This window comes from Lepisosteus oculatus, chromosome 7 (assembly GCF_040954835.1).
Source record: "Lepisosteus oculatus isolate fLepOcu1 chromosome 7, fLepOcu1.hap2, whole genome shotgun sequence".
In the NCBI taxonomy this organism is placed as follows: domain Eukaryota; kingdom Metazoa; phylum Chordata; class Actinopteri; order Semionotiformes; family Lepisosteidae; genus Lepisosteus; species Lepisosteus oculatus.
The window spans coordinates 12,979,386-14,110,199 of record NC_090702.1 but is presented as its reverse complement, the minus strand read 5'-3'; the positions used below and the strand labels follow the sequence as shown (position 1 = coordinate 14,110,199).

Below are 1,130,814 nucleotides of genomic sequence, written 5' to 3'. Positions count from 1 at the left end.
AAAAGGAGAGGAGGACTTTTAAATCGGGCATTTTGTGCAGTACAATTTGTTTTTGTACAAATGCATGTGCTGTACTACTGCAGCGGTGCAGTGAAAAGCAGGCCTACTTTCATAACAAAGGATAGTTGTTGAAGTTAAAAAATGTTCACAAGCCTTGTAAGATTTTTAAAATTGTTATTCTGTACAGGAATGCCATCCAATGTGGAAATAAAAGCCGCCGTTCACGACCTTGAGCAGCTGATACAAAAGGCAAAACTGCTCAGCAATTCGGAAGGGACCACTATTCTGCAACAAGACAGTTTTTTTAGTGTACCAAAAGGTCGCTTAAAGCTCAGGAACTTAATGGTACAGTACAACGTTTTTTTCACGAATTTTGTGTGGTTATTATAAAATATGTTTTCTAAAATCAACAAAATAATGATGAACTATGAGGTGGTGAATATATCCCCTCTTAAAATGGTTTAAAATACAAGTACGTGAGCTCAAAAGTATAGACTGAGATGATGAACAAGATCACGAAGCTCATATGAATAATGTTTGTATTATTCTTTAAACTGGATTTACTGAGAAACTAATAAGACTCATACTGTTGAGCAGTTTGCTACATTTTACGTTTTACAACCTACAGGTTCAATGTTATCTGTGCAAGTACCTTTAACTCTATAAGTGAATAAAAAAAGTACAAAAAACTCGGAGTGTCATGTTTCCCTAACATACTGTATATCTTTGTTAGAATGCGTATGGGACTAACAAACCATCTCGTTTTCCCAAACAGAATGGGACTGGCCAGTTAATATTCTATGAAAGGCCTGATGTGGACGGACCAAAACTGTCAAATTATTCCATCTCTGTTACAAACGACCCAGATGGCCTCAAAGTAAGTGTGGAATTAAAAATGCATTTATCTCCTCTTTATTCATGTTTTAAGAAAATTAAAATATTAAATAGGGTTCTCTGAACACTGAATCTGCTTTGTCTGTTGAAAAACATTTTAAGCATCAAGTACAGAGAGGGGACAATGTTAGAGGCTCTTCATTTACTTTCATGCCTGAATCACTAATATATTTGCTCCCTGGAACACCCAACTGTCTCATCTTAATAAGAAGGTAATAAATTGATGAGAAAATAGTCTCATAAAAGAGATTTGGGTTTGTCATCCTTATGTACTGTATGTTTTCAGCCTCCCAAATACACCTCACTATACTGCTATCGCCTGTCTCACAGTTTATGTACTGTACAAGTAAATTTTATTGTGAAACACCGTTAAAAACAAACATCCAGTTCCTTGTTTAATAATAATAAGAATTTTATTTATATTTCTGAACCCAAGGACATTGTACGTTGTGAATGAAGGAAAAGACCAAAAAATAAACAAGAGCATACAGGTTTTTACAGATGTAAGGAAATAAGATATAGAGCTTAGTAAAAAGGAAAGTTTTGAATTTGGATTTGAAGAGAGTCAAAGAAGTTATCTCTCATAGTATTCCATAATACTTATTATTATATTAAGAATGATATTATCATTATCCCTCTGCATAGCACCTGTTAAGAACAAGTGTATGTGGTGGTGCTCTGTAGTATGTACTGTGGTGGACCTTTTCAATATGTCTAGTACTGTATTTGGAAAATAAGTGTTTCATATGGTTTGTGCAAAGAATGGAAGGGTTTGGAACAATAGCTGACACCAGGGAGAGGGTTAACAAGGCAGAGTATTGCACTTGAATCAGAACTCACATACAGTGTAGTTTATGAAATGTAGCCCTCATCTAGCAGGCCAATTTCAGAACTGTCCTGGCAACCTATACGTATTAAAAAGCAACACACATATTCCACCATTGTATGATTTATTTTTTTATCTGTTATTGTTTATTCATCGTGAGCACTTCACAAACTGATTCAATATTGTAACAAAGATTCTTCTACTCTGCCTAAGAGGCAGCAAGATTCTGTTTTGGTGTATCAGTGCATTTTGGAAACAGTGTGTTGGAGCAGGTACATCTACAAGAAAGGCTGTGAATCCAATTTTCCAATTTGCACTACTAAGTATTTTGCTGTAGCTATATTGCAAATGCAATTCTCTGTGCGCTTTTTTTGTTCAAGAAAGTTAAAAGAACAGATAACCATATATAATTGGTATTTAAGACTAAGTGTTGCAGTTGTGTGACACTCAGCCTTCCTGGTGGTCTGTCCAGTAGAACAGTAGTTCTTATTCCTGGTCTGCCCATGCTAGTTTGCATTCTAACTGGGCCTGTAATTGATATGCTTCCCTAGTTAGATTTTTTTTTCTGCATTGAGACTGTGGTTAAAAATTGGATTCCTTATTTCTGACTAAAAAGCTTTTGACAGGTGACCAGTTTATGATGAACAGACATGTGGGAATGACAATGGATAAGTCAAACCCTGTTTTCCACACCCGAAGGAGTATATTTGTGAAACTCTCTAATTAATACAAGGTTTATACCAATTATAAATGCAATTTAACTTTTTTAAGAACTAAGATCAAATTAAAAAAGGTATCAAAGAGAAAAACAGTAAGTCTCTGATTAAGAACTCAGCTGGAGCAAACTTGAAAGAGCGCTAGAAGAGGCTACCTATGAAAAAGACTTGGGTGTTCATGTTGAAGGAAGATTACAACTTTCAGACTGTATGGAGAAGCAAAAATGAAGATAAACAAAATGTTAGGCTACATTATCAAAAGTGTAGAACTTAAATCAGTGGGTGTCATGTCATGCACTAGTTATACTTTATTTCTAATATCATGGACAGTTTTGGTTACCATATTATAAAAAAAAGATATTGGTGTTCTGGAAAGTCCTGAGAAGAGCAACCAGATCCATTCTAGTACTTAAAAGAAATGTCCCACAATGACAGGCTACAATAACCTAACCTTTTTAGATTCGGTTGTTGTTTTTTACCCTTGAATATAAAATAATTACAAGAGGACCTGATATTTAAAATCCTCTAAAGGCATTGCCAGCCCAATGAAGTTCTTCAGAATGAACAACAGAAAACAAAATACAGGACACAAGTGGAAACTACGAGGAAGTGCTTTTAAAACCCAAGAACAAGAGGCCTCTTCCCCAAAGGATTAAGGGAGTATGGAATGATATCCATCCATGTGGTTAAAGCCTTTACCTTCAAGAAAGGTCTGGATAAGCTCCAGCTACTTATTACCCAACAGTCTAGACGGGCCAAATGGCTTTGTCTCATTTGTAACCTTTTTTATGTTCTCATGTCCTTAAAAGCCAGAAGACACAGGGGTCCCTCAAGACCAGCGATGAGAACCACTGGAGTAGACAGTATGTCAAGAGCTGGTAAATCACAGCCTGTTATCTTGGATGCCATTTTAAGAACTTTCTTGTGCTGACATTAATCATGTTTTCACATGGCTCCAAGTCTCACTGATGGGAAAACTTAAGTGCACTCTCTGTATTCAGCAAAGTGAGTCATAATAATCAGACTTACCCCACAAGAAAAAGAAAAATCGAATGCTGTTGTGCTTTGTGGGAGGGAGGGAGAAACTGTGAGAGCGTGAGTATTAAATAAATGTTGTTTTTTTTTTTAGAAAGTCCTTTCAGATGCTCTGGGTGTGAAGGGAACCGTGAAAAAAGAACGGCATCTGTATATGGTGGGGCAAACTAGAGTCCATGTAGACACAGTTGAAGGCCTGGGGCACTTCATGGAGCTGGAGGTAAGTTAACTAACAGTCCCAGCTTTAGTGTTCACACTGATTCTAGGGAGAAGTTGAGGCCTGTGTTGAGTGTTGTGGCTGTTTAATGTTCTGTATATATGATATTCTTGCAGAGTATTTGTGGTATGTATTGAATCCAGATGATGCATTATTGAAGTTGCATCCATCAACCTAATTTATAATTTCCTTAAGAGAACTATGCCATGTTGTGTGTCCTTAGAGTTCTTTAATCTGAACTCATGCACACTATAAAATAGTTTTAAAAAAAGTTTTTTCATTATATTGCACTTCATTTTAGTCATTTTAAAAATCACTAAAATGTAGGACTTTTCTTCACAAACCATGTGATACTGATTTTGATCTCTGATAAGATGTAGATCGGACTCTCAAATAAAATGACAGTGAAGGAAATATTAAATTAGCACGTAGTTACATATTCATATATCTTGATTAAAAAGAATTTGTTTGCTTGCATTTCTGTTTTAAATTTCAGATTTTAGAGGAGATCATTGCAGAGTTATATAAAAACAGAGCAACTTAAAGTTTGTATATCAAGTCAGAGATTTAAGTTCTTAAACAGTATTTCCAGTATTATGGATTTATGTATCAACCACAGGTGGTGCTGAATGATGGACAAACTGAAGAAGAAGGAGAAGCTATTGCCCACAAGCTTATGGATGAACTGGGAGTTAGAAAGGAGGACCTCATTGTTGGAGCATACATGGATCTTTTATTAGCCGATAAGAAGTGTTAAATATGACAATTAGTAAGGCATAAGTAAATGCAGTTCATTTTGTAATGCTTTTACAAGCATAATAAATAGATGAAAATACATCTATCTAGCACTTTTTTGTTATAGTGGCTGACTACTGTCGTTATTAATACATCTGTTGAACCATATGTTTGACAGTATCAGGCTTTATTTACTTCTGACTCAAGCATAAGCCAGTACCAAGTTTAGTAATTCATAGAGAACTGATTTCCACTAAAACCACAGTGGCTAACTGAAACAACCAGAAGGTTACAAAGTTTCAAGCTGCTTGCACACCCACAGTTAAGACATTTCACCTTCATCAACAAGAAGCTCCTTACACAGGATAACTGAAAGGCAAAACTACCTTTTTAATCAAATCAAAGCATAGAATAATATTGCTCCACTGCATTTTATATCTTCACTACCTTCACCAAAAATGTGCTTGACTTCTATTCACCCTAACCCTGCAGTTAAATATTCCTTATTTCAGTACAGTGCATATTATTTTTAATCAACATGATGTTGTGCCTATAATTGGGTGTTGGGAAATGTATTGGAGATGTTTATATATTTCAAGTGTAACATCAGAGTTTTAGTACTCTGTAACATTTATTTTTGCATTGTATAATTTCATTCTGTGATGTAATATTCATGTTCTAGATGTTTGTTAAGCCTGATGATAGGATTAGTGAAATACTTTCAAGAAATAAAAAACTTTGAAAGGAATGAGCACATTTCAGTGTGCACTTTACTTCTTATAAGAAATATCTCTGATTGGCTTGCCAGTCCTGGTATGAGATGAGTTATAAATGATTCAACCTCATGAAAACATGAGATAAACACACCTGTTCTGCAATAGGTTAATAAAATTATGTGACTTTTCTTTAGGATATCCAAAAGATACAGCTCAAACTTTGAATAAGTGTTTAGTAATGAGTGATCTGAGCCTCATTTTGTTATGTGAAAGTCCTGAAAATAATTACAAGTGCTGTGTTAGTGTATATCATACCACACCTTCAAATGCATCTTGGTGTTCTATAAAAAGAAAGCTGTTGAAAAGAGATTGCTGAATTTATAATCTACTGACAAAGGATAAATTTGAAATTTTAAATCTGAAATCTATTATTTGGTGAAAATTGTCTATAAAACCACCTTCAAAATAAAAACTTAAGTTACTTACAGTGATTTGATTATATTTTGTTCACAGGAATGGGTCTTTTTATCCTAATCAAATTTCATCTAGCGTCACGCTAAAGGATAAATTAATGCTCTTATTATTTTTTGCTTTGTTTCCTAGTACATATTATCTGCTTTATTGCTTCTAAAATAGCTTTTAAAGAAGCAAGATATTTGTGTTTGTATAGTATATATAAACTATCCCATTCTGTATTCTTACAAGCATCTCTTTTAATTGGAAAGTAGAACTGCTAATTTCTTATTATTCTATGTGTATTTTAATGCAAAGATCCACAACAATGAAGTCTCAAATAATGTTTGAATAATTGCATATTTTTATTTCTAAAGATTATAGATCGAAGACATTATGAGGAAGACATTGAACTTGAGTAAAAGATCTTTGTATGGAATACTTTTAGTTGTGTTATTTTTATAGGAGTGACAGCACTATGCCTTGTGCAGAAGTTACATTACGTGAATAAGAGTCTCTAAACTGACAGTGTGTACGCAGTAATGGACAGGTTCTCTTTTCTAGGGTGTAATAACCTACCTATCCGTCTTATGGTCCTGACATGCTCTGGGTCAGCGTGACACTAGAAATAAGCCGCCATTCGGTAATGGATGGATGGAGTTTGAATTGAGGTAGTACACAATTAAGATAATAGTTAAGTGTTGTAATACCTTATTTCTCCATAGGTGGCTCTCAAATTCCTACACAATTTCAGCACCAAAGGCGATAGAACAGCTCTATGCTTCGACGCATACAACAGATTTTAAAAGTAGGTACTGCGTAGGCTGCAAAGGAACAAGTAAAGGTTTATTCCATGCAGAAAAGGTAAGAAAAGAATCAGCTTTTCGGAGCCTCCACATCCGAAACGATATGTTTCTTTTCTGCGTGGAATAAACCTTTACTTGTTCTTTACAACAGGTTTTTTGCCACTGCGCAGTAGTTTTAGTATGCTTATTTAAAATGCATCTTTTTTAATTCATTGATGTGTCTGCCCTTCCTTTGGACTTTGGTGTTCTGTAAAGGAGTGGTTGATTATTGAAAACGGATGCTTGGATGTATCTTTGTAAACTTGTTAGTGTTAGTCAAGACTCGTCACCGGGGTGCACTTGTTAACGCTTTTATTTAAGGTCAGTATGGTTTATATTCCTACAAGAAATAGTGCTGGCCTCACTAAATCAAGATTGCGGACCATGTTCCCACATTAAGACTGTAAATACTCTTCTGTATTCAAATGCAAAATACTGAGAAACTAAAATAAACTCGAGTATTGCCTCCATGGTTTTGAAGTCGGTTATTTCCATGGTTTTGAAGTGTTTGGCAATTCTTCAATGCTGCCAAGTGCTAATCTGCCATGACCACATGTCAAGTACTGTTTTAACACTTTACTTCAAATACTATCATAACGAGTGCTTAAAGATGTAGAGCTTTTTCTAAAATGTCTGGGATTTCTAAAAAAACGTACATGGCTACATACTGTAATACAACGCGCGCTTAATTAACTCACCAGCTGCTTCTTGAAAGGATAGAAGTTGTTACAGACTCCAACAACTCCCGTTTTCAGTTTAAATGCGGTCCAAAGGAGCTGATTTGTGATTCATTGGTGAGTCTGACCGATCGTTTAATTTTCTTTCCACTCCTATAAATGTAGACATACAATATCAACAGAGTCGTACACGATGGTTACTGTATCTGGTATAACTTTGACAGAATCCTCAGTTCAGGAGTAAAATGTTACTCCAGGATATATCTGTGGTGCTGAGTCAGTGGTTTTTAGACCAATTAAAGAAGAAAGACATGCATTTATGCTCTGAATAATTGTGAAGTGTTTGTCAGCGCATTCCAGTATTACTGTACGTGATGTCCATGTAATACAAAATCTTCTCCACCCACAAACAAATCAATCTCAGTCATAATATTCACAAGCCATCAGCAAAATGCAACCTATTGTACGTTTTTTCGAAATATAGAAAAATGCTATTAAACGCGCATAATCATAACAGAATATGATAATGCTGGATGATACATCTTGGTTTAAAATGTGGTCTGTAGTCTTAAGTACGACCATCCGCAGTGCTGTTTCCTGCTTTGCTAGTTCAGTACAGATTTTTACCTCTTGCTGTTTGATATACTGTACATAGTATTGGGGGAGCTTGGTGTGCGTCCTTTGGAAGGGATAGAGGCTGCGCTTGATTTTTTTTACAAGAGCTTGCTGTTGCATTCCATAGCTCTGATTCTGTGAGTACTTAGCGCTAGATCTATGCAGGTGTATGGCAGTGTTTAATCCACGATTATTTAAAACAACCATTTTCCTAATCAGCACGCTCTTCCTTTCCTTTTTCCCCAAGAGGATTATCTGGATTTTCTGATCGTAGATAAATGTATCCGTGGTACAATTAGTTCATGTTAGTGACATCTGCAGTGTTGCCACAGAGGGGGGCGAAAATTCTTCGCTGATCATCATCCCTTGATCCGGTTTGCCTGCACCCTCTCTGGCTGTGAATGGGCTGTGCTTTGTGATTATCTGCAGTCACTTTTGAGTCATTTCTGGAAGAAGATGGCGGACAGGGCTGAGATGTTTTCTCTCTCCACCTTCCATTCCCTCTCTCCTCCAGGTTGCAGGTAAGACTGCTTCAGCAGCAACATTTTCATTTGCGATAAATCAAGGACATAACGAAAACTCCCGGGCGCTTTGCTGCAGAGGCCAAGGCTGTCGCGGGAGGAGCAGTAGGAATGTCACTGGGTGATGCTCTCAAGTACCGCTACGACAGGTCTGTTGATTCTGGCGCATGGGAGGGTTGGATGGGGGGAAAGCCGTACATTAAAATATTAGATTTGTACTTTTGCTTTTATTATTGTTTCGATATTATTGCTTTCTTTCATAACTATATTTCCAGTGTATATATTGTAGCGTTGCAAGTTTTTTTATTTACCAATTGCTTCTGTAAAATAACACCAGTATTAACATTATATTTAAAAGGAGAGAAATAACCTGAAAGGATATCAAACGGTTGATTCTTTGTAATTCTTTGCTTTACACACGGTTATTAATTGTATTTATCAGACGTTCGAGGAGTTGCTTCTCAAGAGGCCCACGCCCTATTAGATGCATACATGAAGCCTCCATAGTGATGTATTTATTTACAATTATAATTGAAAGAAGGACCCCACTGCTGACATAAACCGATCACTATGTCTGGACTGCTTAATTCTTTTTTCGTCGATTTTAAAAGAGGACTTTGACCCGTGATGTTTATGATTGCTAAAGCTACCTATCCGTAACGTTTGACTTAATGCATATTCACTAGAACGAAATAAAACTTTGTTGACAGCGCACCTATACTGCAGAACACAAAAGAGTGAAATGTATAAAGTTGTACATAAAACTAATAAACCATTTCAGCACCTATCTTTCTATATTATCTCTTACTTGTTATCATGTGATTTAAAAAGACTAGAAGTGGGGTATTGAAGTTGAAATGGGTTGTATGAATGAATGTGAATTACAGTATATATCATAAAAAATGCTCATGCTGTTCTGAAAATAACCCTAATAAAATAGTTTAGTATGAACAGTAATTATATTAAAATGTAATTTTGTGTTTGCTTTTGTAAGGAAAGCAGCTTTTGTAGACATTTGTACTGAGCCATTCCAATTAGGGGTTGTATTCTAACTATTTTGATGAACACAAAAGTCCAGCAAGCTGCGGGATAATCATATTTTTGCACATTGCTCCAACAAATAATTTGTATTCACCCTACTAGGTAAGCATGTCCTCTTAATATGTATTTATAAACAACTATTTGTATTCATAAATATTGACGCAGGGCAACGATTCTGAAGGATTTACTACTGAAAGCCGTCTCTCTTTATTTGAGGCATGCTTCAGTGTGTGTGTTTGCACAATCCACATGCCACTCGGTGTCAGGCAGGGAGTGAAATCTCCCTGGCCCTTGGGGTATTGCAGGAAAAATAAGCTTTGGCCACTTCACAGTCTGAAGCAGTATAGTATTACTTTTCCCCCACCTTAACATCAGAAAATCAGTTCTATTGTAATCTTCAGTGAAGGTGTACCTCTAGGATCCATATTCTTAAAAGGACCACCATTTTGATTTAAACAACGTTGACACTTCCCTTAGGGCCATCAAAAAAAACAGCCCATTAAGGAAAGGCTGAAAGGAATGTCTGTAGAATTGGAGCATGATTTTTAGGTGGTGAGGAGGAAAAAAAACAGGATACATAAAATTGGAAGGACAAAAATAAATGCAATAAAGACAGTAAACAATAAATTACCTTCTCTATGCTCTACAGTTTTCATAGAAGAAAATATATATTGTAAGTTCAGATATTACTCTAGGAGGGTTTTTTTTTTGCTAAAAATAAAAATGAGAATAGATTTTTTTGATCCCAAAGGGAAATTGAGGTGTTACAGCAGCCCACCCCAAGACAAGCAAAGACAGATATCATAACAGACGAAAAATTAAAATAAGTATAGCAATACAAAATAAATATATAGAGTTAGGTGTGTGCAAAATATGCTCATAGTCACTGTAAAACAGTAAAATACGTGCAAAATGCACATAGGTACTGTATATACAGATTGAGTGTCCAAAAAGTACAATAGTGCAACATGCTGTCCATAGATGAGCAGATGAAGGGCAACAGTCCTAGCCTAGGGCAGTGTAACACACCCTGACAGCGGCCAGGAGGAAGGACCTGCAGAAACGTTAATATGAGAATATAAGTAGGTGAAGTGTGGTGGGGATTCTTTGATGTTTCTGAAACACTCACTGTTAAATAGAGCCATCACATCTTTTATTTTATAAGATCAACTGCAGTGAAACTGAACAACAACCCAGTCTCAAGTTACATGCTTTCCTCTTACGCAGGGGTATCACATATTCGTTTTCGAAACTAAATGAAAAATAAAGTGGTATTTTCAGTTTATCTTACACTTCTGTTTCAGTAGAATATTGGTCAGATTTCAGCAGGTTTTCACAAAATATTGGTCAGTGCAGAGCCACATCAATGAGACTTTCCAAGCACAATGGTGCAGTCATTCCCAATTTTATTTCCCTGTCATTCTGTATTTGTGTTCATGTCATGTCATAGGGAAAACAACCCTATCGGATATAGGTCTGTTTCATGCCAGACAACCAAAAAAACGTTTCTGTAGAAAGAGCAAGGTAACACAATAAACCTTGGCCATGGAAAGTCTGTTTTATGTGTTTGCTTTAGATTGCTAGTTGGTGCAAAGTGAAAGCAAGATGCTACAACTTTTTGCTTCTCGCCCTAACCTCAGTTACAGTACATCAATGTCTCCTTCCCGTGCAGAAACATTATGACATCATTATAATCGGGGCTTATAGTCACTGAATTAGAAACTCGATAATTAATAGTCTTTCTGTACAGTTCCCACCCAAGCACAGCAGCACAGTTAATGGGCACGACTTTCACTGGGGTGGGGCCAGTGACTTGGTGGTTAGTCTTGCTGCTTCACAGCTCGTGGGTTTTGGATTTCGTCCTAGACTGGGGTGCTTTGTGTGTGATTTCTATTTTCTCCCTTTGTCTGCATGTTATTTTTCTGGGTGGGTTAGGTTAATTTGTGTCTCTAAAGTGTTCTTGTGCGTGTGCACTATTGCCTTTCAATGGGCAAGTCCTTTCTAGGGTAGTTCCACCTTGTGGTGGGGTAGTGGAGGTAGTTCCACCTTGTATCCTGTGTTTCTGGGTTGTTATATACTGTACCTCACTGGGATGAAGTGACTTTCTTATAATGGTTGGCTGAATAAATCCTACAGTTGCTTATCTCATTATAGTACACTTAGGAAAGTACACAACATAAGAAGAAATACATATTTCTCATATTATTTTAATTTAAAATAACTAAAAGCCAATTGACCAGTTTTTGCAGATACAGTATTTTTGCCATTCATCTCTAGCTCCTATTACTTATCTTTTAAAAATGTAACAATTTGGCCTGCAAGCCTCATTCCCAATGCACTATACCTGTACACACAAAAAACAATAACATTTGTTATACTGTATATCATTGTGAAGTGTTATGTGATAACAAATGCAAAGTACTTCACATATGTAAAGTTTGTAAAGTCTACTGAATTGTATTACAAAATAAACTGTAGTGGTAAAACCTCTTCTATACAGCTGCACTGACCCATCCATCCCTTTTTGTTTTTTTAACAGGTGAGAATAAAGCTGAGTCTGTTCTCTTAGTTTGGTACTGATTTACATGGATTGATTATATTGATGTGCTGAATATGGTATTTGATGCACTGAGGACAATAAAAAGCGTCTCGGGGCACATATCGTCGAACAAAGCACAGCAGTATCTGGCACTCAGAATAAATACTGAAATTTGCTGAGTAATCTACCTTGAAGTGAACGTGTGAATGTCTGAAAGTAGGTCTTTTCGGAGCATTTATTATTTTGCTTAAAAATAAAAAACAATACAGTAGCAACTGTGAGGTGAAGGTGAGCAAGATGTTTTGCACATGGAGTATGTGCAGAATACTAGTATTAAGAAGCAACAGATACATAACAATAGTCCATTAACAAGTTACTTATCCAGAATTTTTATTACTGAAATTTTTAACTGGGATAAGTTACAACAAATAACAGAACAGCTCTTTGTTATAGGACTTTGCAACCAAACGATAAGCCATGAAATTTCCCAAATAAATGACAAACGGCAATTAAAAGAAAAACGATAGTATTTTTTCACCACTATTTTAGAATACTTCTAGCATTGTGAAATTGATGCCCTGCAGGAGAATAGGAAAGTTAGATGCCTCAATAGCTAAATTCTCAGAAGCAACAGTAATTTAGACCAATTAAGTCAACAGTCAAATCGATTACATCACTAAGAGCTCAAGTGGAATGAAGATCAGAGGCCCCTGTGGTTCTTTTGGATTAGGAGGGGATATCATTAAAATTTGCAGGTGTAATGAAATATAAAAGCATTAAATACTTGCTTTTGTGCCCTAAGCAGTTAGTTTGAATATTTGCAATCCGTTGCAGGCAAATATAATGCATACAGAAAGAGACAGCAAACATGCTGTGTTTGATTTTGAGGAGATTGATCTTAATGTTCAAGCTTTGTCCCTGTACACACTGCAAAATACTGCTGATGTGAATCTGCAATGAACTACTTATTTGTCTTCCCTATGAACGCCTCTTGCTTGTGCACAGCTATGGTATATGTTACTGATGGTAACAAAATGTGTTCAAATGAAATAGCAGATGTGTTCAAACAAAATATACATAAAAAGCATAAGACACAAGATACTCCACCTCCCTCTCTCCCTTAGGAGTAAACTAGCCTGTGTCGCCATGGCATCTTTCCCAACAGGCTGCAGAGAGCCATGGAAACTCACCCACAGAGAAAATTCATTGGCTGTTTTGAAGAACAGATTTCAGAGTCCTGCAAAATTTAGTGTTATACAGTATATTCCCTATGTTTTTGTGACTTCTGTGACTTAATTTGGCAATAATTTTATTGTTCATGTTAACTTGTATGTTTAAAGTGTACTGCACTCAATTTGAAGATGTCAAAGTTCAGTGAAAGGTTGTGAATCTGCTGTCTGCTGATGTACAGTATACAGTACTGCTGGTGGAATCCCATGAGCTGTGCACACTACAAAAGTTTGCTCACCCTTTGTTCCAGGGTTTATAGAAGAACAAACATTTTATGTAGCACCTATGAATAGAACACACCCCTGTAAAAAACCTGTAACTCCTTGTGAGCTCATATCTTAAACATCGATGTGTCAGACTTTTAAATTAATGAGTTTAGGACATTTTCAGAATTGATCACAGAGTTGTGATCTTCAACGGACAACTGCATGTTCTAACAATCTGTTGCAACACATATATCGTAGGAAGAAACACAAACCTATTGATATTCTACAAATCCAAGTATCTTTATTTTTCTTTATATCTAATTAAAATTGTTCATGATAAGATCATTTATAACAGCTATTTTTGTCAAGGTAGTCTGATGAATTTGACTACAGTATATGCTTTGAAAATGAAACCATCTGATTTTAAAATCTTACTAGTGGCTTTGCAGAGAGTGCCTCATACATAATGTTAATACGTAGTGAGGGGCTGATGACTCCCTGCAGTCTGCTAGCTGGGCAATCTTTTAATATTAATGGAGCTGCTTAAATTCTATCCTTTGAAGCCAGCTGCTACCTTGAATGTGGGAGTCAGTAATATGAGAGGAAAAATAAGAAGCTTAAATAAAACACAGAATGAAAAGCTTTAAGTAAAATTATGAGTGGTTTATCTTTAGTACATGAAATTACTTGGAATCATTTGACAAATGATTGGTAGGTTTTGCTAAACCTGATACATTCTGACGACATCAGGTGGTGCCGATAATCTTTTTGTTTATGTTTACTAAGGGAGTTTGGTTAGTATGCCAACCAAATCTGATGCTCAGTTGCACTGACTGTAAACACAATAAATCATATCAGGTGCATATCTCTGTATTCATCGAATTAAATCCCAGAATGTATCATTCAGAATGAAACAGTAAAGAGAGACTGGGCTAGGCTTAGGCTAGGGTCTTATTTTCATTTTCACTCTCAGTACAAGAGGTCATTGTACATACAGTATGTGAGAATGGTGAATGGATCAAGAAATGTCATTCCTGTAACAATACTTACAGATTATTATAGGAAAAAAAATAGATATCAGATAGTGTTTTATAAAAATAGTCTTTTATTAAATTTAATAAAAGACTATTTTTATTTTATTTTTATTTTACTTAAAGATAATTTTTTTTATCTAAAAAAACTTTCTCTATTAAAACATTTAGATAATTTTTAAAGGCCATTTTTATTATTATTTTTATTAAATAGCCTTAATTCTTTTTATTATAGGCATAGAAAATACTGTTTATCCTGAGCACATCTTTCATTTTCTTGTGAATAAATAGCTCTTCGCAATTTGACGTGACTTTCCCAGATTTCTTGGTAAAACAACCCATTTCTGTTGTCCCTGGTGCACACAATGGCCGTGTCTGGCCAGGCTCCGACAGTGGAGTGCCTGATGAATGACTGCATGATGTGAAAGGTAATTTATGGTAGAATCATCATTATTAACCAACAATGGAAGAACCGAGTCTGTATCTTAGACCAGACAGTCTCTGATTATAAAATTACCCTTGACAAAAACTTTAAAAAATCATCAGAGCCTGGCAGTGACATGATAATTAAAATGCGAATAAATATGCAAGTAGACAGGTGCAGTTCCACTTTAAAACTAAAGCATGTGGATAGCAATCACAAAATGAAGTATAGGTTATTATCAACGAATGTTATTATCATTGATTACCAATTGAGAATATGTTATTTTTTTCATTCTTTTTAAAATGGACTTTTAGCAGGGCTCCATCACTGAGATCCTAATTGAAATTTGGTAGCATGGCAGATGGATGAAGTACACAGACAATATAATTACAATGTTAAAATCAACTGTTAAAAGACTGGGTGCAAGATCTTTTTTTTTTTCCTGAAAAAGAAAATTACAGTGAATTAATTGATGTTAATCTCAAAAATGCAAATTAGGTCACTTTACATTTTATACTTTCCAGGTTATTGTGTGTGTCTGATGCCATAATAGCACATTTTTTGTACGTTAACTGCCTTGGGTTTCTTAGCTAATACATTTCTTCACAATGCTCTAAAGTTTGAAATAGACTACACTACAGTATAGTGTAAATGGCACAGCATTATATTTTACATACGTAATGTATATATTTAGCAAGTGCAAAGTCACAGAGCCAAGCATTGTGCTTGTCGGTGGCTTAGCCCACCCTGAAGTGTGTCATGGTTTGAACTGCACTGCAGCTCCACCTTGGATGGTTTTGGCAATCACACTGATTGTGAGTGGCTGACTTTAGCCACTCTGGAAGCTATTGAAAAGGGCCCACTGTTCAGGTAGAAGATAGAAGTTGTGTGTGCAAGAAGTGGGGTCTGTGGTAAAGAAGTGATTTTCTGGTGGATGTTTTCTCCTGCTGGCCCTACTCCCATAGACCAGAGCTGTTTAGTTATAGTACTGTATATAGTTACTCATTGGAATAGCGGTATTAACCATATGGAATGGTTTGATTGAAGGTAGGCTGATGGTGGATTGTGGAGGGTGTGGATCATGGGTATGGGCAGGTGTGGATTAGAGCTGATCATCTCCAGGAGCTTTCCTGGTTCTCTAATGTAGGAGGGAGCCTTGTTGCTCAAGACTGGGACCCAAATGAGGCAAGCTGAGTAGAACAAAGAGTATTTGTCCTGCTTATTGTGGAGTTTCACATCTGTACGTTTAGTATGAATTGATTGGTGCCATTCTGGGGCACAATTTATTAATTATTAGTCAATTAGTCATAAGTTAATGAGTCAGTTGGCAATGTAGTTTTTTTCAGTGACAATTTGACTTGAAGGCTTATGACGTTGTTGCATGAGCAGCGAGAGAAAGAGAAGAACAATTACAAAGTTAATAAGATAACAGGACATGGCAGTGTTAAAAAGTGCCAGTGTCAGGCAGAAAGAATTTATTGAGTCAAACAAACAAAAACACCCTCAGATAAGAATGTGGGTGGCTTTAAGGCTTACTCTGCAGATTTTGCCAGTCTTTGGCAGAGGCAAAGAGAAATGTGCCTAAAGTTGAACGTTATTTGCTAGTTAGTTGATAGGATGGTATGGAAAACTATGTGACATATTAACATTTTAACATAACATATTTATGTTGTGTGCAGAGAGGGTGGATCAGTGAGAAAATAAAGATCACAATATTGAATGTATTGAATGTAGAAATAGGTGGCACCAGTGATAAATCTTTTGGAAGATGACAAGAGGTTCTTAGTTTCTTGGTACCTGCTCCGTGTGAGGATCCAATTTGTTGAGGAGATTCTGGCTAGTTTTAATTTTTTCTGCAGTCTTAATCAGTTCTTTGTATTTGACCATTCTGTCAAGGGTGACACCTGCTGTAAGTAAGAGTGTGAATTGTACTTTAGCCATCACTTTGTGATAATATTTGTATTTGCATGGTGGAGGTTAGATGTACATTTTTGCTGTTTGTTTCTTTGTAACTGCTATCTTTGCTTTCTGTGGTCATATTTGTAACATTGTCAAATAGTGAATCTTATAGCTCAGAGGAAATATGTCTCTTTGGCACAGCAGATGCTGTCTTCATAGATAAACTTCAAGGTGTATATTGGGGACAGTTTATTAAGGAGCAAAGTGAATAGTTTTGGGGCTAAGATGGATCCACCCGGGTAGTTCATTCGTCAGCTTCCCTCAGGCCCTGACCTTGCCACTAACAGGAATCCTGAGCCATTAGTCTCAGACTAGCAGTTCAATGGTGTCAGTAACCTCTGGGGGGAGGACTCTTGCTATGTTGACATGAAGACCTGTGAGCCATACTATGCCATATACTTCAGTAAGATCAAATTTCAAAATTTCTTTGAAAACAATCTGATAAAAGGGGTTAATGCCAGAACATGATAACACATGCATTCTATTTGTTGGAAGCCTGCTGTTTTGATATTCAGGAAGTTTTCCATTTCTGATTTTTGTAATTGTTTGATGGTAGGTTTGAAACTTTGCCTGGTTTTTCGGAGGCTGGTGACCTTGGACATTTTTCAGAATTTTGTTTTCCTTCTCAGATGCCCCTTGTTAAAATATGATCCGGCCTGGAGTGGGCACATGGACCAAGCTGTTTTAGGAACTTTGTTAGGAAGTTCTCATAGCTAGCTGCAATTCCTGGCTGGATGGTTCATTGTACTTTGTGCAGTTACAGGGCAGTGAAGGGCTTATGCTAATTATGGAATTTTTCTGCCTTTGGAAAACTCTGCACAGACTCTGTATTGCTTTCCATTCCATTTTTGAGCATCATATGAAGGAGATGGCTGAAATCTGATTGATATTTGCAGATTGTCAGCAAGGTTGCTGCAAAGTAGTGTAGGAGTCCATCGTGTTTGAAGTTACTCACTTAAGTGAGTGAAGTTTAGGTTCTTTATTGTCTCTTCTGATCTGGTTTGGTGAGCACAGTCCAGAGATTCAATCATATTTTGTTCTAATTCTGCTTATTTACTGTAGTAGCTTATTTACCTTTATCCAGTTAACTTGTGTTGTTGAAATTCTCAGACAGACTCCTTCTCCAGGCAAAGTATATGTACAGGGCTGTAGCTGTGTGGGAGATCTGGTGGCTGATCCGTAGATGGCTCTACACAGATTAATGTGTGCACGATCTATTGGGATAATGCAATCTGATATTGTTATAATACTTTGTTCCATTACCTCAATGTATTTTTTCCAGTTCTGCAGGTTTCACCACATTTTCCTTATCTCATGATGATTGGTAGTTGAAGGCCAATATGGGTTAGAAATGATCTGTACTGGCTGTGTTGCAAATTGTGCAGGATTTGAGATGACAGGAGTGTGTTTTTTTGCAGTGAGTAATGTATAGCTTCATTCTATTTATTCATGAAGAAGGAGCTGCAGTCTTCTGGTTTAGGATTTTGTGCTTTTTCTAAACTGGATGGCATTAAACTGGCATCTTTTTATCTATCAGAAAGCAATGTTACATTTTTATATTCTTTTAAAAAAAACTTTGCCAGTGTTCTGCTAAAAAGGATTAGATATTGGATTTGGAGCTGTTTTAAAACAGTTAAATACTATGTAACTAGAGTTTGTACATACTCTGACATTGATTATTACACTTCTCTGGTAATTTGGTTTTGTAATAGGTGGACATTTAACTTAACAAACAGGAAGCAAGCAAAAACTTTGGAAAACTTCAAGACATACTGTAAAGTGAAACAGATTCTCGTGAAATCTACTATAGCTAAATACTCTTGGTCTTTAAGTGATGACTGTGGCCCAGCCTCTTTGGCTTTGCTTCATTTACAAAGTAAAATTCAGTTTTGCTTTAGGACCATAACTCAAGGAAGAAATTGAAGTCTTACTTGGAAATTAAGGTTTCCTTCCAGAATTTCAGATTTAATTGCGACTGGATGCTGTTATTGTCTTTCTCAAGTAAAATTGTTCATTCTTAGAAGACCATTCCCATTTAAAAGTTGTCTAACCCAACAAATGGCCACATGTTTAATGCTTAAGAATACCAAAGCAAAGGAGAACGGACAGGGTTAATGAAGAAGAGGAGAATGTGACCAGTGATCTGAAGTGAAGACTGTGCAGCCTAGACAAGTTTTTTATGAACTGTCTGTCCCATATTGCTGCAAATTTACATTTATCTTTTGAAATCATATAGGGTACACATTTCCTAATTCCTCTGTTCTGTACTTTGTTTACCTCTATACAGTATATGAATTTTTGGAATTGGGGTTGTTAATCTATAGATGATTTATTGTTATGTAAATACTGCTGCAACATCAGAAAAGGACTGTAGAATTTTTGGAAATCAAATTAATCAAATTAACTTGACAAAAGGGATGGTTTTAAATCAAAGTATTTTAATAACTTGGGTTTTTTTGTTATTATTACTGACACTTTCATATGTTCAAAGAGAAATCTACTGTATCTAGCTACAGTATCTACTATTTACTTGCACAGTAATGAATAGTTAGTATGTCTTTTGCAAATAAGGTTTTATAATGGTTATAATTATAAATAAGCATTGTTAGAAATAGAAAAGCAACAGATTTCAAGATTGCAATTTACAAGCTTGCTTGGGTGCTTAACATTGTGAAGTTACAGGATCATAACTTATAGTAATTAAGAAAACAGCATTATAAGCTCTGTTAACTGGAAATATAGACAATAGATGATAATCAGGGTAGATTGATTAAAATAAAAAATATAAGAAATCAAAATCACATGCTCTGATATAACATAATTCTAAGAATGTGAGTGTAAGGGATGGCCAAATATTTGTATATTAAAATTTCATGTACGGTACAGTGAGCTCAGGATCTCCTTTGTTGAAAGATAAAAGTCATTCAGCTGCTGACCTAGGGATACATAATTGACCTTTCTTTCTGCTATATACAGTTTACAGTAACAAATAAATTGGAGTCCGTATTCCTTTATTAGAGATACTGGTATGATTAATACTGTATTGGAGTTTAACTTACACTGAAAATAGTTCATTAGGATTGTTTTACAGGAAGTCAGGAAGGATTGTCTTATTTTCTCTTGAGGATATAGTATAATTATCATCTGTGTCCTAAGACAAAGCTAATTGTGGCCTTGGAAATTGGTTAATGCTCTTTAAAACCTCCTTTGTTTGTTTGATCCTGGGCTCTGTATTGAACATGTTTCTGTTGTTCAAGCAGGATTTCTGAGGACAAGGTCAAAGTAGGACCAAGACACAAAGTTTTTATTTTGTCGGCAATTGTCCTGAACAGACGCAATCAGAATTTTTAAAGTCACTATACGTTATCAGTTTCTGAAGACTTAAAACACATGTACGTTTGTTTAAGAAAAATAGTAATATGGCCAGTCGTGGCCCTTGGGGGTTGCTGGGGGTCAGTCCAAATGACCTCCATTAAGTAATTGTGCACATTGTCTGACTGATCAGCCTGCTGGTGTTCCAAGCCTTTTGAAATCAATCATTTAAGGTGACCTGTGAAGGACTGTTGTTCTCCAGGATCAGGGCTGGTCATCACTGCTCTTTAAAGGTCTGCATAACCTTCTAATGAAAACTGACAGAAATGGATTTTTCTGCTTTACAGTCAAGCATTGTTTGTTTGTGATTATGAGTTTAAAATGAATGATATGTTCACATACATACAGACTTCATCATATTAGAGCAAAAACATACTTTGGGTTCAACCCAGTAATTTCAAGCATCTATACTGTAAGTATAGGGACACAGTCACCTTATGTAATTTTCGGACAGTAAATTATCAGTACAGAAGGTTCCTGATATACGCTGGGGTTAGGGACCAGAGAGACATGGCTTATAATGAAATGACTTACATACATGGGGTGTAAATATAAGGTGAGTCTATATGAGCAGAAACTTGCCCATGTAATTTTAACTGGGGAGGAAGAGTTAGGGACTGTATATTAAATTAAATGTGTGTTTCACACATACAATCACAACGTCATTTTAAGCAAAATTTTATATAGATTAACCAACCACCCTTTTATATGATCTTACCTTAAAACAATTGGCAAGTTTTGCTGGATCATTAATGCTAATGTGCTTCTTCTTACATTCTCCACCAGCTACACAACATGCAACGCTTTTTCTAGATGAAGGCCACATAGTCAAAACCTGATTTTTTACTGTCTCATCACCAATAGCTTTATGACATTAGTGCAGGAAAACAAATATCAGACTGATTTACAGTTTAATGGGGACCCCTTGTGTTTGGTTGCCTTTTGAGGCATTACTGTAAGTGCATGAAGGTATAACAGCAGTGTCTAAGAAGGGACTTGAACCTTGACCCACCACTTTGAATCCAAAGACTTATCCGCTACACCATAATACTCCCTTGAACTGAATTAACAGTAGTAAAATAATATACATGGGGGCTATACTTATTAGTTATGTTTTTTCATGAGATGATTATTGGAGTTGATAGTGAAAATACTAGTTTAGACTTCACTGTCCCAATACTTTTGGAAGACACTGTAGCTATTGTCTCTATACAATATTCCATAGGAATTTATAGGAGGCTATATCACTTGTAGAATGGCAGTTAGCAATCTAAATTTCTTTTTGCTGTTTTATTAAAGCTTTTCCAATTGAAGAGGTTGTGTGATTCCTTTTAAGTTAACACAAGTCACTCTTCCACGTTCCATGTCAGATGATCTCTAAATGTGTGTGTGTTATGATTTGTCTTTCCTTTCATTAGATAGAGCAGTCTAGACACAATGCTTTTTAGATGGGATTGACAATGTAAATATGTGCCTCTTTATTTTGCAATTATTTAGTTACGTTTTAAAAGTGCAAATAAATACTGTTTTGACCTCTTCATATTTTTGTTACTGTTAAAAATAGCTGCTGTCTTGCCCAGCAATACATCTGGAATTAAATCACTTAAGGTTTTTATTACATTTTTGGCAGGATCAGCTATTTCAGAGTTGACAGGGAAGGCTGGGTATAGTCCTACCAGCTGTTCTACAGCTGCAATACAGGGTCACATTTTTGTGAATGTGAGTATAATCAGAAACGGTAGTCACTAACAAGGGCCAAGTTTTATCTGTTGGTTATCTTTTTAAAGAAGCCAATATCTTATGTTGCGGTATGAAGTACATTCAGCTAATGGATATAGGAACAAAAAAAAAGGCATTTACCAACTGTCTTCATATGTCACTGACTCTCAGAAAATAGATATTCATTTGAGGCAAACTCAAATAAATTAATTTATTCATATTCAAAATTTTATCAACTTGTTCAAATTCACTGACTGTCTCCAGTTAGCTGAAAATATAGTCAGACTAACAGAAAAAAATCCTAATAGTTTTAATCAGTAGTCCATTAACAAGCCAAATAATTTCATCTTATCTGTGCCTCAAATGAATCAATTTAAAAATATTGACCATGCTCAGTAACAGTAAAAATGACTTAAATCTCAATGTAGTCCTTAGACATTTTCAGAATTTGGTGAAACATAAAAAACCTGTTCTTTTTAAAGAACAGCGGATCTGCTACAAGCCTACGCACACTGTGCTGTGTCAATAAAATCAGTAAATGCATTACAGTATGTGAAGGGTGGGAAAAAGAGCATTCCAGATACCCTCTGCCACTGCCTGCTGTACATCAGTAAATGCTTCCAGCTTTTTTTCACGAGGAGTGCACATTAACACATACTGTACACAAGTGCTGAGGCCAGTGGAATCTTTGCATTGCTGCACTGGTTTTTGCCCTTCATTTACAATACCAGGGTGGCATGGTGTCTAGTGATGCTCACAGCTTTTGGGCCTGGTTTTGATTTTGGGCTACGGTACCTTCTGCATGGAGATCATATGGCTTCTCTGTCTTTGTATGGGTTTTCTGACTTCCTGCCATGTCCGTAATCATGTCAGTTCTAAATTGTCCCTTTTACTGTGGTCCTGCGATGGAATCGCATCCCGATGAAGGGCAGGAGCAGTCGTCAGCTTTCATTCAACTTGCCCTTGCCCTGTGGCGCTGTGCTTCTGAGAAATGCTCTGTGTTGTAATGGAGGGATTTACAGTAGCTGGAAAAGGAAGATACACTGAGATTGCTTGGTGTAATTGTGTCACACCAACAGATGCTCAAAGAAATCATGAGCTCTGTGGTCTTGGGTTTAGCAGCAGAAATATCTGCTGATTGGTTCCGCCGGGTTGGCTTTCAAGACCTGGGCTTTTCATTCTGACAGGTGGTCAGATATTGTAAGGAACTTTGAGTACCCAGTCTTTGGTTTTAGACTTGCAAGTACTATAATGAAATGATAATATATCTGATGGAAATGATGATCCTAAAAGCTGAGCCTTCTCAAAAGCGTTCAAAACACAAGTTCAATGAAGTCACCAGCAGCCATATCACCCTGCAACTCACAACTGGCAACCCACTCAAGCTAAGCAGGTGTGAGCCTGGTCAGTACCTGGATGGGAGACCTCCTGAGAAAAACTAAGGTTGCTGCTGGAAGAGGTGTTAGTGGGGCCAGCAGGGGGCGCTCACCCTGCGGTCCATGTGGGTCCTAATGCCCCAGTATAGTGACGGGGACACTATACTGTAAACAGGCGCCGTCCTTCGGATGAGACGTAAAACCGAGGTCCTGACTCTCTGTGGTCATTAAAAATCCCAGGGCGCTTCTCGAAAAGAGTAGGGGTGTAACCCTGGTGTCCTGGCCAAATTTCCCCCCTGGCCTTTACCCCATCATGGCCTCCTAATAATCCCCCTCTATGAATTGGCTACATTACTCTGCTCTCCTCCCCACTGATAGCTGATGTGTGGTGAGCGTTCTGGCGCACTATGGCTGCCGTCGCATCATCCAGGTGCGTGGTGGAAGGGAGTCCCCATTACCTGTAAAGCGCTTTGAGTGGAGTGTCCAGAAAAGCGCTATATAAGTGTAAGCAATTATTATTATTATTAATGAAGTCGATGACCTAAGAACATGTCATGTTCTCCCAGGATAAACAGGCAGACAACTGAAGCCCTGTTTTCAAGTCTTTCAGAGTAGACGAGTTCAATCTGATAAACAAAAAAGGGCTGTATAACTGTGTGCAAGCAATTTTTAAGCTTAAGCTAAAAGCAAAAAGATTATTAAATTATTACAATTTAGTACCCTTTATTTGGTTACATTGTTTATATGTTATTACTGTACAGTATATGTAAAATGGACACATTCTACAGAGAATACTAGAAATTAGAAACTTAAGAAAATTTATAATGCTGCATTTTTCGAGGAAAATTCTAGGGAACTTAAGTACTTTTGTTTCACCTGCTATCCCTGTAATCAAGTATGAAGTTATTGAAAAATATTATATGAAGTATTTTCTAGCCATCCTAATTTAATTTAGTTGTGCAGTAAGTATGTATATATACATGACTCCTATGGTAATTATTTTACAATTAATGTGGGGGAACACATGATGTATGCTGTACACTAGAAAGCAACAATATTCAGCACCCTGTACATGTGTAGTAGAGGTGCTGACTACTGTGCAGTGCTACAGGAGCAGCAGAGTAATTTAATCACTCACCTCAGCTCACCTTACATAAAAGACACTGACAATGGCATGTAATTGCAAATCACAGGTTTGTAATTAAATCCACCTGCAGAAATCACCTTGATTCACAATTGCACTGGTTCCAAGAGGGTGATTCTGGAAATCCCTTTGTAGATAATTGCCTGATAATTAATTTGGCTTAGTGTTTTGTACACCAATCTATGCTTGGGACTTGGGTAATAATTACAGGTATTCTCTATTATTTAAACATCAGTATTATACTGGATGTGTTTTATATCTTTTGAACACTAATATTGTAATTGATGTACTACAACATTTTTATTTTCCCTTAGATTTTGTTAATATAATTTTTTACATTATTCCTATAGTTGTGAGGATGACTTATTTTATTGGAAGCTGAAACTACCTTATGTGATTAACTACCTTAATCACTGTTCTAATTTATTTGGTAATTTATGTTTTATATATTCTGTGTAGATATGTGTAGAGCTCATTTACTATAACTAAGATGAAGTGGCATTTTAAAATAGAATGCACAAGCATCTTTGTATCAGTGGCCTGTCATTAAATCAAAGATAAAAAGTCTTATAAAAAAGTTCAAATGCCATATAAACTAAATTATGTTTTTTCAAACATTACATTACAGTTTCAAATGTAGTACTCACTCTTCATATTATTCAGTACTAGAACAATGATATAGGAACAGGGAAAGAAGAAGTGTTTGATACTTAAAAATACTAAATCTGAAACAATAATGCAACCACTGTATATTTTTCTGGTGCATCTCTGTTTTCATTTTTTAATGTAATTTTTTTTTATAGGAGTATCTATGGATTGAACCATTGTTTCCTGATAGGTCAGTGGGACCAGTGCTTCATATTGTGATGTGTTTGTTGTGATCACTCAGGTATATCGGTCACCACTTAGAGATCACCTCTACAGAATACAAGGAAAGACTCTCACCACTGGCTGTACAGTATGTTGCATATTAACGAATACAAGACTTTTCTGACCCATATTACCTCTAGACTAATTGCTTGACATTTGGATCAGACACTGTATTTTCATCCAGTCTTGGGTTATTTGTTACTGTGTTTTTTATTTTGCTTGCATATTTGCAGTTTCACACCTTTTGCCTGATGAAATCTCCTACTTTGTGAACACAGGTTTTTATTTATCTTGAAATGCTAAAACTTTGCAGTTTGTGTTTCCCACATCTCGATGTCATGGTTCTACTTCAATTTCCAAAAACAGAGAAGAAAGCTAATGTATCTTTGAAAGTGTTGTGCTGCGGGTAGAATAATGTAGTGTGTTTTAGACAAATGCCTTGTTAGAAATGTGCTGAGAGAACACGGAGCTACTGAGTGCTTGCTTTACGTTTCTCTTAATGCTTTCAGCTGCCATGGAAACAGGGATGCCAGCTGAGGTGATTTTCCGTCATGCTGCATAGATCCCTCCCCCCTCTCTGGTCTTCCTGAAATGTACATAATGGGATTTCTTTGCCTTCAGGTTGGAAATGGCATCTCCCAAGAGACAGACACAGTTAGATGAACTGCCTTTTATTGTGTATGGCGTTTGCTGAGGGTTACAAACCTATTGAAACCCTTACCACCCTTTTTTTTTGCAGAAAACCAAACATGTAAATCACAGTGATACAGTATATCTTGATAGTAACAGGTTATCTAGATTGACTTATAACATCTAGATGAATATTTTTCTTAATCATCAGTTATCTGTTGCTTTTAGTCACTCGAGATCCTGTTTATGTCAATGGACAAATGTGTGCATTAGCAAATGCATTATTCCTGTTTTTTATTTTTTAAAAACATTACAAATTCCCTTTGATTTACCATATCTTTCTCTCTTTTGGAGGGACTCATTAGTGATTTCACTACAGTTGTATTCACTGTTTTGAAGTCACAAAGTATTGGAGCAAAAATGCAAAAAACATTTTATATTAGGGACAACCTAGCTTACTTTTTTCTGATTAAACTGTTGAAAGTGTTGAAGTTGTGTGTAGAATTATATTCCGATCTTTTTTAAACATTTGAAACATCTTTTGAAAGATACATATAATTCATATAGTGAAGAAATACTGCATTTGCTGCTGCATGTCTTGCCTTGAATTTCTTGCTAAACATTGTCATAAATAATTGAACATTGCTTACATTTATGAGACGTTTCACTGGAGGTGGAAAATCTAAACTCAGTAAAACATAAGATGTGAGAATTATCCTTAGTCAGCATGATACATAGTACCACAATTACATGTACTATAAATGTAATCTTAGAAAATGTGCTTCATTTTTTTCCCTGAAGTCATCATATATTGTACTTTTTATTTTTCTGTTATTTTTATGACCTGACATCTGCCGATACAATTTCCCTTTTTTAGTACAATTGCCAATACTGACATTACATGGCTGTTATTTTACATTTGTCAACCTTTTGTTACTTTATTAAAGCCATGGGAGTGCATGGATGACAGTTACAACAACAACAGTAATAGTGGGACATGACAGTTCTTGGGTTTGATTCTGGCCTGGGGAGCCTTCTGTAGAGAGTCTGCATGCTGTTCAGGTAGCCAGCATGGGTTCCAGAGTCCCAAGACATAATGCCTATTGTAGGTTAATTTGCATCTCTAGATTCTTGGACTGATCATAGTGGTAGCTGCAGCAATATTTGGCTTTTACCCAAAAGGACCCCAAAGAGTGGGGTACATACAGGAGTGAATCCAATTAATCCATTAATGAAGTGCAGCACCCACCTAGATAATACATGGAGGCTGTTATTGACCAGCAAACTAGGTTGTGAATTGAGAAATTACTTCACCATTTAAGTGGTAAATTTAGCTTGGCCAGATTAAGTTTACATGTACAGTAGCTGAAGTGAATTTTGGCCATGACAATTATGCTTTTGCAAACACAACTATGGGATTTTCAAAGACATAAGACTTCATGAACTCGGTTTAAAGTCTGATTCAAAGGGAGGTAGCTTCTACAGTACAGCATCTCCTGTCTTTCTGCTGATATGGTGTTCTTACTGGTGTGAACCAATCCATGCCATTAGTTTGGATTTTCTGGTCCAGAGTCAGGATGATCACAAATTGATTTGCCAAAACCACTGAGAGCAGCAGCCTGATTTTATGTAGAGGTCTCCTGCACCAGTACTAACCAGGGTGGTAGCCTGATCAAAGTGGAAAAAAAGTTCATTCACTAGAAAGAAAGTAGGCATTTGGACATAAAAATGGGAGGTACCCTAAAGCATTTGGCTAGCAGTGTGGAGTGTTGTTTGGACTTTGGACTCGGGATAGTTGTGGGTTCAAATCCTAAGTAAGATACCTAGGGCAGTAATTTTCTCAAATTGCTCCAGTAAATGGCCAACCATCCATTTTCTAAACTGCTTTATCCAATACCTTGGATTGGAGGGGAACAGTAACATATCCCGGTAATCAACAGGTACAAGGCAGGGCCTGACCTGGACAGGGCACCAGTCAATCACAGGATATACACTAATACAAACACACTCAGGGCCCATTTTCCCAGAATCTAATTAACTTGCCTGTTTGTTGTTGGACTGTAGGAGGAAACTGTAGCTCCAAGAAATGTCTTATGTAAACAGGTATTCCTCAACTCAAATTTATAAATAATTTGTTCTCAGTTGACTTATTATTATTATTATTATTATTATTATTATTATTATTATTATTATTATTATTATTATTTGGATATATGTAAAGCATATTATTGAACCAAAATGTATTTATTGAATTTCAGACATAAAATGCAATTTTACAGTACAGTATATATTATTTTTGTTTGAAAATAAAGCCTTCTTCAGATGTGAGCAGTTTGGGGGATTACATGACTCACACCTGAAGAAGGCTCCAGGGCCAAAACGTTGTGTTTTCTTTCTTCTGTTTTCAGCATGGAATAAACCTATTACCTGTTCCATTATATATGTTTACTTATATTACATATACACACATGTATGTGAAGAACTCACCGCTTCTTCTGCTGTGAAATTACATTCTCTGTTTTAGTTGTGTTATTCAAGTTACTAAAATGGAAGAAACTAACACAGTAATTTCCAACATGTACTTCTGCTACCACTGGTGAAACGGCTCCTATGACTTAAAGGAGACTAAATTGATCCTCCAGATTACAATACAGTGTCCTTTTCTGGATTCTATACAGTACATAGTTCTGCAGATTTACATCTCATTTTGATTAATTTGTGGGGTAGCTAGCCCTTGACACACACAGAACAATCTTTCCACTTTAATAATTTTACATTTAGACTGTCACTGTACAGTACATAACAATCTTCTTATTTGACTGTAGATCAATATTAAATATGATAGCTTTGTAGATGTAAATATAATTGGGTATTTGTGTCATCACAAGAAAGATACAAACTTAAATTTGAAATTGTTATTAGAAACATTTATTTAGGTTATTGTGGCTCATAGTGGTACCATGAGGCAGACATGACAGTTATTCAGTTATTATTTATTCAGACATCACAGTATTTAAATACCATCACACTGATAGTTAGGGGGATTGCATGACTTTGGTTGGTTAATGCTACAGTGAGTAGACCCTTGGCCAACACTGGGGTTACAGTACATTCCCCCAAAGTGGAATTTTAGGCAAATCCACATATTCACAAGAGGAGCTTAACACACAAATGAATGGCCCTACCTATAGGGAATAGTGTCAAATTAAAAAAATAAAAAATTAAAACTATACTGGTCAATAAAAGCACATTTACATTGACATGTACAAATGGCAAATGAAAAAATATTAAATGCTAACTTATCAATTATTTTGTTGCACTTGGAAGTTAAGTGCTTAATTGTTTGAGGCCATTTGACATAAAGCAAGTTCAGCTGAGGTCATAAACTTGTGAGTTTGCATCTGTGTAGTGCAGCATCCAGGTGCATTATGTTTGCATGCCATGTGGCTTTGTAAGGGTATTAATCAAAACAAAAGAACAAAAGTGGTCAAAATTGGCATTCATGATGTCGCTGAAATACTCATGGTAACAGTGTAAACAAACAAAACTCAGAGAGGTTAGTGTATCATGGTGCAGGTAGTGTTGAATGGTGGTATATGAGAGATTACTGTACTGCACCTCACCATGGATGTTGGTGGACCTCTGATGACCCCCTACAGTCAGGTTTTGGCATTCAACATGTACAATGTTTGTTCCCATTGATATTTCAATCAAATCTACTTTAGACAAACTCCATGGCCTTGAACATGGCCTTTGCTGTATTGTAAGCACATCAATAAAATACAAGATCTTAAAGCAAAAGACCGTTATGTAAAAGTAAACATTTCATTTCAATTAAAAGAGAGCAACATAGTTAAACTATGTGTCACGTAGCCCTAGAATCTTGATAATATATCATCGGAAAACAATCAAAACACATTTATTTGAAACTGATTACCTGAGCTCATTAAAATTGTAATGTTATTAAATGAATACCCGTTACTTCAAGTGACCCCAGAGAAAGATATCTGGCAGACATGTTGTGGAAACTGAGCATTGAACTTTCATGCCAGATGTCAGCTTATAATATGGATGGTGAAAGACATTTCGTGTGTGTGTGTTTTTTTTTGCTATATTGGGGTTATACTCAACACCAGTGATGAGGCGATGTTTTGTAGTCTCTGACCTATTGCTGAGTTATAGCACTGGGAGATGTGAAATGCTCAGATTTCCTGAGTATTCGTTTTTTCCTGCCAAACTTTAAATTTTGAAAGGTTAATTCCACTGACTGGTTCACCATAAATCAGGGTTTCCCATAGATTTTGGGTTTTAAAATCCATCTATTCTACTGTATGTCTCCTTAAGTTATAAACAGTTCTTCTTGTGAGTGTGGTGTACTATTAATGCATTAAATATTTAATTAGGCAAGTTTATTCATGTATTCATTAGTCACTGCTGATTTGAAGATATAGTGAAAACATGATTTATTGTGGATGGAAATCTATCCATCCATCTATCTTATGTAACTCAGCCTCTGTCAGGATGTTAACTAATACAATCAGTTTCATTTCTTTCTTTCCCATACAGCAATTTGGCCTACTCTGAATTCTGAAGGAGTGCACACATGAAACACCAATGATGCCCAAAAACAATGCCCAAAACAGAGTGTCTTCCATAGAAGACTGCAGCATTTTCCATGTATATTTGATTTATCTCAGGTCATTTTAAACTGATTAAATACAGTTATATATTATAAGTATTATAGAAAATGCATTTGCGTTCAGTCTATTCCTTTACATTTTACCTGATGGGAAAGAGTTCATACTCTGAATCCCAATGTAAAAAAGAATCAATAAAAAAAAGCATCCTTTTCAGGAGGTTCAGAAATGTCGAGGCTACAATATATTACAATATATTACACCTTTGAACAGTATTCAAAAAGAATCTGATAAACTACCACACTGCTTGATATCTTATTATTTGGCATTATGCCTGTTTGTCACAGTGATAAAATAATCCACCATTTGTAAGAATTTGTAAAATCTTTGAGTGTTCAGTATTACCCGAGAGAAATTTTAAGGCACTGGACTGGGACAGGAAATTATGTTTCCATTTAATGTGTTTCCAGGCTGGAATTTTGAATACTTTATCAGCCAGATGCATAGCTACAGTTCATGTGCCAGCATTGGAGTAAAGGGAAATGGCATTCTTCCAGATTATCCACTGAGTCATCTCTCACTGACATCACTGCAAGGTTGCATGTGTTCAGCAAATCCAGGGATTCCTACCCACCCATCTCAGCTGTTTACCACTGCTTGGGGAATAACTGGGGAATAGTTGATGAAGAACATACTGTAGCTTGAGCTTGAACCGGTGAAATCTGGACTTGCTGACTCATTTGGGGACCTGTTTTAAGAGAAGACTGAAACTCCTTTACTCCTTGGGAGTAAATGAATATTTAGTAAAACTGGATTCAGAACTGTTAGAATTCAATCGTTAAAATCATTAAAACACTTAAGATGTAAAATTAGAATACCTGTGATTGTAGGACAATAGCCAGATGGGCCGATAAGCTTTTTCTTGTTGTGGATTTCTCATGTTTTTCCATAAGTTACAACCATCTGAGATCCTATGGAAGGAAAAGTGATATATAACAGATATTTATTATATTTATGTATTTATAAACCTTCATTAAACTGTTCCTTACAATTCTTTTACAATTGTTTGTTACCATTTCTGTTTAATTACTTACTGTAAATGTATCTGCTGTGCTTCTTTGTGCTGTATTCAGGCACAGTGGATTATCTTAGCACATGGAAGACATTTCTACACTTGATCTTAGGCAAAAAGCTGAGAAGCAATAATAATTAAGTGATGATAAAATAAAGTGATCGTAAATAGCAGAAAATATTTCTAGCTGAAGTTGCTTTAGAAATAACACTGAAAACCTCTAACAAACACACCACTGTAGGAAAATGTATTTGTTGTCATATTTGGCAAATCTGTGCTTCAGGACATCATGGAAAAATCAAATATACAGTTGCCTGTCAAATAGGTTCATAAACACACCAAACAATATTTAACCTTATGAAAAAATAATGATGTGTTTCCATTATGTGATTTTGAGATGTTGCACGATAATTGAGGTTTACATTAGCACAGAGTAAAATGTTTTAGAGTTGATATGTCACTATTATCATAATACTATTGTTATATTGTGTTTATTTTAAACACTAAACATCAGCTCAACTTATTTTAGGCACAATGGTGTATTTTGTTACTGTGTTAATTAGTGCCCACTTAAAAAGCAGTAAAAGTAGACCTGTAAACCTGTAACTCTTGGAAGGTAGTGGTTTCAAGCCCTTGTGCTGGGGAATTCTTGTGTCTGTTAATTTTGGTTCCAGCTGTGCTGGTAATCATTGATGCTAACTGATGCCTTTCATTGATCTATTTCACTATGTTTTTCTGCACACAATCTATGGTTCCAAAAATAAGCTCTTTCAGTTGTTAGTTAATTGAATATTACACTTCAGTTGAAGTGTATTGTTCCAAAGACTCAGAACTTCATGCATTCTCTGGAACAAGGTCTTAATCAGAAGTCACAGGGGAACCCGTGTCTTACATGATGCAAGTATGAAAAAAATTGACTATAAATAAAGATGATTTTTCTTACGTTAATAGATAAGCACTCATAAAAGAAGAAGGGCATTTATGTATAGCACAATCTAAATTGTGTAGCACCAAGTACTGTTAGAGCAGTATTCCTAATAGGTACTGTACTACATGTAAATAAATCTCAAGTAAACTACAGCTGTGGCTACCTGCCTGTGATTTTGCATTTGTAGGAGATTCTGCCTGGAGGTCTGTATTAATAGGACAGGAAGGTGGGTTGATGGTAATAAACCAGCAGGATCATGGTAATTTCCAGGTCAGAGAACTAGGACAATAACTCTCAGGCTCAGGAATTAATAATAAAACATACAGTACATACAGTCTCTTTTTTCCCAGATGTTTAGCATAACCTCTATAAGTTTTACACTTATATAGCACTTTTTCTGGATACTCCACTCAAAGCACTTTACAGGTAATGGGGACTCCCCTCCACCACCACCTATGTATAGCATCCACCTGGATGATGCGACAGCTGCCATAGTGCTCCAGAACGCTCACCACACATCAGCTATCAGTGGGGAGGAGAGCAGAGTAATGTAGCCAATTCATAGAGGGGGATTATAAGGAGGCCGTGATTGGTAAGGGCCAATGGCCAGGGGGGAAATTTGGCCAGGACACCAGGGTTACACCCCTACTCTTTTCAAGAAATGCCCTGGGATTTTTAGTGACCACAGAGTCAAGACCTCTGTTTTACGTCTCATCCAAAGGACAGCGCCTGTTTACAGTATAGTGTCCCCGTTGCTATACTGGGGCATTAGGACCCACATAGACCACAGAGTGAGCACCCACTGCTGGCCCCAATAACAACTCTTCCAGCAGCAACCTTAGTTTTTCCCAGGAGGTCCCCCATCCAGGTACTGACCAGGCTCACACGGCTGCCAGTTGTGAGTTGCAGGGTGATATGGCTGCTGGCAAATTGGTTTTATCTAAAACTAGAATAATTGATGTATTTTATGTGATGCAGTTAAGTTTTGATGGTGAAAGGAAAATAATATATCCCTTTCAGAGAATGAGACATTTTAATTATTGTTGCAGATATTTTTTAAATATGAATTGTCCACATTGAGCAATCGCCTCATTATAAACAGGAAAGCAGTCATTCCTTTGGGCAATTTAAGTTTTTAACCAAAGCTCTTTATTTCTCTTCTCTTTCTGTTCTAGTAATGTTTTTGTAGGTCTTTAGGTTTTTGTAGAGTTAATAATAAAAATAAACAGAGCTATAGTAATTTGTCTCAGAGTCCAGAATCAGTTAATCTCTTATAACTGCTACTCTTTGTAGATAATTATAATTCATATCTTTACTTCCGATATGAATTTAAGGCACTGTTCTTTAAGAATAAAATCTGTGAGGGATTTGAAAAAACAAGTTTTTTTTCTTTTTCTTTTTTTTTAGGATGTTATATACTCGCAGAGTAGACAGATTTCATTGGACACATAAATTAGTGACATTAAATATAAGGATTCACGGGTCTGCCTTATTCATTGTCAGGGTAGCTAAAGTGCTCCATATGTGAGCCACTTAGAAAGAAAATCACTGGAATAGGCTCTGGAATAGGATATATCTCAATCATTTTGAAGTGGCTTTTATGACAAAATGACACGTTAGCAAATTTAACACTGGAAAATGGCCAGTGTTGTCTGATAACTGTCACATACAATGAACATAAGACATCTTAATCAACTTCCCTACCCAAGATAGTATTGTTTATAATAGGATTATATAAATGTGATTGTGTTCTGTCACCCAGGGTATTAAAATGGATTCTAGTGTTTAATTCCACCCGGTCGTAAGAAGGATTACCACACCAGTTACCACACTTATCTATCATCCATTCATGCTCTATGGTGGGGAATATAAACAAGTGTCCAGATTAACAGAATGTCCATTTTCCCCAAGTCTTAGATGAATATTGTATCTCCATATGAGAGGCTGTCATACTTGCAATGTTCTTTCTATGTAGGTTATACTGAAAATAAATCCCAGTATATAACACTGAAACAGGTTTCCCTTCCTACTGAAATATTGCTCCTCTGGTAAGAGATAAGGCCTGTAAATAGTACCTGTAATTATGCATTTTATAAGAAAGAGCAGAAAGAGAGATATATTTAAGAATTACTGTAATCCAAACAAATCTATTAGGAACTGAGAACAAGAGATTCAGTAAAATCAGGTGGGTAGCTGCGTCAGCATGCGTAGGCTGCAAAGGAACAAGTAATAGGTTTATTCCATGCTGAAAAAAAGAAGAAAGAGAACACAACGTTTCGGCCGTGGAGCCTTCTTCAGGTGTGAGAGAGACAGGGCAGTAGGCAAAGGTAAAGTAGCGGGAGAACAAAGGTTGGGAGGGAGGAGGGAGTGAGAGGAGGGAGCAGGTGACAGAAAGAGAGGCCAATCAAGAGGTGTGAAGTCAGAATGGGTGCAGAGAGGTGTGAAATGAAACTTCCAATGAATGGAGAAAATTTAAAAGAACAGTAATCTGTCGTTAAGGGAAGGGAGAATGTGTGATCCTAACTGCAGAATAATTTTAGTTTCGGTGGTCTTTCTGATGTATGAGTTCGGAAAACCGTCTTTGAGAACACAGACGGAGAGATTAGTGTGGTCGTGGCCGTCAGAGGTGAAATGAGAAACAATGGGCTTGGAGAGATCTTTAATTTTCACAGCCCTGACGTGTTCTCTGAAGCGGTCTCCGAGTCTCCTTCCTGTTTCTCCAATGTAGATGGCTGGGCATTTACTGCAAGAGATACAGTAAATAAGGTTGCTGGAGGTACAAGATGCTGTCTGGGTGATCCGGAATTGTCCTGAGGGGCCTTGAATGAGTGTGGTGGTGGCTGTGTACTTGCAGGTGATACAGCGAGCTCTGTTGCAAGGGAAAGTGCCTGGTGTGGATGGTTGTTGAGGGCGGTCAAGGGAGCTGTGAACAAGGAGGTTACGCAGATTAGGTGGTCGGCGATATGAGATGATAGGGCGATCAGAAAAGAGGGCCCCAATGGAGGGATCATCCTGTAGGATGGAAAAATTCTGGTTAATGGTCCTGGGGATAGGAAGTGTGTTAGGGTGGTAAGGAAGCACCAAGGGAATGCGGTTGTTGCGGCGGGAGTTCCTGATCGGGTTGATGGTCCGGGGGGTGTTTTTGGCTCGGGCAAGGGCCCTGTCAATCACACTGCTGGGATATCCTCTGTTGATAAAAAATGAGTACATTTCGAGGGCTTGGTTCTCGAAGTCGATGTCGTCGCTGCATAGTCTTCGTAACCTAAGGAACTGTGAAAAACGAAGAGAGTTTTTAGTGTGGTTGGGGTGAAATGAGCTGTACAGGAGGTAGCTGTGTGAATCCGTGGGTTTGTAATAAACTGAAGTGGAAAGTCGGGGGTAGTTGATAGACAAGTGGATGTCTAGAAACGGAAGAGTGGTGGAAGATATGTGAACTGTATATTTGAGGGACGGGTGGAAGTTGGTGAAATGGTGCAGGAAGAACTTGAGCTGATCATTGGAGCATGTGGCGGCACCGACGCAATCATCAATATATCGTTTGTAGAGGTCAGGGACATAGCCAGTGTAGGAGGCGAAGAAGCGTTCTTCTACCCAGCCGACAAAAATGTTGGCATAGCTGGGTCCCATTCTGGTGCCCATGGCAACTCCACTGACCTGTTGGTAAAAAAGATTATTGAAAGAGAATGCGTTCAGTGTGAGGACCAATTCTGCAAGGCGTACCAGGGTGTGGGTGGGTGGATCAAGCACTGTGCGTTTGTCCAGCGTGTGCTTGAGTGCTGTAAGGCCGTCATTATGGGGAATGACGGTGTACAGAGATGTGATGTCCATGGTAAAAATGTGGCATTCGGTACCCTGAAATTGGAAATCATTGAAAAGTTGGAGCGCGTGGTTGGTGTCTTTGATGTATGAGGGAAGATCTTCAACCAGCGGTCTCATGAGGCTGTCGAGAAAGGCTGAGATGTAAGTAGTTGGACAGTTACATGCTGATACGATGGGGCGTCCAGGGGTGTCCGGTTTGTGGATTTTGGGGAGGAGGTAAAATTGAGATACCTGTGGATGTTCCATGATGAGCCGGTTCGCCTCCTGGGGGAGCTCGTTACTGCTGATAAGAAGGGAAATGGTGGATACCACTTCCTTTTGGTAGTCAGTGGTAGGGTCCTGTTGGAGAGGAAGGTAGGCAGAAGTGTCAGTTAGTTGTCTAGAGGCTTCAAAGATATATAGATCCTTACGCCACACCACAACAGCACCTCCTTTGTCCGCTGGTTTGATGATGATATCATCCCTGTTGCGGAGAGACTGGAGCGCCTGATTTTCTCCTTGGGTGAGGTTAGACCTTGGGTGAGGTTAGAGGTTAGACAGGAAGGAGACTCGGAGACCGCTTCAGAGAACACGTCAGGGCTGTGAAAATTAAAGATCTCTCCAAGCCCATTGTTTCTCATTTCACCTCTGACGGCCACGACCACACTAATCTCTCCGTCTGTGTTCTCAAAGACGGTTTTCCGAACTCATACATCAGAAAGACCACCGAAACTAAAATTATTCTGCAGTTAGGATCACACATTCTCCATTCCCTTAACGACAGATTACTGTTCTTTTAAATTTTCTCCATTCATTGGAAGTTTCATTTCACACCTCTCTGCACCCATTCTGACTTCACACCTCTTGATTGGCCTCTCTTTCTGTCCCCTGCTCCCGCCTCTCACTCCTCCTCCCTCCCAACCTTTGTTCTCCCGCTACTTTACCTTTGCCTACTGCCCTGTCTCTCTCACACCTGAAGAAGGCTCCACGGCCGAAACGTTGTGTTCTCTTTCTTCTTTTTTTCAGCATGGAATAAACCTATTACTTGTTCCGATTCAGTAAAATGTTTGTTCTGTCTTAATAATATTTTTTTCACTTACTGAAACTATTATAGTATTTTTTGTATAATTTGTATTATACAGCATGAAATGGATTTAAAAAAACTTTAATTAAATTGCAAGTATTATTAACAGTAACTTATCAAACAAGAATTCAACATACTTTATATACAGTAGATGGAGCCATGAACAGCATTACTCTACCCTGGCCAGGTCTTGACTGGTCCATCCCTTTATAGGCTTATACAGTATATGACGTGTAAGTTTAGGTTTATTACACCTTCATTTTCCTGCTTTTTTCTTATTGTGTGCCTTGAAATGTGCTTTGTTCTGTTTGTTTTTATAGTTTGCATCTAATTTCAACTAAAGCAGGATAGGGTTCTGATTTAAGTGTGTAGCATCCTCAAAGGCATTGCACTGACAAAGCCAACCCAATGGTCTTCCTCAGACCAGAGTGCAGAAGGGGAAACCATGGGAAAGTGCTTTTAAAACTGCTGACAGGAAGACTTATGGCCATACTTTCATAGGTGATATCCTGGCTTCTTTCAAGAACGACTGGATGAGAGCCTTGGTTCTAGGAGCTTTTTTTAACTTTCCCTATGTTTTTATTAATGAAATTGCTGTCACACTCCACTCTCAGGTTTTGAGAAAATAATTGTTCCATTGAAATGATCCTGTGAAATCTTTATCCAGAAGCATTTTGTGCTGGATTATCTCTAATAATATTACACGATCAATAAAAAGAAAAGTATTCACCAGAAGTAATTGTGATGCAGATCACTTATTTACATTAAGAGCAAATATGCCACCTTGTGTTAAACATGAATAAATTAATGTTAGAGGCTGAATTAAAAATAAAAAAAATTCTATTGAACACTGTGTACAGACTGTTTAATTGCGATGTAAAACAAAGTCTGGTCTCAGACCAGCTGGAGTCCCCTGTATGGTAAATAAATTGATAAAATTCATCACTATTCTCCAGGATTTTAAATTGCACAGTCTAAGCAATATATTAGCCAGTTACACAGTGGAAATATATTAGCCAGTTATATTATGCAAATACATGCATGAATTATGAACCATAGTAATCATAAAGTCTGGAAAGGCATATTTAGTTTAGCATGCAAGTCTATTTTAATGAAATGTGCCATTTAGCTTATAGTAGTATAGGCAAAAGGTTAATTAGGAAAGAGAATTCGTTCCATATTTGAAGGGATCGTGTTATAACTGTTACAAGGACTGAAACTTAATGAGCATTCATTATGTAAATCTACAAAGCTCTGTTACGATTCCTATACCATCCCCACGAGAATTCCAGAAACACGTTATATGGATTTACCCATCTAAAAAGGCTGTGAATAATGCTGGTATTTGTAGAATGCACTGTTTTGCCTAGATTAGGCGATGTTCCTGTTGACAAGAGCTGTTTTTTAAAAATGACTTTCAGCTCTTCCAATGGCTCAAGTGGTGACAGTCCCACACCACGCTGGCTAGGTCCAGTGTTTTAGAGACTGAACATTATACTATGAACTGTGTCACTAGCTGACTGTGACTGCTTTTCTGAAATGGAGGTGCACATTTACCTAAGTTATATGAGCATTCATTGTTTGTTTTTGGAAATAATTTACTACGCTGGTTCTCTCTGTGTTCCCATTGGTTTTCCTGAGGTGCTCCGGATGTGTACATGTTTGTGTCTGTGTCTGTGTCTGTGACGTTCCGTCCAGGTTGTATTCTGCCTTGCGCCCGTTGCTTGCCAGGATAGGCTTCGGCTCCCCCTGTATTGGATGAAGGGGTTAGAAAATGGATGGATGGATGGATGGGTTTGCAATTACATTTAAAAAATATTTATCCTGTGAATCTGTGTTATCCTGTGAAATCTGTTTGATGAAAAAGTAAATCAAAGGCTGCTTAATGAAAATCTAGTTGGGTAAATTAGTTTGACACTATATTTGCATGGAGTGCAACATGGACACAAACAGAAACTGAACATGTAAACATTATTAAAATCCCAGTCTCCACAGGGACATTTCATTGTATGTGGGAATGAATTCTGGCTTGAATTCTTTACTCACTCTTCTTGAACACAGTAGTTGTTTTTTTACAGCTTAACATGGCTATTATATTAGAGTAAAGGTGAACTAAGATGTTTGTTTTAAAATACAATATACTAAACTTGAAATAACCAGATGTTATTGTTGCTCATTTGTATAATGTTTTGCAATGTCTTTAGCAAGCACATATCTTCTACAAATATTGAAAGATTTCCTTATTTCCAGAAAGAATGAGGTTCAGTTATGAGTGTGAGACTGACCTTCTCAAAAACTTTTATCATGTTTATTTAATTCTAAGTACTGGTTAAGCCTCTATTGTAAGCCTTTAGATAGCATACTGACACCCAACCCACTTTACAGTACACATATACTGTATAAACAGCTCTGTGTGAAATGCTATCCAGATCATAAGACCTGCAATGCAGTACTTACACTATGAATCATGAGACTAGTAATTCAGAGGTTATGATGTGTAATCCTGTGAAATCTGTTTTGATGAAAAAGTAAATCGAAGGCTGCTTAATGATACAGCATTGTTTTTTTTAAAGAAAGACTTGATTGTATTGGACATGTACCTGATAAAAATATAATGATGAACATATTTTGATTGTCTGAAATAGACACCATAACAATGTAATTAGCAGTGTGTAGCAGCAATGCTTATTAATAAGGCAGAATTAAGTGTTGCGGTGCTTTCCTAAATGAGGCCTCATCTCTCTGTTCATCTCTGTGGTGCAGCCACAGAGAAACTATTCATGCAGGCTGATTTAAAGATCTTTTCTTTTGATAAGGGACAGCTCCCAAAGGGGGATGCACTTAGCTAAGCCTGGCTATCATGATCAATGGTCATCCATTGGCGCCTATCTGTCTAGGGAGTGCCAGATGGACATCTGGACTGCATTCCTAAGTGTCAGGAGTAAGTGACTCATATCTCACCTTGATCAACCAATCAGGGACTGGTAGGGCCGAGTAACCCACGTGGGACTCTGATGCCCATGGAACTTTTAGCCAGTCAACGAGCTGAAGTTCCTCCAGGTAAAAACAGGCAACACAGAGGGCCTGGGAGAATTCTGTGGGCTTTTCTAAAGGGAATTCAAAGGAGAATTCCAGGGCAGGACAGCCCAGGAGCATAAGGCTCCTGAGGGCAGGACATTCTCGCAGCGCACCTCCTGACCATCCTGAGACTCAGCCCGGACAACCACAGAACGGCCAGTGTGTCCGAGTGCCAGAACTTTCCTTTGTTCTAAGAGTCGAGACAGAGGTTGCCAGAGAGTAACCAAAGGATCCACCCGAGGTTAGCACCAGCAGCAGGCCTCGTGAACAGGTCAGAACTGTGGACAGCTGAATCACTATTCAGAACTAGCGCTTCATCAGGAACGAACCGGTCCTCTTCCTGACTTGCTGGGACTCACAGTCATCTTTTCTCCTGTGCACAAACTTTGCTAGTTAAAGCCAACACTAACTAGCAGGTCAGTGAGCATCTGCAGCGCACCGTCGCAAACCGCACAGCACAGCCTGGCACCGAGCCAGAGAGCGCGGATTGGACAGCAACAGCCTGCAACTGTTTCTTTGTGCCCGCAGGAGACCTGAATCCCCAGAGATTGGATGAGTATTCAACTTCAATGCATTACAGCTCGAGAATTCAATTGTTATCCCAACCAGTTGATATCAATTTAATTCCTAAGAGTTATGTACTTGTTTTGAGTATCTAATGTAGAAGTTATAACCAAGTTCATTTACGAAACGGTCTATACTGAACGTATGTCCTCTTGATATTTGTAACACTTTGTAACTGACTGAATATATACCTTTTGTATTCTGATAACCCTCTCAATAAGATCTGTTAGGTTTACATGCATATTCTATGTATTAATAAATGTATCCTCGTGTATTAGTACCTTTGTGTGTGCGTTGTTTGAGTTATATCGCATGGTTGGATTCTAAAGCCATCAAAAGAATCATTTTGTGATTTACTGCTACAATTAATAATTGTCCCAGTAAATGCCCAAACCCTACAGAACTGGTGCCTTCAGAGAGCACACTACAAGTGTTAAATAAAAATGTATTTGCAGAATAAACAATCATTTGCACAGGCTAAGATCTGGGTTCTTTATAGTGACTGACAGTGCACTGGAGGTGATATCGCAGTCTATTGCTAATTTACTGATCCTAGTTCTATCTCTGTGAAAGTACTTAAATATGCGAACGAGTGTCTATTCATCATTTTAAAACTGGAGCAGACTGTCATAGTACGTGATATTTCAAAATTAATCTTTCAGCAGGCAATATTTCAGAAATCACATGCCATAACTTTCTGATGCTGTGTGAGTACCAAAACAATTTCCTTTTGAAGAATAAAAATGGGATTATAAGTGTTAATGGCTTCTTTCTTTTCAGGCCGGCACATGATATCAGTCTGGAGGAATTCGATGATGAGGACTTATCAGAAATTACAGATGACTGTGGGATTGGACTGAACTACGACTCGGATCCATATGATAAGGTAAAACATGCTTCAAAACTGTTTATAAAAAGACAGTTGAAACTCCCCTATACAGTAAATCATGCCAAGAAGGTCACTGCTTTGGCTTGGTGGATGGGTATTTAAGCAAAAAAATCTCTTTGTGAAGCCAACTTGTCCATATCCCAGTTATTATACCTTAGTGAGCAGATTCCTGGTGAAAATTATGGTCTCTCTTTCTCCAGAAAGTTTAATTTTGGACACATTAACATAGGGTTGTGAAATAAACCACTATAACTTTGTATAGAATTCAGGCTCCTGAGTTCATGTAAATGCTTTGTTTTTCAGTGTATATGATATTAGTCTGAGGTTTTATTGAGATCTTATGCAAATCACAAAGAAGTTTTAACTTTGAGTTCCTGAAGAATTCTCTTGATGGTGTCAGGTATTTCAAATATTCTTCTATCAATGAGGTGTGGGAAATCTTTTGTCCTTTTGTAAAACATCAGTATGCATACTGTATGTAGTTCTGTATTAAAATAGCTTTATACTATTTTGGTATTAGAATGTTCTGGATTGTCAGTGTCTTGATGTTAGAATGTTCTAGGAATTGAAGAACGTAACGTAATTTAGTGTCCATTAGTTTTTGGTTTCAGAACTTTCAAGATGCTATATAGATTCTAGGGGATTCCGGACGAGGTTCTAGACAAATATCTTGTATAATTCAATAAATCGTATAATACATTTATTTGTGACTGAATAGATCACGGTTACATAAGGTCCTGGCTGCAATGAACAGTAAAAGAATGAAAAACTAAAAGATTCGGAGTCCATCACTCCTCAGTAGGGATAAGTATTATTTTGCTGGAATGTTGTGTAGTGTAGATCCTAAGGCTTCACTAACACCTGACTCTCATCACAGATGGCCTTGTTTTCCAGCTGGTTCTTGGATGCTTGTGTGTGCTTGATTACGACAGTCCTTAAAGTGATTGAATATAAGCTACCTTAAAGGATCTTATAATGTTTAGTCATGCATTTCCCCAAATAGATGATTCAACAACCTTGCTATTAAGTAATCTCTCACAGAATTCAGGACTTAGCAAGCACAGTGCTTCTGTGTCCTTTAAGCTCATAGTGCTAACTGTTTATTCAGACCAAAGAACTGTCTGCATTTTCCCCTTCAGTCTTTGCAATGTAAATGTTTTATTACTATGGCATGGTGCCATGCCTGCAGTGGAAGATTTGTGACCCACAGGAGTTACTGCTATGCAGAGTTTAGGTTAGAAACCACAAGCATCTATATGCGAGAACATAACAGACGTATTTCATTGCATTGTGCTCGAAAGAATTGAGGGGTTATTTTTAGAACAGAGACTACATGCCAGCATCTACTGGCTGATTAAGTATATAAACATGGCTTCACTGTGCATTTTGAGACTATGTCTTAATCCTTAGGACCTGTACATATTTTTATATAAAAAACCCAGGCTCTGATCTCAGTCAAGGGCACTTGCGACAAGAGGAGAATCATAACCTGACTCATTGCAGCAAGGAAAATTGCAGTCTCTGTTGTCTTATGCAATCAGGAAGAGTAGAGAGAAAAAAATACATGCAAGCAAAATGCAAATTTCCTTTTCTTTTCACTTGAACATACAGTATCTTTAGGGTTTACAAAGGTTTACATTGTTAACTCTCAAGTAACAGATGACAGTAAACAGAAGACAGAAGAATCTCATTCAGCCCTTCTCACGGGAGAATGATTTTTAGAACTTAGAATCTGAATGATTTTCAGACTTCAGCATGAGACGAATGGGTGAACTTTACTAAGAAATAAAAAGGTGACATTCTGTACAGATGTGTCTCACTATATTGGGGGTGTTTCAGTTGCGTTATCTGCCTTCAGGAGATGGCTTTTCCTGGAAGCAATAATGAGTACAAACTGATCCAGATCAGACTTTCCTCTATATTCTGGTTTGCAGGTTTAGATTTCACTGTTGTATTAATGCTGTGACTTGGAGTCTAGTCACTAAAGCTGTTATCCATGTTAAGAAATACGTGACTGCCAGCAGGCTCTTTTTACTAGAAAATGAGTGGCCATGATCAAGTCCCAGCTGAGAGAGAGCTGGATTTGTCACATTGTTGTCATGACTCAGATTACTGACACTGACGTTTCTGTGGAGGAGAAAGATACATTTGAGGGTGTCACCATATACAGAGAAGATGCAGGATACTGTGTTACTAGCACTTGCTTATATGCATTTTGCAGGTGCAAGCTGTTAATTTAGGAGAATGTAATAAAATAGATGCCACACTTTACAATTGTTTAATCATGATCATATATGGAATGTGTGATGCTGACAGTGAAGAAATAATATTTATCAAATAATACACAATATTGAGTTACTTTAGGAATACACTATTGCAAATGCTACAGATTTCAAATTAACAGTACATTATTTTTCTGTACTATCGGCACTCCTGACATTGAAATACTGTATATACAGGGAGTGATATCTGATAAATCATGCAATTATTATTTTCTTAACACATCCATTATTATATTGGATATGGCCTTGTCACTGGAGAAAGACACCATGAAATTCTTTAAAAAAATACATGAAAACTCGTTAAAAAGCCATCAATATGTAGATTCAACCTCAATGTAATGCTTTGTGTCAGAAAGCATGATTTTAAAGACGTGGCAACATCTTTGAATCTCTGCCAGCAATGTTAAGTCTGACTCAGCCCAGAGATGTTTTTCCTTCCCTTGAGATTATCAGATAGAGACACTAAATAGGATGGATCCCTCTTTGTGTTGCTTGACTAAAAAATAATGTTGATTGTATGTGATGGACTAGCTGAACCATCTAAACATGGGCATATGTATTTGTACTGTGCCAGAAATAGTATTCTGCTTACCTTTTCCTGCTAAAGTATTCTAAAGCATTACATAAAGGAACATGTACTGTGAATGTGAATTGTAAAATGTATATGTTAGTGGTACAGCCAATTACAAAAACACTATATTTATCAACATGACACATTAAAGAATCTGATTTATTCTCAAATATGTAAGGGAAATCTGTCTTCTAATTTTCTGATTTACCCATATTTCAGTACAGAATTAGTAGAATTTCATCATGTTAACAAGATGACAAAAAAGTACGACCTTTTTAAATCTCAGGATAAAGGTTAATTGCAATATGTTCACAGTGGTTTGAAAGCTGAACCTCTGGGTAATATAATGTGTTTGTTTCCCATTGTAGTGTTAGTATCACAAACCAATTTAAAGAAACCTACAGTAATGTGCGTTTCTATGTATTCACGAGTTTTTGCAAAATACCTTTGCAGTGCACAACCTCTGCTACCAATTAATAATGCGGTTTAAAAAGAAGCCGGAATACAGTGCCATTTCTCATAATTTAAATTAAAGAATTTTATAATTGTTTGCATTGGGACTATGATGTGAAAATTAAAGTGTCCTACTTTCTGTTCTGCTTTAGGAAAGATGTTTATTCTGCGTGCTTGTTGGTACATTCCTTTGTATTTGTCTCAAGCCGAGTTGAGTGTGTGCAGTGTCTAGGCCTGGGGTTAGAATCGTCCGCAAGGCTTGTTGAAAGTCTAAACCACATCGGTAAAAAATGCTTTTGCTTATTAAGGTGAAGGGAAAATAACTCTTATCTATGGTATTCCATTGCCTGAATTAACGCCTATATGTACATTCTCTATCTAGAACCGTGCATCTTTGTTGTTTTTTTTGTTTGGGTTTGTCCATAAATCCAAACATTTGCAGCAAAGCTCACGTGCTGTTCTTCCTAGTCTTAAATCAAGAGTGCCCTCAAAGAAAGTGTTGATGAGCTTTATGTTATGTTATGTTTATGTTATCTTTGTGCATCATACAGGAACACATATAAAATGGCTTTGCATAAATTAGAAGTAGCTGGTGTATTGGATTTATTCCCATTAATGTAAAATCTCAGATGTGACCGAATAATTGAACTGTTTAACATCTTTGCGAATTTTTACTCTGTCGTCATTTCCATTCCGGGAAAGATTTCTATGTACAGTAAAATCAGTGCTAAAGGCTGTTAGCCGATTTTTTCTTTGACTTATGTTTTGATCTAGATGGCACAGTTGCACAATGGTTAGCATTGCTGCCTTGCAATGGACTTTGTATGTTCTCCCTGTGTTTGTGTGGGTTTTCTCCATGAGTACCATACTGGTACTGTATGTTAATTGGCTTCTGGGAAAATTTGCCTTGTTATGAGTGAGTGCATGTCTGTTGGTCTGCCCTTCCATGGACTGGCGTACTTGTGCCTGTTGCTTTCCAGGATAATCTCTCGCTGTCTAGTGATCATGATTTCGATGAAGCGGTTAGAAAATGGATGTAAAGATGTTTTGATCTACTTTGGTGTTGTTTGGAGTGCTTCACAGGAAGCTGTTGGGCATAATTCAATATATATAAAATATTCTCCTATTATTTATTGTTCAATATGTTATTATGTTTAACAGTGCCATGCAAAAGTGTTAACATGCTTCAGATTATTTCAAAATTTCAAAATGATCCATACACGTTTTAAACTTCAGAGCTTAGAATTTATGCAAAGGTGGAAGAGTTCTACAGGTAAGATAAGTTTTAATCAGCAAAATCCTAAGATAAACTTAAATACGTTACTTAATATTCAGACTAGAGAACTCAATATTTCTTTAGTCAACATAGAAGCACCTTTGGCAGCAATTAGAGCCCATGTCTGTTGGAATAAATTTCTACCATATTCAATCATTGTGCAATGTCTTAATAAATTTGCAATGCATTGTATATCTTTTCCTTTTTTTGAAAGTTACTCATGAGTACAATAAATTCCAAACCTGAACATATAGTAACACTATAACAAATGAATAGCAATGTTTCAGATTCCTTTAAATGTGGTGTTACATTTAAATGTGATACACTGCTAAATATTTTCTCAATTCCACTTTCTTTATAAAAAGCACCTTGAGTATTTTATATAGTTAACATGTTATTCTCACTATTATTTTGAAGCAGACAATCATACCAGCACTCTATAAAAACCATTTGTGTTTTTTAGCATTCTGTCATAATGGCTGCAGAACCAAGATCATGATACTGATAGTTAGAAAATGACTTTTTCAAAGTCATTGTGTCATTGAAAAGTCACTGTCACAGGAAGTGTCTGTGTCTTGGTGTCAGTTTTGCTGCCAACTCAATGGTGTCTCAAGGTCTTTTTTAGAGATGTACAAGTGTACTTCAGTGTGTCAAAATGTGCTCTCTAATGGGTATTAGAGAAAGAAACAGTCAGGTTGATTCCAAACTCTCAAGCTCTGTTATTAGCATATACTACATAGCAAATGTAACCCACAAGACAAACAAATACACCGTTTAAGATAGGCTTGACAATATGCCTTCATAATCGTAACATCATTGTAGTTTGTTGAGCAAAGGCTAAAGATCATAGAAAAACATACTGAATTTTGTATAAGATGTATGGTTTCATGTATGAAGGTCTCCATGTCCATGTTCCTCTATAATATGTATATTACAACTGTTTCCTCTGCTGAAGGTAGCAGACTGGAGTAATATTTTAACATCTGCAAGTTGTTCAGAGCCTCAGGTGTGGTCTGCTGTTTGAAGCCAGAAAAAAGAATGTCATGGGAAGTACAGCAGTCCAATACAGACAAAAAAGCATAGGTGTGCTCCAGTAGTACTGGAAGACATTTTCCCTTGTTTGGCCAATTTGGTATCTGCACGTAGACAAGACACAAATCAGTACTATGTAAATTAATTAATAACCAAATGTGAAAATGGGTAAAAATGCCTTTAGTACTCTTATATTAACTTAAAATTGAATAAGTTCTTAGTCAGACTAAATCACCCACTCACCTGCTGTGCATTAGAAAGGCATTTATTTTGGCATTTTATGTTCAGCAAATTCCCCTGTGGCTAAGAAAGTCATGTTTTTGATATTCATATTTTTACCTGCATGTACACTGCATATTCCTGTTGTGTTTTTGATAACCAGGCCTGACAATAGTGTCCTACTCCTGAATAGGCAGGATCATGTTATATGTACAGTAGCTATTATTTCACACAGTAAAGCTTTATTGCTGTAAAACTAAGAAAAGTGATTATGTCTTTGCTTCAGAATAAAATGTAAATAAGCATGCTTGTGGCTGCTGATTTTCAGGTTGCAGAAATATGTAAAATGCATTTTTATTTATAGCCACAGATCCAGGGCTTTTCAGCACTGGATCTGTAAAATTCCCATTCGTCACATTCTTAATCTGCAGTGTTTATTTCTGCAACCTATCTTTGTCAAGCTGATTGTGTAGAGTTCACAGTTTAATGCCAGAATACAGAGCTCCGAACAAAAATGAAAATAAAAAGAACTTTGTGTTGGTTACTATTTTGTATTAAAAAATAAATCATTCTATTTTTGTCTTTGTATTCTCTGCTGAGAACAGTGACCCTGTTTGGATGGGCCACTGGTCACATAAAGTCATGTAATTCCCCTCTAATAACCTACCTACAGTACCACCCAATACACCCCCAAACCTTCAAAAAATAACACAAATACACAACTGTTTATCAGAATTGATACTCATTTTCTGGTGTTGTTTCTAAAAAATATTTAGGACATAAAATGCAAAGTATAAATCAATAAATGTTACAGAGTATTAGTAAAACATAATCTAGAATAGCATATCCAAATTTGGTCTCTGCGTTCAGAAGAAATTGCTGCTCTAGAAGTCTGTTTAAAGAAGACAGACAGCAGGTTAATTACTGTAATTTAATCAAAGTCCTGCAACAGACAACAGGGTTAAAGAAACTGAATCACGTAGTATTGAACAGAGAAGAGTATCGTCTCAATACAAGTATTTAAAATCTGAAAGTACTGACAAAGTCACACCGATTTTCTTCAGAGATGGCATGAGGCAAGCACCAGATAACACACATAGAAATGACACTTATTTAAACAAGAGAAAAGGGGAACTTTACACAAAGAGATGCAAGAGTAGGGAAAAAATCTTATCCTGCCCTGTTTTGGGAGCAGATCAGATCACCAATTAGCTACCAGCAACCAAGTCCACAAGATGTTCACAGTGACTTCATATTGTGTGTAACCCTTCTTATGCTCTTACTGTGTATATAGCATTGTAGTTACTACCTAAGCATTACATCCACCTTCTTGCTTATCTGACAAGATGTCATCACCTTTTCAATTCTGTCTAGATGCTCATAAATCCAGAATAAACTGTTTTCAGCTATTAACAATTTTTCAAAGTAGACAATAAGACTAAAGGGGGAACGTATGACACTTTCTAATGTAGCCATTTTTATCCACAGAACTATTAATATGTTTTACGGTATATGTTCATTACACCACTGAGTGCAGTAAAGACGGAAACAAGGAAAGAAACTATTTGATCTCCTCTGTCAGAGGCTTGAGAATTCAGCATTGAGCAATGTGCTGCAGTCATGAATTATTTAACCAGAATGTCCTGCAATTAAAAAAAGAGTGTTGCAATGGTAGCACTTTTTACCCTTTTGACTTGCAGATAAATTAGATAGGAGGTGTGTCTGTATAAAATAGTGACTATACGAAAAAAAACAGGACAAGTTTGGAAAATATGTCTAAAACTGATGATATTGATGAATAAATTCATAATAATCCAGTTAAAAGTTGGAACAAGAAAAAATTCAAATAGAAATTCAGGGATTTGGCCATACTGAATATTCTTACATCTAGCCTTGAAAGTTTTAAATAACTTTTTTCTGAATGTTTTGTCTTCTGTTCACTTTGTCTTCATATGCAATTTTTGAATTTTATTATTGATGTGATGTGCTTTATATGTATTGTAAAAACGTTTGATATTATTGCCTTTGAAGGTGCTATATACATTTTATTATAAACCTTGGCTTTGAACAGAAAAATATTCGTTAGCGTCTTTCATCCATCCATTGTTAAACCACTTCATCCAATTCAAGGATATGGGGGAGCTGGAGCCTGGTAAAAAACTAAAAGTTCTATTTGTGACTTTTACCATATTTATACCATCTACTATAAGTCAGGTTTCGTGGCCTGACATTTTATTCTGTGATGGTCAATCCTGGGATATGATTACAGCAAAACAACATTTGTACCATCATCTAGCCAACACCTATACACAGTAACATAATTTTTAAATATTTTATGACTACTGGTCTGCAAAAATATACAAAGTATGCTTGTTGACAATTTTTTTGTTAGACCTTTGTAGAGTAGCTCATTTTCATATATGTGAAATTGATCAATATTGCACTGTGAGCAAACTAGGAAACTGTGAGGTCAATAATATTTAGTGTAGGCATGAATCCTTAAAGAAAACTAACACAGTACGGGCCAGTTTTGGTTTGTCTGAGTCAGAGACACAGGTATATCTAGACATGGCTTTTAATACTTTTGTTTTTGTTTGACTGCTCTAAAACCTGTATAAAAAACAAAAGCTAATTGCAACTACTGTCCTAAAGCAGTGGGGCATATTACTGATCTTCTCTGAGTCTGTTAGTGTTTGTTCCAATTGGGTCCTTAATAACTGGTCCTCAATGGTGCCAGCCTGCTTGTTTAAACTTTTTTCTTCTGTATCCTGGGCTTTGATTCAAAAATTGCCTTAGCTAAGGAATATTTCGAACAGCTGCAGCATGCAGGACATTATGTAGTCTCTCTTCAACTTACTAAGAATTGGCTCACTTATTTCTGACAAAAGCTTTTAAAAGGTGAATAATTAATGATAAATAGCCACAAGCTGGAATAACACTGTATCAGACACTCCCACAGTTGAGATTTTTTTCCTCTGCTTATTTCCTATAGGTCATGTGTCAGCTACAGTAGCACTCCTGAATGGGTGCAGCTCTGACAGTCATTGCCAAGAATCGGTTTGATTCCAAGTTACAAAACCCATTCATTTTTAAGAGCTGAAAGCAAAGTAAGCTCAAATGGAAAATTGATATCGATTAGCATTTGATTAAGGACTCGGCTAGAACACAATCCATAAGGCACTGAGGTGGCCTCTGGACCAGGATTTAAAATCACTTCCCTGAAGTGCCTTTGCTAAATTTCTAAGATTCTGCTCATTGTACCTGTTTGAGGACTTTCAAACTGTATGTGAACAGAATATGTGAACTTCCATCCAGCCAGATCTGGATGGAAGACTAATATTCCAGTAGGTTTCCAGACTTTATTTGGGTGGAAAACAAAAATGTCTTTTGAAGAATAATGCCAAATGCTACAGACAGCACATACCACCTGCTCTCTAACATGCACTAAAAAAGATCTTTATAATATATTTACACACATTGCTAAGAAACCCCTCTTTATAGAGAGCAAACCCTCAAGCACACCCCACTCTCCGTAATTAACAACCCATGAACTATTTACAACAGGTGAACTACAGACTAATCAGACTAGCTTCCACTTTAGTGAAATTGTGGCTGCTACATACACTAAATTCCTGTAAAAAACATCGAATTCAGGATAAGAATTTTATTGCAGGTAGAACAATTGATTTCCTGTGGCAACCCTGGAGTTGGTTCAAAGATTCTGTCAGTCTCCTGAACTCTCAAGTGTTCAAGTGTGTCAAGAAGACAACTAGAATTTTACACATTCGTGTACATGAAATACATAATATCGGGTTAAATTTTTTTGTCTTACTGTCCTTCTAATGTCTTCATTATGTTTACATACTGTATATTCTTTTACATACTTGATAATCTTTTCCTGTGTGAGCCAAGGGTCATCCAAAAATTGTGGTTTAATTCAATCACATGGTAAAACCTTGATTAAATCCGTTTACATTTCTCCAAAGTCATTACCATGTAAAACAAGAACCACTGACAATTATTTTTGCCTTCCAGTTGCAAATGTTCACAATGTTCCTGACTGAAACTGCTAAAACAGCACACAGAAATTAAAAAAAAAACAAGAAAAAATCACAGGAACTTCAAAAATATGTATGCAGAATCAGAACAGCAGGATTTGCTAGAGCCTGTGTGATTCAATCTGAAAAACACCCCTAGGGCACAGAGTCAGTTCTGTTAAACCAGTCACCAGATGCACTTACAAATCACTGCCTGTCATTTTCTGCAATGGACCAGCTGATGCCTGCAGAAACCCAATCCACCGATCTCTGCATGTGTTCACTGGACTGTTAAAAAAAGACCTGATTCAATTAAGGTTTCTCATTCGTTTTGACTAATATCTACCTTTTATTCTCTTCTATAACACCTCATTGAAAAAAAAAATGATAGGCACATTCTATGTGAGAACCTGACTAAATCAAATTTACTATTACGCGAGCACCAATATTATCTCTTGTATCTTTTTATTTTTGTCAGCAGGAGAGATATAGTATACTGTACTTACTTGGCCATGGTTTGAGCCAACAATAATTTCAAAGCTGTATTTAGGGGTGGATGCAGTCTTGAGTATTCTAGACATTGAAGAGGTTTTTGGTGGTGTAGGAGACCCTGTTAAAAAAAGGTACAGCATTTTGTTTAGGTATGAGAATTAAAACACTGGTACGCTCTGAAGATTACACAGTTCTGCTCTTAGGCACGTGCTTTGTATTTTCCATTTTACTTTTGTAGAAATCTGATTTTTTTGGTACCATGAACAGCTTTGCATCCCCTAATACCAAATCTGCTTAGCAGTACAGAAATAGATTATAAGTGTATGCGCTGTAGTAAATATGGTTATTAGACAACATAGTTGTAATGATAAGACAATTTAAGATGACACTCCCTTGATATTTTTATTTCACGTTTTACATTGAATGACATTCAAACATCTGGAATCAATGGATTCAAAATCTGTTTCCAGAAAACATGGGTTTGTGGATTTTGTACAGAAATGAGTTGTTATAGTAATGTTGTAGGATTACATTTCCCAGTATGCAATTACATATCCTTGGTAATTCTGTAAATCTATGGTAATTAATCCCAGGACACTGCCAAATTTATAGCAGAAGATAACAAGGGCTTTTTTTTACTTAGTAAGCATGTGGAAGTTGTATATGACGTGATCCAATGTTAATGAATCCCTTGGCACCATTAAATTAACCAAGGAAACATACAGTACGGTAGATTTTCCTGTTCATCTTAAATGTCTTTTTTTGGCAAAGATAAATTTGCTGCCCCTGTAGCTTGCTACTACCGTTTACTAGTTTACTGTTTGAAAAAAAGCATTGGAGAGTATGTATTCTAACTCCATGGTCTGGTGAATTGGAAGTGATCAACAAAAATCTGTAACAGCACAAATATTTTAAGATAACACTATTGACACTACCAGCACCATTTTGTGTTACTGTGCGAGTTGGGTTTGTATATTTTATGAATGTGCTTGTTTCTTTCTACTCCAGTTTTTGCTAAAATCATTTGAATATGTTGGAAGATGACATGTTTTCACAACACAAAAGGAAACTATATATAACTATTTATAATATATATATATATCAAATAATCTCTTCTCTTGAGATTAGATACTGGATAGAGTACGATGTGCATGACTTTAAATAAGAATAAAATGTGAGTAAAGGCTCCAACAGGAACTTCTGAACATGAGCTACAGTATATTGCTGCATTGCAACCCCTTTATCCACACCTCAGCATTCATGTGTATTGTATTAATTGGATTTACATAGACTTTTAAGCGAACTGGCACCATAGGCTCAGTTGAAAGACAAATGCATTTGCAAAAATTGGATACATACTGTAGGCCATTCTGGAACCATTATTTCCCAGTTGACCCTGAAAAGGCAAACCTTATGCGCAAGGGTTTGTAAAAAAGTACAGATTTCTTCAGTTACAAGCTGCTATAATGTACATTTGCCTTTTTTTCCTCTGTGAACAGTTTAGATGTACATTTTGTCACTTTTTGACATCGATTTTGTGGTACATTAAAGTGGTCATCTTTATTTGTTACCACATTGGCAAGTACACTTTGCAGCCATCTTTACTGGTGGATCTGTTAACTAAGTCCAAATTTGTATCTATTTTCTATATTGCATCCAAGACAATTTTGCCTAAAGATGTAAGTGTCACGATTGTAAACCCTTTCCCTTAAGGGCGTTCCGGCTCTTTCACATGTTACCCGATCTCCCGCACCTGTCTCTCGTTCCAGTCTCCCCTTTAAAAGCCAGAAGCTCCCACTATTCCAGGCTCAGCTTTGGAATATGGACACCACAAGGCTTGCCTAATTTCCAGGTTGTCCCAAGGCAAGCCTTTTCCCCGGCGTCCTGACCATCTGGGTCCGTGGCTTGGAGCGCCTGTCCCCGTTACCCCTTTTTATTCCCCTGACCCTTCGTCGGATCCCACTCTGGCTTTTAACTTTGTTTGCCTTTGTCATGGATAGACCACACAGCTCAGGACATTTGCCTCCCTATGGATTTCTCTATGATCACCCTTCGGACTTCGGACCGAGCACCTTTGTCACGCCCCTCTGTTCATCTACCAGCCCAGTTTCTCGTCTCCTCCCCATGTCCGTTCACTCCCTTACAGATTGTGCTGTCTGCATAGAGTCCTGAAAGACACTTTGTGACTGTAAGGTCTTTTTATGGACTTTCCTTAAGTTTTAACATTTGTCTTGGCTGTTTTCTGGTTAGTGTGCTCATTTATGACACGAAGTATAAACCTTCTTCAATCTGCACAGAAGTTAATCTTACTGGCCAAAACTTGCAATGTTTGTGACCCCTCTTCCACTTTCCAGTAATCCTGCAGAAACCCAAGATAATATACTGTAGAAACACAGGAACTCTAGAAACCCAAGACTCTCTATTGATTGTTTTTATTCTTTCTGATCTTGGAGTCCCTCTGACATGCCCTTTCTCATGCTGGAGTTCTTCCTGTGAAATATTAATGTGATGAGAGTGAATTTATCAACAAGGAGACAAGCGTTGCTCATCAATTCCAAAGACACTGTTAGGTTTAGCAGGCAGGCAAAAAATGTCTGCTCTCTTTTGTTTGCTGAGGCTCAAATCACTTTCTCAAGAAGGTTTTATTATATCCTACAGCCCATGTTTGCTTTAACTTACAGTGAGTGATTTGCCTGGTACCTGTGTAAATATGTACGGTATATGCTTTGTATCTTTTGTGTCACCAATCATATGATTATCAACAAGCGATGCTCTTTTGTGTTCCTTTTGTCTAGCTTATACTGTACCAATCACCTTGTGTTTACCACATTTAATGGAGGAAATGTAACAGTTCCTCTTCACCTTCAGTTTTCTGTTTGTTTATTTAATTTGTTTTATGAACCTGGTAGTGTCCTCTTTGTTGTGCTGCTTTCACACAATTTGACGATAACTTCATTGCTGACTATCAGGACAGCAGGTTGTAATTGCAAATAGGGTTAATGGTTCAGTGCGGTAATGCATGGATAGTTTCATACTGACAAAATCATGTGTATCTGTTTTTGTACCTTATCTGTTCTCATACTATAAGTCATAACTTGTGGTTTACTGGGAAAATATTGAAAATTTTATAAAACAACAATATATTTGTATAATATTGTTCTGTTCATTTGTTACCTGGATTAATAATACCTGGATTTGTTTTGTGGATTAATAAGAATATGTGGAGTACTAGTCGCAGCTGTGACTATGACTTTACTACCCATATGACGTTCAGACTTGGCTTCCTTTTCATCAGCTCGTTCGGAGATGAGTGATGTAATGGAAACACAGCAGGTCGCTAATTCATCTTTCTCTAATGAGGAGAAAAGTCTGAATCAGAGTTCCTAAACACTAAAAAGGCCACAATAACCAATTAAATTTACTGTTTGAAATCAGATTCTATATTAATCCCATTAGTTTGGAGACTAAGTAACCTTAAGTGTTTAAGACGTTGTATGCAGTTAAGAAATGCTGGTAGACAAGCATCAGACAGCCTAGTTTTATGCCTTGGTGGGCACTTCTTTAAAGACTCTAAATAGATTAAGCAAAACATCAAGCAAATGGAAATAAAGTGGGTTTTCCTAAGGCACAGCAGCCAATTGTGCCTGAAAACCTGTTTTTATAAATAGCCTACAGACAGCCACCTGAGCCTTACTGTCACACTTTGATGATGGGTAATCCACTTGTTTAAGAACCAGTTCTCAATCTTCACCATATGTGCTGTAAATGCTTTCTGTGAAGAGGGATATAATGCATTGTGAGAGCAGCATTGCTTTTTATGTTAATGTGAATTTGAAGCTACCTGGGGAGTCTGTAACAGATTATGTTTAATTGTGTTATAAGTGGTGAAAAAGACAGAGAAAAGTGTCCTAGAGATTGCTTGTGTCCTTGCCTGGATAGTTGTCTATATACTTCCTCAGATGCTATGCAGGCAGAACGAAGATGTGCTTTATCTTGCTTTTGTTGAGAGGACTGGTGAATGCCACCTTGCTGCCAACACTTATACTAGTTTACAGCTTTTCTGTAAATAAAGATTTGAAAAGTTATACATTTCGATAAATAAACCTGCGCAAGTAAATAACAGGAGCAATGCATTTTTGTATGACAGAAACCTATGTGATAATTTGTTAAATACACAATTTCATTGCATGTACAGTATATATAGTTATTACTAAGTGTCCTGTATATATTCACACGTGTGTATGTTAAACATGCACCTAAAGAAAACCTAACCATTCATTAAACAGCTCAACCTTTTTAAAGTCAACTGGGAATTTCATGACATGGGCATTTTTTAAATATGCCATGTTCTCAACTTCTATTTTGTAAATGTTGCAATGTTTTCCATAAAGGGAGTTCTTAAGACACATAATCTAAGCAATTATCATGTGAATCACAAACAAAAAGCATGACTTTAGCCAGATAATGCAAGAGGTTTGAAGGCTTCCAAGCAAGTCCCTATTGATTTACTCTTTACTATTGAGTGCATGTCAAGTAAACTTAAGGGAATCCATCCAGTTTCTGCTTCATCCAATTTAGGGTTAAGGGAGAGCCGTAGCCTATTTTAGCAAGCATGAGGCACAAGGCAGGATGCATACTGGATGGGACACCAGTCCATCGCAGGGCAGACACAGATACAGACACGAACATACAGTACTCACACCAGGACCACTTTTCCCAGACACCAGTCAACCATCCAGTATGTCTTTGGATTGTGAGAGGAAGCTGGAGCACCTGGAAGAAATAAATTTGAATAAAGGGAGAACATACAAACTCTACACAGACACCACCCCAGGTCCAGACTTGAACCCAGGGCCCCAGCAGTGTAAGACAGTAATGCTAACCACTCTCCACCATGCCACCCAACCCAATTTCTTTCAAAAATGTGTAGATGTCATTATGGGGCCAAAATACATTTGGAACAGAATGTCATAAATAGGATCAGTAATAGGTGAATTAAACACATAACTCAAAAGGCACACCAAAATAATCCTCAATGAGACTCTTTGACTCCTTCCAGTGTATTTCTACCTATAATCAAGCAGATCCTAAGCTACTTACTGGCTAAAAACAAAATTCCTTTGAAATTGCAACAAAACTCTTCCAATCTTTTTCAAAAAGTCAGAAACCTCACAACCTCCACAGTGACGCGTTCAGTCACTTCTTTGCCCCTAGAAGGCAGATAGACCAACCAGGAAAGCCTCAGCTACCTGTTTTTTTAACTGTCACCCAATTAATGGTCTTGCACCAGCTGGTCAGGTCAGTGAGGGCAGCAGCTCATTCCCCAAGGCATTCTGGGGAATATGGTTCAGAGAAGTATCTCCAAATTGTGGACATAACATTGCTTCAGTCTGGGAGGTACAGGTCTAAAAAAGGCTCTAAATTTTGCAAAAATCTTTTAAGTTTAAAGTCAAACAGTGTAGCAGAGTTCCAGACAATGATCATTTGAATTTCGTGAACAAAACGGTAATCAGGCTGCCAATGTGTTTTATACAGGCATACTATTTCTCATTTTGTTAAATGTACTGTCATTAGAAAGATATGTTTGACCATGTTTAAACTTCAATTACCAAACAGACCTTCAGCATGACATTGCGTAAGAAGTCTCATTTCACCAAACAGTTGTTTTGACTGGCGTGATTGTGGGAAATATTTTGGAATGCCTTTCCATGGATGTTTACAGATCAGAAGCAGATTTTGTTATTTATTAATTCTGCCACATTTTAGTTGAATTAGTTTTGCAATTCCCAAGACAAAGGCAGTTCAAGGTGTGAGAACAAAATGTTCTGTGATCATCTTGGTGTCTATGACTGTGTATTAGATTTTAATGGGATACTCACTCTAATGGCAGTTACTATGTTTGGAGTTTGCAAACCTTGCTAATATTATGATAATCCTACAAAATGCATATCAATAATAAAAATTATTGCATTGAAACACTCATTCTAGCATATATCATCAGTTAATTAACCAAAATGGAGTTAATTGACCAAACTGGTTTTAACAGGGGACAGCTGTCAGGACTGTCCATATCTCTCAAAATGGATGTGTTGCATAAAGAAAATTTTGTATCGATGTGTCAGGGTAAAATAAAAATGCTTACTTTTTTGGTGAAATCTGCTCAATTTCAAATCAGTCAGTTTGGTATATCTTAAGGAAAACATTTTGAAAATGGTTTCATATAGGTGTGATAGGCCAACATTGTCTTTGATGCAGAACCCCAGTTTCTGTCACAAATGTAATATCCAATCTGTCCAAGTTCATTGGCTTAGTGTGAAGTTGCTCATCAGCAAAGTCTTTGAACATGAGCAGTTTTAAAACAAAGGAAGGGAAAAAAGTCTTTCACTGCTTGAAAAGCATAATCTATTTGGTTAGCAACCTGTGCTGGTGGAGCTGTCAGTAAAGATAGTCGGTCAGAAACTGGAGGCATTTTGGAGTTCTTCTACTCCAGCAGTATCATGTAACCAGATAAATGTGTTTCTTTGTTGTAGGATTGCCTCATCCTTGAGAAGAACGACCTCCATCATCCAGTGTGCTCCTTCCAGGATGACTTCCAGGAATTTGAAATGATTGATGACAATGATGAGGAGGATGATGATGAAGAGGAAGAGGCTGACCCTGAGGCACTGCCCTCCCCGTCTGCCTCTCCTCCTGCCTCTCCATCAGTGGGCACCTTACAGAAGAACCGCCCAACGACACTAAACCTCACCCACACAGTGTCACAGGTAACGAGGAAAAGTCACAGTATTATACTATACAATATATTTAGCCAGTACATATCACTGTCCGTAATTTCTGACTTTCTTGTAAGAAACCCTGTGAGATATACAGCTCAGGCATAGCTGTTGTAAAAGAGATATTTAGAACTATAATGTTTAACTCATTCATGTCTTATATGCCAGGATGACAACATCTATGTAACATCATTACAGGACCTGTGAACGAACATTAGTATGAATGCAGCCTGCTCCTTGGCATCACTAATATTCTTCAATTACAACAGTCACAATTTTGTCTTCTGTAGAGTGATGGTCCTTATACAAATGCAGTAAGATGAAAAAAAATTACATCAGTAATGTTGTTTAATTAACTGTTTACTGTACTGAGCAATATTTAGTTCCAATTTTCAATAAGAAAGCAAAAACATCTCAAGAATTCAAACATTAACAAAATATAAACATTTTAAAACTGTTGATAAGAGTTTAAAATAAGGCTTCTTTATATGCCTGATTGTGAAAAAAGCAGCTTAGATGATCACTTTCACATTTTTTGGTTTATTTGTTTAAAAGGATCAATTTTATCTGTTTTTGCATTACAATATAATGTAGGACCAGAAAATAAATGCTCTAATGCAATTAAGCAATCGCTTCATGGCTAGCTAATTATACAAGGAATTAAATATATCATTACTTTTGATTTAATTGATTCTTTTGGTTTTTGTCTTTTGCTGTTTATTAATGTAACAGCGTTACAGTATAAATAATGTTTCAGAAAGCATTTTGGATCAGATTAGTGTCAGTCAGTATTGCTGCTGCTGCTTCAGATGGAATTCACTATACAGGCACAAATCTCAAACCTTCAATCCCTTCAAAATATTTCACTCCAAAATGCATAAGTTACAAAAAGAAAATCAGGAGTGGAGTGTGCTAGTAATATACAATGGTGTGACAAGGTAAACATTTTCTTTTCATAGGATTCCTTGAATAACAATGGGAGTTTTTCTCCACGCAAAGCCAGCTGGCAGGAATCTCTTCGTCACCCCTCTTCAAATGGTGAGCATAATTCCTGAAGTGACGGTAGTCACTGAGTACTTCCAGTGTTATGTAAGACAGGGATAAAAATGCAATTCAAAGATAAACACACGCCTCTTTGAGAAATCTACATATAAAGAATCTAATCTGGATCTAATCTAATCTGCAAATCCAATCTAAAAAATCAAATTATGTTTTTAAATAGTCATGTACCTAATTTAGTGGTGTCAATACACTAAACTAATTTCATTTGCAGGAGTATGTGCTTTCAACTACTGTTATTTCTCCAAGAGCAAACTATGATTTAGCAAAAGATTTTTGTCTATCACTAATAGCCTTGCACTGTGAGGTTCCTAATTAGGGCATGTTTCAAATGGTTGAAACTCTTCAGTACTGGTTGATGGAGAATAATTGGATACTGACTGGACCCTGTCATTTAAATCTATGCTTTACTGTATATCTAGTTTAGATTGGCCAGTTTGCTGTTTGCCACGAATGCTTGTGTGAGCCTTGTAGTGTGAGCTCTGGTATATAAGAGTAAAGTAGATCAGGAAATACCTGCATAATTATGGGTCAGAGAATATCATGGATATAGCACTGGGCTGAATACTTTTTATGGTGGGAGGAGAGAAGAAACAGAAGCAAGAATGAAAGTACAGTAGCTGCAATGGGAATACAATGAATAGACAGGATGTGAATATACTGAGCTGAACTACAGAACTTAAATGCAATTAGAACAATAAAGAGATTGTATCTATGGCTTCAGTAAGGATCTGTTGTTTTACTGTCTACTTGAGGTTAAACTGTTTCTCTTTTAGTTCTATTCACTAAAGATGTCTCTCATTTTGTTATAGAAGGGAAATAGGTTCCCATTTGTTTAATTTCCATTTCAAAGAGAAATTTAATCCCAGGTAGGCTTTATTTGAATAAATCAGGGATTCACACTTTTTCCTTTGGTATTGGTAGCTCAGGTACTGGTAGCATTAGATAGTCTAATGTCTATAGAAGGCAGAGCATTGATTCTCACTGATCTGTACATAATGTTCTGAATGTTCAGAACTGTGATTACGATTGATTTGAAACTGATACTTAATTTCTGATTTTAATCCCCCTATTTTACATCACAAAAGACTAGACTCATTTGACACTATCACTCTCCCTCCAATCTAACCTTTATCTTAATTACTGTACATTTTCTCTGCATTCTTACACTTTTTCATATTCCCGCTCTCTCATGTTCACTTACCACTACTCTTCCTTCTTGGCTGATACAATATCTCTCAGTCAGCTACTCTTCTTTTTTTGCTGGTCCTGCTTGGCTTTTCTATATCAAACCCTGGTGTTTGACTCTTTTAAGCTTTAAGTCATCTATCTCCTTGCACCTGTTTAGACACAGAATATTTTTATAATTTCCTCTGTGCTGTCTAGACGCCTTTACTCTCCTTTCTGTAATGAGAAGATGTACTGCTACGTTGCTAGGCAATGTTTCGGTTATGCTCCACATCCCTCCTCTAGAGGGCGCTCCTACCCCTTTCTGTTATGATTAGTTTTTATTATTTCCTGGTGCATCTTGTCTGGTTTTTGGTTAAAAGCCTAGCGTCTCTGCAGTTCTGGGTTCAGTACTGGAAGATGGACGCCAAAAGGTTTGCCTATTCACCAGGCTTGCGGGTAGCCCGAAGGCAGGCCTTATTCCCCGGCGTCTGGGTCCGGGGTTCAGAGAGCCTGGTCCCGTTAGTTCCTGTTCCTGTTCCGGTTCCGGCCCGGTTTCTGTTTTTAACTGTCCTGGATGGATCTCCCGGCCTTTGGACTACAGACTGCGCCCCTACTTCCCTTTCTGGACTTGGTTGCTTCCGCATTTCCCCCGAGCACTTGATCACTACAGTCACCGCCCCCTGTCTTGTCAACCCATCCTAACCACGTTGTACCTTCCTCAGTTGTCATTCTCCAGTAATTTCCGGATTATACCGTCTGCATAGGGTCTTTAATAATACACTCCATGGGAGTCAGAACTGGCTCCCGTGACAGTTTCAGGTTCTAACCTCCCGTTAACCCAAATCCAGCAAGCCATTCCCCTTCCTCAACATTTCTCACTGTTGGGCCTGGCATCCAGTCAACTCGCACAACCTTCCCGTCTAGGACCAGTGCTGCACCACAGTGCGGCCTCCACCGTATTTTCTACAGGCTTCCCTGTAACTCACCGAGTCCCACAGGTCCATAAACCAGATCAAGTCAGCTCTAGCCAGAACGTGTCAGTTTATTTGGACTAGAGGAAGCACACCTGTGACACTGTGGCTCAAGATTATTAAGTGTAGATTCGGGTTTCACCCATGGTAAATATATAATCTTGATAAACACTAGACATAAAAAAGACAAATTTGATGTGATTTCTAAATACTGTTGTATTATTGTGACCTGGAAGCGCCTGGCTTTAACGTCTGTTCCTGTTCCTTGTCCACCGGTTCCGACCCTGTTCGTGTTTTTAATTCCTTGTTTGGATGGATCACCTGGCTATGGACTTATTCTTCTGTTTTTGGATTCCCTCTATGGATTACTTTTGGATTGTTTGCCTCGGCCACACCTCCCCCGTGCACCAGCGCACTTTGGACACGCCCCCCTGTTTTCAACCCCGTATTCCAGGATGATGTTTTCCTAGTGTTTCCCCACTTCTTCGGATTGTGTCCGTATAGGATCCAGAAAGAACTGTTCCTTACAACATCAAATATTAGTGGGGAGAAGAACAGAGTAATGAAACCAGTTCAGAGATGGGGATTATTAGGAGGCCTTGGTTAGTAAAGGCCAATGGGAAATTTGGCCAGAATGCAGGGGTTACACCCCTTATCTTTTTGAAAAACGCCCTGGGATTTTTAATGACCCCAGAGAGTCAGGACCTCAGTTTTATGTCTTATCCGAAGGATGGTTCCTTTTAACAGTTAAGTGATCCTGTCACTATACTGAAGCATTAGGACCTTAGCAACCTTAGTTGTTCCCAGGAGGTCTCCCATCCAGGCACTGACCAGGCTCACAACTGCTGAGCTTGAGTGGGTTGCTAGCTGTGAATTGCAGGGTGATATGGCTGCTGGCCATACCTACAGTACCTTTCTGTTGACCTGCAGATTTACAAGCAAAGCTTTTTGACTGTATCAGTGCAATTTCCTGTAGTTATTTCAAACCCATTAGGAAAGTTAAAGACAGAAATATCAGTGTACAACAGAAGCTCTTCTTTTCTTTGGCTTGTGTCAAACTGTGCTACTTTGTGAATTGTTGCATGTTAACCTGAGGGAAAGCTTTGTCTGTCTCGTGGTTGTCAAAGATTGTGTTGTTCTGTTTGGATTTCCTCTTTTAATACTTAAGGATGTAAAAATATACTTTATTTACTGATAAATGCAAAAGGTAGGTGCAATAATTAAGATATTTCTGGTTCAAATTAGATTTTTTGTCATTTGCAAACAAGATTGGAATCCCAATGACTGGAATTCCCCAAGTGGTAGCCCAGAGGTGTGCTGGACTGGGTTGGCTTATAACTGGCCAGGATATCCTCTGTTTGCTGTGTGACTATAACTTGTTGTTTGTCAATTTCTGTAACTCGTGAGGTGTTTATGGATTGAAGCGAGTGGTCTAATTGTGTGTGTTTTGAAGGGTTCATGCGTGTTGCTGTCATCTGTCTTGTGCTGGAGCAAGAGTCATAACAGTAAGCCACAATGACTGACATTAAAACAAACAACATACAGTATAATCATATTGGAAGGAGATAATAGAAAAGTCAATATATTTAACGTACAAATACCCTTATTTATCATTTGAAACAGCTGTTCAACTTCTGCAGTAAAATGAGAATATAATTGGACTATTATGATTAGGCAGCTTTCTCATCAATTTGTGTTGTACAATACATAAGAGGAAGCTGGGTACTATCCAGTGCAACCATGATATTAGTGAAATCAAAGAATTATACTAAAGAACAAAGAAAAATGTTGTTGTGGTCTGCCAGGGTGTTTTTATTCCATATGCATTATAACCATTTAACAGCTAATGTTATTGAATTGCAGGGCTGTGCTGTAACACCAGATACTCTAATCACAATAGCCTCTCACATATATTATCCCAATGTAAGAGGTGTAGAATCTGATGTCTGAAAGTTAATTCTGGATAATTCAATTATATTCAGTTCATTCAAATAGTGGCAGGAAGTGTGCTTAATATCATAACAGGTAATATAAATGAATACAAATGTTTTTGTTTCTTAAAAATCTTTGAATATGTTAATTTCTTTTAGCACTGCTTATTCCATATAGTATTGCTCTATGTAACAGAAAGGGTTGTGTTCTTATTTTCAGGACGTTTATCTCCATCCCATTCTTGCCTTGAAGATGGTACACATGTGAATGGTCAGTGTGCAGCCGCACCAGGCGCTGGGTCTCAAAGCAAAGGTACAACTCCAAAACAGGCAGGGGACACTGAGCAAACACTGTCACCACTCAAGCCCCTCCTGTACGACTTTGAGGGCAACAGACGGGAAACACTGGAATACGGTAAAAAAATGTCTGACCCTGCTATGGAAGATTATAATATGAACATGATCTCTTCACCACCATCTCCACTATATTCACCATTCCATGACAGCCGGATCTCTCCTAAACAGTATCTCTCTTCAACAGGGTCTTTTGGTCAACATAAAATGACCACAAGTTCAGATGCTGGTGCGGAGCCCAGTGCTGAGGTTACCAGACCGGGCACAAGCATACCCGTGATAGATGAAGTCTCACAGAGTTCTGATACTGAAGTTGACCATGATCTGGCTTGTGACTATGCCAAAAAGTGGGGGGGGCAATCTAGAAAAAGCAATGATACTTACACTGTCACCTCAGAGTCAGTAGTAGATCCAGAAATAGAAAATGACATAACTTTAGATGGCACCAGTAAATGCCTCTCTTCTACTGCACCAGTACCTAATGATGCTGAGACACCCATATCAGATGATGAGCTTGAAAAAGACTTTGACATTGAGTTTACATGCAAAGAAAGCTATGATTTGAACTTCAAAGAAGCTAGAAGCTCATCTTATGTCGAGTTTCCGCCCATTGAGCCAACTTCTTTCTCCAGTTACCTGTCCTCTGGTAGTCGATCAGATGCTGAACTAGAAGAATCCCATAGCCATAATGGTGCGAGTGCACATGGTCATCCATCTTCTTCCTCTAATGATACCAACTCTCCATCTTCTGACCCAGGCATTGAAGCTGACCTCACCAGTAAAAGTTGTAAAAGGTATATACCATCCAGTCATAATATAGATGAACTTAGCTCTCCGGGTTCTGATTCCGACATTGAAGGAGAGTTAGAGGCCGCCTTTGCCTGTGGAGGCCCCTTGGTCAGCAACATGATCTCATCCATTTCGGAGACGGAGCTGGATCTCACTAGTGACAGCAGCAGTGGCCGGTCCTCACACCTCACCAACTCTATCGAAGAAGCAAGCTCTCCTACCTCTGACCAAGAGCTAGAGACTGAACTAGAGGCCGAAAGTGGGATCATAGGTATCAAGGCTTCCTTACTTCTTGGGCAGCCTGAGTCTGATAAAGTTATTTCGCCTACAATTGACATTAAGGCCCCAGTACAGTTTGATGATGGTCAGGCATTAGTGGGACTGCAGAATGTTGATGAACTTGCTTGTGAACACACTGCGGATCCAGATGAAACCCTTCCTCCTGCTGACCAAAGTGAAGACAGTCTCTCAAGGCAGCTAGTTCTGAAGATTGAACCTGACCACAGCTTAGAGAGTTTTAAGAGGTCCTTTTACCTGCCCATAGGACCAAAACTCATGCCTGAGATGGATGATTATGAGGGTAACAGTGAGTATGACTCAGAATCAGAGTCAGAGGCAGACTTAAGTGAAGACTCTGATTCCCCCTGGCTTCTGAGTAACCTTGTCAATAAAATGATTTCAGAGGGTTCTTATCCCATCAGCTGCCCAGAGGACTGCTTCAAAAGGTCTGGCTCGATATCTGACACCATTTCACCCACGTCAGATTTGGAGGCAGATGCTTTTAATGAGCCTTTAGACAGCCAATCCCAAAAGCTGGAATCAAATGGTGATATGCAGGTACAAAGGTCTGAAGAGAGTTATTTAAATAAAGAAATTAACAAAGAGATGGGTTCAAAGAGGGGTGCAGAGAGCACCGAGGACTCCAGATCTTGTGAACCTAGAAGTGAAGCCAAAGAAAAGAAGAAAAACATAGAATCTAAACTGGATTCAGCTCAGACTGAAGACACTACAGGCCTCTGTCTCTATATGAGTAATCCCACAAATGATACAATCTCTCCAGTCTTTGTTGACCGATATAATAGTACTGTCAAAGCAGGCCAAGTGTCCTATGTGCTGGAATTGGATAAAACCTATGTTTCTGATAATGCTTCTGTTGCAAATGTAACTAAAAACCTTAAAGAAGAAACGATTGAGCCCAATAATGATTTATCAATGGAACCAAATGAACCTGCATCTCCATGCCTTAGTGAGCAACTAGAAAGTGACAAAGATGCAGGCCGTGAGCTCAGTGATGACACGGGCACATTAGATCGCATTAAGGAGGCTAAAAGCAGCCTGACTCTAGATATTCCCACTGCTCAAACTAACAGGTGTTTCAATCTGACCTATTCCACTGACAATGATGAAGATTCTTTTCTTGAAGGCATAAAGAAATCTCCATATCGTGAAAATGTATTGGATTCTTCCTCTGCTACTGAAGATAATACAGAAGACCTCCCACCCCTAAACTCTTTGACAACCAAGCAGGTTGATGAGTCCTTAGTTTATGACTCAATTAAATACACATTGGTGGTGGATGAAAACACAACCCTGGAGCTTGTCAGCTTAAAGAGATGCACGTCGATCTTGAGCGATGACAGCGAGATCTCTACACTCTGTGACAATTGTGACCTTGAGGTTAACAATGATTTTGAAGTTGATGGGATAGGTCCAGAAATCCTAAGTTCTTCTGAAGATTCATCCCCTGAAGCTGATGTGCAGTTCTCCAAGAAGTTCTTGAACGTCTTTGTGAACAGCACTTCACGGTCATCAAGTAAGTATAAATTGACCATAGCTGTGAAAAGAAAAAAAATCATGTCATCAATGACATTGTCTCACAGGAATAATATGTATTGCTTTTTATTTATGGTGATATTTGTAACATGAATTTTATGTTATGGGTGATATAAGTGACACAGGGAAGATAAGTTAAAGTATAATTTATTATATTCAGAAATATTTTCAGAATACCACTTTCTGGATTTGAAAATTGGATGCAGTTTTGTTTCTGTTTGTTTTTCAATGTTATTGTATATATTATCTATAATAGGGTGTTTGTTGTTTCAACAATAGGGTGTTTGTTGTTTAATCTGATACAGACATCCTTTTTGGATGTAATGTCCCACTTAACATACCAAAGAGAAAAGGAGAGGATAGATCTTATTTACATGTGAGAATGATGAAACACAGGGGGAATCCAATCTCATTTTCATATGAAAGCTACAGTATTTCAAGAATACAATGTTTTTAGCGAATTCTGCAAATCCTTTTGTCTTCACCAGTTTTTAACCATGGTGATCTGTAATGTTTTATTTATGTAATGTAATGTTTTAATTATATAACATCAGGTTACAGGTTTTTGATATTGTATGAAATAAATCCTGAAACGAATTTGCTGAAATAGTATTAACTACTAATAACATGCCGCACTGCCAATCGTGTTTGCAAAACATTTTGGGTAAGAGCAGTGAAGCAAAATATAAAAAATGAACAGGCAGGAGGAATTCAAAGGGAGCCATATAACATGAGTATAACATTATGCACTGAACTAAAATAAAGATGGCATTTGACAACTATGGAGGTACTGGTGAGATTCACTCATGCAAATATTCTTTGTGCGACAACTGAATTTTTCTATTTGAAAACAATCCAGGAACCCTGTGCACGGTTCATTTGCAAGTCAGCCTTTTCTTTTCCCTGCATTTGCTTATTATTGGGTGAAACATGTCCAACATGTTAAAGGCAAGAATCAGAAGGAAACCCAAACTGATATACTGTAGGACTATTTTTCATTTGTCTAATGCTATACAATTAGTTACTCCTCCCTGTGACATGTACAGTAGCTATCAATACTAACAGAGTAGATCTTAAGCCACTGACTTGACATTACTGTACATGTCCTGCTGTCTTTAGACTTTAAAAGTTCGTCTAAGTTCATTAAAAGTTAAGTCTTCATTTCACGAGATGAAATTTAAAAATTTTCAACTAAGTATATTCACACACATCTTCATCCCTATTAAACCAGACCACTAACAATATTAAATTAAAATTAAAACTTAAAAAGTCATTTCCTGAAAATATTCTTGATAAGAAATAAAATGTCCTAATAAGATGGAACGTATTGCAAAATGTAAGGTTTTCTTTTAAATACGAATGCTGATTTAAAAACCTTTTAAATCAGCACTAATTAAATAATAGATTAACAACTCAATCACACCTTGACGTCTCTGGAAGTGGGAGCTCACTTCGCCTGATCTACTTTGTAGCAGGACTGCTGGTGCAGAATGGCTGCAGTTTGACACCCAGCTGGGCACTGCACTTGTGTGTTGGATGAAGTGGGTCCTATGTGTAAAGTGGTGTAAAGTGCTCAAGGATCCTTTGAAATTAAAACTATTGTACAGATTGACGTAATTATAACAATTTTGTATTTATGATAATTTTAAGAGGAGTGAGTGATGCAGTGCCACAGTGGTTAGCATTGCTTCCCTTACAGGGCTCTGGGGCCTGGGTTCAATTCCAGGTGTGCTATCTGTGTGGAGCCTCTATGTTTACATGGGTTTCTCCTGAGTGCTCTTGATTCCTCCAACAGTCCAAAGACATACTCGTAGGGTAATTAGCTTCCAGGAAAACTGGCCCTGGTTTGACTGTGTGCGAGTTTGTGTCTCTGTGCACCCTGTGATTGACCGACTTCCCTTCCAGGGTGTATCCTGTCTTGTACCCATTGCTTGCTGGGATAGGCTCCAGCTTTCCGGGGACCCTGTATTTGATAAAGTTATTCAAAATGGGTGGATGGGTAAACAGAAGAATGCCATTGCACTTTGGATCCAAATATTCTATTTTAGTAGCTTCAGGCCTTCAAACTATTGCATGGTGTTTTAAGGCATTTTGAAATTCTTCTTTAATTGTCAATTTCAAAACAACAACTTATGTACACATATTATTGATTTTCTTCTTCCCAAAAGGAATGGGAAGGTTTTAGTCAGCAAACCTACCCATTACATCAGAGCATTTTATCACTTTCACTAGGTTTAACATAAATTGGTCCTAGTCTTTATTTCCTTAAAATATTAAGGAAAATTGCTTTGTTGCCTTAATGAAACTTCTATTTAATATGGATTTGACTAAACTTTCAAAGTTATGTACAATATCACCGTGTTACAGTACATCTTAGTTATGAAAAAAACAGGATTTCATAACTGTACTGATTGTTGTTTATTTCTACTGTTACTTCACCTAACATAGCTTCATTTTTGGCTTTTGAACAGGTACAGAGTCCTTTGGCCTTTTCTCATGTACAATTAACGGAGAGGAAAGAGAACAGACACACAGAGCAGTATTCAGGTGAGCATAATAGTTGTTCATTCCATTTTTTAATTTGTTTCTGTGGTATTATTAATATTTTAAAATGAAAAAAGGGGAATTCACCTGTATTCTTTATTTTAAGACAGGTGTCAGAGACAGCGTATTCAGATTTCACATTAATTATGAACAGTACAAGAGTGTTATCTAAAGACGTACAAGAGCATACTGAATGGTATTAATAGAATGTTATGCCGTGGCTGGCTGGAGTGCACTGCCGTGGTCAGACTGATTGTGGAGATTTAAATGCAGATTGAATCTGTGGAGATTTAGATGCAGGACCCAGATTGATGCAGGTGGACTGACTGGGAAATTGGGTGCAGTGAGGCTGCCTGGAAGCCAGGAGAATAAAGGCAGACAGGGGAGCCTGGTGTGGTGTGACTGACAGGACAGGGACGCCACAAAATCCAGTGCTGACTGCGTGGAGTGTCTAGAAGTTGAAAGAAAAGTGGTGTCTTGGAGAATCACAAAGACAGGTTCCTCAAACATGCATGGAATTGCATGACCCCACGTACAGTAGCTCAATGTCAGAGCACTGAATCAGTGGGGTTTTGGTCTTTAATGAGGTGATTAATTAGATGGATGATTGGATGATTGGGTCGCTGATTGAAAGGGAGGGAAAAGCACAGACAGGCGGCTTGAACTGGTCCTTGTAGGCTGGGTTGGAATGTGAGTGAGCCACTCCCAGGCTGGGTGTGAAATAATACATTTTAAAAAAATACTTGTGCAGGAGGTGCTAAAGTATTTTAACCTTTTAGTCAGATTTATAGCAATAATGATTCCAAGAATGAAAAACCTTTGAAGTTGAACTATTGTTTATGATTATCACCATACATTTTATGGAATTAAAGTCAAGGAATTTTAAAGGGGATCAAGGAATCAAGACGTGCATGCATGGCATAAAATAATTTGATGACAAGTTTAATAGTATAGCAGGAATAAACCCAGTGGCCGTAATTGGATTAAGCTGTTTAAAACAAAAATGAAACATCTGTAGCAATCATTCAAATTTAGAATTGTATCTTTCTAAAATTTTAAATGTCTGAGTATTTTTAGGAAAGCTTAACACTTGGTCAATAAAAAGGAATGTTTGATTCAATTAAAATAATGTACATCTTTTAGCAAATAAAAAATGTAATTAATGTACATGTTCTAGTTTCATTTACTTTATGGTTAAGAATTTGCGTTACATATGGATAAAATCTGTTCATGAAGATAATTTCCTCTAAAACACATACACCAAAAGATTAAATTTTCCAATATTCTCTTGAGAATAGCTTAAATTGCTGTTTGGTGAACCAAAGAACTGAATTTCAATTTTCTTTTTCGGGCACATTTAGCTCAATCAGTGCTAATCAGTAAAGTACAAACATTTCTGCAGCCTTTACAGTTAATGTGAAAAAAAACATTCTATAAAATAAGATTAATAAGATAAGACTCACACAGAATACTAATGGAGAAAGTTGTGAAATTAAAACTAACGAAATTGTACTTATTTTAATCAGCTCTGTGATTCTGAAGAGGGAAAAACCATATACAGCAAATTTATCATATCATCTTTGTAACTCTCAGAGCTGGTATTTAGTGTCTATCAGTTTACTTATAGAAAGGAAATTAATGTTTTTTTTTATTTAACAATTATACTAAAACATTTTATTGGGGGGGGGGGGGGGGATTTACTGTATGAATGTGACCAATAAGCTTGAAAAAATCTGGACGTACAAAATATAAATCAGTACTTTTATTTTGGCAGAAGACGAGTTTCTAAACACTGCCTTGAAGTAACATCTTATACTGTATTTGACATTTAATCATTGTAGGCCTACTGTATAATGTCACTTGACTTTCACTGGGTTGAAGTCACAGGCTTCGTTGAGCAATTACAGATTTGCTACTCCTTCATTAAAATTCTGATTGAGTAGAAATGGTTTTAATAATAATCAATGATCAGAATGATTTTTGATGGCAGGAATGTTAATTTGTGGCGGTATGCCAGACTGCAAACACATTTCCGTATTCTCTTGTTTAAAACTGGGGAATGTGAGTTTTTTTCTTTGAAGCTAGTCAAATCAAATTAAGTATGCTTCATGTAGTAAGAAGCATTCTCATTGTTTTTCGGTCACATTAATAAATGTAACTGTTTGAACCCATTGTAAAAAATACAAACAAAAGTAAATGAAAAATATTCCCCTTCAAAGTGGGATCACTACAAATAGGGTTAAAACATTTTTAGAAATAAATCACTTAGAAATTGCTTATTTGTTTAGATATTTTAACTAACAGAAAAGGAGACTGTGATACGTTTGATAGTCTTAAGTGAATGTATGTGATTATGTCCAACATTTATACTGTTTGAAAAACCTGAATGTCTCTGGAATATGTTTCAAAACAGCCTGAACATGTTTCAGGATTGTAGTTTTGATGGGAAAAAAGTTAAAACTATTCATTATGTTAAGTTGAATAAAAGACAAGAAACAAGAAAATTTTATCTGTTGTGTACTTCAGCTCTAACATTAGCATGACTTCCATGACTGTAAAAGTGAAAACAATTATATAAAGAACTATAAAGAAATCTAATAAAAATAGACAACCATGGAGGAAGATGCAGAGAGGAAATGCAAAATAGAAGATGTCAGCAGGTTGCACCCGAAAGCTGAGGGAGAAACTAATAAGATGATAAGTTGTGTGTACCAGATGAGCAATTAAAATTTAATCCCACATCTCATAAATCACTTTCACAGGGTAACACAGGCTCAGAGCTTTGAGCTCTGATAAGAATGTGCCAGTGAAACTGAATTTGGCTTGTAGTTTCAAGTAGCAGAAAAATGCTATGCAAGTTTCCAATAAAAATAATAAACAGGCTGTGGATAATGCCACAAGCCTGCATCTTAAGTACAGTACCTCTGTAGAAGCATGCATGTTTTATTTCTTCAGACTTTTTAAAATGTACATAATATATTATATTTATATTTAAAACAAGTTTATACTTTTGATATTAGTAAAATGCCTTTGAGCACCATAAAGCAAAATCAGTCTACATTATTTTTACAGTATATAGCTGGGAGAAGTAGCTTGTCTGTTGTGCTAGTTCAGTGTCTTATTTTTACAGACAGTTTTTATGCACAGTGCAGTCCTACCATATGAAAACAGCTTTGGTTTTATGACAAAATGATCACATCTAAATTCTGTGCAGCCTTATAAGTACTGTCATATTCACAAAGTGCAAATAATAGTTTTATAAGTACAAAACATTTTTCTTATGTACTTATTTGTTATATATGGGAGGCACAGTGATGCAGTGGTTAGCATTGCTGCCTCGCAGCGCTCGGATCTTGGGTTCAGTTCCTGGGTTTACATGGGTTTCCTCCAGGTGTTTTGGTTTAAAGGTAGGCTAATCAGTTACTGGGGCCCCGACCAGCTCTGTTGGTGGAGCATGAGACTCATGATTTCAGGGTAGTGGGTTCGTATTCAACGTATTCAACATCGGGTGCAAGGTTCCCTAAAAACCCATACTGGGCAGCAGCAGTATGTGGTGGTGTTGGTGCTGGAGGATCACCTTTCCGTGACAACGGCAACAACACTAGCACTATCTGTGTGGGAGAAATCTACTTGCGTATCTTGCCATGAAAACTCTATGGATAGTGAGCGGGGAACACTGATGGGTCTAAACTGACACAGCGGTAATCATTCGATCCCAACCCCAATCCGCTTCTGGGAAAATTGGCCCTGGTGTGAGTGTGTATTCGTGTGTATGCCCAGCAATGGATTGGTATGCAGGGTATATTTTGCCTAGTGCCCGTTGCTAGCTGGGATAGATTCAGGCTCCCCTGTGATCTTGTGTTGGAAAATTAGAAAATGGATGTTGTACAGTACTGTATATGGTAAATACAAATACTCTTATTCTGACCATACAGAACCCCCCCCCAAGAAATTTAAACCTATTGTGAAACCTGTGAGGTGATCCTTTCTGGCATTTTGCAATTCCCCGTTCTTCTTAATTTCATTACACCATTATGGAAAATGAAGGGAAACTGTAAATCAATCTTGATAAACAGAATTCAGATAGGTGAATATTTGGGTGCTGTTGTTCATATTGATTTGTTCTTTTATTTTCTAATACTTTTAAATCTGATTTAGTATGTTATTAACTTACAGGACATTGGATAAAGTTATTGTTTCAAGTAAATAAATTGGACCTTAGAAGACATTCACTACCTGTGATCTTAAGCTTACAGGTTCTTTCTGTATGTGTTAATTCTTGGTTTTTCTGTCTCTCTCAGATTCATTCCCAGACATGAGGATGAACTGGAGCTGGATGTTGATGATCCTTTGTTTGTAGAAGTGGAAGAAGATGACTACTGGTACAGAGGGTACAACATGCGCACAGGAGAAAGAGGCATTTTCCCTGCTTACTATGCCCATGAAGTAGTTGGGCAAGTCAAAGAGTTTATTGGTATGCCAATCAGACTGTAAATGTGCAGAGTTCATCCTTTGATATTTAGAGCTTTGTAGACACCAATGCATTTTCATTATTTCTTCTAAGTTATCAACAGCCTGTTTTGTTGTGTTCCTTTTCACGTTCTGAACTATATGAGATATGAGATTAACTTGTTTAATGAAGAGGACAACATGTACATCTCTTAGGAGATTCTACATAATCTGCAGCATGGGTCAGACTACAGCCTGTAATCCACTGATTCTAGCAGATGATAACCTTTTCTGAGACAAAGCCAGCTGGCTTCAGGTGTCTGAGAGCATCAGTGCTGGAAACCAAAAGTGGCTGTCTGTAACATAGTCTTGCTCATGGCTGAAGTGATTTTACAGAAGGTCCTTAAGCAACATTCATATTTTCATATTTACAGATCAAAACTGTATCTAAAAAAGTGCACATGAATGTAACATTCAGAAACCTACTAAAGAATCTGAAACTTTAATAGTGATTACAGTGTAAAATGTATTTATTTGGAAGCTATAGAGTGGTGTGGTGTCTAGTGTTGCTACAGTACTTCATAGCTCCTGGGTCTTGGTTTGATCCTGAAATAGGCGGTCTTTTGGCATCTTCTCCCTTTGTTTGTGTGTGTTTTTTTTCCTGGGTGTTCCAGTTTCTGCCCACCTTCTAAAGACCTACTGGCGGGGTTAGTTGATATGTCTTAGATCTCCCGGTGTGGTTGTGCTTGTGTGCCTTGTGATAGACCTACTGTATATCCTGTTCTGTAGCTATGCCTTGCTTCCCTTACTTCTGGGATAGGCTCTGTACTGATATGACCCTTAACATTGTAGATGGCAACATTTCAACAAAAATGAAGCAAAACAACAGATATAAATACTTTTGTATGTGGTCGCTTAGACTCGTACGTCTTGCTGGGTTTTATGTAGATTGTTAGACAGAGGCCCTATGTTCAGGTATGAAAGATATGGAAGAATTGTGAGAAAATCTCACAATTGTACAGTAGCGTGTGTGCATGTACTCATTATAATTCTGCTCATTAAATAATCATGTTGCTATTTTTTCCTTATTTGTGATTCATTTTATGTTGTTTTTAGAACTACAACATGCTTCATTGCATCTCATCTTTCTGTAGAAAACAGATTTTCAGATACTTGGAATTGTGTTTTTTAGGAGTGAAGAGGAACACTGCCTGGGTGGAGAGGTTCAATGTTCAGTTCTTGGGCTCCGTAGAAGTTCCATATCATCAGGGCAATGGAATCTTGTGTGCGGCGATGCAGAAAGTAATTCTTCCTTTGGAAGCATAGAATTAATCTCAAAATATTGTATATGAGCAACAGTGCAGTATCAGTACCCAGGATTAAGTATTACAACAGTACGGGTGAGAGTACAGCACACAGGTTTCAATATTACAACAGTACAGGCGAGAGTACAACACACATGGTTCAGTATCACAACAGTACAAGCAAGTTCTAAAAATCTGCCTGTTAATTGTAAATTTCCCTCTTCAGTTTGTGAAAGTACTATACAAAGGTCTAATAGAGTGGAAACCACTTGCATTAGCTGCATTAGTACTGTGAATATGATCAATGGGATTGGAATCTGTAAGTTTCTGTGTCATCAAAAGTCATACACGAAACTACATCATTGTGATGTTCCTTCTCAAATTTCTCGTGGGTGTTCAAACCCCACAGCTATGATCCTGTATTTAGCCTAATGGTTTGGTGTTTGCCTTTTACAGTACAGATTAGGTGCTTGGAATTATATCTGTGATAGAACTTGAAGTAGTAAAATCCTACAACAACATTTTCACTTTGTATGACAGAAATTTATTTGGCACATTCTTTATCTATCGGGGATATAAGTTGAGGTTCTCCATAGAAAGGTTAAAAGACCCATTGCTTTACTGACATCAGTGTGGATGTATTTTGCTCCTTTGAATTACTGTGATGTTTAACAGAAACTTAATACTGACATTTTTAATGTTCTAGATTGCAACAACAAGAAAGCAGACAGTCCATCTCAGACCCCCAGCTATCTGCGACCTGGAAATCAGCCTGCAGGGAGTCAAGCTGATCATGACTTTGGATGAATATGGGGGAAATGATGAGGTAAGCCCAGATAAAACATATTTAACTGCAATAGGACTGAAAGCAGTCAATTCCTTCACCAAGCCATATTTACATGCTGTATTACCTTTTCAGATTATTGAGGGAGTTAAAAGCACCAGTCACAATGATTTATGGCTATGCATATTAAGTCATGTAATCTTCATTCACACAGAATGCTAAAGGATAGCCTTATCTTATTCTACCTTTTTTGTCTGCCTTATTCATGTCTAGAGTATTTCTATTTGTTTTCATCTGTTCTAATAGTCTGTATTTACTTCTTGTATTGTTTTAATTCGTTATTAAAACCTATTAATTGTTAATGTGAGGAAATTCAAATTACTTTCCATTGACTATTGCAAACTGTTGCATTATGGAAGTGATTTATCCAAACATTTCTCACCAGAGAGCTTTTATGTTGGCTGCATCTAACATGAGTACTTTGAAGCCACCAACAATGTTGGGTGTAGATCATAGAATCCCAATTCATTCCAAAACTGACACTTTGTTCCAGCCATGTTCCTTTTCATTAGCTCTTGGGCAGTTTATTTACTTTCTGCATTTTTGATTCAGTAACAAGAACATTATCTTTTTGAAGTACCATTTGAAACATTGTAATCCACTTTGTTTCTTTTTTTTTTCTTTAAAGCAGATACAGTGTTGTCATTTATCAGATGTATTGCAAAAAATGTTATTGTAGCCTATGGCTGATTACCACATGCAGGTAAATTTGACAATTTTTTCATTTAGTTTGACAGATGCAGTCACTTCTTCCAGATGAAGAATATTTCCTTCTGTGGTTGTCATCCTAAAAACAATTGGTATGTGTCACCTGGAAAAGGCAAACATTCAGAATGTCTCTTGTATTTAAATTAGTTTAAACATAAAAAATTATGTTCCACAAATAAAATTATTCTAAAGCTGTAGTAAGTCCATATTAAGATACAGTATATAGAAAGCATTTATTTCTGACAGTTTTGTATCTGTTCAATAACACTGCAGCTATCACCTAAAGAAAAACAGTGCAAGATCAATATCATGTATTAAGTACACTGTCATGCTGATCAAGCCTTTTGATTCCTTCATGTTTGAAATCTAAAAAAGAGCTGTGTATAACACATTTTATCAAATTGCCTGTACAGCTGAAGGTATGATTATCTGTTCTTAAATGCTTTTGCATTAGGAGGCATGGTAGTCTAGCATTTCTGAAAACAGGGTTTATTAACAGGAGGCTCCAGGTACAAGCCTCAGTTCTGTGATTGACTTTCTCTTTTTACTTAATATTATATTCTGTCCTTCGGGTGATCTGCTAAACCAAGGCTCAGTTGTATGTTACCCTGCAGGTAGCAGTTATTCATGCATGGCTGAAGCTTTAGTCTCTGTGTAAGTAATGTTAGATAAAACCATGTAATGTGTGACATATTATTATACAAAGATAGTGTGTAGATGAATTTTTACAAGAAATAAAGAAACAATTTGCTAATTTTCCACAAATTATAAAAAAATGTGAATTCTGTGTTTAAAATCTTCCAAAAAATAATTTTCTAGGATTTCTGTACATTACTGAAAAAGGGTGGTGTGACTTGTTTCTGGAAGAGAAATTGATTCACTTCTAGTTGTGTGAATTGCAATCTATTGGGCAGATTTCAGTTTTTAACCAAAAAAAAAACTGGAACACTGACACAGCAGTTAGGATGGCTGCTTTGTAGTGCTGGTGCCCTGGGTTTAATTCAGGGCCTGGAACGCTATCTGTCCACAACCCTGATTTGGGAGAAGTTGTTAAAAAAACTATGGATGGTCAAACAGTAAGAGTTTTAAAACTAAATCTATAAAATATAGCAATCTACCAAAGAATTATTAATTTTAAGTGCTTTATTGTTTTAGGTTTTTATTTCAAATTCACCACTAGATGGTACCACAAGACTTTTATAATACCTGACATTTAGACTATTTCTTTTGAATTGCAACATAATTTCAAAGTTGATTAGTATAAATAAGAACTATAACAGAGCAACATGCAGTGATTGATGTGTTATTAATATCAGTAAAACAGAGCCATTCAATATCTATTTTTTAAATAAAATATAGAATGGTGTATTGTGTAAGAGTGTAATACATTTTAGTTTTAAAAACTCACACTTCATGGCGAAGATACAAAACTTATTAATAACGTGTGAACATAGAAAAGGCATGAACTCTTCAAGAATGATCCATCAGCAAATTTAAAAGTAGTAAGACAGCATTGCTTGTTGTAACCATGTAGTTATTTTTACATCATGAGAAGATTTTTCAAACAATTGCTTCAGGAAAACAAAATCTGTCAGTTAATGTAATGCCTGTTAAAAATGTGTTTGTCCAGCTACTTTGGATTCATCACGAAACACCCAGTACTGAACCGGTTCGCCTGCCACGTCTTTGTATCCCAAGAGTCCATGCGGCCTGTAGCAGAGTGTGTGGGGTACGTTAATCTTAATCACTGACCTGTTCTTTATTTATGAATGTCAGATATAAGGTTGGGTCTTAACTGGGAATCACTTGTGTGAAGTCTTTGATAGCCTTTGTTTAACTAATTATCTGCTCATTATTGAATTTGATTTTTTAATCTATAGAATTCCCAGTAAAAATTCTAACAATTTCAATCAATATTTTTGTAACAAGGAAGAACTAAGCACGGCTTAAGCTTTTTCTCATCATCCCCAGTGGGGGTATTTCACATTAGCCCTGCATTACTTGTAAAATACACATATATCAAGTTCAGTTAAACAAAGGACTTGATAAACACTTTGGGATTAAGCTCTAGCTCTCTCATCTTAAAGACCTTTCTGAAAATTGTTCTAGAAAGCAACTGTTATTAAAGGAGCATTCCCATAGTTATTTATAGGAAGCAAAAGCCTCCTGGGTTGGGATTAACATCATCTGTTAACCTTGCAGATAAGCGGCTCAGGCTAGGAAGTTTATCTGCATACTGAATTATATCATCTTTCATTTTTTTTGCATAGACCAAAGGTTTGAAGGCAGTTAATTGTACACTGTCTTAGTTGTCCTAGCACAACCACACTGTCCTATTTAGTTCATTTATATAACACTAAATCCAGGGTTTTGGTGCATATTATTTTCAACCAAACCTGTATAGTGTAAAGCCCTGGAAGCAACAGTTTAAATCATTTTCCTGCAACGTCTTGTTTCAGACGTGCATTTCAGGAGTATTACCAAGAACATCTGGAATATGCCTGCCCGACAGAAGATATCTACCTGGAGTAGCAAGGCCCAATGGACTCGTCCCCCTGACTCTGTATGTTCTTCAAGCTCTCCAGCAGGGAGCACTTAGTAGCTATTTTCTTTTGTAAAATACGTTCTTTTTGAACTGGGATGCTTCTCTTTTTCCTCTTCCTCTACCTTTCAGATACCCTCTGATGGAACTTCTATTTATTTGGATTGCTTTCTTTTTCTACAAGGTAGTGGGGATCCAGGGGGCTGAGGAACAGTGCTTTTGAAGATCTTTTTCTTTCTCTTCAGTTTCGAAACAAACAAAAAGGACATTTACTTCTGTACGTTTGAAAATCATGCATGGCTTTAAAGTGATGCACACACATATACACTAAAAAAATGAAGAATTGTCTGTTGACTTCAAATGTAATAATAATTCAGGGGATTGCATACCCTTGATAAAAAGCAGTAGATAAACATAGAACTTCACAGCTGGTTGAACTTGGAGCCTTGAGATGTAAATATAAATTAACTCAAAGCCAAACAAATATGCACTAGATTTCCACAGAGACAGACATTTGGGTGCGGTTGACTGTACAAGGGAGTACAAGCGGGAATATTAATTCCTTAATTACTGGAACCACTGGAGTGGAACCGTAAAAAGGACAGCCAGTGTTCCCAATAAAGCATAGTGTAAATATATGTATAGAGAGAGTAGAAATTAGGGACAGCTCATAAACTCATCATTTTGGTATAATTAGCTTTCACTCTTAACTATCACTAGGTTGTGAGGGTAGTCTGCTTGGTGTTGGTATCTTCATTAAATGGGACTGAATCTTAGTAACTATATGTGCTGGTCCCAAAATGGAAAACAAGATAAACAGCAGGCGGATGATCGCCATAAATAGAGAATACCTTCTAGTGGTACAGTGTAAGACGTCTGCTAAGGCACATCACTTGTAAATATGACTTACATTCAATATTAGAAAGCACTGATGTTTACCTCCTCATGACGCCACTGAACAGAGAAAATGTTAAAGAGCTGCTGATATAACCACAGTCAGGATGTACCAATCGGCAACAGTGATGGAGGTACAGCTCTAGACTACACCCAGGCACAGTGTGTTTGCTCTGTTAGCTGATTCTGCAGGGGTAGGGGGTGGGGGGTGGGGGTAGAATGTGTGTAAACTGATGTATTATTTTCTATCAGTGCTGTTTTCTTAATTGAGGAATACCAGTTAAGATCATGAAAGCAGGTTGTGGTTTTCTAGGCTCTGGTAAAAGGCTCAGGAAGTTTATCCACAGAACATCTTTATTCTGTTACCGGTTTCTCCCTGTCGTCTTGCTATATAAACCAAGGTTTCGTGTCTGTCTGTGCCTGCTACATTATATACTGTTTTTTGTTTTCGTAAGGGGGACTCAAAGGGATCTCTTTACGTTTGCACATCAGCTGGGATAAAAGCGATGATGTAAATGTAATTTGCCACTCTGATGTGTGCTTCTTTGGCCTCAGTGCAGATGCTGTGTGTTGTAGCTTAAAGACAACAGTGAGTGGGATGTGTTCAGATTTGATGAATACTTTTAAATATATTACGGAATTCAGCCTAGTCTTCTCTTGAGTAGCAGACATAATAAATTAAGCAGGCTCCATTTCTGACCATGTCTCTTCTTTGCTAAAGTGGAAGTGGTTTAACTGACAAAATGCAAAACTGAAAGACGGAAGGGGAACTATTTTGTTATGTGGTATCACTTCATATATTGATCCTCCTTTAGAATTAGAATTACTGCTGCTCATTGCCCAGCGATTCCTGAGTTACGCAGACAGCAGCAAGCTTGTGAAAACAGCATCCAAGCATGATTTTTCCCAGTGAAAACTACTAATGGAATTAAATTTGGCTTTAGAAACTACAATATGCAATTGTTTGCTTTTATTAATTTGTCTGTGAATTTCTTGTTGTATGAACAATATTATCCTACTGTGTAAAGCCATACTACACAACTGCATTTTTATAGTATGCTGTAATGGTCTCTGATATTAACATTATCTATAAAATACTGAATATTTTTTTTTAGTGTAGAGTTCTTGTAACAATGCTTCTCAACTGTTTCAGTCACTTCACGGATCAGATTTTAATCATAAAACACGACATATGGTATGCAAGGGCAGTCATATCAACTCTAGATAATGCTTACATGAAAAATGGGTATCCTTGCAAACAAAAAGACTTTGAATCTATAAAAGTGTGACCTTAGGCAATATTTAACAATATTACGTCACTGTTTTTTTTTTAGAACTGAAGAATACAGCCTCCATATTTGCCTTCCTACCATGTAAATGTAAATGAATCTGTTGAACTTCTAGGTCCACTGTGCAGACCTAACATGTAGCATATGAACATTTGCAAAGGGCAAATTTCCACATTTGTTGCCATCCTTGTTTTTGATTAATGGTGTTGTCGACCACCAGTACGGGTAGATGTCCCTGCACATAAAAAGATCCCTGGCTAGAAACAGCTTCTTGACTCATCACCATCAGTCCTCTCAAGCAGTCGTTTGTTGGTTGTTTCCCAGTGCCATCCTGTCCTCAGCCAGGCAAGTTAAAGCCAGAGTAAGAAGCGTGCTATTTTTTTACTCGGCTCTAGTTTCATTAGTAGAATTTGACCGAACAGCCAAATATGTGAAAAACGTCAACAGCTGAGCTACTGTAAGTTCCAAACTAGCCTGCCCCGGTTTAGGATTTATTTTAGTCGGTCCTCCAGAAATTCTCATCTCCCTCTCTGTGGAAGCGTTTCCCACTGAAGCTCTGCTTTCTAGGGTTGGCTTCTGTTTTCTAAGAGAGGACCTCTGTGTGAAAGTCCATGTTTCAGCCTTTACTCTTGCAACAAAATAATTTGTACCAATACCTTCTTTATAGCTCATTTTTTTCATTATCACTTTAGTGAAAGCAGAAAGGAGAAGAAGGGGTTTTGAAACTACACAGAATTTAATGGCAAAGTACAATAATATCGATAAGGCACATTTTGCTCTTTAAAAAATAGCAGAAGTCATTTATTATTCCCCCTTAATAAATTAGTTATGATAATCACTTTGATAAATGTGCTTTAACTTTTTTTTTACATAATGATAACATACTTTAACTAATAGGCTTCTTATTTCCTTATAGTTTTTTGTTATCACATATATAAAAATGAAGAAATAAAATAGGTTCTAGATAAAAACACACATCTTTCCTTCTAGCATAGGTCTCCTTGGAAACATTGGAATCAAAGCTAGTGCCCTCAGGATAACCAGGAATGAGTCTTTAATATTAAAAGTTGAATATCAACATCATTGTCATCATCATCACATGACTTTCAGTAACTGCTTATCCAGTTCTGGTTCGTAGTGGCCTGCAGCTTATCCCAGAAAGCACCGAGGCCAGGGTGGGATACACCCTGGATGGGAAATCAGTCCATAAAAGGGCACACGTAGACACCAACATGAACACACTCACACCATGGCCATGTTTTACTAAAGCCAATTAATCTGCCAGGTATGTTTTTGGACTGTGGGAGATAATCGACTCAACCGTGGGGAGAACATACTGTACAAACTCAAAGCAGTGAGCACAGCCATGACAATAAAACACAACATAAATTATCATTCTTTGTCAGAACAATAAGCACAACTGTGTTCTGTTTAAGAGCAACCCACCATTTACCATTAAACTGAACTAATTTGTGCAGTTTTCTTTTCAAATTTACAGCAATTGTTTTCATTCCCACATATGATTTGCATAATGTCGTCAATGGGACAAGACTAGGTTTTCTGTTCTCCATCTCATAGGCGGGTATTCATTGCAATTATTTGCAATTTTTCATTGCAATTATTTGCAATAATTTAATTAATTAAACTATTAATGTTGTCCATACAGGACACATTATTAATAAATAGTTAGCATCATAATTACATGGCCTGCATTTTTACAACAGTTATAGACCTATACATAGGGAATGTTACCATTCCAATATGCACTATAGCACAAATAGACTGAAACGTTGATAATTAAAATGGCTTTTTTCTTCAACCATGTTATTGAATAAGCTCTCTTAAAGGCAGTTAGTTTTCAAAGCATAAATACAGTAAATCATTCAGATAAAATAAAGAGTTTTCCTTTCAAAGAGAAATCAGATACAGCTATGACCGTTACAGCTCCTTCTTGTTGCTTGACCTCCTGTACATACAAGCATCTACTGCTCAGGTATTATCTCTCCATTGTAATGGATCTTTCATGTACTGTAAGTGATGACAGTACCAGAAGATCTGATGTGCACAGCCGAACATGTGGCATCCAGAATTGAGGGATTTAAAGACTTGAGTCTATGCGGATTACCTTCAGCTCTGTGTACAGCTCTGATAATTGTAATGTGAGCAGTGTCATGACTCCTTCTGTGTTTTTTGACACACCTGCCCAGCCTTTTCTTGAACTTCGCATTACTATCATTACCACAATACATACTCCTTTCTTGTGAAAATCAAGATTATATAGTAAGTTCTTTTCTGTTCCTTGTGATAAATCCTCTGGTTTTATACAGTGCCTTTTGTTTTAAGTTGTGTGTGCTCTTGAGTTATATTCCTCCACAGAGGACAATACAATCTGAGAGAATTATAGTGCATATCAATCTTATTTTGGTCACTTGAACGTTGGGGCTGTATTGGAATGTACATGTTGGGTTTTTGTTATTAAAAAGCTCTACTGTTGTATGTATTCTTTATTTTTAAGGCTTCAGGCTATTGTCCAGACTAATAACATATTAGTTTGTATTAATTTCGTTTCCATTTTTAGCAGCATCACCACACTGAATTTGCATTATAATGTATACAGTATATAAAACTATGCTTTCACGGTACTGACTAAATTAAGACAAAAAATTTAAAATATATTTACCTTTCTAGCTGTTACTGCAGCAGTTAGGCCAAAGAGGAAACCAAACGAACTGTTTTACAGTGGTTTTGATATGTAATTGGAGTTCTATTTTTTTCTGAATTAGACCATGCAAGCACAAAGTTCATATGGTAAATATCTTATTCAATCTAAAATAATTCCAACTCTACAAATTATTGATTGGATTGGAACAGTTAATAAGGGTAACTGTTACATTCATATGTTGTAAAATAAAAATAAGTAAGATATAGTTTTGAGCACAGAATTCATATGAGTTCCCTCTGGTTTTAACTATACTTTCTATTTTACTACTTAATGTTGTCAGGAGGCAAGGTCTACAGTCAGTTTAATAACCACCTGGCTAGGAGTATCCTTACATTTCACTCAGATTTGATCATACACACGATGCCTTGCAAAGGCAAATAAAGGTTTAATTAAATCCAAGAGCAAATATTTTTCTGTGTGGTTGCTGTAGATCACTGGAATGGTGTTCTGTGGACCAGTATGTGCCAGGGGGCACTGTGATGTGATGTGTTTCCGATTCAAAGCCAAGCAGTCAAAGCAAAGAATGAATAAGTAAAGATTATTATTTGAATTGACAGTGATGTTAAAGTGCTCTTGTTTGGCTTGTACCTTAAGCATTCGCCTGCAAGGAACTCAAGAGTCATGACAATAAACTGCACTATGTAATAAACTTGGCCATTTACGCACCATTTACAGTAGCCTTTAAAACATACACTGTATCAAGGGAAGCGTTTTCCAGCTGACAATGCAGAAAAAAGTGTCATACTTGAAACAGTATGCGAGCCAATGGCTAGTGAAAACACCTCTTGCCTATTGTGTTGGGAATCTTTATTAATATCACTTTAGCATTGACAATGTGGGCTTTTGTTATCATTAAAGAAAACAATGGACCCCAAAGCCTTTTCATCTTTTACAGCTTCACAGTATTTGTAGAAAAAGATTGTGAAATGTAAATACATACTTTTAAAAGTTAGGAACCTTTTAAACTGAAAGAGTGATACAAGTCCCCCCCTTTCCACCGCGTGTTCATGTTTAAGGGAGTTTCCATAGTAACTAATTGTAGACTTGTGGAAGCTAGCTGTGATTGGAATATTAATGGATAAAAAAGGTTAAAAGAATATCACTTGGTATTTGTTGTTAGCTAAATTATTGTAAATCTAGAGTAGAGTGTACATGCTCATGCTGTGTGGTTTGTGTTGCTCAAATAAATATGTTATGTAAAAACACAAATCTTCACCTTTACAACTGTATCAAAATTGTGACAAGACATTAGGACACTGATATGTGTCCTTTTGAAGGAATATTTACTTATGTAACTGTTGCACACAGAATTTGCTGACTAAACATCAGTTGTCTTCTCGTCTCACCATGTGATGTGCAAGATTGATTTTGCACAGGCGCTCACATTTACTTTGTACGCAGCAGATTGTGGCAATGTGTCTCTTCCACACAATGATAGGATTGTGCAACAGGAGACATGAATGTACCATCTAAACCTAGCATTTGTGTGATCACAGATGTGAATTCGCTAGTTCCAGGGCAGTTGACATCTATTACAGAGCTGCAGAGAAACAACCTGTATCTAAATAAGAACTTGTACAGCATTTGCTATCTTAAAAAAGAACTATTGCATATTGCTAGTCTATTGCAGAAAATTAATCCCTTTCGCTTTATACTTTGTAACCTTGACCTTTCACTTATTTTGATTCAAGAGAGGTTTTCAGCATTTTAAAATCGAAGAGCTACTTCCTTTTGACCCTTCCTCTTTTGGTAGGCACACAAACTCCAGCAGATTCTTTTAGCCTGTATAATCCATAACAATGTAACTTTGAAACTTAAATGAGATTCTTCACTGTATAACTATAACACATCAGTATGTAATAAACAATATGTATCTTGTATCTTTAAAAATGAGGACTTGTAAAAAAAAAAAGGAAAAAAAAGTTAAATTTATTCACACTGCCTTGTCATGGATTTGGTCTTATGAATAAAATATATGCTTGATGTCAGAGAGTGTTTGTATGTTTCTTTGAGTGTGCTTGTGTTTACTCAGTTGTTTCAGTTGCTCCACAACTGGAAGCTATTGACAATAACCCGCTGCTTAAAAGCTTGGCAACCTGGTAAGTGAAGTCAGTGGTGTTTTGCAATATAAAAAAGCATGAAATCTGGCCTGCAACAAAATTCAGACTAAAGCTGGGGATGATTGAGGCCAAGATTCACATATGATTTAAATACATTTTAAAATACAGATTGTAGTTTTGAACCTTTAGTTGCACCATTTAAAGTAGACCATGAGGGGATTTTACTGAAATATCATGCAATTATCTAAGGATGTCTCCTTCACTACAATAATATAATATTAACAAGTCCTTAGCTTCCTGGGAGAGTCTCTGGTTTTGATTCAAGAGTTCTACAATTTAAAATTTCATCTTTAACAGAACCAGCTATATTGTAATTGCCTCCTTTTGATTATTCTCAGCTTGGAAACTACTGGAAATTCTAGTTTGCTTCATAACACCATGTGTAATAATAAATCCTATGGATTTTAGGAACTGAAGATAATGGGATTTCTAGTAGAGAACAAGCCCAACCTTTCAAAATTCTACAAAAATTACAGGTACACAGTCTTCTAAATTGTACATTTCTAAGAAGTCTTCGACCATGATAAATAAATAATAAAAGGTAGAGTCTGTATCATCTTTGATATTTATCTTATTGACTTCCATAAATTACGTGGGGAATATGGTTGGATTGAAATTAAAAAAATTGAAAAAGTCATTGACACTTTCAGGTGAGGGTTAAGGAAATAATCACTGTAATGTGAGTCCCAAAGATAAATATGGAAATTTCAAAGTTAAACATAAATATCATAAAAAAACATAAATAACATAAAGCCAATTACATGTCTTTTGAAACAAAATTATTTATGAATTAAATAACACTATGAGTAATTAAGGTACAGGGAACATGAAACTCCTAGTTTCACTAAATCAATTAAAGGGATAAATAGGAGGATCATTTGAAACAGGGGTTTTAAATAGATCTTGGGGGCTAGGTTGGAAGGCCGCCCCACCTTGTATAATGATCAGAAAAAGTGTGAATTTTGTCTTCACCATACAGTGTGTGAAAACAAGTCATGTTATAATCTAAAGAAATCTTTAAGGACCTCAGAAAAAAAGTTTATGAGCTCATCAGTCTGGAAAGTGTTACAAAACCACTTCTGAGAACTTGAGGCTTCATAGATTCCATCAAACAGATAGGTTACAAATGGAAGATGTTCAAGAGCACAGTTATACTACACAGAATCCTACCAAAATCTCTCCATGAATTTACTGGAAAATCATCCAGGAAGCTACAAAGAACCCTAGAGTTACATCCAAGGATTTGCAGACCACTCTCTCTTTGGCTACCATGGTTGTTCATGATATCGGAAAATGACTGAACATTTTAATGGGCCAGAATTCCTCAAAACTGATGTGAGATATCGAATGATAGTTACCTTTAGTCATTCCTGCTCAAATGGGTGGCACCAGTTACTGAATCTAAACATTTGCATATTGCACCATTTGAGGGTAAATAAATGTTGAAAGACTATCATGTTTTATGTCTTTAGTTTCATAACATTAGCTTTATCTATTAATAGGACGTAAATTGATATCTATTAATATTTTAGGTTTCAATAATGTGAAAATTCTAAGTGCTTCACAAACTTTTTCTTGGCACTGTCAGTATTAGGATACTTATTTTCAGAATGTTAAAGTCAGTATTTTCATATTAATTTGAGTCAACTGCAAGCAATCTGCAACCCATTGACTATGTATGTACTGTATAATATGTGATATTTTCCTGTAGCTACTTTGAGTTCCTGCATATTCTTCGCATGATTGAACTACAATTTTATTTCACCAGCTTGTAAAAAGCATTTGCATTTGGATTTGTTCCAAAAGTATTAGAATTTCCTGGAATTTCCTCAGTGTGTTTCTGAGGTTGCACCCAAATCTGATGCATCTACTGTTGAGTCTGTAAAGGATCTCTGAAGAAACCAGAACAGGTGCTGCAGTCCAAGTCAGGAGAATGATACTGATGTAGTAGGAAACAAGTGCTGAGATAGGGAGAGCCAAAAGCAGGGAGCGGTGTTGTTTGCAGCAGACCACAGGGATGCGGGTAAATAAGCAGAAATGCACAGAGCACTACAGGCAGACATGTATCTGCGCAGCCAGACCATCACATAGCAGTCGCAGAAATGCAGGCATACCGCTGAAGTGGAAACAAGATAAAGCAACAAGGGGATATCTGAAGGGGGAGTAAACAGGCAAACAGGTTGAAATATTGGAGAGGGTTCATAGAGTTAGGCAATCCGGGTCATACAAGGAAAGACAAAAGTGGTGGTGGTTGAGTGCCGTCTAGTCAGTATTGACTCATGGGGACCCTATGGACACTTCCACTGTCACTATCCATAGAGTTTTCATGGCAAAATACAGAAGTATCTTCTGTATCCCCTTCCCCCCCATACTACTGGTTACAGAGCACATGAGTGACTGAGCACCGCTGGAAACAAGGTAAGAGCTGCTAATGATGTGGCGATGCTATAAACAGCCTGCCTGTGATGCCATGGAAACAGGCTGATGGGAAGTTTGATTCGGTGACTGACCACTGGCCATGATGGTGTGGGAGCTGGAAACACTCTGATCTATTTTAACATTGACCAACATTTTTGGGGAGAGGGTTAATGTTTTATATTGATTCTTTAAAAATGTATAAGACGTGAAAGCCTTGGGATCTAATTCAATACCGAAGAAAAAAATAAGAATTAATTTTAAGAGATTCATTAAGGCAGATGGAGTTTATGAGGCTGTCTTCAGCTCTCCAGTTATCCCATTTGGCTCTCTTTTTCAGTCCTCCAAGACTCAAGTTCGTCCTCCTTGATTTTCTGGTACAGAATTCATTAGCGTTCACAGGCAACTAGTCAACTGATGTGGGCACTTCAGCTGAGCGACCGGCTCTCCTCTTACACAATATTCAAAATTCAAAATCAGCCAGAGATTATTCATTAAAAGAAACTATGAAGAGACATTATCATTATTTATTATACCTCAAAAATGCAGCCAAGCACATCCTGTTCTCTACCTCCCAGAAACACTCTCCCTTTTCCTCATGGGATTGATAAAGTATCGATCTAGTTCCTTTCTACCCTCAGTTTGCCATGTACTCCTGCTAAATAACTTTTTCTTTCTTTGTTACTGTGCTTAGTGAAGTTGGACATGTATACAGCTCACTCATCCAACATTGCAATATCACCACTTAAGCACATTGTGAGAGGTGTTCCTGTGGTCTGTTAATTGAGCCTTCGACAAAAGTTACGCTAAGATGCCATAAAGCTGACTTACTTTAGCAGCCCCAGTGACAGCGCTACATAATAAAACACAAGAACAACACCCACAAACAGGACAAGGCAGGCCAATGTCTGCTGCAAAGGACAGAACCTAGAGCAAGACAGAGTAGAACAAGAAGTAATTACATATCAAAGAACAGGACAAGCACCCAGATCATGAAATAAACTTTCTTCTGACTGTATATAGGAGCCCTTGCAGTTTGTCTGTTCTTTGGGGCAGACCCAGCATGCGTTGTTGGACTTATTGAGCTCAATAAAACTGAATCTTTACAAGACTTTGTCCTGCTCCTCTGATGAAGAATTTCCCACATCAGCTTATGTGATTCAAGGCCAAGTGCTCAGCCTGAACAGCCTGATCTTTTCAGATCTTTCAGAATACCCAACCAGTGGGGGTAGGAGTCACTACACCATTCATACCATCCCCAAGCATCCGGGGCTGAGGACATGTCAAAGGTGGAAGCCCCTGCCCATCCCTCTCGAAGCACTGCCACACTGCCTGTGTTTGAGAGCTGGGTCTCCTCAATTCAATCAATTCAACTTTATTGTCATTAAACTTACACAGGTGCATAGTATAATGAAAAGTGTTTCTCATTAGTCACTCAGGTGCAGTATATAAATAGGACAGAAGATAAGACAATAGACAGTAACACAATAGCAATAACAGTAACATGTAATAACACGACATAAATAACATAATCAAGTAATCAAAACTGTGCAAAATTCCACAGAGAAAATATAACAGGACAAATACAGTGCAAGGTAATTCTTGGAACAGTGCAAAAATAGTGTGGTTAAAAATAGTATGGTTAATTAATAAATATTAAATATTATTACGACCAGTAAAGTTTTACTGGGCTATCGAGGGGACAGTACAATTTTGGCTTATATGTGTGTGTAGTGGTGTAGGAGTACAGCCATTGTGGGTACAGGAAGACGTTAGGAGAGATCATAATATGGTGGGAGGGAGTGGGGGCGTCACCAACTTGACAGCTCTGGGGAAGAAGCTATTTTGGAGTCTAGTTGTGAGCCACTGGAGTGGCCGGAACCTTCTCCCAGATGGTAGGGGAACAAACAAGTTATGACTGGGGTGAGTGGGGTCAGACATAATTTTGGTGGCTTTTTTCAGACTCCTGGTGTTGTATATTTCCTGGATGGATGGTAAGGCACTGGCGATGATGTATTGGGCAGTTTTGACCACCCGCTGTAGTGCCTTACCGTCAGATGTGGTGCAGTTGCCGTACCAGACTGTGATGCAGCTGTAAAATTATGCTCTCCACCGTACATCTGTAGAAGTTGGTGAGGATCTGTGGATGCAGGTGTATTTTCTTCAGCCTTCTCAGGAAGTAAAGCCGCTGTTGTGCCTTCTTGATGAGACTGGAGGTGTTCAGTGTCCATGTAAGGTCCTTAGAGCTTAGAGTTAGGTCCATAGAGTTCCTCACTCTTTAGGAGTGCTTTCTCTTCCCTGAAACTTGGCCAAGGATTGTGGAAAAGTCTCAGGTCTCATCTCAACTCCATCCATTGTCACAACTCTTCCGTTATGCAGTTTCTCAAAACAAATCTCTAGGGGAGCACCTCTGTGTTCTTCTGACAGGGTTTGCGCCAACATGCAACAAACCCTACCCTAGCCCAGGGTGGTCCCAGGGATGTGCACACATAAGAATTCCACAGTCAAAGCAAGTGCAGGACACTTTATTGCAGGCTTTTTCAAATTTTACAACCAAGTTACAGAGTCTTCAAAGACCCAAAACCACCACTAGCATTGTGTATGTTCTTTATACTGTATATATACACAAAAATATGAATGCCCTGGTTTCTTACAAGCCTTTCTTGTGTTTTAATTTACCCTTTTATTCATTTGGCTGATACATTGGCTAATTGATAATTAATCATTTGGATAATTTGGTTGTAATTTATTTTGAATTAAGCTTGTGCAACTGTGCTTTTTTATACTTTAGTTAGTATGACATTTACAGCATGTCCTGATCTGCTTTCAGCATCATTTATTGAAGCTAGATTATGACAGAAGATGAGAAATTCCTGGCACGACAATAATAGCAGTTAACAAAATCATGTTATTTTCAAATGTAATTCCTGCAGACTATATTTAAATTATTGTTTAATATTAAATATAAAAAACAACCATTTTTTTTATTTAAACATTCATTAACTGGATTTTACGAAGACATACAGTATAAAAAGTGTTCCAGGTCAGCAGGTAAAGACAGAGTATTTTAATGATTCCAGTAACCATATTCTGCGGGAGGCTGAAAAAACACTTGCTGCTAACTGCAAGCACAGCATGAAGGCTTTGGGATACACTGCGGGTTACAGCAGGGCTGCAGCTCAGGGTCAGACCCCATCCCTATCTGGCTTTCCCCAAACACCATTGTCTTCTCAAATTCCTCCTTTCTAGCTTGTATTTCCTGAAGGACATCTTTATAATCAGGATGGCTGGGCCCAAGGCTGTAGTTCTCAGATGGGTCTGACTCAAGGTCAAAGAGCAGTGGTGGATCATGACGTGTCAGAAACGCATTTAAATGGCAGGCCTGATCAGGAGTTGTATCACTGTGAGAAGCACCTGAAAGTATAATTTAGGGACAAAAAAAAGAAGCCTTCAAATTCAATGGCAAGTGTTAAATGTTGAACAAACCTGAGAGACGACAAAGTTCAGGTATTTTCTGCAGTGGATCAACCATCAGGCACGATCCTTAATAATCAGAAGATGTTTTTTAATGCTATCAATCAACCACAAATTCAGCAATTCTGGTTTCTCTTCTAATTACCAGAATTGAGATTTTTAGGAAAGCTGACATTTTTTAAGTAACTTTAAACAATCACATACTAGAGAAAATGAACCCATAAAGATGATAAAAACTATGGAACAGGTTTCAATATTGATACCATTGTGGAAATTTCCATGTTCTCTTTTTCCCATTTTTGTTTTTGGGAAGTTACAGCTCTGATTAATTTAAGAATGTAAAAATATGTCTGAACAACTATATGCAAAAGCTGCTCTGCATCAGGAAACACTAAGCAACATATTTTCTGTGACTTGTTTGTCAGTGATGGATAATGACTGACAAATAGAAGTCTTGGAATCACACTCGCAGAGATTGTTCAAAAAAGCAGAAGCTACTATAACTACTGTAAGTAGTCTGGCTCTCTGTAGTGACTTAGTTTTTAGCAGAGTCTGAAATCTATCCAGACGTTACAAGTTCAAACCTTCTAAACTTCATTGACTCATCACTGAAAATACACAATTGGCAATTCTAAATCCTCAGTATAATAATTAAATACATAACTGGCAAATTCTAAATAAAAATGATCAAAAGATTTAAAAAGTATTTTCTACCTATATAAGGTCCCCTACTCTTGCATGTTACAGCTTCTATTAACCAAATCACAGCCCTTTTCTCGCAAAAAACTGACATATTGTTATGCATAGTTTTGTGCAAGCTTAAAAACTGATCACATCAGTGTGAGGCAGCATCTGATAAAACATGTTTCCTTAATAAAATGAATAAGTATTAAATAAGTAATAAATAAAATAAGTAAACATAAGAATATAATAATAATATGAGTTTGCAAAATATATGCTACTGAAAAAATGAGAAAACACCTCAGCAATTAAGAACACCCAGCTTATTTTCATTTTTAACCAACTATGATATGTGATCAGAATCTCATGAAATAACATTTCTTAATATCTAAACTTTTAAGATGTAATAAAAGGGATTATCATTTACAAAAATAATCATTAAGACTGCCTGTCCTCTTATTGGACATTGATTTGCTTCAGTAAAGACACATCATTATTCTGTCCGTTGTATTTCAAGGTACTGTAAATACAATGAGACTTGCTCTGTTTTATGTTCTAATTAATCATTTAATTTCAAGCTCCTTACCCTGTACGTGGAACAATATTGAGTTTTATGGACATATAGATTAAGTACATTGCCTACAAATCTAATTTCCATAATATCAAACTTTTTAAACAAACATATGGATGAACATTTTTCTGTCAACAGAAGTAGTGAATTACAGATTTTTATAACTTCCCAATTTGGAACTCCCCACTGTTAATCAGCTTTCTGCTATGATCAAAGTACTGTATGAAAAGAATGAAGATCCACACACAGACACTTTGACACCCAGGGGTCAGAGACGTTTGTCATTTGACATGCTGCAGGCTCCACAGTGCCATGCTGGGCTGTTTGCAATGATTGGAAATGAGGCAGCACTGCTTGTCTTCTAGGCAGTCGAGCCCCAGGTGCTGGAGTTGCAATGTGAACCAAGGACACCCTGGTTCACTGAATCCAACCCCAGCATGGTGGAATTTAGCCAGCTGCGTTTTGCTGCTGGGGAAATGTCCGTCAGTCAGCAAAGGACACAGTTTGGTGATGTCTCGATTATAGCTCTGAACCTAAGCTCACTACAAGGACATTTGCTGGGTAAGCAATTGCTGATGAGAATTTTTTCAGCTCGTAAAGCAGCTGGCCTTTTTCCTCCTTCTTACCCCGTGTGTAGTAATGTGCCTTATACTTCCTAAGCCGCACAGCAAAAACGCCAAGATTCTCACTGGGATCTGTGGGGTAGTAAAACATGACTTCTCTCCTACTCTGAAAAGGAAAAAAAGATAACAAAGGCATTAAATGTGAAAATAAATGCTTTATGCTGAGATAAGACAACGCAAACCCAAGCTGAATGTGCAACTAAGACCTAAGGGCAGGACATTACAATCCATTCAGTGTCAAGTTGGCTTTTTTATGAACCACTGCTTTCAAGATGCCTCCTTCTAGTATCCTCCCTGCAACTGCTCTAGGTCAGGCCATTTTAAGCACATCAAAAATAAGCTCAAAGGTTCTAAACAGAAAGGCAAGTCATTTAAGTGAGAACTGAAAGTTGAATTCCATGCCTAGGCCAATGTATTACATTAAAGCTCAGAACATTTCCATAAGTGTGGTCTCTACCGCAAATATTGTCAAGCCACTACAGAAAAATGAAAAGAAGAGCAAACATTCACAATCCTTGTAATGGACAGAATAGATCCATTGAATAGATCCACCAGGAAAACAAAAAACAAATCCAGCTTGAAAGAGACATCAATACTTGCAAGCTTCTAACAATTATCTAACACATGAATCCAAGGAGAGAGCAACGTGTAACCCCTATAAAACTATCAATAAGATAATTAAAATATATCATTATTAGTTATAGAACCTTCCCTATAAATTCATCTTTGGTGTTGTATGATTCAAAATGCTTCTAGTAACCTGCGAATGAACTCCAACATATTCTGGTGTGGAAATCCCAAACCGTGAGAAACCTCTCAAATAATGCAAATTAGGCAAGTAATCTCAAATATATAAAATGATAACAGAGAGACTTCAGCAAAGAGAATAAAGTGTAGGAGTTAATTACTTGGTTGAATCACTAGAAGTCATGCAGCAGCAAGAGGTCTGTTGTCATTCACTGGCTGGGCTGAGGCAGGGTCAGAAATGCCAACATTTTTTAATTTAGTGTTACACATGACTATATTAATATACTGCATGTGAATATTGTCATGAGGCGTATGCATGAGTGAAATAGCAAATGGAGGAACAGAGCACTATGCCTTCCTACTATATCATTCTTTAACGCCAGACCTTCTCTCCCCGTTCTCCTGCATAACTTCTTAAATCAATATATGTATTGTCATTTATGATAGGCAAAGTACTCAGTCCAAATTTTCATCATATTATGCAGCAGGACATTACTACCACTCCACAGTAAACGTACCATTTTAACAATTCATGACAAATGTCTAATGTCTAAAACTTCAAGGGCACTATCAGCTTGTTTATGGCAAGGACTCAGCCTTGTCCTTCAGTAACACCACTCATGATGCAGCACAATGTCATCATATTGTCGGTACTACTTGTCTGGAGTTGTCAATCACACAATTCTTATATCCTGTGTGTAGCTTCTGTAATACAAGGCTGTTTAGAAAGGTTAGCTAAGGATAAAGATTAAAGTGCTGAGCACAGCACCTTGATCATTATGTCACGTGACAAAAATTCTTGATTTCAGCAAAGTGAATGTGTCTTCTCCAGTCTTCTGAACATTTTATATTTCTTTATATAAGATCCAGAACTTGATGAACAGAGAGAAATACATTTACAGGATATACAGTAGTAATACTTACAGAGAAATGCAGAGGTTAGTGTCAAGATGTATCATTAAGATGAGCTCTTTAAGGGAACTCATTATCTTTGGTAAATATTATCACAGTACACCAAAAGTGCAGATTAGAAATGTAGAAAAAAATAACATACTGTAACACTCTTAGGATTCTTTTATTTATGTATGAACACCTTTGTCCACAATCAGTTTGCATGAGAGTGAGAAAATGAGGCCTCTATGCTACCTATCTTTTGTGAGCAATATGTCTTTTGTACTTAAAGCAATGCGCTTCTCTTTCTCACCCAGCCTAAAGACATACTGTACTGTTTGGTTAATTGGCTTCTGGGAAAACTGGCCCTGGTGTGAGTGCATGCTTGTCTCTATTTGTCTGCCCTGTGATGTGCTGTGATATCCTGTTGCGTCCAGGATATACCAACACCCTAATTTGGACAACCGGTTAGAAAATGGATGGATTAATGAAAACAAGTCAATTTTGAAGTGAAATCTAAAAACATCAGCAGAAGGTGTGTTTACTATGGTCAGTAAGAGTATTCCAAAGATGAGTCTCTGAAAAGGCTTGGTCACCTAAGTACAGTGTGAATTCGATGTTGAGGAGCTCAGAGCCTACATTTTACTGAATATTCAAGGAGGTGCCATGTTGCTCACTGATTCTATTTTTATTACAGATACAGATATCTATTAACAGAAAGCTGCCTATTGCGCTGTACCCAGGAGCAAGCAACTCAGAGCCCACAGGGAAGAAGGTGGAACTACACCATAGACAGGATGCTTCTCTACAGCAAGATAAATACACAGTGACAGCTTAGTGATAACATTTAACCTAGCCAGCACATCTTTGGCATGTGTGAGGGTAATGGATCACTGGCCACAGCCCACACAGACACAGCATGCACACTCAATATAGACCACCTTTTTCCAAAGTCACATGCCTTATTCAATGAATCAAACTCAGGGCCCAGAATCTGTTGGGCAGCAGTGCTAACTATGCCATTCTATTTTGATAAAAATATATAATTTTTTATTAAAAAAAACTACAAAACCCCAAGTTTTTATCTGCTTGATTAGTTATCCTGATCTACGGAAAAGGTCACTCCCATGACTTTTTTTTTGTAAATGGACAGCTTGCAAAAAAGGGTAAGTATAATTAATGATGTTCCTTCCATGGACAAACACTTTAAAGAATTACCTTTCTATGCTTGAAGAGGATGTCCCTCATGTCATATCCATCAAGCTGTACCTTTGGGAGCTTTGCCTGCACAAGGCCGGCGATGGTTGGGAGAAGGTCCAGAGTGCTTCCCAGCTCATGTGTCACTCCTACAGAGGGGGAATTCAGCAGTGCTTACAATACACATTCGATGGCCGAGAAATTCTCACAAGGACACTAACACAACACATTCTTTCCCTTAAAAATGAAGAGGAAAAAGAACTTCAGTTAATTGGGAATTAGAGGAGAAAGTAGAAATGTTGCCTTACATGTTTAACACTGTACATCTGTTCCATCACAGAGATTTGTCTTGCCTAACGATTTGAAACAACCGTGAAAAGTGTATCAACTGAGCTGGAAACGTCCATTTTTCTTCCAAATACAAAAGCCACGATTATTGCTGGTTTACAATGTGAAAACTCTGGATCTTTAACTGCCTTATTACATTACCTGCTTGGATCTTCCCAGGCCAGTGTGCAATAGCTGGCTCTCTCATTCCTCCCTCGTAGGTGGTCCCCTTCCCACACTTCAGGAGGCCTGAATTCCCACCACGGGACATTCGCATTAGCTCAGGCCTTGCAAGGAAACAAAGGGTAGAAAATGCTCATTTTCAGAAAACTGCGAACATGAGAGGGTTGTGAGCGTAGGAAGTATGGAACAAGCTACCAAGCCATATTAATGAAGCCTTTGCTTCTTACAACGAAATGTTGGGATAAGATCCTTGAATTAAATACAAACAGACTTGACTGGCCAAATGGCCTCCTCTCACTTGTAACCTTTTAATGTTCTAGGTTTTATACTAGTAACAGTCTATTTAAAACTCCAGATTCTTAAGAACTAGGCTTTAACTGTCCAACTGAGTAAAACAATTATCTCAGTTAGGTAATTAAGGGCTCAGGTAGAAAGAAAAACAGAAACCTTTTGGCCATCCTGAGATGGAGTTTTCATCCCTGCACTTAGCAAATAGGGTTAGTCTGCTCTAAACCTATGTATAGTCATGCGTCTTACTTGTGATTCGAAACTACATGATCAACATTTTGGCATGGTTCAATTAAAATTGCAATAATCTGTGAATTACATCTGTGAAAAACACAACCTATCTGCACTTAATTGGTTAAACTAAAGTGATAAATTAACATTTGAGATGAAAGAAAACCAGGAACCAGCCTAGCCCAAGCAGGCTCTCCATTTCAGATCCTGAAGGTGAGTTTATTTAAGGGCACCAACACCTACCCATTGTCACTGGTAAAGAACACAAAGGTGTTGTTCTGGGCACCATTGACTTCTAGAGCTGTCATGAGTGCTCCCACTGTTTGATCAAACTCCAGCAGAGCGTCTCCAAAGGGCCCTCGCAGGGACTTCCCTGTTGCACCCTCACCGGCAAACTGGGGATAGTGGGTGTGCTGTGAAGAGAAGAGACTTATTTCTCTGAGGCCCGGTGATGTATATTCTCTTCTGTTTTATTCATCTGGATCTCAGATGGACTGGCTCACTATAGGCCATTCAGTACTATATTACACCCTAAGCATTTCTCCTCTGACAACATAAGAAACATGAGAATTACATTCAGAATGAAGAGTGAAACATGAACCAGAGGGCAAAGGTGTAAACTATGTGGACGTATATTAACAACTAAAAACGTCTTTACCCAGAGGGTCATAGGAGTGTGAAAAAAACTACCCAGCCATAAAACAACATCCAAACAACGTCTGGATAATTTCGGTCAATGGTCATATTACTACTACCATGTGGGCTTGAAAGGCCTTCTCTCATTCTAACGTTACATTCTTAAAGACAGAAAAATGTATCTCACTTAATGCACAAACATTTATCAAATGAGATATAAAATGTAGAGAAATTAGATAGAAATTAGTTATCTTGTGATTGACTAGTTATGCTTTTGCTTCGTTTAACTTTATCTTTGTTAAACCCAGACAGCACAGCTACCAGTAGCAGCTATAAGTCACCCAATCCTAAAATAAACATTTAAAAAGGCAAAAGATCTTTTGAAGTAGGTCTCTTGAAATAGTGAACACTTACATGAGAAGCATAATAAAGGAAGAATGGCTGCTCTCTTTTGAGTGAAGTCGAGATGAATTCCGTGGCAAATTTATTGTAAAATGCCACAAGATCGGGGAAGTGGACAGGCTGCTGCTTGATTGTGTCATTTAAAAACAGAGGCAGGTACACCACACCCTGGTCACACTTCCCATAACACTTGATGTCCGGAGGGAAGCAAGTCAGGTTCTGGCAAGGACCCTGTAAAAAAAAAGAAGAGAAAATCCATAGATCTTAAATTTTACTGGTACCTTAAAAAACACTTTGAGAATTTCTTAACCCTAACAAATAAGCCGTTAGTGCATCATCCACACCACTAAACACTGATTTCTTAGTCGGCTCCAATAGTCCTCAAGAGTGCACCAAGAATGCCTGCTACATTTCAAATGTGTACAGTACCAGTTTAAAGGCATTATCTCATTCTAAGACTTAAATTAAGTGCATTACTTGTATAACCCGAAACCTACACCGCTAACAAATCCCATACATTTTATTGACGACAATTGTTTTGTATTGACACAAAAAACTGGCACAATAGCAATTCTTACTAGTGCATGTCAGTGCCTAGGTAAAAAATACATATATTTCTGGGTTTGTCCAGCTACCTGGTCATGGGAGTAAGGCACACCCAAGAAATGGTCAAAGCCCTGGTGGATAGGCAGGAAGGTTCTATTGGGCCCTAAGCCCAGGTGCCACTTTCCAACTATGGCTGTAGTATATCCCAGAGGCTTCAGAACCTCTGCAATGGTGGTCTCATTCAGAGGAAGCCCTCCTTTTGACCCAGGATAAAAGACACCCGGATAGATTCCAGATCGCGTCTGGTACCGACCCGTCAAGAGGGATGCCCTGTGGGTAAGAGACAGTTCCTGGAATGAGTTAACAAAACATACCATCAATGCAAAATTCACCATGGGAACAGCAGTGTTGGATGCTTGCGTGGGGACAACTACAGGACTATTCTGTATTATTTTAGTTGATTCAGAGTTATTGCTCCAGATCTTTAATTCCAGTTCTCAGTTATAGCTTTCTAGTTACATCCAAGAGGCGAAGGAAACAATATCTGAATTGAAATTTCCAAACAGGTGTAAAATGAGTCAACCTTTTAGAGGAAGAAAACTGGTCATGCTCTCTACAATTAGAAAACGTGCCGCTCATACAAATGTGTAACTGTCAGCGAAAAGTTAGGATTCCTTTTCTTATCCTTTGATGCCCCACAGTGGCTACGATTCCGCATTGCACCCGTGTCATGAATACTGAGATAATACTGAATACAGCTCATGTTCGATCATTAAAATTACATTTTGTATGTTAACAAGCCATTTGATACCACCTGTTTCTTGATATTATATTACAGTATATAAGTTTGTATATTTCAATCATGATTTAAAATGCCTACACTGATGAAAACATCATCACTGCAAAACAATAAAAACTCACACTGAGCACCACTACCTAATAATTTGTAATCATTTAAACACGTGGCGTCATCAACATAACAACAGAAAGTATTAAAAAATAATAATACCTCGAAGGGCTACAGACTGGACTGGTGCTATAGAAGTCAGTGAATCGCAGACCGTGCGCTGCTAATTTATCCAGGTTCGGCGTCTTTGAACTTGGATGTCCATAGCAGCCTAAGTCACCAAAACCCAAATCATCAGCGAATAAAAGAATGATGTTTGGAAGAGAGGAGTTCGAACAGTTTTTAGGCAAAAGTCCCACGAATGCAAGTATAAAAAGTAAAGAACAATAATGCATTTTTGTCAAGACTAACTAAAGCTGCTGTAGTTTACAAAAACACGAGCAAGCGAATTGCGTTTTCTGAAGAATAATCTTTGTATCACCAACCTGCCAGGTGCATGCAGAAAGAAAGAAAAAACTAGACCTAAAGAATTTATTTTACTTTTCCTTGAAAACTGTGATTTGAAAATGTAGCCTTATCTTTATTCTTTCATCGAATCAGCCATACATTAAAATTTGACTCCTTGTGACGTCGGAAAAAAATCTGATACATTTTTTTATATTAATGGTTTAAATTATTTATTTTACTTTTTCGTTTTTAAAAATAAATTATTATATTAAAGTACTGAACAAAAACATCAGAAAAAAATGGCAGTGAAATCATATGACTAATTGGATGTCAACAGATCCTCTGTCACATGATCTTACATAAACGCTCTGAATGAATCCCGGGAAATGTAGTTGTGTTTTGTACGCCATGTGATTTAAGGACAACTTGCGCTTATTTTAACGTCTTAGTTACATTCGTCCCATATGAAAAAAAGAAAAAATTAGAGTTTGAGGGCGATTCCTGGTGGCGCAGGACATAAATACAGCACCTTGTATCGGGATACTAATAGTACTGTTAGCACAGTACCACTCAATACAGTAAACGATTCATAAACTGTGTACTGTAGCATGTGGCTGGAATGACAACACGTTGTTTAAAATATTTCCCAGCAATGTTTCCTGATAAATTCTTACTGGCATTTCCTTATAAAGAAATGTGTGTTGAGCATTAAACAACAGCCATGTACAGTTGCAAGAAACAGTTTGTGAAACCTTTGGAATTACCTGGATTTCTGCATTAATTACTCATAAAAATGTGGTCTGATCTTCAATTATGTCACAATAATAGACAAACACAACCTGCTTAAACTAATAACACATAAACAATTGTACTTCTTCTTGTCAGTACTGAACACATCTAAACATTCACAGTCTAGGATGGAAAAAGTACAGTATGTGAACCTCTAGGCTAAGTGGAATCAGGTGTTTCAAACAATGAGATGATAATAATATATATAATAATAAACTTTATTTTATATAGGGCCTTTAAAGGTGGCTTCTCAAAGCACTTTACAGGATGACAGTAACAATAAATAAGAAGAGTATAACAATAAATAAGGAGAATACACAAGATAAGACACAATTACAATATATAGAGGAGACCGTGGATGGTGGTACTAAGAAGAGCAGGGGGGTGAAGAATGGAACCAGTTAAGAAAAGGCTTTTCTGAAGAAGAGGGTTTTGAATCTGGATTTGAAGGAGAAGGTGACTCTCTGATATCCTTGGGCAAAGAGTTCCAGAGCTTGGGGGCATAACAGGAGAAGGCCCTGTAATCCATACAATATAGACGGGCTTGGGGGACAGTAAGGAGGGCAGAATTTGAAGAGTGGAGGTTGCGAGGTGGGGAGTAGGGCAATAATAGTATTGGTGATAATAGGGCGATAAATGTTTATTTGAGTGTTGTCAGCATAAAAATGAAAGCTGAGGCCATGTGATCTTAAAAGCTGACCAAGAGGGAACATATAAATGCTGAAGAGCAAGGGGCCCAGTATTGAGCCCTGAGGGACACCAGACTTAACAAGACCAATTTCAGACCTGTACCCATTTAGAGAGACAAAGTGACAGCGATCAGTGAAGTAAGATTTGAACCATTTGAGGGCAGTGTCAGAAACTCCAAACACAGTCTCAAGACGAGAGAGTAAGATGTTATGGTCAACAGTGTCAAAAGCAGCACTGAGATCAAGAAGGATGAATATAGAAAGAGAACCAGAATCAGAAGCTATTAGAAGATCTTTGGTGACTTTGACCAGGGCCGTTTCTGTGCTGTGAAGTTGACGGAAGCCAGATTGGAGGGGTTCAAAAGGTTGTTTGTCATGAGGTGGTTATGTAACTGAAGGTTGACAGCACGTTCTAGAATTTTAGAAAGAAAGGGTAAGTTGGAGATGGGCGAAAATTGTTAAGATTGTCAAGAGCCATGTTAGGCTTTTTTGGCACTGGGGTAATGGCAGCAGTTTTGAGGACCGTTGGTACAATGCCAGTGCTCATGGATTCATGTAAAATATTGAGGACAATGGGACAGAGAGAAGAGAAACAGGACTGGAATAAAGTGCTGAGAATGGGATCTAAGATAGATGTGGTGGATTTCATGAGTGTAACTAGTTTGTTGAGGGATGCTGAGTCAAGAAGAGAGAAGCTGGAGAGAAGGGAACCAGAGAATTTGGATGAGGACGGAGGAGGTATGGAAATGATATGCGTAGTGGAGAGAATGTGATGCCGGATGTTGTCTTAGAACTAAAGAAATGTACGAATGTGTTGCAAAGTTGTGATGAGGCAGGTAATGTGGTAGGGCAGTTTGGCTTGAGCAGTCTGTTGATGGTGGAGAAAAGATGTCTGGGGTTGTTTTGGTGATTTTCAATGATGTGAGAGAAGTAGGTGGATCTAGCAGACTCTATGGTAACCTTATAACCAGATAAGTAATCTCTCCAGGCCTGATAATGTACATTTAGGCCAGAATGACACCACCTACGCTGAAGTTTGTGTGAGGCTGCCTTCATGGATCGCAGATGGTCATTGTTCCAGGGGGCAGGGTGAGAGAAAGAGATGGTTCGAATTTTTAAAGGAGCAAAGGTGTCAAGGGTAGATAAAAGAGCACTGTCAAGTAACTGTATTTTGTCCACTAGAAGGTCAGAGGAAGATATATTGATGACCTTGGGTGATCAATTGATCGCCAGTTGCGGAAATTTACGGAGGAGGTGTTAGAAACAGGTAATTCCAGATTGAAGAGAATGGCTAAGTGGTCAGAGAGGCCTAGATCAAGGGGAGAGCAGTGGGAGACAAAGGAGTCATGTGCAGTAATTAGATCTAAGGTGTGTCCTTTGTTATGTGTAGGGGTACAAACAAACTGAGTAAGGTCAAAGCATCCCAAAAGAGAAAGGAAGTCTTTAGCCAGACTGGAAGAGGTTGAATCGATGTGTATATTAAAGTCCCCTAGAATAAGGATCCTTTTAAACTTAAGGCATAAGAATGAAAGAAAATCAGCAAACTCACCTAAGAAGGCTCCACTGGGTTTGGGTGGTCCATAAACTGTGGCAATAATAGTAGATTGGGGGATAGAAACATTTAAAACAAGACACTCAAAAGAAGAGGGAGGAGGTATAGTAATAGGACTTAGACTGTAAAAAACATTGTAAATAACAACAATGCCCCCGCCTCTGCCTGAAAGACGCTGAAGGTCAAGCAATCCATATTCAAGAGGAACTAGTTGGTTGAACAGGAGTCCATTGTTTTGTTTGTGCCAGGTTTCAGTTAAGCACAGAAAGTCAAGTTTTGTTTTTCTTTGATGATGTCACATAAGAGATGAGATTGGAGGTGCCCTGCCCTATAAAAAAGGCACACAAAGGTTGGTTACTGACAGATTCTGCTCTTCTCAAGAAAGAGCTGTTCATGTGAACCATGCCCTGAAATATCAGAGGACCTTAGAATTGTAGTGATGCATTAAGCTGGAAAAGGCGACAAAAGCATTTCTAAAGGCCTGGGTGTTCATCAGTCCACAGTAAGACAGATTGTCTACAAATGGGGGGAAATTCAGAACTGCTGTTACTTTCCCTAGGAGTGGGCGTCCTGCAAAGATCACAGCAAAAGTGCAGTGTGCAATGCTGAAGGAGGTGAAAAAGAACCCTAGGGTAATGGCAAAGGACCTGCAGAAATCCCTTGAACTTGCCAAAGTCTCTGTTCACGTGTCCACTATAAGAAAAATGCTGAACAAGAATGGTGTTAATGGAAGAACATCATGGAGGAAACCACACCTCTCCAAAAAAAGTCTCAAGTTTGCAAAAGACCACTTGGATGTTCCACGATGCTTCTGGGACAATGTTCTGTGGACAGATGAGACAAGAGTTGAACTCTTTAGCAGAAATGCAGAATGCTGTTTGGTGGGGAAAAAAACCACTGCACACCATCCCAACTATGTATGGTAAATGGAGCATCATGGCCTGGACAGCTTACTATCATATAGTGAACAATGAATTCAAAATTGTATCAGGAAATTTTACAGAAGAATGTCAGGTTAGTGGTCCGTGGTAGTGGACAATGACCTGAAATCCAACTCAACAACAGAATGGCTTAAATCTAAGAATTTGTTATGGAATGGCCAAGTCAGAGTCCAGACCTCAACCACATTCAGATGCAGTGGCATAATCTGAAGAGAGCTGTTCACACAAGGAATTCCAGAATTATCAATGAACTGAAACAGTTTTGTAAGGAGGAATGGTCTAAAATTTCTCCTAACTTTTGTGCAAGTCTCATCATCAGCTACTGGAAATGTGTAGTGGAGGTTATTGCTGCTAAAGGAGGTTCTACTACTTACTTAATACAAGGGTTTACATTCTTTTTTCCAGCCTGGAATGGTGAATTTTTAAATGTCTTCAATATTGACAAGAAGTACAATTGTTTGTGTGTTATTAGTTTAAGCAGGTTGTGTTTGTCTATTAGTGTGACTTAGCTGAAGGTCAGACCACATTTTCGAGTAATTAATGCAGAAATCCAGGTAATTCCAAAGGGATTCACAAAGTTTCTTGCAGCTGTATGACAATGATCTTATAAATGCTTATTGAAATATCCAATCTAGATGTGTATGGACATTTTTTACTATTCACTAGTACAGTCTATATAGTAGAGAGGCACTGGTTGTGGTGTGAGAGGGCGTTGTATCATTTTAACACCCAATGCATGTTGAAGAATGAGAACTGTGTGACTATGCCATTTAACCAAAGACAGCATGGTTTTAATGGCAGATACCACAACTCGGGACGTGAGATGCACACACTGACGCAGCAGTTGAACTCTACAATGACTGAAAAATTCCCCTAGGAGGAGAAAAAAACACTTCACTAGTCAATGATTTTGTACCAGGAATGGTCTTTCATTCTGCTGACCAGAATCTCCCAGTCTTCCACGCATATAAATGTTTTTACAATATAAAATATATTCATCTTCAGCCATTAGGAAAAATTAGGGAGATTCAGCATCCTTAACATGATTAGGTATTTTTTTCCCAGACACTTACTACACTCTTTATAAAGAGAATTTCATAATATATTATCTCCTATTTCTGTCACAAATGGTCTCTTAATTTATGGTAGTGTCCCTGGTGTTTTGTGTCATTGTTGGTTTGGCTTTTTTTCTATCCATTGTGTGGATTTCACAGTTGTAAATCATATTGGATCATTTGTCCTTCATGATAAGGAATCCTTATCACAATTCAGTAAACTTCTTCCATGGTAATGATATACTGTATGCACACAATGTGTTGATCAAGATTATACAACACCACAAATTACTGCTAGAATTTATTAATCAGAAGTGATTTAGGATGATAACTAATGTAATTTGCCTAATAAGTACTGTATATTAGTTTATTTTGACTTCTTAGAAACAAGTGATTCAAGAAAAAACATAATATTTTAATGTTATTTACATATTTTTAATTGTAAACTGTCAGAAAAAAACCTGCTAACATATGGAGCCAAAAGTCCTTATATTCAAGTAAGGCACATGACAAATTACTGTATACTGTATGTCTAACCCTTATCAACAGAATGAAGACTGATGATCTGAGCTTTTCATTCCACTCTGATAAGGGCCTGTAGTATGAGGGCAATGATGTAAAACTGAAGGATGAAAATGGAAAGGGAATTATAGCAGGGTTTCTTTAACATCTTAGTCTTAATATTGATTAGGTGAAGGATCACCTTGAAACAGAGATAGCTGTGTGCTTTGGAAAGCCTTGAATGCTAAAACTGGATATGTATATTTTAAAAGTAAGCATCTGCATTCCAATGTCATCATGGACCTGGAGGCCATATTGAACACAATGTAGTTTACACAGACATTATTTACCTGAGATGCCTCTAGTTGTACTCCAAATAATGTTTTAGGCACTACTATTTATAGGATGTAAAAAAACACTAACAAGACCTATTACCTGTCACAGTGTTGAATCTGAATGTTCTGTGCTACAGTATGTATTTAGACCTGACACAAAATAGATATGTAGTAAAATCCAATTTAGACCATTGCATTGGTCTAAACTGTAATTGGAATTCCCAAGCCCCAGTACAATTAATTAGTGGTTTGTATTGAATTTGTGTATAAAAAAGCTTTAAAAGTGGTTCTTTTTGTTATCCACTGTCACATTGAGCCTGTGTGACTATGTCCACACTTTAGTTACCCAGTCCTGAATACTCAGCTTCAAGAGATCTTTTGATTTGAAATTAAGATAAATTTGAAAGATATTCATTTAAATATAGATATGCATTTAAATATAGTAATACAGTAGGTATTTTATAAAGTTGTTTTTGACCAGAGCAATATCTTGTTCTGTCAATCAGTTTAAAGCACAGACCTACTGTAATCTGAACAATGTATGAAGAGACTGAAAAAAGCATAAGGCCTAAATCAGCAGCTGAGATGTGACAGCTCCGTTTCAGGACTCTGCTGGAGACTCCTCACAGAGCAGACTGGAGTGGGAGATAATCACAGAGAAATTATCTGAGGATGTCCTGTTCTACTGTCTTTGGAGACACATGTTTGCTTTTACAGAATACCAATCAGCCCAGGAGTCTAGGGGAGTTCTGCCTTTAATAGCTGATAAACCAAAGATGCAGAAACTTCCATGTCTTGATTGCAGAAAGGTGGATTAAAAAAAACAGTATATACCTGCAACAGACATGCAATTCCAAAAAGAAGGGGAAAATGATTTTTATAAGAAGTGTGAATAAGTTAGTGACTTAATTAATTTAACCACTTGTGAAATTACACAGTGCACAGATGTACGGCATTGAAGAGAATCTGAAATAAGTAGTCAGGTTAAAGTGCATTAAACCTCTGAATCTCATAAATGCTATCAAAGCCCTACATCTGTAATTAGGTATCTTTCCAAGGTGGATGGGTATCCCTGTATTACTAAAATGTTCTCATGTGTAGTAAAATTGTGGTAAATGGATGCCAGAAATGTAACATACATTACTTTTCTCTTCTTTCCAAAAAAGTATAATATATTTCTAGAAAGCACTGTAACACAACAACAATAATAATAACAGCATGGACAGAAATAATATATGGCTTGTTCAAAATCAAACATTTTCGACAGCACTCAGACTAACCAATTGATCCATTTCAGCTGTTGCAAGGTCAGGATTGGTATTTTCACTGTAATAATGCTTTTAGAGTTAGTGAATGCAATGCATTCTTATTTAGAACAGTGGACCCAAAGATCTCACATTTACATTGTCCCAGATAGTGTGTGTAAATTCAATTCAGATCCGTATTCCAAGTAATCATAGATCTAATGTCTTGCATGATGTCTCCAACAGAAAAAAAGAGAAGGCCAGTTCTTATGTTTTGCTTCTGAAAACCAGCAAATTATACAGTTGATGTGTAGACAACCTTGCCCTCCAGGAAACACATACAGGTAGACAGTATATTGCAGAAAAAGAAGACAGCTAGCAAGCACATACTGAGATTCAAAGTCCTGATCGTCCTCATTAAACTTATCTGCTAGAACTTGAATACCATTCTCATTCTAATGCAAAACAGAAAAAGAAGGAAATTGCTTGTAAGTAGTTTATGGATAGAAACATGGACATGCTATGTCTTATGACATTTTACTAATCTTCCTACAACTTACTGTGCAGTATGTATTTAATTATAGGCTGAGAGCACAAACAACAGGAACACAACCATAAATTATATATGGATCTTCAAATGGAGAAGTTCTAAATTCCAAAGTTTGGCAGAGGTAACCCCACCCACACGTCTCCCACTCAGAATGGAATTATTTGAGCTCACTTCCCTTTTCCTGTATTTCATCCTGTATTCAAAGATCAGATGCAAGATACCCTTTGATAAAATTTGATTGCTGTGCACTAATTTGGGCATAAGGTAATACAGCCAGTGTGATGGCAATTTAACAAACAGCTTGGTATTGGGATACAAAATCGAACAGGCACCGCACAAAGTGTGAGATGTATGTCTTTTTCAGTAAAATGGCAGTATTTATTATTACTGTCCCTGAAGCAAAAAGTCAAATAAAAAGTCAGCAGGTAGGACACTATTTCCAGGATATTAACCTTGCGTGTCTTAAACTGCCTCGTTTTTTAGCTCAGATTCAGATCTAGGCAGCTTTAGTACAGCTGTTTCTTCGGAAGAAAGACTACACACTTGAAACAACTGCAAAAGCCTTATACACTTTCCCCAATTAAACTGGATGTCTGAACTATATAATTTAGAACACAAGAGGCCAAATGCCCAGTTTAGGATCTGACAGTAACACCTCACCTAATGAATGAAATATCTGCCAATTGTTCTTTGCTTTGAAGACCCAAAGCTAATAAGTGGATAGGGTGAGTGCCTTTGAAAGTAATCGTTCTGCCTGGATATATTCTGCACAAGTGGTAGATCTAACTCTGTTCTAACAAGGTTGATTTCTAGTGCAATATCATCAGAAACCTGAGCTGCTGAGTATGCTCTAAAAAATCCAACATGGTTTCCAATTTGGTAATTTTACTAAGAAAAGTACAGTAATACAGTTTATAAGCAAATACAATATAATTAACTAGAATTAATACGGTAGAAGCAGCACATAATTATATACTATTGGATGTGGAGATTTTTCATCAAACCATGTTAAAAAGAACCCAGAAAGTGCACCAAAATGGAATTAATGTATTTCCTTTTGTGATAATGAAATGTTAATGATAATGAGAGGGAAAAATATGGAAATTTATTTGATGGTACAAATCTAAAGTTGGTACAAATTAATAATACAATCTGATGCTGATATGTATGGATATAAGTGGTTAGAAAATTTTAGAAAAGTGATTCCATTAACATGTGCCCACCATCTTTAATTTGCACGTTGATCATAAGCTGATCTGAATGCCATGATATCTTTTTTTTCTAATGACTTAGAGAGAAACACACTCATTTTTTTTTCTTGGCACCCCACACACACACACACATTATTTGGCTGGTAAAATTGGTAACACTATGAATATAAAAAAATCTACAAAATCCAAATGTTTTGTAGAAAGGCCATAGCAGTTTTTCAGCCTGCCTTTCATTGAAAAAGTACATTGATGTGACAGATATATTGATTTACAAAAGTAAATGTCAAGCAGTCTTGGTGGTTTTTTTTTAATTCTTTTTATGGAAGAACATTCGCGTTCTCATCAATTTTTAAAAGAATGTTATGAAGTGAAGGCTTCAAATTTGACACAAAAGACAGAAACTGTGCTGTTATCTCTTCTCACCCTAGATGACTATCTTTGAGAAAGATTAATATAATGTTATGGGTGTTATTCCTGTATGGAATATTACATTAGAAGAATGAACCTTAAAGTGTGAATTAAAGCAGAAAGTGCAAATTCTCATCCTCTGATGTGCCGAGCTTAAACTCCTTTAGGAGCTGTGTAGCTCACTGTGATGCCCTGAATTTCCAGTGGTAGTGCTCTAACCTTGAATTCTGAATCCAGTGTTGCTTGCTTTATATTTGTATTTTATTTAGAACTCTAACCTTTCTGAAGCGTGCTTTCTTCTAAACGTTTGAACAACGTCAGAAGGCCCATGCACTGTAATGATGGAACCTCTGTGCATAGTGATGTTATCAGTTTGCCCTTGCTTCCTGTAGTGAAGGTTTAATTTGGTATTCAGTAAATTAAATAAACAGGAAACGAAAGAGAGAAGAGTGGCTGTTGCATACTAGGCACCACCTTGAGAAATAAATGTCAGAGTTAATTTAAGGAAAAAAAACAATTCTAGCCTGAGATTTTTTTCCAGGTTTGCTGCAGCATCGGAGGAGATGTGTTGCATTGGAAATTAAGAGCCCGAGGAACACAGCCAACTTTTCTTTTGCTGCAATATTACATTGCTGAAATAACACTCACTAATACCTTACAAAATGGGAAGTTAATATCATTGCAGTGTTAAATCAAATTAGTTTCTGCTTTTAGGGATGATATTGGGGTCAATTAACCCTTGATTGCAATCAAGGGAATGGTGTATTAACCAGGCACATGTTTCTTTGACTCTTTCTTCAGATTATCTGAGACTTTTTTTCCTTCTGTCTGAAATTGTATGGCATAGAGAATCAAATCAAAAGAAGTTCATTGTGTTGCTGGTCAGCTGTGATCAGTTTTATTATTGAGAGATTGAAAATGATAAAGTGAGGAGGGCAACAGTCCTAGCATTTTCTTAGGAGGAAAACAGTCAAAAAAGCAAATTTATTGAAAAGTGTTTTGAGTGTTCAAGCAGCTTCCTACTAGAAACAAATGGAGAATAACATTAAACAATTTAAAATAACCCTAATGACATGTAGCCAATAGTATTCTTTTGCTATTGTATCTTTAAGATGCATGGCAAAAGCTGCTTTATTTCTTTAAAGTGTAATGATACGTACTTCAGAAATACAAAAAAAAGTGTGTAACTTTTGGCTGAAGGAAACAGATATGGTCCTGTGTCAATCTCATTGACTCTGAAACCAGATGCGTGAAGTCTTGATGTGGCCTGTTTCCTAATGCATCCATTTTCAGGGACCTACTGTATATAACTGACATCAACATTATTTTAGCTCTCTTGTGCTGAAGGGCTGGTGGTATTGCATGACACAGAACTGAATGTCACTGAGGATACAGCACTGAACTATGGAGCTGCTCATGGAATGTTTGAAAGTTTGTGGTTTAAAGTTAAGAAGTACATAAATCACAGGAAAAAATATCACCCTCCAAACAAATTTGTATAGAATTTTTTATTATGCAGCTTCAATGTTATATTGAGCGCTTGTGATCTAACTGATCTAATGAAAATCTCTAAGCATAAATAGATTGTTTGTACTAGAAATACAATTGTTTGTAATAGAAAAGTTTGTACTTTAAACTCTAATGGTTTGTAAGTACTGTCAATTGTTATGCACGAAAAATGTGCTTTAATAAGTAATCTCTGGGTGTGTTAGTCTGAAAAACAAATACAACCATGAAATAACATTTTATGCAACATACATATTTATTTTAATAAAATAACTTAAAATGAACAGCACAACACTGCTATCCTAACCGTAGATTGGAAGATTCTGTAATATTAGTAAATGTGGAAAGAACAATTTTATTGCAATTCTTTTTTTGAGAGCTGTTGTCTTAAAAGTACAAGGAGAAAGATTAATGCTATAATATGTTTTTATCTGATACTTTTAATCTTTTCGACAGTACAAATTATATGAACATTATTGATACTCTTTGTCTGTACTTCTTACGTGTACAGATAGCCCAGTGAGAGTAATAGCATGAGATGAACATACTGTATCTCATATATGGTCACTTCTGGAGATAAATGGTCATTTATAAGCCATTTGCTTGTTTTAAAAACCTTTATCCATCTAATGAATAATTGTAATTTTCTGTGCAAACACAGCCTCTAACCAACCACCTACTTTTCTTTTTTAATTTACCCACACAGAGATGTATAGTTAAAGCTTTCCACAAGCATTTTGCGCTAGAGGCTTTCATGTACCCACTGATAGATTGTTTTAATTTGCCATTCACTTCCACTGCTCTCTGTAGGGTTGACCTACATTTTTGTGATTTGGTAGTTTATGAGGGAGAAAGAGAGTAGGGGAGAGAGAAATAAAGATTGTCAAATTGAGAATCCTCTCTGACTTAGACGTACAGGGGCAAAACCCATTTTTATTTATTTGTTCTTATATAAACATAATTTCAACTAGAATTAAAAAGTAACTTAATAAATGCTGAAGAACAGCAAAGAGATTGTTATGAAGATCAGAGAGTAACGTTACAAACCAGTGTAGTGTTGGTGTGGTAACAGGCAGTTAACTCTTGGTGAAAGTATAAGATGGATCTTGTTCCATTGGTGACTCTTAGTGCAGACATAAAAGATAAAAGATTTTAGCAATGGTTCTGTAACAGTATAATGAACTGAAGACTGAAGGTGAAATCTTTTATATTGTAAGAAAACTATCATCAGAAAGATTTTCAAAACTTCTGTTGCGTAGTATTATCTTTTTGTCTATAATTTACAGTGGTTTACCTTATTTATGAACTTCATTAATTACATTTCCCTTGTAATCTGTAACTAAATATTGTAGAAGCAGCCTAATATTTTAGAGAAAAAAGTAACAGCTGGTTTCAGTTTTGAGGTGAATAACATTTTCCATCTGTGATGTGCTACACTGATTGATATCTAAAAATGAATGTTACAAATCAGTATTAAACTGTTTAGACAATTGTTTAGAAATTGGCTGATGGTATAAATCTGAGGTATATACTGTACAGTAATGTACAATACAGTAACAGTGGGACTATTTTGTTCTTGTTGCTGTTTTTGTTCCACTTTTATAGTACAGCGTCTTTTCCAAGGTATATCTGTCAAACTAAGATGAAAAAAAAACGTATTTATTGGTACAATATTGCTACCGATATAGTGTTTTAGCACCTGACTTTCTTTTTTGAGCTGAGATGTGAGATAAGGATAAAACAGAAAAACAATGCAACAATTGTGACACTGCTTTTAAAGAATGCTGTTGTTTATTTGGAGCTTCTTAAGGACTGAGTGAAAGTGTTTGCATGTGTTTCGTTATTCTCAAACTACAGTACTTGTTTCGATTGGAGCTTGTTGCATAAGATATGTGCCTGGAGTAAAAGGCTGTGAAGCAGAATATTGGTAACCACTCATCATTTCCCTAAGCCTCGTGTTAAGCTTGACAAGGTTCAGATGAATAATTTAGCAAGAATTGAAAAAGAGAGAGGGGTAGAACCCCCCCTCCCCTTTCTTGGATAGGGAATGAATGAATTATTTAGATATACTGTTGAGTCTACAGTCTGATGTATCTGTGTGCTTTCTGTCCAGATCTGCACATTTAGCATTTTGGACCATAGCACTGGGCTGACTCATATCCAGAGTCAGAAAATGCGAGTCTGAAATTACAAGAATCTCAGACCAAAGGATGAAACAAATACGAGGTCTATTTACTGTACCTACCAATTTGCAATGTACAACCAATGTCCCCAGACATTTTGTTCTGTAAATCAACAGTATGTGCACATACTCCCTGCTTTTGTAAAAACTGATTTTATATTATTTCTTTTAAAAATGTTTGTATTTGTAGAATATGTTTTATCTATGAAGTTACAAAGGAAGAGGCACAGTGAAGTGTGTAAACCCAGTCTTTCTGGATGACTTAACATCCATGAGGTGTTTAATGTATTGCAGTGATTCAGCTATTGCCAAAGATTAACATGGTTCTTTCAACAATAATCATATAAACCCCTAACCAATATTGTTGATAATTCAACAATATATGGTAAACTTGGTTTAACAGACTATTAAAGATCTCCAGTTCTGTCATATGTTAAATCCAGATTCCCTGCCAGAAAACATAACTCCACCTATCCTTGACTCCTTAGTCCATCAAATACAGCTTTGTCATCATGCCAACGTTGACTAATAGATTCTTGCTGTTAGAAGCAATATTTCTGTTGTCTCTACCTGCACTGGTAGGCTGTATACAGTTAACATACAGCAAAAATCAAAACAGCAATATATCCTTATAACATTTTGCTCTGAATTATTACAGTAAAAGAGTAGAGTAATAAGCAATAAAAGAGAGTGAAATCATAGTAAGTCCTAGTAAAACAAAGGGCTAGAATGCATGAGGTCTCACCTCTTCAAACCTGATGGAACCTTAATGTAGGGTTCAGAAATAAGTAAAGAAATGTGTTGCTGTAATGGTTGTCTAGTTAAGAATCATCACTACTTCAGTAAGAAGTCGATACTTTTTAATGCATTGAAAATATTTTTTCCACTCAAATCATACCACATAAGCAACAATTTAAAGGGGCTAAAACTTCAAAAAAGGGGAATATCTTGTTTACTGAAATTCCCCTGAGTTAATTCTTACTCTGTAGAAACACCTTATTACAGCAATTACAACTTGGAGTTTTCTTGGGAAGGTACTGTATGAATCCATCTTAGATAGATACTTTATTGATCCCGTGAGGGAAATTGCAGTGCAACAGCAGCTTAACACACACAACACAGCCACAGTGTAACTGTCACGATTATAGTCCCCCCTCCTTAAGGGTCCTCCAGCCCTTTCACTTTAGACTTCATTCTCTGCACCTGTTTCCCATTCTCAGCCCACCTTAAAAGCCAGGCGCTGACGCTCATCCGGGCTCTGCATCTGAGTTCCGTATCGTGCGAGTCCGGACCTGGAAGCGCCTGGTCCCGTTAAGGTTTTAATCTCGGTTCCCGTTCCTGTTCCCTGTCTGCCGGCTCCGACCCGGCCTTCGTGTTTTTATTCCGTGTTTTGATGGATCTCCTGGTTTTGGACTTTCTCGTGTGTTTTTGGATATTCTATGGACTACTCTTTTGGATTGTTCGCCTCGGCCACACCTCCCCCGTGCACCAGCGCACCTTGGGCACGCCCCCCTGTCTTCAGCCCCGTATTCCTGCATGACGTTTCCCCAGTGTTTCCCCACTCCGTCGGACTGTGTCGTCCGCATAGGGTCCGGAAAGAACTGTTCGTTACAGTAATGAATTATATAATAATAGTACAATACAATAGTTACTTCACAGTCCGGACACACAAGAACAAACTAGAACAGAACAGTACACAGAAAAATCGTATCACACATATGAATATAAATATAGATGAAAATATAGATATAAATATAAATGTATTGCACAGGTCCCTGGCATATATTGCACAAAAAATTGTAGTAAACGGGGAAAAAAGAAAAAGAACAGATGTAGCAGTAGATGTGTAGATGCGTTTAGTCCAGAAACAGGTCACTGTCGATGTTGCCTCTGCCAAGACACAAGGTGGATGCGTTGTACAGTCTTATGGCAGAAGGCAAGAACGACCTCCTGTAGCGCTCCTTGTCGCACCGTGGATGAATCAGTCTATTGCTGAACGTGCTCTTCATTCCTGCAAGCCTGTCATAGAGGGGATGGGAGAAGTTGTCCATGATGGCCTCTAGTTTGGACATCATTCTCCTCTCAGCCACTACCTCCAAGGGGTCTAGGTCAGACCCAATGACAGAGCTTGCTCTCCTGATGAGCTTGTTCAGTCTTTTAGAATCTTAGTGCATCTGGATTTGGAGATTTTAACCCTTTCTTCCTTGCTCTATCAAATTGGAGGTTAGCATTGGTGAACCATAATCTTCAAGTCTTTCCACAGATTCTGAATGGGATTCAAGCCTTGGCTTTAGCTGGGTCACTCAATGACTTGCACCTTCTTGTTCTGAAGCCTCATGAGTTTGCTTTTTCCCAGTCTAAGGTCTTTTGCTGACTGAAGCAAGTTCTCCTCAAGGTTTCGTCTGACCAGAGAATCTTTTGCCATATACAGTAGTCTCAGGGTCTGCCCCATGCCTTCTTGTAAACTCTGGGTATGCTATTAGCTTTGGTCTAGTCACTCTTCCATAGAAGCTGATTCTGTGGAATACTGCAGAGATTGTTGTCCTTGGACAAGTTCTCACAATTTAGGAATGGAAAGCTGTAGTTCTCTCGGGGAGGTCATTGGGTTCTTGATCACTTCTCTGGCCAAGGTCCTTCTTGCCCAGTTACTCTGGGGAGTTAGTTAGTTTGGGATGATATCCTGGTTCTATATTTTTTCATTTTCCTAATGATAGATATGACTGTGTTTTTGTGAACACTCAACAGAGGCATTTTATACCCCTCTCCAGATCTATGCCTCCTCATAATTCTACAATGGAGTTGTATAGACGGCACCATAGTCCTTATGATAGAGTTCTGCTCTGACATGCACTGTCAACTGAGGGACTTTATATAGACAGGTGTACAGTATTTCTTCAAAAGGCATGTTAACCAATTGAACTGACCATAGGTGGACTTCATTCAAGTTTTAGAGTGATCTCACGACGATTAGATGCACCTGGGCTCAATTTGGAGTCAGCAAAGTTAACATACTGTAGTAAGTGAATACTGTACCTTTCCTGTCAAGACATTTCAGTGTTTTCTTTTAAGTTACATATTAAAACATTCCAGAACTTTCATTTCTCTTTGACATTAAAGAGTAATTTGTATGGATAAGTGACATAAAATATAAAAGTGACATATAAAAGTATTTAAATTTGAGTTTTCAACATAATAAATTGCAGAAATCATCCAAGCGGAGTGAATTACTTTCTGAAGGCATTGTAGAAACCCTCTTAAGCAGAATGCACTGATTTAGTCATTTGGAAATGCAGATAAAGTTTTCATTAGTTTCAGTACCAAAATAAGGAAAGCAGTACCTCTTAATCTTACCACCATCAGCACCTCAATCATTTATGATTGAGAAAGAATTTACCTAAGAATGGCCTTGGCTGATTAGGACAACAACGACAATAATAGTTTTACAGTTATGGAGTGTCACGCCCTCTGCAGCCAGGGGCGCTTCTACTCTGTCCTGTCCCTAGTTTTCTGTGCTTGCTGTCCTTCCGGTGTCTCTCAGTCTGGGACTATATATTTCAGAGTCACTCATTCCCCTTCGCTCAGCATTGACTTTCGGATGTCCTGAGACCTGCATAGCACCAGGCCGCCGCTCCGTCTGTGGCCTGAGGGCATAGGTTTCTATATGACAATTCCTGAACGCATAGGGCCTTTTTCTGTTCTTCTGCCATTCCACGGTCCATCCCTTCCGACACCCGTGACACAGAGTGACAGACGTGGGCGTAGGGTAGCAGGTTTCAGGGACTATATTGAAGTATGCCTGGAATAACCAGTGTCTTTATCAGAGTTGTTGTGTTTTTGTTACTCCTTGTGTTGGCTTTCCCTTTTAACCAATGTATTGAAGCCTTTCTGGTGTAAACAATGGGGCAGTTGGCAATCAACAAAGGGACATGATGTTTTCCCCGACAACACTCAATTACCATACAGTAAGCCTTGACACATGATGTGTGTTGGACCATGCACTGTTACACCTGCTCAGCAACATAAAATCAGTTCACAAAGTATCCCCCCTATTTATGAGTTCTGCCTACACCCACCCTGGGGAGAATGCTATTAGCCATCAAGGAAATATGTTCAGTTCCATCTCTTTTTTTAGTGTGGCAGTAGGAGATGCACCAGGTTACCAGACGGAGCTTATCTGTTAGAGTGGTGCTGTTGGGCTTTTTCTGGAGGGGAACTATTAATATTTGATTTTGTGTGTGTGTCTCTAGTGGATACTTGTTCTGTATGAGGACCTTTTTTATAAGTAAATAATTATATGTTGCAACTGCTAGAGAAATAAAGAGGGTAATTATGAAGGATAAATGTTTTGTGCTGATTGTGGGTGCACAGGGTTTCTGGGAGTAACAAAGAACTGGGAGAAAGGTCTACTGCTACAGTAGGTGGCGTAGTCAGCTACTAGTATCTGTACAGTAGATGTGGTGGTCACTATATTTGTATATATTTGCTGTATATCTGATATTTAAAAGAGAACATTGGATTTAAAAAAGGATACAGACTAGGAGGGAAAATAACTTACCAAAGTAACAAGGCATACACTTTTGGAAAGTGCAAACGCAACCTCCTCAAAGATATTCTGGGTATTTAACCCTTCAGTCAGTGGCACTTACCACCCACTTTCATTCAGTGTTGGCCTAGTCTACTGCGGCAATAACTGTAAACCACATTTTCATCAGGTGGGGCTGTATCTACAGCTGTATCTCAGGTGTGGTGACTTTCTTTGTTGGAATATGCATTATCACATTTTTAGATCTACAAAAATAAAGGTAAAGCAATGTTTTTTTTTTATAAAAAGGGTGATCCAGTAATTTTGTTGTCTTCTGAATGCATTTGCAACACAAAATATAGCTTAATAGGATAACTAAGCTAACAAACTTAAAAAGGCCTTGACATTTGTTATAAGGTGTTAATGAATGCCAGCCATAATGTTTACAGATGATTAATTTAAGACTTAATTTGCCTAGAAATGATCTTAAACATATTGGTTTGTATACATTAAACTCTATGTATTACTGTGTCGATTTGAGAAAACACAGTGGATGTCTGTGGATAATCTTTATAATTAATGTTATACAGATTCAAATATAATGTTTTTAAGAAGTATTATAGACATGACACAGATCAAACACAATTCAAATGAATGAGATTATTACATTTTAAACTGGAATTAGACCAATGTACCAATAAATTAACTTGAAAATATAATCAAAGTCATTAGCATTTATTTGCCAGGAGAGTATAGTACTTTTAACAGCATGACAGATAAATTCTTTATTGGTTTCATGCCCTCTTAAAACATATGATTTTTCATACACAAATGTATTTTTGAGTTCATAGAGTTTTTTCTATTCAATGATGTACTTAACTGTGCAATGCGTATTGTACATACAAAATGCCTTTTAGTAACAGTATGATAGAGATAACAGAGAAGGCTTCAAAGAATATTATGCATTGATGTTAAACACTGAATTTTACACCACCTTGATGAGGCTGTGGCACTGGATGAAAGCTGGAAACAGGTGTTCACTCTTGAAGCCAACAGACCAGAGACTTCTCAAGAGTCTCCAGCACATTTTGAGGCCTTCTGTGAAAGTCTGCCTTTTGTAATTGGTATTTCTTTTGAGGATGAGGCTGCATTTTCATCCCTCTCTATATTTGTTTTTTCTTTGCTCGCTGTCATCTATCTCAGACTACAGATGTGCTCTGGTTACTTATGATGCATGTGATATTTTCCTAGTCATACCACTGTATAAGTTTAATACATTTAATACATACAGAGAGATTTGTGTTGAGTTGTTCATTGTTCTAATTGTATTTGGAAAAATATGGAGAGTGAACTTGTTTGATATCAAATAATATCAAATCTACTCAACTCAAACATTCACACTACCACCTCCCAGGTTTTGACATCCTCTTACTTAATTTTCTTCTACATTCTCCCTTCTTCTACCTTTCCAATTTATCCAGCCCCTATATACAGCTTTTAAAGTTTAATATATCTAATAAAATATTATAATCAATGTATAAAATATTACAGTTATTATTGTCTATGCCAGGTGTTTTTGACAGTTGTCTCATCTTCCAAAAACATGAAGCTGCTGCTTTCTCCATGACACAATTGTGAACAATTTATCTTCTCTTTTGCTTGTTTTCCTCCCTCTTTGCTCCACTAAAAACGTTTTCTGTATCTCTAGATCATAGATGGAAACCATGATGACTTGTCTTAAAATGTCCTTCAATATTATTTGTTGTGCAGGATAATAATGTAACATATGATCCTTCTCAATAGTATAAATATATAATGTTTGTATACTGTATAAATTATTACCATCATATTTTAACTTCCAATTCACATCAGACTCATATTATATTCTGTACAATCAATTTGCATAATAGTGTGTACGATTTTCATGTTTTGATATGTTTTAACAGCTAGATTAATTTTTTTCTGCTGACATGTACACATTTCTTCGTGTACATATTAGTTTACCCAAGCACCACTACCATGGAGAACACACTATTGACTACAGTTACCAGTCAAATATAATGGGAAGGTAAACGGTGACAGCCTTTAGCATGGGCATATTATTGAGACTCTCATAAGAGACATTTATCATGGTCAGATCTTGCAATGTCCTTATTATTTTACTTATTTATAATTAGTTTAAATTATATCTAAAGATTACAAATGTGCTTACAGTGTAGAATATTCAGAAGAAACCCTCAAAGTTGCCTATGTTACATCTTGGGAGTTTTTCCTACTCATACTGCAATCAGTCTGTCCAAAATAAAGTCCAAACATTGATTGCCTATTGTATTTGTGGCAAGCTTGAATCACATTTTCAATAAGTTTGTTTCAATAGGTTCTGGAAGCTGTGTGCAGCCTTCTAAAATAGAGAAGAGAGGGGGTAATGAATGCGTGTATAGTACAATCTAATATAGTATGTCCCTGAAGAGCTTATATATTCTTCTAAACAAACAGTAGTCTGACCCAATCTCTTTGGCTGTTCTGAAAGTTCCTATTTGATCTCAAAACATTCTGAACTTTACTCTCATAAAAATGAAAACCTATGAGGTATTGTTGCTGATGAGTTTATTGTTGTTTACCAGATCAAATCAGTTTAAGTACAAAAACACTTTTAACTTACAGTAAATATTTTTACATATTGAAGGCATGACATTTCCAAACTATAGACATTTTTACATCAGCAAAACCACAGTCAGTGAGGAGGGTACTTGAGGGGTTCTGATGGACATTTCCGGAAGCTCTTGACATATGAATAGAAACCAAAAGCTCTAAGCTCAAAATAAAAAAAAATGTTGACAGTCTTTTTAAAATGGTTTATTAAACATTAGCCTAATTTTCCTTTTGATCAATAACAACACACTCATTAGATTTGTGGGCTACAAGGGACGTGGCAAGAATTGAAGACACTGCATGTCCCCAGGCATTGAATGACAGACCAGTTAATGTTTATAGATGGAATCACTAATGAAAATCAAGCTTTGCATTTTTGTCAATACAATATTTTCCATCTCAGCCACCTACTTCCTCATCAGGAAGCTGATCCCTTTAGAGAGAACACATTCTATTTTTCATGCAAAGATGTATTTACCGAAGTAGTGTTTACTAAACCAAGGCTACATTCCACACTGGTTTATTCACATCACAGCCCAGTGATGCACAAAACTGGCTGACAAATGTACCCCCAGCAGGAACTGGACTGATGCACAGAAAGCAATCTGTTCACAAACCCAGAGTAAATGGTGCAAGTTTTATCCCTTACCTTCTAGCTACATGACAGCAACAATAATAATTTTCCAGAAAGGAAGATGTTTTTACTTGATTCAAAGAATGATTTAGCACTATTGCTCTTTGACATGAATAAAAGTTGCTTTGAAAGACAAAGTAAGCCATTTATGTATAAAATACAGTGAATTATATTTAAGTTATGAGCATAATGAACTGTGAATGTTTCATTACTGTCTTAAATTAGGCTTATCTAAATTACATTAATCAGTTATTATTGTTCAAAGTTTAGCTTAAAAACAAGTTATGGACAGCTTGGATATTCTTTGTTGTTATAAAGCTAGAATACACAAGGAAGATAAAATACCGATTTTACTGGAAAGTTGGTCCTTTATAACTACAGTAGATAGCAATAAATTCTACCCATTTACAGAGACTAATTCTCAAATATATACTAATTCCATTTAAAAGCACAATGGGAATTAAATATTAAGGTTAAACATTATGTGCCATGATACATTAAGAACTGGCAAATCACAATAGAAGCCCTGGAAAACCATGGTAAAGTTAACTGTGTATTTATTTAAGAAAATGTTTATGTATGAGAAAAACCTGGGACATCTCTGAAATTACCATGTAAAATTGAAGTGGTAAACTTCCATAAATGTCCAACATCATATGGCCACAGAAACCTTTGTTTGTGTAGCCCAATCTGGGAAAAAAAGGACTATCTTGCCGTCTGCTGTCCTCCTTTTTCCCTGTCTTGATCTAGTATCTGACCACAAGAGGGAGCACTGTGTCTAAATCAGAGGTTTTGCTTTTCACTAAGGCTCAAGCCACTCACCTGCCTGCAGTTCAGATGTGATTCAGTGCGGTACAGACCAGCAAGCATGACTTTGATACAGTATACTAAGATATAGAAGAATTGTAATAGTTGTACTAGTTTGTTCAGTGGCAGCGTTTTAAATATACTGTACTCGATAAATTACATGAGCAATTTGTAAATCTGCAATCATATTCACAGTAATACACAATAATACACAATGCAATGTATTTTTCCAACCTGCTCCCTAAACCTCATGGTCATTATGACTCCTTAGATGGAAACTTGAACCTTGATCAGAGTAATCCTGAAATATGCATTACTTTAATCAAGGACAAAAAAAATACACACACAAAGGACTAATGCACAAGGTGATTAAGCATTGCTTAATGTGTCATGGGTATACACATGTACAGTATATTGTACTGGTATCGTACATGTACAATATACAGTATAAATAGGTAAATAATAAGGTATTTCCATTAACCTGTGGAGCACTTGTCCTCCACACAGATCAGATAACAGAATAAGTTGACAACATTTTCAGTGTGTTGGTGTTGTTCAGTGGTTAAACAACTATCTTGGCAAGTTGTGGGTGCAAGGCAGGGTACACCCTGGATGGGTCTCGCGTTCATCGCAGCCTAAACATAACCATCCAATTTAATTTTCAAATTTCATTTGGAAATTTCAATTTCAAAATTCTCTGATTTGTGTTCAAAAAAGCTCCCAGGACACATGAGCAGACTTTATAGCTGGCATGATCACCTAATTGTGTACATTGTCAAACATCAATCCTTATCACTGGCTGAAAACCAAATTGTGTTTGTACACGAGCTGAAATAGGTACATTACAACAGGGCTAATTGATTATATTTTGTTTATATGTTTGTATTATAATACAAAGAAAACATATCTCAAGGTGAATTCAGAAATGTTCACAATGTTATCAGCAGTGATGTTTCTTCCAGTGAACATCCAATAAAGAACTGCTGTTGGATTTAATTCAAGGACTGTTATGCAGTATTAAGCTCTGTGGTTTTTTACATTGCAACGATTCTTTCTCTTTTGTACATCCTAGAAGCCTATTATTCATTTAATGTTGTAGATATAAAGGTACTGCATCATATACAGTATGTATAACAGCTATAGTTTTCTGAAGAGTTAGAGATGTTTTAATACATTAATTAATACGTCCTTGTCAATTTATTCGAATTTAATGAAGGGGATTTAGAAAAAGAAAAGAGCCCTATTGATTTTGTGTATAAAGCTTTTGTATGTTATGTCTTGTTATGACAGCTATTTGAATGCCGTAGATGTCCAATGAATCTACCTATTGGCAGAAGATTTTCAGACCAGAGAAAGGTTAAAATAAAACCCATCAGTGCCTATCAATCACATTGTTCTTTAATTAGAGTACTCTCTGATCTAAAAAAAAAAACTTACAGATGGGGTGCTCCAGAGAGAGTTTGTGCAGCTCACTCATTAACCAAGACATCTGACAAGCAGTTCCAGGTCCCTATCACACTCTTGCAGAGCCAGTCTTGGAAATCTCAATCATTTTTTCAATCAGCTTTTTTAATCTGTTTTTTTATCCCTATTATTCACTGCTGGTAAAATGGAGTTCCGTAATAGGAGCACTGATGATGTCTGTGGAGGTTCAAGATATCCTTTAAAGCAGCCTCAGGTGCAAAGACTAACTTGTAACTGAATACACAACAATAACTTGCAATTCTTCAGTTATTCAAAATTATTGTATCAAAGCAACACTAGGGTTGCCTCTCTGGACAACAAAACAACAAAAGATGCAACTCATACTTTCTGTTCCCCTCTCATCCTGTCCAATTATCAAAAACATAGCATATTTCCATGCACAGGCATTCAATTTGCTACTTCCTCCGTGCTCTATTTTTGATTGCATTATAACAGATTTTATTATTTAACTGTGCCATTTCTAATTCATTCTAAACTATTTAGCATATAGTTCAGGTGGGTAGCTGCGTCAGCATGCGTAGTCTGCAAAGGAACAAGTTATTCCATGCTAAAAAGAGAAGAGAGAAAACACAACGTTTTGTTGCATCACCTGCAAACACATATCTAACAATACGCTTATTCAGGGCCCCTTGGTTCAATTCCAGATCACACAGACGACATCCTGTACCCCCAGCAACCTCATTTACTGTTTCTCCTGCAAAAAAAGCCCAGCTATCTATGTTGGGGAAACTGGAAGGGGACTAGGAGACTGCTTCAGAGAACATGTTAGGGCCATGAAGATTAAAGATGTCTCCAAGCCCATACTGTAGCTTCTCATTTCACCTCAGACAGCCATGTCTCTCTGTCTAAAAGAAGGGTTTCTCAACTCCCATAGCAGAAAAACAACAGAAACGAAACTCAATGACAGACTTGTTTTCGTGTAATCTTTTCTATTCTCATGCAGGTATTGACTTCACACCTTTCTTCACCCTTCTGCACTTTGCACTTCCTGAGTGGCCTCTCTGCCTCTCTGCCCTTCCTGTCTCCTCCCCTCTCCCAGCTTTTGTTCTTCTGTGCTATTTAATCTTTGCTGTCTGCCCTGTCTTTCTTACACCTGAAGAAGGCTTCACAGCTGAAACATTGTGTTTTCTCTCTTCTCTTTTCTGCATGGAATAAACCTATTACTTGTTCCTATTTTAGTATGTTTGGCAGGCAAGGAGATATTAACTATATGTGTGGAAATCACGAACAAACAAAAGAAAATATGTTGGTATAAGTATGAATTTGATGGCCTGTTGGCATTTTCTGTGGTTTTCGTCTGCTATTGCTTAAACAGATACCCTTCTGTAGTCATTGTATGGTATCACATACTGTAAGTTAATAGTAGTCAAGCAAAAAAATACAAATTTGGCAGAATTCTGTCAGGTGACCAATTTAATGAAATCATTTTTTTTCTCTTTATCCACTCTCCCATACAAATAAAAGGAAACACACAAACTTATTTCGTGAACTAAAAACAATTCTATACAAAAATATAGTACATTTTAAATGTCCTTTCATTTTGTCATGTGCTGTCAATAACTGATTATGTCTTTATCCAATTTATATGGAAGTTTTTTTTCTGAAAAAGTAATGAGCTATTGTAGAGCCAAGCTTTAACAATAGAAAAGGAAAGCAATTTTACTGCTGACATGAACTTCAAAAGGAAGAATAATTCACATACTGTAGCTTGAATACTCAATTATGAATATGAATCTAGATCTCATGCTTATTATGAATATTATAATTACTTTTGCTTCTTGTTAGCACTTTTAATGCCACCTAACTGCTACCTAAACATTTTGTCACATTTGAAAATGAAAACGACAAAATTCTGTATCTCCTGCATATCTGCTGTATCTATTGAGATGTTCCTAAGCGGCTTGCTGCAAAAACAATTCTTTCTAATCAAGTGCAGTTGTAGCTCATGCTAGTATAGCAGAATATTTTTACTATTACAATCTAAAAAAAATATCTCAAGGCAAATAAAAAAAAAGTTCATTATGTTATCAGCAACAGCTTTTCTTCCAGGGAACATCCAGTCTCAAGAACAGAACTAACTGAAATTGGGCTGAATCTAATTCAGGAATTGTTCTGCAATATTAAACTCTGCAACCATGGCAGTTTTTAAAAGAACTGTTAAAAAAAACCCAACAAGTTGGAATCCATAAAAATCCTGATATAATCTAAACTGTAGCGTAACCCAAATTTGATCAAAGTACTTCCCTATAGCTAAATGGCCAAACAGGAATCACTCTAACATATTTAACACGCCATTAGCCAAAAGGGATGAAGTAGCAAAACATGAGCAGTGTGGAGTAGCAGGCTTGTAATCAGAAGGTTATAGGCTCAAACCTTAAGAATTCAAACTTTACTTTTTTTAGCAGAGAGGCTACAGGGTTTCCTTTCATTTGCAAACTTTCTTATGTCCTTATGTAAAATAAGCTAGTTATATGAAAGTGGGAAGATATGATACCAATGACCGATGTAATGGTGCTGCAGGGCTACTGTATCTTCTGGTCTTCATTTCATTTTAGACTCTGAATGACTCGATTCTAATCTTCTGTTTATTTAATTTGTCTCTCTTACTATTTCAAAGTCTGCACTCATTACGGTTTATATGTTACTTTTCCACCAGAAAGGTTGTGGTCCTTTAGGGACAGGAATGACTATTACTGTGATCCAACTTAAGGCAAGACAATTCGGGCAGGCGTGTTTCAATTCTGACAGATGACTCACTCTTTGGTGATGAGAAACTTCCCTTTAACAGGCACCGCTGCCACCACCACGATAGGTTCAGAATAAGGACAGTGTCCTCTGGGTGCTGTTCTATGTTGGATTTGTTGCAAAAGTAATGTTTTGCAAGATCCATTTTAATTTTGTCAGACCACTAAACTTTTTACCACATTTTTGCATCACTTTGTTGTTGTTTTCCAGTTATGGATTCTTTCTTGCCATCCTGCCATAAAGGCTAGATTTGTGTAGTGCTTGGGATATTGTTGTCACGTGAAAACTTGAATTAACCCCTGGAGATGAATAAAGTATTTTGAACTTTGACTCGTCTTGGCCTTAAAAGCTTGTGGCTCTTTCTAAACTTCCATTGGCATCTTGGTAACCTTTCTGATCAGTCCCCTTTGATTTTTTTTCCATCCTGATCTGTGCCTTTCAACATCTTTGTCCCGACTAAATGGTCTCCTCTCATTTGGCAGCTTTCTTCTGACCTTATGCACCTTTGAAAGCTCCTTGGTGCTCAGGGTTGAGTCTTTGCTTTTAAAACTACTACCAATGAGAGGGAAAGCACTGCTGAATTTATCCTGAAATCATATTTCTAAAATGATCATAAATCACTACAATATAACACAGGCTGATTAACTTGGTGTGTGATATTGAAGGTAATTGGTTACATCTGAGCTAATTTAGGATTGCTATTACAATAGAGGTGGACACTTAACCAACCAATCTATTTCAGTCTTTTTTTTAAATTATGTTTTAAGAAAATGATATATATAATTAATATTAATACAATCTGTATTTTTTTCCCTTGGACGTTTTGGTGTAGGATGTGTAGATAAATGAATAAATCAACAAAAAGACATAATTTTGAAAGGGTGTAGTAGAGTTTCTACAGGCACTGTACCAATAAAACAGAGAATAAGCAATTCCTCTCTGACATTCCTCACTGAAGAGTAGAACATAAAAAAATTACTTCACATAGCACACTTTATATTTTACTTTTTATGCATAGTGCACTTTATATTTTACTGTTTATGACTTTGAAAACTGTAAATAGGTCACTGAGAAACAGATTTCTTGTGGTGTTCTGGAAGGAACACACATTATGCTATTAGTATGGTCATTACTGATGCACCTTTGGTGGAATCAGGCATGAAACAAAGTACCACTCAGCTCCAGATATTAAAGCATTTTCTGTTTCTTAATACTTCTGAGTAACCATGCAGATTTATTCTCCTTAGATATGTTTGTAAATACTCTTCTAGTTGCCTTTTCCCTTTCTGTGGGTAAAGAAGGCAATTGTGACTTAGTTCCAGATCTGCACAAGAATTCAGTCCCAGGCAGCAAAAAGAACCTCCAGCAGCACACATTAGAAAACTAAGGCTGGAGCAGTCAACCGCGTCTGGGCGAAGAGCTTAGGGAGTAGATTTAGCTTACAGTATCTACAGTAGTAGTGCTCCTCACAAAAAGCTCCTGAATGTCTTACGTTTTTATAAGTATTGTATGTGAGAAGAAGAAGTCAGGACAATTACATCTGTCTTAACATTCCAAGAAGTGGAAAGTTATACCTGTTTATCCTACACTGATTTGCATGAGTAATGCAGAACATCACTTGTTGGGTTATTTAACCTGTGCTTAGGCACATTTCCTAATTCAGATATTTATACCTATTGACATACACTTTTTAATCTATATTTTACTTCCATTAAGTAAGATATTAAGTTATTTTGTATATGATGTAATAAATCAGTTAAAAATTATAACTGGAACTCTACAGTACTCAGAACAGTGGCTTTGTAACTACCTGTCTGGAGACAATATCATTACTAAGTTTGGATAATTCACATTGGCTTACCTACAGTAGTTAATCATACACTTACTATTTGCAATATTTAAACATGAAAGGACACATATTGTATGCTCACAGATACATTTGATTTTCTCAGCTTAATTGTAAAATGTTACTGATATTGTGTTATTATATACTGTATTTTTTTTTAGAAATTAATCACCCCTTATCAATGCAAGCGGTGGCAAACAGAAAGCCATGAATTGGTTATTGTTGTTCTTACAAATGAGCATTAATTTGAGTTACAAATTCAGCAGAGGAAGAGTTTATTGATACAGTTCTGTAAATTGCACTACTGAATACTGTTAGTAGTGTTACAGTATGTTACCTCAGTAACTTCAATGATTTTAGAAACAATGGGTTGTGCTCAATGTTGCCTCTAATTTTTAGTGGCTTGTGTGTGCAAAAATTTCAAGTTGTGTATATTTTTTCCCCAGCGACAAAAACTTCTGCACACTAAATTGAGTGTATGTAAAATTCTAAACCTGAAATTCGTTTTTGTTAATAGACATTCTCATAGGAGCATAGAGATCCAAAAGACCGGGACAGTGATTCAATGAGCCCCGTCATAGAGACTGAGTGTCGAGCGAGCATTAGCAGTGAGGTACGAGACTACGAGAGCATGGATATTGATTATGGAGTAGCAATAATAATGCACATAGCCAAGTTGGGCCTCTCGCAGCCAGTCCCATGTGGTCAATTTATCATTTTTCAATTGATGACTGTGTTTGTTTTATTATTATCATACTTTTTTTTAATTTAATTTTTGTGTGCAGTTCAATTTTCCATGTACGTTGATTTCATAACCTGTGTGTGCACGCATACAGTTTATAGGGAACATTGTGCTTACTCAGAGACTGTAGGATCCCTTAAGGTAAGATGTATTGTTCCTCAGAAAAACGTTCCTTCACAGCCTTGTGAATTTCCTGCCAAGGTTTATACTTGTGCTGCAAGGGTGCGAGCTAAAGCTCTAAGCCAAAGTGATTCACAGTTATAAACGAGAACATTGATTAAAGCTGTCATTTATAAATTATGGCCAAACTGGTTGTCTGCTCTATTGGATTTAAATAAGATTCTGAATGCTGTACTCTTTCACAGAGACAACAAGACCAAGTAAACAAAACACAGAAAAGGTCACTCTGGGTCCTTTTAATTATTGATCAATTTTCATTAAATGCCAGATCCCCAAAATACTGCAGCAAGAGACCGTGACATTTTTATTTTAAACAGAAGCAAAGATTTGGGCCCAACAAGAACTACAATATTTGTAAACAAATACATGGACAAAGTGAAGGAAGTACCCTCTAAACATAATTATAAAAGGAAATACTTTTAAAGAATCTATTCATGTGAATACAATAAATAATAAATAATTACAACCTTATGTTAATGTAGCAGCATAATTTATGATGGGGTTGTACTGTACATACTTATTTCTGGAAGGGCAAAGCACAATCGTTATATATTTGTTATTATAAAAATGTTTTTTTTTCAACTATTTAAGCCTTTGGAACCTTTACATTACATACAGTACATATATAATTTGATGGCTGACCATTCTTAAAGACTCAGCACAAGGACTAGGCAGTAGGGAGATAAAAACACTAAAAAATAGGTTTTAAAGATACAGTACATGTATAATTAGATGTACAGTATAATTGTATAAATGTATAATTAGATAAATTAGATATATGTATAATTCATTCCTAGTATTGTTTTGTGCCTTGGCAAGCCTGGTTTTGTCAAGCTCGTAAGCTCCTCCTCTTAAGGACGCTCCAGCCCTTCCTTGTTTTATACTCATCTCCCGCACCTGCCTCCGGTTCCAGCCCCCCGTGCTATAAAAGCCAATCTGGGCTCAGCTTTGGAAGATGGACACCTGGAAGCCCGCCTACCCATGAGTCCAGGAGCGACTCGATGGCACAGGCTTCATCACGGCTTCCTGACCTTCTGTGTCCAGGATTGGTCCCGTGACCCCCATTTTATTCCCTGTCCCTCTGCCGGATCCCTCTCCGGCCTTTAACTCTGTTTGTCTGTCAGGATGGATTACCCGGTCTTGGACTTTGCTACACTCATGGATTTGCCTCGGACTCCCTTGGACTGTTTGCCTCGGCCACACCTCCCCCGAACACCAGCACACCATGGACACACCCCCTGTTTTCCTTCCAGCCCCTTTGCATGCTTTTTTCCCCGTGTTTTCCTCAGTCTTCCTGGATTGTGTTGTCTGCATAGGGTCCTGAAAGAACACTTTCGTGACAGGTTTCCTCTGAAACCAGGCACATTTAGACAAAACTGCAAAGCAAAACTTGCTCAGACAGATTTTCTCATCCTCCTTTCTTCAACTAACAGGTGCCGATTCCATAAAGCCCATGACATTTACATCCTGATCTACCACTGATCTGTTGCTCTGTCATAAAACCTGCATAATGCTCTCAGCATTGCTAAGCTGCATCTCACAAGGCCACTCAGCCTGAATTCTGCTGAGTGGCCTTGTGAGATGCAGCTTCTATGAGCTTTTATGTCTGTCTCAAGCTCACTCTGCCTTTCGGTACCACTTGACCTGTGGCATGTTTCTGCACCTCCTGCCTTCTACCCTACAAGGTGGCATAGTCACAACACCTGGATCAGCCTAGTTAGCTGCACTCATCTCCTTTCACTGATCATTCCCATTCTGCCTCAGCTGTCTCTGTCAGCCTTCACTTTCTGTTCTGCTTTGACAATCCCCACCAGGTTTTGTCAGTCTCCAAGCCTTCATTGCGCTCTAGCTATTGGATTCATGAACCCATCACTGATACATAGCTTTCCTCATCTTCTTGCTGTGTCATAACAGTGTTTAGTAAGCATACGATTGTATTCTTTACCCAAATTGATTGTGCAGTATTTCAAACTGCAACTATCATGCTGCGAAGTAAGGATGGTATTGACACTGTGATGTGCTGTGTTGTTTGCACTATGCATTTTGCATTTGGACTGAACTGTTCCAGTTCTAGGTCTTAAAGGCGTTACAAATTCGGCCAAGAGAACCAAAACTAAAAAATGAGCCAACTAGCTACGAGCTGAAAAATAACCCCGAAAAAGATCTTTTCCGTAATACAAAAACCAAGTCATGAGGGGAAGCCAGTAATCCTCAATCCAGAGAGCACGAATGAGGAGTCAAAGCCGCAATACAAAAACCGTAGTTTAAGGGAAAAAGTAAGTAGTCCGAAACCAGGGAGAGAGTTTTCCGAAGCCAAGCCGTAATCCAAAAGCTGTAGTTCAAAGGAAAAAGCCAAGAGTCCTAACCAGGGAGAGAAGCGAGGAGGTTAGGGAAAAACTATGCTGAAGTATGAAATGGGATGGAGGTGTGGTGGTGAATATGTGATCTGATAGGTTGTCTAATTCAACGTGGACTATGCCTTTTTCTGCTGACTGAACTCCATTGCTGGGAAGTGGGGATCGTAACAAAAGAAAGGTTAAGTTCAGCACTATATATAATGTTATACATTGATACAAATGATAATCAACTAATAAAATTTCAATGACATGTTAAATGTATCCACTCACAACACTAGCCCTAATTAATACTTCACTTTTCCAAATTGCTCATGTGGTAGACTTCCTTTCCCCAGACGTAAGCAAAGTAAATGCCATCAATCTAACAGAGAACCAAAATGATTAAGTATATAGAGCTGGGGTCAATTCCATTTTTTCTATTCAATTCCAACTCTACCCATAAACATTAAATTCCAATTCGAGAGAATTAAATTCAGTGCATGACATTCTGAAATTGCACAGTTAGTCATAATACCTCACATTTGTTTGATTCATGCAGTAGTTTGTTCTTTTTTGACAACTCTTTATAATACAGAAATACCAACATTTCCATTGATGTCCTGATTATATAGCATGACAATGCAATGGGAGTGCCATAACAGGATCTATTAAATTGGCAGGTCCAGGACAACAGACACATCAAACAAATGCCAAAACAAAACATATGCTCCTGTGTGAGCTCCTGACTATCCTTCTTTATGAAGACCCTGACTATTTAATACCTGACCACTTTCAATAACTGCTTTTCCAATTAAGGAAGATGGTGTCTCAGAACCTACAGTATCTCAGAAAGCACTGGGTGCAAAGTGGGATACACCCTGGATGGGCCACAAGTCCATCACAGAGTGTACACACACACTCTCACCAGAGCCAATTTTCCCCAAAAGCCAATTAACCTACCAGTATGTGTTTGGAGGAAACTGGAGCACCTGGAGGAAACCCATGCGAACACATCTATTATATGTATGTAGCTAAGAGGCCCCTCTGATAAGTGACATCCTAAAGTTGCACAATCTAATGAAATACTGTATAGTACAGATGGACTCCAGTGAGTCTGTAGTATGTTTCTTCCCAAGACCATGGGTCCAAGGTCACTGTTCATTACCCAAAGGACAGTTGACCAATGTGGGACCTGCAGGGTGGGTATCAGGACTGTATCAGATAACATCCTCTATGAATCACCACCTGTGATGTCGCACTTTAAAAGCTTTTTTTGATGGGCTAACTTACTGGTTACTCATCCCTCTCCGATTAAACTGGTAACTCTGACTTTTCTATCCACGTGACAGCAAACAGACCGAGTCAGGACTTAAAGTTTTCTGCCAGATGCCAGTCCGAGAGAGTGAGTCAGTAAAAAGCAGAATGCTGCACAAGACAATTTTTTTGGAAAAGAAAAATCTTGTGTTCGCAAACCCACTATTATATTCGCCTGATTTATGAAATAAGACAGACTTTTTTCTTTTTGTCAGTGACTTTCTCTCAGCAGTGCTAGGCAAAAGTCTCTCTCCTCTCTTCTGTCTGTCCCTGAGACAATCCCTGCACAGAGCAAACAGCTTCCATGTCTGACCATGGACCAATCCAGCTCCTTCTTCTCCATGGGAAGTTTAAACTCATTAAAAATGTCTGAACAATGAATCTTTGATGATAAATTCACATTATAATTCTTGAGAGTAGAAGTATTATTATTATTCCAAGCATGTCTGATAGTTAGTAAAGTATTAAATGCAAATGTATTTGTAACTGAGAATATAAATGTAATGTAATTATATAAGACTGATAAAAACCCTAGAGTACTGTATAACATGTTTTAGTTATGTATTTTAATTCTGAATTTATTAACTCTTCTTGTAATCCGTGAGTTAATGATCAGCTTTTTCAACGAAAGCACATCATTTCAAAAATATTGTATTCCATATGTTTGTTAGCCATGTTTTTGATAGTAGGTTCATAATTTGTTTATTGTGGATTTAGAATCCATTCCTAACAGTCTTCAAGAACTCAATTTACTGATGTTCTAAGTTACTTCCCATTTAGGTCTCGACTTTTGGATGTTCCCAAGTTTGGATATTTTCTGCATGTTCCAGGAAAACTAACTTCATTGTGAAGCAGACCACAGAATTCTTTTTTTTGTTGTTTGAGGAACTGTTGTCAACACAAGCTTAAGCTTTTTTATGTGCCCACTGAATATCTTATGTCCCAGAGCCAGGACATCTTCAGCACAAAGCTTGCAGGCTGGACTTGCAGCGAACTGCAGAGTTAAAAACTCTCATCAGAATGGTCTGGCCAAGCATTCTACTTTGGATGAATATACATTTAATGTTCAACTACAACCCTAAAGATGTAAGCTGTTGTTCTGTACATGCATTCGACACAGTTTAATTTGGAAAAAAAGAATATTAGTTTGTCTGTCAAATGTATGAATGGCGAAGTAATTATACAACACTGATTTCAATTACAAGGTTTTCTACAATAATGATTATTATAATCATGGTATTTTAACCCTATTATTAAATTTTATATTGTGAGTGATCAGCATTTTGTATCGTAGCAGATTAATTCACATATATTTTGACTCTACTTTTCATTGTGTTTCATTGTTGTATTAATAACATTGGATATTATGTTCTTGAAATCCATGTATATATGTTGCCATTGTCCTGATTTAATAATTTCTGGTAACCGTTAAGCATTCCCCAGGTTTACTGTCCCAGTTTTGACTTGTTCCATCAAAACTCTTCAGAAGGCTGGAGTGCTTTTCATGATTTTAAGGAGAAACTGCTTTTGTGCTACAAAAAGGAAATCTCCATTCATTGTGTGCTGCCCATGCTAACATAATGGATGTGAAACACTGGTCATCAATCCAAAAATCTATTGCTTTCAGTACAAATTCATTGTGTGCCTTTCATTAATCGCAGAAAGTGTTTGTACAATGTGTGAATAAAAACATTGATCATTCCGAATGTTTTATTAATCAAAATCATTCATACAGTTGTGTAACTGACCCCAGCATTATGTTGATATTTCATTTTCTATTCATCTGTTTAATTGAGAAACCTCAAAGCAGAATTCCTTTGTTTTGTTAAACAGACCTTTTCCTGTCTATGAAAAAATACTGCAATCAATCAAAATGTTTCATTCAAACTATAAAACATTAACATTGCTCTTTTTCTCTAACATCTTATTAAACAAATGACAATTACAGACTGTCAGGACATTAGCTTTTGAAATATTATTGGTTTCTAAAAGCCCAGAGCCCATTAATATAATGTAATATGATATAATTTCCCATGATTAAGACATCTGAATAGAAAACAATTTGAAAACATCTAATTAAAAACAATTTTAAAAATGGAAGTTGACTATCAGAACAGTAAAGGAAAAAGTAATAGGTTTATTCCATGCTGAAAAAAAAGAAGAAAGAGAACACAACGTTTCGGCCGTGTCACACCTGAAGAAGGCTCCACGGCCGAAACGTTGTGTTATCTTTCTTCTTTTTTTCAGCATGGAATAAACCTATTAATTGTTCCTTTGCAGCCTACGCATGCTGACGCAGCTCCCCATCTGAACTATCAGAACATTAGTCTAAACTATGCATTGAATCCAGGCTTGCCTCTTATTTGAAAAAGATTGAAACAATTAGGTAACACTGTAAAAATACTGTAGCATGCCCTTTTATTGTCTTGAAGACATCTAGTGATGAATGGATATTTTATTCACATTCACCAGTACAGTTTATTAGCCAGTATACAGTATCTACTAATCTTTAAGACGGTGATCATTGTTTTCTACTTCAATTTGATTCAGTTTCTTTCAGCATTACATGCCTTTTTTCCAATTACTTCAGATGTGAAAATGTCTAACCTTATTTCACGTATTCAAGACTTTCTGCCCTACAGAAAAGCCCTTCTCAAAATAATCTTTTGAAAGAAAACCATGCTGCTTTGAAAATATTGACCTGTCTTCTGGGCTCAGCCCCTTCAATAGCGCACATTTAAGGTATGAAAATGCTTCACACTGTGCCAGTGACAAGTCACGGCAGCCACTGTTCAAAGGCTTGGATGTTTAATTTAGTTCTAATGCACAGCAAGAGTCAGACGTAGTTTATAGATCTCCAGGCATTTTTCTAATTAAAGAGCTAACAGCTAATGTTTAGTTTAAAGCATTTCATGACAATAATCTCATTACCAACTTTTTTGCTGTTTGTAGAAAACCACTATTTTTATGAGGAATGAAGTCTATAAAAATAAAAATCAATAAATAACAATAAAATCAGGTAAATCAAATCTGACTCACTGCAACCTTGTATTGGGCTAAACAGTTATTGAAAATTCATAGACAGTTACTGTTACGCCCCGATGAGCTCCAGCACCGCCGCATTAGCTCCACCAATTACGAATGCGCATTCCACACAAGCTGGAGACTCACTGGGGCCATCCTCTACGAGATCAGGCCGGGCCTATCAGGCCAATTAGGGAACCTCGCACAATATTTAAGCCCTGAGGACTTATTCCTCAGGCCTCAGCCATTGAGTCAATAGCCCTGTCTCTGTCTCTGTCTCTGTCTCTGTCTCTGTCTCTGTCTCTGTCTCTGTCTCTGTCGCCACTGCTCTGCCTGCTTCAGCTGTTTCCTCAGTCTCAGCTCTGTTTGTCCTCTTCAGTGCTGTCATTGAATACATTATTTTGATTGCTGCATATCTTGGCTCATTGACTTTTTTTTAAATTTGAATCATTGAATTTTTGCTATGCCTGTTACAACACCTTGTTGGGCCCAGAGTAACAGTTACAGCATCAATGGGTTTGCAGTCCAGTTTTCTATGTTGGAATCTGAAGTGTAGAAGAGAATTATGAGCTGGAACAAAACCTTCTTGGAGGAAAACTATAGAGCATGAAAGTGCTTCATTTTTTTTAAGAAGTGATAATTATGTGGTGTTGTACAGTAATTGCCCTTATTTCACTGTAAGGGCCAGATAGAGTATGTTGCAGCTACTGTACACTGAAACATAATCTGAAATGAAGTTCTTATATGTCCAAATAAAATTGGGTTCTAAAATGATATTTTCCTGACCTCTATAAAGAAAACAACACTACCTCAGGAATAGAGGACATTAGACCTTATGAGGATGCAGTGATGTGGTAAAACACACATACTATCAAGCAATCAAAACTCTGTAACAATTGAAGTGCACAAGAAACACATCTAAAAAACCTTGCAAGCACAAAGAATTTGAACTGATGCCAGATATTTTTGGATGATTAATAAAATAGTTATACTTAAAATCAAGACATTTTAACAGATCGCTCTGTTGTCAGACAAATGAATTTACTTTGTTTTCATTATTATTTAAGTTTATTAAGTCATAGAATGGGTGGCAAGGTAGTGCAGTAGTTAGCAATACTCCCTTGAAGTAGTTGGGGACTGGGGTCAACTGAGGCACTGTCTATGTGGAGCTTGTATGTTCTCACCATTTTTGCATGGGCTACCTCCAGCTGCTTTGGTTTCCTCCCACAGTTCAAAGAGAAGCTGATAAGTTAATTGTCTTCTGGGAAAATTGGCCCTGGTATGAGAGTGTGCATATGGGTGTATTCCCATATGAAAACATGAAAAGAAGACTCCTGTTGACCGATGTTAACCATATACAAACTCGCTGCAGACAGGAACACCAAGCTCGAAAATAAGCCAAGACCCTGGAAATATATGATGAATATACAGTACTAGCTTCTATGCCACTATCTTTGCTGAAGTTTCACAAATGACTAAAATCCAATAACTCCAAAGACACCAAAGAAAAATGAGAATGCTATCTTTTGCACACATAGCTCTATTTATTTTTTCAGAATGCTGAAAGATACTCTGGAGATTCATATATTAACAAATAGGGTTATCAAATGAGGAGGCAGTGGAGTTCAATCAAACAAATCAAACAAGACAATTCAAACCAAAAACCAACACTAACAGAAAACTATGTTTTAATGACTTTATTGAGAAACACAAATCAGTAGATTCCCATTAATAACTGAGGCACATATAAAACAAACAGACAAAGAAACCCATAAATGGATAAGAGATGGCCAAGAATATTTATCTTTAATGTAGGGGGATGCCTTCTTCTATCAGTGTCAATTCACTTCAGGCTGAAAAGATAAAAGAAAATCCATTTTCATGAACAAGAGGTATTTATTTTGTGTTTTGAAAGATTAATAAAAGAGTTCATACGCAGTTTTAAATGAACACTAGCAGGAAAATCAATTTAGTAAATGTTAGTGCTCAATTTACAAATTAATGAAGTTAAATTTCAGGAAAACTTGAAAATGCTGTTCAGAAAGTGTGCAGGAATTGTGGCGGCAGGGATGTTCAGATCATTGTGAAAATGAGACACTCAGATCCCTGTTAAAAAGATCATATATCGTATATATAAATAACACCATGAACTTAACAATAATACAAGGGAGTGTATAGGGTATTTGAAACTAAGAATAGATGACACTTTCGTGCAGGCAAATTGAACACTTTTATGGGTTAATGCCAACAAAAACTGCAAAGAAAAACTGAAAACTAAAATACGTTGTTAGCATGTACAGTACATTCACCCTCTTGATACATAAATCCTAAATTAGTACTGATGCATACAATTACATTGACAAATTACACAATTCATTGAATGGCCTCTGTCTGCTTGCAATAATGCTTTACATGATTATAGAATAAATACATGTCTCAGTAGGGTCCCCCAGTCGGGTAGTGAGTTTGAAGCGAAGATTCAGCAATGAAGCCCAGGGAAATTTCAAAACAACTCAGGGATAACAGTAAAAAAGATACAGGATCAGGAAATCAGATCAGGAAAAGGGCATAAAAAGACACTGCATATCCTTCTGAGCACTGTGAACTTAATCATTTAGAACTCTAAGGCACCCACATGCTGCCTAGGTCTGACTGTCCCTGTAAACCTGGCAGCTGGGTATGCTACCATGAGGCTATCAAGAACTTACAAAGAGCTACAGAGCTTTATGACTGAGATGGGAGAAAAATCCATCAGTCATCAATTTCTCAATCACTCCACAAACGTGACTTGTGTGGCCAAACACATCTCAAATTCCCACATGACGTACTGTATGAAACAAAGCATTTAAGTGATACTGCAAACACATGGGAATAGGTTTTGTGGTCACATGAGACAAAGTTGGACCTTTTTGGTCAAAATGCAAAGCTTCTGGCATGAATCCAGCATAGTGCATCACCCAACACCATCTGTGACTTCTGTCAGGTATGCACAGCATTATGTTAAGAGACTGCTTCATCAGCAGGGACTGGGAACCTTATCAAGAATGAGAAGGAGATGGATGGAATAAAATACAGACAAATCTTATAGGAAAACCTGCTTCATTCTCCTAAAGACCTAAAACTGGTATTAGAATTCACCTTTCAGTAGGTCAATGACCCAAAGCCCATGGCTAGAGCCACACTCAAGTGGATTAAGAATAACAAACTGAAAGTCCTTGAGTGGCCCAGTCAAAGTCGTGACTTGGATCTGATAGAAAAACAGATTTAAAAATTGCTGTCCATCAACTATCTCCAGCTAGCTTGACAGAGCTGAATGCAGAAATTGGTATAAAGTGTACAATATCAGTGTGCATGATTTGTGGAGACATATCCAAAAAGACTTACAGGTGTAATTGCTTGTAATTGACTCATCAAAGTTTGGATTATTCAGTTTTTGCTGACATGTAACTTCTTTAACCCATGAAAGCCTTCAGTTGAACAATTCTAGTTTTGATTAAATATATTTACTTTTAAAAATGTGTTTAATTATTTGTAATTCCATAAAATTGAACATCATAGGAAGGGAGTGAATGGTTTAGTAAAGGGAGTGAAAGGTACTGTAAGTACTGAACTTTTGTTAAGACTGCATTTTCTGATTAACATATACCAACAGGCTTGATCAACAGGGAATCTATTGTGAAAGTCACAGATTAGTGGTGTGGGTGGTCACTGTAGTAAACAATAAAAGGAGGTAACTCATAAAAAATCTTCAGTAGTAGAATGCATTATCAGGGCCAAAGAGATCTTCAAAGACTAGCTGATTAAGAAAAAGAAGGTAATCGCTTTGAGTGGCCCACTCAAAGTCCAACAAATTAATCAGAAACTAATCAGAAACATTGTGGCAAGACTTCATAATTGCTGCCCATCGAATATCTACAACCAACTGTAGCCAACTGTAGGCAACTGGTCAATATTCTCTATAATTTAGACTATAAAATGATTTAAGAAACGCTGAAATAACTGCTTTCCATTAAAGTATCCACTATTACAAAAACTAAGGCTACTGGAATGATAATAATAATAATAATAATAATATTAATAATAATAATAATAATAATAATAATAATAATAATAATAATAATAATAATACGTTTTAATTATTGTATCAAGTGCCTTTCCAAACCCAAGGATGCTGTACATCATGAATAAAAAAGATAATAATTTACACTAAAAGTAAATGAAGAAAAAAAACAAGTGCATACAGATTTATACAAATTGACTGCAGGCAATCAGACATAGAAGGTTAGCTTTAAGTTTAGATTTCATGAGAGTTTAAAAACTTTTCTCTCGTAGACTCTGGGGGAAGATCAGTCCACATCACTGGAGCAGCAACAGAGAAGGCTTGGTCATCAAATGTCCATGATTTAGTCATGGGCACAGTGGGTAGGGGACTGGCCTCAACTGAATGGAGCCCACAGGGGGAGTGTGAACATGGAGGAGTTCAGAGATGTATGATGGAGCCAAATTATTTAGAGCCTTGAAAGATCTTGTATTGAAAATCTGACTTTATAGGCAATAAAGAGACTTTAAGAGTGATATGCTGCCAGGGTCTGCTGTGAGCAAGTAGTCTAGCTGCAGAGTTTGAATATATTGCAACTTGTTGAGAAGAGTTAGGGACACCATAGAGTAAAGAGTTGGAGAAATCAAGCCCTAATGCTACAAATTCTTGGAACTCAGAATCAGACATTGATAAACATGGCCTAACGCAAGCAATATTTCTAAGATGAAAGAAAGACATTTTAATCAATAGTGGCTGTCATGTTAGGAAAAGGATGTACTGTAAGTCTATCTTTCCAAGACTTCCAAGGCTATGAGAATAATGGATCGGGAAGTAACCATAAATTCAAAGGCAACAGTTGAAGATAAGGGGAATCATGAATTCCCACCTGTACCAGGACATTTTGACTAAATACATGGTGTCCCCCGTCAAGAACTTCAAGTTTGGCCAAAACTGACCATTCCAGCATGACAGTGATCAAAACATATGCATTCAAATCAAGAAAGAAGTGGTTAAATGCAAATTAAAAATGTAATTGGCTGGCCATTTCAATCTCCAGATCTCAATCCAAATGAACATCTGTGGTTCAAACACATGAAGTTCACAAATGGAAACCAACGGCCTTGAAGGACCTAGAGCAATTCTGCCTGGAGGAAGGTTCACATTTCCCCTCTAAAGTGCCAACACCTTACAGCACACCACAGAAGGCATCTTATCATGCCAGAAGAGGATTTACAAAAATATTAACTATTGGGGTGTGAATAAATGTGACCCTAGTTGCTGTTTAGATAACTGTATAACATTTTAACAGTCTTTAAAGCAAGATACAGTTTAGTGCTATTTTTAAATACCAGATAATAGTTTTGAAGTAAACCAATCAAACTTCTCTATAGTAGCTCTGTGCTACTAGTGACAGAACCTGACCACGAGCTTGAAATCATTGTAATTTAGAGTAGAATGTGACACTGATCTATACACCTGCTAAGAGCCCAATCATATGGAAAACTAAAGCTGCACAATGAAAACCTATACCTTTTCATTCACAGTCTCATCTCAACTCCATGGATCAGTTTCTTTGAAAGTGTACGGGTTATTAAGAAAAAAAAGGCTCTTGCAGTACCATTTGTTCTTTATTAACCTGAGGAAACTGGAACATATCCAGATTTCCAGATGGCGGTAGTGACAAATAATCCTTCTTCCATTTCCATTGAATGGAGATCACCTTATTGATGGGGTACAGCCCTGCAGTCATCTGTGACCTCAATTAAACTTACCCTTGTGTTTTAATCTATGGCAAACCTGCTGTATGCTTTTTACAGAGGAAGACATCTTGCTTTCTTAAAATGGATTCCTTATACTTTAATGGTACAGAAGAGTAAGTAATAAAAAACAAAATTGCTTTTTGTTTCATGTTTTTTATCTTACATCCTACATAAGGGGAATGAAGAGTGGTTCAAGATGAATGTCAGTGTGTTACCTGTGACCAGTGAGATCAAGAAGAAATCTTTGGGATGAATAGTTTAAAAACTGAAAATGACTTTCAGTGGAGATTTTTTTTTCTTTTCACTGACGTGGATATCAATCAAATTCTTATGGGTAGAATAATGCCAGCTAACAAACAACTAAATAAGGACTACCTTTGTCTTTGCAATGATACAGCTGTACAAAATGAGGTGCTTAGTGTATTATAATATGGTGTTGTTTTCATGTGTTGCGAAGAGATGGTAATCAGGAAGTGACAGAGCTTGGATTGACACCTGTGCTTCTGCATTAATAATCTCTAAATAAGTCAGTAATCAGTTAGTATTCAATATCAGTTCGAATACAACAAACCCCAGCCATACTGTACATGTACCTGTATACAGTGCAATTAATCCAAATCCTGGGATGTATCAGTGCTGAGCTTAAATACCAAAACTCAAAAGCACATGTACCATTTACAGTTGTAAACTAACAAGATCCCTTTCCCCTTTTGTTCTTCTAGATTAAGACAGAACCCATGGAATGAGATGTCTTGCAAGAAGTATCAGGAAAGTGGAAATGATCCAGAAGTGGTGCCAAAAATCTAAATTTGATAACTTTTCCCGATTCTGTTAAAGATATAGTGGAACTAGTCCATTTGGAGATGTGGTCTGAGAGTCTAACATAAGCTGTATGGATACGTGAGAACTACGAAGTCACCTGCTAATCAACCTGCAAAGACCAGCTCTTACCCCACCACCAGGATTAAGTATGTGTATACCATGCTTTCTGGTGGCCAAACATTTACAAACATTGGTTTCAGCAATGTTTATCTGTATGAGCTGCTGGATGATGCCTCCAAACCTTATTCCACAATCAGCAGACACAGGGCCTTGTTTCAATGCAATTCACCGGCACTTGGAAGAGAGGTGGTGCAGGACACATTCCAAAGACTAAATGTCACAAGGATCAATGATGAGGAACACCTTTTAAACACATGTTTTATCTTGATGGCGAAAATTAGGTAAAAAGGACATACAGTATTCTGCAAAAGAACAAGTAATAGGTTTATTCCATGCTGAAAAAAAAAGAGAAAACACAACGTTTCAGCCGTGACACCTGATGAAGGCTCCACGGCCGAAACGTCGTGTTTTCTCTCTTCTTTTTTTCAGCATGGAATAAACCTATTACTTGTTCCTTTGCAGCCTATGCATGCTGACGCAGCTACCCACCTGAACTCATACAGTATTCTGTATGTTTTTCAAACCCTATCTATGTACAGTACTAAAAAGGACAAACAGTTGCTTTGGGCTTGAAAGGAGAGGGTTGTAAAAGAGTCCCAAACAACTAAAGAATATCTCTGACCTGACATCATTTCTAGGTTAACTTATGTTTAGTTAGGAGTTATAAACATTGTCACAACAAATTTCCTCAGACCTTGCAATAATTCACAATTTGCCGCAGAAACAAACCCAGTGACAGTGCTGCCGGTCAGAACAGAAAAAGGCATCGAAGCACGGAAAATCGCTATTATCATAATCAGAAATGCTTGTGCACCAATGTTTGGAAAGATTTTCATACTATATTGTGAGACACAGTATGGTACAGTAGCTGTCCTAGTTCAGAGGCACCAATAAGCTATTTGAAATGCTACTGTATGTAAATAGAGGAAGAAGTACTAACTTTTGTTATAGAGGTTCTTAAATTCCATTTTTACTTATAGTGCAGACATTTCACAATTCACTCAGATCACAGGTCCCTTCATAGTCTTCTAGATTAACGTAAACTAGTAGAGCCAATGGTTTCAGGTACAATCAAATGCTGAACTTTCATATGAACTGTTTATTATGACATTTTCTAGTAGCTAGAAAATGCCATTAGGGATGCAGATGCACTTAACAGATCAACTTTATAAATGTCCGCTTTTGGCTATGATGCCAACTGACACAATTCTTTTAACAGAATGGCCATTAACAGCAGCAGTGGATGCCACAAAAATTACAACTAATAAGGGCCCAGTTGGGCTACTCTGGACCCTTACTGGGCACACGGATGTTAGTAATAGTCAATGCTCACTCCAAGTGGTTTGATGTACAGTATCTAATGACCTCCATGACAACTGAAGTGACTATGAATAAGACAAATCTTAGACAAATGGAAATACTAATAAAAGATTTTGAGGAAGGCAAGACCCTATTTTCCAACTATCATACACTAAAACATTAAACATAAACACAGACAGACTTTACTCCTCTTTGATCACTGCTGAGTGGCACTCCACCATCCCCATTCAATCACCATTATTCATTAAACAAAGTGTCACCCATTTGACCAACTGCATTAAAGCCAAAAACATTCTAGATGCATTTACTAACGCAGGGATTATCTGATGCAGAAAAACTGAATCAGTTGGACTTTAAATTAACTTTTAATTACATTTGTTTAAATTACAAGTACACATCATTAAGCAATGACCTTGAGGATATTCTTTACACAAACAGCATGTCACTAATGGCACAAGAAATTCACTTTTTGAAGTAATATTGGTAATTGAATAAAGTGAAGCGTGTAAGCTTCAGCTTATCTAATGTGAAAAACCCAGGATGTGATGAAGACCTACAGCAGAACCTATAGTATATTGTCTATTTACTACCTCACAATTAAAAGAACATATTTTGATTTTAAGACTTAATACACTATCTCTGTGTGAGTTTTTATCCGTGTGCTTTTTTCTTGTACTATGTATATCATTAATCATTAATAAAATTAAGCTCCTGGTTCTAAATATTTTGCATAACATTAACATTTAGAACAGGCAATAAAGCACGCAAGGTTACATTTACAGCTGCACAATTAATTATTTGAAGTTCGTGTAAGTTATTCCTTAATGTAATGGGTTTGGTAAGCACATTTTCCACATTAAACAGACTAGTCCAGAGCTAAGATTAATTTTTATGTATACAAAAACATCACAATTTGTTACCAAAATGTATGTCTACAGAATTGTACAATATATAAATCTCTCTTAAGAATACACAAGCTTGCTTTAATAAATACAGGAATACAAGCTGGAGAACATTTTAAGGACTTTGGATCTCATGGGATGAAATGTGCAATATAAATGGAAGCAATTCTAATTATTTTAAAATGGCCAGCTCGCTTGTAGCTAGAAGCAGTAAGAAGCCCTAATTTGCTATCCAGGCGCTGCTTATTCCTGCTTATTAATGAAAGCACTGAATAACTTACATTTATAGTTTAACGGCAGATGCTGTAATCCAAAGTGACTTAAAATTACATCTGGTGAAGATGCTAAGGGTGCATCTTAAGTAACTTCACGACTTCACTTACTTTGTGTTGCTAGACAACCGGTGTTGAATTTACGCTAGATGTGCTGTGGCTGCGTCTCAGTAGCCTGTTCTGCTGTGGTGGTTTGGTAATGGAAACTCCACTGTAATTTACTGAGTCACTGCACTCTGGTTGCTCATTCAGCAAGCCACCAGAGATCCCTGACGATGCTGCTTAAACCAGTCTTCCATAAATCATCAACAGACAAAATAATCTCAGGCTGCATGCCAAATGTTAGCTTCGATTACAAGGACTTACCTCACAGTAACATCTCTTACAGTCAAGAAAAGCTCTATAGATAAAATATTAATAGGGGCCAAAACTGACCTACTGTACCACTGAACAGAGCAAATTGTGTGTGCCAGCCTAATCATGGTCTGTGTTTTGTTAACAACACTCATTGATAATGTCTCCTAGACAAGGTAAGAATACCATAGTATTGTATATCTAAATATAATTATATGTGGGGAAAAAAGGCAAGTGTACAATCAGTGTGTAGCTCATGCATTGAGCTCAGTGTTTATATAAATATTGTTGTCAAACAATTCTTTATATTGTTCCTGTGAAACTGAGTAATGTATGATTCTTACCTTGGTTAACCATTTACTGTATATAGTACATATTTACCACTTCAAACATGAGTGAGAAAAGAGAGCACAAACTGTTCTCTTGGTCTGCAAATGAGGTAAAAGGTACAGTAATGGTCTATGATATTCTAGCAATCTTGATTGACAATAATGACCTTTTCCTATATTTCCCTAAAATGCCCCCAAGCAATTGTTTCTTGAAACAGCTTATTTGTAACTATGCTATAAGCAATAATAAACTAAGGATTAAATTAATAACAATACTGAATTGCTTTGTACTGTAAATAGTGGGACAGTGAAGAGACATTTGATATATTTCTCTCAACTAATGACATTGTTATAACATGTCTAAATGTATATTAAAAATAATACCCAGAAACAAAGCCTCAACTCTTTACAATTGCCTCACATTAATCATTCGATCTAGAATATAAATTTCATTAGTGTGCAGGAAAAATGACAATCTTTTTTGCAAATGTAAGCATGCCTGCACTCAGTCTAAAGAGCTGTACAGTATATGAATACTTCAAACCTTATGTTATAAAAGCCATATACAGTATACAGATACAGCCACCTGAAATGTGCAGGGTGTCAGTAGGTACACCACAATAGGCACAGTCACAGAGTGCAGTGCATCATTTGTGTTACGGGCACAGCTGGACCTAATTAATTACCAATTAACATTCCGCACATGACCCTCTATGTAAACCCTCATCAACCCACACTTCACTGTATTGAACAGCCTACTGTTTTCCTGAGCTCTCCTTCCTGAAGACCGTCAGTGAATAAGCCCTTCTTCTGCTCTGGATCCTGACACTGCTTGCCACACCCCTTTTGGATTTGTTCGCCCTTGTCTGTGGAACCGACCTGCACAGGGTTCTTCCTGGCGCTCTGTAACAATAACTTTTTTGGGGGGGATTTTTACATAATCTAATGCAGGACTGCACTAATCTGTAGAATGTTCAGGTGGTGCAGTGGATCCTTAAAGTAATACAGCTGCATGTGGTTGTCAGACCATTAAATAGAGTATTAAATGTTCATTAACTGATAAGATCTGTGGATGAATAGGTTCATATACAGTAGGTGAGAGCTCACGAGAATTAACCTCTTTGTCAGTTTTCTTTTTTTTGTGTTTAAAGTATGTGGATGTGTCTCAGTCTGTGACACTGGTGTTCTTTTTGTACTAGAACATTGATTATGGAATACAACTGTTCCATTGCAGATTATGCTAATGTAGAGAAGGAATTTAGAGAACTTTGAGGATTGACATGTTGAATTTTTTTTTTAACCCTCAGATACAATGTTAGGAGAGTGAACAATGAAACAAATTCTGTAAGTTTTTCGTAATACTGGTTATGTAGCGGAGCTAGTGTGGCGACGTCAATGCCCTCACTGCGCGTAGCAGGGTCCTCAGCTGCCTGGGCTGAGGGAGATCTCCTTTAGCTCACGTGGTTGGTGCCCTGTTGCGTTACACCGCAGACCCGGGTTCCCGCCCCAGGTGTGCGGGACGGAACGGGTGGCAGGTGGTTATGACCCCGTGCAGAACCGTGACTATCAGTCAAGTGTGATAGAAAAGGAAATTAGCCAGTGGGACAAAAGCAAACTGAAAACTATTTTCCAAATCTGAGGTTTCTCTGGGTGATTGTCTGTGCAGAGATTATTCCGTTTGTTCTGGCTGTTCTCCCTCACACTCCCTGGCTCCTCAGTGTGTGTACTGTGCCTCAGATTCTGCTCATTCTGCCTCATTCTGCATTGTATTGTAGATATCAGATGAATTTTAATTAAAGTTAGTTGCATACATCTTGTTTGATTATTGGTTGCAGCTAGTTGCAAGGACATTTCTTTCCTGAATTTCAGAAATTATGATGTTTCACACAAAGACAAACAACAAATACTTACAATGTTTTGATATTTTGTAAGTGACCACCACACATTAAAGAATGCCATGAAGTAATATCCATACTGTAAATCAACCATAATATTACTGCCATTCCTGCACATTTCTTTCATAGAACTTGAACTTTATTGCCATATGTAACTGGTACAATGGAATTCTTACTTCCAGAAAGTCTCTCGATTGTTAATGTTATGACCGTGTTTTTGCAGTGTCTCTTGGCTAGCAGACACTCTGAGAAAACATCCCATTCTCAAGAGGGCTCACGGTTTCCCAGGGCATGCTGCACAAGCCGGATCCCCTTCTGGTGATCTGCTTTCCATTAACAATTATCCAATTCATTACTTTCTCTATTTAATGCTGAGGTGCTGCTTCAACAGCGCTTCGTCATTGTGTATTTCACCCCATTCTGTTGCATGATTTCACCCCGTCCCCTCTACACCAGTATTTCTTGATTTTCTGTTCTCCAGTTCCCTGGGCAAATGCCTCAGAGGCTTCTCTGGGTGGTCGTCTTATCCTGGCATCTAGAGCCCGTTTGCGCCCCTATTTGGTTCTTGACATATCCACAGTCAAATTCCTGTTCTCCCTCAGGGCATGGCAGTAGAATCCCATTCCGGGACTGAAATACCTGGCATTCTTTTTTTTTCCTGGGAGACTGGCACGGGATTCTGCTCCGAAGATGAGGCTGCCCAATTCCCATCAATGGGCTGATTCACCAGGGTTGAGATTCCTGGGCTGGAAGCTGATTACCCTCACCTTTCACTGCTGAAGCAGTCTTCTCTGACTCCATTCCAGTTTTGAACCACAGCTCCTGAACCTGACTGTATGGCAGGTCCTGGCCTACACCCTGGAATCCTGGCCTCCTTCTCTTGCTGTTCCAGGAGGCAGCTTCTGTCATCAGCTCCCTTTGCTCCTTACCCACAGCCCAGTTTACTTCTGTTGAGTCCTGCCCTCGCACTCGCTCTTTTCTCTGTTCCCTTTTCGGCTACCCTTCTGGTTTGTCTTTGGGGTGGCTTCCTCTCTTGATTCAGGGCTCTTTGCTGTTCCTCACTCCTGTCTCTCGGGCTGTCTGGGTACTTTTCTTTCTCTTTATTTTTTTTCCCCAGTCTCCTTCTAGCATTCTAGCAGAGACTTCTGTTCTTTCCTCGGGAGCACGGCTTCCTGTTTCTGCTCTCTCTGGAGAGCATCTCTCTCTTAGCTTGAGCTCCCTGAGGATTCCTGAAAAAAAAGAGAAAGAAAAGTATCCAGCCAGCCCAGGCTCTGAGTGGGACTGCTCCCTGGAGCTCTGCTGACCCTGGGCTCTGAGTTTGGAGAGGGAACAGCGAACACATTCATTGCTTTCTGTCTGCCACAGATGTCTCCCCCAGTTGGTCCAGAGGGCACATGGGTATCTGATTCCGTTCATACCCGGGTACCTCCATGAGATAATGAAAATGGGAGTCCTAGTTGATGGTGTATGCCTCACCAGATCTCCGAGCAGACACCCCCCTCCCCTTAAGGGTGTGCACTCCTGGGCCCTCTGACTGGACGACAGTGTCACCTCTCCAGTTTGGTGAGACCCCTCCTCCCAGTAAAGCCCCTGGGGCAAAGTTAATTAATTTAATTAGAAAAATGTAACTATATTAATTTAAATACAGTGCAGGCTTTTTTTTTGTTTATCTGCTTTTCAAGACTATATATTTTTAAAGCCATTATGTATAATATATTTTTATAAGTAAAATCTAAAATAACTGTTTTCTAATTACTATTTATACACATTTGCTAAGAAATGCATACACTCCATGTAATTAATAATACACACAGTGTATTATAATTCTATTAGTTATACAGTATTGTGACACATCTCATTTGGGGTTGTGGTAGCAATGTGGTGCAACATCCTGTCTCAACAGTATAATCATTGTATTCAATGAAATTGTTTTTTTCTATGTGGCAAATGGTGACCAAAGGGCCACAATAGACCACTCAGAACAAGCATATCACCAGATTAAGTGTGTGTATTTCGGCAGTCTGTCAATGTTATTGGCTTTTGGAACCCCTCCGGACTCCTGTTGGTACACTTACAAGAAAATCCTGCAGATTTGTCCATTTCTTAGAGGATCTCTTTGCACAGTCTTGTGAGTTTCTCTTCCTCACTTATTGATTCTATCTTCAGTCTTCAGGTAAGCACCAGGAAGCTGGAACAACTGTGTATCCAATTAAAGGTTTGCAAAAACTACATTAAAAAAATAATTCACTTCATTATCCTGTCCTGAAAAACCCTGACGCATATAACCTGGTTTTACCCTTTTCAGTCAGGGTCCCCTTTCAACTGGAAGATTCATGATCCATGTCTCCTCAGATACCTTCTGGTGTGCATTAACTGGCTCAGACTTTTTCCACACAGATTCCACCAAAACTACACTAATCACATTTTCTTAGAGGTTCAGGAGCACCAATACTAATTTAAGGAATGTACAGCTAGAATCATTTATAATCCCCCCTGGATCTTTCTGTCACTAATAAAGCAAATCAAAAAAGAAAAACAAATCCTTGCAAGTCTTCCTTTATCCTTCTTAGTATTACAAACCATGACTGCTACTGAGACTGCTGGCTACTCTCCTCATGTAACGGCACAGAAGTCAAATAATTACTGTGATATCTAAACTCACTGCAGTTCTGCCACTACACTCTCTCCCTGAACTACTGAACCTATGCACACTTGGCTACTATTATAATCTGACAGTAGATCCTATGGAATTATCAACTGGACCTATTAAATTAGATCATTTCAGTTACACAGAACACTGAAGAGACAAGTACAGGTATGCCATGTTTCCAATTTCCACTCTCAGAGGTCTTGGTCAAAGCTTAGGTTTGCATACTGTGTGATTAGCATAGGAAATAACTAATGGGTTAAAAAGAGAATTAATATTTTTAATCTTCAAGAATATACTTCAGTTAAGCCTGAGCGATTCCAGTCATGTTACATAGTACAGCTTCTATTCGCTACCACACTGTAAAAATTCCCTCCTAACACCAACATTGCAGTCCCCAATAAACACCCTTTCAAGGCAGTTGAAAGATCTCTCCACTCTGGTGTCCTTTTGGGAGCATGCACATTTAACAGTTGTAAGAGGACACGGGGAAGGGTCATCTCTAACAGGTACTTCCGAAACGAAACGCTGAAAATGCTAGAGATGGACCTTAGCGAGATGGCGGACAAAAAGAATCAGCTGACCAGTAGATGGAAAGGGTCTACCTTAAGAGACAACGAGACACAGCTGAGACGCATCAGGAACCGGGATATAAGTGGCCCGGAGGCAGTGAACAGGGCGGAAGCCGGGAAGGTGAATGCGTTTTGGAGGAAAAGAGTGGAAAGAGGTGCTTGTTACGGATCGGACTAAGGAACAACGAATGACTGCAAGGAGAAAGGTTTATGATTTTGGGTTACGGACACTGGTTTAGGATACATCGCGGATTGTCTTTATTACGGACTTTTGGAACTTGGAACGAATCAGGACTAAGGGAACGGATAACGGACTGTGTTGGAAGACACGCCACGGATCTGAGGACAGTAAAGTGTGGTGTAAGTACTACCTTCGTTTACATAAACTATCCCCCGGAGACACCACACAGTGGCATGTTTTTTTCCCATAAAAGTGACATCTATCCTCAAAAGCCATTGACACATGACTACCGTACTTCTCCACAGTATTTTTATTCTCTATCACTAGCAACCACTGTTGACCTACTGTATAGAGGCACTCCAAAATGACTGTTCACAACTGTTCCCAATCCTCATACAATGTTTCCAAAGGTAGACCACATTCTGGAAGAAACAGTACACCTGTATTCTAACCCTACAGATATCCTAGTACTGTCTACATTTCGACATTCACAGTTATAACCAATAGTGCCATCCAAATTCACAAGGCACACTATACTGGAATTTCAAGACAAAAAACAAGAATCTGTATTAATCAGCTTCTGTCAAATTTATTATTTTCTGATTCCCTGTGTTTGAGGATCAGAATTGATTTCAGGACTTAATTTTGTCTTCCCTTCTGCAAACCCACCTTTATTTGGCAGCATTCTCCACAGCCATGTCTTCCACAGTATAGGGGCTGTCTCCTACACTAGAAAGTTGACTCATTACTAGGTCACTAACCTTTTGTCTATAAAAAAAAAAACCCACAAAATCTTCTCCTCGGAGCTCTGTTTCATCTGTACTTGACTCAGATTCTTGCTCTGCCCCCTTCTATAGGGAAAAATACAGCTATTTCCTGAATCTCATTCACCTCCACTGGATCTTTTGCCACTTTTTCTTTCTCCATTTTTACCATAGTAGGACTCTTGATCTTTTGTTGCTTTTCACTTTGTTTTACTAATTTAACAAAAGACTGAGGGAAGTTCTTATACAATGTGAATCCTTGCCACAGAGGTTAAATGATCTTCCATTTGGGCATGATTAAAATTCATGCCCAAATTTTTATGCACCTTCTAGAAACCACATTTTCTTATTCCTCCACAAAAGCTGTTATATTGAATTACTGTATATGGCTCAATTTAAGAATGAGTCTTCTTCTACCCCCTAGTAATATGTGGGTAGATTATGTTTCGCTCCCCCATAGACAAAAGCACCTACAGTACATGCAATTTTACAATTTAAGCACCTTCATCAACTACTCTTACAGGAGTCCTTTTTGCAGAGTAAAACTATTTAGCCATGTAATTGTACTTTCCTTAGCTGCCATTTTGTTCTACAGCTTTCAAACATTTTTTGTCACATTCTCAGACTTGAAATTAGCTTCCATTCTTTCCCACCTGGCAAAAAAAAAATCAGACAATGAACATCAACAACCTTCACTACAGTACATGTCCTTAGCCTTTTGGACTTCTAATGGTTTTGTACTATTCTTTCACATTCCTGTATTCTTGATTCTTCCTATTCTTTAAAGAATATTCTGTGTTGCTAATCATGAATATTTTCTTTGCTGTTACTTGTGGGCTTAACAGAATATCTTTTCAGAATATCTACTCCTTTGAAGTGTATGAGATTATTTTCTTAAAATATTTAGTTTTCTTTTTTTGTGGATTGTTGTACTCTATAACTATATTTATTCCTTTTTCATTTTAAATTTAATACCAGAGATCTAATAATCATCGTATTTCATTAAACTGGTGCTGTCACAAAAGAACATTTCAACTCCTGTAATTATTAATACAGGCTGTCATTTTAGAGATGGACTGTAGAAAATTAATAACTGATTCCTAGACATGACATTTTTTTTTCCTGATTGTTAGGATTAGACCTTTCAGAATTCTTTAAATATTCTCGCCTTTGTCATCTTCCAGATTTTATTCAAAGTCTCAGTAGCTGATGCTTGTAATTACATGCATTGCTTTTTGCTTTAAATCCATACATTAATTTTCCATTAATCTGTAGTTTGAATATTTCCTTCATATGGTAACAACCTTTTTTTTGCAGTAAAGAATAAATGCACAGAATAATAAAAAAATAACTATTCAAGCAGTGTAGTATTTATGCGGTGGCTCTGTGGCTAAGGAACTGCACCTGTGGCTGGAAGGTGTAACGAACAGTTCTTTCCGGACCCTATGCGGACGACACAATCCGAAGAAGTGGGGAAACACTAGGGAAACGTCATGCAGGAATATGGGGCTGAACACAGGGGGGCGTGTCCAAGGTGCGCTGGTGCACGTGGGAGGTGTGGCTGAGGCTAACAATCCAAAAGAGTAGTCTTTAGAGAGTATCCAAAACACAAAGGTAAGTCCAAAACCAGGAGATCCATCAAAACGCGGAATTAAAACACGAAGGCCGGGTCGGAACCGGCGGACAGGGAACAGGAACGGGAACCGAGATTAAAACCTTAACGGGACCAGGTGCTTCCAGGTCCCGGACTCGCACGATTCGGAAATCATATGCAGAGCCCGGATGAGCGTCAGCGCCTGGCTTTTAAGGTGGGCTGGGAATAGGAAACAGGTGCACAGAATAAAGTCTAAAGTGAAAGGGCTGGAGCGCCCTTAAGGAGGGGGAGCTATAATCATGACAGAAGGTTGCTTGGTTCGTAATCCCATGGCCGGCAGAGGAATCCTATTCCGTTGGACACCTGAGCAAGGCCCTTAACCCCAACTGCTCCATGGGCACCGTATAAATGGCTGACCCTGCGCTCTGACCCCGAGCTTCTCTTCCTGTTTGTTTGTCTCATGGAGAGAAAGTTGGGGTATGCGAAAAGACAAATTACAAGAAATTGTATATGGCCAATAAAGTGATCTCTTTCACTCTCTCTCAAAGTCTGTGATAGTATTTCTTTTCAATGATATAATAATGATATAGATTTAATCGTTTTATTTTACCTTTCATATATTAAACGTAAACTGTGCCTTGCAAAATTTTTTTTAGGTTTCTCATTTTATGAAATTTACAAAATAATACATAGTACCTTACTTTTTTATTCCTATTATTTTTTTTTACTGTAAACCACATACAGTAAATTTAATCAAAAACTAAAGAGAAAAAAATAAATGTTGATTGCATTAAGAAATTAGTCCCATGTTCCTAACATTTGGTAAGATATAAGGTAAAACACAGAGAGACAGAAGAGTTACAGTCTTTTGAATGGAAAATAAATAAATTCCTTATTCCAAGTTTCCCGAGGTTAAATTCCAAATTGTATATTAGACATTCCTAATCCAAAGATTTTTTTTTTTCTAAGCTCCTCTGAGCTGCCTACTCCAGAGTCCTTGCAACTCTAGCTCTTAGTTTAACTAGTTTCTACTGACCGTACTACCCTTCCCAAGCAGCCAATCTAGGGAATTGGGGCCATTTGTCTGCCTCGGATCAATTTTAGTCATTGACAACTCTAAGAACAAGAAGGGGTATGGTATGTGATAAATAAACTGATGGGGAAAAAAACGCAATATCTCCTCCTCCACACTCTGGTCCTCCCATCTGCTTGAAACAGGCTGAAGAGTGACTCATGTGTGAAGAGGTCCTGATGCCACTGCTGACGAGTCCATTGCAGCCTCTGTCTGGCCCAAGCCAGACTGATGCAGGCATTGTGTCTGCCGGCAGTTTCAGCAGCAGTACAGGTGGCAGATCTGAAACGATCTCTCAGATGGACCAGTCTGATGTTTCAGTCCTTCTCTGGCGTGGTCACTCGAGGGCGACCAGATCTTGGATGGTCATCTGTCCTGCCAGTCTGCTGAAACCTTTTCTGCAGTCTGGACACAGTTGAGCAGCTTACTTCATAGTGTCTGGCAATGCTGACACATGACATGCCTGCCTGCATCATGCCAACGGCCTCTCCCTTGCTTCTGGTTACATTCGAGTCATTATGGAATGCATAGAAAACTAAGTGTGCCTTTTTCTTGACCTAAGCTTTTAATTAATGCCTTTTTAAAGGTGACCTGATCAGGTGTTGTTCCACTTGGACCTCGTTGGGTAAAAGTGCACCTAGCAAGCTTTCGTTTTGTAGGGAAAACCGGTTCAGGGACGCCAAATATGTAAGAAAAGTGGCTCTCTGAAGGCACCAGTTCTGTAGGGTTTGGGCATTTACCGAGACAATTATTAATTGTAGCAGTAAATCACAAAGTTGATTCTTTTGATGGCTTTAGAATCCAACCATGCGACATAACTCAACAACGCGCACACACAGGTACTAACACACGAGGATACATTTATTAATACATAGAATATGCATGTAAACCTAACAGATCTTATCGAGAGGGTTATCAGAATACAAAAGATATATATATTCAATCAGTTACAAAGAGTTACACATATCAAGAGGACATACGTTCAGTATATCATTCATATATCAAGACCGTTTCGTAAAGTGAACTTGGTTACAACTTCTACATTAGATACTCAAAACAAGTACATAACTCTTAGGAATTAAATTGATATCAACTGGTTTGGATAACAATTGAATTCGCGAGCTGTAATGCATTGAAGTTGAATACTCATCCAATTTCTGGGGATTCAGATCTCCTGCAGGCACAAAGAAACAGTTGCAGGCTGTTGCTGTCCAATCCGCGCTCTCTGGTTCGGTGCCAGGCTGTGCTGTGCGGCTTGCGACGGTGCGCTGCTGATGCTCATTGTTGGCTTTAACTAGCAAAGTTTGTGCACAGGAGAAAAGATGACTGTGGGTCCCAGCAAGTCAGGAAGAGGACCGGTTCGTTCCTGATGAAGAGCTAGTTCTGAATAGTGACTCAGCTGTCCACAGTTCCGACCTGTTCACGAGGCCTGCTGCTGGTTACTCTCTGGCAACCTCCACTCTAGACTCTTAGAACAAAGGAAAGTTCTGGCACTCGGACACACTGGCCGTTCCGTGGTTGTCCGGGCTGAGTCTCAGGATGGTCAGGAGGCGCGCTGCGAGAATGTCCTGCCCTTGGGAGCCTTCTGCTCCTGGGCCGTCCTGACCTGGAATTCTCCTTTGAATTCCCTTTAGAATTGTTGAATCTGAATCTGAATCTCTCAGGCTCTCTGTGTTGCCTGTTTTTACCTGGAGGAACTTCAGCTCATTGATTGGCTGAAAGTTCCATGGGCATCAGAATCCCACGTGGGTTACTCGGCCCTACCGGTCCCTGATTGGTTGATCAAGGTGAGATATGAGTCACTTACTCCTGACACTTAGTAATGCAGTCCAGATGTCCAACTGGCACTCCCTAAACAGATAGGCGCCAATGGATGACCATTGATCATGATAGCCAGGCTTAGCTAAGTGCATCCTCCTGTGGGAGCTGTCCTTATCAAAAGAAAACATCTTGCATGAATGGTTTCTCTGTGGCTGCACCACAGAGATGAACAGAGAAATGGGGCCTCATTTGGGAAGGCTCAGAACACTTAGTTCTGCCTTATATTTAAGCCTCGCCGCTACATATCCCCCCTTTTTGAAGGTCACGAGGTCCTGAGGCGTTGTTGCCTTCAAAACAAAACAGAGTTAAGTGATGTCCCTTGCCATTAGAATATTAATCTTAAATGTCTACATTACTCCTCGAGAATTCATACCGGAACCAGCATTGGATACAAACAGGATGAATAACATCTGGAGTATGTATAAACACGGTAGGAGACATTATCTCAGTCTAGGAATTACACATCAGGAAGTTCACTGTCAATATCTGATACCTCTGTAGTAGATATTTGGGGAGTAGTCACTTCCTTTCTTTTGACATGCTACCTTTGACTCATTCATGCTACCCAGAGTACATTTTGATGCAAGAGTACAGCATTCAGAGTACACTGTCAGTCATGATCCGGCTACTCGGCAGTAGTGTTACAATAACAACAGTTCCTGTTCCCAGCCCCCGATAAACCACAACACCTGTGTTGGGTATCTGCTAGGGTGATTTGGAGGTTTGTTCCATTAAAGCAAACTAACTACCTGTACCTCTTCAGGGCTTACTGTTTCTTGGATTTCTATCCAATTCAACAGTGTGGCACCTGAAGGCATCCATGACCTCAAGTTTGGTCTTCAGACAGTACAGTGTTAAGTTCAAGAGCACTGTGGCCTCCTCGGGAACTTGCAGGAAACTGTTTGATTAGGAAGCTGCATTGCGGTAGCTATATCATGCCTGTCACAAGTCACAGTGTCTGTTAAATGTGGTGTGCTGACAAGCCATTTACTTCCCACCTGCTCTTCATGGGGTTCATTAACCTCCCTCTGCTCGTTAGTAGCTTTACACCCTTCATTGGTGAATCCTTTAGACACAGCCAATGGATAGCTTTGGTAGCCATACCCATCTCAAGATTTGGAACCGAATTCAATCTTGGATTGCCTTCTGGGTGAGCTATGAGCGATGGGGTTAATGTCACATACTCCTCTACTGAGAAGAGTGGAATCAAGTGGGTTGGGAATTGTGCCGTGGTTAGACTGGCTACAGTGGCAGTAAACTCCCTTAACGGGTCTTGTGTCAACATTCTGGCCTGTTGCACACAAGCATAAACCCACTGTATAACACCAACAATCATGTCCACTGGTTGGGGAATAAGGTTTAACCCTGTTGCATAGAAAGTTGCCTGTAGGGTTTTCCCTAAGCTTTCCAACTTTTGCTGCTGTTGATACAGTCTGTCACTACCCTCTGGCATCTCTGACCCCTGCCTTCTTGGGGCAGTCAGGGTGAGAGTGCCAGTAGCGCACAAACCTACCAGAAAAAGCAAACGTACAACAGTGGCGGCAGCAATCAGTCCTCCCAAAAGTCTTTTCGGGTGGCTGATCCCAGTCATCTCCTTCTGAGTGACTGTTGCCTTTCTAAGCTGGCGCAGCATGTAGATGGTGTCTTTCTCAGTATGCCCGGTGGCATCTTGGGCACCAACATCCTGGAAATCTGGGGAGATCTGACGCAGCGGATGATGCTGCTCCTCCTTTTCCAGGGCATCTGCTTTTTCGATTTGTTCATGTCTGTGCTCTAGGAACCCTGCAGGGGGCGGTGCAGCGGTGGAGCATGCCTGACCCTCGGCTGAGTGGTCATCTGGAGCACCTGAGTGATCTGGGATTGTTACCCCATTCTCACTATTCCGGTCCACCCTGCACACTTCCTGATTGAGGAATCCCTCTATCGGCATGTTTACAATCGTTCGCTGGGGGTAGGTGTAGGACACCTGCTTGTTCCCCCCTTCCCTCGCTAGGGGTTCAGGGAGCTGCCCCAGCAGTGAGATAGCTAGTTCACTGTCTTTGAACTTTCTATCACTCACCAGGCCCATGTCAGTGCAGGCGGGGATTCTGACACCTCTCTTTGCGATGTCCTGCACTGGCAGGCGGGTGACTTGACCATCCAGCTCCAGTCTGGCTGAACCACTGTTGGTCAGACTCAGACTGACAGACTGAGCTGGTGGCTGTAAGAAAACCGGCTCGGCTTTCATTCCCTGTCCCTTCTGGGGGACTGGGTGTGTAGGCAACCCTGCCGTTGAGGCAGGAACAATCAGGTCAGTCTCGCTCACTACCTGGTAGTTGTGAGAAATAATGTTACCTGACTGCAGGTTCCCTGGGTCAAAGCAGAGGGAATCGGCATCTGGGATCAGGTGTGTCCACAGCGCAGTAGTCTCAGCGTCCAGCTGGACCTCCTGTCTAACCTGTGAATGTTGCACCAGGGGCACCTGGCGGTGGCCCTGCGACAGCTGCTCAAGCAGATCCTCACTAATAGAGGACCTCTCAGGGCTAAGGGTGAGGGCTTCATCACCAACCTGCTCTCCTGCCATCTGGATCCCTTCCACCACTGCAGGGTGGTGGTCCTGACCCCTCTTGGGTGCCAGGGTGCACAGGGAAAGCTCCTTTTCATCGCCAGGTGGGGAGATCTGCTCCTCTTTAGGGACATAAAAGGTGTGTGCTTTACCTGGTGGATCAGGCGGCTGCTTGGAGCACCGCTCCTGTGGCAGGAAGGCTGTTGTGACCTCAGCCGGGACACGACTTCCCTGTATATCCGGGGAACAAGAAAATATTTTTATTTCTTGTCCAGAGGGATCAGAAGGAATCTCTGCATAGGCTTCTGTGTTCGGTGGGCACTGTGTGAGCACAGTCTGCCTCTTGGCCCCCCTTTCCTTCTGTACAGAAGGCTTAGGAGCCTTGACCTGTTTCCACACCTTGCCTTTCTGGTGATCCACCAAAGGTTTCTGAGTCGCATGCCCTTTTCTTTTTCTACCCGTTTGAGCTTGCCGTGTGACATCAAACACCTTTCAACCTCAGTGTCAATCAGTGTCTCACTGGGTAAGACATCTCCCATGGCAGCCTTGAGGTAAAAGCTTCTTGCTTTTCCTCTGCGTTTTACTGCCTGCTCTGTGACTTCAGGGGTGGAGTCAGCACTCGCTTGGGAGTGGCTGAATTCATCCAGGCAGGAACCCTTCCGCTCAATCAGATAGACTAAGGGAGGGAGAGGAGGCAGGTCTCCGCCTCCTCCATTGGAGAGTATCAGCTCATTCACGCTTCCGGCAGCCTTGGGGAGCGGTTGTCCCTGTCCTAATAAAGCTTGTTCAAGCCTGGCCAGGCGGGCGGCTACTGAATCCTTTTTTCTAGCCCTTTCCCTCCCCTGGTATTCTCATGGCACTTAAGACGCTGGGTGCGGTCCTGTGTGAGTGCTTTGGAACGGGGCTTAGCCAGCTCAGGAGCCTGTGCTCCTTCGAGCAGGGGGGAATTAACCCTGCTGGCTCTGACGGCGAACACAGTCGCTTTAACAGCTTTTTGCTCAAAGCGACTTTGGACATCATACTCCCAGGCTTTCTGCACGAATCTCTTATTATCAGTCATTTTCATGGTCTGTGCATCTATATGCATTAAGATCATCTTTCTGACTGACGGGTGGAGATTCGCAATGAATAAACCCTTGAAATGTGTGTTCTCTTCGCAACCCTCATCATTTCGCCCTGCAAAATAAGTTCGTCTAAGTCTCTCGTAATATTTGCGAGGGGACTCTGCTCTCTCGTGCTTAATGTTAAGGGCGACGGCTATCGTGGCAGTCGGGTCAATAAACGCACTGTATTCTTCGATAAGTGCATGACAAAGCTGCTCAAAGTCATTACAGACTTCTTTCATCTGCCTAGCCATCCACTCATGTACAGCTCTGCTGGTAGTTTTTCTAACCAGAAACACTTTCTCCTGTTCTGTGGCGTTTGGCAGGTACTGCAGGTTATACCTGAGGTCCTGAATATAACTCTCGATATTATTCTCTGACACTGCGGGGTCAAATCTCTCTATGTCCTTCGCTATCTCTCTCAGAGAATGGAGATTTTTTCTTCTAGCTTCTCCGCTGACGGAGATATGGAAGAGATCGTGGTCAGACTTGTCGCTGCTAGAGAGAGTGCTAAATAGCGACTCGAATTCAGACCTTTTAGCAACCATCGTTAAACTTAAAGAGTATTACTTTTAAGTACGAAATCACAGATTTACCACAGACAACCACAAGATCAAATATGCAATCAACCCGGTAGATCGCAAAAGATCACAAAACAATCAAGCACTGCTTAAAGAGTAAGGGGAACTTTTTTCCTTTCGGCTTTTAGCACACTGTATTGTCGTGTATGAAACCCGCGGCGTTTTATATTGAATTATTCCGCTTGGTTGACTCATTTCAGTCTTGCCATGCCCACCCAGGGACGCCAAATAATGTAGGGAAAACCGGTTCAGGGACGCCAAATATGTAAGAAAAGTGGCTCTCTGAAGGCACCAGTTCTGTAGGGTTTGGGCATTTACCGAGACAATTATTAATTGTAGCAGTAAATCACAAAGTTGATTCTTTTGATGCCTTTAGAATCCAACCATGCGATATAACTCAAACAACGCACACACACAGGTACTAATACACGAGGATACATTTATTAATACATAAAATATGCATGTAAACCTAACAGATCTTATTGAGAGGGTTATCAGAATGCAAAAGGTATATATTCAGTCAGTTACAAAATGTTACACATATCAAGAGGACATACGTTCAGTATAGACCGTTTCGTAAATGAACTTGGTTATAACTTCTACATTAGATACTAAAAACAAGTACATAACTCTTAGGAATTAAATTGATATCAACTGGTTGGGATAACAATTGAATTCTCGAGCTGTAATGCATTGAAGTTGAATACTCATCCAATCTCTGGGGATTCAGGTCTCCTGCGGGAACAAAGAAACAGTTTCAGGCTGTTGCTGTCCAATCCGCGCTCTCTGGCTCGGTGCCAGGCTGTGCTGTGCGGTTTGCGACGGTGCGCTGCAGATGCTCACTGACCGGCTAGTTAGTGTTGGCTTTAACTAGCAAAGTTTGTGCACAGGAGAAAATGTGACTGTGAGTCCCAGCAAGTCAGGAAGAGGACCGGTTCGTTCCTGATGAAGAGCTAGTTCTGAATAGTGATTCAGCTGTCCACAATTCTGACCTGTTCACGAGGCCTGCTGCTGGTGCTAACCTTGGGTGGATCCTTTGGTTACTCTCTGGCAACCTCCGCTCTCGACTCTTAGAACAAAGGAAAGTTCTGGCACTCGGACATACTGGCCATTCTGTGGTTGTCCGGGCTGAGTCTCAGGATGGTCAGGAGGCGCGCTGCGAGAATGTCCTGCCCTCGGGAGCCTTCTGCTCCTGGGCCGTCCTGCCCTGGAATTCTCCTTTGAATTCCCTTTAGAAGAGTCCACAGAATTCTCTGAATTCTCTCAGGCTCTCTGTGTTGCCTGTTTTTACCTGGAGGAACTTCAGCTCATTCATTGGCTGAAAGTTCCATGGGCATCAGAGTCCCACGTGGGTTACTCGGCCCTACCAGTCCCTGATTGGTTGATCAAGGTGAGATATGAGTCACTTACTCCTGACACTTAGGAATGCAGTCCAGATGTCTATCTGGTACTCCCTAGACAGATAGGCGCCAATGGATTACCAATGATCATGTTAGCCTGGCCTAGCTAGTTGCATCCCCCTTTGGGAGCTGTCCCTTATCAAAGGAAACCTTAAATCAGCCTGCATGAATAATTTCTCTGTGGCTGCACCACAGAGATGAACAGAGAGATGAGGCCTCATTTGGGAAAGCACAGAAACACTTAATTCTGTCTTATTAATAAGCATTGCCGCTACACATTGAACAAATGGCTGAAACACAGTTATGGAAGGATGAATGTAAAATGGGTTTTTCATTGTTTAGCAACACCAGCAGGATAAAAGGCAGAGTGGTCTGAGATTATATGTCAAACATAATCTGCAAGATGGAGAATTGAAACAGGGTGTTTCTCTGGATTAGATTCTTCGATGGCCTTATCAAGACTAGGTGGGGAAGCAATCAAAATCAAACAGAAAGGTATAATACAGAAAATTAAATACAGGGAAGTTGTGTTCAAGCCTTACAGTGTACTTGTGTAATATTCCTTAGAATACAGTATTGTGGTAAGCTTTTGTCAACATGCCGCAATAAGGATATTACAGACTATTACAGACAAAGAAGTTAAAGAAGAGCAACAAGTATCTAATTAGTATATTACTTTAAATATTCCATGTGGTTCTTCCTAATTACAGTTAAATACAAACATTAAATTGTGTATCTCCTTGCATTAGTTTTTGGGCTTAAATGTATATCTTTCTATATGACCTCTCCAAGAATTATTTCAAGTGCCAGTTACCAAGGTTACAGTTTCAGGGAAGTCCATACTATTTATACTGTATACTGTAAAAATATGGACCCTCTTAAATTTTACATCATAGACATGGAAGAGAAGATTTTTGCAACAATCAGTCATGTAGGTGTTAAATTGCCTCTATGGTAAAACATATAGTTACATTTGTGTCTTATTAGTATAGTTTTAATATTTTAAGATATCTGAGATTGTTGACAAATATCCCGATACAGTCTGACGGTAAGAACAATTACCAGTACAGTATTACAAGCTGAATCCAACCATGCGACATAACTCAACAACGCGCACACACAGGTACTAACACACGAGGATACATTTTTTAATACATAGAATATGCATGTAAACCTAACAGATCTTATCGAGAGGGTTATCAGAATACAAAAGATATATATTCAATCAGTTACAAAGAGTTACACATATCAAGAGGACATACGTTCAGTATATCATTCATTAAGACCGTTTCGTAAAGTGAACTTGGTTACAACTTCTACATTAGATACTCAAAACAAGTACATAACTCTTAGGAATTAAATTGATATCAACTGGTTTGGATAACAATTGAATTCGCGAGCTGTAATGCATTGAAGTTGAATACTCATCGAATTTCTGGGGATTCAGATCTCCTGCGGGCACAAAGAAACAGTTGCAGGCTGTTGCTGTCCAATCCGCGCTCTCTGGCTCGGTGCCAGGCTGTGCTGTGCGGCTTGCGACGGTGCGCTGCTGATGATCATTGTTGGCTTTAACTAGCAAAGTTTGTGCACAGGAGAAAAGATGACTGTGGGTCCCAGTAAGTCAGGAAGAGGACCGGTTCGTTCCTGATGAAGAGCTAGTTCTGAATAGTGATTCAGCTGTCCACAGTTCCGACCTGTTCACGAGGCCTGCTGCTGGTTACTCTCTGGCAACCTCCACTCTAGACTCTTAGAACAAAGGAAAGTTCTGGCACTCGGACACACTGGCTGTTCCGTGGTTGTCCGGGCTGAGTCTCAGGATGGTCAGGAGGCGCGCTGCGAGAATGTCCTGCCCTTGGGAGCCTTCTGCTCCTGGGCCGTCCTGACCTGGAATTCTCCTTTGAATTCCCTTTAGAATTGTTGAATCTGAATCTGAATCTCTCAGGCTCTCTGTGTTGCCTGTTTTTACCTGGAGGAACTTCAGCTCATTGATTGGCTGAAAGTTCCATGGGCATCAGAGTCCCACGTGGGTTACTCGGCCCTACCGGTCCCTGATTGGTTGATCAAGGTGAGATATGAGTCACTTACTCCTGACACTTAGTAATGCAGTCCAGATGTCCAACTGGCACTCCCTAAACAGATAGGCGCCAATGGATGACCATTGATCATGATAGCCAGGCTTAGCTAAGTGCATCCCCCTGTGGGAGCTGTCCTTATCAAAAGAAAACATCTTGCATGAATGGTTTCTCTGTGGCTGCACCACAGAGATGAACAGAGAAATGGGGCCTCATTTGGGAAGGCTCAGAACACTTAGTTCTGCCTTATATTTAAGCCTCGCCGCTACAGTTTGATTGGCAAAGTTGCAATGCCTCACTGCACAAGCTGTATTGCTGGTCAGAGGGCTTAAAACAAATTGATAAATTTTTCTGAAACTACAAAAGCTATAACTATAGTATTCTCATTCCAGAAAATGTTGTTTCTTTTTTCCACCAGTATACAGTGTATATATATATATGAATCCAGTTTTGGACTGGAGATGTGCAGTAGCACAGATAGATAGGGAAGAATGATTTTAGAAATACAGGCAATGGAAATAATTTGGGCCTGAGTGAGGTTACACACGCTAATCGGGCATCTTTTAATGAGAGATACTGTATTTTTTGAGTCTAGCATAGTACCAGGTTAAACAGATTTCAGATTGTACAGTATCTTTAATGGCTGTTGAACTCACGTGACACATTTTAGCATTATATTCTATATGCCTTGTTTCCTCATTCAAAGTGCAGTTTAAGGAAATATAGCCCACCTTTCTACACTGGAAACACACAGATCTTCCTTCCATCATCAGCTCAGCTTCCATATTGATTAAAAATGACTGGCTTTATTTTCATTACTTCCTTATTATAATCAATGCAATTCCGGTGATTACAGTGTTCACATTATTTTCTCCTTTTAGTACTCTATATTTGTGATTTATCAGTGAAGGATGATCAATGGTGATATCCAGTTTTACCAAATGTTCATTTAATTAACATCAAAAGTGCTTCACTACTTAATTATGTGCGATAGAAGAGGTGTGAGCACGTGGTAAAAAAAGGCAAAAACAGAAAAGTGAATATTTCAAAACTAATTTCATATGTGATAACAAGTATGAGAAATAATCTGCTAAGAAAACAAATAGGAGTATTTAACTGGAAAAGAAAAAACTTTAATCTTTATATATTTTATCTAATTATCTTGGGATGGTGTTTCTTGTTTTATCTTTTATTCACTAGGCATCTCTATGACAGTTCATTAATGGCTGAATCCTTAGCTCATTAAGTGCACTGAAGCAGAAAGCCACTGCCTTTTGCTTGTGACCAGATATCACATTTACTGTAATTGTTGAGGACCATTAACCCTGACAGTACTTATAAAAAATTATAAGGTTTTTTCTATTAATGGCAACATCAAAAGTGTTTTGAACACTTAAATTCTATCATTAGTGAGAAATTTAAATTAGGGTTTTAGTTTCATAATATAGCCACAGAGGTACAGTAGGCACTGCAGCATTGTAACACTGGGGCTCTGTGTTCAACTCCTGGGATGCTATCTACAGTATGTGGAGTTTGTTTGTTCTTCCTGTGTGAACATGGGTTTCCTTTGGATGGCCTGATTTCCTCCCAGTGTCCAAAGGAGGACATACTGGTAGGTTAATTGACTTCTGGGAAAACTGGCCCTGGCGTGAATGTGTGGTCTTGTGTCTATTGCTTGCCAGGATACGCTCTGGCAACTTTGTGATTTTGTATTGGATCATATGCATGAACAATGTTTCTATCTTATCCTGGAACATATGTTGACTAACCTTAAGTAAATATGTTATCAGTGTTGATTTGCTGTGAAGAACAATAGCTATTGCTATGATTCAAGATCTTATTTGAAACATGTTGGTAGACTGTGTATGTTGGTATGTAACTGTAGAGAACAACACAAAAGGGGTATTAATTATATTGTGAAGGAATTTGAAATTTCAATATTGGAGTCAGTAAACTTGTAAATTACTAGTTTATTGCCTACTAAACCATTAATTTACTTATTTAATAATCTAGGCAATAAACCATTGAGAAATACATATTTTAAAATGAATACATCAGCAAATTAATTGCATTTATTCCAGTTTATGACCCTATGACATTTGAACAAGATTTTCAGAACCTCTGTCCAAATCCCTGTTGGAACTCTATGACATATGAATGCTTCTTGAATGACATACTTGATAAACCAAAATTGGAAGAGACTCTGGGAGTTGTTGATATATAGTGTGTGTTAAATTCTTCAGACAAAGAATTCACCTTGTCAGCCAGATACAGTATAAATCATACTTAACTAAAAACTCTGCCGTCCAATCTTGGTTTTTGTATGGTACTCACAGCCAAGATACTACCCATGTCACTATCAGATAACTACAGCTTTTGCAGATTTGTTTAAACTGAAAATTAGGAAGTTAAAAATACCCTTAAATATTTGCATCCTTTCACCAGGAATTTAATAGTTTATTACTGCAAAAAGAGACTGCATTTCTGCAGCAACTGAAGCAAGTTAAACTGGAACTTCTGAATTGTATCCTTGGTTTGGTCAACAACTTCCACATTCTATGGGCAACATTAAAGATAATTCTAGTGGATTGGCCTCACAGTTGCATACTGTAAATCCCCTCTTAGGAAAATTACCACATTGGAAGCTGAGTTGGCTTTTCCAGAGCACATTCAACAACTCATTTTGTTTCTAAGGTCACTTCAAAGGAAATTAGCCTTATTAGAGAATAATTAATTTCATTGCTTAAACATCTTACCAAGGTTTTTTATATATGCATCTTGGCAAAATTATTTTAATGACAATGGATCTAGCCATGTATAGTACTAACGTCATGACTGTACAGAAATTTGACAGGGTGAAATGCAAAAGATTTCTACAACCCCTTCATTTGTGTAGCTTTTCTCCTGCAGACGCAGCTGTAGTTGGAGTCACCTATACTGTACCTCTGTTTGAGCTAAAGGATGTGGTCTAGAACAGTAAAATAAAAGAAATCTCCAGGCATCCATGACATTCCTCCTGATTTCTATCTGTCTTACAGCCCCAATTACAGTACAGTATTTTCACTTTTGCTTGGCATGATTCTGTACACATGGCAATTGTCTCCTGAAGTCCTAAGAGTTATCAGAGTTCCCCTGGGGTCTTCCACTCACACTTTTTATTTGTTGTTGGTGCTGCATGACCACCAGGTGTCTACAGCTGTAGAACTCTTGTGTTAACAGAATGTAGTATGGACCACTGTACTGACCACAGAACAATATGACTTGGAGAACATACTGTATGCAGAACAGTGCAATAACCACTACTTAGTCTATTTTTATACTGTACCAACTTGATATTTGATACAATTAATAGTAGTAATAATACAGTTTTACTCATTTGTGCTTTTCATTCTACCTTATGGTTTGATGACAAGTGTGTTGAATAAGGCATCAAGAAATCACTGCTACTGCTAGTCATAAAACAAAACAAAAATATACTTTTCAGAGAATTAGAGAATGGATTCTAGTTTGGTTACATAATACATTATATGATCTAAAGCATTGGTTCCTAATCTGGTTTTAGTGACTCCATTTGACTTCTTAATTACAGACAAACTGATATTAACTACCGTAGCTGAGGTATGTTTTAAATGTACTTTCAGCTCTTAAAAGAGCTGAATGAGATTCTGAATTTGCATTACTCCTGTAGGTGTAAGGTAAGGTGCCCTTATTCCAAGGTTAATAACCAACTGGATCCCTTTAGAAGAGGAAAAAAATGTTGATCTTATACAGTATATGCCATTTGCACCCAACCTGTTTCTTTTCAGTATAAATCCCATTTTAAGATCTGTTTTGACAGAATAAATAAGAGAGACTGCATACATTCTGTAGTTGGAGCAATACATGTGAAGAACATACAGTACGCTGAAACAAAAAGTTTTAATGCCACACAGATTAAACAGGACTAAAGTCATTCTAGCTTTTTTACTTTGCAGTCTTTAGATTTTTGGCATGCTGCTCAGGTTCAAATGAACAAACTGGCATCTCGCCTTTAGACTCCAGCCAGCAAGCACCTCACAGCAGGTATCTGATTCTGACTGTGCAATCAATTCAGACATACACTCCTTATGCCACAGATATCAATTAGCTACAAATAAAAACTGCCTCCTAATAAACTCAGGACTTAAAATTTGCTGGAACAATATGTTCACTGAAACACATTCTGCATTGCGTAAAGAGAACTGTTACCAAAGAGGCATTTTAACAAGCTGTAAACAGTGCTCATGTTACCCAAAATGATAATGTCACAACCCACCCAAGAATCTGCAAGGACCTTTCGGCAAGCAACCACTTCTCTGCTTAAAAAATATCTTGCATAACTCAGCCTAATATATAACATTCATCTTCATTTTTCAGCCTCTAATCCTTGCTTCTTTCAAAAACCTCCTGTTTTTCCCTCTGCTGTGATTCCACAATTCCTAGTCACAATGCCATGGGACCCACCCATTGCTTCCCATCCATCCTTTGGATTCCTTAACAACATTAGATCAAACACTATTACAATACTTATGCTGTGTTCTTGGGCCCAGCTTCTGCCCCTCCAACTCCTCTTAGCTTTGACATTCACAATTCACACGCAGGGTTCAGATGACAGATATTACATTATTTTGTGCTTCTGGCACACTGTCACCTCTTAGAACAGGAACAGTGTTCAGTTTTGTTTCTGAGGGGCTGTTGTGTTTGCAAGTTTTCTCTGTGTTTTTAAAACAGCTGGACCTGAAAAGCTATTAAATGGGTCAAATTACACTTTGCAATTAATGTAGTCTACCTACTGGGCCTCCTATACTGGGATCTGCTGCTTAAGATCTGTTGTGGTTCACAAAAGGTTTGAAATTTCTCATCAGCCAAAACTGTTCCTGTCAGATCCAGTTAGCCCACCACTTTGCTGAAACTCCAGTTTTGTACTAATCTCCTGTCCAAAGTATGTGTAACGAACAGTTCTTTCCAGACCCTATGCGGACGACACAATCCGACGAAGTGGGGAAACACTAGGGAAACGTCATGCAGGAATACGGGGCTGACGACAGGGGGGCGTGTCCAAGGTGCGCTGGTGCACGTGGGAGGTGTGGCCGAGAAGAACAGTCCAAAAGAGTAGTCCTTAGAGAATATCCAAAACACAAGGGTAAGTCCAAAACCAGGAGATCCATCAGCACAAGGAATTAAAACACGAAGGCCGGGTCGGAACCGGCGGACAGGGAACAGGAACGGGAACCGAGATTAAAACCTTAACGGGACCAGGCGCTTCCAGGTCCCGGACTCGCACGATACGGAAATCAGATGCAGAGCCCGGATGAGAGTCAGCGCCTGGCTTTTAAGGTGGGCTGGGAATAGGAAACAGGTGCACAGAATACAGTCTAAGTGAAAGGGCTGGAGCACCCTTAAGGAGGGGGGGACTATAATCGTGACAGTATGCAAGGACCTGCAAGTAAGAGGTATTTTTCACTGCTCTCAGGAACCCAGACTAATTCAAAGTCCTTTCTTCTCTAGTCTTCCTTACTCTTTTCTTGCTCTGTGATAAGGATTCGGCCAATGAAACCGAAACCAAGTAATGAACCCACTTGCGGGAGCTGAAAATGTTACCCTGAAGGAGATCTATACTGCGAAACAAAACCAAGTCCAAAGGGGAAGCCAGTAATAAAACCAGGGAGAGAGAGACCGAAGCCAAGCAGTAATCCAAAAAGCCGTAGTTGAAGGAGTAAACCAAGAGTCCAGGGGAAGCCAGTGATACTAAACTAGGGAGAAAGTTACCGAAGCCAAGCTGTAATCCAAAAGCCGTAGCCAAAGGAGAAAACCAAGAGTCCGTAACCAAAAAGTAGCAACGAGGAATAAGACATAGGGCAACGAAGTAGCTCAAACTGAAAACCAATACTGAGCGAGGAGGTAGGTGCTTAAGTACAAAGTAAAACTGTGTTTTACTTTAAGTACAAGATGAGACGGAGGTGTGGTGGTGAATACGTGCTCCTATAGGTTGTCTAATTGAACTGGACTATGCCTTATTCTGCCTCTTCCGTTGCCGGGAAACAGTGATCGTAATACTCTGTCTACTGCTGTTCCTTCAATGCTCCCTGCTGCTGTGGATGCCATGTCAGCCCTTAGAACATTCATACTGCAGTAGGGGTGTCCAATCTTTACTTTCCTTTTGTTATCACATTTATATTACATTATACTGCCTTCTGTTTTATCTCCACTGTTGGCCCCTGGCGGGTGACACTGATGCCATGTGTTCAAATCATGGTATCAGCAGCAGGTCTCCAAATTTTTCCTTACCCTACTACTTGCTTTAACAGAGACATCACACATGCTTAAATTTCCCTTTGCAAAGCATTCATCACAAATATGACAGGTCTATCTACTGTCAGTTCACTGCTCAAGGTCCATCCTTTTCTGGATAAGCAGATCTCTGTCCCTGCAATGACATATGTACAGATTGCACCACTAAGACCTTTGCCCTCCAAGATTAAGTGTCTCTTGATTCTTGCATTTACTAAAGCTACAGTACATACATATGCTCAGCTCTCCCCCACTAAAGATTTTAACTCTTACCTTTCTGATTTTCTGCTAATTTTCTTGCCTCATTTGCTGTAGCTTGTTTATTGTTTAAACTTGATTATTCTTATTTGGTTGAATCTTGATGGAAGACATTTTCCTTTTTTTGTTTTTTTCTCCTTTTCCAGAGCAAATCTTTTCTTGTGGATATTCATTTGTCAGACCTCTATTTGACATACTGTAGCTCCTGCAAAGTAGCAATTCAAAACAATACTAAACCCTATGTCTGTCACTCCATTAAGACAAATATAATTTCCTACCAAATTAGTGATGTTTGCTGTCTCACATGACCTGATCTGCCCTCTCCCCCGTCACAAGCCAGATCTTCATAAATTATTAGATTTTATTAGATCATCTTAATGATTTATAGATATCTCTAAATCAATTTTAAAGAGAAATCTTCAAATTATTTAAAGATATCTTTGAATACATGCAGAGATATCTCTAAATGATCATTTGGCTTGACAGATACCCCTTTTGCCTATGGCTGAAGCTCCCTCTGCTGTCTCAACCTACTTCTACTTCTTTTCTTCTGACGGGTCCATTCACTGTCCAGTCAATTAGTGGTTCAGCAAAGCTGGCTTTCTGCAGCTCATAACTGGCTATTTCTTGCATGATTCTATCTTCCCAGTCTCAGCTTCAGTCGAAAGCAACAGGAGCTGCATAGAATTTTCACCCTGGGTGGGAAACAGCTACTGTAGCGCTTCTCAATTGCCCCTGGGCATGGTGACATTTTCACAAGTGACCACATTCATCCCAGGGTTCTCAGGACACACTCGGGCCTTGTTTCCTCTCTCACTACCCTTCATCCCATCAATCTGTCAATCAATCCCTCAATTAAAGTCCATTAATATCCCCGAACCACCACTAGAATGGTGCTCTGACATTGAGCTATTCCCAGGAACACCAAAGCTCAGAATAGCACAATCACACCATTGGCATCTGCTTCCACAACCTTCCGCCCTTCTGCAGTGACTTCCACTTTCCACACATCCCGATCCCTTTTCCGCCATAACTCCACTTCATCTCCACTCATCCACGGCTGTTTCCGGCAAGTTCCCAGCACCTCCACACTAGGCTTTCTCCGCCAGCTTCCTAAGATTACAAAGTCTCTGAATTTTGATTTTGAATTTTGAACCATAATTTTCTATAATTATAAATGTAATGGTTTGCATGACTAAAAGAGGGGTGCTGTGGGGATGATATGTTTAATTATATAGGGTTCCAAGGGTCCTTCTAAAAGAAACTAGAGCTGGGTTATACTTTTGCCAGAGGGACACCGATGAGTTAGACAAGTGTATGTGTGGAGCAGTTGAGAATTATGAAAATTAGGGAAATGGGGGAATGAAGCTCAAAACAGGTCATTCCTGGAGGAAATCCTCTGCGTGACACTAAAACAAATTTTAGATCAATAACACATCCATTTTTAAATGTGTATACCTTAACACTAAAAACCTGAGGAATAAAATGCATGAACTTGAAACTAATGCATGGACAGAAAACTATGACATTTGTAGTGTGCTCTCTGAAGGCACCAGTTCTGTAGGGTTTGGGCATTTACTGGGACAATTATTAATTGTAGCAGTAAATCACAAAATTGATTCTTTTGATGCCTTTAGAATCCAACCATGCGATATAACTCAAACAACGCACACACACAGGTACTAATACACGAGGATACATTTATTAATACATAAAATATGCATGTAAACCTAACAGATCTTATTGAGAGGGTTATCAGAATGCAAAAGGTATATATTCAGTCAGTTACAAAATGTTACACATATCAAGAGGACATACGTTCAGTATAGACCGTTTCGTAAATGAACTTGGTTATAACTTCTACATTAGATACTAAAAACAAGTACATAACTCTTAGGAATTAAATTGATATCAACTGGTTGGGATAACAATTGAATTCTCGAGCTGTAATGCATTGAAGTTGAATACTCATCCAATCTCTGGGGATTCAGGTCTCCTGCGGGAACAAAGAAACAGTTTCAGGCTGTTGCTGTCCAATCCGCGCTCTCTGGCTCGGTGCCAGGCTGTGCTGTGCGGTTTGCGACGGTGCGCTGCAGATGCTCACTGACCGGCTAGTTAGTGTTGGCTTTAACTAGCAAAGTTTGTGCACAGGAGAAAATGTGACTGTGAGTCCCAGCAAGTCAGGAAGAGGACCGGTTCGTTCCTGATGAAGAGCTAGTTCTGAATAGTGATTCAGCTGTCCACAATTCTGACCTGTTCACGAGGCCTGCTGCTGGTGCTAACCTTGGGTGGATCCTTTGGTTACTCTCTGGCAACCTCCGCTCTCGACTCTTAGAACAAAGGAAAGTTCTGGCACTCGGACATACTGGCCATTCTGTGGTTGTCCGGGCTGAGTCTCAGGATGGTCAGGAGGCGCGCTGCGAGAATGTCCTGCCCTCGGGAGCCTTCTGCTCCTGGGCCGTCCTGCCCTGGAATTCTCCTTTGAATTCCCTTTAGAAGAGTCCACAGAATTCTCTGAATTCTCTCAGGCTCTCTGTGTTGCCTGTTTTTACCTGGAGGAACTTCAGCTCATTCATTGGCTGAAAGTTCCATGGGCATCAGAGTCCCACGTGGGTTACTCGGCCCTACCAGTCCCTGATTGGTTGATCAAGGTGAGATATGAGTCACTTACTCCTGACACTTAGGAATGCAGTCCAGATGTCTATCTGGTACTCCCTAGACAGATAGGCGCCAATGGATTACCAATGATCATGTTAGCCTGGCCTAGCTAGTTGCATCCCCCTTTGGGAGCTGTCCCTTATCAAAGGAAACCTTAAATCAGCCTGCATGAATAATTTCTCTGTGGCTGCACCACAGAGATGAACAGAGAGATGAGGCCTCATTTGGGAAAGCACAGAAACACTTAATTCTGTCTTATTAATAAGCATTGCCGCTACACATTGAACAAATGGCTGAAACACAGTTATGGAAGGATGAATGTAAAATGGGTTTTTCATTGTTTAGCAACACCAGCAGGATAAAAGGCAGAGTGGTCTGAGATTATATGTCAAACATAATCTGCAAGATGGAGAATTGAAACAGGGTGTTTCTCTGGATTAGATTCTTCGATGGCCTTATCAAGACTAGGTGGGGAAGCAATCAAAATCAAACAGAAAGGTATAATACAGAAAATTAAATACAGGGAAGTTGTGTTCAAGCCTTACAGTGTACTTGTGTAATATTCCTTAGAATACAGTATTGTGGTAAGCTTTTGTCAACATGCCGCAATAAGGATATTACAGACTATTACAGACAAAGAAGTTAAAGAAGAGCAACAAGTATCTAATTAGTATATTACTTTAAATATTCCATGTGGTTCTTCCTAATTACAGTTAAATACAAACATTAAATTGTGTATCTCCTTGCATTAGTTTTTGGGCTTAAATGTATATCTTTCTATATGACCTCTCCAAGAATTATTTCAAGTGCCAGTTACCAAGGTTACAGTTTCAGGGAAGTCCATACTATTTATACTGTATACTGTAAAAATATGGACCCTCTTAAATTTTACATCATAGACATGGAAGAGAAGATTTTTGCAACAATCAGTCATGTAGGTGTTAAATTGCCTCTATGGTAAAACATATAGTTACATTTGTGTCTTATTAGTATAGTTTTAATATTTTAAGATATCTGAGATTGTTGACAAATATCCCGATACAGTCTGACGGTAAGAACAATTACCAGTACAGTATTACAAGCTGAATTCTGCAATGACCTGAGTGGGCTTGCTTAATACAGCTAATAGTAATGTAAAGTGTGGTTATAATAGAGACTCATCTGAATCCTATTTGAATATAATGTCAGAGCTGTAAATCTCTAAAACAGTGCATTCCCTAGATTTGATTCATTAATCCATGAATAGACATTAAGGTATTGCCCTGATACCTGTATTTTCTGAATACCCCTCGCTTCCTGTAATTGAAAGAAGTCCCAAAAGGTTAGTATTTCAAGTACACTGCTTGAGAGGATATCTTTTCATATTAGAATGATTCTTGACTTTAGAGGTTTGCCATATCTGGACAGATTTTGGGAGATAAATCTATTCAGTGTAGTATAAAGACGATTGAGTGAATAATTGATCCTCTTTTTTAAATTCCTTAGGAAGGAGTTAGCATGAGCTGGAAAGAAAAAGTGGAACACAATTATTGATACAAAATGAACATGTGATTATGAATAGGGACTTGCCCCGTGGATATTGTGTTTTGGAGGCGTTGGCTGTTTGTTTACATTTGTAGCCGGTAAGCAGCTTAGCTTCCTGTTTGGTTGTTTGTTAGGAATTTAAAATTGAGTCAGTGCTCTGAGGAATATGCAAGGCCTTTGTTTTGTTAGGTTTGGATTTCTACACCTCTGCGACCCTGTCAATTTAAAAGAGCCCCCGACAGTGTGCCACCTTGAGCGGTGTCACAATATATACAATATATACGTATAATGTATTTTCTACAGGCACACAACATGTCATGGTGACTCTTTCTCAATGATTAAAAATTCATTTTCCATTTTTCATACTTACTGCCATAATCTAAAGCATCATAATGCAGAACCTAGGGATGTTGAATATTCTTCAAGGGAAATGCTAAACATTGATAAAGTCATGCATCAGTGTAATCCTTGTATTATAGCTTTGTTGATGCAAGGCCAATATTGTTTGTCCATTCACCAAGGTTAATATCCACACGTAAAACATAATGAAAAAAGCTAGCTTTGTTCCCAGCACAAGACAACATTTCCAATTTTAGAAAGGACAGCTGTGAAGCACAGATAGCACAGTTATTATAGTCTTAAACACAATAACAACCTCACACAAGTAAACAATGCTTCGGGAAGGCTATGAAAAAGTGGAACCATTAGCAACACCCAAATGTTTCATTCCATCAGAGAATAAGGAAAGACAAGTGATCTCTATAGTTTACTAAAGTAATCTGTTTGCATTAGGATGCTGTCTTTATTGCTAGAAATAACATCAAGTGAATTTGAATGAAGCCAAAAGATCTCCCTCACCATTACAATTGTATTTAAACCATAAGGGTAGGCATAATTTTTAATATACCAGTGTGTTGTGTGTACCTTGCCTCCCTGAGCTTTAGGATGTTTAGAATCAATTACAAACCCAACACCCAGGGACCTCACTGCTATCTCTGTGTCTAGATCGATTAAACTAATTCCACCTTCCATTGTCCTCTTAAACTCTTCTTGTCTTTCTCCATTTACCAAGCTGTTCTGCATCCCAGCTCACAATGGATTGCACCAACTAGAGAGAAAGAAAAAAAATGTCTAGAATCTGAACAAACAGTAGTGTCTAACAAATATAACTACAACATGTACTGTATTGTTTACAAATGCAAGTATTTCATACCTATAGGTATTGCGGTATAATACAGAGTGTGTTTGTCCAGGACACAGAGCTATCATTAAGGAAGAGACCTCAGTGGCTGGAAGTCTGAGGACTGACTAGCAGTGAGTGGATAAGCCAGTATCTGTCATGAGAGAGTTACAGAAGTTACAGCGCGAGCAGGAGGTTCAGAGAGAGAGATGTACAAGAGAAGATGTAGGAAGCTCTATGTGTTTGGAGAGATTGAGACAGAGGCATCGAGGTGCAGAGAAAACTAGGAATGAGTAGCAGCCTCAGTCATTGCCGTGTCAGCCTGCTGGCAAGGTAAAACAAAAACAAAAGAATGGGTCTGGCTAAATGGGAAGTGTCTTCCACTGCTTCTCCCCAAAAAGGATGCAGAGAGAAGAGAACCAGAGGTGAGGTTCATTGAGCCCAGATATCCACAAGACAAGGGCTCAAAGATAAGAATTAGCATTAAGATGATCTTTGAAGAGGTCATGAGGTCATGAAAGGTCTGAGGCCTTTATAGGTAACAGAATCTAAGCCCGATAGTCCACTAGCCAAGGGTTAAGAGAAACGTAATAAAAATAAAAATTAATACACTTTTTTCCTGCTTGCGTTGATCAGGTAGCTTCATACAAGGCACTATTCTTGGAGGAGAGTGTGTGTAAGGTGGGGGGTTTCCCCAACAGGCTGTGATGAGCATGTCAGGCACTATGACTTCTGACATTATATAAATACAGGTTCCTGGATTTGAGGTTTTGTGCATGGTCTTGCTTTCAACAATGAACATTTTTTACAGACTTGAATTCTAATTCTATGAACTGATGTGATTTTGTTGTACACAGAAACTAGTAAATAAGCTACCACGCTTGCTCAGCAAACTACTTGTCATGCACTTCCAAATTGACATGCAACAGTTCCCTTCCTGGGATGGTGACCTTGTCATGATGGAGAGGCTTGGGTGCTATGTTGTCAGGACCTTTGCTGTCCTGGTAGGGTTACCCTTGGCAAATTGATCTAACAAGAAAGGCCAGACAAAGAATTATCCAAACTGGTCTCCCATGATGGTTCCATTAAGAATTAAGAGAAATCTGCCCAGATCAAGGACACCAGGAACCAACCTTGGAACCAGGTCTGGGGGTGGTGCTCAGTGCTGAGTGCCTAGTGACCAGACCTCTAAAATAGCCCGGCTAGGCTTAGTCCAAAATGGCTATGTGGAGCCGTTGTGTGGGCTCATCTCCCACAAGATGAATGATGGGAATAGAGTGCAATGTCAATTGGGTTACGGGCATGAATGAGAGGGATCTGAATGGACTAGACCTAGGCAATGGAAAATGACTCTTGGGATGTAGAAAATTACTTCATTGGTAGAGGTCAAAAAGTACCAAATATATGGATATAGATGGCCTTACCTCTATGCACAGCATTGTCTCTGGAGCTAGAGTTCTCAATCAGGGGTGGTCTCTCTCCTACACCGGAGTTCCTCTGAGTGAGAGGCCAAAGGTGGGTCTGGGGATGCAGTACAGTTGGAGTTTGTGTTGGTGACTACAAGTTGCAGCAAGGAAAACATAGGAAGAGTTCAAAGCAGCCATGGATAATGACCATGAAATGACCTTGAATATGTTGTCCTGCCAAACCATTAGACTGTAGGGATTCAGGGGTGGATGAGTTCCAGCCAGATTGACATTGTTCGGGTGTTGTGGTTAAGACATCTCTTCAATGTTGTGTGGATGGTGGGAACAGCATCTCTGGATAGGCAGACTGGGGTGGAGGGTGTTTTCCAACTATAAAGGTATCACACTCCCCAGCTTCCTTGAGAAAACCTATATAATTCAACGAGTGGGTGAACTTCGGATGCAGAAGAAATAACATGGATTCTGTCTTGGATGTGGAACAGTAGAAGAACTTTGTCCTTGCATGGATATATCATGGGGCATGGGAGTTTGCCACCCCTGTCTACGTATGTTTTGTGGACTTGGAGAAGGTTTACGACGTGTACCCTGGGGTATTTGGAGGGACGTGCTGTGGGATTATGGAGTGTCAGAGCTGCTGCTGAGTGCCCTCCTGTTCCTGGGAGTGCCTGGGAGTCCCACAGGAAGTGCTGGAGAAAAAAGCTTGGGAAAAAGGAAATCTGGTCTTCCCTGTTCAGCTTGTTACCACTGCAACCCTTAGCAGGAGTAAGCAGTTAGAAAATGGATTGATGGACAAGCAACAGTTCACAGAAGTTGATATATAGGTGTAACTATTTGGAACTCTTGAAGTGTGGCATAAATATAAGTGGCAAGATTTTCATTTTTTTTGGATGTGTGTCTGTAAACTCAGGCGAACCCAAGCTCACAGCCCCTGGTCTCCATGGTGACTGGGCACATTCAAACATCTTAGTCCATCTTTCAAATTTAGCTGCATTACTTTGTCTAATCAACTACATTTATTGATTTTTCATGTTGTTCCTCTGTCAGATAGTGTCTGTCTGACAGGAATATATTGAATTTTTGTTTGTTGGTTTTGTGGACAATTTTTTTGTCATTTACCTTTTAAATATGCTTTTACTTAGTAAAACATTTTAGTAGTGTAACAACAAGATGGGGGTGTGGTCAACATCTAGCTGTTGTCAACATTTGCATTTCTTGGGGTTTCAAAGCAAGATAGGAACTGAGGTGTTTACAGAGATGTTGGGGGTCTGAGACAAAGAAATCTGGTTGACTTTGGCTAATTCAGTTCTTGGTAAATCATTAAACGTTATCAACAATTCAGGAAACCAGAATAAAAAGTCAAAGAGAGAAGGAGACAGGAAGAACACAGAACACAGAAAAGAGAAAAAGAGAAAAAGAGAAGCACTGGAGAGGAGAGGTCCTGGTTCAAATCAACCATAAAGACCACATTCAAGTTAAGTTGTTTTTGTTTTTAGGAAACTCTGATTTCCTGTATAAAGAATCCCTACCTTAAAAACAGTCTGTACAGTGAATGCATTTTTAGAATAGGCAGATAGTGTTCCATTTGCTTTGTAGCATCTGAAATTATATATTTAGAGAGATTTAACTCTAGGTCATATTCTGTTTTATTTAGAAGGCAAATTGATCTCTCTTATTGACTTGTTGACATGTACTGTAGGTGTCACGTAGGATTTTGAATACTTGGTAGCAGTCTGGGATGAATCTCGGTTGATTAGGGCATTAGCTTCTGAGATGCCTTGTTTGTAAATAGAGTTACTTGTATGTTGTATGCTGTGTTTAGTTTGTGTTTTGTCATTATTAATAAATATTAAATTTATCCCAGTTTGTCTACGATTTATTACTCTTTCACCAAAGCTGTGCCAGAAAAAAAAGATCTCAAGTTCCTTCAATTATATCATTATAATTATTTTTAATTTCTGATTATTCTGATTGGTAGTTTCTGGTAATTCTCTATTTTCTTAATCCTCTATTTGCAACAAAAGAAGATGTAAGGAAGATGTGCTTGACAGAGCTCAGAGAGCAGAGCTGGATCACTTCCTTTCTGAATGACATTCTTGTAACACTCTACTGCTCCTCTTTGTGCACTCAAGCTGGAACACTGGAAGCCTGGGGCAGGCGGCGGCAAAACTCTTGCAGACGGTACTAAGCGGACAGCCAAAGTAACTCATTTGGGAGAGTGTTAACCTAAAGATCTAAAGGTTCCTGGTTCAATCCTGGATTTTGGCATTTTGTTTCATTGTGCCCATTGTTTCTCTCTCCAGAAAGTCATATAAGGAAACAACTAGACTCCCCACAGAAAACTGATATTTTGGTCTAGCCTCCCCTTTATCAACGATCAGGTCAGGCAGCACTGCTCTGTGAAGCGCTGTTCATTCACATCACTTACAGTAGATGGGGCAACACATTAACTGAATGAAAATTTGCAGTATGTGCATAGCATATTTTGCCTTAATTCCTGCAAGTAGTAAAAGTGAGCCAGATTCAAACCAGGGTTGTTGCAGCCACAGTGCAAAGTACTGACCACTATACAATCACGGCGAGCTACTGAGACACACCCAGCAGTCTGGAAACGGCTGTGATCTCATTGTGTGACAAGAATCGGAAAAGTCCTGACTGCATTTCAGTTGAGACCCACTAAACAGACCCTCCAATGTTCTGAGTGCCAGCTAGCTCTGCACCAAACACACTATGAAGACAGGAATTACACTTTGCACTTATGCAGAGAATGGCATGGCCATGTGCTCCCATATGGTCTAGCGGTCAGGATTTCAGGTTTTCACCCAAGCTGCCTGGGTTTGACTACTTGTATGGGGATCTGTCTCTTTTGCCTTTTGGCTTCCAAAGGATCAGCACGGAGTAGGAAGGACCAGCATTAAAACACTGATGTGTGCAAAACATGTGAGAAGAGAGTTCACTTGTTTCTGCTTGATTGCAAGCCAAGGACGTTTTGTGTGCGAGGCAAACTGCTACATCCTGCAAGGTGTGTGAGGGGTGCCTCTGGTAGACAGAGTTGACCTTCTAGAATAGGACTCATCTGAGTATTATATTTGCACTCTCTCCAGTTCTGTAGCCTGATTTCCTTGATTCTGAGGAGAGAGCTGTAAAATGCAGAGCCACTTTTCCAGCTCTATAGATGATAGGCGTGCTACTCTCAAATTAGGATGGTCATGAATGCACCCGAATAAAGACACTGGAAGCAGTTGAATAGAACTTATGATGCTCTGCATCATTTTTTATGCTCTACATAAAAAAACATTTATAGAGCAATAGCTTCTCCATACATTGTGTCTTCCCTTAAGACGGTACCTATCCAGTGGTGTCCAGGAAAGTAGGAGAAAAAACAGAAAGAGGAAGAGACAGGAAGAACATACAAGAGAGAAAAAGAGAGACACTGTGGGCAAGAGGGGGAAGAAACACTTTTATCAAAGATGCACTGAAAAGAGGGATGGCAGATAACCAATCAGTGTAGGAACAGCACAAATCTTTTTTGTTGGAGAATAGTTTGTGTACACTTACAATAAATAAGTTAATTATTTACTCCATACTGTCACACCCAGGCGGGCAGAAGCTTGCAGTCCTAGGTTGCCCCGGGACATGGTAACATTCAGACATGCTCACTTGTCAGTACACCCCACACCCTATCAATCTTCCAATAAGTTAACTTCATTGTCCAATTGATCCCCACTATTTAATACCAGTTACAGCACTCAATCAGTTCTCTGACATTGTGAGTTTTTTAAGGAAGTGGAGTGTCTGTGAAAAGCATCAGACTAAAATCTAGAAAAAACTCATAATTCTGAAACCTGAACCAGTAACCTGAGACCTGGAACCTGGTCTGTCTGAAGTCCTGCACCAATCCTGTGGTGTCTTCCCACAGCCACCTGCTTTCAGTTAAAAAACATATTTTCCCTTTTCTCCCATATTCCACTCACAACCCTGTTGCTGTTTGGCTGTCTCCGATTAGCTCTGAGCTCCTGTGCCTCGGCTTTCTCTGTCAGCTGCTGAGTCCCTGTTCTTGGATGTCTGTCATTTGAAGACTGCGACTGTCAGCATCACTTAGGTGCGGTACAACACATACACAATCTGATTGCAAATAAATGCTATACAAATTATTTTCACAAATTGTTCTAAATTATTTTAGTACTGATTTTGTTTTTAGTTAAAATGACTGACCAATGTTTCCTTGTGCCGGATGGAAAATCTGACAGGCTGGTAATGTGAACAAAGTAAAAATATTCAGATTTGTACACATTCATTAATGCGTATTTAGCTGTAAAATATTATTAAACCTTTTAAAATCAGCTTTTAAAGTTTTTAAACCTTAAACCTTTTTAAAGGTTCTCTGAAAGGATACAGATATTAAGGTAATTGGTTCATTTAAATCAGCAATGGTCAACTGTGCTCCGTGAGAGCTGCAAAATGTTATTGTGCTTATTTCAGATGATCTTTCAGCTCCTTAATGACACCTCAACTGCTTCAGTGGTAGTAAAAATTCTGATCCAAGTGTTTGCAAGCTGATAATTTAAGGGTTACATAAAGCCTGCTTGATTGTAGCTCTTCAAAACCAGGTGTGCGCCCTCTGTCATAAGGTAGCACTCCAATGCTAAATTTGTACATCACAAGATGCTGGTGCTCATTGAGAATGGGAGAGGGTGGATATACATGGGGTTACAGCGGTAGAGCTTAATTGTGGCATGACTTCAATGCAATACACTTTCAAGGTGTTTTCAAAGCACCACTGTTAATACCAACTGTACGACTCAATTTTTAAGTGTGTGAGAGAGGAGTAGTTTGGATTGGATAAGTTGTTGGTGGATTGTATTATCTACAACGCATTCCAAAACAACATGTTTGAGTGATCTTTCTTCTAGGTATTTAGTATTGTATAATCAGCCTGGTGATAAACACAATTTAACTACTTATCAGTTTTTTTAAAATCAAAGAATATAACATACAACAACATAGAAGGAATGTCTTATGTTTTACCCAACCTTGAAAGAAAAGCTGGCCAACAAATACCCTCAATTGCAAACACAAATTTCATATAAAAAGTATAACCTACCACTAAGCATTTAACTCTTACTAAAATTCATTCCTGGTACATTATGCATTCTTTTAAAATATCATATCAGATGTTCTAGAGAAAACACAGCTGCAATCAATAAAAGTTTATTGTCATCTTTTTCCAAAAAATCGCTACTAGTTTTTCAAATAAACAGCTCATTCCCCTTTCAAAAAACAAAAGGCAATATCCCAGTTTTACAAAAAGGAAATACTCAAATCTGCATTTACAGTAGTACAACATAAGTATTACCTTTTCATATATTGGTAAAACAAACCATGTGGCTGGAATTGAATTTCCAAGAAACTACAAACACAGTACAATATAAAATCCTCTTATTTTGTACAAAGTTTATAGCAGAGACATATCAGGGAGTTTACATACTGTAGCATACCAACAGATTTATTTTAATAAGAATCTAAATAAGCAACCTTCTAGGAAGTCAGTTCACTCCCAATGTACTGTAGATCATGTACTGTAAACAGCACTGATCTTTCTTCAGCATATAGCCTTGAAAGCATATGGATCTAAGCAAGGGGTTCCCAATCTTTTCTTGTCAGCTGAACCCCTTCAACCTTAATTATTTGCCTCAAGTACCCCCTTGAGATTTGTTTAACTAAATCAAACCTTTCAATAGATGTAGGGCTAATTCTATCAGAAAATTCTGTCGTTGGTTCTTGCCTATAAAGTCATGGCAAGGGTTACATTTAATTGTTTTAACGTAATACATTTTACTTTCAAAAATATCTATATATTTTTAAAATTGAATTTACGTGCTACTAACGCTTGTAATCTTGTGAGCACAGGAAGGCGTGATAGATAACAAAAAAATATTTAAGAACTGTTCTAAGTTAATTTGAGAAAAATACACAGAGCGCCTCTGCGTTTCGCTCCCATGCGCATGAAATAAAAACTTAAAATAAATACGGAAATAAAAACGGAAACGGGGAAAAATGCAAGCTTGCGGATTGCTATAGCAGGTAAGCTCCACACTATTTTTGAAGAACCTTATTTACCGTTGGCAAAAGAGCTGACACGTATTATGTGTGGAGAAAAAGCTGCTAAACAGCTCGACCTGCTGCCCCCCTGAAAGACACGGTCATTCATAGAATTATTGAAATTATATCAAAAGTACGCTGATAGAGCGCGTTAAGATGAGCAGATATTTTTCACTGCAATTAGCTGAGTCTGTAGTCAATTTGGCCAATTCATTTGTTTACGTTAGATACGAGTTTGTGGGTACGTCCCATGAGGACTTTCTGTTAAGTAAGCCGCTACCAACAGGAACTACAGGAGAGCACATATTTCAACTTCTGAATTAATTTTTCAAAGAGAATGGCATTGACTGGATAAAATGTGTCGGAGTTTGTACAGATAGTGCTAGAGCGATGACAAGCCGACATAGCGGTGTAGTTGCACGAATTAAAGAGGTTACTCCAGAAATTAATGGACGCATTGCAACATTCACCGCGAGAGCTTTGCCATCAAGAAAATGCCTGATGATTTAAAATCTGTTAGACTCTGTTGTGAATTGTATCAAGGCTCGAAAAATGAATTCACATCTGCTTTGCTCGACTAAACAGGCTCGCCCCTCTTACTGAAATGGTGCTTTTTTATTATTTTTATTTGTTGTTGTTGTTACTGTTTTTTTCTGTAAAACGCTTTGAGAAGCCACATTTAAAGGCGCTATATCAAAGTTTATTATTATAATATTTATTATATGTATGTGTGAGTGTGTGCACACACACTCATGTTGGTCATTGAGAATTTCTGGGGTTCCTATGAGATGATGACTTGTAGGTGGTACTTGGTCCAAAAAGTTTGAGAACCACTGATCTAAGCAATTAGAACTGCATTTGCTAAAACATGCTAATCAACGTAACATCAACACAAATAGTTTGGAGAGAGATGTAGGCGATCATTTTCACATTGTTTATTTCACATACTGTATAGCACATACAGGTTTAGTGACTCTGCTCAGGCTGACCAAAGGTGGAGTTACCTTGTTTCCCAGGAATAACAAAATATTTATTACAACAAAGCCCTTTTAAAACTCTGAATCACATTTTTTACCCCTACTTGTAAAAACACAATTGCATTCAATGCCTATACAAACACAAAGAGGGATACAGTACAACAGACAGGATAGCTATCTTCCTTGTTTTTCTTTTTAACAAAAATTGGCTTTTAGATTTCGGTAGGATTTCCGATGTCAATTCTTCAGCTAGGGCACTGCTAATTTTAGCATGAATCTGTGCATAGAAGAACCTATGGTGATGCAAAAAACAATTACGTGCTGTTAAATAGAAATAAAACATGCAATAATCAGGCATATATACTGTATATATCAAAATAATAATACCATGTAAGTGTCATCATGTTATGCTTTAATATTATGGTGCAAAAAATAATAAGCTCTCAGACTGTAATTACTTACTGTTCAACTACAGCTGACTACAACTGACCATTTGACCAGTGCACACTTTTATTAACAAAGCCTCCTTAAGGAAGGTTACAAGGAAGAGGCCATTCGACCTATCCTTGCATTAACAAAATGGAAAGCTACCAGTGAGCACTGATAGTTCTGTAGCCTGCTAAGATCCCTGGTATACATGAGAGAGAAACAAAAGTATTTGACTTTGTTTTGACTAACACAAAACTGCTTCAAATGAATACATCTGCATGCTGCAAAGTCTCAAAGCTTATTTTTTCCTCTACAGTAAACCCATTGTTCTGGCATCTGGAGGTACGTTGCTTCTCTTCTTAGGGAGACTGATAACGTAAATGTTTACATCTTAATAACATTACTAAATGCTCCCTTTAACCTCCTTTGAAATTTGAAAATTGCATAACAATGCAGCTCACATTGCAACAGTTTTGAACACTTCCATTCTTTCGACTATCCAAGGAGGAATATAAATGATTCATTTTTTTATGGAGGAAAACTGATGATTTTGCACAATTTCAATCTGTCCTAAACACAGGGAGTTAACACCTGTCTTGCTTATTTCCTTAGACCAAAGATAATCTTAAATGATCGAATTAAGGACACAAAACAACATCTTATGTATTTTTGTGACCCATCTATTTTTGTGACCCAAACAAAATAAATCCACAAATCATACTGCAATACATCTACATCAGTTTATAAATTAAGAGGAATTAAACCTTAAAAAAAATAACTTTGAAGTTGCCTGAATTTAGCTTCTTAAACGATCATTACCACCATGTGAGTTCTTGACACAGGTCTCTATTAGTTCCTTGTTTCGTATTTTATAGGTACTGTATTTGGACAGTCCAGATACACACAAGCAGTTTAAGTGGTTTCGTGCAAAGCAGAAAACCCCTTTCTGCAGCAAATAGGAAATCCAGAACTCAGTGATTGCTTCAAACATTATAAGATGCTTGCATCTCAGTTAGACTTAAACCCTTGGTTTTACTGTTTCTATACCATTTAAACCCACTTATGTTTTAAGGAAAATAGTTGTGATTATTTTGGAAGGAAAGTGCTCCTATGGAAGAATTATGGTGCCAAATACAGGTACTGTGATGCACAAAATAAACAAATGGGGTAAATGGGGTAGCAATGAGAAATATATCTAATAAAAATAAGATATATATTTTTTGGAAAGTTAAGCATATTGCAATAACCACAGTTAAAATGTTCGTTTGTATATCTGCATGAACACATCTGGGGCATGCCATTCTCGATGCCAGTGCCTTTAGAGGTAACTCACAGATCTGTACAGATCACTGTAAGAGCAATATCTGCAGTATTTGACAGTTAGTTGAGAAACATCATGGTTTCAGTTTGTCATAGGAATGCACATGCTTTAGCAGATCTAGGTCTGGATTATGGAATATTCTTTTCAACAATGAGCAAGTGTATGCTATCACAATTATGATAAATAATGCTGAGCAGCACATCTCCAGTAGTACCCCAGTACAAGTACTGTACATTACAACTTGTGATGTGTTTGTTTTGTTGAGCTGACCAGAGACTGATAACAGTTTTTCCTTCATTTATCATGACACCTTGAATTTCCAGGTCATATGCTACAAGGCTGAATACACAACCCATACAGAGTTTGAAAATAAAAAGTACAAAGCAGATCACTGTAAATATAAAGCATAGAACTTGCAATGCATTTAACAAGAAGGGTGCAAAAACAAGTCTTTTAGTACAGAACACTCATTGCACTTGTCCTTGAAGACTTCAAACCTACCAGGTTATATGGCTTTTGAAATAAATATTTCATTACCTTCCACAAAATGTGTTAGTAGATACAGTACCATGAAAACAGAAGCAACATAATGGCCATAAGGCATTGCTTTTAGAAATACCCCTTCTTGTCTCATAAAAACATACTGACATTCAGAAATTTAAAGTAGTGTGCAGTGGGTGTTTATCCAAGAGAAAATAAATTTAAGTAAATCTTACTAGTTTAATGTTTTGCAAATTAATTTTTATGTAAATTCCTTCCTCATACTTGTCAATGCACTTTGCATGTTCACTATAAAAATTTAATACTGAAGGACAGAATCTGAAATTTTTGGAAATAACAATATTGCCTTTTAATAAACATCCAGTACTTATAATGCCCTTTATGACTGAATCTACAGTAGAATGTGACTACTGTGGCAGCATACTTTGTATCACTGTCATGATGAAGAGCCACAAGCTGTTAAAACCTTTCTATTGAAACTTTCTCCATTTCACCTCATTTTTGATGAATTTACCAATGTTCTTTGAATATACTGTATGTATCACCAAACATTTCAAGACCCTTAGCTGTTGTTCATTTTTAGATTTAAGTATGTTGTTGTTTCTCTTTTTAGTTTCTGTTCATTGAGCTCCTAACATTTTAAATTTAGTTTCATATCAAAAGAGGGCTTCCACTTGGTCATGAACTGTGGGATTTGGGTTATAACGTATGTTCTACTGTCCATGTTCCTGAAAATATAAGAAATTTTAATCTGCCTACAATACACAAAAATGGGTTTTAAGTTTCAGTAATGTAGCCCAGCTTCTTTCAGTCTGTAAAATACTGCAACTGAAGATTCTTTGGTCATCTGAGTTTCATTTTTTCATAAAACTCTTCTGGTTTTCTTCCTAGTAACATTTCAGATATTGGTCTTATAATTTAATATCCTTCCTCAGTTATCAGTTTTGCTTTCTATTCTAAGATTTCAGGCTAATCCAAACAACTTTAAGACATTTATTTTGGGACAGTTCGTCTTACCATACAGGCTGTAGTTCTTTACTAAAAGGCCAGTATTTTCACAGTTACTTGAATGCCACCAGATGCCAACACAGCATACTGTAATGGCTTGAAAATACTCAGAATTTTAACAAATTTGCCACTGTAATAATAATAATTTTCTATAATAATAATATATTATAATTTAATAATTATAAAACTATTTAGATGTCACAGTGGCTTGGAAGGGAACAGAGCTTATTCCTGTCCTGGAGACCCTTCTGTGTGGAGTATGTATGTTCTCTCATGTTCTCATCAATTTTGTTCTAGTTCTGTAGTTTCCTCACATCTTCAAGATGCCTCTGTATTATTTCGTAGTCTATACTCTTTATAATTATTCTTGCCACGTTCTAATAGCTAGTTTAATTAATTAAACTAAGAACCATATACAGTACATTGTTTTGCAAAAGTATTAACTTTTTAAACTCATTGCACAGTTTTCACATTTTTTCTGGTTTAAATCTTACAGTCATGATACTTTGAAGTAGTAGTTAATATTTGTTCTATGCACAACCTACTCCATGCATTCAAAGAAAAAAAAATTAATAGAAATATTACGATTGAAGTATTCAAACCTATTCCTATGGCAAATCTAAAATGTATTTAAGTGCACAAAATTACCTTATTGAGCCACCTCATCAGCTGAGTAGCCTCTGTCTGTCTGAAATAATAGAGGTTCACATGATTTCAGAATACATGCACATTTTCAAGAAAAGATTCAGCCATGAAGACCAAGATGCTATCAAAACACCTTAGAGAGGGCATCCAGACACTACTTAGATCAGACTGTCCATTAATACTATGTCTATAGCATATGTTCCTTCTACCAGTGCTGATCTCTTTGCACTTATTAATATTGATATTCATTTGCCAAATGTAAATAATATTTGTAAGATCTTATCTGTTTTTTTTGTGGTAGCTACTCCCCCCATTTTAGTATCATCAGCAAATTAGTTAAATGACAATTATACCAGCAGGTAATTTAGAAATATATACAGTATATATATATACTATATACAGTACATTAGGTATGTGGAATTGGGTGCGATTGTGTTCTGACTTCCTCTCCAATTTTTGTTTAAAACTCTTTATATTGCAATGACATTAAAACACTTTAACATGCTTAATACCTGATGTATAAATGTACATTTCTCAGTTATTTGTTTGATGGTGTCTAAATAATTAAACTTTGCAGCTTTATCTCTAGAATAAAATTGTGTTTTCAGCCTTTTGTACTGTGCATTAGGTCTTAATATGAATTCTGAACTAGAATTTCAATTATAATAATCAGGTTTTAATACACTGTACCTAGAGGTCCAGTCTTGCACTTCAGCTATGAAATTCATTTTTTACTTTATCTCAGGATTTCAAGCACAGTGTATCTTTTCAGTCTGATTCAATAACACAGCGATAGCCCTTAACCGTTCTATGACAAGCCATGATAAGGTAAAAAAAATGAATTTAGTGAGATAAAGACACTTAATTATATATTAAAAGATTTTGAAAGTCACCTCAATATGTCACTAGCATTTCATAGTTTAAAGGGTGGTTTCTGTATATAATGTATTCCTCTAACCACACAAGATGCGAGATTCTGGCTATTTAATTAGACCAATGCTAAATTTAAGATGTAAAATTTATTACAATTTTATGTATGTTTTCTTAGCTTATTACTATTTAAAATAGCTTAATATTTGTTGAAAATAGCACACACAGTAAATGGTGACAGACAGGCAGATGGACACAATGAGTCAGTTTTTAGTACCTAATCAGTGACAGATGGACATGCATCTCAACTTGCATTGATTGACAGATAGGGAGAGAGTGAATGTCAGAAAGTGAAGTTTTATCAGGGAATGAACAGGAATGAGACCTGAGACCACACTTGTGATGCAAAACCACTCAAGAGTAGCCAAGATGTCAACAAAAGAAGTATGAATCCCTGCCCAACAGCAGAGTGATTCCGCTCTGGTGGGATGAGAATAAATTCAATATCTTTCAATTGTTTTTGTTATTTTATAATAACTCCTTGAACCCAAATGAGCCTGAATTAATACAAACTGTAGAAGAGCTACTGAGGTCAGGCTAAACAGTAAGGCACCTTAAAATATACTGGGGGAACAGGAAATTTATGTATGAGAAAGGTTGTTGAGAGGTATGTCCCAAGAGCTGGAACTGAAATGCACAATTTAAATCAAACTTTCCAGCTGGACATTGTAAATACAAGAGTGTTTCGAAATGTGATGGCAATTTGTAAATAAGTGGCCAGTTTAAGTTACCTTAAACTATTCTATGGTTTTGCAGCACGACTCACATATTCCCCTGTCACTGTCGTGTTAGAATGTTTTCTTGTGGCTGTGTGAGCCACAGTTGCATTGTCTTTTGAAAACTGGATGTTGGCAAACCTTCAACCTTGAAGACCATCCTTTAGTAATCCCAGAAATCCACATTGTGCAAACTGTGGTGGTAGACTTTCAAAGTACAGTCTGTCAAGCTTCTTTAATAACCATCTAATTATGGTTAATAAACCTAATGCCTGACTTCAGCTGGTCCACTAACTCAGTACTCTTGCTCTGCTGTTTGCTATGTAAGGCAAGCGAGGACCAGTTTCTAGGATTCCACTGGCACTTTGGACTTACAGCACCATCTATAATGAACATCACAAACTATTAACTTGCGTGGCTGGTTCTACATTTTATGTTTTTTTAAACAAATAAAACCCCAATGTCCACTGAATCTGGAAAGATTCTGTGAATATATAAACACATCAACGCACATCTCACATAAAATCTTAATTGTTCTCATAAATTATGGTGGTTAGTAAATAACTAGTTAAATAAATAATTATATATATATACAGTATATGTGTATAAAAACATGATCATCATTTACAACTTTCCTCGTTTTTCTTTACACAAGTCCCTTCACTAATATGTTTTTGATTAGGCTTAGGCTGGGAACACTTTGCATTCATTAATTATTCTTAATATTGCTTCTTCTCACAATCTGTTCTCTAGATGGTTGTTTTCTACCCATTTCTCAGAACAAATATTTTGTCATATTTTGTCAGCTGATAGATGAAACTCAGAAGTCATGTGGGCAAGATATACGATATATGCCATGTACAATACAGGTCACAACAAATCAAGCTGAATCTTGCTCCAAGCTACAGTGTGAAAAAAAGTGTGAGTATGCTAGTGAAATATAAAGAGTGTCTATGAATGCCCTGCTCCTTTTCAAGACCTTTAAAGCAAATATGTTTAAAAGCAATGAAAGCAGGTCATTTTTAAAATGTTACATTAATATAGAGCAATCATTTTTGTTCTCCCCATTTATTCACTCCCTTGCTTACAAGCAAGGATAAATACACAGTGTTCTAACAGTATTGTGAAGGGAAATCAGATAACCTGTCTGAGGAAAAGGATTCTGCCTGTGCATCTCTAGTTGCCATGGAGATGAATATAAAATATGACAACAGAGGGCGCTATTCTACTCAGGATTCTATAGTTCAGTAAAAAAAAGATATGCTACAATTTTTTAGCAAGTACTTTTAAAATGGGATATCAACAACACAGCCATGATATCTGTGGTGTAATTTTAGTACTATAAATTTTAGCACATGACAGAATTTAAAACCAACAATGAAAAAGTGGACGAGCGATTATTTTACTGAAAAATGTGGAACATGATACAGCATCAGACTATAGCCGGTACTGACAGCATCAGTGTCTTTAAATGCAGCCTTAATCCTTAATCTTTTAATTTGCTCCTGATTTCAAATCAGTTATTATTCATTCTAAAATAGAAAGGATAGTACTTCATTTTAGTGCAGTCATTAATGGTTAAAATGGGGCAGGTGTTTGGAAAATGAAGGACTATTCGATGAACTTAATTATTCAATGTCCTGGGAACAAAATGGCTCTGAAAATCCAGTCGTTTGCTTAATGAGACCTTATGCAAAAGGGGGCTAGTAACAGGTCAGGTTTCTTTGATTTACCACTGGTTACAAGGGGTTCATAACAGAACAGGACAACATTCACAGTTATCAGTCAGTTGTCAGTGAAATGTTGCACCAGTGCTTGCAAACATGCAACACTGTAAAGGTTGTCCATAGACTGGAACACTTTCTTGCTTTAAGTAGGCTTTTTATGCTACTACAGTACATGAATCGAACATACGCATCACTGTAAACTCTTTATCCAGCAGTGTAACTGAAAAAAATCTGACAAACAAGCTTGGAAGTAAAACAGATTTTAAAACAGTAAAACAGAAAGCAACCAAGTCCAGGGAAGTCCAAAACGGGAAGTCAGGGCACAGTCCATCATCCAGAGGCTGGGAGATCCATCCAAGACGAATACACTTTCACTTGGAAGGGGAACCAAGACTGGGAACACAAAGAACTAAAAGCATAACGGGACCAGGTGCTCCGAGCCCGGGACCCAGACGGTCAGAACACTGGTGAATGAGGCCTGGCTTCGTGCTACCCGCGAGCACGGGGAATAGGCAAGCCTTGTGGGGTCCATCTTCCAATACTGAGCCAGGAACTGCAGAGACGCTAGGCTTTTAACCATAATACAAACAAGATGCACCAGGAAATAATAAAAACTAATAATAACAGAAAAGGGGTGGAGCACCCTCTTAAGGAGGGATGTGGAACATAACACCCATCAAGGACTATGATGCTTGGCATCAATGATTTTTGCAGGAAAGCCAGCACTAGCCCAGATTAGGTGAATCATTATAAAATAATATTCAGGTTGGATTCTGAAGAATGGCAAGCATCCCTAGCTACCAACACCCTTACAATTTGACTTTTACATCTCACTTTCTAAGAAATGTCAAACTACTTTTTTAAGTCACAAGTAATAGGTTTATTCCATGCTGAAAAGAGAAGAAAGAAAACACAATGTTTTTGTTGTGTTTTCTTCAGGTGCGAAGTCTTCCCAGCTACCTACCTGAACTCCTTTTTTAAGTCCTCCAGCTGAATAATGCAAACACAGCAATTGGAAGGGGGTACAAACGTACATCATCAAAACATCGTATCTTAAGATTCCTGGTGATTTTGGAAATCAGATGAGGATCCAGTGAAGCAAAAGGAATATAGTGAACTGTAAACAAAGGTTAATAGAATGCCAAGAGTGAATAAGAAAGCAATACTGCAAAGGAAGCTAAAAAATATTTTTCTAATATTGTGTAGTGTGCTCCCTGAAGGCACCAGTTCTGTAGGGTTTGGGCATTTACTGGGACAATTATTAATTGTAGCAGTAAATCACAAAATGATTCTTTTAATGGCCTTAGAATCCAACCATGCAATATAACTCAAACAACGCACGCACACAGGTACTAATACACGAGGATACATTTATTAATATATAAAATATGCATGTAAACCTAACAGATCTTATCGAGAGGGTTATCAGAATACAAAATGTATATATTCAATCAGTTACGAAGAGTTACATATATCAAGAGGACATACGTTCAGTATATCATTCATTTAGACCATTTCGTAAATGAACTTGGTTATAACTTCTACATTAGATACTCAAAACAAGTACATAACTCTTAGGAATTAAATTGATATCAACTGGTTGGGATAACAATTGAATTCTCGAGCTGTAATGCAGTGAAGTTGAATACTCATCCAACCTCTGGGGATTCAGATCTCCTGCGGGCTCTCTGGCTCCGTGCCAGGCTGTGCTGTGCGGGTTGCGACGGTGCGCTGCTGATGCTCACTGACCGGCTAGTTAGTGTTGGCTTTAACTAGCAACACTGTGCACAGGAGAAAAGATGACTGTGGGTCCCAGCAGGTCAGGAAGAGGACCGGTTCGTTTCTGATGAAGCGCTAGTTCTGAATAGTGATTCAGCTGTCCGCAGTTCCGACCTATTCATGAGGCTTGCTGCTGATGCTAACCTCGGGTGGATCCTCTGGTTACTCTCTGGCAACCTCTGCTCTAGACTCTTAGAACAGAGGAAAGTTCTGGCACTCGGACACGCTGGCCGTTCCCTGGTTGTCCGGGCTGAGTCTCAGGATGGTCAGGAGGCGCGCTGGGAGAATGTCCTGCCCTTGGGAGCCTTCTTCTCCTGGGCCATCCTGCCCTGGAATTGTCCTTTAGAATTCTCCTTAGAAAAGTCTTTAGAATTGTTTTCCTACTGGAATTAGTCCACCCCTCCTGGGAGCTCTGTGTTACCTGTTTTTACCTGGAGGAACTTTAGCTCATTCATTGGCTGAAAGTTTAATGGGCATCAGAGACCCACGTGGGTTACTCGGCCCTACCAGTCCCTGATTGGTTGATCAAGGTGAGATATGAGTCACTTACTCCTGACACTTAGGAATGCAGTCCAGATGTCCATCTGGTACTCCCTAGACAGATAGGCGCCAATGGATGACCATTGATCATGATAGCCAGGCTCAGCTAAGTGCATCCCACTTGGGAGCTGTCCCTTATCAAACGAAAACATCTTTATAAACATATAACGGTCATTGTATTTCTCCACTAAACTGAACGTCTTCTTTCTGCAGAGTCTGTGAGCCAGTAAGTGTCACGATTGTAATCCTTCCTCTTAAGGGCTCTCTGGCCCTTTTGTATTTTAGTTGGTTCCATGCACCTGCCCCCTGTTTTGTCCATCTTTAATTTAAGGTCGGGTGCTCCCGCTATGCCTGGCTCTGCATTGGAAGACGGACGCCCAGAGGCCTGCCTAGCATCAAGTTGCCCTATGTCTGCGGCTTGAGGGTTAGGCTTCAGATCAGCGTAATGACCTGCTGAGTCTGGGGCTCGAAGGTGCTTGGCCTTGTTACTGTTTTTATCCTCCTGGTTCCCTGTCTCTGTTCCTGTTCCGGATCCCGTTTCCGTTTTAATATTGTCTGTCTAGGATTGGATGTCCCAGCTACCTGGACTTTGGATTGCGCCCTGTTATTCCCTTTTGGATTCCCATTGGACCTGTTCGCCTGCGCCATGCCCCCTGAGCACCAGATCACAGCCGTCACACCCCCCTGTCTGTCATCCCGTCCTGCTCCTTCTGTGTTTTCCAGAAGTCTTTTTCCGGTGACTTCAGGATTATATTGTCTGCACAGGGTCCTATACTACATATCGTGACAGTTTCATGGCTGAGATGGGAATAACAGACGACATCGATCTCTGCAGCACTACACGGATTTAGCTTCTAAAGGAGTGTAACGGAAGCCAGTCCAGGCTCCCGTGAAGCGTAGTGTAGGACTCTATGCAGACGGTATAATCTGGAAGTAAGTGGAGAACGACAACAGGGAAAACACAATTAGGATCAGGACGAGATGACAGACAGGGGGTCATGACGACGGTGATCCGGTATTTGGGGGGCGTGGCGCAGACAAACAAGTCCAAAGAGTCCAAGGGGGAAATCTGGGGCACAGTCCAGGGTCCAGGGATGGAGAATCATCCAAGACAAAGTTAAAATCTGGAACGGGATCCGGAACAGGAACAAGGAGTTAAAAACAGGGTAATAATAATAATAATATTAATAATTTCTTACACTTATATAGCGCTTTTCTGGACATTCCACTCAAAGCGCTTTACAGGTAATGGGGACTCCCCTCCACCACCACCACCAATGTGCAGCATCCACCTGTAACGACCACTAACCGGCCCAGACCAGCTCCCAAGAGGTCTAATCAGTCCCAGCAGCTGGGTGATAATTACAAACGCCGCCGCACATGTTAATTCTCTTCAGACGTCTTACCGTGCGGAAGGCTGCATTATTTAAGCTGCTCTTACTCGCATATCACTGCTCGGTATTGAGTTCCCTACCTGTGGCTCTACCTAGCGTTTCTTTCCCTTTGCCTTACCGGATTTTCTGACCTCTTCGTTTTGCCTTCGGACTACGTTTCTCGTCTCGCCCCATGGATTGTTTGCTACCCGTGACTTTTTTTGGTATCGACCCTGTTGCTCTTGTTCCGACCATGTATCTGTCTCTCGTTCTGGATTGTTCGCCACCAGTGCCGTTTACTGATCTCGGCCTACCTTTCGCCTTCGGATTACGACCCAGCTCCTGGATAGCTCTGTCCGCCTACTCACCGCTCCAGGAATCCTGCATCTGCATCAGATCCTTTTCATCACAACCCAGCTTTCGTTACAGAATACCGAGCCTACAGTATGGATCCCGCGGATGCGCAAGCTCTTCGTTCCCTCCTCCACCAGCACTCCCAAGCTCTAACTCAGTTACAGCAGTCTGTTCAACTTCTTACCAATCACGTTGCCTGGCTTTCGTCCCCCCCAGTGCACCTGGCACCTTCAACAGCTCCTCCTGCAGTTTCTTCCGCACAAGCCGCGGCCCCGCCCACCCCTCCCTCAACCTTACCGTTTGTTCTTCCTGAAAAATATGACGGTAATCCTTCTGGTTGCAGAGGCTTCATTACTCAATGTTACCTCTCTTTTCATCTGCATCCGGAGCGTTTTCCTACGTCGCAAGAACAGATTGGTTTTCCGATCTCCCTGTTGACAGGCAAGGCTTTAGATTGGGCTTCCGTTTTTTTTACCAGAGCTGACTCACAACCCATGGATTTCAACGGTTTTGCAGATCGTCTTCAGGCACGTTTTTCGCAAAACAGTCTGGACTTGGTTCACCTTTGGCTCTTGGCTATTCAACAGGGTGATAGACCTCTACAGGATTATGTGGAGGAATTTCAGTCTCTTGCCACAGAGTCCGCCTGGAACCCAGAGGCGCTGGTTTGCCTTTTCTGTAAGGGTTTGTCAGAGGAGTTGAAGGATCACTTGGTGTTCATGCCAATCAACTCTCATTCCCTGGAAGCAGCGATCTCCCAGGTCCTGGAATTGGACACCCGCATCAGAATCCAGAAAGCAGACAGACTCACTGGAAGCAGACATGGTCCTCCTGAGGCATCGCTTCCTGCTTTGCCAGCTCTGCCACATGCTCCTCTTTCCCTTCAAGAAAAGGAAAGGCGCCGCCAAGAGGGACAATGTTTGTACTGTGCCTCCCCTAACCATCGGCTCGCTGCTTGTCCTTCAAGACCTTCTTCTGCACCTCGTGCTCTACCGCAGCCTTCAGCTAAGGTCAGCAGTGCTGTTTTTTCCCCTGTCTCTTCGGGCACTCTGTTTCTGGTGGAATTGTCATGGTCTGATATTCATCTTCCCCTGTCGATTTTTGTTGATTCAGGTGCAGAAGGATCATTCATAGACGCTTCCTTCATCCACCAATGGAATATCCCTGTGGTCTCTGTGTCACCCCCCGTCAGCATTCTAGCCCTAGATGGTTCTCCACTCACCCCTGCTCAGGTTTCTCTGCAAACCATCCCGCTTTCTCTCAGGGTGGGGGCCACTCATAAGGAAGATATCTAATTTCTTCTCCTGGACTCGCCTGCCTACCCGCTGATCCTAGGCCTTCCCTGGCTCAGGAAGCACGACCCCCACATCTCCTGGGCCAAGAATAAGATCATTGCCTGGAGTCATTCTTGCCATGCTAATTGTTGTCGTCTCCCTGTTAAGGTCTCCGCCGCTATTCTCCCTGTGGATGCTCCACCTTCCATTCCACCACAATACGTTCACCTGAAACAGGCATTCGATAAACAACGGGCTCTCTTGCTTCCCCCTCATCGAACTTACGACTGTGCCATCGATCTATTGCCAGGATCACTCCCCCCCAAGGGTCGCTTTACCCTTTAACCCAAAAGGAGAATCAGGCCTTACAGGACTACATTAAGGAAGCCCTGGACTCCAGTTTTATTCGCCCCTCCTCTTCTCCTGCCTGTGCTGGTTTCTTTTTTATTGAAAAGAAGGATGGCTCATTGCGCCCATGCATTGACTACAGGGAGTTGAACTCAATCACAATTAAACATCGCTATCTCTGTCTCTAATTCCAGCAGCTTTGGAGTCCTTACGTGGAGCCACCATCTTTTCAAAACTGGATTTACATGGGGCTTATAATCTTATCAGGATTCGGGAGGGGGACGAATGGAAGACGGCCTTTATGACTACGCATGGGCACTATGAATACCAAGTCATGCCTTTTGGCCTTGTCAATGCTCCAGCTGTCTTCCAGTCTTTTATGAATGATATTTTTAGGGACATTATTGGTAGCTTTGTCCTGGTATATCTCGATGACATTTTGATTTTTTCTACCGACCCTCAGGATCATGTCCGCCATGTACAGGAGGTCTTGTCAAGATTGATTGACAATAGGCTCTATGCTAAGCTGGAAAAATGTGTGTTCCATGTCTCCAAGATCCATTTCCTCGGTAACAGTATCTCTCCTCTGGGTGTGGCAATGGACTCATCTAAGGTAGCAGCCATTAATGACTGGCCAGTCCCGCGCAATCTAAAGCAGATACAGCGTTTTCTGGGTTTTGCTCATTTTTACAGGCGGTTCATTAGGAATTTTAGTTCAGTTGTTGCACCCATCTCTGCTCTAACTCGCAACCGACCTGGCCGAGGTAAGTGGAACCCAGAGGCAGACAAGGCATTCCTACGCTTAAAGCACCTCTTCAGCACTGCTCCTCTTCTCCGTCACCCGGATCCCTCCCGGCCCTTTGTAGTGGAAGTGGATGCCTCTGCCTATGGGGTTGGGGCAGTCCTCTCCCAGCGTCAGGAAGAAGGACAGGTTCTACATCCATGTGCCTTCTTCTCCAAGAAGCTCTCTCCTGCCGAAGTGAATTATGATGTGGGTAATCGCGAGCTCCTTGCAATCAAGCTGGCCCTTGAAGAATGGAGGCACTGGCTGGAGGGGGCTCAGCATCCTTTTGTTATAATCACGGACCACAAGAACTTGGCCTACATTCAATCGGCTAAACGCCACAATTCTCGTCAAGCTTGCTGGTCTCTGTTCTTCTCGCGCTTCAACTTCATGATACCCTATACCCCTGGATCTAAGAATGGTAGGGCGGATGCACTTTCCCGGCTTCACGACCCCCCGGATTTGGATTATGCACCCGAACCGATAATTTCAACTGACCGTGTCGTGGCAGCAGTTCGTTGCCCGATTGAGGATCAAGTCAGACGGGCCATGGACAAGACTACCATCCCGCTCCGTTGCCCCGTGGACAAATTATTTGTGGTGGATAATTGGCGTTTGGCGGTTTTACAGTGGAGTCATGACTCACGGTTCGCAGGCCACCCTGGGGTCAAACGTACGTTGGATCTCCTGAATAAGGACTTCTGGTGGCCTACCATGAGGGCGGATGTACCAGAATATATTCGAGCATGTCCTACCTGTGCCAGAACCAAGACCCCGCGTGCCAGAAAGAGGGGTCTCTTGCACCCCCTCCCGGTCCCCTACCGCCCTTGGTCTCACATAGGGGTGGATTTCATCACGGATCTCCCCAGCAGTCAAGGTAATACGGTTATCATGGTGGTCTCGGATCGATTTTCCAAATCAGCCCACTTTGTTCCGCTTTCAGCCTTACCCACAGCCCAGGAGATGGCAATGTTGTATGTCCAGCACATATTTCGTCTACATGGTTTGCCCAGGGATGTGGTCAGACAGAGGTCCCCAGTTTATCTCGGCCTTTTGGAAAGCTTTTTGTCAAGCCCTGGGCACTCATGTGTCCTTAACGTCGGGATATCACCCTGAAGCCAACGGGCAGGTGGAGAGAACTAATCAAACGCTCCTGGCTTTCCTTAGAGCCTTCACTTCATCTTCCCAAGATGATTGGTCATCTTTACTTCCTTGGGCAGAGTACGCTCATAACTCCCTTACATTCTCCTCCACAGGCCTCTCCCCCTTCCTTTGCTCCTTAGGCTACCAACCTTCCCTCATCTCTGACGCCCCTCTGGTTACGACAATTCCTTCTCTGAGACAATACATTTCGAAGTTAAGGAGGATCTGGAAGGTGGCTAGAACATCTCTCCTCAAGTCAACTCAGCGCCAGGCCGCTTTTGCCAACAGACATCGTAGACCTGCCCCTAGGTTCAGGAAGGGTCAGTTCGTCTGACTGGCCACAAAGAATTTACCCTTGCACCTATCCTCCAAGAAGCTAGGTCCCAAGTATATAGGTCCTTTCCGGATCCTCTCTCGAATTACACCAGTCACCTACCGACTAGCGCTCCCCCCACTTTCAGAATCCATTCTGCCTTCCACGTCTCTCTTTTGAAACCATTTCACCGTTCACCCCTGGTGGCCCCTCCTGCTCGTCCACCACCTCCTCGTACTATTCAGGGGCGTCCGGCGTATACAGTTAATAAGATCCTGGATTCAAGATGGCACCGTAATACCATGCAGTATCTTGTGGATTGGGAAGGGTATGGACCGGAGGACAGATCTTGGGTTCCGGAGGGGGATGTTCTCGACCCAGCTCTCATCACCGACTTTCATCGCAATTTTCCCCAGCGACCATCTCGGGCGTCGGGAGCCGCCCGTGAAGGGGGGGGTACTGTAACGACCACTAACCGGCCCAGACCAGCTCCGAAGAGGTCTAAAAAGTCCCAGCAGCTGGGTGATAATTACAAACGCCGCTGCATGTGTTAATTCTCTTCAGACGTCTTACCGTGCGGCAGGCTGCATTATTTAAGCCGCTCTTACTCGCATATCACTGCTCAGTATTGAGTTCCCTACCTGTGGCTCTACCTAGCGTTGCTTTCCCTTTGCCTTACCGGATTTTCTGACCTCATCATTTTGCCTTCGGACTACGTTTCTCGTCTCGCCCCGTGGATTGTTTGCTACCCATGACTATTTTTGGTATCGACCCTGTTGCTCTTGTTCCGACCACGTATCTGTCTCTCGTTCTGGATTGTTCGCCACCAGTGCCGTTTACTGATCTCGACCTACCTTTCGCCTTCGGATTACGACCCAGCTCCTGGATAGCTCTGTCCGCCTACTCACCGCCCCAGGAATCCTGCATCTGCATCGGATCCTTTTCATCACAACTCAGCTTTCGTTACACCACCTGGATGATGCGACGGCAGCCATAGTCACCAGAACGCTCACCACACATAAGCTATCAGTGGGGAGGAGAGCAGAGTAATGTAGCCAATTCATAAAGGCCAGGTAATGAGGCCAGGTGCTCCAAGATGGTCAGGACACCATGATGAAGCCTATGCTGTCGGGTCTCTCTTGGACCTGCTGGTAGGTGTGTTTCTTGGTGTCCATCTCCCAGTGCTGAGTGAAGAATAGCGAGAGCGCCAGGCTTAAATAATAACAGGCAAAACAGGGGGCAGGTGCACATAATAAACGAAAACGTGACGGGGAGAGTGCCTAGCAAGAAAGCACTCCAGAATAAAGACCATAGAATAACACTCTTGGAGTTTGCAAGAAGGCAAATTGCAGAGTCTGAGACCATGTACTGCAGCAAAAGATTCTGTGGGTTGATGAAACAACAATTGAATTATTTGGCCTGAATGCAAAGAGAAATGTCTGCATTGACAGTATGCTATCCGTGTAATACCATGCTTACAATTTAACATGTTATAGTTTAACATAACAAAAAGCAGTTTTGCCCTTTTAAACCAGTGTGCTGTGAATGAAGGGAAAAAAATATTTTGATGCATTACAAATTCTGATCATAACTATAATTACAATTGTTCAGAGGGGAGTGAATACTTTCTGAAGGCATTGTACATAGAATTGTGCATACTACAATTCATATTCTAACAGTACCACTGTTTTAGATTGCAGTTAGGTACTGTACTATGATGAATTCTTTGACTATATAAATGTGAGATGATGTGTAGACATTTGTGTTTAAGCTGTGTGTAAGAGTAAAAATATATTCCCAAGTGGTGCAAACATGTGAATAGTATAGTAGTGTATGACTTGCAAAAAAGTTTATTTTCCAAATACATTTCTTATCAACAGGGGGTTAAAACCTATTCTGAATAATACATGAGGGTTGAAACACATAGCAGATGTTGCCAAATAGAATGAATAATGAGCAGACTTTGGCAGAATACATGAATTTATGCTGATTAATTTATTATAGTCAATTAATCATTTCAAATTGTAATTAGACTACATGTAACTATACTTGAGACTTTGTGATCCTACTTTTGAAAAAAAAAACATACAGTATTAGTCTTGTATTTTAAGATAAAGATATATACATTTTATTTCCACCAAATTGTCATGAGCTCATACGTCTGTTAATTACTGTATGTGTGTATCAGATGCCATTGAGCAGAAGTCTTCTTTAGGGTTTTTTAGTATGGGCTCAGGATTCAGCTAGAATCTGATTCAGTCTGAGTCCTAACTTGATAAATCAACATAGCTGATTCTCTGTTACTGCACTATGACAGGCCGTTTATGCCTGGATTGATAATAATCGATTTGATGGGTGAACTAAAAGCTGCACATGCTCTAGTTGAGATGGGGAGAGGCCTCATATACACAAAGCACTTTCTTCAAAAACAGTCAAATTGCAATCAACTGGTAGTAAACCCCATTAGATAGTATCTCAGGCTTCCTGTGAAGTTATAATTAGGAATCAGCTTGCTAGCTTCCTTTCAAATTTAAAATCATGAAATGATGCATGCCCTAATCAAGAATTTTCAAAACAGCCTGACTCTTTATAAATGATTCACTTTCTATATATTGTATAGTAGAATGCTACAGGATTTCACATGCACAGATATTGTACAAAAAGAAATGAAAGGCATAGTAAATCATTTTGTTCTCTAGGTAATTGATGTGACTAGCATGGTGGCTGTGTGGTCAGCATTACTGCCTTGCAATACTAAGGCCTTGAGTTCAATTCCAGACCTGGGGTGCTATCTGTGCAGACTTTGAATCTGGAAAAAAAAAACAGTTCCAAAATGTTCCACAGGCAAATTACAAGAAAAATAGATGGGATAATCTGCAATATACAGTATAGAGAGAAAGTGATATGGGTCATAAAGCTTCATTTGGAAAACAAGCTATCTAGCTGTTTTAACAATACATCTAAAAACATAACTTGTCATTTCACATAAAGTGCTCTTTCAGATGTTCATGTTGTTGCAATCCTAATAATTGAGCAAAGTGCAACAACACAACCGCTACAGCAAACTGAAGAACTTCAAACTATACTGTAGGTGAGTTAACATTGAATCTGAACAGGTGCCAAGAGATGTTATTCAAATAGCAAATTAGCAAAATATTTGAGTTAAGCACAGTTCTTTATACACTATATTCTAATTCATAGTTTTAAACTCAGTAGGATTTCCCATTAATTTTGTCTCAGTCTTGGTGTTTTTACAAGATTCACAAGTGGTGTACAAACATATAAAATATGACAGCACAGTAGTGCTTTCTTTTCTTTGTCAGACTGCAATGTTAAACTAGTCATTTTAGGAATATAGAAAACTAGAGTTTCATATTTAAACACATACTGTATGAAAGGTTACAAATGAGGGCATTTGAATCATCTAGCCCTTTTGGTTGTACAGTGATAGTGCAAGTAATTGATCCAAGGATCTCATCCAGCTGGTTCTTAATTGAAGCCAGGGCTTCAATGACATGACTGGACAGCTTATTTCACAGTCCCGCAACTCTCTGAGTTAAGAAGTACCCTTGTTTCTCCATGTATGGAACCAATTGTGGTTCATGTTTCGCTGTTTATTTGGCAAAGTGCATTTTGACTTACTTTTGAGGATTTAAAAAATTGTCAGTGGACGGCATTATCTTTAAACCCTGAGATGTGTCTGATTGCCTGTCTTGGGGCTAATTCCAAAACCGCTATATATATGATATAAGGTGGTTACCAAAATTGTACATAACTCTCTAAACTTTTTAACATACCTGTAACATCCCTTGATTTTAATTTAAATAATACATGATGTGTCAATATAAACACCTAGGTTTTTTCGCTTCTTCTAGCTCAGCATTTCCCATTTTGTAATTATAGTTGTAATTTGTACTACATTAAGTGTGTCTACATTAAATGTAATCTACCAGGTGTTTGTCCAGTCTTTGATTTAATCTAAATCTTTTAGAAATTGATTTGCTGCTTCTACAGTGTTAGGTTATTCTCCTAATTTGGTGTCTTCTGCTAGTTTACTAACAATTTTGAAATCTAGTCATTGCTATAAATTAAGAGCAGAGGTCCTAGTAAAGATCCCTGGGTACCTTACTAATTACATCATTTCAATTTGAGTACTGATTCTTTATGTGTATCCTAATAACCTGTTCTCAATCTAAAAAATTAAATTTCCCTGAATGCCTACAGCCTCCAATTTGAGAATTGTTCACCAGCCACTTTACATGAAATAGAAGTCAGACATATTGATCTAAAATTACTTGTTTTAGTTTTATCACCCTTTTCATGGATGGGCAACATATTTAGCAATTCTCCAGTCCCTGTCTTAAACGACTGTGGAAAAGTTGCATCTATGACTTCTGCATAATGCCTCTTGTTTTTTGTGCAAAATTGGTAAGATACCATCGGGCCCCAGGGATGTATCAGTCTTGAATCTAATCCTTTTTTTCTGCTGCTTCAGATCATGACAAAAGCAATCTCTTTGTGATAAAGTTAAAATTACTTTAAAGTAAAATTTAAGTATCAAGATCAAGATACTAAGAAACTACAGATGGAAGCTACAACGACAGCTACATCAGGCCTTTACTCAGAACCAGAATTAGAAGGGCGAACCACCACTAGAAAACCCTCCAGAAACTATGGGGCTGACTTGTATGGAAGTGGAAATACTGTTATTATTACAAATAATTTCATTGCCAGAAGGAAGTCCATTTACCATTGTCTCGTCAGCAGAAGAAGTCCTATCATTCCATAAAGACACAGGACTCACCAAGTTGGTGTTGGGAGGAGACCCAGTGGTGGATGCCGTCCATGATTTACAGTGGTGGGGGGCAAATGTAGCAGTATGTCCCACACAGACTTAATTACTTACTGTAAGATGTGGCCTTAATCAGCATTAATCAAATCAACTTAAGTTACTTCATATATCATTTTATCTGAGAATAATGACTTTATTCTAGTTATTGAAGGTTATGATCTGGAAACAATACATGAAAGAGACTGGGGACAATGCTATTACAATACTGGAACTATTTTCATTGCATTTTCTATAATGTATTTGCATCATTAAACTGCTGTCTCCTTTTCTAAAATGTGCTACAGACATTGATGAGGAATACAGTATGCAATTGTGACAGCAGCCAAATATTCCTTTTATTAGAAAAGCTGTGAAGCTGGAGGGTGTTGTATAATAAATCACATTGTTATATATTTGAATTACTGATTGAATGTTGAGAAGCTTCCATTTCGAATGTCTAAAAAGTAATTAGATGAATGTGAGAATGTGCTCAGAGAACCTGAAGAAGTTAAAATGCATGAGTTCTGAAACTGATGCATCAGGAAACGTCCTCCACCTGTACAGCTTTCCTTATAAAAACAAAACATAGAAGACTACCATCACATTTAAATATCAATGTCTGTAACAAATTATAAAGACGGAGACCCTTATCTCTACAAATGCAAAGCTTTTAGCAAATCTTAGTGTTAAGATTTTTTCTCTCCATCTGTCTCTCTGTGCATGTGATTTCATTTTTTAGTAATGCAAGTAATGCTTGTAAATGTGATATTATTGGTGAGGATGAGTATTTTCCAAGGATTTGTATATGCTTAAATCAATTCAATAAGAGATTTAGTCATTTTTTAGTAAACAGCATTGGAAACAGGTTGCGACTGTGGAAAAGGGGAAATATTTCAATTGGGGTGTTGTAATTTGTGGAGTACCACAGAGATCAGTGTTACAGTAGGAGAGCTGTTCTTCTTAATTTATATAATTAATAATATAAATGGCTTGTGCCCCTTTCAGCCTCAAGATAGATGCTGCTTGAGGATAACAGCCCCAACTGGGAGTATCCTGCCTGTCCTCAGAGCCAGACCCATCAGATATGCATTGTGCCCTGGAATGAAGCACAGCTCTAGATCCTAGTAGCCCTCCCTTTCTTACACTTGCTTCCCCTGCACATCTTGCCCGGCTATCAGTATCCCACTCCACTTGCAGTGAGCTGCCCACTCCCCCTCGACTGTAATGCCTTAGGTCTTGAGCCCATAACACCTACAGCACATGACCCTGTGCCGAGGGTCAGAGCTGGTTGTGACCGACTCCCATCTGGGGCGGTCATCCCAAAGGCACGGGTGTGAACTTCATCCCCATTGAGCCTGGCAAGCAAGCCACCACACAGCCTGCCTGTACTGGACCTCTGACACCTCTCGGTACCATAGAAGCTCTAAGTTCTCAAGCATCCCTAGTTCATTGTGTCCCAAGAATGCTCCCTCTTTCCAGGCTGGAGCCCAGATACAGACTGAAACCCTTTTCTTCCCAGCTGGTCTTATAAACCTCCTAATTTTCCCAAAGGTGTGATTCATTCCATGCAGACCCTATCCCAACAGCTCCTTTCCCTTACATGGAATGTCTCTCACTCTGAATTCCTTTTACCAGCTGTGCCTCATTCTACAGGTTATTCCAAATAACAGGCATCCATCTTGGCTCTAAGCCACATAACTGGGCCTGAGGTTTTTCCATCTTTCACTACCTAACAAATATATTTACTATATATACAGTATATTAGCCTTGAACAGAGTATACTATGAGGGAAGTTCATTCAAATATCCAAATTGTCCAAAGCCACTAACAATGTCAACCCATTGGACTTTTTCAGGGTCAGCAGTTGAACACAAAGCAGAGGATACATGTAAAAAAAAACATAGAACAGAATGCCTTTTTTACAGAAAGTGTTGTAGGGGTCTGTAGCAAGCTACCTACAGAACAGATGATATTCAAGTTGATATCCCGATTTCTTTCATAAAATGGCTGGATGAGATCCTCCCTTCCGATCAGTTACGTACTAACAACCAAATGTGTTAGATGTGATATATGGCCTCATCTAATCTGAAACCTTTTTTACACCCATCTGTTCTTACACATTTTGAGCCAAATGCATAAGTAACTATAAATGATTATTATAATCTTACTTTTTAAAAGTAACTGATCCAGCAATGTGTATACTGTAGATATGCAAGTTTGTTTATGAAGGGAGAGAAGAAAATGACTCAGCAGCCATATGCATAATTTTAGTCACTTGAAAAAGAATTTTAAGAAATGAAACAGAACACCAAAGACACCCTTTGAACCAGACTCCCTTTTCTGCTTTTACCTACAAGATTAAACTATTTTTTAAATGCAGTAGTTGTGATATTGAAGCTCACACACCCTGAAGCAAGGCTCAGCTCATGCACATTCAGTGTGTGGGTGGAGATTTAGCAGTAGAAAGCACAGCCCAGATTTTGGAAGTTTTACTTTGATGCTCTAAGATGCAAAATTACAAACAAGGCCATGAAATGTGTGGAAAGGATTTTTAGCTATAATTTTTATTTAAGACTTTTTTGGGAGAGAGTGGTATTCAGTTGACCTGCCTGATATTTCAGTCAACCAAGCGAAGCAGATCAGGTGAAATAAAAAGAGTATCTGTTCAATAACTGCTGTTGTGGTTGCTAAATTTTTCTATTTTTATCTTAATTAAACCTTAGTAACTAATAATGTACACGTTTAATAACACTGGTAAGTCCTCAGTTTTCACCAGAAACCTTTTGTAAAGGGTACATTATGGCTATACTAACTGCAATGTGAAGTAGGTAGAGGGACGGAGTAGTCAGTTCTCTGATTCCAAACCATACCACAGCTTTTACCATTATACCATTTTACCAGAAATGTAAGGGAGAAACTGAAAGTTGCATCTTGGCACCTTAAAATCTTTAGGTGACCATGTCTCCTGATTGCAGTTTATTGGGTCCTATCACAAATGATGTCTTCAGTGACGGCTCTTTTACTGTCTTTGCAGGGTCTGAACCCACACACTGGAAACCAGAAACAAGTGGAAATGAGAGACCCAGTGACACCAATGTTAAATGGCAATATTTAATTATTTGATCTCAAAAGAAAAGAGGGATAAAAAAGAAGACCATCAGGGCAGCAAAATTCACAGTCATTTTAAAAAGACTATAATGCTGTATGTTACATAACATACTATATACAGTAATCGCATAGTATTCATTTAACATTCCCAAAGTCCCATCGATTTGATACTCTGGATAGCTCTGGTCTGAAGGACATAAGGCTAAGAGTCAAGAAGGTTAATTTCATGTTCTACCTCAAATCACACATAGTGCTTACAGAGCAGATCTCTGCTCTCGACAGACCGATCCATCACAGTTCTTTGCTCACTCCCAGCTCAGCCTACTCTTCAGAGCACTGATAAATTAAATAATCTTGTCTTTCAAGAGCACAAAAGCAAACAGAATAGTTTTTTATAGGAAGCAAAAGATAAAACAATCCTGTGGCAGGTCCTCCTTAACCAGTAGTGTGATGGAGAAGGATCTTCACAAATTAATCACATTTCAGCTGGATCTTTACACTGTTTATGATTTGAAGCAGAATAAAAGTTACTCTCCCCACCTTCAAAACTCCTGATTTCTTCTTTCTTCTTTCTTCTTCTGACACTTAGAATCACATTATTGATTTTTATTTATTACAATATTTATATACAATATTGAGGCAGTTAAACTATTGTTTCTTTTTAAATAAGGCGAAAGTATTTTAAACACCGCTAAAATATTTTAATGGTGTTTAATACTAGGGGATTTCACATCTCAAAATAAAAGGATACCTTTTACGTGTACAATCTGGTAAAGCACTTGTTTTAAAAAAATATAAATGTAACATTTTCCTCAGATGACTATCAAGTCGTGACTCAAATAATTGAACTGAAGTGAATGTCAACAGATTATTTCATATCGAAATTATTTGCTGCCCAATAATTTAGTGTCATAGAGTGACAGAACATGGAATACGGCAGTGGCTTAGGGCTCAGTTTACTTGCGTTGTGCATATAATAGCCTGGTGCTTTTGCTGGGTTTGATGTGTGGATGTTTTTAGAGTACACTTCTCTCTGTTCCTGCTCCCCTAACGTAATCACAGAAGCAATTTTAAGGGATTAAGAGACAATCAGTCCTTATACTGTGTAGGCATCCTCTCACGAGGCACCAGTAAATATAGGGGTTTGTGCATAACTGGGACAATTATTAATTGTAGCAGTAAGTCACAAAATAATTCTTTTGATGGTATTAGAATCTAACCTTGCAGGATAACTCAAACAACGCACACACACGTAGACTAATACATGAATATACATTTATTAATATATAAAATGTGCATACAAACATAACAGATCTTATCGTGAGGGTTAGCAGAATACAACAGGTACAGTGCCTTGCGAAAGTATTCGGCCCCCTTGAACTTTTCAACCTTTTGCCACATTTCAGGCTTCAAACATAAAGATATAAATTTTTTACTTTATGTGAAGAATCACCAACAAGTGGGACACAATTGTGAAGTGGAACGAAATCTATTGGATTTTTGAAACTTTTTTAACTAATAAAAAAATGAAAAGTGGGGCGTGCAAAATTATTCGGCCCCTTTACTTTCAGTGCAGCAAACTCACTCCAGAAGTTCAGCGAGGATCTCTGAATGATCCAATGTTGTCCTAAATGACTGATGGTGATAAATAGAATCCACCTGTGTGTAATCAAGTCTCTGTATAAATGCACCTGCTCTGTGATAGTCTCAAGGTTCTGTTGAAAGCGCAGAGAGCATCATGAAGACCAAGGAACACACCAGGCAGGTCCGTAATACTGTTGTGGAGAAGTTTAAAGCCGGATTTGGATACAAAAAGATTTCCCAAGCTTCAAACATCCCAAGGAGCACTGTGCAAGCGATCATCTTGAAATGGAAGGAGTATCAGACCACTGCAAATCTACCAAGACCTGGCCGTCCCTCTAAACTTTCAGCTCAGACAAGGAGAAGACTGATCAGAGATGCAGCCAAGAGGCCCATGATCACTCTGGATGAACTGCAGAGAACTACAGCTGAGGTGGGAGAGTCTGTCCATAGGACAACAATCAGTCTTACACTGCACAAATCTGGCCTTTATGGAAGAGTGGCAAGAAGAAAGCCATTTCTCAAAGATATCCATAAAAAGTCTCGTCTAAAGTTTGCCACAAGCCACCTGGGAGACACCCCAAACATGTGGAAGAAGGTGCTCTGGTCAGATGAAACCAAAATCGAACTTTTTGGCCACAATGCAAAACGATATGTTTGGCGTAAAAGCAACACAGCTCATCACCCTCAACACACCATCCCCACTGTCAAACATGGTGGTGGCAGCATCATGGTTTGGGCCTGCTTTTCTTCAGCAGGGACAGGGAAGATGGTTAAAATTGAGGGGAAGATGGATGCAGCCAAATACAGGACCATTCTGGATGAAAACCTGTTGGAGTCTGCAAAAGACCTGAAACTGGGACGGAGATTTATCTTCCAACAAGACAATGATCCCAAACATACAGCAAAATCTACAAAGGAATGGTTCACAAATAAACGTATCCAGGTGTTTGAATGGCCAAGTCAAAGTCCAGACCTGAATCCAATCGAGAATCTGTGGAAAGAGCTGAAAACTGCTGTTCACAAACGCTCTCCATCCAACCTCACTGAGCTCGAGCTGTTTTGCAAGGAAGAATGGGCAAGAATTTCAGTCTCTCGATGTGCAAAACTGATAGAGACATACCCCAAGCGACTTGCAGCTGTAATCGCAGAAAAAGGTGGCTCTACAAAGTATTAACGCAAGGGGGCCGAATAATTTTGCACGCCCCACTTTTCATTTTTTTATTAGTTAAAAAAGTTTCAAAAATCCAATAGATTTCGTTCCACTTCACAATTGTGTCCCACTTGTTGGTGATTCTTCACATAAAATAAAAAATTTATATCTTTATGTTTGAAGCCTGAAATGTGGCAAAAGGTTGAAAAGTTCAAGGGGGCCAAATACTTTCGCAAGGCACTGCATATATTCAATCACGAAGAGTTACAATTACCAAGGGGGACATATGTTCAGTATATCATTCATTTAGACCGTTTCCTAACTGAACTTGGTTACAACGTCTACACTAGATACTCAAAACAAGTACATCACTCATAGGAATTAAATTGATATCAACTGGTTGAGGTAACAATTGAATTCTCGAGCTGTAATGCAGAATGTTGAATACTCATCCAATTGGGGTGGATTCAGATCTCTTGCAGGCACAAAGATGCAGTGGCAAGCTTGTTGCTGTCCAATCGGCGCTCTCTGGATCTGTACCAGGCAGTGCAGTTGTGGCTTGCACTGCCTGTTTAGGAGTGAGGAGAGATCCCTGCTGCGATGCGCTGCTGATGCTCTCTGAAGACTGGCTAGTTAGTGTTGGCTGAAACTAGCAGAGTTTGTGCACAGGAGAAAAGAGTGCAGGTCCCAGCAGGTCACACTCTTTAGGCAGGAAGAATAAATTCATTCCTGATGAAGCGCTAGTCCTGAATCCTTAGCTTCAGATTGTGTTTACGAGGCTTGCTGGTGGCTAATCTAGGGTGGATCCTTTGATGGCAACCTCTGTTCTCGACTCTTACAACAAAGGAAAGTCTTGTTACTCAGACACACTGGCCGTAAATTCGGTGGTCCAGGCTGAGTCTGAGGATGTTCAGGAGGAGCCCTGAGGCTGAATGTCCAGCAGGCGCGTTGCGAGAATGTCCTGCTCCTGGGAACTGTTCTACAGGCGCATTCTGTTGCCTGTTTTACCTGGAGGAAATGCAGGTCGTTCATTGGTTGAAAGTTTCATGGGCATCAGAGACCCACGTGGGGTTAACCTGCCCTACCAGTTCCTGATTGGCTGATGATGAGTAACCATGCCCTCTGACCTAAGACAACTTTGAATAAGACTCCCTTGGAATCTCCAGGCATTAAGGCACCAGAGATTCCATTTGTTAGGGTGGTTGATGTGTCCCAGCTTTGGAGTGTTGTTCCTTATCAGGACACCCTATCAGCTAGAAAAACACCTTAATTGTGAACCAAATGGAATGGCCTCTCTGTATCAGGCATCACTGAAATGAAGGAGAGAGGGACTGGTAAGGGAGTGGAAAGCTCAATTCCTGTACTTTAATAAGCCTCGCCGCTACAACTGTTTGATGTTCATTTATTACCGATGCTTGCCATGTTTCTTGTAGCACAGGCCAGAGCAAGGGAGATTCTGGGGGACAAGGGAGGTTAAATAGAATATATTGCATCAGGACAAACAAATGTGGTATCAAGGTAATCTAGAGTTTTTTTTCTTTTGTATGGCAGTAGGAAACATGCTGGGATGACTAGACTGAGCTAAGTTCTTATTGAAAATACAAAAGACAACAGTGTGAAAGAAAATCTTGGCACAGGTGTTAGAGAGGCAAATTTAGCTGTCTTCAGTGAAACCAACAGTGGTCCTCTTTGAAAGATTCAAGTTTTGTGTTTGTGGTGCTGCAAGGAAACAGAAAGACATGATTGTGCAGGGTGTTTTTTTAGTGCTTGTGGATGTGTCTGTTTTATTCCTTTTTCTAACAAAGTGGATAGTGAGACCACCATTCTTTGCTTGAGGAATACAGTAGTAATTATAGCATCTATCACATATCTAAGTACTGTAGCGTATCTGATACCTTGTGCATAGATACTCATAGAGAATTTTTAGTATTGTAACATAAACATTACAGGAAAAAAAGTGGAATCAACTGAACCTTATAGTGGTGAGTTATATTATCTGTAAACCTGTAAAGTCACCAATTGTGTTTGCCTAAAAGTCACTGTTACAGAAAAGTCACTGTTGCTAATCATCTCTTATGTGAATGACTAAAATCAGACTTCCATGTTGAAGCCTTCCTGAACATGTGTCTTAATTTCTTTTATTTTTTGCTTTTCAGTTACTCACAGAAATTAAGAAGTTATATCCAATGACAGTGTAGACTAGGTGGAGACCTTTGTGATCAAAAGTGTGTCACTTCCTATAGTCATAGCAACATGAAATTAACAATGTAATTCTAATTGCCAAAAGAGGAGGGGGTTTTGGAGGAGGGAGCAGGGCACAAAGATTTCTGAAGGAGGGAGTATGGAGTTGTTTAGGAATGAGGAGGATGTCCTTACAATCTTGATGTGAGGCTGGATGGGGTACTGGTGTAATGAATCACCTTCCGTCCCTAATTTGGGACATTGGACACTTTACTTGCCAACATCCATATAACCTTGCAAATCACAACTGGCAACCCACTGAAGCTAAGTAGGTGTGAGCCTGGTCAGTACCTGGATGCGAGACCTGGGAAAAACTAAGGTTGCTGCTGGAAGAGGTGTAAGTGGGGCCAGCAGGAGGCGCTCACCCTGCGGTCCATGTGGGTCCTAATGCCCCAGTATAATTACGGGGACACTATACTGTAAAAAAAAGGCATCATTGTCCTTTGAATGAGATCTAAAAACAAGGTCCTGACTCTCTTTAGTCATCAAAAATCCCAGGGCGTTTCTCGATAAGAGTAGGGGTGTTACTAATTTTCCATTAATCTTTACCAATCATCGCCACCTAATAATCCCCATCTATGAATTGGCTTCATCACTCTGTCCTTCTCTTCACTGATAGCTGGTGTGTGGTGAGAGTATTGGCACACTATGGCTGCTGTCGTATCATCCAGATGTATTCTGCACATTGGGTGTGGTGTAGGGGAGTCTTCATTACCTGTCAAGCAATAAAGAAGTGATGCAAGGACTGCTTTTAAATATTCTGATTCTAATAAGGTATGAGATGTGATTAATTACAAACAGGTGGTAACAATCTCCCACCTGAGCATGTAGGCACAGCAACCGGCTGATTTGAGTAGATACTCTGCCTGTTGCCATGGTCTTTCTAGTATGTTCTTCAGAGGGGGGGAAGTGTGATAAACAGAACATGGAAATAAACTGAGCAAATTTTTTAGAGATGTGTCCCCCACTTCTGTACAGCTCATTGTTTTTGTCCTTTGTTTTTATTTCATATTTTACATGGCAACATAGGAAATGTAATCTGTCTTAATTATAAAATGCAAAGTCACTGATATACAGTATTCATTCATTTTTTACCACCTCAATTTATACAGCTTTTACTAAAATATCATTTGGATGCACAACTCATCTTGTTACACACTATGTTGCTCATCTGAACGGAAAGAACATCAATAGACTAATAACTTCATGTGTGACATTTTTCAGTTTATGACTCATGCCTAAGAGTCCTAGGGACTAAAAGTGATACTTAATGGGTAAGATTCAGTGTCTGTGATGACTTTTTTACCATACAGTATCTCCATTTATATTTAAATATGACTTGTTTCCCCATAAAACATTATAATAAATCTTTCAAATTTGAATTAAGGTGAGCTGCTTTTCACTTTAACACTAGGTGTTTTGATTCATCAGCCTGACAAGCAGAGTTTAAGATTAATCCCATAGCACATTTAACTTGCATTTCTGTCCTGTAGTTTCTCAAGTTAGCCTTAAGTAAAGTAAATATACTGTATGTGCATGTGCGTATGTGTACATATAGAGTTCACATAAATCTTTGTGTATTTGTTTTCACAAATAGTTGAACGAGATGTCTTTTAAACAAAATTAGAGAAATGTAATATACAATAATCACAAATACATCCATCCATTTTGTAACCTCTTTATGCAGTAAGGGCCAGAGACTATGGTATATTAATTTTTTTCTTTCTCTGAAATCTAATGAAAATCAAGGACCACTGTGATTTTCATCTTTACTGCTATGTATCTGCCAGCATACTGTGCTGTTGAATTGAGGTGATGCTCTTCGAAACTACCTGCAATCCCCCGATCCAGAACTTTTTTTCAGTCTTTGTTTTGTCCACCCAGATTCCACCATAATGCTTTCACAGTTACCTGAGTGTAGTCAGCAGGTACCCAAGCCCCTCTGCTGGACCAGGAGCAGGGAAGGAAGGTGCCCTCACCCCACCAGTAGACATGCCTCAGCAAAAACTCTTAAAACAGCACAGACCTAATCAGACCAAATCATCTGAGAACTGTTTGTCGCCTAACAAATAGGAGGGAATCTGCTCCCATTAGCATCAAATAAAAAACAAATCTGCTTTGCAAACTACTATTTTCATCCACTGACAATCCCCCACCCCCAGGAGAAGACGGTTTATATATTTTCGACCTGCTTGTGAGTTGTCAATTGATTATTCCATATCGATTTGTGAGTACAGTAGGTCTTTAAGAAATGCACTTCATGTTTTCAGATCAGAAATTTCATCAGGTTTATGTAAGATACAGGACTTCCAGTATCTTGTACTCTTAAACTCTTTTTTTTATTTTAAACTTTTGTTTGTGCTAACTCTATCTCCTTTCCTTGCAAACTTTTTCCTGTGTAAAATAAAGTTTTTGGTTTTTTTTTATCCTGGCAAATAGTGGATGCATACAAATATTCACACAGCTAGCATCCCAGATCCAGTATTGAACCCAACTGAACAACCCTAGTGCTCTAAGACAGCAATGCTAACCACTTCATCACATGTTAAATACCTAACAACACTTTGGATCTATATTTTCTGTATTACTTTGACAAAAAATAACAGTCCTAAACCCATCCATATATTATAAATATGAATCTTTAAGCCTATGTCAGACATGACAAGATACAAGGTGTGATTGTACAGTACATGTACACACATACACCCACAGGAAAGATTTAGAACTTAACCAATTAACCACTTAGCCAGCATAGTTTTGCAATTTGGGAAGGAACATGAGCACTTCAAGAAAACACTACAGAGAAGGAGTCCCCAGTCAGAATTAATCCCTGGACCAAAGAGCTGTGAGACAGCTGTATTAACTGCCATGCCACTTATATTTGAAAAATTAATATAGAAAATGTAAAAAGGCATAGCTTCCAGTATTTAGCATATTACATATTCAATCTTTTAGTGATACTTTACAGCCTAGTGTATGAAGTTTTAACATTCTGGGGTTCCTGAGAAGCTCAACCAGTAAAAACACTCATTTCAATTACCCAGTCTGAAAAAGATTTTGCAAAATTGGGTATGTAGTAATGTGATTATTAATTATCATTTAAAATGAGTCATACAGCTGGAAAACAAACCCTGAAAATGTGGATTATTTTGAAAAACATTGGAATGTTTTGTATGGAGAGCTGTATAATTAAGAGGATTAAAATTTGGCAATATACTTTGCTTATCACTTCACTTCCTTTATCACCAAATAGTCACATGCATTTAGTTCTAATTAAAAATTATCGAAACATTGATTGCTACTGTCTTAGAAGATGCTTCCCAATAATATTTGAATGATTTCTACTAACTTGCATTAATCTGTTAAAAAAGTCTATTTTTTGTTGTCTATTCCTAGAAGTTTTGCTTCCAATGTCTGATTTAGTTTTATTTATTACATTTTGCAGGCAGCCAAGATTCACTCCTGCCTTCCTCAGTCCATCTTTAATTTTTATTTAATGAAGATCCAGACACTAAACATTTATAAAAATTAAATCTAGTTTGTGCAATTATAATCACCAGACAGTTTAAAATACAGATCAAACCAACTGCCTCGGGCACATCCAAACTGGTCCATTACTTTCAAAAAGCTACATGGTTTCTGTCACGCCCAGTACACCTAGAGGGTGCTCTACTTCTGTCCTGTTCCTAGTTCCCTGTGATTATTCATGTCTTTCTGGTGTGTCTTGTTGTGTAGCCTATTTACTTCCCGTGTCTGCCCTGCTCCTGGCTCAGCATTGAGGTTCAGATGTCCTGAGACCCGCCTAGCACCAGGTCGCTCTTATCCATGGCCTGAGGGCAGAGGTTTCTATACGGCATTTAATGAACAGCTGAGCCCGGGCTAACCCCCTTCTTGCCGCTACACATAGGGTCATTTTCTCTCTCCTGCCATTCCACGGTTCGTCCCTTCCGACATCTGTGACAGTTTCTTGTTTTGGATCTGTGTTCTCCTAGACTGCTTGTCAGAATGCACCAATCAATATCTTTTTTATTTTCAACCAAATACAGACAGATTCCCCCCCCCCAAAAAAAATAACCCTCCAACAACACATCCAAAATAATTCACAACATCTAGACAACATTCCCCTATTCCCATCCCAAACTGGATATAGGTCCCCAACATCGCCAATGGCCACCGTCCACAGTCCTGCCCACTATTATTATTACATTATGATTACAAGATCAGATGAACGACTCCGCCACGCGACCACCTAGAGTCAGGTGAATGGGAGGTGATCCCGAGCTGAGTGGTCCCGATGGCCGACCAGGATGGAGCCCACGGGCACCAGGTACAAGATGTGTCTGGCGGAGTGCGGCAGATAACTGCAGAGAGAAGGAACAAAGCCACACGGCCCCCGCAAAAGAGGGGTCATCAGAACAAAACGCACGGCCATTCCTACACTGGCAGAAAGCACCAGCACGAACCCACAGCCCAGCACAGGCGGGGACGGGATGGGCCAACAGTGCACCCCACCCCGCACATACTGGCACCGCTAACAGCCCTTCACCCAGAGGTCTCCACTGCTGCAGGTCAACAGGCTTCTCCAGTGCAGGGACCCGCCGCCAACCCTCCGGGCAGCAGAACAGATCTGCAGTGGGGCCCCCACAATCACACACCACCCTCAATCATTAAAAAAGGGGTTGGTCATGAAGACAAATAAACAAATAAACCAAACACACAGGACACAGTGACTAGACAGGTGCCAGACAGATGCCGGTATCTGTCTGGTGATACATTCTAAAGTAACAATTTAAAAGTTTAAAACAAGTGTGACATTATTTCTTATGATCATCCCTTAAAGAATTCTCCTTTCTTTATAGCACTTTGTTGCAGTCTTGAAATACTTGCACTTAGAATCCACTGTCCACAATTATTTAATATATGTAAACACAGTCCTGTACTTCTAATTCCGTACCCCATAAACAAACCATTTATTTTCTTGTTAATGTGCATATAGGACTAGTTTTAAGCTGTGGGGTAATTTTAAGGACTGACTTTTTCTCCCAATAGTGCTGAGACAAGGTAACTCAACAGAAAAGGATGTTGAGTGACCAAGAATGGTTTCTTAAGCTTTACAGTTTGTTAGATGCAATTTAAGCATAGCGGCACATCTACTATATTGTTTCCTTCAGCTATATTTAATCAATAACTTACAGCCACACAAGTGACAACTCCATCTGTCTCTGCATGTGCTTATTTCTAAAGACACTTAAGCTGCCTCTCAGTTATTCATAGCCATCATGCTCAGATATCATCACATGCAATGTTTTTTCTACAATTTCATTCATTATAATGAAGTACTGCATTTACAGAAATCTGCAAATTTACCACATAAGTAAATTAACATTATATATTAGTCAACATGCAAAAACATTAATTACTGAAATTGGGAGGGAGCTTTTTGCAGACACATCTTTTGAGTATTATGTCTATATAATGTTCTTGTTAAATTTGGGATATGTTGCTGTTTTAAATTAGATATTTGACTTCTATTCTATTTATTATGCTTCTTACACAGCAGCTTTAAACTACAGAAGCAATTGAACGCTTATTAACTGTGAATTTTTCAGGGCCAGAACTGGAGAAAAGATCAGAGTGCAGTCAGTCACAAAGCAATCGTGTGCTTACTGGTTTGTGGTGCATAGCATTACAGTAATTATTTAATCCTAACAATGTCTTCAATAATAAAATGGTCAGAGTAATTGAATATTGATTTTCAGTGGGTTAGAAACTGTTTTCATGCAGAGCCACATGCGTAACATATCTTATAAATTATTAAGGAATATCTTACTTAAGGAAAATATGTTGTCTTTTTTCCAAGCAGCTGTTTAAGGAACTGTAGGAATAGAAATTCCTTGGGCTAATCTATAAGGTAATAATGGGGATTTTTCTAAACGTTTTCTTTTAGAGTACACTGTGCTCTTAATATGCTGAGAATAACTATGAAAGTATCACCCTGGAGAAAAACAAGTGTTAAATTGTATGAAGAATTTCAGTACTTGAATCTAAGAAAGAAAAAAGTTGCACCAGGTTTGCACAAATGCACATTTGATGCATATAGTGTTATTTTAATACATGTACTGTATATTTTTTTAACATTATTTAGGAATTCCCCTGCATAGATTAAACAGGTGAGGCAGATTAAACCAAGACTGCTTATCAAAAACCAGTGGAGACAGTGTTTTATTGAGCAGGTCTAAATACATATAGTATGTATAGGTGCTATTAGTGAAATAAACAAGTGCAATGAATTCACAATTACTGCTTCCACACCTAAAAAACAGCATCGGCTGAAGTGAAGCTTTAGAAATGATTGAAAAATGTTTGAAAACAGAATAAACATATTTTAGTATTGAAATAGATCAAGAGGCCTTAGCATTGTTTTTTAGCTGGAATGGGAGAAATGAATGCAAGCATATATTGTGCTGTTGTTGACTGTGCTTGACCTCTGCAATGTGCCCAGTTGATATTAAAGGTGTTTGTTTATAACTGCTATAGTGGAGAAACTAAGTCTGAGACTATAATCAGGATGGAAGCAACATCATTGCTTGAGCGACTAGCTTCTAGTACACCATGTTCCTGTTCAACATTTCATCACTAAGATGTTGACATTATGGTTGTTTACACATTTCTTTGTTTTCTTCTGAAAACTGCCTAAATGATACTATTTTTTTCTGATGTTTTGCCATGGATATAACCATTTTGGTTGTTAAACGTATTCCTAATAATGGAGATATTTGAATAATGGATAATTGAATAATAGAGAGGAGTGAAAGGTGTAGGTGTAAATTCTGCTCTTGTGATGCACATGCTGTCAGTAAAGGGCCTGATAAAACATCCAAGGATGGTGCAGGATCTCTGCCTGGTCAAAACAAATTAGTAATAACTGACTTAGCTGATATTATCATAATGTACATGAATGTACAACAAAAATGTAGAAATAAAAAAATAAATACGATGAAAGTAAAATGTAAAATTCATGATTGCATAACCATTGAAACCTTAATTAAATTCTGCTACTAAAATCAAGGAGCTTTCAAAACAACTCAGGGATAAAGTTGTATAAAGGCACAGATCAGGACAAGGGTAGGAAACATTCAAGAACCCATAATATCTGTTTGAGTATGTTGAAGTTTTTCTTTAAGAAGCAGGAAGCAAACTGGATGAAAAACCGGAATGCCACTGTGAGACCAACTGTGACTTTGAAAGAGAGTTCAGCTGCTGAAATGGGTGAAAAGTTCCACTGGCCAACAAAAATGTGGTCACTCCACAAAAGAGGCTTGTGTGGACCTGAAAAACACCCATCTCAAATCCCACATGTGATTTTCAATAAAGCACCTACAGTAGGTGATACCACTAATGTGTGGTAAAATGTTTTGTGGTCAGACAAGACAAATTTGAAACTGAAAAAGGAATCAAAGATGGCACCGGAGATAGGCGACTTCTTGTGTGCAGCTCATCACAGATTTTACTTTATGTTGTGTTATGTGTTGTAATTGTTAACTTTATAGGTACAGACTATCCCTGCAGTAATCTTGTACGACCGACATGCTCTTTTGAACATTAGATCAACAGTTTCAGACATACTGTAGGTTTTCGTTTTTCAGAGCTAGAACAGCTATCCAGACTACCTTCCTTTGTCTACAGCCCACGCGATTTACCTGATGCTTCAAGACAAAAGCACCGAAACGCGAAATGAATGACGTGGAAGGAGGAAGTGTGGCAGACGCGGAGGCCTCATAGTAAGACTGAATGACCTGCACTGCTTTCGACCTTCAGCCCCCAGCGTACTTCCAACGAACGTCCAATCGCTGGATGAACTCAGAGTGAGGCTGTTCTATCAACAGGAGATGAGGGACTGCTGTGCGCTTTGTTTCACAGAGACATGGCTCACTGGATCCTGCCATCCATCCTGACGGCTTTTCCATATATTGTATGGCAGGGGGAAAGGAAGTGGTGTATGCTTTCTGAGAAATACTTAATGGTGTTCAGATGTGGTGATCTTCTCACTTCTGTTCCCCTGGAATACCTGATGATGAGATGCCGCAAAGAGGTGCTCCTTCTACCTACCAGGGAAGTTTTCTTCAGTCATCGTGACTACATAACACCTCAAGAAGACACCCAACTTGCACTCAACAAACTATACAATGTAATTAAAACAAAACTGCAAACCCTGATGCTATCTATATTCATCTTGGACAGGTCAACTTTAAGAAAATACATCACAAATACTACTCTCCTGCCCCACATTAAATGCTAACACTCTCAACCACTGTTACACTACCATCAAGGATGTCTATCCGCTGTAAGAGGACCAGAGGCAGGGTCATCCAGGACAGGTATTTTAGGAATGATCTGCTCACTTTACTTGACTTAGACCTGACCAAGATGGCCGATAAGAGAAACCAGCTGACCCGCAGATGGAAAGGGCTCAGTCTGAAAGACAACGAGACGCACTGTAGAAAATATTCTCACTGGATGCATTACAGTTTGGTATGGTAATTGCTCAGCTCATGAACATTAAAAAAAACTACAGAAGGTGGTGGAGACAGCTGAGGCCATCACTAGTACAGAACTCCATTCCATCCAGACCATCTTCATCACACACATCACGCCTCAGAACAGCAAATAATATAATTAACTTGAATCAAACTTGAACTTGTTAGTCTAAATGCAGAGCATTACATCTGATGTTAACCCACCATAGTGAATTGTTCAGTCAACATCAATCCTGTTGTTAAGCTTGGTGGTCACAGCATTATGTTATAGTTGTGCTTCTTATCGTCTGGTACTGGAAAGACCGTTAGAATTGACTAAAAATGGATGGAGCAAAGTACAGGCAAATACTAGAGGAAAACCTGTTTAAGTCTGTGCAACCCTTATAATTGAGGTGAAAATTCAATTTGCATCAGGACAATAATGTATACCACAAGGCTGAAGCTACAGTGGAGTTGCTTAATAATAAGAACATGAATGCCCTTGAGCACTCCAGTCAAAGTCCTGACTTAAATCCTATTGATAATCTATGGTAAGACTTGACAACTGAAAAACGTTATCAGTCCCTAAACAAGAAGACAGAATTTAAGGAAATCTGACAAGAAGAATTGGCAGCAAGCTACTGAGCAAAGTTAAGCTGGTGAGACATACCCAAACAGATTTGGAACTGTAATTCATTGGTTGGAGTTCATTTGAATATTTATGTGTGAGCATATTTAAGAGTTTGCTGACATAAATGTACCTCATCTTACCTTTGGTCATACTCAGTATGAGCTTTCAGGTTCTGAATGTAATTTTATGTAAAAAAATATGAATGTGAATGCATCAGTTTGTACAGTAACTTCACAATATAGAACACCATAGGAAGCCATTTGCAAGGCAATGTTTGTGCTAAGCAAAGTCTTAACAATGGTGTACTTTTACTTTTTTATAGCAGTTGTTTATGTGGTAAAAATCAGGATCATATTGTATATAATAATCATGTGTACTGTTATGAACCAGTAGCAGTGTAAGCATATTGTAATTTGCATATTAATTGCAACAATTTGCAAAGTATACATACTGCCATATGTGCAAAGAAAAAAAATGTTAATAGGAAGAGTTGCAATATGCTCATTTGGTGTCAAAATAGCAAGATCTCATTGATAGAGTCCTGAGCTGTTTTATATAATAAAGAGCTGGAGGCAGTGGTGTATTGTTGCCACTGTCCCCTGAAAGGACTGAGACATTCCAGGTCTTCTCTTCAATCGGAAAGGTGTTAGATGTATAGGGACTGTGCTCGTGCTTGCCTGGACAGTGCAGATACAAAACATGAATTATGTTAAGGATGTAAAGGAATTAGAACTTAGAACTTACTCATAAGGATAATACTTATGTTTATATATATATAAAATAAACCAATTAAATACAATCCTGATTTGAGGTTTGTTTCATATCAAAATACATATTTGAAACTTTTTTGTATGTTATTTACAATTCTGTGTAAAAAGATACTGTGTAAAAAGAACAACAATAAAATACTAATACTAATTTCAAGCATTTTATATCATTAAGTTTTCTGTTGTGCGGCTTAAGTACATTTTGCTTTACAGTATGTTATACTGTATAAGTATTTTTAGATTGAATTCATTGAACATATTGAATTCTGAATTCATAGGAAATTTACAAAATTACCTCCAGTACATTGTATCTCAAACTTTAAAGTAAACACTATTTTTTTCAAATACTTTTTGGACAGTTTTCAAATAACAAACAAGTGTTTATTCAGCACTACTACACCCTTATCAGCACAAGTTGAATGTAAGTTTATTTTTAAAATTCCAGTTAATTTTCCTTAAATCACTGATTTTTGGATTTACAGGTCACCAATGGGAACCAAGCAACAATCTCTACTGTTTGTGCTACTTGGGAGCCATTTCAGATTGTTCATTCGTTGATTTTTCAGTTTATCAGAAGAAAAAAAACATTTCAGCTATAGAGCCTTATTCGGGTATGAGACTGCAGGTTTCACAGCTGAAAAGTATTTTTTCTTTTTATATTTCAGTGTATAAGTTAAAGACAAGCTCTACCTGTTGCTTATAATAATAAGGCTAAGCAACATATTAAAGCAGCCATCAATAACCTTGTATGACACTTTGAATTAATGTTGTTTCACCTGGTTGTGGTTTTTGGAAATTGTGCTTTACGTTGTAACTTAGATTTACAGATCTTATTCACAAATAAGAGGAAATTACCAAAATATGCACATTTGTTCTGTTTTTAAATATATTGTGATGGGAAGTGGTTCAGATAACATTTTATCAACCTCTTTCAGTATAAATAATAAGATGCTATTATTTTTGGCTTCCAATTTCAAGAGGGAAACAAATATAAAATACTGTATGAAATGGAATTAAGTCAAGTGTTCCTTGTTTTAAACAGTGCTATGGAACCTGCTATGCAGATTTCTATATTTAACTACAGATTGCACAGCAATAATAAACCATCATATTATACAGATTTCTTTACTAAATGATTGTTTGCTCAATTATACTTTTAGAAGCAGCCAAAATCCCGGAAGACTTTTCATTATACAACCTAAAGTGTTGGCCAAGATTTATGAAAAATCATATTAATAGAAAAAATGATGCAATGTTTACTTATATCTACTGTACTTACAGTATATGTATTTATTGTGGAGCTGACACATAATCCAACACTGAAGTGCAGAAATTACATGATCAGGAAGATAAAAATTTATTCACTATTAAGGGGGGACTTCAAACTGGCAAGATTATGCATGGCCTGGGTGGAAGATTATTTCTGGGGAAAAAAAGTATTGGGCTACTTTGGATACTGAAAATGTATTAAAACATTTCTGAATGGGAGAAGATCAATTATTTGTTATTTCTTTAGAACTGTAATGGGTATGTCATCCAAGTCCCCTCTCAGGTCAGTTGTTTTCTCTTAAACTTAAGGATGGAATTCTCAGCACAGAAAACATTTTTGCTGCACATGCGAATGGTCATGTTGGTCAAAAGAGTATACTAATTATTTTATTTAGTATTGAAAAGCCTTCTATGGGTGCCGTTCCTGATTGTTCCACAGCTGAAATGTTGTGTTTCTTTTCTCCTCTTTTCCGCATGGAATAAACCTTTACGTGTTCCTTTGCAGCCTACGTATGCTGACACAGGTACCTACTTGAACTACTATAACCTTATGAAGTCCAGCTTCTTCAGTACAATGTGAACATAATCATAATCAAATTGCTCATAAATGTATTTTTTGATTGATTAAAGGCAATGAATACATACTAGGTATGTCAATTTTCAGTTGGTCAAGTTCACTTGCAGCCAGGTGAAAATATTAATGCGAAACTTCATTGAAAGTTAGAAAAGTGTTAACAGAAATAGAAAAAAAAACTATGCCAGCTGTGGATAGTCATTTAATTTTGTTCGGATTTTTAAAATATTTCGTAATACCTGCACATTTCTTCGGTTCATTCCCCATGAAATGAAGGAGTTTTCTAACCAGCTCGTGGGTATGTTTGTCACCTCTGGCAACTGCAGCCTTGTCCTTTCGGTTAGATTACCATTCCATCAACCAGATGAAATTATCACGTAGAATATGTTCTGAAACTAAGGGTTGTTTACTTTCTGATGTGTGGATCAGGAGACTCAAGATTTCCTGATTTAATCAGTGGAATCTACTGTACCTATTAAACATTGCAGCTCACAAATATCTTGTTCTTGGTGGAATGAAGACACTTGCTATTACAGTATGTTACCTACTATGAGTTAATTTGGGATTTATTTCTATAAAAAAGGTATTCATGGGTATTTCTATAATTAAACATACACTTATATAATTTATATACTGTATACTGATGGAAAAAAAGAAATGCAACACCTCCTGCTCTACACTGTGGCCCTCTCATCTGTGTGGAACAGAGTGAAGAGTGACTCATCCGTGAAGAGGACCTGATGCCACTGCTGGTGAGTCTATCGCAGCCTCTGTCTGTCCCAAGCCAGTCGGGTCTGACGTCTAGGAGGTGTGAGCAGAGGACCTCTGAGAGGTCACCTTGCTCTTAGACCAGCAGCATGGAGCCTCACTGTCCTGTCACCGCGGGCATTGTGTCTGCCGGCCGTTTCAGCAGCAGTACGGCCGGCAGATCTGAAACGATCTCTCAGATGGACCAGTCTGATGTGTCAGTCCTGCTCTGGTGTGGTCACTTGAGGGCGACTGGATCTTGGACGGTCATCTGTCCTGCCGGTCTGCTGAAACCTTCTCTGCAGTCTGGACACAGTGGAATGGCTTACTCCATAGTGTTTGGCAATGCTGGCACATGGCATGCCTGCCTGCAGCATGCCAATAGCACTCTGTCTTGTTTCTGGTGAAATTTGAGGCATTATGGAATGCACAGAAAACCGACTAAGTGTGGCCTTTTTCTTGTAGTGACCTAAGCTTTGAATTAAGACCTTTTCAAAGGTAACCTGATCAGCCGTTGTTCCACCTGGGCCTCATTGGGTAAAAGTGCACCTAACGAGCTGTCATGTGATTAGCAAATTGCAATGCCTCACTGGACAAGCTGTATTGCTGGTCAGAGGGCTGAAAACAAATTTACAACTTTTTGTAAAATTACAAAAGCTATAACTATAGTATTCTCATTCCAGAAAATGTTGTTTCTTTTTTCCATCAGTATATAATGTACAGTATTTATATAGAATTATACATATATTTTACTACATAGTAGTTCAGGTGGGTAATTAAATTATTAATTACATTAATGTATAATTCTATATAAATACTGTACATTATATACATTAAGTAATTAAATAATTAGTATTTAATTAATGTATTTAATTTAAATAATGTAATTAAATTAATTTAATACATTAATCAGCATACATAGGCTGTAAAGGAACAAGTAATAGGTTTATTCCATGCTGAAAAAAAGAAGAAAGAAAACACAACGTTTCGGCCGTGGAGCCTTCTTCACACCTGTAATGTTACATTTTGTATGTTTCAGTTTCTTTGTGTTTTAGAGACTTAACAGAAAAACATTTCTGTATGCAAATAACTACATACAACATTACCTAAACACATATACTGTAAACCATCTTAGAATTTTAGACACTATAACAGGTGCCTGATATATAATCTAAGAATTATTTATAAAATACCATTCTTGCACTTACTTTGTTTTGTAACTAATGCTGTTTTCAAAACCATCATTGCTTGTATCATCCCCCAGCCCTGTGGCTTAAGTCTCTTTGGACCTGTGCCTGTATGCCTGAAATAGCTTTACTGTATGCATTCCAATATAAAACTGAAGACGCACATCTATGAAAAAATAATGATCAGCAAACGAAAAAGAGAGAAAACTCCAGAGATTAACACATTGTGCATTTTAGAGGACAGTCTTTCTTGCACTGAATCCCTTCAGTGGTCATGTACTGTGCACATTATTAATCATAGTTATATATTATTATCAAGCTCAAATTGCTGTGGGATTATACAGTATGTACTGTAAAACATCCAGATGAGTGAATTTCAGATACTATCTCTACCAGTGAATGCTATATCTCATGTCAAATACACAAGCTGGAACCCACTGTGAGACTTTTTCCAAGTGGTAGTCCCACTGTCAGTCATGGGAAAGTAACAGAAATATAATGTCATGAACTGTAGGGAAGGGTGTGGCTTTTTTTTGCATTTATTCCACCTCAGGAAAAAATGAATTGACACGGAAAAATGGGAGTTTCTTGAGTTTAAAGTTCAAAAAGAGGGTAAAGAGGGTAAAGTTATTTTCAACTTTACCCTCTTCATAACAGAAAAGAAAATATTTTGGACAACATACACCAACGAATGAATCTCTAGTAGGACCATTTATTTCACAGCACCAAGCTCCATTTTGTATGCCTAATGCCTCTTCTTAATTTCCACCCTGCACATCAAAACATAAAGGTGTTTTTGTTTTACATTTTAAAAAATGAAATGAACTAAAAACTAAAACTATTTCACACTTAGAGGTACACTTTTGTTAAGTAGATTAATTGAATACATGTTTTAGAACCATAAACAAATTAATTAAAAAGAGCAATGTGAAAGTGAGCCTATCTCTAGATACATTAAACTGCCTCATTGCTTAGAGGAGATAACTTCCACAAAAACTTAACATCCCCCCTTAATCATTTCATTTTTCATTCTAACAGTGCTGTTCAGAATGGTATCCTGTTGAGTGATCAGCAGGAGGGATGCCCACAGGTATGTCTGCTACGATAAAGTGCACAGAAAAACAACACAGATGATACTAATTGGCTTTAACAATGGAGACATTTTATTTTAAGTAATAAGGTAGTGCAACAATGAGGACAAACAATTAAAACTTTCAATATTTTGTTACATATTAAGGGGAATGGGAAATAAAAGAATTGGAATAAACACATCAGAATATCCAAATTTAAAAAATAAATATTTGAGTAGTGAGTATAATTTGAGGCCTGTGAGTTTTTCTTATTCTGTGGCACAGCTTTTGCAAGAGCATAATAAAATGAGAGGCAAACATGAATGGACACAAATTTATTTATAAGACAATAACACAACTTCACAACATTGAACAACATGCAACATTATACTGTCTATATATATATCACTATATACAAAATAAAGAATTTAAGAGGTCTATTTTCTGCAGACTGAGAAACCCAGAACCCAAAATTCTATACAATACTTTGATGGCCAACAAGAGAAATAAAATGTGCATGCTCAATAAAAAAAATTCTTTCTCTCCTTTTCTTTGTCTTTTTATCCTGTACTCTGTTTGATGAAGGCTATAGTGATTTACCATGAAGTTTAAATTAACCATAGTAAACCACCACCAGAAACTCAGTTTCAATCATCTGTATTTGCCTGTCCTGCAGTGGAGCAAAGACCTCAACCAAAAATCATTCAAATCATTTTTGATTTGAATAAAAAATGACTGTGTTTATATCGCCTCTTCAACCTCAACACTCCACTGAAAATAAGAGGCTCTGAGCCCACCATGACATCTGGATTTTTTTCTTTAAGGTCTTCTAATGTCAGCAAGCCTTCCTGAAACTGAGCAACTGCTGCCACTGTCCTCATGTCACCTTTGCCCCCACCCTTCCCTCTAATCTCTCCATTCTGGTCAAGTGTCCAACCCACTGTACCTATATCCATTGTTTCATCTCTTCCCTTCACCCACTACAGGAGGCACTAGTCACATCTGGGCTTCCCTGTTCAACCTCTCACTGTCCGTAGTGTGGGTCTAGATGGCTACAATGATGGGTTGCTCCCTTATTAACCCTACCTTTTTTCAGGTGTCCAGCTGGTTAGTACTGACCCTCGGCTCTTTTAGATGTGGACAGGGGTACCTACTAGATAAAGTTCAAATGTTGACCAAGTTGGTTCTCTTAAGGTACTTAGATTTCTTCCAACCAAAGGATGTCCATTTTAATTGGGATTTTTTAATTGTTCCCATATGTGTGCATGAATCCCAGGTGTTGTCTTGTCTTGTTCCCCAAGCCTTCTGGGTTAAGGTATTGATCACCATGACTCTGTCTGGGTACAGTGGTCATTGAAAATGGATGGAAGGATCAGTATTCTCTGAAATCCATGTATTTTCATCTGTGCATGCAACTAAAAGTTAATCATGTCCAAAATATTGGTGTTATAGTCCAGGCAAAAAAAAACAAAAAATGCATAATGTAAAAATATAAAAGAACATAAGGGTGAACTGGTCCACAAAACATAGATTTAAATACAAATATACAGATTTTATATTTAATTTGGCTTATATCTTGATTCCAAGGTGTAAGATTTTAAAGGTTAGATAAAAAAATAGAGGAAGCTAAAAAAGTGCTGAATTGTTATGTATGGGGAGGTTCACAGGTTCTTGCTGCATAGAGAGCACCCAACGCAGAATTCTGTTGCATATCAGCTCACTCTTAATGTGGCATCTTGGACAAAAGTTTACAGTAATCCCGAACTCAGAAACACAGTAGTTTCAGCCACAAGGTTTTTGCGTTAGTTTGTCAAGCTTTGTTTGAAAGAGCAAAGACAACTGGAGCATGTTGTGAAGTACCTTAACAAATTAATGGTGAGTGATTGGTTGTGATGTCATGAGGTGTAGTGTTTCTCCACACCCTGCAACTTCCCACTTAGGTGACTGACCAAAGCCTTTGACACATGGTAAAAGGACATTAGTAAAAAGAGTTGCAGTTCACTGATACTGGACTGAGAGGACTCCTGTTAGACTATTCATCATTAAGGGAGGTTGAGAATGGATCCAGTTCAGCAGTGTCCTGGTCTGTGTCACAGACTAAATATTTATAGAGAGACTCATCAGCTACATTATTGCTAGTGTGAATCAACTGTCTATTTTGTTTAAGTCCACAGAGAATCCTTCCTAAAATTTGTACCCAACATGTAATTCTTTAGTTTAAACATTGTTGCCACAAGTTAAAATGTACTTTATGAATTTACTGTCCCAATTTCTAATTTCTAAAGTCATTTCAAATGACCAAATGCATTATGATAAGGTGAATGTGCCCATTCCCGAATGGTTTATCAAAGATCTTCATTTTTTCAGCACTCCAAGGCTTTATTGCTCACAGCATCAGACAGTTGAGAAACTGCTTTAGAGAAGCTGAGTGACCTGATATGGTGATATGTAATTTGACATTTTGCAGAGGAGATTATATACAGCATTCATTTTTTAAAAGAAGCAATTTGCCCTTTAAGGACTGGATGGTATCAACACTTTGACACATACACAAAATTGCAAATTCCAAACCCAATGTTTAATAGCATTATTCAATTGGATAAATGCAAGAATCCAGTGTCAAACAGAAACCTGATGTCAAGAGAAAGGTTTGAAATATACAACTGACGAATGTGTCACATTTATGATTTAATCCAAACTCAAGCTTTTGAGGATATCAACTCTTTTCACTCAAAGTTCTGAAAAATTCTGTCAGTTTATCAATGAGCAACTGGCTTTGAAGAGTAGCTCAGCAGAAGAAAAGAGATAATTTTATATAGAATTACTTTAGAATTCTAAAATAGTTTAATGACATAATGACTTTATGCTTCAATGAACATTCACAATACTGAGAAATGTCCACTTATTATTTCTTTTGGGGAGTGTTAAAAGTAGGTTATTTAAATGCTTTTCTGTGTAATCAATGTTTAGTTACTAAAAAGAGAAAAGGCGATTAACAGAAATGGATGACTCATATGAAATACAAAGGTTGCCTATTCAGAATCTACACCTACAATACTTTTAACCATCAATGAAGAATAGGAAATAAAAAAGGAGGAAAAAAATGGAAAGGGGAAAAAACATTTAAGTAGACAGCCTTGAAAAACCCATTTGTGTAAGACATCTTGCTTCAATAACATCCTAATGAAGAGATTCATGGTGTGTTAAATAATCCGGGCCCCTTTTAGATGGCTGACCCAGGTGATACTGAAAAGGAGAGCTTTCAGGATAATGGTGTACAGTGACTGTATTCTTTTCTCTCTGGCCTCCTTGTATGACTGGGTATTGTTTCAGGTTGTGAAAGACAAGGATTGTTTTACAGGACTCAATTTGAAGTGAGGTAAGCCAGACATCAGGAGATTCCCTTTTTGATGGCAGCTCCAGCAGTTTCTGCCTGCCTGTGTGTTCCCCATGGATTTGGAATAGCTAGGATAGCACAATTTAACAAACTCATTCTGTGACAGCTTTCAGCCTTTTGGAATTATTATTTCCTACACATGCTTATGGAATTAACACAGCTGTTCTTCTTTACTTCTTTAATTTGGGGATGTATATTATGGACTCTTTGAGCCCAGAAACAGAACAACCACTGTGTCTAACTGAAAAGGTAGGAAAATATTTAATCTTTAACAAATCTTTGCTGTGTTTTGAGGTTTTATTATCAATCACAATGGCATATTTACTTTACGGTAGATCTTTTTCAAACTAAATCATATATTTTTTATTTATCTTTTCCAAAAAAAAATCATGTTAGATGGAAGCATTTAAAAACCTTTAGACATTTGTTATAAATTATTATTTAAATGTCAGAAGCAACACCTTTATTTAAATGTGCAATACTGGGAAATCTCTGTGCATTCTTTTCAGAAATGGATGATTGCAGATACTGTATACAGCCAAATTATTTCCCAAATATTTCCAAATATATTCCATTTTGAAGTATGAGATTTCCAAAAGCATTCTCTTTTTAAAGTTGTTTTCAATTATATAATATTTAGAAAATAACATTTATAAAGGTAATTGTGCTTTAAATGTTCAAGCTGTGCTCAATTTGTAGTAAATCACGTGAACGCAATAAAACATTTATTATCTTTATCTTTAGGCTTTATACTAAGATGGTCATAAATGTCTAAAGTGAGTGTTTGGCATGGAACAAAATCAAAATTTTTTGTATATGAACTTTACAAAACTGAAGTTTAGAACATACAAATTTATCATATGCTCATATTATGCTCCAAACATTACAGGAGTTCCACACTGGCAATCTTCAAAACCTTTTGCAGACTCCTGAGCCATGTGAAAATGCCAGTCACATGTACCAGCATCTGTACTGATGCCACTGGTGTATTAAAATTTCCTTGTGGAACAACAATTTCATGAATCACTGGGCAGCAATATTCTGCATTATTTTTAAGGACAATTCCTTCATCTTTAATTGTTAAATAATGTTTATGTATCGTTTTTTGGGGGGAGGAGAGCAGGTATATAAATATGTGAAAAAAATAAGGCTTAATTATATCATTTTCAAACATAACAGAGTGAGTGGATGTGTTATAACAACATACCTTTAACACTAGATCCCATTATACAGTTGTATACAGTAGGTGTAACTGTCATGCAAAAAAGGAAAATAAATAAATATAATCCCTTTCATACTTTGCATACTGAGCAATTGCTATTGTGATGTGTACTACACTGATGTGTCAATTTTGGAAACAAAACAAGTTTGATTTGATCCAGCTTGACATGTTAAAATTACATGAACCATTAATTACTTTTATTATTGTCTGTTACATTGACAGAGCAGAGCAACTTCTAGATACTGCAACTAGATATTTAAAATTTCTAAAAGGAGACAAGCTTTTCTACATATTCAAAACAACAGTTACAAACTTTGGTGTATTTAAACAGAAACACAAATTTTTCCAAAAATATGAAAATTATTTGTGGTCTGTCTTTTAATCAAATGAACTTGTCTGGCCAGAACTGGTATCGTGAACTGTACAAGATCTGGCCCCTAGCTGTGAACAGATCTTATTCCCCTCTATTTAATCAGAAAGCACTGTGTTTGCTGGACAAGGAACATGGTCAAAATTAGCACGCTGCAGATAAACAGTATAACTTGCTTATAAAAATATTTTAACAAATATTTTGTCTGTGTAAATGGTTAGGTGCAGCTCTTCAAACTGAACTTTCCACGTTGGAACCAAGAAATAAAAAACGCAGGCTAAATGGGTTGACTAGACACTTCTCTTCTTAACCTTTACCATGCTCTAATGAGTATTTGAACTCTTGTGACACTCCCCCTCCATATGTTTATGTTTCTTTAATAGCGGATGCTTCCACTATCACCTTTTTGTACTTCTGGCTTTGATTCCACAGAATTATTGATTCATCTTCATTAGTACTGCTGGGTCTTCTGTCATTTGCACTTTTTTTTGTGGTGCAATTTTAATGCTTCCAACATTGAAACAAGTTGCTAGATGATATTTAGAAATTTATGACAATTTCTCCTCTTGCTTCTATTGATGTAAATTGATCAAATTAACTGTTATAGCCCTTACAGATGAGGGCCCCTTCCAGGTTTTACATTTGTGTGCACACATTCCACTTTCAGGTCATGATTGATATGCTGAAGTATTGAAATGTTGAGCATCAGAAGAAACTTGTAACTGTACAAATTAACAAACGTATTGACAGTAAAATTTTAAAAATAGTTTTTTGTAGCAAGAGGACTAAAATTTAGTTGCTGATCACGTACCTTTACCCTTTATTACCTTTTCATCAACAGTACTGATCAACTGTGGAAGTCACAGCTTTGTTATTATGTTCTGCCACTGTTGGAAGAAATATAAGCTGCTCATTTGTGACATGTTGGCACCAAATTACAGATGCTGTAGTGCTGGGTTCTGTCCAATTTCGTTGTGGATCCTTTTTAGTATGTGGCTGTTTATTGATTTATAAACCACATGCTGTATGATCCCAGCTCATCCCATAAATGTTCAACGAGACTCAGGTTTGGTAAATAAGGCACCCAAAACATAGCTGTCGTAACAACATAAGATTCTTATCTTGTAACAAAGCCACTTTTATGTGAGCAGCACAAGAATGTTTGTTGATATACTGGAATACTGTAATATCATGGTTCAGCCCATGACCTGATCAATACAGTACCATGTAGTCAGGTCACCACTGATCAATTCATGTGGAATTCTGTATTGACTAGATACTTCTAGCCAGACCATCACACTACAACCTCACAAGTTGAGATGTCATGACACATGGCCCATATTGTGACAATCATTGACACACAATGAATGAGTCATAGTATTTTTCTGACAGCAAGTGATCGTGTATTGACTTACTTAACCTCCAAAACATTAATTGCAAAAAAAGTATTGGTCACATGATCAGCAAAGCATTTTGATTGCTTTCTATTTTTCTCTTTCTTGATTTTTACTAGGCTTTGCATTCATAAGATTTAATTATTTCAACACAGGTGTCCAATCAACTCTCCTCCTAATAATTCGATTTAGTGTTTATGCAAGTTACAGACAGCCAGCCAATTAATCAAAATTACTCCAAAATGTTATGGATATGACGTACATGTGACTAAAGAGTTCTATTAAAAAAATAGCAGCACTTGAAAGAATCCAGCATAATATAACAGGTAATTAAATTGACCCTCAAAGGCCCAATTCTCTACAGCATGTAAATTTAAGTGTGATTTTTGTGTGATTTTATATTCAGGCTTAATTACACTGCGTTAAATACTAATGTGCTATATTCTAATTCCTATGGAAAAAAAACATTTTTTTACAATGACTTTGTACTGTATGTAGTTTTTTTTACTGAAATCAATTAACTTATTAATTTTCTTAATTAGCCCACAGTGTTGTGCAGTATTTACATCTCACATAGTGAAGCAGTTGCTGATGTGGCACAATTATAATTATAAAAACAGCATATCGAGAGAGTTGTTTTTACCATATTAGTTATGCCCATATTTCTTCTACTAGTAATACAGTAGGTGAGACATGTTATACTTGTAAGCTAAGATTGCAAACTGTACTACAAATCAATATAAATCAATACATTAGAATGGAAATTTAGAAAGAACAACAAACATAAGGTTACAAAAATGGTAGGCAATTTAATTTAGGAAGAAAACAAATATTGAGGTTCATGTAATCTTTAACACCACTGTAATAGAGAGGCTTCTTATACATACTGTAGGATAATTTGTATGTTTTCTAATAATTACAGTGAGAATTTTAGTTTGCTAGTAGCATTAAGCAAAATGTTTGCTATAGATATGTTAGCATTAATTAAATATGACAAGATACTAGATTTAGAAGTATTTTGTTTGGGAAAATTTTAGGCTAGGTTTATTTAGCAAGTGTCACGCCCAGTACACCAAGAGGGTGCTCTACTTCTGTCCTGTTCCTAGTTCCCTGTGATTATTCATGTCTTTCTGGTGTGTCTTGTTGTGTAGCCTATTTACTTCCTGTGTCTGCTCTGTTCCTGGCTCGGCATTGAGGGTACAGAGGTCCTGAGACCCGCCTAGCACCAGGCCGCTCCTGTCTGTGGCCTGAGGGCATATGTTTCTTACTGACATCTTCTGACCCCCCTGAGCCTGGGCTAACCCCCGTGTTGTCCCTTTTACTGTTACACATAGCTCTTCATTGCTCTTCTTGTCATTACACAGCTTGCCCTTCATCCCCCTGTACTTACCCCCAAATTGTGAATGTTTACCCAAATGGTAAATGTTTACACTAAACTCCTGATGACAAAGGAAGGTTTCTATTTATCTAGAGGGAGGGAAACATGTACAGTATATATAAGTTCTGTAGGACCATATCCACTTTGAGCTATGATAGGTACTATCACTATTATGATGCTTTTTGTAGTTCCTTGTATGCATACAATAAAGCTTGGCTGGATGAACGAACACTCCAGGCTCGAATTTCTTGGTTTCTACAACCGGTAATTACAGAAGTTTAAAAAAACATACTTGCAAGATAAAAATCTTTTCAGCTCTTGTGACTCTTAATACAATGGCAAATGTAATTGGAATTCTACTATTTATTGCAAAAGAATAAAGTGTTAGTAAATGTGGCTGTTTTCAAGTTCCTTCATTACAAAACCGCCACTTACTATATAATGATTTCTCCCTATAACACACTCACACTGGGACCAATTTTCCCAGAAACAATCTATAACCTCCCTGTACTGTATGTCTTTGGACTGTGCAGTGCTTTTCACTATATCATACTGTGCAGTAATCAACTGCAGCATTATATAATTTAGGAACAAGTAATAGGTTTATTCCATGCTGAAAAAAAGAAGAAAGAGAACACAACGTTTCGGCCGTGGAGCCTTCTTCAGGTGTATAGTTACACATGTACGTCATATCCATAACATTTTGGAGTAGCCTCCAATGCAGGGCCCTGAGCTTTTAGAGCACGGGTTTAAATAAAGGATGGAACAGGGGGCAGGTGAACATGATAAAGAAAAACACAAAAGGGTTGTAGCGCCCTTTAGAGGAGGGATGAAGATCGTGACACCAATGTTCTAAACATCCTTTTGAGCTTGTGATTTAAATAACAAATTTTAGGATTTTTAAAGTGGTATTTATTAATGTTACAGGTTTAAAATAATTTATTTTATTTTTAAACGACTATTACACTCACACTTAACTATGACTGACAGTACACTAGTGGTCAGGAAATTTAAGTCTTGGTTATATCACCTGGGAGTGTTTCAGAATAGTGGAGTCCTTGGTAAATTCCACAATTGGAAATGTGCCACAGCAGCATCCCTATGGACACCTAGTGTTTTTTAGGATACATCTGTACACTGTAGTGGCTAAACATTTAAAAACTCCTTGAGTGGTCAGTTCAAAGTCCTGACTTGAATCCTATTGAGAATCTTTGGAAAGACCTGAAAACTGCTGTTTGTAAATGATCCCCAAGCAAATTAAGAGACATTTTGCACACCTAACAAGAAGAATAAGCAAATATTGCACCAAGCTTGTATGCAATGTTGATAAAATTATACACTATAAAGAGCACTGATACCATCCATCCATTTTCTTCTTCCAATTCAGGGCTACAGGGGATCCAAAGCCTATTCTGGCAAGCAATGAGGAATGAATTGACCTTTACTAATGCATGCTAATTCACTGTAACGGAGCAGTAATACCTGGAGTGTAGATACAGGGTTAGGATACTAGAAAGTGGTGTAAATGCACTCTATAGACTAAAAGAGATAGTTACAGATAAGTCAGGGTTTACATTCCTCACAAGGAAACTAGAGAAATCAGTTTAATCTATCTACAAGGTAATTTCTCACTGTAATTGAGGATCACCTCACAAGGAAGGATGTTTCAGTTTAGCATAGGTCAAGACTGGTAAAGTCTAGGAGTGAGACGGAAATATATTTAAACCATTCATTTTCTAAAGTAAAACTAAGGTTGCTTTTAAGTCTAGAATATTAAATCATCCTATAACATACTTTACCTACATACTGTTGCTGCATCAGGGGCACAAATATCTAAATACGAGAAAGGTTTAATATCTGTGCCTGGCCAAACAGGCTCAGCCAGTTCAGAACAGAAGTGAAATGGCCAGTAGGTTGCAGACTAAAACAGGGAGGGAAGGTTTAAACATCAGGGCTGGTCTTGCCTCAGTCAGTAGCTTAGTTTCCTAAAGAGATTTCAGGTATTATGTATTTAACTCCTCCTTACCGCACCACCCAGTTAGGTGGACCTGCTGCATTGACAAAAAGGAAAAATCACATTTAATGTTAAAATATATAATCTATTGTTAAATAACTTGTTTTGCTACGCATTTATAAACAAGCAGCTTCTAACACTTTATTGTCTCTTCTGGTATTGATTAGTAACACCTGGGGATCAGTGTTGATGCACAATGTGGGATCTATTCAATTTCTTTAGGCCTTCTTTAGTGTAAACACTTTTTCCAATCACATGGAATGTGTAGCAAAGCAGCTAAGTTGTTTTGAGTGACATTTTATCGCACTCAAAGTGCACACCCAGTCTAATTGTATTATGCATGGTCTAATATCAAGTTTTGACTGTTTTTTCAATTTCAAATTCATGACCAATTTTTTAAAAAGGTACAGAAACACTTGGGAATGGATAACATCATATATTATCATATTACAATAATAATATTTTAATAAATTATGTTCCTTTCTACGTAATTTCACTACGCTGAGACAGCACATACTGCACAACACCCAGTACATATCATGGTGCCTTTAGTAGAATCTGTAGGCTGCTGTGGTTATAGAAAGTAGGTTGCAATAACAGCCACATGGACAGAAAGAGATAAGGCAACTCAACAAGGACTATAATGCACTATAACTTCAATATACTGTTCTTCTGTCTTTTTATTCTAAAGGTTCTTAGGATATTCCTCACACCCTTAATTGAAATAGTAATTTGGTTCATTAAACCTATTAATTTTCTTGCTCTTAAATGCTGGAGATTTTAGTATCTGCAAAAAAATAAAATAAACAGTACATTGAAAACTGCAACCACTTTTGAACTGGAAACAATTAGTTAATGTTTAATTAAAGTAACTGTAACTCCAGTTAAACAATGGAAAGCTCTTTTATGAATGAAAACCAAAATCCATTTGTCATCCTAAGAAGGAAGAAGATTAGGAAGCTGAGTTCTTGGGTTGGCATGAATAAACATAATCCCAACATTTTATGCACAACACAATTTCCTTTTTTAAAGATAAAAAAGATTAATTGTACAGTTGTGAATTACATGGTCCTGAGGACAACTGCCTACTAATTTAATTTATACACCCACACAGTGTATTGGCATTCCCTCATTTTGTTGTGGCTAGAAGTTGTTATTGACGTGGTCAAAATAACAATAACAAACTCACAATGTTCAAAATGTAATTTCATTAAACTAAACCAAAACGTCTTCAAGATTGGAAAACACCTTCAGTGTCAGCGTAGGTATATCAAAGTGGAATATACTGTATAAATCTACCATTCCTTCCTTCATTACTGTCTGTTATTCTGCTTCTCTGCGAATTTAGTGTCAGCTAAAAATCTGTACATTTTTCTAAATTTGGGAGATATCTCTTTATGAAACAGGAACAAACAGAAGTTGCTGAAAAAAAGGAAATCAAAACACTGAATGGTATTGGACAGGAGTTTAAACCTGTACCCACACAGTGGTGGGATGAGCCTGCAAGCTGTACATGCTTAAGAATTAACCCGCTGTGCTAAATGAGTGGGTCTGGAGGAGGATTTTCAAGCCTGCACAGCGGAAAACTCTATCTGCCAAGAACTGCACACAGTACAGAGAGCAAGCAGTATGTCATTTGTGCCTGGTAAGTGTAGGCAGTGCATTCTTTAAATATCAGGACCTACGGACTGACTAGAAATAACAATACAGGCATTTTCTGATTGAATGGCAAACCTTGGCCTGGAAAAGGAAACTAAAATGGCATGGAATATTTATATCTGAGCTGATTTTTAATGGGGGTAAGTTCATTTTCTTTTTTTTTAATGGTTTGAAACAATCTTACCTGTTGACAGTTGAGGCTCATAGAATGATATGTACAGTATAGACTATGCACTGATCCCATGTCCTTGTGGTCTTGACCCTTTTTGGACAATATCTTTAGTTTATAATTTATATTTCAACTGAAAAAATACTAATATTGCAGATATCCTGATATTCATGATAGAATATTTCAATATCTTATAGTAGTTCATATAAAGTAAAAAGTTATAGACCATCTCCAGATACATCCTTATACGTGATTTGAAATGTTTATGGGGGATTACAGAACATTACAGGACATAAAGATTTCATAACCTCTTAAATGTTGCTCCACTTGGACCTAGATGTAATGAATAAAAATATTTTTGTGATACGGAAAACTAGCGGTTACAATTTGATGACAGGTGCTCTAACCCTCAAGTTTATTGCTAACACTTCAGTTCAGTGGGGTAATTCTGTTGCTGTACAGAGGGACTCCTGTTAATGCAGTCAGCACTGGTGCAGAAAGACCTTAATTATTGAACTTCTTGGCTTCCCAGAGATATTTGAGCAATGACTGTGTGAGTTTGCCAAAATGATTACAGGCAATTTTCATAGTTTTTCATAGTATTTGCAGACATACTGTAGATAGACACATATACTTTCCCATTGTCTCTTATACTGTATACTCTTTCACTAAAACATTTTTAAATTATTTTAATTATTGAACTAATAAAAGGCTAAGCAAGGTATTACAGCAGCCAATTATTCAAGTTTAATAAAACCAAGAACTATAAAAAAGCTGAATACAGTATATCTATACTATTATGGCCACTGGAAGTGTTTTTTTCATATATTTACTTACTTTTGTTTATTATCAAAGGCTTAAGAAAGGCTATTATAAAGGCTATAATATTAAAAGTCTTAACAAATTAATCAAAAAGCCGTATCCTTCCCTACAGCTGGCAACACCAAAATGCCAATGTAGTTTTATTTGAGTATTCATTAAATTAAAATAAAAATAACTGAAGCTTATGATCCACTTCACAGAACACTTTGCATCAGACTATTTACAGTATATCATATTTAGCTTTATTAATCCAAATACTGTATATTGTCAAAATGTATCTCTTTTGCTGCACAAAAATTACAGACTTTTATACAATGCATGAGGTTTCCAGTTCTTTTAAGTATATTTTTTAACAACTTGCTGAAATCTTCAGAAACTAAATAGTCACATCCAGCATCCAGCATAAATTATAACAAATTAATTTGCAATATTTTACACATGATTACCTCACTGCAAGACCCATGTAAAGGTTTTGTGTTGAACATGCCTTATCAGAAACATTTTGAATTCTTTCAATTTGTGAATTATTTAAAAGCTCCCATTTGTTCAAGAAAAGTCAGGTATAAGTCATACCAAACTGAGCCACGAGAAATTCTGAAACATTCGTTCCTCAGAGTATGGGAAAATGTTGGCTAATATACAGTATGTTTGAATACTTTAAATTACGCGGTTTGGTGAAATTCTGTTTTTCTTTTAGTTTTGTGGTGCTTAAATATTGTAAGATATTATAAGTTATACAGATCAATTTATGTAAACTGAGTCAAACTGCAGGTTGTAATATTTCCATATGACTAAGATTTGCTTCTTCCTCCTAAATAGGCATTATTCAAGTTTGTACAGTATGCAAAATTATTGCATCTGGTGTAAGCTAATAAATAATGCAGAAATGTTTACTAGTGATACATTTGTGTATACAGTATCTACTGTAAACATTCATAAATAAACAAAGTCTTTTAAAATAACTCAAATAAATTAAATGTTTTTAAGTCACAAATGTAAGAAATAACCCACCCACTTTTGAACAAGATTAAGGAACTATAAATGTAATCCCAAATACCTTGTTATCTTTAAAAACATTTGATTTTATTTCTGAACACTTGCTTTAATATGTTTGATGCCTCGGTCTGATAAATGTCATTGTTTAAAATGGTCAGCAGAGCTGTTCATGTCTCACCTCATTAATGGTACTGATAATTATACCTGAACAAGCCAATCGTTTTTGCTACTGACATTTCTTTTTATTGTATTATTATAATATTTACAATGACTATGGAACTGTTACGTTTTTTTTCTAATATTCTCATGAGGTATACATCAATGAACACAAGAATGGTTACATCATTGTGGCCATTTTTATTATATTGCATCTTATTGAAGTGTAACCTAGTGAGCTGTGACTGAGACAGGCTGCTATTAAAGATGAAATATTGGAATGGTATGTGTATATGTTGATATTGCAGAGTTTTTAACCATTGTAGCAAATCCTTATTTTTTTGGACTAGTTACAGCATTTGTGAGTCAGTTTTTTGTTGCAAGACATTAATGCTTTCTTTACTTCTTTCCACTATGCAGTAAATGGAGTTTATAATGAAAGTTCAGGTGGGATGACAACAACCAAGTTCAATCAGATTTAGCTGTCAGTAATTAGCAATCGCTCTTGACAATCCATTCCTCTCCCGAAACGCTATAAATACCTACAAGATCCGTATCTCTCTCTCTTGCATCCCACCTCCACCCCATCTCCCCCTCTGCAGCTACACCTTGGTCACCTTGCGTGGGGGTCCTGGCCTCCTTGTCCTAAGGCCAGGAAGTCAGCCCTCATCCAAGCAAGTTAAGCCAAAATTTTGCTCAATAATCCTTTCATGATGCTTTAATCTTGGGTGTTGTCATTCCCGGTGAATCTATTTTCTTAACCATTTTGCACTTTACTGAGTCTTTGATTATTTCCTCTTGATGGCTGTGATAGGTTATTTGCTTCTGTTTGGTACCTTTGTATCAACATACAGTACCAAAGACATAATGATGAGCTGCAACTACTTAAAGTACTTAGAATGATTCAGGCAAAACTGTCAGTTATTAATGCCATTACTGATCTAGGAATCAAGAGTAGATTTAATTTAGTGTGTGCAATAAATATGTGAGAGGTTCTAGATTCCTGTTACAGTCTATTATCCATTTTCGTAATACATGGATAAGCACTAACAAGCGAATGAACCAGTATCTGACTGTTAACCCAGACTATCACAAAGACCCCACAAGTAGTCTGCTTATCTATACTAATGAGAGTATGTTAGGAATGCTGGAAAAAAAATAATAATCATGCTGATGTCTTAGGTATTTCATTTAAAGCAATGAAAAACTGGCGTTCTTTATTTAAGAAATGTATTTTTTTCTTAGAAAAGGTTAAAAAAATATCTTAACTAAGTTTGAGTTTAAATCCATATATTAAAACTGTTTGACATTCAGTGCTACTTTCAGGCTATTCAGATATCTGAAGCAATTACTGCTACCTCATTCTGTTAAGTAGGTGGTTGTTCTCACATTTTAAATCTGCTTTCTTTTCCAAATGATTATCACTGCTCTTTATCTAAGGGTGAAAACCACAGGCATTTTATCTCTGCTTACAAAATAACAAATATGATACAATATATAACATAAATGTGTTGAAGTTTAGAAACTTTAGGTTTTAAGCCTGGTGATATTTAACCCTGCATTTCAGTTAAACAACTCTGTTGCAACAATGCAAAGATTCACTCTAACCTGGACTAGTAGATAAATCACTTTATTGGCCAAGTAAGTTTTCACTCACAAGGAATTTGACTTGCTCATACACTATACACATACAAACATATATACAAAGACACATAAATCACAATAAAACACGATATACATTTCAGAAATTAAAGGAAAAATATATATTGTACTTCAAGAATGTGTGAGAACCCTACCAATGTGTGATAATCCATATGCAGATTATAATATTATTTAATGCCGTGGTTGTAAACTAAGTAATCAATATTCAATTTTGATAACACAATTTAAGTAATGTTCAATGATTAATAGGGGTGATTAATAAGAGGCAATGCCTGAGGAAAAAAGCTGTTTTTGTGTCTTGTGGTTCTGGTGCCAATTGACCTAAATCTTTTCCCTGATGGGAGACATTGAAAAATATGATGACCAGGGTGAGAGGAGTCAAAAGTGATCCTGCCAGATTCTTAGTCCTGGAGATGTAAAGGTCTTGGAGGGTAGGCAGGTCAAAGGCTGTGATCCTCTCAGCTGTCCTAATAACATGTTGGGGTCTGTTTCTGTCCTGTGTGGTGGCAGATCCAATAAGTTCAGGAAAGGTAAGGATGGACTCAGTGATAGCTGTATAGAACTGGATCATCCTTTCCTGTGACAGATCTTTTTTTTTTAATTGTCTCAGAAAGTAAATCCTTTGCTGAGCTTTTTTGAGATCATGAGAAATTGTGGTACCCAGGAACCTAAAAGACAGAACCATATGCTCATTGGGAATACATCAAGCTGCACTGATAGAAACGTAAATATAAGGCTACTCTGAAATTCAATAGAACAGGCATTTTACAGTGGTTGGAAAATCACCTGGGAATTCAGACTAAATAGAGGGAAGTTATTAGTCATGCACCAATGATGTTTATTTAGGTACCATGTGAAAAACTGCTCATTTTTGTAATTTTGAATTTCTTCATTAATCCAGACCATTTAAGAATTTAATTAAAAAAAACACGGAAACAAGTAATTGACTGACCATACATCTTGAATTTTCCATGCTTATTTAGTAAAAAATACATCTGTAGTTATGATATTTATAACTATACAATTTTTGAAAACACTGAAATTACTGTTTAGGAACATAAGAATATCAACTTTGTTTTGAACAGAACACCAGTTAAATCCAGTAAAATCCAGCTTCAGTAAATACAAATTGGTGTGGTACTTTATATCAATAAACCATTCAGTTGAAGTCTTCGATATATTTATGGTAATTTAGACCTTAACAATTGTGACAAGTACAGTATGTAAAATAGGGAAAAATAATTTAAGTAGACTAAAAAGAAATTCGATTAATTTTTTTACTGGACAAATCTGGCAGTTTATTGAGAAAAAAAAACTTAGTATTTTTACAAAATCTTGAAAAAACAAAAATAATTCTGTTTGTCAATATTTCTGGCTTTCTTTGTCCCAAACTTCCTTTCCCATTGGTCTAGAAATGGGCTTTATGTAAAATGGTTGTATATATTTCTAAATGCAGTTACAATTTAGTAAGGCTTTGTCTGCACAGGAAGTGAATGAGTGAGAACTTAAGTCACAATCCAAATGAGTGATTATTCAATATCAAATGGTAGTTATGTAACAAAGTGAGAGAATTGTGCTAAAATTATTCATGGATCTGAGCTCAAAACACTTGAAAGGAGTTTGCTAATGCCTTGTCACCATAAAACTCTTTGTTCTCAACACTTAATGTTACCAGAAATTTTGAGATGTGTACACAATGTTCTTTAGATGTTGAACAATAAACATTGTTCACATTCCAGTTTGCAAACTAATATGGTAGTTTTAAATTACAGTTTCCAAGTATTTGAAACTGGTTAACTTTTAAGCTGAAACCTGACTCTGTTCCCCGTTAATTGATTTGTAACTTATAGTTAACTTTTATTAAATGGAAATACAAAAATACATTATTAATGCAGCTCATCACATTAATTTTGCAGGGCATATTCCCTGTCTTCTTATGCTTTTCTTAGAATTACAAAATGCATTTGCTTTGCTTTGCTATAATGTCCAATTCTGTTATGCCAGTTCATTACAGTACAGTACATGGTATTTATAATGCATTGGTTTGATTTCATTATAATTAAACATTATAATTAAATGTACTCTTTTCAGAACTTTTTTTCATATTATACAATAAAGATAAAGAAAGAGTTGTTCCAGCTCTTTTTTATATTTTTAAAAGAGAAATCAGATTAATTTAATACATTTTTGTTTGTTTTTTTATGTTAAGGATGTTGAAGTGCAAGTGCTGTATGTACTGTACAGTACCTTGCAAATGTACTCAGATCTTTCCTATGGTATCACATTTTGTGAAATTACAAAATTATGCATACACATTTTAGTTATGTAAAATTGTATTCAAAGCTTGAATGTTCAAATTGACGTCTTCTAACAGTAAGAAAGTTACACCAAATATCTTCAAGAACTAAAGAGAAAAAAGGTTAATTAAATAAACATTTAGACCCATGAACTCAATATTTAGTGGGACCAATTTTGCATACCACCCTGGTCCAATTTTTGCCCATTCATCTAGGCAGATTTCAAGGTGCTTAGGGATCGCTTATGAACAGTGGTTTTCAAGTTCTTCCACAGAATGCCAGTAGGATTCAAGTAAAGACATTTACTGGGCCACTAAAGGACATTCATACTGTATTATTTTTCTTAAGCCACTCCAGTGTAGCTTTGGGCTTCTACTTTGTGTCATTGTCTTTTCTGTCATTTTCATTTTTAGGTATAAAGCAGGCTGTCCTCTAAAATATGCCAGTACTTTACTCCATATATGTTTCTTGACAAGCTTCCCAGTCTTGGCTGGTGAGAAGTAAAAGTATAAATTAATTTCCCAACGCCACCACCATTGCTGACAGTAGGCATGCTGTTAACTGCATGATCCACAATGTGGGGTTTGAGACAAATGTAAAGCTTTGCATTTAGATCAGCAAGACCCAGTAGTGTATTGTATGTATGACATTTTATCACGTTTAAAGTATCACTTAAATGTTTTTGTTGCAAACCCCATGGAGGAATTGGGATGTTTTTTTTTCAGTTCCATTCAAGCTGGAGTGACTGGCATATTGTTGACTCATGGACATTTTTCCCATCTCAGTCACTGAGCTATGGAACTCTTTTAATGGAGTTGTTGACCTCACAGTGTCATCAGTAACCCCTTTTATCTTTGCCTCAGTCTGGAAGGACAGCCTGATCTATTTATTGTCTGGGTACCTTGGACTTCTTAATGATTGACCTCACCATGCCCAAAGAGATATTAAGAACCTTTGAAACGTTTTATACCCTTCTCCTGATCTTTGACTTTATACAATTTATGCCTTTTATGTCAAAGTTGTTTTAAATGCTCATTAGACTTCATGGTTGATTCTTTGCTTGATATTCAATACCTGACTTATAGACCACATAGAGATAGGTGATGCCTTCTGAAATCATGGGAACCGCTATTATTGCAAACAGACAGAAGCCACTCAACTAGTTGTGCGGTTTGTTGAGGTAATTTTGTGCAGGTTTGTCACAGCCAAAGGGTTTGCAATACTTGCAATACTTTTCTAATTTTCTTTCATACTAATTATGTATTTATTTTTGTTCCTTGCATTGAATGTGTAGTGTAGGCTTTGCATATAGCAGATTTTAATAACTACATCAAAGTGTTATGATAACAAGGTTTAAAGCAACAAAATGTGAAAATTGTGCAAGGGACAGAATACGTTTGCAAGGCACTTGTCTGTGTAGTCCATTTTACTATACTGACACAGGTTAAAGTCAGTTCCCCAAATCAACTAATGCTTCAGCAAAATGCACATTGGAAAAACATGCTGACAAAATACTGTTATTTCTTTTCTTCTCAAAGTGCATCATGATTTTATTTATTTACTAAGGCTCATATTAACAAGATAAATTCATTTAGAGAATTATTACATACATCAAAAAAGTCTAAGAACACTTACCAATCCCCTTGGGAGAACACTGACATAATTGATCCTAATTAAAAAACACATATTTAAGTCAGGGAATAAGCAACAATTTAGAATACCATTTTTATTGTCCATTCAAGGCAACAGGAAAAAAATCTTATTATTTAAATCTTTCTGAACATAAAAAACCTTATTATTAAAAGTCTTTCTGAATTTTTAATTCTAAGAAATGGACACTTTTTGCATGTGAATAATGAACAGATTGTGTTTTGATACATACATTAGTTGTTTTTAATGGTATCATCTGGGGAATTTATTATCATATACAGAAATTAAAAAGAATGTTTCTGCATCTTTGCCTCTTCTACATATTTATTTAAATATTTTGAAGAATAAACAGTTTCCTCTTAGATACAATTTCATGACTAATCATGAATCAGTAGTGGTGCTATAATTTCATGGTCTAAATTAAGCAAATTTTAAGTATTTACTGTGTAAACAAGGTATATTACCCTTTTCTCACATCTTATAAACAGGGAAACTCAGATGGTTTATAGGTACAGTACTTAATTTATGTCTCACTTCTTTAAATTTAATCTTCTTAAAATTAAAGACATTTCAATAATATACAGTATATATGTCACGCCCAGTACACCTAGAGGGCGCTCTACTTCTCTCCTGTTCCTAGTTCCCTGTGATTATTCATGTATTTCTGGTGTGTCATGTTGTGTAGCCTATTTACTTCCTGCTTCTGCTCTGCTCCTTGCTCGGCATTGAGGTTCGGATGTCCCGAGACCCACCTAGTACCAGGTCACTCCTGTCTGTGGCCTGAGGGGTATAGGGTTCTATAATAATAATAATAATTGCTTACACTTATATAGCACTTTTCTGGACATTCCACTCAAAGCGCTTTACAGGTAATGGGGACTCCCCTCCACCACCACCACCAATGTGCAGCATCCACCTGGATGATGCGACAGCAGCCATAGTGCACCAGAACACTCACCACACATCAGCTATCAGTGGGGAGGAGAGCAGAGTAATGTAGCCAATTCATAGATGGGGATTATTAGGAGGCCATGATTGGTGAGGGCCAATGGGAAATTTGGCCAGGACACCGGGGTTACACCACTACTCTTTTTGAGAAACACCCTGGGATTTTTAATGACCACAGAGAGTCAGGACCTCGGTTTTACTCCCGTCTCGCTGCTACACATAGGGTCTATTTTCGCTCTCTTGTAATTCCACGGTTCGTCCTTGTGACATCCGTGACAATATATCTTTCATGATAAGATATTGTATAGTGCAATGAACTAGTGTCTGATCCAGGGTGTATCCTATTTGGTGCTTGCTGGGATAGGTTGTGGCTCTACAACAATCTTGTATTGGATAAAGTGGTTACATAGATGGATGAAATATACAGTACCACATAATAGAATTAAATTAATAAGAGTATTGAAGAGATCAGAAATAAAACACAGAAATGTTCTTAAGATCACTATGAAGGAATTAGGATGGGTGCACAATGCATCCATGTCCTGTGAAAGATGATCAGGTCCCATACAGTATGTTATCAGCACATGTGTGGTTATTACCAAAATTAAAGATCCAAAGGTTAAATGGTGTTTGGTGCTCTTGCAACTAGTGTACGTTTTTGTCAAGAAGCATCTGTTTTCATTGAACTTTTGATTTTTGAAAAGCATGGCTAATATTTTGTTGTACACACTTTTATCTAGTGCCCAATCAATGTTAGTCAATGCTAATGGTACAACAATTAATCCTTGGAAACATTGGGCTAAGAACGACAGCTGGCTTCCTCTCATTTTCTCCATGGTTAGTACAGTAATTACATTTCAGAATCTAACACAGTGTCTCTTTTCATTTTCTCCATTTTTAATGAATGAAACATATTTCACACCCCTCATTGGCACATGATTTCTAAATACTGATGATGCTTATTATATCTTAAGGCTTCTAGTATTGTCAAAGATTAACTGTATTGAAAGGAAAGTGATACCAGTTCATAATGTAAAACACTGAAAAATTCAGTGAGGTTTATTTTTATTCTGGTTCAGTTATTTAAGCAAAATCAATAAATCCTATGGAATTACATTTGAAATGTCTGCTCCATACTGATACAGATAAAAGGGTATCATGTTATTCTCCTTGACATAAGAACAAGTAGATTCCAAGAAGCATCTCAGTTCTTATTCAGACGTTTAGCTTATTATTGCCACAGGAACTTTAGGTTCCTTTGACTTGCATTTGAAATCTATTTATTTATAGTGGTAATAAGTTTCTATGCAATAATTATTGCCATGAGTCCTTTTTAATGAGCTGTTCCTTTTACAGAATTTGCCCAATAACAATGGACAAATAGCATCTTGAATAAATTAACAATTCATCAGTAGATTGTTTTAGCTTTCAAGTAAATTATTGCAAAGAGACAGCTCTCTTCCTTTGCAGAGAAAGGCATGATGGATGTTTTTAATATGTCACCACAGACTGTGCATCTTTAATACTCTCTGCACATTATACTAAACAAATCTTAATAGCCTTAGGTATTATTTTTTTCTAACCTGGGAAACAAAATGGTTTGGATCTGGTATATTGTTACTTTTATTTTCCTTTTAAATAAGAGGCTAGTCAGCATTTGTAAATATGTGAACTCAAATATAAATAGCATTCCACAGAGTCAATATTCCAAAAGATTCAACATTTGCTAAAGCTTGATTTTCACTTTGTTTTAAAAAATATGTTTCCATAATAGTGTCAAATGCAAGTACTTATCTGGTTTAGATATCTTGTTGTATCAGGGCACAACTATGAAAAATGACACAATTTCTACCACTCTTGTGTTTAGATCGTATTTTATATAGGAATGTTTTACTGTTATTTTATACTATATTTAGTCAAGAGATTTGTACTAGCTTTTAATTTGATTGTCAAATGTGTGGCTAACTGACAATGTTAAGCCTTTAGAAAATACTTGGTCTCAAAAAAGGAACATTATAAATCATGCAGGATTTCATCACAGGTACTTTGCTAACAGTATACTGTAGATGGTATATCACATAAACCTTTACTACTGTTTCTGAAATGCCGACCATATATATTGAACTAATTTTGCATGAAAAGGTCAAACAGATGAAAAACCCAATGGCTGAGCCAGTTGTTTTATGAATGTTTTTTCTTTATTCTCAAAAGGCCAAAAAAACCTGAAAGGAAGAATGAATGCTTAGCGAAGAATGAGAACTCTAAGAGTGCTACACATTCTAGTGCAAGGACATCAATGAATCAAAGAACATTGAGGTTGCACTGAAAAATTTATGAAGTATATTGTTTTCAGACTTCATTTTCAATGCATGATTCAACAAAAGCTTAAAGTGACAGCTTGACATTAAAGGACTTGTGTCTTCATTTATTACCCCCCCAAAAAATACATCAGTATGAATTGATCAAATATAAAATTACACCATACCTGCATTTTAAGACACAGTTAAAATACCTAAACTATTTAATCTGGTTTTAAAATACAATGAAAATAATGACTTTGATGTGTATCTGGCACAAGTTCCAGACCTGTTGGAAAGTGATTTGTGCCTCCTGGTGGTTTGTGGCTCCTGCCTTAAATCATTAGCATGACAAAGCATCCCAAATCAATTTGTTGGTTACTGTTTCCTTGGATGCAGGATTATTTGGAATTCCAAACCATTGGAGTTTGGAGATGCCAGAAGATGTACTGAAGATGCTAGAAGAGTTTCTAATACAGTTTGTTTCCTATTGGTCTTGCAAGGACCAATGTGTTAGTTTAAATAGAGAACATCACCATTGTCCCTTACTCTATATAAATCACAAGGGAGTGGTTTGGGTTCTTACTTTTTCAGTCAGAAATGAGGACTCGGCCTCTGAGCCGAGAACTATGTCCTGTGCCTCAGGACAGTCCATCTAATTTCACAATACTGAATGGTTATGTACTTTATGCCATATTGCAACAATTCATCTGGCTTTTTGACACTTTTGGAGACCGAACCACTGGGTTCACCCTCTCTGACTGGGATCATGGATACAATCTGACTCGTGTCTGTGTACATTAAACCACATCACCTTAGCTTCTAGTCGAAGAAGAGCAAATGTACTAACACTGCTAAGATTAGTGACGTAATTCTTCCTCTATTGCTACAGTATGTTACATGGGAACCAGGTTGTAAAATCAAGCTGACAAAGAGAATATATTGTTTGCATAGAACTAGTGGGAAATTGCAACCATAATACGTTAACTTTTGCTGTTGACTTAAATTGCTAAAGCTCTAGCCTTTGTGGTTGATTGTAAGGGAAAGTGGAAGAACTGCAAAAAGTGGCCTGGGAGCACATGGAGTCAAAGTCAATAGACGATAAATGGTTATACTTCAGGCTCAAAACAATTGAATGGCTAAAATAAGTAAATCAAAGTCCAGGAAAATATGGTCTATATGGTTTAAGGGATAAAATAAGAATAAAAGCAATAAAAGGAAGGGTTCACTCTACAGACTGTAAGCTGGGCAACAATTCAAATTTTAGACAAAGAAATTGCATATTAAGGTAAAGGCACAGATAAAAAAAAGAATCACCAAGAGAGATATAGAAAATAATACTGCATTAGAGGCAAATAATGCAAAGCATCTTTTTCAGTACTACAGCAATAAAAAAACTGTAAAAGCTTGTTTGAATTATTTATGAGGTAATGGAGGATTAAGAATACAAAAAGAAAAAGAAAGAATAAACACGGTAATTTAATATTTCACTGGGATTTTTACAATAAAAATATCAATACTGTGCTCTCTATGTTTTAGAAGGAACTCCATTTATAATGGTTAATCAACTTTACAGTACAACAATTGATACTTATATTCCACAAGGAATTGCTTATATCAGTGGTTCTCAAACTTTTTGGACCAAGTACCACCCCTAATCCAATCAAAGCATCCAAGTACCACCTACAAGTCATCATCTCATAGGAACCCCAGAAATTCTCAATGACTATCATGAGTGTGCGTGCACACACACTCACACATACATATAATGAATATAATAATAAACTTTATTTGATATAGCGCCTTTAAAGGTGGCTTCTCAAAGTGTTTTACAGAAAAAAAATTAACAACAACTAATAAAAAAGCACCATTTCAGTGAGAGAGGTGAGCCTGTTTAGTTGAGCAAAGCAGATGTGAATTAATTTTTCGAGCCTAGATACAATTCACAACAGAGTAACAGATATTAAATCGTCAGGCATTTTCTTGACGGCAAAGGTCTCGCGGTGGATGTTGTACTGCGTACATTAATTTCTGGAGCAACCTCTCTAATTCGTGCAACTACACCGTTATGTCGGCTTGTCATAGCTCTAGCACTGTCTGTACAAACTCAGACGCATTTTATCCAGTCGAGGCCATTCTCTTCGATAAATTCATTCAGAAACTGAAATATGTGCTCTCCTGTAGTTCCTGTTGGTAGCGGTTTACAGAACAGAAAGTCTTCATGGGACATGCCCTCAAACTCGTATCTAACGTAAACGAGCACATTGGCCAAATCGACTACAGACTCATCTAATTGCAGTGAAAAACATCTGCTCATCTTAACGCGCTCTATCAGTGTACTTTTGATATAATCCTTCATTTCAATAATTCTATGAATGACTGTCTTTCAGGGGGAGGGGGGCAGCAGGTCGAGCCGTTTAGAAGCTTTTTGTCTACACATAATACGTGTCAGCTCTTTTGCCAATGGTAAATAAGGTTCTTCAAAAATAATGTAGCTTACCTGCTTTAGCAATACGCAAGCTTGCATTTTTCCACGTTTCTGTTTTTATTTCCGTATTTATTTAAAGTTTTTATTTCATGCGCATGGGAGCGAAACACAGAGACGCTCGGTGTATTTTTCTCAAATTAGAACAGTTCTTAAATATTTTTCTGTTATCACGCTTTCGTGTGCTCACAAGATGACCTGCGTTCGTAGCACGTATTTCTATGCATTCCTGTGTTTACAACATTAGCATTGTTCCAAAATCACGCCCATTCTCCTTTCTCCCTATTTGCTGGAGATACAGTAGCTTTTTTTAAATACAATTGGTCACTTGCATCCGTAGCACGCATTCCCTACAGAGTGGTATAGAATTACAGAGTATCTCTTGTGTCCACTGAAGTATTAGCACGCACTGTATCGTAGTACGTAGGCTGCGTATTCGACACGTATTAAAATACAAAATATGAAAACCTGTCCCGATTTTTCAGCGCACAGGACACAGTTCCAGGGTCATTTGGCGTACCACTTGGCGGCACTCCACGTACCACTGCCAATTCAGGGTCACAGGGGAGTGAGAGTCTATCCTGGCAAGCAACGAGAGCAAAGAGGAGCAGTTTTTAATTCCTGGTTAGTTCATAGGTTTGCGTGGGTTTCCTCCTGGTGCTCCGGTTAACCCCCACAGTCCAAAAACATACTGGTAGGTTAATTGGCTGCTGGGAAAATTGGCCCTGGTGTGAGTGTGTTCATCTCTGTGTTTTTATGTCTGAACTGTGATAGACTGGCATCCTGTCTAGGGTGTATGCTGCCTTGAGGCATAGGTTCCAATTCCCCTGCAACACTGTTTTGAATAAAGATTTTAGAAATCGGAAAGATGGTATTGTTAACATTGTAATGACCGCGAGCTTCGGTACAGAATGGAGGAGGCATGGGACTCAGGGAATGGGGTTGAACAACACATTTATTAACTTGAACCGTGGAAAGGTAAACACACAGGCACAGGGGTTACAGCACCGCACCTACACTAACACACACACATGAAGGGAAGAGACCATATCCCAGCTTCCGTCCCACTATATATAGTCCAGTACTCCTACCTCCAGGCGCTGTTCTCAGCCTGCCTTGTGTGCGCATAGCTAAAGCACCAATATATTAAGTAACATTTTTGGGTCAGACATATATTTTGAAATGAATTAGTTAAAAAAGTGCTTCACAAGAAATTACAGTAATAGTTGAAGTCCAGCTCTACAGCCTGTGGCATGCACAGCCCCGGTAGGGATCACTTTCCACAGAATCCTCTGGGGAATGAGCTGAGGACTGATCAAGGAACTTGTGAGTTTTTAATAGTTGTGTTTAGAGTCTTGGAGCTAGAGACTTTAATGTTGAAAACAGAGGAAAGTCTGAGTGACTCTTGTTGGGCAAAGACTTTGTGGTTTGTTTTGTGGCTGGCAAGCAGTGTATCTGCCTGGCCAGTAGGGTAGGGATCTGAAAGGAGTTTAGGCAGGAGCTAGGTTTTTGTTTTGGGCATTGGATTTGGTGTTTTGTGTTCCCTGCAATGCAAATAAACTGCAATTGGGTATTGTTAAACCTTACAGCTGTGTTTTCCATGTGTTTGTTGATCCAGACCCATAGGTGTGCTAAGGTCCTGTTACAATATGGCCAGGGGTATGTCAAAAGCCCTAGAACAAAATAATACAGAACCAGATATTAACCATTCAATGTTCTAGCTATGTTTCTTACATTGCTTTAAAAATAATTTATTGATTCAATACTCATATGTTAATGTGTTCTGTACAGTATATGGAAGTCATACTTTCAGGGAATTACCTGCAAAAACATACATTTGAACATACTGTATACATGGCTAATTAGAATTACTAGCCCCTCAGCCGTTCTCTTTATTTGCATGACTTTAGAAAAGTCTTTCTTCAAGGAAATGACAATCTCTCCAAAAAATCAAAACAAACACCCACTTATGCGATGGATCTCAAGAAAAATATAACACTCATGGAAATGTAATCATTGAATGTACTGTTAGTGTGTACCATTGTTCTGTTTTATCAGAGAAAGGAAAGCAAGACAATGAAGAGAGACCAGATTTAGCAAACCTATTCTGACCAGTTAACTGCCAGTGCAAAAACTTGTAGAACATAAAGTTAAAGAGTGCAAAAAAGGGAATTCTAGATGAGAAAGAACAGTCAATTGACCAGAAAGACCTAGTTGAAGATAAGTGTAAAACAAAAGAGTCATTTACAATGACTAAGTCCAGAGTCCAACTTTCTCTGTAGTTGGATTGAGAACAAGTTGTGTGAGACCAAAACATTCCAACAAAACTAGACAATCATTAATGAAATTGGAATGCTGTGAATCAATGTGGATATTTAAATCACCCAGAGTAAGGATCTTATTAAATCTGAAACATAGCAGAGATTTTAAAACGGCAAGCTCACTTAAAAAAACAATTTTATGCTTGGGGGGCTTATAAACTGTAGCTGTGATTGTAGACTGGAGAACTGTAGACTGGAGAACAGAGACAAAACAAAAAAAGAAATTGCAGAGTACAGATCAGTACAGGCCTGCATACTGTAGATTAATTTGTATTTTATGACAGGAGTTGAAACATTCATTTTCTGATTCATTCTTCAGTATCTGCCTGCTGGATCAACACATAACTCACAAAAGCTTCCGTCATCTATATGTGTCAATATAAAATCTGTAGAGACTGTCCTAAAACACTGTATTTTACATGACTTATTGTTGAAAATAATATGTAAAATTAAAGTCTAGATATTTCAGGGAGTGCAAAAAGTATTTTTGTCCTAATTTGTCACATGTCCATGTGAGTTGTGGCTTTTGATGATGTACATACTGTGAAATGTATGAATACAAAATTCCTTCAGTGGGATTTGGATAATATGTAGATAAACATGTGATAATCAACCATTAAAATTATTATCGTGTTACCTTAATTTTCCTTTAAACTAGAATTATTGTCAGTGGAGTGCAAAATGGACTCAGATGAATTTAAAAATTTTCCTTGTAATTTAAAGTGTGTTAATAGCATGCAATTCTTATAAGTAGATATACTGTAACTGGTTGCTTAATCGGTGAGTACAAATGTCACATAATTTACAAAACTTATATTTACACAAACATTCTCTATCGTGGCTGTACAGTAATATTGTATGTATGCACATTTGGAAGATGGAAGGAAATCACACCACCTACACCATAGAAAGTTTGCAATAGGAATTAGTCTTAAATATAATTTTATAGCCTGGTTTTGCATGGTTATTTTTCTCTTTCATGAAAAGAACTGGTAAAAGAAAATGTATACTGTAGCTAACTTTCAGAAGATACTCTTATATTCAGGGGCATAGGGCATTAAATTACTTCCATGGTTTAATTGAAAGAGTAACAATTTTGTGCAGTGCAGTCCTTAAATCAACAAAGATATATTAAATTTCCCCATTAACTGATTTGTTTTAAAATATAGTCTAAAAAAGTGGTCACTGAAAACATTTAATTCAAAGTATTTTAAATACCAAAAACAAACATAGCTTGTTTGTCTGGGGCATTAACTGCTTTGAACATACAGTAGCAGTTAAAATGTCATTAAGGCTTTCAATGCACACTGCATGCATAACATTCAGGCCTCTATTATATATAATCGATATACTGATTAAGAACGTTTAAACTTTCACTTTATTAAACATAAACTGTCGAATTTCTTGAATTAAGATGGTATTGTATAGGTAATTGTTATTGTATAAGTTAAAATAGTTTAATAACAGAGGGCAGAAATACTAAATATTTTTAAAGCTTTTTAATGTGTTTAAAGCTTGTGACCTGCTCTTCTGTCATCAGACTCTATTCTCAGTGTTTAAATTTTTGTCCTTTTGACGAGTTCTAGAAGTCTGCTTTGAATTTGAATTTCCCAATTTGTTTAAGTGTTAATTGTAAAATGCTGATCTTATCTAAATCCTCACAGAGTCAATTTGATTTAATCAAAAATGCAAGCTTCAGTGTTGAGAATGTGCTAATCCAGATTTTAAGGCAGCACATCATATAATGCAAAATTAGAGGAACTCAACGTATATCTAAAATCCAGTTTCAGAAAGTTAAAATCTCTTGCATCTGACATGGGTGATAAATAGCACTGCTCTTTGTGCTTATCTAATTCTGTCATGCTCACACACAGTGATAATACATAGTAGAGAAATACAGTACTGCATATGAAGGAACCAAAGTCAACCACTGAAGATGAAATTTCAAGTGATGCACTTGAAAGTACTCTGAACAGAATCCGGCCTTCTTTGAGATAATGTTTCTTTATGTTTACGGCATTTGGTACTTGAGACGCTGGCATCTTTTGGTCACTGTCTTTTTTATTCATTGAAGTATGTAAAAAAGTGTTGTCTGTAGTCTCATTGTCTTTATAACAAATGGTTATGCAATCATATCTGAAAACAGTTTTCACATCACTGCCTAGCAAACTCTATGCCAGGAATTTGTTTGTTTTTCTTCTCTGCATTGATTCTTTCAAAAAACCTCACATTTTCTGATAAATGCCTTGTCACATGCATTGTTATGTTAGAAATGTATACTTGTAGCAATTTTTAATGGACTTATTCTGCCTGTTTTGAAGAAATGAAGATCTTTCTTTTTCAATTAAAGTGCATTCATAAAATTAATCACTGCATTACTTGCAGCAGATTTTTGTTTGTTTCATTTACATAACAGCACCCACGAGGATTGACTCATGTTATTTCTTAATGCAACTTCGATGACCCCTTTCCCCAAGGTTCAATTTTGTGTGTTTGAAATTTGAATCAACTTCAGTCAAAACCTTTTAGTGGAAGACAACAAGGCTATTTGATGGGGAGGAGGGGGGGGTCTGAGTCAACAACAGTAGTTGAAACATGGGTCTACAGCTTGAGGTTGACTGTGATCTACTGTAGATGAAAAGTAGAATGGAGTGAAGTAATAAAATAATATATATATTTTTTAAAGCAAATAATACAAAATATATTATTACAGTTATCATCTTTTAATTGAGTTTTTTTTTTTCAAAATTGGCCCACTTTTTTATTTTGATCTTGGTCTTTCCAGGCTTAAAAAAAAACAAACACCAAATTGCAGCAGTACGGCTTCACTGACACCTACTTTAAGAAAATTAAATCCTTTTTTTCTTCACCTGCACCATCTGTAATGATACCACGTTGACATGTAACTCCGTCGAGTTCCTCTCGAAAAATGTTCGTCTGTTTGGAATAACTGAAGCCTTACACAGCCTTACACACTCCCTCCTACAGATTCTGTTTTTCTGCTTCTGACAACCATGAAAACTTAATATCCATTGCTAGCAAGCACAGTAATAGCAGATTCACAGCAAGACATTGATTGAAGAGATGCCATTTGCATGTTGCAGAGGTGGAAGATTATATTTTACCACATGCCTATAGTTTCCCATTTGGTGTTATAAATAGCTCCTTGTCCCAACTGTATGACAAAAAGGCAGTTCTTTGACAGATTGGAGGCACGTGAACATAATAAGAATGCATTTTAGAGACATCTGGTTCTGTTGCCCTTATGTTTTAATTGTATGTTGTACTTTGTCAAAAACCTGTCTTAATTATTGGTAACTGCCACAGCAAAAATGGTTAAGTAGTCTGAAGAGACTGTAATCAAGAAGAAATGAATAAACAAACATTCGTACAGTAGATATGCAGGTGCAAATCCTTAAAAACAGACATTAACTAGATTCCTGGAAAATGATTAAAATGTAATTGGAGAAGCTTTACAAATGCATTGACAGTTTACATTATGAAATGTTCTATCAGCAGATTCAATTTAACAGCCTTGTAAAAATAGTCATACTTTATCTTTTCACAATTATGTAATAAAGGTTAATAAAAAAGCCCCATTCACAATAAAGTGCACCTTATTCTATGATAAGCATATGGATAAGGTGCATTTTATCATGTAAGAGACTCTTGAATGAGGCCTTGGAAGGGGTAAGGCTTTAAAGCATGACCTAAATAGGTTAATCCATGCAAGTCTTATACAGTATATATTAAAAAAACAAGTTACTGTGTTCTAGGGCTTGCTTTGCAAAACATATCAGATGTTTTGCTTTAGTATGTATTGTACCTTATGTCTGTAAAAAGCCCTATTGACTGAGTTGGTACCAGGTGTCCTGACATTCTGCACCACAAATTCACACATATTTTTATGGACTACAACTGAGAAAGAAGATTGCACCCTTGGGAATAAGCATTTCCTGAGGTGTTTAGTTGCCTTTTCCCATGTGACCCCAATGATTTGCATAGCAAAGGGTAAACTTCAAAAATGAAACTGTTACAGGAAAAAAAATATTTCATGGTAGGATGCAAGATTGTGTTTTTGCTGTCCTTTAGTTTAAACCGAGTAAATAATATGTTTTATTTACCTGTATAAAATGCCTTACCAATCCCAATGACACTATACAAAGTGAAAAGTATACAAGATACAATATTAAAGAAAAGTATACAAGATAGAATGTAGGACAATCAGACATGGACCATAGAAAAGAGTTGTGTTTTGAGTGTAGATTTGAAGAGAGTCAATCGGTTGTCTAGAACAGAAAGCACGGTCACTGAAAGTCTGAGATTTATACTAGGTACAGTGAGAAAAGGACCTATCTCAACTGATCAGAGCCTACAGGAGTGAGTGTAAACATGGAGGACTTCGGAGATGTATGATGGAGCCAGGTTATTCTAAGCCTTAAAAGTCGGTAACATTACCTTGTATTAAATAAGTGATTTTATAGGTAACCAATGCAGAGATTGATGTACAGTAGTAGTGATATGCTGCTGATAGCTGGTGTGAGTTAGAAGTCCTAGCTGCAGAGTTTTTGACATGTTGCAAATTACTAAGAAGAGTGTTAGGGAGCCCACAGAGTAAAGCCTTGATTTTATAAATCATTGAATTAGACACTCAGCATCAGACACTGATAGAAATTGCCTAATGCGGGCAAGATTTCAAAGGTGAAAAAAGCTATGTTAATCAAATTTTTCAGTTGGGGCTCAAAGCACAGGAGAGGATCAAGTGTGACTCTTATAGACTCCTAACTACTGTATAGTACAGCTGAGGCATGAATGGGGAAGTCATCTACCATTATTCTTATAATTATGTTTATTAATAATAGTAAACTTTATTTTATACAGCATCTTTAAAGGTGGCTTCTCAAATCACTTTACAGAATGACAAACAAATGAAAAAAATACATAAGATATACATAATGAGAGGAGACAGTATATTGGGTACTGAATACTGTAGTAGCAAAGGGGTATATAGCAGAAACAGTTTAGTAAAGGCCCTTCTAAGGAAAAGGTTTTGAGTCTAGATTTAAAAGAGTTTAGGGAAGGTGACTCTCTGATATCCTTAGGGATAGAGTTCCAGATCTTTGAGGTCTAACAGGAGAAGGCCCTGTCACCTTTAGAGTTTAGAAGGACAGATAGGAGACCAGAGTTAGAGTGAAGTTTGTGAGGTGGGGAGTAGGATGACACAAAATGTGATAGGAAGCCAGTGCAAGGACTCCAGGATTCCAGGTCAGGATTCTTGCTGCCAAATTTTGGACAAACTGGAGTTTAGTCAGTGTGAATTTAGAAGCCCCAGTGAGAAGAGTTACAACAGTCAATTTGGGAGAAGACAAATGTGTTGGTCAGCTTTTCAGCAACAGTAAGCAGTAACATAAGATGTAGTCTGGTAATATTTCTGAGGTGAAATAATGATGTTTTGACTATGTTGAACATGTGGGTCAAAAGTCGAGCCTGAATCAAATATCGCCTCCAGGTACCATCCACAGATATGGTTACAGCATTGGCTTTACAAAGTTGAAGGGGGATGCAAATAAGCATGATATCAATGATCATTTAGGCCATGAGATCTTAATAGTTACCCTTTATTGTGAAGCTCTTCTTTTCCAACTGACATTTCCTGCCCAGTGTAATTTCAGTAAGATATCTGTTTTGTAGCTATTTAGCTTCAGGGAATTTGATGTCAACTGGAGCTTGATGTTGCGCAGAGAGTTGAGGGATCAGAGAGGGAAGAAGTTTTAACATTAATTTGAGTATAATCTGAGTAACAATGAACACTGAAGAACATGTTTGCATTTAATCTAACTGAGAGGAAGCATAAATATAATAAAAAGTAATGGTCCCAAGACTGCACCCTGTGGCACACTGTGAAGACCAGTAGATCAGCCCAGACTTCCCTGTCCCCAGCAACAGATTCCAACTCCTCCTGGGGGATCCCCAGGCACTCCCAAGCCCGTTGAGAGATATACTGTAATCCATCCAGCGTGTTCTCTGTCTGCCACGGGGTCTCCGCCCAGTGGGATGTGCCCGGAACAGCTCCAGTGGAAGCCGACTGGGGGGCATCCTTATGAGGTCCCCAGACCACCTCAACTGGCTCCTCTCCCACTGGAAATGAGGACCTGGAAATGGAAAGAAAATGCTGCCTGTTTGTCAAATAAGATCAGAACCTGGTTTAAGACAGTACCATTGATAGACAAGATTGCTTGCAAGCGATTGAGCTTGAAGTGAATAATTTACTACATCAAAGATCAAGGATAAGGATACAGTACTTCTAGTCCCCGAGTCAGATGTCATAAGTAAATCATTCCCAACCCTGACAAGAAAGTCTCAATGCTGTGAGTAGAGTGAAAATTGGAATAGTTCAAACAAATCATTAACTATCATGTGAGCTGGTAATTGCTGTCCAACCACACATTAGTGAAGTTCTTACTGTATTTGTAGCAGTATCTGCCTTTGAGTTATTATTTCCAGTTTAACGTTTTACATTTTGTTTTATCCAATGAAAATGCAGTAGTGCAGTCAAATTCTAATATCGTTAAAACAAGCAGACATATCAAATAGTATACTTAATACCAGGTTTTAAGAATTCTGGCTGAAGATTAATGCTGTCACAACTAACAAAGAATAAACCAGTGAGGTAAACCAAGAGTGCAGCTGAGGTGAAGAGAGGGGGTCAGAGAAACTGCATGCAGAGTTGAGGGCAGCAAAGGAGTATTTATATGTAGGAGAGGTGAAGGGTGAGATAAGAATTTGAATTAAATAACACCACTTTTATAATATTGTTCTACATTCAGAAACAGTTCGTCAAATGTTTTGTACTTTACAATTGCTCTTCAATTGTTCTCTAAGAATCAGATATCAAAATATTTCAGTACATTAGTTGTCTCCTTTTTAATAAAATAATGAAAATTAAAATCGCGTAGAAGCAAGAAGAAAACTCTTGTTGAAATTGGTTAAAATGTGTCAAAAATGTACAGAGATAAAAATGCATGAATCATTTTTGCAATTAAAACCTCCAATTGTTACATAACTATACTAATTTAGAGCAGCTCAAGGGGAAAATGTGTGAAGATGTCCTCATAAATTTCAGTTTTATTCACATAACGAAATGCATTCTTGACATCTATATTTTACCTGGAAATAATCATCTTCATGCAGTAGTAACTGTATAATAGTATCAATGTGTGTAAAATACTGTTTTCAGTGTTTATATCTGAAAACCCTCAGCCCATATAAGGTCTAAGCAGTTCAGGAAACTGCATGATTGAATTGTATGAACATATCTCTTTCAAAATGCTTCCTGTGAGCAGTATGGGCTGGAATGTAAAGCAACTGATTGAAGGGAATACAGTACTTATGCCTACAATTACACCTGTGAATACCAATGTTAGCTGTCACCAGGAATATTTCTTGATCTTAAATATGTGAGGATATATTGTATAGATATTAAATAAATCAAATGTTATTATTATTGGTCTTATATTTGTAAATAACATATAATTCAGTCATGCTTGATAATTCCTTGGGAAACCAAGCTTTGAAATATGGTTGTTGAATGACTTCATGTCACATACATTTAAAATGTTCTTCTCTTTATTCTAATACAATTTTCCAGTATTGGTAACATTTGTCACATTCCTGGATGTATTGGATAGGTAAAGATTGGGCTATCAACAATATTTATATTAAACCATTTGAATGGATATAAATATAAATCAGCTCTTTATTTTCTGAAAATTCAATGTTATTCTTATACTCTGGAAATTTTCTTTGAGAACAAAGGAAACAGTGGGTGTGAGTGTGAATCAGAGATTAACGGTCAATGGGAATATACTGTACCTATTTTGAATAGACTTGAAGAATAGTTACATTAATTACAGTGTATTTACACTTTAAATACCTTATACTTATGTGGACTTCAAATTTTAAAATTCAATTCAGTTAGGTTCAATACTTTATGGCCACATCAACAAGGTGGATTGGAATTTGCTCTGGTTCAGCCCTGATGAAAAACAACAAAAACATATTACACTTACACATGCAAGATACTGAGGTTCCCAGAGGTCTCTAGAGAGGTGCTATTTCGGAACCAAGCGATACCACATTTGCCTTTTATTGACCACACGTTTAATAAAACTTCTGTGCAAGTGTGTTATTGACACCAAACTTCCTCAACTATCATAGGAATTGCAGCCTTTGATGGGCTTTCTTCATGATGAGACTCATGTTAACTTCCCACTTGAGGGGATTAACTTCCCACTTGAGCCAGCAGTCATATCACTCTGCAACTCACAACTGGCAACCCACTGAACCTAAGCAGGTGTGAGCCTGGTCAGTACCTGGATGGGAGACCTCCCTGGAAAAACTAAGGTTGCTGCTGGAAGAGGTCTTTGTGGGGCCAGCAGTGGGCACTCACCCTGCAGTCCACGTGGGTCCGAATGCCCCAGTATAGTGACGGTGACACTATACTGTAAACAGGCACCATCCTTCAGATGAGACATAAAACCGAGGTCCTGACTCTCTGTGGTTATTAAAAATCCCAGGGCATTTCTCGAAAAGAGTAGGGGTGTAACCCAGGCGTCCTGGCCAAATTTCCCATTGGCCCTTACCAATCATGGCCTCCTAATAATCCCCATCTATGAATTGGCTTCATTACTCTGCTCTCCTCCCCACTGTTAGCTGATGTGTGGTGAGCGTTGTGGTGACGCACTATGGTTACCGTTGCATCATGCAGGTGGATGCTGCACATTGGTGGTGGAGGGGAATCCCCATTACCTGTGGAGTGTCCAGAAAAGCGCTATATAAGTGTATGCAATTATTATTATTGAGTGAGTGGTAGATGGACTTGAAGAAGCGTGAAGGGGTCCACTCTCTTAATGACAAGTGGTTGTAGATCACCTCCACCCCTATCGGACATCCACCACCAGTTCCTTGGTCTTACCAATGTTAAGCTCTAAATTATTGACATTAAACTACTTGGCCAGTTAACTGACCTCACTTTTATAAGTTGTTTTGTCATTGTTAGTGATTAAACCTACTAATGTGTCATCTGCAAATGCTATTATTTTCACAGAATCCAAAAAATAGACACAGGTGTGTAGGTAGTAAGGGCCTCATAGTGCTACAGGGTGGAATTAAAGCAAAGAGTAACAGCATCCTCTATGAACCTACAGTAATGTGAAAAAAAGAACGTTCTTAAGATTTCATGGTTTTACACATAAAGACACATGTGACCTTCACTTTAAGTCCCAACAGCAGATACTGTAAATCTAATCTCATGTGAGAAATAACACACAAATTTATCATTATGTATTAAACAAAGAGATCAGCTAACATTCAGAAGCATTGTGTGAAAAAGTACAGTAGTGCACCCTTACTGCCTCCATATCAGTTAAAAAAGGTAATTAGAATCAAGTGCACATTATTACTTTCTCATCAAGAAGTGCTTCCATCTGTATATAAAATCAGAAACTTTGTCAGTTTGGTGTGGAGCATTCAGGTTTGTAGTAACACATCATGTCTACTGTAGGTCAAAAGATGTCTGTGATGCTCTCAGAGAAAGAATCATTGTTGCTTATCAGTCTGGGAAGGGTTTTAAAGTCATTTCCAAACAATATGAAGGTCATCTTTCCATAGTGAGAAAGCTAATTTACCTAATAATGTGTCATCAAATGGACAGAGTTCAAGATGGTTGCCAATCTACCCAGTTGTGGACATCCCAGCAAGTTCACCTCAAAATCAGACCTAATGATGCTAAAAAAAACAACAACCCAAAGTTAGGTCCAGGGATCTACAGTACAGACCCCTGTCAATAAATTAAATATTGCAGTTCATACTGTAATTCTACCACTAGGAAAAACAGGACAAGAATGGCTTTCATGGTAGATTAACCAAGAGAAAACCCCTTCTCTCCAAAAATAACATTGCTGCATGGCTTACGTTTGCAAAACAGCACCTGAATGAACCATAAGACTTCTTTAACAATGTCCTCTGGACAGAATAGACCAAAGTGAAGTTGTTTAGGCCGTACTGCAAAATGGCATGTTTGGAGAAAACCAAACATTGCGTATCACTCAAGGACCTCATACCAGCCATCTGGAATGGTAGTGAAGGGTAGATGACTTGGACCTGCTTTGCAGCTGCAGGACCTGAATGCCTCATGATCATTGAGTCCACCATGAATTCCTCTCTATACCACTGCATTCAAGAGAAAAATGCGAAACCATCTCTCCAAAACCTAAAGCTTAGCTCAGAGTACATCATGCAACAGAACAGTGAACCAAAACACACCAGCAAACCTCCAGCTGAATGGTTGAAAAAGAAAAGAATCAGTCATTTTGGAATGGCCAAGTCAAAGTCCAGACCTCAATCCCATTGAGGTGCTGTGGTGGGACTTATAGAGACCTGTGCATGAAGATGAGTTGAAGCTGACCTGAGCTGAAGCAGTTTTGTAGAATTCCTCCCAGGCGATATGAGAGACTAATAAATTCTTGCACGAAACACTTATTTGAACTTATTGCCACTAAAGGGGGTTCCAGACATTACTTTGTCAGCACACTTCATTTTTCACTTAAGGCTACTGAATTTTGTCTGATTTTTTTGTTAGGACTTGGTGAACACTAGGCAAAGGTCAGATATGTTAATATGCAAAATCATAGAATCGTAACTGGGTGTACTCTTTTTCACTTCACTATATTGGCCCTGTAGGTGAACTGGTAAGGGTCCAGTTCAACACTGAACAGATGGTTACAGACCAGTAGCTTAAAAACTTTCATCTTAACCAAGGTCAGGGCCACAAGCATACAGTATAATCATTTAGGAGGTTTACACTGGCTTTCTTAGGCACTGGAATAATCACTGCAGACTTAAAATATGCAGGAAGTTTGCACTGCTCAAGAGACCTATTAAAAATGTCAGTAAAACAATGGCAAGCTGGTAGCCATAGCACAAATCATTAGTCAAATATTGTAACTGTGTAAGATAAAATGATTAGAAGATGGATGTGCAGTTTATGGTTTTGTTACCTGTATGTAACACTCATCACTTGTCTTCTTTAAAAGTCATTTGCCAAGTACTGTACAGTATGTATACCCTATTGAATTTTATCTAAGTCATTTGTAATCTTACTATTTTTCTCACAAAAATGTTCTCTTTAAATATATCTTGCATCAAAACACGGTAATTACATAATTCTTTCCACTGTAGCATACAGCATGCAGACAAAAAGCAGCTCTCTGACTTCTCACTGTAGTTTATGGCTTCATCAAGTTTATTTTTCTGTTTTTCTGTGTGATTTCAGTTCAATAAGAATCTTACCAGTGCAATCATGTGATTGATCCTAACAATGCATTGTGTGGTGTATTTCGTATTTGTTTTGCTACATTTAACAGAAACAACATAACGTGCATAGTGCGGTGATTACATCCTCCCAAGCAAGAAACCAATGAAGTTCTTCTTTTTGAGAAATGGTGTGTGTTATGTTGCAGAAAGGTAGAGACAGTAGCAGACGCATTTGACAAACATCTGCCCTTTATTCACAATATCACAGATCTCCCACAAAATGGCCGTGAGCCATCAAGACTCACTAATGCCATAATGTGGTGTCCAAAATATTAGCAAAACAATGTCATAACTACAAATTAAACACTGTGTACAAATATAACATCCACAAAACATATTATATTAACAAACACTGAAAATAATCGAATGGAAAGTGCAAACTGTTAAAGGTCATCTACTGTAATTTTTTTTAAATTGTAAGTTGTGTAAGGTCTGTGTATGTACAGATGTCAGTTTTTTACAGATGTCAACACAATATGTTCTCATTGACCTGTTTTTATCTATCTGTCTGTCTAATTGTTTTGTATGATATTTCTCAATGGTAATAAATGGATGAGGAATCCCGCATTTAACTACATTAAAGGCACTTCTTCTCCTCTTTCTCTTTTTGAAGTTATTCATACTGTATGAGCTTTTGATATCATTTTCCTAAGCAGCTGTAAAAATCCCAAATTGGTTTAGGTAAGATGTTTCATTTATAGAAGTGTTACAATTGTTTTCTTAATCACTTACAATTCATTTGACATTGCGTTAATGAATGCATGTTATGCATTACAAGTTATGTTTCAACACTAAAAGACCATGAGAAAGGTTATATATGAGAGGGCGCCATTTGGCTTATCTAGCCTGTTTCTTTTGCTTCATGAAATTTAAAATCACATTATTTTTCACATAAAGCTTATGGGGTGTTCACCCAATAGTAATTGTTACTACCACAAGATTACTGCAGTGTCAATATAAGAACACTCTTGCTTGTTTATGATAATTGATTCATTGATCTGGCAGTAGTGCAACAGTTAACGGCAAGTGTTGCACTGTGCAGCTGGAGGAGGAGGTGTCCAACACATTCCAGATGTCACCCCTTGTATTTTTCAATCCTTTCTATTATATTAAAGTTCTACAATTAGGGGCAATGCTTTCTTTTGTCATTACTTTAGTAACACTGAAAACAACATTTTTTTTTTACATTCTGTTAAAAATGAGGAGGATTTGAATCCTCTTGTCACTGATCTGAAATCCTGCCTCCACTTATAAAAGGGTCCTTTATTCGTTCTTACCAGCATTCTTAACTTTGCATCCCTCCACCACTTCTGTCTCTACTCTCTACTCTACTACACTACTCTAACTACTGGCTCCTTTGCTCATTTCAAATGGAGGGTTAACCTTACTGGAAGGATCATGGCGATCAATACTTGAGTCACCTTTGTGGTAACTACAGAAACAAGAAATTGTGGATGTATTGCACGTCTGCTACAAATTATCTGTTAGCACATCATTCTTAGCAAAAAGAAGAATATGTAAATGTATATTACTAATCAAAGGATGGTGATGAGAACAAAATAAGTTTCAATGTTTCACACAAAATCCAATACTTTTCAATGGAGTATGACACTTAGAAAATGCATGTAACTTTCATAATTTATGTTACATTTTGCAGATGAATTATTCCTTCACCCATCCCTTACCAAAAAGTCGCTTATTCCAGGTCAACCCATCCCAGAGGAGAAAGGATCCACACAGTACACACTGCATGGGGTGCCACTCCATCACAAGACATACAAGATTTGCAGACGCACAACTTAAGGACTCCAACTAACTTAGCTGTCCTATACTGGTGAAGTGTAAGGAACCTGGAGCACCTAGGCTAAATCCTTGCAAACACAAGGATACGGTGCAGATTCCATACAGAAATCCAAAATCCAAGCCAGTACCCTTTAATTGTGAAACAGCAGCACTAATTACCATGCTACTACAATAGTTCATGTATTGTAGCTGCATCAGCATGTTTTTTTAGGCTTTACAGCCTATGCATGCTACTACAGTAATTTGCAATTTGAGATTAGCTGTTCATACACTTTGAGAGTCTGAATCTGTGGGGTGTAATCTAAATGTTTTTTTTTTCAGCAACAGCTAAAAGTGATCACACATATGAAACTGAATGAAAGGTAAAATATACTGTACTTTTGAAGAGCATTTCAACAATCTAAAGGAAAGTTCCAAATGTCCCGGTAGAATTGAAGATGAATGTATCTGAAATCATTTACAATAGTCATTTTGTGGCAAAGAAGCTAAAATAAGAGAACTGTTTAAAAACATAGAGAAATATGAAATATTTTACTTCATTGTTAAACCAATTTGGGTCAAATTATGACAATATATATTTTATTACCATACATTGGGCAGGTGTAGAACTATGACAATATCATGCACATGCTTTTGTTCTGACAATTTTGAGGAGAACAGTAGAGTCCACAAAAGAAACGTAAATGGTTTAAATTTTGATTCAAGTAGGGAGCTGCGTCAGTATGCATTGGCTGCAAAGGAAAAAGTAAAGGTTTATTTCATGCTGAAAAAAAAAGAAAAGAAACACAATGTTATAGCTGTGGAGTCTTTGTAAGGTGTAAAGACGGCTGAAGAAGACTCCACAGCCTGAAGAAGGCTCTACAGCTGAAAAGTTGTTTTTCTTTGCTTTCCAGCATGGAATAAACCTTTACTTGTTCCTTTTAAATTTTGATTGTCCACCTATTAAAAATATGTTAACTAACTGCGACTGAGAGAATAATATTTACTGTCACACCCTCTGCAGCCAGAGGGCGCTCCTTCTCTGACCTGTCCCTAGTTTCCGGTCTGCTGTCCTTCCTGTCCCTCTCTTCCTTGGGCTATATATTTCTGGGTCTTGCACTCTGTCCTCGCTCAGCAGTGATGTTCAGATGTCCTGAGACCCGCCTAGCACCAGGGCGCCCCACGTCCGCTCCCTGAGGGCATAGGTTTCTATATGGCATTCCTGAACTCTTTGCACAAATAAGCCCGGGCCTTTTTCCTGTCTTGCCGCTACGCATTCGGGTCTTTTTCTGCTCTCCTGCTCCCCACGGTTAGTCCCTTTGGACGTCCGTGACACTTACAAGTTATGTTCTGCCTTTCACTTAAAATAAATTGCATCTTAATTGCACCATGAATATGTTGCACATAGTAAGCTTAATGACTTAGCAGTAATCTCGAACAGATGGAAGACATGCAGGACATCTTTGGTTTCAGTTAGTGAAAATCTAATAATTTAAATGAATCCATCATCTTAATCATTACATTTTCAAAAGATTACTAAAATTTGGGCAAAACTGTATACAATGAATTTTTATTTCAAATTATTTTAATTTTTATACAGATACACCCATCTAGAATGTGCATGAAGCAGAAAGCACATGGCAGTGTACTACAGTTTGGTCTGGCATGCTACTACATTCCTGTCTGGCATGCTGCTTTCAGTCCTTTGGTGCTCAAAACAGAGTGTTAAATATTACTGAAATGGTAGCTTCATTTAATCTGTTATTATTCTGAGTTTAATAGTCATATTTCTTGAAAATATAGAATATTTTATATAAGTAAATATATAAAATACAAAGCCTGGTTATCATTAACCGTATTACCTGTATGAATATTTCTGTCACAGAATCAAAAATAACATGCAGCACATGTGTTGTCTATAAAGAAATGTTACAGCAGATACAAAACAGTACTTCATCTTCTACATAAATATTTTCTGCATCAAAGTTTTTAACCAGGTCGCTTTGTTGCTGTTATTTTTTAAAAAATGTATTACTTTTCATTTTAACTACGCTTCCCATGAACACTTGCAAGGTGCAAACTAAAACAAATTAATCAACATGTGATTGGACACACAAGTTATATAAGAAATTATAAACCATGAAGGACCGGCAGGACCCAAGGAAGCAGATCCACAAATTATTGGGAAGTGTAGTCTTTGTGGGTAGTTTAAAGACTGGGTCTTTTCGATTGATGTTTTATTGTTCATTTTTGGAAGCTTACAAGTTGTAAAATACCATGGCAGGACTGTCTTGACAAACAGTTACGGTGGCATAGGACGCAAGTACAACTAGTGGGGAATCATGCTATATATAAGTTATATAAGTAATTTAATTCAGTATCTACTGATGTGAATGGAAACAGGAATATGTGAGTATAAACACCTGCTTGCTGATCCAACTTTTTTAGCCATTTCACAAGAGCTATCTAGCTAATTTGTGTATTGTGTGTTAATTATGGCCATAGACATGTCTAGTTCACTGTTCATCAAGATATTTTTATTTAATATTTAATTTAACTTTAGGTTAAACTAATTGTATTTCCACTTTCCTTAAGTAAGGTGAGTGAAGGAACTACTTTGAGTCATTGCAAGGTCGCCATTGGTTTCACTTCATCTTCAAGCAATTATAACATCAGTTGTCTTAATTATTTGTTGTTTATATGTCATGTTTATACATTTGCACTTCCTATCAAATAAAGTTCTTTTTTTTATTGGTTATTTTTTTATTCGTAGTTACCAGCATTTCCTTTCAGCTTAATTCTGAGGGTAAATGCTGTCATATGACTCTTATATGACTGTATTCCTGTAGTGTCCTGTCAAGTTCAAGTACTATGCAGTATGGAGACTTTTTACCACAACTGGTTGCACCGTTAACACACTTTAAAATAATAATTTGACGAATGTAATGAAACATAGCCCAGATCAGTAAAAAATAACTTATTTTTCATTGAGAAAATTCAAAACCGATACCTGTTTAATAATACTGTACCCAACGGCATTGCTGGTATAACACAAATGTATGACTCACAATGTTAGGCGATAAACAGTAGAATTGCCATTGAATTAACAAATACAATTTATTTTGCCACTGAAATATAGATAATGTACAGTAATTACAACAAAACAAAATGACCATTTTTCCATGAATGGTGTTTGGATTTGTCACTGTTGTAGTGAAAAGAAAAATTAATGCAATTTACCTCTGTACACCAAGGTGCCTACCGCATCATGCCAATGGGCATCTTATGCATTCTAGATGGCTGCATCTGTGGTCAACAGATGTATAATAATTTAAAATCACTAGTTATTAATCACTTTAGCAAATTGCTACAAAATGTATTGGACAAGGGGACAATGAGGACATTGGTGATTATTCTTTTGAGATGCCCCCACTTATAGCCATTCATATGGTGTCACGCTGTAAGCTTCACATTTCCTGTGGTGTCAAAGTAATTTGCTGTAGTGGGCCAGATATGTTTTAAATATTTCAGGTGAGCTGTACACGATATACTATAAACCATTGAAAAACTTGGCACAACCATTACAGTACCTTCTGATATCTTTAGCCATGACTATTTTAAAATATAATGGTTGTTACTATTCTAAACTCTGTACATCTTTGCTCTGTTGGAAAGAAAATTGTTGGAACATCTTGTTCTATAACTGGCAGAAATAAATGAGTAACTATGAGTAACCATGCCATACTTACATATATTTTGCTGCAATGAAGCGTGTTTTTATTACATGTTTGCTGTACAAAGCTATTTCCGCTTCAGTGAAGGCAGTTCAGGTTCTAGCCATTTCCTTTGTGATTTTTGTGCTTTTTAATTGTTGAGAATTTCAGCAAAAATGTGGCATCATTGTGTCAGGTGTTACAAAAGCAAAGAAAATAAGGACAGCATTTCTCCTGGTGAGAAAACTTGAAGTGAAAGCAAGTTATACCATATTTGTATTGCTACAGTTTAGCTGCTCTATGCCTAGATTTAACAATTTCCAATTTTTACATATTTAATCTTGTTAACTATTGTAGTAAGTTAAATGGGCTAATTATCTTACAGTACAAGCAATAGTGTTCCTATTTTGACAAGTCAGTATTCTTAAAGTAATAAATAATCAAATTGAGCAATTTTCTAGACTTTGTGAATAAGTTATGGGCTTTTATACTGTATATAAAATATATATATATATTTTTACAGTTATTAAGGAACAGGTTATAAGGAGGAAATTCTCTTGGGCAACTGAGAATTGTGTGTACACAGTACGCATGCCTTCTCTCCGAAATATTGTACATAGGACTTGACATGCCTAAAATACTAACATAGGTCTCAATATTTTGAAGTTACTGGACGTTTGTTACATACAGTACGTAAAGAGCAAATAGTAGGGTAAATTCCTTTTGTGGATGAATAGCGCAAAGTAAAGATAATGTGGTCACAACTGTTTTTAAATGAAACTTTGTTTCACATGTGTGGCAACCCTTACATACAGTATCACCTCACACTTTCTCACTGTAAATAGAGAATAACTGTAATGGAACAAAAGGATCTGGAGTGTAGTTATTAGAGAAGGCATCAAGGGAGCACTCCGGAGACCGAGAAAGATAAATAAGTCAGGGTTCACATTCCTCACAAGAGCATTTGAGAAATTGACTTCAGCTATCAGTAAAATCATTTCTCACAATAAAAGAGACTGTATCAGAGAGTACATACTTAATCCAATAGCTGGGCTAGACTTGTAAAGTCACAGGGTGTGACCTCCAGCAGTGTTTTGCTATATAGGTTCTGAGATGAAACTCTGAAATTTTGGTAAAAAAAACAAAAGTAAAACTGTCTCTAGGTTCTGAGGAGAAAACGTTATGTTTTTGGCAAAAGCTCAAATCGCCGTACATTTTTTTCCTATGCGACTGCTGCTGTGTTAGGGGCAGAAGTATTACAGGATTAACACCTGTTCATTGCCAAATGGAACATAGCAAATAGGGTAATAGCAACAAGGAGAGTAGAAAGGTGTGGACAGAGGAACGAATTTTGGAAGGAAGGCTTGAAACAGCAGGGTTGGCCCAATCTCAGCTGAATACCTACTTTCCTGATTTAAGAAAATAAGGATTTATTAAATATTGGTCCTCCAGAACACATTATCCCTGCATCTCAGTCTAAAATGAAGAATATGGAGGTGATATTTGATTCAGCCTTGATGTTTGACCCATACTATAAAAACATCATACTTCATCTGAGGAACAATATGACAGACTACTTCTATATTGTGCCTGACCTTTGCTGAAAATCTAGCCAACACATTTGTGTCCTTCAGAATTGATTACTGCAACATTCTGCTCATTGGAGTATCTAAAACAGTGCTCAACAAATTCACAGCATGTCCAGAATTCATAGCCAGAATGCTGGCCGGGTCTCATGCAAGTGATCACATTACTCCTGTCCTGTCCTTGCACTGGCTTCCTATCAGATTTTGTGAAGACTTCAAAATCCTCATGTTTACCTACAGTAAATGGCTTGGCATCTCAGTACCTGTCTGACTTACTATCGTCTTACTCCCCACCTCACAACCTTCATTTGTCTGATTCAAGTCTCCTGTTTGTCCCCTGAGTTTGTCTACATACTGTACTATGGGTGACAGGACCTTCTCTTTCTGTGACCCAAAGCTCTGTAATTCAATTCCCAAGGATATCAGACAGTCACCTTCCCTGAGTGTGCTTTCAAATCCAGACCCAATACCTTCTTCTTCAGAAAGGCTATAATTAAATTGGAAACCCTTGTTTTTAATTGTACTAATTCTGTTACCTCCTCTTCTTGTACTTTTTCTTACTTTAAAGTGCTTTAAAATCTGCTTTTAAAGGTGCTATATCAAATAAAGTTTACTATTACTCTGAATTTTTATTTGTATTTAATTGCTGATCGGCACAGTTTAGTGTGATTATTATAGAGGTTAATAACACAAGGAGCACTGCGTATATGCAAGACTGTTACAGTAATACACTGTAGCGGAGAGGCTTATTAATAAGGCACAATTAAGTGTTTCTGAGCTTTCCCAAATTAGGCCTCATCTCTCTGTTCATCTCTGTGGTGCAGCCACAAAGAAACTATTCATGCAGGCTGATTTAAGGTTTCCTTTGATTTAAGGTTTCCTAGGACAGCTCCCAAAGGGGGATGCACTTAGCTAAGCCTGGCTATCATGATCAATGGTCATCCATTGGCGCCTATCTGTCTAGGGAGTGCCAGATGGACATCTGGACTGCATTCCTAAGTGTCAGGAGTAAGTGACTCATATCTCACCTTCATCAACCAATCAGGGACTGGTAGGGCTGAGTAACCCACGTGGGACTCTGATGCCCATGGAACTTTCAGCCAATCAACGAGCTGAAGTTCCTCCAGGTAAAAACAGGCAACACAGAGAGCCTGGGAGATTCAGTAAGATTCAGGAGAATTCTGAGACTTTTCTAAAGGAAATTCAAAGGAGAATTCCAGGGCAGGCCGGCCCAGGAGCAGAAGGCTCCCAAGGGCAGGACATTCTCGCAGCGCACCTCCTGACCATCCTGAGACTCAGCCCGGACAACCACGGAACGGCCAGTGTGTCCAAGTGCCAGAACTTTCCTTTGTTCTAAGAGTCTAGAGTGGAGGTTGCCAGAGAGTAACCAGAGGATCCACCCGAGGTGAGCACCAGCAGCAAGCCTCGTGAACAGGTCGGAACTGTGGACAGCTGAATCACTATTCAGAGCTAGCTCATCATCAGGAACGAACCGGTCCTCTTCCTGACTTGCTGGGACCCACAGTCATCTTTTCTCCTGTGCACAAACTTTGCTAGTTAAAGCCAACACTAACTAGCAGGTCAGTGAGCATCTGCAGTGCACCGTCGCAAGCCGCACAGCACAGCCTGGCACCGAGCCAGAGAGCGCGGATTGGACAGCAACAGCCTGCAACTGTTTCTTTGTGCCCGCAGGAGATCTGAATCCCCAGAGATTGGATGAGTATTCAACTTCAATGCATTACAGCTCGAGAATTCAATTGTTATCCCAACCAGTTGATATCAATTTAATTCCTAAGAGTTATGTACTTGTTTTGAGTATCTAATGTAGACGTTATAACCAAGTTCATTTACCAAACGGTCTTAATGAATGATATACTGAACGTATGTCCTCTTGATATGTGTAACACTTTGTAACTGACTGAATATATATCTTTTGTAACCCTCTCGATAAGATCTGTTAGTTTTACATGCATATTCTATGTATTAATAAATGTATCCTCGTGTATTAGTACCTGTGTGTGCGCGTTGTTTGAGTTATGTCGCATGGTTGGATTCTAAAGCCATCAAAAGAATCAACTTTGTGATTTACTGCTACAATTAATAATTGTCCCAGTAAATGCCCAAACCCTACAGAACTGGTGCCTTCAGAGAGCCACTACATTTACATTTTGGCTATGGCAACATTACAACACCAAGGACTCCTGCTTCATGTGTGAGACTGTATGCAAGCTCAGATAATGCACACATTAAGTTCTTGCTGATGGCTCTGACTGCAATTGCCTCATAGGCCTAACAAGTGGACTTAGTGAGCCAGACCCAGCCCACGGTCTGTATGTTTGACTGCTGTGCTGTAAGCTCATAGGTGCCTGGCAAGTTCCAGGATTTGCTGGAGCCTGCAACTTAGGGAACACCTTGGTAACTCTTGATGCACAAATGAGAAAACAGTGTAGCAGTTTGTTATGTATTTGTGATTTGATTATGTTACCTACAGGGAGCTTGCAAGCATTGCTGGAGATGAGCTGAGGAGTTTACATCCCTAACCAGAAGGTTTACTCTTGATTTCCCTGCGAAGAGTCTGTAGAAGGCAGATCTGTTGCTCACAGACAGACTACGATTAGGCCCTGAGCCAGAATGGCTGCGGTGGGCCTAGCAACTGGGACCAGGTGTGCATTGTTAAGCCAGGCACACCTAGGTTTTGTAACTGCAGGGAAAGCAGGGCACTAAAGTCAAAGAAAATTGTGAAAAGATACTGTTAACCTGTTGAACTGAAAGATGTTTTGAGTTTCATGCAGTAAAAAGGTCTTCACACACTTCACACAAACTTTAATGGGCTTTTTAGTAAGTCTCCAAAAAGGGTACAGGATTTGTTGTTGCAAATAATTGCAAAATTATTTTCTGTCAAGAAAGAGGTTGATATTTACATTGACTTCATGATCATAAGACAATATACAACTACACAAAACAGTTCAATGTCTAATGCCATTGTAGTTATGGACTATTTATCCATTTTCCCATTTGAATATGTACATGAAATCAATTAAAGCTAAATAAACAGCAATAAATAAACAGCAATAGTATTATTAATAGATTTCACAGTATACAGTATATGTTTCAACACTCTAACTAATTAAAAGAGCCCAATAGTTCTGAGAAATCTGAAAGCATAATTGTCCAGATTGTGTTTCCGATATTAATTTCTTTATTAAGATTAACTCAATATGGATAAATAAAAGGTAACTGCCCAAATTCATTAAAGGAGTTAATTCCAGCCTAATTGTAGTTTGCGTGAATATTGATTAATTGATATCCTTTCTTTAAACTGTGCCCTAAAAGTGGCATAATTAATTCATCCTTTTTAAATAAACTGAATTAAATTTCTGAGGAGAAATAGTCCCTGTTTTTGCCAAATACTTCATCTCAGTTGTTTGCAGAGCTGTATGTGGATAAGGCTGCAGAGAAAGAAAAATGCATTGAGTGGTTTGCAAATATTAATTTTACATTCAACTGTTGTTAATGCTTCCCCTTCTGTAATTTATTAAAATAGCTGAATACTTATTAATTTTTCATGACTTGCTTGGGGCTTTCATTTAATCTTCAGAATTTTTTTCAATATCTGCTGCAGAAAAAAAAGATTGAGATCCTTAAAGTGTAAATAGTTTAAGTATTAGGAATCAATGCAATTAATAACAGGGATCTCTTATTTTATGCTTTTTTATGCATTCATGTCAGATCAGTAAAAAAATAAAGCTTTTAAAAATGTTTAAAATGTGAACTGCAAATATAGGTATAGTTGTACTATGTGTATTGTGCAGTAATGCAGAATTTTATTAAAAATGGTTTGTGATCATTAACGTTTAAGTTATCTTGGAATAACACACCTGGATTAGAATGGAAGCTGTATCCTCAGCATGGGGGATCATATCTGTTGAATCAATCAATTCTGTCCTTCTTTTGCTACAGTACTTGTAAAGTTTTGAAAATGATAGAGCTGCAGTATACTGATAATTTAGTAATTATTGTATTTTATTCATATTGTGCTTTTTATCCTTAAGGATCCTGTCAAAGCACTTCATATATGGGGGACCCTCTTTATCAAATACTATAGGACAGCACCCACTATGAAGAGACACAAAAGTTTCATCAATTGAATTAAAAGGAAACTTTAGGTAGGTCTGACTGTTAAAGCTGAGAGGGAAGTTTAGCCATTTTAAGTCTACATGTTCCAGGACTAGGTTTGATGTGTCATACTTATAACAACATTTGCTACAATACAGTGTACTCAGTCATCATGCTGATAGTATAGGTTTGGAAATTGTGGTCTGAAGGTAACAGTGGTACAGTGTACCTACTGGTGCTCCAGCACGGATTGCAATAGGATTCCATTATAGACCAAGCTTAGCCATTCCATTACAGACCGATGAAGAAGAACTTTTATAAAATAATAACATTTTAAAATGCACTCAGTATGAAATTTAGTAAGAGGCCTCCAAAGTGAGCACCCATGCAAGGAGTGAACTGGTAAGAGTATGACATGGAGGCCAGCTGTAAATTTGGAAGAGCTGCAGAGTTGACTAGCTATATCCCAGTCACTCCACTAATAATAATAATAATAATAATAATAATAATAATAATAATAATAATAATAATAAAAGTTATTTTATATAGTGCCTTTAAAGGTGGCTTCTCAAAGCGCTTTACAGGATGACAATAACAATAAATAAGAAGACTACAACAATAAAAAATAAAATTTCACAAGATAGGACACAATTATAATTACAACAATACAACAATAATAATAGAGGAGACCATGGAAGATGGTATTAAGAAGAGCAGAGGGGTGAAGAATGGAACCAGTTAAGTAAAGGCTTTTCTGAAGAAGAAGGTTTTGAGTCTGGATTTGAAGGAGTTTAGAGAAGGTGACTCTCTAATATCCTTGGGCAAAGAGTTCCAGAGCTTGGGGGCATAGCAGGAGAAGGCCCTGTCGCCCATACAATCTAGATGGGCTTGGGGGACAGTAAGGAGGGCAGAATTTGAAGAGCGGAGGTTGCGAGGTTCCATACTAAAAGGTATTGTATGGAAATGAACAAAACGCTAACACTTAATAAAAACAGAAAAAAACATCTGAAATCCATGTGTTTGCAACAAAGCGCATAATTAATGTTGCAGACTCGTGGCACAAGGTTTTGTTATACAACACAAAATTGAATTTTTTTAATCTAAATGCAATACGCTGCATTTGATGGAAACCCATCATGATGCATCAGTCAATCAACACTAACTCTGCTGTAAAGCATGATGGTGGCAGCATTATGTTGTTGATCTGCAGAAAAACTATTGTAAACCTAAAAACAAATCACCTTTCAGCAAAACCACAATCATACATGGACACCAGAACCAAGCAACTATACAATGGAACATCTTAAGAATTAAAACATACTGTCTACCTTGAGTAGCCCAGACAAAGTCCTAACTTGAATCCTATTGAGAATCTGTGGGAAGAGATGAAAACCTCTGTTTATAAGCAATCCAAGCAAGTTTAGAGAGCTGAGGCAAATCTGACAAGAAAAATGGCTAACATTGCACTATGCCAGTGTGCAAAGTTGGTAGAGATTTACCTAAAGAAGATGGCAGATGTAATGGATGTAAGTTCACAGATCTGAATACTTATCATTATACTTATACAGTATTATCCTTAGAAGTCATTGATTTGTGTATTCAGGTGTTGAAATTATTAAATATTAAAATTTAAAATGGTGTTTTGTAATTTTCACCAAAAGGGACACCGTAGTAAGGATCTAAATGCTTTTGTATGGCATTGTATAAAAAATTCTAAGAGGTGTAGATACTGTAAGTTCAGTCTAATGGGCTGAAAAGATACAGGGTCACAGTTGAAGGCTGAAAGAGAATTCATTGAGAACCGAGAGTATTTCTTTACACAGAGAACCCAGCCAGGCAGCTGAGGGTCAGACATGGAGCTCCTTAAAGAAATGGCTGAACAGTCATAAATTCCTGTAGCAACTAAACCACAAGGCAAGAAAGTCGGGGCAAATGTTTTCCTCTCATTTGCGGTCTTTAACATATTTCAGACCTAACAGGTGAGATGAAGCAAGCTGATTGTACACAGGTCCTTGAGAACATTTTTTAGTTTGATAATGTATTTCCTTTGGCAAAACAATAAAGGGGGAGTGAATAAACTTTTTTTGTGACTAACCCAACAGGTTACATGAATCTTTTAAATTTCAGCATGAAAAAGAGAAATATTTCTCTGGTGCCTGTGTAAAACAATATTTAGGTACTGGATGTACTGTAACAGTGAATATTTATACAATTCCTCTGAGTTGGCATGGCTCTAGAATTGTATTTGGTTGATTATATAAATGCAGAACAGTTCTGCATTTGTAGGTCTGATGAGGGAGCCGTTTTTCTCTCCAATTTTAAAGTTACATCCATCGCATCACAGTGTGTGCTCTTTTGAGCCAATGTTTGTTTTGCTTTATTGAGAAACTACAAAGTGAATTCAATCCTCCACAGTAAGGGAAACAATTGCAAATCTATCAAGAAGTGAAGAAGCAGTAGGAGAGGATGCAGCACTAATAAAAGAGATCAATTTCTAAGTACCTCTGAAACTGCAAGGAGATGGTGTCTCCATTATGCTCATACTGGAGAAATTAAATTCGGAAGAAAAAAAGAACCCTTAAAGGAGACTGCATACACAAGAATTCAATACAGTCTGAAAAGCAAGAATTAATTCAGATTCATGAAAGAATAAAACACACCTCTCAACAGGGAGAGTGACTTTCATGATATATATCAAAGGAAAATCCAATCTGTAGCTTGCATAACCTCATAAGCAAACAGGTCCACATTCTTTTTTAAAGCTGTCTTATTTTTTTTTGGGGGGGGGGGGTGAGGGGGGTGCTTTCCTTGCCCAAATGTAATAATATTTAGCAGATGTGAGAGGATTTGACTAATTTTGTCTGTCTTTCAATTTACTAAAGAAGTGGGTAGACTATACTGTACTTGATGTTGATTTTGACAGATTGCCATGTGGACCCAGCTGGACCTCCTTGAACATGGCTGTAGGATAATCAATAAGTGGGACTTAACACTTGTGCATGAGAGATTGTCTTAACCTAAGACGTGGTAAAATATAGCAATCTGTAATGCAGTCCAGCACAGAATGGGCTCAGAGATGCTTTAAGGATTTATTGTCAGAAAATCAATAAATCATTTAACAAGTTTTGATTCCAAATTGAAATAGATTTTCCTACGCTACATTACAACCGTAATGAAAGGGGGTTTAAGGTAAACAGTTTCGGATAAACACTAAGGAAAGGAGTGCTTCTTAAATCTCAGCACTACCAAAAAAAAAAGAAAAAGAAAATTAAAAAGAAATCTACACATTCATCTCAAAAAGCTAAATAGCTATGAAAATAATGTTATGAAAATAATTATTTTTATTGTCTTGCATTGTGAATAACAAACAGAAATAGACTCAACTTTTCATATTATTATTATCATTATTGTCATCGTTTATTTCAAAAGGGGGATGTGTTTCACTGAATGATGGTAAAAGCAAAACACACTGGGCACATAAAGAGAATTGAACAAAGAATCCAGGATTGGATTGTTGGTTAATGAAATAAGCAGAGCATCAAGAATGAATTTGGATTTGGTGACCGCAGAACAACCTTCAGCCAGTCATCATCTTCTCATCTAATACCCTTATTCCAAGCAGTGTACCTATAAATTTACCTGAATTGCTTTGGCCCTCACTTCAAAATGATCTGTGAAAGCTTGGGTGATGAGTCAATATTTTTTTGAGGGATAAAATTCTCCAGGAAGAAAATTAGACAGGAAGGAACACTGGTAGTAAATACTAAATCTTTCTTTATTCACAATCCGATAAATAAAAAGGCACTGAAAATTCAAATAAATGGCAAGTGAAGACATGAATAAAACTAACCAATTTTAACAGCTGACGACTGTACACCTTGGATTTTTCCCCTAATAATAAATGTGAAATATAGAAATAGATTTTATATGAAGCTGTTGTCTTATATAGAAAAAGAAATATATTAACCAAAGTAAATGAAAAAATGCTGTACAGTATGTGAAGGTAAACCTGATCAATCACCAAACATAGGTGTAAAAAGGAGAAGCAGCAAAAATTGTGCTGTTTTGTTGTATCACACTGTGATGCTGATTTATCATACTCTCTATTATTGATCAACATAACAAAAAACAATTAACAATGAGAACAATGTTGAAGTATAGGAAACGTAACAGAGATTTAATTTTACCATTTGTTACATTAGACTGTAAGGGGATTTTAAGACTAAGCTACTGTGCAGTACCCTTATAGGGTCAAATGGATAGAGATATTAACCACATACAATAAAACCCTTTCACAGTTAAACTGTTTTTAAAGGCAAGTCAGTCTAAATCATGGGATGACTTTTTAGAAGCAAAGCAGAATAAAAAACCTGTTTGGATGGTTCTATTTAAAGACATGTTATTTTAAAGTAAGGAGTTATCACATCAGGCTTTATATTTTGAAAATTGTGCTACCAGTTATTTATAGATACCATTCTGTATGTTTTCCTACTGTATGTTGTTTGAATCAATGAATTGATTCGTGTGATCACTGTTAATTTTATGCACAGAAAACATAACACACACTTTTTGTCATCATTTTGCTGGCTATTGTTATTATGATGTGTCTGCTTCCCTGCCCTTATGAGGCAAAAGGTTTAGAAGACAACTGAGACCTCTATTGGCAGGAGGTGGTATGATAAAATTGCCACCCACCATGCAAGGGGTCCAGCCCTTTCAATAGGTTTACATGCTCACTGAAGACGTTGGCAACCCAGGTATTTATCCTTTGTACCCACCTAGACCTAGATGTTCTTATATTACGTGTTCTCACTTCTGTTGTGTTTTTAGTTTATTAACCTTTTGATAAAGGTGAATGTGGGGACACTACCTTGTTCTCCATACCAAAGTGGTGGCTCTGTGACTAAGGATCTGTGCCTGTGGCTGGAAGGTTGCTGGTTCAAATCCTGCAGCTACCGGAGGAATCCTACTCTGTTGGGCTCCTGAGCAAGGCCCTTAACCTCACCTGCTCCAGAGGTGCCATACAATGGCAGACCTTGTGCTCTGACCCCAGGCTCTCTCCCTGTCTGTGTGTCTCATGGAGAGCAAGCTGGGGTATGTGAAAAGATAATTCCTGATGCAAGAAAGTGTTAATAAAGTGATGTTATTCTAATTTTGTATTCATGATGCAAGTAGAAAATGCTAAATCTAATATTTGAAATGATTACACAAGGAATAATATTTTTGTATTACAAACATGCAGATTCCATAACAAAATATATATTAAGAATATTCAGTATTTTGGATACTACAGTAGATAAATATTATTAGCTATATAAATGCACAGTTTCTGCTTAAGCCAAACTACTTCTTATTGAACTAAACAACTTCCACTTTTATGAAGTAAAATATTGAAGCAATAAGTATTGATCGTGGTAAAGACTAAAATTATGCAAGAGTGCTTCATCAAATTTTAATATTTACTGTAGCAACCAAATGGTTATGTAAGAAACATCTTAGCAGCTTAGAAATATGTGCAGAGTATTTTAAACAGCGGTGTTCAGTTCAGTCATGTTTATTCTCTGAATTATTTACTACATGAGAACTTTTAGCATTATCATGTTTTAAAGTGCTAAAGGAGATTTAAAATGGATGTATCTTTAACAAATAAATGTAAATATGAATGTAAACATACTATTACTCCCTTTCTGGTTTTCATTTCCTCACAAGTGTTCCATAGCTTTTTGACTGCTTTGTTTTTACTGCGATTTAATCTGAGGGACGAATTCTACACATACTGTATAATAGCCATTATTAATCACCAAATATTATTGGTTCCGATATTAATTTTTACATTTTTAATGTCACTGAGTATATTTGCCTATAATTATACGTTTGTTTTATATACAGTACACATGACCTGAAGAGATTAAAATACATTTTTATTTTATTTTATAGAAACAGGTTACCAATGACAAGAAACCCCTTAATACATGCTTGTTCTGTTGCTAGTAGCTAATCGATCCAGGATCTCTCACAGATCTCTTTATTGATAGAAGTCCAGGGAATCTGCTTCAACAGCAAGGTTATTGCCCATTGTGCTCTAATCTGCCACACACTTTTATATATTGAATTCCTCATAAAAACATACCCCATTTACCAATATATAAAGTATAACTTTGATAATTTATACTACTGAAGCTGAGACCAGTCTCATGTCACTCAATTAATACTTTCCATACATAAAATTGTATTTTATAGGGATTAAATTATTTTAATATAACATTAATAAATAAAATAAAAAGTAATTCAGAGCAATAGAATTGGTTGGACATTCCTGTTTGATAAAGGTACTATGAATGGACAAAATTAATATGTTTAATAAACAATAATACATCTTGTCTTAGGTAGCCTGCTCCTCCCTCATATTACTGCAGTACTTAGATATTTTTATGATACGTGGTTATCTGTGTTTATGTGTTGAAAGAGTTATCAATTTTCATTAAAGCCTGCAGTCTTGGAATAACATGATACGTAATACTGGGAAAATATACAATATCTGAATATACCTATCACTTTATGTGGAAGTAAACTGTGAATCCATTCATTTATATATGTAGTCTAATCTAGACTGCTTTACAAATTAGTACAAATTAATGAAGATTTCCAATTTAACTGTATGCTGTAAAGTGATATTGAAAGGTGAAATATTTAAATTTAAAAGTAATATTGAAACATGAAACATTTCTTGTCACAAGACAAGACATGTAGAAAGCTAGAAATACCTCAGCTAAAATTCTATTGTTATCTCCATTTTTAATGCATTTTGTTACATGATTCGGTAAAATAACATTTTATTGGCTATGTTACTATTGATCATAGTGAGGTTAATTAGGCTAAGACCAGCAAGGAAAAGGTTTGACTATCTCCAGTTGCCCTGCTTCCTGAAAAACATCCTGAGGTTTCAGCTTAATCCAATGCCTTACACAAGCAGGAAGTATGACGAAGTCCAGAAAACTATTTGAGTTCTGTTTTTAGAAAACAGGCATAATGGAAATCATTGAGGTTCCTTCAGTGAGGTTCCTAACACATGAGTGAGGATGCCATAACATGGAAATGGTATTCTTTATATGCATTCTGTCAAATGATTGTGAAATATAATTGAATAATGCTGATAAGTAAAATTTCAATGTCCATCATCTCAATATTTATGTTAGGCACCGATTGTCACAGATGTCTAATAGAAACAGCACGGTGATAATCCTTTTTTTATGCAATTTTTGGATTTTATACAAAACATCACAATTCTATTAGTTATACTAGGTTATTATGAAAGTCTTAAATTGTGCATGCATGTTTTTAATTTGACACGAAGTTTAATGGTAATAAACAAGTGACTTTCTGGTGAATGGATTGATTGAACTATGCAATTCTAAATCGTTATTTTGAGTATATAGCATAATGGTGCAGTGGTTAGTATTGCTACTGTACGTCACAGTGTTGGGGTGCTGGGCTCATTTGTGGACCTGGGGTGCTATCTGCGTGGACTTTGTATGTTCTCCCCATGTTGGGTGGGTATTCAGTCCAAGTGCTTTGTTTTCCTACCACAGTGAAAAGACATAGTGGGAGGTTAATTGGTTTCTGGGAAAATTGGCCCAGGTTTGAATATAAGTGCGTTTGAGTGTGCCCTGCAATGGACTGGCCCACTGCTTTCCAGGAGAGGCTCCAGCTCCTCCATGACCCTGAATTGGATGAAGTTTAGAAAAAATATAGATTTTAAATATAAGAAATGGTACATATATAACCCAGGGTTTTATTTTTCATTTCTTTTATGTAGACTAGGCAATCATTTATCCAACGTTGTTTTTGAACTAAAATTATTTAAATTATGTTTTGCAGAAAAGGTTGTATGTTTCCTCCAAAGTCACTATTGAATCAAGAAGATAATACATAATATGATTCCTATTTCATATCATACTTAGTCTATTCAATTACTTGAATATCTATATACCATTATCACCAATAGCTGGAACTATCCATCTGTTCATCTGAAAACTGATTAGTCCAATACAGGATGTAACACCAGTCCATCTCAGTCACACATAAAAAGACACATACATATGGGGATCACTTAAAGATTTAATCCAGACAGCCTTTGGACTGGAGGAAACTGGAGGTCCCACCAAAGAACCGTGATGTCATGGTGAGCACATGAAAACTCCAAAAGGACAGTGTCCTAGACTATAACTGATACCACGACCCAGGAAGAAACAGCCTCATCACCTTAACACCCTTTAATTGTCAGAATCACTAAAAAATCATTTTTCAGCAGAAGAGAGACTTCTGAACTATCACTAGTCTTTGGGAATTTCAGGAACTGACATTGAGCTTCAATTAATCATTTTCAAAATCAGCATTATTTTACCGTCAACTATCCTACACTTCTTGGATTTTGCTGAGGATTAGTCTTTGACAGTATATACCCCATGGGCTCTGAAAAGAAAAGAAAGACCTAGGGGCACAAATGAAAGTTTAAAGCAGGAGCATTTTGGACTGAGAACAGAAAGTAACTTCTAGTAAGTATGGTGGGTGTCTGGAACAAGCTGTCCAACAGCTTTGTTGAAAAATAGTTTAATCGTTGTATTTGGGTGACACTTTTATCCAAACAACATTTTACCTGTATAATGTATACATATATTTTACATACAGTAGCTGGGAATTTAACTAAATCAATCTATATTTACAGCAGAAGAGCACCACCCAGCATTTGAGCCTAAAATCTTTCAGTTACAAAGTAAGTCCATCCATATATTTTCTAACTGCTTCATTCAATTCAGAGTTGTGAGATAAAGCCAAATCCCAATTACTGCTGATACACAAGCTTATACCCTGGGACCAATTTAAAAAATGACTGGATAAGATCCTTAAATCAATAAGATACAAACAAGCCTGATAATTATTAATATCTGCCTCCTGCCTTTGATTGACATTAATGCTCAATTTGAATATCACATGTTTTGCTGACTTCTTGTGTGATTAAGGGTACAAACTGCATTACCCATATTTACCTTTTAAAATTAGATTGATATATCCATGGGATCTGTAACACTTGCTTTATTAAAAACAAGGAAGAACCTGAGACAACGTAGATGGCCATGGCTCGCTGTCCAGCAGTTTGAGACTTTGTGGCATTGAGGTACTTGTAAATTCGTAGAAAAGTAACATGTATTTCTTCTGAGGCTGGGATTTGATCCACCAACTTCTTTCATCAGACTCCCTTCCTCTACAACCACAAAAAGCTGGTTGTGATGAGTTTGCACACTTTTCAGCTCCAGAGAGTTCCATCATCATGATAAGCTCACACCGTGAGCATGATGCGAGTATGATTTAGAGCCAAATCTCTACACCATTACAGGCTGACTTTGTTCCAGATGCTGTGGGGTTCATAATGTAAAAAAGGTACTTGGTCCTCATGTGTTGATATGAGCTTTATAATAAGTGACTCGGTGATTCTACCATGTGGGGCTATGAAAAAAATGTGATTTTGATGGTGATTAGAAGTTAAATAAAGAATAAATGTAAAGGGCTACTGGTATGCTTGAAACTCAATATCATGTTGCTTAGTTATTTAATGTATTCTGTACCATAGTCATCTATGTGTGTCTGACACATACAGTACCACTTGCAGAAGACAACAAGGTGATGCCAAAAATGTCCTAGCCCTTTGGGAAGATCATTATATTCAAACTGGGAACAGGAGGCACTTCTTTACACAAGAGTAGTGGCTGCACAAACTGCCCACCCAAGAGATTGAAAGTGATTTCATGGGATCTTTCATGAAATGGCACAAAGAGATCCTTGGATCAATTAGCTGCAGTCAAACGAGTGCAAAAGATGTACTATATTGAATTGATTTATTTTGTTAGTGACTTTATGTCCTTACTGTATGTTATAATCCGAGCAATGTTAGTGTTGGGAAATTATCTTCAAACCCTATCACTGAGTAGGTGTTTTTCTCACATTAACAAGCGGCTACACAAGGATGGTATAAATTTCAGATTCCCATTCTTTTGCATCCAGCATATGAGACTTATAGACACTTTCAGAAACATTTGTGATGCAAGACAGAGTACTTTCCTTCCCAAAGTCAAGCAATGACAGCATATTGCTTGCTTCTTCTTTACCAATTATAATTGTCTACCTAAAAACAAAATCCATCTATAAAGAACGAGACAAGGAAGAATAACATCACTTATTAGTTAGAAGAAGTGATAACAGCAAAGCTTAAAAATATTACAATTCTCCAATTCCCTTGTCTACAAAATCAGTCTAATCAAAATGAGTTTTCTTTCAAACCACAGTAATGTATTAATTATTCACTGAAATACAAATGTCAGAGGAGGTCTAAAATAGTTTCAAGAATTTAGTTTTTGTGTTCAAAATCAAATTAAAATCGGATTCAAATTCTGGTGAATTGAATCTGAAATGCCATTCATTTTGGCTTCTTGGCATCATCTAGAAAGGCAGGCTGTAAATAACTGAACTATTTTTCTGAAGTCAGTCATGGAATAAGCATGAAAGATACAACACCTTTTTCTGTTGTGAAGACCAGCAGGCTTTGTTACTGAATGGGTTCGTAATGTGTTTCGAGTGCATTTCCTTTGGCAGTTTCCTCTTCTCTGGACTTCCAGTTATTAATATGCGTCTGGTGTTTTGCGACTGTTCCAGGCAGGATTCAGAGTTTCCTGGACCTTTTCAAGAGAGGTTCACAGATTGAAGATTGAGCAGTGAGAGAAAACAAGTTTTCCTAATCCACAGGAACAAAGTAACAAGTCTGGGAATGCCTCTTCTAAAAAACTGGTAAGTTAGCTAAATCATAGTTTTAATTCACTGTTACGTTTATGGTATAGTTAATGTAACTGCCGTTTTCAGATATGGAGTCAAATAACTTTAAGGTCCTTATCTTATCTTGTGAAAAAATGAAACCTGTTGAAAATGTTTACTTCCTAAAGAGTTTTTGCTTCAGAATTGTTCCTTAGTCATCTCTGAAACTTTGTCGAAGAGGTAAAAGGGGTTGCAGATTTATTGAAAAGGCAATGTTGATTGCTTTTATTTATTAGAAAGTATTCTTTAAAAAAGCACACTTAGATCACCTAAATTAATCTGCACATTAAATACCCTGCTAGCATGTCTTTTCTGTGTTTGACTGATGGAGAACAATTTTACATCTCATTTCTTTTGTTGGGTACAGAATGTAACAATTGTTCTAAATGGTACAGACTAAGGCGTTAAAGCAAAGCAAAAAGTCAAAGTTACTAAAAAGACCATTAAATTACATGAGACATCTCACATAATTAAACATTGAGAATAACTACATTGAGGTAAAATAGTGAAGTGCAAATAGTGTGATTTTCCATTGTATTTCCACACTGTTATAAAACTATACCATTACTAGTTATACTGTACAACTTAAGAGCCTTTTGTCAAAGATGAGATAAAATCTTATGGTTTGTCCTTCTTTTGTTCTAAAATAAACTTTTGATGGTTTCTGTAGGTTGTGTTTGCACTTCTTTCTTAATATTTAAATGGGAGTAAATTAATTCTGCATTCCAATCTTTTTTTATACCCTAACCTGGAGTTTTGATTTGATAACCCATTCCTTATCCTTTGAGTTGTACTCTGTATCAAGTTTGCCTCTGAAGAAAATGTCAGGGATTTTTAAACTATTTGTTTACATTCAATAAAACAAGTTTGTGTTGTCCATGTGTGAAACACTTAGTCTTGCTTTTAAGTCACATAAGAAGCAAGCCATAATGTTTGTTTAAATTAACTGCAGGATTTACTCATACATGTGCATACTGTATATTTTATCATCAATGCAGACATTTCAAATATCTTAATTTATACTGAAAATAAAACTAAAACTAAAACCTGAATGAAAGGTAAATCTACTGCCCATTTCAATTTAAATAAGGAGGCTATGTCAATATCAGTCTGTAGTTAAAAAAATATTTGTGTAAGAGTATTTCTGTCAGAATGTGTTAGATAAACAATTAATTATATATCCATTTATTCTACAGGATTATAGAATTATAGAAAGGACAGTTCCTTAAATTGTGAGACTATGGATCTTTTGTTCTCAAGGGGGCATGTAGCTTCCTGGAAGTTTTTTAAGTGACATCCTTCATGTAATACTACAACATATGTTCTAGTATTCCAACAGGCTTGTTTGTGAAATAAAAATGCTATCTACTGAGAAAGAATAAAAAAAGAAAGTTAAAGGTACAAAATGGGATTTTATGTTGGTGTTAAAATCAATGTTTCAAGGTTATTCCTAAAATCCAAAACTAATGTGCTAGCGTGGGGAATTTACTCAGAACAAGTAGATGTGTTTCCTCTGAATGCTTGTTTTTGCGTTATAATCAGACATAAAGACAATACAAGGAATACAGTATCTTACACTTAATCTATCTTCTGTTTTATTGATGCAGAAGAAAGAGTTCTTCTGTGTATTGTGGAAATCAAGAATATAACAATTGTATGTAAGTGCGTGTTTAAAGCATTGCAATGGTTTTTGTGCATTTGTGTGTAATGCACATACTTCTCTTTTTCTCTTTCATGACTTTTTAACGTCCCTGAGTATGAAGCAGCTCTTTAATTTTTCCAATAAAAATACCCTGAAACAATCATGACAAGACACAGGATGTCTTTTGCCATCCGTTTGAACCTGGACAGGGCTACAGGGGAAATGCTCCCATTTTGTGCTGGACAGGAAGAAGCATTTGCATCTTTGTAAAGCCAGGAACCAAAAAAAAAATATTTTTGCAAGACAAACAGGGGGTCCAAGGTGCTTTCTGATAGAAGGTACTAGGCAACACAGATTACAGGTTTGGACCATCTGGAAGCAAATAAGTCTTTTAGTCTGAGATGAAGAATTGAATCATCTATTTTAGCAGCACCCACATTGTTTGTGAAAATACAGTAATTCTAGAAACCTATGCTACCATAATCTATTTTAAAGTACTTCTATTTTAGTTAATTACTCAAACCCACTACACTTTTAGTATAAGGCAAAAGTAAGCATCAAATATCAAAATGCATATATTTTTTTTTAAATCATACATCACCAGATCTTTATTCGGTCATATTTTACTGATTAGTCTTACAACATAGTTCCTTGGATTTAAAAACCTTTTTGGGTGAAAGCTTTTCTGAGGCATTTAATATTGATTGTGTCTTGTAAATGAATAAGGCTGAAGGAAATAGCAAAACAACACTAAATATGTTAAATTATGCATGGCAGTATATACTGTATTAATTACAAAAGCATACATGTAGTTATAACTTAAAACACTCATATAATATAGGAATCTACCTCTGTACATCCACTGCTATTCTTTATTTGTTGTTAGTGTGACATTCACAATTTTCTATTGAATAAAAGCCTGAACACAGACATTGATTTAAACAAATGCTTTCGCTTTTCTATTAATTATAGATGCACACCATGCTGGGCTTAATGTGAACTTGTTTAATGTATTAAGACATTTACAATTATTTAAGGATAACATTAGTGTTCTATCATTAAGAATTCTCTCATTTGAAGTTCCTATTTTTTCCATTATTTTGATTGTTAAGAAGGCAAAACAGAAGTAACTTTACTTAAAAGTCAACAAATCAGCACAATATAATCTTTATGGGAACAAAATATATATTCTGGAAACTGAAAAACAGTTTAAAATACTGTGGTATTCTTAAAACTTAACATAAGACCCAGTATTTCAGTGTTTAAGGAAAATAAAACAACTCTATATCCTTTCTAGCTCACATTGCGTGATAATATTATATACAATATAATGCTGGTAAAATAATGGAGTTTAAGAAAACATTTTATACATTAATTAATCTTTATATTTCCTTTGAATGTGTTTCCAAAAAGGATTTTGTATAATAGAAGAAACAACTTAATTGACTGTATAATGGACATTCATATCTGAGACATGATTGACAAACTTCTCAATTTTTCATAAAAGTCTTTAAAACAGTTCAATCATTTACCCTATCTTACAAAATAAAACAAATCCCAACAGGACCACTTAGTTAAACAAAATTGAAATACTTCTCAGGATATCACATGAATGGGGACTGCAGCAAAAACATTACAGCTAGCAGCAGGAAGTTTATAATGACCTTGTAAACTTTTTACTTAATAGGATCCCCTGAAACATTTTAAATGTATGCAAAAACTTTTTTGCTTCTGTATTGTGTAAACAAATGATTCATCTTGTTGATGAATTTCAGCCCTAATGATAAAGCAGATCTAGCTATAGGAAACCTGCTACAAAGTATGCCAGGAAAGGGACATGATATTGTTCCCAATAGGTTTGACAATTTCCCAGATGCCCTAATACAAACCTGACTTAGTTTTTTAAATTGTCTTTCATTTCAAAATTGTGAGTGGTTTATCTCATAGTATTTACAGTACATATATATGCAAAGTATGGAAGTATAGAAAAACTTAGAAATTCAGATAAATTCTTAAATTTAAAAAATTAAAATTAAGACTGAATAAGACTGAAAAAATTGGTACATTAAAAGTTCATAACAAAAATGAAACAGTAATATACTGTATACAATATACTAGAAATATACTGTACATTGATAAATTACACTGTACAATGAAATCTTAAAATCTGAAATTTTAAAAAGGAAAACCAGTTTATATGTGGAAAGATTTACATTTCTTAACAGTTTGATAATGGCAGATCTTCAGTTACCTGTGTTTGGATGTAACCACTTTCTGAAGCAGATTCTAACCTGGGATGAATTTAAAATGATTAACTGAGCTATAGCCTGGTGAAAGCACTTTTCAGATCTTGATCTTGTCCTTTTGAAAAACTGAGTTATTTTGTATTCACTTTAGAGAAGGACAGGTTTTCTTTTGTCAACTTTTATTGACTGACAAAGTTACATTAACTGTTACTGAAAAGTGCTGCCTTCAGCTGAAAAAAGCTAAATAATATGTTGTGCCTACTTATAAGCAATTACCTAAGGAATGTCTGGTCTACAGGGTGCAAGAAATGTAACACCTTTGTGTTTTTGCTTGGAGCTAGAGAAAGTTTGCAATGTTATCAAGGGACAAAATAAAGTGCAGTAGGCCTTGGGGACAAAAGTGAAGCTAACTGAGTATATTGATTAGTGGAAGTTACCTCAACTCCTTTTTTATATTGTATATTACAGACTAATATATAATGGATGACATATTCCATGCAGGTATAAACAACTGTTGTTCATGTTACAATTCAATATTATAATTTGCTGAATGTTGTGTTTTACTGAAAAAAAGTGCTTTTTCATATACTGTATGTGCTGTAATTTCACAAATGAGAAATGCTATCTGTGGATTTTGTTACCAGAATATAGGCTTTTGTTATGTTAATTGTGATATTTAGGTCATACATTTCCCTTTATTCAATGGTGTCTTTATTGTACATTAGTAACTGTTATTTTTTTTTGTAAAAACGTTCTTCTAAAGAATTTTGTACCACAAAAGACTGAGTCAGCCTAGCAAAAAAGTGTTTCCTGAAATAACAGACAATAGTGGTGCACAAAATAATAATAAAAAAAAACTGTGGTGTAAATGATAGCATGTAATTTTAATTATTGTTTAAATAGGTCACTATCATAATTTACTGTAATGTGATCAGCACTGTGGTCTAGTGATGTGAAAAGCTCACCTTTCCAAAGTAAATTGGATCTATGCTCTTTTAAGTCAGACCGGAGGGCAAGCATAGTGAATAACTAGGACAATATATGGTAACAATGAGGGTGATGCCTTTTTTACAGCAGTGCAGTATGTGTGTTTACCTTCCCTTAGGGTATTCCAAACACATAGACAACTAACTACATAATATCAGCAGGCTATGTAAAACAAAGCGTATGGCTTTTGTTTACAGTTAACAGTCTGTTAACAAAACCATGGCCCTGTACAATGGAAAAGTAGCTTACAAGAGGCATGAATCTTGTTAAAGCTCTCTAGCAGAACATAGGAAAGGTTACAAATTAGAGGAGGCAATTTGGCCCATCTTCCGTAGCTTCTTTGATTGCTAAAAGCTAAGTTCAATAGTATTTGTTGTTTTTCTGTATAATTTAAATAAGGTGGCAGAGTGGATCAGTGTTTTTAGCTTTGCTGCCTTGCAGCGCTGAGGCTCTGGATTCAGTTCTGGACCTGGGGTGCTATCTGTGGGGAGTTAGTACAGTATGTTCTCCCCATGTTTATATGGATTTCCTCCGGGTGCTCTGGTTTCCTCCCACAGTACACAGATATACTAGCAGGTTTGTTGGCTTCTATAAAACTGGGCGCTGCTGCTAGCGTGTGCAAGTCTGTGTTTGTGTCTGTGTGTGCCCAGACATCCAGTCCAGGGTGTACCATTCCTTGCGTCTGTTGCTGACCAGGATAGGCTCCGGCACCCCCATGACCCTGAATTGGATGAAGCTGTTAGAAAATGGATGAAATATTTAAATATACATGAACATCCGATATATAAAATGCAGTTTACAGCAACGTTACGAGTAATAGTGAGCTACCATGTCATGTTGTCAAAGCAGACACCCTGACTTCTTTCAAGAAATGGTTTAATGAGTTCTTTACATCACCTGGCTACTAGAAGAAAATGATGGGTAGAATTATGCCTTCCATAAACTTTTCTTTCTCTTATGTTAGATTGATCTTAAGCACCACAATGTGTAAGCATATAACAATAGTTAAGAGTACTCACCAAATAATCCAAAGCAAACTTTTTTTTTCCCCTGGAGATAATCTCTCTTTAGTGTCCCGTCCCCCAAAATGAAAGATTGACACGGACATAACAGAAATACCCCCCAAATAAGCCAACAAAATGGAAAAGCACTGCAGAAAGTCTAGGTTAACATCTCAAAGAAACTGTTACAGTAGCATCCATAAGAATTTTAAAGTAATTGGGCAGTTATCTATAAGTCCCTTACATTAATTAAACTATAGGCTTGTATGTATTGAGTTTTTCATTCAATTTGTCAAAACAAAAGTGTTTATAGTTTATGTGTGAAGTTTTACCATTAAGTCCAATCAGAGTACTAATACTATAGTAAAGAGTCGACTATACAGTAAATGCTGTAATGGAATTTTGCTTTTCCCTGCAGAGATGGTTATCCAAAAGAGTGGAAAGGATAATCAAAATCAGTGCTTTTTTCACACTCTCATTCCTGCTGTCTTAGTATCATGGAATTGTAAAGAGGCATGCCTTACACAAGAAATTATATCCTAATACAGCCAAGTGCAGTATTATTTGAAATGGTTTAACTTCCTAATTAATTGCGTGTTCAGAGAAAGCCAAATGAGCTCATTTTATATAAAAGTCAATTATATGCACACACAGAACAATTGCCTGGCTGATTGCCATCTTAGAGAATTCTGATTGCAGTGAAGAGAGATTCTGAATAAAATTAGAAAGTTATAGGCAAGGCTTCTCTGAGGTTGTAGTGCTGAAAATAGGTCTTTCACCTTCAGCTTTACCAAAATATTGATTGTGGTTACAAATTATTTTGGCGTTTGCATTTTAATTCTGTAAATCTTTAAAAAAAACACATTTCTTCAACTGGCTTAATAATAATTATTTTACCAAGCCTACAGGTCTTTGAAAGGTGGGAGGAAACCAGAGCACCCAGATTAAATTCAACATGTAAACATCAGAACATCTAAATTAAACATAGATGGTTTCCCTCTAGTATATGGTAATATTTGACCAAAACACTAGACAAGAAACTAGAAAACCAGATTTTATATATCACTATATCACCTGTGTTGATCTGGAGAAAATCAAAACTGATGCACCGTCTGAGCATCAATTCAAAAATAAATGGTTGATGGCACATTTACTGTATATTTGTCTGACTAACAAATAATCACCTAGACTGTTCAGCTCTTAGTGTTTAAAAGTATTTTTCCAGGAAATGGGAGATAACCCCTTATTTCATACCCTACATACCATTCTCTCCAGGAAATGGGAGATAACCCCTTATTTCATACCCTACATACCATTCTCTACATAGTAAATGTGTCTATAAGGTAAAAAGAAGAAAAGCAATATTTCAGCTGTGGAGCCTAATTCCACACACCTGAATTAGGCTCCACAGTGAGAAAGTTATATTTTTACTTCTTTCTACTTTCAGCATGTTATTAACCTTTGTAAGGTGGTTAATTAACATTACATTTACTTGAAGGAGTGGAGGTGAAAGCTTTGCAGCTTGCAGACTGACACAGCTCCTCACTTCAACCTCTTCTGTAACTTCTGCTTTCCTAAACATTTATGTTTAGAATGCTTTTGTTTGACATTTCCAGACACTACAAAAGCCTATTAGGGCATACTGAAAAAAAAAATATTTAGTTGACTTTCAAAAACTTACAGCACTTCAGCAATCAGTTTTGTATTTTTTAAAAGAAATGTTCTCTTTTCTCTAGATGCTGCAATATGTCGACATGATTCATATTGTATGGAAATAAACATAAAACCTTTAAGAAGTTTAGTTGTTGCTGATAATAAAATACTCCCGTTTCCTTATCTGTCTGTGGAGAGATTTTTGTTGTAGTTGAAGGTAATGTAATTAATTGTAATAAATACATGTGTATGTGTGGCAATAGTAGACTAATAATGATAATAATATATAATAATAAACTTTATGTTATATAGCGACCTTTAAAGGTGGCTTCTCAAAGCGCTTTACAGGATGACAATAACAATAAATAAGAAGACTACAACAACAAATAAGAATACACAAGATAAGACACAATTACAGTTACAACAATACAACAATAACAATAGAAGAGACCGTGGAAGGTGGTACTAAGAAGAGCAGAGGGGTGAAGAATGGAACCAGTTAAGTAAAGGCGTTTCTGAAGAAGAAGAGCATAGTGTTAGTAGTGTTTAATGGATTTCAAGTAATCATCTTGCAGTATTTTGATTGCATTTCAACTTGATAGAAAGAAAAGTAATGGTGATATACAGTAAGTATAGATCATGTGTTTTCAGACTTGGCTTATCAAAAGTTATTATACTGTAACATTTAGTTAGCTTCCTCATTTTGTACTGTTTTTAAAAAATGATACAGAAAAGAAAAAAAAATGGAACTATCTTAGAGATGGAAATACTAAGATACTTTAATGCAGTGATTATCCACATTGGTGATCTGTAATTGGCTGCTTCAATGGTTATACAGATGGCAGCATATCAGTGACAGCAGCTTGTATTTCTGAATATTAATGAAGCTCTGGCTGCACTGCATAAAACAGTGACATTAAAGTGAGTGCTGTCTAGGAAATTATATTAATAGCAGATTTGGACTAATCCAGAACTCCCAGTAACAAATCCCAACATACTGTACTTCAGAAAATAATTGGGATTAATAAAATTTTAATTGTTATCTTTTCAAATCCTTATGTTTTGTCTTAGTGAGCTGCCTTAAAAATATCTAGTTTTAACTGCAGTTTTATTTTATCTTAAAACTCTTTAATTACAGTACAATTATACTGTAGTGTTCATTTTACATTCATAGTTTGTTACATTGTGCAGTTGATCTTAGTGCTTCAATATGTTTTGCTGAAATTTCAAAACAGAAAGTAAAAGTGTGATTTTACTTATAGTAAAGTATAGTCCAGTATATCTTCCCCTTATTGTGCAACAATAAGCAATCCAACTGAAAACCAAATTCTTTTTGAGACATGCAATTGCACTCTCAAAGGAATAAATGGCACCATCCAACTCTAAAGTAGACCATATGTCTATCTTGCAGCTACGTACAAACACTCACAGAGTAGGGTGAGTACCCTAGTACTTTCTCGCTCAACACAAAACATTGAAAAGGTTCAAATCACAAGATTGGGAGGCACAAACAGTGCATATAATTACACAAAGCAAAACAGCACACACTTGCAGGATCAGTTATTACCAGCTGTTTAGGTCCTGATAAATTCAGTTTTATTCAATGTCATGTCATTGTCATGATCCTCCGTGATCTTTGTATTGTCAGGATCACTTCCATTGAGCAGTGGATCCTACTGAACAACAAAATATTCTGTGTTACTCCACTCCAGAGTATTCAGATATGTGGGAGACAAGAGCTGCTCCCATGCTGAGTTACCATGGGATTGCCAGTGGTACAATCCTACTTACATTATGACTTTATTAAATAACGAGTTCCTGAGCTTTAGAACAGAGCAGTATATACTCTAAACCTCCCAGTGAGACTTCCTCTGAGTGTTGTTATAAATGTTTTACAAGTAAATTGATTTTCCCACGAGACATACTCCTGCTGGTGCACTGAAAGCTTTCCAGATTGGTTACAGCAGTATTAGTAGATCAAAAGTGCCAATTTATTTAAGCTGCAAAATAGCATTTAAGTTTTTAATAAGTATTAGACCTTATTTTCAGTGGTAATGGGAGAATGAAGTAAATGTACAGTGCCCGTTTATGAACTGAATCTGTAGATATAGACTCCTCCATAGTTTTAATTTAAAATATATATATATAATAAAAGTCATAGGCAATTATTCCAAAAAACTTGGAGATTCTTAACTCCACCCAGTTAAAACATATTACACAGGTTGGACACAGATGAGATATACATGTTGTTTGTTTTAACTGATTACTATAGGTTGGGGAATACCTTTGTTTCTTTTATTTTATCAATGCTGTTTAAATATGACTTAGTACTTTAATTGTCATATAAGAGTAGGATATTTATGTCTTTTAGCTACTCACAATAGTTCTCTGCACTGAACTCTTGACAAATATTGAGGCCCTCCTCTTTTCATCCAATGAAGTGGAGGTTGAAAAAAAGTGAAAAATATTAGGAAACTACAATAATCAAATCAAAGTTTAACAAATGCACAACAATGCAGCATGGAGCAGTGGTTGCTGACAATGAAATGTCTTTTCTATTAGCTCACCGGGGGGGGGGGTTGGGTAAAAATCACAAAATTAAAGTTACAAAAGAAGATTGCATAATAATACATAATAGTACAATAGAAATTGAATAAAATACACTCAGACAATACTCAATATGAATAGAGCTGCTATGTGTCCATGTCGTATGCTATATATCATGTCCAAGTAGTGCAGTATGATGAATACAATGAAAACTGTGTGTCCATGTAGCCATTACAGGTGATTTGCTAAAGGAGCTGCAGGTTGGCTATTTAGAAGTCTTATTGCCTGGAGGTAGAAGCTGTTCTGTAATCTGTTGGACTTGGACCGAAAGCTTTGGTACCGTTTACTGGATGGTAGGAGGGACAACAGTTTGTGACTGGGATGACTGGGGTCCTTGAGAATGGACCTGGACTTCTTCAGATATCTAGCTGATTAGATATCCTGGATGTTTGGTAGCTCACACCCGGTAATGAGCTGCGCTGACTTCACCACCCTCTGCAGTACTTTGCGGTCCCGGGCGGAGCAGTTCCCATACCAGGCAGTGATGCAACCAGGCAGGATTCTCTCAGTAGTGCCCCTGTAGAAACTGGGCTGGATAAGTGATGGCATGCCAAACGTCTTTAGCCTGCGGAGAAAGAATAGACACTGCCGTGCAGTTTTTACCATGATGTTGGTGTTGTGGGTCCAGGTTAAGTCCTGTTATGTTAACTCTCAGGAACTTAAAACTGCTGACCCTCTCCACTGCAGTCCCATTGATATAGATAGGTGTGTGATCTCCTCCCTGGTGTTTCCTATAGTTCACAATCATCTCCTTAGTCTTACTGATGTTCAGAGAGAGGTTGTTCTCCTGGCACCATGCTGCCAGGGTTTAAACCTCCTCCCTGTATGCAGACTCTTCACCATCTGTGATCAGGCCGATGACTGTTGTATCGTCTGCAAACTTAATGATGGAGTTTGAGTTATGCCTGGTGACACAATAATGGGTAGAAAAGGAGTAGAGGACAGGGCTAAGCACGCATCCTTGGGGGGCTCTAGTGTTTAGAGTCAGGGTAGAGGATATGTTGGTGCCCACCCTCACCACCTGCGGACGTTCCGTCAAGGAAATTTCAAACTGTAAAAGGGTACAGTTTGAAATTTACTTTGAAACTATGATTTGAAAAGGCAAAGCTAAAGGAAAGCAAAATGGGACAGGATATACTGTATATGGCATAAGTGAAAAATAAAAGGCAAAAACTTACATAAAGCACATACATATTCATAAAACAGATGTATTCTAAAAGACAGAAAAGCAATTGTTGAAATAATACTATGTTTTTCAGTATTACAACAGAAAAGGAAAACGTGTACAGGTACTATAAGCACATAAGATAAATCTCCACTTTGTGATAATATAGTGTACATATGAACATAATTAATTGCTTATTCATTTATCATTGATAAAGCTCATTCAGTTGTCTCCTGGGGCAGAGGTAGTACTCAGTCAGTGAAACATTTCAAATCCATCTGTAAAAATAGGGTGACAAAACAGAACAAAGTAATATTGGTCCAATAAAGCTTATATTATGTGTTAGGTTATGAAAATGAAAACTAAAACTAAAATCAGATGATCATTTATAAATGAAAAAAAAGTGTGAAAATGTGTGTCTTGTTTAACTAACATGCTAGAGTTATTTGAACAAGCAACAACTGTAATGGGTTCCAACAGAGCATATGATTAGGCAGATTTACATTTTCAGTGGGATGTTCATAAGATTGCTCATAAAAGATCCATTTTCTAGCCACTTACTCTTAATGAGAGTGGTGATCGTAACAGGCAGGGCAGACAAAACGTCCTACTCCTCAACAACCCCTAGGTGCTCTCAGGCCAGCTGAAAGATACAAGTCCCAGTCCCAGTCCTGGGTCTTCCCCAAGGTCTCTTCAGGTAGTACCAGGTACACATTCAGTGCCCAGGGGGTGTCCTTACCAGATGCCCAAACCACCTCAACTGCTCCTCTCAATTCAGAGGAGCAGCTCCTTTACTCCAAGGTCCTCCTGAGCTCCTTGCCCTCTTAGAGAGTAAGCCCAGCCCAGCTCGCAGTCAGTTGAGGCGAAGGGGACAATATCGTTTGTAAACAGCAGAGAGGCAACCCTCAGATCCTCAAACAGGATACACACCAAACCTTGGCTGCGGTTTGATATCCTGTCCATGAAGATCACAAACAGGGCAGGAGACAAGACACACCCTTTGTGGAGTCTGACACTCACCTTGAACGGTAAGTTCACTTTGCTTAACTTAGCCTCATGCCAAGAATGAGGACACAAGTCTCGTTCTGCAAATACCTCCAACAAGATACTCCAAGTTACACGAATGTAAACCTTCTTCAGGTCCACAAAACGAGTGTAGACAGGGGTGGCAAACTCCCATGCCCCTCAAATGTCCTACAGTTGCACGGCCAGAACAGAATCTGAATTATTCCTCTTGTATCCCAGGCTCATCTATTGGACAGCGTTTCTTTTCCAGCACTGTAGGCTCCAAGGGAAGTCGAGGAGTGTGATCCATCTGTAGTCAGAACACACCCTCTGGTCCCCCCTTCATAAAATGTGGACGACAATCCCAGTCTGCCAATCCAGATGTACTACCCTCGTCTTTTATATGGGCAGCATTTCGGGCTGGATCTCATCTACCACTGCACCCCTACCACTATGGATCACCATAGTGACAGCACCCAAAGAAAAGGACTCACCAAAGGCTTCTGGCACTGCCTCCCAAAAGAAGGGTGGGTCCACTGGATTAAAGAATTGCTCAAATTTCCTGAACAAGATTTATCTGGACTCAATTTTCCCAACTTCCCCTGGGGTAGAGGAGAAGCCCTTCCGGAAGTGGAAGACATCGGTCAGGCATTCCCAGGACACCCTCACTTAATGTAATGTTCTAGACTGTCAGGCTAATTGAACGTGTATAGTCTTTAATGGAGAATATTATGAAGGAATCAAATGCAAGTATTCAACAACAACAAAAATTGACAACAATGATAAAGACCCAAGGGACTGCATCATACCAGAGGAAACAACTGGAAACTATAGGGAGGTGCATATAAAAGTATGGGCCAGGGCCAGGGCCAGGATGTACTTTCTTTACAAAAAGATGATAACCTTTCAGGGAGCAAGAAATTTCAGAAGAAACATGTGTTTCAAATTTCTACTAAAATCCTAACAAGCTGTATGGGCAGAATGATCTCTTCTAGTTTGTAAGCTTATGTTCATAAAACTATAGTGGTGGTCATTGAGGGTTCCAGAGACCACTCCATAAACAAACAAACTGACTTCCTTATTGAACCTAAATGGTCAACATTTCCATTTGTTACAGATACTAAATTCTTAATTAAGTAATAAACAATTTGCATAAACCTATTAAAGGTATTAAACCTATTCAAGACCAGCAAACACTTGGCAGCCACTGCATTGTGTGTATCATTGAAACCACATGTTAAAAAACTGGTTTAAGAATGTATAGTAATTCTATAGATTAGAAGCAGTGTATTTGAAATTTTTACGACAGCATATAATGATGAAAGAGATTGTCCATTATTGAAAACCTATTAAATACTTGTAAAACTGAATGTTATGATGATGTGATGGTTCCTGCAGCACTTTGAAGGTGTGGTGTAAGCAAAATAATAGTTCGTTGTACACATTAACACCTACAGTATGTCTGATGTGGGGATCTGGCTTTTGTAATTAGATGTGTAATCTAGACAAAGGTAGTGTATTGCATGCACATTGTAAAAATATAAATTATAAATGCAAATTTGGAACTGAGCTGGTAGAAACTACTTACGAATACAAGTTTAGTGTTTATGTTGATACATCATTCGCTATACATCTATAGACTAGGAGAATTTAAAATGCAAACAAAATCCATTCATGTATAGTTAAAAGCATGGAATTTAGATCAAGGGGTGTTAAACCTGTGTAACACACAAGTAAGGGTCATTTAGTATGCGGTATACACTTTGGGTCTCTACATTATGTTACAGACAAGAAATTGCTTTGGTATCAGTCCAGAGAAGAGCAATCATCTACATTTCAGGGCTTTAGGGACTGTCCTAAATGACAGGTTGAATGAACTGAACTTTTTAAGTCTTGAACAGAGAACACTATGAGTGGACTTGATGCAACTATTCAACATCCTTGAAGGCATTGACAAGCTCAAAGTCATTCTTCAGAATGAGCAATGAAACACACTGCAGGGTGCCAGTGGAAACTGTGTGGAAGTATATTTAGAACTGAGAAAAGGAGGCATTTCTTTAACCGTGGAACAGCTCCCCAACCATGTTGCTGAAGCTGACAACCTGGCTTTTTGCATGTAAGGGCTGAGTAAGATCCTTGATCAATGAGTTACCATACAAGCTAAGTGGGCCAAATTGCCCACTCTCATTTGTACACTGACACCTAGTTCATACAACAAAGTTTTAATGCTGCTGAAAGTCACCTTTCATAAATTAATAGGGAAATGTAATTAGGAATATACAGTATGTATTACATTTATATTTACTAATCATATTTGAATAGTGGGTTGGTAATCCCCCCAAAAAAAGAAAATGAGAAAATGCTGTCAGTTCCAAAATTTTCTTGTTCATATACTGTATATAACTACATTGTAATAAAGAGAGGCAGAATAATGCATGGTTGTCGATTGACTAAAATGTTTCATGTTAATAAAGCAGCCAAAACAAACCCAACACAAACATTTTTGTCAGTAATACAGTATTTTTACATCTGCTTGTTTTAGGATCTATTCCTTTATACAATACCTGATATAAAATGCAGCTTTTTAAATTCTTAGCACTTTTTGCTTCTAATTTTCAGTAACAATATTCTTAATCAGGGTTTCTTCCATTTCAGGAATATTCAGTGGTTCAGATATTGATCATTCAGACTAATCCTGTTTTAATTGGTAATTGCCTTGAAAGCAATGATCTGGTTCAGTAACTTAAGGAAATCTGGACCTTTTCTATTTTTGAGTCCATATCTAATTTACTTAGTTTTATTGATCTATAACACAACAAGCATGTTGGACTATGCTTTTTGGTGAAGAAAACATAAACCCTAGGACTTTTAAATAATTTTGGGTCCAAATATAACTATGTAGTCATAGCAACCTGATAAAGAACTCATTTAAGTTGCCCAGGGCTGTCACTTAGTTGAACAGGGGTCTATGACGGGTAACCTTGGGGAAGAGCTTGTTTTTCTATGTGACAAGATCCTGAATTGACTTGAGTGGAAACATACTGTTTAGTGTTTGTGAGAGAGACAAAGGACAATGCTGTTTGAGACTGCATATAATTGCTGAAGAAAAAAAACTGAGCACTGTGCTCTTTAGAGACTTTCATAGTATCCCTCTCTCCTTGTTTTTTTCAGGCTTTTTTCTTTCAAATTCTTTTACCCTTTGGTGAAACGAATTCTTGGAAACATATAAAGAATATGGGGAATACTAATGCTTTTAACTATTTTTGTGCTAGTATACAAAAAAAGAGGAATCAGTAAAAGAAGAATCAGTGTACATTACACTGTTGCATTCCTTGGTAGTCCCTCCAGTATTTCTTAAGCTATTCATTGCTCAATGAATTAGTGGATAGAACTAACAAACAGTATAGCATTACACAAATAATGTAATTGTATCATTATCAATATTGGAATTAAACAATACTGTAGGTTTCTACTGCTGCATCTGTGTTCCAAATAATATTGAGTGTCTAACTTTATGGGTTGTTTCTTGGAAATGACTAGATTTTTTTCATAGCTAATGCAGTTGGCAAGTCAGGGGGAAATGTACCAAGAACCTGCATCACAGCTATACATTTGTGGAGTACTAACAAGATAGTGCAGCATCATGATGATGATGATGAAGTAGCACTGCTCTGTATCAACAGACAGCGAATTAATGAGGTCTATGCAACCATATTATAATTAGAATGTGCCGCACAGAGTGAAAGTTTTTGACAATGCAGAGCACTGAGTGACCTTGTGCATTGCCAGTCCAAACTGGAGCTAGCTTACCCATGAAATTATACTCATCCTGTTGTTTATTTCTTTCGCCACAATGCTGGCCTGTATAAACATTTTAAATATAAGATATTAAAAATATCTAAAATGTCTTTCCACTATTTGCTTTTTAGCTGCAGGACTAAGTTGGTGCTCACACTCCATTACCCAGTGTTATCACTGTTCCATATTGATGATAGAATGCACTTAGTTTATACAGAGTCTCCACTACTTTTAAACTAAGTAACTAAATTCTTCATTGCAACTAAAAACAAAACGTCAGTGCAGGATTGAAAGCTATTAATTATAATCACAATGTCTTGATTGTGACATCCAGTCCCTGTATTCATGAACCAGGAGCTACTGTATATCCTCATTTTCGGCATTAAGTCGATCTCATTCAAGGTGGGCGTTGAACTCCGCTGAGAGTGCATTTTGTCCTCTTTCCTGTTTATGATATTCATTGACAGGATATCAAGATGATGTTGAGGTTTGAACTCTATCCAGCTTGCAACCATCATCACTGCTGTCTGTGGACGATGTTGTCCTCTTTGCCTCATCTGACTGTGATCTCCGATGTGCACTGGAGTATGATGGGATAAGGGTCAGCACAACCAAATCTGAGGTCATGGTTCTATCCCAGGAAAAAAAGTAAATTGCTCTCTCAAGGTGAGGGGGGAAAGCTGCCCCAAGGAGTTTAAGTACCTTGGGGCCTTACCCACAAGTGAGGGTAGAAGGGATTGTGAGACCGACCTTCACATTGAAGCAGCGGCTGTAGTAGTCTCTGTATCGAACCATGGAGGTGAAGCGGGAGCTGAGTTTTCATAGGAAGCATTTGGTTTCAAATCAATTCACCTCCCTATCCTCACTTATGTGTAAGGGCTTTGAGTAGTGACTGAAAGAATGAGATTGTGGGTACAAAAGGTGGAAATTAGGTTTTTCTGCAGATTTGCTGGATTTAATTTTCATGACACGGGGTGGAGCTCGGCAGTCAGGCAGGAGCTGAAACTATAGGATTAGAGTCACTACTGCTTCAGATCAATAGGAGCCAGTTGAGGCGGTTCGGTCATCTGGTGAGGATGCCATGCTGGTGTCTCCTGCTGGAGGTGTATCGGGCATGACCCACTGGGAGGAGACCCCAGGGCAAACCTAGGACACGCTTGACGGATTACAGCTCTCAGGTGGCCTTGGAATGCCTGGTAGTCCGTCAGGAGGAGCTGGAGGCTATTGATGGGGAAAGGAAAGTTTGCTTTTCTCTGCTTAACCTGTTACCACCATGCTCTTCATCAGGAGTCAGTAGTTTGAAAATGATGATGATGACTAAAATGATGAACAGAAGGCACTCTTTACCCAAAAGGTTGTGGGGGTATGTAACAAGCTAACGACCCAGGCTGTTGAAACTGATACCCTGGCTTCCTTTAAGAAATGGCTGGATTCAATACTTGGATCAATTAGTTACTTATTACCAAAAGGACTAGGTGGGAGAAATAACCACTTCTCATTTTTCATTTTTTAATTTTCTTATGCCTGTGACAAAAATAATTACTGAAAGTTTTGTACACCTCTCCATGGAAGCATTTTTTGTGCATTTTCACTTTAAACATTTCACAATTTTATCACATCCCAGATAAAAATAAATATATATATATACTGATCTAAATTGTGTGCAGCTCTGGAAAAATAAAATCAAGAGGCAGCAGATATGATGAAAGGTATTTATTTATAATTGGTGTGTTTGTGATTGTCAGTTGATTGCCAGTTACGGAACTGAATATCTTCCCTAAAGTCAGGTCAGTAGTTGAATAATAAAATGCCCTGGAAAGCACACCTCCAGTTCTTAAATAAATTGAAGTGTGCATATAAGAAATCCTCTTGACATTTGCAGCAGAAAAGCATGCATCAAAAAGTGAAATGGGTCAGTGATGAGTATTTTAAAACAATGAGGATGTTGAAATTCCCCTTCAGCTTTTCAAACAGCTAAATCCATAATTGTTCCATTTTGCCTCTCTCACACCTGCTATTAACACCACATTCCTTTAAATATAGGCTAATTCCTTAAGCACACATGGTAATATCAAGGAGACAGTCTGATAAAATGTACTTGGAGAATTAAAGCTGATAAGATTATCTGTCTCACTGACATCCTCTAGTGGGTTTTTCAAAGCATGGTATCTTTATTTGTAGTGCTGAACCAATGTGGATCAAAGTGTTATCAGAGATTGCATCATTATCAATATGTACAGTAGCATGCTCCTTTCAGATACTCTGTAGCACAATTTATTGATAAAGAACTTGCTTTATCCAATCAAAATCATAACCCAGCTTAATTTTAAAAGAGTGGAAGAGTTTACTTATCTAATTCTAATTCATTCATAACAGTGACTCAGTTCAATTATTCTAAATATATTTTATCTGCATGTTAATGCAGGTGTTTCAAAACAGGATTTTCATTTTCAATGACAACATACTCCACCACATTCATCACTTCTGTGGGTTTTTATGTTGTCTCCTTTCCAGAGATACTTTTATATCCATTGACGCACAATGTGGCTTGCTATCAAAGTGAACAGGAAATGTTATTATTAGTCTGATGTGAGCAATAGAATGCAAATATTGATTTTTGTACATCTGTGTAATTATACAGTGTGAACAAAGGTGGTGATTAAGTTTAAAAGTGCAATTTTTGCTTATGAAGAAATGCATCAACCATTACCATTTTCAAAAGGTGTGAACACTTTATGTCACAAGATGTCAAAAGATGGATCCAAAATGAAAATGACTACAAAGCTTGCTGACTCATTGGTGCTAAACAAACACTCATAAAAGTTTTACAGTAGAAGCAGGATATAAAAATAGTGGTTTGATAATACAGTACCTTTGATTTAGTCAAGTGGAAATTGTCCTCTGTATACGTACTGTATATGTTTTGTGTACTGTACATTCACAGTGATAACATAGTTATTGAAACATTATTAGATTACGGTGTGGAAATTCAACCTCATTGCTTGAGAAATGAAGCATTTACAGGTTGTGGAAACATTAAAGAAAGGTAGAAAGATCAGTTCTACATGGTTTACTAATAAGCATTTTTAACACCTGTAAAATCACTAACCATCCATTTTCTAACTACTTTATCAAATGCAGGGGCATGGCGGAGCTGGCACCTATCCTGGCAAACAAAGGTTGCACAGCAGTACGCACTCTGTATGGGACTCCAGTCCATCACAGAGCATAAACACACTCACACCAGGGGCAGTTAACCTACCAGTAGGTCTTTGGACTGTGGGAGGAAACTGGAGCACCCAGAGAAAACCCACATGAACATTGGGAAGAACATACAATACAAACTGTGTGCAGATAGCACCTTGAGAACATAATCCAGAGCCTCAACATTGTGAGGCAGCAATGCTAACTACTGCACCATAGTACCACCTTCAAATGAAATACACAATGTTAAATTAAATTTGGAAAGTGTCTGCCCAATCCATTTTTTTTCTATTTTCTTTGGTAAATGCCTTGAAGCTGCCTCTGTGTTTTCCTCTTCCCCTGTACTTGTAGCATTTGCAAACTTAATTAGTAATATAACAGTATCTAAATCATAGAAATTGAACAGAATGAGTAATGAGCTTAAAATGGTTCCTTATGGTAGAACACTACTTACACTGGCGTCATTACGCGTTGTTTTCCTTAAAATGTCTCACTGCTAACTGTATGTTAACCGGTTCTGAATCCGTGAGCATAGATTTCGTTGTTACCCTGGATTACTGTATCTTTTAATTTGAGGATTAATCTATTGTGAGGAATAAAATGTTTTCTGAAAATGTGTTTCTTGGTATTAGCTGTCCTTGTTGCGTGATCAAAGTAAGATAGTCAATCAAAACCTTCCGTTATAAATCTATGAATGTTATCTCCTAAAATGCCACAATTTTATTTTTTCTAGTTTTGCACTAAACTTCATATCTTTACCTGTAACAATAGTAAGACTAATTGGTTTTTAGTTTGCTGTATCAGTATTGTTCCCCTTTTAATGAAACAGTGTCACATCTGCAAATCTCATTTCCTTAAATGTGACTGAGGAAATGACATCAGTCCGTGGTAATTTAAAAGGTTTAAGATATCCAGGTCAAAGTAGTACCTTAATACGGGTGGAAATTAATCATAAAATAACCTCTCATGACAATTGTGACAATCTTAAAACTGAGACATTTAACAAAAAAAATAAAATAAAACAGATTGGCAGCTGACTTGAAGTGAATGACAATCTACCGTATATTTCTACTTCTCAGAACACACACATCAGATCCCTAACTTTGCTGCTGTTTGACCAATAATGCATACACAGCTACACTGAACAGCACAATTGCAAATGGATGTTGTACTCATCACCCTATACCTAAACATTGCCAACTTACTAAAGAATGAAATAAAACTTACAAATTTGTATTTTATAAAATAAATGTGATAAAAACAATCAGAATAAGCATTGTGACTTTCCGATGTTCTTTTTGAGATTCCGATCAACATATTCTGCCGTAATGATATTTGGTTTCAGAAGGTTTCAGACTGAATTATGGAAGGTTTCACACTAATGATAAAATCTATAAAATATATAATAATAGTTAGGTTTAAATTGTTTAAAAGGTTTAAAAGGTTTAAAAGTTTAGGGTTCAGATACAAATAGTTAAATTATGCAAAGTAGTTAAATTATTCATTCACCATCATAAATATATCAAAGAGAGTTGTCAGTAAATGGTAGGTCTTATAAAAATGTAATTCTCTTGTGCTACAATCCTTTTATTGTGCACAATTAAAGGAGCACATCTTTTCATCCCTTCTTGGTATTCACTGACAAAATGAATTACTTTTTCACATTCTTGATAGTATAATCCCTTGTCAAAATCTATAAACAGTAATGGAGTTCACTTTGAGAATGCCATGTCTTTCAAATCCCAAGAAAATTCACACTTCTAAATATCCTCTTTGATTTATCTATAATTCAGGTGGAGTATCAAATCTCAAATCTTCCATCATAACTTACTAGGTTTATAGTAACAGTGGGCCTACATGCCTTGTGGTGACTTGACTCACTTTTGGCACTTTAGAAAATTTCATTTGAAATTCTCCTAGGAAACCAAGCTGAAAAATTTTCTTTATTTCTTGAGAACAGAACTTTAATTTATACCGTGTCCATCACGCTGTCCCAATATTACTCTTGGCAACCTCTGTGCTTCTCCAGTGTTTCAGTGTTCAAATATTTCAGGAAAATAAAGAGACACTTGGTAGTAATTTTTGTAGTGTATAAGCTACTGAAACATTTTTCAGAGTGAATCCCTTTGGCTTTTCCAAAGCTAAGGTTCTATTCCGGCACAGAATAGAACCTTAATATAGACTTTTATAAACAACACGAGGACAAATTCCAGAACAGCTAGAGAGAATTCCCATTGTATAATTTGCTAAAATGTGGAGTTAACTGACCTTTGTCCAGCATTTACATATTTCAGTAACGGAGATGATATAATACAGTAGTTTATTAGTTTTGGGTGTCACAGTAACACATGGATTAGCATTGCTGTCTCATAGCACTGGGGCCCTGGGATCAGTTCCAGACCTGGAGTGCTATCTTTGTGGAGTTTGTATGTTTGTATGTATGATGGTTTTCACCAGGTACTCCACTTTCCTCCCATAGAACAAAAAATATTGGTAGGTAAATTAGCTTCTGGGAAAACTGTTACTTGTGTGAGTGTGTGCATATTTGTATCCAAGTATACCCTGTAATGGACTTGCATCCCATCCTGGGTGTATCCTACTTTGTGCCTGTTGCTTGCTAGAATAGACTCCAGCTTCACCGTGACCCTGTATTGGATAAAGTGGCTAAAAATGGATGGATGAATGAAAATAATAGTTATGTTTGCTAAAAGAAGTTTACTGTTATTTTCTAATAAGGGTCCTTAGTTATTATATTATTATTTTTGTTACAGCCAAGCTCTCAGTTATAGAATGTAATCCTTAACTGACTTAAATAATAGGACTGATTTGAACTGATTTAATTTGATTTTGACTCTTCACAGCTCTTAGACATGTTGGAGTTTGCCTTTTGACTATTGCATTTCATTAAAATGAAATCTTAGGCTTTTGAATGGAAACAAACGTGTAACTATTCCAATCTAGCACCTTGGTAGTTCAATTAAGGCTTCAATTAGTTGATGAAGCTCAACTGGAATGAGAACCAGCAGGTGTGTGTTTCTCCAAGCCCAGGATGGGGATCCACTCTACTATAATATTTATTATAAAACAGGGTGTATACAGTATATACCAGACCTGTACCAGAACTGCAGTGGACCAAGTACAGTATACATGCACCATATGTTGACTAGTAGACAATGTACCCTACCATCTTTCCAGCTGGCTTTATTTCATGTAGTTCAGGTGGATAGCTGCGTCAGCATGCGTAGGCTGCAAACGAACAAGTAATAGGTTTATTCCATGCTGAAAAAAACCCCACCTGAAGAAGGCTCCACGGCCGAAACGTTGTGTTCTCCTTCTTGTTTTTTTCAGCATGGAATAAACCTATTACTTGTTCCTTTATTTCATGTATACATTTGTTTAGTATCTGATCATACATGTTTAAAAAAGGCCAATGCAGTAGCTTCAGTGTGCATAGTGAATTGATCACGGTATGAATTGGGACACGAGAGCTGAGCAAAACCAAAACAGTAGCTTTGAGATTTTCAGTATTATCCAACCACACAGAGCAGTTTCATTAGCACACTGATATCAGTTTAAAAGGCGGTCAAATAAGTAATATTCTAGTCTTATTTTGCTTTTTATTTACAATACTTTTTAAAGGATTGACCTTTTTGCACCGAAGTCTGGCAGTGCCATTTCCACCCAGAATGATATCACTTCAAACATTTTGTAATATCTCTGGGAGTATAGACAGTAGAGGCCTGGTTTAAGGGTTAATGTTTTGCTGCACAAAGCAATGCTGAGTGAGGAAAAAGGCAATTCTTTTTCCCCTGCTTGTTCCACAGCATAGAGCAATCATCTAAAACATACGTCTCTTCCTCCGTTTTATCTCATCATTTTATTATTAACTTATGCTCTTCTTCTGAAACAGCTAACATCCCAATTAAAATAATGCTGCAACACCTCTCATCTCAACAGGTTAATAGGATAAATCAATTTATGTTAGTGTTAGCAGCAGGCTACACTGTAGGTTCAACATACATTTGTTCTTTTCTATTATATAAAAAACATGTTCTCATATAAATCATTAATGGTATAGTGTGGGTCAGCAGCTTCAAGAAGATAAAAGCCTACCCCGAGAGGAATGCATTATTTCGCTTAATTAACTGACCATGATGCAAGGCTTTGCCTGTATGAAACAAATTGTTCTCACCATTACACACATTCTGATGCAAAGATTCTCTCCAAATAATTTACAAGTGCCAAAATGTTTCTTTTTCATACAGAACCAGATTATTTGGGCATTAAAGTCCTTATATTAATGTAGAAATAAATGTTTCTTGAATGTGTATTAATAGACCTGTTTGCTGAGTAGATAACAATTCAAGGAAATACCTGATTAAGAGATGGCAAGAAGGTTCAGGAGCAATGCATGGAAGCAGGTTTAGGATTGCAGAATTATTACTGTTACAAATAAAGGAGGTTAAGAAATTAGAAAATATTAAATGGGATAATCATAACTAAGGCTTCAATAAGTAATCAAGTATATACCTGAGCAGTTGGTATAGTTAGAGACACCTGTCTTGTTTGATTTCAGGCACAGTCCTGGTGAAAGAATAATAAATGAGAGGCAAGCTAGAGTAAACAATTATTTATTAATAATGACAATAACACAAACTTAACAACACACAACCCAAAATACAACATACAAGTGTGGCATAACGTGGGGACGTGCCCAGTGTAGAGGTGGAGCCCTGGAAGAAGGGTAACACCTGGCCTTTGTAGTCACAGCTGTTTCGGCTCCTAGAAGATGAGCAACAGCTGGGCAGATCCTATAAAGGCACACTGCCTCCCCCCATGAAGGGACGAGAAGGGCCACCCCCGGAAGGGGAGTATTATTTCACTGGCAGTCCCGGAGGGGAATGTACCTGCATAAGGCGTTATTTTCTTTTTTCTTTTCTTTTTTCTTTTTGTCTGTCCCGTCACTTATCTTCACCGGGGCAGGCACACCTTTTTCACACACTGAAGTTTCGTTTTGTGTTGGCCTTGCGCGCCCTGCTCTTCCAGCCTGGACCCCGCTAAACAGGGGTCAGTCCAGTCTGGTCACCGCTGTCCTTCTTTTTCCCAAGGTCTGGTGGTTGCGATGCACAGCGGTACACCTTTCTTCTTGCCTTTTTGTTTCATTTGTTTACCCCTTTTGTGGTATTTTTGGTCCCTGCTAACCTCACACTGGTGCTTCTGACCCTTAGTTAAGGACATGGATTTTTTACCAGTGCTCGTCGTGGCTCCTTTCGCTCCCACACTGTTACAACAAATTAATCTATTTACAGACAAGGCCTAGATCCTGAGGCCTACATCCCGATCAACCAGAAAACCTAGAGTGCCATCAAGGATTAAAAATCTTTTTCAAATGCCTTAACAGGCTCACAAAAGATATACATTGGCATCACATCCTACATATAAAACAAATACTGCCCAGAATCTTCTTCTAAATCTTTCTTTTTTATCAATTTAGATGTTCCAAAGTGAATGGGACCCTATCTCCCTATTCTAAAATTGTGGCCACTGACCAGGAGAAAACCTGGGGATTTTTTATAAAAGAAATCAAGAGCTTAATAAAATAGCAGAATGGAAAATTCTCTTAAACATAAATCAAGCTAGAATCAGGAATTAACAAGCTAGAAGTTTGATTTGAACAAGGTTCTCTTGACTGGCATGCTTCTTCCCCTCTCTCATTGCCTACCTGTCTTTTATCCTGTGTTCCTGGACTGTTGATGACTCCTAACAATTTACCAGGAACATAATTAACGAAGGTAAACCAGATTATTCCTTTTGATCAAGGTGTCCCAGATCTCCTGCAGCTCAGCAAACTCCTCATCTCCCATCCCCTATTTATATACTGTATGCTTTGAAACCCGTGAACTGCAAATGTTGAGCCTAGCAAGATGTCTGTCTATCTATGTTAACCACCCCCTTCAATCTGCAACAGTATATTTAACAGTAGGTAGATGGATTAGATACAGTATATACAGTAAGTGGGTATGGTTAAAGTTAAAGTTTGCAAATACAAAGGAAACAGGGAGTGCAGTTAACAAAATAAATAAAGCAAAATTTAAGGATAAATCTTAATGTACTGAGCCATTGTGGAAACTATAGTAAAAGTATTATATTTTACCATATATTTTTCGTATTACTATAAGCAAAAAAGCAGACTGTGTATGATGTCAGACAGAAAACTGCTACTGTTCATGCTACTATAGTTTATCCAGATAGCCCACTTCTTTTGAACGACAAACCTTTCCCCAAAAGTGTGAGAGTCAGAGAATTGAATGTACAGTGAAGTGACATGATTTTTAAATCCCCCCCATCCTGTCAGGCAGAATGTAACCCCTCCAGAAATCAATGTTTTCTAATTTGGGCTGTCTGGTTTAATTCAATATATTGATTAAAAACATAGCAGTCATCTATTTTCCATTAAATTCAAACATTTCAGTATTTATGCCTATTCACATGGATCATTTATTTAGAGACAGGAGAAACATGTTTTGTTAAAATAAAAAATGGAGATGATGTAAATCATTGTTTAAAGGGCCAGCATTTAAAGCAAAATATACTATTCAGCTTGAAACCTGGTGAGTGAATACCGATTTGTCCTTTCAAACAGTTTCCTATATATATATATTAATTTTGTCATTTAAAATGTATGACACATATAGCATCAATCTTGTCTATTATAATACATTAATTGTAAGATAAGATCTGTTGCTGTTTCAAGTAGTTTCAGTACATTTTTTTTCAATGATTAAATCATTGGAATCTGAAATTCAGAGTAAATCATTATCACATTTCGAACTTACCACGGTAATTCAAATGTATTTGATGATCTAGTCTGAATATGGAGAATGCCTATTTTACAATGATGATTATTTACACTGTATTCATTTTTTGTAAAGGCATAACAAACAATAAAAATACAAATAGAGCAACTTACTGTATTTTAAACCATAGTTGTGGGAGTTATCACGGCTTATATTATGTTTTGTTTAAAAAGTGTTGCAAATCTAGCTATTGAAAAAAGTATAAAATGGGAAGAAACATGATTTAATTCAGGTTGTCAGAAGGCAGTTTACTGTTGATGGAAATTCTAAGTTGTGAATTGAACACAAGCCTAATTGAAAAAGCATTATATCTCCCAAAGCAATTAACTTTTTTATACATAAGTGTCCATCTTAAGTGATGCCTGTCAGAGTCAAACAAAGAACAAATTTGGAAATAAGAGGATTAACTCAAAGATTTAAAGAGAAAGTTTTAAGTAAAATGTTGTTAATACAAACCCTGCTTCTTAGTAAGAGTAATATTTGTTTTTGTAACCATCTATTGCAATAATCATGCAATCTTTTTCACCCCTGTTTCATCAAGGGTTTTGTTTTGTTTTGAGTAGATACTCAGTAGTTCAGTAGGTGTTCCTATAAACACATATCCTTAAGAATATATACTGTACTGATAGAAAAAAGAAACGCAACCCCTCCTCCTCCACACTCTGGCATTCCCATCTGCGTGGAACAGGCTGAAGAGTGACTCATCCGTGAAGAGGACCTGATGCCACTGCTGATGAGTCCATCGCAGCCTCTGTCTGGCCCAAGCCAGTCGGGTGTGACGTCTAGGAGGTGTTAGCAGAGGGCCTCTGACAGGTCGCCTTGCTCTAAGGCCAGCAGCATGGAGCCTCCCTGTCCTGTCACTGATGCGGGCATTGTGTCTGCCGGCAGTTTCAGCAGCAGTACGGGTGGCATTTCTGAAACGATCTCTCAGATGGACCAGTCTGATGTGTTGGTCCTGCTCTGGTGTGGTCACTCGAGGGCAACCGGAACTTCGGATGGTCATCTGTCCTGGCAGCCTGCTGAAACGTTCTCTGCAGTTGGGACACAGTGGAGCGGCTTACTCCATGGTGTTTGGCAACGCTGGCACGACATGCCTGCCTGTAGCATGCCAATGGCCCTCTCTCGTGCTTCTGGAGACATTCGAGGCATTATGGAATGCACAGAAAACTGACTGCATTTGGCCTTTTTCTTGCTGTGACCTAAGCTTTGAAATAAGGCCTTTTTAAAGGTGGTCTGATCAGACATTGTTCCACCTGGACCTCGTTGGGTAAAAGTGCACCTAACGAGCTTTCGTGTGATTGGCAAATTGCGAAGTGTCAAAGCACAAGCTGTATTGCTGGTCAGAGGGCTTAAAACAAATTGACAACTTTTTGTGAAAGTACATAAGCTATAACTACAGTATTCTCATTCCAGAAAATGTTGCATTTCTTTAATCCATCAATATATTAAAAAAAGGAACAAATAATAACTTACTTATTCCATGGTGAAAAGAGAAGAGAGAAAACACAACTTTTCGGCTGTGAATATACTAATTTACATATAATAATCCATCCACACTTTTTTAACTTCTTTATCCCATTCAGGATCACAGATGAGCCAGAGCCTATCCCATTAATGTGCAATGGGCACAAGGCAGGATACATCAGTCGATCTGATGGTAAACACACAGAAACACATTTACAGTACATCAGAGTACAGTACAATTTTTGCCAGAAGTCAATTAACATACCAGTATGGCTTTTGGACTGTGGGAGGAAATTGGAGCACCTGGACGAAACCCACACAAACACAGGGAGAACATACGAACTCCACTCAGAGAGTGGGCCCAGGGCCTCAACGCTACAAGCAATTCAAACCACTACACTGCTGTGTCACTCACATACAGCCCATAGTAACGACAGATGTATTTCTACTTTAACCTCTATAATCACTATGCAAACAGTAAGATATTGTATATTAAGTATTTTTATCCCTTGCATTTTAGGATGGGTGCCATTTAATAAAATCTTTACTGTAATAAAAGTAGACTTGACGGATATAAAACATGATTCATTCCTTGTCAATACGTGTTAAACCTAAATGTGTCAAATTTTGAATGATAAATCCGGAAGGACTGTACAAATTTGTATCCAACACCATTCGATCTCAACTGGACTTTTTTGTAAGACCATATCAAAGTTGAATTTTTATTTAAAAATAAACACTAAATGAAATAAAAAAATATTTTTTTTTCCACAGGAAAAAAAAAAACTGCACTACCTTGAGGCTTATGATCAAAGCTTGATCTCACTGCCAATGTTTTGATTGCAATGGGATTCTACAGTGAGATGCCTTAATGTATTGGTATCACTATGTCTTGCTTGTTACATTTTCAGTACTTTGTAGGCCATACCCTTGGCAGGTTAGCCATGGCTGAAGTAAAACTTAAAATAAAATTACTCTTGAATTCATGATAAATGGGGAAACTTGCAGAAATGTAGCTGGTTGTGCCAGCATTGTGGCCGAGCAGTTCTATTGTGGCAGATTTCTGTCAGTCTTAAACAAACATTGTTCTTATCTTGGAGAGCTGGGAGGTGTCTCCTCTACAGTAAGTGCTGGGGTTCCTGAGAGATGCCGTGGCTCCAGGTTACTGCTTTGTAAATAAGGGAAGCACATCCAGGCTTTACCAAGGTGTTTCCTGTCTGGCTCTGATAGCATAGACTTCCTTTTATTCTAAGCAGTTCCCATTGTACCCAGCAAAATTAGTTTTAGCGTAAAAATGTAATTTTTTAACTGTAGAAACATTAATTTGATATTTATCATGAAGCATACTGTAAGTCACTGACCCAAGTAATGTTGTCATGGTGATTTGTCTGTCACAATAAAACCTGACTATGCTCTCAAAGAAACAGATTAAACAATTTAGCCTTTACCCCTTGAGGAATTTAAACATGTTGGAGTCAAGAGGCAGCTCTCTCATCTAGGAAAGGGGTCTGTTACAAAAGAAGTCAAGGTCACACTGTAAGATCTTTGGATATGAATCAGCATGGACATTACTGCAGATATCTTTAAATTTAATTTTGAAAATAGACATGTTTCTAAAAATTCTTATTACATATTAAAACTGTTATGCAATGCTCAAACAATTACATTATATATTAACATCAGATACAAAAGCAAACACTTCATTTTTTATTTGCTATTCTTCAGCATATTGTTCTTCCTGCAATCTACACATGTACAGTAGAAGAAGACAAAAATGCTCAAATCTGTAGAACTTAAAAATGTTTAAATAAATGCAAAGGAGAGTCATGGAAATATACTGCAATGCTACAAAACATGGCATATTTTATGCGTCAATCTGCAAAATACACGGAAGAAATACAATGAAGAAAATTGTTATATAAATCTTATCTCTTGCTTAAAATCCATTGTGTTTTCTGATCTTCTGTCCATCTCCTACTGTGAGGGACCAGGTCGTGCTATACAGATACCTTAGTCTTGCTGCATGTTTTGGATTGGATTTTAAACACTTGGCAGAGATCTGAGAGTGTGGGAGTTTCCCTGGTAGCTCCGTAGGTGCTAGGTTCCCTTTTTTTTCTAAATTCCGTTCTTCCCTCGTGGTTCTATATTATAGTTTCCATGGCAACTTCTCAAACTAACATTCTCCCCCTCAGGTTGCAGTGAGTGCCGTGTTAGTCACTTAAATGTATCATTCTTTTTGTACTCTACAGAAATGCACAGAGATAGCAACATTTCCATGGTTACAGCGAGGCCTTGCAATCCTTTATATTTTTAATACATGCATGTTTCTATAAGGTAAGTGAAACTGACAGATTTTTTTATTTATTTAATGAAATATGATATTCAGCATGTTTGGGGTCCTCATTAGGTGAGTTTTTATGTTATATGAAATTACTTTGTAATTGAAATACAGGTAAAAGTGTTGCTGATATTTTATTTTAATTCAAAAACGCTGTAAAACTCTCTAATAGTAAGATATAGATAAGTCTAGAGATTACCTAATGCAAAGCGAACCATGAGCAGCACAGTGGTTTAATTAGGGGAAATGTCTGGTTTAAGGTTTAAATAGCTGCTTCAAATTCACTGACCTCTGAGATGCAACTGCAAAAGCTGATAATGAATCTGTACTTAAGTTGAGACAATCGGATGTGTTTACCATTCTGTTCCCTGTGGTGCTCAGTGTATATTTCAGTGACCAATCATGTAATGCATATTCTAAATTTGACTGTACATATGCACATGATACCCCACTCCTTTGAAGATAATAATAATTATATACTGAATGTATTAGAAGCTTGAAAATGTTCCAATTAATTGCTTTGTAGATGCTATATCATAAAAAAATCTATGTTTTTTAATATATATTTGAATCATTCATATCTGAGACTGTGCAACAGGAATTCAGGGAAATTTAAACTGAACCTTTACATTAAAGAAAACCTTTGCTGAAAAGTATTGTCTTATATGTATAAGAATAGTTGTATTGAGCTGCATAACAGTTGCAGAGTCAGAAGGTATATATTCAAGCTGATTCAGGCATAGATTTGGCATTGGCACAGTTTGAACTGTGACAACACAACACACTTGGTCAAAGGTGGAGTACACAGCTGTTTTGGGTGATCACAGGATGGGTAATTCAAAGTTAAAGCTGTTGTGACATGGTAGCAGGTACCAAAAGGAAAAATAACAGATTTGCCAGCTTAGAAAATACAGCAGTGCTTTAGTGAATCCCCAAGAGTCTCATTTTGTAATATTTATAGTGTTGTCTCGCCAGAAATGCAAATTCTAAGGGTTTGTTATTCAGCATTTGAAAATAACCACTACAGAACTACAAGAATTTTCAAAAGCTTACATTTAAAAAAAAGTTTCCTTTGGGATTTTTAGAACACAGTGAATGAGGGTACAAAGAGACCATTGGGTAGTACCCTGAGGGCCATTGAGTCAGCTATTCACCAATGAATGCAAACAAGGGTATGGCTTGCTTTTTCATTCTCTTCATAAAGCTTTTTTATGACAATGATCCTCAAGAATAAATTTGTCATTGCTCTGAAAAAAAAAAGATTTTTTGATACTTGTTGTTGAAAGATGAAAAGAGATCACTCTTCTATTGTCCATCGAAATTGTGGTACCTTATTGACAAAGAATCTTAAAACTGTTGCTTGAGGGATCCTCGGTAAAACTGCAAAAAACTACAGGGTTCAGGGTTTATCACGTCTAATAATTAAGTGCCTTCTGTTCTCCTTTCTGAATTTTCTAGTCCTTCATTTCCATGTTGGTTCTGTGGTAATGCACTGTGAACAAATTACACAAACACTATTATTCAATTTGTACAATTTACCTATATACTTGTTAACATTTTTTTGCATCTTATGCCGCGTAATAGAACATGCAGTACCTTTTGAGATGCATTTTGCTTTTAGATTATTTTAAATATTGCACCATACTACATAAAATGCTCTACTATGAATTTATTTAAACATGTACAATAAAGTAATCTTTACTTTAACCCTATGCAGTCTATTTTACACCAATTTCATTTTTATCCTCTTGTTATGCAAGATTCCTCTTCTAGTCAGTCCTGTCCATTACATAAAGACCACAAATGTAGTAAATCAAAACCTCCAATTTTACAATTTGAGGATGTCACTCAACTTCTGTTTTATTAATAAAATGTGTGATTATAGTCTGATTTACCTTTGCATGCATATTTCTATACACACAGTGCCTACAAAAAGTAAACACTCAATTGAACTTTTTTGCATTTTGTTGTGTCAGCACCTCAGAGTTTCATGCATTTCTATCATTATTTTTCCTCTATTATTTATTCATTTTATCTATCACACTTTAAAAAAACATGATACAGTATATTAAAAATAGAAAACAGAAATATTATTATCTGGAAAAAAACTATGCATCTGTGAGTTAATTACTTAGTGGTAGCAGATTTTGGCAATTTTGAGTCTGTTGGGATACTGTAGGTCTCCATGAACATTGTACATCTAGATTGTGCAATATTTGACAGCTCTTCTTTACAAAACTGTTCAAGCTATGTTTAGTTCCTTGAAGGATGATGAAAGGCAACAATCTTCAAGTAAGCCACAAAGGTTTGATTGGATATAGGCTGGGCCACTGACTAGGCCACTCAAGGACATTTATCTTTTTGATAATTTTGGCTGTGTGCTTTGGTTCGTTGACATGCTGAAAGTTGAACCTCAATTAAGTTTCAGCTTTCTTGCAGGGGGCAGCAAATTTTCCTCAAAGACTGTCCTGTACTACAGTATGCTCCACTCATTGTCCCTTCTATTCTGAAAAGTGCCAAGGCCCTGCCAGTGAGACACATCTTTTTTTTCAGTTATGACTTTCTTCTTTCTATCTTGCCATATAAGCTTAATTTGTGTAGTCCTTGGGATACTGTTGTACCTTGCACAATTTAAGCAGTCTTACAAGTACAGTACATAAAAGCTCCTGGAAACATCCAGTCCATTAAATCTTAAAGGTCAGCTGTTTGTAAAAATATGGAAAATCTGTAAGTTATTTATGAATTAAGCAAGTAGAAACTGTTCAATTAAAAGAGTGTACTCAGAGATCTGAACAGAGAACACAGAATTGAAGTGTTCTCAGATCTTGGTCCCCTGGTGATTTTTAAATTGCTTAAACACATCACCTGCCTAATTGATCACAATGAGAGTGTTTAATTCTTTTGAAAGTAGTGATTTAGTGTTGACCTAAAATTAAGTCCCTACAGGACTGTGATTTTGGACAACTACTATATCTTTGACTAGAGTAGAACCTGCAATTCTTTTCCAAGTCTGAAAAAGACCGGAGTTTTGGCAAACCCCTTTTGACTTATGTATGTTGGCAGAGAGTCTAAGTGTCAGACTTCGATTAGAAATTGTAACTTGGCTTTACATAAAGTGTTAGGCTCTTCTTTTTGGCTTGTCTAAATGAAAATCATATAATGATAGTTCTACAACCTTCTTTTATCCCCCGAAATTGTCCATATTCCATTGTGCTTCCCTTGGCTTTTATTTGGCACAGGTATAATGTGGAAGGTATCATAACTATTCTGCTCCTTTGTGTATGTACTTAAATTGACATACAGAAGGGAGTTCTGCATCCTGTGACCCAGGCAGCAAAAATGCCCAATGCCTATCCGCATTGTTTATGCAATCTTTAGAAAGAGTTACCTATATCATCTATACCACCTATATCACCTATACCCGTCCTTCGGATGAGACGTAAAACCGAGGTCCTGACTCTCTGTTGTCATTAAAAATCCCAGCGCGCTTCTCTAAAAGAGTAGGGGTGTAACCCCGGCATCCTGGCCAAATTTACCATCGGCCCTTACAAATCATGGCCTCCTAATAATTCCCCTCTATGAATTGGCTACATTACTCTGCTCTCCTCCCCACTGATAGCTGATGTGTGATGATCGTTCTGGCGCACTATGGCTGCCGTCGCATCATCCAGGTGGATGCTGCACATTGGTTGGTGGTGGAGGGGAGTCCCCACTACCTGTAAAGCGATTTGAGTGGAGTGTCTAGAAAAGCGCTATATAAGTGTAAGCAATTATTATTATTATTATTATTATTATTATTATTATTATTATTATTATCAAGGACTAATGTTCTTAGCTGTAGTGGATTACCTTATGAAACATAATCTTACTCTCCTATATAAAGAGTTGTTTGCTTTTGAGTGCATTTGGAATTTGTCAATGTGAGTAATTGTGATTGATTGGATGTAGTTTTTGGGGCTGGCACTTTCTACTACTATACAGATTGTAACTTATTACTATGTTAGGGCAACATGATGGGACGGTGCTTAGCATTTCTGCCTAACAGTGTTGGGGGCCTGGATTCATTCTCAATTCATGCAATCTGCATGGAGCTTGTTTGCTTTCCCTGTGTTTATGTGGGCTTTTTGCTAGGTGCTCCAGTTGCCTTCCACTTTTCACAGTCATACTGGAAACTAATTATCTCCTGGGAAAATTAAGCCTAGTTTGAGTTTGTGTCTGTGTGTGCCCTGCGATGGACCCTGTACCTGGCTCCAGCTCCCCTGTGACCCAGGTTTGGATGGTTAGAAAATGGATGGATGGATTATGATGTAGATTTTTTTTTTATTTATGTTTAGTAATTCCTCATTTTATTCAAATGTTGTCTATTTCTAAACCACGAAATTGTTCACAGGGAAATTTATGTTCTTTATGTACCTCATTCAGAACGATCAAACCTGTATACAGTAGGTGTTATAAACTTTTATAAATTTGTTTTACTCAAGATGGTGGGCTGTTCAGGACTAAAGAGATTGTTTTTTAAGATGTCACTGAAGAATATTGCATTTAAGTCTGGGGATTTAGCTGGTTCTTCTTCTCTCTGCTGATTCCAGAGCACCAACACAATTCAAATTGTTTTGAATGGTGACCAAAAATGTGCTCTGTATTCTTAATGATAAATAAACACCACAGAATGTATGATTAGTAAAATACAGAAATTAATAGAATCAATAGGACAATGCTCTGGTTAATTCTAATTTGGAATACAATTACTATGCCATAAGTGGAACACTGCTGCTCTTGACAATAAACTTCATATTGACCATGTACTGTACAGTATTGTAGGTATTTCCTGAATTTCTTGCATTTATTTCTTTAAAAATGATCATGTCAGTTTATTTTCATAACATTCAGGACAAAACGTGGTAGACATTTTTTTTTACATTAATTGTTGTGGAAGCCAGGGAAACATTCCATAGACACATCATTACACCCAGACTTAATGGATCCATCTGATGGTTCCCTGCCAAGATGGAAGCTTAATTTAATTTTTCCACACTTGAAGCCTGCTTTTTTAATTAAGTTAAATTCTAGATCATGGCTATTTTCATGGCTACACCCATTTTTTCAGGCCCTAAACAAAAATAGCTTGTTTGCACTCCAGGCACTGTCTCCCCCAAAAGCAAGGGGAAGAAAAGCAGCCAGTTTGTTAACTCACACCCTACAACTGCGAACACTGCACTTTCCTTAAGGACCCACTGGGAGATCTACAGTACCTGATGCACAGTTCTGCTTTCTAAAGGAGGTTGATTATTCTGGAAGTCAAAAATTGATTTGATTCTACTGGCAGAACTTAAGAGGGTGGATATTATCAAGGTGGAACCACAGTATGAGTATGTCTGAAGAGGAGATATCCTATCTAGAGAAAGGATTGGAGGAGATAATCTGCCAAATTATCATCTGAATTGTTGACATCTCTCGAGAGATGTTCCAATTATCTTTTCAAACATTTCTTCAAACATTTCTCCCAAAATGTCTGCCCTTGCTGTCCACCACAGTCTCCACCGGGTCTGATTGTTCTGGAACATGGTGGGACAAGTATCATACAACCATCTTAAACTTCTTTTTCTCACTCATCAGCACCTTACTCTGCCATAGAATGGGATGCACCACCTCAACATGAGAGAGCTTTACTGCTATTCTTGGCTTATTTTACTTTTATAGCAAAAATGTTTTGCCCTGATACAGATAACCTTTCACCAGCTTGCAGTATGTAGTTTTATCTGATTGATATGATCATCCATGGTTGCCAAACCTGCATGCCAATACATGAAGGGGAATGATTCATCTCAGTGCTACAGAAAAGCAATGTGTAGTTTACTGTTTGATCCATTGCTTTATTATTAAACATTACAAGTTGGGTCTTTTTCTCTGACACTGTTATGTGTTTGATCCTTTAATAATGTGTTTGGATTTGTTTGCAAATTTGACCTGTGTAAGCAACAAATGAGTGGTCTGGTATTCTGGATGTGGGTGGGGTACTCTTATGTCCTACTTTATTGTAATTTTAGATGTTAGGTTTGTACTATACTGTATGTCATAACGTCTTTGTTTCAGGATGGCCTGAAAAGTGCATTACTCTGGGATTATATAGGTTTTGTTTCTTGTCTTGTAACCACGCAAGCAATTTGTTTTCATTCAAGCAATGAGGTTCATAGCAGAGTTGCAGTCTAGCACTTTTTTTTCAGCTAGTCAGCATAACTGCTTTTTGGAATTATTTGTAATTAGGGTTTAATCAATTAGGAGACTTTTTTCCCATTGTAGTATATGCTAGGGGTCTAACTGCAAAATAAGTTTATATTCCACAAATCCAGTTCCCTGTCTTCCCACTTTTATAATCCATCTAAATCATAGAACAATAAACCTACAATGTTCAAGATTAAATCAGTATATTATCCAGGTCACTTACTTAGCAATATTTGGGAAATTTTCTAGAATCATGAATTTAGTCTGATAGATATTCTAAAAATATTTGATTAAAATAGTAGATTGTATTTAAATTGTCAGTCTTTTAATACTACCTATTGAACAACTTTTTTCTTCATAAAGGTAAGGCTTTCTGTAAATCATTTAACTATGTTACAATTTGTTTACCTGAAATGAATCACAGTTCATCAGAGATTATTGCAGGTTCCAGTATTTTTGGTAATATAATTGAATGAGTACAGTCAGCAGTGTCTGAAAAATCACCAAGGGAAAATCAAAGACTGGGAGTTTTAGATTAGTCCATTTTGATTAGTTCTCTTTTGATTAGTCCCTCAATGGTTTTATTTGAAATGCCCGTATTTGTTCTATAATCCACACGTTAGTGCAGAATGTGTACCAGAGAAAGGTTATGGGTTGAAACTGCATCCGAAATGCAGGCCACATACTGTAGAAAGACATTTCTTTGGCATTCACTAAACCAGAGTTTTATTTATTTATTTATATTTCTTGAAAATGCAATCATAGTTCAAGGCTAACAATTGTAAGGCCTAAGGTTACACTTTATCTGACCTCTCATTTAAAACTTGAAATGCCAGTTTTGTCATCAGTTTTCAAAGTCATTAAAAAACATCAAAAGCTTGTCAACAGAAAAATGTGCCAGGAAGAACTATGATTAACATTATCAAAAGATCAACTGAAATGTCTTAAAATCTTGAAGTGACAACCCAAGTGGCACAAGCAAACAAACTACTGTACGTTAGCACTCAGGTCCACTGTGCTCACAGTAGTTGCTCCTTTTAGGAAAAGAGTAAAACACTGGCCATAAAGCATTTATTTACAAACAGTGGTACATGTCTTTATTCCTTTAATAAGTAGGTGCCAAAATGTGGGCAAAACAGCTTTGTATCTATTTATTGCTCTTAAGTTGGTACTTTACATTCTGCTGTATTCTCAGCTAAGTGTTTATAATTTCTTTTGTGATTTCTGCCAGGCTGTACTTTACTGCATGTTCCTGCTGTAATTATCCCCTTTGCCTGTTTACCAGACTAGAACAAGTTATATACCATATTCCTGCCTGCTGTTTTCACCTTTCCATTGGGAATTTTGCCTTCTGTAACATGAGGACGGCGTTAATGTGTTATTCTCACATTAATTTGAGTGGATTTTTGCAATGACTGCTGTGACGTAAAATGAGTAATCCAATATTTTAGAAACCACAGAAAGCTATCTAATCTAATCTATCTAATGTTTTAATTGCACAAAAAATGTTCAAGTTCTTTGACTTTCATGTATGTTTGTATTCATTACCATTTATCTATCTGGAAGGGTGCTTCTGTGAAATGTACAGTACAAAAAGCCAGAAATATTTCTTCCATTTCACAAAACACTGAAATCATGTGTTCTTATTATTAAAATTCCTGTGGCTGCCTACTAAGAAACTCAAACACCATTACTTACAGTATGTCTGTTTCATGTTTGGGTGTCATAATCCATGCCACATTATTTTATGTTTTTATCATATATATTATATATATAGTATGTATAAAATATGTTTTGCTTATAATTTATGTTATATTTTAATCAATTGTACTACTTTATATACTCACTGCGAATTGGTTCACAATGTTTGCATTTTAATGTTAATGAAAGTCCAATGAATTCCTCAAAAAAGTTATTTGTTATATCAGATACCAATCCTGGCAGCGGGCTTTTTGAATGTGCACCTGAAGTATTGGTAGAAGTTCTTATGCTAAAATATTAAAATTAGAAGCAATTTTAGTATTTTAGCAGGTAATGGGGACTCCCCTTCACCACCAACAATGTATAGGACAACATGGATGATGAGAAGGCAGCCATTCTACACTGGTACACTCGGTACCACACACTAGCTCTCAGTAAACGTAAAAGTGCTGAAGTAGTCCAGTTAAGCTAGTAACCAGCTGGTTAAGAGCATAAAGAGCTGGAAAAAGAACCTGCAGACACACTGGCCTCCCAGAACCAAGACTGGACATCATTCATTGTCTATATTTACTGGAAACCTTTTCTTTTATACTATATAGAGACAGAAACTGCAGAAGAGATGGTGATAGCGGCAATTGTGTTGAATTTGGTATTACTAATTCTAAATTGTGGAACTATTTGTTAGTTACTAAGACTAGACATTATTTTACAGAATACCCTTTAGACATTTGAACCATACAAACAAATGTCGACATCACTATTCAAGGGATGAGCCTCAGTTGCACATCTTTTTCACTCACAAGCAGCATGATATCACACATTATTTACTGCCTTAAACTGCAGCAATTATTTTGGAATATTATAACAAATCAAAAACTATTGCTTTTAAGACAAGTTTGTAGAAATTAATGAAATGATAAAGTACTATATCCAAACACGTTTTATTTTAATATTTTCAAATTCCATAAGCCTTATCTTAGACTAAAAAGACTTACCGATTTTGTCCTTTTGTGATGATATCAATTCCTTTCAAACCAGGCTATGATTAACATAAGTGTATGATTCGGTAAATATTAGCATGGAGCCTGATTATTTTCTTAATTTTGATTAGCTCTGTACCTGTTCTTTGTTTCTCTGTCCTCTTTACATCATTTACATCAGCACTTCATGCTTGATTTTGGAAGATTGCCACCACAATTCACCTCCAAAATGTGCCTGAATCTATTTCAGGTCCCCACTCTGGTCTCAGGGCTTTAATTCCTTTGGATTTTATTTTTTGCTACTGTACAGTATGTGGTGCCTGCAACTACGTCTGATTTGATTATACATTTTAATTTGTGATCGTTGCAAGTGCGACCTGCTCTTTGTGTCTTCTTGGAAGTTAACATCTATCACTTGAGTCACTCTAATGTGTTCTAAATGCTCTTCAAAATGCACTTGTAGTTGCAACCTCTAAAGTGTTACTGTAATTATACATGTATATCATTCCTTACGTGAAAGAATTAATGAAATTTAATTCAAAACGCACTTATTCATAACTAAGAAACGTAAAGTTAGTACAGTAAATATAAAACTTAGAGTCCTGATCATTGGAATTAATAATAAATATCCAAATAGGTTTTTAGGTATTTTCTAGGAAATATACTGTAAGTAATTTCGTTTGCAGTGAAGTTCGGTGTCACAGGGGCCTATCCTGACAGCCTATCCTGACAAGCAAACAGTGCAAGGCAAGGTACACCCAGAATGGGAAGCTACTGTGTGTGCCTTGCTACTACATCGCAAGGCACACACAGACATGCACATGCTCACACTAAGGCCAGTTATCCCAGAAGTCAAGTAACCTACCATGTATGTCTTTGGACAGGAAACTGCAGCACACAGAGGAAACCCATGTAAACATAAGGAGAACATGCAGACTCCTCACAGATAGCACCTCACTAACTGAACCCAGAGCTCCAGCACTGCAAGGCAGCAATGCTAGCCACTGAACCTTGCACGTCATGTGCCACCCTTCACTTTCTCTTTACACAGAAAAAAGAAGAAACCCTCAGTCAAACTACATTACAGATTAATGTGTGATGATACTGTACATGTGTGATTGGCTTGAGGAGCAGGAGAATTACCTTTCCCCATGGCAAAAATAACCCATTTCAGTCATAATTGCAACTGGTGAAACTAGCAGAATATGCAGATTAATCCAACACTACAAGGTAATCAAAAACTCATCTGAAATTGCTCTGGCCAAAACAGAATGGGGCTACTCATATTTTAAAAGCCGTGTGGGACACATGCTATGTTCTGATCAGGCTATTTGTATTGCCAGCAGAGTATTGCTAAGCACATTATTCATTAATTAGATTCTCATGTTTTGGCAAGAAAGGGCATAATGTATCACCATGATGTACCAGAGCACCAGACCTTAATTTCTGGACAAGTGAAAATTGTGAAACAAAATATGCAGCACAGCTATGATCATCTGCATCTCCTGAAAGCACAATCTCTGACCTGTAACTTAAGTTCAAATTGGAGACAAATTGTTTGCTGTATATTAACTAAATAATTGACCCTGATACTATGTAAGTAAGTGACATACAGTACACCTTTAAAATTAACATGGGTGGCAAAGAGCTAATTAAGTAGACGGGAGGAACATCACAAGTACAGTATGTTGAAGAGTCAACAGCACTAGTCAATGCATTTGAATAATTCTGTTCACGTTCTTATTCATTGAGTTGTTCTTGTTTTTTTTTTATAAAAGCTGACTTTTGATTCAATAGCAATGCTGTACTGTATCTGCTTTCAGACTCTGAGGTGTTCTGAAGTATAGTATCCATGCTTTCTGCTGTGCTGTCTTTAACATTATAACTTGTGATGTCATACAGTAACTACAGTAGATGAGTAATATAAAAACTCAATAAATTTGCTTTTCCCTTCAACAGATTATAAATCAAATAGGAACTGATGCTCTAAACAAGGATTTTGTTACAGTGTCAGGTTTTATGTTTTATAAAGCTTTATTCTTACAGTATATACAATAATGTTATATTTTTAATTTTGTCTGAAGTCTAAGAAGATCTTGATAAAATAATCAATGAATATTTTGGTGGAATACCCATTGTCGTGAAGCATATTACCCTTTGTTGCAGAAGAAACTACCCCCACTTCCTACAAATAAAGCTTAACAGGATTATGAAAATGGAAATGGAAAAATAGTGCTGTTTAAGCAAACTTGAAGCAGAGGTGGTGAGTTGACATGCTGTTTTGAATAGTGCCATGGTAAATAATCCATTAATGAGATTTAGACCGCTTAAAATTCCTAAGGAGGGCTTGCAGGCAATAGAATTTCATATTTGATGTTTGCAAATATTGTTTTTTATTGTCTATTTCAAACAGCACCCCAGTTAGACAGACTTCTTTTTCTTAAAAAAATGAGTTGAAACTCTTATAAGGGGAAAAGATGGAAAAAATAATTATTTTGGCTGTTTCTTCAAGAGTTTATGTTGAAATACAACTTCAAATTTAAAAACTGAAATCAAAACATAAAACATTATAGTTTCTTGTCAGCAACAACAAAAATAACTTGAAGAATTTCGACATGCTGTAAATTTGGCTTCATTATGAAATGGCACCCCTACACTTCTGGACTGACTGTTAATACATGATAACGAAGGTCAAATTTCTGTGGCTCTTAAACATCTGTCAATAACAGACCCTCAAAATAATACATTAAAATATATTTACCATGTTCATTTTTTTCTATGCAATCAACACGAGGCTGATCACTTACTGTAAGATAAATGTGATAAGTACATGAGTTGCTATTTTAAATATTTTGTAAATAGATTAAAGGCCAAATGTTCCCTCTTCCGTTAATTTGTAACATACAGTAGGATATGGAAATCAGTCAGAGAAACAGGAGGCCTAAATGTATTTGTTTTTTATTTCAAATTAGTATATACTAATAGTCTAAAAAAAGCCAAACTTTTTTAGTCTTGAACAGAGAAGCTCACTTGTATCATGGAATCTGAAATAAGTATTAAAAAATAAAAAGCATACCTCTCATTTCTAGCATTATGTTCTATTTATATTAATTGTATTTCTTTATTATGTACAACAATATTGATTAAATTTAGTCATGCTAAATATACCATTGGAAATATTTGTGTAGATGATAATGATTTAATGACATTTAACAGCAATGTCAGAGCAAATGGAATGCCAGGTAATAGGAATTGAAGTACAGCACTAGATAATTACATAGGTAATGGATCATCATCAGTCAGTGTTAGTTTATGCTTCAAAGCTGTATAGTGTGCACTGGGTTTTGCACTTCATACTGTATGTTAACATTTGGCTCCTTAAATTCCTATTTTCCTGATCTTCAAGCTTTGCTTTAAAATACCTTATCAACTGCCACCTGGCAATATGACAATATAAAATTCATAAATTTAAAAGTTGTATCTGTAATGTTATTCATCTTGATTTCTGTTGAATTACCAACTTATTTTCTTCCTCACAAATTACGAGGCTGACCTACTTATGCAACTTAAGCGTCCGATGTGAAGCCATGTGGAAAAGATAGACAAAGTGATTTCTTAGTAATAATGGAGGGATATGGTCTTTGATTTTTAATCGCTGTGCCTAAATGGGCTTTCACACAGCACAATATATGTAACCTTGTGAATCCATCTTTTGTGCATGGTTTGACCTTCATTTCCAGATGTGTAAAACTTAGAATGCATGATATACATGTTAATCTGTGGTTTCTAAGTATAGTGTTTTGGAGAGTATGTCTTTTGAACAAAAAGACATTATGTCAATTTTAGATTCTTAATTTCAGTATTTCCTTTGAATTGGTCTTCAAAGGGGAATTAAAAAATCATATTTGCCAACTGGTTGCTTGACTTTGTGTCCTAAGTTTAAGTAAGTTTAAGCAAGTTTAAGCTTTGGTTTTTATTTTAGGATTCCTAGTTTTAAACCTTCGCATTTCTCCTTTTTTGATTTCTGCATTCATCCATTTCACATTCTTTTGCCCATGTAACTCTGTATGAAATCTTCAGTTTTTCTGCTATGTTATGAATTGCCTTCATAAATTGCTGAGATCAGAATCTCTTAATGCTGCTATTTATTAATAAACTTAAAGTGCATATCTAGTTACATCTTAAAGTAATTCAACCATCTTAAATGACTTTATTTCAGGTTAAAAAGGAAAGGACAGTTGGATTGTAAATCAATATTCTCTGCTTAATAAGGTAAGAAGTTTGATTAAGCAGTTTTTTTTTTATTCACGTAGGTCATTTCTCATTTTTGGTCCAGCCAAGTCATGAATTACTGGCTTATTTATTTACTTTTTTCTATTTTTGGCATGTGTTTTAATATTCTTCCAGCATGTAAAAAGTTATGAAGAGTTTGGAATTGATACCAATCCCATGTATCAAAAATCCTGATATTCAGGTGTATTAGCTGGAATGCAATAAATTGGACTTAAGTCAAAGGAAAAGAATACAAATACAAGTGTTTGATGTGTTGCCATTCCCATCTGTGACTGTTCATCACAAATCAGTTGCTTACTAATAGATTTAGGAGCCAATTTCTAATTAACAAGTTGAGACGGGACTTTTGAGTTCAGCTGTATATTTTGACACTGTAAAAATTAATACATTAACCAATGTATTTTTAAATCAAAGAAAAAGTCTTAACAAGTAAGCAGATCAGCTACAGTACTTGCATCAGTTAACATTGACAATTAAGGGCCAGAAAACCAATAAAGACAGTGGTTCCCCAATACCAATATTAAGAACCTCTGATGTAGGTTAGTTAACACTATGCATTATTATTTATATCCTATTTAAGACTTAGGTGAAAGGTTAACTTAGTCAGTAGCAGACAAAGCTGTTACTAACAAATTAAATTAACTAAGTGTTAAACATTCTTTAATGATCAATCTACTATACACTGAGGTTCTTTAAAATTTTAAAACACTGGATAGACATAGAATACTGATCATGCTATAAATCATACAATAAATGGAAGTTCTTAAGTTCAGAAGTCAATATCACCTAGTTGTTCTAAATCATAATCATTACCAAAATCAGCTGCTTTATATGTGTATTGAACACAAATGACTCTTTTCACGTTGGTGTAATGAATCCTTCCTCCACCCTATCTCCACCTTTGCAGTTATTCTTTGGTCACTCCCTGGCTCTGAATGGGTTCAAGCCTCTTTGTCCTATATCCAGAGAACTGGCCCTTGCCCAAGCCAGTTATTTCCAAAAATATACAAATATTCATAATGCCTCTGATTTTTGGATTTGTGGATGTATTTATTCCTTTTCGACTTTAATCTTACATGATAAATATAATAAATTAATATCTAAAAAAATGTTGTTAATACTCCGTTAAACTTGATTAGTATAATGATGATTATAAGAATATCTATTTAACTCTTCAGTTCTACAGCTTAACCCAAAGTCTATCCTACTACCATGTTCCTAAGAAAAAAATAAACATGCATTTTTTAAATTGCAGTGTAAATTGCTTGTATTGATCTGCATTTGTTTAAAATCTGCTTATCAAATGCCTCACATTTCTTAATCTAATGAATCTAATGTCTAAAGCCCCAGTGTAAAGAAAAGTTTACCTAGTACTTTGTAAAGATCTAGAAAGCATGATCTATTTGGCATTAAATTTGTTTTTTTTTTTACGTTTCCTGTGAAATGAGATACTGTATTTAGGTAGCAGAGTCTTAAAATTCATCCAAAAATTCATTTTTAATGTACTTTTTGTAGAAAAAGTTCAGATTATGGGTAGAAGATTCTTAATCACAATAATTTGCTTAGCCTGTGGTTAAAGTTGTTGGTGCTATCTAATTAGAAATTGGATACATGATACAAGCTAAGCTTGGTGACAAGAAAGGGAATTACTTTGTCTATATCCATCATCAGTAACATCAATGTTTCTTTTTAGCCAACACAGATCGATATAATTAGAGTTGTATTGCCTCAAATTTCCATAATTCATTGTCTGTCTTGCTTCCAGAAACAAGTTTTGTCCAGTTTCAATTATTTAGCCTTAATAGTGACATTTAATGAGTGTACAAGGATCATAAACATTTAGGAGTTTATATTCTTGAGTGTACGGGTATGTTTATTTAAAATGAGGAGAAAGGAATCCTATTAAATCTAGGTTTATGAGAGTAGTGTTGACAATTTAAGGAATTCCAATTCAGAATTTGTTGATGAATGTTGAATGTTGGTGAAACAATATTTTACATTTGCATTAAGATATACTAATATTTAATCACAATATTAATGTTATGGCATTAATACATCCAGCATATGTTTGAGGCACATTTGACATCTTTGTTGAACTTTATGAGTGGTATTTTGCAGCAGAAGGCTCTATTTAGAAGGCTCTATTTAAAAAAAAAACTGGACTTTGAGTGCACAAATGTTCAAGACCTTTGTTTGAAAAGGACATTTAAACACAATAGAATGATATCAGTGAAAGGAAAAAAAGGACAAAATCAGATTTCTTAAAATACAGAATTGTCATTAACTTTGCTTGCTTTAGAAATCTCCTAAGCTTTGGGAAGCTTCAGATCAAATACAGAACTTCACAAAATTGTATCTGTTTCATCAGTGCTCTTTTATCTTTTAAATCAAATGTGTATGCTTTAATGGAGATATCATTTTTAATTTATGATTTGAAAATTATTTGATCAGTCCCCTTAAGCTCCTGGATATATTTGTGAATGTTTTAATGTTGAGATACTGTATCTAGCAAGAGCTAATGTTTGGAGGTGGTACAGTATGCAGTGCACTTAAAGTAATGTATACTTACATATATAATTACATATACGTATAAAGTAATGTACAGTATACTTACGTGTGCACTTTTCACTCAACTTTTACAGTAGAGGCTGGTCCAAAACCTAAGATATTACATTATTTGTAATGTCAGTAGTTGATTGGCCCCTAAAGCAGCATTAAGCTTTGAAAGATATTTATTGACAAAGTTAACCTTGTAAGTGTTTCTCACCTTGCAGAACATATTTGATTGTACTTATGGATTGTAGCTACGTTTTGCTGATCTAGCACTTCATGAGCTTCACTTTCTTTGCATTCATTTCATTGAGCAATTGATTCACTAATTGAGCTCTCATAGAATATATTGACTTTAATGGCAGTTGTATTACCTCATTGAGAGAACTGTAGAATACCAACAGGTGCATTTCTGGAGCTAATAAAATTGCCAGTTCCTTCATTCTCTATTGCAGACAATTTTCTTCAATTGTAAACAATGATTCAATAAATTCTTTAACTTATTTAAAAAATAAGTTGAGGTTTTAGTGTCGGTTTAGTGCTACCTTGCGAACTTGGTTTGAGAACACTCTTGTGTTGTTTTTTAAATACTGTTTTTTTTTTTCAACTTTCTCCTTCACCATAGAAACAATTTGGCAGCCATTCAAAATAAAAGTGTTTGTGCTTTTTTTTATGTGCCTCTGTTGTTTAGCTCCCCAAGCACACATAATAAGCCAGAGCTTATCTTGTGAGCAAGGCTTCATTTTCTGCCTCTATTTGGAAATTCAGTACTGTACTGTAATTTGAGGGATGTACTGTAGTATACAGTGTTTATGTAAAGATTCTAAAGAAGCAATTTCAGTTGTTCAATCTTATGACAGAAGTTTCCATTTCAGAGAATTTCCTTTATGTGTAATCCAATGTGATGGATTAATATTTGAGGAAGACATCATTCCATCTCCTCCAGGAATGCTGAGGCTTGTTTTTCCTACTGATGCAGCCATCTGGAAAGCACGTCAAAACTCGCATTAGCGGAAAGAAAACTATGGTATAGTACAGTCTGTTCTGGCATGCTGAATTAGCCCTTCACTGCTTCATTGGTTATTGTGTTATGTTAGATGTTAGGTGTTTTTAATCGAATTATCATATTTCTTGAAAATATAGCATTTTATATTCTATACAAAACATACTAAATAATGTACGTGGTTAGCTACCATTTTAAAATGTAATGTGGCTGTACAGTTGTTTTTTTTCTGAAAAGGGGATTGTATGCCCTGGATCCATCCATTAGATTGAGAGCTCTTGCATTAGATCACTACAGTACAGTATGTATGGTACTTTGAAGTTTGAAATTCATGTACTGGAAGCCTTCTTTAAATCCACATCATATGGAATCCACTTCACATAATGAATGACATTCTGGCAGATGAAAATAAAACTAACTAAAGTATAATAACCTTTTTAAATATTATTAACTATATTCATTTATGAACATTAATATCATATGTTTATATAGCTGGTGTAGGAAGATAAGAATAAAAAGTAAGGTACAAGGTACCATTTTCTTCATAAACATTTTCTGCATCAAATTCTTCAACTTGGTCAGTTGTTGTGGTTGTTTTGGTCAATTTTTGACATGCACATTTTACCTACATTTCCCATGAACACTTGCAAGGTTCAAAAATCAATAAAAAACATACAGTATGATTGAACAAACTGTATATACTGTAAGTACTTACAGTATAAACTTGATGATTCCACTGATAAGGCTTTTTTATTAAAAATAAAATGTAATCTTGCTTTAATGAGACTGTGACCTCACCCCTTTCTGTATTTGGTAATGCAAATTAGTTATCCGTAAATTATTTGTAATTATAAGTTTAATGCGTGCAGATCTTATGTTTCATCAATTTTGTTTAAAAACCTACAGTAAAGTCCATTCTATAGAAAGTATAATTTTGAACTTTTAACCTTTGAAGCAATCTGATACTCATAGTATCGTTTATGTTAAAATAAAATTTACTCTTGTTTAATCATGTTTAATATAATATAAAGATGATGCTAAATGTTTATAAACTCTTTGAAACTAAAACCACAATGATTAAACATTTTTTAATGTTTCACTTTCTCATAAATTATTTTTTAAATAAATTAAAATATTAATTTCTCATTAATCTCACTTTTTCATAAACTGTGCTTATTATAAAATAATATAATTATTACTTAAGTGTTTAAAGCAAAATAAATACAGTAAATATAACTAAAGTATCTAAAATCATATATGATGACTAAAGGATGTTCTCTGAGGGGCTGATCTGGACTGTCTTTCTTTAATCCTACTGTTATTAAACAGGTGGTATCATTTCAACAAAAAGGTTGGAGTAGTAAAAGTTGATTCAAGAAGTTCAATTTCCATACCAGTCCTAATCACTTTACAGGTAGAACACACTTTGCTAAATATTTATAACTGCTAAATATCTGATTTGTTCGTCCTTTGTAACAAATCAAATAGCACTTTGAAAAATATTTTAAAGGGAAGGAGTCGCAATTTGAGATTTCCCTTCCAGTGTGCTCTTCTGTTAACAAATGACTGAACTGATGGTTCATTTATTGGATGTCATGCTACAGCTTACTGGTACAGGAAAATAATGGTTTATGCATTCTTGCCTTCTGCCATAAGACTGTACAACGCATCCACCTTACGTCTGGGCAGAGGCAACATTGACAGTGATCTGTTTCTGAACTGAACGCATCTACACATCTACTGCTACATCTGTTCTGTTTCCCATTTACAACCATTTTTTGTGCAATATATGCCAGGGACCCGTGCAATACATTTATATTTATATCTATATATTTACATCTATATTTATATTCATACTGTATGTGTGATGCGATTTTTTTCTGCATACTGTTCTGTTCTAGTTTGTTCTTTGTGTGTCCGGACTGTGAGTAACTTTTAGTGCACTTCTCACTGTACTGATTGTATTGTATGTATTGTACTATTATTATTATTGTATCATTCGTTACACTGTGGCTGTGTTGTCTGTGAAAAGCTGCTGTTGCACTGCAATTTCCCTCACGGGATCAATAAAGTATCTATCTATCTATAAAGACCAAATAAGCTCTTGAGAGAATTACAAAGCCAAGGCCTTTTTGCACAATGATGTGTACTTTGTTTCCCAGTATGTTTGCATTATATGGGAAATGAAACTCCACAGCAGAAACGTTGTTTCCTTTCTTCTCTTTTCAGCATAGAATAAACCTTTAACTTGTTCCTACTTATTACATAATGTATGTATATATATATATTTGTGTCTTTCCAACATGTATTCAAATTGGAATTATTTATTGCTCATTTAATTTAATTTTGTCACCATATAAAGAAAGGTACACAAAACTGTAAGTCTTTCATGGGATGGAACCCCTGTTTGATATTAGATAAAAATCCCCTCTTTTTCATGATTTTCAGCCGCTAATGATAGACAGATTTTATCATAGATGGTGTCATATTGTTCAGCTCTATTTAATTAGCATCTGCCTTATTAGCCAGTTCCCCTTCACGTTCATTTCTTGTCTATCATGTTTGCCCATGAAGTCCTCTGTGGAATAAAAGTTCATTAAATTTCAGTGAGCATATTATCTCTGCTACGCACCATTTATAGATGAGTTATTGTCAAATTAAAACACAGAGGATATGCAAGTAGGAGCTGCTCTCTCAGCATTCAATAGGCACACTCAGGTCTGATGAATCAGTGGTATGAGACAGAAATGGTATTCATGTAACTAACTATATGGGAATCAAAAGTATTATTGATTGAATGAGTCCCAGCTTCTAAGTAACTGAATCAAGTCAAATTGAGGTTAGGCAACTGAAAGGATTATGACTAATGTTCTTCCTATTATCCCATTTTCCCATTATAAATTACAGTGCTGAAATCACTAGGTCATTGAATCCAGAAGGATGAAGCTTAGCTCACCTCAGGGAAAACAGACAATAAAGGTCCATTGTAGTACTGAGGCACAAACATCTGACACTTCCTGACAAGCCTGCTCCAGCATAGTGCTGAATCTGTGAATGCAAATTATGTTCACTTCAGATTTGCTGTGGCTGCAATCAAACCTTTCCAATTTCCAAAAAGTTATCTGTACATGTCAGCAGGGCACACCAGTTAGAACCATCAAGAAATTTGGAGTGCGGAGAGAAGTAAAATTCTGTATAGTCCACTAAAGAGATAGTACACAAACACTAAAATTAAAGAAACAGCAGCAGCACTTAAGGACATGTAAGTGTAGATTAAAAGAGCAAGATTTCATCGGCTAAATTCTCAAAGCCTGTCTTTGGTTGTAAGTCTGTGGTAGGCAGTGAGAAATTAAAATTAGTTTTAGATGTGATAGTTAAGTAAATTCAGATCTTGTTTTTGAAAGTATTTTTACATTCAATCATATTACGATTTTCTGGCAGTTTTATGGACAAAATGGGTATCCAGAAGAAAAAAATGTTTAAATTACTACTTACTAAGATTACTAAGATTAGTTTCAATTTTTGTCACATTTTTTTTAAAAAAATCAGTCTCAACTTTGAAGGATTTACAAATATGAAAATAAATTGGACCATGCATTTTCAGTTAGGGATGCTGTGGCAGTGAATCACACAGGCTCTGTGGCACTATCAGACAAAGCAAACCACTGCAGGAGTGATGTAAATTGGACACTTCTTATACATCTTAGGAGCATGCTGTTGTTAGATTGGTTAAGCCTTTGAAATAGGTATCTTTGTTATTATTCTAAGCAAGATTGCTGCTGTCCTTGCTCTCACCTTGTACTCGTGTTTAATTTGTTAAATGATAACTCCAATGTTGAACAGGTAAAGGTTTATTCAATGCTGAAAGGAAAAGAAAAGAGACACTATCTTTCAGCTGTGGAGCCTTCCTCAAGTGTGAGGGAGAGAGGGAAGCAGACAGATAATAAAGCGTGGGGGAACAAAAGACGGGGCAGTTAGAAGGGGCGGGGAGCAGGGAAGAGAGAGTTTCGACACTCAGGGATAACAAGAGGAGAGGTGTGAAGTCAAACCTGGAAATGAATAGAGAGGATTAGAAGTAGACAAATCTGTCGCTGTGATCCTAGTTTTCAGGATAATTTTGGTTTCTGATGTCTTTCTGCAATGGGAGTTCCAGAACTCCTCTGTGAGGACGCAGATGGTGAGATCAATAAGATCATGGCTCTTAGAGGTGACATGGGGAACTATCAGTTTGGAACGATCTTTGATCCCTACTGCTCACTGAAACAGTCTCCCAGTCTCCTTCCTGTTTCGCCAATGTAAATACTATAGCTAGGATATTTTGCAAGAGATGCAGTGAATGAGTTTGTTGGAAAAACATGATGTCTTCAGAGTCATCTCTTATGCTTTGATCAATGGTACAGTACAAGCGAAGGCACTATTGAGGGTATGAGTGCAGCTATAGCACATAAATCCTCATTGCATGATATGATGAATGCTACTTTTATGGTAGCTATCTGACTTTATTCTTGGAGGGGGGGTATTTTATCCTTGTTTGGTTGTTTTTGAAGTATTTCAAATAAAATAGATTCATAAAACTTGAAGTATTTTAGTGTTCTACTGACATAAATTCTCTTCTTTTGAGTGTTGTCACGCCCTCTGCAGCCAGAGGGCGCTCCTCTTCTGTCCTGTCTCTCATTTCCAGTTCTTGCTGTCCTTCCGGTGTTTCTCTCTCTCTGGGGCTATATACTTCCGGGTCTTTCATTCTGCCTTCGCTCGGCATTGACGTTCGGATGTCCTGAAACCTGCCTAGCACCAGGTCGCCCCACGTCCGCTACCTGAGGGCATAGGTTTCTATACGGCATTTCCTGAACAGCTGAGTCCGGGCTAACCCCTCGCCGCTACGCATAGGGTCTTTTCGCTCTCCTGTCACTCCACAGTTCATCCTTTCCAACATCTGTGACAAGTTTCTTGTTTTAAATGTTTCTATCCCCCAATCTACTATTATTGCCACAGTTTAAAGACCACCCAAACCCAGTGAAGCCTTCTTGGGTGAGTTTGCTGATTTTCTCTCTTTTCTATGCCATAAATTTAAAAGGATCCTTATTCTAGGGGACTTTAATATACACATCGATTCAAGGTCTTCCAGTTTGGGTAAAGACTTCCTTTCTCTATTGGGATGCTTTGATCTTACTCAGTTGGTTTGTACCCCTATACATAACAAAAGACACATCTTAGATTTAATTATTGCAAATGACTCCTTTGCCTCCCACTGCTCTCCCCTTGATCTAGGCCTCTCTGACCACTTAGCCATTCTTTTCAATCTGGAATTATCTGTTTCTAATACTTCCCCCCCCACTCTCTGTAAATTTCTGCAACTGGCGATCAATTGATCACCGAAGGTTTGCAAATTCTGCTCTGTCCTCTGTATCTTGTTTCTCTTCCTCTGACCCTCTAGAGCAGTGGTTCTCAAACTGTGGTACACGTACCTGCAGTGGTACGTGGCGTGCTGCCAGGTGGTACGCCAAATGACCCTGGAACTGTGTTGTGTGCGCTGAAAAAATCGGGATGGGTTTTCATATTTTGTATTTTTATACGTGTCAAATATGCAGCCTACGTACTACGATATGGTGCGCACTAATACTTCAGTGGACACAAGAGATACTCTCTTTTTCTAATTCTATACCACTCTATAGGAATGCGTGCTACGGATGCAAGTGACCAATTGTATTTAAAAAAAGCTACTGTATCTCCAGCAAATAGGGAGAAAGGAGAATGTGCGTGATTTTGGAACAATGCCAACGTTGTAAACACAGGAATGCATAGAAATACGTGCTACGAACGCAGGTAATCTTGTGAGCACACGAAAGCATGATAACAGAAAAATATTTAAGAACTGTTCTAATTTGAGAAAATTACACCGAGCGTCTCTGTGTTACTCTCCCATGCGCATGAAATAAATACTTAAAATAAACACTGAAATAAAAACGGAAATGTGGAAAAATGCACGCTTGCAGATTGCTAAAGCAGGTAAGCCCAACACTATTATGTGTGGAGAAAAAGCTTCTAAACAGCTCGACCTGCTGCCCCCCTGAAAGACACAGTCATTCATAGAATTATTGAAATGAAGGATTATATCAAAAGTACGCTGACAGAGTGCGTTAAAATGAGCAGATGTTTTTCACTGCGATTAGATGAGTCTGTAGTCGATTTGGCCAATTTGCTCGTTTACGTTAGATACGAGTTCGAGGGTACGTTCTGTTCTGTAAGCCGCTACCAACAGGAACTACAGGAGAGCACATATTTCAGCTTCTGAATGAATTTATTGAAGAGAATGGCATCGACTGGATAAAATGTGTCGGAGTTTGTACAGACGGTGCTAGAGCAATGACAAGCCGACACAGCGGTGTAGTTGCATGAATTAGAGAGGTTGCTCCAGAAATTAATGGTTTCATTGCAACATCCACCGCGAGACCTTTGCCGTCAAGAAAATGCCTGACAATTTAAAATCTGTTAGACTGTTGTGAATTGTATCTAGGCTCGAAAAATTAATTCACATCTGCTTTGCTCGACTAAACAGGCTCACCACTTTCACTGAAATGGTGCTTTTTTATTTTTATGTGTTGTTGTTTTTTTTCTGTAAAACACTTTGAGAAGCCAAATTTTAATATATCAAACAAAGTTTATTATTATAATATTTATTATATGTATGTGTGAGTGTGTGTGCACATGCGCTCCTGTTGGTCATTGATAATTTCTGGGGTTCCTATGAGATAATGACTTGTAGGTGGTACTTGGATGCTTTGGTTGGATTAGGGGTGGTACTTGGTCCAAAAAGTCTGAGAACCACTGCTCTAGAGAACAAAATACAGTTACTTGACATTGCTCTTTTATCTACCCTCGACACCTTTGCTCCTTTAAAAACACGAACCATCTCCTTCACTCGCCTTGCCCCCTGGTACAATGACCATCTGTGATTCATGAAGGCAGCCTCTCGCAAACTAGAGCATAGGTGGCGTCTATCTGGCCTAAATGTACATTTTCAGGCTTGGAGAGATTACTTATCTGAATACAAGATGACTATAGAGTCTGCTAGATCCATCTACTTCTCTCACATCATTGAAAAAAACAAAACAACCCCAGACATCTTTTCTCCGCCATCAACAGACTGCTCAAGCTAAACTGCCCCACCACATTACCTACTGTACCTCATCACAACTTTGCAACACATTCTTAGATTTCTTTAGTTCTAAGATTGACAACATCCGGCATCACATTCTTTCCGCTACACATATCCTTTCCATACCTCCTCCCTCCTCATCCAACTTCTCTGGTTCCCTTCTCTCCAGCTTCTCTCTTCTTGACTCAGCATCCCTCAATAAACTAGTTACACGCATGAAACCTACCACATCTATTTAAGATCCTATTCCCACCACTTTATTTCAGTCCTGTTTCTCTTCTCTCTGTCCCATTGTTCTCAATATTTTACATGAATCCATGAGCACTGGCATTGTACCAACGGTCCTCAAAACTGCTGCCATTACCCCCGTGCCAAAAAAGCCTAACATGGCTCTCGACAATCTTAAGAATTTTCGCTCCATCTCCAACTTACCCTTGCTAAAATTCCAGAACGTGCTGTCACAGTTTAGTTACATAACCACCTCATGACAAACAACCTTTTCGAATCCCTACAATCTGGCTTCTGTCAACTTCACAGCACAGAAAATGCCCTGGTCAAAGTCACTAACGATCTTCTAATAGCTTCTGATTCTGGTACTCTTTCTATACTCATCCTTCTTGATCTCAGTGCTGCTTTTGACACTGTTGACTATAACATCTTACTTTCTCATCTCGAGACTGTGTTTGGAGTTTCTGACACTGTTCTCAAATGGTTCAAATCTTACCTCACTGATCGCTGTCACTTTGTCTCTCTTAATGGGTACAGGTCTGAAATTGGTCCTGTTAAGTCTCGTGTTCCTCAGGGCTCAATACTGGGCCCCTTGCTCTTCAGCATTTACATGTTCCTACTTGGTCAGCTTTTAAGATCACATGACCTCAGCTTTCATTTTTATGCTAATGATGCTCAAATATACATCCATACCAAACCTGACACTGATGTGGCTGTCTCTATTCTATCTAATTGCATCTCTGACATAAAAATTTGGAGGACTCAAAACTTCCTTGAAACTGCGACAAGACTGAAGTCATGCTTATTGGCACCCCCATCAACTTCGTAAAGCCAGTCCTGTAACCCTATCTGTAGATGGTTCTGTACTTGAGCTTCAATCAAAATTGAAAAACCTTGGGGTTATATTTGATTTTGGCTTAACATTCGACCCACATGTGCAGCATACTGTCAAAACATCTTTTTTTCACCTTAGAAATATCGCTAGACTATGCCCTGTGCTATCATTAACTGTGGCTGAAAAGCTGATAAACACATTTATGTCCTTTCAAATTGACTACTGTAATGCTCTACTTGCTGAGGTATCTAAATCTACTTTGAACAAACTGCAGTATGTCCAAAATTCAGCAGGCAGAATCCTGACCAGGTCTAGTGCAAGTGGTCACATTACTCCTATCCTGGAGTCCTTGCACTGGCTTCCGGTCAAATTCCATGTAGACTTTAAAATCAACATGCTCACCTATAAGGCTCTGCATGGCTTGGCACCTCAGTACCTGTCTGAACTATTATCGCCCTACTCCCCACGTTGCAACCTTCACTCTTCTAATTCTGCTCTCCTTAATGTCCCCCAAGCCTGTCTACATTGTATGGGTGACAGGGCCTTCTCCTATTATGCCCCTAAGCTCTGGAACTCTCTCCCCAAGGATATCAGAGAGTCACCTTCTCTAAACTCCTTCAAATCCAGATTCAAAACTCTCTTCTTCAGAAAACACTTAACTGGTTCCATTCTTCACCCCTCTGCTTTTCTTCGTACCACCATCCACAGTCTCCTCTTTATATTGTAATTGTGTTTTATCTTGTGTATTCTTCTTATTTATTGTTGTTGTCATCCTGTAAAGTGCTTTGAGAATCCACATTTAAAGGTGCTATATAAAATAATGTTTATTATTATTATTATAAATTAAAATTGGTCAGTAGTATGATTATAGAAAGCACTGGCATTTATTTAGTGATACTAAATCCATTTTAATTGATTCATATCTTAAAACCTTTTCCTTGCTTTGGAATCACATCATGTTCATTTTTATGCAATTACAGTATATCACATTGTAAATATTAGGTTATATAACTTTACATGAAAACGATACCTGTTGCACTTTCTTATTCCTGTTTCTTGTTGAGAAGCTTTTCACTGCAAAATCAAAGAAAGTTATAAAGTATGAAATGTGTTAATGTTTTCAAATAGTATCATTCTCCTGTTTAAAAGATTCAAAAGGATTTCTTCTGTTGGCAAAAAAAAAACTATTGATGGCGATTACCAGTGCTTGATCTACAGTGTAACAAACCACAGAGTCATCTATATAGAATCTTGTTAAAAATCAGAATATTCATTGAGACATGTAATATTTTATTATTGTAAGCCTTATTAAGGAAGTGTTAAAGAAAACCTTACTGAAATGAAGCACCTGGTTCTGGAGTGTTAATGATGGATAAGTATGTTAGAAGGCAGCTAGACTGAGAGAGAAAGTTAAATAAGGTTTGGCATTCTTTACAAGGTTATTGGAGACATCAGCTTCAACTGTCTGCAAGCAGAGTTTTCTCTGTGAAAGATGTAAGCACACAGCAAAGGTTGCCTACTCTCCAGTGATAAGAATAGATCTGCAAAGTCTTGTGGTGAGACATTTCGCTGGTTAGAAAAAAGTACAGTCTCAGAGATAAGACTGAAATAAGATATGGTTTAGAACAATAAACGAACTTATTGACTACTGCTGTGTAAGCAGTATTAATATCACAAACAAACAGGATCAGCCAGTTAGAATATGGCCTCAGCCTACTTCCATCCTTCCCCATACTAAATGTAAATGGGGTTTATCTACAGTATATAGTCCTCAACATCACACTACCCAATAAGGAAGATCTGCTATACCTACTGTACTATGACAAAGACATTTGTGAATTATACTTAAAACCACATAGGCCCATCTTGAATTAATTTCACCTTACTGAATATGGTTCCACATTTGTCCATTATTTTATTTTTTAAACATGTAAATAACCACACAGAACTGGTTTTATGATAAACAATTATCATTCGAATCAGTACAATGCAACATTGAATATCTGTCATAACAGAATGCATTGTGGAAAATTGAAGCAACTACAAACATAATTACAGCTGTCACTGCAGGTCATTTAAATTAAACTTGGCTGCTGTTATGTGCTTTCACATTGATAAGTAAAAAAAAAGAAAAGATTAAATATCCCACTGAACAGCATTGCTAAATGAACTTGACTTAACAAGGGACAGCCTTCTTTCCTGTCTCTCAGTCAATTCTGATAATGCAGAGATGACTCAAGTGAAATAAACCCAAACTACACAGGGTTTCCAATTGCAGTTTTATATCAATCTGCACTAATGCACTGCGTGGGCTTATGCTGTTAAAGAGCTGGATGAAACACAGAAATGGGGGAATCCAAGCTTGTTTGTGATACATAACACATTTAAGAAATTAAAGGGGTGCTGCCCCTCACAGTTTCAACACAGTGAAATAGAATAGTGAGTGATTAAGTAAAGCATAGGCTTTAAGGGTGAATAAAGTTTACCTACAGCTTTCAGTACACCATAATATGGAGCCACTAATATGGCTTGGAAGATCATCTTCAAAGATTTCCTGTTCCAATGATACTGAAAGTATTGTGTGTTCTAAAGTCAGTTTCTTTGATCATCTTTTTAAACGTGAATCTAAGCATAGGAAATAAAGTCTTCCAACTGCAAGATTCAATCACAGGTCTTGAAAAATGTATTTTCTTGACATGTTGGTGTGAGAATCACACTTGCATGTGGATTTGTGCAAGTACAAATCCTAATTGTTTTGTTGAAACAACTTGCCAAATTGAATGACTTATTACAACAATAAAATAATCTTAAAATTTACCAACAGTCTACCATAAATCATGCAAAATATGCATTCAAGTAATCTGTCAAAATCTTAAAATTAAAGAAATGACCAGCAAGAAAATACTCTAGTTAAACAAAACTTGTAATATTTTACTAAAAATCATATACATACTGTTTAGTACTATTTTACTGGAATATATTACTGGACCTATCCTAGAATTCAGATGTATTATGATGTTTTATAGATTTATAAAAATATATATTATTTTGTATGTTTTGGTATCCATGTTCCTACAGGACATAAAGTACACTGAACTATTAGTAATTTCTCAAAGTTTAACTCTACATTGTGTAAAATAGCATGGCTCTAAATACAAAAATGAGCCCATTGAAAAGCATTATGGAATATTATCAGTAATATCTTCCACAAGCAGGTTTCCTGCTCAGCATTTGTTTTCTGTAATGTTCCTGCCCAAGTAAATTGTTCCCTCTGAGATTTGTTTTCTCGTAATTAGTAAAGAGAGGCCACGGTCTCTCTCCATTAAATGATCCAACAGACTTAATGCAAGCATTTTTATAAAAATGTGGATCTGCTTCAGAAAGGCTTCAAGTAACCTTAAGGAAAACAAAAAAGTGTAACTTCTATGACTTCTCAAACTCAAACTCTTGGAACATAAGCCTACTATCTAAGTTAATCAATTATTGATTCCATTAACAGCTTGTTCCAGACTGTTTAGAGAAAGAGCTACATTTTGGTAGCCTTATGATTTATATTTCTATTTAAAATATTTGACCCTACACTATAAAAACGATTGCTAAACCTCTTTGAAGAATGTACTGAATGTTATACTAATGGCTGCATGGTGGCATGACAGATTCTGGTTTAGATCAAGAGCTCCATATTCCTTTGTTTATTTACAATGAATGATTCTGGACTCCCAGACATTAGGCACATATGATGTTTGCATCTTCTCCCCAAGATTTAGTTTTTTTTTTCTGTTTCACTCACTTCCAAGAGACCTGTTGATGACATCTCTTTGGTATTCTATTCTCTGTTCTACAGTATGTGATACTGTAATGGCCTGGCAACCTCCAAATGGCTAGAAGATTTCTGTTCTCTTAGTCCCACTTGATGTGCCATGATCCTGGAATGGACTCTATTTCGCCACAGCCCTCACATGGACAAACAGCTTTTTTATAATGGAAGGATGTTGGAATGAAAATATTTGTGTTGAGGTAGAACTCATTCTTACATTCCCTGAGGATCTATTCAATTCAGGTCTTTAAAAGATTAAGGATCTGTGCCTGTGGCTAGGAGGTTGCTGGTTCAAATCCAGCAGAGGAATCCTACTTCGTTGGGCCCCTGAGCTGTAAAAATGGCTGACCCTGCACTCTGACCCCAAGCTTCTCTCTCTGTCTTTGTGTCTCATGGAGCGCAAGCTGGGGTATGCAAAAAGACACATTCCTGATGCAAGAAATTGTATATGGCTAATAAAGTGATCTTATCTTAAAAGGAGTAATACATTCAGTATGTCTGGCTGACATAGGCAAAGTATTCCAGTGTATCTAACTAGGGTGAAGCAGAAAAACTCAGACCTCACTGTCCTTTCTTGCTGCTCAACTAAAGCAGGCTGTGTTTTAAGAATGAAGGCCTGAAGCTGTTGTGTAATAGACCAAAAAACATAAACAAGCTATAGAATGTATTAGCTGACCAAGCATTGAGAAACAAAAAAGTAAAAGTCACCAGATTCTCTTTGTTTTCTAGACAGATAATAATTAAGAGGTTTGACTTCATCATGGGAAAAGATAGCAATAGAAATAAAACAAAAAGGGAAAGGAAAAAGGCTAAATTCCAAGGCATTGAGTGGTGGGGAATGACCAATAACAGAAAAAAGAAAAATAAAGGCATAGACAAAAGTTCATATATTTTCATCTCTGTTTCTTCTTTATTTCTTCTCATTTATTTCTTGATTTATTGCATGTTGTTCAGAAGAGTTACATTGCCTCTTTCAGTTATGAAGCAATTGGCCTTGTATGAAATAATACAATTTCCTAAATTTTAAAGGCGTTAGCCTGTATTCATATTTAAAGGAGAAGAACTAAGAACTTAGAAAAAGTTTACCACAGCCAGGATGCCGTTCAGCCCACCCTAGTTTATTTGGTTGCTAGTTGCTAATTGATCTGGGGCTTTTATCCAGGTGTTTCATGAAAGAAGCCTCCCAGAGGAGTATAGCTCAATGGTATACAGATGTCATTAAAACATAAGAAGAATTTTGTGCTTTGACTCAATATCTTAAATTCCATTTCACAATCTACAAAGTAATGCTATTGTATAGATTTAAAACTCCAACTCATGTTTTGTGTGCATAAGAAAGATGTTTATGGGATTTTATTTTTCAGCAATACCAGACGCTCTCTGAATTACGCAATCTATCCAAAAGAAAACAAATGAAGACTGTGGTAAAATCAGTAAAATTGAATGAGAATTTAAAGTACAGCAATCCCTCAATTAGCACTGAGGATGCATTTTTGAGAAAGCAGCACAATGGGTATCAGCAATTATACCTTTGGTTCAAAAGGAATGCTTTCCCAGGAGCATTATTTCTTACATGAGAAGGGATTCAGTGGGATATCTGTAACTGCATTACTGATATTTTTTATCACAAATTAAAATTATAATTAAATTTAGATTTTCTAATGGAAAATAATTTCTTTGTACTGTAAATTAAGGTTACATTAGAATGCATAGACTTTTGGCTATGCACCGATACATTCAGTTGGCACTTGAAGCTTGAATGAGCTTGATCAGATTAACCACTATCTACAGTACCTTCGGTTCTCTAGTTTGGCTGTGGCTCTTCCATGAGAGCTTGAGACTTCTTTCTGATGAGTGGTTACAGACGGCACTGGTCAAAGTAAACATATGATTATGTCACAGTCTCATTGACTGAAAATAGTAGCTGGATGCACAAGCACAGCCTTCGCTGTGTGTGCTCTAAGTGCTTCCACCTGCCACGTACTGTACACATGTGACAAACACACAAGCAGACATTCTACTTTTACAAATACAGGTGTATTGGGACTAATTCAAACAATGGCCATAGCACATATCTCTATGGCAAACCAGCACTAACGGAAGCAGCACTCCATGAGACTTTGATGTAGGATTAAATATTGCTCTGAGCTCTTAGGGTTTTAGCCTATGTTAGAGGAAAAACAGTCCTCACTGTACATCTCCATTAATCAGATGCATCTTTCTAACATAAACTGGATGATTCAGATCCAGATGGAAGCTAGTTTTACACATACATTTGATAGGATTATTAAAAACAAGCATAAAGAAATGTGGACAGAACTGACTTTAAGCCTTAACCAGGCCTCATTTTTGTCTGCTCTTCGTGAACTTCACTTTCTCTGGGAGACCCTGGTCCACCAAGAGATATAAAGAAGTACTATTATACTGTTAAATCTCAAATCTGTTACCAAATTATCATAATCAGTTTAAGAATTGTCAGTGATTCCTTTTAGCAGACTAATTTGTGCTTTTAATCTTTTATTTCCTGAAGAAAATATATTATCTATTGTGTCTGCGTGGAATTGTCCTATACACATTTTGATCCATCCTCTACTGTAGGCACACATGCAGCACCAATATTGAGGTACTACTGTACATGTTTCAAGACTGGATAGTCTTTTCCAAATTCCTAATTAAATCCTCTAAAAAGTAGGAATAAACACAATTAAAAGAGACACTTTTTTATTAATGATACATCATATTTACCCATTTTCCTGTTTCTAAAATTAGTTTTTTGCTGTTTTTTCATAAGCTTTGACACAGTATCACCTATTATGCTTTTACATGCAATATTATGATTACATTCAAGGATTCAGTATAAGTGCTGTGGGCAATAATCTAAATACAAGACACAAAAAGAAATATTATAACTTAAATATATGCATTACAATAATATTAATAATAAATATTAAAACCAGATATATTTAACCATGACAAAAATATTTGACATTGATACAGTCTTAGCCTGTTAAAACAGTGTTTGGGCATGAAAATTCTTTAAATGTTTGTGGTAGTCTTAAAGATCAAGAAAAATTAGAGAAACATTTCAAATTCTTATGAATTCTGTGGTGTTGAAATATTTTTTTTTATTTCATGTAATGAGACATACTCTCTGTTTTCTATGTTTTTTGACTGCTCAACATGAAAGAACAGGGTGAAGTTACAATATTCATATCTGCTCAGAAATACAAAATGGACCAGGAACAGTTCAGTATATCCCTTGCACAAAGTGACAAAAGTGCTGCTTTTTACAAGAATTATATTTTTTATGCTCACATACAGTTGTTTCAAATGGTCAGGAAAAACACACGTAAGACAAATATAACATTGCTAACAGGAGAATATTTCAATTCACTTTTTATTTTTTATTTTTTTTTAGCCTATGTGAGAGGAAAAACAGTCCTCACTGTACATCTCCATTAATCAGATGCATCTTTCTAACATAAACTGGATGATTCAGATCCAGATGGAAGCTAGTTTTACACATAAATAAAAAATAAACAAATATAATGCACCTCATTAAATACTAACTACAGTATCATCTTATCCACCTTCTTCTACGAAAATGTACACTTCAAAATTCTGCATCTGGGGTTCTCTTGTCTATTGGCAGCAGAAAAGAAGAATTATTTACTTCAGAGTCTGACAGGACCTCAACTTCAGGGCAATTATTACTGGTGCCTTTGCTACTTGTATCATGTCGAGGTTTTTTTTTTTTCAGTGCATAGCTATGGCTTTACCAGTGGCACAGTATTAACATTAGCTGGTTCTCTATTTTTAGTCTGCAGCTCTTGCAGAGACAGATGGCGACCCATTATCCTATTAGCTTTTATTGATGGAAGGAGCAAATAGTACAGCTGCTGTGCACACCTGAGAAGGGCAGTTGGTGTTCTCATGTGTTTTTGCCCATTCACAAAGGCTGGACCTGCAGGTGTGGTATGTAGTTCTGTCTTTCTCATGGCTTTTGTAAAGAGACTGCAAATACATGTAGGCCAGCAATGCTTTGTGTGTAAGTAACAAAGGTCTAGGCAGTGGTGTACTAATTAGCTCTGCATATTAGCTTTGCTCCATTTCAGAGCAGTTATTTATCCAGCCACAGTTTTTCAACATCCATGACCTCTGCCTTAGAAAAGCATGAAATCGCTCATTGCTGTCTGACTCTTGACTTGTTTGACAGTTCTAAATGACTCATTTGGCAGTGCAAAGAGAAGAGATGACTTGAACAATGACTGCTCTTCAAAGTTGATTAGGGAATACAAAGTAAAACAGTCTTATGTTTTACCCTCAAAACTAATTAAACTTTTTTAAAAATGTGATTGATAGTCCTATGGAAACCTCTGTGTCTTAGAAAAGGCTTTTGTCTCATCCATTTTATAGGCCCTAGATTCTCAACTTTTGTTGTGGAGGAGTCTCTGTTTTTCTGTTCTCTCTGGCAACTGTTTCTTAACCAATTAGACTAATTGATCTGATCGATCTGATTAAGACATTTTGTTTCTGTTCACAACAACTTGGCTGGAGTTATTAACTAGTATCAACCCTGAAACAATTCCTCCAATTTATTCTGGAAATCAGGATTCTCAACCCTTCTCCTAGAAAACCCCTATATCTTCTGGGATATATACAGCAAATATTTATTATCAAATGTTTTAATGGAACATTAATTGGTTGCAGAGTTTTGTATTGTATTTAAAAGGTATTTAAAAGGCAAGAAAATATATTTTAATGGGTCACAGCAAACTTTAGGATTACTGTATGATTTAAGCATACAGTATAAGACTGTTTTCTTAAGTAAGTAATATTTGAATCCCTTTATATACTGTACTGTCAGATGCTAATTATTATTTTTTCTTGTGACTAAAATCCTCTCACAAAAAGTCACTGTGTTCTGACTGAGTTATATGAAATCACTTTTTGTACGAAATTCGGAAATATTAATTCTATAGTTAAAAAGGTTTTTCCAAACATTACTCTTCTAGACATTTTTGAAACCTGTGCTCTAAATGTAAACTTTCATTTCAAAACTAACACACTGGACCTGAAATCCCCCAGAAAGCTTTCACTTTTCATTAAATTCATGTTGGGTAAGTAATTTGACCAACATATAAGAGAGCCTGTCTGTTTTGAACACAAATATTGATGTTCACTTAAGTTATAGTCTAAAGATGTTGTTTATAATTTTCATTTGGTTTATGCCTGCCTGATGAGTAAACAAAATCTCATTTAGAAGCTCTGAAGCAGTTAAAGTTTTAAAACTAGGGCCACCAAACAGGTCTAAAACAACTGATAACATTTTCTGTAAATGGATTTAATTTTTTTGATAAAACATTGGTATCATTGTTTTGCTCTGGCTAATCTAGTCATAATCTGTAAACAATTAAATACTCTGTAACTGTTAAACTTTGTACAACATGTACTGTACATACAGTATACTTATTCACATATTGATGTTCTTTTTTTTCATTGATCTTTAATAGAAAATACATTACAATCATTGATTTTTGCATTTTTTTTCTTTGCCTCTAATATCTGTCCTTTTGGGTGGATTTTGGAAAGCCCTCAGATGTTAAGTCATGATACACTCTGACTTTAAACGCATAGGAACATAAACAATTTGGACATATTACGTCATTCTGTGAAAGGTATTGCACATTCTAAGGGATTTGTATTTTCAGAATTTATTACTACTGCAATAAATTCAGTACGGTGTTATTGCCAGTATCAAAGGGAGGAAGAAAAGTATTACTATTATGGCCAACAGCCATATCACCCTGCAACTCACAAATGGCAGCCCACTGATGCTAAGCAGGTGTGATCCTGGCCAGTCTCGCCTAGATGGGAGACCTCCTGGGTTAAATACTCAAATAAAAGATGGAATGCACTGTAGATACTGTATTTCAGTTGTTTTATTTTCAGACATACTGCCCTGATGGAAAAGTAATAAAGGCAAATTATACATTAGAGGTCATTTGGCACATCGAGAGTGCAGCCATATCACCCTGCAACTCACAACTGGCAACCCACTAAAGCTAAGCAGGTGTGAGCCTGGTCAATACCTGGATGGGAGACCTCCTGGGAAAAACTAAGGCTGCTGCTGGAAGAGGTGTTAGTGGGGCCAGCAGGGAGCACTCACCCTGCGGTCCATGTGGGTCCCAGTATAGTGACGGGGACACTCTGCTGTAAACAGGCGCCGTCCTTCGGATGAGTCATAAAACCAAGGTCCTGACTCTCTGTGGTCATTAAAAATCCCAGGGTGTTTCTCATAAAGAGTAGAGGTGTAACACCGGTGTCCTGGCCAAGACTGGCCCTTATCAATCATGGCCTCCTAATAATCCCCATGAACTGGCTTCATTACTCTGCTCTCCTCCCCACTGATAGCTGATATGTGGTGAGCATTGTGGTGCACTATGGCTGCCGTCGCATCATCCAGGTGGATGCTGCACATTGGTGATGGTGGAGGGGAGTCCCCATTACCTGTAAAGCGCTTTGAGTTCAGTGTCCAGAAAATATAAGTGTAAGCAATTATTATTATTAGGTAATTATTTTTCTTGCTAGTTATTATCAATACTATAGTTCACATGAAAAAAAATTTCACAGATCAAAAAGCAAATCATAGATAAAATAATAGAAAGGAGGATTCTCAAAAATACTGGATACTTACTGGAAACTCCATTGTTGATTCTAAGCTGATGGCCTGACTTTGCAAAATGGAAATCAGTCTTTTAGCCATGGCATTTACAATTAGGGCCCTCCTAGTGCCCTCAGCATTGTGATTATACTCATTACTCAACATACAAAGACAGAATTTGGATCTCCTTTCTCTAGTTAACTCAAGGATGAAAAATAGATTGTGCTGAAACACGTTTCTATGAGAAATAAAAAGGAATTTTGGAATCAAATGCATGTTATTTCAGAATATCACCCCCTAATTGAAGTGATTAAATGGTCAAGTCAAATGATTTGGAATGTACCAAATGTACAATGTACCGTGAGTCTGGTTTAAGGAGACTGATCTTCACTCTGTTAATTCTTTATACTGTAACTTTATTGAAATCCCAATACCCACCATGTACTTTATTTGTGTCCATGTTATAACATGCAAGTCTCTGTGGGAGGAGAATTTGCATTTATGTGTAATTAGAGTACTCAGTTTTGCTGTACTAATTATTTGACTTGGAAATAATACAGGCTGTCAAATTTACATGTGGATATTTTATCCTGTATATCAGTCACACCAATTAGCTTGGCAAATTAAGCAGTGGTATACATGGTTATAGACTGCAATGTCTTGTATTTTTATGTGAATTTTAATTTGAGCATATTTATCTTGTCTGTAGCAGGACATGGAAATGAAGCAGTCTGAATTTAAGCATTTCGTCTTTGTCTTCATCTGACTTAAATGAATGGTAGATGTGGGAATATGTTTCAGCAGCCTGCGGCGCAAAGCCTATTCTTCTTATAAGCAAGAGAGAAAAGAAAGTCTTTATCTTCACAAAAAAATCTAAATAGTCCAAGAGAGCTACTGAACAAATAGAAAAACTCCCCGTTGTATCTCAGACACTCTTTTGAACTCTGATGGAGAGGCATTGTTTATGAATTATAATACATTCTGGAAAAACACTGACATGGTTACCTGGTTAGGAAGAATTAGTAAACAAAATCTAGTATGAATCTCAATACAGTAGATATGACTAAATACTGATTACTGTCCTTTATACATTAATACAGTAAATGAAAAAAATATACTGTACTTATACTAACAAGTATTATGTAATATACTGTACATGACATAATACATAATTCAGGTGGGTAGCTGCATTAGCGTGCGTAGGCTGCAAAGGAACAAGTAATAGGTTTATTCCATGCTGAAAAAAAAAGAAAGAGAACACAACGTTTCGGCCGTGGAGCCTTCTTCAGGTGTGCACAGGTTTCTTCTTTTTTTCAGCATGGAATAAACCTATTACTTGTTCCTTTGCATAATACATAATTGATATAAATTATTTTACTATAGATAATACGTGATTAATTCTGTATATACAATATGATGAATAAATCATAAACATACCGTACATATGCAATATACTAATACATAAAGTAATGTATTTTGTCTCAAGCATCCTTTTATGAGTATAAATTGGACAGGTCTGAATATTTTTGCCAAATAAAACATAGGGACATCCTCTTGTGTGTACTGAAACACTAAAATGCTTTTCAGTCATATTCATAAATAGATGTCAGAATAGCAATTCAAACTGAGCTTACATTATTTCAGTCAACTAATTCAGCAGTCAGTGTTCAATTCAATTGATCATCAATCCCTCCATTATCAGAGAACCACTTGATTTGTAAGGACACAACCTACACCACAGTAGTTAGGATGGGGCACAAAGAGGGACTGAGATCAAGTGATAGCTCTCACTCTGGCTGCAACGTCAGTCTATAGGTAATAAGCTCATGAATCAAGGGGCAATTTACCTAGCCACCATTCCTTTGAGAGGGGGGAAAACTTGTATCTTCGACAAGGCCAGAATCCAATACAATACCAGAACCAAGAGATACAGTATGAGGCAGAAGTGCTACCTAATGTACTGCCCACTTTGATTATATTCTTTGTTGAACAATTTGGCTGTTTCAAAGCTTTGTTAAATTGTGTCTTAAAAACAAATAATAAATTACAGTAAATGTTGCCAGTAAGCAAGGTATTTTACAGATTACTGAAACAAAATAGGAAAACTTTCATGCAACTTTGGAGATTGTAAATGCAAATGATTCCTGTTTTGGAGACATTTTGATTCACAATAAAGAAAACTTAATCAGGCTAAAAAAAGATTTAAGTAAATCTGAGGCACGTAGTGAAATCTATTATTGTTTTTGCACATTTTCATTTACTGTGTGTTAAGCCCACTTCATGATTTTTGCTGCACTTCAGGAACTATTGGAATTAAAAAATAAGAAACATATTTCTACATATTTCAACCAAATAGACCCATACATCCCTGAATCTGTCTGTAATAACTATTTCATTATCGTATAAATTGTATATTCACATGTGTTCATAAATCATTGATTGACTGCAAGATTTCACACGGACAGTTTAGACTTAGAATTTAGAAGGCAATGATTCTCTTCTCTCTAATGTAGCAAACGTTCTGGGGAAAATGGAAAAGGAAATATATTTCTTAGACCATATGCAAACTATATTTTTAAGTTTATGCTTCAACTAGGGTACAAACAAAACATGTCACACTTTCAGTAGCCATTCATTTGGGTTCAGATTAATAGCTCACCTAAATTAGGAAGGTAGAGGCTGCCAAGGCTGATTCTACTGAGAGTTTTGACGTGATATTGATATACTATAGATGTCAGTTTACAAGGAAAGACTTTCCTTACCAGTGCCTTCATCTTGCCAACCTTGTGAATGTTAATGAGATTGTTGTTTCACTAAATCCCAGAGTTGTTAATTAAGAGTATCTGAAGTCCTCTGCATTTAACAGCTGCAGTACAAGGACAAGGATGTTGGGATCAAACTGTGGGATCTGTTCTTTTTCCTAAGGTGTGAGAGGTGGAGTGGAGCAGCTTTATGCAGTCATGAAAAAAAAAAATTCAAATCCTAGCTGACAGCTTTCCTTCAAAAGCCAAAGAAGACTTTTTTAGATGTGTGTAGTTCAAGTAGGTACAGTAGCTGCGTCAGCATGCGTCGGCTGCAAAGGAACAAGCCAAGGTTTATTCCATGCCGAAAAGGGAAGAAAAGAGACACAACGTTTCGGCAGTGGAGCCTTGTTCTCCACAGCCGAAATGCTGTGTTTCTTTTCTTCACTTTTCAGCATGGAATAAACCTTTACTTTTTCCTTTTTTAGAGTACATCTGGTTCCCTTTTTCAGAAAGCAGCCCAAGAACTATTAAGGGCTGTATCTTTAGCTCAAGACCCATGTCATGCCCTCTGTAGCCAGAGGGCGCTCCTTCTCTGTACTGTCGATAGTTTCCGGTCTGCTGTACTTCCGGTCTCTCTCTTTCCCTTGGGCTATATATTTCCAGGTCTTGCACACTGTCCTCGCTCAGCATTGACGTTGGGATGTCCTGAGACCCGCCTAGCACCAGGGCGCCCCACACCTGCTCCCTGAGGGCCTAGGTTTCTATACGGCATTCCTGAACTCTTTTCACTAATGAGCCCGGGCCTTTTTCCCGTCTCGCTGCTACACATATGGCTCTCCTGGTCCCCACGGTTAGTCTCTTTGGACCTCCGTGACAACCCAGACATATCATTGAGGTTATACTCCAGTACCTTCTATGAATGGATTTTTCCAAACACAATGTTATATAAGTTTTCATCTCCTTTTTTTACCTATTAAATAAAAATGGCTATTCTGTACTTCAAGCACAGAAGTATTTTAAGTCTGAGTGTTGCTTAGTGGATAATCTGCCATGGCCTGACACTAAACCTCATTTAGAATTCAGAGTCTTTCCTTAACTTATTCCAGTAAAAATCTTTCTGTTTTAAACCCAACCTCATATTACTCCCTCCTGTGGATTCCAGGAGTGTACAGCAATGATGTAATCTGATTTGTACACAATTAGCAAACACATTTCTGTTTCACACTGGGTAAAATATGGCCAAGGATTTAATCATATTATTCACATTTTACCAGTAAGATAGGTAAATTCAGATTAAACATAGTTAAAGTTTTTAAAATATATACAGTATATATACATATATACTTTATGCTTTGTGATCAATATCACATTATTAGGCTTTTTTTTCCTCCAAACATTAATTTAATAATTTATTTAACAAATAAAGTTCCTTAAGTTCCTTAGGCGGTGATATATTTTCAAACTTGTATATTCCTTGACAAGAATATTTGAAAGTCTATGTGGTACATTCAGGTCTGATTCTGCTTTGTACATGATCAACAGCTAATTTACCCTGATTAACCCTTATTGGGCCATTAGAAGAGTTTGCCTAAGTTAAATTAAAGTAATTCCTATCAGCTGGTCCTCCAGTCAGAGTCTTGAGATGGACATGGATGGATAAGGATGAATTAGTGACATTTACACTATGGTCTTGCCACCAACATTCCCTCTCTCTGTCACATATGGGTCACATTTATGATTTCAGTGTGAAAGCTGTACCTCTGTACCTCTTCTACTTCCAAACACCTTAAGCACACACCAGTTATTAAGCAGGTATTTTTAGGAGGTAATGAGACATGACCTCAGTAGCATGTACAGTATGCATTCTGACAAGTGTTTCATTACTGCCAGTAACACAGTTAGTCATTAGAGCAATCATTTTTAACAATGTAGCTCAAAGCTTATATGGTATAAAACAAAATAAGAGATTGCATAAAGTGATTTTTATTGTTTCAGACTGTTACTCTGATTTCCTGATGACTAAGAAAATTCAGTTGTTCGGGTGACATAAAATGAGTAATTTCAGCATATGAATAGTAATTCTTATTTCCATAGTAATTCCTCTTTTTTAAGCAGTACATTTTCTGAAAATAAAAACAACAGCTTACTACAAACATAAACTTAATAATTTATGATAAATAATGAAGCATTATACATTTTGAGGAGAGTAGTTGGAATAGTTTAGAAGAACATTGGAACATCTGTCCCAGAGCTTTCCCAGAGCTATGACCAGCCTACAAACAGACACAGAAGAGTCTGATTTGGAAGCCTTGGGGCTTTTGCCTTCTACTGCAATTCGCACTTCCAGTGGAGAGGGTCACAGAGCAAGAAAACAAATCATATTTATTTTTTTTTCCTATTGCCACCCACAGTTAATGCAGGCAGCAGAATAGAATTAGAGCATCTAACAAAAATAGTCACTGGCTTCCTTTTGCCAACTCATAGTTCTGTCAATCTTTTTCTTTCTCCCCCATGGCCACTGCAAACATTTTAAATCACTCATATACTGTACTCATAGCAAAATCAGCAACTTTTCTGAATCAGTCCAATGTCAAAAGAAAAGTACCTGATACAGTATAGTGCCAGTAGGCCCGTGGCTCCTCAAAGCTTCCAGATCAATTGTATTCTGAAATGTGGTGACATCATCGGGACTCCTCCTCCATATTCCTGCTGCAGCCCTGTCACAAACATAACTACAATTTCTGTGTTATGTGAAATTTAAAATATTTCCAAATAATACCTGTTAGCTTATTATCCACAGACAACCTTGATTGATAATGTAGTGCTCTCGGGTTCACATGGGTATGCACCCTTGCTGCTGAGGGCTCAAACTCGGGCCATGCTGTCACTCAACAGGGACCCAACCAGTTGAGCTAAAGGGAAGTCTCCTGTCAGCCTGACGGCTGCGGTAAAATAGCTTTACTGCTATTCACAGGGAAGGCCTGTGAAGTAATCACACTAGTAAACCGTCTCGCATAATCTGTAATGTCGGCCATATGCGTTACAATATTAATAACTCCATGCATTAATAACTCTATGCATTTCTAAAAATCAGAATTAAACATAATTGTAAAGATAACAAAAAGTAATAATCTAATGCACTGTATTATCTGTGACAGAACCTCCTGTTCATTGTTCTCCAAAGTCTACCTTTTACATAACTGTACCCTGGGTAATGACTTATTCTGTGACAGAAATTACGGTAAAAACTTTAGGAATAAAAATATACAAGAAAACCTTGGTGTAAATTGTATTTGATAACTACAAGAACATTTTTTTTTAATTGTGATAATTTTACCCATGGACAATTGAATCAACTGCATCTTTGTAACATAATATATATGTGATAGACTGCAAGGCAGGATTATAGAGAAACTATTTTTGGGCCAAGAGTTTTGAGAGGCGTCTATCTAGTACTGTCTATCCCTGACTGCTAAAGCTTGTAGTTTTATCTGTCCTGCTTTCAAGCCAAAACTACATTTTCAGGAGACAAAAGGAACACTGATTAGCTCATTTCTTACATGATAAGGCTTAGCTGTTAGTGATGAGCTTTCCTTTCTGGCTATAAAAGAGCATAGTAAAGCCCTTTGTCTTTTGTTTGAAGAACCGGTGAGATACTGGAGTCTAGTTTGGGTTGTGAGGATGAAAACAACATTCTGTACAGCGTACAAAAAATGTTTTGAGATATTGTGGCATGCAGTGGCTGTACTGTAGGTAAATGGTGGAAAACAAGGCTTTATCCAATCAACTTATTAGATAGTAGAAGTTTTTGCAAGTGTACAGAGGTACAAGGGACACAACTGTACCTAGAGTTCCAAATGTGGAGCTGCGTTTTTTTTCAGGCCTGCAAATAGCCTGAAACATGATGAGCTATAATTGTCTATAGAAATAAAATATTAGTAGAAAACTATTTGTAAAGCTAGTTGTTTCCCTCCTTATACTAAAGAATACAACCCAAAGAGCTTGACCAGTGGTGATTTGGCACCTCAAGCTGTTATAGTATACTCCCTATAGCACAGATCCTGTTGTACAGTACCTATGAAAAGTGTATTCTCATTGATTGGTTTATTAAGGATGAAGACTAAATGTAGGGCCATTTTTAAAATGTACAATGGTATTTTACAATGCAGATGATAATGAAGGGATTTTTCATTTATAATGTACTAATAAAGCCTCATTTAAAAAGTGCAATTATATATAAAGAAAATATTGATGCTCTGGAATCTGTTTATTGGCATGCTCTACACTCAGGCTGAAGGAACTGAATCTATTTTAGTCTTGAACAGAGGTAAATATGAAACTAACATATATTTAAAAAGCTAAAAAAGACACTGACAGTCCGTAAATATCTTCTGATTCAATGGTGATACTGTACAGTATGTAAACCACAGGGCAAAGGAGGAAACTATGTGGAAGTAATTTAAAACCGAAAACAGAAGGCACTGCTTTTTTTCTGTTGTGGGAATATACAATAAACTACTCAGCGTTGTTGATGAAGTTAGTACCCTATCGTCGGACACTTTCTTGTTGAAGTAAATAAAAAAAACAATGATACGTGGTAATTTTTATAGATTAGTTTAGTTTTCTTTAATTTTTTGTGATCCACAATTTTGTCTTGTTTGCATTCTTCACATTTTGCCACTATTTGTACTACCATAGTTGTAAATAGCAGCACGGAAATGACAAACAATGCCATGAAGTAGGCTGACACATGGTGAATGAAATTTAACATTGCAAAGTACAAAGAGAACCACACTGGTAGCAGGAATACAATACTACATTTCAGAGCTGTACATGAAAGGGATTGTTGTGTTTGTGTAGTTTTTTTTTTCTATTTTCTCATGAAGACAATATGGGTAAGCAATAAAAAAGTAAACTTTAGTATTTACTTGCATATGCTATTACAAAAGCCCTGTGTGATCCTAGCTCTTCCATATTGTTTTCTTCTCAGGGAAGATTAAGAGGATGCATTCTGTCTACAGGTCTCCTCACACACAATTTGTGACTTGTTACATTCGCAACTACTGTGTTCCAGTGACCACACACATCTATGCACTAGGCAATAGAGTTTTCCATCTCATTTACCCTGTCTTCACTCACAAATCGCCAGTGCTTTTCCTTACCTCATTTTATCATCAGTTCTTTCACTCATTAATCACCAAGTCGATCACCAAATTGGTTTTATTGTACTGGAACATTTCTTTAACACAAATACTTGTGTGTTTGACACAGCAGTGCACAAGTTCCTGATTTCTTTACTCTGAGACTACCCTTCTCTCTGCTGCTATTGCTAAAGTACAGGAAGGACTTACAACTCAACCTTAACAGTAGACTCCTCTCGCCGTACTAAGAGAAAGAAGACACATTGCTACCTTACCTTTTCTCTCTCTGGTTTTGTAAGGCTTTTAACGGGCCCAGAAGAGTGGTTTATTCCAAGCAGAGCCTATCCTGACAGCTCCTTTCTCTCCTGTGGAATCTCACTCCCTCTTGTGTGCCAAAGACTCATTATGCAGACTCTTAACCAGGTAGCCATCTTGGCTTAAGAACACACAATTGGCCAGACTTTTTAACAAAGATGGTGGCTTTCTCACAAAACCACTTCTCCCTATATCACAATAACCTTCACGTTTTTCCCAAGCAATTAATTTACATGATTAAAAAGTCAATGATGTCTTAATTTTAACTTGAAAGCTTGGGAGTTGTCCACATCCCAAATTGTTCTATTACTATTTAAATGTTGAACAATGCTTTGAAGCAACAGCTGCTTTCTCGTATTGCTCTCTGGTAACATATTTTCTTAAAAGACTTATTTATCATGGTAACTGAAGCAATTGTTCTTAAGCAATTAATTTGGAAAAATAATTAATAGGTTATAACAACAAAATAGATTCAAATGTAACTGGAAAATTGTTATTTATTTCAAACACATTAACAATTCCAGAGAATTGAAGTGCCATAATACATTGTTGTTGTTTTGTTTCTGAACTTTTAAAATTTGTTTTGAAAATGATTCTGAATGTTCGTTAGTATTTTGGTCTTTTTAAAAGGTGCAATGTAAGTATTTCTCTGCATTATAGCTTTGATATCCTATGAACAACAAAGCCAAGGGTGTGAGGAAATTTCATAATAATGTTGAATACAGTGGCTCTGAGGCTCTATGGAGTGTTTCTTTGAAGATGTCGTTATTGATAAAGGATTCCCCGTGGGGATTCCATACTCCATGGTGTGTTAACATTTATTTTACACTGTAACAGTTCAATCGATTTGCAAGAGATTGCAAAAATGCACGTGAGCCTGAGATCAATAAAACAAGGAACACTCTCTAATTAAATGGTTCCTAATTAGTCTCAACTGTTGATAGGATTATGTTAGAAATTCAAGATAGGCATTACACTAAGAAGTGCTTGTGCACTAGTCATGTAGATGTGAGATTATAATTTGTCAAGAAAATAATCCATCCAGACCACTGGTTCAAGCGTATTAGGGTTTACTTTTATTAGGGTTTACTTGACACCTGAAGAAAGCTCCACGGCCGAAACGTTATGTTTTCTTTCTTCTATTTTTTCAGCATGGAATAAACCTATTTCTTGTTCATTTACTTTATTATACAGTCAATTTTTCACCTCCAATATAGTTAGGATATTCAGTGCAATAAAAAACTACCGGACATCCCTCTCAATAGTTACAGTAAAAAAATCACAAAGTGTTTTAAAGTGAATTTGGAAGACTATTTTGAAAAACCCTTACTCATACCATCATATGATATCAGAAAAACCCAACTGTAAACACATTGTATATATGTATAAAGTGAATTCCTTATATCAATAACCTCATTATTAAAAGGGCACATCAGTGCAGTTATTCTAAGCCTCACTGAGTTCTTTTTGAGGCCAAACGTATCTTAACACACCCAGCATCCCTCTTTAGATGACAAGCCCCTCTCATCACAACCCATTACATATGATAATAGATCCAATACAAGGATGCATTAATCAACAACATAGAAATAATTATAAAAATGAAGAGAACTCTCAGCAAAAGGATACAAAGGTCTCATCCAGCCAATTCTTGAAAGAAATTAGACTATTCACTCAGCATATTGGCTAGGAAGCTAGTTTCATACTCCCACAAACTTTTGTGTAAAGTGTAAAACTGTTATTAGTTTTAAATCCTCTTCAACATATGGTTCCCATTTGAGTCCTGTGGTTCATGTTTCACAAGTTATTTTGTTAAAGCCCTTGAGCATTGGGAATACTTGAATATGAATACATTTGAATTATGTCTATTCATACTGTAGTTTCTCTGCTCAAGACTAAAAGTTTTTTTTTTCCTTCTGTCTTAAACTTTAGTCTTTCCCTTAAGGCCTAGATTGTACCTTGTTTCTGTTCTCAGGACTGATTCCAGAGCAGCAATATATTTTCCTTAACGTGGTAAACACAATTGTACACAATATACTAAATCAGGATGACCAATACTGTATATTGTACAATTTCCACATAACATTTTGTACAGCTTCCCCACGTTGTTTAGAAGATGTTGCTGTGTCAACAAAAACACCTTAGGATTTCATATGTAGCATCTTCTATCTCAGCATTTCCCATATTTTAGGTCTTATTTTTTATAGTTTGTTTCCCTTCCTGCTTTAAAAACTCTGCACTTGTCTTTCATTTGTGGTGATAACGTTTGTCAAGTATTTGCCCAGGCTTGAATTATGTCTAAATCTTTGTGCATTTTAACTGCTGCTTCTGAGATGTTTTTTACCATCCTAATCTGGTAGCAGCTTTATAAGGCTAGTTTACTAACTATACCAGAATCTAGATTATTGATAGAAATGTGGAAGAGCGGTGGTCCTATTACAACTTCCTGTAGTACTCACTAATCATAACACCACAAACACCGTTCACTGAATATCTTCAGCCTTCATTTTAAGAAATAATCTTTTATGAGGAAAATCATGTGTCCAGTGTTGTTGTTAATTATTCAAAGACCTCTCTGTAGTCCATTAGGAAAAACCTACCTTTTCTAGATTCATAATGACAAGAAATGTCCTAATATCTGGTATCCCTACAGTTTAGTTTAGTTCTAATACTTGTTTGTTTAATACTTATAATTTAGTTTAATACTTACAGTATATGTATTGAAAGTCAGACTTATCGGTGTATAATTACTTGGTTTAGTTTTGTCGCCCTTCTTATGAATGAATTGGGCATTAAGTTTGGCATTTCATTAGCAATTCCCACTGGGTGGGACTGGGTCATTCCCTGGTTGATGGGTACAACTGAAGAGCTGCATCAAAACTTAAAAATAATGTCTAATTGCTCAAACACATTTGGCAAGGCCAGCAGCTATATCATCCTGCAGCCCTCAACTAGCTACCCACTAAAGCTAAGCAGGGTTGAACCTGGTCAGTACCTGGATGAGTGACCCCCTGCGAAGCTATGTTTGCTGCTGGAAGTGGTGTTAATGGGACCAGCAGCGGGGGGCACCCACTCTGCAGTCTGTGTGGGTCCTAATGCCCAGATGTAGTGGCGGGGATACTATACTGTAGTGGGCACTGTCTTTCAGATGAGATGTTAAACAGAGATCCTTCTCTCAGTGGTCATTAAAGATCCCCTGGCATTTCTCGATAAGAGTAGGGAGTTATCACAGTGTCAAGGCAAAATTCCCCCCCGTGGGCTCCAAATTGCCCCCTTGTATGATTGGCTTTCACTTGCCCTGTGATGGACTGGCACCCCATCCAGGGTATGCCCTGCCTTGCGTTCATTGCTTGCTGGGTAGGCTCCGGCTTCCCGCAATACCATATGGTATAAAGCATTTTGGCAAATGAGATGACATTTGGTAAGATATTACCTGGTTCTGGTGATTTATTAATCTTGAGTATTTCTAGTACCTGTAAAAGTATCTTCTATGCTGACGATATTTAATACTGAACATTGTCTTTCTGCTTCATGTTTTGCTCCTTTGTTGAACACCTGAGTGAAATCCTCATTTGATGCATCAACCCTTTCATTTGTGGAAGTTTAACATCATTGTCCTTGACAGTTCTTTACTTTTATAGTCCTGATAAAACTTTTAATTATTCATTTTAATTTATGTTGTAATATACAGTACCTTTCCTTTTTTCTCTTGTCTTTTCGTTTTACCTGTGCTAGCAAATACACTTCACTTCTTTTCTGTAACTGGATCCTGTTGTTGTTTTTGTCAGGTATAATGCATTGCTTTCCCTTATGTTTTTCCTAATTTATTTGTTGCTGTATTTTAAGATTTTGATTTTCCACCTCTTGGGAAAAAATGCTCTGTGCTTCAAGCACAATTTTTTGACATTTATTCGCCGCTGATTTCATAAGCACTTATCCCACTTTACTTCTCTTAAACTTGTTTCATTAATTTATGGTCTGCTTTCTGGAAATTGCAAACATTTTCTTTGGAATCTGGTTTTTCTCATCTCTGTTTGCCTTGATTTTCTTGATTGAAAAGACAAGATCTATACAAACTTTATACAAACATTATAGGAGGTTCTGACAAACACGGTAAGAAAGAGTCTTTAACCATGTCTACCTTTTATAGTTTTAATGCTGAAATTCCTGTAGGTTTTTCCCAGCTTACAGGTGGGAAAGTTGAAGTCCGCCATAAAACAACGTCATATTTTATACATACATTGTAACTCATTATATAATGTTGAATTACAACCTGCATTTGATGGTCTGTAGCATAGTCCTTATGCTACCAGTCTCAAGCCAAACTGTAGTGAATGGTAGGAAAAGCTGGCAATAGACATTTGGTGACCATTCACCACTGTATCACATGACACATCCACCACTACCCTACTATGAAACAAATCTCTATCTTATTTACAGTATCTTTCTTTGCATCTGTATAAATGACCATTGTCCTTGGAAGGCCTCAAGTGGCCTAGACAGCTTTAGACTTCAGCACATTATGTCCTTATCTTTGTTTTGAGTTGATGGATTAACATTTGTAGCTATTCATGTTTACCCAGTGTTGGTAAGTTTCTTGAGAAAACCACAAATTTGGCCCTGTTTTTCATTTGGTCGATAAATTACCTGAACTCTTCAATGGACTAACATCCTATCCAGCATGTGTCCTGCCCAGCACTCCCTCAATCCTGTACTCGATAAAGAATGAATGGATATTACCTGAACTTGTTAAGGATGGAAACTGTACTGTTTATACCAATGTTGTTTGTGTCCATATAGACGACAACAACTGAGTCATTGCTGGCCAAACTAAGAATCTGTTGAATCTATGGATGATATCAGCTACTTTAACTCAAGAGACATGAGACTTTTGTTGTGTCATGGTCCCTGATAATATTTCTGTTGCCAAATTCTGGAGAAAGGAGTCTCCAATAACCACTAGTTCTCTTTTGGCTTTAATGGTAGTACTGGAAGTCATTGTAATTGAAACTGGTGCTTGATTTTTGGGTCACCTATGGAGGTGTCCTGTGAACTGTTGCCTTGATTGATTCTGGGTCTTAAAGGGGACCAGATTTGTTTTGTGATTGATCGTGGGTGGAATTATTATTATTATTATTATTATTATTGATAATAACAATAATAATAATAATAATAATAATAACAATTGTTTACACTTATATTTTCTGGACACTCCACTCAAAGCGTTTTAAAGGTAATGGGGACTCCCCTCCACCACCACCAGTGTGCAGCATCCACCTGGATGATGCAATGGCAGCCATAGTGCGCCAGAACGCTCACCACACATCAGCTGTCAGTGGGGAGGAGAGCAGAGTAATGAAGCCAATTCATAGATGGGGATTATTAGGAGGCCATGATTGGTAAAGGCCAATGGGGATTTTGGCCAGGACGCCGGGGTTTCACCCCTACATTGTTCTTCGGTCAGTTTGTCTATATTGTATTTTCTGTCAGTGTGCATGCTTACCTGTCACAGTTTTGCCTTTTCTATTTAATTTGCCTCTTGGAGTTCTGTGAATGCTTTAAGTTCCTTCCCCAGTACGTTTTTTGAGTAGGATCTGAATTCTGTTGCAGTTCAGATACCACTGGTATACAGATGTTACCCAATTAATGACAGCTTTCCAGACCTCTGCAGTCTCTTCTCAAGCTCATCGGAGCTCACCTAAGCAGATGATAGTTTCATAAGGAGAACATCAAGAAAGGCAAGATTCCATTCATGCCAGAGGAGGGAATGCAAAAACTACCAATGGAACACCTAACCTTCTCTCAAAACAATCTGGACAGCATAGATACCAGTTACACACTGGGGGCTTATTCAACATAATGGAGTTTGAGTGGAGACCATCAGAAAACAGTTCCTGATGTGGTAACTACTCTATATTCTGTCCTTTAACTTAAAGTGAGTCATCTGCTGATTATGGTTTCCTGAAACCTCTGCCTGTTCTTTTCTTAACTGCTTCATCCAATTCTGGGTTGCAAGAGAGCCAGAGCCTTTCTCAGCAAGCAACAGGTGCAAGGCAAGATATGCCTTGGACAAAATGCCAAATTATCGCAGGACACACACAGACACAAGCAGACACTCACTAACACCAGGAAATGAACCCAGTGCCCCAGTGATGTGAGACAGCAATGCCAACCACTGTGCCTCCATGCAGCTTTCCTAAATTATGCACAAATTATTCTAAACAGTGTCACAACACTACACAAGAAGTATTAATTTGTGAGGGGAATGTTTATCTTCCAAACATCACTAATCACCAGTAGTTTATATTAATTTCTGGGCAGATAAAGTAAGTGTAGACTGTGGATATCAGTCCCATTGTTTTGCTCCTACAACATGTTGTGTAAAGGGTGAGATACAAGCTCTGTGCCCCAGACAAAATAAAAAACATGCACTTAAGAGTAAGCATGTACATAGAAAAATTGGGTATCTGGTATGTATGTGATGATGTTTGTTTGTTTACGTATGTATGTGATGATGTCGTTTCTGTCCGATTTAAATTTGTATTGTATATGTTGAATGTATGTCTTATCTGTGTTCTTTACTGTACTGAAAGCAAATTCCACCAACTATTGTTGTGTGGCAATGAAGAATAAACAAAGAAAAGAAATAAGTAAAATGTGATTAGATCATCTGGAATGTCAAAAGGTAGCTGACTTTTCTGCAAGTGGATATGGATTCCAATACTAGATCGTTGGGGAGAAAGCAAAGGGGTGAAACCGCCTTGTGTGTTGCATTATAAATCCTGTACTGAAACCTCAGATGTGACACAGGGCCTATCTATGTTTTATTTTCATTAGTCAATAACAGAAAAAGAACATTTGTTTGAAATGTTAGATTACTTACATACTTATTTTTCAATATTTCTGAAACAAAAAAATGAAAACATTTTTTCCACTTGGAAAATTTAAATTGTCATCCTGAAGAGAGCTTTGGTCCATAGTGCCAGTATTGCTTGACATACTGTAGTTTGCCAGTCTCCTTCCCACTGTACTGTATGTCTCCAATGCAAATGGTAAAACATTTTTCTCATGAATTCCAATAATCCATAATATTAATATTTTTATTATTGCATCTCTTGCAGAATATGTCTGCTATTTACATGAGACATTAGGGAAAGGACTGTCATAATAAGCACTTATTTTTTTAACTGCAGCCATTGCTAAGGGCATACAAAATGTTTTGAGGAGAAAATGTATCTTCTCATTCCTAACTGAATATACCCATTATCAGTCCAATATGTAGCACATTTGTAGGTGCAGCAATATTTTTTGCAACCAGGTGACTGTAATTGTACAAATTGTTCCAAATAAGGTCTTAGTAGAGCATTGTACAATTTTTACGTGCCTTCGCCTGTTTTAGTTTAATTTCTACAGTTTTATATATGTAATGTATATATATATCAGTAGTTTCTTTAAGTTCAGCGTTTTCAATCCTATTGTTGTTGTTCTGCTACTGACTTAAAGTAGGCAACACCGTGGTTGCCTACATTAATTATCATCTGCCAGGTGTTCATCCTGTGGTGAACTCTAAATCTTTTAGATTTTCATTTGTAGCTTATAAAGGCTTTGTGCAATCATCCATTTCCAAACCAATTCTTCCAATTCAGAAACCTGGGTGCGCCAGAAGCAAGGCGGACCAGGCAGGAAACACCCTGTACAGAATACCAGTCAATTTCACGGCACACACAGAAACACACATGCACATGCTCACACCAGGGCCAATCTTCCCAGAAACCAATTAACCTCCCGGTACCTTTGGACTGTGGAAGGAAACCAGCACAACCTACGGAAACCCATGTAAACACAGTGAGAACAAGCAAATTCCACACAGACAGCACCCTAGGTCTGGAATGGCAATGCTAACCACTTGTTAGGAATTAGTAGTGAGGACCCTATGCAGAAAACCAGGGCAAACTCCAAAAAGCGTAGTCGAAAGAACAATCCGAGGTCTGAAAGCAAAGGTAAACTAACCGGTGCAAAAGTACCAAAACCTGAAGCGGAGCCATAAAACTGTGAGGAAGCCGGGAATTGAAACCAGAATGAGAGCAAAAGTACCAAAACCAAAGCCAGGAGATGTAGACAGAGAACAAACCAGGGTCAGGAAGCCAAGAACCAAGTAGTAAATATCAATGAGAATGGGAGTAGCTCTAGCCAGGAAAACCCTAATACTGAGCAAAGGGAAGAGTGTGAGGCAACATTAAATAGGCTGGGGAAAAGGGCTAATTGGGAACTTGATATCATCTGAACTAATTTCTGTACCACAATTCAGATATTTGATGTGAATTAAGAAGAGCAGTGGCCCTACTACAGATTCCTGTGTTATTCCACTAATTATATCTTCCCAGCCTGAGAAGTAAATATGAATCTGTTAGGTGTTAATGCGAAAGGACACATTTGTTATACCGACCACCTGTGATTTAAGAATTCATCCTTTATTGGGATTACGTTTTGGAAAATCTAAATATTCCATATGATATTCTGTTTTTGTATCCGCTACATATCTTACTCGTTCAAAGAACCATGACAAATTAGTAAAGCAAATTAATCTGCATTTTTTAAATCCATGATAGTGCTCCACGTACAGTGATGAAATGATCCTCTAGTTCAGTTCAACTTAATGTCTGCATAACGTTTCATGTAATAGATGTAAGAAAGTAAGACATAGAGAACTAGTCTATAATTACTTACTGTATTCGTAAGAATTAGTGGTTCAGTTTTTATGCATTGGTTCTACATTGATACATTTCCTTTCGAAGATCTATCCTCTATCCTGTGTGGCTGTTGAGAAACCTTTCTCTTCCTACGAGGTTTGTTAATGCAACTTGTTTCCTTAATTACAGCTGCTAAAAAATATATTTGTACTCTTGTGCTTTCTTAAGTACTTCTGTAGCCTTGATGTTTACTCCTGCAACATTTCTGTGTTTTCTATGCAAATGCTATTTAATATGGCAAGATACTGTAGTCTTTATTCATCCTGATGTATGGTCATTTCATCATCAGTAAATTAAGTATACTGTATATTATTTTAATAGATTAGCCTTTTCTCTTTCATTCAGATATTTCCCTTTGTTATCTTTGTGGCACATTACTTCAACTGTTATTGTTGTTTTGCTAGTGTAATATAACAAATAAACATGTTTAAGCCTAAATTATTCCACTGTAACGTTCTTTTATCTGTCTCTTTTAGCCTTCCTTCCTTAAATCCTTCTTTTACCTGATTGCAATTCATTGTTTCTTTATCTGTATTGTGTAATTTTTAAAAAATAAACAGAAAGAAAGTACTTTATAAAATGTTTTTTTCCAAATCTTGTATTAAACTATTTTGTCCAGTGTCTTCTGTCTTTTGACTTAATCTTTGGAATACGTTGAAGTCTCTTATCTTATCTCATTTTACTTGCCTTAAGCACTCATTCCTGCATAATGCGCTTTCTGAAACAATCTTTGTTTCAGGCTCTGCCTGTAAAGTTTTAAATAAGATGATAAATAAATCATGCTGATTCTCTCCACTGTTTTATTTACTTGGTCTTGATCATTTAGAAATACCAGATTAATAACGGTATTCAGTAAGTGTCCTGACAAAGTGAGAAAAGAAGCAATCATAAACTGTGTCCACTGTTCCTAATACTCTAGTCAAGATGTTATAGTTAGTTAGGTATACTTTAAATTACCTAGTCCATTGACTTTAGGATACAGTTGGAACTGATAAAACTGAGTTATCCATATTGATGCACAACAGCTATACAAAGATTTTTTTTCAGGACAGTGACAATTAAACACTTGACTGGTTAGAATCATTGAAGTGATTATTGGCTCTGTGTTGTCATTCGAAGTTGTAGTGATGCAGTAAGTTGTTTGTGGCTGTTTGAATTTCTGTTTCTACTGTTATTGACATGCACTATTACCAATTTTTAAAACACTGCTGCTGAAGTTTATGCACTCCTCCATAAGAGAAATTCAAGATTGTGAATTTCAAGGCCTTTTTATGTGTAGAGACAGCTTTACTGCTAGTGTACAGTGGTCTCCATATGGCTGCAGTACTTGGCATCTTTCCTGCTCTTGTTTTCTTAGATCTGTGAGCTTTATTGTACTCACTGTTCTGTACAGATTTGTGGGATGCATGTTCTGCACAGCTCTGTGGGATGCACTTGGCATGAAGAACACATTTTTAAACATTTAAATTTCTGTTACATTGTATTGTAAATATAAAAAAATGGGGTTAAACCTATATCTTCAACATGCAATTGGGGGTAAGAACGTTGATATGAGGTGTCCTTTTTGATTGGAGGCAAACCTACTGCCACTGAGGAGAAAGCTTTCATTTTTGTAAAGAACTCTCCTGGTATACATATACCCATACAACTCACCAAACCCTGGTGCTTTTACATCCCAAAATGCCCAGACCTTAGTCTAGAGGATCTTGAACACATTGCCATGTTTTTGAAGCAAGCTGAATGAGATCCTCACATAAATGAACTGCTAGGAAATAAACAAGACAGATGGGAAGAATTCCCTTATATGTCTTATATTCTTGACAATAGGAGTTTCTTATGCAATTTCTATTATATGCCATGCTATTGTATTGCCATTTTTTGCAATACATATATATTTGGTTGATGTGCAGTAATTATGTAGCTATTAAGCTGTCTCTCATTTCACTTGAGACTTAAAGATTAATTAACTGTACTGGAACCAACTGGTAAGCAACTTCTGCCATATGTCTGTGAAAAAAACAAACCAAGATAAACTACTATGAGCTATAAAAAATGCTTTCTTTTTAAACATGGGAAATGCTTTTTTTAAAATCAGAATACACAAATATACATTGGATCTGATGTTTGATATTGAGAAAAAGAACATTCTTAATCACCAAAACAACAATTTCTATCCTTCTTTCAGTATTATTTACGACGGTGAACATTTCTGCACATTTTAAATTTTAGCTTGGTGAACAAGCCTGTTGTTATATCTGCACCTGTTTTACCTTATCTTGCACCTAACACTCAGCTGTATTATTTAAGTTAGATCTGTGAGGTTTTGAGGATTTTTGTTAGAATTTGGTCTTTTTTTTCTTTTGAAGAATCTGCATACTTAAAAACAGCTTGAGAAGTATGATATTACTTTTGATGTTTGTTCTTCATGGTATTATTGCAAACACAATTTTAGAATTTCTGAGTAAAAATATATAAGGCTTTGCATGATAGATAGTTATCACAGTTAGATAGATAATTCTATTTGGTTTAAATCGAGTAACAATGTTAATTTGCTAAATAAGTTATCATATCATTAACACATTTTATGTGCTGTATGGGCATATACAGTACTGTATGTACTGTACTTTATATGATTGTATACAATATATAGTACAGATTTTTAACCTGCACACATTTTCCCATTTGAGTTTTAATTCTGCTTAAGAAAATTAAAACAGTATTGCAATCAGATTTTTCATGTTTATTTTTCTGATATTTCCACCACAATTTTATATTGTAAACAGTTCTGTACACTAAATGCCTGCTTGAATCAGTCTGTGTCAGTACAATAAGCATGTCTTAAGGCTGCACTGGATACGTTTTTTTTTTTTTGGCACATTTAGTGTTTAGAAAAAGCCTATCATGCAATGAGCAAGCAGTTTGAACAATAGAGCAGAGTCATATTATTTTATCCTAGCACTGTGCTTATACTGTATTTCTTTTAGTCTGGGTGTATTTTGGCATTATTTTTTAAGACCTTGAAGATTCATTTTACGTAAGAAAAACCCTCAAAAAGTTATTTTCTATTGTGATAGGAGCATTGAGGCAACAAAATTAAAATTTACACATATTGTTTCTTGGAATACTGTATTTTAAGCGAACTGCCTTAAAACATGTTTTAAAAATGTTTCCTCATCCAAAATTGCTTTGAGTTTTTAAGAAATGAAATAATTTGTTCTAAAAGGTAAAAAGTGGCATTCTAATTAAACGTGACATGCAGTATAAAGAATGGTAGGATGTTCATGATGGGAGACTAATTTTTCAATTACTGGAACAAAGTGCTGAATTGTTATATTCTTTCTTATTAATGTTTCATTCCAGTGCATTAATTTGCATTGTAGTCCCAGTGGAAGTAGATCAGAGAGCAATCTGTATGGGATTAAGCGCATGTTCCACTTTACTGTGGGCAATCTGATCTTTTTGCCATTTTAATAGTTTCTTTAATAGCTTCCAAGTTTAATGTGGTTGTGTTTTTCCCGTTTAAAGCAAATATGCATTATTTACTTATTTTATGTAACTGTAGAATACTCTTTAGAATTAAATACCTCTTAGTTTTGTTATGTTTGTACTAGACACAGTATGTAATAATTATTAACACCCAACAAAAGATGTGTAATCGTAGGTACAGAGAACCTATAACTAATACATTTCTAATGCATAACATGTGAATTATTAGAATGGGTTTTTGGATAGTAGTTAGCTGTTTTTGTTTCACACCAATATAATTCAATGATTATATTAATTCCTATAATTCATTGAACTTGTACTTATAAAAACCTTAAATCTGAAATATGTTTAATAATATACAGTAAAAATAATGATTGCTTACATATATATAGCGCTTTTCTGGACACTCCACTCAAAGCGCTTTACAGGTAATGGGGATCCCCTCCACCACCACCAATGTGCAGCATCCACCTGGATGATGCGACGCCAGAACGCTTACCACACATCAGCTATCAGTGGGGAGGAGAGCAGAGTAATGTAGCCAATTCATATAGCGGGATTATTAGGAAGGCATGTTTGGTAAGGGCAAATGGAAAATTTGGCCAGGATGCCGAGGTTACACCCCTACTCTTTTCAATAAATTTTTAAATGACCACAGAAAGTCAGGACCTCAGTTTCACGTCTCATCCAAAGGACAGTGCCTGTTTACAGTATAGTGTTCCCATAACATTACACTGGGGCATTAGGACCAACATGGACCACAGGGTGAGCACCCCCTACTGGCCCCACTAACACCTCTTCCAGCAGCAATCTTACTTTTTCCCAGGAGGTCTCCCATCCAGGTACTAACCAGGCTCACACCCACTTAGCTTCAGTGGGCTGCCAGTTGTGCGTTGCAGGGTGATTTGGCTGCTGGCGTAAAATGCACTATACTTTTCATATTTTACTAATACAAGGCATCTACTACATAATATTTAATAGCAATAAGCAAGAATGTAGTCATGTCTATATTTTAGTAGTCTCTTATTTTGCAGTATTTTTATTTTTTAGTTTGGGTTGAAGTGTCAGAATTATCAACAACAGTGCAAAAAGGTATATAACATTTAGTTTTTAAAATGCTATTTTTTAGAAACATGATCATTGTTTCAGGAAAAGAAATCCCAACTGTAAATTCAGATTTACCAACTTTATATACTGTATCAATCCATCCAGTTTCTAACTTTTCTTCCAATTTGTGGTTATGGGGGAGCACCAACGTTATACAGTATATTGCTCATGAAATAAGCTACAAATTTGTCTGATTTGTTTTTTATTAAACCTAGTCACAACATTTCAACATTCTCTCAATGAGCAAAAAATTCAAGGTAGAGTACTTTTAAAACGATTATCCTATCTATAGATAATTGTCTAGATTTCTACAAGTAGGAATTAATAGATATCGAATTATATATAATTAGCACTCATTTAGTTTGATACCTTTTCCAGTAGTACAGTTACAGTACTTTTACAGTACAGTTACTTATACAGTGTATAAGTTACTTACTGTATATAATGTATGTGTCATCTTAATCTTTTTAAGGTGGGTATCTATTTTAAGTTTTCTAAGGCTTCTGTTTCTTAAATATGTCAAGCTTGTACAGTAGTTGCTAAAGACTGCACTACCTCATTTGTACTGTAATTAAAAAAAATTGATTAAAACTTTTCATAATGGGAATCAGCAGGAGACAGTTGATTGTGATGTACATAGCAACAATTAACAGAACAGTGATATCAAGAGTGAACCACTTCACCTATTCCCTACCAGTAAATTCAATGTTACAGTAAAATATACTGGTCCTGTGGTTTCCATAACAACACTCAAGTAGCTTTGGTTGTCCCTGTGGTATCCCTGTTATATAAGAAGAGGGAGAAAGAAAAATATCTGTTCTTTCTAATATTATTGAATACATTTTGGTGTGCAAAATGTGCCAGTAAATCTATTATTTCTCAGTGTCAACAGCTGCTTATTCATTTGTTTACAGATAATCATATCATGTAAGAGTGCATTATATAACATGTGTAAGACATTCAAATCTGATCTTCCAGAAGGCTTGCAAAAGGCACGCAGTGCAGTGGATGAACAAGCACCGTGGCTGAGCTTTAATGAGTAGTCTCTGCAATCTTTACTCACATGATTCCTCCTTTCTTAAATATTTATATCATCATGAAATACCTCTGTGTGTTTTTCAAGGTACCGATACTGGGTGTATTGTTGCCAGAATAGGCTCTGTGTTGTTCCAACCATTACAAGAAATCAGCTGCTTTTTGCTAATGAATGAGTGAATAGTTTGTGCACATTATGATTAAATAAAGCAGTAATATAAAGTTTCTAGTGAACCGCTAGTGGGGGCAGGCCAGGAGATCAAGAGTGTTACAACCTAGCAGTAGTGGTCGGTACAATGCAGAATAGACTCTGCATCACAGGGACAAGCGCAGGGAGAAAAACCAGGGACAGGACAGAGCGTGGTCAGTCTGCAACTGTAGTCGGGCAGAACAGAGCACAGGGTTTGATCTGCCTGGAGGTGAGTCAGGTAGCAGGCTGAGCAGAGTGCTTGCTCTTCAGTGGGGTCTCTTCCAGAGATCAGGCCAAGCACGTGCTGTCAGGACAAGCAGGGGAGGCGCACCAGGGGCCGAACAGTACATCCACTGAGGACCGGATACAGTGCAGAGTCCCAGAGGCAGCCAGGATGTGAGGGGCTGGAAAGCCCGGGGCAGTGAGTTGGCTGGCTGGAGCCAGCGGGACTGGAGAACAAGGCTGGAGTAGGAAGAGGAAGGGAAGGACCAGCAACGCTGACAGTTGTGCAGAGCAGAGCTCCAGGTTGCAGGACCAAGCCCCGGCCAGGCCACAGCACCACGGAAAGCCTGTCACAGCAGCAGACCACACCGCCAGCACACACACTAAGGGAATCTGAAGTGCCATGCCACTGCAGTATGTGGTGAGCACCGGGGAGGACAGAAGTGTGCACTCAGACTGGGGGCAGTCGCCACACCAAACCCATAGCCACATGCAGGGCTGCCGCTCGCAACAGGCAAGTACAGCAAAGGACGGGTTCCCAGAATGGAGTCAGGAAACAGGCAGGTCACAAGGAAGATCTGTATGCGCAGGGATGCAGTATCAGACAGGCTACAGGAAGAACTCAGGGATCAAGCAAAATCCAGGGAGAACTCCGCTGGGAACACTAGCTGAGTCTGTGAGAGCAGGGCAGGGACTGGTGGCCAAGGAGAAACTGAGCACAGATTAAACAACCTACAGCACCTGATGCAGAACGACATCTCATTACAATCAGTTACCATGAGTATCTTGTGTCCTGCAACTGGTGCAAGGCAGGCAGGAGAGTGGAGGTACTGTATGGCTCATGGGGCGGTAATGACAGCTAATTTATTATTTTTATTTTTTGTAGTTTAACTGCTAAATTATTTTGCAACAAATGGAACTGATTAAACTCACCAAAAGGTTAAGACATTTCCCCCTTGAAATCGTTCAGACTACGTTTTGTAGGAAAATTATTTTCTTTAAAGGGTGTTAACTTTTATTTTTCAATTTCAGTATCAAAATTGTGTTGTTTCTTAACTAAATGCATTATCTTTAAACAATCTGTTATCGTATTAGAAAGTTATCTGTTATTGTATTAGAATAATCCCATCATTTGTAATATATATAAATGATAGGATCAGAAAACAAGACAAAAGGGAGAAATCATGTTGCTAATGGAAATGATTTATTGTCACAAAACATATTGTTAACTTTTTATGACAGCTGTAGTATTTTCAATTATATGCATCAGTATGTTTTGCGCAGGGTTAAAGGTACTGGAAAACATAATTTACAGAGATATTGCATTGCCTGATATTGTAAAGAAAATGCAAATGTATAGTGCATCAACTATTCTGGACACACACAGCAAAAGTGTTTTTTGTAATATTTACTGTAACTAGAATCCCATGTTAATTTCAAGTGTAAGATGACATAGTAATGCTTTCTCAGAGTAACACCGCTTCATCCTGTCCATTTCATTGGGCTGAATGTTTGCTTTAACAGGCTTAGCAAGCTGTTTTTCCAAGTGCCCAAACCATGTATTTAGTGCATCAATCATTGTTTTAGCCTCATTGAATTCAATCCTGTATCAGCCCCACATGCCCAGTAGATTTTACTCTCCCTAAAACGTAGTGATAGCCTTGCTGAGTTCTGTAACTCAAGACTGCCATTTTAAATACATATAAAAGAAAGCAATTGTCAGACTAGATACCATTGATCAAATTCTCAATCACAAGGGTCAAGGTACCACCACCGGAAGTCTTTCACATTCTTTGTAAACATGAGGAACTTTTACAAAAGCAGCCAGCTACTGAATCCCATATCATGGACTGTGTAAAGCTCTGATGTATTTGTGTATATGTCATGAAGGTTTTTGTTAACTATTGTACAGTATGAGTGTTCGTTTTATAGGATGCTGGCTTTTTTTTGGAAGTGTAGGCATCTTTCAGACCCCCCTGAGATGCCTTCAGCGCATTAGGACTACTTAATGCCATAATGTATTCGGCTTCAAGTTGATAGGATGACAGTTTTCTTCACCTTCTACGTTTGTATGCATTAAATGTCACTGCATGCATTTACAACCCTTGTTCACTAAGATTGAAACTTTTTGTGTCAGCATTAGTTCAGGATCTAATTTGACTCTGTTCAATCAAAGGCACTTTCACAGATTACTCCCCAGTGCCCAGGAAATCAGAATACAAAGGAAGGAAGACTCTTCAGCTGAAGTATGCTTGCAGTTGGTGAGCTGGAGTGAAAACAAAGATGGTTCATTGTTGTCCTCAGAAGAACATTGGTTCCCATGTATGCCCATGGCATTTTTTTAGACATTTTTATGCATTTTTGCTAGAAGTAGTGTTCTAGAGAACAATTAACTTTGATTTAAAGAAAAAAAAAGTTGTTAGAGATTGTTTGACAAAAGCCTCTTCCAAAGTTTGACGTTTATAAAAGATTTTAGTCTGAATAAAATCAAAAGCAGTTGAGAAATAATAGACACCATTCCTTGTTCTGCAATTATAGGGCATGTCTCCTTTTTAATGGAGGTGAACTGTTCAAAAAACGACCTCACCGGTTACAGGAGTGTGCTATTTAATCCTGAGAACTGGATCAAATTTGACATGTTCCACAAAAGTGTGAATCCAGATATGACAAAGCAATATGAAACAAATATTCATGAGTTGCCAGAAGCATTAATAATCTCCATAGAGGAGGTTTGACACTCTAGGACTGTGTACAATATTTTTGTACCATTGTTTCCTTTGCTGAGAAATGCTTATTACTTTCATCTCTTTTGAGTTACCAAATATATTTGAACATATTTATTCCAAAACCAGACACCAATTATATATATGTCCCTTCTTAGTTTAAGGAATAATTTCACAGCTACACATAGCCTTACATACTGTATATATTTGCATATAGTGTTTGCCTTTCACTGTTGCAAATATACTTTAGCTAAATATATTAGAACATATAAACAATATAATGTAATTATTACTGGTTAGGTATCCTTTTTGTACTCCTAATTATTGTACCACTTCAATTTGATGTATTATAAAGGTATCACAGAGCTAACATCAGACTTTTTAAAGGGAGTGTGTGATACACATAAGCTTACAATGGTAACACCATGACTCACAGGGTTGCACGATTACAGATCAGCCCTCTGACAGCTCAACACACAAATTCTAATTTGTCATGATTTAAAATAGTATCAGCCAGCACTCAAAATATTGTGAAAATTTTATTCAAAGTAAGTGAACTTGTAGCACTCCCTTTAGCACAATAAATATATTAATTAATAAATTTGCCACCCTACCACCACTCCCAAGTGCTCCGTGTCATCAACTAATGTTTTCTTGGCTTTTCCCATACCAAATGTAACCTGTGAAACACACTGGATACCACATTGTTCCTGGATGCTGGGCCATCTGTTGCATAATTAATGGCAGTATAAATTTCTCAACAACATGACAACTATAGTAATGACTTACATTTGCTGTACAGCACTTTCTTCTACACACTCCACTCAAAGCACTTTACTGGTAATATGGACTCCCCTCTACCACTACAGTGTGTAGCCCACTACCTGGATGATGCGATGGTAGGGCAAAGTGCACCAGTATGCTTCCCACACATCAGCTATCATCTGTCAGGGAAGGGCAGAGTAATGAAGCCAATTTATAGATGGTGATTATTAGGAGGCCATGATTGGTAAAGGACAAGGGAACATTTGGCCAGGATACTGGGGACAGGATACCCTTACTTTTATCAAGAAACACCCAAGTAATGACCATGAAGAGTGTCTTATCCAAAGATGATGCCCATCACTATACTGAGGCATTAGAACCCACAGAGACCACAGGGTAGCCACTCCCTATTGTGCCACTAACATCTCTTCCAACAGCAATCTTAGCTTCCCCAGGAGGTCTCCTATCAAGGTACTGGCCTGCTTAGCTTCAGCTCTATGCCATTAATTCTAATGGGAAAATCCTCCCACTTTAAGTCACATAGACAACATATAAGGTCTTAGGATCCAGAACCTTCAATGTGTACATTGTTCTTATGGGGAAAAACTCGTCTTTGTGCAGTACATCATTTTTCTATACCTTGCAAACCTGTGGTCCCTAACCCAGACATACATCAGAGTCCATATGCATTCACTTGATAAGATGTTCTACATTATTCTTTTACTTGACGAATATCAGGCTAATTTGACATTATTCTCACATACTTTAAAAATTATTCAGAACACTAACTTTGTGCAGTGTTTACCCGTTCTTCTTGGCAGATTTGATCGAGCTCTCCCAGGTTGCTGGGGATTGCATATGGACATCAATTTTCCATTTTTTGCACAGATTCTCAATAGGATTCAAGTAAAGACAGGGTGACACCAGGATATTTATTTTTTTATTCTTAAGCCAACCCCATAACTTTGGCTTTAAACCTTGGATCATTGTCTGGCTGAATGGTGACTTCTTATCCCAGTTTGTCTTTGATTGAGAGATGATCAGTGTTGGGTCTGTGCCAAATGTAAAGCTTGACATTTAGATTGAACATTCTAGTGTGGTTTCATCTGACCACAACACCTTTTGCCACAATTTTGCAGGATCAGTTAGGTGCTTTGTTGCAAACTCCATACAGGATAGGAGATTTTCCTACTGTCTCAGATTAACTCTTACAGTATGTTGTTGACTGATGCATATTTTCTTCCATCTGAGCCATTGAATTCTGCAGCTCTTTCAAAAATCTTTGCTTGACATTTACTACCTAACCAAGGATCCTTACAAAGACAGGTGTTTTTATTCTGAATTTATGAGAGTTATTATGATTGTACACAGACATAGGTACACTGAGGCCATTAACTGTATGGCCCATTCCCTACATTTTTTCAAGTAGGAAAAAATACTTTGCAAGTTGTCTGTTTTGTTTTATTGTAGGTGTATTAATGAATACAAACTAGCTGTATATACCATACAGGGATAAAACCATTGATAAAATATTGGATTATAGGAACTTATAAAATAGGGGTCTATGGGTGTTTTGAGGAGTTTTTTTTTCTTTTTCACTTTGTATTACTTCAGTATTAAGGGGGAGAATGATCCACGAAACCACATAATGTTAGAACTGCATGCATTAGATGAACATATGCAAAAGGAACAATAGGAAAAGGAATCATGATAGAAATGTTTGCACATCATGAGGCCATGCCAAAAAGATAACAATTATATTTTATCTTTCCTTCATTAAAAAAATAAATTTTAATGGTGATTCATAATAATCAGTTCTGAACCATTTTCTCCATATGTTTAAGATAACAGCATGTCTGCATAATGGTTAACATGGATTCTGATTTATCTGCTACTGTACCTCACAGCTCTTGAGTCCTGGGTTTAATCTAGAACAAACACACCCGATGTGGGGAGTCTGTATGGTCTCCACATGCCCATTTGGTTTTCCTCCAGATGCATTTGTTTCCCCTCACCTTCCAGACACTTGTTGCCTGGGTTTACTGCCCTCTCTATTATCACAAGTATCCAATTGCCAAAACAATTGCAACCCTTTTATGATTTCTGATTTGAATATCAAATGGACACAAATTGTGTCCACACAAGTTAAAACAGTCCTAATTTAATGAGTCATTCATTTATATAAAACTCAAAACTATTTTGATTTTTTTTTGTTATTGAGAACAGCAATCATTGAAATAGTAAGATAAGATGACTTTTTTGGCCATATACAATTTCTTGTTTTAGGAATTTGTCTTTTCACACACAGGCAGGGAGAGAAGCATGGGGTCAGAGCGCAGGGTCAGCCATTTACTGTATACGCCACCCCTGGGGCAATATATTACTGTATAATATATTTAATTATTATTTAATAATGTCTACACATACCAAAATATTTCTTTTTCTTGAGTCTGCAGGCATCGAACACTCTTTCTCAATATTTCAAAGAATGAACAGTTGTATTTGGAGGATTATATTTACAACTTCAGATTACACGGGTGGCTTCATTTCCACAGATCAACAACATTATGCTCAATAACTTGGAAAAAGAGGAACATGTTTGCAATTTTTTTGTGAATTAATATTCTTTTCCAGTTTTCTCTTAGAAATTCATAATTCTCACCAGGCTGTTGTCTGTAAACAGCTTAATAAATGGATTAGAATGTATTTGATTTATTACAATAGCTTTCTGTGAGTATATTATTTTCTCATCTGAATATTGAGTCATGTTTGATAGTCCTTTACTGTTATTAACTGTAAGTCAGTGACAGTTCAGATATTATTACTGGATTTGACATCAAAATGCTGAAGTTATAAGCCTATCAGTATCATATTGATATTACGTGAATTTTACTTTAGACACGTCTTCTGTATTTTTTAAAATAAAAGGAAGCGTTGAAATTAGGGAAATACAACTACAAAATAGTTTTATGCTTGACACTACTTTTTGTTCATTCTGTGATTCTTTATTAATCTTTTCTTAGTATTTATCTGGTGACACAGTGGTTAGCATTGCTGCCTCGCAATGGGTTCAATTCTGGATTTTCTGTGTGGAGTTTGTACAGTGTATGTTCTCCCACAGTGCTCTGGTTTCCTCCCACAGTCGAAAGTCATACATAGGAAAAATTACCCTGGTGTGAGTGTATACATGTCTGTATGTACCCTGCAGTGGATTGAAGTCCCATTCATGGTCCTGCCTTGTGCCCACTGCTTGCTGAGATGGGCTTTAGCTTCCTAATGACTCTGAATTGGAAGCAACAGTTGGGTAATGAATGGATAGTATTTAAGTTGATATAGTAGTTTTTTGGCTAAACTGTTTTTTGTCTCAGAAAATTGCCAATTACATTTGTTAGTTGGGTCAGAAACGTTCAGCTCCGTTTTTTTATGTACCAATATTTTAATGTAAAAGTTCATATGAGCATATGGCATTAGTTATTATTTCATTCAGAAAAAAAATACCCTAATCATTAACTTTAAATTTAACTGACAAATAGGTGGTAATGTCAATGACAAATTTAATTAAATGGTATGTGAGATGGTAAATAAAGCCATTTAAACATTGAACAAAACAATATATATTTGAATAACACATGCACATAAACAAACATACATACTTACTATGTTTATACTGTATCAAGAAGTAATGAATTTTATTCATGAAAGGCCTTGGGGTAAACAGAGTTGCTTTATTCCAAATTTCGACCATTGATCTGAAGTTATCCTCAGTAATGGATTATGCATGTGTTCTTTGGTTGTACTGTAGTTGTAGGATACCTTCAGTATTGATCAGGGTGTGATTATTTTTAATTTGATCAGTCTTATAATGGTGGTTAGCATTCTATAGATGCTAATTGCGCACAATTGACACCATGACTGAATTACAAAGTTGGTGCGTTCCAGAACATCCTTAAATTGTATGGTGTTTCTGAGAAAATGTATTTTCAAACAAAACATCATTTTCTAATTTCTCCCAAAGGGAGAGGGACAGAACAGTTTTTATTTCATATTTTCAGGGTGATCTCCAACTAGTAATGTGCTGGTTTTAGGTCATTATTTTTTCCTGAGAAAAATGAACACTTCACTACAAGCACTGCAGGGTATTGATTGTTCTTACAGTTGCTGAAGTGTGATTGGATATTGTTATTGTTCTTTAAGGAAACCCACGATGTCTGTGGGGAGTTAAGAATAGAAGGGTTTGTGAGAGAAGAATTGAACAGCACGTTGGAAATTGACCATTTAAAATAACAACTTTACAGGGACATTCCTCATATTGCTACAGTAGCTGCAGTTCCCAGAGAATTGTACAGTAGGTTTGGTTGAAAAAAGTTTTTAGACTGAATTTTCATACATGTTTGTACTTTTTAGAGTTATGTGATTCTTTTTCAGGACTGGGCCTTTTAAATTTAGTTATAGGTTCCCATTGCAAATGTTTCAAATAAATGTTATTGTTTAGAAAAAATACTTTAGAAAGTATGTGCAGTACACTTCCATTTTTTTTAAATTCAGCTCATAAACACTTAACTACTGTATATCAATGATCCCTTTTTTTATTCGGGTCTCTAGATGCCAATGATTAATTTGCATTGGTCTGTCAAAACACTGTACAGTTCCTCTTTCGTCAAAATAAAAGTATATCTGCCATCTTCCACAATTACATCCAGACATTTCAGAAACAAGGCTTCACCAGCTTTTCTCCATTCCCTGCACACAAACATCTATCCACATTCTGCTGGCAAACCTGCATTTTTCCCATCTGATCACATAGCAAACAGCTCATCTCTTTGCTTTGTTCAGTGATGATTTTTTTTCATCCTTTTATTCACATGTGTAAATGTAGCTAATCCTTCACAGTTCTGCCCTTGCTGTAAAACGGTTACATACCTTGAGTAACTTAGCAGTTTTAACCCTAGGAGTTTTTCATGAGCTTCACTATTTGTTTTTTAAACAAATGGCTACTTTATTTAAAAGAACCTTAAAAGAACAAATCAGCCCCTTGCTCTTTGGCTGCAGACAGAATTAGTAAAAGAAAAAGAAAAACAAATACTCTTTTAACAACCATTAACAGTCTGACATTATTCTCCATGCTTCTAATTGTACAAAGTGAATCATTATATGCAGGTACAGCAAGCACTTCCCAGAGCTCACAACCTCTTAAAAAAAGTAAAGAGGCTTCCACAGAACTTGAAAGAACTGAGATTAATGTTACAATAGTAGCCCTGTAAGAATAAAATGTTTAAGGTTTATTTTTATTATATTGGCAGGTACTGTATACTGTAACTGTTTCTTGTCAGTTATTAAGATCTATTAAGATGGAATTTGATTCCTTTTAGGAATACTCAATTCTTAATCATAATTAGACGATACCCTCTACTTAACATTCATTGATACAGAGTGAAAAAGTGAAGTCTGTGGAAATTATACAGACAGTTTTAGTCCGCTAGGATAGTATGTACATAGAATTAAAAAACATCCTAACACAAGCATATAAATCCTGAAGTGCGTCTGTTTGATTGAAAAAATGCTCTCACAATCTTTTATGTATTCAAACATTGCATTCCAATCATGGTGAATAATCATGGTTTGTGAACAAAATATTAATAAACAGTAGATATACATACTAATTCTTAGCATGTCATGGATGTTTACGCTTTGTCAGAAGGTTTTACTTTTTGTCTTTAATTAGTATTAAGGCAGTAATGCCAAACATATGCTCTAAAATGTTGAAATGTACAGTATTAGTCATTTACTGTACAACTCTCTAAAAAATACAATACTAGTAAAAAGAACAAATACCTGTACACACCTATACTATACTCTTAAAGGGTTGGTATCTTCGGGTGGTGTTCTTTCATTGCATGGTTTTAGAGTATATATTTGTAGCAATATTAAAAGCAGCAGCTAAAGTTCTGTAATTAAAAAAGTAACTTAAGGAAACAAGGACCAAAATATACAGTAAATCAAGTTCACTCTCAATGCACACTTGAAACTCTTTCCTTTTCCATCCGAGACAGAAGATGATATATAGTATACACAGGATGCTAGTCTACACATAAACACTTAAAATGTTTTTTAGAAAACATCATTATGTACAGTATATTATTTTTTTTAAATGCTGCCATCAGTGCCCCAGCTCTGTTATCTTTTAAATAAGTGTATGCTTTAATGGAGGTACAGTAGCATTTTTAATGTCTGGGACTCCATTATTTGGATCAGCCTTCTTAAGCTCCTGGAATGTTTTTTTGTAAGTGTTTTTTAGGTATAGAATCTAGCAAAAGCTGATGTTTGGATGTTGTACACAGTTCACAAGTAATGTGTGCATTTCACTTAATTTTTGCAGGAGAGGCTGATCCAGATACAAAATATTTCACGTATTTTAATTAATATTTAGAATATAGTTTTTCTTTTACAAAAGATAACTTTTGAGTTTGCCTTGTGTTTGTCACCGCAGAATAGATTCAATTGTACTTTGGTGTTAATAAACAGGCTTTAATAGCAGTTGTTGTACCTCACTGGGAGAACAATAATCTAAAGCACTACATTCAAAATGTGTTGATGAAAAGGACGTGAAAGCTCTCTTGTGGACAGAGCTACATTGCCCAATAGTTCAGACTGAAGGAACCCTGACATTATAATAGGGGAAATTGAAAAGTCCAGCAGGTTACAGGCCATAACAGGGCTGGGAAAGTTATTTAATTCCACCAGGGTTGGTCCAGTCTCTGCCCCAGTTTCCCCATAGATAAGAGCATTACTGAGCATACAGTAGGTCTTCCTGCATTCATCCATAGTATCAATAGGACTTCTCATAAAATGAAAAAATACACTACAAAGCCTGGCAGCAAAAACAGTCTCAGAAACAAGAAAAGACTGTGCATATTACATAACCATTCCCATTGCACAATTTTATTGTTTTCTTTTTAAAAAATCTGTGGTTTCTACAACCTCAATCACAGGAGAAACACTGTCAGCAACTCCAGTTAGCTGGGCAGTTATAGAACCGTGTTTTCAAAATGACCTCTTGTCAACTGAAATTCTCAAAAAATTCAATTTATCCCTGAAGGCAGTACCCTCTCCTTCAATTATTTTAAGTCTTAATTAAACACATTCCTCTTTTTGATCATACTTGAGTAGTCTTCTAAAGAAAAAAATTAGCTTTACAAAATGTTTATTTTTAGTATCCAACTATAGTATGTATTGTACCAATCTCTCTGCTTTACAAATATATTTTTTTTACAAACCAGTTTGGTGCCCGAATTGAGGTGAATAATGTCACATATCTTTTTCTGCAATACATGTAGGTATAGTATGCCCCCTTAAGGACAAAGCTGTTGTTTATTTAGCATGCAGAATTAAATAAACTATACAGCTCATACCTGAATTATTTTTTTCTTATTCCTTCCCTAAAAAGAGAATTGTCAGCTTCTAATTATTTTTAAATCAAGGTAAAAAATATTGTTAGATAAGGTTAAAATGATGCTGAGATCTCCTGTTATGTTATGCCAGTCACTGATGACATTAGTAAAAAACGTGGGGATGTTTGAAGACAATCTATACTTGGTCAAATTAGGCTATTCAACAGAAGTTGTGATCCTTGTGTGTTGATTAATTTATTGTGGGCTGATCATTAGTCTGTTTCACAGTCTAAGACAAGTAATCAAAAAGATGCTGATGTATTGTGCCCTTGTACAAGCTTATGTATACTTAGCTACACATAAACACATTATTCTGCATACTAAAACTAAGGAACACATCAAAAAGCAAAGTGGGAAGTATTGATAAAACTCATTTAATGACTGTGGCCATCTGGTATGATAACACAATTCATTTCTTGGCTAAAGAGCTATTCCTTTGATTAACTGGTAAAAGTGTCCTTGACTTGCTGCTTTGATCCTTTAAAAGTATTGGTTGGGATATTGAACTTCTTATTGCAGAGTTGCAGCCTTTATTTTTGTTGTTTGAATCTAGTTTTGGCTGCTGTTTCCTTGTAATAACACATTTATTAAAGGAATAGAGCAGAGGCACTGAACACAGTAACAAGTAGAAACAGCTTTGCCATCTAGCCATCCTGGAGCAATAGCATTACCAAACAGAACTAGCTAAAGGTTACATAATCATAATAAAAACATTTAAAGCTGCAGTGCCAAAATAAACCTACATTGCAAAGACGGGGGCTTCCAACTCTTTACTCAGGATACTGAACAAAGCATTTTCTGTGTCTTCTTAGGGTATAAATAGATTTTAATCTGATAATTTAAAAATAAAGATCACTTTATTGGCCATACACAATTTCTTGTATTAAGCAGGGTCAGCAGATCCTTAGCCACAAAGCCACCGCCCTGTCCCCTTCAATTAATTAATGAATTAATAAAACATTAATTTATAAGGTCTAACTGAACCAAATTATCCTTCCTCCACAACCTTTAGCTGTGCAATTTCCAGATGCACGTATTGAAGGTCAAGGAGCCCTGGCCTGGGATTTCCCTTGCAGCAAGACCACCAACATCTCATTAGTGATTAATTCACCTAATAAGAATTTCTCTAGCAACTCAAGGCAGCTGTCCCCAAAAGAGAGAGCATAATTTGATTTTGGTTTCACAAACCTCAGAAAGGTATTTAATTACTGGTCTCTGAAGCCAAATGGTTATGTCTATATTATAGTAAAATAACTCACTAGTGAGGAAACCACCATTGGTGCTCTGAAAGCATTATTGTGGATCATCATAAAAGGAAGCCTATACTCTGTTCTTTTCAAAAGTTGAAAACATTTAACTGGAAGAAGCTGTAATACCCCTCAAGAAAAATTAACCTTAAGAGGCTTTTTGGTGTTTTTCAGGATGTTGTTCCCAAAATCTCAGACCACCAACTCCTGAGTACTGTTCAGGCCATACACTATGCGACACCATACTTTACAGTACATTTCTGACAGTCAAATCTGTCCTGCGTTAGAATTAGTGGTACTCTCAAGTCAATAATAATTAACTCTGTATGCCAGTATTTTCAAATGTCAAAGAGATGTAGCTGAACTCAAAGAACACTACAGGATCCTTGCAAACCCAAACATACCTACCCACCAAGATTTGGAGTCTGTTAACAACAAGTCTGAAAGTTCCAATCTACTTTCATGCACAGTTTTATGACTTGTACCTTATTCTTTCATGTGGGTTTAACTTAATATCTGCTGAAAATATTATGTGATTTCCTATTGTACAATATTGTTTTTAAAGACAAGTTATGTTATGTAAGAAAATGTTCACAATTTTTCATGTAATCATGGCAATTCATATTTTATTACAGGACTCCATCATTATTTAATCCACAAGATAATTAACCACAAATATTGTATTTCATTTAATTAAATCAATAAAGTGATTATAAATGGAGTTGATGGCTTCTGTGGTACTGATGAGTTGACTGCTGATAGGTTTTCAAGCTGACAATTTTTCTCCCTGACTTCCTTTTTAATCAGAAGATATTCTTGAATCACATGCTCTAGGTTGCTCACAGAAAAAAAGCAATTTTTTAATTTTTCATTTTTGATTTTGCTTCATTACATTGAGCTGTCACCTTGTGAGACACTGCTGATAAGAAACCCTTGATTCCATTTTTTTAATTACATTTTTGGCAGTCCAATCATTACATACATATCTGTTGTGTTGTGAAGTTCAGTATTTGGAATAAAGGATTGGGAAAAATGAAGATGTAATTAAGTTTCTCCAATGTACCATGACAAGTTGAACAGCAATTAGGCCATGTCAGAACACAATCCCTGGGATAAGGAGCAGACTAGTGTTTTTTTATCATTGCTGTGGCTAACTGAAGTGCTTCATGAACCTTTCATAAACATCATTTGTCTTTATATCCTTTGGACTTCTCTGGCATTTAAAATCAAACATTTTCCAAATGCAGGTTCTTACCTGCAAAATAATACATCCTTGGCACATCCCAATCAATACAGAATAGCTAGGAGGAATAGTTTTACTGTACTTACATCATATATTGTTCAGATAGTCCAATTACCAGGGATTTATAGTGTAATTTACAGAGAAATTAGGACACCAAAGTCAGGGAGGGACATGTGGATTCATAGAAAACAACTAACAATTTTATAAATACAAAATTAAATTAGAAAAATAAAACAAGAATAAGTATATATGAATCAATCCGTCATGATACAAATAGCCAATCAATCACCTAAGGATTACAAACATATTAAGAAAGGGATAAAATACATTAGTTATAACACTCAGGTTACTCTAGTCAATATAAAACAAATGCTCATTCTTAAATTACTTTAAAGTAGACATTTACTTTCCTGAACTAACTTTATCAAACACAAACTCGTTAGGAAATATGATTAATTCTCAGGGGTTATGATAAACATTGAATGTATGTGTAAGGGGAAGATCTGCTCACCACACTACATGTACTTATGAGAAAAAACTGAATTAGAATTAGAGAGTGTATAAGGTTAAGAATTAATGCACTAATAAACATTATTTCCACCAGATATTTTCAATAGAACAAAAAATTTCATAGTGGAATCTTTTACACCTTCAACATATACTTAACCAGTCATTTGTCATCTGGTTTTATTTATTGGAATTATTGGACCATAATGGATTTATTGAACCATAAATAAAGAACAGGAGAAGAGCATTACACAATATGCTCGACCATGGAGGCTTCCATTCTGGGTTGCCTCAAGGTCAGCCCATGGTTACATAGTAATAAACTCACACTTCTTCTCACAAAACAACAGCCAATAGTAATGCAATAAAGAGAATACCTTTGGCATTGGGCATTTAAAAGATTACATTAACCCTTCATTTCCTAGAAAAACTGGAAGACTGTGTTAGACAGAAAAGTGCCCATAAAGGGGGGTACATATACTCATCTGAATAAGACGCTTAACCAAGTGTAGGACTAAGAACTAAGAGCCATGCATGGAGAGAGATAGCTGTGTCCAGTTGCCACCTTCCCAGTCCTTGTCCTGTTAAAGTATAAAGGGGAAAGTGTTCTGTCTTAATGTCATGCTTAGTCGACTTCCACTAGAACAGGCACATAATCCGACTTCCATCTGGCTGGCACCAGAGGTCTTCTCGGCCACATTTTGTAGCTGCTATGCTGAATCTTTGTGGACATTCATATTCAGTGGTGTTGGCAAACGTCCAATGGTATCACCTTTTTGATCAGGCAAAACTACAATCAAAAGCATGTCATAAAGCTCTTGCAGCGGCATTTTGGGGTACAATTTGGTTAATATAAGGTCCTTGAACACAGGAGTTACAATCAGTTACGTTTGTTTCAGTTGTGGTTTGGACAGTGGTGGTCACAGTCAAATGATTTTCAAGTTACCAGAGTTTCAGAGATCTTTACAAACTGGCATACAGTGTCTTTTAAGTTGTGTCACCACTGCTGGTGATTAGTCCTGACATCATCAGGTGTAGAAGCTTCCCCATGTGGCACGTTCATTATTGGTGGATCACTCTGGCCCCATTAGAGGCCGTGTAATATGACCTCCAATATTACTGGGGTCTGAGTACAATGTGTGCCCTACTTTTTGTTGTAAATGGAGACCTGATGATTTACAGGTAGATACCCAATTTATGAAAGAAGGCCAACACATTTGACATTAGAGTTCCATTTCATCAACATTCCTAAGAAGTGGACACAAAGGAGTTAAGCCAAACCAGAGTTTTGTTCATGACAAGAGAAAAATTATTATATTCTTTCTGAGCACCTGATTCTAATAATAATAGCCTCGCTGCTACAACACTACGACTGCCTGAAAACTGCTATAACTCAGTGAGGATAAATTGAGTTTTTAAAAAGAAAGAAAGATAAGGCGTTACTATCATCATTAAAACATTGAGTTGAAAGAAGTCAACTGTGATATTAGAGAATAAAAGTGAAGCTGCACCTGGAAATAAAGAGTAGAAGGTTGATTTATGGTATAGTGTCTTACTGTTTGCCGAGTTAAAAAGTTTGAAATACAAAAAATGTAATGTCTATGGTTGCTAAAAGATTGCTAAAATAGGTGTACTGGAAATACATTTTAAGTAGCATGAGCAGAAATAATTATTCAATGAACTGAACAAGTGTACATTGTTTAGGCTAATATTACTATGCTCTAAAGTTTATTGACAAGTTCTATTCACAAGCAAAATACTTTATATTAATCCCCAGATTTTTCCTATCTCTCCTGAATCTGTTCCTTGGATTTACTGTTTTGGACAACAGAGGCTATGATTAACATACTCATATAGCAGATTGCTCAGTGGAAGCAAATTGTGCAGTAGAACCATAAACAGGCAATCAAAAAAAGATGTCCTAATTATTTCAGTGGTGTGAATAAGCACTGTTATGTGTTTGTAGCAACAGAACCAAGTATCTCTTGGTTATAACACTTGAATACATAAACCTTTTCTTCTTGATGGAGTACTGTAGTTGTCTTGGGTGGTGGCAATCAGATTCCGCTTCTCAGTTCCGAAGATTGACAGGTAACAGGAAAAGAAATAAACTCACCTGGACAATGTTAATTCAGAAGACACGGTGTTCCTTGATATCCTGGATTCAAGCAGTATCTTTGACGGCAGGTTTATACTCTAACTCAAAATCGAGATTAAATTTTAATGCTGCATTTTAAAGAATTATTTGCAGCATCCACCAGGATATGGGCAGCATGGTGGCATAATAATTAAGATTGCTGTGTCTCGGCATGGGGTCCCAGCGATCAATTTTTCGCATGCTGTCTGTATGGAGTTTTTATGTTCACCCTGTGATGTGTTAGTTGTACACATCTTGTAAAATATGCTGGATGTTTTATTTTCTCCACATTACACTGTTTTAACTGTTGTTTCTGTCAGGCCGAAGGAAAATTTACACTGTATGTGGACAATAAATAATAATAATAATAACATCACTTTATTAACCCTTTACAATTTCTTTCATTAGGAATTGTCTTTTCGCATACCCCAGCTTGCTCTCCATGAGACACACAGATAGGGAGAGAAGCGGGGTCAGAGCGCTTGGTCTACCATTGTACAGCACCCCTGGAGCAGTCTGGGTTAAGGGCCCTGCTCAGGGGTCCAAAAGAGTAGGCAACCTTCCAGCCACAGGCGCAGCTCCTTAGCCACAGAGCCACCACTCCCCCCAAAGTACAGTAGATCCTGATTTCCTCCAGGTGCTCCCGTTCCCTCCCAAAGTGCAGAGACATACTGGCAGGTGATCTGGCTTCTGGGAAACTGACTCTGATGTGAGTGTGTGGGTGTGTGTGTCTTTGTCTGCCCTGTGATGGACTGGCATCCCATCCAGTGCCCAGCCTTGACCCCGCTGCTTGCCAGGATAGGCTCCAGCTTCCCCACAACCCCTCATTGGACAAAACAGTTAGAAAATGAATGGATATGCTGTGCAAGCAGACCATCAAAGCAGTACACTGTACCTAGAATTACTGAGACTTAAATATTAAGCACAGTGAGAATTATGATGTTTATCAAATTATCAAATACATGAAACCAGAACGCTTAGTAAATCAGAAATGAAGGTTGACATATTCTGGTATTTCTGAAATGAAATTCAGAAATATGAAGTTGACATATTTCAAAAGTAAAATCAGAGAAGACAATGGATAAATGATGAGATATAATAATGTACATTGTATTTAAATTGTACATTTTGTTTAAAAATCCTCTGACACAAATGGAAAAGTCCACCAAGGATCTCATGTAGTGGAGCATTAGTATCAGATGGTAAAAGAAAGGACAGAGCTCTACCGAAAATGCCCAATCCCTAGCCAATTAAAGCAACCGCTTCATTACACACCCAATCACATCTGATGCATGGCCAGTTTTCTCTCTTGATGCAGCCTTTCACCAGTCTCAGATGTGGAATACGTTTGGGCTGTTGTTTAAGATATAATCCTCAGTATTTTTCTACTCATGAGCAATCCCATAACTCGCTCCATTGAAGGGGTGAGATAAATCATAAATATAATTTTGTGTATTCATGAAACAAGAAATGAATACTGTAGGTAAACATATTGCATGCTGTCTCCTAGACATATTTGAACAGAAAGTCCTATGCTCTGTTTTTCTTAAAACTACTAACTTTCCAGACCTTTGTTCTAAAGGCTAAGACAGTACAGTCCTCTCATGATTCGCACGAAACATATCTCTTTTGTATATTTGTTTAATTGTTCTAGAGGTATTATTAGTAATTAAAAAATAAGATGGACACAGAAGAAACCACATCCTTATGCAAACATATTGGGTCAACAGCCACCCTGACCTTACTAATTTATTTGTATTATTTTTTATTTTACATTTAGTTGATAGCAAATGTTATGCCTATTCCTTCATCATTTAAATTACGATATCCTTCAAGATACTGATAAATTCTGAAAAAAAGAATTCCTGAATGTAACTTGAAGGGAAATCCAAGATTTTTTTAACTTAAAATGTTATACAAGCAAACTCAAACACCTTTGTAATAAGGAAAGCAGTTGTGGTATGTTTCTCTATTGACCAACATGGAACAAAGTAAGTGTCTTCTGCTTTTCTGCCTGGTTTATTTCCCTTGTGACACAGAGATACACCTGTATCATTTCTCCTTTTGACTCAAGAGCTGTGCAATAAATGAAATGCAAAACCTTTCCGTCCAGATTATTAAATTAATTGTGAATGTGTGAGTGTGCACATTTTGCTTCTGCCATCTTTGAAACAGAGATTGACTGATACACTTGCAGACAAAAGTTTTTTCACTTTATGATTTTTGTGCAATAAATGAAGGTAACAGATTAAGCATCAGCATTTGTCTAACTTTAATCTATCCATCCATTTCCTAACTGTTCCCCTCAGGGAGACAGGGAGGGCCTATCCCAGCCAGAAAACCACACAAGGCAGAGTACACCCTGGACAGGATGCCAGTTCAACGCAGGACAGACACAAACACAGACCCACGCACGCTCACATTTTCAACCTATCAGTATCTTTCTGTACAGTGGGAGGAAACTAGAGCACCTGGAGGAAACCCCTGGGAACATGTGGGAGAACATACAGTACAAACCCCAAGCAGACAGCAACTCCAGAATTGAACCCAGGGCCCCAGTACTGTGAGGAAGCAATGCTACTCACTGTGCTACCACATTGCCTCATTTAACTTACAGTAAATTGATCAAATTAAAATACAAGTTAATAGAAATATAATATATGATCATCCAAAAAGCTACCATTTCATTTAATACAGCTCCCCTGTATTAAAACTATCTATTATTATATCTTGAGGTGTTTATGGCTATGCTGAGCCAACACTTCAGCCTGCTGCAAACATATTATATTTTGCGTATTTTGTAAATCATTGACACACAAGACAACATTTGGCTATATCTTGTTCAGACCTGTCCAAAGATTGCCATTGGATTTACATTTGATGATTATCAAGCCCTTTCAGAATATTTATTTGTGACTTCTGCTGAAATCATAGACAACCAAATAGTTTATGTTACTGTCATGTTGGAAATTAATATTCACTTTCCTAGCCAGTCTATTTTGTTGTAAATGTGTGTGACAGTACATGTTTATTTTTTTATTACATGAATATTTCCAACCCATTCAATGTTGAAGGTTTTTTCTGACAATGGACAACAAAGAAAGCTGTTGTTACGCAAGCAGCTTTAGGACATGCATTGTTTTGCTGGAATGTTATCACATCCCTGCTGAATATATTTACATATTTACTTACATATTAGGGATTTCATCAAATTTTTGTTCACATTGTAAAATACAACAAATATATGTGTAGTCTGCTCTACATTTAATAGTACACAGACTGTGATTCTCCTGCAGATGTCTGCTTTCTGCATAAAAAAAATAGAATATAATTAGAACAACTGTGTGCCTTCAGTGCTAGTTGTACCTGAGGTAATGTTTACAGCTTTTTTAAATTAGAATACTAACCCATGCAACAATAAATTCTCATAATATTGAACAGCCAGCTCAAGATAGTAGAATTAGTGAACGTAGTGTATTGGTTCAGATATTTAATCAATAAAGCTAATTTTGTTTTGAATTAAGTTTGGTTTTATTAACAACTGATATAATTTTGTACATTCCTTTTCTTAATGCTACTGAATGTTTCATAGTAACTAATGCAAAATTTCTTCCCCCTTTCTAATACAGTATTTTATTGCTGTTTCACTGCTAATTAAGTTTACATCCTGAAAACATGTTGTTTACTTGGTCTGTTAATAGGAATGACTGACTGATAAAAGCCACACCTTCATACATCCTGAAAACATATTGTTTACTTGGTCTGTTAATAGGAATGACTGACTGATACTTTGTATTTTTTAATATCTTCAAATTGTGATAGAAGTTGAACACGTACTGTACATAATTTCTGCTGAAGACAGAGTTTCTGTAGTATAGTAGGGTCTCAACATTTGCAAGGGTTCGGTGTAGAGAACTGTCACCAATAGCCAAATTCACATATAACCTATATAATATATTACCCACACATAATGTACCATAGTACTGTATACAGTAGTATGTATAGTTATGTATGGTAAGTAACCCTCTATTATATGATAATGAAAGTATAATTGCTTTAGGTTAACATAACCAGCTAAATAACAGTGACTAGCTAAAATAAACAACAGTTATCACAAACTTATAATAAAGAACATGAATACCTCCTCTGCATCCAGTGGATGCCTGCACTCTATTTCTCTACCTTTACAGTTAATACCCTATTCAATTATTAGCACACCCCACTGTAACAAAAAGAGCAATAAAAAAATCAGTGAGCCAGAAAATTCGAGCCTATTCGATACGCTGCAGACACAGAACTGGGAGCGTTCATTATGTAGCGGAGCTAGTGTGGTGACGTCAGCGCCCTCACTGCGCATAGCAGGGTCCTCAGCTGCCTGGGCTGTGGGAGGTCTCCTTTAGCTCAGACCCAGGTTCGCGCCCCAGGTGTGGGGGCCGGAACGAGCGGCGGGGGGCATGACCCCACACGGGACTGTGACTGTCACAATTACAATACAAGACCAAGTTGAGATGCAAATTCTGGGTAGTGGGTACTTGGGCAGGTAACAAGGAAAGGTTCACACACTACCTAGTCTTTTGCATGACTAATTTGGAAGTTATACTTAACAACCTTCAGCTTAGTTTCATCCTATTTTGCTCTTCTACCCAAGACCCTGTAGGCCAGACTGAATGATGAATAAGCAAATTCTCAGATTAAATGTGTAGATGTCAAGACCCAACTGTAAAATAGAACAAGAACTGCTTTTACATTAGGGTGAATAGTAAATTTCTAATTAATAGTGCCTTTTATTGGAATTCTATTTATCGACGACAAACGTCTGTGGCTTAACAAAGAAAAAAGGTAATGACTCATTATTTTGGTATCTCCTTTTTGATTTCTTTTAAAACAGTGATTTTCAGTTTGTTTTATGTCATTGCACTTGTAAAGTGATCAGTTACAAAAGTTCCAGAATTTGGAAACATTCCTCCAAAAGACAGAATTGATGGCTATGTTGGTGTCTCTCCCTATTCACAACGTCAGCATTAGCTGGAGGAGTGGTGCAGCTCTCATATCAGGGGCCACTCTTGTGGTGAACCAAGGACACAAGGGAGAATTTTGTGTCTCTGCTTCAGGGACGTCAGTTGAAGTGGGCTAATGAGAAGGCTTCATCATGACCAGACAATGGCTCAGTATTGACCCCAAATGAGTACTTTAACTGCTTGAGGTAGTAAGAAACCTTTTAATTTGATTGCTTTTGTCAATCAGATATGGACTCAAAATAAACCAACCTGCATTGAGTTCATGCATCTTAATCTCAATATAATCTTTTTTTCCTGGACAGGTGGAAATTTAAGTGTCTTATTCCTCTTCCTCTTTTTTTATGAAATCAGGTAATATTCAAAGACCCTTTGAACTAAGACATATTGAACAGAAACAGATGGTTTGTTATTGGTTAACAACTTAATAACAGGTTTGTGATTTTAAATAGGTTTGTAAGCTAAATGTACTGCTGTCGACTGGTAGAGAACTACTACTGCTCTGACTGGCAGAGGATACAGTGATGAGATCTGATGGGACATCAGAGCTCTTATTTATGTAACATTACAGTACATTATTAACTTTGGAAATGGTTTCTTCTATGTTTTGTTTCCTCTTTGTTTTTATTTAATTGTGTTAGACAAACGTAACAGCACACAAAATCTCACACAAAATTTTCTTCTATTTCCCACCATTCAACCCAGGATTCATATTCTTCACTATGTTCCTTCAGCGTGAAGATAAACACTTTAAATACAAAAGAGTATCTCATAGAACTCATAGAACCAAGTAAATGGAAATTGCAGAAAAACTACAAATACACAAGATACATTTTTCTGTTGGGAGATACACTGTACTTGTTTTATAGTTACATTCACAATATTAAATGGAACGTGAGTTTTGTAAGGGATGGAGTATTTATCTTATTAAAACAGACTGAGCCAGAAGAAATTTTAACAATGACACATACAGACTTTTTATATTATTGTTTACTTATATATATATGGTTTTACTTGAATAGTAATGTTATATAGCCTCTTCATGTTTATACTGTAAATGTCCTTGTAATCTTATGGTCTTAAATTCCAGTATGATCAAAAAGCATACTAATTCTTTGTAATATTAACCATATTTCCATTATAATATTTTAATGTTAAAGTTCTCATGTATAAAATACTTTTTTATTGTTCTTGTTCACCATCTGTTAATTGTGCCTGCCAAACTATTAATGGACGTAAAAAGGCAAATATACAGTGCACACAGTATCAGTTGTAACATGTTCTCCCCAAACCAGTCTTTTCAGGGATAATTAGAGGGATTGTTTTCAATTAAGATGGTTTGTTATTATTTAATTAGTATGAGTTTTTTGTGACTGCAAAATTATTTTTTTAAATTAAATTCAACAATATAATAAATACTATATGTTGGGTAAATACTATACGTTGTACCAAACGAAAAGGTACAGGTACATTCATACTGCTTGACGACAGTAACACTCAGAATCGGATACAAACATTAACATTGAAAAGTGAGGCAGAGGAGGTCACAATTATAATAAAAAAACAATAATGCATTAAATGCAATAATGTTTATTCTTACAACATTAAACAACTACTGTAAATCTAGAAATTACTTAGAATTGCAAAGTATAAAAAGGTATTTTTACTTATTGCAATACGGCTTAAGTTTGAATCAGTATTTCTTCTCTAAAATCTGCAAAACAAGGTACTTTTCTTTTGTACTGTACTGTACAGTACAGTATAATAGAAAATAAATTAAATAAATTATAAATGCTCTGCGTTTTGTAAAATGAGAATGATCAGTTTATTCTGAGGAGAGAAATTTATGCTGTAAGATAATGTGCAAAAATCATGAAGGCAGTAGTTTGGCCTTAGTACTGTATTTCATAATAATGTGTGACAGCACTGTGATGGGTGTCTTTTTATGTCTAAATAATTATGCTGCAAGTGAATTCTGTTTGGAAGCTTTAATTCAGTCAACATCTATGTCAATAACCATCAGTTTAAAGAGATAACATAAACAGAAGAGATGTTATTTTATAATTGCATTGTTGGTTTGTAATGTACTATTTTAATAATAATGGTTTGATATGGGGATACTGCTATAATTCTCACACACCTAGTCAGTCTCAATTCACTCAGCTCAGTGTCATTGTCAAAAGCTTTGGCCTGTTAACTAATAACTGAAGTAAAGCTTTTCCTATGAACACAATCACTGTGCAGCTGATGTGTAAAAAATGAACATCATTTGTCTTTGCCCATTATCTCAAGACATGTTTGACATACTGTATGCCTTCCTTTTCTTTCTGTGTATGAAGGCCATGCTGCTTCTACCTTTTAAACTCCTGCTGAGCTTTGTAGCATTTCATTTTAGATTGCTTCAGACTACACTTTCTGGTGTGGCAGGACAGTAATAATAGATGGAGACCATTTCTAGTCATGAATATCCCTTATTCTGTGGATGCTTTTTGCTATTTGAGGTCAATAAAAGGACACAGGCAAGAAGGGTAAATACTGTATGTTGTACCCAACAATAAGGTACAGGTATGTTCAGTCTGTTTTCAGTTTTTACATTGTAACACGTACCGTCATTTTATATTTCATTTTCACCTAAAGGGGCAATGTCATAATTGTGATTACAACTGTTGTTATACAGTACACTGTACACTATATCAGACTATCTTAAAGATTTTTGAGCCACATATAACTTGAAATTTCTCAAATATTTTTTTACAGAATGAGTTTTGTAGAACTTAATAAGGAGGAAAATTAAATCAGGAAATCAGTCATATTTCTCAAAATTATTTACAACGCTTTCTGGACATTCATGCAAATGAAGCAATCTTTCAATTGTGAGATGAAAAAAGTTTCAACTCTGACATATTTTAATTTGATCATTGAATTGGTTCCTAAAAAGATTATTTTGAAAGAATTTTTAAATAGGCTGGCCTGGCTACCATCTTGATTATTCAGAACCAAACATTTTATCAGAAATTGGATACATTTCTGTCCCTGCCTACTGTACCTGTTGACCATTTGTTTGCTTGGCTGCCCCGTGTACATTTGCTTTTTGTAACATGAGCCATTTCAAAACCAGTAAGAAAAGAAAATCACTATAGTTATTCATTACTTGGAAGTCTAGTGATAAACTACTTTGAAAGTACCCCCTTGAAAATAAGAATTATGTTTTATTTGTACAAGGAAATGCTTTGCTACAAGGAGCATACTGCTCTAAGAATCCTGATATTCAGTAAGGGATCCTGATAGGCTGACATTTCATATGCGCATATATCCCATAAATTCCAAATACTCAGCTTATCTATGAATTATTCACTTTGTTTTATGGACCGAAGCAGAGGCAGAACACAAATCCCCAGGGGTGAACTGCTTTTCATTCCTGGTTGCATTTAGCAGTGGTTGGATAGTGAGGAAGATAGTGACTTCGCTGAAAGGAAATGTAATAGGTGGTTGTCACCACAGTAGTAACATTCCAAGGCTTCTTCGTTGTCACTGCTCGAGTGAGTAGTCTACAAGGATAGATTGGCACTCACCACCTATTTGGAAAGAACAAATACATTTGCAAATGAAGCAATGAAGAATGTAATGGTGAGTGCAGAATATTTGGGACTTTAGAATTCAAAACAAAACTAATAAATTTCTCACGACTATTTGCCAATAGTTATTTATCTACAGTATATACTGTATATATACTGTATATATGTACTGTATGCGTGGGAGGGGAAGGTGTAGCATACTGTGCACATAACTGATAAGTTATTCATCCCAATTGCTCCATTCCAACCAGTTGTATAAATGGATAACAACATCACTAATCCCTGTGGTAGACAAGTGTCCTGTTCAGAGGAGGGAAGTTGCTCCAGGTAGCAACTGCAGGAAAAAAGCACCAGATTATATTATGATTCCAATATTAGTAGAGGAAATGAATATTTTAATACAATTTACTGATTTAAATTCTGTCACATGAAACGTTTACATGTAAGCAGGGGATATTATATCTAAAATTAAGATATCAAAATATACCTTTCAAATAATATACATTAAATTGATTACTATGGCTTTGACATTAATGAAAGCCTTTAAGGTGATGACTTATGTGGAGAAACTATGATTGCAATAGCTTGAGGCAAACCCTGTCGTATTGTGTAAATATATGAGTAAGCAGTCAAGTGGAGTTTTGGCACTGACTCGCCTTGAAGAATGACAGGTAAAATAAGCCAAGGTGCTGCTGTAAAGACAAAGCTGGGGAGGAGAGAAGAATGTAAAGAAATAGACATATTAATAATCCTTACAATTATATAGCAGTTTTTTTGACACTCCACTCAAAGCACTTTACAGGTAGTGTGCAGCATTCACCTGGATGATGCGACGGCAGCCATAATGCGCCAGAACACTCACCACACATCAGCTACCAGTGGGGACGAGAACAGAGTGATGAAGCCAATTCATAGATGGGGATTATTAGGAGGCCATGATTGGCCAAGGTGAAATTTGGCCAGGACACTGGGATTAACACCCCAACTCTTTTTGAGAAATGCCCTAGGATTTTTAATGACCACGAAGAGTCAGGGCCTCAGTTTTACATCTCATCGGTAGGATTGAGCTTTTTGTTTTACAGTATAGTGTTTCCATTACCAAACTGGAGCATTAGGACCCACACAGACCGCACGGTTGGCACTCATTGCTGTTTCCACTAACACCTGTTCCAGTAGCAATCTTACCTTTCCCAGGAGGTCTCCCATCCAGGTACTGCCCACCTACAGTAGCTGCTTAGTTTCAGTTGGTTGCCACCCTATGAGTTGCAGGGTGATATAGCTGTGTGCATACATAAATATTTACAGTACATAAATGCAGGTTACTGTATGTAGAGTATACCGTATATATCTACTTTTTTGGGTGAGGCTGAGAGCTTGTTTTTCACTTTTAAACGTTCGTTCATAGAACTGCAAAAACATAATATTCTTGTATCTTCACACTGAAATTACACTATTACACATGTGAAATGTTGAGAGGAGAGCACAGGTGCTGCCATCCCAGAGTCAATAGATTTGTGCATGTACTGTCATTCAAAGTCTTTTCAAAGTCAGTAGAAATCAAAGTATATGCGCTTTTTTTCATCTCTACTGTAATGTTTCAATCTATTTAAATTATAATTTAATAAATCCTAACTTTAGTGTTCGCTGTTGTAAAAATCATCAATAATGGAACTTAAATCTTAAAGGAGCATGCTCTTCATTTTCGAAGTGTACTATGCTTCATATAGGATCATATTAATTTGGGTTATGAGTCACTCCCACTAATGAGGTAATAAATCTCATATTGACCATATACTATCCTAGCCACACACAGAAGGGACTCCAAAACATGCTGGGTTGAAATATCTACCAGTGCACCAACTAATTAAACCAAACAAAACTCAAGGGTTTAGTCTTAAAATGAGGACATTCATATAATCAGGGATGTCATAATCAGTGGAACAGATACTGAATAACTGTTGTGAGTAGGGAAAAGGGAGTCATGCCTGCAGTGTAAAGCTGCATTGAGCTGTGCATTGAAAATCCGTTTAATTCAAAATCATTTGATTTTAGTGAAGTCTAAATTAAAAATTGAGACTCCCCATGGATCAAGGAAGGTACAATGTCAGCAGGGCTTTTCATTCTTGGTACAGTAACTCCCCAGATCTTCATCCCTTCATTCTCTTGTCACGCTTGATGAATCTGACATATTGGCACTATAATTACAGTCCTGTTTTAGACTGTATTATTTGTAAATTTAACACAAATGAACATGAAAAGAGAAAGATTATAAACCACTTTGAACTGAATTACACATTATTCATGTTCTTCTTATACTTCTTAGTAGCATTTGGTACAGGCAGAGTTAATGACTGTTTAACATGAACAGAGCATATACAATCTCTGGCAGGTTTCAGAAACCCCCAGTAGCCAACACAACCCCTCACAGACATTTTAAAGGCTTTATCTCACTCTGTTAGACAGTTAGACAGCTGGCCTCTGTTTGCCTTTGTAGAAGACATGTATGAAAATGAATAGGTACATTCAAGCAATCACTAAATGTTTAAACAGAGTTATAAGAAGGTAAAGGTCAGCGTTTTTCTATCGTGACCCCTTTCCCTGCAGCAGTAGATAAGGTGAAAGCACTTACTGTACTCGGGTCAAATAGATTAATGCTGAGTGTTTGTGGTTGTACAAATGCTATGCAAGTTATTGATATGTTACCCAACTCACCGGTTGAGAGGAAATGCCAAATAGACGGTGTGCAGGAATATACTGTAGTTCAATTATATTCGACCAGCACAACTTAGAGTGACCAGCAAACACACAAACAATATAATTGAGATAATTATACTTCATTATGATGACACTTGATTGACAGAACATGATAGCTCCTGTATTAGTGTTCTGGGAACAGACGTCCTTCAACAAAAGATTATTTTAATTTGGTAAATTAATATAATCCAGATTATAACTGGCATTTACCATTACCATTTAGTATTTACTATAGTATTAAAGCATAGTTTTTGTTTAGCTCCTGATAAATACTGTATGTGATTCATTAATTAAATAAAATAATTAATATCAGGTGAAACTGACATTCACAATAACTTTTTTTTATTTCTTTCCAACACATGATAAGGTTTAGTCTCTAACCAATCGAGGACTAATGGGTATGAAAGAAACAATTCACTTGGTTTCTCTGTGTTCTTCAGAAGCTTGAAGGTTAACACCCACTGGCCATTACAATTGATTGGACTGTTAAAGTGCTCTGAAATCGCCACATGGTAAAATAAAATTCTGTGCCCTCAGTAAAGGGAACAATGAAAAGATACTGTATAGTGCATACTGTATATACTGTACAGCACAATGACTGATCTGCTGTAGTTTTATTCACTGTAAGATGCAAATACAGTAATGAAAGGGCAATAGGTTAGTAGGCCAATTCACAAGCTGACACTGTGAAAATAGTTTACATTTTGGCTTCAGAATGTGTTCCATTATTGCTTTAAATATCTGACTATCATTATAGGTATGATATGAAAAAGAATGCATGTAGTGTTTTAATATTTAACAACATAGTAAAATCATGAGATTCTTGGAGCAGTCCCTCTAAATCTTTTTTCTTTTGATTTATTTGGAAAATACTGTCACCAGCTTACTTCTTATACCCCCCAGCATGTGTTGTTTTCCTTGCAAAACCTGTCAAACTGCTGAAAACAGGCAAATCCCTTTTTAAATTACTGAAGATGTTCCACCCTGCAGTTACATGTCTTGACAATTTCAGAACGTACATTATACAGTACTTGGATTTAAAAAAAAATGTTGTTTGCAAAATGTCGTGCTTCAAAAATAAGTCAGTTACATTTATTTAGTGCCATGGCCTTTGGTACCTATGTTACTGTTTGCATACATAGGCATTTTTTATTTGTTCCTGTTTAAACAAATCTGTGACACTAACTGCAATCACATGTCAAAGTCCTGTTCTTGCAACATTTTGAAAAGCCACAGAAACTCAGGGTGAACTGGAAATCACAAGGTTGCTAAAATGAATAATTAGCTGTTATTTAGATCAGTATACAGTAGTTCTGGCTTACTCTTGGTGAAACCTTTGAGAAGCTTTTCTTGCGTGTACAGTACCTGCTGACAGGTTTTGGCTTACTTACTGTATACAGAATTGTCTTTTTCTTACAGAGAAAAGCATTTTGTAGACAGTCATTCTCATTGTTATGACTATAGCTGTAATAGTATGACCTATTAAAATACACATCTACAGCAGAACTGACCACACTATTCTGAATATACAGTAGATTGTGGGAAGCTCATAATCAATTAAACACATAAATAGAGTTGGTAACATACAGTAGCTTTATTTTAGATTTTATTTGAGTAATTACTGGTTTATTTCATTGGGAAATCTAAAATCGTTTTGAAATGCTTTGTAAGGATACAGTAAGTAGACTTAAGATCACATGCACAGCAATTAATTTATAAATGACAATTACATTCATGAAGATATTTACAAATGTGGAACACTGTTCATAAAATAACTTTTTGGGGGATTTTGTGCCATTGGTATTGAAAGGGAACTCTGTCATTTGTGTAGAACCAATGCTATGAAAAAGTACATCATGAATATACAGTATAATAAAGTATCGTTTTGAACTATAAAACTGTTAGATGTGGAGAGTCAATCAAATGGTTTCTTATCTGTCTTGTTAGTTTTGCGCTTATCTTGTTTTTGTTTCTCTTTTTATTGCCTATTATTATTTAATTTGCACCGACCTATTTTGATTAAAAAATACAATTTTACTAAACAGTACCTTATCTTACCTTATACTGTAGCTCATATGCCTAGTCTTTTTTATATGAACTTTGTGCTATCTTTTAACTTTCTATTATTCTTTCCTCAAATCATTGCTTTCTTTTTTTTACATGCCTTTATTTTTGCCTACCTGTTTCTTTCCTCTACTGCTTCTTCTATACCCTTCTATTCCTTTTTTAAACTTTTTTCCTCATTGCCTCTTACAAATGCTTCTCCTTTGTTTTTTTGTCTTCTCACTTCTTTTTATCGTCTCTCTCTCCCCCACCTCCACCCCCCCCCCTATTCCCCCCCCCCCTCCCGTCCCCCTCCCAGTGATGTGATGCGAGTACTCTGAAGTGCACACAGACAGAACACACTAACAGAGCATGCCTCTGAGTCCGGCAGCCGGCAAACATGAGCCATCCGATCAGCAGCATCAGGAGGAGGTGCAGCAGTGTGCTACCAACGGCAACCAAGGGGACTCGGACAGCTCAAGAGAAGACACCATCTACGACACGATCCGGGCCACCTCCGAGAAATCCCCCACCAGCCCCATGGAGGAACCCCAGGGCAATGCCATCGTCATCCGCATAGGGATCCCGGACCTGCAGCAAACCGTGAGTAATCCCAGTACTCTCTCACTCTCTCCCTCTGTGTAAATCTCTTGCCATGTCATTACAACAGCAGCAGCTGCAGTTGACAAGTGAGCGGGTGCACAGGACTTAGAAAGAGCAGAGCTGTGATTTACTAGCATCTGAATTGAGAGGAGAAAAAGTCTCATTTTAACTCCTTCATAGCTGAAACTTGGCTGCTCCCCCTCTGCAATTCTAATAAAGCAATAAGAAAGAACAATACTCAAGTGAGTGTTTGAAACAGTTGGTTGCCTGTTTTCCTAGTTAAACAAGTTGGTGTGGGCAGTTTCATTAAATTGGGGGAATTTGCTGCAGCACTCCTGAAATGCATGAGGTTTTTGTGGAATGCTGCAGAATAATTAGGTGAATTTATAGATATCTCCATGCACACACAAACTTCACTCTTGCTCTCTGCATGAGAGCTCAATGCAGAATCACAGCGCTTATAGACCAAAGGTTTTGAGTGGTTTAATCTAGTTACAATCATCTGTAACACCCTTATGCAGTAGGGATAACTGTACGGATCTGAATAAATGATATGTGGCAAGATAGAGTTATGAAAGGTGTTCAAACAAATTCTAGAATACAATAATCGACTGGACAGTATTGGTATATTAGACTTTGTGTATTACAATAGACCAAGAAGGGGATGTTATTTCAATTCATTTGAAATACTTTTGTCAATGATTCATATGACCTTTTTTCCACATAAAAAAGGCATTTGAGGAAACATGTCTTCAATATTATCATTTACTATGTGCCTAATATTTGTAGGCAATTTTAAGTTTAATTTCAAATAAATATGTTTTTATCTGAATAACCTGAGTGGTATGTACAGTCCATGGTATGGAATAATGATTTAATGAAATTAGAGAGGTAGAATATTGACTTCATATTTTTCCCCCACAGTTGTTGGAAGGAGGACATTAGAAAACTTTAGACTGAAAATTTAAATAATTGAACCTACATTTTGATGTCAAATTAATTATATATGCTTTATATATTCCTTGTATGTCTTCATGCTAAAATATTAATGATTGTTTTAAGTATATAACAGGAGAAACACAGTTGACGTTTACAATCCTTTGAAAATACTGATGTGAATACTCTATATGAAACACTGAAAGGGATACAGTTATCACAATTATCAAGATGTACATGTATATATATAACACAGTAAATACATAATGTAAGCACTTAACTACAGATATGAAATGTGTTTAAGATCTCTAGATTTCAAATGCTGGATAGATGTGATTACAAAGGATAGATTTGGACAAGATTTAGAAACAATACAACATTTGGAATTGTTGGTGTATTTTGTGCTGAAGAATTTAGGTTACAGTTAAAAAAAGTGTTTTTAACATACATCAGCGTCACTGTCTTTAACTGAGGCTGAAATAGAAAAAGTATTGCTTTCAATAAGTTTTTTCATATTTTTACAGTGATTGTTGTGGCAACAACAATAACATTTGTACTTAAAACTTATAATTATATATAATTGTCTTAATTTGACACCTGCATTGCAACATCAGAGCACAATGCTTAGTGCAATTGATCTGTATAAGTAGTCAAAGAAGGGCTGTTACAACTTTAATAAAAGTTTCCAATAAGTACTCAGCTTCAATTACTCATGCTTGATGGGATTGCTATGCAGGCTTCCAACATAATTTTTCATCCACAGCACTCTGTCAAAATCCAATGTAGCAGGGTTCTGAATACTTTCTGATGACACTGTCTGTTCTCAGAATAGCAAAATATGTAATATGAAGGATTGAGGCTAGGAACAGGGATATAGTAAACAGACCAAACTAAATCTAGAATGGTCCGATAAATTGAATTACATTTTTTTTCTTTTCAGTTATCTTTTTTTCCTTTCAGAGATAGAATGAAATAACTATTTTACCGTGCAAAGTGTCTTCTTTTCATGCACAAATGCAAACAAATTCTAATTCAGTTCATAGTTTTGAAAGTGGAATCTTAAGTTTTGACCAGCACTGCTCATCTGTGGCAAACAGCATAGTTGAAGTCTTTCAGGAACGATAAACACAGCAGTGCACACTGGGATGCCAATTTGCATCAAATAGAACAAATACAGTATGCCTCCTAAATTCCCATGCTGCACCTAATGGCTGAGAGATGCTCATTTCCCTTCTATTTCTGAGGATCAGTCCTGTGACACTGATAAAGTGCTCTTCCACTAAGATGGTGAACACTGAAGTGTGAAACCATCACAAGGGAAAGCCCTCAATAAGTTAGAGCACCCTCATCTGTCAGGTGGCTGAATCTTAAACAGGAGACCCTTCAATACATTGCAGATTTTTTGGTAAAAACTTTTATTTTTAAGAAGGTATGTTGCTTGGATTCCATTCTCCTTTCATGTTGTAACAGTCCAGTCATCTGCATTTCATGGCTCTCATGTTTGCCTTTGCAATCTGAGTGTTCATGAGACATTAGAAAGAGTGATGATAATTGTATCCAGACATGTATAATTTGTATCCAGAGAAGATGTAGTAAGTTAAATTTAGAACAGAGTCACTGCAAATACCAGAAACATTAATCAGAATTCAGATATAGTACTCCAATTTAACATTCTTTGAAATGCCTGCAGTAAAGTTGAGCCCCAGCAATTCCCTTTGAAATGAAGTAGCATCAAAGGTTAGCAATTGCTTGAAATAAAAATGTTGTTTCATTAATTCTCTGTGTTCATGTAATCTTTGCACTGCTGTGTAAAAAGTAGATAGTGTTTTATTCTATACCTGTGGAACATTCCATGTTTATTTGCACATTAAACTTGTTCCCCACCTGAATACAGTTTAAAGATGGTTTTAGGCATCACAACAATGAATACATTAATACAGCCTATGTCTTTTTCTGTGAATCTTTCTGACTTAACCTGTTACGAGGATACACTGTAGAATGATATTATGACATATTTGTGGAGTTTTTTCCAGGCCAAGTTAATTTTGGTTTTACTTTAGCACTCTAATGTATCTTTCTGCTGCTGGTTCTGAAAGGTTTAAAACTTAGAATTACAGAACAAAATATCAAAACAGAATGAAAATAGCCTCAACAAAGACTTAAAAAGCTATAGTGCATTTCTATAAAGTGTATAGTAAATTCCTACAATCTTTCCTTAATTAGCTGCTGAGCCTCTCAGATTGGATATAAGACCTCAGATGTAGGTAGTAGATACAATTTTGTGAAGCATGTGCATGTCACTTTTTTCTTTTTCTGTTACTTAAACTGAGGTGAGCACAGGGTCTGTATCCCGTGTCTTGCTCTATGAAAGATTAAAGGTAATAAAATTCTGATTAAGCATACAATAATTACACTGCAGCCTATATCAAATCTCAAAGTAATTAAATTGAACTAAACAACCTCTGAGATCATTTTCTCATCCAAGAGAATGTGTACGTAATACTTTAAATAAAACAATATAATTCCAAACATCATAACAGTAGAAATAATCCTAGTAATATTAGTGAACCTCTAAAAGCTTCAGGCTTAAAACGTATTTTCGTTCTGAAATGGCAATGTCTTAAGTTATATATTAAGTTCTGATAAATGCCAACTGTAAGCATTTAGCAGTAAATTCCTTTCTCGTTTAAACCCGTGTCACACTTTTTAAAATCATAAATTTCTGTAAATGTAGATTACAGAACAGTTTTCTATCATATTTCTGCCTTTCTGAAGGTTATTGCCCCCTCTTCTGGCACAAGTTTCTTCCAGCTGATAAAGGTAAAGATTCCCTCTCTTTCACTTAACACTCCCATTTATCACCTTGACACTCAATAGGCTTGTCAGACAGGCGGCTCACGAATCCCTGCTCCTTTTAGCTGAGTCAAACCTGCACAAGACAGACCTCGAGTTCTGTGTTCCATGCTGTGGAGAAATAACAATCAATATGAATGCGATGCTAAAAAGGCTAAAAATGCTTGGAAGTTAAGCTGAAGCTCAACAGGCAGAAGAGATACGGTACAAAGAATGGAAAGCATAAAATGTAATATAAACCTCATTTCACATTAGATACCTTAGCTATTAAACATATACCCTCCTTGTGTGAGGAAGCGTTTCATCTTTTATCTTTCTTTGTGTCATGTTCTGTTTGGCTGTGTAGGGACTCTGTAAAAAGCAAGTTAAGTCTCAGTGGGTTCATGTTGCTAGCAGCAATCATTTCTTCTCCAGCAGGGTCTATTTGATTGTGAATGTAACTGCTCCCCTAGGTAACAGTTTGTGGTTAAGAATTATTTACCTGCTCTCCCGATAGGTAACTTACCTTTCTGATAATTATTCGGTTAGATTGATGACAACATTAAGCCTATTAGATGAAACCTACAGAGAATTATGTCATGTAGTACAGTTACAAGTCGGAAGATGAGTAATAATAATGTTACAGTTAAATGTCCTATGGGTTTGGAACACATGAACTAGATCGCTCCTGCTGGACTTTGAAGTGCACAAATGCAAGCAGGCACAACAGAGTACAGGTAGAGAATGCAGAATTTTTCTTTAATTATATAGTGTTTCTCTGGGATGTCTTGGAACAGTCTCTATGGCTTCTCAATCTCTGCATATGTATGTGAGGTAACTTACCTTTTAGGTAACTTACCTTTCTGATAATTATTCGGTTAGATTGATGACAACATTAAGCCTATTAGATGAAACCTACAGAGAATTATGTCATGTAGTACAGTTACAAGGAAGATGAGTAATAATAATGTTACAGTTAAATGTCCTATGGGTTTCGAGCACATGAACTAGATCTCTCCAGCTGGACTTCGAAGTGCACAAATGCAAGCAGGCACAACAGAGTACAGGTAGAGAATGCAGAATTTTTCTTTAATTATATAGTGTTTCTCTGGGATGTCTTGGAACAGTTTCTATGGCTTCTCAATCTCTGCATATGTATGTAAGACATGAGCACTTTCTCAATATATTTTCACATTTTTGGTTGTACAGTATAAATTATTGTGCATAGGGTACTGCACACAAGATTAATTAAGTCTCAGTTCCCAAAGCAGCTTGTTTTGCTGGCTAATAATCATCCACTGTGAGTTTAAAATTCCAGAGTCCCTACATATATTAATGCTTCCATTATATTGGAAAAAGGAATAGGTTGTATAGTTGTTTAATGGGAAAAGATTGGTTAAGATTTTTGTTTTCATTTTTGAACACATAAGAAACTAGAAGAGTGGTACAGTAGCTCAGTGGTTAGTATTGTTGCCTTGTAGTGCCTTGTAGAGTCCTGGGTTCAATTCCAGTCCTGGAGTGAGGACTTAGTATGTCTTCCCCTTGTTCATGTCGGTTCATGTTTGCTTTGGTTTCCTCCCACAGACACATATTGATAGATAAAGATAGGCTTCTGGTAAAATCAGAGTGTGTACATATTTGTGTCTGCGTGTGCCCTATGATGGACTAGTTTCCCACCCAGGTTGTATCCCTCCTTGTGCACATGGGCTCTGGCTTCTCTGTGACCCGGTATTGGTTAAAGTATTTAGAAAAAAGGATGGATGGATGAAGCTGGAAATCAATCATATGGAGAAGCACTGAATTGCTTGATGTGAGCTACTGTAATCTTCACACAATATCAATCACTGCTGCACCTTTTTCACAACCTAGTTATGAGAGCAGTACTCCATTATTAACAAGGGTCATACACTGGAATGGCCCTGGTCAGGTCATGTGTTCTTTTGTGCGACCTTAGAAACTACCCACTTAGCAAGCTCCACAGCCTGTTGTTAAAGCAGAACTGGAACATGGGATGGCCTAAGATTAATATATATTGAAGATAGAAAGATTTTTTTTCGACATTTTTCTGCTTCGGAATTCCTTGCCCAAAAATCAAAATGGGAGCAGTGCAGACAAGAACAAACAGATATATCTCGAGGCTTAAGGGAAAGTCCTAGACCGACAGGACTACAGTAAGAAACTGAACATTTTTGGTCTTGAAGAGAGAAGATTAGGAGGGGACCTGATGAATGAACTGAAATTCCTAAATGCATCAACAAAGTCAACACAGTGGATTACTTCAGATGGAACAGAGAAAAGGGAATCAGAAGACACATGTGAAACTATGTTAAATTGCATTTAAAACTGAGAACTGGAGGAACGTCTTTACCTAAAATGTTCTGGCAGTGTGGAACATGCTTCCTAGCCATGTAGTGTACTCCAATACTCTTGCATCTTTCAAAAGAAAGAGGCTGGAAGAGATCCTTTAATCAATTTAATTTTACATACAGTACCAAAGGACCTAGTTCGACTGAATGGCTTCTTCCAGTTTGTAATCATTCTTATGTTGTTACTTTAAAAGAAAATTTGAGTTGGCCAGTCTAGCTGCAACTAATTGACAGTAACTCAACTAAAACCTTTCTTTTAGCGGGAAGTATTAAAATTTGGAAATCTGTGTGAAAGATGCCAAAACATAGCAATGGAACTGCTAGCTAATAAGTAATTTCTGGTCCAGGAGATCATTCATGTACAGTACATACAGTACATTCAGTGATAATTCTGTGTTCATTATTTCTGGAGGCTAAAGTAGTATCACTGTATGAGATTGTGCCATTTTAATAGACCAGACTTCTAAAAGGCTTTGGGCCTACTTTCTATTGGGCAGACACCTACCCTGTAATTTGAACACCAAAGAGACTTAAAATGTAGAGAAGAGGGATGTGTTCTTTAAGTTGTGGATAAAACCAAAACGTGTGGTTTCACCAGGCAAATTAAACTTGTTTTTGTAGGTTATTTTGGGGTTTTATTTGTAAGCAAAGAAAAGGCTGTTATTTTCTGGGTAGGTTCTTTTATTTTATTTGAAGAAGCTTTTCATTTTCAATACTAAACTCATAGTCTCATTTTTGTCATGTGCATTGCTGGGAGACTCCAATGGTTAAGTCTTGGTTCTGTAAAAGGAATACACACTGTAAATAATTTATAAATAATAGTTAATGTATTTTGTGTTTTTGTCTAACAGCAATTATAAAGAGATATGTCTTTGAAATTGTTGCTTGTTAATCTGCTCTTAAACCTTACTGTACTGGGAACAAAGAAGCCAGGTGACCACACTCAAATTTTGACAGAGTAGCACTATTTTCAAAATTTGCTAGCTAGATAAACTGGTGTCAGGACCTGATTTTTACTTTAAATGTACCTTATGTATTTAAAATATTTATTTATAAAAAAAACTGGTATCTCTCAATTTAAGATCTATAATAATCAGATAAACAGACAATATTTTAATGGTCACATTACTAGTTCAGTTTTGCGTGATTTTATTAGTTAAGATTAGTTAAGATTGTATTAGTTATAGACTAGGATTCCCCCAGAGATGACACACAACTCGAAGAATGTTGCCAGGATAAGTGTGGTGTTAGTTGGCCAGGACAGTCTTTCAGTGTAACAGCAACTTCTGAGATTTGCATGGAACCTGCAGGCTGCAATGGTATTAGTTGGTGAGAGACAGCACACTAAGCCTAGTTGAACTCTGATTCCCATATGGTTAAGGAAAAAGCAGGGTTAGCTTACCCTTGAGGATTAGAAGGGAGAAGCAACAAATATCCTTCCTTTTCATTAAGAAATTTGGGAAGGCAAATACAGGTATAGAACCTGGCACATACAGTAAGACAGCGTCTCTTTAAAATGTTGATCTTGTCTTTGACTTGACTATTCAAAAATCCAGAGTTGAGTGTTTCTGTGCTTGTTTATATTTGTCTGTGCCTGGTGATGGACTGGCATCTAGCTCTATGTACCCCATCTTGTGTATTGCCTGGTTAGGCTGCTGTTTCCCTAGAGACCCCATACTGGATAAAACAGTTCAGAAGGTGAATTGATACAGGTATATATTCATATAAAGAATATACAGTGCCTTGCAAATCATATATCATTTAGATTAATAACAAGTTTCAGCCTTGCCCGACTGCAGTTTGGAAGGGCAGCTTGATCTAGGTAATGTTTGGTTGGTATGATACACATTCTCTTTCTAAATTATGGATTTCACTGCATTCAAAGGGATAAGTTCTGTAACCTTCTCTTGATATCAGCTTTATCCTTGACTTCTTTCGATAACTCCTGTGTCTTCATAGTTGATTTATTATATCACTTCGTGAATTGTGGCTTGATTATCAACTTCTGAGGAAACTTACAGAGATATTGCATTTTCTCTAAAGTCAAGTCACTTTGATTACTTGTAGACAGAGTAGTACACCATTTTTTTTCTTTTACACCAGAACTGTTTTAGGTCTGTCATAAAAAAGGGACTGAATACAAAAGATCTTGCCTGTGCTGATCATTGTGCAGGTTCTAGACAAGTCCTTTTTGAAAATGTCATGATTGCATGCTCAGGCAGCAATAAAAAGGCACTGCATCCATACACGGTAGCGGAAGTTGTTAGTTTGAAATTGTAAATGTTTGTGGGTTAAAATTCCAGTTGGGATGCTGCTGTTGTACCCTTGAGCAAGGTCTTTCAATCTGATTGCTTCCGTAAAATGCCCAGTTGTATATTAGTTCCATATGTGTACTACTCTGCATAGAAGTGTCTGCTTAAAATAAAATAAAAAAACACATGAAACTATTTAAATTCTGATTTGTAAAAATGTACTTTATATGTGTTTATTACAAACACTTGCATAAATTGTGATACTTGGTTTAAGCAGAAAACCTGTGAAGCACTTTTTACATACTTTATCCCTATAAATCATTCTCCTCAGAATTCCAGCCAATAGGCATCAAAGAGCTTAAGGCATTTTACATTTCTTGCACAATGCACATTTTATTATTTCATTCTCAACCTTGGAATTTGCTATACAGTACATGCTACTAATAAGCCCTACAATTTGGAGTTGGCAGATTCGGGTCGAGTAGATGACCTGCACTACCCCAAAGGCACCTGTGAATCAATGAGGTACAGTACAGCATATTCAAAAAGTCTTTCTTCCATTTACTTTACAGCAATACTATACAGACTCCTGTAACTGCCTGGGTATGTACTAGAAATGATATTGTAAGTGGGAGCTGTTTCCCCCTTTAGTAAGCTGTTCAATGACTTGCATACACTGCCTACTTTCTCCTGTTTTGTTTTTTCCTGTTTACAGATTGTGTTGTATGCATTATGGGTGATTTTCTGTAACAGGGAAACCAAATTACTGTACTACCACACAAAACTAAGAATGATCATTGAGCATTGAGATCTCTAGCTGGTGGGATGAGACTTAATTCTGTTGCAATCAGATTTAACTTTTTTTATTCAATTTCCCCAGTTTCATACAATGATAATTTGCTTTCCTAGAACAATTCATTGTATTCTGCTTAAAGTACAGTAATTTTTCCATATGCTATTTTAAGCTTAAATTGTCCATTCTCATAACAGAATCATACAGAAACAACACAATCAAATCTAATCAAAAGATGTGTAGTTACATGTTAACATGAAATGCACAGCTATACCTAGAAAATACAGAAGATATGCTGTACATGACTCCATAAAGGGCTACATCTACCATTTCTCACTGTGAATAATGGTCTCTAATGTGACACCAAGTTTAAGTTATCTAGTGTAGTAGTGTGGAGGCTAGGTGCTTTGAAAAAAAGCACATTTGGCTACAAATGTAAAACAAAATCTAAAAATGTTTAAAAATTTTTTTTTAAGAATATAATTGCAAATGCTTTAAAAACAACCTCTCAGAATGTATTTTATAAATACTCCTAATCATGGAACCTTTGAAATCAAAGAAACTTTTTTTTTTCAACGAATTCAAGTTGTGCATCATCTCAAGCACTGATTGAATTCAGTCCAACTTGAGAGCACATAAGTACTCTCGAGTTGTCAGTATGTAGAAACAAAAGTATTATTATTAGGGGCGGAGCGGTGGCTAAGGATCTGTGCCTGTGGCTGGAAGGTTGCCGGTTCAAATCCTGCAGCTGGTAGAGGAATCCTACTCCATTGGGCTTCTGAGCAAAGCCCTTAACCCCAACTGCTCCAGGGGCACCGTACACTGGCAGACCCTGTGCTCTGACCCCATGCTCTCTCCCTATCTGTGTGTCTCATGGAGAACAAGCTGGGGTATGCAAAAAGATAATTCCTAATGCAAGAAATTGTAAAGGGTTAATAAAGTAATGTTATTGTTATTGTTATTATTATTATTATTATTATTATTATTATTATTATTATTATAAATAAATTCATTACCTGAAGAGACCTTAATTTGAAAGGTGTGCATTAAATTAAAGCTTCTGTCACTTCTTACTGAGATCATAGAAATAATATCGTACGTTTTAGACATAGTAATCAGCACCTTTTTTATTTTCTTATCAATGTACTGCCTTGCTGTCAGCTTGATATCAATTACTATAAGTGGAGATCTGTTTCAACTAGGCACTCCTAGCCCAGCATCAAACTTTGACCTCACTGTTAATTGGTCAGCTAGAATGCCATTCCTCACCAATACTGATGAGTCCATGTGAAGGTGTGCTTTTGGTAAACACGGCACATTGATTACTGTATTATTTTACTGCATTTTGTACCAGGCCTGGCATTTAACAGGTTAAATCACATCATAATCTGTACCAAATCACCCTCTCATTAATGAAGTGATTTAGTGCTCATGCAACAGTCAAGGTTACTCAAGTATATCAGACTCTGTGGGTAATGGTCAATTAATCAAAATGACACCAAAACTTTAAATCAATATTCAGAATCCAAATACTTCAATTTTTTTCTAGAAACCCGTCTGTACATACCGTTTTAATGTTTCAAGTGTTAAATTCATTGTAATGAGCATAAGGTAGAACCCAAAAAAAAGAAAAGACAAACGGATGAGTACGCTTAAAACAGAAGTAACTAAAGCTATATTTTTTTAGTCTATACATGCATGAATAGAGTGATGTTTAACATATTTTAAATAATTAAAATTGAGATGTTTTATCTTTTATGGAGTTTGAATTAACTTAAAATAATGTCAGAGGTCAGTTGTTAAAAGAACTTTTTTTAAGGTAAAAATGTCTGCTGGGTTTTCAATAGAGTTTTTAGAATTTCTTTTCCCATTTTTTAAACGTCCATTTAATGTGTTCTTGTTGATTTCTTATTTCTTATTTCTCATATTTTCTGAGATGTTTTGATATTGACTATAAAATATTTTTCATATTATTTTGTGACACATTCTGTTTTGTTTCTGATATTACACACTTGTGAAAACACTATATTGCAAACGAGTTATATTTTACTGTTCCCGTTAGGATCTCTGCATTTTAACTGACAGTATCACCACAGATAATTGACACATTCCTTCCTTGTTAGACTGTGGAGATTTAATCTCAGTTTGTACTAAAAAAGATCTTCCTGTCTTAAAACTGACAAGCTTCAAAGCTTTTGGTCTTTTGAACTAGAATTTTTTTTTTTCAAACTGTGCCTGTTCTGTTTTTGGAAGATTAATGCATTTTTAAGAAATCTCAACACTTACTGTGGAAGTAATGTCAAATATTGATTTCTAATAAATAAAGATTGAAATATATTGTGAGGTTCTTCTTATTATCACACTTTGCAAATCAAGTCCATCACGTCCACAGTTTGATTGTGCATCTATTGTCACATTAAACAATATTCAGTTAAATCAAGACATCCAACTACTGCTTATTCTGTTAGAGGACTATTAATCATTTGCTGGTACAATATAAAAATACATCGTTTTGTCTTTGGCTTCACCCCTCAACATACCCCTGCCCTCACTGTAACTCATCAATGTCTAGTGTGCCTGACCATGCAAACAAAGGGCATGGGAGCAAAATGACTGCCACCCTGTTTCTGTCAGTAAAAGACAAAAAAAAGCAGGGGGAGGCTGAGGAGGAGGCAGTGAATTGAAACACAGAAGTTTGAGGTATCTTTGGAAACTCCTTCCTTGACATTCAGCAGTTGTTTACGACTTAGCAAGCAAGTCCCTGCTAACTATGAAAACTGACAAAGTGGTGATGCACCTAACCTGCTGAAATCGAATGCCTAATGAATATGTTTAAATGTTTAAAAAGATTTATTTAATGATTTAAGCCAGTTTTCTGTCAGAACTGTTTGATTCCTTAATGGTTTTTTAATTTGTGATTTCATGCATTGGTAGACATTTAATCTTTGTATTTGATTACATTTGTGAATGCCTGTATGATTAGTTTTAGAGCCAGAGTGTTTCATTCGTCAGTAGTACTGCCAGTGATCCCTAGATAACTAGTGTTTTTTTTTCTAAATTTTTAATTTGGAAATGGACAATCTGTGACCATAACCACTTTCTTGAGGTGTCATTTTAAAAGACATCACACTGTAGGAGCATCTTGAAAAGACACTCACATTTTTTTGGAATCTACTAAATATGGTGGAGTCTGGGGAAAATGTTGGTCCTGATAAACAGATGGCTTCTTAAACTAATCATCTGGCAAGAACGCTAGAAATGCAGAAGCAAATAAATCTAAGAAAGAATTTTCTGATTTTTAAAGAAAAATATCATATTTTTAATAAGAGATCTTTTTTTTCCTTTTAGAATCTTACTGGTAATGTGTAATGGGGCATTAAAGGCATCATAGGGAATTAACCTCAAAATGTCTGGGACTGGGAGAGAAGGTCACCTCTCTTTATTTTTGAAAGGCTAAAACAGCTTGAGATATAACCTTTGTCACAATTTCAAATGGGTTCTAAAAGCCATTTTCAAAAACAACGTACATAAATGAGATAATGTTCTCCACCGTCCCTGTAGATGACAACCTCTTTCTCATATTTTGCTAATAAAAAACAGTATTGTGTTTGACATCAAGGCAAAGGGCTGGTTTTAAAGCTATTCATTTCAATCAAGGTAGGTATAATACAGTTGGATTTACAGTGCCCTTGAGATGCTAAGTCAGCAACTTGCCACTAAATATTTTAGTAGACTTTTTTCAGTTTTGTGACATACTGCTGAGATGCTAAAACCTTTCATTGTAAAAAAGAAAGCAGTAGCTTTATGTCTATTTTAACATAATTTCCAAATGTTGTAGCGAAGAATAAATGGCTTAAATGGATCACTTATTCAAAGAGTATATTATGGCGAAGGTGATGCTTTCCTGCATTGTGTGATTTATACAGTAGATATTCACCTCGTGATTTATATATTTGTTTGGTTTTGTTGACTGTTTGTGATCCATACAACTCAGTGAGTATAATACTATTTCTGTTACTTTGTTTAAAGCCTATTGATGAACTGCTTGCATTCCAGATGACTGCTCCAGTGTGCTTCTTCACTTACTGTTTTCTCCTTGTCTTAAAGGACACATAATCACATTGTCATGAAACTTGATAATGAAGTGTCTGTACAGGTTTCAGTGGGATACCTTACTACACTCCCTGCTTTCTCAAACAACTGACTACTGTAGGCATTGTTTTCTGACTGAACAAATGTAAGAAAAGTTACAAATGAGAGGAGGCCATTTGGTTTCATCTAGCATTTTTTTTAAAGAAGACAAGGTATCAGCTTCAACAACATGGCTCAAAAACTTGTTCCATGCTCCCAAAACCCAACCTCTCAGTTTTAAATGCATTTCTATGTACAGTAGTTTTCAGCTGCAACTTCTTATTTTGGTTTCACTGTTCCTTGTGAAGAAATCCATTGGCTTGATTTTGTCAATGCCTTTGAGAAAGCCCCATACTACAGAAACACAGAAGATATGCAATCATACAGCAATGTATCTCGGTTTTATATGGAAGCAGTTTTGTAGGACGTCCGTGCTATCATTCAGCCATTTCAAATGCATGGGAAAATTTGTGCCAGCAGAAAGCTCACTACAGTACACTACATTCCTGTCAAGAATGCTGCTTTCATCCCTTCACTGCACAAAACATATCTACAGTATAGGCAGCAGTTCTGTTGTGTTAGATGTTAATGAAACAATAGATTCATTTAATCTGTTTTTTATTAGTCAAATAATATTTCTTGAAAATGTAACATTTTTATATAAATAGATGAAATACATAGCATAATTACCATTTTAAGATGTACCTTGACTGTACAGATATTTTTTTTTTCTTCTGAAAAGGATATTTCATGCGTTGAATGGAACTTGGATCCATTATATTGAAAGCTTATGCATCAGACCACTCTACTGTATGGCATTTCGAAGTACAGTACTGTGAAATTCATGTACTGGTAGCCTGCTTCTTTAAATCCACGAAATATGGAATCATGTAACTAAAGGGACATTTTGGTAGGTGAAACTAAAATAACAAAAATATAATGTTATATAACAATATTAATCTATGGATATAAATGTAAGATACTTATGTATATATGTAATATACTGTAAAGCTAACATAAAAAAACAAGGTACAAAGCAGTATTCCAGCTTTGAAAAACATTTTTGACTACATTTCCCATGAACACTTACAAGGTTAAAATCAAAAACAATAAACAACTGTAGAAGTTTTGTGAATTTACTGGTACAATTTATTGTAACAGTAAATCAAGTGGTGATTCTTTTTGGCTATTAGGAATCAATTGTCAGAACAATCAGCAAAACAAACACAAGGGTTCAAATACAAGAAAAACATTTATTAATACATAAAATTGCGAATATAAAAACATATAACAGTCTGCCTGGATACAGATGGCAGGCCTTATTGTGAGGATTACCAAGATATAGAATATATAACTAGAGATCCAAAACACGAAGAATATGTATTTAGTATACCATGCGCTATACTATCTCCTTAATCAGTTTCATGAATACCGATTCTACATAAGATACTCATAAGTAAATACATTACTTATACGAATAAAATTGATATCAACCTGTGTTGAGATACAATTGAATTCTCGATTGGCAGTGTAGAATATTGAATTTACTTATCCAGTACAGATTTATATCTCCCAGCACAAACAGCGAAGAACAGCTGACTGGCTCTGTTGATCCAATTGGTTCTCCACTGGCTCATGGCCAACCAGTCCCGGTGCAGCTCAGAGTCGTGGGCAGAAGGAGGGAGAACTTTTTGCTGCTTCGCGCCAGCAGTGGTTGCGCTCCAGGAACCAGCTAGTTAGCCTTGAGCTGAACTAGGAAACTCTCTGTGCGCAGAGGGTGACTGCATCAGTCAAAGCAAGTCACTCTTAAGGGGGCAGAAACTTGGTTTGCTTCCAATGTAGTGGCTACTTCTGAATAAAACTATTCAGATGTCGACAAAGTTCTAACCGTATGGCTCCGTTGATCAGGTGGATGCACGGTGGTGCTAGGAGTTCACAAAGTTTTTGCTGCAGGCTTGACCTCTGGCAAAATTCAGGTCTTTACATACGGGCTTCCTCTGGCTCGGCGTTTGGAACAAAGTTGCAAGTCCCACACTCAGACAACAGTGCTGGCAGTGACGTGATTAAGTCGGAGAGAGCACGAGAGTGGAAAGAGGAGCAGCCTCTGCTCTGCCTCTGTGCAATGCCTTTTAACTGAAGGACAATACGGTTGGTGATTGGTCTAGAGGTTGCCAGGCAGGTGGGGTTTCCACACCCTGCAGGTTCCTGATTGGTTGACCATCTTTATGAATGAGTAACCATTACCTCTAACTCAAGGACCATAAACCAGTTGGGATCAGAGTCTCACTCAGGCAATGAGGGGCCAGGAATGGCTGTCCATCATGACTAGTTGGGCCATCATGACTAGTTGGGCACATCCCCATCCTGGGAACTGTTCCTTTTCAGGATGGCAAACATTCCTGAAACAATACACAGCATTAATCTCTGTGGTTTAGACCACAGAGATGAGAGAGAGATGGGGCCTCAGTGGGAAAAGCACGGCAACACTTAATTCTGTCTTATTAATATGCATTGCCACTACACAACATGTGATTGAAGAAATATAAGTTGTATACAGTAAGTACTTATAAACCACCAAGGCTGTATAGAATCTGCAGGACTCAAAGAAGCTAAATTTTAAATATAACTACAGTACACACCACTTTTCCAGAAGACAAAGATAAATACAATGTAATTTTAACTACCCACTTCATGATGTGTTCAAGAAAAGATAACATTCTTAATATCAGTTTGAGGTTTAAATTAAGTGAACTGGATTTTAATGATGATTTCTTTTTTTATTGGTACAGTATGTAATAGTCTTAAATGTTTAATATAACTGATTTTCTATTTTTAAAGTCGTTTTTCTTACACACTTGACCTAGACTGACAGTGTGACAGTGTGCAGTGGCATGGTTGCTGGGAAATGTAACTGATCACTGCACCCCCTGGCAGTGTTACCGAGTAGTGCAGTCCTGCATTTGACAGCTGGGGAAAAATAAGTCACCTCTGTACACCACAATGCCTACTGCAGCATAACTACAGATACCTTTTGCATTTAGATGACAGCATCTGTGCTGTACTTTTACTGTAGTAGTAGTAAAAATGAGTTATAGATTATGAAAAAAGCACTCATGAAAATAGAATCTTGAATGACAGTTATTCTAGTGAGTTGATTTGTTAATGTTTACTCTTTTCTATAAAAAATAGATCTCTAAAATCTGTAAACTCCGGAAAATGGGTAGGAGGAAATTGCAGAGAATCGTGATTGCATTTCATTGTTTAGCTATAAATCAAGTTATCAGAATTCCATTAACATTATGTGCACATATTCATACACATACATTATCCGCATATGACATTGGAAGAAAAGAAAACAAAATAGGACAACAACAGCTAAAGGGAGTCACTGTATGAATTCATAACTGGTATCATTATTGCAATCATCTATGTTCTTAAATGAATTCTTGATACATTATGCATATACAATACTTTGTGTATTTTCTTTTTTACATTAAATGCAAGAATGGCTTATGCATTTCTGTATTGTATATCCCAAGTAATAGTATTTAGTAAACATCCAACTGCACTCCTTTATTATGTTTAGGTATTGGATAAAAAAAACTGTCACCTGTACCAGTTTTGTTTTTAATTATGTTATCCAGCTGGTTTCAATCTAGATAGACAAAAAGAAAAGTTTTTCCCACTTACTGTAGTCTTAACCTATGAAAATGTGAAGTCTTAAAAGAGAAGATACTGTATAATAGCTGCCCTTTGTGTCCATTCCTAACCTGCTTGTTTGAAAGACAAAGGATGCTGCATTGTGGTACTGCAAATGAGAGGGTTATAAAAAAATCTATTAGATTATTAGACGTCTATTACGTCTATTAGAGATATCTACAGTAGGTTTCCTCCTATTGAGTGTTAATTGAATCATCCTGGTTGACCAGGAGTACTGTATGAAATGTTTCTAAATTTGTTTCTTGAAAGATGATAAATTTGACCTCTTTTTTGTAAACAAAATGAATGTTGTTTTTTTTGGCAAAGCAAAATAGAACATTTATTCAAATGGTTTTAAGATCTTTCTTTTTGAATGAGTTTTTCTCATCATTTTACCAGATAATATTTTGCATAAATTAGGCTAAGGTATAACAGATTCAATTGTAAATGACAAGAAAACACCTGGAACTGAGTCATCAAATACTGAGTTTTAACAACGTATAAGGCTTACCATCAGTTTATGGTTGTAATCTGCAAAGTTGATAGTAAGTGATGCAGGTTTCACAGAAAAGTTTAACATTAATCTTTAGCCAAATGTCAGCCACAGTCAAAAGAAATTAAAGCTTTCAGAAACCCCCCCACCCCTTCCCAAGAAACTGTAGGAATTAGAAATATTATGAATTCTTTCTGTAAAAAGGTAGCACATCCCACATATTTATGGGAACCAACTAAAAAAACATCTAAATCATAGAACTTTAAGGGTTAGAAATTCAAGATGTTTTATTTTTTATAGAATACAGTGAGCAAACAGTTTTTTTATTTCATATTTTCAAACCATGGTACATTACACAAAGCACCAGTTCATTAACTCCAAAGGAGTTTTACTCTTAAAAAGACTTATGTTTTTGGGTTACATACTGAGCATCAAAAGAAACTTATTACATTTTTCGCCATTTTGATTAACAGATCGTTTGTGACTGTGATACACTTTTGAATGTCGCTTCAGCACTAAATCACCTCATTAGTGAGAGGTGATTGAGCACAGGTGATGATACAGTATGTTGTAAGTCTATGTCAAGCCTAGAGAAAATCAAGAAAGAAAAACACTAAAAAAACTGATAGATCTTGCTTATCAGATGAACAATGCCTTTGTATCATTGATGTGAGGAAGGCGGGAAGAGCTTATGTGAGGTGGGCTTGTAGTTGAGCCAAACTGTCTAAAGTAATAAATCATGATTTTGCATAGACCACCCTGATGGACATCAGTGAGCATGGTGCAAACATGCCACATTTGGAATGATGTTAATGATGTTAATTGTAGAGTATAACAAATCAGTCAATGTGCTGGTTCAAATTTGATAGCCTGGGCAGGAGAGTCCAGAGGCTGGGACCTCACTTTATTTGATTTTTTTTATTTTACATCTTTTACAGTTTGATTTTTACAGCTTAAAGTTTATGAAAATAAAGATTTTTTGGTATATTTTATGTACTGTATAACCTGTATATTATATTATTGCTGTCAGTGCCTTGTTCTGTATTTCTGAAGCTTTTTATGAATTAGTGAAAGAGTATTCTTACTGGAGTTACAATGCCTTCAGCAAGGACTGGACAGCTCCTTTCGAGTGGAGATAATGGACTGCTCATTGCAGACGTTTATTTTATTTAAAATAAAAGTTTATTTTAAATAAACTTTAACTGGTAAAATGAAATCAAGTTTATGGTCCTTGAAATAGTATATAAGTCTTTAGATTTTTTTCTACTAAAATTATAGAAGGCATAGAAAGAATTCTAAATTAACCATGAAGCAAAGTGAAGTGATGACTCCCTGCAACCTGCAAAACCCAAAGGCGATGGTAAAAGTGAAAGTTGCGTTGCTACCTGTAGGATGTCTACATTGGCAAGCTTTGTTTTCACTTTGACTTTCAAAGTTACACCTTTTGATTGAAATGGGTTTTATGTGGCAGAAGCCTGTAGTGAAGGCTAGCCCTTAGAGTCCTGTGTCTGCAAAATATTAGTTTTGTATTGGTCTTCTCTTGGTCTAAAGGAAACTTGCAAAGGTTTAGACCATGTTAGTTAAGCCTTTGAGATCATAAGAGTGAATGTTGATTATCCAGGTGCATTTAGATTTTTTGTAAACAGCATGAAGCCTTGACTTGTTTGCTTTCTTGTGTTCATCTTGAGACCTCTGAATGATATAAATACTTATAAATCCCTAGTCCTTAATCTATTTGTGCATCATTTACAGGCCACAAGAAACTGTGAAGAATATTTAAGCATTAAGATACTGGCTGCTCAATGTATAATGTTTACTGTTATTTCCGACCGAAGATGCTAGCATATACACTAATATTAGATTATATAGTGTTGTGCTTTTATAATGTAGTTGACGTTACCATTTTATAGTTACAATAAGTTGGAGCTCAAACTTAAATATTAACATAAGTAAATTTGGGCTATTTCAAATACTTTGCAGACATAGAATATGCAGTCTTCTCTTTCAGATTGACCCATTTAATCTTTGTTTTTGCTTTATTTTCTATTGTGAATGAAAAGAATACTTTAAGCTTTGTATAAATATGTGATAATTTACTTAATCCTACTTTATACTAGTACTGTACCATATGCTTCTTTTAAAAAAAAAATGCATTAAAGCGTAATGTTCTTAACTTATATTCTTTAGGAATGCATTGTATCAAATTCACTCATCTTATTTCAGCAGCAGGTGAGCTGCTAAAGTTAACAAAGAAAAGAATCAGTCAGGAAGTCAGCCATGCAGTAAACTTCAACATGAAAACTGGCAGCTGTCGTGTGGCCTCTTGCATAAATTGGAATGTGCCTTGTATGAGTCTCATGTCAAATTGTTTCAGGCACAGTAATGTGATAAAGTAATAATAATAATAATAATAATTGCTTACACTTACATAGCGCTGGACACTCCACTCAAAGCACTTTACAGGTAATGGGATCTCCCCTCCACCACCGATGTGCAGCATCCACGTGGATGATGTGACGGGAGCCATAGTGCATCAGAACGCTCACTGCACACCAGCTATCAGTGAGGAAGAGAGCAGAGTAATGAAGCCAATTCATAGAGGGGGATTATTAGGAGGCCATGATTGGTAAGAGCCAATGGGAAATCTGGCCAGGATGCCAGGGTTACACCCTTACTCTTTTCTAGAAACGCTCTGGGATTTTTAATGACCACAGAGAGTCAGGACCTCAGTTTTACGTCTCATCCGAAGGATGGCGCCTGTTTACGGTATAGTGTCCCTGTCACTATACTGGGGCAATAGGACCTCCATGGACCGGAGGGTGAGCGCCCCCTGCTGGCCCCACTAATACCTCTTCCAGCAGGAACCTTAGTTTTTCCCAGGAGGTCTCCCATCCAGGTACTGACCAGGCTCACACCTGCTTAGCTTCAGTGGGCTGCAGGGTGATATGGCTGCTGGCGATAAAGTATTAAAACGTATTGAAGGTACTAGAATATGTTTCTTCAAGATCTCTGACAAGTGACATAAGTGACATACACACAGGAACTAACTCCCTGGTTAGTTCCTGGTTAGTTCCTGTGTGGGTCCAATTTTTACTTTTTACTTTAGTTTACAATTTTTTGTTTTACATTAATCTACCCTGCTTTGACCAAAGTATAATTAGTATACATATTATTTTATTTATTCAGAAGGTTATATTACTCTTTTTACATTTAAAATGTAATTTAAATTTAATTTAAAATGCGCTTTAAAAAATCTTAATCACACTGCATATATACTGTCTTTGTTTATACAGAATACAAATTAATACAAATAAAATCAATATAAATCATCAAGAAAATTAACATACATAAATGTTATTTTAAAAATTAAGATTTTATATATATATATGTAATAGATCTTTTAATTTCCATTTATCCTCATTAGAACTTAATCCAGGGCAGATTATTTGTGAAATGAAGTAATTTTGTGGTCCTTTGAAATTTAAAAAAGGTCCTGCAGCCTTTTCAAGACTGTATGCCTCCACCACTGATTTAATGTGAAAAACTGAATTGTTAAATTAATCACAAATTCAAATTTGCCACAAAGACTTTATAAATTGATGAAATTATAAAACTACTCTTAACATAAATCTAACTGGGTTGTAGCTTTCCAGGATAAGGACAGGTGTCTCTAATTGAAATTAGCCGTTGGTGTCTGAAAGCTGCCAGACAGCAGGTTAAATCTGCCGTTTTTTTGGTAGCAGTGGGCTTAATTAAACTTGATTCTTCTGACTGCCAGACATTGATGTGAAATTTTATTTTCTTTCGTCTGGAGAGGGCTGCAAGTGTTTGCAGACCAGTGTTGCTAGGTGGTTTTCATTCACCAACAGGGAATGCTGGGAGAACTACAGTGAAGAGTGTATCAGCAGTGCGGTGTACTCAGATGTCATATAAATAAAGATGAGGTTCAGATTCAAGGTGGTAAATTAAATTAAAGATTATATGATTTTAAGGGGATTTTGAAAACCACTGAAATTCATTGCAGGTTATTTGATTTAGTAGAAATCACAGGTACTTAACTCACAGTGAGATTGCTTGGAATGTACTGTATGATATCCCCTAATGAAAATTTATTTTTTGTTTATGCACAGTATTATACACAATTCTGGGTATGTTTGAATTATGTATGTATAACTATGTTTGCAGAGTATTAGTGATCCTGTTCATAAGTGTACTGAAATTGTACTTTTTAAAGTACTTCCTTAAGCTTATGCTTAATTTCTTAATAATGTTTAATTTTTATGATACATTACATTATATCATGCTGCTGTACAGTAAAGCAACAGATAACATAGACAGATGCATACAAATAAAAGACTGAATTAAAGAGAACAAAGGCTAGACTACTGTATACAAGTGCATTTTCAAAACAAGATGTGAAAGTGTTCATTGACATGTGAGATCTAATTTATGTCTGAGAAATCATTCTGCAGCCTTGGAGTGACAGTAACTGTACTGTAAGTAGAAAAAACACAGTCTCTGTGTTTTTGGAGTCTAATTTTGTGAAGTAAAAGAAGACCAATAAGAGCACAAATGATTTGTGGGTGTAGAAGAATTTAACAATTCACTGATATACTGAAACAATGCAATCAGTAACTGAAGCACCTCTACCTACAGTACTACAAAAAAAAAAACATTTGATCAAACTCTTCTTAGCTGGATATTATAACATAAATATTTCTTTTTTTTTTCAGAGACTGTGGCACCTTTTCTAGAGTTAAAGTACTTAGTTCACCATGGTTAGATTAGTGTAATGTCTTACTTACTTGATTATCTTCTAAGGTACTAAATAGTCTCCAGCAATACCCAGAATTGTGTGGCTCATGTACAGTACTGACTAAAAGTGTTTTGTGTGTAACTTCTGTCCACTTAAATTTAGCACGGACCTTAAGGTTCTTCTTATCATACAGTATACAGTACATGTATAAGGCACTGAATTGTATAGCTCTAGATTATTTTAAAGAGCTATTGGTTAATGCACTCCAACTTTTAATTTGAGATCTGCTGATTCAGGTCTTCATGCTCTGCCAAAAGACCAGGCTCGAAACAATGTTGTATACCTCAGAGACTAAAAATGTTGACATTTTTAAAATTCCTCCGAAAACATGTCTTTTCTATAGCTTAGTTAAATTGTTGTGCTTTTTTTTATCTGATATGTATATTTTGTGTGCTCTATTGAACAGTGCTTTTTATTTCTGAAAACAAAATCCTAAATAATATTATATTACAGTATAATTTGTTTCAACAGGCTAATATTATTAATGATCCTGTAGCTTCAGTATGTAAAGTTTTTAATTCATAGTGTTTTATTCACTGGTTAATATTGGATTCATTTAGCATTTTGTAATCCTATACAAAAACAAATAAAGCTGGAAAATGATTACAAAAGCACATTATTACCTACTGTATCACTTCTTTAAAAAATGACAGTTGCTGGCATATTAGGCACAAAATTGCATATTAAGTACACTGATCAATGTGATTTCTTAATATATCATTTCATTATTCATTACATTACAAATTGGAACATGTCATTCAAGCATTTCAGAGTAGTAAAGTGAAAGTTTCTGAGATCTGTTATTAACAGACTGGGTTGTTTATGTTTGAAACTCATGAGACTGAATCAGCTGGTAGATTGGTGTGGTGATTAGCATTACAGCCTCATAGCTCCTGGGTCTGGGGTTCTGTTTTGGCCTGGGGTGCCTCCTGTGTATTTACTGTACATGTTTTTCCCATGGCTACATCATCAAACAGTCCAGAGACATCTTATCTAATGTACTATAAATTAAGTGGCATCTTTCAATTGTTTCCCATATGTGTGTGTGCCCCGTGATAGACTGGCATGTATTCTGCCTTTCACTCTTTGTCTGCTTGATAAGACTCTGGATCAACATTATAGTGGACTTACCAGTTATTTAAATTGTATTATTATGTTTATTTTTGTATATACTCCACGTTAGCCTTACCACATGCTGGTATTATGAAAGTTCTTACAATAAGCTTTGAATCTTATCATACAGGTCCTTTAACATTGTTTTATACCCCTGGTGAAAGTTCTACAATTTAATAATGATAATACAATTGTAATAGTTCTGCACAAAACAGAGACATATTTGTTACAAAGTCCACAAAACATGGGGACTACACTTGTTCACATCACAGTAGTTAGTATTTTGTAAATCCTCCTCTGGCAGGGATTACACTGGCTTTGTATCTCATGTACTGTAGTGTGCTATGAGGTTTTGGCACTTTTTTAACAGTGTTTTTTTATTATTTTCAGTTACAATTGCAATATACATGTGTATATATATTGAGGAACAAGTAATAGGTTTATTCCATGCTGAAAAGAGAAGAGAGAAAACACAACATTTTGGCTGTGAAACCTTCTTCAGGTATGAGAAAGACAGGGCAGAGAGCAAAGATTAAATAGCATAGAAGAACAAAAGCTGGGAGTAGGGAGGAGGTAGGAGGGACAGAGAGGCAGAGAGGGCACTCAGGAAGTACAAAGTGCAGAAGGGTGAAGAAAGGTGTGAAGTTAAAACCTGCATGAGAATAGAGAAGATTACACGAAAACAAGTCGTTCATTGAAAGAATGGGATGGTGTGAACCCAGTTTCAGGATGAGCTTCGTTTCTGTTGATTTTCTGCTATGGGAGTTGAGAAACCCTTCTTTGAGAACAGAGAGATCAGTGTGATCATGGCCATCTGAGGTGAAATGAGAAACTATGGGCTTGGAGAAATCTTTAATCTTCACAGCCCTAATATGTTCTCTGAAGCGACCAAATAGTCTCTTTCCGGTTTCCAAAGCATAGATAGCTGGGTATTTTTTGAAGGAGATACAGTAGATGAAGTTGCTGGAGGTACAGGATGTCATCTGTGTGATCCAGAATTGACTTGAGGGGTCCTAAATGAGCGTGTTGTTAAATATGTATTTGCAGGTAATGCAGTGAGTTCTTTTGCAGGGGAAGTGTCACGACCACCAGGCAGTCAAGACCAAAGCGTAAGCGAGCTAATCAGCCCCAGCAGCGGGTGATTATTAACAAACGCCCCCGCACGAGTTAAACCACCTGCGCACACTCACTGCGGTGCGCACTGCTATTTAAACCATCTTCACTTGCTTCCCACGGCTCGGTATTCTGTTAGGAATCCCTGGTGGGAAGATACATGGATCCTGTGCAGACGCAGGCACGGGTGATAGATGAGGCAGGCGAACAAACCAAAACGAGAGGCAAGGTCGTAGTCAAAAGGCGAAAGGCAAGTCGTAATCCAGGAAGTTCTCCGGTAGCAGACAGTCCGAGGCGAGAGGCGAGGTGCAAAGTCGAAAAGGCAGAAGGGGAATCCAAAATCCAGAATAAACGAGGTACGGGGAAAAACGCCAGGTAGAGCTCTCAAGGAGTAGACTCAATACCGAGCAGTGGGAAGCAAGTGAAGATGGTTTAAATAGCAGTGCGCACCGCAGTGAGTGTGCACAGGTGGTTTAACTCGTGCGGCGGCGTTTGTTAATAATCACCCGCTGCTGGGGCTGATTAGCTCGCTTACGCTTTGGTCTTGACTGCCTGGTGGTCGTGACAGGAAGGTGCCTGGTGGGGATGATGGCTGAGTGCGGTCAAGGGAGCTGTGAACCAGAAGTTTACGTAGATTGTGTGGTCGGCAGTATGAGATGATAGGGTGGTTAGAAAAAAGGGTACTGATGGAGGGATCGCCCTGTAAAATTGAATAGTTGTTAATAATGGTCCTGGGGATAGAAAGTGTGTTAGAGTGTTAGGTAAGCACCAAAGGAACGCGGTCGTGAGACCAGGAGTTCCTGGTTGAGTTGATGAGCCCGGGTGAGGCCCAGGAGGGCCCTATTGATAATATGGGTGGGGTATCCTCTGTTGATGAAAAAAGAATACATTTTGAGTGCTTGGTTCTGGAAATCCATTTCGTCACTGCAGAGTCAACGTAGCCTGAGGAACTTTGAAAAAGGGAGAGAGTTTTTGGTGTGAGTGGGATGAAAAGAGCTGTATTGAAGATAGCTGTGTGAATCTGTGGGTTTGTAATAGACCGATGATGGTTAACAGATACTGTACATTTATTTTAGGAACAGAAGAGTGGTGGAAGATCTGTTAACTGTACGTTTGAGAGACGGGTGAGAGTTAGTGAATTGATGAAAGAAGTGCTTTAGCTGGTCAGTAGAGCATGTAGCAAACCCAATGCAGTTATAGATACATCGCTTGTAGAGGTCAGGGACAAAACCAGTATAGGAGCATTCTTCTACCCAGCCGACTAAAATATTGGCATAGCTAGGTCCCATCCTGGTGCCCATGGTAACTAAACTAACGTGCTGATAAAAAAGGTTATTAAATGAGAAGGCATTGAGTGTGAGAACCAATTATATATATGTAGTGATTCATAGCCGCCCAGGGACGCCAAATAATGTAGGGAAAACCGGTTCAGGGACGCCAAATATGTAATCATAGTGGCTCTCTGAAGGCACCAGTTCTGTAGGGTTTGGGCATTTACTGAGACAATTATTAATTGTAGCAGTAAATCACAAAGTTGATTCTTTTGGTGGCTTTAGAATCCAACCATGCGATATAACTCAAACAACGCACACACACAGGTACTAATACACGAGGATACATTTATTAATACATAGAATATGCATATAAACCTAACAGATCTTATCGAGAGGGTTATCAGAATACAAAAGATATATATTCAATCAGTTACAAAGAGTTACACATATCAAGAGGACATACGTTCAGTATATCATTCATTAAGACCGTTTCGTAAAGTGAACTTGGTTACAACTTCTACATTAGGTACTCAAACAAGTACATAACTCTTAGGAATTAAATTGATATCAACTGGTTGGGATAACAATTGAATTCTCGAGCTGTAATGCATTGAAGTTGAATACTCATCCAATCTTTGGGGATTCAGATCTCCTGCGGGCACAAAGAAACAGTTGCAGGCTGTTGCTGTCCAATCCGCGTTCTCTGGCTACGTGCCAGGCTGTGCTGTGTGGCTTGCGACGGTGCGCTGCTGATGCTCACTGTTGGCTTTAACTAGCAAAGTTTGTGCACAGGAGAAAAGATGACTGTGGGTCCCAGCAAGTCAGGAAGAGGACCGGTTCGTTCCTGATGAAGAGCTAGTTCTGAATAGTAATTCAGCTGTCCACAGTTCCGACCTGTTCACGAGGCCTGCTGCTGGTTACTCTCTGGCAACCTCCACTCTAGACTCTTAGAACAAAGGAAAGTTCTGGCACTCGGACACACTGGCCGTTCCGTGGTTGTCCGGGCTGAGTCTCAGGATGGTCAGGAGGCGCGCTGCGAGAATGTCCTGCCCTTGGGAGCCTTCTGCTCCTGGGCCGTCCTGCCCTGGAATTCTCCTTTGAATTCCCTTTAGAATTGTTGGATCTGAATCTGAATCTGAATCTCTCAGGCTCTCTGTGTTGCCTGTTTTTACCTGGAGGAACTTCAGCTCATTGATTGGCTGAAAGTTCCATGGGCATCAGAGTCCCACGTGGGTTACTCGGCCCTACCAGTCCCTAATTGGTTGATCAAGGTGAGATATGAGTCACTTAGTCCTGACACTTAGTAATGCAGTCCAGATGTCCAACTCGCACTCCCTAGACAGATAGGCGCCAATGGATAACCATTGATCATGATAGCCAGGCTTAGCTAAGTGCATCCCCCTTTGGGAGCTGTCCTTATCAAAAGAAAACATCTTGCATGAATGGTTTCTCTGTGGCTGCACCACAGAGATGAACAGAGAAATGGGGCCTCATTTGGGAAGCTCAGAAACACTTAATTCTGCCTTATTATTAAGCCTCGCCGCTACATATATATAATATTTATATTCATGAACTAATGTCATTAATAACATTTGGAAATGTTATACTTTAGTTATTTTTATTTTCACTTACCAAACTTTCTCTTAGTTATATGATTCCATATTAAATGGATTTAAATAAGCAGGCTTCCAGTATATGAATGTTACAGTACTGTGCTTTTGAAGTGGCACACAAAGTGGTCTTTATATAATTGTTTAATACTGTTTAAGTTATTATGTCCTGTTCATTCTGTGCCTCCAAATGAGACATTACTTGCGTGGTAGTCCAAAGTGTTATGGGTTCGGTAATAGGGACCGAACCAGTGAGTGAACCCACTTGCAGGAGCGAACAAAGCCAAGTCGTAATCCGAAAGCAAACCGTAGTCGTAGGAACGAGCCGAGAGTCCAGGGGAAGCAAGATATCCGAAAGGGAACGAGTGCCGAAGCCGAAGCATGATCCGAAGTCGTAGTCCGTAGAGCAATCCGAGAATCCAGAGGTAGCCAGTGATCCAAAATAGAGCAAAAGTACCAATCCAAGCCGAGATCCGAAAAGCCGAAGTCAAAAGGGAAAAACCGCAAACCGAAATCGAAGACAAACACAGAGTAGATGAAGCGCAACCAGGAAGCTCGAAAGGGAAAACCAATACTGAGCAACGAGGTAGGGAAGGACAGGTGTTTAAGTAGGATGAGACGGGGGTGTGGTGGTGAATGGGAGAACTAATAGGTGCACTGATGGATAGGGGCTACGCCTACTTCTGCCTCCTCCGTTGCCGGGAGGCAGGGATCGTAACATTACCCCCCCCTCTACGGGCGGCTCCTGACGCCCTAACGGGACGATCCGGGAAGTTACGGTGGAAGTCTTGGATGAGGTTGGGGTCCAGAATATCCTTCTCCGAAACCCATGAGCGCTCCTCCGGACCGTAGCCTTCCCAATCGACGAGATATTGTAGGGATCCACGAGACCATCGGGAATCCAGGATCTTATTGACCGTGTAAGCAGGGAGTCCATCAATTACTCGAGGCGGTGGGGGTTTTTGTTGCGGTTTAGACAGGGTGGATCTGTGAAAGGGTTTAAGGAGGGAAACATGGAAAGTAGGGTGGATCCAAAGGGTAGGAGGCAAGGCCAGCTGGTAAGTTACTGGGGTAATCTGGGCGAGGACACGAAAAGGACCAATGTACCTGGGAGCAAGCTTGCCAGAAGGTTGCTTAAGAGGAAGGTTACGAGTAGATAACCAAACAAACTGACCGCGTCGAAGTCTGGGTGGGATCCGACGGCGCCAATCAGTTACCTTCTTCTGCTGAGCTGAGGTGCGAAGAAGGGTGGCTTTGGCCTTCCTCCAGAAGGTCTTCAGGTTAGAGATGTAGTCCTGAACCGAAGGTACCTCTGTGTTGGGGTGGGAGTCAGGGATCAGAGGAGGCTGATAACCTAAGGCACACTTAAAGGGAGACATGCCAGTAGATGTAGTATACAATGAGTTGTGTGCATACTCTGCCCATGGGAGCAAGGACACCCAATTATCATGGGTAAAGGAGATATAAGTCCGTAAATAAGTCAGCAGTTCCTGATTCATGAGTTCTGTCTGACCGTTGGCATGAGGGTGGTAAGCTGAGGTAAGTGAGACTGAGGCGCCCAGTGACTTACAGAAGGCCCTCCAAAATCGGGAGACAAACTGAGGGCCCCTATCTGAAACAATATCCTTAGGGATGCCATGCAATCGGAAGATATGCTGTACAAACAATTCTGCTAGTTCTCGAGCTGTAGGTAAAGATGGTAGAGGAATAAAATGAGCAGATTTGGAGAAACGGTCTACCACTACCATAATAGTTGTATGTCCATGGCTGGGTGGAAGGTCAGTAACAAAATCCACTGAGAGGTGGGTCCAAGGACGGTCCGGGATGGGTAAGGGTTGAAGTAGGCCCGCTCCCCTCATTCGGGAAGACTTCATTTGGGAACAGATAGCGCAGGCCTGGACATACTCCTTGATATCCTTAGCCATAGTTGGCCACCAGAAGTCTCTGGAGATGAAATCCAAGGTACGGTGGACTCCAGGGTGTCCAGCGAAGCGGGAGTCATGACCCCATTGTAAAACTGCCGATCGGACGGGATGAGAGACAAATAACTTGTCCTGAGGACACAGAAGAGGTACCGTCTGCCCAACCAAGGCTCGTCGGACAATCACCTCAATGTCCCATCTTACCGCAGCCAGGAACTTACCAGACGGAATGATGGGTTCTGGGGTCAATTCGGCCTCAGGGGGGTCATGGATCCGTGAGAGGGCGTCTGCTTTGACGTTCTTAGAACCTGGAGTATAGGTGATCAAAAAATTAAACCTGGAAAAAAAAAGGGACCACCTAGCCTGGCGAGGACAAAGACGTTTGGCCGACTGCAGGTACTCCAGGTTTTTGTGATCTGTGTAAATCAAAAAAGGGTGATGAGCACCCTCTAACCAGTGCCTCCATTCCTCCAATGCCAGCTTAATGGCCAAGAGCTCACGGTTACCCACGTCATAGTTCATTTGGGCAGGGGATAACTTCTTAGAGACGAAGGCGCAGGGGTGAAGAATCTGTTTTTCTCCGTGACGTTGAGAGAGAACAGCCCCCACACCATGGCCAGAGGCATCCACTTCGACTACAAAAGGCAAAGTTGGATCAGGGTGTTTCAGGATGGGGGCTGTTGTGAACAGGTGTTTCAGACGCTGAAATGCTTCTTTGGCTTGAGGCGTCCATTTGCCTTGTCTAGGTCCTTTACGGGTCAAGGAGGTTATGGGAGTGACCACCGAGCTGAAGTTTCGAATAAACTTCCTGTAAAAATTAGCAAAGCCGAGAAATCGTTGAATGTGTTTGAGGTTCTTGGGTGTGGGCCAATCAGTAATCGCCGAGACTTTACTCGAATCCATTTCCACACCCTCTGGAGAGATGACATAACCTAAAAAATGAATCCTCGAAGCATGGAAGGTACACTTCTCCAGTTTGACATATAGTTTATTCTTGATGAGCCGGGAGAGTACTTCTCTGACATGGAGAACATGATCCTGGAAGGAATCAGAAAAAATTAGAATGTCATCTAGATAGACCAAGACAAATCTTTGTAGTAGATCACGAAAGATGTCATTAATAAAAGACTGAAACACCGCTGGGGCATTAACCAAACCAAAGGGCATGACCAAATATTCGTAATGTCCATGGGTAGTCATGAAAGCCGTCTTCCTCTCGTCCCCTTCCCGAATGCGGATTAGATTATAGGCCCCTCATAAATCCAGTTTGGTGAAGACTTTGGCTCCATGCACCGACTCAAGTGCTGCTGGAATTAGAGGCAAAGGGTACCGATTCTTGATTGTGATCTCATTGAGACCACAATAGTCGATGCAGGGACGAAGCCCACCATCCTTCTTTTCCACGAAATAAAAACTGGCACATGCCGGTGAAGTTGATGGATGTATAAGTCCAGCTTTCAGAGAATCCTGTATGTAGACTTTCAGGGCCTCAGATTTAGAACTGGAGAGCGGAAAAATACGACCTCTAGGAGGGATAGTACCTGGCAAAAGGTCAATGGCACAATCATAAGGTCGATGAGGTGGGAGGGTCAAGGCCTCCTGCTCATTAAAGGCTTCCTGTAGATCGGAATATTGAGGGGGTATGGTAGGAACCCCTGAAGGGGACGTCGCCGTGAGTGCAATTCGTACTGGTAGACGACAGCAGTCTTTAATACATCTGGGTTCCCAAGCTAAAATTTCTTTTCGGGACCAAGAAATGTTAGGGTCATACTGTTGTAGCCAAGGAAAGCCCAACACCAGAGGATGTGTTGGGGTCTCAAGGAGATAAAACCAGATGTCTTCCACATGGGTGGCGCCAATCTGCAAGCTTATAATTTTAGTTTGCCATCTAATAAGTCCTGGAGATACGGGGGAGCCGTCGATCGATTGAACACGAAGTGGTGTAGTCACCGGGGTCAAGGGTAATTTCCAAGTTTGAGCGATGGAGGCATCAATAAAGTTTCCTGCCGCCCCTGAGTCTATAAAAGCTAGAAGGGGTCTCCTTTCATTACCCCAGAATAGTGTAGAACGAATAAAAAATCCAGAGGAAAACTGAGGGGATTGCGAAATCTCACTCACCTTAGGAACTTGAGAAGGTGGGCTGCGCCTCAAGGACGAGTATGAGGCAGGGCAGGCCGCTTTAAAGTGTCCTAATTTCCCACAGTACATGCAGCGACCCTCTTGTTGGCGCCTCTCTCGTTCTTCAGGGGTTAACTGGGTTCGGGCTACTTCCATAGGTTGATCTGAGTCGAAAGATCTGATAGGAGAAAGCCGAGGAGCCTTTAATATTGAGGTCTGAGATCTTTCAGCACTCCTTTGACGAATTCTGATATCCAATTCCAACACTCGTGAAATTACTTCTTCCAAGGTACTGCCCAATTGCGGAATATTTACCAGAAGATCCTTTATTTCTTCACTGAGTCCTTGACGGAAAAAAAAAATAAGGACCTCGTCGTTCAAGCGAGTCTCCGCTGCTGCTACTTGAAAATCTATAGCATTGTCTTGTACAGACCGGCGGCCCTGGCGGATGGAGGAGAGGCGGAAGGCAGAGTCTTGACCAACTACAGGATAACAAAAAAACCCCTTAAATTTTCCTAAAAAGAGATCATAATCCTGAATTTCAGGAGCCTCGTGATCAAGCAGAGCAGTAGCCCATTCCAAATCGCGGCCGGTTAGCAGTGAAACTATGAAGGCGATCTTGTCCTGAGGAGAAAAAAAAAGTTTCCGGATGGAGCCTGAAAACCAGCGCACACTGTGCTAAGAAGCCCCGACATTTCGTAGGGTTGCCGTCAAACCTGTCAGGTGGAGTTAGTGGAAGAGGTCGAGGGGCAGGTGTAGCAGCTGGCGGGGGTGGAGCCGAAGCGGCAGCTCCAGCGTTGCTTCCTAGATTGCCGATGGGCGGCATTGCAGACAGGTGCGCAGAGATCTGTTGGACAGAAGCCTGGAGCTGGAGTAAGGCTTGTCCGTGCTGATCCAAAGCCGAGCGAATCTCCTGTTGCTCCGCTGGGTCCATGTTAAAGGGCTCAATATTCTGTTATGGGTTCGGTAATAGGGACCGAACCAGTGAGTGAACCCACTTGCAGGAGCGAACATAGCCAAGTCGTAATCCGAAAGCAAACCGTAGTCGTAGGAACGAGCCGAGAGTCCAGGGGAAGCAAGATATCCGAAAGGGAACGAGTACCGAAGCCGAAGTGTGATCCGAAGTCGTAGTCCGTAGAGCAATCCGAGAATCCAGAGGTAGTCAGTGATCCAAAATAGAGCGAAAGTACCAATCCAAGCCAAGATCCGAAAAGCCGAAGTCAAAAGGGAAAAACCGCAAACCGAAATCCAAGACAAACACAGAGTAGATGAAGCGCAACCAGGAAGCTCGAAAGGGAAAACCAATACTGAGCAACAAGGTAGGGAAGGACAGGTGTTTAAGTAGGATGAGACGGGGGTGTGGTGGTGAATGGGAGAACTAATAGGTGCACTGATGGATAGGGGCTACGCCTACTTCTGCCTCCTCCGTTGCCGGGAGGCAGGGATCGTAACACAAAGTGAATGGAGTTAGCCAATAAATTTTCTTTGTAGCTAGCAGCAAACAACTAGTGACCTGGATCTTGTGCAACCTTTTAGCCCTCTTCACCAGTTGTAGTCAGGTAAATGCTTTTGAGTTTGAGTGTATTTATAAATAAATTACAGCTGCAATCTTATGACATGGATGATCAAATCTAGGAGTGCAAAAATATTTCTAGTTAAATATAAAAATTCTGTTATATTGGAAAATTAAAACTGACCAAAAAGCACATCTAACAGGGCTCCTAAATGTTTGGGTGGATTATGCCTTAAGCCAGTTATGACCATACTAATTCATGTTAGTACTTCATATTTTATGCATATTACCTAAATGTAAACGGAAAACTCTGTATAGTTCCAGGATCTTCCATTACACTGTTTTGGTTTTTTTTTAATAACACTTTGGTATGTGAATAAATGTAACTCTCTTGTTCTGCATAATTCAACTAATTATGACAAATATGACTTTTATGACGTGTTGTGTACATGTCTATAATGATTACAGTATAACTTTTTTAGAGAGACACAGTATCCAATCTGTAATGTAACCATACAATATATGCTGTTTTTTTTTCTTCATTTTCTATATCCATTTAGGACCGTTATACAGTTCAATTTGTCAGGAGAGTTGGAATAATTTATTGCATTTTATAAAATATAGTTAACATGGATCTCCTTCCAAATGTTTCTAAGCTTTGAAGAAAGATGTGAAGACGGGGGTTTGAATTTAATCCTTTCTGTAGGGGGTTTAGACTTCTAAGTCACAAGCTGGGGTTTATGGCAGGAAAGGGGGTTAACTGATAAGGATTGCAGATGCAAGCTAGGAACCCCCCTGGGTGTAATGTTAAACTGACCATTTGCCCAGAACATCGTAAACTGGCCAAATACCATGAACCCCCTCTTTACCATCAGACCGAGTGACGTCAGAAACGGAGAAGAAAACACTATATAACCCAAAAGTTTGTAACAGTACGTTGAACAATACTTCGGTTTTGTTGTTTCTTGCGGGAAACAAGACTTCGGCTTTATTGTTCCTTGCATGCAATAAACTCATCTGTTTTACTTCATCTCGGGATCAAGAACCTTATTTCTTCTGTTACAACAGCTTGCAGAGATAAAATAATAACATTCAGATACATGAATAACATCTTAGCAAAACAGTCACAAACAAAAGATAATTTAGTTTTTTATTGATTTAAACACAATTAAATAAAGAAATATATCTTTTTAGTGTTCCTAATTAAAATTGCTTTCTCTGTGAGTTTCCATTGGAAACATTCCTTCTGCATGGTATCCAAAAACAGATGTTGGGACAATGTTAAACGTACTGCTGTTAAACGAAATCCATAGCAAATAGCAAATCCACAATTACATCCCAATGTGAACAATTAAATACACCAACTGAAACTGATTGATTTCCATAGAATATATTAACTATTACAGAGTAAATATTTATTATACAATAATAATAATATAAATAATATAAACACAGTATATATTGGTTACTGGAATGAATTTATAATAGATTTAAGAAATTCATAATGTTGTTTTTAAACAATAAAAGGTTCAAATAAAGAGTTAGTTTTTAGTTTCAAATGTACTACTATTAATGCAGTATGATACGGGCAAAGACCTTTTTCTGTGGACTCTACAAATTAAAAATTTGTGGCCCTGAAGATACTGGTAAGCGACTTGGACATGTCACCAGCCAGCTGTGACTGGGAGTTGCCAAGCACTGTCCCCAATTATAAGAGCACTGCTGGGGCAGGAGAAATAATACTTTCCTAGGGTGTTTTCAGATTTCGGAGAATAAGTGCTTCCTATAACTTGTCAGAAACCTGTAAATGTGCAGCCTTGTCACTGGTAGAAGTACTTCTCCTCAGCACTAACACATTTGTAAAGCACTGTGGTGCCTACAAGTGTGTCAAAGGATGAAGCTTCTGGCAGGCAGATGTGTCAGAGAAGCACATCTACATGCCCTTACTCTGCAGTGCATGAATTGTAAACTTTAGCCTGTATCCCAGAACAGGTAGAGACTCTATCATCTGTGAAGTCTGACTTTAAAAGGAGATGAAAACAGTGCTGCTGTATTATGGCAACATTAATTTAGTTCTGTGTATCTCCTTTCTGCTGCTTTATCACACAAAAAATAACATCCTTATATCAATCTTGATAAAAGACTTGAAAAAAAGTATTTATATAATTCAAATAGTGCCAGTCTATTTCTCTGTTAGACTGCATCCAGTGAATTCCTTTCCATCTATTCAACAAAGGACGTTTCAATGGAGATTTGCCATGTAAAGTAAATTTCAGCTTACTGAATGTATTTCATTTTTTGTGTATTCTTGTGTGAAGAGATTGGCATCCTATAAGGCATTGGGCATACTGAGCTTCTTTTGATATCCTGTTTTCATGCTCTAATCAGCTCATGTTCCAAATCTCTTACAAATCACTTTGCATGCTTTCGGCAGTTGGTCATTGATTATTATGATTCTCTAAAAATATTAGTGTTACTGTCAGGTTTACAGAATTGCTGCATTGATGAGCAAAATGTGTTCCAAAGATTTTTGAGGACCAGAATATTTTTCATTCCTCCTGCCCCACAATTGACAATGAAGAATTAATAAACAGTTTTCCTATCTACAAACATAAATATGTGAGCTAAAGGTCGTCACACCGTCTAGTCCCAGTCTTATAAATTGTCTGTAAGGACAACACAATTTCAGAGGACTAACAGCTTGTATCCCAAAGATCTCTGACATCCTAAGATATTGATTGCTGCTTTTAAATACTCTTTCCTTGGTCTTGCATATATCAGTAGCATATAAATTGTCCCTGTTCACCTGAGGTCCCTACAATACTAACAAATTGAATTTATTTCGAATCATATTAATTGTAATGTTTACAGGAAGGGTTGATTGGCCACATGAGTGTATTTTGACCTGAAATGAAATAATCTTTTGATGTTGTATTCAGCTAGTACTATTGACAGGTCATATTTTTGCCACAGTCTTTTAGTAAAATACTGTATCTAGTGTGGTTACTTAGAGTTCAAACAAAAAGCTACAAAAACATCAGTGTGAGCACTTTACCCTCAATCGTTTGGCATTCTGGGAGAAGGACAATATTTCTAACTGGATGATGAGCAGCAGAATCTGTTTGAATGCTGAGTCACATCACACTGACTTCCTTTGTAGACGTTGAAAGTTGACAGTGTGACATCAACAAACATCTTCAAATTTCTCAGTGTGCTATCGGATACCTCTGGACTCACTAGTGTGAATAAAGTTCCAAGAAGGATTACTTACCACTGAAATATTGCATGGTAGTTTTTCTTTAAAGATAATGCAGAAGTGTACTTCAGTTTCAACAGTGCTTGAGGGAAATTGTCTCAGTAGTCAATACACAACTACCCCATACATAAGATATTTGTAGACTAAGGCTAGGCCTCTAAGACACAGGAGTAATAAGCTACATTTAGCATGGGACCATACTATTTTCATCTGATGTCAGTGGGCATTGATTTTGTTCAGCAATCAAGCCCAATTTGCAAAGGGCTAAACTAATGAAAGCTTTCATTTTTGCACAGTCAATTTTTGCACAGAGGAAAAGAAGAGAGCTGTATTAAGCATGTTGAGACTTTTGTACATAAGCCCTTAAGTGTGTAGTGTTATAATTCCTGTTATTGTCAAGTAATTATGCATAAAACCATTATTTACAGTGTAATAAAACAGTCTTTTTTATAATCTCAGTGTTTATCACTAATTTTTACAACTTACTAAGTATAGGCGTGGAAGTGCTGTAGCAAGAAATACAGTACACTGACATGAATTTCCTAGAGAAAGAGAAGTACAGTATGAAGCTGGCAATGTAACTGTGTGGGGGAGAGATGTTCAAGCAACCTTAAGAGAAATCTCATTGTTATGCTGGGCACCAGTGCTGTCATCCCCCTTCTCATATATAGCAGAGAGCACAATAGGAGAACTTTGTTTTTTATCAGCTCCAAGCTACCAGAGTACCCAAACTATCCAGAGTAGAGCTCAGACTCTACTGTAGGATTATATGGGGACATAGCCATTCTAAGGCTGTCTTGATCACATACGGAATTGTTCCATGTTTTTCTTTTTCAGGGTTGCATTTTTTTTTGTTTGCCCAGCCCATTTCTTAATGTCTGTCATGGCTGTAGCTTATAAAGCTCACAGCAGGAATTCGTCTATGTCAGTTTATCAACTTTTATAAAAAAAGTGTTGGATAGCTATTGCTTTGTATCAGTAATTGTATTTTCATACAGTAGGTTGAACATTTCTTATAAGATTAGAAAACATTACATTGGGGATTTCAATTCCTACTATTTCATAATTACTATGTTGCTCAGTTATTAAATCATCTTATTTGTCTTTACATTAATTGCAGCAAAATGATTGTCAATTGTGTTGCCTCGTATTCCATTTCTTCTAGCTTGCTGTGGTTTATTTAGGTAAAGTAACACTGATTTGTCTCAGACAATTCATCACTTTGTGTTTTTTGAGGAGCACTCATAAAAAAAAACCTCAGTATACTTTTAAACCAGTATTCCTTCCAAAATGGGTTGCCAAGTTTTTTTTCAGACAATTAACTTGGCTTTCTAGGGGAAGGAATATATTAGTTGGCAGGTGTCCAAATGCTCTACCAAAGGGACATGTAAACAAATATATTAGCAGTGTGTCACTGTGTAAGAGTCTCATAAGCCTATTATCCCACTTTGTAAGAGCCTGTATTTTTGCTGCATATTAAATGTAAAATACAGAAGAGCACATAAAGCAATAAACTGTCTCTGTGTATAATACAGGGGAAAGATGGAGATTACGCTCAGGCAACAGAGGACAACTTTGATTTGAAAATAGAAAAAAAAATCTCAATACTGAAGACATGCATGCATTTGTGTGGGTCAGTGTCTTACCCATGCTACCCATCCAGAATAAGAGAGGCATGACAGTAAGGAATCAGGCAGCCTTTTGTGCATATACTATAGGGTGTGTAAATCCAATCATTTTTCATGTTATTATTTTAATCTTGTATCCCTAGCGTTTTTTTTTCAATTGGTTACTGGAATGAATGCAAAAACATAAAAATAATATCATACATATCAGGATTGGAAAACATGGGAAGATACAAGTCTTAATGTATGTTTAAGATTTATTTTTCTAAATAGATATTTTTTAAAATTACACACTTGGTTTTCCTGAATAATTCTTCCCTCATGTTTAAATTTCATAAAATCAAAAGGCTGTTTACAGATAAAGGCATCAGTCTAAACATTTGAAGTTCCTACTAGTTATAGTTCTTTTTCACGTTTCATATACTTCTCACACATCACATGAAAGTTATGTGAGTTACACTGGGTAAATTAGGAGTACATTCTTATGTACTGTATGCACTTAGGGAGATTAGTGCCCATTACAGTGCTGTAATAGCAACAGTAGTGCTCTCAGTTTTAGTGGAATAGCTGTGACCTAGAGCAAAACCTATTTACATTCTAGGTCACTACTCTTAATAAATATTGTACCCATAGTGCTAGCTACAAGTACAATAATGGAAGTCCTATATGTAAGTATTTCCTTTATCTTGAGATGGACTTGTTATTAAAATAATGTAAATTGTGAATGAAATATAGGCCTATTCCTATACAGTACCAAAAATGTTATAAGGTTTTCTGGTACTTCCAATTCCAAGATGGTCAGAGAGATTTCAATTTCCACTTCTAAAGTCACCTCTGGTTTATGTTTTGTTAAAAGTATTTGATTAATGCTTTCAGCTTTGGGAAAATGTGAGTTTATTTTATGCCTTGTGAAAAAAGTAATACATCTTAGTCTTTGAGCTCTTTAGTTTATGTGGAAACATTGAAGCTTATGAAGATGTGTCAGTAATTACGTAATGCAGAGGATTTTTAAGATTAGAAGATACTCTTCAAGAATCAGTTTTGCAAAAGATTTAATCTATGTGGGATTTTTGGTAAAGTTTTGATTTTGTCTAGATTTAAATTTTCTAGACTATTTGCTTGAAGTAAATATAGCTTCTGATTTGTTTTGTTTATATGGAATACAGAGAAATGATCAGGAAAAGTGTTTAACAGTGTAGGATTCAATAGATAAAACTTCTCTAATGGGCAACATAACAGCTTGCAACATTGATTTCTCAGTTATTCTCCCTCATAATTATTATGTACAGTTCCCTCAAAAAGTATTGGTACAACAAAGTCAAAAGTGTTACTAAGCACTTTGTATTTGCACAAAAATACATTATACATTATACTTTCATTTTTATGAAATTTCATTTGATCTGATCTCATTTCAAAATACAGTAGTTCTTTTCTCAATCCTGTGATTTCAAGTGACGATAGGACAGACTCACTGTAACTAAAATTCACAGTGTTAAAGTCAGTATTAAGATGCACAACACTTTGAGACAAAAACTGTATGTACTCTGGAACCCATTGAAAGATGGGTTTACTCAGTGGGAAGATGAATATTGTAGATTATTTTAAAAGAGAGACTTCATAAATTCTAAAAAACACTATTCAGCAATAAAATGAATAAAAAACTGTAATAAAAAAGTCCTTAAAAGTGCATATATGGATGTAATTACCAAATCAATATGTATTGTAAGTAAGACCTTGTTTGGTCTATTGTACTATATATGGTGTTAATGAAAAAAAGAGTTTGAACTGGGAAAAAAATAATAAACTTATGACATATTTAAGAAAGGTTACAAATGTGAATAGTCCATTCATCCAGTCTAGATTTTCAGTGAAACATCTCAGATACTGACAAAAAAATCAAAGAATTCAAAGAATCAAAGAATAAAACAAATTCAACTGCCACTGTGTGCTTGAGCTACTGCATTGTACTATCCAAAGGTGTTACACAGTATGTAAGCACAACATTTCTCGAAGAAAATGTATTTAAACTGCACATAGAGATTCACATGTATGGTACAAGTATGTACGCACTGTACAATCTAGAATTTCGTAAGTGCCATGAGGCACTACTTTTTCTTATTCTTTGTTTTAGGGGCTCTTTGTACCTTCTTAATGCTTCATTTTCTTTTGAACTTGAATAGTTCTTGGACTGTGAGTAATGTAGAACATGTTATTAGTATCTTCTTGTGTAGACAGCTTTGTAAATTATTCATTAGATACTGTATTTCTTTCTTGTATGTTATAATAGCTACACTGTTGGCTATTATGCACCTATTGTTCCTTCACTGTTCTAGTGGTTTTGAGAAAAAAAAAAGTTGCTTGGAATTATTTTTAGCACCAATTGCAATGTTCTTTTCCATATTCCATTTAGAATTTCTAATGTTTTTGCTGCTGCAAGCAATTCCTTATCTTGCTTTTACTTCTCATGATTCATTTCATGCAAGTGTTAATTTGTCTCGCTTATTAAAATATATTCTTCTTAATTGATTAGATAAGGTCTTACAAATCTTGTTTCGTAGGGTCAATAAGTCTGCAAGATTTTTAGGTGTCTTTAAAGCAGCAGAACCTTGAAGTGCTGGGAAATGTTTGCAAATTGTCCAATAAAAAAATGATTTGGGTCATTAAAAGTGATAAATATATCTTAGAATGGATTTTTTTCAGTACTGTTGATGTATTGTCTGGCATTGTTCTGTGTTTCAGTATACATACTGTAGATTATATAAATTCCAACCTTTCTGTTTGCTGGATAAAAGTTATGATTAGAGTATTTTTCGTTAATTAATGACTGCTGTGTTTCAACGAAATCATGGGAAGCCACTGTGGCCTAGAAGAAACACAAAAATAAAACAGTCACAATGCAATGTTTAACATTAACATTTAACATATGAAATCGTTACAATATCAATGGGAACCAAAACTAAAACTATCCATAGATAGTATTGATATTGATGTTACCAATTGTTTTAAAATTGGAGATTCAGCTGAATGTTCGCTTTAATAAAGCATGCATTTTCATATCTGTTTTCTTTAGTTATGTGGAGATTTCTTTCGAAAATAAAACAAAGATGTGACTTTGATTAGAGGGAAAAAACAGACACCAGGAACACTGGTCAGTTTATGCAAACATAAAGTCAATATAATAATCCCTGAACCTGTCAATAGTGATAGTGATGTCCTGGCACCTGCTGTGGGACACAAACTTACTACCCTTAGATTAGGAGTCTCATGCTCTATCGACAGAGCTAGTCGGGACTAATAGTGATAGTAGATGCCAATAACTTCAATATCAGTTAATATAAAGGTACAAGATGGGTAAAAAACAACATGGAATTTTTATTTAATTACCTTAATATTTAAGGTAATGTACATGTTTTCAAATAAAATAAATTAAGTCTACTCAGTTTTGGGAAAAGAGCATTTTATGCTAAATTCCAATTAATAATGTCACTGTAATATTCCAACAATAAGTCACTGTAATATACAGTACATGTAAAACTTCACTTTGAGCTCACAGTAAATATTCAATATACAGTATATGAGAACATTCATTTATCCAAGAGAACAAATGCATTCTAATGGAATTTTAAAAATGTAACTTGACTAAATGAAGTCATATTTGTTTCATTTTTCACTCTTCCATCACAACCCCTGACATCTCTTGATAAGGCAGATGGAGCAGGAGAGAAGCAGTCCTCTTACTCAGTCTGCTGAAGTCCAGAGAAATTAGATGTCTATGTTATGCTATGCCATTTGATACATTCTGCACCATTATGTGGTCTAATAGTGTTATGTGTAGCTGTCGTCATTGCTGCATTCAAGAAATTAAGGAAGAAAATGAAATGATGGAATCTAAGTACTTTTATTGCTTTCTTAGAAGTCTTACACGGAAAGGCGAAAGTTGTTTGTGTGGTGTACTGTACTGATGCAGAGTTGACTAAAGTGGACTGCTGCAGGAGAATACAAGTCTGCTCAGTTGTTCAACTCTTTGAAAAGTGTAATGAAGTTGTATTTATTGTTGCGGGGGGGTTAAAAGGTATTGCTATGGAATATTACAGAGTACACAGTGTAATCTGAGCCTCCTACTGCCTGACTGAGAGTGATCAAGAGAGATTTCTATGCTCTGATCGACCCAATCATACTGTTAGTTTGGAGTTATTCTGTGGAAATTTAAAATGCTAAGATTTCAGTTCTTAATTGTGGTCTACCTTCGATTTTTAATTAGAATTTTAAATCAATTGTTTAATAATTATTTCATCCCAAATCACATCTTACAAAGAAATATATTTTATTGACTTTCTTTGTTGATTGTAGTGACTTGTACCTTGGAAACTAATCTTTAAAAGTATTTTGATGGGAAAGTTTTACATCAGTGCCAGAAATGCACTGCACACTTGAAACCATCAGTAATCAGAAAACACCAGTACCCTAGTATGTGTATTGGGCTGGGAAGTGGCTGAATGAAAATCTGAAAAATTAAAATGACACCATTCATTTCGACATACTGTAAAATGCATTTCGAAATGTCTTTTAAATTTATATCTCAGAATTTTAACATTTGAATCTTTTCATTGGAATTGTCTAATTAAGGCCCTTTCTGAAGAATTCTGAAGTCTAATTTAGGCCCTCTCTGCTTTCTGTTCTTTTATAATCAGAATAGGGTTGAGATTTCTTACTACTTACTTTTCATTTGCAATATCTTTCTGTTTTGAATATACTGTATGCCACTTTGGCATGCACAAAAAGAGGAAAGGACTCAAAATACTGATTTACTGATATTTCAAAATAACTTTAAATCATTCTAAAAATATCAAAATGAACTAGACACGTGTCTATTTTTATTTTGCCTAAAAAGCGATATCTTAATATACAGTAAACACATACATTATTGAAGGGCATGCACATTTGTCTTATGGGTTGTCTTAAAGACATTGTCAGATTTGTCTTATGGGTTGCCATAATTCACTTTTGAAATTATTTTTTGATCTTATGATGTAATATTATTTGAAGATAAAGTCTAATCTCCAAAATATATAAGACATCTCTAACAGATAATTTGACTATACATTTCTAGCTTTCTTAACTGTTGCCATAAGAGAATGACTAACACCATACTGTACATACAGTAGTATGACAAGTTAAGACAAGAGCTACCATCTTGTCTGAACCTGATGATCTATCACTAATAATTCTCATTACTTGACCCCACTCAATAAAGCAGTGTTTTAGTTCTCCTCAATCCGTTAATATGGGTTTTAAGGCTTTTCATTCTTTGTGACCTTCATATTTCCCTCTTATCTTCTGTCCCAAACTGAAATAGACTGAAAGCAACAGTGCTCAGAGTTAATTTATTATATCTTTATCTCTGCCCTGTATACAGAGAGCTAATCTGTAATATCTGTATCTTTTTATAGATTTGGTTCCTCTATTTGGTTCCTAATAGAGAAACCAAATCTATAAAAAGATACAGAGCCCATTTATGAGCGATGACATCCTTTAGCCTGCTTAACATTGATCTACGTCTTTGGCCATTTCTTTCCATTCTTCTTTGAGAAGCCTAAGTGGTTTTTTTTTTCACTAGCATGGCAAGTTAATGTGGCACACTGCAATTCTTGCAGAAAGGAAAAAGAGTATTTACTCCTTGTGGTGATTCAACATTTTATACTGGCTTGTCCATCAATATCTGTGCTAATAATCCTGTTATTTATCTCAAAAGAAAATGTAGGAACCTCCTTTATACTGTCATAGAGAAGATGGTTTTCAAGGTTCATTTCCTGAAAGTATGATAATACAATTGCACTCCATGAATTCATGTAAAATGATTGACTGAATGTAATTCAAAATGGTAATACAGAAACTTTGCTTCTGTAAAATTGTATAATGCATGATTTAATTACTTTTGTTCATTTAACCGATCAGCAGGCCAGCCTGTTCCTTTAATGATTCCCTACTGATGCAGTATGTGACTTGGTTTAGAACCCATAGCATACCACATGTTTGGCAACTGCAGGTCCCACACATTCTTTCCAAGGGCAAAGGTACAGTTTAATAAAGACCTGAGTGCATTAGGTGCCAGAGTTGTAGGGGATTGGTGTACAGGAATGACCAAGATTAATTGAGGCAGGGCTTACATAGGGAGCTACTGTACCAGCACAATGCAAGATTCAATAAAAAGCTTTGTTACCAGGCTGTATGATTGAGATAATCTTGAGTTGATTAAATTAGGGGTCCTGGAATATTAAAACCGAGAACAGCATACTGTAGAATGGAGATCTTAAAGAGCTCCCATTGTGCACAAGTTTAGTCTGCTATATTTTTTTAAAATAATCATGGATGATAATTCAGTATACATTGAATCTATGACAAATAATTTAATGTGTAAATCAGTTCACATGAAATTACATTGATGTATTAAATCTTTAGTAGGTATATGATCATATTTTTGGGAACAGTTGCTTGTTATTGTCACGGATGTCGGAAAGGACGAACCATGGAATGGCAGGAGAGCGTAAAAGCGGTGAGACAGGGGTTAGCTTGGGCTGAGGTATAGAAACCTCAGGTAGCGGACATGAGGCGACCTGGTTCTAGGCGGGTTTCAGGACATCCGAACATCAATGCTGAGTGAAGGCAAATGAATGACCCAGACAGACCTTGAATCTAGGAGGGAATATAAAGTAAATTGGAAGATTTAGTAAGAGGTAAATTGGAAAAATGAACAATAGAAAGTTAAAAAGAATATAGAGTCAAAGTCACCACCAAAGAACAAAATACAGTAACTAGTCAACAGATAAGATCCTAAAATGGATTGAATCCATTATTTAATCAACTAAATTATATCATTTATTTACTGTAGCTATACAAAAAGTGTGCTACAGCTTGTTTAATAGCCTTGTGACCACTAGAAACAATATAAAAGCCCAAGTGAGCAGCTGTGTGGAACTTCAGGGATGCCCATCTTGTAAACAGTATAAGCAAGTATGAGTGCAAGTTCAGTCCTGCAGTTCAGACATTGCTGGCTCAGGTGGGCTATGTAGTAAGTTCTTACCACTGTGTTATGTTACACAAATTGCCAAATATCAGACAGTTGGGACTTGGAGTATTTTCAGTGGTACAGGCATCACTGGTGTTAACTTTTCCACTGGCACAAGTTATAGTGCCATGCAGTAAGTCAGAACTAGAATAAACCTTTCGGAAAACTCAGTCTGCAAGACTGAGTCTTTGCTTGAAATGTTCTTGAGGCATCTGACTTAAGAACCTTACAGAGACAGGTGTGTTTATTCTGAAGTCATGTGAACCACTATTATCGCACACAGAAAAGGCCTGTTCAACATATGGTGTGACTTGTGTTCACCTGAACTAATTTAGGTTTGACAAACCAAGGTTTAGCTTTCAACATACAGTAGAAGCAGTATAAACCTAAACTTGACTACAGGGGAAAGCGAGTGAAGTACAGGAAACTGTCACATACTGTAGAAGAAGCGGCTCCGGATACTATCAAAGTGGAATCAGGACTCAACTTCCCACAGTGCTGCTTTTCTCTTCTGCTCCACCTTAGGTTTGGTCATGTCTTTAGTTTGTGCAGAACTTATTAATTTGGTTGTTTTGTGCTTTGGTTCTTCATGATTGTTGTGGGCCAGCAGCTGTATCACTCTGCAACTTACAATTGACAACCCACTGAAGCTCAGCAAGTGTGAGCCTGGTTAGTACCTGGATGGGAGAGCTCCTGGGAAAAATTAAGGTTGTTGCTGGAAGTGGTGTTATTGGGGCCAGCAGGGGGCCTGCTCCTTCAGATTAGAGGTAAAACCAAGGTCCTGACTCTCTGCGGTCATGAAAAATACCAGGGTGTGTCTCGAAAAGAGTAGTGGTGAAACCCCAGCATGCTGGCCAAATTTCCCATTGGACTTTACCAATTGTGGCCTCCTAATAATCCCCATCTCTGAATTGACTTCATCACTCTGTTCTGATAGCTGATGTGTGGTGAGCGTTCTGGTGTCACATCATCCAGGTGGTGCTGCACATTGGTGGTGGTGGAGGGAAGTCCCCATTACCTGTAAAGCACTTTGAGTGGAGTGTCCAGAAAAGCGCTATATACTGTAAGTGTAAGGAATAATTATTAAATAGCTTTAAGGACTAATTGGTTCAAAATAAAATGAATGACTTGCTTTAGATAGCTAATACAAAAAGATGTGGTTGTGCACATTTTAAGAGTTTAAAGCAATAAACATAAATGTATTGCTTAACTGACAATATTAGAATTTTTTTAATACAGTACAGTATGTACTGTTGCATGTGAAGATACATTTTATAATAGACATCATGTGTCAGTTTTACAGTTATGAACCTGATTTTATTAATTTATTTATTTTTAAACAGTACAAAGTTTGTAAGCTGCAACAGTGATTTTATTTGTTCTCAAAATTAATGATACTATATAAAATTGTTACACAATAATTATATTACAATTTTGTGCTAGCAGTACCTCTGCATCCCAAGAAGAAATCCCTTTCAACTTTCTCTGGCTTGATTGAAATATGGGATTGATTGATATCTCATAGTGAGTAGAAGCTAAAACCTTGTTGTGTCTTTAATACTGATATGTCTTGTCCTTTGAGTGCTGTACTAGTTCTACAGCACCATCAAATACTAATTGATTTCCTCTGCTCTCTTTCTTTTAACTGACGTGGTGGAAGCCGAAATCTTCAGGCCAGAAAAAATCCTATTGCACTGGAGGAACACTACTACAATTATATTTCAGTACTAGTGCCTTACAAAAGTATTCACCATCTTCCCGTGATTTCCCGTTTTGTTGAATTACAGATTATGTACTGTATACATATTTTTAATTAGATTATTTTTAATAAAAACTTGAAAGTTTCAACAACTGCTTAAAAGCAGTTAAACACTAGTAAAAATCTGCAAAGAAAAATCTGAAAAGATCTGAAATATGCTGTAATTCGACAAACTGGAATATCTTTGGAATGGGGTAAATACTTTTGCAAGACACTGTACAGTATGTACAGTACAGCTGTACTACTTTTAACTGGATACTCTATACAGTATATAATAACACGTGTATCCATACAATTATTGTTTACATAATCAAATAAGATGAATTGTGCTATCATGTCAAATTATAATACAATACAGTTACTACATTTGTAGATCACAATTCTAAAACAACACAATTTTAGAGTAATTGTACAGTATAAACAATATGAAGTCAGTTCTCATGTATTGTCTCTTTCTTATAATTAGTCTTACTATAGTATATAATCAATTAAGTGGTTATATATGTTCTAGATTAGTAAATAAGACATTTTAAAATGGAAGATCTTTTGCATGATATATTTCCACTTTAATTGTCTTTCACAGTTCTCCATCTAAATCTAGTTGATGAATCCAGATTTATTTATCATAATGTTACCACTGGGTGTAAATTGCTGTTCTTTGATATTAATGCATTTAAATGTTATTTTTACACTGTACAAATACAAACTGTAGTTCTTGAGTGGGCAAGTATTGATTATCATCTATCTGTGAGGGAAAGAAAAATACAGAGATTCAGAGATCAGTATTCTAATTTATCAGAATTAGATTTGCAAATGATTTGGAAGATTTCCTGCGCTTCCTTCCAGATGATGAAAACACCCTTGGCAGCCTGAAACTGCACAAAAACTTTACGACCGCATATCATTGTAGTTGCACAGATGGAAAAAAAATGCTATGAGACTGGAGATGCCATGAGAAGTGATGTTATATTGCCCATTTAAACAAGCATCATTGTGCACTTTGGTAGTTCCATATGCTATAAAAAAGATTAAGGTAATTGTTTCTGAAGATCAAAGGCTGCATTCTGTGTGGTCTTTCTGTTGCTGTAATAGTAAGCAATAGCCCATCTTTGAGAAGTAGATAATATCTGACTGATTCTCTTCTATTGCATTGACAAATTACTGTTAGCCTTCTTTATTTTGGTTATCCTGATTCCATGATCTCTTTCAGGAGCTGCCAATTTTAGTGTGACTAAATACATGGGCTGTTTTGAGGTACAGATAACATCCATCCATTTTCTAACCATTTCAGGGGTGTTGGAGCTTATCCTGCCATGCCACAGGTGCAAAGCAGGGAACTCCCTGGACAGGCTGGCTGTCCATCACGGGTCACAAACAGACACACACACACACACACACACACACACACACACCAGGGCCAGTTTTCCCAGAAACACAACTTGACAAGTTTTCTGGACTGTGGGAGGAAACCAGAGCCCTCCAGAGGAAACCCATGCAAACATATTCCTTGCAGATGACACCCCACGTCCAGAACTGAACCCAAAAGCCCAGTGCTGCAAGGAAGCACTGCTAACCACTGTGCCACTTAGCATCCTAGTACAGATATCAAACAGTTTATTTGCTCTATGATATAATGTCACCTGATAGGATTTCTATCTGTAAGATTGTGCTCTACTTTCTGGCAACAAAGGAAAGTCAATCCAGTCTTACTAGACAGATTTACTGAAACAATCATTAAAAAGACTACAAGGAATCACCAGCTACAATATGTTTGTATCATGTTATGAACATCATGCGGGATTTCTTTTTCAGATTTTAAATTTTAATATATATACATTATCTGAAAATACATTGCATTTTAGTCAGTTTTAAATGCATTGAATAATTTTGCAATGGTGACATTTTATTAAAATTATCTGTCAGATTTTACAGTGCTCATTAAACAGGATATAAATGTAACATCATTTAGTAATCACAGGTACTTGTTATTCTTCCTAATTTAAAATATTATTTTGTGCAATCTTAAATGTCTTGTTCGTTTTGTTTACCTTGTGTCTTTATTGCCAATTGTTAAACAGGTATGTCACAAATTTGTGAATGATAGTTTTACAATACAAATGTGTCAACATACCTGTACTGCACTTTATAGCAAATTGATAACACGTGCCTTTTCCATTTCTTGTTTTAGAAATGTCCTATGGCAGTGTCTAAGCGAGCACTTTGCATTTATTTATCCCTAAAATCTATATGCAGTACCTCTAATGAGGAAAGAGTTGGTGATTTTTGTGTTTTCTGACTCACTCACTCTGCACATCTATGGGAATTTGATCCCAGAAGAAAGGTGAATCCTAACTTTCCCTTCTTTAGGGTTGATCTTCAGTGGTGTTCTGTTATTGCATCAGCTGTTACTTTAAATTCAGTCAAAGTCAGAGTAGAGATAATTTAACAAATAACAAATAGTTTCCCGTTTAGTGGATGTAGATATCTCATCCTTTTAATGTACTGTATGTTGAAATATTTAGAAGCCAACAATTTTGAAGCAGATCTGTTTTAAAATGTCTTTTGTTTTATACACTCACCCAATTTTGAATGGCCAACAGATTAATGGTACAGCTACATCTCCTACATTGCACAGAGAGGATGAGATGTTTACACATGCTCATCAGACATGCCAACTGTATCTTTTTTTGGTGCTTTTCATTTTTGTAAGCCTCACAGAGCCTTTCTGGAGAGTTAACACTGTGACTGCAAACCTGCAGATACCAAACTGGTCTGAAAAGGATGTTGTTTTTCCAAAAGCTGAGAAGACCCTAGTGTACTTATACCCACCCTTTCCCCCTAACCGAGTGGTGTTCTGCTAGTCAACCACAATATTTCAGCAGACAATAAACAATCATTCATTTGGAAAAACAAACATTAAATGTACTGTAGATACAAAAAACAAATCGGCTATATACACTCATTACATACTCATATACATACATTGCTGTATATATTGGATATTTAGCTGACTATTTTAAACCAAATAATCTACTGTAGATGAGCTGAATTATCACTTTTCATTTATAAATGCCATTTTGTGAAATGGCATTTGGCACCATGTTCATATTTTACAACTATCTTTAATGTATTTAAATATAATCTATTTAATATAGTGTATAAGTAATCTCTGCTTTCTCTTTATAGTTAAACATTTCTACATTATGCAGATTTGTATTGTTTTATTGTATTATTTCATGTCATCCACAGTTACGTTCTTTTTTATTTTGCACCGCTGTAATGTATTAACACTGTGTAAAAGCAATTGCTACATTTTATAAATTATTTATATCAAAATCAAAATCCCATCCTTATGGCAATATAAATATGGCTAAATTAATACTAAAAGAAAAGTAATCCCATACATTTAGAATATTATTTCTGTGATGTATATGAATAATTGCAAAAAATAAATTAAAATAAAAAACAGTAAATTAAAATCTTTGTTATTTTTCCTTATTGTATACTGTACCTTAAACGGTCAGACTGAATTCTTGAGAGCCCTGTGAACATTTGTTGTTAGCTGTGGATGGACTGTTCTCACAAACTGTTTTACCAACTCATTATTAATTTTGCTGCTGCCAATACAACCAACAGAGCATTGTGTAAAGAATGTTCTAAAGGCAAAAACTGACAGCCCAATTAATTTAGTGGAAATGAGAAAATGGGAATTTGAAGCATGATTTAAAAAAACTGATAGGGAAAATATTTGTTAAATATGCTAATTAACAGGTATTGTGAAATAAAGAGTAAAACCAAACTGTTTAAAAATATACCAACTCTAGAGTACTTACCTAAGTTAGCTAAGCTAAGTAAAGCTAAGTCAATGCAAATCAGCTTCTACTTTATGAGATTGATCCTGCACTCTGGTTAATTTAAAATGGTAAGAGTACAGTATATATATTTTTTCAAAGTGGTGCAGAACGATAGCCAGTCTCTATGGAAAAAAGAAAAAAAAAGAAAGGGTTGTGAATCTGAGTCAATACTGTGGCATATGTATCTACCTTCCAGATTTAAACCTCTTGAGAATATAATGCATATATTGTTCTTCTTTTTGTAAAAATGTAACAAGAATGCCTTTGACCATCAGGCTTATAAATCCCTAGGTAAAGATGGTTAAATTCATCTCGTCTGGAGAACTTCACTTGCTTGGCTATCTTCGTAGCTCTGTTGTCTCTGGAGGTGGACTGCAGTATCATGTATTCAGAGTTTGAACTCAAGCCTATCAACAAAAGGAGAGAATAATACAGAGTGGCATTTCATGTTTCTCCTTTTAGCTCTCACACTGATTAGCTCCATTGTAAAAGTTGTGCAGATATCCTGAGAGAATTCAAAGCCACTGCTCAGCATGCTAAATTTCACTTTGGAGTTTTATCATACATTTTAATCTATTAAACCCGTAACTTTCCCTGGAGAAAAGAGCTTGGAAAAAGTATCAAAGAAATGATACAGTAAGTGCTTAGATTTCTCTTTATACTGTTTCAATTTATTGAGGAAAATCAGAGATTTACTGTATAATTATTTATATTTTAAATAACCCTACACTATATTTTGTTTATTACGGCTTCATGGCTTGTGGACTTCCAGTTTTCAAAAGTTATTAGCTTCTTCCACGCAGTCCATATTATCCTCTAAGATCATAAACATGTTGTTCCCAGGCAAAGATCCTGCTAAAAATACATGCTATATATTCCTTCTCCCTGTAAACGCTTGCTACTTAGGTTACTAGCTATATAATCTAGTGGTTCAGGTGGGTAGCTGCGTCAGCATGCGTAGGCTGCAAAGGAACAAATAATAGGTTTATTCCATGCTGAAAAAAAGAAGAAAGAGAACACAACGTTTCGGCCGTGGAGCCTTGCTCCACGGCCGAAACGTTGTGTTCTCTTTCTTCTTTTTTTCAGCATGGAATAAACCTATTATTTGTTCCATATAATCTAGTGTATCAGATTGTTATTGTAAAGTACTTCTATTTAAGAGGGGCCTGTTGCAGCAGTCTATGGGTTGAAAGATGAATCCTAGTAAATAAATGAGTAGCAAGTGAGCATAGAGAACAGGCAAAGACAGGGTCCAGAATCAAAGTCAGGAAGTACAGTTCAAACTTGCAGAGACACAGGGAAGGCACAAGGGAATATGTGAAAGCCAAGGTCCAGTGAAGCAATCCAGGTATGTACTGTAGCTAAGTAGAACACAAAGGACATCCGAAACCAGAGTCAAGACAAAGCAGGATTGAGAGTCCAAAGTGGAACAGACAAAATGTGGGAACAAGCAACTTCTCAGACCAAACTCTATAACAGAGCGCAGAGCAGTGCTAGTTTAGACCAGTCTGCTTCACTGGGAGGAAGTGGATGACGTGATAACTCACTGGTGAACCAGGTTCCTGTCTAATTGCATTTTCTTGGTAAACAATCTGATTGTCAGGTGGAAGAATCATGACGGTTTGTCGCAGTAGAACTAGTCGAAATTGCAGCTCTCCGGCAAGAACAGTAGCGTTCCTGCAAGAGCAGGCATAATAATTGTACCGTTCACACAGTAATTTAAAACAATAGAACACCTTTATTTATTTATTTTAGTTAGAACAATAACATTATAATTGTTATAATAAAGATAAGTATTGTTATAATACAGCAATCAACAATTATAAAAAAATATTTTTCATTTATCGAAAGTTTTTATCAATATTAAATATAACAGTACCAAGTTACAAATTAGTTGTACCTTTTTCTTACTGTAACTTTTTAAAAGATAGTATATCATTAGTGCTTTAGCAATCATATATAAAAAAATCCCCCAAATCCAGAAAACTGTGGATTAACTTGTGCTCTAAACAGAGCTATTCTTGAGTTATCCTTGTATGGTAGGGGTGGGGGTATATTCATAGCTAAATAAGACCCGTGTTTTGGCACATAACACCTCTACATACTGTAGCTACTCATATAACACTCTACTAATTAATATTATTTGGAAAGGGGACATAGTGTACTCTTGGAATAATTCAAATTTAATCAATAATAACTAATGGTATTCCTAAAATTGGCTTAACCTCTCAGAGACTTTCGAATGCAAATTATTGACTGTGTAGCGGTGAGGCTTAATAATAATGCAGAATTAAGTGTTTCTGAGCTTTCCCAAATTAGGCCTCATTTCTCTGTTCATCTCTGTGGTGCAGCCACAGAGAAACCATTCATGCAAGGTGATTTAAGGTCCAAGGACAGCTCCCAAAGGGGGATGCACTTAGCTAAGCCTGGCTATCATGATCAATGGTCACCCATTGGCGCCTATCTGTCTAGGGAGTGCGAGTTGGACATCTGGATTGCATTCCTAAGTGTCAGGACTAAGTGACTCATATCTCACCTTGATCAACCAATCAGGGACCGGTAGGGCCGAGTAACCCACGTGGGTCTCTGATGCCCATGGAACTTTCAGCCAATCAATGAGCTGAAGTTCCTCCAGGTAAAAACAGGCAACACAGAGAGCCTGAGAGATTCAACAAGATTCAGACAAGATTCTAAAGGGAATTCAAAGGAGAATTCCAGGGCAGGACGGCCCAGGAGCAGAAGGCTCCCAAGGGCAGGACATTCTCGCAGCGCGCCTCCTGACCATCCTGAGACTCAGCCCGGACAACCACGGAACGGCCAGTGAGTCCGAGTGCCAGAACTTTCCTTTGTTCTAAGAGTCTAGAGTGGAGGTTGCCAGAGAGTAACCAGCAGCAGGCCTCGTGAACAGGTCGGAACTGTGGACAGCTGAATTACTATTCAGAACTAGCTCTTCATCATAAACGAACTGGTCCTCTTCCTGACTTGCTGGGACCCACAGTCATCTTTTCTCCTGTGCACAAACTTTGCTAGTTAAAGCCAACAGTGAGCATCAGCAGCGCACCGTCGCAAGCCGCACATCACAGCCTGGCACGGAGCCAGAGAGCGCGGATTGGACAGCAACAGCCTGCAACTGTTTCTTTGTGCCCGCAGGAGATCTGAATCCCCAGAGATTGGATGAGTATTCAACTTCAATGCATTACAGCTCGAGAATTCAATTGTTATCCCAACCAGTTGATATCAATTTAATTCCTAAGAGTTATGTACTTGTTTGAGTATCTAATGTAGAAGTTGTAACCAAGTTCACTTTACGAAACGGTCTTAATGAATGATATACTGAACGTATGTCCTCTTGATATGTGTAACTCTTTGTAACTGATTGAATATATATCTTTTGTATTCTGATAACCCTCTCGATAAGATCTGTTAGGTTTATATGCATATTCTATGTATTAATAAATGTATCCTCGTGTATTAGTACCTGTGTGTGCGCGTTGTTTGAGTTATGTCGCATGGTTGGATTCTAAAGCCATCAAAAGAATCAACTTTGTGATTTACTGCTACAATTAATAATTGTCTCAGTAAATGCCCAAACCCTACAGAACTGGTGCCTTCAGAGAGCCACTATGATTACATATTTGGCGTCCCTGAACCGGTTTTCTCTACAACTGTACAAAGTACACATTGTGTAGGGAGCAACAGGGAGTTTTCTTCTTATTTGGTACAGCAGTTACTGTACATCATGATATGACTGTTTATGAAAGAGGGTCTGTTTTGATATGTGTATGCTGCAGAAATAAGATGGCTGGCATTACTACTGAAAAAAAAATATCCTTGTTGTTTGGGGTCTGGCACATTCTTTCACTTGGTTCAATAGGCCTTTGCCTTTTATGTAGCTGTTCTTATGGGGCTACATGCATCTACAAATCAGGTTCCGTGGAGCTGGGAAGGGGGCTGTGTGGTACTGGAAACTAGTGGCAGACGATGTTAAAGCATTATGACGTTCATCATTCTCCTTCATGTTTTGATCACCTTCTCTGTGAGATGGGGCAGGGATGCCACTGTGGTGGGGGGGGGGGGCAAGTTGTTGGGTTTTGGGCTACAAGAGTCATAATATTTTCATAGTTTTTCTTTTCTCCCACATAAACATGTACATTTCGATTCAAAACAAAATTAATAATATCACAGCAGCACTGCTGGGATACGAATACCCCTCCAACTGTGCTGGGTATTCATTTAATGAGATTTCTGAAATGAGCATAGAGTTTTTTGTAATTGATCAGCTAATACAGTATAGGGCTTTTGCTGCAACTGCAAAATAAAACTTAGATTAACCAAACAATGTGTAGCAAACTGTGAATGATAGCAAAAATATGAACTTGCTTTGCGTATTTTCTTTTATGAGATATGAAAACAAAAGCTCTTAGCTTAGACTTACTGTATATTTTAATGATTTAGCAAATTTTGCATTTTTAAATGAGTTACACTTTACTGCTGCACTCATTAAGAGACTCTGTGCTAATGGGGATTTCTGTTGTTGTAAGAGTTTGACGAAAAATAAAAAGTTCTTATTCATGGTCCTGAAAGTGCCAGGTTCTACATAAGCCTTTGTGAAGGTGAACAGTGATCATTGTTCTTACGTGAATATTAAACATATTTTTTTTTGCTCAGCATGTTTAATGTACAATTTAATACATTATAGTTTCCAGATTATTGCAACAAACAACAACAGATGAAAAAAAAAACATAAAACAAACATCTAGCTGATCTAGTAGCCATAGAAATGGGACTGAGTTTATAAAAAGTGATGAAAGTATGGATTTTTGTTTTTCTGAATTTCTGATATTTTCTCACTGATGAAAGATAAAACCTATGCAGTCAACTGTATGCCCATGGGTGAGAATACTTGACAAATGTCTGCTGTAAAGGACCTTTATTGGTGGTACTAGTTGTGTTTTTCTTTCTGTTCTAAATTGATTAATATTTATTCAAGCTGGGTCAAGCAATAGGTTCCTTGCCAACAAACAATGTCTGGGTATGACATGCTCAAGGATAATTGAACTACATTTCACATTTGTATTAATATTTCTTGACACAGTATGGCTTGTGAGACAAAAATGCAGTAGAGTACAGAAAGCGGCCTTCTGAAAGAACCAGAGAAAAGATGATTGCTTTTGCCCTGTGAGGAAATTATGATTTTTAAAAACCCATAGCAATATAAGGTTGGACATTACCTTTGCTTTTTCAATGAGTTTAGGGTTGAAACCTTTTGAAGCTTGAGCCTGAACCTCACTTTACAAAGTATCACAGAAACATGACAAGCTATAAAAGATGGAAAAATAAATATTAATATATATTTGATATAATAACATTACTGTAACATAGTACACACTGTACCAGAGAGACAGGAAAGATAGAAGAGGAGAATATGCAGTACTATATATCAAAGATATTTATGATCAGTAAATCTAAATGTAAAGGAATCAAGAATCTCTAAATCTATACCGGTCAGAGTCTTCAAAGAAGAGGACTATGTTATAAAAAAATTAAGATGCTGAGTAGAATTTAACACTTTAATGAAGTTAAAATTTTACAGAATGTGCAGGACAACAAATAGATTTTATGGGAGCCTTCAAGTTTCCCCACATACACTGGCAAAGCCCAACATCAGTGTTAGCAGTGAAAACTGAAATGGTAGTCATCCTTAATGACTGATTTTTTCCCAGTTAGTTGGATCACGTACAGTATACAAGGGGCTCCAACAAATCTTTTAGTTTTTGTCTCATCGAATGTCAGACATATAGACCACAGGTCTCACCTGAATTTGAGGTTATAGAAATGAATATATTGTATACGTCCTTTCAAACAATCAAGACAAACAGAAAAGAAAGAACCATTAGATAAAACTTATTATAAAATTTTATAATTTTAAGATTTGATGCCAAATCAAGTTTACAGTTTCACAAAAAACAACTTTGAAGGAATGAGACAAGTAAAAAGGGATAGGCTGTTATGATTGTAGTCCCTCCCCCTTAAGGGCTATGAACAGTCTATGAACCATTATCCAGCTAATTTGTTTTTGTAACCATTTTCTATTATTTGAAAACAGTATGATTTTACAAGTATTATTCATCTTACCACTAGTGGTAACACCCTCCTTTCAAATCCCACGAAGGTCCCTGAAAATCTGGATCAAACTCTAAATGGGTTTCATAGCACATTTATGGTGCCCCTTGCTTCTCCTTGGTCCTGCACAGTCCCCTCACTGGAACAAGGGAGATCTGAATATGAATATAAAGTAAAGGTAAGGCCCCAATGGTGCCAAGAGAGGAAATGCAGACGCCCCAGGCTTGGGTCAACCAATGCTTTAGCAGGCATACTGTAATGCCACCAAGCCTTAACCATTTCTGCTTTATAGCAAAAACAAGTAAAGTAACTTTGCTCAATAAAATGATTAGCAGAAACTGTCACTAGAGTTGTGCAAACCTGCTCCCAAAACAGTTACTCCTTATCTTGTCATTTTCTCACCATATGAAAAATTGTGCCTGTTGATCCCTGGACTCACAGTCCTTACAAAGAGGTATGTTTGAAACCCTTAAAATGAATTAGCCAGTTTATCATTTTATGTTCTACAGTGATGTTATCTTTTGTAGAAGAACTATTACAGTGCATACAATCACTATTGAACAAATCCTTCTCATTCTAATGCTAAATTTTGAGTGACTATAAGAATGAAAGCCCTTTATAAGCAATTCCAGAGCTATTCAAACATGGTAGAATGGTTTTTAATATGGTATATCTGATTTCTGATCAATGGGCAGCATAGTATGCCAGCAGCCATATGACCTTGCAACTCACAACTGTCAACCCACTGAAGCTACTGTAAGCAGTACCTGGATGGGAGACCTCCTGGGAAAAACTAAAGTTGCTGCTGAAAGAGGTGTTAGTGAGGCCAGCAGGGGGCGCTCACCCTGTGGTCTGTGTGGGTCCTAATGCCCCAGGATAGTGACGGGGACGCTATGCTGTAAAAAGGTGCCATCCTTCGGATGAGACGTAAAACCAAGGTCCTGAGTCTCTGTGGTCATTAAAAATCCCAGAGCGTTTCTCGAAAAGAGTAGGGGTGCAACCCAGGTGTCCTGGCCAAATTTCTCATTGGCCCTTACCAATCATGGCCTCCTAATAATTTCCATCTATGAATTGGCTTTATCACTCTTTTCTCCTCCCCATCAATAGCTGATGTGCGGTGAGCGTTCTGGCTCACTATGGTTGCCGTCATATCATCCAGGTGGATGATGCACATTGGTGGTGGTTGAGGGGAGTCCCCATTACCTTAAAGCGCTTTGAGTGGAGTGTCCAGAAAAGGGCTATATAACTGTAAGCAATTAGTATAATTAATTATAATTATAATGGCACAGTGATTAGCATTGCTTTGCTGTCTCACAGCATGATAGACCTGGGTTCAATTCCTGTGGTGTTATCTGTATAGAGCTTGTACTGCATGCTCTCCCCATGTTCATGTGAGCTTCTGGTTTCCTTTCAAAATATAAAGATATACTGGTAGGTTCATTCTGGGAAAATCAGCCCTGGTATATGTGTTTGAGTCTGTGTGTACCCTGCAATGGACTGGCGTTCCTTCCACGGTGTATCCTGATTTGTACAGGCTCCCCCATGACCCTGTACTTGATAAACCAGTAGAAAAAGGATGTGCAAGGTGGCACAATGGTTAGCATTGCTACCACACAGCACTGGGGCCCTGGGTACAATTAATGGGATGTGATCTGCAAGAACCATGTTCTCCTCATGTTTGTGTTGGTTTCCATAGGTGCTCCAATTTTCTCCCACAGTTCAAAGACTTACTAGTAAGTTAATTCAATTTTAGGAAAATTGGCCCTGGTGTGAGTGTATGAGTGTTTGTTTCTGGTTGTGCCCAGGATGGTCATCCTGTCCGGGGTGTATCCTCCCTTATGCCATTGTTTGCTGGTATAAGCTCTGCCTCCCCCACGACCCAGTATTGGATGAAGAGTTTAAAAATTTAAGGATGTCTGATTAATGCATGATGATAGAAAGTAAATAAATACAAAAGCTTCTGTTTTTTTTGTCTCTGAAATTTTAGTATTTGTGTCATTAAGTGTCAGACACATAGACCACAGGTCTCAACTGAATTTGAGGTGAAATGTTACAGAAATTATTATGTTGTAGAACTAATCTGTCCTTAGAATCAAATAATTTAATTTTAAATGGCTGATTGGCAGTCACTGATGAAATGCACAAATTTAAAAGAAACAGAATGTCCATTTCTGTCTGCTTTTTGCAATTTCTACCATCATCAGAGTTCAAAAGGCATGAGACTGCAAAATGTTTTACTGCTGATTGATTGGGGGTAGTAGCAATTTTACACATAACCTCGAAAACCAAACCTTTATTACTGAGATAGATTCACACCTTTGGTAACCATGCTATAAAATAATCACAGCATAAAGCGTGTGTAGTGTGCATATGTATGAGCTTTGTAGCCATGGAAACGCTGGTGTGCCTTGTAGTCTGAAACATAAAAAAGTTGTCAATGAATGTCATGCACTGTAGTTGTGAATAACCAAAATATTCCAACATTAATGTCCATTGGATACAATTTGCTCCTCAGAAATTGTGGCATATATTGTAAAATTGTCTGTTTATCAGGATGGCTAAGATTTGGTATCTACTGTAGTTTCATTTTAGTATCATAGTATCATTTTCTTGTTGACTTTGATACATTATTTCTTCCTCTTTGGAAGAGGAAGAGCATTGTGCTGCTGATTCTGCAGTCAGGTGTGTGGAAAAGAGTGCTGTACACTGCAGTTACATCCAAACAAATTATTTCAACAGTCTTTATATAAATATAATTTTCAGTGCCATTTTACTCTTGGGGTCACATTTAGAATTGCTAGTCATAAAGAAGGATTTACCTTTATCTCATAAACCCGAAAAACTTACTTATTCTTAAAGTTGTGTATTTCTAAATCCAAAATATCTTTGAAAATATATAAAATGCAGCCTATTGAATTGTACATGAAGAAAATAAATAATTGATGAGATGAATGAAAATGTTAGTTTTAGACATTTTCTTTTAAAGAGATAGATAAGACTTTATTGATCCCCAAGGGAAATTGAGGTGTTACAGCAGCCCAGCCCAAGACAAGCAAAAACAGACATCAGAATAGACTAAAAATTATAAGTACAGCAATACAAAATACAATAAATAGAGTTAGGTGTGTGCAAAATATGCTAATAGTCACTGTAAAACAATAAAATATGTGCAAAATACGCCTACAGTAGGTACAGGTGTATACAGATTGAATACAGTATATACAGTATATTAATGCAGTGTCCAAAAAGTACATTAGTGCAACATGCTGCCCATAGACGAGCAGATGAAGGGCTAACAGTCCTAGCCTGGGGCAGTGTTATACATCCTGACAGCCGCCAGGAGAAAAGACCTGCGGAAATGTTCCCTTGAACACCGCAGCTGGAGCAGTCTGTTGCTAAAAGTGCTCCGCTGTCTAATAACAGTCCCATGTAGTGGATGAGAGGCGTTGTTCATGATGGCTGTGAGCTTGGTCAGCAGTCTTCTCTCCTCCACCACCTCCAGGGGGGTCAAGGCTCAGCACCAACACAGAGCCAGCCTTCTTGATGAGTTTATTGAGTCTATTTACATCTCTTGCCATGAAGCTGCTGCCCCAGCACACAAGATGGCCGCTCCCACCACTGATTCCTAAAAAATGTGCAGCAGTGTTCCACATACACCTCCTAAGAGCCTCCTAAGAAAATATCTGTCTGCTCTGACCTTCCTTGTACAGGACGTCAGTGTTAACAGTCCACTCCAGCTTATCATCCAGGTATACTCCTAAGTACTTGTAGGACTGCACCACCTCCATGTCCTCACCCTGGATGGAAACAGGGTTCAGCAGAGACTTCCTCTGAAAGTCCTCTGAAAGTCCATGACCATTTCTTTAGTCTTGCTGATGTTAAGCTGGAGATGGTTAAGATGACAGCACTCCACAAAGCTGGTAATCAAGCTCCTATATTCCTCCTCCCTCCACCCTCCCCCATTAATACACCCCACAATTGCAGAGTCATCCGAAAACTTCTGCAGATGGCATGCCTCAGAGTTGAAGTGAAGAGGAATGGAGCAAGGACAGACAGCAAGAGTCCTTTGTTAATGATTTTTAAAGGGCCTTATCTGCAAAATTTCAGGGGTAGAGGCAATCTGGAGCGATCTAGCTTTACCCTTTAGCACCTTCTGTTGGCAAATATATGAAGCACAAATGGAAATTAATATGATTATTTTAGTGGGATCACCCTGAGTTTCTTTCATTGTTTAATCTTGCACCAGTCATGGTGCCAGTGTGGTAATTACTTTCCTTTATCACTTTGTATGTAAGGTTCATTCGGGGCTTATTCGCTGCAGAGAATCATTAAAGACTCACTTTGTCCTTCTTATCTTATTTTAGTTGCAGAATGTTCTTAGCTCTGAGGTACAAACACATCATTACAATATTTCTTTCACTTAAAAAACATTTGATTCTCCTACATACAGAAATATAGCATGTTATTTTTTTATTTTGAATATAATATTTAATTCTAATTGATGTGCTGATTTCTGTAAGTCAGTAATCAAATATGTATATATACTGTATCATTCACTACATTATACAGTACAAATCTACAGTATTCACAGCTACTTATTGTCAACTCCAATGTTTTATTTAATCACTAGTAATGTGTTTAAATTTTGGTTTCTTAGCAAGGCAGACTGTAGTTGATGTAGAAATTGTCAGGCATTGTTAAGCTGATTTAAAATGGAAAAGTAGTATGTAATTATTCTGCTACTTTCTTTAGTAGACTGCCAATTTAAATTAATACTATTAAGCTGCCATCACTTGGTCACAAAAACAGGCACACCCTTTCATTAGTCCATCTTCACAGTCTGTTAACCTAAAACCTTTGAAATACTCCTCACGAGGACTGTTTCAAATAATTAAGAAAGAAGTTTGCAGGTGAAAATCTCTGTAAGGTATTTGTGAATTTGAATAAGCAATGTAAGATCAAAAGAATAAATGTATATACAGACGTTTTTTGGCAATTCTTAATATTGTTTATAGATCAAGTTAGTTTCCCCTGACAATTACAAAGTCTGTTGTTCTTTCTTGATAGCTAGTTCTGGTGGTTGATTAATAGTAATATTCTTTTGTTTTGTCAAACATTTAGCTGCATAACAACAACACATATCATAACAAACCACTTACCCAGCAAAAGTAATAGATTACTTTTTTTGGTGGTATCTGTTTATTGATAGTGCACCACAAAAGTACACTACAGCCACTTGATATTGTAGCACAGGCTCCACAATGTGGCTGCAGTGTGCAAGTACTTTATGATCATCTATGGAAAAACACATTTGCCCTCTTATATTAACAATACAAATTAAGGAACATGTATTGTAATTAGTTTCAAAACAGGGATCTTAAACTGAATTTCAGAAGTACAACTATGTAGCGGTTAAAATTTAAACAAACTGCACTGCAAAGTCATATATAAGGACAAAGAATTTTTTTTTTACAGATTACCTCTACAAATGAATTAATGAATGGGTAGGCAGTCATTGACACATCCGCTAATTATTATTGAAGTGTGTTTTCAAAGCCCAAGATACATGAAAAAAATGTTTTTGTTGTTTGAGAAATAGAAAGGATTAAAGTTGACCAAAGGAGGTAAAAATAAAACTATGTTGTAGTATTGCTTCTTTTTTTTAAGAATCACTGCACATCAAGATCACTCATGAAGAAGCAATAAAACTTAAATAAATAAATCCTGACCAAGGAAAACCAGGAAGATAATATGCAACAACCCAAAACATATGGCCATTAGAATCTGTTCAGATATTTTTCTGTAATATTTTTCTTCTCTCAGTCAAGTTTAGCATTTCAAAAGGAAAGGATACCATTTAGATGAAGTGCCAACCTGTCGCTTATTTTCATAGCCAATAGTTTAGAGTGCATAAATAACAGGGACAGGCTTTAAAAGAGATCTTAACAACTCAAGTGTGCAGTGAAAAAAAAAACTGTTAACACAAGCTGTTTTATTTTGGTAAGACTTTGCCACAGCGATATGCTTAAAAAAGGTTTGGAGGTTTTGTGAAGTAGAAAACTATAGTACAGTTAACTATACCATATATAATATAGTTATATAACAACAACAGGATACCATCATCCATTTTTTAACCTCTTCATCCAACTTGGGGTTACAGGGGAGCCAGAACCTGGCAAGCACAGGCACAAGGCATGGTATAACCAGGACAAAATGGCAGTCCATCACAGGGTAGTCACACAGACACAGACATGCACACACTTACACCAGGGCCAATTTTCCCAGAAGCAAATTAACCTACTGTATCTGTGTGTCTTTGGACTGTGGGAGGAAACTGGAGTAAATCCACAGGAACATGGGGAAAACACAAAAAGTTCACATAGCTTCCCAGGAATTGAAACTGGGTCCCCACGACTGCAAGGCAGCAACGTTACCCATTGTACCACCATGATACCCAACTAGACTAACCATGACTATACTAGCATTGTTAAAATTACAAATAACAAATGCTATTATTCTTACCATCATCAAACTGTTGAAATAATTATTCAACTTGGACAATAAATTGCAATATTTATTTTTCTCTTATAGAAATGTTTGAAGTTCAATGCAGAAGCCCCAGTCTGGTCCTCTAAGCAGCGGATATTATGTACTCTGAATCAGAGTCTGAAAGATGTGCTGAATTATGGACTCTTCCAGCCAGCATACAATGGAAAAGCAGGAAAATTTTTGGATGAAGAACGACTTTTAAAGGAATACCCACTGCCCTCCATCACCCCTGTTCCTTACCTTGAGGTAGGTAACCTTCTATTCTTGTTGGACTCATCTTGAAACCGTTTCTCAAGAATGGTTTCTTAACGCAGTTAATGCAGTACATTGGGTGTGGCCATTTTGGACATTTGAACTATCAAAGCTACTTCTCTTTTATGTCATGTGAGTTAACTGATGCATTGAAAAAACACCATGCTGACTGACTAGTCCCTTGTGTGAACATGCTCATTGCTCAGTGCCATCTGCTTGCAATTGAAATAGTCCCTTTAAAATGTTAATTTGTGATGAGTCTTGCCGGTAATTTCTTCATTAGTTCTTTATTGATCTTTCTTGTGAATATAAAGAAAACTTGGGCCTTTCTCTTCAATTCATGAAATAGTGCATAGCTTGGCAATTAAATATTTTTTTTGCATACACAAAGATAAAATTAAATCAGATGAATAAACTGATCAAATAAACACAAAATACAGTTTATTATACTCTGTTCCCAGGGTATGAAATGTTTGTAAACCTGCCATGACAATAGTAGCTCTGTAGTTCTCAGTCACAGCTTTTTGCCTGAAAAATACAAGTGCAGGAAAGTATGGAGCTATTGAAGGTCATTAGATGGTTTAATGAAGTTGATTAAGTGCAGCAGTTTTCCATTATTCTTAAGGGCCTGTGTATAAATGAGCATGGCAAACACAAATCCAGTTCTTCTGTTGGAGACCTGGACTGCTATTGTGGAAGCAAGAAAAAGGTGAAAAAGAATTGTAAAAACTCTTTTGCAGCGAAATGTTGCCTTGTGCAGTCAGTGAATTCATTAGGTTATATAGGATTATATAAGAAAACATAATAATAAGCATACTAGGTAAATCAAAAGATGTTAATTCAAATATTATAAATAGCTTTGTCTCAATTATGCAAAGCAAGCCATTTTGGTAAATCTGATAATATTGTACGAACATCTCTCTCAGAGATTGATCTCATAATTGCTAATCATAATCTCCACAACAGGCTTGTGAAAGTAACCTATTCTTTGAAGCCAAAGGGGCTATCATAAGGTTAAACCATAACATGGCTGTAGATAATTGTTCAATTTCATGACATGCATAATGGTCCAGATACTGGTACATTAATCAAATGTTTAGAAGTAGTGTGTTTCACAGTAGTCCTTCAGCAGACAATATATTTAATATAAACATGTTTATCTACTGACAAAAGACTTTTGTTTTTATCTAGATGACCCAAGAGGCCTCCTATTGTTTGTAACCTTTTGTTTGTAAGTTCATATCTTTGCACATGATTCAAGTACTGTAGGGTCTTGACATTCTTGAGGGTTCGTTGCAGAGAACCATCGCAAAGAGCCAAATTCATATAAAAAAAGTCCACCCCTATACCATTGCTTAATGTACTACAGTATATAGTACTGTATGTATGGTTAAAAGATATAGGTAACTCCCCCTTATAAGATAATTAAAAGTACTAATGAATTGGATTTAAGTTAATTTACACGAAATAACAGTGTACAACTAAAAGAAACAACAGCAATCATAAACATATAATAATCAGTTAAAATAAACAATGAGACAAACAAACAACATTTTCTTTGCACTTTCTCTCTGTGTCTCCATAATTAGCACTCTCCACTGTAATGTAAAGAGCAATGAAACTGTCAGTGAGCCCGTAAAGTCATCTGCAGCCTGTCTTTCCCCATGCTGCTGAGTGTTTGTTACAATACAAAACAAGATCTAGCTGAGATGCTAATGCTGAGCAGTGGGTATTTGAGCAGAGAGTAAGGAAAGGCTCACTCACTAGCTAGATTTATCTCACGATCCTAATCTGTTGTGCTGCTAACATTAAAGTTGCGGTTAACAACCTTCAGCTCGGTTTCATCCCAATCTGCTCTTCTTTCATCAAAAACCCCATTTCCCAGACTGAATCATGAAAAAGTGAATTTGCATTTTTTTTTTAATTTGCAGATGTTAACACCCTACTGCATCACTAAATGATTTCAGAATAGAAATCTTCCAGAGTCTTACTTGGAATGGGGTTTGTGTGGATGCATTTTGAGATGACTAGCCAGATGAAATCATTCATCTGGTTGGAAGGTGCTACAGTAGGTGTCTGTTGTGGGGGCAAACCTCAGGAATTTTTTTCAGGAGCTATAAGAGGCCTCAGTCAAAGCTTGACTGTCAGATGGCCTCAAACATACTGACATACTGTACACACGATGCATAATGTAAGTAGGGAATAGTGGAACTTTTCTCTGGTTGTTCTGATCAAGGATAGTGAAAACTGACCTCACTGACCTCAAATCAGGAGATCATTGAAAAGGGGGAGAAGCATTTTGGGTAACTCCTCAATCTGGTAATATCACTGCTACTGAGATTATTGTATCTATTAGATATTAGAGGTTTACCTTGAAAAGTTGAAAGGCCTGCACATGTTGGAGTGCCATTGAAGTCTAGTAAAACACTTTTACAGTACTAGACTAAGGATAAAAGTTCTAATTCTTTAGAAAGGGAACCAAGGGGAGTGTTCCAGCTATAGAGCAAATGCACCCTCAGGCCTTTGCCTCTCAGCCAAAGTGCTGGAGAGGATATATTCTTTTGTTGGACCTAGAAGGAGCAATTCATCCTCTGCCCCATTCGTGCCCCATTCGTGGCCTATGCTCTTTTGCAGATATTTAAGGAGTTGTAAGACTTCACCAGTAAGACTTCACCTTTTCAGTTTGGAGACCTGGGAAGGCATACTGTATCAGAGTGATGCTTGAGATGTCTGATGATAGTTGCTAATGGAGTATGAGGTGACAAAGTCATTTCTGTGTGCTTCTTGGTCCCTTTAAGCTCAGAATGAGAGCTGGGCCTCTTTCCTTGGTATTAAGACATGTTGGTTAAAGATAACTGTATGACTTCTTCAAGGGTGCATCTTATCTTCTTTTTTTTCTTATCTTCAGAAATTTTTCTGAACAGGATTTAAAGGTACAGTCTAGGTATGGAGCGTATCTGGCTTTGGGGGAAAAGCTTTATTTAGTTTTGTTTGAATTCTGCACAGCAAAGTCCATTGGGAAGCTCAACACAGTGGAATTGTTGAATTGTAATCTGTTTTTCGATCAAGCCTTTTCATTTTATTTAGTGATTTTTTATTTTTTTATTTTATCCAGATCAATGCCATTCTTGCATTTTGACTTCTTGCTTTCCATTGGGTCAATGGATATTTTTTTTTTTACACATCCACCATCATGTGTTCTCAAGGCCAAAAATGTACAATGCATCAAAGATTGATATACTGACCCTACCCCATTGTACAATTGTAAAAGAATTCCATTTTCTTTCAAGCAAGTTTCAGTTTATACAGTATGCACACTAACTTGCAAAGGGTACAATGTAAAAGAAGGAAAGAAAGATATAATCCATGGTGTCTGCACATTTGTATTGTCATTTACTTGCTCAAGGTAGTTCTGAAGGTACAGTAGATTCTGAAAATTTTCTCGAGGTCAAAGGGTACCTACTGTCATGTTAACACAGATACAAGTGATAATTATTTCTAACCTTTTCATTTCATTTTTTTAAAAACAAAGTCACAAAAATTAGATTCACTTCTATGAATACATAGCTGATGTTATAGTGAAAGAAAAACACTGTATAATAAAGCACAGTAATGTGGATATTTGTATTACTCTTTAGCTTCAGCATTCATTAGTGTTTATTTTCTTCTTTCGCTTTATTTGCTGATACAACAATGAAGATGTTTTGATGTAAGAACATGCTTCTCCCCTAAGTAGATTAAACCAAGTGGTAGAATATTTTATTAGCTATATGTCAATCATAGGCTATAGACTGGCATCCAATATTTTTGAGGGACTGAATATAGTCCATTATCTATAGTTATGGTAATGTGGCTAGATTATTAAATTATTTTTAAGTTCTATTTATTACAAATTCTGGCCAGATGTCTGCTCTTACAATTATTGATTTAAAATGTTAATCATATTGTATAAATCAGTTTAATTAATGACCATCAATATTTAATACATTTTTTAAAAGGCTAATAATAAACTTTCTACACTTTTCTAATGAAGGTGTACTGTGAGGACTATTTAGAACTTATTCAAGTAATTTCTTTTTGAGGAGAAGCACTATGTAAAACTATTCCTGAAGATATGAAACTAGAGATCCAGACATTCAGAATTCACTCTGAATAATGCAGCATAATGCACCTAACATAATGCATTTCAGTACATCTTTTTAAATAATCAAATGCCAGACTGCACTACTTTCTAAATCCACCAGAAAGTGCAGTGAATGCTTATGTGGTGTGTGCAAGTATATGGGCTATCATGTGAAACGCCTAGGATCAAATCCTGTTTAATGCTCAGCCCCTTAGGGACAATCCTTTTCCAATTATAGAATTTAATTTATATACTGTTTTGACTTTTATTAATGTTATTCTGTATACTACAGTAAGTTAAATATTTAAATAATATTAAAAAGGAAAGTAGGGCTGTTGCAAAATTATTCAGCCATACAGTATATATAAATTATTATTTTAGCTTGTTGTGATCATGATGTGCTTTTTTTTAGGTTTACATCCACATTAAAATAATCTATATTTGCTTTTATGTTAATTTCAGCAACAATTAATTAGGAAATATTGTTCCTTTAGATTTTGATTATAAAAATACAGTATATTTCACACATACTGTACTGCAGTAGCTTTAAAACCATATGGTATCACACTACAGTTCATTGACCTGTACACTACTGTTTTGGCATATTTGTGGAAGTGACTTAATGCAATTTGCATGTGTCATGTCGGGAATTCTTCTTGTATTCAATTCACCTGGCCAAAGTTTTAAAACCACATTACAAACTGTTACATCACATCCCCACTGATAATTGTGAATGCAAATACGCTGAACTCTGTAACACTACACCCTTTTGGCTGGATATAACAGTCTGTCCTCTGGATGGGGGTTAGGGCAGATGTTGTCTTCCTTCCTCAATTTAGACATCTGAAATGTCTCCAGTACTGCTATGGGCTAAAGAGATCATGAATGTAAAGTGAATATTTAACATAATGTTATATATAAAATTGATTTTATACATAAAAATGTTAATATAGTAAGTGTTAATTATTAAAACAAAACTTCTGAGCAGTCATTTGAATGAATTTGTCACATATTTTAACTTGCTTTACAGTAAGGTGCATTAGTAACCATCAGATTAAGACACTGCCAGGAAGAAGTCATGTGAGGCATGAAACACTCCCTCCAGTGCTACATCAGAAAAGTTAAACTGAAATAGGTCCTAGTGCAATTCTGTTGTTCTTGCGTATTTCCATAAACTTTTTCTAACAACTCTGATGAAGCCAAATAATTAAAAAAAACTACTAATATAAAACAATTAGTAGGGCAGCAAAAATGTGTATAAAAACTAAAAGTTGGATTTTAAAATTAAAAATATACATAGTATCATTAAAATGTATGCTTAAAACTAAATGGTGTATACACTTAAAAAACTTAACTGTTTTCTGTTTAAGGACATCTCTAAATTCCTTTGGTCTTTCCAAGCATCCTGGAGATTGCAGGTTTGGAGGTTCATTCATCTTAATACTTTATTATTAACCACATTTTAATATTTGATGTAATAGCTTTGGTTTCACCGGCAATCAAATCTTACACCTTCTGAATAACAAACAAGCATTTAACCACTGTACCAGTGCGTCACTTGAGTGGTGTGCTATACAATACAAACTATGAGAGTTCTATTGTTGCAACAGTAATGACAGCTAAACATTAGTTAGAATGAACATGTAAAAATGTTTCCAAAACTAATGATGTTCAGAAACTTTTTTTTTATTTTCTGCTCCCAAAATCTCTTTAGTTACATGATTCCATATTAATATCAGTATTTATTAGATTTTATAAAAGCAAGTAATAAGAAAAGGTTTAAACATTATAGCTTTTTATAAAGAATAAAAACTTTGTATAGTTAGAACAAGCTTGAACATTTCCAAAATAACCAAAGTAAGTGACCAAGTTAAAGATTTGATGCAGAATTTTTTTAAGAAGGTGAAAAATTTCCCTTTAGTTACAAAATTCCATATTAATATTCCATATTAAGTAGATTTAAGGATGATAAACTGTAAATAATTAGATTAAATAAAGCAATCATTTCATTAACATCTTATGCACCACAAGTGTCAAGTATCGATCAGCTTTGGTAAGTGAATAACACAATGTACCACGTTGTGTTACAGGTACCCCATTACTAAGATTTGATGCATGATCTGAGTGGCTGTATCTGTATGGATTCTAACATTCATTTATCACTTTCACTGTCCGCAGACAATGCAGTATACAGTAGTGCCCTATATAGCAAGCAACTAGTATGTTGATTGGCAATCCTGAAAATAAAGTTTGACACCTTTATTTAGAGGAAATTAGCAATTATTGCTGAATCGATTTATCATCACATTTTATACATATTTTTGTGTATTATTCACAATATCTTACCTAAATAAAGAGATACAGTAACAATGTTGTCAGCCACTGACAAATATTATCCTCTTGGTTATTTTGATTAAAATATAAATAGTTATAGAGTCATAGAGTTTCCCCTTTTTTCTCTTACAAATATTCTGTTTTATCTAGAGCAGAACATACCCTTAAGCCATTTTAATTAGGTTTAAAATGAGCCTACTTGCACATAGAGTAGTTACAGTAAATTTCTTCAAACTTTAGTGGTTAGGCTAAATCACCTGACAAGTCCAGGTGTGGTCACACAAGTCACAAAATGTACAGTGTAAACAACATGAGAAATATTGCATAAGATGTCCATTTACCTGGTGTTCTTGTGCAATAAAAATATGTCTAAAACAAAGAGACAAAACATTCAACAACAAAAAATTGTACATGAAGTTTTAGAGCATCTGGTTTACACTTACCACAAAAACTTGGACTAGACTAATTACCACACCATGAGTGCTTGATGGACCGGTATGCCTCCATTTATACCAGAGGTAAGTCACAAAATGGTGGAACAGACAAGACACAAGATAGAAAAGCTGGAAAAAAAGGAGACAAGGACAAGACTCACAATAATTAATTAACAATACCTATTTGTAAAACATAAGTATACATTATACAAACATAAGTATAAATAAAAAAATACATTTTAGATATAAATACAAAGGTACAGTATACTGCCTTTTGTATATATATTTCCTGAAATGAAAGGATGAATCAGATAGGTCAATAATGCATAACAAAGCTTGAGTATTCTCTCTCAGTATGTAGTCACATGTTGAGGGCATGCAGGCAGAACCTTGTCACAAGTGGTAATAAATTAACAGATCACTACAGTAAATGCAAGATGAAAGTAATTACAGAATGCTTGATTAGAAGCTGGGCATCATGGTAGCACAGTGCTTAGGATGGCTGCCTTGCAGTGGTGGGGCCCTGTGTTCAATTCCACTCCTACAGTATTAATATAGATATGGGGTGCTAAGTGCATGAAATTGGTATTTTCCACCCATATTTGTGTGGGTTCCTCTGGCTGCTCTGGTTTCTTCCCACAGTCCAAAGACATACTGTACTTTGTCATTGCCATACCTGTTGTTTTTTGGGAAAACTGGCCCAGGTGTGAGTGCATGTGTGTCTGTGTCTTTGTGTCTGATGGTCTATCATCTCTTCTAGGGTGTGTCCCAGCTTGCTCCCATCACTTGCAGAGAGGCTTTGGCTCCCCTGTGACTCTGAATTGGATGAAGTGCAAAAAATGGATGGGTGGATGCTTGGAATGTGATTCTAGGCATTAAGTACCTCACTTAAATGCATACTGAATACAGGAGTGTACTGTACATTACTTAGAATTTAAATAATTCAGCCTCAGAGAGCATATTTCGCATGGCAGAAACCATATGCTGAGCTTTGTCTGAAAAACCTGCATCAACAAAAATGTGGTCAGGATCTCCAGAAGAGCAGAACAAAATCACTTGTGTTGTAAGTTTGGTGCAAATTGCTTTTTTGTAGACACTGACTACAGTATAAGCCCAAACCAAATTTAAAAATACCAAAACATATGGAAGGCTACAGATATAGAAAAATTGCTAAGATGCTCAAGCATACACACATTGTCTGTATTAAAACATGGTGGCTACATTCTTTGTAATGTAAATATTGGTCTTTATTGTGTAATGTTTAATGAGTAATGGTTTAATCAAATTTTGAAGCAGCATTTTTGCTGGCTTGTAGTTTCATATTAATGCATAACCTGTTTAATAAGAACCTGTTAAAAAAGACTTTTTGTATTTTTTAAGTTTACAAACCTGGCAAACCTTGTTCATGCATCATTTATATTTAAATGATTTTAGCTACGATAGAGAAAACATAGCTTTCATTGTTTGTTAAAGCACACTTACTCTTTTCTTCCTTTGTATCCATACTTATTTGAAAAAAGTTACATACTCTACTCACCTCTACAACCTCTGTGGCAGTCAGAGAGAGAGAGGTGAGTTATCCTTTAATGTGTTCTTAGAGCTCTCTTAATGTCTGAATGTGTTTCTGCTATATTTCAGTTTTTCAGCCTAGAAAGCCCATAACATACCTTTCATGTATCAGGAACTTCAGACAATTCCCACATTACTGAGTGTTTGAGTGGCTGAGCAACTTGAAATAATGAGTTGGCCATGACCCTGCTTGGCTCAGAGAATGATAGCCTGGCAGTGCTACAAGTGTGGTGACTATGCAGGAAAGAAAGATACAGGCATCTTTCTTTCCCCATCCATCTTCATTGGATGGTCTGGTAGTTGTGAATGCCAAATGATCAACCATGTTGATCAGTTCTGTCTATGAGTCATTCGCCTATCGGCCATCTAAACAGTAGCTAAGTGGAATGGATAAATCCCTTAAGCATGTGTAAATTTAGATAGATACCTGTAACAATGACCTCTCCCTTGGTGTCCTAGTTTAAAGTATTGACCATCCAACTTTAAAGTTAATTTTTTTTGGCATAGTTTTTATTCCTAATTTAAAAAAAACCCCATATATAATGAATGTTTCCATTTTTTTCTTTAGAACACTCTTTAAACATGAATGATTAGTCCTACATTGCTACTCTACTGTATATAGGGGATATGAACTGTTCACAAAATGTTTTGCCAAAGAGTGTAGAGTGTGACTTAATTATCATTACTTAACAAACCATGCTTACAATGAAGATCATGATAATGTGTCAATGGCTCATTCTGAGTTCACAAATGGCCAGGTGTCAGTATCTGAATTAAGGAGTGGTATGAAAGTTCTGTAGTTGGGGTGTAACATCCTAAGAAAGGCATATTCAGTCTACAAAAGACCAGAGCCTGTTGTGGTTAATGGCAACCTTAGAGGCCTGTACTACTTGGACAGTTTCCAGTTATGTATTTTAATTATAATGAACAGTGATACAATGTTGAAATGAACTGTTATCGATTTTCATGGGAGTAATACCTCACAATTACATTGTGTATTTTTATGATTATGGGAGTATATATTTGCAGGTTCATTGAAAATAAAACTACAGTTGCTATTTCCTAAGTTTTAAGAGAGTAAAAAAGCTTATATTTTAAAGTTGTGTAATTGACAATTATTACACATTTAATGGAAATATATCATAAAATGTTCTTAGCATTTTGTACATAGTAAATATATGAAGCATATCCTCCATGTTCATCATTTAACTTAGGATCTGAGTAAATGGCACTGTTAAAGCTAAACTGCTTGTTTTTTGTACAGTTCTGTAAATAATCAAATGCACACTGTGTTTTTTCTTCTAAAGAAAAACATGGTCTTACTTTATTTTGTCATATCCTATACAAAGGATTGCTGTGTACATAAAAAATAATGTACTGAAACTAGCTACTGATACAGTCCTCTACATTTGCAGCAATCAGTTTGAAAATGTCTTGCATGTGAATATTGTTCAGTCACCAGACACAACGGAAAGTATATCTAACGAATAATGGGAAAAGCAAAAATTAAATTGCTATGACCACTTCACGACACTAGTAACAGAATCCCCAGAAAAGACTTTTAATTCTGCACAGGAGCACTGATAAGGACGAAACAGCTGTCTTGATTGCTTGTCTTTGCTAAATAAATGTGAAGCTAATTTAAAAAGTATTTTTCAAAAGTTATGTGATGGTTTTTGCAATTTAATTTGCATATTTCCCATAATTTAAAGCTCTTTCTTTTTACCTGGACACCTTTAATTCTGAATTCTAAGCATTCTGAGTCAGGGTGTTTCTAAGAATAAACTTAAGCTGCAGTAATCTGTGGGATAGACAAATGTTGTCTATGACATTTTCACTATGTTAGAAGGCACAACTATCTCAAAATATATTTTTACTTCTGCTTTGTCTTTATCAAGTCAGAGTAAGTAATCTGATTAGGGTTCATAGTGATCTATGTGGTATTTCTTTATTATAGATTATGGAGTTAAATTGACTTTATAATATGGAATTAACTTTTATAATATGACCTTTTATTTACCTTTGGGTCCAAATCCCAGAGACAATAAAAAAAAATCTAGCCATACTCTAGTAAAATGTGGAAAAATGATACTGAGTAGAACTATTGCTTGACCTGCTAAGGGGGTGGTAATACTGTAGGAGGTTAATTGTTAATATGGTTAATATTGATTGTTATGGATAATACCCTGTGGTATCCGTAACAATAATTTTGATTGTTTAAAATGATAATTAAAACCCAGACACAATTAAAACTACAAAAAAAACCTAAACAAACAATAGCACTGATGGAAAATACTACAAGCCCATGGAAGGTTATTGCTGTAACTTAAGAACTAAATAGGAAACCATGTCAAAAAGTAGTAAATAGTTTAGCTATATAGTTTAATTCTAATTATATTAAATAAACCTTTTATGGGTGATGTGGAAGCACGGCAGCTCACAGCTCTTGGATCCTGAGTTTGATTATGAACTCAGGTGCCACCTGTGTGGAGTTTGCATGTTCCCCTGTGCTTCTTTGTATTTTCAAAGGGTGATCAAGTTTTTCTCAACCTCCTAAATACATTCTTGCTACATTAAGTGGTACCCCTGAATTATCTGTGTATGTATGTGGGTCCTGTGGTGGACTAGAGTCCTGTAACACTGCAGCCCTTATCAGGAATAAGTGACTATCTGACATTGGCTGATTAGGTAATTATTTATCAGTAGAGCTGTTTCTATTATGAAGGGTTTGTGCATTTCTGACCCGCATTTGTTAGTTGTCTTTCATTCAAGCGTTCTCTTTTTTATTTAATATCACTCAACATGGTGACTTTACATAATACCAAGGCCATTTGTTTAGAAAATTATGTATTTATAAACTGGTGTTACTCAAGTTTGATTTCTTTATATGCGGAGGTGATATACCTCTTTCTAAAACAGAATTTGTAAAAGGAATATTTAAAGGCAGGTAGAATTTCTGAAAATAGCTGCAATGAAAATAACCCAATTAGAAGAGTCCTAACCATATTTATGCCATATCTTGCCCAATAACTCCAAAAGAGCAAATAAGGTACCACCCCAAACCTCAGTTTAAATCTATGTACACATCTCTGAATTAATGTATTTATTGCATAATGCACATAACATATACTGAAATTAGTAATTGTACTGTGTACAGTACAGAACAGCAGCATAAAGTACATATTGACTCCAGACAATGCAACACTATGCTGTAATATACAGTATTTGAAAGATTTTACTCAAAACAGAAAATGTATTATTCTTTATGAATTCAGTTGATGTCTGGGTAATTTGCATGTTGCAGTGAACACAATCTATAAATCTAAAAAAAGTTAAAAACAGTAGTTGGATTTTGGTGTGTGTTGTGAAACGATAAAGAAGATTTAAAATTGTTTACATCTGAAATTTTACACATCTGACATTCTTAAACTTTCAAAGAAGCAGTTGACAGAGGGAACTACTGAAAATACCGTTATGCTGTAAACATATTAATGAAGGTTACTCTTCTACACATTTTAGACCCTGGAGACTGAAATCTGCTTCTATAGTAAATCTTCTTGCAAATCAAAGCATACCTTTTGGCTTTTTTTCAAATATATATTTTGTTTTCAGTATAAAACTAAACATTACATAGTACTTTGCACTTTGTAGTCCCTTTGTAGTATTAAAGGAGGATTAAATTGGATTAAATTCTGTGCACCTGATCCCTGTTCCCAGTCCACCTTAAAAGCCAGGCGCTGACGTTCATCCGGTCTCTGCATCTGATTTCCGTATCGTGCGAGTCCGGGTCCTGGAAGCGCCTGGTCCTGTTAAGGTTTTAATCTCTGTTCCCGTTCCCTGTCCGCCGGTTAAGACCTGGTTCATGTTTTTAATTCCTTGTTTTAATGGATCACCTAACTATGGACTTATTCTTGTGTTTTTGGATTCCCTCTCTGGATTACTGTTGGATTGTTTGCTTCGGCCACACCTCCCCCGTGCACCAGCGCACTTTGGACATGCCTCCCTGTTTTCATCCCCGTATTCCTGCATGGCTTTTTCCTAGTGTTTCCTCATGATTTTGGATTGTGTCGTTCGCATAGGGTCCGGAAAGAACTGTTCGTTACAGAATTATATTTGATGTAGAAACCTTTGGGCATGGCAGAGTGGTTAGCTTTGCTGCCTTGTAATGAACTAGATATCTACAGCTGGACTTCAAAGTGCACAAATGCAAGCAAACACAAGAGTACAGGTAGAAAGTGTTTCTCTGGAATTTTTTGGAACAGTTTTTATGACTTCTCAATCTCTGCATATGTATGTAGGACATAAGAACTTTCTCAACCAATTTCCATATTTTTGTTGTGTAAGTGATGCCCTTAAAACTAAGATTAATTAGATCTCAGTTCCCAAAGCAGCTTGTATTGCTGGATAATAATCATCCACTGTGATGTACATATCCAGAGTCCCTGTGGATATTTATGCTTATTACATGGGGAAAAAACTGTTTACACTTTTTTTTCATTTTGTAACACAAGAAACTGGAAAGGTTGGCATGTCTGTCTGTGTGGAGTTTGTACGTTCTCCCTGCATTCACATGGGTTTTCTCCAGGTGCTCTGGTTTCCTCCCAGCATCCAAAAACATACTGTAGGCTAATTGTCTTCTGGGAAAACTGGTCTTGGTGTGAGTGTGCGTGTCTGCGCCTATGTCTGTGTGTTCACTGAGATGCACCTGCTTCCCTTCCAGGGTGTATCCCACCTTGTATCCATTGCTTGCCAGGGTTCTGGCTTCTCCACAACCTTGAATTGAATGAAGAGGTTAGTAAATGGATGGGTGGGTAGAAAATGATGTTAGTAAAGATATATTGGGTGAAACAAATAATACTGAGTAGAAAAGATGTAGTTATGATAAAGAATCGGGATCTTTATTTTCAATATGAGACTTAACACAACTTCAGTGTGCTCCAAATCTGTGTAATCATACCTGGAAACAATACACTTCTAATTAAAGTAGGATTTTTGTTGTGTGACAGCATAGTTTAAAACCACCTAAGGAATGACTGAAAACAACTGTCCACAGTACCTATATTTCAGCCTGCTGCAATTTCTGTCACGCATTTCTTTTTATCCCATATTACTGTACCTGGCAGCTATCAGCAATAAATACATGTGTAGGGACATATTTAAAAAGCCAGTGTTTTAAACAGATTCAATATATTGATATACATACAGTATGCAGAGACTGAAATGTTAGTTACAAGAAACTCAGGCTCTACATGGCCCTTAGCTGTAAATGATTCTATTAAGTGGTGTCTCCCAGATCTGAAATATGCTCAATACTGTTCTCCTTGATATCCTGTACAGCTCATCCTTTCTCCTCTCTACCTCTGCAGCAGAAACCCCCCTCATTTCGCACAGACAGCAGCATACAAACACTTTGCAGCCCCCTTGCCTGCTCTTAAAGATTATTCTTTAATTTTATCACATGCTAAGGCACACAGTAAATTACCCATTGCTTGGTAGATATTATTTCAACATTAAACAGGTCATAGCGGTTATTGGTAAATTTACTTTATACTGTACATATGCAAATATTTTTTTATATGCTACTGTATGTACCATGTGTCTCTGAATATCATACGTGACCTCTAATGCTAATGAATACATTGATAATATAATTGTGATATGGTTATTTTTACCACAAGACATTTATTGAATGGTGCCCTTAAAATTGCAGTTACATCACCAGCAACGGGAGTCAACATTAAGTAGTGTTTCAGGGTTGATACTGTATCTGTCTCCCAAGTTCCAAGCACCCAAGTCCTCTAATGACTGGCCAGGTGTACAGTATACTACACCCAAGAACATCCTGGCTACATCTAGTTAGAGGAAAGGTCCGGAATGAAAATACCAACCCCTGGTCTTAGGTCTTAACTGGTGCAGCCCGGCTATTTACTTACTGTAGCTATATGTAAAACAAAACAGTTGAACAATTGAAATGGAAAAGTAAAAATTTGCTCTGGGTTTATCCCTTTACTGACATACTGATCCAAGTAATTCCTTAAATGATTTATTAAACCATCATAAAGATTTGTCAATTTCAGGACATTCGTCGTTCGTCATTATTGATCATTTCTTCCCACTTGTGGTCCATGCCATACTGAATATAGGTTCCTCCAATTTCTAGACGTGTTTGATGCTCTTTCTCTCTCTACTAGTTTAAAGAAGTGCACCCCTTAGACCTTAGACCCCTTTAGACTATAATAACATCATTTAAAAATAGTTCAGGTGGGTAGCTGCGCCAGCATGCGTAGGCTGCAAAGGAACAAGTAATAGGTTTATTCCTTGCTGAAAAAAAGAAGAAAGAGAACACAACGTTTCGGCCGTGGAGCCTTCTTCAGGTGTGAGAGAGACAGGGCAGTAGGCAAAGGTAAAGTAGCGGGAGAACAAAGGTTGGGAGGGAGGAGGAGTGAGAGGCGGGAGCAGGGGACAGAAAGAAAGGCCAATCAAGAGGTCACCTCTTTTTTTCAGCATGGAATAAACCTATTACTTGATCATTTAAAAATATCTGAGACTTTCTTAGCTAATGAGTGAAAAATCTACAGATGGAAATCTATCTCTCTGAATTTGGGAGGATTTGATTAAAGTAGAAAACATTGGAATCTGCATGTGGTTCTAGTTAATCATTTTTGTTGCAGAATTTTGTCCATTTAAGTTCGAATATTTGTTCTTTGTGATCTTAATTGATGGGGTTGCAGAACTGCTGTGGTAATTTTTCTATACTTATTTTTTATGTTTTTGATTTTTTGATATAACATATCCCTTATTACTATTATATTATTATTAGTAGTACTATTCAATGTTATCTTACATTATGAATGTTACTTTTATTTTAATGTACTGTACATGTATCTATCAAAATAGTGACCAAGCAGATTTGTATGGAACGTATAGCACAGTTCTGTGACATGGGGCATTGGCCTGCTTTGAGAGAGTCATCACATGATATGACAGACGAGCAACTGACCTCTATAAAAAAATCAATGTTACGTTGCCCTGGGCTCTGATTAAATGGGAATGGATGTAAACACTCACTCTGTTTAACTCATTGCATTCTACTACTATTGCTTTTCAGTTTTTAAAACCAAGGCATTTTGTGATACTTCTATTATAACATTTTTAGCTTTATCTAGACCAAAAACATAGTATTAAGCTCTAAAAAAGTGTATTTCACTATGCAGAACAAACATTACATTTTATTCTTGGTTGCATTATTAACAAGAACTCACCAGCTTATTTGTCTTCCATCCCTTCTGTGTAAAGACAGAATGATGAATTTCCTGGGTGAGCCACAAATACATAAGAAAGTGTTCTCCATAGATCTTAAATTTTATTTCTAAATACAAATGCTTCAAGATACAAACTATTTTGAGAGCATACATATTTTTAAAGCCTATATGTCTTTCCTGTAAAATGCAAATGACAAGCACAGAATTACTAATGTTAGATGTTATAAATTAAACTCAAGATTTTAATTTTACATTTAATATCTAAATACATTTCTGAGAGATCTGACCCTGACTGCCTTCTTGTGGTGTTTATCTGTAATTCTTTTAACATATTTTGTAAAATCTTTTACTTAAGACAGTTACTGTAGGCATTTGTTATTTAACAGTATTTAACAGTAACTATTACTTTTTTATTGTCTCTGTACATTTACTTTATAATAAGTAAAGAAACATGTCATATTTGGGAAAAAAATCAGATACTTTTATATTCCCAAAACACTTGTGTTAAATGAAAATTAGAATTTTGAAAATGTTTTTAGTAAACAACCAGAAATATGAATTAATACATGTTTTTTTAACCTATTTATATTATTTTTGAACAGATAGACTGCTCTTTTGAGAATATTACTGTTCATTTAGTGTACAATAAAACAGGATTTTCTATAAATGCATCATTTCGACTGCACAAATGTCAGTTTATCAATCAATCTATTCTTGATAAAAAGAGCTTTGTATATCAAACTACATGTATAGATTTATTTCTGTATCTCTTATTTTGGTCTGGATTTTCTGGAAATTCTGCTCTAAATTTTATTGAACCACTGGAACATGGAAAGCACTTTCATATTTCTAAAGCTGCAAATTTTTAGTATTAAAATGAATGACAGCCAATCTCTGTTAGTTATTACTAGGTGTATGACTCTTTTACTTTGTTTCAATTGCAAAATAATCGTTGTAAATGTGCTTGCTGCAGAGGAGCACTTATATTTTTAAATAAAAGTTAACATGTCTCAACCTTGGTTAGCAACAAAATAGCATGTGATACACAATATTCTTGTATTCAGCCAAGCTTCTCCAGAGCCACCTTTATTAAGCCAATGGAAACTATTATGCTTAGTATGTTTTAAATTAATGCACTTATTGTTTTGCTTAAATGGTTAATTCTTTGCTTTCTGTGTTTATGGTGTTTTCTTTTTTTGTTAACACTGAATTAATAGACAGTTTGAGTGCGTGGATGGTCAGTTTGTGAAACTTTGGAGTCAGATTTCCACAGAAAATGTTTTTCACCTTGACGAAAGGTACGAGTGGAACCATAGTGTAGGTCAGATACTCTCATCAATGTCAGCTGTACAGTAATGATTCAGAAATGCTGGTGTTGTGCGATATTACTATTTAGCCTAGGGGCTGTAGATTAGTTTTAAAAGGTTCCAGAGGACTGGGCAGTGAGTCTTAATCTCATTTTTTTTTATCTCTAGGCCTGCTCCAAGCCTCACACTCACAGAAGTCAATTGATTTGTTCATCTAAAGTTTCTTGAAATGTTTTTCTTTAAAAAATAGGTGAAAAGAGTAGTAACATCGTCTACCTTTGTCTCCTTACTAGATGATGTAACATGAAATGCTAAGTAAGCTGTAAATGTTAACATGTTAATAATAATTTGTTTGGCCTTCTTTCCTTCCACAGTTCCGTTACAAGAGAAGAGTTTATACTCAGAGCCACCTGGATGACAAGCAGCTGGCCAAGCTTCATACAAAGGTAGGAAATGGGGTTTTCAGAATATTTTTTCTTTTGTGTAGATATATATATTGAACTTTCAAATTAAATTTCAATTGGTTTACTTTATTCCCACCTCTTCCTCTATCTCATTCTATAATATTATAGCATAATACTGTAGATAGAAGTTGATATAATTTTCACATAATGCCTCTTAAGTATTATATACTGTACCAGGTTCAAAATATTTTTGACAGGTGCCTTTAACCAGTTCTTAAGATGGTGAAGGAAGAGTTTATTTAAAGACCCAAACATAACTGTGTGCAGACCACAGATCTTTAATGCTCTTAACCTTTTACAGGGAGGACCCATACAAACTCTCCTCTGCTTGTTACTTAGAGTTTCCCTGGCATTCTCACATCCAGTTCTGCTACTAATCTCCCTCCTGAACAGATAGCAACTTCCAGCTCTGTGGTCAGTTGTTCCAGCCCCAAGGTGTCAACCTGCCAAATATCTACTGTAGTATTCCTCACCTATTGTAATTTAACACCTACAGTACATTAAGTTATAGATACCATAGAGTAGTACTACATACATGTTCTTTATACTACTCACAATTGAAGTATATTGAACAGTTTCACAAAGTGTTTTCACAAATGTGTAGTTATTGTCATTTCTTTTTTAAATGTGATTATGTAGCTTTTTCTTCCACTGACCCATGAGAGACAGCAATTGTAGCTTTCTTAATTGTCATTCAACCACTAAAGAAACACACAAACCCATAATTGTAAATGTCCGGAATGTCAGTAAATTTTCAGGGGTCAGGAAAGATGGGGAAGGTTTTTTTTTTTTTTTTTACTTCTTGTTGATGAACTGTAAACATTTATGGATGGTAGAGAGGTGAATTGTAATCCATGAACAGGAAATGCAATACTGTACATGGTGTGGATTAGCTGCACAATCATTGGGTTTATGATTATGCAGCCAGTGCTGGTCTATAACATTGCCTTTGACCACAACAAGTTCTGTTCTTTGCTCACTGGATATGCCTGCTCAGAACATCACACACTCCAAATGGTTGCCCAACAATCACTGTCATCAGCAAAATGTTCACCCTAGCATCTCCAAATGCATTTTTACCCATTTTTTTTGGCGCAAGCTAAATTGACTTTCAATAATTAAAAGAAGTGATAAGCACACTGATTTCCTATCCACATCTCATGAGCATGTACCCAATGCAAGTTGTCTTGCTGTGATTGGCAGTACTGTATGTCTGTCTGGACACAGATGCCCCTCATTTCCCTTGAACATAATAGGAGTTGTGTTGCATGCCTGTATGACCTAATATCGGGGGCATACTGTGTCAAGCGCTGGTGATTTGTGCACTTTGAACAGTCATTCCTGCACACTTCCAGTATATTGAGTCTTTTGCAGTGTCCATCGATATAACTGAAATGCAAAATGCACTAGCCATTTCGGTTTGCCAATTTCCTGGCTCTGGTTGGGCAACAGCCAGATAATGCTCTTGATGTGTAAGCTGTCATTATGGAGTCAAGTCTGGCACATGACGTAGTGAATGCCCCAGTCTCTCCACACAGCCATTTCTAGACCTTTGCCAGATGGGAGTGTACAAATTAAGGCATGTGACACCAGTCCTTAATTTCAGGTGCTGACATCTACAGTAAGTCAGTAATATTGACTCATTATAACCACAGAATGAGCTATTGATTCAACAAACCATGCCTTGAGCTGTCAGCTGTTAGGTATTAAGGCTGTTTGAGCATGTGATGCACCCTTTTGCAAATGTTTCCTAACCTAAATATTTCAGACTTTTTATGAATTGTGCATATATTCAGGCATAAAATGTTTATGTGCTTGATATTCACAAAAGCTGTCAAATGTATATTTTTTTTAGATCATATGGTGGTAATTTACTGGATAATTAGCTACATGTGATAAGTCAGTTATCTGTTTCTGTTGGGTTTTTTTTTAAAGATTGAATCCAGATTTCTTTAAATTTCTTGTTGGACTGAGTTTAATTATAACTTTAATTATATGTTCATGTATATGCAATGAAAGAAAGAACAATCAAATTGGATTAATTAAAATCACTCTGTTAAGTTCTGATCATTTTATCTTAGTTGAAATTCTAATCTAGAATGCACCAAATGCACCAAATTCAAATGAAGGAATGCAGTTATGTTTCAAGCAGAAAAAAAACACAACTTTTATATCTATTAGAAAAACATGAGTAGACTTTGAACTACTCTTTACACACTCATCTTTCCCAGACTTTATTGTAACTTGCTTTTGATTGTCTCTTGCCAAAATAAATATCAGTAATACTTGGGGTTGAAAATTTCCTAATTACACACTGTTAACAGATTATGCATTAATAAGATGTGTGCAAATGAGAGCAAGCTGACATGTTAGAAACAGATTATTTGAGAGGTCAGTTAGCACAAGGGTATGGACTTAATATGTTTCATTAATGCTTTTGAGATTACAAAATATAAATTGAATTAGACATTAATCGAAACTGTTATCAAAAATGTATTGTAATATATCTATAAACGTAATATACTGTATACAGTGCTTGCAGAAGCATTCAGATCCATGCTTAAAGTGACACATTTCATGAAATTAAAGCAAAAAATGAATTTTATACGCTTAAAAACTTGAAAGCTTAAACTGATTTTTAACATACATTTAAGTAACAAAAAATATCGTCAAAATCTAAGCATCAAAAAGCCATTATGTTGAAACACACCACGCATCTTTGGAAGCAATTAACTTCCTGGTGTGTGACTTGCTCAAACTCTCAAGTTTCTTGGCACTAACTTAACAGACAGCGGTTTTCAAGTCGTTTCATATATTTGTCATAGGATTCAAGTGTGGACTTGACTGGGCCACTCAATTATATTAACCTACTTGTTTTTAAGCCACTCTATTCTACTTTAATCTACTAAGCCACTTGACCTGTACTTTAGATCATTGTCTTGCTGAAAGGTTTATCTATGCTTCAGTTTTGACCTTTTCCATCCCTGTTGATGAGAAGCACCACCATTCTTGACAGTAGAGGTGGTGTTGACTAAGTGATGAACTATGTTAGGTTTGCACTAGATTGAACACTTTGTAATGGAACAAAAAACTAATAATAATTTGTTTTTTGCTCACCACAAACCCTTTCATCACATTAGCAGTAAGGTGCTTTGGTGCAAACTGCGTATAGCATTTTAGGTGTGTTATTCCATTTCTGCTGATCTCTATAATTCTTTCAAAGTCCCCCTTGGACTCACAGTGGCATCCTTAACCAGTTTTCCCCTTGCCTGCATGCTCAGATTGAAGGGACCATCTGATTAAGCAATATTTTTTCATTGTCTTAATGATCACCTTCACAAAGCTCAGAGATATTAAGAGCCTTTAAAATGTTTTATATCCTTCTCCTTATCTGTGCCTTTATACACCTTTATCTCTGAGTTGTTTTGAAAGCTCCTTGGTCTTCATGGTTGATTCTTGACTAAGGGAATTTACAAAGATACTGCAGGATATCATGAGAATCTCTATTATAGCACACAAAGAGAGGCCACATGGCTTTTTCATTATCTACATATATGTATTTACTTCTTTTTGTTTTGTCTTTAAAAATCTGTGGAGTAGGATGGATACATACTGTAATGAATATTAGTTGCTTCTTCAAAGTGGCATGGCTACAAGTTTTAAAACACCTAAATACTTTTGCAAGGCATTGAAAATTTAATTCCTAGATCTTCAAAGTCTTCATATAAATATGTGAAGGCAACTACTAAACTATGCTGCATTAGACATTTCTCAGATAATTACTGTTTTTAATCTTTAGTTTTAAGAAAGTAATGTAAACTTCATCCTTTTGAGCCATTTCTTGTTTGAAATACATCCACAAGATTCTGCAGTGCAGCAAATAAGAGCTAGTTGGTTTCAGTTTTGTATTTGATCTTTATAGGGTTAAAGTGAAATAAATAATTCTAAGAACTGTAGGTAAATATTAAATGGTTCAGCCAATATAAAACATTCTCCAGAATAAAGAATAAGGTAAATAGCCAAGTTATTGTACCTTTTAAATCCAACTGCACTGGGAATATTCATTTGATTGTACAAAATTTGTAAAACCCCAGATGGTGTGATTTGGATAGTGTGGAGTTGGCTGTGTGATTCCTGACAACTGTAAATTGAGGCTGAAATCTGTCACTGTCATTGCTGTATCTATCCTGCAGTAATTTCCTAGTGCTCAGTTGTTTCACTTACTGACTCTTAATATGAAATGCAATATCCACTGCACAGCAGATATATCAGAGAATTTTATATGCATATCTTCAAACTATAAAGACATTGGTTCATGGTGGGGTGGAATGTATTGTAGGGTTAGTAGTATTAGTGAAGTCTGAAATGGCTTTGTTTACTGGTGATTGTTTTTATTAAACTATATAATAAGAGATATTTCTAAAATATTGTGTATCACATATAACATCAACATCTTACTTGTAATCTATACATTGAATGGAATAAGATACTAAAAATCTGTACAAGAAAAACACATTGTACCAATTAACATTTGAACTGCTTTATTGATATGCAACTGCAGTAAAAGTGCTTTAAAAAACAATCTGCAGCATGAGGCTTTTTTGTATGTGCTTGGTTTCCCTACTTAATCAATAGTAATACCAAATCCAATTTATTTCTAATTTTAAGTAATCTACACTAAATAATGAGAACTAAAGTATGGGCTTCTGAGGAATTATTTAGTGTCACTGCAATAGAGAATGGAATAAGAAGTTATAAAAGGCAATGATACACAGAGACAAGGTGAATTTGAGTCTCACACTGGGGAAAACTGTAGTGCCTAATAAGTGAATTGCGAATTAGGACACATGCTGTTGTACAATAGCTGAACGTGATACCTGTTCTATAGAAAATGTTAGTTGTTTTGCAGGACTGATATTGGATCTGCTTAAGTTCTTGAAGGACATACTGTGGTAAAGTAATGCTATTTCAAGGAAGTACAATTGTAACAGCTAACATTCTATATTAACAGTATGTTAATTAAGAATAAGCTTTTTTCTTCTATTGCATTCTTGTAACTTTAAGTTACGGTACTGTATGTGGCACGAAAAGTCTGCAGTTATCAAAATGTACCACTCAGCCACTTTGTAATCTGAGTTTTATCTTTTAAATCCAAAATGTGTAACAGGCACGTAGTGTAAATTTTATACCCAGCCTCAGTATTCCACGCAGGGAATGTTAAAATCAAACCAAAGAACATGTTTTCACCAAATTTACCTACTTATGCTGCAATTTCCTGACAGGAAAATCAAATCAGCTGCCACTTAAGCAGCACAGTTTAGAAATATAACATTATATGATTTCATCAAAGTCCTGAAAGGTGGAAAAAGTAATAAACAGTAGATTTTCTAAATCAAAAGGATTTTCAAAAGGTTTTCAAAATTTACAAAAAAGGTTTCTTATTTTCATTTGGAATGATTGGAATTGGAATAATCAATTCATTTGGAATTGATTATTTTCAATTTGCAATGATTATGTAGGTATGTATGAACAATTTTTAAAATTGTTTTAAACACTGCACTAATCTAATAATCTGTTAATTACTGTACCTCTCTTCTTACAGAGTAGTTTTTCAAAGCTTTGTGTGATAAAATAGCGAAAACTGAGAAGGATGAGTTGGAATGTAAACTGTCATTTACCTAAATGAATGATAAGTATTTTATAGATATGGAAATGACATTTCTACTATACTCTAGATTTAGCCTATAAAATTGCATCTAGAATTAAATGTATACTAAATCTCTCTGCACATGCCAATGCATCAGGATAGTTACAAATAATTCTACTTAATTCAAGTCAATGCCATTTTGCTGAGCTAGAGTTGGGCTGAAGCTTCTTTCTGGTGTATTGCTTTCATGACGCACTTCTGTTGTGTGACAAAGCTAGATAAACTGTAGAATGAAAACAACTGACAAAATGCAAATGGTGATATGAGTTGTATTATCAAGAATGGTACAGTAAGTAAACATTTCTGTAAGGTTTAACTCCAGACAATGCTAAATGAATGGCAGTTCCTTTTTAATTCCTTTTTAATTTTAAAGGAACATCACATTGTACAGTACTTGTATTTTTAGTTTTAGCAAACATTTACAACTTACAGGAAATTTAGCAAAAGATGAGATTCTAATTTCCTACTGGGGTGGTGCTTTTTTATTCTCAGTTATTCTCTACCACTGTCTCTCATTGTTTTCATTTTTAAATTTAAAGCAAACGTAGAATAAATTATTTGTTATTTATATTTTTATGGTGCTATTTTTTATGAATATTCCTGGAGGGTCAGAAAAGCATCCAGGTGTACTCTTGTATTTTGCCAGTATTGGTAATTTAACTTGTTTTTCCTGACAAGGAGGCATTCTTTCTTGTAATATTTCTTCTTTCTATGCTTTGACGTATGTCTTACAGCTAGCAGACATGATATTTGATTTGGTCTGGAAAATACTTTTTCTTTGAATTCCTACAGTGAATACTTGCTAAGGTTGATGTGTTGCAGTTGACTGACTTCTGACATTTTCTGGAAAATACTTTTTCTTAGAATTCCTTTAGTGAGCACTTGCTAAGTTTGGTGTGTTGCAGTTGACAGATTTCTGCTGTATTTCCTGTACTTGCAAATGGGCAAAATATTAAATATTCTCTGTATCATTTAAATAATCTGTATCATGTTTGTTTTATTTTTCTGATTGTTAGAATTCTGCATCCTCATAGTATCCAATTATGGATAGTCAGGTTTTGTAATGGAGAAACAGAATTATTTTACTGGGCCTGATAAATTATGTTATTCATGGCTTCTTTTTAACAGAAAATGGGATTTCATGTATGTGGCGTTAATTGAGTATACAGTAATTTTCACATGCTGAAAACTAATAGCAAATGGTAAAGACTTTTTCATTATGTCTAATATTTAGAGCATCTAATTGTTAGATATAATGCATTGTTACTAATATAGATCAGCATTACACAACCAAAACGTTGTGTAAAGCCATAATAATTTTGGAATAAAACTGAGAAGATTTATAAGAAAAATCACATCAAACATATAAGCTTCCCTGGCCAGACTGATCATGCAACTGCCTGAGTTGGTTTAAATCCCCCCCCCCCACACACACACACAAAAAAGTGTGATTTTAATTGCCAGTTGTTAATTATCACAGATTGGTACCCCAAGTTTCGGTCAGTACTTAATCAGGTGGGACTCCTCTTGGAAAGAAGGTTGAGCCATTTGCCATTAGATTTTGGAAAGTGATGTCTGTTAATGATATCACTGCATGCTCACAGAAACCTCATGAATTCCAGCAATACCCACCAAAATACCCACCAGAATCCAACAACACCGGGATAGGTGTGAACTGCCACTTCCTTGTCTTTAGATGGTTATCGGCACACAGGTCAGGACCACAGGTCAGGACTTGTGCATCTTGTGCTGGTACCCTCCGGAGCACTTTATGATAGTTTCTATACCTTGAAAGTGTTGAAGAGAAAAGACAGTGATCTGTTATCTACTATTTAGGACATCGGTCTGCAACCCTAGTCCTAGGAGGTCCCAGAATCTTTCAATTAAATTATATATTTGCTTGCATCATCATTGTCTTAATTTAACTAAACAAATATTTTCATTACTGTTTAAATACAGTGCAAAAACCACAAGTCTGTGGCAATAAAAGGCAATGGTGTGCTACAGTTCCAGTAGCCCCACTAAGTGTTCATTAATATGATTTTGCTCTGAGAACTGTTGGTAAAATGATTAAATGAAAATAACTCTTTCCTGTGGAACAGCCACAAACAAACAGAAAAAAAGAACTTTCTTTAGCATCTTTGTGTCAAAGTTCATTTGTCTTGTTCAGGACTTTTTAAATGTCAAATGATTACATGGCGGTCTTTTGATGCAGAATTAACAAGTGCCCAATCTGGATGGTTTTTTTTGCCTTGGGGGGGGGGGGGGGGCAGTCTCTCTTTGAGAGCTAATCCTCTTCCCTTATTGACATACTATTTTTAATTTACTTTATTGACTGCCTTTATTGGGCATACAATTTGCTAACCCCCTTTCAAAAAGCAGAAAGCTCCATTGAATGGCATATGCTCAGATCAAGCATTAGCCTACTTTCATGCTCCACGCCCTACTGCTCTTTAGTGAGGGGAAAATTGATATAGTATGTTTCTGTTTTCCTTTTTTATCTGAAAGGACTGGGGTGGAAAAACTCTGCAAGCGAGTCTCCCCGTGAGATGGAGAACATGTGATCACGTGGTTGAAAAAGGATTTCTTTATTCTGCTCGGACAATGGGTGTACAGTTTGTGAACATCTGATCTTAAGGCAGAAATCAGCCCTTTCTAGTGTATTATGAGCAGCATCTTAGCATCTATCTGTTACAATGGTGGGTTTAACCATAAAGTATATTCAATCAATCTTTAAGCACTGTGAAATATTAGATTTTTTAAAGAAATGAACAAATCCATTTATTTATTTTTTCAGAAAAAGGACATTTCTAACTTCCTGGCATACTGAATTGTAAATGCAATAAGTAGCTACAGTACATCTCATTGCAATTGTACACTGTACATTGCTGAAGCAGGCTGTTGAGACTTATTAATGCACTATTTGGTAATGTTGTCGCTTACATCATCTTTTGAACCCTCAGCATTAGATCACTAATTGCTAAAGGGCAGAGCATTTGTATTGGGGAATAATGGCTGAGTATATTTTCACATGCAGAAGACAAAGGAATCTATAATATTCTTCAATACAGCCCACAGATTAAGGGCATGTCATTTGGTGTTAACGATAAAATTAATCTTTTCTTGAATTTGGCTCAGTTGAGGAAGGTTATTTTTGCTTAATTTGGTAGAGTTGCTAGATTGATTAGATTGGCCTTGTGAACAAAATCTATAGGCTCAAATGAAGGTGCTGTCTCTCTGCAGTGGCTATGGCTCCAGGTTACTGAATTGTTCACCTGCTTATTCACCATCTCTTCACATTTTTCAGCAGGCAACACTAAGCTAAACTGAATCAAAGGCACATTATACCAATCAACGGCCAGTACGTGATCTGTCTTTGCAATGAAGTGAAAAAATATACTGTGCTCCTTTAAATACAAAGGTCATTTACAGTTTTGATACTTTTGTCTAAAACATTTTTTCAGAGGCCTGAAACATGTTTTTTATTCATTTGAATGATCTCTTATGCATATCTAAGAGTTCAAAACAGTTAAATGCATCACATCTGTAATAAGGTATGAGCAACATTGTTTTGTATCATTTAGTTGTAAAAAAAAACAAAATTAAATTAATGCCTGACAATCCTCCTACATACTGTACATACCACTGCCTAGATTTTGTTAAAAATTAATCTTAAAAGGTGTGCTGAAATACCTAGATCCTGTGTAAAAGTAATTTGTATGGACTAGTTTCTACCCGTTTTATGTTATTTATAAATGTTAACAGTATATGGTTTTATATTATGCATCAAACATACTGTAAATGGGGTTCAGAACTTAAAACACAGAGAAGACACAATAAACACAAAATATACACAGGGCAATGTTGAACAATTTGCAGATGTGCATTATCATTCTCCTTATTAATCCATCTATATACATTGTAATTCTATATGTGATCATACATTTAGAAGGATTAGATTTGAAGCATTGATACAGCATAAAATGTGATGCCATAAGAATCTGCAACGCTTATCTAAGGATCAGCTCAGTTTTTTTTCTTTATGCTACTGTACATGATTTGTATGGCAAAGCTTTTTAAATCAATGTCCATCTAAGGAGAATTTATCTGGATTTACAAAATATTTGGGGGGAAATTGGAACTATTACAAAGGCAAATTAAGTGTTAATAATGCATTCCAGCTGCAGCATTCTGTAACTAAACTATTGATCGTTTTTTTTTTCCATTTTTGTGGAGACTGCAATCACCAACAGCAAAGAATATACACAGAGTCTGATTGCCGTTCTCTCTCACTCACACACACACACGCATACATACCTATGAGCTCAGGGAAGCAGAGACACAATGCAGGAACATTCTTGCAAGCGCAGTGCTCTAACATTAACAGCCAGTATCTGAAAGCAGCAGTAAAAGAAAAATGTGCAGCAACAGCTCTGCCACAAACCTGGCTACACACGGCAACATACAATACTGTGCACATGCAGCAGAAATACACACGAGCGTAGTCAGCCACTTGCAATCCAGCTGTTTTCAGTCATCGGCTGGGGAGTTCCACCTGAATCCCGCCCCCTCTGAGCAGCTGCCAGCCTGCCCCCAGCCAGCAAGCAGAGAACTCAGCCTTTCCCTGTGCGATGGGGTGTGATGCGGAGTGAGTGACAGCCTGAAGAACTCAGCCAGCTGAGTGGAATCTGAATGTTGTCACAGTGTAACGAATGGAAAAAAGGGGGAAACATGCTACTGCCGCCGCTACTGCTGTTTCTGCTGCTGGCTGGGAAGGGTCTGTGCGTGTGAGCGGTCACTGAGGCACCCCCCCCCCTCAGCCCTCGACCCCCTCCTCTCTCCTGCTCTCCATCTTTCTCCTGCGAGCACCCCTCTATCCTCACGCGTGCTGCTGTGGTACAAGACGGGGAGGGGGGGACTCCTTGCCATGTGGACTATGTTTTGGCCCAGGGATTTCTGCGAGCACCAAGCCTGATCAGAAATGGGTTCTGCTTTAGGAAGGAGAGAAGCTCTGGAAAAAAGAGACAAAAAGGCACGAAAAGACAAGAAGTCCAAAATTAATAGTAAGGTACCCACTTTCTTGTTCCATTTTTGGTTCTTTTTCAGCTGTAAAATGCATTATTTAAACAGCATTTAACATTTACAACAAACTCTACCATAATGAAAATGATGTACAGCTCCTTATCCAGGGTATGAGTTTTTAAAATCTCTTATTGAAGCAGGTTGTCTAGATCTCCATTAACCAGAGTCTGCCGTGTGATTCATTCCTCACAATTCTTTTCCTGTTTTATTATTGTATTTCACAATTGAACTGTGAGGGGTTTTGTAATAACATGCAAAGTAAATGTCAAAGTTGCAGTGCCTGCCAGTGGAGTGACAGATAATGCATCTGTATCTGCAGCCAGGCACTCGGTTTCTAGACAAGGTTTAAGATTGAACAATGCTCTGCCACTTAATAAACAGCATTATTTCCTAGAACATTTTATTTGGTGCCAAAAGATTAAACACGTTTATGTTGTCCTATAAATTATTCATGATATTTTTCTTCTAGAACTGTGTATTTTATTATATCTACGGGCGTGCTGATTTTAATATGACTTAATCATAGCATGTATATATGTGAAAGAAGTAATTAAAATGTAAAGGCATTTATTTATGTGTGTTTTAAACATACTGTGAAATTTCCAGAAAGAATCAAATGAAGTAACACTGATTACAGCTAATAGCAAAACTACCGTTATGAGGTTTGATGAAAGTATGCTGGGTATAATATATAACCGTCACCATTTCAGAGAGCTTTTTACAGAATTTTCTACAAGTAGAATTTCATACGGTACATCAGAGTGTTGTACATCTGTATAATTAGAAAGGCATACCGTATTGATTCCCCACATATTGTAAATATCTGTAAGTACTTTCTGCAAAGGTTTTACTGCCCCTTTCTTACAATTTGAATTTGACATTTCTGTGGGAGAAAATCTTAAAATAAAATGTTTGCTTCAGTGTAAAGTAACAATCTCTGTAATGATCAAATCTGTGACTTACAGAAAATGTTGATATACTGTATAACAACAAACATTATCGTCTCCATCTATGCAGCAAACCTTTAGAATTTACAGCTGTAGTCACTGCTTATATTGACATGACATTTTAATAGAATTCCTGCCAACTCAAAAACTCAAAACCTGCTTGTTCCAAAACTCTACAGGTGAACTAATGTAACTAGTACAAACATTATAACAAAAACAGTTATTTGGAGTTTTTTCAGTGTATGGGGTGATTGGACTTCTTTCATTTGTAGCTCTTCTGATGCACTGATGTTTGGGTTATTGATTTTATTAGTTTGCGTTATATTAGTTTGCAAAGCTAAGACATTAATCTTTTTGATACAGTCCCCTCATTGGCAACGATTCACTAGTAGTAATGTGGGTGCGTGGATAATGAAGTTACAGTTAGGTATTGTAAAATTGCACAAAGTGAAATTTATTTTGTCCTATAATACGGCATACCAATATAAACTTGTTTTGATTTCATATTGTATATACTGTATAAGTAATATTAATAGTTTTTTCCTCACCATCTCCTAATTTATTGTATATGTTGTAATTAGTATATTTCTTATCTCATTCTGATATTAACAATTAAAGACAATGACAACTGGGTTAAGTATTATGGTGCATATGATAACCTGCCTAAATCAGATGGATTATGTGAAATGTCTCCACTTGACATAATAGGATGCCAGCAGAAGGATATTATTGCTAGCATCATGCAGTACTGAGACTGTCCCAGAGAAAGCAGTCTGAACTCCTTTATCAAGGATCTCTTTAGGCAATGTAATTACATTGGTTAATAATGATATATATATAGTGTAATGATTTATACTATAAGTGTAAGACACAGATATCCCACCATTCTTTTTTGTTTTTAATACATTACCACCTGATGTAGTGGAATAAAAAGTGTTATTCTCTGTTTTCACTTACAGTTTTGGCTGTAATAGTAAGATAATGATTTTTAACTGCCTTCATACTTATCTTGGCTGAATTTACATTTGCAGGGCAAACCTGGGCGATTATATTGAAATTTCAAGTAATTAGCTGGTGTAATGTACTAGAAAGCTATCTCCATTCTCCAAAAAATGTGCTGGGGATTTAAGACTTTAAGTACAACCTCATTTCCTACTGGATTTGCATGGCATTGCACTGATATCAGTACATTTCAAAGCAACCTCCTGTTAACCCAAATGAAGGCAGTATTTCAAAGTAATATTGGAAGAGAAATTCAGAGAAAGTTTTATTTTTTTTAGCAAACTGCAAATTATTCGTAAGGCCACAGATACGAAGACTAGATGGAAGAGCATAATTTAATTTTATATCGAGAAAATGAGGAAGTACAAAAGTCCTGCGATTCTGTTTTCATTGTTTTCAAAAAGTCTGGATACAGAACAGATTAACATCTAATCATAGTGCCATTAAGAGCTTGAAGACTACTGTATGTTAACTAAATTATTCTGAGAATCAGGTTATCATTTTGCACAATGCTGTTTTTTTATGTTAGTGCTATTAGGAAGAATGGGGCAACGACTGATTTAGGAAAAACAAGGATCATCAAAACTGGAGACTTTTTCAAATTCATTTCTGAAAGAATAATGTACATTGTACTTATTCAATTTAATAACCATCATCACCGGTATTATTGTTCATCCAAGTTTTTACATTTTTTTTTACTTACTGTATTTGTTCTAAATGTGTTTATTTCCCTTCAATTGTCTTTTTTTCAAAATATGAAATCCATAAAACTACAAAGAAAGTATGCCTGATGTATTTCCATTGTGATAACATCAGAAAACTAACAAGAATAGATAAGGAAATATGGACATTATGCATAAATTACTGTAAGCAGGGCGAGTGGAGAAAAAATAATAATAAGTTGCCTCAGTACAGGGTCACATGCTTTGCATTTAAAACATCTTCTCTGTTCTTTGTTCCTGTCAGATTGTTTTTATAAGCCCCATAAAGCTCCCTTCTGAAGTTATTTTGTTGAAGACTATAAAAAAATAATACAATACAATGGCTTAGGCATTCTTTAATTGCATTCTTTAATTCTTGTTACTTTCATATGGTGTATAAAATCTAAAACAAATCTATTTGCACATAAAGCACTAATGCCTGCTGTTAAGTTACTATCTACAAATTATAACCATTTTACTGGCATACTGAATTAGTTTAAGTATTACAGTACTTCATATTGTAACACACTTAATTTGTCTTAAATGTATTTCTATTCAGAGGTGTCCTATGAAAATGTGGTGCTGTTTTTAGCTCTTTAAATTGCATTTACTGTATTAACCGTCCCTTCGATGTCTGTTACAAAACCACCGAACACTGGCTTATGTAAAGCCACTGACTGGTGAACAACACTGAGTCCTGCCACTGGTCTTGTTTTGCACATGACTATAACTGATTCAGCTTTTTCCTTTTAATTGCCATGAACTGATTACACCCCACATTCCTGGCATATGATCACAAGACTCTGCAAACACGGTTTCCATACACTTATACAGGGATATATGTTAGTTTCAGGAACATACCGTTGTGTGAAGACATTTATTTCTTTTGATGAAAGGGGTAAAAATACATACAGTACCTCGGTGACATTATTTTCCAGATTTCCAATCCTTCCAGTTGGTTCTGTAGTTGTCTGGTTTTTATTACTTGAAGTCGTGTGTTTTAGGCTGATGGAGAAAAGTAGAGGGAAAAACATATTTTGCTGAAGCTTTTATAATTTACTAGTATTCAGTCATTGGTTTTCATACCAATGGATCCCAAAGTGCTTCACATTTAGGAGTGGACACAGTTCATCCACTAAAATACAGCGCTCCCTTGGGTGATGTGTTGTAACCTTTAAGCCCCACTATACAACAGATCAGGAGGAGAAATTAAAAATTATTTTTGCACTTGAATCAAAAGATCACTTTTGGGAAAACAGAATGTGCAAACCCACAGTAAAAGTAGGTGTGGCCACCAGGGCTAATACTCATACATTTTCAAGTATTGTCTTGTGACATTTAATAGCCAAAATGTCAGGACCCTGGTTCAATTTCTCATAAGAAGGATGGCATAACCTGCAGCACACTTTCCCTGGTCACCACTCTAGGACATGAGTTTGGATGTTTTGGTCCAGAAAATAGTGTCAGCTTCTGGTTCACCACCACTACTAATAGGAGTAACCACATTCCCTATAAGGACTCCCATTTTAACAGTGTTCAGGCGCAGCCTTCTTAACTGCTAAGATCTCATTAAATTAGGCTGTAGAGGATCCTGTATACATAAGTGTATATAGTATATAGGTATTCCTCAATGTAAAAAAAAAACTTTGAAATGCAATAGTATGTTTAATGTTTTTTGTAACAACAAATAATTCCTTTTAATTGTAAATCATTTTTGTTCTCCACATTTTGAACAAAATTAAAAGAGGGTCAACATGGTACGGTACTTCAAAACTTTGTCAAATAATATAAAACAGTAGAACTTGCCAAGACAGTCTCCGGTTCCCCCATGACCCTGAATTCGATGAGGCAGTAAGAAAATGAATGGATATATGGATGGATAAAACAGTAGTGAAAGAGGAAATAGGGCAGCAAGTTTAGACTGTGCCTTTTAATTACTTGCTTAACTGCATCAGTGGAACAGTTAGTGACTGGAAGTACTTATGTTTTACCTATTGTAACTGTGGGCACAGCTGAGTTCAGATGGAGTGAAGGATGGTTGCATTTCCCAGCATGTTTACTGTACCTTATTTTGAAGGTTTTATACAATGGATATTTTAGGTGATGGGGGCAGTGCAGTGGCTCTATCGCTAAGGATCTGTGCCTGTGGCTGAGAGGTTGCTGGTTCATATCCTGTGGCCGGCAGAGGAATCCTACTTTGTTGGTCAAGGCCCTTAATCCCGACTGCTCCAGGGGTGCTGTATAAATGGCTGACCCTGTGCTGACCCCAAGCTTCTCTCCCTGTCTGTGTGTCTCATGGAGAGTAAGTTGGGGTATGTGAAAACAGACAAATTCCTAATACAAGAAATTGTATATGGCCAATAAAGTGACCTGATCTTTTCTATCTGATTCATTTAACTAACTTTGAGTCTCGTGGAGAAGTAACATGGAGGAAGACACAGATGATAGAGGGATGTTCCTAATAATTTACTCAGGTTAATTAAGATAATTGAAAATCATTAGGATTACTATATTACTTTCAACCTCATTCTTAGTAAGGTCTATTTTCATTGAGGCTCATCTGAATAGGTCAGAGCCTAAATACAGGAGAGATGAAGAGGGAACTGCTCATCACTCACCATCATCACTCTGTCTTCTGTCCAAACAGTCTTGGAAGCACATTCTGTCCAGGTAATCTGAGCACAATAAAAGTAAGGAAGTAAAGTACTCTGGGCATTAGTAACAGAGAGCTTTCAGTCTTGTTATTATTTCTGAATTCCTAATTTGTGGAATCCTCAGGCTAAAACCATATATCCTGTTTTTTGTGATACATTGTTAGAATAAGTAAATTTGTCCTCGTTCACTTGTGCACATCTCATCTAAAAAGACAGGAAGATTAACACCTGAATAGATTGGCAGATTTATGGAATTTTCTACATCTAGAGTAGGATTCTGAAACCCACTGATAGTACATACAGTATCTGTATAGAGTGTGATAGTTGTGATATTTATAGTTAATAAATCTTCATCCTGTCTACATTTGGGCCTATTACGAAAACTGTGCTGGAGAATAAAAGAATACTGTATGTGTGCTACATAATGCTCAGTATTCTGACTTTAGGGTTTGGAATTGCAGTATGAACTTTTATTATTTTCTTGCATAGCAAGCTGGTGTCAGAAGCTGATGTTTTACAATTCCCCAGTTTTAAGAATTTATCACACCCTTTATTGCATAACAATGACCAAAAAAATGAAGATCTCTTAATCTTTCAAGAAGCTGCCAGATGTCATGCTTCTCTAATTGTTTTAGACTATATTTTAGTAATAAAGTACAAGCACAGTATTTAACATTTCTGTGTTGTATGAAGCCTTCTTTCACCAGGGTTTTGTAAAATGTGAGAATTACTGTAAATTACTAGTTTACTAGTAAATTACTGTTTAAATTACTAGCAATTACTAGAATTACTAGTTCTATTGCTGTGTGTCTTTACTATGAGTTTGTTTGACAATGTCTTTCCAATGTGTATCTGCACATGATTATCTGTTGGTAATTGAACAATCATTTTAAACCAGGTTGAAACTTGCTCCCTGTTTATCTTGTAATTAATGCACACAAAGGAGATTATTTCTATGTCCTGAGTGCAAAAAAAAAGCTAAAAATCAATTGGTTCCATTAAGGATTCAATAAACTAAACCGATTAAAAGCTTAGGTGGAATGAAAACCAGAAGACATTGGGATACTCCAAGACCAGAAGAAAACATTGTCTGAGCAAATTCTCTAATATGGTGTGAAAGAAAAAAAGAGGAAGATTTTTAAAAATACTGAGCCATTTGTTGCAGTACTACTTTTTCACATTTTAAATTAGCAGCATGTAAATCATTAGCCTAGGACACAATGATTTCAACTGAATTAGCAGCAGCCACAATCAACAGCGAGATTGATTAGAAATAAACCAGATTAGGCCAGGTCAGTAATGGAAAACAGTAGACAGTAAGACGGAGGAAGCAGTGTGGAACCAACAGACACCATATTTGAAAAGGAGAACATGATAATGAGAAAATTAACTCCCCTGCATACCTGCCATCAGAGCAAGAGTTTTCTGTGTCTGGAGGTACAGGCTGCAGTCATGAACAGAATACATAACCTTCAATTTTATTATACTGAGCAGGTTCCAGCTGCAATTAGTAATGAATGTGTCCTTTGGGCAGAGTAAGGTATTGCATGATAGGTGAGATTCATCAGTTTTTTATATGAAAAACTATATTTTTGTCCTCAGTGTCAAACTGTGGTTTAAGATAAAAAAGCTAATAGGTTACCTTAGCCCCCAGATAATAAAAATATATTAAAAGGTAGCTAAAAGTTTTATATTTATGGCAATACTGCATTAGGTACTTTATATTTGTTCTAAAATCTAAAAACACACTCATTACACCATTTGAAGGTTTAAAAGCTACAAGAAATGTCTTGGGAGACATTTTTGACTATTATTTTTGTGAGGGTTTTTTATTTTTATTTTATCAGAAACATCAACTAAGGTCAAATTCTGTTTTGCAATTATGACCTTGAAACCCATTTGAGTTTAAAATCCGAGGCTAATCATCTCTTAAGCAGAACTTCACTTCTTTTTCCAAGAAAACAGAAGAGAGACACCAGAGAGGCTGGTGAGACAAAGCAACCAATGCAGTTGCCTAAAGTGCATACTAAACATAGGAAAGTAAGAAAGAATACAAATGAGAGAAGGCCATTCATCCCATCTTGCTCGGTTTATAGTAAATAGCTAAGCGAAACAAAAACATTTTCTAGCTGTTTCTTAAAACTGCCTCAAGTCTAGTCCTCAATCAACCAACCAACCACCTCACTGAGAAATCTCATGCAGATACCCTCAACTCTTTGTGTGAAGAAGTGTTCTTTATTTGCCATAAATATATTTTGTTTCCATTGCCAAGATTCAATCATCTTGATCCATCCTGCTCAAACCCTTCCCCCGAATGACTTTACACCCGACCCCCATTCTTTGCCTTGCGGGTTATGAGCCCACACGACAGATCCACATCACTATTTTGTGCTGAGTCCGGCTGGGTTGCATGCACGGCATGCCCACTAGGTGCTCACCGGTGAACACCATTCCCAGTCCTGGTTCCATGGAAGGGTACTGGTATCCCTAAATTAGGCAGGTTTTAGTTGAACCATCATGGGAGTATAGTTTGGAAAATTGGATTGTTTTCTCCAGGTGAGGAGAAACTGCTGCCCCAAATCGTAGAGTTGATGTACTGTACAGTACCTCGGGGTCTTGTTCACGAGTAAGGATAGAGGAGATCGTGAGACTGACCAGAGGAGTGGTGCAGTGGCTGCAGTTATGTGGAGTCGACTCTGAACCGTGGTAGTGAAATACAGTACAGTATGTCCCTATCCTCACCTGGGGTCACACGTTCTGGTGATTGAAAGACTGAGTTTGCGGGTACAAGTGGCAGAAATGAGGTTCCTCCGTAAGCTTGCTGGGAGGACCTTGGAGAAGAGTCCTCTACTCTGGATGAGAGGGGCCAGTTGAGGTGACTCAGGCATGTGGTGAGAATCCCCTCCGGGCACCTCCCACTGGAGGTGTACGAGGCATGACATACTGGGAAGTGGCCCAGAGAAAATAATTATAAAGAAGTTGATGTTCAGTGCCTATAGAAAGTCTACATCCCCCTTGGACTTTTTCACATTTTATTGTGTTACAGCATGGAACCATGATGTATATAACTGCGAATTTGAGGCACTCATCAACACAAAGTACTCTATAATGTCACAGTATAAAAAAATCCAGATATTGTACTAAATTAATTAAAAATAAAAAACAGAAAATAATTGTATTCACCCCCTTGCTTTGACACACCTAAATTACCTACTCTCTTCTCCAAGTCACACAATTACTTGACTAGAGTTCACCTGTGTGCAGTTGAGGTGTTTCACATGATTCCAGAATAAATACACCTGTGTCCCTGCTTAGTTAGTGCATTTCCAAGGAAACACTCACCATGAAGACAGGAACATTCCAAGCAGACAAGGTTCCTGAAAAATAACAGTCAGGGCAAGGATATAAGAAATTTTCCAAGGCATTGAATATACCTCGAAGCACAGTGAAGTCCATCATTAAACTGTGAATCAGCCCAGACCTGGCCGTCCTTCATAACTGAGTGTCTGGGCAAGTAGAGCCATAGTAAGGGAGGCCACCAAGAGGCTTACGGCTACTCTAAAGGAGTTACAGTCCTCCATGACAGAGATGGGAGAAACTGTGCATGAGACAACAATAGCACACACACTTAATAAATCTGGCTTGTATGGAAGGGTGGCAAGAAAAAAGCCTTTGTTGGAAAAAAACTCATATCACATCTCAGCTGGAGTTTGCCCAAAGGCATGTGAGAGACTCAACAATTTGGAGGAAGAACTTTGTTTAGGGCAAACTTAACACAGCACATCGCACTGAGAACACCATCCATACAGTGAAGCATGGTGGTGGCAGCATCATGCTTTGGAGATGCTTCTTTCAGTGGCAGGGACTGGAAAACACATTAAGATAAAAGGAAAAATAAATGGAGTTAAGTACAGAAAAATCCTAGAGGAAAACATGCTGAAATCAGCAAGAGTACTGGGACTTGGAAGACGATTCATCTTCCAACAGGACAATGACCTGAAAAATGCAGCAGAAACTACACTGGAGTGACTTAAAACCAAAAAGGTTAACGTCCTGGAATTGCCCAGTCAAAGCCCAGACCTCAATCCAATTGAAAATCTATGGAATAACTTAAAATTGCTGTTAACAAATGGTCCTCATCGCACTTGATGGAGCTTCAGCAGTTTTGCCAAGAAGAATGGGCAAAACTTCTAGTGTCAAGATGTGCAACGCTGATAGACTTACCCAGAAAGACTCACAGCTTTAATTGCTGCCAAAGGTGGTCTTACCAAGTATTAACTCTGGGCGGGGGATACTTATGCATTCAATTATTTTCTGTTTTTTATTTTTAATTAATTTGGTTAGGATTAAATAAAATGTTAGGATTTTTTTACTTTGACATTATAGAGTACTTTGTGTTGATGAGTGGCAAAAATACATCATGGTTCTATGCTGTAACACAATACAATTTGAAGAAGTCCAAGGGGGTTGTAGACTTTCTGTAGGCACTGTATTTCACTTTAGTTTCCAACAATAACCGTGTGTTCTTGTTTCACTATTGAATGCAAGGTAGTCTTCTGGAAAACCCTATTTATATTCCTAAGCATCTTAGCAGAAGTTTTGTTCATTTAAACTTTCCATGTATGACAATTCACAGAGTTCAGGAATACTTTTAATTGTTCTTCTTTGAACTAAGGCTATGACTTTACTTTTTGAGGTATGTGACCAAAACTGCACTTAAATAATGCTTTGTAAAGCTTAATCATAATATCTGTGGATTTGAATTCCACACTAGAACTATATATCCAAGCATTCCATTTCCCGTTTTATTACTTCCCCTGCATTGTCTTGCTAAAGGCATTGAAGAATCTACATAAACACACTTTGTGTGTAACTTCCTGCGAATCCAAATAATCTATGTGATATGAACTGATGGCAACACCTCCTCCACATTCTGGTCCTCCTGTCTGCGTGGAACAGGCTAAAGAGTGACTAATCCGTGAAGAGGACCTGATGCCACTGCTCTCTCTGGCCCAAGCTAGTCGGGTTTGACGTCTAGGAGGTGTGAGCAGAGGGCCTCTGACAGGTCACCTTGCTCTTAGACCAGCAGCATGGAGCCTCACTGTCCTGTCACTGATGCGGGCATTGTGTCTGCCGGCATTTGCAGCAGAAGTATGGGTGGCAGATCTGAAATGATCTCTCAGATGGACCAGTCTGGTGTGTTGGTCCTGCTCTGGTGTGGTCACTCGAGGGCAACCAGATTTTTGATGGTCGTCTGTCCTGCCAGTCTGCTGAAACCTTCTCTGCAGTTGGGACACAGTGGAGCAGCTTACTCCATAGTGTCTGGCAACGCTGACACATGACATGCCTGTCTGCAGCATGCCAATGGCCTCTCCCTTGCTTCTGGTAACATTCGAGGCATTATGGAATGTACAGAAAACTGACTAAGTGTGGCCTTTTTCTTGCAGTGACCTAAGTTTTCAATGAAGTTCTTTTTAAAGGTGACCTGATCAGGTATTGTTCCACCTGGACCTTGTTGGGTAAAAGTGCACCTAATGAATTTTCGTGATTGACGGGTTGCAGTGCCTCACTGCGCACGCTATATTGCTGGTCAGGGGGCATAAGACAAACTGACAACTTTTTGTGAAAGTATATAAACTATAACTATAATATTCTCATTCCAGAAAATGTTGCGTTTCTTCTTTCCATCAGTATATATATACAGTGCATGTTATTTTTCAATACATGATTTTGTCCATCTCCTTGTGATTTCCTTGCCACTGTTTTCATTTGCCAGTACTCCTTTTTTGGATAATCTGCCAATTGGATTGATATCTATATCAGAATGTTCAGTCATCAACACAGATTAAGAAAATAAATTAGTCCAAATCAGATCCCAGTGGCACATCACCAATAACATCTGCCCAGTTAGAAATTGTGCCTCTTAAGACTACAAGTTGTGAACTCTGTAGCATACTTTTCAGCCATTTGCATATATTACATTGGATTCGTACATCATTTAATTTGAAAATAAAAAGATAATGTAGGATATTATGAAAAGCTTTCTGGAAGTCTTAAAATATCTTGTCGTGGTTCAGTTGTATTTATTATGCTTGCTGCTCATCAGTATTCTAGCAAATTAAAGATAAACTCTCTTAAAATGTATTTTTTGTATTTTCTTTAAATTTTCTTTAAATTTAACACCAGGTAAATTATTACCTGAAACACAGGTTTGTCTATAGTTTCTGGGCTCAGTTCTAAATCATGGTCTCAGTTATACATTTGTGTTACATCTGTAATTCTTCAATTTGTGAAGTGAACCAAAATAACTGGAGTCCTTAGGAGTAAATGACCAAAAACAAACTGTGATAACATGCCTTAGACTAACCTACCATAACAGGTAAAATGAAGTTTGGAATGGGAAAACATCCCCAACCTCATGCTTAATTAGACTCACTTTAGCAGAAATTAAGCATTAATACCTTAATATCAGATATTTAAATTGTCTTCCCAGTCTTTGTCATTTAATATTCCTTCAATTGTCCTCATCATAATCCTTGCTGCAGCTAAATGAGTCATTCCACCTAGTGTCCAATGTTTCTTTAGTCAAGTGGATTTAGCCAATAAGTCTTATTTAATTGCTACTATCATTACAGTTTAATTATATTTGTATAAACAGCTGAATTCGTAACTGTGTTCAGAAAATTATTTTCTGAAGATAATTGGAGGAAGAAATGCCACGAAACTCAGGAAAGAAAAGTGTGGTGTGAGTACTTCTCTTATTTACATAAACTTTCCCCCGGAGGCACCACAATTGGTGGAGGGTGCAGGCAGCTCCCGCTCAGGTTTGAGAATCGAAGAAAGCAAGTTTTTTTTGGTGTGTAGGTGTGGGTTTCACTTTGCATGTGTGGAGAAAAACAATGGAACAATTAATACAGCAATTGTCCCAGGCCACCCTCACCCAATTTCAGGCTTTAAAAGAACAGCAAAAAGCTATCCAAGTACAGCGGGAGGCGAATCAAATTCAAAGCGAAACTAACAAACGAATTATAGAGGAGCAAAAATTAGTTTTTGGGAAGAATTGCACAGGGGAAGCCATCCGGCACACCCCGGTAGCGGGGAGAGACACTGTTCAGGCTGAACAAACTGCGCTACAAAAGATGACAGAGCTTGATGATGTGGAAGTGTATTTAACCACCTTTGAAAGAACTGCCTCTCGAAATTCATGGCCCAAAGAGCAATGGGCAGGGAGAGTAGCCCCTTATTTAATTGGAGAAGCCCAAAAGGCCTATTATGACTTAAAAGAAGAAGATGCAGAGAATTATGAGACTCTGAAAAAAGAGATTTTGGCAAGACTGGGGGTAACAATGGCAATACGAGCGGTCCGGTTTCACAATTGGAGACACCAAATGGACAAGCCTACAAAGTCTCAGGTGTTTGACCTGGTACATCGGGCGAAGAAATGGCTCCAGCAAGAAGAATTAAACCCAGGACAGGTGGTAGAAAGGGTGGTGTTGGATCACTTTGTGAGGAGTCTGCCTGTTCATCTGAAAAGAAAGGTGAGTGATGGGGATCCCCAGACACTGGACCAGGCAAGTGACTTAGTGGACAGACAGCATGCCACTGCGGCCTTGATGGGGGAAGAAAATGGGGAAGTTCAAAAAGAGGAGAGAAGAAGCCCCAAGAGTTCGGAAACTGAAATGAAATATCGGTTACTAAAGTAATTATCAGGGCCCGCCCCAATTTAAGAAATCCCTTCAAGAAAGATCAGAACCGAGGCCACGGCAAGGGAGAGCGACCTGTCGATGCTATAATTGTCATGAAGAGGGGCATGTAGCCAGCCACTGTCCTAGCTGGTCTGAACCCAGGCAAGAGGAAACCAGAGATGAAGCAAGGTGTGACAACCTCACGGCGAACATTCCGACCTGTGAGGAACCCCACGTTACTAAAATTAAGATAGGGGAAGGACCTGTCGAGGCCTTGCTAGACTCCGGAAGTATGGTGACCCTGGTGATCCCTACAGTGCTACCTGAAGAAACAGAAATCAGGGGCATGGAGGGGATCCCTATTACTGGGAGGCACCAGAACATCGAGGTAGGTTCGGGACGGCCCAGTTGGAAGATGGAAATTTGAGACATGCATGGGGATATGAGAGGAAAATCGAGGGGAAGCTGTGTAATACCAATGGTTCCCTTAGTTACCCATATTTCATGGTGAAAAACAACCTCCTATTTCAGGTGCAGAGGAGAGATCAAGAAGAAGTAGAACAACTTCTGATTCCACGGACCTACAAGTCAAAACTCCTGGGAGGACACCTGGGGGTGAAAAAGACAACCGAGAGACTGCTCGGTCGCTTCTTTTGGCCAGGTATATATAAGGCCATCGAGAAATATTGTTGGGAATGCCCAGAATGTCAGAAAACTGCCCCGCAACCTTATTATAGAAATCCTTTTAATACCTCTCCCAATTATTGAAACTCTGTTTGAACGGATTGGGATGGATTTGGGGGGGACCCCTGATCAGAACCGCCAAAGGACATCAGTATATACTGGTAATAGTGGACTACACCACAATGTACCTCGAAGCCATTCCTTTGAGAGCCGCCACCGCCAAAAATATAGCCAGGGAGCTAGTACAGGTTTTTTCTAGGGTGGGAATCCCCAAGGAGATCTTAACAGATCAGGGAACTCCTGCGAGACTTAAGTAAACTATTGGGAATTCATCAGGTCAGAACCTCAGTATATCACCCACAAACAGATGGACTGGTGGAGCATTTTAATAAGACCCTCAAAGGCATGCTGAAGAAAGCCATACAGAAAGACGGTAAAAATTGGGATCAACTGCTCCCTTATCTAATTTTTGTGATTCGAGAAGTACCGCAGGCCTCGACCGGGTTTTCTCCCTTGAGTTACTATATGCTCGGAGACCATGGGGCCTATTAGATCTGGTTAAAGAATCTTGGGAGCATCAGCCTTCACCTTTCCAGACGGTCATCGAACATATCGAACAAATGAGAGAAAGATTCAACATTGTTGTGCCCATCATGAAAGAAAACCTGGAAAAAGCCCAGGCCCAACAAAAGCAGGTTTACAATAGGGGAGCTACTGTACGAGAATTTCAGCCTGGGGACAAAGTTTCAGTATTGGTTCCGACCCCGGAATGTAAATTCCTGGCCTCCTGGCAGGGACCTTATGAGGTGGTTGAAAAGGTGGGTCCGGTCAACTACAAAGTCAAGCAACATGATAAATGGCGTCCACACCAGATCTACCATGTCAATTTATTTAAAAAATGGCATGGGGCAGAAGTTTTGCTCACCCACTTCTCCCCTGCCCCTTTGGAAGAAGAAACAGGTGCTGTAGCCGTAGAGGACCTGGCTCCACCACAGAGTCAGGAATTACAAGAATACCTATCGCAGAACAAATATGTTTTTTTCCAGAACACCGGGTCGAACTCACTTCATCCAGCATAAGATTATTACAGAACTAGGGAAAAGGGTAAGATTGCCTCCCTATCGAATACCGGAAGCCAAAAGGAAATTAATTAAAGAAGAGGTAGAAAAAATGTTAAGTATGGGAATAATAGAGGAATCCCATAGCGAGTGGGCTAGTCCTATAGTTTTGATACCCAAGCCGGACGGGACTATTAGATTCTGTAATAATTTCAAAAGGTTAAATGAGATCTCGCTGTTTGATGCATACCCTATGCCTCGTATCGATGAGTTAATCGAGCGAGTAGGTAATGCCCGATATATCAGTACGCTGGATCTTACGAAGGGGTATTGGCAGGTGCCACTGGCTGAAGAAGCTAAAGCCAAGACCGCTTTTGCCACCCCCTGAGGGGCTGTACCAGTATCGGGTCCTACCGTTTGGTTTACACGGAGCCCCAGCTGCTTTTCAACGATTAATGGACCAAATACTTAGACCATATCGTGATTTTGTGGCCACCTACTTAGATGATGTTGTAATCCATAGTACGACCTGGGAACAACACCTACAACACCTGGAAGCAGTAACGGGAGCTTTACGAGAAACAGGATTAACGGCCAATACCAATAAATGTTGCCTGGGGGCCCGGGAAGCCAATTATCTCAGCTATACGATTGGGAGGGGAATGATTATGCCTCAGGATTGAAAGGTACAGTTAATCAAAAACTGGCCTAAGCCGTCTACGAAAAAGCAGATACGAACATTTTTGGACTGGTGAGTTATCGCTGCTTCATTCCAGGATTTGCCTCCATTGCATGACTTGACAAAAACAAGCTGTCCTGAAAAGGTAAAATGGACAGAAATGGAAGAGAGGGCCTTTCAGGACTTAAAAGCAATGTTATCTTCTGAACCGGTCTTACAGACGCCAGACTTTAACAAGACATTCATGGTACAAATGGATGCTTCCGATACTGGGGTTGGAGCCATACTGTCACAAGACATTGATGGACTAGAGCACCCTATTTTATATATTAGCCATAAGTTACAACCCGTGGAAAAACATTATTTGACGATAGAAAAAGAATGTCTTGCAATAAAATGGGTTCTTGACTATTTAAGATATTATTTGTTGGGAAGACAGTTTGTTCTGTATACCGATCATGCACCATTAACCTGGATGTTGAAAAATATGGACAAAAACGATCGAATCACCTGATGGGGCTGATCTCAGGGGGAGGGTCATTCATAACAGGCATTTTCGGAATGACCTACTTAAAATACTAGATATGGACCTAAGCAAAATGGCTGCCAAAAAGAATCAGCTGACTCGTATATGGAAAGGGTCTACCCTAAGAAACAATGAGACACAGCTGAGCTGCATCAGGAACCGAAATATAAGTGCCCTGAAGGCAGTGAACAGGGTGGAAGCCGATAAGGTGAATGCGGTTTGGAGGAAGAGAGAGGAAAGAGGTGTATGTTAAAGATTGGACTAAGGAATAACGGACTACTGAAAGGAGAAAAGGTTTTTGGATTGCGGATAGTGGATAAGGATACATCGCGGAATGGCTTTATTACAGACTTTTGGAACTCGGATAGGAACAGGATTAAGAGAGTGGATTACGGTCTGGATTTGGAAGATAATTAGAGGAAGAAGTGCCATGAAACTCAGGAAAGAAAAGTGTGGTGTGAGTACTTCTCTCACTTACATAAACTTTCCCCCGGAGGCACCACAATACATTGAAAGAATACCTGTGTAGTACAAGAGCCATGACATTCATTTAATTGTGTCTCATGTGTTAATGCTTTTTAAGTATTTATTTAAGCCAGAAAGACCAGTCAAGCCAGAATGATGCCACCTACTGTATGTTCTAGTATGTGGAAGACTGCCTTCATTGAATGCAACTGGTTACTATACCATACTATTCCTTAGTATACTATTACTATTCCTTAGTATAGGAACTAAGGTATCAAGAGTAGTTAGATAACTGTTAGAGGTTTGCACCTTGTTGTTTGGAGTATCTGTAGGAACTGTAGGAAAGCAAGACAATGAATAGAGATTCTATTCTGATTGGTTGCAAAAACTTTTAGAACAGAAAGTTGACGAGTGCGAGACAGTCAAAGAGAACAGCTAAGTGTGAAACAAAAAAGTTATTTCCAATGATTAAGTCCAAGGTGTGAACCTTTTTATTAGTTAGATTTACAACAAGCTGTATGAGAGCAAAGCATTCCAATGTAGCTAAAAATCCTTAGCTAGACTGGAAAGCTGTAAATTACCCAGAATAAGAATTTGATTAAATTTGAAACATACTGTAGTTGAGAGTAAATTTCTAAGCTCACTTAAAAAAAGCATCTTTAAACTTGGGGGGTCTATAAACTGTAATGATTGTAGACTAAGGAACAAACACACTTAAAAAAAGACACTCAAAAGGAGAATTCAGAGGTACTGTACAGTGACTGGACTTACTGTATATAGAAAAACTACAACAATCAGTCCTCCACCACAACCAGAACAGTGAGATTGCTCAAAGAAGCTATACTCTGGAGGAATAATCTCGTTTAAACAGGAGACCATTATTTTGTCTGTGCCAGATGTCAGTCAAGCACAGAAAGTTGTATTTTTTGGCAATGCTGTAGTCATTTAGTAAGACTGCCTTGTTGCTTGCAGAGTGTGTTGAATAAGGCTTGGTAAGGCAGTTTGTTTGGTGAGAAGCCGTATTCCAGGCACAGAAAGCAGCACCCAAAAAAGCACAACAAATCAAAGCAAAGCAAATCGAAGCACAGCTCAAAGAAAATCAAATAGATCATTGCAGATGATCCATGCCAATTTATTTAGAAATCCTTGTCTGGAGAGAATGTGATATAAAGAGAACATTTTATTTTCCTTCTCCTTTCCACCCATTAGATTAAGTCTGTGAGTAGTTCATATCTTTAGTTAAAATCTATACCGACTTCATTTTAAATTTCTGTCCATTTTGAAAATGCCATCCTTTTATATTTTTTACAGTTAAAATTTGTAATTATCCAAACATAAAGCTGTGTAGCACATTTCTTATTTTTTTATTATTCATTGCAGAAATTACAAAGTTTGAAGAGGGTTGCTGTAATAGTGATGTGCATTAATAAGACAGAAACCATGAGCAAGGCACATAATTATTTTCAATTATTTGTTTCACATCATTAAAGTAGTAAAAATTGGAATAATTTTACTATCTCACGTACTGGTGTAAATTCACATTTTTCCAGCACAGTCTGACTTAAAATGTCTTTTATAGTAGCTCCTTCTTTTTATAATAAAAATAGTTTAACTTGTAGTTATTTACTGCATTTTCATCAAAGTTTGTTGTTTCTTCTCTGCAGAAATGTTAGTTCTTAGCACCTTTTGACATGTACACAGATGCTACAAAAATGTTTTAAATCAGTTGTACAGTAGTTACGTAGTAGACTGTATTTTGTCTGACCGAAACAAAAATGGGAAAAAATACAACCCTTTAAAAAAGTTACATGATCTCAACACCTGCACCTGTTTAATGAGATCATTTAACAAATACAGTTCCTGGTAGATTGACCCATTGTTGGACTGACCAACAGTTCAGTCCTGCCCTAAATCCAGACCTTACTAGCATATGCTTCACAGACACATTTTCAATTAAAATTACTGAAATAATACTGATTCTTTAAATATTCAGGATAAAGCTGAATAAAATCTAGTTGTTTCAGGATTTATATATGTCGTATGTGTAGAACCCAATTTAAAGTTCATCATTGATGAGCAGTATAAAATCTGAGTACCATCTTACAGTAATTTAACTTCAGGAATCTTAACTTCCCCAACAAACTTTAAAAAATATGAATATTACATTTAGAGTAACTGGACAGATATTGACATGTATACCTGCAAAAGTAGAATAACACACTTTGTCGTGGCAGACATGAAAATCAGATCACTTAAATCTAAAATACATTTTTTTTTAAATCCAAATAGACTGAAATGGAGTTATAGATCTGTTGTATAGTTTGGTGTATGCTGTCTTTTGAAAACCCAGTACACATACAGTAATATAAATTACAGCCCACGCGTGTTTTTATATTGAGAAAGATAAAAAATTCAAGAAATGCTATTAGTTCCACCCTGTACAGCATATCTAATGATGATATGTTTCCCCCTTCTACTGCATCGTAAGTTACTTATATATTAAAAGTTTAAATTTAAAAATATTTGTCATTCCAATTTTGGCTTAACTACAACATGATGGAACCAGTAGGATTTGGAAAAAATGCAATTACTGAAAAATCACTTTAGAAACATTACACAGTGTACAGTAGTGAAGTTGGTCATAACACGTTCAGACCTACAATGAATGAAATGAAGTGGTAATTAAAATTATGTCTCAGGAGAATAAACAGCTTGATAAAGTCTTTCATAATTATAAGTGATTTTCCGTTTTTTCTATCAATTCTGCACTTTAATGTAATGAAAGTCTTGATCATTGGATTGTTAAAAACCAAATGAAGCACATGTTTTAAAGATGTCCTTATTTTCCAAATAATATGTCCACAGTTTTCCACATTTTTTAGTAAAAGTCTTAGTGTAATTGTAGTTAAACAGTAAATGGTGTACTGTCAGGGATTAAATCCAGATTTACTGGTACTGTAAACAGTACAGTACAGAACCACCCACTCTTGATACTATTAATTTGCTTTTGGGAATTACATTTACTTGTATCTTATTGTATATTGAATGTCTATCAGATGTTGATACATTTAATCAAATGCTACTGGTTCCAATATTCTAGCTATGACATAAATGTAAAAAATTGTCTTACCTTACCAAGATTACAAATGATTTTGAGATGGTGGTTTATAAAGTGTCCAAGAGTCTTAACAAAAATTATAAATTTCTTTCAACTTTCATATTAAGAAGGCCTTTTAAGTTTCATAGAAAGCCCTGAAATGTTCTCATCTCTTTTAATCAGTTAAGAATTGTCTTCTTATTCATCAATCAATAGAACAGTGCAGGTGTTTTATTACAAAAGCTTCTCATTAAATATTTCCAATTGTCACTGGTGACGGTGCAAATCCTGTAGGCATTCTGTCACACAGTTTAAGCAGTTTTTTCTGTATCCTTTTTATAATAATTTCCAATAGCATAGAATATGTGATTCGCACCTAAATAATTAGAGGTTTGGGGATTCAGTGAATGATGTTAGAAAATGAAAGCAAAACAGCAAAGCTAATATTAAAATGAATTTAAAAAACCTTGAGCTTCAAAGCAGATATTCACCACTCTACCCACTAAGGCACAGAGACATAGCTGAAAGCTATGAAGATATCTATGCCAATGTTTTATTCTTTAGTAAGAATTTCCCTAAGGTCAATAGTTGTTTTTATGTTATAGAGGACATAGGGAGGGCTGCAGGACAGTTAAAGCACTTTCAGTTTATATCTATCCCAGGGTAAAAATGTGGGGATAGGACTTCCCCAAAATGATTTCCAAAAGAAGATGGAATTGTTTAAAATCTGATTCCTACTGTACCTTTATAAATACAGATTTCTGATCACGCTTTTTAAAAAAAGCTCCACAATGTTAATATGAAAATAAAAAAATGAAGGAAGAAAAGACTTAAAAAAGATTTAAAACAAGTAATCCATGCCACACCGACCTCCTCACATTGCTGGGTTTTAATTGTTTTAATTTGTCTTAGTAATTGCTACATACCAGTTAATATGAAGCATCAGTGTCTAAATACGGTGAGGTCACAGATATACAGTATCTGTGACCATCACATGCATTATCTATATTCATAAATTCTTAAAGGTGCTAGGAACCTTCTCCCTGCAACATGTTCATTGTAACCCCCAGAACCACCATTGCACTCACTGACCAGCACGACACAGTTAGACTAAGTACACTAATTGCATTTTCTAATTCTTTAGAAATTACAGTTATTTGTCACTTTCTACACCATACAAAGCAAAAAAAAAAGATGGTAACTCCACATAGGCTTTCAGTTACCGTACCTATAGTTTCCTCATTGGTTCGGTATCAAACAATATATTCCTTTATATTCCCCCTATTCTACCTACAAATACAGGGTAGGGGGGAATAAGCTTTCCTCTCCTGCTGTTGGGTCCTCCCTGTGTCATTCCTTCTGGGCTTGGCAAGCCACACTGGCCAAAGAAACCTTCTCTCTGGCCAGACTTCCATGTGATGATGAAGGGACAGGCAGACCTGTTGATTAGGGGCTAATTAAGGAGGTGACTGTATGGAGTTGACGAGGTGTCCTCCTTTGTCTCTTGTGCTTTCTTTCTGTCCCTTTGTCCAAGCTCCAGACCAGCCTGTTTAGCACCCCCACCCAATCTAAGACTGGTGGTAATTAGCGGGTGTCTAGGCAAACAGAGCATAGTTTAATCTTTGTTCATTGTCGGCTGCCCTACATTTTGCGCCAGGAAGGCTTGGGGTCCTCGATTAAAAGAGGAACACACTGAATCACTAGCCATTGTGTGTATAGATAAAATAAAAGCAGTCCCCCAAGTTATTGCCTGACATCCACTTTTATCACCCCATGACATTAGAACTATAATAGAAATTGAATTGATGATGATAGTTACATTTGTAAAATACCTCAGTTGCAAAATATGAAATGGAGTACTATATTCTCCATTTAGTAATGATATAAAACCCTAAGTTAAAGCCATATGATAAGGACCAAACCGATTATTGATTAATGTGATGCTGAAGCTGATCAAAAATGTGGAGAAACAGGAACTTGAACCTCAGGTTTAAAATTAACGTCCAGGCTCCATATTATATCTGCATGACATATTCCCTTATGTGATGCTCACGTGACTTTCTGTTCCAATGCATAATTAATGAAAATTCTGTGCAAGACTTTTACTAGGTAATAGGGTTATGAATAATGGAGGTGTACTTACAAATGAAAAGGAAGATTTTCCCCCTTAAACAGCTGGGTTTATTACAAACGTATAACATTTGACCACATTGTCACTTTATTGTTTGCAAAGCAGCTGCAACATATCCAACATCTTTGTGAACTGACTGAGCTTTGAACTTTCCCTTTAAGAGACTGTGAAAAAAATCTATATCATATCATGAAGCATCCTACTATAGCCTGTGTGACATGCTTTGTGGGGTATGGTGGGATAATTCATTAATATTATAGTCAAATTATGAATTATACAACATTAATATTTACCTTAATTTAAATTATTTTTAAAAGAACTATTAATCTTCTATAACAGCTATTCATTTCTTACATTAAGGCTTTCTTATTAATTAATTTACAGTACATGTAGCTCTCTTACAGGTGTTTTTTGAAAATACAATTTTTTTACATAATACAAATTGATACTCTTAATGATGATAACACAAAATGTGTCATTTTGCTCCTGAAGATCAAAGAAGAGTAGACAAACCAAACCGCTAAGCTTTGAATAATCATGCAAAATAATAAATTGAGACATTTTTTATTTAGGCCTGGATTTTAATAGTAACCGAACTGGTAAATTTTCTACCCTTTTATGACAATAACATCCAGCATTCCTTAATATAAAATGTATCTGATTTTTACTAAATTGAGTATTAGGCTTTTAACTTACTTTGTAAATGTGATGCTACTACAGAGTTGTGACATACAGTATGGTACAGTAGGTCTATTTTAACTGGAAAGGTATTTATGGATTATCAAAATGTGACTTAATGTAACTTCAGACTTGTGTTCTAAGACATGATCTGTATATAAAAAGAGGTGCAAAAATGCACCCCATCAATGTTAAAAATCTAGTAAATAACATTGTGTATAATAAATATTCATATACACGAGTGGGCATTGGTGAAAAAAAGGTAGTTTAAGCACTAGCTCATTTTAACAGGGAATACTAAGCCACGTTAGCACAGTTTATAACAGCTCACATCATATGTGGCATGGTAGAATTCATACAGTTGTTTCATAATATTCTGATCATTTTCCGGTGTACTTTATTGTTATTCTGTATGAATAATATTATTAGCTGGAAAAATAGTGGTCTAGATGGCCATCACATCTTGTCTTTTAGCATCTCATGTTAAGCTGACATCAAACATTGAAGTACAGTACTCTTCCACTTTACAAAACATAACAATGTTCATTCCATACATGTCACATCCTTGCTTGCTTTTGATGTCCATATGCTTTTATCCTTGTTTTAGTGTTTTTTATGGCTCAAACTAATTCCCAGCAGTTGGCTGAAGCCATCCTGGATCTACATCACAAGCCATTTTAGGTAGTTCTGGGATGGGAAGGGACATTACAGGAGGATTTAATTTGTTGCTGAATCTCCAGCAAAAATTCAGATTAAAGGAACATTCCTCCAGCAGCTGTGAGTAACTTCACTAGTTCACCAACATCAAAAACACATCTAAGCATTGACTGGCAGCTCAGCTCTTGAAAACCAGCGTGGTGGACTGCAACCAAACCTGACAAGATGTTAAATATAAATTTAAAATATAAATTTAAATATAAATTCATATAAACATAGTACATATGTGCTACCTAAATAGCTGTTTGTTTGAGAATCTAGCTAGTCAAATTACCCTGCCGTTGTTGAAACTGGATAAATACAAATATAGCCTATGTAATCATATAAATCGTTTTTATTTTATAGAAAATTACATTTCAGACTTTAAGTATTAAGTATTAATGATAACACAATTATAATTATTTGAGTTTTTGATTAACCCACAACACCTGTTGTAACTCATACAGTACATAGTGTACCTTAAAGTTTAAATAAAGCCTTGCAGACAGCAGTTGATATACAATTTATTCCCTTTTGGGTTTATGTTCTTTAGTTTTATCCAATTGTATGGTGTTTTAAATATGAGTTCACTTTATACTTAATGGAAAATGTTGACTATACTCTTTTCAATATTTTTCAATAAGATGTCAAAAGGTCTTAATATTAGGAATTGTAGGCTGCTTTTGTAATACAATTCTGCATTTCTTATGCACTGGTGTAAATGTATTCTTCTTGTCATAAGGCTAGCATCTCAGTAATCCAGTATTATTTTCAGCATCTACTTTTATAGATTTAGACATCCGCTTTAGTATTTTTCTTTATTTTTTCCAGAGATCTCACACTCAAGTCAGGGCCTTTCTTCTGACTTTAATTCCAAACTTCCTAGTAGTCAATTAAATAATTAACCTAAATATTGTGTAAGCTGTATGGAAGTGGTCACTTCAATATTCACTTCATTAACTTTATACTTACGTATAAAACGCTTTCGAATTAGAAATATGTTACAGTTATGACTATAATTAAAGTATTTAACTAAAAGACTATGTAGAGCAAAAATAGAAAACTGTAGGCCTTCCATGAGCTGTGATGAACAGTACTGGTATAATGTTATAATAAAAGGTCTCATGTTAAAATAAGGGAAAATACTGTATTTGGAGGTTACATATTAAATAATGAAATAAAAATTCAAGATAAGATTCAGGTCTTAATTTTAAAATGAAGCTACAGTAAATAAGCTGGGGAAAAAATATTGGTTATTTCCCTGCATTTCCTGTTAAACACTTATTAAAATGTTTATTTTATGTGTAGCACTGAATGTTTTCCACACAGTAATAATCCACTGAGTTTGGAATCATGAAACTTACTTTTTGAGTGGAAAATTGTGAAGCAGAAGAAAATGCAGGTGGTGTTAAATTTCTTTAGGAAAACATAAATATCTTAACAGAAAATACTCATTGCTGACACACCACTTGATATACAGAAATTCACTTTAGGAAAATTAGTAAAAGATTCAAATTAGGGACAGACTCTTTTAAGAGTTAAAAGTACAGTAGGAGAAAGTACCAGAAGGGATGGTGCTGTTTCTTTCTAAAAAAGTGAAATGAAATAGAAGTGTAATTGTATGCATAAGTATTCATTAATATTGCTCTATATTTTATCCATTTTATAGTATGAGTTAGGAAATTATTTTCCTCAGGATTTATTTTAGGAAAAGAAATGTGAACAATGTATCCATCTCTTACAATCAGACTGGCACAACAAAATGGGTTTTCATGAGATGTTTCTTTTTCACATGCATGAGGGTATGTAATATGATTTTTAAAGGGAGAGCACCTACAGTATGCGTTATATAAAGTTACAAAGGAAAATTGTTGTTTTTTTTATTTGATTTGACTTAACTTTACAAGGAATTAATGGATTCCTCTCTTACCGTGCCATTTATTTTATGGTCAAATGGACCATGCTGAAATCTGTGAGGCACACATGCACTTCCACATGTTCAGGAAGATTTTCAAATGGCCATGAAATTAATTATAAATGTATCTCTTTCAATTCTGTGTAGATTGTTCTTATCAGACATTCAGCCCACTTAAATGTGGGAAACATGAGCAGGAATATTTAAATATCTAGGAATTCAATTCAGTTCAGATTTAATTGTACAATCATGATTAGAATTAGATTTTGTAATAAGCTTAATAAAATGGAGGGCACAATTCAGAGACAAAAAAATTAACTGACTTGCATTTTTTAATATCCAAAGCTTTTCTGAGGACTGCGTTTCCTGTAGGAACTCAGCTTAAACTTTGAAATATACTTTAATTGCTCATTGTAGCAATAGTTTTTAAACTATTGTATGTTTCTGTTTGTGAGTCTTGCTTCTGTTTTACATTCATCATGACATACAGTATGTATAATCCACTGTGACAGCTCTTTTGCTGTTGACTTCTAATCTGTGTTGTTTATCTGTCATTATCTTTATTACAGTAAATGAAATATTCTGGACAGTTATGTTTGCTGTGCAAAATATTAAAGTACCCACATGCTGTCCTAGCTAATATGTTTTCATAGATGCTGCATGGTATTTTGGGTTGGGAGTAATTGCATTTAATGTAATTTTTATAGAACAAATCAGAATTTCCTCATGCTTCCCAAGCGTTTATTGTAAATGAGCATTTTAGAAAATGTGCATTACAAACACCACCTGTGCTCAGTCAGTTACAGAATCACTACTTTCTTCACACTGTGAAGCTTATCATTAGATCAAATTGTCCCGTGTACCAAACATTAAAGCTCTGCAACTCTCTTCTAGGCCAGCACAGTAGTGCAGTGGTTAGTATTACTGTCTTGCAGCACTGAGAGCTTGGGTTCAATTCTGGAGGTTCTATCTGAATGGTGTATGTATGTTAATCCCTTGTTTGTGTGGGTTTCCTCCAGGTGCTATGGCACAGTCCAAGAACATACCTGTAGGTTAATTGGCTTCTGGAAAAATTGGTCCTAGTGTAAGTATGTGCATGTTTGTGTCTGTGTGTGTCCCGCCATAGACTGGTGTCTTGTCCCGGGTGTATCCTGCCTTGAGCCCATTGCTTGCTGGGATAAGTGCCGGCTTCCATGCAACCCTGTAAAGCGATTAGAAACTGGATGGAATGGATGGATGGCTGTATTCTAATATAAAGAAACAGCATTTAATCAAAGATACTTTTTGTAGCTTCCTAAGATATCCTGTCATAGTTTTTGTTGCTATTTTTCATCACCAAGCTATATTCATTAAGAAGACATCAAAAGATTTCCATTAAAAGTGAGGCAAAATCAAAAGTTTGTTGAGATTTATGCTCCTCAATTATGTTTCAACCACCTTTGCTCAATTTTGGCTGACTAATAAAATTGTTCTGACAGCATAGAACTTCTTTTCACATTCAGAACCCTCCAGGGCAGGGAACAGACTGATGCTTTGGGGTAAGAGGATTGATACACTTCTTTACTGACAATGCTACACAATGGGATTGCTGTTGCATGGTAAGGGAATTCTGGTCAACTATCCCAGTAGGGTTTAACCAGCTGTGTGTGGATCTTTGAGAAATTCAAGTCGCACCTGACATACAGTTGCTCAATTTCATTTTGACTATCCCTGGGCCTGGGACACAGCCAGTGCTTTTTCTTAGATCTTTATCAATCAAATAATCTAGGTTTCCTCTCAAAATAACTGCATTTTATTTTCTTTTTATTAGTTTTGTTTTAACATACACTGCAACTAAAATATTCTTGGCCATCAATTGCTTCAAATTCAATTCAGACATGGCTGTAACTACTTTATTTCTATCCTAAACCAAACTAAATGGGAAATACCACTTACAGTAAAAAAGTGACATGTGTTTTGAGTACAAGTAAGGTTCTGGTTCCTTGTGTAACAATGCTGCTTCATAGCTGCTTTGCTGTAGCTGTGACAGGCTGTGAAACCGAACGATCCACAGTGAACTGGTAAAGTAGAACAGGCCACAGCAGGTTGGTTCAGGAATTGGCAGTCAGGTAAAGGCAGACTGGAGAGACCATTGTAGTCATGGCTGAAGCAGAAATTTCAACTGGGCGGTAGGAGAGGCTTGCTTCTGACTGGAGTAGAAGCACTGGCAGTTGCAGCAGAGTTTGGCTGCTGACTGGAATAGCAGCTGACACAGTTGCAGCAGATGCTGACAATTAGGTTTGATGACACAGGAAAAGCACTCAATGTCCAAGGCATTGACTGGTTCTGGAATATATAGAGAGAGTCCAGTCATGATTGTGGCGATGTCAGCACTGCAACTGGTAGCCAAATAAGCTCAATGATAGAACACACCATCAGTGGCGCTTCAGGAATAAATAGCCGATGAATGAGTGAGTGATAGGTTGCCTGAGTGATAGAGGGAGGAGTGGCCTGAAAGGTGGCCCGACCACTTCCTTTGAGTCATAGGATTCCACATGGGAATGTTCTGGACTCCCAGGGTCTTCACAGATTGTGAACCGCTGCTGGCTTGGGGCATAACGGAGGCGCCTACAGTCTGGAAATCAGCCATTTCATTCAAAGCCATAAAAGCTCAAATTCTAAAACTCCTTGCCAAACAGCTGCCAAATTGCAATGCATGTTTTCTTCACTCACTTTAGATTTAAATGGATACAAGAGTTATTTTCCATTACATTTTGTTTTACAATTGTGAAGCCTTCTCATTAAAAGGAATGTGTTGTAAATAATTTACACAGCTGAAGTATATAAATAAACTCCTCAGAGCTTACTGCAAGCAGAGGAGTATGGTGAAACCTTTTGAAAGGGTTCGATTGGATTTACTAGATATGACTCTTTTATCAAGCCTACAGGGTTACTATAAACCTCCCATTTATTAGTAAATCTGAAAACATTCATGGAATTGCATATACAGTATATATACAGGGAATTCTGGAACATGATTATGCTTTAATATTTATTGTGTCAAAATAACTGTTGCTGCCCTGTAGTTTTTGCTGTTTAAATCTACAGTATCTACCAATTTATAATTATTTTTGTCAGATTTATTGACATTCATCTAATTGTGAGACATAACACACTCTATCTTTCTTCAGTATTTACTTACCATTTATGTTGCTGCTTTTTTCAGTGCTTTTAAAGTTGAAAGGATATGCAAACAGAACAGTGGAGAAATGATATCGAATCTACAGTTAAAAAGGATGTGTGTTGGTAACTGTCTACCTCAGAAATGAACTGTGCAATGTCTGGTGATTCAAGTGCCCTTTGCTACAGTACTGTCATCTGTCAGAATGTGCTCTCCACACTTCCAATTCAATATCTACCATACTGTATTTTATTGTAACTCTGCAGTTTTCATGATGCAGTTACATGAACAAGACAACATTGCATGAATGAGCCTTTAAATTGTGAAGTACTCAACAGGTGTACCATGAACATTGATCTCCATGATTCTAGAATTTTGTTTTTTACTTGTTTGCATAGTACTAAGTATTAAATGATCAAATGGTCTATTGATACTTTTTTCAACTACATGAATACCAGCTACAGAACCTTTAAAGCCAACTTTTTTGTGAAAAACAGTTTTAATTATATTTAATTAAATATATATTACAACTATACATCCTGCTGAATAAATAGATACAGTATATGTATACAGAAGTTTTATTAAAAAACATAAAAGTTAACATTTTTAAAATATGATACTCCTTGCCAAACAGCTGCCAAATTGTGATGCATGTTTTCGTTGTTAAATAATATTTACTTGCTTATACACACTAATTTATACTTCAGTACAAAATAATCTAGGGCTGAATAACCCCTGATAAACAAAGTATTATAACTGTTGCTCACTGTTTTCCCTGTCTAGGCTATTGATGAAATACAGTATGTGGTGTCTCCTCAGTACCTACTGAGCTCACTCTCTGTTTTAGGATATTATAAATAAAGCCATTCTACATACTATGTTTTTAAATTTAATTTAATTTAATTAACATATAAATTTTAATCTTCTATATCCACATAGTTTATTTCAACTTTGCTTTTACAGTATTGAGATTCCATTGAAACTTAGCATCATTGACAGATAGCTTTTTGTATCTTTTTTAAAATTTCTCTTGAGTTTTATTTTTTCACTAAATATGTGCACGTGTCAGGTTGAAGCAGTTCGTTTCAAACACTCTGTTCTTTTTTGAATTCATCAAAGCATGTCAACACTGTCAGTTTTATTTTAATCATTTATATGTTGCTATTGGGCATGGGTGTTGCCAAGGTACAGGATCCTTGTGTTGACATTGTGACCCTTATTGATACTGTAGATAGGTGTTTTATTGTTTGGTTGGTCTAAATTAGATTTTTGCTATTGTGGCTTTTGACTTAAATATGGCCAGGAACAATAATGTACACATTTTCCTCTCAGCAGTGTGCCTTTGTAGGAATCATTTGTTTAAATGAAGGTCTGATAAGGGAGGCATGGAGGCATAGAAGTTAGTATTGTTACCTCACAGCACTGAGGCCATGGGTTTCCAGACTTGGGGTATGATCTGAGTTCTGTCTGTGCTGCAATTTCTTCCTATAGTCCAAAGACATACTTGTTGGTTGTTAATAGGCTTTCGGAAAAATTGGCACTGGTGTGAGCGTATGCATGTCTGTGTGTCTGCCCTGCAATGGACTCTCATCCCGACAGGGTGTATCCTGCTGTGCACCCATTGCCTGCTGGTATAGGCTCTGTCTCCCCTACGACCCTGAATTGGAAGCAGTAGTTAGAAAATGGATGGAGTGTGGACATGCTGATGAATATGCTTCATTATTCTGGTTCTTCTTGAGTCACATCCACTTGGATCTTATGAGCTTCTTGTCTAGTTTTGTCTAGAAAAATCTAGTCTGACATTTTATTTTATAAAGTGTTTAGTTGATGTTTGCACACTTTGGTAGTAACTAGACATTTACCATTGTGATTATTTTGCCATATATTTCTAGACAAAATAGAAAATGTGATCAGACAACACACAGCAACAGCCAGTGAATGGCAACAGATTTCTTATTTAATTCAGAAAATTTAATTTGGCAGGTCTTGCTGAGATTTATCACTTCTGACACAAAAATTATTAAAACAACTGAACTGGAGAACAAAAACACATTAATAAATGCTAATTGAAAATATCCTTGTCCTTTTGTGAAAACAACAGAACACAGACCACAGTTTGCAACACTTATGTATTTTTATGACCAAACAAAAAGGAGATGATTTATAACATAAGACTTAACACATTTGATGAAAAATGTAATGAACAAATTGAGTCATTTAAATTCTTTACAGTGTATCAGATATAAAGTTAAGTAATTTATTTTAGTATTCATTCTGTAAGTAGTATTTTAGGTTTTATGTGTAATTTATGTCTAAATTAGTTCTATTTAGGCACACTATAAAACTGAGAATATACAGTACATTGCTGAGTTTGAGCACTAGTTTTAGTATTATTTCCTGTAAGTTTGTTCTTTGAACTTTTTCAAAAGTATAGAAATGTATATGTCGTTTCTGACTGAATATTTTAAACAGCACAAATGTGTATTTTGAATTACATTATTTTTTTATTGGAAGGTATAGGCGTTATATGAGAATGGTGTAAGTTTTACCTTGTTGGAATCATAGCTCTTTGTGGAAGGCAAACCTTTTCTCATTCCAATATACTGGTAGTCTTTATTTTTCTTGCTCAGTTATTGTTTTATCTTGCTGTTCCAGCATCTGTACAGAAGGTTTCACTAACACAAATGGGCCACTCTGGCTATGTTTGTTCTTCTCTTTACCTGTTAGCTGTAGTTCTCTTTTACTCCCTTTGCCTATTAAGGAAATTATGCGATTTCTGAAAATCATGTACAGTATACAGTAAATTAATACTAACTTCAGAAGAACTGTAGTTACAACACTCATCCCTCCTCAGATGAACACTTTAGTTACAAGTACTAGCTAAAACAAGTGTTACATATGTAGTACAGTATTTTTGTTATATGTGTTAATTATCTCTGATAAGGTGAGCTCCAAGTGTGTACAGTAGCTCATTCTTTCATTTTCTTATTATTGTTTTAAATATCCTTAAGGAAATTGTAAGGTTATAATAGTAGTAGTGCTGTAAAATAATATTTTTAATGGTTAATTTGTAAAAATAATATTCATTACTGAATTTTAACATTTTATTCAAATAGATGTTTTATTTTAATTATTGCACAATAAACGCACAGTATTGATTTCAAAAGATAGTTTCATACTCTATACTATATAACTACACAAAATATATTAGCTAAAAATATTTTTTGTTTACTGTAGTAAGACATTTTGATTTGCAGTATAACATTTTGATGTCATTCACCGTGTATTGTTTATATGTACTTTAGTGATCATGAAAATTTTACTTCTTCACATATTGTAACTGCTTCATAATATATTTAAACATAACAGCTTGCATAAAAATGCTGGTAAAACCTACTATTAAAATATATACAGTACTTAACAATTTATGATCCCAAACTATTTCTATACTGTACATCATAAAAGCACCTAAAATCAGCTGGTCCACTTACAAGCACTTGGAACAAATCTGAGACTTTTAATGTATTTTATTGAGAATTTAGTGTTGCTAAAGAGGTTTCACTCACAAGCAGAGATTTTGGAACCAATTGTTTGTGTAGCAAGGGATGAGCTTTATTTGTTTTCTTTGGCAGCAAAAGCATATACTGTAACAATGCCTGGACTTTTATGTCCTAGTCTATTCTGATCATATCTTTGCAAAATGCTGCGATACTTAACAGTTATTAGCTCATGTTACAAGTGTCATAACACTGTATGCATGTCATAGATTATTTTTTAAATGAAATGCGTTGCTTACTAAATTCATCTAAATATTTCTGTAATTTTTTAACAATTGGTTTGCAGTTCTGTTTTTAGAAAATATGAAGAATTCTTATTAGAGTGAAAGGAGTAGAAAAATGTAAAGGGACAAATGTAATCGGAATTGGGGCTGTCATTTTCTCAACCAGGTGAGTTAGCTCCAAAGTATTAAGTGGCCAAAAGTTGGAACCATCACACCCCCCTCACTGATAAAGAATGACCAGGGAGGACGCTACCATGGTGCAGTTGGGGTGGAAGAAGGGAGTGCTTTAAAATATGTGTGTAGAGTTGTGTGCAGCCATCTCATTATATGTAGCAGAGCCTAATGAGAGATTAGAATTTGACCATGACCTGAACCTTTGCTAAAAAAACACACAATTTTGGAAGTTCAGTCAAATTCTAATTACAGCAAAATGACATGACAAACATCAAGGGTAGCATACTAAATACTTTTATGGTTGAGACGACAGGAAAGTCGCAACTCCCAATAGAATCCCCAAAGCACAGATGTAGATTTTTGTTTCAAACACAGAGCTAGCTGCATGTTGGGTTGGCTGTAAAGTTTTGCAGGACTCAATCAGAGAACATGCACTGCAGCTTGTATTGAATGAGAAGCATTGATGATGTAGGGTAGTGTAGGTGTGATATTTGTTTGATCGAATAGATTCAGATGTGCCATCTTTTGGATGAACACTGTTAGACAATGAAGTGAATGGAGAGCATCTGCAATTGTAGTGACCCAAAATGGGTAGTCTATCTTGAACTGTGCTCATGCGGAAACAAATAGTGAGTTATCACTTGCTGAAGTTTGCTAGAACTAAGAAAGGAGAAGAATTGTTCCCTAGCAGAATTCCCAAAAGAAGAAGAAATATCAGCTCCTGTCATGGGTAGGAGCTTGGCTTGATTAAGGAATCGAGAGATGACCCTAACCCCTCTCCATATGGATGAGGGATAAAGTATTGGGGGGAATCCACCTTCAAAGCAGCCTGGGCCTCGACCAGCATTAGCTCAGACCCCAGCTCTATTATACTTTTTTAGGTTAGAGATGGAGCATATTCCGATTCTCTTTTCCTGCTGATTCACTGAAAGTGATGTCACTCCAGCCCACTGAAAAGTCTGTCAAAATTAAGGTTCTGAAAGACAATGAGGGTTACTAGCAACTTATTCACAATAAAGCACTAAAATGTTATAAATAAAAAAGAAAAACCAAAACACATAAGGAATCTTGTTCATAAGCTGTGATGTTTACACTGTAATGTGACAATGTCATCTTTAATATGTGGTAGTGAATTATTACTTAAACTGCTTTCAAATGAGAATAACTTCTAATAAAATGAGGGAAAAAATGTATAACTTTTCTGAAATTAAATTTAGATTGTGGAATACGTTTTTAAAAAATATTGGCCAATAACATATATGTGCATCTAACACATGATGTGATGTAATTGATAAGATAATTGGTCTTCTGTCATTCTAGTATTGTAATTATAATTAATATTATCTTAATATCTTATATTATCTATATTGTAAAAGAAAAGGTAATTTCCTTTTTTTTTAAATGGCATAACAACTAGTTTGCCATTTGAAAAGTGGACAAATAAAGCTAGATGAAAAGGATTGCATTGCTTATTCTCTAGAAAAGGATAATTACCTGCTTTACGAACTAAACAGTGTAACCCTGCTGAAGCAGGCAGACAGGGTTGGCTCATAAAGCATGCCTTACAGTGACAAAGGCCTCTAAAGAAGTCTTTGCCAAAGTGTGTGTACTGCAAAAACACATTTGTTTATTCATCAAAATTTCCTTTTAACTATGCCTGTCCTGCAGTACAGTACGTTATCCTCAACATCCCCTACCGAACAAAATGACTTCATGGCCCTCTTTCCATCCCTGCAATCTTTTTGTCACGCCACATACTGCTATTTAGTACATAAAGGACATTAGCAGCCTTAGGTGTAATGTTAAAAAAGACTCCTCAGGGTTTATGATCACTTTGTAATTGCAGTTGCAGAGAAAACACTGCAAAGATGTATTTCAGTAACATGAAAATATCTCTAAATATTTCATTGAGTCAGCTACTCTTACAAACAATTTTCATTTTGGAGCATTTACCATTTTAACCTTTATGGCTATCTCAAGCTGTCCATCACTATGGATGTGTGGGGTGTTCAAACATTGCTTTTGCTATTCTGTTCCTACAGCATGAACTGTTTGGTATAATTTCATGTGATGTGACTTGCTGTCTAAGGAGTAATGTTGCAGATGTGTATGGGAGAGTTACATCAGGAATATATGAAATACAGATACCTTATGTCTAGTCATTTTGTTGACAAATATATTTAATTTGAAAATTAGCACAATAAGGCACTGATATATCTTTCATCTTTTGACCCTGTGTCATTTCAAAGTCAGTTAATTTTTTTAAGGAGCAAAAGAAAAGAGACACAACGTTTTTTCTGTGTGGCCTTGACACCTAAATAAAGCTCCACAGACAAAATGTTGTGTCTCTTTTCAGCATGGAATAAACCTTTACTTGTTCTTTTGCAGCCTACGCATGCTGACAGATCCCTACTTAAATTCTTTTTACTTGCCCATTATAATACAGTAAATACAGTAAGTGTGTTTCACCTCACATAGTTTTTTCTAAAAGCCTGAAACTTTTAACAAACAGTAGCCATTAATGGGAACTGAGAGAAGCACATCACTAAACAATTGTGATGCTGCTGACAAATTGTTGAAGTTTTTGTTTCAGTCATGCAGTTTTACAATATAACAGATATTTGTATTATTGTATTGTGCCTCCAACTTCCTCTTGAGGAATCCTTACAGTATATCATATGGGAACACAGAAGTTACTGTGCACTGACACAGATAAAAACATATCTTTATGTCTGTTTAGGTATTCATTTAACCTCATCAACTGTGTTGGTACAAAATCTTTTAATATTGTTAGTTTTTAGGGAATCATTCTTTTCCTTAATCTTAAGTCCTTGGGTTGGACAAGAGAGTTGTGATTTGTTCCTAGTCTTATCTCATGAGTTTTTAGACTACAAAAACTGCAAGGTTTTTTGATGATATCCAGTATTCCCTCTGTTGTCTTAGATATACTGTAGTAGCCAGAAAGGTGAAAATCTTTTAAATAATTGTGGTACTGTATGTGCCAAATAGCAAATATGATCCAGATAGTCCAACTGGTCTCAACTTCTCATGTCTTTATCTACTACTTCCTGGAGGAGTCGACTATTAAATCGTTCTACAAGTGCATTGATTTGAGAATGGTACACAGAACCTCTTAGGTGGTTAATTTGTTGTAATTCACACAGGTCCTCCAGGATTCTGGAAATGAACGGATATTCTTGATTGGTCAAAACATCAGTAGGATGTAAAACAGCTTTCTTGTATTACTTTTAACTGTTCCTTAATTTACTTCCAGATATTATGTGCCATAGTATAGAATTGTTGTAATATATTAGTGTATTTTTGCTGATTTTATTAGCAGTCCCATCAGACTCGTCAATCAGTAGTCTGTTAAGATGTCTCAATCATTGGCAATGGGACAAAATAATTTATAAAAAATGTTTAAGTGCTGTTTTTCGGCACTAGGGGCAGCAATGAGAATACTTATTGGTTTCTTTATTAATTCCAAACCAAAAGCATTGTATAACTTTAAAAAAAATCTCATTTGAGAAAATATTCCCAGGTGCCCTCTACTAAACGTAGTTTATCACAGTGTTTTCATTCCTCTCTGTATCTTTATTATTGCGTATAGTAGCCTGGTTTTAATTGAAAACTGAGGATAGGGTAAAGAGAGGGTCAATACAATATAATACTTCTCCTTCAGTTGTCAGTGGAGAAATTAGTTCTTGCTTTCATCACCTCCAGACTAGATTACTGCAATGTTTTGCTAGCTGGAATCTCAAAGAAATTATGTCAGAAACTACAGAAACTAAACTGTGCTGCTTGATAGCTGACCAAGTCTAAAAAGCATAAACAGATTTATCACATGCTTAAAAACCAGCACTGGCTACCAATATCTCATAGTACAGACTTTTAAATTCTCTTGTTGACATACCTGTCTCCAACACAAGAGTGTGCTGTCAAGAGTTACGATCCCCACAAATCCCTGTATACTCACTTCCTTCACCTGGCTCTAGGCTAATCAACATTCCAAGGACTCACGTTGTACATTTGGGGACTTTTCAAGCCCTTATCTTTGGAATGCACTTCCTGATCATATCAAAAATACACCCCCTGCTGATGTTTTTAAATCTTGCCTCAAGACTTGTTCTTGATGGGATTCAATTCCTTACTTACAGTATTTATTTCTTTTAGTTTCTTATTTTTTACATGTATTTATTATTACATTTTCTGTTGTTGTACACTGTTTTATGTACAATTAATGTGAAGTGCCTTTGGAATGCTCTGATTAGAATATGTTAAAATTGATTAAATGAATCAAATTGATTGATTGATCTATAATAAAAGTAATCTGATTAATCCTTTGGATTACCAGGATATCTTTGTAACTGGCAGTGAAAGTTGGATCTCTGTTTTGTACCTACTGTAGTTAATCCCTTAGATTTCTTTGGGATTTTTTTTTGGCTTCTTAGTATCCCTAAGTATTTCCCCTGTCTGTGAAACAATCAATGATCCTCCTTTGGTACTGATTTCATTCTGTTGTTTAATCATCTCATCCCCAACAAATATATTTCATAAATGTATTGTTATTGACCCCTTCTGACCCTTTCATTGTGCTGTGGATTTCTGATTGCAAATGTCCACAAGGGGATGGATATTTGTTCTTCCTTTTTATATCTTTGGGATACATATCAGTGATGAGGTATGTCATCACAGTTCCTGAATCCCATTCAATTTAGGGCTGCTCCTGGAAGAGGTTTCAGTGGAAACAGCAGGGAGCAATTACCCTGTGGTTTGTGTGGATCCTAAAGCTATAATGTATAATAGCATTATGCTGGGGGACTCAACACTGTAAAAAAAAAAAGGCGCAGTACTTTGAATGAGATGTAAAACTGTGCTTGACCCTCAGAGCATTTCTCGAAAAGAGCATTTCTCTCTGGCCCTTATCAGTTATGACCTCCTAATAATCTCCATCTCTGATTTGGCTTCACCACTCTGTTCCCTCCCCACTGATAACTGGTGTGTGGTGAGTGTACTGGCTCACTTTGGCTGCCGTCACACCATCCAGCTGGGGACCACACATTGGTGGTGGTGGAGGCAAGTTCCCAATATCTGTTTTTTTTTCCCATTGTCTGTTATTAGCACTTTGGGTAGAGTTTCTAGGAATGACTATATTAGTGTAAGGAATTATTACTATTATGTCAGTAGAAAGTCTTTGCTCTTTGAAAGTGAACAGTAAGTAACTATAAATGCTGACAGGTGTGCCACAGCCAACACAGACCAACTATTTTTGAATGTATAAATGTAGATCCTCGTACTAATGGAATACATTTTCTGTATAATGATTAGCCAGGTCATGGTAGAGATGAAATACCCTGCTGTGGGTTGGAGTTGTGTAGGTGGATGATCAGAGCAAAGGAGTTGGAAATTCTGATTAATCAAGATGTACAAACAGACATTCAGAGAAGCAGAATAAAAATATTTCAAAGAATTTTGCCCATTATCTCAAGTGCTCAAACCTAACCTCAGCATAAAAAGAAGAAGAAAATAAGGGTGAATTGACCCCAGATTCATATCTGTATTCAAAAGATTCTGCAATCCAGTAAAGACTGCAGATGCCTACAGTATGTTGTAGTTCATCTGTAACACAAGGTTAATATTTTATAGAAGTTTATACTCTATCTCTTAGTGCCATGAGAGAATATCTCAACCCTGTATTATTTCCCCTAAACGAACACTGTCGTGTTTCTAAGCAACTTTTGTTTTTCAAGAGTGTATGAGACACTACTGTAGGCACCTTTTGCTAAACATTGCAAAGTTTTGCTCTCAAACTGTAACCATTAATGTCCCAAACAGCAGTGATCAATAATGTGTTCAACTAAGTGACAGATTTTGAAATGTGAATTGCAAAGTGAGTTTCCTAACAGCTAAGAAAGGATTATCATAATGGCCAGTGAAACGGATTAAACAAGAAAGTGATTACCCTTTTTCAGGAGTGTTAAAAAAGATCACATAGAAAAAAAAAATCAGCAATTGCTTGATTCCTTCCAGCTCTTTATTACGTTGTGTTCGACAATGCTCTCCCTGCTTATACGGCAGCCAGTTTCTTTTGTATCTGATCACCATAACAACAGCTTCATAGATTTTGAAATCTCAAGTGAATTTCCATCACTCATTTCAGTGCTGTTGAGAGAATAATCCTGTGTACAGTATGCCTTTCTGATATAATACTTCATGGAGGGAGAAAATCAGGGTTTTTTGTTGGCAAAATAGTGAATAATATGATGACTGAGGTGTGGTTTTCCAGACTCAGGATGAAATAAAGCCGCACATGGTAAGTGTAAGATATCTTTTGATCAACAGAGATACATAGATTACTAGAAATTTGAGAGACTCTTTCAGACCAGGGAGTTATGTAACTGCTGTACTATAATGCACAAAACTGGAATGGTGGGAGGATGGAAGTGATAGCATTTCTTTATCTTGATGTATTTTTAAAAAAGGAAAGTGTAATTTTCCTGAATAATATGTTTTCTGTAATAATGCTGATAAAAATATTAAGCATTTGTATTAACATGAATACAAGTTTTTTTTTCGAAGTATTGTTAGAAATAATATTTATCTTGTTATTGCATTTTTGGATAAATATTGTGACTGATAGTTTTGGGGATTTCATTGCCTCTTGTGTACGGTTGGATTTCTGTTATAACAGATTCTATTTCATTCTCTTATATGGATATAAATATTTGGAGTGCACATTTGACAAACTAATTTTATGATGATTGATTTGTGTATTTAGTAAATGAATTATTTTGTCATTTTAACTGCCTACATTAGAAATAGAGATGTGTTGCAGTTATACAACATGTACAGTAAATGGAACAGTATTTTGATTGCACTGTAGGCAAGGTTATGGCTTTTTTCTTTGTGCTATAATTTCTATGTGTTATAAATGAAAATTGATTCATCAATAGACAATGTGCTGAATTTTCTGCAAAAAATAATATTTTAACTGCTATATCCCTATATTGTGGGGCACTAAGCATTCATACTTATCAATTCAGTCATAGGCACCATGAAAGAAAAATGAAAAAGAAAAAAATCGATTATTGATTCATTTTTCTCTTAATTCTTTGACTGCATATTGCTATTTTGAATAAAACTACAGATAAAACACAGACAGGTCTTTAGGGATTACATTACAAAGTTTTATGTTTTATGTAGACATTATTATGTTAGTATTCATTTAGATTTATGCATCTATAATAAAATCATAGCTGTGGTTTGTTCTGCAAGCACCTGCACAAGTACAGGACCAGAAACAATTTAAAAGCAGGGTCAGTAGAAACATTTGATACTTTCATTCACAGTCTAAGCATACAGGGGTTGCATGAGTTTTCAATCAAGGACCTTGTGTCTACACTGGTCTCCTAGGTGCTCTTGTCAATAAGATATTCTAACAGTGTGGATCCCTGGTGTCATGATTTCTATATAGTCTAATAGATATAAAACATTCAGATGTTCAGAATGTATTACAGTATGTATTTACTAGATTTGATTATCTCACTGATAATTAAGACTGAGGTCTTAAGATCAAGCATGAATTCTGAACATAAAAAATAACTTTGGGCATTTTACAATGCAAGAAAGTACAGTAGTACCATCCAGACTTCTAATTCTATTTTGGATATACTGTATTAAGTCAAAGCCTACAACCACAAATTTTATCCACATCGCAAACCTGTGCTATACGGCACTAATTAGGATACGTCCCCATAATTTGTAGAGACTGCTTCTTCTTCAACACACAATAAGCTGAAGGAGTTTCCTTGTAAGATGTATATATACCTTAATTTCACTGGTGAAAGTTAAATATGCTGTGCAAACTAACTCCAGTAACATGGAGCTGTCCAATAATAAAAGTCAAAATCAACTTTGACTTTATACAGTATGTGGAAAGGAATATTAGAAATTTATTTAGACAGTTGTGATTTCAGCAATGTAAAAGTTGGAGAATTGATATTCATTAGTATTTTACAGTTTTACAGTATATAATTTTCAGTGTAGCTTTTTGTCTTCAAATTGTTTTCAGACAGTAAAGTTATAATTATTTTTTAGAGACAGTAACATTATTTTTTAACTGGCCCAATAAAGATCTATGCAATTTATTGAGGTCTTTCCATTACCCTATCAGCCATCAGTTAGAGTTTGGGGTTGCACCAATAGGCTGAAATTGTCAGAGTGATGGGTTTTCAAAACAATTTGGAAATGCTGTCAGAACATCAGTCAGACCTTGTCAGACTAATGGCCCATCAGACCAGTAAATTGCTGGAAAACTTGGCATAGATGGATTTCTCCCTATTTCACTTTCCACAATTTAAACGTAATTGGCTGCTAAACATTATTTTACACAGACATTTCATACAACAATCTGTCAATATCAATCAATTGATCAATTAAAATTCTCAGACTGGTTGATATTATTTGTTAATTAGTATGTGTAAAGATTTTAGACTGAACAAGTATGAAACAAAGTGCCCTCACTACTGCTGCCTGACTGAAAACAAAAAAACAGCTTGCTTTGAATTGAAAGAAATTGGCAAATTGGCAGATTATATCTCTGCCAGAACCTAGTTATGTAATTAAAGTGTAACCCACTTTGAATTAAAATGTTGGTTTAAAGTGAATTTTTAATTTGAATAAACTCAACAGAAAGTGATTAACTGTTAAAAGTCTTCAGTTGTTTTTGTTCTGTAAATGACCCTTCCTTCTGCCTTCTTAATAGCAGTGCCTGAAAATAAATTGAAAAAGGTATTACTTTCAATGACCCCGTTTATATACAGTAATTACCCTTTTGACTTTTTACTATTATTATTATCAGAATTAATATGAATATAACACCCTTTTCTCCTTAAAAGCTGCAGTAGATCAAAGTAGATCAATTTTTCTATTTTACCAGAGTTAGAATGTTTACAGTGCTACAGAAAAGATTATGCCCCATGTGCAAGTAATTCCATTTTAAATTAATTTAGAAATGCATTCTTCTTCCTTTCTTTCTTTCTCATTAATCATTGATTTTAAAACTCCCTGCTGCTTTAAATGTACTCTAAGTACACAGTGAAAAGTATGATGGTTCATAGTCTGATGGGCCCTTATCTTAACATAGCAATTTTAAACTGAGAACACGACTGGGTCAGTATTTATTGTTCAGATACACCAGATTACATTTCTGTTATTGATTAAATGACTCATCAGCAAACTATATATTTATTAAAACACTATTAAATGAACAGCAGAGTACAGATTAAAGATTTTAAAAAGGAAAATTATTCCCTACAATTTAATGTATACTAAGGCACAGTTTAGTACTTTAAAATAAGATCATCTTATACTTTTTTTCCTTTTGATTTTAAGTTTTATTCTTTTTGTCTGTAATACTTTGTTCAAATAGCAGATATTGTGAACACAATTATACTAACGATGTTATTCAGCTTAGAATGTGTTATTCATTCTGGTCAGTTCCAAAACCCAATGATAGTATGCTGATGGAAAAAAGAAGCGCAACACCTCCTCCTCCATACTCTGGCCCTCGTGTCTGCATGGAAAAGGCTGAAGAATGACTCATCAATGAAGAGGACCTGATGCCACTGCTTCTGTCTGGCCCAAGCCAGTCGGGTGTGACATCTAGGAGGTGCGAGCAGAGGGCCTCTGACAGGTCACCTTGCTCTTAGACCAGCAGCATGGAGCCTCACTGTCCTGTCACTGATGTGGGCATTGTGTCTACTGGCAGTTTCCGCAGCAGTACAGGTGGCAGAACTGAAATGATCTCTCAGATGGACCAGTCTGATGTGTCAATCCTGCTCTGGTGTGGTCACTCGAGGGCAACCAGATCTTAAATGGTCATCTGTCCTGCCAGTCTGCTGAAACCTTCTCTGCAGCTGGGGCACAGTGGAATGGCTTACTCCATAGTGTCTGGCAACGTTGGCACATGACATGCCTTCCTCCAGTATCCCAATGGCCTCTCCCTTGCTTCTGGTGACAATTGAGGCATTATGGAATGTACAGAAAACTGAAGTGTGGCCTTTTTCTTGCAGTGACCTAAGCTTTGAATTAAGGCCTTTTTAAAGGTGATCTGATCAGACATTGTTCCACCTGGACCTCGTTGGGTAAAAGTGCACCTAACGAGCTTTTGTGTGATTCACAAGTTGCAATGCCTCACTGCACAAGCTGTAATGCTGGTCAGAGGGCTTAAAACAAATTGACAACCTTTTGTGAAAGTACATAAGCTATAACTATAGTTTTCTCATTCCAGAAAATGTTGCATTTCTTTTTTCCATCAGTAGTGTATGGATTCCTCTGAATATTGATGAAGAAATAGAATTGTACATTTTTTATTAATATTGCTGCATTTTAGATATGTTGTTTATTTTCTACATAAATCATGCATTTGTGGTGCCGATAGTGTTTTGCCTTTTTAAGACTATGCTGTGTCAATAGCCAATTTTGACTGGCAATTTGACTGGAGTTCCTCATTTGGGCAATATACCCTTGGCCAGGATTAGCCCTCCACCCTTTTCTTTGATGTACAATAGATACAATAGATATGTTTATTGAATTTGTCTAATTATGGCGACAGAAATCTTTCTATTAAGGGCATCATGTTTGCAGTTTATGAATAGATTTTATAAACCTATAGATAGATTTCCTCCTGAATTGCTCCAAACATTTATAGTACGTTGTTGCTTAATCAATTTCTGTTCACTGTTTTCATTCCTTTTTTAATCAGGCTAACCTGAAGAAGTTTATGGAACATGTCCAGCAAAAGAACATTGAAAAAGTCTCAAAATTTTTGGAGAGAGGGCTTGATCCAAATTTCCATGATCCGGAAACAGGAGGTAAGCGACTTTATCACTTGCCTAATCATGTCTTAAATATCTTTAATTTCACAGAAATGCAATATTTCTTAAGTAGGTATAAGCAATTAATAGAGTAATATCATGTGCAGATCCTTCAGGTACAGCCACCCATTGAAACGGGATTGTACTTGATATTATTAAGATTCCGCTGTTATCAATAACAGCTGTAGAAGATACTGCTCCATAATACGTTAAAATACATTGTTTTTTTACGCAGACAACAGGTTCAGGGTTTGCTAATTACAAAATGAGACCTAGAACACGTGTTTAGCTAAGTTGGTTGACTAAAATGAAGTCTATAAAGTTGGCAAACTTGCTTCAAAACCTTGGTGACAGTAGACTGTTGTATGGCATAACAAAACAAATGTCTTTGTGTTTTGTTCAAGTAATAGCTATCTCAAATGCTGAATATTGACCATCTATAAACTGACATTAAGTATCACATGCAATATAAACGCATTGTTGAGTATGTGTTGTATTGTTTCATTTTTGTTGTCTTCTGATTTTAAAATTCAGGGAGTTTCAGATGATTGTATTGCACTATCTTGGATTCCTCTGTACATTAGCATTTGCCTTCAGCCTCCAAACGGGATTAAGTGCTTGTGCAATATTTGGTTTGTTAAAGTTGTCATTAACAATTAGCTCAGTAGATACAGACAATACTGCACAAATTCATTCATCTTTATTTTTATTGAATGACATGTAGTTTATGGATATTTTTTACTTTAACCCACTTTGCTGAGGAACAAGAGCATTGTCAGAGAATAAAGTAGTCAGTTCTCTTATGTGAATTGAATCACTGGCCTGTTGCAGAGGCAGAGAATGAGAGGCAAGGAATGCTGGGAAAGAAGGTCTAATACGCCATATGGAATATCAGAAGCTAAGGGCTGTCTTTTCACCTGAACATTCGTCTATACATTCTACAAACGTAGGCCATATTTTTTTATCTTTAGAATAAAATCATCACTACACAGCCATCTAGCAGTTTCATTTGCAAATGAAGCATTATCCACATCTGCTCATTCCCAAGATCACTCTGCAGTGCAGCAGAGAAGTTAGATGTGCCTTACATACACAAGCAGGGAAAATACATTTTATACTGCTTCAAATTTGATTCATATTATCGATTGATAATAGCATAATTGGCCTTCATTTGTGTCATAATGACACAATGCTAGATAAGGCAATGTGACTTCTCTCTCAACTTTTTCATCATTGGCATAAATGAATTGAGCTTCTAAATGTCCATGATTGGCTGTTGGCTTCCTCTTGGTTGAAACATTTCTTACATTCTTACGTTTTCAGACATGGTAGACTCAGGGCTCTTGGTTCAAATCCTGTTGTTGGGCATGGGTGAAATTTATTTTGATAAAATTGATGGATTTGGAAAAGGTGTATATTACTGTGAATGCTGTATAATGGAGGCACGTACGGTACATACATATTCATCTCATTCCCAAGTTCCACGGTGAACTTGTCATCTGATGTATTGCAGGTGGATGACATGGAAAAGTTATTCTTTGGTTTGACACACTCCTGCATGTACAGTAGTTTGTGTTCTCACTTTTTTCAAAACTTCTGTTATGTTTCGGATTCTAATAACCCATGATATCACAGTTACTTAACTAATGTGTTAGAGTACTTTGAACAAATGATAGCAGTAATGGATACAACCAGAACATGTACAGTATACTGCATGTATATTTACGGAGGGATTTGCAGATGGTATTAACTTAAGGGAATGCTTGAATTTAGATTCAAAACTCATTGAAATATATAAAACAGAGTACAGGTAAGTGGTGTTTACTCAGATTGAGGTGATGTAATCAGTCTAGTACCACAGAGATCTGTATTAAGACCACTGTTCTTCTTAATGTGCTGTATATTGATTACTTTGATTCTGGTATAGTTAGCAGCTGGTTAAGTTTGCCGATGACATACATACATACTGTATACATGTATATGATAAAATAGGAGGATTAGCAAACACTGTAGATGCTGTAGATTACATGGTATGTAATGTAGACAACAGCAAAGTGTTACATGGAGGCAGCAAAGCTATAAACTATAATTGTAAAATGGGTAACAGCTTGAAGAGGCTGCTTCTGAAAAGACTTGTGTTTATGTTGACACATAATTTATATCTTCTGTATACAGTATGTGTAGGGAAGCATAAAGTAGTTCAGGAGGGTAGCTGCATCAGCATGCGTAGTTTGCAAAGGAACAAGTAATAGGTTTATTCCATGCTGAAAAGAGAAGAGATAAAAAACAATGTTTCAGCTGTGAAGCCTTCTTCAGGTGTGAGAAAGACAGGGCAGAGGGCACAGATTAAAGAGCACAGAAAAACAAAAGCTGGGAGAGGGGAGGAAACAGGAGGGGCAGAGAGGCAACTCAGGAAATGCAAAATGCAGAAAGGTGAAGAAAGGTGTGAAGTCAAAACCTGCATGAGAATAGAAAAGACTACGCGAAAACAAGACGGTCATTGAGAGAAGGGGGGTGGTGTGAACCAAGTTTCAGGATGAGTTTAGTTTCTGTTGTTCTTCTGCTATGGGAGTTTAGAAACTATGGCCATGTCTGTCACTGGGATGGGAAAACTCGAAGGAAAACCAGATTGCTACATTATGTAGTTCTGGAAAATCAATAAGTTTAAATCAATAGGCCTCTTAAAAAAACAATGAATCTGTATAGGGGATAATGTGCTTTAGCAGGTGTTGTGCTGTCGATGAGAGATTCAGCCAAGCTCTTGTTTTGTTGAATTGTTATGAACCAAAAAGTAACTCCATTAAGGTGTTAACCCCAATGTTCTGAGCAACCCCACACTCGAACAATATGGTATACCCAGTTTTCTCCTAAAATTCAAAAGTTGTACAGAAGCTTTTTGTTACGCTGTACTTGATTTGCATATAGTTGGGTGCTGCACTTCAGTGTTGGATGAAGTTGGTCCTTTCCTATACAGTATATAAAGAACTTTGGCATGTTTTGGGATAAGTAATGCTATAGGAATTGTATTAATAATCAATTAAAACAAACAATTCATAATAAAATGTAATTGTACTGTATACAAAAAGATGCCTACAGCTTTTAAACATGATATTTATATAAGAAAACACTTGAAATGTAGTCCTGCAAAATTAAATAAAAGTCAAGCTGCTTTTGCAACTCCAACCGTGGATTGTGTTAGGAATTAAATTTTATATTGCTTTAAAAACATCCCCTTAAAATGTAGATTGGTACATAAATAAAAATTCAAGAAGTGAGATATGCAAGTGCTCCAAGTCAATAATGTGTGACATTTGTTCCTGTTAATAGGCAGAAACTGCATTTACATGAGCATTTATGCTGAAAATATGACAGGGTTACCAACCATCCATACAATTATAGATGGTCTGTAAAATTTTAATACTTCCCTATTTTAACTCTCCTGAAATCTATTAAACACAAAAATGTCTTCTTTTTATGAAAAAGGATGGTGCTGTTTTTTAAAAGCCATTGAAGACTTTGTTTTTGTTGCATATAGGAAAATAGGAAAATGAATAGCCAACATGCACCAAAATGCATTGAAATGCACAGTGAGTGGGCACCCCCATCACATGCTTTTACAATAGGAATAGTGTCCATAAAAAATAATTTGTTCCCATAAATTGGTGGTTTAATGTAAGTCAATAAAAACAAAATGGGTGATTTCAGGGTTAGCAACCCTGGAATGTGCAGGATTGGAGAAAGGGCCTAACAATCCAAAACTCTGCGTGTGTGTTTCTAAAATTGATGTTTCAAAGATATTATTTTGATAGCTAAATTAAGATAAATGTTAACTTACACTAACATTGTCAATTAAGGTAAAAACACATGATATCGTTAGTGTTGTAGTTACGTGTATGATGATGTATATATTTCTTTCTGATAAATAATGGTATGAATGTTTTACGTCATTCATTTACCCAATGCTCATTTTTCTGTGCTTAAATGAAGGAAAATTTATACTATACAGTACGTCAGCCAAACAAAATGAGCAATATAAAGCAGCATAAAACTACATCTTTGCTGTGTAGTATTGAAATTTGTTTTCCAGATCATAAGATAAATGTGATGCAACAATACATAATGCCAACTTTTATCTCTGTATATTTCTGTTGGTATACTGTGTGATTAAAACAATGTAATTTGTTGTGTTTAATCCTCCATTTCATGTCAGCTAGGACAAATTAACTTAAAGTAAAGTAAACTAGTGTAAAGTTAGTATTTGGTTGCAAGGCCCTTTATGCTGTTTGCAACCTGTCAACATTAAATCTTGATTTTAACTGTAGCCACTTTCAGTTATTGCTTGTTTGGGGAGTTATCTGACTTTAGTTTCCTCTTCAACAAGGAAAGTGCATACTCAGTAGGATTCAGAATAGGAGATTTACTTGGCCAGGTAAAAAAATTCCACTTCTTCTTCAAACTGAACTCCTTGGTTAAGTATGTTTTGGGGTCATTGTCTTGCTGCAGGATAAATTGCTGTCAAGTGAGTTTTGAGGCATTCTTTTGGATACGGGCAGACAATATGTTTCTGTGCACTTCAGAATTCATTCTGCTGCTGCCATCATCATTTACATCATCAATAAAGACCAGTGAGCCAGTTGCAGAAGCAGCCATGCATGTCCAAGCCGTAACACTGCCTCCACTGTGTTTCACAGATGAGGTGCTGTGTTTAAGATCATTTGCAGTTCTTCTCTTTCTCCACTCTTTTATCTTTCCATCATTTTGATAAAGGTAGAGCTTTGTTGCAGAACAGTTCTGACTCATCTTTGTACATCTTCACATAGTCTGATCTGGCCTTTCTCTTTTTAGTGTTGATGAGAGGTTTGCATCTTACCGTGTACCCATCTGCACAGTGAATTGAGAGTCTTTAACCCCTGCACTCTGGAGATTGTCTGAAACCCTATTCTAGAGGTTTTCTTCAAAGCTCTCATTTTTTTATCATCATCTGTTGTCGTCTTCCTCGGACCACCTGGTCTTTCATCGATTGTTTACTCCTCCAATAGTTTCTTTCTTGTTCAAGACATTCCACATTGTTATTTTTTGCAATCTCAAATTTCTCTGCAATGTTTTCTTTGCACTCATCTTCACAATTGTTTGATTTTTCATAATTGTTCTAAAAAGGCTGAACACGCATGCAGAATGATACCCAGAAACAAAATCTATATATTATAGTAATAATAATAATAATAATAATAATAATAATAATAATAATAATAATAATAATAATAATAACATATTTCCTGGAAACAAACATGAATGTTGCAAGAAGACGAAGAGACTGACTCATAAATGTCACATGAGAGAAAAATAAGCTCTGAGTAGATGAAGCGGCATGAATTCTGCATCTATTACATTTATATCTAGAGCTTTTCATTTTATTGGCAATATCAATTAGTTAAAGCTATGTACTGTATGAACTTCTTCTCAATATCATTACAGTAGGGAAAGTCTGCTCTAAATAATTACCAATTGTTGGCTCTCTTTGGCAGTACAGTCAATGTTATTTTCCACCCTACATGTATCTACCTACAGTGCACAGGTTCTACTATGCTCTTGTTCTTTTGACCTTTCTGCCTGTGCTCTACCCACACAAGGATGCAACCAACAACTAATAAAGGATTTAAAGTGAAAGGCTACAGCCTGTGTTCTGGCACCCAGGCATTTCAGAAGTGAGAGCATATTGTCTGTGTCTCCTGGAAGTATTGAGATGTCTGAAGGATTTTTATTGCTGGGTAATTCTACATGCAGCTCTTCTATTTGCTTCCACGTACATGTTTAGGGCCCTACACGTCTTTTAAATGGTACTAAAAAGAGCACTTGAACTCCCTATCAGACCCAATACATTTTAGAAAACTAATTTCCTCTGCCATGGAACTGTACAAAATATTCTCTTGTCAGTTGCAGTTACAGGATTTTCTAAATAACTTTGTATGGTTGCATCTTCTAAAAGTGAATTAGTTGTCATTAACTGATTGCTGATTGTTTCTTTCTAGGTGCCTCAGTTCAGTTTATCTAGGCAAAAAAAAATGTTGGTGTGAATTGTAGCTATAATATATTCCTTTCTATTTATATATTTTAATTGCACAATTTTGGCAGTCCATCACAGGGCACACACACACAGACAATTCAGAGACAACAGTTGACTAGCCACCTTACATTTTTGTAGGGTGAGAGAACATGAGATTACATTATAAAAACACACATGGACACAATCTACAAGAAGGAACCTGTAATCAGGAGTGCTAACTGCCATCCTGCAATTCCACCTAGTAAAGGATTCTTAGTGTAATTAAATAAGGATTTTCAATTGAAAGGAGGCCATTTGACCAATCTAGATCATTTAACTACTAGTAGCTTAAGTAGCACTAGATGTTATGCAGTCCTTTGAAAAAAGCCATGGTTTTAGCTTTGACAACATGTTTCATCCAACTTGAACACTGCATAAAAAAGTTTCTTCTTTAGAAATGCACTTTCCCAAAGTTTCTTTTTGCGTCCTGTGTTTTGTGTTTGACTTGTTATTGGAGATATCGATTGCATTGACTTTGTCAATGTCGTTGAGAATTTTGAATACTGGAATTAAGGCAAGTTATGGTCTTCTCTTTTCAGTACAAGAAAGGTTCAGCTCTTTTAGTTGGTCAGATTAGAAAATGTTATTAAGGCCAGGAAAGTACCAGGTCACTCTCATGCAGCCACTTTGGACTAATCCCAGAGCAGCAGTATCCCAGTGCAGCGATATATTTGTATAACGTGATGACCAATTTCAAAGTAAAATGACTTGGTTTAAATTTGGCACTTTTTACAACAGATGCTAACATTATTTTGTTTCATTAACAAGGTCAATTATTCATCCCCTGTGGAAGCTACAGTCAAAACCTTAGCCAGGATTTAGTTGGCACCTTCTATAGTCCACACAACAGGCAGGTTTGCTTGATGTCATGAGAACATAATAAGAAGCCATATCACCCTGCAACTCACAACTGGCAGCTCACTAAGCTAAGCACATGTGAGCCTGTCAGTACCTGGATGGGAGACGTCCTGGGAAAGATGTTGCTGGAAGTGGTGTTAAGAGGGGCCACCCTGTAGGCGGCGCTCACCCTGCAGTCTATGTGGGTCATAATGCCGCAGTAAAGTGACAGGGAAATACTGTTAAAAGGTGCCTTCCTTCAGATGAGACGTAAAACCGAGCTCCTGACTCTCTGTGGTCATGAAAAATCCCACAATGTTTTTTGAAAAGAGTAGAGATGTTACCCCAGCATTCCCATTGGCCCTTACCAAACTTGGCGTACTTGGCGCTGTGGCTGCCATCACATCATCCAGGTGTTCTGCACATTGGTGGTGGTGAAGGGGAGTCTCCACTACATACATTACTGTATAAAAGGCTTTGAGTGGAGTATCCAGAAAAGTGCTATATAAATGAAAGGAATTATTTAATATTATTGTAACAGTCTCCCATACCCAGCCCTCTCTGTGGTGTTCTTTCTCTATCCAATGCCGCACTCCTGTTTAATCTTGTCACAGATCTACAGTAGGTTTGACAAGGGTTTGTCTTTGCATGAAAATGGTTAGAATTTGGCACTGCAGGGATCTGTAAATACATTTGTATAGGTACATGTACCATACAACCTGTGTATGTACAAAGTCCTCCTGATCCCAGAACGTGGCCAAGACCTAAACACTATTGATCATTCTGAAATTGTACCTAGTGTTTTTTATGATATCAAAAAGGATATTTTTTAACATAATAGGTCATTATAGTTAAGTCATTAAAGAAAATATTATAAATATAAAATGTTCAATCTATTAATACAACATCAACACATGCACACCACCATCAACAACAACAATATTAGCCTGAATTTACATGTTGTGATACTAATGGGTGAGCATTCATTCAGGAATTACAAATACAGAAATTAATAGCACTGGAGTTGTACTGGGTTTGTCGCAGTGGTCCAATATCCTTCAGCTGTTTTCTTCTGTACTAAGGGTGAGCCTTGGCACACAGAGAGAGCTTCGCTTAGTCCTGGATGTTCTTCATTTAAATTTTGTTGAAGAATTGCATTGTTACAGTATGTGTTATATACAGTTCATACAGTATATGAATTGCTTTGAAAAGTATATTCATAAAGCATATACAGAAAAGTCCTACTATATTGATTTTGTTGATCAGGAGAGATAACATTTGGTTCACAAGACACAAGATTGCTTGTATTGCATAGAAACTTAGAATTTTGTTACATATGAACTCACTCTCTTGGTCTGGTATCTTGAACTACAGTTTAAGCTCTGATAAAGACAGCAATAGTTACAGTTATGCAGTTGGTGATGGCAAATTACAAAGGCTTGATGGACAGGGAGGAGATGAACAAACAGTACCTTTTAAACAAAGAATAGTGGGTGGTGATCGGTTGTGATATTTTTAGGTGTAGTCCTTCTGTCCACCCTTGTGTAAAAAAATATAAAACTCTTCTTTAGCATAGTGAAAATGTAGTACAGTATTAAAATTCATATTTTTGCAGTAGCAAAAAGTAATAAATTAAGGGTTTGTATATAACAAGGAGTAGATATATACTGTGTAGCCTAACATCACCTTCACTTCTCTTTGAGAAAGATGCCACAAAATTATTTTAAACAGAACAGAGATGTACTGTAGTACAAGTAGGTAGCTGCGTCTTCATGACTAGGCTGCACAGGAACAAACACCTGAAGTAGGCTCCACAGATTAAATGTTGTGTTTCTTTTCTTCTCTTTTAAGCATGGGATAAACCTTTACTTGTTCCTGAACAAAGATATATGTAGTGTACAATATATTTTAAATAATTCAGGCTAATAAGGCTACAAAAAATCCTGAAGTAGTTCAGGTGGGTAGCTGCATCACCATGCGTAAGCTGCAAAAGAACAAGTAATAGGTTTATTCCAAGCTGGAAAGGGAAGAAAGAAAACACAATATTTCACACCAGAAGAAGGCTCCATGGCCAAAATGTTGTGTTTTCTTTCTTCTCTTTTCAGCATGGAATAAACCTATTACTTGTTCCTTTACAAAATATCCTTTACTTGAAAGATAGTGAATAGGTTTTGCTAAATCAGCATCTGGTCATGATACACTGATTGCTACTTATTTGGAAAAAAAATTACCAAAGAGAGAAAAAAACGACAAATAAATAATACTATGTAATTGTACTATAACAGAAAAAGGGGTTGTGAATATCTGAAAAAGGGAGATAAAATAGAAATGACAAAATAATGAACCAGTATTAGTTACCAAGCAGCAAACTTAAAATTGATAAACAATTATTCACAGTAACACAGTTCAGACTATTACTGTTTGTATAAATATGGGCAGCACTGGTGTGCAGTGTACAGCATTGCTGTCTTGCTCTGGATCTGTGGTGCTATCTGAATGGAGTTTGTACAGTATGTTCCCCCCTTGTTCATGTGGGTTTACTCTAGGTGATCCAGTTTTCTCCCACAGTCCAAAAACCTACTGGTAGGATAATTGGCTTCTGCAAAAACTGGCACTGGTGAGAGTGAGTGCGTATCTGTGTCTGTGCATGTCCTGTGATGGACTGGCATCCTATCCAGGGTGTATCCTGTCTTGCATCCACCGGCTCTCAAGCGACTCTGAATTCGAGAAAGTGGTTAGAAAATGGACAGAATGATTGGTGGTTATATATACTGGATATATAGATCCACGAGAATCAGAGTTTGCCTTCTACAGACACAGAACATTTAACATTTATTTTAGGATGGAATAGCATAAGGAGGAGATGGAACCCATGTACAGTATTACGAAATAAAAATAAAATCCTATGTATAATAAAAGTTCTTCTTAAAATGGATGTAAATACAAGGAAAATGAGAACCTACTGCATGTCTCTATTCAATATAAAGCATCATTAAAAATAAGAGATTTCTTTAACACTGGTGAATACCACACATAAGAAATCAGTATTTTCATAAATGCAAACAACACTTCCTTGCTTGAGGCCTAACGCCAGTCTCTTTAGTATTCAAATTATATGGAGGTTCTGTACTACCTGTCTATGAAAGAAAAAAACAGTCTCAGTGTTAATTGCTACAAGCCTCTCTTTTATTTCTTTTTTTTCCATCACTAAAGACTGTATTGTCTTTTATCCTGCATTCTTCATTAATATCTTTAAAAAGCTGACTTACTGATCTAACTGCCATTGACTTAGATCTACTGTAGTCAAACATGAGTGCAACTGTTTGACCATACAGCTTCAGTGAAAATGCCAGGCTGTGCATACATCCCAAGGCAACCCAATACTTTAATGGGAAATCCTAATATCCTGATATATATATATATCCTCTTCCTCACATGGCAATACTACAGTGCTGTATGTGCATTATACAATTACTGTATATATGGGTATTGTAATAATATGTATAAAACTAAGAAACAAATAAATAATACTATGTAATGGTTGTGCCTAGCACAATAGTATAATATAGTATGTTCCAATTGTACAGACAAGTACAGTTTGATCCCCTGGTTCAGTGTAAGGATCACAGTACTCTCATGTATTTTACTTTCACATCTTACACTCTAATTAGCACTTGTGTTATTTGCTTAGCTAAATAAATATCAGGAAGTCCAAGATTAAGGATAATTAGGATCTGTGAAACTACCATATCTGACAATATTCCAGACATTCACAATTTCACTGAAAAAAAGCTTTTTTGTGTGTGAAGTCTATCAAAACCACATGAGAACCAGGGAAATGCTGAACGCTTGACAGTGATTCACCCAGTACAGTTATAGATATGTTGCTACAGTTAGTACTTTATCTTGCACATTAGCTATAGTCCACATCTTGAACATTGTACCAGTTTAGTCTCCAATGAATAAGCAGCAACGTCTCTTTGGCCCTTCTATAACTGGGACAATCATCCTGAACCTGAACCTTAACCCAAGCCCAAACATAAAAATAATCTAAATGAAACAAAATTAGCCACGCTATTATTTCATGCAATAAACACAATCCTTAGTTTTATTAAATCATTAAGCGTTCTTTGATGAAGGACAGAGGTTATGTCAGCATCTCTTACGAAGCATTCTGTGATGAACTGAGCACCCTGTCTTCTAGGTGGAGAAGGAAGCTAGTGAAATGCTTTGCACATTGTTCAAACCCAGTATCATTCTCTCACAACAGGAGACAGGGCATGGATTTTTATTGTTTCTGTGTGACTGACGTTTTTTATTCGTTTTCAGTATCCTCAAGTTATGAAATCTTTTTTTCATTTTGTCAGCACAAGGTCTGGAAATGGTAGACAATAATGCCTATAACTCTGTTACTGACTCTCTTCGCCCTACATTGATTTGTAAATATTGATCAAACTGTTTCCGTAAGCTATTTTTCCAAACTGAAAAATGTTAACAGCTTTGTAAATATAATAAATTACATCAGTAATTGTGTTTTTTTAAACACTCTAACATACTGATTTCAACTATATTTCAGTCTATTATACCATATGTCAACTTTTAAATAGCAGTCTTTAGTAGAAGTTAAACTCATAGATATTGATGTGCTCTTTAGTTTTGAGGAGGCTTAGTCGTTTACTGCTTCTGCTTTTTCATTTGTCTGATTCAAGTATACCACGGTTTGCTTTCTTAATTTTTCGAAAGAGACACTTTGAGTGTTAGGACGTACTCCATATGTTTTCTCTAGGCACAGACTAAATAGAAAATAGATTTTTTTTACATGTATACTCAGTTAAAAAGATAAAATAAATGTACTATTAAAGGGCTGTGTTTTTCTTGCAAATGGTGAAATCCCTGAAGTGTCATAAAGGTCACATGAGAGAAAGGGTTTTGTATTTGATCATAGTGGAAATAAATGTTGCATGCCTGAGCATTATGATTTCAGCCCTTCCTGGGTATTATTAGGAGGCATGGGAAATTTGGCCAGGACGCCAGGGTTACACCCCTACTCTTTTCGAGAAACACCCTGGGATTTTTAATGACCACAGAGACTCAGGACCTTGGATTTACGTCTCATCCGAAAGACAGCGCTTGTTTACAGTATAGTGTCCCCATCACTATACTGGGGCATTAGGACCCACGTGGACCACAGAGTGAGCGCCCCCTGCTGGCCTCACTAACACCTCTACCAGCAGCAACCTTAGTTTTTCCCAGGAGGTCTCCCATCCAGGTACTGACCAGGCTCACATCTGCTGAGCTTCAGTGAGTTGCCAATTGTAAGTTGCAGGGTGACATGGCTGCTGGGAACTATATATATATATAGTATATCTACATTTTACAATTGGCAAAAAAAAATAGAATATGTGTTGCTAAAAGAAACATGGTTTGGTTTATTTACACAATTGGAAAATACCAAGTGAGAGTGGAGTTATTATAATTTCTGGCATGCAATTAAATCTCATCATCAAGCAGTCCTCAAATAAGACATACTGCATAAATGGACATACAAGATTTTAGATCTTATTTATAAAATATGATGCTGATAAACATATTGTTTCAGCTTGAGGTGGCTAGGAAGTGTCTCCAAGAGTTTTAGATCAATTATGTGACTCCTGACAGTGTAACCACCTCCAGTTTCAAAGCAGAGGCGACGTTTGCGGAGATGTTGGGGGGGGGGGTCCCCTGATCAAAATATTATTGTAAAGTTTACCTTGTTTTGCCTAGTTAATTAAGTTTGGGGTTAATGATTGTTGATGAGCAGTCCAGAAACACACTGCATCACATTAAGATTACAGAGAGAGAGAAAAGAGAAAGGACAAGACCAGGGGAACCTGGGAAGAAGAGAGAGAAGAGGGAGGAGTCTGGAACTTGAACCTTGTGCCAAGGGCTGACTGGCTAACTTCATGATCACCCAGACAAAAGTTGTTAGGAGCTAAGTGTTTGACCCTTGCTTGAGTGATCTTGTTATTCTGCATTTTTAGGAAACTTGGGTTTCCTTGGTGAAAGATACCTCGGTTAGGGACATCTTTCCTGCTTGTGGGTGCAGTTTTACAATAGGGAGAAAGGATCCCATTTATTTTGCAGCATCCAAGTTTGCAGAGAGAGATATTTAACTGCAGGTTTAATTTCATTAAGAAGGCAGCTTGTATCTTATTATGGTTTTTGTGGGCATTATTTTAAAAAGTTCAATACTTAGTAGCAATCAGAGGTTTTTTACATGCTAGGATGTTAGGCTTCTGAAACACCCTGTAAATACTTGTGTAAAACGTTGTGTTGTATGTTGTTGTTGTCTGTAGTATAGTGTTTGTCTTGTCATTGTTAATAAACATTTGTTTAACCAAGTGTGCTTGGATTATCACTCTTTCACCAAAGCTGTGCCAGAGAATAAAGAATTCATGTGCCTCTATTTATACCAACTGCTCGGATATATTCTGGAGAAATCACTTAAGTTGGGGATAATGAATGATTATCTTAGTTATTTACTAAACCATTTGGTCAATTTCCTGATTTTCTGTAACCCCATATTTGTAACAATATGTGTACTGTATGTATTGCAGACTACTAAACACTTAACAGACATTAGGTTACACAGTAAGAAAGAGCTACAGTATAGTCAGAATTACATTAGTAATGGTGGACGTTTTACCTGATGGACTGTATGCCACAATCTCTGCCAAATGAGTAATTAAAAATAATAAGTGTTGTTGAGTGAAACTGGGTTGCAGTATTGATTATAAAATATTAATGAATATTATACTGTACATCTCATTTGACTTTCATGATTTAAAAAAGTCTTTAACCAATCTGAGAACACTAATCTTTTGTTTGGATTACGAAATTGCATTAATTCACGATAATAACTTTCCTGTGTGAGGAGTGTCTGAGGTATGAGAACAGTATTTTATTTGACATGTCAACTACTGTAAATAAGTAAACATCGCTTCTGGTCAATACCATGGGAATGAAGATATCCTGTAAGAAACAGATGCCCTTGAAATGCAGATCTTCAGCACAGTTTATTGAGCCAGAAAATTGGTGTAGAGATTTGTTTTGGTTTTCAGTTGCCCAGATTTATTAGATCGTTAATCAATATTGTTTACCCATGGGAAACAGCAATAGAAAGACCTGGAAAAAAGAACTGAAAATGTAAGCATTTTCATTAATGTAGCACTCTTTCCTGGTTTGTTAATTCAAACTAAATTAGGGACTGCCATAATACATTTAATCTGTTTTCAGATTTAAATAATACAGAATTAAAGAGGTCTCAAAATGTACTGGGGCACTTTCACATCACTGTTATGTCACTTTTATGTCTGTTGGTTTTTCTAAGACAATAAATTTCATTGTGGATAAAGCAGGAAGTCAAACGTAACAAATACATAAAAAGATTAAAAGAATCCATTAATTTTTTTCAATTTTAAAAATGTTTTAGTTTAGTTTTCATCTAAACTCTGTTTTATGAGAACCTTTTAATTTTTTTTTCATCTTAAACACATGGTCTTTTGCAAATAATTTAGATTATTCACCTCATTCAAATTCAGAAATGTGATTATTCTAAAATGTCAATGTCAAAAGAAAAAAAAATGTTGCTTTCTCCTTAACCACATCATTTTTAAAATACCTGCCTGTCTAGGTGAATGACAATATTTGAGAATTGTACTTTTTCCAAATGAAACAGTAAAAATATGTAATGTTTGTGGAAAATTAGAAAGTGACTGCTGTGAAGTCTTTGTCTTCACATCTATGCCATAGCTAGTTTTAGTAAGTTTGGACAGGTTCCCCTGTTCTTTTCACTCTCATTTTCAGCACTTCTGAAAAAAGGAATGTACTATAAGGATCCTTGGATTGTTGCATACAGGGTTAAAGTTTAAAAACAAATATAAAATAAAGTAAATATTAAAATTAAAAGAATGTGTTCCACTCGTAAGTAAAAGATTGGTTCAGTATATCAGTAACAGAGATTTTCTCAGTTTGAGCCAAAGGTGAGAAGCTACCATCTGTGTGACTATGACTGAAAACCTTTTAATCAGAACGTTAATAAAATATATTTTTTAATCTTGGTTTGTGTGGTTTTGACCCTGGAAATACTCTGTTGAATGTTCACAGCAGATCTGTCAGATTAACTTCGCTTATAATACATGTCTTACAGATATTGAACTGTGCATAGCTCATGTCCATACTAAGGAAGATCAATACTCAAAAACCTTTGTCAGAAAAAACAGGCACAAAACACAAAATCATAGATGATACAGTGCCCAAAAAACAGGTCAAGGAATCATCACCAAGCCAAACTCTTTCCTTAAAAGTTTAGTGTACATTTATGCTATACTGAATTTATTTTTGCCTTACCACATTTTGAGAACAAGTTCTTTATTTTCCACAGGTCACATATTGGATAGTTAAAAGTACTTTTAAATGCTCTGTGGGATATTGGTCACAAATTGAGTAACTGATTTTGAACTCTAAAACAACTTATTTTGTTTGTATGTTGATTTTCTTCCTGTGTCATGCAGCTGATACAACACCTAGAGAAGCCTACTTAGTAGTGCGGGTAGTGTGCTCTTAAGGTTAAATCTTTCGTGCATTGGGCTTGGTTGGTGTAATTTCTGTGGTTATATTACTTAAAAGAAGGCCTTTATACCAAGCTTCAGTGCACTTCCCTGAGATAGTCCACTTAATTCCCCTGTTTACACCTGCTGTTCAGTGCTGATACAAGACCTATGCCTGTTCCTTTTTTTCATTAAATCTCATGCTGGTAGAATGGATGGCAAACCGCAAGACACAGCAATACTGAACAAATTTCTTTATTTCATCACTGTCTACAGTTAGGAGTTTTGTTAGTCTATTTGTAAGGTAATGATGATTTTTCGTTGTTGTTTTTATGTTTATATGTCTGGTAACAGAATGCCCACTGACAATGGCTGCACAGCTTGAGGGATGTGCGGAGGTGATCAAACTGCTGAAAAATGGTGGGGCACATTTAGATTTCAGAACCAGGGATGGCATAACAGCTCTTCACAAGGCGGTGCGGACCAAGAACCACACAGCCCTTATTGTGAGTATACAATGGTCCAACTGCATAAACTTTGGTAAGATAGCAGTCTGCTAAATACAAATTAAGTGTTCACTGGATGATAAGAGGGCAGCACTGTGGCACAATGGTAAGCATCAAATCTAGGTTGTTCTCCATGTGAAGTTTGTACTGTATGTTGTCCTCATGCTCGAATGGGCTTCCTGTGGGTGCTCCAGTTTCCTCCCACAGTCTAAGGACAAACTGGTATGGTAATTGGCTTCTGGGAAAATTAGCTCTGGTGTGAGCTTGTAGGTGATTGTGTCTGTGTTTACCCTGCAATGGATTGGTGTCCTGTCCAGGGTGTATCCTGCCTTATGCCCATTGCTTGCTGGAATAGGCTCCAGCTCCCCCTTAAGGCTGTGTTGGATTAAGTGGTGTAGAAAATGGATGGATAGGTTATAAAATGTATTGCAGTACATACCTCTCTTCTTTTAAAAAAAATGTATGGTCTGGTGCTTTTTAAATATAATAAAAGTAAATCAGAGTTGAATACAAATCTCCAGTCAAAGATTGGGTTACCTGCATTTTAGAAAAGACAGTGTGCATGTGAAAGAAATACCTAATCCAAAATTGACAATGTGAAGAGATTGTAGAGTATTTCATCTTCCAAGGTGACACTGCCTTCTGCAACTACTGTAGGAAAGTAAGTCACTATTTGATGTTATTTTCAATTTAGAACAGTCACCCTTCTCTCTTGATTTATGAAAGCAGTTTTTGGACCTCACTGTGCTGTGTTATGTTAGAAGATGTATGACCTCTTCATGAAGAATGTTGACAGGTTTTTCTGGGGATACAGGACTATTCTTTCTCTTGCACATTGCTTCACATGTGGGTGATTAAAAAAAATCTCAAAAGGGGTGTTTCAACGGTTTGGTCCACTGCTTAACATAAATCGTGTCAGCACTCTGTTTCAAGATTTTACCATGCTGGGAAGTACCTAGAATGTTGACAATGGATACTCTTTGTGTTCTAATTTTTATGCCCTGTGTATCCATTCATCTGTGTAACCACTATCCCATGAGCCTACTGTAGGTTATATGGTACAGATACACAGTATGAAGATGAGCATCAGTTGTAGCATGAAACAAATGTTTTTGAACTGCACTTACATGCAAAACAAATTCCCTGGAGAATAATCAGTGCAGGCAGCTGTAATAAAAGTGCTTTGTCAGTTGCATTTATGAAAGCTGGAGCTATCATTTATAGCATGGTGTGTACCAAAAATTGATTAAAAATAGTCAATTTTATATTTTTGTGTTAGTGTGGCCAGTGTAGGGTGCACTATCTTATACTGCATATACAAGTTCATTTTTGCAAACCTCATACTTTTACCATTAATTATTTTAAAATATATATATATCAGTTTTCAGGAAAAAAGTATTTTGATTATTTACTTTTAAACTGCAAAGATTTAAAAAAATATATCTTCTTCATGATGGTGCCCTGACTGCACTGTGACTGAAAGGCTTTGAATTTGAAGCTTTAATTCACTGAAGTTTATTTGCTTCATTCTAGGATAAATGCTATCTGTTAGAGCGCCTTCAGCTTCCAGACAGCTTTTCACATTGAAAAAAATTACCTCGATGTCTTTCTACGTTAACATGCCAGTAATCAAATAGAATGATGTAGAGTGGCTGTTTCATTTCCTGAAACTCCATGATTTTCTGGAGAAATTCATAAGTGTGTTTTAACCATGTTGTAAATGTAAACATTCTTAATACTATACTGTTACATTTAATATTATACTGTTAGAAAATTGACAAGAAGAATGTGTTTTTCAATTTACCTCAGTATTATTCAATATCAATATTTCACTTTTTGTTCTGCAATCTTGTATTTATTTTCTATTTCTAGCACTTGGTTTGGTGGAATTGCAGGTATCAGATGTTACTTCCTGTTAACATCAGAAACCTACTGTACAGTACATGGCAAGCATGATATCTATTGTCTAACTGCTTCTGCTGTGGCCTCACCTGTCTCTAATTCTGCACAGACGCTGTTAGACCTGGGCGCGTCTCCTGATTACAAGGACAGCCGGGGTCTCAGTCCACTGTACCACAGTTCCATGGTAGGAGGAGATCCCTACTGCTGTGAGCTGCTCCTCCATGATCACGCAGTGGTGGGCTGTGTGGATGAGAATGGCTGGCAGGAAATTCACCAGGTACAGAATTGTTTTTTCCCATGGACCCCATTCAGCTCACTGCCACTAGGGCTTTAGCTCAAGCAAGTTCACACCAGTTTCCTCAAAAACAAGACCACTAGCTGTAAATGCCTTCCTGAGATAACAAGAACCAAGGAAACACTCAAAACATGTTATCTGCCAGACCTAGAAAAATACAGTTCCTTGATATGATATTTTGAACAACATGAACATCAGCTCCTGACCTTTTCGGGATTGGGCTCTAGTTCACATAATAAGGTCAAAAATGGTTAACTTCAGCAGATTCTTCTGTTTATTACATTCAATGTAATGAAACCCATTGAAATGACATTTTCACCAGCTAAAGTTCTTTCAGAAGGTAATTATAAAGGAAGGAGTCATGAACATGTAAAAGTTATTCTGAAAACAAAATAAAGACCTTTTACTGTAAATAATGAAACCTCTGAACTAATTTTTAGAAATGTAAGTGTAGATATATTATTAATAGATTTTTTATATGGTAGTGACCCTGACCCCTGAAGAATAAGAGTTGGATTTTTTTTAATGAAAAAAAAACATTTATTCCATTTTTGTCATTTTTCTAATTTTATGGTGAAGTGTAGGGGGAGCAAAAATATTTCTGTCCACTAAAGTTTCTTAATATTATATTTTTGATTTGTCAGGTTTTCTAGTGAATCCTTAAATATTAATGTTACTAATCAAGTGACATAAAATAAATATTTATCAGGATTATGAAAGGTGTTAAATTATGGTGTCAAAGATATCACACTTTCTGCAAGAACACTGGTTCATTTTCTTATAAACAACTTAAACAATTTAACAAGACAATTTGCTGTGCTCTCAGTGCTGTAGGTAAGAGAAATTATACAGAACCAATTTTCAGCAACAGATACAGTACAGATTTTTTTCCCAGTGGGGGACCCCTGTTTTACATTTTTTTGTAAAACAAACTGAACTGGGGGAAAAACATTATGTACTGTATATAAACACATTATACATTAAAAAAACATCAGTTTGAAATCGAACAAAATGTTTCTACAGTATATGCAGCACGCAATTTTATATCAGAGTGGTCTGGGTCACATTACTTTTCAGTTATGTCTTTTTTAATCATATTTAATCATATTCATAGTCTGAATTAGTCTTTTCATCGAAATGTATTTAATTCTTTGCCCACAACAAATAGACTAGCTGAAAATATTTGGTTACACTACCAGGATAGCAACATAAAGTTTAATCATAAACCAGAGTGTTTGAAGTGCTGTCTTTTGTTTTGGCTCTGTAGTACAGTATATTGTATTCTATTAAAATGTTTCAACTACACAAATTCACTTTGCAGGGGAAGGTATTGCATTTGGACTGCTTTCATAGTAGCAGGTGATTTTACAGTTTGGTTTTAAGGTGTTACACTGTACAAGCAAACTATACCTTCTGTAAGATTTGGAAGGTGAAGAGTGACAAAGTGGTTGAGAGAGGTGATTAATCCAAGCATGTACAAGAAACTCAACTGCTGATCATTTTTCATTGTTGCTGTTCTTAAAGACTTCTTAATTTGTTATTTTGAAGGCTATTATGCAATATAGTTTTGAAGACACATTTGCAATGTGAATGCTTAATAGAGTAATTAAAAATTGAATGAATGACCCTCTGATATGATGTTTAAGAACTTATTAATGCTTTATATACAAAATTTTGTCTTTCTCACTTGAATTCACAATAATGTTTGTGAACATTAATAATTAGCATTTGTTGTCCATGCAATGCTATATTTACATAATTTACATAATTTCTGACTGAAAGGAACTTTGAGTAAAAAGCATACATACAGTATAAGGCTATTTTAAGTAATGCACTACTTCAGCAACAACAGGTTTAGTCAAAGTTTAGTAGATAACAGTCAATTGCAGGCGTGCAGCAGCCTTATAATTAGACATTAAAGTGATCCTTGTAACACTAGGGGATACATTAGGATGCTGCATTCTTTCCATTGAAACGTGCAGTTTTGAGCCATACATCATTTTTCATACTTCAAATCTAATGGTGTTTTACAGGAGACTTCAAATGGATAGTGATGCAGCTCTTGCTGACAGCACTACAGGCTCACAAGCACCTGGTCATCCACCAGAGCTTCTGGTACATTATTAACCAGGAATGGTCTTCCCTCTTGAAGGCTTAATAGCCCTGGAGACCAATTGCGACCTGTTGGTTGGGGAGACTTGTTCACTTTTGGCTAATGACATATCCCACATAACAGGAATCAACATTTCTAGAGCCTTTGATGCCTGAGCAATTATGAAAACCATAACGTGAAATAATTTTTGCAAGTGACAAGTGGCAAGTGACAGAGTACAATATATTTTTGCTGATATTGATTAATTATGTGGGTGGCATGGTGGTGCAGTAATTACCTCATACCACTGGGGCGTCAGGTACAATTCTAGGGTGCTATCTGCATAGAGTTTGTTTGTTTTCCCTATGTTTATGTGGGTCTCCTCGGGATACTCCAGTTTCCTCCCACAGTCCAAAGACATCTAAATTGGTCCTGGTGTGAGTGTGTGAATATCTGTGTGTTCCTCGTGACTGATGTTTTGTCCTGCCTTGCGCCCATTGCTTTCTGGGATAGCCTCAAGGGGCCCGCGACCCTGAATTTAATAAAGTGGATTGCAAATGGATAGATGGATTAAGCATGTGTGTTAAAGAAATTCTGTTTGATCATTTACTAAATGAATTGTGTGAAACTTCCCTTTGCATTTTAATGGTACTGAAAATGGTCTTTTTCATGCTAGCCAAGGAGGAGAGAGTGGGCTGGTCGATTTACAAGTAAAACCTCCCACACACAGTACATTTGTGAAAAGAACTAGGGCATTGATAACAGCGCTGACTGGCAAACAAGCACCCAATAATTATCTTCTGCACTTTGAGCCCTACATAGTGTATGTACTTAGCTGGGAAAAAATATTTTTTCAGTTGTGCTCTTCAGTAGATTATTGCAATAAATTAATTAAGGTTAAAAAAACCACATTGCAGTATAGAGAAATTGTCAAACAGCTGGGTAAATTGTTAGATCTGTATTCTCCTTTTAGTGGGCTGCAATGCTCCATTTTCAGAACAGAGACATATTGGAATATGCTGCAAATTTATTTTGGACCCATTAATAACATTTTTGAGCTACCTGGTGGCAGTTTAATTTTATCTAGATGATACCTACAGAGAATGTGTTGGTGATATAAAAGCCTCAGGTGTTTTACTCTCAGCTTCATGATCATAATTTCTATAGGGGGAGTGCATATTGATTACTTTTTGACACCTCCAGCAGATTATTCAAACATTGATGGAAGTGTAATGTGTCTGACACAGGACACAGGTCACTGCCAAGGAGAAAATAAAAAAAAAGTCAATTCACCAGAAAAGATTCACCATTAGAGTTACAGAAATGATCGATGGTTTGTGAGGAAAGAAATCTTTTTAACTTCATTCACAATTGCACCAGAAGCACATTTTACCAAATGAGCTATGTTCCAAATGACATCACCTTATTTTCAAACTTTCCTGTGTTATTGTTTTAAAATCTCAGCTTACACTTATTGTTTTAATGATGGATTTTCAGGTGCTCATTTTAGTGTACTTAGAGCTTGAAGTTTTCAGCTTTATTTTTGAGCACCACATCTGTCCCTTGAAATTATAATCTAGCTATAATTAATGTTTTGCAATAAGCATGTGTGTTCTAATTAAGAGAAATACATTCAAAACTGCTTTGTTTTTCAGGTACAGTAGGTGCTTCAGAAAATTTAGTACTGGGTAATTTGTGCTGAAATATTTACTCTCATCCATCTTGTGGTGAAATATCCAAATGCCAGAGACTAAATTGTTTTATTGGAATAAAAAGTTACAGCAGTTTGGTTGACTGGCCACATTGATAGGTATGGTGTTTGTCTACAAGCACATAATTCTCATCTGGTGGTGATCTTGTGTTTTTTATCACAAATACTGACAGTATCAGTGGGTCTTATTTTATCTGATATTTTTATATATATATATTTACATTCACATTTCACTATTTGCACACTTCCTGCTAGCATTTAAAGGGTAATTTGATGTCTTCCTATCTACAGGCCTGTCGCCATGGGCATGTTCAGCACTTGGAGCACCTCCTGTTTTATGGAGCAGATATGAGTGCCCAGAATGCCTCTGGAAACACCGCTCTGCATGTCTGTGCCCTCTACAACCAGGTAAGGGGGAAGAAACTTGGCACTGGGCTTATGCAAAGTACATCACAGCAGCCATTCAGGTAGGGCAAAAACTCCTGAAGTTCAGTAACAGTCCTGTAAATGAGTAGATGAAGCAGTGACACTAGCGGATTATAAAACATTCCAGGAGAGGCTGCTGCTTGCGGACCCATCCAGGACAAGAGAACAAGACATGGGAAGTTTGGGATCTAAAGTGATCTTCATTTCTGCCATTTCTAAGTATTCACTTGGTATTCTTTGAAGTAAAAAAAGACAGAAGAAACAGCTTCAATCCCCAGACTTTTTACGCTCATTCCAAAATGAGCCCAGCCTTCAGCAACAATGGCCACTCATTTCATTCCTTGCTCTTTCACACAGCTTGCCCCTGATAATTCTGTTTGCCATGCTTACATGTAAATATCATAAAAACATGCTGGAGAAGGCTCCACAGCTGAAACATCAAGTCTCTTTTCTTTTCAGTCTGGAATAAACCTTTACTTGTTCCTTTGCATAATAAAAAACATGTCAACTGGGGCGAACTACAGTAGTATTAAAGGTGTATAATATACTGTAATTAAAATACACAAACACAGTAAATAGTTTTTGTTTTGTAGTGAAACATCATGAAGATTCTGAGAATAAAGTTTGTATAATTGAATAGACTGCCCTTCTTATAAATTTAAATGAACCCAATAAATATACTGTAAGTGTCAAAAGAAAATCTTTTTGTGCCTCCAAGGTGTAATTTTCTCAATTGGATATCGTAAGTAACTGCCTATCATTTTGTTGTTACAGTGATTCACTGTGGATACCAAATTGGGCTTCTCACGCTCTCCATATTTGCTCCATTTTTGACTAATCCACGAAATTATACAAACTGGGGTATTTATTTTTCTAATTATAAGAAAAATGTTGGCACACTTTTTGCAACCACAATCATATTTGCAGAAGAGCATATAGAAATATTATGGCAAGGTCAAAAAAAGCTAAAGGTTATTCAGATAAAGAAGGCTGATTATACAATCTTTATTTATTTATTGAGTTTTTTTAAATTAATAGAAATTAATAAAATCATAAACAACCAGTAAGTTTAATAAATAACATAGTTATTAGTTAAATAAAGTTTAATAAATAATCAATCATAATCAGATAATCAATTGATTGATTTCTTAATTAACCAAATAATTATTGTAATTGCAAGGCTCAAAGCTTGCACTCTCATTAACTACAACTTGGTATGATGATGGACTTGGAACTTTTAGAAACCCACTCATTTTTCAGTATTGGTATTATTCTATACAAAATCGTTTTTAAAATTTAATTAAGCCAAAATGCAAGATACAGTAACTGGATACAGGAGCGAGGACAAATATGTCAGTGAAGTATCCCGGTGCCACAGTCTACCTCCTTATGTGAACATTCCAGTAGCAAGGTGAAGAGCTGTGCAGGAAGATAGTGATCATCAATCACACCCTGTATTGTGGGCAGTATAAATCAAAGTGTATTTATCAAATGCACAATAATACAGCATGCAGCAGTAGTTGCTGGCAATGAAATGTCTTTTCTACGAGCTTACCAGGTGTGGGGGGTTGGGTAAAAATCAGAAAATTAAAGTTGCAAAAGAAAGTTACATAATAATACATAATAGTACAATAGAAATTGAATAAGATAAACTCAGACAATTCTCAATATAAATAGAGCTGCTACAGTATGTGTCCAGAACGTATGCAATATATCATGTCCACGTAGTGCAGTATGATGAATACAGTGAAAAGTGTGTGTCCATGTAGCCATTATGGGTGATTTGCTAAAGGAGCTGCAGGTTGGCTGTTTAGCAGTCTTATTGCTTGGAGGTAGAAGCTGTTCTGTAATATTTTGGACCGAATGGTTTGGTACCATTTACAGGATGGTAGGAGGGAAAACAGTTTGTGACTGGGTCCTTGAGAATGGACCTGGACGTTTTAAGACTTCTAGCTTAGTAGATATCCTGGATGTTTGGTAGCTCACAGCCGATAATGAGCTGCGCTGACTTCACCACCCTCTGTAGTACTTTGTGATCCTGGGCGGAGCAGTTCCCATACCAGGCAGTGATGCAACCAGTCAGGATGCTCTCAGTAGTGCACCTGTATAATTTGGCCTGGATATGTGATGGCACGGCAAACATCTTTAGCCTGCGGAGAAAGAATAGACGCTGCTGTGCTGTTTTTACCATGATGTTGGTGTGTTGGGTCCAGGTGAAGTCCTCTGTGATGTTAACTCCCAGGAACTTAAAACTGCTGACCCTCTCCACCGCAGTCCCATTGATATAGATAGGTGTGTGATCTCCTCCCTGGTGTTTCCTATAGTTCACAATCATTTCTTTAGTCTTACTGATGTTCAGAGAGAGGTTGTTCTCCTGGCACCATGCTGTCAGGGTTTCAACCTCCTCCCTGTACGCAGACTCTTCACCATCTGTGATCAGGCCGATGACTGTTGTATCGTCTGCAAACTTAATGATGGAGTTTGAGTTATGCCTGGAGACATAATCATGGGTAAATAAGGAGTAGAGGATGGGGCTAAGCACACAGCCTTGGGGGGCTCCAGTGTTTAGAGTCAGGGTAGAGGATATGTTGATGCCCACCCTCACAACTTGCAGATGTTTCGTCAAGAAGTCCAGGATCCAATTACAAATGGAGGTGTTCAGTCCCAGGTTCAGCATGATGACAAGTTTTGAGGGCACTATGGTATTGAATGCTGAGCTGTAATAAAAAAGCAATATTCTCACATACAGTATGTTCCTTTCTTATTCAGGTGTAAGAGGGCAGTATGAAGGACAGAAGCAATAGCATCTTCTGTTGACCTGTTCTGGTGATAAGCAAATTGTAGTGGGTCTAGGGTGTCAGGCAGTGAGGAGGTGATGTATGCTTTGACCAACTGCTTGAAGCACTTCATGATAACTGATGTGAGTGCAACGGGGTGGTAGTCATTCAGGCAGCTGACTCTGGGTTTCTTAGGAACAGGGACAATGGTGGTTTTCTTAAAGCAGGAAGCAGAACTATAAACTGAGCTAGAGAGAGATTGAATATGTCCGAGAAGACATCTGCCAGCTGGTCTGCACATGCCTTCAGAACACGGCCAGGGATAGCATCAGGGCCAGGAGCCTTGTGTGGATTGGTCTTTTTAAAAACTTTGCACACATCCGATCTAGATATGATCAATGGGTTTCCCTCTTGGATTTCTGGAATCTTCTTGACTGGATCTATGTTACTGACCTCAAACCGAGCATAGAATGAATTTAGCTAATCAGGAAGAGAGGCAGACTCTTGTGCGATATAGCTGGGTTGCGTTTTGTAGTCTGTAATGGTGCGTATACCACTCCACATGTTCCATGTGTTGCAGCCGTGATAACATGACTCTAATTTTGCTCTGTAGTTGTATTAAGCTGTTTTGATTGCTTTCCTGAAGTCGTCTCTGGATTTTTTATATTTATCCATATTGCCAGAATCGAAAGTAGCTGTCCTAGCTTTAAGTTTGGCGCATTTCTCACCAATTACCCACGATTTCTGATTTGGATATGTGTGAACAGTAATCACATCTTCAGTGCATTTACCGATGTAGCCAGTAACATAGTCCATATACAGATTGATATTATTTCTGGCAGCATCACGGAATATCTGCCAGTCAGTGGTAGCAAAACAGTGATTTAATATAAAATCTGATACATCTGACCAACGTTGAATGGGTCTTAAATGTGTTTGTTCCGCGCGTCGGGCAGACGATGTGTTGATGTAGATTAGGCATTGTTTTCTTCAAGTTCACACCATTGAAATCACCCGCTATGATGAATGCCCCTTGAGGATGTGTATTCCAGTATAAAAGACCTCCACCATGGGCAAGGCAGCCTGAGTGATATTTTTATTTTTCATGTGCCTTCTTTTAAACCAGCAACACTGCTAGGAAGAAAGATAAAGTACTGTAGATAATATTATGTGAAAAGCCTTCAACAAAAAAGGGAAAAGCTCCACTTTTGAGAAAGAGGGAATACACAAAGGTCAACATGTGGTTTTGTTATCAATCATGCATTTAGGCATTCAGTGCAGATCCGTGATCAACCTTCCAATAAGGAATTCTCTCACCAGACACTACAGTAGTTAATGTAGAGCAGTCATGATCTGGCCACAGGGGATCATGCATTGTGCTGAACAATTTCAGTTTTACAGTGTGTGTGAGAATTTAAACACAAAAGTAAACACACTGTAAAGCTGGTACTTTTAACAGTAGAATACATTTGTAAACACATTTATAGCCTTCTTTTAAACTAGACTTTACCATTGAAATCAATACTAGCTCACAAAGACGTCTGCCTGAAGCCAGTCTCAAAGGTGAAGCCTGACTTTTATAGAGATTTCAGTAAATGTGTTTGACATGCCTCATCAAAATTAAGCATCAGTACTGTCAAATTGTATTAATTCTTGAATTGATCTGCTGGGATATCCTGAGTTATAATTCTAAGGAACATACACTGTACATACAAAGGAACTAGTAATAGGTATATTCCATGCTGAAAAGAGAAGAAAGCAAACACAACTGTGGAGCCGTGGAGCCTTCTTCATACAAATACACCTTTTGTGTGACTATATTTACAGTATGTACTGTACTTAACAGACTTTACAAACTTCCAAGAAGGATCAGATTAGAATAAATGAATTAATCATATAAAATAGAGTTAAGCCTAACTTTTGAATGGTTTGTGTCTAATCAATATACTCTGTCCAGCCACAACTATCATGGAAGTGGGGAAAAACTCAATTCTTTCCACACTTACTATAGCTGCTATTACTGCATATACTTTGTTATTCAGGCCTGTTGACAAAAGTCCATGTGTCAAAATTGCATTGATCAGGCTAAATTACAACTACTTGCAGGACTTTTCTTATTGCAGAGAAGGTCTTGGGCAGAATTATGTTTACATAGGACTCACTCTCCACCTGATGTTCTTTGAAGTTCAAGTTCGCGTTTATTTGTTATTCCAGCCATATACAAGTACACAGTGGAACGAAATATTGTTCCTCCTGGTCCACGGTGCAAATACAGACAGGACACTGACATAGATTTTGTAGACAGGATACACATAGTGCAAATTACAAGGCAGTACATAGTACAATATACACAACACACTGGGGGGATTTAAACCCTGTTTCTGGACTTGTAGTGGGTGGATGTAGATTCCAGGGTGTTGAGGAGCCTGACAGCCTGTGGGAAGAAGCTGTTAGAGAGTCTTGTGGAGCTAGCCCGTACACTGCGATATCTTTTCCCAGATGGTAGGAGGACAAAGAGTTTATGGGAGGGGTGGGAGGGGTCATCTACTATACTGGAGGCCCTGTGAAAGCAGCGTTTGTGATAGATGACATAAATGGAATGGAGGGAGGCTCCAATTAACTTTTCAGCTGTTTCCACAATTCGTTGCAGGGTCTTGCGGTCTGAAGCTTTGCAGTTTCCAAACCAAACAGTGATACGGCTGGTCAAGGTGCTCTCAATGGTGCTTCTGTAGGAAGCTACTTGCAGGACAATGGTGGCCACAGTCATGTGTTTGTCAGTTTGCCTGTCAGTTGTCAGTCTCTCTTTGAAGTGAGAAAGAGATTTGAGAGAGCGAGCAAGGCTGCATTGTCTTACAATTCTTTTTTGTCCAGTAATCATGTTTGGATTTTCCTGCGATGTCATCAAGTGTAGTGGTGTTCCCACCTCACAGTTCATCATTGTTTGGGAATAGTTTTCCAACTAGAGAATTGAGTGTCAAAATGGACCCAATTTATGATGTACTGTACTAGTTTGTAATAGATTAATCGAACACACATTCTCTTCTTATCAGAGGGGCTCATCACAGACATAATCCTGTAGGCCTGAATTGTTGAAGCTAGGCTATGCCAGAGTTCTTAGCACTTAAATCTTCTAGTAATAATAAGGCTTGCTGGTAGAACTTGTTTACTTTTTATCCTTTTCAGCCAAAGTGAAAGGTTTTAAGTAACCTATAATGTTTAACTATATTATATTGTGCAATAATAGGTCCATTGTTGTGTATCATACATTTATGACAATGTTTCAGTGAACCTTGAAGTAGCAATGCAACTGCTTCCTTCATTAGAATCATGTTCAGTAACCTGCTTCCGTAGAATAAAGAACTTCTAAAGCACTCCATGTATATGATGAATTGTGTGCACAGTACAAGCTTTAGTTTGACCTGTACACAAGCCATACTGTCAGACTTGTAGCTTCTTATCACTTTAAGTTCTTATTGTTATAAGAATGATCTTTCATCATCACAGTAAAACCTGCCTACTCAATGCTTACTATAACTAATTGCTAAATCTGCATATAAATGGACATTATTTTTGCCACATCATGCTTGCAAATGAAGTAATGACGTTTTGTTGAAAACAACAGTGTTATGAATTAGATCCTTCCCCTGTTTATGTGGTTTAATGAGAAAAGATCACCATCAGTTCTGACCACCTGTTTAAAATTTGCCAAGTTATTTGTCAACTGTTTAGCTGAAATTTGTCACAGTATTAAATGATTTTTTTCCAGATCAGTAACATACTGTATGGCTTAGCCAAATGATTTTGCAATGTGAAAAAGAAGAGCATTAGTTATTGTATTTGCCCTTATATCTTTACCAAGGGTTCCATCTTATGTTTGACAAAAAAAAAGCAGAAATAAAAGACCTAAAATCTTGTGTAGGAAGTTTCAATTTAAAACTCTGTTGCTTTACAACTTAATGTATTGATAAATTTAAATATTTGTGCAACAGCATTGAGACAGATAAGAATATAATGTATTAATTATCAATATATGTGTAGTTCTACAGAATTGTTTAACACTACACCAAACTTTGGCACTAATTTAAATTATGAAACAACATACTGTACAGTACCTATTTTAGAACCATTACTCTGGTTCTCGTTACGGATATAGGAAGGGCAAGCCGTGGAATGGCAAGGAGAACAATAAAGACCATGTGTAGCGGTAAAAGGGGGCAACACGGGGGTTAGTCTAGGCTCAGGGGATCAGAAGATGTCAGTAAAGAAACCTATGCCCTCAGGCCACGGACGTGGGGCAACCTGGTGCTAGGCGGGTCTCAAGACATCCGTATCCTCAATGCTGAGCCAGGAGCAGAGCAGACACAGGAAGTAAATAGGCTACACCAGTGGTTCTCAAACCTTTTGGACCAAGTACCACCCCTAATCCAACCAAAGCATCCAAGTACCACCTACAAATCATCATCTCATAGGAACCCCAGAAATTCTCAATGACCAACATGAGCGCATGTGCACACACACTCACACATACATATAATAAATATTATAATAATAAACTTTATTTGATATAGCACCTTTAAAGGTGGCTTCTCAAAGTGTTTTACAGAAAAAAAACATTAACAACAACTAATAAAAAAGCACCATTTCAGTGAGAGGGGTGAGCCTGTTTAGTTGAGCAAAGCAGATGTGAATTAATTTTTTGAGCCTTGATACAATTCATAACAGAGTCTAACATATACCGTTATGTCGGCTTGTCATTGCTCTAGCACCGTCTGTACAAACTCTCACACATTTTATCCAGTCCATGCCATTCTCTTCGATAAATTCATTCAGAAGCTGAAATATGTGCTCTCCTGTAGTTCCTTTTGGTAGTGGTTTAAAGAACAAAGTCCTCATGGGACATGCCCTCAAACTCGTATCTAACGTAAACCAGCAAATTGGCCAAATCGACTACAGACTCATCTAATTGCAACTTAACGTGCTCTATCAGTGTACTTTTGATATAATCCTTCATTTCAATAATTCTATGAATGACTGTATCTTTCAGGGGGAGGGGGGCAGCAGGCCGAGCTGTTTAGCAGCTTTTTCTCTACACATAATACGTGTCAGCTCTTTTGCCAACGGTAAATAAGGTTCTTCAAAAATAGTGTAGCTTACCTGCTTTAGCAATCCGCAAGCTTGCATTTTTCCGTGTTTCCGTTATTTCCATATTTATTTAAAGTTTTTATTTCATGCGCATGGGAGGGAAACACAGAGACGCTCGGTGTATTTTTCTCAAATTAGAACAGTTCTAAAATATTTTTCTGTTATCACGCTTTTGTGTGCTCACAAGATTACCTGCGTTCGTAGCACGTATTTCTATGCATTCCTGTGTTTAAACGTTGGCATTGTTCCAAAATCATGCACATTCTCATTTATCCCTATTTGCTGGAGATACAGTAGCTTTTTTTAAATACAAGTGGTCACTTGCATCTGTAGCACGCATTCCCTATAGAGTGGTATAGAATTACAGAGTATCTCTTGTGTCCACTGAAGTATTAGCGCGCACTGTATCGTAGTACGTAGGCTGCGTATTCGACACGTATTAAAATACAAAATATGAAAACCCGTCCCGATTTTTCAATGCACACAACACAGTTCCAGGGTCATTTGCCGGTACGCATACCACAGTTTGAGAACCACTGGGCTACACAACGAGACACACCAGAAAGATATGAATAATCACAGGGAACTAGGAACAGGACAGAAGTAGAGCGCTCTCTAGGAGTACATGGCGTGACAGTTCTATTCTTCTAGTCCACAGAAATAAAAACAATTCCAACAGTTGGTTGTTCCTTAAGCTATTATGCAGAAGTATGAATTCTGGTATCTTTGTTTTAAATTAAATTATATTTATGTGATTTTTCTTTCACGTTATCTAGTTACTTTTTTTTTTGCTTTGAGTGTGTGCTGTAGGTTGGTATGTTAAATGCATCTTCAAAGTGTCAAGATCTTTAATCTTTAAAACAATTTCTAAAGCAACAATATACTGTATGAAAACTTTGGAAAGGGTTCCAAATATATTTGCAAGGCACTGCATTTCCATTCTCCAAGTATTCTTAGGTAACAGAATGGCTCTTGACTTAATAATAAGAAATAAATAATAAATAACGTCACATTATTAACCCTTTACAACCCTTTACAGGACAGTCATACGCACTCCTCGGTCCTGAGAAAAAGATAAAAAAAGCAATGCATCTTTATATGTGTACTATACAAGTTTTCCACAAATTCAAGTGTAGAACTGAATTGGCTTTCTGGAAGGTGACTAATTGTATCCTGTGTCTTTTAGCCACACTGTCTAGAAAGTAAATTATTCTGTTTTGTTTCTTGACCTTTCTAGTACTTTCTTGTACCACGAAAAAGGCTGCAGAAATATACACATTTGGAGTAACAGAACTCCAAAAGGTGGATAAATCTAATTTGTACCAAAATAATCAAACACTTGATTAATATCAGTTACACATGAATCCTGTTCTTATATGTAAGCCTACAAAATATTTACTTATGTCATTAATTTAAGAATGCAAGTTTGCATATTCATACAGTCACAATAAAGATATACTTTCAAGTGCTGCAGATACCATCTCAAATGGCACTTTGAAGTTATGCTAACGAACATGAATGATTTCCTAAAGGGGAGCTTTTGTAATGCAGCTTTTGTTTTGGCAATGAAAGGTTATACAGAATATATAACTGACTCAAAAAACGCATCAAAGACTATCAGAAATGTGTGCCTAGGTCTCAGTGTTCATCAGCTTTTCCACAAGAGAACCAATTCTTGTGTTATCTTAATAATGAAACTCTAGAAATGTGGTCTTTTGACTTAGGTTACAAGAAGGGAAACTTTACTTTGTGTAAACACTGATATATTAAGCCCATAGAGATGCATCACAATTTGTTTTCACATAAACTAGTTACAAACATAATAATAAGTACCTGAACTCATAGGTTGCTGTTGCTGAGTGACCAAATTTAACTGTCAGTCATTTGTAGCTTCAACAGTCAGACGTGTGGGACATTCTTTGAAATGCTAATTCTTGGCTTGTTGAAATGAATTTTGATTCAAGAAGTCACAGGTAGCATCTTTATTAATTTTACTGATATATAATTTATTTTTCATTTCTTCCTGTCTTCCTGTTTGCTTGGGGACACATCAGCAGACCAACTCCTTGTCTCTTGGGAGGCTGTGCACCTGCAATGTTGACTTTATAATTCAGAGCCAAATGCAATTTTGTGTTTGATCTTTTCTTGATGTAGGAGAATGGAACCTTTCAGGATATATTCTTGTGCAGTATTTTTGTTGTCATAACATTTGCCTTTGCACAAACCTGTACTGTGAATTAAAGAATTGTTGTATGGACAAGACAGGGAAAACAGATCACTAAAATATACATTTTAGAGATAAAAAGTGGAAAAACCTTATACCTTTATGTGTTAATTACTTCTATCCAACAAAAAACAAGCTGAAAAATAACAGCATTATGAAAAAATAAAAATTGTTGTGTACAGAATGTAACTAAAAAAAATTAAAGAATAATTATGAGTCTAAAAGAAAAATCTTTAAGTTAAAGAAACTCTAAAACTTTAGTCCTTTGTTTATAGTGGAAAAAGTCACAATGACAAAGTGCGCCTCACACAGCGGCTAGTCTTCCCAGTAGCCAATTATCCTTCAGGACAGTATGTCTTTAAACTATGAGAGGACACCAGAAGAAGGAAGAAAACATGAGAACATACAAACTCCACACAGATAGTACACCAGGTCTAGAACTGAGCCCAAGGCCCCAGCAATAAATGGCTTCCTCTCACTAAGTCTTTATGCCATTATAGGAGGAGGTAGCTTAGTTTTAAAATGACAAATACTTGATTGTGGCAAGAGCAGTACTGTAGTTAATGTGATGTACAGTATATTAATTAAGATCAGGACATATGGTACAGTGTAACACATACTGTATATAACAGGTTACATTTAGGATGTGCAGATCTTGCAGGATCTATGGATCTCTTGATCATGTAGTCAGCATTACATTGAACTGTAATTCATTTAAATGAATCTAAAAAGAAGGAAGAAGACTGAAAACACTGGGCTAAGAAAGAAAGCTAAATGATCAGATCTTGGAAGCTGCATACAAGACAGGCTGACACCTGAATTGGGCTCATTGTTAAAATAATTAACTATAGAACGCACTGCTGCAGGAGCTCCACTGTTTTATTCAGTGTGAGAAATGGAGTGAATGTAATTGGGAAACTTGTAGGTGTAAAAGGCTAGGTGACATCTGGAATGAGTCTGACACCATCTGTGTACTGTCAGAGATAGGCATCGTTGGCATTTCTTTTTTTTTTAGTGTTCATCCTGAAAGCTTTATTTAACAGCTTTTACTATAATGCCATGAATACAAATAGTTTTATTTTATTCTGCTATTCTTTCACCTCTGAAAGGTACTGTAGAAAACATCCTTTAGGTTGGATGGAGGGCACTCTAGCTGTAGCTTCCTGAAAACACTGCTTTGGATCTAATTATTGGCTGTAATGGCAGATGGCACCAATCACTGCACATTTTTAAATGTGGTCTTAGACTATTACAACATACTGAATATACTACAAAAACACATTTAGTGTTTTCAGAACAAAAAAGATCTTAAAATGACCAGAAGGTAAATTTCAATCTAATCTATATTGTAAATGGGAAAATCTTGTGATTGCTGTTTGAGGCTAACTTCCAATTACAGAATACTGTACTTTTCATAATTCATGCTGATTAAAATATACAATGCATTACCTCATACAGTACTTTCAAAAGAACTTAATCCTTAATCGTAAGAAATGTAAAATTAAAAACTGGTCCCTTAATATGAAGGTGAAATACGATTATATTCCAGATATCTCCAGGATGTGAAAGTCAAATTTGCAGTACTGGATATAACCTTAACGAAAACATGACATTGCTTAACATGTACATCTGTTCAAGCAGTTAAAATAAATGGCATTTTAGTTCTAGTTGCAATGCAAGTATTCAATTCATGATCAACTGGTCTTGTATCCATACTACAGTATGTGGTGATCATTCATTGCTATTACACCCCTTTCTCCTTCCCCACGGTTTTAATAATTAATAATAATTATTCCTTACACTTATATAGTGCCTTTTTGGACACTCCACTCAAAGCTCTTTTTAAGTAATGGGGACTCCCCTCCAACACCACCAATGTGTAGCCCCACCTTAATGATAAGACAGTAGCCATAGTGCGCCAGTCCTCTCACCACACACCAGCTATCAGTGGGGAGGAGAGCAGAGTAATGTAGCCAATTCATAGATGGGTAGATGGGGATTAGTAGAAGGCCAAGACTGGTAAAAACCAATGAGAAATTTGGCCAGGACACAGGGGTAACACATCTACTCTTTTTGAAAAATTGGATTTTTACGACCACAGAGAGTCAGGACCTCGCTTTTACATCTGTTTTATGGTTTTGTATATTTATGGTGCCAGTCTAAAATTAGCATAAGAGCCATTCTTGAATTCTTGAAGCCATGCTGGTCACTGGTGTGACGGTTCTCAGAATGTTTTCCACCATGTTACATACTGTATGCATTATGATTTTTCTCATTTTTGTAATATTACTTTTTATAATAGAAAAATATTTGCACCATGATATGTATATAGTATATACTGTATATATGGCAGAGGACAGCTTTTCTCAGTATGCACATACTTTCTTATCCATGGACAGTTCAGTTCAGGAACATATGCCATGAGAATAAAGATGACATAAAGAAACATAGTCAGTTGGTTATATTGATGAAGGTGTGGCTTTAGTACCATACAAGTGCAAACAGGGTTTCTTGTGAGTTAGCAGATGGCAGTTCTGTAGTCATACAAAAAGGTAAACTGATAAATTCCATAAATTATCAGTCATATAAACCATGTATTTAATTATTATTAACATAAGTTTAAAATTATAAGCAAAAAAAACAATGAATTAACATGTTGCATTGGATATTATTTCAATTTAAATAAAGACTTAACATAAAAAAAAAACATTTTCCTCAAAAATTACACTAATACTGTATTCTTCATTGTGCATGTTGCTGAGGTACCAAACATATACACTTCCTTAGAAGTTATTTATTTTTTACTGGGGAATGTGGACACGCTCAGCTGAAGCATGTACACAGAACTCCACATTCTTTTACTTTAAAATAAATCACCATTACCATTACCTAATAAAGCATTTCCTCATTTTTGTCAATTGGAAAACAGTTTTCAACATTGTTTTTTTTTCTGCAATACTAACACAGTGCTGAAAGACCATGTTATGACTAGACCTACAGGAAAAGATGTTTCAACAGAGGTTTTATTGTGTTGAATGTGCCTTACTGGGCATGACTCAATCCATCACAGGTTCAGTGTAGGTACTCTGTGGCCTTTAAGTAATTGTGTTATTCCATTTTAATGGACTGTGTTTGATGTTTTCCAGACATTTTACCTCATTACTCGAAGCAACTATGGCATTTTCAGTAAAAGTCTTCCACAAAATCTTTGGTTTGTCATTTCTGTGTAATATTGCGTGATTATTGAACTACTGTACATGTTTTGTACTTGTACACATTACAAACTCTTTATAAGTATATGAAAAAATATTTTTCCATTGCCAGTCACTGTATGTTGTACACATTCTGAAGAATGCTTAATTAGATATAAAAGATATTCTTGTCATGAACCATCTTTCTCTTTTTTAGTTCCTTTGCAACTTAATTTTGATTATTATTCTTTGTACAAAATGGTACACATTGTGAAAGGAATGAAATCAGCCTCAGGGATAGCAGTTGTGCTTCTGCATCATATTCAGCTCTCATTACATCCTTCAATTTTCTGACTGCTGAATCCAGTACTGGGTCATGAAGGGAGCCTAACCTGCCAAACAGTGGGTGCAAGGCAGGATGCAACCTGTACAGGACACCAGTCCATCGCTGAGCACTCACATACTGTACATACACACCAGGGCCAATTTTTCCTACAAGCCAAGGAGCTGATTGTTGATTTTAAACACTACAAAATGGACATGCTCCTATCCATATCAACGGGACTGAAGTGGAAAGGGTCAGTAACTTCAAATTCCTTGGCGTCCATATCACCGAGGACCTCACATGGTCGCTCAACCCCACCTGTCTGATCAAGAAAGCGCAGCAGCACCTGTACTTCTTAAGACGGTTGAAGAAGGCTAAGATATGTCCCAAGATCCTCACTAACTTGTACAGATGCACTGCACACTGATGCACACTGACAGGTTGCATCACAGTGTGGTATGGCAACTGCAGTATTGCATACCACAAAGCCCTACAGCGGGTGGTGAAAACTGCCCAGTCCATCACTGGGGTTGCCCTCCCAGCCACACAGGACATTTATGACAGACGGAGCTTGAGGAAAGCTCTAAGCATCATCAAAGACCCCACACACCCCAGCTACAGACTGTATGACCCTCTACCATCTGGAAAACGGTACTGGAGCGTTTGGGCCCGGACTACCAGACTCAGAGACACTTCTTACCCCCGCACTATCATACTATTAAACTCCCAGCCTCTCTCACTCTCACCTCACCTGTCACCTATGATCTGAACCTCATAGTGCCTTCTTTCTTACCAAAAACTACCTCACATTTCAAGAAGCTCACTCCCCATAATTTTCTATCCTTTGTTTCATTCTGTCGATGTATGATTTTGCACATCTGATGTTGTTTTGCACATTACCTGTTACCTGTTGTTGTTTTGCACACTGCCTGTTGTTTCCGTCTTTCTTTTCTTATACAATTGTATTGTTCTTTTTTGTACTACTTATCGTCTGAGAGCTAGCTAAATAGCATTTCGTTATACCATATACCTGTATAATGACAGTAAACTTGAACTTGAAGCCAATTAACCTACCAATATGTTTTTTGGACTAGCAGCCATATCACCCTGTATCTCACAACTGGCAACCCACTGCAGCTAAGCAGGTGTTGAGCCTGGTCAGTACCTGGATGGGAGACCTCCTGGGGAAAACTAAGGTTGCTGCTGGATGAGGTGTTAGTGAGGCCAGCAGAGGACGCTCACCCTGTGGTCTGTATGGATTCTAATGCTCCAGTATAGTGATGGGACACTATACTGTTGCAACGCCCCATGGAAAGATAAGAGCATGACAAGGCACAGAAAGGTGTCATGGCCATCCACTGCAACCAAGGAAGTCTCCAGTCGTGACGATTACTCGTACCTCTGGACCCAGGCTTCTGAGGTCGAGAGAGTGGGACTGCCCCAGTGCCACTGCTTTCCCACTTCAAAAAGCTCTCCCGCACTTTGTGCAGCTCATCTTCCAAACAGATGAGCTGCACAAACTACCATCGCCATCGTTGGACACGATGGACAACCATCATCATGATTTTGGACTGTGGGAAGAAACTAGAGCATCTGGTGGAAACCCTTGGGAACACAAAAAGAATGTAGAGACTCCATACAGAAAGCATGCCAGGAATAGAATCCCCAGCACTGCAAGGCAGCAATGCTTACCACGTTCCACCACACCACCGTCTCAAATTCCCTGAAAGGAAAATTAGACATCTTTTAAGAAATCTCAATGGGTTCGTGAAATGCACAAATTCTAGGCACATGCCTAATTTTTTCTTCTCTTAATGGATGTTTTCCATTCATGGTGAATTAATGTGCACATTTTACATCATACCACAAGGAGAAAATGTTTCTCTTTGCTGTTAAGGGAATTATTTTATGCCATAGTTAGAATGTTTTTAATCATTACTCCCTTTTTCTTTATCAGTCAGGAAAATTCTGTAAAACCTTCTTTATTTTTTTCATAAAATAATGAGTACTGTGAAACAGTCTCATGCCCTTGAGAAAACTTTCATATGATCTATTCTGCCTATTAAGAATGTTTTGAATATCCTTGCATACAAGGAAATTTTGGAGGCTTACCATATCTGTTACACTGGAGACCAGCTAGTTGGAAAGTGATGGACCCTACGTCGGTGAAGGGATCACAAGCAAGCCGTTAACAGGATGATCAGTGAAATCCAAATTTGAAGTCTGAAGACTAGCAAAAAGGTCAAAAGCCAGAAGAGAGACAAATCATATGATACCCAAGACAAGATCTAGAAATCAGGGTCAAAAGACAATCCAAAAGTCCATAAACCAAGAAGCAGATGAGGGAGAATTGCATGGCAGATCAGATGTGTAGCTCAACAAATAAAACTCAAACTCAAAACTCAAGACCAAGGTTGGAACAGAGCGCAGGGTTTAATTAGGCTGGCGAAGGGAGACGTGGTGATGAAAGAGTGCTGGGATTAGCTAATGAAGTGTGGTAGATCTATGCTTCCCTTGAGTAGATAGGGTAGGCTGTGGCGGTATACAGTAGGTGCCCTCTGGTGGCTGGATGCTGGTCCTGTAACAATGTAATTGTGGGCAGTACAGTGGTGCTGCAGTTAGCATTGCTGCCATGCTCTGGGTTGAATTCTAGACCCAGGGGGTACTGTATCTACTGTACATGAAGTTTGTATGTTCTCCCTGTCTTCATGTGGATTTGTGCTGGGTGCTCAGGTTTCTTACAGTCCCAAGTAAGGCAGTTCATAAAAATTGGCCATACTGTAAGTCCGTGCATGTTTGTATTTGTTTGTGTCCTGCGATGGATTGGCATCCTGTCCAAATTGTATCCTGCTTTGTGCTCATTGCTCATTGCTTTCCAGGATAGTTTTCTGTATTGGTTATATAATTGGTATTGGTAATGATATATCATTATTTAAAATAAATTTCATAAGAAGTTATAAACATATGTTTATTATTAATTAATTGCTTACACTTATAAAGCACTTTTCTAGACACTCCACCCAAAGCACTTTACAGGTAATGGGATCTCCCCTCCACCACCACCAATGTGCAGCATCCACCTGGCCATAGCCATAGTGCGCCAGAACACTCACCACACATCAGCTATTAGTGGGGAGGAGAGCAGAGAATAATGAAGCCAATTCATAGTCAGTTTTTATGGCTCATCTGAAGGACAGCACCCATTTACAGTATAGTGGCCCCAGCACTATACTGGAGCATTAGGATCCATACAGACTGCAGGGTGAGCACCCTCTGCTGGCCTCACTAACACCTCTTCCAGCAACAACCTTGGTTTTTCCCAGGAGGTCTCCCATCCAGGTATTGACCAGGCTCACACCTGCTTAGCTTCAGTAGGCTGCCAGTTGTGAGTTGCAGGGTGATATGGCTGCTGGCTGTAACTTTGATAACTGATGATAACTTTGATATACAGAACATGCTATATTATGAATGTGATATACATAATACACTAATAAACAATACAGTAGGTCACTTTTGAAAACGTACAGCAGATACAGCAATTGGATTATAGTACAGTATATTACATTAAATGTGTAGAATGGATGTTTAAATAATTTTTGAATGTCAACATGCAGTATATCTTTAAATAAATTCAACTGATCAAAAACATTTTCAGATCTACAGTCTTGTGCTCAGATGCTGATTTGCTAGCCTGGAATTTGGAAGTTGAATAGATAATTATTTCTGATGTTTGAAAATATGAATTAATAGGATATTTAATATATTTCACTTGCTTTCTAACTTTACTGGGTGTAAAATGGATGTCTAAATACACCGTATGTATTTAAAATTAGTTGTGTAAAGACTCCCTGGGATCAAGAAACAATCTTAGCCCTGACATAGCTGCTTTTGTTTTGCTAAGCCACAGAATTGTGCCGTTGTAGTGTGGTTTTCCACCAAATGCAACAAATACACTAGACTGTGTTTTTTTAATCTTACCTCCCCCCTAAATTCTTACCTACTACTTAAAAGCGTACATTTGGATACTTTTACTTATTGTAGCTGTATTGGTAAAGTTATTTTTACTCTTTCAAATGTTGATCCGAAGAGAAAACAATTGAATGTCGGCTTTATATTTGCAAAACACTGCATGGTGTTTGTATGTGTTTCCCATGTTCGTGTGAGTTTTCTCTGGGTGCTCCGGTTTCCTGCTGAAGTAAAAAAAAATGTATTGGTCCAGTATATATAGTGTATACAGAAAATTGGCACTGGTTTGAGTGTGTGCATGTCTGTTTTGGTGTATGTTTCCCCTGTGACGGACTGGTGTCCTGTCCAGGCTGTACTCTGCCTTGAGCTCGTTGAATGCTGAGATCACTCCCCCTCAATCCTGAATTGGATGAAGAGCTTAGCAAATGCAAAAACAAATGGATTTACAAAACCATAAAATGGGGAACAATGCAGAAAAACATAAAACTGGCAGGTTTAAGTTCCTGTCTATTCATGGAATTAAACTCTTTTCAAATAGGGGTTCAAAAGGACTATTCACTTGAAAAGATGCCATTGCAAGCTTTAGGGGAAAAAAACCAAAACAAAACAAAATCCAACCAAAAATGAAATTTCTGAAGTCTAACTGTTCATTACTCACATGAACCCAGATAACAAAAATCAAAAGAGTTGAATGGAGCAACAGTAGTTTTCAAAACGAATAGTAGTATAGGTTAAGAAAGCTAGAAATGCATAAAAGAAAACAAAATAACCCCTTCAACACAAAAAATAAAATGAATAAATTATTCATGGCTCTGCAGTAAAACATAAAAGTGATTATAATTACAATGCACATTTCATCAGAGGCCAGAATGGTGGAACAGTGGCTAGCACAGCATTCTAGACCTGGGGTTCTTTCTGTGTGGAGTTTGTATGTTCTCCAGGGCTTTACATGGGTTCGCTCTGGGTGCTCTGGTTTTCTCCACGGTCCAGAGACATACTGTTGGTTAATTGGCTTCCAAGAAAATTGGACCTCGTGTGAGTGTGTGTTTCTGTGTGTGCCCTGTGAGGACTGGTACCCTGTTTTGTGCACTTTGTATGCTAGGTTACTGTAGGTTCCAGCTCCCCCTTGACCTGAAAGTCCCCTGAGGTGAGAGAAGCAGTTAGCTAATAGATGGATGGATTTCAAGAGAGCTTCAAGTATGGACGGATCTACATAACATACAATGCTGTACATACTGTACAGTAACACATCTGTGCATAGCCAAATAAATATGGTTGTTGTGGTCAGTGTACTCTCATAATGTCCCTATTTATACTTTTGAAGAAAAATTCAATTAAAAAATGTTGATGGCTCTAGCTTTTAGAAGATGCCTGACATTCAATCTACAGTATTTTACACATTGCTTAAGATCTCTTGATCTGAGCAGAGTGTCACCATTTCAGTCTGTGACCACTAGAGGATGCTGAAAGTATTCTCCACTTTCAAATTTCTTCCAACAAAAGATCTGTTAATTTTCAATATGAAGCATGTTGATGACCTGCGTGGTTTAATTCACACTTTTAAAATACAACCTTGTTTTAAGTAAAAAGAGGTATTTTTTTAATTTCTCCTGTATAACAAATAATTAAGGACACTTAATTATATGTTTTTTTTTTACTTCTTTCTGCTTTCAAGCCTTTCAGCAAGTGCACACACTATCTGCCAAATATCTACATATGCAGTACCGTATACATACAATACACACTGAAATTCCAAACTCATCATATGAATATTGAAATTTAATTTTAAAAAACTTGGTGTTGATGGTTACAATTTTATTTATGATTTAAATTGTGGTTTTCCACTTAAAACAAACCTACATGTCACCTTTTTGTTAGGGATTCATACATTTTCTGACAATTTATACAGTACGTTTTGGTACCTATATCCAATTAAAAAAAATCTTATTAGATCCACACAACCATTTGTCATATTGAATGAAACATAAATCTTTTTTTTTTTAAATCCTAATTTAAGAAAAAAAAACAAGTGTACAATTTATGGGATTCCATACAAATATAAATAGCACATATAAATGGATCAGTAAGAAAAAAACTCTAAAAAAGCTTTATATGGTTCAAGACTTAAAAAAAAAGGAATTTCCAGTCTAAGGAAGGTAATGGTCAGTGTGTTTCAAAGCAGAATCTGGTACCATTTATCTGAAACATGCCCATTCATTAACTTAGTGAGTATAAAAAATACTGTAATTTCTTAAAATACACTCATTTATCAGTGGTAACTCTTCTAAATTTATTGAATAATGAACTATCCTTGCAAATGGCAAGATACAATATTTTAGTAAGTTCTACTAAACAATTGAACGTTTGGGTGTGTAACCATAACACATTTATATTGTATATACTGTATTTTTGCCAGACAATTAAAATTGGCTTTAATTACTCACTGTACTTCAGTAGGTGTTTTTTTAAATCTCTGTGCTATACATTCAATTGATTTTGCTAGCAAATATTATATTGAATGTGCATTTGGTTCCTGGTCTTAAACCCTAGATGTATTATTGGAAAACAGAATGAGAAAGAAATGTTGGCAATACATACTGTATTATTGAGAGATGAGCAGAAAATTAAAGCGTACAAAAAGAAAAACTAGAAATCTTTGCCTTTAACACTCAAAATAACAGAGTGGTAATTTAGACAACATACTGTTTAAAATTCACTTTTTTCCTACTCATTTAGTAACTAAGGGCCTGTACAGTTTCAACTATTTCTACAGCTGTGCACTAACCACCTAAAGGCAGCAGCAGTCCCAGGGCTTAATGGAGATTTAATGTGTTGTTCCAAGAAGTGGCCATCTTGACCACTATTGAAAAAACAAGTAATAGTCTGACATTTCATTTCATTGTTTCATTTCATTTCATCATACAAAAAGATAAACTTTATGTGAGTAATGTAACGTGAGTATACATGTTTTACTATACATTAAGAGGCACTGCCATTACCATTACCAAAGCAATCTTTGTTAAAGGTTTGCTTGTTATTGGCAGATAGACAGATTCACTTTATAAAAACACACAGTTTGGCAGTTCTATAGATATCTTTAATGAAATCCTCAATGAGCAAAGAACTGGAAAGGCACGGGGTCACCATTGATCAACCAATTAAAACACCTCAATGTTCGCTTAAAATAAAAATAAAAAGTTTAACTTGGACTAACTTTATTTGCCAATAAATATTGTAATTCTCCAGTCTTTCCTTTATATAATAACAAAGTAGACAACATCTCACATCTCGGTTTAAATAGATGGTATCTTTTATCAAAATAAAATGGCTTTTGTAAATAGGCAATGCTAAACCCTCACTCTCAACAAATCAGAGTAAATTGAAAATTAATGAGTTTTAGTTCCCAAAATGGCATTCTGGGTAAATTAGTACCTTAATGGGAAACACTGGCATTGCTATAATGTGAGGTTGTTGGGAGTTCAGCAGTTGTGATGGCAGAAAATGATTACCTCTGGGGCAAGCAATATGTGTGCCTTGAGAATACTGTACGCAAATCCTATTTCATTGCAATACATATTGCAGAACAGAAGCATTTGTGTTAACTTCATTTCTAGGAGAAAAACATAGAATGTTATGTGTTAGAATCATTCTTATGTAGGTGAAGCCACATAACGTGAAGAACATTTTTATATATTGGGCTTTTCATAATATCTGATTTTTTTACCAGTTTCAAAATTTTCACACTGCATATACAACAGGCATCACTCTATAGTATGTATCATTCAGCGTGTTTGTAGATATTTAGACAGGGACATAACCATATTTCTATGAGAATATTTCTGTTTCTATGATAAATATGTAAATAGGCAATGCTAAAAAGGTAATTGAAAATGACCTTGTATCTGAAAATAAAAAAGACTGATTCTTCAGAATGGGTACACATCTGAACTTTAATATCAAATGAAAAAGATCGATATACTGTAGGAAGCACTAGTGAATGTACTGGTTATAAAAAGAATACAAGTAAAGGCAAATAATCTGTACTGTCCACTGTATTATTCACTGTCAAGTCTTCAAGGACACCTTAGCCCTACTCCTGAAAACAACTCACTGCGAGATTTATAATAAACAAGCATGTTTGAACTTAGTGATGGCTTCATCATAAAGATTAACATTTGCTGATTGCTCTGCTGAGACATCCAAAGTGAGAAATGGAGTCAAGGGATCATGAACTGACCTTCTGAACTTCCTGCTGCAGTTTGTGTAAAATCAATAATTAATTTCACTAACTTACCAGTAGTAACAAAGCTGGTAATTCATCCAAATCAGCAGACATCGCAGGGTGACAGAAGTGAGAATAGAGCATGGGATTTGGGTGCTATGTTTACTTGAGTTGTGCATCCCTTTATAAGGCATGTGTATTTGTTTTGAATGGTGTGTTTTTCTTTTCTTTTTCATGTCCACTTCTCTCTCCTTATTAATTTTCCTGTCACCATAACATAATCAGCACAGCGGACAGTGATGATCACAGATTGAGTGACACACTGTTTGCTCAGACATCAATCAATTACCACTCAGAAAGAGGGAACACACAGGCTGTGTGCACGTGGGCTGGTTGGGCACCAGAACTCGGACTGAGGAAAAAGAAAAGAGGAAGGAAAAAGGAATTTTCATAAAGTCAATGTTTCTGGTTGTTTACATCCTCTGATGTTCCTACCCCTAATTCCAAACCTAGAGTTCTAGCTCACAAGTCAAGTGTCTGATCATTGGAGGTTCAGTGCTGAGGCTTTACAGTATGTCCCTTCCTTGCCCAGTTTCTTGTCACAGACAGCAGGATAGCTGAGGTTTAATGGAACAAGTCATTTGGGACTGTCAGGATGGAGGAATAAGCTAGCAAGACAGCTGAAACTTTCTGCAGAGTTTTTTTTCTCCTACTTTAATAAGGTGGAGGGAAGTGTGCCTGCATTAACTGATTCAGGAAAGATGTGTTTTTTGAAGTATTTTTTGTTGTTTAGAATGTGACAGAGAAATATGGGTTTTTATGGACTCCAAGGAGCATTCACCTCAGAATATTTTTCTCCTATTAATATTTTTGGTTGCTGAGGGTTAAATAGTTGTTTTTTTCCAAGTTTACAGTTATACTTTGTTGTGGTTCCAAGAAGCATATTAGAAACAAAAAACTTAAATTACGTTATCAACTGCCTCTGGGGGATCCTAGAAGAGGGATTCAGAAGGGTCCGTGCACTATTAAAATTTCTAGATCGTGTAGGCTGCTGCATCCATCTTCTAATGGTTAAATCCAATTCAGGGTCAGGAGGGAGCTGGAGCCTATCCCTGCCCAGCAAGCAATGGAGCAATGGCAAGATGTACAGTGGATGGGGCATGTTCATTCCATATACCCTTCCCCTGAGATAAAAAAAAATGTTTTGGTTTCTTTTTACTTGTTTTATTTGTACCTTTTACAGATTATTGTCATATACTATAAGTTAAGGAAATTCTGCAATACAACACATTATTGAGATGTGTTTTCAGGTGTCCATACTGTATCTGCTCAATTCTTTCGGTTGGTTTTGAATGAATGACATTCACATTCTTAAATTGTCTCATTTGACAATTTGTCTCATTGTCCCATTTCTCTTTCCCAGAAACTGATAACAGTGACCTTACATCTGATAAAAAATGTTTTTTTTTTGTGTGTGTGTGTACCAGAAAGTCTAGATTAATGAAGTATTCATAGACTTACATACAGTATTTTGACTACTGGTCTAAACTATAATGTTTTCTGGTTTTCATTCCAGTTGAGCTATGAATGACTTGATTAGTTTAAGGTTCTGTTTAGGCAAAATTCCAGTTGAAATTTTGTCAGATTATTTTATCCATCTGCTTTTCAAATAAAAAAAGGAAACTATAATTAGCATAAATATGTGTAGATAAACTCACCTATAGGATAAAAGTACCACAGTCACAAAGCTTCTTGGACTCTTGTATTGTAACTGCTTCTAAAGACGCTCAATTGTACTGTGTCTTAGATTTGTGAGGAAAAATATCATATTTATGGTTTGACCTGAAAGTTACAGTACTGTAGATCACTATAATAGTGGTTTAAATTCCTGCAATCCCTGCACTCCTTTATTAATTGTCAATGTTTGATGTTTTTGGAAATGCAATGTATTACAGTTCTTTACCGTAATGTTGGCAGTGAAAACGAAATAATTCAAAGATGAGCATTAAAAAGGAACATGGTGAAACGCTTTCCAAAGTTTATTTGACTAAATTGCAAGCAGGGAGAAACTAAAATATGTTAAGTTGTTTGAAGAAACCTTGGTTGTTCCCTCTCGGAAAACAAATTCAGAAATGTAGAAAGTTTTGGAAAAAGTGGCAAGTGGACCAGAAATCCAAAGTCAATACAGACCAGCTGGGGATGGCAAGATTAACTCTGATGGAGAAAACCGAGCAGCTACATGCTCTCAAACTATGACTCATGTATGGAAATTGAAAGAAGACTGATAAGAGATCCTTGTGTTTACACAATCAATTTTACATTTTTATTACATTGTAAAATGAACTAATATTTTTTTTATTAATCCATCGTTACAAGATACATTTTAAAGACATGGGAGAGCCATTTTGCTCCTCTTATTTATGTAGTTTCAAAAATAGATTAGCCTTTATAGTCTCATCCTTTCATAACATTTACAAAATATTTACAGAATATTGTACAGAATAATCTCCAATAACATGGATATTGGAGCCTGATGTTTTATACACAGTACTATATTGACCATATTTGGTCTACAATGTCTAAAACACCTGGTATTTTCAAGCACTTTCATATTCCTTGTGTTGATGCAGACATTAATAGTCCATTTGCTCTATTTTTATGTATGCTTTTCTTACTTTTCAAGCTACTTTTAAAAAGTAGAATTACATTTCATATACACTTTACCGCTCAGCAATGTAACACTAAACATGTGTTTGATTTTGTGAGCTGACTAGTCTTCATAGGTGAAAGAACCGAAACCTATGAATTAAGACCCCCCTCACTAGCCTAGGTTATGATAGTAACAAGGAAAAAAAACCTCGGTGGTGTGGTGGCGCTGTGGCTAAGGATCTGCGCCTGTGGCTGGAAGGTTGCTGGTTCGGCCGGCAGAGGAATCCTAATTTGTTGGGCCCCTAGCAAGGCCCTTAACCCCAACTGCTCCAGGGGCACTGTATAAATGACTGATCATGTGCTCTGACCCCAACCTTCTCTCCCTGTCTCATGGAGAGCAAGCTGGAGTATGCAAAAAGATAAATTCCTAATACAAGAAATGTTATAATGTACATTAATTAAAACAAAATCTCCTTAATGTCATATTTTATCAATATGAGCAACTTCAAGTTGACTTTGTCAAATTCTGTATTATATAACTACCTTTTAACAATGTATTGTCTGGTTAATAAGAGCAGATGGTGAAGAAGAAGTGAATGTCTTTACATATGTCAGCTAATGCTTATACAAAATCAGAACACCTGACAATGTTTTCGGGAAATGTTATCTAACTGAAACTGAATTACCAGATCTAATTAAATGTTTCTTGTTAACTTTCAACTCAATCTGCTTGTCCACCTCAGAAAGTGCTCAGTTACAAGTGTAAGTGTGTCTTAATCTATACCCTAATGTGATATATGAGACGTTGTTAGCTATTTATTGAGATGAGGCACTTTCAACATCCAAAATAAACCTGTGGGTAAAATAATTAATATGTAATAGTGACAATAACAGCTACAGGAATGCACTCAGAAGGGTTTCATCTTATTAAAATAGACAGAAGATAAAGTTTCACTTGCTGGTGATCTGAAGGAATCAGAGCCTAGTTTTCCAAGAATGCAGTCTGAAGAATGGTCTCATAGAAAACTCAGAATAGCACCTCCAATTCACATGCGAGTTGATGGCTGGCAAGATATTTTTTTGTATTTCATAGTTCAATTTCAGAGTGAATATAAAACATGGGAGTCACCAAGTGTTATGTAGACACCACATACTGTAGGAGCCTGTGGAGGTCATCATGTCTACATAATTTAATGTCTAAATAATAAAGGGAAACACATCATCTAGTAACACAACAACCATGTCAAGTTGAGAGTACCCTCTTCAGCCATACCAATACTTGGTCAGTGGTGCATATTACTGTTTAAAAAAATTGATATATCTTTGAATGTATATCTCAAAGAAACAAATCAGTCAAAAGGTTCACAGCTATTGCAGTAATGGAAGTTCACTTCCAAGGCTTAAAATTCTTGACTTTAGTAATGATATCTCACAACAAACTGGGCCCTGCATTTTTAAGGGATTTTCCACAGCAGACGCATAATGCTTGTTAAGATCTAATTTTCCAGAATGCCATTAAAAAATGTATTTTTGAAAAAACATCTATCACAGCCCAGACCAGTCTGAGTACATTCTATTCATAAACCTGATTAAACACAAAAAATGTAGTTTGGTATATAAATGATGTAGTCCAAGTGGTTGTGTACTGGGAGATTGATGACCAAAAAAATAAACATTTTTCTGGTGCAATATTCTCCTCAATTATAATGAAAATCACGCTGAGGGGGGCAGGGAGTTTCCTTAATGTCTCTGCTTACATTCTGTAAGAAAAAATCAAAATGCCACTCATATAATTATCTATATAGTGCTGTTAGGAGATTTGTTTTCTATTGAGGCAAATGTCTGAAGCAAACGTTTTATTTTCATGCATCTTATTTTTCATATAATCACAAGTTTAATAGTGTTTGCTCAACAAACAATGCCTTACTCTGCCAAGTGGCTCATATTAATTAAAGCCCAGGCAGAGTGTTTTCTTTAGCTGTGTTGAAGAGAGTACCTCTGTTCTGATGCTGAAGATGTATGGAGTTCCAGCAAGAGTCAGCACTTTGGATTTAATTGGTCCCAGCAGAGCCTCTTCCTGTTAATTATGGCAGCCATGACACAAACAGCCAAAATGAGAGACACTCATTAAAGGCACAGGAAGCTGAGTATCAGGAAAACCTGTCTCCTTTTACTTCAAACATGAATTATCCTCCGTTTAAACACACATTTGTCTTTCACATGCAACTTTGGTAATCAAGTTACTGTCTGAGTCTTTATAAAGAAAAAGAGGATAATACTGACATAGTCCTTAAATCCAGATTCTTTTCACCAGTGTTTGTAAAGACAAGGGTGATCTAAAGATTCAATTCGTTCTGTTATTGTGACAATAAAACCATTGGAAAACGAAAGCCTGTTTGATAAATGGTCAGTTCCCTAGTGCAGATGTTATGTGTTAAGTTATCTTGACATTTTGTAAAACTGATTGTACTTTGTGTGTTTCATTGTGGTTCTATTGGGTAAAGCTGCCAGTTAGACTGATTTGAAAACTGAAATCCTATACTTGCACTGTTTCCTTATGTTATTCAGCACATAGTGGCCCTCTTCCACTGCGCATAATCCATAGACATACTGATTAATAAAATTACAAGGCATTGTAAAGGATCTCAGTTTTGATACTCTAAGGGGAAAATACTCATCACAGATAGATAACTGCTATCTAACAGGTTGCTCCATAGATGAATGTGAACTGCCAAGTGCAACAGCTGTCTGTTATAAAAGGCCATTGGTTCTCCAGCAGAAGTCGAGAGTGTGTGTGGAAAGTGTTTAAGCAGTGAGCAGCTTTTGAGCTGTTCCCCAAAAAAGATACAAAATGTTTACTGAGATGAATATACTTGAGTTGGATAAGTTTATTTTAAAAATTACATAAAAAAGGAATATTGTTTTTTTAAGATAATAAAATAAAGGATTGTAGTGTATGGAATCTTAATATGGTGGTAAAACAGAAATAAATTAAATACGATGAGCATTTAAGCAACAGAATCTTACTTTATTGGCATACTTTAGAAAACAACGTGCAGTCACCAATATATCAGCTATTGAATTCTTATCAAGTTGTTTATATTCCATAAATAGTAATACCTATCCAGTGTTTAGACCTGAATGTTATGGAGTGGGAGGTCACAAATAATGGATCTTTTATGTTCTCATTATTTTTCAAAGAGTTATTTTAGTTGACAATATTTGTTATGGTACCAATGGGTAATGCTGAGAGAATGCACTACGTTTCCACCAGAAAATTGCTTAACTTTTTATAATTCCTTTTTTTATATATATGCCATCATGTGTTTAAGTAGGATTTCTAAAAGTTGAATAAAAAACTTGAGTAATTATAAGATGTCACTTTGGAAATGAGCACAGTGGTGTTCTGGAGATGAGATTCATTCTGCTGTATGAACACAGGCTTTTGGGAAATTCTTGTGTGTAGTGCAGTCTTGGTCTAAGTAATCAATATGAAGGATGAATAAAGGATGATGTTTTCAGAATAATGTCAACATAAATATTTAGTACAGTGCATTTATAAATATTTAGTACAGTTCACTCATTCAGGAGGGGAAAAAATGACCCATGTCAGGGAATGAGCATTGTCTGTTTTGTATACTGTACAGTATATTGAAGACAGGATGATACTACAAAGCTCCATAACATAACACTATCTTTGAGTTCTACCATGTGAAGCAATTATTATCCTTCATTTAATTACAGTAGTGTTTTACAAATTAAATGGACATTTATCATTAATTTCAATTTTCTGTTTTTGTTTTTTTATTATTATTTCTGATCTTTTCCAGGATAGCTGTGCAAGGGTTCTTCTGTTTCGTGGTGCGAATAAAGAAATAAAAAACTACAACAGTCAAACAGCATTCCAGGTAGGAGATGGATTTCCATGTCTTTTCTGCTGAGAAGCTCACTTTCTGCATGTGCATTATTAATGTAGCAACACATTTGTAATACAGTAACTCACTCTTTCGTGATCCATCACCCACATCACCACAGCATAACCTTTTGTACTGATCCCAGAAGGGCTGTATACTTTTCACAAACCTGTGGAGAAGTCCCCAGAGCTGAAACATTGTGTTTCTTGTCTTCTCAATTTTCACTTTTCCATGTGAAATTAACCTCTTACATGTTCCTTTTTTTTCAAGAAAAGGTGTGAGAGGTGCAAATAATGTTAGTTGGCCTGTTTGAACAAATGTATCATGAAAACAATTCACAGTGGAGCAATGAATATGGCACAGCGTACAGTAAATGAGACCATAAATCACATATTTCTGTGGACAACAGAGGTACAGGACATTTACAGAGGGCACTGACATTATCATTGTCCAGCAAAAGATGTATGTGGGCCAACATGGACAGAAACTTCAGCTACAACAAGGCAGTACAGAGCCTTTTCACATTGAGTTTGTCACCCGTGGGGAAATATTCCTTCTAGTCAACATTGTTCATTTCTCAACAATGCAGTTTCCACATTCACAGGGCATGCAGAGGCTCTTCTGAAATCCATTTATTAAAATCTTCAAAAAATCATAAATGGATCAATATATGTAGACATTTTATTAACAAAAAAAGTAATTTATACAGATACATTACCCATACTTCAACACCATTCTTATTTGAAATGAAAGGAATTTAATTTCACCCCACACATGGATTTCCTAGTGATATGATTGCTGTGTCAAGAACAGTGTAATAAAGTATTTTAATCCTAGGTCTAGAGCAGCCTTACTACCTGTCTCCTGTTATTTGTTGAAGCATTTATATGCAATACAGTGTGTATACTGAATTTCTTATGAATACACTATGGCCCACTGTGAGTAATACTGTTATTGAAGCCTTGCATTTTTAACCTATGAGGTTATTTAATATGGCCATTCTGTCAGGAGGGGTACATGTGCATTAAGATTTTTCAAAAACAAAATAAAGCTAGCAGGGGAAACCATTATATTACAGTACCAAGGGAATATAGAGATTTTCTTTTGCCAGACCCGCAACCTGTGTACAAATTTATAGCATTCAGTGACACATATACAGTAAATACTGTTACAATTTCACTGTCAAGGCAAGGTCACTGCAGGATCATGGTTACATTTGGAATGTATTATATTTATTAATTAGATAGATGGCATCAATAAGTGAAGAATTGTGCTTTGTTATCAATAATGTCACTTGTTTTGTTTAAAGCATGAAGATTTTAAAAAAATATATTTTATAGTCTGGGGGTTCCCAAAGTACAGGGTTCTTTTAATGGTGTGAACATTCAAACTCACATGGTTTATTTCTAACAGCCAGACTTATATCTCAGCAAATACAATATATATTACAAGGTGCGTAAGATTGTTCATAGTTACAGTAGCTTCAAACTAAACAAAACTTATATCAGGAGACCTTTGCAGACTCATAAAAATCTTTAACATTAATGTCAGGGAAACAAAACCTGTGAGCAAACAAACACCTTCCTTTTGGATTTTCGAGCTACTCAACTGAAATCTGTGGTTCTCAAACTTTTTGGACAAGCACCATCCCCATTCAAATCAAAGCATCTAAGTACCACCCACAAGTCATCTTCACAGAAAAATCAGAAAATCTCAATGACCAACATGAACACCCGCACACACACATATAATAAATATAATAATAATAAACTTAATGTGATAAAGCGCCTTTAAAGGTGGCTTCTCAAAGAGCTTTACAGAATGACCACAGGAACAACAACAATTAAAATAAACAATAAAAAAGCACCATTTCAGTGAGAGGGGTGAGCCTGTTTAGTCAAGCAAAGCAGATGTCACTTCATTGGTCGAGTCTTAATACAATTTAAAACAGAGTCGAACAGATTTTACATCCTCAGGAATTTTTTTTGACGGCCAAGGCCTCGTTGTGAACGCTGCAGTACGTCCACTTCATATCTGGAACAACCTCTAATTCATGCAACTACAGTACACCGATGTGACAGCTTGTCATCACTCTAGCACCCTCTGTACAAACTCTGATGCATTTTATCCAGTTGATGCCATTCTCTTCGATAAATTCATTCAGAAGCTGAAATATGATTCATTCAGAAGTGAAACACAGAGACGCTTGGTGTATTTTTCCCAAATTAACCTAGAACAGTCATTAAATATTTTTCTGTTATCTATCACGCTTTCCTGTGCTCACAAGATTGCCAGTGTTCCAAAGCCATGCACATTCTCCTACCTCCCTTTTTGCAGAAGATAACTTTTTTTTTAATACAATTCGTCACTTACGTTCGGAACACACATTTCTATGCTTTCCTGTGCTTACAAGATTGCCATTGTTCCAAAATCACGCACATTCTCCTACTGTACCTCCCTATTTACTGGAGATAACTTTTTTAAATACAAATGTTCACTTGCATTCGTAGGATGCATTCCTATACAATGGTATAGAATTACACAGTAGCTCTTGTATCCACTCAAGTATTAGCAAACGCTGTATCGTTGTACGTAGGCTGCATATTTGACACATAAACTAATTTTATTAAAATAGAAAATATGAAATCCCGTCCCAATTTTTTTGTGCACACAACAAATTTCCAGGGTCTGGGGGCACTCTGGGAGCGCTCTGCTTACCACAAGTGGTACATGTACACTACCATAGTTTGAGAACCACAGTGTTATGCCAATGTAGGTCATCCCAGAGAATGAAAATATAGCCATGAAATGTGTTGACGAATTTGTCTGTAAAGGTCTGAAAAGACCAAAGTCTACTCTGTGTGGCTGCAGCATTAGCTGCTGTCACAAATTGGTTGATGAGGTGTTTCCACACAGTCAGGAAATTTGATAAGGACAAGAGCAGAGATGTTCTCATTGTTTATGCTAAGTGCCATCAACTGACACAGACAGGGTTTGACAACTCTGGGGTGTCGACCATACATGGGAATGATAACAGCTAAACAGAGAAAACAAAAAGGCAGAGGAACAGAAAACCACCTCACACAATACCTGCCAATCATGAAACAATACCCTTGTTTCATGATTGTCCTTTGATTATGCAATCTGCATACAGTTGTAGCAAAAGGCTTTGACCTGTACAGATCTATATATGCAGCATTATTTTCCTTTATGACAGTCTTCAAAAAGTAAATCCTCCATAAGAACTTGAAAAGCTTTCTCTTTACCATAGCAGGGGTTATTCTTGTCACCTTCTCTTGTGACAGCAGGATGGGCTTATGACTGTGTGTTGTGAGTGTGCGAATAACACAAGAACACAATATAGATGGAGTCAGCAGTGGTAGTAAAATGATCAGCCAGTGTTTGGCATGAATGGGAAACTCCCATCCTGGGGTTCCTGATAAAAAAAGAAGGGATCTTTTTTTGGAAATGGATCTGTGATCTGCTGTTGTAAAAGACTATTACTGTATATTTGCTGTGCCATTCATGGTTATTTCTCAGATGCCGTTTAGGAGAGTTTGGCCAGTAGTGATAAAGATGAAAAGGCAAAAATGAGATTCTTGATTTTTTTTCACAAGAAAAACTAATAGAGAGCTAAATAACAGTAAAAGTGTTTCGTCTGTTCTGGTCCAGTATACATCCCAAGCCAACTCAAAATAGTTCTGGAATGGGTCCTAAATCCCAGATTAATTACATCAGCCCCCAGAAACACACCCCACTAAAATACAAATAAACCTCAATGTAATACTTCCTGACATACACAGTCACAATCGTAATCTCATTTTGAAATCGTAGTCTTTCAATTCAAGTTCACAATCATATAATTGTTCTATTACAATATTATCTTATATACAAGTAATTGATTAAATAATGACAACATTTAGTCGGTAGTGGTGTTACTAGTATATCTCATTTTATTGTAATTAAATGATAAAAGTTCATTATTATCACATTTAACTTCATGTTTTCAATGTTAAAATAATCTTAATACTCCATTCATACAAAACTAGCACGGTATGTAATCAATGACAGAGGAACAATATTTTATTATTTCTTATGTTGGTAAGTGATGATACATCAAGTTGTTGATGAGTTATTTGAAATCAATGTAGACCATAGCTGTGCAAGTATGTTCTCACAAAATAGGTTTTTCTGTATTGTGAAATGTGATAAAGTTGATGGATGGATTCTTCCATAAAATGCTATATTTCCTAATTCGCAGGCATGAAATGGGGTACAATCATGTTTTTCGGTATATCACACCCAGTATTGAAAGAAGCAGCAGAGGACAACCTCTGGCATCAGACTAGAACACCTGCCACTCAGCTAATTTGTGTGTCATCTCAGTATACTGTAGGTGAGGGACAATGAAAATCAATGACTACAATGTGAGAAGTGAAATCATTTTACATTAACCTGATTACATTTTATGTTGTTGATGTTCACATAATAGGTACAGTATATACTGTAGCTACATATTGTGTTACAGACACACAATATACAGTAGAAAAGTTACTTTTTATATTATGTGTAGTATTTTTCTCTTCTAAAAATAAGATTTTAAAATTGAAATGTAGTTCTTTTCCTTTCTTATAATTTTGCTATACTTTATTTTTACTGTTCTTTTTTTAACATTTCTTTGCATTTATTAATCTCCCTGTGTCCTCTCTATACTTTGTTGTGCTCCATTATTACATTGTCTATAATAAAATGATTTACTATGGTAAGGGTTTATAAAGCTATACAGTAGTTCTCATTTCTTAACAAGGCTCCTTATAATCACCGGTAAACACCTGCCATGAAAACAGGCCCATCCTTAACCTGGTATTCTGCACCAAAGACAACATTTTAGTTTAATTTTAATGGGTCATCATAGATAATTGTAACAAATTATCACTGCATAAAAAGACAAATCAAATGTTATAATTATATAACTGTTATAGCTATAACTTAGATTTCAGTGATCTTAAAACAACAAACAAAAAATTTAAAATTCAGCCTTGATATTCAATACAAATAACAACCTACACAGGGACAATTTTTAATGAAATGAGTAAGAAATTAATTCTCTTTTCAGTATTCATTTTATGCTCATTGTACTGTGTACAAGGTGAAACCATTTGCTGATGTGATCCACATTAAAGTTAGTTTTGAGAAATCCTACAAGGCAAGAAAAGAGAGAGACTGAGAGATTCAATAACAAGTTAAAAAAAAGTTAAGGTTTGTGTTAATTATCGTAAGGAGTAACTGAGAGATGGCTGAAGAAAACTTTATATAATCTTTTATTAGTGGTGGACACAATGGTACTTGTCTGCCTCTTTCCCTGCAGGGTTATGTCTTATTGCATCCATTCAGAGAACACTCAACATCTGGAAAGAAGTCAATGCAAGTTGTAAGAGATTATTATATCATGACCTACAGCTCAGTACCATCTGGCTCATGAAAAAATACTTGCTCTGTAAAAAGTAACACTTAGTATTTAAGTGTGAATGATTAAACCTCATTTGCGCCACACTTTAAACTACAAATATCACTTCTATATAATTGTACCAATGTTTTATCCTTTTTTTGTGGTTTACATATGTTTACATATTCTATAACAGTGGTTCTCAAACGTTTTGGACCAAGTACCACCCCTAATCCAACCAAAGCATCCAAGTACCACCTACAAGTCATCATCTCATAGGAAACCCAGAAATTCTCAATGACCAACATGAACGCACGTGCACACACACTCACACATACAGATGCAGCCATTCAAAATGCGTGGGCGATACCGCATTATTTTCCGGTGCGCTTTATGCAGTCTACCGCGAGTTACTGGTAAATACCGCTAGTTACCGTAAATTCTCCTATAATACCGCAAGCAAAATAATAGTATCCGGAATTTCCGCAAGGTGGAGCTAATAAAGCTCAACCTCTCATGTTTGAGCTGTTGCCATCAAAGTCTTTAACAAAGATATTACTAATAGTATTAATAATGAATGACCTTGGACAAGCTGTAAACTCAAAGTATTGCCCTGGTCCACATTATTTTTTTCATTGACCGTCTTTGTAAAAGTAACACCACAGCATTTCGCAATCACGCATTTGTTTGCAAAGTACAGTGATTCACCATGCCTTTCACATGCTCATAAAAGAGATTTATTTAGGAACATAAACATATTACCATATGCAAACTGTACTGTATACAGTATGTATATGTATATTTAATGTCTTAACTGTGTCCGTTTAAGTATTGAATATTTATATGGAATTTTACCACTGAAGGGAAATCTTAGTACCTGAGCATAAAAAGAATAGGAGCATACTGTAATGCGTGTGAAGGCCATAAACGATATTAATTTTGGAACTTAAACATACAGTATATGGCTGGTCTCAGTGCTTTAAAGAAAACATACACACCAGTATTCCATTTCTCCCTAAACATTTTAAGCATCGAAGTCTTTAACCAACGTGATACCGGAGTCAACAAGCATACTTTTAGAATTTGATTAAAAGGGAATATAATATGGAATCGCGTATCTAAAGAAATTAATAACTATATAATTATATTCATGTTGCAAAAAAACTGCAACGGACATAAAAACTCCCTTGCTTTTAACAGAGCGTTTCATAATTTCCAACTACGAAATTTATTTAAACTGCGACACTTATCATTCAACCAGTGCTCGACATATCACAAGGATCCTCTAGAGCACAGCAAAGACTGTATCAAAAGTATACTAGTGACAAACTAGTATACTTTAGATATTTTTTTCTGAACCGGGGAAAATCTGATCATGTTTCTCTATAACAATAATAAAAACATTATTTTACATATCACCTTTATGTGATATCACTTTAAGGACAGCACATACAAGGGTTAATTGCACAATGGACCGCGCAAAGAAATTTAAAATAGTCTTCTTTAGGTGTGAGAGCAGGAGTGGATCGCAGAAGGCATAATCAGCAAATTAGGAAAACAAAGAACAAGACAGGTGAGACGTTTATCCAGAGAGCGAGTGATCAGAAAAAGGAACAGCTGTTACGCCCAGGTTTTACGCTCTCTCTCTGCTGAATGAATAAAAGCATTTTATTAAAAATGCGTTTGCGTTTGTCTGGGTATTTACTTTGTAATCTGTGGTTTAAATCTACTGTATTGCTTTGAGATGCCATTTTTAAAGGTGATATGTAAAATAAAGTTTTTTATTATTGTTATAGAGAAACATGATCAGATTTTCCCTGGTTCAGAAAAAAGACGATTAAAATCTGTAATCTTTCCACTTTGTGTAAGTTTCTGCTTTGTGTAAGGATGGTATCAAAAAGTAATCTAAGTAGTGAGAAAGCTGTGCTCCTCAAAGTGCTTTACAGGATAAAAACAACAGGAATAGTGTTAAGCTGGGCAAACGATTTTTTTATAGAAATACAAAATGAGATATAATGATGTGTTCCGGCTAAGACATTAACGAGTACAATCACCCTCTCTGCGGGAGTGCTGGCTGTGACGAATTAAACCGGTTTCACAGGTATTTTCAAAGTAGAAGGGGGCGAGAATTCCAGCGAAAGACACCTCCCCCCCTCCAAAACCCAGTAAGTACAGTACCTACTAGTTAAGAAAGCTAGGCTCCTCAATGAAATCGCTTTAACATGCTAATGCATTGGTGTAACAGTCCGGGCGTGGCAAGCTTCTAATGTCAACTCGACTCGATTGGAAGACAATGAACACAGCCCTAAATGAGTTAATAGCAAACATGGTTTACATAAAATACATTTTTCCAAGAAAGTTTATAATAATGCGATCTATAGTTGAAATCTGAGCATAAATAAAAAGAAAAAGCATTTTCAGAGAGCAATCACGCTGTGTTTATGTAGAAAAAGCGATTAGGTTTATGAGCAATCTAGTTACTTATTTGTTTAAAATGCTATATAAAATAAGGTTTATTATTAATTTGCTGGACAGATCGGTGAACATTATTATGGATAAGACAAAGATAACGATCCTGATCAGTTTAGAAATCTGTGTACGCTGTAAGGTTTTTACTTCTTAAACTTTTAAAATACACGTTTCGAATAGAAAGAAATCATCTTCCTGGTACAGTATGTATAGCAAACCAGCACATCTTTTTTCTCCAATCAGACGGGTTAGACACTCGGTTAAAAGCAAATGAGATTGTCTGTTATACTGGACATAAAAACAAGAGTTTGCTGGCATTATATCCTAGAAGACACAGATCGGCGCCAGACCAGGAGAATGCCCACAGCGTAAAAGAAAATGCCTGATGAACTAGGGATTGGACAGTTTCCAAGTGCTTGTACAATCGATGGAAATGTTCAAATAAATATGCAAAAGAAATAAAATAATAATTTATTTCTTTATCATATTAGCTAGTTAATGTCCTCTCTTTGCTAGTTAGTGGCTGTGTTTCTGCGTTGGGTAGCAACGGGTGACTGTTCTCAAGGCGGGATACGTAAACAGCTTAATTTTCGTGTTAAATAATTTTTTTTAATTAAAATTCATTCCATACAGCAATCGCATATTTGGGTACCGTTTCATAAAACTTTCATGCTTAAAATGTTTAGGGAGAAATGGAAGACTGATAATGGAATGGAATGGAATGAATGATAAGTGTCGCAGTTTAAATAATTTTCATAGTTAGAAATTATGAAATGCTCTGTTAAAAGCAAGGGAGTTTTTATGTCCGTTGCAGTAAAAGAAAATGCCTGACAAAGTAGGGCTTGGATAGATTCCAAGTGCATTTTTGCAATTTACGGTGCATTGTCCATTGTGCTGCTGTAATACAGTTTAAAATAAGTCTAAACTGTATCAGCTTTATTTATGGGTTGCAATTTAGAAAAAGTCAAAAACCGCACTCAAAATGCAATTTAGAGCTTTCTGGCAAGAAGAGACACCCAAATTAATAATGTAACATGCCACTGTTTGTGCATGAACAAAGTTATACTGCTATTTCCTTAGATACGCGATTAAAAAAATATATTTTTTTTGAATCCCCGGCGGAACACATTCCATAAGATTCAGCGCTTTTATATATCGCCTTTAAAGGTGGCTTCTCAAAACACTTTACAGGATAAAAACAACAATAACAGCAACAACAACAATATTGTATTTCATTGCACTTTGAAAACCAAGTAATAGCTTAACTATGTGTGCAAACGTTTTATGATATGTCGCTGTTGTGAATGTCTGTGGAGTGTATCTTATTTGCCTGTCTGTCCTGGCTCTCTCGCACGCCCTCCCCCTCTCTCCCTCAATTCAATTCAATTCAAGGTGCTTTATTATCATGACAGATGGGTACAATCGGTGTTGGGTATTTGCTTTGCTTTGAGATTCCACTTTTAAAGGTGATATATAAAATCAAGGCTTTAACTTGTTTTAACTCCGCAATGTATTTAAAAAATAACAATTACAATCTAATCTTTCCATGTTCGATCACAAGATCCCAAGAAAAATAAATCTAAATGGGGAGAAAGCTATGCTGAAAGTTTATTAAGATACTTAGAAGACAAAGATATCAATTTATGTTGCATTTGTCTGATTGTGAATCAAAAAACACATATATTTAAACCCGCGTTTTGCGATTTAAATCAAAACGCGATTTAAATCAATAAAAATGTTTATATTGTAACGCCTAGGTGACTATTCATTGTTATTAAAATGACTTAAATTCGATCATGTTGTGATATTTAGAAATATAAATTTGTTTGGTGCGAGTGAGGTTTTATTTAATCTCTGACCAAGGGAAACGTTTCATTTTTTCAAAGAAATGTTTGTTAAAAAACGTCATGGTTCCACAGTGGGATTAGATCACAGACCATGTGACATGGGAGTCAGGAACCTAACCCACAGCACCACCGGCAAGGTCACATGCAGAGTGGTGAAAAAGCACTACAGAAACATTATCAACAGACAATGTACAGCGTGTAATATTCTTGTGTTGCGGTACATGAATATAATTATATAGTTATTCATTTCTTTAGATACGCGATTACATATTATATTCCCTTTTAATCAAATTCTAAAAGTATGCTTGTTGACTCTGGTATCTCGTTAAAGACTTCAATGCTTAAAATTTTTAGGGAGAAAAAGAATACTGGTGTGTATTTTTTCTTTAAAGTACCGAGACCAGCCATATACTGTATGTTTATGTTCCAAAATTAATATCGTTTATGGCCTTCACACGCGTTACAGTATGCTCCTATTCTTTTTATGCTCAGCTACTAAGATTTCCCTTCAGTGGTAAAATACCATATAAATATTCAATACTACAACAGGCACAGTAAAGACGTTTACTGTAAATCTTTCTACGACAGACCAACGGACCACGAGTGCCCCTGTCGGTCAACCAATCATGTACCGCGGTACCGCGCGTCACCGTGCGTCACAATGCGCGACACCATAGCCAATTACCTCCGGTACGTGTCTGTACCGCGCACTTTGAATGGCTGCATCTGTACATATAATAAATATTATAATAATAAACTTTATTTGATATAACACCTTTAAAGGTGGCTTCTCAAAGTGTTTTACAGAAAAAAACAGTAACAACAAATAAAAAGAATTAAAAAGCACCATGTCAGTGAGAGGGGTGAGCCTGTTTAGTCGAGCAAAATGATGTGAACAGATTTTAAATCGTCAGGCATTTTCTTGACTGCAAAAGTCTTGCAGTGGGTGTTGCAATGCGTCCATTCATTTCTGCAGCAACCTCTCTAATTCGTGCAACTACACTGCTGTGTCGGCTTGTCATCGCTCTAGCACCGTCTGTACAAACTCTGACATTTTATCCAGTCGATGCCATTCTCTTTGATAAATTCATTCAGAAGTTGAAATCTGCTCTCCTGTAGTTCCTGTTGGTAGCGGCTTACAGAACAGAAAGTCCTCATGGGACATGCCCTCAAACTCGTATCTAACCGTAAATAAGGTTCTTCAAAAATAGTGTGTATTATCTGCTTTAGCAATCCGCAAGCTTGCATTTTTCCGCGTTTCCGTTTTTATTTCTGTATTTATTTCATGCGCATGGGTGCGAAACACAGAGACGCTCGGTGTATTTTTCTCAAATTAACTTAGAACAGTTCTTAAATATTTTTCTGTTATCTATGATGCTTTCCCTGTGCTCACAGGATTACCAGCATTTGTAGCACATATTTCTATGCATTCCTGTGCTTACAACATTGGTATTGTTCCAAAATCACGCACATTCTCCTACCTCCCTATTTGCTGGAGATACAGTAGCTTTTTTTAAATACAATTGGTCACGCATTCCTATAGAGTGGTATAGAATTACAGAATATCTCATGTCCACTGAAGTATTAGCGCGCACTGTATCATAGTACGTAGGCTGCGTATTCAGCAAGTATTAAAATACAAAATATGAAAATCCGTCCTAATTTTTCAGCACTGTTCTATAACATTCTATAATGTTGTCCATTGTGAAAGTGAAACTTGTATACAAGAAATTGACAGACCTGAATACCACTAGACTGCCTCAAATCATTCATTTTTGGGGTCTTAAATTTGTTAGTGGACATGCTTAGGTGAAGCCCTATATTACATCACTAGATCAAGTTTGGCTTATGTCATTAGCTGACTGTTGCCAGCTGTTGCCACATAACCTGGGAGGGTTTGGGTCAGTCATCATTTGACAGGCTTTGCAAAGCTTTTATTCTAGTTGTTTTGAGTTCTCTCTTCTAAAATTTTACCATGTAAAATGCATGCTGAATGAGATTTAAATCTGGAGATAGACTTGGCCAAACCAATCTGAATGGTGAAGCATTGTCTAATAAGTATGGAAGCATTTTCTTCAACATAAACATAACTAAAATGATTTTATTAAAAATAAAATATTATAGTTTTATATTTTCTACACAGTAGTATAGTATGGTATAATCTAATACTACAGAATGATACTAATATTTGAGTTCATAGTGAATTCTCAGTTTAGACTTTACTATCCCGATAAATATACTATACAAGAGGTAAACATTCATTACACTCATAATCATGCTATATATAATATTGAGCCATCTTGTGATTTCTCATTCCCCTTTTGTATATATATAAAGCCAAAATACGCAGCCACAGGCAACGGTTTCACTAGTATTAGGGTCTTCTGTATTTTAACATATCATATTTGCGTCTTATGGAGAACACCAAAGCTTAATGATATGGCGAAAGTTAATTCATTTTTATACTACAGTATATTCATCATTCAAAGTGACTTTTAAAGAGCTACTGTAGCCCTGCATGGTGCTGTCTGTAATGCAAAGTTTATAGATTTGTTTTTTTTAATGTACTTATTGGATAGTTTTGCCTTTCACGTGCATCAGGATGCTGTGTTCTTAAAACAATTTTGACTTCTGGTTTGTATTTGCGAGTTCCTGATCAGATCAGCACTCTGCCTTGGAGAAAGGGACAGGGACAGGACCCATATACAAGCTCAAAGAAGCATTGTCATCTGTGAACAGTAAAGCTAACAATCAGATGCAGTACATACAGCACACAGACACACTGATCGCACTGCTGGCTCACTGCCACTTAAAGTTTTGGGTTTGACAAGTTTTTCATTGGGATCCTAACAGTAGGAATCCTGCCTGATTTTAATACTGCCAACCCCTGGCCAAGCTTGACGAATTGCGCAAAACAGCTTATAGAAACCGATTCCTGGACAGTTTTAATAATATTGACAAGTTATTTAAAAAATATAAGGCTTCTACCTGAAATCCAAGCAGAGGTTGTCATTGGCTGAACCACTTTAGAGGCTTTTACTTTTTCTAATGTGAGGTAAAGGTTAGAGAATGAGGACAAGACATGTGATGATGATTGGTATTATCCCTACTACTACAACCTCTAGAACTATAGTAATATTAATTAATGTAAACATTACTAATGCAATAATATTAATCATTGCATGACTTCTTAACAATAACATGCAGAGGATGTATTGTATTGATAGGTTTTGCTTGTTCGTGATTAAGGAGCCTTGATGGACAGATAAGAGCATTATAATCATTATACATGATGATCAAAGCCAGGAGAAACAGAAATGAAAAACACCAAGGTCAGCAATTCATGCCTCTCAACCTGTCACTTGAACTGCTACGCTGACAGCATGAAGTACCACGTCTGTCTTGTTAACTTAAACAATTTTTTGCAAGCCTCAAGGGCATTCATTCTTTTTGAAATCTCATTTGATATTATAAGCTTAATTTATTCCTTTAGTTTAACAGTTTCTTGAACATTAGGACGACGAGGAATTTCAAAAACATATGGTTAAGGGACTCTCAGAAAAGACTGTTATGCTGAGTCTATGCTGCATAAAGTCTCAGAAATCCCAAACTAGTTGAGCAGGTTATTATACAATTGATTCCCAAAAGTCACAGCCTGGAAAACATTTGTTCTCTTATTTTAGCTCATTCATCATGTCATCCATATTTTTGTGACCCGATGTTTGCTCACATGCAATTTGTATGAGAAAAATCAAGCAAAACTTCAATAGTTCCCTTTTCTCATGTGTAATATACTGTATAACACATTGTCAGCTTCTAAGAGCTGGTGTCTGATTTTGGAAAGTATGGGTCACAAACATCTCTTTTCACATATTTCATAATGTAATTATCAATAACATACCTGGGACAGAACTGGGTTCTTCACATTTCTGAGCTACAGTATGTGCCACATCAAAATTAAATATCTCTTTATTCTACTTAATTAGAAGATAATTAAGGGCAATGCTGCCATAGGATATCCATTCATTATTTGAGCACTTCATCCAACTCAGCATTGTGGGGGAACCAGAGCCTACACTCACACTCACAATCACACCAGGGCCAGTTTTCCTAGGTGTCAATTAACCTGCTTGTACATCTTTGGATTGTGTGAGGGCACCAGAGCGCCCAGAGTAAACCCACATGAACACAGGGAGAACATACAAGCAAATAGCATCTCAGGATTTGAAACTAGGGTCCCAGCTCTGCAAGGCAGCAAAGCTAATCACTGTGCTACCATGTTGGATGCCATTGGATATTTCAGAATACGTTCTATTTTGCCTAATGGCTGAGATAGTTTGTAAAACACCATTGCTTCTTAGCATTTATTAATAACTAATTAATCTTAATTTTATTTCATTCTTTTTATTAAAAATATCTTGAAATCCTTTCACTATTGTTATTTTATTTATTCACTGTTTAACCATCACTGTCATGTTCAGGATGTGTGATACTAGTTGTTGTTGCTAGTGGTATTAGAAAATAAGCACAGACTATAAAGACATATACCTCTATGGTAGGCCCAAATACTGAGAAAGACAAATTTGAGCCAAATCCATATTAAAAAATTAATTTATTTATGCACAAGGCATAAGAGCTTGAGACCTTAAAGAAAGAGAAATATCCTTTACCATCAGGCAAGCAGTATAAGTGTTTGTCTATTGAAGAAATGCCAATTTGTCAAAATGTGATAATTACTGCACCTTTAGTACAGCAGAGGAATTGTAAATTTAAATAGCAATGGCATAAAGAAGGAAATATGTTTATTCCCCACAAACTAAGAACAAATTTAAAATAGTTTTTGGTCCGTATAGTTAGCTTTTCATTTCTGAGTTATCTGTGGATGCAGGTTTGTTAGATCTCACACTGAAAGTACTAAAAGAACAAGTACGGTCGTGTCTTTCAAATGTAACACAGAAAATTCCATTTATAAATTCTTTATAACGTGTGATATGTTGTAACAGCATGAAAATTACAATGAACTGCTACTTTAGCTTTTATTACTTGCATATTGATTAACAAAAGTCAGATTGTTCACATACTGGATATATGATATAGATGTCTTCTTCTGTGTTATTACTGGGAAAACCAACAATTTGTTTGGAATACAGTATATTAAGAAGAAGAAAAAGCTCTCAAAATACTGTTTTTGTTATTTTGTAAATTACAAAAGCTCCTAGCATGAAGATAAAATGGCATAAATGTATCATGTATCATGTATCATAAATGTATCAGCATACACTGTGACAAAAACCAATAAATTTTTTTTTTTACTATTGTGCCCTAATGTGAGGCAAAAATCCTTTTTAGAACAATAACATTTTGTTAATTCTTCTCCAATAACTGTGGAAAAACTTCTACATTTGCATTGTGTTTCAGTATGGGGTGAACTCCCCAGATGAGATTCATTGAGATGAAAGCTACACTGTATAAACAGGCGCTTCTGTTGTATGGCTCAGAAAGCCTTCATTCTTTGAGAAGAAATGACATTTCCAGCACTGAGTCAGATAATCCCATCCCACCGCCTACAGTATACAGTAAATATAAGGATGTACCATTCCAGCTGCTCATCTGAAAAATTTACCAAATATGCTACGTATGTTTATCACAAAGACCAAAAAGGAACTGCTAATTCACCTTGAATGAGCAGATGATTTATAGCTAAAAATGTATAGTATACAGGTATATTTTATTGTAAAATCATCCATTCTATTTGTAATATTGCATCTTATAATCTTTTTAACAAAACATTTTTCCATATTTCACAGCAAGATTAGAAAAGGAGTCATTCTCCCAAATTACCAGTAGTACTGTTAAAGGATAATAAAAAAATTATGTACTGTAGCTGTCACCCTGGAGCCAATTGTTCTAAATTGATTTTTTTTTAAAAGTCATATATTAATAATGGGGAAAAATTAGGTTGCAGGTATGCATTTGTATAATAGAGTCTTGAAAAACATCAGGTCCAGCTATTGAGCCTATAAGTAAGTAGCTTTCAATTGCCTTGATGTTTCAAAATATAGTTTTAAAAATCTTAACTAATAACAAAGTTATACTGGCAGTTCTCTGCCCACCACCACAAAGCTATTACTGTAACTGGAAATACACTATACTCATGTATGCCTGTAAAATTCAGAACAAAACAAACAGAATATTGCAAGCCTACAGTATGTACAATATGTAAGTAGGGAAATATGTAGACAGAAATTTCTCAAGTTTGATGATTGGATTTGCACTGTGTCATGCGTTAATTTGATTAAAACACATTAAGACACAAGGATTGTGTTTGCCAACTTTTATTTAATTGCTACAATATTTCTCACTTTTTTTCGTACGCTAATTATGTTCCCACCCTTTGGCTTCTGTTTGCTAAATAGCAGCTTTTGCCAGATGTCTAATTACTTTCATTTTTGTGCTGCAAGTCAAATTTAATTTTCTGTCATCAGTGTCACGGCATCACTGAGAAAAAAAAAATTGTTCAGTAGTAGATAAAATCAGCTGCAAGCAGATTAGGAAACCACTATTTCTGTGCATTAAACATCTTCAATTTAATGAGAATCAGTTTTCATTTCCTATTATAAACCACCCCAGAACCTACAGTAAATACTAACCCTTTCAATTGCTTTGGCTGTCTCCTTCAGTAAACTCCATGCTAAAATGTGCTTAAATCAGCTTCTTGTGAAAGATCCCAACTCTTGTGGCAATGTGTCTCAGGAGCTTCATGCATGATACTTTGAATTTTGACATTGAATAAGCCCTCTCCAGAAGTATGATTGTAGTCATCGGTCCCTCTCCAGGAACTCCAATCTTTTGTGGATAGTCTTTCTTTTTACTGGATCTACAGAGCAGACTTTCTTAGTCTGTCTTCTCACTTTTGTTTCCTGAATCACATGTCTATGCTCTGCCATTTTTTAATGTATGCCTGTGATATTGTTTAGATGTAAGTCATCTCCTTCTTATTTATTTTCTTTGTGTGGTCTAGATTCAGATCTCACTTTCTGCCACTCAAACCAAATTTGATTTTCTATTTGAGTTGCTCTTTCACCATGAAAGTGTCTTAACTCAGACTTATAGCGAATCTATGTGTGGAATTTATAATAGTTAATTATTTTGTCTAGTCTTTTTAGTAATGTAAATATATGTGTTACACCATTGAATATTAAAATAAATAATAGATAATAAACACAGAAGTATAGAAGATCCGCTGTAAAGACATTAGTATCTTACTTTACATTTACTGTAGTTATATTTAATTATGTGATTAAAAATAATTTTGCCTTAGCAAAAACAGTATATTATAATGCAGCATACATACAGTATTATGCACATTTAAACAACCCACTGATATATATATATAGACGGAAATTATATTACTTCCTAACAGTTAAGAATAACATTTTAGTTTGGAGATTGCAAATAACTCTGCATAAATAAATAACATATTGTTAATACCTAATTATAGTTAATAGAAATATTCTGTATTTATATTTTGCTATATTTGTTAAGAAACATAGGGTACCCTAATTATATTTCTGTATAATCTGTCTCTTTTCTAATATAAATGTAGTATTCTAGAGTTCCAGTATTTAGTATTCTTATACAACTTATTGTGAATTATTTTGAGGGTGCTTACTATCAGAAGATACTATTTGTATTTGCTCAGATAGTCAGATAGATAGGGTCAAACATTCTGATTCTCCCCAGTGAAAGCTTTTCACTTCATGCAGGTTTGTTTTGAAGCATCCTTTTTAATGTTTAGCATCAAAGCGAGTGTCTTGGAAAGTCAGTGTTGTGATGCATTGTGTATGAAAGCTACAATATAAAAAATGATAAGGAATAACAGTAGGATGTAAAAGACCATTTTGATTTTGATTTTTAATGTATACTGTCACAGGAAAATATGCTAGCTGAGGGTGGTGTCACTGTAAAAAAGGTGCTTATCTTTAAAGGCATCAGTAACACTTGAACAGTTCAAGGAAAAGTGTTTTTATAAAAGGAAACAGAACTGGAAAACAGCAACAGTGCAGTGCAAGATGTTACAGAGAAAGAGAAGCAATTACAGAGGAAATGAAGGGCATTCTGCTCTGTCTAGAAATTCACTGGGTGAGGAAACTGGAAGTACAGCTGAGCACAGAACCCAGGAAAAGATCACGTGAAAAATGTAAATTTAGTTGTAAATTACCATATATCTGATAGAACAATTTTAAGTATTCTATTTACTGTAGATACTGTACATGTCTGTAAAGCCTGCAATATATATACTATATGTACAGTATCGTTCTGCATAAGAGTGGAATATGCAGACTTAAATGAGCACCAACACATAATAATTTAAGAAAAAAAGCTCAACATTCTGTTTTTGTGACAAAATCTCTGAAAACTCTAGAATTATAAAAAAAGTTGGCAATTGCTTTGCTTAAACAAATAACAAAATAGTTTAATACCAGATGGCCCTGTACTGTATTGCCAAGTTGAAGCTGCTGTATGATCTTCATTGTGAAATATAATAGTATGTTTATTATCACTTTACTTCTTAAGTACTTAGCTTTCTAAACTTCTAAACTAAGTTTTTCTTACCGACCTGAATTGCAACTGAAATCAAATTTTCTACCTTCCAGCTAAGACTATCACAAAATTCAGAAAGGGGTCATTTGATGGCAGTTTGAGTCGTGCCAGAAACTATCCACTTTAACCCTGTAAATTGGATATAATGCAATTTAGTTTTTTACTGCCACTATTTTTCCTAAAGTGAATGTGAGGTTGTCGTAATGCAATCAAGTATAAGGTAACTAAATATTACCTACATAATATTTTTTTAACCTGTATGTTCTTCTTTTTTTAGTTCTTCATCCTTTTTTTGTCTTTTCTTGATCACTATGTACAACATTCTTGTGTCTGAAAAAGTGGAAAGGTATGTTATGAACAGTATATATTATACAGTATATTTTACAACCAGCGCCACCCTCCAGGAAATGAGGCGGCACTGTAGGTGTTACAGACCCAAGAGCTAGGGCACGACAGTCCAGAGGGTGTGGCCAGGTCACTTCACCTTGGATGGAGACAAGGCTTGACACAATACAGTGCTAGCTTGAAGCGAAACTGTCCACTGAAGTCCGCTGAACAGACTCTAGGAGCAAGTACCACTGCGGTGTCCTTCTCATCAGCTTCGGATTGGATTCCTGCAGCTGGGCTCCTGAGAAATGGGGGCCGCAGGGGATACTGGAAATCCAGCTGGAGTAACCTGAGGTGCAGACAGGTGGACCAAGAGTGGAGCAAAAACAGGGACTCAGAGTGTAGGACAGGGATGAGCCACCAAAGTCCAGAGCTGTGCTTAATCCTGTAGCCATCTCAGCAGAGAGGGATCCACTTCCAGACTGGGCAGGAAACTCCAGTTTGAGGCAATCAGACCGGAAGGCACCAGAAGCCAGCAGCTTCAAGCCACATTTCCTCGGGGGGGGGGGGTCTCCTCCACAGATTAGGCCAGATGTGGAGACATCTGTTGAGGTTGGATCCCTTCTCTCAGCTGTTGGCAGAACTCCCAGGCGGAGCCCTAGAGAACTGGAAACGAGGAACAAGAAGGCCTACGCTTGGACCCAACGTGGGGTAGAGTCCTTATTGCTGGATCGCAAACAAGAGACAGCAAAGGATTTAAATAGCCTCAGAGCACCTGCTACTGTGAGAGATTTCACCAAATCCGGGTGCTCTGTATAGCTTGCACCTCGGAGATCTGGAGGCGTGATGACCGGCCACTGCAGCTTCTATACACCCCATTATAACAGAGCGAGGTAGACGTTGTGCCTCCCTGCTGATCCAGGCAGGGCGAGTGTACCATGTGTATTGTATTTTTTTTATGTTTTACACGTACACTTTTGGTGGACTGAAAAGCTGGTGTTAGTTTTTTCTTGCTACCAGTATATAACTGAGTTATTTCTTTTTATTAGGACAGACTTCTTGTAGTTGCAGTTTTTGCTGTTTCTGATCTTCTTTAGTAAGAAAAAATACTGTTTTATATTACTTTCATATAATCCCAGAAAATCTTGCTTCATGATTCATTTTCATGGTGTTCACATATGGACTATGAAGTGCCCATTCCAATTTTATATTTGTAGCTATTGCCAGTGTTGACTACAACTGTCATATTTCTTTACCGTTGTACAGTATTTTAGCGGTAATGTATTTTCTTCCTGGAAAAAGATACCACCACATATATGTTTGCTTTTACATTTATTTCTGTTCTGTTTATTCTCACAGGTTGTTCAGCTTTGTGAGCCTCATAACCGAACCGTTTTGCATTGTCAGCATTCATTTGCACTGCTCTCTAGTTTTCTTTATTCAGACTGCTGTTGCTTGCATCTGGTTGTTACAAAATTGGATTAATCAGCCCTGAATTTGTTTTCATTCTTCTTTTGCCCAGTTTAAGTGATGTGAGGTAATGTTTTTTTTTTGTTGTTGTTGTTTTTGCAACTCTTCCATGTAATCTTACTTTTATAATGCATTCCACATACACAACATTTAGTGATACTAAAATTCTAGTTTGGAACCATTGGAACCTAAAAAATAAACCATATCATAATTCTTTCGGATATTATTCTTGCTTAGTTGAATATCCTTGTAATGCCTGTTTACTGGCTTCTGGTCAAATTCCGCGTAGACTTTAAAATCCTCATGCTCACCTATAAGGCTCTGCATGGCTTGGCACCTCAACACCTGTCTGAACTATTATCGCCCTACTCCCCTCCTCGCAACCTCCGCTCTTCAAATTCTGCCCTCCTTACTGTCCCCCAAGCCCGTCTACACTCTTTGGGTGACAGGGCCTTCTCCTGTTATGCCTCCAATCTCTGGAACTCTTTGCCCAAGGATATCAGAGAGTCACCTTCTCTAAACTCCTTCAAATCCAGACTCAAAACCTTCTTCTTCAGAAAAGCCTTTACTTAACTGGTTCCATTATTTACCCCTCTGCTCTTCTTAGTACCACCTTTCACGGACTCCTCTATTGTTATTATTGTATTGTTGTAATTGTAATTGTGTCTTATCTTGTGTATTCTTCTTATTTATTAATGTATTCTTCTTATTTATTGTTATTGTCATCCTGTAAAGCGCTCTGAGAAGCCACCTTTAAAGGCGCTATATAAAATAAAGTTTATTATTATTATTATTATTATTATTATTATTATTATACTGTAGATTAGTTTCAAAATTCCTTCACAAAGAAAGAATGCCTCCTAGGACACAGTACTTATCATTCTTTACATTGTATTTGTAGAAAAGATAAAGATTATGATCAATATATTTCATCATCTTAAACACAAACTTAACATCACTACTAACCATAAAAGTGTTGTGTAGTCTTGGTTTTAAAATTCAAATATTTTCCTAAGTCAAACACTGCAAAATGATATTAAATATTAGATGTTGCCAGTGGATCATATCAGCAGAAGTCAGCACAATTTGACTTGGGCCGCATAATGGGTTTTCTGGAATCACAAGGAACTGTTAAAATCTGCACAGAATACCAGCCATAGACTTGTTATGTGACAGTCACAATGTTCAGCTTTGATTACCATCTATAGTCAAGTTAGGAAATTCCAGTGAATGTATTTGAAATATTCTTCTGCATAAATGTTTCTTTGTTCTTCCCTGTGTGCTTTTAACAGCATGAAACCTTTTAGGATGCTTTTGCTTGTACAAGATTTACATAAACTTCCCTGATCATCAAGGAACTCCATGTAATTGTTATTTCTTTGACACTTATCTATCTGAGTACACTTGAAATCATAGGAAACATTGCCTCTCTTTGAAGGTCTCTGGTTGTTAAAATTCTTGACATCCTGGAGGGATGAAAATATATTCTTATGGTCTAAGACATTACACATTTCTTAAGTCAAGCATGCATCATATGTGATAAAACCAAATAACTGGCTACTTGTGATACATCTGTAATACTTCAGATTTTAAACCTTTCTCCCTTAGCAGCCTGTGGAAGATGTTTAGTGTTTCATATACTTAAGAAAAGTAATAGATAAACATTTAAACTTTGCATAAGAAATAGAGTACCAAACGCATTTTTGAGAAGGCTAATCAGTGTGTATTTTTATCAGGAAAATAAAAGGGTGTAGGTGAGTCAAAACATTTTCAAGAGGGTTTATAGAATGTTAGTAGAAAGCATCTTTACTTTTGGTCTCACAGTTTGGTACAGTAGCCTGAGTACTAAGACTAAAGGGAAATTAGCCAGAATTCTTAATCGTGTTAGTAAAATAATTGGTCAACCACAGAAACAGCTGAAAGAGTTGTATTAGATGATTGTTTTGCAGTTCTAATGAAAGCTCAGTTTATCCTTGACAACCCCTCCAAACCTACAGTATTCATTCCCATTTCCAGCTGCCATCTGTAAGGAGGTGTTTTAAACCACTTATTGCCAAGAAATCTGTATACAAGAATTATTTGGTTCCCTGTGCAATAGGTATGTTAAAGACAGCTAAGTGACTATTTCCAGAATGGAGCTATTAGATTATGTTTAATTGTAGTGTAATATGGGCAAAGAAAAATGTGTATATTTGTATTCTTGCATGTCTGGAAGTATTGTTTGTTTTAACAAGTTTATTTTATGATGTGTTATTTGTTTTTGTAGTTTTTTATGGTGACACTAAAGACAGAAGTTGACCCTTTTAAATGAACAATAAAGTTATATCTTATTTTAAGTTACAGTGGAATTACACACTTAAAGAAAAGGGTTATCGAAATATTGCTAAAGAACATATGGTAACTGTTAAATAATAATGTAAAGTACATGATTAAGATGGCAATATTGGTGTTGGCAATTTAGAAATGTTGGTGAGAAAATCTAAAATAAACTTGAGGTTCTCTGTTTTTTAGGTTTAAAAGAATGAGTTCATTGATTTTCTCATCTGAACATTTCCTTACATCCCAAAAAGATTCCACATTACCAAAAAAAAAAAAAATTAGAATTTCAATTATATTTTACACACTTTATTACATTTGTTAGGTCGCTTTTTGTTTTGTATCTGATTGTCTTTGCTGAGCTTGCAAACATATTATCCAAATGATTAAAATACAGTTTAAACTGTAGCATTAATATTATTATTTTTAAAAATCTGATCTACTGCTCTTACTGTATGTCGTACATTTTATTAACTAAACATGACAAACTTCCCAAAGCCTGTCGGTTTGCTCATCCTCTTATCAGTACTGTATCTTCACAAGTTCCAGTTCCATACTTGTTGGTTAGATGTACTCTCTATCCATTTGAGTAGAAATTACAGTGCAATAAAGCAGAAGACTGTTTGTCCCAAAAGTATTCTAACAAAAAAACACATTACTAGATTGCTAATGCAATATTGATGTACATCCTTCTAACTTTTCCTCCAATTCTTTGTTTGTGTTTTATTCAGGTGGCTATTATTGCTGGGAATTTCGATCTGGCTGAAATTATTAAAAATCACAAAGAAACTGATGTTGGTAAGTGCAGTGTTATATCCAATATAATTCTCTGTTCTACCAGTAATAGATGCCTAGTGAGATAAGCTTTTGTTTCCTTACTAGCAAAGATTTTAAAAGTATTTCAGGGAACAAAGGAAGGACATACTTGCAGTGAGTCTAAATTGGGTCACATCACACTTTGAAATTGTACAACAGGAAAGAATGCATTTTTCCTTTAAGTGACTGGAAAAAACTATTTTAAATACCACTAAAACACCCAGTAATAATAACTGAACTAGTGAAGAACAATTATCTGAATCTATATGAATGATCAGCACATTTTCTGCTTATTCACTTTCTTGTATCTCAAATTATTTTTTAGGATGTTTTCATTCAAGAGGTTACACTTCCTAACCCCTCACTGGCTCCCCTCACCACCCAATGTTGCATGTATATATAGCTAGAGACTGCAACTCTCTGATATGGTCTTTCTTCCTGAGAAAGACCCATGACGTTTCTGGAGCAGATGGCTGCTGGTATACAGTACATGGTGGCTTGGGAAAATTAGCTATCAATTTAAAGATGATCTCTTCAATGTGAGTAAACTTTTCCAAGGAACCCAACTAGAGAAGAATTTAAAATCAACTCATCAAGCTTTTGGGAAGTACACTGGTATTTTTTAAGGAATTAAAGTTATGGTAGGTTATATGTCCAATCCTAGGCTGATGCTGAATTCACAAATGTAAAATAATACATTTGAATAATCACAATGGATCCAGTGAAATACTGTATATGACTTAAACTATATTTAGTACTGACTTAAATTGTCTTCCATGCCCCTTTTTGCCCCTTTATATTGTTCGAAATTATATTAATCTTTAAGTTTTTTTTACTCTGTGGACCTTCCTCATTGTAAGACTTTGTACTGTATTGTCAAGGTGTCTTTAATGAGCCAGGCTCTAGTTTCTGTACTTCCAGAAATACCAGACGTTTCAAAGACGTCTCATGATTCAAAAAACAATAATCCTAACTTGCTGTATAGAGGGGACACGATGGCTGACGACTGAAGCCAAAGTTGCAGCATTCTTCTCATGCCATCCATCAATCCATTCTCTAATCACTTTATTCAAATTCAGGGTTGCAGGGGGCATGGGGCCTACCCTGGCAAGCAACGGGTGCAAGTCAGAATACACCTGCACACCTGTCCATCGCAGAGCACACATAGACACAGATACACACACCAGGGCCATTTTTCCCAGAAGCAAACTAACCTATCAGTCTTTGGACTGTGGAAGCCCACAAAAATACGAGGCAAGCATACAAACTCCATGTTAATAGCACGCCAAGTCTGGAATTGAACCCGAGGGGGCCCAACAAGGCAGCAATACTAACCACTGAGCCACTGTGCCGCCACTCTTTCCATACCATTTCTTGCAAATGAATTCTGAAATTCCAGTACTGCACAAGCAATTTCAGTGTAAGGGAAATGCTTTATTTTTTTGAGAACATGAAAAACTATGTACAGTATGCAAGCAAATGCAAGAATGCAAGCTTACACTTTCTCTGCAAGTATGCAGCAGAATACAATAAGTATTCTATTACAAAGAAGTATTATTGTATGCTTGGCCCGTACCATCATAAACTTATTTAATGCCACAGCATAAGACATACTGTATAGGGAGTTATATACTGAATGTTACACATATAGTATACGTTCAACTAAGGTTTAACATGCTAATAGTATCAGTAATAATCTTGATGTACAATATGTATAATAAATCAAGTGAAACCCAATTAATTGCCAATGCTAATTTTTCATATAATGTCTATTTGAATCCAAGATGTAAGTTCTCACTCATTTTTCAGTCTCCCTAAAATGTGAACCACAGATAATCCTAGGTAATTATCATCTTATTTTTAACTCTGCTTGAAAGAATGTGTGTTTAAAAATATTTTACTTATGCAATGTAAATATCAAGATGTTAGTGAGCGACTCTTGATTGATTGGTTAATTGATTGCCTGATTACAACAGAGTTCTTTGCAAATGTTTACCTAATAAAACTTATTTCTGTTTCAGTCAAGCACACCAGATGTGTGAAGAGGGAATAGTTTTACAATAAAGCACATCAACTAGAATTTTTTGTCAGTGCAATTTCTAGACCCTTTGTCTTGGGATGAGAATTTAGAGAGAAAGATTTAGCTGAGCTCTATATATTTCATATTTGGTTTCAAAGGAAGCCAGTCCTCTTTAAACTATTTGTTTTACTCAGTCTAATTTTCTTTTGAGTTGATTTTGAGTTGAAAAAAAAAACCCTTCAGCCATTTTAATTTTGGTGTAAGTGATATAAGAAAGGATAATAGGTATTTTACTCTGAAAATGATTCAATCCCACCACCCCTGTTTACATCCTGAGACTAGTTTTCTGTCAAAACAGTCTCATAAACACAGCATGAATTATATTTAATTTCTCTGCTGTGTACAGGCTTTAAGTTTTCATTGAAGCTGAAATGTGTAGATGCTTACAGGAGAATATCAAAACCCTTATATTCATATTAAAATGGTTGTTATGTAACAAACAATGAACCACTTACAATATGTCTGAGCTCAGAAATACATAACTGTATATAAAATAGAATGATAAATCGCGTTGAAATTCAGAGGAGCAAAGTAAAAATAGGCAAGCCATTCTAAAATTTCTAGGAAAAAGCTCTTGTGATTAGTAGCACATTAACCAGATAGAATGAGTAAAATTACTAAAAACATAGATTGACATTTTACATAAACCGAATGCAGAATTAAGCTTTCCTGTGGAGTTTGTTCCTTAAACAGCTCTCATTTTCATCCTAAGATCAGAATTCATGAAAAATTAAATGGATGAAAGAAGATATTGCACAGTAGTAGTCATAGACAGGTTGCTTTATCTTTCTGGATTTACCTAATAATAGAGTTTTGAAATACCCAGGCTTCCTTGAATGCTCTAAATATCAAATATTACTGGTACTAAATACCATCCATGACTCATAAATACACTCACAAGAGCAGTTGAACTTGAGTATAATTTCATGTTGTAGAAAAAGAAGAGACAGATACTCTGTCGAGTCACTTATTTACCAATTACAGTACAGTAGTGGCACACAATACCCACAGTACCTAGGCTCAGTCTGCTTTTAGAGTAATGTATTTACTCATTACATATTATGTCTGCTTTTCTTAATTATTAAATTTTGAATTAAAAGTGATTTTTCTTATCAGGTGGCATGGTGGTGCAGTGCTTATCATTACTGAGACATACTGTACTGGTACAGTAGGTTAATTGGCTTCTGGGAAAAGTGGCCCTAGTGAGAGTATGTGTCTGTCTTCCCTGCGATACACTGGCGTCCTGCCCAGAGTGTATTCTGCCTTGTACCCATTGCTTGCAGAAAGAGGCTCTGGTTCCCCCATGACACTGTATTGGATAAAGCAGTTAGAAAATGGATGGATGTGTGTATAAAACAGAAATCTTAAAAATACAATCTGAACACTGAAAAATGCAATCTACATTTACAAATTATTTTCTGTTTTTTGCAATACAACAGTAAATAATTCAAGAATGAAACATCAACATGTGTTTACTTAAACTTCACTTCCGGGTTTGGTATATGGTTAAGTCACACTTTTCTTCTCATATGGTTTCCCTTTTTGAAGGATTTGGGGTATCTGTTATATTTCCACCAACTTTTTGCTCAAACTCCAAATATTGCATTTGGTGGAATCCCTGAAAACAAGAAGTACTTGAACTGATAATCAGATCAATATGTACAATACTGTATATCTTAAGACTTAGACCATTTCACTGTCTAACTCTTAAGACTTAGACCAACTAACTAACTCATATAGCTTAAGAGTTGCTTCCTTGTGAGTTATTCTGTTAATAAATTTCAGGATGGTGAAATCATGATTACATGTATATCATTTCTAATTCTGTGTAATAAGATAATGTAGACTAATTTAAGTAACACTGAGTAAAACTCTAACATGAACTCAAAGTTTTTGTTTTCATTGCAGTATTAGAGTAGTACTTTACAATTACAGTACATAAATATACTTTCTGATACAGATATTTACAAAGAAAGTGGAATACTACCAGCTATATAAATATATTATATTTAGATCCTCAAATTGTTATTAATTTCTTAAGTTATGCGATTCTGAACTAATATTCTCTATTAAGCAGATTCTAAAAAGCATATTTTTTACTGCAATAATGACAGATAGTATTCATAGAAACAGATAAAACATTATAGCTTTCTTAAAATATATAAACTAAATATAGTCAGAACAAGCACATCAAAATGTTTCCAAAATAGCCACAGTATGTGACAGTAAAGACTTTGATGTTTAAAATGTTTATGAAGGACGTGGAATACTGTTGTGTATTTTTTAAATTTCAGCTACCACTGCCAGCCATATACTGTATGTGTAATATATTTATATTCCTAAATGAATATAGTTTATGATGTTCAGCTCCTGTTAATGACGTTATGCTCCTGTTATTATTTTGCTGAGCTACCAAAATTTCCCTTTAGTTGTAAAATTCCATATTAATATTCCATATTAAGTGGATTTAAACATTTACAATTGAGAGATTAAATGAAACAATTGTTTCATTAACTTCTAATACACCTCAAGTGCCGTCTATCGAACATCTTTGACCAGTGAGTTACATACCGCAACGCTACGCAACACGTGACTTTTGCCTTTTTAGGAAGAAATACTGTGAATTCTGTGTGGCTACATCGGTATGTGACAAATCTTTGATGCTTAATATGTACAATATTCTCTATGTACCCTGTAATAGTCTTTAATTAAGGTTATTGATTTGTTCCAAAGAATAATTTTAACTTAATCAATGTTTAAAATTAGAACTCCTTACAGACTGAAATAATGTAATGAATTATTGGCTAATAAATGGGTCATGCTAACAAAAGCATTAGTGTATCTCAGAGCCATGTTTTTTCTTGTTATTAGGAAACAGTTTTCAATGTTACAGAACCAAGAAATAATTCATGCTGTGCATGATTTCTTGTAACAAAAGCACGTTTTCAGAGATCAGAGATGTTTTGCAGAGGACAAAATGTGCAATGTACATTGCCAATTGCTTATGCAGATGAAGGCAAAAATAAAACATGGAACCATGACATTAAAACCTTACATTTTTATCACTTTATCATTTTGGAAGACTGACTTATTACTGAAATTAGTTGATTATAATATTTTGGAAATTATGTTAATGGCCTCTAAAGATACATTCAACAATGAAATAAAAGTAAATCTCTGACTGCTTGCAGTAATTCATTGTAAATGTGTTTACGATAACTTTATGACATAGTGTATCTGAGTAACATGATTTTGAGAGATACTGTAGCATAATAACAATAGTTATCAGCTATCAATCTGAAAAAAACAGCTAAACCTTATATCTCTAAATATGTTTTTTATTGGGTAATGTTATTTGTGATTTTTTTTAACCTAGTTTTACTATGTCCACCTTGGTTGACTTAATGTTTTGTTTTAGAGTTAATATCTGAATCCAAGTGGTTCTTTTGTTGGTGCTGTTGGCAATCACTGTGCAACCATCTAGGACTTAAAGTATGCATTTCTGTTTCTGAAGGCCTGTTCTATATTCTTGTTTTCATTCCATCTCAGCTCTTAGCAACCTAAATTAGTTCATTTTATATAATGCCTTTAAAGGTGGCTTCTCAAAGCACTTTAAAGAACAGCAACAACAGTACATAATACACATGATATACACAATAAATACAATGAAGATGTACACAATGGTAAATTGGCAAGAGCAAAGGGGTATATAACAGAACCAGTTAAGTAAATACCATTCTAAAAAAGAAGGTTTTCAGTCTAGATCTGAAAGAGTTTAGGGAAGGTGACTCTCTGATGTCCTTCGGGATAGCATTCCAGACCTTTAGGGCATAACAGGACAAGGCCCTGTCACCTATAGAGTGTAGACAGGCTTATAGGACAGATAGGAAGAGTGAAAGTTACGAGGTGGGGAGTGAGACGATAGTAGCTCCGGGAGGTACTGAAGTGCCAAGCCATGCAGAACCTTATAGGTGAGCATGAGGATTTTGAAGTCAACACAAAACCTGACAGGAAGCCAGTGTAAGGACTCTAGGATAGGAGCAATATGATCACTAGAAAACCTCCAGACACACCAGACCTCCATGACCAGGACTAAAGAAAGTAGTATTATGATCAACTAGAAATAAATATGCCTGGTTGATAGGCAAACATAAACATTTTTTGCTTAGCATTACTGAGTGCAGGAACAGTAGCAGAGAGTCAAACTGTTGCCATATGTTGCAGCTTTGCAGAAGATGAATCATAATGTTTCAGATGTAGAGCTTGTTTTTGGCTTTGCTTTTTTGGCTGTCCCTCAGGAATAATAAATTCTGAGGGATGGTATTATTCACTTTCATTTAATAAAAATGTTTAAGATAAAGTTGCCTAATTGTAGTGCTTCCAGCATTGCAGTTATGGTATGTATGGTATCTATAATAAGTAACTATAAAGAGATATCACTGTGATATACAAATCAAGAAAACAAAAACTTTTCCTGGTGTTTATTATTCTAAATATATTTCAGGAGTGTTATTTTTTTGTCTGAAAAACACATCTTCTACCTACAGACGTGTTTAGTGAACAGCTTTAGGGCTGATAAAAAGGATCAAAGCTTCCCTTATCAAACACTGAGGACAGTGAAATTTTACAGAGTATCTTGGATGTTATCAAACCTGTGAGTGCAGTGGCGGATACAAAACAGTACTAAGTCCTTTTTGTCTATAATATTTATAATCTTTTATAAGCTGTTGTAAGAAACTGTCAGAAGTTCTTATCGAGCTGAGACACATATAATCCATATTTCATATTATAGATGGAAAGATATTCCAGGTTAGGTAAACAAAAGAAAGGGTATGTGACTTCAGTATTCCAGTTACCCTGTGGATTTTGTTAAATGGCAAAATACAGTTGAAAATAACTTTTACTTTTAGATTACATGGTTAAGTTCTGTTATAATAAAAGTTATATAAAAGATCTTTTAAAATAAAAAGATCTGAAATAATAATCCAAACAAAATACTATTAAAACTAGTGGGTTTTTTTAAAGATTTTGTTCTACTATTGTATTTTCAAAATATTGTTTTATCTTTTAAGTGCTTCAAATTTCCATTTAATTATAACCGGGTGTGGCTGCATTCGAATTCTTGCCAATTACAGATGCTCTCAGGAACCATGTGTTAAAATAATTTACTTAATTTTCTCCTGTTTGTACATTCTTGATTCACCATTTAAAACCTTATTTGGAGTATTGAAGGCTCCTGCAAAACCTAAACATCTCTACACATTAGTCGAACCTGAATGTAACCTTACTAAGTTACTTACTGACACCAAATAACACAGATGGTAATGTACAGGTGGAGTGTAACTGCAGGGTCTGTGAATATTCACATGCTTCTGGATAGTTTTCAAGTACTGTACACTATTTTAAAGTTGCATTGTTTTTCTCATATAATTTGTTTTATTTATTCTTTGTTTTCATTTCAGTTATAATGTGTTATTATAACTGATATATAATCAGTCATTGTTTGAAAAATAAGAAGATTATTTTTTGCTTTGCTTACCTTATAGCCTCTCATTCCTACAAATACTGTAAAAACAATCACTACCGAAAATGTAATTAAAATGAGCACATCAAAATGTTTCCTTAATAACCACAAATTACCAACTTAAATTAAATTAAATACAGATGTTTACAAAGAAAATGGAATACCCTTCAGCACCCAGATTAATAAATATATTATATTTATATTTGTAAATTAAGATTGTTAATGACTTTCAGAAACATTTTCATTTTCAGTTATCTTAATTTCTCTTTAGTTAAGTGATTACATATTAATATTCCACATTAAGTGGATTAAAAAAAGTATTACAGCTTTTGTTGAAGGAAGTTAATGTTTTCATTAACATCTAATGCACCACAACTGCCACATATAGATCGTCTTTTGGACACTAAATCAGACATTCGAACTATACCACAGTATAGCGAAGCAAAGTGCAGCTAGTTCACCATGGCACTGAGCTCTAATGCACATTCTGAAAAGCTGCATCTTACGAACAAGAGGAGCCTATTCAACCTGTCTAGAATGTTAGTATGCTAGTAAGTAAACAATTCAGGAATCTATCCAGCCACTTCATGAAAGAGCTGGATAGTTTGTTCCTTGCTCATAAAATCTGAGATGACAAAAAGAGATGAGCTGGGAGGGAGAGGGATCTAGGGCTTCATAGACAGTTCTTCTCAGAGTCATATTGATCTGGCTAACATGCCTGTGGAATTCAGCAACCCATATGGTAGCTTGAGAAGATATAGCAAAGGATATGCTGTACCAATTGAGTTCACAGGATCAATGGTGTAGAAGGGAGTTCCTGATGAGCACGAACAGAATGGTCTGCTTTAGCAGGGCAGACTGGAGGTGTCAGACGGAAATGTGGCCTCAGTGTTTGAAAGAAGTAAAAGGGAGAGAATTTCCTAAGTGAGATGAACAATAACGAATTAGCAAGGTACCACAGAGTAAATCATAACACATACCTTTATGCTTAGTGGAAAAGGGTATTTTGTGAAAAAAACTTTAAAGAAAACCACAGAAAGAAAGCTGGGTGTTACAGTCTAAGTCAGAATAGACACTCCTTTGCCTGGTGTTGTAAAAGACATTCTGTGGGAAGAACTAATGTGTTAAAGATCAAAAAAGTGTTACAAATTAAAAAGCGAGAGTACTGTGTGTGCAAGAGAGATAACAGCTTGAGGAAAAGTGTTTTGAGAATACTGGAAAGAAAAAATATCCATTATTTTTTCCAGAAAGAGACTCTGGAATGGGGTGTTGTATTGTACTGTACTGTACAGTACAGAGGAACATTGATATGTAGGTTTAGGCAAAACAAACAAATCATAATCACAGTCAGAGAGAATCATAAGGCAAAAGGAAACCGTTATTTTATTTACAGTTTGTAGGTAACATACTCAAAACAAACAAAGCAAAACCAAAAGCCTGAGTTCAACTTTGGATTTCTGCTTAGATTTCAGCACAATCCACTGTACAGAACAGCTGAACAGCTAAGCTGCTTGCCAGGTCCAAACCAATGTTAATTTATTAAAGCTCACATGTCTACAATACGGTTCGCTTTCAACATGGTAAGAGACAGCAGAAAGAAACAGGTCCTGAAAAAAGTTCATGTTCAGTTAGTACAGTCTAGCCATAGAAACTCTGTGACACAGGCAGACCTGTATGCCCAGAGAGGACAAGCTGTGTTTTCAATTGCAGCAGGGAGATGCAGAGACAGAGATGATTTTCTGCTGCACTGTGAGAAATACAAACAATTCTAATCCCAGAATTCCCACACCTGCCAAAATCAAAACAGCTTCTGATTCTACTAGGGATAGCTCAGTAGAACTCAACAGAACAACTATAGCAGCCCAGTATTTGATCTCCTGTCACAGCTTGAGAAACACAGAGTGAGCCTGTCTCACAATAATGTTTATGCGATGTACTGTATGTACTGTAAATGTCCAATAATATGTTTGTACTGTAAATGTCTGTAAATGTGTGTTAAATGTGTGTACATTTGTGTTTATTGTATCTGCTCTGGCATCACTGCAATTCATTGGTCATTCCAATAAATCTCTTTGAATTTGAATTTGATAGGCTGAGGTTTAGCATTCTCACACTAAGAAAAGGTGGGATGGTGAGTACCAGGATGGAAGACGTCCAAGAGCTCCAATTTGCTGTTGTCAACTGGAGAAACCATTTATTAATTCTCTACCTGATTGGTTGTGATGAGCGTCATACATATAAGATTTTGGGGATACATTTTGGGTGGAAGTCAGATGTATACAATTCAAGGAATTATTAATTATTATGGATTGGTATAACCTCATCATTTTAATAACCTTTTTTTGCTAAATCGTTGATGTGTACTGTATTATATTAAGTTACACATCATAGTCTATATACTTTTTTCCCCTGGAGACATGTCAGTCTTTAAATTCTTCAAGTCTGTTTGTGGTACAAAACAAACAAACCATTTCATATGTTGGATTAGAATCCATTATATTTGGAGTGGAACAATGGAATTTATTAAAATGCAACATCTGAACATCATGAGAAGTTACAAAAATCCCGAACAAAAGCTTATTTACATCAGTGAAATTAACAAAGTGTTCAGTTTGGTGAAACTCTAAATATGCACACATACAAATGCTATTTTTTATACAAAAATATATATATTTTTATGGGTGTTAATGTAATATGCAATCATTTGAATAATTACCTCCTCTAGTATTTAAATCTTATATTGTTTTGTACTGACTAATGTTTTTTATAACCTTTAGTTTTTTCATGTTTGCTTATTGTCAAGTGCTATGTATTAGGGTATATATGATTTATCAAGCTCCTATTTTGTGTAATTTGTGTATTTTCAATGGTAAAAAGTTCAGTTTCTAACAAGTTACCAAACTATTTCAGAACCATAGCTCTGAATGTTTCTATAGCCTTTTTCCCCGGGCTCTAAAGAATGCTTCGAAAGTCTGACTAATTACCTCAGAGAAAATGCACTACCTTTTGGCAGTGGGAGAGGTGTCATTCCTCTGAGTATTTACAGTCTGAGGATTGAGGAAGGATACCTAATCAGTTCCTCTTCTTTGGAGCAAAACAATCTGATGCTGTAGGTTAGCTTGTATATTGACAATTTCCCTCAGAACTCCTCTATTTGTTTTACAATAGAGTCACAATGTGTGTGCAATAAGAGGTTGTGTTTGTAAAACAGTGTTCTATTTTCATCCAAAAGATTTGTTAACAAGCCCTGGTAAATAACTATTGGTTTGGGAGGATAAGCATTAACTTGAATTTTTCAATCTTATTGTTAAGCTGCACTGCTTCCCAGAAAAGTAAGAAGCTGCAGGACGTGACTTAACACATATGTGCTTTTTTGTGTTAGTAGCATATACTGTACCCAACCAATGATGATCAGTCATCTATACTCGAATGGTTTTGCTCATTCTTAATCCCTTAAAATGTCAAATAATTCCATTTACATTTCCTCTAATTGTAAATACCACTCTCACAAGAATCTTGTGAAACTTAAATGTCTTAATCATGGTTTCTCCAGCCTAACAACATGCCTGTCAGGGCACTTCAAAAGGTTCTGTACAACTCAGCAAACCCTGGCCAAATTCTGAACCTCTGGGCAGTTTATTCGTTCACCTTGTCAAAAGAAGGATGATACGGAATATTCATATTATAGTCCTACAGTATAATGTTATCTAGAGCATAAGAATATAAAAGAAGTTACAAACTCAACCATGACGTCTGTCTTTGTATAGTGTAGTATGTACTGTAGCTTGCAGTTTATTGATCTGACAATCTCACCTAGACTTTTTGTCCTTTGAAAGATCCAAGTGGATCAATCGAAAATAAGGTTGGGCAGCTTGTTACAGACACCAGCCATAAGATATAAGAGTATGTCCTATTTTAATTTCTAAATACCCTTAATTTGGGCCTTTCTTGATTTTCTCTTCATTTGTGAGTTGAAGTAGTGGGAAAGGTCAAATACCCAGAACAAGGTATAATATGATATTCTGCCATGATATGTTTTTTTTAAACATAGCTGAACTGCCATACAATAGCAGATTTTGAGCTGTTCAACTACTGCTTACAAAAGCCTTATGCTTATCATCTATGTTAGATGTTTGTCCAAATTCACTGCTAAAAACCTGTTGCTGCAGATAAATTTGAAAGAAGGACTCAGTATTAGATTGATTGAAATTACTGACAACAAGCAGGGCTAAAAGGAAAGCACAGGACTTGTTTTTTACAGACAATGTGTTTTGCTTGACAAGCTATTTGCTAATGGGTTTTTTACCAGTTTGATTACACATGAAAATTAAGCAAGTAAATACAAAATAGCAGGTTGTTCTCAACCTTACATAGTACATTAAAGCTATTAACCCTGAATCTGTGGTCTTGCTATAAATTCTACAGCTTATATTTCTCTGAATCTTGCATCTGGGTTTTCAGGAATCCTCTTCTAGCAGGTGGTGAATTACAGATGTCATAGGTGTAGTGTTTATGGACATTGAAACATCTAACTTTCAAGTCGAGAGTAAAATTATTCCAATGTATCTAGCAAACCAATGCATTGACTCATGACTATTTTCTATTATTTAAATGACTGCAGTCCACTGGTTTAAACTTATTGTTGCCATCTCTTCTGTGGCAAGTTCATACCAGATTTCTGCTACACCATGTCTCAACCACTGAGTCAAAGACCAAGCAAAGATGAATGTACTTAGTTTGCTAAATGAAGAATGTAATATACATCATGTCAGGGGGTCAATGTCCTGTTGGGTATACAGTATGTCGGACAGGTTAAGAATGAACATTCTGCTAGTTAGCTGTAAATTTAAAAAAGAGTTTTGCTTATTTTTAGGATATGAAAATATCCTAATAGGCTAGATGTCTTAAAAAGGCCAGGTCCATTCTCAAAGACCCCAATCATCCCAGTCACAAACTGTTTTCTCTCCTACCATCTGGTAAACGGTATCAAAGCATTCGGTCAAAGTCCAACAGATTACGGAACAGCTTCTACGTCCAGGCAATAAGACTGCTAAACAGCCAACCTGCAGCTCCTGTTATGGGTACATGGACATACAGTTTTCATTGTATTCAGCATACTGCACTACTTGGACATAATGTATTGCATACACCATGGACACATAGCAGCTCTATTCATATTGAGTTTTATTTGATTTCTATTACATTAATATCTATTATCACGTAACCTTATTTTCGTAACTTTAATTTTGTGATTTTTGTGAGCTCGCAGAAGAGACATTTCATTGCCAGCCACTACTGCTGCACGCTGTATTTGATAAATAAACTTTGATTTGATTTGATGAGATGAACAGTGGAAGAGTGTACAAGGCCTACTCTCATAACTTTGTCTGCATGTGTGTCTCAGTGCCTTTCAGGGAAACCCCCACTTACACCAACCGGCGGCGAGTCACAGGAAGCGGCACCCTCTCATCCCCGCGCACCTTACTGCGCTCCGCCAGCGACAACAACATCAATGTGGAGGGCCGGCCCTCGCACTCGCCCGTCCCCTCGCTCAGGAGCTTACCCCCTCAGCTGGCCGGGCAGCAGGCCCCCGAGGTGGCCGACAGCAGCCTGCAGAGCACCGCCAGCTCCCGCAGCTCCCACTCGCGCTCGCCCTCCCTGCAATGTGTCCAGGAGGAGAAGGAGACAGAGAACCTCACCCTCAGGAGACACAGCCGGGGACGTCTCAGGTAAAGGCCTCCTTCTAATGTCTGTCCTGGGCTGCTCACACAGCCTCCCTGTCTGTTGCGCTTTTTCAAAGAAATGATACCTCCTTGTGGAAACTTTGACTGGTCAATTATACAGTAGGTCGTGGTTTTCTGGAGCCAGATGTCTCAGCAGACACCTTAGATATCACCTTTGGATAAATTGACGTTTACAAAGTTATTTTTTTTAATAACTCTGCTGTGCCAAGGCACAATAGGACCATCTTTTCCTTATTGTTGAAAATGAGGGGATTTAAAAAATGACACAGATATGAAGAACAAAAACGTGGACGGAGAACTTGTTTCTTACAGCCCCTTTTCCTGACAGAGAAATGACTGGGGAAATGGTTTTAATAAAAAGTTGTAATGCACTGTATATGGTGACCAATCTTACATACAGTACAGTAAAATTTCCCATTAGATATTATAATACAGGAAATGGTCAATAAATCAAATAAGTTAATATGGAATTTCTTTGTGACTTGAAAATGAGTTATTAGCTATATAATTTGTGAATTAAAAATGCTGCTGTGAAGTACCAAAGTGCTTTTTTATTCTTGTGCCGCTTGAAGGTGGAATAGCTTCAATGCAAAGCTTAAAAAAAGACATGTTCTACCAAATTGTCAAGCCATTTGTTCAGTTTGGGGTTATCTGTGTGTTGGTAGCATCACTCAGGGAGATGTGTGAAGGAAACATTCTGTTAATCCGACAAACAACATGTCCCTGAAGCAGAAGATCGTGTAGGCCAGATGGGCACTACTAATAATGATCACCGTGGAAACCTTGAGAACATGCTGGCAGAAACACCTAGGAGCGATGTGCTGCAATCCAGAAAGTAGCTTTCAGTAATTGGCAATAGAGAGGCAATAGTATTACAATAATGTCTTGCACATCAAAATTCTTTACATTATTACACATATTTTATGTTATTACAAATTAATCTTTTAATAGGTTGTGACTAAGAACATAATTGCGTTATTTTTTTTTAAAATTTCACTGCCTGATGGTGTAAGATTCCTATTATAACCTCCGTTGGTTTATAAAGATATAAATGTTAATGGAATCGTGTCATTCCATTGGCCCAGTGGCATAATAAACTCTTTTCCAAGTGGGAACCTAGACAGATACAGGAGTGACAGCATTAAATAAGAAAGCCAATGCTGGCCAAACAAAGGAGTAGTAGTACAATTTAAGCTGTTGTATAGGCCTGCTAAAAATAGGCAGAATGGTTCACACTAGGCCCCTTGCATGTAAAACAGAGAAATGTGTACTGTATGTGGCAGCTTCCCTTTCCAGATGAATTCAAAACTTCTAGTATGTAATCTATTGCAGGACGTATTATGGAGGGTTGTTTTTAGCACACATTTTAGATCATTTGCAGCATTTACTCACTTAGAGATGTTATTGAAATTGTTTAATGTGATGGCGTGCACAGACACATCTCAATACAAAGGTGTCTGCAACATTTGAACAGCTACACTGTCTATTGAAAAATTTTCCAGCATGGATGCAGTCATGGACCAATTAAGTTTAAGCCTGACACAAGCACTAATTCAAAAATAATCCAAATATTTTGCAGAAGAAAAGGGACTTTAGAGACATTATCTGCATATACGTACATTTCATAGAGTGACATGCAATGTTAGGTATTGGCATAGGGGTAGATATTAATAGTAGAATGAGGAAGCGGTTGCCCTAATTTTGCAAAACTAAGTTTAAGAAAAAATGACTAAAATCTGTAACCAGTTAAACCTTGTTGCTTCTCTTCTTCTGTTGTTGGTCACTCTTGTTGGTATTATTTGTTCATTTTGGAATGAACATATCTATACAGTAACTAAGCTACATATTCAGGGATTATGTTGCCAAGATAAATTTGTTTCCCTGAAAAGGCACAATTGATTGTACTGTATCTTGTGACTGGACTGCTTCCTTTGTATGCAAGTCACTGTTAAGACTTGTTGATGCAGTGCTTAGAATTATGTTCTTATTATGAAGTCATGCAGAAAGATTTGTCATTTGACTTACATTTGATATTTGTTATGCATCTTGGTTACATGTACTTTATTCTGTATTCCCCATGTTCTCTCGATGAAAAAAAATATTGTTAACAATTAGATATCTTAGACCATATTAGAATTCTGCTAAACTTATTTTTTTTGTAATATGGCTCAGGTTTAGTACAAAATTAGTTCATTCATAATAAGTAAATATTAACATTGTTTGTTTTCAGCTTTGGAAAAATTACTCATAGTTCAGAATTCCTGAATAGAAACATACTTCCACTCTAATGCTTAATCTAAGTTTTACAAAGTAAATTAATGAGGTCGAGAGTACTGTATAAAGCAAAACATATAAGTAAGTACATTCATTCTACTTCTTGATTATCCTAAGAATGATTACTGAATACTAACATTAGATAAATTGAGCACAAATTAATATAGTGTTTTATTAATACTGTATATGAGCATTAGATTAATGTCCTTTTGTGAAAGAAAGATTTAGTTTCGGCCTGTTGACTTTAATTCACTATCATTCAATAAAAATTTAAATGAATTTCCAGTATTTAATATAATTTGAATGAGAGAATGTATGAGGCATTATTAAATCAAATTCGATATGCCATTCGGGAACTACCGAAAGTCCCAGGGGCTCAGTTGTAGTACAGTATACTTCAATGTGGCACAAAGCAGTTCCAGAATATTGTAAAGCCTGCAGGTACAGGTAGAAGTCCAAGGGTGGAAAGTATTGAGAAAAGAGAATTCTGTATGAAGAATGTGCAATCTTTGGTTGGTGGCAGCAATATACAGTATTTGGTTCACCGTTAAGCAATCACACAAGACAATACAAAAATAAGACTGGCACTAGTTTAAAGAAGTGTAGAAAAGTATTGGCATGGTACAAAATGTTTATTCTTTGTAACAGTCAAAGAAATAGGAGAGTGAGTTACCCAGACCCAAACATGCCACTAAGTGTATCTGTACAATGGAAAATATACAAACTCAACACAGATAGCACCCTAAATCAAGAATCCAGGGCCCCAACTCTGCTAGGTAACAATGCTAAACATTGAATTATTATCATTTATTCTATACTCTGAAATAGAAGTGGATTAATACTTGTGTTTATATCAATGAAGCTTGCCTTTGATTAAGATTAACAACGAGTTCTACTTGGGTTTTTTTTTTTCAGGTTCATGTACAGGAAAACCTCTGTAATGTTGACGTCACATTTCATATAATGGTTGCATTAGGTATTGACACTATGGCTCAATAAACAGTTAAGAAATACTACAAAGAGTGAAGGGACCAGATTATTTGAAAATAGTGATACTTTATTTTTCTAGACAAGAATTTCATAGACTTACTCTATCCTGGTCTGATATCGTTCCTGTTCAGTTTTAGTTTTGTCCCCCCAGTGCTAAAAACAATTATGCAAAATCAAATCTATCGACCTGCTAAACAGCCAACCTCACAGTAAGTTTTGGTCCATGAAATTTTAAGATTGCCATTTTGTTGGCAAGTGAGTGAATCTACAGTTCACTTCTACAGTCCAGGTGCCATGAGTGCAAGCAGGCTGTCTACAATCAGTACAAACACTATCATACACATTCTATCTGTTGAACTAAACATGAACATCCTCAGTGAATAATAAAAATACATTTACTGTAAATAATAATGTTACAATTTCACCTTACTAAAATCATATAAGATCTACATTATTTGGAAAAGTGTGGCTTTTTATTAGCCTGTATGTAGATGTATATCTATCTATAAAAAAAAATCAATTTCCCTGTGGGATTAATAAAGTATTATCTATTTCTCCTTCTCCTTCTTAGAATTTTCTTGTTTAGTTTTCTTCTCGTTTTGCTTATGCACTATCCCTGAATGACTTCGTGTCAGAGTTTTTCTTCACCCATTTTACTTTGGAACATATTGTGGTGATGTGTCCTTTTCTCTTTCACAACCTGCACGCGCACTGAAGAAATGTTCTTTTCACTTCACATTTGTGTTCAAGTTTGAACTTGTCATCTGTTCCAGCATCCATACTCCTGACAGCATTCAAAGCTATTAAAACCACCTTCATATGACCTGTCACCATGTCAATGCTTTTAAAATGTTTAGCTCCCAAAGGACTTATATAATAATGATGGGATACACAGGGAATATTTGGAAGATCAGTCTTCTCTGTCAATGTTCCTCATATTTTTGTATCTACAGAGAAACACTAAATGCTTTGCAATGTAGAGGTATTTGTCATTGTCACAAGGCAGATTCAAGAGGCTCGTTGTTTAAGGACTGGCTTTTTACAACTAGGCACTGCAGTATAACAAGAAAACAGTAATGTATACTATACTATGCACCTTTATTTATTGCTCTAAACACAGGTTTTGTTTCCCACATGTTGATATTTATTTACTACGTTAAAATGATTCAGATTTTTCATTAATTAATGTAGCCAACTAAAATAATAATATATTAATAATATATATAATATATTTTTAAAATGAACAATTAAAAAAAACAATGGTTTTAGAAGAGTTGACATCTGGTGTATCTGGTGTATACTTCCAATACATTTAATAAATGCTCACCAGTGAAGCATTGCGGTGCTTCTGTGGTGGTGTCATATTGAAATGTAGGTGCAAAATTAAATAAAATCAATTTAATCACTAAATGAACTTTGAACCAAAATAACCACTACACTGCCAATGTTCAGTAGGTTTTAGCACTTCTGTTATGGGTTCGGTAATAGGGACCGAACCAGTGAGTGAACCCACTTGCAGGAGCGAACAAAGCCAAGTCGTAATCCGAAAGCAAACCGTAGTCGTAGGAATGAGCCGACAGTCCAGGGGAAGCAAGATATCCGAAAGGGAACGAGTACCGAAGCCGAAGCATGATCCGAAGTCGTAGTCCGTAGAGCAATCCGAGAATCCAGAGGTAGCCATGATCCAAAATAGAGCGAAAGTACCAATCCAAGCCGAGATCCGAAAAGCCGAAGTCAAAAGGGAAAAACCGCAAACCGAAATCCAAGACAAACACATAATGAGTAGATGAAGCACAACCAGGAAGCTCGAAAGGGAAAACAAATACTGAGCAACGAGGTAGGGAAGGACAGGTGTTTAAGTAGGATGAGACGGGGGTGTGGTGGTGAATGGGAGAACTAATAGGTGCACTGATGGATAGGGGCTACGCCTACTTCTGCCTCCTCCGTTGCCGGGAGGCAGGGATCGTAACACTTCACACCTTTTGGGTTGTTTGTAGCTGTGAACTTATTGTGTGCTTGATGTTACCTGCTACTTTTGCTTGTCTACCAGTAATACAGCACTTGTCTGCTTCCTAAAAAAATGAAATCTACTCCTGTAGGACTGGTACATTTTGTTGAAAATTTGGGTTCAGAGGAAAGAATAGTACTGTATTATAAAAAGAATAATAATAAGAATTCCTTACAATTATATCTTTTCAAAGCACTTTACAGGTAATGGGGACTCCCCTCCACCACCACCAATGTGCAGCATCCACCTGGATGATGCGCCAGTGCACTCACCACACATCAGCTATCAGTGGAGAGGAGAGCAGAGTGATGAAGCCAATTCATAGATGGGGATTATTAGAAGGCCATGATTGGTAAAGGCCAATGGGAAATTTGGCCAGGATGCTGGATTAACACCCCTACCCTTTTTGAGAAACACCTAGGGATTTTTAATGATCACAGAGAGTCAGGACCTCGGTTTTATATCTAATCCAAAGGACAGCACCTTTTTACACTATAGTGTCCCCGTCACTATACTGTACTAGGGCATTAGGACCCACACAGACCACAGGGTGAGCTGGCCCCACTAATACCACTTCCAGCAGTGGGATGTCAGTTGTAAGTTGCAGGGTGATATGGCTGCTGACATATAAGACCCCCAACAGCAACCTGATACCCCTCAGATATACAGTACCATCTTACAGTATGTGTTACCAGTTTGAAGCCTTCTTTAGCTTTAGATAAATTACAACATATGACTTGAAGGTAACATGTTTAATTCAACCAAACAATAGCACACTCTAGCTAATGTGGAGAAATTTAAACAGTGTTTGTCTCACATTCCAGCCTTCTACCCTCCTACCATTATTTCTTTTCTGAAACATTTACTCTATGTGAGGATTACAAATTCCTGACTAATGACTGAGGAGGCACTGTAGTGTTCTATTGTTATTTAGGTTCTCAAAATTAAATGCGAATAAAAATGTTAGTAGGCTATGTGTAAAACCAAGGCCATGATGACAATTAACACAATTCCTCTTAAATGAGGGCAACAGCATGTGGACATAATGTAAAATAAGAATTTAATTTATTTGAAATTCAAATTTAATGGCCTCCTTTTCAGCCATATACTGCATTAATGAGGGTCATAAAGGCTGTTACACGGTGGAATAGAATTTGTAAATTTTTCAACGTACAGTCATGTGTCTGATGTGATTAACCGAGTCCCAGGTGCTGTGGTTCCTGTGACTTTATTGCAAAGCCTAAAGGGAAAATAATTATTTGATGTTTGACAAGCAGATTGCATTTGGGATGTGGTGCAGTAATTTTTCCCTTTTCTCAATGCACCTGTGTCATTGAAGTTCATCCTTCAAACGGAGTACAGAGTCTTCAGCCTTTCTCGTTGAAATATAACACAAATTTGTCAAATCAAGCCCTTCTGTCCTTTCCTAGTTGTTTTGCATGAGGTTGTTCTGCCCTATCTCATCAAGTAAACGCCCTTTACTTGATGGTCTTAAGGTACTGTATTTATAGCTCACTGTTCACTTAAGTTGTTCAACATCCTGTAATTCATATTGAGATACAGTATACTGGGTACTACATGAAATTAAAAGAGCATAGTACGGTACTGTACAGAAAAAAATAGTTTAATTATTTAAAAGTGTTTAACAATTAGAAAATAGAATTTTTCATCAGATTTATGCAAAGAAATGCATTCTGAACCTTGTGTACTACAAAAAAAAACATTTCATCTGAAGTAATTTTGTACACCACAGTTCAACCCCCTCTAAAAAATGTTAACATTAGAAAACGATATATTATACAGGACCCATTCTGTGGAGAGTAGTGGAGCTGGCCCCAATATCCTGAGGACTTTATTGGACCAGCCCCTTTTCTCCATGTGCTTGCTAAGGGGAATAAAGGATATTCTAAATGCTTTCACATGAGGCATGATTTTTATGCACATGTCTCTAATGCATCAATGAACATAACTGCAGACTTGGCTAATACTGTATTTTAATTCAGATGGCCTCAGGGTTTTGCGGCCATTGGTACAAGAAAACACAAACTATCAGCACATTTCAGAAACCAAGAAGCTACTGAACCAAACGGACAGATGGCAGATGGCACTGAGCGGTTCAGTATCTCCATGGACATCTGTGAACCTCTAGTGGAACTGAAGCCATAATGTGTTACAGCTGTAGTAATCAATGGAGGTGGACTGACCAACACATTTTCTCAATTTTAGTTATTAAATATCTAAAAGACTGGAAACAGGAGGCCATCCAACATACTGTATCAAACTTGTTTGATTGCCAACAGCTGAGTGATCTGAGGACCTTATCTTGTCGTTTCTTGAAAGAAGCCGATATGCAGTATTTGCTTCAAAATGCAGGAAAGTTATTTTAGACCCACAATTTTTTGTGTAAAAGTTCTATCAGTTGTGTCCTTTCTATTTGTGCCCTCATGTTTTCATCTGGTTCATGTTTCAATGCTGATTCTGAAGTCTATTAGGCTGACTTTGTCAGCTTAGTTTTAATAAAAAACCTTATTTTTTTACTCCTGTTGTTTTCATAGCAATGTACGTTTATTCGGTACATTCCTGTTTTTTTTTCTTCTTACTGCAAGCTGAGATGATGAGGTACAATGATGTCTGGTACTAGTTTAATTTGTACTACTGGTATTTGGGATTTGTGTTGGCTTCTTCAGGTCTTATGTTTTCAGTAGAAAAATGTTTTATTTTTTTTCTGTTTTGTTTTTTTTTTTACATTTTTAAGCATTCCTTTAACTCATGCTGTATTTCAAAACTAAAACTATGTATTATTCTATGTAATAAATTGCTTTATTTATTTTGTAACTTAAACATTTAAGTGGCAAAGGTCATACAGTGTTGGATATTCTACATTGCTTTGCAAAGTATTCACACCATTCGAATGATGTCAATTTTGTTACTGTATATTACGAATGATGAATACACATTTTTTTAAGTAAATTTCAGTACTAAGTGGAAGCATCTATGACAGAAATTAGGGTTAGGGTCAGTAATGAGTCTTTACCAACTGGGATGGTGCACTTTCCCACATTTGTTTTTGCAAATCTTCTCAAGATCTCTCAGGTTGGTTAAGAATTGAGGGACGGCAATTTTCAAATCTTGCAGCTAATTATTTTGTCAGATTCAACTCAGGACTGGGCTACTTAAGAATATTATTTTCATTCTTTCTAAGCCACTCCATTGTAGCTTTGATCTAGTTTGTTACGCTATTCTGTTGTCTTAAGCTGAATTTCTGCCATAATTTTAGGGCTTTAGCAGACTGAAGAAGGAGTACTGCTACGATTTGCTTATACTTTGCCCTTTCCATGAAAAATGAACTCTGTAGCTCTTTGAAAGTTGCCTTTGGGCTCATAATGACATTACTAACCCGTTCCCTCCTTGTTCAGTGTCGGGGAACATCCTGCTCTATGCAGTCTCTATGTGGTACAATATACAGTATCTTCCACTTCTTAATGACCAACTCCATCATGCTCAAAGGGACATTCATCATCTTTGATATTTTTGTATTCTTTTCCTGATCTGTGCTTTTCTATACCTTTTGTTGTTGAGATGTTTTGAAAGCTCCTCGGTCTTCAAGGATGAATCTTTGCTTTAAATTCACTACCTGATTATGGGATCTTACAGACAGACAAGTGCAGATATTCTGAAATCAGGTGAACCTCTATTCTTGCACTCAGACAGAATCTAACTGTCATTTTGTGCTCCTGAGCTAATTTTGGTTTGTCACAGAAAAGGAAGTGAATACTTATGTAATTAGCATTTTAGTTTGTGATTTTTCTTTGCAGGTTTGCTGAAATTTAACTAATTTATCTATTAAAGTGTTTAGTTTGAGGATTAAAGTCATATGGGCTGAGTATATATTAGTGCACTAAGAAAAAAATAAAAGTATTTATTTGTATATGGTATAGTATCACCTCCTGTTCTGTCCAGTTCAGCAGATATCAGCATCCCATGTTTGAAATTTGTTCACGTTTCCCTGCATAAGGTGAACAAAGTTAAAGGACCCCAATTAATATATACTGTCATAAAATGATGAAAGACTTCAGATTTTCATATATAATATCATGATTTTATATTTTAATTTCCATGAATACACAGGCATCCTGAATGAGCTTCAAGAGTATAATTTACAATTTGTGCAGCATCCTGCTGCCGATCCACTCTCATGTTCAAAAGACACCTCTGCTTTAGTTGCGCATTTGAATTACCATTTATTACAGGCTAAGGACCCTCTTATCAAATGGCATAAAAAACTGACCCTGGAATCTGCTTTTCTTTGCCATCTGCACAGGTTGTTGTGGGCAGTTGCTGAAATGGCTTAAAATTCTTCTGTATCTCCTTGGAGCAGCTGGGCAGTTTACTAAATATCCAGGTGTTCTGGCAAATTCTCAACTTGGGTTATTGTTCATAACAATTCTTGAAGATGTTTAGTTCCTTTAAATAAATACTGAAATACAATCCATTTTGTACGTGTGTTGTAGGCGCATATGCAGAGCATTTCTCTAATTCAGAATATCATTGTATCATTTATGTGCTCTGTCTGTTTACTTTAGCTCATTGATGTTTAGTGTTTAAAGACTGGTGGTGGGGTTTTATAGAGAGAGCACAGAACCCATTAAGCACATTTTCAAATTCAGCATTCTTGGTTTTCATGTTCTTTTGATTACGCCTGTGGATATAATTAAAGTGCTTGCGATTGGCAGGTCGCCCAAATGACCTTTGCCTGTTTCTTCTCATGGCATCCTAATGGGCAGAGGAACAGAAGACTGCAGGCTTGAGATCTCCTGCAACAAGCTGTGACCAACTGTCCTGTTTGTATTGGAACCAGGGGAGTGTGAAATTAGCTCTGTTGGTGATTTCTGGTGCCTGCTCTATAACTTCCTGCCTGTGTCATGCATGAGGGAATTTCAGTATGTTAACAGGTTTCCAGATTCCATTCTGGGGAAGGGAATCTGTGTAAGCAGAAAGCAGGCTGTCTTTGGAATGCAGCCCTATGTTTATCAAAATTAGGATTTATGGATAAAAAATCAATTGACTTTTTTCACTCTTATCCAATTCTAATGTGAAGCTATTGCTTATTTAGGTCTATACATTTGGGTTCCAGAAGTAACATTTTGTAAAAATACAGAATGCATAATGCTACCAGAAAACAGAGAAGCATGTAATAGTACTGTAATAACTGTATAATACTGTAAAAAATTACTGGAGGAGTAAACTTTTAACTATTCATATAGTTTTAACTATTCATATAGAAAGTACTCTGGTTAAACATAAAGTGCTGAGCTTTACATTTTAGCAGGTATTTAAGGATAGTCAAGTTCCGACACTAATAAATAAACAGAGGGTGTAAGTACACCCAAAACTAATCAGGAAATCAGGTCCTTATACTGTACCAGCTTCCACAGCATGCATATTTATAATATTGTGGAAAGACATTATCTTTTTCTGATAATGAGGAAAAGGATAGCATGGACACTTCACACCTTTTTTCCCAGTACAGCCTGGTTTCTTAGCAGATACACATGGATTATTGTTTAAAAAAATATGTATGATAAGTATGGTATAGCACTCTGTACTAACAAACATAAATTGAACAAAGAGGTTTCTCTTTCATAAGATCACATCTTTTTTCTCTAAATTTAAAGTCAGTATCTTCAGATCTCAATTACCTGGTCAGTTTTTTCACTATCTGAAAAACATCCAGAACACTGGAAGTGTAGCCTGTAAAAGACTGTGCCCACTGATGATAATTCTGCTTTCAATGTCAGGGATAAAAAGAAAGTGATGTTAGCCAAACCTCTGCTATACTCAATATATTTTCTGAACCTGTCATTCATCTCTTGGGACAGTGATTTCCTTACCGCATTAGGGCATCTTTTCTGCAAGTCTCTTATACATTAATCTGCCTAATTGTACCCTCCATTCAAAGAAGGATTTACTGTATGTGTCCAGTTGTACCATCACTTCTACTTCTTCTGTCTAGGCCTGACTAAAAACTAACCTGTAATTGATTTGAGTGGTAAACTAGTTAGTTATAAGCTGACCCATATACAGTACTTACTGTAATACCTCCATGTATGAAGCAGTGTATGTACAGTATGATCGCCATGTACTGTGTGAAAGCTAAGAGGAAGCGTCTTCAGCTTGAACAAAAGAAATGTAACTTTTTTTTACCTCAGACATTCATTTACAACAAACTTGCTATTTCACGTTCGCAGTTTTAGAAGAAAGTAGCAGTTTAACATATGGAAATCTAAGCATTTTCCATGTGTATTTTCCTAAGAACACATTTATAAAGATTATGTACAATTATGAATGTTATGATGATCTCAATATGATATGTCAATGTATGGCTAAAGGTCATTGTGCATTTCAATTAATCTCTCAAGGGGACCCAAACCAACAAGGCAGCAAGGAGACAAAATTTGAGTTTGGGCCCACAGTGGCAGTTTAAGCAAGTATCAGCTGCTCAACAGGCTCATGTGGAACTGAACATCTTGGAATAATATTTCAACTAGAGTTATAATGTGAATAAAGAAATTTTATACTCAGAGATATATTGCCTCAATGTCCATGATGAGTTTAAACTTTCTACTGAGAATATAGAGTTGGAGGGGGTGAACATTGGTCTGACATGGCAGACATGTGTCTCATCTGTGCACAGAGGAAAGAGAGAGCTTTTCTAAGCATTGCCAAGGACAGCTCCTTAAAATCAGTCTGTGCACAATTGTCTTCTTGGGTTTGGCTCTATGAAACAGGTGGAGAAGTCAGTACTGATTCATCCCTGTACTGATTTAGTATGGAATATGCTCAGATATTCAGGTGGTCAACAAAGGTTTCCAATTGTCTTATTTCGTTGATTGGGTGAAAATAACAGTAGATTCACAAACAAGATTTTTCCTTTTTCAGAAAGAATATGTTGAGCAGAATTCTGCTTTTCACTGACTCACTCTCTTGGTCTTGCCTCAAGCAGAAAAGTCCTGATTCAAAATGCTTGCAGTCACGTAGTCGGAAAACGGTGCTAATTTAAGTCAGAGAGATGAGGAGCCAGTGAGTTAAGCAACCAAAAATGAGTTGGGTGCTAGCTTTTAAAGTGCGACATTGGCCAAGCAGTCCTTGAACAAAAGTAGATTACATAAAAGGCCACATTTCACCAAGCAGTTGATGACACAGTGTGGGTGGGAAAATTTCACAGTAGCTTATGCGGTGCCATTCAGAAGCAGATTTGGTTGTTCATGAAACTGGCTGTAATTCAATCCAATGGGTCACATTTCTCAAAAGTTTATGATCCACTGTAAGCATAAAAGTTACCATAGCAACTTTTCAATTGGAAACTTGAAAATGGTTGTTGATGAAATCTGCCAAGTTTAAACTCAATTAGTGCAGCAAGTTTGGGGGAATTTCAGATCCATAGCACAGATAGACATCATCTTGTTTCATACAGAAGCCCAGATATTGTCACATATCTAATTGCTATTTAATCTATCTGTCCCAGTGAGACTGCAAAGTAATAAACAGCTTGGATCCTCAGATTTAAACGCAAGCAGTTTCAAAAGTGAGAGGTGAGAGGAATAAATGAAAATCCTTCCTATTACTTTACACTTCCGTACATCTGAATCCATGAAACAAAGATATCATAAATATATTTCAATTGCTGTAAATGAAAAATTCCTCCACCAGAATGGTTTAAGGCCTTTGTTTTCAGTACTGTATATGTTGCCGCAGTTTCCACTATTGTTCTCTCCTGCATGTTTCTATGTTGATTCTGAGAAAGTCCAGAGGGTTGACTTTATCGATGTCTGTGAGGGTTTTGACTGGGGTCAACTCATCAGCTTCTTTAAGTCTAAAACAGTTAATTTATTTTAGCCTGTCAGTATAAGAGCTGCCTTTGAGCTTAATAACGTTTCTATAGTGGCAAGATCTTTTTCAGAATGTGGTAATCAAAATTGTATAGCTTTGAAATGTTACTAATACAATCTAAATTTTTAACATAACATTCTTTAATTTGAATTATGCACTTCCAAGTACTGTACATTACATTCTTTGTTACCATTTCAGCATTTTACAACAGCATTAAAAATATGAGAAATCTATATCTATGTACTGCAAAAAGTACATACATAAATATCCTTTTCAAGCTGTATTTTCAATTTTATGTTGATTTATGTGTTTTAAATGTTTCCGTCAGGTATTTCCCCAGTCCTTAATTTGGTTTATGTTTTTCTTTTCATTATCTTCAGTGTTTGACTATGCCTATATTTTGGTATCTGCAAACTTGACTGATCTGCTAACTATATCTGATATATTAAATGAAACACAATACAGTATATCATATTAAATGTGAGTAGTTATTTAAAAAATCAGTAGCACATCACAATTTGAGCATTTAGCCCATGTTTGTCCCTTCTGTTTTCAGTTCTACTATAAATCCAAATACATACATTAACTCAAAGGCCTAGTGCCTACAATTTAAGAAGGAATCTATTATGAGTATTTTAGCAAAATAATTCTGTAATTCTAAACATTCCATTCAATGTTATATGTGGATCTATTATTGCTTTAATGTGTTCAAAGAAATCTAGTAAGAAAATCAAATTTTCAAAAAAAATGTTGACTTTCTCCTAGAAACGTATTGCTGTATAGATGATTTTCTAAACTAGATCTAATTGTTTCCATAATCAGGTATGTACAGTAACTGAACTAATACTTATTGATTGCTTCAGTTTCATCACTCTATTTATGGATTGGCGCTGCATTAGCAATTTTCCAGTCAGTGGGTATTGCGCCTTTCTCTCGGGGGAGGGAGGGATTGCACAAAATGTTTTGTTAATCTCCTATCAATCTCATCTCTTATTTCCTTGAATATACTTGATAGAACACAATTGTACTTTGGAGATTTACTAATCTTAAGTGGTTCAAGTAAATGTAACACTTCTGGCTCTTCTTTGATTACACAGATACAGGGTGAGAGGGATCTTTAATAAACTGTAGAAGGAACTACTTATAACAAGATGGATTTCATGTTGACACTTCATTTATATCATGACAATTTGAAGAAGAGAACAAAATACAAGGATATACAGTACAGTCAAAAGCACTGAATTGAAATAAAGAGACGGTGTGTCAAAATCGTATAACACCCTAATAAGACCTCATTTAAAGTAAAGTGTACAATTCTGGTCACCACATTATGGAAAATTTCTTGCAGTTCTGCTCTGAAATCATTCCAAAAAAAGAGCAACCAGACATTCCAAAGCTTAAGGGACTGTCCTACATAGACAGGCTGAAGGAACAGATTTTTTTTTTAAATCATGAACAGAGTACACTATGAGGTGACCTGAAAAAGTATTCAAAATTCTCAAAGGCATTGACAAAGTCAAGGCAGTGGTCTTTTTTAGAATAAACATTGAAACTTGAACCATAAAACAAGTGTAAAAATTGCATTTAAAGCTGAGACCTGGAGTCATTTATTTGCCCAAAGGGCTGTGGGAGTATATAAAAAAATATGTTGTTGATTCCAGTACCCAGGCTTCTTTCAAAAATCAGCTGGATTAGATTCTTTAGTCATTTCAAATGCGCTAGATGTGTTGAATAGCCTCCTCTAGTTTCTATTTTCTAGCTTGTCATGTTCTTATGCTAACATAGGACAGTGTATTGTATCAGCCTGAGGAATGTTTTTTATATTCCCTTACTAAACACTGAAATACTTGTTCAATATGTCAGCCATTTCCTGTTTCACTTACCAGTTTCCCACTAAATTCTTCTATCGTACATGTAACATAAGAATTACAGTACAAAATCCGGAAAACACTAAACAATCATTAAATAAAAGTTGGATTCTGTGAGACCACCTTTAATAATAATAATTGGATGTATATACAAACAATCATGAAAATACATAGAAAATGAAATTATGGTCTAAAAAAACAGTTCTGAAGTAGTAGAGATATCACAGTACACAGTATATTCCTTAATCCATAATGTTCTAAAAAGTAGTAGTAGACCTGGTATTTCCTCAGTCTGGAATTAAAGTGTTAAAGTGTTATGTACTCTAAATAACCTCACAGGAGATGTGATTGTTAGTTACATGTAAGTGTTCAGCGTAGCAAATCTGGCAATTAGATATATTAAGACAATATACAGTTATACAGTATGCACATACACAACACATATACTGTATACACGCAAACAGAAAAGATTTTACCCATGTACTGTAGATCAAGTCACTGGTTTTAAAGTTGCTGGCAACCAAACATGAAGGAATAAAAAGGATACCATCAGCACACATTCCATTGACTGACACACAGAGACAATTGTATGCATGTCACATCTGCAAATACTGTTTAGAATTTCATTGTAATTGTTTGTTGTGTTACTGGTCATTACATTGCATTGTCTGTGTTTAAGTGTCCTGTGATCTCTCCTCCTCTGCTGTGCACAATTCACTGCTGCATCTATTAAGTCTCCTCCATTAATGGCCTTAATGGATGGAATTCTTGTCTGATATCATTGGCATGTGTTTTATGAAATGGGTGGAACTCAGGATTTGTAAGAGTGCACAGATGGCTAAATTAGAACTTGGTCCTTCGAGAAAGAGCAAGGAGAACAGTCCTTTGGAATAAACTACAATAAATGTTTCGTTTAGAGAGTGTTGTGAATGTCTAGTAACTTGTCAATTTGAGTAAGGGGTGAACTGTATATTGTTTTTGTTTACGTATTTACCTCTTTCTGTACCATACCTTCCTTCAGTTCTCTGCTAGGTATTGTTGTAAATAAAGCTTCACATTAATTTTTTCTATAACTCAATCCCAGAAATCAGCCGGTTTTGGATTTTCTTTTTCTTCCCACTCCAAGAACATTCACTGATGGCTATCCCCTAATGTTTTGGTAGCGCATTATAGAAACTAATTTCATAAAGCCATGCTACCCTTCAGAAAGTCAAAATGTGTACTGTGTTTTGCAATTGTTTTTAAATGCCAGAAATATTGTATAGCAAAAGCACATACCATATTTATAATAATCATAAACTTTATATTATATTGCGCCTTTAAAGGGGCTTTCTTAAAGCACTTTACAGAATGACAACAACAATAATAAAAAATACGCTAGATATGCACAATGAGAATACACAGTTAGAGGAAACAGTAGATAGTGGTACTAAATACAGTAGGAGCAGAGGGGTAAAGAACAGAACCAGTTAAGTAAAGGCTCTTCAAAAGAAGAAGGTTTTGAGTCTGGATTTGAAGAAGTTTAGAGAAGGTGACTCTCTGATCTCTTTGGGGATAGAGTTCCAGAGCTTTGGGTCATATCAGGAGAAGGCCCCATCACCCATTGAGTGTAGATGGACTTAGGAGACAGATAGGAGACCAGAATTAGAAGAACAAAGGTTGCGAGGTGGGGAGTAGGGCGATAATAGCTCAGACAGGTACTGAGGTGCCAAGCCATGCAGAGCCTTATAAGTGAGCATGAAGTCAACACAAAACTTGACAGGAAGCCATTGCAAGGACTACAGGATAGGAGTAATGTGATCAATTGCACTTGACATGGTCAGGATTCTGGCTGTTGAATTTTGGACATACTGGAGTTTGTTCAATGTGGATTTAGAAACCCTAGTGAGTACAGCATAGCAGTAGTTGATTCGGGAGAAGACAGAAGAAGATATGTTGATTAGCGTAGTCTAGGAATATTTCGGAGGTTAAAGAAAGATGTTTTGACAATATGCTGCACATGTGGGTTGAATGTCAAGCCTAAATCAAATTATCATCCCCAAGTTTTTCAATTTAGACTGAAGTTCAAGTACAGTGCCATCCACAGATAAGGTTACAGCATTGGCTTAACAAAGTATATGGGGGGTTAAAATAAGCATGACTTCAGTATTGTCACAGTTTAGATTAAGGAAATTTTGACTCATCCATGTTTTTATGTCAGAGATGCAATTAGATAGAATAGAGACAGCCAGATCAGTGTCAGGTTTGGTAAGGATGTATATTTGAGTATCATCAGCATAGAGATGATAGTTGAAGCAATGTGATCTTAAAAGCTGACCAAGTGGAAACATGTAAACGCTAAAATATAAGGGGCCTAGTATCGAGCCCTGAGGAACACCAGACTTAACGAGTCCAATTTCAGACCTAAATCGACCAAGAGAGACAAAGTGACAGCGATCAGTGAGGTAAGACTTGAACCATTTGAGAGCAGTGTCAGAAAGTCCAAACACAGGCTCAAGATGAAGAAGTAAGATATCATGGTTAACAGTGTCGAAAGCAGCACTGAGATCAAGAATAATGAGGATAGAAAGAGAAACAAAATCAGAAGCTTTTAGAAGACCGTCGGTGACTTTGACCAGGGTAGTTTCTGTGCTGTGAAGTTGTCGGAAGCCAGATTGGAGGGGGTCAAAAAGGTTATTTGCAATGAGGTGGTTATGTAACTGAATTGTAACAGCATGTTCTAGAATTTGTGCAAGAAAGGGTAAGTTGAAGATGGGGCGAAAAGTTTTTAGATTGTCCAGAGCCATGTTAGTCTTTTTTCGCATGGGGGTAATTGCAGGAGTTTTGAGGGCTATTGGTACGACTACAGTGCTCAACGATTCAGTTATTATATTGAGGACAATGGTGCAGATAGAAGTGAAACAGGACTGAAATGAAGTGGTGATGCCATCTAATATAGAGGTGGTCTATTTCATATGTGAAACCAGTTTACTGATGGATGCAGATTCAAGAAGGGAGAAGTTGGACAGAAGGCAGCCAGTAACTTTGGGCAAACAGGGAGGAGGTGTGGAAATTATATGAGTTGTGGAGAGAATGTGATGCCAGATGTTGTCAATCTTGGAGTTAAAGAAATCTAAGAATGTGTTGCAAAGTTGAGTCAGGTACTGTATTGTGGTGGGGCAGTTTGGCTTTAGCAGTCTGTTGATGGTGGAGAAAAGATGTCTTGGGTTGTTATGGTTATTTACAATGATGTGAGAGAAGTACAGTAAGTGGATCTAGCAGACTCTGTTGTAGCCTTATACAATATTCAGACAAGTAATCTTTCCAAGCCTGCTAATGTAGGTTTAGGCCTGAAAGATGCCATCTACGCTCGAGTTTCCGCGAGAGAGGGCGAGAAAAAGAGATGGTTCAAGTTTTTAGAGGAGCAAAAGTGTTTAGGGTAGATAAAAGAGTGCTATTAAGCAAATGTATTTTGTCCTCTAAAGGGTCAGAGGAAGAGAAACAAGATAAGGATAGAACAGAATTTGTGAACCTAGGCTAATCAACCTGATCAACTGATTGCCAGTTACCAAAATTTAGAGAGTGATTGAGAAGTGTTAGAAACAGGTAATTCCAGATTGAAAAGAATAGCTAAGTGGTCAGAGAATGCGGAGTTCAAGGGAAGAGAAGTGGGAAACAAAAGAGTCATTTGCAATGATTAAATGTAGGCTGTGTCCTTTGTTACTGTAAGTGTTGGGCTAAGAACAAACTGAGTTCAATCAAAGCATCCCAATAGAGCTAGAAAATCCTAAGCCAAATTGGAAGACCTTGAGTCAATATATATATATAAGTCCCCAAGAATAAGGATCCTCTTAAATCCTAGGCATAAATATGAAAGTAAATCAGCAAACTTACTTAAAAGGGCTTCATTAGGTTTGGGTGGTCTATAAACTGTGGCAATGATGGTTCAAACATTTAAAACAAGACATTCAAAAGAAAAGAGAAGAGGTACAGTAACAGGATTGTAAATAACAATGATGACCCCTCCTCTGCCTGAAAGACGAGGAAGGTCAAACAACCCATATCCCAGACCTATTTTTGAGGTCGGTGCCGGTGCGGGATGGTCTTGCAGCCTTGCGCCAAGAGGCAGCAATAGAGACTCCGCAGGTAGACGAAGGAAAGAAACGGCGTCCTGTGCTGCGATGAATGTAACGCATTGGTCGTAGGATCCCAATATTACGACAATAATCAAATGGGGTTTTTACCAAGCAATACTGTAATTCCATTTCAGTTGCAGTAGTTGCAGTGAGGTGTTAGAAGTGTTAGAAGCACGTGTGTAAAATCTGCGACTATGCAACAATAAAATGGGAAGGAAATCCTGAATCAATGGAGTAGCAGGTGGTTAAGAGTCCTCAGTTGAACAATTCCATCGGAGAATAGTCGGCAGTAGAAGCAGGAGTCATAGTGGAAACTGGAAGTCGCATTTGTACTGTCAATTGCAAAGTGGAGTGGCTAAAAATAAATAGAAATGAGGGTGGCAGAGAAAGAAAAAAATAAATAAAAAGTAGATAAAAAATGAAAACTGGTGAGAGAAGCAGCAGCCAAACATGCCAGCATTCCCTCTCGACAGGAACCGGAAGTCAGCACCCACATTTGCATGTCAGAAAATTGTAAAGTGAATACAGTAATATCGCACGTAAATAATATTTTGAAATACATTTCCATATTAATTTCAAATCACTTTGGTTTGACTGTTTACAAAAGCTTTTTTCCCAGCCTCATCTACACTTCGAAAAACCAGGGAGATAGTGGATAACCCGACTTATTTAGTCTTATAATGAGTTTTTGCAGCTATCTCTGGGGACTAAGTGCTTGATAGATTACACTGATAACATAACAAAACGACGTTAATTCCACCTTTAGCATTGACAGTAGACTGTACTTACATTTGTAATGCAAATTCCAGCAAATACAAGGTGCTATTATGGTACTTGATGAATAATTGCTGCACTTATTAGTTGCACTCATTTGACAATTAAGTAATGATTATGCATGGATTCCTACCTCAGGCAAAAGGCCACATGTTTCTAAGCTATGTGAACTGGAAGACCTGCATATGAAAGCAGAGAAAAGAGCCACCATTGATTGCTATTGATTGTAATTTGGTAGACTGCTTAAATATGGACCCTTACAAGCCTATGTTTTGATTGTCAATAGAACCTAATAGTATGATATGCACACATTTTCTTCCCTTAATGTTTGTAAATCATTGTTAATGATTATTGGTCAAGAGATAAAGAGATACATGTAAATTGATTTGTGAAGTACAGACAACCTAATGCAAGTATGCATTAAACAGGATGGCTTCAGTTTTCATTGTCATCCTGTGCTCACTGAACTTTATATGACATGGTGACCAATGGGAAGGTTTCCCAGCCTTCTTACAAAATTGTACAGGAAAGGATTATTGCAAGTAATGCAGAACTAACTACCTACTGGCGCAAGGACACACCTCCTGAGTCCTGTACCACCACCATGTCTCCTGGTTACACATGTAAGCACATTCTGCATAGTCCTGCGAATTTCTATGAATGGTCCTGAGAGAAACATAATTATAAATCCCATCATCCTGTTTTTGTGCTAAACATTAAGGTTGACAATTTTTAAAACACCATATTCATCTTACTTGTATGTGTTAAACATTTTTACAGCCATTGTATAGAAGCTCCTTCAAAGTTGTTTTTGGCCTCACAGTGGTATCCCTCACCGGTTTCCTCTTTGACCATCTGTCAGTTTGCGGGGATGGCCTGGACAAGGCAGAGCACTGTATATGTGTTCTATAATGCATCTTTCATTTCCTAAATATTACAGTAAGTAGACTGAGACATTGTGCTTTGCGATATTAGAGACTGTGCTATTTTTATACACTGCTCCTGACCTTTGGGTTTAATGACTTTGTCCCTGACTTGCTTTGAAAGCCCCCCAGTATTCATGGTTGAACCCTTGCTTGAAATTCTCTACCTGACATTGACATTCACAGAGACCCATGTTTTTTTTAATTATTTTTAAAGAATTTAAATAATAAAGATATAATAATATTCTTGAGGACAACTGCCATTGTAAACAGTGGCCACTCAGCTACAGTAATTATGTGGCTTGTTAAGATCATTTTGTGCATCTCAATTAATTTAGATATTCAACCTCAAAGGGTTTGTATACTTAATCATGAATTTTCCATATAGATTTCAGATTATCTCTTCAGTTCTTTTCGAGTTTTTTTGAGTTTATAAATACAGTCTAAGAAATATTTAACAACATTAATATTATTACTCTATAACATCAAGCTTTAAAGGAACAAAAAGTGAAAACTCTGCAAGGGGAATGCTTTTGTAAGACACTGTACAGTGTGTACCAATAGCCAACCTGAAGATCAGTTGGAAAAAGTGAGAAGTTGCTTCACCATCACCAATTGAATTAACACCTCTAGTGCTATCTACAGTGCTAAAGGACCTTTAATAACCCAGTACTCAGAGCTGTGGATTGTGTGTTCTAAAGGATGGAACTGTACCTCCTAGAACATGATGTTCCTAGTCACTGAACTAGGGCATTGGTTTGGACTTATTTGACCAGATGAAAGAGTTCATTCTACCGCTCCACCACATACAGCAACAACCTGCTTTGCTGTGGCTCCTTAAGAAAGCATCAGTACTCTTATGAAGCTAGGAAATGCACACCTGCAAATATCCTAACACTACAATGCACAATACAGAGATTATACTAAAGCATAGGCAATCAATTAATTAAATTGTAGTCTATAATTACTATGGATGAACTAGCATAGAAATTCAATATTGAAAGGATACAATTCGTTCAGTATTATTACCTAGTCATCTTTTATCCTGTTTCCTTAATTAAAATTATAGAAAGTGATGCTTGTTTTATATCACATATGTAACAGATAATCTTACACAATATTGTCCATATTTATGGATTTATGTATAGTGTCACAGTAGGAAATGAAAACCTAGTTTCCTGAGGAAGCGGTATACAATACACCCTTGACACTCAAATCTATGATTTAATTACAACTGTATAAATAGCACAGAACACTATAATTAAAACAGTTTTCCTATGCTTGTGCAGAGAAAAAAACAGTATTATGGGCAGAAACAATATTGTATTCATATTATCACAGTTTATTGGTGTTGATTCTGGACACATTTGGGAACCAGACAAAAAGACATTAGATTATCTTAAGTTTCTTTTTAGTTAATTACTTTCAAGGAGAAATTCTAAGAAAAAAAGCATTGAGAGAACTTGTGTAATCACTGATAATAAGCAACCAAAGTTAAATGCTGCTTTATTAAATTGGTTACATTTTTTTGCAATTAAACCAAACCTGCTTTTTATTATAATCCTATTTACTATAATTACATAATTATGTGAGGGAGATTTAGAGCTAACAGGCCAACTTTGAATGGCCAATACATTGTATTGTATTTTCCTAACAAAAGATGCTTAATATACTGTTACACATGGGGGGTTACAAAACTGGAGAAAATAAGGATCTGACTGAGAGGTTTAGTCAATAATTATTTATATCCCCCAGTTTATAAGTCATTTCTAGCAATATACCTAAATGGTTGGTATAATTGGATGCACATTAATGCACTGCTTTGTTGAGAGTAATAATCCAGGGACACTTGGTTAAACAAGTATTTATTACAATGAAAAAACACAAACTACACTACACACAAGTTACTCTATGTACAGTATTTACAAACAAGACGTTTCAGAGGCCTAACATTCTGGTCACCAAAGAAAACCTCAGATGCTACTAAGCATTAAACTCTTAATATGCCTACAGAGGCCACACAAGAGATGAGCTACCTTCTAATAAATACAATGCAACCTACAGTTAAATCTATCTCTCTGCACCCTGGATGCCACAAAATAAATGGGAGCCTTTATCCCTATCCATAAAATTGCACCCTAAGCAGGAAAGACATTTCTAACTGAGGTTTCTGTTACCCAGGAAACTCAAGTTCCCTAATAACACAGAAAAGCATGCTATCTCTAATAAGGTTCAAATACTTAGCTCCTGTCAGGTTTTGTTTGGATAATCATGAAGTAGGGGATCTCACCTGGTACAATCTTCAAGTCCCAACTCCTCTGGACTACTCTCTTTTCTCCTTGTTGCCTGCTTCTTGTTTCTTCCTTTTCTCTTGTGCTCTTAATGTGATCTTATATAGTCTATTTCTGTCCTGGTACTTTGCAATCATTAACCCACAAATTACTTAGGTACTGTTTAAGCAGATGAAGGTTACAATTGTTTTTGCTCAAGGGACCCCCAGACCTCAGCAAACATTCTCTCTCCTTTGAAGTGTTTACCCTTCCAAGTGTCACAAACTTTATCTGAAATCTAAGAGACACTTCTCTACAACTGTAGCAATACTTTCTTAATGACTAATAACTGTGAAAGAGGATGATTTAAAACATAGAACTTTCGTATCCCTTTTTATACATTTATAATTTTAGGTGTATGTATTTTCTTCAGGTAAAACAACATTGAATACAGATTCTATCCCTGCTATGTTCTACTGAGTTTTTGCAATAAATTTACAGTTGAAGATGACTAAACAGTAGATCTGTTATTTTCATTGTATTGTTTTATTCATGTTTCTGTATCCCCATGGAGAACAGGCCTTCCCATTTGTTTTACTACTGACTCAGTGAAATATAAAACTGCAGCAGTCTTGCTCTTATTATGGTACATACAGTATAAACAGTCTTGTTTCCACAAACAAGAAGCAATTAATAATAGCCTGATGCCAGATTGTTTCCTGAAATAGGCACGAGCCCATTGACCTGCTGCATTACCAGTATAATTTATAGATGCTATAAACATGAGTGCTGTACAGACCTGGCTTGGTCAATGGACTATAGGGGGAGCTTATTTCTGCTCGTGTAGAATCAATTTTAGCTGTCTTTTACTTAGCCTTGCAAACATATGGAAGGTGGCTTGGGGAGGTTGGGAATGGCGTAGGTCTGACCAAAGTAGCTAATGTATACGTCTTCTAATGTTTTTATAATTTGCTTCAACAATTTCCTTGAAGTTTTGTGGGGTTTTGGGATCTTAGCATATCACATGAAGATAAAGTCACGCATGCTTCTTCTGTTTTAGACATTAAAGAGATAAATGGCAAATGAAATAGAGCTCTCACTAAACTCTGGTTAAATAAGAAATTCTAACATGTATCATTGCACATGGGTTCACGTACAGTAACTACTTGTCACTCAATTTGTTCAATATCAATCTCAAATAGAAAATAGAAATCAACAGAAAGCAAAAGAGAAAAGCTTCCATCCCCAAACAAAAAGCCTTTTTTGAAGCTATAAATACAGGAGCCATTGTACCTATTTCCTCAGGTCTCACTGATACAGTATGTTAATAGCAGCTCCATGTCGATGCAGTTGTATGGGATTGGCTGCCTGGGATGTGCACATTCCATTTTGGATTGTAGATTTTTCCTTGGTACATAAATCCTGTCCAACTGTTGGGACAACCAAATTTAAATTGAGTAGTTTTTCTTCTTAACAGGAGAGCGTTCAGTCTTATGATTTTTGAACATTTCATCATTCCAAGATGGCCAACATGAGCCAACTAAAATCTAACATCAAAAAAGTTGCACAGATTCTCCTGAAACCTCAGATATGAAATAACTATGCGGAACTGTACCCAAGAACATTTTGCATGATTTATGGAAGTTTTTCAAAATTCTCCATTTGGGACCAGTACTGTGTACACACAAGAGTGAAGTCATAGGCATGATGACTTTTTATACTTTATCTCATAAACACTATTTATAACATTTACTGTACGTCTGCCTGTACTCTGCACAATAAAGATGGCAACATGCTAAATATGTAAGAAAGGGATGTCCATGTCTTTGACCTTAAAAGATTCAAGGCAACAACAGTGAAAGGACTGGGTCTTTCTGCATTGTGTGGAGATTTGGGCTAGACTATCTGATCTGTTAAACAGTTATCTGCTGCGGCCATGGCCTCATTTTACTAAACTATTTTAAACTGTTTTGCCTCAATGAAAGAGTTTTTGCAATTTCTCTTACAGGATCTGATTCCATTTCTAACCCAAAATGTAATAAAATGTATGCAATTTTACTGCATGATTTTTTTTTTTAGTTTTGGGTTCGAAAAATACTTTACAACTTTTCTTTTTTTCTGCTTTATGGTGTGGAATTAACCTTTACTAAATGTTCCATTTCTGTTATAAGGCTTTCCATTTTAATAACCCTGCACCCGTACTTTGTAATCCTATAAAGCTGTTTTTCTTACCACTTCTTCCAATTCAAGCTCAAGGAGGAGAGCATGTCCAAGCTACACCTTGGACAGGGTGCCAGTCCATTTCAGGGCAGACAGACACCCACTCACCCTAAGGCCAATTCTTCCAGAAGCCAAATTTTGGACTCTGGGAAGAAACTAGGGCACCCTGAGGAAACTCAAGCGAACATTGGGAGAACGTATACATCCACGTAGATAGCATCCCAGGTCTGTAAATGAGCCCATAGACCCAGTGCGCCCATCCAGATATTAATGTATTTTAAAATATTAGTAATTGCGTCATGGCGTATTAGTATGTTGTCGGGTGTAAAATGGAACACAATGGTTTTATTGTAATGGATATCTGAGTCTTTCAGCCAAGAGAAAGGTGTGAAGGAAACTGTCCAAGACTGTGCTAGGGTCATATTTGCACTGTCAGAGATTCAGTATTTTGTGTGCATCGTTTGAGGACAATATTTTCTCATTTCTGAAACCATCTGCTGAAAACCAAGCACTCTACAGTACATAGTTTAGACTATGTGCATAGTTAAGAAAATTATGCCTCTCAAAATACAGTGTGATTGTCCTTTTCTTGCAGTAGGACTAGTTGTAGCAGTGGTAACAGAATAAAAAAATGTTTTGCAACAGTAATAGTACCAGAAGCTTATTTTGACTTTTTAATATTTTAACAATCCAATAATTGATTCAAGAATACTGATAATTTGTATCATAATACTGAAATCTTTTAACTTTTTATGATCAGTCCAGTACTTAGTAAAGATGTATTACTAGAGCTGATATTAAAATATGTCAATAGGTGAAGTAGACAGAATCCTCAAACATCATGCTATGTCAGCAGATGCTGGACAACCACCCACACACCCATGTCATCAGTAACAAGCTTGTGAAAAATATGAGTTGCTTGTTGCTTGGTAAATCTTATTTTAAATAGATGAGAGACCTGTCTGCAGAACGTTTTATTCAGAAAACGGATTGAGGCAGTGGGCAGTTTTTTTTTTTTTGTTCTGCCAAGGACAAATTGTTCAAATAAACATTAGTTTAAAGAACCAATTAAATTTTTTTTGCAATATACAGTAGCAAGTATTTCACTCCCTATACAATTGGGTACGTACTATTCAGTATGTAAGTTGCTTCAGATAAACAAGTCAACCAATTAAATTTATAAATATCATTTTAACACTCTAGAAGCAGCAATAGTATAAGATATATTTCTAGCATTATGTCTACTGCCCTGAGATATCAGCAAGTTAAAAAGAGGTGAGGGGTCATTTTCAGACAGGAAGTAAAATAATAGTTTGTCTATCCTGGAAAAGACATCTACTTAATAACAAACAAATATAATTATTGACAACTAAGGGAAGGAATCTATATTTTTTCACCTCCTAATGTGTGACATTTTGTCAAGCAAGACAGGACTTGTATTTTGGTTTCCTGGTCAACAATGGTGCATGCTAAGCAAGGGACATCATGCAATGATAAATGCTATATATTGCACCCCACATCAGAGAAGCTTCTTCAGTTTCTCATGTCTCCAGTATGTGCAAGTAAATTGGGCGAGTTCTATAGCCAATGTAACATTACAGGAAAACAAATAAAAGAGGACATAAGTCACTTCTGCACTGTCAGGAAACCAGTTGGTAGAATAGGAGGATCCTTACGCAGAACCGTGAATCCCACAGAATGCACAATAGAACAGGCACAATCCAAAAGACAAAATCCAGGGGCTTGATCAATTAGGGATGCAATGAGTCCAGTAACCTTGGAAATCCAAAAGACAATCCAATCCAAAGACAAGATCCATAAGGCATGGTCAAAAGGCAGGAGCAAAGATTTGGTACCAGCAGATCAATCAAAAGGCTTAGGAACACACACAAGAGAATTCTACAGAAGACTTCTCAAAAGTGAGCATGAGGTGCTGTGTGAGGGAACTTTAAATACTGAAGGAAAAAGGAATTTGTGGTTGGATAATTGATCTGGGAGTAAGAATTTGAGGAATCTGGTGCATGTGGGAATGTGATGGGTTCAATTAGGAATGAGATTGTGAAACAGTGGGAATACAAGGGCGTTTGTGAGGCAGAGTGTGGGGTATGACATGCACAACCTTCAGAGCACCTTTCCTGTAGGTAATCTTGGTGAATTCTCTTCAGGGGCTTGCTCTTTTATTTTCAAAGATGAATCTTCCATGAAGCAGAAAAAGAAAGTTCATATTTTATCTATGCAAATAAGATTAGTCTTCTACCTCAGACCTAATTTATTATCTTCAGTAGCGATTTTTAATATTTAGTTTATTTGGAACCAGGTATAGGTAATAACTGACTATATCTGACTCAATGTTTTAAAAATTATTCTACCATGAAAAAGCCAGAAACCTTTCTGGCTTAGTTTAATCCTAAACTATAATGCTTTGAAATTTGCCATGACTAGAGAGAAAATTCAAATGTGAACCCATATGAACAGCAAAAGCGGACCAGTTAGAAATTAATAAGACGCAAGGGCTTTGTGTCATATACCATGTTTAAAAGCCCTATGCAGACCACTAGAAATCAATATTTCCCTCCAAACACAACACAATCAAAATCTGTGTAGAGCATTATTACCTAGGGCAATTGATTGTTTCTATTTTATTTTTGAATGGTAGATAGTAATTTACTTCTCAGTTAAATCATGTCTTTAAGATGTCTAAGAAAAAAAATCAACACGTTTTACACTGATAGAAAATTGTTTTTGTAAAACACTAACATGACAGAAAGTTGTGTTCTTTTTTTGTGGATTATGCTGCAGTTATTAAAATATATACAGAAAGGAAAATGATTAATGTCGTAATTAAACTATACAATCATATTTATAATACTAGCTGTATACTGAAATGTGCTATGTCTATAATATACTGTATACAGTAAAACTGTCTATAGCTTCTTTCCTTCAACAAGGAGCTAAAACTGCTTCAGATAGGAAATACCTATAAAGTACATAGTTAATTAATGCTTATGAATTCAGAAAAAAAGTGAGGCTTGTTACAACTTTCATTTGCAACAAATTAAAATTTAAAAATTGTTTTTATAAAACACTAACATGGCAGAAGATTTTTTCATACTATTAGAACAGTATAACAAAAAATAGTCTTTCCTTTTCTTTGAGAGACAAGGTTGGCCATTGTCAAACAGACCTCATTGCACTTTGCACATTGGCAGTTAACATTTCAGCTAAATAGTCTAATACATAGCTAATATGTACTGGTATTTCAAATGTATAGAGTTTGAAAATAAGTCCTATAATGTTTTGAAAACCAATGTAGTGAGATAGGAGTAATACTGTATGTGACCCTTTCTTTCTTTGCTGAAACCCCAGTTTCTGCATTTTACACAGGCTGTAGATATGACAGATTACACTGCAAGAAATCAGAATATTGCTGTAGTCCAATTTAGATTTAATAAAGAAGTTAACTAATTTCTCTACATCCCTCAAGGAGAAAAATGATGCAATTTTAGAAATTAGATACTACATGGACACTTTAGTAATTTGTTCATTTTTAAGATGATTTATTAAAATGTCATAGTCCACAGAAATCAGCACTCAGTTTTTAAAGGACGAAATTACAGTATGTTTAATACATATCAAAATGTAATAATATATAATCTGCACACATATGTACAGTAGATCATGTACCACGTCTGCCAACTCACTGCTAGAATTGAAACAAAACCCTGGATCTCCAAAACAATATTCCTGTCTCAGGAAGTATCAATAACTTAAATTCTACCATTTCAAGAACTTTTGACTAAAATATGAATGATTGAAATACAGGTAGGTGTTCAATTACTCAGTTCAGATTTGAACGAAATTAAATCTGATTTTCAGAAGTAAGGCCTTTGCCAGTGCAGTTTCAAAGACATCTGAAACTTTTCATTTCTGACAGAACTATTGTGATAAGACATCCTTTAAAACCTCATTGGATGCAAAGAACAAGAAGCAAATTACATCTGTTGTATTAATGTATTTATATCTTGTCACTAATCTGTCATTGACCTGAGTAAAATGAATCCATTACTGATCCAATTCTTTTTAACATACATTTTTTAATTTAAAATAATACTGAGCTCCATGAAGTTGGCCCACCTATAGATAGCACAAATTATGAAACCCACCTCATTTGTTAGTGCTACATTTGCGTGGGTTTGTGCCGTTGAAAGTAGCGTTTCTGCTGCTTTTGTTTCCGAGATATAGCACCTTGTTTTTTCGGGGTCATGACACCACTTAGCCCCCCTACAACACCGTAGGGGAACTGGACCGGCCTCATTCATTAGTACTACGTTTGTGCCGTTGAAAGTAACCTCCCAGCTTCTTTCTTTCCCGAGATATAGCGCCTTCTTTTTTGGGGGTGTGACGTCACTCAGCCCCCCTACAATGTTGTAGGGGAACCGGACCAGTCTCATTCGTTAGTGCTACATGTCTGCCGGTTTGTGCCGTTGAAAGTAACTTCCAAGCTGCATTCGTTCCTGAGATATAACATCTTCTTTTTCAGGAGATGACCTTGCCCGGTCCACCTACAACGTCATAGGGGAACTGGACCAGTCTCATTCGTTTGTACTGTGTTTGTGCAGGTTTCTAACATTGAAAGCAGCGTTTGTGCTGTTTTCATTCACGAGATATAGCGCCTTGTTTTTCCGGTGATCACACGACCATGCACGGTGACTTTGACCTCCAGTGAATCCAGCTGCCAACTTCATGCACTCTGTTACCAGTGCGAGAGTAACAATTTTGTTTCTCTGTTTGCCCGGGTGATTTTGATTTTGATTTTAATACCACTATCTTATCTGCGTTTGGCTGAACAGGAAAATTAAAATTGTCACCAATATCATACCTTAAAAACCCTGTGGATATGGCCTTAAAAGTGAACATTAACAAGCAACTGCATGTTCTTACAAAGAGGCTTTATCTAGCACATCTCAGTATTTTGTAGCTGTGTCCTTTTTTTTTTAATCTGAAGAAGTAATCTGTTTCTCATCGTGTCATTTTTGAATTAATATGTAAATCAAGGGCCGTTTAAAGATTTGACCCATCTTTCAAGCCCTGTATTTGAAAAAAGTTAGGATTAGAAACTTCCTGTATCACAAGACCATTGTTTTTTATATATTTCTTATGCAAAAAAAATTGTAAATGTGAAACCTAACCAGGATTTTTAAAGGGAGTACTATGCACTAAGTTGACGCAGGTAGTTGTGCAAGCAATTTCGTGATTTGGGGTAATCACGTAACTGTCTACAAGAAATTGTAAAGGTATCAACACACTCTGTACTTTTAATTGCTCAATGTGATGAAAACTACAGGTGCAGTTTGTTTCGGTGCAATCTTCTTCTCAGAAATTGCAATTGTAATCTATATTCACAACTGTATCAATATTTTTGTTTGCCCCACCCGGGCAAACAGAGAAACAAAATTTCAGGATTGTTACTCTCACACCTTTAACAGAGCTTGTGATGGGGTCACTGGAGGTCAAAGTCACTGTGCATGGTCAAATGATCACCGGAAAAACAAGGCACTATATCTCAGGAAAGAAAGCAGCACAAATGCTACTTTCAACGTCAGAAACCGGCACAAACACAGCACTAACGAATGAGGTGGGTTTCATCGTTTGTGCTGTCTGAAGGGGGGCCAACTTCACAGAGCTATAAAACTGAAATGAATCAAACTAAAGAATGTGGAATTAAATATTTGATCTATTCCAGGGAGAAAAAAACCCTAGAATGACCTCAATAATATTACAAAATAAGTGACCTTAAAGCTTTGTTATATTTCATAATGGATTTTGGTATTTGGCAACTTTCCATTTACCTTCTGCCTTGCAATTGGTTCTTTTCACTGGACGGATGGTATTTTTAACCCAAGGTGCCATATGCTTTGAAGGAACCATTCTAGTTCTAACTGTAGCAGTATGCTATCAAAAGCAGCTGCTACATGAAACTTAAATCTATGAAGTCTTTAGTAGCTAGAGGGGTATCAGGGGGGAGTGATGATAAACCTGTTATGTAACTTAGATCTTTAACAGTTGAAGAAGTAAAAATATGTTTTTGACAGTACGTGACTTTCTAGTTAAAGGCAAAGTAACTGTCATGGCTAAATGAACTACAATATTTGTGACTTGTTGAAATTTAGTAATGACAAGTTTCTCAGACTCCTTAAGACTAAGTTCTTGCACTGAGGTAACTGCATAAACCATAGCTGAAAAAATCATATATGACATATTCTATCAATGTAATAGCTTGCTTATTAAGAGACTCTTTAACTTTCAGAAAAATATTTTAAAATGTCAGTTTCAATATATGTGTATCATGTATGTCCTTGTCAGGTGATAGTTTATACTGAGACATTCATTTTAATAATATAAATTAAACTTAAATTACTCTATCTGAAGAAAGAACTCCCAGCATTTTAACATTTATTGAATATTCACAATCTCATAGCACTTTCAGAAGAAAATCAAGTGTACCTGTACATCATTGAGTTAACATGGAATCAAGCATAAACACACAAAATAACTGTTTTGATCCATTTACTGTAACTACTGAATATCAAGCAGGCCATTGGCCTCCTCTCTTAAATGTTTTTCGGTCTGATGGTCTTTGAGGTTAATTCTCAAGATTTACTCTTAGTAAGTCACCTTGGAAGTCTGGCTTTGCTCCTGCAGAATCACAAAAACATTGGTAATGACTTGAGTCTGTAGTATGTGTAAAGAACATACTGTATGTATATGTAGTACAGTACATTTAACATAAAACTAAATTCCCATAGGATGTCTTGATTTAAATTCACTTCATTTGAATCTGCTGTTTAGCCGATTCTAATTTTTCATCAAAGTGCCCTAAAATGTAAAAAACTACAACCTAAATCACAAGCATGAACTGGGTGCCTTTGAAACTTTCCTATTCATCTTAGTATCCTTTTATATTGTATATAATATACAAAACATTATCAATACATGTACAGTAGAGAACTAAAATGTATGCTTTAAAATGGTCACATTTTACAATTAAAAAAGAGTGCTAAAGACCAAGCAGAATCTTACACTTACACTCATCCTGTGGGAATGATTTGATCCATGAAAATGTTCTTTATTTGACAGGATATTCATAATTTTGTTGTTGTTGTTGTTGTTGTTGTGGTTATTGATCCTTGGTCATTTGTTGCTTTTTGGATGTTTTGTGCTCAGCTTTTAAGAGAAGGTGTGCAAAAGGAAGGGAACACTCAAGTCATGCGCATGCATTGGAAAATACTAAGTTAGTCAGTGTACTGGCTGCATAGCTGTAAATTCAATTGTATGTTTCCTTCTGTTGCTGTCAATGGAGATCTACTTTCTTTAATAAAGTAATGCTATATATATAAAAAAATATTACCCCTACATACAACAGGAAATGCATAAATCATGCAGAAGAAAAGTATCAGGCAGGAGCTATGTGATGTACAGTTCTTCCACTAGAGGGCGTTTCAGCCTGGTTGCCTAAATGTCCTCATTAGCGGTGGAAGGGCATGTTTCCAATACATTAATTCAATAGCCAACACATACATTTTATATTCTAAAGAGAATAATTGGATGCATCTCTGACAGTGCTTCTACAACAAAGCAGGCTATACCATTGAATAGATCGCTACAGACATCCACCCCCACTTTCTATGACTGATCACTGGAAAACACTTTTAAGGTGGATTTCCACATTATCATATTAAAATCTTGATATATGCTGGACAGAATTTATTCTAAAAATAATAGTTGAATTCCAAAAATGTGTGTTTTTCTAGGTAGTATCCATTCATTTAATTAAAAGTAATTAACAACTAAACTTTAACACATCAAATGCTATAGCTAAAATAACTTAAATAATGGCACCTAGATTTAAGAAGCACCATAAGGGTTGTCTAATGCTGTTTTGTTTCAAATCATAGGAATCATAAGAAGCTGTTTATTAAGTCTTTCAAGTGTTGCAAGTCAGATGTTTTTTTTCTCATGACTAACCTCATGAATAGCAGGCAATCTGTATGTACTGCTAAACTTCAAGACTCGACAATAGGCAGATGTGCAGGATACTCTATGTTATCTTCAGGTATTGTTACCAATTGTAGTACTTCACATATACAGTGGTTCTGAATATGACAACCCAATGGAAAAACTATGGCAAAGTACAGTAAAATCAAAACTGAGAATCAGAGGATAGAAGGTTGTAGGATTCATGAATGAGGAACCTAGTTTTTTTTTTAAGCTGACGCTATCTCTTTCAAGCAATGGCTTGTGTACTAAAATTCAAATGCACAAGATGGGCCTCTGGTTTACCACCTTCTTACTTTAGACTAGACTTGCAGACAAAATGATAATAGTTTGAAGAGCCAATCATTATGGAATAAGTTAGTTTAAGCAAGAAACGAACATGCCTTTTTTTCTGCTAGAAGACTGAGCTTTTATTTTTCTGACTTATCAGAGAAGAATATGTGGCAAAAATCAGGTACAGTATGTGAACGAGGGAAAGAAACTACCAATGTGACAGATGGCATCACCCTCTCAGTAGAGGATATTTTTTATTCTCAATGGGACTGTATACATCCAGAGCTTGTATTATTGGTCTCAAGGAAGCTCCCACAAGAATTAAGTTAGTTCTCATGTAACATCAAAGTAACTCATTTATGGTCTACATAGAATGTTAAACTTTTATTACTGCAGCATCTTAGAATTTTGTTAAGCAGGGTAACATTTCACCACACCTTGATTACTTGCTAAAATATATCATGTGATACTGTACATGAGAATCCAATAATCCTTGGCTCCTTATAGACATATCTTATGGTACTTAAAGAGTACATTGCCAGAGTAATAGATACAGTAGGTAGATAGGGTTGCTTCTGATGACCTCCACCATCTCTCGAACTTACAAGACATTTATATTTTTCCCTCTAGGGACACTTGAAATCATGGGTTTACAGCTGCAAACCCCATGACCCTAAAGAGCTTAGACAATCAATTTCCACTGAGACAGCTCTGATTGATTCTGTGTCATTGCAGAGTGTCGAGATGCACTGATGAATTGATTACAATGAATTGATGAATACCTGACACAAGTGAGAGTCATTCTACGCATGGTGTTGTAATTTAAATGCTTAAAAAGCATTTTGCACTGCCTTCAATTTAATTAAATTATCTTATATAAGTAACACAATTTCCATTTCTCTTAAATTTTATTTGGAGAGATATTGTCCTGGAGATTTGTGCTTTCTATATTTCTTATTCCAGATTGCTGTTTTTGCCCAGATGTTTCAGTAGGGTTATGCAACACATGAACTGCCACATCACTGACATCAGATAAATGGATCATTTTATCATGGTTTCCACAATTTGCATTAATTCAGATGCATTTAATTTGCATTTTTCACTCATTTATAAAATACCTCAACACTGTTTGTTTATACTGAGTGTTGTATTTGTTTCTATTTAAATACAGAACCAGCATTGTCATATGTTTATGAGTTCAAAACACATAGCCTGCTGAAAATGTAAAACGTTGATAATGTATAAATTGACACACACTGACTGCTAATTTATTTCAGTGCATTTGTGCATCTGATTTTATGTTTTAATTTATTTAGTTATTTTAATGTTTTTCTGCATTATGAGCATTTTGTTCACGTACTGTATTTTAAAGTTCACAATTTTCCTATCTGAAAATGTCTGACCAGTTAGAGTATCTCAAATGAGAGTTTTCAACTCGTTTTTTTCAATTGTACAATAAGAATATATAAAGTAAGTACTTTAGAAGACAAAGTGCAGATCTGAACACAGATTATATTACTAAATGTGATATCTGTAATTCTCACATTAAGTTAGGCATAATGTCTGAAAAGACTTGTGAGGCATGTTATGAATACTTCTTCACACTCTTATCAGCTTAAAACACTGCTTTTCCAAGCAGACTCAAAACAGATTTCTACACAAGTTAACTGTGGTGGTTCCTGTAAGTGAATGACACATTAATCACAGGAATTAACTTAAATGAAAAGCTTTCTAAAACTAAGTACATGATAAGTGATGTATTGCGTCATTGTAATTCAAGGACCTCTGTGAACAAGGTGTTCTAAAGTATAATTTCCTCAGTTATGTTAATGTACAGTATGTACTCAAAACCATTAAGTAATGTCCTTTTTCAGACAATTAATTCTTATATCTTGTTTACTGATACATTTCCCCTCTACATAGAATAAGAATATCTAGCAGACCAGATTCCCATTGACACTAATATGTTTCTTAATAATCTACTTAAAATATTACTGAGAATTACTTGCTTATTGTTTGCAGATGCAGTCTATAAAGTGTAGGAAGCAATGGTTAAAATGACAGTCAATTTGAAGAATGAGGGTAGATTCAGTGAAGATTTACCACACACTTACAAATATTTGGTTTATATTTTTAACACATTCACTTAGCCTTTGCTTATGGATTTTTAATATTCAAAGTTACCTAAGTTTCCACTGCCAAATAAGTGCCCTGGGAAAAGACATTCATACACTCTCCATCTATATATACAGTATATATGCAGTTTGATGTATTTCTTTGACAGCCAAAAGGACTTTTTAGTAACAACTAAAATTCATATATAAGCATTCATCCAGATATTTTCTAACGTCTTTATCCAATATAGTGTCATGGGGGAGCAGAGCCTATACCAGCAAGCAACGGAGACAAGGCAGAGTACACCCTGGATGGGATGCCTGTCCATCACAGGGCACACACAGACACACTCACTCACACCAGGGTCACTCACCCAGAAAGCAATTAACCTACCAGTACAATATGTCTTTGGACTGTCAAAGGAAATCCATTCAAACATGGGACGAACATTCAGATTCAACACAGATGGCATCTCGAGTCTGGAAATGAACTCAGGGCTCAAGAGTTGTGAGGAACAACTACTGCACCGCCGTGTCACCCATACGCAAATACAGCATGAATACAATTTATTATTTTCATCCCAAAGGATCCCAAAGCACTTTCCATATGGAAGGGACCCAATTCATCTGTCATTGAATTACAGCACCCACCTGGGTGATGTATGGCAGCCATTATGTGCATGCAGCCCCACCACATAGCAAATCAGTAAAAAAATACTTTACAAATCAATTCACCAATAATATGTGGATATATGGATTTATTTAAATGATTTGTTTAACCGTTTGTTTAGCTTGTTCTTAGTTTTGTGTCATCTGTATTAGCTTTCCTAAGTGAAAGATTGGCATTTACTTCACTGTTTATGATACAACGTCTACATTACAAACAAGACTTGCAAACAAGATACAAGGGAAGGTACTAGTTTTGTTTGTATTGTTTTCTTTTTATATTTCTGGAAATGTAAACTCAAATGACTTTTGACGTTTTTGTGAGGTTTCACTTTTAGTAGCCGTGTTACAGAAAGATAAAACCTGAACATTATCTGGAAGAAATGAATTACGTTGCGATTTTGTGGAGAATGCAAGGGGGTTAAAATTACTTATTAATTAGACATAACTGAATTAGGAAATCTGGCTTCTGGGTATTTTTTTTCTCCAAAGAAAGTATTAGCACATGCCTCCAGTACAGCATTACCAGACAAGGCTGTTAGGAGTGCATTTTGAGTCCTTTTGGGGAGTGTTCAGACAACTCCTTTCCACTTAAGAGGCAGAAGGGCTGTAGTGGTAAGAGAAGATGATGACTAATGATTGGGAGTGCAAAATGATACTGTACAAGCAAAAACTAGTTACAAGTATCCTTTCAGTACTATATACAGAATTACATTATAAACAACATTTTAGGTACTGTATATAAAATCTGTAATTTTGAAATATCCACTTCTTTGCTCTTGTGTTTTGTATCTGTATTTGGAGGGTAGATATGGTATTTCATAGGAACAAGTAATAGGTTTATTCCATGCTGAAAAAAAGAAGAAAGAAAACACAACGTTTCGGCCGTGGAGCCGAGCCGAGGTGTGAGCACCTGAAGAAGGCTCCTCAGCCGAAACGTGCTTTCTTTCTTCTTTTTTCAGCATGGAATAAACCTATTACTTGTTCCTTTGCAGCCTACGCATGCTGACGCAACTACCCACCTGAACTACTATAGTATTTCATATCTTGGTTTAATTGATGTTAATTTAATTTGATATCAACACTGTTTCTGTGACCAGGCTAATACTCTGCAACAAATCTTCAACAGTTGCTTTAATTATGGAATGTTTGTGCTAAAGGAATTTGTGGCTGGATTGTTTAGTGAGGAATAGTAGGATTTGCTGTTCGATGAGTGAAACTCATTAATAGGATAAACAAGATGTTTTGTTAATCTTAATCCAAATACAGATTTGAGAGTGTCTTGTTACAGCTGGAATTACTGGGTGATAGCAGGGGATCTTAAATACTTTTCTACTTATCTGTATCAAATTCATTATTAAAATTCAGCATGTTGGTTGTAAAACTGATTTCTTGTTCTATGGCTTTATAGTAAATTGCTTTTATATCTTCATTAAAGTGATACTCTAGGTGCAGTAGTGATTATAAGAAATATGCAATATTAATAGCCTTATTATTATAATAATCTTAAACAGTAATTTTATTTAGTGATTGATAGATTTATTGATAGGTTAAATAAATGGTGTTAATAATGCTGCGTTCTACACAGTTTTGTATCTGGTCATGGAATATTATCACTTACTATGTTGTTTTATCAATACTGCTTAGGAACATGCACAGTATGTGCACGGAAATTGCTTGAAAAAAGAAAACAGATACTCTTAGGTTTAAGCAAATCATTAGAAGGGTCTTTTGAAAAAAACATCACCTTGTTGTGTGTAAGTAATTATTTCCATTGGCAGACTTTCCTCATATGGGTTGACTGTTTCATAGAAGTAAATGGGAAAATTCTTATTTGTAAAAATCTAAACAGAAGAAAAAAATGAATGTTTCTCCATGAGAGTTATATTTTACCATTAAATAACAGTAAAATCTAAAAGTAAAATACACATTCTAAAAACTATATTTCAGTATTCTTTCAGCATAGCCAAATTTTTTGCTACTCAACTACATTGAATCTGGGTAAGTCCTAGACCACTCAGCAGAGTATTTGAGCTGGGTAGTCCTTTTGTACAATTTCATGTCAGGTACGACTAAGCCACCGATATTTAGTAGGGAACTGTAATGCACACTGCTTTAGTTTTACCTTTTTCCCCTTCAAATAACTTGTGTGAGCATTTTGTTCAATGAGAAAAAAAATGACTGATGAATACATTAGGCAACAGTTGGGTGTAACAGCCTATGAGGCACATCCATTTTTAAAATACTTACTCATCCTGGTAGATGCAAGTGTATCCCGCCTTTCCAACTCAGTTTTAATTTTCATAAATTGGGTTAAGGTTCTGTTTAATCTAAATTACAACGAAACCATTCTGCTTAACCAACTGATAGAAAAAGGGGGAAATAAATATCCAGATATACTGTATTATCAAATCTAAAATATTCCCAAGAGCACTTGAACAGGACATCAATAGGAGATTTAGAAAATTACCTTGTATCCAAACAGTGATCTGTAATGGTTTTTTCAATGTTAACAAGGGCATTTACTTATTTTTTTCCTTTTAATTTTCATTTTTTAGTGTGTCATCAGCATGCAAAGAAATGTTGTTCTTTGTTATTGATTCATTTATAATAATAAATACATTGATTTTTTTAAAAAAACAAAGGATGTCTGCTGCAATCCTGAAAACTAGGACATCTAGTTGTATTCTGTTCAGATGTGCTTAATGACCACCCTGTGGTTAACATTTTGCAGCCATTGCTTCCCTGAGAATGCCCTTCCTTGTAAAGAGCTTTGAAAGTTCAAGTCATTATAAGTAGTTATCTGCTGTTGAGTGAACAAAAATAAATGCCAAGAAATACACAGATGAAAACCTGTCAGTAGGAAAAAGGATTATGTATGAACTATGAATAAAATGGAGTATTTAATGCAATAACTAAGCATGCACCATGGCAAATTCAAAGATTTAAACTGTGCTTAATGAACAGAATGTGTTCAATATTAAAGCATAGAGGAAAGTACAAGATTTGAGAGGATGTTACTTTGAAGAAATGTCTCATTAAAAAAAGGAGAGAATAAGCCAAGGAAAATTAACGTTCTGCATGACAATAAGAAGAACTTTGTCCATTTACACATTGTTGTGAACAATTGGTCTAAGACTGTTCTCATATATCTAGTGCATGAAATTGGCATTAGCCAGCATCTATCTTGACCAGGCATTAGTGGTCAAGATAGATGCTGGGAGCCTTCATAGAGGACTACTTGTATTTTCAAGTTTTAAAGACATGGTTACACACAACATAAGACGACCACTGTGTGGTCATCACAAAAAAATCAAGATCGTTGGATGACTGGAATTAAAAAAGAAAACTTTTAACAACCTCTGAAAGTCACTTCTCAATGAAAACAGAACAGGTAAAACATGTTTCATGTCTGTGGTAGATGAATGGTTATTACTATCGTTTTGTAGATGAGGTGTGCTGTGTGGTCTGTGAACTTAGATGTAGAGCAATAAAGCTTACTTTTCTTTGCCAGTAAGGCACAGCAATGTGTGCCAAGGAGGTTCTGGTACATAATTTCAGCCTCTGGCCACTGAAACAGACATTTTCAAAGCAGACAAGTATAGTTGTAATGAGGAGTAATTGTTTCACTGATTTTTTATATATTTGACTTATGTTCTGAAAATGGGATAGCGTTCTTCTGTCCATCAACTGCAGCTCCTCAGAAAAGAAGGTTTCACAGTGTAGATTGTTTGGTTGCCTGATCTTAACCTCATTTGACCTATATTAGATTCAATTTTGATTTAATCTAAAACATAAAGAATGATAAAGATTGCATTTTGACAACACTTTCCTTTGTAACTAGTCAGTGACATTGAAGAAGGTGAAGGGATATCCTATCAGCTGTACAATGGACACCTTATTATGTAATTGTCAGGCTTTTGCTGTAGCACTATTGTACAAAAAATTTAGACATATAATAGAGATTGAGTTTCTTGCTGAAGCATTTTGCTTAAGAAATTGTTGAAACTGGCTTTGGATATCTGTGTTCATTCAACCATTCGGCCCTCTTTTTTTTTCTCACTGCACACAAAGCTACTGTACATAAGCTAAGATTTGACTGCAATTTTTATGACCAATAGCATCCCACATTACCACCATAATGTGGTGGTATTTTCTTTCTGCAGAAAATAAAGCAATTTTAGATCTTTTATATTTCTTATTTCTCTTGTGTTAGTCACATTGTCAGTCAATGAAGATTTCGTTTAAGATGTATAAAAGAGTATGATGTAATCCACAGAGAAAAACACAGCATTTTTTAAACATTTACTAAAATGTGTCTAAAAACAATTTCTGGACATTTCTTTCTAAAAGGTCTGTCTGGAGAAAAACCACAGGTGACCCCATGAGTAACCTGGTTGTCATTTAAAGAGACTGAATTTCATATTTTTTACTTGCCTTTGGTTAATAAAATAAAGTGCAACATGACAATAATTGTGTACAGTATTATGTGCTAGTATCAAAACATTTATTTATGATCTAATTGTTTATTATAGATGTTATTTCATATCTCCCTGTTCAGACGCTACTGATTTTAACCAGTTAAGTGCATAGCTTGAGCAATAGATTTATTTATAAAGCCAGAATATGTTGAATGAGAATAATAAGGATGGTGCAGTGTTAGAAAATACTTATATAACTGGTTTCGATTTAACCATTAAAGTCCTTGATTTTAATAGCAATTATAAAAAAAGCACACCTTGAAATTATTTAGGAGAATGGTCTTCTAGATGAGGTGAACAAAGTACATCATACCCATGTGTATACTAATACATTTTATTAGAAAGCTTGAATTACATCATAAACTCTGAGAACTAAAAACCACATGCAATTGAAGGGAAGTACAGTGTTTTGAAATATATTCATTGATTGCTTTTGATTAATTAAAAAGCAGGTTGCCACATACATTCAATACTATGAGTAAGCAGACTTAAATTTCCAATAAATACTGTACCTGTTCATCATTAAGCAGTAACGGAAAAGATGGGTTTCAGGGTTTATCTGTTTTTTTTTATCATGGTCTGAGCCGTGCAGATCCAAAAGCGAGCAGGCGTAGTCTGTCTGCCTATGCTCCATGTCAGCTGTCTGCATTACGGTCCATGTCCTATTGTGCTGCTGGTGTTGCCAATGGGCTTGTTTTCCTTCTTTTCTCAGTCTGTTTCTGTATACATGCTGTCCTGAGCTGAGGCATTAATATGCGGCTGCCATTCCAGCCCTGTCTCCCTGCAGTAATTGAAAAGCCGACACGGAGCCTGGAGCTGAAAGAGAGAGAGAGATAGAAAGAAAGAATGAGAGTTTGATTCGATTGATCAAGCTGCTGAAGGGAGGGGTTGGGAAAACCCTGACTCACAATAAAAGGAAGCAAAAATAAATAATAAGGAAAAAACAAAACAGCACCAGCAACCGAATTGCATAATTACATATCCAGGCATAAACACACAATCAAAATAATTGTCATCATTACCTGGATGATTCAAAAAAGCTACTACTGAAAACACAGTTTTTGGAAATCCATAGCTAATTAACATTAAGGTGCCAGAATTAAGAAATAAAACCGATGCAAAAAAGAAGCCTGTGAGCTTTCAGCTGTGGCTGATGAACCTGGACGCAGCAGAAGTGATAAATGGGGGATCTGTAGAGCAGGAGCTATAGAGGCAGCAGCTCAATTAGAATTCTTGGCCTGTCTCTTTCAGGGGTGGGGGGTTAGGGGGGCTGGGGGTGGAGCGGAGTGGCAATTAAGCAAACGGGATGGTGGTTTATGCCCTGCACTCCCCGAAGACTTGTTTTAGGGAGCCGAGTGCAGGCACAAATCAATCTACTCCTTTCGGCAGCCGCGTCCACGGTATAATGTGCAGAGAGGGGTGGGAGAGAGAGACGGGGAGGGTAGTGGCAGCGCGCAGTTGTGTCAGTGTTTCCGAAGGGTGGATGGGAGCAGCAGAGGGAGAGAGAGCAGGAGCGCAGTGGGGAACACTCACCCTCCCAGGAGGGGAAGAAAGCTGTGACTCCGGACATGTGTGACTCTGAGGTGTGCCCCGGCGGAATCCGAAACACGCCTGCACCACGCATCATGACCGGCTCCTGGCTCCACTAGGAAGAGAAAGTGGGGGGTGTGCAAGGAGGGAGGGGGTTGGGCACACCACACCGAGTGACCTTACGGCGAATGAGGGCACTGGGTTGGGAACACTGAAACGCAGGTCACGGGATGATGTCGGTGACCACTGGATTTAGCTACCAGCTGCCGGGAATCACCACGGTAACCTATGTTTTCGTTTACAGCCCCAGCACGGTTACCCCCGAGCCGAGCCCCCCTCCACAGCCACCAGCCCTTACTGGGCATCGTGGGCCCAAAAGGAAACTCTACAGTGCAGTTCCTGGGCGTACTTTCATCGTGGTGAAACCCTACACACCCCAAGGAGAAGGCGAGATCCAACTGAACCGAGGAGAAAGGGTTAAGGGTAAGTTGAATGGATACAACCTGTTGTCTTTTAATGCTGTGAGGAATGTTTAAACTCTAGTACCTGTGTGGAAGGAAGAGTTAAATCTAGAACTTCTGACTTCTCAAACCAGTATTGAGTCATTCAACTCAAATTGTTCTTCCACATTCTGCAGAAACTTTCAAAATCCTGGGTGCAGCACTTCTGTTTCTGACAATAAATTGTTATGAGAATTGATGACTAATGCTTTATTTAACTTTGAAAATGATGAAAGAAAGTGACAGAATGTGTGCAGAACAATTTATTGCTTATAGCTGTCACTTTCTGATGTGTGGCGCACATTGTAGTTCAGTTGTGTGCTGATTCAATTGATATCAGACCTCATAATTAAGAAATGTATCTGTACAAACAAGTGTATGATGAATAGTTTAAAAATGTATCTAGCTTTTTGTTGATAACTGCTAACTAAGAGTTTCTGTATTAGTAAGCATGTGTGGATGTGCTATGTATGCAGTTAGATTTGATCTTATTGAACTTGAGGGAAATCTTGGCAGAATCCTGTGGCATTTTGGATTTTGACGTAAAAAGAACATTAAACAGACTCTTCTGATTTTCACAGCCTGCTCGGTCTTGATTTTTTTCTCATAATGTTACAGGCGCTCAAGGTAAATCTTAAACACGAAGCAGGTTTATTGGGGTAAAAAAAAATGCAAAAGATGACCATAGAAGAACATACAAAGTTTTGAAAGATGAAATGCCTAACATAGCTCCTGGTTTGCTTTTTGTGCTGCTGTGTTAAAACTAGGGAAATCTTAGAAATATTAAAATGCACACTAATGACATCATGTTACCTCTAGAGTGTTACTAGTGCTGCACTGGCTGCCTTCACACACTTTAGCCTTTTCAAATCATTAAGTATGTCATTAAGAAATAGAGAGAAATCCATAGGCTGAATTCAGCAATACATTGCCTTTTTTCTCCGGTGCCATTGATTGGCTTCTTTTTCATGTGTTTGTCTGTTCTTATCTTCATCCATGCCTCATGCAAGACGCTCAATCTAATGAAATAGGTAAACTTGAGAACATTTTGTTACTCCTCCTGTTTCCCCTGGTTTTAGTCTAGAATTTGTCCTGTAGTAGAATCTTATCACTTTCCCCCCTGTGTGCTTGTGTTTAAAAGGTTTTAGATGGCTAGATCTCAGTTGTTTATGCATGGCAAGCTATGCATATACCGTCCATATGCATACGTTTTCAACACCTTCCAGTACTATTGTGGTTTATACCTTTTTTTCCTAGCTGCATGCATAATGTATGTATACAGTACTATTACTGTGCAGTGCACATAGACATGTTGCACATAGTGTACCTATGTGCCTGGTTATGAGTTTAAGTTTCTACACTATTTTCTTCTGTAATGACTTCCCAATCTTCATTTTTCGAAAGCTCCTGCAGGCTTTTAATAAAAAATGATTGCAACAAATCACTGCACCCTTTTTAGAATGGTCACTGCTGCTTGAAATATACAGTATAATGTCCTCCCTTTGAAACGTTTGTTTGAAAATGTTACTACAGAAATGTTCAAATTTTATAACTAAGGTATTATTTGAGGATGTTAAAAGTGGATTTATTTTATAACATGTAAAGTGTTTGACATTTGACTACGCTGTGAGTAAGTGTGCCTCACAAAAAAAGACACTTTTATTACTGCTGACCTGTCTTTGTCTTATTCAAAAATGTATTAATATGATGAAGCTCTTTCTATATATACTATCTCTATATATTTATGTATTGGGCATCTTTTTTCCTATATTATGTTTGTGTATTACTTTTTTCTTTGACGGTAGAATGTCTACTTTTTGGAAATCACAGATGTCATTTCAATGTTATCTTTGTGTTTATGGTATTGCAATATCAATAACCTTCTAGAATACTGGGCAGTCTTAAAACCTTAAATTATTCTTTTACACATTTAAGTGCCTTGCAAAGATTCTGAGAAGTTTATGGTGAAAGAGGTTCCCTTAACCAAATGTGCTGACAAAAGTAACAAAAAGCTCAATGAAATTAAATAAGATAACATGCTATTTTTTCTTTACTTACCCCACATCTCCTGTTTTTAACCTAGAAATTCTTCTATATCTAAACACTTCCTCCCTATGTGCACCAGAATAATATGCATAGAAGGAGTATAAGTGAAAAAATGACATACTGTAATGCCCATTTTAATACCTAATAGTATTATGTTGCTTTCCTAAGTCAGTAAATAAGTAAATATTTCATCTAAAGCATCTATATTTTTAACATCTGTACATTTCACAGGAAGCAATTTTCCATAACACGTAATGCATTGCAATCCAGTTTTGTTTTGTAACAACCATAAAAAGTGCAATCTTTTTAAATGTTTTCTTAATGTATTTAGCTGAATGATAAAACATAATGTGTTGTCTGGGGTTGTTTTATTATCTTCCTTCTTAATATATAGAAACACATGTTCTTTATTTTAATATTCAATTTTCATAATGCAGTGTTTTCTGTCCTGTTGTCTGCTGGTTTTGTCCATTCAAACTAGAATAAAAAAAAGATTATAAAAGTTTACATTGAGAACTTAGGTGTCATATTTACTAGTAACAACAGAAATTGATTTATCAAAGTAAAAATGCAGAATGTAATTTCTAACTACATTTCTGAGTCAATTTTAAGATATTTTACTGTATTGAGGCTTACTCACCTAAAATTGAAACAATGACTGTAGATGCATATAAAATACATATACAGTAGTTCTGTAGGTAATTAAATTTAGGGTATATAAAAGGAGAGGAAAACACAAGAAAGCAACCTTGGTTTTGTGTTTTAAGCCATGTAAAAGGAATGAGATTGTGGCTATTTCTATCATGGAGAGTGTGTTGGTGTTGAGGTCAGAGGTGTACAATTCACAGAGGTGTTTTCACAATTCATGTTGAAATGTACTGTAACAGCAGTGGATCATGCAGAATAAATCGAACAGAATTTAAGCAATTTAAGCTTGTGATATGAAAAATGTCCTAAATTATTATGCAGCCATGTCCAATAACGAAGTCTGATTATTATTATTTGCTGGATATTGAGGTTCTTCCTGTTATTCTGTTATTCCTGTTCATCACACATTTGTAAGAATATAACAGGCTGTATTTAAGTACTGGGAAATATTCTGCAAAAGGTATATTTATGTTGAATTACATTTTTTTTAATTAAATAAGATCTACTGTATGTGCAGAGTCTGTAAAACCTGGGTTTGTGTATTCAGATTACCTGGAGATCTAAGTATTTTTTGTGTTTTCATTTTTTTGGGTTGTTTTCAAAGATCGAATGTAAGGTAGCTTCTCATTAAAATATTGCAATTTAAGCAATATAAATCTAGTAGAATTGGAATGTTTGGTACTCTGGTACAATGAGTTGTTTCTGAAAGATTCAACCTAGGGTAGAGAAATGCAGCTCATTCCTTCTGGAATCTTTGTTACAGCTGAATAGTTCAGACACATAAATAAGCATAACAAGCCAACATGCTCTGCTACAGATATAAGAAAATAAAAACATGCAGCAAAAAAAATGTAGGTATTTGCTTTAAAGTCCTATTTCCTGAAGTTGGGTACTTTCTTCCATTTTTTCACATTCTAGCTATGAAAAACTCTACCTCATACTGTAGCGTTTTTATGTCTGTGTGCTAAACAATGTGGTTGACTTATATTGCCTTTTTCATTCATCCTATACTGTATGGATTTCACCTACAGTATACTGCTTAATTATATTCATGCATGGACTTTAATCATGTAAGTAGCCCTCCATCACATGATGAAAGTTGATGTTCATTGCTTTTCAATAAGAGACAGGGTGGTGGCCATGTTAATAAATATTGCCGAATTGCTATTGTCAATGCAGGTGAAATGTTCTGGTTGCAGTTTGCCTGGGCAAATCGAGCCCAGTATAAAGACAAGGTTCATCAAGAGAAATAGCTTTTGCAAGCAACATTAGGTTTTATTTCGGGAACTGACTACTCACTTTAAAACCTAATGACTTCATTCATACCTCTTTTGTAGTGGCAGTCTAATTCCTGGCTGTGTGACTCCTTGTAAACCTGATCATATACTATATGTAGGAATATTTCATCTTTATAAGGACATGTTAAAAATGAGAAAAAAAAGTACCAATGCAAAGTGTCCAATAATATGTTTAAGAAACAGAATCTTTTAAGTTTCAGAAAACAGTCTAAATCTAGATTTATACATGTAAGTAGTATTTCAGGACATGTTGTATAATCAAGATTTTGTTGATATAGATTTACAATGTGATGGGAAAGATGTACTTGGCCACTATTTGAACTTTTAAAAATTCTGTGCACATTAAAGTAGTTTGACCATCAATCATGTTTGTGAATTTCTAATCTCTATTATTAGTGCAATTTTCATCCGCAGGATGCAGCTTTAAAATCTCTCTTAAAAATTAATGTTAACAGTATTATATGAATGATGAAATGGCACAATTTTGTATTTTTTTTCTACAAAGAAATATAGATTAAGATTTACTATGATTTAGAGAGTAGCATGAGGGTTTGTAGAAACTACACATTAGGATGCTGCAGCTGAATAGCTCTATATTCTACAGTATGTGATAGAATTTCAAGCTAATTATAAACAATGCTGTAGTAAGTTATAGAAGTCCTAGTTCCCCATCCAAGGAAAGTTTGGTTTATGCTGTTGTGCTGGTGGACCAGTATGAGGTACAGTACTCTTCTCTCTGGACACCATACTGTAGATCATGCTCTTGCAGAATGGAGGGTAAAATGCCTCATCGCTCTTTGGTCATTAAACATGTTAATCCTTGTGTCCTGGCCAACTTCCACTTTGGATCTGTGTTACTTACAGTAATTCCCCATTAATTCATCAATTTCTCACTTCTTCACCTGATCTGCTGCATAAAAGGGCTACTAGAGCATAATGGCTGCTGCCCGTCATCTAGCTCACTGCTGCACGTCAGTGATGGATGAAGCGTCTCCCCTCCTATACTGTATGTCAAGTGTTTTGGGATCCTTCAGAAGTTATCATTACAACTAAATATCATTATAAACAGCACCCTAATAAGCTATACTGTAAGTGTCCTGCATTATCACAGACAACACTGAAAAATTGGACACCCTTCAATGTAATAAGTGCCAAATTGATGCAGTATTTCAGTTTTGATGTACAGTACTGCAGATGTCATACAACATACCATTCATGAATCTGTTAATTCAGTGACAAATGGTCTGACCTTTGATCTATTTCTCTTAAAGCACAGATGCTCCTTCTATGACTCAAATAGCACAATTTTTAGTCTAAAAGTAGATTTCACAAAGCATATTTATCTAATATGCAGTTAATAGTCATGTACTATGCTGTCGTCCTGAGATTTCCGGAGTGAAGGACTGTCACATTAGCCTTATGAATGCTACTAAGTGTTCAGTTTGTTCTAAACACTTTTGGAGAGTGTGTTCTATGTTACAAAATGCATCTAAATAGAACTGTACTGTATATGTCCATCCTGTCCTGAATCTTGTTTTTACACCTGCTTGAGGAATCAAACCAAAGGAAGAGACTTTTCCTACTAGATATGGTACAAGTGGTTAATGTAATACACGTGCAGATCTGAAACCCTTATTACACCTTCACTGCAGGCTTGTCCTTCTGTGAGTATTATTATAATTGAGGTCAGTCTTATTAAGTTCTTTTCCCACCAACAACTAAGATGTTTTAATTATTTTCCCAATTAACTTCACTGCATTGACATGTATATTCTCGGCACAGCCTTAAATAATGTTTGTGCTTAAAAATAGCTACTGTAGGCTCCTGCAGTAACATGCTGTTACTCTAACCATTTTAGAAGAATGTTTTATACAGAGAAAGAAGAATCTTTTACAGAGTAACACGTGTCTTTAAATAAGCTTCTGCTTCCATAGCAGGATCTTGCATTTAATTATGTTTTGCATAGAAATGAAAGATGGGTGTGCCAGTATTTCTTGACAGATTTATATCGTAAACTTCGCTAATCATAATTTGCTAATGAGCATAATATCCCACAAAATTCTGAAATACTTTTACTCTTATACTCAGGGATATTAGGAGAATCCTGAGTGGTGTTCCTTGACAAATGCGTGCAGTATATGGACCCATTTCAGTAGCCAAGCTACTGTATCTGTCTCACTACAATGAGCTTTTTAAGAGATTGACAGCTATGCATGGCTGCTAACTATATGTTTATTCACATAAACCCTGTTTTACGCATTTGTACCTTCTAACGTTGTGAAATGGACAGCACTAATTAATATACACTATTCAGTAATTCACTGTGCTTGATCTTAAAATCACTCAAACCTGAAGAGTGTAGTTTGATTGGGTCGGTGTGCCAGCATGCATTGGCTGCCCAGGAAGAAAAGCAGAAACCTTTCAGTGGGGAATTAAATCTTATTACTTCCTTTGTGTATTTAACAATGTGCTAAATCGTTTGCCTTTTTACATATGGGGTCATTTTGGAGATTTTGCTCGAAGTATTATCTGTTCACTGTTTTACAGTATATTGTTCTCAACTGTCATCATGTTTGGCTTGCAAAACGTCAGGAATATTTAACAAAATTGTGAAATTCGTGTTTTGCTTTCATCTGCGCTTCAAAATCAGAAAGGTTTTCCTAGGTATTTGACATTGCAAGTGTATACAGTATGTAAATTATTGTGGATTTCATTACTTGAATGTGGCTCTGTTTTTCTGCAAATTGTAACTCAATAAAAAATTAGTTATGCAGTTACACCCTCACATTACACAGTTTTACAGCAGTAAAATTACAGTCTCATTATCTGAGGATCATTCCTTATAATATTATTTGCAGACCTGCTTATTTATAATCAAGCCTGATATTGTACACTATTTTTTTTTGTTCAAGGGGCTCATTAAATATTATTGCAAGGCTTTGTATCTGATACTCTTTTTGTTTAAACTTCAGTCTCCTTATTTGGACTCAATTTAGAGTCAATTAGGTAACAAACTATTGAAAAGGAATGCAAAGAAATTATAAGAATCTGTTTGTTTCGTGTTGGAGGGGTGAAGATTTTACTTTGGAATATAATAACTTCCTATTTATTCCTGTCTGTCTTTTCTCAGTTGAAGGAATACTCTTAGTTGTAATCCTGTTAATCAGAATCAATATACAGTACCACACACTCTGAAGTAGATTCAAGAGAGGGAAGGCTATAAATGAAATGGACTCTCACTGTCCACCATTCATTGACAGTTATGAACTGAGAAATGAGTAAAAATTAGATAAAGGAAAGATCAGTCTTTTCTTAACACTTTGGAATAATCAATTATTTCTTTATTGTATATCAATCCAATGTGGAACCACCAATTCTTTTAGGTCATGTCTATCAATGACTCTTGTACTGACAGAAGATCATGTGACTTGACAAACTCTAAAGCATTTGGCACGAGAGTTACCAGTGTTTGGAGGACTGGTATGTCTCATACTGATGAGAGTGAGTAGTGAGTTACCTCATAAACTATTTTTATTAACACTGCCATTCCATCACATACCATACAAAAAGCATCTCAGGAAAGCTATAAAATCTATAAGTTTTCAGAAAGCCTGCCTTTGTGAATGATGTCCCTATTAATAAAACTAACCTTTTTTCTATTTTGAGAAGTTGTTTTTTTTTTAAACCGAGATTTCCCATAAGAAAGCAAGTCTTATTTAGAATCCATGATTGACATAGTGAAGTGACTCACTATAGGAAATCTAATTTGGTCAGACTTTCTTGAACAAATTCAAATATATTGTAAGGTATTTGAAATTAAAACTGGTTTTCTTTTAACATAATCCCTTAATAACTCTTACGGTGGTCAGTCAACAAATTTTACACGTTCTTTTGGGTAATGGCTGTTGGAAATGCTGCTGTAATACAGTATGTTTCAAAGTAGATATTCTGCAAGTCTTAGCATTCATGTCAATATTTTCACCTTATAAAAATACATTTAAAAACTAAATAGTTTAATATCGGGGGACACAGACAAGGTCTCCTCAGCCTAAAGGTTTTTGCAATAACTTGTGACAGAGTTATCCAACTGGAGTGCAGAGCAACTACATGACTAAAATGTGAGGCAGTGAGAAGCACTGAGATGTACAGAGGGAGCTGAAGGGCAGCTGTAAGGTTGGAAGGGTACTGACAGTGCTGCTAGAAAGATTACAATCTGCTATAGAAGGCAGGAACCCACATAAGAGCTTTGAGCTTGGGCTATCTTTAGTCCTCAGATTTTACTTAAATCTCTATTTAAATTTTCAGAATAAGATGAACACCACTTAGGTGAGTGTAAAGTATTGGGCTTTTAAAGAAGTGCATTCATATTATTTATGTTAATATTTAATTCAGTTTCTACAATTATTCATAAATGCCTATATGCCTATATGCAATACATGCATATACTGTACATATACATGATGGGGGAAGATTTGGGAAAGTTAAAGAAAAAATAACTGGAAACATGTTCTAGTTAAAAAATACCCCAATATCTGAATATATACAGTAGGTCGAAGGCAAAACATTATTGTGAGAAGGTTTTGGTGAATGTTGAAAGGTGAGTTTTATAGCAGAAGTACCTGTGTCATTATACAATCTAATATTTATATGCTACATTACGAATCACTTAAGGTGAGTCTAAAAGAAGAATGTTTGGAAAAGATTAGGATAAAACAGAAAAATTGAAAATCGTATTTGCTGCCAGACTGAAAACCATTATGGAAATTGTGAGTTACAATGTGTATGTATATATACAGTAGTTTGAGCATTCCCCTGTCAGAATATGACATAGACTTCATATGAAGTTCAAGAATGATTTGACACACCTGTCTCGGAAAACTGTTCAGCATGACCAATACTGTTCTTTATTGCACTGAGTGTTTACGTAGTCAAAGGGCCACATGACACTCTTCTGGAAGAGCTGGCATGACTCCACTAAAAATCCACCTTTTCAGTGGATTTTTTAATGTAAATTAATAGCTTTAAGGGATTCCTTTTATAGTTTGATTTGTCATACTTTTCTGCAGAGACCAATTGTGATGCAATTCATGGCTCTTAGACAATAAACCAACACCCCAGGGAATCTCTCAGAAAATTAAGCACTTCTGTGTAATACTGGAGTCCAGTCATCTTTGTTATCACTTTATAAAACAGCATAGAATTAGCATGATAAACAGAGAGTTGTTAATCCACTAAAGGTTTAAAAACTGGTGTAGGAAAAATATGATACAATAAGGGATAAATAATGTGGGACTATCAGTTTATTTTGCTTCCTGTATGGCTTTGTACTTAATTTCTGGACCCAAGGGCTGCATACATACTTATTTGTGTTTCTTATACACAAAGACAATACATAATAAAATATAGAAAATTAAGTCAAAGCAAACCCCTGTTTTTTAACTATTACAGAATTATAATTTTTGGTTCATGGGATGAAACGTGTGGTGTCTGTGGTCTAAAACATTTTAAAAGTAGGAATAAAATAGCAGCAATTTAAATTTTAAGGTAGAAAAGTTAAGGTCTTACTTTAGTCAATTTATTAATTGGCTGGTTAAGTTAAAATTAGAGGTATTATGTAACGAACAGTTCTTTCTGGACCCTATGCGGACGACACAGTCCAACGGAGTGGGGAAACACTGGGGAAACGTCATGCAGGAAAACGGGGCAGAAGACAGGGGGGCGTGTCCAAGGTGCGCTGGTGCACGGGGGAGGTGTGGCCGAGGCGAACAATCCGAGAGAGTAGTCCTTAGGGAATATCCAAAACACAAGGGTAAGTCCAAAACCAGGAGATCCATCAGAAGAAGGAATTAAAAACACGAAGGCCGGGTCGGAACCGGCGGAGAGGGAACAGGAACGGGAATGGGAACAGAGGTTAAAACCTTAACGGGACCAGGCGCTTCCAGGTCCCGGACTCGCACGATATGGAAATCAGATGCAGAGCCCGGAAGAGCGTCAGCGCCTGGCTTCTAAGGTGGGCTGGGAATAGGGAGCAGGTGCAAAGAATAAAGTCTTGAGTGATAGGGCCGGAGCACCCTTAAGGAGGGGGAACTAATATTGTGACATATTATCAATTTTGACAGATTTAAAATGAACAAAATATGGTTTTCAGGTTTTTTCTAGAGCAGTATTTTTATTTTATTTACTCTTGTGCCACAGACAGATCCAACAAATTTTATAAGATCTGACCTGTCTCAGGTTTCCATCTTCAATGTATTTATTATGTACTTATTTTCTGTTCAGGGCTTTTAGTTATTTTTAGGCTTCTGGAAAACTGCAGGGTATTCCAGTTTACCTCCTAACTGTGCACTCATTTACTCAAGGGTGAATACAGTATATTGAGTCTTCAACACAGAAGATAACAACTGGACCTTAGATAAACCTAGGACTTTGTCATGCTTAGCAATGAATGAGACACAGACTCAAAGGGATAATGTGAATTTTCAAGAAAATACATTTACTGTAGGACCGAAAACAAGTGGCAGTTCTTTGCAAAAAGCTATATGGATGTCCCGAACAAGATGCCCATACATTTCGAAGACTCCCTGGGAATTCCCTTTATTCCCTTTTAAGCCACTGACTGAATACGGCTGCAGGACAAAACCTGAAGGGTGGGGGCTCTCTAAGAACAGAGTGGGAACCTACTGTACAGTACTAGCTTGCAAGTAGTGGAAAAGATAGCAGCCCTCCTTATTGTAATTCGGTTAAGTAGTGTTTTATTGGGAAGATTTCTGTGTTCCTTATTGAGTTAAAATCATTACACAAAGTGTTATAGTTTTGTTATTGATTGGGGAAAAATGAGTTATCATTTGTATTATGTACCCTTGCTTTTGTGGTTAAACATAGCAGCAAAAGCATGAGTAATGGTGTTCTACATAATTGATTTCTTTTACAGTCAATTCTGACCTGAATTATCTGCCATGAAAACAAAGATAAAATGTTAAGCTTTGGCCTTCAAGTTAATTTGTCCCAATTCAGAGTTCCAGAATTGTTCAAGTTTATATTGGTGCTAGAAATACAAGAAAAGAAACATCTGTTTCTGCTTTTCACATTTTTCAGCTGGTGTCTTTATTGTGACTGAATTGGTTCCCACTTACTGTATTTCAGTCCTATGTTAACCCATTTTCTAGCCTACTGTACGTCTTTTTTTCCTAGATTGATTTTCTTTTTAAAAATATATAGTTGTACGTTTTCTACTTCTCATTTTGATTAAGCTTCTTCCTTTAAACTGAGAGTAATGCTATTCTTCTCCAAAAAGTGGCTCAGGTCCCAAGTGGAGTCATCACCTTTAATCATCAGTTCCTTCCTCTCAGCCTGTGGCTTTGAATTGATCCCAATATTAGGACTGTCAGGTTTCTAGGTCATAGATGAGATCTGTCTCTCCCAAGCAGCAGGATTCTGTATTTTTTTTCCATGAACTCTTTTTGAGTAACGTCTCAAAGGATCGTTTCTACATTTGTGTGTTCTTAATATAAATTAACCTGTGCCACTAACTGGTCAATGATCTTGTAAGGGTCTAGCACACAGGGTTGGATTTGTTTTATAAAGATGCTACAGAGATGATATATTTGTCGGTTCTCCTGCCAGTGTTTGTACTGTACCTCCAGTACACAGTGTTAGAGAAATGTACTTTTCAAAAGTAAAAACAAAACAAACAAAACAAAAGTTAATTGTTATTGTTTTAGTACTTTTTAAAACTAACAAAATGATCAAGCATAGTGGAACAGTAGTCAGTTTTTGTGATCTACAGATCCCTCAAAAAGTATTGGGCCAGCACTATGTTTTTTTTTCTTTAACACAGAGTATGTTATATTTGTGATCATGAGATTAATACAAATGATAGGTAGGTCACTTGAACATATTGAAATAAAAACATACTTTGTGTTTAACTCAGTGATTTCAAATGACCATAAACATTGGGAGTCATTCACAGTAAATTTCAGAGCGTAAAAGTTTGTATTTGGGAATAAATAAAGTCTGTGACTCACCATTGAGCTAACCTACTGGAACTCTTTGTGTGCTTATTTTAGATGTTTTTTTAGCCTTTGCTGCAGCCAGCGTGGGTATTTGCCTGTTCTTGAGATTTACGAATTCAACTAAGCAAGTGTTCTTTAAATGTCATGTGTTAGGTACGTGTCTGGTCTTGAATTTGATCTTAAACATCTGGGATTTCATTTACTGGTTTCAAAGTGTTTGCTAAACCTCCTATTTTGGCATTGTCTGCAAACTGTCTAGTTTATTAACTACACCATAATTTAGATCATTTATATCAATTAGGAAGATCAGTGGTCTTTTTACATTTCCTTGTACCATTCCTCTAATTACAGCACCCCACCATTCACTCCTAATCTGTACTTTCTATTTTTTATGCATTAACCATTTCTCAATCCAAGCACGATTCATCGAATTCCTAACGCCTGTAATTTAAGAATTAATCTTTTATGAGGAACTTCATAAAATGGCTTCTGAAAATATAAATATACTATATTGTAGTTCAGGTGGGTATCTGTGTCAGCATGTGTAGGCTGCAAAGGAACAAGTAATAGGTTTATTCTATGCTGAAAAGAGAAGTTAGAAAACACAATATTTCGTGGTGCCTTCTTCAGGTGTGAGAAAGACAGGGCAGTAAGCAAAGGTAGTGTAGCATAGGAGAACAAAAGCTGGGAGAGAGGAGGAGCGATAGGTGGGAACTGGGGACAGACAAAGTGGCCATTCAGGTAGTGTGAAGTCAGGATAGGTGAAGAGAGGTGTGAAATGAAACCTACAATGAGTAGAGAGAATTTAGAAGACAATTAGTCTGTTGTTGAGAGAAGGGAAAAGGTATGATTGCAGGTGATACAGCGAGCTCTGTTGCGAGGGAAAGTGCCTGGTGTGGATGGTTGCTGAGAGTAGTCAAGGGAGCTGTGAACAAAGTTATGCAGATTAGGTGATTGGTGATATGAGATGATGGGGCGGTCAGAAAAGAGGGCCTCAATAGAGGGATCATCCTGTAGGATGGAAAAGTTGTCGCTAATAGTCTTGGGGATAGGAAGTGTGTTGGGGTGGTGGGGAAGCACCATAGGAATGCGGTTGTTACGGCTGGAGTTCCTCTTCGAGTTGGTGGTCCGAGGGGTGTTTTTGGCTTGGGCAAGGGTCCTGTCAATAACACTGCTGGGGTATCCTCTGTTGATGAAAATAGAGTATATTTAGAGGGTTGGTTCTGGAAATCGATGCCGTCGATGCAGAATCGTTGGAGCCAAAGGAACTGAAAAAGGGAGAGAGTTTTCAGTGTTTTGGGAGCTACAGTATACAGGAGATACTGTAGTTGTGTGAATCAGTGGGTTTGTAATAGAATACCATATTGTACTGTATCTGTCCGTTAATGTTGCTTGTTAAAAAAAATTAACAAATTAAGCAAGTCCCTTTTGCATCTCATTTGCAGTACATTAATATACATCAGCCATTTCCCTTTCTTTGTCTAGAATGTTTTTTACATTATTCAGGGTTTTACTTAATCCTTTATGGTTTTGCTCCAATATTGAAAAAACCTTTTTTGTTGTTATATTAGCATTCATTGCAATATTCCCTTACATAATTTAAGAGTCCTAATATCATGTTTATTTATAAAAGTAGTTTTTATCAATAAATTTGATTCATAAGTGGCAAACCAATTATTGATTTAAGTTTTTCATTGTCATTTATATTCTCAGTTCAGGAAATGTTTGAATAGGTTATGTTTTAACAAAAATGATCATCTTTTATTCTCTTTTTACTGTCTTCTTTTGTACATTTTTTTCTGTTTTAATCATGTGATAGCATTTACAGTATAAAGAGATTCATGGGTTATCAAACTTAGAGCTGGCTTAAATTTTAAATTATTTAAAATTTAACACTTTTGAAATTTGCTAAATCTAAAACTGAATTTTGAATGTTTTGAACGTGAATCTGTTCACAAACAGTTGTATTCAGTTTTATTTTGTCTGCTTTAAGAATATTTTGTAGTTCTGTTCAATTGCATATGAATCATAGATAAATTATCAAAGCTAATATTGTTAAGAAATTGGGAAGTACACCACCATAAAAATGTTATATTGAATTATGAAACTAAGAAGGAAAGAAAGAAGAAAGATTTAAGATGTGGTAAGAATAAGTAAAATTGATTTTTACTGGGATGGTTGTAGTTGAAGAGAGTATGTCTTTACTTCTGTCTGATATAAAATATCAGATTATGGAGCAGATTTATTTGAATGGAGCTAATCAAATGTTCAAACTTAAAGAGGTGATTACTTTCAATTTAGACTAGCTAGATCAATGATTGCTAGTATCCATCAAATTAAACAAATTATTTAAACTTTATTAATTGTTTAAATACTTCAGAAGTAAAAATGCTCTCTAATTTTGATAACCACCTTGCATTTGCAAAGCAATAAAAATATGTAAATGTTCTATGAACAGTATAGCAACAAGTGCTAAGTAGCTCATTCTGATGCCTATAAAATGTGTAAAGAGTCAAGTGCCAGTTCAAAAGATCATGCAGATCTTTCAGTGCAATGAAGGAGCATGTATGTTTAGCAACCTAAAGTGATCCAGCCTGAGTGATGGAATTAAGTAAAACGCTGTCCTTGTCCGACTATGCTGTCAGGGATTATTTGCAGTTCAGAGGAAAGCACCATAAATTCTCATCAGTAACTTGTCAGAATTTTCCATAGCAAGAGAAATAGGTATCCACCGTTCGTGCAAGAATAACCTTGAAAAGATGAGAGCTGTCTTTAGATGTTTTAGACCAGAGTGACCCTATTATAGAGTTATATTTTAAAGAATCGTTGGACCAAAGATTCCAGGACACTTGCCTTTATTCAATTAATTCATTTCTTTACTGCATCTCCAAAATTGTCATCAACTGTAAGTAAACTGACATCCATCCCATTCAAAAAATTACTAAATTACTAACTACTAAAATTATCCCATTGACTGCACATTTTCCTTATTTGCTATCAGGTGATTTCAGAATTGAATGACTTACGATGTGTTTCTCTGTAGTCAGTTGTAATAGAATTAACGCAGATGTATCTAAGGAGTTTGAAAATGAATTGTGATGACATTTTATCATGTTACAATCTACAATGAAGTGCTGCTATTCCATTCCCTTTCCATCCCAAGCTCACCACTGAGGCTGACCCAATTTTGGTTTCGTAGCATTATTTATTTCAAGGTTAACACAAACCGCATGGGGGTTATTACCTTGCTCAGAGAAAGTGCCCTGGAGGTGTAATGTAATGCTGACCACCTGTGGGTTCAATCAGGCCTCACAGCAAGAAATGGAGGAACTACTGTATGTCTTCACTAAGGCCAGCAGCCCACTGACTCAGCCACCTGGCATATTCTAAACATGCACCACCCATCATTACAATTCAAGCTGCTTGTACTATGCTGCACACTTACGTCCTGATGTGCAAACATCGGATACAAATGTATTAATGAACAAAACCATTTTGAGTTACAGTGCTTTATCAATTTATGCAGTTGTATAAATGTGCAGTTATATAAATTCAAATGGTTTGTTTGATTCAAGCGTTATGTAAATGTTATCGAATCACAGTGCAGTAAGTGTGAGACTTGTTGCCGTAAGATGTAAGATACTACATTTGAGAATAACTCTTCTTTTTATACCAATGTCTCTCCATACATGTTTAAATACTAATTTGGAGACATTTTTTTAGTAAAACTGGTTTAGTGAGCATTTAGTTTTTGCTGGCATTTGATTTTTTGTTTCCTTTATTTAATTTTACCAGTGTTTTAATATCTTGTATAAAATACAAAACAAAATAATATTACAAACAGAGCACACAACATTTTTCTGCAAAAAAACTTTACTGCAGTGACAGCCATAATCTAAAAGACAGTTTTTAAAGATTTATACTGTATATATATATTCTTAAGAGGCTATGTACACTTTTGAATTGGTGCTCATGAAATCTTTGAAAGCTGATCCATTTGCCAAAAGCGTATCTAAACAATTGAAGTCTTTACTAGGAAATGCAATTTTAACAAGTCTTTGTGCCAAACTCTTTAAATCAAGATTGAAGGTCTTTTACTGCAAACCTGTTGGCTGGATTTGCATCAGACATCCATCCATTCATTTTCTATCCACTTCATCGAATTGAGGATAGCGGGGGAGCCGGAGCCTATCCCAGCAGCCAGCAGCCAGAGCAAGGAAGGGCACACCTTGGACTGGATGCCAGTTCATCACAGGCTACACACAGTGTACAAACATGCATGATCTCACACTAGAGCCAGATTTCCAGAAAGCAATTAATCTACCAATATGTCTTGAGACTCTGAGAGGAAACCGAAGCACCCTGTGAAAACCTCACAACTCAAATCAGTACTTGTTAGAAGCACCTATAGCTCCTATGCCATGAAGCTTTTAGGATAGATGTCTGCCAGCTTTGCAAAGTAGGATGGTATAATCTGTTCTTCCATGTAATCTATCCAGTTCTGACAAGTTGTTTCTGGGGATCATTGCTGGATTGCAGGCTTCAAGACTCCATACATTTTCAATTGGATTCAAGTAAGCTCTCTGTGCCATTCAAGGATGTGCCATTTTTCATTGCAAAAACTTTTTCAGTAATGGTTTATTCCTTGACACTTGCCCATACAGACCAGCTTTGTAAATGGGCTTAGATATTATCAGTGTATGAACATTGACTCCTATCTAAGTCATTCTTGTCTTCACAGTGGCATGCTTAACCCGTTTTGTAAAGTTCTGAAGGGAGTCCAGATCTGGGTTGCGTCTATATTTCGTACCTTCCACTTCTTAATGATTTTCATTAGATATAAAATATTTTACTGTGCTTCTCAAGAGCTTCTTTGTCTTCAAGATTTGTTAAAACACCATGTGAGATTTGCTCCAAAGTCAAGTTAAGCCTCTTTGAGTTCACACATGCTGAGATCAGTACATCAATTATTTGACTTTTCAAAGTAATTTTCTGGACACAAACTGATTGATGGCTACTATAGCAAAAGGGTGGAGAATTGAATGCCCTTGAAACTTGTCTAATTTTCTTTGAAAATCTTACTTATTTCTAAGGTAATTGGTGTTTAATGATTAATCATTTTGAAGTAGATTCTGTGTATTTAATTTTCAGAATCTCACAACAATAGACTTGGTATTCTTAAATATCTAACAAAGTTTTATTTTTCTTTGTAATCTAGGATTACTTATACTGTAATCTTCTAAATGTTTTAGAACTTTTGTGCTTTCATTGTTCACTAGGCATACAGCTCAAATGAAATCATGTTTATTTCTGTCTATTACCGTATTACGTCAAAAATCAGAATTTAAAAGAAACAAATGACAGCAAAAATGTTTTTTTTTTTCAAATGCTTAGAATGATTAATATTTTCTGGTCATGCATGAGGTGTAGTTTTGCATCTGTAATTCTTTGCATATTTGCTGTAGTATTTTATGAGAAAGTGGCAAGGATTTGCTTCTATAAGAACTGCATTTATCTTCAGTGCCAGCATATACTGTAGATACATTTTGTAGATAGAGAGCTGCATAAACCTTATCTTATGCACACAGACATTAAATCATATTTGCGGATGAAGAGTAAACAGTTCCATGGCAAGTTTAATTTAGCACAATTTCAGTGTACAACATAATTAAATAATAAAATGTCTCCATGTATTCAACAATCCCTTTTTAAAGAAAGGAGGTATTGTTAGGACTGAGATTTGCTATGTACTGTATGAATTGTCCAATGGATAAATTGCTCATACATTTTACTTGATTGAAGAAACTTTATTTTTTGTGTAGCATACTGTCTGTAACGATTTTCACAATAAATCAACTAAAATATAATTACCAAGTTTTATTGTAAAGAGAGTTTAGCAATGATCACATAATCACCCCTTTAACATGTAACACGCCAGTGCAGAGATAAAGTGCTTTGACAGTATATGAAAAGTCAACTGCAGATGTGAATATTTACAGGAGGCAAATGAACTGCAATCAGGCTCAGGTTATCCCAGACGCAATACAACTACAGCCTGAAAAAGATTTCCTTTCAAGAGCTGTCAAAAAATAGCAGACATTCTTCTGCAGGATCCCTGAAATCTTTGCATAGAACTGTCAGGCTTTTCTTTGTACACAGTGAGCACTGCGGTGAGTTTTCCTTGGGCTTGGATAATTTGGCCACGCTGATGAAAGCCACAAGTTCCAATAAGGAATATGAAGTCTGGTGCTGTAGTAACAGGTGTGACTGAGTACATGTACGCATAAAAAGACATTTTCAAAAATATTTTGTTACTTCAGGCAAAAATGACAGGGGCATATGGAAATGAGCAGAAGTAGTCAAACGTGTCTTGGAATAAGGGGAATATACTGCAGTCCCAGGAGCTGTAGAGCAGTTGTGAAAAGTTTGCTGTGTCATGCCATGGCAGTCTCACCACATATTAGTGCGTTATAACATGGACCTGTTCATACATGTAGCATCCAGATACATAATTAACAATAAAACATGACATTTAGCCAGCAGCCATATCACCCTGTAGCTCACAACGGGCAACCCACTGAAGCCAAACAGGTATGAGCCTGGTCAGTACCTGGATGGGAGACCTCCTGGGAAAAACTAAGGTTGCTGCTGGAAGAGGTGTTAGTGGGGCCAGCAGGGGGCGCTCTACCTGCGGTCCATTTGGGTCCTAATGCCCCAGTATAGTGATGTGGACACTGTACTGTAAATAGGCGCCGTCCTTCAGATGAGACGTAAAAAACTGAGGTCCTGACTCTCTGTGGTCATTAAAAATCCCAGGGCGTTTCTCAGGGACCGCAGCCAACGGGCTGACGGGAGATTTCCCTTTGGCTCAAGTGGCTGGGTCCCTGTTGAGTGATGCCGGAGGCCTGGTTTTGAGTCCCCAATGTTGGGGGGCCGACCTGAGGCGGCAGTGGTGAGGGCCACGTGAACCACAATAGTTTGCTTCAGCATGAACACAGATTTATTTATGTTAGCGCAGTGGACCCTTAAAATCTAATAGGTAAAACACTCCTCAATGTTATGTCTGAATGTAAAATGGAATTGTGTCAAATGTGCAAAAGACACAATTCAAGTCACCAAAACAGCAATAGCTAGTTTACATTGTTATGCCTAAATGAAGAATAGATAGATGGAAAGAAAGTAACATGTTAGTAGTAGAAGGTAAAACTGTTAGCAGGATAATCAATTAAAAAAGTTTCAAAAGGACTGTCAGATTATTTATAGCATGTTCTTTTTATTTTCTATGTGAACAGGAAAATTTAAATTGTCACCAATTGTTACATATTAATTTAAAAATGACACAATGAGAAACTGATTACTTCTTCAGATTTTTAAAAAGACACAGCTACGAAATATTGAGATGTGTTAGTTAAGGCCTCTTTATAAGAACATGCAGTTGCTTGCTAATGTTCGCCTTTTAAGGCTACATCCTCAACTCATTTGATTAGGGTATGATATTGGTGACAATTTAAATTTCCCTGTTTACACAAGTGCACAGAAGATACTGGTATTAAAAGCAAAATCAACCACCACCCCTCACCCGGGCAAACAGAGAAACAAAATTGCAGAATCGTTACACTCACACCAGTAACAGAGCATTTGAACTTGGCAGACTGGGTCACTGGAGGTCAAAGTCACTGTCCATGATCACATGATCACCCAAAAAACAAGGCGCTATATCTCTGGAATGAAAGCAGCACAAGCACTACTTTCAAAGGTACAAAAACAGAACTAACAAATGAGAAAGGTCCAGTTCCCCTGTGATGTTGCAGGGGGGCTGAGTGACGTCACACCTTCAAAAAAGAAGGCACTATATCTCGGGAAAGAAAGAAGCTGGGAAGTTACTTTCAATGGCACAAACGTAGCACTAACGAATGAGGTGGTTTTCATTGTTTGTGCTGTCTGTAGGGGGGCTAACTTCACGGAGCTGTTTGTGTCTGCAGCTTTCAGCTCCAACAGAGTTGTGATATAATCTGATTTGAATCTGGAAATGTGTGATTACTATATAAGGGAGATTTAATTAGAAATTCCATTTACAGTACAATTTAGGAAAATCGTTTTCTTGGAGTACTTTGATTGTCACTTTAAAACCTAGTCTACAGCAGATACAGCAGCTATTCAGCCTGAGGTCTGTTCAATTCATTCGACTGGAGAACTTTAGTACTGTATTTGTTATTTGTGTTTCCTTAATTTTTCAATTTATAATTACTTGGGGCACTTTTAACAATAAGTTGCTAATGGAAGGGGTCTATGCACATTCAAAATTCTTAGCACTGGTCTATATGCAAGATTAAGTATGTGACTTTACAGTACAGAAGTATCTCTTCATTTCCCACCAATCAGTTAAACAAAGATACTTGGGTATCTTTACAAAATAATATATGGTAGATTGGTTTGTAGTTGTGCAAATCTGGAAGTTACTGAGGTGATGTTTATGAGTTACTATATCTATGACCATGGGTCCAAAAAGTCACTTAATGCTAGGACTGCCTGAAGGTAAAAGGAAAATAGCTATTAGGATGCTGAGGGTAGGATTGTCAATGCACGAGTTGGTGAGATACTTTGGTCTGCATTGGTTGACAACTCATCATCTCATCTCATTGCCTTACATTGACAGTTTAACTCCTAACTGACAGCAGAAAGGGCCACACTGTCATAACTGACAGCAGCCCCACATCACCACTCCTGTGCAAGATTAGTAGATGCAGTACATTCAAAAATATAATTCATCCCTGATTTCCTCATAGAAAACTATTACTGTTACTCCTATTCAAAGACTACTAGTTTTCTCTATAGTGTGTACAATTTCACACTTTATGTATCACACCTTGTGGTATAATATCAACGTGGGTAGCATCTAGCCAAGGTTATAGCTCAGCTTTTGAAAGTGAAAAGAGCATGAGACTGTGCAGCTGTTAGAGTGCTACAGGATGAGCTGTCCTGTGTGGGAGACTGTGATGTAATGGTATCCTTGAGAGCTGATTTAAACATGTTGACTTAAACATATTGGCATGTCTGTCATTTAACTCAGAATCCCAGGGTGTTTTAACTTTGCTGACAACTTGTCTCTGAACTAGATGATAATAATTTAATGCATGCTCAAACTGAAGACAATGGTGAAGATGCCGATGTACCATTCAGCAGTTGCTTGGTGTAGGCATACTGTAGCCTTTCCTACCTTAGATGGTTTAAATAAGCAATAAGATTTGTAATACAGTTCAAAGTACAGTGCCAAAATTCTGTTAAAATTTAAGGTGAGTTAATGTACATTGGTATATTAATAAAAATACAATGCATTCAGGGTTTGCAACAGATCAAAATTAATATAATATACCGTATGTCCACACAATTACATGATTTATTTCTGCAAACAGCCCTGTGATAGACTGTCGTCCCGTCCCATCCAGTGTGTATCCTGCATTGCTTGCAGAGATTCTGATTTCCTGCAACTCTATATAAAGCAGTTAGAAAATGAATGGATGGATTTCTGCAAACACTGAGTATGTATGGATGAGAATATTCATTGATGCAAATTACCTAATTAATTGCTGATGAAGGATCATAGAGACTGCAAGCCAAGAATAGTCTCAGAATAGCAAGCTACAGTACCATTTTTTACTTTTAGTTATTGAAGATTTTTAGCCCATGCCCTGTTTTGTAGAATTTTGTTTAAAGATTTTGTTTAAAGAATTTTGATTACATTGCATACAATATGCGCAATATACACTGGGAATGCAGAATATGTGAGAATTTGAAGATGCCCAACGTCACTGTAGGTCACCAGGATTAACACTGGAAAGTTCAGTTTTTAGATGAACACATTAACAGTCTCATCTGAATCTTCTGACTATAATGAGCACTTTCCTTTTCTACTACAGTATGTCTTCTTTGTTATTCAAAGATGGGCACAATGTACTTGTAAAAATCTCATAGTTTTAAGTTTGTGCAATCAAACAATTTTCAAATACCTCATTTCTAGGAAAATGTAATTTACAATCTATGGTTTATCCTTCCATCATCATTACAGTAATTGGCTACAGTACTGTACAGTTTATGAATGTAAGAGGAATTTAGCAGGAACACATGAACAGAGGAACAGGAAGAGGAGATTTGTTCCATTTAGCTCATTATTTTCTAGTACCTGAACTATTGCTAATATTCTAATTTTAGTATTTACAGACTAAAGATTAGATACATTTGATACTTACAAAAAGCTAAATGATAAGTACTGCCCACTGCCATAGCTAGAGACTTTTAATCAAAATTAATTTATATAACCCCTATTATCTAGTTTTTACATGTGAACTTGCAAAAAAATAATGTTGTGGACAGGTACAGTACATCACATCAACTTGTTCAGCATTTTATACTTATTAGCACCACAGAGGGAACATTTCAGTTTTAAATGATACACAGTATTGGTTTTGCTTTATTTAAATCCACAATTCAGACGGGAATTTCCAAGAGAATTTGAGACTTTTTATAAACCACTTTCCTGCTCTGCCCCTCATGTTTCCAGCCAAGAGATTTACAGAGTCTTTACACTGCAAAGTTTCTGTCCTAGTTTTTAAAATTTTAATACTGGGGCACATTTTGAATGCATGAAAAGTAAAAGTACTTAAAACTCAGCCTCCTGCCTTGGGAGATAGCTCATTAGCATTGAGATAAGCCATGTTTGTCCTTCTATGATCCTTTGAATTTAATATTATGAATGTGTATGTTAGAAAATAAACAGATATGTGTTATTACATGCAAAATACCTTTTGAGAATATCACTTTAGATATATCTTAAATATATATTTGGTATTTTGATGATCCATCATGATAAAAACATTAAAAACATTATTTCTTAATATATTTATTCTCACTGTTTTTAGGAGCCATTCATTGAGTTGGTGTATTCTTTTAGATTTTTTAATTAAAGTTTAATAATGCTGGAGAAGATTTTCATCTATTTGCTTATTTTCGGGGGTTTGGGGAGTTTAATTATAAACCCTGAGCATTATAATTGCAATGAGAAATGTGACAGAAGTGGTGTGTTTGAACAAATTATTAAATGAATGGTAATTTGATGTCTTGTAATTCACAACATTGAAAAATATTTAAATTTCTGGTAAAACATAGGATTTATCCATTGCTTTAACCTCATAATACTTTTAAATACACACAAAAGGAGTAGCTAATGTTATATTTCCTTTGATACATGTTTTCTGTTATATGTCATTTTATATTATTAAACCCCCCCAAAAAATCCATCAAAATGTCAAAATGTAATACATTCACTCTCTTTATACTGCAACATTATGGACAGGCAATGGAATTGGGTTGCTGAAAATGTATTTGAGGTATCTTATAAAAACTTCACTTGTGCCAAACACATAAAGATAATTGATCGTGATAGAGCAATGAACAAAGAAGTTGCTCATTTCACAGCATTGCAGATAATTGAATAGCTACTGTAGGCATACATTATAAATATGTTTCCCAATGAAATTCCTGGAAAATGAAATTAGAAAGTCATGCAAATTCTTGTCTAAATTAATTATTTGTATTATTTTAAAGAATTTCTAAAGAAATAATAAAAGCAAAAAATTGCTCAATTGAACTCAGAATTAATGTCTTGAGAACATCTTCACAAAGAATTGATTTTTTTCAAGAGTCAAAGGGGTCTCAATGACATTAACTCTTCATCAGTGAATGGATTACATGAAAGGAGAGACTCTTGTTTTATACAACTGAGAACGTGTTTTCTAGTGTTTATCTTTGCATGGTTGTTATAAATGTCAGCATTGAGTTTTGCAGGTGTTGTACAGTAAGTGTGCTTACCATGATAATACTGTATTTCACTTCATTTTCTTTTAAGAGACACAATGCATCCAAGCATTTTTTTCACCATGCAGTCATTGTGGTTATTATGAACAGAATATCCAGTAAATAAGATATACTGTAATTTACTGCAAATTCCCTCCTTCTCGACTGACGCACATTCCATGACCCATCTTTCCAGACCAATTTATACTGAATATACAGTATTAATCTGAATATATTCAGATTTACCAGCAGATACTCCACGATAAAAAACTGTCAAGCTGCATTGTCCTATTTTTGTAATGGCATGGAAAAAACTGACATCACTTTTTTGGCATTTGCTGAGCTAACTTAAAAGGAGAATCAAAACTTGAAGACAACAAGAATGTAAAAGTACCAAAAGAAAAATAGGTTTGAAGACAAGCCTGTTAAATGTGAAGTGTGCACTAATACAGCAGTAATTCAATCATGTCTGCAATGTCTGCAAAGATAATATGATTTGTGTAAATGCAACTATTTAGCGTCAAGCCTCCATTACAAGGTCATATATTTCATTCTTTGCTCTAATAACTGGGCTAAGGTCCAAACAAGATGTGCAACAAGTTTTTAGATCTTTATTTTGATAAACACACATCTTTAGGCTTCATTATATAAGTAGGAGATGAGACATACAGTAAAATTAAACCAGGGTGCCTGCAGTCAATCTACAGTATATGGCTAGCCTAAAAGCAGAGGCCAAGGAATAAAACAGATTTGAAAACACTACAGTAAACTACTGGATAATTAATTTTCCGTTTTATGTTTGCTCAGTACCATGTGTTGCTATGTATGTAATCTTATATAAAGGTAACCCTTGAACTGTATATAATGTTTCAGTTGTTGTTGTTTTTTTCTTCCCTCAAGTTATGAGACAGAGATTGTGAACTAATCTGCATGTGTCTTGTCTTAGACTGTCACAGTATTAGAGGTATTTTGTGTTTATTATTTTAATAAATGGGTTGTAAGTATAGGGGAATCACACTCCTCAGCCTCCCTGGGAAAGCCTATGCCTGGAATGGAGACTCTGCCCGTTAGTTGAGCCTCAGATCCAGGAGGAACAATGTGGATTCCATCCTGGCTGCGGAACAGTGGACCAACTCTTCTCCCTGGTGTGGTCACTTAAGAGTGCACAGGAGTATGCTAATCTAGTCTACATGTGTTTTGGGGATTTGGAGAAGGCATATGACCGCATCCCTCGGCATGTGATGTGGGAGGTACTGCAGGAATATGGGGTATTGGGACCGCTTTTATGTGCTATTCGATCCCTTTATGAACACTGAGAGCTGGGCCCGAAATCATCTAAATGTGACCTTCGGCGTGCACTTGAGCAGTTGTGAAGCAGTTGGGGATGAGAATTAGCACCTCCAAGACTGAGGTCATGGTTCTTTCCGGGAAAAGAGTGGATTGCTCTCTCCAGGTGGAGGGGAGGGGAATAAGTGGAGGAGTTTAGGTATCTTGGGATCTTGTTCACGAGTGATGGAAAAGGGGAGCGTGAGGTCGACAAGCGGATCGGGGCAGCGTTAGCTGTTCTGCGGGTACTGTGTCGGTCTGTGGAGGTGAGGTGGAAGCTGAGTTTGAAGACGAAGCTCTCTGTTTACCAGTTGATCTACATCCCTGTCATCACCTATGGTCATGAACAGTGGGTAATGCCCAAAAGAACGAGATCGCAGATACAAGCAGCAGAAATGAGGTTTCTCCGCAGTGCCACTGGGCTGACTCTCCGTGACAGGGTGAGGAGCTCGGCAATCTGGGAGAGCCTCAGAGTAGAGTCGCTGCTCCTCCAGATCGAGAGGAGCCAGCTGAGGTGGTTTGGGCATCTTATAAGGATGCCCCTCGGTCTGGCACGTCCCTCTGGGCAGAAACTCCGTGGCAGACCCAGGACAGGCTAGAAGGATTATATCTCTCAGCTGGCTTGGGATCGTCTGGGGATCTCCCGGTAGGAGCTGGAATCTGTTGCTGGGGACAGGGAAGTCTGGGCTGATTGATTGGCCTGCTGCAACCGCAACCCTCACCAGAAAAAGCTGAGTGAAAATGGATGGATGGATAGATGGATGGGTTGTAAGTAGGTTTGGGTTGGAGGCTTATGATAGTCTAATATTTCTCTAGTTGCCAGTTTCTTCATAGCTTGTTAATGTTAAAGCCAGTGTATTTCTTTAAGCCTATCTGTGCATTCACAATGATTAGATTAATCACCTACTACAATGTACTACCTGCTAGCAAGAGGCAGCCATTTTTTGTTATGTGAAACCAAAAAGATGCAAAAATACTAGCTGTTATCATGGATGTAATATGGTTCATTTTTTAAAATTTGTTTTAAAGACTTGTGTTACATGGGTTATGAATTCTGCAACTTAGTATATAGACATTTCTTGTTGTTATGGTAGTATTGTGATTGTTCCAGGACATTTTTGTTGCCTTGAAGTTTGGTTTAATTCTCATAACAGGCATAAACTATACTGCATTTCATTCATATAATTGTCAGTGCCATTCATTCATATACTGAAATAGTATTGTAAACAACTGCAACAACAAAGAATATAAAGGAAACTTTTACTCTAGATTGCATTGCTACAGGTATATATAGAAATATAAATTATCAGATGGGGAATGTTGAAGAATGATCCCAATGTGCTTAAAATCAACACAATTTTGGAAAACTTAGAGGTTGTTGGTTTGCTTTTGTGGGTTTATCTCTTTTCAAGGTAAAGAAACATTTCAGTTTCTTGATCATTTTAAGTGTTAAAACCAAACAGAAAATGATTTATTTTCCAATATAAAGGAGCAACAAAGACTCATTATTCAAATGGTCACATTCTTAATTTCCAAATGTACTATAACAACTACTTTCTTGTTTTCCTTATCATACTCCTTGTTGCCTACTGTATTACTTATGTCCCTCTTGTCTGTGTTGTTGTTTTCACTTAAAGCATTAAACATTGCTGATGTCCATAGAAAGAATCTTCAATTCAATTAGCACATCACCATTCTTCTTACTTCTTTTGTTCCTCATAACTCAGTTTTGAGAAGTCCTGTCTGTGACAACATTTTATGGTACGGTTAGCTAGGATGAGTATTGTTAATGCAATTAATTAGTTTTCTAATGTGGGTGTTTGTTTTGCTATACTTAACAGTATATCTTATGTTACAGTCATTAGGTATTCCTCCAGCAAATGAGGTAATACAGGACCTACAGTGAAGTGACAATCACTCAATACTCAAACCTGGATTACCATTTTCACATCTCGAAGATGGTAATTAGAAAACTGATGTCAGTAAGGGAAACTGTAGTCCTGCACTTCATTTTTCTATTGTTATAGAGTAACTGGCAAGTCCAGATCCCTCGGTCTGTCACTGAAGCAGAAAACAGTCTATGCAAAATCTGATGTAATTATTGTGCACAGTGATTTTCTGTATTTATTTTTTTATTTCTTTATCATAAACCATAGCAGTTATAGTTATTGTGTATGATATCACTCTTATCTCTGCTATTGTAGTGTGTAAAACTATTTTAAATCTTTTTAACTAAGAATAAAATGTGTGTGGGTAGAAGGTCGCTGATTGTAAAACTGCAATTTGCATTAAATAGCATTAAACAAGACGACAGTTTTCACAATTATGCATTTTGCATTATTCCTAAAAAAACCTAACAATTATAGCTCATTATGAGATGTTATTCATCATTTTTAAATATTGTCTTACAAGCCTTTTTTATGAATGATGCTTTGACAGTAGTGTGTAAAATGTTTGTTTTTTTACAAATCCAGTGGAGTTCCCTTGAATGTATTGAAAACATCAGCTTCTTGGTTTATTCAGGATTATGCTACTGTTGGACTGTTTTCTTTGGTGAACTGAGAACACCATCTGAGGCCTGAATCTGTTGTATGCATAGTGCTGAAAATAAAAGCAATTAAGATCGATTATTTGGTCAGCAGCGCAATCAACATTTTTCTTTTAGATTTTATTTTTATGAGAAAATCATGGTTTTCAAGGTTCCTAAGTTTATTTTTTTTGTGGCAGTGATCTAAATTCTAAGTATCTGTATCTGATCACCTTGCTTTGAATACATTTCCAGAAGATTTAATGCCGTGTTAGGACAGTGCAATCAGATGTGGTAGTGCTGGAAGAAGTGAAGAATTGTAGTTAGATTTGTAGAATTGTAGACGGATATGAGTTACAGGAAGATTAAGCATTAAAATTGAGAAAGATCAGAAGAGTCAGAATTGAGGTTGGGTCTACCTGGTTAGAATTTAGGCATTCAGTGTACCTGTAGTTAGGATCAAGATTTGAGGTAATAAGATGAGATACTGTATATTGTAATAGGGTTGTGTTTACAAAATTGATATGGTTAGGGACTAAAATTAAGGTTGGTTTAGTCTTACAATCTGCAATGTGGTAAAAAAGTACATGAATTTCCTGGAATCTCAATATGCTGCTGAATGTCATCTGTTAAGGTAGATTTGAAAGTCCAGCTCTTAGATTCATGGTAACTAATGATATTTAGTTTTACATCTGTCATTCAAAATTTCACATTCCAAATCCTACCTGCCTTTTTATTCAGTAGCACAAATGGTCTCTTTTTTATACTGGTTGTATGCTCTCTGCCCATCCTTTAGCTAAGCATAATTCATTCTTCTTCTACTTGTTCCTGGGAAAGAGTCTTGAGGAAAACATATTTAAATCATGTATGTCTTGCAAGACACAAGCCATGTAACTGTGATTTTTAAATTATGTGTGAAGATAGCACATAACTTTTAAAGGCATTTTAATGATGCATTGTGACTGTAGTGTTGCACAAAGTATGTAAATGTCAGTAGAAACTCATGCTATCACTAATTTTACTAGAGGTTATGTTTCATTAAACATTCAATTAAATGTTGTGTCTTTCTAAATGTAGTTTGTGACTACATCACTATTCTAGGAATGAGTTCAGAACACTATTTCAGAATTACTTGTTTTATGTCGTCTTGATCTATAGTTTTATTTAATATTGAAATTCAGCATGTATTATTTATATTAAATGAATGATGTATATGGTTTAATTAAATATTATGTGCATTAATAAATCACCATTCGCAGACTTGGTAAAAGGACGTTTTAAATTAATAGACTGTAAGGCCTGAGATAGGAAAATATCCATAGAAAAACATTACAGTATTTTCATTTGAAACCATGCACGGCAAATCTTTATCATTACTTAAAGGAATACCGACTTCCAGAGCTTTTCGGGTGAAGCATTGTAGAAGCCAGTTCCAGCGGCAGTAGTAAACATGATTACCACTGGGCAAATTAATCTTCTCAGGGCATGATCTGGTCTGTACAGGGATGGGAAAACTATACATTTGGCTTTTGCTGTAAGTGGTGTTGGTACCTTCTTACTCATACTCTTCCCCCTAGATAAGGATTTCCAGAGAAGTGCCCAGGTACAGTATGTTGGGATACAGCAGAGGGACATTCAAGATCCATGGTATTGTTTGATTTCAACCTAGGCCACCTGATTAAATTGTATTTCACATTTTGAACCTTGTCTCCCTACATTCCTGCCTTAATTCAGTCATTTACTGTAAATAAAGTCTCATCTGATCTGCAGATTGTCTGCTATTCATCACCCAGGTGCATATTATGATTCAGTAGTGACAAACGTCTGAATTAAAGTGTGTTCAATCTTTTTTAAAACATGATAAAACACCCTTTAAAACATCAAATACAGTACTAATATCAACGCATTAAAAAGTATCAAAAACTTGTTAGAAAAATTAACTTTTCATAGGCACTCAAGTGACAAGGGGCTCAAGTGTAATAATATTACTTGCACTTTAACCTGTTAAAAGTAAAGACCAATATTAGTGTTGTTTTCTTCTTATTATTGCTCCTCTTTTAAAGATTAAATGGCAACATCAAGTACTAAGTCTGCTTCAGCCTCGGCTGAAAAGAACAAAGACCTGAAGGAATAAGTGGTGAATGAACTGGGGCCCTTCTTTATGTAGTGTGCTTTGTGATCCTTCATGATGAAAAGCTTTGTAAAAATGCAAGGAATTATTGTAATTTAATTAGTGAACACTGCAGTCTAACCTAAGGCCTATGCTTAAAATTTGTAACATGTACTGGACCTAGTTATACCTACTGTAATAAGTCATGAAGGCAAAGTACAGTATGTTAAATTAAAAATAGTCTCCTTCAAAGGCATTTCTAATTATTGTTATATCTTCTCCAGACCATCAAATATTTTGCTAAGTTCCTCACATATTACTCTGCTTATGAAGACTAATACAATGCATTGCTCAGTCTCATCTCAGCCTCCTTTGTTGGAATGCAAGGTACTGTATTGCACTTTATAGTACATACTGTGGTACAGTATACTGTATAATCAGCTGAACACAAAAAAGTTAATTAAACAATTCATTGAACCTAACATATTAGACAGTGGCTGTCATTTGTCATTTTAAAGAATGACTCTAGAGATATTTGTGTGAGGTTCATTCCAGAATAGTTCAGCTGGATATATGTTTTTTTTCAGTATAAATTTCTCTGAGTCCTCAGATTGACAGCGAAATTGACAATACTGTACATTCCCAACTGGCAAGTTTAGATGTCAAAACAATTCTTTCCACTGATCAATAAGTTGAAAGAGAAGACCACTGCTCTGCTTACAGGAGCTCAGTTGGCAGTTCTCTACTACTTCAGCATTGTATCTTGTATCTTTTAAATAAATGTTTCCATAAATTGTACAGTTACGGTAATATGAGCTCATGAGTACACAGTGCAATTGATCTATTTTAAGATTTAGCAATATTGTATTCATTTTAAATGTGTAAAGACTTCTAAAAAGTGTGAATATAAGTCATGTTTATAGTAAAACTATCTGCGTAGGGAAAAGAAAAACTGAAGCTGTCTTATGACACTGTATACTACTGTACATCCTTGTTTATGGTACGGCAGCTTTCATGTTCACACAGTTTTCATTGTTTTCTGATTGCTTACAGTTGCTGAAATGTTTTCTCTACAAACTGGTGCCATCTTCAAATCATTTCAAATAATTGGCAGTTTCGCTGTGTGTGGGGGCCCATTTAGTAAGGGCGATTCATTTGTCAGTTTTTTTGTTGCCAACTCAAATTAACAATAAAATGTGTTGTGTACAGTATCTCAATTGCCTGTTAGATGACAGGTTTCCAGATTTACTTTAGCTCAATAGCTTTTCCCAGCCTACTTTAGTACTTTCTGTTGGTCTTTAAATATTATGAATTATTTCCATGAAAAGAATAAAGCCTTGCTATGCAATTGTAATGGTAATCATATTATACATCAGATTACCACAAAAACTGGCCTACTAGAGTTTGTTTCTTTCAATTTAAATACAAATTCCCTAGACCAGAAACAATCCTGTCTAGGGGAAATTAAGCAATTTGTTTGTTTTTTTAATAAAACCACTGTTCCTTTTGCTCATATTCAGATATTGTTAAAACAGTGTCTAAAAAAGTAACAATTTACCATTAGTTCTTTAAATTTCTATTATTTAAAATAAATATCTGAGGAGTTGTAGATGTAAACACTGGTAGCTTCTGTCCAAACTATCAGGAATCATTCTTGGATGAGTTAGCTACTAACTACTGAAGTAGTTGTTTGCAGAATGGTATCCTCTCTTTAATAACCTTATTAAATAACCTAATGCTTCTTAAGTCATTGAAACACCTGGAATCTCTAACATTGCACTACGGCAAGTGAATGTTTAATAATATTGTTTGTGAATTAGTGTAGGTGAATTAATAATGCATTAAAGGGAGTGAATATTTTAAATGTGATGTACTGGTATCCTAATAAGAGAATATTTTTTACAATATACAATTTATTCACTATTATTATTTTTGGGACTAGAATCTGAAGAATACTAATACTAATACTATGAGGGATGTTATGTTTATAGTAGAATCAGAATCACCTTTACTCTGGTGTACTTGGTGCTGCAAAAATGTTCTACAGTACATATACTGTACTGTACCATACAGTGCACACACAAGACTATACACATAATTTGTGCAGTGTACATATAACTGCAAATTCTGGCAAAGCCACAAGAGAGCCATAGGAAAGAAGCTGTTCAAATAGTGGGTAGGAGGGGTCATTGGGAATCTTTCCTGTCTGCTTCTTTGCTCTGGAATTCTACAGTACAAATCATCAAACTCAGAGCAGATGACAGCCAAAGACTCTCTCCACAGAGCAAAAAAAACACTGCAGTTTGCCTTTGGAGTGGGCAGCCGCATTAACAAACCAAACAGTTACAGAATGCTCTCAATAATGACTCTCTAAAACTGTATTAGAATTGGCTGGTGATATTAATGTCCCATTTTAGATGTATCTGTCACTGAGAAATACAGCATTTTTTTTATATGTTACTGATTAAAAATGGCTGGGGACCTTCAAGTTCATAACAGGCAGAGTGTCCAGAAGGTGTACAGTAGGTAGAAAGAAGCAGAGGGTTTCATTCACTGTATTGAAATACAGTGTATTGGACAGCTAGATCAGGCACATAATCAAGGCCCACACATGGGAGCCCTGGTAGGATGGGAAATGTCTCAGTCTAAAATAACACTTGTAAGCAAAGCAAAGGCTGCTGCATTAGTTTGGTAGTAGTTATAATTCCAGCAGCATGATTTTGTGGATGTTGTTGGAGCCTGATAGAAATCCAGTAGGTTAGATATTGTAGTTGTTCAGGTGGAAGGAGCAAATGGTGTAATGGAGAAACTTGGAATCTCCCAGAACGATTGAGAGAAGCAAAAGGGTTTGTTTGAGGGGAGGGACTCTACCCTAATATCTGATGCCATGAGACGTTTAATACCTCCAGATGATGGCAGCACCTGACAACTTGATATTGTGATTTGTATCTTTTCAATAGTGTGCTGCTAAAAATAATTCCATCATCTTCTATGTAAAACATTAATTTTATATTTTTTATACATCTACAAATGTTTTAGTGGGCATAGTTTAAAATCTGTTCATTCTTATTTCAAATGTTTTCAGTGTGTCTGCACTATAGAATTTAGAAGCTCAGGTTAGCATTACAATTTCACCAATGGAGAGAACTGACTAAATATTCCATTCACAAACGCTGGGAAGAGTTTATTCACTAAAATCTTAGGAAGCTCTTTGTATTGCATGTATTGTTTCTAAAAAAGCAATGCTTTATGATGATTAACTAGCTTTTCATTATATATAGATTTAATATGTTTAGGTAAAAATAACATACTGTACACGTCAAAATAAAAGAGAACAATCTAGTTATGCATAAGTGAGTAAGTGTGGTATTATACAAAAAGGCAAACTAGGTCAGAATATAGTTTTACTTTTTTTGATTGGGTACAACATTTATTTTTTAACTCAAATCTAACAAAGGATTTATGCTAAAACTATTTCTAATATTACAGTACACAGTGCACCACTTTCTAATCTGTGATAATTTGGATAAGGTCACTCGAACAGGCCTGTGACTGAGGCTTGATTAAGAAATGCTGAAATGCTCAGGCATAGCTGTACAATAATTCACCTGGTTTGTCATCAAGCAAGGGTAACATGAGCCCTGGGGTGCTGTACTGTCAGCCATTGTCTTGTCTTGACACTTTCCAAAATACATTTCACTCAGATTACATTCATCCACTGTCAGCCACAAATCAAACATGCAGTACATCTTTGAAGAGGGTCAATTGTAAGCCAACTGGAAGTGTCATGTTACCTCTAAAAAGTAAGTTCAGCCAAAACATTCATCTGTGCAAATAGTGTTAAATTATTGTTGATGTACCGCTGTGAAGAATGGTGTACTATGATGATTGATGGACAGTTAGATAAATGACATTTCAAACGTTCAGTTCCAAAAGAGAAAAACTATTTTTGCTATAAGAAAATAAGAACATAAAGAAGAATTCAAAATGAGAACATACCCTAAGGTCCATAAGAGCTTGGTTGTATCCTTTCATCTTAGAGATCTTAGTGCATCATCGAGCTGTTTGGTCAAGTATACTAGTCTGCTACACTACATGACATGTTGTGATGAGTCATTCCAAGCATTATTACTTTTTTCCCATTAACTTCATAAAATTCTGTTTTACTAAGCAACTATACCTTAACAATTTTGGGCAAATCAAATTTAGACTGGAGCAAACTTTTTCTTATTACATTTACTCCAATTTAGATGGCACAAATGGTCAAATTAATCAACCCCTTGTCATCCATGAAAGTGAAAGGTTCAGTTTTCCACCTTTAAGCACTTGAATCACACTGTATGACACTTATTGTTTGACTTTTTTTGAATATAGAAACATTGAATAAGATTCCTGTAAATTCTAGGATAGAGATTCCAGTCTCCTTGCAATATTTAGTTCCAGCAGAACTGTAAGCGATCTGACACAAGTCTTTAACCAACAATATGTTATCTCATAATTAACTGTTAATATACAGTATGCATTTTTATTTTAAGATATAAAACTGCTGAGACTGAGTCCCTCATAGAGAGACTTACAAATGTGTGATTTTATATAGGCAAACACAATTTTTAAAATCTCAAATAGATAAATAATTACTTAAGTTAGTGAATTAGTTATTCTTTATTTATGAATAGAATGCATGCCATGGAAGATCATCACATTGGGATGGCCTTTCAATGAAACTATAAAATTTGAAAATCCGCACTCACACAAATGCAATCGAGTTCCACTACTGCCAGTTTTCCTGGTTTTATTAAAGGTTAAATTAAATTATTTCTCAGATGAAAACACTACTCTAGACTGACAAGCATAGAGTAACTACCACTTCCTGTAGTCAACAAACCATACTCTTATCACAGCTAACCCTTGAGTGAGACAAAAATGTTTATCTACAGTATATGTGACCTGCTGGTTACTCCAGCTGACTGTGCTTTTCCAATTAACAGAACCTATGTACAAATTCAAAGATGCGCTCCACTTCATGTTCCTTTAACATTGTTCATTTAACTGATGGAAAAAAGAAATGCAACACCTCCTCCTCTACACTCTGTCCCTCCTGTCTACATGGAACAGGCTGAAGAGTGATTCATCCGTGAAGAGGACCTGATGCCACTGCTGACAAGTCCATCGCAGCCACTGTCTGGCCCAAGCCAGTCGGGTGTGACATCCAGGAGGTGTGAGCAGAGGGCCTCTGACAGGTCACCTTGCTCTAAGGCCAGCAGCATGGAGCCTCACTCTCCTGTCACTGATGTGGGCATTGTGTCTGCTGGCAGTTTCAGCAGCAGTACGGGTGGCAGATCTGAAAAGATCTCTCAGATGGACCAGTCTGATGTGTCGGTCCTGCTCTGGTGTGGTCACTCGAGGATGACTGGATCTTGGATGGTCATCTGTCCTGCCAGTTTGCTGAAAACTTCTCTGCAGTCAGGACACAGTGGAGCGGCTTACTCCATAGTGACTGGCAACGCTGGCACATGACATGCCTGGCTGCAGCATTCTGGTATTCTTGTATAGAGTATTCACATTCCAGAAAATGTTATGTTTCTTTTTTCCATCAGTATACAATATATACAACAAATAGACTATTCACAAAGGTTTTCCCAGTTGGTTCAGTGTTGACCTCTAGTGGCTTTGCAATTGTCACTGTAACATCAGCCCACAGGCACAATTCATTACAGACCAAAAGCTGCTACATTTTGTGTAAACGAAAGATTCCAAGAGAAATTACATAGAATTTGTGAGGGTGGTGAGGTAGCACATACTGTGCAGTCTGTGAAGTCCATTAAACTGCATCTCATTCTCACTTTATCCTATTCAAACTGTGAAATAAACTTACATATTTATGTATCTGACTTATGTAATTTAAGGTACAAAAAAATAATAGACTGTCAAGGTGCATATACTGACATTCTTATGTTGAAAATGAATATTGAGAATGCAATATACTCAAAAGTAAAATGTCTAGTATTAAAATAAAGATTGTACACAATATTTTTGGAATCCTTCTTCTAGGGAGTTAAAAACATGATATATATTTGGAATGTATCTGTTTGTGTTTCAATCACTTCTGGTAGAAAGCAGTCTCCGCTCTGGACGAGAATTTCCAAACCGGTATGGTGTCATAGCATCGTGAGCCATCCTTCAGATATATTAAATCAAGCAAATGACTACTTGATCATTAAAAGATCCTTTGGCACTGTTTGTTAGAGTTGGGGTGTTAAAAGGGTGTCCTGGACTTGCATAGTCTAGCTGCCCTAGAATTCCACCTTAATTCAATTGTTGTCATTTCTCCACCTGATTTTCTGTGCAGTGGAGCTGCCTCAGGTGGCTCAGGTGGGTGATGAAGTGGGTCCCCTCCTACAGTAAGTGTTCTTTGAGATAAAAAGTGCCAGGAATTCCAGGAATTAACTGATATAATAAATCATATGACACATAATGTAATGACAATCACCAGTTCAGTTCTTGATTGTCTGGATGGTAGTAGCTTATTGACATAAGATCTCATCCAGATGGTTCTCGAATGATTCCGGGGAATCTCCTTAAACAATCTAGCTGGGGTGTTTATTGTAGACATGCATATCACTTTATATAAAGTAATACCTTGTGTCATTTCTTGTTTTTTTTTAAATACACATTTTCATTTTTAAACCAATTTTGATAAATACTGTATAAAACAAGGATAAAGGATTTTTCATCTGTGAATCTACTCATAATAATAGTTTGAGAAATAGATTTGAAAAGTTACTGTAGATTAACATGTCCTGCAGTTACAGTATAAGGCCTATATTGTTTTATGGTTTCTTGGTTAAAATTAAATATCGAACTACCGTAATGTTAACCATTGGCTCATAGTCTGGAGAATTCTGACACATGCAGATTGCAGTATAGAATGAGCAATTATAATGCGCAGGTAGAACCCGATAGCTGGGGTGGGAGATGAGGAGGGGGAGTGCTACAGTTGTGTGCTATGAAGTGTAACAGCCAGCATTAGTCATCAGGAGATGCTATGGATGCAGTCAAGCTACTACAGGAGAAGAGTTCTTAAGTCAGGAGTTCAATGATACCGGACAGAAACAGTAGGAATATAAGGTGTGTCTGAACACAAACAAAGTCTTGAAAGAAAGACATGGAGGCAGATAAAGTCTGAATAACCATTTTAAAGCCTCTGTTACCACAGTACACACAGGAAATGCATCATTAATGTGCCCACACAGTTCAGTATATACTGTATAAGGACCGAGAACACTTGACACTTACAAAGCATATGTGATGCAGTAGATAGAAGCAACAACACTTTTCATTTACAAAACAATAAAAAGATTACAGTAGCTAGGCAAATGATGAACATAAGTGTGTAAAAAAAATGTCTTTCAGGTTGGCCAGACATGTACAGAGCACTTCAAAAACAAAGGCAAGGTCTTCTACCTTACAGATCATTTTCACGCTCCTTCTTATGTTACAATGTTGCATCTACCACAGGGACGTTGACTGTTATATACAGTATGTCATGTGAAAACATCAAAGTAAAGCACTTTGCAAACTGCCAAGCCACTGCAAGCAGAAGCCGATCTGTCACTGAAAAATATATTGCTTCAGTTTCTACCCAGGCAATGAGATAGAGCCTGAAGAAACAAATACTGTGCTGTCCATTTCTCAACACCACACTGACCCAGAAGCAGTTAAAAAACTATAGCTTACAGCCTTTGAGCAACAATTGATTGCAAGAGAAGTACTGCACTGATTATGGTTTTAGCATTCCCATTTACTTCCTTTCCTGTTTTGCATGAGGATATTAACAACAGTATCACAAAAGCTATTTACCTGGCAATTACAGCAGTATCTAAGCCTTATCTGTGGCAACCTGGAGCCTGTCCTGTCTCTGAATCATTACCTCTGACTTTGGATAATGATTCCTAAGTACTGTAGCTATAGATACTATATTTTAGGAAGTTCCTGGTCAGACACAAAGTTCAATAAGATAAAATGAATTTCTCTTCTGTTCACAATTGCTGTTTGGTTTCCAAGTTGGCCAGCCATTTTGTGAAGTGTCCAACTTCAACATTGGCCCATAAAATCTGTATCTGTTTCAATTCCTAATTTTAGCAAATGGACTTCAGAGATCTGCTAATGGAGTTCAATGTATTTTTCTTCAATTGACCTTCATCAGATTCAACTTGTGTATACTTTATGATCTGATAAAAATATATAGAGATTTTAATATTTTAATTTAAAGTATGTTGCACTTAATTATTTTGTCTGTATATTTTACATCTCATCATAATGTGTAAATCCATAGCTTGGTTAAAGGTAACAAAGAAGCATTGCAAAATAAAAAAAATAAACAAGTTGAGCTATTGAGAGTCATTCCTACATATAAAGGATTAGATTTATAGATACATTTTTAATGTCAGGGACTACCAAACAATGCTTGCAGAAAGCATAAGATATACAAAGTTTGGGTTCACTGATAAACAAGTTGTCTTAAATTCTACAATATCCTGTTTTAGGTGCCGTTAGGGTTTAGAAAACGAGATGAAACAGAATCAGATGTGTTGGAATCCTTGACAGGATAAAATTAAGACAAGAGACAGAGGGATTCCTATGAGTCATCCTACCAGCATCCCTGCCTGCAACACTGTCATTCATAAATAAGGCACTTGCCTCTGGTACTACAGCCACTGAATGCCGATGAGGGTAGTACTGCTCCATCAGCAGACTCTTCAATGAGACTTTAAATTATTGTTTTAGGAACCGTGACTTTTTAAAATGCACTTGCTTATTAGCTTTCCTGGCCAGTAAAGGCTCTGTTACACCGTTGCCTGCTATAAATGCAGTGCTACGTCTCTTTAAGGCAAGAGCCTTCAAAAACGAAAATAGTCCTGAATTTAGAGATAATTTCAGTTCAAGGACACTCAAGATTGTTCAGACATTCTGGTCTTCCACGACTCTTTACAAATTCTATTAACAGCACCCATGAGTAGTGATTTAGGAGAAATTTAGCTAGTCTTATTGAGCCCAGCTAGTGTCAATAAGTATTGTTCCATTGTAGCATCAGCACAGATTTTAAAGAAGGGAAGAGTCATTAAGAAAACCGGTCCCCCAATGGGTGTTTTTTCTTATGTTTTCTGTGGATAGAATGTAGCAGGATATTAAGAATTCTATGCATTTTGACAAATGTAGAGTGCTGGTGTTCTTTGCAGAGCAGCAGTGTTTAGTACAGCTTAGAGATTTGGACTGGAAGTATTTGGGGTACTGTACCCTTGAGCAAGCTATTTCAATCAGATTGCTTCAGTAAAATGCCCAGCTATCAAGTAAGCCCACTGTCCAGCAACCTATACAGGCAATCTTATCTGACTCTAATTAAGACATTTGTGGTAAAACGCTGTGTTTTTTTACATAATTTATCCAATAAGGCACTTTTAAAAAAAAGAGAAGCCTTAGGGAGTAGCTCCCTAATATGCATCTTAATAGTTTGTCACTCTGTGTCCAATCACAGAGTTTACTGGTCTTTTAATTTTGCGCTGCATGCCTCTCTTTTCTTCATTCTAGGATCAAGTACTTACAAATATGCCATTGAAATTACTTCAGAAGGTATAATAGACATAGTCATTACAGAGCATTTCAAATTCTCCCAAACTGCTTGAATCGCAGCTGGGATAGCTGTGTGATACTGCATCAAGGAGAAATAAAAAGAATGAAAATGTACAGGGCTCTCTGCCAGGATGTTGCTCTTTCTGTGTGGTCAATGAAGCAATCTGTGACAGATGAAAATTGGGGTTGCCCTGTCTTTGAGCAAGATTGCTTTTTAAATTAAGGTGTGCTCATTTTTGGATAACACAAACAGTTTTATCATAGAGTAGGGAAATATGCTGAAGACCTCTGGACAAAATGTTAATAAAACCCTTATTCTGTTGTTACTCTTCCTAGGCAGTGCTATAAAACTAATGTCAGTTATGCTCTATGAAATACTCTTCAGTAGTACAGTAGAGCATGTATTCAATCCACGCATACTCATGATGTGTTAGCGTTTTAAATTTTTATAGTGATGCCTGCAGAGCCAAGTATATTAGGTAGTATTGAGCTGTGCTGGACTGATATTGCATATGGTAATAGGATTTAATAAAGACACCCATATACTGTAGATATTGAAAAGTAGTGACAAGTCCTATTCAGCATTTTCCTCGCATGACTTAACAACACAGTATGAACTGAGATTATTAAAAGAAAAGAAGTACATCAGAAAACAGACATTATTTTGTGAGAAGTGACAAAACCAACCATAGAATACAATATGTTTTGTTGGAAGGGAGGGTATGGATTGTTAAATATCCTTCTGAAGCTCTTCATTTAAAAGTAAAACTTTCCATTCCTATTTGTCAAAGTGGATTAGATATAAACTTTAAATTCATATATATATGGATATAAAAAAATAGATAAATACATTAATGAGCACTTGACTTTCTTACAACAGTCAATAAACAAAATATTTCCAAGATTAAGTCTTCTCCATTTCAGACATAAAAATATGAAAAAACAATTTTTAAATAGCATTATTTTAAAAGGAGCTGCCTGATAGCCCTTCCATAGTAATGAGTAATGGTGTCTTTACCTTTGCTGCAGGGGTAAGCATCAAATATACAGTATACTGTATGTAATTATACTTTTTTATAAGGGCATTGCATGTTGTATATTATTGAATTGTACGACTCTTAATGATATTAACATAATGTGCCAAACCTTCCCTGGAATGCTGCTTTTACAGACAAAACAGCTTAAACATAAGCAATCACAGAGTTTAAAAACTGAAGAAAGCTCTCAGGTACCCAGAGATCGTCTGTCTGTGGTTTTTGACTTTCAAACACATTAATTCCTGCTGAGAAAATTAATACAGGACAATAAAATGTAGAGGAAATGTCTTTTAACTGCAGATTTTCTTTTATATTAAATGATCGTCCAATTTAAATGTCTGTAATTGCCTTCTTATTTATTGTGTACTGTAGGGCATCACATGATTACATAGCTCCAGTACTATATTTGACAATGAGGTCTCAGTGAAATTGCTTTTCCATTTCATTAACCTTCTTGAACTTCTCCATTTAAAACCAAGAGTCATTCCTATGTCACTTTGTTAAATGTCTTGTGTTACGTATTTCCAGTCGGCATTTTTCCCTGCTTCTTAAAGTTAATAAATTATTATTTTTCTTTATGTATGTATAGAGAAGCCTATTTTAAAAACAGACAAATATGCTCATTTTCTTCTTTTTTTATTTCCCAGAAATAATACCTCTGTGTCACCCATCCTCTCTTTTTATTAAAAGTATTTGTATATTTTTTATCAGGACTCAATGCTATTACATTTATTAAAGTGTTTCATAATTTTTCTGCATTTTTTCTCAGTTTTATTCCATAAATAACAGTAATTGCTAACTTATACTGTACCTGTTGGCCTACTGCTTATTTGTGAGTAGTCAAATAACTTTTTCCTAATTACCAATGGCAACTCCTTGAAAAGTCATTGTAGGGCATATACTATAAAATAGCTCCCCCAATTTAAGAATTACTTGTTTTGCAGCAGGACATTATTGGATGTATTAATTATACTGACACTAAAGTGACTACTTTTCAGTTCTTACTGTATAATAATAATAATTGCTTACACTTACATAGCGCTTTTCTGGACACTCCACTCAAAGCGCTTTACAGGTAATGGGAACTCCCCTCCATCACCACCAATGTGCAGCCCCACCATGATGATGTGATGGCAGCCATAGCGCACCAGAACGCTCACCACACATCAGCTGTTAATGAGGAGGAGAGCAGAGTAATGAAGCTAATTCATAGATGGGGATTATTAGGAGGCCATGTTTGGTAAGGGCCAATAGGCAATTGGATGCCGGGGTTACACCCTTACTCTCTTCGATAAATGCCCTGGGATTTTTAATGACCACAGAGAGTCAGGACCTTGGTTTTTTACATCTCATCCGAAGGACAGCACCTGTTTACAGCATAGTGTCCCCATCACTATACAGGGGCATTAGGACCCACATGGAACACCTCTTCCCCTGCTGGCCTCACTAACACCTCTTCAAGCAGCAACCTTAGTTTTTCCTGGGAGGTCTCCCATTCAGGTACTGACCAGGCTCACACATGCTTAGCTTCAGCGGGTTGCCAGTTGTTAGTTGTGAGTTGAAGATATAGCTGCTGGCAAAGTATATTGCAGAAAAATTAACAAATTCTTCATTTCACACTCATTGAAAATCAGCCTGGCTTGGCATTGTTAGCCAATATAAATGTGTCCGTTTCACTACCATACAAGGCTTATACTGTATGATTATTCCCAACTGTTCTTATGGTTAAGAGACATTCACAGATCTTTTTTTTAAGTGTACTTTATGGAGAAATTGCCAAACACAGTATACCGACATATTAAAGAGATAAATTTAGAAAATTTGGAAGAAAAAAGATGATAATTTTTTATGGTCTTAATTACACAATGGTCTTAGTGACAATAGAGGAGGAATGCAAAGGAACAAGTAATAAATTATTCCATGCTGAAAAGAGAAGAAAGAAAACACAATGTTTCCGCCATGGAGCCTTCCTCAATTCCAGGTCTCCACGGCAGAAACGTTGTGTTTTCTTTCTTCTCTTTTCAGCATGGAATAAACCTATTACTTGTTCCTTTGCAGCCTACGCATGCTGACACAGCTACCCACCTGAACTACATAGGGGAGAAAGGAGAGTTATATTTTAACTTATATTAATTACTTTATGGGTTTTTTTGAATGCAAACTCTTACCAGTCCTGTACCTCTCATTTGTTCATCTGATTTGTTTCTGTATACTAATGCTAAGGAGTTGCTCCATAAGCTGTAAGATTCACTGCCTACAGAATTTGCAGAATCTGCCTACAGGTCTGGGCTGATTGCACAGGTCATTTTCCTTTTCCTTCTCTTTTATTTTTTGTAGTCACTTGTTCTCCATACCTAACCACTACATACAAGATTACTAGAGAGTAAAAAATGAAATCCATGCTATTGATAATGCTAATTGACCAAATAGATTCTGGTTGTATCAGACAGTTCCAAGACTGCAGTGCACAATTTATTGAGTGCAATAGGCCAAATGAGTGCAGCTGTTTTAAAAGCAAATTATATTGTGTGTATCAGTATTATGCTCAGTCTGTGCTCTGGAGAGCTTTCCTCCATTATATACTGTACTATAGTGGATGGACAAAAGCCAATGTGAAGGTCATTGCTACCAAACTCCATCATGAAAGTGCTTCCTACAAAATAGTATGAACCAAAATAAAGCTAGATAAATATGTATACATGAAAATGATTTACACATAGCTCAAAGTAGTGTACAAATATGTTTTATGCATTTGTTTTTTAATTTCTTTTTAGTTTAAGGTTTAACTGCATCTTCCTTTTGAAGCCTTTATTGTAGTTTGCTCATCATGCATTCGTTTACTAATCACAAAAGGATCAACACCCAGCTACAGTCTGGACAAAAGAGTTCGTCTCAACACAGGATCTCACAACATTGAATGGTCTCATCTACTTTTTAACCTTTCTTACTTTCTGAAGAGTTTTGTGCAACAAATACAGCTTGAGCATCCCAAGGAAGCAGATTGCTTGGGACATGGGATCTCATGGAATGAGATGAATGAAATTACTTGTAAAGATGTTTTTTTCTTATTTCAGAGCAGAGACTATCTGCAGTATGCTTACTTCCTGAGACTTTGGTTTCAGAGTACTTTAATGATTTCTTTTTGTTTTTTTGCTTTCCTCCAGTCTTCCTTAACGTCACGTTTGAGATGTTCTAAAGCATTTTTATTCTGTGTGTATGTTACAAAAGACCAACTAGTCTTAAGTATAAAAAGCTGAATTATGAACAACTTCTGAAAAACGATCTGAAATAAAGTAGAAATGAAAAATTCTGATCAAATACATTTCACCTTTAAAATACCACATTTTTCTCTGCCTAGACATCCACCAAAATACAAAATTCTAATAATTTGTTAACGAATTAAATAGCAACCATTTTAACAAGAGCAATGATGGACAATACAAATAAAAAAATATACAGTATTTACAGTTTATACACAGAATTTATGTGCTGTCTTTTATCTTTCTAAAATATTCTAAAATAAGATAAAGTACTTATACAGTACAAAGCACTTCCTATGATTTCCCATTTTAGAAATTCAAACTGATGCATACATTTTTTAACTTCATTTTCATAACATGTTTTAAACGTGATGTCTTATTCAAAATATGAATGCTTAAACTGAAGACATCAAAGGCTACGATGAGTTACAAATAATGTCGTCAAAAACTAAGAAAAAAATGCAATATACTGAAATGTTCAGTTCCATTAACTACTGTAAATATTTGTTAGATAAACTTTCAGCAGCAATTACAGCCACATCTTTTGGGAAGTCTCTACCAATTTTACCTGCAGGCCTGATGCAATTTTACCTACAGTACAATATTATTCTTGGAAGATTTCCTCATGCTCTATCAAGTTGCTGGGGGATTACTTATGGAAAGCAGTTTTCAAATCTTTCCACAGATTCTCAATCGGATTCAAGCTAGGACTTTGACTGGGCAGCTCAAGCACATTCATTTTCACATTCTTAAGCTGCTCCAGCTGAGCTTTGACCTTGTGCTTTGTATCATTGTCCTGCTGGAAGGTGAAATTTTATCTCAGTATAATTCCGGAAGAAGGTTTTTCTCTAAAATTTGGCAGTACTTTTCTCCATTGACAGTATGCCCCCATGAGTCTTGACAAGCTTCCCCATCCCTGCTGATGAGAGGCAGAACTATAATATGATGCTGCCACCACCATTCTAAGCTGGGTTCCCATCAGATTGATTTACTTTGAATTGAGACCAGAAAGCTCCAGTTTTGTTTTGTCTAACCGCATAGGTTTAGCCACATGTTTGCAGTGTCACTTACAGTAGGAAATTTGTGCAGATCCCATGTGTGAGATTTTTTTTTCCAGTTTTGTACAAGCACTCTTCGTGGAGTGACCAGAATATTATCGACTCGTGGAAATTTTCTCCCATCTCAGCCACTGAACTCGAATTCTTTCAAAGTCACTGTTTGCCGCATGGTAGCATCCCTAACCAGTTTCCTATTTGCCCGGCTGCAAAAAAGGCAGTGTCTTGGTGTCTTCCACTTTTTGATTGACTTCACCATGATCAAAGAGAAATTATGGGCCTTTCACATATTTTTTTAAACTCTTCTTCTAATTTGTGCCTTCATGCAACTATTTCCCATGTTCTTTTTTAAATCTCCTTGTTCATGACTGTTGAATCTTTGCAAGGAATACACTACCTGACTGAGGGACTTTTACTCTTTTTACTTTGTATTTGTTTTAAATCGGGTGAATCATTATTTCATGAAGACAAAAAACCCCTCTACTAAATGTGTTGCTCATTAAGGTAATTTTTGTGCACCTAACATAGGTTTGCCACTGCATAGGGTCTGAATACTTACTGTATGCAAGTATTTATGCATGGCTTGTTCATTTATCTTTCCCATTAATTATTTATTTAATTCTTCTTTTTTTGCTTTTAATCTGTGGAGGTTGTGAACGTACCATTCATCACCTTTTAACAAAGATGGAAGACATTCACATTCAAGTTCACAGTAAAACATTTTAATTTGGTAGTCAAACTTAAACACTTAAAGTAACTGCTTTTTACTTAATGGTCTGCTGACTTTCCCAAAACAACAATTTATCACTGATAAAGAAATAATGAAATACTACTACAAAATGTTAGAGATGCATGGTTATTTATACAATACTTTTGCAAAATTGTGAATTGTACGCAAAAATGGCTTTATTAACTAATAGGTGACAGATCAAACCTGATTGGTTAAATCAATGGCTCTTTCTTTGTTTACAGTAAGTCATGGGTTAGCACTTGAAATTAATAAATGGTGTCACATACCTTTGTACATGCTTTGTACAATTGTGGCTGACTAGGATCTACAGTATACATCCCTGTGAGGGCACATTTGGGCATTCAGTATGCCATGTGTTTACCATGGCCCAAAAAAATCACTTTATAGATGATGAGTATGACTGTATATACTGTATATCTATTGCCATAAGAGACAGGAAATAGACAGACTGAAATTACTAATGAGCTTGACCTAGCACAGAAGTTTACCGGTAGACTCTACAGAAGGCTAAGATTTTGTTACAATCAGAAAGGACCACATGGAGGAATTAGAATAATATATTTCAGTGAAAATACCCTTAGTCTTAAAGGATAATATGTTAAAGTTACTTTGTATTATAACATAGTATGCAATTAAGGTTACTGACCATACAGTAGAAAGAGAGAACATTTTCTGTAATAATAAAACTTATTTTATTGGTCAAATTGTATGCTTTATGCAACATTGTTTACTGCTATATCACACATTATAAATGGAACATACTCCCCCTTTATAATTTTTTAAAGGTGCAAGAAATTGATGAGACAAATGCAGATCACAAAAATTGCATTATGCGCAACAGAAAAAGCAATATCAATGTAAATTACCTTGTTCACAGTGTATTATGAGGATGTAGTTTTACTTGGTAGCACTTCTATTATGTGCCATATTTTACGTCATGTGCTGTACTGTAATCCTCAGCTGCAGTAAGCAATTGATAGTAATTTACCTTTTTTTTCAGATGAATGTTTTTCTTTGATAATATTGTGCTTTCTAATAGTTTGTCTTAATTTCGTTTAGTGTCTCTCTGTGAATGATTGTCTCTTTCTTCACTCAGCTGGATTTCTGTGGCTGAAGATAGGGGTTTCTGGCAGTTGAAATAAGCAAAGTCAAAACTTATTTTTGCTTCACAGTCAAGCAATTTTCTTTCGTGATCATGGGATTAATATGAATAAAAAGCACACCTCCCCATCAGTCCAGGGGAGGGGCCCATTCCACATAGATCCTGAACTATAGTATCTGTTCTTCCTCTTTCAGGCTCTCACTCCCTCTAGGAGTCGATTACTAAGTCAGACTAGGAGTGTCTCATTTTCACATGACTTTTCTCCTAAAAAGGTACAGCAGGTTTCTCTCAAAGCCAGCTCTCACTACCTCACAATCTCAAATGAATACACAAAGTTTGATGAGCTCATTGGGCCACAGTTGTCATGCAGTTAGTGTCTAAAAGGGATTTGTAGCCAAATACTGACTTCTACAATACAGCATGTGCCAGTCCCCTGATATTTCCTGTCACTCGAAATAACGGGGTTGAACACAAAGCAAGTTTTTTCTTCTAATATGTTCAAATGTATGCATTGAATTACTAACAAACAAAATATATATTGTGCTTAATCACTCATATTAATCTCATAATAATAAAAATACTTCATTCATTGCTTAACTAAGGGGAAAATAACAGTTTTGACTGACTGTATTCCCTATACTTTTGGTGGGCAATGTGTTTCCATTTTCATTTTTTTCATTTCAGTGTGTTGTTCGTTTGATAATTTAAAAATCTGTAGAACAGAGAATCAACTATTCTCCTTTACCATCATACTGAGAATGTACATAATTTGACATAATGCTGTAGCACTTCACCAAATGTTAAAATGTAAGTAAAAAAAGAGTGTTTATTCAGTATTCTAGGGATTACAATGGTGCTTTGGAGATAACTAACCCTGCTTGACTGTCAGCTCTGGACCTATAGATTAAATTTTGAGATGGGAGGAATCAAGCAGAAAAAGGTTTTGCCTCCCTTAGTGTTCGCACCTGGCCTTGCCTGTGGCAGCTCTTGAGATTTTATTGTCCTCTGAAGGTGAATGTATTTATCCATAATTACACTTGACAGATAATCCCGTCTCTCTTTTATCCAAGATTAAATGTAGATTTCAAAGACTAATGCTTTAAAAGGATAAAAAGCAGAAATAATTACAGTTTATTTTACGCATGTATTGCATTTTTCAATAAGAGGGTAGACTCATGCAGGAAGTTAAAAAAAATAACAAGGAAAAGTGAAAAAATACCACCAGAAAATCAATCAAAAATCACCAGAGTAACATGAACATTTATAACATTATTCCCATAAACTCTTGCATATTCCAACCGAGCTGCAAACACAGAGTTGTATTTCACAGACTTTGAAATAATTCTTAGATAATTGATTTAATGTATTAATGAATTTTTACATCGCTCCTATCCTGCCATGTGCACACAAACTCTGCCTTCTAACTCTGTTTTTGCTTTGGTTTGTGTGCTAAACACACAATGTCAATGACATTAGCCTTGTTTCTTAAGAGGGCTATATGCATACACAGTAGTAATATAACTTGCTCTACTGCTGTTTTTCTGATTATGCAAAAAATGCATATTTTAAAAAACAAATACCCAAAGAGGTATAACATTTTTTAACCTACATTATTAGTTAGATGCTTAAAAGTGTTTATAATGTTATCATAATAAAGATGAGTAAAACCTCTTTTTCAGCAAATGTGGTTTGGAAAATACAGTTACTTTCAGGACTGAAAACAGAATTCCAGTGCCATTAAAGCTTCACACAGCTGTCAGAAAAACTGACATGTAGAAAAAGCTCAAATCTATTGACTCGTCTAGCTCTGTGTATGTTAAGGTGCCATTGAAATGAAAAACTGTCACCGTTGTCTGAGCTTTATCTCTTTATGTGATATTATTTAAGAATTCCTACATGTGCAGGACGTTTTTACCAAATAAGACAACATTATTTTACCTGGTGCTGTAATTTCTTAATAGAGTTATAAATATTATATCAACTTGCTTACCTATCCCTGGCAGTTTAGTGGACCTCTGCAGGTGGTCCTTTCTAACTTGTACAGTTTGGAATGTGTGTGATCTTTGCACAGAACTGAAACTGTCATGGTTTTGTTTTAATACCATCCATTTAATAAATGCTATTATTTTTTTAATACCACAGGTCTGGTATTTTGTCCTGTATTTCGATAGAACTCAAATCTTCTGGCTCGTGGAGTAGTTACATAAAGTTTATCTTTAGCTCTGCTAAAAAAAAAAATCAAGACTTTATTTTAGGTCTACTTTTTTTTTCTTTGGAACAAGTCTGTGCTCGTGTAAAAGGGCTTGGTGGCATTGAACATGGGATATTACTGCCCTTAAAGTGTAGAGTAGATGTAGATTTAAATATAAAAGACAGGACAGGGCATGGAATTTGAAGAAGCTAGAAGTACTCTGAAATTATTTCTAATAACATTATATAACATTTTTTTTGTTTTAAAATCTGTATATTTAGAATTAAACATGGAAAAAATAGAAAGCCATTTTCATGTAATGAAAAGACATTTTCATACACAGTATGTACAGTATATACAGTATATATTACATATAGTTGCAGAAAATACCAGTAAGGAGAAAATAAAACAAAGAAAATCTATTAAATTGCGTTACGGCTGTGAGTTTCTGTGAGAATTACAAAATGTGCATCCCCTATGTTATACAAGTTTTTTCTTTCATGTAAAACATGTTTTTGGTTTGACTGTGACATTGATATACTGTAGTAATTGTTAGTTTATTCAAGGGTATTTAAATGTGCCAGTGTCTATACTAGCTTCAGAAGGGAACATAAGAAATAGACCCATGTTTTGATTGAAGGCTCAGCAGGAGACTGAAATATTGTGGTGAGAGGTGAGAAGTAACATGTCAATTTTCTAACAGTTACCCACGGAAGAAAGACAGAGCTTGTAATAAATGAGAGACAAGTAACATTTACCGCGGGGTAAATCACTGTATTTACTTTTGTTTCTCTGTCAAGAAGAGTCACAGTATTCTCTTCTAGTCCACTCTTTGTCTTTTGGCTGCAGAATTCTTTCAAGAGATACTGTACAAAAGGCAGTATCTATTCACAGCAGTCAAATATCGACCAAGCTATTTTGACAGCAACATTGTTCTTAATATTTGACTGCATTGACTTAAAAGGCTTTCTTTTTAGGATACTGGATGTTTTTACTGTTAAGCTATTTTTTTTGTAGTATTGTTACATGTCTCTTGCAATCTAGGTTCTTCTCAGGGGATACAGAGGCTGTGAGATGTTCCTCATGTTTATGCTCAGGTTTTACTCATGCGTGATTTAAGTGCTCTAGTATACAAGCTGCTTCTTGCCCAGACTACGGCCAGACTAAAACAAGTATAATAAAAATCTGAACAGATACTGTGAGTCTGATCTATCATCTCTAAAAATCACAGTCATGATCTTTCAGTAAGATGTAATGTCCCCATCAATTCCTGGCTCAAGCTTGGAAATACTAACACAGTATACTAACACTCTTAATAATTGAACATTAGTAATGATTGAATAACAGTATATTCATGTTTACATAGATAACATGACAACATTTTAATCACAGGAGCAACAATTGTTTAACAACTAAAAACAGTTCTAAGTGTTCCAGCATGGCTTAATTTAATAACCAATTCATTAGTGAACAATTACAATAGCTCAGGTTCCCAAAGCACTTCACATGTACAGTACATTAAGAGTGGACTCATTGCATTCTTCTTTAAAGTGAAAGCCGCACTTGACTTTAGCAGTAACTTTAGCAGTAGCTATTCTGTACCAGCACGGGCACCACACAGATCAGTTGGTGAAATAACTTAATCAATTGAATTAAGGGGGAGAATTTAGAAAGTAAAATTTACTCAGGACAATGAGATTGACATCTCTTCTTTTACGAACTTCAACACTCCAATATTTGATCTGTGAATGCCAGGTAGTTAGGACCTTGGCTTTTTATCTCATACAAATGACAGCACCTCCAACAATGCAGTGTCTCCTATCACCATAATGAAAAATTGATTTGAAACGTCTGGTTTAGAGGGAAGGATACCAGCTTCCTGTCTGCCAAAAAAACTACCAGCAGCAACCTGGTTTTCCTTGGTGGTCTCAAATTCCAGTAGTGAATAAACCCAGCCTTGCTTTGGTTCTGAGATCTGGTAAGATTAAGCTGTATGGTAGTAAGGCTGCTGTCTTGTGAATTCAAGTTATGCATGATACGAATCACTTAGAAAAGTTCACAATTACTAAAAATATTAGAAAAAAAGATAGGCTTTGCCAAAAGGGTGATTAAAAGGCTTTTTAAACTCAGATATCAACCAAATATAAAAAAATAACGATCCTTTCTAAATGAGATGCAACTTTCTACCATATTTAACAACTGATGAATGTGTTTTCTTTTCTTATATTCTTTATATGCTTTAACATATTACACAAAATTATTTTATTCATTTCTGTAAAGCTGTCACATGTAAGCACAAAGTGATTTGTACTGTATATATTGTATACAGTATATGATTTATATTGAATACTTTTTTCTATTACTGCTAATATTTTCCCTTGGGTTACAAACATATTATTCTGTGGCAGAATGCATTGTGTAGTTCTACATTAGATGATGAAAGACAAGTATTTGCTTCACCTATACTACTATAATAGCTTTTTCAAGAAGTAAAAATCAGGTTTTCTGAAAAGTAAAGTGAAATGTGGGATATACAGATGCAGCCATTCAAAATGCACCGTACAAACCCGCGGTACGGGAAAGCTATATAATGATATAATGATGTGTTCCGGCTTAGACATTAACGAAGAGCATAACACGTGGGCGGCGTAGCGGTCGGCTCTGGCTTTCCCATCTATACCGATGCACTACAAGTACAACCCCCCTTTCTGCGGGAGTGCTGGCTGTGACGAATTTAAACCGGTTTCACAGGTATTTTCAAAGTAGAAGGGGGCGAGATTTCCAGCAAAAGACACCTCCCCCCCTCCAAACCATCCAGTAAGTACAGTACTTACTAGTTAAGAAAGCTAGGCTCCTCAATGAAATCGCTTTAACATGCTAATGCATTGGTGTAACAGTCCGAGCATGGCAAGCTTCTAATGTCAACCCGACTACGGCGAAAGGAACCCTTCTTTCATTGGAAGACAATGAACATATTCTAGCCCTAAATGAATTAATAGCAAACATGGTTTACATAAAAGAGATTTTTCCAAGAATGTTTAGCCTTTGTCACTAATGAAACCACTAAATAAAGACATAAATATAGAAATCTTAAGATCTTTAAAATACATGACTTTGCTAAAATTTATTTAAAAATAAAAACGATTACAAACACCAGCGGAGAGAGAGAAAAGGGGAGGCATGTTGGTTTTGCATAAGGGGCGGGGCTATTTGGGAATGTGGAGTTACATATTCTGGCTGTTTGTGAATTGTCGTTGTTGAGTATGGAGTGTTGAGGTATTGATTTTGTGTGATGCTTTATGTTGAAAATTGAGGTGGATTTTGTTTATGATAGAGAAGATAAACTGGGATGAGAGGAGGGTTTGGTTTTGCATAAGGGGCGGGATTATGATAATTGGAGGAAGTTGAGAGAGTTTGTGGGCTATTTTTGGTCTGTATTACGAATAATTCGTACAAGATATTGAGATTTGTTGTTGTTTTGCTGAGATTTAACTCCGCAAGTCTGAGTTCTTGTGTCTGTCCTATCCGAGCCCAAAAGTATTACAATATGTATCTTTATAGCAGGTGGTGTACAGCTTTTTAGTATAGATTAAACTTTTCTTAAATGTATTTAAAAAATAAAAACGATTACAATCTAATCTTTCCACGTTTGATCCCAAGATCCCAAGAAAAATAAATCTAAATGGGGAGAAAGCTATGCTGAAAGTTTATTAAGATACTTAGAAGACAAAGACATCAATTTATGTTGCATTTGTCTGATTGTGAATAAAAAAACACATATTTAAACACGCGTTTGCGATTTAAATCAAAACGTGATTTAAATCAATATAAATGTTTATATTGTAACGCATAGGTGACTATTCATTGTTATTAAAATGACTTAAATTGGATCATGTTGTGATATTTAGAAATATAAAAGTCAATTAATTGTACATAATATTGCTATTCTATTTTTTCAAAGAAATGTCGCAGTATACGAATATAATCATATAGTTATTAATTTCTTTAGATACGCGATTCAATATTATATTAGCAGAAAAGCTTAAAACTACCACTTTTTTACATGCTATTTCACATGTTAGTTGAAGACTTTGATGCTTAAAATGTTTAGGGAGAAATGGAATGCCGGTGTGTATTTGTTCTTTAAAGTACCGATTCCTGGAATCTGACTGGCTGACACCCTTCTGAAGTGGTTCCATAATATCTGGTATATGGAAAAGAAACCTTTGATATTATGAAAAATCAATTATGAAATTATGAAACGCTCTGTTAAAAGCAAGGGAGTTTTTATGTCCGTTGCAGTAAAAGAAAATGCCTGACAAAGTAGGGCTTGGACAGATTCCAAGTGCTTGTACAAATGTGCTAAAGAAATTAGCAAAAAAAGTCATTCCTTTTTCATTCCTTTATCGTATTGGCTAGCTAATGTCCTGTTTGTCAAAGAAAAAAATAAAAGTATTTTCGTTTAAAATGACGGTTAGAAAGAATGTGGACCAGCGTAATACTTTGAGTTTACAGCTTGTCTTAAATCATTCATTATTAATACTGTTTGTAATATCTTCGGTAAAGGCTTTGATGCATAAATATTTCTGATAAAGGTAGGTTGTGTACTTTTGTCCAACTGAGCAATCTTGCTTTCATTAAATATACTAACTTTTTAATGACTGATGATTAACATGCTGTAATAAACAGTTTAAATTTAAAAGTTCAAATGCTGTACATGAGAGGTTAAGCTTTATTGGCTCCTCCTGGCAGTTTTACAAGGTGATTCCGGATACTTTCCGGCATGACGTTAAATGACGCGATATACCGCATGATACTGCGTTTTGATGCGACATGCCCACCGGAGTATACCGCGAAATACCCCACCCATTTTGAATAATTTTAACCATCGGTGAAAAGGCATGGCTTACGTTTTGTGCTACGAATTATAAAAGCTGCTATTAAAAATTATAAATAAATTTAGCATGTAGTGCCTTATGTTTGTACAAATGTACAAAGTCTAATCTTTTTATATCCTGCACAAATTTAATTTCACATGGCTCATTTTAGAGCAAACAACCTATTCTTGTATTGACACTACTGAAAGTAACGAATACCGCAATCAATTTATCAGCAAAAAGAATTCTTCAAAAACATAAAACATCTCTTACTTGAATTAAAGAAACTTGCGCACATATTTGTTTCCAAATACCAAATTCAGAAACCAGGTAAACCAGGTAATAACCAGGTAGACCTGTTTATTAAATCAGTTAGGTAACTGCATCAGCATGCGTAGGCTGCAAAGGAACAAGTAATAGGCTTATTCTATGCTGAAAAGAGAAGAAAGAAAACACAATGTTTAGGCCGTGGAGCCTTCTTCGGGTGTGAGAGAGACAAGACAGTAAGCAAAGGCAATGTAGCAGGAGAACAAAGGGTAGGAGAGAGGAGGGGTGAGAGGTGGGAGCAGGGGACAGAAAGAGAGGTCAATCAAGAGGTGTGAAGTCAGAATAGGTGTAGAGAGATGTGAAATGAAACTTCCAATGAATGGAGAAAATGTAGAAGAAAAGTAGTAGACTAGTAGAAAAGTGGTAGAGGCCAATCAAGAGGTGTGAAGTCAGAATAGGTGTAGAGAGGTATGAAATGAAACTTCCAATGAATGGAGAAAATTTAGAAGTAGTTTCTAGAAAAGTAGACCTGTCCCCTGCGCCCGCCTCTCACCCCTCCCTCTCCCAGCCTTTGTTCTCCTGCTACATTACCTTTGCCTACTGCCTTGTCTTTCTCACACCTGAAGAAGGCTCCACAGTTGTGATTTCTTTCTTCTTTTTTTTCAGCATGGAATAAACCTATTACACGTTCCTTTGCTGTTTATTAAATGTTTACCAAGGTCTTTCAAATAGTTTCAAAAGGAAAGTGTGACATCAATGCCAGTTGTCTCAATATAAGCCACCACTGGGTCTTCATCTACTCTTGCTAGGAGTTTGTCTATTCACAAACATTCACAAATCCACACTGATTCCAAGGAGACACCAAACTCTTGTGATTTTCAAAACATGTCTGCATACAGTATTTCAGTGGCAGTATTCCTGAGAGTGTCTTTAACTACCACCAATTCTCTTTTTTCCTGTGTATTTCCTGGCACTGGCACTAATATTAGTAGTGTCTTGATAGACCTGATGGGTCCTAGTGTGGAGTAAATTAGTTTGGCGATATCATTATAGGTATAGCAGTATCAGGAAATATGTATCCTTTAATTTTTGATAACTTGAGATCAGCTCCTCTCTAACAGCTTTTTTTTTTTTTGTTGGGTCTCTGTTGATTTGGAGTTCATATTAGTATAAATTTGGAATTTGCTGTTTGTGGGACCTGGATTCACAAATGTTTAATCTGTGAATTCTAGAGTATTCCACCTGTGGAGCATGAAGTGAAAAGCATGGCAGACTGGGATGAATCCTGCTTTGTCTTTTGGAAGGAATCTTGAATGCACATTGCTGAGGACATTAAGATCCATTCTAACATTCATTCAGGAGACTGGTTCAAGCAAGGGCTTCTTTTTACCAGCTTGAATCAATTGAAGACAAAAACAACAAAAATTCCTTTACCCTGTGAAGACCTTACTGAATGCAGAATGCATGCATCCATTTTCTAGTCACTTTACCAAATTCAAGGTCACAGAGGAGCCAGAATCTAAACTGTCAAGCAACAGATGCAAGGTGGGATACACCCTGGACAGGACACCAGTCCATAGCAGTTACAGCATGCGGTGCTTTAAAAGTAATCATATTTTCCCACCAAACTGAGGGAGCAGCATCTTTATGTGGCATGTATTTCTATGTATACATAAAGTACAGTATACAATAAATTCAGACATAACCATTTTCAACCCTATAAATTGTGTTATGCTCCGTCATGACCAAATCAAATTGAGCAACTGATCTTCTCAAAAGACAAATTTAAGTCAGTTCATTAGGTCAGGTGTCCACAATGTAATTTTGTTTACATGAGAGAAATGTGTTTTTGAAGAACAGTATGTTGCTGAGGAGAGGAAATCCCAGCTTCTTCAATAACTTATCTGTGAGTTTTTTGCAGTTATTTCATTTTGTCAATTTGTCAGAACAAAATTACTTTTTATACCCTGACCAATTCAGATTGTCTGAAGGAAATCAAGCATAACAGTGTAGTTCCCAATGAATCTTATAGCTTTTTGAGTGCTTTGATAATTGTCCACTCATTATTTCATTATTACGCAATTTGCTAGTGAACTGCATTTTGGCAAAATGTAAAAGGGGAAATGAAAATAAATCAGTCAAAAAACAAGTAAGACCATTGAATACATGGTTAAAAAAATTACAATAAATATAAACCTATGAGATATGGTCTATGTGATAGAAATATGCTACTGAAGAGATTTTAAGAAATAATCGTGAAATATTTTACTTATAATAATAACAATGAAAAACTGAAATAACTTTATATGATACATACTGTATACGATTTTGTTTTGCATTATCCCACACTTAATTAAACCTTTTTACAAACCCCACCTAAAATAACACATTCCAGACCTTGATTTCCTTTAAGTAGGCAGAAAAAAATAACCTTTAAAAATAGAATAACACCTTCAAGTGAAAATTTGCATGATTTCATGCATTTAGAATGTGATGATGTATAAGAAATAACAGTAGATGATTAGTCAAAATTTTAATTTGTCCATTGATATCTGTTGAAATTTTAATACATATCTAGTAAAGTAGTTTTCTTGGAATACAAATGTTTTGAAAAAGGACCAGTGAAAGTCAAGGAAAAAAGATTAAACCTCTGGGATCTTACATTATCTTTCATCACCATTGCCTTTAATTAAATTTTGGTGAAGGGGAAATTCAAAATGTGTCACTTTATATAATATTTTCTCTACTAAGAATGATGCATGGAATAAGATACTGCATACTGTATATGGACTTTGCATCAGTGCTTTTCTTAGATTGTAATCGTTGGCATTGAGCCTTACTCTGGGAACACCTAAAAAGTGTTCTCACAACAGTTTCTAATAAAGTCTATCACAGACCTTTTCAGGAGATTTTTTACTAGAGAAGCATTGAAGCCTGTATGTACTTTTTAAGTGTGACAAACCTCAATGTGAGCAGACAGGCAGGAGCAAGAAGGGACACAATGACTTTAAGGAATGATAAACAAGGTTCCAGATTGCCCTTACTGCATTTACACCCTTGCAAAATATGTTTGATTTCCCAGAGGAGTTCCCACACCTGTGGCAACAGTTAGTGTTTTACACGGAATGGGTCTCCTTACCTGTCTTACCACTGTATTCCACATTTTGAAACCATTTAGATAATATTCTTTTAAAAATCACCTTTAGTAATTGTGTAATTATTCTGTATGGACTCCCTCAGAAATCAGTACAGTGTATTATAACAACAAAGGCTTTTACAATATACAGTAACTTGTCTCAAAGCACATGTTGGTCACAGGTTTGGACATAATGAAATGGAGTTGTTGCATTAAGAAACAAGAAAGACACTGGTTAAAACAAAAAAATCTGAAAATTCCTGTGCTTTCCCATTTAACTTCAAAACATTAACATTATAAAAAGTCTTCAAAACATGACGACAGTGTATCCAGAATGTCCGCACCCATTGTCATTACCAGTAGTATGTGTATTTACATCATGGTATTGTAAATTGCCTGAAGTCCTTTTTATACTGTACATTTTGTAACTGCCCATTCTTAAATCCATTTAATAAAATATTTTTCTTGGGGGGGAGTTAACTGTCCTTGCATGACTGACACAGCTGTATGTTTAATCTCTCCCTTTCTGAGCTGCTTGCCGTCAAACAGCTGCTACACCCTTAGTCACAGATGAATGGCAGTTTGCACTTGAAATCTGAAGACTTACAATGCCTTATCAAATTCCCTGTAGACCTCTAGCATTTTTGTTGGGAAAGAGAGAGCAAAGTACTTTACTGGGTCATGTTCACTTATGGTTAGTGATTTTTCTTGTTTTTTTATGGTTGCAGATAATTTTTGGTTTCAATAAATAAAGTTTAGAAAGCGGTAGTTAGATATTATTTTGTCCCTGTCAGTATTTCATAAATTTGCCTTCAACAACAAATGTCCTTAAGTGCCTGTAACCTTACAGTTGTGTAATCCTTAATATGGTATTGTTGACAGTGTCAAAAGGCTTATTGACAGTCCTTACCCCACTCTGTGATACCCTTCTTGGTGGGTGGGTGACAGCAATAAGAAAAGATACATAACAGTTTCTGACAAGGAAAGAATAAAATAAAAAGTTTGGCAACACCATTTAAAGAAAAACAACAATTTGTCAGTTTATGTAAGTAATTTGTTATCATGATATACATGTCTCTTCTTAGTCTTCCACATGGTGTTCACAATAAAGGACTACATTCCTGCTGGCTGTAAAATAATTTAAAGAAGGATACATCACATTTCCACATTGATCTACATTGCAAGAAAGAGCTGGTTCATGCAAAACCATACAGTCGAGTAAAAAGCATTCTCTCTGAATGTGCTCAAAGCAGGCAGATATACAGTACTGAATACTGTATAGCTACTATTGTATATTCTGTTGCAAAGGAACAAGTACTGTAATAGGTTTATTCCATGCTGAAAAGAGAAGAAAGGAAACACAAAGTTTCAGCTGTGGAGCCTTCTTCGGGTGTGAGGACTCACATTGTTGTGTGTTTTCTTCTTCTCTTTTCAGCATGGATTAAACCTATTACTTGTTCTTTTGCAGCCAATGCATGCTGTTGCAGCTACCCACCTGAATTTCTTTGTATATATTGTTGCCATATTAGGCCAACTACTGTACATTTGTAGCTAATACTATATATGAACAGTCTTGTTATCCTGGTCATAGCAGATGTGTGTAGTAAGCCATGGCTCTGCGATCTGGCTGGTTGAAATGAGTTGGTGCTCATATCTACGGATCCTTAGGGAATCACAAAACTCTTAGTTCCCATGGGATACAAAGATAAAAATGTTTAAAATCGTTTTGCCACTGTGACTCTCATTGAGAAGAAGCCTTCTTGTGCCAGGCAGGCCTTGCCAAGAATGATGCGTCTCTTTCCTGGGCACAATGGTTGGGTAGAGTCCAGTGAAATAAGTCCCATCCAAACAGATGGTCAGATTAGAGAATGCTCAGTGGTCTTCACTCATACACAATTATTATTGAGTTTATGCTTAAATGTATTGCAAATGTTGAGGTGATGCTTAAACTGAAATCATTTTAATGGATAAATTCAATCCATTACCAATCGATTATACACCATTTGATAATTATGAAAATGTTTTTTAAGTTAAAATTGTAAAATTACAACATCTTATACTACACAGTTGAAATAATATAATATTCATATTATATCAAATATAATTATCACTGTATGTTTTAGCGTTGTCTGATATCTTTGTTCAAAACAATGTAAAATTAATAATACATTTGCATATACTGTATAGAGAGGGACACTGAACAGCTTCATCTAGCCCTACCATGTCCTACCACCTATATAGATTGTTGGATTCAAACAGTGGTCACATTGAACCATTAAAATTTCCTCTAGGGGAATAACACCAATTTATTTGTTTTATTAATTTTCTATGTATACAAAAAACACTTAATTGATCTAGGGTAAACAGTGGTTGAGTAAATAGTTAACTGTGTAACCCTGTTTACAGCACTGTTATACTCACACAGGTGAAAAAGCTACAGTATGGTGAGTACGTACAACATTATAAGGCTTTGCGGAATGCACCGTAGATCTAGTACAGTAAGATATGTTGTAAAGTAGTGAATAATATAGAAGTATTATCAAAGAAGGGAAGTACCTGTGACCCCTAGGTAATTGTGCTTGAGTTCCACAAGGATGCTATCAAAAGCTGCATTTAAAGTCAGGAGCAAAGCCAGAGTAAGAAGCCATTGGCAAATCATTAACTACCGTAATTTCTGTTTCCACAGTACTTTGTTAAAATCCCAACTGGATGAGTACTCATTAGATACAAGATGAGACTGCAACAATTTGTTCAAGAAAAGACCAATTGTAAATAGAATGGAAAGCGCCAAGTAACTGAGGATCTAGGCCAGATATTTTCTTAACATTGGAGTCTAGACATACAGTACAAAACCAGATTAAGGGACTTTTAGAATTGAGCAGGGGACTCGGAGTAGGGTCCTGAACTCAGGTAATACGTGTAAGTCTTCTTTTAGCTACCGGCTCTGTCACTGAAATAGCATCTCCAGCAGTAAAAAGAGAGAAACTCAAATGTGTGACATTTAGGCTATGATTTATTTTAATTTTATATTAAGTTCTATGGCTAACAACAGTAGTTTGAGTAGAATGGTCTTTTGTAGTAGGGTATTATACCAATATGTTTTTTCGAGAAAAAAAATGGCTCTTTTTATTTCAGTCCTAAAAAAAATATTTTGATTAAAAACATGTATAGAGTTGTGTAGTTTATATGAACGTCCGTGCACAGCTATTGATATATGGGTTTTCTGTTGTAGAAATGTTCCATCTATGCATAAGTTAGTGACCTTTCCATAGGTACCAGTCTTGCATGATGAAAGATTTGGTTTAATCTGAGCCCTAGGTTTCCTATGCTTTACTATTGTTTCTCACATACTTTAAATGGCCTTGCAACGCATGTAAATATCATTCTATTTCTATCTTCATCTTTTTTCATTTGCATTATGTCTCATGGGATTGTTGGCAATCTGTACTGCTGCATTGCTTAACATTGAACAACATAATGCTTTACTGTAGAGTCATTAAATCAGTATGAATTGCAAATTATTTCATTAGCACAGGACAGGACCTTGAAATTCAATATGAATTTAAAGTTTTTGTATACTGAATAGGCAGTGGAAAGCATAAGGTATCACCATGTGGTGGGTGATCAGGGTAATTCACATTGGTTAAGGAGTGTTGACCTATGATAGCTTTGACCTAAGGGAGCCACTGTCATTACAGCTGAAGTCTGTACTCACACCTTAGTGTGAAAATCTTGAAAATGAGAAGCAATGAGATTTAAAAGCAAAATAGGTTTTGGGTGGGTTTGAGTTATGGACTGTTGGCACAAGAACAGGAGGAGCACAGGCTCTCATTTACCCTAGAATCAGAGAACACCGTTAGTAAAAATAGAAGAAATCTGTCAAAAATATTAATATTAGGAATATTGGTTAAAAAGTTTTTTCTATGTATTACAGTATCATTTAGGACTTAAAAATAGCAAGCATGCATTGTTGTGTTACTAGAGACATATTTATAAATGAGATTATAATGACCATGGTCACACGTCGGAGAAATTAAATCCTGATTTCTTCAAACCCAAAGTTTTCAAATTATGATGCATTATTCATTAAATATTTCTGTCCTAAAACTGGTAACTCATTAAGAACCACTTGAACCACTACATTTCTGAGTTAAAAAGCAGATAATGTTGGTTAACTTGTGCATTACCTCCTAATATTTATCGTAATGATGCCTGCAGGCTATCCATCTACCCATCCATTTTCTAACTGCTTCTTCCAATTCAGTTTCTAGGGGGAGCCAGAGCCTATCCTGGCAAACAATGGATGCAAGGCAGGGTACACCCAGAACAGGACACCATTCCATTGAAGGACAGACACGAACACAAACACACACTCTCACACTAGGGCCATTTTTTGTCAAAATCCCAAAAATTAACCTACTAGTATGTTTTTGGACTGGGGGAAGAAACCCCCACGAACACAAGGAGACCATACAAACTCCACAGTAGGCCCTAGGATACCAGTACAGGGAGGCAGTGATGCTAACCACTGCGCTACTTGTTACGATGCATAGTACTGCACCCTACGCAGGCGGTATAATCCAGAAGCGAGTGGAGCAGGACAATGGGGAGGAGACATCGAGGATCAGGGCAGGTTGACGAACAGGGGAGCGTGACGACAGTGAACTGGTGTTCGGGGGGTGTGACCATGGCAAACAAGTCCAAGGGAGTCCAGGGGGAAATCCAGGGCGAAGTCCAGGGTCGAAATCCAGTAGATCCAATCTGTGACACAAACAAGATACAGTAAAAAGCCAGAACGGGATCCAGTACAGGGACGGGGAATAAAAACAGGATCACGAGGCCAGGCACTCTAAACCCCGGACTCAGCAGGGTCAGGACACCGATAGGAGGCCAATGGCCTCAAGCCGCAGGCAAAGGGCGACTTGGTGGTAGGCGGGCCTCCGGGCATGGTGAGGGCGTCCACCTTAAATTAGGAGGGGCAGGATTGGAGGCAGATGCATATAATCAACTAAAATGTGAAAGAGCCAGAGCTCCCTTAAGAGGAGGGATTACAATCGTGGCATTTCTGTGCTGTCTTACCAGCAGAGTAATTAAAATAAAAAACTTTCCTTAACGAGTAATGGTTTTAATTTGAAAGAAATGTGAGATAAGGGATGCAGATTTCCCTTTTGTAGGATAAGCCTGGCAGCAAAAATGTCACAGTGATAAAAAGAATTAAGAAAACGGCATTACATTCTAGAGATAATTCAATTATTATACACAATGTCATATAATTTCACATGATATTACATGATGGATCACATGAATACCACAAAGATTCTTTTGAATTGTTACATCTATAATTGCTCGTTTGAGAGAAAAGTAAAATGGTAAACAGTAAAGTCCATACTGGAGCCAGAGCATCTCATTGGGCCAGAGCTCATCCTGGTTTCTGTGGCATTTAGCAAAGTAACTCAGCACCTGGATGCACCACTGGTCCATTGCAGGGATTTCCCCCTAGTGATGCTGGCCCCCGTTTATGCAGCTGTGTGTACTGGGCTAATGCACCTCACTCAAGGACACAACAACAGTGGCTACAGTGAGACTTGAACCCACAGTGTGTCAATTGGGGGTCCAAATGTTTCCCTCTTTTTCTGCATTGCCCCCTGGGAGAAAAGTAAGTTGAGAAAATTCTGGAAAGAAATCCAAGCCACAGATCTTAGCAATTGTCTCATTAGTGTATGTATTTCCAGAGTCACCTGATGACTCAATCGGTCAGTTTTGTTCTCTACCTGGTTACGCCAACGTGGTGCTGTTTAGCACACATGCAGCGCCGTTCATTCAAAGACGCGTTGTTCTTCTTTCAGAAGCAGCATAAGGGAGTTGCATGTGAACGTTTATTCTTTGTGTAAAGAAATATACAAGAATGCAGCCAAAGCATACCATTTCAAGGCATCCTCCCGACATTCCCACGTGAATCCCATTACCCAAAGAATACTTAAAAAACTCAAGGACAAGCAGTCGGTCCAGTCCAGATCACATTGTAAAGGCAAGTGACTGAAAACCCGACTATTAAGCAAACATGCAATGAAGGTGATGGTAGCTGAATGAAATTGTGAATGAAAGTGTGAAACCTACTTCTAGCCCTAAGAATTAACAAAGAGACAGTAACTACTGTAGGTGCACAGCCTGTCTCTGATGAAAGAAGTTTTGTCAGACTCACCTTTGTTCTGATTGGACTTGGAAAAGTATTTAGCTGGTGAGTAGGATGGAAGCTTTCTGTAGTTTACTCAGTCATCCAAAGACAATGAGGTCTTTCTAACAGGCAAGCCACTAACATGTCATCATCAGACTAAATTCGAATTTAGCATCTAGGCTACCCAGATTAAGGGGAATGTGCAGCAGACATGGTCCTATTGGTGGTTTTTTATCCTTAGAACCCTAAGTGAACGACATTGTTTTTTTACCAAACCAGACAATGAGAATGTTTAATTAACATTTTGAGCGATATATTAATTGTACCTCACAGTACAATAAACATCTATTCATATTAACTTCTGAAGCTAGAAAAGAGCTCAGTGTTATAATAATAATAATTGCTTACACTTACATAGCGCTTTTTTTGGACACCCCACTCAAAGCGCTTTACAGGTAATGGGGACTCCCCTCCACCACCACCAGTGTGCAGCATCCACCTGGATGATGCAACGGCAGCTATAGTGCCCCAGAACGCTCACCACACATCAGCTATCAGTGGGGAGGAGAGCAGAGTATTGAAGCCAATTCACAGAGGGGGGATTGTTAGAAGGCCATGATTGATAAAGGCCGATGGGGAAATTTGGCCACACCCCTACTCTTTTCGAGAAACACCCTGGGATTTTTAATGACCACAGAGAGTCAGGACCTCGGTTTTACGTCTCATCCAAAGGACGGCACCTGTTTATAGTATAGTGTCCCCGTCACTACACTGGGGCATTAGGACCCACATGAGCCACAGGGTGAGCGCCCCCTGCTGGCCCCACTAACACCTCTTCCAGCAGCAACCTTAGTTTTTCCCAGGAGGTCTCCCATCCAGGTACTGACCAGGCTCACACCTGCTTAGCTTCAGTGGGTTGCCAGTTGTGAGTTGCAGGGTGATATTGCTGCTGGCTATGACAAATAACAGCTGTTATTTGTTTAGTCAAAACTGTTAATGAGCTCAAATGTTTTCATTATTGGTATGATAAATATTTTAATATATTGGCAGCATTTAACGTATTTTCAACATATCCTCAATTTGTGGTACTGTATCTCTAAATTTGTCTCACATTGGCATTGGTCAATCAAGCAAGCAATCAATCAATCCATTGTATTTTTTATAGCACCCTTCAATCCAAAACATTCTTAAAGCACTTTATATAACTTACACATAGAAAAACTTACGGTAAACAAAAAATAAAGTAAACCAAGTATGTTTTAAGGCAAGATTTAAAGACATACTGTACTGTTGGCTGCATTTTTAAAAGGTCAGGGAGAGTATTCTAAATACGAGGGGTTACCAGAAAAGGCTCAGTCCCTTACTGTACATTTTGAAGTCCTTGGAATGTTTTGAGGAGCCTTGAACAAGCAGAACAAAGGGAGTGAACTGGGATGTGGGAATAATAAATCTCGAATTTAGCCAGTGCATGGTTTTCAGCACAGCATAAATATATTCGGATTATTTTTAGTATTGTCAGCGCTCAAGCTGCTCAGTTCTGGAAATACTATAGTTTCTAAAGTAATTTCTTGGATGAACCATCTAACACATCATTGCAATAATCTAACCATGAGGAGATAAAAGCAACAAAAAATTATCGTCCTCATTCAGATAAGTTACTGATCTTAAATAAGATGTGTTTTACACACAGAAGAAAGATTTTTTGTTCAGGTGAATTGAAAGATAAGGAAAACGTCATCTCTATTTTTTTAACAAAATATGAGGGAACGATTTCTGTATTACCAAATGTGAGATTAAGACTGGATGGGAAGAGCTAATTAAAATAATCTCAGTCTTATTGTTTAATAGGAGGTTATTGTGACCTATCCACCACTGTATGTCTTTAAGACATGTGCCTAGTGTTAAATAAGCAACTTGACGATTCAGTGTATGCAAATAGATTTAAATTTAATCAGAATAACAGTGGAAGCCACCATATTTTCCAATAATCTGACTTGATGGCAACCTGAGGTCACTAATCAATTCTAAATCCAAGTTATCAATCTTTTGTCAGAAATGTTATCAAAGCCTTCTTAAAATCATTATGTCATATCTGCACTCTTTTCGTCAAACATGAGTGCTTGTTTAAAGGATTCTAATATGTTAAATTAAGAAAAAGACTAATTGCATATTCTACTGTAAATACATATACATATTCAGCAATGATTTTTCTGTATTGTACAGTATACTACAGTGATCACTAGATATATAGGGGTACCTTATCTGAGTCCTGTATTAGTACACAGTTAAATTGTATTTATCACATAAAATATATTTCAGAGTGACCTCTATTCAACATGTCTTTTCATGATGTTTGCACTTTAAAATGACATTTTACAAAATCAGGGGCAGAAATTCCATTGCAGTTCCATCACAAACTTATAAACAGTAGAACATAATTAAAACTATTCATTAGTATTACTAATATCATATTCTTTTAGTAACAAGAACCATTTTGCAGCTACATATATTATCTGTTAGAATGCTTGCTGTTCCTTTTTTTCACAGTCAGGTTCAACAATGGTGTCAGTGCTTGGTTGTATCCATGACAACAGCAGAAAAATTTGGTTGCAGATATTTATGTTAGAACTTGCCATTATAAATGCAAGTTGTAAATTTACTGAATACATATGTCAGCTTTTCTAAATCTTAACACTGCAGTTTCTGGATTTTTCATACAGATTTGTATGTAGGCTTTACAAACTGTTTTTCTTTTCCTGCTTGTCACAAATGTGCATCATTAGTGATATTGTCTTATTTTGGCAGTACTTCCTGTGATGTCAAGAAAGGGTCCTTCCTGAACTGACTAAGATTTCTTTGCTTCAGCAGCTCTGACATGACTACAATGACTGCAAAATGAGTATGGATTTTAATTTGTTAATATTGCTCTAGGGTGTGAATGCTTGCATTTGTTAAGCGTATATGAATGTTACTTACAGTATTTAGAATTATTTTGCAGAGGGCTTCATTGTGAGCTGTTCTGTGCTGCATTGGTGGTTTCATAAAACGTCACTTCACGGGTTCCATTAGGATGCCACATTTTTACTACAGTTAAATGGATTTTTTTCTGGTGGAATTAAAAATATCCAAAATGTTTCCAAGGACTAATTTTATTTATCTGAAACAAAGGGATTGTTTGGTCTACTTTCTGCCTTAAACGCCAACATTTTACAATGTTTAAGACAGAAGATGAAGATGTGGCTCTTAACATCTATGGTTTGAAGTATTTAGAAAGCCTGCATACTTATCTGGAATCAGTTCTCTGTCTGTGAGAAGCTGGTTGGTTTTGTTTTAAACTCATGTGGATAAGAAAACACCTCTGTGGGGCAGCATGAAGAATGCTGAACAGAAGTGAAGCGTTTTATGTAATGACTCCTTGGACTATTCCTGGCTTTGGGAGTCTAAACCAGGATCAACTCACACTCACGTGAGGTTTTGCTGCTGGGATGGATATGAAGACCAACAAGATAACATGCTTCATTCTTTCCAATGTGAAAGTGATCTAAAATCACCTGGATGTTCTGTGATTTGGCGACATAATATGACCTGGAGTTGGGGTTTGTTTGACGGAGCATGGGGCTTATGGGCATGGATACCACCAAACAAGTCTTTTGACTTGGATTTTTCTTCCATCTTATTATCACTAAATTAATGTTTTATTTCTTTATATGCTAAACTTTATATCTTTAACTCCAGCCTGGAATAAAAAATTTAACTGCTGATCACATTAGCACAGTATTAGTAGATAAGATCTGAGCAGTATACAAACTGAGGTGCATGCACACAGTATTTCATATCTTGCTTGTATTAAATTAAGCAGTACAAAAAGTATAAAAACAAGTCTGTTAAATGTTCCTGAGACCTACACCTGTTGATTTCCTATTTTGTAAGAAAAAGAACTCAAATTAAAACAAAAACAAATGTGAATTTCTTTTTGAGGAACCTGTTTCTTTAATATTGTACTGTATATTTCCTTGCTTTCCTAGATAGACAAATAACCTGGCAGTGTGGTTTCCTAGCAACCGCAGGGTGATAAAACGTCGCTGCAACAGTGAGGAAGAGCATCTCTTCCCATTAAAGATGAGGAAGTGCGACCTGTGACATAATAAACCCCATACATCAATGTGTGACCATATAGTATATACAGTACCAGTCTGAAACCAATTGTATTAGGTGAAGTTTTCCAGCTGGATGGATTTTCCTTGTTCCTTTTTGGTTTTAAGTCTTTTGGACTGTGGTTTATTTTGTGAGCCTGTTTTAAAGTTTATATAAAGCATATTACTGATTGTAGATCATCTCACCTTTAACAATGAACTGTTAAAGTGTCATACAAGCATATTTCAATACAGATCTCTTTTTTGTTGTTGTTGTTTATTGCTTATCTTGGGAGAAACAATATTGTTTTGTTGTGGGTTTCACTGACAGGCCTTAACTTACACTTGTTAATGAATAACTGGTGTCCTTGTTTGAAACTAAGTTTTGCTTTGCGCAACTCATCCATCTTCACACAAGATTTACACAAAGCATAAGTTGGGCTGTGCCCTGAGTTAAAGCAAATATTGTACAGAATGGGTGTTTGTGTGTGAATGATATAAATGTAATTACCCTACATATTCTCATGGTTTAATGATATAAATTCACTGTATTTCACTGTACATGTTTTACCAGCATGATTTACTTTATTCTTAAGTCTATTAGGTATCCCGTAACAGCTCAGTTAATCAGCCTGACCTGGAATCTTGTGGTTGTGATGATTCCTTTCATTTTATACTGAAATATTGAGAATTGAAAGTGTCCTCGCCGTGATAACATTTTTCTTTCCAAAGCATATTCTGGAGACTTAACAATGTATCATTGATTTGATCCATCAGAATAGCTTTTTTAAATTTTGATATAATTTGATAATGCATGTTACGACTTCTATGACAATTTTCACATTAAGTTGTAGACAATAGCATGACCTAAAACTCAGTAGATCTTTTTTTCTATTTTTCCCCTTTGAAATTGTTGAGAGTTTGTACTAAACTTTTCAATGTTACACTAAAACATGATGTTCTTTATTTTTATAAATGTTTTATATTTATTGTATTCTTTGTCCCTCCGTTCTTTTATTATAACTCATTTCCCTGTATATTCCTCTTAAAAATTCTTTGTTAAAAAAATGTTGTCACTAATGGTACATTTCTTTCTCCAACAGTACTGAGTATCGGAGAAGGGGGATTCTGGGAAGGAACAGTGAAAGGGCGTACGGGCTGGTTCCCTGCAGAATGTGTGGAAGAGGTTCAAATGAGGCAATATGACCCACGGCAAGGTAGGGATTGGGGTTGCTTTTTGGAAAACATTCACGTGTGCTGCTGTCTTCCTTCTTTTCAGTAGTTTGGTCAAATTCTAAAAATGACTGAAAAAGCTAGCTAAAGAGATCCAATACTTTGCTGCTAATTCACCTGGGTGAGGAATGAACCAGAGAGGCAGATTCAGGGCTGGAGCTGGGATGGAAGGAGTGATTTTAGAAAAGATGTGTGCTGAGTTGTGGGCAGTCAGGGAGTATTTACACATCAAAGAACAAAAGTGCAACAGAATTTGATCTACTCTAGAACCACTGTTAAATAAATACCATTTAGTACAAACCCATTTCTCTTTGGTTATATACTGTAGATCATTAGTTTTATAAGAAAATAATTAGAAAGAGGTGGCATCTCTCCTTTAATCAGCATTGATCCTACTGTATAGTGCCAAAGACCTTGTAGAATGTCAAAAATGCATGGCTCAGTGGTTGAACGGGTCAGAAAGCCTTTTTGTAGTTCTTTATTCTTCCCTTGCTGGTACAGCTGTCGTTGCTGTGAAATGAGAACAATAAAAGACACAATCTGTGATACCAGATTTGGTAGCTGTAAAAAATAATTAGCTAGTGTTTTTTTTTAAAAGCTCAGTGTTATAAAATAAATATTGTTTTTCTAATGTCACAAACAAATATTTTAATAACATTGCTGTATATTATTTTGTCTTGGACTGCATTCTATTTTTCCAGCAGATGTTCAATTCAGCCACATCTTTGATCCAGCCCATTTCATGGCTTTTATAAAAGTAACTCAATAAGTTTTCCACTGTTAATTAATCTGCTTAGTTGAATGAATATGGGTAGAATATGGATTGAATGAGTGAATATGGGTATGGAGTGGATTTTTGTTGCAGTGCTTGATATACGAAATTATTGCTTATTACATTACTACTTAATGGTAATGGATTTTTTATAGTAAAGAACAATTGTTATGCTTGTTTCTGATCTCCATATATTGGTAACACCAGAACATTGTTCATAGAAGACGTAGAAGGTTTGATAATGTGCTCCAGATAAGTTATTAAACAAAGTTTTTAGAGGTTGTAGCAGCGTGTTGTGGTTTTATAAGAAAACTTGATAAATGCCTGCTTTAGATGTATGCTGAGTCCCTCCAGCCAACTTTCAGCTCAGATATCGACAATGAGTGAAGATTACCCCAGCCTAGGAGCAAGCCAACTAAATATCCTATTTAAATGCATTGTGAGATTGTCATTGAGACAGATGAAAAACTTCACACTTAAGGACAGGAATGGAGAGTCTAAATCCTGCGTCAAAGGGCCTACAATTTTGTCAGTTTTGTCAGGTCAGTTGCTACAGTATGTTTCTTAAATAGAATATACAGTGTGTGCCCCTAAAAATGAAAATATTGACACCATACTGTATTTATGAAACAAGGCAGTCCTACAAATTGTCACTCTATAATGTTTTTGTGATACCGCTTCTCACATTATTGAATGCTTGTTGAATTAGTATTAGTATACTGTACACTATAATGCACATAAACTGAAATAATCGATTTACACAATGAAGCTTTATGATTTCAAAGGTAGCGCAACTAATAAAGATCTAATGAGACAAGTAATACATCAGATCTAGTAATAATAAATATAGAACATAAAGATGATAATATCGTTAAACATTTAAGAAAAAAAGTAATGATTATCCTAACTTAAAAATTCACTGTAAATCATTATTTTATTGATGGGTGCCTGTCAGTATGATTTCTAAAAATGAACTGAGGATTTCAACGTGAGCAGCTGTAATGAACAAATGGCACAATCTGAAAAGTTTATATTGGGAGTAATTAAAATTGGTTAAATTATGCATTTTTTTACAGCAGTAGGCATAAGACTAAAATATTTTAGAACTTGGTGGCATTTGAAGGCACCTAGCAATGTGTAGAGTCCATTGTGGATTATTATGTGTTTCTTGATCAAGCATTGTTGTATTAGGCTTTTTTCTGTTGCTGAACATACTTAGCCATACTAGCTGTCACACAATGGCCTGAGGAAGGCCAAAGTAGGTCTGTTTTATAAAAGAATGGCTCTGCCACAAAGCACTCAAGTAAAATAAATGCAGTTTATTTACAGTGCTCCCAGTCCTCCACACCAGAAAAATGAAAACCCAAAAAGGAACAAAAATAATTCTTCAAATAAAGATACATCCTCCATTTCTTATTGCTTTCTTTCTGTTTTAAGTCACACTACCTGACTCACCAATCAACAACAACATACCTCTTAGGCTGAGGAGCCAGTTTAAATAGCATGTAAGCCCCTCCACCTCTGGAAAAAAACATTTCTCCAATTCATATGCATGTGGTTTTTCCCATCTCCATAAATAAACCTTGAGAACTGGCCTTCTGAGGCCACCATAGGCTGTACCAACACCGAACAAACAGTGAGTATCATCCATTTTGAGAGCACTCTCCATTCACACCACAATACTCACTCATATCTGTGTTTAAGTATGTGTTTTATGTACGTGAACATATATGAAATTAAGTAATAGCAGTTACTGGTCAAGCCCTGAGTGTGCACCCTCAGGAACTTATCTAGCAACCGCTCAACGGAAGGTGTATGAATAGTGTATTTCTCGTGCTACCTGTACCTCGTGACAGGCTCCTCTGTCACACCAGCTTTCAAGAACTGGATAAAGCTTGCAACAGGCTATTCTACTAATAACACTGGAAACATCCTAATTGAAAAGTAAACAAATTGAGTTAGCAGGCTGGAGTTAGCAAGAAAGAAAGTTAAATTAATTTCATTTGACAGCTTCTTCTATTTCAGCTTCTATCTGGCAGTTTGTATCTTTGTTTCCAGGCCTTTGTTTGTCCATTACATTTAATTTTATTTACAAAGAAAAATCTTATTTTAGGACAGATATGTCTTTCATTTATTTCATTCTACAAATATGCACAGAAAGGATCAAGGGAAATTATACTTTTACTTTGATGTTGACAGTGACAAAGAAGCATTGTTGCTTCAGCTTGTGTTGCTGGGTCATGGAAGGATTCCCTACTATACCTTAAAGCACTTAATTATCCTGTGGTGAATTAGCTGTAGTGTTAGTCTCAGACAAAATGAAATCATTTTTCCTCGTCTGGTCACTTTTGTTTCTGGCTGAGTTAACCCCTCAGTCACTCCTTATTGATTTGGTGTTGGTCTGGATATCAGCTGATTATCTGAAGTTGGATGTTTAGTCTGGCCACTAGACTTGGAGGTAAAATGGTCAGCTTGGATTACTGATCGGCATTCTTACCATTACTTTCATTATTATTACTTATTTAACACTCAGAGTTAAAACTGTTAAAAGCTTTAGGCAATCATTTAAAGTTTGGTACATCTTTTTTTTTACTGATTGATGTATAAGATAGACAGTAACATTAACTACTATATAACTTCTTTTTTTATACAATTAGTTCAATATGCTACAGCAGTTTATCAGATAGCCGTGAACTCATTTAGCTTCCTGAGTGTCCTTGAGTATGCAGTACTGTATGTCTCGCAGTGATGTGGGCCTTCTGTACATTTTACTTAAGTTTTGTTAAGTTAAAAAAGGTTATAAATCATCAACATTAAAAACGAATACTACGAGGTACTTTTAATAGGTGTTGAATGCGTGCCAGGGCAGCACATTGGGGAAGTGGTTAGCATTGCTACCTCACAGCACTGGCACCCTCGGTTGAATGCTATCTGCATGGAGTTCCTGTCTTCTCCATAACGAACATATCGGTTTTCTTGAGTTGCTCCAGTTTCCTCTCGCAGTCCAAAGATATACTGGTAGATTAATAGGTTTCTGGGACAATTGGTCCTGGCTTGAGTGTGTGCGTGGTTGTGTTTGTGTCTGCCTGTGCTGCAATGGACTAACATACCCTGCCTTTGCTCCCGTTGCCTGCTGGGATAGGCTTCAGCTCCCATGCGGCCCTGTATCGGATATAGCGCTTAGAAAATAGGTGGTTGAAATCCATGCCTGGGCTCATGTCACAACTAAAATGTGCTCTTTGGGAAAAAAAAGAGTGTTTGGCAGAGGGATTGAATTTATACTTTATTGCTTCAGATGTTTATTTTGGAGATAACAGATGAGGTTCTGCTCACAGGGAAAGCAATATGTTGCAGTCTACTGAAGCAAGGAAGAAGGCACTGTCTATGGCTAACACATGCTAACAGTTCTTTTTACAGTAAGGTTTGTCTGTGTGGATTGAAATAAATGTACACACCTGGGCATTATGCTCCCTTCAAGAAGTCAACTTTATTTCATACTGCACAGTGATATCGCCTTGCAATCTGTTAACTGTCAGTTTATGTGCTCTTTTTATGGGGTTCTTCTCAGAGCAACAGGACTGTTAAAGTTTGTGTAATGTTGAGTAAGATTTCAGTTTGATTTAATATTTTTTCTTTAAAATCCACTGAAGCTTTTAAAGAAAAAAAGTTGCTTTAAAATCAAGTCTTTGAGAAATTTGATTGACTGCTCTGCACAGAACTGGAGAAAAATCTCCATATCAACATATCTTAAGCACCTATTGCATTATATTTCGAAACACGTTTTATTTTTTGAGTTCAGAAAACATCACTATTTTGCCAAAATGAAATAAGTTCTGCTTGTTTCTCATCGTAGTAGGAAAACAGATTGTGAAAGGGTTAAGAATAATCATGTTGTCTTCAGCTCCTTCAGCTGTTTCTCATAGTAATCGAATTTCTGTAAATGTTTTGGAAAACTCTAAATTCAGCGACATTGTGAAAAACACTGCAGAGCAATACAATTTTGTGAAATGCTGTCCATGGACATGGAGAGCAAACCAGAGGTCTCTGCATCAGCTCAGTGTGAATGCCGTTGTGTCCATGATGCTTGAAAGGATATGGTACATGGCTGCATAGGTGCTGCTTCTGTTTAGGAAAAGTTTCCCCACATACACAAGACTTTAACTACAGTATACCATTGTTTGAATATGCTGTCCAGAATTTTAAGCACTCAGTACATGGCTTGTTGATAAGACCCTGTTTCCCCTTTCTGGTTGTTTCCCTTTACTACTGGAGCTGAGAAGATGATCTGTAGATCTCTGAGTCCTAGTTTGTCAGCTGGCACAGATGAAGACAGATTGAACTTAATTTCCATCTGAAAGGATTTTCTAGACTGCCTTTTCCACGCATGTAAATGCAAATCTCCTTTTGACATTTGTAAAGCATAAAGTGTATTACAGTGTACATTGTGTGCTTTTACTGACAATGGTGAGTGCCTCCTACATGAAAAATCAGAGCAGAAATAAACTGATGAATTAAAATACTACACCAGCAAATATTACTGTGCTGTTTTTTTTAACTCCTGCTATTTATTGAATTTGTATGTAGATTTACACCAGTACAAATCTTTTTAAAAGACTTTGCCGAGATTTGACATGCATTCAATCTGGGCGGAAGGTAAATCCTTCTTTGATTACAAAAAGACCAGCTGAAAAAGGTACTTAAGTGATGTGCTTTCAGCCAATCAACACTGGTATAAAAGACAATTTCAGAAATCCAAATTAAAGTTTCTAGCTCTATTGTGCCAATTGTCTAAAAACGGAGTAAGTGAGGTTGGACTGATGCTAATATTTGATGATGAACTTGAAAAAAAATGAAAGTAGATACCATGGGTAAGACTTAAAATGCTAATGTTGAATGTCCACCTTACTATTTTCCAAGAAGAGATGCAGACACATCAGTTTAATCCATTATCCTCAGAGAAACAGGTATTGATTGAATTCACTAAAGCTTCTGTAAGTACTGCAGTAAAATGCTAAATACTGTTGCTTCTCTGAGTATTAATATTCCAGATTGACTGAGTGCAGTTCTTTCTCATCTCATCCCCAACCGCTTCAGTGCAAATACAGAACAGAATGAGCAGCCAGGAGAGGAGAGAGTTTGAGGCTGCTGGCCTTGAGCCAGATTTTTTCACTGGAGGCTAATGAGTGTGCAGGAACGAAATGGGCACACCAAGAAGATCCAGTCCCCTGTAAAAAAAAACGAACACATTAATACAAAGGCTTTAAAAGGGAGCAACACATTTCATTTGACGGACTCAATGTGGAAGGCAGTGCACTGGGGAGTAAGAGTGGGGGCAGTAAATGCTTGGCAGAATAATTAATGTACTTATCACATTACTGTGCTTGTTAGCCACTGATAATGAGTGGTTTTTACCAACCCACTGTCATATACAGTTGTTGATTCCAGTAATGTGCATATTGTTGGTGAGCTTATTAACATTTTCATTTGTCAACAGTACATTCCAATTCTGCGTTGATGAAAAACCCTTCTGATGAAGAATGCAAACTAAAGAAGGTTAGCATTAGTTTCAGCACCAGCAGTGGTAATAGATGTGGGAGAAGTAGTTTTAAAACATGTTACAATTTACTATAAGAGCCTGTCTCCTCATTACCTTTTAACAGATGTCCTGCTAACTTGCATTGGCTCTATACGTTTCACATTGTTGAACAATAGCACAAGTTCAGATCAAACTTATTTGGACAGCTGCTCTCCTAAGTCACACTTCCTTGCCACGAGTTCAGCATTCACTCAGGTTTTAAAGTATCCTGCCGTAAACTTTACATTTCCTTTCCAAACTTAATTTCAGTTTTAGTTTTCACAATCACTGAGGCCCCTATAACATATTATAGAATGTAGAAATAACATAAGACATACTAGTAGTAAGTTCAGGTGGGTAGCTGCGTCAGCATGCATAGGCTGCAAAGGAACAAGTAATAGGTTTATTCCACGCTGAAAAAAGGAAGAAAGAAAACACAACGTTTCGGCCGTGGAGCCTTCCTCAGGTGTGTCTACTTCACACCTGAAGAAGGCTCCAAGGCCGAAACGTTGTTTTCTTTCTTCTTTTTTTCAGCATGGAATAAACCTATTACTTGTTCCTAGTATTAAGGCTTTAACCCTTAAAGGGTCCAAAGGGTAAGTGTCAGCCCCTAGTGGCTGTTCCTACTGCCTTTATTGCGTGGGAATGGCTAGGCCAGTAATCTCAAACTCAGTTCCTAGAGTGTGCACTGTTTTCTGGTTTTTGGTCCACCAGAGCAGAAAGGATCAATGTAACAGCTGATTATTTAACAAGATAATTAAATGGGCAATTGATTTAATTAATTTTGATGTTTTAGAGGCAACCATACCTTTAATGAAGTGAATGTTTTGAGTAATCAACTGGAAAAGACTGATCTGAAAATATCAGCAATTACTTGTTGCTTTTCAAGTCCTAGATGTTCAATACTGCTATTTTTAGGAGAGTGTTAGTAGAGGGTAAATTAAAGTCAGTCCTCGTACCAGCTTGCAAGTTAGATAGATACTTTTTTGGTGTGGAAATTTGTCTTTGGATGGTCTTACAGAAGTAAAAAACACACAAGTAAAACATAAGGGTCACATAAGATTACAACAACAATATGTGTAAATCTCTTCTTCTTCGCATTTTTCCCACTTATGTGGGGTCTGCTAGTTTGCACCAATTTTTCCACTTCGTACGGTCTGCGGTATCTCGGCAGGTGACTTTTGCGAGGCGCTTGTCGTCTTTCAGCTGGTCCAGCCAGCGTGTAAATGGACTGGCGGCCTTCCACATTCAATTCGAGGGCAGTCTTTGCCATTGATGTGTCATTGCTGCGGAGCATGTGTACATACTATCGCAGGCGTGATTCCCCCATTTTCTCAGTGGTTGGGGCGACTTTGAATGTTTTTCACACCTTTTCATTCATGACATGGTCTAGTTTGTCAAGCCAAGGGTCCGCCATAGACGCCATAGACGGTCCCAAGCCTGTTTGCGAACAGAGGAGGGACTTCAGCGACAGGCTGTGCAACAAGCCAGCTGAAGAAAAATTCCTTGTTGCGTCAAAATGCAATATGCAATAGGTGTAAATGATAAATAGGTAGTGGAGGGACCACATTAACATACTGTACATTCATTGAGTAGTTGCAGAAGGGACAAATGACTTCTTATGAATGTTTTTAATTAATGTTTTAATTTGGCACCCTAAACAGTCTTCCTGATGTGAGCATTACAGTTTGAATTGAGAATGGAATGGGTCTGTGGAATCAGCTGTGAGGTTCCTTGCCATTCTGAGAACTTTATTATGATATAAATCCCAGAGTTGGGGCTGCTGTTTCCCCCATTATTTTAACTGACATTTTCACAATTCTTGTGCCTTTTAACCCCAGGTTTCCCTACCAAACTGTCCTGTTAAATGCCAGAATGCTCTCAAAAAAGATTTTGATATGCCATCTGTAGGACATTTTGACTAATATTACAGTTTTTGAGACTTTGAATTAAAAACAGCCTCTGAAATTAAAACAATCCTTGTGAAATTATATATACTGTAAAACAAGCCTTCTGAAATTAAAACGAATACCAAGCAAGGTCATATTTCTGGCTTAATAGGTGGACAATTTATTAAACAAAAAAACAAAGACTAAATAACCACAAACAAATATTTCCAACCAAGTGAAGTGAGTTCCAAAGTCCAAACATCCAACGTTTGCTCACAGTAGCAACCCCTAATAAACTCTGCTAAACTGCTGTATAAATCTTTATCTGTAAAATTAAGAAAATTCACTTCTTAACTGAGAAGAATTAAGAACACATTCAGATCTTACAACAAATAGTGCCTGTTCAAAAATACATTTGGGTAAGGGAATTAAAGAATTCCACAAATATTTTCCTGAACTTAATCTGATTCCCTTCAGTGGCTAATGATGATTGTAAGTCATCATTGAGGCATCCAAGTGGTGAATATTGTTTATAGTGCAAAGAACACGTTCATTCTTATAGGAGGTAATTAATGTGGTCTTTTTGTTCTGTTCTCCTCCTTGTTACCTATCTTTTTAAACATTTTTAGTAATTAGTTAGCCAGCTAGTCTAAACCAGAAAGTGCCTGACTCAAAAATCATCTAGTTGTCTGATGTCTCTGATCAACTGGGGAAGATCAGATCACCCAGAGCTGTGTAAGATCAGCATAGCCTGATCTTAGCTCCCACATTCTAACAAGAATAAATACAGACACTCAACAATTACCCAACACATAACAATACAAAGATGTTCCATTGTGTATTTCTGACAGAGCATAAAAAGTAACGCCATTATAACTCTTATATTTTTTTCATATAGACTATTGGTGATGATGAGCTCTCTGATAATGGAGTAAATGATGCCTGGAAAAAAGTCCCACTGGTTTATAAAGATCCTAGCAATAAGCCATTTTGATATCAGCAAAATCAGCATTTTTTTTTAATCCAGTGGAGATAGCAAGCCAGATTATGGAATCTGTGTGTCTTGAAGCTGGATTTCATGGGAAATAAAAAAATGAGATTATTATGTTAATTAAAAAGCACTAATTGTGATGTTCAATTTATTCTTCAGTACTGTATTAGAAATGTCTTCCATATATAGAACCAAGAATAAAGACTCACCAGGCATCAAAAATAGAATAAATAATAACAGTAGGATACATAAATAATAATAAATAAAATAATAATAGAATACATAAATCATCCAGGTGGATGCTGCACATTGGTGGTGGTGGAGGGGAGACCCCATTACCTGTAAAGTGCTTTGAGTGGAGTGTCCAGAAAAATGATGTATAAGTATAAGCAATTATTATTATTATTATAAAGTATTACAGAGTAAAAATAGAACAATACCACATAGGGAATAAGAAACAATTTAGTTATTACACCCTTATTGCAGATTATGTTTTGTAAATTATATTTTTGTATTTGTGGGGTTTGCATTTTGTGCTTTGCATTTTGCAGTTTATGATTTATTATTCATTTTAGTAATTTAAAATATGAATAATGATTAAATAAGCAAACAAATGTTAAGGAAAAGAAAACTTCATACTTTGCTGTTCCCTTTCCTGGCTATGAAAATAACAGCACAGGCTAAAGTGCTTATGAGGAATGAATCAGGGAGGCAGCTGCAAGGTCTTATGAGGAATGAACCAGAGAGTCAGTTGAGGTGGGGAGAAAGGGGCTAGATGTGCTAGAGATGTACACAGGCTCGCTGGCAGCTAAAGATTATTTACATGCAGTCGAGTAGAACTGTGAATTTGAGATCCTCCCAAACTTCTGTCAAAAATATTATTGTGTGTAATGTTTTATTTGCTCTTGATTCAGACTTTTTTAGAATGCTCTAATAGTTCTGTATTTTTAAGTTCATTTGCTATGTACAGATGTAAATTGTTCTTTTTCATTTAGGTGTTGTGTATTCATGGCAAACAACAGGGTACAGCATTAGACCACACAAACAAGCACGCACAAAGAGATATTTTAAAACACTCCCATGAGTGTTCAGAACACTGCAGGTGGGAATGGAGGCTGTTGGAGAGTGACAGCTCTAAGGGCAGCTTGTCACCCAGCTTGGTGTTTAATGATTAGTGGGATCCTCTGTAGACTTGGAGAGTAGCATTTATTAAAGCTGAAATTCTATGATGAAGAACTAGATACATGATTATGTATCTGTATATAGTGAATGAATCTGTGTGTATGTACTTTTGTCAAATTCAATATAATTGTTTTTTAAAATATGTTTTGTTGTTTTCAAAGATATTGTTTGTTTGTTAGTGATTCTGCACCATGACCAGCAGAATTGCAAAGAGAGATCTAATGTCACCAAATACTGTACAGCATACATATTTTATTTCAACCACAGCTTTGAGCAACAATCCTAAACTATTTTCAAGCTTATTAAATATATACAGAAAAAGACTTACATTGTTTAACTCTGTAGTCCCTAGTAAGGCACTAGTAATTAGAAAATATTTAACTAACTATATAACGTTAATCCACTAGAATTTGCCTTGTACACAGATAATTTAATTTCCTTTTAGTTGCAATTCATTTTATATATACATAGTATATAATGTTCAATATATAGTTTTGATTCTAAAAATCATTCTAAAGTTTTTTTTTAATTTATCTTGCAAAATGCATGAAAAGCTATTCTTTGAGGAAATTAATAATGTGGAAAACATGCTTTCTTTTCCTCATGCTTAACAAAAATGTGGCGTTGGCATTTTTTGATAATGGCAAATCATGTTTTTATATATATATATTAATTTTGTGTGAACAAAAGCACAGGGGGATGCGAGAGCAGAGGAGGGTTATGGCTTGACCCACTTAAGGTATTTGCCTCATTTGACTGATAAATGTTTCCTTTATGCTTAGTATACTGTTCCCAGACAGAATTACTATGGAAACAGTGAAAATCATTGCAATCAAGGCATTAATGGAAAGGCTCAATCAGCACATAATTTTCTGCAAACTAATCTTTTGATGTACATCGATTATTACACAAAGTATAAGAGGAGACACAGGAGACCAGTATTAAATTTGATTGCAAAGACCATATTGATTTTTAATTTCTTAATGGAGAATATGATCATATTTAAAGCAGAACACACATTTTGTATGGGATATGTATTTAAATACTGCTTTGAGGTGATGTGTAAAAGGTGGTAATGTCACTGATGGTGAACCCTCGATACAGAATAATTTTAAAATTTGTAGCCATCTACACCACCTAGCAATTTGAAGGGTTCTAGGACACTTTTTTCCCCTTCAATGGGTACTTTATATCACCCAGAGCCACCAGTGCCACCCACAGACCAGACAAGGCAGTCATCCTACATAATTATACTTTTTATTACAGTACATTACAAAACTACAATCTACCCAATACACAGCGCACAATTTCTATAACTGCATACCCAAAACGCATAACACAACCTATCCACCAGAGGCACTTACTCACAGAACAGTGCAAGAACCATGGATCTCAGTTAACAAAACCAATGTCACAAAGGAAAAGTCCAGCAGCATTATTCTCCTGAAATCCAGAGATCCAGAGATTTGGTATACTTCCTTAAGCCATCTTCTTTGTCCTGGCTGTCCTGGACAATGTGGCCCCTTATGGGCCCCCGTTCTTATCCTGTATTTCTCAGAGTCCAGGTTTGGGTAGAGGGGGGTGGAAAACAGTGCAAGGACCTTCCTCCGCTGCTCTCTGCAGAGACTCTGGTGTCCTAATCCTCTCCTGAATCCAATCTACAATAATAATAATCCAATAATTGCTTACACTTATATAGTGCTTTTCTGGACACTCCACTCAAAGTATTTTACAGGAAATGGGGACTCCCCTCCACCACCACCAGTGTGCAGCATCTACCTGGATGATGTGACAGCAGCTGTAGTGCATCAGAATGCTCACCACACACCAGCTATCAGAGGGGAGGAGAACAGAGTGATGAAGCTAATTCATAGATGGGGATTATAAGAAGGTCATGATTGGTAAAGGCCAGAGGGAAATTTGGCCAGGATGCCAGGGTAACATCCCTACTCTTTTCAAGAAATGCCCTGGGATTTTAATAACCACAGAGAGTCAGGACCTTGGTTTTACTTCTCATCCAAAAGACAGCATCTATTTTACAGTATAGGGTCCCCATCACTATACTGGGGCATGAAGACCCACACAGACCCCATGGTGAGCATCCCCTACTGACCCCACTACCACCCCATCCAGCAGCAACCTTAGTTTTTCCCAGGAGGTCTCCCATCCAGGTACTGACCAGGCTCATACCCGTTTGGCTTCAGTGGGTTGCCCGTTGTGAGCTGCAGGGTGATATGACTGCTGGCTGTGTGGGACTCAATCTGTGTCCCCCTCAATTCTTCCTCCTCTGAATGCTCCTGACTGAGGCTTTTGAAACCCTAACAGCCAGGACTCGGGGCTCATTCTCTTGGGCTCCCCCAATATCCGTTTGATGTAGGCAGAGCTCATTGGTCAACTGGCTGTATGCCGATGGCCAGGTGTAATAATACATTGTGTATTTGTACCCTGTTACTCCTGTTCCAGAGTCCCCCTCTCAATCTGAGGCCGTTAGACATGTCCTGCAATCCCATATGTCACCTCTGGATGGTATGGTTATTAACTGTGTCTGTGCAAGGAGGACCTTTGATTAATGGGAAGCTCAAACGCCAAGGAGAGAAACGCATCCACCCTTTGGCAATTTTATGCAAACGTAAAGTCGATATGGTTTCTGACACCTGTGGCTTCAACCTTTTTTCACTCAGTGACACTACCCACAGGAGACTTTTTCTGTAATAAACTTCATGCAATGCGCTATCCCGTAGTCTAGAAATTTCCAATACTATGCTTCTTCCCGTAGTTTCAAATTTATTTGAAGGGTGTTAGTAAGACATTCATTTTTTATATGCTTTTACAGTACATCAGCAGAGAAGTAGAAAGGCCCTTTTCCAATAGAAAGATGTATTACATTGCATAATCTGTGAAAAACTTGGTAATGGTCTTTCACAGGGTAATGCAGTGTAATGTAATCCACAGGGTTTACAACAGATATCAGGTACCTCTATAATGAAAGCATTAATCAACATAATATAAACTATTAGCTTTCTGGTCTCTTTACACCTTGAATTATGCTTTCTTTGCTTAGTCTGTATGTACAGTATTAAATTATCCTTAAAGCTTCTTTTTAAAAGATTCACCATTATCCCCATATACTGTGGGAAAGTATGGAGGGAGAAATAACCTCTAATCCTCTCAAGAGGAATTGAGAAGCAGAAACCATTGTAATCATTTGGTGTCAAGGCCATAATAAAAATAAAGGTATTAGTATCATACTGTACATTTGAACCATTCTATAGGTGGAAAAAACATTTGAAAAAAAAATTTAACCCATATTTAAATACATAATTAAGATTTTTCTCCTTCACAAATCAAGAAAGATTTTAACATTTATGTAATTTAGTTTTAGCATATTTCTGTCTTTTACATTGTTATTCAGACTTTGGCTTCATTCTGTTTGATAAGATCAAGGATAATAAAAAAGGACCAGACATGATAAACACACCCCAACCTGCATTGCCTTGTTAGAAATAAAACAGATAAGTGCAAAGATGATTTGCTATAACCCAGACCAACGGTAGGCAGTGATTCATTCCTCAGGAGTTAAGAAAAGTAAATCCCCACTTCATTACAGTAGAATCGATAGAAAGTCCACACAAACAAATCAGTACACAGTTGTTTGTGCTGGTGGGGGGTGAGTGGGTGTTTTTGCAGGAGCTAGGTGGGTGTATGAAAGATGAGAGATGCAATACTGTAACAATGCTGATGCAATACTCTGGCACCACGCCAGCCAAATAAACAAATTCGGCACCAGGACTCTCTGAATAAATCTGCAGGGTATTGTTTTGGTTAGCAAGCAAAAGCCTGGATATTGGAATATCCAGAAAAGCTCAGTGTGCGTTTCTGGTAACATCCGGTTGTCCTACATGACTCCTCAGTGGGAATACTGGTATCATTGTCACTGATTTGAAACTATGCAGTGTGTGGGGGGAGGGGCAGTGCCCTGGCAGTGAGTCTTGCTCCTTCACTGGTCTTGGATTCCTAGGTTTGATTCTAGGCTGAAGCAACTTTTGTGTGGAGTTCACATGGTCCTGTTATGTTCAGGTACATCACTGTCCTTCTACCTTCCAAACACACACTGGGTAGTTCAGTTGGTATCTCTAAATTTTCTGTGTGTGTGTTCTTCAACAGGCTCTCATCCATCCTCGGTGTAGTCCTACTGTACATTGCACCCATGCCTCCAGGGTGAGCTCCAAGTTATAAGGGACATTTCCCAGGAACAAGCAGTTTTCTGATAATGGATGGTTGGGTGAATTGCAATGCTTGGTGCTGAAATTGAAATTTCACTGAAATTGATTGCAGTTTCAATGCACCCAATTAAGCGGTATATTGATACATTTAAGAGAGCTATTATTTGGAAAAATGCGTACAATGCTGCAGGTATCCTTTTGTCACTGTGTTGCTAGATGTGCTATAATCTGTTATCCAGGTGGATGCTGCACATTGGTGGTGGTGGAGGGGAGTCCCCATTAATACCAAGTGGCATTAATAAAAGAAAATGAGGTTATTAACCTTTATGCTGTATATAACCACATGCTGAAAAGCATTTGTATGAAGGCATAATATAAAGGCTTAACTTAATTTGTGAACTGGGGCTTATGTATATTGACTTTAATATTTAACTTAAGCTTACCAATTCAGATAAGACCAACTGTAAACATATGCAGCAAAGACATAGGATAATTGTCTAGCAGGTTTCTTTGTCCGGTTTACAGACATTTTAGAACATATTTCTGGTGTCATTGTATGGACAGACCTCTTGTGGAAATGTGTTGTTGGGGATGCAGCACTCTCTTCTGGTAGGTAAAGGAACTGAATGTATTATAAAAAGATACATGCAAAGGCTCTTTCCATGTAGAATTGTGATTATGGCTATTCAATATTAGAAAGAGTTACTTTAGTTTTCTTAAAATATTCTGATTCAATTACATCATTGTTATAAAGTAAATACCCTAAGAAAAATGTCTATTTTTCTATTATACGATTCAGTTTGTACCCGTCCTTTGCTAAAGAAGCCATAAAATGATTATTTTTCCACATTATTTAGTGTTCATAAAGATAATGCCATAAAATTATAGAGAAACATCTATTTTAGGAGAGCTGTGTTGTAAGATTGTTTGATTTATGAATTATAGCTGTGCAATATCTCACTATATATTTCTGTAGAGAATATGACAGAATGTTTAAAAAGAAGAATATCTACGTCAATCAGTGTACTGTATTTTTCATCACAAAATGAAGATTTTCATAGCTTTGGATAAGGCTTTCCAGTATTTTCTCAGAGCTCATACAACCCTGGAGAGTCCTGTTGGACAGCACAACACCTTACTGTAAATGTTGATCCAGGTAATCACTGAGTTTTTGTTAGTGCAACAAAGCAGTGTTGTAGTTTGAAGTGTTTTGATACAATAAATTGTCAGCTTGTAGCCGCAGGATGAAAGTTGATATAATTGTTCTTTTTTTCAATCCAAAAGGTTTCGCTCACAGCCCATGGTGTGTCATGTTCTTGCTTTTAGACAGAGTTAAAAAAACTCTTCCTTTCTTTCAAACCTTATCTTGAAGATCCCCTTAGAGATCCCCTTGCTTACGAATGAATCTCCATGGAAACAAATCCAAAAAGTTCCAAACGAAGCCCTGCTGAACATATCTATTAAATACACCATAAAGGATTTGCTGTTGGAGATGGATATTTTCATCATCCATGTAATTGTTCTAACACTACAAGTGCAACGCAAAGTACAAGTGCTCCTGTGTGGTGCTGCATATTCATGAGTGTTAATTAAAAAGGCTTAATGACTGAAATTTTGCATGTCAGTCAAATGATACTCCTTGTTCACTATAAGCTAAAAGTAATGTCTCTTCAGCTTCCAGTAACAACTTCTCTTACCAGAGTTGTCTGTTAGCACATAGGCCTTTTTTTTTCAAATTCTGTATGATTGCAGTTGGGCTGTACAGTGGACTGAAGATTAACTCTACTGAGTCCTGGGTACGAGTCCGATTCTGGCACAGCATGTCTGTGTGGTGTTTGTATACTGCCCTCACATTCCTGTTTTCTCTAGGCACTCCGGTTTCCCCCAAACCTTCTAAAGACAGTGTTTAGGACACTTTTGTGTCTTGTGCTTCCAGGATTGATTCCGGTTTGTCATGACTCAGTATCATAAAAGCCATAAGCGGATTTATGACAATAAAGTACTGTCCAAAGAGTCCGTGATTGTGCACTGTGATGGACTGGCATCCTGTACAGGATAGATCCTGTCTTGCTCCCATTGTCTGGTAGGTTAAGCTATAACAGGAACTGGTCCTGACTCCCGTGAAGTGTGCAGTTTAGGACCCTGTGCAGATGGTATAATTGGGTGAAGTGACTGGAGAAGGGCTACAGGGAAAACAGTGAGGAATGGAAGGGATGGCGAACAGGGGGCAGTGCCAAAAGTGATCCAGGTGCGTGGGGGGAGCGCAGGCAAATGAGTCCAAGACAGTCCAAATAGGAAAAACAGGGCGCAATCCATAATCCAAAACCAAGAGATCCATCCAAGACAAGACATGAATAAAAACAAGGAACGGGGACATGGAACCAAGAACATGAAAGTTAAAAGTAAAGTAATGAGGCCAGGGGCTCCGAGACCCAGACTCAGCTGTTCAGGATGCCATTCAGAAGCCTAAGCTCTCAAGCCGCAGACGTAGGGCGACTTGATGCTAGGCGGGCCTCCGGGCGTCCGTCATCAAATACAGAGCCCTGAGCTTCAGAGGCACGGGGTTTAAATAATAGACGGAAGAAGGGGGGCAGGTGAACGTGATAAGGAAACTAAAATACAAAAGGGTCAGAGCGTCCTCTAGAGGAGGGATGACGATCGTGACATAGGCTCCGGCTCAGTCAAGGTCACAGTTCAGATTTAAGTACAGACTACACTGACTGTGCTGTGGAGGTAAGTCTCAATACAAAACTTATATAAATTAATTAAGTTATTAAGATTAATAATTTAACAGAAAGCTAGATTATAAATAACTATACAAATATTTTCAATATGTCAAGAGCAATATGTTAACATTTGTCTAAAATGGGTGTGAGCCTGGTCAGTACCTGGATGGGAGACCTCCTGGGAAAAACGAAGGTTGCTGCTGGAAGAAGTGTTAGTGGGGCCAGCAGGGGGTCGCTCACCCTGCAGTCCATGTGGGTCCTAATGCCCCAGTATAGTGACGAAAAAGAGTAGGGGTGTAACCCCGGCATCCTGGCCAAATTTCCCATTGGCCCTTACCAATCATGGCCTCCTAATAATCCCCCTCTATGAATTGGCTTCATTACTCTCCTCCCCACTGATAGCTGATATGTGGTGAGCGTTCTGGCGCACTATGGCTGCCGTCACATCATCCAGGTGGATGCTGCACATTGGTGGTGGTGGAGGGGATCCCCATTACCTGTAAAGTGCTTTGAGTGGAGTGTCCAGAAAAGCGCTATATAAGTGTAAGCAATTAATTAAAACATATACATATACTGTAAATTAATGTATTTAAATAACATTTTCCAAGTTATTCTACTACAGTATCTGTTCCAGACAGATTAAGTACTGATGATGTCACTTGGTAATTTTAATGTGTTTTAATATACTTTAAGCTTTTTGGATTGTTAGTTATAATTTAGGATAAAATCTTCTTACCAGCATATACAACATGGAGTTCCTTGCCTTAACCTTAATTTCATTTATGTTTTCCACTTCAATCAGTGATAACTGGAAAAACCTGAAACCAGCAGTATTTGCTTAACATCTGTGTTTTTCTTAGGCTAATATCTGTTCTAGTTCTTTTTTTAACAGAAGACATGAAGTGTTTACTGCTTTTCTTTCATAAATTAAATTCACAGTAAATACACACAGCAGTATCTTAACAACCACAATTAAAAGGAGTCACGTTTCTCCTACAATATCAATAACAGCATTTTATGAGCTAAGAAAATAATCTCTCTTATTATGTACAGAGTTGGAAGAAAGTTTGTGAACCCTGAATTTTCTGAAGTTCTGCATAAATTTGGCCTAAAATGTGATCAGATCTTCATCTAAGTCATAAAAATAGATAAAGAGAACCCAATAAAACAACTAACACACAAAAGGATATACTTTTTAATTTATTTATTGATCAAAATGATCCCACATTAAATGTCTTAGTCAGAAAAAGTATCTATTTTTATGACTTAGATGAAGATCTTATCACATTTTAGGTAAAAATTTATGCAGAAATTCATAAAATTCTTAAAGGCTTACAAACTTTCTAGCACCACTGTATAATCACATACATTGATACATATCAAGCAAATTAACTGCAGACCTTAATGTATTTGAAATTAACAAAATTTCTATATAATATGTGATATAAGATATTTTCTGCTTATCAGCAATTGAATAAAAATAGTTTAAATATGAAGAAAAGCAGAAGGAATTCATCTTTGCATTGACAATTTTCATCCCATTTTAAATGATACGTAATTGCCCCAAAATGTTCAAAACTCCCTACTACAGTACCGGCCATTGGCATTATTGGCAATGTTAAAACACCTCAGAGTGCGGACCCTGTGCACCAAAACACTAAGCTTGAAGGAAACCAGTGCTCAAGACTGGAGTATGACGACTTTCTGGTTTTTAACCTGGTTAAAAAAAGGTATCGCAGCATATATTCTGCCATACTGAAGGGTGAACTCTTCAATCAGGATCAACGGGCCAAAGCTTCCCTCCCTATACTGAAGGTTTTCATCTTCACAGTGATGTGCTAGCTCAAGAACCATAATTCAAATTTGGAGCTTTAACAGATAGGATTTTACACTCATCCTTCATGAGAACAGTTCCTTTTGGTGTAGGCAAATCATTTTTTTTTCTCTGCTCCTGAGAGGTATTATCTATATTTTTGTAAATCACATTCAAAATTTCTTACAATTGTACTAAGTCACAGTACCTCTAGTTTCAGAATTTGGCGTCTGTGGTCACAATATCTGGCAACAAATTTACTAGACTTTCTGGTATTTCTGTTACATTTAATCTGAATGTAAAAAATCCAGCAGCACAGGTATACAAAGGTATTTTTTCTCCATGCTGTTCCAGGTCTCCTTTAATAGTGGAGCTACAGATGAAAAGGTGAGTTTTTGCTTGTAAAACAGAATTTACAGTGCATATTGCTACAGTACCAAGCTAGCTACCCAGCCATGTTGTCAAATCCTGGCTTCCTGACATCTTTCGAGTAATAGCTGGATAAGATCCTGGGATCAATTAGCTACTACCCACTAAGCAAGCTAGATGGGCCAATGGCCTCCTCTTGTTAGTAAATGTTCTAATGTTTTTCAACACCTGCAAAAATAGGTGAGACTGATTCGTGGAAAATTAAAAGTTATTGTAGTTTGAACGGCTGTAATACAATAACTATACTGTACTTTATATTTATATACAGTATAACACATTTTAGGGGGCATAATACTCTTTCTTTTCTCCCATACCAAGTTATTTCAGAGACAGGCTTTGTCTAAATCAAAATGTCAATCTGCCAATTGCTTATTCCTATCCTGCTACCTGATAGCAACTTTCAATTGCCCAGACACAACAAGCCTTAGGCAAACAGAAAGCCACAATCAAGTGACACATTTGGAATTTGCTATTGACAAATGGTTCGGCATTTTGATGTTATCTTGCTCAGCGCATCCAAAGCATCATTCCAGTCAGGCATTATCCCAGCAAACGAATATTTTGAGGTTTAATGTCAGTGTCCTTCAGTAACACATTAGGGAAAACAAAACATGATAAAAAATCAATTTAAAAAAATATGTGTTGCTTATGTTTACTTGCAAAACAAACTGAATCTACAAGTATTACCCAGGCTCATTGTTTGAGCTTCTGTATCAACAGATGTCCTTCATCAGAGGGTTCTCCACTGGGACACTCTATGCTTCTGACCTTAAGCTGCTGGAAAAGACGAGCAGAGCAAAATAATCTTTGAAATACCCAACTTGGTAAGGGTAGCACACTTGATCCTACTTGTAGATTGCAGTTTTTCCGGAGGTATTTACAGCCTTCTGTATAACTGGAGTTAGAATCAGAGTCAGGAGGCTTGCGTGGATATACATATCACAGAGGACCATTCAGAATTAAATATTTTAACAGCTGGCTTCGAATTATGTATTCTTTACATTCAGCGGTGGTCTATTCTCTGTGACAGCTGCTGTGGGATAAGAAAATCAGTCATCTTCAGTACATCAATGGCATGCATCCTCTGATGCAGGTCCCAAGGCATATCATCTTAATCACTCTTTCTCGCACCACAGTGTCAGATGATTCACACTGCTGGCAATCTGAAACACTGTTCAGTACATACATACACTTTAAGGAAAACATTAAGGAGAGGTCATGTTATTATGGTTGTCTATGTTTTATGACTGATATTTTAAGGTCCTTGTCTTCTCAGCTGTATGTCTCCCAGGGCAAAACATCGTCTAGTTTATTTTCCCCTGAACAGAGAAGCCAGAGTTTAAAGAGCTTAATGTGATTGCTCATTTCTGTTGTCTGATAAGGGACTCCGTAATGTGGAACATGGAACATGCTGTACATAGAATTTGTTTTAGCACACTTTTATTTGCACTTCAGTTAACATTTTTAGAGGCATACAAGAAGCTATGATCTGTATACCAGAATTATAGTACAGCAAAAATACAATTAATTGTGTATTTATAATATTCATCAAGCAGATATTTTTGGAATGAACTGCATCAAATTTCTAGGATCCTCTTAGAAACATTTGAAATGTTATGTTAATGCACCACTGGAAAAAACAGGCTGTTCTTGAAAATGCAGTGGCCTCTAAATACCTAAAAATAATTTAAGTCAATGGAAAGAGATTGAAAAAAACCTATTCATCCAAGATTCATGCCTGACTCAGTCTTTGCCCCAGCATCTTAAGTGCTATCTGTCCTATCATTAACATAATGATTTATATATCTACAACGCTGACTGCATCACAGACTTGCATTGGGATAGATTGGAAGGTCCTGCATTTGATTATCCCTGCATTAGGGCTTAGTTTTCATCTGTCAGGGTTAACTCCATTTGGATCCTACCCAGTTCTTGTTGGAAGTCTGTTTATTGGATTTCAGAGTGGACTGGAGTAAATATGTTAATTTTGAGACCTAAGAGAATTTAAGGGAAGGCTTCCAGTTACCCATAGGGCAGCAAAATCGTAATTTGCATTGCAAAGTGAAACTAATTTGTCTTGTCAGAGAACTACATAGACGTCTGCAATGCAGTTGTCAACATCTAAACACATGGGGCCTGCAGTCTCTCTCCTACCATAGCACAAGTTAATTTGGACCAAAACTTGGGGGAATCACTTATTTTATATTTTAGCATTTATTTTAGAAAATTGCACTGCAGTCTTCTGATTTAGATTGCATAATGTGCCAATCATAACATTTTACAATAAAACCAATAATGCTGTTGTTGCTCTGAGTAATTTAATCCAGACCTGTTTCAAATACAAAAAGTCTATTTTTACTATAAGTAAAAAAAAGGCAGGATGTATGACTCAAATTATAAAGACTCAAAAGTACTGGGTTTTACTGCAATTTCTTCAGAATTACTGTACATTATGAAAGAAATGTATCCTCTGTGATGCAGTCATACAGTTTTTGCCCCCAATTTAATGCATTTTAAAGTTGGTGTTATACATTAGTTTCTTCAGACTTTCTGAACTATTTTCTCATATCACTGCAGGTCACTAAACTAAAGAACCATTGTTAAGCAGAGATATAATAAAAAAGCCACATACAGGCAAATTGTTAATCTCTTCAAAATTATAACTGTGAATTATGAAATGGGAAGGTGTTCACTGGTATTTTTCGATGGCAATTATTATGTCTGTGATTTTCCAGTTAATGTTTCCTTATTTTATCTATAAAAGCAATTTCCAATATTTGCATGAATAAATAAACAACAGATACATAGTAGTTCAGGTGGGTAGCTGCGTCAGCATGCGTAGGCTGCAAAGGAACAAGTAATAGGCTTATTCCATGCTGAAAAAAAGAAGAAAGAGAACACAACGTTTCGGCCGTGGAGCCTTCTTTAGGTGTGAGAGAGACAGGGCAGTAGGCAAAGGTAAAGTAGCGGGAGAACAAAGGTTGGGAGGGAGGAGGAGTGAGAGGCGGGAGCAGGGGACAGAAAGAGAGGCCAATCAAGAGGTGTGAAGTCAGAATGGGTGCAGAGAGGTGTGAAATGAAACTTCCAATGAATGGAGAAAATTTAAAAGAACAGTAATCTGTCGTTAACGGAAGGGAGAATGTGTGATCCTAACTGCAGAATAATTTTAGTTTCGGTGGTCTTTCTGATGTATGAGTTCGGAAAACCGTCTTTTGGAAAACCGTCTCCAAGCCCATTGTTTCTCATTTCACCTCTGACGGCCACGACCACTCTAATCTCTCCGTCTGTGTTCTCAAAGATGGTTTTCCGAACTCATACATCAGAAAGACCACCATAACTTTAGTTTCTAGCCAATTGATTTGTTTCTGGAGGAAACGTTAAGATTTCATTGAAATATGGAGTCATTATTCTATATTCTAAATCTACTATACTCCAAAATAGTTCAAGTAGGTACCGCAACTGCATCAGCTGAAAAGAGAAGAAAGGAAACACTACGTTTCGGCTGTGGAGTCTTCTTTGGGTATGAGGGTGTTTGAGGATGCTCTACCCTCTTTAGGCAGAGGATGCTCACACCCGAAGAAGGCTCCACAGCCTGTTTCCTTTCTTCTCTTTTCAGCATGGAATAAACCTTTATCTTGTTCCTTTACTCCAAAATACTGTTTTGGTCACTTAGGCCTAAGAGAAAAGAGTTTGCCTAAAGATTATGTACTGAAGTAGAAGAGAAATTGTGATGAATAATAATCACAATTTTCCAATTTTACACTATTTTTAATTGTAGAATCTGCAACAATTCCCTGTTGGAAACCAAATCTGTAATACCTTTGGATGATTAAATACCTAAATAATAAAGACCACCTTACTAGAAACCACAGTATCGATGTCTTAAAGGCATTACGCCAGGGGTGATAGAGATATACTAGCTTTATTAACGAGAAAAGCGTGAATCTTCTCAGAATCAGCTTTGAACAGTGTCGATCACATGATAAATAACAGTAGAAATGATTAATAACACTTTTAGGAAAGATTTTTAGAAAGTTTCTTCTCTAGGCCCACACGCTCTTCAGGATCTTTCCTCTTCTTATATTGCTCATGACTCACCATCTTGCGGTGGAGCTATCCACCAACAAGACCTCAGCTTTCCAGAGCCGGACGGCTCTTTCCCCACCCTCTCTCTGACACTGCCCTCACGTTTTTTTCCCCTCCCGTTCCCCTTCTTCCCCTATAACCACTGCCTCTAGCAGGTGGAGTTGTTGTTTCATCACTTAAAATGTTAAACATCTGATGATATAAAAAGCGTTGCTCATTTCTGCATCGCTTCATCACAACTTTAAGCAGGACTGTAGCATAGTATCATACCATAGTACTGTAGTACCATACCAGCCATTCAATAAATGGCATACGGAACTCCTTCTAAAAATGTTCAGAACAAAGAGTTTGTTGTATTGAGTATTTTATGTGCTACAATGCCACTTTAATGTCAAATTCTTTCTGGGAATAAATAGATACTTAAGAGATGCAATATTCCAAAGTCTAGTATTTCTGGGTGTTTATGTATTGCATTATACTTTATTTCAAATTTGGGATTTTAATAAAGAAAACACTTGATATCAATGAGCAGAGGTGACAGCCCGGTGTACAATTCAGAAAAGTAAATGCACAGTTTACAGTACCAGCTGTCTTCAGCTGGGCGCACAATCTGGTCGCATTTACTTCCCCTGGGCTGAAGCACAGCGGGCACTGTTCCAATGAAAAAAAAACTGCTTTGTTTTATTGGAGAGACAGAGATGCACTTTCTGCACCACTAAAAAAAAAGAAATACTCGAGGATTAGACATCCTTGCCTAAAATGACAAACTGAATCCCAGAATTCCCACAGCTGCCAGAATCAGAACAGTTACAGTATGGATCTTACAGGGGCAGGGGGAAGGTAACTATCAATAGATCTGGTCAAGCACATAATCTCCTGTTACAACCTGAGGAACAGAGAGAGAGCCTTTTCAAATGTGTTACTGCCGTAAACGTTTGTAAATGTTTTGCTAATTAATTATTATTTTAGCAACACTAATCCATTGGTCATGCCAAAAAAGCTCTTTGAATTTGAGTATAAATTGCAAGCATGCTTCGCAAATAAAATCTCAGCACCTCCTATATTTTACTCACCATACAGTAAGTCCATGATGCAGCTTTGACATCTATATGAAGGTGAAAAGATTACATTTTTTCAGGGTCATGGTGGTCTTCAAATTCCAGTTATTCTTGTCTTTTTATAGACTCCATTATTTGCAGAGAGTTTAAAACCAGAGACAAGATCTCTGTTTTGATAGTAAGAGATAAAATGTACAGTATATCTTTTATTTGACAAAAAATGCTTTGTCATTTAATCCTCTCATTGTTACATGTAATCTGTCTCACGTTGTGGTGTTAAGCATGTTGTCCATGCTTGGAATCTTTATGATTCCAAACTGTTCAAATAGCAGCATCAATTCCAAATTCTTAGATGTTTCAGATCTGTGTTTCTATCGATGTGTACAGTATGTGCAAAAAGATGGCACCTCTTCATCAACACAGCCTGACTGATACCCATCAGTGCTTTCAAAAGGTCTTAGCTTTTGTCCAAGCTGTCAATTCTTATATAGAAATATGTCAGTCAATGTCAGCAGTGAAACACATACAATGAAAAATTGAAAAATTGTAATCATTTCATTGAAGGGTTTCTCCTTCTAGTTCTTTGTTTTCATTTTTTTATCCCCCACCTTATTTTGGAGCTTAGATCCTAGTGCCAAATATATCAACAAAATGAAAAATAAGCATTTCACCTGACAAGTAATGTACAGTACACACAACAACTGTGTTATGAAATGTTGCACTGCAAAGCAGCAACTTTTACTGCAATACTGAATGGATCATTTGGACACAATGTTTCACATACTTTAATGACATATTTAATGTCATGATAAGGCCAAGTAACTTTCTAATCACAGTTTATTTCCAGTATATGTTGACAACTTCATACGGTATATACTCGTGGAAGCATACTGTAGTCACTTAAATGCCTGTCATTTTCCAAGTCTTTGCTTTTAGTAACAGTAAGCACTGACGTGACATTTATTAATATACAGCCAGTAGAACTGTGATACTTTAATGAAATTTACAAGTGATTATACGTAAAATTAGATATACTGTACGAGTACTCTGGAATATAATGTCAGGAGACTGTCAAAACTGATTTATTTCACTTATGTTTTCCACATATTACATATGAATAATCAGGCTTTTATGGATTTTTTATAATGGATCCAAATTGCTTTATTAATGCAATCAAGTCTTTCTATGTCAGCATTTGTGTTTCTCAGCAGTTTACCTTGTGTTGACCTGTAAAGCAAAGGTCAAACGATTATTGATGACAAGTATTTACATTAAATGTTTTGCATATTGGCTGGACTGTTTACATTCTGTTCAATTTCTGATAAGCAGTGTGCGTATCGCAAACAGTGACTGTGTAAAAAAAATAAATGCGTTATTCAAAAATCTATTTGGAGTTTTTGTAAATTCAGTATTCCTCAGAGTATTTGATCCGTTGATATGGATTTAATCAAATTATGTGTGTTTCATGCATCCTGCTTCTTTGTATTACATAAAACAAATTCAAAGTTGTTTGGTGAGCTGTAGTGATGATAATTTAAAATAGGAAATGTACACATTTCAGGTTATACAGGAAATTACTTGCATTATAATAACTTTTTTTGTAAATCACTAAACCCAAGGGATTAGACATGTAGTAGAAGATGAAATGGACAGACACAGACACCAATTACATGAAAGCCATTTTGATGAAGAAAGTTTTGAGTCAGGGTTTGATTGCACTCAGGCTTGGTGAATCTCTGATATCATTGGGAATAGGATTCCAGAGCTTTGGGGCATTGGGGTATAGCAAGAGTAGGCCCTGTCACCCATTGAGTGTAAGGGAGCTTTGGGTACAAACAGGAGACCAAAATCAGGCATTCAAAGATTGCAAGGTTGAATAGGAAGATAATGGTAATACTGATAATTCAGTAATACTAATACTTCAGTATTTACTGAAGTACCAAGCTGTGAATAGCTTTAAAGGTGAGCATGAGGATTTTAAAGTCGAAATTACTGTAAACCTGATAGGAAGCCAGTGCAACTGGTAATGTGAATAGTCCGGATTCTGGCTGCCATATTCTAGATGTAGTGAAGTTTGATTAGTGTAGATTTAGTTACCCCAGCATGTAGGGCATTGCAGTAATCAATTCTGAGAAAGGTAATATGTTGACCAGCTTTTCTGCTACATTCTAGACAACACAGAAAATAGTCTGGCAATATTTCTGAGATGGAAGAATGATGATTATAAAATATTTTGCACATGAGTGTCAAAGATTAACCCTGCATCAAATACAGTATCATCCCCATTTTTTTTATCTAGTAGTGTCAATCTCAGATAGGGTTTCTGCATTGCCTTTAGATAGGTGATGAGAGGTGCCAAGAAGCATGACTTCAGGTCATTCGTAGTTTAAATGAAGGAAATATTGAGTCATCCATGATTTTATATCAACGGTGCAATTAGTGCAGAAACAGTAACCTTGGTGTCAGGTTTCTTATATACAATGACTTGAGTATCATCTGAACAGAAATGATAATTCAGATCATATGAGTTTAATACCTGACCGTGTGGGACAATTTAAAAACTGAATTATAAGGGGCCCGGTATTGAGCCCTGAGGAACAGAAGACTTAACAAACCTAATCGCAACCGAACTGAAACTGCCACAGGAGACAAAGTGTAGGCAGTTGGTAAAGTAAAGATTTAAACCATTTGAGAGCATTTAAGAGCAGTGTCAAAAACTCCAAACAGTCTCAAGAGGAGAAAGTAAGATGTCATAATTAACAGTGTGAGTGCAGCACTGAGGTCAAGGAGAATAAAGATAGACAGAGAACTGGAAGCCATAAAAGCCATAAAAAAGTTCATTAGTAACTTGTACTAGGGCAGTTTCAGTGCTGTGTGATTGTCTGAAGCCAGACTGAAGGTGTTCAAAAAGGTCATTTGCAAAGATATGGCTGTTTAATTGAACTGCAAGGCATATCTGAAATTGTTTGCAAAAAAATGGTAGGTTGGATAAAGAGTAGAAGTTGTTTCAATTGTCCAGTGCCATATTTGGTTTTTTTTAGGCACAGCGGTAACTGCAGCTGTTTTAAAGCCCAATGGACCCATTCCAGTGCTCAAGGACACATTTATTATGTTGAGAATGATGGGGCATAAGGCAGAAAAATAAGAAAATGTAGAATAAACAAAAATGTATATGACTCGGGAAAATATACATATACAGCATACAATCAATCATAGCTCTCAGTTAAAACACCTAGAAAGGAATTCATTTCACAGCAACATAAACACATTTCTTTTAGACAAGCACATCTAGGTTTTAGTCACTGCTTTCTGGTGAGACATGAGTTGAGTCTGTGAAACCTGTGTGACCTTAATAAATGGGTCATCACATATAGCGGATTTGATCTGACAGATAAGTCTCGAGAGGGCAGCTTGATCTCCACCAACTGGAACGTACCTCTCTTCTTTTCTGTAACCTCCGTGACATCAGAAAAACATTGCTTATGGTTTTGTTTCACTGATTCAATCTTTTGAGGTTAAAAGGCTAAGTTTCATCTATGAGGGTAAAAAAGCTGTTGTCACTTCTCCTATGGTGCACATGGGAAGTTCATATGATTTTCCTGACACAAAGAAGACTGTGTATGCAAAGTGAAAAAATATACATCAGAAGTGCAAACAACAAGAGTCTTTAAAAGATCAGGAGCAACATGAGGATTTATGAGCATTTTCCGAGGATTTTTGTAAATGCAAAAATGGGGTGATTTAATTAATCATATACATTACAGGTTTTGCAAAGGTTTATTTCTTTACAACAAAATCACTTCTAAAATTAGTAGTTATTCTCAAAAGTCTGGCAGTGACATTCAAGAATAAATGTGCTTTCCAGACATATTCAGCATCTTAGCTTGTTCACTGCAGCATTTAAAGTACTTTCAAGCAAGATATTCAGTCAGGCTGAACCTCTGTTATTGTGAGAAGCTCCAGTTGCTCTTACTCTCTGGGACCTGAGCTAGCAGGATGTGAATTGACCATGACGTGTTGAAAAGCTGTCAATTCAGAATACAGTGGGATATAGCTGTCTGAACCTACAAAACACTAAACCAATACTAGGAAAATGTGTAGAGAATTTTTTTCAAGAAATGATTGGTCACATCAAAGATCAAATATTTGTAGTGAAGTATATCAGTCATCTGGAATTAAGTCAGTACACACGAGGCTGGGTTGTTGAGTTTCTTGAAATGTACAGTATGTGTCACACAACAATAAAAATATGGTACAAACATTACACATTGTGGATTGTGAAAAGTGAAAATGGTTCCATGTATTTCTCTGTTTAAATTTTTCTCTGTTTAAATTCACATTTAATTCATTTCTAATTTATGAATCTGTGATAACACCTATCATTTGTTTTCTTTAATTAAAAATGTTTTGCAGCTATTACTTTTGGATTATGCCTATCAAGTCACAAGAGAAAGGCTTTTTTTGTTTCATCAAATAGTTTAATGATAATCCATGGCTAAATGGTCTCTTGGAGTCACTGAATGAATAGTAAAAGGAACATTTGTAAGGCTAAATGTACTGTACGTACAGTATAACTTGTAAAATTTGTACCTGTAAAGTTGTACTGTATATTTTATAGGCTTGCTCTCACCCTGTGAGAGATGTTCGATTTCTCTAGTAATGTACTGTATATGCATTACTTGAAAGTTTGGTTTCTTTGGTTTCTAACTTCTTCATTGTCAGGACCTGAACATACTGTATGTTAATAATCTGAATATACATATTTCTATATACTGTATACTGTATATTTAAATATACATACAAACATAGCTTAATGTAATTTACAAATACTGTATATGGAATTAAGCAAATAGCTAACCAAAAGCATCTAACCAAAAAAACATAAGAAAGAACAGTAATGCCTAATTACAGACCATGGCTGGAACAATGTTGGGAACAAATCTAAAATGTATACAATAGTTTATATGGTCTGGATCTCATTAGAGCCAAAGAATTCGACAAAGGAACATCAACAAATTAGGGATTATCGTTGTTTACTTTTTCTCTATTTTTCATATTTTAATTAGTGATTCTCAAGTTTCTTTAAAAAAAGAAAAAATAAGTTTACAATGTACTGGATCTTTTGTTCGCATTATTATTTCATATTGAGTTTCAGAATCCTTCAGGAGCATGCTGAATAATTAAAGCTCTTTCTGTCAAAAACAAAGACTGCAGGTTGGCATTTGATTTCCATTTCTAATGAATACTGTGCAGTATAATTGTTCGTGAGTGTACACCTTATTGGTGACTGATCAGAAAGGACAAAAGCGCTGAATCTGTATCTGTGCTGTCATTTTCACAAAGAGAGCTTAAAGCAATTTATTTAAAATAACGAGTGGTACTGAACACCTAAGGGATTTCCAAGGGCTTCTTTTTATAAAGTTCCACACATTATAAAATTTTCACTACTTGAAAGCTTAGACACTGTCTTTCTTGGATACTTGCATTCATTGGGCCTTTAAAGAAGGAACCATAATGGAATGCTGTCCTGCATTACTAAAAGGCTTGATTATTTTTTTATATAAGGATAAGTGCAGTGTTTGCTCTAGTCCAGAGTGCTCAGCAATTCACAATTTGTCAGCAAAAAAAAAAAAGGTAAGTGACATTGATGTTGCTGGATATGTACTGTACATTTTTCACAAAACATAGTTTAATGTGCTTTTCTGCTGGGTTTTACCATTGTGGTTTGTAACATTTTAGTAAGTGCAAAAAATACCATTTGCACACGTTGGCTTGGGAAATTGCAAGTATGCATTTTATCTGACATTGCAAAGCCTCATTTCATTTGACCGACCTACAGATGTGTCTCAATTGTTAAGTTAAATTCTATTGTGAATGTATTCCACCTATTATCACTGGAAACTGCCGAGAAATAAATCAGTAAAGACTGGCAATATTGAATTTAATTTTAAAACTTGAAAATAAGTCTGACTAAGTGAATGATCAGCAAGCTTTCTATCACCAGACGTTCTGTGCACGGTCATAATGGCCGTCTGTTATCGTAATGGCCTAAGGCAAGGGGTCACAGGTGATCAAGTGAGTTAACAAGGTAAAACAAACATTATCTTGTCTTTGTCTCTTGCATGGTAATCCCTTGCATTTCATAGACCCATAGGTGGTACTCCTTCCCTTGGAACAGAAATAATACCTCAGATGCCCTAGTATACAGAAGAAGTCCACACATCCATTTTTTAACTGCTTACTACTGGTATGGGTTGTGGTGAAGAAATCAATTTTATTAAAATAACTTTAAAACAATACACTCAATAATTAAAACACCAAGAAAGAAACTTCATCTTGTTGTTTCTAGAAATGCACACTGTAATCTGCACCTCCATTGTCCATTTCTCCATAAAAACACAATGTTTTCCACCTCTCACAGAGTATCGCTGTTAGAATTTTTTTTCATTCGTTTTTTTAATTGCAAGAGTTTTTAGACGTAAGACTTGGTAACCTTCAAAATAAAATATCAATGCCACACGGTCATGTAAATCATTTAATAAATGCTTACACACAATGAACCTAACTGTGTTGTAGATCGTGTTGTCAATGACTGACAAAGGGCAAGAGTTTCCCCCAAAACCTTTGGGAAGACTATTTATGTGCACACATTGTTAAATAGCCATGCCTCTGGATGTCACATGTGTAGATTTGGTTTTAAAATGTTTGCACACCTTCTACCTAGCCCAGATATTCAAGTGACGCATACAAGGCTTCTATATCAGTCTTGACAAGGAAAGGTGCTTTACATGTGAAAAGCAAGGTTTAAATTTTTTAGGACTGTCTCTGTAATTATTTCTCTTAGCACTGCCAGGTAATTATGACTCAATCTCACTTATCGCAGTATGACACATTGTGCTTTTCTTTGGGATTTGAGTATGTAATTCATTCTTCTGGCAGTGCTAAATAAAGGTACCATAAAGGAAGTCAAAACTAAGTTTTACATCTTATGGAGAACTGAGAAATGCCTTTTTTAAAAAACAGAAGTGTTATTCTTACTGTTAAATTGAAAACAAGAAGATTGCCTTTAAAGAAATTAAGAAAAAAGCTTTGCAGAGTTCTTGCCCGTAAGGAAAAAGTGTGACTCATCATAATCTGGTTCTCCAGCATATCATGAATGGCCTCAGTATCAAGGGCAGATACACACAGTTAAAGTGTTGTTAAGACCTGAGCAGGGGACACATTAAAAGGGCTGTGATCTGAAACGTGCAGTGCTGTTTCAGCACAGTCTTATGTAGTGGACTTCAATGTACTTCATTGGTTATAACAAGCTGTTAGGGTACAACAGCTTGGAAAAGTGGTTAGTGCTGCTGTACTCTATCTCTAGTATCCTGGGTTTAATAGAAACTGAGGTGACTTCTGTGTGGAGTTTATTTTCCCTCCATTTTCTGCTGACTTTTTTAGAGTTTTTTCTGGTATCTCCCCTTTTTAAGGGTGTCTATAAGGACAACTATTAACCAGTGCTGTATGCATGTATGTACAGGTAGCTAAAATTAATCATATTTTTGTCAAAACAGAAAAGTAGAGCTGCACTACTGATTGTAAGCATTTTTACAATGAGTTCATATAAAGATTTTATTTCTGGTCATTCAATTAATTACATTATAAAACAAACATTAGTTGGGACTACATGAACATTCCTGCATTGCCAACCATCACTGAGGCACTTGTGAGAAAGAAACAGAAGATAAAAATGATATGCCGCTCATGATTATTGTATATGAACATGGCCTGTTCAATTCTTGTTGTACCCAGTATCACTCATTTGTATGCTAATTGTGACACCTTATAAAGAATTACCTAAATGAAGTGTCATAGCAGACGTGCAGTTCAGTATTATGTATTCATTTTGTCGGTCTTCAACAAATAGATTGAGATAGATTATAGATTATTCTTTTTTGTGTGTTCAATGCTATCTCAAAGAGAAATATATGCTTGCCTCTTGCCATTTCTTTTTTTTAATGGTTCTAATTATAATTTGAATATTTGACAAATGTGACTGCTTATAGCATCATCAGAAGTGATTTTTCTCATACACTGCAGAAATAGTTCATACTGTTCGATAGAGCTCATTTACATTTTGTGAAGACTCCGTAGGCAAAGCATTTTTCATTGTTTCCTTCCATAATTAGAATAGGATATTTATGTGTTAATCATTTATGTAATTAATCATCACTAGTTTAGAAGCTGACACCTTTCTCTTAGGTGATACTACATAAAACTATGACCTAAAGGAGTTAACAAAATTAAAACATAAAGCTAAATTACAGATTACACTAGCTGAAATCAATGTAGTGTAAAACACAGCACTTCCCATGACAAAACACACACTATAAAGATCTTGGTTAAATTAATGGGCCTTGAGTTGGTGCCGGAAGTGGTTGGAGATGGAATCATGAGGTTAATTGTTAGATGGTTCCAGAGATGGTTAGATGGAAAGAGACTAAATGAAAATGAGAGACAGGAGTGTGAAGAACTGCGCAAACAAGAACTGTCTACAAACATGTCATTAAATCACTTAGGATTAAGTGTCTTAGTATTGCTAGTATTACTGAAAGGAACCTGGGCAGCACAGCAACAGGTAGTTAGCACTGCTGCTTCATATTTCTTGGGTACTGGGTTCGAATCAAGGCTTCCATACAGTATGTTCCTCTGTGTTCATGTGGGGTTTCGCCAGATGCTACAATTTAAGTTTTCCAAGATGTGCTGCATGGTTAGTTAGTATTTCTAAGGTGTCCCTGAGCATTTATTTGTGTGAGTGTGAGATGCCATGGACTAGAGACCCATCCAGTGTTATTACTTGTGCTTCCAGGATAGGCTGTGGGTTGTTCTAAGTTTTCCTTATCAGAAATAAGCAACTTACTGATAATGATTAGCTTTAAAATACCTTAGAAATTAGTCCTTTGACCTACCTACAGAATATTATTTCCCCACTTCTTTTGTGCCATCTTGTAAAGAAAATTAATTTATTGGTTTATAGTAAAGAGACCAGTAACTAGAGTTTTGAGTGATACAGAATGAATATTTAAATATCCTTATATAAGGACTAGAATAAATGATTAATTACATCGTTACTTATGTAATTTCTGTGCATACTGTACTAATGTGGAATACTTCCCAAACATTTAACTTCAGCAAAACAGTTAGATCCTAATGAATGTAATAGAGAGACAAGTGGGTATAAAGTATTTGGTGTGACTCACCTGGTGAAAGGAATGACAGCTTATCTGAGGCTGAATCAGCTGCCCAAACACCTACACGCAACTGGATTCACTGTGCCACTTTGCAGTTTTAGAGTAGTGCATCAGAATATTTGAAAAAATAAAAGCGGCAAGATGTGGTGGTGTTCCTTATGTCACGTCACAATTTAAATTGCTGCTTCTATAGTTCTAACCATCTTAAAGTATTTTCATCACTAACAGGTGATTCAATAATTGGACATGGCTCGGCTAGTAAGAGGTTTTCTCTGAAGGTCTGCAAGAACATTTTTAATCACAAGATAGACTACAGTCGTGGAGATTTGAGGTATGCTGTCTGTGTGCAGATGGAAAAATGAAAGATGACCTACCCCAAAGAACCTCTACTCCTTTCCATGAGGCTAGTGAACCTAATTGAAAATGTTTGTTGAGGCAAAGGCTATTTTTAGTGGATCCTGTTCCCTTTAATTCCCTAAAATTGCTTGATGCTGCAAAAACATTTTTTATACAGTATACTCTACACAAACAAGACTAACAGATATCATTAAGACAGTGCACAATAGGAATTCTGGTTAAGCAAAAGCAAACCCTAGTAAAGAAGCTATTCAAATGAAGAGTGGTTCTGGTTTTAGTAGACTAGTAGTGTCTTCCTCAGGAACATTAATGAAACAAATATAAATGAAACAAAATTAATTAAATGATTTTTAATAACAATTGATAGAAATTCCCTTTGCCCCCATGAAACTTGAGACGGTGACAAACAATGAGAATATGTTAAGATTTTTTACATTATTATTATTTGTAACAAGTTATAATTTTAATTATAAAATCAGTGCCTAAAAAGGAGAGAGGAACAAGTACTTCAGAGATATTGTTTGAATAAGAATGTCAACAGTACCATCTCTTATTTTGTTCAAGCTCCATAAACAACAGCTGAGTGGCATCTGAAATACAATATGCAATAGCTCGAAGGATTCATTTTAGAAGACACTGCCTTTGATGTTGAACAAAAAAGCATTCAATTACAGTATGTATTTCATTATGTTTTTCTCTTTGTTGTGGAATATACTGTATGACTATCAATTAACTTTGACCGTTTCACACCATTAGAAAGCAAAACCAGACTTGTAATTTGTTCTTTTTTATTTAATTTAACCAAGGAAAGCAATCACAGACAGCTACTTCACCCTTTTTAGAGCTCTTCGGTGTGATAGAGCTTTACTTTGACCAGGGAAATTGGCCCAATCAGGACCCAGCAGAGGTCACCATTCAGGAATATGGTATTTTTAGGAGCAGAAGTAATTGTAAATTACATAATATACAGTATAAACATTAATGGGCAATACAGTGGTCCAGTGGGTTGCATTGCTTCCTTGCAGCTCTGGGTCCCTGGGTGGAGTTGATATATTCTCTCTGCGTTTACGTGGGTTTCCTCCAGGTGCTACAATTTTTTCCCACAGTCCAAAGATATACTGGTAGGTTAACTGGCTTCTGTAAAATTGGCCCTGGTGTGGTTGTGTGTGTGTGCTCTGTGGGGGATTGGAGTTGGCTTGATCACGAATGGCGATGAGATTGCGTACAGGGAGGAGGTTGAAACCCTGGCTGCATGGTGCCAGGGCTACAACCTCTTTCTGAACATCAGTAAGACTAAGGTGTTAATTGTGGACAACTGAAAACATCAGAGAGCAGACCACGCACCCATTTACATCATCGGAGAGGGTCAGCAGTTTAAGTTCCTAGGTGTTTGTCATTACGCGTTTTTCAGGACCCAGTGCAGACGATAGAATCCGGAAGGGTGTGCAACAAACACAGGGAAAGCAGACTATGAACGGGGCTGGTAGATGAACAGGGGGGCGTGTCACCGGTGCACTGGAGCTCAGCGGGGTGTGGTCCAGGTAAACAGTCCAAGGGAATCCGATAGGTAATCCAGAATGAGCAAAAGTCCAAAGCTGGGTGATCCATCCATGACAGACATGACAGAAGTTAAAAGCCGGAGTGGGATCCGGAGAAGGGTCAGGGGAATAAAAAGGGGTAACGAGGCCAGGCGCTCCAAGCCCTGGACCCAGATGGTCAGGATGCTGTTGCGAAGCCTATGCTGTCAAGCCACTCCTGGACTCGCTGGTAGGCGGGCTTCCGGGCGTCTATCTTCCAAAACTGAGCCTGGAATGGTGGGAGTGTCTGGCTTTTGTAGGGAGGGCTGGAACAGGAGGCAGGTGCAAAAAATTGAGACAAACGAGGAAGAGCCGGAGAGTCCTTAAGAGGAGGTGCTTCCGATCGTGACAGTGTTAACATCATAGAAGACCTAACCTGGTCTCACCACACCAACCACGTAGCCAAGACAGCACGGCAGTGCCTATTCTTTCTTTGCAGACTAAAGAAGTTTGGCATGCCATCACATATCCTGACTAACTTCTATAGGTGCACCACTGAAAGCATCCTAACTGTCTGTATCACTGCCTGGTACGGGAGTTGTCCGCCCTAGAGCCTATACTGAAGCATACAAAGACCTACAGATTTCAAAGTAGCTTTTTGCCAGTGGCAATAAGACTGCTAAGCAGCCAGCCACAGCAGCCACCAGCAATTACCCAAATGACCACTGATAAATAGGCCCTTGAAACTGATAAGCTGCACCCATGTCTTTCCTGATGCTTCGCATTCTCAGGATGTAAATGACTGTCACTATTGTAGTCCCTCCTCCTTAAGGGCGTTCTGGCTCTTCCTTGTTTGCCCTATTCCCCGCACATGCCCCTTGTTCCAGTCTCCTTCCTGTTTCCCTTTAAAAGCCAGACGCAGTCGCCAATCATGGCTCTGCATCTGATTTCCACACCGTGCGAGCCCGGGACCTGGTTGCGCCTGGCTCCGTTATGGTTTTAGCTTCCTGTTCCTGTTCCCCCCGGCGGTCCTGATCCAGCACCTGTTTTTAAACCCTTGTTTTGGATGGATTACCCGGCCATGGACTTTTGCTTGTTTTTTGGATTCTCCCTTGGACTTATTCTTTGGATTGTTTGCCTCGGCCACACCTCCCCAGATCGCCGGCACTGCATGGACACGCCCCCCCCTGTTTTCATCCCCATATTCCTGCATGACGTTTTCCCCAGTGTTTCCTCACAATTCTGGATTGTGTCGTCCACAAAGGGTCCGGAAATTACTGTTCGTTACAATGACAGGTCCTCCTATCTACCATATCTCCTTGTGCTATTTATTGCTTAAATCTTGTAAGTTGTAAATTGTAATTTGTTGTATTCTACTCCGTAACCTTAATTCTATCAACTTCTCTCCTATCTCTCCTTGGCGAGCTTGCATGAAAAGCATTTCATTGCCAACAACCACCGCTGTATGCTGTATCGTTGTGCATTGATAAATAAACCTTGATTGATTGATTCCTGCCCAGTGTGTATCGTGCCTTGCACCTGTTGCTTGCCAGGATAGACTCTGGTTCCCCCACAACCCTGTACTGGATACAGCGGGTTAGAAAATGGATGGATGTCTAATTAGCTAAATTAATTAGCTAACATTTTTTCCACATTAGGAAATCAAAATCAATTTTTTTTTAAAGTTTGGTCTTGACAACATCCACGTCACTTTGTTCCAGGTGTTCCTTGCAAGATTCATTTGCACCATCTTTATAAGCTCTATTGATTGATTAATATGAAGTACAAAAGACAGCTCTGTCAAAATATTTAATATAAATGTTACTAAGGTTACATTTTTTATCTACAATTAGTGAGTTTTCTCATCAAATTTTCCTTGATGGCAAATAGACAATTTCTCTTCATTTTCTAATACAAGTTGAATAGTTTGTGGCAATATAACACTTACAAATGAGGGAAGCATTCAGAAAGCATTTAACTAGCCAGTTCTGCTCAAAATATATTAGTCTGTTAAACTGGAAGCCATAATAAAATCAACTTGACAGCCTGCTGTTGCTTCACAAAATTGAGACATTGTGAACATTCCACAGCCTCAGAGGAGCTGTTTTTTTTTTTTAGGTCTGTCACGCTACACCTTTTTATTCCAGACCAGGATGTAGTATGCTGGGACTCCATTAAACAGACAGCGTTGACTGACACTTTGTTTATCTACTCCTATTGATTTCTGAAGCAATGTCAAGGTTGTTACACTTTAGTTGCCATCACAGTGAAAAGGGGGACTGTGGGAATAGCACATTTATATGCTGGCCTCCAGGCATGTTTGTCCCCACTCACGGTGATACTGGCAGGGCAGCACTCTGTTGCGTCAGCTGCTAGCTTCTGAATGGAAATGGATTATTTTTCACACGGGACACAAATACAGCACACAGAATGGAAGTGGAACTTTTAATGAATCATACAATGAATGGACTTTGCCGGAAACGAGAGAAATTTCATCAGCAGCTTTTTAGTTAAAACAAATATTTTGTTGTCCTGGCACAATTATTATAACATTAATAAAATCAGTTAGACTAATATCAATATTAAAGCAGTTTAATTAGTAAGGCAAATAGTATAATTCCTCATAAAATAGTTGCACAAAACCTTGGCTTAAGCCAATTCTGCTGGGACTTACAATGGATATGTCTAAGAGTCTTAGATGTCTTAAACATAATCAGGAGTTACTATATAGAATAAATATAACAGCCATCAATAATTTGGGCAAATAATTGTCTTCCACCAGTTCTTTCTAGTCATAGTGTTTTTTGAAACGAGTACACCTTAGCTTGAATAGGAAGACGTCAAGCTTGTCATTTACTGTACCATTCTTTAATCAACATTAATCAGAATCTTCAAGAATCTGATTACAGCACCTCAAGGCAAACTATATATAAAAAGGCAATGTGAAGTTTTGTAATAGCTAATATATCACATTTACAAATCATCTCATTTTCTCATTGCTTGATGTTTTTCTCAACACATCTGCAAATCCATAAAGCCAGAGGGCAATTTTCTGCCCAGCAAAATACAGATTTATCAGGATTAACTGTTAGGTTCAAACAAAATGAGGCAAATTAAAGTAGAATAGTTTCTGCATAACAGATCATATTTCACACAACAGTTTCGATTTGGACTAATGAGTTTTTCTGCTCTTAAAAGTAGAACTTGTTACTTTTCAAATTAACACGTCAACACTGCTATAGTTACAGGAGTTTTGTAATTCTGTAATCATGAGTTTTGAGCCTTTGTAAAACAGACATTGTTCTTATACTCAAAAGAATATAATAGAAGGTCATAATTTAAGGTACTGTATGTGTCTTTGTGGGTACTATGTGCCTGTAAATATGTCTGATCATGTGATCAAGGCAAACTGGCTTCATGGTAGCCCTTTTATTGCTCATTGTTTATGAATGGGGAATTTCAAGCAGTATTTGTTGTCAGACAAAAGCATAAAACTGCATGGCAGGGTTCCAGATAGACTGGAAATAGGCCTGATAAGCTGTGAGAGTACTTGAAAGGTGTAACATGTTGTTCTTCAGTGTGGTGATTTCTAATGGTTGAATAAAGTTGAGGCAAATTCCTTATATTAACCACTTCAATGTGCTACAATGTGGTACAATAATTATGTAAATATAATCTAAAACAACAAGATTATATTGTCTTAGAGCAATACACAACTTATGTTATCTTCCCTTATTAATTATTGAGAAAGCTCAATGAGAAGTGACTGAAATAAAGCATCTTCTGCAACAGTCATGGATAGATAATAGCCTTGCGACTGAATAAAATATGACACATTTAACTAATGCGAAGACCACATATATTGTATAAACTATCCTCTGGACATCCTAACAGTGCAAATAAGCTCTCCACAGAGTTTAAAATAGCCTTTAGTAAATAGTGCTTAAATGTTAAAAACTGTGAAATAAAAGGCTGTGTATTCTGATAAATTTATTTCATAGCCCTTAAACCTTAGTCATACTTCGTGTTTTATTTCACAACCAGCTGACATCTCAAAATAATGCCCTTGCTTTATTCTTTAATAAAAAGAGATTGTGGAGGGATTCAATTCAAGTATCCATAATCCTCAAAGCAGTGACAAAATCATCTCAAGGGATGTTTTTGCTCAGTGATGTTAAACATTCTCAGGAATGAAAGGATTAGTTTGGATGATAAGGAAGGTTCTTGACCCTTTTACTCCTGGTGCCTTGGTTCACAGGTGCAGTCAGAAATCAATACTCCCTCATCAGTCTCAGAAGTGTACTGATGTCAAGTAGAATGCTGGTGTGAAAAGGTCCCTAAACAGCTGTTGAGATACAGTGAAAAGTCTCCAACCTGCTAAAAATTCTAATTTACAAACCAACTTTACTCACACCAAGAGCTTCGTTTTAAAATTAGGTTCAGTTCACAGACACTTCACAGTTGTTGTTTCCATTTTGCGCAGCGGGAATCTCTTACATGAATTAAAGATGTTCTCTTGAGGACTGGTGGTCATTAAACGGTTAGTTGTTCATTCTCGGTACCTAACAGCAGAGTACGTTTCTGTTTTACTTAGGAGCAAGACACACAACCATTGTGTGTGACCTGTGAGTGGACTACTGAGTTGCTCAATCTGTAAGGTGTTGAGGCTCTTTAGTACAGAAATCTCCAGATTAAGATTGGGCTATGTATAATTAGCTTATTAAAATTGCTGGGAAAACATTTGAAAAATGCATTAGTTAAGTACATCAGAGTTGTCCAGTCTTTCCTCAATTAGCTACATAAAAGCCCCCCAGACTTTGAAGTTATCTCTAAGCTTGCAGTAAAGTTACAGATACAATTATACTATAATTTAATGTAAGACACAGTAGAGCGTTTCATGTTAAATAGTGACCAACTAAGAGAACCATGTTGCTCCAGAAGATGTACGGGTGAACTGAATTGATCAATAACTGGTGATTCCAATTTTAATAGATATAAAATAAAGTACTGTAATTGGAGAAAAAAACTGCACAGAAGGTTGTTGTTTACAGAGGGCTCAAATGACTACAACATAAGAATTTGGTTTCAAATTGTCAGTTTAGTTTGGTCACTTTGTTCTGAAGGTCATACTCCCTCTTTACAATATATCCTCAGACAGTTAGATATCAGACTGAGCCAAAGCTGTGCATGAGTTCCTAAGGGATATTGTGAAGAGTATCTTCTAGACTCTCCACACAATCAGCTTAGTTTTAACTCTGAAGTAATAACAATCGGCATCACAGTCATTTAATAAACTTAACAAGACTTTGACTCTGCTATTTACCAGGGATTTACTTAAAACAAATAATTATTCGATTCAAAGTTTAGGTTGGAATTTAGAACAATTGTGGCCAGAAAGTGCAATATTCATTTTATGGATGTAAGAAAGGTTTTCAATAAGCGGAGGCTGTTATTTACTCATCCTTACTTATTTAGCTGCTCAGCAGCCAATCAGTCAGAATCACAGCCTGATGTTTGGAGTGCCAAGAGATTTGCTGGGTAGCTGGTTCCAGATACCTGGGAAAATAAGGTAATCGGTTAATTGGTTACAGCTTTCTGGCCTCTTGTGATTGCTGATTGTGAAGTGGTCAATACCTCCAAGGATTTCAAATATTTGTCACTTTCGTTTGGAACCTCCTTGTTCAAAACTAAAAGATATCAAATCCCTTTCGCCTGTCCAAGTAAAGTATGGCATTACTTTGACATGGTTGCTTTTTTTCACTCCCTACCCAGCAGTAACACAGATGGTACCTGTTATAAGTATGCCCATGTACAGTATGTGTCTTCATGCACTTACCCCATTGATTTTTTGTGATCAGGATTTAAGAATTCCGCTCTACTAAGTACTCTGGATGGAAACCTTAAATGATCACGAGTAGCATAAAAAGTGGCCATTCCTAAATTATATTTGCTTGCATGTATACTACAGTATGTAACTACAATATGGGGAGACAGAACATACATTACAGGTACTATATGTTCCATGTATTGTATTTGTTTACGTTCTCTGTCTTTATTAGTGAGTGTTTCAGGTGCTGGGTGTAAGTGAAAGTAAATCAGCATTATGCTAGAGATAAAAACAGATGTGTTAAAATGAGTGCAGTAAGGTGAACATCCATTTCTGGTTGCCAAGTCTGGGTTTTTTTTATTGTGTCCTATGGATAAATCCTCCTTATCCAACAGGGGCAAATTTTCATTAAAAATTATTTACATTGTTTCTTACAGAAAAAAAAAATCCCAGTTAGTTTCATTACTTTGTAGTCCATATTAAGGACTTATAACTGAGACCATCGGTACATTTTTTTCTTGTAATGGGATTGCTAAAGGGTAGATACAGTGTTACAAGTGAGGTTTTAGGCCCAGTGATTAAAGTTTTTTTTTTCCTTTAAATTATTCACTTTCTGGCTTTTCTTATATTTGTAAATGTTGCTATACAGATTCTGTCTAATTGTTTTCTACAGCTGCTGTTATTGCATCAGGATGCCGTAAGTTTCATGTTGCGGAAGCTAGTTGGAGAATAATTTATTTAACTATAAAGTTCCTTTTTATAGTTCATAATAATAATAACACATGGTTTAATAATAACACACAGTTCTCTTTTTTGGAACTGTGTATTATTATTAAACCATACTGTGATTGAACACCATGAAATAATGAGGTAAAATCCATTGTTTGTATATCCATGCATTTTACTCTGAATACTGTATCTAAATGAATAGTTTTTTTAAATATTGATTGGCACACATTTATGTTTTTATTCTTCCTCCTGTATTTAAAACATGCTTCTATTAGGTGCTTCCTATAGATTTCATAGATTTCAGCACTGAACTCTAATGAAACTAATTCTTCATATGTTGTAACAGAGCAACAGTGCCTCACATCCATCTGTGACAGTTAATGCAGCATCATTGCAGGCATTTGCACAAGGTGGAAATATCTACTGTAGCAGTTTGATTAGCATTCAAACTATAAAGCACACCTAAACCTAACCAACCCATCATATGGTAGACCAATTAAAGGATTATAATTAGACCAGTGAAAATAATTAATAATATCCCCATAGGTTTAAAGGGAGAAGAGGTATTGCTCTTCTGTACATTAAAAGGAAAATATATGGTCAGTTTTTCCTTAACGTTATAGTTGGAAGGGAGAAACAGCACTTTTCTCCTTTTATTTAAAATTAGGGTTACAGGGGACTCAAGTGAGGCAAAAGTAGTCTGTGGACCAAGTCAGAGTGGAAGGTTCCAGTCTCAGCCACAGTTTTATAATTCCCCACTGCTTAGAGTGACCGCTTTATAAAGGTTACAGCAAATAGGGTGCAGGAGCCATGTGACGGGGTTTGTGAGTGTGGGTCCTTCGCTAATGGTACCAGGTTAAGAGGGACCTGACACATATGGGTATTCAGCAAAGTCAGTTTAGGCTGTACCTTAAAAAGCACTTCAGAGTAACATTAGAGAAAACGACTACAGTGTGAGTCTTATGCCTGATGTGTGGGCTTCCTTTCATTTCTTGTTAATGAATGTCATTCACTTTTTCCCACACTGGTGTTCTATTTATAGATGATGATACTGGAATTCAGTAAGAAACCGAACAGCTTATAAAAGTACATAGTAATAACTAATACAGCATTTAGACATTTTCAATGAGTGGAATTTATACAAGATCTCAAGATAAAACAACCTACTGTACCTTCTAAGCAATGGTGAGATTCAGTCTGTGATTAAGAAATCACCCTGAAATGTCCCTTATCAAATTTCAGAAATCATATTTTATATTTTATGTACTGTACATTTTAATAGTCTCCTTCTGCAAAGTGTGATTACTGGCTTCTGTTTATTGCTTGCGTTTTATGCATGAGGTAAAATAATAAAGGTACTAATTTTAAATTCCAGTCCGGATTAATGGAGCAGGGTTTAGGGAGTGGCAACCACAATTTAATTGTTCTCTAATTGATCATCAGGGGATGGATTAATAACTGTGTCAAGTGGGCTATTCATCCATCACTAAGTTCAGCTCAGTCTATTCACATGCAGAAGGTGAGAGAAGGCTACTTTGTGTCCTTCAGGCAAGGGCGGTCTGGCACTAACGCTGCAGAATGGGACCTGCAGAGAAGTAGGAAATGTGAAGTATGTGCCATGCATATGAATATATAATCACTCTGGACCAAGATCCTCTAGATAGAGTGGAATGAGTTCCCTGTGTCAGTGCTTTAGAGTATAAGCCAATAAAATGCCACTGAATGCTGTCACTCAAAATTAAGATTCATTTAGAGCAATGACAAACCTACCAGCAAATTTCTAAGAAGCTTAGGAATGAATTGTCTTTTTCAAAAACAAAAGTGCTAATGATGCGAATAGATCATACCTATTAAACTGACTCATAAGTCAAACAATAAAATCTGATCACAATGGATGTCATGTGCGCATTAGTTTACTTTTTAAATCTAAATTAATATGCTCTATCTAGACCAAAGCTCAATTTCAAAACAGAGGGTAGTTTCACAGATCCCTTCTAATACACTGCAGATTTCTAGCTCACATAAAATATCAGAGCTGTTTTCTACAGTATGTGCTACTTTTCACACTATAAGATTTAAAAATCAAATGCTGTACCTTTTCATATGACATTGCTTTTTTCTAATATATGCGAACCTGACATTGATGACTGCTGCTGCTGTATCTGATTTTCTGTACCAATACATTGGTTGTTGTTTGCTATTCAAAACATAGATGTATAATATTATGAATTACAAAGAAAATACAGGAAGAATGTGTGGACTAAAGAATTATTTAATCTATTAGCTCTTTTATTTATTTCATTCCAAATATAAGCTACTGTAACCTTTTTTATCAGAATGGGGTGATAGTACTAACACTTGTACTGTGCGGTCTGATGTGCCCCTTTGCATGCCTCTGAGTCAACCAGGGATGTCAGCATAAAGTTAAAAACAGAGGTTCTACGATTTTCCATTTCTGACAGTGAAAACATTACCTGCCTATCCTGCCCTAACATAAGCTTTAGTTTACATCATAGTTGTCACCCAAAACTTTATATTTTATTCAGTACTGTATATTGAGTGACATTTTATCTAAACAGCTGAAAAAATTCTATATCATTTGAACCTTGTAACCAACACAAAATATTTCTTACATTAATTTGTACACTGCAGTTCAACTTCCTTTAAAACATACAGTATACATATACAGTGCATCAACATACACATCAATGTAGAGTACGCTCGACAAAATGGGACATCACTGGACATGGGTGAATATGTTTGCAAGGCACTGGATATATTATTTTTCATTTTAATGGAGTTATACTGTATGTTGTTGTTTTAATATTAAGGCACTGTACTGTATATCTCTGTATCCTGTAGCACAACAGCCCAAATATCTCAATGACTGTAAAAATAATATAATATCTGTGGTAGAAATTGTTTGAAATCGCTGCCAAGAAAAGAAAATTTATTAATTTTCATTTTAAAAATAAATTGCTTAACACTTTATTACATTGAAAGTGAAATCAATTTGTAGTGTTTTTTTTTGTGTGTTTTTAATTAGATTTGATTGTGAGGTCAATATAGATCTGATCTAAACATTCAGAGCTGCAAAAGGAAAAGACTGATCCAGCAAAGTCCCTGTAGCAAAATGTGTTGTTGCTTATGACACCATATTATGTTAGTTTCCCATATTCTCTGGGGCTGCAGAAAGGATTAGGCTGAATCAAATTTATCCTTGGAAACTGACTCAAAGGGGGTATCTGTGAGGTGTCACCCTCTGTGGTCTTTTTTCCCAGAACTGCTATTGACTTTCTTGCACCGCAGAAGCCAAATGCCAGATAAGTAAAGAAAAGATGATCATTTTCCAGAGGCGAGCCAGTGAGCATGCTTACACATCTCAATTGCTGCCAAGGTGGCATTTTCCCAATCGTAATGAGGGATTCCAAGTTCAAGGAGCAAAATAAATTGAGAAATTGATCTTTTCGACAAGCTAAAGTGGCTGGCACAAATAATAATTGGGGCACTACCTCCACAGGTCAATTTTGTCAGTAGGCATCTGTACATCTATAGTCTTTTGTTTGAACAGTTTCTTAAAATTAGTACTGTGTTTTTCAAATTCTACAACTCTCAAGATTCTTATAAGCTTTCATTGTAAAAAAAGAAGGTCCTTTTATCTGCAAAGAAGTATTGACTAGGATGTGTCATTAGTAGGTAGGAAAGTACTGTAGTACTGTTTTTTTTCCAGAAATGATAAAGCTTCAGATAAAAATGGAAATATGTATTGTGATTGCCCTCATTTTTCTAAATACAGTACCTTTTAGGTACCTGAATCCAAGATTCCTTGCCACCTCTTCTTTTTCTTGTTTTTTCATTGTACTCTTCTTTCCATAACTTTCCTATTGCTGATCATCTAGATTATGGGTTTCATGACCACACTATATTACAGCTTCCCCAGTATCACAGGTAGAATATACAGAAACATCTGAAAATGTTGCTTTGTCTTTTCTAAAGAATCCCTAACCAATAATCAATTATTAATCAGTAATAATCATGATCAAAAGTTCTAAAACTTCAGATTTTGTTTCCCTCTGGCCAATCCCATGAAGGTTACACAAGACTATATACTGTACCTCCACAGTGTCCTATTTTACACAACACCGAAGACATCTGTAGGCGTCTTAATTTGTCATATTTATAGTCATTTTATGTGAAGGAACATTTAAGTGATAAATTGCAGAGAATTTTTTATTATCTTTACTATTGCCAGTTGGTCCTTCAAATGAGCATGATGCTGGATTTGAGCTGCTAAGAACATTACTGTACTCCTGTACCTTTTTTAAGTTCTTAAACCTGTTTTTATGATGATATATTGGCAGGCCTTAATTAATTGACAATTAATTGAAATAAATAACATTTTCTTGCCGCCAACCTTTAGAGACTAAGATCTTGCGCGTCCAATTTTAATGGAGTATCATTGTAAAAGGGACTTGGCCTTCAAAGCTACAGTAAGTGTAAATTGAGCTGAAATTGTTACCATCAATAGGAAACAAGAAGGTAGTTCACAGTTAATTATACTTGAATATAAACAACAAATTCTTAAAATAAAGGTCCTGTGAGTGAGATGTGAGAGGAATCAGTATAATAGGCACTCACAGGGAGCTGGCTCTTGCTTGGAAAGATTGGTAATGCTATCAAGACCTCAAATCTTTTAATGAGTCAGTTTAAACAGACTTTTAAACACGTAATTCATTAAAATGTAAATGAGTAATTTAATTGCTTCATTTAGGACCATGATTGAGAGCATAAATGCTGGAGTTAGAAATTCTGTTGGAAGGTGTGAGGGGTATCAGGCTTTACAAGGAATTGGTAGTAAAATCTCGAAAGCTTTTGTCCTGCAGACATTAGATTGATGTCAGCCTCAAGTCAATAAATTATAACTTCAATTATTCTTCACTTGTGTTTGTGTTGCACAAGCACAAATTTTGTCTGGTTACTAAAGTGAAGTAATAGTATACTAATGTATGTGGGTTATTTAGACTGAAAGTAAAAAAACAATATATCAAGTTCAGTTGTCTGTAATGTGATCATGTAGCAAATTCTTAGCTAAACAAAGGCTATTCCAGTTATTCTTAGTCTCGCAGTGTTTCATTTGTCCTCTGCAAAGGTACGATGTATTTGTATATTCCTTTGCAAAACCAGCTATGAAATAATTCTGTCTTTTACTTTGGGTTGGTGACTGATTTTTTTGTTGGCAGGCTTGTTTTTGTTTTGCTTACTTAATCTGTCCATGTGTGCTGTAAATGGGTTTGCAAGGTATTCATACACTCACCTTGTTCAGTTGTGCTTTTTGCTGTACCTCAATGTACAAGAGCAGAAACTACTGAAACATTTAGTAAATCCCACAAAACATCACATCAGATGCATACTGTTTGTATGACACTGGATAGTAGTAGCTGTATTGACATCAAGGTTACCAATGATACAGTAAATCTTTAATGAAAAGCAATTTTTAAAGTCAACACATGCAATAGGACACCAAATTGAAGAATTCTATTTACCCTTCTCTTAAAAGAGCCTAATTCCACCACATCACTATGGAATTTGAATATAAGAACATTTTCCATATTAGAAATATCAATGAAAATAATTTATGCCGCCTTTAAACTAATTCAATGTTGTTTCAGATTACAAGGGAAGGCTGGGAGACAAAATGATAAAAGACTTAAGAAGTGCAGAGATGGCATAATAGAATTGAGACACCAGAGGAAATGCTTTTTCTACTGATTAAGTCAGTGTAGTCTAAAACTGCAGACCACGCCTGTCTTTTTTTTCCAAATAGTTACATTCCAGCACAGTGTTGAATTAGGGGTTTCAATTTTGTAATTTTGTATTGTAAAATTGTTTTTTAGCTTAATAGAGCATATCTTACTGTAAGACAATTGTTATTAAAACATTGATAGCACAACCAGTAAATCAGCTGTAACCGTGTTTAAAACTTCTGTAGTTAGGGCCACGTTAATTATTTTGATAGCATTAGGAAAATAAATCTGTTTGGGGGCGGAGCTTATAGAGTATATAGAGTATATAGAATAAAGTGCAAATCTGAGGGAAATGGATCCCACACACATTGTATGGGCCACACTGGTTAGCATTGCTGCTTTGTAGTGCTGGGGTCTTGGGTTCAATTCTGGACCTTGGGTGTTATTTGCATGGTATCTATACTGCATGTTCTTCCCCATCTTGCTGTTGTTATTTTGCTATCCAATGACTGAAAGTGGACTCTTAGAGAACCTGTGTATTTTGCCATAGCTTTGATGTTCCACCTAAAACTTACAACTTCCTGCTAAAAGTGGTGTTCTTTGTTGTTCTGACCTAAACAAAGAGAATTATAAGGGACAGATTGCATGCATTCACTCATGTCTGTATACTTACAGTATGTTAAGTCAAACTTCAAAATCAAGACACAAAAAGCCAAACCTATGAAAAAGGGACTACATCACTACAGTAGGTAGAGTAATATAAATAGAAGAAAAGGGTATCCCCACCTAGGACCCAAGTGATTTGCTTTGTTTATTTCTTACCTTGTGGCAATTCTTTGCCATAGCTTAAAATAAATTAATGTTAAGATTTTTGAAGGAACATCAATTCCATATTTTCTCACACATTTAGCAAGTGTAAATCTGCTCTTACCTTAAGTTAATTATCGTCTTTCTCTCCTTGCTTAAATGTTAAGGACTCAAATAAGAGTATATCGCCATATCTTTGTTCACTACATGGAGCATTTAATCTCTTCTGAAGGTATCATAACCCTGAGAACCTATAGAGATTTTTGTTCACAAAAAACATTCTCATATTCTTCCTTTGTCCTATTTTTCCATTTTAAGTATTTTTAAGGGGGATTTGGAGCAGAAACTCAAGTCTCTTTGCAGCTCAGCCATCACGCTGTAGATTGGGCTCCAGTGGTGCGCAGATTGCTATGCTATGTCTCTAGCCCACTATGACTGATATTCTCTTAACTACAGGAGTTGGGTGGGTTCTGAATCAGCCAGGATTTCGTGCTGTGCCACACTAGGGAAACTTCAGTGGCTCTTCAGGTCCCTTTGTCCTTGCAGTGTTATTAGGAAGTACAATATCAGTCAACCATTTGACAATTAAATCTGTTACATGCTCTGTGGGCTTACAATGTGAAAAAAGGAGAGTGATGGCATCAGAGGACACGTCTCATAGATTGCATCTCTAATGTGCTCTTCTTAGATCTGGAGCAGTTGAAATGATTAAAAGTGGCTGATCCCAACATTGGAGACAATGGCAAAAAAATGACAATGTTAAATCTCACATCAAACACATCTAACTCGGCAAAAGGAAGCTCCAAACTAAAGAGCTTAAAAAATTAGTTTGCAGATGGAAAGGTTTTTTAAAGTTTTGCAGATTTAGCCGGTCTCTTAAGCATTTAACGATGACCTTTAAAACTAGCCCAGTTGTACTTGTGCCACGCGTACATTCCCAATAACATCTCAGGGAATGAAAGCACTGAGCTGTCACAAAAAAAATGAGCATTCAAAATTTAAATCAGAAACACTCAGCCTGTGGCCCTTCCAGCCCATTACATTGCTCTGTTTTGTTACAACCAGCTCTTTAATTGCTCTATTGATCCTGCTAATTATCAATTGAATAGTTAAGCAACAGATTCCAGAAAAAAAATTTGCAATGAAGTGGACTGAAGGAGCCAGAAATTTCAGTAGCTGAAGTTTAAATGCCATTTTTCAAGTGGGTTCGTGTGATTTGAGTACAGTGTTGAAACCTCCAGGATGTGTGGTTCAACCCCTGTGCAGTCCCAGTGAGAGAGAACTGGACAACCCACCTCATGTCTTGCACATGAGAATGTGGCCTGCAGCATCTTTCTCCTCTGTGACTGGAACTGGCTATAGAACTACAACACATAGTGTGCATTTTTATTGTGCATACATACTGTATAAGCACACATACACACTAACTCACTCTGAGGAAGGTGTCCAAGTGTGTCTTTTACTCTTTCTTTTTACTTTCAAGTACAGAATTTGCATATACAGTAGTTGCACACTCACCCCATATATTTACAGTAAGCATGTATGTTGTTTCTGTTCATCTGGAGATAGGGCAAACACTTCCGTGTTTAATTTGTGGTCCACTGAAAGGTTATGTGTTGCAACTCTTACCTCTTTGGGAAAAAATTACGAGTTTTAAAGTTAATATTCTTCCTCTTATTAAAGAATTTTCAACTTTCGATGGAAATCTTTTATCTTTTGGGCTTTCTTGTTTTCTCCACCAGTTTGACACAGGGTTCTGGTTTTGAATCTGGCCTGTGATGCCTTCTTTTTGCTCTGTGTACTGTATGTTCCCTCATGGCTGTGTGGATCCTCACCAGTAGGGTTAGAGTCCATTCAGAATTTGTTCAGTTCACTGGAATTAGAAATGAAAAACCTTCAGGATACAGAATTTGAATGTGAAATTGATTTAAAGGAGGTGGAATTTAATTCCGAGACATTCAAAAAAAATGTACACATTCTTAAAACATGAACGTCTCCTTTATTTTGACAGATGTGTTTCAGCTAAAGTGCAAGTGCATCTGCAATTTATCACTGTAAACAATGCTGTATGAATGTAATGTCATTCATACACATTAGCGTATCCCCTTTCAAACACTACTTAATCATACTATAGTGTAGTCCTACAGTATATCATTTTTTTTCCACTAATCTTTTACACGTTTTAATTATGTAAATCACACACAATTCTACAAATAATACTATTACTATAAATATTACTAACAACTCCGAGATTTTAAATATATTTTTGTTTATTTTGATACGCATAACTTATTCAGGCCTGTCGATCTCCTGATCATAATTTCCCTTGTCATTTAAATAACATCTTTCTGGCATGAATGACTTTTCTGTCACACTGGAGATTTGCTCTACCCAGGCAGATGAAACAGGTATGGTAAGTTACTTCCAAATACATTTCACCCAGTAAGAAAAACTACTTTGGTTTTCTTTCCAGTGGCCAGTGTGGTAGCATCCTCTGAAAAGCATGGTAAAATAAAGTATGTGGGGTCTCATCTGAAGCTGGATGGGATTGTGGACTGACTTGGGACTATTTCAATTCCTGTTCAAAGATCTAACTGAAGTCTAACATCAGTTTCACATTCAGAATTGATCCCAAACCCTGGATGGGTGGGTGGATGGATGAATGAATGATATAAAGCCTATCGGAAATTCTGTACCTGAACATTTTATATTTCATAATATTAGGAAAACGAATATATTTGTATTCACATCATTTAGACCATGTGTACTGACTGTCTTACTTTTCTAAGCTCTGAGGTATACAGGACTACTTCATTAATTGAGTGGCACACAAGATGTGAGTGCTGTAAATGAAAATATTTTATGGATGTGGAGAAGTTATTTTTAAATTTAAATCAATTTCTAAATATTTCCCTTATTTTTTGTCTTTGCTTTGTTGAAGTATAGTCATTGTTCTGATTAGGTGAAGCTGGGTGCCTGGCAGCTGTGTAAATAACGTTGCCTTGACATCATATTTACCAAGCAGCTTGGAGGTAATTGTTGGCACAGTTTGCATTTGTCAAACAGTATCAAGAGTTATGAACATCTTACTGTTTTCAGGGACTTTCAGGCTGGTTCTACATGTAAAGGACTAATTTATTTTCTTACACTTGAAAATATTGCTAATTAACTGTTAGCCTTTTCACATTTAACTTGTTATTTAACATTTTAAGTGGTACTAAGAATTTGCTTAGAAACAAATAGGACTCTGTACTGAGCAAGATTTGGATATTAATGAACTCACAAACTGAAATTACATTGAATAATTTGAAAACCTACTGTACATTAAAAATGCTGGTGACAGTGTATTTGTACAGTATGTCTCTGTCATTTGATGAATGATCTCAATTGATTGTCCTGCTGTCTTTAACTTCTCAAAATTAGATTTAGGGGGGTCTGGATTTTCACACTATTATCTTATGAACGGTCTTATCAGGTGTTGAGAAATTGCTTTACCAATCAATTGTTCAAGTGGTTATTACAATATAATTTATTTAAAGGGAAAAGGTGAAAGAAGTGAATGCCATTATGTAATTACAAAATGGAGAAAGCATTTTTTGAAAGACGTTTCTATATAATAACTCATTAGCTCAGAAAAATTATCAGATGTCATCAGTGGTGATCTAATGGACTCCTTAAAATGTTTTAAGGTTTAACTTTACTTATGTGAGATACTGTAGATGTTCTTATTCATTTTTCCTCTAACAAAGAAACTTCTAGGCAGATAAGCCCTCTTTGGTATTTGAAAATGCTGCACTATTATTACAAAACTACTGTTGAAGTTATTTTATGTGTTTATATTATATTTATTTTATTTTAATTTTAGTTGCTTGTGGACAGTAGTGTAAACATTGTTTTATGTGACTGGTCTTGTACAGGTATAAGGAGCAATCTGTTCACTTCACAATGAACACACATTCATAGCGAACTGTTCATTTTACAGTGCGAACAGAGTAGAAGAGTACATTCACCGTACTGTACAAATCACAGGACAATTTAACATTAAAAAACGGAACTGTTACTCATCTGGAGCAAGAAGCTTTGGAATAATCATTGTTGAGCATTTGGAAAATAATTAGCATATTTATACATTGTCTAATATGGAAAATATGCAGGTGTGTGCTGTTTTTAATCGTAAGAGCACTGTCAGAGCTGGTGTTGAGGGTGGGAGGCTACACCTCAAGCTTTGCTGAACCTAGGAAATATAATGTACCGTACAGTTTTGGAGCTCACAATGACTCCTTCTTTGGTGTCCCTGGACTTTCACTTTGAAAGAATTCAACTGGTTGCCTGTGAGAGAAGAACACTTAAACTATGTGTGGGTGGGAGATTTGAGTTGGTGAGAAAGCAAAGATTGTCTGAGCAACAGAAACATTCTATCCAACCTTAGTTCAGACGAAAAGATTAAATCCTCATTGCAAGTATCTTCAGACAATTAAGAAAAATAGAAAGATAAATATTTGTCTTACCTTCTAAAGCAATTGGTAAAAAAAATATGAGAAAGAAAGACTGATTTACTTTTGTTTTTTTCACTTCTGATGTCTCTCAAGTGCATCAAAAGAGCATGAAAACTGGAGTGATTCTTTCAGTACTGCCTATTTATTTTCAGAAAGTGCTCACACTGTACCCCAGCAATTATAACATTCTTTTGATTAAAGTGAACATGACTGGGTTTTCTGTCTTCACCAAAGGATTGAATTTGGGACTTAGACTTTGGGATAGGAAGTACAGTAGCTTCTTATAAACCAAAAGCTAGTTTTGTAACTGACAAGACATCTGAAGTGTAATGTGTTCTGTAGGTGAGTAAGCTTTCCATCGATTTTAGAATCTTTCAGAGTTCAAGTTCTGGCTAGAGTAACACCTTTGCTCTGTTAAACATTATATGTAGACATGCCCTCTTGAGAATATTTCATTCTTAAATTTTTTAGTCAGATTATTTTATGCATTGGTAATTGGAATTTAAACACGTTATTCACTCCTTATTTACATTATGGAAGGAGGTATATCTGTACAGATATGCTGTATTTAATGTCTTATAGAAATTTAAGTTTTTTTTAATTTTAAGGAATTGCAAAATGTAAAAACAACAGCAATATGATTTAAAAATTAGGAGAAAAATGATTGAAAGATGTGGAGGTCTGCAATCAGAGCATATCAAGCTGAAATCTTTGTAATCTTGGTCAGATAGGAACGATCTAACTGAACTTTTGTGATTCATTATGATTCATATTGAGCTTGTAAGAACTTCAAAGCAATTTCTTCAAAATATGTTTTGCTAAACCAAGTGCTGGAAAACAGAAGTTACTTTAGACTCCGAACTTTTTCTTCCTTGATTTTTGGACAATGTATTTAATTCCCAGTTAATACTGTACATAACTGATAATACACAAGTTCTGTTTATTGGACCACAACAGAGGATAATAAATAGTTTTGCCTTGCTTTATATCATAAGAGAGTTATAACAGAGTTTAAACATTAAACATAGTCAAAGTATTGTAGAATGCAATAGTTCTTAGTGTTGGTCCTGGAGTATCTACAATATGTGTCTGGGCCCTTAATCACCAGTGCTAATTGGTGTGTGTAACTGACATGCATGTTGGTTTAGACTTTAGTTTCAGCACTCAGTCCTTGGTCTCAAAAATACCCTATTTAAAGACCATTATTTCAAACACCTTCACACACATCGTCACCTTCCTATTTAGGAAATTGTGATGTGTCCAACAATGAGTCAAAGTTTCCCCTTCTACATACAGCACATCCAATTGGTTATATTTCAGCCAGCGCGCTGAATCCCACTGAATTGGGTTCATACCAATTACAAATCTGATTTAGCTTTTTAAGTGCCAAAAGCAAGTTTAAAATAAGGCCTTAAATAGAACATTTTAAATAAATTAGCTAGTGATCAAGAACTCTCAGCTGGAACAAAACCAGGGGACTTACTCAGGACCAGGACTGAGAACCACTATGCTTGGGTAATTCTGAAAAAAGGGCCTAAGAGCAGTGGGGGGAAAAAGCCTAATCAAGCACGCAGATGAATTGCTGGCAGCAATTAGCCCTGGTGCTTAAGGGCCAGGCTGGAACGAAAACCAGTGGAATCATAGGCACTCTGGGATCAAAACTGAGAACCAATCATATGCAGTAGAGTAATGATGTGAGTGCAAAATATTACACAATCACTAGATTAACAGGAGAACAACAGTGTTCAATTCCTGAAAAGGACATACAGTATGCATACAGTTTGAATGTTTAATGACTTCACTGTTTAGTAGTTTTAATTTCAAAAATCCTTTCATAAAAGAAATAGCGGTGGTGCATTAGAATAAATCTAATATGTCTTTAATAAAGCAGGGCCACGGATGGGAGGTATGAAAATGACATACAGTAGTCGATATTGAAAACTCTGAGGCACAATATCCAGTAAGGACTCAAATTATGCTTCTGAGCAGAATTAGCAAATTGTATTACTAAAATGTAATAACTAAATTTATTAATAGTGTATAAATAGAGCATCTCTAACTTGGTAGTAACTGTGAGTTGCATGTTATTGAAAACAAAGTATGTTTTTAACCCATGTAAATACTTTGTAATTGTAATACAATTTAGTGATAAATTATTACAGTTTATGCATCTGTAATTTCTAAACCATTGCCACATGATTTTTTTATGAAAGTTAACTGTAATTACAGTTGCTCCTCTTGGATTACCCCAGCTTTTTGTTAGGCAGAATGGCTGACATTAGACTGCGAGCACCTGAAACAGAGAGATAGTTTATGGATAATCAGCTGATTCCTGTGCATTAATTCTACACAGCCTTTCTCCATGGAAAGGAGTACAGTAAAGGAATACAATGCATTTTAATCTTAGCTCGAATAAGCAAACAAAGTGCTCCTGACCCTCTCGATCTATTAAAATCAATGAGTGTTGACAAGGGATTCATTCAGGGGCGAGGAACAGTCAAATCTGGGATTACTGTGCAGTGACTCCAGCAAAGGCTGGTACCCACACATCTGCTGACACATAGCTGCCTGATCAGTGAAGCTTTTCTCTGCCCTTTTTGACCATTCAAGTTTTCTGTTTTTGTATTATTATTATTATTATTATTATTATTATTATTATTATTATTATTATTATTATTGGTCTTAGTTGTAGTATCTAAAACAAGATTCTAGGCATTCCAGCAGTAGTTTAAGAAAACCATGTAGAACCCACTGTTTTGGATGAATAGGAATAACAGTTTATGGTTTACACTGTGTAAACAAATATTTTTTTGGTGGGATACAAAAATAGAAGAAGGCTTTTGGGAAGGTTGTTTTGTGAAGATTTTTGTTAAGAAATAATGAACATAATTTTTGTTTGCAAAAAAGAGGTGGACATTAAGCCCATCAAGCTTGTTTGGCTTTTAGTAGCCAATTGATCTAATGATCTCATCCAGCCACTTCCTGAAACATGCCACGGTATCAACTACAACAAGGAGGATGGATAGCCTGTCCTATACAGTAAATGGAACACATCTCTTTGTGAGAAGAAGTGCATCCTGTTCTCAGTTTTAAATGCATTTCCTTATAACTGCTTCTTGTGTCCTCTGATTTCAGTTTCCCTGCTGAGTTTGTTAAAATTAAAGAAATCCATTGCCTTTGTCAAAACCCTTAAGGATTTGAATATGGTCCCCCTGTGATCATCTGAAAAGTAGAAAGATTTAGGGCTTTTAGCCTAACAATGTGGTACATCCCTTTGATTCTGAGAATGTATCTGGTCACTCTTCTTTGGTCTTAGTGGACTTAAAAAGTATACACCTTATTTTAATATATACACAGTAACAAGGTGTAACGTTGCCATAGCCAAAATGTAAATGTAGTGGCTCTCTGAAGGCACCAGTTCTGTAGGGTTTGGGCATTTACTGGGACAATTATTAATTGTAGCAGTAAATCACAAGGTTGATTCTTTTGATGGCTTTAGAATCCAACCATGCGACATAACTCAAACAACGCACACACACAGGTACTAATACACGAGGATACATTTATTAATACATAGAATATGCATGTAAACCTAACAGATCTTATCGAAAGGGTTATCAGAATACAAAAGATATATATTCAATCAGTTACAAAGTGTTACACATATCAAGAGGACATACGTTCAGTATATCATTCATTAAGACCGTTTCATAAATGAACTTGGTTATAACTTCTACATTAGATACTCAAAACAAGTATATAACTCTTAGGAATTAAATTGATATCAACTGGCTGGGATAACAATTGAATTCTCGAGCAGTAATGCATTGAAGTTGAATACTCATCCAATCTTTGGGGATTCAGATCTCCTGCGGGCACAAAGAAACAGTTGCAGGCTGTTGCTGTCCAATCCGCGCTCTCTGGCTCGGTGCCAGGCTGTGCTGTGCGGTTTGCGACGGTGCGCTGCAGATGCTCACTGACCTGCTAGTTAGTGTTGGCTTTAACTAGCAAAGTTTGCGCACAGGAGAAAAGATGACTGTGGGTCCCAGCAAGTCAGGAAGAGGACCGGTTCGTTCCTGATGAAGAACTAGTTCTGAATAGTGATTCAGCTGTCCACAGTTCCGACCTGTTGACGAGGCCTGCTGCTGGTGCTAACCTCGGGTGGATCCTCTGGTTACTCTCTGGCAACCTCCGCTCTAGACTCTTAGAACAAAGGAAAGTTCTGGCACTCGGACACACTGGCCGTTCCGTGGTTGTCCGGGCTGAGTCTCAGGATGGTCAGGAGGCGCTCTGCGAGAATGTCCTGCCCTTGGGAGCCTTCTGCTCCTGGGCCGTCCTGCCCTGGAATTCTCCTTTGAATTCCCTTTAGAAAAGTCCACAGAATCTCCACTGAATCTCTGAATCTTACTGAATCTCTGTGTTGCCTGTTTTTACCTGGAGGAACTTCAGCTCGTTGATTGGCTGAAAGTTCCATGGGCATCAGAGTCCCACGTGGGTTACTCGGCCCTACCAGTCCCTGATTGGTTGATCAAGGTGAGATATGAGTCACTTACTCCTGACACTTAGGAATGCAGGCCAGATGTCCATCTGGCACTCCCTAGACAGATAGGCGCCAATGGATGACCATTGATCATGATAGCCAGGCTTAGCTAAGTGCATCCCCCTTTGGGAGCTGTCCTAGGAAACCTTATCAAAGGAACCTTAAATCAGCCTGCATGAATAGTTTCTCTGTGGCTGCACCACAGAGATGAACAGAGAGATGAGGCCTAATTTGGGAAAGCTCAGAAACACTTAATTCTGCCTTATTAATAAGCCTCGCCGCTACAAAGGCATTGTACAATTTTAACATAACATCCCCTAATTTAAATTCTATAGTTTTAACTACTGTTTATACCCCCAACATTCTGTTAGCCTTTTTAAATTGCTACCTCACTCTGGAAAAGAAACATTCTGTCTGTACAAATAAGTCATTCTCATAATTCCTTTTTTAAACTCATAGTTCATGCTTTTGCTATGTGCATAAAACACTCCATGTTTATACCTGTATACCTGTACCTACACAGCATGGTTTAGTTTTGTCATCCTTTTTATGCATGAGTACTACAATTGCAGTTTTCCAATAAATGAGTATTACCCCTACCTTGTGAGAGACTTTTGTTAATAGCCCATGAATAACCTGTCCCCTTTGGTACAATTGGTAGAATACCATTAAGCCTTGTAGATGTTTGTTTAACTTAATGCTTCTAGCACCTTTTCTATGCTAATATACAATGAAGAACTTTGTGTTTGATCAGCTTTGGCATTGTTATATATTTCTTCCTATGTAAATACCTAACTGAAATATTTATTAAGTGCTTTGGCCATTTCATTTTAATTTCAAGATGTATCCCATCAGGAGGCTGGTTAACTCAGTTAGTTAGAGCGTGGTTCTAATGATGCCCATATGGGCTAGGCAAACTCCTTCTCTTTGGGCAGTGTGGTGGCTCTGTGGCTGAGGCTGGAAGATTGCCAGTTTGTGTCCCATAGCCAGCAGAGGAATCCTACTCTGTTGGGCCCCTGAGCAAGGCCCTTAACCCCAACTGTTCCGGGGGTGCTGTATAAATGGCTGACCCTGCGCTCTGACCCCAAGCTTCTCTCCCTGTCTGTAAGTCTCATGGAGAACAAGTTGGGGTATGCGGAAAAACAAATTCCTAAGACAAGATATTGTATATGGCCAATTAAGTAATCTTTTATTTCTAATACACTTTACTTCATGCTTTACTGTTTGTTTGGTTTTGTAATACTGAAAAATCCCTTTTTGCTTATATTAGCCATCACTGTGATATTGTCTATTGTCTCTTAATTTAATATTATTTTTTATCCATGCTTTCAGTTCATTACATATAGTGTTTTAAATAGCTTAAAAATTTTGCACATTAAGGATTCCCATGATGGAACTCTCTGCCTAGCAGTAGTGTGTAAATTGCATCACAATCTGCTTTGAAAAGGAAATGGAAATGAATATGTGAATTGCTGCACTATATGATTGTAATACAGTCTGTTCTCCATGGACAGCAAATGGGTCTTATTAAATAGCTGTAAGTTGTATACTCCAGTCATCTAACAAAGATCAAAAATAAATTCACACAGATCTTTAGATATTGATTTACAAGATGGAGTCTCTAAATTAAAACTAGTAGCTAGGATTAAATATTTGACTTGTCAGTTGAAATTGTTTGAGCTTCTTCTGATAACATTTTAGCAAATTGAGTTTCTCTCAGCAAGAAAAAAATAATATGAGAAAGAAAAATGTGCAGTGTACTGTATTGCTTCCAGTCATTATTTTTTTATGACAGAAACACATCTGTGACTTCAATATCCTTGATAACAGCATTGCATACTAAAACCAAAGTATCTAAGATGCCACCTTTTAAGATAATGATGCATTCTTTTCTAAACGTAAATGTTTATCAGCTAAATAAAGTTATGATTCTGTATTATAAAAATATTAAATACAATTACAGCATATGGTTTTCAGTACTGTTCACTGAAAATTGAGTGTTTAGAGGATGTGTCTGTAGTTTGATACAATCCAAAATTGTGTATGTATTAAAATGTTTCATTAAGAAACTTACTACTGGTTCAGAATTATTTTCCAAACTTCTGTCCTCAAACAAAAGTTTTTATTGTAATACTTTCAAAATACTGTTTGTAATTTTTTATGAAAACAATCATCTTTTTTAGTTATTAAATTATACTAGTATTTTGTGAGTACTTTTTAACATGTATTACCGCTGTATTCTTGCTATTATTTATTGTCTTCTCATTATAATCATTACACTCAAAGCCTTAGTATTTGCCTTTGTATTAGTGTTTTAATCTTGGTTACCTAGAACAGTAAACTTTTCATGGGATCAAAATGATGCTATTTTAAGAACTATACCAAGCCTCATCCATCTTTCGGATGAGACGTTAAACCGAGGTCCTGACTCTCAGTGGTCAATAAAAATCTCCCGGGCATTTCTCGGTAAGATTAGGGAGTTATCATGGTGTCTGGGCCAAATTTTCTCCCTCAGCCTTTACCCATGTACTGTATGATTGGCTTACACTTGCCCTGCGATGGACTGGCGCCCTGTCCAGGGTGTACCCTGCCTTGCGCTCGTTGCTTGTTGGCTAGGCTTCGACTTCCCGTGACACCGTATGGTATAAAGCGGTTTGGTAAATGACATGACATGACCAAGCCTCATTTAATAACACAGGGTTCAATGGTGAATAACATTTATAGTAAATAAAAAATTGTCTATGTGCAATGTTTTCATAAATGTCCACAAAAGTAAATTGAGTGTCAATGTATTAACACGAGCACAGACATGTACCACATTTGTGACAGGAAAAACCCATTGATGACAAATGTTCTCCCTAAAGGAACTTAATGAAAAAGTAATACCAACCTTCCACAGTAGAAGTGCAATAAAGGATACATTAACTGATTTCAACATTCTTACTATAGAGGGCTCTAGAGTCAGCAATGCCTTTTGAATTCATTTTTAACATTTTGTTATAGATCACGAATCCGTGGAAGCTTATTGAGCATTATTTAACATTTGAATGATTGCAAACAATTGCTATATTAAACTGTAACAGGAGGCCCTCTGTCTCAAACAGGAGAAAATTAGAGCAGTACACTCCACACATTTCTTCTGAGACACCTGTGCAAAGAATAAGAATGTGATCTCTCTGGACATTCTGTCACAAAGCTCAAGCACTCCAAGAAATTAAAAAATATTGAGTATAGTTTTAGAGGCTCAGTAGGGAAAGGAAGTTCCACTTTAATGATGTGTGGGTGTTCGAAATCGAGACCTTTAAATACTGATTAAAAACACTTCTCCCCAGATAGAATGTGTAGTGAGGAATCATGTCTTTTAAGAAAAAGTAGGGGGGCGGCTCAGCAAGTTTCCAGCTTTTCCCTTCACCAGTAATGCATAAACCTTGCACAAAAACATGAGATAATCAGCAGTAAATATTTTCCTGGCTTTTTTCATTATCAGACTGATTGCCATATAGTAAGGTCAGAAACTAATTTCCCAGCTTCAAATGAGGCACATTCTTCATCTTCTTGAGAACTGTCTAATTTCAGAAAGAAATGCGTTTGTAAAAAATCACCTAAAGCTAGGTAAGCGTGATGAGGGAATTAATACAAATAAAACAGTGCTTTCTTTTGGGGTTTTTTCCCTTTGAAATAGACATGCTTTTAAGAGTTGTTTTAGGAAACTTTATACTGTACAGCTGCAATATAGTTATGGGAAACTTAGATCTTTAGATCTTTTATTTAGATCTATTTTTTCTGTATTTTACCCCTCCGTTTAGAACAGAGAGTCTTGTGGTCTTTCCTAAGTTGTTTTTTGTTTGGAAAGTGGTGTTTTGGGCTGTTCTGTCACTAACAGAAATGTTGGGAGTTTAAGAATCATGTGGACGTCATACACTGGACAAATTGAATCCAGTGCGACCAGCAGGCACACCATAGGATCATGTCATCAGTTCTATGGAATAGGGGTGTCCAACTTTGTCATTGGAGAGCCACAACCTAAGAGGTCTTATGGATCTCTCTTAAATCATTTAACACTTGGACTAATTTTGTTGGCAGAAGCTGAATGAAATTATTTTAGCAATTAAGTACATCAATTTCAGATGCTGTGAAATGTAAATATCAATAGTCTGTAACTTTCAAGAACCACTTCTTGCCATTCCAACGTACTGTGCTAAATTGGTCAAGAGTATAATATTCAGAGACTTTATGAATTGATGATTACATGTACAAATTGATGAATAAGTAGATAACTTAGGGTTTAAGTAGGGTAAAGGCTTTGTGTTTTTTCTGGGACGCTTTCTTACACAGAACTTTGTCCTGTCCTTTGTGAACTTTGTTAACATGTTTGAAATTCATGTAGATATTCCATGCTTTCTTCAAATGGCAATGCATTTTTTTAATTTTGCCACTGTTTTTAATGGTAAAATATAACCTCCCATAGTAGATGGAAAATGGAAAAATGTTAGAACCCAGTGCAGATTTGCTTACTTACTGTATGTATACAAATTCACATTAAACTGCCTTTTATAGAAGATGATCAAAGCTTGAAGATATCAGTATTTCACAGAATATTCACAATAAAGCATCGATTCTAAACAATAAGGAGAGCAAATACTTCCATTCTATAAAAGACTGCACTATTTCCCTTTGGGTAGTATTTTCCTGGGTATTATTAAATATAGTAAATTACTGGCCAGCTCACTTGATCGCAATTCAGTTATTCAAATATAAGAAATCTTATCTTGATTAGCCTAAACGTGTGCTTACACATGATAAATGACTGTATTCTAGAATAAGAATAAGTACAATGAGTTCCAGTTCTAACAGAAAATTAGCTGAAACCTTAAAAATATATTGCAGTACAGCAAGTCTAACACTATCTTAAGTTGCTGTATGTTTCCCCAGGCATTATTTTGCACAAACCCTCAAAATCAGGAAATGAACAGAGTACATCATATCCTCAACTCGATTTTACTCAATCTGGGGATTGGCAATTGCTCACATTGATCCTGAGGTGGCAGAATCTGATATAATGCACACATTCCATTCTGTACTTCAATTTTGCATTTGAAACAAGGTGATTTACTAAAACAACTTAACCTCTGCATTGTATCATTTCACTGACGAAGAACGGCATGTAACTATGTAATGTGCTACACCTGTACTTTATTAACTTACCATATGAATTCAACTGACTGAACTGGCCATTGTTGAATAGCCATTGAAGACCTATCCCTGTAATTATTTTTAATATCTTCAGGGGTGGAACAGTACGGTATGTGTTTGGATAAATATGTACCTTCAGAAATTATGTTTGAATATGTTTACGTGGCAAATTTGAGCAACAGTTGTACATTTACATAATGTTTCTGTCTAATGTACCATGATGAAAATTAATTTTCAGCGAATGACTGTTCACCACAACATTGAGAACGAGAGCTCTGACTGATGAAGCCAAAAACTTTTAAACAGATTTCATCTTTCCTCTTTAGCACATTTTCTCAAAAAGTGTTGGACATTGCACTTTTTCACGACACATCAAGACTAATTACCTAAACAGTTAATTAAATAATATGTTTGTATTGTACACATATGGCAATTTATGCAGGATAGTACATACATTAATTTAGGAATTTAATTCCTAGATTATTGTTCTTTATATAATAATTGAACAAATATAAACTTAGATGTAAACCTGTGGGTTATTTTAAAATCAGGAAAGCGGTGTCATTGTGGGCCCATGTCACGCCTATGAAAGTGAACCATGTGAACATGTGAAGCGAAATGATTGCTTTTTATTTGGATATTTCAATGAATAGTCTAATTACTACTGATATTATTTTAATTATGGTGCTGTTGCCAATGATATATATGAGTTACAATCAGCGGGATAAATGGTTCCCAGTCTAGTTTCAGTGAGGTAATGGACAGAAGATTCATGATTGTTGTATCAGATTTGATGTATATGTTTGAATTCTGTCCATTTTACATCAGGTTTTTAAAGGGGCTGCATGGTGGAGTATCAGTGTGTTTTTGTCAGTGTGGTTATTTGTATCAAGCTGAAGCTGTTTGCATAAATTGTTGAGGTGAAAGGTACAGTTCATGAGGTTTGTGTGGTACGTAAACATGTAACCATACTGCCTTAACAGTACCATCTTATGTTGGCAGTTGAAAGAGTAGTAAGGTTGTAGGACACCTTAGATACATCAGATTTTTTCTTTACCTGTTTTACTACATTTTATTTCATGTTTTGTTTGAAGTTTCTTGAACTGGAGGTTTTTAAATCTCTTCAAAGCTAGACAAATCAAAGACATAATCAAGAGATAAAAGAACATGGGTTCCACAGTGGTGCAGTGATTAGCATTGCTTCTTTCACACCGCTGAAACCCTGGGTTCAACTGGGTTCAACTGCTGGGGTGCTATCTGTGAGGAGTTTGCATGTTCTCCCTGTGTTTACATGGATTTCTTTCAGTTGCTCCAGTTTCCTCCCACAATCGAAAGACACGCTGTTAGTGAGTTGGCTTCTGGGAAAATTGGCCTGGTGTCTGTGTTTGTGTTTGTGTCTTGGTGTGCCCTGCGATGGACTGGCTTCCCTTCCAGTGTGTACCCCCCCTTGCAATGGTTGTTTGCCAGGACAGGCTTCAGCTCTCCTGAGACCCTAAATCTCTGATGAAGCAATTGGAATATGGATTTTTGAAAAAATGCAGTACATAAGCAAGCCTTGCTCTAGCAAGTGCTAGGATTTGTGAGACCTCTGAGGAAAACATTGGCTGCTGTAAGTGGTGTTGGTGAACCAGTAGGTGGCAGGATTTCCAAACTAATGCCTCAGTATGGTGACTGGGGAAACTTTGCTTTAAGAGATGCTGTCTTTTGGATGAGACTTTAAACTGAGACCCATATGACTTGATCATTAAATATCCTATTGCATATACTGCAGTTTTTGAAAGAGTAGGAACATTAACCCCAGTGTCTAGCCTTAAATCACTCTGGCCTTTCACAATCAAGTCTTCCTTATTTTTCCTCCTTAATTTATCTGGTGAAGCAGTTGTTCACATCTCCATCTGATCTCCTTTTAGTGGGGCTGCTGATACTGTACATAATGGCTCTCAAATTACCCAACTACTGTACTGCACTTCACTGGTGGAGGAAGTAGGTCCTCTTCTACATGTTTTCTCAGGATGAAAAGCTTATAAATTTGAAGAATCCTTATTCTTACTAACCCTTCCTCTCCACCTTGATCATCCTGACATTAGAATTTTCTCCTGAGCTGTTTGGTACTGATGCATAGTTGTCCCCTTTTACAAAGACTGCCATACAAAGTGCCCCTCCAGTAGTTACCCTTGGGTTATATTTAGCAGTCTAACCATTTTGACCAAAGCATTTGTATTGGTGGCCTCTTGCACACTGCAGCCCAAATCTGTCAAAAATTGTATCACACAAATACTATAAGCTAAATAGGATCGTTTTCAGAATCCATAACCTAGATTTTGAGCTCTGGAAGTTATACATGAAAATTTACAGAACTTCAGTTTTATGCAAGCCTACTAGGAGTGTGCATGAACATAGATGATAGCTGTCAAGAAATTACTTTATATGGAAGCTGGGCCATCCAGTGTCATATCTCAATTTTTACAGGTTTACAAAGGACTTGAACCAACCAATGTTCTGGGTCAGTTTAATGAAAATGGATTTCCATGCCCATAGATTACCAAGGGCAATTAAATCAGCTTTGCATGTTCTGTTTTGCTTTCTAATTTAAAACCATTAGAACTTAACAACCTCTCTAATTGTCAAGACAAAATTATCCCCAAAGCCTTAAAACAGACATATTTAAACCCTAGTGTTATCCGGGCTAGCAAAACAAAAATGTAAATGTCTTTCTGCTTATTGTGAGATATTTTTGTGACTTCCTGTAACAGCTTTACAAGAATTTATTTAGTTGTTTGTTTCTGTTTTCAGAAACCCGGGAGGACCGAACAAAGAGGCTGTTCAGGCACTACACTGTTGGCTCCTATGATAACTTTACATCATACAGGTATGTTTTCCATCAAGTCAGAAGATGTTTATCCTTTAAAAACGTTTATTCATTTTCTTGTCTTGAATTCACAGCCTAAAAATGTCCCTACCTGCTCCAATGCAAATCTTTTATTCCATCTTTATCATTTAACTACTGTACAATATGTAACTGAGCTAATAAGCAATCAATTGCATAATCAACAAGCTGTTTGTGATATCATCTCTGAGTCAAATGTTCTGTGTTTTGGAATCCAGGTTATGAATAGAAACCTTAGTCCTGATTTTATATTTCAGTAGTTCGACGGTCCATTCAGTTGCCTTATCTAATGTTTTAAAGCATCTCTACAACTTTCAAAGTGTAATCAAAATGAGAAACTAATTTTAAAGGGAAGCACACTCACATTCAAAGCATATTAGTTTTATGCTTTAAACCTGAAATGCTATTTCAGTACCTGGTTTAGAAACATCAATTTAATTGCATCTTTTTTGCATTTAATTTATCTTGTTCTTTCAGCTCTGGTTCTAATTGTACTCTTGCAATCAAATCTGTTAAAGTCATACTCCCTGATGAAGCATATCTATATTGTGTTTTGTGTTTTTTCTGCTTTGTGTTCTTTGTTTTCTAAAGATCCAACTAAAATATAATCAGTCAACTAAACAAACTAAACAAAAACTATTGTTTTAGATAGCTGCAAAGTATCTGGTTGGTGTCATTTCAACTGTTTTTATACAACAGCACAAACCTGTTTTGAGTGTTTCATGCTTCATAGTTGCTCAGATTCATTGCCAAAGCCAAAACATTGAAAAGGCAACATCTGTTGGCAGAGGAAATCAAAATATTCAATGTCAGTTACCTGACGAGTACAACAAATTCTGTGTCAGCCCAGCTTTGCAAAATGCTTCTTAAATTGGTTACCCTGGGCTACCAAGCTGTTCGCTTACGATGACCGATCCTCTTGTCTTTCGGAAAAGTGTTCTGTGGTGTTTGGAAGCCTGATGATGACACAAAAATGTAGGTTAGGTAGCCTGGTATAGCCTGTGCTGTTGCTCTACTGCCATCTTCTGGTCAGTCTCCGTGCAGCTTCCTTTGGGCCACCAAGAGTCAAGGGTATGCTTTCTGCAGGTGGGAGAATGGATTTCACACTGAAAAGACTCCTGCAGCTCTTGAGACATGAGACCTCTGTACAGTCCCACTGGAGGGATCAGAAGAATAGAATAATATGATTTTAAGCTTGTGTATCAAGCCATGCTCAAAATTGCTTTTAACAGCATAAGTGTATAGTCAGTCCATGGCTTACCGAAATACCCCTTCATGCTCTCTATTCATCTCAATTGAATATGAGGCTCTTTAGCTGCATCTAAGGTATTTTATCTGCTGGGTTCTACATCTTTTTTCTACTCATCTTCCAGCAATGATCACTAAATCATTCACACATTGCACCATCTAAGAGCATAACAAAAGGAAACGTGCTACACCACTTCTTCTGATTGACCTGTTAAAGACATTCTCCACATGAGCCACTTATCGGACTCGCAACCTTGTAAAACACAATGCTATGAGGGCACTGCTAGGCAAAGAAATAAGATCCATTCTGCCCACTTTTCCTTGTTATCCGCCCACCTGGATATTTTCAGTGTACACTGTCCACGTGTAATGCATGTAAGACAGGAAGGTTTAAAGATTTTAAAATAATACTGTCGATATACACCTACATTAAAAGAGTAGCTTTACATAATGATGTAGATGATGCTTAAGAAGAGCAGGTTAATGCATACATTCACAGTTAATGATCTCAGCTTTCTTCATATCTTAAATGCATTTCAATAATTTTTTATCTAATGTTTTATTTACTATTTAATGGTTACTGTTAATTGTACTAAGAAGAATGAAGAGGCACAGGAGGCTGATGATAAAGGAGTAGGTGAACAGTGCAGATGTCCGTAGTGTGGCGTGCATTTTCCCCGCGGCCCACTAAATCTGTAACAGGTTTTTCTGGGAGAGTAGCCTTCAAGTTCTAGAAAACCTTGTAGCCAATGAGGGTTTTGCATTTTCTATGATTTAATTTAACTCTTTGAGAAATTATACAAATCTGGAAAAAGGAAAAACACACAGATGTATGTGTTCAATTACAATAAATATTTATTTAAATAAAAGCAAATTGAAGCCACAACGGTCATTCCATTATATTTAGAGTATTTCAGTAGTTCTATAGAGTCATTGAAGACATTTAACAGCTTCAGGCCGATTGTGCTTTAATTAGGATTTACCAGTGCAATCCAGTGTAACCTTGACTTGAAGTGTGAATAGGATCACCTTTGTGGTTTCAGATTATCGTCGTCCTTATTTGTAAAAAATGTTATTGTTGTCATCTTTAGCTATGGTCAATTTATCAATTTAATTGTATGTACCTTGGTGTCCTTCTGACTATTTACAGTACACTCCTTTTCAAACAATTTATCATTTTTTATCAAATATTTAGTTTGTTGCAAATCATATTTGTCAAAATTTTAAGAGTAGTATTGTCAAATGCTGAAATTGGGTAGCTTCTCAAGCCTCATAACACTAGGGCCCTGGGTTTAATTCCTGGGGTGTTATCTGCGTGGCGTTTGTATGGCCTCCCTGTGTTTTTGTGGGTTTCGTCCGGATGCTCCAGTTTCCTCCCCCAGTTCATACTGACATACTACTGTACTGGAAGCTTAACTGGCTTCTGGTTAAAATGTCCCTGTTGCGAGTGTGTGCATGTTTGTGTTTGTACAGTACGTGCACTGCGATGGGTGTTTCCTGCCTTGCTCCTGTTGCTTACTGGGATAGGCTCCAGCTCCCCCGCAACCCTGTGTTGATAAAGCGATTAAAAAATGTATTCTTTATGTGTATACAACAAAATCATTCCCCCTCTTTTGCTGTGAAAAACATTTGCAGTTTAATAACCAGGAAGACATGTATACTTTGTAAAGCAAATCATATCTGTAATGTATAAAAACACAATGTTGGACTACACTTACAGTAGGACAGGATGCTTGAATGACCACAAATAGAAACAATTAAAAGACAGTTGTTATATTTTTTTTGTCTGACACTTACAGTGGCCAAGATTTTGTAGTACTATACCTGAACATGCACAACACAAAATATACATTCACCTTGGTGCCATGTGCAGCTTATTTTTACTTTTTTTTACTATTTTTACTTGGTTTATTCACAAATATAAAAATATTAAAACTTTCAACAAAATGTAAATCAGTCTGAGAAGGACAATAACCCCTTATGTCAGTAATTCCAGTATGTCTTCAGCAGAGGGTGCCAGTTCTGTTAAAATAAAATCTGAAACATGTAATCCCATAATAAAACAGCAGCTTCATCTAAAAGACTCTTGGTTTAGCCATCCAGTTCTGTCCATTTATCATAAAAAGGGTTGCAACAACACACTTAATATAAGAGAAAATAACGAGTAGTGATTTATTTCAGTGAGGCTCATTAACATGGTTATTAGTCCTACTGCCTCACATCTCCTGGATTCAATGATGGCTGAGACACTTTCCGTGTGAAGTTTGCATGTTCTGTATATTTTGTCTTGGTGTGAATTACCACTCACCTCTCATTGGCATGCTAACGAGTCATCTCTAAATGGTCCTTTAATGTGTGTGTGTTCCCTACAGTGTCCTGGGGTCATATCCAGAGCATAGTCTTTCCTTTCTCCTTATGCTTTCAGGGTTGGCTCCAGGCTGCAAGCTGTCCCCTTGTTGAATAAGCACATTTCTATTAATAGACAGATGAATGGCTTATTAGCACAGTTATGTTGTGTCAGCTCGTCTCTGGTCTGATTAGAGGTTGTTAAGATCTAACAAAGTGTCTGAACTACTTTCATCAGATGAACTCCTGGAAGGTCTTTGTTCGGTCTTTCCCTGAAAAGATATTAAATGATTGTAGTTTGGACACTGCCTTTTGTAAGTGTCACTGTAAAAACTAGTTTTTGTGGTGTATGAAGATGCAACAGAGATAAAAACATGTCTACAATATGGAACTGAGAACTCTGTCATCTGATAAAAGGAGAATTACTTGACTTTATCTGTGGTGTAGCCCCTAGTGAAACACCATTCGAATTCCATAATTTCCTGAAGATTCTAATAATATTTCCTATACTGTAATCGCCTCATAAGAAACTCATTTATCATTTCAAAGCCCAAGGATGAAGATACTTAGAATTCCTTTCCACTCTTTTTCTCTCATTGTTTTTTTTCACACAAATTCCAGTATTTGGGGAGCTTGATGTTGCACAGTATAGTGTGCACTAGCTTTGTCTAAAGGGCCCAGATCACATTGCCAGAAAAAAATAATATTTTTCACCCATAACAACTCAAGCTTTAGCAGACAAGACATATATGAAGGATATGAAGGATGTTGTTTATGGTACTGTATACTGTAAGTAATGCCATCTTAATGATAGGCTCATTAGCCAACTCTGGATGGTATATAGTCAGCCTCAGCAAAAGAAGATATTTTGGCACACATACCATCGCAATTAAACAGAAAATACTTCTGATACTATAAAGCATGTCTTATTTGTGACCAAATACAGTACAGTAGGTACAGTAGAGTACCTATACAAAGTAAAGTATGTCTATCCTGATGATCAATTACCCACTAACTACCAAACATGCTAGACAGATGAAACAACACCACTTGTTTAAAACCACTTTTTTATGCAGGACTATGGGACTTAAACAGCATAAACAGTGATGATAATGAAAATGTTGGCAGTACACGTAGATAGTCATCATCTCACCTTTGCTGGGATGAGATAAAGATAAAAAGAATAACAGTTGGTTCTGTATCAGAGTGGGGGTGGTCTAAGAGAAGAGTTACTGACAATAACAGTCAATTACAAATTTAAATATGCTAAATAAAGCAGAATTAATGTTTTTTTCTCAGCAGAAAAACTTAATGATCTGTGATGCATTCAATGATCCAGCTTTTATTCAACGTAATTCTGAAGTCCTGCATTTCTGTAGTTTTCAGGCAGATTTGAAAAGGCTGTACAAATGCCAGCAGATTTGTTTTGTTTCCCTTAGATAATTCAATGTAACTAATTATTCATATTTCTAATTATTGAATGTAAATATCTAGTATTCACATTACTGAAGATAAAAAATAATGGCAGGGCGATCAACTGTCTGCAATCCATGTTTCAATAAAAATCATACTTCTACATTGCTCATGTAAAGTCAATAGTAGTTCAGGTGGGTAGCTGCGTCAGCATGCGTAGGCTGCAAAGGAACAAGTAATAGGTTTATTCCATGCTGAAAAAAAGAAGAAAGAGAACACAACGTTTCGGCCGTGGAGCCTTCTTCAGGTGTGAGAGAGACAGGGCAGTAGGCAAAGGTAAAGTAGCGGGAGAACAAAGGTTGAGAGGGAGGAGGAGTGAGAGGCGGGAGCAGGGGACAGAAAGAGAGGCCAATCAAGAGGTGTGAAGTCAGAATGGGTGCAGAGAGGTGTGAAATGAAACTTCCAATGAATGGAGAAAATTTAAAAGAACAGTAATCTGTCGTTAAGGGAAGGGAGAATGTGTGATCCTAGCTGCAGAATAATTTTAGTTTCGGTGGTCTTTCTGATGTATGAGTTCGGAAAACCGTCTTTGAGAACACAGACGGAGAGATTAGAGTGGTCGTGGCCGTCAGAGGTGAAATGAGAAACAATGGGCTTGGAGAGATCTTTAATCTTCACAGCCCTGACGTGTTCTCTGAAGCGGTCTCCGAGTCTCCTTCCTGTTTCCCCAATGTAGATGGCTGGGCATTTACTGCAAGAGATACAGTAAATAAGGTTGCTGGAGGTACAAGATGCTGTCTGGGTGATCCGGAATTGTCCTGAGGGGCCTTGAATGAGTGTGGTGGTGGCTGTGTACTTGCAGGTGATACAGCGAGCTCTTTTGCAAGGGAAAGTGCCTGGTGTGGATGGTTGCTGAGGGCGGTCAAGGGAGCTGTGGACAAGGAGGTTACGCAGATTAGGTGGTCGGCGATATGAGATGATAGGGCGATCAGAAAAGAGGGCCCCAATGGAGGGATCATCCTGTAGGATGGAAAAGTTCTGGTTAATGGTCCTGGGGATAGGAAGTGTGTTAGGGTGGTAAGGAAGCACCAAAGGAATGCGGTTGTTACGGCGGGAGTTCCTGATCGGGTTGATGGTCCGGGGGGTGTTTTTGGCTCGGGCAAGGGCCCTGTCAATCACACTGCTGGGGTATCCTCTGTTGATAAAAAATGAGTACATTTCGAGGGCTTGGTTTTCGAAGTCGATGTCGTCGCTGCATAATCGTCGTAACCTAAGGAACTGTGAAAAAGGAAGAGAGTTTTTAGTGTGGTTGGGGTGAAATGAGCTGTACAGGAGGTAGCTGTGTGAATCCGTGGGTTTGTAATAAACTGAAGTGGACAGTCGGGGGTAGTTGATAGACAAGTGGATGTCTAGAAACGGAAGAGTGGTGGAAGAAATGTTAACCGTATATTTGAGGGACGGGTGGAAGTTGGTGAAATGGTGCAGGAAAAATTCAAGCTGATCGTTGGAGCATGTGGCGGCACCGACGCAGTCATCAATATATCGTTTGTAGAGGTCAGGGACATAGCCAGTGTAGGAAGCGAAGAAGCGTTCTTCTACCCAGCCGACAAAAATGTTGGCATAGCTGGGTCCCATTCTGGTGCCCATGGCAACTCCACTGACCTGTTGGTAAAAAAGATTATTGAAAGAGAATGCGTTCAGTGTGAGGACCAATTCTGCAAGGCGTACCAGGGTGTGGGTGGGTGGATCAAGCACTGTGCGTTTGTCCAGCGTGTGCTTGAGGGCTGTAAGGCCGTCATTATGGGGAATGACGGTGTACAGAGATGTGATGTCCATGGTAAAAATGTGGCATTCGGTACCCTGAAATTGGAAATCATTGAAAAGTTGGAGCGCGTGGTTGGTGTCTTTGATGTATGAGGGAAGATCTTCAACCAGCGGTCTCATGAGGCTGTCGAGAAAGGCTGAGATGTAAGTAGTTGGACAGTTACATGTCAATAGTTGTTACTTAAGAACTGCAATTAGCTTCTCTGAAATTCCACCAGGGACTTGAACATTCCTGTGTGGTCCATTTGAGAGGGTAACACAAGGTACATCCACACTTATCTGGGAGGAGAGGGAAATACAGTACATGGAGGATGAGGGGTAAAGAGGACTGTGGGAATAAGATGTACAGTAGTTGAAAAGCCTCAGTTTCACATTTACCAGTGTCCATGGTCACAGCTTGGGTGTCTGCTAGACTGCCTGCTATAAGTGGGAGTTGTGATGTTTCTCATTTGCCACTTAAACAATACCCCATGAATTTACACTTCATAAAGAGCCACTCAGCTTAACATAAGACTTTATACTGTAGGTTGTGGTGCTGATTTGGGGTTTTAAAATTGGATGTTGCCTGGGTTTAAAAAAAATGTGAACCAATCAATCACTCCAAACAGGAAAATATATGGTGACTGCACTGCAGGGAATCTTAAAGGAACCAACAGCTTGTCTGCATACAGTGCCACTAAGAATTTTCCTGCTGTTTTCCTTTTTAGGAGTGTGTTAAAACTAATTGGAAAGCACCTCAGAACAACATGTTGAGAAGTGTCACAGGGTGCATCAGGGTTCTTATCAAAGTTCCAGTTTGACATATGCCTTTATGACTTATATCAAACTGTTCAAAAACAAGAGGAAAAGAATAACTTAATTTACCGTACACTTTACAGCCTAACACTTTGATGTGCACTGAAAAGGTGCATCTACCTTTATGAGCTTCCTTTTCAATCAGCAGCTCCTAGAGCATAGATCCAGGATGAACCTGCTCTTACGTTTTTTGACATCGGCTCTCATCATGACTGTCCTCTTTTTCTCTCCTTCATGTTGTCAAGAACTGTCCTTTTGACAAACAGATACAATGAGAAGTTCAGTCACACATACAGCTTCATCTTTTTCTTTTCCCTTGGATTTTTGAGAGCACATGAAGAGTTTAGTTCTTTTATTAATTAACTACAAATAAGCCAAATCAAAAATCTATAGTTTTGCTCTGTGTGCAAACAGTTGTGGGACAACATGCAAACATACAGTAGCTAATTGAGTGGGCTTCTTTACCACTGGGAAAAAAAATATAATGGTACAGTTTTATTGATGAGTGTTTTTCAAGATTTTTTTTTTATAAAACATGATATATTAAAAAAATCTTGAAAAACAAGATAGAAGCAAAAAGAAAATGAAAGAACCAATGCCAAGTCAAAAGAAAAATAAGCCTAAATTAATTACAAATTAAATGCTTTAAAGCAAGTTTTAAAAATGTAAACAGTCAGTGATGTAAAGTACTTTTAGTGAGCAATGTGAGCATTAGAGGACATTCAAGTAAGCAAGACATTACTGTAGTCTAATCTTGATTAAATGAATGCTTGTAGCAATAACAACAATAATCTTTCATGCTTAAATAAGCAATTTATACATTTCTTAAATCTTGAACACAAAAGCCATCTTGGGGGAGATTTAACCAAAGAATTGAAAATCCTAAAGGGGCTTCATAAAATAAACTTCCCACACTACATCAAGCACAGCACAGACACCAATCCCAAAGGACATACTGTAGCTGGAAATCTAACTGGAATTAATTCCAGGAATTTAGAAATCACTAAATGCAACTAAACTAAGTGTATAGGTTACAACTTTTTGTTGTAACTTTTTGGGAATACTCAATAAGGGTTATATTTCAAGACATCACTTGGCCTGTATGACATAATGTGTAATTATCTCCTGCATAGTACTGTAGATCTTGCAGGATACTAGATCTCCAGGTATTGATTAGCACTATCAAATTCGGTTTTAAAATCACATTTATACTCTAGATTTTCTAATATTTCTGTTTAATGACCTCTTCAATTCCCACTGCTTTTTTATTGTAATTTGCCTTAAGATGAAGTATCATGAGAGATGCTATATGAATTAATAAGCATTTATGATGAGGTGTTACACCTGAAGAAGGCTCCACAGCCAAAATGCATCTTTTCCTTTCAGCCTGTAATAAACCTCTTCCTGTTCTTTGCATGCTGATGCAGCTGCAGTACCTACTAGAACTGTAGTTAAACACGTAGACTTTAAATCAAGGCACTTCAAAATTGCACAATGCATTAGCAAGATCTCATTTAGAATGTTGTGTATAATTGTGGTCACCACATTAGAAAAATGTGTTGCTGCTCTGAAACCAGTCCAGAAGAGATAAACCAGATACATTCCCAGACCTAAAGGAGTGCCCTACACTTATTGGCTAGAAAAATGAATCCTTTTAATCATGCAAGAAACGGCAAGAAGGGAACTTCATAATATCATAACAGTGATATTGCATTGTATTTCTTCAGAATCAGTAGTGAAACTACTTTAGAAAATTGCTGGATGAAATCCTCACATCAATTAGCTTCTTAAAACCATACGGTTTGATGGACCAAATGGCCCTCTTTTGGTTGTAACCAATCTTATATACTTCTAACTAACATGTTGGTTAAGAATATAATTTCTGTCACAATTCACACACACTTAGCAGCTGCTGTATAAGCATTATCTGTACAAGACATTATTTATTCCTCTTTGACATTGCATTTGGTCTCTAAGACTCATGACTAATTTCACTGTTTTGTTCTGAAACGTACAGTATGTGGGCTAAATTCTCTTACCAAATGTGTCTATATTTGTTACAAAGAAGAAAATAGGTGTTGCCAAGATACAGCCATTTCATCTGGAAACACAACAAGTTTTTTTTAAACATTTGCTAGTAAGCATTACTATGTGGCAGCCTCCTCTTCTACAGGGAGCAATACACAGGGAGCCTTAATTGTATGGTGAGGAAATTTGCGAATGTCTGTTAGAAGGTGATGAATTACAGCGATTCCATGTTTGAAAACAAATATTTCCTGAAAAAATATTGCTTTTTTTTCAGTTGCCCCTACGCCCCTTTGATGTTCAGACCAGCTTTTTTTAATCTCCCGACCAATACCTGCTGGAGCTCCCAGTGTTTAATATTATTCTTGGTGCAGATATGAATGCTGTCATAAATCTTGTCCTTGACAGATCGAAATCGAAGGAGATGAATGCCCAGTTTCTGCTATCTACAGCTTTGAGAAATTGTCTGATCTAGGTATGGGAGATGTATGGTGCATATTTAACCCCTCAGCCAATTAATTTACTTTTTTTGTTTTACTAGACATAAATCATACTCCAGGGTTTCTTATATTTTCACCCCCAGGCTATTTTTTCAGTGGTACACAATGCTGGGATACTACCCAGGCTGCTATAAGCTCACTATGCAAATTTCTGTGATATATACTAACTAATAAATTTTCATGGGCCTCCTGCTGGAATTTTAATACCATATTATTACGAAATGAGACATTTCAGATGCTGTTTCAGGCTAAATTGGAGGAGGTTTTTTTTTTAATTGTAACCATGGCTAGGTTAATGACCCCTTCATTCTATGGTATTCACTTTGCTATTTATGACTGCATTTTCTTCACAACTACATAAATATTACCAAAATGAAAAAGTTACTTTTCTAAAACAGTTCTCAACAGCTCATTTTTTATTACAGTGTATAGCCAGTGTATAGAAAATCAATCTTGTTACAATTCATTTATTTGTTGCTTAAACATTAGACGAAAACTAAGCCATTTTCTAGCCCTGATCCTCAGTAAGAAAGTATTACTTTTAAACACAATTTAAAATATTATCTTAAATTACACACCCAATTATTTGTTATAATCAGGAAAAGTGTGTAAGATTTTGCCACTCTTTATCCTGAAGATATACTGGGGGTGCCAATGGTACATCCCTGCCTGAGCTGTTCAGGACATGACAAAGGACAAGAATCTGTGGAATTCAGGCATACCCTCCTGAATTTTTGCAATTATTGTACATTATTTTTATTATCCTGTTATTCTGCCAGACTAAGGTGCTATTGTGTCAGCAGGAAATGAGTGTGAGACCAAATTCTTACACCTTGAAAAGACAGATTTTATTGAAGTGATAACCTCCACCTCCCCTTACAGACACTGCCTCCCCTCTTACACCAAGACGTTGAAGTTTTTGAATCTATGTCTGGTGTTAGATGATGGTGGATTTGGATTTTTCCCAGAAAGGCACTCACCCAAGTTGCCAACTTCAAATCTCTTTGTTTGGCTTGTGTTTGGAACCATTACCTCAGGCTGTCAGTCAGTATACTCTAACCTGTTTCTGTCAGCAAAGCTCAACACGGTACATAACTCTGTGTATATTTTTTATGTAGACAATGTCTGCCAGTCCTTGTCTCCTAACTATTTTTTTATTTGTTTGGCACTCTATGAAGGTGCAGAATAATTCCAATTGATCCAAGTCAGCTTTGCTGCCTTTTAAATTACCTTTACCTTTGATTTTGTTTCAGGTTAAACATTTCAAATAACTTGATATTCCTTTTTACATTCTTACACAGTAAATAACTTTAATAACATTTTTAAATGGCAAATTCACACTTGAACAAATTGATATGTTTTCCCAATTTTCTACAAGCTCAGATTTCCATGATAAATATGACTATAACCCTTTTCCTTCTATTTTTCTTTCTCCTCCTGTGGCATAGTGGTTCATAACCTTGATCCCGGGTTCCTGCTGCAGCTAAGGGGTCTATTGCTTGCAGTTCTTAAAGGGGAACTGCAACACTATTTTTATATTTCAGGGTTAGAAAGACTCAGCATTGATGAGTGCATTTAAAACCTCAATGAAAGTAAAATGTACTGTACACAGTAACATGTAAAACCTAATTTAAGTCACAAAACAGACATAAAATCTTACAGATTTTCAGGTATGCACAGTGCCATGTGCTGCGATTCAGAATGAGGTCACAAAATATCCGGTGACGTTAAGCAGCCTTATTACATTGTAAACAAGGCTTGTGAATACTGTACATCGTTTTTAATCCAATAGAAATATTGCTCTCGTCTTTAAGACAGTTTTACTGACAAATACTACGTACTTGTAACTTACTAACTCTGCATGCAGATCATGTCGGAACGTTTCAGTGGTGAAATGTATGCTGCACAACCTGTACTTATTCGCCTTAATATCACATTGCATTAGTCATTACAGTGACTAGTGAGCAGGAAGGGCCATTTCACATTGCAATTTGCGCCAAGTGTTGCTCTCACCCATGGCGAGACCATCGGTTTGCGACAGCATGGCAACCATACAGTACTTTCACAAAGTTCCATATTTTTTGCTTAATGTGGAATTTGTACAATTTTGCGATTCCGGCAATTCATTTATTTTGTTACCAGAATTTAATAACCAGTCTGAGAAACTGGGACAGCAGCTCTCCTTTAAAATAGCAAATGAGATTGGTAACTGGTACCTGGTAACTAGTTACTTCAGAACTCACCTCATTCAAGTGTTGTAGCCTTAAATGTAACTAATTGCACCGCAGAACAGATGTATTGTCATTCCTCTGTGTATATTATTTACAAATTGTTCACTAATTCATCCCAGTTTAGTTTGAAATAAAGGTAAGTTGAGGAGAGATTGATTGTTGTAGAGAGCAATATTGTCAGATGTTGAGTATTCGTGAAACTCAAGAAGCTCAAGACTAAGTGCAGATAGAAGTAAACCAAAGATCCAGACAAGCAAGCAGATCAGTTAAATGCACTAGAAACATCATGTTCAGTTGGAATTAAAATCCAGCAGACAGAGTGGATCGACAGGACCAGGTTTGGAAAGCCCTACTTTAGATTGCATACGCAACATTCCAAATTCATTAGGAAAGGAAATTGTCTGTGTATTCAATTTCCAAAAAGAAATGCAAAATCTGCTAGGATGTAGCTCTGCCAAACTTTATTTTGCAGGCATTGCCTATTTCATTCAAACCTAACACTCCTACGTATTTATAGGTGTCTACACCTCCGTAGACTTCAAGATTTCATTTATTTCAGGGCTCTCCTCAGATATTGTAGATTACATTTTACCTCCATTATTACACCATTAATTGCGACTTAACATTTTGTGGAAATAGTCATGAAGACCCAGAAAACATGGCATGCCCATTCTCCTATTTCCCATAATCATGAGCTCCTTACAGGTTATTTGCCTTTCTCTGCTTCACTTTGGAGTGATAATGGGATTCACATTCTAACAGATGTTTTTAATGAGGACAATCTTCACACTTCCCAGGACTTGCGATCTCAATATGAGCTACTTTGCTCCTCTTTCTTCTTGCCTTTCCATTCTGCAACACGTGCCTATGGCATTCACTGAGGAAGAGTTTATCAGCAACAGGCAGTTTCTTCAGAATGTCAGGCCTAGTGTGATAAAACTTTTAAAGGATGTTAACTGGAGTTCATATCTTGAAATTGCCAGTACCGTGGCAGAGCTAGGACATAGTGTCTGCGTTTACTTTTGTGTTACATGGAATATATGAAGCAGGGGCACAGTCTACCATAAAATAATACCTTTCAGACAAACATTTGTACAGACCGATAATTCCCTCAATAGAATCATGACGCATGAAGCAGAAATTACACTTAACCCTGCAGACTATCAACATTTATGCTGAATTGCTCCCCATATACTGTAGGTCATATGATACAGATGAATGTAGGATTTCAGTGTGAATGCCCAGTACCACACCCATACACAGACACTGTTGCAAAGACTTACAAAACAATATTGTACTGAAATGCAGTTGTTGGGGAACTTTATTCCCCTTGTCAACAACAATTGACATTATAAGCTGTAGCTTGTACTTGTCCTTTATACCTTCAAGCATCTACAGTGTGTATCCTGAGACTATACTGTATTAGTGAATTTCATAATGTCTATCTGCCTGTCTGCAAATAGAGTTCAGTTCACTGCTGTGGACTTACTATTGTACCTTGAGCGAGGTACTTTACCCTAATTGCTCAAGCCCATAGAGCAGTACAAACAGCATTGTTAGAGATCGTACCTTTAGCCAGTATACTGTCCAGGGGTGCCATGGAAACCAGGCTGAGCTTTGGCCTAATGTAGTAATTTCAGATGCGGAAATTGCCTACCTTGTTGTTTATATTTCTATTTTGCCATTCATTTGTGTGTACATCCTTATGCTGAGAAAAGTGTATTTAGAAAAATCTTTTATTGCTGAATCATAATTTAACTCAAGGTCTCTCCAGATAAATATGGAAGAAGAGAGAATATTTCTAAAGTTGTTTCAGGAGTTCTGAGAGATAATTTATAAAAATGTCCATAATTACAATAATACCATATGACCGCCATCTCACTTGTGGCAAAATTGCTCACATATTATATATAGTAAATAACTCTGGTGCTTGACAGTTCAGTGCCTTTTTATAATCTTCTCATAAGGGAGAATCACAATTGCATCATTTTTCCTCTTATAAAGAGCTTTTCCATTGAGTTATGAAGGAGCAATGTCTGCTATGTAAAAGCCCCAATGTTTTCTTTGGCAAAAATAGCAAAGGTACAGTCAGCTGTACCTTTGCTATTTAAAATAATGACTACTTAATTTCACAGTCTAGATTTTTCAGTTTCATTGTGGTTTACCTCTGAAACTGTACAGGTTTCTACATTTATTTAATGGGAATTATAGTGGGCATACACGGCATTCATGCACTACATGGACATACACTGTACCTCTGTTTATTGTACTGTATTTGCAGCACAAGCAAAAACTGCTTCTTCTTTCCCTTGTTCATCCTGGTTCAGATATAAAGAACATAACAAGGTTTCAAACTCCAGCTGTGTCAGATGCAATTACTTCTAGTTCCTCCTATGTCATCCCACTGTATTCCACCTAAAAGTCCCTTTGACCAGGAATTTGAATTAGGCCATTCTGTCACATCAGGCAATCCTCACGATCGTAGTCTTTTCTTTCTAACCAGACCATACTTTTTGCCCTTAGAGTGTAAAACCAACAAGGCTTTCCATACAGTTGCAGTATCGACTGCAAAAACTTTCAAACCTTGCCTTAGGCTTGTCTTTTTTTACCAGAATACCATAGACCCAGTCTACCAGAATATCAATGGGAATGCTGGCCAAATACATCAGACCAGTTGGAGTCTCCCCCATTGATCCATACACAATGGGTTGTTTTTGCATATTGAATCTTGATGTTGGACAGTATTCAGGGGTATGTCACATTCTTTCAGGATTCTTCAAACTGATGGTCGGTACACACTGTTAAATGCTACTGTCAAAAGCCACAAAGTATGCTATTGATTTGAGTTCTGTGCAATTTTATCGTAGCAAAATATTTGATCACTATAAGATCTTTTTCTGAATCCTGCTTGATTCCCCCTCTGTCTTTCATCTATTGTTGATTTCACTCTGTTTGGTATTGCCTTGATGAACACTTTGCCAGGCATCGATAGCAGTCTTATAGACCCTCTTTTGCCAATTCTGAGGAAGTTTCTCACTTGACCCGATCAGAAAACCAGTTTTATAGTTTTATGTAGTTGGTCAGTCAGTAGTCGATGGCTACTGAGCCATCTCTCTAGCTTTAAGTAATTCCACAAATATATTGTCAATGCCTGGTCTTAATTTCTTAATTTGTCTGATCACCATTTAAACCTCCTCCACGGAGGGCTCCACCATAGAGGTGTCTAACCCGTAGCATTCCCTCTGTGTTGTAGCTGTCTCAAGAAACCCAGCAGGCCAAAAAACACTCTAGAAAATCTGAGTGAGACTCAGATCACATTATGTACTGTAGTATAGGATGGCAGAGTGGCAAAACAGTTAGCATTGGGTTCAGTTTTGGACTGTGGGTGTTATACGTGTAGTTTTTATGTTCTTCTGGTGTTTGTGTGGGTTCTCGGTTCTCCAATTTCCTCCCAGAGTCCAAAGACATACAGTACTGTAGGATAATTGCTTCTAGAAAAATGTATGTCTCTGTGTGTACTGCGATAGACTGGTGTCCCATCCAGGGTGTAATCTGCCTTGCTCCCAGTGCTTGTCGAAACAGGCACTAGCTCCCTTATAACCACTGCAAATTGAAAGAAGCCATTATAAATGGATGGATAGATCGATAATGCAATCTAATATACACATTTTTCACATAGAAAGTAGATACTGTAAATATCTGGTTGCAGCCAATTTATTTGGAAAATGTGACAATTTGTCTTTGTACTCAAAACCATGCAGTCTAGTTTAGGCTATCAATTAGAAATGTGACATCTACTAACGCAAATACTTTGAAAACAAATGAGGAAAAGGATGTGGAAGTGATGAAATGGAATTTTATGAGTGGTGAACTCAACGGAAAGTCTGTAAAATGTAGTCTATGTTTAGGCAGTAAAGCCTTTTTAATTCAGACTACAGTCTACCATAAGAACACCAGCAAGCACAGATTAGATTGTAAAGAGACCATTTTAAATAGAGTGAAGCTAATGAAAAATAATCATACAGTACCTTCCAAGTCCAGGAAGATCATGTTTTGGACCTCTAAGAATTATTTTTCTAAATAAATAAGTCAAAGCAAGCTTATTTGAAAATAAAATATTTGATTTATTTAAATTTCTTGCAAATTAAGTATGGTGCACCTGAGTATAACCTTGAGCATTCAAAACCATGTGATATAAAAATATTTTAAAAAATAGATTTGAAAGAGGATTCAAAGAAATATTATTTTCTCATCAGCTTCATGGTATAAATAATTGTATAATGGTATAATTAATTGTAAAACCGTACACTTGGAAAAGGTAAATATTTTAATTGATTTTTTTCCTGTTTTTTCTTGATCTGTCTTGTAGTGACTCCTAAGGGAGAAGGATTATATGTAATTTTGTAAGGTATTGTACCATGTCACTTACATTGGTTTTGTAAATAAAAACTGTTATGCCTGATACAGTCCTAGGTCTTAATAAGTAAATAGTAAATTTATATTCATTATAGATATTATTAGCATTATACAGTATGTTCTCCATTTTTAGATTTAACACACTCAAACCACAATAGATGCATTCAAACTATTTGATGAATAATTACAGATTTACTTAATTGTATTTACACAGAATAATGTCGGGGAAACTACTTTCTCAATGTTGTGTGGTAACTGTGGGTAGGTGGCAGAGATGTCTTAATATTGTCAGACAGAAAGATTAAATTACAGTATCTCTGTCATTATACCAACTGATACTTACAGTGCTAGTTGAGCCTGATGAACTGCATTGTCAGCACTGCATTATGTTGGATAAATCAGCATATAGAAATATTATGGAGATAATTGAATGACTGGATTTTTAATGCTATTTTTATATGTCCAGAGCTGCTGCACTGTTACTTGTAATTTCTGTTTCATATACCATGACTGTGCGGAAGGCACAGTAGAGGTAGAGGGAATGCAATTGCATTCCCTTTTTAATAATGTTTTATTTACCTTGATTGTTTTAAGCAATTAATACAATTTTAAGGTGGTGCACATACTGTAGATAAACAAAAGAGGAATCAGTGCATTTCATTCCAGGCTTACAGTAAATGTTCCCTAGTAATTACCCTTTAAGAGGTATTTAAAATGAATGTTGTTGGCAAAGATAGAAGCATGATCTTATCTTGTTATTTTATCTTATCAACATGTTTCCCTTAATAGAGTAGGTTACTAAAGTTTTTGTAATATACAGCCAATGTGTTCCCTGCTTCCTGATGAGGTGTTCTGTGGTTTGGCACTGGCAGATACCAGTCAGATCCTGGTGAGGGATGAGCTGTGGATGCTTTAATACCACAGTGCAGCAGGCCAGCTGTTATAAGTATTGTAGTTACAGCTGACCCGCTACTCCAGGCCATCAAGGCCTCTAATTAAGAAAATAGTCTCACCTGTGGTGAATTACTCAATGAATAGTTAATTGTTAAAGGGGTAGGAATAACAAATGTGCACATTGGTGTAAATTACAATTAGTATGTTCAAGATATTAAAGGGTGTGCACAATTTTTATTAGTGTTAATTTACTGAAGAGCAGTCTTGTGTTTAACTGAGGAGAGTTTTATTTCACTAAAGACTTGTTTTCTTGCAGTGTTTGACCCATTGTGAGTTTTAATGTGCTCTGGCCTCAAAAGCCACCTTAGAGGAATGCCTGTCACACACAGCTAATTTACAATAGTTAATATGTATCAAATCTTTTTTTGTATGAATAATGTTTTGTAATTATATTTTGTATGATAAAGAAGTGTAAGCTATGTGACACATAAAAGGTTTCAGCCATGTATTGCACAGTGGCGCATCAGAATATTCATAGAAGTTCTCTTTGATATCCAACTAACATTCTGCCACTTCTATTTTTGCTCTGTACTTGAAAGGCAGAAAAACAAAAATTGTGATTTAAAAAAAAGATCAAAAAGGAAAATGAGATTCCTTATTTTATCATGTGAGCAGCAGCAGGTATTGCGATATTTGAGAAGCTTTTCAAGCAGTAGTATTTTCCTCTTCCACATCTTCATGCCAGCTGAGAGCTGCCAGTGTGTTGACACTAGTGTTCCATATGTTTTCCACTGCGGTTTTATTACATCTTGTCATCCAACTTTGTCAGATCTCAGAACGTATGCGAGGCAGGGCCTGGTCAATGCTGGGAAGGGAGATTTCTGATGAAAGCCTGTTGATTGGTGCTGTAAGTTTGGCTTGCGGATCAATAGGTAGTGTCCCCGCTGGTCACAAATTTCTAACTATGAGAGGAGACACCATGTTGTATAATAGGAGGTGTGAGATCATGACTCTTGAGTCATTAACAATCCCAAGACACTATTCTCAAGAGTAGGCTGTTAACCCCAGTATCCTAACTAAAATCCATTTTGGTTTGTGCGTTCTGGCCACCTCCTTTAATACAACTAGTAGTAAGTGGTATGATACACCACCTTCCATTTCTAAATGAGTGACTTCACCATGCTGAAGAGTAAAGTATATTTACTGCCTTTTCCTGATCTGTGACTTTCTACAACCTTATCCCTGAGTTGTTTCAAAAGCTTCTTGTTGCCTTCATGGTTGAATCTGCTTGAAATTAACTGCTTCACTGGGGAACCTTGCACAGAAAATGCTATTTATTTTGAAGTCATTCATCCATCCAATTTCTTAGCACTTCATCCAATACATGGGGTCATGGGAGAACCAGAGCCTGTCATGGCAAGCAATGGGCAAAGGACAGAATATCCCCAAGACAGGATGCCAGTCCTTCTCAGGGCGCACACAGACACAAAGATGCACACACTCTCACCAGGGCCAGTTTCACAGAAGTCATACCTACCAGTATGTTTTTGGACTGTGGGAGGAAACTAAAGTACCCAGAGGAAACTTGGGGAGACCATACAAACTCCACACAGATAGCACCCCAGGAATTCAACTCAGAGTTTACCTAAGGCATGATTTATGTTCTTAATTTTATCATTTTACTGTAAGTTTAGAATTTGTTTTCTTTCATTCTTTCATTGTAGCCTTTACTGATATTTTACTTTGTTCACCCATAAAAGTGTTCATTTTCAGCAACCAAATTGAAATTAAAAACGTTCACATCAAAAATCATTTTAATTTTTAAAAAAACATTTCGGACATCAATGGATGATCGTGAATACCTTTTCAAGACACTGAATATGTAAGTCCATGTGTGTTTAAAAAAAACAAGAATCTCATGGACAGAGTCACAAAAGGTGATCAGCAATATGGTAGAAATAATTTCTATTGAATGCTTAATTATTAATACCCTGCTTACTGTGGTAAGCAGCTGATATGTAATTTAGTTCTGGATCTTCCTGTTGCATTTCTTTCTTTGTATGTAGGTAAAAACACCAAGTGCAATCGTGCATTGATTATCATCATCACACTAAGCTGTAAATCATCACTGAAGAACATAAATATAGCAGATTTAGTATATAGAATCAATAAAACTGATACAATGAATTTGATTTAAGGTTGTGTGTCTGTGTCAGTGTGTGCCCTGTCATAAACTGCCATCCCATTCAGTCTCTGTCCCGCCTTGCGCCTATTGCTTGCCAGGATAGACCCGGCTGCTCCACAGCCCTGAATTGGACAAAGCTGTTAGAATATTGATAGATGGATTAAATAGTAACAGAGGCTTAATAGTTTTATTTCAGGCATAGATTGACATTTATTTTCAGTTTGCAAGTTATTAAAAGGCCTTCGTCATTCTGCCTGTCATAATCCCTGCATCCTTGCTAATCCTTGTGTTTTATTTCACTGTCTGCCTTTCTATTTCTGTTGCTCCCCAGTCCGTTTTGTACTTATTCCTGCATTCCCCACTTCTTACTTGCATCGGCCGTATTTCCGTCTCTCTCTCTTTCCATCCAGCCTTCCCCTAATCTCTCCTGCTTCTCCGCAGCTTCCTCTGTCTCCCCCTGCTTGTCAGACCCTCGCTCTCACTCACTCCCTCTGCCCCTTAGTGAGTCATTCCTTTTGTGTGTACAGCTCCTCGGCTTAGCCTGCCTATAAAACTTCAGCAGATGGTTTGTGTTGGGAGGAGGGGAGAGGGGGGAGAATAAAACCGAAAAAGAAAAAAAAGGTGGCTAAGTTGCGATGCTGTGTATCCTTCTTTCTGTTAAGGGGCAGGAAGAGATGCTTTTGATGAGCCCTCAGCCGTCTCTGCTCCAGTGGGGTAGAGGGTGTGTGTGTGAGTGTACAGTGTGAGCCTGTCTGCATGTCTGTTGTATGTGTACCTCAGCATGTCTCTCGCTCTTCATGTTACTTTACCAGCCAGGGTCCGTTTGCTTTAGGTTGCCGCACAGTTCAAAGCATCTGCTTTGTCGAGTGCGTGTGTGGACAGAGAGGCTTTGTTTTCAAGCGAAGCGTTTTCTGCGAGAAGAGATCGGGGGCTTTTGATTTTTTTTTTAACAAAACCTGCTAGATGACTTGAGATGATTTTTTGATGCATTTACTTGCAAGTACAGTAAGGAAAAGAGACCGTGCCTTTTCTTTTTTAAATAAGGAAAGCCTCATCATACTTCATTCATTTGTCAATTGCCTTCTGGTGGAGTTCAGTGGCTGGATGGAGGAAAAGCTGGTCTCCTAACATGCCAGATTGCTAAACACATCCTCTGTTCAAAGACTCTTTTTTTTTTTTTTTTTTAGGACTGCAATGTTGTTCAGCTTTTCTTAGAAAAGGGAGGCTGGATTGTAAGTGGCTGCTCTTGCTTATCCACCAATGCTCTGTTTGTTCACTATGCCCAAGTGATTGTCTTGGATCATACGGACGGACATTGGGTGTCTCACGGGATGGTGCTGAACTCTGACCTGGTGGCCCTGTTCTCTTTTCTCCCCAGTGATTACATCATTGAGGAGAAGGATGCAATCCTGCAGAAGAAAGAGAATGAAGGCTTTGGATTTGTGTTGCGTGGAGCTAAAGGTAAGAAATATTAGTCGTGTTACATTATTTTGTCAAACAAAAGCTTCACACAGAGCTTTTTGTGTTTGAAGATATAGTAGTCTAATAAATCAATGTGAAAAATCATACTAATGTTTTATATTAAGGGGTGCAAAGACATTTATAAAATCTTTTTTTGCCTGTAATATATTGGAGCACATAAAGAGAACAGATTAATTGTAATTTTCCTGTTATTAACAGCTCTTTACTACTGGTTAAATGTATGTTATTAACAAAGGTCACATTGTATATTTTGAATATAAAGACTTTTGTACCAACCAATGACCTTGTCATGTACTTACAATTTATCTTATGCAACTTATTTTGGTAAGAAAGAAGAGGAGAAAGCTTAATGTAATGTTTGAATTCCCCCTCTCCCTTCATGTGATATGGAAAGTTGAACAAGTATACTAGTCTTCAATGCAGTGTGTGGGACTCTGAGATGTGAACACCTGAGTTCCTTAGTGTAATGCATCAGAAGAATCTTTTCTTTTTTTATAGTGAAAGTTTTTATCTGCTAGACAATACTACAGTTATCTAATTCATTAGCTGAAATTACAGAACACCAATAAGATAGTGAAGGCTCCTATAGAATATCTGAGATTTTTGAGAAGGTCTTTTGAGTGTGCAACCTGCTTAGCCTGGATCTGGACAGGCACCAGCTTACCAGCTTGGTATGTGACATGTGGCTTCATCCTGTGAATGACATATCATCTCACATTCCCATCTGCTCTCCACTCTGTACAGCTCTTACTAGACTTAAACAGAAGAGTGCTGGTTTAAAACCCTCACTGCAGACACTAAGAAACAATTGTTTTGGAAAGTTCCTTCATTCGCTCAGGGCACAGCTTTTCAGCGAAAAGGGTACTATTTTGGAATTCCACTCAAAATATAATATATTTATTAATTCAGTGCAGCAGGCTACTCTGGGTGTTTAAGTATTGTTTATATATAATCTCATAAAAAAAGCAAATATTGACCACACTGAGACTAGTTCCTGGTTCAAGTTTCTGGTTCAAATGAGCAAAGATATGAAGTTTCAATAGGACAATATTACAGTGCCTTGCGAAAGTATTCGGCCCCCTTGAACTTTTCAACCTTTTGCCACATTTCAGGCTTCAAACATAAAGATATAAATTTTTTATTTTATGTGAAGAATCACCAACAAGTGGGACACAATTGTGAAGTGGAACGAAATCTATTGGATTTTTGAAACTTTTTTAACTAATAAAAAAATGAAAAGTGGGGCGTGCAAAATTATTCGGCCCCCTTGCGTTAATACTTTGTAGAGCCACCTTTTGCTGCGATTACAGCTGCAAGTCACTTGGGGTATGTCTATCAGTTTTGCACATCGAGAGACTGAAATTCTTGCCCATTCTTCCTTGCAAAACAGCTCGAGCTCAGTGAGGTTGGATGGAGAGCGTTTGTGAACAGCAGTTTTCAGCTCTTTCCACAGATTCTCGATTGGATTCAGGTCTGGACTTTGACTTGGCCATTCAAACACCTGGATACGTTTATTTGTGAACCATTCCTTTGTAGATTTTGCTGTATGTTTGGGATCATTGTCTTGTTGGAAGATAAATCTCCGTCCCAGTTTCAGGTCTTTTGCAGACTCCAACAGGTTTTCATCCAGAATGGTCCTGTATTTGGCTGCATCCATCTTCCCCTCAATTTTAACCATCTTCCCTGTCCCTGCTGAAGAAAAGCAGGCCCAAACCATGATGCTGCCACCACCATGTTTGACAGTGGGGATGGTGTGTTGAGGGTGATGAGCTGTGTTGCTTTTACGCCAAACATATCGTTTTGCATTGTGGCCAAAAAGTTCGATTTTGGTTTCATCTGACCAGAGCACCTTCTTCCACATGTTTGGGGTGTCTCCCAGGTGGCTTGTGGCAAACTTTAGACGAGACTTTTTATGGATATCTTTGAGAAATGGCTTTCTTCTTGCCACTCTTCCATAAAGGCCAGATTTGTGCAGTGTAAGACTGATTGTTGTCCTATGGACAGACTCTCCCACCTCAGCTGTAGTTCTCTGCAGTTCATCCAGAGTGATCATGGGCCTCTTGGCTGCATCTCTGATCAGTCTTCTCCTTGTCTGAGCTGAAAGTTTAGAGGGACGGCCAGGTCTTGGTAGATTTGCAGTGGTCTGATACTCCTTCCATTTCAAGATGATCGCTTGCACAGTGCTCCTTGGGATGTTTGAAGCTTGGGAAATCTTTTTGTATCCAAATCCGGCTTTAAACTTCTCCACAACAGTATTACGGACCTGCCTGATGTGTTCCTTGGTCTTCATGATGGTCTCTGCGCTTTCAACAGAACCTTGAGACTATCACAGAGCAGGTGCATTTATACAGAGACTTGATTACACACAGGTGGATTCTATTTATCACCATCAGTCATTTAGGACAACATTGGATCATTCAGAGATCCTCGCTGAACTTCTGGAGTGAGTTTGCTGCACTGAAAGTAAAGGGGCCGAATAATTTTGCATGCCCCACTTTTCATTTTTTTATTAGTTAAAAAAGTTTCAAAAATCCAATAGATTTCGTTCCACTTCACAATTGTGTCCCACTTGTTGGTGATTCTTCACATAAAATAAAAAATTTATATCTTTATGTTTGAAGCCTGAAATGTGGCAAAAGGTTGAAAAGTTCAAGGGGGCCGAATACTTTCGCAAGGCACTGTATATGGCTTGACTTTGGTTAATACAGCAGCTTTTGTGTTTGACTTATTTCTGACCACATATACTGTATGTACTTTGTAATTTTGCATTGTTGAGTGCTGGACCTGGAGTTACAGTATGAGGCCATTAGTGCTGCCCAAAGGTCCTACAGTAGGTTTGATTCTGGCCTTGGGCATCTGACTATTTTCTCTGTAGCCCTGCAAAGGACTGGTATCCTGTCCTGCAGGAGATTAGTTGTGTTTATTCAAACCAACTGCTCTTCTCTGACAGAATGAGCCTCACCAGGGTACATGGCTTGCTGACCAAAGGTAGAATGGATGGATGCTAGCGGAGGGACTTTGGTTCTTGTTGTTGTAATTATAGATACAGTATTTGTACTTGTGCTCATTGCTAGCCCTGACCCTGTTCATCTCCTGAGTCTGTATGTAGTATATGTCATTTCATACCATTGGTGTTTGTTCTCAGTTGTCTCTGAGTCTCTTTGCTCTGTACTCCCTTCTCAGTTATTAACCCTTGGAGTGTCTGTAGACGTTTTGGCCATTACAGTCGTCATCTTAATGTTTTATGACTAAAAATGTTATGGCTCCTCCAGACAAAGTCATGTTGACTGCAGGATTGGCCATAGAGATGTCAAACTCTGCCTACAGTTTATTGTGGCTAGGAGCTTCAGAGGTGCTGCTCAGTTAGTCTAGTGCACTAGAGTTGTCAGCTGAGCTCTCCTCCAGCTTAGACGACATGAGACTGATTGGGGCCTCCAAATTTTCCATCTGCTGAAATTCTTCCTTACGTTCTTGAATTTACAGATCTCAGTTTTGACAATTGACTCAGTAAGAAATGAATACTAATAATAAGTGAGTTTGAGTGCAGTTCTGCCTAAACCTAACCTTATTTTTTTTAATGATCATATTTACATGATTTTACTGTTCTCAAAAATGTACATTATCTAACAGAATGGCAACATACCTGGACTCCAACTGGTTTTGACATTTTCAATAGTTCATACTGTATCTTTGTTTTTGTACACTATAAATTAGGTATTGTGACAGAGTCTTTCACATCCTCATTGCATAACTTCTGGTGAGATCTCTATCATAAACTCTTATTTATGAAATAACTTTTCGAGATGTAGAGTGTTGTCTCCTCTCCGCACCACCATTTTGTGTTGGGTTACAGAATCTACTGTAACTCACCTTTGGTTCAAATGTAGTCTTACCTGTCCATCAAGAGGAGTTGGGTGTGGAGCTGAGAGTATTTGACCTGATACTCATAGTGTAGCAAATAGTCTAGTACAGTATTGTCTTAATATTTGGGATGACAGCATCTGTATCTGTACCCATATGCTGTTGCTATGTATGGAGTTATAGTTTGCCAGCCTTGAAAATTGTCAGTAGGAAGTTCTCTGGAGAAGCTGCAGTTTATTATCTTTATTAAATGCTTTGTCTTTTCTACCCTGAACATAGTTTTCCCTTGCACAAGAGCACTTAGCAAACAGACTCTTTTTGTGGTTCGTTTTTGTTCCTGGCCTGCATTATTATGATTCCCATGACCACACCTGGACTAGCTGTCAGTTTGTTTAGACACTAGCTGTATGCATAAAACTAGCAATATACTGTATATTTGCAATTAAATTACATTAATCACAATTGGTAGAGCAACAAGCAATTTCTTAGAGAAATTAACCAATTACAGCTAAAACACAGAAGAATATGTTTTGGAAACCCTCTGCTTGTTTCTTAAGCAAAAACAAGTATCTAAAGATGGACACACAAATGTCCCAAAACAGTGAGATCTGGCCACTATGAATAATATTAGTGTCCATCCTCCATGTCATCAAAGGCCATGCCTGCTTGTTACACTACAAGAATACAGAGTTAAGAACACAGACTATGATGCACATTGCACAATATTTTTGAGAAACAACTTGTACGTCTTACTGGAAATAAAACAGGAAAATGATTGCTAATTGTAAAATTAGAAAGAAAGTTAATGTGATGTTTTGGCTGTCCTTGCAATACGGTAGCTCATTATGCTGGTACATGTTTCAAGCGCACCCACCTACCCAACTTCAGGTCCTGAATTCCAGAGCAGCACTGAGGCTTGAGAGAGGTCTCAGAACTTCCCAGCCATATTCCAAAATTCTCACCTTTACTTGTATATATTGATAATCATTTTCAATACAGCCCCACAATGTTAAAACAAGAACGTTTGGTACACAGTATTACACAGACAGATGATGTGAAAATGAACAAAGACACAATAGTGAAATGTATTCATTCTTTATTTATTGGAAGTTACAAAGCTTCTTAAAGCATGCTATATGGACAGAACACATTGCATAAATATCAAGCTAAATGTAGCTTCGTAAACTGCCTCCTTTTTTTAGATTTAACTGCAGGTCTGCTGTCAGTTAGTGGTACAAAAATCCATCCATGCAGCACTGCTTTGGAATTAAATAAATATAAGGAATGAAGGGATTGAAAGCAGTAGGAAACACCTCAAGAGCTGATCGATGTGAAATTGAGACAGCTTGATTATGCGATAAAGCATGTCTTCTGTAATGTTTAGAATTGTTATTGATTTAACCACAGAGGGATACAAATGAATTATGAATTAGTTCTGTTTATTAAAACCAAAATGCTGTACAATTCAGTCCAAGCATGGAAAGCTACTGTAACTCTTTCTAAGTAGCAGTTCTGCTGTATTTTGTGGGATGATAAACTTTCAGCACTTATTCAATCTTTGAAAATTCAAAAGAAAATAATTTTGTCTGAGAGATAAGAAGATCAATTTTTTTCCTCAGTCTTTTTATGCAACATTTTGACATATTTTGTGTACTGCATGTCTTATTTCTTGATTAAACATAATCGAAGTATAAATAATATCCCAAAATCTCATCTATCCACAATTTTGTTTTTGCTTATGATATTTAATTTTCTGCACTGTATTTTTGTTGTAAATTGAATAATTAATTTAAGAAAATGAAAAATACTTGACATTAATAAAGGAAATAAGCATCATTGTTTGTCACTAATCTATATACTCTATAAGCGTCTGTATTTCAGTGACTGCTAATAGGTAAGCAGCAATAATGCTGTATCAGGAACATCAAGGTGCCTCAACTAATGAACATTCTGTAATGTTTGTGAGAAGAATCTGAGCATTATAGACCAGAAGTTGTGATCCAGGTCTTGGTTATGTCATGCTGACTGTGGGATTTGCCTAGCAATAGCAGTCTCTTTTCAAAAGCAGAAAACATATGTGGCAAATGAAAGAAAGTCCTTTAGTCATCTAGTTTGTTTGATTTTTAGTAACTAATTTGAGAGTCTCGTTCAGCCATTCCCTAAAAAAAAGCCATGAAATTGACTTCAGCAGTTTGTTCCCAATATCCACTACCCTTTGAGTAAAGACTTACCCCCCCTTTCCCTATTTTAAATGCCCTTTCCCCTAGGTTTTAGTTGTGCACTCTGGTTCATGTTGCAATGTGATTCTGGGGAAGTCTGTTGGATTGACTTTGCTGGTGCTTTTAAACATTCGGAATACTTCTCATAGTCATTTCTGTTAGGCTAAAAAGATTCAGTTCACTTAACCTGTCAGGGTAGGGCATCTCTTTGAGCCCGATTGCACCTCTCTGGTCTGATTGCAGAGTAGCAATTACTTTTTTCCATTATTATACAAAACGAACAAGGTGTGTAGTGCAGATATTGAATTCATCATTTGAAAATGTGGTAAATTTGCCTGGTCTAGGCAGTTTTATAGAGAAAAATGTATTTAACCCTGAAGCAATAATAAAGGCATGTGCACTGCCTCAGCTGCGTTCAAAATTAAAAATCTATTAAAATTTGGTAAACAACATTTTACAGCCACTGGCAATTAACAGCTTGATTATAAGTGTTTAACACAATTTGCAGTTAATCTTCATAACACCTGATGACCCCACGTTTTTCTGTATAAATCAAAAATGTGTTTTTCATAAAAAATAGCACAATAATTTATAATTGGCCTTATGTACTGTATACCTGTTGTTAGAAATGTTATTAGGCCCTCAATTTGCATTGCTGTTGTTAAAACAAGTATATATATATATTAAAAGATATTCCTGGGATAATTATTTTTGTATAGAAATCCTGCAGGATTTGCAGCATGTCATTGATACGATTAAAACTTACTTTACCTATGCCTTTAAAACTTCTGAAATCTTAAATTCTGGTTTATTTTAGATCCATTTAGTTTGGAGTTATCGGCCTCCTTTTTGGCTGATAATGACATTCTTAAGAGTTATTGAATCCATAAATAAGGATTGAAAGGACAGTGTAAAATCTGAAGTGACTGACATTTTGTGCTGGCAAGAATGTCCAACCTTGATCCAGGAGAGATGGTGTGTCCACAGCTTTTCTGGATCTCTTCAAAGCACTAGCCCCAGACTTGAACCAACTGGGAGATGTTGTTACAGTATATATACTGTATATAGGTCCCACTAAATCATTAGTGAGCTGATGGAGTATGATAAGAGCTGAGATGGAATAAATCCTATTGAATACCTATTTCACTTGTTGAAGAAGAACATAAAATAAGAGAAGAGAACCCCACAAATAAGCAACAACCAAACGTGGCTTCAGTTAAGGCTTGGCAAAGCACATCTGAAAGGAGAATACTGTATCACTGTACTGTCTGGCCACAGGGAATGTCAGTGTGTCGCAGACTTGATGCAGTCGTTACATGTAAAGGGTATAAGTACACTTTCACTAGGTTCATTACTTTAAGTTAATTTGTCTCTATACTTATTCTGAGCTGAAACTGGAGGGGGATTTAAATATTTTAATCAAAAATGTACAAATAGAAATAAAAGATGACATTCTGTACTGTTTTACTCATATTTATCTTTTGGTCTTAAATACAAATTTCATTAGTACACAGCACAAATGACAAATTCCGCTTCAGTGCCCCAATATGTATGCTTTCACTTGAGATATATATTAAATTAAAATATCAGATACGTGTTTCAGTCTTGTTTCTGTGCTCTGAATGCGGGAAAAAATAACTTCCAACAGAAAAATGGTGCTTTTGGAGATTTAACATGGCAAGGATTTATTTTGCAGTGACCCGGTAAGTGCTTCCATTCTGTATCGAGTCAGTGGGAGAATGGCTTAGCTTAAGCTTGGAAGATAAACTGTGGAGTTTGCTGCAGCTGCCATGCTAATGGTCGTCTCTTGCTCCTCAGTGCATCACAGTCATGTGGAAGTGTAAATCTGCTCTGACTGCATGAGGTGTTCATGGTACAACGCAAACCCTTACAGTCTTTAAGAAGGTTCCTTGTGAATAATCCAAAGATAATAAATAAATCAGGCTAAACACTTAAACCATTTGATTGCAGCATTTAAAGACAGGTATAACTTGCATTAACGGTGAAATACTGCATCTGTGCCCTCACATGCTCAGTGGTGTAATAGTTGCCCAGCCACAATTTCCATGCTGTCAGGAAGGTACCGCTGTGTCATTTGTGACAAACGTCCCTTAACCATTTCAGTATTCCATATAGGCAGAAGGCACCTATCTAAGTAACAGCAGAGATTAACATTCATGGAAAACAAAGAAATTGCAACTATCATTTTGTTTAATCATTGTGAAGACATCAGATGTTTTTTAATGACTATTGGTGTTATTTAATTGTCTTATTCATGAATGTAGTGTACTGTATCTTTCCCTCTGTTTCTGTAACAAAAGTAACCCAAGACAGACTTTACAAGGAGTTTGCAATACACTGGGTATTAGAGACCATAGCAGCTGGTCCACATTTTGAAGGTTTCCTGTAGATAAGTGGCTGAGATAAACATACAGTATGTAATCTTCAGACCTTTGTCTTTACTCTTGAAACTGCTTTAACATTTGGGACACTCAAAGTGCAGTAATGTTAGAAGGAACATCAATTCTGTTCTTGTTCTTTTTCCTTAATAATCGCTGAAGTGCTGATGAACAAATGGCTACAGTCAGTCACAGAGCAAGTAGCCACTGAAACAGAGCTTCCTAACCAGGCTTTCTTGGCACAACTCCAACCTGTTCTGAGCCCACCATGTCCACCCATGCTTGACTTCCACCAGTGGGCTTTGCCAAATGGAGCCATACTGTCCTGTACTATTAAATGGGAGAACCATAAATTAGACCACAACCAGCAAAAATTGGAACATTAAAATTAGTCAAAGAGATTATGGATATGTTTTCTGAAATGACCCATTTTTAGTGCCCTGAAAATGTCCACTACGAATCCTAAGACATTATTTTGCTATTTAATTATGTCCAAGGGCTCTTGATTCAGCTACTGAATTATACATTATTTTGCTTTTATACACTGTTATTGCTTAGATATTTCCTCTAGCTGTTCCAATTTTGTATTACATATGATAGCATACAGTATATAATAAGTATAACATTCTGAATAATGAGTCAGTATTGATAGTGGTCTGATAGTCAGACGATAGACTGAGCTGAAAGACAGAATGAAACAAATTCCAAAGCCACTTCAGCATATCTGAACAGTGTTAAAGCTTAAATTTATTATGCAATTTAATGCTTTACATTTAAGGTTGAAGAAACTTGTGTGTACTTTTTTTGTCACTCTACATGGGAAACTGGTATGCAGTAAGCAACCAGTTTAAAAAACAGAATAGATTAATGGAGAGAGATAGTATAGTTTGTCATCCATTTCATAGGTACAAAATGCTTCTTATTTCTTATTTTTTCTGTGTGCATCAAGCTTCCTGTTTGATAAATATGCATTACATAAAAAAAAACTTTGTATTGATTAAAAATTAAATTACAGTAAAATAATTCACAGATTGCTTTAACCTCGTAACATTCTTATTATGCTTTTAGAACAACATGCATGGTCCAGACCCCATACAGATATTGACAACAGTGTTTGTAACCTGGCCCCATACTATGAATCCAGTACAGGTGTACTCTAGATGCAGAAACTAGAATATCAATGAATTTGCTATCTTGTGATGAGCCTGGCAGGAAGGAAGTGTGGTCAGAGTGGCCTCTGCTGGAATGAAATGGTAGCGTATCAACTGTAAGTGATCAAAAAGGAGAAAAGGATGAAATACACACATCAGAGAGGAGTGTGACCCTTTTGCGAAGGAGAAGCATGGTCAGTTTCAATGCTAGAAGCCGGAGTTCAAATTCCACTACCTCTGGAACCTTTTGTTCTGGAAAGCTCTCAAAAGAAAGCAACCGCGTCTATTCTTGCATAACCAGCATGTATTTTAAGAAAATGGAATATACAGTGTCTTAGCTTCACTTTTTATATTTCAACCAGTGTTGTTTCTTTATTAGTCTAACTGTATAAGTAATTGTATAGAATTGATGCTGACTGACACAACTGGTAGAAACTATTATTATATAGAGTCAAAACCAGAAGATGCTATAACCCTTTAGGTCCAAGTTGAAGTTCCTGCTCGCAAGTTCGATTAGGAAATAGTGGAATTAGCTAGTCATTTAGAATGTGAAAGCTGTGTCCTATGAAATATCATCACTCATAGTACTTCTTTGTGACCTAATCACAATTCAAATAGATATTATACATTCAAGCTAGGTTACTAGTATGAGCTAACTTATCACTTTTTATAACTTTATAGCTATTGTACTTTGCTCTTACCTCATATAAAGCTTGCTCTTCAATAGCAGCCTGCTGTAAAAAAGTTCAGTTTCTTCCACCACATTCCATCAAATATTCTCCCGCTTATCTGTAACTGTTATCACAATATCAATCTTCCTGTCAATTTTTGCTAACCAACAAAGACTTGTAATGAAGGTCAAATACATTTTTTTTCTAAGTGTAGTATTTACAGTAGGAGTCTCTGCTTGTCTGGTGACTTGAAGGTAAAGTCCTGTTGCCCTATGTGAACATAGAGTGAATACTGAATATTATATCTCAGTCTCTCCTTTATCCATAGTATGCATGGCAGAATTAATTTGGGTTACTTTAATGTAGTCAAAAAATTCTATATCCTATGCTTCATAAAGTTTTGTGTTTTGCTCAATGACATTTTTAAATCTTTAAAGATAAAGATATTTGTGGGAAAGCAGTGCATTTCACTTCTTTCAAAATCTTCTAAGGAGACTATGATGTTTGTTTTGTATCAAGAGACAATCCTAACTTGCGGTGCTGATTGCTTAAGGTATTTTTTCCACTTTCCACCATATATTTGAAAATTATATTTGGAAATCAATTACAAAATAAATACTACGCCCTGTGTACAAAAGCCCCCAATTCCCCCAAACCAAAGAAGCATATTTATCTATCCTTCAGCTTTTGCCATTAAATCCTCAAATTAACAGTATTCGATATCAAAAGTACAGTATGATCATTTGGGAAACTTGTTAATACTTGTTATGATGTTATGGTGTGATAAAAAGATTATTAGAACTTAAAATACTCTTACACCTCCTTCTTTCCAGTTGGTCTCCTACTCTCTTTGTGTATTTCTGCCTGTGGTGATCTTAAGCTCCATTTCTTTATTTAACTCAGATTCATCCAGTATGTGAAATAAAACTGACTTGCTCTTCAGAAGAAAAATGCATGTTGAAAACCAGATACTGGTAATCCATTTGTTTCAGCGGAAAGCAGTGTCACATTATATATTCCACAGTTGTTACTTTTTTTTAAATCTTGGTAAAACATAATGAAAGCAAATTAAGTTCTCACTTACTTGTAGGCCTAGATAAAATTAAAATTGCGCTCAAATTCCATGTCTTACTGTATGTTTCGTTTTAATATTTGAGTTGTGCATGCTAAGCCCTTGCAAATATTCTTTATTAATCCTATTTTCAAATCCAACATGTGTGATGTGGGATCAGAGGAAACCACTGCTTGTATTTTATTTTGAAGGTAGTGGATCTTTAACAATGCATTGCATCACTATATCAATCAAGCAATAGAACTGTGTGACTATTTTGTATTCGTGCAGCTTCACAAATATTGTATGTTATATGGACAGGGACACAGGTTACCTACAGTATGTCAAAAATGCTTATTTTCCACTCCAAGGCATACAGTAGTACAATACGCACACATAATGTAATCAAACGTGTGATGTGGAATCAAACAGAAGCCTTAAACCACATTGTAATAATAATAATAATAATTGCTTACACTTATATAGCGCTTTTCTGGACACTCCACTCAAAGCGCTTTACAGGTAATGGGGTCTCCCATCCACCACCACCAATGTGCAGCATCCACCTGGATGATGCGAAGGCAGCCATAGTGTGCCAGAACGCTCACCACACATCAGCTATTAGTGGGGAGGAGAGCAGAGAGTGATGAAGCCAATTCATAGATGGGGATTATTAGGAGGCCATGATTGGTTAAGGCCAATGGGAAATTTGGCCAGGACGCCGGGGTTACACCCCTACTCTTTTCGAGAAACGCCCTGGGATTTTTAATGACCACAGAGAGTCAGGACCTCGGTTTTACGTCTCATCCGAAGGACGGCACCTGTTTACAGTATAGTGTCCCCATCACTATACTGGGGCATTAGGACCCACGTGGACCACAGGGTGAGCGCCCCCTGCTGGCCCCACAAACACCTCTTCCAGCAGCAACCTTAGTTGCTGCTGGAAGAGGTGAAACATTGTACCATTTTGTTTTTTACCAATTTACCATTTTACCATTTTTACCAAATGGTTTACCATTTTTTACCATTATAAACCATGGCAAATTGTAGGAAGCACAGTAAATTATTCCAAACATGATACAGGTGTATGGTAAGCAATAGAAATCATGGCCAAAAATATAAACATGAAAAAACTGAAACTATGAAAATTTACCATGGGAAACTAAGGTTTATTTACTTAATTTTACTTGTTTATACTTAATTTTATTTATTTGATTTAACATGGGGAAACCCCAACAAGAGTCCACAAGTCTAACAGTAAACAGAAACTATTTCATTTAAGTTTTTTGTTTTGTTTTGCATCTGTCTAATCCAGAATGTTCTCCAGAAGGGTTTCTATTTCAGTTGATTTTCTGAGTTAATTTGGCCGAGGCGTCTTCTGAGCACCATGCCTTTAAAAAGCCGTCATTATGAAGGCAGTGCTGTACAGGCACAGAACACCCAGGCAGCGTTGTGAAGTGAGTGGTTTGTGTGCTTAATTTGCAGCCGAGACGCCCATTGAGGAGTTCACCCCCACACCAGCATTCCCAGCGCTACAGTACCTGGAGTCTGTGGATGTGGAAGGAGTGGCCTGGAGGGCAGGACTGAGGACAGGAGACTTTCTCATCGAGGTAAAGAGAAATGTCCACCAGGGCAGAAAGCAGAGACACTAGGGAGGATAAATCATGTAGATGAATGGGTGCTTCATGTTATATTGATGTTGCACTTGAATTGATTCAGTTAAATTAAATTAGTTCCGTAAATTAATTAAGAGTTGAGGCGAACCAAAAAAACCCACTCTGGTGGTCTAAGAGCTCAGGAGTTGACCACCACTATAATGGAGCATTTCGGTTTTTATCTTCATTAAAGGTTGAAAATGCAGAACAGGAAGCAACTGTACAGAGCAATAAAAGATAAATGAGCTGAACATAGCTGAGCTCATGCACTATTAATGGAGCAGGGGATTGGATGGTGTTTGGACGTAGCCCTTGAAATCTGACATACAATCAGCTTTAGTATTATAAGAGAAGTTATTAGGTAATTTAATCTGTGCCCTGAAAATGTCAAATATTTGTATATAAACATAATGGCATTTGCACACTCACACGGGATAGTTATAGGTGTATGACTTTCAGGGAAAGTAGTGATATATTTTATTCATTCTTTTCTGTCCTGATGATTTATTTTAAGGGAACGATTACAACAGTAAATATAAAAACACCAGTAATCATTTCAATCTGCTGCATGTCTGCTTCATTGGTGTCCATAGATGCAGAGCTGATGTTGTCAGTAGACAAATGTCACTTTTTTTACCAGGAATTAAGCAGATTGAACAGTACATACAGTTTCTCTCTCACAACCTTTGATGAAGTAAAAGTAATAATTTTTTCCACACAATCTGGTAAGGAGAGGGGTTATTGAAAACTGTAAAATGTAAAAATTCATTTTACATTTTTATTTAAACAAGATCAAGTACTTAAAACCTCAATAGTACATAACTGATTTGCATTTTCTAAGTCTGTAAAGCAATTAGATAGAATTTGCATGAATTTAAAAATATAGGATCTCTTCACTTCACAGTGTGATGCCAACAACAAGTCTCCTAATAATACAGTAAGCATTTGAGGCAACAACTGATTCCCCTCTCTCTTCTCTGTACAACATCTACTGCGAATTTCAGGGAAAGTTAATTGCTGGTTTGTTGCTACTTTCATTACAAATTGTTTTGTTAGCATTGCATTGCTAAATCAAGACAGTTTTTCCTGCTGTGAAGACTTAAAAAGGCCTTGCTTTATGTATTCATTTAGGTCAAATTAATTTCATACACTTTAAAATAGAAGTTCATTTACAATTACAATGTAGTGTTTGGGTACTGCATAAGAAATACAGTATAAGCATGATCCATTTAAGACAGCAGCATAACAAAAAACTCATGCACAGTGTCAAGGTTTCTGAGAAAAAGTCATGTTTCAGATATACCATATTTACACAAATATAAGCCACATTTTTTCCCCAGATTTCAGGGTTGTACGATTGATCTGCAGCGTATATTTGAATAAAACTCAGCAGTCAATCAGTTTGTTGACACCACCACCAGTTTGCTGTACAGTGTTGAACTGTTTGCACATACTGTAATGGACCACCATTTTGCTTGGTTCCAGCATGTTGCTGCAAATGAGTGATAAAAACTTTAATAATAATTTGTAGTTATCCAAAATAATAATAATAAACTTGATTTAATATAGCGCCTTTAAAGGTGGCTTCTCAAAGCTCTTTACAGGATGACAACAACAATAAATAAAAAGAATACACAAGATAAAACACAATTACAATATACAGAGGAGACATGGATGGTGGTACTAAGAAAAGCAGAGGGGTGAAGAATGGAACCAGTTAAGTAAAGGCTTTTTTTTTCTTCAAAAGAGAGTTTTGAGTCTGGATTTGAAGGAGTTCAGAGAATGTTACTCTCTGATATCCTTGGGGAGAGTTCCAGAGCTTGGGGGCATAACAGGAGAAGGCCCTGTCACCCATACAATGTAGATGGGCTTGGGGGACAGTAAGGAGAGCAGAATTAGAAGAGAGACGGTTGTGAGGTGGGGAGTAAGGCGATAATAGTTCAGACAGGTACTGAGGTGCCAAGCCATGCAGAGCCTTATACTGTAGGTGAGCATGAGGATTTCAAAGTATGCACGGAATTTGACCGGAAGCCAGTGCAAGGACTCCAGGATAGGAGTAATGTGAACACTTGCACTAGACCTGGTCAGGATTCTGGCTGCTGAATTTTGGACATAAAAAAACAAGAGATCATGGATGGTACATTTTACTGGGGGTGATCCTGTGTGCTGAACAGCATCAGGATCGACAGGCTGATAGGCAGTTTGAAGTGAAATCACAGTCGCAAAAGATGATATGATAAAGTTTAAAGCCCTCAAGGCAGCTACACAGATTCCAGTTCAAGAATTCAGACTGGCCCATGTCTGAATTTCATGAGGGGAAGTGGATTTTATCATTCTGGTATTGTCCTAATCATTTTGCTTTTGAGTAGGCATCATTGCATATCAGTTTGCTTTCATCTCATTTACTCGAAAAAAATCCTGTTTTCAGAACCACTCCCCCAGTTTCTGCTGGATTTACTTAATTATTTGCATTTTGTCCTTTAAACTTCTCCCCATTTTCCTTTATTTATTTAAAATCAAGAGAACTTTTTCATTTCAACCATTTCGAGCCAGAAAGGTAACCTGTGCTTTGTAAAGCGTTTTTCAAATTCTAGTCCACATTTCTGTGGGGCTTATAATCAGGCCAATACGGTAATACAAAATCATGAAATGCTTAATCTCCCTGGTTTTGATATCTGTTATATTTACAAAATACATATGCAAATGAATGTCCTTTGACAAATCAATTGATTCAGGACCACATTAATGTCAGCGTAATATTTCAGTGTCTATATTTTATTAAAATATTATTTTAAATATGATTTAATCAATTATAACCTTCTGGTTATTTATTAATGCAATCATTTAATTTGAGATGTGTTTTGATATGCTTCCTGTAGAGTCTATGAAAAACAAGACAACTAACCATATCTTATACTACCTGTCACCATGACAACATTCTAAACTGTAGACTGTGAACAGACTGGACAGATTACCTTTTCTGCATGTTGTCTGTTATTTGTGTACTGCCATCCACAGGCTACAGACCTTTTTATTGTTGTTGTAAACTAGAAACCAACATTGATCACCAATGACACCAGTACAGTTTTTATTTACCATCTCTTTACATCAGTAGTGGTTTTAAATTTGACAGAGAAAAAGTTGAATTGATACAGTATGTCTAAGGCTGAGCTGGTCAGGCAAGGACCATCAGGTACTTGGAATTTTTTTTTTATATAATTTGTTTTAACTAATGCTTTTAAGAACTAAATAAAGGTTACAAATCAGAGAAGGCCTTTCAGCCCATCTTGCCTGTTTAATAGTAGTTAATTGATCCAAGAACCTCATCCATCTGTTTCTTGAAAGATGCCAGGGTATCAGTTTCAACAAAATGCCAGGATAGCAAATTGGCATATCTTTTGCTGGTAAAATACCAAAAGAATATTTAATTACTTGTTATAGCTGCCATTATAATATTCCTTTTAATTTTTGTCCTGGCCTTTCTAATAGTCTTTTTTACTGTCTTTACTGCTGCTTGACATCAATTATAATTGTATCCTTACAAATTTTATTTTTATTAAAATTCTAAAATGTTAAAGCAATTGCAAGCAGGTGCACATTTTATCCTCCTAAAGAATAAATTGGCTTTATAATATTATTCTATCAGTAATATCCTACCAAAACACTGGAGTGGCAACTCTTTTGATAGCAGAATGTAAAATAATATGTTTATGATCAAGAAGATTCATTTGGATTTATTTTAAACCTTTGCCCACTTTTTTGAGAACAGTAAAAGTCCACTTAGAAATGTGTTTATTGTAAATTGGAAATGTGTGCGTTTCATGGAAATTTCTTCTTCAGGAAAGTACTGTAACTTTACAAAGCTACAAAAAATAACATAAATAGTGCAGTATATGAATATTAAAAAATACGGTAGGTTATACTATGCCTAGAGTGGAAAATAAGCATTGTTGGGGTAGCGTGTGTCCCTGTCAATATAACACATGTGTAGAGCTTCATGAATACAAAATAGTCACATAGTTGTGTTGCTTGGTTGACTGCACATAGTGATGCATTGTGTTGTTAAAGATCCATTGCCTTCAAAATAAAATACTGTTTAGGCAGTGGTTTCCTCCTTGTCTGCACAAACTAGACAGGTGACAGCTTCTGACACTAATTTGCTGTTATTCAACTGGTAACAGCTGTTAATTCCAAGAGACACCTGTTTTTATTTTTGTTCTCTTTATCTAGAAGGGTAAAAAAAATGCTCAGCCAAGTCAGCAGCTAACAGAATTGGCCACTTGTTAAATTAAAATTATTGAAAAATGTCGTCTTATCACACCAGCTGGAAACTGAGCTCTGTGAATGACACAAAAGGTGAGGGACCAACTGTGGCATTTCAAATGGATTAGCAGAAAAAAAATGAAACAGATTTGTTGGTTGGAAAATTACAATTCTGGGTGTGCACTGTGAAGCCAAGTCAGCAGCCCAGGGAATTATGCACAGAGAAAATAGAAATTCTGATAGCAGGAAATTATAGTTATGCAAAACAACATTCTTTCATTGTTTTATTACAATATAAATGATGAATAGCACCATTTGCGGTTTTCTTAGAAGGATACAAAGGATTGTTTCCAGTAATTCTGTATCTGTATGTACAGTATACATTGTTGCATTTTTCCCCAAGGTGTTCAAATAAAGAACTATTTACCAAAAACTATTTATATTCAGTGGTAATTTGCTGTTACTGGGTGTTCAGGATATATAGGTCCTCAGCTTGCTATAATAAAACTCCTGATAAACAGCTGCTGTCTACTCATCCCGGCAAAGTAATTTCCCGTCTTTCAGATCTTAAATGCATAACGTATTTAAATCTCAGAATTTGAAAGGATTATCAAAGAAAGTGCTAACTGGCAATGCAATGGTGTTTATCCCAAATATAACGGCCTGGGCTGTTTAGTCCTCAAATTCTTGATTACTTGTACACTTCCTCCAGTCTTCGTCTTTTTGGCAGTCTCTTCTAAGGAACTAAAAATACTGCAGTTCTGACCTGATTAAGTCACTCTCACCACAGCCATCACAACCTTCTCCATTTGTCTGTGGGGCAGCCATATTTTGTTTTCTATCACTCTTCCTTCTTTTTCAATTTTTTAACTGTTCTCCAGATGGAGAGATATGGAGACAGCTGTTGTTTTTGCAGTGCAATACAAATACTCAACTCCAGACATCTGGGTGAATTTTTAAGTTGCCAAGGGCACCTTAAATGCATTTCACCCTCTTAGAGACAAGCCAAGCACTTGTCGAATGGAGCCTGCTGCAGTGACTTGGGTCTGTCTTGCTCACAGCCAGTCTACCCTCTTGTCTCCTCTAGGTCAATGGAGTGAACGTGGTTAAAGTTGGGCACAAGCAGGTGGTGTCCTTGATCCGACAGGGTGGGAATCGTCTCCTCATGAAGGTAGTGTCAGTGAGCCGCAAGCCAGAGTCGGAGGAAGTTGTCCGGAAGAAAGGTAAGAACGTTTCTAGCTAGAGATACTATTAGGGTTTCACACTTAGTGACAGCATGTACTGTTCATTGCCAGAAAGATATCATTCTGATTCAAAGAAAATTTAATTTAAGTGACCCTTATTGTGCCACAATTATTATTTTCCAGCAGTAATTGATTTAGAATACAGTAATTCTCCAGGTGAAAACTTCCTGACAAACTTTGTTTCCTCTTAGCACACACGTACATCTTTGTCCCTATAGTCATCTATCTTTGGATGAGAAAAGTCATGCTTTATGAACACCCTGTACATCCAGTGTCCACTCATTGCATTCTATTTTGTTTCCCATTTTCTGATTAAAAGTGTTGATGACATAGTTTATGTATTCTGCCTTTTCAGGATAGCATAATATCATACTTGTTTAAAGTACCATTTTGCTTTTCTGTTACAATTTTCTGCTGCTGTTTTTGATTAGACTGTGATTTGTCTTTGATAATAATGTGAAAACAAATTGCTTCTGAATCAGGTTCTGCAAGGTGGTTATGAATGTGATACCAGCTCTAAATCTGGGACAGTGCTTTCCCAGTGGGCATCAAACCGTTGTGTACAACTAATTTGTTTCGTTTCCGTACTTCCGGGCAATCATTTGCAATGCGTTTCAAGGAGTTATTTTCTGTTTATTACGGTATGCATAGATTAAATGAGTTTTTAATTAAACCATGTTATTGTTTTCTTGATGCTGTTTTACAAAAAAACTGCTTAACAGCAGTTATGTTTTTTATGTTTTGAGTTTGGTTTCTTTTAGGTTTTGTCATTTTTTAACAGAAGGTCTGTGGGGTTATTGCCATGGTCTGAAGTAGTAATGCATAGTGAATTCATAGCAAAACCATAATAAAAGTCAGATAAATTGTATGTTTGCTTCATTAGGTCATTTCATTCCTAGACTACCTTAAGAGAAAAGGAATAGCATACACAATAAGCATTTTATTTGTAAACTAGCTGTTTACTATTATGTAGACAAGATTCATGTTTTGTGGATATTATTTTTATAATATTGAGTGTCAGTTAAGGACATTACAGAGAGGGGTAAATTAAAGAGTTAAAATGTTGGCATTGATGGAACTTTTACAGTACTTTAGACTCAGACACCAATTAGGCAGCTATTTAAATTAATTGCAAAAAGCATTTTTGAGCAATGCAAGTCACATATTTCCATTTCTCCTGTTGGATAATTAGATAAGAGACTGACAATATCTTCCATAATAATTCAATATTTTTATTATTAGACACTCAATCAATCTTGTTACATTTTTACTCTTTTGAAACACTAATGCTTTTGGTGAGTAAAAAACTGCTTCTGTTTTAATTATCCACTGGGTTAAATAGGGTTTAATATCAAATCCAGATCATTAGCAGTCTGGAGTTTCTCTCATATGTCCTCAAAATGTAAACAAGAAAGTGAGAAAATGCTTCCTTTCAGTAAATATAGAGTACTTTGTATTTTAATTCCAGCAAGACGTCTCTGTGTTGTCTCTCGAATGATGACAACTGTGAAAACACAATGCAAGACTATGTTTTTCTTTGAAGAACGGATCAGACATACAGAAGAGTTCAGTTTTAAAACTATCTAAAATTAGGTCAGTAGTTTTACTGTTTTATAGCAATATTGCTAATTTATCAGTTATTAAAAGTAGAGTTGGGCTACACTTAGCAGATACCTTTGTGTTCAATATGAAAACTGATCAGTTTCCAAAATAAATGTTGTAAAACACCATCAAAGGAACTACTTTGAAAAACTCTTATCTACAGTGAGATGGATAAGGCTATCATTTGGCTATAATGTTCAAACAGTGGGTGTAATATGTTCCTTTGAACAAAGACTTGTCACAGAATTGCACTATGGACTGAAACAGTAGGTTGTTATTTAAGAAGGTTTGTTATTCTTAGATTCTTACACTCGGAGTTAAATCATCAGTTTATTAACACTCTTGTTTCATTCTTTACCATCATAAGCCATTCTCAGGAATGTGAAAGAATTTGCATTTGCATGATGGAGATATTTGCTCAGAATAATCTCTTTGCTCTTTCTTTGCTTTGTTGCTTCGCTTCACTTGCCTTGTCTTGTTTGATCTTTTACGTGATCTCCTTAATTTCACTAAGATAGTGTCACAGATTCCTGTATTTGCTCCATCAACAACAACTCTTGTGATTTGTTTTGCGTTCGCCTCAAGTAACACATGATGATGCTTTTACCAGCACATAAGAGCATAAGAAGGTTTACCAATGACTGGAGGTCACTCTGCCCATCAAGCACATGTGGTGGTTCAAAGCCAATTGATCCCAGAATCTCATCCAGCCTTTTTTTTATATGGAAACCAGAGAATCAGCTTCAACACCATGGCAGGATTGCACCAGATTCCCACAACCTGGCACTGCTTTCCTTTCTGTATAGTTACAACACAGACCACAGATGTCATAACAGGGTACATTGAAATGTAGGATTAGCCTGGTAGAATGATACAACTCTCTAGAATTCCCACTGTGACTGGCTTCTTCCATGACAGGAGGTCAATGTTCTGGTGTAGTGGTATTCACCACTGAAGGAGCAGGATGAGCAGCTCTGTGCCTGGGAATATGCCCGAGAATGGACTAATAAACTCTGACCAGGATAGATACAATATATACAAAAGACATAGTCCAACATAATATTTTTTATAGAAACTTTTTACAAAAACCTACAGCAAACTTTATAACAGTGCAGCGGTAAGCTCCTTTTGAAATTTACCCAAACGTGATGCAATTTCACAAAGAATATCAACACCCAAGAATTAGATGCATCTGAGAGTGTTTAGCAAGTATTTAGGTATAGCGGAATTTGGCTTTACTCACTCACCAGAGGCAGAAAGATCCATGCAGAGTGAGGAATTAACGAATGGGTAGCTACAAAGGTGGGGATGGAGTGGAGGAGCGTGGAGAGGGATTTGGGGGATTATATGGAAAGCTTGGAAAAGAGATAAGCAAAAGGCTTGTTTTCTCATCCCTCCCAACTAACTTCCATGAAACCATATGCACTCTTTTGACTCACTGCAAACACTCCATGTTAGGTGCTGATGTCAGTGGTGCACCCAAGGCAAATTGAAGTACAGTGGAATTTCATACAGATATCACAGCTGAAAAAGAGCAAATGTGTGAAAATATTATTTCACTGTCGGAGGACTTGAAATTCAGTTCTAGTTATTTATTTGTGGGTGGACTTAGGCCTGCAGATGAGAAACCTTTCAAGAACTGGCTGTATAAGCAGAAGCTTTTACCTACCAGAGTGTAGATTTTCAGTTTTGTTTATATGCTCAAAGTGTTTTGAGGCTGTAAATGACAGACTTTGGTGAAAAGCGAACATGACATATGAAAATTAATTTTCCCTATTTATATAACTGTTGAGGAAATATTATTTTTTATCTTCTTTAACCCTTTGGCTAAACCATTGAACTTAATCTCTAAAGTTAAGGCAGTATTTTACCTGTGCTGTTTGAATGCCATGGAAGCAAGTTCTCCAAATTCAGATTGCAAGTAGACTGTGAAATCTCTAGAACAGCCTGTTTTTATTTTTAAGATATTGCTTTTATGAGTACAGATCACCCTTACAGCTTGGGTTGCTTTGAGTTTAAGCTAGTGTGGGACAAAAAAGTGAACCCATTAAGCAAACTTTTAATTGGTATGGTAAAGAAAGAAAATAAAGTGAATCAAAGGGACGCTAACTTGAAAGTAGTTGTATATTTGCAAAGGAGATGTTTTTGTTTGCTGTTGTTACAGTATGTCTTTTTCTACAACTGTGAACTGCTCTCATATTCCTAACCCAGTAACAATCTGTAATATGAAAATATAAATTGCTTTCATTTTAACCACACTCTAGTGTTGTTCTCTTACATATTCTGATCTCTTTCAACCATACAGTACAAGAATAAACATAAGGTATCGATAAAATGTGAGAAAAATCTACCCTGTGTAACTTTGTAATCCCCTGAAAAACATGTTGAATAAGAATGTTAGGGTATCTGTCTTTAATGATTAGTAAACTGTCTCTGTCAATTAGTAACCAGAACAGCCTCAACAACCTCCAACCTGAATCACCCAAAGGGAGGAGAGAGAGAGAGTGAGGGAGAGAGAGCAGGAGTGGGAGAAGGTTATAACGTGATGTACATTCACAGAAAATAAGTCTGTGAGCGAGAAGTTTACGCCAAGCTATGCAAAAAAAATTAACAGGCAGCATTGGGTGGGTGGAATATTCATTTGGATAACTGGGCGGAAAACTAACTGAATTCAGTATGGAGAAGACATCAGATTGCTTTCCGTCGTACTAAAGATTTTTCTTTCTCTCTCCTTACAAGAACAAGTTGTGCGCAGGGACAGCTTTCAGATTGATTAACTTTCAAAAGCTAATAGAATTCACCTATTTATGTTAAAAAATAGGTTGAAAATATCCCTAGCATGTACCTCAGTACCTGCTCTGATCATAGTGGAGCAGCATAAGAGAGCTTTGAAAGCAGAAATGGAGATGAAGGATGATTATTATACCTGGATTTGAAGGATTTCATGAAGGAATTACAGCTATGAGGATTATTGTTTCTGTGAGACACTGGACATAAGGAAAAGGAAGAGATGAATGGAACAGATCATTTTAATCGCAGTTGACAAACTCACTGGCAAGGAACCAATTGTATCTTTTGCTGGCCCAGCATGTTTTTTGTCCTATCATGGATCAGTTCATTTCTACCTGGAATAACAATCACCTGGGGTTAAGTACAAGAAAATACCCAAATTTCAAAACGCTAAGCTTTGTTTGGAAATTTGGAAATTTTTCGTTTTAAATTTTGTATTTTGACTCGCCCTGCTTGCAAGTGCTCAGCAGTATGGTGGAGGTCAGTGGATACTTTGACCAGATTGACTTTAAATGCTGTGCTAAGAATCCCTGGTGAAAGAGAAAAGCATCGCATAAGGCTCTCAGCCGTGGGTAAAGATATCTTGCTGTGTTTGAGGTCAAAAAACACCAGGCACAGCCTGCTGTTCTCACTGTTCTCTAAGTGGAATAGAGCCTTTAAGTGCAACTTTCAAAAAAGACATCCGCATTGGAAACTTCTGTCGAAACCACCCAGCTGCCGCAAAGCAATTGATTTGCTTGAATGTGTAACCATAGTTTACCATGGGTTTATAGATGGAAAGGGCCACATTTTCTGGCCACCAGACATTTGCCATCATAGCTGTCTCAGGATACCTACTATCACAGCTCTCTCAATAAACTTTGTGGAGGCTGGCCAACAAACAGTAGGAACGTTGTGGATTTATTCCTTTAAAGATTAAAGCCTAGCAGTGTACCAAGCTGCTCGCTTTGATGACCGTGCCAGATGGATGAATATGGGAGTTTGCTTTAACCCAGAGAACACATCAGAGTGCTGCTATACTGGATGGAGCTGACCTGCCTTTAATGAATTGTGACCAAGGGAATTTGATATTCATTTAAGGCTTAATCATTCAGCTGATCGGTGGATTTGCTGCATTTTGTTTCTTCCATTTTGAGACATGCAGTTTGTTCAGGAATGCTGGAAAGGAAAACCTATAAAAAACATTAGTATCCAAATGCCTGAAATATTAGGCTCTTTTGCCAAAGATGTTGACTTTCATACCATCTGACTGATGAGTCATTTTGCTTTCATAATGTAATATAGTCTGAATTAACTCATAGAAGAATTTAAAGCCACAATATATGTATATACTATATAATAGTACATTCAATTGCTTGTAAAAGCATTGAGTTTTAGTGGCATTTCTAGGACTGGGAAATCAATGTAGTAATTAAATCCCAAAGCATACTCAGTACAAATGTACATTCTATGTTTTCATACAAATATTTCATCTTTAGTCCTTGCATTTGTACACCCACTACACTGCACAAGGACTGAAGTATTCTACTCCCTCTAACAGTGTGCTTGTAGTGAGGTGGTCCAACCCAGGCCTCCCTGCTGCCCTGGTTTCCATGGTTACCACAATGAATGTTTGAATTCAGCATTGTATTAGGGCCTGGGAATTTCTGTCTCTCTATTTCTTTGAGTCCTCTCTCACTCTTACTCAATTTCTCTTGCTCTCTATACATTTCAGTACCTTAGGTTACTGGCTTATTCTATTCTATAGTAATATTCCATTAAGAGAATCTGATTTAAAACATATAGCGCACCGTTGTCCTGACATGTTAATTTTGATTTGCCAGAGTCATCATTCACAATACTTCCTTTCAAACACATGAGAGGATTGCTGTGGAGTGAGTGTTTGAGTGAAAGAAATATCATATCAAAATTAAAGCATGGACAAAGACCGCTGTTATTTTTCTCTATGGCATTCACACGGATTGCAAAACTGATTTACCCATGTCAGGCTGAACTCTCCTGCTCTGGCACATGTCTGGATGCTGAATAAGTTTTGAGTAGACATGATGCCTCCTGTCTTTCTGGTGCCTTACTTATTTTTTAATGGGTTGGCTGACTTTTTTTTTTCCTCCAGAGAATGTGCTACAGTTTTTTTTTTACAGAAAACCCAAGAAATGGAACTGTGTGTTCTTTTTGAACGCCAGCTCTCCTCTACATCTTTAAGAGAATGCTTCTTTTTTTTTTTGAGCACCACACGCAACAGAAATGGACTGTGATGTCGCCTTGTCAGGTCTCTTGATATCCTGGAGGTTTGGGGTGTTTGTTTTCATTGCTCTCGAAGTCATCTCTTGACCAGGATGCGTTAGGGAATATCAACCATGAAAAAATTTGCCTCAAACCGGAGCCTGAACAAGCTGCTGCAGCAGTGCGAGTCCTCCAGCTCCCCGGAGTATGACGAAATCAAGGCCGTGGAGAAGAAGTGGCACCTCCACGTAGGTGGCGCTCGCAAAATCCTGGGCAGGAAATCCAAAGTCTCTTCACTTTTCATTGCAGCTCCCCCGCCCCCGAAGAGGGCGCCCAGCACCACCCTCACCCTGCGCTCCAAGTCCATGACAGCCGAGCTGGAGGAGCTCGGTAAGCGTTTCTCTTCTTTGTCCTTTTTCCTTTGTATTTGTGAATAACTCTCCTCCAGTTAGTGGTAAAGCAAATTTCTCATGTGCACTTTGGATGAGGTGAGGCACGTCAAGAGTGTCTCCTTGTACTAGCATGGACACAGTCATTGACATACACCTGCAGAATTCTTATTTTGGCCTCTGTCTTTCACCTAGCCTTACTGAACTCAGAATATGGAAATCTTTCTTAGAGTCAGGGATTAGGCTGTTTTTAAGTGGTTATATATGAAAGAAACATAAAGGCCATCAGCCTGTCTGACTCATTTGGTTGTCAGTAGCTTATCCGTACCCGTCATTACTGTGTGCATTCTTGGGAAGCAGCTTAAAAACCTGCCTAGGTGTTTTCTTACAGATACATATTCTAGGGGTCAAACGGGTGCTTCCTGTTTCCAGTCTTGATGGGCCTGTACTTCAATGTTCTTGAACCTTTGTCTTATTTCATATAATACTATAGTGCTTAAGTCTGGTTTTCTTGGTATATCATGGGTTGTTGAATAGTTGCATATCCCCTTACATACTCAAAACTAAACTTTGTTCAAGACTAAAAGTTCAAGACTATATGTGTTTTAATTTCTTGGCTGTGTAAAACATAATTCCCTAAGCTTTACAAAGGTTTAGTCTGTTTCTGTTGCAAAACACGAACCTTGGGATTCGAGGTGCAATTCTAGGATGGAGGATTTAAAACCTTAATTTGTTTGTGAACATTTATGTTCATTTTAAGTTTTCCAGAAACAGAAAAAAAATATATCTATACCCTCACCTACCTTGCCATCAGTGGTACAGTACTGAGAATGAGAATGCTCCATATACGTAAATAATGTCATGAGAGAACAGATATCCAGTGGTTCCAGGGAAGAGAATGAAGAGCTCCCAAATTAAAAATATTTTTAGCTGCTATGAAGTAAACTAACCTCTTTGGCTCTCTATGAGAGATAAAACCAGAGTAATAATTTAGCAAGAGGAAGAAGGGGGAAGAAGAACCCTATTTACAATTCTTAATTATATCTGCACACTCCCAAAACATGTAAATGTTGCCCATAACACATTGAAGTAAAGGTTTCTTATGACAGCTAGTTGTGTACACTCTGTAGGAACCTAAGCAACATATTTAGTGTTGTTTTTTTCTGTGAGGATATACATTTCTCCTTGTGATAGGTTTTTAAAAGAAAGGGTGTAAATTTGAAAATCTATTTCTAAATCTTTACTGCAAAATGCAGACACAGCTGTAATATGTTTTTAATGATGTTCAAAATTACATTCACATCTACAATATTATTTTCGAAGCTGGCAGCTATGAAAGCATCAGTAAAATTAACATTCTTTTTGGAGAAGAGTTCCTTTCTCCTACCCTAACTTACAGTCCCTGCCAAGGAATTTAAGCATCCTAATGAGAAGGATGAAAACTTCAGATTTCCTTGTAATTTTTTCCAGTTCTTGGATGAAAATGGCCACTTGAGAAGTATTTGTTAATGATGAAAAGTAAAAATGTCATTCTATTTATTACTACTCATAGACTATATCATCTCCACTGCTACTATTTCATTCTTTTCTCCTGTTTCTGCTTAGAATATCAGTTGTCATGGTAACTCCAGTAAAATAACATAAGCCACCACAAACTGTTTGCCAGGAAGAGGCATCAGTCAGTGTCACACAAATCTGAAAGCTCCATTGGAGAGAATTAAGATCCCTGGCCAACAAATACTACCTGTCCTCTTCAGAGTCTCGAAGAACTTTAGCCTATAGAAAACCATGAAACCCATCCATCTTTTCCTCTGTTAAATACTTCATGTCAATTAAAGAATAGCAAATAATACACCAACTACTTGATTGTTCTATTTTGTGATTTGTGAATGTTGAGACATTTGCCTTGAGAAAGACTGTTTCAATGGCATTGACCCATACCAGAAATCATATACATACCACAGCCTGAGCAAATTTATTTTCATTATGTGAAGATTAATATTCTTCTAGAATAGCCACATGACCGCTGTAGTAAATATTCAGGATTTACACAACAGTCCCAAGTGCAGTGTGGATGCAAACTAGACTAATGTAATGTATTTTCTTTATTGACAAGATTAAAAGATTGCTTGAAAGAAGGTGTGTTTTTATATGAGATTATATCTGATAGTAAGGAATATGGAACGCATTACAGTTTTTGTTTGTCAAAGACATGTGGGGTTTAAAAATACAATGTGACTAATGCATTTTGTCATACTGTGAAAAAGAGAATTGTTTTTAGTCAAGTCAAGCTGTTTATTAAAAAGTGTATCCATGGTAACTGTTATTGAATGCCACTTAAATTCAGTTCATATTTGACCATCAGTATCAATAATTCAACAAAACACTATATAACAAATATGGTGGAGGTGTGTCACAAGGGAAAGTATTTAATTGGCTTGCTTCATCTATGGCACAACATGATTGGCTCCTTGATTTATACTGTAGCATCCTATGCTAAAAAGGTAGATTTCAATATGGTGTTATTTAATAGAACATGGTTGCCTTTAGTTTTACATATATTGACATCAAAATCTATATCATATTTCAAGAGCAATTTGGCAAAGTCTTGTCCACTATTCATGCACTTTGTGGTTAAAGTTAGGATTTTTTTAAAATAGCATTCATCTGGTTTTGCAGTTAAATTCTACCTATGACATTAGCACCATAGGAATAGCTGCTATATGCTTACCACAGTGTATCACTGTATTATAGTGTAACAATGTCTACTGTTTTCTCTATTGATGTAAGAATAATTTCTCTCTGATGGTGAGATTTGAACAATGACTTTCTCTAGTCCGTTTTCTTGAGTTCTTAAAATGTAATGCTGCAGCTTTTTTTCCCAATTTATTTCCCACAAGCATCCGCAAGGAGGAGACGAGGGGGTGAGTTGTGTAAAGACACTTACGTCATCTTCAGTATTGGCACCCTAAGCTAATCTTCAAACCTGTTAATAATTTAATCAGTGTTGATTGGGGCAGGAAGATCCGTAGCTATGCACCTTAAGAAAAAATGCAACCTCTTTGCAATTAATGTTGCACATTTTTGAAGCATCTCACATAGTCTGTGATTTTAAAATGTGGATGCTGTCTGTCATGTTTTACAGCAAAGAGTTTGCGGGTCACAGACCTTTTTTTCATCCTCGTATCACATCCCAGCTTCTCTTCTTCTTTGTCCACACATGCAGAAAAACTGGATGAAATGCTAGCTGCACAAGAACCAACCCTGAGACCTGAAATCGCAGAAGCAGACTACAGGGCAGCCACGGTGAAGCAGCGTCCAACAAGCAGGAGAATCACACCAGCAGAGATCAGTGTAAGTCAATGCCCAACTCCAACCATACCAAGAGGAAGCAAGGCGATGTCTGGAGATAAAAACAGGTTCCGTTCACCCAGATAAATCAGTTCAGCAGTTTGTAACACAGAAACAGAAAGTTCACTTTTAGCTCCTTTGTGTTTGTGCAATGTAATAAAAGAATATTCTGCCCTAATGATGGAACAGAAAACCATTTCTTTGATCAATGCGTAATATTGGGTTTGTACTTGGCTCACAAGGTAATACGGATATCAAGAGTTGGTTAGAATTACTGAGATCATATCTCAGTTATATAAAATAAGATATGAACACAAAACTTTTTACTCTGGTGAATTAACATGATGAGAAATGTGACCAGATTTAATTTTCAGAAAAAGTTTAACTGTCACCCAAACGCTTTCAGAAAAAAGGCCTCCATTCAGATTGCAGTTTGGCTGCTGTACTGCAGCTACAGACCAACGAATTCACGTTTTGGTTGTGTTATGACCAGCTTTACCCAAGCTGCGGCATACAATTAGCCCAGCTCCACCAGTGTTTCCTTGCCTTGGAGGGTGATTCAATGTGAATTTGTTGGTGTCTGTGAGCTTGCAGTAAGAGAGAAATCAGGCACTCAATGAGGTGCTTCAACTATTCTGTTTGATATTGGAAGATTCATATCAATTGATCTTCCCTTTCCTGTTCTGTTAAACAGGATATAGCAGTGAACTGGACTGATGAAAAATTGCCCATTCTAAATTGGGAGTGGCCTAAAAATCTGAAATTCCAGAGGCAAATCTACTCCTAAAACTGCCAAGATAAAAGCAATGAAGGCAATGTAACACTATTGTAGATGGAAAGGGGCAAATTTGTTATTAATAAGACGTCATTTTAAACAACACAACAGTTTTCTTCTCTGGAACTGTGTAATATACAACATTTTTATACAATACTCAGTTGTAAAGCTGTTTTACATTATTTGTGTGCTCTGAGTTCTTACAAAAAAATATTATTAAGAATGTTCTAGTTCAAAATTCACACATTTCTTCCTTGTTAAAATTGAGTGTTCCTTTTGATTCTTCGCTGAAAGTGATCCTATTTATATAACTAAAAGACAATTGGTAGAATGTTATTGATGGTTTACTCATTGTGACCTTTATTGATTTTTTGCTCAGAATTGTTACAAGAGCAGTACCTTAATGAAAAAAAACATTAACATTAAAATCAAATACTAGCTCTCTGCAGTTGAATACCAAGATGGCATTATTTATTAAAAAGATGTTTAAACTTAATTTGCAATATTACTTGTCTCCTTGGAAACCTGGAAATGAAGGATGAAATGGGAGACAAAACTTGGGTCATTGCATTCATCCAAATCAGGATATAAGAAGACAGTGCTTGTTCTAAAAGCAGCTGTCAGATTACAGCAAGTTCTCAGAGTTTGTTACTCCTTGGCATAAATTGCACTGTAGCACTCCTTGAAGTCTGAAGTCAATGTTGTACTTTAAAATAAAGCAAATTTTGTTATTTCGGCTGCGATGCAAATGTGCAGCCACACAGCCAGAGATGATGCCACATATTTAATAACACTTTTTCTGTTAAGACTAATTTACAGTCAATAGGAAGTGCAAAATTCATTCTTGATTAGCAGTGGAAGTGTAATTTGTCTTCACCAGGAACTGTTCAGCCTGTCATCCCTCTAGATTCCATTACTCTTCTTAAAACCGAGAAACAAACATTTTTATTTTTTTCTAATTTTCTCTGGCATGCCTACTCCATCCAAATGTTACTGCATGAGAGTTCTATCTTCCATACCACAAAAAGCCATTTTTGAAGTTATTCATCTCTGAAAAACGAAAAAATCACACACCCCTATTGTCAAGGATACCAGTCATGTAAGACTGTGATAGATTGGATGTTGCTGTCTTTAATTCATAGACTATGGAGAGTACTAGAATGGTGCATTGAAAGACTTAAGGTGGCCAGGTGAGGAGGGCCTGATAAGATTCAGCAATAAACTTTCAGTGTTTGCACAAACAAACAGATGTCTCTGTAGCAATGGCAAGAGACAATGAAGTGTTGTGAGACATATCATGGGCTATCCATTTTCTGTGAGTTTCTTCATTACCATGTCATGAAACTTCTGTTCAATGTGGAGTTTAAGAAAGTACATGCTGATGCACAAAAGAATCAAGTCTAATGGATTTTTTTTTCAATGAGGAAAATGTGATGAAAATGTGATATAAATATTTGAAAATGGTGATACACATGGATCAGATGGTTGAGACAGTCCTGTGATGGTCTGGCAAAATTGTCTTCAAGGACATGGCCTATTCCTCATATAGGGACTAGTCTTCTTAATGTTTGAGCAAATAATATCATTTGTCAGGCACCTTCTCTCACAGTTTAATCATCCTGATCAACCTGGAGATCCTCAAAATTTAAGTAAAGCATGGACATGTCTCTCACCATTCTTGCATTAATTAAAATAAACTTTTTGAATGTATTGTTCTTGTTTTGAATCTCTTCTTCAGATATTATATTTCACATTTTGATTTTATGTAGTCACTGTTTGAGCGTCAGGGAATGCCTGTACACTCTGGACTTCCTCCAGGGGTGGAGAAATCCCACATCCCTTTGCCAAAAGGAATGCCCAGAACTAAATCCGTAGGTAAGGTTTTTGTAATTCCATATTTTGCTTTTTAGTATTTTATTTTCTCATCACTGTAATACTTTATAAAGCCTAGTGGATTGCTATCAGGAAAAGAAAAACAGTACATATCTCTTGGTTTCTGTGCACTGTGCAGCCCACGTACTTTTTTGTTTGTATTGTTTGCACATCCTGCATCAAAATTAAGAACACAATGAGACATTCATGAAATCAAAAAGAATAAACATACCAGCTAGCTATAATCTTCCAGCACAAATTAAAAAAATGAGTGTAACCCTAGAAGATCTTTGCAATTAAACAGCTGCCACCATTCTGTAGAGGGTTTGTTAAGGTAAGTACTGAAATCATTGTTCACTGTAATATCAGTCAGATGACAAACAATGATTAGCATTTGAAATGATTCTCAGAAAAAAGTTTACTTTCAGTTTCAAGTTTCTTACAGGCAATGACTTCTAATGATGCATCTCCGTGTACAGTATCTATATGAATTTTATTAGTCTTTCAGGTTTTTTTTTTCAAAAGATAAAAGCTTATACTCATTTAGTCTAATAGCTTCTGTTCACTTAATAAAGTGATATTTTCTTTGTATTGTCTGCAACCCATCCATTCAACAGTTACACAGTAATGTATAAAACATTAACATTTGGATTATTTTGCTTTTTGTTAAGGGAAATTAATATTATTGTTGTTTTCTCCAGTCATAACACTATGACGTAACAAAAGGCTAAATAATATCTTTGATCATGATTCATTTCATTTCTGCTACTCTTAACTCCAACCAAACCTGGGAAGGAGGTGTTGCTAATATCTTTTGAAGTTATTTAGTAAGTCCTGTAAGGATTCTCAGATTTGGCTACTTGAACACTTTCCAGATGCCCCCCACCACTTTACCATCTCAGATAATATTCATATGGAAGCTTTCCTCTTCAAACCCTTCCAGTTAGCATAAACTGGCTTTGTGAAGTACTTTAAGAGCACACTTATGGAAAAAACACCAAGAAATTTGATTGACTGAATGAGTGGTCCTGGGACTAGAAATAAATGTAGACATTTAGTTTAATTAAAGAAAACAGAAGACAGGATGACATGGTGAAGCAGTGATTAACATTGCTGCCTCACTTCAATGGGGCCCTGGGCTCAATTCACATCCTGAGGTGCTATTTGCGTGGGGTTAGTTGTTCTCCTGTGTCTCTGAGGGTTTCCTTCAGTTGCTCCGGTTTCCTCCCACAGTCCAAAGACACCATGGTAGGTTATTTGGCTTCTGGGAAAATTGGCCCTGGTGTGAGTGTTTGCATGTCTGTGTCTATGTGTACCCTGTCATGGACTGACATCCCATCTAGAATGTATTTTGCCTTGCATCCATTGCTTGCTGGGAAGTGAATCCATCAGGTGCTTACTCTTTTATTCAAAAATGGACTTTTTATCAAAGTCCTACCAGCTTAGAAGTAAAATGAGAAGAAATTTTGTTTGTGTTTCCTGTGGCTCTCTTTTTGTAACTAGAACAACATGATATATTTTGCAAAAAACAAATGCTGCTGTAATTCAAAGGCATTCCATAACTTTTCTTATTTCTACTCAACCGCTTCACATTTGTGAAGTTTTTTTCTGTTATGTCATGCAATACAGTTCTTTGTAATGGACATAACAGCAATTAAAAATAACAAAAAAACAATGACATACAGTAGAGAAGTTGTAAGGCAACTTTATTTTAAATAACTTCATTTTTCTTTCTTGTTTGTTTTCTGTGGTCTAAGAAGATAAAGATAGCTGTTATTCTCCTTGTTCTTCTACTCTAATGCAAGTGTTGTCTAACTATAGGGGCGTCTGAAGAAGACCGATTGTCAGCTTCTACAGGGGAACCCCGGTTTCCCAGGAGTTCATCAATGACAGATAGCCTTAGAGACAGCCACAGTATCCCTCCGCCTCCCCAGACTGCCCCTCCTCCTCCCCCATCTCCCTATTATCTGGACACTGGTCCACCTCCAGCCTTCTGTCCCCCACCCCCCCCAGGACGGATTCATGATCAAACACGCTCTAGTTTTAAACCGGGATCAGAGGCCAAAATCCATGGGCTGCCACAGGTAGTGACTACTGCTGAGATCTATGAACCTCCCCGACCTTCAGCCGCTCATGCTGAGCGCCAGAAAAAAGCCCGTTCCATGATCATCTTGCAGGACTCCTCGCACCTTCCTGTGGAGCCCACAGACATCCCACGACCAGGACCTTCTGCCACGCCTCCTGAGAAAATTAAGAGGAAAGGGAGGGTTATTGACAACCCTTATGCTAATGTTGGCCAGTTTAGCATTGGGTTATATGCTCCCACCAAACCCCAGCGCAAAAAGAGCCCTTTGGTTAAACAACTGCAGGTAGAGGATGCTCAAGAAAGAGCGTCCTTGGCCATGGCTTCTGCTCATGCCAGGGAGCACTCACCAACAGGGAGACTATCTCATATTAGCAGGGCAGAGTACCAACATCAGCTTATCCAGGAGAAAGTTAGAGCCCAAATCGAAGGAAAAGGCCCTTTTGCTGCTGCTATTGCCGGAGCTGTGAAAGACAGAGAGAAGCGATTGGAAGAGAGGAGGAAATCCACAGTCTTCCTATCTGTGGGCGCCATTGAAGGTAGCACTACGGTCCCGGAGCCCCCATCCCTGACCCAGTCTAGGTCTATTGATGAGCGACTACTGGGCAGCAGGGACCAGCTGGGCCAGCTACCTCCCCCAGCCCCTGCTCTCAGGCCTTCACCGGGCGGAACCACTTTCATCCACCCTCTCACTGGAAAGCCCCTTGACCCAAACTCACCACTGGCACTTGCGCTGGCCGCAAGAGAACGGGCACTGACTTCCCAGGCTCAGTCACCATCTAGCAGCCCAGAACCTAGGACTAAAATGGATAAAACAGGGCCTTTGTTTGTGGACACCCAGACCAAAGAGGCAGAGCGATCAGATACAGAGGGTGGGGGATTGATATCTCCCCCTTTCTCCCCAGGAACTAAAGGAGGATATGGACCCAGTCTAGGCACAACAACCCCCACTAAGAGCCAATGGGGGACTCCATCAACTCTCCGCAGAGAGATTGAGACAAGGACTGACAAGGCAGAGGAAAGAAAACCAGAAGACAAGAAAAGTATGATTATCAGTATCTTGGATACATCCCAGCAGAAGACGGCTGGCCTGATCATGGTTCACGCAACAAGTAATGGGCAAGCAGTAGGACTGGATTTGGAGGAACCTTCCATAGCTTCTAAAGGTGCCCTGCCTGAACCCTCCAAGCACTCCCCAGATGAAGCGAAGCTCATACAACCACCCAGCCCTGCTGCCACGACCGCTCAACCGCCAGCCAGCTCGTCAACTGAAAAAACACTGGCTCAAGGCAGTTCCGAGGAGGAAGTAGAGCCCTACACCGTCACCCTCCCACCTGCCCAGTTGTCCTCCAGCGATGAAGAGACAAGGGAAGAACTTGCAAAGATTGGGCTCGTGCCACCGCCGGATGAGTTTGCCAATGGTGTCCTGGTGAAGGTCCCAGGGACACCTATACCGCAGCAGACCAAGCCTATTGCACCTTCCGCCTCAACCCAAGCAGCAACAGCAGCAGCAGCAGCAGCACTTCCTACTGCTGGTGGAACACCCTCAGGGAAGCCCTCAGACACCCCCTTGGTGCCTGAGTCTGCAGCCGACTCAGGTGTGGAAGAAATAGACACCCGGAGTTCCAGTGACCACCACCTGGAGACAACAAGTACCATCTCCACCGTCTCAAGCATGTCCACCCTGTCGTCGGAAAGCGGCGAGCCCACCGATACTTACACCTCCTTTGCCGACGGGCAGACTTTTATACTCGAGAAGCCGCCAGTGCCTCCAAAGCCAAAACTCAAGTCCCAGCTCAGCAAGGGGCCGGTGACCTTCAGGGACCCTCTATTGAAGCAGTCTTCGGATAGCGAGCTCCTCTCCCAGCAACATGCGGCCGCGCTGGCTGCAGCCGCCGGCACTGGCCGACCCCGCTACCTCTTCCAGAGAAGGTCCAAGCTTTGGGGGGATCCCGTGGAGATGCGTCCAATCCCTGGGGCCGAGGACGGCAAGCCCACTGTGATCAGTGAACTGAGCTCCAGGCTACAGCAGCTGAATAAGGACACACGGTCCCTCGGGGAAGAGCCAACTGGAGCAACACTGGATCCTGGAAAAAAGTCCCCTGTGGTGGGTGCAAGGTAAGGGGCCACTACTGTAAAGAACGTGGTTTCTTAAAACTGTGATTGTCTTGATCACTGGGGATCAATGTGCGGTTAAATGAAAGCATCACTGACATTCCAGGGTTATGCATGACACTGCTGCTTTGATAAACTTTGCACGTTTAATAAACATAATTAAACTAAATTATGTTTTTAATATTCCTATGATAGACCCCCAATCACTTTGCTACTTTGCTATTGATTGTAGTAGCCCTTTAGTAACTTAAAATATAAACTGTATATATTCCTTTCATTTCGCTTTGTGACAAAACTGAAGAATACTGCCAATTAGTACAAAAAACACTTTTGTAGAAAATACGCAGTACAAACAGTGAATAGAATACTCAAGTAGATTGTAAATTTCAAAAAGGCATTGATCAAATATTGAACAAAGTGAAACATGATTATAGACCTTCTCTCTACAGTCAAATGCTAAATATCATAACTTAGTTCTTAATTCCTTGGAAGCTAAGTCATTATCGTATTTCACATAACTTTGCAAATTTGTTGTGTTTATAGACACACCTTTAATTACTTTACAAAAGCTTAAATGCGTTTAAGCTGGAGACTGATGAATTGAGCAATGTTTTTACTGTGAAATGTCAGTGACGTTCCTAGATTTGTCAGTGACGTTCCTAGGTCAGTGTGAGGAAATGGTGCTCTATCAATGCTTCATCATGTTGTAAACAAAACCCCGTGTCCTGAAAGATTCCTCTCCATTCAATAAAGAAACTAAATGCAGTTTCATTCAAACAATGCCACTGTCCTAAAATAAACCATGTTTTTTTTATCATAACCAAGATTCTCTTGATAATTTCAGTAATTAATTCTTAAGTCATACTGACATTTCAGCAAGTTTTAACCAAATGTCTGTCAGAAATACTTTTACAGTTAAAGTATACTTTATTTTGAAACATCCAAAACAGTTTATGTAATAGGGTGTCCATTGTTGTAAGTATCACTTCTGGATGAAAACGAAGTCAATTCTAGCATCATTCTAAGCAGTGCAGTTTGCTATTTGAAAATTTAATGAGTGACATTTCCAGTAGCAGAAAACTCTTTAGTCTCATTCTAAACTCCTTTGAAGAAGACGCATTTAATATATTCAGCGTGTTGACCCATTTATTAATGGCCCTGGGTATTTTAGCTAATAAATTATTTTTCTTTCCATTAAAAAGTACGGAAACACAGCAATATCTTCAATCCAGCATTCTGCAGTGGTAAGTAATGTACAGCATCAAATATTAATATTGATATTCCATTACAAATATCCTATTAGATCCCTAAACCAAAACCTCATCTGGAGTTCCCTCCCTTACTGGTAGATAACAGTGTTTTCGTCCTTAATTTCAGGGCACCAGTTTGTGTGCTGTTTGTTCTGAATAATGCATCATAATGGCCATCAACAAAGTACAAAGTGTCAGATAAAATATCAAATATATTAAAAAATAGATGTGACTTAAATTACATTTTAGCTGGAAATGGATTTACGTATTGAATGTGCCATTTTCTTTTTTCAGGAATGACTTGGGATTTTTTTTTTAATGAGTGTTTATCTAGCATTAAATATTACTGTTGGTGAACTGTTTTCAAGTGTATAAAACCAACTTTGTTTTCTTTGAAAATGCAATGTCTCTTGACTTGAAAATACAATAAAGTCCTTTGTATTCCTACAGATGTGACAAGGAAAATGAAGAAAAGTAAAGCTTAGGGTGTTAGCTCCTAGGGTAAACATGAACTTAAATGTATAAATGTTTTGAACTAATCCCTTCTTAACACAATAACTTTAGTTCTGTTGTTATTCTCACCAAGTCATATGTTACCTTGTCTGCTATTTTAACTCTTGGGAAAAGCACAGGTTCTCATACCACTACTCCAGCTTTTCAGAGTACACCTTCAGGAGTGTTTAACAAGTTGTGGAGTGCTGAAAAGTACAGCATTGTCAATTACTATGTGTTGCCACAATTGTGCTGAGTAACATACCTGTGATTTTTCTTTTCATTGTTTGCATCCTGACGAGTCCAGTACAAGCACTTTTGAGGATATCAGCCTCCATTCAGTACAGCAGGGTTATGTTCTTCAGGCTGCTCCTTGTCTGGCGTCTATCAGCTGCAACAGAAATGCCTTTCTCCCAGCCTTCATGCACTGGAACGACCTGTAGTTGATGTTTCCCTGCCAGTTGCAAATGATGTCACTCAGCTGCAGAACACAATCCTGGTGGACTGAATGTAAGCCGCACTGGACTTCTGCTATAGCTTATAAGCAGTGTATTTATCTTCATAATTTTTGTGAATTAGGGAAGTTCTCGGTGAGCTCTGGAAGTTCTAGTACACCTCATTAGCAAATTTAGTCTTAAACATTGTTTTTTTCAAGTACAACTGAGGTGTTGTGCTCTAATTCCTGTACGTGAAGCAGTGTGTTAAACATGTATTGATGATAATTTCATCAGCCATAACCTACAAACCTTTCTGACTAGCTTTAAAGTTTAAGGCTGCAGTATCTGTTCATTAATCAAATACAGTTGATCTATCTAATGGACTGTTCCTCTAGGACACTTTAGACCTGTCTTATACAGGGGTCTAAACACTGTAGGTGTTCTTGGTTTCTTCTTATGTGAAAATCCTCAATACAAAATATTAAAGTTACTTAAAAGTCAGGCTCCATTTTTGGATATACTCTTGCAAAATGTGTATATTGTTCACAATTCTGAATGAGTTTGAAATATGCAAATGTGCCCACCTTTACCACTGTATCACATTTGAGCCAAATCAATTATTCAAACCAGACCCATGTTTCTCTTTTGTATCTTCTCAGCAAAGTGGCAAAAATAGAACAGTATACTGCACCTACCACATATGTTAAAATTAAAATAAATTATAAAATCACTTTACTACTTTTCTCTATTTTTTCTTTTCTTCATTTGCTAAATAGAAGCTATTCGGTGTATTTACTGTATAATGAAAAGGCTCACACAATTTGCAGAATTAACCCAAAACATTATACAAGTCTCAAATACTCACATGGAGAGTATCCAATTTTAACCTCATGTTATTATTGTTGTTTTTATTTTGGTTGCAGACAATGAGATACATGCATTTATCATTCAAAGTCTTACTCAAGAGCACAAAATTTAGCAAGGGTTGCTCTCACAAATAGAGAGCATGATGCACAAAGGACTGTATGATTCCTTTTAATATTTTGTGTTGGGGAAAACATAAGAACACTTTTTTTATGCAGAAAAGTGAAGAGGTATAATTTGAATAAGCACTTTTAGCAAATTATTCATTTTGTATTGTGGAATGGAAAATTCTACCTTTTACAGATACTGAGAGTAATCAAGTCAGGGACTTTACATTCTGTTTTACAGGCATAAATATTATCTGCTCTGTCTACAATGGAATATTTTACTTTCCCTGCTTTGAGACATACCTTTTATGGAGAGTAGTGTATCTCATTCTGTAGACTTGTGTGCCTTAAATGTATCAGGAGGTGCAAACAAGGTAACAGAGGACTTGGGATTATTAATACACTAGCATGTGCCACATCATTGCAGCTCATTTAGATCTTAGATCACTTCATCTTTCACACATTTACTCCTGCATTAGACTCTTCTACCTGTTGCATTCCTATACTGTAATGGTGTGCAAGCAGAGAGGACAGGTCAACTTAACTCATTAAAAAAATACATATTTTTTACAGTTTGCTGTAATCAATCATCAGAATCTAAAGGTGTCATTTTCTTTGTATTTCACATTAGTATTTTAAATAGAATGTGGAAGCTCTCAAGATACAATAACTTGTATTTAAACCACTGTGTATTTAAACCACTGTTTAAAATGAATATACTCAGTTTTTACAAAGTAATAGTAGATTTGGCGATTTATGTGAAACAAAACTCTGTATATTTGGCAGCTAGCAGTTTTACACCAGGTCCTTGAGCAAAACTGAATAAAATATACTGTATGTAGGGACAGAAGATGTTAGTTGTTGCAGGCAATAGAAATGTAATATTTTTTACATTCCAGAACAGGTGATGTACTACAGTATGCAATGCATAAAACATCTATGTGGCAAACAGAGTTTCTAGACAAATAGGACCAGATTCTGGGAAATATTATTTTTATTTTTCTACAAAGCAGAAGCAGCAATAGTTGCTACAGTCTAAGCTCCTCAACACTTTTCCCTGTTCTGCTCAATCCTATTCTGGAGGTGCAGCCCTCTTACGGAGATGAGAAGGTGTTTACACTTTCTCAAGGCAGTTAATTGGGTCACTTACTCACAGGCTGTCCACATCACCAAGCTGTGCAAGAGTTTTGTGATCTGGAAAAAAGCTGAATACTATCATAAACAATATAGTCAATGTCAATGTTAGAATTAATAGCCTTGACACAATGATTACACGCATGAGGCACAGCACCAAGCACAATATAGAGCACACTTTTTACATGATTCACAGCCTTACAGAGATACTTATGCAAAGGCCTAACGTGTATGCTGCAGGTACCAAAATACTGTGTCAAATGGGGCAAATATACATTTCTCATCTTAATATGGTTTGGTTCTGTATATTGAATCAAATGACAAGAAACGTATTTTAGCATTGAAAAGCCATCATAAAGAAATTGTAATAAAAGCCAGTGATGGCATACAGTAGAAACAAACAGTTTTATGTACTTCTTGCTTCCAAATTGCTTGCAGTTCAAATAGTTCATTTCATTAAGCAATTTGAAAGCTGTGGTGGTTAGGGTTAGGGTCAGGTTCATTGGGGAATTTATATCTGAGTATCTCACCAAAACTATTCTGATCTGGGAACAGTTTCTGTTGGGTTTCAATACCCTTAGCAGTCTTTGTTTCCATTTAAAAAGGTAACAGGAAAGAGAAGAAATTGTTCAAACATTTGAAGCTTTGAAGAACTGTTATTAACACCATTAAGAAAAAAATTCTTCAGAAACAAATCCACTTTTTAATTTAAGCGATAAACAACTTCCTCTATTTCATCATGATAGTGTGAGATTCCTTTTGCAACACAATTAAAAAATGCAGTGCAATCCAGCAAATATATGTACATAACCACATTATGTAATACATAAAACATCAATGTGGCAAACAGCATTTCTAGACAAATAGGAGCAGATTCTGGGAAATATTTGTACACTGTCTATAGAAAGGTACAATACTTCTGCATTCTGCATACCTTCCACTTTCTCAAACAAGACATCTGTCCATCATCTGATAGTGCAGAGAGCAACCTGCGACATTCCTGATTACTTGTCATCAACCTGTCCTTGCAGAGGAGTCTTCTTCCCTGGGTGAGCTGTATGCTTTGAGTGGTATTCAGTTATCTCTGGTACACATCAAAACGGATTCTTCGAGGGGGGGGGGGGTCACAAGGACTTTGTGATGTAGTTTTCTCCATTCATGAATTCTATTATTTGGTCACATCAACCTTAAAATACTTTATCTGCAGAATCCAATTCTCCAATATTAGAACTATTTTAATCATATCCAATGAATTTTGAGTATGTCATTAATTTGCACACCATTACTGTCTTCATGTATCTACTTTGCAGTATTGGCAATCATTTTTCACTTTCATTTAAGCCTAATGAAGAAGGTACACACACAATGTTCTTTTTTGATAAAAATGCCTTTTTATTGATTTTTTTAAATAAATGATTCATGCTCAAAAGTTTCATCAGTCTGACTCTCCATTTTGACCAAATCACATAGGAGGATTGTTTCATAGCTTTGGCTGTCTTTTGAAAACTGTGGTTTGCATTTTCTTTTTGTTTGTTGTTCTGTTCTTTTCTGTTTTGCCAAAATATGTGTGGTGAAAATTACGCCTGTTCCCAGATTTAACTCCTGTTCACAATGCTCATATAACAAAAACCAAAACATCCATGATGTGTTCAATTAATGTAAATGAACCAATTTATCCCATTATAATTGACATTGAAGCCACTCATGAATCTCCTACTGCCTTACAAACAGAGGAAAGTGTCATTCCTCACAGTCACTTATTTCACAAAAAAATCTAATTTAATTAATGCATCACTGGATAAGTACATTAAAATTTGGATTTCTGCGGCTGAACTCAGTTACCACCCTTGACACCTTGACCTAAGTTAAATCAAAACATTTGCCACCAAATTCACAAGACTTGTGTGGCAGTGAAATTGTGTGGCAGTGAAAAAAGCAACCTCAGTACTTGGTTTGTAATGTGCCACTGGCAGGTGGTTCAAAGTCTTCATTGAATTTGAGCCCTTGCCTAAAATATCTTGGTCTAGCTATTAAACTGGAAAATGTTCTCAGTGAGAAGCCTGATCTGTGAAGAAAAGTACGCTTTTTTAAGTGGTGCATTTGAAGTGAACTGCACCTCCCGGAAGTACCCATAGGTGGAGATAAAAATCTGGGAACACTTGTCCTTTTTGTTTTACCCTTTTTTATTGTGTTAAGATATGAATTGTGTGCTCATTTTTTTATTTTCATGGATTGATGCTAACATTCTTCTCATTGCCTCTCTTTCTGCTCACTTTGCATGCCTGCGCTGCTCTGTCTAGAACTGAATCTGGCCCCAGGAGGGTGGGAAAACTGTGTAAGTGCGCATGTTCATCTCATTTCAATCCTCATTGTTTCAGTTCCTTTATCTCTCCCCTTTCCCAGAACTGACTTCTCTCTCCTGCTCTGTTTTTTGATGTTGTTTGTCTTTTACTTCTGGTACTCATCCTTGTCACGTGGCTGCGCTTTTATTTAAAGTCCCCCCTCCCCGTCCCCCCCCCTCACACACACCTCAGCCTTCCAGATGCCGAGAATTGGTTCTCCCTGCCATGTTCTAACGTCAGCCAGAGTGGAGAAAAACAATTTTTCTCCCTTACAGAAATGAAGTTCATTCAATTAACTAATATTGAATTTTATAAGCACAGCAAAAGCTTTCACTTAGAAATGGATGAAGAGGTTTTTTTTTCTAAAGAAGCAATTATACCTGAGTATTTCTTAAACTGATATTGCTTCAGAGAATTGTGATGCTGTCCGGAAGAGGCACGCAAGGATATTCCATTCTGAGAATTTTTGTTTTTCCAGGAAAGCTCATTGAGAATAAATTCTCGGCAGTGTGAAGGTCAACTGTGCTTTATATCTTTAAAAACTGGAGTTGTTGTTTTTTTTATTTGTATTATTTAGCACACTTATAGCATGCCTTGCACACTTTTCAATACTACACCTGATGTCTTACAACACCAAACAAAATGTTTTGTTAAAAAAACATTGCCAGATTTTGGCAGATGGTATAGATTTCTGGAGACATTTTGTAATGTCTAGCTGCATAAATGTACAAATGTCAGCTAAATATATATTCTACTAAATAGAATATATATACAGTACATAAGCTATAAACGCCATACTGTCTTTTAAAGTTGACTTTATCAAGTTTCGTGGACAATTATATTGTATTTTAAGAGGTATAAGAACCTTAGAAAATATATTTTTTCTAAATATAAATATTTTTTCAGTGAATAGTTTTTAAAACAATTGAAGCAGAGGTGCTACAGTACATTGCATTTGTATTGTATAGTTAAATGGACATTGTGAGAGTAACTAGAACTTTATAGTAGATACCACATAGATACAAAAGAGCAACATCAAGCTCAATTCCTGTGTTCCTTAGGGTACAGTGATGTTCTTCCCAGGTCCTCACTTACCTAATTCATCCAACAAGTTGATTATCTGAAAAGTCTGAATACTGTCCCGGCCTGAAAAATAATTGAGAAATACAATACCAAGATTCAGGTGTGTCTTTGGATTTTATTAAAAGTTTATTAAATACGACCAGTAAGCCAATAAATGGATAATTTTAGAGTGACAGTCCCAGAGGACACTCAATCTCTTCAGTAACTGGGCTTGGACAGGCATGGGTTAGAGACACATTGTTTACTATAATGGAAAATTGAATACATTTTAGTCCACTTCCTTTTTATTTTTATTTGATGCCTTTTCCGTTGACAAATTTTGCTTTACACTAAATATATTGTGCCTAAATTCTTAGCAAAACTGAGCCAGCTTGTAAAGACTGGAGAAAAAAAAACTATTATTTTTTTATAAATGTCCTTATGTAGAAATACAGTAGCCTTTTTTAATGGTTATGCCCTGCAAGTAAAGGGAAAATAGGTCTTGCTAATGTTTGCAGTTGTTAAAGGTGCGTACTGTACAAGAGCGTCCTTGATCTGGTAAAAATCCTACTGCAGGAGACGGGGTGGATGTTGTTTCAAGAAGAATTTACTTTGGATTCAGAGCGAGTAGCAAAATGAGTTCACAACTTGCACTTCTATAGCTTGTTTGTCTTTCCTGAGTCTTTCTAATTCAGATTGACCTGGAAGGCAGCAGACAGAGAATACGCTTTGTATCTGTAGCACTTAGAGTCTACATTAACATTTTATGTTACTAACTCATTCCACCGTGGATAGCAGCATTTCCCAACACTGGTCCTGGAGAAACAGTCTCTGCTGGTTTCTATTCCAGCTGAGCTCTAGTGTACATCTCCATTGCTTGGAACAGGCACCTCTAGATAAATCGTGAGGGTACCCATTATATCAACAAGCAAGTGCTATACAATGCCAAAAACTGCCCCACATGTCTGCAGACTATCCCTGCTCCATTCATGGCTCATTCCCTGTTGTAGAAGCAGGGTGGATGGTAAAGGGAAATTTAAATCCATTTTTGATTGGAATTTCAGTCCCCAACAGTACTTAGATTAGCTGCACTATTTGGTTTATATTGATGTTGCCCATGTGTGCAGCCTGACTACTAAATCTGATTTCCATACACAGTCGCTGTGGTTGGCTTATGCTTCTGTGGCAGGGAGAGCACCAGCATAGATGAATATACCGTGTTAAGTACCGGTCTTTGTGTGAAAACATCAAGTGAACTTGTATGCCCTATAAATCTAAGAAATAAATTCAAAATGACATTGTTTCATTATACATAAAATTAATAGAAGTTAAGTACATGCTCTTGGTCTATCCAAATGCATTGGTGCATCGAGCTTCAAAAATCAAATCACAAATATCAGACAATTTTAAAAATGTCACTCTCTATCAGAATATCCAAAACAAATTTATTTTCATAGAATTAATTAAATATGACATTATTTTAACAAACTGTTGAAAAAATAAAAGATCTGGATCTATTTAAGGGGGGTTTTCTGGAATTGCTTATATTTTATATCCTATCTGCATGGAACTGAAGATTGTTACTTATCTTTGGGAAAAAAACAATGTTTTGGCTATTGAACCTTCTACAAGAGAAGTTTCTTGAGGTTTTGACTCAATTGTTGAAACATTCGACTCAACTGTCAAAATGTTGTGTTTATTTGTGCTTTAGAGCATGGAATTAACCTCTGCTTGTTCCTTTGCTGCCTGCACGTTGACTCTGTTCCCCACTCGAACCTCTATAAAAACAGTTTTCCCCAGCACTGCTCTGAGACGTTTGCTGTTTAGAACCTGTTTAGTACCTGCTAGAGAAACAAGGCCACTATCAGAGTACCCTGGAAAAGCCACAGGAGTCACTGTTGCACTGCAAAAGTCAGGGTGCCATAACTGATTCAAGTCCACCCAACCTCCAACGGTGTTTTATTAAATGTTATAAATTCATTAAAATGTCCCATTGCATCATACATTATACACCAACAAAAACGTAGTCTTGTTGTTTTCTATTATTATTATTGATGATGATAATAATAATAATTCCTCACACTTACAGTTTTATGCACAACTTTGGGCACCCCTGGCTAAATTGTTTTGTCTTGTTGAAGTTCTAAGTGAAAAGAAGTTAAAACAACCTCTGCAGCAAACAAATTTAAACTTGGCATGTTTCTGCAAATATTAATGCACAGTTACTATTTATATGCTAAATTTAACAGTTTGAAAAATATAAAACAGTAAATGTGGCAAGTGCAAAAGTTTGGACACCCTTCCAGTTGACATGCTAGTGTTATTTTTTTGTAAGGTCTCAGAACTTAATTGACTCGTAAGGCCTTAATCCAAGTCAGGTGATGACAGTTCCAGAGCTTCATAAATTCTCTGACTTTTCGAACCTTTCAGGGTGTTGTGCTAACACTTATCAACCATGGGCTCCGCTCCTCTAAGTAGCTGACAGAGGATCAGAGAATAAAGATAATTGACTCTTACAAAGCAGGGGAAGGCTATAAAAAGATATTTAAACGCTTCCTGCTTGCAATTTCCACTGTCCAAAATGTCATTAAGAAAAGGAAGTTAAGGGGAACTGTTGAAGTCAAGACAAGATCTGGAAAACCAAGAACAATCTCCGATAGAACTGCTTGTAGACTGGTCGGGAATGCAAAGCAAAACCCCATATCACTGCAAAGGACCTGCAGGAAGGTTTAGCTGGCACAGGAGTAGTGCTGCACTGGTCCACTATGCAGCACTGCTTGCACAAACATGATCTACATGGAAGAGTGACCAGAAGGAAACCTGACCTGCAATCTCATCACAAAAGTCAACGTCTGAAGTATGCAACACAACACGTACAGTAGATAAGCCAGAGGCGTTTTGGAACCAAGTGCTGTGGTCTGATGAGGTAGAAATTGAACCATTTGGCTACAATCACCAAAGGTACACTTGGAGAAAAAAAGGAGAAGCATTTGAAGAAAAGAACACCTTGCCAACTGTTAAGCATGGGGGTGGATCTAGTATGCTTTGGGGTTGTGTAGCAGCCAGTGGCACAGGAAATATTGTGCAGGTAGAGGGAAGAATGGATTCTACTAAGTATCAACAAATCCTGGAAGCTAATGTCCCACAGTCGGTGAAGAAACTGAAGCTGAAAAGAGGTTAGATATTACAACATCTAAGACAATGATCCAAAACATACCTCATAATCAGCCATGAACTACTTCAAGATAGGAAAAATTAAGGTTTTGGAAAGGCCTTCACAGTCCCCAGACTTGAATATTATTGAAAATCTGTGGTTAGATCTCAAACATGCAGTGCATGCAAGACGACCTAAGAATATTTCTGAACTAGGAGTGTTTTGCAAGGAAGAGTGGGGGGAAAAAATTCTAAAGCAAGAATAGAAAGACTGTTAGCTGGTTAAAAGAAATGTTTGGAGGCTGTGATTTCTTCCAAAGGGAGTGTCACTAAGTACTGACGTTTGCACATTTACAGTTTAATTTTTTTTCAATCTCTTAAATTCAGCAAATAAATTGTAACTGTGCATTAAAATTTGTAGAAATATGTCAAGTTTAAGTTTGTTCGCTGAAGAAGGTTGTATTAACTTCTTTTCATGTAGGAAATCAACAAAATGTAATTTGGCCAGGGGTGCCCAACGTTTTGCATACTCCTGTATATAGCACTTTTCTGGACACTCCACTCAGCACTTTGCAGGTAATGGACTCCCCTCCACCACCATAAATGTGCAGCCCCACCTGAATGACAGCCATAGTGACCACAGTACGTTCTCCACTCACCATTCATAAATGGGGATTATTAGGAGGCCAGGAAATTTGGCCAGGATGCCGGAGTAACGCCCCTACTCCTTATTTGAGAATCGCCCTGGAGTTTTTGTTGACCAGAGAGAGTCAGGACCTCAGTTTTACATCTCATCTGAAGGACAGAGTCTTTTTACAGTATAGTGTCCCCATCAGTATACTGGGGCAGTAGGACACACACGGACCACAGGGTTAGCACCCATTACTGGTCCCACTAACACCACTTCCAGCAACAACCTTAGTTTTTCCTAGGAGGTCTCTCATCCAGGTACTGACCAGGCTCACACCTTCTTAGCTTCAGGGGATTGCCAATTGTGAATTGTAAGAAGATATGGCTTCTTCAAAAGACTGCGCACAAATTTGATTTAATCACACACAATATCCAGATATTGCTGTACTGTGGGGCACTTTTATGCATCAGATCTGTTACTCAGTCCCTTGAGAATTCCTCAGTTGATGAAGGTGGCAGCTACTGATACAGTATACTGTCACCCATTTGGTAGTTTAACCTGCTAAGGGTCATTGCTATACCTGTTGACAGTTGTCAAAAATCCCAAATAAATTAACCATAAATTAATTGTAAGAAAATACTGACATTCATTCTGCCATGTGATTGATTCCACAAGGAGTAAGATAAAGCACTGAAAAAATTACATTTCTGTTATGAACTTAGAATACAAAATGATAGATTGTTGCACCATTGAAGATATTTTCAGTTACTTTTGCTCCTCAGACATTTCTGTCCAGATTGTATTGACTTTTTTTGCTGTTTGGAAAATAATATTTAAGTTCATTGGGAAACCAGGATTATGGGATTTCTGTTTTCTTCTTTAAGCACATTTACAAACTATTTTTTTCATAGAAGAAAAAATACACTATTACATACAGTACCTGATCTAAGCAAAGCTAAAGTGAAAGTAATAATTATGTATTTCTTATTCAGTTTTAGAACTAAGTAAATCACAGTTGCAGTTCACACCAGGAAATTAATTCAACTACTTAACAGCTGTGAGACTAATTGAAGAAGATGAAAATTCTGACAGTGAAATATGGACAAACTTTTCCATTGTCAATTGTGCTTTGCACTTTGGTCAGCTGGTCTGCAAAACTATTTATACAAATATCTAGTAAGAATGTTGTTCTTGCTGCTGAGCTAAAGGATAACACTACACCTAACTGAGAAATTTCTCAAGAGGTTCTACTCTGTGGACATTACTGATTTTCTCATACTGGTGCTTTGTTTCACTCTTCTCAAGGCGGTTTAGGTATAAGACCAGGGCAAAATGAAGACAGCAGAAGATAATGAGAGGTTGGCATAAACACAGCATAACAGGGCCAAGAGTAACAAGACTAAGGCAAGGGAGACTGGAAAGTGCTGCAGCACAACTGAGCAGTGACATACAGTTTCTGGACATGACAGAGAATGAACTCTCTTTAGAAGTCTGTTATACTGAGAAAAAGAGTGATGACCTTCACTTAAATTGATTGCTTCTACAAAGCAGCAATGACTTGCCTGTTAATATCCATTAGATTTTCCAGGAGTAAGTGCACTCAGACCTGATATAGTACACACCCAACTAAATGTGCTTCCTGAGTGAGTGGAGTTGGGGGGCTACACAATATATATATACTGAACACAAAATATAAATCCACTGATGCAAGTTTTTGCTTTGTTCCTGCAAGATCCCTTTCTCAAATGCTTCACATTTCATTGGAGTCTTTAAAGGCCAGTAAATGTTGTGCAGCACTTTGCAGTATCTATGACCGATATATTGAATAATTGTTTAATTAAAATTATGTCTTTGTTTTTCTCTTCCCACACTCCTACTCCCGCTATTCTGTAGACTTTTCAGTAGTTTAGGAGAGCTCCACACCATTTCCCAGAGAAGCTACGGAACGACGTACACAATCAGACCAGGCAGCCGCTACCCTGTGACCCGCCGGACTCCGAGCCCAGGCAAAGTCCCCGCGGCCACGGACAGGACAGACCCTCTGGGCCCCACTCGGCCCTACGCCCACTCCACATCCCCCACCACCCCTCCCACCATCCTCAAGTCATCGAGCCTCAGCATCCCTCACGAGCCCAAGGAAGTGCGCTTCGTCATGCGGAGCGCCAGCGCCCGGAGCCGCTCCCCCTCGCCATCCCCCTCTCCCACCCTGGGCTCCCCTCTGCACCCCCTGCGACCCTTCATCCAGAAGCCCCTTCACCTGTGGAACAAGTACGACGTGGGGGACTGGCTGGAGAGCATCAACCTGGGGGAGCACCGCGAAAGGTTCCAGGACAACGAAATCGAGGGCTCGCACCTGCCTGCCCTGACCAAGGACGACTTTGCTGAGCTGGGAGTTACTCGCGTAGGCCACCGGATGAACATCGAACGAGCTTTGAAACAGTTACTAGAGAGTTGACCTCCACAAGCCCTTCTAGTCTGTCGAAGCTTTTTTTTAATTTTTCCCCCCCTTTTTTTAAAAACAGATATGATATTTATACTCTACTCACTGCATTGCACTGAATGGAAGACAGAAGAATAAACGCCTTCCTATACAGCCTCCCCACTCCATCTCCACTCACCCATGCAATCAGCCGGCCAGCCAGTCTGTCTGTGTGGAGTGACGTCCTTCTTTGCAAAAGTGAATGTTGCATGACCTCCACCAGAATGTCCCGTTTTTGATGAATGCTTGGTGTGGCTCCCCAACCCCAACCCAATCCTCTGCCGCCCCCCCCCCCCTCCTTCCCAGGACTCTCATCGTTTCAGCCTTTTTTTTCTTTTCCAGCTTGAAATGAACAGGAGAGTCTCGATCTGAAAGGAAAATTCAGTTGCCTTTCGAAGTATTCACAAATCGACATTGACAAACAGAAAACTGACACACAAAAAAAGACTTTGTTTTCCTCCGTGAGGGAATTTCAGCTGCCTCACACATTTGGAATTCTTTTTAATTCAGCATTTGGCATTTATTTTAGGGAGGGTGGGGGGGGAGAGTAAGATCAGACAGTTGCATTGGAACAAAGTTTGTTAATCTGAGATCCTTTTACTGACTGTGGTATCTATTATATTAGGAGAATGTTTAACCGACACTAGTGGCTTTTTTTCATAATCAAGGTTTTGCTTTGGGAAGACTTATTTTCCAAAGGGAATATTACATAGATAAGATATAAGTATTTAGATGACAGCTTTAAAAAAATAATCAAGCACCTGTCTCCTACTGCTATTATGAGGATATAGAAGTTTAAATATTCCACTAGTAATTTACTTGTGTTTTTACCAATTCTATATATATATTTGAAAGCAAAAAAAGTATATATATAATTTTTTGTTATAATTTTACTAAAACTATATATGGTATTATATAAAATCCACTGTTGAAAATGAATCTTCCTTATATTGGCCCTTTTTTTAAACATTGCTTGGAAAGACGTTGCTTCACTTTGTCACCATCTGTTCAAGGTTTTAAAAGAAATTATGTTAACACTTCTGCGCAACATGTCTTCCGTCTACAATGAGGGTATTCTAAAGCAAAGAAATTTGCATATTTCCGTACCCCTTGCACAGTTTGTAATTGCACGTGGACAAATGAAAGTGCCCTTTTACAGACTAGTGAGGATGCCTGTTTTCAGAGAGCCATGCTGTACTGATTTAGAATTATAATTTCTAAATCCACATCATCATTATCTAGCCCCTTAAGGTAATACTTTTTTTTTAAACCATAACTCATTTCATTAGGTTTCTGTAATTAACAGTTTCCCTTTTGGTTACAGTTACTCCAGGTATCTTTAGGGCATACATGGCCTAATTCATGAGCTTGGCTTCCTCCAGGAGAGCATTTTTGACCTCGGAGTTGAGTTAACGTGTTCTGTGCCACCTCAGCACCCACGCACAGTGAAGTTTTAGAATCTGCCAGAGACTTCACTTATATTTTGCTGCACAGTAGCCATTCTGACCATTAAGACTTGTATTCAAGTCTGGTTTTAATGCTTGAGATGTTTATGGCTCAACACGATGCAAGTTAAGGGGACAACAATATGAAAATTAATCTAGCATCTGCTTAGATTGCCTTCCCTCTCAGCACAGAAGTTCACAGTTTTTTGTATCAGCAATGGCAGAACAGGTATCAAGCAAGGCCATGTGTTGTAATTGCCAGAAGGCAATGTTGTAGTGGGAGTACATTTCGGCAATAACAAGGCTGGTAGGATGTTCCATTGTATCTACTTTCCCGCTTTTACTGCCTTTCTCTCTTCACTTTACAAAAACACACACGCGCAGTATAAAATAATACATCTGTTGGTTTTGTTTCAGAACAAAATTGTGAAAATCTGAAAAATATAAGGCTTATTATATTATATTATATTATACAATTATTTTGTACTGTCACCCTACAGTCCTTCCTGTTCCTTCGCTGACAGAAGACATTTACAAAATAAGGTTTTAAATAATCCTTTAAAGGATCTTAACTTTCATATTGTTGATTTATTGATCGGGACTTTGTTTGAGTTTTTATCCTTGTTGGTTTTGTAGCTTGTAGAATTTGATGCTTAAAAGCTGGACATTTTTTGTAATAATTTGCAGACTAAAGTTTTTGAGAGGAATTAAAGACAATGTATTAAAAAGGAGCTTATTTAGGTCCATGAAAGCTCCTTAAAATGTAAATATTGAGAAATATTTAAAATAATTGCTTTTTATATCAATAACAAATGTGTAAATTATATTAGTTTTCATAGACATTTTTAAAAGAAAAAAAATGAATGTTTGGCATATATATGCAGAGTATACCACCTGTCGAAGAGGGTGACGAAGAACTTTTATATTATAGCTGAACTGGGGATGCTTTGCACAACACCAGGTGCTAACCTGAAGCCATCCATCTGAAATGAGCATGGCGTCACTCGGATTAATGCAACACACACTCTTTTTGGCCGGTTTAGATGCATCCTAGACAAAACAGTGGTCATTCTCTTGCATCCTGCTTCCCCAGATTCAGGTACACAGTAGAACACAAAGACACACCCTTGAGCCATAATGTTGGAGAGCAATGATGTTTTTTTGTGCTTCTGCACAGTATCCTGGATGTGTGCAGGGTTTGATTCTCTTGAGCTGGTATTGCTTCTGCACAGATGAAACTGTGGTTCAATGGAGACGGCACAGAATGGTTTCAGGTGCACCTCCTTCATTCTCAAGTCACACCTTGTCCAGTACCTGAGAGTTAATCATACTTGGCCTTAATACTGGCTAACAACTAATGTGCCTCCAGATGACAGAATCCCGATTATGAATGACAGACGACGGCTATTTCACAGGATCATGTTATGAAACTTTTCGTTAGTCGGTTAAAGACCTGTTTGTCCCCTGTATACTGCCCCTGAATTGGATTGTGTTTCCAGAAGGTTTGCAGTGTGTCCTAAAAGTATCACTGCCCTCCCCTGACCGACTCCATCGCATTCTTCCAAAGCTACATTTTTAGAGCCAGCTTCAGTACAATAACGCAGCATGTTAACACTGAGAACTGTTTAGAGAAAACTAATTTGCTGAAAGAGATAGATCTCATTTTAGGCATGGAAAGTAAGTCACGTAAGAGTTTGTGTCTCTTTATCAGATAGTACCTTTACATGGGTGACAGTATGTATCCTTACCATATACACAAACAGTAAGAAAAAAATCTGGCTTTGTAGTTATCATATTCTGTTACAGAGTTAAGAGGAACTTGGAAGCAAAGAAGCAATTTTCGTGGGATATTGGTAAGAATTCAATCTACTTTGAACTGATGTTCTACTAGTGTTCCTAGACCATATGAAGTCAACTTTGTCAAGTTTAGCTAAATCAATTTACTTTGGACAGTCTGTCATTTCTGGGGGGTCAGAATACTAGGACACTGCAGTTTCTTACTGCAAAACTACTGTATAACTGAAATAAAATTTAATCTCAGTTAGGCAATTAGTTGTTCCATGATGAGTCACATAGCCCTCCAAACAAGAATTCTGTTGTTCCTCATTATTTTGGGCATACCCATTCCTGGAGCTGCTATATAAGATCACCTAGCATGAGCAGTGAAGTCCTAACACTAAAATTTCTGTTCTGCTTCTTAGCATTACTAGGCCCTCTGCATTTAATAAATTTGAGAGTGGTTTTCTCAGAAGTATCCATTGTTCCAGAGCCTTGGTACAATTTAATGCGGTGTGCACAAAATGTCAATGAGTGCACCAAGAACTACCAAGAAAGACTAATGACGTACCGGAGTCTGAAAATACTGGGATGTGCTTTCATCCACCTGTGATTTCAGCAGGGTGGATTTCTACTGGCAGTTGCTTTTTGTGTATTTTGGTTTGCTTTCTTCTATTATTTGATGGTCAAATGTAATGGAGTGATAAGTTTGTGTTTAAAAAGAAGAAAAAAATAGTGCCAAAAAGTATTGAACTGTTTTCTCTTATCTTTAAAAGATTTTACTTGTAAAACTGAGCTGACTCAGCTCTATGGTGCCATCTCCTGGAAATCTTGAGTATTACTGACATCTGGTAAGAATATATACTGTATTTATAAAATCATTTTTGGTGGAAAAACATTTTTTATGTTTTGTTTTTTTTTCTTTTTGTAATCGAATATATACACACATTTTGGGGAGTATCCACTGAAATTTTTATTCATATTTTGAGATAAGTGTTGAGTTTCTTTTGTTTGAACAATATTGATGGCTTAAGACAGTGTCTCTGCATCTTCAATGCTAAAGTGAATTTTGTTCCTGCCTCCACCTTCATCCCTGAAGTTACATTACATGTAGTGATAACGTGAAATGCAGTTCAAAATAGTGTTGCTTTTCTGGATTTAGGGATAATTAAGAAATTATTTACTCCTTGTTTGTACATCTATGTTATTATATACAAATATAATGAAAAAAACATTTAATAAACACGTCATTCACATAAAACAGATTTTGTAGGGTCCTACATTGTCCATCTTCTCTCAAAAAAAAACAACAAAGCACAACAAAATGGTCTGAGTCCCAGAGAAACGCAGATAAATCCTTCTGCAAGGATTTACAAGGCTTTAGATTAAAGAATCTTCAGTCTGAGATAAGTGGTGATTTCCATGATAGAGGGCCTTTCTTTTCTTGCACTGTGAGTCAAGATGCTGGAACTTGTCTTGTTAAACTTATGTACGTCCTTTGCCTTTCAGACCAGAACCGTGTATCGATCTTGCCTTCGTTGCACTCTGCTCTCATTGCAAATCTAAAGCGACAGGAAAACCGCTTAAATAGGCTTGGTCTTTTTCAGCGATCAAATACTGTTTTACAGCAGTTATTAAACCAACTTGAAGTACCACAGATTTGCAATTCCTTACATACAGTATGTAAATTACAATCTAAAGGCAGCATCTCTCGCATTACCAATTAATACTTTTTCACACTTACGTTTTAAAACTTTTTTAAAAACAGATTTTGACCTTATCAAGTTCAGTGAAAACGAATGCAAACAATGTGTGCCACTTTCTCTTAGTAATAAAAAGGTTTCGATTTGATTCCTCTTTTCACTTGGGAGTTCTAGTTTCTGGACATGTTAACTGTCTTTGGAAAACAACTGCAATACCGGCTATGAGTTTTTAGCATCCTGTCACATTGTTTTGGTTGTCTCAATCAGCCCATCACATACGAACAAGCAGTTTTGCAAATAAATCCAATAATAAGGTGATATTACATCTTGTCAGTTTTTGGATTGCAGCTTTTTTTTATTTTCTTGTTTGCTATTTGGAGCAGTAAGCCATTTTATCAGAGAGGAACACCATTTCAGATAGTTCCTCTTACAAGTAGAACTTCTACTAAGATCAATTCATGATTGTTTTTTTTTATGGGGGCACAAACTGATGGTATTTTAGCATAGCCATTTTTACACTCTGTGTTAAATTTAATAAACAAGAAGTTCAGTACTGCGTTGGAGTGGCATTCCAGTAGCCCAAGTAGTCCTGCCTTACACCTATGCTTCTGGGATAGGTCCTAGGTTGCTGCAACATTTCCAGAATTAAGTGGCTTTCTGACAACAGCTCAAAATCTAACAAGGTCAAAATAAAGGGGCATAGGAATTTTTCCAATAAATCTCTTCAAATAGCAGTTATATATACATTTTCATTTAAGTCAGATACTGTAGTGCATTTCAAATCTAAAAAATAGACAGAGTGTAATTCTACATTCTACATATAGGACTTGAACATATGCACACCTATGTGGAAAGATATAAATGGTATTGAGTTTGATGTGTTGTGAATTTGACATGGTAAGAGTTTTGTGAGCTTTTGTTTTTTTTATACAGAGATAGCACGAAACACCTTTGGAAATTGTTTTAATGTGTTCTGTGGCATTTTAATCACACACAGATCTGACCATTTGAATGACAAATCTGAATAACTTGGTGGGGACATGAGCCCACAGATCTGCAACGCTGGTCCTAAAGAGTTGTTGTATATTGAAATGCTTGATTGGCCAAATATGTTGCTTAGTTAATTACAGGTAAAAAAATGTCTTCAGATGTCTTTCAAATGTAATTCAGATGTCTTTTTCATCACTATTAAAATCATAATACAAATCCTACAGGACTCTAGCTCCTTAGGAACAGGGTGAGAGACCTTTGCTCTCTAACTATTTCAATTAATGAATTTTACAACATGACAATTTTATATCAGGTTGCCAAAGCATCTGGATTAATAAAATGCTTGTAGAGTATTTACAGTAGGAGTAATGGAATGCTACATGAAAATAGTTAGAACAAAGGTTTTCAGAAAATGCATATAAACTGACATTTATAATTGCCAAAACTTTTAAGGTCACCATCACAAACTACAAATACAAACCCAAGATTATACAGTTAAATGAAGAATTTACTACATAACAATCATCATGGGATTTGTTTCTAAATTGAACATCATTCCTATTGACTGTATACCACAAGAGTAGACATTGCCCCCAGGAAGCCCACCATTAGTGTGAATTGATAGACATAGTTACTGAAAGCCCATCATATGTGAACTGCTTGCAGTGTCTCTACAGAAAGATATCAGTACTCTACACAGAACACAATCAATTTCTGCTGCCTGTATACTTTTCTTCTTTATGATAGTATGTACAGTATTTTGACAATGTTGTTTTACCTTGATGTTAAGCATATTTTTATATGAACATCTGCTGTATCATTTTTTTCATAACTTTTCATAGTAGAACCATCAGTACACAAATTATGCCCATCTATAGTCAGAGACTAAGACCTACAATGTAAGAATACAAATGGCTTCTCGAATACTAAAGCCAAAAAATAATACTGTAAAACACTTTAAACCAAACTGGAGACAACATTTGTTATCTATTACAGCTCATTTCTTTAAAAATAAACAGCCATCAACACCAGATGAGCTATGAAGTCTAGTGGCAATAAACCAGAGAGCGCTGCTATTAAAATGTATATATTAGAAAGAATTTCAAGCACTAAACTGCTGCTTTACCTATCTGAATCTACATTAAATAAGCTAGGAATGTATTTTTAATAAGAACATTTAATTAAATGTAACTGGGATTAAATTTCATATACTATTGGGATTACTGCTTTATTATGCTGCCATTATCATTATCAAGCCAAGAGACTTGATAAACATTTTATATAGAGAAAAAAATTCAAAGGCCAGAAAAAAAAATAAATGTCTGGGATTAAACAGCATAATGTCAAATGTCACCTGAAAGACAAATGCAAAGTTAGACAAACCGTGATCCAGGAAAAATAAAAAAGCACTCAGCCAAATGGCAAAAGAATATCAGATAAAAAAAGGTACAAGACCACTGCTTCTCTACTTCAGTTCAATTTGAACTTTGATTAATGTCTATTAATCTAGATCAGAAAAGGGGAAAAATGAGTGAACAACATCCAGGATTGCTATTACTTATGATAGGATATTTCTTATTAACCTTTTCTTCAAAATTTTCCAAGTGTAATTATATAGAACAGACACAAAGGTATACATAGTTTAAATACAGTGCAGTTATTTGAAAAGGGTAGCTCGTTTCATAGAGAAATGTCATTGCATTCAGTGTCAAGTAAATGCTTTTGTAAAAAAAAATCTTACAAAAAATCGGCTAACCTCTTTTTCACTTTTACTTTTAAAAAATACATTTAATATATGCTCATCAAAGTTTAGGGGATATTAAATCAAACAGCATTGTGTTGTCTTTTTCATGATCTATAACAGATATGTCAATGCATTAGGTTTGGTTTAATGCTCTCCCTGCGTACAGGTGGCCTGTGTAGTTTTATTACAGATGACGTCTGATGAACATTTCCTTTCTGTCCGCATTCTGCTTCACCTGTTCAAAAGAGGAGATCTGCAGAATGGGCACATGCACAGTTATCCACCGAGTGCTTCTCTTTTTAACAAAAGATGCTTCTCACCTTTTTGTAAGAGATATTTAAAAAATGAATTTGGAGTGTAAGTCAAACCCTCTAACCTTGTTGTTGTGATACAGTACTTACACCACAGAGATCTATGTTTGTTATATTATGTAATAAATTTATAATTAAACTTTATAATCTTTCCTGGGTCTAGTTTTATTGTCTCCCTAAATGCTTTCTTTGGGTTACATACCAGGATCATAAAATTGTGTTCATGTTTTTATTTACACAATACCTTCCCCTGCAACTTCACAAAAAAGGGACATTTTGTTTTTGGTAACTGATGTTGCTCTCACTGCCTAATGTATATTGCTTCACACTAGAGAATGGTAATCTCTCAAATAACTTCCTTGGCTATTTAAAATAATTACAGATTGTGCAGTTCTTTAACTTTCTTATTTTTGCATTGAATGCATGGCATGATAAGGTATGTTAAGATCTGTAGTTAGTAAATAAATACTCCCCATTTTTATTTGTGATCAACTTAGATCAGGACTACTCTTATCTAAAGCACAAAATACTGGGGACAATGGATTATACTGGCGCAACTATGCTATTAAGTTTTAAACCTAATCATGTTTATTAGCATAAAAGAGAATAATTTAAGTAAAAGTTATCATGGTTTAGATGTAACCTACTGCATGTGAGCAACAGTGGATTACATAATCAATCATAAAAGTAGTTTAATTGAATAAATTCCAAATTTAGCTGTTACAGTATGTTCAAGCAAAACATATTTAGCTTATTTGTCTTTTCATAAGTCTCTTTCTATTTTCCGGAGGAAAGGTAGTTTCAAATGTGCCACCAATTTTAAACTGCATATTTATACACATGTAACCAAACTGATAATGAAGACTTTAAAAAAAGATAAATCACTGAACACACAAAGCCATCTGTAGTTAAATCCCAATGTGAACATGACAGGACCGTGTATGGGCATGGGAATGGGCAATTCAATTTAACCTTGCATCCTTATTAAATTACAATTAGTACAGTACAAGTACAATCTTACTGCACAATGAGCTCACAAATGACTATTTTTTGTAATAGGGCATGAGGAATAGATATAAAATAAATTCCCTGTGATTCCCAAATAACACATATTATCAGCAAAGATTATAATAAAGCATTACTGCACACAAATGTAGCTATATACTGTATATATGAAACTGAAAGAACCAAAATGACTACGTTCCTTATAGCCACCATGATACAGCATTCAATAGACATACAACATGCTAGCACAAATACTATACAGAATAAGTAATAATATAAAAATACAGCTTTAAAAGTACATACAATCATGGGCTTTCACAGTAATTAGGAAACAGACTATAGAACATCAACCGTTTGTAGATTTTGCGCTACTTAGCGCGAGACAGGTTGAATAATTTCAAACAGTGCACATCTTCCTCATTTAGTTTTGTATACCCTGGTCAAAATTAAAAGAAACCATTGATTTCTGCAATCCAGGCCTTTAAAAACCCTGATGTTGGCATCCATTTTTTTTCCAAAACAATTTCAAAGATGATTTATAGAAGGACAATGTGACCATTGTTGTTTTTCACAGTTCAGGCTACAGGAAATTGTAATTGAAAATCAGTTTCATGAATCAATAAATGACTAGATATTTAACCAAATATAATTCAGTTTCTACAGGTCTCCCTTTTTATAGCATATGGTCTACACCTTCTGACTTTAATGAACGCAAGTTTTTATTGTTACAGTAAAAATTAAAACAAGTTGAATCCTGCTTGATTAATCAACAGATTGTTATTCCTTTGCACACTGGCCAAATATATTAGCAGGCACCAAAGAACAAAAGAAGTACAAAAATTAAATTATACTTCAAGAAAATATATTCAAATACATTCAAATTGAGGATGATGTGTTCATACACTGTACATTCTTGATAAATAAAGATCCTCTATCAAAACAGTATGAAAACTAACGCAAGCATTTGTTTTCGATTCTAGTACAATTACTGGAGATCCAATCTGTCAGAAAATACAATGCTGTATTATGCTGTTTACTTAATCTCCTCCGGACAAACGAGGAATGACAAACAGAATTTGTAGAGAAGCAACTATGAACTATTAAATCAATTAAATGAAAACAAAGCTGATTATATCCTTATTTAAATGTTATTTAACAGATAGAGTTTTTGTATACATAAAAGATACCTCTTATTTGAAACCATGTATCGTGCACACACATTAAAATCAGTATTCTACCCATAAAAGCTTTGTATGCCTTTAAAGTAACATTTTCAGCATGGACTGTTTTATAACTGTTTTTTCCGTCCTATTGGTACCAAGAATGGTACCAGAAGAAGGATCCCTCAAGTAAAACCCTGGAATTCTGCAGTCATCACAATACTGGTCATGCTGACTTGGATTTATCTTCCTTGGAGACGTTATCTTTATCAGTAGTGTCATCTTTTCTTTCCAGTTCAAAATTCTGCAGGGGAAAAACAAGGAATTGTTCCTGAAACCACAGGTCATTGAAAAGAAATGTGATGTGGTGCATCCAGTAAAAAAAATTTTGAAGGAACAATGGATACTCTCCAGAAAGATAATTCGTGTAGTACGTGGAGGATAAATGTATTGTGAATATGGCAAAGTATGCTAATATAACAGACTTCCCAGCCTGAACCACTCATTTTCTTGATATCAAATTTATACAATTTGAAAACATGAAATGCCCACAAAAGCACCAATCAAAGCCTAATTTTAAAATGTCAATGAAATGTATACCTTGATGTGTATTCTCCTATACTTTAGGAGAATGTTACACATTATGTTAAATAAAATCCAAAGTTTCAACTGCGTTAGAATATGCTGTAATCATCTCGCCAGAAAAGGCTTACCTCAAGTTCTCGCATTACTTCATCCATGAAATCGCTTGAATTTTGTTTGTAGGACATTGCCAGTTTAATTGCATCTCTGAACAACTGTCGAATGAAAAAAAACCAAAACACGTTGCAGTTGCAGCTTTAATAAAGACTATGAAAACATAAGCATATACTGTAAGTCAATTAGTTGGTGACATCCCATCCCATATCTTTTTTTGGAGCCAGGCATTAGAAGGGCAGATTGAAAAAGAGGACAGTGATGAAAGCCTCATATACAAAAACAAAAAGGAGGAAGACAGGAGATACTGTATGGGGGCCAGTTAGAACCTTACTGATACTGAGAAGCAACTCCCCAATGCGCTTGAAGGAAGAAAAGCCGTTCAAGAGTCTAGAAATAATTTAATAGACAGACTTCAATATAAAATGCTCCTAACCCTTTAGGTTCTGACATCCGTGGTAAGTTAAAATCATTTGTACCCATTAAATGTGAAAATTGAAGCTTTACATATTTGTAGCATTACATATTTGAATTTCAAACTCAAAATATAAGAAATTGTATACAGGAAGTACTTGCAAAATATGTTTAGAAATATTTAAAATATCAATGTGATAAATAAATAGAGAAATATAGTAAATTTAAGAAATACAAGGTGATAACAATGGACAAAGACTATAACACTTTGTGACGGTCACCTAAATTTGGTAGCATTGTGATTGCTGATGTAAAGTCCAAACAAAATAACACTTCAAAAAATATTCTAAAACTAATATATGAAGGACTGATCATTATGCAAAAAAAATATATTTATCAAGGGTAACAATATTGTGGGAAAACATAAACATACAGAATGCAAGAACTGTTTAAAAAATCTAGCTAGTGCTAATTATTGTAAATCTTTATATGCAGTTGTACAGTTACAACTTTTAATGAAATGTAAATAGTGTAAATATATTCATTTAATACTTTAAGTGAAAATACATTAAAACAACATTATGAAACTAAACTCTTATGAGATGGAGAAATACAGTCCACACAGCACAAAACAAACAACACATTTCTACAGATACGTGGCTCTTTATCATTGTGAGTTACACCTAGCAGTTCACCTCCTTGTTCAACAAAATAAAACGGAGTTCTCACCTTTACTACATTAGTCCCATCAGCTGCAGATACAAAATACAATGGCAGTCCTTGTTTTTTAGCAAAGTTAAAATTTCTTTGGGTCACCTTCATATCAGCTAAAACGCAGAATAATAAAAATACAGAAAGATAGTTCAGGAGAGGTGCAAGAAAAGGCTTTTACATTTTCCTAATCTACACATACTAATTATTATGTATATTTGTGTGTCTATAATCTTAAAAATATATAAGCATGAAGTTCATTTGCTTTCTTTTATGCAAATAGTTTGTGTGAATTAACAACAAATGTGGCAGGCAGTTGAAAAGGCACTGCTAAAATACCAACAGCAAAAAAATAAATGATACATTAACAGCAAAGCTTGACAATACCAAAAAACTATCATCAGCTACAACAAACCATGTATGCAATAATGACAAAACTGTAACTGATATGCAAATTGAACTTATAAAGTGAAGATCTTGTTCACTTAATTGTAATATGGAAATTGAGGACTGTGGCGTCATAACATTTGTTACAAGTACAAAGGCACAATAGTATCTATTATTTTTTTAATAAAGCATTGGAAATGCAGGGCCTTTGCCAGGGGCAAATTTTCCCAAATTAAAATCGTAGTTGTTAAAAAACATGAAATGTATGGTTTGGGGGCAGCAAATTGCATTTTGCAGCATTACACATAGTATCTTTCACATTTAATGCCAGTATTCTTCTGCCCTTTTAAATCAAGTGGCATGCTTGGCAAAGTTGAAAAATCTAGATAATTGAGAACATTGCTAAAAATATTGTAAAACCTAAATCTGTCTATCATAATTCAAATAATGCCTAGACCTTTAAAACTACTTATGAATGACATTCTGCACTAAAATAATGTGTATCAAAATAATTATCATAAAGCCTTTTTCACACAGTAAAATTCAGCTTAGAGCAGTTACTAGTCACATTAATGTATTTCCAGATATGAGGTTATTTTCAACACCTTAGCAATTAGGTTTGTCCTTTATACAAAGCTTTGTTTTGGGGGAAGACTCACCATCTATTTTATTTGCAACTACTATGCAGGGAATCTCTGGGCGATACTCCCTTAGTTCCATATACCAGTTAGAAAGATTTTTATATGTGATCTTTCTCTGAACATCAAATACCTAGAGAAAAAGACATAGTACAGTATATAAAGTATCATAGTCATTGCATACACACCCTATCAATTTGTATGCCCACCTCATACATATGAGCAATCAAAGGTTAAACTAAAATTCTTAATATGCGGTAAGAATGCAGTTTAGAATAACATTTTAACATTTAAGTTTATCTGAAACTTCTATCTACCTTTGTGTGCTCATTCTAATAATGACCACTAACTAAGTTTTATCAACAAAAATATAATTGTTGTTATACTGTTTGGTTATTGTAAATCTCTTCCAAAGTAATTGCACAAGTCAAAACAAACAAGTATAGGCCAAGTGTTATTGATGGTAGATTATTTATAAAACAATCCAGATGTTTGAAGAAAAACATTAACTGGAATACATGGCCAGTTTATTCTACATGTCTATGATTAGCAAAAAGTGCATAATAAATACAACTGCTCTTCAATTTCCACCTTTACCCCCAAGTCTTCTTTTCCCTCTTCAATTGGCTCACTAAGTCAGAACTGAAAACAGTTGAAATTACAACAACTAGGTGTTTCTCAGGTCTACAGTTTGCCTGGCCTTCTTGCTTACCATGATACAAGCATGAGCCTTATGATAATAAGAGGGGTGCATGCTCTGAAATCTCTCCTGCCCTGCTGTGTCCCAAAAGTCTAAAAAGGAAAGATTAGGAATTTATTGACAGTCAATTTTTTTTGTTGATTGTTCAAATAACATTCACAAAAATAATACGGCACTCTGTGTCAGGCTAGGAAGCTTTGATCATACAGTGCTACAGAAATTATAGATTACGTTTTTACTTGCATGTGCAAAATACAACAAATAGTATTAAGATTAACATTTAAAGCAGCTCTCTAGGACACTTTGCATGTCAGTATAGAAAACATTGGTTAGAATTATGAAACAAATGTTCCACACTCGACTTGAAGTGAAAACCTATATAATGTACTGTATAACCCAAGTCAAGTTAGCTGCAGAACACTGTATTCACTGAAATAAAATAACTGATCTCTATCTTAAACTATAGTGCAATATACACGTATTGGAACATTATGAATTTATTTGTTTTGTCTTCTAAAACGTTTTGACTAAAAAGCTGCTCAACAAAAGAAACCATAAAGGTGAACAAACATGTTTTTAATGCAATACTGTTCACCTACACATTGCAATTAATTGGCATTTGCAGCAGTTTATTTACAACATGTGCAATTAATGTGGTCTACAGTCAGCTGAAAGCACTTACAACTTTGGTTAGCTTTTTTCAGGTTGTTATAAGATGTGAACACAGGAAAGAAGACTAAGACTAGTGCTTAATTTTGCCACTGTGATGCCACAGTAATCAGAGGCTGATAAGCTGATAATTTCTACAAGCTGGCGGCATGGTGCCGCAGTGGTTAGCATTGCTACCTCACAGAGCAGGGCCCTGTAATCAACTCTGCACCTGGGGTGCTGTCTGTGTGGAGTTTGCATGTTCTCCCCCTGCTCACAGGGGTTTCCTCCAGGTACTGTGGTTCCCTCCCACTGCCCAAAGACATAATGGTAGGTTAAGTCCCTTCTGGGACAATTGGCCCTGGTGTGAGCATGTATGTGTCTGTGTGTGTGGCCTGCCATGGACTGGCATCCCCATCCAGGGTACCTGGTACTGTGCCTGCTGTTTGCTAGGATAGGCTCTGGCTACCCCATGACCCTGAATTGGATGAAGCAGTTAGAAAATAGATGGATGGAATTATAAGAAGGCTCCTCAGTTAAGTATATTCCAAGAGGATGAAAGAGAATGGCTGGCAACTAAACCTAATAAACCTATACCTCGTCACATCTGGGCAGCCAAGAGTTATGCCCTGAACTCTTCATCTGAATCCATCTTTGCTGTCACTTGCAAATGCCCATAAACTGCTGAAGCATCCAGGACATTACGGGATCAGTAGAGCTAGGCCTGATCTGAGTCAGCTATGTGAAACCGTAATCCATGCTTGTTACTTGCTCAACAGCCACATCTTTGCTTAGTTTAACCTAAAGAAATGAGCTAAAATATCCTTATTAATTGGATTCAACCAGTTAACATGCTTCTGTCTGATGAATCAAGATTTCCATCTCATCAAACATCATTGGAACATAACTCAGGTTCATACTGTTTTGGCATTCCCAAATCTAGCAATTCATTGCAATTTATTAGAGCACAGTCAAAGGCAGACCTGAACCCTGACGAGGTCAAGCAGGCATTGCTGGAATGTAGTCATTGCTGCAAGAAGGTGGGACTACCCTGCTTGAAACTTTGTCACCTAAGTATCTAAGAAAGAGGGCTTTAAACAGCCAGGGTAGTATTTAATATATTTACATAATATCATTATTACATTACCCTGTGCATTTCAGTAGAAATTAACTTTATACATACCTACTAACACTGTTTTGTCATCAATTGTCGTTGTGTATTTATAGAGTGTCAGCGCATACGTAGACAGTTGCTGAGGACGGCTGAAGTAGATGTTAAGAACTGAAATACGGAAATAAACTGGAAGGTTTCTGCCAAATACTCCATGAAACAGGACTTTAGGTAACATCTGTTCATCTGTTACAACCACTCTGATCTTAAAGACAATAAAATCTTAAAATCCAGCCATCATTTAAGAAAGAAATTCAATACAATAACTTATAAAAAAATGTTTTTCTAAAAATGATTTGAGGAGAAACTTCATTTCTCTTTATACTCTTCACTAATTAACTGGCAAAATAAATAAAATACACTGTGTGGGACATTTTGAAAAGGAACATATCTTACCTATCCATCTATATAATATATATCTATGTAATATATAAATATTATATATATATAATATCTATATAAGGAACAAGTAATAGGTTTATTCCATGCTGAAAAAAAAGAAGAAAGAAAACAACTTTTCGGCCGTGGAGCCTTCTTCACCTGAACCTACGCATGCTGATGCAGCTATCCACCTAAACTACTAATATCTATATAATACCCATAAGTAATTAGGACCAGTGCTAAGAAAACAGAGAACTCTCAATGGAGCTGTCCATAACTAATATGTCTGTATATGATACAAAATCATTAAATCCTACCTCTGTGTCTTTTTAGAATCCAACATTACATTATGTTTGTGATGCCATCTCACATACAATGATCTAAATCATGCAATTAGAAAAAAATCAGAGAGCAACAAACACAGTATAAATGGTACGTGAAGAAAGTTATTAGACATCAAAGGATACTAGCCATCCATTAGGAATCTTTCCATTAACCTGAAAGACAAACAAAGGTAGGTTAATTGGAACTAAGATTAACATAGCAGGATAATTTCGGTCATAGATACTTTTAGACGCATTTAGAATTTAAATCATTTACTAATAGATTAGAAAATGTCGCTTACAGAATAATTGTAATTGTTCAAAATAATAATAAAATAAACTTTGCTAGTTTACAATGATTGTCTTCTTTTGTGATTCGAATCTAAAAATCATTCGGACTTTAAGATAAATTAACGAGGTCTGTGGCTCTAAATGGCCCAGATCGTGGCATCAATTACATCAAAATAACATTTATATCCAAGTTACACCAATGAAATGTTTGATGAAGTACAAGCATATAAATATCGAAGCTTCTTTCCGATTGTTTTCACAGAGCCGCGAGTCAAGGTGGAATAACTACCCACTTTGTTAAGAAAGAAGCATGTTATGGTGCTTAGTTATTCGATGAGAAATTGAGATTTAAGATTCCTTCCTGTGGTAAAAAGTTTAAGTAATAGTATTATAAATGTAAAGAACTGTGATATGGCCAATGTGTCCTGGAATGACTCTATATGAATGCGTTTTACAGCGCAACCTACACTTCAATAGCATCTTCCAAAGCGCAATATAATAAATGCAAAAATTCGAGTAACTGCTATACAGTGCCCGTGATTCTCTTTCACGTAAATCCACTGCAAAAGCAAGCTGACTGTAGCTATAAACCTCGCAACAATGGCATTACATGGCTTTGCTATAGCCAGAGATTGTGATTTACTCACTTGGATTTTCCAACAGCACTGTCACCTAAACAAATTATCTTGACTTGTTCGTCTGCATCGTATTTCTCTTGATCCAGGTCAGAAAGGGACGCGATATCTCCAGCCATGTCTCAAAACTAGCAAGAGTTCTCACAGAGTAAGCCGAGCTCTGATTACTGTCACTTCATGTAGAAAACATATTGGATTAATGCATCGTCGACATGTTTAATATCTGGATCAAAGTGAAACAAGTCTCTAAAGATATTAAATACTTTTCAGGTCCTCGAAAGCATCCAGTAACCTACTGATGTCAGTAAATCGATACTCTATCTATAGATATAACAAAAGCCCTTTCATTCTCTGCTGCAGAAAACCTTACTTTTAAATCGGACTCATTCAGACGAAACCGTACTATCAGCAGTAACCACGCAACGCAAAGACGCTACCAGAGGACTTCCGCCGGAAGTGTATTCTAATAGCCCCAATAAGAAGCTTAACTTGTGCCTGAATTTTAGCCGTTTACTGTATCGTTTGTATAATATTAAAGACAATAAAATGAATAACAATAACAAGAATTGATTACGATACCTTTTTACTTAACCTTATTTATTTACGTAAGCTGCAACTGCAGACACGTTTTGTTAGTGTTTGTATAGTTAGCTAATAGACCAATTTAAATTCAAAAGTAAAGTGGCCGTTTAGATATACGTCATTTAGTTCATTTTATAACAGTAAAATTGCTTTGAAATCAATTTATATAGTCTTCAAAATTATATATTTTACATTGTTCTACTTTTGTGTGATTATATAGCGTGTCTAATAACTGAGAAATATCATTAGATTCTGTCTCAGGTGGTGACCCTTAAATGCAAGAACTGGTTTTGTATCTCACTATATCACCTTGCAATTATATGGGTGCTAAGAACCTTTCTCCCCTATATCCTTTTTTTTTCTCTTCCAAAACAACAAATGCCCCCCAGAGGCCAGAAAAGACTTGTTATCCTACATATTTTTTTATTACAGTACATTAATATACCCATCTCACAGGACCCATGGTAACATTTTCTATAACTGCTTAATTGACACAGAGAAGACATAACACAACTTATCACAGAGAGGCACTTACTCACAGAACATACAAGAGCCATAATGTCTCAAAGGAGCATTCCAGCATCTCTGTCCTCTAAAACCAGGTTCAGTTGATGACCTGATGTACAGAAAAGAAACTGTAGTTTTAGACATCTTCTTCAGTCTCAGCCATCCTAAACAATATGGTTCTTCATGCACAGCACCCCAGTGAGTCCACCTCCAAGGGAGGGAGAAAGACAAGACTGGAGCTTTCCTCTGGTGCTCTCTACAGTCTCTAGTGTCCGAGTCCTCTCCTGGGTTCTGGGGTGCAATGACTGGGGTTTTTGTTTTGGGTGTAGGCAGAGCTAAGGGCTTTGGCTTGGATCATCGATCAACTAGTTGTATACACATGCCCAGGTGTAACAATGCATTGTGTTTTCGAACCCTGTTACAGAGTCCCACCCCCCCAGTCCAAAGTCCAGTTAGACATGTCTCACTATCCCACGTCACCTCTGAACTGCCTCATAATTAATGAGTGTCTGCGCCAGGAGGATGTGAAGCCCAAAAGACAAACAGAGAACCACATCAGCTCTTAAGGAGACCATGCCCATTCTGTTCAAACTTAAAATCCATATGACACCTGTGGCCTCACACCTGTTTTTTCACTTTGTGATAGTAATACTACTGTAAATGACACTGACAGGAAAATCTAAAACTTTTTGGACATAATTGTTTGACTATTAATGTGAATGGTGGACATTCACATGCTTATCCCCACATTGATTTTAATGTGGGGATAAATATGAGCCCACAAAGACCACGGTGCCTCCTGAAAACAAGCCATGGGGATGTCCTCGCAACGTAAATGATTTAAACTAAGTGTCATCTCGTAAAATCCTAAAGTGCCGATATTAATCTTCTTTTTTCATTTCAGCTACATCTCAGTATATGATGAATACATGATGAATGATGAATGCATGATGAATACATCTAGTTCAATAAAAATAGATTGAGAGTCAATGAAAGATAAAAAGCCGGCAATAATGTGTGTGTTTGTGTCAATGTCACAGAGAGATAAAAGTAGTTGTAGGACAGTTTGTTTGGGGTTTGGGGGGACTATGTTTAGTTTACATACAGTTTACAGGTAGTCGTCCACTCATAACTCAAAAATCGCAATCACGTGTATCACGGTACTACACGAACCATACGGATGCATTAAGACATGCATAAATGCTACATTGTGTATTACGGCTTTGTCATATTTTTTCACTAATTTTTCTTTAGCCTTCTAAGGCTAGAAGGCTTAAAGGCATACGCTTTTGGATCTGATCTTCCATCCAAGTCACTAATAATTTGTCCGTTTCATGAATAGGACCTGGTCTTTTTTTCATTATTATTGTAGCTTTCATAGGTGGTGATCCTTTCACTGCTTCACAAATTCTTTCCTTGTCCTTTGATATTGTGGAATTTGTGAAGCAGTGAAAGGATCACCACCTATGAAAGCTACAATGAGAAAAGCCCAAGTCTTGTGTGACTGTCGATACCGATTTTCCATTTTCATGCTGCACTATTGTGTTCACTTTCATTTCTAAATCTATTGTCTTTCGCTTTCGTTTTTTCCTATCTGTGCCACCAGAACACTCACTTTTTTGCTTGCTAACCACCCAAACAATAACATGCGCCAGCATGATGTCATCAATGTTAGACATTACAACCAAATGCCGTGACACGAAAATAATATACCATACTGTACAGTAATACGATTAAGGGGACAGCCGTCGTAAGTGCAAGTGGTCGTAAGTCGCATACGTTGTAAGTCGAGGAACACCAGAGTTGGCATGTTTTTTTTCCAAATTGTGTCTGTTTTCTTCTTTGCATCAAGGTCTCCAAACTTTCTTGGCACAAACAGTGGAACAGGTGATAATCAACAAAGATTGAAGGACACACTGTTTGCCTAGACACCCATACAGTCAGTGGTGACACATTAGATTGTGTGGGGGGTGTTGAACAGGCTGAAACAGACATGGAACAAGAACAGAAGAGGCTGGGAGAATGCACCATGATAACTGGTCAACTGCATACAGCCAGTTCCTAAATGAGCTCCCACTTGTTAGATCTGCCTCCCCCCTGCGATCACCTGTACACTCTTGCACCTCCTTCAAATACTGGAGTTCTGGCCAGAAAGAGGGTATCGCTACAGGCTGAGGAAGGTGACAATGGAGGTGTCTAAGAATGCAGATAAAGTGCCTGACACCTGGCAGTGTAAACATTTCCAGCCTCAAAGCAGAGGGCATGTTTGCTGAGATGTAGCGGGTCCAGAGTCTGTGATCCAAGCAACTATAAAGTTTGCAGTGGAGTAGCTTAGTTAATTAAGGCCTGGGTAAATGAATAAGAGTCAATCAGCAGTCCACACCATATAAAATCAGATAAGAAGGAGGAAAGAAGAGAGAAAGGGGGAAAAGAAGGTTAGACCACAACAGAGAGGGGAGAAAGAAACAGATGCAACTTGAAACTGGTGCCAGGCAAGAGTCTCTTCTTCATGATCATCTGAAAAAACCCAATTGGAGCTATGTATCCGAGTCTTGGTAAGAGAACTTGCTATTCTTTAGCTTGCAGGGAACTTGGAGTTACTGAGTGAAGGGTCCTTTGGTTTAAAACTGCCTCTCATGCTTGGTGGGTACATTTTAGAACAGGCTCCCATTCTGTGGTATCCGGTTTAGACAAAGAGCGATTAAATCATAGGTTGTATTCTATTTAGTTTAGAAGGCAGCTTATCTCTGCTTTGGCCTCTGAAGGCATTATTTAAGATTCAAGAACTTGGTAGCAGCCTGAGGTTTTCTGGGTGGCCTAGATGTAGGTCTTTGAATCACCTTGCCAGTAAACCTGTAAATACAGTAACTTGTGTGTTATATATTTCTGTCGTTTATAGTGTAGTGTGTGTTACTGTCATTGTTAATAAATATTTGTTTAACCCAAGTGTACCTAAATTATTACTCTTTCCACAAAAGTTGTGCCAGAGAACAGAAAATGTGTGTGCCTCTAAATATACCAACCACTTGAGTATATACTTGGCAGAAATCTTTGTAGGTTATGATCATTTATTTTACTTGACTAATCTACTTAGTCGGTTACTGATTTTCTCAATTTTCATAACCCACATTTGTAACAGTATTTAGCCCTTGGTTAAAAAAATAAGGCTGGAAGACTTGACACAGGAAAGGTCTCAGAGGAAAAAAGGGGGAACTCGGAAAGAGCTTGGAATAGAAGAGGTCTTCCTCCCCCTACCCTGGATATATTGTGGAGAACAGAGTAGAGAGAGTATAATAGACCATGTTGTTTGGGACTGACTAACTGAACAGTAGACTAAGGCAATAAAAGCATTACGCATAGTTTTGTTCTTTCTACAGTGCAGTGGAAAGACACATGCCAGGATACCTGTGTTGGTTACTGAGAACTACTGTATGAATTTAATATCAGATTGCAACAGGGGTGTAAAAAGAATAGTGGCAAACGTGGGGTTATAAAAATACAAACTACTGATTGACCAAGAGGGATAATCAATAACCAATAAAATAACAAATAATAAAAGTAAAATAAATTATCATAACCCCCAAATTGTAAAAGATATGCTAGGAATATACCTGAGTAGTTAGTATAGTTAGAGAGACTTGAGATCTTTGTTCTCTGGCCCAGCTCTGGAAAAGGTGTAATAAATCAGAGGCAAACTGAGATAAACAAAATTTATTAACAACAACATACAACATGCCCCACAACATACCCTATTTACAAAACAAGACGTCTCAGAGGCCTACATCCCGACTGACCAGGAAAACCCAAACCACTACCCAGTATTCAAAAATTCTATGCAATGCCTAATAGGCCAGAAAGAGTGATAAACCTGCGTCCTAAATAAAGCAGAATACCACCCAGGACTTATTCTCTCTTCCTATAAATTTAAGTCTCCAAAGTGAATGGGACCCTATCTCCCTATACAAAAATTGTATCCACTAACCAGGAGATAATATTTTTAACCTGGGGATACTTTATAAAGAAAATCAGTTTCCTAAAATAACAGAAGGCAAGCTCTCTTCAACAAAGCACAAATACTTAACTATAATCTGATCTTTTAAAGTTGATCCAAACAAGGTTCTCTTTCCTGGCACGTGCTTTTTCCTCTCTTTGCCTCTTCCTTCTCTCTTGTTGTCACGATCGTTGTCCCTCCTCTTAAGGGTGCTCCGACCCTTTCATATTTTAGTTTATTACGTGTACCTGCCTCTTGTTTTGCCTGTTATTATTTAAGCCTGGCGCTCCCGCTATTGCTGGCTCAGCACTGGAAGATGGACGCCCGGAAGCAGGAAGTTCAGGAAAGACCCGACGGCACAGGCTTCAGAATGGAGTCCAGGGCTCAGAGCGCCTGGCCTCGTTATCCTGTTTTTAACACCCTGTTCCTGTTAGATGGTTCTCCCGGCACCTTGGCCTTTGGACTGCACCCCGGTTTTCCTTTTTGGACTGTTTGGACTTGTTCACCTGTGCCATGCCCCCTGAGCACCGGATCCCCATGGTCACGCCCCCCTGTCTGTCATCCCGTCCTGATCCTCATCGTGTTTTCCCTTTTGACCTTCTCCAGTTACTTCCGGATTATACAGTCTGCACAGGGTCCTACTGTAACTACGCACTTCACTTCACCCCTTATACTCGTCTCCTGCTTACCTGGGTTACTGATTTACCAAGAACTGAATTAACTAAGGTAGATCCCCTGCAGCTCAGCACACACCTGGTCATCCTAGTCCTTGTTTTGAAGTCGAGATTTGCAAATACTGACCCTCGATTCTGAGACACTGCGAATAGCCAGGCTGTCACAGTATTTACTGTAGATATGTTACCTGTTTCTGAACAGATTCAAAAATGAGTAACTCAATAGAAATAAAAGGCACCTTCCAGAAAGCTACGCAAGCAAAAGTACAAAGATATCATACGTTACTCAAGTATTAGAAAGTAAAAAGTAGGTTTCCTTTCTGCTGTTACCCTGACGTTCTCCAATTCTATTTCTCAGCAGCATTACTACATTATGCACAAATAAAAGTTCAATTTAAATCTCACTTCAAGAATTTAAACAATAGTCATATCCATTATCCATGAATAAAACAATAAATGAAAAAGTTCTAGGATTTTCTAGGATAGTTCTAGGAAATTTTAAAATTATGAAATCCTATTTTGAAACAGCTTATAGTTTCCTATTACTTTTCTAAACTACTAAAGGTGTCAGAACAAGAGCAACCCACAATAAACACAGATGAGTCAGGTTATTTGCATTTTTATTGTTTTTACACTAAAGGGCATGCATCGTTTTTTACTAGGTTTAGTAACACTTGGATTTCCAAATACTCAGAGCCCAGTCTTGTTTTCCTTTGGCTAAATAAAAGTCCAGCAGGACTGAAAAGCCTCTCACAGGCAGTGGAAGCAGGAAGAGGGGTGATTCCCAATCAGAATTTTAGCCCATGTAAAAAACTCACTTTATGGGAAAGGACCTGAGCAGATCAATGTTGCCTACTGAGAAGATCAAATGTCTTTCCAGCTATTTTCTACATGAAGACATCATAGAAGCAAAAAAGTCTTGTTCGGCTGAGGAGCTGCTTTGTGGCTCATTGGTACACATGGTACAGCATGGTATAAGCCTCATCGATTGCCTGTGATAAAGATAGATTCACTCTTATTCATGATAGATCATTCTTATTCAAGCTGTCTTGAACTTGGCAGCAAGATAGCAGATGAGATCAACTCTGGGTCCTAAATCATATTGCCAGAACGCCACTTAATGGCCCCCTGATGTCACGCCCTTTGCAGCCAGAGGGTGCTCCTTCTCTGTCCTGTCTGTTGTTTCCGGTGCTTTGCTGTCCTTCCGGTGTTTCTCTCTCTCTGGGACTAGATATTTCTAGGTCTTTCATTACGCTCTCCTGCCATTCCACGGTTCGTCCTTTCCGACATCTGTGACACCTGAGGGCATCTGCCAGTGGACAGCTTGATCCTTTCCAATTTGGAGTCTCAAACACAATTTCTTCATCTACTCTTTCCTCTCGTTCTCAGTATTGTGTTGTCTGCTGGATGAGCCTTTTCAGAAAACAACATGGTTTGTGGTTGGGCTTCAAACCAGTACGTCACGAAAGCAAGCGGACACTTTGTGAATGCACATCTGATTTACCCAATCAGAATCCTAGCCCATGGAAATACCAAGAATAGATTCTAATTCAGGAATGAGGAATGGAAATGCTTCTGGAAAATGTAGTGGAGTAAAAATACTATTTTTTCTAAACCAAAGTGTTTGAGTAAAAGTATCCTAAAGATAAAATAACTAAAGTATGGATCAGGGACAGTAGTACGTAGGTACTGTAGTGTAGCAAAGTATTTCTGCTATATTTCATCATAGCCTTGGTTTGTGAGAATGTTCCTTGTGTGATATTTTTTTCTTGTATGTTGACAGTGATATCTCATGGTAGCTGCCCGAGGAATAAAAGGCCATTTTTAATAATTCTCACTGTCTTGCAGGTGCACTAGTGGTTCTGTGAGATGCAAAAACCTATTGCAGGGAGAAGGGTCGTAGCACCTTACAATTTGCCTGGTGGAGGCTAGTTGGCTACAGTTCCTGCATATTGGGGTCACTACTGTGACATCAGTAATACAATTTTTCTGTGCCCTACAAGAACAGTAACTTGACATTTGTACTTGAACACCCTGATAGTCTTTTTTGATAACTGGTACATACAGGTTTAAGACTCAAAAGAATGTTCTTTTGAGAGAGAAATATGTCCTGTAGGACATTATATTGTCACATTATGGGAATCTATGGGATATGTCACTCTCCATCTGGAAAGTGCAATAATGACAAACTTAGCAAACAGGACAGATTAATTTCCCTAAACAATAAAATCCGTCCTGAAATTATATTTAAATGTTTAAAATCTTTTTTACCAAAATTACCAAAACAAAAATATCAAGCAATAACATTTTTCATAGTCAGGTGGAATGGAATTAAGCTCTACAGGTAACAAGTCAACACAGCTTCACACAAAAGCCAATAACCACTTAAAAATGTACCATTCTGATTTGCTATTTAGAAGATGTGAACTCATCTGACATCAATGAGATGATATGAGACAATGAAATCGATGAGACAATAAAATCTGAGCAATGTTAAATATATTATGTTGCAACATGTAAAGTGATGACACTTACCGTATAATGTTGCCTAAGAGAGAGAAGTTTATTGCAATAGTTCTGTTTAAACATTTCCACAGAATGCCTATTGCCCAGCATTGACGTAGAGTGGTATTACTGCGTTTTGATACAGCTCATATGTCATATTCTTTTCAATTGACCTTCAATGAGTTCAAGCGTTTAACTTTTTTATTAAAAAGCAATCTTGAAAGAATATTTTTATTTATTTTTTATTATTTCTGAATGGAGATGCATTATCATAACAAGTTAAGTGGGGAGAAATTGAAAAAGAAACATTTAAAGAGAATTTATACAATAGATAAATTTCATTTAATCCCCAAGTGTTAGAGAAAAATGAAGGAAAAAACATAAATATCGACTATAGGACTGAGCTACTGATGTCGTACATTTTTGCTGCAGTTCTCATCTACATGTGATATACTTTCAAATTTTTAGCTCAAATTGTGGGTTAGCTTATATGAGGAATGTAACAGTTGAACCATATCTCCAAACTCAATTTAAGCCAATACTGTAACAGTTGTATTGTTTTCACTTACAGCCATGGCATATGGGTAATATTGATAAAAAGTTTTGTCAAAAGTTTATCGGTACACTTGACATGACCAGCACAGTAATTCTCATCAACATGAGAAATTAAAAATACCAGCAAGAGAAAGTTTTTTCCTTACATTTCTGTCCATCCAATACCAGAACACCATTTAGTCTCAGCAAGGCTCACATGAGTCTGGAGCTCATCTCTGAATCATAGGGCACAAGGCGGAACTGTACGCTGAGTGGGATGGACATCAGTCCATTTTAGGGCGTGCACATAAGCACAAGCACACAAAGTCAATTAAAAGACACCAATAAGCCAAACCAGCATGTATTTTAGGAGGGCAGATTCCTGTACATCCATTGAAAATAAATGCTTACAGTTATATAGCGCTTTTCTGGACACTCCACTCAAAGCACTTTACAGGTAATGGGGACTCTCCTCCACCATCACCAATGTGCAGCATCCACCTGGATGATGCGACAGCAGCCATAGTGTGCCAGAACGCTCCCCACACATCAGCTATGAGTGGGGAGGAGAGCAGAGTAATGTAGCCAATTCATTAGAATTATTAGGAGGCCATGATTGGTAAAGGCCAATGGGAAATCCACAACAACATGGGGATATACAGTATGCAAAACATTGGGGCAGACACCCCAGTATGGATGCAGGACCCTGGAGCTTAGTGACAGCAGCACTAACACCCACACCACCACTACCATTGTGCTGGCCTTGCTCCTCCTCCTTTAGTTAATTTTAAAAATGTAAAGGTGCCAATTAAGGTATAGAAAATGTAGGTATGGAAAACTTTGCACTTAAGGATGGTTTGGGGTTTGCTCATTTTGGAACAAGAAAAATCGCGGGAGAATCTCAACGGGCACAAGGCAGGGTACACCCTGGATAGACACCAGACCAACCCCCAGCACACACAGACAAAAACACACTCACACCAGGATCAATTTTCCCTGAAGCTAATTAACCTGCTGTACTAGTGTGTTTTTAGATTTCGGGATTGTGGGAAACTGGAGCAACAGGAGTAAACCCACTTGAACACAGTTAGAACATTAAAACTCCAGACAGAGCCCCAGGTCCCCAGGATGTCATTGTGAAGATTTTAATTTGTCCAGTCCTGGCTCAGAAATGTGCTCTAAAGACCTTCTGCTTACATACAACAAACACTAGTTCTGAAAAAAAAGAGCTCCAGTAACTGCATGTCAAAGGCCTGTTTTGTCAGCAAGATTGTGGTACAGAGTGTTTTGAATTCATTGCATTCAAAATAATAACCGTGGCCGTATATTGCTATTACCAGAAGAGAAGTCATTAAATGGACTTATTAAGGTTATTATAAATGGAAAGAAAATCTAATTGTTTTAGTGTGATAAGTATTTCATCTTCTGCAATGAAGCAAAGGGTAGGTACCCCAATATGTCTGTGTCTTTGTTTACCAAGTTTTATATAGCTGGGCAGCCTTACAGTACATATTATTGACAGGGAACCCTGGAGTTCCAAACATGGATGTGTACCCAGGATAAAATGAAACTCTGTCTTAAAAATGTGGATTGAGGATGAAACATAATGTTTTTGCAGGTTATATAATAAACTATAGCAATACTATTTTGGCATTTTACTATTTTGGCCTTCACTGTGTTGTGACGTCCTGGAATCACAAACTAAGTATGCTTTTCCCCTTTCCCATAAGTGACTTAATCACACCACAAAAAGTCAGCTATGGAGATTAAACATGAGATATTTCAGAAGGATGTGCACATTATTTGGTTTGCCTTGCAATTTTACAGTGTCCAAAGTTCCAGAGTCTTGAATCCCAAAAGATCCTGGTGTGAAGCCAGCAGGGAGATTGGCAAAAAATGCACTTTAATCAGCTACATCCACGACGAGAGGAGCCACGTACTCTGAGTGTCGGACTCCAAACGAGAAACTGGGAGGTTTGTTTCTCGTAAATGTTACCTTTGAAGGCAAATTCAAATAAATTGTATAAGTTATACATTACATTAACGCATTCAGACTAAACAAAGCAAATTTTCATCATCAATGAAAGCACATCATCTTGACCATTCTGTGTTCATTCTTTACAACATTTCTCATTTTGTGTACACATGATCATACTGTATGCCCTTACTGATACTGCTTAGATGTGTAAGGCTTGTTTTGCTTGGAGTCTTTCGCAAAAGTACTTTTTGGTTCATTAACTATTTCTGTTAATTTGTTTACCTGCTATTTATGATTTATGATTTATTTATGATCTCATTAAATACTATCTGTTATTAGTTGACTGTTTTCACAGGCAGTGTTATAGACTTGGCAAAACACTGTGAGGATGAAGAGAGCTTTCATTGGCTGGGCTACTCTTACCTTTCCTGGCAACAGTGACCTCATGGGATGTACAGTCACTGCACGTTTGCAGTGTTGTCTGTGAGAGACACAACACTACAGCAACCGGTTCTAACTTTCAGGTACTGTCGATTTCAAACTGTGGCTCAGACAGCTGGGCTTGTCACAGGAGTGTGTGTACAGCCCTTCTTTTTACGTGCAGGATTGTAGCAGAAAGCCTAACTGATTACCACTGGCTGATTCTAAATGGGGATGGGGTAACTGACACTATCAACTGACAATTCCAAATGTTAAGAAGCAAAGACAAAAAAATCTGAAAAAGAGCTACTTCACATTGAACTTCAGCATTATTTTTAACTTCCAAATAAACAAATGGGACCAGCTTTTCACTGTAACAGTTATGCAGGCTTGCATTAACAGTATTATTGTCATTCACCTGTTCAGGACAATGAGCGCCAGGTCCTGGTTTCTGGGTGGTGTCCCCTGGCATACTGTTGCGTCCCGTCATGCTGTATTGAGGAGGTTTGTACTTGTACATGCAGGGCTCTACGATTTTGTAGGTCCCTGGCCCAGGAGTCTGAATGAGAAAGTGTTCATTGTCTAGTCATATATAATTGCTATCAAACTCCAAAAACATTTCAAACTCTGATTTGATTCCCTAATGAGAGAGCACCTGTCTATTGTACACAATTACTAGCATAAACAGGTTGCATATCAGATATTCATATATATGATGATATACATCAAAATAAACTTAAAACTAACACCTGCGATCAATTCACAAAGGAAGAAGGTGCACATTATATTGAACTGATGCAAATAAATTCATTGTGCTGATTAAAAATTGGTCATCATCGGAGGTGATCAACACGGGTATCCTGTGAAACCCAATGACTAAGTAATGTATGGCCACCAATGGAAGCAATATAATGATTACAAAAGAGACGGGGTTGTATGTACAGAATGAGCTGTACATCTACAATGATTGCTTTGCACCAGGTTGCAGGTTACTATCTTGTAAGATTCTGTCCTATTCCTCTTTTAAAACCTGGACAAGTACATGTCTGTGCACTAGTCTCTGACCCCTAGATGTCACTTGTCAGCCCAGATCATCCTACAGATAACTAATGGGGCTCAAGATCAGAATTTAATCAGTATACAAAATGCACAAATTCTTAAACTTCTAAAAGCATATATGCATACGTGATGTTTCATCTGATAATTTGTATACTAATTTTAAAAATACATACTATAGATAAGTCACTGCTTTCTGTTTGTCATTGATGGGGCTAGTAAATTGAACTTTGGAAAACAGATGTGGTGGCAAAAATGTGGACTGAAGTAATATTTTATTTGTATAGATCTTTGCATATCATGGAATTACCATGATGTTCTTCCTGCCCAATACATCAATGTTCTTCAAAAACATGTTATATTTTATTAGTCACCTGTCCAATGTATTTTAATGGAAGATAGTGTTCTCTCACTCCAGGTTTCCTAATCTCATCCACACAAAGTATAACTGCATTTCTTGATGAGCTGAACTATAGCCTTAACTACATCCCTGAATATTTCTTTTATTTCAGAAGCCATTAAAAAACATCTGGAAAATGAAATTCATAATTTTAACCTTTTGAAGATCCTCATGAAAGCTGCCAATCTTGCTCCTGCCAGTCAGGGAGAAGTTGGGAGCTGATGTTTTGTTCACTGTCTTAGGGCCCAACACAGGTGGAAGCATATAGGCCGCAGGTCCTGAACGGTAGAACAAACAATATTAGGAACATCTTTGTATTTCACACATTTTTTTATATTGCTGTACTAAATATTTACATTTTTTCTTGAGATTAAGAGTTAAATACAATTTCATATATGCTGAATCCAGCCCCTGATTCAATACAGGCATTCAGCTGTGTAACGGTGAGTCTGTTCTGTAGGTTTTGGCTGTGTTATTATTTCACCATTTTTCATCAACATGGATGCTATACCCCAAACACAGAAAAAACAGTGACACTAAAAAATCAGATAAGACTAAAACTAGAAAAACAACATATGGGGAATGATAATAAGCTTATAAATATATAGTATATATCATTTACTTATGTATTTATTACTGAGCACATGATCAATTCTATTTGACACTGTAGAATGCAAATACAATTTAAATTTAATTAAATTTACAAATGGTGTGTATCAAATGGAGCATTAATATAATACCCAGACTCTCGTTCTCTCGTTTCAAACACTAATAAACTAGATAGCATGGGATGGAGTGATACAGAAACTGAGTGAACAAAAATCACAGCAGTATACCCTATTCAATATTTTAATTAATTACCAGGTCAATGATGACAGTTGGTGGCAATTGATGATGAACTGCAGGTCTACCCTGCTCTCAAACAAATGCTTAATAATTTATAATAGGGGACCCAAGATGATGTGGATTCTCATTTTGACACAGAAAGTATTGAGCGCTTCTTAATATGTGGGGTTTTTACATTATCATGTTTAAATTATACAGACTTTTGTTGATGGTGTTCCAATGTAACAATGAACAGAGCACAGATGGTCAAAATAACACTGTTTAGATAGAATGCCATACACATCAAGCTGATTTTACTCTTCAGCCTCAAATACCGTTTCATTGTATTTCATAATTAATCGTTTGTGGTGTGTTTTGTCTGGTACACTCATGCAATACCAATTACAAAATGAGACACAGATCAGAAATGGGTGTATCAGAGGATGCCTCCCTTCCCTAATATCCAAGTGGTTGATGTCATAGTGACACAAAAGCTGCAGTTGTGCAACCTGATGAATGTGACTCTAAATATTCCAAATATAGAGGTACAGTCCTGTATGATAATAATCAGGTTTATGAGTAGGCTGTGATGGCCTAGTTGTGCTAGGAGTCATAATGTATCCATGAAGTGACCCTTTAAGTGCAATAACCATGTTGTTGAGTTGTTGCATATGGTTCACTAAGTGTGGATTAATCATTTATTGTCTGTTGGTGGTGCTACACGGATCTAATAGTGGACAAATGAACTTTGAACCTCTAGCAACTTCATGTCACAATGTTCATAGGAGTAGCTTTCCCATATTTCTTTAAGCCTGGTGTGAGTGTGTGTGCATTTGTGTATGTTTGTCTGCCCTACGATGGACTGGCATCCCACCCAGGGTGTGTCCTGCCTTGTGCCTGTTGCTTGCCAGGATAGGCTCCAGCTCCCATAGGACCCTGAATTGGATGAAGTCGTTAAGAGAATGGATAGATAAAAATGGATGTATTGTGAGTCCGTGTAAGGATGTGCGCATGACCTTTTCCAAACTCAAAATCTCAAGCATGCATGCCTTGTCAATAACGGGTTTTATAAATCTTGTCATTTCTTCCCTCCTTAGCTCATTAGGATGGCAAATACTAGAAAATAGTACAAGTTTCTACAAGCATGTTACATCTTCTCATAACAGGCGAATCAATTTGGCAGTGTATTTAATACGAGTGAAAATTCTGTGCTATGCAGTATTTCTGAAGTGTTTAGCCCAGACTCTGTATATGTACAATAGCAACCTGGTGTTTGGTCATTGCGGAATCCCTTGGTTCGGGCTGAGAGAGAGTAGGCAGGAGCAGAATAATATGCAGATTTTCCTGACCTTTCTGGAGAGTAACGGCCTGAAAACAGAAATCGGAAATGTTAACTCTTTTTTTACAAACATGATCATACAACTAATGGGTATTAGGATTCCAACAATGTTCTCCTAAGCTAAGTCATTGTTTTAAAGACACATCTCATTAGATGTAGCACCTTATGTTTACCGTATGTCAACTTACCTAGCAATTCAACAATCAGGTCATTATAGCAAAGTGAATGGGAATATCTGTGTACCATTTTAAAAGTTTTGTTTCTGTTAGCAACAGAACATGGCCTGACTTGGAGTTGCATACAGCCTTTGAGGTGCAGTTGAGTAATATCTTTGAATTGGTTGGAATATGGTTGGACATCAAGTAAAAAAAAGTCAGTAAAAAAGAACAATCATTCTAATCATATTTTTCGCTGACTCTATTTTAAGAATTAATGGAACGAATTTACAGTTACCAATGCAATGATATTGTCATACTGTATATAAGTAAAGTATTAAACTTAAACTAATTTTAAAAAGAATAACATCCATTCCGGTGGTTTGAACAGGCCACCATCCCTGGGTTAATATTGTGGAATAAGGGAATATACCTGGCCCTGGGGTCTGGAAGAGTACTAGATCTCTGGGACGCCCATAGACTGAATATGCTGGCGTGCCATCCCTTCCTATCCTAGTGATGTTAGGTGGGACTAGGTATCCAGGCCCAGGAGAGCAGTCATTGGAAAACTGACAATGACGAGAACCGAAGCTGAAGGCAGGTGCCTTGTACTTTCTCGGATCGTGATACACAGTTCCTGGAAAAAAAACATGAAAAACAAGAGCCTTATTACAGTAAACACACATGTACAGTATATAAAGACAAACTTATTTAGACAACTCCAGTAAGTTCACAAAGACTACTGGCATCTTCTGGTGGTAAGCACTGCTGAAAAATGAATGGCATTAATGCTTAAAAACTGAGTGGGTGGCATTGACATTTAGCATTTTTGGGATTGTAGCATTGCAGAGAATTTTATATGTGAGAGTCCTGGGAAGCTGGCTTTTAGGACTCTTTCGCTGGTCAAGACATCAGTGGGGTTCATTTTCAACGATCGACTGAGTGCTCCTTCAGAGAGGGATGAATTCCTCACTGCTTTCTGTCCTTGTGTTCCTCATAGAGATTTTGTTCCAGATATTGAGTGGACTGCTGCTCTTACCCACATAGAAAGCTAACTCTTAAATCCACCTCTCTTTGTTTTGGTGAAGTAAATTGCACTGATTTGTTTTTTCATGGATGAAACCATGGTGACATCCCAAGAAGAAATAGGTGTGTCTTGTTTTGGTAGACAAAATCTCTATAAAAGCTTGGACTGAGGACAGAGGTTCCTTTGTTTCTTAAATGAATAAATGACTAAATGTGGAGTCTGTCAGCTTTCTGAAGACTTTCGAAAAGTCTGTTTTCTTACCTGTAGTGCCTGGAAGGGCATATTTTGGACCAGGACTGCTGTATAATGCTGCAATGGGTCCTCTTGGCCTGTGAGGTCTCCAGGGTCCTACCCACACATCTGTTGACATTTCTTTCTATACAGAGTATCTAAACAAAACACAAAGGTGTGTTGTGTTGCTTTCTTTATACATTTACAGTTGAAAATGTATTCCTTTCAGTTACAATGAAATACACCATATTACAGAAGGAAAGTACAGTATATGGATATGCTGGGTAGTAAATGTTAAAAAATACTGATACACCTCTTACACAGCAGAAAATTGAAACTGGTGAATTTTCCCAACATGTTAGGAGGAAATTTCCCAGATGTTAGAAGGAAAAAACATTTTGTATCAGTGCAAAAACAGCTGTTTCAGACAAGCATAAAAGGTTAGTTTTCTTTATTGAATGACCAAGCAGGTTCTCTATGGGGGCAATGGACTGAGGCAGAGTTTACATTTGGAAGCAGGATATCTGTTTCAACAGATGAAAACCTCGTCTAGCACTTTCACACTGCTTTCACTTCAAAACTCTCACACATTAGTGCCACTTGCAAATAATTGTGCAAATGCATTGTGCAGCAAAGGTTTCTTAGCAACGCCCCTGCTGTGTACCAATACAAATGGTGTAAAACTCAAACAAGCCCCTGGCCAACCTAGAACTACATTTATGGAAGCTAAGTAGGTTTTTATAATTTTGAAACCTTCATAAATATATCACGGAATCAAGGAAAACTTTACTTTGCTATAGCAGTTATACCAACATTCATGTGAAAAAAGCCACTATAGATAACTTTATTTATGATATTATTATAATTACAATCATTCTTTTGAAGATAACAGAAGACGTGGCGATGTTTGTTTTTAGTTATATTGCTGAAATCATGTCTACTGCTTTATATGCATTTATGTGTTTGATTTCTTGTATAGCAAAATATTTTCTATAATAACCCAGCTATTGCATCATTAAGATGCACTACAATACAGTGTGTGCACATTTCTTCACTGTCCAATTTTCAAGATAGTTTTTATTATTATTTTTTAAAATCTCTTTCCCTCCTGTTTTTCAATGGATTTATAATTCAGCCCTGGAAAATGTTTTGTATCTGTTCTTTGTTTGTGGTTTCCTTGGCAATGGCTGACACTAATCTTGGGAATTAATTTAAGCCACAAGTGTTTTCAAACTTACCATCCTTTTCAGTCTAATTGTTACACAGAATTTCTTTCACATCCATATTTTGAGCAGTATGGGAGCAGACATACTGTATTAGGACTGTATACTGTATATGTACATTATATAAGCAAACTTTCTTTTGGATAAATGAAAAAAACGTTTTTCATCATGTAAAGGTATTTTTTAAATATTTTGCATTACCTGTAGTCTTTCAGTCACAAAGTGCAAAAGTAGGTCTATAGTTTTATAATAAGACGTTTCCTGAGACCAGCAACTTTTAAGCCTGTCCTTTTATTTAATTTATACTGCATCTGCTATTTAATGTGCAACCCAATGCACATGTATATTTTTTATATTTTAGATATATGTATAGTTTGTTAACACTTTCATATCTTATATAGCAGTACTTGGTGCAATCTGGCAAAGATTTATTTGCCTTAAATAAAATGTATTTATAAAATTAATATCATTTTTCTTTAATTATTATCTCCGTTACTAAAATGCCGATATTTCTTTTTCCACCTGGGTAGAAAGCACCCTTGGGATCCGTAATTGCATAACATTAAAAACACAGCTCATGATGAAATATTGCGCATTCTAATCTGATTAAAAAGTCGCAAACCTGTCCTTCTGTGTGGATCTCTGCAGCACAGCTCTGCAGGCCGTCAGCTCAGCAGCACGTGGACTGTTCTAACACAAGTAACTAATTGTTTATATATCCCGTCTCTAGGCAATGATACTCAGGTTCACTATGACAACGTTGTCATAGTAACATAAACTTTTTGTCATATGTGAAGTTATTAATGGGAGTTATTATCATTTTTGTTCTTGTCACCGTCCTAATCATCGCCCCTACCATACAAAAAATAAAGATTTTCCCCAGTTATCGTGCGTGGTGCCAGCTATCCAGTATCGTAAATAAAAGTGCAAATCTAAATAGTATAAAGTAGACCTACTTTCCGAAATTAAAGTAGTCGTTTTTATTATTTTTATTTTCTTATTATTTGTATTAAGTGGGACGTCTAATGTATCTTCTATCCTTTTTCAATTTTAAAAATACAAAATGTTATATAAACGTATTGCTCCCTAAAGAATGTGGCAGGGGGCATTGTGCTACAGAGATACTGTATACTTACTAATACTATTATTCATAATAATAATAATAATAATAATAATAATAATAATAATAATAATACGCAGTCATTTGTGTAGCTGAGCACTCTTCTGATAAGTGCGTAAAATCATTAAAGAAGAAGGTGACAGCTGTTAAAGCACCGATTATAACACACTCTGTATTATCATCTCCACTGGTTAATATACAGTAAGACTTGGAAGATTTCCCTAAATTCTCATAAATTACGAGCTTATCTTTCTTGGTTAAAGATAAACTTTTTAATGAGGAAATAAAAACAGTTTTGCACCTTGAAGGCAGTAAAATTGGATAAGTACTGTATGCACTGGATCGCCGACCACACCAGTTCTCTGTTTTCACCAGTACCTTAGTTCTCATTGGCAGAAAATATTGATTGCCTGAAGGTTTGCTATTATTCATGACGTCTGAAAAGTAATTACTAAAAGTACTTCATGCAAATATTTGGTGCCTTCTCGCAGAGCATATTGAAACGATAAGCAGCTAAGAATTATTTTTGAGCAACATGCTATACATGTATACTGGGCAACATGTCCGATTCTGCTTACGTACAGCCCTGCTATATACTGTTAATATACAGTACAGTACTGTTAATACTTGGATTGGCTTAACAGTATTATTATAATCATTTAAAACAACTGATTTCAGATGTACGCCCCGTGTCTTCTTACGGTTTTCGGAGGGGGCTGGTACATGACTGCTATTTAAAAAAAGAGCAAAAACTAAATAACATTAAATATGTTCTAGGTAAAGAATGTCATTATACATCTTACTATGTAAATTCTTTATAAATGGTAATACACCAGTTTGGGTCAAAATGAAATAAATTCACCGATAAAAAAAATGAAAAGTAAAGTGATGAAATATTAGCTAGGGGTAAATTAGTTTTTTCTGAGGACGAAGCTAGCTGGGCGTATGACTAACCTTTGATATTCGTTCAGTATACGAATAACATGCTAGTTGTGAATTACAGGACTCCGCAGTAATCTTTCACAACAGCTACAGCTGTCAAAGCAAACTGAATTATTTCACACTATTCACTTATCAAGAGCCGAAAACTCCCATCACAAGCTTCCATCACCGTTCCTGATTTTCACTATAGTGGTTGGTAATGTGGACGAAATTTGCGATTTTATATTTATTTATACAGGGTACGTAATGCGCACGCAGGTTCTGAGGGGTGGAAAAGTAAAAAAAGTGTTGCAACCTCCGAACACCACAACTTTGCCAAGGACAGTGGGCCCATTCCGAGGTTGGGGAAGGCATTGCAACAAGTTCGCTCTCGGGAACAGAGTTCTCAATTGCCCTCTGAAAAAAAAAAATCTCTCAACGTTTTACTGGGAACAATAAATTGCGCAGGAAAAAAATTTAATTTAAAGAAATATACAGGATTACCTCCACCACGGACAAAGTTACCATCTCTATGTGGATTGTCGTTAAATAATATTGTTTTGTTGTTTTTTTGTATTCTTCTTTAAGTAATTTTGTTCATATCGTCACGATGCCTGAAGTGAATATTCCCGAGATTATCAAGAAGAAGAGGGACGGGGAAAAACTGAGCAACGAGGAGATACGCATGTTTGTGCGCTCTGTCACTGACCGCACTATACAGGAAAGCCAGATAGGTACTTGTCGTCTTTTACTAGCATTAATGAACGTTCTGAGAGTGCAGACTCAAACGTTATTATTGTGTTGTACGGTGTGCTTTAATGTGCTTTCCTGCTTTAATGTGATTTTCTATGATTTGCTAGCTCTTAATATTCCACTAAACTATACGGTGATACACAGATTCATTAAATGTTCATAAGGTTAACATCCCACAAGCCTAGCGTAGTTTTGTTGTGGTAAATCTGGAGCAGTCTCGACAGCAGTCTTTTGCGGGCAGTCCTACGTTTTGTGGTCAGGTGCTGCTCTCACTATGATATCTAAATTCTGTTCCTGTAGAAAATAATAAAGAATACAGAGTATTCTCGGTGTAGCAATTCTGACAGCCTTTTGACAAAATATCTGTGGTATTTTACAAAGTACTGATATAACCTGAATATTTATTATATTTTAAATGATTTCTACGCGCCTCCATTCAGTTAGTGCCTTATGAATTGAAACTTAAACATCTCGTTTAAGTTCTAGTGAAATATAGTCATACAAAGTATCCACTGATAAATGCAATGGGAGATCGGGCAGTCTGTGTTATACCGTGGCACACATGAGGGTAACCTGCAGCAACAGGTTACTGGTAACCACATAGTCACTCTAGGAGGAATGTTTTGGACCCATGTTTCAAACTGAATGGGAGCAAGGGTGGAGATAGAAACAGCATCGAAAAAGCGCTGACCGAGTCAGCCGTCTGTCTCCAAAACAGCTGTCAAAGCCAATGATGCAATACCAACCCCACCAAAAGAATGTAAGAAGCGTTCATGAACCAGACAAGTAGTTCTTGGATGTAACTAACCTTCACTGTGAAGTAAATGTGAGTTACAGTATGCTTAACTACAGAATTATCAAGAATATTAAGTCATGCAGTGGAATTCACACCGAATTGGAATTTGATTCCATGGAATTAGGAATTAGGAGGTCTCAGTTTTGTAATGAAACTAGCTGACTTACAGCCTGTAAGGCTCTGTGAGTGTAGGATAACAGATGCATGCTGAAATGATGGAGAAGTGGCTGTTAGGTATTTTGCCAGGCTCAATGGGATTGTAATGTGTGTCACCCGGTGTGTCTTGTTGTCTGGGGCTATATATTTCTGGATCTCCCTATCCCCCTGGCACGGCATTGGGATCGGATGTCATGAGACTTGCCTCACCAGGTCACCCCACGTCCGGTGCCTGAGGGCTCTCATCTCTTTTCCCTAACTCCACCTGATACCTCAAGCCCGGAGCAAACCCCTTTGTTTGTGCCATTCCTGCCGCTATGCATAGGATCTTCCTGTTCTACCGGTCTTCCTCTGGCTTCCATGACAATGTTCTGTAGAGGATCAGGGTGGACAAGCTGGACCAGGGCTGATAGGGGTGGCAGATGGAGTTTGGCCAACTGGTCAGTATAGAAGCATGCTTTCTCCTTATTGATGTGGGTTGGGGGACTAGATGGCACAGGTGGAGTCTTAAGCACTCCCTGGCTTTAATATCAGACAGACAAGTGACCGTGGATTGTAATTGAAGAGAAAGCATCAAACTGGCTCCTACTGTGTCAGAGTTGAAGCTTTCATTTTTTAAAGAGCACTGAGTCACGGGAGCCGGTCCTGACTCCTGAGCAGTGCGTATTCTGGACCCTATGCAGACGATGTAATCCTGAAGTGACTGGAATAAGACTTCAAGGGAAACACAGCATGGAGGAGGAGGGGATGACAGACAGGGGGGCATGACGGCTGCGATCTCATGCTCAGGGGGCGTGGCACAGGCAAACAAGTCCTAAGGTAGTCCAAAGGGGAAACCGGGGCGCAGTCCTGGAGCCAGGAGATCCAACCTGAGACAGACAAGATTAAAACCGGAATGGGAACCGGAACAGGGACAGGGAAACAGTAATGAGGCCAGGCGCTCCGAGCCCCGGACTCAGCAGGTCAGGATGCTGTGATGAAGCCTATGCCGTCGGGTCTCTCCTGGACTCGCTGGTAGTCGGGCTTCCGGGTGTCCGTCTTCCAATGCAGAATAGCAGGAGCGCCAGGCTTTAAATAATAACAAGGAAAACCAGGGACAGGTGCACAGTACTGACATAATCATCTACAGAACATAACTGATCACAACCCATCAGGAAATGTTATACTGCAAAGTTTGGAACAAACTAGGCAAATACATTTATAACGCTGATAATTAAAACGCTATTCAATGCACGCACCAGTTTGTAAAGAGTATGATGTATCTCTAAAGAGTGTATGTCTTTTGTATCAGCTAATTTACAGTGCACTTCTGCTTGTTGTTTACTATGTACAGTATTTCGCTCTGATGATTTGTATTTCACCCATGCAGATACATTTGCCACTATTAAGCAAGCATCAGATATATACAGCATCTGAAATAATACCTTACTCATTTATCATACAGTACTTCCACTTTCTCATGGCTTCTTACTATTCAGGGGTGCAGGGGAGCCAGAGCCTATCCCAGCAAGCAACAGGCAGAAGGCGAGATACACCATGAACAGGATGCCAGTCAATTGCAGGGCACACACAGACACCAACATGCACACACTCACAACCTATTTTCCTAAAAGCCAGTTAACCTACCAGTATGTCTTTGGACTGTAGGAAGAATCCAAAGCACCTGGAGGAAACTCATGCAAACATGAGGAGAACATACAAATTCCACACAGATAGCACCCCAGGTACGGAGATGATACCAGGTCCCCATCACTGTGAGGCAACAATGCTAACACCTGCACCACTGTGCCGCTCTTATCCATTTATTTTATTTACATATTTATTGCTTAACACACACCCATCTCTTGGGTGGTTTGCAATCCACATCTAAAATTTGCATTTGGCAAATCGTGCATGTGCAACAACACAGCTAGCAAAATAAGGTTAGAGCAAAGCTGAATGTGCAATGCAAGTGTTGTTCTAGTTACTTTTTAAAAAAGAATGCAGATAGATTGGATACCAAACAGTCATTGTGGCACAGGATGTATTCCATTTGAGTATTTACAGTGGAAAAGAGTATTCAGTACATCACATTGTCAGATTGTAATACTTTTTGTCAATGAGGAGCAAGGGTGGAGAATGGCCAGGTTCCAGGAGTGGGAGGGTGGTGTGGAAACAGAAATTCTTGCAGAAGAGGAAGAGCAGAGAGGGGAAGGGAGGTTTAGGGAGAGATTTGGAGCTGAAGATGGACAGTGTGACACCACTGAGGACATAGCGGTTTAGCAATTTCTAATAGGCAGACACACAGACAGCAATTTGGTAAACAAAAAAACTGTGCTCTTTATTCACAGTGCCATTAAACTCCATCCAAAACCCCTTGCTCTCACTACCCTTTTCTCCAATAGTCCTCTCCATCAATAGCTGGGCAGATCTATACAAGCTCTATGGGTTCCATGTTCGGTTGGTCACTTCCTCTTCTTTCTGTCTTGTTCATCACATAAGATAAAAACTGATCCCTTGCTTACACATCAGAAAAAGACGAACAACAAGCCTCCACTTCATGGTTTTCCACTTTTCTTTGTAACTTTATTCTTGCTTTTAAATTAATACCAGTGTGCAGTAGGCCTGTCATCCAGGACCTGTGATCTGTAGTTCCGTGTCCATTTTTTTAATTCTGTTTGAGCTGAATTCAGGAATTCTCTGATTTACAATACATCGTTCACTAGTCGTCTGCTGCCAGTGGTTGATGTCTGACCAGAGGGAGACGTCCCCACAATGGAGTGGAAAATACACCCTAATGAGCTATTGTCACGGGTGTTGTTAGGTGCCATGCTGATGGCAATATGGCAAAAGGGCATGACGCATGAGGAGACCATGGCTCTGACTCGGGAGATGACCCACTCTGGACAGGTGCTTCAGTGGCCTGCCGAATGGCGGAACCTAGTGGTGGACAAGCACTCTACTGGAGGTGTGGGAGACAAGGTTAGCCTGCCCTTGGTGCCTGCATTGGCAGCCTGTGGCTGTAAGGTAAGGAGACCCATAAGTGTGAAAACAGCATTTCAACTGTTGTCTGTAGTGATCTCTGCTGTTCACTCAGGAGAAATCATGTCATTTGTTGCCAATCTAGATGCAAGATTTTCAAGAGAATACATAAAGGAATAGATACTGTAAACCCTATTGCTACTGTAATTACACCTCAATTATGTACACCTAAATAAGAACTTACTTCTAGGCTATTTTAGGCATTATGGGCTGTGTAGGTGGTAATGTGCCCTGTTAAAACTCCATACCTGCTGATGTCCAGTATGGAGGACTTTCTTGGTTTTATTATTCAGTATGCCCAAAAGAATGTTCTTTTCCATTATTTGAATGTGATTTTTAAGTGTATTAAGTAACTTTTTAAGTAACCGCAAGCTTGTGAGTTTTGGAACAAAAATGTGAACAACATTATTAATTAAATCACAGCACAGATACTTCTGGTAATCATTTATTACTTTTGAATAAGTATTTTATTAGTTGGTTAATATAAAGTGGCTCTCCACATTCCTATGGTGCAAATAAGAAGTTAATACCCTCTTCATAGCCAATGGAATTGGGGGAAATAATTCTATTGAAACATGCCACAATAAAATTATTTCACACAAGGCACTGGAGCCACATAAAGATCAAACAGTACTATCTGATAGCTGTTGGGTATCATAGAAACCTGACCTAAATGGGTAAATACTGTAACTGTTGTGTGCCCGACTGTACGTTTTCCATTACATACAGAGGACATTCGGAGATTCAGATCTTTACCCTGTGATAAATAAATTGTGATCCCAGTATCCCAGAGGAGTACCTTCCTATAAACTTTGTCTGATTTCTCAGAATTTTTTTTTTGCTTCCAATCAAATGTTTTACTCACACAAAGAACTACAAAAACATATAAACAGCACAAATATACATTACATTAAAAGTATAACATTACATAAAAGACATTAACCATTACATAGTTATTACACACCACTCATACTGGAATCCACAGATTACAGAACCTCCCACAAGGCCCTATTATTACACAATACAATTAGATGTATTAATGTGTGGATACTTGTTGTTCCAAGAAACAAATCAACATGAAGTGTAAATTCATTGAAAAAGTATTTTTCAAGCCCTGTCATGTCAAGATGGAGTGTTCCCATATGAAGCGTCTCTTCCCATAGAAATTCTCTTTGAGCTAAACTGTGTCTCTTTGTCAACATGGGGCAGGTACCCATGATCAGTGGGCGAGGCCTAGCCCATACTGGAGGAACTCTGGACAAGCTCGAGTCTCTCCCTGGTTTTAACATTCACCAAACACCAGCACAGGTAGGTGGAATTGTGTCCATAACTGCGTAAAAGAAAAACAGTATCTATCAGAAGCCATTCACTTGTTTGTGGTTTCTTATTTAGACAATGTGATTATTTACAATTGCTTTCAAAATGTATCCAGGGTTGTTTTGAATTGGCTGTGTGTGAAACCCCATATGGATATCACCAGAATGGAAAATGTGGGCACTCACACTTATAGTATATTGCTAAGATTTCGCAAACAGTACCAAAATGGTTAATGTGATAGAAAAGACGTTCTCAGTCTTCTCTCTGTTTTTTTTTTTACCCCGAAGTATATTTTCAACAATGTCAGTTAACTCCCTTATTTCTGACCACAAACTCTTAGTAGGCAATTTATTTATGACAACCAGAGACAGGTGTGAATCCTAATGTATCAATCACTGCCAAACTAAGAGTTTCCCCTTCTTCTCAAATCCACTTTGTTACAGTACAGCTACCACACCTTCATGAGAGGATTTTAGAAACACAGAAATTGGCACAAGGCTGATACAGTACCAGTTACATACCCCATATAACATCTTAAAAGCCAGATGAAAAATTTAAAAACATACCCACATTAGAAAAATTTAGAAGAGACCATAGACCCTCCATGACAAAGATTGAGAACCACTGTACTGGACAGAGAGGCAATGTAGTGTAGAACTAAGGTGAACTGGTCAGATTTATGAAGATATATGTAATATATACTGTATAACATATAAGCATCATTATAGGCATGTCACAATTTGTCAGGAAACCATAAGTGCCAAAGAAATGGTGTTGAACGTTTGTAGAGGGAAGTAGAAATTGTGCCTTCATCTCAAAAAAGCATAAAGCACAACTGGAATGTGAAAATGTGGATGGACAACTGTTGCCACAGTCTCCTGAAAAAAGATGGAGGCTTGAGCATTTCGGGTAATAGTCTCACTGCCACAGCAATGACATGACGTCTCTGCATGAGAAGATTCAGGTCATTGTTAAGATCAGCTTTACCAGTTCCTAATATGGTCTTCACATAATTGGTAGAGGGTAGTGAAGATAGAAAATAGCCTTTTTCTCCTCCTTTGGCTCACTCCTTGCCGAAATTTAATCTCCTTACAATTATAGCCCGCTGCGGTTTTCTTACACTACCTTGAATGGTTTTGCAGCTTGCAGGTTTACAACATGCATTCCAATCTTTCGCACAGTCTTTCATACAGTCATTGTAGGGCAGAAGACACTCCCTTGAACAGGGTAGAGTTTACAGTGACATGATGATCAACATTATAGATGTCATCAATAGAGGTGGACAGTATTCACTGATGTGTTGGATACATTGCAGAGACTTTGATACATGACCATTATTCACATCTCTTAGACTGTTCAGGGTGTGTGACAGGATCCATAAGTACAGCATTGGGCTAATTTAGCCTTTGTTGTCTATTTAGCTGCAGAGGATATTAGATGAAGTTGGATGCTGCATTGTTGGGCAGACAGAAAACATTGTGCCCGCTGACAAGGTGCTGTATGCACTGAGAGATGCCACCTCCACAGTTGACAGTCTGCCACTCATTGCAGGTGAGTGGAAACCAGAACATTCTCATTTAATATATTAAACAAATATTCACATTTTAAAAGCATAAATGATACATATGACAAAATGTATTTTCTATGTTTTTTTCCTGGGTAGAAGGTTACACACTCACTTCTGCCAAATTAGTCATCATTATTTTCTGCTTAAATAGGCACACCTACAGTAAGTATATGCAGCATCATGCCAAGGGTGGGGTGGCACCATGTAGTCTGGAAATAAGATGGTCTCAGGGAAAACAGATAAGAAAGCTGCTGTCAGGCAGAAAAAACAGTCACGCCCTCTACTCACCGCATTCTCACACGGAAACACACCCGCACTAATTACACCCCAGCCCTGAACACTTCTGCCAAACGACACCGCCCCTGCAAATCAGCCAACCACGACACTTCCTCAATCAACGCACCTTCCTTCTTCACACAGTACTTAAACCCCTCTGAACCCTCTGCTCTTCACCTGGTATTGGTTGAACTTCAGTTCACCTGCCTTGCCTTCGTATCTCTTTGCCTTCTGACTCCTCGTTACCTACCACAGAACTCTACCTCGACTTTGCCTACTGTCTTGCCCCAAGGATTTGGAAAACCGCTCGTTGTTCTCCTCCTTCTGACCTCTGGATCTGCCTACTCAACTTCGACCCCAGCCTTGCCATTCTCTGGTTTGGGTACCTTCTCTCTTGCCTTTTTCTTCACAGACCTCGGAACCCGACTTGGACTCCGCCTCTCGTTTTACTCCTTAGGTACCGCAATAGGGACCATCCTCCCGTTACCTTAGCGGGTCTTCCTTGACAAACGGTCCTCTTTACAGTGCAGAGAAATAATCAGATCAACAAAAGCAAAAGCTATTTGAGCTTTGAACTAGAACTTCATTTACATCTTTCCCCTGGTTCGAGACCCTTCGAGTTTCCAAGGAATTCACATTGTGCAGTATGTTAAAGAACTGAGCTGTTTCAGAGGTAGCCCCTCATCTTTGGAATACTCTTCTTGGCCTTTTTAACTCACCTCAAAATGTACTTGTTTTCAGTGGCCAGTTTTTAATTTGTTTCTTTCACATTTGCAGTACATGAGGTTTTATAGTGTTTTTGTTCACCCTACTTTTTAAATTTTGAAACAAAATAAATAAAATGTACATTTATTTTAAAGTGTCTTGAAAATGCTCTGGATTGAAAGGAGCTCTTCTTATGTCCTTCTTTAAATTTAACTGGGCATCTAAGCTTCTTACCAGTGTCCACAAAGTCTCTTTCCAAGACTGTTCTCAACACTTTTCAAACTCTCACCCCCATAAAATCACAAAACTCACATCTATAGGTCCCACTACACTTCAGTACACTTTCTCCAGAGATCAGTTGCCAAACCACTTGAAACCTCCACTTCCTGGTTCTTTAAATCATTATTCAAAAGTTTGTCTTCCACGTTCTACAGGAATGTATCTTAGTTAGCAGCTTCCATCTTATCTTAACCTGCTATCCTTTCACAGTGCTTACTAAATTATTTCAAAAGCAACAACTGCCCCTCCCCAAATATAAACTGAAATTAGTTTTGTATCCTGGTGGAGAAATAACAGCTCTGCATTATTTTGTGGATGCCACAGAACCCAACTATCTTTATACTATAACCCTGTAATCTTTTAAAGGTATTTATAGTTTCACTTTGTAACTGCTTAATTCAAGCTTTATTGTCACATGGGGGAAACTGATTTATAGCAGTATAATACAAACATTACCAACAGAGAAGGCTGTACAATAATGTTACAGGCGATAAGAGGGAAGATCTTATCTATCACATCTATTAGAGTGATATCATGAGCGTACAAAATGCACAGTAGGGGGGACAAGATACTGCTATTGGGTGATTCAATTGGACTGTATTAGAATACAATTTCCACTGAAATTGGTTTTGGTGTAAAATAAGTCTTACCGTGCCATAACAATTTGTTTTGTTACAGGTTCAATTCTTTCAAAGAAAGCAGCTGAGTCATTGTTTGCTCTGGTTCTTGATGTGAAATATGGAAAAGCAGCACTCTATAAGGATATTAACAGCGCCAGGTCATTAGCACAGTTGCTGGTAATGTCAATGAAAACCCATCTTTCACATTCTTTAAAGTTTCTTTCTTTTAAACTGCGTCGAACATTGTATTTTGTTCTCACATTTTTTTATAATGAAAATGGAATGAAATCAATACAGATACAAGAAGCACAATATGGACTTTCCTGTAGGTGACAGTGGGGAACACTCTGGGGATTCACACAGGAGCTGTGCTAAGCAGGATGGACAATCCTATTGGACGGTGCATCGGAAACTCCCTGGAGGTGATCGAGGCCTTTGAGTGCCTGAAAGGTCGAGGGCCACCTGACCTGAAAGAGCTTGTTGTGTGTCTGGGTGAGGAGTGACATGGAACCTGAATTAAATATAGACCTTTTGAACATTTACTGTAATGCTAGAAATGACTAATTTAATACATTGAATTAAGGTGATTTACAGGGGTTACTGAAGCCACCACGATCTTGACAACCATTACACGTCTTAGCATTGATGTTTGCCATACAGTACCTCTTGCTCAATAATGATGCTATTGCCATACTGCAGACTGACTGGTTACATTATTTGCCATTCCTAATACAGTCATTTGTACTATAACATGTACATAACTCAGACTGGCTATAACACTTTTTCTATAGCACAGGTGCATGTTGGCTTTTAATGTGTTTCAAGTAGAACTAGTCACATGCTTGGAGTACAAATGGTTGGACATATTCTTTCACGCATCAGCGTCTGACGTGTCAGTTCTTTCAAAGAAAGCTGATTCACATCAGTCTTTTTCTGTATATGCAACAAAGTTGTGTATCTCAGTTATTTTTATTTTCATTCTTCAGAAACATAAATGTTGTTACATTACAAGGGCATAACATGTTGTGCTTTAAGTTATAAAGTCTTCTTAGAGAAACAGAAGAACACGTGATAGGATTCACACAACCGAGCTTAGTGGTGTGTATTGTTAACGTTTTTAAAGTTTTTTAACACATTTGTGTTAAATGTATTTTTTTTTAATGAAAATGTTGTTTCACCCTCCTTCACTGCAGAATTGTTCATCACAGCGATATAAATACTAATGCATGTTGTGCCTTATACATTTTTTAGCTGTTTTCAAAGTAATAAAAAAAAACATATTATGCAGAAGTAATACATTCAAACTACTTTTATGATTCCATGACTATGAGATAATTGAAAAAACTATGTTTGTCATTGTGAATCCAAACTCTATACCCCCTGTCCCTTTAATTCACATTGAAACAATGGTTTCTATAATGTAATTTTCTATAATATGCTGTTTTCCTAGAACACAACTATCGCATCGTAGCAGAAATGTCTATACTTGAAACATGAGCATTGTTGAATGTTATTTTTTATCTTTTTTCATGTATGTTTTCCCTGGTTTTCCTGGGGATTCTGTACACTTGCCTTCCCTCAGGTGGGTATCTGCTATGGATGGTTGGGAAGTCAGACACACTGGACTCTGGGAAGAAGACCATTGCAAGGAATCTGGATAACGGAGAGGCTTTGCGAATATTCCAGGCTATGCTGGTGGCCCAAGGTGTACCATCTGAAACAGCTGCTTCTTTGTGCTCTGAAAACCAGGATTACTTCCAGTTCATCAGGAGGGCTCAGAATCAAATAGAGCTTGTGGTGGAGACCGAAGGTAATTTGCTCTTCACTTTTTTTTCTAATGCTTATGTTCCTCTGTTAAAGCAGCTGCAATATTTCTCAAAATTCTTTCTCAATGATTTCTTAATGTGCACCTCAAATTTGCTGTATACATTTATATTTATTTATAGTCATATTGTGCAATACGACTTTTTTGTGTACTGTTCTGTTCTGGTTTTGTTGTGTTCTTTGTGTGTTCTGGACTGCGAGTAACTCTTCTACTGATTGTATTGTATGTATTGTATTATTATTATTATTATTGTATCATTCGTTACACTGTGTCTGTGTTGTCTGTGTTAAGCTGCTGTTGCACTGCAATTTCCCTCACGGGATCAGTAAAGTATCTATCTATAATGCATAATACACTTGATCACATGTTAGTTTAACCCAAAACTTACAAAAAAACATTCCATATTGTAATAGACATTCTTGTGTGTATCTTGTGTCCAGAGGTGTGTATTTCATGTGGTAGCATTCATAGCTATAGCTGTTGCTAACTGGCCACTAGAAAGTGACTTTACAGGTGCATGTTCTTGAGGATTAGATTAGAGTCTAGGGGACAACTCTTTGTCATCTACTGATTCTTTGCTCTTTCAGGGGGGTATTATTAGATCTTTATAGGAAATACTGAGGTGACAATGAAAGTATCTGTTAACAGTTATCTGTTATCTAGCACAATCGGGGTATGGAGAGGTCACTAAATGTTATTTAATGCAAAGCTACCAAATGATAAGCAGCTATTGCTTCAGGTCACAGATGGCGGAGTGCAGGGCTAGAGATCCACAGTTCTGCATATTTTCTGATTTAACATCTCGATTGTTAAAAACAACTACAAGGCATCCGAGGGGAGAGATGTAGGACCGGTCAACCAGAGACAGAACTTTCCTGCAAACAGATTAAGCTGGTGACAGACAATTTCAGACCTCAAGATGGAGGAACAATATTTCCATATGCTATTGGATGTTTGGTGGCCAAGAGAACTATTAGAGGACTTTGCTGGACATTGAATCACATAGGTCATCACTGCTTTCGGCAGTCTCAGAAATGTGTCCAACCCATCATTCATAGCTGTATTATAAGAAAATGGCCTCCAAATTGTAAAGGAGCATTAAAGCTAAAAGCAAAAATAGTTTTTACACCATTTTACCAGATAACATGCCCCTTCACCAGCAGCCATATCACCCCACAGCTCTCAGCTAGCTACCCACTGAAGCTAAGCAGGGTTGAGCCTGGTCAGTACCTGGATGAGAGACCTCCTGGGAAGCTATGGTTGCTGCTAGAAGTGGTGTTAGTGGGACCAGTGGGACCAGTGGGGGGTGCCCACCCTGTGGTCTCTGTGGGTCCTAATGCTATACTAGACTGTAGTGGGCGCCGTCTTTCAGATGAGTTGTTAAACTGAGGTCCTGGCACTCAGTGGTCATTAAAGATCCGCCGGGCATTTCTCGATAAGAGTAGGGGGTTATCCCAGTGTCTGGGCCAAATTTCCCCCCTCGGCCTTTACCATGGCCTCCAAATTGTCCCCATGTATGATTGGCTTGTTCTTGAAACATAAACAACAAACAGCTCTGTGCCCCTAAATTTACTTTAGGTCTCTTTTATGTTTAGAAATCCCCATTACGTTTCACGGTATTGGACTCTTAGGTCACACCAGTGTTCAAGTGTTCAAAAAGAACCATATGTATCATATAGAATTAAATAAAATGCAACATCATTTCAAAGAAGTGAAGAAGTTAAGGCACAGTTTTAAAATTATTAACAGTTATTAAGTAACACAGGCAAAACTATGTATCTTTTACCTATGTAATTACAAATACTACAAATACATCTCTGTCTTTCTTTTTCATTGTTACTTAAGTGATTCAGCTTGATAAATAAAACTATTTAAAAGAAAAAATAGATGATTAATTGGCAGTTATCGCTTTAATTAAACCCACCAGTTACTTTCTGGTCACACTGATAAAGCAAGTAATTAGCAGTTATAAAATAAATAACTAAGAATAGTCTTACAGGATAGCTGTCCATACCATAACAGATCTACCATAATGTTTAACAGCTGGGAACAGGCAGAGTGAGTTGAAGGCTCCGTTTGGCTTTTTCCAAGCATATACCCATCTAGATGTGGGAAAAAGACAACATATCAGACCATATTACTTTCTAAAATGTAAACTATAAAACACTAAATAAAAGTTATTAAAATGTGCTATTAGGTTATTTTATTCAGAGTTGGTAGTGATACAACAAGGCAGGTGTTGTAAAAAGAGGAGAGGTGTCTAAAAATAACTATTAAAGGAGAAAATGTTTTGTCAATGCAAGCAATTTATACTAACTTACTTACCCTCTGAATTCCTCTCACGACCGGTGGAAATGTAAATTATATGCTCTGTCGCACTAATACAGCAACTGAAGAAAACCCTGGAACTAAAACATGACAGGTGAAGATTTGAAAGGGGGCAAAATCTATACTGTAATTCCTGTTAATTAGCGTGTACCTCGCCCAGTGATTAGAACAATTATGAGAGAGCCAGGGTTTTTCTGTCTTAACACGTGCAACTGTGGGGTGTCGTTCCAGGTACAGTCACAGAAATAAATGCAATGATCCTGGCTGAAGTTGTACATACCTTAGGAGCAGGACGAACAAAGGCTGGAGACCCAGTCAATCACAGTGTTGGAGCGGAGCTGCTGGTGTCTGTGGGTCAGCATGTAAAGAAAGGTAGGCCAAATGCAGAATTATTTTTTATTACAAATACTTAAAAAGCAAAGGCTCCTTATGAAGTATTTTTCATTACTGATATACATTTAATTAACATTTGACAATGTGGAAACATATTTTTCCAGATTATACAAAAACTGCTGTATTATAAAATAATTCCCTCCTTACAATGACATCTCAAGGACATTATTTGTCCTCTGCATTGTATTTTATCTTTTATCACCTATATTTTAGGTATCTTTTACCCACTGGGCCAGCATTGACCCAACACATTGTCAACACAATTGACACAGTATATAATGAATTCCAACATAAGACTAAAATATTGGATACTCCTGGTGATATCATACCAGCTTTAGTCATGAGTGTGTAACGTACATGTGTCTTCATAAATGCCTACTAACAGGAACACAAAACGGAAACTGCCAATAAGAAAAGTGAGCCATCAAAGGCAAGGATCAGAGGGCCTGTCTGAAAAATGATTTGTACATACTGTTTCATTCTAAGAACTTAACTCAAAGTCTTGGTATAAAAATGAACTCATAATCAAACACTGGTAACAAACAATAAAGTCTTGTTGCTCATATCCCTGAATTTTTTTAGTTACCACAACACCAAAGCAAGTTATAAAATATCTTGTTACTGTTGGAAATGAAGCTTGTTAACGGGATTTCTGTTTGCCTGTCGCAGGAGATCCATGGATCAGAATGCACTTTGAGACTCCAGTTCTGAGGGAGGATCAGAATGTCTATCTGCAAAGTGCACTTGTCATTGGCAGCAAAGCCCAAATCGATGACACACCTCTCATTTCAGAGTTCATTCTGCCTAAGTGAATCACAACAACACCAAGACTGTGTATTAAGATATTTCATATTTAAGGTGTGTCTTAAAGACATTTCATTATTCACTCTGCGATATTTTTAGTATATTATATATACTAGTATATTATATATGTACTAGATATATTTGTGTTTCCTTTCAAATTTTAAAAGTTATAAATAATATTAGGAATTTATAATAATATTATGCAATTAAAGGTTGCATTTAAGAAGTATGAAATAAAAAAATAGAAATACATTCAAGGCATTTAAGGTTCACGTACAGGGGGTGGACAAAATAATGGGAACACCTAACAAAAAAGGTCTACAATTTTGAAGTAAATAAATCACAATTAAAAATGATTCCAAGCTTGTGTTTCATATGAATTGCAATCCTAATTGCCAGTATATTTCCATTGTAAAAAGTATTTTAAAATCAACACAGATTTTGCTACAGGTCAGATAGGTGGTGCCCAAATCGCAGGTTTGTCAGTTATAGAAATGGCAAAATCCAAGGGAACATTGTTGAAACTAATAACAATGTCCATGATACTGGGCTGACTTCTTTGTCCTCTCCTCCTTTTCCTGACTTTTATCATATTGTAACACTTCGGGGTTCACGTGGGTGCCCTTGCTGCTGCTGCATCAGGTCAGCACCTCACCATCGGGGACTCAAACCCAGGCCTCCAGCATCACTCAACAGGGACCCAGCCTCTTGAGCCAAAGGGAAATCTCCCGTCCGCCTGGTGGTTGCGGTCCCTGCTATTCACAGGGAAGGGCGGTGACGTCACCGCTCTGGTAAGCCGGCTCTCACAAGCAATGGAGGCCGTATGCGTTACAATATTATTATAACAGCATATGCCAATAAAGAGAAAACAGCAGCAGGAAAGAGGAACAGAGGTCACAAGTTAAAGCTCATTGACAGGGAGAGATGCATTAACTGGATAGTAGCTGAAAACCAATGACCTCAAAGATACCACCAAACTGAATCTACGCCTACAGGTATGTCACCCAGTCTCAACAAAAACTGGACTGTAAGCCTTGAGCTTTACAAAGCTGATATTTATGATAAAGCTGCCATTTGGAAACCACTTATAACCAAGGGCAATGCGCAGCAATGCATAAACTGATATGAGCACAAAACCTGGACTTCTCAGCAGTGGAAGATAGTATTATAGCCTGATTAGTTGTTTTTTTATTCTTTTTTGCTGCATCTGGATGGGTTTATGTTTGGAGACAGACAAAGGAAGACTGTTAAACATGGTGTTGGATCTGTTATGGTCTGGGCAGTAATTTAATTGAAGTCATTGGGTCTTATTACTTTGCATGGTAGATTTACAGCCGGGGAAGACAAAGCTATTTTAGCCATCCAGGTATACTCTATCGTGCAAACATTATTTCTTCAAATTACCCCATATTCCAAGATAATAATGCCCCCATACACACTGCTAAATGGATTGAAGAGTGGTTTCATGAACACCAAGTCAAACACCTCCAACGGTCTCCCCAGTTACCAGATCTAAACATCATGGAACCTTTATGGGAAGTTCTGGAATGTACAGTTGAGCTTAGAGTAGATTTCCACTTCCTTCATCTCTCAAAGAACTGGAGGCTTTCCTTCTTGATGAATGGTCCAATATCCCTCTAGAAACAGAAACTTGTTTAACAGTTATATTATTCCAAGAAGGACTGAAATTGTTCCTAAGGCAAAGGGTGTCCCAACAGTTCATACAGTATAGAGTGTTTCTTAGTGTTTCCATTATTTTGTCGATCCAATGTATGTCTCCATATTAACAGCTATTGTACTCGCTGTTCTCATAGTTTGTTTTTTTGTAACATATAGATGGAATTAATATTAGTTTTATATTACCCCAAACCTCTGAAAGACAAGGTCAATGTGGAAGAATGCATCCAACACAGATTTAATTTTTTACATATGTAATATGGTCTCTACAGCTAAGCCTGGCATGTAGGTAAATCTATTCTTCCTGTATTAACTTTATTACACTGCTACCTTGTTATGAAGTGGAAGATGGGGTCCATATCTTTCTTTATTTTGCATTAAAAGGATTAGTGGTGTTTTGTTTCTGAAATTATATACAGTACAGTGCCCCCAAGTCAAAATAAGAGAGTATGCGGTTTATGTACCACTCAGGCTACCACACTTTCATTAGTTGAAGCTGATAATGCTCGTGGTTTGACAGAACTCATCAAATGTACTGTATACCTCACTTTAATGTCTAGCTTATTTTACAAATCATAATGTAATTCTGCATTATTTCCATGTACAAAAGAATCCCAGTGGACTGATAACGAGTGAACTCTGAATGAGGCTGACGACACTATTTGCACTTGACTTAATTCTGCAAGGATTGTACTGTTGCTTATATATTAAAAATACTTAAAGTTTAACAATATTACTTCACCTTATTTACTGTAGTTTTTACCTCTATTTCAAAAAGTGGTCGTGAAGTTCGATTTATGAAACTGTTGTTATTACTGTCAACAAATCACACTGACATACCGTAGCATTGAAATAATGTCAGTGTAATTTGTTTAGATGGTGCTGTTTGTGTTTTTTTAACCGGTATGCAGGTGAATGCCCTAAAGTATCTTGAACAAAGTGTATTAGGGTGACAGAATTTGTTAAATATTGCCATAACCTGACATTACACCAAGGTCAGTGTTTTTTTTTATGAGTTCATTTCAATCTTTAAAACGAAAAGCTTCTCTTAATGCACAAGTTCGTCATGCTGCTTAACTTTTTTTAGAAAAATATCTTTGTTACTAGAAAAGTAAGACTGTGTTAAGTGAATGTGTTGCTCATAGATAAGTTACAGTGTACAGGATATGGATCAGGTCACATTACATTAGTTTTAACTGGGACACCTTTGTTCAAAAACATGTTGTACTTTTTCTGGATTTTGAACAATTTCTAGAAAGATGTGACTACAAGTGGTGTGTAAACCCTGAAGCACTGGATATGTTGGAACAAGTCAACATAAAGAGATGTAATTTCATTTTAATCAGTATCTCTGAGGGCCTCTATTGTTAGCTGTTTTTAAAAACAATCTTTGGTAAGACCAAGGTCATCTTGAAAATAAAGCAGGATAAAATCTAAATGATCTAAGTAAATATATATGATTTGTTTGTAAAATGAAGTAGTCCAGCAGCAGAGACAAAAGAGGGTTCAGGTTCTTTAATGGAGTTTATTTAACTAAAATTCGGGAGGGATGACAACAGCCAAGCCCAATCATTCCCAGCCATCAGTGATTAGCAATCACTCCATTTGCCCTTCCTACACCGAATGCTATAAATACCAATTGCGATATCTCTCTCACGTGCGACTTTTGCATCCCAACTCCACCTCTGCAGCTACCCCTTGGTTACCTTGTGGGGGGTCCTGGCCTTCTCGTCCTATGGCCAGGAGGTCGACCCTCAGCCAAGCGGGTTAAGCCAAACATTTACCCCACAATAGTTCGTTACACTTCGATTTTGGGGCGTTGTCATTCCTCGTGAAATTACATCATAAAGGGCTCTGAAGCCATGTTGAGTGGTCAACTATACAACAAAGAGTTTGATTTTTCTTAATGTCTGACAGATAAATAACATACAGTCATAGATGGTGTTAAAAAGAAACGGAACGAAAGGTAGGGAGGGGAAAAAAGAGTGTTCTGGAATGAGGGACAGAATAGGTCTTGTTTGTACAAGCAGTTTTGTATGTCAGCCAGCAGCATTGTTCTTCAGGGAAAGATGGGAGATGGACTAGCCTGTTGTGTCCTTTGGAGGCATGTTTATTTTTTTTCCTTTATAACTAAAACAATTAAATGCCCCTCTGATCCAACAGATGTGATTTATTGCATTCTTCATATTTAGTTATCAATGAGCCATAATCTTGTACATTTTGCAAGTCAGTGTGTTATTAGTCAGTGTATTACGTTTTTTTTTGTTAGTAGCAGCATGTAGCACTCACACTGAGCAATATAAGCAAAGATCGAACATTCATCTTTTTCAGGACCAAGGTAATGAAGTTGAATGCCTTTTCACTGTCTCCAGAATCTTTGAACAAACAAATCTTAGGTGTTTATTTTATGTTCACTAAGTGATTTGTACCTGAGAAAAAGTTAAATAACCGTGAGTGTTTAATCAACTCAGTTACACATTTGAGACCTAAAGTGAAATGAAAATCCTGTGATTGTGGAGGACCTCATTTAAAGAAGACTGAATTCCAGATATACAGAGTGACTTCACTAATTGTGGCAAAATAATTCATATATATATCCTAAGGATGAATATAAAATCAGATTAAATGTCCATCCATCCATTATCTACAACTGCTGTATCATATTGATGATTAGAGGCAGGAGCCTGACCTTTGCAGAGCAAGGGAGCGATTTGGGACTACACTCTGGACAGGATGCCAGTCCATTGTAGGGTGCAAATACAAAAGGCAAAACATTCAGAGACACCTAATAATTTAACCAGCATATTTTTGGAACAAAGCCAGAACAAATGGAGAAATTACCTGAAATGTAAACACCAAGGTCAGAATGAATGTCATCCATTATGTGAACCACATAGAAAGAACAAGTTTTTTCCACCAAATCAAGTCCTGTGATTCTTTTTGGACATAAATTTAATTATGTGTTGCAGGTTTTGTTTTTATCCTTGTTATCAATTCATTTCTCAGAGATTGTGCAGGCAAGATGTGAACCAAATGGTGGATATACTGAAAAGACATTTGTGTTAACAAAGCATGCTCTTTATTGCATTTTTAAGACAATTTATCATATGAATCAATAATTTGGGCGGATGTTTTCCTTTTCAATTGTGTTTTAATGATATTAACCAGATGATCGTATGATTTTTCATATCACATACATTTTTTAATAAATGATTATAAAAAGTGTCTCTATGTGGTGGATGAATCACTTTCATATATAGGTAGACCAACTTTAAACCTCTTGCACAGATACTAAATACTTCAAGTTGGCAGTAATTTTTTTTCCTTTGAAAGTCCTGTGGAGAACGTAACTGTTTTTTGTTGCAGATTTTGAGTTTGCTACTGTACGTTTTCAATTGCTCTTGTAAACAAATTTGTGTAACGCATTTCTTTTACAATGGCCTTGAAGATATTCATCTGTCGTGCATAGCTTTTCACTTGTTCGTCCGAGCACTGCAGGGAAGAGTAAGAAAAAGCACAATGTAAATGTGTTTGTTAATACCATACGTTCATTTTCTAATTTTCATGGGGGAACCAGAGCCTATCCCAACAAGCAATGGGTGCTGGTCTAGTCCATCACAGGACACATTGGGACACAGACACACTCCAACTCACACAAGGGCCAATTTTCCCAGAAGCCAATTAACCTACCAGTATGTCTTTGGACTGTGGGTGGAAACTGGAGCACCTAGTGGAAATCCACACAAATACTGGGAGAACATACTGTACAGTACAAACTCCATGCAGATGGCACCCCATCTCTGGACTTTAACCCGGGGCCCCAGCTCTGCAAAACAGCAATGCTAACCACTGTGCAGCCATGCCCATAGTTTGCAAAGCATGGGATTCTATCTATTCATGTAGAGGTAACTCTCATGCAGGTGATCTTTAATGACAATGAAACTAACAGTTAGTCCTTCTTCAACTAAACATCTCTCACAGTAGAATTACTGTAGTAAGATTTCAGAAGTGGGCTACATGTTTTTTTTGTCCTTGTTAAATATGTCATCCATGTACTGTAGATACACTTGCAATGAATTACAGGTCAATAATGAATCTGGGCTGATCTAAACTCCTTGAGTGGTCTTACTCTGGTCACAGCTCGCATGAGTCGTCTCAGAACAGCATCTTCCATGTGTGGGCTGAAACTGGTTACCTCACTGACGCAGTCAAGGAGGCAGGAGATGGTCTGGTCTTGGTGCTGGTAAGACCCAAGACAAAAAAAGACAAATTGAAACCTAATTAAACATGGAAGACTAATAAATGCTTTAAACTGTACGGTGTGGAGTTTAAAACAAAAGTGAATGGGCGTTTGGGCACCAAGTGTCGAGGGTTGTATACAATCGATGTGAATTGCCTTGATGGGCCAGTGACACCTTAGTAATGACTGCATTTCCTGCCCTGATCAACAGTCCTCTTAACATAAGCACACTTGCCAACACTGTTCAAGGGTAATGTGTGGGGCTGCAAACAGATTGGGCTGGACCTGTAATTGAGAGAGGGACCTGAGAACAAGAAGAGACAGAACAGTGCATCAGCACACTTTGCCATATTTGGACACTTCCTGGAAGAGCCCTGGGCAGGTGGCTCAGCCCACACAAAGCTTCCCGCCCACTGCGGGAAGAGTCAGGAACCTAGGAAGCCCCAGTCAGGGGAGAACTGGGACCTTTGGAAGAAGGATGTTTTGCAGGACAGATTGCAGTAGGACCAACGAGAGGGCTCAGATACCAGGGACTGGGAGATGTGAAGGAAGACCTCAGCATCGTCTTTCTCCCCCCTCTGCCCGATACTGGACTCGGGGACAAACAGGGTAGAGAGGGGAACACCAGGGACACATTGTTCAGGACAGCCAGGGCCACAGAAGATACCCAAGGATCTTCACAGAGCACATAACTGCCAGACTGTATTATTTTGGGACACTTGTTGGGTGACTGGGGTCCAATGGGGTGTTTGTGGGTGTCCTTTAGAGTTGGTTTTGTTATAATGAACCCTCTGTGTTGAGTGGATAGCGTTGAATGTTCTTAAACACCAGAAAATAAAAAGGGCTCTTTAGCCATACCAGTGTCTGTTGTTGGTCGATGGATATACTGGTGATTCTGGGAGATTAATAGAGCCTGTGACAAGGAAATAAGGGGCCTAGCACTCTTTATAACTGCTTAGTGGCATAGTAACATACAAGGCAGGAATAATTCTTGTTTAAGGAGTCACCTAACAGTATACAGTATTGTCATATTATTTCCAATTTGAAATCAATCCATCCATTTTCTAACTGCTTCCTTAAGTTCAGGGTCATAGCAGAGCAGGAGCTCATCCCAGTAAGTAACAAGTGCAAGGCAAGGTACACCCTGGATGGGATGCCAGTCCATCAAAGGGCAGACGGACACAAACAGAGATACAGACATGCACACACGGGTCAATTTTCCCAGCAGTCAATTAACCTACTAGTATGTCTTTTTGACTGTGGGAGGAAACCTGAGCATCCAGAGGGGAGATAACAGATCCATTGCTGGACCTGTTATCAAGCAGATAACAGGTCCAGCAATGGTAACCACTGCACCACTGTGATATGATTATCTTAATAAAAATAACAGGCGTACATCACCATCTTTGTTTTGTTTTATGTCTTATTATATGAATACATATAAACAGAGGCATGACTAATAACTACTACAGGTGTAATGTAATTCTAACTGTTTTGTTGTTTTGATGCCTTTCCTCAAAGTAAAAATAAAATAATATACATATACTCTTAGAATATAAAAATATACATTTCACAGAATGTGTTTAATTCCTCCTTAAAACATATTGAACCTTTCTAAAATATCTTTGCTGATTCTACAGTTATCACCTTTGAAAATGTCATCATTCACTCATGCAGTATGTATCTCCATGAATATTCACACACAGCATCAATGTTGTTCTAGTGTTACTAACACTGTGTATGATAAAGCTCTGTTTACAGGTAGTAAACATTTTGTGGACAATGTAGGCTGAATGTACCAAACTGTTATGTAGGTTTTGATGTTTGCATTCTATCTTTTTTCTGGATATGCATGAACCTATTAAATTCCAGGTAGTGATTGAACTGGCCACATTCGCGTTTCATTGCAAAATGCTATTCAAAAAGTGTAATGAACTGCAGCAGCAAAATTCAGGAAGCTACTGCTGTGCTTATGGGCTCATTTACCTTGTGCAGTACTTTGAGACCTTTCTTATCATGTGTGCTTGAAACCAGCAGTTCTAGGTCGGCAGATTTCAGAACAGGTTCCTACAGACAGAAGAATGGCTGTGATTAGCGAGAAGAAGACATTTGCTTAGGTTTATTAGTTATTAGACCAGTAATTAGATTATAGACCACATGTCTTTGGACTGTGAAAGGGAACAGGAGCACCTAGAGGAAACCTACATGAACACAGGGAGACAATATAAACCAAATGCCGATAGCACCCCTGCAATTGAAGTCAGGACCCCAGCACTGCAAGGCAGCAATGCTAACCACTGCACCACTGTGCTGCCCTATACCTAGAAATCATCATCACTGATAAACAAGTGTCAGTTATAAGAAAAACTATGGCAGTGACTATGACTTATAATTGATGTAGATGGAAAAAAGAAAGCCGCAAAAACTAAGATAAGTATCAACTGCAAAAGCTTTTCACTAGGACGTCTGTGAAATTTAAAATTACATATCTAAGATATTAAACAGTGCCTAAAATTTGAAATCCTTCACACAGAAATAAGAAAAAAAAAACAGTTGTATTAATATTGGATCCTTCTTTAACTGTGTAAAATGTACAAATAAGGAAGTCTAATATGCAATTTTACTATTAAATAAATATTTAAAATCTGATATACTGTATGATACTGTACTTATTCCTTTCATGTACTGTATGTATGAACTAAAAACGTATTTTTCACCAAAATTAACAACTGTTTCCAAGGTGTTTCATTGACATTTTTATAAGTAATTACGCAGCTTTCTGCGGATTTCCACTCTAATCACTGACCTTTAACTGTTCCAGCCAGGACCATAACAAATAACTGAGGACTCGGGGGTCTGGTTCCACAGCCAGCATTGCCCAGGCTCCCTCATTGCCATTCAGTTCACCCTAGGGGGTAAATGGCAGACAACCACACTCTTATTTTACTCCGATTAGAAGTATCATTCCGTCTGTTGCTTTCACATTTCTAGAGTTCTCAATTAGGGGATTTGTGCAGAGAAAACAGCACGTCTTACCTGCAGGAGAGCTGCTCTTCTCAAGATGTCATTTCCAACGGACTCTGTTTCTGACATTGCTTTGGCAACAGTCTGGGAGACCGATGCTATTCCAGGCTGATTCTGAGTTCTGTTTAGCTGGAGTAAAAAGTAATGTCTGTAACTTTAATTTACAAATACTTTTATTTCATGAAACATTTGGCCATGCCAGCACAACTGAAATGTAAACAGACAAGAAAGACAAGCCAGGCGCTAGGAGCCAAACAAACCATTGTTTAGAATTCAAAGTCATATTGTACGAACCCTTTACCTACAGATAGCACTTTAAAGCTGCCTACCTGGGATTATGAATGTTTCCATAAATGTGTGTATTGCTTCTGCTTCATCCAATAAACAGATTTTTGTTTTTGTCAAATAAATGGATTATTGCAGTCAACAACAATGTTGTTGTTGGTTTAGGATAAAAGTACCATGAAAAGAAACCCAAAGATATACCAATATAGTGTATGCTGATGATCTACACATATAGAGAAATAATTATACTTTTCTGCCATTTATGTCTTTGCAATTTCATTTTCATTCCCAAAAAATAATGTTATTAGTTTTATGTTTAAGAAAATATTAATTAAGGAAATATTTCTGTTAAATTTCTCACCCTCAAATAAAAATGGTGATTACTTTTTGCATGGGAATAATTAGTAAAAGGAAATGCGTGCAAGGTCAATGTCATTTGATTATCCCTATAAACCAGAATTCAATTCAGGTCTTACCTCTCATTGAGAAAGTGAGTGGCAAAAAGATACACTGCAGAACAATTAGGCTTAACTGGCTTAACTTTTAAATGGCTTCCCCAGTCCTCTGATGCAGAAAACATCCGTGTACACTGTACAGTACACCTGTGTGTGTGTGTCTGTGGTGCTGTGTCTTGTATTTACCTCCACAGTTGTAATAAACCTCCCGAGTGCCGGAGTTTTCTTCTTCTTCCACTTGCCATTGCTCAGAGCTCTGTGTGTCTGCAAATCTCTTGCTATGGCATCACAGTTGTTCAGGCATTCACCTCTGGTCCTGAGTATTGAAGAGCCAATGTTCTTATCGGGAGTTTCTCTTCTGGGGGCTGCTGGGTCTTCATTAGCTGGTTTGTCTTCTAGCTTTGGACAGTCCGAGCAAATCCTCACTAATGAGGGAGGGAGCTGCACAAATTCTAGGTCCTGAAACAAATCAATTGAAAATGTCATAATTGATTAACAGAGGTAGCCTTCTGCTGGAACAGTTTTGTTAATTCATTATTATGGCACAACTACCCAATTTTCACTACTTCTGGCTCTTTCTACTCACAGTTAATGTATCAAAATGAGTTTGAAACTGTCCTTTGTTGTGTATGTTATTTTAGTTCAATGTTGTTACAAAAAGCCAAATGCAACATAGTTAAAATGTATATTTTGTCTGCAAAAAGCAACATAAAAACATTTTAGTACTGACTCAAATTCAAATCTTTTTTGTCCCTCTTGCTGCGTTGTCCACCGAGATAGCGCGACTTGCCTTTTCCAGCAGTGCAATCCTGCTGAGATCTGAGTCGCTGTAGCTTCTCTTGTTCTGTAGAAGCTCTCTCTTTCTCTCCTGAAATCTCTCCTTTTCCTCCCAGGAGGTGACAGACTGAATTGGAGGGTTTAACGCATTATCAGGATCCAACAGCACTGGTGTGACAGCGTCGCATGGAAACTTCTGCTTGATAAGCGTCTCTCTTACAAGCACAGTTAGGTCAAACACAGTGGCTTCTCTTTCCACCTCAGCGTGCAGGCTGCTGCCATCGGCTTTGTTTAAAGCTATTAGTGTCAGTCTCCTGCAGATGAAGTCCACGATTTTAGGCACGTGTTTCAAATTCCGGGCCTCATAACCATGGAGCAGGTTTTTCTGCCTGTTCAGATACTGCTGGAGGGTGAAACTGTTGTGTCTGGTGCTAACGCTGGCGTACAGGACGAGGTGAGGAGCAAGGAAACGAGCAAAGTCAAAGACCAGGTTAATCTGCGCTCTGGTCTGTATGGAGCAGGGCCGTTTGATACGGACATAATGGATGGCCTCACTTGGACTCACACGTGTGATGTAAATTAAGTAGCAGGCAACGAGGACTCCTGTGGAAAACGTGCATAACATAGAATTCATGAAACTGGGATACCACTCCCCCAATGTACATTAGTTGTGACCTATACACTACACTCATGTGCCCCATGGTCTACTGACCAGTTATGCTCAATCAAGGCAGTCTCCTGCACACTAGAACATAGGTGGCGTCTTTCTAGCTTGAATGTACATCTTCCATCTTGGAAGGAGCACTTGACCAAATACAAGGATTCAGCAGAGCCTGCTAGATCCAGCTACTTCTCCCTTATCATGGAGAATATCCACAACAATCTTAGAGACCTGTTCTCCACCATCAACAGACTGCTTAAGCCAAACTAACCCACTACATTACCTGCCTCATCCCAACTTTGCAACACTTTTTCAGGGTTCTTTAGTTCCAAGATTGACACCTGGCATCACATTCTCTCAACAGCTAACGCTACCTACTACACCTTTCTGGGAGCAAACGTGTGATAGAACACAGCAGAAAAATACAAGCTCTTTGGAGTTTAACCATAAGAACTTGTTCCATAATATTCAGCCCATGTAGCCTGTTTGGAAGCTAGTAGTTAAATTATCCAATGATCAATGATCTCATCCAGCCATTTCTTGAAAGAATCCAGGGTATCAGCCCCAACAAAATGGCAGTGTAGCTTGTTTCATACTCCCACAGACCTTTGGCTAAAGACGTTCCTCCTGTTCTTGTTTTTAAATTAGGTTCTACTTAGTTCCCATTTGTGCCCTATGGTTCCTGATTCACTGTTCATTCTGAAACTATCAATCCATGATCATTTAACGAAACACTCCCTTGAGATTTTCTGTCTGGACTGTTGATTATAAACCATCATTTCTTTTAACAACTGAAAACTTCACCTGTTCTTCCCAGTCCTGCATGGCAATGTACAGCAACCTTGCCCTCCTTCACAGCAAATGCCAGCACTTTCACACCATCCAGTATTCGAATCAGGGAGGATACGCCGAAATCTGGCATACCGAAGTTAAAGAAATAGACTTGGGAGAGAAACAAAAGAAGTGAAACTTTTTCACTAAACGTGCTGCATATCCTCTTGACAGCTTGTCATTTTTGGGCATATCTCTTATTGCCACAGAATTTGTTTAAAACTTGTTTAAAATGCATGTGCCTGCATGCAAAATTGTAACCTGGATTGCATGCAAAAGAACCCAAAACTGAAAACTGGCAATTTAATTACTTATTCTATAGCATAGTTACTGTACCAAAAAGACAGTCAAACTATTTCCTTAATAACAAATACCCCACTATTTTCTATTATAGACTTGTCAGAATAAATATGTTATAATAAATAAAGCTTCATATTCATTGTACTTGTATCTTAAGACATATCCTAATGTATGGAACATTCTGAACACATACAAAAATTCACAGTGAGCATGAAAGAAAAATAAGTATTTCTAAATTAGACATATATTTATTAACCCTGATGGTTTGTAAATTTTGATTAACTTGCTTGACAAAAACATTACAAAAATTGCAGAACATAAATTCAAGGTGTTTTTCTTTTAGATCAACTTGCCTATCCACTTCTTTCAAGCCATCCGAAACTGAATTGACTTACTTCCATTATCCATGAAGACTTGGGGTAAATAAGAGAAGCCACTCTCTCGTTCCAATGGTGATCCACAGTGAGCATGCTCCCCTGCCACCTGCATATTGATGATGGATTTTATGTTCAACCTAATGGGAATAGCAATACCAAAAGAGCAGATTTAATGCCAGAGACTGGAAAAACCATTCAGGGATTTCATAGCTGCTACAATAAAGGTTAAGCACAGTAAATCAACAATTTTAACCTAAATCAACAGCCACTTAAAGATGGCCTTCGTTTTCTTCATTATAAACAACGTATGCTCAGACTCTGGGTTCTCATTGCATCTGTAACAGTTCTCTGCTTTTCCACCCTTGCTGCTCCTGCCCTGCCAGATCATCCCTCACTGCCTAGGCGCGAACCCGGATCCAGCGTCACACAACAGGGAACTTGCCAGCTGAGCTAAAGGAGACCTCCCTCAACCTGGCTGGCTGAGATCCCTGTAATATGCAGGGGTGTATTTGTTACACATCCAAAATTAAATGTGACAGTCTGCTACCTGTGTTATCTGTTTTTTTAAAACTAGTTTGAAGAAAGCTTGATGAGCTAATGTAAAAAAAGAAACTTCGCACAATATTCAGCGACATGCTTAACAAGGCAAATTAAAATTCTTCAATATTATGATAACTTACTTGTGGAATTGATCTATAATGTAATACTTCTTAATTAGAGCCGTAGAAGGTCTTGCCATGGCTAGAATATCATCTGTCACCCTAAAGGCAAACAGAAACCACATTCCATGACTACTATACAACAGAGGTCTTTTTAGATCATTTTGTAATGCTTATTTCAGTGTTCCAAGGTTATACAAATAGTAACATGCAAAATCAATATTTATTTTTCCATCGTAAAAGGATGATAGCTGTACTGAAATAAGTAATGCCAGCTGTTTCTTAAAATAATAGAGAAAAGCACTGTACAGCTGAAATTACTCACTCAGGCATGTGCCTTGAACATCTTGCTGTTCCTCAGAGACTTTAATGAGGAAGCAAATCAATGAAATGTGATTCTCCCCTATTGATTTATATGCATAGTACTCAGCAGGGCACAAGTTTGGCGTCACTAACACAGTTGTCTACATTTACGATGAACTCAACAAAACTGCAAAGCACTGTTTACCATTATAACTACACAAACGTTTCTACAGTGAAAGGCCAGTTAATTATTACAAATCAGGTGGATACTGATCATAAAGAAGGAAAATAAGCATATTGAATTCTACCATGTGGAAAAGACACCCCGTATGGCCTGCTGTCTCAACGTCCAGGTTGCTGGTCCCTCATAACGACAATCTTTTCCTCTGCAGGTCAGAGCGCAGATAAGATTTGGGGGCATGGTTTTGACAAGGTTCTCTCGGGCCTGGGAATAGGAGGGCCGGGGCCCAGGAATACACAGGGCCATTCCTGGTGTGCAGGCGGATGTGAATGGACAGGCTTTGTCTGAACAGCAATTAAGGCGGAGTGCAGCCAACCGAAAAGTTCGTCTGGTAATGAACATATTAAAGAAATGTAGAATTAGGTATATGCCCAGGACAGCAAACAGCAACATTAAGCAGCAGAGTTGTGACAATAAAGTGTATAAATCCTGAAATACATAAAGACCATCTTAGAAAAAAGATTCTAAGCAAAAGTATTACATTAAATTATGTTAAAATATTAATTGATGTCTTTAAAGTCTTGTTTCTAGTGCAGACAAGATCATGAATCTTCACACTAAAGTGAATATTGACAATCTTTATGACTGTTAAAATGATATAAAAATTGCATCACTTACCATTATTGCGTCACATTTTGAAATAATTAAAGCAACATAAAAATCAAATCTGTTCAAATCCCCAATAGGCTCTAGTGTATTAGAGCTAGAAATGTACATAGGGCTGCTTCTCTCACTGCCTTTGTGGTTGCTTATTCTGACCTACATCCACTAATCCCTGTTATTAATTCCATAAACACATTAAGACACAGAGGACCGGGGCTTGTAATATTCTTTGTTATATAACTGGGCTCCAGACCAAACACACCTTTATTCTAAACTGAGCCATGACTGAAAAGTTCAGAAACACTCTAAATTAGACAAATTGTCCTTCGGGATCAACAAAGACTTATCTTATCTTATCTTAAATTGCCAGACAGTGTGCAACAAATATTTTATTTAGGAAATCAGTGCCGAATTATTGACACTCTTGATAAACAGGACCATATTAATTCCTTCCTGTGTTTTTCTTGGTTTTCAGGCTTGACATTCAATAGGATAAATAATTTCATCACCTGTCACCACTCAACTTTCTCTGCTGATGCAACAAAGTCATCAGCATTATAGTCATGAATGATCAATTAATCAAATTTCAGAAATCCATGTTTTATTTTTATTAAAAACATACATGCATAATTAGTGTGATGTTATGCTTGCTGCTTAATATATAATATTTCGCCTTTGTATATGAGGAATCTATGAGCACGTACATAATGATACAATTCCCACTTGCATTCATAACCTGGACTGTTTTAGTACATGACTGATTACATTGATGCACACAGTACAGTGAGGTATGAAGATAACAACAGTACCCATTGTTGAGCACGGAGAGGGTTGTAAATATGGTAGCTCCTGTCAACATCCATCCATTTCCTAATCCCTTCTTTCAGTTCAGGGTCGGAGGGGAGCCAGAGCCTATCCTGGCAATAAAAAGGGCGCGGGCAGGATAGATCTTGGACAGGACACCAGAGCATCACAGGGCCGACAAAAACAGACACAGACACGCACACACTCACTCCAGGACCAAGTTTCCCAGGAATGAATTAACCTACAGGTTCATCTTAGGACTCTTCAAGGAAACCCACACAAACACAGAGAGGTGTTCCCCATGTAGATAGCACCCCAGATATGATATATTTAATCTTTTATTCTTACAGGTAAGGGAAATGAGAACAAATACTTATTTGCAGCGATGTCTTGAGCACTCATTTATACAGCAGTACGTATACTAGAGTAATTTAATGGAAGTATCTTGCTCATGGACACAACAGCAGTGTCTGGACAGGAGATGTCCATGATGTCCATGTCCATGAAGAAAAACATTCTGAATACAAGATATCTGCAAAGTTCAAACACTGAGTGAAAAGGCTTGACCCATTTGGCCGATACACTGAATCACCTACAGTATGCATGCCAAACCGATCAGCATATACAGTACTATAGCTGTCAAGGAATGTTTGATTGGTAAGGCTGAATTCATCTCTGAACATCTACAGTATGTGAGCCTACAGAAAACTTCAGCATAAGGTTCACCAGCCATAGCCTTTAAATGTGTCCCATAGCCCTGAACCCAACATCACAGTGACCCACTTTACAGTATAGGCAACACAGCAACAGAACTGCTTGCCTCTAAACTCTGGAGTGGTGCAGTCTTCTTTCTACCTTACTGCAGTAAAGATGGAAAATGTCTTTAACCTCATATAAAAGACATGACTTTTAAGACATTGTGAGATGCAATAGGATATGATTCAGGTCATTTTGGATTGCGATATGTATTAAAGATAAAATTATTTTACAGTGTTGTATTATTAGTACTAATAAATGTGAGTCTCGAAATGTAATACATTTAATGGTGCATAGACTGTCAATGTGATGACAAAATGTTTTGTGTTCTGATGTGTAGCAGTGAAGATGATGAGATGAAGTGCATTTATATTAAGTGTACACTAAAATATGTATCTGTTATAATGTTATTTAATGTTATGTATAAAGTTGTTTGAAAGACATCATTTCAATACTAAAACATAAAATTCTTAATCTCTACTCATATTTGTACTCAATCCTGCTACTGTACTTTATGAAGTAATTGTACTTGTGCTTCAGTATCAGTTCCAAGTATGGTCCCAGGACGTCTCTGTAATCTACTGCAATCTATGCACTTTACTGCTTTGTGATTTTTTATTAAAGCAATAAAAATAAACAGTACAAATAATGAAAAAAAATGTGCGCTTTGTGTCCACTGGAGGTCAGCAGAGATTTAGTAGTACTGTAAAGCAGCACACATAAAGGTAAATACGTGCTGGTTAATATCACAGATTGTATTAAAAATTAGCTATATGGTTTAAGTGAGAGGCTTTAAATAAAATTCTTAAAATTCTAACTATTGGACTGGATTTCCCAAAAGGAGTTTTATTAAGTGTATGGTTCATTAATAATAATAATAATAATAATAATAATAATAATAATAATAATAATAATGGACACTCAGTGGGGATGAGTAAAGAGTGACGCAAACAATGAACGGATCGGAAAACATAAGCCCAGAGTGGACAGGAGGCGGGAGTGGACACCCAGGTGGTGTGAAATCAAGAGAGGTGAAGAGAGGCGTGAAGTCAAAACCTGCAACTGAATAGAGAGGAATAGAAGGAAACGAGTCTGTAACTGAGAGAAGGAGGAACGTATGATGCTAGATTCAGGATAATTTTGATTTTGGATGTCTTCCTGCAATAGGAGTTCCGAAACCCTTCTTTGAGAACGCAGATGGAGAGACCGTGACGATCACAGCCGTGAGAAGTAAAATGAGAAACTATGTTCTTGGAGATATCTTTGATCTTCACAGCCCTGACATGTTCCCTGAAGCGGTCTCCCAGTCTCCTTCCTGTTTCCCCAATGTAGATAGCTGGGCATTTTCTGCAAGAGATGCAGTAAATAAGGTTGCTGGAGGTACAAGATGTCTTCTGAGTGATCTGGAATTGTCCAGAAGGGCCTTGGGGCGAGAGAGAGTAAGGGAATAGCTGTGAGGAAAAATAAAATAATGAACACTAATTGGAATATTTCATTTCCGTTAGCACAGGGTGTTCTCTCAGATTTTAAAATTGAAAGGCATCAGTGCGCCAGGATAATCTCTCGTTCAGGATACCGCAATCCAGTTTAAGGCTTTCCTTGATATTATTAGCATTAGAGGTTGTGCCAGTAGTATTAACCCACCAACTCATGTTTCTAAATGCTTCGATATTAGTCTCAACTTTTTGGAGTTGAGACCAGTTACATTCAACCAGAACTCTTTCAGAACAAGATGTTTGATTTTTAAGAACTGAAAACAAGACGTTCATCTTTATTGACGTAATTTACTGCATGATCCTGTATCTTCGAATCAGTAAGACCAGCCTGATGGACAGTTATAAGATGCGCAAGTTGTAAAGCCAGTTCTGTTCACACTGTAGCCAAAGTCTGATTGAATACAGACTAAAACTGTGCATTTCTGGAAAAAGTGCATTATAAATTTGGAGAGGTCGGAACAGCGGCACTCTTGAACACGGGTATTTCTATTGCTCATTTTCGTGGAGTTATACGGTTAAGTTTAATGGCCGCATTGAGAGGACTGGCCGTAGAATTGACCAATAAAAAATAAGACCTGCGTCTCAATGCTCAATGTGGATTGACAGCAAAGTTGTCCAATGAACATTACAAATTCAGGAAGTACCGTTTTTCGAGTCAGACGACACGTGACAAGATCATATGATCATTATCACAGCGGAGTCGAGCTGTGAATGTTTTTCTTTTGATTGAACATGGTGAGTATTCCTTTAAAACAAGAAAAGTAATACGGATGAATACTCAAAATAATATAAATATTTTGCGTTTCTGTACTATTTTGTGCTGATAACAAACGAACATGATACCAAATATATAATAAGAAGTAATGAAATATCAGACTTTTATTAAAAATACTGTCCGAAGAAGATAAACATAGTCTTTATTGCAAATGCGATTATATATGACAATTAGTATCCACTCTGGTCTGGTTAAACGAAAGTACGTGCTTTAACTTTGGGGGCTGTTATCTCATGATCATAGGCCTGTTTAGCTGAAGACAGAATGAATTGGTTAAGGATCGTGCACCAGAATTATCAGACCCTTAATCTTTTGTAAAGTATTTTCTTAAGGATAGTATTTTTAAAAAAACGAAATATTCACTTCTGAGATATTTTTGTGTTTATAGATACATTGCGTTAGGGCTACACACTACTTTCCTCCCGAAGGCTTTGTAACCTACTTTGATTCCTACGCCTTTAAAGTAACTACCCTCTTTTTTTCCCCGGTAGTTAATGCCATTGAGTTTTCAGGAGTCCAAGAAGATGGGCGGGACGCCATCACATGCACATAGTTAAAGAACAACATATTTAACCTAGGAAATTATTAAAATCGTAGTTTTTTTGTGTAAGTGCATCTGGTCATAGCAAGTAAGCTTCTTGCCTGTAAAGTAACAGGTGTGATTCGTAAGCTTTACAACAGGATTCAAGTTTCCCAAACCATTATGTCTGCATAGATTTAACTTTAAAATTTAAGAAAATGAAGGAAGTTAAGAAAATTTTCGTAACAACAATGTTAAATATCTTCCCGAACGTGGGTCTTTTTTATTTTGAAAGAGTCACGTGGTAATGCCCTCTCCCTCTGCGGGACATAATGTGACTAAATGTCGTTCGTAGAGTAACGTTTAATCAAAAACGGTTTTATTTTGTAGGTAGTTTTCCCTAACTTGTGGTACACGGTAAAGACGTTTCTAGGAAACCATTTTTGTTTTCGACAGGGAATGAGATTTATGTTGAGCTCCAGATAGATTTAATTGAACTGTCCCCCACAGTGTCCGTGGTATTCTACTAAGAACGTAATGCTTTGTAAAAATGTGAAAAGAAGTTGTTACAAGACTATTTTTGTTATGGCAAGGACAGCCTCCTGTATTAACATTGAAGGGTCAAGTTCTCCTTTTCCCTGTTATCACAATACTGACAGGAAAGATGTCTCTGCTGTGTTTCAGACAACAGCTTTGACTCAAGGGCTGGAGAGAATCCCAGACCAGCTGGGCTACCTGGTCATCAGTGAAGATGGAGTCCTTGCTGTGAGTAAACACCATACTTTTACAATAAAGAAGGTGGCTGGGATTTAGACAGGAAGGACAGGAGGTGCAGGAAGGAGTGAGCTATGGAGACAAAGGAGGGTCTCCTTCATCATAATAATCATTCCAATAGTTTCTGGAGAAGCCCAGAATTGAATTGAGTTTATAACAACAATTCTGGAGGGATGACGACAACTGAGGTCAATCAGACTTACTCTCTTACTCTCTGACATCACTTACTCTCCTGAAACACTGTAAGGGGCGGAGTGGTGGCACTGTAGCTAAGGATCTGAGCTTGTGCCCAGAGGGTTGCTGGTTCAAATTCTGTAGCCGGCAGAGGAATCCTACTCTATTCGGCCCCTGAGCAAGGCCCTTAACCCCAACTGCTCCAGGGGCACTATACAATGGCTGACCCCAAGCTTCTCTCCCTGTCTGTGTGTCTCATGGAGAGCAAGCTGGATTATGCAAATATACAAGAATACACAATTTAATAATGCAAGAAATTGTATATGTATAATAAAGTGATCTTATCTTACCTTAAATACTGTATGTGATCTTGCTTATATCTTTTGCATCCCACCTCCACCTCGTCTCCACCTCTGCAGCTGCCCCTTGGTCACTCCTCGCTCTGTGTGGGGTCCCAGCCTCCTCTTCCTATGGATAAGAGGTCAGCCCTCAGCCAGACCGGTTAAACCAAATTCTGACTGAACACTCCATAATCCTTAATATCTTGGGTGTTGTTACTGCTAGTGCACTGGGACCTAAACATACATCGTTGTGTTGTCTGGTTGAGCTTGGCATTCCTTTTGCCCACTTCCTCCACTAGTGTGGGGCAAAGCTGCCACAGGTTGGTTTGTCTCCTTCAGTAACCTCCTACAAGCACCGTATGGCTAATTAAGACTTTCTCCCCCCTAGTCTGCCGGTGAGATGGAGAACGACGAGCATGCGGCGGGGGTGATCATGCAGATGGTGCAGACAGCCTGCAAGTTTAAGCTGCAGGGCAGCACAGAGCCCCCCTTCAAGCGCATGTCAGGTCAGTTTAGACGTGCTCTACCTCTTAACCGGTGCTGGTAAACACTGAGCATCCATTTCAGCTTGTGTCAGGTTTGGCGTTACACTCACTCGTCTTTTTCATTGAGCTGGGCGGCTTTGCCTCGAATGTTAGAATTTTTTTTCCCTCCCGCAAGTATTTGCCAATTAAAAGGCATTAAGAAACGATCCTGCCTATCATTTCTCCCAGAAAACAGTACAGCAGATTTGATAGTAATGCTAATGGATAGAACAGTACACAGGGTTACCAGAGGTTTAGGAATCCCACACAGTGAAGTTTGTTGATACAAACAGCAGGTGGGGATATGTGTTTAGGAATTGTAGATATGTCTTGTCTTGTTTTTACCTTTTCTCCTCTCCTGTCTTTATCTAGTGGTGTTTGAGGATCATGTCTTCATGGTGACCGTGTCTGGGCAGAAGGTCTTTGTGGTGAAACGGCAGAACAACCAGCGAGAGCCAGTTAACGTCTAGAGGTGTGAGGGTGGACCCGACGCTGCCCAGAGATGCCTTTTCTCCAAGCAGTAGTGGAATGAGGCACACCGGGAGCCAAACAGAACTGGGGGATTTTGTGGCACAGGCATATCCACTCTTGTGAAAGAGGATCGGAGACCTGGAAGGGGGGGGTTTCCACATGCTCCTGTGTCACAGTACAGCAGTCTGTTGAAGCTTTTGATATCACCTTTTGGTCTCGTAATGAATTCAGCAGTGTCAGCAATAAATTGATTTCTGGGCGTGGGCAATAATGTTAGCTTAATAATGCCTGCTGTGAAATGGTTAAAGGAAATATTAGTAAGTCTCATTTGCTCCATCACCTATTTGTGACCTGCACAGAATGTGCTGTGTGTATCTTAACTAATCCCATGCTGTTAAGTAACCGTGCTGCAACCCATTATATAAGCAGTAAAGCTTTATACTTTGTTCCAGTTTGTGCTTTTTTCCCTCAAGAAATATCCTGCATTTTTAATATTATCTGTTCATCCCATAACCATTGGAGACATCTCTTTTTCTCAACAGCTCCCATCCTTGTGGGTTTTTGTGTATCCCTATATTATAAAGGGTGGAAGATTAGCAGTGTATATTTTGACCAGTTGAGTAAATACGTAGGTCAAAACATTCAGGTTTAGTCCTGAATACTCGGATAATGAATCCCAAAGAAAAGTCACAAGTACTGGACCTTACAATTTAAAAAGCTGTACCGCTTTTGCACAGTCAGCTGTTTAACTGTCTGCTTAATTATTGAACTAGGTTTTAAAATTAAGGAGCTAGTTTTACCAAAATTCTGTGAGGATAGTTTGGAAGAGGTTCTGTCTGTTTACCCCAACCAAATGCTGAAGAGACATACAGGACCAATGATATAAATCATGTTCTCATTCTCTTTTTGTGATAAGTCCTCTGTGGGCAGAATCACTTTAGCAGAATTATTTATTATTGTAGTTTAACTTTGTAATTGAGTATATTATTTGTCTGTTAAGGTTTGATCTTCAGCATAACTAAAGAATAAAGACATTGCTCTTTCAGCTTTTGTCTTTGTGTAATATATTCACCAAAATAATAGTGTGTGCAGCCCTTTCACGGATTGTATGTTTTGTTTTGTGTGGAAAGCAAGTGTTGTTCAAATAAAATGAATTCAGATAATGGCACTAGAAGCATTTTGCACAAAGTTATTTACAAACTAAAGTCATCTCCAGTACCAGGGTTTCTTAAACATTGGATTAATAATGACAGCAGAGTGCCAGGGGAAATGGAAAAGCTAATAATAGTTTCGAAACAAGCACACAACAGGCAAGCATGCCAAGAATCAGGCCAAAATGTAATGTCTCAAACATAAATTCCAGTTGTTTGAGCGCCAGAGGGTCTTTTAGCTTTCATACATACTAATTTGATTAGTAATTCAATGAACTAAACCGATGTAATTATCTCACCTCTAAACCAGCCAGTGATTTCAAGAGACCAATATGTGCTGGGCGGTGGCTCTTGGGAACAGAGGTCAAGAACACAATAAAATGGGTCTCAAACCCAGATCTTCTGTTTATTGTTCCAATCTGTATAGTCCACTAAACAACCTAATTTAGAAAAGAATTAAGCATGTATAGGTAAAGATTTTTCTTAAGGTATTTTACAGTTGATTGCACAAGACATTCACTTCATTAAAGGCACAGGTACCTATAAATCATCATAGAGCCTGGTTAAAATTAATAACTTCAGAACTGTATTACATAATTAGACCAATTGAAGACATGGCTGGAACAAAGCAGTATAAAACTAGGAATTGAGTATAAAAACCCTGCTATAAAGCTAAAAGCATTGTTTAAATCCATCCATTTTCTATCAATATCTGTGCATCTGCCCATTATGCCTCCCTGCCTAACGAGCTCAACACATTTTATGCTTGGTTTGAAGCCAGCAACACAGAACCAGTCAACAGAGCTGCACCCTCCGCAGCTGACCAGGTGCTCTCGTTGTCTGCAGATGAGGTGAGGAGATCTCTGCTAAAAGTGAACACATTCAAGGCTGCGGGACCTGACGGCATATCCAGTCACATCCTCACAGCCTGCGCAAATCAACTGGCAGGTGTATTTATTCACAGGCATTTTCAACATGTCTCTGGCCCAAGCTGTCCCCACCTGCTTCAAGACAACCACCATCATCCGAATACCGAAGAAAACCACAGTGACATGCCTTAATGACTACCGCCCGGTGGCACTAACCCCTGTTATCATGAAGTGTGTCGAGAGGGTGGTCATGGGGCACATAAAGGACACCATTCTAGACACACTGGACCTGTACCAGTGTGCCTACCGGCCAACAGATCCACAGATGACGCAATCTCCATTGCCATACACACTGCCCTATCCCATCTTGATAAAAAGAACACATACGCAAGACTACTATTCATCGACTTCAGCTCAGCTTTTAAAACCATCATTCCAGAGAAACTAGTCAAGAAACTCAGTACAATGGGTCTCAACACCACCCTCTGCAACTGGATTCGGGACTTTCTGACAGGCTTGGAAACCACAGCTCTGGCACACTAACTCTGAGCACCGGGGTCCCCCAGGGGTTTGTGCTTAGTCCATTGCTCTACTCCCTCTACATGCACGACTGTAAGGCCAAACATAACACAAACTCCATCATCAAGTTTGCCGATGTCACCACAGTTGGAGGTCTGATTACAGACAATGATGAGAGGGCCTACAGGGAGGAGGTCAATCTCCTTACAACATGGTGTGAAGACAACAGCCTCACCCTTAACGTCAGCAAAACCAAGGAGCTGATCGTTGATTTCAGAAAACTGCAAAACGGTCATACCCTATCCACATCAACAGGGCTGAAGTGGAAAGGGTCAGAAACCAGAAACTTAAATTTCCTTGGCGTCCATATCACCAAGGACCTCACATGGTCTCTCAATGACACTTGTCTGATTAAGAAAGGACAACAGCACCCGTACTTCTGAGAGCTAGCTAAATAGCATTTCATTTTAACATATACCTGTGTATGAGTATAATAACAATGAACTTGAACTTGAACTTGACCTCTATCCAATAGGGCGTGAGGGACACAGAGCCTATCCCAGCAAGCAACGGGCTCAAATAAGGATACACCCTGGACGAGACGCCAGTCAATCGCAGGGCAGACAGAGATACTGATACACACGGCAAGCCAAGTTTCGCAGAATCCAATTAACCTACCAGTATTTTTTTGGGCTGTGGGAAGAAATCGGAGAACTCAGAGGAAACTCACATGAACACTGGGAGAACATAGAAACTCCACAAAGATAGCATCCCATCCCATGAATTGCTACCCACTGCCACTATGCCAACCTAATTTAAAAATACCTTTTTTAATGTTCTGAAATTTGTAATTCTTCCAATTTTGGTGAGAATTACAAAACAAAAGTTTTTAAAAAGGATGCTGCGATGGATCAGAGTAGGATACACCGGCCAGCAAAACACAACTAAGCCCTAAATATTAACAAAGTTCACATTTATTTTAATGTCAATTTTTCAGCAATGAAACAATTTCTAGAGCTACAACAGAGCTGTATGAAAGAAATCTGTTGGGTTGGATGTTAATGGGAGGCTTATACAATGGATTAAGGATTTTCTAACAGATCTCCCTCAGGAGGTTCTTATGAACAATACATTTTCAAATGAAATTGTTTAAAATACTGATGTTCCCTAGGTCTGTTTTGTGACCGTTACTATTTTACATCTATACAAATTAAATTAATATGCAGAGAATTTAATTGGTCTACTACATCCTACTAGATGGCCCTTGTTTAATGGGGATGATACAGAAGGAGTAGAGAATTAATGTGAACAGACGTAAACTAGAAAGATGGTGTCAAGTGAACCATGCTTCATGTCAATGTTGATAAAACCAAAGAACTGGCTACTTGTGATAGTAATATGTCAGATTTTTAATTTCTCTCCCTTACTAATCAGCCTGTGGAGGCTGTTTAGTTTTTAGTGTTTCAAATACTTAGGAACAGTAATAGATGAACGTTTAAGCTTTGCAAAGAATACGAATGACATTTTTAAGAAGTCAGGATATATTTTTGATCAGGAAGCTGAAAGAGTATAGGGTGAGTCAAAATTCTAAAAGAAGGTTTATAGAATGTTGGTAGAAAGCATCTTTACTTTTGGTATTACTGTATGAAAGCTGGAGGATTAAGAGCAAGGGAAAATTGGCCAGAATTGTTAATATTGCTAGTAAAATTATTGGTCAGCCACAGAAACAGCTTAAAGAGCTGTATTATACTACAGTTCCAAAAAAAAGTCAAGTTATGCTTGAGGAGACCTCCTTCATTTCTATTTCCAATTGCTAACTTCAGGGAGGTTTTTGAATGCCTGTGGCCAAGAAATATGTATACAAAAAATCCTTTATGCACTGTGCAATCTCTATATTAAACACAGCTAAGTGACTGTTTCCTGAAAGAAGCTATCAGATTACTGTTTGTGTAAGATGGGCAGAGAAATGTGTTGTTTGTTGTCTACAACTATTGTTTGTTTTTAAATGGTATTTTTTGTTATGCTGAGTGTTATTTGTTGTTTTTTTTTGGAGTTTTGTATAATCCTTTGAAGACAAATTTACACCCTTTTGGAAGGACAATTACACTAAGTTACATCTTACCGATCAGAATAAGTGAGGAATCCATCATAGCTGAAACTCATTAAAGAAAAAAAAATAGTAATACTATTACAATTATTACTAATACTAATTCATTACCATTACTATGGTAATGGAGTGCTCAGTATAGAACAAATTTATGTGGAACAAAGTAATGGGTAATCAGCTAAAGCCCCTTTATCACCCACTGCTAGGATGTTTCAGAACATCTCTGTCATGAAGACATCTCTGACATGGCCAGCATGAATTGGGGCGACGATGTAGGTGTAACAGACCAGGGGGAGTGGCTGGCTCACAGCACCTCGAGCGTAAGAGAGGCTAGAACAGATCAGCGCCAGTCTGGGGCAAACCGTCCACTTCCTTCTGCCAGGCAGAGTCCGGGAGCAAGGGGCCTCCAGGGTGTTGAAGCCTCCAGGCCTCCATTTTTGTTCCGTAGGAAACGTTTAATGCACAATAAAAACTAAAGAACCATAATTCCAAGGGTCACCCAGTGTTGTTATCACAATTCAACAACATTGATTGTCTGTAATAGCTCTACTTATTTCGACAAAATATAAAAAACAAAAAGTTGTAATAAACAAAATAGAAATCTGGTCAATAAAAAAGACAACATGTAAAGTTTGATATGTTTAATTTGAAAACTCGCTTTGAAACTTCATAATAGAATCCATTATTATTCTGATTAGTGTTATCATGCTCAAATAAAATACTGTATTTTTCTGAATTAAAATTAAGGGGGTTATGACTCTTCTAAAAATTCTTCTTTTTGTTAGTGGAGTAGTAACCCCTTTTATTTTAATTCAGGAAATGACAGTATTATACCCGAGAATGAATTTGTAAGTACAGTGCTGACAAAAAGATTAACAAGGTGAAACATACTGTACTCCTCTGGAATATCACTCTGCCGAACAGAGTTCAGACTAACACACATCACAAATTGAGATGCAGTATGTTGGCATAGATCCCTTGTAACTAAGAGATCCCTCTTCTTAATTTACCTTTCTCTCTCTGACTCACTTTCAGTTTTGTTTCTGTCTACACCATAGGGCCTAGCTGAATTGATTATTCAATTACTATCGCTCTTTCTTAGTCTGGCTAAAAAATACTGAACTTTAGGTCTTTATTCAAAGTGTGTTCTGATTAAACCCTAGACTCTAGTTTTCTAACCATTCTCAGCTCGGAACTTCAAACATTTAAAGATCTTTTAATTGGCTGCTTTGATCCAGGACTGAGAATTACAGTATACATCCTAAGTACGCAAGGGTCTGTGATTCTATTTTTTATGTCCTTTCTGAAAATCAGTTTTCATGCTCTTACATTTGCAACTGTGTGATGCACTTTTATTAACTTTATTCTTGAAATATATAAAATAAAGATTATTTTAATGTCACCCTATTAGAATTACTATTTCTCAGAGATGAGAAAGTGTGGTTACCTAAAATACAAGAAATTGATGTACTAAACAAAACCATAAAAAACTGAGTTAACAAATCTCCAGAAGTAACATATATTCTAGCTTCTTAGTATTCTGAATGGATGACATTCAAAGGATAACACCTACTATGGAAATAAAACACACACTACACTGTTTTATTTCTGTTTCACAATTTTCTCTTTTTATTTTTATTTTTCATTTATAAGGAAACCATGCGTCAAGCCTTGCTGAATAACAGTGAAAGGGAAATTTTTACAGGCAGGTTTCCCTCGACCCACCGAACCAAGCAACGCAGACAACCAGAAGCTGGCCTCCGTAGCCCATTTTTTATGGTTTAGGCTACGAAAACCTAGGGGCAAGGAGAGTTTAGTTTTTTTGTCGTTTCTGGGGTTTGCTTCTTTGTCTGGCACGTTGATACGCTGCTTCGAGGTCAGTGCTCATGGGATGGAATGTCAACATGGCACTGGATCTGCACACCAGAGTCCCCATACGGGAACTCTGGTCCTGCCCTTGGCAGCAGACCACTCCAGCTCCTCCTGCAGACACACAAACAGCACCTGGTCAATGCACAGTCAGCAGCAAACACCCACTTTCCCCATTTCTTTCCCAACCAGTGTTAAAAGCATCAGCCTCCTGCATGGCTGTCTGCATTCGGTCCTGCATGATAAACAAGTTCCCAGACGCAAATGAGGTTTTGTCTGACCTATCCTGTGTGAGACGCTTTGTCACAGTTGTAAAAGTTCACCACTGTAATACTGCCAAAAAGAGTTTTTTGGCATATGTACACATACATTGTAATTCTTAATACTGTGCAGAAGCTCTAGTTTACATCATCACTGAGCATCTCTGGCAAAGCCCACTATATCCCGGGGGCTCAGTACGTTAAATAAAGTTTAAATGACATCCCTGTGTTTGGTTGCTGACAAAGACTGATTTCTGCAAATGATTACTCTTTGTACCGCAAACAAGAGAGCTGCGAAAAGGTATACTATTTAGAAAATCATATTTCACAGCCAGAATTGCAGGTGTGTTTCTACACGAAAGACGTCAACACCACTGTGGGATCTCTGTTCGACTATCGGCTTGATAAAGACCATCCATGTTTTGAGTTATATCATGGTTTTTTCAGCAAAAATACAATCTGGAATTCCCCAAAAGTGAATTTAATGAAAACAACTGATGCTAGAGCTGCAAAAAGCTTCCTTACCTCCGAAAAGCGCTAAGCAAGCAGAAAGGGTGGGGGCTCCATCGGGACTGGCACCCTGTAAAAGAAAACAGCACGAAGTTGTTAAGACTACAAAACAAAGAAGGAACACTACACGGAACAGGTAAATAAAAACATGCTCTTGTAGATTTTAAGGCGAATCCTAAGCGGTCTTTACATCTACTTTACATCACATTTAAAGTAGATTTGTAAAAAGTCATTTTACAAAATACATTTTAATGCACAACGTTTCTAAATTCGAAAATGTTTCTTGGTTTTTTCGAAGCACAGACGAGTATTTTGCACTAAAGGCAAAAATAGTATCGAATATATTATCGAATAACGTTTTTTTTAAGAAGCATTAAAGGTCTCCTTCATAACGTATGCTTTAGTAAAAATGATATATGAACTCAATCTATAAAATCAAAATGTGACTTTTTTATTGATATTAGATGTCAAATACGAATTTACAGAACAGAAGATTTTCTAGATCATGTCAAACTTACCCCATCAGCTGTTCCGCAGATTACTCTGCAGGACGAAAGGAGCGAACGAACCCAAGTTATTGATTTTATACCAAAACTGTCTCAACGTCATGAACAGTCTCCACCTACACTAGAAGATTCTGTTTCTATGCGGAAATCCACCGTTTAATATTGATGACCAATTTTAACACAACAACGGAGGTGTTAAGAGTTTTGTAAACCTAAGATTTGTTGATAATGTTGATAATATTTTAGGAAAGGAACTAAAGTATATCCAGTAAATTGGGTGACCATAAATAATTTAAATGACACATACAGTATGACCCACCCTCTTAAGTTTCAATTCTCTTACCGACTGTTAACTTTCGTTTCTCTCTTGTCTCCACCCAAAGTCACAGCTATTATTATTATTATTATTATTACTGCAGACACTTTAAAAAGGGACTTTTATATTTTTTGCCTTGCTTAAAACAATTTTGTAAAGTGATTTAGATGCGAACGCTTAATTCAATGGGAAAAGTGTGCCTTTGGTTACCACTGCCAAAATAACTTTAAAAACGTAATTATTTGTAAAGGAAGGACATTTTTGCTTAAATGTCCTCTTGAAATTTCTATTAAGTAAACTTTTTTTCAGATTTAAAATTCATAATTGCAAATGCAAAATTATTTGCGAACCATGCAGTTCACACGATTAAATTACAGTAGTTTATATCTGTTAAAACGAAAAATAACTACATACAGTATACATACAGAACTTGTCAGTTATTCTTCCATAAGCCTTCAAGCTATAGACAGTTATGACAGACATTTAATTTAGTGTTGTATCATGCTTTTGCAGAGTTAATTTTATGCTTATCGAACAAATTAATGAAACCTTCTTAAATCATACATAACGCCACTAATTGAACATTCCATTATCGACCTGACAGTAAACCCCTCTATGAGATGAGCGTTACGTGAGATATGGCATAATGCAAGATTTGTACTTGTCGCCTCTTGTTTTCCTTAACAAACTAAAGCTTTTTCTCTAATACCAATGAAAAACTGCACGATGAAATTGGTGAGTCTAATACAAATGTATTAACTTTAACGAAAAACTATACATGAAGCCATTTTAGTCCAAATGTCATGGTGAGGGTTGGAGCAGAAGATCAGAATCCTGGAAATGTTTACTGCAGAGCTCAGAAATGTGATTCAAACCATGCAAACAGCTTGGAACGCCTAGTGTTTAAACACAGGAAAACATCCCATTAAGAACTTACAAACGAAAGCAGCTTATTATAATCAGCTGGGCCACCACCTTAAATAGCAACCTCACTGGCAGCCTGTATTTCTTTCATCCAAAACTGATGCAAAATAATTATCTGTGAGACTTAAGAATTGATATTTCCAGGTGGTGAAAGCTGACGTTTGTTTCTCTGAAGAAGTAGTTCACATTTTAAGCAGGCTTAAAATGGAAAAACAACAACACTGACTAAATGTAAGGTAGGTATGTTAAGAATTGGAAGAGTTTCAGGCAGACAGCCTCAATCTACAAATTGAACTTAAACTTAAAAGATTAACCATGAGTACTTAAAGAGTAATCAAAGAGACAGAGACTGACAGACCTTTCCTTAATTGCAATTATAAGAATAGCACCTGTGTTTGGTCAACTCCTACGCAGAGAAACATTAATTCACAAGGAACATAGTTCAAAAAAGTTCAGTGAAGATGACAACTCCCAGCTCACTTCCTGCAAAAATAATGATTCCTTCCTTCCCAGCAACCTTTGCTGTGCACTCCTCTGTCAGCCCTATTAGCAACAGTACCTTGATTTTCTGCATATGAGGCTCTGACTCCTTCATCTTGAGAGCCAGTTTTAGCCCTCTGGGTTCACATCAAAGAATACTCCAATATCTTACATAACCACAGAAATTCATCAAGTTGTGGAGATGTTCTTGAAAACATAAATACTTGAACTTCTTTTAAACGCCCTACAGATACAGTAGGTGTTAACATCTGGAGGGAATTTCCTTTAAGCCTAAACAAAATCCTATTAGACTCCTCAAATAAGTGCGGTCTGTATGGCAGCGATAGGCTGGACAGCTTTGCTAGTCTTGAAGATGATATGTCCCATTTTATTTCCAAAAGCAAAACATGCATGGACACAAATTATTCAACACTGTCCTCCACCTCAATATTTCTTCCAAGGTGCCGTCAAGGACTAAATTACGAAAATGTTCATTTTACTGAATGACCACAAGTGCAAGGCATGAAGTGTATTTCTATTTAGCAAGGAAATGTACCATATTTTAATCAACTAGATTAAGGGAAAAAACACCTTCTATTACAGTTTGGTACAAAGACCTTTTTTAAGTACTTCCACTTGAAAGGCTTAATACAGTTCAGAAGGGGAATGAGAGATCTTTCCTTAAACAGTGGTCGGCTGCTGTAGAATAACTACCAGCGGAGGTAACAGAATTGTCGCTAGAAGAGCTAGAAGGCATTGGAAGATTGGAGATTTCTTTGTATCTCGAACTTTATATTGTATATTATTTCCTTTCATAATGTTTTTTTGTTCTATTCATCGTATTTTTCATTATTAGTGGATGGTGTTTGAACAGCATTGAAAATTATTGTAATAATCTCAATTTTGTGAAATCAAACAGCTGAAGTTACACTCTGTAAAGGGTTCATTTGAGCCCACAGATTCTCAATCATCTTTTAGAGCCTGGTTAATCACTAACCAGCCATCAGTAACTGCATACTTCATTTTAGCAGTCGTGCACCTTACTAAAAGCTACTACAGAGAGGAGCATTTCAGATGTACCGATAGCTGACCAGAAATTTTAATGATCTACAACGGTGTACAGTATTATCAACAATCTGTTTATATCACAGTTTTTTAAACAAACCAAACAGGAAGAAAAAAAATGAACAACACAAAGCTCCTAACAGCATGACAGGAAATTAAGTTGCAAAGTGTGGTTAACGGAAACAAGTTTACACAATTCATAAGTAGGTGACATTTTAATCAGCTTGGCAGGACACCTAAGAAAATCATAAGGCTTACTCGGTTCAGAGTGTAAGAAAAGCAGTCTCTCATTTTCATAATTTAGTCTGAATATTCACCTAAAGGGCAATGACTACAAAGAAAAGAAAACAAATGTTTGTGGCAAATAGTTTAACTTGAATGTGTTCATGAAAAGGATGTATAAAAAACATAGTTCCTGGATAGTCAAGACATTGTCTAAAGGTGACTTTTTACACCCAGTTCTGTTAATGTTTTATTGATCACTGAACTCAGTTAAATTAAGTACATCCTAGTTTTAATGTATAATTGGAGACAAGGCTAGTACTGGACTACCTTTTAATGAGCTGATGTAAAAATACATAATGAAATATTTATTAGGCAATCAGCACAAATTTGTATAGGTTCTCCTGCTTCAGAGCACTCACTACATGTCTTCCCTGACCTTCAGACAACTATACACCATAACCTTTTCAAGCAACACTAAACGTAAATGTAAAAAAAGAATCATGCACAGTACAATTTTCCCACTTTTTAATAACTTGCACCTTTAAAAAAACAAAACCAAAAACATGGACATGTTGAGCTAACATTCAAAAAGGAACATTGTAATGGTCATCTCTGATCAATAGCCTTGCTGTGGTGGTTTATGCTAAAGGTCTGTAACCAAGGTTATTTTTTGTTTATGGTCTTTTTTTTGTACAACAAAAGGAATCACTATGGTTTGTACTCTGTTTGCTTCATGCGTGTTTAGGAATAGGGCACCGTGGAAAGGTACTTTTTCAGAAACAGAGGGTAAAATTACAATAGGACCCACAGCACTAGCCTGCAAGCTCTGTCCCCGTTTTCCTTCTTGCACCACGAGCAAAAGCTGCAATTATCAAAGCACTGTACAAAACTCAATAATGCAACATCATGTACCGGCACTGAAGATACAGTTCAAAATGAGAGAAGGGGGGGTGGGGGAAGTAAAGATGTATTCCTTTGCAAGTGTAGTCCTGAATAAGGCTGATCAATCTTTCTCCATTAGATCATAAAGGATACAAAACATAACTGGGTAATAGGGAAATGCAACTTGTATTGATGGAAATAAATGGCCTGTGAAATTACTTTAGCAGTGGGCCTGTCTTATTTTATTTTAATTCCTGTGACCTCCCTTTACTGCATGAACACCCAACTCTGGCCAATTGATTTCTGCTGAAATTCAACAGAACTGCAGGGGAGTGCTGTCACAAGGAAGGCCATTAAGCTGAAATGATAAACATATTACTTTTGTGGCATGTGTCAGAAGTGTTGCACTCCAGAGACGCAAGACAGGATGCAGCACTGTCTCACCCAGTCTCGCCTATTGTCCACTCTACTTTCTGCTGTACCAACTTTCTCAAACAGTCTGGAAATTGCTTTTTTTGTCATTTAAAAACATGCAACTTAAACTTTTCAGAGAAGAGGCTAGGGTAAAAAAAAACAAAAAACAAGACTAATTAACATTGGGAATAACAAGATAAAAGAAAAAAAGAGTTTACAACAGGAACTGATTGCAAAGTCCATAACTTCAAGTTCTACCAGACAGACACACTGATAATTTAGACAAATTTCTCTGTAAAATATCATTTCACGCTCTCGCGCACACTTTCTCTCTTGTTCGCTTCAGTTCTTGCTTCTTTTGCCTCTTTAGCGCTTCGACAATTCATTGGATAACCAGTCGAGTCCTTCGTATAAACCAGTGCCTTGTGTGGCACAGGTGGCCTGGACATACCACTGCAGAACAAGGGGAAAGAAAGCAAAAACGTTACCATAAAAGGCTATAACTCTGTAAGACATTTATTGTAAAGCAAGCTCACCTTGTAGCTCATGTTTGTTCTACAACTCCCAAAACAGAACTGACTACTACTGATGTTGTGTACAGCTTTTTTTGTAAAAAAAAAAACACATTATTTTTGCAGAGTGTACAACCAGGAGTAATTTGGGCTGTATAGTGTGCTGTAGATTAAGCATGTTTCTCACCTGCTTACAGTGGTTTTATTTTTATTCCAATGACGAATGGTTTTCTGACTTAACAGTGAGCAAGGACTAAACTGCATACAAAAAATATTTGTAGCAGCACTCGGTACTCATTAGACTCCTGCGTGTGACATACCTCATCCTCTGCTGGAATGGAATTTTTCCTTTGATTAAATATACTTATCCTGTCTGTTTTATTGAGTTGTCACTGAAAAATTAAAATTTACTAGTCAAAGTGGCACACGATATATACATTACTGGTCAATTCACATTTGACATGGCTGTATCACGCAACTGATTTCCAATATAGTCCAGTACCACCATTAAATATAGGTTTTTATAAAAGCAGAAAGAAGTTTTCAAATTAAAAATGACACTCTTGCAAATAATGCAAAATGATTATCTAGCATTGTAACCTGGGGTGGACAATTCTAGAGCGGCATTTGAATGAATTACATTCCAAGAGAAAAATACATTGTTCTATAGGCAGATCAGTGTTATAGACATAAAGTAGCCTGAACCCACCAGAGGATGTAAGCTGACAGTTCTAAAGGTCTGGTACGTGTCTTGTCAAAACAGAATTCTACGACTAAGGGTAAGGTTTAAATAGTGCACCGAGTGTCTACGTACAGTTCTGTTGCGGAGGTTCTGTAAGCCAAGCTTGTCTGTCAGGTCGCTCACTATCATGGCATTTGGTAAATCCTGCTTGTTTGCAAACACCAGTAGAACGGCGTCTCGGAGCTCATCCTCTTGCAGCTGGAAAGAAAGGTCAGTCAGTTCTGAAAAACAAGTCATTTCCCCTCGATGACGGCTGTAGAGAAACACTTATAATTCTCAAGCTCTACTCTAGGTGGACACAGTTACTGTATCAATGGACATGTGAAATAAAAAGCTAAGTGGAATCTAGCTCTCTGCAATAACTTCTTCATGCTCCACCCTTGTGATAATAATGAAGTCCTCGATGGTTTCCCAAGTTTCCATTCTGAAAGTGATTGAAGGTGATATGAGAGACAAAATATTGGGTCTTGCTACAGTGCAGAGAACAGGAACAAATTGTTCAATTTCTGTTCTAGAACAAAAACATTTTTTAAGCAAAGGTGGATGGCAGGTTAAGAGCTATTAATACCCTTTGCTACACAAATACATACCATCTTCTGAAGCTCCTCTGCAGACTCTGTCACTCTCTCTCTGTCATTGCTGTCTACTACGAAGATAAGGCCCTGAAAGATCACATTTCAGAGTAAGCAATGAGCACTTATTTTGGTTGCTGGTGGACTCTTCTTTGGAAAGTTGGAAAGTTAAAAAAAAAACAGAAGAGAAAATTGCAATAGGAGCTAAAATAAGATTTTGATTTAGTATTTCAACAGCAAAAGATGAAGTATCTCAGGAGTAAGAAGAAGAAACATTTACACAGTGAAATGGAAATGTCTGTTTTCACTTGAATGTTTACCAAGTGAAAAAAAAACATGCTTCAGGGTGAGAAAGGACAAACTTTTATTAAATATTATTACCACAAAAATGGGCAGAAATGCTACAGGTACTAGAAACACTAAGAGAAATCTCCAGGGTCTGATGGTGTTTTACCAACTTAAGGAAAGAAGAAATGTTATTCATAGGCAGGTAGGAAAATTGTTCTATTCCTCAAAACAGGAGTAACACCTCCTGACTTTGAAACTGCGGGAAATGTTATTCTCGTACACAAAAAGTGATACAAAATTAATCATTTCATTACAGATCAATAGGTCTTATCTTATTTCTACTACATGTAGGGTTATGGAAAGGATAATTAGAAGTAAACTGTAAGAGGATGATGTATGGAGATAAGATTTTAGATGGAGGATATTCATCATGAATATAGAAAATGTGTAGTAAGAATTCCAAAAGAAATTTATGATAACATTTTGCAATAATGACTAATTCTTAAATTCCAGATCGTGGGATTTCTAGGAAGTGCATGTCTACAAATTGAGCTGCAGTTAAAGGATAAAAAAATGCTACAGATGAGAGATGAATATTCAAACTAGGATAATGTACTTCAGTTATCACTATTGCTCTTGTATAACAATGTCTATGATAATGTCTATCAATAATCTAGAAACTGTCAGTACTTAGTAAGATAGTCAGATTTATAAGAAATGCCAAACTAGGAGGATTAGCAAACATTTTAGAAACTGCAAAGGGAATTCCAAAAGACTTCAAGACTGGATAAAACACAATGACTTCTAATTTTATGAAGGTGCAAGTTATTAATTTTATGGTTGTATATTAATTCCATTTTCATTTATATAGTGTCTTTCAAATGTACTCTGACCATTTCTATGCTGTCCCAATTTGTGAGTTTACAAATTGATGCCTACATTTTTTATACAAAACCAGAATACTCAGACTGATGTCTTCTTAAGATAACCAAAGTATGTATTAGGAAGTTAAATATATTGAATGAGTAAGTATTCATACCCATGAACTCAATATTGGGTAGAAGCATCACAGACAGCACGGCGGGTGCAATTTTGTTTAGGTTTTTGGGGATAACCCATAAACATTTGCTTCAAGTCTTTCCACAGATTCTCAAGGATATAAGTCAGGACAGGCCATACAAAACTTTCTGATTTTTAAGCCTCTCCAGTGTAGCTTTAAATCACTCTCCTGCTGAAAGGTGAATTTACAGTCTTTAGAAGAATGAAAAAGGTTTTTCACTAGTATCTGTCTATACATTGTTCTTTCCATTTATACTTCCGTCCAGAAGAGATCTCCAGTCCCCGCTGAGAAACATCAACATAGCAGGATGCTGCTAGCACTGCCAGCTGCAGGGGTGATGTTGACAGGGAGATGTACAGTCTGGCACAGTTAGGTCTGCGCCAAACATTTTACATTTAGACCAAAAAGTCCAAATTCGGTCTCATAGGGTGTTCAAAACGCTTTGTTGAAAACGTTATGCAGGCTTTAAGATGGCTTGTTTTTAGTTGTCTTCCTTCTTGCCACCATGCCATACAGGCTAGTTTTACTGCTGACTGATACATATTTGCTCCCATCTCTGCTACTGAACTCTTTAGCTCTTTCTAATATATTATTAACATCAAAGTATTCCTTCCCAGTTTCCTTGGCAGTGTCTGGGTGGTTAGATGCACTTTCCATTTCCTTACTGAGCAGATTGTGCTCACAGGAAATTCACACTTTTTTACCCTTCTCCTTATCTGTGCTTTTCAATTACTTTATAGATAGATACTTTATTGATCCCGTGAGGGAAATTGCAGTGCAAATTTCCCAAATTATCCCTGACTTGCTTTGAAGGTTTCAAATTCTTCATATTTCCCTCTGTGCTTGGAATTTACTACCTGACCATGAACCCAAAGAGTTATTATTCTGAAATAGAGAACTACTATTAAGGCATGCTGACAGAAGCCACGCAAACTATTGTGTAAGGTAATTTTCTGCAATTTAAATTTTTCCAACAGAAAAGAATTTGAATACTTATGCTAAAACTTTTCCATTTTGCTTCAATATGATTTTCTTTTTCTCCTTTAAATATATGGAGTATGTCGTATATAAAATGATATATATTTCAAAGTGTCATGACTGAGAACTTTATAGCAACAAAATGTACAATTTGTTCAAGGGTATGAATACTTCTGCCAGGCTCTCTACATAATATATGCAATTAATGACTGAAAAAAAAAATCAAAATCTTGACCATAATACTTTGTACAGTACAAGTGTTACAATTGTCTTTTATGCAAGACAGAAATTATACTGCCAGTTTCCCTTTCAACATGTTCACCGTTACTTCCTGTTTAACGACTGATCTGCAATTTTTTTCTCATTTTAAATTAGGCTGCAGATTTTTAAATAAATTAGCAACTCAAGTTTAATTAAGGTGAAGTTTGCACTCTTGAGAAAACAAAAACAGGTGTTGATATTAGGTCTCTGCTTTGTTTGGAGCAGGAAACCATTGGGAAATAAAAGCCTCTCGAGTTTGCAATTTGCAACTGCAACGTAGAATGACATTCTAGTTCCCTCTGTCTTTCTCTTACAGTGTGGATTTTCCACCTCCAATATTCTGGCCAGAATATTAGTCTAATCTAAGTAGGCAGACAATTTCAAAGCCAAAAGTCATCAACAAAGAAGGGACAAGGTTTCAGAATGGCTCAGACCCTGAAAAATGTTAAAAGGTGTTGAGTTCAGCACTTCAGTATTTGTCTAAACAAACCCAAAGCTCCACCTCCTTTGTCATAACCAAACCACAGCACATGAAAAAAAAACTATTCTCCTGTATCTTTAATAAGAGCGACTCCACCGCAAGTTATAGATATTAAGCTAATACTGTATACTGAGACAGCTCATTCTGCACTTCATTTTGCAAAGCACCTCAGTTCTCCAAGACTTTGCCAAAGGATTAAACATTCTTTCCACATGATAAATACATTAATTGCACTCAAACTAGCTTGCATTACACTGGTTTGAAAGCAGATAAATTCATATATCTGGCAGCTATATTTTATAACAGTTATAAAAAGATCCCACAACTATCAAAATAAACAGCATTACAACTAGTCTTTTTATACACATTACTTTTACAAGTTAACTTAACTGCTGGGATTGATAACATATTCTTATGTCTTACAAATAGGAGGTTATGAATTAGAGAATTACAGGAAATACCTGTAATAATCATAATCCAGAAACTGTAAATATATACCAAGAATATCCCCCAGCATTTAGTATGAATAGAAGCAACATTGTTCATTGTTCCCTGGCACAGCTTTTGTGAAAAGAGTAATTAATCAGGCACACTGTGTTAAACAGATTTATTAACAATGACATTGATACACACTAAACAACACAACATACGTTGCAACACATTGCTCTATTTACACACACAAGGTGGCTCAGGGGCCTGACTCCTGACCAAACACAAAAAACCCACAATGCAACCAAGTATTCATAACATAAGAACATAACACCTAGAGGCCAACGAGAGAGAGAGAAACCTGCCTTCTAAACTAAAGAGAATATGACAGTTAAATCTCTCTCTATAAATCTGGATGCTACAAAGTGAATGGGAAACCTGTCTGCCCATTCTAAAGATTCATCCACTAACCAGGAGATACCATTTTTTACCTAAGGATTATCTATGAAGGTTCCCAAAAACACTAGAATGGAAAGCTCCCATAAAGTTCAAATACTCAACTAGAATCTGGTTTGATGTGGTCTAGATGGCTGACCTGAGCAAGTGCCTCTCGCCTGGCACACACTTTCTTCTCTCTCCTTGTATCTTTCTGTATGTCCCATGTTGTTCCTTTTTTATCAACTGTTCCTCGACTACTGATCACTCTTAATCATATATACAGACCCTAATTAATTAACCAAGATAAACCGATGGATTCTGTTGATTAATGTCTCAGACCCACTTCCACTCAGCTAACACCTCAGCTCCTTTCTTGCTATGAAGCTCCCAAGAACTGCAAATGTTGACACTAGTTGGCAGTTTAACCATTGTCTCTAAAGTCATAGGCAATATCATTGATGTAGTATCAGGTTGATTTTCTGCTTTAACATTTTTTAAATGTCTTTATGCTTCAAAGAATAGCCACAGTGCGCTGGTTTCGGGCCAGTCAAGTCCATGTGCTGTTTTTGGAGCTTGTATTCATTTAATATAATTGACTAGAATAAATAATCTTATCCTAATATACTCAGTTCATTCAGCACTTGCAAAGCAACTATTCTCCAAGACTCTGTCAAAGGAATAAACATTGCTCTGATAAATCATGTTGCGAGAGATAAAAGACATTGAAGCAGACGGGGAAAATTAGTTTTGTGGCATTTTATCCTCTTTGAACACACAAGTCTCAAGTTATCAATTTCAATGCTGTATAAGGAGACATTGTTGCCTTTAAAACTACACCATTCCCCAGTTAGAAAAGCCAGCAAACCTCAGCACAATGGGCTTCATTACTACTAGAATTCCCCACAAACTGTGGTTTTTAGAAGCACTAAGTCCTGTTACTTTGCAATTAAACAATATTATTTTTTTAGACCAAGAGGGTGTACCATTGCACTGCAGGCTTTGAATTTGTATTTCCTTTTTAATATTGATATAATTAATTTGAAAATCTTGTATGGTCAGGAAAAAAAGGCATTTACATTCAAGTCATTCCACAAAAGTGCCTTTACTGACTGCAGCTCTGCATTTATATTCTGCTGACTTAAAAAAAAAAAATTAAAACTAGGCCATGTCTGGGAAGTTTAAGATCTCTTTTGCTTTAGATCTCTGGTTTTTAGCCCCAGAGAAAGCTGGGCTCTAGATGGGTCTTATATCCTACAAGGGATCAGACAGGAGAAAGCCACGGCCAATATAAATGTGATGATAAAGAGAGAATGAAGACAAAGAATCATAAGGTCAATTGCAGATCTGTTTCGTTCCCTTTTTTAAATAAAATTAGTCCTTTTTTAGATTTTGTCCTGCACAGAGATCTCAGCAAAAATGTGCAAAATTAGAGGAATTTTAAAACATTTGCAAAACAGATCTCCAAATATCATGCATAAATACACTGATCATCAAAAGAAAATCAAGGAAAGTACAAACTATATTGAACAGACATGAGACAAGGTACTGTACAGATACAGAAAAGGCAGATCTTTATCTACTCTGAAAGCCACAGCAGGCTGGTAACTTGTGGGGCCACCATTGGAAACAAGACAAGATGAACATCTGCAGCATGTCTTTATCAATATCATATTGGGTTTGATCTCATTCCTCTTGTAGAGCCAGGACACTGTTCTCAGTGCCCTAGATGTCACAATTCATTTCAGATTATCCCACAAATGTTCAATGGGAATGGGGTCCCAGTTCTCTCACTTGGGGGTGATTTAGTGCTTTAAGCATAAGTCAGTTACCCGTCACCTACCATGACATGCTGTGATCAAAAAGAATGATGCCAAAGAGATTTAATCTAATATTAAAATCCATATATTTTATTTTCTTATAACAGAATGAAAATGTGTGTTTGATTTTCAGTCATTATTACCTATAAGTTCCTTGTTCTAGTCTTGTTAACACTTGGAAAGGCCATTCGAACAATCAGCATTCATTTTGGTGCTAAGTGATCCTAACTCATGTGAATAATTCTTGAAAGGATCAAGGTGTCTAGACTTAAAGCAATGACTTCACATTAACCACTACTGTACATGTATTTCCTATTTATAAAAAACAGACACCTCCTTATATCAGATCCTTATTTAAGAGATTCCCAGAATAACTGCTGCTTCTGATATCTATACTTTTCAATAAACATGATAAAAAAAGAAAAGTCTCTCTCATCATTTCCTGCTGACACTAAAAAAAGTCTAGTTCTTTTAAGGCATCACCACAACTCAAGCCCTGCAGCAACAAATTGTCTGCTGTTCTCTGTGTAATAGAAGTAACAGTGACCAATCCTAAATACAATGTTCCACATGAGGCCTTACCGGAGCAAATTTAGAGTTTCATCTTAATTCTCTGAACTTTGTTTTTACAATCTTAAGACACATAAATAGGCACTATTTTATTTAACAGGACTACAGACTGCACTGGAAGGGAGTGGTTTCACATCCCAGATGGAGCCTGAGGTTACACCCCTGAGCAGAGTCCTTCAATCAAATGGCTCTAAAATGTAAAAAGGTACAAATGTAATTTTTTTGGATAAAATCCCAAAAAGAAGTAACAATTGAAAAAGGAATTCTCAGGTACTTTCCACTTCCATTTTTCTTATCATTAAAACCTCTTTAAGTGTACCCAACAAGCAACAATATAGTAAAATGGACTTGACCTATTACTCTACATTGTGCTTATCCGATTGAATTTCCATAGCAGCTTCAAGATGGGTTGCTTATATTTTGTAGCATCTAATTTAAATGCTATTAAAAGATTAAGATGAAAAACAAGAATGTTCACAGATGTGCAGATTCCAGTGGGGCTTATAACATCCAGAAAAGACAATACTCCCAACAAGATCACTGTGGCATGTAATATAGCCAGTTCTATATCTATCTGCACAAGGCACCATCAGCACCTGTTAAATGCCCTAGGATGCCCTAAATACACACATTTGTCCCCAAAATGAGGGACCAAGGGTGTTAAAGGGGGAGACCAGAGACTGCTTCGCCTGCCAGCAGTGAAGCAGAGAAGCAGCCTGGCTTTTCACACTGTGTCAGTGCTATACCTGCGTGTTCTGGAAGTAATGTCTCCACAAGGGGCGGATTTTGTCCTGGCCACCCACATCCCATACTGTGAAACAGATGTTCTTGTATTCCACCGTTTCCACATTAAAACCTGGAAAAATCAAAGCACTTTTTTAAAACAATGAATTAATCAGCAGAAAACTTAAAAAATAAACCACTGTGCTTGTTTTTAAGAGAATTTTTCTCCTAGTGGCAGTAAAAAGTAGTTTCAAAACAGTTAATAAAATAATCACAGCACACTGATGCGGTTACCATTGAAACGTACTCTTTGGGTCTCACATGCTTTTTATATTTTGAAGGTGCTTTTCTGTATGTACTTGGCCCTTAATTGAAAGATGCAGAGTACTTAAAATGGACATGGTTTGAAGAGTTTTTTTCTTACAGTTGAGACCGTAGGAAGCCGGTCCAACAAATCAAGAACAGAATATTCTAGAACACTGTTGCAGTCTGATCTCACCTGATCAGCTGTGGAAACAACCAGCACACTTTCTCTGTAATAGAGGTCGCCTAGATATTACAGGTTTCACTTCACCCAATATCCCTGCATGTAGCCACGTTCATGTTCGACAAAAACTGTAAAACTGTGAGTTGCAGCCAAGTGGAATTAAATAAATTGGAAGAATTGTGTACTACAAGGAGAGTCCCAAATGTAAATAATTGTACATTAATAAGTAGTATTATATTGTTTTAAACCACTCTGAAAAAAACATGAAAACTAGGTGAGTAACCCCAGCATCCTGGCCAAATTTCCCATTGGCCCTTACCAATCATGGCCTCCTAATAATCCCCATCTATGAATTGGCTTAATTACTCTGCTCTGCTCCCCACTGATAGCTGATGTGTGGTGAGTGTTCTGGTGCACTATGGCCGCTGTTGCATCATCCAGGTGGATGCTGCACATTGGTGGTGGTGGAGGGGAGTCCCCAATACCTGTAAAGCTCTTTGAGTGTAGTGTCCAGAAAAGTGTAAGCAATAATTTATTATTATTAACTAGAGAGATGAGTGTGAACCATCAAATGCTTTTACTGAGAACAAAGTGTACTAATCTAGCACAAAGCTTTGGCTCCTATGAGCCAGAACTTTAAGACATAAAACTGTGACGAACTGGTATTCTGCCGAGCATGCACACTTCTTTTTGTGGGGACAAAACCTTGTAATCTTCACTTGAAAGAGTGCTTCGTCACTGAACAAGCTGTTATCCGAGGTATTGTTTGACAAGAAATGGACGCGAATAATGGTTGTCCTAAAACAGGAAGGAGTGGACAAACCAGTGCTGCTCTGGAGCAGATCAGCAAATAAAAGGACACACCCACACAATGATTTCCCAGACCAAGATGATTTTCATTATTGCGTTTCTTGTATTACACAATTCACAATCCCTTGACGGGTAGTTATCAGGCTCAATAAGACCAGATTCCAGTCCAAAGAGAAGAGGTGGATGAGAGTTCAATCCCCTACCGGGTTATAAGAGGAAAAGATGAACTATTTGCCATACCAGTCGTGCATGGAAAATGTAAAATATATCCACATAGGGCAGAATAGCACGTAACAAAACAGGCAAATTGTTTCAGCCCAGCAGCTCACAGAGGCTTCTTAATTGTTCTAAAACAGTCCTTCCCTAGATTTGTACTATTATAGAATGACATGACCTTTTCTTCCAAAGTATTGCTGCTAAAGACACACAAACTGTAAAACAAGCCCATTTTTGAAGTGACACGTGTTGTCCAGCTGTCTAACATATGCAAAGATGTGGCTAACGAATTTGCACATACAATAACTTCTGCATTTATATACATTTCAAGTCATTGAGTGTGTGCATAAAGATTAAAAGTATCTGACAAGAATATTAAAGACTTGGTCATTTAGCATAATTTTAGGATATGTTTTCATATCCATAACATAACTGCCCTAAATCCAAAAGAACTTCACGTCAAATATTTTGGCATTTAGACATTTTAAGCAAAGGCCTTACCAATGGTTGGAATGGTAGTAACGATTTCTCCCAGCTTCAGTTTGTATAAAATAGTGGTTTTCCCAGCTGCATCCAGACCAACTGCAAAAAAAACATTAAAGCAGCACAAATTAATTGACAAAATTATAAATAAGATGTGCTGTCAAATGCTTAAAGAATGTATGAAAACAAGTTAAACCAGTGGCTCTCAATCCTGGTCTTGACGGGCCTGTATGCTGTTTTCTGTTACAGTCAGGCCCTTAACCCCTGGTGCCCCTTGGGGTTAGGAACTGATTCTTTTATACTTAGTGCCTTATTACTCACCACAAAGCTCTTAGCTACTTATGATGAATAGCTGGGAATGACAAGCATGATGAAAAGTAAACACTGTGGGATTGACTTGATTCAATGTGTACAGTTGGACACAGTTCAGGTCCCACACCTGAATAAGGGAAGCTAAGAAACTCAGTAATTAAAGGGGTGTAAATGGAAGGTTGGGTAGCTCGGTGGAGTAGCTACCATTGCTGCCTCACAGTGCGCTGCGACCATGGGTTCAATTCCTGGGGTGCTTTCAGCATGGAGTCTGTATGTTCTCCCTGTGTTCCTGTGGGTTCCCTCTAAGCTCTTCAGTTTCTTCACGTAGTCCAAAGACAAACTGGTAGGTTAATTGGCTTCTGGGGAAAACTGGCTTTGGTTTGAGTGTGCCCCCCCACCAGTGGACTAGAGTATTGTCTAGAGTGTAGCCTGCCTTGTGCCTATTGCTTGCCAGGATAGGCTTCAGCTCCCCAACAGCCCTGAATTGGATAAAGGGGTTAGAAAATGGATGGATAGATGGACAAGGGTGATTCCATTTTCAAAATGCATGCAACTTTACAAAATGAAGGTGGAAAGCTGAAAACATGTTTAAAACTAGGGCTCAAATTGAAATGAATTGATCGGTTTCTGACAAAACAGCTGGAGCAGAACCAGAAAGGACAGGGAGCTCCAAGACCAAGATTGAGAATCACTGCATTACAAGATGTAACCCTCAGGAACAGTGCAGAAAAAAAAGTTGCAAAGTTCACACTTCAATTTCAATGATAACATTACAAAAGAAGAAAACCGGACCCCAATTTCAAGATGTGTCTGCAAATCAACATCAGCTGTTTTAAAGAAATTGGGGAAGTCTTACCATATGCAGATTTAGTGTTGCAACACTTCCAATAAAGACATGGTGCAATGACTTTCACATAAAAACACACACTTTAGAATGAAAGCAAAAGAAAACAAAAAAAATCTTAAAATAGCAGCTCAATAAATGTGCACAATCCAATCCTCTTAATTTCAGTTCCATGTCCATGTCATCCCAATTTAATTTGTCTAATCTATAGGAGCGCGCAGACATGCTCATTGCAAAACTGGATAGTGAAGAAAGCTGAAACACCAGACAAATTACTGAGACACAACAGCACAGGAACTAGTGCCTCACATATTTCTTCAAACGACAGGAAGACATTCAGTGACAGGGAAACAAATCTGAATATATTTTAGGAAAAATAACTGAAATATCTTAACAGTAAATGTGATCCTTTTTTTATTGTGAACAGATGAACACCAAAATTTTAAGTACATCTTGGCCAGCGTCACAAAACACACAAAATGTTGGGAGATGAACCCTTCAGCAGAAACGACTGGATCCCGCCTTGATTTGAGAATGATTTTTTTCCACAATTTTCATCTGGCTCATTTTCTCACACATCCGTTAACCTTCCAGCGTGTCTTTGAACTGTGGGAGGAAACTGGAGTACCCAGCAAAAACCTACGTGAATATGGGGAGAACATACAAACTCCACACAGATAGCAACCCAGGTCTTGAACTGAGCCCAGGACCCCAGTCCTGCGAGGCAGTAATGCTGAACACTGTCACCCATCTATGGAGCAATTAGCTACAAACTACAAACGTCGTTAGATGGGTCAAATGGCCTCCTTTCATTGGTAACATTTCTTAAATTCTTACCATACTGAGATTATTGCATTAAAAAAGGGAGATGAGTTGAAGTTGAGTATTGCTGCAGCAGGTGGACATCAGGCCATGAGTGTCAACACTACGTATTTGCACACTGGCAAATAAACACAATAGGGAATCTTCAGAATCTGATGCAACGTGTTTTGGAGTCAGAAATACAGTATTATCCTTGCCATGAAGTTGCAGACGGAACCAGTTAATTTCCATACCGCTTCAAGGTGAAAAACTCTTACTTAACTTCATTTCTACACCATTATAGGAAGATAATCAAAAGCTGCCATCACGGCCCCCCTCACCAACTCTTGGTGTACTTTATCTTAAGCTACTGAATAGCACCTCAAGAGAAAAGCAACCCCAAAAACAGAAATCTATTTTACAAACTGGTCAAACAAAAAGCATTAGATTGAACTATGAACTCAAATGATTTTTGACTGGACACTTAAATCCCACGTATTTCCATTTTCTTCATTTTTTTTAGCTCATGTTGCTTAATTCCCATATTGGTGGATGGACATGCTCTATCCTGCTGAAGTTCTTTCTAAGGAAGCCTTTTATTCTGTTGTACAGTTCTACAGATCATTAGTGAAGTATTTCTGACTGTCTAGGCATAACCACTTAAAGGAACCTGAAAGATCCAACAAAAGGCACCAAAACTTTGATATAAAAAATGCAAAGTAGGGGTTAAACTACAATACATTTAACACGACACATTCTGACATTTATTTTTTAACTTTTAACTTTTTCATTAGCATTTACAGTACTTGTTGAGGTTTGCAACAGTTTAAAATGTCTGATGCTGTGCATTCTTAAAGCAGAGAAAAACATTCAGAAGAGACATTGTTTCATCTAGTTTGGTATTGGTAAGAAAGACATGAAGTAAACACAGGTGAAATGGAAGAGCCGTGAAAAGTAGTGCACGTTTTTGCACAAAAATGAAAACATTCAATTTAAACTTTGAAGTAGGAGTGACAGTTGAGGTTCCAGTTGTTTGTTCTTGTTTGACTGGAGCCTCAGTGATCAAGACAGCCCATCCTGCTGAGATTTCACGAGCAACAGCATCAGTGTGCAATGACAGCAAGATGTCATCACCAATGGTGAACAGTGGACACAAGTGCACACGCCAGGGTCATGACAGCCGTGCATTAATTCGAAGAGCAGGGCAAGACAAGCGAGCAACTGCATATTTCAGCCTGCGGCACAAGCTGCCAGTTTGATCCGAAACAATCCGCAGAGAACTCCGCAGAGTGGGATACCACTGTTGGTCTGAAGTGCACAAAGCACTCATCACATTGGGCAGTACATGTTTTAGAGCCCAGTGGTGCAAAGTGCACAAGCAATGGAATACTGAGCAGTAGAGAAATGTGATTCAGTCAGATTAAACATCTTTCACCATGTTCCTGACAAATGCTTGAGTGCACCTAAAGCCCAAAAGACTTAGTTTCAACGATGAAGGGTGCTGGGGGTTCCGTAATATGTAGGGAACATTTTCCTAGCGTGGTTTGGGTACACTTATTTACTTAAAAGGCAAATCCATGCTTATGGCTATTGTTCTGAATTGTTCTGAATTGTGTACCACTCCTCCATATTTGGAGCACTAGCTTTTCCTCAAGGTGAGTTTGTACTACAGTGCGATGACACTCAACACTTTTACCTACAAAAGAAAAAAAATGTTCTGCCTACTTATATGATGTTTTAATCACACAGCAACATACAATATTACATATAATGAAAATTCTAAATACTAAATAATTCTAAATAATAATCTCAGATTTATAACTGGCGACGGTATGACAAGACCATGGATAGCTCACTTTGGTGCTATACAGTATCTTTGCCAATGTTGCATCACTAAGTGTTCCTTTTACATCCTAAAAAAAGACGGACACAACACTGAAGGCCTAAATAGAGGACTCATATTCAGAATAAACAAGAAATGGAAGAAAATAATGTTTATGTTTTCGCCTTCGAGTTATAATTCCTAACAGTCCATAACCAGTTCCAGTATAGGTAACTTCCTAAAAACAAAACGTTACCATTTTCTAAAACGTGCAGTAACTACATTTAAAACGCACGGACACCGGATTTCTTGCATAATGCAGGAAAGGCATTTCCTAACTGCATTATTTCACAAAAAACCTTGCTAAACGAAATGGAGAAAAGGAATAGGCATTTCGATATCCATCACTATTGTTATCTCCACTCTTTCAACCTCAATGAGCAGCAATAGAATTAAATACCTCTCGTAGTGTTATCGTGACTTATTCGGTACTGTTATTAACAAATCGTGCCGTCCCCTTTGTCGCTCTGTACAGAATGTAACCACAGAGGCCCCATCTTTTCCTCCTCGTCTCTGGGGCAGCTCTAACAATACCCTCCCTCTGCCTCCGTATTGTCAATGCTTACCCATAAGTATCCTCATTTGTTTCTTGCCAAAAAGCTTGGAGAAAAGCGACGAGATAGTGAGGCCCATGTTGTGCGAGAGTACCCCCCCTTTAACACTTCGAGTGATGTCTACAGTTAGAAACAGAAATCGTTTAAACAGCCCCTATAGAAAATGGGAGTCTCTCTACTGCCTCCTCCTCTGATGCAGGTGCCACGTCCAGGCCAACGCGGAAGAAATTACGTCACCGCTTTCATGAAACTTTATTAGCAATCATAGGGTGTCTCATTTCCAAAACTGCTGTAATAAACCCAATCTGCCCCCAAACGATTCTGTGAGCAACGCTCAGAAAAATGTATGCTTTATTTTGGAATGTTTGGTAGATGTATGCAGCATAACACACATGCATTACCTTTGCAAGTACAGACGTAATCTGCTAAAATGGAAATGACATGTCACATTTTATCCGTCCATGAACACAAAGCCGCTTATTCCTGGCAATGGCCAGAATAACCCGGTGTCCTGTCCGAGAAGCATAAGGCACATACAGGAGCATGCCCCGGGCAGGACACTATATTTTAATATTTTCGTTAATATTGTACCTCGAACAACCTGCAGGGTCCGCCGTATGCGTTACAATATCAACACCCTGTAAAAGGTATTTACAACTAATGATCGCTGCATTATAATAAGATCTTTAAAATAAGACCCCGCGTTTTTCGTTTGTTCTGCTAATTCAATTTGAACATACATTTATCTCGTCTATTGTCTAGATATCTCAGGTTGTTAGTTAAAAAAAAACAGCCAGGAGATCAACCCGGTGGGGAGCAACAATTATTTTACGATACGTCGTAATTTTGTTTGTTTATTCTGAAACAAATATAAAGTAAAGAGACAAGCATACAAAATAATAAAACTCTTCTCTGAATGCTTCAATTTTTCACAGACTAATTATTTCCGACCTTACTAAGATGGCCCCCATAAATTTGTTGTAAAAACTTTATTGCTTAACAAATCCAATATACATGAAAACTCAGCCGTTACTAAAAGGACCCTTTCCAGGAAGTACGAGTTACGGACACGTAAGCTGTGTACAAGATAGCAAGCTTAAACGACTAATCGAGGACAGAGAGAAAAAAACAAGTACGTTTGCAGCTTTTTCATTAGTTCAAAATACGAAATGTAGAGTTAGTAGATGTTCTGTATTCGAGACATTTCTCCATGTGACTGTCAGCTTTGTTAGGCCTCCAGGAAAATTCCAGATATCACAACATTGCACTTTGTTTTTATTTTTTATTATTTATTCATAATGGAATTATTAACTTTATGGCAGCCGTTGCTGAAAGATGGAAACTAAAGCTGAGAATTACATCTTAAATTAGATATTCTTGAGTAGAGGTTTGCTTGCATAATTTTATTAACTCTTATTTTGAGTAGAACTGGTCTTTTTAGCCACTCAGAATGCTTTTTCCTTCAGTTTTTTTTCAGTGCACTGCTTTTTCCTTCAGTTTTTAAATCGGAGATTCTCTTGGTTAGCACATTACAGTTTGAAGTGAAAGAACGACATCTGAACTCGTTTCTATGCATATCTAGTTCTCCTTTGTTGCGAGAATTGAATGACAAATGCTCGGTTTTATACGGTGGTTTGCTGTGTTTTATTGCATATGCGAAATGATCATCCCCACCGTCTTTGTGCGTGTATTTGTTTCACGTTTATTTTTTTACTTAATTGTTACGGGGATTTCAAATTTCATGTTAAGTTTTTGTCTGATTCATTTTTCTTTTTATTTCATAGTGCCTCGGGACATGACGTGTATGATTGTTTAGCTGAAACCAGCAAACATGGAGAAGTTTGGAATGAATTTTGGGGGTGGCCCCAGTAAGAAGGAGCTGCTGGAAACTATAGAAAGTCTGAAAAAACAGCTGGTTCAGTACCAGACCCGTTTTAAAGACGTTGTCAGGGCTTACAAAAGCCTTCTGAAGGAAAAGGAAGCTTTGGAGGCAAGCTTGAAAGTTCTGACTGTATCCCAGGAAGCTGACTTGAGCTATTCGAATGCAACGCCTTCTGGGGCCTCTGGCCTGGAGCGGCGTTCTTCGGACCTTGGAGACGACAAGTGTTCGTTGCACAGCGAAGACAGCGCGGACACAGCGGCCAGTGTGGACACCGCTAACAGCGTGGCCAGCAGCAGCACCAAGGGAGAGGCGACCGAAGAAGAAAAGAGCCTTGGTGAGCACGGGCCGGCTGTGTCCGCTTTGCAAAGGGCTGAAGACAATAATGGCTCGGAGAGTGGCGTCAGCTCCAGCAGTGGGGAGCAGCAGGTGGCTGGGGAGGCTGACAGGAGAGTCCTGCAGCTGAAAGCCCAGCTGTCCACCCTGACCAGCTCCTTGGCCACTGTGACGCAGGAGAAGTCAAGGATGGAGGCCTCCTTCCAGGCGGACAAGAAGAAGGTGAAGCAGGACCTTGAGGATCTGTGCAAAAGCCTGGAGGAGGAGAGGAGTCATCATGAAGCGGAAGTGAGAAGCCTGCAGGAGCAGCTCGCGGAGGCCAAAGCCCGGGTCATCACCCAGCAACACGAGCGGGCACAGGAGCAAGGAGACCACGCGCTGATGCTCCGTGAGCTCCAGAAGCTGCTGCAGGAGGAGCGGGCCGCCAGGCAAGATGTAGAGCTTAAGCTGGAGGAGACCAGAGAAGCTCTGGTAGAGAAAATGACAACCGCCGACCGTGTGGGAGACTATGAAGCCCAGGTTAGGGTGCTTTCCACGGAGCTGGAGGAAATGAGGAAAACTCTCGAGGAGGCCGAGAGAGAGAAGTGCAAAGCCGACCCCCGCGTGGGAGAACTACAGCAGGAGATTGAAGATCTCAAAGCGCACTTCCAGCTACAAATCCAACAGGAGATGAGAAAGGTAATTTTGGTTCTCTTTCATACGGTATGTTCTTTAGCTCTTGTGAGTAGTTCATTCAGCAAAGAAGCTTGAAGAGAGTGGAGGCTGAGTATTGCAATCCAGGAGTCACAAGTTCGAACGTAGATGAGATTTCATAGGTTCCCCAAAAGGCAGCACAAAATCAGCTGAGCACTGCTGAAATTGATTTCCCCTGCCTGCTGCACAACAGCAAGCCTTAGAATCGACCAGGTGCTCGCGAGCCTGCGGTGGTTTCTGTGAGAGACGCACCATTGCTCCTGACACTGCTATCTCTCCTGTGAGGCACAGTGGAGCTCGCTGAGTGTTAAATGATTGACAGTGTGGCAGGTGTGCACGCGCATACAGTGCAGCCTGTAAGTATTTGGACAGTGTATTTGTTTTGGCTCTGTATTCTAGCACATTGGATTTGAAATAAAACAATATCCATGAGGTTAAAGTGCAGAATGTCAAGGTTAATTCGAGGGTATTTATGTCTATATTGGGTGAACGATATACACAGCCCTTTTTACACATAGTCCCCCCATTTCAGGGGACCAATAGTAATTGGACACATTAACATAATCTTAAATAAAATAGTCATGTTTAGTACTTGGTAGCAAATCCTTTGCAGTTGATGACTGCCTGAAGTCTGCGACCCATAGACATCACCAGACGCTGGGTATCTTCCCTGGTGATGCTCTGCCAGGCCTGTAATGCAGCCATTTTCAGGTCCTGCTTATTTCGGCGGCTTTTTAGCTTCAGTCTTGTCTTCAGTAAGTGAAGTGCATGCTCAGTGGGATTCAAGTCGGGTGATTGACCTGGCCAAGAAAGTTCCACTTTTTGGCCCTGAAAAACTCCACAGTTGCTTTAGCAGTATGTTTGGGGTTAAGGCTCTGCATGGCTTGGCACCTCAGTACCTGTCTGAACTATTATCGCCCTACTCTCCACCTCGCAACCTTCGCTCTTCTAATTCTGCTCTCCTTACTGTCCCCCAAGCCTGTCTACATTGTATGGGTGACAGGGCCTTCTCCTGGTATGCCCCCAAGCTCTGGAACTCTCTCCCCAAGGATATCAGAGAGTCACCTTCTCTAAACTCCTTCAAATCCAGACTCAAAACCCTCTGCTTCAGAAAAGCCTTTTCTTAACTGGTTCCATTCTTCACCCCTCTGCTCTTCTTAGTCCCACCATCCACGGTCTCCTCTATATTTTGTAATTGTGTTTTATCTTGGGTATCCTTCTTATTTATTGTTATTGTTATCCTGTTAAGCGCTTTGAAAAGCCACCTTTAAAGGCGCTATATAAAATAGTTTTTTATTATTATTATTATTATTATTATTATTGTCTTGCTGCAAGGTGAAGAACCGTCCTATGTGTTTAAAAGGCATTTAATTGGATCTGAGCAGAGAAGATGCTTATGTCCACTTCAGAATTCATCCTGGTGCTGCCATCTGCAGTCACATCATCAATAAAGACAAGTGAGCCAGTTCCATAGGCAGCCATACATGCCCAAGCCATGACACTACCTCCACCATGTTTCACAGATGAGGTGGTATGCTTTTGATCAGGAGCAGTTCCTTTTTTTCTCCACACTTTGCTCTTTCCATCACTCTGGTACAGGTTAATCTTCGTCTCATCTGTCCCAGAACTCTACAGGCTTTTTATGTACTTTTTAGCAAACTGTAACCTGCCCTTTCTGTTCTTGAGGCGTACCAGTGGTTTGTGTCTTGTGGTGAACCCTCTGAGATTATGCTGGTGTATTCTTCTCTTTATGGTAGTCTTTGACACATCTATGCCTACATCCTGGACAGTGTTTCTGATCTTTTCAACAATTGAAAAGGGGTTTTTCTTCACGATTGAAAGTATTCTTCGGTCATCCACTACTGTGTTCTCCTGTGGTCTACCAGGTCGTTTGTTATTGCTAAGCTCACCAGAGTGTTCTTGCTTCTTAGCAATGTACCAGTTGATTTTGACACATCTAATGTTTTGGCCCTGATTGATTTATTCTGATTTTTTTGCCCCGCTTTACTGGCATTGACACTTCTTTGGTCCTCATGTTGAGAGACAACAGCAACAGACTCCAGATGCAAATGCCACATCTAGAATCAACTCTAGACCTTTTGTTAGCTCTCTAGTGCATGAACTAACGATGCAACAACACACAGCTGGCCAAGAAACAGCTGAGTAGCCAATTGTCCAATTACTTTTGGTCCCCTAAAATGGGAGGACTATGTATAAAAAGGGCTGTGATTCCTATATGGTTCACCCAATATAGACATAAATACCCTCGAATTGAAGCTGACATTCTGCACTTTAACTTTAGAATCATTGTTTAATTTGAAATTCAATGTGCTAGAGTAAAGAGCCAAAACAACAAAAATTGTGTCACTGTCCAAATACTTATGGACTGCACTGTATCTCCAAGTGGTAGTGGCCTTGTAGGTGCTATGTTGGTGCTAAGTTAATTTCAGAAAATAATTAGCATGTCCAAATTGGATGCATAAAAACATTTTAGGATCCTCCTCATTTTTATAAAATCTCGGTGCTAAAATGTTCACATTTTCTTAACTCGTGAAATGTTCAAAAGTGTATTATAAAGGTAGAGAGCTAATTAGCTATACCAGTCGCCAACCACTCCTTAATTGTTCGTTCTGTTTCGGTGTGCACAGGCAGGTCAAGCAGAGGAACGGCTCCGAGAGCAGTCCCAGCTTGAAGAAAGCCGTTTGGCCAGCCTTGAAGAACGAGTCTCTGAGCTGTCTGAGCTCCTAGGGACATACGAGAAAGCCAAGCAGAAGGACCAGTTAATGCTTCAGAAGCTCAAGGACCGCATAATGCAGCTGGATATGGAAAACAAGACTTTGGCTTTTGCTGCCTCTGCTAGGACATCAGTAGACCTTACTATTGATGAGACAAGCTTAGATGTGAATGTGCTGAAGGAAAAAATGGTGAAGGTGCGAAAACTGCTGCTCTTGGCTACCCAGAAATCACCGCAGCCGTTAGAAATCGAGACACTGTGTGATGCGGAGACTGCCATTAACAGTGAGCATTCCGACGGAGAAAAGGCTTCTGTTGTTTATTATCAGCAGGAGCTGAAGCAGCTGAAGGACGAGTTTGAGCGGTACAAGATGAGAGCGCAGGTTGTACTAAAAAATAAGACGGTAAAGGATGGGAATCTGGCGAAGGAGTTGGAGGAGGTGCGCGACCAGCTGTCTGAGCTCAAGGAAAAGTATATTTCTCTCCGTCTTTCTTGTGACGAAATGGAGAACAAGCACAAACAAGAGCTGGAGTCTAGGCAGCAGTACATTTGTAGTCTCCAACAAAGCCACAAACAGGAGCTGGAGAGGTTGGAAGCTGAGTACCGTGAGAGATTTCTCAAGTTAGAAGAGGAACTACATAAGCAAAGAGACCGTACCCTTGCCCTCTTGACAGAAAAGGATCAAGAGTTGGAGAGGTTTCGGTCTATGTCTCTGGGGTACGGTTTAGGAGGACACAAAAAGTACAGTGACAATAACCCAACAGAAACGGAAATCAACAATGCTGGTGACACTGAAGATGATTCTACTCAAGATGTGATTGCCCAGGCTCTTAAAATGGCAGGACCCACTGAGCCTACTCTTCTTCTCTATGCCGAACAGTTGGCCCGTAAAGAAGTCGAGATCAGCGCACTGCGGAAGCAGAAACATCGCCTGGAGGGAGAGATTCATCAGCTGCAGGACAAGCTCCTCACCAAAGAGGAGCGCCACAGCGAGGAGGTGGCTGCGCTCCGAGAGCAGATTGAGAAATACACAAGAGACCAGAGCCGGGAAGGGGCCAACCTGGAGTATCTGAAAAATATCATATACCGGTTCTTAACTTTGCAGGACTCCCGTGGCCGACAGCAGACACTTACTGCCATTCTGACGATATTGCACTTTAGTCCACAGGAAAAACAAGCTGTTGTTAAACAGCAGGTTCATAGTTGGTGGAACACCGGGATGAGGTAGCGGGGACAGGAGTGTAAGAAATTGGATTATAAAAAAAATGTGAAACATATTTCTGATTCCTGAGGTGTTGTTTCTTTAATAGGTTTACATTCTTTCGGTTAAGATCTGAATGCCTCTAGATCATGTAATATTCAGTTTCATGAAGTATGTTTTATTTCTTTGAATGCGTTAAATCCATTCAGAATGAGGTAATTCAGAATCAAGTTATTTTGTGTTTTGGTGTCACACAGTGTGTATTCTGTTTTATGCGTTATCTGTGGCATTTTTGTTCATGGTTACTGTCTCTAACAGACCTTGTTTAAATTGTGTAGTGTCAAAGTAAACCGAAAGATTATGGTGTGACAGTTAGAATATTCTTTTCGTTCTTGTATTACCATGTAGTTCCTCTAGAGGTCAACAAACTACAACAAATGTTGGCACTAAATTGAGTGATGCGTATAGAAGAAGACAATACTGAAGTGACACCAAAATAGAATCTAATTGATGTTATGGGGACCATTTATATATAATCACATTTGTAACATTTTTACATTTTTAGTTTTGTAAATGCTTATAAAAATATTTAAGAAAACCCTATGGTCATACAAAACTGTGTGGAGCTTTATAATTTATATATTTAGAAGGCAGTCCTTTTAAAGGTGTCCTTTTGTTTCATAGCTGCATTGTTTTCAAAACGTAATTTCATAACTTTCTATAATTTCTCTTCTTTGTTAGGCCTTGTCCAAAGCCCTATATTGTCCATGATAATAGGCTTTCAGATTTGGACTGATAATGGTACAGCTAGGAATTGTACACTTAAATAACTATAATGTCAAAGTATGGTAATGGGTATTTCTTTAAATTAATCACTTTTCTGATATGGTGAAACATTACTGAGAAATACCTCTAGTTTATAAGTTCAGATCTGGCACATTTATTATTTTGATATGTAGTTCTACACCCTGTTGTCTGTGCAGTCCAAATAGAAATGGGTCCAAACTGCCTCTTGAATACAGTCCTTCACTGCTTAGATCAGTCAGCCCACAACCTGTCATATTTTTCAAACATCCAACATATTTACTTTAGTAATCAATGTTACATCTGGAGTATCATCTGTAAACTTCAAACTTAAGATACGTAAAGGCAATGAACACATCAGACTTTTTTGTTGTGATGTGGAGCCATCTTTCCGTCCATGATCTCTTTCAAGTGTAAAGGATATTTTTAACACTGCCTAAAGAGAAAGGTACTGACTTGTCATCTGTCAGCATGGGAACTGTAGGAGGAGTGGATTCATTTTCTTGAAGAATTTTTAAAAAATGGATTGCATTCTGGGAAAGACACATTTGGTTCTGAACAGATAGACAGAGATAGATAGCTGTACAATGGAGAATGTCATACGTACACGTAGCACCAAATTACAGAGTCACATGTTGTAGGACAGTAAAAAATGGTCAAAGGTGTCGCTGACAGTAGCAACAAGCTCTGAAAACCAGCAGTGTTCAAATTTTTGACTACAGCTATAAAGCTGTGAGTCATACTCTGTGACTATGTGAAACATTTTGTAAAGGGGAGGTCAGAAATTAACAAAGGGTCCTGTAGACTGGGGTCTGATGTTTTGTTTAAAATAAAAAAGATAAGGACTTGAGTGATCGAAATTGGATACTAGTATTTGGAGATAAATTATTTAATCTCTTTATGTGCCTGCTCCTGGCAGTTCAGACATTTTTTATATGAGGTGTTCTAAAATTTGTTTAGGACATTATTTGTTATGCATTGCACGCTGCTATCTCCTTTCCTCCCAACCTGTGTTTCTGTGAGCAACAGTTGAAGAGCTTGTGCAAAGGGTGGAACCTGGACTTAAACTAAGGAAAGAAGCATTTCCTCAAAAAGTAGTCATTTTCATATAGGAAACTCTAAACTACTTTTTTGTTAATTTGATGTCAATGTGCAGAGACAACAATAGTTAACTATTAGAAGATTTGCTTTAAGTCGAGTCTTTTCATTTGTTAAATAAATATTGTGAATATGATGATTATACAGTGCCGTGAATTTGCCCCCTTCCTGATTTCCTATATTATTGCATCTTTGTCACACTGGATGTTTTCAGATCTTTTGACAAAATCTAGTACCTGAGGTAACAAATAACACTTTATTATTCTTCTTCTTATTATTATTATTATTACTATTTCATTTATTTAATAAGTTATTCAATACCCATATCCCCTGTGTGAAAAAGTAATTGCTCTTAATTACACTTAATAATTGGTTGTGCCACCTTTAGCTGCAATGACTGCAACCAAAAGCTTCCTATAATTCTTTCACATCACTGTGGATAAATTTTAGCCCACTCTTTCTCACAGAACTGCTTTAATTCAGAAACATTGGCACATCTTCAAGCATTAACTGCTCATTTCAGGTCCTGCTACAGCATCTCTTGGGTTTAGGTCTGGACTTTGACTAGGCCACTCCAAAAAAAATAATTTTGCTTCTTTCCAGCCTTTCTGATGTGGACTTGCTTTTGTGTTTTGGATCAATGTCTTGCTGCATGACCCAACTGCTCTTCAGCTTCAACTCACTGGCAGACTAGACATTCTCTGATTCAGAATTTTCTGATACAGAGCAGAATTCATGGTTCCTTTAATTATGGCCAGTCATCCAGGTCCTGGGGCAGCAAAGCATCCCCACACCATCACACTACCACCACCATGTTTGACTGTTAGTATGATGTTCTTACTGTGGAATGCTGTGTTTGCTTTACTCCAGACATAATCGGACCCATGTTGTCCAAAAAGTTCAATTTTTGACTCATCTGTCCATAGAACATTCTCCCACAAGGCTTGGGGATCATCCAGGTTCTTCTTGGCAAATGATAGACGAGCATTTATGTTCTTCTTGGTTAGCAGTGGTTTCCGCCTTGGTACTCTCCCATGAAGCCCATTTTTACCCAGTCTCTTCTGATTGTGGAGTCATGAACACTGACCTAAGCTGAGGCAAGTGAAGCCTGCAGTTCTTTGGATGTTTTTTTAGAATCATTTGCGACTTCCTGGATGATTTTACACTGCACCTTTGGAGAAATTTTGGCAGGCCCGCACTCCTGGGAAGGTTCACTACTGTTCCAAGTGTTCTCCGTTTGGAGATTATAGCTCTCACTGTGGTTCGGTGGAATCCCCAGAGCCTTAGAAATATCTTTGTAACCCTTCCAGACTGATAGCTATCAACAAATTTGTTCTGATCTCTTCAGGAATTTCCTTTGATCGTGGCATAATGTGCTTGTTGAATCTTTGTGCTGGCAACTTGACTGATGGTAAGGGTCAAAATAAGTGAGGTTTATATTGAGCAGGGCTGGCTGAAATCAAGCCTGGCTGTGTTCAATCAGGTGACTCTAAATTATCCTTTTAATTCCACAGTTACTTTTTCACACAGTGCCAGTTGGTTTTGGATAATGTTGTTCATTAAATAGATTAAATAAGTAAAACAAAATTATTTGTGTTATTTGTTTACTCAGGTTCCCTTTATCTAATATTAGATTTTGGTTGAGGACCTAAAACATTCAGTATAAAAATTTGCAATAATACAGGAAATCAGTAAGGGGAAAAAAACACTTTCACGGCACTGTAATTATGCTAAAGGACAATACGTACCTCATCTTCCCTTGTATTTTTGTATATAATTGTATGATGTTATTTCTGTCCTCAGATATTTTTATCTTAACAAAAACATCCCTTTATAATACAGTAAACATTTATTATTATTAATGTTAGCGGGTGAAACTGTATTAATTCTGAAACTTTTAGAAATGTATTTTATTCCTAAAACTAATAAAGATGCTTTTCTTGATGACTCTAGTTTTAACTTCCCTTCATATGTGCTCTGTAGCAGTATGTTATGTTTACAGTGCTGCAAAAGACATGTATCAAATATAATAATAAATAATAATAATGTCTTACACTTATATAGCACTTTTCTGGACACTCCACTCAAAGCGCTTTACAGGTAATGGGGACTCCCCTCCACCACCACTAATGTTCAGCATCCACCTGGACGATGTGACAGCAGCCATAGTGCACCAGAAACGCTCACCACACATCAGCTATCAATGGGAAGGAGAACAGAGTGATGAAGCCAATTCATAGATGGGGATTATTAGGAGGCCATGATTCATAAAAGCCAATGGGAAATTTGGCCAGGATGCTGGGGTAACATCCCTATTCTTTTCGAGAAACACCCTGGGATTTTTAATGACCACAGAGAGTCAGGACCTCGGTTTTACATCTCATCCAAAGGACAGCACCTTTTTACAGTATAGTGGCCCTTTCACTATACTGGGGCATTAGGACCCATATAGACTGCAGGGTGAGGGCCCCTACTGGTCCCACTAACACCTCTTCCAGCAGCAACCTTAGTTTTTCCCGGGAGGTCTCGCATCCTGGTACTGACCAGGCTCACACCTGCTTAGCTGCAGCTGGTTGCCAGTTGTGAGTTGCACGGTGATATGGCTGCTGGCTGTATCACCCTGTAATATATTAAAATGTGGTTTCTTAATTATACCTACAGTAATATATACAATATATGTTATACCTTTAACATCCATCCACTTTATGGTTACCACTTTATCCAATACAGGGTTACGTGGAAGACAGAACCTATCCCAGACAGCAAGGGGCACAAGGTGGAATACTTTCCTGGTCAGGAACCAGGAAATCACAGAACACACTCACACTCACAACAGAACTAGTTTTCACAGAAGCTCATTAACCTCCCAATAGGAATCAAGTAGTCCAGTAGCAAAAATGCTTGAGCATTCTTATTGCAGTGGAAGGAAACCATGTGAACATGAGGAAAACAAACAAACTCCACACAGATAGTATTCCAGGTCTGGAATTGAACCCAGGGCCCTACTGCTGCAAAGCAGCAACCATGCTTGCCACCTATCCTATAGCTTAGTATTGTAAATTACTTCATTGCATTCTTAATGTACATTTCATGTAACGTATGAAACTTTTTTTTAACAGAGACAATACAACCATTACTAAAAATCAACAATTTGTATTTCTCTATGGTGTATTTCTCCCTTTCAATTACAGTTACCTTTCTATTTAAAGCCAAACCTGAATTTAGATTTGAATCTTTTTAATAGGTTGCACTTTAATCAAATAAGTTAATGAGTTAATGATTAATTGCTAATGTATAATATTAAAATAGTTAAACTGTAGGCAAAGCAATACTGCAGGCCTCATGGCCTCTTATTAACTGTTGACAGACCTCATCAAACACTACAAGGGTCTTCTGTTTTACTTTACAGTGAATTCATGGGGCTATCCCTTTTATTGCTGAATAAAGAAATGTTGTTACACTCGTATTCTCCCAACTTGACTACTGTACTACTGTTCTACTCGGTGGGGTATCTAAATCTACACTGAACAGACTGCAGTATGTCCAAAATACGGTAGCCAGAATCCTGACCAGGTCTACTGCAAGTGATCACATTACTCCTATCCTGGAGTTCTTGCACTGGCTTCCATTCAGCTTTCATGTCGACTTCAAAATCTTCATGCTCACCTATAAGGCTTTACATGGCTTTAGTACCTCAGTACTTCTCTGAGCTACTTTTGTCCTACTCCCCACTTCACAGCCTTCTTTCCTTAAATTCTGGTCCCCTATCCATCCCCCAAGCCCGTCTGCACTCTATGGGTGACTATGCCCCAAAGCTTTGGAACTCTATCCCGAAGGGCATCAAAGAGTCGCCTTCCCTGAACTGTTTCAAATCAAGACTCAAAACCTTTTATAGAAGAGCTTTTACTTAACTGATTCTTTGTGCCCCATTGGTCCTACTGTATTCCGTACCATCTTCTACTACATTATCTCACTTGTTTATTACCTATATTCAGTGCTGGATTTGCCATTAGGCACTGTAGGCACAATGCCTAGGGCCTACGAAATTGTTAGGGCCTATGAACTAGTGACCAATGAAAAACAAGCTGAAACAAGCTTGCGATCAACTCTAGGTCCAAATCAATAATCATATGCTATCTAGAAGCTGTTCTAGAAACTAGAAGTATGGAAGTGATGGTCCATCAATCACTTGGTTTAGCATTAGAATGGTTTAAAGTATATCATGCCAAACGACGTAATTCAATTGGCGTTTACCCCTCTTTCTGCAAATTTTGGAATGAAAGAGCCTAGGGCTTACAAACACCAAATTCCAGTCCTGCTTATATTTCATGTATTTTTCTTTTGTTTTGTTTAAAGCACTTTGACAAGCCACTTTTAAAGGCACTATTTAAAATAACATTTATCTATTCATATTATTTACTTGCTGTCAAGTGGAAGTTAACAGATGTAGCCAATAGCAGGAATGTAATATCACTATTCACGTACTAAATAAAGTTCAGATATATGCAGACAAAAACTTTGACCCTGTTAAAATTAAACGTACACTAGTAAAACTTGATATCACAAAAAATGCATAGTTCATTTGACGTTTCAATACATTTTGTGCATTTCCGTTTTGTGGATTTCATAACACTATTTGGCTTTTCATTTATTCCTGGAATTTCTAAATACTAAAAAAAACTGCATAGTGAGTTTTCTGTTCTTGTAGTATGTGTTGCAGTTATCAGCAAGCAGCAACATGGTGATGGAAGAACCAGGAAGGCCAGTAGCGAAACTATTTGAGCATTGTCATTGCGTTATCTCAGTTATAAAATATTTCCACATTACCAGTAAAAGGCACATTTAAACAATACTCAATACAAAGTGTTGCTAAATGCATGAGCCCAAAGTTTAAAAATAGCACTTTATCAATAGTCATTGTGGTTACAACTCTGTACTGCCAAAGCAGTCTGCTAAGGAGTAAGAGGTACAGTGGGCAACAATGAAAATTGCCAGAGCATTCTGGAAACTTATCATTGACATAATATTGTCGCTTTGAAATGGTTCAAAGCATCTGTCAATGAGACACACTGTAATATTCATCTGAAAATGGCAGTCCAACTACAGTACTTTAATGTTATATAACTAATAATCTCTTGAATTAATAATAAAGGTGCTATCACTATTGCAACTACTGTACTTGTGCACCTGTAGTATGCAATATTAAATTTTGAGATATATATTAAGAGAGAATTAAATTGAAAAGGTAAATACATTTAACTGGGGGTTAACTCTTTAGAGTGTCCTGTTATATCTGGGTGTCACTGGAGCCAATTAGTTCTGTGTTTTATTTAAGTTTCTTCATTGTCAAAACAGCTGGTTTGTCGAAAATCTGTCAATAGCAAAGTTGTGTAGGACACAGTGTCACAATGATGCTCATGGTAGACAGACCAGGTGAGAGACAAGAAATACATTACTTTAAAATTCTGAAGTTTCTTCCAAAATAGGTTCTTACTTTTTTATGTTTCTTCTTTTCCTGCAACTCCAATGTTGTGGGATTGTACTCTGACACTGTTCTTCAAAGTCTGTATCATATATTCAGATCTTTTTTTATCAAACCCAATGAATAAACCATGCAAAGATCAATAATAAATGGTTGGAATTTGGGGTGACTGGACCATTCTTACACTGTAACACACTGTTTTCAAGTACTATACCAGTTAAACCTCTGTCCCAGAATTACTCACAAGAAATGACAATTCAATGATTCAAATAAAAAGATCTGTGTACGAAGACAGTAAAATTTGTTGCAAATAGAATTTGGAGACCCGTGCCCTCAGATGGAGTATATAAAGTTATCTATAAGTAATAACATCCACTATGATATTACGTGCATCCATAAATAAATGCATATAATTGTGACAAATTATGTACACTTGTAGTCTTCCTTGTAAAATAATCACTCATACCATTGTCAGATAAAATGTTGGCTTACTGGTACAAATCATTTAAATGTTCTAATTCAGAGTCACCAACAGTTTCAGTTTGGTGGAACAACTGCAATACAGAACTAAACTTTTAAATTAGACTAAGGATGTGAAGCACAGTATGTGACCTCTTACAGTATATGCAAATAAACAGATGACAGAATGAGTAGGACACGTACTATTTTGTGAATACAATTAAAGTCAAAGAGATTTACGCTAACTAGTTTGGATTGAACACGAAAGAAAATTAAGCAGTCCTTAATAAATGTCAAAGGAAACCAGACCAGTTGCTGAACAATAGCAATCGGGAGTTTCAAATCACAGAATCCGGGGTCCCAGACTCAATCTTCACACAGTTCACCGAACCCAGTTTCCTAAAATCCCGCTGCCTGACGCAGACATCTAAACAGTGACACAGGATTTATCTTTCCTGGTTTTGCGTCTCCTTTCACTGTAGCAGGTAAGACTACACGTGATACAATTAAGTGTTATGTGTGGAGGGCGGAGGTGCGGTTTATAAGACACGCCAGCTTGAAGGACAGCACCATTACAGTCCAGGAAAACTATTTTCACTTCTGCGACATCAGACTTAAAGAGGACTTGTAATTTTGAGTTCCTTTGGAACATCTTATTTATTCCCGCATACTTCACAATGACTCCACAAAAAACGTTTGCATCCAGCAATTGCACGTTGGCTGATTCCCAGGTAAGACAAATGCAACGTAGACGGCTGCAGAAATATATTTTAATGTTTGGTGACGAAGGAACACCTTCGATGGTAGGTCCATACCCCACATAATAATTTAATACAAAGAGGTAAGATAATGTGTGCAGTGAAGACAGGCGCACGTCGTTCAAATGTTTAAGTCTTCTCTTGGGAAGCAAATTATTTTCTAGTTACTGATAAGATTATAATATCTGTGCGAGATTTATTTAAACTAGCACTGATACAGGAGTCGTTCCTATCAGTCGGTTATCCGTCCATATATTATAATAGAAATGCCACTTGCGCTACATCTACTGCTATTTTTATAGAAATCGTATACATTATTACTTTTATTGAAACTATATATATATTATTCTGCATAACGTATTTGCAGGTTATGAAAGAAGGCTCAATTCACAAAACTAAATGAGATCGCTAGTTCCCATTTTCACAGAAGGAAGCGTAGCATGCAGTGCTGGTTATCATAACAGTATGTTATGATAAGAGTTGGAAAATTGTGTAGTGAACCGTAATTCAAACAATGGACTGTTTCTATCGATAATGGAGGCTTACTGTAATATAGTTATACATCCCTTGTTACCTAGGACGTGTTAGTGCGTGGTGCGTAAATTGTTTTTAGACTGCGCTTTTCAGTGGGGGAAAAGTCCGTGTTTTCACTTTTTGAAAATTTGAAAATATTTTCGTTTAGTTTGTGATTAGTTTTCAGTTATAGTAAAGATAAATTACGATTGCTAGACTACGTGTTTCGGTGTACCTTTGTGAAGATCACGAATGTCTTATAAAATTGCATTTAAAGATACATTTACGTACAGTAAATGCTAATGGATATCCTAGCAGATAGTATTCATCATGGTGCGTGTTAAAACACTCCACTCTGTGTTAACATACCCTCCCATAACGTGTTCTGAATTTAGAAATAATTCAAATTACGCTAACCCAGAGTTTTGTCATGAGAAAATGAAATCTGACTTCTCCATAGTTAAAGGGCCAGATTAAATAATAGTTTTCATTCTCATTCCAGAGATTTTAAACCCGGTATTTAATTGAGCCCTCTTATATTTCTCCAATAATAATAATAATAATAATAATAATAATAATAATAATAATAATAATAATAAAAACTATCATCAACTTTTGATTGGATTTGGTGAAAACCAAGTGGGTTGTAGTTTCAAGCAATTCAGGTCAAAGTTTAATTATAGTTTCAAAATAATGTATATTGTAAGATTAAATCACACAAAAGAAGATAATCCCTTCTACAATTGTTACTATTCAACTTTTTTCACTTGATTCCTATTAAATATTAATTTTGTAATTTACATTTTGTACACTCTGTCATTGCACCTTTATCTTTATTTTAGATATGGACCCTTTCTGAAGTTTATATATCATCATTATCATTAAGGTAAGCCCGTTCTTTTTATATTTTTTTGTTTATTTGGTCAAATCTGATTCCATCCTTTACAGTTTGTCTTATATAATGTACAGAGAGGCATTGACAAAGAAACATGCTATTGGCTTCAATGCTCATTTGTTGCTTTTTTAGTGCTTCTCACTATTTTTGTTTTGTTTGTTCACTCTCTTCACCTATTTAGCCCTTTCTGCTAAACCGTTCATTACAAGACCTCATGAAACATGTTTGTAATGCTTTGTCTTACCATTGGCACTTACTGTAAGGGCTTTGAGCTACATGTGTCTTTGCTTCAGTAGCTCTTATTATAACAGGTGAGTCTAACCTGAGGAACAAGCATGTCATGTGACATTAGAGCATTCCACTGTCTGTGAGTCGAAGTGATGAGGACCAGAGCTCAGCAGCTACTCTTCCTCTGAGGCTGTTCATTATGAAAAATGCTTGTCATACTGAATCAGACAAGTGCATCTTGCCGAACACCGGAGAATGTTCGTGACATCCGGGTTACTTATCACTGGTTAAATTCAGTAGAATACAATAATGGGCAATTGAAGAAATCCATTCAATGCTGCAGACTTGCCTGGTCTTATACAATTGTGTGAGCTGTCATGCATCACAATGTAATGCACTTTGTCTTACTTCAGGAAAAAAGGGGAAGAAAGTCCATAGTATCCAAGAATATAAAAGATTTTAATTATTGCATATGAGTAGATCAATAAAATGTATTCATAAGTGATACATTACTAACAGTATTACTATTTAATATTCTGCAAGTCACTTAGGCATGATCTATACAAAATTTAAATTGCTTTTGGGATGGATTTTGTAACATATGAAACAACGTCTGTGAGCTGTTTTAGAAGTAACTTTCTACTGTACCAAGAGTGTCACCTCTCTACCTTGTACATGACTTTCTTGGCCAGGATATCACTGTGCTGAGGTGTGGACGATGTGTGGTTGGGGGTCTCGGACGTGGCATATCTGCTGTTAGCAATTGTCATTCTTGCCTCATCTGACCGTGCTCGAAGATGAGTTTGACATATCAAGCCAGGATGAGAATCAAACCTGAGTTCAAGGTTCTCTCCCAGAAAAAAAAAGTAGAGGACTCGACTCCTGATGAAGAGGGGGTCTGTCCTAATGTAGGAGGTCTTGTACCCCTGGGGTCTTGTTCACAACCCCGGCATCCTGGCCAAATTTCCCATTGGCCCTTACCAATCATGGCTTCCTAATAATCCCCATCTATGAATTGGCTCATTACTCTGCTCTCCTCCCCACTGATAGCGGATCTGTGGTGAGCGTTCTGGCGCACTATGGCTGCCGTTGCATCATCCATGGGGATGCGGCACATCGATGGTGGTGGAGGGGAGTCCACATTACCTGTAAAATGCTTTGAGTGGAATGTCCAGAAAAGTGCTATATAAGTGTAAGCAATTATTTAGTATTATTATTATTATTATTATTATTATTATTATTATTATTATTATTATTATTATTATGACAAGTGATTGGTTGGAGCATGAGGCTTGGCTGACTGAATAGTCAGGAATGATCAGTGTTGTCGGTGCTGTGCCAATCTGTGGCATTAGAGCAGGAGATATGTTCTCTGTGAAGCCCTCAGTTTAAAGGTCAATCTACATTATGTCCCCGTCTGTCGTCATGAGGGCTGAGTATGACTACAAGCGGAGAAAACCAGGCTTCTTTATGGGGCTGTTTAGCTTACAACAGGGTCAGAAACCGAGACCGGGTGTGACAAACATCTTGGTGAGCCTTGGATTAGAGTCGCAGCTTCTCTGGAATAAGAGGAACAAACTGAGGTGGTTTGGGAGCCTGGTACAGAGACACAGTGGGACGTATCCGTTGGAAGTTTCCTGGGCAGGACTACTAGGTGGAGACCTCTAAGATGATGCATGACACACTGGAGAGACTGTTTCTGAGCTGGCCTGAGAACACACAGGAACAATATGCTCATGCAGCCGCCATGAGCCTCACTAGAACAAGGAATCTGAAGATGAAAGAATGGTTTCTTTAGCAGTCCTGGAGGCCTGAGATATCAAATAAGACAAGGAGCCAAGTCAGATATTTTACACCCATTAAAGCTGCACTGATGTCGATAACAGTTTACATTGCCTTTTTTTACAGTATTGTGAATATCACAGATCTATTGCGTGGTTTATGACAATGTACTGTAAGTGAAATGTATGAATAATGATTTTATTTCTTTTGCGACATATTATTTTACAACATGAACTCAGCCACTGACAGATACTGATAATAATTCTTCTGATGCTGCTTCTAAATGTGCATTAACAACTGTTATGAATATTTACTCAATCTTGCATTCTCAATCCCCATTGAACAATAAATAGCATGGGGGGTTCCCCTGTCCCAATGGGCATTAGCACTGCTGATTCTGTTGGTCTCTTTAAATTGTAACCCCCTGTGATCTGTGTCATGGCATGACAAAGACGTAAAACAGCAGCAGACAGCAGAATGACTACACATGCCAAGTCTAGATTTGCAATGTTTTTCTTTATCATACTTCTTATCTTTTTAGAGCACTTTTATAACTGTCAGTGATTAGATAGTCACATTATAAATGTGTTTTACGAAAAAAAAAATATTTGCACTGCTTCTATACATGTAAAATTTACTAGTAAAATGCAGTTTTGACTAAGGTGACCTTTCAGTAACAGGGTTATTTATTTAGATCTAAGAGGACTACCTCTGTGTGAAGACTAACTTAATTGTTCTTTGACCAATAAAAGGCAGTCAGTTACATACTGTAATTCGATATTTCATAATTACATAATAAAGTGAACCTTCAGCTGGTAGACATTATGTAGCATCAATATTACCACAATCAGGGTCATATTATGCTTATCCTTTAGACACATGCAGCAGAAAATAAAACAACTTGAACTTTTCTATTTCTTTTACAGCTTGCTAGGTAGTGGTTCTGTAATAGTTGTTTCAATGGTGAAGAAGAGACATCTGGATGGTCAGGTGGGTTACAAAGTGCCATGAAAAATATAAGAGGAGAAAGTGCCTGTCCACTTTGTGTGATGTTCATTTCTTGTGAGCATTTTCAGCTACAGTGGTTACCACATATTAAACAAACGACCACTGTGCATATGCCACCATTGTTGGCTAAATCCATTGCACAGTGAAAGTACTGATCCAACCTCAGGGCTTCGCCAGCTCATCTTAAGACTCTGAAACCATCATCCTCAGTGATTCAGTAGTGCACCTCTCTGGTTGCCATCTGGGCTCGACTACATGAATGACTGAATGACAGTAACTGCTTTAGCATTAGCACACAATTTTCTGAGCAAGAGGTGTTTGAAATTGGTCAGGGTATCCTCAGGTTATTCCCCTCTTGTGGCTTGTCAGGCACCTTCTTTTCCATTATCAGTGAAGAGCTGTGACATTGCTCTGTTCCATGCTAACCTCTGCTGCTTGTGTAGTGTGTTTAAAGAAGCAGATGACAGTGCAGGTTTACACAGTGTGTTTCACCTGTGTTTGCAATGACGTTTGTAGCAATGATGAGACTAACACAGTTCCAAAAACTGGACAGATGTGTTGGTGGTTTATTGAATAAACGGAAAATCATTGGGGATTCCAAGTGTATAAGAGGAAATATTTATGAAAAATGCTTCTTCCTTTTTTAATATAACACAAAAAGTGAGTTTTTAAATATCCAATGAAATGTGGGGAAAACTGAATTTCCCGATTTTCCCTGTGAGGAAACCTCAAGACCTCTACTGCTGTTTAATGGAAGAACTACCAACAGTCCCTTGAGGTGAAAGAGAAAAAGTTAAAAGACGAACTTGTTCCTTATATTGTTCCTTACATACTGTATGTAGGCTTACCCACAATCAGAAAGCTGTGTGGTTAAATTGAACCTTCCCTTAAAACATTGGAGTATGGAAAGGAAAATACATTTTATTTATCATTAAAATAAGATCAGATCACTTTATTAGCCATACACAGTTTCTTCCATTAGCAATTTCTTTTCACATACCCCAGCTTGCTCTCCATGAGACACACAGACAGGGAAAGAAAATTGGGGTCAGAGCACAGTGTCAGCCATTTATTTAGCACCCCTGGAGAAGTTGGGGTTAAGGGCCTTGCTCAGGGGCCCAATAGAGCAGGATTGCTCTGCCAGCCATGGGATTTGAACTGGCAACCTTCCAGCCACAGGTGCAGATCCTTAGCCACAGTGCCACTGCTCCACTCCAAACAATTGCCTGCAAACATTAGACAGAATCCCGTGCATTAGGTGACTGTTTAAGGGAAATAAAATATAACCAAAGAATAGCTTGTCTAAACTTAATAAACTGTCTCTTGATGCTCATCTTGGCTGCAATAGCTACAGTATATGTTTTGGGTCATTATCACGCTGCATGATGAAGTACTGTACCACTCAATATATATCATGCAGTTACTGCTTCAATGGGATATGCAGCCAAATCCTGTCCTTTTCGCTCTGAAATGTACATGAAGTTAATGTGTCCATGTGGTCATGTTCACATTAAATCACTGGTGGCATTTTCTCATTTTATTATGATCAAATGTAAAGAGAGAGGCCTGTATTTTTAGAGATTAATATTTTCTTACTGAAAACGTTGCAACACATTATTTTTCGGCCCCTGAACACAAAACAATACAGCAGGTGGACAATTGTCTCATTCCAACAACATGTCTGTGTTTTAAATGTACAGAAGATGTCAGTCAGCACAAAAGAAGCAATCGCAGGCATGCTGAGTGTTAGATAATGCATCAAGTGCTAAGCCAACAGATTTTATAGAAGATAAATGTCATTTTTGTGCCAAACCTGCAATGATGGTTTCAATACCTTTCTGTGGGTGACACATATTTGGCTTTTAAATATCTGGTATGTTAAATACTTTGGAAAAACAGTGTCATAAGTAGTAGCACGTGAGATATTCTACATCTCAATCTAAGAATTCTTTGTCTTCCTGCCACGGTCATTGCCAGCAGACAAACCTGTTTTGCAGCAGTAGATGTTCTAATCACAGGGACTAATATTGGGTTCTACATATACTTTACTTGCAGGTCCGACCACTCTTCCAGCTTGCATTAGCAGATTTTTTGGCTGCTGCGGTGCTGCTGTCTATGAGTGTAATAAATATTCTCACAGGTGTCACAGATCCTGACCAGACTAGCACAGTCTTGTCAATTTACAATGTTTGTGAATATGCAATACCTCTAGCATTGGTAAGTACCCAGTGATAATGCTTCACTTTTCAATATTAGTTATTTATAAAAAAGTTGTGAAATTATTTACTTTTAATGAATGGTTCTTGTCTCTGTCTCTTTCAATATTATTTATACTTTTAATATAAAATATGGGAGAGAATCATGAAGAAATATGCCAGATTTTATGTGTGTTTATGTGTGAAATGGGCCAGAAAGCTTGTCAATAAGTGGGATAGTGTATTTTCAAGGATTCCAAACCAGTCAGCTGAGGTTAATGTGCAGTGCTGGCAGTCATAAAGTCTTCAGCTTTGAGATTAACTTTTGCTCTTTGGCTAAAGTTTTGCAATGTTTAAAAACAGTAATTCACATGCTTTTCTTTTTTACTGCAGTGCCACGGTTTTTAGATGCTGTGTGGAATCTAATTCTTGGGCACTGACACTGTCAGTTTCAAATATTGCCAAACATTCCGATGCTTGTAAAGCTATTCAGGAGCCACCGACAAACAATTGGCACAAGAATGTACAAAACAGTTTTTTCCCCACACAATAAATGTCATAAGAAATGCAGTGCACAGAGTCTTGTCTGTCCTTCACATATTGTAACGAGACAGTTGGATATGTAGTGTTATTTTATTGCCATTAGTAAACTAAATAGCCGCAATTCACAGTAAAAGATTTGTAGGTTACTTGGTTTTAGAATTAAGCATTTCTGGCATTTTATATGGCATTGTTTTGATGAGCAAGTTGGTCTCTTAAAGGTGAGGAAGTCACTGTATTAACAATCAAAGGGAATATTTGTAAAGTCAAAGTGAGAAAGGGGTTGTTTATTCATTTTGGAGAACAGTTCCTATTTTTATTCTGTAAACGCAGTCACATCATGACACAGAAGGATCAAAATATACTGAGGTAAAAACATCTTTTTCAGAGGAATTCCCCTGGAGTTTTGACCAATAAAGATGGGGATGTATAGTTCTGTAAGGAGTTTAATATCTCTAGAGCAGATATCCTTCCATCTTGACTGGTTTTTTCTCCACACTGCTTTTTCGTGTCTACGGATCAGGTAATAAAACAATGTTATGCAAAAGCAGGCTGAATCATAAGTCTGCCTTTTCTTTCACAGTCCTTTTATGGCACAACGTTTCTGCTGGTTATGGTTTATGCATATGAGGCCAAACAGGCAGTAGGAGGATGGAGGGAATCTTCTGATGGACAGGTAAAACATTTTCTTTTTATGTCATCTGACTTGGGAAAGGAGTTTTCCTTTTTGTTCTGCTGTTGTCCTCATTTCTATTTCAAAAGTCCCTTATTTTCACATGCTGAAGTGTTGACAAGCAAAACAAAAAATGCTTTATTATGAACACCTCTCAGTAATATCAGTTTTAGCTAGTGATTGTTATACAGTATGTGGTTGTTATGTCATCATTAATACATTTGAATTGCAATGTCTTGTACTAAAATATTTAGAAAGAGAGAAATAACTACATTTGCCAGGGCCAGATGTTTAAGATGTTCTTTGAAATTACCACCTTACCAAAACAAAGACATCTTAAATTCCTCTTCTTCCAATAATACAGAAAAAAAGGAAAGATTTTACTCAGAATTTACTATTTGTATTTCAAAACAAATATCAATCACAAAACAGGATAAATCTAACAATAAGAAGCCCAACAGTAACATTTTAAATATAAATCATATTTCATGTATATGACTTACGCTCATGTACAGTAAGCCCAGAGAATTTTGTTGGCTTATAGATTCAGTGTCATCAAATAGAGCAGTGGTTCTCAAACTGTGGTACGCGTACCGGCAGTGGTACGTGGAGTGCCGCCAAGTGGTAGGCCAAATGACCCTGGAACTGTGTCGTGTGCGCTGAAAAATCGGGACGGTTTTTCATATTTTGTATTTTAATACGTGTCGAATACGCAGCCTACGTACTACGATACAGTGCGCGCTAATACTTCAGTGGACACAAGAGATACTCTGTAATTCTATACCACTCTATAGGAATGCGTGCTACAGACGCAAGTGACCAATTGTATTTAAAAAAAGCTACTGTATCTCCAGCAAATAGGGAGAAAGGAGAATGTGCGTGATTTTGGAACTATGCCAACGTTCTAAACAGAAATGCATAGAAATACGTGCTACGGACGCAGGTAATCTTGTGAGCACACGAAAGCGTGATAACAGAAAAATATTTAAGAACTGTTCTAATTTGAGAAAAATACACAGAGCGTCTCTGTGTTTCGCTCCCATGCGCATGAAATAAAAACTTTAAATAAATACGGAAATAAAAACGGAAACGCGGAAAAATGCAAGCTTGCGTATTGCTAAAGCAGGTAAGCTACACTATTTTTGAAGAACCTTATTTACCGTTGGCAAAAGAGTTGACACGTATTACGCTGCTAAACAGCTCGACCTGCTGCCCCCCTCCCCCTGAAAGACACAGTCATTCATAGAATTATTGAAATGAAGGATTATATCAAAAGTACACTGATAGAGCGCGTTAAGATGAGCAGATGTTTTTCACTGCAATTAGATGAGTCTGTAGTCGATGTGGCCAATTCGTTTACGTTAGATACGAGTTTGAGGGCATGTCCCATGAAGACTTTCTGTTCTGTAAACTGCTACCAACAGGAACTACAAGAGAGCACATATTTCAGCTTCTGAATGAATTTATCGAAGAATGGCCTCGACTGGATAAAATGCGTCTGAGTTTGTACAGACGGTGCTAGAGCAATGACAAGCCGACATAACGGTGTAGTTGCACGAATTAGAGAGGTTGCTCCAGAAATTAATGGACGCATTACAACATCCACCGCGAGACCTTTGCCGTCAAGAAAATGCCTGACGATTTAATATCTGTTAGACTCTGTTGTGAATTGTATCAAGGCTCGAAAAATTAATTCAGATCTGCTTTGCTCAACTAAACAGGCTCAACTCTCTCACTGAAATGGTGCTTTTTTATTAGTTGTTGTTAATGTTTTTTTTCTGTAAAACACTTTGAGAAGCCACCTTTAAAGGCGCTATATCAAATAAAGTTTATTATTATAATATTTATTATATGTATGTGTGAGTGTGTGTGCACGCGCGCTCATGTTGGTCATTGAGAATTTCTGGGGTTCCTATGAGATGATGACTTGTAGGTGGTACTTGGATGCTTTGGTTGGATTAGGGGTGGTACTTGGTCCAAAAAGTTTGAGAACCACTGAAATAGAGGTTTTCAAGAGAAGTTAAGAATTAATTAAAAAATTCTAGTCTTGATGCACCTCTTTGCTCATCTCTTGTCACACTCGCTATTTGCTCTTGCAAGAAATAGACCTTACTTTCCAATACTCCATCTCTAAATTCTTCCTCCATCATTTTTTTGTATCCTACTACTCACCACGTCCATTTTGCTGTTCCCATAGCTGTTGGCACTGTAACACTATTTTTCCTGTCTTCTTCTTGCAATCCAGCAGTCCAACCACTATTCACCTTCATCAAGCTGGGGTGGGGACTCACCTTCTCCCTACACCTCAAACATCCAGCTCTCCAACCTCAAATTCCCTGTGCTTTGTTTAATAAAAATAAGATAAGATCACTTTATTGGCCATATACAATTTCTTGCATTAAGAATTTTTCTTTTCACATACCCCAGCTTGTTCTCCATGAGACACACAGGCAGGGAGAGAGAAGCTTGGGGTCATAGCACAGGGTCAGCCATTTATACAGCACCCCTGGAGCAGGTGGGGTTAAGGGCCTTGCTCAGGGGCCCAAGGCAGTAGGATTCCTCTGCCAGCCATGGGATTTGAAGCGGCAACCTTCTAGCCACAGCTGCAGATCCTTAGCCACAGTGCCACCGCTCTGCCCAAATGGCTCCCTGCAGTCACCAAGATGTCTGCTCTTCTTTTCCGCAATGTCGTTGCCCTTCCCCAGACCTCCAGCACATCAGTGCCTTCTTCCCCTCAGTCCAATTCTGGTTCCCACCCCCCCCTTTCTCCTCATTTGCGTGATCCAGTTCAGTCCATCCCTCCCACTTCCCTTTCTGCCATGTTTTGTGGCATCCAGCCCACTACAACTTCAGCCCCAACCAATCTGCGGTATTTACATCTCTCCTCCTTCCCAGCAGGCATGAGCGCACAGCATCAGTCTGTGGCAGGATCCGACTCCTTGTTCACAGCCCTCGCCCCATTGCAAGTGGCCCAGGCGGCAGTGGTGATGGGTGTTGTCTTCCCTCCACCCCAGGCTCTTCCACCCTTGGCCACTTTGAAGCCCCTTTGAAGCATACTGGACTTCTACTTGCTCTCAGATACCATCTCTTTAGCTGCTGTATTTTGGGGATTCAACTAGAGAAAATCATCCTCATTCATTCAGACTAAGCAAATAGGCAAAGGAGCCTTATAATGTACTTCCGGCTTGATATGCTATCAGCCTTACAATTCTCTTATTCTTATAACTCCCTTTGTTTATCTAAGGGAGAATATCCTCAGACCCTGAGCTTCACGTACCACTAGTTCCTACACCATCTCCAGGTCAGGCTAACCACACCTTACCTCGGTGCTATTAGCTTTCGAGTCACTCATTCTGGGTGGGTGTTGCATCTTCCACATAATCCCAACTTCTACCTTCATGCGCTAGGTCAGTGGTCCTCTGAATGGACCTCTGTGCCTATCTGAATATGGACCTGATTAAACACAAAATTTTGCACCATTATTTTTGTCTTGAAGAACTTCACATTGGGGTTATGGGGTTCCTTCGGTCTCTTTTGAGGTCCTGTCATCCTCATCCTTATAGTCACGTTGGCATTTTGTCTCCGTCAGGAAAGCTACACAAACTGACAGCTGCTGTGTCAGAAACATAGGTCTTTGCTACAAAGGATATCCCTGGCCAAACAGGACCAGTCAGGAATGAGTTAGTAAAGCTCTGATGCTTGTGAAGAGTGAGAGTGAAGAGATGAGTAACACAGGATGAATAAAAAAATCCAGTTTGAATTGTAACAACGTGGTATCCTTTTATTAATATAATAGGTAGAATGAAAATACACTTTATTGAAGTTTTCTTGTCAGGGTGTTAAGTGTCTAAACAGGAATGGAAGTCTCACTTCTTTCTCACTTGTTTTTCTAGGAATACTCACACAGAAGGTCAAGGAAGCACACACTTTACTTGCTGTATTTTCTTGCATGGTAAGTGCCTTGTTTAGAAATGCTGTTTTCTAAGCATGTTTATTTAATCTAATCAGGAATAGTGCCTAAGAATCAGTAGTGAACAAAAACAACTGAAAGTAGGCAAATGTCTCCTTGCCAAGCCTGAAGAAGAGATCTAATTCCACTCAACAAATATCCCACCATTTCACTGGTGCTATTTTATATATACCAGCATTCAAACGATGGCTATTTCCATCAAAGAAATATACCCTTAACACTTTAACTTTATATTTGTTTTCTGGCTTACCTCTGCTTTTCCTACATAACTGGTTTACTTTGCTATGGTTTGCATTTACTTCACCACACTTATCCATCCTTTACAATGCTTTTCCCATGGGTTCACTTTACCAGAGTAGAATTCGTATTCTAAACTTTTACAAGGGCACTTCAATCTTTGGCTGTATTTTGGACTAATATTATCATAACTGTCTTCATTCTGTTCCCCCAGGTGTGTTCCAGGGTTGTGCTTTCTCACACAGGTGGTGGCCTTAAGGAATTCCCCAGCTGAATTATTCCCATCTCATCCAACCACAAACCTTATCACTTTCGCAAGTGACACTAGACGCAATGATTACCATTTTTACTGTTGCAGGTGAGGTAATGTTTGTAGTTAAAGTTTGAACTGACTAGGATTTCATTGTTAGGGTTGGGCTAGGATTATAGTTATGATCAGTTTCAGACTTGTCAAGGTTACAGTTGGGTTAGGCATAAGGTTTGGGTTGAAGGTGAGGAGACAGAGGTGGCTTTGTGATTAGGGTTATGATTGATTAGGGTTATGAAGGAGGTTATAGGATGAGAGTTGCACTAAAGGGACTGTGGGTTTTGGAGTGTCACTGGCAGGGGTAGACTACCCTGGCCGTGACTGCTGAGTTTGCCGATTTCCATTCTGTCTTAGACCTTAATGACTTATTTATCCAATTAAGTGTATTAGATGCCCAGTCAGATGTATTGATTAGGGCTTAATCAGCTGTTAATGGAAAAATGCCTTTGAAACACGCAGGAATATGGTACATGAGGATCAGGGATGCCTATAGTTGGGTTGCTTGTATGACTGATCTAAACTACTCAAGAACTACTCAACCTGTTACACTATGTTACAGAATTTACCACAAACCAAGTCCTTACTTATTAAATTAGTAGGATCAGTGTTGGAATGACAAAGCCTGTTGTACCTATAGTACTGTGTACTATGATACTGTAAGGATACCCAGGTTTAAGGCAAGGCACTGGGTAGGGAACATTTTGTAATAGGTTTTTTATTGTGCCACTGTCAGACAGGCTTTTACTTCAGGGCACTGGAAGAACTTGAGGGTCTTTGAGCCCCAGTGCAAATATTTTTATGGGCCTCCATCTCTTTCTCCTCTCCAAAGATCACACACTGGCAACACTAATAAATGAATTGATCGCTATCCAAATGCAACACTAAAGTGATTTATTTTTCTTTATTTGGTGCAGCTGTATTTTACTGGTGTATAAGGAGAATGATAGCAGTCTCAAAGTAAGTAAAGCTTTTGTAAAATTTATTATTTTTAGCAAAAGGCTTAGGGTTACCTTTACCTTATTTAACTTTATTATCATTACTTGATCTTAAGTACTACAACTACAGCAAAAAACGTATTTCTTAAGCATTTCCAATTTCCATCTGACTGGTACATTTTGAGGTAATTTGCACTTTGATTTGATGAGAACTGTGCTTTATTTTACAGCCTGAATGGTATACATACTTGATGAAAGTGTTCTTCCTTGCATATGTACTGGTGGTGATAACCTGCTGCATTGTGAGTAAACTTTTTCTTTGTGAATTTTTAGTATAATTCTTGTGCACTAATATGCAAACTGAATGCTTTCAATGAACCTTTTTTTTCACTTTAATGAAACAATTAGAATAGCTTCAGTGGTTAATTGCTATATATATACTGTATATCAATAATAGGAGAACAGCTAAAGTGGGATCTAAAGTTCTCTGAGTAACAGAAAATCTTATTTTTGCTGCAGCTGTGCTCTGAATGATTTAAGTGGACTACGTATGTGCATGCTCACGACACATTAATATTTGATTATAAATTCTTACCAATTTATAACTGGTGATTATGATAGAAGATGGCTTTTAGCATATAGCAGGTAAGATAAATAATGACAACAATAGCCTAATGATTAAAAGAATTGAAGAACAGTTGCAAACTAGAGGAATAGAGGAGCATTCGGCTTATCTAGTCCATTTGGTAGTTGATTCCCATGATCCTTGAATAAAGGAATGCTTCCTGTTCTCAGTTTTAAATGCACGTCCTTGAGTCTCCGATTCATTTTTCATTCTGAAGACGTCCACTGAGTTAACTATCAATGCCCTTAAGGATTTTCGAATACTTGTATCAGGTTCCCTTGCAATTTTCAGTCTTGACCACAGAAAAGTTCAGTTCCTTCAGCCTGTCAGTGTAGGACATTCCCTTAAGCCCTATCTGGTTGCTCTTCTTTGGACAAATTCCAGAACAGCAATGGCTTTTTTATAATGTAAGCAGAATTGCTCACAATATTCTAAATATGTTACTAGTGTGTAGACGTTTAACATAACATCCTTTGATTTAAATTCTACACTTCTAACCATGTATCTTTAACACTTTTTGCCTTTTTGCTTCCCCACATTGTCTAGAAGATAATGTAATAAATAATGTCAATATAAATAATTCAGTTGTCTTCGTAAGTAGCCCCTTCGAGCTCCGTTTCCCATTTAGTATTTTTTGTTTTTGCTGCCTGTATGTAAAACCCCCAGCACTTGACTACATTTATCTTTTTCCAACGTTTGGCCTACTCTTGAATTTGATCTGAATCCTTTTTGAATTTCAATAATAATGTTTAAAAACATTTTGAAATTATTTGGAAATTCTTATTGAAACCACAAACTTCAGACGGTAATGATCTTGATAATGATACGAGAGAAAACGCTGCTTGTGTACTGTGTGTACAATCAACAGGGCAGATGAATCCCACAGCACTGCAGACCCCTAAACACAGACAACAAAGCAGTACCAAAAAGCTATTTGATGCATCACTGTAATTTGTTGCAGTTCTGCTTCTTATCAACTGGTACTGACAAGCTTGTCAAGACTTGAAACATAGATGGAGAAAAGAAATGGCAAATGTTAGAGGAAAACCCACATCAGATCCAAGACTTTGACAGAAATTCACCTTTGGGCAGGAGAATGACCCAAAGCACAAGGCCACAGCTCTAATGAACAGGCCCAGATTATTGAATGAATGAACCTTTTTTGTTTCTTTCTTACTGCATGTTAGCATCTACCCTGTAAACCTCTGCCTCATACCTTTTTGAAGGCCCTCTTCTTTCCAGTTGCCTGCAGCGCTGTGTCTCTCTTCACAGGTCGTGTACTACAGAGTGAACAAGTGGTGTCAGGACCGTCAGGGGGAGTGTATGTTCCTGGTGGAGGGAGATGGATTCAGCAGGAGGAACATGAGAGGGATCTATTGCACAGCCCGGTCTGTTGTGCTTGTCATGGTCGTCTGCTGGACACCAGGTCTGTGATCACCACAGCACCACACATAATTTTTCACCTGTGTTGATTTTAGTGTTTGTTATTCCAGTGCATATTCACTGTGTTTTTTGTGTTTTTCAACAGCTTTTTTTCTAGTCCTACTTTCACTTCTCATTCCAAAGCAGGAGAGCCTTTTCCTCCTTTATGTTTTACAGGTAGGAAAGTTTTTTAAGAGTCTTATTTGTTTAACGTTTTTGGGCTTTTCAGGAGTATTTTTAAGCAATTGTCCTCTTGTGGGCTGAGTGGTTCAGGCGCTGTGAGATGTGTGAAATGGCAGTGCTGCATGTTTTTGGAGTGGTGTTCAAACCTGGATTAAACACATTGATGTCTATCAATGTGGAGTTGAGAGGGGCAGCAGGCAACAGGACTCTTAATGTAATATGAACCTGTTCCAGTGATATTCGTCCCTTTTCAGTCTCACAGGTCCTTTATGTTAAGATCCTTACATTTGGCACAGAAAGCTAGACAATAATTTGGGCTATGCAGATTGTGCCCCTCTGATATATAAATATATATAACTCAATTTAGTACACACAAATCTGATTTATTTGTGGATTTGATTCAGTTATGTGCTGGTGTATAGAGGGTGTTTGATAACATTAGTATATTGAAACAAATGCATCATGAAAGCCTCTCCATCTTGTCGGAACCTAATGCCCTCATAAATATGTAAATACCAAATTTTAATATTATAGTTGTTTGAATAAGCCGACTCAATAACCGTATATTCACCCTGCTGAAAAAAGAAAAGAAACAACGTTTTGGCCGTGGGGCCTTCTTCGTGACACCGAAATGTTGTGTTTTCGTTCTTCTCTTTTCAGCATGTAATAAACCTTTACTTTTTCCTACGCATGCTTTTCACCTACTGACATCTAAAGTGTAGTACGAAAACTGTTTGAACTAGTAAATGGGGGGGGAGGGAATCATTTGATAAGTATGAAATCTCAAGAATTGTTGTGGGGTTTTTTCCAGGCCATAACTGTTTCTCTTCAAGGATTCTTAAACAGCATAGCATATGGATGGTTACGCCGTAATTTCCGAGAAGCTGCCCTGGGAGAGAGGCTTGCTCTATTGGCACAGAACCCCCGTGCTTTCTACGACGAGTCCCTGACAAGAACATAAAGGCCCAGATACAAGGAACACAAGGTGCTTTAACAGGAAAGGAAAGGACATGCACAACAAACCACGTTTGAGGGCATTTTTTCCTCTCTTCTGCACATGTTGAATAGACTTTGTAAACAGCTGGGGAGAGGATGCAAAGTAGTAGACCTTGAATTATGAACTTTTTTTTTCTGGATTTCACCCGGAAAGCCTTACTTGAAGAACAGAGTCCTGTATGTTGAAGATGGGATTTTAGGTTAGGTAATTGTAGAAATGTTATTTAATATCTGTTTCTAATCTGTAATATTTAATTTATAAAGTGATCAGGATTTATTGCTACTTAAACTTTTTTAAAGAAGAGAGTAAGAACTACATTTTTTGTTGTTTTAAATGATAGTTTCATTGCTAGCTTTATTGGACATTCACGGTCTTGTCAGGAAATGTAGTGTCTTGCAAGAGTTTTCACTTCCTTGCAATTTTCAAATTTTCTTGCTTTAAAGTTTACAGGCATAACATTTTAAAATAGTGATTATTATCTGTTAAAGGCACAGCTAATTCCACACATTCAGAGCAAAAACAAAGACGTAAAACAAAAGAAGTAGATAGGTAATAATGGGAAAAAAAGTCATGATTACATGAGTATTCAGACCCTTAGCTGTGGCAAACCTAAATTAATTTAGGTACTCAAAATTACTTTAAATAGACAGAGAATTACTTCTGTGGCCTCCATGTGCAATAATAGTGATTCATAGGATTTCAGAATAAATACACCTCTCTCTTTAAGGTAATAAGATCCCTCAGTCACTCAATTATAAGCCAAGATTCAGTCACGAAGGCACAGGACCTTTCAAAACAACAGAGCTGTTGTATAAAGGCACAAATAAAAAAAAAGGACATAAAAATGTTTCAAACCCTTAGGATCTCTTTGAGCATGGCAAAGTTGATCAGTAAGAAGTGGAAGGCACCCAGACCCTGCCTAGATCAGACTGTTCCTCCAAATCGAACAGCCAGGAAAGGAGAGAAAGAATTAGAGATGTTGGGGTGCAGTGGCTGAGATAGGAGAATATGTCCATGAGTTAATAAAGGAACTGTAACTTCACAAAGGAAGCTAATAATGAAAAATAAAACATCTCAAATTTTGCAAGGACTTTGCAACACAGCACCTAAGTGATACAGAAATGTGACGGAAGGTTTTAAGATCAGACAATTCAGCATTGGAAATTTGTGGTATAACTGCAAAATGTTACCTGTGACACAAACCCAGTACAAGCATGGTAACCCTACTGTAGTTAAGCATGGCAGTAGCAACATTACAGTATGTTGTACTTCTGCTTCTTATCAATCAATACTAAGAAGCTTGTTAAGACTAATGAGAACATGAATGGAGCAAAGAAATGGCAAATCTTAGAGGTAAACCTGCTTGAGATCTAAAACTGGGATGGAAATTCACCTTTCTGTAGGAGAATGACCCAAAGCACAAGGCCAAAGTTACAACGAACAGACCCAGTCACAGTCCTGACTTGAATCTGTTGAAAGATTCGAAATATACTGTCCACATGCAGTGCTTAAGCAACCTCAGTAACTATACCAAGAAGAATTGGCAAAAATCGCATTAAGCCAGTGTGCAGACTTGGTAGAGACCTACCCAAAAAGAACTGAGGCTGTAAATGCTTCCAGGTTGCTTCCACCTAAAATGGAGTTCACAGATCTGAATACTTCTGTAATCAACAGTTCATTTCAGTTTGTTCTCTGATGTTTTGCCAATACTGAAACCTCTTACCCTTAGAAGTCTTTGAGAATTCAGACTTTGAAATAGAACATTAAATTAAAAAAAAATGCGTGCATCATTTTCATAAAATGGGACACCGAAGGAAGATTGAATACTTTAGCACGGTCCTGTAAAAAGAGAGTGACTGGCTGACAACAGGAAAATATCACTCATGAATGAACCTGTAATAAAATCTTTTAAAGCCTTTTGAAACCAACCAACCCAAAAAACGTATATTCATTAAAAACAGTGTCAGTCTGAAGTGGGCAAGAGGCATGAGTCCACTAATTTCCCAGAAGTACTATGTGTAAAAAAATAGGCTGCTCCTTCAGTTATATTTGAAAAGTCAATTTAAGTAAAATAAATTTAAAAAAATGCACTTAGCTGTAAGTATGTATGTGTTGAAAACAGTATTTACTTAACATGACACTGACCTAAAATATTCTAATGAAAAGCACTTTAGAAACCACAAGATGTACATGGAAAATTGAATTTGTAAAGGAAATTGTGTAAATTGAACAAACTACCACAACAAGCACTGATGATAATTTAAATTGTGTCAAGTTAATCCACAAGGAAATCCAGAAGGAAATAATTTGGAACATGTTAGAATTCACATACTGTAACTTTAGAGATGGTGCGTTTATTCAAATACCTATGGTTCTTCTGAAGCATTCAAATTTCTGATTGGATCTAAACTGTTCCTTTCCTTCATTTATGCATTCACTATATACCAAAAGTGGAAAGATAAATTTGCAAACAATGCCTTAAATTTAAAAAGCACCTTATGATCAGAGCAATTTGCTAGAGATCATTGACTACATTAACAGAATTCAAAAAGCCCCTTGTAAACATTTTATGGTATGGACATCTTGCACTTCAAATCAATAAGAGATATATCTCGCACTGGAATGACTTGACTTTTATATGAGATATTACATTTCAAATGACATCCTGGAAGAGGGTTGTGCATTCAGACAAGATGGCCACAAAACACTGGAGAATAAACTGCAATCCTTCTCTCTGGTGAGTTAAATCCAGGAAGCACAGGTTTCCTGTGTCAGTCCATATATGATACAGTATCTTCTTCTAGATATAACAGGGAGCACTGCCTCTATAGGCCCCTGTTTTTCTGCTACCATTGTCTCATTGTTCTGCCTTTTAGTTGAGAATGGCAGGAAAAGTCAAAACAGTTTGTAATTAGGAAGATAAACGCATTATTCAGGTTTTCAGGTTTTTATTAGCAAGACGTTTGTTCACATTCTTAGGTACCTACAATACCAATTCAGGTTAAAATGAGCTACCAATTTCACAGAAATTTACTAGAGCAAAAAACAAGCTGTTGCCACTACTCTACATGTTCAACACTGTTTAAGTATACAGTCTAGTCAGTGTTTCCAGTTCTAATGAAATACTCCACTCCAGCTCTAGTCTCACTTTTTTCGATCCTTAACTAACAGAGCACATCTGTAGCAGCAGCCCTATAATGAGACAGACTCACTGCTACACTAGTCTCATAAAAAGCAGTGCACAGTCAGGAAAGACTTTACACACCAATACAATGAACAAGCAACCTACTCAGCTTTTATACTCAACAGAATGAACACAAGAAATTCTTTACTACAAATAAATAAATTCCACCCCCTTCATTAACTGAAGAACATAAATCTACATATAAAATATATACAGGAAGAGGGGTGCGCAGTGTGCATTTTCTTCGTTTTCAAAAATTCCATATGTGTTGCTTCAATCAGACTTGTGTAAAGCGATTTTGTCTCAGATCCAGACTATGGAAAGTTGCCAGGTACCACACTTGGGATTTGTCATTAGCAGGTGGATCTCACTTCTGATTTAATCTGGGCCTTGATTTTACAGGAAATAAACATAATTAACCAGGGAACGTCAGGGCATTTCCCCCAAGGGTTAGGTTATTCCAATTATGAAATCTAGCAAAATTTATGAAACGATATGTGTCTACTCAATGTTGAATGTTTTGCATCTGAAAACAAATACAAAACTCAAATCTCAAAATATGTAGTGTATATTTTCATTCCTCTGAGCTTATTCCATCCATTCCTAAAAAGTGCTGATTAAATCAATATAAAGTTCTTTCGTTTTCAATCACATCCTTCTGTATCATTCCAGTACTCTCCAAAAAAGTTTTTTTTTCCCCATGCAGTTTTGTTTTAAATTGAGTTTACAAATAAAAAAGAAACAGCTATTGATTTTTAACAAATGTTTGTTTTCTATTGTTCATCCCAATGGTAAGAGCTTCAAATGGACCCTGTGATTTTGGTTGAATACTGCACAAACTATTCCACTGCACACCCCTGCAGATTGTGTTGCATTGCATATGCCTTTGGAACATTCATAATTGCACAGAGTACTTACAATATTTGTAAAAAGAGAAGTCTACAATGGTATTACTTCAGTAATACAATATATACACTGGTAAAGAATTTATTCCCAGTATTTAAACTAAGACAAGCATGCTAACACACACTGCTTTGTGCTTGTTGACTAGACATGTATTGTAAAATTTAATTAATTAAAAAAAAAACAGGAAAACAGATGAACCCTGGTGGCATTAGTTTTTCACAAAGTCTATAAAATAGAAAAAATGAGGATGTTTTTTTTTTCCACCAGAGCATCCAAAATATTTAATTGCTGCCCTAAAATAGGGATGTTAAATTTAAAATATTGTTACTAATGGCATATCTGAAGAATTCAACAGGCAAAGGCATGAGACGAGAACTACAGGTCTCAGCCTCATCTACAAATTTAACCAGCTTCACTCCTTCCATTTAACACAAGCGCATACTCAGACAGTATAGGCCAAAGCAGAAGTGATACCAGGTGTCCAAATGTATAAATTCTTCAAAACTGCTGCCTAGGATACAGTATTTTGTATGAGATACAGGGTACAAAATACATATGAAAATTGACAGAAAAGTGTAAAAAAAAACTTTCCATTGAGCAGATACTCAACTAATGAATCTTGGCCATTTGACAAGGGTCACTAGTTATTATAGTGACATTTTTTGTAACCGTATAAGAAAATTGTGGCTAGCACATTTAAGGATTTTCTTCATCATTCCACTTCCTTATACTAGCATCAAAAGTTTCTCATTTAGTTCCTACAAGAATTGCCAACATCCAATCACTTAAATCAAGTGAAATTTTACTTTTAATTTTTTGCTAATGCACTTGGCATAGAAGCAAGTCGTACATTTGGATATCAACTCTTCATATAAAAGTGCAAACTAAAATATTTAAATTGGTTTCCATATAAAAATATTCTTTAACTCAAGTACGACATTCTTAATTTACTGGGTATAAATCCTTTGTAATCTTAGGTAAAACACATGGCTGCTTGATATCCCACATGCTATACTGTCACTATACTGGCAGGGTGTATTTTAAATTCAAGTACTGCGAGTAAGAATACTGTGCAATGTGTAAATATCTGAAATTAAACGATGTCCAACAGATAATGAACTCCACATCGAAGTTGCTGGTACTGTATGAAGAACAGATATTCAATGCATTACTGACATCAGTCATAATTAGTTGCAAATGTTACAATATTTTATCCCCTGTGGAGTGTGTTAAATATCATCTAGCTTTGTCAGGACAGTGAGGTATCATCCTGAATTTTCCTTCACCGAGTTATAAAAATTGGAGCAGAACATCAAGGCAAAATGATAAAAATGGTATTGCACAATGTGGCACCATTTTTGCTAGTTTGTGGTTAAGATACAAATGCAGGTTTGCATGATTTTTTATGCGTAAACTCCACTACGGAAAAAAGCAAGAAGGTCTTCATTTTGGAAGTAAGAAATATGTTACAATCGCTTACAGCAGTGGTTCTCAAACTGTGGTACGCGTACCGGCAGTGGTACGTGGAGTGCCGCCAAGTGGTACGCCAAATGATCCTGGAACTGTGTCGTGTGCGCTGAAAAATCGGGACGGGTTTTCATATTTGGTATTTTAATGCGTGTCGAATACGCAGCCTACGTACTACGATACAGTGCGCGCTAATACTTCAGTGGACACAAGAGATACTCTGTAATTCTATACCACTCTATAGGAATGCGTGCTACAGACGCAAGTGACCAATTGTATTTAAAAAAAGCTACTGTATCTCCAGCAAACAGGGAGAAAGGAGAATGTGCGTGATTTTGGAACTATGCCAACGTTCTAAACACAGGAATGCATAGAAATACGTGCTACAAACGCAGGTAATCTTGTGAGCACACGAAAGCGTGATAACAGCTTGCGTATTGCTAAAGCAGGTAAGCTACACTATTTTTGAAGAACCTTATTTACCATTGGCAAAAGAGCTGACACGTATTATGTGTAGAGAAAAAGCTGCTAAACAGCTCGACCTGCTGCCCCCCTCCCCCTGAAAGACACAGTCATTCATAGAATTATTGAAATGAAGGATTATATCAAAAGTACACTGATAGAGCGCGTTAAGATGAGCAGATGTTTTTCACTGCAATTAGATGAGTCTGTAGTCGATTTGGCCAATGTGCTTGTTTACGTTAGATACGAGTTTGAAGGCATGTCCCATGAAGACTTTCTGTTCTGTAAACCGCTACCAACAGGAACTACAGGAGAGCACATATTTCAGCTTCTGAATGAATTTATCGAAGAGAATGGCCTCGATTGGATAAAATGCGTCTGAGTTTGTACAGACGGTGCTATGACAAGCCGACATAACGGTGTAGTTGCACGAATTAAAGAGGTTGCTCCAGAAATTAATGTTCGATTTACAACATCCACCGCGAGACCTTTGCCGTCAAGAAAATGCCTGACGATTTAATATCTGTTAGACTCTGTTGTGAATTGTATCAAGGCTCGAAAAATTAATTCACATCTGCTTTGCTCAACTAAACAGGCTCACCTCTCTCACTGAATTGGTGCTTTTTTATTAGTTGTTGTTAATGTTTTTTTTGTAAAACACTTTGAGAAGCCACCTTTAAAGGCGCTATATCAAATAAAGTTTATTATTATAATATTTATTATATGTATGTGTGAGTGTGTGTGCACGCGCGCTCATGTTGGTCATTGAGAATTTCTGGGGTTCCTATGAGATAATGACTTGTAGGTGGTACTTGGATGCTTTGGTTGGATTAGGGGTGGTACTTGGTCCAAAAAGTTTGAGAACCACTGGCTTACAGTAAGCCCCCGGTTTAGTGGACTAATAGAGGTAAGGGGTGTCTGTTATTGCTGAATGTCTTTTACATTACAAGTGACATTTTTTCAGCCCCAAAACACACTACTGTAAGATAAATATACAGAATATACCATATACAGTATATGCTTTTTCCTTATTTTATAATAACTGTAACCAACATTACAGTTAATGACAATTGTTCCTGTGGCTTTTTTCATCATAAATATACAAATTCTATATTTCATGTGTATGAAATATACTGTATCAAACGCACTGAAATATGAAAAACAAAAACACTCATCATAAGCAACTGACCTTCCTATACAGGACACTATTGACATTCCTAAATTTAAACCTACATGGTATTTATTTTTACTGTCTTTTATTATTTTTGCAAGGTCAGGTATTTCTGATTTCACAGACAAAATTCCCATTTAGCAGATTTTGTCCATGAAATCTGAAGTCTGTTAAACCAAGGGTTTACTGTAATGCTGTTCTAAATAAATGTCCATTGCAACCTAAACTGTTATTTTGTTCTAGTGGTGTTACGAAATGTTTTAAGCCTACCTTCACTGTAGTGATACCTGTTTACTGAATCTAGAGAAACCTTGCTTTGTATTCCCTTGAAAAATTAACTTCATTTGCAGTATTATGGCATATTAATTTTAGACCTGGAAAATAATGAATACCAAAGCGAACTGATTTAAAACAAAGTGTTCCTTGTTTCCAGCACAAAAGTCAGAGATTTATAGTAACTTCTAATATGCAAAACTTCTAATATGATCTAAGGCAACCTAGTTAATTTTTTTTACTATTTATACAGTACAACACTCTAGTGTATTCATACACAGTAGGCGAAAATCGCTAAAATCAATTGTGGTGGAGAGCAATATTTAATAATAACTATAACGGTCTTTAAATTTCACACTTGCAATAATATTGGATGGAAACTACAATTTTTTATTTAAATTTCTCCCTAAACCAAGGACTGAATACATTACTAGTGTTATTTTACAAAGCACATGTCATAAATTAGTTTCATGAGGTATATAACTGCTCATGGCTGTCAGTAAATGACTCTGGTAAACGAACTCACATAGCACTAAGTAAGGAAAGAGTTTTTCCTTAGAATATTCAACCCTTTAATAATTTAAGATACAAAACTACAGCACCTGTTCAACTACCAATGCTAATCCTACCTAGCCTCAACCTTTTATTAAATCATATCAAAATGATTAAAAACGTTTTACTTTGATCTCTTGCTACATTCTAAATCCCTAATATTCTTTTAATTTAGGGGGTGCTCCTCTAATTCTAAACACGTTCCATGTTATCTAAATATTAAAAAATGAAATAAAAAAAATGAATGGTTAGTATAACGGCATGGGTGGAATTTGCACTTTAAAGACCATGGGAGTATACGGCACTAAAAAAAGAGGGAGGAGGGCTGATACTTGTGGAACGCAGGCAAACTATTGGAGGATCCGGTAAAGCTCAGCCGCATCTGGTCAGTGGCGCCGGAGGACGGCCTGTAAGTCCTCTGGAAGGGAGCTGATGATGGTCTGGATGTAGAGCTCCAGTCTCTGCAGCATCTCCTCCTTGACTGGCAGCTGCTGGCGGTGGGCTCTCATCTAGTAGAAAAAGAAAACAGCAAGGACCTGACTCTGGTCCGAGCGTGGCTTTCTGGGGCACAGCATGGAAATGCAAAGCAATTTCAAAGACTCAGGAGTTTTATTTTTAAATTCAAAAGCAGCGTGTGTTCCTGAATGGCCAGTGAGCTGGGCTATGTCAGAAGTCTACTGAAGGTGACATTGCCCAGGCAGTGCCACAGAGATGCCAGGCCTGGTTTGACTTCAGCTGGATAGGCCACCCCCAGCCTTGGAACAGTGACTCCTGGGAAGTAACATCACCGAGAGACATCTTGCCCCTCTATTCAGCGCAAGCTCTCCTCTAAGGCACTGTGGAGTTTGCAATGTGTCAGATGAGGAATGGCTCAGCTGTTACAGCTGGGCTGGATGAGTCTTTGACAGGCCCTTACTCTTTCTGTGTGATGCAAGGATTGTAGCCACCATGCCAGGCAGTCCAAATTTGGAAGGAATGAAATAATGGTCTTTTCCAAATTTAAAAATGTGTTCATCAACTCTGCTCAAGAAAGATAAAACTGTGGGCCTAGAATGTATCCACAGCCTAGGGCTTCACCAGCTGAGACACTCAAAAGCAAACATTGACAGAAAACATCAATTTTTACATTTCTCTGCTAGATGAGCAAGATGTTCTCAGACTTCCTAAAGGTATGCTTTCCAGGGCCCTAGAAGGTGAACTTAATCATAAGGAAATATCAATATAACAGGATGAGGCAAGACGTTTACCCGCTCCACAGACAGATAAGTATCAGAAGTTCCTCACCTATGGGTCCAAATAACCATCACACACAATCTTTCTTGTACCGTTAGGTTTTCGGTTTTAAAACACAAATGATTTTCAACACAGTGTGGGACCTCCTACTGTATTACACTTCAGCCAATGTATACAGCTTTAACATGCAGTGAGCTTCAGTGTGACCTGCTGTGTGCAGAAGAGAAACAGTGTGTAGGAGCTTTTTACTTAACTTAAGAGTTTGCCAAGAGTCCTTCCTAGCTACCAGTCAGCTGAGGTGTCGCTGTGCATTTCCATGACAAAAGACTCAAATCAAATGACTTACAGCATGTCCGAAACTTCCTAGAAATTGTTTTGATATACTTTGGTCAATACTATCTACCCAAGTCCAGTAACTGCTTCATCCTTACAGGAACAGGATGATCCATAGCCTAACCTGACAGGAACAGATTGCAAGGCGTGACTTCACCCTAGATGGGATGCCAGTCCATTGCAGGACACATACATACTTCTGGCAATATGTAACATAAGCGTTGTCATACATTTAAGTTACTATTAGTTCAAAATTCTCTAATTGTGCAAAACAGCCACAATTCATTTCCTTATAGAGACTATGGACTGAATGTCTAAGTGCATGCATGTTGTAGAATGTTTTATTCCATTATAAAGGATATAATTACCAGCTTTTCTCGCAGTTTCAGGATTAAGTCCACGATCTCTACTTCGGATTTATCTTTAATCCAAGCCAGCAAGTCCTGTACACAAAAAGATTATTTTAAAAACTATCAAAATGATAAAGTAGGTCAAATGATTTAAGAAGATAAAATAAGAAAAAAAATATATCAAGAAAATATTAAGAAAATATAAAATATTAAGAAAAAAATGAAATATAAAAAAAATCAATCAACCAAAAAGCAGCTGGTTAAACAGAAATAAAAGAACAAGGCATTTAAGTTCAGGTCCTAGAGAATTTCTTTTGGAGTTGACTATATTGTCTGTCTGTTACGTACGGCCTCGCAGATAACCTCCAAGTGAAGACACTCCAGTTTTTGGGTCATTTCTTTGTGTCGAAGGCGATACCAGCCATCAAAGTTTGGGGACCTGAAAAATCTCCTGAAAAAAAAAAAAGAAAAACAAAAAAGGAATTGAGCGCATCTTCTAACGAACAAGAATGTGTTCGAGATGCATGGTAAAAAAGAAGTCTCAAAATAAACATAAATATTATACAAGTGCCATTTACATTTTCTCTCACAGTGTGAGCAGTGTGAGTTGGGTCTAATGTGTCATTTTTTACTGCTTCTGACTACCAGTTCCACAGATCACAAACTATGTCTGACCTAGGCTTCAGCCAATAGTTCTGGGAGGAAGAAGGCAAACTTCTCTCTCCGAGGTCATTATTATAATCAATTCAACATGGTATAATGCATTTCAGTCAGACAAATCAATTCTTTCAAGTGCTTTTCAGATAAGCATGATTAAAGTGTGACCATAGAATTTCCATACAGATTTCAATGTTGTGATTTAATGTGAGGTATAAGGAATGAAAGGATGCCTGGCCTGGCTCTCCTAGTGGGACTAAATGCAGTTACCGATACAGGCCCAGCCAGTCTCCCTTCAGCACAGAAGTGAGCTGAGGTCCTGCGTGCTCCAGCGTCTTCATGAACTCCTCCTGGTTGAAGGACCGGATTTGAGGAGGGTTCTGCAAGAGACACTTAATTAATATACTAATCAAGGCCAGAGAAACACTAAACATATATATATATCTACCGGCTTATGATAAACACGTTTACAAAACAATACATTTGGCACGGTGCAAAAGACATCAAAATTAAGAACATACTTTCCAAGGCGTCACAGCTCTCTGGAGAGGCATCAGGCTTGCTACATAACGCTCCTGTGAAGAAATTAAGGACAAAAAGAAGGATGATGATGTCTGCCCCTGAAAACTGCTTTACTCATACATTATATATAAACTGAATGATTGAAAAATTATCCTCAACTTCTGTTTTCACAGCTTAAAGCCTACTGACTTTCACTATTACTAAATTCAAATCCCTTTAAAATTAATTAAATTATTAATATAAATTATTAATTAAATGGCGAATTAAAATAATTCAAGTTGGTGCTTTTGATACAACAATGTTCTTTCAATTGAATCAGATCCATAAGCAAAAATGTGCAGTTAACTTGTAGACCTGTTTACATTCAAAAATGTCTCTTCAATTATTTTTGTTCTTAAACTCACATAATGCAGAATTTGGTTCTGAAATTGCAAAACCAATCATGCTGCTAAAGCTGATACCCTGGCTTCTTTCAAGAAACATCTGGATGAAACAGTTTGGATCAATTAATTACTACCACATGAGTTAGACAGGACAAATAACCTCCTCATTTGTAACCCTTCTTATGTCTTTTATCAACACTAGTTAATTTTCTTACATGAAAAATGAAGCTGTCAACAGAATGGAGCTTAAGCATGGCTAGGTTTTTTTTCTGACATACTACAATTTTTAAAGGTGACATCACTTGCTCTCATGATTACAATTAGATTAGTTATATCAACAGTTTGGGAACAAACTAGACCAAACAGTGCCTTGTTTACAGCATTCCAATTTGAAGCAGCAGAATTTCACATGTCATTTACCTACATTTAGTCAGGATATGCTGTTATTTGTAACAGAATATCCTTCAGATGACAATACCGAAACACAGATGATTATGCCTGCAAACAGTTTTAAATACATTCACAGAGGTAATGAACTCTTAAAATAAATGATGACATCATACATTAACCTCTTTAAAAAATTGCAAAATAGTCCACATTTATTCAATATTTGTACAAACTAGTTCAGTTTGGACAACTCTGAAACTCTACATTCCACTAAAGCAGAAAAGACTAACAGATGATCAAACATTTTCTGAACAAACATTTCTCAGGAACAAACCTTATGTCAACTATTGGCACTAATATGGCCACAAAAGAGGCCACATAGAGCTATTATGTAGCAAGGACTTTTGGATTAGCTGAAAGCATATAACAATGTATCTGTTATGTTGTAATAGCTGATAAAAATAACTAAGAATAATTTTAAGTACTATCCCCGTGGTAACAAACATTTCATATTAGAATAACAGAATGCATTTTGCAAGTCATACCTCTATATCTGTCCTGTTATTTGATTTATGATTATATATGCATTCACAGTAGGCCCCACTTACCAGTGGAATAATGAAGCTCTGTGTGAGCTCTAGGAAATGGCGCCTCAGAATTGCACTCTGTACCTCTGATGGTCTCTTCCTTTGAATTCCCTAAAAAAGAAAATAATGATTACATTATTCACCATGAAAAGCTCATGGTGAAGCACTGGTGAAGGTTCTGGTGTCACCAGCAGTTGTGCATCACTTGAATTGTTCCAAAAATGCAATATGTGAAGTACAGGAAAACTCCAGTCAAAGCTGTAATTTGAATGTGCCGTGACAGTATCTGGCTTTATTTCCAGTGGTTTTACAAAAAGAGGGTCATCCTCCAAAGAAAGTCTTCTCTCAGCTCAAGAAAAATTGGAGAGAGGTTACCACCATTTATCCAGCCTACATAGCTCCAAACTCTCACAGGTCAATCAACCCACACTTACTTACAGAGTGTAAATAGTGTATGTACTGTTTGTGTAAACCCCCCAATCCAATTGTATCAATATACAATATAAGTGAACACAAGAGAAATTTCAAGTTTATCTTCAAGGCTGTCTCCTTGAATATAGACAAGGAGTCTTATTCTAAGTAATATTACAATGAAAATATTACTATATAAACAATTTTACAACAAACATAGTAACTTAACATTGTGAAGTCTTTATTTGAACATAGCTACAAGTATATTAATAAGTCAGGGTACATATTACCAAACTAAAACTTGTGCCCAGTGTGCTATCAAAGCATCAAATCAAATATAGTAGGAAGCCTAATATAGTTCACCATCAGGTGCAAATTATTCACTTGATATGTGCTTCCTTAAGTTACCAAAGAGCTGAAAATTGCTGGATACCATATCAGGACTTTAACACAGGTGGTCCAGCACCTCCCACTAGTAACACTGGATGCATTCACAGGTGTTTTGTAATAAACTGCCTCATGAAACCAGGTCAGCCGTGATAGTAGCACTCAGCATTTACCCACCATGTGTCACAATGTCACCCTGGCAGAGGAAATCAATCATCTGGGACAAACTCCATCTATCTTTCTTCTCACTGTATTCAATAAAGGGTCACAGGGAAGCTGTAGCCTATCCCAGCAAGCAATGGGTGCAAGGCAGGATCACAGGACACATGCACAGACATGGCTCACAAGCACTCAGACCACAGCCAATTTTCTCAGAAGCCAATTATCCAACCAGTATGTCTTTGCACTGCGGGACGAAACCTATGTTTTACAATTCAGAAACAAGAGCTGAATCATTCCCAAACGACAGCAATTTTGTTCACACTTTTTAGCGATCTCATTCTCAACAAAATATCAATGAAATGACATTTGTAATTAATGTTGAAAGATTTCTTGTATAGGTTCCGTTTAAGACATTGTTTGGTTCAATAAGAAAAAGACAAAAGAATCACAGTTTATTTGGATTTAGTTTTCTACTTACTTTTAACAGTCTTTTAATTAGGGCCTTGTCTTTGTGAAGAAATGTTTTGTAAGCTGTATAAATACCTATGGAGAATATGGAGAAAAAAACACAGGAACTGAAAAAATGTTGTACTGTGTGTAAAAAATAAAAACACTGATGTGTTACTACATTACATCATGAATAAACTCATGTACCCACTTCCTGCAAGTGCAGGTTTTGGTTAAATAATATTCAGTACTAGCAGGCAAACATGTAAACTGCCCTCTTTACAGCATCTGACATTAGCTGGATAATCGGGTTTGCCGTGTTAAAAGACCAGAACAGAACAGAAACCTGCTAAAGTTGTAAAAGAGGATCGAAACAGCTCAATGGTAAGGAAGTGCATGTAGTTTTCAGAAACCTCCACTAGAGGTCCTGTGGAAACAAAACTTCAGGCTGAATATTTTGCAGCATTTAAACACCAGGTGTCCAGTCCAGGTCCTGAAGTTCTGGAGTGTCTAAAGGCTTTCATTCCAGCTCACCTCTTAATGTATTTCAGCTGGTAACTGGCTTAACTGGACGTACGTGTCCACTTCTTCCTGGTCCTACAGGCAATCAGCCCTCCGGGACCAGGACTGGACCCTGACTGACACATTTAACACTACTGCAAACCTGGCGAGAGCAATATGTATTTTCTGTTTTACATTAATTTCTGAACCACGCTCATTGCAAACTTTGCATTTCTGTGCGGCAGCTTTGTTACTCTTCTTTGTAATTTCATTAATTTGTATTCTGTTTTACATAAATCAATAGTTTGTGCCGATTCTCGTCAGTTGAACGTCACTAAGACTGTCCAGGTGAACAAATAATTTGGCAGACAAATGCAAATTAGATATACAGTAGACGGATAAGACTAGAATGAAAAGGCTCACCTGGCTTTGTATCTAGTGTCTTTAGTTTTGCCAGTTTCTTCACTTTCACTTGTTTTGGCAAATCCCCTTTACAGGAAGGAGACAAGTTGTAAAATACAAAATTAAAACCAAAAGGAAACAAGCGAAGAAGCGACAGCACTGTTTTACATGGTAAAACCTGTGCAACTTTATAATGAATTCATGGCTAGTATTTAAAAGATAGGTGATAACATTTCAATGAAATGGCTGGAAAAATGGATTGTGCCATATTTTACTTTTAGCCAAGAATCACACTAGCTGCTCAACTTTGAACAGTATTACACCAGTGCACACTTGGCACACATAATATAGAGGCCTCGTCAACAAGAAGAAATGAGAATGATCTGCTTTACACCCCAATATAAGATGGCAATAAAATTACTCACCACAGATCCACTACTCTTTTCACACTTAACCATGGATTTGTGAACACTGATATTTCAAAAAGAGGAGGTTCTCTACAAGCCTTCCGAAATGCGGGCTTTTCATCACCAACCTGACATCTTGAGATCTCCTAAGCGAATGATGTGAGGCCAGTACTGGAAGGTCTTGATGAAAAAGGGGTTTGTAACTCCCAGGATCACATTTGGTCTATTGAAAATACACAAAGTATTAATACTTGAGATTTTTAAGACAGTTTCATGTTGCTACTATACAATAAAAAAAAATTCAAAATGCATTTGTGCCTGTATATACATATACAAGTACATATACTGACTTTTATAAAGGAACATTATTATGTAGGCTCAGTTCCGCCTCCTGCATCACTATTATTTGGTTAGAGATAATTAAATTTCATACCCGCAATTGGGACTGCATGATTTTTAACACACAGCCTAACCTGGAAGGGTGATCCCTATAATACGTTTATACATCTATGTTAGTGGTCAAAATGAACCATGTAACTCTGAGGAGCCCTAGTAAGAGTGGAACAGCTGTCTCGTTGCTAAGTTTTACTTTAGAGATGCAAAAGGGCAGAGGGAGAAGTTGCAAGATACTTCTGGCTCCTGTAACATTGAGACTAGATGGGAGCTAATTAATATGTGGTGTGGCTGCATGACCTTTACACCCTAACATGGAGGAGGGTTGTCCCTAGTAAAATACAATTTGCGGTTGTTAATATTATTTGACTCTTTCCAAACCCTCTATGCTTTGTGAAATGTGTAAATGTCTATTTTTAATATACAATTATATTTTAACCCAATGTGTTATCTCCTACTTTTAACCTGCAAAGCTCAACACTTTTGGTTTTGCTCCCACACAGGAGAAACAAAATCATCAGACATATACTTGGAAACATGCAGAAGGCCATGTGTTTCTTTTCGTACTGTAAGCCCACACCAACAACAAATGAGTGAAGACAGTCCAGCTCTGACGGAAAACTGAAACGCTTGACATAAAGAGAGATGTTCCCGGCAAACTTTTGAACCAATCACCCCCAGAAGCACTTGGCCAGTTGTGCGCTGCCGCCAATCAGTTAGGACGCAGCCCAGCTTTGAAACAATGATATTTAGACTTTAGGGGCCATCCCATACTCTAAACAGAGACCTTCACTTGTTGAGCTCCTCGGGGAGATTACATTTTTGGCAAAGACAGCCTAATGAAAATGCTGCTGCTCCCTGCCAAGAGTACAGTTTCAAAACAGAAAAAAACATCCTACTTACGGAGCCTGAGTCCTGGTTGTGTACTCTTTAAATTCGCTGTCATGAATTGTGAAGTAAGGTCGAAAGTCACAGCAGTATTTTAGCGGACTCACACAGCTAGAGAAGGATGCCAGAAAATGCATTAATCTGTGTGACACATTTATTCTGTTTTTAATGATTTTTCTGTATGAAAAACCAAACCGATAAAAAATGTCAGTGAAAGTACAATGACACTTCAGATAATGAAATAGTGTAAAAAACATTAAGAAGCACTTAATGCAACAGCATTTTGCTTTACTTGCATTTGCTCTTTCTTTGATGTACTATTGTTCTGTTATAAATTCACAATATGACTTTCAAATCATTTTTGCTTTCAAACCATATTAAAATAAACTGACTTAACAAAAAGTTGCATAAAAAAAATTACCTCCCTTCTCCGTCCTGGTGCCTATTGTCTCCTGCATGTCTATATGCATTTATACACTTTCATAAAATGGGAAGCAAAGTTTTCCAAAGCATTCCATTTATGGTAAATCCTAACATTTTCTTAAAGTGCAGCCTAATATTGCCGGACGGAATAATATCTTAGATGGAATAAAGAACACCATATTCCTAAAAACAATCAAAGGATCACTTAAATTTATATAAAGAAATACGATCTTTATAGTCTTTTGCTATGCAAAAAAGTGGTACATCAACTTTATTAACAGTACCTGATAAGGGCCAGTACAGTTTCTGAGGAAACTGTTGGGGATGATGCCATGACAACAACAGGCTCTCCTAGTAACATCAGCTCCCAGAGCATCTGACTGTGAATCAGGATTGACTGGAAACACCTTTAAAAGAATACGTTACTTTTCGAGACATAACAAAACTTAAGTAAGAAGAGTATACTACACGACAAAACATTTCTAGCCCTTGATGACAACTAGATCTTTTAACAATGCCATGTTACTAAAACAAAATGCAGCAGGTAAGAAAACCTAAGACAGGAGAAATGTCCTTACACCTTTTCCTAATGTGATACTTATTACAAAAAATGCTCTTTTTTTCCCCATGTGATCATTTATGTGCAAAGGAGAACAGCACCTTCTGAGGATTTGTTATGAACTGGTCAGTATTAATACCCAAAACTGATTTTACTGCTACCTATGAGCAATGAGGTGGCCAAGTTCACGGACAACATTTTTGACAAAAACATGGAAAGGTGACACGACTGAACTTGAGATTAATGAACCATGAAAAATAGGATATACGGTGTATTAGTACAACAAATTACATACAAAAAGTATGTTAATAAAAACAGCAAACAGTACTTACTTGAATACGTCTAGCTCATGGACTGTAGGTAGGACCATGGGAGCTGGAAGAAGGTTCTAGATGTAAAAAGGAATATAATTTCCAGTTAATATAATATATATAACTACACTTTGCCATGTGGCAGGAGTATCTAGTCCTGATGTATCATCAGGTATTCTATTTAAAGCAGTAACATCTGAAAAGCTGGGAGTCTCAGTTAATGTGGTCTGATTAAGTCAGTCACTCGCTGATTTCACTTAAGAGCTGAGCTCCACTTTAGTGGAAGCCATACACATATTACCCTTCAAGTTGGCTTTCCCTAACATTTCATTCGCATTTTTCCTTCAAAAACGAAAACTAAGACTGGACAGTCCTGTCATAATGTGATTACACATCTTATTTCAATTTGGTTAGTTTTTAATTTTCAGAAATGGTGAAAAGAAAAAAAACTTTTCAGTATGCTTTTTATAATGCATGTATCAGCAACTGTTATATGCTTTACAAACTCCAACCTTAAATAAAGCTCTATAGGAAAAGAGATGGCAAACTCAGAAAAATGTCTTATTTTGTGGTCAGTTCTGACACATCCAAACAGTAACTGGATGTGGACGACTTGTCTCAGAAGAGGCTTTGTTAACACACCTCCTTGTACGACTGCTTCAGAGGACTGGCCCCAGGCTTGTCATTCCTCGAAGGGATCCTGACCTGCAAAAGCCACCAGAGGCCTTTTTTCATAGCCACGTCTGATCACTGGCTTCTAAAAATCTACTGATTTAAGAACCAGAAACTAAAAAAAGCACACACAATATACGAGACAAAGCCATTTAAAGAGCAGTAATATTGAATGTAGCCTTGATTCATAAATAAATGTACCTGCAATACTACTCCCATCACTGGCAGATTCAGTGTCTGTCCTGGCACTGGAGAAGGCCACTGATCAATCTCATTGCACACTACAGCCCAGAGATGAAGCAAATTGTAAAATACAGAATGAGACAAAATAGTATGAAGTATTTTACTTGAAAAACATTCAGGTTCACGGTAACATGGCTAACTCAGACCTCCCGATACCCAGTTAAAAGTTCTGGGTGACATTACCATCAATTCCGATATGTCAATCAATATGACATAAATCACCCTTGGAAGCATTACATTTAAAACAATAACAAACACTTCAGCGAACTCAGACTCCAGTATTGGCTACAAGCCTATATTTGTTCTAATAAATTACAAACTGAAATCACTCATGTTTTAGTAAGTCAGTTTTAAAGCCTGGAGAAATGACCTTTCCTGGAGGAACAGTAAGTAAGAAACATCACTGATTGAAAAAGGATAGACTAACCGCAGATCGACTAGGTTGGTGGAAACAACATCTAACAATTATTTGGGGGAAAAAAAAAAATTAGAGCAGAGTCCCTCTAATTCCCCACATTTCAAACGTTTGCAGCTATCAACTCAACTAACTAGCGGATGTAAAATAAGTATTATCAATATAGCTAGTTATAGTAAGTTAGTACAATAGAGCAGACTGGAAGTAGCTCTGCATTAGAGGAAGATGTCAACCGATAACATACACAATGTGCTTCTGGAAAAAAATGAAATCAGCTCTGACAAAAGGATTTTCTGTATGAGTTTTATTTATAAAGGATATTTCCTTTACTTATGCTTCCTACTAGTTCCTACTCGGAATATGTTCTGAGCCCCCTCAGATAGCACTTACACAGAGTTTAATCTGTCTTATCTGTCTTTGCAAATTACAATATTAGGTAATATCTTACTATAATATGTCATATATTTTACATATTATAATAAAATGGGGGAATACACTGTCCAATCAAAGTCTGATTCTGCCCCATAAAACTAAGATACATTCTAGAAAAATGACATACCACTTCCTTCCTGCAGTCATGAAAGCTTTATCCAAAAACGGCTATGCACAGCCAAGCTGACGTGTTAGAAATGCTGATTAGCAAATGCAAGTTCAAAGACTTGAACCAATTTCAACAAGAAAACCAATGGAACTACTGTCCAAAGATCAGTTTTGTTTCAAAGCCAACTTGACAAACCAGCAGCACAGAAGCTGGACAGGGTGAAACGTAAGCATGAGTAACACCCAAAATTCAATTCTATTTTGTATTCATTGTGTGGACAAGACAAAACCTGATTCCAATTCTAAACTCTTCCTTATAAACTGAAATCCATGCTAAATTTAGGCTAGTTCAGGCAACACTATAAATCTGATGATACATTTAATGAAAGGTCAAAACACAAGATTAGAACTATATAACCATAGACTTATTTTTAACTTGGAACCACTACTTATTTTTCTGCTTTTGACTCCTGTTTCTGTTTTAGCAGAGCTCATTCTGTTTGTGCTCTCCTCCAACATGCCCATCCAATGTCAGTGCCGTTCGCCACATGCTACGCCGACAGCGCCATAGCGCACTACAGGAGAGCTAGTTCCAGAGCTAGTGCCACTACAGAAGCAAGTTCCCAGCAATTGCTGTTGCATGGCACCCCAAGGAAACTGTGGTCAACAGGAGTCCATCTACCTGCCACCTCTGACTCTTGCCATGCCAGAATCACCAAATCCTGAAGCACTGGGCTAAGTCTTACTCTGACATAACGTCTCCTATTCTCTCGGCCCCCTGGGACTCCTGGGGTAAGAAAACCGAAGGTGGCAAAAATATACAAAAATGTTTTCCCACCTGCCTCCAGGCAGGGCTCTAGTTTCTCAAAGTATTCCGGAGCAATCAGCTGCAAAAGAGACTGGAAGAGATTGACATAGGGCAGCCTGGAAACCAGAACCAGAGACTGGAAAGAAAATAAACATGTTAAAAAAGAGGCTTTTTAAAACATAGAATTATACTGTACAGAGAACATAAATTAGTAACCTGACCTAAGAATTAAAAAAGAAAACAGCGACTTTTTAATTGCAGGGTTCTGCGCTGTTGTTTCTCATGAAAGGCTTAAACTGGACTCTTCCCAGATCTAATTGAGAACATATTTCTGTCACCACGCTGGGCACTATAACTAAAGATCATTTTATGTGTGGAGGGAATTAAACGAGCGAATTACATTAAGAGTTTGAAGTTTGCTCGACTAGACCTACCTTTTGGAAATATCCTCTCTTCACAGACACATCCTTAACTTGTCTGAAATATACATAGCCATAGTAATGTGCCAGTTCTCTCTGCAAGATAAAGACTCACGTTTGAGGCCTGTCAGCCTTACTCTTCAGTGCATTAACAACAAACAAGCGAATCTACCTTAATTTTGTGAGTAAAGCAACCATGAAATAGATTTTAATTGGCCAGAAAATAGGCTTCTGGTAATTTTTTTTTACTTGAATTATTACACAGCTTTTACATACATTAAAATTATTGATTATTCACAGTGCTCAAATATGTTGACGAAATTTGATGCATTCAGTACAAACATCTTTAAGCTTAAGGATTTAAAAATATGTAACATTGTTACATAAATTGTGTATCTCTATGTCTGTTGCGGTGATGTGTATGCAAGATTCCTGTTAAAAAGTTCACATCCTCAGAAGGTTTAACCTTGCATGAATGCATGTGGCCTATGCAATCACTTCCAACTCAGTCTGATGTCTCTTGCAGCCGCTGGAGAAATACCAGGCCAAGAAATCCACGTTTTCGGAAAAAAGGCACCTGTGAGTTACATCTAAAGACCAGCTACTTTGATATCATGCCTTGTTGCTATGAAGTTAATTTCAGATTGTATTCATCTTGATTAAAGACGACGATCTTTTATTTTGTACCTGTAGCGTCACGGGTGCATCTCTGTTGTAAGCATCCTCATCTCGAAACCATGATGTCTTCTGTCCCACTGACTGACGCACTCTAAAGCTGAACTGGGTGTCTCCAAGACAACCTAATAATCGGTAAATACAGGAATTTTCGGTTTGGCACTCTTAAAAATATTCTCTTGTATTCTCTAGTTTCTAAGCTATAAAAAACTACCAAGAACACTAATTTGCCATTCAACGGGGTCTGATTAAAGTTTTTTTCTTCTTCTGTGGTTCGGTAACAAAAGCCATGGACATTGTGCCATTCAGCAAATTGACACCTAAGCATAAGTGGAAGTATGCCAAGGGTAAATCTCAACTCACTGAGGCACAGCATTTTAAAAGCAAGTTCCTGCTCACAAAAGAGTAACAATGTTAATTGATGCATAAAAAAATATTAAACTGATAAGTGTTATGAGTGCAACAGCAACTGTGGGAAATGGGATTGAGCTGCTTCAGTTGTAGAGAGCTTTCCAATGGTAAGTTCAAGGAAAACCTAATAAAATAATAGAGATATCAATCTCAGAGCTGAAGTGCTGATGTCCACAGGATAGTGTCATTACCCAAGTGTTTGTCTTCTGTTAAGTCGAAGCTGCCAAACAGTAGCTCTTATTCCTGAGAAAAGTGCTTCTATAGCCCAATACTCTTGATCTGAGTCTAGCTGAGTGTTTTAAATACTTAATTCATGCCTTTACTTAGGCACTAATTTAAACTAGAATTACTACATTTTTAGCTCTTAAAGAGCCATATTTTAAGCTACTGCATCCACTCGTTATACAAAAAAGCCTCTTACTCTTGGTAAGAGTCACTGCAACCTGAAGGCTAGGAAGGACTGTAACCTAGACAGGACACACACAAGCAAAGAAAGACGTTTTTGAGATGCCAGTTAACAGAGCCAACATGTTTTTAGAATGTGAGAGGAAACCAGAACACCCATTGAAAACCAACACGAGAAGACAAACATATTATAATTAATATTAAAATGCTGATCACAAAATACTATAGATAAAAATCAATTGGCTCCACCTTACCTGAGTAGGAGTCTGGAAAGGACAAGTAGCAAATGCTTGTTTTCTGAGAAACAGAGACAGGAAGGATCCAACATGAAACCAACCCCACCATTAGTAGAATAAATTAGACAACTTCAAGATTCAAAAGTCAAGCACAATCAACTCAAAGTTTGTTTATCAAATGCACAACAATACAGCGTGCAGCAGCAGTTGCTGGCAATGAAATGTCTTGTAGAAAAGTGACAATGTAAGAACACACAGATTCCTGCATCTTTCTTTCAGTTTTCTTTTCCAATACCATCAACAGTGAAATACGTTTATAACAAAGTTTTAAAACCACTTAAGAAACATATCTTTTATTTCCCAACAACACAGGCACAGAAGGAGCTGATACTTGCAACATTTTTCTATAAGTTGTAGAAATTAAATTATCTTTTAAAAATCAATTAGAAATACAAAAAGCTCCTGAACCTTTTGTATGATTTCTTTAGTGTGTTCATACTTCATGTATTATAAATGGTATCTTATGAAATATATTTAGAAGCACCAGCGTTCCTCAGCAGGATATCTTTGAAATAAGGCTGGAAACAGGCGCACCCACTGGAAACCCACATGGACACAACAAGAACATGCAAAGCCTGTACAAAATGATCTTACATTCAGCTATGAACCCAGGAAGCAAGAAATGTGAGGAAATGTCACAGCATGTCCTCCCTTTTACATTCCATTAATTAATGCATAATGATATAAAAAAAGGAAAACTCACTTCTTTCTCTGTTAGTTTAACATCATGGGGATACACAAGCTGAAAAAGAGGAAATAAAATACAAAAAAACAAACTGAGTGTACATACTGTGCACATATCTCTCTGGCAGTTTTATTTAATCCAGTGCCAGGCCTGTCAGGAATGCAGGGCTTCTGGTTATTAAAGAAAGCCCTGCAAACGCAAACTACAGACAATATGAGGCGACCTCCCAGGCAAGCAGAACAGTATGTAAGCATGCCCTTTCCACACCTTGCAGGTATAAAAAAAAACAAGGAGAGAACTGTATTTTATTGTCAAATTAACGGAACACGCCATTTCAGTGGCCACTAGAGCTTCTTCACACACGATAGACCACTTTAAACTACAGTACGTGGTCTCACTTTAAAAGCTTGGCAATGATACCTTCTTTTAGAAAGGGTCCATTTACGTGGATCCATGGCAACTCACACCCGCGGATGTTTAAGAATTAGTAAAGCAGCCCTCCGGACGTGTCATTACAGCAACGCAATGAAAATGACAATAGCCAGCGTGTTAATTATCTTTAAAGCAAGGAATGAGACGGCCACCCCAACACTCCCACTATATTTTTATTCACCCTGGATTTTCTTTTGAACGGCAACAGTGGGTCTTTGACTATATATTAGCCTGAAGACCTCAGTTATTCCGATAGTTTTTTTTTTCCATTGTACTCTTTATTGTGTCTTGGCTCTGTAGTGTCATGCTGCGAACCCCGCATCACTGCCCACCCGGTCCGGCCCAGGGATGCTGCGGTACCTCGATGGCCTGCCCGAGCTCCAGGTCGAAGGTGACAACGCACACGCACTCCAGCCAAGAGGAGAAGCGGGCCCACGGCACCCGGCTGGCCACCACCTCAGCGCCTCTCTCCGCTTTCCCATAGCTGCGACTTTCGCCGCTTTCGAACAGGTCCATCACGGCTCAGCTAGCCATTTCCTCATCGTCCTGGATGCTGTGCGAACTGCACGGCAACCAATCGCGCTGCGCGAAGACAAACGGGAACAGCGCCCTCAGCCGAGGAGGACTCCCAGCCTCACTGCAGGACTGCTCGTTTATTTTTTTCCTGGCCGACCTCACCTGTTGCTTGTGCTTTGCACGGCTGTTTTGAAGTTGTCTGCGCCTCTTACATTACTTTCCCTCCTCTGCTGGCTCTCCGTGATGCTCGACCTTGCATTTAGTGTAACGTGGTAAAACTTAAAAAGGTTAACTCCACGCTCAAACTCAAAGGTAGAAAGAAGAAACAACGTTTCAGCTGCCGATATCTTGTATTTCTTCTGTTTTTCAGCGCGGAATTAACGATTATTAGTTCATTTGCAGATAACCCAGCTCCCCCATTGCGCCTCTATACGTCTCAATAGATGTTGATTTAAGTAACAGAAAACAATTATATTACTTTTATAAGTTGTAGAAAGGTTTGACGATTAAGAAATCGGGTTTTCCTTTGCTCTAGCTGCTACCTCCTGTGATATTTGGGATACTATCGATAAATGTAGCAGCAGACCCTAATATTAACAAAAGACCAGCCATGCTCTCCTTAAAATAAAAATGTATATTTCCAGCAAAGATGTTCGTTGATTTATTCGATGCAACGTGTAACCTTGTATGAAGCAACCTCGGATAAATTACCAACCAAAAGGAAACAAGTTTCCGAGATGAAGATGGTGTAAAAGACGTATATCGTCTTGCCTGAGACTGAAATCAGAAACGGCTGTAGATGTTGATGGTGTTTAAAGGGCCACCTTCATTCCCAGCTGCAGAATTAAGGAAGGAAGGGAAAAAAATATCACAATGCGCGTCCCCGGTGTGTGCGACTGTGTTCTCGACTGCGCGCTCCCGCGGCAATGTCCGCCATTTTGATCAGAACATATGACAATTTTTTTTCCTGCCTTAGCCTGCGTGAGGCTGGCGCTTGGATTTTAAGCCTATTCGGTGCAGAAATAAAGACAAATACATCCAAATAAGCTGGTGCAGAGCCATCCGTAATCATTGCACGATCACAAAGATCTAAGGACGTCGGCGGACCAACATACGGTTCCTCGGATGTTTACATGATAAATATTTCCTTGCCTCTGTCATAAGGTAAGTTCCTTTATGATTTTTAAAAAGCCAGAGCTAGCTACATTTGTGTTATCATGAATCTACGCAAGTGGTGCTTCCTAGTTTAGTGCATGAGCTACTTTGTTTACTGCGTGCCAGGAAAGCTTCATAATTCGGTGTTGTTTTGGTAAACAGACAGCGTGTAAAATGGCACAGTCGAGCATGAATTACATTCAGTTGTTAAACTCAGCCTGCAAACCCTTTCGGAAAAGTGTGTGTTCGCACAGCGCTTCAGGAGGCACGGTGTTTTGTTTTGTGAAGGGCCTGGGTGAATGCCTGCTGGAGATTGATTGGGTTTCATGGAGTGGGAGGAGGGGTAGGGACCCGGCCAAGGTACATCTGCACCCCTCAGTGTTGCGGGGTGTCGGTGTCCGGGTGTTTTGGGAGGAGCTGTCAGGTTTGTGCTGCTGCTGGGGGGGGTGTTTTTAGCGTACATGTGCCACACGTGTCTGTTTTGTGAAATTTTCGTTTCACGTATGGGTGGTAGTCAACACAAGGGTTTTTTTGTAGCGAGATTAGTTTAACTTGGAGACAGAAGTACCAAAACATGTCTGTGGTGCTGGCTGGCTGGTGACAGTCCTGACTGTATAAGCAAGGGCCCGAGGATCAGCTTGTTTGATTTTATTTTAATTAAAAACTGTAAATAATGTCAACCGGTCTCCCATGTATTGCTAACCAATAGGTATATCTATCTTGGCCAAATAGGTAATTGACCAATTTAATTAGAGGTAACCGGAACGCCGGCATGTTACTTTGGCCTACTACCGAGAAAGGAGTTCACACTGGCACTTTTAATAAAACATTTTAAATCAGAATATATGATAAATCGGTGTAGTGTAGACATTCTTCGTTAGATTTTTTTCAAGAGTTTGCAACACGCCTTTAATTTATTGAACCAGAAGTCGAGAAGTGGACGTTTTTCTTTGAACTCAAACTTTTTCTTTTAAAGTTATGCCGTTGAAACAGAATTGCTAGCAAGTTGGCAGATTCTGTTGCCACCCGCGATCACCTGCCTAGCAAATCCCCTCCTCCCTCCCCCCACGTCTCTTAAGGGGTGTCTGGTGCGAAGTCTGATGTTAAAGGCCTGAAGACGTTTCACTGTAGTGCGAATAAGATCTGTTAGGTGAACTAATCTTACTTACACTGGGGAAACCTTCTCCCCATGAGACGGTGGCTTTTATTTGAGTTGAATGATTTGTTGCGGAATTGTTTCAGGAATTAATGTTTCTGAGAACAAGAAGAAACTCATGAAAGCAGATACTACACGGTCTGTTTCACTGACCAGTAAATTCAATCTGTCCTTCTGTAAGGGTGCAAAGCCAATGCAGCTCTCATGACGTTATTTATAGAGCATTTTAAAGAATCTTTCATAGTGTTTTTGGAAACAAAATGCTTCCATCCTTCTTGAAATGTGTGCTCTTGAATACACCACTTGGATTTTCTATAAATAGTTGTCCTTTTTCAGGGCTATACTGCTATACTTCATAACAGTATCTGCTGTGCTAAGCAGTGTGTTTCATTACAATGCTTTCTTCGAAGCTTGCTTCTAAAACTTTCTTTTAACTGTTCTCGAGATGATTGATGCAGTGTAGGGGGTCCAGCGGGGCTCAGTTGATGAAATACAGACTAGATCTTGTACAAAACAACTATGTTTTCAAGTTGTTGTTTTTTTTAAACAAGGGATAGGACGTTTCCTCAGAATGTCTCTCTTTGTCAGAAGAAAGCAGAACTTGGCTTGGGCATTATTCTGTTTTCTTTACTTGCGCTGGTTTCCACCGAGTTTCTTTTTCTCTCTATACAAAAGAGAAGTTGAACATCAGCATGATCTGAGCAAGGCAGAGGCAGGTTGTACACAAATAGTCTAAAAATACCTTGCTAAGGTAGACCGCTTGTGTTGCCTATAAATCAAGTAATACAAGTCCGATTTGTTACAGCAGCGTATCTCACAGTGACCTCTGGTTGTCATTCCTTGTGAGCTTTTGGACTGCTTCCCTGCCTCGGTCCTGTTTGTCCATAGCTATGAAATATGGAGTGCTCTTCTTCCTAGAGCAGAACACTGTTCCATACGTGTTAGCAGGAAGCCACTGACAAGTGCTAGACTGTTTTGGGGGTAAATGAGGAAGACGGTGCTGTGCAGTTTTTTTTAGAAGGAAGTTCATGGGTGTTTTGTGTCAATGACAATCCATTTTGTTTAACCTGAAAGAGATTGTAATGTAAATTACTCCTAGTAGTATACAGAACTACTATTCTGTCTTTTGGAAGACACCCCTTTTCATACTGAAAATAAAATTCTGTAGTTCTCTACTCTTGTTCCCCTTTCCTTTTCAATACTCTTGTTTTACTACTTTTAATTTTTTTATATGGAAGCCTCAAAACTTGTAGGCCTTGGCTCGGCCCTCCCTGTTTTCTGCAGAGGCACAGTTAAAGTTGACTTTATGGAAGGTTCTAGAGAAATATTAAAGACTTCATAACCACTCCTTGTTGGAAATGGACCACATGTTAAAACTAAGGCTAAGAAAGAGCCAGTACAATCTAATCATTCAGACCTAAGGTGGGAAAAAAAGGATTTTGAATAAATTCTAAATGTCACGTGCGTAAGTCAGCGAGTTTGTATTATGAAAATATGATTTACTGTTGTTGTGATATTGCAGATATATTCACTCTTAGTATTCCAAGAGGGGAAGGGCTTACATGATTTTATTTTAAGTAGCTGAGTATACAACATCACATGAATGGATTGAAAATCACATAATATTGGAGATAGTATTAACTGCTGTGCTGAAAGCAATGACTACATTTTTTATTTGTTTATGAAATCTATTTCCGTATTATCTTTGGATTTGTGTCTGAAAACAGGCATTGGCTTCCTGCATCCATTAGATTATTTTGTTCACTTTTATGTTTTGACATCCTATCTTGATGTCAAGATCTTAATCTGTTCATGACTAAAAATGATTTTGCCACACCAGATACTAGTTTTGAGAACTTGCGTATTGGTCTGTTAGATGCTTTAATTTCCAGTGCTTCACAGAAATGAACAAAGAAATATATTCCAATATATATTTGCCTTTCTCGTAAAGCAAAGCAGAAAAACTTGTGGCCAAAATAAAACGGTTTGCTGTTTGTGGCTTTGTGTAATAAAAGTAATCTAAACAATCGGAACAATTTGTACACGGAGTATAGAGCATTGCTCATGCCTAGTTCGGCTGTTATGGTAGGTTTAGTTTCTAGCTAAGACCCAGATCGCTTCTCTGATTAAGGGTGTGAGGTTCTCTGGTTGCGCTAGGTCCCTGTGCCCCAGACAAACAGGACTTGGGAAAGAAACAGTCCAAAATCTCACCTGGAATGACACTCGGACACCTACTCGCCTACCTCACACTGTTGAACTGCTTTCTTAGACTGAACAGGCTTATCAGTCCTCAGTTGGATCTCGGGAGCACTCTTTCAAACCAGGAGGATGTCTCGGGCTGTGTCTTAGAACATTACGGGACCTTAGCTGTTTTCTTTTAATAGGCCCAGATAAATACCATCTAAATACCCTCAAGGGTTATTGCTATTGATCTTCTACACCCCCTTGCCGAGAAAGTAGGAGCTCTTCCTCTTTCCCCTAAACTCCTTTCATCTGCTCCTTGACCTCTTTCACGGCTACGTTGACCTTTAGAAAGAAACCCTTTTGACTCTTCACAGCTAGTTAGTTCCTCTTCTATCCCAGCTACATCGGCGGCGGGACTGAAAGTCACCCCCTTGGTCCGTCGCTTAGGGTTGCTCTACGACGTTTTCTGGCTGAGGTCGGGAGCTGTTCTGCTCACTCAGGGTGGGTTTTATATGCCCAGAGAGGAGGCCTTCAGTGCTGTTCATTGAGATTCCATGTGCAGCTTTCCTTTTATACCTAACTTATGTTGAATCCCAATGTAATATATTGAGGCTTGTTGATGAGAGTTTATCCGCCTCTTTGGCTACTGCCCTTCCCTCCTTATCGACGTACCACACCTTTAATATTGGTTCTTTTTATCAGCTCGGGTGAATTATGTTGCGGAAGACCGATGCCAACAAATTAAAATGGATTCTTATTTGAAGTGAATGGGCGCGGCACTCTGGCACAGTGGTTAACGTAGCTGGCTTGCAATGCCGAGGCCCCGTGTTCAGTTGTAGACCTGGGGTGCCATCTGTGTGGAGTTTGTGTGTTTGCCCTGTGTTAGTGTGGGTTTCCTCCCACAGTCTAGAGGCCTACTGGTAGGTTAAGTGGCCCTGGTGTGCGTGGGTGCATGTCTGTGTCTGTGTGTGCTCTGAGGTGGACTGGCCCATTTCTTGCCAAGACAGGCTCTGGCTCCCCTCCGACCCTGAATTGGGTGAAGTGGTTAAAAAGCGGATGGATGGGTTAAAGTAAATGCTTAAAAACAATTAGAATGTGCGCTGTTCTTTGACATTAACATAAAACAACTGTCAACCGTGGACGCTTCTATTTTAAAAATAATACTGCACATTTGAAAAATGATCAAATGCAACAACAAGCAGCCAGCTCAGGGGAGAGGAAATAGAGGATAATTGTCACACCTTAAAGTCCCATAAAGCATATTGCTCTTCAGCTCAAAGATAACATAACTTGCATTAGACCACAGTGAGGTTTATTCTGCCGCCTTCTTATTTCCTTATGTTCTCACTCCTCAGCTGATAATACAGGGATTTATCATGAAATTTAGGAGTGTCGTGCAAATTGAAAGTGTTTTTTTTAAGAAGTGAATGAAATGTAGTAAAATAGTGAAGAGAAGTAATGGAGGATTGAGGACTAGTGTTACAAATAGTCTACATAATTGTGTGTTTGGAAATGAGGTAGTGTGTCTTATTGTACCTCATTTTGGTGATGCAGGGATGATTTTAAACAGATGCTTTTACCCTTAAATATATTTTCTGTATAAACAACAATCAGACAACTTTTTAGATTAAAAAATGATCTGTACAATAAATTGTATGACAAAGGTGTTTGTGGGCAGAGTTCCATCCCTTCTGTATTTCTAGGTCTATCCATTTACTCTGAATGCAGGGGAACCCCCCTCCTCATACTACCCCATCCCCCCAAAGTAGAGGCGTCAGTGTTGTACAGTGTTGCACGTGGGTTTGACTTGTGCAGCTGTGCATTGAGGGAAAAGGTCTTTTCCATGAATAAATGTACGGTATGAATGTAAGGAACAAGAAATGGGTAATTTCCTTTAGTCTTGTCTGACTGTGAGTGCCAGTAAGAACTGGAGTAAACATCTTGGCACATAGTTACGTCAGGAGTCCATGCCAGCCCATCTTTAAAATGCTTATTTTAAACCAATCATTTGCTTAAAGTTTTAGATCTAATTATTTACGTACTAAAATAGATAGCCTCTAGGCTGTAATCAACTGCAATTCAAGAGTTACTTACAGTACAAAGACTGCAAGATAACAGTCCCTGCAGAGCTGAGATGATTACTACTGAAGTACTTCTGGTGTCATTGGTAGTACCAATTAAATTTAAAAAGTGCCTAAATCACAGCGTATCTCATGTCACCACTTAGTGAAAGGTAGAAATCTGTTGTCTAAACAGACACCTGCAAACTTTTACAATGTTTCTTTTCTGTGTGATAGTTGGAAATTTAGGAGGGGTGTATATACGTTTTAAAAAAATCTCCTTATAGCGTGGAATATTAGTCCTGCATTAGAGCTACAGCCTGTTTTCTATTATAACCATTTATTATATGGTTATTATATGTCCATTTCGGTAGCATTATTTCTGAAAGGCTCTTAGCTTGTTCCACACTGAAATCAAGGAGAGCAGGACGGTTTTTGGGTTGAGTGAGTGAAAGACCAGCTCGGGCTTGTGCACAGATGTCACTCTGTCCGTCTGTGGATAGTCTGCTTGGAGGAACTGTCCAGCTAACCCTATGCAGGCAAGCAGACATTTAGCTGCAAGAGTGTGAGGCACATCGGCAGAAACGGTTTTGTAAGTTGATCAGTGATGGTGCATCTCAACAAAGTGTCCTCTTTTAGTAGGTATAGAGGTTGGTCAGAATAGTTCCTGAAACAATTTGAATTTTCCTGTCAGTTATATAAACAAACCAAAGACTCTGCCAGTATAGCCATGGTGGAGCAACATTCTGTTGTCATTTTGTTTCCTTTTACTGTGGTTGCTGGAGCGATAAACTTCATGAAGGAAGCTCTGATCTAATATATAAAGTGGAACAGAGAGAGACTCTTTTATTTCTGCATGGGGATTCCATGGGACCAGTGTGTTGAATGGCCTCCTCTAACAGCCAGGGGAAGTTCAAGAGCTGTGTGGTCCAGATGTACCTCATATACAGGGTGCACAGCCTCAAGAACGTCCGGTGCACTTTGGATTTTGATTGTGCGCGAGAGCACGGTGGAAATTAATGCTCACAGGCCAAGCCCTAAAGTTGTTAAAATAGAAGGATTTTGACAACAGTAAGGTCATTTATGAACCCTGGACTCGCATTTTGCAGAAGCATATTCCTATTTGGCAACTGGGAGAAATAGGTTTCATTAAAGGGATTTATTTTACTTTTGTCAGTAAATAAGATCAGTTTTTGAAGCTGCCAGCCTTACGGACAGGGGGAGACCATGGACACCCCCTCTTCCCACAGACAGAGCCGCTGACCCTGGAAGAGAAACTGTAATGTACCTCACGGCAGCAGTGTGCCACACACACCTCTCCCCCCACCATGCAAAATACCCCTTTGCGAAACCAAACAGGTACATGGATTCACCAACGGCACCTTTGCATGTTTGTTTTAAGACTTGGTGATGCTGCAGATGTTGCCTTATGGCAGCATCACAGAGCGGTATCTGGGTGGAACTAGAATTTCCAACATTTTTCTAATCAACTCCAGATTTTTGGATCCAGAATTGTCACCATTGAGGTCAACCTGGCAACGATGGGCAATACTGCGCCTATCATTTTATGATTATGCCTGTTAGCTACTCGTACAGCAGTGATTTTGTAGAAGTGGACAGCGTACCTTTCTTTGTATTATTATGCATTTGTTAATGTCGGCCTCATCAGTTAAATTGTTGAAAGAGGATTGGCAGAAGAAAAGAATGAAGATATTGGGTAATCCGGGACATGAGGCCTGCTTGATGGTGAGGTATTCCATTAGATTTGCTCCAGTGAGTCCTGTTCTGAAAGAGAAGCAGATGACAGTTTAACACAGGTTCTGAAACCCTATGTTTGCTGGTGTGAAATGCTTGGACTGCTGCTGGCTCTTCACTTGGATGATGGCACATATGATAACGGCAAGTAATAATTCCTTGCATTTTGTCGGAACTTGTCATCTCAAAGGATCCTCAGACTTAAGAGGGGACCCACTTCATCTGCTGCTCGGCGATGCACAGCAGCCAGCAGCCCTACTATGCTACAGATCAGGCAGTCAAGTGCGAAACTGCTTCGCCCATTCAGTTGGAAATGTTAGAAAGGCCAGATTGTGGAATTTAGCCAGGACACCTGGGTTAACTATTGTAAGACTCCACTAAATTACTTCTACTGTTTGACCACAAGGAAACATTGCTTTGTTCTTCAAGCAGGTAAAAATATTATTGATATGTAGACATCAATATGGTGACTCAAGGCTTTAGAAATTGCTTTACATTGTCTTGTTTTTTATGTTGGTTTTCATTTAAGAGTTTTGAAATGCGGATTTGATTTTTACTCCTGCATATAGACAGTGCCATGCAAAATAATTTTCCCCCTTCCAAAGAGGTCCCATTTTGTTGAATTATAGATGATGCCTACACATTTTTAAGTGACTCTTTTGAATCAAGAAACTAAATTAGTATACATTGTAGTTATACCTACTGTATATCATTTGTAGTTCAATAAAGTGGTACAATATTAGTACGGAGTGAATACATTTGTAAGACGCAAAGGAACAAGTAATAGGTTTATTCCATGTAGAATATATACCTTTGCTTACTGCCCTGTCTTTCTCACACCTGAAGAAGGCTCCACTGCCAAAATATTGTTTTCTTTCTTCTCTTTACAGCATGGAATAAACCTATTACTTGTTCCTTTATAGCCTGCGCATGCTGACGCAGCTACCCACCTGAACTACTTTTGTAAGACACTGTACTCTTCTAAACAAACTTTAAAAAAATTACTTTTCTTAGCGTATAAAGAGTGAAAATATGTACAGGATTATCAGAGGAATTAATTATTTATAGCTCTTTCAATCATAGGCTATGCATTTATAGGTGTTAAATAAAAATTGTGTAGTTTCTTTTCAAATAAATGTACTAACAAACTCAGGAGCAGTTTTTTCATACTGAGTTTCAAAGCAAGAACTTTTAGTTGTTCTTGAATAACAGTCTTGTTTAATTTTCCAGTATTGATTTTTCAATTAATATGAAACCTAAATCACTAAATGCAAGGTGGATCCGAAAATTTAATTATTTATGGGATGAGGTCTAATTATAGAAGTTCAGTAAGATAAAGCTTTTAGTTTGTTGCTGTTGATAGGATTTTTACCAACAGAAAAGGGTCAGGTAGTGACAAGTATTTGTGTTAATGCTTAAAAAATCAATTTCTTGTACTGTGGGTACAGTGGTTTGCTGTTATGTGACGTCTCAAAACAATTATGAATACAACACATCAACTATTTTTAAAGGTCTTTGAAATAACTTTTTGTTGTTGTTAAACATGCGGCCCAGATGTGTGCTGAAAGAGACTGTCACCTGTTGTTTCAGCAGAAATCCAGGGATAACATTTTAGGATAAATCTGTCAATATGATTAAAAAAAATGTCCTGGCACGCTACTACAACTACTCACCCTGCTCTGTGTGATTCTGTGATAAAGATGCATTGTCGGAGAAAAACCTTGTGCAATTGCCAAGTGTTCTCCCTTTGAAAAAGGAAACATACTGTAGCATCGACATCATTTAGGAAAAAAAAGTTGTTTACCTCATTGGTTATAGCTCAGTTCTTAAAATCTAGCTTTGTGGAGTTGATTACTTGTGTAACTGCACTGCATGAACAGCAATGAATGTTTTTCATTATGTTGCTTGCACGAGGGGTAATGAATGAAAGACAAGTTAAGGTCACTGGAAGAGGAAATGTTTTTTAGGGACAGTGGAGAAAACTACAGCTGCCCCGTCTCAGTCTCAATTGTAATGCAAGCGTGGGTGGCGATATGCGATAATGACAAAGAAAGATGATTTAACAGATTTAAAATTGCTGTTTAAGTAGACAGATGTCTCCCCCTGCTAGAGAGACACCAGTATTATTACGGTATGCAGTAGGTCTTTATTTAGCAGCTGAATTCATCTTGGCATTCAGATAGTATACTGCATACAGCTTGGAGGAGCTGCTGTGTATTAGCCACACCAGAGCTCAAGCACCCCTTGCAAGAAAACAGCAGGAGCTGAGGCTGCAGGGATTGCAAGTCATTTTCTCAGACGAAAGGGGTGCATGCTATGTTGAACCATCTTTAGGGAGTTTTGTTTTGAAACATGTCTGCAGAAAAATATAGTCTGTTGTTAATCCCATGAGGAAAATAAGGTCACCTTGTCAGCAAAAAAGTTCAACAGTGTAAAGGAGCTTGAAAGCTAGGCAGTTGGAACAAGATTCTAGACCGATGTCCTCAAAAGCCCTAATATACCGAGCACAGATGCAGCGATGGCAAAGGCATGGCAAAATGATGGTCAAGAAACCCAAATACTGGAATTTGACAAACGCTGTTGGAGTGCCCAGTTTGAAAGGTACGTGGTGCCCCTAAGGGCCAGCACAGAAACAGTGTGGTATCTCAGCTGTGACAGGAGGGTAAGATGCCTGAGATGGGAAGAAGTGATAAAAGATGATTCATGATGGCACAGCAATGTCTGAAACCAATCATATGTAGCTAGCAGAGCAGAAAAATATTATTTAAAGGATATTGAAGGAAAAACCTTGCTTTGGTCAACCTGACAGTTTGATGTACTGTCTTTAGGGAAAAGCAAAATACAAATTATGCCACTATGGAAGCTGCCAGCCATGATTAATGGTAGGCTGAGTCTCTCATCACTGAGATCGATATATAGCCACCATCCTCTTCATCAGTTGATTCTTGTTAGTTGGTTAGTTGTTATCCAAACTATTTCCGGGTACTAATTGAAATGCCAAAATACCGCATTGCTAGGTTGGCCAGCTTGTGTGAAGATGCCCACTTTATCCTAACTCCACTTCAATTTTGAACTTATCGATCATATCTTTAAAGTATCCGCATTATGAACTCAAAGAATAATTATCAGCCGCAAACTCTCTTGAATCATACGCAGTACAGTACATGAAAGGCAAGATGCAGTGCGATTAATTGCTTGTTCGTGTCTGTGGTAAAGGCCAATCGTGTAGGTCTCAAAGAGAGGAAGTCACATATTTTATTGAAACTCAGGGGGAGGTAGTTAATATTAAAATATTTGTATAAATAGAGCCTTTGACCTTAAGATCCTAAAGTGAGTGCTGTTTACACCTTTCTTACAATAAGCACAGCAGTAATTTGTTAAAAGTTTAAAGGAATGAACTAGCTCACAAGAGGGTATTTTTATTGAGAAACTCTGGAATCTGTATTGTTTACAGTTGCATTAGCTTATTTTACCCTGCGTGCTGCACGACAAGCATAAAACTAGTCAGGGTTTACTTCAGCAAGTTGTGGTAAATTGGATAGCTATAGTTTCAACCTATTTAGGGCAAATGTTTAGAGTTGATCTTTTGGGACACAAACAGTATAACGGACAACACCACACAATGTAGACAACAGGAACAATAAATATATTGTGGAAAAATAAAAAAAAATTTGCAGGAGTGAAATTGAGAGGGGAACAAAAAGAGTAGACTATGTACAAAGTGCAGAGTGCAGAAGTATATTGAGTCTGAGGACCTGCAGTTAACTGTTGAGGATACGCACTGCAGTGGGATAAAAGCTGTTCTTGAGTCTAGTTTTTAAATCTTTTTATTGCATCGCCTTTTAGTATAGTGGGTAAGCCTTTGAATTGTGGGTTATTGGTTCAAATCCTATACACCTATACCCCAGTCCATCCAGCTGTATAGGTGGGCACCTGCACTGCTTGTGGTGGTCCCAGTGATGAGCCGGTGTCCTGTCCAGGCAGGAGTCATTGGCCCTGGCCCAGTGAGTCACTGTTTCTCTGGTATGGACTTTGCATTGCACTCCTGTCACAACTCATGAACAACTAGTTTTTGGTACTGTGGAACGCTTTCTTGTGGATTTGAGTGAGAGCTATTAACATATATACTGTACACTTATTTACGTTATCCTAAAACTCCATTGTGTAAACAGTATTTATATATTTAGCCCCTGTAATTAGCAGATCAACATTTTGATAACCAGAGATTTAGCTTTTCACCATGTTCTTGATTGTTTACAAATGTGCAGGACATGCTTATTTTGCAAAATCATTGGTTGACAAAATATACATTGTTGTCTTGCTATTTCTGTTGCGCTGTCTTCTGTTGTGTCAACACGAACATTTGAATAATTGCTGTATGATCACTTTTCTCTATAGGGCAGAATTGCACCATACTGTACTCCGTTTTCTTGTTTTAACGAATGTTTGAGGTTGATGGTATATGTCACCATGATGCTTACTTCCTGTTTGTTTTTGCATTGGGCTTGTACAGTAGTTCGGCTAGTTGTGCCTGCAAATGTGTGCTGTAAATTTAATTTCTGTGGGTGACATGCAAGCCCCATCCATTTATTTTGTATTTTTAATCTTATGTATGAAAATAATGGCTAAAGCTAAATACCTCTCAGTAGGGAGTAAAACTGCGTGAGCTGTAGTTATTATTTGATGGTTTAAAAGGCATCCTATTCTAAGTAGTTCAGAGTGTTACATTGAAAGAGATTAAATGGAACATATACACTACGTGCTTTCTTTGCCAAATAACTAAATGAATGTAAGCTTTATTGATGAATTTTTATATTTGTCCAGTAGCATACATTACATTGTTTAGGTACATCTTGCCATCCATTAAAATGGAACCCTTAGCAGTATAACCACATTTTGCATTGTTGTCAATCTTTTGCCCTTCTTTAAGATTATTCAGTTCAGTTTAATGAGCAAAGTGGATGGAGATCTGCATAACAGCCTTCCTTTCCTCCAGTATTTGCTGTTGCATTTCTGCTGGTAAAGATGCTACAGCATTGCTGCCATATTTCTGGGCAACTCTTCAGTCTTGCTTCCTGCCTCAGTACAAACCACTGTATTTCTGAGAGGTATATTATTTTCTTATGTACTGGAGAAACCAGAACTGGTTTCCTTCTGGCACTGTCTCAGTGTCTTTATTACTTTGAGTAATAAGTTTCTTTCCTCTTTTTCTCTAAAGGCTGTAGATTCTTTCTTAATAAGACCAGACCTCATGGACATTTAGCTCAAAGACATGAAGTAAAATCCAAGTAATAACTGGAAGAAGTGTGTACCGAAATAGGCTTTTGTGTTGACAGTAGTAGATCTTTATGTTTCCATGCTCTGAACATGGCTTATTTTGTTGTTTAAAATCATTGCGTCGTGTGCCTGAGGCTTCAGCTGCCATTTGTGTTTCCTCAGCATTAGGTCTTCACACGCACTATAAATATCATGAGCGAACAGTAAAAAGCTGGCATGAAACTCACCGTGATGCCCGGAGCATTTCCTCTTCCTTGCTGAACTTTACCAGAAGTAGGGGCAGCTCCGGCATTATTTTTAATACACACACACCGAAAAGACTCAACAGCTTTCACTTCCACTGTCATCAAACAAATTTGCCTAGCCTTGGGAATATATAACTTAATATTTCATGTCCTCAGCTGGTTAACTGAGTAATTGAATAAGACTGCTTGAAAGAAACAGGCAGACTATTATGGAAGATCTCATTGGCCATGCCAATAATAATAGGAGCAGTGTTTCTGTGATAGCACCAAGGGGGCCTGCAGGACGTCCATTACTTACCTGACATTCACTGATGTTTAGCTCATACATCCTTGTAGAAAAGTAGAGTAATATTATTTATTAATAATATTCATTATTTTGAACTTGGAAACACTTTCAAGCAACAGGGCATTTTGAATGAAATAATCTGAGTTGAATGATTTTAAAGTTGTATGTCAGCAATGGCTGTTCTTACTCTTGTTGTAACAAGAAATTGCTTTTGTGTGTGTATGTACATATAAACAGTATATACCAATTATGTTTATGATTATTTCTGGAAGAGAGAAAGTGACATGAATCAATGTCGTATTTTGAAAAGGAATGGAATTTAGTTGGTAACAATTGTAAGCCTTAAGAATTTTTGCACTAGGTGCATCAAAACAGAATTCATTATATCCCATCAGTCACTCCTGAAAAATTTAATTTTCATGTAGCTATTGATTTTGGCAGGCAGGCAGGCAGTACTGCCTGGGTGTGTTTGGAATAAACTGTGTTCTTTAAACCTCCCATGACATTGTGAAAAAGTAACTGTGCTTATAAAGGTTGAAACTTTGGAAATGGGTGTTCCAGGGTGTGATAGTTGTTGACTACAGAGTATTGTTTATCATACCTTGGTGTAAGAAATTACATGATTTTTATAAAGGTGTTTGGTGTTTGATTTGAGATAAAATTGCCCAAATTGAGTTGATGATTCTATACCCATTCAAAAAGATAAAACTTTTAACACAACAGCAGTGAAAGATCAGATTCTGTATATTAGGAAATAATGAAGATTGCCTTGTTGCTATTGGCGTGACTGGCGTCATGGTGAGATGTTGCTTCAACTATCAGCAGAATAATCCTGAGAAACCAGGTCAATGCCTCTTTAAGGGATAGGTCACATCCAGGAAGGCAGAGAGTCACAACACCTGCCCGGAATAGTCACATTTATCTGACCCAGGTGCGTAATCACATGCAGACTACAATTTCTATAGCACAATACTAGGAGGAGGCCGATGGTAGACTGTCATCTTCGCAACAGTTTTGTGTTGTTGAAGTCAACCATTGCAGTGGTAACAAGTGTAAAACAAGAATAACTTTGCAGCAGATCGAAGGAAGTCTTGTTTAGCTTAGCGATATGTTAACGAAGTCTCTTTGGGACCAACTTGTCAGTGCCAACAGCATTCATTTTTGATCAACTTGTCAGTGTCATCAACTGGAGACTGTTAACAAGCGCGACTGGCCAGCCTCTGCCAGCTGGTTGGTAGACAACACGATGAACATCCAGTTGTCTAGCATGGGGCTGTTTGTGACTCTGTGTAAACCCTGCCAGGATTCTTTTAATGATCAGTATTAACCTTGTGATGGTTTCCATTATGAAAGGGTTTTGAGTTTCATATGGACACATTTTTTCAGTATTTTTACATTTTCTGTGGGTTTGCTTATTATTTAAGTTGATAAGATTGGCAGTTCTTTACTCGCTGTCATAACTACTTTGTAAACACTGCACAAAATAATCAAACCGGATGCATTAAAACCAATCTGCAGAATCTCACATAAACATTCTAGGACCACTTCCATCTGCATCTGTTCCATCTGACCTCTCAGGTCATTAATGGTATCTTTCATCATTTTCACCTTGCTTATTTCTACTTGGAGTTATGCTCCAAAAGCGTGTCTTGTTATGAACATTTACAAAAACATGAGTGCCTGTGATATCATTTGCACACAAATGGTTGCAAGAGATTGTGATCTGTTATTGTTTAGTGGAAGAGATATGATGGTGTTTTTAGCTTCGTTCAAGTAAAATGTTCCCAAAATATTTGGTAAAAGCCACATGTTGGCATTTATTGGAATATCAGTATGTCCAGAACTCTTCAGTCTCGGACCGCTACATTTCTGAAGTTTAATATCTTCTGTGATAATTTGGACTGGATCAGAAGTACAACAGCGGATGTAAGGAGGGTGTTTAAGCAAGTCCTACATTTTATGTTGGTATGGTATGTGTGCAGCTGTACAAAGTATGTTGTATTCCTCATGCTGTAGTTCCCAAGATATAAAAAAGCAGTTACCTTCTAAAGAGGATAGAAGTTAGAGCTCCTAAATTTAATTTTCCTTTTTAATTAACAAGCATATTGTTCCTGAAAGTCAATATGAGTGGTGGTAGTGATAAAGCTGTGCACAAATCTCAGAGAGACAGTTCAGAGTTTATAATTTAGTACTGTAGAATTTTAGTAATTTAGTAAAGTGTTCAGTACTCTCCAATAACACCTGGAAACTTAATTTTCTGAAGAGAGGCCTTTTCATTAGCAGCAGATGCAGAGAGCTTTGTTTGACTCACTCCACACATATTCAGCATCACCCAAATCAGACAGATTACATTAGTCTGAGGAACTGACTAATACTCCAGTCAAAATAACACTATTTACAGGTAAAAACAAACATGTTTTTAAAGGAATGCAGTGAAGATTTTATTTTGTCTAAGGTAATAAGACACTTGAACCAATTTTTGTTTTGTGTGTACTCTTTGATGTAATATTTTCTACCGTGGATCATTAGAAAAAAGGTTATGAACTGCAGTAGATTTTCAAACAGTCTCACTTGCATAGTTCTGTCATTTCAAGCCTGCCCATAAGACTTATGCTAATACCCTGCTGTGTGTCTAACTTGCCAACATTGGCACATTATTAAGAAATGAGACCAGTGTAAAAAACCCTGAGAGGTGTGGTTACCACAAATGCATCGAGCCTGTTTGTTCTGTCAGTCAGGCAGACTTCCTCTAAAGGAAGAAGTGTTTAAATGTCTTTGCACAGTGCAGCCTAGATGTAACTGCTGTACTACATGTAGGATACAGGTTGAGTATAAAGTTAGTCAGCCTATTCTGACAGCTGTATTGTGGAGCTGGTGCCTCACAAAGCAATGAAATGGGAAAAAAATACAAAAAGAACGTTGAGTTAAACATTGCTTGACAATGGACAATGGTGGAGCAGTGAGCACTATATCAGCTCAATTTGGTTCTGATCGTCAGTCTGCAAGGAAGACCATGGCACACAGCTGCGTGAAACTGTCCACTCTCAGCATCCACTTTTCACAGTACTGTTTCTGGGACACTCTTTATATTATTTTCAAATTGGTTATTGTGGTTTTGTTAATTACTGTTGGAACAGGGCTGAAACTCAACAACAGCACAGGGTGCAAACTCTACAACAGCGCAGGAGGAATGAAGTCAATGTATACAATATAAGTGCCAGTTGTCAGTAGACCTCCCTGGAGCTGGCACAGCAGAGCCTCATCCTTCAGAGGAGACATAAAACAGAGGTCCTGACGCTCTGTGGTCATTATAAATCCCAGAGCTTTCCTCGAAAAGAGTAGGGGTGTAACCCTGGCATCCTGGCCAAATTTCCCTCTGGCATTTACCAACCATGGCCTCCTAATAATCCCCATCTCTAAACTGGCTTCATCACTCTGTTCTCCTCCCCACTGATAGCTGATTTGTGGTGAGTGTTCTAGTGCACTATTGCTGCCATCGCATCATCCAGGTGGGGCTGCACATTGGTCATGGTGGAGGGGAGTCCCCATTACCTGTAAAGGACTTTGAGTGGAGTGTCCAGAAAAGCGCTAGAATATTTTCAGGATTATTATTATTATTATTGAATATAGAGACCGATGCTCCTCTTATTTGCAACACCACAGACTCGCGCTTGCCCAGTCCTTGGGAAGCTTATGACTCTGTTAATTGAAAAAAATAAACATAATCCTTTAATCTTTCAACACAGACATGCTTGTTTCCGCTTGGCAAGGGTCATCATAGGCTTTGTTCTTGTGTCTAGGTTTGGACTCTTGCTGGCCTGTCGCACTGCTGCCCCCGTACCCTGCTGAGCAGCTGTGGAGCCTGATAGGTAAACGTCAGCTTCAGCCATCGCCGAGAACAGTTGATCTGCCAGAGACTTTGCAGGTTGAATGGCGGAACGACCTGTTGTCCCTGGTCAAGGTGTCTTGAGTCTGCACTGTGCTGCTTACACTGTTGTGCTTGACACAGTTAGCATTGGGCACTAAGAGGTATCCTGAATTTCCATACACATTTTTAAGCTTCTTGTTTCTGAAGTTTAAACTCTTCATTTGGCCTTTACTTAAATATTAAGACTGCACAGTCCAAGAAATTTTGTTCATTTGTGCCACTAATAAATATCCACCATATTATAATATTCTAATTATATAATCCAACATAAAATTCAGAAGCTAGTTTGTCAGTCTTTTTAGAAACTCTCATTCTAGGACTGTAAATGTGTCAAGGTGCATACAGTGCATTAGTAGCCAATGAAGCAAGCTTCCTCATAATACTGTCTTTGTAAATTTCCATCTGTGCTTAACCAAAAATTGGAATTTGTTAACTTAGTTTTACCCCTCTAAACATCATTACGGATTTGTTCTGTTATCGCATCTGTTATAGCACAACTGTTTAAGAACAACTGCTGGTGTGAATGATCTGTTTGGTTTTTGTTTTATACCTGAACAGAAGAAAGCTTATAAATGAGAGGAGGACATTCATTGCCTCTTGTTCATTTGGGAACTGAGTAGCCATTCAATCCCAGAATCGCATTCTGGTATTGCCTGAATAGTGGCAGAGAGTTAGATTGCTGCACTATTCATTGCGCGAATGACCGTCCCCAGTTTTCAATTCAAGCTCTTTATTTCCCCCTTTTGACTCTGGGTCCTCAGAGTCCTTTGAGAACTTTGCAAATTTAAATCAAATCTGTTTGTAAGTTTTTTTTTCCTAAGACTAGAGATTAACTTCCATTATCCAGTCTCGCCTTGTCTGTTTTTTTGTTGTTGTTATTTCTCAGCACCAACAGTGTTTGCAACCCTTATTCTTCTGTAGTCCATCAATTATTATACCTCAGTTTGAGGTTTTCTCCATTGTTTGTGTTCTGTGTTTTATTCATGTTGAACAATGCTTGATCAAAGTGCTTATGTGTATCCATCCATTTTCCAACCACTTCATCCAATTCGGGGTTGTGGGTTCCACCCTGGACTGGATGCCAGTCCCTCACAGTGCATGCGCACAGTCACAATCATACACACACTCGCACCAGGGCCGATTTTCCCAGAAGCCAGTTAGCCTACCAGTATGTCTTTGGACTGTGAGAGGAAACTGGAGCAAGTGTGATCCCAGGTAAAAATGGGGAGGTCCAGATTTGAACCCAGGGCACCAGTGTTGTGAGGCAGCAGTGCTAACCACTGCGACATTGTGTCACCCCGTGCGCACAGAGTTGCCTTTAAATTGATTTATGTCAACTGTTCCTTAATTTCTAGTTATTTTTGAAAATTTCTGGAAAGTTCCCAAAGTTACTAATTGCTTGGCAGTTGTCTTGCCCTTTATCAGTTGCTTAAGCTGGTGTCACACTACAGGACTCGTCATGACTTCTAGTCAGAGAGCATATCAAATTAAACGACTGCAGTTGCTGAATCTTGCTGCCTTTTCTGTCCTAGAGGGTGTCAAATTATACGACTAGGAATCGCAGGGGTTGTTTAATTCCACGATTCTGTCACGGCTTTTCATCATGGTTCCAAATCTCGTATTATGCTGCGAATGTACCGCAAGGGCGCCTCATTTTGGAAGCCAATCAACATGGAGCACACCTCTTGCCATACAATGCAGGCAAAGGTCTGTGAAGTGGTGTCATTTTATGGATCTTGGATGGGCACCTCCAGTCCTTGAGAGACTTGAGAGTCCTGCAGGTTTTCATTTAACGGCTGCTTAAGATCCGAAAACCAGGTGTTTTGCCCTAATAATCCACATATATAGTTCAGTTATGTAATTAAGATTAGAAGGTGCAGTGTCCCTAAGACCTGGAGTTACCCGTCCACAATTAAATGATTTTTAAGTTTAGCTTTTATTAATATTTCAATAGCATTATTGCATAATGGAAGTGAGACTGATTGGTCAGTCAGTAACTGGTTTTATTTTCATTGATAGATATTATACTTGTAATTTTCCATTCCCTTTGTACAGACACTTCAAATTTTCAGATTAGGAGGGATAAACATATTAAAAAAATATTTTAATTCCTTTGCCCTACCTCCTTATTAATACAGAGCTGAAATAAACAGTTATTTAGTTTCAAAGTTAAATCAGAGATTTCCAGCTGTTTTTAGCAATAAACTAATGTAAATTAATTTAGTAGCATGTAGTATGGCTGTAGTTTAAAAGTTTTAACTATCTTCTCTTGCTTTTCTTTTTTAAATTATACTTTTTCATCAATGTGGGAAAAAAATGAACTTCCCTTTGTTTTTACAGATGTAATCAATGATTCAGCTTCCTTGGGTTCTCAGAGACAATGTTGGACTATCACGTTTTAAGAGGACATAGGCCTAGTTAATGGGTGGAATTGTAACACTCTGCAATTGGATAGTTGAACGAAATCATTAAATAAGTTATGAAATGAAATATGTATTTCTATCTACACTAATTAAAGCTAGGAGAGCCTGCAGACTTAGATTTTAAAACAAACATTTGTTTTAAAAGTGAGTATAGCAATGAAAATTGAAAGCTAAAAACTCATGTCCTTTTTTTCTACCTATGTTTTAATCAAAGGAGAAGTTGTCAGTGCATGGACTCTATTATCAGTCAGGGTCTTGTGGTTTTGTTCTCTTTCCTAAGTTGTGTGTATGAAATGGCTGAAAGGGATTCAGAAAGGTAAAGATCAATCTGGCATCGCTATAGACAGAATTGGCATGGTCTCTGAATGTTGGTTCAGTCAACAAGATGGTCTCTGCCTTCAAGTAAGTCTGGTTTTACATTGTAGTATTCTTAGAATATTCTTATAGCCTTGGACATGAACTCAAGAACTGTTGAAGGCAGTCATTGTGGTTAGATTTTTCCTGCTGAGGTGCATTCTGTATTGTTGCTTCTAGAAGCCACATAAAGCCACAGCTGAGTTGATTTTATCAAAATGATTGGTTTGCCTATGTGTGCATCCTAGTTCCTTACTGTATATGGGACTCCGATCTCCACATTTCAGCACTTCATCTTTGATGACCACCTGCAGTCTGCATAAAATAATAGCCTACCTTTTCAATGGTATATTGAGCCACAAGCTCCTTTCATCTTTTCGTTTGTAGCAAGAACCGTTCTCTGTTCTGTTTGACCTCGTGGTCCTTTTTGCTGCTCTGCTACAGTACCCTAGCTCATCTAAGGTACAGAGTAAAATGAAAAACTTACTGCATTACATCCTGTAGATATTGGGCCTCCGATTGAAAGGACACAGAAGGCTTCAAAGGGTTGAGTCATATGAACGGTTTCCAAAATAGGGTTCAAAATTAACTGAGTATGCAGCTTTCACCAGTGTGTATAGGCTGATGTGACTTTCATAGTAGACAAATATGCTTCATTAATATCCAGATCTGTTCAGCAAGCTAGCATTCGTGTTAGTGATGCACTTCAGCAAGTGTGTTATTTGGCCTTTGATTTTCATTGTCTTCACAATAGAAACAGGCGAGGACATTTTCAAATCTTTTTTCGTTGATGAAGGTACATACCCAGAAATGAAAAGAACAGATAACTAAAAAACAATTTTTTTTTTATTTCTTGCAGACTTAACATTCATGTCTGTTGTCCTAGATGGCTACCAATTTTGTAATTTCCATTAGGATGGTCGTAATTTCATCGTTTCAAGTTCAGATAGTTCAATTCAGATAGTTCAATTTGCTGGTGTGTTTTTTTTTTTTTGGTTCATCATCTTGCACTTAATTGAGAGTTGTCTTTCCTGATGTGAGCTGTGCATTTATTACCTTACTTGACTCTAATGTAATGAGGAGCAAATGAGACAGCTTAGTACTGCTTGTTTGGACAGGTTGTGGCAGTTGAATGTGGTTGTTAGAATTTAATGTGGTTTCTTTGGAAAAGCTACATCATGGTATGTTGCAAGTGGTTGTTGCATCACTTGAAGTATGTCTGTTTGCTAGTGACTTTGCCAACTGATAGACGTTTGTTCATTTCAAATTAATACTTCCCTCTAGCTTGCTCTTTCTGGATTTTTTTAGTTTTTTTAGGGTTCTTAATCAATATCAGAAACTGCAAGTTTTCTAGGAAGCATAGACTTGTTGCCTTGATATTCATTGGTCAAATAACAAAACCCAAGCCTGTTGAAACAGTCGCAAGTCATAAGGTAGTTAACACTTGGGAACTGATAAATGAAAATTGTACTTGTATTAATTGAATAGAAATGGAGGCTACGTTTACATGTAAAACATTTACATATTCCAGAATGAATTACATTTATGAAAAATTAAGATATTGAAACTTTGACAGGTAACCACCTTTAAACAAATTACTCAGTATTTCTGTTCGATAACTTCCTTTGACGTTAACTTCATTTCCCTTCTAAAAATTGTATTTAAATGTTTTAATTCCAAGTGCTCTTTCATCTAGCTTCAGTTCATACACTTTCTTATTGGTGATTAAGTGTCTTTAGTGGTCTGAATACTGTATGTCATTGTTTCATCTCATTTTGTTTTATGATGCAATCCTGAAATGAAAAGTCTTTGATGACGTATCCTGTCTTACTTGGAATTTAACACTTTTTAATAGGTTTGTGCCCAGTTTAAGTGAGCGATTCAGAGTCGCATACAAGTAAATTGTGCGTGGGTTGTGTTTTCCGCATTTTTCATTCATGGCTGCCTCAAGCTCAGGATTGCTGCTTGAATTATGGCATAGAAATCCACAAGTGAGGGCCTCCGTCGCATTTCTTTCTGGCTCCACTGCACACATGCACTTCTTGTGAAGTAAACTGATGTCATTAACCAACTCTTCAAGTGATGTACATATCAGTAGCTGCTGTCACTCGTGTAGACAAATCTGGGGGTTGATACTGTGTAAGAATGCTCAGATGAGCTGTAACCAGAATTGGACCTTGAGATTGACCATTTTTCTGTCATCTCCAAGTGGAGTTTTTTCTCCTGTGGACTGCCTATTTTGAAGCAGCCGACTACCCCCTGCTGAGACCGTGTAGGCAGGAGCGAAGCCGTGTAGGCAGTTGCCAGCCTTAAATATGGCTTTGCCACCCCGTTTTAGGCATCACCTAAAATCCCATATTGTCTTAAATTTACCAACAATAGAAAGCATATCGTCAGAAACAATTCCGACCCATCTTAAGTGTTTTTTTAAGAGTGTACTTGCAATCTATATTGTAAGTGGTCAGCATCCGCAAATATGCAGCAGATGATTGTAGATTGTTCCCATACAGAGAAGTGAAAGTTGCACGGGATTTTGGCTTTGGCTTGCAGATCAGTTCCATCTTACCTGGAGTTAAAAACCAGGTTCCAGTAAAACCAGTGCAGAGAAGAATAGTAGGACACCTTTAAGTAGTACATCGCAAATAATATCATTTCATGGATGTAGGTAGAATCTCCAACACTTTAACTAACAGGCTAACATGTCACCCTTTGTCATACTCTGCTGTGTGACATACTGCTGTTCTGCTGAAGAAGACCAGTCTTCATGTTCTCCTTCAAGACATTTTCTATATATGCCATCTGGGCAAGCACCTGATAACAGGTTATTCATCATCTTCTTTAACCTGTAGAATGTCTTTGAGAGTTGGTGTAATTTTCTGTAAGATCATTCTTTCCAAGACTACAAGCCTACCAACAGGGAGGTAGGGTAGTAACTGGCAATATGATGTGGGTACCTTCTTAGCTTCAGGAGGGTAATGACTTCACCAGGATGTCATATTTTTGGAGTGTTATGGTTCCGAATTATGTAGGTTAACTGGTCTAACAGTGAAGAAGCAAGAGGATGAAGATGTGTGAGAAATAGTGGGGAAATATTGTCCAGAGTTATTCCAGGGATCTTTTAAATTTCAGGCAGGTAGGGGTCTGGGTGCATTCTTGGATCTTGTATTTGGCATAATTGGTGCTTTTTGTCATGAGCTTAAATCCTTTCCTGTTTGGATTTAAGAGGCTTTGTCCATTTTCACCAGGTCACTGGCCGTTGGGTTGGTGATTAATGGTTTCTAAAGAGGTTGCCACACAAATGTGTGAAATGAAGTCTACTAGTGGTTATCTCCCATCATTCTTATTTGATTTTGTTGAGTGACTCTGTCAGGTACTCTGATAGGTTGGGGTGTTATTGGGGTTTAATGATGGATTAAAAAAGTCTTGAAACCTGCTGAAATCCTTAAGAATGGACAGTATTGATGACCTCCATTAGTAAAGATGGAAATTTCTGGGACAGTGACAATGCTGAGACCCACTACGCCTTGATTTGCAAACGTTGTTCACTACAGGTACCTGAATGTCAATGTGACCTGCACTGGCTGAGAGGAAAATTCTGCAGGACAGTGCTGTTCCAGCAAGAATGGTCTGTTTGTCTTCCGGTAGACAATAACGATTAAGTGTAAAACCTCAAGTGTAGGACTGAGGCTAAGAAGTCTGTGCTGTGGATTGATGTGTCACTATTATTTGGGTTAAAAGTGTGAATGCCCAGCTTGAATTTGATCTATTAGTGAGTCACAAGCTTCAGTGTAAATGTAATTTTCAGGGGTGCAGTTCATGCTATTGATTTTGTTGACTACAGATTGTGTTAAGATAAACTGCTTCTCAACTTGCTGCTTTGTTGCAAAAAGTTATTGCAAGTCTTTTTTTCATTTTCCAATGCAGGCTTCATAATGTAGAAATACATGGCTGATTACTTTAGGTTCTGTAGAGTGCTGCCATTCAGTGCAAGTTTATCTTTCACTAATGATAAATTGTTTGCTCAGTTGAATGCAATCTGAAGTAGTGTGCAGATAGAGTTTTAATTCCCTGACATTAAAGTAAAATCCGTATTTTTGGTGTAGTGAATTTGTATCATACTGTAATTTGCCAAGAGACAGAAACAGCTGTTACAGAAAAGGCAGTGTTCAGATTGTCTCAGTCAACAGTCCTGACATTTAACGTTTTGATGGGTTCACCCATTAGCTTACTGGCATTTTAATCAAAGGTGAAGCACACATATTTGTGATGAATCACATTTCATTAAACACCTTCTCAGAAAGTTGATAAATTTAAAGGTGAATGCATATATGATTAAAAAATGAATAGGAATCAACTATCTGCTGGTACTTTCAGTAAGTCACTAGATGATTCAATTCATTTTCTCTGTTATAAAATTAATACAAAAACAAATTTACATATAATGCTAAAGACTTTTCTCATTTGAATTTTTTGAATATGTTCAGGCAATCTGCTAAGTATTGTTTGCTTTGTAAACTGTTTTCTGCATGCATGAAATCTGTACATAGGGATTTAGGTTTTTGTGTTTCAAATGCATAATTGATTTCAGTTTTCTAATACCTTACTCAAATAAGTCACAGTGTGTTTTGTGGAATTATCGATAAATTGTTAATTATATGGAAAAATATTCACAACGAACCAGGGGCCGTTGAAAATGAAAGAGGTTGTTAAAAGATTGATTTTAACTTAGGCTTTTGATTTATGATTTAACGGTGTGTGACAGGACACATCTGTCTGTTGCCTGGAGGCAGATTTGTTCCATGTTCTAATATTATGTGAATACATTTCTATCATTTCTTGAGTTGGGTTATGCAAAAGGACATAGTTGCACTTTCATATTTCTGTATTTTCATAGTTGTATTTTGAGATGTATTTCTGGTTGTCTTAAGCACTGATGTGTAACCTATTGTTTTGACAGGTTAACAACAATATCTCAGCTGAGGTGGAGCAAAAGGAGAAGTTCCATGCTGGTTAATGAAAGCATTTTTATTATTCTGTGCACTCTGCAATCTGCAAGACAAATGTTCGCCTGCCTGTGGAAGAGGTTTAATTAAGGATACACACATTTTATTGACAGGTATTGTTTTTTATTGTGAAGTGAGGGTATTTAAAGGTTTAATATAGTGCCTTCCATACGTTATGGGACAGTGATGTCAAAAGTGCTGTTTTTGCTGTATACTCAAGAAATTCAGATTTGAGATCAAAAGATGAATAGGGGATAAATTGCAGAATTTCACCTTTTATTTTGGGGTATTTCTGTGCTTACATGTTGTCCCACTTTAGAATAATAACACTTTTTGTATTCAATCCCCTCATTGTAGGTGACCATATTATGACAAATTAATTTAAAGTCAATTAAAGTAGTATAAAACTTCTGGAGGGCACAGCAGAACAGTGCCCTTTTAAACAGTTTAATCCATGTATACAATCTCAGAAACTGCTTCTTCCTATGACCCTGGATTATACCGAGAAGCAATTATTGTAATTAACTTTCCTGTAACCGTTATCTCTCACAAAGGTGTGGAGGAATTTTGGCCCATTCCTTCTTCAGATCCCGTCACGTTTCGATGGGATTAACTTTGACTAGGCCATTGTAAAACACATAATTTCTTCTTGGGCAGCCACTCTTTTGTAGATCTTCTTGTATGTCAATGTTAATTGCACTTTGGGCTAAGCTTTAGGTCACAGTCAGAAGACATGACATTCTCCATTAGAATCTTCTGATGTGGAATTCACAGCTGCCTCAGCAATCCAGTACCTGAGGCAGCAAAGCAGAGTCCCAAACCATCACACCCCCACCACTACCTTTCACTCATCAATCTAGGCATCATTGTTCCAGATGCCTTGTGAATCATATATGTACTCTTTGTTGAACTTCCGATGGGCAGCAATGTTCTTGATGGTGAGCAGTGGTTTTCTCCTTGATATCCTTCCATGAACACCATTCTTGTTCAGTCATTTTCTGATAGTTGAATTGTGAACAGTCATAGTCAGCAGGGTGAAAGTGACCTGTAGTTCCTTCTATGTTACTCTGGGGTTCTTTGTAACTTCCTTGAACATCTTCTGGTTTGTTCTTGGAGAGATTGTGGGTAGAGTGACTGGTCTTAAAAACAATTTCATTTGTAGACTATCTGCCTGTGGATTGGTGGAATCCTAAATCGTTTAGTATGGTTTTCTAAGCCTTTCTGAAATGATGAGCATCAACAACTCTTTTTCTGAGATCCTCAGAGATTTCTTTAAATTGTGGCATAACCTCTCTTAACACCCCTGTCTGGTGAAGGACAAACTCAGTGTTTCAGATAATTATCTAAGGTGGAGCCTTCAATCCCTGAGATCCACCTAATTACTTAAACACCAGTTTCAAATTATCCCCTTAATTGAGCTGATGATGTTCACTTACTTTTTCACATACCTTGTATCTTAATTAGTCATTGCCTGTTTTATTCATACATAACCAATTCCATGTCCCTTGAAAGAAAGTTACTATAAACCCTGTTGGATATTTACATAAAGTGTTTTGGATTCAACAAGGCTATTATGGTAAAATTGAGAAATTTCTGTATTTATCTTTGGGGTTCAAACTTTTTTTTAGCAATGCACACAAGAGAAGGCTCTATTGCTCATAGTGTAGAGCCTGGTTTTTGGCAGAGACCCACAAGATAATGTCTTGTAGTGTATCCAGGTAAAAAGCTTATGATAACCTGGAATTTGACTATTAGTGCCTCATAAATGAACAGGAGAACATTTCCACTCTAAATGTCACTAGGCATTAATGTATTTTGTGGAAGATGGGAGTTAAGTACTGCAGTGTATTCATGTCAAGACATGAACTGCAGAATTCTGGTCAATGTTTAGTTCCCTAAAATGTAATATCAAGGATACCAACATTTAATAATGAAGGCTGAGAAAAGATCTTAAACAGTATTTTGCAGGTGAGGCAAAAATACCCTTGATATGTTCAATTTATTGTCATATGTACATGAGTATAATGAAAAGCTTACTTGCATGTTTTCTTCACATTCCTAACATTAACTTTAAAATATAGCACCAAATTTTCCTACTTTCCTTAAGGGTTTGATTTTAGCACTGTCAATAATACTAAAGTCACTGACTTTTGCAGGGTGATTTTAGGTTAAGTTTATAGACTTCTAGTCTTGAAACCATTTGTTAGGTCCTTGAAAGTTAGTTCAGATCCAGATGTTAGTATTGAACAGACATCTATTAATTACAGAAGCTCCTGCGGTAGTATCTGATTTGGTCTGTAAATTTAAGTTTCTCAGCACAGCAAGTGAAATCAGTGATGGGGAATGATCAGACCAAGAAAAAAATAATGTAAATAATGAAATGGTTAAGTTCCCAATATAGAACCCAGAACACCCCCAAAATGTGAGCCAACACTTTAAAACACTTAAGGTTTTCAAACCGGTTCCAGCTAATTGCAACCTCACTTTTATGGTGTTTTAAACAGCTCATTGCCACAAACGTAAGTATTAAAAATATGCTTATTCAAAGCAGTTTATCACGGTCTTATTTTTTTTTTACTGTAACAAACATCCACAAGTAGCTGTGTGCTAACTCCTACAATAGCTAAAGGTTTGTCATTCATCCAGCTCTGCACACAAAAATGTATTTACCACAGAATTGAGTACGACACCAATTCAAAACTAAAACAAAACCTTCTTTGAAGTGCATTTGGGGTCTTTATAAACTGAATACTTGTAGTTGATTTCAGTCTGCCTTTGTAGTTTAATCTTGAGCTATTGCTGAACTGAAAACTAACTTTCGAGAGAGACATTACAATAATGTTAATTTATACAATTGCCAGATCCAATAGCCTGGGTTTGATTACCCCTGTCTCTGGTTTTGGGAGCCTTCGTTGTTCCATATTCATTTTGGAGTGTAGGGTTATATTTTAACAAACATAGTTGAGCTAAAAGGCTTGTGTCAAATTTAAAAAAATGTCAAATTAAAGTCAATAAACTGTAGGTACTTTTTGCCATTTTCTGTTTTAAACTTCATTTTCAGTTTCGCCTTACCCAGACCCCTACATAATACCATACTCTACTGTTTTCAGACTGAGACAGCACTTGTAATATTGTACCTAAATGATCAGATAGATTCTTAAATATGATTCCTGAAGTCATTTTTTTTCTCAGATACTGTACTGTATATTAAGCTTTTTCATTTTTGAAAGTGATTTTGTTTGAATGAATTGTACAGGTAAATGTCTTCATTCTTCTGCAGTTGCAAATCTGAAACAAAAGCTTTAAAGCTTTTAAGATAGTCATATACATAACACTACTTGTTTTTGCAGTAACCCTAATGTTATCCAGGCAGTATTGTTTAGATTGTTTATTGGCTCAATGCTTTTTTGGTCAGTGTCACCTCACATCGTAAAACAAACTCTCCCAAGGGGTCTAGAGCTCTTGCGTCAGCCCAAATGGGCATTGCATACCAGTGCTTTAGCTCCATTTTTTGTCTCATTAATCGTGATGAAAGCAAAGATCAAAGAATCCTTGTCCCAAAGGCGCATTTACTTAATCCAGGCCTACATCTGGTTTATTACGCCTTAACTGACCTCATCGGTAATCGTCGTATCGTCTTTAGATCTGTGTGCCTGATCACGATGTTCTGGAAGTTCGACCTGCACACCACCTCCCACATTGACAAGCTGCTGGACAAGGAGGATGTGACGCTGCGGGAGCTCATGGACGAAGATGACATCCTGCAGGAGTGTAAGGCCCAGAACCGGCGGCTGCTCCTCTTCCTCAGCCAGGACCACTGCATGGAGGAGCTGGTCACTCTCATCACTCAGGAGCCTCCACAGGACATGGACGAGAAGATCCGCTTCAAGTAAGCCCGCTGACTGCCTCGGTGTGTGTGGGGGTCCGAGGTTGTGGGCCAGGGGTATTGCTAATTTTCCCATTACTCTGATCGGAGGTGATTTGAAGGTATTGTTTTACTTCTTGGTGAATAAAAAAATAACACTTTATCCCTTTTAAGTGAAACATTTTCTTGGAGGCAACCTAAATAATGCAAAATGTGGGATCGGGATTGTTCACTCTTGAGTAATTTTGAGCTGTGCTTAAATTGAATAAATACATCCGATCTTCAGTCGGAGATCTCAAGCATGCAGTGCATGCAAGAAGAACTAAGAATATTTCTGGAGCTAAAAGAGTTCTGCAAAGAAGAGTGGGGTGTGGGTGGGTGGGGGGCTTTGAAAGCAAAAATAGAAAGACTCTTATCTGCCGAAGGGAAATGTTTGGAAGCTGTGATTTCTACCAATGGAGGTGTTACTAAGTATTGACTGACAGAGTCAAACTTTTGCTTGTGCCGTATTTACTGTTTTATTATTTTGATTATCTATGAAACTGTAAATAAATACTAATTGTACATTAAAAATTTGAGGGAAGATGTGATGTTTAGGTTTGTACCACACAGAGGTTGTGTCAGCTTGTTTTCACTTGCAGTTTCAGCTGTGAATCAACAAACAGTTTGCCCAAGGGTTCCTGAACGTTTGAACACAATTGTAGGTACTCATAAAAGGAGTTCAGAAATGCCCTCAGTGACTTCTTTAAACCAAGTTTAAAGAACACTCCCTCCTTGACTATAAAGATGTAATTGTTTTATATGTCCATAACACACGACATCCTTCCATAAAAATGTATCCCTTGCTGCCAACATGCGAACATATTGTATTATTGAAAGCCACTTATTTTTTGTTTTAACTCTTTTTTTTACCTTATTTTATAGCATGATTTCTGACAAACTGCATTTCAAACATATTGTGATCTCTTTACTATTGGTTGGCACAGTGAGTGATATCTACCAGTGGAAAATTAATATTCAGCACATAGTCTTTAGCTCAGTCTCCTGTCACCTTGTGATTTTTTTTCTCGTTTCATCCAAGCAGAAAGATGATCAAGATGCTTGGGTATTCCTGTCCCCTTTTCTAAAATGCTCTGTGATTCAGATTCATGTGTATGTTTTGATAGCTTGGTTGTGTTCCTATGGCAACAATGCTTGACTATAAAAATAAAAATAGAACCACAGCTGCTGTTCCTCAAACCATGATGGCTCAAAAGGAAATGCACCTTACCTGTCTCTGTATCTTCAGAAAACAAATGTTTGAAAGTCCAAATGTTCTTTTGGTGTGCAGTGGCCCCAGGGGTCCTGTGCCATGTCACTAGCCTTTTGACCTGCAGTTGTATTCACAACTCCCTGGTATTCTGTTTGCCTCAGTGTTGATGTTGATGGGTTCTTTTTGCAGCTTAAAGCTGCTTTGTATCATGCAAGTAGTCTTATTTTGTTAAAACCATACGAGAAAGCAAAATTAAGCACTTCCCTTCTGGTGAAAATATGTGATGGAAGTTGCTATTTCAAAGTGATTCTGCATGAATGCAATCAATAATTTGCAGTTTGTCATAGCTTTGAATTGTTGGTTGATTACCTAAAGAAAATGCTCTCCTTATTTTTTGTACATTATACATGTACATATATGTATTTTTTCAAATGATGTAGCTGTTAAGCATATCAGTGGAATATAACTGGGGAAAAAACTATTAGCCTACACTCACATCTGAAGTTTTTCAACTTAATGAAATTATTAGAGTATATGCGTTCCAAAGAAAGCATCATGGAAAGATGTTTTTTTTAAGATTGTTACCTAAACAGCCTGCTTCCTTCTTGTTACTGATACAGTTCTTTCACAGCAGTTCTTTTGCGTAATCTATGAGGTCAGCAGCACACAATTCTCCAGTCCATCTCAAAGTTCTATGACATCATTGTAATTCAGATTACCATGCTTCTGATTCCAAGGTGTTAATCAGTGTGAAATTAGACATGGTTTGGTCGCTTGCAATTAATTTATTTCTGTCCAGATTATGCCACATGAACACTGAAATGATTAAAAAATAAAATAACATGGACCATGTTGACGTAGTTTGGAAAGAGACCCTCTTGGGGTTTTTTTAAGTGCATTTTCCTTTTTTGAGCTGAGAACAGTTATGCAGTTACTGAGGAAGCAAATTCCATTTTTGAAGACGTTTATTTATTTGCAATTAGACTTCAGCCCTTGATGACGCAAAGTGTTTGTTTAATATTTGGTTTCTGAATGATTGCTTTAAACCATGATCCAAAATGACTGTAAAATGAAATTTCTAACAGTGGTTTGGACATTCTCTTCATGCAGTTTTTTTTAAATCCTTTGAAATGAATACAGTTTGCCAGTAGTCTTGTGTCTATTTGATTGTAATGGTTTTCTGTTACTTGAATGATACAGAGAACGAAAGAGATCTTAATTTTCTATAATATTATATAAAATAACAGTGGGAATGCTTCACTTAAATGCGGTAAAAAAACACATAACTTCTGCATAAGTGCTACACAACATGATTTAACAACATATATAATTATTTTGCAAACATTTGTGCAAAAGACATTACAGGCACATTTTGGTATCAGTTAATGAAGAAACATGGTTTCACTTGAAAGCTAAAACCTCAGATCAGAATGATCGAACTATTAAGGACTTGGGAGCAGATAGTGTACAGTTCAGCAACAGTGGTCCTGGTATGTTAACGTGAACTTTTATTTTTCTATATATGTTTATCGGTGGTGTTTTATGTTCAATAAGACAAACCAAGTGTTTTCAAAGGAGTTATGTACATTGTTTTTGCCATATCAGTGATAAATTGCCATACCAATCACTGTTAATACTGTTTCACCACTTGGCTAGTTAAAAGCAGTTGTAAGATTGTGCATTGCTTCCTGGCCAAAGTGTTTGTATCCAAATGGACACAGGCAGTTAGTAGCTGACTATGTTATTTGATTTTCTCCCTAGGAATGTAAAAAAAAAAAACTGTAATGCCTTGCCACCCGTTTTGCTTGCAGGTATTACGTAGTTTACTAATTTCCCCTTTGGTTGGGAGTCTGAATCTTGGAACTTAATGTGCTTGGTGGCTTAGTGTGCATTGGTACAGTCAGGTTCTCATTACCCTTATAAGTCATTATGTCTCCTTTGTATATTTTGATGGTATGGCTTAAAATATGAATGCTTACTCTAGTCAGTCAGTGAAAGATCAATCAGGACCCAACAATACAGGCTTTTTGATAGGTTTGTATGTTTGTGAGAATAGCAATGACATTCACACTTACTGTATCTGTTTGATTCTGAGATAATGTCATTTCTGCTGCTTCACATTTACACTATGTCCTGAGATCAGAATGCAGTCTCTTATTCCACTGCCTTCTGGGTATAAACAGAAACTGTGCACTGCATCAGCATTTCCTGCAGAGTAGTGTTTTCTAGTTTTGCAGATCTAGCTTTTTTCTCCTTTGGGTCAAGTGTTCCGTTTCCTGTAGAGATTTCATTGAGCCGGCACCTGGCAGAATATCTGCCTTTTGCACTGTTACTCTGCATCGGAACTGTTTCTTTGATGGTCACTTTGTCTTCCATGATAGATTTCGTGCCAAGATTTTAATGTTTTTGTGATGGGAGCTGTAACGCATTGAAACAGGCTGATCTTTGCTGTCATACCCAAGATCAGGTATTTCCTTTGTTAAAAGGAAGAGACTGTTTTAAAGGAAAGTTTCTAACTGGGGCTTCATTAATAGTCCAGTTACTCTGCAGTCCAACATACTGTATAGGTCTTTCACTTATTTAGTGTTTTTTATGGTTTCACTAATATAATGGTGGTATTCCTGGGAGAAAAAAAAAAAGAAAAAATAGTTCAAGTAGGCTGCGTCAGCATGCTTAGGCTGCAAAGGAACAAGTTAAAGGTTTATTCCATGCTGGAAAGAGACCAGTACACACCCGAAGAAGGCTCCACAGCTGAAATGTTCTGTTTCCTTTCTTCTCTTCTCAGCATGAAAGAAAAAAATATAATTGTGCTGCATATTAGAAATGATGCTAAACTGAGCTTCTGACTTGTATTCTTTTTCTCCACAATCCTGAGCCAGCAACTTAACAAGTGGCTGATAAAGTTTATTCCCACACCATTAGGTAGTGGGACGTATTAAACTGCTTCTATATTTTGGTTGTAATGCTGAAATGTACTGTTAATCTGTGCATTTTACACTTAGCTTTGATCAATATGTGTGTACAATTTTAAGCACCGATGCTTGATTCTAAAGGCACATGATTGTGAACTGTTGTACTGTATGGAAACAGTAATAAAAACAATTATACAGTGATATATTGTTGTTTAAAGTGCTTTGTATGAAGCTAAAATTGTTTAATTGCTAGTTTAGAAAATATTTTGAGGACTGTAAATTATAAACAATTGTAAAACGTACAATGTCCTTCCTGTCATTTCTGGAATTATAAAAATGAAGTATTTGTAAATCGTTTTCATGCAAAATTTTTGCAAAGATCTTGCAAAGACGTAAAGTGCTTGAAAACTCTCAGCTAGTTTACACTTCTCAGAATTTAATGTGATTATAATAAAAACAGGCAAATGTGGATCAACAACATTGATTACCTATGTTCTTGAGCTTTAGCATGTATTGAATATCCTTTTTCTTTTTTTTACACATTGCTTTTGATATCAGGCTGCATTTGTAAGATCAATGTCCTTCCTTATAGAATCTGTGTTTCTTTCAAAATTATTTGTTGTCAGAAAGAGGGTAAAAAAATGTAGCACTACAGTGAAATGTTTTATTTTAAATTGCAAAGTATTATGTTTTTTTCATTAACCCTTACAATTTTCATCTGTTAATGTCCTCAGGTATCCAAACATTGCCTGTGAGCTGCTGACATCAGATGTGAACCACATCAACGATAAGCTTGGAGGGGATGAGTCGTTGCTTGAAATACTGTACTGCTTCCTGGAGCAGCCATCTCCCCTTAATCCTCTTCTGGCCAGCTTTTTCAGTAAAACTATCGGCAACCTCATTGCTAGAAAAACAGAACAGGTATAATAATTAAAAATAAGCAATGTTTTCTTTGTGGGGTGTTATTTAGGCCCAATGCTTCTACAAGAATGGGAATTTTCATTGAATCTGCAGTGGACAGGGAAATGTTGCTCACTGTTACCCAGGAATTTTATGATGTTGCCATTTCTGCATGTCTGTCTACTAAACAGTCTGCTACTACATTCTTAGATTAATTTTAGGAACATATAAGGGTGGTTAGGGTTAGAGATAGATGGAAACTTAGTTTGTTGCTGTTGCCAGCACTCAAGTCTAATTTTAACAAGCAGTCTTTAATGGTATTTTATATATTGATGACTCTTGAAAATCAAAATCTAGCTTTGTGTTGAATTCCGATATTTTAAAAACTTTTAACATGTTCATGAATTCCCATCACTTTGCTGTGATGCAGGAAATACTAGAGCGAGCATGATAAATGTTTTTTTAAATATTTTTCAGCCTTGTCTGGGCCAGGAGTGTCAAAAAACGACCTGCCAAGCCTGTACAGTCCACACACAAAGCAGGTGCCCTTAGTGATGTTACTGTATCAGGCTCACAGACATGCAGACCCTGTGCTTCTCTACCTTTACCCAATCACAGTGCTCCTGTTGGATATTGTCACTGATATATTTCGAGAGAGGCTTGCATGAAAATGGTGGGATAAAAAATTGACGTGTACTCATATTTCTCAATATTCTTCCTTCAAATTGTGGAGCAGCCTCAGCGAATGAACCACCATTGTTCCCATGGGAACTGTGCTGGGTGTTTTTTTTATGATCTCAAATGGATATTTTTGAACATAGTAGGAAGGGATTTGTAATTACATTATTAAAGAAAAGAAAAATAAACATTTCAAAAGTGAAAGAAGTGGAGAAGTGTATTTGTAGAAGTTAAGGGAAAATTGAGATGTTTCAGTTCAGCTGTTTTCAAAAAGCAATAGTAGTAGTTGTAGAAGTGATTTTTTGCTGTTTTATAGTGCTGATATCTAGCAGATAAAGCTTTGTATCTTTTGTGGGGGTTTTGACAATACCTTCAGCCAAGATTTCAGCCAGTTGAAACACTAGAAGTCTGCTAAGAATGAAACAAGTCAAGCTGCTTCTGACTCATCACTGGCATTGTTTTAGTTAAGGTCTTTAGTTAAGTTCAGCACAGTGCAAATACTTTTAAACCGCCTTTTTAGTCCTTTCTTTTGCTTGGTTTTACAGTCAGGGGAAATGCTGCGCTTATTTTCTTTTATTTTGTAATACCTGAAGCATATTTTGCCAACATGATGTTGAAAATAAGGAGGATGTTGAACTATATAAATCACTAAGTAAACAAACTCACAAGAGAAAATCCTGTGATGGGAAGCTTCATTGTAGTGGAAATTTCTTCCTACAGTACAAAATAGATGTTAAAATATGCTTAAATGTAACAAAAATTAATAAATCATGTTTTAAATATTGTTCTCAACAGACATAGTGTACAAATACATAATAGTTGTATGTCAATTGTGAGTAGTATTTCGGTCATTTATGATACGAATGAAGTTCACTTGAGATTGACACTTCTGGTCTTGGTTTAAAAGGCAAAGTTTACAAAACAGTGAGATGTTGCCTTTAGTTAGAATAGTTAAAAAATCTTTTTTTTTTTAATTGAACATGCTGACATATCAATTATTTTAGAGGCACATATGGTGCCAACTAAATGAGATTAAAATGCTGCTCCTTATTTACAGTAAATCACTTTCTTCCTGCAGGTCATTGCCTTTTTGAGGAAGAAAGATGGGTTCATCAGTTTAGTACTGAAACACATAGACACTTCAGCCATGATGGATCTGCTGCTGCGACTCATCAGCTGTGTGGAGCCTGCTCCATTAAGGCAAGACGTGTTGAATGTAAGCCATCTGCATTTGTTTTTACTCTGAACTGCGGTCATTAATAGGTGACAGAATGAGTTCTGTGTCATCTTCATTAGCTGTATTGGTCTGCATGTTTAGAAATGTCAATGATAAACAAAGAAAAAACAGAGTTAGAAGGAATACCAAAAAGATATTGGATACTTTGTTGCATATAATAATAATAATAAGAATGTGTGTGTAATAGGTTTATACCTTAACATTTGTGTGGAAACAGATGCTTAATATGTACGTCAAATATGAAATTGTACGTTTCTTTATTCAGTTTCTGGTATTATAGCACCTTTTACACCATTACTGTTCAAAAAGACATTTATCAAAATCCCTTTATTTACTTTTTGTGGGTTTGTCACATCTGTTATGAATGTTTTGCAAAAACATTAACTGTAATTTATTCCCTTTGGTTTAATCACAGTAACAAAATGACTTGGGAGAAAAAAGGGTTCTCACAACCCTCCTGTGATGTTCCCAATAGGTGAAAATTGCACCATTTTCAGTGTGCAATGTTGGTACAGATTTATTCCAAAAGACTTGCAACTGTAGTTGCTGTCAAATGTATTTCCACCAAGTACTGACTTAGAAGGCTGAATACTTAAGCAATCAACATATTTTAGTTTTGATTTTTGCTTTCATTTTGTACTGACATACTGTATACATTTTTTCATTAAATTGTTCAGTTTAAGAATTCAAATTTAGATTAAAAATATATAAAAAAATGGTTATTTCATTTGTAAATCAAATTCTGCAAGGCTTTGTACCTTTATAAAGCAGAGGTTTTTGAGTAAAAGTGAAAAATAAAGTATCAAGTATTTTAAGTATAAAAGTAAATAAAAATAAGTATGAAAGTACAAGTAAATATCATTTTTTCATGTACTGTGTGACTTTTTTTACAATTAAAATTTATCTTAACTAGAAATAGTAAAAATTTTCACTTGCACACCGCTTCTCACTTCCATCATCTCCTTAACTATTAAGTTAAAAAAAACTACTGAAGACTCGTTCCATTTTTGCCTCGAAGATGTGTTCTAAATAACTTTCCTCATGTTGCACCCATTTTTTATCTGCAAAGTATGAAAGTATACAGTATGTCTATAGTTGCTGTATGTTGATTTGAACATTACTTCACAGGCTTCCTGAACTGAGACATGGAACTATGTCTAGCAAAAATGGAGAACAGTGTGCCATGAACACTGCTTTTATAGACAACTTTAAAGGTGACTAGAACCGTTCATTTTATGGAATGTGTTGAAGGAGGTCACTTTTAATCATGATCTTTATATAGCATTAGCAATCATTAGCAGATCTTAATTTATGATATGGCTTATAGAAACTGAGCATATCAAATAATTCAACTGTATTTGTCATTATACTTACATGGGTGCATAGTATAGTGAAAAGTGTTTCTCATTAATCTCTCAGGTGCAGTATATAAATAGAACAGCAGACAAGACAAGAGACAGAAATATAATAATATGTATATATTATATGAAATATAGTAACAGTGTAATTAACAGTATTGTGCCAGTGCAAAATTGTCAAAAACTGTGCAAATACACAGAGAAAAGTATACAAACCGGACAAGAAAAGTGCAAAAGTAATATGGCAAACAATGCAAAAATAATACAGCGATTATTAAAGAGTGCAACTAGAACAGTTTTAAGTACAATTTCTGCTTACATTCAGTTGTCGTGTATGTAGTGGTGTAGAAGCACAGTCATTGTGGGTACAGGAAGAAGTGAGGAGAGATCATAGTGTGATGGGAGGGAGTGGGGGCGTCACCAGCTTGACAGCTCTGGGGGAGAAGCTATTTTGGAGTCTAGTTGTGTGCAACTGGAGCGACTGGAACCTTCTACCAGATGGTAGGGGGACAAACAAGTTATGACTGGGTGAGTGGGGTCAGACATAATTTTGGTGGCTTTTTTCAGACTCCTGGTGTTGTAGATTTCTTGGATGGATGGTGAGGCACTGCTGATGATGTGTTGGGCAGTTTTGACCACCCGCTGCAGTGCCTTACAGTTGGATGCGGTGCTGTTGCCGTACCAGACATGCAGCTGGTCAGTATGCTCTCCACTGTACATCTGTAGAAGTTGGTGATCATCCGTGGATGCAGGCGTATTTTCATCAGCCTTCTCAGGAAGCACAGCCGCTGTTGTGCCTTCTTGATGAGACTGGAGGTGTTAAGTGCCTATGTGAGGTCCTCAGAGATGTGAACATCTAGGAATTGGAAGTTTTTGACCATCTCCACCGCAGTCCCTTCCAAGTAGATGGGGGTGTGGGCTTTTGTCTCCTGAAGTCAATGATCAACTCTTTGGTTTTGCTGATGTTGAGACATAGGTTGTCATCAGTTAATCATGTACCATATCATTCAGTACTTAATCCAAATAAACATTTTAATATGAAGTCTAGAGTGCACTGGCAGCAAGTTCTGTCAATAACAGAAAGAATATTATACTCTCAACAATATTATGCAAAAGAAAGAAGGACATTAAGTTTATTAATTAAGCAACAAGGCACGAGTGGCTATGCACATTAATTTGAACATTTCCATTGATCGTACAAGCTTTTAAAATCTGTCCAATCCCTAGTTTATCTGGCATTTTCTTTTTCGCTGGGAGAGCGCTCCCACTGCTGCTGGTCTCAGTGCCTACCAGAGTATCACTCCAGTGCTTTATGCCATTAAAATTGGGTTTCCAATTACCGCTTAGTGAAGTCTCGTTTTTATGTCCACTAACAGACATAATCTCCCTTGCTTCTACCCGAGCGTTTTTTATAATTTCTGCACCATTGTGCTACGAAGGCAGTGGTTGGTGTAAATTTGTGTTCCAGCTGCTCTACATATTCTTGCCAACACTGTTGCAAGATAATGTCGGTTCCTTCGTGTACCTACAAAAATAGAATAGTCTATTAGGAGGTTTACTGAGCTATTCAATTTAACAATCATTAATCTTAACAGGTGTAATTACTGTACCGTGGTCCGTCATCATTCATGTTTATCCTCTTCGGGTGTAAGTGAATGCAGGGAGGTTGCTGGGTAGTAGAGATAAGTATTTTTCTGCAGATGCAATGGAAAAGCTTGGATTCCCAGGTATTTAAAACATGTATCCTCTTTCTTATCTATGCTGAGAAGTAGTCTTTAAAAGCCTATGCAATTGATTTGATTGACCGTCAGCGCATTGATATTTCTTTATCACACGGTAAAAAGCCAAAATTCCTTCCGGGGTGTGCATATATCTGAGATTACAGCATGGCTTTGATCACGTGTCAGCCAGTCAGCTTTCAGGACCGGAACTATCCATTTCATAATATACAATATGTGATTCAGAGTATTGTGTACAATTAAATATCCTTTTTAGATTTCCTCCGTTGAGATTTAACTTGATTTAAAAAAAACAAGGCTGGCTTTTACATTCTGTCTGTTATTGTGAAGCAAGTAGCATAGCTTGCCTTTCTTGATTTATTTGTAAGACAAATCAAACTTCAGACTTCTATTAGCAGCAAGATACTTAAAACATTGTTAACAGAATGTAAAATTTGAAACTTTGAATAATCTGCTTAGTTGTGAATGCTCATGCCATAATTCTGATTAATTTTATTAAGCAGGAGCATGCATAGAAAAATAATGAAGGGTCCAAAATGGATCCCTGTGGAACACTACATCCTTAATTATCCAGATCCATCCATATTCCTCCAAGGCAACATTGTATTAGCAAGTATTGTATAATTGTTAAACAGGATCTAGATGGACAATAAATAACTTATGATGAGTACAGAATTAAATCTATTTAATATTAAAAGGAAAAACTAAAAAGATAGTCACTGAATACTTTTGTCACATTATTATTATTATTATTATTATTATTATTATTATTATTATTATTATTATTATTATTATAACTATGTACAATGATCTCCAGAGAACAGTCTATCTGAATTTTCACTAAACCTTCTGAATTTTAATAATAGGATGAGATACAGATTCATCTACATGGTCAATATTTAAATATATATAATGTTTTATGCTAACTGATAAAGATTTTACCTGGCAAAATGTCTGTTGACAGTATTTTTTGAAGGAATTATCACATTTTATATGTTCAGTTAAGATGTACTAAACACCTAGCATCCAGTGATCTTTTTTTTATTGTTATACAGAGTTGTTATATATAAGAAGCTTTTCATAATTCACTTATACACATACCTGCTTGACCTCTGCCTTATCACATGCTTGTTGACATTGTGCAGTCTCCTGCCATTAATCATTTTTGAAATAACATAAATATATTGAAATAAATGTAGTCAAATAGACAGGCTTGGATTTGGTCACAATTTCCCACCAGCCTCAAATCAGATGCCCAGTATTTGATGGTTGAATTTCCTTGAAGATGAAATAAGTCTCTTGCAGTCTAAAAGGCATCAGCTGTGTTGTTTGTAATTCAGTGGGTTGAAATTTTGATTACATTCAGGGACAAAAAGTGCAAGCACATCATGCCTAAATATGAATTCAATAATAAATATATTCAGTTCTGTTTGTCTGTTACCTATTGTCTGTAAGACTTTTTGTTTTAGACAAGTATACACGTATTAGTGGGTGTTTATTATAAGAAGGATTTTCTACTTTTTCCAATCATTTTTCTGTCAGGTGTAGCTCAGCAGCCTGCTTCGGATCAGCATCTCTGAAAACAGGCAGCACTGCATTATGCTGCTGATGTTATATTAAGCAATATGAAAGCAGTTCTTATGCTTTCTGAAACTTAGTATGGTATTCTAAAACCCTCATGTTGTTCTTTGGCACTTTTAAGATCAATTTATGTAAGGATATAGACAACATCTTTCTAAATCAAGTAGCAGGTGCAACAAAAAGAATATAATAAATAGGTGTCTTGTTGGGAAAACTCAGGTGAAACTTGACTATAGTAACCAGCTAATGTTTTTTCATCCCTGATTTCATTGCCATTGATGGTCTGATATTTCTCATTTATTCACTTCAAGGGAAAGGGTGTTTATAAACAAATGTATTCACTTTTTGTGGATATAATTTCTGTGGAAGCAGACAATGTTATTACCACCATAAAAAGTAATCAGTTGGTATTATAGACTTGAGTGTCATTGTAATTATTATTAAACCTTGTGCTTGTTATTTTGTTAATGAAATTGCTTTCTTTTGTTGGAAATGATGATAGCCTGAAAAATATTTTTTTTTTTTTATAAATGAAGCATTGTTATTCCCAGTGTAGAGTTAGGAGGTTTGGAGTTTGGAGATTTTTGGGAAATGGTGTGACTAGAGATATTCTATAGAATACTGTGGAATTTGAAATTGATGGTTTTAATTTTCTTTTTTTCTCCAGTGGCTAAATGAAGAGAAGCTGATCCAGAGACTTATAGAGCTTATTTGCACGGGAGCAGAGGAGGAGGTTAGTTGGGATTCAAAATCTTATTATTTGGACATATTTGAGACAACGGTGGACTTTTTCAGTATTGTTTTTGTTGCCAACACCTTCAACCATCTGATAGCGTAAATATAGGATTCAAGTTGTCTGAAATATAATATGGTGTTTTTCAGAAGAGTTTGCTGTTAGCTGTCTATTTTACTGTCTGTGAAAAAATATCAACTAAGTACACAGTAGTTGCTTTTTGTGTGAATGTTCATCATTTACACAAGCTCTCGGGAAATCACTTCATTAAGAGGGATTATTTTTATTTTTAGAAACAGTCCAATTCTTCTCAAACCCTGTGTGATATAATTCGACTGAGCAGAGACCAGGCAACACAGCTGCAAGACACCACAGAACCTGACCCACTGCTCACTGTGCTGGAGTTGTAAGTGTCTGCTTATTTCATTGTCCTGCACACTCACTCGTACTGTCTGTGAAAAATGAAAGGAACCCATACGCCTGTTTGGTCATGGAAAAAGGTAGAAAATAACACATAACTAAAGAGATGACATTACCACTGAATGACCCTTATGGTTTTCTGTTCTTCAGCTGGATAAACTCTGAAATGTAGAACAATAAAAAGGCTGCTTGCTTCACTACATTATATACATTAATGTACATTTACAGTTTTTTGCAACTTAAAGAATATACCAGCATTTAAAATCTATTTTTAGTACCCTCTCTTTTCTGTGTAATCTAAAACAGCTGAAGCACAGTCATATTGGGTTCTCTTAAAATGAAATGGCACTTTGTTCTCATGCTTCCTGTAGAAAATGTTTTGATTTTAGAGTGGAACTCTGAAAACTGTCTGTTAGATAAATTACTGTAAGTTTGGTAAAAATAAGCTTTAACATTTCATTATTGTTTTTAGTCAAGAAAGAACACACATTTTTCATAAGAATTATGTATTCATAGTGCCTTAACCATATTGAAGTGCGAAAGAGCAGTGCTAAAGCATTCCTAGCCTTAAGATTTTGTAGTGTCTGGTATTTTGAGCGTTATAAAAACCTGCCCTTATACTAAGTGATGCTAAATTAGTTCATATTTTAATTGAGGCTAAAAATATGTTCCCATGCCAGTGCAAATAAACTCAAGGTATTTCTACTCTCTTTTTAATTTAAAAGGTTTCTCAAAGTACTGAGCTTTAAAACTGATCAATAACCTTGCACAGTTTCAGTTCATCCTCTGTAAAGACCCACCTCTTGTAAACTTCTCATCTTTTCATATCAGTGTAGTGCTTAACAGAATTACAATTTATGTTTGTTTTATGAATGTCTATTTTTAATCATGAAACTCAAATGAACAACTCAAAGGAACTAAAATTATTTTAAAAAACTTTGTGACTTCATTGTGAAGAAAAAACTCAACATTTCATGTACTTTGCTTTGGCAGGCAGGAAAGTGTTGAACAGCTGTTGAAAAACATGTTTGAAGGAGATCACAGCGAGAGCTGCATAGTCAATGGAACGCAAGTGCTACTTACATTACTAGAAACCAGGAGACCAGTGTAAGCACTATTTTTCTTTGTGTTCTTCTCATTCCTTCTGCAGTTGCTGTAATTGATGTTTAAGAGCTGACAATGTTGGAGATAATACCTTTCCACTAGCTTACTTGTGTCCGTTTGCCTTTCTGCTCAGGGTCGAAGGGCTGATGGATTTGTGCTCTCAGGGATACGAAAGGTCTTACACTGTCAATAGCAGCATATTACATGGTATTGAGCCTCATTTAAAGGATTTTCACCAGCTCCTTCTTGAACCTCCTAAGGTAATCCTAAGGTGTTTGGTATTCTTTGTTAGCTTCTACATAGTTCCTACAGGAAGTTGTCATCATAGAGAACCACTCAGAATGGATGATTTACATGTGGACAGGAGATGTGAATAAGCGGATAATTAATAATTCAGTTTGAGTTTTAACACGTGCTTGATTTGGTTGAATTTATTTTTTTCCAGACTGATGGCAGGCTTTACCCCAGGCAATGGAACATTAACATTTCAGTTTCCAGAATACATTAAAGTTCATAGGTACAGTTTAGTGTTAGAAAAGATGTGGAATTAAGAACTGACAAAATGCATTCATCCTTAGAGTGGTGACTAGGAGGTCTGTGTGCAGCCTTACGCTGACTGAAGTTTCTGGAGCGAATTCTGGATAGATTAATTTTTGAAAAGGATTAGTTTAGGAAAGCTTGAATAAAAGCCAATTCATTGTGGAATGTGGTTGTTTTAGATTGTGCTTTTTATGTTTCAAACAGAAATGTGCAATATTGACCACGATTGGAGTGCTTGAAGAGCCACTGGGCAATGCTCGTCTTCATGTAGCCAGACTCATTGCCTCCCTTCTACAGACCAACATGCCCAGCATTACCGAGGAGCTTTGCAGGCTGAATACCATGGACCTTCTACTTGTGAGTTTTTTGTTTCCTAGAAATACTGTGAAAAGTTTGTATCTTTTGCTAATGAATTTCTACAGAACATCATTCAATTTATTTTTGTACGTCTTTGCACTGGTTTAAACAATAACTGAAGCTAAAAACTATCATGCTCTTTACAAAGCTGAAATATTGACTAATGCACCAGATGTCATTATAGATCTTCAATAACATGTTGCTTTTTCTGTGCCTAGGATTTATTTTTTAAGTACACCTGGAATAATTTTTTGCACTTCCAAGTGGAGCTGTGCGTGACAGCAATTCTGAACCACTCCGCCCACGAAGAGAAAGCTACAGGGAGTCCAGGCAATAAGGAAGAGGGGCAGAGCCCCACTGCCGACTCTGAGACTAACGACAGCTCATCTCAGAACATCCTTGTGGCTCACGTATGGTTTGCTTCTTTTCCATCTTTTTTACTTGATCATTTTCCTTGGGAAAACCTACCCGATTCTTTTATAAGAATACAAATTTAGTGTATTACTAACAGCGCATCATTTGAGTTTTTTGCATTTTCTGATTACTTATTTACAAGATATTTAACTATTCAATAGTTCAATAACCACAAAATGCAAAGCCTTTTAAAAATGTAGTTGAAAATTAACAATCATCTGGCATGTTTAAATAACTGTATAGCGAAAACTGACACACATTTGATCTGCATGCATCAGAGACTGTGGTGAACACAGGGGTCTTAATCAATGTTGTACCTCTAGGTCAGAAAACAGGTGGATGATTTGTTTGGGTCATTTTAAGACTAGAAAGCAAATGTTTAGATGGGACTTATAGTCTAGTCTTAAGTTTTTATGTTCTTATGTTCTTTATATTCTTATGTCTTATTGCTGTTGTCCGTGGGACTATTTCCCATTGTCCCATTTGTACTACTGTAAATCATATTGACTGTCATGTACATTTTGCACAATGTGGTTGTTTTAATAAAAAATGTTTTACAAGCAGGCTGCATATACTGTATATGCAGTATAAATTTGTCAAAAATGCCCCATGCTTTTCACTATCCAAGGGATTAAGCCATTAAAACAAGGTACATACTGGTTGGATGACCTCTGCAGTATTCAAATGCAGTCTTTCTTCATTCTGTTATGTTTTATTGTGTGTTCTTTCTCAAAAGCTTTTCCAGAAGTGCCGGTTGGTGCAGAGGATATTAGATGCCTGGGAAGCCAATGACAAAATACAGTAAGGATTTCTATGAGGGCTGACAAAGCCAGTGTCAGAACTAATAACTCTGTCGCATTTGCAATAACCTAACAGAGAGAGTGTTATCCCCAAAGGGCAATTTGTCTTAAGGAAATAGACAATATAAAGAAAATACACAAACAGTACACATATATGTGCACAGGAGAATAATCTGTTAAGCAAGGTTATATATATAACCTGTTTGTTTTTAAATTGGGAAATCTGTATCTGTGTTCTGGGAGAAGTAATTGGAATTAATTAAACAAAAAGTGTGAGGGATCCTGGAGAACGGAGTATCCTTTACACAATACTCGTAACTGATAGATGTGGGATCTGGCCTAAAAACTAGCTCCAATTACTTTCTGATATAGTTTGACAATACTCCCCAGTTTGTTCCTAAGATTCAGTTTCCCAAATCAACAAATCAGAGTAAAGGTTAAAGCAGATTCAATAAAAGACTGATCAAACATGTTTATCACCCTTAAACAATTAAACAGTTTATCACCTTTAAAATAGTTTTGTTCCTACCAAGTGGTAAACTCATCCACAGCTGGTCCATTGACCCACTCCTCTACTTGCAACAAAACTAACAGTAACAGTGTCTCCCACAAATTTAATTTTGTGTCTGGAGCGGTGATAACTCTTTCAATTATTTTGTATTCTACAAATGATGTCACATGTATACAACAAATGATTTATATAGAACAAAGCAGCCAGTAGGTAAGGTTGAGTACATTTAAATGCTGAAGAAAATCCACAAATAGCAACCTAGCATGAGTCTTATTTTTCTCAAGATGCTGGAGGGCAAGATTAAGAACACATACTGTAGCATCTTCCACATCCCTACGTGCCTTATAAGCAAAATGAAATGGGCCTAACTGATCTTGTGCCTTTGCCACAATCTTGATTTTCACAATCTATTCAAAAGTTTTCATAACCAGTGAGGTGGGGGCTACTGGTCTCTAATCATTAAGTGAACTAGGAGATACGAGCTTTGCCACTGGGAACTCAGCTGATTCTTTCCAGATCCTAGGAACCTTTCGCTGACTTAATGACATTTGGAAAATAAAGAGAGAAAAAAAGCCACACAGCTGTTTGGCACACCTGAGGAATCGGAGGAAACCAGGATTTTAATGTCTTGTTACAAATCAAGTGAGGAATCCAGTTTCAGGTTAATCCAGAATTAAACCATTGCGAAACTGGCATAGTTACTGGCAGCTCTGTGGGTCAGAACAGAAGCTGTCTGAATCTAAAAATAGATGGCTAGAGACCAATAGTCTACCAGCTGATTCACCTTCACTGATGCCGAGGACATTGTGCAACAGCACATAAAAGGAAAAAAAATAACTTTCTGAGAGCATTACTAAACACAGTGGTTTAAAATTACAAAGAAAACGTTTAAAAAATAAGAAAAAAAGACTTGTCAGTACTTTGTATGTATTACAATGGTTTAAGGTGTGATTGAAGCATAAGGTCTGCAGTTTTGTTTAGTCTTCCAAATGACAAACACCATTCAGAGGTTTTAGATGTGACTTTCATAACTCGCATATTATGCTAACCATGCTTCTGTTGCAGGGCAGAAGGAGGGATGAGAAGAGGCAATATGGGACACCTCACAAGAATAGCCAATACTGTGGTACAAAACATGGAGAAAGGGCCTGTCCAGGCTCAAATCGTTGACCTCATCAAAGGTATTCATGTAGCGTGCTCTTCACACCACTGTCCTGTGAATGTATTCGTAACAACGATAACATTGTTCACTATGTGTCAGAAAAGAGAATAACAAATGACTGTTTATTACTAATTAACTTTATTATTCTCCTTTACCAGAATAAGTAGAAATTACATAAAAGTTAAGAATTTAATTATATTCCCCTGCTACACTGCATACCACAGTTACACAAAAGTATCACCCTTAATATGATTGCATTGCCATAGGGAACAGAGTACCTAAACTCCATTTCTTACAAATCAAACAAGAACACAATCTTTATTCTGTACTTTAGACAACTATACTATTAAACACACGTGTGTTCTTAAGCACTGTATCCTTGTGTACATATGTGCTGTACACAAGGATACAGTGATGTAATTATCACACAAATACCCAGAACCGATTTATAACACAACACACATTCCCTGTTCAGTTATCCAGCTGTCCCTGGCTTTGTGTTTTGCACCTGTTCCATGATGCAAAAATAAGAGTAAACCTGTGGATCCCAGGGCATCACATAGGGGACAACAGGCCCTGTTTGTACTGCCGTGCAGCCTGGTCTTATGGGAAACAGGACTCTATAAAAGTCTTGGCTTTTTTTACGGAAAGCAAAGGATTTCCTGGTAAGCCTGCCCATGCCTCATGCAAGGAGCGTTTAATATGCTGCTGGAAACTCTTGGACAGTCGATGATTGGACCGGCATTGATTTGAACTGCCAGCAGGTCACTGTGTGAAATACCAGCCAAGTCTATCTGGATGAGGCACTTGAGGGTCACGAGAGCACAGCATTCCCTTTTTACTCTTTTCGCAATAACGGTAAAATCCACCCTGAAAAGCGACATACTTGTTTCCTTATAACGAAACTGGTACACTTTTCACTGCTTAAATTGTGGTTCCCTGAATCATTTTTGGTTTTATCCTTAATACGGAAGTACCAGCCAGAATGTGTAATGTGTATCGTGCTGTGGTCTTGCAGAGCTACCTGAGGATTGCCGAGGACGGTGGGACAGTTTTGTAGAGGAGACGCTGACAGAAACCAACAGGAGAAACACAGTAGATCTGGTGAGGGCATGGAAGTGCGGTTTTCTTTTATCTCGATTCGACTGGCAAACCTAGAGACAGGCTTAATATAATGTTTCTGTTTTTCAGGTGACTACACACAATCTACATTCTTCCAGTGAGGATGATGATATAGAAAGCCCGTTCCCCAATGAGCTGTCACTTCAGCAAGTAAGATTGCCTTCTTTTAATATTTACATGGGTGTGAAACACAGGGTTGAGAAAATTAAGTTGCTCTGGGTATTAGTCACTCTCATGAACGAGCATCAAAAGTGCACTATAGGGCAAGTGATAGACCGTAGAGGTAATACTGACAAAAGTTTGAAGATTCTCACTTGCTTCTTTTTGTTGTCATCAGTCTTCACCCAGCCTGCAGACATATTTAAGATATTGTACTGTATCTGTGCTTGAGCTATTACATTTTTCTAGTAGTTTGGAACATTATTGATTTGAATGCTCTGTTGAAACATAATTTTGTAAAGAAGTGTAAAATCGAGACTCAGGATAATAGAAGAAACTGAAATGCTTCTCAGCTTGTGGACAGAAAGCCAAATTAAGCCGTAATCTGCTGCTGTTTTTTTTACTGTAAAGGAATATTATTTCTAAATTTATTTACCTCAGAAAACAGATCTTAATTAAAATACATATAATTTGTATTTCTCAATATTTTCTTACAGAAAGCTTTACTCTCAAGTTTCTCCATCAAAGGTTTTTATTGATGAGTGATGAAAACTAACACAGATTTTGTAACATGTTCCTCATTTTTCATTCTTTTATGTCTTTAAAATGTTCACATAACACTGTTATTATGCAACGGTTGTATAACAAATCCCATCCATTGTGGTGACTCTATGAACTCTCTACCCTCTAACCCAAATTCAGTTGCCATTTAATCAATGGTTACTATTACCTAGTTTTCGCCAACTGTGTTTTTTAGGAATTTGAGGAAATTGGCTGTATTTAGTAACTGTATCTGTCCATTTTAATCTTTGATGCCTTTTCAGATTTAAATATTTCAACCCTTGAAATATTTCAACCCCATTTGTTTCTGACTTTCCTAGGCTTTCTCAGACTATCAAATCCAGCAGATGACAGCCAACTTCGTTGATCAGTTTGGTTTTAATGATGAGGAATTTGCCGAACATGATGACAACATCAAGTCAGATTTTAAACTTTATTTTTTTTTAAACATGTCATTTGCACCATTGTACCATTTAAAATATTAATATCTAAATTTGTAGTAACTACTTTGAATTGTTTTTTTTTGCTTATATACATTATATACATTTTTGCTTATAACATTTACAGTACTTTTAAAAATACATACACTAAACAGTAAGGCTTTAAATTGTGCTTCTGAAAAGTAATATTGTAGATATTTAGCAAATGCTTGTATTTTTTTTGTTGAATTGTAAAAATATTTGGGTGTTTGAACGTTTTGTTCAAACCAAAGCGAAAGAAGTTTCTATGTAACAAATTGAAATTTATGGTGTATGTCAAACACAACCAAATGGTGTTCCTTTTGTTATCTTGAATTTTCTAACTTTTAAGAGGGTATATAATATACTAAGTAGCAAGTAATAGGTTTATTCCATGCTGAAAAGAGCAGGAAGGAAACAAAAACTTCTTCCAGTGTGAGCCGAAATGTTGTGTTTCCATTCTTGTCTTCTCAGCATGGAATAAACCTATTACTTGTTCCTTTGCAGCCTACACATGCTGATGCAGCTACCCTCCTGAACTACAATGTACAAAACCATAATTCAGACTTTCAAAATGTTTTTTTTATTTAATTCTTTCTTCAAAGCTTCAGTTTTTTCAATGCAGTTTTATCTTTTCTCTTTTTAGTGCCACGTTTGATAGGATTGCAGAAATAAATTTCAACCTAGATGCTGATGATGAAAGTGTAAGTTATTTTATTACAGTGCCTAATATAATTTATTGGCTAATTTTGAGGTTATACCTCCAAAACCTTGTTAGAAATGGTAGATGACAAGTACATATAACATTCACAAGGTTTCTTTTCATCTTCCTCAAGAGACAATAATTCTATTCACATTTTCAAGGTTATGGTTATGAAGTTGTAACTACAGCAGAAAAGTGATAGAATCCTTTTTCACTGCATAGTAAAAAATAGTTTCCATGTTTTCCATTTTTCGTTTTGTCTGTAGCAGAGTATGTGGTATTGCTTTCCATAAAAATCTTTATGATAAAACTGAGCAATGAATAATCAGAGAAATGCTACATGTTTATTTTAATTAAATCACTGAATTACAGTGCCTTGCGAAAGTATTCGGCCCCCTTGAACTTTTCAACCTTTTGCCACATTTCAGGCTTCAAACATAAAGATATACATTTTTTATTTTATGTGAAGAATCACCAACAAGTGGGACACAATTGTGAAGTGGAACGAAATCTATTGGATTTTTGAAACTTTTTTAACTAATAAAAAAATGAAAAGTGGGGCGTGCAAAATTATTCGGCCCCCTTGCGTTAATACTTTGTAGAGCCACCTTTTGCTGCGATTACAGCTGCAAGTCGCTTGGGTTATATCTCTATCAGTTTTGCACATCGAGAGACTGAAATTCTTGCCCATTCTTCCTTGCAAAACAGCTCGAGCTCAGTGAGGTTGGATGGAGAGCGTTTGTGAACAGCAGTTTTCAGCTCTTTCCACAGATTCTCAATTGGATTCAGGTCTGGACTTTGATTTGGCCATTCAAACACCTGGATACGTTTATTTGTGAACCATTCCTTTGTAGATTTTGCTGTATGTTTGGGATCATTGTCTTGTTGGAAGATAAATCTCCGTCCCAGTTTCAGGTCTTTTGCAGACTCCAACAGGTTTTCATCCAGAATGGTCCTGTATTTGGCTGCATCCATCTTCCCCTCAATTTTAACCATCTTCCCTGTCCCTGCTGAAGAAAAGCAGGCCCAAACCATGATGCTGCCACCACCATGTTTGACAGTGGGGATGGTGTGTTGAGGGTGATGAGCTGTGTTGCTTTTACGCCAAACATATCGTTTTGCATTGTGGCCAAAAAGTTCGATTTTGGTTTCATCTGACCAGAGCACCTTCTTCCACATGTTTGGGGTGTCTCCCAGGTGGCTTGTGGCAAACTTTAGACGAGACTTTTTATGGATATCTTTGAGAAATGGCTCTCTTCTTGCCACTCTTCCATAAAGGCCAGATTTGTGCAGTGTAAGACTGATTGTTGTCCTATGGACAGACTCTCCCACCTCAGCTGTAGTTCTCTGCAGTTCATCCAGAGTGATCATGGGCCTCTTGGCTGCATCTCTGATCAGTCTTCTCCTTGTCTGAGCTGAAAGTTTAGAGGGACGGCCAGGTCTTGGTAGATTTGCAGTGGTCTGATACTCCTTCCATTTCAAGATGATCGCTTGCACAGTGCTCCTTGGGATGTTTGAAGCTTGGGAAATCTTTTTGTATCCAAATCCGGCTTTAAACTTCTCCACAACAGTATTACGGACCTGCCTGGTGTGTTCCTTGGTCTTCATGATGCTCTCTGCGCTTTCAACAGAACCTTGAGACTATCACAGAGCAGGTGCATTTATACAGAGACTTGATTACACACAGGTGGATTCTATTTATCACCATCAGTCATTTAGGACAACATTGGATCATTCAGAGATCCTCGCTGAACTTCTGGAGTGAGTTTGCTGCACTGAAAGTAAAGGGGCCGAATAATTTTGCACGCCCCACTTTTCATTTTTTTATTAGTTAAAAAAGTTTCAAAAATCCAATAGATTTCATTCCACTTCACAATTGTGTCCCACTTGTTGGTGATTCTTCACATAAAATAAAAAATTTATATCTTTATGTTTGAAGCCTGAAATGTGGCAAAAGGTTGAAAAGTTCAAGGGGGCCGAATACTTTCGCAAGGCACTGTATATGGAACTGTAGTGATGGTAAACTAAAATGTACAGTAAATGTTGTTTGCACCACACTTTGGTAAGAGCCTAGTAATAAGGCTTTCTATAGAGAGGCTCTTCTAGTAAGCAGTCTTGTCTTTTTTCATTCAGGCAAATGCAGCAGTTTTCGAGGCATGCTGTAAAGAGAAAATACAGCAGTTTGACGATAACGAAGATGAAGAGGATATCTGGGAGGAGAAAGAAATAAACTATGCAACACAAGTCAAGTCAAGAACACGGTAAATGATCTTATGCATTTTATTCACTTAGCATAACTAAAATAAAACAAAATGTGTTAAAAATGTTCTGATCAATCTAGCTCTGGTCACCAAACTGAAGGACTGTATATGTACTGCGTTAATTAAATTGAATGGACAAAATTCATACATACACTTTTAAAATACTGTAATTTGTTGATGTTCCTTTCTTGTTTGTTTTTTTAACTACGGAGTGCCCTGATTTTTGCCATCCGATCTAAACACCATTAACTCTCAAACAAGTAAACTCAGAAGCAGCTATAGATATTAGTAGTGACTTGTGATTTTTTTTCAGATGAATTTTCCAAGTACTTGCAAAGACTAAACACAGAATAATATTTTGTGATATTGGAGAATAAACATTATCAATGGGGGTGCTTATGTTAGCACAAATGATGTTTTACAGTAAGCAAATTTGCATTAAACAGTTTATAATGCACTTCATAGGGATTGATTCACAATAAAACTCAATAGGCTGTGTTGTGTATTTAAATTATATGTATACACACATTATTGAAAAATGCCTGTTGATAATATAAAGTTTTTTTTGTCCACCTCTGGCATAGCTCTCAAATTAGGAATTTGTCTTTCCGCATACCCCAACTCTCCATGAGACACACAGACAGGGAGAGAAGCTCGGGGTCAGAGCGCAGGGTCACCCATTTATACGGTGCTCCTGGAGCAGCTGGGGTTAAGGGCCTTGCTCAACCTTTTCAGATGCAACCTTCCAGCCACGGGCACAGATCCTTGGCTACAGTGCCACCACACTGCATTGCATAAAGCATTTTGGAATCTTTTTTAGTGAAAAAGAGCACTATATATATAGTTTTAGTTTTGGCACAGGGTTTGAATGTGTTCAGAATGTTTTGATCTGTTCAATTAAAAAATAATTGCTATACCAGGGCACTGTTCCTTGTCCATATTTACAACACAAAAACATTGTCATACAACCAGGTTTGGAGTATATGGTAATTTGCCATCTGCAAGTAATACCCAAGACAAAGCTTAAAATATGACCAAACAGGGAGTGATGATGCATGGATAATCCTATGAATATCATTACAGACGGATAGGTACTGCTTGCCCGCGGGTGATTTTAATTATGCCAGCTTGTGCCTCAATTCTGCCCTCTTACAAAACACTTTCATTGAAATGTCACCCTTCTAAATGTCATTTGGAAAATTTTCTGTCAGTGCTGTGACAGATATTGATGATTTTTCTACCTTAAATATTTATTCTAAATTAAAATGCAAGTTCAAGGGCACCCCCAATCTGTTGCTTTAAAACTCTTTGATAAGAGTAGTTAATCTTATTTGAAGATTCGTTTTTGAAGTAGCAAGTCATTTTGTTCTATAGTTTTAGTTTGATAAAAATTTAAATCACCCTTTTGTCCTTTTCATTACCAAAAACATTAGCTACGCTGGATCAGATCTTTATTTTTTCTAATTTGATGTCCTGAGCCACGCTTAACCTGTTATTTAGAAGAGTCAGACTGTTGTGCAAACTGTTATGCAGGACGAAGGCCGGCACTGAATTTCTGTTTTCAGAAACAGACTTGCTTCCTGTGCAGAAATGAATTACAGATTCATCACAGTTCTGCCCACAAAGCTAAGCAGTCGCCAAGCACTTTATATACTGCCAATGCAAGCAGCACAGGAACACTGGCTGAGGTAATCAGTTTACACTGTCCTGTCATGACTCGTATATTACTGTGTGCAATCCCCATTTGCTCCAGGTTTGGAGTTTCCCGTACATCTGAAAGCTCTTCCAAGAGCGATGTGGAGAATGGAGAGCAGGATAGAAACATCAATTCGGACGAAGAGGAAGAGGAGCCGGGGACGAAAGAGGCCATTACTGACCAAGAAAACAGCAGGAACAAAAGCCAGACTGATGCCAAAGAGGCACATTCACCAGAAAGTAAGGATTCAGTTCCTTTCTTTCTTTCTTTTCTTCTCAGGGTTCTGCACCACAGTGCCGTTTACCTTATTGTGACAGGAATATCAGGGATTTAAGTCACCCTATTTGAGCTGCTTTGTACTGTTGTCTTGCTCCTTTCAAAATGTATTTTTAGGGCATTTTAAATGTAGCTTATCGTAACAAGATCATAACAGTGGCAAAGCCTTATCATTCACCCGATCAGATCACATTTAGAATGCCGTATTCATTTTTGGACCCAGCCAGTCAGTAATGGCCAAATTTCCCATGCCTCCTAATAATCCCCCTCTATGAATTGGCTACATTACTTTGTCATCGTCCCCCTCCCCCAGGCGGAGGGACGCACCGGTTGGAGTATTCTCGGTCGCATTTAATGGCAACGTCAGCTCAAAGATTTGGTTCAAACCACCAAATGGAGACGGGAGTGCCGACAAGCGGACCCTGCTGATCCGGGATTAACGCTAGGATGAGAGATATTCATTTTTGGAATCCGTTATACAAAAAAGAATTGCTGCAGTAAAAATTGAATGAAGTGTGGGCAGTATAATTCCAGGATCTGAAAAGTGTGACAAACACTAAAATAGAGGTTAGAGTTAGTCTCTTAAGTCATGCACAAAGTCCTCTTGGAGATTCTGCTAGATTCTGCTTCTGTAGTCCAGTACTCAGAATCTTGAAAAACAGAATTTACAAAAAATGGGCACTAGAATCTGAAGACACAAAGTGAAGTATATTAGTCTTAGTATATTTAAAGCAAGAAGTGGGTGTAATAAAATACACTCCATGACTGTAATACGCAAAGTTTATGTATTGCTGGGTTAACTTTTGAAGTGTTTAACCCACGCAGTGCTGTTATCCAGCAAATCCAAATCCATATAAATCTTTTTTTTTCTTAAACATGATTTTTGTTTTAAACATTACAAAAGGCTTGTAGTTCAAATTAAATCAAGTTTATTAAATCAAGAATGCAGTTAGTGAGACTCAAGTTATCTTTATCCTAGTTCCAAAAATAATTTTAGGGATTACAGAACAGCTTTAGAAGGGGGATTCTTCTTTATTTTGTTTATATGTAATTTGAATTGGTTTTATTTTATGGCCAGCAGTCATATCACTCTGCAACTCACAACTGGCAACCCACTGAAGCTAAGCAGGTGTGAGCCTGGTCAGTACCTGGATGGAGACCACCTGGGAAAAACTAAGGTTGCTGCTGGAAGAGTGTTAGTGGGACCAGCAGGGGGCGCTCACCCTGTAGTCCATGTGGATCCTAATACCCCAGTATAGTGACAGGGACACTATCAGATGAGACATAAAACCAAGGTCCTGACTCTCTGTGGTCATTAAAAATCCCAGGGTGTTTCTTGGAAAGAGTAGGGGTGTAACCCCGGCGTCCTGGCCAAATTTCCCATTGGCCCTTACTGATCATGGCCTCCTAATAATCCCCATCTCTGAATTGGCTTCATTACTCTGCTCTCCTCCCCACTGATAGCTGATGTGTGGTGAGCGTTCTGGCGCACTATGGCTGCTGTCGCATCATCCAGGTGGATGCTGCACATTAGTGGTGGTGGAGGGGAGTCCCCATTACCTGTAAAGCTCTTTGAGTGGAGTGTCCAGAAAAGTGCTATATAAGTGTAAGCAATTATTAATTATTGTTATTGTTTTTTTGTAATACCAAAATATAGAGTGCATACTAGAACTTCCAAAAATATTAATAAATCCATTATGTACTCAAGATGTGTTCTTTGCACAGGTGTACTAAATTACTAAGTTATTAAGTTAAGAGTTTTTTGGTTCTAAATCTGAAAATCAATATAGACTACATTTTGTAATGGTTTTTCAAAAAAGTTTCCTTTTGGTTCACTTCTGTTCATCCAACAGCTGTCACAACAGTATCTGACAAATATTTTCAAAGATATTCTTGTAATTTAACTCTTAATAACCTACCAGTGAAGTTCTTCAACTAAATCCTATCTGACACTACAGGCAAGTTAATGCCATTTCTTAACTAAATATAAGTCAATATCTTATTAGTTACGGTTTCAGCATGTTGTTCAGTGTTTACTGCCTTCAGATTTGGTGGATCTTGCTTTTTGTTTTCACAGGCCCTGGATGGACAGCTGACTTTGAAGACATGGTGAATTCGAAGCCTCCGGCCCCCTGTGTGGCTGTAGATGTAGGTTCCAGTGTTTGGGACTCGGCTGTTGCCCCTCAAAACACCAGTGAAACTGAGGAGAAAGGATGGGCAAAGTTCACCGATTTCCAGCCTTTCTGTTGGTGAGTGTAGGTCTTGAGCACATAGAACACATAAAACTTTTTACAGTGCACGTAAATAACTTTCTTTTTATTGTGAGTATATTTAGAACTGAAGAAATGTTTTATAGAAGAAATTAAAAAAAAATCCTCCTTTTGGGGACCTGTGAAAGTGTGAAATGGGGGTCACTTTACTGATGTGAGCTTTTGAGTTCTGTAGGGGAAATTAAGGAAGTTTTTATTCTCCAACTGTTTTATCAGCAAATTTAAGCAATTGTTGAGCTGACGTCATTGTTCATGTTAGCTCTCTTCATTGAAAAAATGTAATTAAGATAAACATGTTAATTATATAAGGATGTATATTACAAATCCAATTGTTTCCTCATCAATAATGACAAATCTGAACACTAACTGAACTATAATGAAACTAAAATAATAAAAAGTGTTAAGTAAAAGGAGCTTTAACTTATATGGAAGTTTTTAGGTTTATTGCTTGACATGTGAGCCTTTAGTTTTTGTGCTGAACTACTCCTTTCTCTATGGCAGACTGTGCCTGATGTCCTCACTTTCTTCTTTTACATTTGATGGTGCATATGAAGTTCCTTTATTGTAGGTTTTTATTTGTAAATGCTGTTTTTGCAGCTCAGAGTCTGGCCCCAGATGTAGCTCCCCTGTTGACTCAGACAGTAATGATTCTGAAGGACATCCCAAACAAAATCAGGATAAAAACTGTAAGTATACGAGCAGCATTGCTTGGCAGACGTGCTCTCATGTGTCTTGGATGTGTTATTTCTGCGGTTTCTAGGAATTGGGACTCCATTTCCTGTACTATAAGCAGCTGAAACCTATATACACCACTATCTCTTTTTATGAATGTTATTTTTATGAAAATTCAATACTACAAAGCATGTGAATAGTTACCCATTTAGTTACCTATAGTTATAATAGTAACTAATAACTATAATGGAATATTTACCCAATCTGGGATTCGAAACGGATTTAATTGAAATGTAATTTAATGGAAATGTTTTTTTTCTTTTTACGAATTTTCTCTGTACGACAAGGTTTTTGGTCAACAAATAGTTGGTAAAAAGAAGTATAGGTGTATTTTTTTTTCAGTTTGGAAACTTTTCTGTGGGTTTATAACTTATTTAAATGCACTGCAACACCACCTTGTGGCAGTTGAGATGTACTGTTAAGGACACGAAAATCCATGCTTTCTGAAACAGAATGTTTGAATAATACCACTATTAAGTAAATACCTATTAAGTAAATACCTCAACCTATTTAGGTTTGTTTGCATTTCTGTATTTTTTTGTTTTTATTTTTCTGCATGGGTCCTATTTTCTGAAGTAAAACAGAACAATTTTGTTGATATACAAGACGAATATTTAAGTTTTTCTGTGTTGTGATCAACTGATTTAATATAACTGAAAATTGAAATTCCTTAGAAACATTAATAAGGCAAATGAAGAAGAAAGAAACACTTATGCTGGCAACTCTCTCAAGACAGTGAAACAGTAACAGGGCCTTTGTCATTTCCTTAGTGTCTTACCTTTAAGTGACTTGCAAGGGTCTGTCAGTGCACACTGCAGCAGATGTAGAGACACTGATGTATCGCTGTGTGACTGTTGCAGTCATCAGCTCCTCTCCCTGCGTGTGGAATGTGTGTGTGGCGCGGAAGGCACCTCTTGTGGCATCAGACAGCAGCTCCTCAGGGGGATCTGACAGCGAGGAGGACGAAGACAAAGCAGACATTGTCACAGAAACCATAACAACAGGCTCGGGCCATGAAACCATCAAACTCACCATGGATGCCAAAAATGAGAAAGCAGTCTTCACAAGGTGCGGTACAAAACAAAACTGTGACAGTTAGTTTATTTTTCTTTAGTTCGTTAATAACAGGTGATGTTCGATGCAGATTCCCATGTTCAGTAAACCTAGAGATTTTAACAAAGTTATTTTGTGTTTACCTCTCACTGATCTCTAAGAAAAATAACTCATCTGTTCTCATGTCTTTCATGTAACTCTGCCTCATGTTGGCCATGTTACATTTTTAGGCAGTAGCACGTGGTTTCCTGTGGAGTCTGCTCTTTCTTAGAGTAAACTTTTGGTCACTTAGAGAAGAGCTTAGGGGGCTGAAGTTAATTTATCCTTTAATACCACAATATCATTTAATTGCAAAGCCATCATTATTCAGTGAGCATGAGACAAAGATTAGTTTGTTTTTTATTAAAGATTTTTTAGAAAACTCAGAGTTATTTAAAGCTTAATACAGGTTTAGGTTTTGAATATTTCTCCAAAACAGACTTTTGTTATGAAATGCAAGCACTGCAGGGCATGATATCCCAGCTGGGATATGATATCCCTGTGTGATGTTGTCACGCAGTAAAGGATACCTCACGCTATGTTCATACACTGAGCTTGGTTTCCTTAATAAGAAGATAGTGTCAACCCACGGAAAGTATGTTTCTGTTCATTTGTATAAATTCAAATATATTTGCTTAAATTTTTACATGGTTATGTGTTCTGGAAACACGTGCAGAGTGTAATTTTAAGACTGCATTTGTAGTCTTGGAGATTCATAGAGTTGTTCAATTTAAACTCTCTAGCTATGCACTGCCTTATCCTGTGACAATTATAGAACTCAGTGACAGCCGCATAAAAAAAGTCTAATTGGATTTTCTTGCTGCAGTGTGGGATGATTGTTTCTAGCATGAATGTTGAATCTTTAGAATGTGAAATCACGGGAAAATAATTTCCTTCATGTTCTGTATGCATTCTGAAAAATTGTCTCCCCCCTCCCCCACAGGTTGGTTTAGAACATTGCCTTACTCGGATAAACGTCCTTCTGTTAACTCTCAGGATCTCTGTTCTCTATCAAGTGATTGCAGTCAGCTTCAAAGAAAATATGTAATTACTAAATATTGCATTTGACCCCCTAGATTTTCAGAATGTATTCAAATCAGTCGCTGGGCTCTTTTATGGCTTTTCCTGATTCTACTGAACGTCAGATACTGCCTTAATAGTCTTAAGGGGTTATCTATATTTATCTAGTGGGATACCTTAGCCATTCCTTCATATCTAAAGCTGTCTTGAGAATGTTTTTATGACTGTTTTATTATTTACTGTGTTCATTAATTTCTGGCATCATCCTTGGGCATGGCAACTAGAGCAAAGGAACCGCACAGGTACAAATCAGTATAGAACTGTTCTTTTCTTTGTGACCCGTGATGTACATACGGCCCAATCCCTACATCAGTACATGTACTTTGAAGCGCACAGATGCTTTAGATTACTTTTGAAATGCTCACTATCCCATTGTCTTAAAGTGCTTTTTTTCACCTTGACCTCTTCTTTTTGGGATATTTGGTGGGAAATTGGGGAAAACATGACCCTCTATTTTCTGTCATCTGACATTTTGAAAACAGAGACCTCATCAGCATTAAGACATCAAATGTACAGTATTTTGTGGCTCATTAAAGCCTTCCTTTCTTACACTTAAAAGACAAGGGGATACTGTATTGGCCTTTTTATTTCATTGTTTTTTTTTTTCCGATTCAGAAACTGAAAGTAAAGGCGTGTTGCTCTCTACCATTCAGGTAATAGCCAGCGATGAAGCCTTTTACTTTACAGTAAAGCACCACTTACTGTACTTGTGTGACATGTTAGTTGGAGAGTAATGGGAAGGGGTGACCAAGACATCTTACTATAGAGGTTTCTGTGACCAACTAGATGCAACAACTCTCGGTGCGAACTGCAGAACAGGAATCTGGTATATTTGCATATAGTTTTTTTTTTTTGGGGGGGGGATATATATAGATTACATTCACAAGTAATCCATTAGCAAGGCAAGAGATGGGTATCACACTACAGTACCTTGCAAAAGTATTCAGACCCTTGACCAATATTCTCATTTTACTGAATTACAGCATATTATAGAATATTTCACTTTTTCTGCCTTCACAAGTTTATATTGTAAAATATATGTATTTATAAGATACTTAGATCTAAAGAAAAGCAATATCTTAAATATGAAATATGATATACTCCCCAGACTATCTTAAAGTCAGTGAATCCTGAAATTATATACTGTGTAATCTTGTATTCTATTTTATGATTAATTCTATGCTGAAGTGCAAATGTTAATCTAACATTTTTTTTTAAATGTTAGATTAGAGCTACAGCAAAACATTAATGCCACAGTAGTTATTGGTTAATGAAACAATATTCTCTTGAATTCTTAACCAAGACATGTGAATGTACAACTTGAAAACAACTGCAGTTGATATGAGCTGATAATACTGAAATGTGAATATTTTTTCCCCATGCAAAAAGTCAGATCAGGTTTTATAAAAGTGGTTTTGAAGAACCCTAAAACAAAGAAAGAAAAATACTTTAAAAGGTGGTTTGATCATTTTATTAAGTATGTTTGATACACATTTAAATTAAAGCAGTGAACATTTCATGATCTCACTTAAGTTCCATAATATTTCCATATTTTTTAATTAAAATGAGGCTTACATTATAAAGCCTGATTGAAGAATCTAGGAGATTACCACAGATTCATCGTGCTATGTATTTTTTCTTAAGTAACTTGCGTGAAAATATTTTAATTCCATTCTTCTGTAAATAGAGTATCAGTGTACACTAAATACATGGAAATAATGATTTTAATCATTTAATAATCTAGTTTTAAATTAGAAGTAAAATAGGACAATTTCTTAATTCCTTAAACACTCCTTTCCAACCTCCTCTCACTCTAAATAGAAGCATATGTGCTGCACAGGTATGACAACAGCACCTTTTTGTTTCTGCTTTTCATAAAGTCAAAGTAGGCAAAGTACGTGGGGTCACACTTAGGGCTTTAACTCTGTTGTGTAATGACTGGTGCTTTACTGTACATGCTATGCCTTTGATGTCTGCTGTTCTTATAGTGGTTTCTCTCTTTCTCCTTTTCTCTTTTTCTCCCTCTCTCCCTGCTGCTGCGGCTCAGAATATTTAGGCCTGCAGTTAGAGGGTATGTAGCAAATGCTATACAGTGAGTCTGAAATATCCACATAGCACTTGACCCTTTCTTTGTAGAAGACAAATGCTTTTGTAGGAATATATTAACCTTGTCATTTCAATTTTGTTAAGAGGTTTGAAAGCTAACAAACATCCTCAAAGATGGTATTTTTTTAATCTGTTCTGATCCTAAACACTCATAGACACATGGAAGATTTTTCTTTTTAAAAAGAGATTAATCATTGAAAGCTTGCATTTTTCATCAAGATAGGTCCTTTCTGTTTTTTAACTATTTTGGGATTTGGACTGTAGATTAAATGCAGGCAACTCCACTGAATCAGTTAAGAGAACCAGGAAACAATAAAACAAAATTCCTGAGTAAATTACACAGGGCAAAAAGAGATTCCATGCAAGGGTATTCACTTCTGAAATCCATGATGTCCTTTTTGTGTTTTTAAATTATCTTTGCATCATTAATACTTTATATACTGTGTGATCGTTATACTATATATTTATATGAAGTGAAAACCAAGTCAAAGTTATTATAACGGTTAAAAAATCTGAAAGGATCATCAAACAGCATGAATTTGCACTTAATAGGCCATGTACATAAAATCACACTAACCTTGTTGAATAAAAGTTTTCTCTTCTTTAGGCTAACAAGATTTCTTTATAAAATTCCTTTCTCTACCTGCAGCATGCCAGTGCCTTTCACTCTAATGACTGAAATCTTTCATGTCAGACTTAGAGTCCCATTTTTCAAAGTTTCCTCCAAAGGGTCATGTTTTCTGTGTGGATATACAGTACATATTGGTGACACACTGTTGGGAGTTTTTTTTGTCCATGCTCCATTCCCCTCTGCAAGCTGTGCACCATTTTCACTGGAGATAGAGAATTCACCCGCTAGCATCGTTGTGTTATTGAAGTAGAATGTGGTTGTATTATCTGATGCAGGGATGGGTGTTACCATGCACATTGTTTAGGTGGTAAATCTGAATGTTGCATGTTACTAAATGCATTATCTATTGTAACAGGTCCCACTGTGAAAGAAAAGCAGTCCCTTTTGTAATGTTGACTTCTCTACCTCTGCGTTTCAGATCATTTCACTGCTATGATGCTGTTGTTTAATTTTCTCAGGGTGTTTTTTTAAGGGACATCAGTAAATGTTCTCACAGTTAACGCCACAACCAGTAGTTATAAAAGTAAACGTTATTTTCCATTCATCATTACACTGGGTGACAGAAGCTTTTGAGCTCTTATAAATCTGGAAGACGAATCTAAACTGCTCATGATTGGGGATGTGACTAAGTGAAGCAGGTTTGAAGAGATGAAGAATGTGTGTACCATTTAATGACTATTGATTGGTTTCTAAATCAGAAGCAGCCTCTTCATCTGTCGTAGAAAGTGATGCAATATGTTCTTGCAAGCTTGAAATGTTTGAATAAATTGGACTCCTTTATTGTGGACTGTGACAGTGACTCAAAAGCTAACTTCATGCTGCTGCTGAATTCAAACACATAACAGTCATGTTTAATGTACTGCAGCCGTATTGAGGTTGTGCCTAGGTGTGACTTTAATTAAAAAAAATGATTATTTCTTTGAACTAGCTGTTCTGCCTCCAGTTATTTCCAAATATTTTCTCTACTGACATTCCTCAACTCAGTCTTAAGCCACATCTTGAAGAAGTTATAGTTTCTCAAAAGTTATTCTAATGTATTTCTAGTAGTTATAAAAATATGGTTTATTTATATTTTTGAAGAATTGGGTGTGTCTAGCAGTTGCTGTCTCTTTGTTTGATTCACAATAGAGCTAGTGTCTATGTAGAGTTTTTTGGTGAAGCATGCCTGAAAGTTTATTCACTAACAATCTGGAGAGTCTGACCAGTGTTTAGTAAGGGACTCTCAGCCTTGAATTGCTTGCAGGTTTTCCTTCTTATCAGGGTGTGTGACATGTTCTAGTTGTAAACAAAATCAAGTTTACCGTAAAGTCATTAATTGGCAAAAGCAGAATTTCATTTCCATGCAGAGTAGAACAATCCTTAATTCCTCATTTGTATCTTTTTCTTTCTTCTACAGTGATGCCGACTCCATGCTAATAGACAAGCTCACTCTCACAGACGGGCCTCAGAGGGTCTCTGAGTCTCCAAACAGAACTGAGGTGCCTACAGACCCACTTAGTTCTGCGGCCACAGATAACTCTGCAACAGACCTCACTGTGAAAGACAAGTAAGTTCATTTAGCGCCAGACTTACTCTTAAACATGTGCTGATTCAGTGTAGAGGTAGTAGGACAAAACATGTAATCCAGAAATAAATTGCAGAATAGAGATAGCGTAGCTCGTTTATACAAAAGATCATTCCTTATCCATGCACTGGAATTTTACTTGAATCTTCTTGGGATGGTGGAGGGCATATAGTGCCTGTTAATGTGTGTTTGCAAAGGGAAGATGGGAAGTTGAAGTACATGACCACCCTCTGACCCTCAAATCTGTTAGCTATTTCTTCATTGTTCTTTTTTATAGAGCTGTTAGTTATTTTTATCGTATGAACCAGTTTTGAATAAATATTTTGGCTTATGGCAATAACCCCTATATACACACAGGAAGGTAAGGAAGTACAGGCAGGCTTCTTTACCTGGCTCACCTGTCCTTTGAGCTGTTCTTCTTTTGACCCATAGCTTCAGGCTACAGTGATGCCACTCTGGGAATTTTCAGGAGTAATTTTTTGGGGGTATTGCGGTCACACCAATGACAAGACCTCATAGAACTCAGAGTTTTCTGATTATGCCACTTGGGTTTTTTAATAAAATAGTTAAATTACTTAATATAGGTGGGCAGCACAGTGCAACAGTGGTTATCATTGTTGCAGTAAGCCTTCTGGTCGTATGCAATGGTCTGGGTGGAGTTTGCATGTTTTTCCTGTGTTCATGAGGGTCTACACCCCATGAAAACATTGCAGACAGGATATAAGAAATTTAGGGAGACCATACTCCTTTAATGACACAGGAAACATCTAGCAGTGAATGTGCTTTTATTTGTTATGCAAGATTGTAGGACAAAGTAGAGGTTTGTGTTAATTTACTTTTTTTTGCCTACTGTGGGTGATTGTTATGGGACATGGAATTAAATTGATTTGTACTTTCGAGTCTGGGTTCAAATTAAAAAATGTATGGTGAACCAATGGCTGAAGCTACTGTATCTTTCAGGATCAGAGTGTGTCACTTTTCCCAAAACACTGGTACTGTGGTCTTCATGTTGAAGGACCCGTGGGCTGAGCCGGGTGTTGGTCCCAGAGATGTCAGGGTCCCAGTCATGGTCAGGGTATCAGGCAATCACTTTTGCAGTTCAGTCTTGTCCCATTCCTTACAGAAATATCCAGTCAGGTCAGGGCTGAAAGTACAAGACCACGCTCATTCCTGCCAGAATACACATCTACAGATTAAACAATTCAGCTCTGTACCCCATCAAAACCCTGCCTTGACAGACATCATCTGGGAGTTTAATTATCTGGAGTCCATTCATAACCTTAAATTTCAGTAATCTGTAAAGAGATATATATATTTTTATAAAGCCTTGTTTATTTTTAATAACAGTTAGCATATCCAGTTGCTTTGGATAGGACATATTGGAAACACTTCATCCAAGTAACACTGGCAACTTTTTTTTAAATGTTTTTTTTTAAATGTTTGTTAAGACCTAAAAATAAATATGGTTTTATTATAGACTAAAACTGGCAAAGATTCATCACTTTGTGTACTTTAATAATGTTGAAATTCAGCTGGTCTGTATTTTCTCGTGGCATTATGTTATTTTGAAACTCCTTTCTGTGAACTCTTGCAGAGAAGAGGTAGCCCCTTCATCAGAGGCGACTCTCAATGGGCCGGCTTGATCACACCCGGATAGGGGCAGGTCGGAGACGCTCTGGGCCACTTCCATTTTACTCCAAAAACCTCTTGATGCAACTTTGTGTTTCAGAAAATGCTGCGATGTTATTGGACCCTGCTAGTCAGGACCAGTAAATGGGGGAGGGGCTAAAAAAATCTTACAGAAACTTTTTTTTTAGCTGATGTTGAAATTGTACTGTTTAAATGTAGCAGTGAACTTATGATTATGGTTTCAAAGGATTCAACATTTTCTTCATTTCCTGGAAGACCGACTATGGCTGTTTCCTTTTATTTGAATTTGTTTTTAGCTGTAAACAGTATTGGGTTGTGTGACAGGAAGTGCTTTGGGATAAGAAACAGCAACCACGTCCTAAAGATGCGTCCTCACAATCTCATTCCTAAATAGTTGAATTGCACTTGAACCACTTTTTAGACTAGCCCAGGGATGCCACATTGTAACAATTTTGGTCAAGAAGTCAAAGACGCTTCCTTCACAGACCGCCTCTGTGATGTCTTCATGTTCCAAGCTGCAGTTTTACATGGAGTTTGACGTTTCTTTTAAACCGGTTTGAAAAATATTTTTGTATCAGGCCTATGTCAAAGTCAATGGAGTCCAATCTGTTTGAAACGTAAACATGTATTTAGCATAAACCACTCTGTCACAAGAACATAGCAGAATTTCTATGGAGAAAGTCCAAGAGCAGAAGTGTATCTCTGTACTCAGTAATTTCAGAGTGTGGTGGCCTTTCCCCTTAAAACTGGGATTCAGCCACTGTAATCACAAAAAGAAAAGGGTTCATTGCATGTTACTGTTTTGGCTGTTACTGTTAATTGTTCTCATTTCCAGAGTTCCCTTTTTCTATTATGTAAGCAGGTGTTTCATGGAGAAGTGAAAGTCACTGATATGTCAGGGGATGTCACAGTGCTCAGAAATGGTGGAAATAAACCATTAATCCCTGCCTTTTTGCTCCAATAAATGTTTCCCCGTTTAATAAAAAAAAGCCTTAATAGGAAGTACATGATTGTGGATGGCAAGTGGTTAGAGGAAGTCAGACACAAAAACTGTGCACACTGCAGTGAGAAATGTGACCCAGTTTAAACATGTCCCCTACTTTCAGTGGTTTTACAAGAATTTAATTTTAAAATTAAGCAAAGGTATTTTTTTGTTACTAACCATATTTCTGAATGTTTGAATGTTTATTGACGATGTATTTATTGACAATGTAAGCAAATTAAATGGTACAATGATCCGTTTTTTTCTGCCATTAGGTATTATTGGGGAATTAAAATGGTGTTTTTAGGGTCTTAATCAAGTGTCAGTTTTCCACAAGATGCCAGCTAAAACACATGACAATCACCAAGACTGTGCTCTGTGACATCTTTGAAGTGTATTTCTGTGTGGTAAGATCTGGGCTGCAAATGTAAAAGATGTAGGGGAAAAGGGTAGATTCGTGAAAAGAGGGAAACAAGGTCTTCGTAGGGTTTCTGACAACCCACTAAGCTTGTCACACTTATTTCTTAACACATATCAAAACTGTGACAAAATGTGCCGTGTTATTATGGCATGCCACTAATCCTCTGGAATGCAGGTATAGCAATTAACGTCTGTATACTCAACAGCAAAGCTTAACATAGTGTGTGGGTATCTTTTCTGTTCATTGAAGTTTCCTTTCCTTCAGGTTGACTTCTTTCATGTTTCCACACCCAGATATTGAACCAAATTGACTGGCTCTAACAGTTGAGCAATCCTTGTGATACTTTGCACTTCAAAATCCTTATAGGATATTCAACACTGTTTGACCACAGTATTTTTTATGTCACTTACGATTCAAAAGCAAATGCTTTTAATGTATATTAGGTTATTGTTTTCCGTAATTGCACTTCTCCAGTGACATTGAGTATAATATTGAACAAAGCGAACATTTCAGAGTTCCGAGGTTTTACATGCCTCTAAACTTCGCTCAACCAATGGCAAGATTTAATTTGTCCATTTTTGTTACAAGTGAATGTTCAGATCTGTTTTTGAAGTTAAAAAGTGCAGGGGGTATGAAAAGTTCTTAATGAACATTTTCTCTACCTTTTTAAAGCCAAATTGCGTGGCCTCTTTTTAATGTTGCTAGATCCAAGTTGCTTTTCGTTTAACAAAATGATTTTGTGTAATAATACAAGTCGCGTAAAAGTTCCGAACTCGCTTCCTAAAAATGTCCCCATTACCATACTTGGGTGATTTTCACCAAAATGATGCCGTTTTTAGTTTCTGTGTGTAAAAATTAGAAACTAATTTTCCAGAAAAACAAAAATATAAAAGAAAATAATATACACATTTCCCCCTTTTTAAAAAAAACTTTATTACCAGTTCATTACTGTAAGAGAGAGGATTTTTTTTACCAAGGAAGATTTTTTTTTACCAAGCTTATAAAATTAAAAGTATAAAGTCAGTCCTGAAAGGTACAGTGTAATTTCAAAAGAAGAAAGTCCTTACATTTGGTAGTGTCTGTTGATTTGCACACATACTGGAGGAATTGCCATCTCATATCAGCTGTAATTGTCATGTGAGAACTTTGCTGCTGTTGCTAGGATCAGTCAATAACAATTTGTATTGTCTTACTGTTATCATGACTGGGAGTTTCCATCCATTAATATAACTTTTTTATAGTAATAATAATCTGATTGACATAATAAAAGTAACCACAATGAGAAGGTCAGTTTTGATTCAGCATTTATTAGCACATACACAGGACCCTAAAAGTTCTTTTAAAATACCTTTTAAGTGTTATTGGATTATGTGAAAATTAGTATTTAGTATAATCTGTAAATAAGGGTATTGAGATCACCCATTTTAATGATTAGGAGATTACAGCATCTACAATGCTTTACGCAAAGGTACAGAGTTACTGGTGTCTATGTTGTGAGTCTATGGATTCCTATTTCATGATTCTTGGTCAATCCAAAAGTTATTGAAGTATTTCTTGAAGTCTCCATGAAACTAGGAGAAGTGTTACACACTGAAAGGAACAATGTATTTGGACATGATTCAGATTCTAAAAACAAAATCAGAAATTGTTAAATATTTTTACAATCAATTTAAATGTATTTAGTTTATAGAAAGGTCTACAGAAACTGAAAGGAACTGGAGAAATTACAGTAATGATATATTGAAAAGAAAACATTTTCCTGTGTAAAATGATAATTGTATTGTTATATCCAGCCATCCTGCTGGGTCCCTAGTCATTTGGTGAAAATCACCCACATTGTGAACAAATCAATGCAACTGAGATGTTAACTACAAGGGAATTATAGTTTGCTTATAAAGCAGACTCTGTTGGTCTTTGGGGAAGCCTTTAGACTTCTTTAGTCTATAATATTTGTTTAAATATGCTTGCTAAGATTAAGTGAATGTTCCTGCTATACTTTTTTATTGGATTTTTTTTACCCTATTAATTTACCGTTTATCTGCCTGCATAGAAATGTACTGTTCAGAAAATCTCAGATCTGATTATTAATCATACTGGACCTAAAAGAACAGTATAATCTGCATTAACCTGGATTTGATTATCTGTAAACTTTTACGGTGGACTTCTAAGACTAAAAACTATTGCTGAACTTGATGTAACCTTAACGCTCCAATCATTACTATGATGGCTTGAAAATTGTGCTCTAACAGTACATTTACTAACTCTGCATGATTACTTGTTTAAAGATCCATTTTTGCTATGAAGTCTATTTTATTAGGAGCCCAAATCTGCTTCTTTGCACTTCCTACAAATTCTAAAAGTTGCATTCAGAATTCCACTGGATTAATAGTGAAACAGAAAGCACCAATCAAGAAAATGACCTATGTAACAGCCTATTCCCCGCCAACGGGCAAGCAGAGAAGTATGAAAAACACTGTTTTGAGAGAAATATTTATATGATTTCTGGGTTTTGTCTGAAAATGACTTTGTGCATGAATTACTGGAAAGACAATACATTAGAGATGGTTCACTTTACCCCGATAGTATCAGAGTATGACGCACATGCGGTGTATGTTGATATGTACTTTATGCTGTAAATATTATAAAGATATATTTGGCTGTAGCTTTTCTCCTTGGCAAAACGTAAACATAATATATTTTTGATGAAAGCCTAGTTTATCAGCACCTCAGAAAAAAATGTTCTTTCACAGGTTTCACTGTAACAAAGCTAAACAAGGCAATAATATTTTATTTTTGTTCACCCCAGCATCAGTTACCTGTGAAACATACTTCCTTTAACGTTTCCTTTTCTTCCCCAAAAGTGCTTAAATGCGTTGTGGTGCATTAATGCACATCACACTTCATAGTTGCATGTAGTTCACGCTATCAAACAGGATAAATTTAGAATGTTATTTGAAATTTGAAATTAAATATGCACATCTTTTACTAGCTGCAGTTTTAAAATTGATTCTGATTTTTATAAGAACATTACCCAAGTTTGAATTGGGCAAGTTGTTTCCAGTTTGATACAGTTTGTTGTGGTAAGGAGGGGTTGCAGGAGCTTTTCATAAATTGTAGGTTAGACCTTCAGGCTTTTTTTAAAAGAAAAAAAAATCTCTCAATTTTGTTTTCTGAGCACCTCACAGAACTGTTCCAAATGATTTATTTTTTTAGGATTTTGAATAAATGGCCTACGTTTTAATATACAGATTGTTTTTCATGACTGTTGTTGCTGAGTTAGTGATCATGCAAGTAAATGTGCTTCTTTCACTTCTAGTTTATTGAACCAGATAGTGTTCCAGATAATCTGGAGAATACTCTAGACTAATGTTGTGAAGTGCCATGCAATTAAATTTGTGCACTGAAAGCATTGTTTTTCCTTTAGTTTTTAATGGCAAAAAGTAACTGTTTTATAAAGGATTATCAAATCTTGTCAGCTTCTACATTCTATCAATTAACAACTTCATCAGGCTTCTGTTTTTTTTTTCCCTAAAAACATTGTGTTCCTTTGCCTTACTGACTGTGCTGTTAATATGTTCAGAAATTAAACACAGTACCCCAGCAGCTTTCTGATGCTGTAAGAGAAGTTAGTCTTCCATACAGAATGTATTTAAAAAAGGCTAGTGTTCAGACTGTGTGTATGATTTTATTTTCTGTCTTACAAAATTCTGCAATTGTTATGTGTGCATTGGATTGATTTGTCATTTCATTATTTTTAGGAATTCTTAGAACATTAAAAACTGAAGCCAAAGTGTTTCTCTGCTGCTCAGGCACTTTTTCTTGTGGCGCTTAATCTTAGTTTTATTTAAGCACTTGATTCTTCTTGTTCCAAACAGTATTTGATTCACCAGTATAAATCCATTATTCACAACAAGATAGTGTTTTCTTTTAAGGGAAGGAATCCAAAAGTAAAAATCAGGGATTGGGAATGTAGGGCAGCCACAGGGCTTGGTCCTCACCAGAAACTTATGAGACCAGGAAGCTCATAAAACACTGCCAATGACGATGGTGAGGACGTTATATTTTAAGGCATGTCTGTAGTCATTCATCTGTTGATCCAGTCTTCGGTTCATTTGCTGTTCCTAGTCCTCTTCCTATTTGCCTTGATGGCTTTTTTCCCCCTTGTGTGTCAAATGCAGCAAATTAAAAGATTTCATTCTGGTTATGTCTGGAAACTCTTAACACTGGTGGTTTGAAATTCTGAACGAATCATGCTCACTGTTATCAACTTATGCATTTTGCAACAACATGTAGCAGTTTTTTTAGACAGTAGAGTGTTTAGAGACCTCTAGAGGAGAAGTCGTTTTTCTCCCTCGAATTGTGAAATGAAATGACTTAAATCTGTTCATGGCTGAGAAAATTCAATATATAGATCAATTGAAATGACCAGAGGGTGGGAAAAGATGGTGCCAAAAGACAAAAAAAAATAAGCTTGGGAGAAGACAAGCTCAAGTAAGACTCCCAATACTTGGTTAAGCCATGTCTCCTTAGCAGTTGCTGCTGTGTCCCACAAGCTGAGCCAGATGAAGGACTTTTGCCATTGTTGTTAACATTACTGTAGTGCCTCTCTTGGTTTCTAAAGCTAGAGTTGTCAAAGACGTTTTTAGTAACAACTTCAAATTGTTACAGCTACAGTATATCTGCATTCAACATTTGCGCTGAGTATTCTAATTTGAGCATGCCGCTTCCAATGGAAAAAACAAGCGACTATATTAGCGGTTTTTGCGGCTCAGAATGGATAAGGCTTTCACCTGGAGAGTTCATCTGTGCACCTCTTTCCTGATGGTCAAAATTGTAATCTTTTTTTTAAGAAATGATTTTGAGTCCAGGTACAGATAATGACAATGTGTTGTGAGAGTGCCAACTGATGTTGTCCCTCACCACAAATAAGTGCTAGCAGACCAGAAGTAATAAAATAATGTTGGTGTCAGTGGAGTTCAGTTCTGTTCTTCCTTCTTCCCATTTACATGCAGTTAATGCCTGTAACTGTGGCATTGTCGGTAAAATACCTCAAATTTGAAAGAGAAAATGTGACATTTATAATAAAAAAATTAATCAGAAGAAAAATGTAAGCACCACCTAATAAATTTAATTTAACATAAGTTACCTAATAATAAACCTAATAATTAAAGAAGCATGCTGTATTGTATTGTCAAATACAGTCCAATTTCAGGTATATCAAATAAAATGCATTAAAATAGAAAAATACAGTGTAATGATCATGCAGAATAAATCTAAAGTTTTTTTTTCTGCAACTCTTAATCAAATATGAGAATTTAATTATACATCTTTTCTTACTTGTTTAAGTAAAACAGTTAACAGACTTTTCCTTGAGGGATTTCTGGATTTCCGTCCATGGAAATAAAAACGTCTGTTGGTGATGTAGTTTTAAATGTTATTTTCTGACCTGTAACGATGAATTGATTGTGGAATAAGACAGCATTGCTTGAACTTGGAATTACAGAGGCATGAAGCTACTTTTAATTGGTCCAGAATGGTATTGCAATAGACAGAACTATTAATTTCACACAGAATTAGTGACAGGGATATGATGTGTCAATAAGTGAGGGAACTCGGTTAAATTAAATTGCCATTTGCACATTTATATTGCACAGGCTTAGCTGCTGATAGTGGTCAAATAATAAATGTCAAGGATATGTAATCGTTCTAGCTTTAAAATTCTTAAGAAGGTAAAAATCACTGTAGTACAATTAAGAGTTACAAAGCAAGACCTTCCTTAATACTTATAACCTGTTCTGAAATCAGAAAATTTGCTTAGTTTATTTAAAACTGGGGGAAAAAACACCTGGTTGAAGTTTAATTTTTATTTTAACTTTTTTTTATCATATCCTCCATATTATATAATATGATGAGCTTTTATAGTCTCAGACGTAAGTATTGTCACCCTCCTATTCTTGACAGCATTTTACATTGATGTATTAAGTGTAAGCTTCTATGGTGCTACACAAATACATTTTCACATCCCATCTTAAATGCAGTTTCATCAGAAATCTTAACTTCCACTGTATCAGCTTAATAAATTGGTAAATAATATTGCTGGAGAGTACCAGCACATCTTTATGCAAATGACAGTATTAGATTTTGAGTAGAATAGTCCTCCAGTACCTAGTTTATCTCCTATGGCAAAACACAGACGGATTGTGAAAAAACTGCTGTTATTTACTGTTGTGAATTTTTAAAGATTTGTCTTAACATCTTTGTAACAGCTTCCAGAACAGCTGTAGGTTTTTGTAACCACTCCGTTCCATTTCTTTGAGACTCGTTACGAGCAGTAGCATGTTGTAGTGGCTAGGGCTGTAGCCTTTGGACCTGAGGGTTGTGGGTTCAAATGCCCCACTGTATTATGGCTCTGCGCATTGTTCTTGTAAATGAATGCCTCTCAAATTGTTTGTGTGGTAAAATAAAGGAGAATGAAGAGTGTGGTTTGAATCTCTGCATAATTATTATTCCCAGAAGGGTGTCTTAACTACTCTGGAACCACTTGACGTGGAGTTTTCCTTATGCATTTGTTAGAAGATGACATACACTGGGTAACCCCAGAAAAACTGCTTTTTTTCTTTGGTCAGAAAAGATGTACGAAGACGTTCTGTCTACATGGCTGCATTTTCAGAATATTCATTGGTGCTTAAGAGAATCCTGATTAATTCTATCCAGACATAAAGAAAATAGTATAATGTTTAATACATTATAATGTGTATATACACACACATTATATTATAAATCTAAAGGACAATTATCTTTGTTTCTTTATTATTCTACGGCTTATTAAAAGATCTGTGCAGTTGAAGGTGGGTGTGAAGGACTTGATTACAAGGAACGTGTGGTATTAGACTTGTTTTTAACTCGGATGGGTGCTAGTAGGAATACAGTAGATGTCAAAGTCGGTATTGAATGTGAAAAGGGTTAAAAACTAGTTGGAGCCCATCTTGCTCATTTGTTTCTTATAGTTGCGGTTTCTTGAAAGAAATGCCAACAAACTGGCTTTAACAACAGAGTTAGAAACCACAGATTGGAATAGAAAATTACAAATAAAATAACAGGCTATATAATTCCTCAAAACCATCTCGCTGTTGTGTTTTTTTAAATACCATAACCAGAAATCTCATTCTTGTTCACAGATCAGAATAAAACTCTACATGGCCAAAGGTGTTCTAAACCTACCAGTTTTAAAATATTGCAAAAGAAAATTGTTTGGTTTTATCCTTCCTTATGTTCACTATAATAACTTACATGCATTTGCTCCATATCTTTTCACCACTTAATATGTGGCTTTTGCATTAAATTGTATCGATTCTTGGTCACAAAGAAAAGTAAGGTAAGCCCTTGAGGATTGGAAGGATTTGCTTAAACTGCATAGTACTTTTAGAGTGTGTCATATTTTATCTTTGTAAGTATTGTATGTATGTATTTATGTATATGAGGTACAAAAAAAATCTCAAAAATAAATCAAAAAAATTCTGTACTGCCTTCAAAGTCTGTGCATTTTATTACTTCTGAATAAACGGTCTCTGTTACTTAGTCAAAAGCCTTTTTGTATTGTCAAACTGATGCTGGTGGTTTCCTTTATTTTTTGTATAAATACAAGACTGTATCTCTTCTCTGTTGTCAAATTTAGGCTGTAAATTCAAAATATTAAACAAATAAATATTTCAAACATTTAAGTTTGCATAGTGGAATTTATCATGACTCTCAATGAACTCAACCAAGTTTTTTGAGGTTTTGTTTTAGCTGAGTATTGTCCACATGTTTGTTTTCATTGTCAGGAAATGCACATTTACCAGGAAATGCCTTTAGAAATGGGGACATGTGCATCTTTGAAGTTGGATCCTGTATCTTAAAGCAGGAAAGGGCAGAAATACACTGGTGGGGATCCTTACCAAACAAGAACTGATGATGTCAGCACATATTAATGCAGTTCTGTTTCTCTAGCCATTAAATTGATTTCTTAAGACTTTCAGTGACTAAGATTCAGTTCTCAACACAACACATCAAACCTGTCCCGAGTGGAAGAAAGTGAAAGGGCAGCACATCCATATGAATCCTGTTCATGCAGTTGATGCATGAAAACCCGGTGGAATTGAAATGGTAACTCTTGGAGGCAAATCCTGAAATGTCTGAAATTAAAATCAAAAGATTTCTAGACTCAAAAATAGTATTCTTCATATTGTGAAATTAATTAAAGACAAACTGGCTGTTTCCTAAACTGTTGACATTATTACCCATGTTTTAATAATATTGTGAGAGAAAAGGATGTATACCCTCATATGTTTTTATTCCAAACCTAGCTTTAAAGTCTAGTGCATTTTACGGTGTATTCTAATACATATTCTAGCCATGTAGAAACTGGGAGTGTTTCACTATTCCTGTGGCTTGCATTGATGTTGGAAAACTATTAAACGTTTTCATGCCAAGCTAAGTACGTCTCAAAGATCTGTGAAGGAGTGACTTCTCTGTATGCTTGTATACATTATGTGCAGCAGTTGAAAAGGAGACTTGGGCACCAAGGACAGTGCTGTGGGAGCAAACCCCATTCCTAACTAAAGGAAGCATGAGGTTTGTCAAAGCCTCCTTTTTAATTAGATTTGCCTGAGTATTACCTTCTTTACCTGAAGGTGAAAGTGTACAGGCTCTCATCTGCACCTTTGATTTTGCCATGAATTGAGTTTTGAGATTTAACAAGACATACAGTCTGCAGCCCAGTATTTAGTCAAATGGAAAGTTGCACATTTCCAATTATCTCCATTTTGGTTGATAAAAACAACACAAACATGGCAATTATTAAGAAACTGTTTGGGATAGGGGAGTATTCCAACAATTCCCCACATTCTCAAATAAACAAGGAAATAAAATGAAGTACCTACTTTGACACCACCCTGAGTTGGAGCAAACCAGACCAATACGTTGGAACACTGGCCACAACAAGGCATCTGTGGGCGATAGATGCGTAGTTTATGTTGTCCTTTGTAAAGAACCAAAACCAATGTCCTATAAATGTGTATCCGTGGTTGTTTAGTTCTTGCTTCTTTGTTGTCCTGTTTACATGGGACACTTTTTACAGCACACTACTCTTATGCTACCAAATAGCAAACTACATATTTAATCAACTAAATATACAGCACATGGAAAGCATGCATTAAACCTCTAGTGAGATGAAAATTAAATGACCCAAAAGAAACTACAGATTTGACCATAAATGTAGGACAAGGTTTTACTGAATTAAAACTCAGGAAACACAAGGCTTATCTTCTACTGACCTTCTATGATCAAGGACACTTGCATTTTAAACACAAAGGAGCCTGGAAATAACATCACAGCAGTGCCTGGAATAGACTTGCAATTATGTATCATCTTTCAATAAAAAAGGCATGGTAATAAATGGTCTCTGATTGGACGACCTTATAATTAAAAAGGGCATCAAACAAAATCTGGAATTTGAGTCAACTTCAGAACATGGTTCCATGTAGATTTCCATGAATAAAAAAGGATTCAATTTGAATCTTTTAGGTCAGTCCACTCATGAAGCATTAAATTACAACGTTCATCGTTTTTTATTGCTAATGCCAAAATATTTCCAGAACAAACCACAGCTAAACAGATTTGGGAGACTCTTCAAAATGTTGTAAACTTGAGATGCAATGACAAAACCTGAAAGGATTCCCAACTCTTATGGGCAAATAGAGAGATTAAAACCTTTCCTAGTTTTATTGTAAGGAGTCAATAAGTAAGATACGGTTCAGAAATCAAAGATAAAAGAACAAGAAAAGTTACAAATAAGAGGAAATTATTTCACCCGTGTATCCTGTTTGGTATTAGCTTATTGACCTGAGAATCTCATCCAGCCGTTTCACCAAAGAAGCCAAGCATGGTAAAGAAATTCAGGTGGGTACCTGCGCCAGCATGTGAAGTCTGCAAAGGAACAAGTAATAGGTTTATTCCATGCTGAAAAAAAGAAGAAAGAAAACACAACGTTTCGGCCTTGGAGCCTTCTTCAGGTGTGAGAGAGACAAGGCAGTAAGCAAAGGTAATGTAGCGGGAGAACAAAGGCTGGGAGGCCAAACCAAAGACGATTTTCCGAACTCATACATCAGAAAGACTACCCAAACCAAACTTATCCTGCAGCTAGGATCACACATTCCCCCTTCTTTTAACGACAGACTACTCACTACGACAGAAAGAGGTTTCATTTCACATCTCTTTCTGTCCCCTGCTCCCGCCTCTCAACCCTCCTCCCTCCCAGCCTTTGTTCTCCCGCTTTGCCTACTGCCCTGTCTCTCTCACACCTGAAGAAGGCTCCACTAGCGAAACGTTGTGTTTTCTTTCTTTTTTTTTAGCATGGAATAAACCTATTGTTCCTTTGCCTGGTAAAGAAATGCCTCATGTGCTCAGATTTAAATTCAGTCCCACTTCAATTTGTGACCGTTTATAAAAGAGTTGCCAAGCGCATTGCATGGCTCTATCAAGAGGTTTTGGTAGCTTTAAGAATTACATTTCCATGTGGTTTTAATTTATTGAATTGAGGAAGTCTTTTATGCACTGTGCAAAACATACATTTAAGGGGGACGTGGCTGACCTGGATTTATAGTAGAAACTAATGAAACACATGACTGGTGATTAGAAATTGCTTTTGATAAATGCTTAACTGAAGTGGTGATTATACCTTCTAGGTGTTAACCCCTGACTGAATTCCTAAAATCAGTTCTTTTAAGTTCAGAGGCTAATAACACATTTCATTTTTGTCACATGAAATATTAACATGCAGCTTTGCAGGCTACGAGGGACACATCCAAAAAGATGAAAAGGACTGAAGGGCAGGGACAAGAAGAATTTTGAAAATTAACATTCAGCTAAAAAGGAATAACTTATGTTTGTGCTCGGAAGGGCAACCCTGCAGACTGTGGTGATTAACAAACAGCTACTGGAGAACTATTTACCGTCACCCTAAGTGCAGCCTTCGAGTTAATTTGTAACACTAACCTGAATTCCTGGTTGTAAACCTGATTCAAGCCCAACCCCTGATTTAAAGGGGAACTGCAACACAAGATGAGTGCATTTCAACCACAATAAAAGTAAATTGTTGCTTGTATAACCTCCAATTTACATCCCAAAATAGATTACATTTCTAGGTATGCGCAGCGCTGTGTTTTCAGAACATGGCAGTAAAACTGGTGATTTTTTGCGGCATTTAATACATTGTAAAGAAGTGGGCTTGTGAATACATCTCTTTTTATCCAACAGAAATATTGCCCTCGACTTCAAGAAGGTTTTGCTGACAAATATCACTTGTGAACTCACGTTGGAATCGTGATCACGTTGGATCATTTATGTAGTGAAATGTGTGCTGCACAACCTGTACTTGCAAGTCATTCCGGCGACTAGTGAGCAGGGAGGGCTGTATCACATCCCAATTAGTGGGAACTCGAATGTGAGTTTGCAACAACATGGCGACTTCACAAAGTTCATTTTGTGCTTCATTTTTTCTCTATAACGTCAATTAATATATTATGTTACCAAGATTTAAAAACTGGCCTGAGAAACTGGGACTGCAGTTCCCCTTGAACTGCAGGCCTTATTCTTAATTTCAGTGTGTCCCTGGCCCTATTAGTCTCTTAACTAAACGTAAAATCTAATGTAAAAAATACTAACTGTAGTCCATAAACTTAATCTCAACATTTACAGCAGCTTAAACCAAACTTTAAAATCTTATAGTTAACATCAATGTATAGTAGATGAAAGCAGTCCTATACCCTTAATGATAACACTGACATGAGCCTTAGCCATAAAATCATATTGTCTCTCTGGCATTTAATTACCATGGAAGCTAATACCCTGTCCTTGTCTTTCATGCACAGATGCACTCCTCCTGGCTAAGTGCTGAAGTGGAAACACTCATCATAAAGGATGTGCTTCCATTCCCTCAGCGTGCACCAGCAGCATCATGGAATCACATTTTTTATATAGATACTCAATAATCCTTCTAGGCGTAATTACCAAGAGGGATATTTTTTTCAAATACATTTTAAGCTGCAATTATAATGCACAGTATGCCACCAATTAAAAAAGTCATTTGATTACTTTATCCAAGTTCATGTTATTGTTGATTAAATGGTAAGCCATTATCTTCCCTTCCATTTTCTAACTGCTTTATCCAGTACAGGGCCACAGGGACGCCAGTCCATTGCAAGGCACACACAGCCAATATACACACACCAGGGACCCAGGCAAACTATGAACATCCACTTAAAGTGGGACTTTGAAGTGTGCCAAAATTTAGTGCTGAATTGTCTTTTGTAAAGCAAATTAGAAACCACTTACTATAGAGTCATTTCCATTCATGTCCATTAGATTTAATTTTAATATTTTTCTCCGTATATGGAAATGTTGGATTATCAATGCAAAGAGACACCTTAATATACCGAGCCTTTGCTTCAGTCCAGGAGGATAGTGCTGAGCAAAAAAATAAGAAAACCAAATTGTAATTTAATTTAATTGTAAGGGCCAGCTTTTCAAACAGAAAGATCTTATTTGTAGTAAACGTAGTAAACTGTTTGGGGGCCTGTAATTGAACAAGTACAGTAGATGTGAGCAACACTTTTAGATTTTTTCATAGTAGTTACATGGCAGTTAAACCTTTATTTGTCCAGAGATGTAGACTGCAGAATGGAGAGTTATGGTTTACCTGTGACGATAAATATCTTTACTGGCCTGCTGAATGACAATGTTGCAGTACCTAGACTGTGTTCCATCTTGTCAATGCCCGATAACATTCAGCCTTCATCCTTCCTTCTTTCCTCACTATTTTAAACTGTGTAACTGTTAAATTCCTTTATACAGTGTAGCCTACCTAGAGCTCCACCTACAGTAAATTCAAGTTTCTGAAGCATCTTTTTGCGGGGTTTGGGGCTGCTTGCACACCACCCAGAGGATTGCAATGCTTCAGTGCTGGATAAAAAAGATGGTTGAAGTGCTTTTGGATTCCTTTGATTAAAGATAAGAACACACTATGTCACAACACTATCCACACTATGTATCATGTGGATAATAGCCACTGTTTCATTTGCTTCTTTAGAAACCAGTAATAAACTATAGTATATGTCAACAGATATTTCTCTTATTTCTTCCACTTAGCTCTTAATGATACTACACACTGTTGTGTTGTACTGTGCTGGCTAACCTGTCCTATCCTGATTCCTAGAGGGCCATTTTCTCTTCAGGCTTTCATTTTAACTGTAACTTCTTTGACAAGAATAGGAGTGGGTTGAGAGTCCAACTGACCGTGAATGAGAAACCCAAAACTATCAATATATTGGTTAAATTTTAATGCAAAATTGTTCATTGTGCAAACTAAGCTTTAGCACGTTCTCTCTACATATAGTGTATATACTATTATGGAAAGGTTTGGTTGAATTAGTGGTTTGTTGTGGAAGAACGAATTTCTAAACAGTTAAATGACAGTTAAATGACTTTGGGATAATTCAGTGGTGTGCAAGTACTTGCTTGTGCCTTTCTTTTAGCATGTCTTCTGTAATTACAAGTTTTCAGATTCCAGCAACCAAGACACATCCAGACAGCCTCAGCTTGGCCATAGATATTCTGCATTATAGCTTTTACCAACTCTAGTTGCACAAATGCAAATTTTAATTTGTCCTGCTATACCATATTCCATCTTCCAGTTTTTGTACTTTTTAATCCCGTTTAATTTACAGTAATTGATGTCCTGACTGGTTTCCATGCAGTGTTCGCTCTACTAATGAAACTGGATAAGTGTTCTACTAGTGCTGAAAGAGCTATTAACATGAACAAATTGACTATTGACTCAACAAATGAACAGCCGATGATGCATTAGGGGAAAAATTTGAAATGTTCTCCAATCAAAATCAGTAGCAAGATTTTAAGATGAGAAATAAGTAAGTCCAAAGGGATTCTTTGGTTTTCTTTGGTTTGTTGTATTATGACACCAAAAATGGAGGACAGTTAGCTAATACTGTTGTTAGGATAAACCATCAGGACAGACCTAAGAGACAAACCAGGAGTATATAGGTTTTTCTGCCTCATTTGGCTACTTTAAAGCATTTCTGCCTCTAGTGGTGTCAAACTTTATACATTCAACAATGAACGGTTTAATTCACAAATGCATTTTAACATAATGGCTGCTATTAACTGCTATTAATGGCTGCTATGGCCTGTCCAGCCATTTTCGTTTTCAAATTTTATAGAAACTACGCCAGGATAATACTAAAGACTATACAGGGGGTTCTAATAACTACATCTACAGCCTCCAGGTGTCTGTGGGTTTTCAGTTACAGTATACTGTATGTATTTGCAACACTAGTCTGAAATCAGTTTCAGACTTCGAAGTTTTATCTATATACATGAACAGTGTTATACTGTATACTCTAAACATTATGTATGAGTATACTTTCCCCAACAAACATTTCAATTTTATTAAAAATGACTGTGTCTCCTGAAACAATCATTATTACAGGGTACTTTGCTTCTCTAGACCACACTGCATCAGCACAACAGTTAGACATTCGCCACACCTACACAGTTTTAACAGGTTCTGGTCTATCCAAGTAGAAAAAGGACTCCTGTAGGCACTCACCTGCCACACTGAGAAAGCCCTGCAGCGAGAGAGTGAGAGGTGGCTGGGCTGCCAGTGGGGGTGGGAGTTTCATTTGAGTAAGCAAGCAAGCATATGAAAGGCAAATATGTCGAGTTAACCTACTGGTTCAACTCGCCTTGCAGCTTTTGCCTTGTGGAGAGTGACAGAGCATTGGCCTGACGATCCCTTGCATGTCAGTGGCTGTGGCGTATCCCCCCCCCACCACGCCTCACTGAAAGGAAAACAAGAAACCAGCAGCCGGAGTGGAAAAAAAAACAACACATGCACTCTCTGGAAGGGAAAGATCTGGGCATCTTCAGCTAACTTTCTGCAAACACTCACGGGAGGACTGACAGACTCCAGGGCTGAATGTGCCTCTTCTAACCCCACCGAGTTTGCAGGCACAGCACATCGAGTTTTCTGTGGTTCCAGCAGGTCAGCAGCTTTCAGCCTATGCTACTGACTTGTTGTTGTGAGCCAGCCTGCCCCACATGGGGAGAGAAGACATTCTGCGCCTGGGTTGCCTTTTACTCTGGTCATGGGTGGATGTCACAGCTACGGCAAAGGGGATGTAGAAACACACGACCAAAACTTGGAATTTTCCAATATCCCCGTCCAAAAACTGTGAGTATTTGGGTTTTTATACAGCTGCAATAATGTTTTTTTGAAAGCATAGCTTGCCACGTCGGCACTTAAAAGTTGTTTTGAGAAACACATAAGATCAGAAACTGCTCTAAATCTAACAGGCTGAGGTCCTGGCTTTTAGCGACTGTTGGAAGCAACAACAGGTTGGCGTTTGAGATGGGAAACGTAGCTGCTTTCATCTTGTCGAGCCACAAAACATGCTGCTTTTAAAAGGGATTGTGCTAGCTGTTTTTTTTTTCTGTGTGGTTGTTGCCAAGTTAAATACGCATGGGGGCCTCTTACCTCAAATGTTATGTTACTCAACTAGAAAGAGATTCCTTTCTGTTGCAATTGCCTCTGCCTGCCAAGGCACACATTGTCTTTATTGTTTAGTGCAGGTGAGCGAAGGAAATAGCCGTGTTACAGACATTGGAGTAAACAACATTAACTCATGGCTCACATTTTTATCTCTCCTCTTGGATCCTACTTTAACAAAAAAAAAATCACATGGTAACTTGAATAAACAATTCTTGGTGAGTCAGGGACAATGTGTGCTAACTTCATGTGCTAAAGTGAAGGACACATATTTGTGGAATAGCATCAGCTTCCTGAAATTCTTTTGTTTGCTCTTTACTAAGCAGCAAGAAGTGAGGCAGCCTTTTAGCAGGCTTTAGCCTTTACGCTGAAAATCCTCATTACTCTTCTTGTAGAGTTCATGAAGGCGGCCATGTACAAAAACAAAAATGGGGATGAGAGGAGGCACGAATCCTAATCTCTCCCACCATGTGCAGCAGTTTATGAGAGCAGCCAGCCCAGGGACTGCGTTTGTGCGCTTGAGTGAGAGCTGGCGGCAGGCAAGCCCTCAGAAGACAAAGACTGTACCGTGCGCCAGAGAGACTGCCTCTAGGCAACATGTAGCTAACTCTCTCCCAGTGGAAACTACCTCAGAAAAGAGCGGTGGGTTCATTTGGAGAAACAGATATGCCACGTGACATGGATGACATTGTTTTATCAATAGCAACGAGGTTTTATACTGTCAAGTTCACAGTTGCATGCCAGACATTTTCCAGGAGGGCTTTCATTTGTAGAAATCATTACCATCTGTTTGTAAATTTTGACACCCAGGATCTTCCATTGGTAGTAAATCTGCCATTAAGGCTATCAGAAGATCGTAGGATGTTTCACAGGTCTTGGAGAGCTAAAGGTCGAACTAAACTAAATGAAATCAGACCAGGGAGTAAATCTATAGAATAGCTACAGTCTATTGAATTTTGTCATAGGAACAATCACTTCCGTGCAATTGTTTCCCTAATAGCAAGAGAACATTAAAACATGGACAATTTAGAGATGCCAATTAACCTAGCCAGTACTTCTCTGGGTGGTGTAGATAACTCCCATGGGGATGTGGAGAAATTCTTCACAGAAGTTACCTCAGTCCAAAATCGGACGCAAAGGCTTTGGGGAGCAGCACTAGCTGTCACACCACCATGCGGCCCTTACTTGCTCATTTGTCTCTAAAACGTTTCATAAATTTCAGCCTAGGCAACCAGTGGTATAAAACCTAAAATGTTCTTGCAGGAATATAACTGGGCTTAGAAGCTAGGGCATTTCCAGGTGCACATGAATCAAAGGTATTGGAATATGTAACTAGAAGGTACACAGTCTGAGAACTGAGAACTTTATCCTTTCAACCATTTTCTAACTGCTTTATTCAATACAGGGTAACAGGGGAGCCAGACCCTATCCTGGCCAGAAATAAATGCAAAACAGGCTACACTCTGGACAGGACACTAGTCCATCACAGTGCAGACACAGACATCAGGGCCAATTTTCCCAGAAGTCAATTAACCTACCAATATGGTTTTGGACTGTGGGGCACTCTGAAAAACCCCACACAAATGTAGACACAACATACAAACTCCACACAGATAGCACCCCAGATCCAGAATTGAATCCAGGGCCACCGTGCTGCCCCATCTATTTTATCACGACAAAAAAAATGTGTACCACAGCATTAACTATAAATTGCATGTCTCTCCTGCACTGGTGATAGATAATAATAACAACAACATTGAAGAAATGTATCTCACACCATCAATTATTGTGCAAAACCTTGACTGATTGAAGAGGCACTAGACATTTTGCTATACTCTACTTAACTGAAGTACTCAAATATCCACCTGCCAAATTATATAATTTGTTAATTACAAAGTAAACAACAAGTAATCAACGTTCACTAGATGTAGTGGAACCAAATTCCCACAATGGAGTGAATGCAAAAGAAGGATGATTCTGGACTTAAAATGACTTTACTGCAGTTTACTGATACAGTACCTGGACTTTACTGCATGCTCATACTGTACAGTAAAGATTTTTCACTTGTTTGGTAGGTTACCATGTACCTCTAGGTGGAACACAGTTGGCATCAGCCCTCAATCATAATCTTAAGTGCAATAGAATTATGTTTCTAGCTATAATAAAAGTTGTGGTGGATACAGAGAGGGCAAATTAATGAAAACTTTAAACAGAGGTTAATACTGTATCTAAAAATCAGACTCACTGGGAAACCAGTGTTTGCTTGTAAATATGTTAAAGATATGGAAAATCAAAACACAGCTTTTAGCGTTATTTGTGGGTTTAAAAAAATGAATACAAGTTTCAGGCGCTGGAATACGAAGAGCAGGCTTGACCCACAAAACAAGGGTCACTTGAAAAGCCTGTATAACAAGCGAATCTTAATCACTGTTTTACAATAGGCAGTTTGCCTCCACTCTACCTCCTAGTAATAGATGTCATGTATAAAGCCTGCCTTGGGGCATGGGGGAGAACAACCATTAACTTGAATGGGTGCAGAACCCAACTGGGCAGCAGCAAGAGTCTGTATGAAGCCAAGTCACAAATTCCTTTTACCCCACACTGCTGTGGGAGAACCCACGTCACTCAGACGTGCAGGCACTAGCACCTACAATGAACTTCAATGAACTTTTTTCCAGTTTTTGTTTCCAATCTGTACAAGGGGAGCTAATTCATTAGTGATTATTACTGTTAGAATAAATGAATCAGGTTCTAGTAACGGATTGTGGTAGGTACAACGTGTTTACAGATTATGGGTAACCGGGTCCAGGGTTGATACCTATCTACTATGTAATTACCTTCCTATTGTGTAATTCTGGACATCAAAAACATCATTCATTACAATTTGTAACAAAAGAAACTAGTCATTGACACAACATAAAAAAACTGAACTGTAATTGTAAACAAAATGTGTGTGGGGAGGGGGCATAAAGGCAAAAAGATTTTTAAAAATATATTATACTCTTAACCATTCTGAAAAGAGTAATATTTTTGATGTAGCTGTATCTCACAGTAAATCAGTAGTTCAGCAGTGCAGTGAAGTTTACAGGACCACACTTCTCTCACAGACTATTTTGCTTTATCTGGTTACCAAACAATGACTGCAGATGCAAATCATTGGGGTCTTTACCCCTGTGTGAATCAAAACTCGTTACTTGAAAATCTTGCAAAAATATTTCTTTCTGACCCAGGGTGCAAAATAACCCAAAGAGAAATGCCAAGAATACAAACTTACATGCAGTTTTAGTTATTGTTTTTAAATCTAAAGTGCTAAAGTTGATTCTAATGATATCAGATACAACCTTCAATATCTTAAGCATGTGCGAACTGTTCAGAAATATTGATAAGGGCAATTGATGTTCAGAAAATGTTTTTTTATTTCTTCTTACAAAAAATAGCCATTGTTATCAAAACGTTTATTTAAAACTTTCTCAATAGCTCATTTACCATAAGCTGCTCTTTGTATAAGAACAAATCGAAAAATAGAAATCATAGAAAGTTCAAAACGCTCAAAGTTGTCATGGTTATATTTTCATGATTCAGTAATACCCCATTTGGAAAAGACCATGTTGATTCAGCATGTAGGGAGGTACTGCTCAGAATGCAAATATTTCCATTACTCTTGAAAGACCCAATCATTTATTAACAATATTATAGGGACATAGAAACATCAAAAATAAATACTGAATTTTCAAACCTCAAACATTTAAGTTCAAGTTTTAATTCCAAACATGGCTGCTAATTTAATATAGATAATAAATTAAACATGGAATATTGGCCATCGGTAAATCTGGATTTTGAATTTTGCAAGTAGAAGGATTTCCTAATCGAAAAAGAAAACACAAACTGCACTTCGAAAATGAATATTTGTTTTCAAAAAAATGCAGGCTGGTACATGCTTCTCACTTTTTAGGCTGACTGGTGGAATGTTTTATCTTAAGATTTTGCTTTCTATTCACACAATCCTCTGTCCTCTCATTTGCACAAATGTCTTGATATTTTTCGCTGCTGCCACCTCACGTTCGGAGAAAAATGCCCTTTTGATTTTGGTGTAGCAATTCCTATAGCAACTTTGTTTCATATGGAATGCTCATATCAATTAATCTTTTAAATTTAATGGGATAATTAATTTGACTTGGATTTTTGGGCTGGAATAGATGACAATTAACCCCTACTTTTTACTGGAAACCATACGAAAGCACCTAAATCAAAAAGCACTGTACAAGAGTGGATTATATTACATTGTATACATTTTTCTAGGGTGACTTTCATCGCAGATTTCTGTTGTGTAACTAGACCTTTTATTTAGTCTCATTCACACACTGTTTCTGCACCTTAGGGTCACTGTAGCCCACAGTTTTCCCTGAATTTCCTGAAATCTCACTTGAAAGCCACATGTTGTTTCGTGGTTCAAAGCCTGCCACTGTACAACAAGGAAGAGTTTCCAGCTGTTCAGCATCTCAATATCAGATACAACATCTGCTTTTCATTCATTTCAGAAAGAACAACAACACCAAAGCTGCGCCGTCTCTGGAAGAAAAGCCCTACCTACTTTCAGTTTATGTTTCAGAACGGATCACAGACATGGATATGAAGACGCTGTCTTCGCTACCTGATGGGTTTGACAAAGCCGAGTGGATGGCCACTCACAGTATGTGCCTATGTGTTGTTGTTTTTTCTGTTAGTTGTATTAGTGGCAATCCCAGAGCATTTCAGGGTTCCCTTTCATTTCTGTTTCGGATATAAACACTTTGCCCGGTTCGTTCTCAAAGTCCTTACCAGAGCCATGGTAGCTCATTCAGAGTTCATCCTGGTTGTAGCATTAAGCAAAGTGACTCCCCCTGTAGTTAGGACACCAGTCTATCACAGGGATCACCACCAGCAATGCTGGTCCCCATTTGTACAGCTAGGTGGGCTGGAGCAACTGTGCTAAAATACAGTATCTCGTTCAAGGGTACAACAGCAATATCTACAGTAGAACTTGAACCCACAACTTGTCCATTATGAGTGCAGAAGCTTAACCATTATGTTATGCTAGAGTGTCATGACAGTTTTATGTTTTAAATGAATGGAACGTTTACCTTGAAAGGCTGCTTTTCAAGTTGGCTCTGATTAAATCAAAGTCTGCCAATCACAAATGTCAAGTATTTTGATGGAATCTTCCTGTTTTCAAAAGTTTCTTTTTACCCAATGGAATGCATCCAACAAGAAAACTTTGACTGAAACTTTCACAAAGAGGGACTTCCTTTTGCTTGCCTTGTGAGCATTTTACTGAAGTCATTTGAGACTGCTTCTTCACTCACAAAATAAGGAAAACCTTTATTTTTCAAGTGTAGTTCCAAGTATGTGTTTGATTATAAAACACAAGGTCTTCCTTCTCTTCTTTGTCCCTACCAGAAGCAGTAGAATGAATTAAGATTAGGATTAAAGTAGGCCAACTTTTTTGTTTCTTCTTGATATTACTAGACTGTTACCAATCAAATTAGTAATCAACCTATGTAACAATTAAAAAAAAATGTGTTTGCATTTTGTTCTTAGTGGAATTCTGTTTTAACATGTTAAATTATATTATATACAGTTATCTGAAATTAAGGAAATTACAATAGCTGTATGACAGAGTCATAGTGAGTATGCTGAATGTTAATACTCAATGTGAGCTCAGGCTATGCTACAAACCCATTTTTTGTGTTTTTAAAAATCTACACAATGTATTTTCTTTTTTCAGATTGACAACATTCAATAGCGACAGTCAATCTTTATTTTAGGTTTTGCCCCAAACAATATGAATTGTTAATCATATAAAAATTGATAATGGGATGAGTGGAAAATGAGTAAACTCTCCTGTTTCTTTTTCCAGCCATTGCCTTCTTCAAACACATTAACCTGTTTTCCAGCGCTCTTTCGGAATTCTGCACCACCAAAACTTGCCCAACCACAGCTGCTCCTGGTAACACGTGAGTGATCCTAGAACTCAGTTTTAGTCTGCCCTCAGCTTAGCTCTCAATGCTCCAGCTGGGCCATCCCACAGAGAAAATAAGCCCTTCTTTGCCACGTTAATGGGCCACAGTGGCAAGGGGGGGCATAGTGATAGGGGACTATTGTCACTGCTCCCTCCCAGTTCCCGTCTTCATTTTCTGCTTTTAACATCTGTCTCTACGGTTGTATGCTTTCCCCATGTTCACGTGGGTTTTTGCCAAGTACTCCATTTTGTCTCCTTCTGCTGAATGTGTGTACATGTAGGTTAGCTTTGATTGGCTACTCTAGACTGGCCATGTCCAGTGGGGTTTGTTCCCAATATGGTCAGTATTGGTTAACAAATTAATTGCATACCAGTACAATTTGGGATCAATCACCAGGTATTTTGAGATTAGGAAAAAGCTTTAATGCACAGGTCCTGCACAGAGAGAATGAGGACCAGCAAGCATGTTGCTTTGACACACCCAACCCTCAGAGCCAGTCGTGTCCTGACCCTTTGCAAGTCCACAGAACCTGACAGGGGGGTTAGTGCTAATTTTAGGACCTGCATGTCTCTTGCTGATGTCAGAGAAGGTGACAGGTGTAGCTCTTTATACCACACATACTGAATTAAGATCAATTCTAGGATAACATTCATGAAGAGAATAGAAGCGATATTAAATCAGGACAAATCAATATATATTAATAGTGAAAATTACATAAGATATATGGGTGAAGTGACCACATATAAGAGCTATTAATTAATGCCTTTCAGTACTGTATATAAGTGGCAAATTTCCATAGGAAACAATCACACAGTATGTTGAAAGATCATGTCTGAATTTACAGTTTGATGGTAAAGGTAACCAATCTATTCTTACGTGTTATATTTGACAGTTATAATCCTAACCACAATAGAAGTGGTAATGAAACGTATGCAGTTGTATTAGTTAGACAGCTCTGCAATGTAACCCACTATCTATTCACCAGGAAAAGGGTAAAGTCGGGAATATGTTACTCTTGAAACCAGCCTCCTTAACACCCTAGCTGTGGTACAGAAATACTGGTACACCCATTCAGCCAGCAGTCATTTACCATGCTTTCACTATTTGTTTATATTTAATCAGTACTATTAAATTGCTCTGCTATTAATGTATGATTTTTTTCATATGTTTGTCGAATACTGGTTCATCAGTGATTTAGTGAATGAGATTAAGTTCAGACAGGGTGGATCACACTTAATTATTGAAAAACAAGTGCAAAAAGGACTTACTATATGAAATTGTGATCCAATGGAAAAATATTAATTACAGGCCTATAAAACAATTTTGGAATAGTTTTAAGATATTTAAATATATTTTAAAATATGTTTTCTTTGTGATTCAGTTAATCTGCCTTCAAAAAAACAAAAAAGAGTTTGCTTTTGCCTCAGTGTGGCACATACTGTATTCATTTGGGCCTTAGAATCTTTATTTCCAATCAAGAAAATAACATCACACAAGCAAACGCAGTATGAAAGAAACCATTATAATTCTGCTTTGAGATATTTTCTAGGAAACCTTACCTTTTTTTTTTAAACGTGTTTCAACAGGACTTACTACTGGCAGTTCGATCATAATAAGAAGGAGAAGTGTTCGGCTCCACTTTACATCGACTATGCAATGTCCTACATACAGGAACTCCTAACGGATGAAAATGTTTTTCCAACTAGCACAGGTGAGCAAAAACTCTTCGAGCATATTCTTTATGTATTTCAGTAGATTTTGCAATGGTAAATGTGAAATAAACTGTTTTCTTTCTCAAAAACGAAGCACAATACTAAAATAAAAAAGCAGTCATTTATTTTCCTTGGTTCGCCCTCAGGGTCCCGATTCCCCAACGGATTCCCCTTCCTGGTGCAGAAGATCTTCCTCTACCTCTTCCGGACCCTGACTCACCTCTACTGGGCCCACTTCCGAGAGATAGTGAAAATGGAGATGCACCCTCACCTGAACACTCTCTACATCCACTTCATGACTTTCAGCAAGGAGTTCGACCTCCTGGAACCAATGGAGACCGCCATCATGGACGACCTGACGGAGGCTTTGCATCGATACAACAATGTCTGACGAGCCCACGCAAAGTTCTGCCCAAAGCCGAGAGCTGCCGAAACCACATAAACAGTGGGGGCTCTCGGCTTACCTGTGGAATGAAATTTGTACCTCTTCAGGAGCCGTAATTGAGGGACACCTGTCTGGAAACATGAACAGACAGACATTATATAGAGCCTGCAATCTGATTTTGGACCATGGACCACAGCATCTCATTTTGCAGAGGGAGGAAAACAAAGGTTTCTATCAAGAAAACCATAATTTTCATAAAGATGATTAACAGAGAGGGACACATCCTACAAATAATTAATGAGTAGAGATTTAATACTAATTGAGACTAAGGCATGGTGATTTCTGGATAGTATTGACTTGTTACTTGAGAATTTATTTTAAGTTTGACATTTTACATTTGTTAGCAAAAGGTACTGAAGTGTATATGGACAGAACCACAAAATATCATCTTTTCAACAGAGACTAATCTGATTTAGAGCAACGCAGTGCTGTTGACGACAAGGACAGTATAGTCGGTGATGATTGTTTATTAATGTTGTTAAAATAGAAACATTTTTGGAGAAATCACCTGTGGTAAATCTGTGTCCAGCAGCAAAAGAGGTGTGGAAAACAGCCTCATCCTGAGCTTTTTTCTTGTTTGAGACTTTATGGAAAAGATTCAGTATGTTACATACTTCAGGGAATCCATTCTCTCAAAGGAAAGGAACTACGCTTCCACATGAAATACATACTCTTCCACTGGAATTTGCTTTATAACAGGTACTTTGTTTTCGTAACTACAGCTGTAGATTATGTTAAAAATTTAAAAGACACAGACCACCCACACACATTACATGCACTGTCATTGAATTTCAGCTGTTTTTAAAAACCACAGAAAAGACTTACGAGTGGTAGCTCTCTCATCAGTATCCTATGGTTCCATTGGAGCTTCCCTGGTATACATGACATTTAAGGTGCATTTTATCTTTCCATATCTTTTGTTTCTTCACTAATCTTGCAGAATTGGTAGAGCTGCACAGACAAAAAACAGGACAATTCCTAAAATAACAGTTAACAGGGTAAAAATAGAGAAGCTGCTATCCCTTTAAGTTTGGGATTTAATTCTGGTCGTGTTTGTACTTTGCCCAATTAAAAATTTGGGAACTTATGTTACTTAAGTTACATTGTCTGTGCAATAGCTAAAATGGGACTTTGAACAGTTCAAATTTAACCTAGTATACATTTACAGTTAAGAGTTCTGTTGGGTAACGGACATTGGTTGGGAAAAACACTGCAGGTATGTGATCCTAACTGTCTTAAAAAATGAGTGGACATTAATCACTGTTATAAAATCAAGATGCAGTCAGAAGCTTACAACTGTTGTAAAAATAAGACATTGTACTGCTACTCATTCAATTTAAAATTTTAAGTTTTATCAGCTAAATCTGAACTATGAAAATAAAATGTAAGTATAGTTGCCAAAGAAGCATTAAATGTCGTTGTGAGCAATATTTTAATATAGTTCAGGAGGGGAGCTGCGTCTGCATGCGTAGGCTGCAAAGGAACAAGTAATAGGTTTATTCCATGCTGAGAAGAGAAGAAAGAAAACACAACGTTTCGGCCGTGGAGCCTTCTTCAGGTGTGAGTAATATTTTGATGTGTCTTTGTAGTTTTTGTTTTGCCAAACATGACCAGTTTTCAAAATGAAGGTCTTCAAAAGTCCTACAAACATAGGACTTTTCTGAGCACAGAATCTGGTCCTTGCTGCTGTCCTCAATGAGATTAAAAATGCAAGTGTGACAGGCAGTCAGCTACAGTAATTACCATCTCAGAGGATGCAGCTGTGTACTTTCTGTATGGTGGCAATATCTAATCACCACGATTCTCGCCATAAAGATGTCTGCTCCTTATGTGCAATCCTCTCTGTAAAAGTGTCTAGTACAGTAGGTGTGTGAGGTAGTTGGAAAATACCAGAGGCACCACATACCAAGGGCAGACTGTATAGACAGACTGAACCTCTGATATGAAAGAGCCAGAAGACGTTACCGCTTTGTGAAGCAGCCTGTGGGATTAACAGCTGTAAAAGAGAGGCCGAGCGACAAGTGAACTACTGAACTTGTGCAGCAAATGCGCCTGAAGGAAGAATGTTTTTTTATTCACAAAAGCACTCCGAATGTCCGAGGACTGTCCAAAAAAGCTCTGAAAGCATTCTTTTTGTCTATTTTCTCTTTTTATTTAACCCTTTATCTAAGAAAGGGTTCTATAAATCTGCATTGCCTGAGGGATTATCTCTCCAGACCGTAAAAGCGTAGTTCTTACATACACACGTCTCTGCCTCTTAAAGAAGAAAACAGTTTACCATTTATTAGAGATTTCAAGCCTAATGTCAGTAAGCAGTTTATAAATAGTTATAATTTCTTCTTTTTAACTAAACTTCCCTCTGTTTGTCGGTTTTCAATCTACTCAATTAAATCTTCCAACCTGAATAATTGAAGAAGGTATTTACAAACATTGTTAATTTTGCTGACATTTTAACTGTCTTGCAAATTAGGTGGTTATCATCAGAAGGCTAATCACCCTGTCTGATTATGTACTGTACATTTGGAAAAAATTCTGTTTAGCTACTCCAGTTCAATTTTTCTGGAAAGAAAAAAAGGATTTATGTATTTTCATTTAAGAAAGTCACAAATGAAATGAGGCCACATATACTATATTGTTATACAGTACCTAACTGATCCAAGAAGCCCATCCTGCTATTTCTTGACAGAAGACAGGCTATAAACTTCAACAACATAACACCACATCCCATTGGGTAAAGAACTGATTCCTATTCTTAGTTTTAAATATTTACACATAGTTTCCATTTATGTCCTCTGGTTCATATTTCATTGTTCATTATAAAGAAGTCCACTGGGTGCCTTGAAGTTTACCTACAGTACATTGTTTTGAATTTCATTTGCTACTGCTATAGTATATCGTTCACTAATTCTTCTAATGTGAATGCTCTAGAAGCTGATGATTATCAAAGACTTAAACTGAAGAGTTTAAGACACTGGACATAACTGGATGCTAGCATCAGCTGCGAATTGTCAAGGAAAATTCATAAAAAGCAACCAAGAGGGAAGTGGACCAATGTGTTAGACCTAGGATACTGCAGGGGACCTGAAAAACAAAAGTGAGACACTGGGAGTGTTGGTCATCTGGTGTGAAGTCTGCTGGAGTTGTCATATCATGACTTATTCATTTTGGAGTATTAAGGAACTTTAAGTAGACAAGACTGTGCAAGCCCAAGCTAGAAAATATCCAGGACAAGAGAGCTAACACTACTTCTCTTAAGAATGGTGCCATACAGTGTAAGATCAATATAGTGCCGTATTGTATTGGAAAATCTTGTACATGAAAAAGTGTTGTTGGTAGACCAACGGGTCTACCAGCACTACTCACAGCAGCAACCTGATTTTTCTTAAGACGTCTTCCATTCCAGTACTGTCCAGGCCCAGCCCTGTTTAACGTCTGAGATACAAGGAGACAAACTGGAACTGTAAGGTAATGTTTACACAAGCACTATTGCCATTAGTATTGATGACACATGAAACACCAAGGATACTTCCAAGATCAGTTTCTAAAGCAACCCTACAAATCAAGAATCGAAGCAAAGAGTTTGCATCCATTTTGCAGTGAGTCGTAAAATAGAAACCTAATCCAAATAAGACATAACATTCAGCTTTGGACTAAAATGTCACAATGCATTTTGCAGGTAACTAACAAACAGTCTTCATGTTCTATTTTTAAATAACTGTTCACATCTTAGTTCTTCTTATTATTTATCTAAGGTATTTGAAGATTCTGGATATTTGTGGCCAAAAAACAAGCTACACATTTTAATTTAAAACAGAATTTTCAACTTTGAAAATGAAAGTTGAAAATGAAAAAAGTTCCCTTTCATAGGAACTAAGATAAATATTAGCATTCCATAAACTTTCTGTAACACACAGAAGGTTTGGCGGAATATTTGTATGAGCCCAGAATATTTGTATGAGTAGCAGTATGGAGTTAATTAAATAAAATGCAAAACGTTTTTAAAATAAACCTAATAACTGTGCATTATATTAATCCACAAATTTCACTACAGGTTCCAACTTTAATTTATTGTTATTACTGTAGGTCAGAAATAAAATCACTTAAGACAAAATGACAAATTTTAGTACCAGTATTTAGTCCTACAGTTACCTTTCTTGTGAGGTAGGCGATAATGGAGGTGTCCAATAATCCAGATAAAGTGTGTAACACTTGGCAGTGTAAACATTTCCAGCTCCGAAGCAGAGTGGGCGTTTCCAGAGATGTAGGGATCCAGAGTCTGTGATCCAAGCAATCATACCTTGGTTTACCTTAATTAAGTTCTGGGTAAATGATTAAGTGTCAATCAGCAGTCCAGAAAGACGCAATATAAGATCAGATCAGGAGGGGAGAAAGGAAGAAAAGGTCAGTGAGAAAGGAGAAGAGGAAAAGAAACTTAAAGCTTGCGCCAGGCGAGAGTCCCTACTTCATGATCATCTGAAAAAAACAAACAGATTAGAGCTACTGTGCTTCTAGTGGGTGCACTGTAGAAAAGGGAGATAGGATCGCATTTATTCTGTGGCATACGGCTTAGAGAGAGGTTTAATCGGAGGTTGTATTCTATTTAGTTTAGAAAGCAGTGTATCTCTTCTTTGGCCTCTGAAGGCATTATTTAAGAGTCAAGTACTTGGTAGCAGCCTGAGGTTTTCTGGGTGTTCTAGACATAAGTCTCTGACTTTTCTTGTCTGTAAACTTGTAAATACAGTAACTTGTGTGTTGTATGTTTCTGTTGTGTGTAGTGTAGTGTGTGCCACTGTCATTGTTAATAAATATTTAAGTGTGCCTGAATTATTACTGAATTTTCACCAAAGCTGTGCCAGATAATTAATGTGCCTCTAGCTACACCAACTAAATCCTTATAAGGTGGAGGTTATGAATATTTATTTTATTATTGACTAATACACTTGGTCAGTTCCTGATTTTCTCTATTTTTGTAAACCCTCCTTTATAACAATATACCGAAGAATATTTGCATCTTCCCAAGCCAATCATATAGCACATTCTAATTTAGAAGGGTTAGTGCACATTTCTTGGAGGTACTTTTGGAGTCCAGGCTTCCTCAGTATATACAAATGCTTTGCATCTCTGTTATCAGTCAAGCCTAAATTGGTTTAAGTCCATGTTCCCAATGCAAACAGTGCAATACTGCTGGCAAGCTATGTAGATATGCAAGTGTCTGCTTCCCTCTTAAAGGGGAACTGCAGTCCCAACTTATCAGAGCGGTTATGAAATTTTGGTGGTAAAATAAATTGCACTGCAAAATTTTACAAATTCTGAATTTAGACCAAAATCATGGACTTTGTGAAAGTACTCTATAGTCACCATGTTAAAGTGAACTGCTGGTCTTACCACCTAGCAAGAGACAAAGCATCCCTTCCTGCTCACTAGTCCCTGTAAGCAAAAAGCAGAAACTTGGTCTCCAAAATAAAAAAGACCCTTTTTTGACTCTCAACTCATGTATACATTTCAAATGATGTCTCTGTCAAGCAGAACATAGTGGTCGCAAATAAAACAGAGGATTGGCTCAGAAGTTAAACTGTTTCCTTTTTCAAAGGTTATTCAATTAGCCAGGAGATAGGTAATAAACATGGACATTGATATTGGACCCACTAACAAGTTTCCCCAACGAGTATGAATGAATACCTAAGGCTATGCAGCAGAGATTTCAGTGTAGAAAAGTTCCAAAGTAATCTGCATGCAGAGTAACAAGTAGTATTTGTCGATAATACCATCTTGAAGTTAACAGCATTCAATTGCACAAATTGGCAGTCTAAAGATCTACAAAAACATGTTGCCTTGAATGTGTTTGTTTAATAAAATTAGATATAAATTAATACAGTACCAAATTCAATATATTCAAAGATTGTCAGTTTGGGATAGGACATGGAAATTGAAATGTATTCTGCTTTGGAGTTTACATAAGTGATTAAGCCTGACAGTTCGGAATATGAAATATATTTTAATTTTAAATACTGAACCAAAACCTGCTCAGACCAGGTGACACTCCTATCATTTTTAAGATGGAT

General features: G+C 37.0%; 14 protein-coding genes and 2 long non-coding RNA genes across 30 annotated transcripts; 8 read left to right on the top strand and 8 right to left on the bottom strand.

Annotated features, from left to right (window-relative positions):
- Window positions 1-7,717: 7,717 nt before the first annotated feature.
- mapk8ip2 (mitogen-activated protein kinase 8 interacting protein 2) lies at window positions 7,718-86,367 on the top strand. 4 transcript variants are annotated; one of them, XM_006633737.3, is made up of 13 exons: window positions 7,718-8,250; window positions 41,733-41,838; window positions 58,734-58,967; window positions 59,936-60,014; window positions 64,328-64,522; window positions 64,649-67,063; window positions 69,555-69,630; window positions 73,929-74,101; window positions 75,269-75,378; window positions 76,087-76,206; window positions 76,954-77,024; window positions 78,563-78,661; window positions 79,392-86,367. In XM_006633737.3, the coding sequence occupies exons 1-13, from the start codon at window positions 8,186-8,188 to the stop codon at window positions 79,462-79,464; spliced, it is 3,816 nt and encodes a 1,271-aa protein (XP_006633800.2). In that variant the 5' UTR covers window positions 7,718-8,185; the 3' UTR covers window positions 79,465-86,367. The 4 variants fall into 4 exon arrangements, with proteins under 4 accessions (XP_006633800.2, XP_015208723.2, XP_015208725.2 ...); XM_015353239.2 differs by having other exon boundaries at window positions 7,719-8,250; window positions 64,328-64,420; XM_015353237.2 differs by having other exon boundaries at window positions 64,328-67,063.
- Window positions 86,368-91,423: 5,056 nt separating this feature from the next.
- arsa (arylsulfatase A) lies at window positions 91,424-101,313 on the bottom strand. Its single transcript, XM_006633773.3, has 8 exons — window positions 100,721-101,313; window positions 99,801-100,041; window positions 99,178-99,396; window positions 98,371-98,540; window positions 97,588-97,712; window positions 97,120-97,247; window positions 94,267-94,369; window positions 91,424-92,328 (listed from the first exon to the last, which is right to left on the bottom strand). Exons 1-8 carry the CDS (start codon window positions 100,951-100,953, stop codon window positions 92,033-92,035), a joined length of 1,515 nt encoding a protein of 504 aa, XP_006633836.1. The 5' UTR covers window positions 100,954-101,313; the 3' UTR covers window positions 91,424-92,032.
- A 137,813-nt stretch (window positions 101,314-239,126) lies between these two features.
- On the top strand, window positions 239,127-878,255 carry shank3a (SH3 and multiple ankyrin repeat domains 3a). Of its 5 annotated transcripts, XM_069192202.1 has the most exons (27): window positions 239,127-239,286; window positions 288,227-288,358; window positions 318,261-318,345; window positions 331,472-331,524; window positions 406,565-406,848; window positions 470,104-470,307; window positions 487,717-487,788; window positions 541,394-541,502; window positions 557,388-557,539; window positions 559,551-559,718; window positions 563,831-563,947; window positions 592,292-592,369; window positions 615,586-615,652; window positions 628,679-629,003; window positions 671,774-671,952; window positions 672,980-673,000; window positions 740,504-740,617; window positions 806,614-806,689; window positions 827,963-828,045; window positions 840,904-841,028; window positions 846,424-846,559; window positions 853,505-853,585; window positions 856,485-856,508; window positions 856,811-856,938; window positions 859,480-859,585; window positions 861,404-863,783; window positions 877,146-878,255. In XM_069192202.1, the coding sequence occupies exons 5-27, from the start codon at window positions 406,618-406,620 to the stop codon at window positions 877,705-877,707; spliced, it is 5,538 nt and encodes a 1,845-aa protein (XP_069048303.1). In that variant the 5' UTR covers window positions 239,127-239,286; window positions 288,227-288,358; window positions 318,261-318,345; window positions 331,472-331,524; window positions 406,565-406,617; the 3' UTR covers window positions 877,708-878,255. The 5 variants fall into 5 exon arrangements, with proteins under 5 accessions (XP_069048303.1, XP_069048304.1, XP_069048305.1 ...); XM_069192203.1 differs by lacking the exon at window positions 672,980-673,000 and having other exon boundaries at window positions 239,128-239,286; XM_069192204.1 differs by lacking the exons at window positions 672,980-673,000; window positions 856,485-856,508 and having other exon boundaries at window positions 239,128-239,286.
- On the bottom strand, window positions 670,258-671,191 carry LOC107078078 (uncharacterized). Its single transcript, XR_001479072.2, has 2 exons — window positions 670,962-671,191; window positions 670,258-670,755 (listed from the first exon to the last, which is right to left on the bottom strand). It is a non-coding gene; the product is annotated as an uncharacterized lncRNA (long non-coding RNA).
- A 7,660-nt stretch (window positions 878,256-885,915) lies between the features above and the next one.
- On the bottom strand, window positions 885,916-895,296 carry rabl2 (RAB, member of RAS oncogene family-like 2). 2 transcript variants are annotated; one of them, XM_006633775.3, is made up of 8 exons: window positions 894,873-895,296; window positions 894,079-894,108; window positions 893,243-893,322; window positions 891,424-891,503; window positions 890,733-890,844; window positions 889,705-889,802; window positions 888,579-888,662; window positions 885,916-888,169 (listed from the first exon to the last, which is right to left on the bottom strand). In XM_006633775.3, exons 1-8 carry the CDS (start codon window positions 894,977-894,979, stop codon window positions 888,092-888,094), a joined length of 669 nt encoding a protein of 222 aa, XP_006633838.2. In that variant the 5' UTR covers window positions 894,980-895,296; the 3' UTR covers window positions 885,916-888,091. The 2 variants fall into 2 exon arrangements, with proteins under 2 accessions (XP_006633838.2, XP_069048302.1); XM_069192201.1 differs by having other exon boundaries at window positions 895,231-895,290.
- Window positions 895,297-905,413: 10,117 nt separating this feature from the next.
- Window positions 905,414-913,025, bottom strand: cimap1b (ciliary microtubule associated protein 1B). Its single transcript, XM_006633738.3, has 7 exons — window positions 912,930-913,025; window positions 911,115-911,242; window positions 910,260-910,463; window positions 909,599-909,700; window positions 907,664-907,785; window positions 906,470-906,610; window positions 905,414-905,649 (listed from the first exon to the last, which is right to left on the bottom strand). The coding sequence occupies exons 2-7, from the start codon at window positions 911,221-911,223 to the stop codon at window positions 905,557-905,559; spliced, it is 771 nt and encodes a 256-aa protein (XP_006633801.1). The 5' UTR covers window positions 911,224-911,242; window positions 912,930-913,025; the 3' UTR covers window positions 905,414-905,556.
- A 1,453-nt stretch (window positions 913,026-914,478) lies between these two features.
- Window positions 914,479-933,848, top strand: tymp (thymidine phosphorylase). 4 transcript variants are annotated; one of them, XM_015353139.2, is made up of 10 exons: window positions 914,479-914,561; window positions 914,937-915,082; window positions 918,857-919,059; window positions 920,284-920,382; window positions 921,813-921,942; window positions 923,897-924,015; window positions 924,168-924,330; window positions 925,421-925,648; window positions 928,223-928,363; window positions 929,054-933,848. In XM_015353139.2, the coding sequence occupies exons 2-10, from the start codon at window positions 914,959-914,961 to the stop codon at window positions 929,194-929,196; spliced, it is 1,350 nt and encodes a 449-aa protein (XP_015208625.1). In that variant the 5' UTR covers window positions 914,479-914,561; window positions 914,937-914,958; the 3' UTR covers window positions 929,197-933,848. The 4 variants fall into 4 exon arrangements, with proteins under 4 accessions (XP_015208625.1, XP_015208624.1, XP_015208623.1 ...); XM_015353138.2 differs by having other exon boundaries at window positions 914,511-914,608; XM_015353137.2 differs by lacking the exon at window positions 914,479-914,561 and having other exon boundaries at window positions 914,676-915,082; window positions 929,054-929,242; window positions 929,831-933,848.
- A 73-nt stretch (window positions 933,849-933,921) lies between these two features.
- LOC102698218 (protein tyrosine phosphatase domain-containing protein 1) lies at window positions 933,922-943,755 on the bottom strand. The gene is made up of 12 exons (XM_015353140.2): window positions 943,637-943,755; window positions 943,086-943,346; window positions 942,496-942,576; window positions 941,834-941,952; window positions 941,112-941,249; window positions 939,660-940,249; window positions 939,056-939,328; window positions 938,142-938,258; window positions 937,912-938,013; window positions 937,092-937,172; window positions 934,995-935,105; window positions 933,922-934,357 (listed from the first exon to the last, which is right to left on the bottom strand). The coding sequence occupies exons 2-12, from the start codon at window positions 943,262-943,264 to the stop codon at window positions 934,244-934,246; spliced, it is 1,905 nt and encodes a 634-aa protein (XP_015208626.2). The 5' UTR covers window positions 943,265-943,346; window positions 943,637-943,755; the 3' UTR covers window positions 933,922-934,243.
- A 3,549-nt stretch (window positions 943,756-947,304) lies between these two features.
- On the top strand, window positions 947,305-951,424 carry lamtor4 (late endosomal/lysosomal adaptor, MAPK and MTOR activator 4). The gene is made up of 4 exons (XM_069192200.1): window positions 947,305-947,412; window positions 948,657-948,737; window positions 949,650-949,767; window positions 950,158-951,424. The coding sequence occupies exons 1-4, from the start codon at window positions 947,410-947,412 to the stop codon at window positions 950,253-950,255; spliced, it is 300 nt and encodes a 99-aa protein (XP_069048301.1). The 5' UTR covers window positions 947,305-947,409; the 3' UTR covers window positions 950,256-951,424.
- Window positions 951,425-956,502: 5,078 nt separating this feature from the next.
- Window positions 956,503-958,123, bottom strand: LOC138240814 (uncharacterized). The gene is made up of 3 exons (XR_011190060.1): window positions 958,060-958,123; window positions 957,557-957,611; window positions 956,503-956,885 (listed from the first exon to the last, which is right to left on the bottom strand). It is a non-coding gene; the product is annotated as an uncharacterized lncRNA (long non-coding RNA).
- Window positions 958,124-961,567: 3,444 nt separating this feature from the next.
- LOC102691017 (ADP-ribosylation factor 4-like) lies at window positions 961,568-977,833 on the bottom strand. The gene is made up of 6 exons (XM_006633739.3): window positions 977,626-977,833; window positions 973,239-973,319; window positions 971,248-971,357; window positions 964,198-964,269; window positions 963,680-963,805; window positions 961,568-962,806 (listed from the first exon to the last, which is right to left on the bottom strand). Exons 1-6 carry the CDS (start codon window positions 977,690-977,692, stop codon window positions 962,720-962,722), a joined length of 543 nt encoding a protein of 180 aa, XP_006633802.1. The 5' UTR covers window positions 977,693-977,833; the 3' UTR covers window positions 961,568-962,719.
- Window positions 977,834-978,644: 811 nt separating this feature from the next.
- gcc1 (GRIP and coiled-coil domain containing 1) lies at window positions 978,645-985,072 on the top strand. The gene is made up of 3 exons (XM_006633740.3): window positions 978,645-978,745; window positions 979,398-980,506; window positions 983,170-985,072. Exons 2-3 carry the CDS (start codon window positions 979,445-979,447, stop codon window positions 984,481-984,483), a joined length of 2,376 nt encoding a protein of 791 aa, XP_006633803.2. The 5' UTR covers window positions 978,645-978,745; window positions 979,398-979,444; the 3' UTR covers window positions 984,484-985,072.
- Window positions 985,073-992,866: 7,794 nt separating this feature from the next.
- Window positions 992,867-1,012,518, top strand: LOC107078073 (transmembrane protein 116). The gene is made up of 12 exons (XM_015353120.2): window positions 992,867-993,030; window positions 994,413-994,456; window positions 997,402-997,465; window positions 999,539-999,700; window positions 1,000,802-1,000,894; window positions 1,004,785-1,004,843; window positions 1,005,313-1,005,456; window positions 1,006,320-1,006,362; window positions 1,006,571-1,006,642; window positions 1,008,238-1,008,391; window positions 1,008,494-1,008,564; window positions 1,009,382-1,012,518. Exons 1-12 carry the CDS (start codon window positions 992,977-992,979, stop codon window positions 1,009,529-1,009,531), a joined length of 1,110 nt encoding a protein of 369 aa, XP_015208606.1. The 5' UTR covers window positions 992,867-992,976; the 3' UTR covers window positions 1,009,532-1,012,518.
- dennd6b (DENN/MADD domain containing 6B) lies at window positions 1,012,496-1,034,683 on the bottom strand. Of its 3 annotated transcripts, XM_015353125.2 has the most exons (21): window positions 1,034,005-1,034,682; window positions 1,033,687-1,033,908; window positions 1,032,913-1,032,951; window positions 1,032,168-1,032,210; window positions 1,031,110-1,031,222; window positions 1,030,438-1,030,518; window positions 1,030,034-1,030,139; window positions 1,028,199-1,028,278; window positions 1,027,968-1,028,030; window positions 1,027,347-1,027,402; window positions 1,026,740-1,026,862; window positions 1,026,048-1,026,143; window positions 1,024,880-1,024,974; window positions 1,024,366-1,024,431; window positions 1,023,473-1,023,537; window positions 1,022,056-1,022,145; window positions 1,020,677-1,020,730; window positions 1,020,426-1,020,535; window positions 1,019,847-1,019,949; window positions 1,019,517-1,019,591; window positions 1,012,496-1,018,091 (listed from the first exon to the last, which is right to left on the bottom strand). In XM_015353125.2, the coding sequence occupies exons 2-21, from the start codon at window positions 1,033,840-1,033,842 to the stop codon at window positions 1,017,969-1,017,971; spliced, it is 1,737 nt and encodes a 578-aa protein (XP_015208611.1). In that variant the 5' UTR covers window positions 1,033,843-1,033,908; window positions 1,034,005-1,034,682; the 3' UTR covers window positions 1,012,496-1,017,968. The 3 variants fall into 3 exon arrangements, with proteins under 3 accessions (XP_015208611.1, XP_006633842.1, XP_015208612.1); XM_006633779.3 differs by having other exon boundaries at window positions 1,033,687-1,034,682; XM_015353126.2 differs by lacking the exon at window positions 1,030,438-1,030,518 and having other exon boundaries at window positions 1,033,687-1,034,683.
- A 28,647-nt stretch (window positions 1,034,684-1,063,330) lies between these two features.
- On the top strand, window positions 1,063,331-1,108,716 carry ppp6r2a (protein phosphatase 6, regulatory subunit 2a). 2 transcript variants are annotated; one of them, XM_069192197.1, is made up of 23 exons: window positions 1,063,331-1,063,557; window positions 1,068,432-1,068,618; window positions 1,070,354-1,070,491; window positions 1,075,858-1,075,923; window positions 1,076,217-1,076,329; window positions 1,077,337-1,077,450; window positions 1,077,581-1,077,707; window positions 1,078,192-1,078,344; window positions 1,078,563-1,078,754; window positions 1,079,495-1,079,559; window positions 1,081,135-1,081,250; window positions 1,082,250-1,082,335; window positions 1,082,423-1,082,503; window positions 1,083,394-1,083,491; window positions 1,084,178-1,084,235; window positions 1,086,368-1,086,495; window positions 1,088,249-1,088,430; window positions 1,090,545-1,090,716; window positions 1,091,335-1,091,423; window positions 1,092,330-1,092,537; window positions 1,095,689-1,095,712; window positions 1,097,775-1,097,924; window positions 1,099,537-1,108,716. In XM_069192197.1, the coding sequence occupies exons 1-23, from the start codon at window positions 1,063,331-1,063,333 to the stop codon at window positions 1,099,583-1,099,585; spliced, it is 2,823 nt and encodes a 940-aa protein (XP_069048298.1). In that variant the 3' UTR covers window positions 1,099,586-1,108,716. The 2 variants fall into 2 exon arrangements, with proteins under 2 accessions (XP_069048298.1, XP_069048299.1); XM_069192198.1 differs by lacking the exon at window positions 1,095,689-1,095,712.
- Window positions 1,108,717-1,115,692: 6,976 nt separating this feature from the next.
- Window positions 1,115,693-1,126,157, top strand: LOC102699030 (MOB kinase activator 2). The gene is made up of 5 exons (XM_015353173.2): window positions 1,115,693-1,116,281; window positions 1,121,135-1,121,286; window positions 1,122,493-1,122,589; window positions 1,124,182-1,124,306; window positions 1,124,454-1,126,157. Exons 1-5 carry the CDS (start codon window positions 1,116,196-1,116,198, stop codon window positions 1,124,696-1,124,698), a joined length of 705 nt encoding a protein of 234 aa, XP_015208659.1. The 5' UTR covers window positions 1,115,693-1,116,195; the 3' UTR covers window positions 1,124,699-1,126,157.
- Window positions 1,126,158-1,130,814: the final 4,657 nt, after the last annotated feature.

Bases quoted from the DNA above. Each gene is read 5' to 3' on its own strand.
- mapk8ip2 (XM_015353237.2), top strand. From the start codon at position 8,186: ATGGCGGACAGGGCTGAGATGTTTTCTCTCTCCACCTTCCATTCCCTC. The intron at 74,102-75,268 runs GTATGCCAATCA...TGTGTTTTTTAG, and splicing joins GCAAGTCAAAGAGTTTATTG to GAGTGAAGAGGAACACTGCC. The intron at 77,025-78,562 runs GTATGTGTCACC...GTGTTTGTCCAG, and splicing joins TGTCATCCTAAAAACAATTG to CTACTTTGGATTCATCACGA.
- arsa (XM_006633773.3), bottom strand. From the start codon at position 100,953: ATGCATTATTGTTCTTTACTTTTTATACTTGCATTCGTGGGACTTTTG. The intron at 97,713-98,370 runs GTAGGTGTTGGT...TTTCCTTGCAAG, and splicing joins TTCTTTACCAGTGACAATGG to GCCTGAGCTAATGCGAATGT. The intron at 97,248-97,587 runs GTAATGTAATAA...CCCCCTCTGTAG, and splicing joins GCCTGGGAAGATCCAAGCAG to GAGTGACACATGAGCTGGGA.
- shank3a (XM_069192202.1), top strand. From the start codon at position 406,618: ATGCCTCTGAGTCCGGCAGCCGGCAAACATGAGCCATCCGATCAGCAG. The intron at 406,849-470,103 runs GTGAGTAATCCC...TTTCTCTTATAG, and splicing joins TCCCGGACCTGCAGCAAACC to AAATGTTTGAAGTTCAATGC. The intron at 470,308-487,716 runs GTAGGTAACCTT...TTCCTTCCACAG, and splicing joins CCCCTGTTCCTTACCTTGAG to TTCCGTTACAAGAGAAGAGT.
- rabl2 (XM_006633775.3), bottom strand. From the start codon at position 894,979: ATGGCTGGAGATATCGCGTCCCTTTCTGACCTGGATCAAGAGAAATAC. The intron at 894,109-894,872 runs GTGAGTAAATCA...TTTGTCTTTCAG, and splicing joins AGTGCTGTTGGAAAATCCAA to GTTAATGGAAAGATTCCTAA. The intron at 888,170-888,578 runs GTAAGCCTTTTC...TTTCCCCTGCAG, and splicing joins AAGTAATGCGAGAACTTGAG to AATTTTGAACTGGAAAGAAA.
- cimap1b (XM_006633738.3), bottom strand. From the start codon at position 911,223: ATGTCAACAGATGTGTGGGTAGGACCCTGGAGACCTCACAGGCCAAGA. The intron at 907,786-909,598 runs GTTGCTATTGTA...TCTACCGTTCAG, and splicing joins CCGCAATGACCAAACACCAG to GACCTGCGGCCTATATGCTT. The intron at 905,650-906,469 runs GTGAATGACAAT...TTGCCTTCAAAG, and splicing joins GCGCTCATTGTCCTGAACAG to GTAACATTTACGAGAAACAA.
- tymp (XM_015353139.2), top strand. From the start codon at position 914,959: ATGCCTGAAGTGAATATTCCCGAGATTATCAAGAAGAAGAGGGACGGG. The intron at 919,060-920,283 runs GTAAGGAGACCC...AACATGGGGCAG, and splicing joins TGGCAGCCTGTGGCTGTAAG to GTACCCATGATCAGTGGGCG. The intron at 924,016-924,167 runs GTAATGTCAATG...ACTTTCCTGTAG, and splicing joins GGTCATTAGCACAGTTGCTG to GTGACAGTGGGGAACACTCT.
- LOC102698218 (XM_015353140.2), bottom strand. From the start codon at position 943,264: ATGGCCCTGTGTATTCCTGGGCCCCGGCCCTCCTATTCCCAGGCCCGA. The intron at 941,250-941,833 runs GTAAGTCAATTC...TTCTCTCCCAAG, and splicing joins AGTCTTCATGGATAATGGAA to TCTATTTCTTTAACTTCGGT. The intron at 934,358-934,994 runs GTAAGACCACTC...TCTTCCCTGCAG, and splicing joins TCATGCGAGCTGTGACCAGA to TGCTCGGACGAACAAGTGAA.
- lamtor4 (XM_069192200.1), top strand. The intron at 948,738-949,649 runs GTGAGTAAACAC...TCTCCCCCCTAG, and splicing joins GTGAAGATGGAGTCCTTGCT to TCTGCCGGTGAGATGGAGAA. The intron at 949,768-950,157 runs GTCAGTTTAGAC...GTCTTTATCTAG, and splicing joins CCCCTTCAAGCGCATGTCAG to TGGTGTTTGAGGATCATGTC.
- LOC102691017 (XM_006633739.3), bottom strand. From the start codon at position 977,692: ATGGGCCTCACTATCTCGTCGCTTTTCTCCAAGCTTTTTGGCAAGAAA. The intron at 971,358-973,238 runs GTAAGGCCTTTG...TGATTTTTCCAG, and splicing joins TACTACCATTCCAACCATTG to GTTTTAATGTGGAAACGGTG. The intron at 963,806-964,197 runs GTATGTATTTGT...CTTTCTTTCCAG, and splicing joins CAGAGGAGCTTCAGAAGATG to CTGCAAGAGGATGAGCTCCG.
- gcc1 (XM_006633740.3), top strand. From the start codon at position 979,445: ATGGAGAAGTTTGGAATGAATTTTGGGGGTGGCCCCAGTAAGAAGGAG. The intron at 980,507-983,169 runs GTAATTTTGGTT...CGGTGTGCACAG, and splicing joins TCCAACAGGAGATGAGAAAG to GCAGGTCAAGCAGAGGAACG.
- LOC107078073 (XM_015353120.2), top strand. From the start codon at position 992,977: ATGACTCCACAAAAAACGTTTGCATCCAGCAATTGCACGTTGGCTGAT. The intron at 993,031-994,412 runs GTAAGACAAATG...TCTTTATTTTAG, and splicing joins GCACGTTGGCTGATTCCCAG to ATATGGACCCTTTCTGAAGT. The intron at 1,000,895-1,004,784 runs GTAAAACATTTT...TTGTTTTTCTAG, and splicing joins GGGAATCTTCTGATGGACAG to GAATACTCACACAGAAGGTC.
- dennd6b (XM_006633779.3), bottom strand. From the start codon at position 1,033,842: ATGGACCTGTTCGAAAGCGGCGAAAGTCGCAGCTATGGGAAAGCGGAG. The intron at 1,032,952-1,033,686 runs GTACCGCAGCAT...CCTCTTTTTCAG, and splicing joins AGCTCGGGCAGGCCATCGAG to CTTGTGTATCCCCATGATGT. The intron at 1,032,211-1,032,912 runs GTGAGTTTTCCT...TCTGTTTCTCAG, and splicing joins TTAAACTAACAGAGAAAGAA to AAAACAAGCATTTGCTACTT.
- ppp6r2a (XM_069192197.1), top strand. From the start codon at position 1,063,331: ATGTTCTGGAAGTTCGACCTGCACACCACCTCCCACATTGACAAGCTG. The intron at 1,091,424-1,092,329 runs GTAAGTATACGA...TGACTGTTGCAG, and splicing joins ACAAAATCAGGATAAAAACT to TCATCAGCTCCTCTCCCTGC. The intron at 1,095,713-1,097,774 runs GTATGTAGCAAA...TTTCTTCTACAG, and splicing joins TTTAGGCCTGCAGTTAGAGG to TGATGCCGACTCCATGCTAA.
- LOC102699030 (XM_015353173.2), top strand. From the start codon at position 1,116,196: ATGGGTGGATGTCACAGCTACGGCAAAGGGGATGTAGAAACACACGAC. The intron at 1,116,282-1,121,134 runs GTGAGTATTTGG...CATTCATTTCAG, and splicing joins AATATCCCCGTCCAAAAACT to AAAGAACAACAACACCAAAG. The intron at 1,121,287-1,122,492 runs GTATGTGCCTAT...TTCTTTTTCCAG, and splicing joins CGAGTGGATGGCCACTCACA to CCATTGCCTTCTTCAAACAC.